This window comes from Balaenoptera physalus, assembly GCF_965194825.1.
Source record: "Balaenoptera physalus genome assembly, chromosome: 5".
NCBI lineage: Eukaryota > Metazoa > Chordata > Mammalia > Artiodactyla > Balaenopteridae > Balaenoptera > Balaenoptera physalus.
This window is the reverse complement of record NC_138884.1, coordinates 74,698,384-75,834,627: the sequence shown is the minus strand read 5'-3', so window position 1 is coordinate 75,834,627 and position 1,136,244 is coordinate 74,698,384. Positions and strand designations below refer to the sequence as shown.

Sequence of the window (1,136,244 nt, the reverse complement as noted above, 5' to 3'; positions counted from 1 at the left end):
GGCCTACTCTTTACCTGGACCTACATTGGATGTTGTATGACTGTTAGTGTTACTGATGCCGTCTTGGGCCCACACAGTTCCTCCTGTTCTTCCACTGTCCCTACCCAGGATTATGCTGTGCAGTAAATCACTTCTTCATTGTTAAGGGCTTTGTAGTTAATAGATATCATTTAATAATCATTACAACCAGGCAGCCTCTATGCTCTGGTAGTCTCCAAACCATGATGAAATCCTTTGTTGATGTATTCCCGTCGCCCATGAGACTAGTTACCCATTCATAAATCTCGACTTAGGAATGCACTCCCTGTTTCCAAGCACGTACCCCCATACCCTAGGCTATCTATAAAAGTATCCCAGTGGCCCCTTGGCAGTGTGGAGTGCAGCTGCAAATACTTCTAGATCATTGTCCGCCCAATTCACCCCGTGAGTTACCCTATGATAAACTGATCCATTCATTAAATGGAGCTGCCTGCCTCATTTTTTGGTGTCAAGATAATTTCTCAGTTCGGTGGGAATTTTTTGTTCTCCCTGCCCTCCAACAGATGTTTTACACATTTTACCTTATTTAAGCTTCAAAATAACACTAGGAGGTAGGTATGATTTATCTCCATTTCAAGGTGAGAAAACTGCCTCTGAGAGGCTCACTGTCTTGCCCTAAACCTCACAGCCATGAGCAGTGGAGTTGAGAGGCAAGCTCTAGTTTGTTTGATCTCTGAATTTTAATCACTATAAACTAGCTGGTATATAGGCAAGCTCCTTATTGTCCTTCTCTGGGCTTTGGATGATGTTTTAGCCATTTCAGTTCACCTTCAAAAATACAAGAAAATGTAGAGAAAGCAAATCAACCATTTTGCTCCCTATTACCAACTCCTCTAAATGTTGGTGAGAATGGTGGTTGAAGTTAATGTGAGGCTCCAGAATCATCTGTTGATTTCCCAGGTTCATGATCTGCCCCCTCCCTCATGTACCATGGGACCTTCCTCATATCCTTCAAGAACATTTTTGCCTTTATATTTCAAAGAACAGTCTTGTTCATTCGAGCCTTGTGAGAAAAACAAAATGTTGGGTTTGCAGAAGGGGCTGGGGTCTGAAGTGCAGAGAGAGGCATTAGAGAAAGAGGGCAAATCAAGAATTGAAGATCAGTGAGAGTGTAGGTGAAAATACCACCTTGCCTTTGCTTCAACAGTTGTTATTGTGGCTTATAAATTAACAAGCTGTCACCCATACGTCTCCTTCACTGTTGATTCCACTTTTGTTGGTTAAATGCAGCTTTTATGATGTGGGTTCGAAGAGGGGTTTAACCTCACAAGGGCTGGGTCCTCAGGGTAAAGGCTCCTAATTGAAATAAATGTTCTCCAGTGGCTCGCCTAGATGTCTCCGTCCGTGGTTGGCTTTGAAGTGTGCATGCTTTTTCAAGCACATCAGCAGGACCCTGGTGTATTTTATGAGACTGACCTTTTTCTTTGTGGTCTGTGGCTTAGCAGCTGCTCTTATTCTATAGGTAATGAAGAATGAGGACAGGCAAGCACTCTTGTCGTGGTTGCTTGTCTCAAAATGTATTCTAGGGCAGCTGAAAACACTTGTGTTGACACAACAGGCTGCCGGGCCTAAGGGCCAAACAGCCCTTAAATGGCATCATTTGCCGCTAATCAGGGTATGCTTTATCCTTGGGGAGTGTGTGGTCTAGAAAACTGGTATGGGTAAACTAACTTTCTCCACTGCTTACATCCAAATATTCCAGTTGACTAGGATGTGAAAACAGTTTTCACTTGGTGAGCTAATCAATCAACAACTACTTGGAGTGACTGTTGAGAAGGATACAGGGACCTCAAACAGGTTGAGTGAAAAAGAATGCTGCTGTTGATTAGTTATGTCTGCCTAGACATTGGTATGGGGAATGCGGTATATGTGCTAACCCATACAGCACCCTTATATAGCTCTAATTATGTTCTAAGTGCTTTACGTATATTAACTAATCTGATCCTCTCAACGACCATATGTAATATTTTATAGATAGGGAAACGAAGGCATAGAGAGATCAAGTAGCTTGACCAAGGTTATATAGCTAGTAAATTGCCAAAGCAGGATTTGAATCCAGGGAGTCTAGCTTCAGAGTTTAGGTTCTGAACCACTGTGTCAAACTGCCTCAATTGTCCTATTATAATCAAGTCAGACTACCTGGGTTAGCCTCATTCAGTAAAAGCTTCACATTTTTTCTTGGCATCACATACAAGAAGGGGTCTTCTCCACCATGATACTTACTTACTGGACTTTGTGGGTCTCTATTGCCCTTCCTTCCTCCCAGGCTGACCAGGACTTAGATATCTGACCTTGCAAAACAAAATGGCTTTTTTAAACAGACAGTGAAGGTGGAAGTCCCCAGGTGTACACAGCATGTGTGGGTGACAACCACAGGTCCAGGTTAACCCAGGTCTCTGAAATGAATAATGTCTAAAGGTGACAGGAAAAGTTGAAGATAATTGTACCATGGAAGGTATTCCAAGCCTGTCACTTGCCCTACCCATGCCTCTATTTACCACTCAGGTGAGCCTTTTTCCTTTCACATAACCATTTATTAAGCACTAAGCACTTAACTTGCATTATTTCATCTTATCCTCACAACAGCCCTAGGAGGTAGGACTTCATTTGCATTACACAAATGAGGAAACTGTAAGACTCAGGGAGTGTAAGCAAATTTTGTTTGACTCCAAAGTCCTTCTCAATGGAATCAGAAATTTACAATTTCTTTTGCTGGGGTCGCTGCTGAATCCCCAGTTAAATGGAAATCCCAGTAAGCAAAACATTCAGTGGCAATGGGGTCCCAGAGGCCCGCCTGGCAGGCTCTTATCCTCCCTTTCCCACAGCAACCCCCCAGACTCTCTAGTCCATCACAGACCACACTTGGGAAACCCCTGAAAGTTCCCTGCAGTTTAGCAGATTAAAAATCCCGTCCCAACTCTGTGTGGTTGACTGGCCGATGATGTCTCCTCTTGCTGGAAGATTTCCTGTCCAAAGGCACTTGGGGAGCATTTCCCAGCCATTAAACAGAGACTCCTCTTTTGACTCAACAGAAAGATACTGGAGGAAGTACATCTTCCTTGCCTGCAAGTTTTCCAGTCTTCTGCAGCACAAAGGCTGTTGTTTTCAAATTAACTGTTACTCTCTCTTAGGTAATCAATGTTAACTTTGATATGGTTCTTTCATAACTTTCCATTTCATACAAATATATCTCTACCTCTCTCATCTGTCTATCATCTCTCTCTCGCTCTGTATATATATTTCTTGTTCTTTAAAGGAACGGGATTATTATATATTCTGCAACTTACATTTTTAATTTCCACTGTATCATGATTATCACTCCAGATCACTACGTGTAAATGAAACTTATAATTTCGCATTGCATGGACATACCAAAAGCCTGGCATTTTCAGGTAAGAAACATCACATTAGCTACTGGAAGTTTAAGACCTTATATTTGGGAACCACTTCTAACAAATGAGAGGTTGGAATGCATTTGTTTGTTGGCGTTAAAAGCAGAGTCAGGAGGAAGTATGTGATAATAGATTTTAGTCAGTTTATTAGATAAAGATGATCCACATGTGAAAGCCTAGAGCAGTGCCAGGTAAGGTGCATGTGCTCATTAAAGGTTAATTAAATCTGAAAGTATAATATCCTTTAGTAAGTCAAAAAGAGCTGAGAAAGTAGAAGGTATATTAGTGTGCCTGGATTGATTTTTATTCAGTGAATTTTAAAAGGAAGATTATTAGCTTTTCTCAGATGTCTAAAGGAAATTGGAAGAGAAGGAGTTATTTTCCAATCACACACATGCATCTACAGTTCATTTGCCTATGATTAAAATAAAGCCAGACCACACCAGGGTTACATTAGATATTCACTGCTCAGACAACAATGGGCTATCACTTTCTCTTTGAACTGTTCTCCAATGATTGCAAGTCCCCTACCCCCAAGAATGTCCATCCTTACCCCTGTTTGGGCTGATTAGTAAAGCTTTAGCCCCCTCTTAACCGACGATGAAAACAACTGCATGCCAGGTACTTTCAGGCCATATAACCTCCAACTCCCTGACGTTCTGAATCCATCAAAATCCTAGTTGATGGAAACAATGCTTATGCACAATTGTCTAAAGAGTAATCAGTTCATCTCTCCTCCCCTATGAAATGCAAGTTCTATCCATGAACATAAGAATGTTATGTGCATGGACGAGACTATATTGTACCGTTGAATTATACTTTGGGATATTTCATCAGCTTCCACCTTAGATTAAGGAAATTGTAAAAAGAACATTATTGTGATTAATGTTTGGTGTTTGGAGTTGAGAAGACCTCAATGTTAATCCCAGCTCTGCCGTTTATTAGCTTTAAGACTTCAGGTGAGTCATGTAATTTCTCTGAGCCTCGGTTGCCTCATTTATTAAATAGAAATAAGAACAGCTCCTAGCTCACTGGCTGTCTGTAGAATTAAATGAGATAATCCAGGTTAAGTGCTGGCAGGACAGTACTCAATTCATAGTCTTCCTGGAGCAGCCTTGGCTGAGGGTCTAGACACCTGGAGGGCCTGGCTTTCCATTTCCTCCACCCTGTGAGTCTCAGACAGTCTCCCCACATACGTCCCCAGCCTCCCTGGCAGGCCCCCGCTTGCCTCTTCACCCTTTCAGGGAAAACCTAGCATAATGCCTTCTATGAACCTAGGCTTTAAAAATTGAAGGCTCCAAAAGGGGGGGGATGTTTTCTTCCAGCAGCTTCTGCCTGTCACACAAATTAACCTTCTAACAAATTATACTGCCACATTTGAAAAAGAGTTTTTTGACCTGTCAGGTGTTTTGCAAGTTCACAGAATATAACTCAGGGCTTCACTATTTGTCTAACCCGTCTGTCGGCTGGTCCCAACAAGCAGCAGCACATCAGCAGTGGGCTCCAGAGAATGCCCTGCAAACCACATGCTCGACAGTACAGGGCACCGTCCCCATCATTGTTTTTAGTGGACTTGCATTGATTACAAAAGAAGCAGAAGGACATAATGGAGGAAACTTCTTCAGATCTGTTGAATCCCAATCCCACCAAAGGCTGCTTGGCGCCCAGGTGCCTTCTGCTGGGTCGTTTAAACTCTGTGTGTGTGTGTGTGGCGGGGGGTGGGGGTGGGGGGTGTGGACTCACCATCTTTGAAATGAGATGGTCACAATGTATCAGCAATTTCCAAAATACTCAGTAAACAGGAGGATGGGAGTGGGTGGGACTTTGAGTTCCCACCCTTGGTTTAACCAGAACTACCTGACGTTTATCTGGTCCGTATATCTGGTTAGAAGAAAGACATCTGCTACCCAAAGCAAGAAAAAGGTTGTAAAAACCACTGGCTTGGTTGATCTCTGGGGTCTGTGATTCTGTGAATGCAGCAGAATCTGCTAAGAACGGGCGATGACCTTTCTCTTGTGCATTGTCCCACCCAGGCCCTCTCTTAGACGTGAGCAAATAACAGGTGCAGCCCCAGCCATGGCTTCAGAACCCAAACACACAATGTCAGGACTGAACCCTCTGGGATGTGCACGGCTTCCTGGGAAACATAAGTTTTGGCAAAGTGCCTCCTAGCCTGGCTTTGGCAAACCGATCGCTCTCTCTTGCTTACCTCACCTTCATCCCCAGTCTTGCCCTGGGCTGCTCAGGTTTGAAGTAGATGAATCCGGACTCAGACAGGCAACTGTCCGCTTTCTCTCTTGGCTGCCTTAGCTGCTGCTTTGGCGTTTCCCTGCTAGCCAAGTGAAGCCTGCCATTCTAGAACCGGAAGCACTGGCTTCAAAGGCACAGCAGGTGATATTAATTAATCAATCATTGAATCCCAATTATCCAACAAACATTTTCCGAGGACTTCCCCCGTAGGAGGCTCAGGCATGGGTGCCAGGCATACAGGGATAAACAAAGCGTGGATGGTGCCTTCAAGAAACGTCTGGGCTCCTGGAGGAGATGGATCACACGTGTACAGCCCATTACCAGGGGATCAGGGGACACACAGTGCCTTGGGAGCACAGAGAAGGGCTCAGTTAGCTTTGCCTGGGGAATTGGAAGGGGAATTATGGTGCGTGGAATATAGTAGCTCCTCAGTAAATATGTACTGAATGAGGGGGTGTTTGAGAAGGCGGACTCGGGGCTACACTGCTTAGAATTGAATCCCAGCTCCTTCAGTCCCTCAGACATGAGATTTTTGGCAAGTTACGTAACCCCTCTGTGTCTCAGTTTTCTCACCTGAAGAAAATGGGGCTGATAGTACTGACTTCACCTCACAGAGTTGCTATGAGGATTAGATGTCAACACAGGTGAGGTCCTCAAATCAATGTCTGGTACGCAGTCAGTGGGTCAGTGCTGAGGACCGTGGGTATTGAACAGGAGTTGGTAGGATAGAGAAAGGAGGGGAAGATGGGATCCAGATTAAAAACACAGGAGGTCCTTTCAGTAACTCCCAGAGGGAACTTGCTCTTATCAGCATTCAAAAACAAACAAACAAACGAAAAACACAAAAATACCTGGCCCGGGGTCCACAGTTCCCTGAATTTGCCTTCCCTTCCCCAGTCTCATGCTCTTCCCCATCCCTCCCTTTCCTTTTCTTTCCTCCTTTACCTCCCTTCCTTCTCTTTTTCCCTTGCTCCATCCTCTTTTCTTTCCCTCTGTCTTATTTTTCTCTCTGCTCCGTCCTCTCCTTCCCTTCACCTCCCTTCAGCCCTCTGATATCTGCTCTTTTCATCCTCCCTTTCTCCCCACCGCCCCTCTCCCTGTATCCCTGGTCTTCCTGCCCCTACCTAGCCCAGGCCAGCTGGCCCTATAAACATTCTCTGAAGCGTGGAAAACCAGACCTTCCTCTGCTCTTCGTCCGTCCCTCTTCCTCTAGCAAGCGGCATCAGAATAGAATGAAGACAGACCAGAGCAAAGAAATAAATCTTTTTTGTTGTTGTTATTGTTGCTTCTCAGGGAAAAGTACCCCTGGGTGCCCTTTCTTGCCAACACAGCCAGGGCTCTCTTGATGACATTTGTAGCTTGGGGTGATCACGGCTTTTGGCCTGCTGACTTTTTACTGTCAAACACTCTAGCAGTTTTCAGGGTTTAAATGGTAGCAATCGACATGGACAGAACCACCCCTGCTGACACCCTGAGGGGGACAAAGCCTGGATCCACAGAAAGACAAAATTCACGAGTTTACTGCACTCAGAAATTAATGCTCAAGCATGAAGAGTGATCCCTTCCCTCCCAGAAGTCTGGCCTGGGCATCTCCCTTGAGGGGCCTCCCTTTTCTCTATTCTGCAAACGATTCCTGCACGTTGATCATGTGTCTAACACCATTCGAGGCTCTAAGGAGGCGACACTGACAGGACAGAAGGGAGAAGGGGTCCCTGCTCTGCTGGGATCAATTCGAACGGGTGAGGCAGACCATGAGCAAATAAAAGCATGACTAATAAACTTGTAGGTAGTTACAAGTGCAATATAGAAAATAAAATAGAGTAATTAGTAAACGCATCTTGGTGGGGAAGTGTTCGCTTTAAATCGTACAGTCAGGAAAGTTCTCCCTGAAAGGGACCCATTGAGCTGAATCTTTAATAACACGAAGGAGCCTCCATGTACACCCGGGGAAAGGCGAGCACCAAAGACTCAAGGTGGGAAGAGTTTGGAGAAAAAGACCCGGAGGGATGGCACGTAGGGACCTAGTGGAGAGGTGATATGTGATGAAACTGGATAAGCAGGAAACGACCGGGTTTTATCAGACACATTTACAAGTCCCTTTGTAAGTAACAGTAAGTAACAGAGACAGATTGGACGATTTTATCAGAAAAGGCATTTATTGAAAGGAACTTAGGTAGCCCACAGGATTGTCAAGGACATATGTGGAAAAGTGACAAGTGCAAGGGACAGCAGCTGCACACTGACATTGCTAGTGCTTGTGCTACCATCCCTGTCACTGGACACTTCCACTGGACACCAGCCAATGCCACTTTGGCTGCCTTCCAGATAGAGTCCCTGCAGCCACCGAAGCTTGATTCAAACGGTAGGTATGTGGGTATGTTAGGGTTCTCCAGAGAAACACAACCAATAGGATGTAGGATGTCTATCTATTCTATTCTACTCTAGAATTGAGTCACATGATTATGGAGGCTGAGAAGTGCCAAGATCTACACTTGGCAGGCTGGAGAACCAAGAGGGCCTATGGCATAAGTTTCAGTCCAAGTCTGAAGGCAGGAAAAGACTAGTCTTCTCCAAGACATCGTCCCAGAGCACGGCATGGAAGAGATGCCTATCATCATGCAAATGACAATATAAAGTAGACATTACAGGTATGATTATATTACAGGTATGATTCAGGAGAGTAGGCAAGGTTGGAGATAGCAATTGGCAGAATGGGCTTGGGAGCCAGAGAGCTTTGCTTGGACTTTTGTTTCTGCTAATTACTAGTTGTATGATCCTGAGCAATTTGCATAAGATCTTTGAGCTCCAGTGTCCTCAATCATAAAACAGGGTTGTGTTCGTTTCCTAGGGCTGCATTAGCAAAGTACCACCAAATGGGTGGCTTAAAATAACAGAAATTGTTCTCTCACAGTTCTAGAGGTTTGAAGTTAAAAATTAAGGTGTAGGCAAGGCCAGGCTCCCTCTGAAGGCTCTAAGGAAGAATTCTCCCTTGCCTCTTCCTAGCTTCTAGTGGTTGCCAGCAAGCCTTGACATTCTTTGGCCTGCAGCTCCGTCACTCTGATCTCTACCTCTGACATCAAATGGCATTCTCTTCTCCCCTTTCTGTATGCCTCTGTGTCTCTGTGTTGAATCTCCCTCTCCTTTCTCCTATAAAAACACCAGTCACACAGACCTACTAGAGAATAGACTTGAGGATATGGGGAGGGGGAAGGGTAAGCTGGGACTAAGTGAGAGCGTGGCATGGACATATATACACTACCAAATGTAAAACAGATAGCTAGTGGGAAGCAGCCACATAGCACAGGGAGATCAGCTCGGTGCTTAGGACCACCTAGAGGGGTGGGATAGGGAGGGTGGGAGGGGAGGAGACGCAAGAGGGAAGAAATATGGGGACATATGTATCTGTATAACTGATTCACTTTGTTATAAAGCAGAAATGAGCACACCATTGTAAAGCAATTATACTCCAATAAAGATGTTTAGTAAAAAAAAATAATAATAAAATAGAAAAAATTTTTAAATAAATAAATAAATAAATAAATAAATAAATAAATTGAACTACCATATGACCCAGCAATTCCACTCCTGGGTATAGATCCAGGAAAGAAAAAAAAAAAAACAGCAGTCACTGGGTTGGGGCCATCCTAATCCAGTATGACTTTACCTTAGCTTGATTATGTTTGCAAAGATCCTAATTTCCAAATAAAATCACATTCACAGTTCAGGGGTTAGTAATTCAACATATCTTTTGGTGGGAACACAATTTATCTCACAACACGGGATACTGTTTTAACTACCTGGTACATAATAGTTGCTCAATAAATGATTGCTCCTATTCTTTCTGTTCTCTTTGGTATGGACTCCATGGGAGGCTATGGTGATGGGGTAGTTCTGAACATACTGGTGGAAAGCAACAATGACAACACACATGCTTCCTTAGCACGGTAATTCTGGATCCGTAAGTTAGGGAAACAAAACTTTTAGAACGCTACTGTCTTTGTATTTAATTGTCATTTGGAACCTTTTGCATTGTGCTGGAATTCAGTCGATAAGCATTTGTAGATTAAATACTGGTTGCATTTTATTGTTCTTATATTGTTACCTTCTTAGGTTCCCTTTTGGACTTCAGGTAGCATATATTCTCTCTACTTTTCAGCACTACCCTTGGTGCTTAAAACTGGGCTTGTCACATACATAGCAGCTGCTCAATAATTGAATTGATAAATGGTGTGTAAAGCTACTCAAGTGTCCCAGACATTACATTTTCTCAGACTTAAGGGGTATTAAAAATGACTCGCGAATCATTGCTAATTCTCCTGGCAGGAGTCTGACAGGGTTACTGGGGACAATTTTTTCATTAACTTTAGCTGTATGGCTGGGATTGGCGTACTTCTCAGTAACATAGAATGGAATAGAATGGGCTGTGCAGGATGTTCAGTTGCTGACTTATTCATAATACTTGTAAACTCAGAAACCATGTCAACTAGCATCAGTGCAGTGAAGTTGTCCAATAAGCCAATGTATTTTGAAAACTTTTTATTTGGAAACGACTTTGAATTTGGAGAAAATATGCAAGAATAAGAATAGCATATAGGGAATTCCCTGGCAGTCCAGTGGTTAGGACTCGGCACTTCCACTGTAGGGGTCACGGCTTTGATCCCCGGTCGGGGAACTAAGATCCCTCATGCCACGCGGCGCAGCCAAAAAAAAAAAAAGAGAATAGTATATAGTAAAAAAGAATGGTATATAAAACACAATTAATATCCTTGACCTGGATTTACCTGTTGTTAATACTTGCCCCATTTGCCATCTGTTGGCTCTTCTCTCTCTCTCCATCCCTCCCTCCCTCCCTTTCTCTCTCTCTCTCAGTTGACCTCATACCTTTCATAATTGTACTCCTTTTGTGTAGGATCAGGGATTGCATTTAGCCATTGTGTCTCCTTGGTCTCCTTTGATCTGGAACATTTCCACAGCCTTCTTTGTCTTGCATGACACTGATATTTTTTAATAATATGATCCTTCCTCCCCCTTTTTAGTAGATTGTTCCTCATTTGGGGTCTGAGTGACATTTCCCCAAGGTTAGATTCATGGTCGCATTCCAGGCTGGATTGCTACTGAGTGATGTCATGCTTGTCTCAAGACGCACATCTGAAGGCAGAGGAGAGCCATCTGTCCCATGTTGGCAAAGCAACTTTTTAAGCAACATTTTTGTTGAAGCATAATATACATACACAAAAGTGCACAAATAATTGATGGACTGCTTAGCTGGAGATCACAAAGTGATTGCACCCATATAGTCACCACCTAGATCATAGTAGAACATTAGCAGCATCCTAAACCCCATCCTGGGTCTCCTTTCAGTCACTCCTTCCTCTCTCCCCCTTCCCAAAAGGTAATTGCTAACCTGACTTCACATATCATAGATTAGTTTTGCCTATTTTCGTATGTTTACAAAGGGAGTCATATATATGTTTTGACCCATTTGTCTTCTTTGGCTCAACATTATGTTTGTAAGATTCATCCACATTATTGATATAGTTGTAGTTCATTCATTTTCACTGCTGTATAATATTCCATTTTACTTTTTGTTTAATTTTTATTGGAGTAGAATTGATTTACGATGTTGTGTTAGTTTCTCCTGTACAGCAAAGTGAGTCAGTTATACATATACATATATCCACTCTTTTAGATTCTTTTCCCATATAGGACATTACAGAGAAGAGTTCCCTGTGCTATACAGTAGGCCCTTATTAGTTATCTATTTTATATATAGTAGTATATATTGACATATACAATCCCAATCTCCCAATTTATCCCTCTTCCCTCCCTTTCCCCCTGGTAACCATAAATTTGTTTTCTACATGTATGACTCTATTTCTGCTTTGTAAATAAGTTCATTTGTATCATTATTTTAGACTCCACATATAAAGGATATCATATGATATTTGTCTTTCTCTGTCAAACTTACTTCACTTAGTATGATATTCTCTAAGTCCATCCATGTTGTTGTATAATATTCCATTTTAAAATACAACACAGTACATCCATTTTACAATTGATTGACAAATTGAGTTGGTAGTTTGGGGCTATTAAGAATAGTACTGCCATGAACGGGTTTGAACATATAGTTTGTTGAACCTAAGCATGTACCTCTGTTGGGCACATTCCCAGGAGTGCAATTTCTGCATCATAGTCTCTTTTTTTTTTTTTTTAGTTTATTTATTTATGGCTGTGTTGGGTCTTTGTTTCTGTGCGAGGGTTTTCTCTAGTTGTGGCAAGTGGGGGCCACTCTTCATCACGGTGCGCGGGCTTCTCATTATTGAGGCCTCTCTTGTTGCGGAGCACAGGCTCCAGACGCTCAGGCTCAGTAGTTGTGGCTCACGGGCCTAGTTGCTCCGCGGCATGTGGGATCTCCCCAGACCAGGGCTTGAACCCGTGTCCCCTGCATTGGCAGGCAGATTCTCAACCACTGCGCCACCAGGGAAGCCCTGCATCATAGTCTTTGAATACATTCAGCTTTAGTAGATATTGCCAAACATTTTTGCAAAGGGATTATATTAATTTTCACTCACACCAGCAGTGTGTGAGAGTTCCCATTGCTCCACATCTCACCTAACACTTTGAATTTACTGACTATAGTTTAAAGACTTGGCCAATCTGGTGCATTAATAACACAATCTCGTTGTGGATTCAATATGCATCTTCCCTATTGAGGACTTTTCCTTAGGCCTGTTGGCCATTTGGTCATCGACTTTTGTAAGGTTCCTGTTTAAGTCTTTTGTGTATTGTTCTACTGTTTTTTCTGAGATTTTCTTATTGATTGGTAGGAGGTCTATTCATAGTCTGGACTAAGTCATTTGTTGGTTTTCTATATTGCAAATTTCTTTTATTCGGTGGCTGGCCTCTTCACTCACACCCTTAAGGGTATCTTTTGATGAATCAGAGATTCAATGTAGTCTAATACAGTAATTTTTTCCTTTATGGTTATTACTCTTGGTGTTCTGTTTAAGAAATAGTTTCTTCTTTCAAGACCATGACAATATTTTCATATTTTATCTTCTAGAAGCTTTACCGTTTACATTAAAACCAGAATCCACCTGGAGTTGATTTTTGTATGTGGTGTAAGAGTCAAGCAGGATTTTCTTCTGTATGGATATTTCATTGACTTGGCTCCTTTTACTGAAGAGAGAATGCCTTCCCCTCTGCTCTACTTTGCCACTTTTATTGTCAATAAATTATCCATATATGTATAGATCTACTTCTGTGCTCTCAATTATGTTCCTTCAGTTTATTTGTATATCCTTGTGCAAACATTACATAGTCTTTATTACCAGAGCTTATAGTAAACCTGGATGTCTGATCATCTAAGTTTTCTAAATTTGATCTTCTTCCCAATTTTTCAAGGGGCTATTCTTGACCTTTTGTATTTTCATATAAAATTTAGAATTGGCTTATCAATTTTTAAGGAAATGACCTATGGGGATTTAGATTGGCATTGCATTAAATTTGTAGATCAGTTTGAGGAGATTTACATCTTTATAAAATTGATCTTCTGGTTCATGAAAATTGGCGTATGCTTCAATTTATTTAGGATTTCTTAAATTTCTCTCAGGAACATTTTATAATTTTCAGAATATAGATCTTGAACAAATTTTATTATATTTAGTCCTAGGTATTTGATTGTTTTGATGCTTTTGTAAATGATATTTGAAAAAAATTTTATTTGCTAACTATGACTGGTATATAAAAATATAAATCATTATATTTAGCAATCTTACTAAACTAACTTATTTATAATTTATATGAAGATTTCTTGGGTATGGATACAAATCACATCATCTGTAAATACTGACAGTTTTATTTCTTGTCTTTCAATTCTTTTACCTTTTATTCCTTTTTATTACATTATTGCATTTATTATATGATATTGGCTAGGACCTTCAATATAATGTTGAATTGAAGTAATAAAGCGGGCATCCTTATCTTGCTCTTGATTTCAAGGTACAGTTTCTGTAGGATTTTTGTAGCTACCCTTCACCGAATTAAGGAAGTGTACTTCTATTTGTAGTTTGCAAGAGTTTTTCATTTTGCATGAGTGTTCAATTTTGTGAAATGCTTTTTCTGCTTCTATTCAGATAATTTACATTATTTCTTCCTTTGTTCTATTAATGTAATAAATTGCATCTATTGCTTTTCAAATATTAAATCAACTTTACATTCTTGGAATGAACCCAGCTTGGTCCTGATGTATTTTCTTTCTTATATTCAACTTGCTAATAATAGTCTTGGGATTTTGTATCTAGGTTTATGAAACACTCTGACCTGCATTGCAATGTGCTTATTAGGATTTACTATCAAGGTTTTGTTGGTCTAATAAAACAAGTTGGGAAATGCTCCCTTTTTTTCTATTCTCAGGAAGAGTTTGTATAAGATTGATGTTGTTTCTTCCTTAAATATCTTAAATATTTGGAAGCATTCACTGGTGAAGCCATCTGGAAGGTTTTTACTACAGAGTCAATGACTTTAACAGATACAGGATTGTTTGGATTTTTCTATTTATTCCAGAATCAGTTTGGGTAGGTTTTGTTTTTCTAGTTATTTGTCATTTATCTAAATTTTTTAATTTATTGGCAAAAAATTGATCATAATATCCTTTTATTATATTTTCAGTGTCTGTAAGATGTAAGTGACAATCACTTTTTCATTCTTGATATTGGTTGTTTGAGCATTATCTCTTGTTTTCTTAATCAGTTATCAAGAAGTTTATAAAGTTTTTAGTCTTTTCAAAGATTCAACTTTTAATCTTTTGTATTATATATTGTTTTTCTTTCATTAATTTCTGCTCTTGTCTTTATTATTACCTTTCTTCTACATTCTTGAGTTTTAATTTGCTCTTCTTTTTCTAATCAAGTCACTTAATTTCCAAACATTTGGGGATATTTTTGTTATTGATCTCTAGCTTAATTCTTCAGTGGTCAGAGAGCATACTCTATATGATTTCAATCCTTTGAAATTTTTGAACTTTGCTTTGTCGCTCAGTATTTGGATACATTAGATAAATATTCCATGTGCATTTTTAAAATACATGTATTCTACGATTGGGTATAGTGTACATATATGTATGCTTATATGAGTATGTATATATATACAAATGGTCAACTTAGATCCATTATCCACTTATATATTTATATCTGTTATATTTATAAATTAGGTCAATTTTATTAGTGTTCAAATCTTTTATATCTGTATTAATACTTCTGTCTGCTTATTTTGTCAATAACTAGGAAGATGTGTTAAAGTCTCCCACTGTCTTTGTGAATCTTTCCGTTTCCTCTTTTAGTTGTGTCAGATTTTACTTTATAAATTTTGAAGGTTTGTTTTTGCTCCTGCAGGCAGTTAGATTAGGGTTGGATCACCTTAATCCAATGAGCTGATTTGAAGCTGGGTCTTTGTGAGCGTTAATCTAGCCCCATTTATCCTTCGCAGTTAATATTGTGTAATATTTTTGAATAATTCATATACTCATCAATTTGATAAATATCTCTTGCATGTCTACTATGTGTTAGGCACTACAATAGGTGCTGAATCTTCTGTATTCTTTTAGAGTTATAAACAGACTGCAACTGTTTTTGAGAAGGAATCTCCAGCACCAAGGTGGTTATTTCTTATTTGGTCTCCTCATTTCTCAGGATTTTCCAACCTACATTCCACTGCCAGAGGAATTGCTATGAAGCATCTCTTTCTTCTCATCATTTACACACTCAAAAACCTGCCTTTGTTTCCCAGTGCTTGAAGAATAGAAGTCCCTTTTTCCCCAGCTGGGAGGATCTATGAGGGACTACCTTATATCTTCCTCAGAGTCTTAACAAAAAAGTCTTACCCCGCATTTGATCTGAGGCAGTGCCTTGGATTTGATCTTTCCTTGAGAACATTTCTTAATTTCTCAGAACCTTTTTCAGATTGGAAAAAGTATTTTGGGATCTCTGTATTTCCTCTAAATTCTGCTTGAAAATTGCACAGTTCCTTCTTTAAACCCTCTCTTCTTATGTTACCATTGGCAGCTTGATGAAACAAGTTGACACTTTTTTAACATTCTGCCTGGAAATTTCCTTGACCAACTAGTAACTAATTACATACCCTTTCTGTCTTCCCTGTGACAGGGGGTGAGAGTTTTGCCAAACTTTCTGCAACTGCTTAACGCAGGTCACCTTTTCTCTAGGCTCCAGTAAAAATTGTTCTTAGTGTCCATCCAGCCTGTTCTAAAAGTATTCTCAAGGCTCTTCTGGTACCTACCTGCCATTTGGTTTCAAAGCCACATGTTTTAGGCTTCTGTTATGAAGCATCCCATTGCCAGTAGCAATTTCTATTTCTATTTATTGATGCTTAACAAATCACTACACAAATTGGAGGGTAAAAGCAACAATCATTTTTAATTTCTCATGATTCTGGGGGCTGACTTGGCAGTCTTTCTGCTTCACATATAGTGTTAGTTGTGCCTGTAGCCCTGGGGTGTTGATGACTGAAATCTCCAGACTTTGTTCTCTCACATTTCTGGTAACTTGGTAGGCACGGCAGGAAGATTGGGTTCTGATGAGACGCTGGGATGGCTGGGCCGTTCTCTCAGTCTCCACGTAGTCTCAGGACCTCTCCCGCTGCACATGGTCTTTCCAGCAGGGTAGCTGGACTGGTTCCAACTGGCTCTTTATTTCTATCCATTTCATTTATTAAATAAATGGCACTTTATTTCTCATGGCCCACAGATGCCCTATGAAAACTTTATTGGGTCCCAGGTCATTTGGACATCAATGAAAAAAGTAACAGGAGAGAAAAATGCAGTCAGCTTTTCTAACCTCTGGCTGGAGGTTAATTCTGCAGTTATTAGAGGATTACTTGGGACGTTCCTGGCCGCTCTTAGTTGGTACATTTTCTAAAAGTATTTCTCCTTCCTAAAAGTGAATGAACAAAGGAGTAGAGGCAAGGGAAATGGGAATCTGTTGAAATGGATTTGTTTGCAACTCTAAGAAAAGGTTTGGTAAAGTAGAGTGTCTATTAAGTAGTGGATGTCTTGGTATTTCCTCTGGATTTAAAAATACCCTGTATTTATATAGCTCTTATTTTTAAACTAGCAAAGCACTTTATCTTTAGCCTTTTAATATCCCCAAAAGGTTAAAGAAGATGTTTTCATCTTAATTTTTTTTTTTACCATGTTGTTCTAGTTTCAGGTGTACAGCAAAGCGATTCAGTTATATATATATATATATATATATATATATATATATATATATATATACACACATATATATATATACATATACATATGTATATGTATATATGTATATACATATACATATGTATATGTATATATATATATGTATTCTTTTTCAGATTCTTTTCCATTATAGGTTATTACCAGACACTGAGTATAGTTCCCTGTGCTATACAGTAGCTCCTTGTTGTTTTTCATTTTAATTTTATACATCTGGTAGAAGATGAAGATAAGCTAAATAACTCCCCCAACATTATCCAGATAATAAAATCATCCATCTCTCTAGTCATCAATTAATTTTTTAAATTATTCATTCTTTCACACATATTTATTGATTACCATTATTTATCAATGATCAATTTCAACTTATATTTCTTGATTACCCAGGTTTCTGGGTATACAGTAGTAAGAGACCATTCATGAAGCCTGTACTGTAGTACATGAGCAGAAATTAACCAAATAATTATACATATTCAAATTTGATTATGACATGTAACACATAAAAGGAACCATGCATGTATGTTTTAGGAATACATGATCTATCTCAGGGGGTCAGAAAAAGCTTTCCTGAGAAGTGACATCGTGGTAGATATAGATGGAAAACTAGAAGAGTATCCAGGCAGAAGATAGATTGTGTATAAGGCAGGAAAGAGCTGTATACCTCTGAGAAATGGAGTGAAAGTCCGCGTGGCCAGAGGTTTGACAGCAAAGGCCAGGGAGTCATGGATGTGGCTGATGGGGCAGAAGGAGACCCCATTCTGGGGGCCTTTACAGGTTACACTTATGAGCCACATGGCCTTAGGTAAATCCCTTAACCTTCCTAAGTCTCAGTTTCCTTAAAATGGGGATAATTTTCAATATGCTAAAGCTCCAGCCTTGACCTCTCGTCTGGGCTCTAAGTCCTTTAGTGCAACTTGCCATGTTCATTTAGAAGTCCAACCGGCACTACAACGCATTTCCAAAGCAGAACTGTTGATTCCTGAAGCTGCATCCCCGAAACTTCCTCCTCCTCTATCTTCCCCTATTTCAGTGACTCCCTCCGTCACCCACCCAACTGCTCACATCAAAATCTCAGGAGTTAGCCTCCATTTGTCAGCTTCCTCATTTTCCATATAAAATAAGTCTTGTTGGCTCTGATGCCAAAATAAATTCCAAATCCAGCCACTTCTCACCATCTCCCCTGTTCTCACTGTAATCTAAGCCTATGCTTTTTCCCTTATCTGGATGATTGCAATCGTCTCTTAGCCGTCTCCCTGTCTACTCTTGCTCTCCTAGAATCCATTATCCACTCAGCAGCCAGAATGTTCTTTTTAAATGTATATTTTCGTGTCATCCCTTTACTTGAACACTCCTACAGTTTCCCACTGCACTAAAAACGAAATACAAACTCCCTACCATGACAAGTCCCCAGATGAGCGAGTCCCTGCTGCCCCTCCACTACTGTCTGGTACCGCTTTCCTCACTATGCTCCAGCCACAGTGGCCTCTGTTTCTCGCACATGGCAAGCTCGCAGCTGATCTTTCTGTTACTGGATCCTTCTCATCACTTAGTCTTCAGCTAAAAAAATCACATTCTCAAAGAGGCCTTCTGTTCCATCTAAATTAGGCCCTCTCCAGCCTCCTACTGGGTAGTCTCTGTCCCATCAGCTTTTTAGTTTCTTAATAGCCACCACCATTCTCTGAAATTATCTTACCCATTTACTTATTTCTTTCTGACTTCCAAATATAAGCTCCACGGGAGCAGGACCTCGTCCATCTAATCGTCCTGGCCTAGTGTAGGGGCTGGCATGGCGTGGGACCACAATACACAATACAGTGGGAGCAGTTTGTTGGCCTAATGAATGAAGATGTGAATGAAAGCACCTCACAGGGGTATTACTCAGCCCAAGAGCCAGGATCATTTTGCCTGGACTGCATGCTCTGGCTTCATGGCTGGGACACACTGAAAGCGGCTAGTTCTTGGATTACGACCAGCATTTTATTAGTGCAGACTCAATTTCAACTTTCAAGGCCCCAAATCCATTGCTTTTGGTATGATTCAGGGACTGTTCTCAAGGTCATAATCTATTTCAATAAACTCATCAGGGCTCAGATATTCCATCGTGATGTGCGAGTTCCATAAAAATGGGTAACTTATACCCATGATCAATTTTTATGTATATTTCAGTTTAAAAACAAATATAAAAGTCCTCAGGAAAACCCTCTCCCACGGAAGGGCATAACTTTCAAACAATGGCTTAAAATGCTGTTGATTGCCCAATGGATGATTTGTAATCACAGATTACACATTTGGGTAATAGGTCTCTGTGGGCCCTCTGAAATTTGTTTTATTGGGTTAACAGATAATTAGGGTCTTTCACACAGACACACCATAACCGCTCCTTTGGAGCAATTAAAGTTTGCGGAATGAATGCCTGTCTCTGCTGTTTCACTGGTGCATCCCTCCAGATCTTATTACAGCCAGGGTAGCAGGGAAAGGCCCAGCCTGGTATTTAAGGAGGGAGCTGTTTTGAACTAAGGTAGATCCTAGCAGCAGCAGCCTGGGTAAAGGGAGGGAGGGAGGGAGGGAGGGAGAGAGAGAGTTGGTCCTGCATTCCTGGAGGCCGCACAGCTGGCCTTGGGCCCAGTGTAAACTGCAGACTGCTTGCCCAGCAGGTGTGCACGGCCCACCTGAGCTGGCTCAGCCTCAGCACATTCTTCTCTAGGCAGGACACACCGTTTTGCAGATTTCAGTTCCAAGTATTTGTTCCCAAACTGGTGCCGTGTCAACACCACCTTTTCTTTTTCCTTCATGACTCCTAGTTTGAGAAATACTTTCAAATACGCATCCCAAAGTTCTACTCATTGTTCAGGCTCACGAGAAACATCCTGGATGAGAGCCTGGACTCTGGAGTCTGACGATTCCAGGTTTTTACCCTGGCTCCGGTGTTTACTAGCTGTGTGACCTTGGGAAATTACTTAAACTCTCTGGAAACCAAGAAGAAGAATATTAGTAGTAGCCAACCTTTAATGGACCCCTGCTTAGTGCCAGGCACCATGCTATTTACATGTATTCTTCTCTCTTAATACACACAAGCAACACTGATTTATTTTAAAATGATCATCTTCATCTTAAAGATGATGGAATGCTTCGGGCATTAAATAACTCGCCAAAGGCCGTAAACCTGATACGTGAAAGAGACCGTTTGAACCAAGGTCTGGCTCATGTGCTTAAACATTTATGCTCCCCTGCCTCCTAATAGCGCCCTTCTCATTGGATTGTTTTACAAATTTGATAATGTTCCTAAAGCGCTTAGCACAGAGCTAGAGAAATGTTGAATAAATGCATGTTATTATGATTTGTATTCTTCTTCTTATAGTTTCCTTGTGAAGTGTTCCTTGACTTTTCCTTGACCACTTCAGTGGCCCCTTCCTCTGGGTTCCTGTCATTTTGTACCTATTTCCCTCTATCACCTTTGAACTATTCTTTGTTTACCCACCTGTCTGCCCTGCTGGCCTGCAATCTCCTCAAGGCAGGAATTTTGCCTTATTCATTAGCAAGCACAGTGTTAGGCTCAGCGTAGGGGCTCAGGGAAAACATATGGAATAAACAGCAGTGAGAAGATGGACTTTATAATTCATGGACGGTAGCATCTGTGAAGCCCCAGACTCTTGAAAGAGAGCCCGGCCAGTTTTGGACCTGCGGGCAGGGAATCATGGCTGGGAATAGAGGCAGGCAGAGGTGGGGGGTGATTGGAGGGAAGAATTAACAAGAGATAATGCTGGCGAGGTAGCCAGACCTCTTAGGCCATGTGATGGCGTGGATTTTATCTCAAGAGCAATGGGGAACAGTAGAGGTGCTTGAAGCAGGAGAGCCGCGTGATTGGGTAAGTTTCAGAAAGGTTGCTCTGTGTGAAGTGTGGAGAATGGACGGGGGTGGCGTGGAACAGAGGCCAGACCAGAGGCAGGGAGCCCACTTAGGAGTCCGTTGCAGTGGCCCAGGCAAGAGACGATGGGGACCTGGGTCAGGAGCGGTCCTGGAATGAGGTTTCAAGGTGGTAGAAAAGAAAGGGTGGATTCCCAGTGCCCAGCAGACCCTGGGGCTCTTCACAAGCTTTCCCCCCTTCAATACCAGAAAAGAACCCCAAATAACTATTTGGAATACCACTTGTACTGTGGATTATTTTCTCACCTGTTTCAGAAGCCAAACCATGGGGAATGGAGAACTCTGGATCTAGCCTGTTCTGAGGCACTCTGTTCGTCTCAAAATACTGGAAGGTATTAGAGAACTTCTCGAAGGTTCCAAGGATGCTGATGCCCAGGTCACCAGTCTACTCAATGCTGAGAAGAAGGAAGTCAAAGGAAAACATGTATCCTATACCTTGGTCTCCACAGGCGACTTCTACCTACTCTGATCCTTCCCACAGAAGATGACCTCTAGCCATTCTGACCTTTTCCCTAACATAGTTACAAATACTACTGCTTTTTCAAATCTAGATCAACAAAAAGGAAGAAGACTTTCATCAAAACCCCTGAGAAAAGTTTTAGGTTACAATGGACACAGCCCTTCCTTCGCTAAGCATCTAAGAGAGCGATGTCTACCTTAAGGGCAGATGAGAACCATATGTGTCATGTACCTGCAGAACTTTTCCATTTTTTTGTCCCTTAAAGTAATCACCAGCCACTCTGATCCTCCAAGGGCATTTGCTCTGTCGATACACATGCCCCTGTGGGTTTCCCTTTGGCTTTGTGCTTTGGAGGAGAAGTCAGTTAGGAAAGAGAACAAAAGGTCAGACAGGAGGTGGTTGAGTTTATGAAGCCTGAGTCAGCAACATGTGCCTGTAGGCTCAGTCAAGGGACCAGTTTATTCCTTGGGGCATGAGCTGGGTCAATTTCTCTCCTTACTGAAGCTCTGAGTGCCCTGGAGCCCAGTTACAAGTCTTGTAAAAATTGCCCACGTGTTGTCCACATTTGCTTCTTCTGCAAATTTAGTTTGGTAGACTGGAGGGAATGCCCTTTGCTTCAAAGAGATGATGCTGGATCTAATGTCTGAAATTTTATAATACGGTTTAATGATCTATGAAGCATTTTGTATACATTATCATATATCTTCTCCCTACAGATCCTGTAACATGGTTATTATGAAGTCCATTCACAGATGAAAAGATTGAGACTTAGAGAAGAGGTTGAATATATTTCCAAAGGTCACATAACAATTAGGTGGTTGAGAAGGAATCAGGCTTAAGAGTCACTCAACTAATCAAATATTTCATCGGTACCTAACATGTTCAGACAAGGTCTCAGGCACTGAGAATACTATGGTGATCAAAGACATAAGGAATTTTCCCTCATGGAGATTACAGTCCAGTTGGGGAGACGCTCATTAGACAAAGAAGTACTCAGAAAAATAGAAAATGATCAATATGAATAAGAGGTCTGAAGGGAAAACACAGGGTATTAGGAGAAAGTGTAGCAAAGATGTAATTTAGATGTGGTGTGTGTCTGTGTGTATGATGGTGGGGAGAGATGTGTGTATGATGGTGGGGAGAGATGTGTGTATCACTGAAGACCAACTATAACATTTGAGACCTGAGAAACAGGGGGAAGGAATTGGAAGAAGAGGAGGGGTAAGGGATTTCAGCAGGAGGTAGCAGCATGTGTAAAGACCCTTAGGCAGGACAAACTTGGTGTGTTTGCAGATCTGAAAAAGGCTGAGTGAGTCGGCTTGGAATGGAGTGAGCCAGGAAGAGAGGGATGTCAAGATGAGATCAGATTATTGGTAGGTTTTGCTGGATCACAGAGAGCATTTAGCCATGGGTTTTATTCTAAATGTGATGAGAAACCATTGGGGGATTTGAAGCAGGGAAGTTGACTTGGTTTTGCACATTAAGGTGATCATTCTAAATGCTCAATCAAAATTAGACTGTAGAGGACAAGTGTAGAAGCAGGGAGACCAATTGGGGGAGGACTTTACAGCAATCCAGGGGAAAGTTGATGGCCCTATATCCTTAAATCCTGGAATTTTTGGCTATGGTGTGTGCTATTATTGTAATTCTAGAGACCTGGCTGACAGTTGAGAAGGGGTGTCATTTGCTACATTTTTAAAATCACCCTTGAGTTTTCTCTACTTACTAGGTGTCGAGGGACAACGAAACCACTGACACATTCAAGGATCAGCAAAGATTGCAACCACACTGTTCCAGGATTAAGAAAACCATCTCTTCATGATCATAAAATGCCATGCAAATGACATTTGGAAAGGAAACTGACCACCAGAACTTTTACTAACTGATCCTCACTCAATAAAGGACACTATCATTTTTACTAGCTTTATGACAATGAACAAGTTACTTAACCTCTCTGAACCTAACTTACATGATCTGTGAAAGAAGGATAAAAGTAGTACTTTTCTCAAAGAAACATATTAGAATGACATTAGATTAAGAATTAGATCCATATGAAGATTAAATGAGATACTACGTGTAAAACAACACAATGCCTAACTGAATAAGCATTCTGCTTGCAATAAATAATAGCTATCATAATTAATAATAATGATGCTTTTAAAGTGTAAATGGAATAAAATTAGGTACCAACATTACTTCCATGGAATAATTAATTTCTGTCCCCAGGCAAAGTATTGACATATGTAGCTTAACTTATGAAGCATTACATTTCCCATCACCCCAAACTATTTTAAAATGCTTTGAAATTCTTGGATGAAAGACATTATAAAAACATAAAATATTATTATTCCAAAGAGAAAGTTTATCCTACAGAGCGAGACTTTCCCTAATGAATATAAGTCATCTTTAGAGTAGCCCATTTTATTATCAAACTGAACAGCTGGCAGTATTGAACACAATTACAGATTCTGCTTTAAAAACCAAACATTAATTGGATTTCTGAATGCCATTTGAACTACAGAGAGAGACAATTCTTCTAACTCTAAAACCTACTTCCTTTCAGCATAGAACAGGAGTTTTACATCTTTGAGAGTCTCCTGATGGCTTCAGGTAAGTCTGGAACTAAAGCATTAGATTCTCAGTGGAGGAAGAATGTATCAAATATCAAATACATGGGGCTGCCATTTATGTCTTTCCAATTCTGCTGAAATGACTGCCCTTTGAAAAATCTGTCTGATGAGAGAGTACTGTAGGGGAAATTCCTGCAAATATCATTGTTTCTAAACTTCAGTGGTCTGACCTTAATCCAAAGACAACTCAGAAGTCCCTATACTTGCCTGAACTTCGGTGTGTAACCTGTATGCCTCCTTGACCCACGTGGCTCAGTTTACAGAGAGACTTTTATTCAAGGATTTATGGATCAAACAGCCAAAAGTAATCAAGAAGGAAACCAGGCTCTAAATTGCATCTCTTTAAAAAGAGGTTATGAGAATCCAACTTATAACCGAGCGACACTACTCATCTCCCCTTTTTTCTCCCCTGAGTCTCTTGCAGCACGTATTACTTTGCATGCCCAGTCACTAACAGCCCCTCTTCCCACAAAACGCTTCTCCATCTCGTTTAGCTTTTCGTCTCTCCCTCAGTATTTAGATTAACTTGGTTTCTTTCTCTGCCTTCTTTCCCATAACCTCCAACTTGTGATCTTCTTTTTTTCTTTGCCCATTATCCAGTTCTGTATTACGGATGTCAAGGGATTCAGTTGACAGAGGCTAATTCTCCACAGGGAGCCACAGTCTTCCACCCTAATAAGGGCTTGATCTTTGGCCCTGTGATCTGCTGAATATTGTACTGGAATGTAGTGCACTGTGGGCATGGGGCTTGGATCATTAGGTTCCTTGTGGATTATATTCAGTCCCAGTTTGGACACAGTCCCCTTGTCCTCCATGGGAAGGAATTGAAATGGGACAAGGAAGGAAGGGTGGAGGGCAGTGTGAGTGAAGCTGGCTATGTCAATCCCAGTGGAAACTTAGAAATATGGAAAATAGTATCCACCATCAGAGGTGCTGAGGAAGGAAAAAAATGGAGCAGAGAGAAAGGAGTAGGGGAGAAAAGGGATGATAAAGATTGTAAAGGGTCCCAGGGGCTGGGGCAAGAAGGGGAGAAGAGAAGAAGTCAGGTGCAGAGAGAGATGAGGGACCCTTACAGAAAATCTACAATCAGCAACTTGACTGCTTCCGACAGCAGTCACTTGATTCATGATCCAGGGAATTGAAAGGATTACAGCACCTTAGGTGATATGTCAGGAGCAGGTTTCTGATGGGAGACTTGAGACTGTGATCAAAAATGTTTCTTGGCTGTTGAATAGTTGAATTAGCCTCCTAGGAATATGGCCCCAAATAATGAGCAGGGATGACACACTTCTCTGTTATCCACACCCATTTGATTATGCTTCAGAAATATGCCAAAATCTCTTCCCCAGCTCCTGAGACATCCAAGCCCAGAATACCTGTTTCTGTGGCTGAGTTATAGAGATTAGGCTGAAGTTTACTTAGACATTGCCTCTCATTCCAAAGGAGGTCAAGACTCCATGACTGACATTTTTTAATGGACTGCTGGCATCTTTTTTTTTTAAGGTTGGAAGAAACCTTGGAGATCTTACTAAAAACTTTCTTCCCGGGCTTCCCTGGTGGCGCAGTGGTTGAGAATCTGCCTACCAATGCAGGGGACACGGGTTCGAGCCCTGGTCTGGGAAGATCCCACATACCGCGGAGCAACTAGGCCCGTGAGCCACAACTACTGAGCCTGTGCGTCTGGAGCCTGTGCTCCGCAACAAGAGAGGCCGCGATAGTGAGAGGCCCGCACACAGCGATGAAGAGTGGCCCCTGCTCGCCGCAACTAGAGAAAGCCCTCGCACAGAAACAAAGACCCAACACAGCCATAAATAAATAAATAATAAAACTTTCTTCCTTTTATAATACAAATGAAAAATGAGGGGCAGAGTGACAACTTAAAAAAAAATCGTCTTCTGAGCTTGCATCCATAGTTCTGCATCTCTGGAAGAGGTAGAATGAACTCTGTGTTGCCTCAAGCTTGATTAACAGGACAGGACTAACGATGAATAACAGAGGGCAGAGCTCTTCCATTTCTACCCCCAAAACAATGCAGTGACAAGGACAAGTGGGGCAGACCCACTTCACAGATGAGGAAACTGAGTTCAGATGGTTGAAAATGCACAGATAATAGGGAGAGAGACCTCCTGCTTCAGACAGTCCAGATGAAATGTGGATGCCACCCTAACAGGCTGCTTCCTTCTTACTTGTGTGAACGGTTTTCTTTACCCGAGTTCCAATCTCTGCAGTGCTGCTGAAATTGAACAGTTCCAAAGTGGAGCCATTTTGACTCATCAATGCTTAGTTTTAATATTGACCACACAGAGGTCTTCATAGTGTCTGCCAGTTGAGAGAATCACTCAAAGGCAAATTGCACAGTAGAGAGACCATTCAAGAGTCAGGGAGGCGGTGACTGAGAAGGAAAAGAATCTTTCTTCCCGCTGGCTCTTCCTTCCTGCTTCATACCTTTGGTTGCTTCTTCCCCCAGGGTGGTCCTTTGATGCCCACTTTAGTGAGGGCATCAGGAGGAAGATGGTACAGTGTGGTGGTACCACACATTGCCATTCTGCTGGCTGATGGGTAGCCAAATAGGACAAGGCAAATAGCATCCTTCTCCTACTAAAGACCTCTCTTTAATTCATACTGCCTAAATACCCCAAACGCTATGTATGAGCTCCAGGAAACCTCAAGAGGGGTCTGGTCTGTATCTCCTCTGATAACATTTTCTGCACATGTGATAGGGTAAAAGCCTTGATAACATATAAATATTCCCAGTATGTTTCTTAGCTCATCCTCCACCAATGAAGAGGACACTGTCTTTGGCGGCTCAGTTTTCTCCCTCTCCCGTTACCCACTCAGGGGACCAGCCCTTACTTTACCATAGATTGTTCCAAAGCTCCCCAGACTACCCAATGTGGCATTTAAATATTTTCCTTTCCTGACTCTCCAACTGGTCTGCTTCTCCCAAACTCCTTACTTTCTGCTTCAAGTTATCCTTTTTTCCTTTTTTAAATCATCAGGTCAAAATTCACTTTCTTTACTGGACACGCACAAATGAGGAAACCTTGGCGACTTTTTCTTCTGTCCCCAGCCAAGCATAGTTTCATGACAGCTCAGCGCAGGTAGTGGGAAGAGCCTCAGAGAAGGGTCCTCATCCAATAAACCTGGGCTATTGTTGTTGGATCACAGACTGTGGATCGATCTATTGTTTGAAGTGATGAAAAAGGGTGTTTGGAGACTCGGAGGAGAGTTTCGCTCTGCGGTGGTACCTCTGCAGTCAGGAAACAGTTTTCTGAGCAATTCGGAGCTAGGAAATGTGGGGTTATTTTGGTAGCTGTCAGCAGGAATTGGCTAGAATCTGTATGTTAAATGAATACAAACTGCCTATTTAATTATTTAACAACTAGAACAAACATCCCACTGTTGGCAAGTGAAAAATAGCCAACACTCAAACTCTGTAAAATCCCATCTCATTAGTTCCCATGATGTGATGTGACCCTGCTCATACCCACAGGCCTGCCTTCAACCCTCCAGGGCATCTTATCTCGATTTTATTGGAGTTTGCTGGAATTGGAGTACAAGTGTCCTTAAGCAAGGAAATGCTGGGGAAATAAGAGCAAGTTAACCTCTAAATGGGTTCCAAGGCAACCACTGTGTTGAAACTTCACTTGGGTTCCACTGGCTGTTTTGTTTGGTTTGTTTCCTTCTGCCTCTGCCAAATTTTTGGCATCCTTGTCTTCTGGAAACTGCTGAATTTGAGCAACCAGGGGCAGGAAGTCTCTCCTTAATTGAGGAACGACTACAACGAGAATTCAAACTTGTTATTTTTGAGAAAATAGCTGTGATAGTATGTTGATTTTACTATTTGCTTAAAAAGACCCTCAAGGTTAATTAGATAGCCATCTAGAAACAGGCTGAGCTAACTAGAATTTGTGTGGCCTGAAGCGTTGAACACTAAGAAACTATTGGATTCTAGCCTCTACCTAGGCAACCCTTTTAATTTACTGTGTGTGTGTGGGTGTGTGCATGTGTAAATATAAATAAAACTTGCTTTTGTGATAAAATAAAAATTTTGCCATGTTGTATACACATTTTAAAATTTTGGAACCTAGAAACGCCTGATAAGCATTTAATATGAAAAAATGGTTATTTATAGTCAAGATGAATAGACTAGCTGACATGAATCTATCAAAGTGAACAAGGAGGTAGAGGGAAGAGGAGACAAGTAGAGAAACGAAGGGAAGGAGAGAAGAGAGAACAGGCCACATCAAAACTAGGAGAGCTCTGGGCGCCAGAACTAAGCGTTGTGCTTCTTGCTTGTATCTTTTTGCAACTTTTAAGGGCAGCAAACAAGTTGGAGGCCTCGTCTGCACGCAGATTTCCATTTTTATAGTACGTCCCATTCTTAGTGTTTAGTAAGTTGATTGCGCTTTAACCCCGTTTTCCATGAAGCCCTACCTTTTGATTTGGGCTAAGAATTATGATTTTGCTTTGTGAAACTGGAACTTTGCAGAGAATCTCCTGCCTCATCCATGGTGAAACCCCAGAGTCGGTGGTTTTTATTTCCACATCCTCAGCAGACACAGCGTAGAGACTGTAGTTAACAGTTTGTATATGATACAAAACACTGTAGATGCCGTATGTAGATGTAGATGCCGTATGCTCATCCTGACATCTCAGCTCAAAGGCCCCTCCCTCAGGCGGGGCCAGACCCCTCTTCTTATACTGATACATTCTCAGGACCGCTGTGCTTTTCACTTGGAGCATTTACTCCAGACTCTAATTATATATTTAGGTTGCGATTATTTATGTAATGGTTTCTTCCCGGTTAGATCACAAGTTCCATGAGAGCTGCGGCCATACCTGTATCCCTTACCCTTGTTGAGACAGCAGCTACACAGGTCTTAGGACCTAGTAATTGTTCGATAAATATTTGTTGAATGAATGCTATACTACTATATATAAGCTCGTATGCACATAGTCCTATACTGTAGGAGGCATAAATAGAGTTGACCCTTGAACAATGTAGAGGTTAGGGGCACCAACCCCCCCAAGCAGTTGAAAAGTCTGTGTATAGCTCTTGACTCCCCTCAAACTCAACTACTAATAGCCTTCAGTTGACAGGAAGCCTTACCCAAAAACGTAGACAGTCGATTAACATATATTTTGTATGTTATACGTATTGTATACCCTATTCTTAAAGTAAGCTAGAGAAAGCAAAACATTATAAAGAGAATCATAAGGAAGAGAAAATACATTTTCAGTGCTGTACTGTCTTTTTGATACCGTTTACAAGATGAATCGTCTGACCGTCAGTACCTACATCAATATTGTCCTATATGATACAAAACACTGTAGATGCCGTGTGTATTATTAACACTACTTATCAAAATGAAAAGATAATATGAAAAAGAAATTCATATATATTTACAGGTATAACATTCATGCACTGATAACGAAGAGGCAGCGATGTGATTGCTTTATGGTAGCCTAGTGTAATCGATGTGGTTGCTTCCTGGTAGCCTAACCTATATACTAATGAATGAATCACTATAAAAATTTTATGGCATACAGCATCACAGTCATATTCATAATATAATACTGAAAACATTGTTACATTTTTTTAAAAAAAACTACTTACCTGTGATGATAGGCTGATATGCAATTTCTTCAGTTACTAGAGAGAGAGGCATATGTAGGATAATGTAATTCTTTGAAAGCAAAGTTATAAAACAGTAGGGAAACTAAAATGTCATTCATTTTATATTAAATATCACTCACCTTATGCCTACATAAGGATAGATTAATATCTACATATATTTTATGCATTCATGACATAATTTTTTCTTAAAGTTTTTTGATACTTCTGGGCTATGCATTTCATCTGTGAGTTTGTTCTAATTCTCACACATCTCCAAAAATATTTCCAATATATTTATTGAAAGAAAACACATACAAGCGGACTTGCATAGTTCAAACCTGTGTTGTTCAAGGGTCAACTGTGTGTATAATACAGTGTGTATATTCATGGGGTGAATATATAACAGTGCGCATACCACCCCCCACAACACAACATCCAGTATTTACTTAATCTCCCTGAGCCTCATTTCCTCATTTGTGAAATGAAAGTTAATGTGAGGCTCTTTGCAAACCCCAAGTGCTGGACCAATAGAAGGGCTCAGAATCACCTTTCACTTCAGATCCTGGGATAGAGACCCCCATAAATGCCTTACATGCTTCGGGAATGCATTTAAGCATCTCTCGGTCAAGCTCTCTCCCCACTCAAGCCAGTCCATCATTCAAATTACTCTAAATTTAGGGTCATTTCCAAATATAGTACATTTCCTGGGCAGTTCCTTCCCTGAAAGACAGCCATGTCCAACCCAAAGTGAGGGCTAATGCTTCTCATCAGCCTAGTTGCATTTCTGTCTCCCTCTTGGCTGCAGTGTATAAGCTGATTGGGGGCCCATGTGGCCATGTTCATGTCCAAGCTCAGTAGAATGAATTTTTCAAGCATGATTTGCGAGTCACGCTATCACATGTATCCCGAGTCCAGCTGTGTTGCAGCTGCCGCCTCCCCTGTATCCGTTCATCTTGCACTTGGATCAAAAGCATGAGCACATTTGCCTGAACTGATTTGGTCTCAGCCCAGCTGTTTGTTCCCCATTGTCATCAGGATGTTTACAGACCTGCTGTTCTGGCCATTCTTGTTTCATTATCACACTTGGGTCTGAAGAGCATTTTCCCACATGGCCCTAGCCAAAGAGGCAATTTGGCTAGGTCATCTCTGTTACTGAAACTTCTCTGGGGCATTTATTTCAAACCTTATGATCTAAGTATACAACTGCGTATTTCTACAGTGAAAACAAGAAGAGGGGTTAGGGCTATAGATTTTGTTTGAGACAGGCCATGAGTGTCATTTTTGGCCCACTAATCTTATGACGTGATTTGTTTATTACTGTTTGACAAGAGAGCAAATTCAACCGGAGACAAAGCCAGATTAGAGGAAGAAATTCATTCTTCCTCCTCTTATTTGGGTTAATTGGGCAAACATATTTTACCTTCCCAGAAAGTTATTTTGACTGTTCTGAAAACCACTGATGCCTGTCACACGCCAGCAGGTATTTTGTTGGCAGGATCTGTGCTGGCAGAAGAGTGGGTGGGGTGTGGGTGGGCTGGTGGCGTGGAAAGGAGCCTGGTGGTTTGGATTGAGGTTCAAGGGCTGGCTGACCCTCGACTGTGAGAATACGTGTGAGTCACTCACTCTCTCTGGGACTCTATTTCCTCCTATTAATAACAGGCACCATGTATTATCATGTTAAAATCTGTAGTTAAAAATCTGCTTTAGAAGTACAGACTTCCAGACTCCCCCCAAAGATCCTGCTTCAGTGTCTGAAGTGGGACCTGAGTCTATATGTCTTGCAGTATCACAGCCCATGGCCAGTGTTTCCTGGGGTCTCCCCTACAAAAACTGTGAGCTTTCTGATCCAGGATATTTTATACTGTTCATGAAGTGCTCTTTCCTCATTAAGAGCATGGCTCTGATTTCCCAGTAGCTCAGAACATTAAAAGGTGTAGCCCACATACCCACGATGGGCTGAGACTCAGAGCCGTACTCAGGCCAGCATCACGTGCAGTGGTGAGGACTGGACACGTGGCTGGTTGGAACTGGGATGTGCTGTAGGTATAAGATATGCATCAGATTTCAAAGATTCAGTATGAAAAAAAGGAACGTGAAATATCCACTTAATCATTGCATCGACTACATGTTGAAATGATAGTATTTTGGTTATGATGGGTTAAAGAAAATACATTATTCAAGTTAATTTCACCTGTTTGTTTTTTTTTTAATGTGGCTACTAGAAAATTGAAAAGTCCACCAGTGGCTTGCATGTTTCTATTGGACAACATTGCTATCGAGCACAAGACAATTTTTTGAGAACAGCGTACCCATGAGGATAGACCATTAACATGGACTGTGTCATAGTAGCCTTATAAAGCGAGCCAGGGTAATTCTGCTGGTCCTGCCCGAACCTCAGCTCCCAGTTTCCATTCTGACTGGTGGAATTTACAATGAAGGCTTGAGAAGGGATTGAACAGGCAGGCGATGGGGATACACTGTTTCCTAAGTGAGTAGATGTTCTCCTTAAGGCACATCTCCTGCCTGGATCCAGCTCTTTTTAAAAATAGAGAAGTTTTACCCATTCCCATTATAGACTCAGATTTTTCCCACTCTCTCAACCCATTCTTCTCATTCTCCACTTCACCCCTCGGTAACCTAACATCAGGCTGTCCCCTTGATGGTATGACAAACATTAAATTAGAATAAAAAATTTCCCAACCATATCCATTATAGGAAAAGGTGTAGTGAAGCTGGGACACTTCTATGTTGTTGGCAGTAGCAAAAATTATAACCCCTTTGGAAACCAATGTGACATCATATTTCAAGAGCTGTAAAAATGCTCTTAATCTTTGATTCGGTAAAGCCACTCCTAGGAATGTGTCTTAAGGAAACATCCAACAGAAGCAAGATAAATGTATAAAGATATTCAAAGCAGCGTTATCTATACTACAAAATTAGAAGCCATTTAAACACCTAATCATTGAGGAACAGTTAAGAAAAGTATGCTGCACAATTCAATATAATATTATGCATTCATTCAAATTTATAATTATGAAGACTATATAGCAACACAGAAAATTGTTTACAAGATAATGTTAGATTTTATAAAGTGGAACACATAAGTTGCATGTAGATTATGATTGCATGCTAACAATTATGCATGCCTATGGAAGAAGATTTAGAAGAAATGTGCAAAAATGAAATCTCTGTTAGAGCTATTAAAAAATAAATCAGAGCATTTTAACCAGGGGACTATACTTCTTATGGGATCCAGAGATGGGCTCCCACAGTGTCCATAAATCAAGGGAAAATATGTAATATTTTGTGTGGCTCTGCATAAAATGCATTTTTTGAGAAGTGGAAGTATAACTTTCATTAGATTCTCAGAGGAGTTGAATGATCACGTCCCTCCTAAATTAAGAACCAATGCTTAATGATTGCGCTGTTATTTTATTGTTTTAATAATTAAAAGAAAGCGAGGCATCTCTTCTCCAGGGACTACCCCAAGGTGAATTCATAAGCGGGCTTGAGGAGGAATAAGAGCCCTTAGGTGAGAACAGGTCTAACCCTGGTAGAACTTGTGGGGAGAAATAGGAAATCTTCAGGAACGCCACATATTCCCATTTATAACTGATCTCACCCCCTTCCTGTCCCTCCCATCTCAAGGGCCCAATGCTTCTCCCTGTAAGGACCCTTCCCGTACCCCTCCTTTTTCCCTACTCCTCACTAATGTTCCAATCAGGTCAACTCACCCAACTTCAGGCCTTTGTAGCCCTCTAATCTCAGAAACAGTTGCCTGCTAAATGCCCTGCAGGGCTAATGGCTTAGCCTCCTGGGGAATCGTTGCCTTTCAACAGGTGCTTTGAATGAACACTTCACCCCAAAGGAGGGTTAGCACAAGAAGGTATCAGACACTAGGGCAGGGCCAGAGACAGATCCGTGTGCGGTACTGGCTGCTCTCTACCCCTCAGACCACATCGGGGCCGCCTACTTCACCCCACACACGCGGCCGTTTGAAGGACGCCTGGCATGTGAGGGACATCGTTCCATGAGTCCTAGCATTGTTTTCTCTCCTCCGAGCCAATGAAAGAATATGCTAGTCAGGGCCTTTTTAAAGAACCCCTTAGAGAAAACAAATACCATATGATATCACTTGTATGTGGAATCTAAAATACAACGCAAATGAATGTATCTACGAAACAGAAGCAGACTCAACAAACATAGAGAACAGACTTGTGGTTGCCAAGGGGAACGGGGGATGGGGCAGGGAAGGATTGGGAGTTTGGGATTAGCAGACGCAGACTATTATATGTAGAATGCATAAACAACAAGGTCCTACTGTATAGCACAGGGAACTGTATTCAATATCCTGTGATAAAACCATAATGGAAAAGGATATGAAAAGAATACATATATGTGTAACTTTGCCGTACAGCAGAAATTAACACAACATTGTAAATCAACTATACCTCAATAAAATAAAATAAAATAAACCTTAAAACAAAAGTCCAACAAAGGTCTTAGCTTTCCGGCAAGATTCTGGTTGTTCTTTCTTGTGCATCTACCTTGACAGTGTCTGGATTCAGTCATCTTCCACCCCACCCATCCTCCCCTAGTCCGATGCATCATTGTTGGTTTTTTGGCCTCATTGATGGCTTTGGAATTGGCAAGATTTTCTTTTTCTGAGACTCTCACTCCCAACGCCCCATAGAGTCTCCTGGGCTGCCTGGAGCTGCAGTCTTGGCCTAATTCATCAGAGTGAGATTTCTTTCATGTTTTCCAGTTAGTCTATTTGCCTGTAAGAGAGTAGATGTTCTGTAATGGACACCTATAAATGAACTGAAGAAAAAGCAAAAGAAATGAGCACTTCAAGAAAAGTAGCCCAGGAGCTCTCCCCTTGAAGAACTGTCGCCAGCTTTACCCCGCGCTCATTTGTTAATGGCCTCACTTCCCAGCATTTCTTTTTCCCCTGACATTTTGGTGAAAGCTTTTTTTTTCCTATTCCAATTTAACATTTACCCCTTCAGCTTTTCTGTCAGACTTACTTTTCCCTGGAAACCTTTAAGCTAACCAGATCCAGCAATCATTATTTTTTTTTCTTCCTGTATATATGCCCCTTTCTTTCTAATCACAGATTCACTAGCAGTCTAACTTTCAGGGGAGAGGGCCCCCCAGATCCCGGGCAGTTTTCTCTTGCCCATCTCTGAGCATCTCTCAGGAAGGGCAAGATGACGTTAGACTTTTCTTCAAGACCCATTTCCACGCATCGTTGTGGTAAGACGTGGAAAGTTCTTCTTCATGTCTGACAAGTGATGGCCATCTAACTTGATAATCTCCCATCTGATGGCAGTGGGGCTTTGGGAGCTTGTTGTCATCACCTTGAGGACCCTTGATTGTGTGAGAAGCAGGCGCTCTTACTTGTTAAGAGGACAGATTGTAGCAGAAAAATACTGGGGATCAGATCAAACCCTGGCCACTTCCTAGCTGTTATGGCCCTTGAAAAAGAAACCAAGCCTCAGTTTCCTCATCCGAAAAAGGTAACATAATAATGGTGGCTGTTTCATAAGTACACACACATTCCATTGTGACAGAGATCAATTGTTGTTACTGAATATCTCTTCTCCTTTTTATCCTCCATAATAGAATCTTGGATTTTCAGCTGGCTTCTTGGCTGTCTGGAATGAATAAAGATTATATTTCCCAGTCTCCATGGCAGCTAAGTGTGGCCATGGGACTAAGTCCTGGCCAAAGAAACGCAAGGGAAGAGGTGTGGGTAATTTCCTTGAAGTATCTTTAAATTGAGGGTTTGCACTTCTTTTTTTCTTTTTAAATTTATTTATTTATTTATTTTTGGCTGTGTTAGGTCTTTGTTGCTGTGCACGGGCTTTCTCTAGTTGTGGCGAGCAGGGGCTACTCTTCATTGCGGTGCGTGGGCTTCTCATTGCGGTGGCTTCTCTTGTTGCAGAGCACAGGTTCTGGCGCACGGGCTTCAGTAGTTGTGGCACGCAAGCTCAGTAGTTGTGGCGCACAGGCTTAGTTGCTCTGCGGCACATGGGGTCTTCCCGGACCAGGGCTCAAACCTATGTCCCCTGCATTGGCAGGTGGAATCTTAACCACTGTGCCACCAGGGAAGTCCCTGGTTTGCACTTTATCCTTTCATCCTTCGTCTTGTATAAAATTGGGATGCAATGGTGGGAGCTCCTGCAGCCATCTTAAACAATGAGGAGACTTAGTGAATGAAATCCACACGTGACAATTAAACAAAATAGAAAGAGCTCAAGTCCCTAACATAATAGAGCACCATAACTGCCTTGGATTTTTTGCCGCCAGAAGTTGGCAGGGGAGAGAGAAATATATTTCATCTAAGTATTGTATTATTTTTCTGTTGCTTGCAGTCAAATTTCATCCTAAACAGGACCCTAAACATAATAACCACTTAGTACATGATAGGTGTCACTTAAGTCATCACCTATGCATTTTGGGGAACCTCTCCCCATCCCATCCAACCCCCACAATATAACAGAACTTGCAGATGGACCTTCTGTGACGCTAACGTTTATTGAGTGTTAACGATGTCCCTGGCAAGATAACAAGTGCCTTACATGGAATATCTCATTTAAACTTCACAACAAACCCACAAGGTTGGTACTATTTTGAACTTTCATTTTCTAGACAAGTATATTAAGTTCCTAGGACTGCCATGACAAAACAACACAGACTGGGTACCTTAGACAACGGAAATGAATTTTCTCACAATTCTGGAGGCTGGAAGTCCAAGATCAAGGTGCTGACAGGGTTGGTTTCCTCCTAGACCTCTCTGTCTGGCTTACAGGTGGCTGCCCACATGGCCTTCCCTCTGCGCCTGCACATCCCTGGCGTCTGTGACTTGATTTCCTGATGTTATAAGGGCACCAGTCAGATTGGATGAGGGCTTATTCTAATGGCCTCATTTTAATTGAATCATCTATGTAAAGGCCCTATCTCCAAATATAGTCATATTCGGAGGTACTATGGTTAGAGCTTCAACATATGAATTTTGGGGAACACAATTCAGCCCATAACAATGAGGAAACTGAGTCAGAAGAGAAGTAATTTTCCCCAAAACTGCACAGTGAGGAAGTAGCAGAAGTCTGGTTCCTGAGTCCAGGCAATGAAACATGGCACATTCCGTGTTTCCATTCCATGTTATCATCTCTAATAAATTTAGCTTGACAATAAGCCCCCAGTTCCCAGAACTCCGCACATTTAATGGTCTAAGTTGCAGTAAATCTATAAACACAGATTTGAGCTTTGCAGGGGTAGCTTTAGGTAATCACCCTTCTCCTTTGTCTTAACCCTGGTTGTCACCTGCTAATTGTCCTGGGGGCCTTTAACCCGGGTCACCACCAAGCGCCCCAGTGGCTTCATTCCTCCAGCTCCTGGGGAAATGCACCCCCTGGAGCCCTCTCCCTTCCCCACTAGCCAGTACCCTGAACACAATGCTTTAGGAAGAGACCTAAACACTTCTACAGACATCAAGGAGGAGCTACAAGCTTCTTCCACTCTGCCTAACTACGTCTCCATGTGGGTGACCTTAGAAACCTGCCATATTCCCAGACCCCAAGTCTCAAATCCTGAGTCATCAGCGGGAGGCAGAGAGTGACCCCAGCCCACGGGTCCTGGATGCTGCCCTATACCATTGCTTCCTCCCCACTCTTGTGGTACTTCTGCAGGCACTTGGCTTCTATCCCACTGCCTGTGCCCATCACAGATCATTGCCCTGGCACCTCCTTGAGCACAAGCCTCCCTGGAATCTGTCACTTTCATTGCCCCAGTTTTCTCCTCTGCCATGTCCTGGTGATCCTAAAAATGGAGAACATAGCTGTTGATTTGGGTGATTAAAAGCCAAAGAGAGCTCTATTTCCAGCTCAATCACAAATATAAGGTTAAATAAAAATAGCTGCTACTAAGTACTTTATACGTATTAACTCAATGACTCTTCACAACAACCCTAAGTTATTTCCCTCCTTCTACAGATAAGGAAACTGTAGCACAGAGAGGTTAGAGAACTTGCCCAAGGCCACACAGCAGGTACAAGGCAGAGCAAGGAGTTAAACCAATGTAATCTGTCTACAGAACTCATGCTCTTAACCATTTCTCCAAGTATCACAATTTAATCTTTTTTTCTCCCAAACAGCATGCAGATGCGGACACACACACATACATTCCGAAGACTGGCCTTGGATGAGTCCAACAGGAACCCAGGAACCTAATTTGTCAGAAAGTTTGACAAATACAGGGTTGCATTGTCCATGTACCAGTACTTTCTATCCCATAACTGGCAAAGTAAGGGGTGCCCCCAAGGTCTCAGACCATTCCAGCCATTTTCACATGTATCATCTCATTTATCCTTGCAATATTATTTTGAAGTAGGCACTATTATCTCCACTTTACTGTTAAGAAAACTGAGGCTCGGAGAGGCTGAGCAACTTGCCTTGGGTCACACAGCTACTAAAGGGTGGAGCCAAGATTTGGACACAACACTTCAACACTTTTGATATAAGGAGGTGTGCCCAGGTGACAGGCTATGTGACCCCGGCACTCATCTCACTACATCACCACGCTGCCTTCCCACCCTGAATGCCGCTGGAATTCTGAACAGGGCTGTCGAGGAGGAATGCCAGGAAGGGTACAGAGTCAGCTTAAAGAAAATATGACACTTATATTAGATCTAAAGTCCACATTATTGTATTTATACAAGCGTTCAAAAAAATTCTGAATTCTAAAATAAAACAGAGCTAATCTCTTGAGTCCCAGCTACCACTGCACTTCTCACTTGCCAAAACCCATCCAGGGAAGAAACGTAATCTGAAACATCTCTAAAGTATTTGTGCTTGAAATCAAATCCATAAAACCTGCATTTACTAAAACCTTTTCTCTGAAAATTTATTAATAATGTACGTCCAGAACTTGCAGACGATGTGATCGTTGTTCTAGGGATTTGAAACCAAAATATTCCATTTTGTGGAGGTTTGATTTTTGCCCAGTGATGACATTTTTGATACAATTTTTAAGGAAGGCACATGTTCGTCCATTTGCTGATTCCCCCTGGCTCACAAAGCCAACAATGACTTAAACCCAAATTGCTTTCGATCTTCCCAAGTACGTCATTTTTATCATAAAGGGACCTGCTACAAACGATCTATCATTCAAGTAGGAATACTCATATGTTAGACGTAGTCGGTATAGTTCATGGTGCTAACCCCCTGCTAGCAGTTAAAGGAGCTGAGCTGTGGAGATGGACAGCTGCAGTGAGGTGGGGAATTCTGGAGGATTCCTTAATTTCTTTAAGAAAGCCCAAATACAAGAATTCTAACCAACAAAGCAAGTAAATTAGGAGTGATTTCCTGCTGTGCTGTGGGAGATACAGAGAACTTACATGTAGGAGTTATGGATTCGAAGCCAGATCCAGCTACTTATCAGCTATGAGACCTGGGACAAGTTACTTAACCACTCTGAACCTCGGTCTCATCTTCTGGGCATATTCAGTACTTATGTCTTAGGCTGCTATGAGGTAACAGATTTCAAAATACCTACTATATACCCAGCACAAAATGGATATTGAAAATCTTTTTCAATCTTTTAATCTGAAAGATTAAAATTTTCAGCATTAATTCTGAATTTGAATTTTAAATAATTTTCCACCTAAAAGGGCAAAATCTTAATTTATATGTATTTCTCTAGGAACGTATCAATTAAGCAAAATAAAAAGGGAAATCCTGAAAGTTTATAACAGATAGCAAGAATATCTGAAATCTTATTCTCACTTTCCCCTGCCACTGGGACAACTTGGAGTCAGCCGGCCATGTACGCTACTTCCTGCCAAAGACTTTTGGGCTGCGGGGTTTGTTCACTACGAAGTAAGAAGACCACCTGTTCCACTCCCTCACTGCGTATTGCCAAGAAGAGAATGTGTGTTGCCCATGGCCATTGTTTAGTTCTGTTCCATTCAGTTCAATGAGTAAGGACAAGGCAATGCTCAAGCCACTGAAGATACAAACATGAAGGAGACATGATCCCTGCCCTTGAAGGGCTCATAGCCTGGTGGGGAGACAGATGGATAAACAGATAATTTTGTGTGAGCTAGTTGACTCTGTGACTGGTGTGTGGACATGGAGAACTATGGGCCTGGGGGAATTAGGAACAACTTTCTGGAGGAGGTGATGCCTGAGCTAAATCTGGAAGAACACATGCATCTATCTACCCAGCCACCCTTCCACCCACCCACCCATCCATCCACCCATCCATCTATCCACCCATCCATCCACCCACCCACCCATCCACCCACCCATCCATCCATCCATCCACACATCCACCCATCCATCTATCCATCCTTCCACACAGCCATCCCTTTATTCAGCAAATATCTGTTAAGTATTTACTCTGTGCCTGACATTGCTCTAAGCATTGGGGTTAGAGTGGTGAACAAGCAGATAAAGTCTCTGCTCTTATGGAAATTACATTCTGCTGAAGGGAGACAGAAAATAAATGAGTGAATAATAAATATATAAATATAAATAGCTTCAGGTAGCAAGACAAATGCTAAGAAGAAAATGGGGAGTGATGCTTCTGACCAGGACACGGAGCTGGAAGAGACTCTTGTAGATAATTTCCCCAGAGGAGGAAAAACTGAGTCAAGGCCAGAATAACAGGATAGAAGACAAACCATGCAAAAATCCAGAGTTTAGAGCACTGGGCAGAGGAAATGAGTAAATGTTCTAAGGGAAGAACTAGCTTGGTCTAATCATAAACAAAACAAAGTTGAAAAAAACCACCCCAAAGCCAGTGTGGGGAGGGAGGGGATAGTGTGAGATAAGGTCAGATCGGAAGGTCTCTTTGCCTATGAGCCGTGGCAAACAGTATCCTCAGTGCAGTGGGAGGGTTCAGACCAGGAGACGAGTGTGATCTGATTTCAGGCTTTTATGATTGCCCGGGAGTCAGCCAGCGGAAGTCCAGAAGCAGGCAGCTCCAGCCAGAGGAGCAGTATGCCCCCATCCACGTGCGTACTTTCTCTGGTCAGTGTGGCCCTCCTTCTGCCTCTTCCTCCCCCCCTTCCCATCACAACAGTGCTGTTGAGATGGTCATGAGGTCAGGGTCAGGGTACACAATCAGGGGCTTAACAGATGTCAGTCCTGGGCGGCACTCTACGGATAATCCCTCCTACTTCTAGAAATGCTGGCTCAACTGCTAGACTGCTCACGTAGCGGCAGTGAGGCCTCATATGTGTACGGTGCGCTGACATTTTTGCACGGTGTTCACCATCGTTATTTGATTTTACCCAGGGAGGTAAAAACATCACGCATTTTTTTTTCACGCGCATGTGATAGATGAAACTGACGCACAGTGAGGTGAATCAGTGCACACAAGGTCATATACCTCATTTGGTGGCAGAGGCAGGATTAGAATCTGAGTCCCTGGTTCACATTCTGTATTGCATCCACAGTGGTTCTCAATGGGGTGCTACTGATGTTCAGTGGGAGGTGGGAGTGGAGGTGAGCAGCTCTTTACTATGCTAGACTGTCCCAGATATTACAGGACATTTTGAATCCCTGGCCCGGGCCGGTAGTATTCATGTGTAAAACCTTGTGACAAGCAAAATGCCCCCCACATATTTCCATGCACCCCCTGGGGAGGATTAGTAGTGCCCCTGGTGGGGAACAGTGAAGTTTAATCCTCTCCTGTATAGATGCGAAAACGAAGACACCAGAAGGAGAAGGCACTTAGCTGCTGCTCACACATTTGCTGCATATTATTTAAACAGCTGTCGTTAATACTCTCCTCCAGTCTTATCTGGTAAGCGCAAGGATTCTGAGCCATGCACACCATTTATTTATTTAGTCATTTGACAGACAGTTCCTAATTACCTTGTAAGGAAGTGCTCTGTGCTCTAAGCTAAGGATGCAGTGTTGCAGAGGGACACGGTGCTGTCTTCTCATCACGGGGAAAGCAGGGGTGGAACCCCAGAAGCTAATGAACAGTTACAAGACAAAGAGGTAAATGTCAGGATGCAGTCACCGAGGTGATAGAAGAAATCTAGACAAGGGCACCCAGATTTGGAGGCACAGGAAAGGAGAGATTTTCCAACACCACAGCTGTCCAGAACCAGAGCGTTTTGGAATATAATAAGCTTGCCACTAATGAAGATGTTTAAAGAGAGACAGGATCAACAGATGGTTGAGAAAATGAAAAAGGTTTCAGCAGCCTATGTGAGGTCAATGTCCTTTCCAGTCCTGCAGCCTGGGATGTCCGACATGTCCACAGAAGACCATAAACAGAACGTAATCACATCTGATTTCTGTAATGATAAGTGGCAACGAGGTAACCCCGTGTTAGACTAGGTTATAAAAAGAAAATAATGCTGGAAATAATCTGGTTTTCCCCCAAAGCTCTTTCTACAAATTACCGACTTAAAAAAAGTACCATTTCCATCTGTCCATTCACGTGGGGAGTGTTCAGGACAGGATTGAACATCGAGAGGGTGTTGGTAACCTCCAGCACTGACCAAAAGGGTGGGCTGACCGAAACGGTGGGCTTCTAGGAGGGCAGGGCAAGAGAAAGGTCCTCTATGGAGGGATCTTTAATTGGGCACCGGGCACGTTTTTTCTCTCAGGTAGCTAGGAGAGCCAAGGAAAGCTCCTTAGTGCCAATTTACTCTGGTCTGTGCTGATCTGGAAAGGTTAGCAGCCCAAACGTCAGCAGAGGACAGTTCCTGACAACTCTGTGACAAGGGAGAGAGTCTTGAGGGACCAGGGTGCCCAAGGACCACAAACGTTGTTCTGCCTTCCGGGAGGGTGAAGTGTCAGCTTTCAGCAAATGTTCCCTCTGTGCAAGGACAGAAAATGGCATCTAGAGAGCTGCTCTAACTGGGTTAAAAGTCATGTTTGTGCCACTCATGTCTAAAGGAGAAGGCTTAGAAAAAGGAATCAGCCACTGGTCAGGGCGATGATTGTGGCTTGCTGATGGCTCAGATTTAAACTTCAAAGGATAAAGCTGTCAGCGTTCGCTCTTCTTGTTGCTTCTGTATTTTCGATTGGAAAATTTTTACTTAAAGCAGACATATGCCAGATACCTATGGAATAATTAAAGAGTAAAATAATGGCCATCAGACTTCAAAAAAAAAAATCTCTCTTCCCTGCGCATCATCCATCTTCTATTTACCCCCTGTACGGCTCTCCTCACTTCAACTATTCTCTCCAGTTTGGCTTTAACAAATTCTTTCACCAGTGCCGAACTTTATTTATCATCAGCTTGCTTTTGACTGAGGGACACATTGAGATGAATGGGCTAGTCTCTTTGAGGATTTAGATTAATTCATTTTCCGTGTTCGGTGTTCAACTTAGGATTCCAAACATATCTTGTGGTTGTCAAACTATCCACTGACCTCTGGTTCAAAAACCATCACATTTAGGAGGAATTTTTGTTCTTGAGAGACCCCTTATTTTCAAGAGTTGGTCTTTGAAACTCTGACTTCCTGCTTTCACATCCACCCTCACCTCCTGTTCTGGACTGCTAGGGCCTTCTGTTATCACATCCTTTCTTAAGTGTTCTCCCTCTGTCTTTTTTTATTTCCTTCTTTGTTTTCCCCAACTTCACCTGAACTCTACCTGATTTGGCTCAAAAATTTCTTTCTAGCAGGGCCTCTCCTTAGAACATATTAGATTCTGGGGTTCCCTGCACTTTCATGTCAAATATTTCCTGGATTTTTTTCTAAGTCATATTATGTACTTAGTTAACTTTTGCTTAGAAATACATGGTCCCTAAAAAAAAAAAGTAACATTCAGTAAAACATCCCTATAGAAAATGTAACATACAAATAAAAATTACCTATAATTTAAAAATCTTTTTCTATTATATAAGTTTCAGGTGTACAACGTTGTAGTTCTACTACCCCAGCATTATAATCTTGCTACCCCGAAATGAAAATTCTTAACATTTTGGTGTATTTTCTTCCAAATACATAGGTGTATATGTAATCTATGCAAAAAATATTTATTTCCCTTAACTTAAAAAAATTAGAGAAGGAAGAACACTCCAAGTTCACCGAAATCTAGAAGTTTTGTGGGTGCCTCCATAGAGAACAGGGCAGGGTCTTCAACCAACAGAGTGTGTGATGGCTCTTCAGCACTTGTGGAGAGTTTAGCTCGGTTTTCTCATCCTGACTGTGCGTCAGAATCACCTGGGATGAGCGGAAAAAATACAGATACCCGGGGCCCACCTGCAGAAGTTTTATTTCAATAAGTCGGGAGTGGAGGCTTAACATCTTAGTTTTTCTTCTGAGATCCTTGTATGATTCTAATGTTAAGCCAGAGTTGAAGACAACTGGCAGCAAAGGATGACTGTAGGTTCTTACATCAGGATTAATGATCCCTGAAGACACCGTATCAACTGGAGGCTGTGGGAGCTGACAGGTCACCTCTCTGGTTGATGTGGGAACGTGTGGTGGGGATGAGAGGGCACGAGTACTCAGCCTTCTAGGGGCTAATTGGCTGGAAGATGCTGGTTTATCTTATGTTGTCACTTCACTTCCTCTTCATCCTCTTTTTGTATCCAACACTTGCCAAATACACGAGCTGCGCCCACTTGAGGGCCTTACCTGCTTTCTCTTTACCAGCTGCTGCTTCTTCCTCTACTCTGTTGACCCTCACTCCCACGGCGATGACCAGTGATTTTCTGGATTGCTGGCTAATGCCTGTGGCCTCTTTTGTCATCTTCCTGAAAGATCACTGGCTCTGTCCTATGGACCACTTTGTGCACTGACTTGATACAACTATAGAGAAATATCAATATATAAATAAGAGGATAGAAGGAGCAAAACCTTGATCAATCAGATTCTTCCATTTCCAGAACACTCTGGGCTCTATTCAAATTGTAGGAGAGAAAGATAATCATAGGAAAATAATCTGATATCAGGAAACCAAGCAGTCAACCAGTGTCTAGGGTTTCTTAACCTGGAATCCACAGATAGACCTTAGAGGATCTATGAACCACTTGAAATTGAAGGTAAAATGGTGCATGTGTGTGTGTTTTTCTGTGGAGAGGGTCGGGATGTTTTCCAAATGGGTCCTAATTCAAGAGATCCTGAGAATCACTGTTCCAGGGTGTGTGTCTTGCTGTGTGGTTCCTGTATTCCAGCATCATTTCTTGTTTCTCTTTTTCACTGCCCCTCACATCAATCTGGTTTATGTCTTGTCTCCATCTATTTTCCATACTCACTTCCCTAGGCCAGGCCCTCTTCACCTTTCACCTGGAAATTGTGAAGTTTCCTGTCTAGACCCCTCCTTTTCTCCCTCCTTCCCACCCTCTTTTCTTGTGTCTTTCCTGTACCAAACATCTCTCCCTCATCCAATACATTCTCGTCACAGCCTTAAGATCCTCTTACAAACTCCAAATCTGTTCACAGTCACTCTCCAGCTTAAACTGGGGTGGGGGTGGGGGGGTGTTCTCAAAGTACCTACAGAAAAAAAATCATGCATTCTGTTATGGTATCTAACATCTCTCATACCCTTCATTAGGAGGTCCCAACTAGCCTCCTAATGTTTTCCTCTATGACTCCACATCGTGACCCAAGCTTCTCCACCTCTGTGCCTCTGTATCTTCTACTCCCTCCACTTGGAATGACCTTTCCTTTACTTCATGTATCCATACTCTATCCAAACATAAAATGGCATCCCTGCCATGATGCTTTCCATAAGCCCACTTGTTCTCACTCAGAACTCCAATTGAATTTTCCCTGTACTGGTCTTTCCACTTGCATCATCATGATTTATGTACATGCTTTAACTTCCATTGAGGATAGGGCACACATATGATTTATCTCTGTATCCTCCATAGGCTCTAGTATAATACTTTTGGACTTAATTGGTACTTAATTGGTATAAATGCTTATTTAATATTACTCTGCTTTAGCCAGCTTGGCTTGCCACAGTGAAATACCACAGACTGGGTGGCTTCAACAACAGAAATCTGTGTTCTCACATTTCTGGGGACTAGAAAACTGAGATCAAGGTATCAGAAAATTGAGTTTCTGGTGAGGCCTCTCTTCCTGGCTTGTAGACAACCACTTTCTTGCTGTGTCCTCTTCTCTGTGCTCAGGGAGAGAGAGCGCTGAGGTCTCTTCCTCTCCTTAAATGGGTACCAGCCCTATCGGATTAGGGCCCCACCCTTATGACCTCATTTAACCTTAATTATGTCCCTAATAGCCCTGTCTCCAAATACAGTCACATGGAGTTGAGGGGAGGTTAGGGCTTCAACATATAAATTTTGGAGGGACACAATTCAGCCCATAACATCCTCTTTGGCCTCCATTTGTATCTCTCTAAAGTATAGGAAGACAATCTCCAGGGTGCACGATAAGGATCCTGAGTCATGGCTGGTTTCTCAATCAACAAATGAGTCAGTGGTGTTTAACGTACGCTCTTTATTAAAACAGGAAAAGAATAAAAACACCTGAAATTTTAGTGTATTGTTTTTCAGACTCTAGTCATTTGCATATCACTGTCATAATTTTTGTCATAGTTTTAGAGCAAATGTACAGTTGTTTACTTAAAAGAACCTTTAAATTTATTCATGCTTTCACTTAAATATTTTTAAAAAATATCTATGAAATCATAGATCTAATTATGTTTTTATGACATATATATTACGATTAAAGTTATTTGTTCAAAATGTTCAGTACTGCACCCTCCAGAGCCCTGCTCTGCTGGGAAAGATTCTGTGTATTTCCAGCCCTACTGAGGTCAGCCTTAGCCATGTGACTGGCTTTACCTAATGATATATGGTGCTCCTGAGCAGACAATTTATGAGGCATTTTCTGGACTTGTATGATTCTTTCTTCCTGCCTCAAGACTCAGGATCTGTGCTTTAACCCGGTCCTGAAATAAAGAAAACATGAGGCAGATCTGAAACCAGCTGGCAACTTACATGTATGTGAGTGAGAAATAAATGTTTATTATTCTAAGCCACTGAGATTTTTCTTACAGGTCATTGGTTACCGCATCCAAATTTCACCTAAGCTGACTAATCAAATATCCATTCGTATGTTACCTAGAGTCATTTTACATAATAAGATTTTGGGAACCCAGGACTTCCCTGGTGGCACAATGGTTAAGAATCCGCCTGCCAATGCAGGGGACACCGGTTTGAGCCCTAGTCCGGGAGGATCCCACATGCCACGGAGCAACTAAACCCGCGAGCCACAACTACTGAGCCCGCGCGCCTAGAGCCCGTGCTCCAAAACAAGAGAAGCCACCGCAATGAGAAGCCCGTGCACCGCAACAAAGAGTAGCCCCTGCTCGCCGCAACTAGAGAAAGCCCATGCGCAGCAACGAAGACCCAATGCAGCCAAAAGTAAATTAATAAAAAATAAATTAATAAAAAAAAAGATTTTGGGAATCTTACACCTTTTGAGAAACACTTCTGGGTTTCTGAAAGCTTGAATGAGGGGGCAACTGTAAGGTATCTCTGTGTTTTTCCAATGACTCAGTGATTTCATCTTATGGGGAAATTATTTGAAAGGAATTTTTACAACCTGTGAATAACCCACAACCTGACAAATCATGGACTACAGCTTTCCTGCCACCCTGGCCCTTGTCCTTGTAGCATCAATAGCTCAGGATGGTGCTTTGTCCGTCACACTTTAAAAATAACCTTTAGTCTCAAGAAGTAGTGATGGAGACTTTGCACTCAGATGACCTAAAGGCATTTTTTTGTCTCAAATACTCCAGTTTCTCCCACTGACACTTCAAAGACTTCAAAGGCAACTGGACTTTGGGGAGTGCTAGGCCTTTGAAGTGGGCATGGAGTGTGTGAGAATGCTTTTCAGGGCTGGGACAGGTGGATGGTTTTTAACAGAAGTGAACTATGGATAAAATAAAAACACAAAGTGTAAAAGTATTTCTTATCTGTCTGTCCCATTACCTAATCTATGCAATTTTATTAAATACAAGTTTTCTGCTATGATAGGGGAATGGCAGTGAAGTAATTAATTAATATTCAGTTTTATAAAAAGTTGCTGCTATGTAAGAACAACAAAATTTTAAAGATTCTCAGTGTCACAAAATAATATATAATTAGGGGATATAGTGAAACCATGGGTCATTCAAAGGTACTTCTGAAGGCCCCTCTGGGCCACTGCTGAGAACAACAACTATCTTTTGGCTTCTGTTCCCCTCCATTCCTCTCCATGCTGTGGCCTCCAGATAATCATTATCTCCTTTTGCCAAATCAGGTGTCTTCCTTAGCTCTCTTCCTCTTTAACTCCTCGGCTGCCTGTGGCAGTTAACCACCACCCCCAAACTCCCTCTAACCCGGTCTTCTGTGAAAATCCGCTTTCCTGATTCTCCTGTGAACTCCTAGCAAAGTTTTTTGTTCATTTTACCAGCTCACTTCCTTCTTCTTATCTAAGTGGGAATGTTCCTCAAGGTCCTCGGACCCGGTTTTGCTTCAGTTCCGCTCTCTGCTTTGAGAAACTCATCCATCCCTACAATATCATTTTGAGGCTGACGCCTCCAGCCCTGACTAACCCTTTGCCCTCAGGTGATTGGCACCAACTCAGAGGGCATATCTACTGGGATGTCCTACTATCACTTCAAACTCAATATATACAAAACCTCACCCGTCATCAGTCCAGTGTAACCTGCTTTTTCACTATACATTACACTCCCATTTTCCTTGGAATCATCTTTCATTCATCCTTCTTTTTCAGGACCTCTACCCAATCTATTTCCAAGTGAGTTATTTTTTCTTTGAAACGTTTCTTGGATCTTTTTAGTTTCTTCTAATTCAGACTTCCAAAATCCTAGTTCAGACTCTAGCAACCTCACATCCTGCCATCACATATGTAAGATGTCCAACGTGGCAGATGCTGGTGGTTGCCTATTAAGTATCTCTTCTCCCCTCTTCCCTTATTAAAAGAGCTCCAGTTATCTGGGGTGTTGCAATATGCCCAGGTAAGTTATCTCCCCTGTTATCCATGCATCTAGTTCTGCTGATGAGCACTTCTACCAGGTGAGATTTCTGGCAGAGCTATTGTTTTCCTGATAAAAGGTAATACCCAGATGGCACGTGTCTTTTTCCCGCACTTCCTACCTTCCTTTTTTCCTGGATGGAATGTAGAAGCAATGGCTGTGGTTAAGAGACCATATTTTAAGTCAGCTAGGTCAGTTTCAAACCCCATCTCAGTTACTTTCTTGTGTTGAGACCTTGGGAAACTTATCTAACCTCTTTAAGCCTCAATTTCATATCTGTAAAATGGGTACAACAATACTACTAGGTTGTGACGATCAAAAGTACTAATATGTTTATAAAGCATTGAATATAGTACATGCAGAGGACCTTGTTACTCTCAGTGAGTGGTGGATAGTGTTCCAGCTGTTTCCATTTTCTAAACTCCTATTATACTTAGAGTAATTATGGTACATATTTGCATTGTCTTATTTTGCCTCCTGGATTACCTGTCTCCTTGGAGACAAGGAGACTGTGATCAACTTGGGGCCATTGACCATTTTTTCTGCTTGTTTCATCACCTTTCAATTGCCTTGTCCAGTTCTGGGTGTGGAGTAGGCTCTTAAAGACACTTAGGAATTTAATGACAGATTATACGATAAAGGTGCTGGAAATCAAATCTGAGGACAAACTAAGTATCTGCTGAGGTTAGGAAGACAAGAGAGGCTATAAAGATGATCATTTTGCACTGAAAACCATCTTCAAGGGGAAACCTGGATATAAACAGAGGATGCTGCAATGGAAGGCTTCTATTCTTCACTGGGTTCAGACTGAAGCTCTCTTCCCAGCCCCCGCCCCCCGCCACCCCAAATGCTATTTCAACTCTAAAGCACTGCAGAGTGATGCAGATTTTCCGGGAGAAAAACTTCCTAGTCATCCCCTTGAACATCTCAATCTTTCTCCACCTGTCTCCACCTGTTTCTGGCTTTCTGCTTCTTCTCACATTTCTCCCCCAAGAAGACTCTGAAAAATCCCCATATAAAGACTGTCGTCTGCCATCATTTGGAGCACTAGGTCCGCTCCCTGAGCTTGTACACTGCCCTCAGCAAACCAGAGTCCTGCTGGGGAGCCGTCCCTGGAGCTAGCATGCTTGCAAGGGTTATTTACAGTCTTATTTCTGCCTTACGTGGCCTCATTCCTAGGAACCAGGACAAAGGCCACTTCCTTTACAACACTTCCACCTACCCTACTCCCACTCCATTTTCTACCTTTCTCACCTCCACTCTGCTCTTTTACATCCTTCTGCTTTTGTCTTCTCCCTTTGCCCTAATCACCAGTCTCCATTCTTTTTATTTCTCAAAGGCCTAGGAGAAGGTACTGAGACAGAGTACACCTGCCTTCAGCCAGGAACAGTGCAGAAGAAAAGGAGCTCCTTGACTCAGTTTGAGTTTCTAATGCCTCTCTCCTCATCAAGGAGGTGGCAGGAAACCGTTCCCTGTACAGGGCTGCCTTTTTGGCCTTGCCTTGGTCTTGGGAAGTCTTTATTTGGAGAGGGCTGGGGCTCTATAAATGAGAACACCCAGTTCTGAGTGGAGAGAAAGTTTAACCCAGGATATTCTAACACCTTCATTACCCAAGGTAGGTTGGGACCACAAACATGGAGATGAATGCATCCAACATGTCATTAAGGCTCCCTTGGGATACAGGATCTTATGGCTTGGCCTTATTTTCTTTTAATCAAAATGTATATACACAGAAGACATTGATTCTGCCACATGAACCCCCTGGATTTGAAAATGGAAAACAATAAAGGCAAGGCGATGGTGAGAGAAATTGGTGTGGTCATTTTCTCTGTCATTATATCTGATTTTGAAAAAGCCCTGAGTAGATGTCAGGCTCCTCCATTGCTCCAGGGAGACCCGGGCTGCAGGTATTTCCCAGGTGAGGATGCGGAACGGTGGGAGGGCAGGAACCGAGGACCACTCTCATCCTATGACTGAGACACAAGTCTGCAAGGAAATAAACATTCTAATGTAGTGTTTCTAGTACTCGTTCCAACTTTTTCATGAAAAGAAAACCATCACAGACAACTTATAGATCATTTGACTTCTTAGTCTGATGTGTTCTGATGGCCCCTTTTCCTCCGCTAACTCACATCTGCCACCACCAGCTATCGTCCCAGAGGCGGTGGTTGTCAGATCGTGTATGCGCGCGCCTGCGCACATCTATGCATATATGTAATCCTGAAGGTGTACGTTAAGCTCTTGTGATTCTCTGAGCTCCTTTCAGTGATGGAGACTTCCTGCCACCTCGTCCCCCTCCCCTCTTCTCATCCTCCTGCCAAACTGCTATTTTGTGCCTCTGTTGCAACTGGATCATGTTTTTGACTTTACCAAGAGGAAGCAAGAGGCCTTCGGTGGGAGAGCAAGAGGTTTCCAGTGCTCCCCAAATACAGATGCTCAGGAAATGGGGTACTCGTGTGGCTTGTGTATAGGGAACTTCTCAGCTACAATACTGTGTCCTGTGTGGGAGGCCCAGCTCACTCCTCACTGTCTCCCAGCCGGCTTGACTCCAAACGTCCCCGGGAATAATTCAACTTCTTATCTAAGATACGGGCCAGCTTCCTTGAACCACCAACTGCTTGATTGCACAACAAATCGGTTATATAAGAGGATCTTAAGAAAGAATAAAATCATGAGCCCCCCATAACTGTCTCTCTCCAGGCATCAGCCCCAGACTCAAGGAAGGGGGCCAGCTGGGGCAGTTGGTCCATTTGTAAACAGAAGCTGCAGAGCAGACCGTTGGTTTCTCTGAGCGGAGTCCAGGGGCTACACATCGTCCTCGTGTTTCCTCGACTCCCCCGCCCCTCCTCCACCTCCGTCACCCCAAACGCAGGCCCTCATTATCCTGGATGAAAATAGAAGGCTCCTCATCATTTATTTATTTTTAGCACTTGCTCAAACTAATTGGTAGCCCTGCAACCCATACATAATACAGTGATCTGGAAGAAACTGACAGCTATTTAATGACGGATTACATCGCCGAGGACAGAGAACATGAGGCTTACTCTGCAGTGGGTCTTGTTTGACTCTCTGCTCTCGTCTGAGGGTTCATGTTTTCTGATACATTTAGTCTTCAAGGGTTATTAACTGAAAGTTACACAGCCAGAGCTCAGCAAGGCCAGCAGAGCCCTCTTCCGGCTTCTTCGCTGGCCTTCGGTGGTGGGTTCGCCGGTTCTGAGCCTTTGAGAGAAGGAGGCCCAGCGTTGAGAGAAGGAAGGCTGTGTCTTTGACTCCTTTACCTGCCTTGGCCCTGTGATGGGAAAGGTAGTAGTGAGCAGTTTGGGAAGAGCAGGAGTTCTGGAGTCAGACAAGGCTGTAAAGTCTCAGCTTGAACATTCAACATTTATGGGATTTTGGATCAGTGGCTTAAACTTCCAGGATCTCAGTTTTCTCACCTCTCAAAATGGGGAGAATAAGACCTACCCACCTATGCGTTCGGAGGATTGATGTGGAAACCCCAGTTATACTGCCTCATACAAGCTTAGATATTCAAAAACAGCTTCTTTCCTTCTTTGAATTTACAGCATCTGCAAGATTCCTTAGGGAGCTATGAATAAAACATGCCAAGCTTTACACTTCCGTTTTGTTTTTTATTAGTGGGTCTATAATATAACATAGACAAGATATCAAGGTAACATACAGGACACCACTGAGAAGACTCTGGAATGCTATTACTGATATACCCAAAAATGTGCTCAGAAGCTGTGCAATCAAGAAGGCCTTCTTTAGGACCCCTCCTACACTGTGGGTGGAAGTGAAAATTGGTACAGCCACTGTGGAAAAGGGTATGAGGTTTCCTTAAAAAACTGAAAATAGAGCTACCATATGATCCAGCAATCCCACTCCTGGGCATATATCCAGAAAAGATGAAAACTCTAATTTGAAAAGATACATGCACCCTAAAGTTCATAGCAGCACTGTTTACAATAGACAAGACATGGAAGCAACCTATGTGTCCATGAACAGATTGATGAACGGATAAAGAAGATGTGGTATTTATACACAATGGAATATTACTCAGCAATAAAAAAATAATGAAATTATGCCATTTGCAGCAACATGGATGGACTTAGAGAATATCATACCAAGTGAGGTAAGTCAGGCAGAGAAAGACAAATATTATATGATATCACTTATATGTGGAATCTAAAATATGACACAAATGAACTTATCTATGAAACAAAAACAGACTCACAGACATAGAAAACAAACTTATGGCTACCAAAGGGGAAAGGGAGGAGAGAGAGGAATAAATTAGGAGTATGAGAGTAACAGATACAAACTACTATACATAAAATAGATAAGCAACAAGGATTTACTGCATAATACAGGGAACTATATTCAATATCTTGTAATAACCTATAATGGAAAATAATCTGAATATATATATATATAACTGAATCACTTTGCTGTATACCTGAAACTAACACAATATTATAAATCAACTATACTTAAATAAAAAAAAAAAAAAAGAGAGCCTCCTTTTGGATCCTAGGTTAAGTGTGTAACCTTGGATAAATTATTTAATCTCTCAAAGCCTTAATCTCATTGGGATTCATGACTAATAAATATAATAACAAATATAAAGCTACTGATTAAGTGCTGAAATAGAGTAGGTGCCCCCAAATGTTACTTTCTTCTCTTCATTAAGTATTAATCTTCTAGTTTTGAACTGGAATTAGATATTCATTTATGTAAAAAATGCTTACGTGGCAGACATGGTCCTAGTTGCTGGGCATCCTATATCCTAGCTTGGGAGAAAGAAGATAAATTGGCAGATGAAAGTTTATATAATTTTGTTTAAAAAATACAGGATTCCATTAGGCTCATGCTACAGAGCTACTTTTTTCATTCAACTATATTTCATTTCATGGAAAATTGTCTATGTCCGTATATAAAGAGATTTTCACCCTTTTATATAGCTGCATGTTATTCCAAAGTGTGTGTGTGTGTATACACATATACACCCCTATTATTTAGCCATTACCTTATTGGTGGCCATTTGTGTTTTCTACCTTTTTTGGGGGGGAGGGAATTGGAAAAATGATATCCTCATTCTTATATTATTATGTTCATGATAATTTTTATAGATTACATTCTTTTTTATATTCTTAGTCTTTAAATTAAATATCATGGACCCAAAATATTATCAGATTTCATGATTTTAATGGGTAATTTGTCTTTTTCAATTGCATTAATTTTTCTTGACTGATATTTGCCAACAGATCATCAATTATGTCAGCTTCCAGGAAACATTTTGACAAGGTTTTGTCAAGTGAACTTTTCCCACTTTCCCATGTATTTCCTCTGGGTGGGAGGAGAGTACCGAGGTGAGTGCAGGTTGCAGAGGGAAGCAGATGGGGCTTTGAATTTCTGGGCTGCTTCTTGCTAGGTATGATCATGGACATGGGTTTTTTTTTTGTTTTTTGTGAGGTTTTTTTTTTGCCTCTTCAGGTCTTACTTCTTTGAGGATAAAAATTCCTACCTACTTCTATTCTATTCGCTACTATGTGTCATTCATTTGGCGACTCATCGGATGTATCAACTTCAAACCCCTGAAAGTACCCAGAAGTGCTTTCAGAATCCGCTCAGAAGTTTCTCTCTCCCAGTCTCCTCCATTGTAACCTGTGTTCCCTCATGCAGCAGCCTTCCTGGAAGATTTATTCTCTTAATTAAAAAAAAAAACAACTTCATTTTCAGTTTTAGGTCCACAAAAAAATTGAGCAAAAAGTACAGAGGGTTCCCATACACATCCTGACCCACACGTGCATGGCAACCCGACCCCTACCATTATCGGCATCCCCACCATAGTGGTACCTTTGCCACAATTGATGAGCCTACATGGACACATCACTGTCACCTTAAACCATAGTTTAAATTAGGGTTCACCCGAGTGGTGGTGAACATTCTATGGGTTTGGACAAACATATAAATGACATATATACATCATTACAGTATCATACAAAATAGTTTCACTGCCCTAAAAATCCTCTGTGTTCTGCCTATTCATCCCTCTCTTCCCCCAACCCCTGCCAACAGTTGCTCTTTTTACTGTTTCCCTAGTTTTACCTTTTCCAGAATGTCACATAGTTGGAATTGTACGGTACGTAGCCTTTTCCAACTGGCTTCTTTCACTTATTAGTATGCATTGATTCCTCCATGTCTTTTCTTGGCTTGGTAGCTCATTTCTTTTTAGTGCGAATAATATGCCATTGTCTGTGTGTGTCATAGTTTATTTATCCATTCACCTGCCTAAACACATCTTGGTTGCTTCCAAATACTGGCAAATATGAATTAAGATGCAAAAAACATCTGTATGCAGGTTTTTATGTGGACATAGGTTTTCAACTCATTTGGGTAAATACCAAGGAGCACAATTGCTGTACCATATGGTAAATTTTGTAAGAAACTGCCAAACTGTCTTCCAAAGTGGCTGTACTACTTTGCACCTCCACCAGCAACAAGTGAAAGTTCCTATTGCTCCACATTCTCGCCAGCATTTGGCTTTGTCAGTGATTTGGATGTTGACCATTCTGATAGGTATGTATTAATACTAGTATCTCATTGTTGTCTTAATTTGCATTTCCCTCATGAGGTATAATGCTGAACTCTACTCTTTTAATTTTCTTATTCCATTTTATTGGTTTTTAGTTTGGTTTAGTTACTGCATTGACATTCCACTGCAAAATAATAATACTTGCCTCACAGGGTCATTGTGAGGAAGCAAGGAAAGAGTCTGATAATTTTAAATACAAAGTCTCAGTTTACAGTCTTCATTTCTGTATCTTGCTCAAGTTTGATAAAGCCAGAGCTAGAAGTCACATCAGTGGAAAGTCAGTGACTATGAATGAGGCTGCAATTTCAGAGGATAATCGATCTCATATAGATAATTCCTTATGAGCACAGAGAAGGAAACAATTAGCTTTGCTTGGGGAGTTGGACGAGACTTTATGGTGCCTGGAATATAGTATCCCCTCAATAACTATTTATTGAGTGAGAGGATGTTTGAGTGGATTCTGGTACCAGACTGCTTAGAATTGAATCCCAGCTCCATCACTTTATCAGATGTGTGACTTTTGACCAGTTACTTAACCTCTCTGTTTCCCCATCTGAAAAATGGGGCTAATAGCAGCTGAAAGCTGGAAACAACCCAAATGCCCTCAATGGATGAATGGATAAACAAAAGTGGTATATCTACACAGTGGAACATTACTCAGCCATGAAAAGGAATGAAGTACTGATACATGTCATAACATGCATGAACCTTGAAAACATTATGCTAAGTGAAAGAAGCATGACACAATAGGTCACATATTATATGATTCTGTTTATATGGAATGCCTACGATAGGTAAATCCATAGACAGAAAGCAGACTGGTGGTTCCCAGGGGCTAAGAGGAGGGAGTCATGGGGAGTGACTACTTGATGGGTACAGGGTTTTCTTTTGGGTTGATGAAAATGTTTTGATGAAACAAGATAGAACTGGTGGATGTACAACATTGTGTCTGTACTAAAAGCCAATGAATTTTACATTTTGCGGTGGTTAATTGTAACTTAATTGAACTTTACCTCAATAAAAATATTCACTGGATGTGTTAAATAGGAGATTTGGTGCAGCTGAGTAGTAAGTTACTGAGATGGAAAATAGATTTCATTAAATTACCCAGGATGTCACAGAGAGTTGAGATAGGCAAGACAGGTTAAAATACACAGAGACAGAGTGAGGTGGTCCAGAGTTCCAGAAAGAGATAAAAGACAAAATGGGAAGAGGCATATCTGAAGGGAAAAAACCAGAATTTTCCAGAAATGTTTGTTGAAAGAGTCCAAACCTCAGATCCAGGAAGCCCAAAAAGTCCCAAGAAGAATAAATAAAAGGAAATTCACACCTAGGCATATTCTAGTAAAACAGTAGAATGTCTAAAGCCAAAAGAAGATCTTAAAGGCAGCCAGAAAATAAAAATCACTTCCAAAGCGATGACAATTAGACAGCTGGCTAACTTCTCAACAGTAGTAATAAAAGACAAAAGACAGGAATAAATTATGCAATGTGCTGAAAGAAAAAGTGCTATTAGTGTAGACTTTCAAAGAAAGCAAAAATATCTTTCAATAATGAAGGCAAAGTACTTTTTTTAGACAAACAAAAATTGAGAGTTTTACCACCAACAGATCTTTGACAAAGAAAATTCTAAAAGATTCACTTCAAGGAAAAAATGTCAAATATTAGTAAATATTGGGTAAATCTAAATATGATTTGACTGAATAAATCACTAAATCAATGTGTACATTATGTGATTAAATAAAAGGTATAACTAAAATACTTAATATGGTAGCTTTTAAAATGTGGAGAAAGTGATAAGGGTTACAGTGTTCTGAGGTCTCGTATTGACTGGGAGGAAGGTAAAGATATTGATTAAATATGTTAAAATATCTAGAGTAGCCACTAAAAGAAGACTGCCAGCTGTGTCTTGTATCCCTTGTCCCTTTCTTATGTAATAATGAAACTTTAATTTTTATCCGACCACATGACCACTTTTCAGCCTTTGAGGCTGCAGTGATTGAGGTACAGTGGATTGTGTTTTTATTCCTAATATATAGGGTGCCCCCCCTCGGGGGAGGATTAGATTTCCCCACCCTCCTGACATCAGGTTTGTTCTCCTTTGGGAGGATTCTATTTCCACACTCTGGTGATATCAGTCTTGGCCAGGTGATTTGTTTAGCCAATAAACTGTCAGTGGAAGTAAAATATGTCACTTTCTGAGCAGAAGTTTTCAAAACCATCCTGAAGTTCCACCATCTCTCTTTTCTTTGTGCTACACCCTTAGCAATGCTCCAGAAAGGGACAGCTCCTTCAGCCTGGGCCCAAGAACAAGGAACCAAAGCTGAAATGGACAGGTAATATGGATGAGAAATAAACTCACTTAGATTTTGCAGTTGTTTGTTACTGTAGTGTAACTTAGCCTAAGGTGAGTGATTCAGAAGTTAATGCCTAGAAATAAAGTGCTACTATCACAACAACAAATAAACAAACAAAACAACCTCAGATTTACAGTACATAGTATTGGCTTTCAGAATGTGAAGTGCGTACCTAGGAAATGTTAGTGGAAACTAGAAAGATGATAATCCACATTATGTAGTGGCCAATCATTGACCAAAACTTGCCTATGCTAACCTGAAATGCAAATTAGGTACCCAATGAACTTATAAGATGAAGCATGTGGGAAAACAGAATGGTATTCTAAAGTTGAATATTACCATAATGTAACTCAGCTTAAGATGACTAAAAGGGTGACCCAGGTGACCAAATATATCAGTGTCACAATAAAGTAAGGAGACTCAACCCTACATTGAAAAGACACAGATCTTCACATTAGAGGTTTTTAAAACTCCATCTATATGCTACCAGAGACATATCTAAAACATAAAGACACTGGAGAGACTGAAAATATAAGGGAAGAAAAAGATAGAGCAGGCCCACAAGAGCAAAGGAAAGCTGATATAAATGTCCAATTCCACATTCGTTGACTGCATAGACGCAGCTAGAGCATTCTGAAACTAAGTCAAAATTCACTTAAAAACAAAATAGTGTAATTCCAATTCAAAAATAGCCTCAGAGGCCTTTAGGATGGGTTGAATTGTGCCTCTCCAAAATTTTTGTTTAAGTCTAATCCCCCATACTTTAAGATGAGACTGTATTTGGAGAGAGGCTCTTTCAAGAGACAATTAAGTTAAAATGAGGTCATTAGGGTGGGACTTAATCCAAAATGACTGGTGTCCTTATAAGAAGCGGAAACTTGGACACAAAAAAAGACATCAGGGATGTGTGGACATGGAGGAAAGATCGTACAAGGACACAGGGAGAAATAGTTATCTCTAAACCAAGGAGAGAGGTCTCAAAAGCAACTGACGCTGCTGACACCTTGATCTTGAACTTCTAGCCTCCAGAACTTGGAGAAAATAACTTTCTGTTATTTGAGCCACCTTGTCTGTGACTTTGTTTGCGGTACCCAGTTTGTGGTTCTTTGTTATAGCATCCCTAGCAAACTAATAAAGCCTAAAATAATAGAAATTAATAGTAGTCATTGCGATCATGTCATACCCTGGATCTTTTCAGGCCAATTTTTTTGGAGAATTCCAAACATCAAAAAAGCAGCCACGTGCAATGGGAAAGTGTCTTCTGGCAACTCCCTCCTCACAAAGAGGCTTTTAATAATGGGCCTTGGCACAGAGGTAATCAGCATCGTGCCCTGGGGCAGGCCTCACCATTGTCCTCCTCTGTGGGCAGTCAAAGAGAGCCAAAGATGCAACGCTGTCCAAGGGAGTGCCATCTGGGAGGACATTTCTAAAGAAAACAGGGGGCTCTGCCGCCTGGATTTGCCATTCTGATCCAGTTTAATCGCTAACAGTTTTAAGAAAAGAAAATCCTCCTTCTTTCACATCACATTGGGCTGGAGCCAAATGGGATTCTACATGCTGATGGTGTGGGGTAATAGCAACATCATAATCATCATTTTAGAGAACATTTCTCTCCTACCAGCTCTTGCTGAACGTATTTAGATTCCCGAGATAGCATTAGGGGGTGAGAACATTTTTCCTTTAAAGACTTCAATTCCAGGGCTTGAACTGCTCACTGGCTTTGTCATTTGTTATTCATATGCATTCATCAAATTGTTCAAATGTTTTTATTTCCTCCTATAAATGGATTCATTTAGAAAACACTTCGTATCATCTCCAAGCTAATTATTTAATAAAAAAGGTTTCTTTCATTTTTCATTTTCTCGTCTCTCTTCTTTCAACATTGAGGTCATGTTTCCTATCTGAAACTTCAATGTGTGTTAATTTTACATTTTTATAAATTCATACATTGAGGGCATTTTGTTTTGGTCCAGTGTTTTTCCCCCCAGGAAGGGAAAGTTGTATTTATAGGCGCCTATAAATGCAAGGCTTTGTTCTGTCTATCTTTTCTTTCTTCTCACCCCCTCGGGGTGGTGGTTAGAAATCTGAGCAATCCTTGTTAAAAAAAAAAAAAAGAGAAAGAAAGAATGAAAGACAATATGATACAGTTGGTCTCTGTTGATTACTTACGGAGTCTGGTGACTGCGAAAGTGCTGATCAAAGGCACTGGACAATGAAATCCAAGCTTGTGGAGGGAGAGGCTGGAGGGCAGCAGGATTTAGGAAAGAGCGACAGAGCTTCGCTAGCCTAATCTAATAACTTCTTATACCTTCTTCCTTCCCTTATTTCCTTCCTTCCTCTCCGCTCTTTGGTCTTTCTACTGCTCTCTGTTTTTCTACACTTTGTTTTCTCCATCCTTCCTTCTTTCCTTCCTTCCTTTTTTTCTTTCCTGCAAAGAAGGAAACTATAAGATTGAACCATAGGGTCGGAAATGGTCAAATATCAGCAATTTCACACCCTCAACCTATTACAACAAACAAAATTCAAGATTTAAAACTTTTACATACCAAGAAAAGAGAATAACAGCATAATATTATTTTAAGAAAATAGAGGTTTTTCCTTATTTGAGAAGGCAACCTGGTTAGGACTGGCTATGGCTTTAACCAGGCCTGAATAGAATCCTAGCTGCACAACCTGCTCTTTGTAAGACTTTGATCAAGTGACTGCCTTTCTGAGTCCGTTTCCTTATCTGTAAAATGGGAATCCTAGTACCTATCTTACAGGATTTTTCTGAAAATTGTAAGCATAAAAGTCATGCCACCTCCCAGAGTGAGTGGTCTGACTCATATATGTGTCTAACTTTTATAGCGTGTTTAGATGCTTTGGTGATGAGAAAATGCAAATTAATTCAAAAGCATTACTGAACGCTTGAAGCTTTGGGTCAGTATCTACAGGCTTATTCAGAAAGAACTGAGCACGTTGGAATCACTAATTATTAGAGAAATGCAAATCAAAACTACAATGAGGTATCACCTCACACCAGTCAGAATGGCCATCATCAGAAAATCTACAAACAATACATGCTGGAGTGGGTGTGGAGAAAAGGGAACCCTCTTGCACTGTTGGTGGGAATGTAGATTGATACAGCCACTATGGAGAACAGTATGGAGGTTCCTTAAAAAACTAAAAATAGAACTACCATATGACCCAGCAATCCCACTACTGGGCATATGCCCTGAGAAAACCGTAATTCAAAAGGAGTCATGTACCACAATGTTCATTGCAGCTCTATTTACAATAGCCAGGACATGGAAGCAACCTAAGTGTCCATAAACAGATGAATGGATAAAGAAGATGTGGCACATATATACAATGGAATATTACTCAGCCATAAAAAGAAACGAAATTGAGTTATTTGTAGTGAGGTGGATGGACCTAGAGTCTGTCATACAGAGTGAAGTAAGTCAGAAAGAGAAAAACAAATACCATATGCTAATGCATATATACGGAATCTAAAGAAAAAACCATGGTACTGATGAACCTAGTGGCAGGGCAGGAATAAAGACGTAGACATAGAGAATGGGCTTGAGGACGTGGCAGGGGAGAGGGAAGCTGGGGCAAAGTGGGAGTAGCAGTGACATATATACACTGCCAAATGTAATGTAGTTAGCTAGTGGGAAGCAGCAGCATAGCACAGGGAGATCAGCTCGGTGCTTTGTGACCACCTAGAGGGGCGGGATAGGGAGGGTGGGAGGGAGATGCAAGAGGGAGGGGATATGGGGATATATGTATACATATAGCTGATTCACTTTGTTGTACAACAGAAACTAATACAGTATTGTGAAGCAATTATACTCCAATAAAGATCTATTAAAAAAAAAAAGGATTGAGCACGTTGGAAATGAAATGTATTACTCGATGACTAGCAAATATAGAGCTGGCAACAAATTTGTGCTCTTACACTTCACGTGTCTTGAGAAAACCATGAATCATTTTTGTGTCACATTCAGCACAGCCCCAAGAAATCAACAAAGAGGGCCGACTGAGAGCACGTGTTCCCCAGACCATGATCCAGCATCTTCTCTATAAATGATGGAAGAGGAAACCTTCTTGCACGTTCTGCAGGCCCTGATGGAGGCAGGTAAGGTGAACTGACAAAACCTCAGCTGCTGTTTTCAGACTCACATGGAAGACGAAGTTGACTTGGCAGGTTGTCTCAAATTCAGTGATAAGGCCACACTCATTTAAACAAAACAGTTCATCTCCAAGCATGCAGTTGAACATGTAAGGGATTCCCCAATAGTTAATGTCCTTGGTGATAGATCACATGCATGGGGCTGTGGGTCATTGTGTGAAGTGTGCGTGTGTGTGTGTGTGTGTGCGTGTGAAGAACATAGTGTCAGGAGTCAAAAGTCAGGATATACTGAAAGGATTTTCCCACAGCTTCAGGAAGTCCTTGGAAACCTCATTTTCCAACAGGATGAAGCTCCCCCTCACTTCCATTGTGCAGTCCAGAAGCTCTTTGGGGAATATATTCCAGGGCACTGGGTAGCGCTTTCTGTTTAAATATTGACTTAACTCTGGGATAGTGGCCACCAGGTCCTCAGATCACCGCACTGTTGACATGCTGTGGGGCTATAGCAAGAATCTTGCAGTCCTGAAGGAATGAAGGAAAGCCTCGTGGCTGCCATTTCACACACCCAACGAGTCTGGGATGAATGGCCATGAGGGTTGCATATAGAGTATCTGTCTGATTGTGGAGATTATTATAGTTCCTTTACAACTTTGGTTTCAACTACATGCCACTATATAGCTTGCTTTCAAGTAATATGCCTTTAAACGTGTTGAATAATTGTTGACTCACCCTTCATTTTCTCAATCAGTAGGTACTCACACTCTCTTGTAGGTGTCCGAAGGGTTTTGGGGTTTGAAAAGGCAAGTCATATACTTAGGGAAGTTGGGGTCCCCTGCCCTAGGCTGGTTGACTGAACTGTCCCGGGATCTCTCTCACCCTGTGTCTGAAGTGACCTGCCACTCAGGCCAGTTTGCCCCAGGGGCACTTTATGAAATATATTCCACCCTTGCTGGACCAGAGCTCTCTAGAGCAGTGGGCGATGAGCCCGCGACCTCCTTCCGCTTCTCATCAGAGGTCACCCTGTACAGGACTCACTACCAGCCTCATGGCACCGTTTCCCCTGCTTTGACATGGGGACCTGTTTCTTAAGAAACGAAAATCATCAGCTTTTGAAATCATGACCCTATCAGAAAAGAAAACAATGTCACATTCCAGCCCACAACCAGTAAGAACTGAGGAGGAAAAACGACGAAGCCTGGGTTCTCCAGCCCCCTTCTCCAATGGGCGGCCCAGTCCAGCCCCGAGAAAACTCTGGGTAACGCAGCGTGTTTCACCGGCTTCCCCAAGAGCCTCGGATACCTTCCAGCAGACGCTCCCTGACATGTCACTGCCTTTGCCCTGCCGCAGACCCTGCTCTTGGGGCTCCCGGCTGCCACCATGCTGGAGATGGCTCTACTCAGCTCCAGCTGCAGGGAGGGCGGAAACACACATGGCCTCCCGCAGCCCCCGCCAGGATGGAGAAATGTTCTGGCCACTAGTCCTCTCTTATTTGTGGTTATTTCTGGCCTCTCATTTTGCAGCCCACACCAAACCCTCCTCCAAGGGGATACTGCCTCGCGAGCTGACAGCTCTCAGAGAGGGGGGAGAATGTCTAAACTCAGCAGACCGCCTGTGCTCATTCCTAGACGCAATCCAGGTCGTCTAAAGAAAAGGTGCACCGAAGCTGGGTTTCTCGGAGCAAACCCTGTGACACGACAGAAAAGCTGGTCAGCCTGCCCCACCACCTCGTTGGCTGCGTCTGCGGGGCCCTCCCTAGCTTTCTTCCTCTTTTCTCTCTGCCTAAGTGCTTCTTTGCTCTGTTCCTGGTGCCGCTGCCACGGTGCCCGTCCTTTTGTTGTGGGAGCCCATTGGGTGGCCTGAGTTTTGCCCAGGGGAGGGCCTCAGGTTGGCTCTGGTGGGTTCAAAGGGCTGAGGCTGCTGAAGGAAGATTGTCTGACCACAATCCACCTGGCATCCATCAAAGACAAATAAACAAGCTGTGCTTATCACCGAGCTGCCTGGTGTAGCCAAACTGTAAACTAGACCCATAACGGCCTCTTCAGCGCATCACGTGGCCCAGGCAAGGCCCCTGGTAGTCCTCGGTCTTAACTGCAAATACATGCAGTTGAGTGTCACCCACCATAGCTTTAGCTTGGGTGTGAACTTGATTTCCAAATGTCCTTTTTAAAGTTGGAATGTATGCATACACACACACACACACACGACTGATAGCAAACAGGCCAAGACATAAACAGTGGTTGCCTTTGCCTGGTGACTATGGATCTATGGACACTTTTTTTCTTCGTCTGGTTTTATATTTTCCAAAGTTTCTATAATGAGGACTTAATCACTTCTATGATTTTAAAAACATGAACAGATACTTCTATTTTAAAATCTTTGAACATCAAAAATGCTAACTTAGCTGTGGATGAGGAGGTGGAAAACAAGGGGAGCTTAGTTTAAAGAGTGGGAAAATTCTGACACAGACTCACAGATATTTAGAACGCACTTGTGGTTATCAAAGCGGGGAGGGGGAAAATAGGGGTATGGGGTTAACAGATACCAACTACTATATATAAAATAGATAAGCAACAAGGATATACTGTATAGCACAGGCAACTATGCCCATTATCTTGTAATAACCTATAATGGAATATCATCTGCAAAAATACTGAATCACTATGCTGCATACCTGAAACTAATATAATATTGTAAATCAACTATACTTCAATTAAAAAAAAAAAAAGAGTAGGCAAATTCTGATTATATCAGAGCAGAGTAGCCGGGTGAATCAGAACGCAGTTGCAGCTCCGGCAAACCATCCCCCCAGCAGTCGTCTTTGCACCTCAGCTCCGTGTCCTGTCACAGCGGACGCACTCAGGCTTCCTGCAGAGACAGTGCTGATCTTCCTGCAGGATTTCAAACCAAAAGTGATGTTAAGGAAGTGCTTTCTCCCACTCGACCTTACCTCACCTCTGCCAACTTTGCCTGAGGGCACGACAATTCTGGAACCCCTGCAGTGAAGGCTGAGGGGATTGTCAGTTATTTTTGGATACACCCTTTGGCTCTTCCTACTTTTCCCCAGCGGTCTCACAGGCGAGTGAGCTGGAGGTAAGGGGGTTTATCACCTCGTACAGTGCCTCACTCAAGTTTGTGCAGCAGAGGACAGATCTCTGTTAACACCTGTGTCCATTTGAACAAAACAACCAGATCACTCCCAAGAGTCTTTTTTTTGGGGGGGGGGAGCTTAAGTTTTATTTATCATTTAAAAAAATCCATTTTCTCTCTTTTGTTTTCTACTATCACCATAGCTCCACGTTGCTACTGGAGTTGTATACTATTTTATTATTTGTTTTTCTTTGTTTTACTTTTCTCCTCAAAAAAATAATGAAAGTTAATGCACCTGTATCATATTGCAGTTCTTCATAATGAATATGAGAGTAGCAAATGTTCACTACATTGAATCTATTATTTTTTTTAGGAGTCTTGTCTACACAGTGCCTGACACAGTTGACTGAAAAGCCTGGTTGTTTTGGGAATTGGGTAGGCACTGTTCTTGCCAGAACATTGTTCACTCCTGGCGAGATAAAGCAGCCATACTGATTGTGTATTGCAGGTATGTCTGTGATAATAATATTTGAATCATTCACTGTTAATCTGATTGACTTGGCACTTGACTTGAGACTGGGGATGGCAAAGCTCTCCCAGGATGCCCTGATCCCTTAATGTAAGCAAAGATACATGGGAGTACCATTCAAAACACATTTTCAGTCGAAAGGTTAATTTTTTTTTTCATTTTAAGAGTTATTTCAGAGAATTTACTCTATCGAATTTGAGGAAGTTAATTTTGAGCTCTGAGAAAGCAGATCCTGTTTTCTTGTCTGCTGGCTTCTAAAATGGTTCTGCCAAAATTTTGCATGCAGATACACTGCAGAGAGATAATAGCGATAGAAGTCTTGAAGCCAAGGACCACTGGGGGAAATGCAAATCCGTAGGCTTTCCAGTTCTGAGGCAGCATTCTCAAATGCTGAAGTCATCTCCTATTCACCCGAGGCCCTCACATCTGCACATCAATATATGAAATTGGAGGCTAATACGCAGGTATTGATTTCTCTAAGGGTGAGTGTCAATATTGACAATCCCAAGAGGTGGCAACTGATTGAGGCAAAACCAAAGTGGAGCTGGCGACTGCCAAGGTCATGGCTGAGCAATAGCCCTGCTCTTCACAATGCAGGTCAAAGCCCCTGCCTCCAAGTGGTGCCCCATTATTTAGATGAAAAGCAAAAACTACATTTGGTCCTCTAAACTAGAGGTCCCCAACATTTTTGGCACCAGGGACTGGTTTCGTGTAAGACAATTCTTCCACGGGACGGGGGGTAGAGGGATGGGGTGGGGGATGGTTCAGGCGGTAATGGGAACGATGGGGAGTGATGCATCTCACCTCCGGCAGTGCGGCCCGGTTCCTAACAGGGGGTTAGGGACCCCTGCTTTAGACACTACCAATCTCTATCACCTAATAGCCAGGTAATGTGAAACTCTAGATAACTTACTAGATGTCTTCCACCACATAAGCTCAGTCAAATTAAAATCAGCTCTGGAGGCAGGGGCTTTTTCAAGCTAATTGCTCAAATCACCTATCTTCCTTCAAGCCACAGATTGTTCCCTCCTCTCCTTGTATATGAAACTGTCTCTGACTAGGTCCCAACTCTTAAATCAGATTTCTGTTTTTCCCCTCTCTCCACACCTCCAGCAAACTACTCATTACACCAGGGCAATCGAAAGTTTACAAGTCTGTTTCCCCTGGTCGACGTGGGCTGGCTGAGGTAAAGGACCATGCGTTACTCCCCTGGGCATTTCAGGCATGACTGCTCTGTTGGTAGTGCAAATCACCATAGCTACCCTAGTAATATCTGTTGCAAAGACAGACAAAACTGGAAGTTCATTTTGGGGTTCAGGGCCTTTCAGAAATCAAGCAAGACCTGGATCATTTTTATATTTGGGGGCAATTAGAGTATTTTAAAAATGAAAAAAAAAATCCCAAATTCTTAGTCTGAGTCTCCCTGTGCACACAAGACCTGGGCCAAATGTCCCCCCCTGGCCCTCCTCCCGATGATGTCCTCTTTGGGTTCAGCTGGGATAACGCAGATCATTTCAGCCCTGAGTACCCCACATGCCTCAGTGACACAGAGAATGTAACTCTGTCCCCTGACAGGAAAGAATGGCAGATCTGATGCCAGCCAGAAGATGAATGAATGTCAAGAGAGACAATGGTAAAATTGTGAGGTAGACTGTTTATATTGGGGGGGGCGGTCCTTCCTCTCTCCTGTTTGAAGTTTTCCCCCCATTCTTGGCCATTCTCCCACTTCACATTCTCCGTTCTTTTCATTCATTGTGTAACTAATTATTGAGTGCAAACATTTTACATCATGATTTAGCATCAACACAAGATTGTGTGTACAGAGATGAAACAGATCAGCAGATCAAAACCGTGTCAGCGTCCAAACGTACAGGATGCTTGTCTGTGGCTTGAAGAACATCCTGGAGACAATTGTGGAGCCTTCTTTTAAGAAATGCTGCATCATCAACCCTTTTGATGGCATAGAAGATAATTTTGTGTGGAAAATCATAGACTTTCTTGACCCTGAGTAGAAATTATTTTGGAAAAGTCATACTCTGTACGTGAAGAATGTTTAGGAATACCTTACCTCGTGTAGTTCACTTATGATTTCTGTTTTATGTATGGACAAGAATTGTATTTGATGAAAGTTTGTGTCTAAATGAGGATTCTTTTAATATGCTTAAAATAAAAATTCAAAGCCTTGGTCATAATTGAATTTGCTATTTTCTTAGCGGTATGTAAAATCATGGTGCTTGTATTAGTTTGCTAGGTCTGCCATAGCAAAGTACCACAAATGGAGCCACTTAAACAACAGAAATTTGTTTTCTCATAGTTCTGGAGGCTGTCAAAGATCAAGGTGTTGGCAGGGTTGATTTCTTCGGAGGCCTCTCTCCTTGGCTTATAGATGGCCATCTTCTCCCTATGCTATGGTCTTCTCTCTGTACCTGTCTGTGTCCAAATCCCCTCTTCTTATAAGGACACTAGTCAGATTGGATTAGGGTCCATGCTAATGACCTCTTTTTAATTACCTCTTTAAAGACCTTAAATCCAAATACAGTTTATTTTGAGGTACTGGAGGTTAAGACTTCAATAATGAATTTGGGGAAGAACACAATTCAGCCCATAACACTGCTTTACCATTGATAGCTTCTTGGTTCAATGAATATTAGAGTATAAACCTCAGAGGATTGTAAGGATATTAAATGAGTCTCTGGAGCCTAAGAAGCACTATGTGAGCCTTAACTGTTTATTAGTACCTACTTCCCAGGGTGTCTGAGAAAGCTAAACAAGACAGCACTTGCAAAGTGACTGCTATCTCACGATTAATTTGGAAATATTTTCATACCAGTAAAGAAAAGTTATTGAGAAAAAAATTCACCATAGGCTTTAAAAATAGGAAATCTGTTTTTTTTTTCTTCTTAAATCTTGGAACTTAAGGATGACATTGAAAACCTTAGTGCACAATTAAGAAAGCAAGAGTGGGTAGCCATGACTTCAGGCATAATGCTTACAAGATTACTGTAATGTGCAAAAGTATTTTGTAATTACCTAATTGTCTGGCACCAACTCAAGTCCTATTTTTTAACCCCTTCATGTCAAGCCAAAGACATCTCCAGCAGGTGTGACACACTGATGCAAAATGCATTAAGCTTGTATGGCAGAGCTTTGAGACCACCAATAGCGTCACGAGATTAATAATTGGAGTAAGAAAGATAAATGTCTTTTATGAATAATTCAGTCTCTCATTAGAAATTAGAAACGTGATAGCCCCGATACTTGGGATAGTAAACAGAAATCTACCTTTAATGGGCTACAATTTTAAATACGAGGAGGATGTTGCCAGTTGGCACTTAGATAAGCTTAAAACATACTTCTCAATGAAAAGGAACTCCCTCAAAAGGAGATCAACCAATTGAGTCAGGTTTGAGATAAATAAAGAGATGAATACATTTCTGATCTGGTTTAACAAGTGATTCTCTTTTTCATCCTGAACAAGATAATTAACTTCTTTATAGATAAATGTATGAAGTTTTTAAGCCACACACATATATTTTATCTCTAAACTAGACATTCCTCCACCAAGCCATACTTCTGGATTGTTTCTTCTATCCGTAACACCCAGAGTTTTTCACTGACTCCACCCTTATCAAAATGTCCCAGCAAACTCTAGAGCTTTCTAATATTGTCAACAAATCTACTCTGCACTAACAAAAGAAAACTAGTGCAGGTGGTCCTAGGAAGAGTTTGTACATTTTACATCTGGTCTTAGGTGTGCAAAACTCCAACTTTGCCATCAAATGCAAAGGAATGTCTCTAATGATGGAAATTTCCATTCAAGTAAGAGGGAATGATTTTGTCAAGGAAATACGGTATAAGTCTGCAAGGTTTTCGTCTATGCAAGAAGGATAGAGGTCTCTAGTAGAGACAAAGTTGTGCTCATCAAGCCCATTTCATGCTCTTCTTGGGCACATAGCCAAGCTACATTTCCCAACCTCCTCTGCAGTTAGTGTGGCCATGTGACCAAGTCCCGGCCAATGGAATGCATGACACTTCCAGGCCTGGCCCTAAAACTCCCAGAGCCAACCTCCACTCTCTCATCTACCATCTGCCAGCTGGCTGGTGATGCAAGCCTGGAGACCTCAGTGCTCAGGGCAACCTTGAGAGAAAAGCACTGAACATGGCAGAGCCACAGTCTAGAAGGAGCCTAGATCCTTACCAACTGTATTATACTGTGACATGAGTGAGAAATACACTTTTACTGTGTGAAGCCACTGAGACTTAGGGGTTATTTCTTACTGCAGCTGTAGCTTTATTCACCATGAATATTAGAACTATGGACTTTCCTGAAAGGAATATTACAAGGATCAACATACGGGTTTGCTTTTTAATTTATTCAACAAGGATTTGTTCCAAGTCCACCATGTAAGAGTTACTCTGCTGGGACCAACTCATGAAGCACTCTGATGATTGAGTTTAAGTCCCTGGACTTTCAATCAAAGCAGGGGTTTGGATTCTGATTTTGTCACTTATCAGCTGTGTAACCTTGATCATGTTACTTAATTTCTCTGTGCTTTAGTTTCCTCACCTGCAGGATGGGGAAATGATAATATCTACTTCATAGGGTTGTCCTGAGAATTAAATGAACAATGTATGTAAAATACTTAGCTCCTTATCTGGTGTATATCTCAATAAAAGTTGACGTCATTGTAAAGTCTGGACAAAGCTCCAATTTTCCAAATTAAACATAACATGAATTACTGTTAATAATCAGATTTATAAATGCATTCTACTTGTGTAGCCATGAAGCTCAAATCCAATGATAGCTCTGAAAGGGACTGAAGAAATGTGGCCATGAAGACAGACTCCCAGTACTTGCCCTGGTTTGGACAAAGAGGCACACCCTCTGGCGATGCATGCTGGGAAATCACATTTTAATTGAGGAAAAGTATAAAATTACTGGCATGTTTATTTGCAGATTTGGAAGAAGACGAGAGAAAAAAAATAGCAGTTACAGGAGGGCTTCCTTCCCTCAGATAGCCCTAATGATATGTTTTCTCAGCACTCTGGGGCTTTTCCAGTGGGGTGGGTCCATTAAATAAATACATATTTATTTTTCTTTACTTTTTCAAAACCCAGTAATACAAAGACGTATGTTTATTTAGTATTTTCCTATTTGTTTTCATAGCCAAAACATGTCTGCTGGCCAGGCAGTTCCTTGAGAAGATTCTGTTTCCCTGTCTTGTCCCAGTCAAGAGTTTTTTGGAAGAGAACACAAAATGCCCTTTTAGAGGTAGGATTAAATGGGCTGGTATTCAGAGAGTCCATTTACCTGGAGAAGGAGGGAAAAAAATCCACAAAGCAAAACCAAACCAAACTCTGAATAAATTGGCACTGAAGGACTCCAGGTCCAGAAAAATCTTCTTGAAAAAGTTTATAGTCTATATTTTTTTCTAGGCCCGTTGTCTTGGTTTCCATAATCAATAGTTAATGAACATGAGCTTCTATGATGTGAACAAAGGAACTGAAATAAATGGGAAATTGTGCTCAAGCAGACGGTAGGTGACTTGCTTTAGGAGAAAAGCAAGATCCAAGCCAGGGTACAAATCACCCGTCTTTGCCTATTCAATGCCCACGGGTTTTACCAAAAAGGAGAATCTGAGCAAAAATTCTAGGGCAAAGATTCTGAAAATGAGAAGGCCGCAGCTCCCTAAAAAGCAAGCCAAGCAAGTAGCTTAATCTATTTTCCATTACAAGCTGAAGGGATTGCATTGTCCCAGACATCAAAAAAGGTCAGCGTGAACTTTAAAAACGTTCATTTTATGTGTTCAGTGGTTTGCATAGGACAGAGGACAGAGCCATGTGTGAGAAAGGATCACAATTTTGTGACTCTAACCTTAAAATTGGAGAAAGATAGGAGCAGCCTCTCATTGGCACTGCCCCTGATGGTGGCCGGCAATGTTCTGTGCCTTTGTTCTCTGGTACTGGATGCAGATATGGGCCTGGGAACCAGCTGACCCCACGGGATTAGATACTGCAATTTCTGAAAAGTTTTTTGAGCAATCTTGAGCAAGGTGGACTAATCAAATTTTCTTTTTAATGGCTTTTCGCTTTAAGCAAGACTGTTCTGAAGAAGGAAAATCTGTCTACCATTTGGAGTCAGAAAATTAGCCTTAACAAATGGAGTTAACTGATTACCTTCTGAAACCAGTTTAGCCCAGATTGGGCCCAGGATTTCTTTAGCAGTCCCAGAACCCCCCAGGAGAAAGGGAATGGCTCAGTACACATCTAATTTTCCCCATGCCTACGTCCCATGCCTACATTATGCATCTTTGTGACTGTCTTTGGGAAGTTTAGAAATGAACAAGAGGGGAATTCCCTGGCGGTCCAGTGATTAGGACTCCGCGCTTCCACTGTAGGACTGCAGGGGGGCACAGTTCCATCCCTCGTCGGGGCGTGGTCAAAAAAAAAAAAAAAAAAAGAGGTTCTTAAATAAAACGTTTCACCTTAAAAAAACAAAAAACAAAAATCTGAACAACACCTCAGGAAGGTTATACAGCGATAGGAAACTCCAGAACAAATCCTTGTCAAGGGGAACTTTCCAGGCCTGGAAGTAACTCTGCCTCAACCAGACTACCTAGCCACTGCTCTTGGCTGTTCATGGAAATTGAATTCCAATTTAGGAATTGGAATTCAGGAATGGAGAGCTGGGGAGAGGCACCATTGCTAGGGTATTGGTCTGTGTGTTCCCTATATCAAATCAATTTAATCTTTACAATAACCCTATGAAGCAGGACAATTATTATCCCATTTTATAAGTGAGGAAATAGGATCAGAGAGTTTGGGTCACTTCCCCAAGGTCACACAGCTAGTAAATGGCAGAGCTGGGATTCAAATCCAGGGAGCATGACTCCAGAGTTTATGAACTTAACCACTAATTACACTATTTCTCTTAAAATCTGAAATTCTTAAGAAAAGAAGGAATAATCTCTGATGTTGGAGATGCAGGCAGATCGGTGGGGAGATATTTTTGAGTGATATAGCCTTCTTAGCGCTCTTCACAATCCACTTCATGGGAGTCCATTGATTCCTGTAAGACACTCCCTGGTATGTATCCCCAGGACGGTGCGGTTTCAAGCAGTTTCTCCTGTGCCTCATAGGACACCTTCCCTAGGACACCATTATCCTGGCAGATCAAGTACAGGGAGGAAGCTTCTCTCGGTCCCTCCAACCCAATAAGAGTATTCACATTTTCCAAGATCCTTGATTACGAGCCTGAATAGAAAATTTGGCTTCTGATTAATAAGCATCCTTGCCTTTATGTTTCTATAGAAAGCACTTGTGCTAATAATATGATGCTTAATAATGAGATGTCTATCAAAGGAAGTGAGATGTCAATGGGGAAACAATGACGTTGGACCAAGTCTAAATGTCATGCCTTTTAAAGAGTCTTCACCCAAAAGGGTCCTGCCCACATCACTGGTATTTATAAAAGGTGCTGCAAAGCAGAAATTTTTGTTCTCCTTTTCATTGGTGATTCCAGGGAGGTTTTCCATGTTTTAGGCAAGTCCTGGGCCTGGAAGTGCTCAAGCATCAGGCTGGCAGAGCCTGGCAGAGTAACATTGCTGCCAAGTTGAGGACAAATCTATTTGTCCCTCTGTTACCATTAGAACCTTCATCCTTACATTTAGAACCTGACACGTGCCAAACTGCCCAATTGTTCCTCGCCTGTCATTATAGTAAGCAGCTAAACACTGGGTTTGAAATACATCATCGCAACTGTCCAAACACAAACCCCAGGGTATTCAGGACTCTCAGAGAGGCTCAGGGTGCGGGACTAAAATGATGTAAATTGGCTAAGACTCAAAATGCCATTTAAAATCAAGCACAAAAAAAAGTGGTGCTGTGAAAAGCACCGGACTGACAAGCGTAAAGGCATCAAGGCTTGAGTCCCATGTTCTCTGAGCTCCTGCGAGAGCCTGCCCCTTTTTGCCTGGCCTGTGTGGCTCATTCTGAATGGACAGAAAGAAAGTTCTGTTTTGGAAGACGCCTGGCCAGAAGTGTGCCAACAGACCAATACCCTAGCAATGTTGCCTCTCCCCAGCTCTCCACTCCTGAAGACCAACTGAACTCCAGTCAAATCAGTCGGGGGGGGGTGCGTTGCAGGTGATTGGATGAGGGAGGGCTGGAAGGGGCATCTGGTTATTATAAAAAATAAAAATAGTCATTTTGACTTATCAGTGTAATTTTCCCAGAGAACCTAAAACATAGAAGCATTGTGCGCTATAACCTCGCCTATCTGGTCAGGATACATTAAGTTATACTACAGTAACAAGTAACCCCAAAACCGCAGCGGCTTCACCCAACAAAGACTTACTTCCCATCCTACCATCTGTCCATTACAGTTTGGCCAGGAGGCTCCACTCACAATAGTCTTCAGAGACCCAGGTTGATGGAATAGCCACCATCTCCAAAATGCCAGAGGGAAAAAAAGCCCTGGAGGGTCTCAGAGTGGCAGCTAAATGATCTGGCATGGAAGTGACACCATCTCACTTGCTAAAAATTCATTGGCCAGAACTAATCATATAGCCCCGCCCAAACACGAGAAGGCCATGATGTGCAATCCTACCACCTGCCATGAATATCACTGTCACCCTAGATCACATCTCTAAGCAGCAAAGTTCAAACTCTTGGTTCGAACTTTCCGTCCATCATGACTTTAATACAGAAGCAGAGCTCGCAGGACCAACCTGGCTGTAGAGTTGATCCAGGGGACCCTTGAGCCTGGAAAAGAGAGTCCTCTGGGTTGCTCTATATAGCCTAAAACTCTAGCTATCATTGGATATCCCATTCTTACTCCAGAAGATATCAGAATCCCTGACTTAGTCCCAGAATAATGAATTCCCTTGCTCATCTTTTTTGGAGCCCTCCAGATGGGAGAGAATTTGGAAACATACCAAGTACTCTGCACCCTTTCTGGCCCAGGTGCCCTTGCATTCTGGGTAGGAGGAAAACAGATCCCTGGAGCAGGGCAGGGGCCCTAGGGAATTACTTTCTGACATTGGTTCCAATCCAGAATTCCTGCCAGAGGTCTATGGTATCGGCAATATCTGCAAACTGCAGGAGAATTCTCCTTTCCCGGGTGTGAATGGCTATTTTTTAGAATGTATGCAGATCCCGTGATCCATAAAACATACATTCAGTTAAAAAGGGGCACTGAGTTCATCCTATCATTACATATTTTCTCAATTTCAGCACAATTTGGGGGAGGGGTGAGGAGAGAGGATGGTCCACCAATTTTTGGGGGATGATTTAAAGAAATAAAGAGGTTCTCGCAGTGTTAGAAACCTCCGCTCCCCGACGCAAGAGGGAGGGGATATGGGGATATATGTATGCATATAGCTGATTCACTGTTTTATACAGCAGCAACTAACACACCATTGTAAAGCAATTATACTCCAATAAAGATGTTAAAAAAAAGAAAAAAGAAACCTCTTCTCCCCGATTAGGGTGCTTTGTGAGGGTGTTTTTTTAGGCAGTCTCAGACCTTTTTGGTGAAATTTCTGGGCAAAGGAAAGCCATCAGCAAACATTTCAATAATTGTTTCTGAAGCTGAACTTGGTCTTCTAGGAGAATGATCGCACTGAGGGTGGGGTGAGGTAGTAGGGTGGGTAGCATTTTGAGACTACCAGCCTAAGGCTCTGTGTAAATGAAACCCCTGCTTGCTGGCAGGTCGGTGCAGGAGACATCTGGTCAAGGGGCATCCTGAGAAGCACTAAATCAATGATTATAGAGCTGGAATAGAGGGGATGGTACACACCCACCCTCCAGTTCACTGTGATGACTGAACGCCCGTCATCACTTATTCCTGGTGAGTCAGAGTAATCTGTCCACAGTTATACATGGAGGGAAAGGCAGGTGGACGTCAGGATCATGGCAACATCCCAGCCCACGGTTTTCTGTCATGTTAGCACAGATGATAAACCCAATTGTTCGGCCACTTTCATTTGTGGGCTGGCTGGTGGCGGGGCAGAGTAGGGCATCAGAACAGCTCTTTAAGTCCATCTCATTCATATTCCTGGTCAGCGCTCCCCCTCTTCTTGGCAGGATCTTCTGGGGGGACTGAAGGAGGCGTTACTGAGTCGTGTATGCCAGCCGCTTACACATCCACCGTCTGGGGAAGACCTCCCTGCTGATCGTCTTTCCCTGTGAAAGTGACCACAGTTCATCACGTGAGCTTTGTAGATGAAGCCAGCCTGCTGTACCCGTCACCGTTTATAGGGCCAAAGAAAAGGTTCCTCTGCAGAAGGCAACCATTAGTGACCTGAGCCCAAGGGAGCGTCTCTGCTCTGAGGCCATCTCTAAACTCTGCCCCCTAGAGGCATGCTGGTTTACTCTATGAAATCCTCACCTTGGGGAAACATCAGTGGTAGGTGAACACAAGAGCCTGTCACTTTAGACTAGGCTGCTGTCACTGTTCTTGAAAGCTCAGGCACATGCTATTGTTGGAATTCTGGGAACCAGAGTGGCCGCGTAGAGCTAATAAGGCCAAAGGAGTGACTTCCTCTGTTACTCTGAGCCCCCGAGTACCTTTGTAATAAGCTCCTACTAGTTAGTATATGTGACTCTTCCTTTTGTTTCTCTCTTTAGAGATCTATCAACATTATTTACCAACATAAATGAATCCTTTAATCTTCATGGTACACAATGAGCAAAAATGAAAGAGAAATTCCATCCTTAGATCATAGCCCCGTTTATTTACACAGTTCTCCAAAGGCCTGAGTTGGTTGCCATAAGTTCCCCTCCCAGGTCTATCAGGGCTGGGAAGGAGATAAAGTCAGGACACGGGGCTGGTCTACAGGACGTGAGAAAAGTCCAGGACACCATTCTGGGAAAAGTCAGACTTGGGACACAGGTACAGTCCAAACACCAAATCCAGAGGGCTGGCGAGCTCCAGATCCCAAGGGAAGCATCTGCCACCTGCCCAAGCAATGGAAGCAGGAGGGCCGAGGGCAGACAGGACAGAGGGAAATTAGTTGATTTCCCTGATGCACAGAGCCCATCCCTTTTCCAGAGGCTCCTTAGAAGCAGCTGAAGATGGAGAAGGAGCTGCTGAAGGGGAAAATGTCCGGACTTCACTTTCTGTGTTTGGTGTAAACCCAAGGGCCTTTCGGAGCCAAAAAATTATTGGAGAGTAAAAGAGCGCTGGCAGCTGAGGGGACTGCGGCTAGCCCTTGCTCAGCAGGCTGTCTTCCGGGAAGATTAGGATCACGGAGCCCATCAGCCAGAACCTGTCTCTGAAAGTCCAGGGAGAGTGGTGCGCACATGCAGAAATAACGCGTTGCCGTGGCCCTGGGGGACAGTTCTGGAGTCAGAGCCGGGGAGAGGGCAGGGTCTACAGGCAGCCTGAGAAGGTGAACGGGATACCAGGAGCTCATGGAGTGAACCCAGATGAAAAGAAAGGACTCAGGAGGGGTAGAAGGACAGCAGAGCGCCTCCTTGCCAATGAAGCAGCTCCTTGAGGAAGGCCACAGAAGAGCCTAGAGTGGAGCCCACGAAGCTGAGTTCTGAACAAAATCCCAAGATGATTCCAATGCAGGTGGTGCCGTGAGCCCCATTTTGGCTGATGAGGGGTTTTACAGGACAGAGATGTGTGGCGTCCTGTGGACACAGGAAATACACTTTTCAATCTTCAAATGTTTTGGTAAGCTCTCTGGGGGACAGCAGTTTGCTAGGTTGGAGAAGGGCTGGTACCTGAGCGGACAGCGGGCTGAGCTTGCAGGGCCAGCCTGCCTTCGTGTCGAGGGCCTTGGGTGTACCTCCAGGCCTCTGTGTCCTCTTCTCAGGCACAATGGAAGGACCTAAAGGAAGAGGAAAAGTATCTCTGTGCAGGGAGACTGCCGAGAGTCCTGTCCTAATGGCAACGCGTGCCAGCCACCAGAGAGAGTGGAGCTCTGCACTTGAACTCGACCACAGCCAACTGTGGAAACTTCTATGTTCAGCCTGCTAGCTCACACACTCCCATGCAGATTTGCCCTTGGCCTTGCTGAATGTGAATCTGTGCAATGAAGGTCAATGGTATCTTGGTATGAGGACCTGATCCTCTGCCTAAAGGTCTTGCCCTTATACTGTCACAAAGCCTGCCCCATGAGTTGTGACCTCCGTGTTCCCGAAACTGGGGTCTGACTAATTTTTAGGAATCCTAGACATTTTTCCTTTGGGGTTTTGTTTTCATGATCATCTAAAACAAAAGTTTTACCAGTTATGAAGGTAACATGTTTCTTTTGGAGCACTGATTACCATTTGAAAGTCTTCTTCCATAGAATAAAACTTGATTTTTTTAAAGTCAGTGTTTCTCCAGCTGTGGTCTCCAGAAATATTAGGGGACCTTCAGATACATTCTCTGGGATCTATATGAATGGTCTTTTCTTTTTCCTATTAAAAGTGAAAACCACCATTTTAGTGCCTTGCAATGGAACAGTAGTTTTAAATATAGAATCTAGAAATGAGATTCTCCTTGGCTTTAAAATGACATTAGGTGGAAAATCTCCAAGGATGAAGTACATTGTGTGCCAATTCATTTGAATTTCATTCAATTCAACAAGTATTTATTGAGCTGTGGTCCTGATGCTATGGTAGACACTAGGGAATAGAGATCACTAAAGTTTCTGATGCTCTCGGTAGAGAATTATTGTCCAAGAAGCAATGGGAATATTCTCTCTGGAGGAGTCAGGAAGAGCTTCTCTGAAGGATGAATTCACCAGGATGACTTGCAGAGAGGGAGAGAGAAAGGGGGAGAGCAAGAGAAAGATAGAGAAAGACTGATGTCTGATGTAAGCAACAGCATGAACAAAGACACAGCCAGGAGCTTAATGTGACCAGGACACAGAGTTTGAGGTCACATAGGATGAGAAAGTAACTAGGCAAGGACCCGTCTGCTGTGCTAAGGAGCTTGGGCTCATTGGCAGGAGAAAGTGGCAACTCTTCTACGTTGTAATGCCTTTTTGGGATCTCTCTCCCTGTATGCCTTTATTATCCTGTTTTGTCTGGAAAATTTGAACTCTCTCAAGGGCCATGTTTTACTGGTGTCACACTCCTAAATGTAAAGAAGTAAAAAAATATATATTATCATCTTAGCAATGGTACCAAATTTTCAATTGGAGAGAGAAATAACTGTCATTTTTGGAAAAAATATGTTGATAAAGCCTTGAGGTAGACCCCATACACGTGAGAATTTGTGATTTTAAATATCAGAAGAGGGGAACTACTTTTTCATAACTGGGGAGAAAGAATTTGGGGTTTTGGTATAGGTCTCAGTCCAAAAGAGAGCTGTCAGGAAGGGAGGAAAGAGCGATCTGGGACATGGTGGCAGGATAGCTCCCAACTCAACAAATCTTGAGGAAAGTCTTTAAAAACCATAAACACTGTATGCAAGTGGTGTTTTGTGGTGGGATATAGAGGACAGGCTTGAATTTCAGGGCAGACTTGAACTGGGGTGTAGGATGGAACGTGCACAGCAGAATGTGTTGTGGAGCCTGAAGTAGCCCTAAATATATAAGCTGCTGGGAATATGCAGCTATCTTGGAAAGGGCCTTGGTCTCCCCAGGCTATGGTTCTGAACTAGATTTGAAGGGTGTGCTGGTTAATTTTATGTGTCAACTTGGTTAGGCTATGGTGCCCCCAGTTATTCGCTCAAAAATCGGTCTAGATGTCATTGGAAGGGTATTTTAGATGTGATTAGCATTTGCAATCAGTAGACTTTGGGTAAAGTAGATTACTCTCGATAATGTGGGTGGGCCTCATCCAATCAGTTGAGGGCCTTAGGAGCAAAGATTGAAATTTCCAAAGAAGAAGGAATTTTGCCTCAAGACTGCAACATAGAAACCCTGCCTGAGTTTCCCACCTGCTGGCCTGCCCTGCAGATTTTGTACTCAATACTGCAACGTTAACTCTTACCTGAATTTCCAGCCAGCCAGCTTGCCATATGGATTTCAGATCTGCCAGCCCCCACAATCACATAAGCCAGTTCCCTAAAATCTCTCACTCTCTAGATAGATACAGAGAGAGAGAGAGAGAGAGAGAGAGAGAGAGAGAGAATCAATTCTGTTTCTCTGGAGAACCCTAATAAAGTAATTCCCCTATATACAAACGAGTTCCATTCCAAGAGCGAGTTCGTAAGTCCAATTTGTTCATAAGTCTAACAAATTTAGCCTAGGTACCCAACTAACACAATCGGCTATACAGTACTGTACTGTAATAGGTTTATAATACTGTTCACACAAATAATACATAAAAAACAAACAAAAAATAAACATTTTTAATCTTACAGTACAGTACCTTGGAAAGTAGAGTAGTGCAGTACAACAGCTGGCATACAGGGGCTGGCACTGAGTGAAGAGGCAAGAAGAGTTACTGACTGGAGGAGGGAGAGTAGGTGGGAGATGGTAGAGCTGAAGGATCGTCAGAAATAGGTGACGGAGGGCAAGCTGCAATTTCACTCATGCCTGACGTTGATGGCACAGGTTCTGGTTCCTTGCTGGATTCAATTCTATCTACCCTTTTGAAAAAACGATCCAGTGGTGTCTGGGTAGTAGCTCTATTTTTCTCATTATAGGTGACATGGTAGCACTGGATTGCATTCTGAACCGTTGCTGTAACCTTCATGTACCATTCTACATTCGAGTCCTGTGCCTCAAAAACTAACAGTGCCTCCTCAAATAAAGAAAATCCCCTCGCCATTTCCTGCGTCGTGAATCTCTTAAGTTCTTCAGTCACTTCTTCTTCTTCTTGTCTCTCTTGGCGCTTCTTCGTAGTCAGTACACCACCGTTACTTTTAAGCTTGCTTCTGGACATCCTGTGCTTGAAATAAAGATATTGTACTACTGTACTCTATACAGTACTGTACAGTAAAGTACACAAAAGCACAACCACTTGTAGAGGATGCACGCATGTGACAATATACACCAGACACGGGAGCTAACATGTGATTGGACATGCGAACACATATTCACATCTTTGAAAGTTCGCAACTTGAAAGTTCATATGTAGGGGACTTACTGTATAAGGGACAAGGAGACCACAAATGGTATCTGGGTGACACAGCTCTACAGAGGGCAACAGTACATATTTCCAGATCCTAGGCAGAAGCAAGCGTTTTCTCACAATTTGAGAAAATGCCCAAAGGAATCAAACATGGTTCTTCCTTGGCTCTTAAGATGCTCAGTAAGTGCTCTGTGGCACACATTGCTAGATCTGGACCCAATAGCCATCTCCCTTATTCCTTCCTTACTGAAAGAATCCTATATATTGTCTTGATCAGCAATACCTAGCTAAAATACTTGATTTCCCAGCCTCCTTTGCAGCTAGGAGTGGTCATGTGACACAGTTACAGCCAACGAGACTTAAAGAAGCCACTTTATTTGGCTCTTGAAAAGCTTGGAAAGAGTTAGGTTTGGCTGGCATGGTCCTTCTCTGATTTGCCCTTTTCTCTTTCCCATTCTTCCTGCCTGGAATATAGATGCAAAGACTATATAGATGCTACATTAGCCATCTTGTAATTCTGAAGATGAAAGCCACTAAGCATGGTAGAGCAGGAAGGTAGATGAACTCTAGGTAGTCAAAGACATCCATGATTAGCTGTATCAGCCCTGGACAACCTACCTCTGGACTTCTTAATATAGGAGAAAAACAAACCTCTTCCTTGTTTATTCCAATCTGGTCAAATTTCCTGCCACTTGCAGCTGAATACACCTCTGACTGAGACTGCCACAATCTCACTCACTGATGGATTCGGCAATGACATAGTTTCCAGATAGCCACTAGGAAATAGAAGAGTGAGGGGCCTGGAGACCTGAATGAATTCCTCTGTAGCCTTTTTCCAAGTAACAAATCAGCTGAACTTAAATGATCACATCAAATCATCACCATCTGGAAGAGAACACTGGAGAGGTAAGTTTCTGTGGGTTAGGATTGAGAGTTGAGTGGAGAAGTGTTAAGGATGTCATCACCAGATGAGAATGGGAGAGAGTTAGAGGGTATTTTATACTATAAATGATGGTTTTAAAAAATAAAAACATAGTTTAAAAAATAGGAAATTCACTCCAAATAGTATACCTGGATCTATAATTCAGAAGGTGTTTGGTTTAAACAAAACAGAAATGAATACTCAGGGGTATGACCATCACCCTATTCATAAATAAAGACTGGTATTCTATTTGTCTCCTCCTGTACTTTCAGTTCATTTTTTCTCCTTATTCACTCATTCATTCATTCAATAAACATTTATTAAGTGAATAGGGACTAGGAGCCCAAGGATGAGTAAGACACACTTCTTGCACTTCAAGAGCCCAAAATTGAGCAGATAAATAACCAAATTTGTAAGTGATATAAAAGAGATTAAAAATAAGTCATGAACCACAGGGAGTGCCCAGAGAATTAAGAATGACTCCATATGGCAGGACATATTTAAAGTGATGAAAGGGAAAACCTACAACAAAGATTACTCTACCCAGCAAGGATCTCATTCAGATTCGATGGAGAAACTAAAACCTTTACAGAGTAGCAACAAATACCGTATGCTAACACATATATATGGAATCTAAAAAAATCTAAAGAAAAGAAAAGAAAATAGTCAGAAGAACCTAGGGGCAAGATGGGAATAAAGATGCAGACCTACTAGAGAATGGACTTGAGGATAAGGGGAGGGGGAAGGGTAAGCTGGGACAAAGTGAGAGAGTGGCATGGACATATATACACTACCAAATGTAAAATAGATAGCTAGTGGGAAGCAGCTGCATAGCACAGGGAGATTAGCTCAGTGCTCTGTGACCACCTAGATGGGTGGGATAGGGAGGCTGGGAGGGAGACGCAGGAGGGAGGAGATGTGGGGTTATATGTATATGTATAGCTGATTCACTTTGTTATAAAGCAGAAACTAACACACCACTGTAAAGCAATTATACTCCAATAAAGATGTTAAAAAAAAAAAAAAAAAAGAATGACTCCATAGTGAAGGAGACGTTTGAGCTGAGCTTTGAAGTTTAAATAGGAGTTGCGCCGTAAAAGAAGAAGGAGGACCATTTCCATTTCTTACATCCCCATGTCTGGAAAGGTAAATATTAAAGGAGATTTGGCCCATTCAGATGTCAAAGGAGGCTTCTCTGAGGAAGCTTCCCTTGGTCTGAGATGTGGGTGAGTAAGAGTTGATGAGGAAGGAAGAGAATTCAGAGCGAGCCACAGATGCAGAGACCCTGTGGAAGGTGGAGAATGACAGGCAAAGAGGGGTTGAGATGGAACTCAGATCATAATGTGGAGAGTGGCGTGAGACGAGGTTGGGGAAATTTTTAGGGAGTCAGGATGATACAGTGATAGAACCACGTTAAGAAGGCTTTTCTTTTTTCTTCTTTTTCCTGAAAGCAGTGAGAAATGATTGAAATGTTTTATGTAATGGACCATGTGACCCTCTTAACTGTTAGCAATCTGAAGCTCCTAGACAGCAGTTTTTTCCCAGGAGCCCTGGGATTCTGAGTTCCCATTGCAACCATTCTGAAGCCAAGCTGTATTCTCACTGGCGGGACTCACCATAGGTATCAGAATATCTTGCCATCTGCAGTAGCCACATAATTCTTCTCCATAAAAGCAGGCACGCTGACAAACTCTAATAACTGCCAGGTCTAATTCTGAACAGCCGTTGCCCTTTAGACTTGCAAAGGGAGCCCTTTCTGCTCTGGAGGCCGCCCTGTCAGTCTCTGAATGGCATCCTATGAAACCAAGTGTTAGACAAAGCGCCAGCAAAAGATGCAAATAATAGCAGGGGGTAATAATATCTACACATAATACAATCTCTGAAAACCAGGATCTGGAGCCCAGCAGATACTGCTGCATTGACGGCTGCATTTTATTCGTACCCTACTGAATATGTCATTTCCCACAGTTAGGATGTCAGGCTGTGATCTGAATTTCCAAGCATGTTGCTTATACCATCAGCCATTAGCTTGGAGCAAGGTGAGAATTTAAGCATGCAAAGCAGGGCTTGCACATGCAGTGTTTTAGGTAAGGAAGATGCCTTGGATTTTGGCCCAGCTGAGAAGGAGTTGCCTTTCTTTTTTCATTAATATTGTCTTCCTTACAAGAACATGTTGACACAAACACACACATACACACACTAGACACACAAAGAAAATTCTTGAAGGCTTTCCAGTGAGGATCTGTTAAGAAGAAAAGCTCTCAGAAGCATGTTTTACCTGAAAACATAAAGAACTAAGCTGGAGGGTTTAAGGGAAGAAGGCAAGGGCTGAGGAATACTATAGCAGACACGCCACGATTCTTTGGGAACCTCAGATTTTTCTCTAGGGAAAGAAGGACCCAAGGTCAAATGGAAAAAAGCATGGAAAAAAATGAAATTATGGCTCTGCCTTAAACTGCAATCAGCTCTTTCAGAAATGCTTCGCTGTACTTTCGGTAAGAGGTAGGGGGCAACTACGTTCTTTTCCAGAATCCTGCCTAGGAGATGGGCATGAATTTTGAAAGCAAACAAAATTCATTTTATCTTCAAACTTGAAAAGGCTAGAAGTCCTATATTCCCAACTCTCTTCATTTTCAAACTGCTTACCTGGCCTTTGCTTTGCCCTGTGGCAAACGAGCCTCTTGAAGACCGTGACACTAAGAAGTGAGCATGTAAACAGCTTAAACGCAGTGAGTGGATAAGTCTTTTTTAAAGAACTCAGTTTTGTCATCCAACCAAAAGACAGGCAGAATTTTCCGGACAACACTGAGAAGTGGTGAATCAATGACTCCCCTCCTCTACCACCCCCCCCCCCAAATCAGAAGACCCACCTTCTCTTCACCTTCCGCTTTCCAAGCGTCCTTGTACTCTCTCATTCTCCTTACTCTCATCAAAACATTTCCTCAGATGCTTTTGCCCAATAATAGCACTTGGGGATTAAGAATATACCCTCTCAAAGCAGCAGCGGGAACATGGCTTGTTTGCAGGTACAAGTTCTGGAATTTTAGTTATGCTCCTATTGAGCATCTACTATGTACACGTAGATCTGTCTTTTCTACTATTGCCAGTTGGGCCTCATAATGGACATATGATTTGTCGTGTTGCATCCTTTCTTTGGAGGATGAGTCCTTCCTATCCCAGAGCAATTGTGCTTAGTCTGTATGGTTTGGGTGGAGTTTCCCTCCCCCTCCCATCCCCCAGGAAAGGGCCTGGGCCTGGCCAATCCCAGTAGGTATTCCAAAATCCTTTGCAGTGATTGGCTCAGGGATGAGCACATGGCAGTTGCTGACATTTGGAGGTTCTTGGTTCTCTTTGATTGCAGCTTTCTGTGCCCTGTTGCAATAAAATTCAGTTAATACAGTAATTAGCGTTCTCTTTTGTTCGCAAACAAAATTGCAGTTGAAAATGGATGTGCATAAACAAATATTTCCTCATTTCCAATGACTGATTCGGGAGGATTGTTGCTTACAAATGAAAACTTGACTCAGGTGAGGCTTCCTGGAATGCCACAGGGATTTAAAAGACAAGCCCGACCAATATAAGTTGCTTTAATACAAAAATACACTCTGCCTTCCCATCCAAATTACACATTATTTGACCTAATGAAATTCGCACACATGCTATTTGTTTGTGGGTTGTTTTGCTTGTTTTTCTCAAAAAGACTTTTGCTGCTGACAAAACATCCCGCTCTTTGGAGTGTAGAATCAACTCCCCTTCCACACCGTGTGGGTTATGAAAAACTGTTTATGGATCCATTATTTATTAGCAAATCCACAATGCCACCATACAAGCAACATTTGTGATTTTTCTCTCCACTTTCAAATTAAAAGGAAAATTGCAATAGTCTACTTATTTTCAATAGTCCTTTTACATTCATTGCTTACTGGACATGATAGGGATAATAATTTAGGGGGAAATGCCTCAGAAATTAGCAAAGTGCTTGTGGGTTAAAATGACTGGGCATGACGGCTGTTACCATTTTTGATGTACAGCAAAATAGGCACTGTTTTTGTTTAGAGCAAAGCTTTGTTCCAATTCATGCAATTAACTGAAAAAGTCGTAAGTGGAGGATTATCGATACTTAAACAGTGGGTTCACACTCTGGAAAACTTGGGATCAGAAGATTTTAAAACTAGTTAACAGATTTGGAGCAGAATTGGTATTCTAAGTTTGGTTTCATTTCCTGGAAAGACACTTATTGTGGTGAAAAAAAGGGAGGAAACTTTTGTTGATGCCTCCGTGGGCAGACTACTGAAGAAGGATAGAGGTTGCATTGGGTGGATGTTACCTGCATGATTGCTAAAGCCCATCCAGCTCTGAGAGTCTATGGGGCTGTGCGTTTTCTTTTTACATACGTGGCAAGCACCCTTGATTATAATTTGCCTTCTCACACAGCTTGCGTTTAGGGAAAAGCTGTGCTGGACAGAGGACGTGAGGGTATGGTCTTATTTGCAGCAAGTGTATAACACACTTGTTAAGAGTACAAACTCAATAGTCGGAGACACCTGGGTCCACATTCTGCCTCTGTTTTTCACCAGCGGTGTGATCCTAAGTGGTGTCTACACTTCTGAGCCTCTGTTTTTTTAATCTATACAATGAGGACAATAACGAATGTCTTCCTCACTCAGGTGTAATATGAGTAATGACATAATTCGTGTAAAGTATTTAGAACATACCTTGGAACATGATTCATTTACTCTTGTTATACCACTACTATAAATAAATCAGAAGGCATTCTGAGTTAAATATTTCCTTTAAAAAATCTTTTTTAAGGAAAAATCTCAAACACAAAAGCAGAGAATTGTATAACGAAGCCTCAGGTACCCATGACCCATAAGCCATCAACTAATAATGGCCATTTTTGTTTTACTTATGTCCCCGCTTACACCCTTCCTCTGCCACCTACCACACCCAGCAAATTCCAAATATGAATAACTTCATCTGAGATATATATACTTCTTGATTAGAGAGAGTTTGCTTCTAAAAGACCAACCTTCTCTCACTGTGTTGTCAAGTAAGATCTTGGATCATCATAGTGAATTTTCCTAGGTTGACTTGTTCTAGAATGTGTTCCAAAGAACATTTTCCCACATTGTGTTCATAGGTTTTATGTCAAAAGAACAGAGTTTTCTGGTCAAGTAAATTCTCAAATTGCTGAGTTAAAGAATGCCATCTTGCTTTATTCTGGGTGCTTTTCAGAACATTGAATAGGCTCTTTCACCACAGTCTCTAAGAAGAGGAGATAATGTGAATCGAATCTTAACCCACTTAACTCTGCAACTACTTTTCCCAGAAGCACCTTGGGGAACAAGCGCTCAGGGACACACTTTGGCCAGCACAGAACAAATACCACTTTGTGGCCAGACGGTCTTCTCCAGGTCACAAATTTGCATTTTCTTTGAATTTCTACAGTTTCCATTTGGTGAGTGCAACTGGAAGCCAAAATCTTGAGTTCTAGGACCACTGTCCCCACTACTAAAGGAGAAGTGGGTAGATTCTTCACCTATGTTGACACACAGGGAAGAACCATTAAAATATACTGAGAAGTGACAGGAGCGTGAATAGAATTGAATTGAATGTGAGACACAATGTCTTGACGGCCTCCCGAATCCTGAATTCCTAAGCAATAGCAGCTACATAAGAAAAACCCTGTGAACTCGAGGCTTTATATATTTACATAGTCATTGGACTATTCGCATTCGATGGAAATTTGTGTTTAATGACTTAAAGAAGGGGAAAAATGGGAGACCTGGGAGATCTTGGAAAATTATTGAGCCCAAGTTTCCTCTGAGGAATGCCATCAAGAACACGCATAGCCTATTTGGTCATGGAACAATTCAGCTGTCATGTGTACCTCTGGAAATCTTGCTCTTCAACAGATACTGAGATGGAGCCCTTGGGAGAAAGGAGGAAGTCGTGAGGAGGCATGGTAGACATAACTGGAGTTCACCCATGTCCTGTTCTCCTCTCCTTCTGGGAAATTTATAGATTGTACTTCTCAACCCTCTTGCAGTTGAATAGAACAAGTTCACTAGTTCTGGCCAAAACAACCTGAGCAGAAGTGAAATTAGTCCCTGTAGGCTGAGTTACTGAGAACATATTAGTTATTGCCAGGGTTTAGAGGTCGTGGCAGGGAGGAGACTGAGCATGACTATAAAGAGGTGCACAAGGAAGAGCTCTTCCTTGTGATGGAATAGTTCTGGATTTTGATTGAAGTAGTGGTTACGTGAATTTCCACATGTAATACAATGGCATGGGACTGTACACATATTGTACTAATGTCAATCTTCTGGTTTTGATATTCTACTATAGTTATATACGATATAACAACCGGGAGAAACTGAATGAAGGGTACATGACATCTATCTTTGCAATTTCCTGTGAATCTATTATGTCAAAATAAAAGATTTAATAGAAAAAAGGAAATCCTGAGGTTTCTACCAAGACCCTTCAACTTGGTGGGATGTAAACTCCAGTGTCTGTTTCCCCACTTCTGGACAACAGCTAAACCTCTGCTCAGCTTTTACAGACGTCCAGCTGTTGAGTTTTACTCAGCTCCTTGGCATCTTCCCCAGGTATCCAGGCCATTCATCGATTTGATGAGAGTTTGTATGCAGCCCTGAGAGTTTCCCCTTTTTGCAGGTACCTCCTTTTCAAGATTGCCCCCTCAATTTCCAGTCCTTCTTGTAGCCCCAACTGACACCCCAGACCAGTAAGACTGTGGTTTTCTGCTTGAATTCAAGCCACCCTGTAGTTCATAGAATGCAGAGTGCCCTCAGAGGAACAACCAAAGAGATGTAGATCTCACCCATTTTGGTTCCTTTCAAGGATTTCAAGGATTGAAACCCCTCCGAATTCTGTCTGCTTTTGTTCAATCTCTAGTGCCTTCAAATAATTTTATATATATATATATATATATATATGCATATATTACTATCATATAAATATGTAAATATATATACATATATAGATATAAAACACAGAAAGCATAAAAGCAAATTACAACTTTTAATAGTATCCTATATCTTTAGAGTGTTTTACAGTTTACAAACCACTTATCGTTTTATACATATCAATCTTGTGAGTTAAAAGGAATATTATTCCACAATATATAAACTTTACATAAATTATCCTAGGTCTCCTCACTCTGTGACCATTTTTCTTCAGTATTTTATGAGCATTTCATCCTTTGTGTTCTCCATATACATTTTGGTTCATGAGAGTTCTCTCATTTTCTGGCTATTTTCACTCCACCTGTCCCTATGGGTGTTATCACTCACTTTCATAATTTTAACTACCCCTTATGCACTACAAGTCCCAGATTTGCATCTCAAGCCACGACCTCTCACTGAACTCTGACTCATGTATCTAATTAGAATCTCTACTTGGATACACAACCTCTACTTTGGACACCTCAAAGAACATATTCAAAATGCAACACTGTTATTTTCACCTAAGACCTGACTTTATTTCTGTATTTTCTGTTGCTTGGAATGGTACCACTCTTCTCAGCACTCAAGCTAGAACCATAAAAGTTGTCTCTCACCCTTCAGATTCAACTACCCAGTAAGTCCCGCCAACCTGATACTTCATTTATTTCTTGAGTCCTACCTCTCCTCTCCATCCAGCCTCTGCCTTAGTTCGGCACCTCGGGATTTCACATCCAGAAGATTGCAATAGACTCCTGATTGGTCTCTTCATTTCTGATCTTGCTATGGAATGGGCCAGGGGTTACAGGCCCAAGGGGGCAGGCAGCAAACTCGGACTGTGAGGTCAAAGAGGAACCATGGGGTTAGTAAGTGACTCTGGTAATGTGGAATTCCCCCAAATTAGAAAGTTAGCGTCAGCAAAGATTAATATGCTCCTTTTCTTGTGGTCTTAGCAGACAGGTTTAGTGTTAAGAGTGCCTTGGGGAGATAGCAGGTAGGCAGACCACAGCCTCTGATGGGCCCTGTCTTCCCTGAAGTCAGAGAGTAGAGAATCAAATAGGTGCAAATAGAGGTGGATAAAGGGTTCAAGGGATTTCCTGGCTGACTCCAAGCCTCTGCCCTATGAACGGTAGGAAAGTAATAGGTGCAGCCCCAGGATTGTGCTCATCTACCAAAGGCATAAAGTGTGAGAGGAATGGTTTGGGCTTAGATTAGTTACCTAAGAATTCTTAGTGTCTGTATGTGGTTCAAACACTTTTGTTTCATGTAAATGTTATATAGTCATTTGTGTTCATCAAACTTCTTAAAATAATCCTGTTTAAGTGTTTGTCTTATATTTCAAATAGTCCCAAGAACACAGTGTGTGTGTGTGTGTGTGTGTGTGTGTGTGTGTGTGTGTGGCGGGGGCAGAGGGAAATGCCAAATAAAAACGCCCCATGCAACCAGTGTCTTAAAAAACTCACATAACAAATAAAGCAGTTCCTTCACACTGCCACCCAGCTCCCTCTAAAATGCAAATCTGACAAATCTGCTTAAAATATTTCAGTGACTCCTCATCACCTTTATTAAGCCCAGCATCCTTGATGGGCTGTAACTCCCCCATCCCTCAACATGACCTTGCTCCTCCTGTCTCTCAAGCCTTATCTAACTTTTTCATAGGAATAAGAGTCCTTTCCCATAGTTAACCCCAAATGCTGCACTTGACTGTGGGCTTCATAGGCAAGAAGTCTCCCTGATCCATTCCTGTGTCATCATTATCTAGTATGATGCATAACTCATGCAGGTGTTCAAGAGAGGTTTTCTGAACAATTAATTTAATCAGGGATCAGCAAACATTTTCTGTAAAGGGCCAGAGAGTAAATATTTTTGGCTTTGCAGACTTAAGGTCTCTGTTGCAACTACTCAGCTCTGCCATTGTAGCAAGAAAGTAGCCATAGTCTCACACACACACACACACACACACACACACACACAAAGGGCAAGGCTGTGTTCCACTAAAACTTTCTTTACAAAAACAAGTACTGAGCTGGATTTAGCCTGCTGACTCCTGAATTAAAGGAATGCATGGATGAATATGCAAATTGGAACCACTTGATTTTGACTGTAAACCTTCCTTTCTAGGAAGGCAGACTTCCCCTGTCCCTCAGCACACCAATTCTTCATAACTTCCTAAAGCAAGGTCCAGGCCAAACGATGCTCCAAGTGGATGAAAGACAGGATCTGTTTATTTTCTCATTCAACAGCTTGAATGGAATCATTTAGATGCAGTGTCACTTGAAAGGATAATAGTGGCAGCTCTCAAAAATTATTAAAGCTGAAATTTACTATCATGTGTATTAAAAACAAGAAAAAACCTTCCTGATGCTCAAGGCTGTGATGCATTGAAGCAAATACCCAGATTTTCCCAATAGAACAAATTCCCATGGAAAATGTATACAGAAGACAACAGAATGAAAAGGTGAGTTTAAGCATCGTTCAGGTATATGTACCGCAGTCACAACTAAGGCTTCTCTGAAGTCCCTGGGGGTGGCCGTGACTGTGATTAACTGAGTAATTGGAAAAGTTGGGCATTCAAAAGAAGGTTCAAGTACTAACTCTGACCCTTATTAACAGTAGGACACCTCAAATTAAATATGTAACTCCTCAGGACCTCAATTTTAATATCCATAAGATGCGCATAATAATGTCCATATTCCAGGGTTGTTTTAGGGATTACGGGAGATACATATTTAAAGCCCCAAGAACGGTGCAGGAAACACTGTTATTTGTGCCATGCGCTGTGCTGGGTGTTTTCACATCTTATCTCACGCGCCCTCTCATAGCACTGATCACTGCCCGACACTACCTTGTACTTTTATTTATTTACCTGTATCCTTTCCCCACTAAAACGTACAATCCACAAGGGCAGGGACCAGCCCTCTTTCTGAACAAAGACAAAACAGACTTCAGGCTCAGAGCCTTTGGCAGGCAACACCTTTCAGCTAGAATTTAATGACGTATGGTTTTCATTTACTTTTATTCCTCACTGTATTCTTTCACTTAGAAAAGCGATACGGAGTTTCTAGTCATGGTTCTAATAAAATTGCCCTTTGAAATTAAATTTATTTGATAAATCCAAATTTGTACATGAATTTATTTAGGTTTGTTTATTTAACAGTTCATTGACTTAAAGAAAAGTATTAAGTAAGTGGTAGTAAAGATGATATGCTCATGACAAAAAATATATATAACTATTTCTCAAATAGCTAAAGTTGAGGGCTTGCTGGAGCGTAGGCTTTTTGAGGTTTTTTCCAGGACTGTCGCTATGATCTTGTGCTTTTGTGAGGAATGATCTTATCATAAACACAATGATTCAGAGATATACTCCTGCCTTGGGAGACCAAGTTTCGGGTAAGAAAAGGCAGCCTGTGACTAGCCCCTGGGCATATTCTCCCTAGCCCAAAGGGAGAGGCTCCAAGCTCTTGTTTTCTTACTTTTTCCCTTGTCTAACTTTGTTCTCCCAGCAAGTTTCTGGTTAGAAACTTTCTAGTCAGACACCAAACATCTTGGAGCCAGACACTACACAAATCAAAACAAAACAATAAAAGTGAGGCATGAAGAAGAAAACAAATGGCAATGGGAAGGGAGTCTGTCAAGATTTCTTCACTTTACAAGGATCAAATCCCAGGCATGGGGACATCCGAAGGCAGGATTGCATCCCAACATGTGAGGACCAAGTGTTTCTTCATGTCTCCTCCTTTTCCTGTTTCCCTTTCCCCAGCCGTTTTCCCCCCTTTTTTTTTGTTTCAAGGAAGAAATCCAACGCATACTCTGATGAAATCTTTGGGTCTTGTTCAATTCGTTTTCAATTACAGCGGAGTAGGGTGGAGGGGGTGAGGGAAAATACATGCCAATTTCCTCAGCACCATCTTGTTTTCAGTAAACTTCCTGAGTCGTGATAGGAGCTGTCCTGATGACAAGATTTCACATTCTGAGAGGATGGTCTTTTACATCAATGCTTCTCGGACTCTGGTGAGAATATGGATCACCCGGGGATCTTCTGAATCAGTAGCTCTGTGGGGGGAGGGGGGAGGCACAAGAGGGTCTGCATTCTAACCAGCTCCAGTACTGCTGGGGCCGCCGGTGGTGCTGAGCCATGGACCACACTGTGAGTACGGAGCTTGTATCATCACTGTCGTCATACAACACAACATTTACAAGCATCTATCCGCAATATGCTCTGACCTAGATGCTGAACTGACGTTCATTTTCGAACCAGAAACAGTCTCCTACGTCCGAGGAAAAAATAGAAAGAAGAATAAGATTTTATTTCTGCCCTCAAGAAGCTTCCTGCCCATGTCTAAGATCAACGCCAAAGACATAAAATAGTACTATAATTATTATGTGAGAAAGCCCTTGTAACAAGGGCATAAAATATATACCAAATTCAACTTAAAATGTATATACTAAAACTCTCTCTCTCTCACCCACTATTCTTAGAAATTGGAGTTACTTCTATTTTGTGCTTCTTTTTTATTTTTTTAAATATCTTTATTGGAGTATCATTGCTTTACAATGGTGTGTTAGTTTCTGCTGTGTAACAAAGTGAATCAGCTGTATGTATACCTATATCCCCATATCTCTAGATCGTGGGTGAGGGGAGCTAGCAAATAATTTAGACAGACCTTGTAAGGGCAAGAATGTAAAGCCCTGAAAAAAAATTTTTAATTTAAATTACCCTCAAAAACCTCTTCTCTAGAATCTCCAAAAGGAGGCATCTCCTAAATTGCTGCCGAATTTGGTCACATCTTGAATCCTGTCCTCAGTTTTTGACAGGCCCCCCATCCTTACACATAAGTGTGGTAGAAGGCCCAACACTAAGGCCCAGTATTATGTGCTGCCTTGACATCTGGAGCAATAAGGAGGCTCTGAATGGCCTACCTGAAAGACCCCCTCCCCACTCTTCTCCTGCAAATGAGGGAGGTTCTCGAGCCAAATAACCCTCCTTATCGAGACGCAGTTCCCACTTATCCCTGGGTACTGGGTTTCAGTTCCCTTTCAGCCCACAGAATTATTCAAACCAGCCAATCACATGCTCCCATGGGAAGCAGGGGTCTCCTCACCCTCTTGATACTACAGAGCTTGCCTCGAAGCCCTGGTTCCCTCTGTTCCTGACTGCAACCCCTGTGTGTTGCCTCAGAGCATGGGTGTCCCCTTCCCCAGGCTGTGAATGTAGGTGCGCTGTAAACTTCTGCTGATCTCATCGGCCATTCCCACAACCCTAGGGCAGGAATCGCTCCCTCAACAATGAGGTGAATAAGAGGCGATTAAAACAATACATGGTTTGGCTTTGAGTGGAATTTCAGTTTGATGCAGGTACTGAATGGCATGCAGGTAGAGTTTTCTGCACATAACATGGATTTCAGGCAGCTCTGACCTTTCCTTTATTACCATCATTCCCTCACAGGCATTCAGGCTTGTGCTAACTCTATTTAGAACTCTTTCGATTGGATATTGGATTTCTATTTCAGTAATCCTTCCACTAATACTGTTCATTGTCTAACACAAAAGTGGAAACATTTTAACCACTCATGTATATTACAATTTATCCTCAAATCAATTTGGATTGTGTTAAACTCAATACCATAATCATTACTAAAATGCAAACATCATAGAAAAATGTTCATAGCAACGTTACTTGTGATAGTCTCAAGTAGGAACGTCCGTCAAAACCCAACGTCTCAACTCAAATGCCCATCAGTAGTAGAGCAAATAAATAAACTAAGGTATATTTATACAGTGGAATACATTTCAGCAACAAAAATAAACAAACCACAGCCACATGCACTACTTGGATAAATCTTACAAACAGAATATTGTATTAAAGAAGCCCAACACCAGAGAACACATATGTATGATTACCTTATATAAAATTTTAAAAGTCAGACTAATCTGTGGTATTAGAAGTAATAATAGTGGCTAACTTTGGGGAAGAAGAAGGAGTTAATAATTTGAAGGAGAAATGAGGGAGGGATTATGGAGGTGCATTTAATGTTCAATTTCTTGACCTGGGTCATGGTTTAATGGGTATGTTCACTTTGTAATAATACATTGTTCTGCACATCATTTTCTCTCTTTTCTGTATGTATATTTCAATAAAAAGATGGACTGTATTAGCAGTAAAAAAATCAATATCTTTTCATCCACTAGCAGTTATTTATTGTTTACTACGTGCTTAATATAAGGATGAAGTTTCTGTGGTGAACAAGACAGGCATCGGTTCCTATAGTACATTAGGATAAGAATTAGACACTAAAAGTTAATGCTCTGGGTAGTAAGTGATAAACCCCACGAGAGATGTATATACAAACTGTCACAGGAGTTCACAGGAAGGAAGGATCATTTCCAGCTGGGGGACCAGGGGAGGTTTCATGGAGGAGATAGCACTGCAGCTGGGCCATGAAGGGCAGATAAAATTTAGATAAGGAGACATGGCAGAAGACAGTGGAAGGAGAGAAAATGGTACCAATGGGATGAGTCTAAGGTGGTAGATGGGGAAGTCAAATGCTTTCGGCTGACCAAAGCACAGGAATGTGGTAGGAAGTGATGGAGAAGGTAGATGGAGTTGAGTTCTGGAAGTCTCTGAGTGTCAGGCTAAAGAGGGCGGCTCCATCCTCCAGAGTGTGGGGTTTTAATGAAAGAGAATTAAGCTTAAGGAGATAAGAATAGGCACAATATGGCCATCAGATCATAGATGGGAAAGCCAGCTACGAGGAAGCCAAGTAAGGGACCGTGGCTATAAGCCAGAGCTCAGATGTTAAGTGCTTGAATCCACGAGCCAAAAGGGTGACAGAGGAGGGGCTGATTAAGCAACTCAAAGGAACAAATGTGTCAAAAGGGCCTGATGTTTTAATTCCAGCTCCACTACTTCACTGATGTGTACATGTGGGTAAATTGATCACTCTCTCTAAGTGTTAGTTTGTCCATCTGTAAAATGGGGCTAACGTAGGGTGGTGCTGAGGATTATGAATATGAATGAACATGAAATACCTAGTACACAGCTCATAATAGAAACTTGGTAAATGGTAGTGGTCGTTATAACTATTATGACCATCCCAGCCAGCCTTAACTCAATTTTCTTTGGGTTTGGTCTAAATTAGATTCCTTTCAGCCAGAAGGTAAACACCAACTTTTAAGGGAGTAATCTCCTTGAAACAACTGAAGATCTTTTGAAATTCTTCTCAAACATAACATATTTAAAAAATAAATAAATAAACATCTGGGTATGTGTGCATCGATGCCTCACACATTCCCAGCATTAACCAAACTATGATGCCTTTCTAGAAAACGATAACCATGATCGGCTCCTGAGCTGGACTGTTGATCATCTTCCCTCAAGTCTAAACACAGCTTCAAGGTCATGAGTCACACCAGTGATGGCTCATGACTGAAAGAGATGTTTTTTCATGAGGGCATTTTTATTTATTTATTTAACATCAGACACCACTCTGTCTGACTCAAAATGTGGTTAGTGTCTGTAACAAAATCTGTGTAAATAGGTCTCCCATGAGCCATTGCAAAGATCCTCAATAACTTCATGCACAATGGAAGCTTATGTAAGTGTGTGTTGTCTCAGGCGGCGACTTCTCAGAGCTCCTGGAGGTTTCTCTTGTGATTTTTTTGGTTCTCTCTCCTTAGATGTTTCGGTTCTCTGAGCTGTCATCCCACAGAGATCATTTCAATCCCGGACTGAAAAGCCAGTCCAAAAAAAAAAAGAAAAAGCAGAAAGGGAACATTTATTTTTCCCTTCAGAATTAATTTGTCTGACATGAAACTCACAAAATGGTTGTCAGGAAAACAGACTTAGTTTCACCACACAATGAAGAGTTGGCTGTGCTTTAAAAGGTATCTTGTGAAAATGAAAACTTTAGGCCAAAGGGGTGATTTCCACAAAATATATTCTGCTTACAGGGGTTTCTTATCTTACATTTAAATCTTACTATACATATTTATGACAATTAGACTCAACTTCAGTTTAGTTTAAACTTGGGTTGAATTTGATATATTACGCCTCTTATGTGGAGGCTATTTATCTGGTAACCTTATCAAACTAGAATATAAAGAGTAAGCATTCGTCACGACTGGACACACAATTCTAACCAGCTTGGGTGTCTGGATTCCCATGTTAGAGAAGATTAGAAGCAAGAGTGAAGCTAGAATTAGATACTTTGACAATTGTAAGCAACGATGGCTTGACAACCTGCCAGAGAGTGAAATAATACAAAATATCTAAAGCATAAAATCATGCATAAAAACACAAAACCAGTAGTTTGGAGCTATTAAATGTAGAGGCAAATCAACACCTACTGACCCCTAAATCACACTGAGAAATGTTTCAAATAGTCATTGTACATACATCACAAAGCCACTGGACATTTAAAAATGCTTTCCATCCAAAATGTTTTAAACTGATTTCCACCGCTTACAGGGATAATCTTCCGACATTTAAAATTCGAACTTACGTGTACAGGACTTATTCTTCAGTGTCAATGGATAAAAGAGGTGTTAGTATATATTTATAAAAATGGCAGCAACTATCAGTGCACTTAGTTTAAAAATAAAAACATACTATGAGACCTATTGGTTTTCCTTTTAGGTCATTTTTCAATGTAGGTCTACACACTGGATTTCAAAAACGACCTCATGAGAGTGTTTCTTGGAAAATTGCTTGCAAAAGATGTTTTTTAGAAAAAAAAGAAATGGCCAAGAGAATTTAAGGCTTATTCACGATACGAATCAGGTATATTGAAGTCTCTGAAAAGTCCCACAGTAAGGTAACATTCTAATTTTGTTAGACCCTGCACTTCATAACTCAGTCAACCAATGAATCTTTTTTTAATGTAAAAATTATTCCTATTTTACAGTATTCATCTTCCATCAATTGCTCTTTTGGAAATACTGGTCTCTGGCAATGGTTCCCGTTGCAGTCAAAGGTCCAGCAGGGAACAGATGATACATTCCAAAGGGTTTAACTGAAGTGGGTTTAATAAAGGGACTGTTCTGAGGGATGCGGTCAGAGGTAAGAGAACCAGCAAGAATCCAGGTGTCAGCAATGATGGCAAGCTGTCGTCATCCCACGGGAGGGTGCAGTGTTACCAAAATGTGGGGAGGGCTGAGGCGGTGGAAGGCGAGCTGGTCCCAGTAGCTGTGGCCAGTGGTGTGCTTCCTGGTAAATGTTTAACAACCTGCTTTTCAGGGAGAAAAAAGCCTGTTTGTAATATTTGCTGATTTTCATGGTGCAAATCCTCCGGCCATGGCCCATTTCAAGCTACCAACGTGAAGCCAGTGAACGTGGAGTTGGGAAGAGATGCAGAAGACACACCTTTACCTAGGATTTCCATCACACAAACACAATAGATGTACGTAACCTCAAGAGCATCCATAATAGTACAATGATACGAAGCCATGGGTTTTGAGTATTTATTATTTTTAGTACAATTTATTTCATTGTAAATGCATATACTTTATTTTTGTTACTGGCTATGTTTAACGACTAGATCACAAAACTACTGAAAATTTAACAAGCCAGCAACAGCAAATTGTTGGCTATAACCGTACACGGAATGGTCACTATCAAAACCAGAACCATGGGGAGGGGTCCTGGGACAAGACACTGGGCTCTCTGATGTCTAAGCAGGGAGCTGAGGGAACTCTGCCTCCGTGAGAGGATCCGGTCTACAGGGGCCAGTCCCAGGGCATAGGACGGGGCAGCAGAGGGCACAGAATGGAGCTGGGGCATGGAGGCAAATGCAGAATAATAAGTGGATTCCTAAATGCGTATGTTTGAGACTCATATATTGGTTGGATGAGTACCTTGAAAAGTACAGGTTGAAGCAAAAATCACTAGATATCTATACATGTTTAATGCTGCTCAGGTGATTCTGACATACAACTAGATTTAGAAAAAGGTATTACACGAATATGGGTCTCAGTATTAATGATGCACAACTGACACAATTGACTGTTTTTCTCTTTCTTTGAACTCAGCTGTTCTTCACTGACTTGTCCCTTTGAGAAAACATCCTCCTAGATTATCTTGCCATATCAGGGGTAGTTTTAGGGTTCTGGGTGATTCAGGTAGGAGTAGTACCATAGCCAGAAGCCCAAAGGTTAGAGTGAGGACTGAGAGGAGCTACACAGGGCATCAGGACCCCCACCTAAACAGTAAGCAGGATACAGTGGTCCCCCGGAGCTAAGGAAAGAGAGATCAGAAGTTGGGGCGGTTGAAGTGGCTAGAATCTGCAGGACAAGTGTCTTAGTCAGCTCGGGTGGTCATAACAAAATAGCAGAGACTGAAGGGCTTAAACAACAGGAACTGATTTCTCGCAGCTCTAGGAGCTGGAGGTCCAAGATCAAGGGACTTGTCAATTTGGTTTCCCAGTGAGGACTCTCTTCCTGACTTGTAGACATGGTAGGGAGAGAACACTGCTTTCCCACAATCCATTCTCCAGAGCTTGTAAACCACAGCTTGGTTGTGTCCATTCAACAGATATTTCACGAAGACCTACCAAATGCTAGTCACTCTTTGACTCTTCTGCTTAAAATTTTTCAGTGGGTTCTTGTTATTGATGAAGTCCAATGTCTTCGGTACATCCAAGGCTATCTCAGATCCGATGCCACTCTCCTTTCTTGTGTTGTCCTTCACCATCACTCCCCTGACTTAAATCACCTGCTGAAAGCTACTGATGCTCTGAAGTTGGGTTATCAATTTGATCTACATCACTTACATGGTCATGTGACTTTGGACATGTTTCTTAGCCCCTCAAAGCCACAGTTTCCCTATCTATAATAAGAAGTAATAGTAGTATCTATCTCCTAGGGTTGACTTGAAGATCAAAACCAATCTTGTTCATAAATTACTTAACCCCGTGCCTGACACAAAGGAAAAGCTTATTTTATGATAGCTTTTATCATCTTTAACCATGTGGGGCTCCATGAAGGACAGTTAGAGACAGGTAAGTACCTGCCTGTACCCCAACTTTTTTTCAGTACAGCTGAATAACTCAATGCCATTTCAAAACCAATAGTCTTTAAATGTTTGTTCAATATTCATTGAGAGGAGAGTTTGAGTTCTGCATAGTCTCAGAAGGATGTCTGGTGCTCCTGTCCTGTATATATCTCCCTCAAAAAGGAAATACTCTGCAGCTGATCAGCCCCACTCTCCTTAGAAGGCAGTTTATCATCTCTCCAGCACTGAAATTCTCCCTTGGGGATAACTCATTGCTATCCCACTCAACCCAATCATCCTAGGTCCCAGGGCTTTCTGAGTTCCTTGGCAAGGGACAGATACAGAGGAATGTACAAGCAGCCTACAGCCAAGTCAGCATTAATGTTCCATCAAGGGAAGCAGGGGGGAGGGCTCCAAAAATCCTTTTCATAAGGCAGATACCCAATGACAACTTTCTTTTACCATATTTGGAATGTAAAATGACAAATTCTTCCTAATTTTTAGAGAAATGCATAAATCAAGCAAGTATGTGTAATAAGGTATTTTCAGACCTTAAATGTTCACTCTTATGGTGGATATGCAGCTAATGTTTTGGAAGGTCTAACTGTCCCTTGCCTAAGAATGACAACAGTGGTAATAGCCTATTAATGGCAGAGTCAGAGTCTACAACCCCACCTCTGGAATGTTCCTGAGGATCTTCCATAAAAAGATGCCCAGGCTGTTTCACAGCCCAGGCCTTTGCTCTGCTGCGTCCTCTGTCTACTATATTCTTCCGTATTCTATCTGTATTAGTTTTCTAGGGCTACCATAACAAATTACCACAAGCTTGCACTGTTTAAAACAACAGAATTTACTGTCTCACAGTTCTGGAGCCTAGAAGTCCAAAATTAAGGTTCTGGTGGGGTTAGGTCCTTCTGGAGGCTCTGAGAATCCGTACCATGCCTCTCTCCTAGTTTCTGGTGGTTGCCAGCAATCCTCAGCTTTCCTTGACTAGCAAATGTGTCACTCCCGTCTCTGCCTCTGTGTCACATGGCATCCTCCCTGTGTGCTTCTGTGTCCAAACTTCTCTCTTCTTATAAAGACACCAGTCATTGGCTTGGGGCCCACCCTCATTCAGTATGACTTCACTTTAATCTGATGTTTTTTCGGCAAATACCCTGTAAGAGCACAGTCACAGGTACTGGGGCTTAGAGCTGGAACCTGCCTTTTAGGGAAACAATTCAACTCACAACAATCTCCATCTGGCAAACACCTACCTATCTTCAGGACTCAGCTTAATTGTGTCAGAAACTATGGTCTGAACATAATTATTTTAAATACCTGTGCCTCCTTGGTCCCCAAACTGCTTTTTTCTACTGTTGTTCCTGCATCTTTTTTGTTTGCTTGTTTGTTTGTTTTTTGGCCATACCGCGCAGCTTGTGGGATCTTAGTTCCCCGACGAGGGCCCGGCATTGAAAGCACGGAGTCCTAATCCCTGGACCACCAGCGGATTCCCTGTTCCTACATCTTGATGGCCAAGTTGGTTATTTCTTTTCCTGTGTTTTCAGTTTAGTATCTTAAGAGTTATATAGATTTAAAGGTTTTGTAGATTCTGAATATGCACATTTTCAATCTATTATTCTAAATTGAGCCTTAGTCTCCTATAATTGTATAACAGGTATCTGGGATTGTAATATACTTACATATGTCAACCCAGAAGGTATTTAAGCACTAACATTCTGAGATTTTGATTAAATAATTAGGCTTGAATTAAAAATATATATAGGGAGAGGGGAGATGGGGAGTTATTGTTTAATGAGTACAGAGTTTCATTTTGGGATGATAAAAAGTTCTGGAGATGGATAGTAGTGATGGTTGTATAACAATGTGAATGTACTTAATGATACTGAAATGTACACTTAAAAATGGTTAAATGGTAAATGTTTTAAAAAAAAATTAGCTTAATGGTACCCTCACAGACGATGCTCCTGATCCTATCCTCCCTGATAGAATTGGTTACTCTCTTTTTGCGTTCCCTCTGATCCACTGTTCAATTTTCTGTCACCCGAATCCTATAACTCTCTTTGTCCCTGTCAAAATACTCAAGCATCAAAAAAGATTTAAGCATCAATATTAAGAGCTTCCTTCTTCCTCTCTCCCCCTCCTTGTCCCACTCCATTCTTCTTAAAAGGCATCTGTATTTGTGTTGTAAGTCATTTTGTGCTGGTCAAGGTAATGGGTACAGTAGCAAAATTGACAAGAGTCTGTAGGAGGTGGCTAAATTGATTTACGTGAGAAATGGAATGAATCACTCTCAAAGGAAGATAATATATCCAAAAATCAAAAGGAAGATGGAGGCGGATCTGAACACCCCTTGAGATCCAACACACGTCGTATATCTTTCTGAATCGCTAGTGAATAACACAGTCCCTGGATCTTGGTAGGTAATTCCTGAATAAAGACTTCAATTTCACAATTTGGGGAACGATTGAAAGATTTTAAAGGTGTGAGAGTGGAGACACAAGACGATTTGTGCTTTAAAAAGATCACTGTTGCAGAAGTCTGGTATTTGTAGAGATATATCCTAAGGATCTAGAACTCTGATTCCTTGCATCTTTCACAAACAAGGTTTTGTCTCAGTATCAATTATTTCACCTTTCTGGAGTTCTGAATCTTTAATGAGAAAAATATCAGACAAACCCAAATTCAGGGACAGTCTATAAAATACTTGACCAATACTCCTTAAAACTATCAAAGTCATAAGAAAACAAGGAAAGTCTGAGACTGTCAGAGATTAGAAGAAGCTAAGAAGACAATGACTGTAAGTAATGTGATATCTTGGGTAGAACCCTGGAACAAAAATGAACATCAGGGAAAAACTAGTGAAATCTGAATAAACGTGGAGCTTAGTTAACAGTAATGCACCAACGTTGGTTCCTTAGTAGTGACAAATAAAGTCAAAGTAAAATGTTAACAGTAGGGGAAACTGGGTGAGGGGTATATGAGAACCCTCTGTAACTACCTTTACATTTTGTAAATCTGAAAGTATTCTAAAATTGTAAAGTTTATTTTTAAAAAGTTTAGGGAAAGACCATTCTATTTTACTCTGTATAAATAGAATTCCACTCTCCTGTCTTATTAAATGCTCTAAGCATACTTGACACTTTATTTAACATTGGAGGATCTTACCTCAAACTCAGGGTCATCATTCTGACTCACGTTGTAGGATCACGTTATAGGATCATGTAACTATGGTATGATGCAGAGATCTCTAAATTCTTGAATTTCAAAGACCAGCAAAAGTTCAGATAAAATCTAGGAATCTATCCGTGTTGCATATTATTTGTTTCATCAAATAAGTAAAGTAACTTTTTAGAAAAACCACGATTCTATTATCAGCAACACATTATAAAAGGATCGTTTTAACACCCCAAAACGGCAGAATGAAAACAAGAATAAAGAAAGCCCTTTTACTTTTTTAGAGTGTGAGGATTTTCTGCATCCTGCCACGTGTGACAACATGGATGAACCTTGAGGACATTATGCTAAGTGAAATAAGCCAATCACAGAAGATCAAATATATTGATATAAGGTATTTAAAATAGTCAGATTCATAGAAACTGAAAGTAGAATGGTGGTTGCCAGATGCTGGGAGGAGGGGGAAATGGGCAGTTGCTCAATGAGTATACAGTTCAGTGAGTATACAGTGTCAGTGTGCAAGATGAATAAGTTCTAGATTCCTCCTGTACAACACTGTATCTATAGTCAACAATACTGTAATTAAAATTTGGTTAAGAGGGTAGAGCTCATGTTAAGTGTTCTTACCACAATAAAAAAAGATAAATAAAAACCACTTTTAACTGAATATTTTTCTTATGAAAAACTTCTACATGTTTTTTTTTTTTTTTTTTTGGCCACATCTTGCAGCATGTAGAATCTTAGTACCCAGACCAGTGCCCGCCTGCTTTAGGAGCGTGGAGTCTTAACCACTGGACTGCCAGGGAAGTCCTGGTCCTTATTTTTCTTAGTTTGCTGCAGACTGGCCAAAACTGTATCTTAGATGTAGACCAGCATTTGGGAACTGCTGGGATAAGGGATGTGACTGAATCTGTACTGGCCCCAGGAAGTCACTGGAAGGGCTCTCTGTTTTGTTTTGTTTTTAATAAATTACTGATATGGGTTTGTTTCCCAATGATTCAGCTCGTTTTTCATTATTTAAAAAAAAAGAGAGATTTTTTGCAGCCAATAAATGTGCAATTTTCTACTTAGGACATTAAGATCAGAATTCACTGCTGGCTTTGCCATTTGCCAACTGTAAGACCTTGATCAAGTTGCTTAATCTCTTTAACCCCCTCTTTTTCTCCCTCTGCAAAGTGGGGATCATTGTGCTATGGTAGGCAACCTCGAAGATGGCCCCCAATGGTCGCAGTTCCTGGTATCCTTGCCCTTGTGTAATCCACGCCCCTGGACCGTGGGCTGGACCCAGTGATTCACTTCTAACAAACAGACTATGGTGAAAATAATGAGAGGTCACTTCCAAGATTAGGTTACAAAGAGACCATGAGAGCTCCCTCTCTCCACTTTCTTGCTGAATCACTGGGAGAGAAGTTAGCTGCCACGTTGGGAGCTGCTTGTGGAGAGGACACCATGGCAATCCACTGAGGGAGACCTCAGCTAGGTGAGGAACTGAAGCCTGTCAACAACCATGTGAGTGAGGTGCAAAGCAGGTCCTCCCCTGCCATTAGATGAGACCACAGCCAAGACCAACAGCAGAACTGCAGCCTCTGGAGAGACCTTGATCCAGAGGTACCCAGTGAAGCCATACCCAGAGTCCTGACCCACAGAAAGTGTGAGATCATGAATATTTGTTGTTTTAAGCTACTCAATGTTGGGGTAATGTGTATATGGCAATAGGTACTAATACAAATGCCTGCCTTGCAAAATTGTGAAGAAAGATTGAGAAAATGTGCTTAATTAGATTACCTATGCTAATGAGCTAAAACATGTAAAACAAGAAGACAAAGCCTAGCTCATAAAAGGCAGCCTATAAATGTTAGTTCCCTCCTCCATTCTCCTCTAAAATGAGAACAATCATACCTGCTCTGTTGTGAAAATGTTTTGAAAACTGTAATGTACTATGGAATTATAATACATGTAATAATGTAAGGTATTGTTGTAATAGGAAAGAAAACATTGTTACTTTAAAAGCTGTTGGCAGTTTATACTGGTTGGCCCAGAAGGAAGGCAAAATTCTTAAGAAGAAGCTAGCTTTTTTGTTTGGGAGGAGGGGACCCTAAATAAGCAGGTATGATTATAAGAAAGAAAGGAATTCAATGAAAGCTGGAATTCAAAACAGGAGGTAACCCTGATAATGCGAGATGCCCTGGGAAGCTTCAGCAATCTTGGAGAAGGTGTGGTTTTTCCATAATACACGAGATGGGGCCACATACTATTTAATGTGTATGTTCAAAGAAAGCATGTCTCTAAAAAGGTGGAAGGCCTGGAGGTCCACAGGCAGGAAACACATAGATCACATAATATGTACAGGGCTGAAATTTGACCCCAGAATAAAGCTTATACTTGAGTTTGGGGGCAGAATAAAGGTATAAAGTAAATTATTATAGAAACACTCAAGGAAAAAGCTCTTTCTCAAAGCACGGAGGACAATCAGGTTTCTCATATATGTTTTTCCACTGCCTCTTATTTTATTTATTCTTATTAATTCTTATTCTTATTAAGTAATCTTGTTAATCTCATTAATTTAAGAGATACAAAGGAGATGTGTTATTTATTAATCAAGGAACTGAGTCAATAGTAAGTTAAAATTTCCCACAAATTATGTTGTTTTAATAAACCCTTGTGGTTCCTTGGGTATTCTCCTTTTTCTTTTTTTCTTTTTCTGGTATGATTTTTTTTTTTTTAATAGAAAACTAAGAATCCAGAGTAGTTCAGAGAATAATCCACTTGTACCCAGCTTGGGCATTGTACCTGCAGTTATGGCTGTGTCTCTCCTTTATTTCAGTCTTTCATAAGCCACAGGACAAAGTCGAAGCTGCTTGGTGCAACATTCAAGGTCCTTCACCATCTGCCTTCTGAACATCTCTCCAACCTCACTTCCCACCCAATCCTTACCCCTCCCCCACCACATATGCCACTAACACCAAACTGCCTGATTTCTAGAACTCACCTGCTGTTTAGACTTCTCTGCCTATAATCCACCACCTACTTCATTCTTAAGAACCCAACTCAAAGGTCACCTCCACCGGGAAACGTCCTCCATCCCCCATCAGTCCTTCCTCCCAGCCCCTTCTGTCCTGGGCATCTGTTTCCATAACTGCATTATGGTTAAGCGTGTGGGCTGCCTAGAGCCACCGCTCATTAGCTTTGTGAACTTGAACCAGTTATTTAACTCCTGTGTCCCTCAGACTCCTCATTTGTAAAATGAGGACAATAATAGCGCCCATGATGTAGATTTATTGTGAGGATTAAATGGGTTGATCCTTGTAAAGCATTTATAGCAGTGCCTGGCACATAGTAAGTGCTCAATTTCTATTATTTTATTATAATTATTAATTTGCTTATCTTTCTTTTTGCTTATTTGATTCTGAGCTCCTTGGAATTAAGGACAACACAATGTCCAACACATAATAGAAACTGAAGACTATACATTTAATGTTAATGAAAATTTTGTGTGTGCACGCGTGCGTATTTTTAAATAGAAACTTCTGTAGCTGTGGATTCCTTAGTGAATTCCTTAATAATGCCCAGGTGTTGCAAACATGAACTAAATTTGATTTTGTGTATTCCATGAGCATCTATTGATAATGACAATAAAATCCTATTTTTGTTTAAAAATAAGCCCCCAAACACTATCCTTGTAGCCCATGGAGAAGCAAACAAGGTACTCCTTGTATTTTCCTCCATGTAAACAAAACACCAAATTTAATTTGCATCTGCACTAAGAAGTTTTTTTTTTTTTAACATTTTCATTAAAAGCAGAATATGGCATTTGGGAAGGATAATTAAATGCATCTGAAACCCAGGAGATAATAAGAGATGAAAATTTTGTAATCAGATCAGTCTAGTTGAATCCCCTCCCCCTCCTTCTAAGTTCAGAAATGACTGTCCTTGGAAGACAGAGTGGGCTCTTCATTTAGAGCATCGCTGGAGGCTTGCGGTGTTCCTGGGAATGTCCACTCCCTCTTGTTGCATGAGGTAGACATTGTTATAGAATTGACCTTGACCCCTAGGAGTAAAGACAGGATTAGGAATATATGATTTCCACCCCCAATTTTTCCTCCACTCCTTCTCCTCACCTCTCAGAGAAACACTCTGGGTTTTCTCCCTCCCTCCCTCCCTTTTTCCTTCCTCCCATCTTACCTTCCTCCTTCTCTTTCTCCCATTCTTCCTTTCTTTCTCCCTTTTTTTTTCCCCGACTACTTCTAGAAGAGAATGTTCCTGAAAAATCGTTGAACCAGCTAATGGAATGACAGCATTGCTTAGTGGAGGTGTGAAGCCCACCAGCATCCCCAGGAGAGAAGGCCAACCCCCTCCGCTGTCCCTGGCGAACTTCCTCCTCTGTTGGTACCTGTCCCCTCCCACCCCAAGTCATCAATGTCTCCTCACTGGACCCTTCCCTGCTGTTGCCAAAAGGGCTCGTAGCTTCCCAATCTGTAAAAAAAAAAAAAACCTTTCAATTGCTTTTTCTGCCTCTTCAAACTACCATAGCACTTTTTTCTTCTTTTGGAGCCAAATTTCTTGAATATGTCACATACTGCTTTTGTCTTCCTCACTACCTGTTTAGTCCATAACTCCCTAAAATTCACTGCTCTACTAAAACATCTGTCTAGAACAGCTGTTCTTCCATTTTGGGGAGCATTCAATACCCTTTGGAAATCTGGTGGAAGTATAGACTATCTTATCAGGACAAAAAATGTAATTTTTTAAATGTCTATTCCTTGTATTTTATTTTAAAATTTATTTATTTATTTATTTATTTTTGGCTGCGTTGGGTTTTCGTTGCAGTGTGCAGGCTTCTCATTGCGGTGGCTTCTCTTGTCGCAGAGCACAGGCTCTAGGCATGCGGGCTTCAGTAGTTGTGGCTCGTGGGCTCTAGAGTGCAGGCTCAGTAGTTGTGGTGCACGGTCTCAGTTGCTCCGCGGCATGTGGGATCTTCCCAAACCAGGGCTCTAACCCGTGTCCCCTGCATTGGCAGGTGGATTCTTAACCACTGCGCCACCAGGGAAGCCCCCAAAATGTATTTTTTTACTACAAAATTTTGCATGTAACTTGAGGGATTAATAAACTTCCTGAAGCTATTCAGGGAGCCCTTAACGACCAAAGATTAAGACTCTTTGCTCTAACAGGTCACAGTAATCTTTTAATCATCTTCCTTTTCATTCTGGAAAGGGTTAGGGGAAGAGCAAGTACTCTGGGTTCAAACTAAGAGTTGGATTCAAATCCTTCCACTTACTAACGGAATGACTTTGGCCAGGTTACACAGTGTCTCTGACCTTCGATTTCCTAACCTGTCAAATGAGGATGATAATATCCATCTCAAAATTTGTCGTGGGTATTCCATGTAACAACACGTGAAAAACATAGTTTACACCTGTGAGGCACTCAATAAATAAAACTTCTCATTCCTCCTTCAAGAGCCTTATTATGGTGCTTTCTTTCCAGCCTTCTGACTGTCCTTCTTTGTTGCATTCATTGGCTCCGCTTTGTCCTGCTGCCCAATCGTATTAGACGCTTCCCAAGATCTAGCCGTGACCCACCGTACACTCCCACTCTTCTCCTCATTCTCAGTCCCTCGCGTCTTACCTGACCAAATCTCTGCCGCCTGTCTTCCAACCTCCAGCTCTAACTGCGGTGGCATATTTAACTGCATACCATCTCCTGAAACCCAGCGTCAAGCCAAACTCTCCTCTTCCTTCCAAGATGGCTTCCTCTCTTTGCACTTTTCTGTATTTTTCCATCATTCTCCCAGTCATCCAGACCTCCAGGATCCGCAGCGTGATCTCTACCTCCTCCTTCTGGCTCATTTCATATATTAATACAATCAGGCATGAGACTCCCTTCTCGTATCTTTTGTAGCCATCACTTTCTTTTCTTTTCTACTGCCACTGTCACCTAACCCTAGAGTTTCACCGCCAGCCTCTCCCTGGTCACTCCTCCTTCCAATCCAGCCTAAACAGCACTTTATGTTCTACTTCACCACTCTTCTGTTACCAGCTCCCTGCTGCCTATTGCTCTGAACTCAACACCATTTGGGTTGAGGAATAAAATGATTAGCGAAATTGACCACAAACTTTATTAACATTTATGTTCAAGTACTTTTAGAAATAGATACATTTATTCTGTGGAAATACTGATTAAAAAACAGAAATCAATTTAAAAAGAGACAATTAAAATAAGTCCATTTAACAACTAACTAATGTCTCTAAAACAATGAAAATAAAATTCTGGTTCTTTGAAAAATTTTAATCACAGACACGTATTGTGGTTTGCAGACACTCAGAAGGATGCCAGGTGACATATATATAAAGAAGGACAACACTGGCACCAAACACATAGCCCAATACACCAAACCACTCTCCAGATTAGGACACGTGTTTAGAGGCTATTGGAGGAAAAATCTGATTTGAGGCCATTGGCTACTCAGGGAGTGGTACTTCCCTACACAAGGGGAGTTCTGAGTTGAAACCTGTGTGCATTCAAAGAGGCACCAAAGAAAATAGGGGAGTGGAGGGTTTGAATAAATATGGAAATCTAAGCACTCGTTCATGCATTTCATAAAATCTGGGAAGTGCAGCCATGCTGTTCCTCCTGCAGACCTGACCCAGGTTCTACGACCTCCACGTGACCTCCATGACCACCCAAACGTCTCTGAACTCATAGTACTTATTAGCTAACCCAGAGACTTCCAAACATTACCTGTTCACGGCATCTTGTGTCTCCCAATTTTTTTTTTGTGGTGTTCCTTGGTCAAAAGAAATACCTAATAGTCTTCATTATTTAGTCGTCATATCCAAAAAATCATATCCTAACAACTTAGCAGCTGTTTGAAAGAAATAGTGCATACAAACTGAGAGAAAATTGCTCTTTGAAATTTTACTCTTACATAACCATAATTACTTACCATTGTACATATGTGCCTATTGGGCACTGTACAACTTCTCAAACCTTGAAATCAGATCAGACACCACTGCTCTCTTTGCCTGTTTCACATGGATTTTTGTGCCGTACTCACATTTTTTATCACAGTACAGTTACCGTGAGAGTCCAGCTTTGCCAAGATACAAGATCAGAGGAATGTAGCATGATCTAATGTCGAAACAATGAACTACTAGTAACTCACATGATGAGCATTACTGTGTTTTTAATTTTTTTCATAAAAAATCCAAGGGTGCCCCTGCAAATTCACTGCAGCACCCTGGGGTGCCTCAGCGTACAGTTTGGGGATCTTAAATATAAATCCTGGCTACTCAAAATTTGGTCATGAGGCTTCAGCTTTGGCATTAAGTGGGAACTTATTCCCACCACCCCCAACCTACAGAATCAGAATGTGCATTTAACAAGATGCCTAAGAGATTTGTGTGCATATAACAGTTTGAGAAGCACAGTTATAAACCATTATTAATCACCAGATCATATCCTGCTGGTCTGAGATGTACTAAATTATTATTTAATATGCTGTTATTTAATCTTTTCTGCACAACTTTCCCAAGTGGATAGTTAGCTAGATGGAGGGCAGAGATGTCATTATGTCTTGTGATCCCCCCCAGTGTCCAGGATGGAGTACCTTGCATGGACTAAGGGGCTTCAATATCTGCTGGATGAATGGACCCAATCTCTAGGCCTCCCAGACATCCTAGGTGGAGTCACTTGTGCAACAAAATTATTGACAAAGCCAGGTCCCAAAGATACGACCAACATTCTTAGCAGATGCAGAATGAATTATGGCATTTTAGGATCTTGGGCTTGATATGGTAGTTCTTTAAAAATGGACATATCTCATTATTTGGGTCATGGCAAGAAGAGAATTATTGCTTCCTATTCAGACTGATAGGGAATATAATTATGCTGTAAGGCTATGTAGCCCCAAACTACAGTGACATGACTATATTAAAGTGAACGCAGAATAGAAGTTGTTAGAAGTTAGGTAGGCTGCCATAAAAAGGAATGAGATTGGGTCATTTGTAGAGATGTGGATGGACCTAGAGACTGTCATACAGAGTGAAGTAAGTCAGAAAGAGAAAAACAAATATCGTATATTAACGCGTATATGTGGAATCTAGAAAGATGGTACAGATGAACCTGTTTGCAAGGCAGAAATAGAGACACAGATGTAGAGAACAAACGTATGGACACCAAGGGGGGACGGGGCAGGTGGGATGAATTGGGAATTGGGATTGACATATATACACTAATATGTATAAAATAGATAACTAATGAGAACCTGCTGTATAGCACTGGGAACTCTACTTAATGCTCTGTGGTGACCTAAATGAGAAGGAAATTCAAAAAAGAGGGGATATATGTATACATACAGCTGATTCACTTTCTGCTGTACAGCAGAAACTAACACAACATTGTGAAGCAACTACACCCCAATAAGAGTTTTTAAAAATAGTTAGGTAGGCTGCACTTCCTGAAAACATAATGCTCTAAATGTTCCAAAATGATACTGCCATTTATTAATTGTACTCACGAATCATTTGAATGCCAAAATCTGCATGCGTGCAAAATGTCATGGAAATTGGATTCGATTCTGTTTAAAACAGCTGTCTCCACTACAGCCAAATTGAATGTCCCAAGTTCTTGTGAATAAATTTGAAAGGGAAAGAAAGCAGAAAGGAGTCTTTGCTTTATCAGAGGGTTCAGGTTTGTCTCAATGCCACTGGCTACTCTCTACTTTTATTTTTCCTTCAGAGATATTTCTCCCATTGAATGTTCCATTGACCCATTGAGACAAAGCATCATGCTTGTGGATGCAAGGTCACTCTGATCTCTCTGCAGCCAACTTGAATCAGTCTCATAACCACAAACCACTTTTCTCACCCCAAACAGCCATCTCATAGATGTGGGAGGGGAGAGAGGGGAACTCAGCTAGTAGCGGAGAATGATGGAATCTTAATAGACCAGTAGGTCACGGAGGCATAAACAGCCACTCCTTAGCAAGTGCTCTTGACTCCAGCTCTGTAACCCCCTCCCACTGCAACCATCACTCAGCTGGATTACCGCAGCAGGTGCTTACTTAGTGTCTTGGCGTCATTCTTACTCATTAACACAGCCCATCTCCACATGACACCCTGACAAATCTTCAAAAACAAAACAAGACAAAAATAGACCACATCACGCCCTTGCCCAAAACTGTCCATGGGTCGGAACTGCTCATGACTACTTGAATAAAGTCCAAACCCCTTCCACAGCCAACCAGACCTTACAGGATCTGGCCACGATTCACCTTTCAGACTTCATTCCATTCACTAGGCCCCAGCCACGCTCATCTCCTTATCCCTGGAATACACCAAGCTCCTCACTCTTCAGGGCCTTGCTCCAGCTCTTCTTGCTGTCTGGAATGCTCTTACCCTAGGTCTTTGTGTAGATAACTGTTTCTCACCACTCAAGTCTCAGCAAAGAAGGAACCTCATCAGACAAGTTAGCCTGACTGCCCACCCTATATAAATAGTTGCTCCTAGCAAACACATATATCTCTGTATATCACTATCCCATTTCATTTTCTTAAACATTTACCCCATCTGGATGCATACTATTTGTTAATTAATATGCTAGTTTTAGAAATTATGTTCCTCCATAAGAATAAATGCTCAGTGGGATCAGGGATCATATATATTTTATTCACTCCCACATTCCTTGAGCAGAACCTGACATAAGAGGCACATTGTAAAGGCTTTAGAAATGAACTAGTCCTGCTCTCTTGTTTTCCTAGAATAATTGAGATCCAGAAGAGCTATGGGCACATGCCGCATCATATAGGCATTTAATGATGAAGCCAAGGACCGAGTCTGGGAGTTTCAGGTTCGCTGCTATTTCTGTTCTGCCTCCTGGCTTTCATTCAAAGGAAAAGCAATCTCATCCCGAGTGACTTAAAAAATTCAAAAGAAGTTCAGACGACTCTGATTTGGGAATGCCCCATCTTTGGATATGAAATTGCTCTGCAAAGTTCATCATCCAAACCCTTCTGTGCAAAGAGCTCTTCACCAAACTTCCTAGGGTATTCACATGCAAGTCAGTTTAGACTTCAAGGTAGAAGTTGTTGTTTTTTTTTAAGTTTCTTCTTCCATTATTAAAATAAATCTGTTGTTGAAATTAACATATCAGATGGAACAACAAAACTAGAAATAACTTAGATCTCTGAAGATAATTTATTCATTAAATTAGAACTTTTAAATATAGGCAAAAGAGAAAATAACTATTATTAAAATGTTCCAACCAAATTGCTGCTTATCTTACACTATGCTAATTAGTAACAGCACCCGAAACTCACTCTTCCACAACCATCAGAGAAAACTGGAGATTATAGAAAGGCTGTGGGAGGAGGGTGATAGGCGGGGGGGTGGGGGGGGCTGCTACTAGTCATTAGAAAGGCTGAATAAAAACCATTAAGGTTTTTTTGTTTGTTTTTTTTAAATTTAATTTAGGCTGCCTTGGGTCCTCATTGCTGCGCGTGGGCTTTCTTTAGCTGCGGTTCACGGGGACTACTCTTTGGTGTGGTGCGCGGGCTTCTCATTGCGGTGGCTTCTCTTGTTGCGGAGCACGAGCTCTAGGCACACGGGCTCAGTAGTTGTGCCTCGTGGGTTCTAGAGCGCAGGCTCAGTAGTTGTGGCTCATGGGCTTAGTTGCTCCGCAGCATGTGGGATCTTCCCGGACCAGGGCTTGAACCTGTGTCCCCTGCATTGGCAGGAGGATTCTTAACCACTGTGCCACCAGAGAAGCTCAAAAACCATTAAGGTTTGAGTTCAAAACCATCCTTGGGATTTGTGCCCAGATTGTTAATATTTCTTTCTTCTTCCCACCACCCCGAGGACAACCCTTTAATATGTGCTTGTTAGGTTTCTCAGGATTAAATCCCCTTCAATCCATTTTCTGCACACAGACAGAATGATCCTAATAAAGCACAAAATATACTAGGTCACATTCCCACTTACAACCCTTCAAAGTCTTCTCATTGCCCTTAGAAAAATGCAAACTCCTTAGCATGAACTACTGGTCCCATCACAGTCTTACCCCTGCTTGCTTCTCAATTTTATCTTTCTCCTGTATTCTCTGTCTCAGCCACATAGGACTGTATTCAGTATTTCACTTGAGAGCCTTTATAGATGCTGACCCCTTAGCTGGATGCATACTTTTCTTTTAAATGTTGGAAGTATAATATAATATCATATGCTATGGACTGACTTGTGTACTCCCAAAATTCATATATTGAAGCTCTAACCTCCAGTGTGATTGTATGTGGAAATAGGACCCTTAGGAGGTAATTAAGGGTAAATGAGGTCATGAGTGTGAGGCCCTAATCGGATAAGATTAGTGTCCTCATAATAAGAGAAACCCAATAGCTCTCTTTCTCTCTTGCTCACTCTCTCTCTCTCTCTCTCTCCATGTGTGCACATTTAAGTGGTCACTGAGTGCACAGAAAGATAGATGGTAGCACCCTACAAGCCAAGAGAAGAAGCTTCAGAATCAAACCTACCTTTCCGGCACCTTGATCTTGGACATCCCATCTTCAGAACCATGAAAAATAAATTTCTGTTGTTTAAGCCACCCAGTCTATGGTACTTTGTTATGGCAGCCTGAGCTGGCTAATACATTATAGATAATATTTTTAAAATAATAAAATAATAATAATAACAGCAACAATAATGTAGTTTGTGTGTTCTGGGCATTGTGCTAACCATTTTATAATGTAATATCTCACATAATCTTCAAGGCAACCCATAATATAGCTATTATTGTTTCCATTTTATGAATAAAATGAAGTTCAGAAGGTTATATCTTTCTTTTAGCAATGATAAACCTGAAGTCAATAAAGGTTAAAATAATGTGCACTAGTCACACACACAAGGTGAGTTGAGGCGCAAGAATTGTGACTTGGCCCTAACTGGCTGCATGTCCTTTGCACCTAATTGCTGCCCCAGTGCCTGCCCAGAGAAGATTAAAACCTAGTGTCCTATGAAAGACTGCTAAAGGACATCCTTGGGATGTCTTGCCTAAAAATATGTGGTAGCTGCCTCAAGTATCTAAAGGCCTGGAGGACTGATTAATTTGGAAGAGAGACTGGATTTATTTTCTAAGAAACTTCTTTTTTTGGCTACGCCTCGCGGCTTGGCAGAATCTTGGTTCCCCGACCAGGGATTGAACCCAGGCCCTCAGCAGTGAAAGTTCGGAGTCCTAACCACTGGACCGCCAGGGAATTCCCTCCAAGAACTTAAGCAAGGCCATTTGAATCAATGGCAGGAAATTTCTGAAAACAGCTTTCAGCCCAGTAAAACAAAGAATTTTCTAACAGTTCATAGATGAAATGGCTGTCTGGAGACCTGGGTCGCTCTTTGTAAGTGGGCTCAAGAAGGAACTGGAAATTAATTCAAGGACAGTATGGAGATGATCAGACAGCAAATGGTGGTTGAACCAGAAGACCTCTGAGGTTCCATCCAGCTCCAGGAATAAATGACCCTTGGTTTTCACAATGGGTGGACTCTTCAGGATCTTATTGTTGGTACAGCCATTTAAGCTGGCAAAACACATGGTCCTAAACCAGCCAGACCTGTTTGGTGAAGATGTGGTTGCACTTTTCTGCCACTTTTATAGCCAGCCTTCCTTTTACTGAATGCCTGAGGGGAGGTACAATGAAGGGTCTATTCTTGTTTGGGAATAAGTAATTGCACTTGAGAGTTGGTAAAGGTCATCCCAGTTCTCCAACCTTACTTCATTCTCTTCCCCTGCTCTCCTAAAGCCCAAATGGGATGGTGAGAGACAACGGGGCTCAGGGAGGGAAGTTAAACCTTCCAGCTTCCATCTCTCATAAGCAAAATCATAAATATATTACTTTATAAAAGGAAGTTTTATATTTTACAAAAAGAAGTTTTAGTTGGAAAACTATTGGAGAAGAGGGAAGGGAAACAAATATTTCTAGCTTGCTATAGTTCACTTAGCCAAGTTGGCAGCAGATTTATTCTTTTTCTGGGATTGTTTTACTTTTCACTGTTTTTTCCCCCCACATTTAATTATACAAATCATCAAGCTCTTGTTCTCCCAATATACTTAAGTAACACTGGATGCTTTCTTTTCATTTTAGACTGACCAGCACAGTTCTCAATAAATTAATTCAGCCAATTTGTGTTTTGCTTTAAAGCAATAAATAAATGTCCTGAATGCCTACTCTGTGCCAGGGTCTATGCTAGACTTTGGGATACAAAAAATGAAGAAACCCTGGCCTCCGCCTTGGAGGAAAACCTTACTGAATTTTTTGGGTTGCAAATCATAAAAACCAAACTTGAATTAGCTGAAGCAAAAAGGGGAGTTCATTGACTCACATAGCCAAACCACAGAAATGACCAGGATGACATGAACTACAGCCTTGAGTGCTTTCCAGATGTTTCTTCCTGTCTCTTAGCTTGATTTCTGTTTTGGCAACTCCCCATGAAACTGATCCCATAACAATCAAGAACTCCGGGTTCCACCTTCCTTAATTCACCACCCAAGAGGAAAAAGCTTTTCCATACAGTTGCATGTAAAAATGTCCTAGGAAAGAACTTGATTGGTCCAGCATAAGTCACATGCTGCCAGACACTGTGGCTACAGGGGCAGAGCCAGCAACCTTTAAAAAAAAAAAGGTTTATTAAAGTATGATTGATATACAATTTAATATGTACAATTTGATGAGTCTGGACATCAGCTACTATTTAAATCGCATATTACAACAGAGGGGTCTGCAAGGGGAGAGAGGGAGGAACAGTTTCCTAAAACAAAGAAGGTGCTATTCCTTGAATAAAGAATGGCTCCTGTGCAGACAAAAGACCACAAATACACCTCAAGGAGCTTTCTAGGTTATAGGGAAGACAGATGTTCAAACAAATAATAATAATGCAATGTTTTACGTGCTTTAATGGAAGTATGTTTAAGAGTAAGGCTGAGGGTCATCAAAGCATGAGAAAGCAATTAATTCTTCCTAGAGGTTTTGGAGGAGCTGAGTTCATGGAAGAATGAGAAAAGATGGGAAAATAGGCCGAAATCAGGTTGTGGTAGGCCTTGTGTACTAAGTTAAGGAGTTTAGACACAATTCAGCAGGCCACAGGATAGGACTTGAGAATTTTACGCAGGGGAGTGGCATAGTACCACTTGGACTGAGACACCCTCCACTGGAACCTGCCCTTTAGGAGACCCAGGTCTGGCCCCCCTACAGACACATCAATTTCCACAAGGCAAGGAGTCCACAGGGCCAGTGGGATGTGTCCACTCACAGCCTGTGTTCTTCCCCACTTCTAGATCACAATCTGAGTGCTCGGGAACTGAAACTCCCTGCTCAAAGAATCCCAAGCCTGCTGTTAGGGTTTGTAAATTGTGCAGGCCTTCATAGGTGTATCCTCTAAGCCCAAGGGGTGGCTGTTTCTTGGGACTATGGGAAAGAACTTGGCTGTGTAAGTTGGGATGTCTGCATGTATGTGAGGCCCTTTATAGTGAGACAGAGCTATGGGGTGGGAAAAGAAGAGGTTGGGCAATGGGATGGAAACCTCCATTTTAATTCTTCTTTGGGACCTGCAAATATCAGGGGTGGGCCTGAGTTACCCACTATCAGGTAACCTAGATAACCGTGGGCAGTGAATTTTAGTGGGAAAGAGTGGAAACAAAGAGGAGTGGATGTAGTTGAGAGACATTTCTAAAGTTGGCCTGATAGGATTCCATGACCAATTGAATGTGAGGCATGAGGAGAAAAAAGAATAAATAAAGGTTCCAGTTTCCAGCTTGGGTGACTGCAGTGCCATAATAAAATTAACAGTATAAGAAAAGAAACAGGAGTGGAAAAAAGATAATACTATGCTAAAAATGATTTTCTTGTGTTTTCACTAAAAATGTGGATTACCAATGTCCCTTTGAGGAGATCATAATAATCAAGAAATCAAGAAGAAGGAAGGAAATAATAAAGATTATAATGAAAATCAATGAAATAAAGAATAGAAAAACAATAGAGAAAATCAATAAAACCAAAAAGCTGTTTCTTTGAAAACATCAATAAAACTGACCAACCTTTAGCTAGATTGACCAAGAAAAAGAGAGAAGGCTCAAATGACTAGAATCAGAAATAAGAAAGGGAACACTATTATCAATCTTACAGAAAAAAAAGAATTATAAAAACAAATACTATGAGGGAGGGATAAATTAGGAATTTGAGATTAACGGATATACAACACTACTACATATAAAATAGATAAACAACAAGAATCTACTGTATAGCACAGGGAACTATATTCAATATCTTGTAATAACCTAAAAGGGAAATGAGCCTGAAAAGTGATAATTGAATCACTTTGCTGTACACCTGAAACTAATACAAATTGTAAATCAACTATACTTCAATTTAAAAAAATACTATAAGCAATTGTATGCCAGTACATCAGATTACTCAGATAAAATGGACAAATTCCTAGAAAGACACAAACTACCGAAGCTGACCCAAGAAGAAATAGACAATCTGAATAGATTTATAACAAGTAAAGAAATTGAAGTAGTAATTTAAAAAAAAACTACCCACAAAGAAAATCCCAGGCCCAGATGATTTCACTGCTGAATGCTATCAAACATTCAAGAATAATTAGTATCAATTCTTCACAAACTTCCAAAAAAAGAGAAAAAAAGGGAATTCGTGTTATGGTTATTTTATGTGTTCAATTGTGCCGTGGGGTGCCCAGATTAAATATTATTTTGGGGTGTACCTATGAGGTTGTTTCCGAATTAGATTAGCATTTGAATTGGAGGACTCAGTAGATTGCCCTCCCCAATGTGGGTGGGCATCATCCAATCCATTGAGGGTCTAACTAAAACAAAAGGCAGAGAAAGGAAGAATTCATCTGTTCTTCTTCCTGCTTGCCTGCTTGAGCTGGGACACTAGTCTTTTCCTGCCCTTGGACTAGAATTTATGCCATCAGCTCTCCTGGTTCTCAGGACTTCAGACTTGGACTGAAATGATACCCTTACCTCACATCATATACAAAATTATTTCAAAATGCATCAAAGACCTAAATATAAGAGCTAAACTGTAAAACTCTTAGAAGGAGGTATTGGGATAAATCTTTATGACATCAGATTTGGCAATGGATTTATAGATATGACACTGAAAGCGTGAACAACAAAAGAAAAAATAGATAAATTAGACTTGATCAAATTAAAATTTTTGTGCTTCAAAGGACATTATCAAGAAAGTGAAAAGAATGGGAAAGAAATATTTGCAAATCAAATATCTCATAAGGAACATGTATCTATATATGAAGAGCTCATACAACTCAATAATAAAAAGATAGATAACTCATTGGAAAATGAACTGAATAAACATTTCTCCAAAGAAGATAGATAGACAAATAGCCAGTAAGCATATGAAGATGTTTGACATTATTAGTCATTAGGGAAATGCAAATCAGACCTACAATGATATATCACTTCACAGCCACTAGAATGGCTAGAATTAGAAAGGCAGATAATAATAAGTATTGACAAGAATCTAGAGAAACCAGAATCCTCATACACTGCTAATGGGAGCAAAATGATGCAGCCACTTTGGGAGACAGTTGGATAGTTCTTCAAATGGTTAAACATAGAGTGACCACAAGATCCAGCAGTTCCACTCCTAGGTATATACCCAAAAGAAAGAAAACATATGTCTACATATAAACATGTTCACAAATGTTTACAGTCAAAAGGTGGAAACATCCCAGATGTCCATCAAATGATAAATAAACAAAATGTGGTTTGCCATCTATACAAAGGAACATTATTCAGCCAATAAAAAGAATGAAGCACTGATACATGCTATAACATGGACAAACTTTGAAAACACTACGCTAAGTGAAAGAAGCCGGACACAAAGGCTACATATTATGTGATTCCATTTAGATGACGTGTCCTAATCTATAAAGACAGAAAGTAGCTTGGTGGTTGCTTAGGGCTGGAGAAGCTGGAAGGACAAAGAGGTGATGGCTAAAGTGTACAGGATTTCTTTTGAAGGTGATGGAATGCTCTAAAATTACCTGTGGTGATGGTTGCACATATCTGTCACTATATTAAAAACCATTTAATTATATACATTAAATGGGTGAATTGCATGGTATGTGAATTATCCCTCAATAAAACTGTTGTTTTTTTTTTTTTTAAGGCACCTTGAAGGGAAGAGGAAATAAGTAAGTGAGTATTTGGACACATATCTAAAACAAAATGTCCAGATTCCCTTTGGGAAATTGCCAGAGATGTTGTTATTCTGCACCTGAATATACAAACAACATTTAGGTATCAAAATTCGTAACTACTTAAAAGCTTAAAAATGAAAAGCGTTCCATCCCATCCTACTGCCTATTAAAGGTGTAATTAATCCCCATTCCCTGGCCTCGTATCTCCCTGTGGAAATATTCTTCCAGTGTAACACTCCTAGCCTCTCCCATCCCGGCCCCCAATTCAGCAGCAACTTACCTGCTCGGTGAATTTGAAAGTGAAACTGAGCATCCTCTCCAGTGCAGCCGGGCCTGTCCGCAGAGAGGCATTTAGTCAGCTCCTCGTGGAGCTCCTTTGTCCCTGCAAGGGGTCAGATCACAACTTGGAGCGAAGTTCAGGTCAAGGGAAAAGGTGTTACAGACCCACGTGGTGGCACACTGTGGTGGTATTAAAACACATCAGCAAATTCTCTGGCGTTTTCCCCATCCGGACGTGGAGTCTACGTCCCTTCCTTTTGAACCTCGCTAGGAGTTTGCTTAATAAATAGAACGCTGCGGAAGTGGTGCAGCCTGGCTTCTGAGGCTGTTAAAAAAAAAGCCACGTGGCTTCTGTTAGTTTCTCTTGGAACACTTTGGGACCTTTCAGTCACCGCGAAAGAAGTCCAGGGACCCTGAGGTCACCATATGGAGAGAGCATATGGGAGCAGGGGAGAGATGCCGCTCCAGCCGCAGCTGCTGGAGGCTTTCCAGCCCAGGTGCCAGACATTCGGAGGAACGCGCGCACTCCCCGCCATCATTTGACTGCAACCACGTGAGAGACCGGAGTGAAACGCACCTAGATGAGACCAGCCAATTCTCACATCGTGAGCAGATAAATGATTGGTATTATTTTAAGGCACTGATTTAGGGTAGTTTATTATAGAGCAAAAAAAAAAAAAAAAAAAAAAAATCTGGAACACACATATTCTCCACCCCAGTCTTTACTAGTAATGAAGTTTGATCACCTCTTATTGAACCCCTTTTTCTCATTTCTCAATTGGTTCCAAACTCAGGAGGGAAACATTTATTCAGTGGTCTCGGAAAACTCCAACTTTATCAACCCAATGTAAGAATTTCTCCCGCCGCACTCCGTGAGCACGGACGGGCCATAGGTGTGTTCGCTTGACTCTCTCTAGTGATCAGAAATGTCTCCCAAAACAGTCAAATTAGAAGGGCTCTTTCTTAGAATGTTATTTCTTAAGTTTATTGAAAACTCTTTAAAGCAGCACTGAACAAAACTGCTCTATCTTGTGCATAGACATCTGTCAAACCTTTCACAGCAGACATCTGTTCCTCTAGTTAGTTATCTCAACTGCTTGCAACTTTTCCTCTTATGAGAGCTTCAGATAGTGCAGTGGTCCTCAGACTTGAGTGTGCATCAGAATCGTGTGGAGGGCTTGTCACAGCATGGGTTCCCGGGTCCCATCCCCAGAGTTGCTGGTTCAGTAGGCCTGGGTGAGGCCAGAGAATTGTCATCTCTAACAAGTTCCCAAGTGCTGCTGATGCTGGGATCCAGGAACTACTCTCTGAGAACCACTGAGCTTGAGAAACCAAATGTATAGGACGGTAGAAAGAGTCCTCATGCTGGCTGTGCCACCTTCTAATAAAATACAAAGGTCCCTAATAAGACGAAGGTCTCCAGTAAAAACCAAGGCCTCTGCCTATAACGCAGTTGTGAGGCTCAACAGCGATAACGACAAATAAGTACATTGCAAACTGTCTGAGGTTATGTAGCTAGGAAATATGGCTTGAAGGGATTTGCTTGTGGATTTCATCTAAGTGTTAATATCCTTTTTCAAAGCGACATGAGAATCAAACGGAATATGACAGCTGAAGACTGCAGCAGAATCCACGAACCCATTTCCCGTTTGTTTCCTTTACAGGTTCCTGTGCTTTCCAGAAGCTCTTATAACCCAGAAGTAAAAGCAAAGGGGGTAACATGTACTGAGCGCTTTCATGTGCACACGGAAGAGGCCGTAGTCCTAAAAGAGGAGAGCTGATGCCCATCTTAGCCGGGACCATTATTCTGAGTCTCAGTTTTATCTGCAGAAAGGGATAACAATAGCCCTACCTCATCAGTTGTTGTGAGGACTAAATGAGTTAACATATGTAAAGCTCTTAGCAACAGACCCGGCATGTGTTAAGAAATATTGTTGTTGTTACTATTATTTTCTCCCTTTTAAAGATGAGGATTGAGGCTCAGAGAGTTTGAGAAATATACCCCAAACCTCCCAGCTGGAACTTCTCTGCAATCCTGCCTCTCAGTTAAACAGAGGAACTGGGGCAGGAAAGTCAAAATAAAATGTGCAACCACCCCATCATCACCTCTGCCCAGGAAAGACATTGCTAATGGATCACAGCACACCGCTCTGCAGAGCCAAGGCTTCAGGGCCCTCCTGGAGCCCGTGCTGTGCTTGTTGACGGCTGCCTAGAAGCCCATGAGACATACCTGTTTGGCCACACCAGGAATGGAAAAACTGAATCTGGGACACTTCTAGAGCGTTATAAAGTGAAAAAGCCAAGCCCAGTAATGGAACCCTGGAATGAAAGGCTTAGGCTACCCACCAACAGGGGAAGAATCCTACCACCACCCTCCCTCTCCCTCTGGGTTACGTCTCCCTGACTCACAGCCTTCCAGATCTTGGGATGAAGTCAAAGAAAAGAGGGGCAATGTCTACTGCCATTCTACCTTTGGTCTAGGCCAATGGTTTCTTTATCATTTAAAAAAATAACTTTGTATTTCGAAAGATAGGCTTCAATTTTGTCCAAGGCAACTTCACATTAAATGCTTCCTGATCAGCAGCAGGAGCTCCATTAAAACCAAATAAAAAGGGAAACATTTTAAGGATCAAAGCAGATGAAACGTTACAGAAACACCACCATCACATTCAAAGGTCCAGTAATTCGACACTGTGAGTCCCCAGTTCTTTACAATGGTGCTAGAAAAATTAATTGTTTAATCATGATGAAGACATGGCTATAAGTAATATTAATTGATATTGCCTTGGGCCTACATTTTATTCTTCTACCACACTGAGAAGGAGATTATTATGCACAGTAATGGATAATCTTCAAAGAGATATTTTATCATTCTCCCACCCCCTCTCCAGCGTGCACTCACAGGCACTTTCTCTTGCCATTATACCCTGGCTGACTTCACAAGTTCTCGTTCTAGTTAAGAGCTCAGACCAGAACCAAGTTCTCCTGGAAGGTGACCATGTTTAAAACCATAGCTAATATATATTCAACTCTTAGCTGTTCCAGGCACAGTCTTGTTTATTTAATAAGCATCTAGTGCTTACTGTTCTAAGCACTTCACAAATATTAACTCACTTAATCCTCACAGCAATCCTATCAAATTTTACAGAAGAACAAACCTAGCACAGAAAGGTTAAGTAACTTGCCCGATGTCACACAGCTGGAAAGTGGCACAACAATTACCTTAGGAGCAGGTGTGATGATGCAGCCTAGGGAATGTGAAAAGTTAGGCGTTCACGGTGAAGCTCTGGCTATCTGCTGATGACCTTCGTGCTGGGTGTGAACGATACTCACTTACATGCTTTACCTCAGTTGATCCTAAATTAACCCTAAAAGGTAGGCGCTGTCATTTCTTTCCATTTCACAGTTACTAAGAACCAAGACAAAAAGGCTAAGTAACTTGCCATAGCCACACAGCTACTACATGGGATTCAAACCTGGGAGGCAGACTCCAGAGCAGGCACCTGTATCCAGTAGGCTGTATAGGAGAGACTTCTAGCTCTGTTTCTGATGTACTATGTCTCAGACATAATTCTCCTGTTTTCAAATGGAGTCCTCACAACCACCATTGCTGCTGTTTTATCATTTGGTTCCTTAACAAACAGTTTCATTCCATTATCCAAACAGTCACTTCTCAGCTGCTACACCCAGCTGCTCTCAAGGCCAAGTCCAGACACAGGAGTGAGTCTGTCTCCCAGTTTAACGTCAAGGTGAAGTTCGCATGCAACAGCCAGGATTTAGTCATGCTCACCACCAGGCATTCCTCAGACCACATCATCAAACCTGCTCAAAGAGAACCACTGTGTCAAGAAACAGACACCTTCATATCACATGGCTCTTAACCTGGAATTTGCATTACCCCAGCAATTAAATTTTCTTGCTTGCACGTCAGGAACAGTCATCACGGCAGAGTCTGGACCAAAGAACGAAACTGAGTTTAGTTTTACATAGAAAGGTGGGGGAAAGGATTTCAAAACAAAGGGCAGTGGAAGCATTAGCTTCTCAGCCTTTTAAGGTATTTAGCATCTGAGGGACGTAGACTTTCTGCGGAGATTTTGGAAACCAAAACACCTGGATTCTAGGGAATCGTGCTAATGGTTATTTTAGAGACATCCTCTCTCTCTCCCTCTCTCTCTCTCTCTCTCTCACTCAACGTGAGGCAGCACGTTGCTGTTCATTTCCTGATGGAGAGCTCCCGGGACTTGGAAACAAGATGTTTGCGATGGATGCCCTTTATCTTTGGAATCCCTTCCTTCCTGGACTGGCAGAGTCTAAATCTCTTGGCCTTCCACAAAGCCTGTTCCAAGGTTTGTCTTTTTAATTGAGCTTCCGCTTAAGAATACTTAAGACTCTACGTATTTGCTTACTACTGACGCCACCATGAAAGCTGGTCCAACAGTGCTAGGCCCTCATTTTTTTTCCCTGACGTTTAAAGATCCAACTCAACGCTCATTTAACTAGTAACTAAACTCCCTCTTGTAATTTTCTATTAAGAATGTTTTATTTTCTCAGATCCTAGAAAAAGGCTTTATAGTGATTGGCTTAGGGCTTAGTTTTGACTCTCAGGGGAGTTGAACCCATTGTAAGAGGAAAGCACAGATGGAAAGCCTATAGGAGTGGATTCCAAAGGCCAGGCTAAGCCAAATCCTGGCATCAGATGTAAGGTTCAATCTCCGGAACCTCCAGAACCAATGATAAGGCATAAATTAATTCTAAAATATTTTTTGATGTTAATGACTTTAAAGTTGCAGTAAAGAGAGCTGTTTTCCATTACTTTGTCTTGCACAAAAATTGAAATACTGTGTTCTTTGTCCAGATTTGAGTAACCCAACTGACCTGAGATCATTAATTTTTTAGAAAAAAAAAATCATATAAACACAAACTTTCCAAAAGCAACATATTTAGTAACTAGAAGTTTATTTTCTCCACTGAAATCCATTTTATTGTCAGTCCCATTGTCCTAGTAAAACTTGAGTGAGGAAATCAAAATGAATGTTAAAATAGGGGTATGACATTTTGCAGATCTGGCTGGCTCTCACTAACTCTTGATTTGTACATTTCCTCTTGTCGGTCACTGTCTACAAAGCCATCCAGCCCTTTTCCTAAGTCCAGTTCATAACCAGGACTGGGTTTCATGCTGGTTTGTCATTATCCTGCTCTTTCCCAGCACCTGTCAAAACCCTGAGATGGCTTTTTTAGCCACTAAGGTCACTTGTGGCCATCCAAGCAGAAGGCAGGAAGACCTCATGGTGTTTGCAGATCAGACTATTCCCTGCATCTTGGCTTCTGGGCTCCTGCTTCCTGCCTGTTCGCCCTTGAAGGAGTCCCATGGGGCCATGAACGGGAGGATGCAGTTTCCAGAACTCAGAGGCTATCAAGACTCCAGATCTGGGGTTTTTGATGACCTCTAGGCCCCTATCGTGCTGACGGCCCCCCCCCATCCCCTGCCGCCTTGCCCTCCCTTCCCATTCAGGTGTTTGCAATGGCAGGCTGCTCCTTATTTTGCTCCCTTTCCCACTTTTACTGGAAACCAGTGGCTGAAGCTGTGCCAGGCGGTCCTGTTGGTAAACAGTGAGCTCTAACAAAAGGTTTCCTCCTGGAACATCAGCTTCTTTTCTCTGGCTGGTGACTGAGGTGGGAGGGAACTTGGCTATGCCTCCTAGACATTTTTCCTTTGGTAGCTCATCTCCATTCCCCACAGAGGGGCAGGAGAAGGAGAATGGTATGCTGCCTGTGCAGGAGTCCTATTTCTGGTGGTGACCAACAGTCTAACCTTACTCAGCTTACCAAGTTCCTGAGGTCAGGCCACCACCTGACTGAGCGCCTGCTCTTAAGGTGGTACCCACTTGACTCTGGGATTCCCTGGTGATACTCCTTCATCTGCCACAGACACACAAAGTCCAACCTTTAGATCTCTTGCACCTTCCATCAAAATATTTCTTATCTCTGTTCCTGGACTCAGTAAGTGCTCAATAAACACTTTTTGAAAGTCCAATGAACTCTACTCATTGTTTTCCAGCTTCACTAATCTTCCATTATTCCAGAATTAATGCATCAACCCAGTAACTGACTTCCTACGTTCTAAGTTCCACGAGAGACAACGGAGTGCGCTGGAGGCTGAAGATCTGATGGAGATCCGCTTGGCCACTTATGGACCATGTGACCTTGGTTAGTTTCTTCAGATGCAAGAAGCACTGATCGAGTGACCATGGGCCATGGATTATGCAAGACACAGAAGACGGAGAAATGAAATGCACGGTGCCTGCCTGCAAGCTGCCGATTAGGGGGGATGAAGGGCATGGAACACAGCAATATCGGCATGGTGTGATGGAAGTGTGTGATTCTGATATCATGGAGCTATAGTGAAAGGCCAGTCCAGCTGTTAGTGGGAGCAGCAGCCAGGGAAGTCTTCCTACAGGAAATCACATTTTGGCTAGGTCCAGAATTATGAATCAGCCATTCAAGGAAGGGGAAGAAGTGTACTTCTGGCACAGAGAACAGTATATACAAAGTCAAAAACGGTCAGAGACATACAGATGGTCAAGAGGCACATGAAAAGATTCTCAACATCGCTAATTATTAGAGAAATGCAAATCAAAACTACAATAAGGTAGCACCTCACACTGGTCAGAATAGCCATCATTTAAAAAATCGACAAATAAACGATGGAGAGGGTGTAGAGGAAAGGGAACCCTCTTACACTGTTGTTGAGAATGTAAATGGGTATAGTCACTATGGAAAACAGTATGGAGATTCCTCAAAACACAGCATAGAATTGCCATGTGACCCAGCAATCCCACTCCTGGGCATGTATCCAGACAGAACTCTAATTCGAAAAGATACATGCACCCCAATGTTCATAGCAGCACTATTTACAATAGCCAAGACATGGAAGCAACCTAAATGTCCATCGACTGATGAGTGGATAAAGAAGAGGTAACATGTATATACAATGGCATACTACTCAGCCATAAAAAAGAATGGACTAATGCCATTTGCAGCAACATGGATAGACCTAGAGATTTTCATACTAAGTGAAGTAAGTCAGAAAGAGAAAGACAAATACCATATGAGATCACTTATATGTGGCATCTAAAATATGACACAAATGAACTTATCTATGGAACAGAAACAGACTCACAGACACAGAGAACAGACTAGTCATGCCAAAGGGGAGGGGCTTGGGGGAGGGATGGACCAGGAGTCTGGGATGAGCAGATGCAAACTAGTATATATAGGATGGATAAACAACAAGGTCCTGCTGTATAGCACAGGGAACTATATTCAATATGCTGTGATAAACCATAATGGAAAAGAATATGAAAAAGAATGTGTATATATATATATATATATGTGTGTGTGTGTATATATATATACATATATATATCTGAATCACTTTTCTGTATACTAGAAACTAACACAACATTGTAAATCAACTATACTTCAATAAAATAAAGTTTTAAAAAATGGTCAGAGGTTATCAATGGCAGTTCAAAAAAGCTGCAACACATGTTATCATGGCAGAATGGTAGAAGATGAGGCTAGAAGGTGAGGTGAAGGACCTGTGTTTCATTTTTACCCTGAAGATGGTAGGGAGCAAATGAAGGTTTAAAAACAGGAGTAGGCTGATCAGACATGTGTTTTGGAATACTCACTCTGACTAAGGAAGATAAAGCAGTAGAAGCAGTTAAAATTCATTCATTCCACAAATATTGAGTGGAATCTTCTGTGTAGAAGCAGCTTGCAGCCTAAGAGAAAGACTTTGGAGGCCAATATAGGACAGAGGGAATGAAGAGAAGGACATTGACTTGAGAGATGTTTAGGAGGTATAATTAATAAAACTCAGTGACAGCTTAGCGGGGTGAGGGCAGAAGAGAGGAGAAGGGATCTTGGATGACTTTCAGGTTTCTTTCTTGGGCAATTGAATATCCAGTGATGACATTCATATAGTGTTTCTTAATAGAGGTGTTAGTGACATTTTGGACAGGAAAATTCTTTATGTGTGGGACTCTCTTGTGCATTTAAAAATTTTGGCATCTTTGGCCCAATCCACTAAGCTCCAGTAGCATTTCCTAGTTATTGTGACATCTAAAAAGTGACTCCCTACATTTCCAAATACCCTTTGAGAGCCAGAATGCAGAAGGGAGAATGAATTGGTGCTGGCAAGGAGGAATGAGACCACTTTGGGGCATACTCAATTTGAGGTAGTGATTAAAGACTCCATGTCTGCATCCACCCGTGTACCATCACCCCATCGCCTGCAGAGCATAGGCAAGTGGAGAAGCCAACTTCTCACTGTGGAGACACCTGTGCTTCCCTCACTTGCAGACCACAAATGGGTTCACCAGCTCTGCCACTGCAGAATTGAATTCCTCCAATCAAAAAACATTTTTTTTTCAGAGCAATCAATTATAGTTATCCTTCTTACTACTTCCTTCTCCACCTTTCCCACCTCCTGACATTACTAACCACCCAGAAGTTGTCCAGGACTTAGAAAAGCTGTGGTTCAGCATAGCCTCCAACACACTAGGGAGATGTAGGAAGGGCAGGCTCACTCTCACTCTCATCTTGCCCAATCCTCCATCCTCACTTGGTTCCACAGCTCAGCTCCCGTCACCTTGAGCTTCTTTGTTCTGATGACCCATTAAAATGCCCTTAATCTTCCCCTCACTCTTTCCCTTAGACATGATGTGATATTCCCCCCATGGTTCTGGTATCAAAACTGTAAATACCAGGTGCCCCCATCTCCCACTCCAATTATTATAGGACTCACCCATTGAGTGATGGAGCCAGGAGCATGAATGTAATTGCCCAGGGAGTATGTGTCAGGTAAGATAATCCAAGGCCAGAACTTTGCTGAACATCAACATTGAAGGAGGGAGCAGAGGTAGAGGCATCCTAAGAGGACCCAAGAAGTAACAGGTACAGAGTAGGAGGAAAATCGGGAGAAGCCATGAAAGAAAATACCTCATGAAAGAAGGGCTGATCAAGTATTAAATATGACAGGGAGGTCAAGTACAGCGAAAACTAGAAATGAGTATTCTGAATACAGCAACCAGGGAGAAACTGGTATCCCTGGTTAATCAGTCAGGCTAGGCTAGGCTATGCTGCTTTAACAAATGACTCCCACATCTCAATGGCTTACAGTAGCAGAGCAAATATTTCTTGCTGTCTTTACATGCCCACTGTGGGTTACTGGCTATTGATAAGTTCAAGTAGCCTCTACCCAGGGGGAAAAGAGCAAGGGATCTTAAAGGTTCTGCTTAGAAGTGGTAGTTATCATTTTCACTCACATTTCATTGGCCAAAGTAAGTCACATAACCAAGCTTGAGGTCAATGGAACAAGTATAACCAGAAAGTTGTCTGGTAGGGAGGAGATGATAAAGAGAATTCCCGTGGGAGGGACAAAAACTCGTTTTGGGTGATAACATAGTCTACCTCATTTGGCAAAGCAGTTTTGGTCTGGCCCTCAGTTTTTCCTTCTATAAAATGATGAAGGTGATTATATTACCACCCCCATCAGATTGCTGCGGGGCATCAATGACATGGTGTTTGTGAAAAATTACTATGGAAGATAATTTCATCTCTAATTTACCTTATGCACAGTTATTATTATTAATTTTCCTGCTCTGTATTATGTCATTTCCCTGTATTCAAAGAGCCATTGCTCCCCTATACCATTCAAATCAGGATCTGATGCCCTCTACCAGCTGGCTGGTTTGGTGTTCATTTCTAAGCATCCCTCTTTACACCTACAAGCTACTCAGAATATTATCTCTGCCACGAGTGCCTTTCTCTTGTCCGCAGACTCATGTCTCTCATCTCCTCATGAGTTCACCTCAAAGCCAGAAAGATATCCTGGATTGAACTAACTTAATTCTAGCAACTGCTCTGTTGCACAGTATGCCCTGTATTATTTGGTCCCAACTCAGAGTGGTGCGTAAATGTCCAGCAGCGGTTTCCAATGTTCACGTGGGTGTGAAATTTTATGAGAAGCCTGAGATTGATGGGGTCAGGTTATAGAATGTGGGGTCTGTGAGGGTTGTTCTCCCTCTCTGAATCCATTCTTCACATTCCCTGCCTTGTTCTGTGCCCCTGGAAGCTGATGTCCGCAGATGTCAAAACTCAGGATCCCCTGCCATCTGGCTGCCAGTTGGTTTAGCCAATAGGAGGCACCTGTGCAGAGACTGAAAAGTAGAAGAGAGCCCGGGATGCTTCTTCTCTCTTGCCCTCTCATCTGCCTGATCTGATTCTGGCAGCGGCGGCCCGGTAAAGTGGATGTAGATCCCGTTGGCCCGGTTCTTTCACTGCTCAAGCTCCAGTAGCACTGTCGCCCCCTCCTGCTCCTTCATGTTACGAAGGCTAGCTCATGTCCTTTTTTATTGCAAATTTCATAATTAAAACTTGCAGAAGAGAGTGACAACCCCCTTCCTCCCCCACCCCCAAGTACATACATTTAAGGCATTTCATTTGTCACCTCTCATCTACACTTACCTCTGGGTCCTTATAGTCTCCTCTTCAAGGTCAAGTCTGCTAGCTGTGTTGAGAGTCTAGCACGAGGCCCCTCTGATGGCTGAATGAGACCCCTGCCTTCCAAAGGACAGATGCCCTGATTGGAGTGATGGCTCATCTGGTCTGAACAATTTGTCTCTCTGAAAAATTATTGGCCCAAATCAAACTATATAAAAATGCATTCCTATAATCTCAATGCAGAAGACTTAGTGACCCAGGTAGAGTTATCTTAACCTCAAAGATTCTGGATAAAAATGGAAAACAGCATGTTGACTATCCCTGAATTACCATATTAAAACCCTTTAAAAAATTGAACAAAATATGTAAAAGTCCCAAAGAAATGACAGGTTTAGAAGACCTCAATGGTCACCTGAATTTTCTCATGTTTCTGTAATTCCATTTTGTAAAAAGGTAGGGCATCAATTAATCAATCTGTGGTAATAGGAGTTATCTAGGCCTTGCCACTCAGAGTGACCTATGGACCAGCAAATCAACATCACACAGGAGCTTGTCGGAAATGCAGACTCTCCATCCCCACCCTGCCAGACCTGCTGGATCAGAATCTGCACATTTAACAGGGTTCCCAGGTGACCCCTTTGCACACTGAAATTGAAGAAGCACTCATCTAAAAGAGTTCTCAAACTATCTGTGCTGAAGGACTAGTTCCTGGTTTTTTCCCCTCTGATCTGTTGTGGATTGATACATTTGAAAATATAATAAGAATAAATTATTAGAATAATGAAATAAAAATGGCAGAGACATATAGAATACAAACCCAAGCTTTTATTATTAGATTCCAAAGACAAGAAATTACTCGGTCAAATTGCTATGGAAGTCTCTAAATAATGCACACTAGCTGTTTCTCTGGATTGCCCATCATTGGCCAGTAACGGTTCATGGATGGCAATAGACAGTGGACCACAATTTGCACAGCCCTGTCCTAGCTCATTGCCATTTTGCAGATGAGAAAACAGAGGCCCAGACAAACAACATACTCAAGATGACACAGCTGGTTAATGAAAGACCCACTACTGAATTTTACATATGCAAAACTGTTCCTGATATACTGTATTAAACCTAATGAAAATTTTAAATATTTATTGCGAACTTGATTAAGGCCACGTATAATGTTTTACAAGGATTATCTTGTAGTCACTTCACATCCTTGTCATTGAGATTCTGTCAATGCCCTCATTTTATGGTTGAGGAAACTGAAGTTTAGAGAGGTTAATACCTAGTCCAAGTCTCCTTGGTTAAGTAAGTGATGAAGCTGAGGTTTGAACTCAAGTTTAATCACAAAGTAAACATGCTTGTATCAGTCAGCCTTCTCCAGAGAAACAGAACAAATAGGGTGTGTGTGTGTGTGTGTGTGTGTGTGTGTGTAAAGAGATTTATTATAAGAAATTGACTCACTCAATTATGCAGGTAGGCAAGTCCCAAGGTCTGCAGGGAGAGTCAAAAGCTGAAGACCCAGGAGAACCATGTTTAGTTCCAGTTTGAGTCTGAAGGCCTGAGAACCGAGAAAGCCAATGGTGTAGTTCCATCCAAAGGCTGGCAGGCTCAAGACCCAGAAAGAGCCAATGCTTCACTTTGAGTCCAAAGGCAGGAAAAAAGCTGATGTCCTGTTCAAAGGCAGGCAGGCAAGAAGAATTCTCTCTTACTCATGGGAGAGTCAGCTTTTTTGGTCTATGCAGGGCTTCAACTGATTGGGTGAGACCCACCCATGTTATCAAGGGTAATCACCTTTACTTAAAGTCAATTGATTATAGATATTGACCACATCTACAAAAATACGTCCACAGCAACACCTAGATTAGTGTATTTATTTTATGCCATAGCACTTAACACCGTCTACCATATTATATAATTTACTTATTTGTTATGTTACTTATTATATGCCCCTCTTCCTCAAATTTATAAAGGTAAGGGATCTTTCCTTTTCTGTTTTGTTCACTGATGTAGCCCAAATACCTAGAAGAGTGTCTAGCACTCGATAAATATGAATTGAATGAATGAATCCAGATTTTGCCACTTAATAGAAAGGAACAACAAATGGTGATTTATTTCACTTCACTGAACAATTAAAAGCAAGTGAACAAACAAGAATCTATCTCTTAAGACTGTCATAGGACTAAACGAAATAATGTTTGTAAAGTGTCTGGAATTCAGAGAGCATTCAGTAAATGGTATTGTTAATTGTCATCTCCTGTTGTTCGTTCAATAAATACTTACAAAGTCCCTACCATGTGTTGGGTAGTGGGCACTGAAGATAACACAGAGTGTAACAAAGTCCCTGCCCTCTTGGAACTTACTTTCTTGTGTGAATATAGGACCATGAACAAGTGTCCTGCCCTAGATAGCTAGTTTCTACAGTTTTGTTACAAACCCATGGCTCTACTTCAAGGTCAGGCTTATGGACAAGGTCTTGTCTCAAGGACTCAATGGGCATCTACTTCAAAGCTCAGCTCTTCTTCACTGTCAAGTCCTTTGCCACACAGACCTTGCCTCTCTGGGCAGTTGGGATACAGTTGGGCCTCGTGATGGGATGACAGATCTTCTACCCTGGAGGGTCAGGGTAATTAGCATCACATCTGAAGCCTCCTCTTCTTCATTCAGGGTAAGTGTGGGCTTATTTTACATGTGACTTTAAGAAAAAAAAAAGAAGAAGGAGGAGAAATCATTAGGGTTGGATCAGGGAGAACTTTCCAGGCTAGTCCAGTCTGAATGATGCTGATTCTATTACAACTACAGATGATGACAACTCCCATTAACTACAGAGTGAACAGGCTTTTGATGATTTCTGTAACCCCCCCAACCCAGGGGCAGATCCAGACGTCTGGGTGTGGGGATGTGGGTGAACCCTGAGGAACTGCTGAGAGTGGCCAGGCATCCCCACAGCAGTGGTTCTCAACCTCGGCTGCACTTCAGAATCAACTGGAGAGCTTTTAAAATTCCTGATGTTCAGGCTGCAAGTAAATCAGAATTTCTGGGGATGAGATTCAGGCATCAGTCCTTCTTAAAACTTCCTGGAACTCCCAATGTGTGGTTGAGATTTAGAACTACACCCTTCAAGGCTCTAGTTCCCACTTAGACCAGTGTTTCCAAAATTTTAACCTGCATCCAAGTCACCCAGGGATCTTGCTAATGGTGCAGACTCTGGTTCAGTAGCTCTGGTGCTGAGAGTCTGCATTTCTAAGAAACTCCCAAGTAGATGCTGAGGCTGTATTTACATTTTCAGCAGCAAGACTTTTGTCATTTCTGATCCAAGGTAGACTCTGGAGGGTAGTTCTAGAACTAATAGAGACGTTTGTATTGACTCTAGAGAGAGTGTGGGATGGCTCCAAATATTATAAAGAAATGCGTTTACCTAAAATCCTTCTTAAACCATACCTACTGCCCTGAGGTCTGCAAGCTGGTGTAGTGCTAAAATAGTGCATAATGATGATTATATGACAGATCATATTATATGTGAGTCAAATTATATGTGAATTCAAACCTTGGTTCCACCCATTTGTGTAGTCTTTAGCAAATCACTTACCCTTTGCATGCCTCAATTTCTCCATCTGTAAAATGGGGATGTTAGCAACACCTACTTCATATTCTTATTATAAAGATTAAATGTGTTAATACAGTTAAAGCACTTAGAACAGTGCTTAGAAAATAGTAAATGCTCTTTAATTGTTCGATTTTGTACTTACTAGAGTAGAATGGTATAGGCTTTGTAATCAAGGCAGACATGGTTTCAAATCCTAGCTTGGCCACATAGTTATGTGACACTGAGCAAGGAATTTAGCCCCTCTAAGCCTCGATTTTGTCATCTGCATGTGACAACAATAATGCCTACTCCACAGACTTGTTGAAAAGGTCAAAATAATATGTGTAATATGTGTACACGGCACATAGTAGGTGTTAGGTTTGAATGTTTGTGTCTCCCCAAGTTCTTATTTTGAAATCCTCACCCCCAATGTGATAGTATTAGGAGGTGGGCCTTTGGTCACGAGGGTGGGGCCTTCATGAATGGGGTTAGTGCTCTTATAAAAGAGACCCCAGGGAGCTCCCGTGCCCCTTCCACTCTGTGAGGACACAATGAGAAGTCTACAGCCCTGAAGAGGGCCTTTACCCCACCAGGCTGGCACTCTGATCTCAGACACCCAGCCTCCAGAACTGTGAGAAGTAAATACCTGTTGTTGGTAAGCCCCCCAGCCTGTGGCATGTTGTTACAGCAGCCGAGTGGATTCAGGCAGTAGGCATCAGTGAGCGGTGGGTGCTGGGGAGGGGTCAGGCCCCGCTAGACTTCAGGGGTGGCGGCTCACCCTGTGTGACTAGGAGCAGGGTCACCACCTCTCAGGGTCTCCGTTTCTGCATCACGAAAGGTGACAGCAGTGCAGCTGAGAGGAGACATGACTGCATGTGAACGTGTTTCGTAAACTGCAAAGCGAAAAAATGCAAATACAAGGTTTTAATGTTGTAAAGGTATTTCTCCCCACACCGCCCCCCAGGAAAAAAGGAAAGGGAGACTGTCATGCTGCGGGACTGCCACACACTTTCCCCGAGACCGGCTTTCAGCAAAGTGGGAAGCTGAAGCAGGTAACATCTCACTTGCCACTCAAGCTTGATTACATTGTGACAGAAATGTCATCACTCATTGAAAACAAAAAACTCCCTCTTGTCGGTGCCTTGTCGGTGGGACAGTTTCTCTACGACAAAGCTTCTCTCCCACATCAGTCTCCTCCCGTGTACAGATTTTGGTGGCACCTCTTAGCCAAGGTCCCTCCAAACACATCCCAGGAAGTCCATTAAGGAGTGGGGGGGGGGGGGGAGGCTGTGCACTTAATGGGTTTTGAAAAGCAAATTGGATAATGCGCTCTAGAGGGAACCCCCAGAGGGGGCGAGGTGGCACCCAGCGGTGCCAGGCCACTTGTCTCAGCTAATAAAACCTCCCCCAGCAGCCGTCCCCGCGCCCAGCTCCTAAGTGCCATTTGGCACGCATATCTTGAGATCTGCCACTTCTGTTTGTGATCCAGACAGCTACAGCTCACTTCCATGTGGCAACATAAGTGTATTGACATTTATCATTGGATTCCACTTTCCAGAACAGAGAGAGACAGGCCTGGCAGGCACAGAGGGCATACATCGCAGCGGTATCACACCCAGAAGCTGACACTGGGGATTACTTTTCTATTCTGTCACCCTTTGGCACAGACTCTTCTGCTCGGTGCTAATGACAGTCACTGGCTTGTGCTTCAAATAAGGAGATGAGAGGGTGACTCTGAAATCTCCACACTCCATGCAAGCTCCTCTCTCTCGGATAAGATGATGCAACTTTTGTAAATGCAATTCACATTTCAAAAAACCCCACAAACATGTATATATGTGAGTGCATGTGTGTGTATACGTGTGTATGTATCTACATTTATATCCATATATATGTGTGTGCATCTATATTTCTACATATCTATATATCTGTAGCTATATCTATCTCCATATGTTTCTGTTAAAAATACTGTGGCATTATTTGAGCATGTATCTGTGCACGTGTCAGCATGTTCCCATAGGCAGGTCTGTGTGGATAAACAGCATATAAAAATACAGGTTATTTTCCCATAAACTGTACCCTAGTGCTGCATTAAGCAACGGACTCAGTTTTCCATTAATAGTACTCAGCTTTTTGTTTCCCAGTCCCCACTGAAGGGCTAAAAATCTGCCTGAAAGCCAAAATGTTTTCCCTCTCTGTTTAAACTCATTGTAGTCCCTTTTGCAAGAGTCTCAAATGAGCTTTTAGCAAAAGAGAAAACATGACTCAACTTTTGGAGCCACTGCAAATACTGTGTAAGCCAGAAACTTCCCCCAAATCACCTCATTTGTTCAGGTGTTACCCTATTGTTCCTAGTCTTTTTTTTTTTCCCACCGCACACCATTGTTTTAAAAGTGAGCTTATGGTCAAAACAATGCATCTTCTATAAATGGGATTGTCAAAGTATGAACCTGTCACCCATGTGATCAGGGGTTCTTGTTTGTTGTGATCTCACAGTCAAATAATAAGCCTTGGAAGCAGCCAGTAAATCATGCTGCCGTGGTGGCGGGATGATGATGACAGCCATGACATTTGGAATCTTCTAGAGAGGAGACCAAGGAGGAAATGTCGGTGGGTGAACAAGAGTTTACTACAGAGAAAGAAAAGAAAAGGACCTTACCGGGGGGAAGAATGGACGTGGGTTTCTGTAATGCCTAGTGTGTCATGAACCATGGAGTCATTCAATAAATATTATCCGAGTTGAATTGAAAGATCTCTATCAGCCTGAACAAAGGCAAAGATAGAACTCAATTTTCTATTAAGGTTGTACATTTGCAAAGAAAGGATAATGAGGCAGAAGAATTGTTTCCAAATATGCTTGACTTTGGATTGACCTTCCTGTCTGCAGATACTGAGGATGAGATGGCAATAATCTTCCCTGAAACAGGAAGACAAAGGATGTAGCAACTAAGGGCTGGAAGGAAGTCAGATGAGGTGCCTTGAGCCCAGAATATTAGTAACTCCCAAGAACAAGTCAGATGGTCCCCAGTCCAGTACTTTTTGACTTGAAACCGTTTTGGCCTCCCTATGCTGTTATATGTCCACGCCTTCTGGTGGCTTAAAAATGGCGGCCAAAACCTTCTTGCCAGAGGTCACTCAGTCCACTTAAGTAAGAGGAAAAGCCAAATGGAAGCAGTCTCATTCTCACCATGGAAACACAAAGCAAGGGTCAGAAGAAATCTCCACAAGTCATCCAAGGCAAAGAATTTTTAATGCTAATAGTAAGAGAGATGGTGTGGGGAAATGGACATTATCATATCCCACTGGGAGGATACTAAACGGGTAAAATATTTCTGGAGGACAGCTTGGCAATGTGTAACAAAAGCCTTCATATTTTGCATATCTTTTGACCCATCTAGGGTATAATTGACCCAATTATAGAATTTTATTCATAGGAAATAAACAATCATGGCTTTGCACAAAGATATAGCTAAAATGGTATTCATCCTGCTGTTGTTTCTAAGAGTGAAAAATGGAAACAATTTAAATTTTCTGTAACAGGGGTTGGATGAATAATTAGTACATAGATGAACTGAAATCCTAAGCAGTCATTAAGTTGATGCATAAGAATATTAATTAGCAGTGAACTGCCTATGCTATGTAATTCAATTTTTTTTAAGTTATAAAAGTACACATCCGGTATGATCCCATTTTTGTACAATGCATGTATAGAAGTACATGCACCTAAATACTGAGGGTGGTTATCTCTAGATGGAGGGATAATGTATGACTCTCATTTTCTTCTTTATATTTGTTTTTAATTTCTAAGTTTTCTATAAACATGTATTATTTTAATTATGTTTAAAATGAGTAAATTGTAAATCATCTGTTCCTGAAAACTTTGTAGCTGATTGCCCTATTCTTTGGGGGTGGAGGTGGGCGATTGGGAAGAGGAGAATAAGCAGAGATCAAAGCCACCTTTTAAAATTATTATTATTGTACTTTATATTATTATATACAACATATTATTGTACATAATATATTGCATATAACACCCTTTCTCCTGCCTAACCACAGTGCCCTTTCTGCCTTTTGTTTCATCTGCTGCTCTTTTTCAGCCTCTTCTGCTGGTTCCCCCTCGTCCCCCCCCACCCCGACCAATATCTTGTAATGCTGGCCTATCCCATGGCTCAGTTCTTAGGCCTCTTCTCTTTTCTATCCACACTCACTTTCCTGGTGGTCTCATTCAATCTCATGGCTTTAAATATCATCTCTATGCTAATACCTCCCCAATTTATATCTCCATCCCTGGTGTCCCAGCCCACCCTGAACTCCAGGCTCATAGATCTCTCTCCCTGTTCAGCATCTGTACTTGGATGTCTAACTTAACACGTCAAAAAGCAAGTTCCTACTCTTAACTGCCAAATGTGCTTCTCCTCAGCCATCACATCAAATAATGGCAACTCCATTCTTCCAATGGCTCAGGACAAATTCCTTGGTGTCATCCTCAATCCCTCACTTTCTCTTTTTTTTTTTTTTTTTTTTAATGGGTGTGTTCCTTATCTTATCCTAGTGTCTAAACTCTTCTCCATGGCTGGACCCCAAATAATATCCCTTTACGTGCTAAGTGGTATCTAGAGCCTCACTTTCTCTTATATTGTGTATCTAATCCATCAAGAAATCCTGTTCGGGGCTTCCCTGGTGGTGCAGTGGTTGAGAGTCTGCCTGCCAATGCAGGGGACACGGGTTCGAGCCCTGGTCTGGGAAGATCCCACATGCCGCGGAGCAACTGGGCCCGTGAGCCACAATTACTGAGCCTGCGCGTCTGGAGCCTGTGCTCCGCAACGAGAGAGGCTGCGATAGTGAGAGGCCTGCGCACCGCGATGAAGAGTGGCCCCCGCTTGCCACAACTAGAGAAAGCCCTCGCACAGAAACGAAGACCCAACACAGCCATAAATAAATAAATTAAAAAATATTAATAATTAAAAAAAAAAAAGAAATCCTGTTCACTCTACCTTCAAACTTTATTCGCATTCTGACCACTTCTCATCCTCCGTGCTGCTATTACCCTGGTACAAGCCACCATTACCTCTTGCCTGGATCCTTGCTAACTGGTTTACCTTGCCTACTTTCAGTCTGTTCTTAATTTAGCAGCCAGAGTGATCCTGCTAGACACACATCAAATTAGGTCATGCCTTTATCAAAATCCTCCCACAGTTCCTCATTCCTCTCCCAGAGTGAGCCAAATCCATTACAACGGCTTATAAGGTCCTGGATGATCAGGCCGCCTTCTCTAGCCTCATTTCTTTCTTTTCTCCCACTCTATGGCAGTTTTAAAACATGGTCCTCAAATTCTTTGACACTCCTTTTATTTAGAGACCAGGGATCTCTATCTCCTGCTGTTGATTTGGCTTCTGTGACTGCTGGGCGCAAGGTTATGTGTGGCAGCAGCTTCTACTTTCTGCCATTTGGGATACTTAGTCTGTGGACACAGCACCACGCCTGAGAGAGTCTAGGAACCTGTGGAATGTGCCACGTGGAGAGAAACAGGCCCCCGACCAGTAGCCCCTGGTGAGCTCTCAGCTGACAGCCAGCACCTACCTGCCAGCCACGTGAGTGAGCCTTCTTCAAAGTGGATGCCCCAGTCCTTCATTGATTCTCCCCAGCTGATGCCACAGGGAACAGAGACAAGCTGTTCCTGCTAAGCCGTGCTCATATTGAAGATGTATAAACAAAAAGATGATTGTTTTTGTAGCCATTATGTTTCAAGGTGGTTTGTTATAGAGCCTTAGAGACTCTCCCACTGCAGCAACCTCGCTCACCCCATATTTGCCTCTCTCCGTCCCCTTTGCTGTTCCTTGAACACCCAGACATGCTTGTCTCAGGGCCTTTGCACTTACTGTTCCCGTCTACATTCCCATATATACATGGCTCCCTCACTCACCTCCTTTAGATCTGTAATCACTTGTAATCAATCTTTTCAGTAAAACCTTCCCTCGCAAACTGGCAAACTACACATGCTCCCCCACTCCGTGCTTCTCCTCTTTCTACTCTCTTTTTCTCCTTGGTGGTCATCACTGTCTAATAGACTGTAGGATTTATTCATTTAGTTTGTTTATTGCATGCCATGGTTTTAAATACCAACTGTATGCTGATTACTCTCTTACACTAGAAGGTAAACTCCATGAGGATGGGTACCTATGTCTGTTTCACTCCCTGCTGATTCCAATGTGCCTAGAACAGTGTGTCCCACATGGTCACTCGTCAATTAATATTCGTGCTTCTACTGCAGCCATGTACGGGTGACCTGTTTCCTCTCAGCTTTCCCCTTCCCTCTCAACTTGTCTCTTCTCCAGTTTCTTTGTCTTCCCTCTCCAAGCTCTCCACCTCCCCGCTAGACCAAAGCAGCAGCTTTGCTTAAGTCTCAGACCATCGGAGCCCCCTTTGCAGGTTATTCCCTATGCTAGAAGCAGTTTCTCCTTCCTGGGCTGTAGGTACCTCCTTTATATCAGATCCTGCGTTCATTCCACAGTAGGGATTAATTGCAAACTTTATGCTCAGCCTCCAAGCTTAGTTTTTGCTAGCAAAAATCAGTAAAATCTTCAGCTCTGACAGTAAATGATCAGGGTGAGTGATGTGCTCTGACAGCCTATTGTTCTCTAAAAACTACCCCCAAACTTAGAGGTTGAAACCAGCAATCATTTATTTTGTTCATGAGTCTGCAATTTGAGCCAGGCTAGGTGGATATAGTTTGCCTCTGCTCTACATGGCATCTGCTGGGGCAAATCGATTAGGAGCTGGGAGATCTACTCTCAAGTGTGTACTTTTAGAATTGACAGAATCCATCTCCGTCTCAACAAAATTTGGCTTTCAGAATTTATTTGTACTTTGCTCTCAAAAAAATTCCAGTTTGAAGCTCAGGAGTGAACTCATCCACTTTTCTCAGACTGCACTGGCGTATCTCTGTGAGGGAGAGAATGCCATTGGCCAATGGGTAGGGAACCTCAGGGCAACATGGTTTATGATGATTGAAATATACATCAACTTAATTCTCAAATAATTTATATCTATTGCATTTGATTCATTCATTAGTCCACCTAATATTTTGATTATGAGAACAGGAATTTTGTCGATTGTTGTATGTCCATTTCTTAGAGTGCCTGACATATAAGAGCTTTAACAAATCTTTAGTAAATTAATTAACAATGATAATAATAGTTAACATCTAGTGTAATAGTTAAATCTATAATTTTTTTTTTTTGCTAGGCACTTTTCGTAGCACTTTACCTGAATTATTTGTTTTAAAAACCCTTGAAGATAATATTATTTTTATTACTATTCCTGTTTTACAGATGAGTAAATTGAGGCACAGGGAAGTTAAGAACCTGCTGTAAAATGGCAGAGCTGGGATTCACGCTCAGGCAGTTATATATTGATGCTTTTTTCCTAATCCTCACATATGCACAGGGTGCTGTGGGGACCATATAGGAGAAGAATAGTGACCCAGCTTTGAGGGGTTGAGGAAGGCTTCCCAAGGAGGTGATTTCTAAGCAGATTCCTAAAGGACAAATCGGAATAGAGTCAGACAAAGAGACTGCGCAAGGGTTTTCTTGGCAGGATTTGCAAGATCACCTAGAGTTCCAGGCATTATGCTAAGAGCAAGGAATACAAGGAGAAAAAAAAAAAAAAGCTCCTTCACTGATATTCAGAAAATTCAAACAAATTGTTGAAACAAAGTGTGTTAAGGGCTAATATAGATGTACACAAGATGCTGTGGGGAGATTGAAGAAGGAGGAATTGAACCAAGGGTAATAGTTCAGTGAGGGCTTCCCAGAGGAGGTGGCGTCAGAACTAAATCTTGAAGGATGAGTAAGAGTTTGCTAGACAAACAAGGAGTTGCAGGGGTATTTCCAGCAGAAGGAAAGACACATGCAGTGAAATGTGAAAGAGCTTCTGGGGCTAAGCAAACATCAAATAGGGCAGGAAGATCATATTTTTCTGTCTTTAATATTTTCAAAAACTGAGGCTGCAGTGTTACACAGCATTGCCTCACACCCTTTGTGAGTAGAAAGTTCTGTTTGATGTTGAACCTTCGTTCATCTTCCTGAAACACAGACACGCCCACATATATCCTTGTTCTCCAACCAGGGGTCATATAGGCTCATTGTCCTTGTCATTCATAGGCTAAGCCTTCGTACAGGTGGAGATTGCTAATCTAGGTCTCTTGTCTTCCCAGACCAGTGGAATTCTGTTCCCCTCATTTGCCACTTCACTCAATAAGCAAGGAGTGCATATTGAAAGCCAGCCTGTACACAGAATGGGGCTAGACACCACAGGGACTAGAGGAGAAATGCAAAGTGTTTTTCCTGCCATCCTGAAGCTCCTCACTATCAGCCCGTAAGGTCTGCTTTTCAAACTTCAAATCACAGTGCTACCTGCCACTCAACACCCTCTGATGCCCCTGCATAACGTAGGAGTTTAAGGATCTGTGCACTGAAGTCATACTGACAAGTTATGTGAACTTGGCCAAGTTACTAATCTTTTTGTACCTTAGTGTCCTCATCTATGAAATGTGATAATATTATTATTATTATTATTATTTTTAAGTTTACAGAGCACTTTTTTTTTTTAATTTATTTTTGGCTGTGTTGGGTCTTTGTTTCTGTGCGAGGGCTTTCTCTAGTTACGGCAAGCAGGGGCCACTCTTCATCGCAGTGCACGGGCCTCTCACTATCACGGCCTCTCTTGTTGCGGAGCACAGGCTCCGGACGTGCAGGCTCAGTAGTTGTGGCTCACGGGCCCAGTTGCTCCGCGGCATGTGGGATCTTCCCGGATCAGGGCTCGAACCCGTGTCCCCTGCATCGGCAGGCAGACTCTCAACCACTGCGCCACCAGGGAAGCCCGAAATGTGATAATATTATTAACCTCATGGGGATTTTATTCTTGAGGATTAAAAGACTTAATGTATGTGTAGAAATTAAGACAACTTTGGAAAGAAGTCACAGAAAGCATAACGTCATGTGGCTTATGGAGAAGGGGAATTTGTTGATTTACATGATTGAAAAATCCAGGGGGTATGCCGATTACAGGAGTAGCTTGATCCAGGGGCTCAAATGTTGTCACCAGAACTTAATCTTTCTCCATCTCTAGCTCTACTCTTATTTTTTTGGCTTTATTCAAGGCTCCATGTGATGTCAAGATGGCAGCCAAGAAGCATAGACCCCATTCTCCTACGATCCAGTCCAACATTCAAATCAAAGTCCTGAGCCTGACACTCATTGATCTGAACACATTAAAATGCTCATTCTTGAACTGACTATTAGGCCAGGGAATGAGAATGCTAATTGGCTTATGCCTGGGTCTTGACCACCCCTGGAGTTAAGGAGGGGTCTAATCCACCGAAATATCAAGGTCTCAGTTGGAAAAGGGGAAGTTGCCCAGAATAAAATTTCTGTTTCACCAGAAAAAGGGAGAACAAAAATCTGGTGGCATAGAATATGTCCGCTACAGTATGTAAAACACCTAGCACGGAGGCTAAGGGAAAAATGCTTAATGAATGCTCACCATCACAATCTTCACCACCACCACCATCATCACAGGGACCTATTTCAGACATGGATCTTTCAAACAAACATAACACCGTTCTTAAATGAGAGCCTTCCCAGTGCTGAATGGAGAGAAATGCCAGTAGCAGACATTTGTTTTTCGTGGCTGCCAAGAACCTCTGGAACACTCTTCCTACATTTTGATAGTTCCCTATACTATGACCCCGGCCCACCTCAAATAGAATCCCTCAAAACTTTATTTTTCCCACTCAACCCATCCTACACCCCTCCAACCCCACCATTCAGCTTCTTCCAATCCTATGCACCCGTGAGAGAATTTGACTTGGAGGTGAGCTGTGGAAACAAGAGGCGCACGGAACACCCATTTTGCTGTTGCAGACGGTGGGAGCCGTCCAGTTGGTTCTAGAGTCAGTGGGAGGCATCACCTTTATCAGGCCAGTTCTCTAGTGTGGCTTTAGGCATTATTCTAAGAGCATTAGTCCAGAAATATGCCTTTAGCCCTTCCAAAGATGCTGTGAGTGCTGAATATCCCCATACGAAATCCCTTCTTTCTTTTTTTTTTTTTAATAAATTTATTTATTTTATTTTTGGCTGTGCTGTGTCTTCGCTGATGTGCGCAGGCTTTCTCTAGTTGCGGCGAGCGGCAGCTACTCTTCGTCGCGGTGCACGGGCTTCTCACTGCGGTGGCTTCTCTTGTTGCGGAGCATGGGCTTTAGTAGTTGCAGCACACAGGCTTCAGTAGCTGTGGCTCGCGGGCTCTAGAGCACAGGCTCAGTAGTTGTGGCTTAGTTGCTCCGCGGCATGTGGGATCTTCCCGGACCAGGGCTCGAACCTGTGTCCCCTGCATTGGCAGGTGGATTCTTAACCACTGCACCACCAGGGAAGCCCCCAAATGCCTTCTTATGTAAAGAAAGTAGAGTGATAGTGTTGTCTGAAACTAAAGACACTAACCAATATGCTGCCCAAGAACCCCCACAGCATGTGTACGGCACAGGCCTCATGATAGTTCCCTAGGCCTGGGTCTCATCTTCTCATCAGACTGTTCTCCACGATCCCAGCAGGGTGCCTTGTAAAAGAGTAAACATTCAGAAAAGTGCCAGTTTCATGACTGAATAAATGAACTTCTAACTGACCTAAAAGATCATTTGGGGGAGTACAGACATACTTCGTTTTATTGAATTTCACAGATATTGCATTTTTTACAAATTGAAAGTTTGTGGCAACTCTGCATTGAACAAATCTATTGGTGCAATTTTTCCAGCAGCATTTTTATTTATTTTATTTTATTTTATTTTTCATTAGTTATCCATTTTATACATATTACTATATACATGTCAATCCCAATCTCCCAATTCATCACACCACCCACCCCTCCACCTTCCCCACTTAGTGTCCATACATTTGTTCTCTACATCTGTGTCTCAATTTCTGCCCTGCAAACCGGTTCATCTGTACCATTTTTCTAGGTTCCACATATATGCGTTAATATACTATATTTGTTTTCTCTTTCTGACTTACTTTATTCTGTATGACAGCCTCTAGGTCCATTCACATCTCTACAAATGGCCCAGTTTCGTTCCTTTTTATGGCTGAGTAATATTCCATTGCATATATGTACCACATCTTCTCTATCCATTCGTCTGTCGATGGGCATTTAGGTTGCTTCCATGACCTGGCTATTGTAAATAGTGCTGCAAAAACATTGGGGTGCATGTGTCTTTTTGAATTATGGTTTTCTCTGGGTATATGCCCAGGAGTGGGATTGCTGGGTCATATGGTAATTCTATTTTTAGTTTTTTAAGGAACCTCCATTACTGTTCTCCATAGTGGCTGTATCAATTTACATTCCCACCAACAGTGCAAGAGGGTTCCCTTTTCTCCACACCCTCTCCAACATTTGTTTGTAGATTTTCTGACGATGCCCATTCTAACTGGTGTGAGGTGATAACTCATTGTAGTTTTGATTCACATTTCTCTAATAATTAGTGATGTTGAGCAGCTTTTCATGTGCTTCTTGGCCATCTGTATGTCTTCTTTGGAGAAATGTCTATTTAGGTCTTCTGCCCATTTTTGGACTGGATTGTTTGTTTTTTAATATTGAGCTGCATGAGCTGTTTATATATTTTGGAGATTAATCCTTTGTCCGTTGATTCGTTTGCAAATATTTTCTCCCATTTTGTGGGTTGTCTTTTCATCTTGTTTATGTTTTCCTTTGCTGTGCAAAAGCTTTGAAGTTTCATTAGGTCCCATTTGTTTATTTTTGTTTTTATTTCCATTACTCTAGGAGGTGGGTCAAAAAAGATCTTGCTGTGATTTATGTCAAAGAGTGTTCTTCCTATGTTTTCCTCTAAGACTTTTATAGTGTCTGCTCTTACATTTAGGTCTTTAATCGATTTTGAATTTATTTTTGTGTATGGTGTTAGGGAGTGTTCTAATTTCATTCTTTTACATGTAGCTGTCCAGTTTTCCCAGCAGCACTTATTGAAGAGACTGTCTTTTCTCCATTGTATATCCTTGCCTCCTTTGTCATAGATTAGTTGACCATAGGTGTGTGGATTTATCTCTGGGCTTTCTATCCTGTTCCATTGATCTATATTTCTGTTTCTGTGCCAGTACCATATTGTCTAGATTACTGTAGCTTTGTAGTATACTGTGAAGTCAGGGACTCTGAGTCCTCCAGCTCCATTTTTTTCCCTCAAGACTGCTTTGGCTATTCGGGGTCTTTTGTGTCTCCATACAAATATTAAGAATTTGTTGTTCTAGTTCTGTAAAAAATGGCATTGGTAATTTGATAGGGATTGCTTTGAACCTGTAGATTGCTTTGGGTAGTATAGTCATTTTCACAATATTGATTCTTCCAATCCAAGAACATGGTATATCTCTCCATCTGTTTGTATCACCTTTAATTTCTTTCATCAGTGTCTTATAGTTTTCTCCATACAGGTCTTTTGTCTCCCTAGGTAGGTTTATTCCTAGGTATTTTATTCTTTTTGTTGGAATGGTAAATAGGACTGTTTCCTTAACTTCTCTTTCAGATTTTTCATCAGTGTATAGAAATGCAAGAGATTTCTGTGCATTAATTTTGTATCCTGCAACTTTACCAAATTCATTGATTAGCTCTAGTAGTTTTCTGGTGGCATCTTTAGGACAGTCTATGTATAGTATCATGTCATCTGCAAACAGTGACAGTTTTGCTTCTTCTTTTCCAATTTGTATTCCTTTTATTTCTTTTTCTTCTCTGATTGCCGTGGCTAGGACTTCCAAAACTATGTTGAATAATAGAGGTGAGAGTGGACATCCTTGTCTTGTTCCTGATCTTAGAGGAAATGCTTTCAGTTTTTCACCATTGAGAATGATGTTTGCTGTGGGTTAGTTGTATATGGCCTTTATTATGTTGAGGTACGTTCCCTCTATGCCCACTTTCTGGAGAGTTTTTACCATAAATTGGCGTTGAATTCTGTCAAAAGCTTTTTCTGCATCTATTGAGATGATCGTATGGTTTTTATTCTTCAACTTGTTAATATGGTGTATCACATTGATCTACGTATATTGAAGAATCCTTGCATCCCTGGGATAAATCCCACTTGATCATGGTGTATGATCCTTTTAATGTGTTGTTCGATTCTGTTTGCTAGTATTTTGTTGAGGATTTTTTCATCTATATGCATCAGTGATATTGGTCTGTAACTTTCTTTTTTTGTAGTATCTTTGTCTGGTTTTGGTATCAGGGTAATGGTGGCCTCATAGAATGACTTTGGGAGTGTTCCTTCCTCTGCAATTTTTTGGAAGAGTTTGAGAAGGATGGGTGTTAGCTGTTCTCTAAATGTTTGATAGAATTCACCTGTGAAGCCATCTGGTCCTGGACTTTTGTTTGTTGGAAGATTTTTAATCACAGTTTCAATTTCATTACCTGTGATTGGTCTGTTTGTATTTTCTGTTTCTCCCTGGTTCAGTCTTGGAAGGTTATACCTTTCTAAGAATTTGTCCATTTCTTCCAGGTTGTCCATTTTATTGGCATAGAGTTGCTTGTAGTAGTCTCTTAGGATGCTTTGTATTTCTGCGGTGTCTGTTGTAACTTCTCTTTTTTTATTTCTAATTTTATTGATTTGAGTCCTCTCCCTCTTTTTCTTGATGAGTGTGGCTAATGGTTTATCACTTTTGTTTATCTTCTCAGAGAACCAGCTTTTAGTTTTATTGATCTTTGCTATTGTTTTCTTTGTTTCTATTTCATTTATTTCTGCTCTGATCTTTATGATTTCTTTCCTTCTGCTAACTTTTGGTTTTGTTTGTTCTTCTTTTTCTAGCTCCCTTAGGTGTAAGGTTAGATTGTTTATTTGAGATTTTTCTTGTTTCTTGAAGTAGGCTTGTATTGCTATAAACTTCCCTCTTAGAACTGCTTTTGCTGCATCCCACAGGTTTTGGATCGTCGTGCTTTCATTCTCATTTGTCTCTAGGTATTTTTTGATTTCCTCTTTGATTTATTCAGTGATCTCTTGGTTATTTAGTAACGTATTGTTTAGCCTCCATGTGTTTGTGTTTTTTACGTTTTTTTCCCTGTAATGCATTTCTAATTTCATAACATTGTGGTCAGAAAAGATGCTTGATATGATTTCAATTTACTTAAATTTACTGAGGCTTGATTTGTGACCCAAGATGTGATCTATCCTGGAGAATGTTCCGTGCACACTTGAGAAGAAAGTGTAATCTGGTGTTTTTGGATGGAATGTCCTATAAATATCAATTAAATATATCTGGTCTATTATGTCATTTAAAGCTTGTGTTTCCTTATTAATTTGCTGTTTGGATGATCTGTCCATTGGTGTAAGCGAGGTGTTAAAGTCCCCCACTATTACTGTGTTACTGTCAATTTCCTCTTTTATAGCTATTAGCAGTTGCCTTATGTATTGAGGTGCTCCTATGTTGGGTGCATATATATTTATAATTGTTATATCTTCTTCTTGGATTGATCTCTTGATCATTATGTAGTGTCCTTCATTGTCTCTGTAAAATTCTTTATTTTAAAGTCTATTTTATCTGATATGAGTATGGCTACTCCAGCTTTCTTTTGATTTCCATTTGCATGGAATATCTTTTTCCATACCCTCACTTTCAGTCTGTATGTGTCCCTAGGTCTGAAGTGGGTCTCTTGTAGACAGCATATATATGGGTCTTGTTTTTGTATCCATTCAGTGAGCCTGTTTCTTTTGGTTGGAGCATTTAATCCATTCATATTTAAGGTAATTATCGATATGTATGTTCCTATTACCATTTTCTGAATTGTTTTGGGTTTGTTTTTGTAGGTCCTTTTCTTCTCTTGTGTTTCCCACTTAGAGAAGTTCCTTTAGCATTTGTTGTAGAGCTGGTTTGGTGGTGCTGAATTCTCTTAGCTTTTGCTTGTCTGTAAAGCTTTTGATTTCTCCATCAAATCTGAATGACATTCTTGCTGCGTAGAATCATCTTGGCTGTAGGTTCTTCCCTTTCATCACTTTAAATATGTCATGCCACTCCCTTCTAGCTTGTAGAGTTTCTGCTGAGAAATCAGCTGTTAACCTTATGGGAGTTCCCCTGTATGTTATTTGTCGTTTTTCCCTTGCTGCTTTCAATAATTTTTCTTTGTCTTTAATTTTTTCCAATTTGATTACTATGTGTCTCGGCATGTTTCTCCTTGGGTTTATCCTGTATAGGACTCTCTGCGCTTCCTGGACTTGGGTGGCTATTTCCTTTCCCATGTTAGGGAAGTTTCCGACTATAATCTCTTCAAATACTTTCTCGGGTCCTTTCTCTCTCTCTTCTCCTTCTGGGACCCCTATAATGCAAATGTTGTTATGTTTAATGTTGTCCCAGAGGTTTCTTAGGCTGTCTTCATTTCTTTTCATTCTTTTTTCTTTATTGTGTTCCACAGCAGTGAATTCCACCATTCTTTCTTCCAGGTCACTTATCCGTTCTTCTGTCTCAGTTATTCTGCTATTGATTCCTGCTAGTGTATTTTTCATTTCAGTAATTGTATTGTTCATCTCTGTTTGTTTGTTCTTTAATTGTTCTAGGTCTTTGTTAAACATTTCTTGCATCTTCTCGATCTTTGCTTCCATTCTTTTTCCGAGGTACTTCACTATCTTCACTATCATTATTCTGAATTCTTTTTCTGGAAGGTTTCCTATCTCCACTTCATTTAGTTGTTTTTCTGGGGTTTTATCTTGTTCCTTCATCTGGTACATAGCCCTCTGCATTTTCACCTTGTCTATCTTTCTGTGAATGTGGTTTTTGTTCCACAGGCTGCAGGATTGTAGTTCTTCTTGCTTCTGCTGTCTGCCCTCTGGTGGATGAGGCTATCTAAGAGGTTTGTGCAAGTTTCCTGATGGGAGGGACTGGTGGTGGGCAGAGCTGGGTGTTGCTCTGGTGGGCAGAGCTCAGTAAAACTTTAATCCGCTTGTCTGCTGATGGGTGGGGCTGGGTTCCCTCCCTGTTGTTTGTTTGGCCTGAGGCGACCCAACACTGGAGGCTACCCAGGCTCTTTGGTGGGGCTAATGGCCGACTTCAGGAGGCCTCATGCCAAGGAGTACTTCCCAGAACTGCTGACAGTGTCCTTGTCCTCACGGTGAGACACAGCCACCCCCTGCCTCTGCAGGAGACCCTCCAACACTCGCAGGTAGGTCTGGTTCAGTCTCCTATGGGGTCACTGCTCTTTCCCCTGGGTCCCGATGCACACACTACTTTGTGTGTGCCCTCCAAGAGTGGAGTCTCTGTTTCCCCCAGTCCTGTCGAAGTCCTGCAATCAAATCCCGCTAGCCTTCAAAGTCTGTTTCTCTAGGAATTCCCCCTCCCATTGCCAGACCCCCAGGTTGGGAAGCCTGATGTGGGGCTCAGAACCTTCATTCCAGTGGGTGGACTTCTGTGGTATAAGTGTTCTTGAGTTTGTGAGTCACCCACACAGCAGTTATGGGATTTGATTTTATTGTAATTGTGCCCCTCCTACCATCTCATTGTGGCTTCTCCTTTGTCTTTGGATGTGGGGTATCTTTTTTGGTGAGTTCCAGTGTCTTCCTGTCGATGATTGTTTAGCAGTTAATTGTGATTCTGGTGCTCTCGCAAGAGAGAGTGAGAGCACGTCCCTCTACTCTGCCATCTTGAACCAAAAACCTCAGAATTTCTAAAATTAAGGTATGTACATTGTTTTTTTAGACACAATGCTATTGCATACTTAATAGACTACAGTATAGTGTAACTATAACTTTTAACTGCACTGGGAAACAATAAATTCCTATGACTCACTTTTTTGCAAAATTTGCTTTATTTGGGTGGTTTGGAACCAAACCTGCAATAACTCCAAGGTATGCCTGTATTAGAATCTTAAAGTTTGAAGGGCTTGAAATGATTGAGCTCATTCTACACATTGGACAGATGAGACTGAAGACCCAGAAGGTTAATTTGACTTGAAATGTTGCCCTTATATTTTTGTTGATATTGTTTCCATCAAAACTATCACAAAAATGTGGGTTTAACAACATCGTACCATATTTATTAGGATAATATTAATTATTTTTAAGGTTGTAGAATTTTCTTTTGTTCACTATTATTTGAAGCAATTGACATAGACTTTGGACATCTATTTTTCTTTTCATGGAAACTTATTATCATGATATTCACCGTAATGAGTTTTAACCAGGGACAACATGAAAAGTGAATCTGCCCACTACTGGCTTGTATCAAGGTCCAGCATTAAAAGCGTGGACTCTGTGGCCAGATCGTCTGAATTTGATCATGGCTCTGGCACTTTCTAGCTAGGTAACTACGTGCAAGTTATTTATTCTCTTTCTGCCTCAATTACCCATGCGATAATGGGACATATTGATAGTATTTACTTCACAAAATTGCTCATAAAGAATGAAAAGAGTTAATATTTGTAAAGTATTTAGAATGGTGGGTTTTAGTGTATTGTAAGTCCTACCATGGTTTTAATTTTTTAAAAATAAGCTTGCAGTTAACTAAACTCTCAAATCTCTTTCATGTATGTGCCTGCCGATTTGGTCTCCCCCAGTCTAAAACTGTGCAATTGATTTCTTTTTTCCAGCCTAAATGCATGACTTTGCATTTAACCCTGTTGAATTGCTTCCAGTGGCACTTTATTTCCCTCACTTCCTGCACCCACCCATCCACCCATCCCCGAGTGTAAGTGCTGATAATGAGAGAGGTGGAAAAGAGAAGGGAATGCAGTCTCCTGCACACTAAGCATGCAGCCTGCAGTCCTCAAGTTCTGCCTGCAACTTAACTTTGGCGCCCAACCAAATTCAAGTGGCTCTAATTACTTTTAAATTAGGCATTTAGTTAAAATTTGATAAGCACATAAACTTAATAGCTGATCTCCAGCCAACATTACTATCAAACTGCCATCGAAATAAGTCCAGGAGGTTGTTATCCAAAGTACCCCAGTAAAATGAAATGAGCAGGACAATGGTTGTGACAATTGCAAAACTGCCATTTCCACAGGTGGAATTAAGTGTCTTCCCTGTAAATGAATAGAGACACAATTCAGGGAAGCAAGCCATCCAAATGTATCACTTGAATCCTGTTTGGCTGTTCTGACGTCGAAGAAGATAAGAATAAGAATCAACTGGGGAAACGAAAGATGCAGAACTACAAAAATAAACTTGTCATCCCTGACATCTGTGTTTATAAACGCATTATGTTAAGCAGCAGAGATTTCCCTACGGCTGGCCAATACCAAGATGGCGTCTTGGGTGTTTACCTTTTCCCATAGCCCAGTCGTAAGGGCTTTTCTTACTATCTCTTTGCTTCCAGCTTTTGTTTCAGTATCCCTGTAAAGAGTTGGCAGAGAACTAGCTGGGCAATTTCAGAAACATGGTTTATAACCAACCTGCTCCACTCTTTCGCTACAAAAAGTGAGCCTGTGCTAATTGTTCTTTAGTGAATAAGTAGTTGGTCCACACCCACCCCTCCTCACCCAGGTGGAGATTTTCTTTATCAATAACCCCAGAGCAGGTTTGAATCAAAGAGGTGACACACACAAGAGCCAGATGTTTGGAGGGTAAGAAGGGGATGTAGGTTCACACAATTGTTCTGCCTTCTTGCTTTCCGCTGAGGTTCTTTCCTGTGGGCTGTAGGACACATCAACAAGCTCTGAGCATGTGCGTGGACAGCCCCAGCCCAGCACTGCAGTGGGAAGCCGCTCACAGGCTGCCTTCCTTTTCCGGTGCAGCTGGTGTTTACAGAAGGACATGATTTGAAAGTTGATTTATTTACTCTGTCTTTTTTTTCTTTTTAATGAATGGACATAGATGTCTGTTTGTTGAAACAATTAATAAACTCTAGTGATATGATTAAAATTTAACAGAAAAACATCCTTGGCTGTCAGGTGGAAATCTAAGGACTGACTTTTGGAAAGTTCATAATGTAACTCAGAGTGAGATCAGAAGATATATATATATATATATATATATATATATATATATATTTTTTTTTTTTTTTTTTTTTTTTTTTTGGCTGTGTTTTTAAGAAAACAGCTGATCACTTTCGCTTGTGGAAGCCAGCGGGCCCTGGTTCCTGCCCCTTCATTTTGTCCTGGTTCTCTGTGGAGACTCAGAGGATGTTGATATGGCACCTCAACTATGGAGGGGAAGAGAACGTGCCAGAAGGTCCTCCTCCTCTTGTGCCAGCTCCTCCTCCCAAGTCTCTTCAAAAGTCAAGGCATCTGGGACTTCCCTGGCGGTCTAGTGGTTAAGAGTTTGCCTTCCAATGCAGGGGGTGCGGGTTTGATCCCTGGTTGGGGAGCTAAGATCCCACATGCCTTGCGGTCAAAAACCCAAAACATAAAACAGAAGCAGTATTGTAACAAATTCAATAAAGACTAAAAAAAAAAAAAAAAAGTCAAGGCATCTGAGTCCTAAGACATATAGTCTGACTGCAGTGAAACAAGGGGCTAGGCCAGAGGAGGTGCACTTTCTTCCTTTAAAAAATTTATTCTTTATTTTGAGTGGTAATAGGAACACACACACCAATAGATAAAGTTTTAAGGAGTATTCAGTGAAAAATAATTCTCTCTTGCACCCCTGCCCCCCAGCAGCCGCCAGTTCCCTTACCAAAGATAATCTTTAGTGCCAGTTTCTAGAGTATTCTGCTGGAGACATCTTATGTAGTTACAAACATTCATATATGTATATGCATCTTAAATACACCAATAATAATGTACAATACACATTGTTCTACACCTTGTTTTTTTCACTTAACAGTACATCAAAGGTTTTGTTTTGTTTGTTTGTTTTCCGAAAGTGCTATCAGGGAGAAAAGTCATTCTTCATTTCAATGATCTGATTCTGGTTCTGGCTCATTGTACTGATAACAAAGATGCCAAGTTAAACTCTACCTCAGCCTCAGGTCAACTTGGTCTGGAGAAATAGGAATCATATTTAAAACCCTAAATCTTTAAATAACAGGAAGTCTGGGGTGGGTAGAAGAGAGAGGGAAGGATGGATTCTGTTTAAAAGAATGCTCTGTGGGGCTGACAGTTAAGCAGAGGGACACTTGGAACGCAGTCCTGCAAAACGAAAATCCATTGGTTCCTTTCTCTGCTTTCGTAAGTAGGACTCAAACTTACTGGCCATAATTGTTTCATTTTTGCTAGTTAAGGATCTCTAGGAGCAAGATATTGTCAGCATTCTGGATGCAATACAGTTGACCCTTGAACCATGTGGGGTTAGGGACACCAACCCCCCGTGCAGTCAAAAATCCACGTGCAGATTTTGACTCCCCGAAAATAACTAGTAATAGCCTACTGTTGACAGGAGGCCTTACTGATAATATAAACAGTCGATTAATGCATATTTTTTGTGTTATATGTATTATATACTGTATTCTTACAATAAAGTAAGTTACAGAAAAGAAAATGTTATTAAGGAAATTATAAGGAAGAGAAAATATAATTATAGTACTGTTTTATTGATACTGTATGTTTATGTCAAGATGAATTGTCTGTCAGTATCTACATCATTATTGTCTTATAGGATACAAACCACTGTAGATGTTTTATATATATATATATATATATATATATATATATATATATATATATATATAATACTAGACATCAAAAATGAAGATAATGTGAAAAAAAAATTCAGATTTATTTATAGGTATGATGATTCATGCATTGATAACGAAGAAGCAGCAATAGGATTGCTTTATGGTCGCCTAGTGTAATTGATACAATAGCATCACGGTAGCCTAGCCTATACACTAATGAATTAATCTTTACAAAATTTTTATGGCATACAGGATTACAGTCACATTCATAATACAGTGTTGGAAACATTGTTACATATTTTGAAAAACCGCTTACCTATAATGATAGGCTGATACACAGTTTCTCCAATTACGAGAGAGGTATACTGTACAGTAATGGAATTCTTTGAAAGCAAAGCTATAAAACAGTAAGAAAACTAACACCTTAATTTTATACTAAATGTTACTCACCTTATACCTATGTAAGGTTAGACTAGTATCTACATATATTTTATGCATTCATGACATACTTAACTTTTTCTTAATATTTTCTATATTTTTAGGGTACACGGCTTGTCTGCGAGTCTTTTCAAATTGTCACAAATCTCCAGAATTTTCCTAATATAGTAATTGAAGTAAATCCATGTATAAGTGGATCTGCAGAGTCCAAACCAGTGTTGTTCCAGGGTCAGCTGTACAAGGGAGGTGGAGGTGGAAAGAGACAAGGCTTTGGGATGGAGAAGACCTGGGCATTAATACTGTGGCTATAACACCAGGTGCCAACCCAGGGCCAATAGCATGGCAAATGCGTAACACAAAGACCTCTTCGCATGGGGCAGACATGCAGAGCTGTCTGGTTCATTGCCACCCATGCTAGAAGCAATTTCCTTAGAGCTTCGATTCACAGCTTCCTTTCTGCTTTCCAAGTTATGAACTGGAAAGTTGGAGCTTTGAGAACATCGTGACGCTTATTTTCCAGAACTCCCGAAGCTTTTCATGTCTGAACCCAGACCCAGGTGATGTGGCAGCTTCCAGGCAGCTCTAAGTCCCGGAAGCTGGGATCACAGAGAAACATATAGACTTACACAACCTAATTTCTTTCATCCTGACTGACAGGATAAGGACAGAAGGAAGAGGAGAGAAATCTAAAGGAGCTTTACAGGCGCTGACATTCTAAGCCTGTGAAAGATAAGCAGGTAGTGGGGAGCGGGGGGGTGTGAGGCAGCACACCCAGTGCGGGGGCAGAGCTCGAGAGAGGCACCAGGGCTGGGGTGGGGGGTGGGAGACACATGTCTACACAGCAGAGCCGCTGTGAGGGGAAAACATGTGGAATTCAGTCCTGAATTGCTTATTTGGAAAATTAATTAGTAAGCGGTTAACGGACCACTGAATGGAATATTAATTTCCCCCAAGGTTATTTGGAACCTAGGCATGGAGGGAGAGGAGGAAGCGGGGAGAGAGAGACATAGAGAGGCAGGGAGGAGACAGAAAGAAAGGATAGGAACGGAGCGGGGGGGAAGACAGGACCCAAGTGCTTTGCCCCCACCTGCCCCCAAACCCGAGCGGAGCCCAGGGCCTGGCACATTGATAACGAAGGTTCTAGAGTGAGAGAGAAGAGGTGAGGAGGTCTCTATGATGCTACTGAAAGCATCGCCCAGAGACTGGACTGGAACATCTAAAGTGCCCAGCGACTTGTTCGCCGTCTTATTTGGAGAACTACCACAGACTCTTTCCAGCATCAGTCAGCTATCCTTGCCCTACTTCCTTCATCATCTTTCTAGACCTTGTTCTTTCTTGCACTTCCCCTCCTGCGGGCAGAAGAAAGGAAAGCATCTCTTGCTCCCTGGCTTAAAGGCTCTCTCTCTTTGGTTTTCCGGTTTCCTCGCTTGCAAGTCTGTTAGACACTTCCTCTGAGGTTTACCTGCAGTCTGACCTGGGAATCTTTGAGATCATCTCTCTCATGGTCTCTCACTGCAGTGCCACCGGGAGCCCCCCCCTCCCCCCGCCTTAGCAAGGCCTGGGGAGCGACTGTTCATCTGGAGCTCTTGGCTGCCGGGCTGCCCTCTCCTGCGCTGTGGGGTGGAGGCTCCTGAAGAAGGAAGAGCACGGAAGGATGCATCCCTGGGCGAACGCTCCTTGGATACTGGCCAGAATCAAAGCTCGGCTTCTTCCCACCCTTTAAAATGTGGTCGGTACACTACCAAACGTAAACTAGATAGCTAGTGGGAAGCAGCCGCATAGCACAGGGAGATCAGCTCATGCTCTGTGACCACCTAGAGGGGTGGGAGGGAGACGCAAGAGGGAGGGGATATGGGGATATATGTATACGTATAGCTGATTCACTTTGTGATACAGCAGAAACACACCATTGTAAAGCAATTATACTCCAATAAAGATGTAAAAAAAATTAATTAATTAAAAAGCGAAACAACGTGGCTGGGCTCAGGAGGTCTCGCCCCGTTGTCTAGGCTGCCGCTCAGGAATGGCTCCCTCCGCTGGGCAATCCAGTCTCCTCCCTGGACCTTTCCAGATCCATTCAGAACCCAGCTGCCAGTGCGGGGATTCAGCATTCTGGGGATGGCATGTTTATTTCGAAACAATCATGAGGCTTGATTTGATGTAGTGAAAGAAATTAGTGCTTGCTGAATACGGCCCAGTTATTACTGCATTAATTCATACAGATCAGCAGCTGACATTGGCTGGAAGGCGGGCATGGGGACATTTCAGTAAGTTTGGCTGAAGAGAGCTGCCTCTTCAGGGCTGCCAAACTCCCTCCCCCGCCACAAGGCACAGATGATGACTCGTGTTTGGAATGACTTTCACATCAAGGGTGCATGATGTTATTTTAATGTCAGCTGGAAATGGACAAATTAAAACGTGGTTGGGAGATGTCCCAAAAGTCAGTCATCAAACTGACACCCTTGGAGACCTGCTTTCTCCCAAGCCCATCCTTCAACGACTCCTCAAAGATGGAAGAAATTGTAACATGCTACCAAGGAGATGTAGCAAGACACCTTCTTGTGGATAATCAAACTTGGTATGTGAATCTGTACCGTGTGTAAGCAGTTAAGCATGGTCTCAGCTGTAAGTAACAATAGCTTAAACAAATAAAGGATTATTTGCTTGCTGTTATGGGTTGAATTGTGTCACCTTCCCCAAAATAATATGTTGAAGCCCTAACTCCTAATACCTCAAAATGTGGCTATATTTGGAGATAGGGCCTTTATAGATGTGATTAAATTAAAAGGAATCCCTCAGGATGAGCTCTTGTGTTAAGTCAGCACTCTCCAGGGAAACAGAACATATATATATATATGTGTGTGTGTATATATATATATATATATATATATATATATATATATATATATATATACACATATATATATATATGAGAGAGAGAGAGAGATTTATTATAAGAAATTGCCTTGCATGATTATGGAAGCTGGCAAGTCCCAAGATGTGCAAGGTTGAGTCAGCAAGTTGGAGGCCCTGGAGAGCAGATGCTTTAGTTCCAGTATGATCTAAGGGCCTGGGAACCAGCAGAGCTGACTGTGTAGCTCCATCCAAAGGCTGACAGGCTTGAGGCTCAGGAAGAGCTGATCTTTCGGTTGGAGTCTGAAGGCAGGAAAAAAACGGAGCCCTAGTTCAAAGAAGGTAGCCAGGCAAGAAGACTTTTCTGTTCCTCGGGAGAAGGTCAGCCTTTCTGGGTTCTACGTTCCTTCTTTGCTGATCTATCACCAGTTCCCAAACAGACTCAACTTCATGCTGTACTTACTACCTCAAAGTCCTCCCACCATTCATTCATTCATTCGTGCACAAAAGACTATTCTAAATGCTTGGCATGCATTATCTTATTTAATCACTGGAGTAGAATGGGGAAAAGAAACAGGAAGTCTCTGCTTTTATATACTCTATTATAGATTAGAGGAGAGAAAATATTCACGTTATTACAATGAAATGTAGTCAGGTTTCTGAGAGGGAAGCTGCTGGGAGGTAGAGGCACCAACAGCAGAGAAATCTAACCTACTATCTGCTCACCCAAACCCTCCCCATTCTGCAAGGCCTGAGTCAGCCAGCACTCAGCAACACCCATCAGAATAACTGTGCCTTTGTGTTTTGCTGTACTTAATAATATTAAGGAGCGCTTACCTGGTGCTAGGCTTTGAGCTAAGTGCTAAGCACATTGTATCATTGAACCTTTACAACAATCCCATTAAGTGAATTATCCCCCAATTATAGACAAAGAAGCTGAAACTCAGAGACTCATGTGAGCAGACCTTTGCAACAATACTTCCCTCTTCCTGGAGTCCTCGTCCTCTAGATTGTCACCAGAATGCCTCCTTCCTTGGGTCTCAGTTCAAATGTCACCTCCTCCAAGAAGCCTCCCTTGACCAGTCATTCTTAAAGAGCTAGCGCTCTGAGTCACTCTTGCACATCACTCTATTTTCTCACAGCCCCCATCACTCTCCGAAATTCTATTTTTTATCTATGTGTCTCATGCTTATTGTCTGTCTTCCTCCATTAGAATAAGTTCTATGAGGGTGAGAAAAGTCACCTCCTCTAAGTTGGGCCACTCTAAATCCTTGGCACTTAGAAGGATGCCTGGTACATATTAGGCCTTCAATTAGTGTTCTTTGGATGAAATCATGAATATACCCAGAGTCATATAACTAGTAAGTGACAGAGTTGAGATTTAAACCTAGATGTGTCTTTCTCCAAAGTCCAGGATTTAATGCCTTTTCTAGACTTCACACTATCCATCTTGCTTTTTCTTTTTTTTCATCTTGCTTTAAATTTTATTTACTTTTCTGTCTCTGCTTCATGGTTCTGAGGGCAATGCGGCCACATCCTCTCATAGCCCCTATAAGGACACTGCTTTGCTCTCCAGACACTCAGCCCATGTTTGCTGAGATGACTACGTTTCCATGACAACGCCAGAGAAGGAAGAAGGGCTCTGAGGCCCTGTGTGATTTTCCTCCCCTCTCCACCGAGGTTAGCATCACAGACTGAGAAGAGGTCCTCCTCACCCCGACTCAGGCTGGAAGTGTCATTTGCAGCCTTGGGAGGCGTCACGGCCCCCTGGTGCTAAGCCGATGGCTCCCCGTGAGTGTGGCCACAGCTTACCCTCGAGTGACCCGCAAGCAGGGGTGGAGGCTTCAGCCCAACCCCCATTTGAGGAGTAAGCACAGGTCAAGTCCTCGAGTTTCTTAGAAGATGCTGGTCCTTCTGGCAGGGAAACTTGCTTGGCCCCTGTTCCCACGGGCAGGATTCTTCTTGACCAATGAGAGAGGCTGGGCATTTCAGAGGGCAGTCGGTCATCCTCTCACTCGGGGAGTGGACACAATGCAGCGAAAAGCCTCCCCACCTGAGCCTGCTTCGGCTTTTCCCATTTTCCCCTGAGCTGAAAAAAACGATGGAACCTTAGGAAACTCCTCGTTCCATCCCCTATATCCGTGCCTGTGTAGAGAGAGCTATGAATGAAGCCTTCCTTTGGCGCTTGCAAATCATTCATTCTGTCGTCATCAGAAAACCCAGAGGAGCAAAGAAGGCAAACTCGGCTCCGCTCCGTGGCCACGCTGAAGCCAAGGGCCCTCTTGGAGGCACACAGAGAGGGTGCTTTCACCTCCTCCTGCATGGGACCAGCCGCAGCTGCAAAAGCTGCCTCTCCTTCCCTGTGCTCGCCACTCTGCACGGGGATTTGGAAACAGCACTCCACTTTCCTGGACCGATGGAGAAGGCAGCTGCCTAAAGGGTAGGGCTTGACAGCAGCTAGACAGGACTTCCTCCCTCAAAATAGCTCCCTACTGCCTGAGTTTCCTCCAGTAACGTAATCCCCTTGAGTCTCACAGAAACGGCCTTTAGGAGAATGCGACTAAAGTGCAAACTCCCTTAGGAAGGCCAATAGTCCACTAGAGAGGAGTTGGCATACTTCTTCTGAAAAGGACAAGATGGTAGACATTTTAGGCTTTGTGGACCACACTGTCTCCTTTGCAACTAACAGCCTCTACAGAGGTTGCCCCAAAGCAGCCCCGGACAGTGTGTAAGCGAATGGGCATGGCTGTGTTCCAGGAAACTCTATTTACCACGCCTGCGGCAGGCTGCACTGGGCCCGTGGGCCGTGATCTCTCAGCCCAGCACGAGGCTGTAAGTCAGTGACCTTTCCTTGCCATCCCTCTACCCCCCGTGCCTCTCCCATGACGTGCACAGTGACGAGATGCTGAAATGTTGTTTGTTGACGTACTTATCAGCTAATGACAGTTCAAGAGAGGCTGTGTGAGAGCCAACATTTCCAGAAGGAGCCTCAATAGAGTACGGAATATTTAGAGGCTGAGCATTGAGGAGGGCGGGGCTCTAAATTCAAGTTTGTCAACTTAGCAATTTTAACTAAACGGATCCATTGGTTATAGTCATAAATCTCCAAATACCGTACCTGGTTGAGATCATCATGTTCCCCATCTGGGGACCAGCAAAAAGTAAAGACTGGGAGCCATGGAGACAAATAAGAAACACTGGGCATGGTCACCCTTTCCAGCTTTGGCACTTCTGTTATATCCCTGCCCTCAGGGGTCATCTTGTCATTCCGGAGAGTGAGCCGGAGTCCCACTGTTGTGGCTCAGGCGAACCACTAACGCCCTTTGGTAACAGGTTAGCTGTTATACAAAGCTAGGTCCGCAAGGCAGCATGCCACTGCCCTTCTTTTCTCCCTCACTGCAGTCACATCACTGTGGTGGTCACAGCATCAAAGATCTGCCTGTTGATCTCTTTCAAGATGGTAGAAGCGATGATGGTGAAGCTGAGCAGCGATTTTAGGAGATGATAATTACCATCACCTTCACTTGGTTGTTTTCTGGACCACCGTCTTGGTTTGGTAGAGGGTAGAGCACAAAGGCCTGAGTTGTGTGCAGTCATTGTGATTCTAGACCTTTGGGGACTTTGTGTCAGTCAGGATAGGTAAGGTTCTGCTACAATAACAAACAACCTCAAAATTTTAGTTTCTTCACACAACCCAAGTTTATTTCTTCCTCATGTTACAGGTCCAACACGGTTGTCAGGCAGGCTCTCACTTGTCGTTCAAGGACTCAGATACTCCTGGTTTCACCATGACACATATCTTTTCGGTCATCTCATCAGGGGAAAGGGGCATGACATATCATGCCCTGACTTCTAAAGCCTCTGCTCAGAAGCGTCATATCTGCTCACATTTGATTGACCGAACAAGTCACACGCCACATGGAACTTCTAAGAGGGTGGGTAAATGCAATCCTACCATGTGCCTGGAAGGATGGCACAATTGTGAGCTGGCCTAATGACTACTATGGGACCTGAATAAAGGGTTGGGGGCATCAGCTTGCATGAAGAATCAAATATCCTCATGGGAGAGCTATATAGCTAGAAGTTGAGTGCTGATACTGAGGAAAACATTCTGAAGGCCCTAGAAATTGGAGTTAATCTGAATATTCCACATGTGTAGCAGGTGAGAACAACACTCATTAAGGAAAGGCAATTGCTGAGGGTCAAGTTGAAGTGGGCTATGGGCTGAAGCAGGTATTAAGGAGAACTCAGGGCTCCACAGCGGGAGAATAGTCACTGCCTTCTTCCAGGAAGAAGCAGCTTTTTAAAAAGTCTGAGATAAATGCAATGTGGTTATCAATAGATTCGGTATAAAACTAAGGGTTAAGCACAGAGGTAGCTCTGAGAGCGGGTAAGACTATTGACATGGGAAAGAGTTCACATGTTCTGATTCAGAAGACAACAAACAGAGTGATGAGGAAGATGCTGGTATGTCTGTCCCATCCTGGTCTACAAGTAACACCCTCCAGGCACCAGAGTAGCACCAGTGACCAAGACAAAACAAACAAACTAGGCATTATAGCACAGCTAGTACAGTTGCACAGGTTGGGCACTGTACATCTTGAGTTGTTGCCAATCACACTGTGATTTATGTGAATGGAACACCCAGGAGTTGTCAATGAGCAACATGAAGAATCCTGGGTCGGGCTTCCCTGGTGGTGCAGTGGTTAAGAATCCGCCTGCCAATGCAGAGGACACGGGTTCGATCCCTGGTCTGGGAAGATCCCACATGCCACGGAGCAGCTAAGCCCATGCACCACAACTACTGAGCCTGCACTCTAGAGCCCAAGAGCCACAACGACTGAAGCCTGCGCGCCTAGAGCCCGTGCTCCACAACAAGAGAAGTCACCGCAATGAGAAGCCCGCGCACCACAACTGAGTAGTCCCCGCTCGCCGCTACTAGATAAAGCTTGCGCACAGCAAAGAAGACCCAACGCAGCCAAAAATAAATAAATTAAATCAATCAATCAATCAAAAAAACAACAAAGAATCCTGGGTAGTAGCCCTTTCTCCACTCCCTATTCAAGGCAAGATTTGGACTCTTGCTTTTCCCTTCCCACAGCTCCTGACCCCATCAGTGTGGTTTCCTGTTTCTGGCCTTGCCCCCAACCCTTTGAATCTGACGCAGAGCCAGGTTTTCTGGTTTCAACAGTTGGGGCTTACCAGTGCCTTCCTTACATGTTCCCCAGGGGTGAGGTCATGAAGGGTGAACTGAAGATCATGCAAGGTATGCCAGCCTAGAGAAGAGAGGTAGAGGAAGACTACCGTTAGCAGGCACGTGGACATCCCCACAGAACACCCCAAACCAGGGGGGACTAGGATGAGACTGGGATTCCCATGAGCGGAGGAAGCAGGGAATTAGGTTTTTGTTCCAGTTCTTGTCATCCTCCTGGTCCACTGAGGCTGGCCCGACATGGAAGAACACTCGTAACAGACGTATGCTCAGTGCCTACCCAATTCTCAGTATAAAGTAGGTCCTCATTCAATCTTTGTTGAAAAAATAGCACAAATGTGTATATTTAAAGAACAGTTCATCTTCCCTCTTTCCATAGTCATAAGAATGATGAGAATTTGACCACCAGATAAGCTACTGAAATGTGAAAAAGTCAACCAACAAGTGAAGAGAGAGGAGGTGGGTCTTTGTTCTATGGGAAACCCAGGGACCAGCTAGAATTGGACTGATGCTTGGGGACTGTGTCTTCTAGACAAACCCTCCCTTGTGAATTGGTCCTTATAATTTCAGTCCTAAGATGTTCAGTGGTGGAGTGAGCTTCAGCTGTTTAAATGCTTGTAAAAATACTAGGCAGGGTTACTGCTGGATCTGGCATTGGCACAACATTTTTTTTTTTTTTTTTGTAACAGAATACTGAGGATTCTTTTATTAACTAGCTTGCAGGTAGCTCTTTTTTTTTTTTTTAAACATCTTTATTAGAGTATAATTGCTTTACAATGGTGTGTTAGTTTCTGCTTTATAACAAAGTGAATCAGTTATACATATACATATGTCCCCATATCTCTTCCCTCTTGCATCTCCCTCCCACCCTCCCTATCCCACCCTTCTAGGTGGTCAAAAAGCACCAAGCTGATCTCCCTGTGCTATGCGGCTGCTTCCCATTAGCTATCTATTTTACCTTTGGTAGTGTATATATGTCCATGCCACTCTCTCACTTTGTTCCAGCTTACACTTCCCCCTCCCCTTATCCTCAAGTCCATTCTCTAGTAGGTCTGCATCTTTATTCCCATCTTGCCCCTAGGTTCTTCTGACCATTTTCTTTTTTTTTTTTTAGATTCCATATATATGTGTTAGCATACGGTATTTGTTTTTCTCTTTCTGACTTACATCACTCTGTATGACAGACTCTAGGTCCATCCACCTCACTACAAATGACTCAGTTTTGTTACTTTTTATGGCTGAGTAATATTCCATTGTATATATGTGCCACATCTTCTTTATCCATTCATCTGTTGCTGGACACTTAGGTTGCTTCCATGGCCTGGCTATTGTAAACAGTGCTGCAATGAACATTGTGGTACATGACTCTTTTTGAATTATGGTTTTCTCAGGGTATATGCCCAGGAGTGGGATTGCTGGGTCGTATGGTAGTTCTATTTTTAGTTTTTTAAGGAACGTCCATACTGTTCTCCATAGTGGCTGTATGAATTTACATTCCCACCAACAGTGCAAGAGGGTTCCCTTTTCTCCACACCCTCTCCAGCATTTATTGTTTGTAGATTTTTTGATGATGGCCATTCTGACCAGTGTGAGATGATATCTCATTGTAGTTTTGATTTGCATTTCTCTAATGATTAATGATGTTGAGCATTCTTTCATGTGTTTGTTGGCAATCTGTATATCTTCTTTGGAGAAATGTCTATTTAGGTCTTCTGCCCATTTTTGGATTGGGTTGTTTGTTTTTTTGATATTGAGCTGCATGAGTTGCTTGTATGTTTTGCAGATTAATCCTTTGTCAATTGCTTCATTTGCAAATATTTTGTCCCATTCTGAGGGTTGTCTTTTCGTCTTGTTTATGGTTTCCTTTGTTGTTCAAAAGCTTTGAAGTTTCATTAGGTCCCATTTGTTTATTTTTGTTCTTATTTCCATTTCTCTAGGAGGTGGGTCAAAAAGGATCTTGCTGTGATTTATGTCATAGAGTGTTCTGCCTATGTTTTCCTCTAAGAGTTTGATGGTGTCGGCCTTACATTTAGGTCTTTAATCGATTTTGAGTTTATTTTTGTGTATGGTGTTAGGGAGTGTTCTAATTTCATTCTTTTAAATGCAGCTGTCCAGTTTTCCCAGCACCACTTATTGAAGAGGCTGTCTTTTCTCCACTGTATATTCTTGCCTCCTTTATCAAAGATAAGGTGACCATATGTGCGTGGGTTTATCTCTGGGCTCTCTATCCTGTTCCATTTATCTATATTTCTGTTTTTGTGGCAGTACCATACTGTCTTGATTACTGTAGCTTTGTAGTATAGTCTGAAGTCAGGGAGCCTGATTCCTCCAGCTCCATTTTTCTTTCTTAAGATTGCTTTGGCTATTCGGGGTCCTTTGTGTTTCCATACAAATTGTGAAATTTTTTGTTCTAGTTCTGTGAAAAATGCCTGGCACAAAATTTTGAAGGTATTATCATCTTGAAAACTAACATCGCCTATAAACAGTGTTGCCATAACAATATTAAACAAATAGAAAATTGCTTAAGTCCTTGGTCCTTTTGAGGGAAAGCAATGTATTTACATACCTCTCCTTAGAGAAAGCATAAATATAAGTGATAATTGAATGTGCGTGGGTGTGGAATAACCATTTTTCATGAAATCATGATGCTCAGGAAAATAAATACTGAGGCTGAAACCAAGTTAACTTCAGGCAAACATTTGCCTCCAAATGCATGTGTGACCTCCTCTCTGTTGTCCTTCCCCATTTTCTTCCTGACAGAGACACATGTTGAAATGTAGGCATGGTGAAAACTCGACTCATCATCAATAAGGCTCTTGCCCATAAATATCTGTCCTCAAATAAACAAAAAACCCTACTGAGAAACAAAAAAGAAAATATGGAAGAGGGGAAAGAGCAGGATAGAGCACAGATCTGACTTGATTTTTAGTACATTATCATCCAATGGCTTATTCTCCGCCAAGATGTGTACCGACCATCATAAAACCTATGCTTAAAGAAGACTTCCATCAACAAATTTGCATAATGCCTTACTTACATGCATAGAATTCCACATAGCATTGCTTCTGACCAAGGAACTCAGTTCTCAGGGAAAAAAATTGTGACATGGGTTTCATACCATGGAATTCACTGGTCTCACCATGTATCCCATCACTCAGGAGTAGCTGGCCTTATAGAAAGTGCAATGGCCTGTGGAAGACTCAGTTACAGCCCAGTTTGGGAGAATAACCTGAAGGTCAGAGTTCTAGTTAATAGGATGCCACATATGCTTTGAATCAGTTATCAATATGTTTCTCCCAAAGCTAGAACATATAGGTCCAGGATCAAGGGTGGAAGTGGGAGCGGCTTTTCTCACTATGACACCTAATACCCACTCACAGCATGTTTTGCTTTCTGTCCCTGTAACTTTGGGCTCTTCTGGTTCGGAGGTCCAATGCCATAATGGAGAAACGCTTCCACCAGGTGACACAAAACTGCTGCACTGATTTGGAAGTTGACACTGCCAATCGGCCATTTGGGGCTCCCCCTCCTGCTGAACTAGCAAGGGCAGAAGGGGGTTTCTGTGTTGGTGGATCCTGATTATATACTAAGAGACATCAGTTTTCTACAACACAAGACCTTTATCTAGAACCCAAGGGATTCTCCAAGGTACTATGTAGTACATCCATGTCCAGTCGTAAAAGGTAATGAAAAAGACATCATCTATAGCCAGAGCAAGAAGTTACCATTTTTGTATGGAAATTTAAACCTGTTGGGAAAGTGTGTACAGTAGCTGAGTAGGCAAGGGAGTGATCTGTGCTCTAAAGTTACCTTTCTATATTCTGCTCAGTGATGTGAGGGCTGTATGGCTCTTTTGACAGTTGGCTCCTGGTTATGTTCTGCCAATAGGGGGCACTAGCGGGATACCAGAAAGCTGGAATTGGGGTAGGGTGAAGACCTGCTGCTCCTATAAACATTGCCTCACAGGGACCCTTCACCCTAGCGTTGACGGGGTCCATCCAGTTTCAGCGCTGCCTAAAGCAGCCTCATTGCACCTTCTTACAGGTACAAGCATAACCAAGTCCCTTCCCTGGAGCACCTAGGTTTTGCTAATCCCGCATCCTTCTCTTTGTTTCCTCAGCCCCAAGAGTAGTTGCTACTTTCACCGATAATGACATTGGTTACTTCGGTAGTCCCTTTTTGTTCCTTCAGCCCTCTCACATCTGTGTGATCAATTCTCCATCTTAAATTTCTTCTGTTGAAATTTCAAATGTGGTTTTTGTTTTCTTGCCTGGACCCTGACTGATACCCAGCCTTAGAAGGAAACTCAAGATTATGTGACATTTCAGTTATTACCAATTTTTTCAGAAAGATTCATTAGGACACTCAGTTACAAAAAAGAGCTGGGGGGGGCATTTTAAAATAAGTTTAATATGGAATTACTATTGTTCAAAGGCCACTATCCAAATAGGAATGGGAGAAATTCCTGTGAATGCCTGCTGGAAAATAAATTCATTTTATTAAAAGGTCTTCCTCTTTGTATTTGGAGGTTAAAGAAATGATAGAATTTATTATTCCACCAAACAAACAATTTCACTTATTTTTGGTAAATTGCACTAAATGTGGTTTAATTACTGTGTCCAGAATAGCATTTCACATCTGTGGCCCCAAAAGCTATTATTGCTATGGACCTGTGGGACAAAGAAATAGAGCCCTCTTGTGGCCAATCTAAATACGACATCCCCCTGCAGTTCAACATTGATTGTACTAACAGCTTGATCTTTGAAATTAACATTTCTGATCTTTGAACAGAAAGATATCATACAGATCCTGCCCTGGGTCGCCAAGAAACAGAAAAGAAGCCTACTATCCAGAGAAATAATGCCCGTGCTTCTTGGCACTACACAAACATAACATAAAAACACTTATAACTTGTAAACAAGGTCATTATTAAATGCCCAATTTTTTAAGTAGTAAGTAGAGGGAGTGAGAATAGGTCTGAGATCAAAAGAGATACTTAGATCCCTCACGTGGCAGGGGTCTTAACACAAACCACAGTAATTTCCTTCTGAATTGGTTCTCCACACAAGAAAGGCCCCCGGGCATCACAGGGAGGAAAACTCAATAAATGTGGCAAGAGTTTGACCTGCAGGTGGAATGTGATGAAATATGCACATTATTATCTTTTGTGGCAAAGACAAGAGAACCCAGTGAAGAGGAGTGTTAGAGACCTCTCAGGACAAACTGGAGAGAGAGGGGGCACGGAAGCATTGAGCATTTACACTTGGCAGTTGAATGGCACTGGGTTCAAATGCCATCTTAGCACATCCTAGCTGTGTGACTTAGGGCAAGTTGTCCAACCTCTCTGATTCTCAGCTTCCCATCTGTACAATGGATATAACAACATCTGCTTCAAGACAATGTATAATGCTTCAGAGCCAAGCTCCCTGGCTTCAAATCCTGACCCCGCCACTAACTATGTGACCTTAGGCAAGTTATTTCACCTCTCTGTGCCTAAGCCATAAAATGGGTTAAAATAGTTCTGACCTTGCAGGGTTGTTCTGAAGATTAAACGATTCAATATATATATATATATATATATATATATATATATATATATATATATATATATATATATATATATATATATATATATATATATATATATATATATATATATATATATATATATATATATATATATATATATATATACAAAACACTTAGAGCAGGCATCTCAGATGAATTTGCCATCATTACTACTGTTTAAAGTATTTTGGGACTTCCCTGGTGGTCCAGTGGTTGGAACTTCACCCTCCAATGCAGGGAGTGAGGGTTTGAACCCTGGTCGGGGAGCTAAGATCCCACATGCCTCGCGGCCAAAAAACCAAAACGTGAAACAGAAGCAATACTGTAACAAATTTAACAAAGATTTTAAAAAACTGGTCCACATTAAAAAAAAAAACTTAAAAAAAAAAAAGTGTCTTAAGATGCCTTCCACGTGGTAAACAGACAAATAATGTTAGCTTTATTATTGGCTGTAAATCGTCACGGGCAATTTACTTGTTATCTATTCCCTACCTGCTTCTTTTCCTATTAAGTAGAGTCATGTGAAATTGCCATTTTTTAGGTGAAAAATACCTGAATGCAGTAATTTCTTGGTTTGTTGGAATACAGACCAGTGCTTGTCACCAGGTCACATTGAGGGTTATTGGCAAGAGTCTAAGATGGGGGAATAGAATAGAGCTTTCTGTCCACATTTGTACCGCTGAGCCCAGCAGCCCTTTCCCCACCTGCGATGACAAGCCCCTTGAGCAGAATAAGTGAGCTTAGTCCCCCCGGCTCCTGTTCTAGTCCCTGGGAAGGAGGAAGAGGAAGCGATGGTTGGGGTATCTGTACCAATTAGAGCCCGGCCAGGGAAACAGAATCCATCCCAGGTAGTTTTTTTTTTTTTTTTTTTTTTTTTTTTTTTTTTTAAATTTTATTTATTTATTTATTTATGGCTGTGTTGGGTCTTCGTTTCTGTGCGAGGGCTTTCTCTAGTTGTGGCAAGCGGGGGCCACTCTTCATCGCGGTGCGCGGGCCTCTCACTATCGCGGCCTCTCTTGTTGCGGGGCACAGGCTCCAGACGCGCAGGCTCAGTAATTGTGGGTCACAGGCCTAGCCGCTCTGCGGCATGTGGGATCTTCCCAGACCAGGGCTCGAATCCGTGTTCCCTGCATTAGCAGGCAGACTCTCAACCACTGCGCCACCAGGGAAGCCCCCAGGTAGTTTTAATAGGGGGAACCTTTATATAGAGAACTAGTTACAAAGGTGTTGGAAAAGTTCAAAAGCCACATAGGAGATGTTGAAGCAACCCTGAGATTAGCAACAGCAGGGAGTAGCTACCATCTTGACTACTGGCGGGACAAAAGGCAGAGGGAGCATTGCCAGAGGCAGGGCAGGGCCCCAGCAGGAGAAGAAACGATGCAGGGCTGCCCAGCCACTCCCAGAACTGCCCCCACCCAAAGCAGAGAGGAAGGAGGGGGACCTCACTTGCTTTTGCTCCCTGGTCTCCTGCCAGTGACCCCCCCGACCCCCGCCCCGGGCTGAACCTAATCATTCTCCTTTGGCAAAGGGGCATGGAGTTTGCAGGGCCTAGCCCCTTGAATACAGAGAAGAGCAGGAAAAAACAGAAACAGATTGGAGAACAGAGAGGCAAATGCCAGTCTGGAGAAGCAGTAGCTGGGAGGAGAAAGAAGGGAAAAGAATGGGCGGTGGCAGGGCCATGACATAAAATCTGGCTGCTGCCGTTTTGTCTCTGGCGCTTCAGCATCTTCTTAATCTACTTGAGGTAGAATCCTGACACTTTGCTACTCTAGCCAGGTAATTCCAAATACAAACGGTGGGAACCACAGTAATCTGTCTTTGGTGACTTCATAAGATGGAGAGGGGCACAGGCAACCCAGGCAAGAACCTTCAGGTTGACTTATGACCTCCAGGCAGAGAGGTTAAAAAACCTTCACTGCACGTTCTTCGCCTCCACCCTTTTCTCCTGGTGCCAAGTCCAGGGTCACGGAGCTGGACTTCAGGAAGAGACTGCTCATCTTAGAAGTTACCTCCTCCAAAACTATGGAAATAATGGAATACCATGTGGTAGCCTGGATTGAACGCTGGAACAGAAAGGGGCATTCGTGGAGAAAGTGGGTAAAGTATTCAGGCAATAGGATTGTTAATTTCTTATTTATTTATTTATTTATTTATTTGTGGCTGTGTTGGGTCCTTGTTGCTGCGCGCGGGCTTTTCTCTAGTTGTGGTGAGCGGGGGCTACTCTTCGTTGCAGTGTGCGGGCTTCTCATTGGGGTGGCTTCTCTTGTTGCGGAGCGTGGGCCCTAGGTGTGCAGGCTTCAGTAGTTCTGGCACGTGGGCTCAGTAGTTGTGGCTCATGGGCTCTAGAGCGCAGGCTCAGTAGTTGTGGTGCAGGGGCTTAGTTGCTCTGCGGCATGTGGGATCTTCCCGGACCAGGGCTCAAACCTGTGTCCCCTGCATTGGCAGGTGGATTCTTAACCACTGCACCACCAGGGAAGTCCAGGATTGTTAATTTCTTAGTTTAACCAATGTTAATGTCTTAATTTTGACAAATGTACTATGGATACGTTAGATGTTAACATTAGAGGGAGCTGGGTGAAGGGTATATGGGAATGTTCTGTACTATTTTCTCTTCTGTAGATCTAAATTTATTTTTTTTTAAACCCATTGTTATGACCTCCTCCAGAATGGTTTCTTCCCTTAGCTCCAGCAGGCAGCCCCAGCTAACACAGTGAGGCACCACCAAGCGGAAGCTGACCCCCTCCCCAAACCCGCATAACACCAGTAAACACATCCAGGAGAGTGTCGGAAAGCCCATATCTGGGAAAGACTTCTGTAGGACTTTTCATTACCGGTAAAAAGCATGAATTCATAACAGTAGGCTACGCACAAAGAGCATGATTAACTCATGTTGTGACCACACCATGCTGTTGTTCTCATGGACGGGATTTTTGTTATACCCCCTTCGGCTAAGGCAACGAACTGGGTGAGGTTCAAACTTAATGGACAAAGTTCATGCTCTAAACGAGTTCCTAAGTCAAGACCAACCATAGTACTGTGTTATTTATAAATGAACTGACCTCATGTAGACACTCACTCATCTTTTAAAGTTGCCTTAGATAACTTCTAGGAAAAGGCAGAGTATAGCTATACACACACACACACAACTAATTTAGGAAGGGGTTTGACTCAACAGCATGGAAGTGCGAATTGACTTTTTTCCATTGTCCTCTATCAAGGTGCCCATGTTGCCACTGCCCAGTTTGACTCAACAGCACGGAAGTGCGAATTGACTTTTTTCCATTGTCCTCTATCAAGGTGCCCATGTTCCCACTGGGCAGTGGCTCCCTTTAAGCCATCTCAATCCAATTCTATAACTTTTCATTCACTTTTGGTAATTACAAGTCTCATTCTGGTTACCAAGACTTCGTTCTGTGCATTTGAAATTTTCGATATTGTATTTAATTCAAAGTTGCCTCCCCTACCTCCGACTCCCAGCCTAGGCTGGTGTGACCAGTCTCGAAGGAGCCTTTCTCCTCTGCCCTCCTTCGAATAGTTACTCCTCTGGCGTTGATCTGAGAAGAAAGAGGCAGGGGGTGGGGGAAGTCTCTCTTGAAGACTGGTTATGATAAAGTATATTTACCCCCTTTCTGTAAACTCCTGGCCACTGATGTAGCTTCTAAACTGTAGATTCCTCTGTGGTTACAGATGGAAACGGTAACAGTCCTTAGTAACGAGACACGACTGCATCGACTTCAGATCCACGAATGCTGGCCCTACATCTGCGTTCCCCGACAGAATGTGCTTCTGTGGTCGTCACTCTGGCAGTTCCTGGCAAGCCTGTGGCCCCCAGTCTCACGTACCATCTGCAGCCCTAATCCACAAGCTCAGCACATCTTCGGGGCCCCTCAGGGACCTGCACCTGTGTGGTCTTCGGCCCTTCGTCTCTGCCTGGCTGTGCCCTGCTCAGACGAGGGAGGTCAGGAAGTGTGGTGTCTGCTCCCCAGGACAGGGAATGTCACCCCTTCTTACAGAACTCATAATTCGGTAAGTAATTTGGGGGGTTGCCTTCTCTGAACTTTGGGGGAAGGACCCATTCATGCTCGCCCTTCCATCCTCCAGGGGAAGGCAGAAGTGAGGAAATGGCCTCTCTTTCTTGTACTCCCCAAAGGAAGTTTGGCCTCGACCTCCAGCTTACATCTCTCCACAGTATGGGACCTAACTCCAGTCACCCCTGGAACTGCAGAGTCTTACACCAAGAATGATCTCTTATTTGAACTTGGCCCTGGAAAACACAGAGGTTTCTCCCACGAGGAGACCTGTGTGTGGGCTCCAGAGCAGAACAAGATCTCAGTTGGAACCTCCCACCAGACTCCTGGGCACACGTGTGTAAATACATTCCTACATGAAACAGCTGCCCTGTCCATAAGACTGACCTCTACGGCTCCAAGGACGTATTCTTTGAGATGCACTGTGGATGCTATAGATCTGTCCCACTTTGACATTCCTTTGAACTTCATGAATTCTTTTTTGCTCTTTTAGCACAGTACTGGCAGGGGATTTGGAAGGCAAAAATTAACAGTGACTGTTTCAAAGCTCCATCCATATAAAATCCAGAGGATGGGGGAGGTGCCTCCCCATGGACCACTCTTTGAGGGAGAGCTGTCCATAAAGTACTTGCCCAAACTCATCTCAAACGACAGCTTCACACTGGCTGTCTGTAGTGTCCCAGGAGGACTTCCCTCATGTCTTTATTCAAGGGCCACTTGTATTGATGATTTCACAATTCACATCTCCCTGCTTCTCATTTATATGCTTAGACCGTGTTGAAAGGTCATTGCTACCCACACTTCTTTCCCTTTGCGCTGCTCTTTCGAGGGATGTAACCAGAATAGAGCAACGGCGGCCAAGAGGTGGAAAGGTTCTCTCTAGTTCCATCTAGACAAAATAAATGTTTACACACTGAATATAATTTGTTTTTAGAAGCATTTGCTGATGCCCAAGTGTAAAATAAGTACTGAGAGATAAAGATGAAGGAGGCGTGGTCCCTGAGTTTCCGGAGCTCAGCAGCTGGCAGGGGAGACAGCTAACTGTGAGTGTGCAGATAACGTGTGTCCAGGGTCCTTGGGGAAGGATTCACCTGTTGTTCTTGGTGCCACGGTAAGGCTACAGAAGGAGAGTGTCATCGGAGCTGGGGTCCTGAAGGGTAGGAAGCTGAGGGTGGAGGTGGAGGGAGGCTTCAGCTAAACAAGAAACGGAGAAGCAAGAGCTTGTGGCGTGTTTAGTGCTGGTGCTGTGGGGAAGAGCCAGAGCCCAGAGTGCAGATCTTTGGGGGTGATTGCCCTGGTAACCACAGGTCAGTAGATCCTGAAAGATAACCCTGCTGTCTTGTGTCCAGTCCACAGGAATGTGATTACTGCACTGCAGGATTTGGGAACAGAGGTGCCCACAGCAAGTCTTTGGTGCTCATACTTGCGTTAAACACTTACTCATTTACCAGGTGGTCCACTAAGCATGTTACATGCAGCAAACCTCATTGAATCCTTACAACTACCCTAGGAGTGGGTATTATGTGTCTATGCCCCATTTTACAGAGGAGAAGACAGGTTTAGCAATGTCAGTAATTCTTTCAAAATCGTATAGCAAATAAGTAACAGAGCCAGGTTTTGAGCTCAGGTGAATATGACTTCAAATCTCTTCTTAACTGCCTCTCCTTCCTAAGAGGAATTGTGAGGCACAGAGTTCCACTGATGAATCCGTGTGTGCGATTTATCTCAATTTTATAGCCCAAATCATATTTTGGAGACTCCAAGACTCCAACTAATCAGGATCAGGTAATTTTACCCAATATCACACAAGGGATTAATTACCTTAAGCTTAGGTAAGGAGCATCTCTCCTAAGAAGATTAAAGTTTTTAATTTGGGAGAATGACAGGAACTTATCCCGCACCAGCAGGGGGTCTCCAGGAAGGAGACATGGACATCCCTTAAGGGAGAGCTCCTCCTTTACCAGCCTCCCCCATTTCTATTCCTCTTGTAGTTTGGTACTCTGGTCCCTGCTGCAAACGACCCTTTAAAGCAGGTCAGGGCTGATTAAGACTGTGGTATAAGAGAAAAACAGTTATTTTCCACCTTGTAGAGTTACTAGACAGAGCAGGGAATCTGACTTTGAAAGGCAGATGTATCCTGTCATCAGAGCTTCATTCACCTTTGAATCAAGATTTTGCCCTCAAATCAGGATTTTGATTATCTTGCCAAGATCTTACCTAGAGCTGTTAGTTTTGTTCAATTCAGCTGTTTCAAGATAGAATGATTTACTGAGCATAGAAGAAAGCTGAGAGTTACAAGGGAAAAAATCAACCTCACTCTTGAATCTTATTTAGAAAACCTTTTCATTCATTCATTCATTCATTCCATACAACAAATTCAGATGGAGCACCTCCATGTGCTGGGTTCAGGGGGGTATAATATAGACCTTGAGACCTGATGCCTGCCCTTGAGGAACGTGCACCCTTTTGGATGAGAAACAGGTGAGTAACCAATCACAGCCCACAGTGACAAGAGCTACGATATGTACACACAGTCTTAAAAAGTAAAAAGATGGGGCAACTACCCAGCAGAGAATGGGGTTGAGGAAAGATCAGAGAAGGCTTCTTGGAAATGGTGAAATCTGAGTCCTGAAGAATCAATCTTCAGGAGCATTTAATTCATGCTTTAAAGTCAATCCTCACTTAAAACCAATAAAACCAAATCATGTGATCGTACACTCACCTGGACAATAATAACATATGCAGTATTGGTAGCCAACAGTCCAGATTATGGGCAAATTCACTTTCAAAGCAAAGATCAAAAGGAACAATCAATACAGCAGAACACACAACAAAATATACTCTGATGTTAGTTGATGAGGAAAGCTTAAAATTAGTGTTCTTCTAGTACAGCAGTAATTTCAAAGTTAGACACTAGGTGGTGTTCTTAGCACAGTTTGCTATCTTTGACATTGCCTGGAAAGAGCCAGCTAGGGAAGGTTCACTCTTTCCAGGAAAAAGAAAACAAAACAAAACTCTGAATACAGCTATCATGAAAGTGGTTGTATAGGAAGGAATAATACCTTTCATGGTATCTTTCATGGTAAGTTATAGGGGAGAGGAGTGTAGATCTCATTTATTATATGTAAAAGGAATGTTGAAAACAAGAAATCAGCAAGATGCTAGGCTGAGAATGAAAAAGGAGAAAATGACTTATTCTTGATAATATATTAGGCAAGCAGGTCATTTATACCTGGTTTCCAAACACTTGGCTAAGAACCAGTCCTGATCCATGCCAAAGTTTCACTAATCTGTGAGGAAAAGGGGAAAAGAAGGACATGGCAAAAGTTTTTCAAAAAGGTAAGTATGTTGAATTTAAAGAATTTGCTTTTATCCTTAGATTAGATCTTTCCTACCTTTCTGAAATTGAAGGGAAGCCTTCCTTCCATGAAGTGGTCACCATAGAGCTGTTCGTGTGTTATTTTGTTATTTTGTTGTTAAGTCCTAACACCACCAATACGTGGCACCAGCGTGTGGGTCCTGAAACATGTTTTTGGAAATGTCATTGGTCTGAGAAACCCAGAAGACTGAGAGCTGCTGTATCAACAACCCATTTAAGAGAGAAATAGTCAGCCAGGTGTAAACACTCATTGAGTCGACAAGTTCTTGCTGAGCCGATCCCGTGGGCCAGGCCCTGTGTTGGGCCGTGGGAGGTGAGCCATGAGTCAGACAGCTCCATCCATCTCTGACACCCATGGTGCATCTGCGGGAGCGGACGTGGTGCTGAAGCAGCTGGGGGGAGGGGTCATATTAAGGATGGTGGCGTATTAGTCTTGTAGTTGGCATGGGATAATTTTTAACATCTTACATACAATCGAGCACTATATTTCTTAAAAGCCAGCTTGGAGTGAGCAGTGTTTCTTTCCTGTAATAGTAGAGTCAGTGAATGTTACTATGGAGTTACTTAAGAGACACTATCCATCCCCACTCCGGTAGTCGCCGGTCTCTCTCCAATTCTGCGCGGATTCTGACTCTTGCTCCCTGTATACAGTGCGCCACGAAAGGAATCCCTCTAAAGACAGAGCCCCAGAGCTTCTCATACTGAATATCCATATCTATGCTGAAAAGGTAGACTGGGAAGGTCTAGGCGTGGACAAGATATTTCTCACCACATCATGGAAGGAAGAAAAGTCTGTTTAAGGGATCCATGGTTACTCTCCTTTCTGATGTGTGCAGGCATCCCTGAAGGACATTTTGAGACTCTTGGGATCATTGACTTATATTTGGAACTCATGCCATTTACTATCTGGGTCTCCAATCTTCAACGGTCAAATCAGCAGGAGGGTTTTAGATGTAGAAGATTGATAGAGCCTGACAGCACTTGTGCTGGTTTCCATGGTGACATGCTGAGTACTTACTGGTCCTTAAAGACCAACCACATGAATAATTTAAATTATTTATTAAGGGCTGCCTAGCCTAGAATATGGAGATCTGAGTTAAGAAAAAATTTAAAGCCTCTGCTTCTGGAACATAAGTGATAGATAGAGATACCTGAAAGGAGGCTTAAAAGTAATACTTAGGAGTGGTTTTCTTTATAGAAAAATCAAAACATACAGAGATTGGCTATAAACATTTATATATCAGAGAATTGTTTCAATGCATTACCTGGAGCTTTACTTTACAAGATTTTTAGGCCCTTTAGGGAAGTGTTTCAGTACATGTACAACCTTATTCATTCTTTTACCGCAACTTAGTTCCCTTAACTATGCACCTGTGGGCCTTACTTTACATTTTTAATTCACCTGGAATTATTGTATCTACAGTATACCTTTCAGCCAGAATCTATCTGGCCAATTTTGGGCCCCTTTGAAACCACGTGGGCTGCCAGCAGCCGTGGACGGTGAATGGTGAGTGCCCTCACCCTTGCCTGGCATCCGTAAACTTGGTCCAGAGGTGTCTTTCCTGTATCCCTCAACACCCTGGCTGGATCCCATGGATCAACTTTGCACACATCTCTAGTCCCAGCTGTGCAGAAGCCACTCTGCTTCTGGCACCTGACTAGGTGAGCAGGATTCCCAAGTGGCTCATCTACCTCTGGCCACCTGGTCTCTACACTCTTCTCCTGTCTGGACTCTCTCATGGATAGATCTGCCCCAAATGCCCTTCTTCCAATTATTTCTTCAATAAGCCACTTCCTCAAGGCCAGCCTTGTGTGGTAAGGCCTTGGGCCTCCCTCCTTGAGGACCACCCTTAAGATAGCCTCACCAGATACCAACTGGCTCAGCAGGAGGGCCTGGATCAGAGTCACCCTCCGTTTTCATTCCTTCCTGCCTTCCTCCGTCTCTTCCTTCTTTTGTAAATTCCACATGAGATCTCAGATCCAAATCCTCAGCTCGTGGTGCCTCATCACAACGGATCCACGCAAGGCTTCCTTCCATACCTTTCTGGTATGTACGAAGTTATGTATTTCTTGTGAAAAAAAAAACATTGATGTCTCTATGCAAGTATTTTCAATGTACCCAAATCGTATTGCACCATATACCTCATTCTGTTTCTCACTTTTTCACTCAGCATTCTGGTTCAAAGGTCTCTCCATGTTGCTAAGCATATATCAAGCCTGGGTTAACCACTGCTTTATAATGCTCCCTAGGGAATATCCACTACAAATGCTTCTCCATTCTCCCAGTGAGGGACCCCAGATGGCCTCCACCTCCCTGAAAAACAATGAACATCTTCATATATGTCCCCTCATGGACCTTTGTCAGACTTTGTCTGGCACAGGCACCCAGATATCCAGCCCACAACAAACCTCTGGATTCCTCAGTAGAATGGCTGGGTCGCAGGATATATTTAGTCTTAACTTGACCAAATAGGGCAGATGGCTATCCAACCTGGCTGTACCAGTCCACACAGCCAACAGCAGGAATTAAGGATCTTGACATCCCCACCTCTCCACAACACTCAGCGTGAGCTCCCGCTTTGTAATTTGTGCTAATCTGATGTGAGTAAAGTAATAGATTTTTGTTTTAATTTGCGTTTATTGCAAACCTCAGTGAGTCTGAGCATCTCATCACAGACTGGATATCATATATTATGTTTTCTCTTCTTATAAATCCAGTGTTTTTTTCCTTTGACTGAATGTCTATTGGAATTCACAAGCTCCCTACCTGTTCTCTGCCTGTTACCTTTGTGCATGATTATTTTCATTGAACAGAAAACTTATTTATGATGTAATCAAATCCATACACTTTAGACTCATGGTTTGTCCTTCGGGGCTTTCGTTTAAGAAGTTTGTGCCTATCTCTGAGTCACAAAGATATTCTCCCTCATATCTTCTATTAACTTTATGTCTTTGCCCTTTGTATGTGTAGGTCTTAATCTAGCTACAGTTTATCCGTGTACGTGGTGTTAGACAGGAATAGAGTTCTCCCTCTGAGCCCCAATTGTGTTTCATTGGTCTATTTGTTCTTTTATCAGACTTGTACTGTTTTTATTACTATGACTTTGTGGTTAAAGCGAGCCCCCATTCCCCCACCCTTTGCTCTTCTTTTTCAAATTTGACTTGGTTACTCATGGATCCTTAAACTTCCTTATCAAATTTACATAAAATTGTTGGGTTTCTAAAAAGAAAAGCTAGCTGGAATTTCATTGGGATCTCATTGAATTTATGGCTTTCTTTGCTAAGAACTGACATCTTTATTAAGTTATCCCATTCAAGAGAACAGAATAACTCTTCATTTACTCATATCGTATTTATATCTCTTAATAGAGTTTCATATTTTCTCCACTGAGATTCTAAGTATTCGTTTCTTAATCAAATTGTTTCAGTAACGGTTGCTTAGTAATACTTCTAAATTTCTGGTAAGTCTAGCTCCCCCTTGTTGTCTTATTTTTCTTCTCTTCAGAATATTCCGAGCTAGTCTTTAAAAGAAAAAGCTTATGTATTTATATCTAACCTCCATACAGAATTTATTTTTACAGCTTGATGAATATTCCATAAGATGAATATTACATACTTGTATACCAGAGAGATCACTAAATGTTCTTTGATAAATTAATCCCTAGGTACTTTATCACTTTTGTTTCTGTTGTGAAGGGTATCCTACTTTAAAAAAATATATTTAGTAAATAGTTGTTACTGGTGTTGAGAAATGCTAGTGATTTTTTTAGTTGTATCTGGCAACCTTGCTGAAGTCTTATCTGTTCTAATAGTTGGTTGATTATTCTAATGGTTTTCTATATAGATGATCTTATCCATGGCAAATGACAATTATTTCTTTCCCCTTCAAATCCTTTTGCCTCTTATTCAATTTCTTTCCTTGCAGTGCATTTCTCAGGACCCCCAATATTAAGTTAAACAGTATCAGTGATAGTGAGCATCTTGTCTGGTACCCAGTCTCAGAAGGAATTCCTCTAGAATTTCTCCACCAAACATAATGTTTTCTGTAGATACTTAGCATTTGACCTTTATAAAATAAGGGTATTTCCTTCCAGATCTGATTTTCTAAAGAGTTTTTATTTTTAATCATACATAGTTATTAAATTCTATCAGTGCCTTTTCTGGTTCTATTACAGTAATTGTATAGTTTTTCTCTTTTAGTCTATTGATGTGGTAAGTTATATTGACTGATTTTTCTGATGTTGAATCATCTTTGCTTTCCCGGAGGTAAAACTTTCTTAATAATGTCTTATTTTTGTAATATAGATGATGATGATGATGATGAATAGTTAGACTGGACTCACTATATATATTTTTTTAAATAAATTTATGTATGTATTTTTGGCTGCGTTGGGTCTTCATTGCTGCGCACGGGCTTTCTCTAGTTGCGGCGAGCGGGGGCTACTCTTCGTTGCGGTGCGCAGGCTTCTCATTGCGGTGGCTTCTCTTGTTGCGCAGCACGGGCTCTAGGTGCGCGGGCTTCAGTAGTTGTGGCTCGAGGGCTCTAGAGCGCAGGCTCAGTAGTTGTGGTACCCAGGCTTAATTGCTCCACAGCATGTGGGATCTTCCCAGACCACTGGCAGGCAGATTCTTAACCACTGCACCATCGGGGAAGTCCCTCACTATATTTTTAAAGACAATTTTTTTTAGAGAAGCTTTGGGTTCACAGCAAAATTGAGCAGAAAGTACAGAGTTTCCACATGCTCTCGCCTCCACACATGCATAGCCTCACCCACTATCAACAACCCCCAACGGGGTGGCACATTTGCCACAATTGATGAACATACATTGACATATCTTAATCACCCAAAGTTCATAGTTTACATTCTGGTTCAATGTTGGCGTACATTCTATGGGTTTGGACAAATATATGACATGTATCCATCATTATAGTATCATACAGAGTATTTTCAGTGTTCTAAAAATCCTGTGTGCTCTGCCTATTTATCTCCCCCACCCCACTGCAACCTCTGGCAACCACTGATCCTTTTACTGTCTCATAGTTTTGCCTTTTCCAGAATGTCACAGAGTCGGGATCATATAGTATGAAGCCTTTTCAGATTGGCATCTTTTAGTTAGCAATATACACTTAACGTTCCTCCATGTCTTTTCATGGCTTGATAGGTTATTTCTTTTTAGTGCTAAATAATACTCCATTGTCTGCATGTATCAAAATTTATTTATTCATTTACTTTTTGAAGGACATTTTGGTTGCTTCCAAGTTTTGGCCATTACAAATGAAGCTGCTGTAAAAATCGGTGTGCCGGTCTTTGTGTGGACATAAGTTTTCAACTCCTTTGGGTAAATACCGAAAGTACAAATACTGGGTCATATGGTGAGAGTATGTTAAGTTTGTAAGAAACCACCAAACTGTCTTCCAAAGTGGCCACAGTATTTTCCATTCCCACCAACAACGAATGAGAGTTCCTGTTGCTCCACACCTTCACCAGCATTTGGTATTGTCAGTGTTCTGGATTTTGGCCATTCTAATAAGTGTATAGTTAAAATATCTTTTTTAACAAAGGAAATAACACTACAACACTTCTCCCGTACTCAAAGTCTTCTGCTGTTTTCCCATCACAATTACATCCGAGCTCCTTACCGTGATCTATTAGGAAAGTGACCATAAAATTTATCTATACAAACCAGGCACTTCTGAGAAAAAAGGAGGCTCTATGTGTAATGATGCCAGGAAAAATGACAACCTCACACCTAACCCTTTCCCTGATCCCTCAGCTCCCACCACACTGGCCGTGCTGCTCTTTTCAACAGTTCCCACATTAAGGCTTTCGCACCAGCAAAAACTCAATAAGGATGTATGAAATGCTTAGTACGTGTCAGGCATTGTATCTGGGGATACAGTGAAAACAACAAAGTTTCTATTTTCATGGAGTTCACATTCTAGAAGATCCTTCCTGCTGTGTAAAATAATAAATAAAATAAAATTCAAAAAACAGAAAAAAAAAAGATCCTTCCGTCTAGAAGGCTCTTCCCCCAGATTCTCACATGGCTCAACCACTCACGTCATTCAGGTATTTGTTCAAATGTCCTTGAAAAGGTCTTCCCTGAACATCCCATCTACAATAGGCTGCTCCCACCACCCTATCAATCTCTATCCTCTGCCCCTAACATTATTTCCCATCAGTACCTGAAATTTTATTAGTCACTTGTTTGTTTTCTTATTTCCCTTAGAATGGAAGCTTCAAGAAGGCCAAGATTTTGGTTGCCTCAGTCACTGCTATATCCCCAACTCCTGGAGCACTGCCTGAACCATCAATCAATTATTATTTGTTTAATAAATAAATAATGAACAGTTCACTGAGGATATTTAACATAGACAAGCCTTTCCCTTTGGGAACATTTAACTATGTTTTTCAAGTGTATTTAATAACAGTGAATTCCTCAAAGATATCTAAAGAGAGTATCCCGGTCACAATCATGCATCCCCTTAATTTACGGGGATCCTCTCTCTGCAATAAAAATTGGGCTACACGAGGAGACGCCACATATAATTCTGAGCTCCCTTAGCATCACTAAAACCCAGATTGAAAGCACATGCAGGAAAGAGTTAACGAGTCCTTCTCGTTCTGAGATCTTCCACGGCAGATTCATCCACCAGTCTCCCTACTGAAGAGCTGCGCTTTTGAAACTGCAAAGCAAGCACTTGAAAGGGAGCCCTGCCTTTCCTGAATACCCTCAGTGCTGAAGTCTGTGCCGTAAGGGCCCGTCAGGGGTGTTTCCACCTCTGGGCAAAGTTCAGCTGGCTGGAGTTTTTTCAGGTTCTCGCCGATATGCTTCCGAAAGCTCTCTGTAGATAAGCATGTGAGTGAGAATGAGCTATAATTACAAAATAATGAAAACAATTTTCTGTAGAACTTATGGATATTGTTCTCATGAAGATTGTCTGGCCAGTCAAATGTTTTTCCTTCATTCTGCCAACTTTCTCAGAAATTTAATTAAAACTGGCTTTGACGGTGTGTATCCAAGGGAAACCAATTCCTGGTTTTAACTAAGGAAGAAATGAATACTTAGAGCAGGTTGCTATGATGGAACAGGAGAGCACAAGTAGGGTTTTGAACTGGCTTGCATGCCAAATAGAACCGATGGCTTAAAGAATTTGTGGAGAAAGATGTTTCTTTGGAGAAGAGAATATCATGGAAACATTTTATTCAACAGGACTTTTCAAGAGTCATATGTCAAGTACGCCTTGGGAAGTAATTCCTTGGAAACTTATGGTCATTCTGCTGTAAGCATACAGTTATCTCAATTTCAATTATAATACTGCTGAGAATGAATTTTATATGTTTCAATCCAGTATTACCTGATTCCCTATGCTGTCCTTTGTCTATTGTCCTAGACTACAGTTTTGTTTTGGGAGTAAGAATGCAGCTGGTGTTCAAATTCAACTTGAACAGCTTAACATTTTCGGTTAGCTGCATGAAGTTTGGCAAGACACTGAATCTTCCAGGGGCTCAGTTTGTTTCACCATAAAATGGAGATAGCATTACCTCCCTGTCGGATTGCTGTGAAGAATGAATGTGCTCCTATGTGGGAATATTTGCCAACTACAATTTGGTACGAGCCAGGCCAGGACCAAGGTAAGGCCAGTGAGGAGAAAAATTTAGGGGGACTCCCCCACAAGTCAGCAATCAAAATAAATAATATTTAAATACCATATTTTTTAAAAGTCAAATTTAATGCAAAAAAAACCCCCCACGATGAACAAAATATCAAAAACACTAACCCTGGGTATGAAAATGTGAGCGTCGTTCATCCGTTTGGTAGAGGTATAAATAAATAACAGTTTATTTGACCAACAGTCTTTGCCATGTCACACATTTTTAAGACTGTCCTTTCTTTTCAGCAGCTGGTTTCAGAGCTGGGCTGCCATCTGCTTTTGCTTCTTGACTGTCTGGTCAGCTGGAAGCTATTGTCAACTTGCTGTTTGCTTGAACTCCTGCTTTCTCTTCCTGGCAGGTACGTGGTTGCCTGACACTTTCATTCGTCAAGTGCCTCTCTTGTCCTGCAAGGGGTCCTCTGGTTCTTTGAAAAAGTCTTCTTTTAGCTCAAGATTTGCTGTTCTTTAACCTTGGTTTCCTGAGTTAGGCTCCTGCGTCAAACGCTGGCTTTTTTCCGAGGCTCTCAAGGTGATATAATGATGTCAAAAGAAACACTTCTTTACAGCACACTCTCAGGTGAGTTTTCACATGGACTTGCATTCACTGGTCCAGCCAGGTGCCAAGCCCAGGCATACAACCCTCAGATCTTCAGATTTCTTGGAAACACAAAGGCAACCAACATTTACATATGGATGACGTGAAGCAAGTTTAGAAGTTAGGCACGTGTCCCTGACAGAACTTTCTCAAATTCTCTCCTCCTGTGCAAGCGGGGAGTATTCATTGATCTATCATTATCATCATCATCAGATCCCTATTTCTACCCCAAAACTACTCTTTATTGCTTACTTACTATGTGCTAGCTGCTGTGCATAACATTTCTCATCCAATTCTTACAGCATCCTTTTGGGGTAGGAATTATTAGCCAATTCATGGATGAGGAAACACAGTTTTAGGCTATTACAGCTAGCGATAATAGGTTCATTCATTTATTCAACAAATATTTACAAAGTTCTTAACAATGACTGAGGCTCTGTGTTACTATCTTTGGAGGCTAAGACAGACTGCAGCTGAGTTAAGCAGGAAGGGATTCATAGAAGGATATTGAGTAGCTCACGGAATCCTGGAGAGATGTGGCTATGCCAACAGGGAGAAACCCTAAAGTCATTTCACAGACCCAGTCTGGTGAGGAAATTGTCGCCACTGACCCCATCACGGGCACTGGAAGATGCCGTCAGTGCTGCCACCACTGCTGGGCTGCAGCCGCCACCAGAGAGCATCTTTGATATCCTTGCTGCTTTGTATCATTAGCTCTCCGTTTGGGGCATCTGTTTGGAAGAACATAAGTCACATGTCCAAACCCTAACAGCAAAGAAGGCTGGGAACATGAGTGTCTGGGGACTTCTGTAGTAGGATGTGGGTTGGGTCTTTAACAAAGACTCAATTCCCAAAATATGGAAAGGAACTTCAGATTCTAGTACAGCCAAAATTATGGCAAGTGACCACTACATGGAACATGGAGTCCTTGCCCTGCAGGCACTTACAAACTAACAGGAGAGAAGATCCACACAAATGACCACGGTACATAAGATATGCCACCAAAATGATGTGGACAAGGAGTGCTTCTTGAAGGGAGAGGTAGGAGTTCAATTCTGGCTGGAGATGACAGATTCAAAGAAAGGATCACACTTCTGCTGGGTCTTTTAAAAAATTTTTATTGAAATATAGTTGATTTACAATGTTGTGTCAGTTTCAGGTATACAGCAAATATATGGTAAATCCTGTGTCGAGGCGTATGGCCATGCTGAAGGGAAAAATACTCACGAGTTTAATTATGAAAGAAGCATCAACTGAGCTTATTTCTCCTTTTAGCACTTGGCCTGGTTATAATTCCTTATTTGTGTCTATGATTATTTGAGGAATTAAAGTGGGGTCCAGGACATGCTGGCTCAGAAGAAGATGGGAGCAATGAGCAAATGCTTCGGGCAGATCCCTAGAGCTCACTGCCTGGATTCACAAAATAAGCAGAGAATATATATATATTTTTTTTTCTTTTTTAGATTCTTTTCCATTATAGGTTATTACAAGATATTGAGTATAGTTCCCTGTGTTATACAGTATGTCCTTGTTGGTTATCTACTCCATATGTGTATATATATAGTAGTGTGTTTTTTTAAATCCCAAACTTCTAATTTATCCCTCTTCCCCTTTGGTAACCATAAGTTTGTGTTCTATGTCTGTGAGTCTATTTCTGTTTTGTAAATAAGTTCATTTGTATCTGCTGGGTCTTAAATAGTGGTAGAATTGGGAGAGATAACAAGGGTGAGTGGGTAAAATAGGAAGGACCATTCAAAGAATGAGGCACCCAGGTCCAAAAAAGGTCCAAGGTGTGTTGGCAATGAGGAGTCCTCATATTGTGCTGAGTAGGGGAATAGAGCAGGTTTATTGCAGAGATCTAGACATGAGATGATAAATCCTGGTCAAGGTACATGGCCATGGTGGGAAAGAAAAAATAAACTCAGGAGTAATTATGAAAGAAGCATCAACTGAGCTTATTTCTCCTTTTAGCACTTGTCCTGGTTGTAATTTCTTAGTTGTGTCTACGATGGTTTGAGGTTAACACCTGTCTCTTCTATCAGACGGGAGCCTCCATGAGGCAGGAACCATGTCCCCTCTTCCTCCCCATCATATTCCCAGGGCCTTGCACAGTGCCAGCTGCATGGAAGGAGCTCAGGAGATACTTGTTGAGGGGAAGATAGGTTGATAAACAGACTGATACATAATTAGAGAACAGGAAATGGAGATAACAAAGATAATTCTGAGGTTTTGGTCATACGGAAGTCTCAAAGACACGTTGAATTCGAGGTTCAGAGGGAACAACTTTGAGGGAGTTTTTCAGCCGGTTTTTGGAGATGAGAGAAAAGTGATTTGTAGCCTAACAGAATTAAGCAGGTAAGCCTGTTCTGCATATACGTGCGATGGTTAACACAACTCAAGCATGCATTGCAATGATGGAATTCCACATGCAGTGTAGATTGGCTTTGGGGAAAAAAAATCATGTTTGAGTACTATTATTTCACACTCTCTGCGCCACTGTTCCTATGTTCTCTGGACTGATAGAGAGAGTCAGGACAGCACCGTGTGGTCTGAGTGGAAAGGCATGTTTCCCCTGACGAGCTTCGTCCAGCTGCCCACCCTCCCACGCTTGGAGTGTGAGACGGAATAAGAGTGGGCATCTGATCCAGGTTGGGAGAAGAAAAAGAATGTGTGTCAAAGATGCAGCCCTCAAGCCCCACCAGGATATATGTGAGGGTGTTCCTCTGTCTTATGCCATAATTCATATCAAGAGCTGATGAATTTTTCACAGTGAGGCTCTAGTGTGTCCGTCTCGTTTTTCAGCCTTGCTCTTCTGGGGTCAAGTGACCCAAGCAGGGTTTGGTGGCTAATAGGAGTGCAGGATTTAAGGAATTACACAAGTGCTGGAGGGTTTCCATCGAGCTCCCTTGGTAACAGCAGCAAAGTGATAGGAAACATTTTATAAATTAAGCTGCTTTAGCCAGAAAAGAGAGTAGAACTGTTGCTTCCTTACAATTAACTGTTTCTCTCCCAATAATAAGAAAAGTGAATGCTGTATATCTGCTCTGTCTTCCCGAGTTCAATTAGAGATAACAACTGAATCTGGGTTGCAGGGAGCCCAGAAAAAACTAAATTATCCAGGTTAGCAAATAGGGGACATGTTTGAGAAGGGAAAACCAGATAGTGGACATTTGTGGCTTTGAGCTTCCCAGCAGCTTTGATTTGGGTAACAGAACCCACACCTCCCCTTGGACAGTCACCCCACTCTGGTCCCAGTCTGGGCTACCAGGGTGGGCATGTGGCCTACAGAGAGTACTGTACCCTTGGCTGGAGAGGTCACTTTAGGGATTGACACATTTCTTACCAAGTCAGTCAGAGAAATCCTTGGGTCTATAGCTATTGTCCTTCCCAAGCAGTTTCAGATATGTACACACCCAGCCTCATAACACAATTACATCAAAAGGGTATTGGAAATTTCTTTGGAAAATGAATTTACCCAACAGCTCTTTGTTCACACTTTGTAACACTCCTAAACACAAGTATTATGGACTGAATATTTTACTGCTCAATTACTGTAACTTGGTAAGATTTTTTTGGATTCCCTCATCTTCACTCTGCACTTGTTCTAATTTACCTATCTCTGACCCTGTTATTCAGTTTTAAGCCTATATTTTATTATATGTATTTCCTATATTATTTGTTGAACAAATTATGGGATATTAATAGCCAATTCTGGCTCAGATAATACAATTTTTTTTTTCAAAGCATAGGGATGCCTGAGACAACAGTGATGAGTGTCTAGAACAAGGGGATATTTGCTTGACTCTTACAAAGTGGAATGCTTTGTTTTCCTAAAACATAACTCCGGTTCTGGAGATGGTACTGGTGGTGAGAGTTCCTTGTTGGGCTTCTGCCCTGATCGGCAATGAATTATTTAACCTTGACAGGTTCTCTTTTCTAATACGGGGTTAGCACTGCTCACTGCACAACTCCATTTGGATGCATGGGTTAACGTTTGAAATCATTTTGACTACGAAAAATTCGGTGTTGTTTCTGTCTTAGTTGCAATGTTAATCCTGGTCTCTGTGAAAGATGAGTGTGCTTAAAGTCTTTCTGTTCTACGAAAACGTTTCCCTTAAGAGTCTGCCAAAGTCACCAGAAAAATAGGTAGAGCCGGCCACCAGCAAAAAGGAACCCACGCTGGACTTCTGAATATGACTCAGAGACACCAAACAAGGGACGTAGAAAGGAGGTGGGGGAGAGGCAAGAATCTAGGACTTGTGGCACAGGACCATCAAGATTTCCAGGAGAAATTAAGGAAACATCTGCAAGGTCAGAGCAGGAAGTCCAGGGCCGCTTCTCAGAGAGGGAAGTGCCTTCCTTGGGACTGTTTCAGTGGAGCTGAAATGCCACATAACCAGGGCCAGGGAGGCCAGTGGAAGACCGGGGAGTAAACTCCAAGAATGACCAACAGTCCATCAGCTCAAATCCAAGTCTTTCAGCCACACAGAAGGGAGGACCGTCCTGTGGATTTGGGACCCAGTAAACCTTGTTAGCCAGGCCCAGATGTAGCTCAACGTTAATTGCATTACAATAAAGAATCTGTGTTCCGAAAAATCTCTTGACTGCTTTTGCCTGAGTTCCCACCCAAGCTTTGCCAATCATGGCCCCGCAAAGGGCTAATGAAAGGGTAATGCAAACAGGGTTGATTGTGGAGTTATAATCAAACAGTTGGGAAACTTTGCAATTTCGGTGCTTGGAAAATACAAAGTCTATAAAACCTCAGCTAAATAACATATAATTGGCCAGAAAAATACATCCAGGAGGGGCTTAGACTGTTTTGGGTATGAAAGGAATGTCTCCCTCTCGAACCATGGGGGTGTGGTGAGGTAGGACAGGGGTGGGTACTAGACCATTGGGGACTCACTTCAAGTCCTGCCAGTTTGGCAAGAAACCTCCTGCTTCCCTGGGTTGGCTCACCCAGCACACAGGCTGCCCCTCTCCGCCTGCGGCACACCCTTTCACACCATCCCCCAGAAGACAGCTCACTTTCGGCCCGACCCTTTAGCATCTCCAACCTTTGTGACCCTCACACTTTACATCAGTCCAGCATTGTTCAGCCTGACAGATGACCCGGCCTCCTGATTTTCTTTAAATAATAGGAGAACGTTTGCTCTCTGGAAATACCAGGCTGCATCCAAATTTAAAAAAGAAAAATGGGAGAGGAAAGCGTTCAAACAAAACTCTTGGAATGGGGCTCCTGTGGTAACATACCAAATAAAGGAAAACAGGAAAGCAATTGCAATATTAAAAATAGATGACTTCCTGCATGTAAATTCTTCGCTGACCTTGTTGATTGGAGTGTGGTCAGTGTTTGCTGCCTGCCACCTCCTGACTTCGTACCAACAGGCAATTCTCAGGGCTCAGGAATCCCCCGGCCCCATTATAAAAGCGTTTATACATCTGCCTCTGGGCATCAAACCTTTTCGCCCTGATGCTCAGTGCCTACCAGAGACCAATTCCTTATACCTCATTTCATTCCTATGTGTCTAAGGAGAATTGACTGAATATTGAGGGTACCTCAGAGGACCCTGGAGCGGAGACGTTACCTGTGCATAACGCCATGCCCCTTGATGATGTCAGCGTCTACCACCAACGAAGCATGAAAGTAATATGGAGAAAATAATGCATCATCCTGCTGGAAGAGCATTCACTGAATACTCCGTGAACACTCACCACATGCAAGCACTGCTTTATGTACGTGGGACACTCCCATGCCCTTGGTGAGCTCGTATTCTAGTTGGATAAAACAGACAATAAACAATGAGCACAGTACATAAGTAAATTACATAGTGTATTCTAAGACAGATGTATAGAAAAAAGGAAAAGGAAAGTAGGGTGAGGAGGCTGCAGCAGATGGGCGGTATTAAATAGGATAGAAAGGACCTTAGTAAGAAGGTAATAGATAAGCAAAGACTCCACGTGAGGCAGGTATCTCGAGAAAGTGTCCAGGCTGATGTGTAGCCCGAGCAAAGGTCCTGAGGCAGGACCATTATGCCTAGTGAACCATAAGACTCGGCTTCTCTCTCTTCCACTGCCAGGGAGGCCCCAGACAAGACAGTTTCTCTCCGGGGGCTGCAGAGGAAATGGCTTTGAAGCAGCAGGAGCAATGATGAAAATGGTTTCAACAGGGGCAGCTCTGGAATTGGGGTGTACATGTGTGAAAAGGCAAAGCCAAAGGTTAAAAAAAGGAGCACGTTCCAAGATTCCACTCCCTGAGTGGAGAATCAGGGCTGGAATCTCAAGGACACACCTAAAACAAGTCAGCAGGAGACAAGGAGGGTCATTGTGTTTTGATTCCCCGCACAGTTAGGAGTGTGGCCCGGTGCCTTCTGAAGCACTAGTGGAATTTGGCCTTGGATCACGGAATTTTAGGGCTGTTCCTTCCCAGTGTGTGTGCCCCCTAGTCCCCTTCTTTGGATCGCTTTGGTCACTGGGATTCTCTTAACAATTTTTCTGTTCAGGGTCACTCTTGAAATTAGATCTCGCCAAGGGATGATCTGTACCTCTCAGGACTCCCCCTCCTCTCTTATTGTAACCGGAGGGCCTGTGGGGAATTCACACCCACAGTTAAAGAGGCATGGGAGTGGCCAGGGCCTGGGAACTCAGGTATTTATCAAAACATATTTGATTTTCTCCCATAGCCGTTAGAGTTCTAGGATGAGAGACAGAGAGATGGAGCTAGAAGCTTGTGTATTTAAAACCCTCCCAGTTTCCCATGGTTCTTGGGAGAAAGTCAACACCCCTTAACAGCCTTCATGCCTCTATAGTCTATCTTTCCATCCTCCTCCTGGCTTACTGAACACCTGGGCACTTATCTGAGGGACCCTGCTTCCTGTAGCCTCCAGGTATACCTGCTGTCCTGGGATTCTCTTCCAGCCCCCTCTTCACCTGTCTAAAGCCTACTCACCCTTCAAGTCCCAGTTAATCAGTCCTTCCCACAGGGAAAGATTTCCTAACCCCCTTACTGGGTTGCGCCACTGTCCTTCCAGAATTTAGCATGGCACTGGTCCATAGTAAGTGTTCAATAAATATTTATGCTTCATAAATTTAGTTAATGAATGAATGAGCAAATGAACAGAAAGAGAAGCTAAAATCAATGTGTATTTTTTTAAAACTGAGGACCAGGTGGACAAAAGTCCCTGCGACAAAGGAGGGAGAGGAGAATAAAAGAAAATAAATTCTTTAAGGTCTGAAGTGCTTTTGCTTAAGGCAATTTTCAGGCCAGGTCAACAAGGTCAATTGCCAGAAAAAGCAATGGGGATTCGTTCTAGGACATTCATCTTCTGGCTTAGTGTTGAAAGTAACATTGTTAGCCTTGTTCACTGAAACTGAAAATGAGCTGAATCCCCCCCAGGCAGAGGGGCAGCAGAAGGGCACAGCCAGGAAAGCTAAGCACATCCAGTCTGGAGGGGTAAAGAAACTAAATTACAAGGACATAATTTTAACTTCTTGCTCTGTCTTGATCCAGTGTGGATGACCTTGGGCAAGTCACTTAACTTTTTGAATTACAATCTCATTGTCCAAAAAAAAACCCCAAAAAACAAAATACCGAAAAACTTGGGGACTTTGGGAGAAGAAAGGATTTTAGCCAAGTTTGTGTATGACCAAAGGTCCCACACAATAGTGGTATTATTAATGATCACTGATGCTATCCCCAGCTGTTCCCCAGTATGATTTTATTAGTCCCACTGCTGTTTCCTGATTCGTTTCCATTCAGGAAGCTTTAAAATAATGGTTAGCAGAGGGGCACATTGCAAAAATAAAAATTCTCCCGCTTTTAACTTCTCCATCCACTTTAATCCCACTGCCCATCCTTCCTCTCTCCCCAGCTTCAGCTGGAGACCTGCCATTCCTGTGATCAATCACGCTCCGGGGAGAATCTTACTTGGGGGGAGGGGAGAGGATGGGGGCAGGGGGGTTCTGGCCCAGCATGACTGTGGAGTGTGATGTCCTTTTGTGGTGCCCTCGAAAACAGAAGTGAGGAAACAGGCCGTCATTTATCATGTGGCTTTGTAATAGTCGCTGATAATGCAAAACAGCCGGGCCATTTTCGAGGTCTCCCCAGTGAAGTACCGAGTCAGCGGTGGGGGGAGGCCAAGTCAGAAAGGGAGGTTCCCTGTGCGGCTTGCCCTTCTGCCAGGGATCTCCCTGTAGCCACAACTTCCTGCTCGCTGGTTGAGCCTGCCAGTTGCCCCCTGGAGGGCACACAGCCTCCCGTCTATGTACACTACCAGGCTGGGGCCTCTCGGGGAAGCTGAAATTTTCCCCATTCTAGCCACTCACATCTCAGTCCTCCCCAAGCTAGGTACCCTATTGGATGCAGGTGCCGTAGGGTGGAGCTTTTGGTGTGACGGCTGGCCCTTGGACCAATCACTGTGGCAGAGGAGAGCCAGCATTCTGGTTGGCTAAGCCTAGGTCACCTGCCCAGTCTTGGCTGGGGGTGAGGCAACCTCAGCTATATCCACACCACGGTGAAACATGGTTCCAGAGTGAACGAAAGGGAAGTGTGATGGGCACCAGAGCGACCACTGGAATTACACCTCCTATTTCTCTGAATTCCCTCTACCCTGCTAACCCAGCACACCAGCTAGCACCATGCCTTTGCCCAAAGGAGGCTTCCATCAATATAAGTTTTCTGGAAAAAAACAAAAAACACTTGAATCCACAAATGAACACAGGAGAAAAGCCATGCAAAGGCAGAACACCATGGAAGCACTTTTAAAAAAGGGACTTTTCTCCATCAGGTACCCACCTAAGAAGATGCCAAGCCAAGAGAATGACATTGCTAAAATAAAATAGGGGGGGTCCAGCCTCTCAAACCACTCAGCCATACTCTCTGCTTTTGACCTTTGCTGCTCTTCTCAATGTCACAATGGCTGCATGTTGCTAAGTCAGGGGCTCCTTGCTCCGGCCTCACTTGACTTGCCGGAACAGCAGCATTTGACCCAGGTGATAACATTCTTCTCCTTGAAACCCTTTCTTGCCTTGGCTTCTAGGACATCACACCCACTTTGTTTTCCTCACACTTTACCGGCCTTCCTTCTTGGATTCTTTGGCTGGTTCTCCCCACCCTCCCTTTCTGAATGTTCAGTGCCCAGGGATCAGTCCTTGGACCTCTTCTATCTAAGCTGGCTATCTAGGTGATCTCAGCCAGTTTATGGCTTTAATACCATCCATGTGCTATGATCCAATGTGTGTGTGTCTGGCCTAAACCCCTTTCCTGAGCCCCAGATCTTATAACTATCTGCCCAGCTGATATTTCTACTTGAATGTTTAATAGAGCTTGCCAACCTGTCTCATCTACAGCTGAGCTCCTGATGGCTCTCCCTCTACTACTACCAAAAAGAAAACCGTTCCTCCCATAATCTAGTCACTCAGGTAAATCCATCGTGCTGTTCCTGGCTCCTCTCTTTCTCTTCCTCCACATTTTGTACATCAGAAACTTCTATACACTCTACCTTAAACTATATTCAAAATGGAATACCCTCTCTCTTGCTGCCACCCTATTCCTAACAGGTCTTCCTGCTTCTGCCTTTGTCTCCTATCCACGCTCATCCTCATGTCTTATTCTCAACATGCGAGCCACACTGATCCCACGAACACATCACTCAGATTGTGTCAGTCCTCTGCTCCAGAACTACAGTGGTCTCAGAGTAAAAGCTAAACCCTTGTTATGACCTATGTGGGCCCACGTGATCTACCTCACACTTACCTCACTCACTTTACCTCCTGTTAATCACACCCCTACTCCCTCCACTTCCTTCCTCATATATTGCAGACATGCTTCCACCTCAGGGCCTTTGCACTTGTTCTTCCCTCTCTCTGGAAAGCTCTTCCTCCAAATATCCACACGGTTCCCTCATCAACTCCTTTGAGTACTTACTTCTTAGACAGGTTTTCCCGTCCAAAATTCAATACCCTCACTGTTCTCGTCCCTCTCCCCTTCTTATTTTTCTCCTTTCATCACTATCTAACATTCATATACATTATATATATTTTTTGTTTGTTTGTTTGTTTGTTTACTATAGTCAGTAGAATGGACTTTCTCTTGAGATCTATTGAAGGAGGATTCTTACTAAGAATTCTTACTAAGATTCTTATAAGTCTGTGTCATTGTCCAGAAACTTAGTACACAAATGTAAAGATTTATATAATTCATTCTTTTTTTAAAAAATTGAGCTATAATTGGCATATAACATTAATTAGTTCCAGGTATACAGCATAATGATTTGATATTTGTATACATAGCAAAATGCTCAACACTATAAGTCTAGTTAATATCCATCATCTTACAGAGTTAAAAAATAATCTTTTTCTTGTGATGAGAACTTTTAAGATCTACTCTCTTAGCAACTTTCAGATATGCAATATATTCAAAATATTCATATATTCTCTTTACTTATTTTATCTTGTGCATTATATCTTCTCCCTCTAGATCGTTAGCTCCATGAGGACAGGGCTATTTTTGTTTGTTTTAATCATTAATATCCTCTTAAAACCTATAATAGCGTTGTTTTAAAGTTTTTATTGGACTATAGTCGACTTACAATGTTGTGTTAGTTTCTGCTGTACAGCAAAGCGAATCAGTTATACATATACATATATCCACTCTTTTTTAGATTCTTTTCCCATATAGGTCATTATTGAGAAGAGTTCCCTGTGCTATATAGTAGGTCCTTATTAGTTATCTATTTTATATATAGTAGTGTGTATACGTCAATCCCAATCTCCCAATTTATCCCCCACCCCCACGCCACTTTGCCCCCGGTAACCATAAGTTCGTTTTCTACATCTGTGACTCTATTTCTGTTTTGTAAATAAGTTCATTCTACAATAGTGTTTTTACATGAAAAAGGAAAGTAAACAAAGTAGCCTAATTGTACAACTGAGATCTGAGACCCTTGAAACCCATGTTCTGTATTTGCGCTTAACTTCTAACTAAATTCAGTCATTGGGCAGGATGGGTTTCCAAGTCTTGAGGTCCAGTTTTGGTCTGGAGGAAGCCAGGAAGATTTTCTACTCATGTTGTTTACTAGTCCAAAAGTTTTCAATAGCTTCCCATTGCCTTCAGGGATCAAGTTCATCCCGCCATCATCTGTACCTTTCCAAGTTATCTCCTGCCAAACTGGTCTATCCACTATTTCCCCAAATTGCCTTGAACTTATCTTCCTCCGTATTCTTTCTCATTCCCTTCTGTCATCTGAAACACCTTTCTTCATCTCCTCTACCCATCTATGCACACCTACCCCATCCTTCATGACCTCTTTCCTTCCCCACCCGCTGAAATCCAGCTCGTCCTTCAACTCACATCATGCCTCCTTTATTTTATTTATTTATTTATTTTTTGGCCACACTGCGCAGCTGGTGTGATCTCAGTTACCAGGGATTGAACCTGGGCCATGGCAGTGAAAGCACCAAATCCTAACCATCAGCCCACCAGGGAACTCCCACATCATGCCTCCTTTAGAAAGTCTTCCCTGAATACTGCAGGTAGAATGAAATGCTCCCTATATAGTAAGTTTATAGTATTTTTTTCCAACATTATTCCAGCTCGTTGCACAGTACCATAGGGGAGTAGTAAAGTGAGGGCCCACAGCACAGAGTTTAGAGCCTAAGTGCATTGATTCAAACCCAGCTTCTGCTACTCACTGGTTGTATGACCTTGGGCAAGTAATGTAACCTCTCTGTGTCTCAGTTTCTTTCACTGTAAAATGAAGACCACAATAGTACCTATCTTATAGAGTTTTATGAGGATTAAGTGCATTAATACGTAAAATACTTGGAACGGTGTCTGCTCTGTGTTTGCTGTTACTGTAGTGGTGGTGGTAGTGGTTCTTAACAACCCATCTTCAGTCCATTTGATGTTGGGGGGTTGAAACATAACAGCTGGATTTCCTTCCAGGTGTTTAAAACACATACCTTAATTTTATTACATACTGAGTGTATCCTTTTTTCTGTCTTTCTCAGTTTGAAGGTACAGGTGAGTTAAATCTATTATAGGGAATTCTTGGTACTATAAACAATTTCACTGATTTTTTTCTGCATACCCAATGTACAACCATAATGCCAGTGTGACACTGAGTTGAATTCAACTCCTGTTTACTGAATTAATCCACTATGAGGAACAGAAGGATGAAGACAAAGTCCTTCCCTGGACCACTATCTATAGAACCACTGTCTCTTCAGGAAGATCAATGTGTACACAATTAACTTCCCAATAGCTACTCTATGCTCCATACTACATGGTGCTTTTATTTCTATCTTAAGGTTTCAGCTTTCCTCAGCCTCTCACTCACACTTTTTTTTAAATAATTTTGAATCCAGTATGCATTCGTTCATTTGAACCAGTTTCTTGTTTTAATGTGGGAACACATAAGTTGTAATCTATTAGTGTCTACTTAATGAAATTGTTTTTGAAACCCTGCCCGTTAACCTTTAACCTGGAGGCCCGTGCATAGTTTCCTTATTCATTAAATGATTAACTCACTGACCAGAGGCATTCATGAGTTCTTGGCTCAGCCGGTACCTTTCTGGCCTAGTCCAGAGACTGGGGAGGTTCCAGAATGATCTCCCCAGCCTTCTCCTGAGACACATCTCTGGCTGCCCCATTTGTCTTCCCTTTCCTAGTCGTCCCCACATGCTACTCTCCCACTGCAATGCACTCCCTCTTCCAGGAGGCACATCTGCATCTGGTCCTCATTGTGGTGGTTATCCGACTTTGCAGTTACTTTTATAGATGTTTAATCAGGTGTGCAGGTGAAAAGATGAAAAGTGAAGGGTAGATGTTTCTAAATATTTCTTCAGAAAACAAATTCAGCAATATTCAATCTAGTCTCTTGTCTTCCCCAGAGGCACTGGCATCAACATCCTCTTGTGCAACAGCAGCCTGAGACACTGATTCCTTGAAGATGAAGCCTGGAGCTACAGCTTAACACCCATGAAATTGTTTTTCAGGCCTATTAGTGTCCTCACCCTCCACTCTGGATAAACAGGCTCAGAAGTGGTTTATATGCCAGGTTGTTTTCCTTCTGAAAGATGATCCTTAAAGTAACTTCAGAAAACAGAAGGGCAACTCTAGAGATTAAAAAAAAAAAAAAAAAAAAGGAAGCCATGAGTATGTTTTAAAGCCTCTCAGTAAGCTAAGATGCTGCTCACAGAAGTTGTAAAATAATCTTCTACCAGTTACTAACTTTAAAGTAATTTAGAGCAAGAGGACTTCTAAGAAAAGATGCCTCATGAGGGTAGTATCTTGGGTCGTTTTCCTGAAGGTAGTTGAGAGGAAACAGTACTCCACAGCCTGATATGGGCCCTTCAGGCTATAAAACACTGAGCATTTCACTCTTGAAAGGGACAAAGAGTTAGCGAACAATGGTATGGAGGAGAAAGGTTGTGGTAATGGCTCATTTTCCTGAAAAATCAACAAGACTGGCCAAGAGACAATGGTCCTTCCATATTGCTTTGCAAATCCTCTAATACGGAAGCTTCACCTTGAAGATCTCTCTGTAATCCAAGGTCAGGGACTGTGGGCCAGCTTTCCCCAATGTACTCAGTGCCCTTGGTCCCAGGCTAACAATGACAAAGGGAAGGAGCCGCACAGAGAAGCTGGATGGAAGATTATAAGACACGCTAAAACTCATCTCAGGAACTTTGGAAGACTACTTTTCCCATTGAGGCCATAACCAAGCTATAATCACAAGTATTTTGATGGACAGAGCCCTGCCTTTTATCAGGTACAGATAACCCTGCTTTTCAAGAGTTCACTTTACTCCACCTAGCTCTTATGAAAGACTTACATTAGTACCTGTTTTATCTAACCAAAAGAAATCCGAAGAGGTTTCGCTATTACAAAAAAAGACAAAAAGTGAGAATAGAGTTCAGCGTTGGTTTTGCAGCAGCCGTTATAGAGGCGGTGTGAGCCTGAGCAGAGAGAGTGGTACCACCCAGCTCCTTCCCCAGGAACTACACTCAGCATCTCAGCATCAAGCCCCCATAGCTTTGAACTGTGTCTGTGAGCATCTGTGCTTCATCTCCATTTATTTTGTGCATCTGTTAGCAAGACATATCCCAAGGTAACTGCTTCTTCACTTTATGCCATTTCAGCTTAGGAAAGGATTCATAGGCACCTCTACTTTCAGATAGTAGGGGGAAATTTGAAAATTCCAATAAAATGGCTATACCATTTACAAAGGATTAGCGGAATCCACATGATTCCCCAGGCCAAGGACTACCGATGGGCTATGAAGTCCTATCAATGACCACAGTGGGTAAATAAAATAGGAATTTGAGATCACAGACCTCGAGGAGATGAATGAGACAGACGAGGCCTTCATGGGCAGGCAGAGAAGCAGAAGCAGCAGCAGTCTCCATTCATGGGGCTCAGACAAACAAAACTGTGTCAGACAAGATTGAACTACAAGACGATTTGACTGCAGTTTCCAAGGGTCACAGAAAAAGAAGGTGGGAGAATGGTTTTTGTTGAAGAATGGCTTTCTGGAACTTCATCAAAGCGAAAGAGGACCCTATCTATTTAGTCAGAGCCTATCAGAGACACACCTTTGCAAGCTTAAAACCGACACTCAGTACAATGAGGGCCAGGTTCTTGGACCTCAATGAAAGGTACTGGTACAAAGGTGCTCTTTACTGAAAAAAAAGTCTTTGGCTGAGATGCTGACATTAAAGCATAAAAGTACTACTCATCAATTAAAATAAAGATAGGGAAAATTAGCTGCGTCAAATGTCTTTATGCTACCTTATTTAATCTCAACAATATGTGAGGTTATAAGAAAGGAAAGAGAGGCTCAGTGAAGCGAAACAGTTTTACCAATGTTACCTAGTCAGTAAGTTTCTACCCCAAATTTAAATCTAGAATTGAAAGTTTTTAGAGTTCCTGCTATTTCCACAACACGCTGCCTCCATATGAGGCAATGGGCTCTGTGTAGATGAAAGAGGAAAAAGACCAAGATGATGCTTTTAAGAGGAAAGTCCGAGGCCTTTCTGTTACTGAATAATAAAATAACCCCTGAAGGATGAATGGGTAAACCATTCTGCATGTCGGGGCTAATAAGATCATGTTAATATGTCAGCTTTTGCTGGCTCCAAAGTCCCCATCAGCTGAACATCGGGATTCTACTTTCTCTCCACTCAAGATTCTCTCCCCTTTAGAATCTCCTGGAATCCCCAGGGTGTCGTGGGCACAGCAGACTAAAGCTATCCTTCAGTAACACTGCTGCCCTTCCTCAGGTCTCTGCTGCCTAGTCACACCCCTCAGGGCCCTACCTGAGGTAATGACATCTCTCAGCCACCTCCCTAAAGGTGACGGTTACCTGAGCTGCTTCTCTCCGCTCTACTCCAGTTACCTTCTCTGAGTTCTGGGCCTATGTATCCAAATGCCTTTCAGACACCTCAGCAGAATGTTCCCAAGATATCTCAAACACAACACATGCAAAAAAGAAATTACCTTCTTCTCCAAAAATCTTCTTTTACTCTTGTGGGCTGAATTTTGATGAATAAATGACACCAGCACTCACAGTGACTCAAGTCAGAAACCTGGCATCACCGCACCTCTGTCTTTTTCAACCAGACACCAAGTCCATCAGTTCTACCTTCCTAACAACAGTCCATATTTCCTCTCTATTCCCTGAAGGGTGAGAGGGTAAACCAAATGCTCTTGGGCTACATCCTCTTTACTTCCTTCCATGTTTCCTACCAGGATTGCCTTTCCTAAATGCAGATTGTATCAAGTTACCACATTCCCTACACTGCAAAGTCCTAAGTTTGGCACTTAAGTCCCTTCATGATTTGGCCCCTACTCATTTTTCCACCAAAATTGGCTAATACACACGTCCTTAACCTATGACTCCAAAACAGCATGGAAAGACAATATATACCAGGGCTCAGGATGTAGACCACGAAGAGTCGAGTTCCGTTTTCCAAGAATAAGGAAGTTAGATTATGCATACTTGATATGTCAAAGAAGAAACAAAGGATGGCTTGCTATTTGAAATAAGCAACACTGTGGGAGATGGAGACTACTGAACTTCAACCACTCTCTTAATCATATCTGTTCTGCTGTGTTCCAGCCTCCAACGAATGAAAGAGTCATCAAAGAAAACGGCTTTAAAATGAAAATAACTTTATTGAGAATATATAGACGGAATATAGTCTGTGTAAGAAGCATGAATGAATGTAAGAAGCATGACTGGAGGTCAAAAACAAGACTGATGGTTTGAGAAAGAACCAATGGAGACTCAGGAAACGATGAAAATAACTAACACCGAAAGATAAAAACAGCCTACTGCAGAATCTGGGAGAAATTTCTACTAACCGTAAGGCGAATGGAAGTGTACTGAGAAAACAAAATGGTAGTCTGCTTGTGCTTTCCCTCATGAAACAGAGCGGCCCTAGCAACCTGAGAGATGGTAGCAAGATACATAGATTCCCTTCTCTTGCTCAGAGACACAGAGTCTGTCTAAGCAGAACTTCATACATGGGTGGCTGTCTTTTGAGACGGAGAGAGAACTCTTTCTTACTTCACTCCACACCCAAGTTTCTAGCCCTACTTGTAGACTATTAACTTCCTTAAGACAACATGATGTGTGTGTGTGTGTGTGTGTGTGTGTGTGTGTAGTAAATGCATCCATATGAGGCTGGTTCATCATAAGTAGAGTAATAAATAGAGTGATAAAGATGTAAGTGGAAACTAAAATGGTCCATGCTAAGAATTATGGTTCTTTTAAGAAGAGGACAAAAGGGAAACATTTTTACAGCACTTAATATTCTAGGCATTAATCCAAGTGCTTTCTATGTTTTAATCAGTGTTTAGAACAACCCGGTATTAGTCAGCATAGTATAAACTATGCTGTGGTAAAAATGAAATAAATAACTCCAAAATCTTCGTAGTTAGCATAACACAAGTTTATTTCTTACTCCTGCAAAGTTGGATTTGAGTAGGCAGAGACTCTCCTCCACCTGGTAACTCAAGGATTCAGGCTCCCTCTGTCTTGTGATACCACCCAAGGGCACCCTGGTAGAGAAAGAGAGGATGCAAAAGGCAAACCAACTCCTACCTGCCCCAACCTGGCAATGACACATGACATTTCTACTTCCAGCTCATTGGCTGGAACTAGTCACATGGCCCCAATCACAGCAAAGATGCCTGGGAAATGTCAAGGAGCTCATGGATATCCTAGTGAGCACTTACTGTCTCTTTCACAACCCTCGTGAGGAAGGTAATAGCATAATCCCGATGATTTTCACAGACGCTGAGAAACTGGCACAAAGAAAAAATAATTTACCCAAATCCACATTGTGGATCTCAGGTGTGTATGTATACACACACATATAGTATACATATTAAATGAGTGTATATATATAGTATATATATATCCCTATCTCTGACCTCCAGGAGAGTTAGCTGTGGTTTCTAGAACCCTACACTGAAACCTGCATGGCACTCACTGCTCTACAGTGGCATTGTCTGTGTGCCTGTCTGTCTCATCCACTAGACTGTAGTACACAAACTGAGGACAGAGATGGTCATGGTCATGGTTTCCTAGGCTCCCAGCAAAGCATCCGGCACACTATTGTAGCTGGGCTCTTCTTACAGTCACTTTGGTACGTCTCCTTCACTACCACACCGAACACAGCTCCCTTTGGTGCCTTAAGACCCAATTCTTAGCACACAGGACAAAGTGATCTCATGAATCCTGAGTGAGAAGCAACAAGGAGCTGCAGGCAGCACGGACCTGTACGTAATGGGAATGATGGACCTGAGCTGTGGCAACAGAGAGGACCAGGGATGCATAACAACTGCGTGATTTCAATCTACCTCACTTTCTGCCAGTCCTCCCCTCTGTTTCACATTTCCTGCAATATTGTAAAATGTTTGCCAAAGACTGGGCAGAGACGAGTGTACAAAATCTGTCTACCAATCTCCAATTTGACTGGTCGTTCTTGCTCTTCATACAATCTTGAATGTAAATCTGTAGTCTCCCTCTTCTTGGCAGTAAGTCGGCAACCCATTCTTGGTAGAACTGTGAACACGATGCCCTTATTAGTAAGGAAATCAGAACACCAACTACTACGTACTGAGTGCTTACTCTAAGTCATGTCCTATGCTAAATGTCTTACATACATTATTTCACTTAGTCCTCACAACAAATCTTTGAGATGAACATTATTGTCCCAATTTTGCAGATGAAGAAACTAATGGAGTAACTTGCCCAAGGTCCCCCTTTTAAAAAGTGTTATAGTCAGGATTTGAAACAAGTCTTTCTGTCCTGTCCAAACTGTACTGCCAAGAATTATGGATATAGGGGACTCACTATAGATCACTCAACAAAAGCTTAGTTAGGAAAGACCCCAATAACGAATTAAATGTCCAAGTATGATGGTAAGTGACTCATCTAAAAGACCAAGGGTCAGTTTGAACTACTGATAAGTATGCAGCCTTTAAGAGACTTTGGTTATAGGGGTAGCAATCACAGACCTCAAAAGCATGTTGGAAGATGACCCCAATTAACACCACTGTGCATACTCAGTTTAGCTGTAATATCAAGTAACCACTACAACATCCTCAAAGCTCCAGGTTCAGTTTTCCAGAGTCACTGATAACAGTTTTGTTTTCAGAACAAACAGGTAGAGTGGGATAAGGATTCCCAGTGGATAGTTAGTCTCTAGCGGTGTCTATGACCCACATTTTAAGCCCTAGAAATAAACACAGAACACAGAAAGGTCTGTCCATCATGTTGGTTCAGACAAAGGTAAACCCAATTGGGTGTAACCAACAAAGTGAAGAAAGTTGCTGAGTAGAAGAAAATTCCTCACCATTAAAAAAAGGCAGCAAGAAAAATCTACTTTTCTAGGGGGTAATGGGATTAACTCTGACGTCTGTGCTTAGATTCGAATCTTTGGTGGAAGAAAAGCTTATAGCTTAATTTTGCAAGACCCAGCATGGAACCTTTGTTGGCCAGTAGGGAGATGGGGTCTGAGAAAATTGGATTAGAGCTCCTGATATAAGGACCTGTGTAATCGAGAGGAAAGTGCAATTATAAGCAATTGTACCAGACAAGTCTTTCCCTGTGTGATGTTTCAATTTTAGAAAAGACCACAAGCTGGATAACCAAGCCATCACTGATCTGTCCCAACCAGCAAGTAAGCTGATCCTGTACTGCAACAGTTTTTGCTCTTGGTAACTGGAAAGAATAAATCCTTCTTCAAGACAATCATTTTGAGTTCTAATGTCCCTCTCTTTAGAAAAAAGAACAGTCAGCTCCTGAAAGAAGAAAGACTGCTCCTTCACTTGTTATTGATGTGCCTACCTCTACTTCACTACTCATTTTAATCAGCAACCACCTTCCCTTTTTCCACCCCCAAACTATACATGAGCCGGTTTCAGGGGTGATGCCCTTCCCAATGTTCTCATAACTCCTATCATTTAACTTACTGCACTATAATATAATTGTTTCTGTGTCTTCCCATATGAGAATGTAAGCTCTTTGTCTTATTCATTTTTGTAGGTCAGTGTCTAGCACAGTGTCATACACATGTTAAGTTATCAAGAAAGGTTTCTTGAATGGATTCACAAATGGTTGGATGAGTAAGTAAATGGTTAACCCAGAGGTCCTCTGAAGGCCTGCTTTAGGAGGATGTGCTTGGGTGATCTTTCAGAACATTTTGGCTCCTTCTGTAGCCTTCAGATGAATTACTTAACATCACTGAGGTTCAGTGTTCTTACTTATAAAATGAAAGCAACGTTACTCATTTCATTAGGTTGTTGTGAAGCTCAAAATAAGTACATCATGCTGGGTATCTATCCAGGAACCAGACACTGTCCCGTCTCACTTTATGTTCAGTTTGTCTTCTACTGGAAGAAGTTAGCCAGTGTTTCACTGGGGCAGCAGCCATGCTATAATGGGGGTAAAATGATAACTTGGCCCTAATAGCTCAAGTGTTTGAGTCTGAGGGGTTCAGAGGATTTTTATCTGGCGGTGGGTGAGGGGGAGTGATGAGGACTATATCTGTTCCTCAATTCAGCTTATCTTACAATAGAGCTTGTAAATTAGAGTATTTAAGAATAGTGCCCAAACTTCCACTTCTCACAGTATTACAGAATAAATACCATGAGGAACCTCCTCGGCTTACAACACCTAAAAATGTGTAGATAAAACATGTTAAAATGCTTATCTGAGCTGTCAGGAAAATGAAGGAAATCATCAGAGGCTAAAAATACAAGAAAGCACAAATCTTCAGAGGTAACCACCCTGAAGCAATGGGGCCCTGTGGTCATTAACTTATCACTGGTGGCCTAGAGTCTTTATTTTAATGGGCCTCAAGCAGGGTTGGGGATACAATGCCTAGGACTTCAACCAGATGAAGACATAAAAAGATTCCTAAATAGTTCAGGACACAGAAGTTGACATTTTTAATGCAAAGGTAAACCAAAAGAAGAAAATCTATCCCACAAAGGAAAATAGTAAAGAAACTTTCTTATCTCAACATTGACTCTGGGTAGAGTCTATCTTGAAAATTGCTATTTACAAGTGATCCTCATGAGGGTTTACAGTCAAAATCTAGAATTCACACTACCTAAGTGGTCCCCAAATACTCAACTTTGGAATTTAATTTAAAGTGATTCAAGATTCATAATGACTTCCTGGATAAATATTCCTTAAATCAAGGCCTCAAATAGTTCCCTCAGGTAATTATAAACTCACTGAAATATAAAAATTATAAAACACAAGAGGAAACAAGTCATTTGAGGGAGAATAAGTAGAAATAACAAATAGTAAGATTATAGCCACAAAAATGGATGATATTGGAATTATCAATTAAGAAATATAAAATAAATAGGTTTGATACTCAATAAAAGAGATTATTTGAAGTATAACAAGGTACTAGATACTTTGAAATATGGTCAGGTGGATTTTAAAAAAGAACCAAATAGAACTTCCGGGTGAAAAAAAAAAACTCACATAATAAATGAAACTAGAAACTAAGTGTATAGGTACAGCATTAGATACAATGGAAGAGAATATTAATGAACTGGAAGACAGAACTGAAGCATTACTCAATATTCAGCAGAGGGAAAAAGATATTGAAAAAATAAAACAGAAGTTAAAAGACATTGAGAAGAGATGGTAGCAGTGGAGGTCCAAGCCATGCTGTTGCCCATGGTATGGCAGTGGCTCTGGGGTTTCACTGAGAGGCTCCTGATCAGAGGGGCCACTGGGTTGTCATTATAATTTGGAGACAACAGATTGAGAAATGCACAAGCCACTATACAAGTTGCTCTGAATGTTCTTGAAACATGAGTAACATGTTTGGAAAATGAACTCAGAGTGGCCTCTGTAAACTCTGGATTGTCAATATGTACAGTGAGTCTCTGGATTGATCTTGGAATTTTTTTTTTCATTTATTTATTTATTTTTTAGCACCTTTAATTATTATTTATTTATTTATTTATTTTTTTTTTTGGGGGGCTGTGTTGGGTCTTCGTTTCTGTGCGAGGGCTTCCTCCAGCCGTGGCAAGCGGGGGCCACTCTTCACTGCGGTGCGCGGGCCTCTCACCATCATGGCCTCTCCTGTTGCGGAGCACAGGCTCCAGACGCGCAGGCTCAGCAGTTGTGGCTCACGGGCCCAGCCGCTCCGCGGCATGTGGGATCTTCCCAGACCAGGGCTCGAACCCGTGTTCCCTGCATTAGCAGGCAGACTCTCAACCACTGCGCCACCAGGGAAGCCCCCTGATCTTGGAATTTGACATGAAAATAAGAATAATGGAACAGCTCATTCTCTGGAACATATGAACTTCAGTGTTACCAAAAAGAGATTCAAATTAGATCTGGAACTTGAAAATGAAAACATGGGTGCTCATTTCAACACCTATACCTCCAGAAAGCAGATCATGTATTATGCCAAAGAATTCTCTAAAGATTTGCCAAGAGCTGTACGCATTCTTGCTGATATAACACAAAACAGTACATTGGGAGAAGCAGAGACTGAACACAAGTATAGAATAATCCTTAGAGAGATACACGAAATCAAAGCTAATTTACAAGAAGTTGTCTTTTTATTATCTTCATGCTATAGCTTATCAAATACTGCACTTGGATTGACAATGTGGGGACCAACTGAAAATATCAAATCTATAAGTCATAAAGACTTAGTGGACTATATAACCACACATTATAAGAGGCCAAGAGTAGTCCTTGCTATGGCTGGAGGAGTCTCCTATAATGAACAGCTTAAGTTAACAAAGTTTCCTTTTGATGACTTTTTTTCCACACACAAAGGAAAAAGAACAACTCTGGCTCCCTGCAAATTCACAGAAAGTGAGATTTATTTGAGGGATGACAAGATGCCTTTGACATACCTTGCAAGAGCTGTTGCAGCTGTTGGTTGGGAACATCCTGATACAATCTCTCTCATAGTTGCAAACACACTGACTGGCAACTAGGATTGCCATTTCAGAGGAGGAATGAATTTAACTAGTAAGCCAGCCTGTCTCATCTGATGTGGCAACCTCTGCCATACCTTCCAATCTTTCAACACTTGCTACACAGATACAGGATTGTGGGGACTCTATATGAGTTGTAAACCAGACATTGCTGCAGGCATGCTACATGTTGTCCAAAAAGAATACATGTGACTCTGTATAAGTGTCACTGAAAGTAAAGTAGCACAAAAATTCTTCTAGAAACAAAACATGTTTTTGCAACTCTGCGGTTCAACTCCATGGTGAAGATATTGGTAGGCAAATGTTATGCTATAATAGAAGAATTCCCATCCCTGACTTGGAAGCAGGAATTGATGCTCTAGATGCTGAGACAGTTCAAAAAGTGCGCGCCAAATATGTTTATGATAAGGGTCTAGCTATTGCTGCTGTTGGTTCTGTTGAGCAAGATTTTAACTGGACTTGCAATAACATATGCTGGTTTTGTGATTAAAATGCTCTTAGTCAAAATATTTAGAAATACTTATTAATAAAACTAATAGTGATCTGCAAGTTTTAAGCTATGAATTCTTTTTAAGAAATGAACAAATATTTGGAATTAAATATATTTGGAAAAGAAGATATAGGGACTATAGTTAAGATATCTAACATATACCTAATCAGAGTACAAGAGATAATAGAAAAACTGTAGAATAAGGCAATATTCAAAGAGATGTTGACTAAGAATTTTCATGAATTTACAGAAACAGAAATCTTCAGATTTAGGAAACCCAATGAATCTCTAGCAGAATAAATAAAAAGAAATACAAGGCTAGATAGATATATTGTAATGATACAGCAGAATACCAAAAGAAGGAAAGGAAGAAAGAAGGGGGGAGGGAGAGAAGGAAGGAGGAAAGGAAGGAAAGAGAATAAAAGAAAAAGAAAGACAATCTTAAAGACAACCAGAGAAAAACACAGATTACTGACAAAGGAACAAATTAGGTTTACATCTGATTTCCCAGTAGGCACTATGAAAATCAGAATATAATGGATTTTTTTTTTTTTTTTACTTTTTTTAAAAAGCTTTTAATTTTATATTGGAGTATAGCCGATTAACAATGTTGTGATAGTTTCAGGTGCACAGCAAAGTGACTCAGCCATACATATACATGTATCCATTCTCCACCAGACTCCCTTCCCATCCAGGCTGCCACATAACATTGAGCAGAGTTCCCTGTACTATACAGTAGGTCCTTGTTGGTTATCCATTTTAAATATAGCAGTGTGTACATGTTGATCCCATACTCCTTAACTATCTCTTCCCCTCATCCTTCCCGCCCGCCCCCCAGTAACTATAAGTTTGTTCTCTAAGTCTGTGAGTCTGTTTCTGTTTTGTAAATAAGTTCATTTATATCATTTCTTTTTAGATTCCACATGTAAGGGATATCATGTGATATTTCTCTTTCTCTGTATGACTTACTTCACTCAGTATGACAATCTCTAGGTCCATCCATGTTGCTGCAAATGGCATATTTCATTCTTTTTAATGGCTGAGTAATATTCCATTGTATATATGTACCACATCTTCCTTATCCATTCCTCTGTCAATGGACATTTAGGTTGCTTCCATGTCTTGGCTATTGTAAACAGTGCTGCAATGAACATTGGGGTACATGTATCCTTTTGGACTATGTTTTTCTCCAGATATATGCCCAGGAGTGGGATTGCAGTGTCATGTGGTAGTTCTATTTTTAGTTTTTTAAGGAACCTCCATACTGAAAGATCAGGAAGAGAAATTCAAGAAACAATCCCATTTACCATTACATCAAAAAGAATAAAATACCTAGGAATAAACCTACCTAATGAGACAAAAGACCTATACTCCAAAAACTGTAAGACACTGATGAAAGAAATCGAATAAGCTGCAAACAGGTGGAAAGATATATCATGTTTGTGGATTGAAAAAATCAGTATTGTCAAAATGACTGTGCTACACAAGGCAATCTACAGATTCAATGCAATCCCTATTAAATTACCAATGGCATTTTCACAGAACTAGAACAAAAAATCTTAAAATTTGTATGGAGACACAAAAGACCCCAAATAGCCAAAGCAATATTGAGAAAGAAAAATGGAGCTGGAGGAATCAAGCTCCCTGACTTCAGACTATACGACAAAGCTATAGTCATGAAAAAATTATGGTACTGGCACAAAAATAGAAATATAGATCAGTGGAACAGGATAGAAAACCCAGAAATAAACCCATGCACCTATGGTCAATTAATCTATGACAAAGGAGGCAAGACTACACAATGGTGGAAAGACAGTCTCTTCAACAAATGATGCTGGGAAAACTGGCCAGCTACATGTAAAAAAATGTAATGGAATTTTTTTTTTAAAGCAGAGAGGAAATAATCACCAACGTAGAATGATATTATCATATGACCCAGCAATTCGACTCCTGGGTATATATCTGAAAAAAACAAAAACAATAATTCAAAAAGATACATGCACCCCAATATTCATAGCAGCATTATTTACACTTGCCAAGATATGGAAGCAACTTAAGTGTCCATCAACAGATGAATGGATAAAGTTCACACACACACACACACACACACACACACACACACACACTGTGGAATACTACTCAGCTATAAAAAAAGAAAAAGTTTGCCATTTGCAGCAACATGGAGGGCACACATTGTACCAATATCAGTTTCCTAGTTTTGACATTGTTCCATAGTTTCGTAAGGTATAATCACTGGGGGAAACTGAATGAAGAGTATATGGGACCTCTCTATTATTTTTGAAACTTCCTGTGACTTTATAATTTTTTCAAACTAAAAAACCTATTAAGCCCTTATTTTGCCAAGTTTTTGGCAGCAAGGATGGACAAAACAGGGCTTTAGGAAATCCTGCCACCTGGATAACTTTATAATCCTTTTGGGAGAATAGGTAAGACTCAAATATATTAAAGATAGAAATAACAACCAAAAAAAGGGTTGTAGCTGTATGAGTAGTGCTACGGTTACAAAGTCCTTACACTGCCAAGACCCGAGTACTGAGTCTTTCAAATAACAATTCAAACTGCCAACTGTTGGAAAAACAGCCGTGGTTCAATGTCAAATTCATGCAGTCAAGGTAGAAAGTAGGGTATCCCCAATATTAGACCAAACGGCCTTGCCCCACAACAGCCCTCAGTTTTCTGCAGGGAAAATCATCTAAAATAGATCTTGCCACATACAACATTCATGTGCTAAGTGGCATACCTTTTCCATAGCTGATCACCACTTGCCCACCAGGCCACTTGCCAACCTGAGTAATAGGGTGTAACCCTGGGCACCGGTCCTGGTCACTAGGCCAGCTGCCCATGTTCTGGGAGGACCTCCACAGACACACAAATTATGCAGACCCTCCCCGACAGAGAGCAATCCATCACTTCTTGAGTACCGTTCCCCTCTGATTTTGGTGAGACTGATGTTACCAAGATCTCATGTTTTCCTTGACAATGAGCCATTAGAGATTTCTGTCCTTTGTTCACCCCTTTCTTCTCTTAACAAATTAAAAAAGAAATTTATTATGAAATATTCTGTGCCTACCATGGAATATGTGTAATATACGTAAAGTCACTGGCCAACAGAAGATTCCCAACATTAAAAACATGATTATAACTGGCTGTGCCTTCCTCCCCTTTTCCCACCCTCCTACCTTCCCCTCAAACATAACCACTTTCCGGAATTTTGTGTTATCATCTTTTGCTTTTTAAAAATAGTAGACTATGATGTAGGCATCCCCAAACGATGGTGCTCAGCTGTGTTTGCATTTAGCATATGTGTTTTTGCTAATATCGCTTGTGCTTCTATTAACAGTCTTATACATGCCTCCTAGAGCACATACGCAAGAGTTTCCACACTTCCACTTGAAGTGGAATTGCTGGGTCACAGAAATGTGATCTTTACTTGTGTTAGATAGTGCCAAGTTGTTTTCCAAAGAAACTGTACTATTTTACAGCCCAACAGCAGTACATAAGATTCGGCTTTTCCACATCCTCACCAACACAGTATTATCAGACTTCATCATTTTTTTTTTTCATCGAGTAGATGTAAAATGATATCCCATTGTGATGATTTTAATTTGCATCTCCCTGATTATTAAGAGAGTTAAGAATCTTTTGGGAATTCCCTGGAGGTCCAGTGGTTGGGACTCCATGCTTTCAAAGCTGAGGCTTTAAACACTGGTCGGGGGAATTAAGATCCCACAAGCCACGCGACACGTCAAAAAAAAAAGAAAAAGAATCTTTTAATATCTTGAATAGTCATCTATATTTCTTTTTGTGAATTACCTTATCATGTTTTTTGGATATTTTTTCACTGGGTTGCAGCCATTCTTTGTACATTCTTCATCCTAGTCCTTTGTCAGATGTGGTATCAAGATTTTCTCTGAGTTTATGGCTTATCTTTATGATATTTTCGGCAAGCAGAAGTTATTAATTTTAATGAAGTGAAATTTATTCATTTTTCCCTTTTCGGTTTGTGCTTTTGGTGTCTTTCAAGTCCACAGAGAAGGAGGAATTCATTGTGAAAGGGAAAATTTTAAATCTTTTAGAAGAAAGTACAGGAGAACATCTTTATGACCTTTGGGTAGAGAAGGATTTCTTAAGACCCCAAAAGTGCTAATCATAAACCATTGCTATGTTAACAAACATTTTTAATGATTGTGAGGATAAGACAGGAGGATAAGCTGAGCTCCCGCCACTGTTCTTTAATTATTTTCCCTGGAGAAAAACACTGCTCTGAGCTGCGCTGAAGGGGTGGTTTCAGAACAATAGGCTGTCGGGACAGCCAGGGCCACTGCCTCTGTCCAAATTCCCATCCTTCTCCCCCCGGCACCGGCCACCACCTTCCCAGAAGGGAGGCACAGGGACCCACAGCAGTTTCTTCACCTTTAATTCTTCTTTGTTACTAGAGCTGATGGGGGTCTGTTTCCGCTAATCTTAACTGTGGCAAAATGCTCCAGGATGTCTATTCTTCTGGTTACATATGGAATTTCCTGGACTTCAGTTGATTGCTTGGGATGGGGGCTGATTAGATGCAGCTATTTCCAGGCATCCTTGCTTTTTCTTTCCTGAAAAACCATTGTGTTAGCAACATATTTTTAGGTGGGGCTACATTATTCACATACATTTTCTTTTCTTTTTCACCATACAATTTCAAAGCAAGTTTTCTTCCAAAAAAAAAAAAAGTAGCATCAAGGGCTACTTTCAACAGTCCTATTCTTTATAATACTATTTGGGTAGTCCTTGTAATATTGTACTTCTATAATTTTTATCATTTTAAGGCCCATTTTTTTCCCTGTGCAATCTCATGAGGCTTCCCTCCCCTCTCCCCTCCTTTCCCATACATCTATTTATGGAGATTATTATCACCTTCTCCATCAACACCTTCTCAGCTTAGCTGAACGCTCCAGGGAGACTTGGTTGGTGTGAGGTTCTCTCATGATGAATGGGTTTCTTTTCACTCTTCCTAATGGGCTGGCTTCCACTAAGGGCAGCTAATTTCTTTGTAGCTACTTGGAGTAGGTAGATTAGGTTACCAGTATTGCTGCTTATCTCATTCTAAAATCAATGATCCAGTTCACATGATCGCCCCCTACAAATCTGGGGAAACTGTTACACAGAAGCCCTAGTAATTGATTAGTGGGTACTTCCTGAAATGAAATGAATCATTTACAAGACAACGCTTTGGTTCCCAGAGTATTTGTGAGGCAATTAAGACCTAGTGAGTTGCTTATTTGTTGACTGTTGGATGATGGTCACTTTTTCCTGGTGTAATGTCTGAATCTTACCCCCATTTTCTCAGTATTCTGGCCACCAGCTCTTTCTCATTTCTTTGTCCTGTGCTTCTATCTGAAACCATCTCAGGTAGATGCTTGTGAAACAGCTGATCTTGAGTTTCCATCTGTCTTGGTTTGGATGGCACTGAAATGTCATGGATGTTTTGATCCCTGAAGCAAATTGTAGCCAGGATCTGCCTTCTGCCTTGCCTTCCCAGGTTCGACCAATCATGTCAGAGGAAAAGCGAAGGGGATGCATGCGTAGAGGACAGAGTGCCCTGCCTCTCCTCCTGAGACCTGGTTGGCCATGGGGCATGCCGACAGAGGATGGCTGCTCTCCAGCTTGAGGGGCTGCTTGAGGCTGGAATCCTTGGTTTTCTATGCATAAGGTATTTATGACTTTGTATATGCCAGGCACTAAATTGCAGACTGTGCCTTAAAATCTGGGTGGACGGGAAGTCAGATAATAACTGCTGTTTTACACCAGGCACTTTCTGTGAATGAGGTGATTCATGCTAAGAGTTTGACTTTCAGCATCATATTTAATCTTAGAAACATTGTGTGTCCTAGATGTGCTCACCCACATAAGAAACCCAAGGCTAGTAGAGGTTGGGTATATTTTCTAGGTCATTCAACAAATAAGTGAAGAAATTCGATTCAAACATAGACTTATCTAACTCAATAAGGTGCTTTTAACCACTACACTGTCCTGCCTCCCTCTTGAAAGAAATAAATGATAGGCTAGAATTACATGGTACTAACTAAAAGGAGGTTACAGAAAGGTGAGTTCACGGTAGGCTGGAGTAGTCAAGGGATATAAAGCAGAAGGGAGGGGTCCACAGAGAGCATCTAATCCCATGTTTCTCAAACTTTTTTTAAAGTTGTGGTTAAAAAAAAAAATGTAACATTAAAAAAAATATGGAATGCTTCATGTGTTTGCACAGGCGCCATGTTAATCTTCTCTGTATCTTTCCAATTTTAGTATATGTACTGCCAGTGAGTACTCTTAAAGTTTTTAACTTAAACCTATAACATGACATTTATTTTACATTATGACCCAGTAAATGCATGTAGTTATAACTGAAACAAAATTTTACTTCACAATACTTGCCCTATTCTATGCAGTGTACTCCACTTTTCTATTATGTTTTACATCATTCTTTAAAGATAATTCTGGTCATGGCCTATTAAATAGACTTTATGGCCTACAAATCCTGATCTAAAAACCTCAACCGATGGGGACGTTGAGGCCCGGAAATGCATTGAGTACCTAGCACGATGTCTTGCAAATATTAATCCTAAGTGTCTTTGCTTTATCTCCTTATGTGACCCAGCACACGCGTGTAGCACCTCAGTGGCAGAGCTGGGATAGAATCCAGATTTCCTGATTCCCAGTCCAGGCTTTTTCAGTCAAGGAAAGTTTGTCAAAGGGGAGGGACTCTCCCATGGCAGGGTTTCTTCCCAGGCACCGGTAGAAATAGGAGGAAACAGAGCAGCTGTGGGACACGGACACAGCCTCCACAATGGGCCTAGTAGAATGGCACAGGGCGTTAGAACAAGGCCGTCTAATTCCAAAGCCCGTGCTCCTTCTGTGGTTGTCTCTCTTGTTTGCTCAGTAAAATTACCTGGGAGCGCTTCAATAATACTTATGCCCAGGTGATACTTGGATCCAATAATTAAATCCAATGATTTAGGGATGAGGGTTGCCTAAAAAGCTTCCCCAGGTGATTTTACTAGAGAGCTACTGCCTCAATGCAGCGTAGAAGGTATCCCTTAAAACCCTTCCTGCTTATCCTTCAAGCCTCAGCCAAAACTACCACATGTAAACTAGATAGCTAGTGGGAAGCAGCCGCATGGCACAGGGAGATCAGCTCGGTGCTCTGTGACCACCTAGAGGGGTGGGATAGGGAGGGTGGGAGACGCAAGAGGTAGGAGATATGGGGATACATGTATACGTATAGCTGATTCACTTTGTGATACAGCAGAGACTAACACACCATTGTAAAGCAATTATACTCCAATAAAGATGTTAAAAAAAAAAAATGACCCCCTCCCAGGCCCATGGAGTCCTGACTCAAATTCACAATCAAAAATTAACTGCTTTTTGTAGGGATACCAAGGGGGAAAGGGGTGGGTTGGGAGGAATTGGGAGACTGGGATCGACACATATACATTATTGATACTATGTATAAAATAAACATCTGATGGGAACATACTGTAATAGCACAGGGAACTCTGCCTAATGCACTGTGGTAACCTAAATGGGAGGGAAGTCCAAAAGGGACGGGAGATCTGTATGTGTGTGGCTGATTCATTTTGTTGTGCAGTGGAGGCTAACACAACATTGTAAAGCAAGCATACTCCAATAAGAATTAATTTGAAAAAAAAGTAACTGCCTTTCTTTTCTTGTATTCATCTAGCACTCACAGATCCTCTCATCCTGTGTTTGTCTCCCCTGTTACATGATGCTCGGACTGAATCCAGAGCTTATGCCTTACTTACCTTTGTATCCAAGTGTGTAACAAATATTTACAGAATGCCCTTTGCTCAGATGGCTCTTCTTGCCCAAACCACCCAGACCTCTGAAATCTACTCTGATTCAGCTGTAACTCCTAATGAGGGTGATGAAAATTCTCCCCCCCGATCAGTTCTACCTAGGACAAGAAGGGCACTCACTCTAGGAGCTGCAGAATCCTGAATGGTGAAAACAGTCGCTAAAGGCAGTGAGACTGCAACATCCCTTCTCGTGTGGCTGGGCTTTCTCTCCCACGCATTCCCCTCCAGCCGTCTCCTCCAGATTTTCAGATTCCTGACAAGGCAGTGTGGTCCAGTGTTCAGAACCCTGGACAGGAAGTGGGAAAGACGGACTTCCTGTCCTGGTCATGACCGTCAGTGTGTCCTGCAATAGGCCCTCACTTTTCCGTTTTGTTAGCTGGGAATGACCACGTTCCAAACTCAATTGTCACCCTCTGCCCCCTTTCCCCTTGGGGATTATATAAGAACTCTTATATATGAAAACAAGCTTTGTTCAGGTCCTTGAGCTTTTCTGAGGGCAGCTTTGTATAAATATAAGATACCTTTTGTTATTGTTTGCAGCCCAGGGGATTTGCGGAAAGAAGTTGAGAGCCAGCGATGCTCGTTTTTATAGGCAGAAAATAGCTGCTGGAAAAACAACCTGGTGTGTAGAGCATAATGTTCTTATCGAGCAGACAGAATTATCTTTCCCAGGCCGCCATGAACACAAAACACCTGGTGCACACGTTTCCTGCCCCTTCACATATTTTGAAAGAAAGAGACCTTTACCCTGACCTGTCAAGCAGTGATCTTCATGAACTTCTGTCCACAGACTGCGACAGTTATCTTGGCTTGCCGCTGTAGATTTAAATGGTAAACATAGCTGATCGTCACTCGTAGGGCATCTTCCCCACATATCACTCAGATCTTATCAGATCCACACATGCGTTTCTTCTTCCTTAAAATACAGCCCCTGGATGGGCTAAGAGTCAGGGCCTTCCTGACACATCCACCCAACACTGAATTGGGTGCTGTTGAGAAGATGGGAAACTTGAAGACTTGATCCTGACCTGGCCATTGATTAAAATCTTTGAAGGGAAAAAAATAAATAAATCCACTAAAAACATTTAGAGAACCATACAAATCTATTCATAGTAAGATTCACTCCGTACTTTAAAGACTCAGGTGTTTAAAGAAGGTAGAAATCAGTGTGGAAAAGCTCCCTGGAGGACGAGGATGCAACATACATGGAAAGTGCTCAATAATATCAGTTAAGTGAACAAAAGAAACTGGAGATGGGCCTTGAACGACAAAAAGCATTTGAAATGGTGGAGAAAGGGGCAAATAACCATACTGGGAAAAAAGCCAGAGTTTAAGGATTGACTTTGGAGTGAAGCTGATTGACCTGGGTATGCCACTCACAAACTGTGTGATTCTGAGCATGTCACATAAGCTCTCTAGACTTTATTTTCCTCTTCCATTATAAGTCAGTACTAACAATATCTCTATCATAGGTTTGGGGAAGAATTAAATGAGATTAATGTAGGCAAAGTTCTTAGCCCAATGCCGGGCATATGGTAACTGTTCAACGTTTATTTATTGTTATTGTTGTTATTAGTACTAGGGAAAATATAAACAAAGACAGGAATTGCTCAGTCTGAAAATCTGAAAATATTTTCACCTTAATAAAATAATCAAAATACTTGGCATTAAGTGATATTGATGTAAATTTGAGCAGCCAGCACCTGCCTCTTGCAGTGTTGGAAAGAAAATGTATATTTATGCCTCCCTCAAGCTCTGATTTTCTGCCTCTTCCCTTTCTTTCAGCACCCTTCCCCATCCCCACTACCCCCATATCCCCATGGCACCACAGAGAGCCCACAATCTCTCTTCTCTGCCCTCTTCTCCCCACCAATACCCACCTTCTCCCCTAGCCTGGTGAGAGACTGGTGAGTCATAAGGATGGACATGCAACTGTATCCTTTCAGGCAATGATGACAGGCTATGGGTTCTGGGGACAGAGATTCTCTTGAATATTTCTTGATGCTATCAAGTCAAATATAGACAGCTAACCACCTCTAACACAAGAAGTGCTCAGCAGGAGAATTTTGAGTTCCTTTACAGATCAAATTTTCAAGAGAGAAAAACTTCGGAATTCTTCATTTTCTTCCTTGAAGAGACATGGATTGGACCACAGCACCATAGCTAAGCCATGATGTCACAGGTCATTAGGGCTGTCAGTAGCTGCACATGCAGGCATCTGCTTGTCGAGCTGTGAGCTCCCACTCCTCTCCCTGCCCAGTGTTGACCATCATATTCCTACTGAAATGGTCTTGGTCTCATTCCCAGGTTCATAAGGCTCTCTTGGCTTCAAATTACGTACAGTGTAAGACCCAAACTTCTCATCCTGGCAGATAATCCATCCCCTTCACATCCATCCCTCCCTTCTTCTCTGCCTTCTCCTCATCTCCTGCCATGATAAACTTCTCCCAAGTGTGCCCCCCAACACCACATGCTTTTAGGTCATTGTCCTTTGATCCAAACCCTTTCCCTAACCTTCACCTAGTCAACTCTTGCTCTTTCTACCGGAACCAACTCCAATATCATTTCCAAAGTCAAAACTATCATCTCTTCACCAGCCTTTGGATTCTACAGTTCTTTGTTCTGGGTTGCTTGGACTCCAAAAGTTTAGCATATAGTAGATGCTTGAGAAATATTTCTTGAAAGAATAAATGAGTTCTGACTTCAATAACAGCGTTTATTATGACATATGATAATTGCCCTACTTACTTGCTGGTTTCTTCATAGGCCATAAATTTCTCAAAAGAATAAGGTGAAGGGAAATTGTGTCTTTTATATCTGTATTCTAGGACCCTAGTACAGTGACTCATAAGGTAGGCTTTAAGTCGAAGTGTGAGGAATTTAAAAATTTCTAATATATTTTTTGCAAAAATAATTTTTTCTCATTAGGCATTCTTTCTTTTATTATTTGGCTACCCTCCTCTCTTAATGTTGAGTTGAGGAAAGGGATAGGGAGATGTTTCCAGAATATAGCTGAGAATATGAAAAGCAGGAAAGCAGGGGAAGCCTGCATTAGGTTAGAGTCTCTGGAATCAGAGGCTGAGTCTCATGCAAGTGCTCTCAGGGACATCTTGTAAAAGAGCTAGGGAAGCAAGACAGGGCATGGGCGAAACAAAGCGAGATGTGGATTCGGCTACAGTCCAGCCTCAGCCCAATCCCGTGGGAAGTTCCGGGACAAGGGACAAGGATGGCCTCAGATAATTACCCCAGCTGGAGGCAAAGGGGCTGGGATTTTATACCCCTGAATTAGTAGTTGGCTGCAGCCATGCCAGAGGTAGGGGGACACTTCCCCGGCATTTCTGGGTGGAGCAGCTCCTGTGGACCAAGAGTGAGTCTTCAGGGAAGGGTCCAGCTGCAAGCCATTGGTCATCAACACTCATGGCAGCTGAGTGACAAGAGAACTAGTCTGGGAAAGGGATCTGAGCAGCACAACAAAAGCTCCTACCATACCGTTAAAAATAAAGATGATAGAAAGTGCTTACTCCTAGGAGGATTATGCAAACCTTTATTTAAAACCTATCTCCTCCTACTTCATCAACAAGTCTATCTGGACCAGTTGCTCACTCCTTAACAGATTAGAAACAGCAAGATAGAAGAGGGTGAAGAGACTGTTAAAAGTAAGTGCACCAACAGAAGCCAAAAAGAAACAGGAACTCCAAAAAGCAGAGCAGTGTGGAACCTTGTAGTGTAGTGCCCTGGAGCGTTGTAAATTAAAGTCTAAAAAAACTGAGATTGACAATGATGCCCTAAGTCAATGATGCCTTAAGTTAATGATGCCTTAAACAAGTTGTGTTTTGCATTCTATGTTTAAAAACACGGGGTGATGTGCCACGTAATTTTAAAAGATTTCATTCGAAATTTGGAAGCTTAAGGGATGTGAATAATTACATGGACATTTTATTTTTTGCAGATTATCTCCTTCCCTGCCAGCCCCTGAATAAGTGAGGTGTTACTGAACTACATCTTGGAAAACATCTGACCTCCAGGAGCCGTTGAAACTCCTTGGATAGTAGCACAACTTCAGACTTGTTTAAACGTTCTGACCGTTCTGATGCCACCTGGCACATGTGATTACATAATCAGAGCTGATAGAAACCTCTGATCACCACATATACACACAGTCTAGTACAGAGCAAGCTCTAGCCGGGCATCAGACATGTGGGGCTCAAGTTCCTCCACTGTCATTAACATCTGTATGACCCTAAACAAGTCATTTGTCTTCTCTGAATCTCAGTGTCTTTGCAAAGGAGAAATAATCATATTTATCATATTATTATTAATATTACATTTCATCAATATATGATATGTAGTATGTTATATTTATTATATTAACAATATTATTATTATTATTATGTCTCATCAGCCTGCTATGAGGAGCCAATGAGATAATGTTTGTGAAATTGCTTTGTAAGGGGTGAAAAATAATTAAAATGAAAATGGAGTATTTGGAAAAGTAAATACTCTTTCATTCCTTTCTCCTTTCTGATGCAATTTTTGACAGTTTTGTAAACCCATAAAACTGGCAGAATATACACGGATGCCATCTCCCATCGATTTATTCTGTCCCAGCTCTCTACCACTTGGCCTCCTAGGCCACCCTCCCGGTGGCCAGCCTGTACTCCCATTTCTAGCTCCAGTTTCAGAATGACTGCCTTTGGAGAATGGGGTTTCTCAGGAAGAATATTGCACAATCAGAAAACACTGATCTGCCAAGGCTGTAACATTTTTTTCCTGGAGCCTTTTCAGGAATGTGTCACAGGAGGTGGGGGAGATGGGCCATGGAACAGAGAGTACTAGGCACCGGCCACCAGGTAATAAAATGTCCAAGCATTCCTTTTCAAAATCTAATGAAGACATCAATCTTCATTAAGTCAAAGGGTCTGGGGTCCACAGCGGTGAGATTCACTGAGCCGCTTCAAAAAGCAGGAGGAACAATGACCAAAATGCAGGCCATAGAGCAAGAGACAGTGAATTCTAGAACTCGATGATGTCTGTTTTCAACAAGGGTTGAATTTGCCAATAGCTGTTATCACTAAACATGAGCCCTGAGCTCAGTGTGATGCCAGAGCCAGCTTGCACCAAATCAAGAGAGCCAGTTCTTCATGGCTCTTCCCAACCCCATGCTCAGGGATGTCAGGTTGGGAGCGTGTAATCAACCCAGGTGGCAGTATTTACACCACGGAAACCAGCAGGTGCCACCAATAGGGTCCCCCACTCCCCACCCAGAGAGCCAGCTTACCAGCACACCATTGCTTAAGCTTGTATACAAATGTCAACAAAATGTGTGGAATCCTGAAATAGCTTTCAGAAGAGCAATGTTGTTCCTGAATTTCCGTGTGAACCACTGGAGGGAAAAAGTTTGTGTATATAAATATAACAAATCCTTTGCTTTTGGATTCCAAATCACCTTCCTCATAGAGCCTCTCTTTTCCTTCAGGCTGAATGTGGAGAATGGCTACCACTGAACTGAGAAAAACCTGAGTCACTGTTACATCCTTGGCATTGTCTACTTGATTGTTTTTTCCATGAGTGTTTCCCAGGCTCCAACCTCCATTGGTACAGAGGACCCCTAGGGACAGCAGTTATTCTGCAGGGAGTACACCCTCAGAGCTTGAGGGATCCTGTAGAAAAGCAGGGGCAAGATGCTGCTCTCTGCTTGGAGGAAGTCTGCAAAACAGACTGGATTCAACTGAAAGAGGCCAACCTCAGGAGGAGAACATAATTTTCTTCTTTCCATACCAAACCATAGGATTAATGAAGAATCAAGTGGAATAAAAATGCAAACATGCACAATATTCACTTCCACAGACTTTTCTTTCCCTAATGTCTTTGGGGCTATAGCTGGTGATTTGCATCACTCCTTACCATAACTTACCTAGAGGCTGAAAGGAAAAGGAGTGGGGAAGAAATTAGCATTTATAGAGCACCAGCTCGCTATCAGGTCCTAGAGTGTCTTATCTAGTTAACATAGCAACCATGCAAGGAAGGTACTATTACCTCCATTTTTTCAGAGCAGGAAAGGTAAGAATTATCTAAGGTTACCCAGCTAATGGGTTTGGGAGCAGGAATTTGAATACTGGTCTCTGACTTTAGATTTTGTGCTCTTTCCACACTTTCTACTACTTTATTGACCCATGGAAAAACAAAGCCCAACTGTGGAACCAGTTCTGGAGACACAGGTGCAGGCTGAGTCTGGTCCCTTGGGGCTGGCCTTCCACAAGGATACACATTGGATTGTCTAATGAGAGAAAGCTAACAGATATTCAGGTGCAGGACTTGCAATTTCTCAGGGGCAGTTTTGAGACAAACACCAATTCTTTGTTGTCATGCTCATTAAAGATGTAAAATAGGAGAAGAGCATGGGAATCAGAGACAAATCCTGGACAAGGTTTTTAAGAATTTTGTTTTCAAGCTCCTCTGTTCTATAGCCTAAGTGGCCAACTACTCCCAACTTAGCCTCAAATTACCACCTATGTTCTTTAAAGAAAAACAGAAAATAATGTCTTTTCCAATAACTTTACACTGGGAGAAATACATGATGGTCTTACCTATAGACTTGGCATTGGCAATTGTGCATCATTTTGTGTCATATCCCAGGCTAAGGAATGTGACACACTCCCTTTGGTTTCCTGGGATACACGCCAACAAAGGACTTTGTTTTTCCAGGTTTCAGTGATAAATATGTTATTGATACTCATACCTTAAATTCATAGAGTATACCAAGTCACAATTCAGCGAGGTTAACAGTTCTCTTTTTAGATTTTGGATGAAGTGGCAAAGAGATACTCCATTGATTTCTGCACACTACACCTTTACACAATTGAAAACAATAATTTATGCTTCCTCTAAATCTTCTTTTCACCTGGGCAATGACCTCATTTAATAGGCTTTTTATATTTTTGATTATGCAAATAATAGATATTCAAAAGTTAAATAATGAAAGAATTCTAATGTAAAATGATATAAAATAGGATGTTATTTTAATTGTTAGTGCACATCCTAACAAGAAATGATACCTTAGGAATTTAATGTTACCCCAATTCTTTAAATATACTAAATTTTATATACAGTTTTGTGTAAAATATTTTAAAGTTGTTATTGTGATAACCTAAAGTCTGGCAGGAGAGAAAGAAAGAGAGGGAGAGAGAGAGAGAGAATTATGTATGTGTTAAGTTATGAATATGCTCAGTTGAAAGTGCCTTTATGACCTCCAGATAGAAAGGTATGCAGTGGATATATGGGTCTGGAACTCAGGAGGAAAGTTTGGACTATAAGTATAGTTTTGGAATTTATCAGTATATAGATGGTAACTGGAGTCATAAGAATGGATAGGATCATCCAGTAAAAGTACACAGAGTGAGAAGAGGATAGGGTCTAGAACTAAACCCAGAAGATCCCCTACATTTAAAATCCAGGGCTGTTCAGGTGTCTAAAACCATCCAAATACTTCCACCACCTCGGGGCCCATTCCAGTGGGATTCTGTCTTCTTCTACCTGCTGGGTAAGTTCTGATCCAGAAAAGACACTTCACTGATATTTCAGATCATGTTGGATTTTTTTTCTACACCAATGTGAAAGCTGCATCATGGGAGAATTAACATTTTTTAAAAATGGCACGGGAGAACTCACACTTGAAGTTAGGATGTAGGAGCAGTCAAGTGATGCAAATCCAAAGATGACTCAGTTATTAGAATTACCAGACCAGGACTTTAAATCAACTATTGTGATATGTTAAAGAAGTTACTTAAAAATATGGATATAATAGGTAAAACTATGAAGTATTTCAGGAGAACAATTTAAACACTAAAAAATAGAAAATATAAAACTGAAAAATATAATATCTAAGACACTTGGGGCTTATGAATAGCATTTAGACACTACAGAGGAGAGTGAATGGGGAGATAGAGCAATAGCAATTGCTCAAATTGAAGGAAAGAAAGAAAAAAGATAGAAAAATGAATAGATTATCCATACCATGAATAATATCAAGTTTCTAATGTACACGAATTTGAGTATGAGGGGGAGAGAGATAAGCAGGCAGAAAAACATACTTAAAGAAATAATAACTGAAACTCTCTAAATTTGATGAAAACACCAACCCATGGATCCAAGATATTCAACAATCCCCATGCAAGATAAATACAGAGAAAACCCCTTCTAAATACATGATGGCCAAATTGGTGAAACATAAAGAGAAAGAGAACATCTTAAAAGCAACCAGAAAATAAGACATACATATAGGAACAATGATATGAATGATAGCTGATTTCTCATCAGAAACTATATAAGACAGAAAACATCACAGAAGACAAGACAGAAAACATCTCAGAAGACAATGCAACACCATCTTTAAAGGAAATAAACTGTCACCATAGAATTCTATATCCAACTAAAAATATTCTTCAAAAACGAAGGTAAAATAAGGATATTTTCAGATGAAAGAAGGCTGAGAGAATTTGCTGCAAGCAAATTTATACTACAATAAGTACTAAAGAAAAATTTTCAAACTAAAGAGAAACGATACCAGATAGAAACTTGGATATACAGAAAGTAAAAAATAATGAAGAAAATAGGTAATGGGCTCTCAGTTTCCAGTCCAGCATGTAAGGAGCTTTAAGAAGTCACCACTCTGTGCTAAAAACAGTAAAAAGCTGAACAAACTGGAAAATCAACAATTCTTCTTAGACCTGTCAGAGAAGTGAGGTCAAAGGTCAAACTGTTGCCCCTCAAATTGGAGAAACAAGTGAATACAGAGAGTCACAACTTATTGGAGCAGAAACTCACAAGTAGGATTTTCTGTGGGAACCACTACCTGGGCAGAAAAACCTGAACTGTAATTGACAAATTGCTGGAGGCTGAGTGTGGACAACTCTGAGAGTTCTCAATGAACAAGTACAATTTGAAACTAAAAACACATTTTCTTGCCTTGTAAAAAGGCATCTATTTGGCTTTTAGTACAAAATTACTCAGAGAAGCAGAGAAAGCCAGTTATTGAAAAAAATTCCCCAACAAATTTTAGTCACAGTCCCTGTCTTTAGCTTGGATTAGAAAACAGGAAACTACAAACCACCTAATATCTGCCCTTTTGAAGAAATCTTATTTAAAGAATAAAAAAAGAGGGAAAATAAAACAGTCCCTGAAATACAGCAGGTGGTTTTTAGAGGGCCCTGGAAGCTTGCCTTAATCATGCTGGTGAAATGGAACACATGTGGTCATTGGAATATGGCCATCTCCTTGTTTTATGCTAGTAATGATCTTCATCTGAAGGGAAGATGCTGGCCTGGGCACCATTTGATACCCCTGATGCAATCTGAGACATCAAGGTCACGTAGCCCCAAGTCTTCCATTCCATACCTTCACTGAACCTCCCCCATATACAGTCTCTTGTCACTGGATGATGAGAGAATGATGGACTCATCAGGGTAGAAAGACACTTCATTGATGGAGCCAGCATGGCTGGGCAGCTTATACAAAATCCTCGTGCTTCTGATATCCCACACAAACACAAACCTGTTGGCTGAGCCAGCTGCTATCTTGCTTCCATCAGATGATCAAGACCATCTCAGAAGATTCTTTTGAAAGTGGTGCACATTTTTTTGAAATATCTCATTATTTACATTATCACCCTCCAAAATCAAATACTTACAGATCTAACAAAATATGTACAAGACCTATATGAGGAAAACTACAAAATTCTGATGAACAAAATCAAAGAAGAACTAAATAAATGGAGAGATATTCCATGTTCATGGATAGAAGAACACTATATTGTCAAGATGTCAGTTCTTCTCAGCTTGATCATAGATTCAATGCAATCCCAATCAAAATCCCAGCAAGTTATTTAATAGATATTGACAGACAAACTGATTCTAAAGTTTACATGGAGAGGCAGAAGACCCAGAAGAGCCAACACAATATTAAAGGAGAAGAACAAAGTTGGAGGACGGATACTACCCAACTTTAAGACTTACTGTAAAAGCAGCAGTAATCAAGATAGTGTGGTATTCACAAAAGAATAGAAAATGGATCAATGGAACAGAATTGAGAGCCTAGAAATAGCTTTCCAAAGATATAGTCAACTGTTCTTTGACAAAGGAGAAAAAACAATCCATTGGAGCAAAGACAGTTTCTTTGACAACTGGTGTGGGAACAACTGGACATCCACATGCAAAAAAAAAAAAAAAAAAAAGGCTAGACACAGACCTTAACAAAAATTAACCCAAAATGATCACAGACCTAAATGTAAAATGCAAAACTATAAAACTCCGAGATGACAACATAGGAGAAAATCTAGATAACCTTGGGTATGGCAATGACTTTTTACATATAATACCAAAGGCATGATCCATGAAAGAAATTGATAAGATGGACTTCATTAAAATTATAAACTTCTTCTCTATAAAACACAGTGTCAAAAGCATGAGAAGATAGTCCACAGACTGAGAGAAAATATTTACAAAAGATACATCTGATAAAAGACTGTTATCCAAAATATACAAAGAACTCTTAAAACTCAATGATAAGAAAAAACCCAACATGATTAAAAAATGGGTCAAAGACCTTAACAGATACCTCATTAAAGAAGCTATACAAATGGAAAATAAGCATATGAAAAGATGCTCCATATTGTATGCTATCAGGGAGATGCAAATTAAAACATCAGTAAGATGTCTTCACACCTATTAGAATGACCAAAATCTGAAACACTGACAACACCAAATACTGGCAAGGGTGTGGAGTAACTGGAATGCATACATTTCTGGTAGGAATTCAAAAACAGTACAGTCATCTTGGAAGACAGTTTGCCAGTTTCTCACAAAACTAAACATATTCTTACCACACAATCCAGCAATCATACTCCTTGGTATTTACCCAAAGGAGTTGAAAACTTACGTCCCACAAGAATCTACACAGAGATGTTTATAGTAACTTTACTCATCATTGCCAAAACTTGGAAGCAACCAAAGTGTCCTTCAGTGGGTGAATGGACAGATAAACTATGGTACATCCAGACAATGGAATATTATTCAGTACTAAAAAGAAATGAGCCATCAAACTATGAAAAGACATGGAAGAACCTTAAGTGTATATTACTAAGTGAAAGAAGCCAATCTGAAAAGGCTACATACTGTGTGATTCCAACTATACAACATTCTGGAAATGGCAAAACTGGTGACAGATCAGTGACTGCTGGGGGAGGGGACACAAGGGATGAATAGGCAAAGCTCACAGGAGTTTTAGAGCAGTTAAAATACTCTGTATGATATTATAATGATGGGTATATGTCATTACACATTTGTTCAAGCCCACAGAATGTACAACACCAAGAATTAACCCTAAGGTAAACTCTAGACTTTGGGTGATTATGATGTGCCAATGTAGATTCATCCTTTGGTAACAGATGTAAAATTTGGTTGAGTGATGTTGGTAATGGGGAGGCTGTGCATGTATGGGGCAGAGGGTATATGGGAAACCTCTGTACCTTCCTCTCGATTATGATGTGAACCTAAAACTGCTCTAAAAAAATAAAATCTTCAGGGAGACTCAGTCATGGGGAGGGGGGGTCCCACACTTTTGTGAGTTTTACTTCCAAGAGTTTTAGCAGGCCTTCATAGTAAACAGTGGAGAAACCTCTCCCAGTGCTTCCAGCAGGGAAGGGGAAAAGGAACCATTTTGAAATAGGCTAGAATATTCTGTTCTTCTTAACAAGGACTGTGCTCAAGAGAAACTATTTTATCAAAGCCCAACTTCCTGGGGTTCTATCAGAGCCTAACCTACCCGGGGAAAGGGAAATACCTAACTCTAGCCCCTCCAGCCATTCTGTCCTACCTAAGGGATGAGTGGGGAATAAAACTGAGAAGCACTGATGAAATTCACTGTCCAGGGCACAGGCTCACCAAAAGACTGCAACCTAATCACAGGACTGTGGAACACTTTCCCTCTTCCCACACCTTACCACCACATTACTAAAGGCATATTTACTGCAGCTCCTTTACACACTACATCATGCCCACCTTTCAACAAAAAATTATAAGGTATTCTAAAGGGCAAAAAACTACAGCTTGAAGAGATGGAACAAGCATCAGATCCACAGTCAGATATGACAGGAATGCTGGAATTATCAGACGAGGAATTTAAAAATCTATGATTAATATGCTAAGGCTTTAATGGGAAAAGTAGACAACATGCAAGAACAGATGTATGATATAAGCAGAGAGGTAAGAATTCTTAAAACTAATCAAAACAAAATTTTAAAGGTCAAAAATTTTATAAAAGAAATAAAGAATGCCTTTTGATGGCATTAGTGGACTGAACATAGCTAAGGAAAGAATCTCTGAGTTTGAGGATATGACAATAGAAACTTCCAAAAGTGGAAAGCAAAGAGAAAAAATAAAAGACTTAAAAAAACAAAACAGAGTATCCAAGAACAGGCATAACTACAAAAGGTGTAACATACATAATGGGAATCATGGACGGAGAAGAGAGAAAGGAAAAGAAGAAATATTTAAAGCAATAAGGACTCAGAATGTTCCCAAGTTAGTGTTAGACATGAAACCATAGATCTAGGAATCTCAGAGAACACCAAGCAGGATAAATTAAAAACAAACACGAAAACAAAAACCACACCTGGGCATATCATATTCAAACTTCATAAACCAAACATAAGCAAAAAATCTTGAAAAAAATATTCATGTATAGAGGAGCAAAGATTAGAATTACATCCAACTTCTCTTCAGAAACCATGTAAGCAAGAAGAAAGTAGAGTGAAATATTTAAAATGTTAATAGAAAAAAAACTACCAACCCAGAATTCTGTACCCTGTGAAATTATCCTTCAAAAGTAAAGGAGAAATAAACACTTTCTCAGAAAAACAAAAATTGAGGGAATTCGTTGCCAGTAGACTTGCCTTGCAAGAAATGTTTAGAAGTTCTTTGGAGAGAAGGAAAATGATATTGGTTAGAAACTCAGATTTACAAAAGGAAAGAGCATCAGATAATTAACAAGTGAAAGTAAAATAAAAACATTTATTTTTCTTATTATTAGTTTATCTAACAGAGAGTTTGTTCAAAATAATAATAGCGATAATATGTTCAGTTACGAATGCTTATAAGCATATACACATATATAAGCATACGTATATACATATGCTTATATATAAGTGAAATGAATGACACCAATGATATAAGGGACAGGAATATTCTGTTATTATACATACCTAAAAGCCAGAAGAATACTAAAAAATTAGGAATTAGGAATATTAGGAATATTAGGAATTAGGAGTATTCTGTTATTAGGAATAGGCAATATTCTGTTATTATACATACTCAAAAGCCAGAAGAATACTAAAAAATACCCAATTTATCCAAAAGAAATCATGTAAGCAAGAACAAAGAAATAAACAATCAGATGCAACAATTTGAAAATAAACATAAGATGGTAAGCTTAAACCCACTTGCGTTAGCGTTAAAACATGGTTGCAAATTCTTTGACATCCACTCCATTGAACGTTGGAGTCCATCTCTCCTCCCTTGAATCTGGGTAGGCTTGTGAATGCTTTGACCAATGTGACTTTTGAGTCTAGGTCACAAAAGTTCACACAACTTTGGCCTTGTTCACTGGAACACTCGCTTTTGAAACCCTGAACCAATATGTAAAAATTTCAACTACCTTGAGGCTGACATAATAAACCTGTGGCTTAGTCATAAAATGGAATGCTACTCAGTAACATAAAGGAATGAACCACTAATACACAAAACAATATGATCAAAACTTAAAAATATTATGCTGAGCGGGAAAAGCCTTACAAAAAGAGTATGTGCTGTACTACTCCATTTATACAAAATACTAGAATAGGGAAAACTAATCTATGGTAGAAAAAATCGAACTGTGGTTGACTTTGGTGGGGGTGGGAGTTGGCAGAGATTGATCGGGAAGGGCATGAAACAACTTTCTGAGCCTGATGGAACTGTCCTATATCCTGAAAGAGGTTTGGCTTATACAAGTTTATGAATTGTCAAAATCAGCGTGTATCCTTAAGATAAATTAAGATTTATTTTGTTTGTATATTATATATCAAAGAAAAAACTGCAAACAAATACTGAACACTACTTAATGTTATGCAAACCGAAATGTTTATAGGGAAGCATACTGATGTCTGCAATTTACTTTGCAATGCAATAAAGAAAAGATGCATTAATGGATTGGTAGGGGGATGAATAGGTGAATAGATACACAATAAAGCAAATATAGTTAAACGTTAGTGGTAGACTCTAGGTGGAGGGTGTACAGGTGTTCACTATGAATTCTCTCAACTATGCTGTAGCTTGACATTTTTCATATTAAAATGCTGGACGTTTTTCCAAAAAAGGGGGAGAAAAAATTTTTTTAGGAAAGGGGAAGGGGGACAGGCGGGCAGGGAATGAGTACTTAGGGAGTTGCTCCTTCTTCTTTGCTGTGATTCTTGCTTTATAGACAGAAGAAATTGCTTCTATACAAACTGATTAAACAAAGATCCCAGTAGAATGTAATTTTACAGGATATCTATATTAAGTGGTTTTCAAATCCTTCCAGAATCGGTCGGAAATGCCCAGGTTCCTGAAGTTGTAGGAGAGTTCCTTGCCTGAATTTGCCATGGCCTGTTCATGGCTGGTGGCCTGTTTGGGACTGAGCTGGCGATCCCCAAATGCAGCAAGCATTGCTTCCAAAGATGCTCAGACTGAGAGATCTGCTGAGAGGATAAGGTCTCCAAATGGACATCTCACAGGATCTCATTATTCTAAAACAGCCCAAAGAATGTTTCCTACGTGGCGCTAAAAGGGATATAAGGGGGAAAAAAATCCCCTGTACTATCAACTCCAGGAAGGCAGAGGTCTATGTATCTTGCTCACCATTTTTTCTCCAGCAGTTTAGTACAACGTATAGCACAAAGTAAAGCCCGGTTAAATATTTGTTGAACAAATTAATGAACTGAATGATGTTCCCTCCTATTGGAAATCTTGGAGTAAATTTCAAAATTAATGATCCACACATTTCAACTGTCCTCTCTACTCAGCATCAGTGGAAACAACTTCCAGCAAAGTCTTGCTAAAGTATAGAATTTTATATCTTTGCCAAAACGGTTAATAGGTTTTTCCAGTAAGAGGACAACCAAAACGACAATTACTACTGCTACTATTATTTATTAAGCAAGTGCTATAAAGCTAGGGGCTATGTTAAGCACCTTACCTTGTCGCCAATCCCTGCAATAACCCTGAAAGGTAAAAATGGGATGAGAAAAACAGTGCTTAGCTAAGACAAATAATTTACCAAACGATATGCTGCCTGACTCCAAAGCTTACTTACAACACTTATCACAGTATAAGGTGCACGTGCTCTGTGCAGAATAACATATAAATAAATGTAGAAGACCATTATCTAGTTAGGTTGCTTTTCCCCATGTGCATATATGGAGAATCTACTCTTAGCAAACACCCACTGCACACCATGGTGTGTGTGTATGTGTGTGTGTGTGTGCGCGCACGCGTGTGTGTGTAGTAACTGCCTAAACAATTAAAAGAAGGAAGGAAGCACATCCTCCCTGGCCTTTGGCCTCTCCCTTCCTCACCCTCTAGTAAATACAAGTCTGTCCAAACGAGAAAGCTCTTCCTACCTCTATTAGAAATAGTTACCCCAGCATTATTATTCTCTACCCAACAGTTTTTTAAAAAATATCTGTTCTCATGAAAGGATACTCCTGGGGGTTTGTTGTTTCTCCATGCCCTCAGTGGACACTCCAAAGCCCTGTTCCTCTCTCCAATGAAGGTTCATTTGAACCCTGGACATGTACAAACGATCCTGCTTTGATCACAACCATCACTAAATAATAGCACAAGAATAGCACCCATACAGGGACATAGGAACCATAGATCTGGGGAAGAAGCTCATCCTGCAGAGAATCAGGAAGTACCAAAGATTTGTCTTCAGTGCAATCCACCATTCCCTGTCAGGGTCCCTCTACTCCATGTTGAAAACCTTCCTACCCAGCTGGAACCTTGTCTAGAAATGAATATCTACTAATAACATGGGTCTGAGTTAGGACATGGGATTTCTAGGCCACAGTCACAATGTCACAACTAGACTCATGTTATACACGTTCAGTATTAGAAATCAGAGTTCTATTCCTGAAAACACGTCATATCATTAGATATGAAAATTGATCAAAAATAAAAACTAAATTAAATTCCTCTTATATTTTCTTTTTAATATGAGGTATATCATAATTCAGAATAGTGCATAAGATTTATATCTACAGTTAAAATAATAATTACATCAATATCCATCTTGACACACAAATCCCAAAAGAGATCCACTTCTGAAAACAATGACCTAATTCCAGAAACTGAACATAGCCAGTATTCCAGGAGCCCCCTCAGGACACTCCCGAATCACATTCTTTATGAAAAATCTTTTTTCACCTTTATGAAAAATCTTTTTTCACATATTGGAATAGATGGACTGCAGACCTCATCTTTTTTCTGGATAAATCTCCAAATATAAAGCTTGGGTATTCTTCATTGCTGCCTGCTGCCTGGAACGTTTTTGTTGCACATGTGACTTACAGAAATGTCTTTAAAAAGAAAATGCTGGGTATGCTAACTTCATTCTCTCTTCTCTTTTTTCCTTTTTTTTTCCCTCCTTCATCTCCTTCTTCTTTCCTCCTTAAAGATCACCGGACACCATCTTTGAGGCTGCCTACCACAACTCATTTGACTCTTCCATGATTTGTGAGAACTATTTAGACCACAAGTCGCAGATAAGGAAATGAAAGCACAGAAATGTTAATTATCTTAATGCAACACAGAGAGCTAAGAGATGAGAGATGTGAAAGAAAAATCAAGGAAATCTGGAAGATAGGACAAAAATCTCCAATCTCTAATCCATCTAATAAAAATTCTGGAGAGAATAGAGAGTAGAAGAGAGGCAATATTTAGAGAGATTATAGATGAGAATTTTCTGGAGATAAAGAAATAAATGAGACTTCAGGCTGAAGGAGCACACAGGGTCCTGAGCAATAAATAAACATAAATCTACACCTAGGCTCGTTGTAGTAAAACTACAAACATTAAATTCAAAAAGAAAAATCTTAAAGCTGCAAAGGAGAAAAACCAATTATCTCCAAAGACATGGCAATTAGACAAACAGCAAACGTCTCATCAGCAACAATAGGTACCAGAAGATAATGAAATAATACATTCACAGTTATGAAAAAACTGTGAAGAAAGAATTGTATAACTGGCTAACCGATCATTCAAGATTGAAGGTGAGATAAGACCATCTTTAGACTAACAAAGGTCAAGGAAGTTTTTAATGCATAAATCCTCATAGAAAAGAATGTACACAAGAAGAAATTGAAAACAGAAGAAGTGAATGCATAAAGTAATGGTGAACAAAATGTTGGTAATATGTTATTAAATCTAAACAAGGATAAAAAATTTTTTAAACGAAAACTAATTTTAGAGAATTTAAATTCCAGTTCACATGAAGATGAAGACTGGGACAGTTTAAAATGAATGCATTCTAAATTCCCATGTTATTTGAAAAGAAACTGGAAATAGTGATTAATGTTTTGCTTTGTTCAGAACAGGTGGATTTTCTTACAGAGCATTGTTTTTAAGCATACCTTTTACATAAAACAACTTTCATGTTTTCTAATTTAAAAAATAATACTATCATGTAGGCATTGCACGATGAAGCTCAGGCAGGATATATAGCTTTTCAATGCTTTAAAATCTGATGAGATTTTACATTTGTAAAATCAATATACTTTGAATACTTCATACTTGTGCAAAAAGAGTTAACTTATATTTTGAAAACTCTATTTCCCCAAAAAAGAAATTAAATGATTACGGGTTGAGTGTTCATTATGAAAAAAGTTTAATATTTTGAAAGGCGTAAGTGAAACTTTTACAAGCTATAATCTGGAACGGGAGTCTGAACACCTTAGCTTTCTGTGTGATCCTAGGGAAACCACTTTAACTCTACGGACACCAGTTTCCACATTGAAAAGTAAGAATTAGATGATCTCCAAGAACCCTTCCAGTAATGTGCTTCTAAAGCATTTAGAATGTTTCCAAAAGTTTACTGTTATAAAGGCTGCTGCCAGTAACATCTTTGTGCAGATAGCCTTCTCTTACTTTTGTTTAGTTCAGATTCATTCCTCAGTATAAATTTCCCAGGAACAGGATTAGTAGATATAAATATTTTTAAGGCTTTTGATACAGTGGACCAGATACATTCTCAAAATTGCTTTCCTAAGGCATTGTACCACTCATATCAGTTGATAAACTGGCAGTAGTTATTAAAGGCTTTAAAAATGATCTTAATCTTAAGTCTGCCACTCCACCGCTAGGAATAGATCTCTAAAAGAAAGAGAAAAGTGGCACAATTATCAAATTAATATTTTTACATTTATAAATATTACCTATAATATTTTTACATTTATAATGTAAAAAACATGAGAAAAACAATTATCAAACAACAGGGGACTGGTTATTACACATTTAATAATGGAATACTATGTGACCATCAAAAATCAAGATTTAGAAGAGTGTTTACTACCATGGGGAAATGTTCACAGTATATTTTCAGTGAAAAAGCAGACTTACAAAATACATGCATATTATTATCCCATTATATCCTTACATATCTATCTATGTATATATATGTAAAATATACACACATATATACATAAAATATGTATGTTTTTGTATTATTAATATTTGGTTTCTAATCATATATATTCTAAATATACACATATATTCTAAATATATATAACATATATATTTAAAATACGTATGTTAAAACCAAGTAATAATAATGGTATTAGGTAGAAAGTAACGTGATTTTAATTTCCTGAATTTTAAAAATTTTGTACGAAGAACATATATTAGTTTTGTGACTTGAAAAAAAAGCAGGAAAAAGAAAAAGAAAACCAAACAAGTCACTCCAGTTCACCTCATCACTCACAGTGAATGGCTCCCTCATCCAGACTTATTTTTCTTCATAACAAACCCAGTTTATTCAGGCACACGGTCCTGTGCTTCATGGCAAAGCCATGGGCTTCGGCCATCCCACCCTTGGTTCCAAGGGCTTCCTGACTGATCTAAGGATAATCCCATCCTCCTTGCCAGTGACTGATTCAGAAATGGCCAGCTCTGACCAATGAGCCATGAGGTGAAGTCCAGGGTGTAAGTGGGGATCATTTGCTTGTCTCTGAGAGACGGCTCCACGATGACATGGTTTCTCTTTTCTTTCTCACACTGTCACGTCTGGACCAACCACAGCCATCTTGCTTTCTGTGTGACACTGAAACTGCCACTGAAGATCAAAAACCAGAGAGATGGAAATAACCTGGGTCTCTGGTGGCATCGCAGAGCTGCTAAAGCCAGCTCCACCTCCAGACTTGTTGTTATGTGAGGTAATACATCATTTTCTTATTGTTTAAACCAGTTTTTCTTAACTTTCACTGTGTATCAGAATCTCTAGGGAGTTTAGAAACTACTGATCCCCAGGTTATTCCAAGGTCAAGTCAAGGTCTTCAGGGGCAAACCCATCTGAGTCAGAGTTTTCTGTTCATTACACCTGAAAGCACTTTGACAGATAAAGACACCTTTGCAGACACCTCCATTGTTGTTTTCCTTAAACCTTCAAGGCAGGGATTTGCTTTGGGGTTTTCTCACATTGATTCCTCCTGGGCTGAGGTCTTCGCCTCTAAAGTGCACCATTACTGACGTCTGTTTCTCGGGGACCTAACAAAACCCATCCAAAGCCTGTTCCATGTGACTTTGCATATTTGTAACACGTTAACGATCAAGGATGTGGATGAATCTACTCAGTCATCCCGAAAAGTGTTTACGTTTTCAATAAATATTTTGTGACAAGTTACCTTTACCAAAAGTTACACTATATTTTAGTAAATGTTGAGTTTAACTATCAAGTGAATACAATATTTGAATATCTTATGGTTTTGGTTGGTACACTGTGGAAGGTATAGGGTGCTAGAATCTTCGTACATTCCATTTTTATAAATCGCCAAATAAGCTTCAAAAATATTTTTCATGCAAGTACATTCATAAAATCACTCTTAGCAAGGAAGCTGTTATAAATAGTACCTGCTTAAAAGAGTTCAACAAGCTCTGGGAAATGAAATCTTCCAGAGTATCAATTCTCAACACAGACCATCAAAAGCACCATATCTGAACAGTTGGTGGGTACAGTGGAGGGGGAAGAGAGAGGGGAACACAGGTATCTCGTGAGATACATAGTGAAAAAAAAAATCAGAGCCACAAATAAGAATGACACCTTTCAAACTGACCCACCACTCTACCTAACCAGGCCCTAGGAAAGCAAACTGGTGTGAGGAGGGACAAGCTTACACCTTTCAGGGACTAACGCTTCATAGGGATGGCTGTACAATTAACATGAGCTGTGGGCTGCCAATAAAACGTAATAAGCTGGGCCCACACGACGGCAGGATCCCTGCGGGAACCCAGTCAGGCCCACCACACTAATGGTGGTTTTCGTGCCATTAAACAGCAAGTATGTTAATAATTGTGGTGGTTTATCTCAACACTCCCTGGTGCTCTCAGTGCTTAACTCAAATGCGATGTTCATCAGCTTTTGCTAGTAGCAAGAGGGAGAGCTTTATCAGAAAATGTAAAGATCACTTTGTGATTATTATTTCACCTTGGGGCAAGCCTACCCTAAGCGTCCCCCGCACGGCACCTGGTGGGACATTATCTTCTGAAGGTTCTGGAAATGAGTACCACAGCATTTAGATTTTCATCCATGCCTGCCCCACTCCACCACTGCCCCCATACTTTTAAAAAAATTTAATACTGGGCTGACTTAAGTCACACAAAATGGCAGTTGATAAGACACGGAGTAAGCTGTGTTTTCGTCTCGGCATAGCCTAGCTGACCTGGTCACTCTCTACTCCACTCCCACCTGGTTCTTGCTGGCCACAGAGCCACTTACTGTCTTGCCATCCTAAGTCTACTGCACAGACTCTGTTATCTGGTGCGCTAAATGCTCAAGGCTGTCATGCTGTCCCCCTGTGTGCACTCAGCACTTTACATACAGTACAGGGTCCGAGGACGACCATGGACTAAGAACCCCAGCAGGTTGTGGAGGTCGGTAGTGGGCTGACACTAACTTTCAATAAAGTGCCTGGTAGGAGACCCTCTTGTCACTTAAGAGAAATCAATAAAGCTTCCACTTGGAGTGAATCAGTCTCTAGGAATCTCCCATCACAAGTCAGTGGATGGAAGATTCAGCCAGCATCTTAAAGAGAGCAGTGACATCACTAAGCAGTCACATCACAATCTGCCTTGGCAGGGAATGCTCATTGGATTCTCAGATCAGACATTGTCAGTGTTCAAATATTTCTGATTGGAAGCTGCATAGAGGAGACCAGAAAAGAAAGAGAATGTCACCTTGAAAAACTGTAGTCTGCCACCCACCCAGCCTTAAGCATCTTATCCTGCCCGGGCACACAAACTCCAGAGAGCCTGACAGCTGGAGTGCTAGCTGGCCAATTCAAAGGAAAGAGCCTTTCCTATAGTCTGCTTAGAAATCCAGAATCTTAACTTGATTTCCTCAGCATCCCACCCCAACTGTTGGTTATTCGCCTGAAAAACCCTGTCTCTATAAAATTTGAAGACACTCAAAGACACAATTACAGGAGTTTTCACCAATTGTTTTGTTCTTACACCATCTCAGAAAGTTCCCAAACAACTTAAAGTTAACTATGACAGAAAAGCCCCAAATGAGTTTCTGAAGGTCAGGCTGAATCAGGCTGATAAAGAGAGGGGATAGAGAAGATTATATTGTTATGGGCGCTACCAACATATTTTTCTAATACATCTTATTTCGGGTTGGTCTTGATACCAATTGGAGTCTGAGGAATGGCAGATTTCTCCACAAGCCTAGTGGAGAGATGTTTCTAACAGGTCCTACAATATTTACTATGAGTTACAGTGCTTGAATCAGCTTCTGGGATTAAAAGCTGGATCCACTATTTCTTACTAACTGTACAATTTTGTACAAATAGGTTAACCCGCCTAAACTTCAGTTTCCTCATCTGTAAATTGGTGATAACATTAGTACCTAGCTCAGAGGGTTGTTATGAGAACTATATTTATAACTGCTTAGTACCCTGCCTAGTACAGACTAAGTTCTTAATAATTTATCGATTATTATTGTTGCTGTTATTATTATTTCTATGAAATCAATGGAAGTAATGAGGAGGTGCCATTGGTACACAAGGTAAGGGCCATTTAGTAGCTATTTGCCCAGAAATGAGACTTAGAGTCTCCTTCCTTCTGACAGATGCAGTTTTAATGGCCTTGCCAGGCATCCACCTGGCCATTCCGGAGGGGCACTCGACCTTCACCAAGCTCACCTGGCAACCTAACGCCGCAGTGCCAAACCCTGAGTTAGCAGGAAACGCCAAGCCAGCTGGCTGCCACACTGAGCCTTGACAGGACTTCAAAGCCTCCCTCAGAGGTGACTCTTTAGCCCTCCCAATATTAGGGAAACAAATGGTCCTTCGTGGCTGCGGCTCCCCGGGGTCCTTCCTCCTCAGGAGGTTCATGGCTGCCGAAGCTGCAGAAAGCTCAGCCTCTTGACCCATCATCGGTCACCATTCTAACGATCTGGCAGGAAAAGATACCTGCCCTCGGTCCCCCTGGGGTGGACCCACAGTAATTTATGAGCCAGCAGAGCAGCCCTTCCTCACGACTTAATATGCTTAACAGCTAATTGCATCTGTGTAGGCATTACACTTTACATTGTGCAGCTTTATGGAAACAAACCCCGGGCTTCCTCGGACTCCCTTAAACAGCTCCTTATCTCGGAGAGGGAGATCCTTATCAGGGCCATATGTTAGAGGCCTGGACTGTTTCCAAATGACCCCAGGAGAGTCTGGGGCCTAATCAGTCTGCAGGCCCAAAGAGGGGCCTTGAACAGCGTCCCAACCTGAACCAGCTGGGAGGCCAAAGCCAAGGGAGGAGCTTCCTCCCTGCCTTCTGTCCTCCATAAACCTGTCAAAGGCCAAGCTGGGGCCCAGATGACCCACATCAGCTCCTCTGCCCCGGCGACCAGGGCTTCCTGTGCTGACCTTCATGCCACGTGGAGCTGGAGCGAGCAAAGCCCAGGGGATTACTGAGCACCTTATCCAAAGTCAAAGTGAAGCTTTTGCCCTCCCAGGGGTGCCGTAGAAGGATTCTTTTGGTAGTAACACTTGGCTTTTTAACTCACAAGCTAGCTAAGCCCCTCCAACCCCCGAGGGAACCAGTCAACGCTACCGCCTTCCTTTGGCCAGGACGGCAAGGTAGGCCCCAACCCGGAGAGACAACTTGCTTCGTACACAATTACTGCAAGGCTTGGGAGATTCCCAGCCTTGGCAGACACAGAAAACACTCCTTCCCCTGGGTTACAACAATTCAGTTAAAGACCGAGTCTTAAGGAACTCCTGGGGGAGGCGGGGCCGCCAAGTGTAAAGAACAGGAAACGTCTCCCAGCGTGAGGAGCCCGGGAGCCAGAGGGGCCCTGCCGGAGTTTTCCAGCCTGTGACTCACGGGGCCACTTCCCTGCTGAACCCGGCCTGCACTCCGGCTCCTCGGCCACTGTGTCTCAGAGCCTCTTCCTGTCTCCATTCCACCCAGGCCCCTGAACAAAGCAGAAGTCTGGAGTCCACGGCAAAGACTAAAGCGTTGTGTATATATTTGGGCGTCATCTGTGGAAGCAGCTATTTTGAAAACAAAAAAGTAACTTCCCTGCCCTCAGAAGAACTTGGTGAGCTCTTAGAAGTGTCTACGTTAACAATTTGAGACTGAAATCTTGATTATCACCTCTTGAAAAAAGAAAGGAAGACATAGTACATTCTTTTTCATCGATTCATAGTAATAGGTAAGGAACTTATTGAGCACTTGTGTGCCAGGCACTGTCCTAAGCCCTTTACATCCATTACTTTATTTAAGCCTTATGACAACCCCTGTATGATTGTTATCTCCATTTCATGAATGAGGAAACTGAGGCTCAGAGAGGTCAGTAACTTGTACGTGATCACACAGCTAGTATATGGTAGAGCCAGGATCCAAACCCGTCTGTCTTACTCAAGCACCCAGCTTCTTGGCCTCTTAATATTCTGGGCTGAAAGAGGACTTGGAGGCCATCTGAGCCAACTGGTACTCTGATCCTCAACTCTTATAACTCCTCTCCAACAGCCTTACAGAACAATCTCTACTTACTCCAGGGGAGGGAGACTCTGTGAGGCACAAAGGAAAGAGCATGTGATTGGCCATCAGATGGCCCAGGGTCTGCCGTTCTCATGGTTTCTATCCATTGGTCTAACTGCCCTTTGGCAACACAAAAGAAAGAGCACTTTCCATGGAAGCTTCCTCATATATTAAAAGAGAGCCCTTGCATAACCCCTTAAATCTGCTCCAGTCTAACTAGTTCCAGTTTGCCAACCATTCTGTACGTAAGACCATCCCAGTCACCCTCCTGTGGGTGTGCTACAGCTTGTCAAACGATCTCTTAAGTGTGGTTACAAGAACGGAGAGTCAGAATCAAGTTGGTCTAATCAGCAAGGAGACTGGGGGACAACTCCCTCCCTTGATCTCCCCATATTTACACAACTTAAAATTTCCTTCACCTCTTTGGAAACTCCAACGTACCCTGAACATGTAGTCAACAAAAGCCCTTAAGTTTTTTTTTTTGCTCTTGCTCGTACCTAGGAAAGCAAGCTAAAATGCCAAAAATCAATTTGCTGAGAGCCAATTGGCTAAAATTCTATTTACCAAATGACCGATTTTATCATTGCATTCCACAGATATTGAGTACCTACTACTGTCCAGACACTGTTCTAGACACTAGAGATAAAGTAGTGAACAAAATAGACAGAAATTCTTGTCTTGATGAAGCTAGCATTCTTAGTATAATGGAATTGCTCCAGCCACTTTTGAGTTCTTATTGCTTTGAATGTCATTTCAATAATGCCTCAAATGGCATATGAGACTTCATCTTGCATTTCTAGCAGCAGTTAGTAAGAACAATTCAGCATTTCACATCATTGTGATTAGTTTGGATCCCTTGACAGAATTTATATATCAATGGCAAATATATAATACAATTTTATGCTGAAATTGATGAGTTTGAATGACTCATTGAAAATGATTAAATGTATTCATGGGAAATGTAAGCCTATGTCCATCAACTTTTGAAGAATTGAACTTTCCATAAACTTCTGTTTTGAAGACAGAGTGAAAACCAGGCCATTACAAGTTCACAGAAATCTTCAATACAAATTGATGTAAACTTTATAGATAATTCTTAAAAGTCTGGGGTTTATTGACAAGTTTAATTTGATGAGTTCATCATTGGGCAAACCGGTCATCTGACAAGCTGATTTTTAGCAAATTGGTCATTGTCTAGCTGATTTTTGGCAAACTGATATCTGTTAAGCAATTTAAAGTTATTGCTAAGCCATGGTGCCCCATCCCAAAATTTGTGCAGAAAAACTGAATTAAGTTATTTGAGTCACTGACCAGTGAGCTCTTACTGAGTCCTGACTATCACACTGCAATCTTCCCAGGCACTTGTCATCCAGCAATTTGGTCTTCATGCTGAGTCCTTATGCCAGTCTTCAAACCTAGGGAACCAGGGGCAGCAGAAAGTACCACTGGAGACCTCCAAGCAGTTTGTCAATGGTAAGTTAATTAACAATCTTTGAGAACTATCATTCAACAAGCTGTAAACCTAACTTCCCTTTCCCCAGCAGCATAAGAAAATAGCTACCTTTATTGAATACTTTCCACTTATCAGGTAGTATGGTGGGTACTTTACATACATATCTCATTTAATTCTTATCCAGCTAAGGAAAAGAAGACTCAAAGAGGTTAAGTAACTTGCGCAAGACCATACAGCTAGTAAGTAACACACTTTCTTCCCTCCGGAAATCAGATGTTTATTGTAACACTAAGCTTTTACATTTAGTCAAAGTGGATTTAGCTTGTAGATAAAGCTGCCTGAAAGATGGAAATATTTAAGCCAACATATATTAACTAAGACACTTAAAGGTACCAGGCCACCTTCATATGTACCTTTTATTTGGTTGGTTGATTTTTCAGATGACTCAGCTCACTGCCTTCCATCAGGAGAGAGGATCCCATCCTGGTTCCCATCCCAAATACGAACATGTCCCCAAGGTATAAGGAGACTGGATTCAATCCCGGCATAACCTTGCTTACTGGGGTTTCAAATTTTAACTGCCAGTCTTCACTTGTAACCTGGTGATAATAGCACCTAACAGGAGGGCCCATTACAAGGATTTAATGAGATAAAATGTGAGGAGTGCATAGCTCAATGCCTGGCATATGGCAGACGATCAACAATCAAGGTTATTTCTCTGTCCTTCAGGCTACTCAGGTCTGAGTGACTGCAGAGCTACTTGAAATGTCTATCACCATGAAACAGAGAAACATAATGAAAGTTGAATCCATGATATATATTTATCTAAAAATTCTATTACCATGATTAAACTTGTTCTAATATATATGTCATCCAAAATTAATACTTATTGGTACTTCTTTTTTAAGTGAACATTACTAAGTAATTCTGTAAGATTGGACTCAGGAATAGTTTCTGGCACGACATCCTCTTGTCTTGTTCATCAGTCAGAGAAGGAATAAGCTCTCCTGCAGTGCAAAAGACTACAAGAATGAAAGCTGGGCAGAACACTGAAATTTACTGATGAATGAGGTTGATAAAGGAAGAATAAGGATCTTTTTTTCTCTTCATGACAGGTCCTCAAGGCAATTTGCCAACCATATTAGACAGGGGCAGGGGGAAAAGGCACAGCAATATATCATGATCTATTCATGGTGATTGAACTAAAAGAAAATTCTGTTTCTATTGGCTTCAAGTATATGCTGCTTAAAAGATTCTCAAGGTGGTTTATACAGGAGTACACTTTGATTTGTAAAACAGATGTATTCATGAAATGTTGCATGCTACTTGATAATATTTTGAAATACCCAAGGGGAAGTCATTATACATTTAGAACAATCCCTACTGAAGAATTCCTAGTCAAACTAATGGCAATGATGGAATTTATTCTTTCCGTACTTTGGATTTTCATCCACTGGAAAAGTTTAAAAGGTAGAACAGTAGTATAAAGGTCAAACAGTGTTATATGTCAAAACAAAAGATTCCTTCTATGTTGCCATACAATGCCTGCCAACATGGAATTCTTCTGGATGCATTAACAGAATCTCCTCTTGCTTTACAAGGGAAATGCAAATTTTTCAAGGTGAGGTGAACCAGACCAAGAAAAGCATTTCCTCAGCCTTCTGTCAGAAGGCTTCTTATCTGGTTTTTCCCATGAGCATCCTGACTCTGACGTCAGGTTAAGCCCCCCCATGGTGGAATCTATGTATTACAATACCTAGAAGGGTTCTTGAACTCAGATCTTTATTCAAAAATGACTGAATGAAGAATGAGCCAATAATGAGAACTATGCTCAGTTTGTTAAAGGGGTACCATAAGGATCTGTAGAGAGTTCTGGAATAAGATTGGAGTTCCTCCTCTCTAGGATTCTGCTGATAACCTGTAACCCAAGCAGCTAAGAAAACAGTTTTGACCACTGTCTGCTAAGGTGCCTGGCACACAGTAAACGCCTAACAAACATTTGTAGAAACCATCAGTGAGGATCCCTTTATGTCTCCTACATAAAAGGAGGAGATTGCCACCCAGTCTACACTGTGATGCCTACATCTTGCTTTAGGGTCCCTATTAATTCAATGAGTTAATATTAATAAACTCTTTTCAAAAGAGTGTCTGGCACAATGTAGCATTTTTAAAGTACAGTTAAATATAAACAAACAAATAAATATTACTTGCTTAAAGTTTAGTATTAAGGGCTGAATCTTTGGTACCTGATTTCTCTGGAGGGCCTTGCTTTTCCCCACTATGTGCTGCAGGATTCCTGTCTGCCAGTTTTCTTGTTAGCTTGGGGGATGAATGTGGAATGTTGTTGCTCACTACGTATCCAGCCTGAATTCTCTACTTTGCATCTGGGTTTTCATTTCCATTTCTGTTCTCTCTGTGGCAATGAACGGAATGTTTTCAATCCCCTTTATCAGGATAAGACATTCAGCTTAAAGAGATTCCATGCAAAGCACCAGGCTCCCATGAAACCTCTCCCCATAACAATGGTTCAGAGGGCTCTTGATGAGTCATTTCTTACCCCATATCCTGTGAAGTACACACGGGATCAGAGTCAGCCACTGAGAGTATCCTTCACACTGAAGAACTACACTCACTTTCCTGGCCTTATTCCACACCCCCTGCCCCCCACAAACGTCACTCCCTGAAGAAGGGAGACGACAGAGAGCAAAGAATGGAATACAACTGGAGCGAAGGACAGCTTTCTTATTCCCTGCCCTTTTTCTATGCCAGTGTATCTAAAAGTTGAGAGTTTCTAGCAATTATAGTATAGTATGGGGGTATGCTGTCACCAGTTACTGGTAAGTACACTGATCATAGGTTCTAAAGTACTCAGAATAAACAAAAGTTGAGACTAACATAAAAAATCAAACCATATGTTTTCATTCTTTTATTTTTAAACCAAAAACTATGAGTGAAACTATTGAATGTAATGTTGTTCTACAGGTAGCAAGAAGTCACATAAAGGTCATATGCTGTGTTGTAAAGAAAATAAAATCTAAGACACAGTTTGATATCTTCTCATTAACATTCACTCGTCAAGTATCTGTCACAGTTTACTGTAATCCTTGTCTTATCAATAGTCTTCCTTAGAATACTTCTTTCCTAACTCAGAGCTCTTATCTCTGAGTCAGACCTCAGCTGAGCCTGGTATGTTCTACCACTTTAGCTCCAGAACTTCAGGCCAACTTACATTTCTCTCTGAGTTGCTCCTCCCAGATTCTTCTAATTCTCTCCATTCTGATCGAAACTAGAGCAAATGGCTTTATTTTACCTTTTTAACCTCTATTACCTAGGAGCATTCTGTAACTTTCCTCCGCCAAAATCAGACTTAATATTGGTGTCACAAAGACTGCCCAGATTTCCACTTATGTCTAAACCCTTACGTGGGAGAGACTCATGTAGAAAAAGGAATTTCATAAAAACAGATTGGAACCCCCTTTGATCCTGTGCTCACTCCTTACCTGAAAGCATGGACATGACATGCCTACTATCCCTAAGGGACAAGGGCACACAAATGTGGAAAGATTTATATCAAGAGTTACTCACTGAAAGGCTTTAGCTTTCTGGGTTTGCCTACATTTTACCATGTGGGTGATGAATATCCGAGTGAGAGGCAGAAAGAAAGACATACTAGGGGAGACAGGAAAATGGGTTAACTACAAAGTTGTGGATTTGAGATTTTTACTTTTCTTCTTTCATTGAAACAGACGTTGATAGGAATAGTTAGTCCAGGGGTAATGAACTTAAACTTCCCACCACTCTCCTCTCTCCTGTGATGTGGTTGAGGAGAAAGGCTGCTGGGGGGAGGGTTCACAGGAGAGGAAGTTTAGTGGAAAGAGAGAAACAGAAGGAGAAGGGACAAAGGGGTTTGAGAAGAAGGGGAAGAACAAAGCAAGTCAAGGGAGAGAATGAGAGAGGTCAGGAGCCAAGGGGAGACAGTGTGGCCTCACCTAAAACACACCAAATACCTTCAGTGAAAGCCTTGAAAATGAGACCGTGCAGGAAGCACTTTAAAAAGCTACAACGTTCTCTTCAATACAGGGGCAAATGAGGAGAGAAAAGGAGCTAAGAACAAGGGGCGTGGAAAACAGAAAAGAGAAGAAGGAGAGGGCCAAACCTCACCTCTTAATTATTCTGCCTGAGGTGCTGAAAGCATTTCTTTATGAAGTGTGAAGTTTCAAATGAATCCAAATTCCTGGCATTGGAAACAGTGCCAGGGGCCGCTTATGAGAAATAAAATCTCTTTTTCCTCAGATGAAGAAAATTCTGTTTGTCTATGAGGTCTTCTCCATCTTGAATAACCTAGACTCTTCTGCCATTCATTTACTGGACAACACTGTAACAATGGGAAAGACAAGACCAGGCGTGACCTACAGTTTAACATCTGTCAGAAGACCCTACTCCACTAACTCCAGCCAATGGCCCAGTCTGTAAGTGCAGTGCCCAGGAAGCACACACACCCGGAGGCACCCTCTTTTCCATCATAAAGTTGTGCAGAATGTCTCAGTGAGATGATAGAGTTTGAAAAATGGTACAATGTGTATTTCCCCAAGCACAGGGGAAAAGAGGTATATTTAATAAACAATGCTGCCATGATGGACAGCCGCTTGAAGAAAACAAAGCCAGATCCCTACCTCACTCCATATACAAAAATAAATCCCAAATGGATTTAAATGTAATAAAAGAAGGAAGGCAATTTAGAATTTTGCGTTATTTTAGAATTGGGAAGACCTTCCTCAATATGATTAAAAAACCCAGAAGACATTTAAAAAAAATAGGCATATCTTTTGATTATATAAATGTTTCAAAATCTTGTATAAAAAAATCCCACGAAGAAAGAGTAGGACCACACTTTGGTGCCAATGATCTTTGGATAATTCCACTCACTGAATTCAGGCAAAAGTAATCATTTAAAATGGCAAGGTTGGATCTGAGGTTCTGACACTGCAAGGATAGAGTAAAGCATTATTGAAAACTATAGATATGCTCCATGCTTCCCTGCGCTGCCAGGTCTGGCCACCTGTCTCGGGATCTCTCGCCCCATGATTTTCATGGTTGGCTGTTCTAACAGGCACAGGGGTTACTAGCGAGCAACAAATACTGTTGGAGTATTTATCAGGTATCTCTCAGTCCATGTTTTAAGAATCTCAGAAGTGCTTGGAATTTAACAAGAGTGCATGTGTGTGTGAATTATTTGTGTAATGAAGAAGAGGAGGGGGAGAAGCAACTAAGCCAGAAATATTTACCCTCAAAACAGCTGTGATAGTATTATACCATTGTATTTTTTTTACTAAGAATACATTTATTGGTTTAAAAAGTATATAAACATTTAATGAAAATATCCTTCATAAGAGAATAAGGGAACAAGTGAAAATAAAAAACAGCCATATGGAAATGATGTCTGATTCCCCCTCCTCCATTCTAGAAGTGAGAGAAATGATAGGTACAGTGATGCAACCTTGCAAAGGGATTACTTCAAGTTTTCCACTTTTTTTTTTAATAAAATGGCATCAATTGCTAAAAGCTTTATGACCTTTGTTATGCTACATAATACTGATACGAAATGTGATAGTACAAAGTTCATTATATATAATATAAGGTTTTAATATATTACATTTGTTTCTACATAAACAGACTATAAATATATGTGCCATAGCATGTTTTATAGTCATGGTTCCCAGCATCTCACACTATGGTACCAAACGAAAAATACATTTTCTTTTTTAAAAAGGAAAGAACAAGGGCAGAAACCAGTAGAAAGAGCTTTACATGTTAAAAGTCTAAGTAATACAATAGTTGTTGTTATAACTTTGGCTACAAAGTAATTTTGAAATCTGGCTAATAATTACTCAGAGAGTGAACAAACCAAATCAGCTTTTACTAGGGTGTAGAGGCCAAATTACTAGAATACTGACTGGCCGGGAGGTCAGGAAAAATACTGAAGGGAGGGGGAAGGCATGGAGAGGGGAGAAGGAACAAGAGAGTAATATTCTTCCTGAAGCTTTGACACCACAGCTTGATACTGAATCTACTGCATTCAGGCTCAGACATATCACATCAGGACAGACATGTCAGTATTCATCCAGAAGAAACCAGAAGCTGGTTTACACAGTTAGAAATCTTCGACGCGACAGACAGCCTGAGTGTCCTTTCTTTGTGGTGTCTTGAATAAAGGATCAGCCTGGGAGACAAGGAGCCAGGGCTGCATCATTTCCTTCCTGGGGCTTGGCCAGGAGACACGTAAGAGTCCGGAAGGAACTCTCATTAGGAGTCGGAAACAGCGCAAGGAACTCTCATTTAGCCCAAATGGGAAGAGCACGCAACCTTCTAAAACCAGTCACCTCGTATGAAGCCTTTACGTTTCCTAACAGACCCTATGCCCACCTCCACCGGAGCCAACGCAACGCATGTGCAGGCTCCAGTGCATCCTCAAAGCAAGCCGGCATCTTCCTTTCCATCAATCCAAACCCCACACATAAGACTTGCCTCAGGACCCATCTCCTAAACAAAGCTTCTTAGATGGACTCAGCCCTAAAGGTCTTTCCCATCTTCAACACCTAAAGCACTTCCATTGCCTGGTTTATCTTCTAGTTTTACAGAGGTGTCAGCTCCCCCGGTACTGCTACTTCTTGGAGGATGAAGCCATTTCTTGAACTTCTTTTGCTGTAACCCCTGGGGTGACCCTCATTAGGGGGCATCAGACATGCTTTTTAAATGAATTTTAAAAAGAATAAGGTCAACACCGGGAGAAGACGCAAACACATTCTTGGGTCACAAGCATCTTCTCAGGAAATGCCTAGAGGACTGCCTCCCTGCAGTCCGAGGTCCTTGTTTTTGAAATGAAAATCAAATGTGGCTACTTTCTGGTGGTGGAAAGAACAACACTTGAAAATCTGAGCAGCACCTCTCATGTGATTTCCAGGACTGGGGGACGTGGGTGCCTCCTTTTACACAGGAGGGGAGCTCAGTGTGATCCCAGTGTCAGGCTGGAGAATCTGAGCTGCACTGCCAGCTTGCGGTCCCATCTCTACCAGCTTTAAAAGTTCCGCCTCCTCGCTGGAGTACACAGTGGTGTCCGTGTCATCGGAGTGATACCCCGACTGGTAGCCGCTCGTCTGGTTTGAGCCTTCAGATGCCACAGACTCCTTGCTTTTGCTGGGCATCATTCCACTGCAGAAGAGATGGCAACCAAATGAGTCGGCAGAGAGAAGGGAGTTCTTTCGCATCTTATCCTAACCCCGTTCCCAACCCCGTGTGGGCTGGCATCTCCCTGGAGACACCAGTCCCTCTCCCTCCCACTTGTTAATCAACATAGCAGCCTCACTCAGACAATGTCTATTTTCAGGTACTCGCGTGAATTTGGAGTTTCAGATAAGTCCTCTTATTCAGGTCCAAGTCTTTCAAGCCCGAGACGAGATAAAAGGCGGTTCTCCTGAGTTATGTGAAGGCTCCAACCAATGGAACCTTTTTATGGCCTTGCCGATTGACAAGTTTGTATACAAGGATAGGAGCCAAAGGGACTCTTTCAGGATGTGGAGCGAAAGTGGGATGCTCTGAAAGTCCGCTAGTGCTTGCCCCACACTGTCAAGTAAGGGATTACAAGGCCTGTGGGTGGTGTTAATAAAGTTCTTGAGCAACTTTAAACTTTAGTAAGTCGAAGCGTGTGTGTGCAATCAAGCCAGACATGTCAAAAAGTGCTTTTTACTCATCAAACCCACATTCTTTGAAGGACGAAGGACCTGGATCACTCGGCAGCAACTAGGGAATGTTTTCAATGGCGTGGAATCGTGACAGACGGTAATCATGTCCAAGCTTAGAAAAGAAGCTTAAAAAGGCTGTTTGTAGCTTGGTGTAGGCTATGTAGAGCTTAAGCCATTCTGAAGTGTGGGGTTTTTTGCCCCCTTAGTAGGTGTTTTACCAAGCTATTCACGTTAAAAACTGCAAAAAAGGATTTTATTAACTCCGTGTTCATATATGGTTTAAAAGTTATTTCAAATGACTAGATATACATTTTTTCTTTCAATTCAACCTCAATAAGATGAGCTTATTAGTGTCTCAGACAATGGCATGGTACCTATTCATTGCTGAACAAATATATTGGAATCAGTGAATGAAACATATGATTGGCTCTCACAGTCTCTCATCCTGGGCCTATGGCAGACAATGAAATTGCACAATGGCACATTTTAATGGGTTTTTTGTTTGTTTGTTTGTTTTACATGAGCATCACTCGATACCAAGGGGGGGTCCCATTTTATCCAACAGTTCGATTATAAGTAGATCAAAGTCTTCTCTATTCTCACCTAGAGTGAACCTGCTAGCAAATAAATAACTACTCTGCATCCCAATATTCTTATAAATACAGAATCTTATTTATTTGTTAAGTTAAAAGCGGGTATATCTACTCAAAACAGCTACCAATTCCTACAGAATCACATGGAAGAAATATTCAAAACCAAATTCAGCATTTTCCCCACAATTAAGTACTTAATAATTCAGCCAAAAAAATTTAAGTATCTTAAGCAAATAGATAACGGCTTCTTTATACATTATACTTCATAAGGACAGGTGTACCCGTTTCTGTTCAAGTTTGAAAATTCTTCAGAGTAGAGTGCACAAAGATTTTAACTATCTCAATAGTTTTAAGGATCACATCCAATGACCTCTTTCTTACTTAGCCAGTAACACACAAACCACTGACCATAGTAAATATGCTCAAAAATCCCCTAGTATTCATAAATTCTCATGAAAACTTACCAAATCCTCTTATTTCAGATTCTTTTTTAGACTTGCCAGGTAATTAGTTTGATTTCTTTCCATTCTTTATTAGTTAGGTTGATGCAAATTTGCCCAACCAACAAAGACACAAAAAGGGAAAACTCTGCACCTACGCTCAAAGTCCTAAGTTCCTTCCAAAAATTCCTGTTGAAATGTGTCCTTCTATTTTGGCTGAGCCTTACCTAAAAGACGGGGCTAATTTGGTTCTGTCTTCCAGGGTTTTCAGCTCTTCGGATGCAAGAACCATACCACTGTCCGTCTGGTTGTCCTTTTTAAGAGACAATGAGATGGCATAGTTGATTGTGTACACTGAACAATTACTTAATTAAACTGATTTCCTAACCCATCTATCAGACAACATTCCCACGTTCTGCAGAGGCAGGTAAAGGTATCATAGCCAGAAACCGTGCAGGCTACAAAAGGAAGTAACTGCTTCCAAGAAATAGACGCAGGCCTGGAAGAAGAGAGAAATTTAGGAAGAAGAAGCCGAGGAGACCCGTTTCTATCCCTCTTTCACAATGATGCTATCTATGTACACTTGAGTGGAACTGGGCATGAAGCTGGATTGTCTTGAACCTTAGACCAGGGGCTTTGCTTATGGAAAAACCAAGGGGGCCCAATAAGTTCCATTGCTGTAATGACCCCATCACACATACCCTCAAGGACAGCCTTATAATGAGGCTCCAAGTCTCTAATGCTTAGGTTAATATTTATCTAGCTAATGTTTCACCTTTGGTATTATTTGGTATTATTTCTAAGACTATTTTTAAAAGATGTGCTTACATCTGGGATTACTTTTACTTCTGGTTCTTCCAACGGGATATCTTCAAATGTTTTTACACTGACAGGCCGGCTCTTTCGCTTACTGTTCTGCAGATACTGACTGCAAAAGAACAAATATTTATATTTTAGTGGTGGTATATTTGGCTGCAGATTCCACAAGTGATACCTAAGTTCATTATCTTTCAACCGCAAGTTTAATAGCGACCTTCAAAACATCCTTTGGAAAAAGAAAAACAAAACAAAAGTCTTTCTCTGCTAGCACACACTGAAGGCTTAATTTCCTGTGAAAGTCCATTTAAAAGTATAATATAACTGAGGGGCCTAGATGAGCCCCTTTTCCTTTGAATCGTACTTCTGAGGTCCAGGGCTGGACTGAAGACAACAACAGCAGACTCAGTGGTCAGCTGCCTTCTGCTTGGCTTGCTGATTGCCTGTGATTCTTCCACTGAGCTCTCGGCATATTACTGAGTGTTTCACAGCTTTCTGGCCATCTCCTAGGCAAGTTTTCTAGACAATGCCCACAGAACAACCAGTCAATGAAAGATGGGCGGAGGAAACACCTGCAGATCTCACTGAATCTCACCTGGCTCCAGTAAAGGATGCTGAACCCAGCAAGGTCTGGAGATAACCTTCCTCTACATGTAATAGAGGCGTAATGGGCACAGGGGCAGGTGGGCTGAATCTCCTATTGTTAGCCCACAGAGTTGGGGGTGTAGCTCGAGAGTCACAAGGTATTCTGTCTATTTCAAAGTCTACCACGAACTACACAGACTTGGGAAAGTCACAAATATATTTCTGTGCCCCTATTGCTCCATCTTTAAAATGTATTGGCAAGAAGTTTCCTTTCCTCACTCACAAAGATACCTGGAGGATGAATGAGGGGATCATTGGTGGTTGATAAGGGGGTCTTAGAAAGAATGATGCACCATCAACCAAAGCTTGTTTTCCTCCTTTGAATTCCAAAGGGTACACGTTTCTTTCAGGAGTCCAAAGGATTGGGCTAGTCACATCAAAACAACACATCACCTGTTCCCTAAGGGTGTTCCTTCCCTACTATGTGACTTTGGGTGAGTCTGATTTTCTGTTAAAATCAGCCCAAGTGGAGAGAAGGAAAGTCCTTTTCATGGGAAGGGACAGCAAATTCACTCTTCACTCTTATCCCAGCATACTTCCCACTTTAGACGGCCTTCTGGATATATTATATATTCCGTGTGTTTTCTGTGATCAAGTGAAGAGAGGACTCATTTGGGCAAAGAAGGATAATGGAAACTAAGTCTCCCTCCCCTGCCCCAGGAGGCTGGTTCCTCCTCTTACAGAGAAGAGAGAATGGGGTTCACCAATGACATCCTCACTCAGGAAACTCCACAGGAAAGAGGACATGATGTAAAGGAGAGAGAAAAGCCTACTTCTCCTAAGTCCAGTCCCTAAAAGTGGTGGTTACCAAAAATTATTGGTACCATAGTCATTCATTCATTCATTCACTCATTCAGGAATCCTTTATTGAGACTCTCCCACGTGCCAGGCACTGTGCTAAATGCTCCTCAACCACTGTCTCATGGCATCTCCACAAATGGTACCTCTCTAGGTGGATATCATTATCCCAACTTCAGATGAGGAACTAGGACATAGAAAGGTTAAGGAACTTGTCCAAAATCACATAACTGGAATATCTGGATTATTATCTTGAGGGCAATGAGAAGTCACTGAAGGAGTTTAAGCAGGAGATTGACAAAGTCAGATACGCCCTTTAGAAACATGACTCTGGGCTGAGGAGGGTAAGACCAGAGGCCATGAGGCCAATCGGGAGGCTGTTCCAATTATCTAGGAGAAAGAAGAGCAGCCTGACTAAAGAAAGGTGATGCCCACAAGGTCTGGAGAAGTGGACAGATTCCAGAGGTATTTGGGCTGTAATGCAGCTGCCTTAGAAAGGCCAGCTCCTTGATTTCTGAGCCCAATAATAATAAACATTGCTCGGCCCTTCACAGTTGACAAGGCATTTTCATGGACATCATTGCAACTGGTCTTCACAAAACTACAAAATAGGTTTTCATTATTTCCTATATGGAAATGAGGAAGCTAAGGCTTAGGGAGGAAAGAGTTAGAACTGGGGCTCAAACTTAGGTTTCTAGAGCCCATGAAGGGTTGTTTTTGTTTGTTTTTACCTTATTCCACATTGATGCCCTTGGAAAAGCATTAGGAAGGAGAAGGAAGAAGAGAGCAGTGAAGTAAAGATTGCCCAAGTCTTTACTGAGCACCTAGTATGCGCACAGCCCTGCTCTCTCCCATGTGTGCACTGACCATGCGGTGGGGCGGAGGGGGGGGAAGGGGGGATAGGGAGGGTGGGAGGGAGATGCGAGAGGGAGGGGATATGGGGATATATGTACATGTATAGCTGATTCACTTTGTTATACAGCAGAAACGAACACACCACTGTAAAGCTATTATACTCCAATAAAGATGTTAAAAAAAAAAAGATAGACAAAAGGTGCAGAAAGGACAGTTTCATTTCAAGCAGTCTAATATCAGAGCCAAATTCAGGAATATCTAGCCAGCAGGCTGTCCCAGGCATCAATCTACGAGGAGCATTTAAATCATCGCTAGCAATTAACGAAAATGAAAAAAAAAAAAAGGTATGTGCCAGAACCTTTCTCTGGGAGAGAATTGAAAAGAAATCTTTGATAAGCTGCTTGGAGTGGGAGGTGAAATTCCCAGGGGAATTGGTGGAGCAACTGCAGATGGTCCCCAAACTGCCCTCCAAGAATGATGAGTCCAATTAAGATGTGTTTTCTTGCAGGAAGCATGCAAACTTGGGGCCAGAGCTGATCCACAGGGGAAATTAGAGACAAACCTAAGTCTAGACACTAGTGGTCCTTCCTCCTCACCCTTCCCCCACATATCTCTCAGCCTCTTCTCTAAATAAATGCTGAACAAATATTTTAAAAATAAAGGGGCAAAAAATCAGGAGGTTGGCTCCCACAGGGATGTCTCTGTCCAGCTCTATTTATAATGCAATGAAATTGAAAATTATGAGGAAGCAAGTGAGAAAGACTCCTTGGCTCTTGGAAGATAAGAGCACAAGTCCCTTGAGAGGCACCCCAGCCTCACTTCCTCTTCCCCAGGGAAGCAGAACACAAGAGAGCATCCAAGTGAAATGTGCTGTGTGCAGATGCCTCGATTCTGCCTTTCCTTTAACCTGGACGATTAAAATGTGATCGTGGTGCCTTATTTTTATTAAAGGCAAAAAGGTGGAGGGGGTCGAGTGGGGATGCAGACAAAAGATTCCAATTTCCATTTTAGTTTTCAAATTACAGCTGGATAAAAGAGAAACTGGACTGGAAAGACCAATTCAAAAATCACAGACAGAAAATAGGAGCCAGGCCTGTGTTGGGAGTGTGGTGTCGCATTTGTCCACGCCTCTGGGGATACGTGTTGGCAGCCCTGTTTCAGATCCAGCATCGCATTTGGCACTTCCATTACACATACGTGACTTCATCGACTCTCGGCACCACACGCAAAGCGCCTGAGTAAGCCAACAGGCTGCCGGCTTAGGTCCTCACCCCACCTGGTCACAGAAAAACCCAAGGAACACAGCTCACGATCAAATGGCTTTCTGATAACGCAGAAGGCAACAGTGTTTCAGGAATAATTACCACACCAGAAGGCCAGCTGAACTTGAACAAGGACTTTTTAAACGTTGGGGTGGAACTATAGGTTTTCATTTCATTCCTCTTTCTCTTTGAGGTCCCCTCCTTGGTATGGGAGAAAACAGCCCTGAGTTAGATATCAGAGGAACTGGATTCATCCCAGGGATGTGATTTTAAGCAGCTCACTTAATTGCTATCAATTATTGAGTGTTCTCTAGGTGCCAGGCACTTAGAAACTCATTATACCATGTAATTCTCAAAGTCATCATTTTTGTACAACACCAGCAGTGTCCTTGCCTGGGTCACGGTGAAAATTTGCCCCAGGTCACAGCTGTGAAGAGCAGACTTGGGAATCCAACCCAGTTCCATCTGACTCTAAAATCTGGATCTTTAACCACAATATTGTATTCTCCCCAGGTAACTGCTCTGACACTCACGTTCAACATCTACCTCAAAAGGTAATAGTATCTACCTTGCCTAACTTTGGCAAAATCTGGTAAGAAAAAGTTCTTTGAAAAATGCTGAAAGTTCTTTTAGAATTTATGATTCCCAGGTGCTGGTCCAGGACCACACTTTGAGAACCACTAGATTTTTTTTTTAATTTATTTTATTTATTTCTGGTTGTGTTGGTTCTTAGTTTCTGTGCAAGGGCTAGTTGCGGCAAGCGGGGGCCACTCTTCATCGCGGTGTGTGGGCCACTCACTATCGCGACCTCTCTTGTTGCGGGGCACAGGCTCCAGACGCGCAGGCTCAGTAGTTGTGGCTCACGGGCCTAGTTGCTCTGCGGCATGTGGGATCTTCCCAGACCAGGGCTCGAACCCGTGTCCCCTGCATTGGCAGGCAGATTCTCAACCACTGCGCCACCAGGGAAGCCCTAAAAATGCTGTAAGTTCTTGACACAAATGGAATGGACAGCTTACGAGTTGGCTTCTTCCCACTCTGAGCTTTCTTCTCTCCCACGGCAGCGTTCCTGCTGCCCTCCCTGTGCAAGTCCACAGGGCAAACTGTCCTGCGTGACTCCCCACCTGCCCTCTGGCAACCCGGCCAAAGGCTAGCACTCCACGGCCCCCCCTGCAGCCACAGCACACTCAAGGGGGCAGGCTGGGCTCATGCCGCCAGGGGTCTGGTTACAGGAGGAAAACACCCAAAACAAAGCAAAGTGAAGTAGTCCCAGGCTTAGTAAAAGGCAATTTTAATATCATATTGCAGAAACCATACCAACTCTTTCCTTATGCACAGGTGCTGGGAGAGAATAAAAAGAAAGCTGCCTTTAGGACCCCTCTACAAATCAGGAAAATACGGCAGTGCATGTGTTTTAAATAAGCCCAGAAGTCCCATTATGCAAATAAAATGCTGAAAATCAGACTTGGGATGGGCTTCTGAAGTTGTGCTGCCCAGTCTAACTCAGGACGCATCCCCATGGCACACTGTATCCCAGCCAGAGAGGCAAAGGTCTGTTTTCATAAATGCATAGAACTCTTCCTTCCTGAATCTTTCCTAAGCCATTTAATTCACATTAATAAAAGAGTACATGGGGATAATTTAAATACAGATGTCTTTGTAAAATTGGTCTCTTTTTCTGGAGATTAACAAACTGTGGCATTCCAGCTATTTGCAGCTGCAGGGCTTAGAATTCTGAAAGGAAGAGCTTAGGCAGCAATGTGGACCACAGATGGAAAGAGACTCACCTACCCAGGCCCTCTTCAAGGAGGACCTCTCAGGGCGAAGGGTGAATGTGCAAGCGAAATGCAGCAACTTTACACGATGTCCTTCCTCCATCCCCTTCCCCAAGATGACCTTGAAGCTCCCTCCCCCAGGGGATGTTGACCTTAGACCGTACCTGATTCCCGCTGTGTTGTCATAATGGAATTTGGGGTCACACACTTCCTCTTCCTCCATACAGGACGCAGGTGAGGTAGGCAGAGAGAGTCCCGAATCCTCTTCCGTGCTCAAAGTCTCTGATATGGGAAGAACAATGTAGTCTTTGCCATCCTGAAACAATAAACACACAGTGCTATTGTTATGGCTTCAGTCCTTCAAGAGCCTTTCCATGAAAAACAAAGGCCATTGGGGCTTCTTGTTTATGGGGAATGTGGCTTTCATATCTGTACGTAAAACTTTAAGACAACTTTAAAAATGGCTTGTCAAAAACAAAAGGGCACTCAAAAGCGATGTGTAGATGAAAGTATATTAAAGGATCTAACAAAAAACAAGATGAGTAAGGGGACCACAGAGCACTGTGGCTATAATGAAGACAAAACGGGTTGTGGTTACAGATGGAACAGAACAGGCAGAGCTCCGCAGAGCTCCACAGAGCTGAGAAATCGTTTCTTCACATAGTCCTATCTACGCGAGCTGGGTCCTTTAAAGGGCATGTCATCCAAGTTTAGCGTCTACGCTTCAAGGCAATGGGAAAACTGATGACAGTTTAAAGAAAGGCAGTAAATGTTCAGGAAAATGGGTCTACTGAGAAAAGGTTGCAGAACTTAACACTATTTCATCAAGAGAAAGAAATAAAGGGCAATTTGATACCTCTAAATGTTTGGAAGGTTTATCGATAAAAATAGAGTTGACCCATTGTCCCCCACCTGTTCAAAAGAAAAGCAGGAGGAAATTGGCTTCCATTCACTGTAGTAAGAGGTGTTGACTGGAGATTAAGTAACTTTCTAATAGTAAAGGCTACCAGTCTAAAATCCTCCAATGGAAGTTATGAGGGCCTGGGATTTTACAGAGGGAAAAAAAAACATCAATTTTGCAGGGTTCAGATGTGTTTTTGCTTGAAGAATGGATTTAAAATTCCTTGAAATTCTGTCCACTGTTGATATTCACTTGATCAACTAGGTTTTGTTTTCTTTGTTTTTTGGTTTTGTTTGTTGTTTGTTTGCTTTTTTACTTTATAAGAGCCTCTGAAGACACCACAATATACATCAGTAAAAAATAAAAGTGATCAGCTCCCAGGTTATGAATTAGGATCTCATCTGTCAAAAAGGTAATTACGACTTTTAGAAAAGCATGACTGCTCAGATCTGGAAGAATATGGCTCCTTGGATTCAGTGGCTGAGAGGACAGTATTGTGGCCATGAGAAGGTCTAGGCAGAAGACGAGCCCTGGACACCTATGTACTCTCTGTAGAAGTTTCTTGGATGGAGGTCACAAACCTGCTGAGCATTAGCTTGTAACAGATTTCCCAAATGTTCCACCAGCTCTGAAAACGTGGGTCTCTGATTGGGCTCCCCATGCCAGCAGTCAAGCATGGTCTGGTACCTAGAGAAGCAAAACACTGATGTCATTAACCGCCTCTTTCCTCCTAATCTGATGCTGAAAATAAGCACTTGAATGAGTAAATATTTATAAAGAGTCCACCATGAGCCAAGATGCTAAAGAGGGATACGAAACTACGTAAAACACAGAACCCTACACTTGGAGCATCAAGTGTGTATAGAAAAGGAAACATCATAAATCAACATCTAGTAAAAACTGACTGGTTGGTATAGATAAAGTGCTGTCATTTCAAGAAGGATGACTCTGTGCTTGAGATTATCAAGGAAGACTTCAAGGGAGAAGTAAGACACAGACTGGGCCACGAAGGAGGTACCTATAATGGAAAGTCTTCTAGGCTGGGAGAATTTTTGTGAGCAAAGAAGGAGGATAGAAAAATACTTGTAAAGTCTTACATTTCGGGTGTGGTATAATCAGGAGCTCTCATTCTAGTTCCTTCTTTCAATCTCCTACAAAATTCCTCATCAATCTTTACTCCAGGATATGGAGAAGCACCTAGAATAAAACAGGAATGGGGCATTATTTTTTTTTTAACATCTTTATTGGAGTATAATTGCTTTACAATGGTGCGTTAGTTTCTGCTTTATAACAAAGTGAATCAGCTATACATATTCATATATCCCCATATCTCCTCCCTCTTGCGTCTCCCTCCCACCCTCCCTATCCACCCCTCTAGGTGGTCACAAAGCACCGAGCTGATCTCCCTGTGCTATGCGGCTGCTTCCCACTAGCTATCTATTTTACGTTTGGTAGTGTATATATGTCCATGCCACTCTCTCACTTCGTCCCAGCTTACCCTTCCCCCTCCCCGTGTCCTCAAGTCCACTCTATGTCGGCATCTTTATTCCTGTCCTGAGGAACGGTGCCTTATTGATTTGATTTTCTCTTGCAGAAAGCCCTGAGCCTGATTCTTCAATACGTTTTCACACATATATATCTTTTGTTCCTTTCTTTCTTTCTTTCTTTTTTTAGGTTTTACAACCCAAAGCTTCCAAGTAAGTTTCATCCGATAAAGGTGGAATACAGGAGAGGGAAAGGCGTACTGGGGTCACTGACTTTTATCATTTTATTTGGAGTATGGATGGAGGGACAAAGAGAAGGAACTTACCTAAGGAAAATATTTCCCAGAGCAGGACACCAAAAGACCACACGTCACTCTGAATTGTGTACACTCGGTCAAAAATTGTTTCCGGGGCCATCCATTTCAAAGGGAGGCGAGCCTACGGGGATAGAAGACAAGGAATGAGAACCCAACTTATCACATATCTGAAGGAAAAGCTTCCATTGTCCCTGGACACAGGTCCTGAGGCTTGCTGAGAGGAGTTTGAATTCTGCAACTTAACAGATCACTGGGTGTATCTCTGAAACTTACATCTCCTTTTCTGACATAATCTGGGTCTTTATAAATATCCCGAGCCAAGCCAAAGTCACAGATTTTAACCACATTCTTCTCCGACAAGAGGATGTTTCTCGCTGCCAGGTCCCTGTGGATACACTGCAAAAAGAATCGTGTGCATTAGGACTCAACATAACTGATCTCTTCTACATCTGTTGTGACCTCATGGTTTAAAAAAAAGAAAAAAAAAAAAAAACCCACATTAGAAAACCAACTGATTAACAAGCACTGGGTTAAACATCTTTTATCAACTCTTCCGGAAAAAAGTCTGTAAGTTTCATTGAGACACACATCTGCTTATTCCATAAACAGCCCCAGACTCTGGAATTAAATAAGTTATAGCATGCTGATGGAGTCATAAATAGACTTCTCTTGGACACAATTAAGAATGTGTTTCTGGTCACATCCACACGTCCCTTTTGCCTGGCACCATATACGGTTAAAAGGTGTTATTCTAAGGAGGCCCTAGAATGGGGTTTATTTTGAATGAATGCACGGAAATCAGAAACAAGGGGCTCTCCTCGGTTTGGTGCCCTTTGTTGGTTTCTCTATTCCATACGTAACCGAAGCTGGACAAGCTCTGAGAAACAATTCCCAGTGGGGCTCACCCTGTTTTCAAAGCGCTGGCTTATCATGGAGGTCTACGAAAGCACTCTCAGCCTCTCCCTAGTCAAGGGGATTCTCTGGTACACGAAAAAGGAAAAGCGAATTCTCCTTGGCTTTCCTTCTATTCTTTTCTGTTCCTCAGTTTCTCTCTTCTCTGTATCCCCCTACCTTCATGTAACTTCCTACCCTAAGCAGCTTTATCTCCACCTGATAGATTTATAAGAGAACAAGAGTCTCGGGGAACGTTGAGAAATGAACGAAAGGCTTAGATGAGAATTCTTATGTCAGTGGAGGAGTGATGTGTGAGCCAGGCATTACGGACCCCCTTACACCTCACATCTGTAGAGCACTTTCCTCTGAACGAGGCACAAGGATGTATTGTACGACACAGGGAATATAGCCAATATTTTGTAATAACTGCAAATGGAGTGTAACCTTTAAAAATTCTATTAAAAAAATTTTTTTTTTAAAAAAAGCACATTGTCTGGCGTGATTGATCAAGACAGGAGACTCCAAAAAACACAGTCCTTCCTACTTTGCCCCGAACCGAAGAGCTTCCTTTTTTAAGCAACCAGGTGGTATTCAAGAAATTCAGCTGGTAGATGCAAGGGAAGTAAAAGGATCCCCCTCCACCCCTCATTCCCTTCCCCATCAAAGGAACCCTGACTAAATGGCAGGCTCTGGCCTTTAAAAAAATAACAAAATAAAATCAGAATCTTCAAGAAGGGCAAAGGGCCTTTCTCTCTGGAAAAATCCTCTAAGATCCCACTTCTCTCCCTTCCCCTTGGAAGACAGAAGACAAGAGGTCCTGGGCAGAAACCTCGGAGATCCTGAGGCTCTGAAAGCGGTGACAAGCTTTAAACTCCAGAAAAAGACATGGGTGAGGGATTTCACTCTAATTTAGGAAAAAAACACAAAGTAAAAACTTTACGTCTTTCTCCCCCAGGTAGGCTGCAGCAACTGCATTCTGTCAACTGATAATTTTTCCTGATACTTAATCTGAATTTTTCTTGTTTAATGTAAAACCATCCATTTTACCGAGGGGTGCCTCCACAGTGTTTACAACCTTTGGAATGTTTGTAACTTGTCACGTACCCACCTCAGCCTTTGTTTGGCCTACTTTTCTAATTTTAGCTCTTTCAATCGCTCTCATCTAAAGCCTGTCCTTCCTGGTTTCTAATTTTGCTACTACCAAATACTTTTTGATGGATGGTGATGAATGTCAAAGAAATGAAAAACAGACCTGTGCCAAGATATTTGCAAGGCTCAGCCCCTCACCTCTTCTAGGCCATTACTCAAATGCACATTCCCCTAAAGCCTTGCGTGTTCCCTTGGTTTAAAATCAATGTACACAAACAGAGAGGCATATGCCCACAGGAACATAACGCTCCTGTATACTCTATAACTCTTTCCTGCTGATTTTTCTCCACAGTACTTACTCCCATCTAGCCTACCAGGCATTTCACTTGTTTATATTGTTTGTTCCACCCACTAGAACATAATCTCCATGAAGGTGGAGAGTTTTGCCTATTTGCTCACACAGTGTCCTTAGCGCTCAGAAGACTGCCTGCACTTAGTAGGTATTTATCACATGAATTAATTTCACGAATTCCTAATACCACTTTAATGAGCAGAAATGGGGCCTCCCCAGTAGAGCTCTCTTAACAGTGCTCCAGCAGTGGTGAATGAATTACAGTCCCAAACAAACACCAATAGCTGGCAGTGGACACCTCATTTGCAAATCTGTGATGTGAAGAGATACTTTGTCTCACCTTCCGTGATGCCAAAAACTCCATGCCCTTAGCCACTTGGAAGCTGTAACAGATGAGATGCTCCAAGGTCAGGAAGTTCTTGTACACATCTTCAGAAACTGTCAGAAGACGCAGGAGGACAGAGATTGGTATTTCGGCCAGAAACTGTTTGTAAGTTTGACAGAGCAATCTTCATTTTAAAAATTGGGAGTTAAATTTCAGGAAATAGAAGCAGACAGAATGTGCTTCTATCTTCTGTAAGTATGCTGAATCCTGGTATATTATTAGCCTTCATCATACCCCTTAGCAAAAATATTGGTTTTTCCATTTTAGCCAAATTGGACGAACAAATCCAGGAGGCAAAATGGAGGAAAAACTGGCATAGGTAACAGGGGGGTAAAAGCAGGCTTTTACAAATTTGCTGTTTTAAAGTGTTGTGTTCTTTTCATATACTCAGAAGGATAAACAATAGTTTTCATATCAAGAACTCTAAAAATAAAACAACAATATCCAGGGTCATTGAATCTTTTCTCTCCAGGCTTTGTCCTGGGACAAAGGCCAAAGGTCAAACCATAATCTACAATGGCTAACTAAAAATACCGGAAATATATTTACTTCTCTCACTTTTAAACTGAGAAAGGGCTGTAAACACATTAAATCTGGCCTGTGAGGATGCTTTTTTCCTTCAAGGATACGAATGAGAGACGGCAGGAACATCGAGAGAAAGATGAATTTACGTTAAATTTGTGGTATTCACTTCCGGGTAACTAGTACAAAGAAACACTAAGACATTAATGGGCGTTTCAACATGATCTCTTAACTTTGGTCAGATAAGATAAGACATGGCTTCTTTCCTGAAGACAAATACCAGAGCAAATGAAAACTCAGTTGTAATAATAACCTTGTAAGTATTAAAAAGACTACGAAACTTTTTCTCAGCGACTTTCTACGTTCAGGGCTGGAGGGCTCTCCATGAATAATTAGTGAAACGCTTTCCTTTGCCAGATGAAGAAATGGAGGCAAAATTCTGGGCCAATGCCCCCTCTACTCCGACTGACTCCCTCAAGCCCTTGGGTTTCCGGCTCTCTGGCCACCATTCTGTGAGAGAGAGGATGGGGCAGAAGTGGCTCCACTCAGCGTGCACCCAGTTATGTGAGGTCCAGACAACCTCCCCACGCTTTTCTAGACCAAGTTCTAGCCTCACACCGCCTGCTTGGCTTCTATGGGAAAGAAGTCAGTTTTAAGTTCTCTCTATGGCCTCATGTCAAAGGGAACAGAAGCAGGTTTCTTCCACTATTTCATGATTGAATCCTTCTAAGCTCATGCCTCAAGAAGACCCAAATGTCAGGAAGCCCCATCTCCACCTCCACGGAGCTGTCTGCTCCTTCTGCGGGAAGCAGATACACAGTGTATCTTGAAGCTGGAAGAGGTCCTGAAAGTTAGGCTGGGAACACAGCTCCACTCATAAAGAGCACTAAAATATCATTGGAAGCATAAGTGGATAAAGACAAGTCTATTGACCAAGACTCTTCTGATGAAATATGGAAGACTTGATAAGCCACTTGGGGTAGAAACAACAGATGCCTACACTGCCTTGGAGAAGGTTGGGTACGATGAACTGAAGGACTTCTGTTGTGCTGGTGAAGCAGACAAGCTGGGACGGAACCGCTGTGGACAATGCGGCGGCTGATCAAACACCAGAGAGCCTCCTTTGCCCACCCGGAAGATGGCGCTGAGCCTCTCCTGCTGACAAATGTTGAACCAAGACTTGAAGAGCATTGGTTCGACTGGTGCCAACTGCTAAGCCCTCCTGGGGGACCGAGATTTCTCAGGCGAGCCACGCTCTGCCTCACCACGTAGCCTGCTGCTTATTTAGACCTTCCGCCCCTCACTTTTGGGGAGACTGAATGAAAGCCTCCTAGAAATTTAGGTCTCTTTCAAATATTAGGTAATACTGGACTTTTCCAGGACAAAGTTCGTTGTAACACCCTGTCACCTTGTCTGTTCCTACAAGAGCATGCATTCGGTGCAGAGGAAGCAATGGCAGGTACCTTCCTCTTCCTCCACATCACTGAGGGATTTCTCCTCCACAAATCCGGAGCTGGCTGAGCTCTGGCTACTTGTGATGCTGTCCAAGCGGCGTTTAGGATCCACGGTGATCTCCCCAACGTATTCTTTCCCTTGTCGGAACCGTGCCCCTTTAGTCTATAAGGAAACCGATGAACAAACTCCTTGAACACCAGAAAATCTCTCCAATGTAGTTAAACTATAGAAACAATTGTAACTATTCAAAGAAGATGAGAGACATCAATTTCAGGATCATGGAATCTCTGGGCTGAAATTTTGGGCAAGTGTTCTACATAATAGATTTTCTTCCATAAAGCCTGTCTCTTTTCTAGCTTAGAGATAAGGGCCTTGTTACAAGTTTCACTCAGACACACTTCCAACATTAGGGCGCTTTTGACACTGGGATTGACACTCCACAGGGCCACATATGGCCAGGGCAGAGACAGAATAATCCAGAGCTGTCCTTCCACCTGTCATTCCCTACCCTTACTCACACCCACCTTTCCGTCCTTGGCATCATCTATAATGGGTCAGTAGATTAGAGTCACAAAAATAAAACATGAGAAGTATGTGTCCTCCAGAAGGTAAAAGAGGAAGTTACAACAGCCAAGAGGTAACATGAAAAGATTCCTCACAATTTCTTTGCAGAATTTTACCAAAAAACTTAACCTGTACCACTTTGAGTTTTTCTCCATTTTACAGCGTGACCACAGTTGAGTTAGGAAATGACATACCTTGTAGGGGACAAATTCATTTCTCTTGCTCCTTAAGTAAGTGGACAGGTTTCCAAACTTGCAGAATTCCACAATCACCATGAGTGGCCCTGCAGACAGCACAGCATACCAAGAAGAGAAAATGTATTTGTATTTTCTCTCGTTTCTCACCAAGTGTTTAATATATCAATGAGCTAGAAAATATCACAGAAGAGGCTACACCCTTTCACTGGAAACAGGATCATAGAAATCAGCTGGCTGCAATTCCCTTATGTTGTAACTTTTCTTTTTCCAAAAGGCAATTCCACAGAAGACGAACCAAAATTTCAGAAGAAAATCCACCCACTTGCTTTTCAACACAATCACCTGAGATGACTCCATTTTAGGGGGGACTACTCTTAAAGTCCTTTGTTTTCAAATTTGGAGGGAAGTTTACTCTTCTCTGAACACCTATTACATAAGTAGCAAACTGTGTTATAATGATGTAGTATTTTTTAATTCACGTTGTAGAATAATTTACAGTGCCCATTAAATCTCCATGAAATATATTTATATATAGGAATCTGCCAAAGTTTCCTAAGTTAAGGAAACCAAGGCCATGGGAGTTGGGTGGCTTCCCTCAAATACCAGCAGAAAAGTATATGCCAAAATCCCACAGCCAGAGCCATCTATAGACACTCACCCCCTGGCTTGGTACAGGCACCAAGAAGATTGACCACGTTGAGATGGTGGCCAATATGAATGAGGATCTTGAGTTCAGACATGAGGGCTCGGTGTTCGCTGTGTGTTGCTCCTTCTACAAATACAAACAAAGAGGGAAATCATACATGAGGCATTACCTTAGGAGGATTAATGCCACACTGTGTGCATCTGTGCAACTTTCCCTCCAGGGATAATACAACTGTAACCCAACTGACAGGCTAGCTGCATTAAAAGACAAACATAAGTTATACTTTATAATTCTAAATCAAATTCTTTAAGTGCACCCAGAATGTTTGATATTTGAAGGAAGCCATTGTGAGGTCTTTTGCAAAGTGGAGAATACATCTGCAAATGAACTCATGCCCAGATTTTCTCCTTTTACGAAACTGGATTTTCACATATCAGGTTTACTATGCTTCTTAGGGCCTGATTATTTCAGTGCTTCCTCGTAAGGAAGCAACACCATGTATTGCTCATGCGTTAGGGGCTATGCTGGAGTTCCCACCAATCTGTGCCGAGCAGGAAACTTAAAAGGGCCAGCTGGCAAAGCCAGTTGGCACATGAGGCCGATGAGGCTAAGACTGGGAGTTTGATCCTGTACAGACTGGTACACTTCCCTCTAATGCACAGACATGGTCCACACCTCAGGCCCGGATGAGCCACCTCAAAACTATATACTCCTCGGCCACAAGGGAGAAAAGGCAAAAGGACAGAGATGCCTTCAAAATGCACAAGACCCATTGGCGAAGGGTCAGTAGCACTGTCTCCATCAATGAAAGCACATCACAGTTCTAGCAAAGAGCTTTATACGCATTACTCCCCCAAAATTAAAATGGCAAGACCAGAATTCCATTACGATTAGGCTTAACAATTGTTTACGAAATTTTTATTTTAAAAATGTCCCCCTTAATCCTTTTTTTCCCAGCACAACCATTCTTATTTTGCATATTGTCTTTTATATGTGAAAATCTTTTACATATTCCAATTCTAGGGAACATGCTGTTTTTTGCATGCTGCTATTTTTACTTATTACATCAAATTTCTTTTTCCGTCTCTTAATGGTCTGTAATTATCTTACTAATGCACTACAGTACACTAAGAAAACAGTTTTGATGTAACCAAGGTATTTTTTTCCTATAGCCGGGCTACTAAATATAGCTGTACAAGCTGTGATCTGTGCAAGGGCTCCCAGGCAAGGTGGGACAGTAGGGGAGCTCAGATCCATCCCAACTTTGCCTGCCAGGCTGTGGACCCTGGCATGAGTCTATAAAAGAGGAAATTTTTATCTAGTTTGTACAAAGGCATCGTATAGTCTGGCTGCATGTTTGGCTAGTGGGCCCACCTAGCCACAGAGCCACGGATACAAGCCTTTCATCATGTTTAAAGATGGGATGAAACAGATAGAGGGATACATCACCATAGAATTTTGCTTTTACCTTTCAACATTTTGACAGCCACTGTCTTGCAGGTTGCTGTCTTGTCAATTCCAAAGGCATCTGCTTCAATCACTTGCCCAAAGGCACCACGGCCAAGAGGCTTACCTAGAGTCAACAACAAAACAGACTTGGACTATTTCACCACCGAAGCGATAGGCAAAGATTCTGACTTGACAGGGTGACCATACATCCCAGTTTATCATAGACAGTACAGTTGACCCCCTTGTCCTGGCTTAATGATTTAATATCTCCCTCTTCCCCCTCTAAATGTCCTGCTTTGGGTGATTATACAGGGACCCTACTTCTAAGTGACTAAATGGACGATTACTCAAATTCAAGAGATGGAATGAATTTTCTGAACCAGGATCCAACGTTTAAATAGACTAGATCTGTCATCAGCCTAAAAGAGGAAGAGATGGCCTGGTAAACCCAATATCAAATTAATATCACTTGGAAACACACCTAGTTTCAGCCGGTCTCTGGGGAATTCCCATTTGCTGGCATCATAAGGCAGGCGCTCACAATGCTCATCCAGGGGGAGTTCGTCCGGATCCATGACGATGGATAAGTAGCCCGTCTTCAGTTCCCCTCCACTGGCCTGGAAGGCATTGCTCCTTCAAGTCACACACACCCTGTTATCTGGCTGTTGTTCCGTGTGCGTGTTATTGTTGTTTATAGAAGCCCCATTCTTGGTGTCTCATTTTCTAAACGGCTCATAGTGTGTGAGAGTAGTCCTATTATAATTCTGTTCCCAGTGTCCCCTCGACCCCCCAAATGAGCTCAGAATTTAATTCTTAACTCTTAATTACACTAGACAGTCCAAGCCCATTTCTCCTCTTGTTGCTTCTATCAATTAAAGCCCAGTGGTGTAGCCAAAAGCAAGTGGGTAAGAAGGTTATTGTATAGAGATAAAATCGTGCCTATTGAGCCAATAACAATGGGAAGAATCAACTCAAAGAACCCCAGTCAGCTTTCATTAATCATGAAAACCAACGTGCGTGGGACGGAAGGGAAATTATTTTGTTACCCGCTTAACGGTCCGTAGAACGATGACAAGAAGTAGCCAGAAGAACATGGCAATCACTGCAGTGCCTACTAGAATAATGACTTCCAAGTTTGTCTTTTCCTGGGCGCCTGGAAAGACACAAAGGAATGAGCACCAACAACTGGAAGCTCATACCTTTTGATACAAAATAACAAAGTTCCACACTAAAGCAAAATCCCAATCTTACCAACTCAGGAAAATCCTAGACAATAATAGTCACAAACCTCTAACTTGAATGCAGTTTATAATATTCTTCATGGATAATTTAAAGTTTGCAAAACATTGCTCATGAAAACTTCCAACAGTAAAATTCTAAAGTAATTAACAGAGAAATATTAATGCCCTAAAAGACAAACAGAAAGCATTTGGAAGAAGAGCAGACTTTGATGGAAAAAAAAAACAGATCATGTTCTATAGAGAAGAAAAGTATTCTATTTGGGGAAAATAAATGTTTGGTTTTATGCTGTTGGTCTATATTTTGATCTGTATGGAGTTTGTGGAAGGACTGTCTAAGAAAACAAGTAGGGAAATAAATGTAGTCCTTTGGCCAGAGAGCTATTGGTGACTAGGCACCTACAAGATGCTCGTCACTTTAGATATGTCATGTCGCTCAGTCTTCTCAATAACTCTCAGTTTTCAGATGGAGAAGCAAGCTCAGAGAGGTTAAGCTACTTCATCAAGGGCACACAGCAAGTTGATGGAATGGTCAGGAGTTAAACAAGGTCTGTCCAACACTGGCTAACATTTCACTACCCCATCCTTGTGTGGCAGGAGCCTCAGTGAGGAAAGAGAAAGAGCTGAGGGGACTGCCTCAGGCGTGGCCTGGCAGTATGAGTTTAAACATGCTCAGGAAACGAAAGAGAAGAGAAAAAGCTGGAGGGCAGCAAGGAAAGCTGCAGATGTTCAGGACCCCAGAGGACAGCTCTGAGTGGGGAAAATTAAGCCCAGAGGAGGCTTTCAACCAAGAGTGAGGATTAGCACAGTGGTGATAAGGAAGCAATTATCACTTAGGGTCTCCCATTGGATGAGTACAGTGTGAATCAAACTGGGCCACAAGCTGTGAGAGTGGCTCAGGCAGCCTCAAGAAGACAGAAAGACAAGTAATTAATTAGTTAGCAAAATAAGAGTTATAGTTGAGAGACAAGCACCAAGTATGCTTGGAAGTAGATTTTGTTTCTCTGGTGGTCTTACTGAAGGAGTTCTCTATTTATACATAGAGATTTAAAAGTCTGCTTGTTCATAGTAAAAAGTTCAAAGATTCAACTGTCTATATATTTGGTGCATTAATATTCCCATATGAACATTTGGGAAACTAGCAGGAAGCATTAAATATTTACCTCTTCCTTTCTTAGTAGTCTCTTCTGGTGAGAAGTAAATGTAATCTCTGTGCCAAGGTTACCTAGTTAGGCCTCTTGGTAACCAGCTGCAGACAGCTAACAGAGCTGAGGCAAAGCATGGGAGAGAACTGGAAGTCTCCCTTAGGATTCTGCCTAAAACATGAAGCACTTTGAAAGTGACAAAACTACCGTGTCACTTGAAATCTTTATTTGCAAGTGCAGTTTACAAAATGGTAATAAGCCTATAGATTTGAAAAGAAGTCAAGGTATTGAGATGTAATACTTGGCAACATAGATTTGACAGACTAAAGGGACTAAAATCTAGTCTTTGAGAGACAAATTAGGATGAGTGCGTAGAAATCCATCAGTTCCTCCATCTGTCACCACCCCTCTCTTTTCCCCTTGCATACCATTCCTTCATCCACATAATACAGTTTCATTGTCCCCTGCTGGGTTATTTTTAAAAAGACATAGGAATACACTTTTGAAGATAAAATATTCTGTCACAAATTCACCTTTCCCATCTGAGAAAATGCCAGATTTCACATCATTCCTGCATACACATTTAGATAAGAACCCCAAATTTTCCATTTCAGAAAAGCAATGGTCTATTGTTTACAAATGAATCTTAATTATCTTTAGTCCAATAAAAACTATGAACCTTTGTGACTATCTAGATAGCACTGACTTTCATGACTATGCAGTAATTCTACCTAATAAATATCGAGGCATAATTTTCATAACAAGTTAATTAAGCCATTCATATGAAGAAAGAATCAGGGAAAGGAGGACATTCCACCCGCCTGGCTAAGAATTTTTCCACAGTGAGAACTGCGGGGATAGAAATGTGATGAGAGCAGAATTAAAATAACATTAATTATGTTTTCTGGTTAAAATAACATATACTTAGAGTAGAAAACATACAAAGTACAAAGAATATTAAAACCACCCATAACCCTCCTGCCCAAAGTATATGAGTATATATAAGATACAAGCTAATTTTTAAAAACCACCTGATTGTCTATGAATTCCCACTGACCTTCCACTATGAAAAACGCCTCCACTTTTGCACACCCGAGAACACTGCATGCCTGGCAGGTGTACAGGCCTTCATCCTCTTTCCTCACCCTGCGTATAGTTAGGTTCCGGTTCCCATCTTTTAGCACGATGCCTGAGAAAGGGGGAAAATGATGGTTTTGATTTATGATGTGGTCTGGTAGAGTTTTTCAGGACAAAAAAAAATTTTAATGTAAATGTTTCCCTTTATCTTGGGCTATTATCTAACTCTAAAAAGAGTCATACAGGGTCAACTGCTGTCTCAGCACCCCTGGCTTCCCCGAGAATTCAGCAGGCTCTGAAGACTCGGGTTCCGAGTGTATGAGATGAGCCAGACCATGGATAGTAATATTGCTTTCTGTTCTACCTAAAACAAATCAAGAAACCATATGGATTTTATACTGTATGACACTTCTAGGTGGAATCTAAGAAATAAAACAAACTAGTGAATATAACAAAAAAGAAACAGACTCACAGATATAGAGAACAAACTAGTGGTGACCAGTGGGGAGAGGGAACAGGGGAGAGAGAGGCAAGACAGGGGTAGGGGGTTAAGAGGTACAAACTACTATGTATAAAATAAATAAGCTACAAGGATATATTGTACAGCACAGGGGATACAGTCAATATTTTATAACTATAAATGGAGAATAATCTTTAAAAATCGAGACTCACTATGCTGTCCACCTGCAAATTAAATAATATTGTACATCGATATACCTTAATAAAAATAAATAAATAAATGAGTAAATAAATCATTTTTTTAAGAAAGAAATAATATGGATTTTAGTTAATATCTCTAGGGAAATTTTGCAGCCAAAAAGAGACCGACATGCTCTATTCACCTGAATCTTCCACAAGCGTCTCATTATCTTTGAACCACGTAATCTGTGGAGGGGGATTCCCAGACGCTGTGCAGGAAACTTCGATGGTTTCACCAATACTTGTTGTCTGGTTCTCCAGGTTTCCTGTGATCGTGGGTGCCATGCGCTCTACGCACACGCGCAAAAAAAAAAAATCATAGGACCTTTAGTTATAAGTTTTGAAGTGGTTTTCATATCAGTAAACTATTAAACCATTTAGTAAACTGTTAATTTACTAAGCCAAAAATACACAGAGGTCGATAACTGGAGCATTGTTCATGGCGTAAAGTTAAATGAAACAAGTCAGTCAGTTCAGATGGATTACTGCATCTCTTTGAACATTCATATTAGTGATTCAAGCTGGTAATCACATCACAAAATAAAAGTTGTCACCCTTGACTTCCCTCCAAATAAATAAATAAATTCTAGCCAGTGACACACAAGAATTCTGCCATGTTTCTCTTGGAAAGTACGTAACTTCAGTGTAATTCAACAAAGAATGCCTTATATTTATTTGGTACTTTTTACAAAACTCATTTGTCCTGTTTCTGTTTTTCACTATCAACCCTATATGGTGGGCAGTATGAGCCTTATTTTGCAGATGAAAGGGGTTAAACAACTTATCCCCGTCCTTATAACTAAGTAAACAGTTGAACTCAGCATTTCCACTAAAACACAGACAAAACAATGATACTCTAAGGAAAGTCAAAGATTTTTAAAAAAATGAAGCCCATAGGTACTTGTTTAAATGTACAGGACAACTTTAGATTTAACCTTTCCTACAAATCATCAAAGTGCTGTGGAAATATCTTGTCCAAACCAACTGAACATCGAAAAGAATCCTGTTGGAAGAATCCACTTCAACATTTAGCAAAATTAGATTACCTCAATGGTGAACTACGCTGGGGCTTAAGCAAATGGACTCTCGTCTATTTCCAAGAATAATTTTTGGAAAACAACTTGGGAGCCCTTAGAGAGCAAACCAGCTCATTGTGAGCATGTATTTCCTGGGCATGGCAAAGCCAGGAACCTCCTTCACATCTCTTTCTGAATTTTTTCATTAGCTTGAAACCAGACCAGTCACCAAGATGAACAGAAAAACCATGATCATATATGGGGTGTGATTTGAAGGGCCTTGGGATGACTTCACTCGAAAACATCTCTTCTTCTGACACCAGAGTCTCAACACTAGCAAAATCTATCCTAGTGCCTGTCTGAAAATACCTCTGAAAATATGTCAAGGCCTTTGAAAATATTATTCCTCTAAAACTTCGGTATAAATTAGTTTATCTGGGCAGTTCCCCCTTCCCGACAGTTAAAAAAAAAAACAAAAACAGAACACATGCATCCTAGAAACTAGGAAGGGACACTAGGGAGAGGAGAAAATGGAAGGAGATAGCACAGAGAAACTCCCCAAATTTGACTGATTTCCCCAGAGACAGAGCCGTGTTTGCATGGATTTTGTGCAAGGCACGGGGTTAGAGGAGGTGTAGAGAGTGACTCGGTGTGGGATTTACAGAGCTTTCTGCTCACTAAGATGCTCATCTCATTGACCGTGAGCTGTACCACAGAGGTACAGGCACTGAGTGCAGCATCCCTCCCAGAGGCTCTCACAGGTCTTAAACAACCCCATCACCACACTCTTCAGGCAGCAGATGTCTTATCAAGCACGCAGTATGTGCCACTATGTTTTATGCCTGGAGCTCAGCAAAGAGTAAAACAGAAACAACCCCTGTCCTCATGGACACAGAGACCTCACTGTACTCCACAGCCCAGCAGTTGTCTGTGTTCTCACTCTGTCCGCCACTATGAACTTCCGGCACCCTCCTAGCTCACGGTAGGCATTCACAAATATGTGTCTATTTAAATAACTGAATGCCCAAGAACGAGGCAGAAACTTCCCTGGTTTAGGGGAATCCCTTGCAGATAGTAGTGAGTGACCCCACCATCAGGGTTGGAAAGAATGGGGTTATTTTCTCTTTTTAATACATCACTTCACCATGATTAGCTTCCTTCTGCCTTGAGGACTTTCTGTAAGATAAGTGCTCACCGGTCTACTTCATAAGCTGCTAGAGGACAATCTTCACACAGCCCCTGAAAGCATTACATTTACGGCATCCCAACTGCTTCTGGATGGTCCAGAGTTACCTCCCTACCTAGGACTGTGAGCTGCCTGGCCACGCAATGTCTTTTCTTGGTCTTCCTGTCCTGAGCAAAGCAGATGTAGTCTCCTTGGTCCTGCAAGGATGCATTCTGCAGCTCCATGATCAAAATGTCATTTGTGCTATTAGAGATCATCGTGGCATTCATTCTCCAAAGAGCATCCAAGTTCTTGCAAACAGGTGTGGGCAGCTCTCCCACGTGGATGGGCAGAGCCTGTGGGCCAAGTTTGTACCATGTGAGGTTCTCAAACATAGTTCTGTCCGCGGAGCACCACAGAGACACGCTCTCCTGCTCGGTGGGCTGGGTGCCGGGTTGCAAAGTGATTTCAGGACCCCCTGAAATGTAAAACCCATGCTTAGAAGACAGTGATTTAACTTGGGCAGCACACTATTGCTTCCTTGTTGCCTTCAGTCTGCGATAAAGCACCAAGAGAAGTGAAACTCTGGCATTCCCAGACGATGGAATATAAGGAGACAACCAAACTGGACGATTCCAGATTCAAAATGTATTATTCTACCAAACTACATTATTTGGAAATGTAAATGAATTCCTCAGATATATATGAAATCTCCACTTTGAGCTCTAAGCACGGTTTTTAAGATTTAACCACCCCCCCAATTCAAAGCAGATAATTATAACTTGGGATTTAAAAAATTAATTCCTCATTAATATGTAACACTCACTGACAGGAAAACTATGTTTATTACAGTGAATTAGCTCAGACTGAAATATTTTATTCCATCCAGTCAGCTAAAGCTAAGCCATAAAATTAAGATGGACAAAGTCGGTAGTATTGGGAAGGCACTGCTCCAATGTCATTACAATTGCCTCCCAAAAACCCAACCTTGTCAGCTGTTCAATAGCAAGCGCATAAATGTTGACTGAACCTCTCTAAGCCAAGCACTGTGCTACACTCTGATGACAAAGACAAAAATATGATGCAGGACTTAAGCTTCAGAAGCACGTGTGAAACCATACTCCCTCTCCTGTGAAGTCAGATGTACTGACTTCACGTGAGCCCAGGAGCTACCGGAGGAACTCTCCTTTATGAACAAAGGCATCAATTAGCCATCCAACTCCCCTTCCTAAAGCCACGCCACTCGTGGGAATGGCCAGGGCAACAGAGTATCAGACAGCCCAGCCCCTGGAGAGCACTTACTGGTCACGTGGAAGGAGATAACCCTCTCTCCTCTCCCAGCTTTGTTCACCGCTTCACATTTGTACAAAGCGGATACATTGGCTGCTTGGATAACAAGGGTACTTACAGTCTGTGAAAAAAACAAATCCCAGGCCATAAACAATGGAGGCTGTGTTTATGCACGTGCATTCAGACTAAAATTCAGCATCCCCACCACTGCTGCGACCTGCCTACTCCATTCAGACTCCAGCACTGACCACGCTCAAATCTGTGCAATTATAATTATGCTGGTGCAGCTCACACATCATACAAAATGAGCTTTGGAAACCATGGAATAAAGAATGTGTTTTAATACAACATCACATGCCTTTTCTCATTTTCATGTTTATAAAATCAGAATTACCATACATCCTATGTACAGAGTTAATGGCATATGTGTTTTATTTTTCTCTGATACAGTAACAATAAGTCAATGGTGTTTCTAAAAGTTAATGGTGTTTTCAAACTGACTTAATATGCTAGTATTTTATCATCCAATTTCTTTGACGATCAATCGCCAATATTCCTCACACATTGATATTATTTTACCCTGCTTTCACTCCATCCTTCCATAAAAGAGAGATAGATTTTCAAATTAAAGAACTTCAAACTCACTTTGTTTTTTCCTTCAATTAGGGCAAACTGATTTTTGTTGACTTCGATTTTGTTTCCCCCCTGGAAGTCCTCCACGTTTCTCCATTCTTTACAGGTATGTGGGTTTGTCGTTAAGGCAGCTTGGCTATAAGAAAGAGGTAACAGATGATATCATGACTTAATTTTTCTTTAATTCATATCAATAGCAAGGAAAGGAGTCAGACTTCGGTTATTACGTTCTTAGAAATAACTTCCAACGCACCCTACCACGTTACAAGACTTGGCGCCAATTAAAAATAGGCCTCAGCAATGAAGGAAAAGGTTCTAGGTAGATTCATTCAGGATACAGGAGGGAAGCAGCTATTCTGGGAACAAACCTCCATTCATAAATTGGATCGACAAGACAATTCAAGTTAATTTAGTTCAAAGGAAGGCAAGGAAACTAAGAAGCCATTGGGCTTCTTAATCTCCCTGGGACTGTGGCCTTTGTGTAGGAAATGGTCAGCATCTGAGGAAGAAACTAAGAGAGGCCATCTCAAAAACAACAACAGGAAGTGAACTGCTTAGGGTGGTGGTGGGTGACTTGTTGTTGTTTTTTTTCCTAAGGATGTCTGGACTTGTGTTAGGACCTGATAAGCCGGGCCTGAGGCTCCGGGGTCTACCACTCCCTTGCATCCATCAGCACTTCCTCTGAGATGTACCTTCTCACAGATAAGGAGATTGTGGTATTCACCGGTTGATTGGCATAAGGAGAAAAACCAAAGACTGGCAATTAACAAAGTGAGCAAAGAAACTGCATTCAGAGAGATGGACATCAGGGCCAACCTGAAGAGAGAGCTAGCTAATCTCAAAGCGCGATATCCCAAGGAACGACATCTCCTAAAGATGTAAGCACAGAGCAAGACGGAAGGAGATTAAGAGTACCACTTGAGGGATAACCTTCTTAGAGATAGTCTTCTTGGCTTAGAATGGTGTCATATCATAGCTTGACTATGTCCATCGACAGAAGAATAGATAAAGAAGATGTGGTACATATATACAGTGGAATACTACTCTGCCATATAAAGAATGAAATAATGCCATTTGCAGCAACATGGATGGACCTAGAGGTTATCATACTAAGTAAGCCAGACAAAAACAAATACTATAGGATATCACTTACATGTGGAATCTAAAAATAAAACAAATGAATAAATATTTTTTTAAATGCAAAAGAGCAGGAAAAAAAAGGGTGTGGCCCTACTCACGTGGGCTGGTAGGTACACTCTGTTTCCAGCTGCCAGTACCAGTGGACGTGACTGGGGGGAGGAACGGCATAGATCGTGCACGTCAGCGTTTGGGAGGTGCCATACTGGTAAGAGTCCACGGGAGAGATCAGAGATTTCTCACCAATCTGGGGTGGGACTGGAGATGGGAAAGACAGCTTTTGAATTGTCAATCAGCTTTGAGGAATGGAAAGTAGAAGTTTGCAGCAACTAAAGCCTGTGTTTTTCCAAGCATAGAATTTTTGCCCCCATTTGCTTTTTCAAAGAACATCTAGATTTGGAAACAGGACACCTGACTTCTAGTGATACTCATGATAACAATAATAATAAACTAGTAAGTTGAGTGACTTTGTGCCAGTCTCGTCACCCTGTGCCTCACCTTTTTCTCATCTACATTACAGAGATCGTTCTCCTCATCCTCCCAATTTCACAAGATCAGACAAGGCTCCAGGAAGAAAATAGTTGTGAATAATACAGTAGGTACACGTATTATGTACTGAGCATTGTTCTAAGTGCTTTACATCAATTAATTCATTTACATCAATTAATTCATTTAATCCTCACAGCCACTGTTATTGTCCTCCACTTTACATGTGGGAAAAATTTAAAAGTGAAATGACTTGCCCAAGGTCACCCACCACGCCTGCTTCTCCATCTCTCCCTCCTTCTTCCCCTTCCTTCCTTTCTCCCCTCCTCTCTCCCATCCTTTCTTGTTTTCTTCCCTTCCTCCCTCCATTCCTTCCCTGTCTTTTCCTCCTTCTCTCCCTTTTTTCTCTCTTTCTTTTTTTGGCTCCAAAGTCATTAATGCGAAACTATCTTCTCATCACTACCAACCTAAAGCCTCAGATTATACTTTCAAACCTTGACTTCTTTTTTTATCTTTGTTTTATAGAGCAGGGTAAATGCTAGGGTGAATCAAACGTTTAGTGACTTCCTGGATGAATGAGATGGAGTTATTCACTGTCCATTTTTACATCTTTATTTCTTGTTCCTTTCCTTCTCCCCACCCTACTTTTCAGCTTCCCAGCTTCTCTATACTCCCCAAACTCCTACACCCAAGTGGCTCCTAAGTGACATTTCTGGAAACTCTTATCTTTAAAACACTCCCTGAAGCTGATGTCCCAGCAAAGAAACGAAGCCAAGCTCAGCAGACGTACAGAGCTTGGCAGGATATACAGGGAAGCACCTTAATGTCACATGAGAAGATCCTGAAGTTTTAATCTGCCATGACAGTAGAAAGCACAAAGAATTACAACAGAGAAGCATTTCCCAACCTGTGTTTGGAGCAAGATATTAATGGATGTATGGGGGAGGGTTGCTCTGGTCAAATAAGTTTGTTAAACCTTGGCTACTCTATGTCTCCCACCCACCACTGGAGAATGGCAATATACTATGTCCATCAACTTAGCATCTCCCGCATTTACTTGACCATGATGCCCTTTTCCTCCCCACCCAGAGTACTTATTGTAAATAAGTATCTTTCAGTTTGGAAAAATAAAGTTCAAATCATTCTTAAATCAAAAACTTAATATCTCCCCCTTTACAGCCTCAGAGTCAGATCCCAGACTCCTGTTGAAAAAAAAATTAAAACACTTCCAACCAGCCAACAGTGTCCACCTGCAAAAGCCTTCTGCATTGGAATCTGCCTGTGCATCACTGATACATCAACCCCCAAATCAAACTAGCAGCTTCCCACAAAATCCAAGAAGAGTCTTAAACATTTGCATGCCAGGAGCACAATTCAAAGGTACTGCAACTGGAGCCTGATGACTGTCCCTGTGGGCACTCTTATGTCACAGCATTTAGCCATTGGCTGCACCATCTACTTTAGGCTCGAGTTCGACCACCAAATGGTTCATTCACATGGCCTCTTAAGCAAACATGTCCAGAGCATACTGCCCCACACCTCACTTCAGCTGCACTGTCCTGTATCATTTTTATACACCGGAGCTACTCATGATGTAAGTGAGGCAGAGACACCAAAGGAATGGTGGCCTGGCTTTTCAGGAGGACATAATCATACTCTTTATAATAGATAAAGAGAAGGAAAACTGAATGGACTCACCATTCACAACCAGAGATACCACGTGGCTCTGTTTCTCCTTTGAAATGGGATTGGTAAGGATGACAGTGTAATTTCCTGTATCTTTTTCACTCACTTCCATAATGGTCAGTACGTGCCCCACTTTAATTGTGTGATTGGACTCAATGGGTCTTCCATTTTTATACCTGTGGGGAAAAACAAATCCCAGAAATGAGTCCGATCTAAGGATCTGCTTTCACGTGGAACAAGGCTTTGCATTTATTTCCAGTCGTTACCATTTTATTTCTGGAGGAGGGTAACCAAGGCACTTCACAGGGACTCTGACACGGTCTCCCACGGTGGCTTCCACCAAAGATTCCATGCCACTACCGAAAGCAACAAAAGGTTTTTCTGGAAGAAAATAAAAATCATTTTTCTCATAAATGGCAACTTCTTATAAATGGCCATTTGGTTTAGTTTTTCATTTCAAGTGAAGAGTCAAAGACCTTGGGGGTCTGAGTCACTGCTGTTCAGAGAGTCCCCATCTCACCCTTCTACAGGTCCCACCCCAGGTTCTCCCTCACCCGTGGTCTCTGCGTTAGCTTTTCTCTCTCCCCAGTCTGCTCCACAAGTCTACCGAGCACTCAGATCTCACTCAGTTCAAGCATTTGCTTCTCTGTGAAGCTCTCCCTACGTCTCCCAGGGGACCTTGGGTGCTCCTTCTCCTCTGCTCCCATGACACCCTATACATACCTCCCATGTGCCCCAGGACTCAGTCCTCCGACCTCTTCTCTTTACCAACACCTTCCTCTTGTCAATTACACATTCCTCCTAAATCTATATCTCCTGCCCCTGACTTCCCTGGGTTCTAGGTTAATATATTAAAGTCTCCACTTGGATGTTTAGTGGGCACCTCCAAATGAAGCCACCCAACCCTGTGTCCCCAAAATCCTACCCCTCTTCCTATCTTCCCTGTCTCGGTTAAGAAAACTACCGTTCACTCAGTTGCTCACACTAAAAACGCAAAGGTCATCTTCCATTCTTTTTCTCTTATACCCCGCAGCCAGGGAATCGACAGGCAAACCCTATTGGCTCTATCTTCAAAAATACATCCAGAATCAGGTCACTTCTGACCACCTCCACTTCTACCACCCTTGTCTAAGCCACCCACCATCTCTCACCCGGATGACTGCAATTAGCCTTCTAACTAGTCTCTCTACTTCTGCCCTTACTTCCCTAAAGTATTTCACATTAAAATAACCCACATAGTGAGCCTATAAAAAACATAAGCCAGAGCATGTCTCTCTCTGCTCAAAACCCTTCCATGCATTCCCATATTATAAAATCCAACCCCTTATGAAGGCCTATAAGTTGGATGCCATACAAATTATCATCTAAACTGAGACGTTTATGTGAGTGAAAGAGAATAAATGGGAAATTAAGTTATTTTCTCAAAGCCCCACACAAAGTAACTAAATACAGGTTTCCCCAATTGCAAGGCCCATGCTTATTCAAGGAAGCCCCTCAGCCTTGCGATCAAATGAAAATTTTAAAATGATCTTAGATAATAACCCTCTGCTTACTATAGTGATAATAATAATAGCAACAACAAGTAATACGTAGTGAGCCCTTACTACATCAGTTCATCTCATCTTTAAAGTTGGGATTTGAACCCAAGCTATGCTCTTGACCTTGAGGTCAAGTGGCCTTCCTAGCAAGAGCTCAAACACACCTTCTGAACGAGCAAAATAGGAATCACTAGCTGACCTAAATTTATTGAAATCATCTCACTTTTCAAGGCAGAGCATAATTCCAGAGGAAATCTTAGCTTACCATGGACCCTGATGAATGTGCTGTTCCTCTTGGTCATGAGCCCACTGGAAGCGGCACAGGTGTACCATCCTTGGTCACTCCGGGTTACACCATCTATAGTCAAGGTGCTCAAAAATTTCTTCATCTCACTCCCAGACTGGGTTTTTAGGTCCCGGTTTACAAGTTTCTTATGCTGATGCTGAAAAAGAGTTTAGTGAACTTCCAAAGTCCAGAATAACATTCCCTGGTAGCTTCTAGATACCCACAAAAGTCTTGGCCTTCAGTGAACACTATTTAATGCTAATAATAGATACTTCTGAACTTTTATCATCATGCTGATGACAAATACATTTGGTTTCAGGAGAAATAAATAGAATCAACCGAATCAGGCATTTTAAAACCTCACATAATGGGAATGAGATCAATATAAACTGCAGAAACACAAGGAAATATGACCACTGTTTAAGGAGAAGTCTCATGCCACCTCTTGAAAAGAAATTCCCTTAAAGGGAAAACAGATCAAGGACTTTGGAGAACAGAGAAATAATGCAACCTAGAAAGACATAATCCCCTAAAGAGAACTAATCTTCACAGCCTGGACAGAGTTCTTGGTTTTGCATCTTTTTTTTCCATGGGTGCTGTATGTCCTACAGTTTTCTTAAAATGTGTGTGTGTGTGTGTGTGTGTGTGTGTGTGTGTGTGTGTTAGTGTAAGTTAAGGCCCTTACATTTTATCTGGCCAAAGAGGTCCCTGTCTCTCTCAAGCAAACTTCGTTGGAGCTTATTATCAAAGTATTTGGAGGTCTGGCTTTGAATTGTTAGTGTTACCTTCAAAGAAGGGTATTCCCAGTTGAAGTCAATCCCCACATTTAGTTCAGTTCTTGCCGTACAATTTAAGACAAGCTTCTCTCCAACAGACAGCTCAACTCCGTGAGGGGGGCTCAGAACCACATCATAAATCTTGTACCCTGGAGCAAGTAAATTGGAAAAACAGAAAGTGAGAGGGAAACCAAAATCTATAACTTGGCACACATTTTTTCAGACACGATGCAACTTCAAAATGTGTCACATCATTTTTCCCTGAGGGCCTCCCCAAACCTTGGTTAACTCCCAGGAAAATGGTCTACAGAGATTCACAAAGCAGCCCTAAAGGGATCTCAAAGATGTTATAGCCCAGTGGATAGAAAAGCAGTAAAATCTGAGAAGTCAATAGTCAATGGGGTTACCAAACTTTCCATAAAATAGGTATAGTTAAAAGATTTGATGCCAAGCAATGCTCTGAACATTGAATTTTCCAAAAAAATATGCCCCCATAACAGAACTCTTATTCATCCTTGGTCTTGGTAAGGAAGGAGAAAAACCTCAGTTGCACATAGGTTTACTGGGTAGAGAAGAGCAGATGTAATGAATTGCTTAACAACAAATCTTGAAATAATATATTTCTCAATATCTCTTGTCCTCCAGAATCTTAATATAAGAAGCTAATCTTTATTGTCTGACATTAATGATACAGAAAGGAATTGTCCTCTTACCTACAACCACAACTATGTACATAATAGACTGGTAACTTTCATCATTAATTTTTGCTTCACAGAAGACCATGCCAGCATAGCTGATCATGTAGCTGGGAATAGTGAAGCCTTTCTTGCTGTCCCAGGAAATTCTGTTCCCATCAGGAACAAACCTCTTTTCTGGATACCTCTGGGTAGAAAAAGAAATATCAAATATTTAATCAAGTGCTATCCAAAAGTAAAAACCATGAACACTAAAGAATTCATCTTATTTTAAGAATACAAATTGGTTTTATTTATTGTCATTTTGACCCTTCCTGAAGTTTCCTTTAAAACTCACTGTTGACTTAATGCTATATAATGCATGTAATATATATATTTATAATATATATAATGTTATAAACAGGCTACCCATCTTAATACTAGCTTAAAATTATGAAAGGGTAAGAGATGAAGAAAGAAGATGTAACTTACTGCACAAAGTGACACATTGAGGTTTGAAATGGTCCCCAGACATGGAATCACCACAGTTTTGTTTTTGTTCTCAGTGATGTACACAACTCCATGTTGGTCGCTGACAGAAGCAATAAACGGAGATCTGTAATCTACAAGAAAATGTAATTCCATTAGTTAATGGCATTTACTAGAAAAGTGGGTCATCTTTCAGGTTCATAAACTCTAACTAGAGAAGTAAACTATTGGGAAAGACATTTCACACTAGGCAAAGGAATCCAGAGGTAGGTCTGCTAGTAAATATCTGGCTCCAAGGTTATGTTACAGGAGGGGTGTGTGTGTGTGTGAAAAATCTGGAAGAAAACTCCCAGAATGAGACTGGCTCCTTTTGTACTGATGATCAACAAGTAGAGTGTACTTTATAGGTTCCACATTTAAGCAGATTGATCATTACAGTTTTTTCAAAGTGAAGGAGCACACGTCTTCATTTTCATATGCACTATACATCTTTCATGTACATAAATTTTAAAGTAAATTTAAAGTTAAACCTGTATAGTTTACCTACTGAGTTTTATTGATGTTAAAAAATTCATGTTCTCTCTCTTAAGGCAAATAGTGTAACTGTCATGAAAATAGGTTAATGGCTCCCAAAGATTCTTTAAAGTAAAGAAATAACTAACCATTTTTAATTCAATAATTCAAGAGAAAGTTTCATGTGAGTATTTTAAGATTGTGAAGACTAGATATAAAATTCTTTATATAATAATGTTGAATAGTTAAATTGTTTATGTTTACTGTTTAATTGCATTTAGTTTAAGATTCAGCAATCATTAATATCTTCAATGACAAAAACCTGAAAAGCCACCATGGCAAAGACTGAGAAAAAAACAAAAGAGATTTTAATGCCGTTCAAACATTGTTCGTATGATGTTAACATGCTGCTGGGAAACGACTCCTTTTCCCAGAGATAGAGTTGATGGGTATGAAGCCATGCTTGAAATCTCAGAGAGATAATGGTTCCACTCTCCCCAACACACCTGACCAAGCATTTTCAGAGCTCTTCAGGATGGTTGGTTCAAGTAAAGAAAGAGTTAATTAAACCAAAGGGGAGAAAAGCAGCTAATTCCCTGCAAGAGCAGAAGTTTGATTTCCCTCCCAGCTGGAAAGCACAGAAAGGCAGCCAATCCAGCCACCACATGCCATAGCCATTATCTTACGAGAACAAGACCCACTTCCCGGCTCCATCCATTGCTGGAGGTAATGGGGTCAGAAGACTAAGGAAGTAAGGTGGGGACCAGAGAGGATATTAAAGGACCGTCCATAGGGAATACTTCAATGTTTTCTTTTCCACTGTTAAACTTCATGACCAAAATCTTGGACAACTCACCTCCTAGAACACCAGGCTTAGACGGGAAGCAGAATTTGATGGTATACTCAAAGACAGGCAGTGTACAAATAAACAGTGCTGGGGATTGCTACTTCTTAGTATTACCTACCTTTCATCTGCATGCTATGAAATATTACATAGCTTGCTTACAGAGCAAGTCTTTGGAAGCTAAATTAACCCCTTGACGTAAGACTAAAGCTATTCAGTAAATCAATTCTATTTCAGTATCCCAAAAAGAGGAAATAAACAAAAGAAACCCAAACAACCACCCATCCTCTCAAAATAAAATATTTACTGTAACTCATGAAATGAATTTTCACATGTCTCCAGGTTTCCTGACTTGGGGAGAAGGAAATAACGAGATATTATGGGAGAGGTTCATCTTGTAGTATTTCCAGACAGCCTGAAAGCAGGAAATCCTTGCAATCTTCTGAGAAAGCCTGATCTCCCAAGACTGCCAGATCAAAAGGAGCCAGAAATTCTCGAAGATCTGAGCCTTGTCTCTTTCAGCTTCTGCAGAGGGGAGGAGGAGAGCACGAAATTCCACCTTGGATCGTGCTTACCCTGGGCAAAAGTAATTCTCAAATATTGTGCAATCCAGGAGTGACATACGTTATTCTGATGTGGTCCCCATTCCTCCCTTGCACTGACCATATTGCACTATTGAAATGCAAATGGAGATATGCAAGTGTGTCTCCCAAAGCTGATGAAATTCCTGTTCTGTAAAAGATGCTTCTGGAAAAAAGTCTAAGCCATCTTCACCTGCTTCAAATTCTCTGGGATGTACAGAGGTATGTCAATGTATAAATAAAATGTCTAAAAAGCTCATCTTTACCGAAAAGAAAAATATTTAGTATATCTAAGCAAAATACTATACTATAGACTTATACCCACCCAAGTTATATGATTCATATCTCATTAGTTAAGTCAGGTTTTCTTAAGTTAACATAAGATTTTTGAAACACGAAGGAAAGAATAATTCAGATTATAAATGCTAAATCCATGTGACATGGAGTTTACCCTACATGGATGTTAAGTTGGCCTCCACAGTGTAAATCCCAAATTGCAAACTATAGAAAGATGGAGCATGTCATCCAAGATCTCAGACCACACAAGCAAAGGAAAGACACACTGCCCTCAGAAGGTCTTTCAAGACAGTGACTTTATTTGCACAAGTGTATGGAAATTGTATTTTATAAAGTTTAAGTGGGAAAAGAAAAGTTCCTATGAACAAAAATAGCTCCAGAGCCTTTGGCTGATTCCCTGTGCATTCTTGGGGAAATCTCCGAATCTGCTGTAGATAACCTATCTCTCCACAGAAACCTCTCTGTAATTCTCCCCTGAATCTTCCTTTTCGAGAATTTCAGGGGTTTTTTTTCTCAAACATCAGAAGACTTCTTATAAATCTCCATTGCCAACTGTGAACACAGATTTCCCTTAGAAACAAAGATCAGAACCAAATCAATTGGGCAATAGTGTAGCAAGGCCCAAGCTGCAGAACAAATCACTGAGTCTTGTACTCAGAGGAGGCCTTGGGAGGGAAGAATTTTGTAGATTCCTGTTGGCAGAGAGCCTTTAGAGCGAGCCTTTGTTGTCCGGATTCTTCTTTGCACCTGTTGTGTTTTGTAACTGGTAAATTAACTTGGGAAGTGAATTCCATTTAACCACTTACCTTGAACATACACATAGACGACGGAGGCCATGTCAGTGTCCCGGTAGAAGCACTTGTAGGCTCCAGTATCATTTCCGATCACTTTTGGAATGGTGAGCATCTTACAGAAGACGCTGTCACTGCAATCCGTCACCTCCACTCTTTTCTCAGAGCCGCTCTGATTGTTGGGCCAGAGCCAGTCCAAGTCCCTCTGACCCCTGAAAAATTCATTCCAAGCAAGTATTCAAGTGAAATGCCTATGAGACTGTTTCTAAGAAAATAGAAGTTTTAGTTCTCAAACTTATACAAACTCCTCAACAGACAGATTCATAGCCTTCTACCAACAATGACAGAGTATACGGACAAATGACAAAAAGCCAGAGTCTCAGCTTCAGAAATCACTTATAAGGATTCCCGAGTTTTCTATTACTTATTTCATTCATCCAACAAATATTTATTAAGCATGTGCTATGTGTCAAACGTTGTTGAAGACTGGGAATACAGCAGTGAACAAATCAGATAAAAATCAATGCCTTCACGGAACTTCAGTCTAGTTGGAGGAGACAGGCAGTAAAAAAGTAAGTAAACTTCAATAAAGCTGAAACTTTAAAAAAGTAAGTAAAATATATTGTATAAAAGGTGGTGATAAATACTATGAAGAAAGTCTAGAAGATGCAAAGAAATAAGTGAAGAGTTCTAGAGGGAGGGGGCTTGGTGAAGTGGGCCATATAGATATCAGGAGGAACAGAGTTTCAGGCAGGGAGAACAGCCAATGTCAAGGCCCTGGGGTGGGTGCCTATCTGGAGTATTCGGGGAATGGCAAGGAAGCCAGAGTAGCTAGAGAAGAGTGGGCAGTCAGGAGAGTAAGAGGTGAGGTTAGGAAGGAAGGGGATACAACTGTCTAAGGGCCTCGTAGGACCTTGGAAGGATGGCATTAAAGCACAGATTACTTTCATTGCAGCATTTCTCTACAAAGCCCCAAGGAAGACAGTCAACATCAAGAAGAATGTAACATCACTGACCCTTCTTTAAAGAACTTGAAATTTCCACGAAGTTGCAGCTACATTAATGAAGTTACTTTTAACACACTCCATTGTTTTTCTGGGGACATAAGAGGAGTATATATAGAATCTTGGGGAATTTTAAATAACCTTTGTTGTTAAGGGTGGGTAAGAGGAAAATCTGCTGAGAAATGCATCTTGAAGTAGCAAAGCTAAGCAAACAGCACCTGTTACTATGTTTTTCCCAAGGGTTGGGTATTGGCGACCTACCCTTGATAAGGCAACTAGGGTATCCCTTACACTCGGCAAGCTAAAACAGATCTGTGTCACTGTGCTGAACACTTGGCATTCATCAAGCAGAAACAATGGCAACAAGCTCCACAAGGTTCTTTGTGGACCATGAGCACTCTTCTCAGGGGGCAAGGTCACCTCTACCCACCGTCTCTGCCAAAACCACGCTGGTCCCAAGAAGCCTCTGGGTCTGTCATGCATAATCACTACATTAAACCCTAAAGTCTTCTACTTTTCTTCCTGAGGTAGGGGCTGGAAAGCAAAATTTAAAAGCCTCCTCTTCTTGTCAAAGAGGCCTATTTCCCCAGTTAGCAAAAATCAAGAGCATGACTTCTTGCTAGCTGGTGAAAGAGACATGCCAGAACCTCAAGCCAGAGCATGACATGCACTCAGCAATATTAATGACTGAATATAAAATTGCTACTACAGTCAGAATTTTACCATAAAATAAAGTTCTTGAAAAGTGCTAAACAGATGTCTAAGAGCCATTCTGAGTATAACAAATATGTCCCCAAACTTCTTTAACTCTAAAGATTTCATTTATTCATTCAATATTTATTGAATGTGTATTACATAATATATGCTAGGTGCTATACTGGTTATTAGGGGGTGTGTGTGTGTGTGTGTGTGTGTGTGTGTGTGTGTGTGTGTGTTGGCAGAGGGTAGTAGGAAAAAAATGCCAGCAAAATTGTACAGAATTTTCCAGAGAAGACCTTCCTCATGTTTTCATTATTGCATTAGTTCTTAGAAACCTCACTACTTATACACAATTACAACGACTCTATTATAATTCTGCTGTATGGAAATTATTCTTTCTTTAATAAACAATGATATTTGACACAGGAAATCTGAATCTAAAATGTATCCTTACCTGCAAGTAATTTGAAGCGTTGTGTTAGCCATAATTGTAAGTATGTCTTTTTTTATGCTGAGCCTGGGTGGATCAAGAGAAACACTAGACAAACCTAGAAACAAATTAAATAAATGAATATAATTGCCACTCAGACCCAATAGGAAACACCTTCCATAAACAATGCACACTCTATACTTTAAAAGGCCTCTTCAGCAATTCATTGTGTAAAACTTGTGAATTTACTTTTCACCATTCCCAGTAAAAGTTCACAAGCTGTGTCATAACAGGAAGAATGGGCAGATGGTCATAAACCAACACAACAGTTCTGCAATTCATGGAGCGAGGGTGGAGTTCCTGTTTTCCTGCATTGCCAACTTCAAGGTCTTACAAAAGGATATGGGACATTGAAACCAAATGAACCTTCATCTGATGATCTCACTCCCCTGGGAAAGGACCCACTGACATTTCTTATAAAACATAGGATGCACACATTCGACTAAATTGCTGATTAATGAATACTACTTAGAGAGATTTCTATATAGTTCATCCATGTACTTTGAGGGGGGTGGGAATGTCCATGACATTGTCTCATTTTCCTTTATCAATTTTCTAGTGCACTTCCTCTGGTAACTGAACTGCCAAGGTTGAAAGACTGTACATTAAAACTAGATGAGAGGAACTGAGGAAAGAAACATGTTCCCATGTCATATAACATGCATATACTTTTCCTCAGAGAACAGAACCTAAAAAGGGTAATGCAGGACTTCCCTGGTAGTCCAGTGGTTAAGAATCTGCCTGCTAGTGCAGGGGACATGAGTTTGATCCCTGGTCTGGGAAGATCCCACATGCCACGGAGCAACTAAGCCCGTGCATCGCAACTACTTAGCCCACGCTCTAGGGCCTGCGAGCCACCACTACTGAGCCCACATGCTTCGGCTACTGAAGCCCGTGCACCTAGAGCCCATGCTCTGCAACAAGAGAAACCATGGCAATGAGAAGCCTGTGCACCACAACCAAGAGTAGCCCCCGCTCGCCGCAACTAGAGAAAGCTTGCACACAGCTACGAAGACCCAGCACAGTCGTAAATAAATAAATAAATAATAAAATTAAAAAAATAATAAGTTTAAAGAAAGGGTAATGCTAATGAATTACAACTGGGGAATCTCAACTTACTGATCAAAGCGCTGAGCTTGTCCTGACACCAAGCTTGGAACACAGGAAAAGTGTCCACCTAAATATACCATGGGACAGATTCCTTGCCATGGGTCACTCCACAGCAAGAAGACTGAGTTCTCTGCCAACTAAATGCAAAGAGCTACCAGGTGTTGAAAAAGCATCGGAGAAAGAAAAACTGTCCACCATGTTAGGGTCTTAACTCACATCTAGATCTTCAAAACACCACCTTAAAACGTGATTGATGCTGGGTAAGCACCCAAGCTTCATATGATCCTTTACTCACATCCACTAAGAACAAATGACTCTCTAGGCCTAAACTGGGATTGACATTGTTGGGCAAATAAAAGAGTATTAGCAAATATGAAAGAGTATGAATAAATAGAGTATGAGCAAATATCCAGTGTAAATATGCAGAGCATTGAATCTGTGGACCCCAACGTGAACAGCTGCAGGCAGGATGAACAACTGATCACTCGTGTTCTCATACACTCACTCACATGTGCAAAGTAGGTTGCTGTAGATGTGTTAATCAATATTAAAAAAATTTTTTTTAACTGGAAATTACTTTATATCAATAAATCTCAGAAACTAATTGGCGTTGGAACTGCCATGGGTTTGGGGCAGTGGTTCTTAAACTTTAGCATGTGTCAGAATATGCCTAGGCCTACAAATCTGCATTTGTAGGTGACGCGGTCATACATGGTCTATGGGCCACTGTGTTGGATGGCTATTGGTCTGGGTGGTCATGCTCAGTTAATCAGCAGAGCACTTTTCAATATGAAGGAAATAACTGCTCCCAAAGTAAGCAAACGATAAAGCAAAGTGTTTAAAAGCAAAAGAAAAGTCTTCCAATAATGGAGCCCCATTTTGTCTAACAGAAGGAAAATGAAAATAATTCATTTGGATGAGCACAGATATCAAACTTGACTGGGAAACACTAGGTTGAGAAACATGTCAAAAACAGTAACTTAATACAATTCCCATGATGACCCAAATGAGAAAGAACCCATTATTTGGGCACATTCATGTGAGAAAAAAATGGTAGTAAAGACTAAGCTCTAATTAAGCCAAGCTCACCCCACCACAAAAATAAGAGATTCTTGAACCTCTCTTGTAAATCACTGCCACAGATTATCTCACACTCTAGACACACTTTCCAATGTTAAAAAAAAAAAAAAGGTTCTCCATTCATAGGGAGCCAAAACAACACCATACTATTCTAGAGATATGTCTCCAACAAAAAACTATTCAACAAGGCTATCAATAATGATAACTTCAAATTCATATATGTAGACCAACACTCAATTTCTTTTTGCTCCAATAAGCTTCATTCATTTTCACAGGCAAGTTTGAGTTCTGCTCTTCAGAAAGTTCTAAAGAAATAACTCTAAGAAGTACATACGCTGCTACTCAATAAAAAGCTCTTCTATGTTCAAATTCCATAGCCAAAATTAATTCATTTGTGCACTATTACCCTTCCAGCTCAAAGACAGGAAGGAAAAACAACAGTGCCTCTGTCTCTAGAATTTGATGGCATCAATTATAGCCCAATCCAATTAAGCAAGTCACACACTCCAAAAGGGTAACCTCATCATTATATTCAGGGCAACCCGATTACGGTTACTACTGCTGTGCTATGAAACACCCCAGGCTTAAAAGCAACTCACTTCTTTGTGGGATACAGAACAAACCACAAGTTCCAGACCTTTATTCTCTCACCATAAAGGGGAAGAGAGAGGTCTTGTCAGGGACAAATGAGTGTTCCTGGTGGAGCTGGCCTGGATGAACCAAGTCATTATTTAGAAAATTCAGTAACTATAGACAGATGATCTTGTTCCTGTATATGTGTGTGGGTGTCTTAAAAAAAAAAAAAAAGACATGTGGTTCTTTAATTTATAAGGAATTTTCGCCTGAATCATTTTACCTTTTCTTCCTTTTCCACCCTCTCCCCTTTCTCACCCTCCGAAGAGTGGAAATCTGGAAATCAGCAAACTGGCTACAGAAAAGAGATTAGAGAGAGAAATGCGAGAGAGATGAGAAGGAGAGATAAACAGAGAAGGAAAGAGGGATGGGGGAGAGAGAGAATTTACTGCATCAAGGGCATGCGTGTTCCTAATCTTGAAGGAGAGTGAAATTTTAGACGGCAAGGAGAGTGGCGAGTGGCGCCCAATCTAGGTACCAAATCCCTCAGAGTAAGTTTTCAGAACGTGAACTTCTGACCATGTGCTTCCCCGAAAGACCAAAGCGCTTTGAAAGATGTTAAATTGTTTTACATAAGAAGGTGACTATTACTTGGAGACACTTTGGGAACCTGTCACAGCCCCAGGTCCAAGCCCCAATTCCCCTTTCTCTCTGCGAGGAGAGCGGCGTCCTGCACCAGGAAGAAGAAAAAGTTTCCCTCTCCCTTAGACCCCACCTTATCCAGTGGGTGTGTATGTGAGTTCGAACCAAAAGGGAACAGTAGACCGGGCTCCCGGTTCGACTCCTACAGAGGCAGAGCTAAGCGCACGGTACCGTCTGCCGAGCCGGCTCGCGGCCCCCTAAGGGCTTCCCTCCCCGCGTCCTGGCTAGGATGGTGCGCGCAGCCGGACAACGTTTCACCGCCTGTTCCCGCCTGCGGGGGCACCTCCCGCCTGCCAGCCCCAGGTGCTTTCCCACTCCCGCCTCCTAAGAGCACGGGTGTATCGGCTCTGCAGGACACGCTCCAGCCCAGGCCCTGTCGGAGGCCAGAGTCGCGGAAATGGAACTGGGCTCAGGAGACCACCAACTCGCTGCGTAATCTCGGGCCAGTCACTGAGCTTCAGTTTTCTCTTTGGTAAATGAAAGAACACAGTGTGAAGTCACTTTCACCTCTCCAGCTCTATGACTCCGAGTTAGGTCCGGCCTCCAGGTCCTCTCCGCATCCCTATCTCTCCGCCCGTACCCGACCTCTCCGCTTTCCTTCTAGGGAGTGGGCTCCTTACCCACAGAGGCAGCCCGGGTCTCCACGCAGAGCCACAGAGCAAAGGCCAGCAGCGCCTTGCTCTCCATCCCGCACCTCGCGCCGGGCGCAGTGCCCAGAACTCGCCGGCGGTTCTCTCTCCCTGGTCCTGCTCCGCGAACAAGGCGCGGAGATGGAATGCGCGCCGCCGCGCAGGGCTCCCGCGCTCGCAGGGCGTGGGTGCCCCGGCTTCGGCCGCGCCTGCAGGGGCGTCTGCGGGTGCCAGTAGGAGAGAGTATCCCGGCTGCCAGACAGCTCCGGGCTTTCTGTAGCGCGCAAGTGGTAACCCGCGCGGGCAGACGAAACACAACCATACACCTCCGGCTCTCCCGGGGTCCCGGGATTCAGTGCTGGGTGGGAGCCAGAGCCGAAACTCTAGAGCGCGGGGGCGGGGCTATGCGGGGCGGGGCTTCCCTTCGCAGCCGGCCCCGCCCCTCAGCCGGGTTCTGTGAGTGGACCCGGTGCTTCCCACGCCCACCACATCTCCCCATCTCCCCACTTGCCCCGGACTGCGTCTGGCCCGGAGTGGCCCGAGGGTGAACGTCCCGGGCGCAACCACTCCATTTCTGAAAGAAGATGTAGCCCATAACGGGTTCTGAGCCACTCCAAGTTTCAGTCGGTGGCTGCCCTCCCACCCCGAGATGTTGGGGAGCAACACGGAGTGCGGCGAGGGACACTGCGCCCTCAGGAGGAGCGCCGAAGTCTGGGGCGGTCTTGGCTCTGCGCGCCTCTGAAGTGGCTGGCGGACAGGCTGAGGATCAGCGGCAGGCTGAAGCAACGAGGCAGAAGCGGATACCGAGCAGAGGCGAATGCAGGATCGCAAACTGCGACTCCAGCCAGTATGAGTGTTTTGCTTGGCCAGCACAGCTGTAGTTTAAAAATCTGAATCTGAATGCCTGTAGTCCGAATATTCACTTGCCCAGCTCTCCGAAGTTCCCACTATTTCCTCTTACACCTGACGGGCTTCAATTGTTTTTAAGATACCTGCCTCGCCCCCCCAAAGCATTTAAATTTGAGACCCTCCCCCTCTACCTGGCTTTCTCCAAAAACCTACCTCAGGCCTCCGGGGAGCTGGAAGTACCCAGGGCTCTGGAATATCCGCGGCGCGTGTGGGTCTCCTTGAGAAAAGGTTTTGTCCACCGGGTTACCCGACCAGGAGTCCGTCGCTTGACGCTTCCCGGGCATTTTCAGAGCAGAGCTTCCAGCCAAGCTCCCCTTAGGCCGCGGGGAAGGAGGCCCGCAGCAGCGGGCTTCCCTGGAGACGCAATGAAGCAAAGCCCAGACCCTGTCTCACTGTGACAATGAGACAATGAGTTACTGCCCAGACCCTGGGCACCCAGAACACTCTGTACCAAACCTCCCAACTCTCTCAGCAGGTGTAGATTCCTTGTGGCTCTGTAGACTCTCTGTTTCCTTTCTAACTACATTTGTTCTTCTTTTCTCTCCATCTGTCCGCACACCTGGGAAGTGACAGACGTCCCCTAACTTCATTAAATGCGATCTTCCAGATCCCTCCGTCTCTTACTTCACAGGTGCTTTTAAATGACAATTTAAAGGACCATCCTTCAGGGAGATGAAGACGTAGAAATATTTTATTTCTACATCTAGTCCAAACTCCTCCTCCTGAAATACACATTAAAGTGTTTCTTCTCTTCTGCTATTTTTTATATGTACTGTATTTACTCTTCTACTTTGCCGGGGTGACAGTTGAAATGCTTTAACTCTGAAATATAATGAGTGCATTATGCTTAAAAAATCTTTTTAATATGAAAAGGTTTAGAATGAAAAGTCCTTCCTTCGGCAGAGGCAGGCATTTTTACCTTTCCTTTTTTCCCAAGCAAATTCTATGCACATATAGGTATAAGTATATCATGCTCCTCCTTCCACAAAGGGTACCCTTGGTATAAATACTGCTTGAGTGTTGGCTTTTTTCACTTAAAAATATAACTTGGAGGTCATTCTACATCAAGCTTTAGGGCTCCATCTTGTTCTTTTTCATAGTGGCATGGTGTTGCACTGTATAGATGCACTAATATTTAATCTAGGAGGTATTTGTCAGGGCCAGGGGTATACTTAAAAGAAACTCCTCTCTTCCTGCAAGTAAACTTAGCAAGGAAAACAGGATGGGCTCTGGCAAAGTTGGATAAGGGGGAGGGAGATGGAACCTGGTTTGGAGCAGGCAGTTTTTCTCCATCTCCATCTCCAAACAATTCTTCTCTCTCAGCTTTATTTACAATTCATGACACTTCCTCTTCCACGTCTCACTTAAGAAGATAGTGTCTCCTCTGAATGCAAACCAGAACCTGCAGGCCCATGGTAATAGCCCCCTTTAGAAGTCTTGGAGGAAATGATGCGTCTTTGATGGCCACAAGACCAGAATTTGGCAGGGTCTCAATGAAATCAGTCTACCACATTCCCTCCCACACAGCACTAAGAAGTGCCTTGTGTTCATGAAAAATGACAAAGTCTGGTGGGGTTTTTTTGTTTTTTTTTTTTCTTTCTTTCTTTTTTTTTTTTTTTTTTAAGTCTGTTCCATGTGCAACACCCTCCCGTTATCTGGCACTGCTGCAAAGGAGTGATTTGTGAGTTAATCAGACGGTACAGGTAAGATCACCACCTATCAAAGTAGGCAAGTGTGTACAGTGCCCCGTAAATGGTATTCAGACACCTTTGGGTGTGAAGCAGCCAAGAGTGGTGCTAAGTACACAGGGGCCACACTGGCTGGGCTTGCCTCCCAGGTCTACCGCCTTACTGTCCACATGATCTTGACCAACTTACTGGTTGTGTATCTATGAAACACAAAAGATGATAATAGTACCTTCTCCCTAGGGTTTTTGCAGGAATTCAATGAGTTACTGCACATAAAGCCTGACCTAACACCTAATAAGCGCAAGCACCTAGCACATAGTAAGCACGCAATGCACATTGGGAAGCATTGTGCAAAGATTAATTATACTATCTCCTTCATGTTGCTAAGATCTGAATGGTAAATAAGGCTGATTTCTTCAACAACAGTTTCTGGTCCTACTACGTGCTAGATATTACAGGAGACACTAGGGTTACAGTGGTGAACGTGAGCAGAAATGAGCAGTCCTCACAATAGCTCCACCCAGGGCAAATTTAACTTAATCACAGAGTGCTCTGTATCTCCAGCTGTTTTATCGGGCTTTGTACACAAAGAATATAAATTGTTCATATCATCAAAGCATACTGCATAAATTAAACTCCACAGTGCCAACTTCTGTTCCATCGCCACCAGTATTTTGGACTTCATATCTTAAAAAAGTAGATACGAAGGCTAGCAAAAGGTTAATAACTGCGGAAGTTGGATGATGAGTACATAAAGGGTTCATTTTACTATTCTCTCTACAGTTACACATTTAAAATTTTCCATGATTAAAAAAACCTGTTTTAAGTAACTATAATCAAAGTGCTGGCCGGTTTTGTATAATACCATTGACTTTTCCATAGTCGGTCTTGACATTACCTCTGGGAAATGGTTGAAGCAGAGAGGCAGGTGGATGGGAACTTGCACTTTTTATCATGTATTTCTACAACATTTTGTCAAAATGAGAAAGTGTAACTTTTACAAATAAAATATATAAATCAAGATTCAACTCTCCCTTCTAGTGGCTGTTATAGTTTTGGCAAATATTGCCATTTGTTGATTATGTATTTGCATGTCACTTTCTCCTGTTTATTTCACTTAATTTGTTTCCAATATTTGTTTATGCTCTAACTTACCAGAGCCCTGACTACCTTGCCAGATGTTGGCTGGATTTCATAGCCCATTGTACTCATGACTATCATGCGCTGGGAGATCCTAAGCACCCTTTATCTCTCATTATCCACCTTCCTTACACACCTACGTGTATTTTTCTCTCTGTGTGACTTATTTTTAACTTAAACTTAAAACACATTTGTATGTTCAAGGAAAAGAAGGTTTTGTCACCACAAAGCCAGGCTTGCCTTGGATGTTTCTATCAGTGTTTGGCTTCATTCATCAAGTCTTACATTCTAATAAATATAAAACAAACTCCCCATTCTTTTGGTGAGACAAATGAAACAGAACTTCATTGCTTGCCACCTGCACAGGAAAAATCTCAGTTACTACAAATATGCATGCCTATGTGCCCTCCCCAAACTCACCCATATAGTTGCTTGCTATATCTCACAAGGATAAATATAACAATTTTAAAAAGTGGAAAGTATGCAGGGAATTTAAGTAACCAACTGAAAATCCACATAACACCAGAGAAGGATGTTAGAAAATAATAAAAGTAGCCAACACTCACTGAGCACATTCTGTGAGCAGGTACTGTTCTGAATGCTTCGCTGCATCCTTTGCTTCATCCTTGCAACATCCCATGAAGGCAGCAAGCACTGTTAGCAATTCTCAGTGAAGAAGAAGAGTGAAGACAAGGAATTGCTTACCCTTAAGTAAATGTTCCTTTGCCTTCCTAAAAGTCTTGCAAAAAAGAAAAGAAAAAGTTGTTTTATCTCTTTGCAAACAATCAATGCATAGTTTTCTCACCATTAGTTAATGATTGGTTAAAAATCAAAACACTCTTTGCTTTTTTTTTTATAATAATAATAAGTCGATTTTTGGAGCACTTACTATATGCCAGGTATTTTCTTTCGCTTAACTTACTGTAATGTTTACAATAACTCAGTGAAGATACTATAATTATTTTCATATGGGGGTGGGGGGTGAGATTTGAAGGTTTAAGTAACTTTTCCAAAGTCCCACAACTATAAGTAGTGGAATCAGGACTTAAAAGCAGAGAGGTAGTAAACATCCAAGACAGACGCCTCCAAGCACATAGTTTTTTTCTTTCTTTTTTTTTTTAAGGGAATAGTTTCATATTTTTATTTAACATACTTCCCTTCTTTTTTTTTTAACATCTTTATTGGAGTATAATTCAAGCACATAGTTTCTTGATGAGGACTGGTCTCCTTCAAGGGGTGAGGCTGAGTCAATAGATGCCATTGGCTTCCTCAGCCTCTCCATGATGATGGTTTCCATTTTCCTAGGTGGATGGAAGGCCAAGGGCGACTTAGGAGAATCACTCTGCGACAATCAAGGCAGAATTAAAGGCAGGTACCTAGATCTCCCTCTCCCCCGCCCCAGGAACCCCAACCCAACTGGATCTTCACCTTCTTACCCCTTCAAAGAGAAGCAGTTGCTCCTATGTACATAATCACTTGGGCATTTGGGGTATTTGTTTTCTGCCATGGATTTTTTTTTTTGTCCTTTAGTGTCTTAGAAAACTTTTATTTGACCTTCAATACCCAGCTCAAATGTCCTTCCCAAGTAATGTTTTAGCTTTTTATTCAACTGCCTTCTTCAATTGAGATCCTCCCAGAAAAAACAGGCAGAGGTTAAATCTTACTTGAGCAGGTGGTTGAGTTTAGAAGGATGGTTGTTAAGGTATAATAAGAATGGTGAAATGCATGATGTTGATGCATATTTAGTAAAATGTACCCTGTACATTACACACTTATCATGATATGTCTAGTTAAATAGAGCTATCATCAAAAATTCTGTGGAGTTCAAATGATATGTACTAGCTATGTAAAATGTACCTTACAAATCATTCTTAAATTCACATTTAAATAATAGTCATACACTTAATAAATATATCCAGAGCTATACTGAATTTATACTTTATCCTAGACCAATTAATTTGGACTATTTTGTTATTCACAGAGCCAGGAAATTACTTTCCTTTTCCTATATACACACAGCACTTTTATGATATGATATATGATAATATGACTATGTTTATGTGAATGTTTCTCCCTCAAAAGCAGGAGTTTAGGTCAAATCTATTTTGTATTTTCAATGCCTAGCACAGTCTCTGTGCATCCTCTCTTCTCAATACTTTGATAAAGTTCAAATAATTTTTATTATTTCCATTTCTGCTGTTCTTTGTTTCTTCTGCACTTTTTCCCCCCTCAGAATCACATGCCTCTTGGGTATCCATCACAATTATCTTTACAGGAAGCAACTTACTGGAATAAATAGAACCATACAACATCAACATAGACACAGAGTGAAAAAGTTCTTAATTTATTAATCAGTGGAGATTGGAGTTTTGTATTTTTATTTTGAGTAACGAAGAAAAAGAAAAAGAGCATTTATAAGGTTTGCATGTGCTATACAAAAAATGTGTGTCCCGAACTTTATGTCTGTGCCCTTTGCAGGTTGTAACCATTTTCCAGTGAATTAATGTCATCTCCCCTCTTAAAAGTTTCTCAAGTTTTCAAGGAACTGAACAGTGCAAAAACAAATGCTTTTGTTTCCTAGAGAATTATTATAAGTCACTCGTCCCTCACAGAAGAATATAGCCACTTCCAGTTTAGTTGTATTAGTATTCAGTGCTTTTCACATTTCTCCAGAATAAAAATAGCATTTTCCAGTAGTGTTGCTTCACCAGCAATGACAGCTAATCAATGGAAGCAGAAAAGTTTTATGGTCTTTGTATAGAAATTTTGTTTCCAGAGTTTGCAAAACATTGGTGAGGAGTCCCTTGAGGCACAAATTAAAATTCTCTTTCCGTGTGTTTCTGAACATTCACTTCTCATACGTTACTGCTTTGGTGAACATAATAAAACCAAGCAGAACAACTCAGCAAGGAACACCTCACACAGAGAGACAGTTTTAAATAAAGTAAAAAATACAACTTCAGATCTAACTGATAATCATCCCAAAATTAGTCAGGCTGGTTATAGGCAGATGAAAGGCCATAAGGGAGTCATTTCATGCATCTGACCACGTAATATAAATAGAAGTTCCAGATGTAGAGAAAATGAGTCTTGTAACAAAGCAACACATAGAAAATATTAGACACTAAAATGGTCTTTGGATTGTATACAAAAACACTTAGATTTCCTTATCCTAAGAAATAAGGACCTTGACCTTGCTTCTTCCTAAAGCTACTTGGTTTTTGGTTACTTTTACCATTCCTCATTGTAAAAGTTCTGGAAAGAGAGAGGTGATCCTGCATCTTCTCTTCTCAAATACAATAGCTTCTTCTCAGTTTTGACTCTGCCCAGCATCTCCAGCACATCCATCCCATTGCCCACCCCATCTTAAAGCTCTGTCTTTGCTTGATTCTCATTACACTGTACACGCCTACCTCTCCAGCCAATGCCTTTCACTGGCTTAAGCTCCTTTGCTCAACCTTAAACACAGGGAATCTCCAAATCATTCTTGGTCATCATCCCTTTTCCTCTTCCATGACTCTCTCAGGGACCTCATTCCCCCTTGTGCCTTCAACTGTCTTCTCTATGGGGATAACATGCAAAGTTGTGCTTTCCAGCTCTGGTTTCCACCCTAGCTCCAGACTCTAACCTCCAGCCCTTCCTGGATATCTCCCTGTGTACGTCCCATGAGGCTCTGAAATTCAAAGTGTACAAAACTGAACACTGTTTCTCTTACTCCTGTACTGCCTCCTACAGCACCCTCAAGTGCAGTCCTTCCAAGTGCTTATACCCCATACCTTGCAGCTGTGTTACTCCCCTGACGTTTTTCTCCCACCCAAACCAATCTTGTCTACATTCTTTATATCTCTCATATCTATCCCCTATTTTCATTCACCAGACTGCCCTGATTCATGACCATTTTGCCTTTGTCCTGGAATTTTCCAATCCATCCATCACTCTGCTGCCAAAGTTATCTCCCTAAAACACAAGGTTCATCTGTCCTTTATCTTTGACAGTTGGCATTTGCACACAGCATAAAGCCCCAAACCCTGAGCCTAGTGTTCAAAGCTTCATTCCTCGCCTGCTTCCTGTTTTTCCAGCTTATCTTCTAGTATACCATAGACATACTCTATTTTCCAGCCATATAGAGTACACTGGCCACTTCCAAAAAATGCTTTATACTCTCTCGTCTCCAGGCTTTGCCCAATATATGTTCTCTTTGCTTACAATGTACTTTATTCCAAGATCTGCCTATAGGAGACTGGCCACCGTTTAAAACCAGGCCCCAAGAAGTCTCCTCAATCCCTACTGCTGCACCCCTGGCCAACTGAATTACTCGTTCCCTACCTGCAATAGTTAGGATTCCTTGGATTGTAAGCAACAGAAAAAACCAACTCAATCTGGCTTAAATGTATAGGATCATGTTGCTGTAAGTTCTGGGCTGATTTCAGATAGTTTTATCTAGAATCTCAGTGTGTCATCCTGCTATTTTTCTGTATAATTTTCTCAATACTGCCCTCAGGCTCACTGTAAAAAAAAAAAAAAAAAAAAAGGCTGTATATCTTCACAGCACACTGTCCACAGAAAATTCTTTGCCAGAAGCTCTTGAGAAAAAATGAGGAAGACTCTGTCCTCAGCAAACATTCTCTTGCATCTCATTTGCTCACCCCTATACCAGTTACTAGGGGCAGTATCTTAGTCCATTTAGGCTGCTATAACAAGACACCACAGACTGGGTGGCATACAAACAACAGAAACTTATTTCTCACAATCCTGGAGGCTGGAAGTCTGAGATCAGGGTGCCAGCACGGTTGAGTGAGGGCCCTTTTTGAAGTTGCAGACTTCTGATTGTATCCTGACATGGCAAAAAAGGCTGGGGAGCTCTGTGGGGTCTCTCTTATAAGAGCACTAATCCCATTCATGAGGGCTCCACCCTCATGACCTAATCACCTATCAAAGGCTCCATCTACTAATACCATCACCTTCCGGGTTACGATTTCAACATATGAATTTTGGGGGACACAAACATTCAGACCATAGCAGACAAGAAGGATGCCAGTAGGGTTAGGTTAATCAGAGTCCACCTCTGCAATTAGCAGTGGGGTCAGTAACATCAAAACCACATCATTGGGGCTTCCCTGGTGGCGCAGTGGTTGAGAGTCTGCCTGCCGATGTGGGGGACACGGGTACGAGCCCTGGTCTGGGAGGATCCCACATGCCGCGGAGCGGCTGGGCCCGTGGGCCACAACTACTGAGCCTGTGCAGCTGGAGCCTGTGCTCCGCAACAAGAGAGGCCGCAATAGTGGGAGGCCCGCGCACCGCGATGAAGAGTGGCCCCCGCTTGCCGCAACTAGAGAAAGCCCTCGCGCAGAGACGAAGACCCAACACGGCCAAAAATAAATATAAAAATAAATTAATTAATTAAAAAATAATAATAATAAGGGAAGGCTACTCTCCAATTTCTTTGGTTTTTTTTTAAATTTTTTATTTATTTATTTTATTTATGGCTGTGTTGGGTCTTCATTTCTGTGCGAGGGCTTTCCCTAGTTGTGGCAAGCGGGGGCCACTCTTCATCGCGGTGCGCGGGCCTCTCACCATCGCGGCCTCTCTTGTTGCGGAGCACAGGCTCCAGACGCGCAGGCTCAGCAATTGTGGCCCACGGGCCCAGTTGTTCCGCGGCATGTGGGATCTTCCCAGACCAGGGCTCGAACCCGTGTCCCCTGCATTGGCAGGCAGACTCTCAACCACTGTGCCACCAGGGAAGCCCCTACTCTCCAATTTCTAAAAAAAAAAAAACAAAAAAACCCACATCATTGAAATGGGGAAGGGACTGTTTCTCAAGGAAAAATCTGAAGGTTTTTGTAGAAAGTAGGGGGATATGAATGTTAAGGAGACAACCAACTAATGACTACTATATTCCCCATACTCCAAGAATACATTATTCTATACCTGTTGTAGCTATATGATATCCTGCTTTATATCAGATTTATTTGGTCTGTGTATCTGTCTTCTTCATTATATCGTGAGATTGAGGACCAGTTTAGTGTAGCTTTCATAGCTGTTTTTCTAACCTTCCAATTAATTGAAGACAAGCCTTTTCGGTCTTCTGGAAATATTCCCCTTTCTTCCAATGTTATCATCATAACATATCATAAAAATAACTATCATTTATTAAGTCAGGCCCTGTTGTAAGCACTTTACATGTGTTGACTCCCTTAATCCTCACCACTGTCTTACAGAGTAGGTACTATTATTATCTTCACTTCCTAGATGTGTAAACTAAGGCTCAGAGAGGTTAAGTAACTTGCCCACTGCCATGTAGCTTGCATGTGGTAGAGCCAGGATTTGAGCCAAAGCAGGATGAATCCAAAGCTACACTCTAAAGCAGATTTGTGCTAGTTCATCTCTCAAAAAATACACCTCTTGGTAAGACAGTCACTAAAAAGCTACTTCTTGTCTTTCATCCCTCCCATCCCAAGCATCACTCAATATTGCCAATTCTCCTTTCCTAACATATTTGTTCTTTCTAATTTATTCTTATATTAAACTGACCATCAAGTTCTGACCATTTCTTGGCTCAACTTCTAGAATAATATATTTGAAAATCAATCAATCTCATGTGTTGACCCCAAACTATCCTCCTAGTCTCTACACTCTTCTTCCTGACCTGATCTCCAATATCAAATAGTTAATGTCTTTCACCTCATAATCATGTACCATGAGGAACTGATGTTGGGTCATATTTAGAATTGCTCCTGACAATAATTCTTATGAGACTGCATGTCAACTAACTCCTTGATGCTGTCCCTCCCAGGAAACGGAACTCACAGAACTATAGGGGCCCTTAAGAGATTATTCAACTCAGTCTCCTGTCTTTAGTCAACAAGTCATTAGCCACTAAAGACAGGTCTTGATTATTTGCCTCTTGAAGAAATACTGAAAAGATTCTTCACAACCACACTCAGCAGCACAGAATCTTTTCTAGCATGTGACTGTGACAGAGTCTTCCCAAGATGTCAACACCATGAGGTCTCACCTCACACTCTGTACCCAGAAACCTGCTATAGTACCAGAGGCCTGCTCCTTGAGTACAGATGGTAGATTTCTGAGCCATCCCTATTCATTCAGCAAATTATTAATTTACTTTTTTTTTTTTATTGCTTTATATATTTATTTGGTTGCCCTGGGTCTTAGTTGTGGCTCACTGGCTCCTTAGTTGTGGCAGGCGGGCTCCTTAGTTGCGGCATGCATGTGGGATCTAGTTCCCTGACCAGGGATCGAACCCAGGCCCCCTGCATTGGGAGAGCGGAGTCTTATCCACTGCACCACCAGGGAAGTCCCTAATTTACTTTTTAATAGCAAGTGAATTATGACATATCTATGCAAACACCAGAATTTTAGACTGTCTAAAAGTAGTTGAACTAGATATACTCTTCATGTTTTTATTAGAGGCTTTATTGGACATTTATTATTTTAATCTTATTTATAAATTTATTAAATTATTTTATCTACTTTTTTATTTATTAGAGAATTTATTTATTAACAACAAAACAGTGGTTCTCAATCCTGACTACACATTAGAATCTCCTGGGTCTGGGGAGCTTTGAAAAAATACTGGTACCTGGAACCATCCTACATCAATTAAATCAGAATCTCTGGGAGGAAAACCTGACCAACAGATTTTTTTTTTTGCATTCGAATGTGATTCTAATGTGCAGCCAGAGCAGAGAAACATCACGTTAAACTCTTGTTCATGAGAACAGAAAAGATTCTTCCGAAACTTTGAAATGAAAACATTATAGCTCCAGGACGATTTCATGCAGTGGGTACTATAGTCACAGTGGGATTTCTAAAAAGTATAAAAATATGTGAGAAATTTTAAAAGTATAACTCATAAGAACAAAATTATTCTTAGCAAACTCAACGTTATTAAAAATACTTTTAGGGCTTCCCTGGTGGCGCAGTGGTTAAGAATCCGCCTGCCAATGCAGGGGACACGGGTTCGAGCCCTGGTCCGGGAAGATCCCACATGCCGCAGAGCAACTAAGCTCATGCGCCACAGCTACTGAGCCTGCGCTCTAGAGCCTGTGAGCCACAACTACTGAGCCCAAGTGCCACAACTACTGAAGCCCATGCGCCTAGAGCCCGTGCTCCACAACAAGAGAAGCCACCGCAATGAGAAGCCTGCGCACCGCAATGAAGAGTAGCCCCCGCTCGCCGCAACTAGAGAAAGCCCGCACACAGCAACGAAGACCCAACACAGCCAAAAATAAATAAATAAAATAAATAAATTTATTAAAAAAAAAAAAAAATACTTTTATTTTTCAACCAAAAAAATATGTGAGATGGCAGTACATTTTAATGTGTTTGCCATGATTCAGGGTGAGTCTTCCAAAAGTAAGAGCACCTACAACATAGAAAGATCTTAAAGCCTCGTCAATAGAGTATTTCAAATTTTAATTCAATATTTACAGCTTGAAATGTTCCTAGCTACTGCTGAAGTAAATGTCAAGCAAGTAAAAGAGTCTGAAGTCAACAGTCTGGTAACAACAATTCATTTTGATACAAAGAATTACAGCTTCAAAAAGAAGATAAGCTTTTTATGTTTATTGAGGCAACTCTCCCATTCTTTCTGAGTTATGCCTTTCGATAAATGCTATTCTGAAGGAAAGAACTGCCTGGGGGAGGTTGGGAAGGAGGAAGACACCCAAATTGAGTTTCAAGAACGATGAATTATCTAAATCAGTTTCTCTGATCTAGAAACACTGCTGAATGCAATGCAGTATGTGACGTTATCTTTCACCCTTCCTTAGCTCCTAAAATCAAAAGCCAAATTCCAATGAATTGGAGTAACATGTAGCACTAGCTCTTATATTCAGTTACAAGAATTCTTCAGGGTCTAAAATGAGGACCCCAGACTACAAACATCTCTAAAATTCTTTATGAGCTCGTGTTTCAAAGAGTTGGAAAATGTCTTTATGTGTATGCTTGTGTACAGAAAACAGACTGAAGATATACACATCAGAATTTAACAGTGGTTATTTGAGAAAAATACGGAGGACTTAAATGATCTTCAAGAATCACAGAACACTTTTTACACACATATGCAGAAAAGAAAATTGTTATATATACACTACCAAATGTAAAATAGCTAGCTAGTGGGAAGCAGCTGCATCGCACAGGGAGACCAGTTCGGTGCTTTGTGACCACCTAGAGGGGTGGGATAGGGAGGGTGGGAGGGAGATGCAAGAGGGAGGGGATATGGGCATATATGTATACATATAGCTGATTCACTTTGTTGTACAGCAGAAACTAACACAACATTGTAAAGCAATTATACTCCAATAAAGATGTTAAAAAAATAAATTAATTAAATTAAATTGTAAAAAAAAGAAAAGAAAAGAAAATTGTTGAAGGGCACACATGAAAATTAAAAATAATTACTCCTGAGGACCAGGATGGAAATGGTAGATAGAAGAGGTTTCATTTATTACTCTATGCTCTTTTATATTTTTTAGTATTTTCATTGATAATTGATCATTTAAAATCATAATTTAAATAATAATAAACATGTATATTTTGGATTTTTAGAAAGCTATTAAAGGCCACCCTCATCCTCTCTAATTTGAAGGTATCTTTATTAACATCTCATTTGCCCAGGTGGGTAAGAGAATGTGAACAGAAGTGCTTGCCCTTCTCTCTCCTGCTTAGAGGGCATGGAGTAGTTCTCCTGGAATACTCCCTGTTTAACCTCAGAGAAGCCATAACTTATCAATAATAATTCATTTAAAAAGCTCAAATGAATTATATACCTGCTGTCCAAAATGTTTCCTTATACATTATCTCGTTTTCTCTTCCAAATAATCCTATGAGACTCGGAAATTTCAAGTATCTTTGACAGCCCACACAGCGAGTAAATGGAAGTGCCAGGATTTAAATCTACATCTTTCTGGCTTCACAAACCAGTGTCCTACAATGGAAAGAAATTCAAATCGTGAAACAATCAGGAAATTTGAACAGTAAGTGGATATCCATTTAAGTTGGTAACATTTCTGCTGATATAATCCTTCTTAAAACTCTGTAGTTCTCCTACAACTCTTCTTGAGATTCACTCTATTAGTCAAAATCCACATCTGCAAATCTCTTTGAGGCAAGTGTTTCTCTACCTTGGGCTTCTGCTGAAACTGCTGGGGGACAATGGCCCCCCAGGTATCTTAGAAACTCAATTGTTTGACCAAATAATCCTAAGACAAGACCTTCAATCGTTCTGCTAAACTTTCTGCCTCCAGGATCCAATATTTTCCTTCTAGCCCTCACTGGCAGGCTTCTCAAATGCCATCATGATTTTGCTAACAACCTCAGCAATATTCTTTTTTTTACATATAATTTCTTCCACACATACATACTGTAATAGTTTAAATCTTTTGTATGGAGAAGTTTCAAGATACAGGGTTTGGTCCATATTATTTTTTTTTTTAATTTTGCATTGATCGATTGCAATTTTTCATTGATGCCTGTTCAACTCTTCAGCATACATCCTTTCTTCATAATAAGTTCCTAAATAACTATTCCCGTGACTGAAAATGGGGAAAATCCTTCAAAATATATCCCCCATAACTGTGAAGGGGGAATAATCTTCAAAATATAATAGGTGATTTTTCACATATATGTGAAATATAATAGGTGATTTTTCATATATATAAAATAATACCTTACGTGTAAAGGTTGCCATTGTTTTTTTTAATCGATTTCCTATGGAGTAACGTACTGTATTTAGTTTCACATGGCTTGTTCTAAAGATATTTTCCTCTTCCAGTTTCCCATATTTGTTTGAAGGGGAAGTACAATGATGTAGTGGAGGAGTGGGAGCTCTGGCGCCAGATGAACCGAGATTAGAATCTCAGCTCTGCTCCATGGGCAATTTTAACTGTGCTCAGGCCCAATTTTCTTTCTTAAATTTTATTCTACTTAAAAAAAATTTACTGTGGGAAGAACACTGAACATGAGCTTTATCCTCTTCATAGATGTTTTAAGTGTAGAATATAGTATTGTTATCTACAGGCGCAATGTACAGCAGATCTCTAGAACTTATTCATCTTGCATAACTGAAACTTAATTCTACCAAACATTTAAAGAAGAATTAACACCAATCCTTCTAAACTTTTCCAAAAAAAAAAATTGTAGAGGAGGGAACATTTCCAAACTTATTTTATGAACTTAGCATTACTCTGATACTAAAGCCAGACAAAGACACCACAAGAAAAGAAAACTGCAGGCCAATATCCCTGATGAACATTGATGCAAAAATTCTCAACAAAATATTAGGAAACTGAATTCAACAGCACATTAAAAGGATCATACACCATAACCAAGTGGGACTGATCCCTGGGATGCGTAGATGGCTCAACATATGAAAATCAATTAATGTGATACACCACATTAACAGAATGAAGGATGAAAATCACATGATCATCTCTTCAATATCCCTTAGGTTTTCACTAACAAGCTTCTCAAAGTTCTTACAGCCTCTTCCAGCTGCTGCACTTGAAAGCCACTCCCACATTTTTAAATGTTTATTGTGGCGACAACTCACTTCCAGGTACCAAAACCTGTGCTAGTTTTCTATTGCCACATAACAAATTACTCCAAAGTCTAGTGGCTTCAAACCATAGGCGTTTATTATTGCAGAGTCTTTGTGGTTCAGGAGTGTGGGAGCAGTTTAGCTGGGTCTTTCTAGTTCCAGGTCTCTCATAAGGTTACAGACAAGATGTCAGCCTGGGATGCAGTCATGTGAAGGCTTGATTAGGGCTGAAAAATCCATCTCTAGTGTGACTCACTCGCATGACCATGGCAGAAGAATTCAGATCCTCATTGAACGTTGGGAGTCTCCATAGGGCCAGGGCTACTTGTGTCCTTAGACATGGAAGTTGGTTTTCCCAGAGCAAGTGATTCAAGACAGCAAGGTGGAAGCCACAGCGTCTTTTATGACCTGGAACTGGAAGTCATATATGACCGTATCCACAATATCCTATTACACAGTTCAGCCCTATTCACAGTCTGAGGACATTAATACCCAGGGTTTAAATACAGGAGACAGAGGTCATTGGGGACCATCAAGGATTTGACTGTAATTTCTCTTATTAGTGTTATATAGTTTTCAGCATTCAAATCTTCACCATATTTTGATAGATTTACCCCAAAGTATTTCGTGTTCATTGATGCCACTGTAAGTTCTAATTTCCAATTGTTTTTTTGCCACTATATAAAAATACAATTATTTTTTGTATTATCCTAGTAACCTGTGCCCTTGTTAGACTCACACTCACTAGTCTTAGTAGCTGGTAGACTCACTAGCTACTAAGTTCTAGTAGCTTTTTGGTAGATTCTTTAAGATTTTCTTTGTAGACAATCATGTTTCTGTGAATAAAGACAATTTTATTTCTTCCTTTCTAATCTGTATGCTTTTCATTTGTTGGCTTCTTATATAGGCTAGGATCTCCAATATAATGTCAAATAGAAGTGATAAGAGTAGACATCCTTGCCTCAAATCCATGCTTGAGAAGAAAGCAGGCAGTCCCTCATCATTAAGTATGACATTATAAGTTTTGCATAGATTCCTTTTATCAGGCTGAAGAAATTCCTTTCTAGTCCTAATTTATTAGACGTTATTATGAATGTTGAATTTTGTCAAATGCTTTTTCTGAATCTGTTGAGACGATCCTATGGTTGTTCTGGCAAATTGCATTTATTGATTTTTGAATGTTGAACCAAACTTGTATCCCTGGGATAAACTCCGCTTGGACGTGATATGTTATCTTTTCTATGTATAGTTAGATTTGGTTTGATAATAAAATTTTTTAAAATCCACGTTTAGGAGGGATATTGGTCTACAGTTTACTTTCCTTGTAATAACATTTTCTGTTTTTTTTTTAAATCATGGTAAATGATTTAGTTGGGAAGTGTTCCCTTCTCTTCTATTTTTCTGGACCATATATATTTACAGGTGAAATGATACCATCATCTTAGATTTGTTTAAAAATAATTTGGAATGAAGGGAGGGATGAATGTGAATACAGATAAAATGAGATAGGCCAGGAGTTGATAATTACTGAAGTTTAAAATCGGTATATTTTCAATATAAAATTGAAAATTTTCAATAATAAAATATTTTCAATCATTTTCAATAATAAAATATTTTCTCTTAGAAATGTGTCCTTTCCACAGCTCCATCCTACTTTCCAGTGAATATGCTAGAGAAAAGGGTGCCCTAAAATTTCAGCAAAGAGTGAAGCAGAAGCCCAGATGCTGAGAGTTCCCAAATCGTTTTAAAGACTGTCCTGACCATTAGCATCCAAATGTGTACTAAGAGGAGAGTAGGATAAATCAATTATAGCTTCAGTTTAGATGTAGGATTTATGACAGTCTTAATTTCTTGGCTATTTCTCCAACTCAGCTTTGAAAAATTCTATCCTGCAATGCAATGGTTGTCAAACATTAATGTGCATGAAAATCATCTGGAGGGCTTCTTAAAACACAGATTGTTTAAGGCAGTGAAACTATTCTATGTGATGCTGTAATGGTGGACTCACGTCATATATTTGTCAAAACCCATAGAACGTACACCACTAAGAATGAACTTAATGTGAACTAGGGACTTTGGGTGATCATGATGTGTCAATGCAGTTTCATCAGCTGTAACACATGTACCACTCTGGCGGGGGATGATGTTGAATATAATTAATCCCCCAACTGTAACTATCAACACCTCCCACCAGAGGCTGTATGGGTGGACAGGGGGTATGTGGGAACCCTCTGTACTTTCTGCCCAGTTTTGAGGTGGACCTAAAACTGCTCTAAGAAAATAAAGTCTAATTAAAAACCAACAACAAAGACACAGGTTGTTAGACTCCATCCTCAGAGTTTCTCATGCAATAGATGTGGGTAGAGCCCCAAAATCTGCATGTCTAACAGGTGCCTGGGTGATAATGATGATGTTGATCCAACAATCATGAGAGAACTTCTGCTTTAATATAAAGCCTCAGATTTCAGAAATTCCAGCTTTCTCACAATTTACATCCTGGATCCAATCCAAATAGAATATTATTTAGTTCACAAGCTACACTGACTCTCAATTCTGTTTGTTTCATTTTGGCAAACTTTGTTTGAATACCAACCATGTACCAGGTCTTCTGCTAGCCTCTGGAGATACAAGGACAAGGATATGTATTAATGCATTGTCCCTGACATTGAAGGTTTTATAGTCTGATGTCCTTATATTTAATCCTGTTTATTAATTTTATAGAATATTCTGTTTAATTTTTATCTAAGCTGTTTCATTTGAAGTAGATTATTTTTACATTTGTTTTGGTAAATTAAATTAACAGTTGAGTTCAGCTGGTAGTATAAAATATTACAGGGTTTTTTTCTACATCTTGGTCTTATAGTCCAAGTGCTCCTAAGCGTCTCCCAAAAGAGACCTTAGAAATCATCTCATTCATTTGCCCAACCCCATTTTACAGTTGAGGAAACAGAAGCCCAGAAAGATGTGACAACTTTCCCAGGGTCACTAAGGTAGTAAGTGACAGAGCTAGAACTAAATCCAAGTCATTGGACTCTGAATATGGTCATCTTCCCATGACATCTGGCCTCATGACTTAAATTCCAACATCACGGAAAATTATGGATTCCCATATCTAGGAAATAATTCACAAATTTCAGTGGAATTTCAGGATTACATTAAATTATTGATGATCTTTGTGAACTAAAGGAGACAATGTGGAGAGAAAAAGATGAAAGACTGGAGTAGTGGTGGTCATTGTCATGATGGCATTAGTAGTTGCAGTAAAGTGTAGCAGTAATAGATGACTTCTTATGTGCTGTGTACTGTGACTTTCTTAGAACATTCACTCTTCTCAATAACCCCATGAGATATGTACAATTATTATACCCATTTTACAGATGAGGAAACTGAAGCACAAAGAAGTATAGTAGTTTGCCCAAAGAGACATGGCATTTGCACTAAATTCTGTCTAATGGCCTTGAATATATTAATCTCCCAACTGTAACTAAACTCTGCCAGGAGGAAAATTTAAGTAAGATTTAACCACTGTATAAAGTTTCATAGTTCGTCAAAGCCCCCAATCCTTTTTGGATATCTTAACAACCTTCCAAAACTGAACCAGGAAGAAACAGAAAATATAAACAGACCAATCATAAGCACTGAAATTGAGACTGTGATTAAAAATCTTCCAACAAACAAAAGCCCAAGACCAGAGGGCTTCACAGGCGAATTCTATCAAACATTTAGAGAAGAGCTAACACCTATCCTTCTCAAATTCTTCCAAAATATAACAGAGGGAGGAACACTCCCAAACTCATTCTACGAGGCCATCATCACCCTAATACCAAAACCAGACAAAGATGTCACAAGGAAAGAAAACTACAGGCCAATATCCCTGATGAACATAGATGCAAAAATCCTCAACAAAATACTAGCAAACAGAATCCAACAGCACATTAAAAGGATCATACACCATGAACAAGTGCGGTTCATCCCAGGAATGCAAGGATTCTTCAATATATGCAAATAAATCAATGGATACACCATATTAACAAATTGAAGGAGAAAAACCATATGATCATCTCAGTAAATGCAGAAAAAGATTTCAACAAAATTCAACGCTCATTTAAAAAAACCCTCCAGAAAGTAGGCATAGAGGGAACTTACCTCAACATAATAAAGGCCATATATGACAAACCCACAGCCAACATCATTCTCAATGGTGAAAAACTGAAACCATTTTCTCTAAGATCAGGAACAAGACAAGGTTGTCCACTCTCATCACTATTATTCAACATAGTTTTGGAAGTTTTAGACACAGCAATCAGAGAAGAAAAAGAAAGAAAAGGAATCCAAATCGGAAAAGAAGAAATAAAGCTGTCACTGTTTGCAGATGAGATGATACTATACATAGAAAATCCTAAAGATGCTACCAGAAGACTGCTAGAGCTAATCAATGAATTTGGTAAAGTAGCAGGATACAAAATTAATGCACAGAAATCTCTTGCTTTCCTACACACTAATGATGAAAAATCTGAAATAGAAATTAAGGAAACACTCCCATTTACCACTGCAACAAAATGAATAAAATACCTAGGAATAAACCTACCTAAGGAGACAAAAGACCTGTATGCTGAAAACTATAAGACACTGATGAAAGAAATTAAAGATGATACAAAGAGATGGAGAGATATACCATGTTCTTGGATTGGAAGAATCAACATTGTGAAAATGACTATACTACCCAAAGCAATCTACAGATTCAATGCAATCCCTATCAAACTACCAATGGCATTTTTCACAGAACTAGAACAAAAAATTTCACAATTCGTATGGAAACACAAAAGACACTGAATAGCCAAAGCAATCTTGAGAAACAAAAACAGAGCTGGAGGAATCAGGCTCCCTGACTTCAGACAAAGCTACAGTAATCAAGACAGTATGGTACTGGCACAAAAACAGAAATATAGATCAATGGAACAGGATAGGAAGCCCAGAGATAAACCCACACACATATGGTCACCTTATTTTTGATAAAGGAGGCAAGAATATACAATGGAGAAAAGACAGCCTCTTCAATAAGTGGTGCTGGGAAAACTGGACAGCTATATGTAAAAAGAATGAAATTAGAACACTCCCTAACACCATACACAAAATAAACTCAAAATGGATTAAAGACCTAAATGTAAGGCCAGAGAATATAAAACTCTTTAGAGGAAAACATAGGCAGAACACTCTATGACATAAATCACAGCAAGATCCTTTTTGACTCACCTCCTAGAAAAATGGAAATAAAAACAAAAATAAACACATGGGACCTAATGAAACTTAAAAGCTTTTGCACAGCAAAGGAAACCATAAACAAGACGAAAAGACAACCCTCAGAATGGGAGAAAATAGTTGCAAATGAAGCAACTGACAAAGGATTAATCTCCAAAATTTACAAGCAGCTCATGCAGCTCAATATCAAAAAAAATAAATAACCCAATCCAAAAATGGGCAGAAGACCTAAACAGACATTTCTCCAAAGAAGATATACAGATTGCCAACAAACACATGAAAGGATGTTCAACATCACTAATCATTAGAGGAATGCAAATCAAAACTACAATGAGGTATCACCTCACAGCAGTCAGAATGGCCATCATCAAAAAATCTACAAACAATACATGCTGGAGAGGGTGTGGAGAAAGGGAACCCTCTTGAACTGTTGGTGGGAATGTAAATTGATATAGCCACTATGGAGAACAGTATGGAGGTTCCTTAAAAAACTAAAACTAGAACTACCACACGACCCAGCAATCCCACTACTAGGCATACACCCTGAGAAAACCATAATTCAAAAAGAGTCATGTACCAAAATGTTCATTGCAGCTCTATTTACAATAGCCAGGACATGGAAGCAACCTAAGTGTCCATCGACAGAAGAATGGATAAAGAAGATGTGGCATATATATACAATGGAATATTACTCAGCCATAAAAAGAAACAAAATTGAGTTATTTGTAGTGAGGTGGATGGACCTAGAGTCTGTCATAAAGAATGAAGTAAGTCAGAAAGAGAAAAACAAATACCGTATGCTAACACATATATATGGAATCTAAAAAAAAAATAAAATAAAAAAGGTCATGAAGAACCTAGGGGCAGGACAGGAATAAAGATGCAGACGTAGAGAATGGACTTAAGGACACAGGGAGGGGGAAGGGTAAGCTGGGATGAAGTGAGAGAGTGGCATGGACATATATACACTACCAAATGTAAAATAGATAGCTAGTGGGAAGCAGCCGCATAGCACAGTGAGATCAGCTTGGTGCTTTGTGATGGCTTAGAGGGGTGGGATAGGGAGGGTGGGAGGGAGATGCAAGAGGGAGGAAATATGGGGATATATGTATATGTATAGCTGATTCACTGTGTTATACAGCAGAAACTAACACACCATATTAAAGCAATTATACTCCAATAAAGATGTTAAAAAAAAAATAGATGAAAACTTAGGGAAGCATTCAGTATACCCTATGCTCAATTCTTTATTATTATTTACAATACCTTTCTGCTTCCTTATTTTTCTTAAATTTTAACTAGAGGAATGCTAATAGCCAGGAATGATGCCAAGAAGATGTAGCTTTGAAAGAAATGTCTTCAGAAAAAAAAGCATTGAATCCCCCTCCCCCCCAAAAAAAAAAATCTCAGTGAGATGGTTGAAAAAAAGAAAATTTAAAATTCTTTCTTCTATGCCGTTAGATACAAATTTAATAACTCTATCCTTATGGATAGGTCAAATATTAAATAAAAATGTTCTGTCAGCAATTGGAATTCATAAATGGGTGAATAGGCTTCATTGGAGTGCCAGGTACACACACAGACATAGACACGTACACACACAACACCCTCGTTCAATTTCATGTTTAAGCAAACATTACCTTATGCCCTTGGGAATTATTTTTAGCAATCTTTAGCCAAACTGGTTTTGCTTGGCAAACTATAACCCCTACAGGTGGCACCTATTCTCTGTGAAGTGTTTCCTTTTCCCAGAACTGAGACATTGGAACCACGTACCTCCTTAGCCTTTTGAACATCTGTTTCTACTTATGTGCCAGCTGAGGCCCCCTGACCTGTGAAAGGAAACAAAACAAAGGTTCATGGTCATTGTCTACCAAAATGCCGTGTTTTGGTCCACCCAGACCTTGGAAACACAGATTAGGAAATGGGATGCCAAGCGTTGGGCCACCTTACTAAGGGGCTGTGGAAAAAATATTTCCCTTATTCATCAGATCGTGTTAGATAAAAAAATAAGTCAGGAGTCTAGAGCCTAGAGAAGTCAATTTACAAGTGACTAAGTATTCACTACCATTTCCAAAGCATTGCATATTGCTTCAGAGGTGCTACAAGGGATATAGAGAGGACCAAGCTTGCCTTGAAGGGGTTTATAAGATTACAAGCAAGTCAAAAAACATACCTTAGAAAATCAATCTGTAAGGCTAAATACACAGCATGTCAAATTTACAAGACAAACAATTAGTATCATAGGCATTTCTTAGAAGGAACAAAAACTGAGAGTTGGAAAGGATAGGAAAACCTCAGTGGTGGTAAGACTCGAAGAAGAAAAAAATTACTTATTTTGTGACAAATGAAATCACTTTCTTTTAAATACTTTACCAGGATAAAAATTACCAAGTCCCATCTCTCCTAAGAGCTGAACTGAGTGACACCCAAGAAAATCCTTGTCCATATTTCATAAATATATTTCTTTTTGCTTCTCTTCTTTTCCTATAGTCAGCTTCCAATTATCTGTAGCATTTGAGGATAGAGACTGAAGAGGATAAATCTAGGGACATGTCATACCCTTTATTTTTGCCTTCAGGCTCTGTTTCCAGTTTTCAAAACTTTGCTTTTGAAAACTTTGGTAACAAGAACCCAAGTGTAATGATTTGAAGACATACATGCACAAGTCTGCAAAGTTGCCTATAACAAGGATATTCATTGCAATGTTAGATGATTAAAAGGTTTTGAAAACAACCTTAATATCCATCAATAAGGATATTGCAAATGGAAAAGATCAAACTGCCAAGCAGTAATGTCTCGTATGATCCCATTTAGTGAAAACAAAAAAGGACATCTGTACCTCATGAATGCCCCTCATACACCAATCAATTCCAGGAGGCAATGTGAGAAATTGTTAACAATGTGATATTTGTGAGAGCAGTAACTGACTTTTATTTTTTACTTTAATATTTTCAGTGCTGGTGGAGTTTTTAAAAGTATATCACATTTATACTTTTAAAAATAGTTTAATCTACATGTACATACGTAATATTGACATTTTTGTTTTTCAAATATTCTTCTTTGTCAATGAATGACCTAGAGACATCCACTCAAAGTGAGGCAGAATGTTAACAGAAGGTTCATAAAAATGAAACATTAGGCATGAAGAATGGTCACTACACACAGATTTTTTTTATTTCAGCATATAGGTCATTCCCTTACAGAAAATCAAATTTTCCTCAAGCAATAGATGGATGAATATTTTGACTTTTAGGCGCTAATAAATAGTTCAAAACCTCAGAACCTTGAGTTCCGTAGCTGAAAAAAAATGTGCTCATAGAACTAACCATAAAATGTGAGAGACTAATGGTTTAAGAAGTGGGAAACATGTTGCTATGATGCTCTCTTAGCTGATGACATTCTGTGACAGCTGCCAGCCTTGAGCAAGATTGAGGAGTTCCAGACGTCCAAGTGGCCTTTCTCCTTTGCCTGCTGGAGATCCGAACAGGGCAGCTGGATGGCCATGAACTCTGTGTGTGGGATCAGGAGGTAAGTGGGAGAGGCTCAGCCCGTTCTGCTGATGCACCGGTTCAGGGAAAGTTAGATGACACAGCCCTTTGCCTTCCTCTTGGCTTGAATAAAATCAGGAAAAGTGGTTTAGACTCAGTACTTTCTCTGCTCTCCTCAGGGTCCACATGTTTCCTGACCCTTGACCTTTTTTTTCTGTTCAGGGGCAGTCACCTGCACATGGGCTTAGCTGACAATGACATACTGCCCATCTCTATGTCCTGGACCCATCATTGTGCTTCATCAAGCTGCCCATGTCTTCTGCGGGTGATTTGCTTCATGTCCAGCCATCATATGACCACACCATCACTTAACTACACCATCACCTAACCATACCACCAAGCTGGGGTTTTTTTGTTTAAGAGGAACAAAACTTTTTGGAGGGTGTCTCTGTAAAACCAACTAGCTAATTAATTTACATAGTTAAACATAACACCCAGGAAATTAGTTGGACCTCCTTAATTTTTAAGAGCATATAATGGCCAAACCTTTGAAGCTGGTGATAAAACATCACTCAACACTGGCTGTTCAGTCCTTTCTTTCCTTCTAAATAATGATATACAAATTTGAGGTCTCCAAACACAGGAATGGGTCTGCACTGTGTATCCATCTGTCTGGTTACATCCTACAGGAAGTAAGATGTGTGTTATAAATCCCAAATCATAATATAGTGGAAAGAACACTGAACTCAGAGTCAGAAAACCTGATTTCAATACCAATTCTGCCACTCACACACTCTGGAAGAAATAAGGGAGATGATCTTCTTTAGCAAAATAAAGGAGAGAATCACTAACATTATGGAATGTTTGGTTCTGTAGATCAGTGGCCAGCTAGGGGGATGGATTATACCAGGTTGCTTTTTCTACTCCATCCAGAGATCTACAATCAGGCCATCACACAATGTCCTGGAATGAGGCAATTCTCCCTCACTCTGGTAAAGAATCAGAATCAGTTACATCACCTGTCAATTATGCTATTCTCTGAAAATCTCAGTGTGTTTTCATAAATTATATTGTAGCTCAATGATGTAAATAGAAAACTGGGTTAATTTTCTCTATGGTGGCTTGAGAACCTTAGTGTGACAGAACCGATAGATGGAAGATGGTAGGTAGGTAGGTAGATAGATAGATAAATAGCTGATAGATAAACAAACATAGGTGATGGGAGGGTAGGTAATGGATAGATGGGTAGACAGAATTGAGGTTCTGAGCATGGTCTCTATAGAGTCAGGCTACCTTGGTTCAAATTACAGCACCACATCTTTCTGGCTGCATCACCTTAAGCAAATTACTTCACCTATTTGTGACGCAGTTAACTTAATGGTAAAATTCAGATAGTAACGATAGTACTTACATCATCAGGTGGTTGTCAGGATTAAGATTATTCATGGAAAGTTTTTAGCATATGCTAGACATATAATGTGCTCCGTAAATGTTAACAATTGATATTGTTTAGGAAACAGTGTATATGTTACTCTTTCACCACCATTCCAACCACCCTCCCTCCAACACATACCCAGAGGTAGCCACTGCTAGCAGTTTGGTTTGTGTTTTTCTATTATATACATAGATACGTGTACACAAACACACATCTTTTGTGTTATCACTTCCAAAAGTGGATTGTACAAGATACATTGTTTTGAGACTTGATTTTTTTGTTGTTTAGCTATATGTCTTGTAGAGCTTTCCCTTTCCCCATACCAGATATAGACAATATCAATACACCAAAATATGTAAATTCATGTCCCTATGGATGGGCATTTAAGTGGTCTCAAATTTCCAATGGATGTCCTTTAGTATATCTTTTTTCTCACGTATGACTAAATCTGTAAGACAGATTACTCTCTTGCTGAGTCATAAGGTATGTGCACTGAAGTGTCTTATATACACTGCTGTTTCATTCCCTAAAAGGACATTATCAATTTATATTCCCATCAACAATTTATGAGCATGTCTGTTTTTCCACACCTTTTCCAACACTGAATATTGTTAATTTTAAAATCTGCCAAAAATAAAATAAAATCTGCCAATCTGGACAGGAATAAAGACACAGACGTAGAGAATGGACTTGAGGACATGGGGAGGGGGAAGGGTAAGCTGGGACGAAGTGAGAGAGTGGCATTGACATATATACGCTACCAAATGTAAAATAGAAAGCTAGTGGGAAGCAGCCGAATAGCACAGGGAGATCAGCTCCGTGCTTTGTGACCACCTAGAGGGGTGGGATAGGGAGGATGGGAGGGAGACGCAAGAGGGAGGAGATATGGGGATATATGTATATGTGTAGCTGATTCACTTTGTTATAAAGCAGAAACTAACACACCATTGTAAAGCAATTATACTCCAATAAGATGTTAAAAAAAAACCCTGTCAATCTGATGGGCAAAATATGGTATTTTATTTTAATTTACAACTCCATGATTAGTTTTGAGATTAAGCAGACTTTGTTAAACCTTTACTGTGTTTTACCTTTTCTCCCAATCATTTATCTGAAAACATTCCCAGTAAGTGTGAACAAGGCACTGTAAACATCCAGCTGGTCACGTGATCACTATCCTGGGTACCCATTTTCCCATGTTAGCACCAAGGAAGGTTAACAAAGAGGAGAGAAGTTTTCTATTAGATAATTGCATCTTTATGCTTTGCTATTTTTTGTATTTCGTTCCTTCTATCATTTGACTTCGAAATCTAAAAACTGAAATTGGTACTATTCTAATAATACTATCTTATGAATAGTTTGCTCAATTACGTGGGAAAAATCAAATAAAACCTAAATGTTCCTATCATAGCAAATTTCCTTAAAAATCTCAACGTCAACACTCATTGTTAATGGGAACATGGGGGAAAAGCGCTATTCTCTAACAGCGCTGGTAAAAATCCAATGTGCTGCAGTCTTTAAAGGAAGCAGTCTGTTAAAGCATCTATTAAAATTGAAAGTATGTGTACCCTTTTGCCCCAGAATTCACCTTGGAATCTAACTATAGATATGATAGCACTTGACTGAAAGGTCATATGTACTAACTAGGTCAGTGCTCAGTTTTCAATGTGAATATGAATCTCCTGGGGATCTTGTTCAAATGCAAAATCTAATTCAGTAGGGCAGGCTGGAACCTGAGTGTCTGTATGTCTATAAAGCTCCCTGGCACGCCAATGCTGCCAGGTCATGGACCACACCTGAGCAGCAAGGATGTTTATCGTAGCACTGTTTATCCAAAAATTAAATTAAAACCAGGAACAATGAGTGAACATTCACTGATAGGCTCAATAAGTTATAAAACACCCGTATCACTGAGTATTCTGCAGACATTTAAAATAAAAATAAAAGTACACTGGTTGATTTGGAGGAAATTCCACAAGCAATGTGCAGAAAAATAGTATAAGATGATCCCATTTTTGTAAAATAGTGATTAAAATCCCCTTCGTGTATGTGTGTATATGTAGGATTATATTATCATGGAGAAAACATGAGAGAATTTTTTTTTAGGTTATTAGTATTAATTACCTCATGGAGGGGATGAAGGTAATGTGAGAAGGAGGAATAAGATAAGCATAAAAAAGGGAAAAGAAAATCCAAAACTTTATACTAAATCGTACGTTTAAAATCATATTAATGGAAACTAATGTATATGTATGAGTACATGTGTAAAGAAATTTTAAACATTTAAGATAAAAAAGTTAAAGAAATAAAAAATAATTAACAACATTAAACAAAAAAATCAAAATCTAGGTTCTTATCTCCCACTAATTAGCTTTTTGAGTTTGGTCTCCCACTTACAGTTAGAGATGACTTAAATATCTCTAGTAATTTCTATGATCCCATCTAGTTCTAAATTCTATGTTTTGGAAAACCTTCTGACAGTTCCTCAAAAGGCTAAGCCTAGAGTTACCAGCAATTCCACTTATATTTATATACTCAGGAGAAATGAAAACGTATGTCCACCCAAAAACTTGTACAAGAATGTTAATAGCAGCATTATTAATAATAGCCAAAAAGTGGAAACATCCCAAATGCCCATGGACTGCTGAATGGATAAAGAAAAGGTGGTTTATCCATGCAATGGACTATCACTCGGCAATGAGAAGGAATGAGGTACTGATACCTGCTACCACATGGATAAAACTTGAAAACATTATGCTAAATGAAAGAAGCCAGTCACAAAGGACCACGTATTATATGATTCCATTTATATGAAATGTCCAGAATAGGCAAATCCATAGAGACAGAAAGTAGATTAATGGTTGCCAGGGGCTGGGGTGGAAGGTGGGAGCAGGGATTGGGGGGCGGGAAGATTAAATTGGGGTGGGGAGGGGAGGGTGATGGCTAAAGGGTATGGATTTCCTTGGGGAGAAATAAAAATGTTCTAAAATTGACTGTGGTGATGGTTGCATATATATCTACAAAGATACTAAAACCCATTGAATTGTACGCTTTAGGTGGCTGAATTGTATGGTAAATGAATCATACCTCAATAAAGCTGTTTAAAAAATTCTATGACTAAAAATAAATTTTCTAATGTGAAAGAGCAAGTAACTCCCTCCATTTCTTGAGATTGTTCCTAATATTGGACTTTTGAATTTTTCTCCTAGAAAAGTAAAAATAACTTAACTTCTACTTTACCAAGAATTTTTATTCATTTTTAATACAGTTTCTGGTGCTCATGTCAATCTAATAAAAGGATATAATGGTTCCACTCTAAATTAATGCTCATTAACCTTAAATGGACCTTTGCATTCCTACTTTTTTCTTTCTCATTCTCCAGGAAACCTTCTCTAAGCTGTCTTTACTTCCTTCGAACCCTTTACTCCAACATTATGGGAAAAAGAAAAGCCATCAGTTGGAATGCCTCATCTCCCATTATCTATCATGTCGACCTACCTACATCTGTTCCTGTCCTATTTTTGTTTCTTCTGACCCCCAAATATCCCTTCTTCTGTGCTTTGGAACCCATCCTTTGCCACTTTCTTAGGACCCCAACACAATAACCCTTTCTTACTCCACAGAGGTTTCAGTGTCCATTCTGCTGCATTGACATTCAGCCTGGTCCCTGGAGTCACTGAAGTTTATATGAGGCTTGCCTTAAATTAATCGTGTGGTGTATATCTTTCATACTTTCTACACTTACAGAATATAAACTTATTTACCATACTTAAAGCTCTTAATATTGTTTTTTATAAAATAAAAGAGATCATAGAGTTAAGATGTTCTTTTTAGTAGCTATATGGTATTCCAGTATATGAATGAGCTATAACTTATTCAAGTATTCCTTGATAGGCATTTGGATTGTCTAGAGCTCCCTGGTAAATAATTTTGCAATATACAACCTTGTAAGTAAATCCATATGTCTAGTGCTTTTGTTTCTTTGGGCTCAATTCATAGTCGTATACTGTTAGGTCATAGCTTATGTCAATTTAAGTTTCAATGGGTACAGACATGTTTTAACAATTCCTAGAAAGTTTCAGCAATTCATCTCCCAACAATATATAAGGGTATCCTTCCCCCTAGCTCTGGCCTATACTGAATGCTATCAATATTTTAAACTCTGACCAATCTAATGGGCAAAAAAAAAAGGTCATTTCATTGTTACTTGCATTTCTTGAGTACCAGAGAAGTTAAAAACATAGACCTCTGGCAAGATAATATCTCAAAATGTTAATTTACACATTTTCCGTGTTCTCTCCCTGGTACCTTTGAACTCTGATGGTTATTTTTCTATCACCCCAGCCCCAAGCCCACTCTAAGCTGCAACAGAGACTCAAAGAAGCCTCAGGCCCAAGTGTAGAACAGGAAGACTTTAATGCTTTTGCTCTCTCAAAGGCTAGTAAGACTCCGGCTTGAAGATGGAAATTGGAGGCAGAAGACCCATCCTAACTAGGGGCAGAGAAAGGGATGGGAAGGATTCCAGGTCACAGAGTAGGAAGGAGAAATATCTTCTGTTCAGAGGACCAGGAAGCAGAGCAGCAGGAAATCACTGCCAGGTAGCTTTTAAGTGTTCACCTTCAACGACTCACTCCCCAGATACTGACAGCCCTCCACCCAACAGTCCTGGACTCTCTGAGCATAGGATAAGGAATTTTAACATCTTGAAAGGTGATAGGGGTGGAAGGTGGGGTGGTGGAGAAAAGAAATCAGGGTGGGGGAGGAAGAACTTAAAGGAAAACCTTAGTTCCCTGACCAAAGCAAACCCAAACAGAACTGGGAGTTTCCCTAAAAGCCTATTAGCACCGTACACGTTGCCACTGTTAACTATTTATTGTCCATTTGCACTTTATCCTCTCTGAATTGCCAGTCCATATCCTTTTCAACTGGACTTTTCTAAAAATGTCATTTTATAAAAGTTCTTTGTAGAGTACAAATACAAACACTTTTTCTGTGAAATGTAGTGCAAATATATTTCCTCTTTGGTAACCACTGAACTTTTGATTTTGCTCATGGTATCCTGTCAACAGAAATTTGGGGTTTTGTTTTTAATGTTGTCAGATCAATATTTTTCTTTATTTTTTCTGGAATTTCTATCTGGCTTAAGAAAGTCTCTCCAATTTCAAGATTATATAACTGTTTTTCTGGATTACCTTTTTATCATGTATGTTATAAAGATGTTATTTTATACAGTTAGATTTTTAATCCAGCTGGAATTTCAGTTTTTATACTATAGCATAACCTAGGTAATGATCTGATTTTATTGCCTGGGTTCAAATCCTGACTCCACCACTTCTTAGCTATGTGACTTTGAACCAGTTACTAAACCTCCCTATGTTTCATTTCTTTCAACTTCAAATAGGGATAAAAACAGTTTTGATGTCAAAAGGCTGTATTGAGGATTGACTTAATACATGAAAAGGTCTTAGAATAGTATCTGACACACAGTAAATGCTCACTAAATGTTAGCTGTTAACTGACCCAGTGGAAAAATCCTGCCACGATTTTTTTTTAACATCTTTATTGGAGTATAATTGCTTTACAATGGTGTGTTAGTTTCTGCTTTATAACAAAGTGAATCAGCTATACATATACATATATCCCCATATTTCCTCCCTCTTGCTTCTCCCTCTCACCCTCCTTAACCCACCCCTCTAGGTGGTCACAAAGCATTGAGCTGATCTCCCTATGCTATGTGGCTGCTTCCCACTAGCTATCTATTTTACGTTTGGTAGTGTATATATGTCCATGCCACTCTCTCACTTCATCCCAGCTTACCCTTCCCCCTCCCCGTGTCCTCAAGTCCATTCTCTACATCTGCGTCTTTATCCCTGTCCTGCCCCTAATTCTTCAGAAACTTTTTTTTTTAGATTCCATATATATGTGTGTTAGCATACAGTATTTGTTTTTCTCTTTCTGACTTACTTCACTCTGTTTGACAGACTCTAGGTCCATCCACCTCACTACAAATAACTCAATTTCGTTTCCTTTTTTTTTTTTTTTTAAACATCTTTACTGGAGTATAATTGCTTTACAATGGTGTGTTAGTTTCTGCTTTATAACAAAGTGAATCAGTTATGCATATACATATGTTCCCATATCTCTTCCCTCTTGCATCTCCCTCCCTCCCACCCTCCCTATCCCACCCCTCTAGGTGGTCACAAAGCACCGAGCTGATCTCCCTGTGCTATGCGGCTGCTTCCCACTAGCTATCTATTTTACATTTGGTAGTGTATATATGTCCATGACACTCTCTCACCCTGTCACATCTCACCCCTCCCCCTCCCCATATCCTCAAGTCCATTCTCTAGTAGGTCTGTGTCTTTATTCCCATCTTGCCACTAGGTTCTTCATGACCTTTTTTTTTTTTCCTTAGATTCCATATATATGTGTTAGCATACTGTATTTGTTTTTCTCTTTCTGACTTACTTCACTCTGTATGACAGACTCTAACTCCATCCACCTCATTACAAATACCTCCATTTCATTTCTTTTTATGGCTGAGTAATATTCCATTGTATATATGTGCCACATCTTCTTTATCCATTCATCTGGTGATGGACACTTAGGTTGCTTCCATGTCCTGGCTATTGTAAATAGAGCTGCAATGAACATTTTGGTACATGACTCTTTTTGAATTATGGTTTTCTCAGGGTATATGCCCAGTAGTGGGATTGCTGGGTCGTATGGTAGTTCTATTTTTAGTTTTTTAAGGAACCTCCATACTGTTCTCCATAGTGGCTGTATCAATTTACATTCCCACCAACAGTTCAAGAGGGTTCCCTTTCTCCACACCCTCTCCAGCATTTATTGTTTGTAGAGTTTTTGATGATGGCCATTCTGACCAGTGTGAGGTGATACCTCATTGTAGTTTTGATTTGCATTTCTCTAATGATTAATGATGTTGAGCATCCTTTCATGTGTTTGTTGGCAATCTGTATATCTTCTTTGGAGAAATGTCTATTTAGGTCTTCTGCCCATTTTTGGATTGGGTTGTTTGTTTTTTTGATACTGAGCTGCATGAGCTGCTTGTAAATTTTGGAGATTAATCCTTTGTCAATTGCTTCATTTGCAACTATTTTCTCACATTCTGAGGGTTGTCTTTTCGTCTTGTTTATGTTTTCCTTTGCTGTGCAAAGCTTTTAAGTTTCATTAGGTCCCATTTGTTTATTTTTGTTCTTATTTCCATTTCTCTAGGAGGTGGGTCAAAAAGAATCTTGCTGTGATTTATGTCATAGAGTGTTCTGCCTTTGTTTTCCTCTAAAGAGTTTTATGGTCTCTGGCCTTACATTTAGGTCTTTAATCCATTTTGAGTTTATTTTGTGTATGGTGTTAGGTAGTGTTCTAATTTCATTCTTTTACATATAGCTGTTCAGTTTTCCCAGCACCACTTACTGAAGAGACTGTCTTTTCTCCATTGTATATTCTTGCCTCCTTTATCAAAAATAAGGTGACCATATGCGCGTGGGTTTATCTCTGGGCTTCCTATCCTGTTCCATTGATCTATATTTCTGTTTTTGTGCCAGCACCATACTGTCTTGATTACTGTAGCTTTGTCTGAAGTCAGGGAGCCTGATTCCTCCAGCTCTGTTTTTGTTTCTCAAGATTGCTTTGGCTATTTGGGGTCTTTTGTGTTTCCATGCAAACTGTGAAATTTTTTGTTCTAGTTCTGTGAAAAATGCCATTAGTAGTTTGATAGGGATTGCACTGAATTTGTAGATTGCTTTGGGTAGTATAGTCATTTTCACAATGTTGATTCTTCCAATCCAAGAACATGGTATATCTCTCCATCTCTTTGTATCATCTTTAATTTCTTTCATCAATGTCTTATAGTTTTCAGCATACAGGTCTTTTGTCTCCTTAGGTAGGTTTATTCCTAGGTATTTTATTCATTTTGTTGCAGTGGTAAATGGGAGTGTTTCCTTAATTTCTATTTCAGATTTTTCATCATTAGTGTGTAGGAAAGCAAGAGATTTCTGTGCATTAATTTTGTATCCTGCTACTTTACCAAATTCATTGATTAACTCTAGCAGTCTTCTGGTAGCATCTTTAGGATTTTCTATGTATAGTATCATCTCATCTGCAAACAGTGACAGCTTTATTTCTTCTTTTCCGATTTGGATTCCTTTTCTTTCTTTTTCTTCTCTGATTGCTGTGTCTAAAACTTCCAAAACTATGTTGAATAATAGTGGTGAGAGTGGACAACCTTGTCTTGTTCCTGATCTTAGAGAAAATGGTTTCAGTTTTTCACCATTGAGAATGATGTTGGCTGTGGGTTTGTCATATATGGCCTTTATTATGTTGAGGTAAGTTCCCTCTATGCCTACTTTCTGGAGGGTTTTTTTAAATGAGCGTTGAATTTTGTTGAAATCTTTTTCTGCATCTATTGAGATGATCATATGGTTTTTCTCCTTCAATTTGTTAATATGGTGTATCATATTGATTTATTTGCATATATTGAAGAATCCTTGCATTCCTGGGATACACCCCACTTGATCATGGTGTATGATCTTTTTAATGTGCTGTTGGATCCTGTTTGCTAGTATTTTGTTGAGGATTTTTGTATCTATGTTCATCAGTGATATTGGCCTGTAGTTTTCTTTCTTTGTGACATCTTTTTCTGGTTTTGGTATCAGGGTGATGGTGGCCTCATAGAATGAGTTTGAGAGTGTTCCTCCCTCTGTTATATTTTGGAAGAGTTTGAGAAGGATAGGTGTTAGCTCTTCTCTAAATGTTTGATTGAATTTGCCTGTGAAGCCATCTGGTCCTTGGCTTTGTTTGCTGGAAGATTTTTAATCACAGTCTCAATTTCAGTGCTTGTGATTGGTCTGTTATATTTTCTATTTCATATTGTTTTATTATTAGCTTTACAACAAATTTTAAAATCTGGTGGGGCAAGTCCCTCTCTCTAATCTTCTTTTTCAAAACTTTCTTGGTGATTTTCCATAGTATTTATCTAAATAAACTTTAAAGTAATATTGTCCTAAAATATTCATCTATACAAACTTAAAAAATTTTTTTAAATAATTTTGGAAGGAAGAATAGAACTAAGATACCAGGTTCACCCTGTCTGGAAGGGAACTAGTACCAAACTAGTACAGAACTACTACCAAAAGTGGAGATCAAGTATATCGTGATTTACTCGAAGGCACTCACAACTTTTGGCATAGGATGCAAATTCCAGAAGTTGCTGGGGGGCAGGGGGGTTATCCCATTCATTCATTCATTCAAACAAATTCCACTATTTCGCTATGCATTGCTCCATTATGGAAATCCAAAAGCTTACACCTGCAAGAGGACACACAGGCAAAACAAGTCACTTAGAGGCAACTGTCACACCGAATTGTCCTTAATCTGGAGAAATGCTAGCTTCTCCCAACACCCTACCCATTCGGAACAACACAAGGATTCTTATGTGTTTACTTTAAACTGTGTTTGGCATGTATGCTTTCTAGGATAAAATAGTTTATCTGGATTTGCAAAATCATTTCCTGTCGTTCCAAGATCAAGCACCATCTTGACTGTAAACACGTACTCTTCTGTCCGCCCGAGCAACTTAGAGGGCACCAATTCAGGTTTCCCTTCCGATCGTGACCAGGAAGAGGCCCAATAAATATTTCAAACATAAAAGGATTGTTATAACAAAGCGGTCTTAAAATCCTCCTGGGTTATCCGAACAGCTTTCCGTTTCATTTTGTTTTCACCTCTACCCCCCGTGAAACTGGAAGAGGTTTTTTTCCTCGGGATGAAACAAAAGTTTATTCACAGAAGGGGTGAGATTAGAAAAGAAAATGAACAACAAAAGCAACAAAAAAAAAAAGTGAGATTCTCATAAGTAAAGGTATAGATATGAAGGGGGAGAGAAAGTTATGTGAGGAAGACGATCTGACCACAGGCCAGCCTTGGTAATCCCTGTTCAGGATGTACCTCCTGATAGCAAGCAATTCCTGCCTCAAAGACAACTCCATGTATTTGTGTTATAAACACAAACCCATCAAAGCATGTATTACACACACCTTACTGTCACATGGCAAATGGTGCCTGGCTTCCAAGATAAGCTTTATGGAGAGTGAAGAGGAAGGGACAAGAGAAATAGGTGAGAGGCCTAGGGAAAAACACTTCCCTTAATCCTTTGATGTCACCAAAGTGATCAGTGATGAAAGAAGCATCATTCTTACGCACCCACCCGCTCCCCCCGCCCCCCCGCCCCGGCCCATCCCTAGACAGAAACTAGAGGCTAAATATCATCCAAGATGGCTCTCCCTTTAAGGAGATGACTTTCTATGAACCTCAAACCAAAACCCAAAGCAAAGGACAGTGGATGCGTTGGCTGGTCATAGCTGCAAGACATTTCTCCAACTTTATTTCTTCAAAGTTGCTCGCAATGAGTGCCATTCTGAACTATTCTAAGAGACTTTATTCTCTTAATCTTCTGTAGATTAAAGAAGGGAAATGATAACCCCCTTGAAATTGTTACAGAAGCCTGACAGCCCAAGGTAATTTATGAGATAAGGTTTAAATTTACAAAAAGTCTAAGTTTAGCTAAATTAGGGATAACAATATCTGGCCCAATAGAAACAAATCACAGTACAACAAAAGCAACTGGACAATTAATCAAGTCAAAGATATATATTACGTAATTATTTTAGGCTTAGTTCTGTGAAAAACACTGAGTGGAGGGGCTTAGGAAAGAGCCACACAATCTCTCTGCTCTAAGGACTGTCTTTCCTGTTAGAATAATACTTAGGCAATAAATTTAAGTAATATGAGGCAATATACGATTATACTTTTAAAACTATGAAGGAACCATACATGTAAACAGACTTCCATCAGGGAGAAAATAGTTCTTTGGATTTAACTGCAGTGAAATTATAATGTAGAACTCAAGCTACAGGGTCAGTTCTTTAAATTATAAATTATTCTAGTTAAAGTATACTTCTTTACCTTAAAATACAACTTTGGGCTTTTTCCTCCTCCAAACTATTATGTAGTTGTTTGCAGAAGGATTTTTCTCTCTTTAGAGTTCTCAAGTTTATGTACATATTTAACATATTTAGCTTTATTCAACTATTTGAAAATAACCTAACCTGAAATAGCATAAATAATAAAATTGTATTCTCCCCCTTGAATAAAGTCAGTCTTAGCTTGAACTGTGAAGCCCCCCATTAAACCACTGAACAGTGTTTGATTACAATTCTAAATAAGAATAAATTAGGTATAGGAAATAACTTGGAAACAAAGCCAATTATTTATCATCATAACAGGTATTCTCCATAGTAAAAAATGGAAGGTCAACAGGCAATCATGCAGAAAATGAACTGAACAGTTGAAGATGACATGTCAGTAATATATACCCAACCCTCCCAAAAGCCACTGACAAAATCCTAAAGGAGGCTCATGTGATTCAGACCAGTTGTCCACACTGATCAAATTCTATAGACAGCTTACAAGAGGAGTCATTCAATAAATATCTATCAAATTGAGCTGAATATTCAACTCTCCACTTTAAGCAGTTATACCCTAAATCATGAGATGAATCAGAAAGCATGGGGAGGAGTGAATTTGAAATTCATTTAATAAGAGCTAAGGTTTATACAATACTTGATCATTCTGAACTTTCACTCAGAAATTGCCTCAGTTGCCCCTAAACAGAACCCTGTGAGGTAGCTAAGAGGTTATTGTCAGCCTCACATTAACAAAGAAGAAACTAAGCCTCAGGGAAGTTACATGACTGCTCACCTGAGGTCACCCCACAAGTAAACCAGCTCGCTGACACCAACACCCAAGCTGGCTGAGCTGCAAAAGCAGCCCTGCCTGTGAGTGTGTAACTCAATTCATCAGAAGTGCATACACATGAGATGTTTTTACTTTTTCAAATAACTGCCACCAACTACTCTGTGGACAACCTCCTTTGCCCTTTTCCAGCTGGAAAGTGCCTCCCGTAATCACACCTCAGGCCGATTCCCTAACTTCCCACCCCTTTTTGGTTACTCAGCGTCTCATTTCAGTTAGCTCCCTTCCTTCCCAGGGCAGGCAGTCGACGGTGACTCTGGGCTTGGAGTTGGCGCGGAGTAGGAGGGCATTCCGTGCACGGCGAGGTGGTGGCGGTCCCCTTTCATGGGCCAGCAGGGCTGCGGGTTCCTGGGACCTCGTGGAGGCCTCGACAGGACCTTCCAAGGGGGGTTCTGCCTGGGGGCCCCGGGCGGGTGTCCCGGAGCCCGGTCTGATCTCGGTGGAAGGTGCCACTGTGGGCCAGGAAACGCGCCTCTCCCACTTGGCTTCTGCGACGCCCAGCAAGCCGGCAGCCTGCGCTCCTCGGCCTCTAAGCTCTGGACCCCGCGGCCCTCGTCCGGGACGGAGCCTCCTCCGCACCCCTGGCCTCCCGGTCACCCCGTCCCTCCCCTTCTCCCTGGGCTCTTGCACGCACTTCCAGGCGGGGCAGAAGATGCCAGTCTCCCCTACCTTCAGACACCCACGAAATTCAGATCGAAATCTTTCGGAGACGCACTCTCCCCCTAGGCTTTGGGAAGAAGAAACAGCGAAGGAGCACGCCCAACCCCTCCACTGGTCTTCTTCCCCATTTCCCACCGTGCAAGACCCCGGACGCCTCCTGGCTGAGCTCCTTATACCCGCCCTGGAAGCAACTTGTGTCTGCATTACTTCTGAACTCACTAGTACTGATCTTTATCCCCTGTACACCAGCGCTACCAGGTAACTTCTGAAGGTAGAAAAAGATCTCAGGAAATGTCCCCATACCGACAATATGCTCGTGTGGGTGGACACGTACGTTGGCTTGAAGTAGAGGTGTTTACCTTTCCCCATTTATTGCTTTAGCTTTGATTCTAGGCTTCACCACGTGCATTGCACAAAACAGGCGCTCAACAAATTATTTTTTTCCTAATGTACGTGACTCTCATCTAGATGAGTTTTGTAAAACCTGCTTTTAAAGAACTTGACATAATTGCATTCATTTTTTTATACTCTACATTTTTATACCTTTCACTGTGGATTTGAAGTGGCCTTTATAATAGTAAATAAACTTTCGTGACTCTTTAAGTTAAAAATAATTGCATCAGGTGTTATTAAAGTTAGTATAATGTAAACGACAAGTTCCAGGATACGTATACAGTGTTACTCAAATGACAAAGTTACAAGAGCTATTAAAACTTCACTGCAACCACAGTATTGTAAACTTTCACTCCCATAGCCCTTACTGTGTATCAGGCTCTGTTCTAAATGTTTTAGGAATGCTAACTCAGTTATAAGTGTTAAATCATGTAATCATTTAGAATCTTTGGGGATAGACAACCTTAGATCTCCATTTTACAGATGAGAAAACTGAGGCTAAAGTCTCATGGCTAGAAAGAGAGCAAGATTTGACTCCAGGGTTTGTACCTCTTAACCACTACACAATATTGTCTCTCTGACTTTATGCTTCTGGAGAATAAAAAAACAACTTCTTACTTGGATTTCTGTCACTTCTAGTCATAGAACTGCTAGCATTTATGAAAGCTTTACGCTTTTACAAAACCACTGCATAAGAGCTTTAAGAGGATCATGTCACTTAACCTCAAATTCTGCTACCCCCCAAGCCCACCCACAAGCCAGATGCAACCCCATTTTACAAATGTGGAAACTGCATCTCCAAGACGTTAAATTCCTTGGCTAAGGTCATAACATTAGTAAATGTCAAAGCCAGGCCACAAACCCAGGTCGGCCTGACACCAGAGTCTGTGCTCTAAACCACGACACTTTGGGTCCTATTCAAAGTGAACTAAATTAGGTTTAGACCCAACCCAACATCCAGCCACCTGGAACAATCACCTACGTTATTATCAAGTCAGAGGTTGCAAACGGATGGCTTCTGGGTTCCAGGCCCTCTGGTGAAGCACGTAAGATCCAACAGCACAGAGTGCATGCTGCACGTGCACGTGACCCTCAGACGGAGCTGAACGGTGACAGCTCCCTTGAATCATGCAAGCAAGTGCTCCGGCCCCACCCAGTCCACGTCACCCAACTCTGCCAGCTGCCTGGCACCTGCAGGCACTTGAGTTCCCAATCCCTAATCTAGAGATGCTCAGGCCAGTGCTGGGTCTCCTATGACCATTGCAAAGTGGTGCAGAATATGAAATAAATTCTTACAAATTGAGCATAGTTTTCTACCATATAAAGCAGACATTTGGAGTGAGGAAGTTCCCATTTTTATGCCCCCTTGTCATTAGGCCAACTCTACTTCACAATCCCACATCAAGGGTCTAAGGGATGGCTCTTGGCAACAGATGGGTGGCACTAACTAACTCTGTTCTCTGGGGAAAATGATTCTCCTAACATAGGGCTAAAGTCAACGTCCATTTGCATGTGTGGTCTCAGCAGTCTTATTTCTCTGTCTGTAGATTGTCATCATACAGCTACATAAGCCTTCCAAGCCTTCTCCTTTCCTCAGGACCTGCAGGGTAAGGACAGTCTGTACTGTCAGCATGATTCATGCGCTAACACGGGGAGGTGCTCATCTGAAAAGAGAAACTTGGCTCCCAGGAGCTCCAGATAAGACATAGGATGTGTTGAGCAAAGGCAAAAGAGGGAGAAAGGACACCTAGTCTCTGCAAAACAGAGATCCGCTGAACACGATAAGGCTGGACAGACAGGGGATTTCTACACAAACGCTGGCTATCTGAACACCATGTGGCTGTCAGAAACATATTTGGGAGCAAGGAAAAGAATAATATGATTCCTCCTCCTGACACATTTTGGAAACTAGCCAATAGTCTCATCACTGAGATATTTTTCTTTTTTCGACACCATGAAAATTAACAGAAGAGTCTGACATTTTATTTCTCTAGGCTATAAATTTGTATACGGAGAGATTCTTCCTTCCTGGGTATAGAATACTTAGAATTCAAGTTATTACTGACTTAACAACAACAACAAAAGACTTTTTATTTGTTTAGATAACAAACATCCAAGTAGCTCTGGATGTAAGTGCAGCTGGATCCAGATACTCATATGGTGTCATCAGGAATTAGTAGCCATCCCTGGCTCTGCTCTCCTTTATGTTGGATTTCTTCTCTGGCAGGTTCCCCTCCTGTGGTAGCAAGATGACTTCCAGAAGCTCTGGGTGTACGTACTGCCAGTTTAGCAATCCCACGGATTTGAGCAAGAGGTTCAGGCTTGTCTCTGTCTGATCTGGCATCGGTCAAGGGCCAGCCCCAGAATTAGTTACTGTGACCGGAGGGATGTGGTGTTATTGGTTGAAACTGAGTTCCCACCAGAGCCAGGAGGTAGTGCCCTCTCCATCCAAACCGTAAGATCAGGGTCAGGGAGATGTGATTTTCCCGCAGAAAGAGATGTACCCTGTGGAGACGAAGGGCACTGGGCAGGCAGACCACAGATGGCCTCTATAGTATTCTTCACTCAGAGCTTGGGGAGGCTTCATTAATTCATTTTTCCCCTGGTCCTTTTTTCAGTATCACGTTCCTTAGCTTCTCAGTTGAAGCCACAAATAAACCAGAAAAGTAAAAATTATTATTTTCATTAGATCGCTCCACCAAATACAATAAAACAGGAGCCAGTATATCAACAAAGGAACTCTTTTCATGAGATTTCCTGGCTAGTCTTACAGACCCAGTAGTTATCTCCAGGTAATAATAAGCATCAAAACGTTATTCACCCAAACTCCCACATATTAATTCTGAGGCTCCACATTACTGGTATAGAGCCAACTCTTAATTATTAAATGCATGGAATATGAGAAACCATGGATAAAACCCAAAGTCTTGCTTTAGCCAACAGACTCAGCCTCTTTCCCAGATAAACCTTCCCCCCAGCTGCAGGGAGCAACTGCGCTGACTAATTTGACTTTCACATCTGGTGGAACTACTCCCACACATACCTAGATAGGTCATACGCTCCTCTACACACTTCACAGAGTCTGATTAATTCCTATCAACTTACCCCAAATGCAAAAGGGGAGCATTTTATCATTTTGGCAAAAAGACTCAATTAACCGAGACTCAAAAAGCCAATGGTGAAAATCAAGTCCAAAAGGTGACATTTTAAACTGAATTCCTTCCTGCCCTACCCCCATCTCCAAGTTGGCCAACATTCTCAACCCTCTTTCCTCCCATCCTCATAACAAAAAATCACTTCTTTCTCCTCTGTCCTTAATTATTCTCTAAGTTTCTGTAACCACCGAAGCATAAACAGATCACCGGGGAGAGGCTGTAGACAAGAAATGGCAAAGGTGGAAGATAGAACCTTGAAGGTAGGAGGATGAAGAGAAGCCAGCTGGTCAGAGACGCTGGATGGGCCGTGGAGGGGGTTTTCTGAATGGAGGGCAACTTAGAAGGGGCTGCTCATGGCATCCCACTTAGTGGTCAATTTCATGAAATTCTCACCCCATTCACTCCAACTGCCAGATAACCTCGTTGTAATCATCAGAAGCCTTCTTCATACTCTGTTTCGGAAACCTCTTGCATATTGAACCCAGTTTGATTGCTAACAAACTGTCCACTCCTTTTTTTAAAATTAATTAATTTATTTATTTTTGGCTGTGCTGGGTCTTCGTTGCTGCGCGCAGGTTTCCTCTAGTTGCGGCGAGCGGGGGCTACTCTTCGTTGGGGTGCGCGGGCTTCTCACTGCAGTGGCTTCTCTTATTGCGGAGCACGGGCTCTAGGCGCGCAGGCTTCAGTAGCTGTGGCACGTGGGCTCAGTAGTTGTGGCTTGCAGGCTCTAGAGCTCAGGCTCAGTAGTTGTGGCTCACGGGCTTAGTTGCTCCGCGGCATGTGGGATCTTCCCGGGCCAGGGCTCGAACCCGTGCCCCTGCCTTGGCAGGCGGACTCTTAACCACTGAGCCACCAGGGAAGCCCCCAAACTGTCCACTCTTGATGTTGATTTGTGCTGCTGCCTCAGCTCCCTGCTAGCATTGTCTCAGGCCTCCTGTGTGCGAGGCACGATGTCAAATGCTGGGCATGAATTATTTGATTCAGTCCTCACAATACTTCCACAGAATGGGATACTCTTGTTATCCCCATTTTCCAGATGAGGAAATTTGGCTTAACTTGCCCAAGGTTAACCTATTAATAAGTGGTAGAGCAGTGACATGACACGAAAATGGAGAGAAGAAAGACGGGACCTAGAAAATCCACATATTGCCTAATCTGTTGTTCCACGATCAGACTATGTTTATATTTTTAAGTAAAGCTATGATCCTCTTTTTAGAATGCCCACTAAGCAAACACTTGATATAAAAATTGTATAGACTGTATTCTTTGATGTAAGGCATGTTAAAGCGTGAGAAATAATTAAAACTATAGGGCGGATTGGATGAAGGTGGTCAAAAGGTACAAACTTCCAGTTATAAGTAAATACTAGGGAGGTACAATGTGGTTAATATAATATATATATATTATAATGTACAACATGGTTAATATAATTAACACTGCTATATATTATATACTGCTCTTAGCAGAAAATCCTAAGAGTTCTCATCATGAGGAAAAAATTGTTTTTTTTATTCTTTTATTTTGTATCTATATGAGATAATGGATATTCACTAAACTTCTGGCAATTATTTCATGACGTATGTAAGTCAAATCATTATGCTGTACATCTTAAACTTATACAGTGCTGTATGTCAATTATATCTCAATAAAACTGGAAGAAAAAATAACTTTAATTCAAATTTTATATACATCTATTCTTTGACCCAGCAATCCCACTTGTAGGAGATAACACTTCAGACAGAAAAGCAAAAGGACATAAAGATGTATGTACAGAGGTATTTATTAAGCACTGAAATAACAAAGAAGAAAAAAATTGGAAAGGCTGACTAAGCCATGGTCCATCCATGGCACAGTGGCTGCAAATGTGAGCGGTAGAGTGAGCTGTGTGGGTGATAGAGCCGAACTGCCTGAGCTGGGGTCCTGGCTGCACTAATGTTTATGATCCTGGGCAAATCACGCAGCCTCTCAAGGCCTCAGGTTCCTCCCTTTGTTAAATGGGAATGAGAAAAGTGGTTACCTCAGAGGTTGTTGTGAGCATTAAAGTTAGTTAATACTTGGAAATGCTTAGAAGAATAAATAGCACGTAATAAACTTTGTTATGCGTCAACTATTTTGTAACCATTTTTAAAAAAGAAAAATTCTAAGTACTAATGTAGAGAATCAAGTAAAAAACAGCAAACTGCATCCCATTCTGTTTAAGAAAGCAGGGGTGTGTGTGTGTGAGAGAGAGTGTGTGTGTGTGTGCGTGTGTATAATTACACAGTTAAGAAAAGAAATGAGAGGAATATACACCTTGTTTCTTCATAATGTTACCTCAGGGACATGAAATGAGAGAGCTGAAGAAGATACTCTTCTTATATAATTTAAGTGGTAAGATTATGAATGATTTTTTTTTCCTTTATCATCTTTAAATATTTTTCAAAGAAATAAAACGTTAATGTTACTTCAATCTGATGCTCCATTGGAAAGGGACTTTCTCCTTTCCTAGGAACCCCTACAAAACAGATGCTAAGGCTCCTGGTTCTCTAAAGGGTCTGAGGAGCTAGAAGGAAGGGCTCCAGAGGGGTTTGTCAACATGTCACAAAGCCTAGGAAAAATCATGCATTCGCTGGTAAGAAGGCAGCTTAGCATACCTTAAGCATCGTGTGTCTCTTCTCCTTCCCCAGATTACATTAATTCAGCGTGGTCACACGGATTACATCAGGCTGATGAGGCATTCAGAGGGGTAGTTTTATTTTTTACAAATCATGATTAATTATAAAGAGAAAAACAACTCGGCTTAATAAATGTTGCTAGTCATACAGAGTCTTTCAAAACAGAATTCAGTGGATTAAAAGATGGAAGACCAACAGGCAACAGACCTTCGCTGTCTGCTACCTTTCTTAAGACATTTCAAAAACCTCTAGGATGTTTCCTTTACCGAAGCAAATGAAAGCAGTCTCTCTTGGCTGTTCCTGACTGATACTAAGAACTCCTTAAAGTCTTCGAGTCAGGCAGCAGTTTTTGCCAGTTAACAACGTGATGGTCTCCAGGTCCAGTGTAACCTTGCCCTAATCTCTCACTTATTTCCACCAGATAGGGAGTAGTCAGTAATACACTTCAGCTGATGTCCCTCTCTCTGAAGTTACCTCTGGCCCCTCTCTCCGCTGTGGCCATGGCCTCAGCCTCTGCCGGTTCAGCCCAGCATGTCTGAATGTTTAGTCATCACTTCAGAGCCACTCTTCCAGGAAAAGCCTATTGTTCCTGCACTTCCTGATCACTTACTTCCTGTCATTTTTTTTTCAAAAGGGAAAGAATAAAGACCCTTCTAAAATCACAGAAGGTTCTGCTCAACTTCACAACTGCAGTTTATTGGATTATAATTATTTACTTGATTTGGAGGCATCTAAATACACCAGTACTAGCCTACCCTAATCAACAGTGCCCCTGAGCCATGGGCAACTTCCACATGAGTCCCTAGTACAAGCGTCACCTTTTCACTCACAAGTCCATGTGGCTTGCAAATTATTTTGCTCCAAGACGTCAAAGAAAGCTTGTAGGGGCTTCCCTGGTGGCGCAGTGGTTGAGAATCTGCCTGCCAATGCAGGGGACACGGGTTCGAGCCCTGGTCTGGGAAGATCCCACATGCCCTGGAGCAACTGGGCCCGTGAGCCACAACTACTGAGCCTGCGCGTCTGGAGCCTGTGCTCCGCAATAAGAGATGCCGCGACAGTGAGAGGCCCGCGCACCGCCATGAAGAGTGGCCCCCACTTGCCGCAACTAGAGAAAGCCCTCGCGCAGAAACAAAGACCCAACACAGCCAAAAATAAATGAATAAATAAAATTTTTAAAAAAGCCAAAAACTACCTGAGCTCCCAGTCACGTTCTTCTTTAAAAAAAAAAAAAAAAAAAGAAAGCTTGTAAGAGTCTCCACCTTATCAATACTGCCCCATGACCCATTTGATGAAGAAGATAATCAGGTACAGAAAGGGTCAACCTCTCCCCTGGCTGGAGAGGAGGTGGCAGGCACATGAAAACCTGGAAATGCCTCCCCTCCCCTCTGCTCCTGCCCTTCCCTCGACTCACACAAAGATAATAACTGGGTCAGAATACTGAGTCTACTGCCTAGACAGACTGAGTCATTGGGAGGGGGAAAACAAAGAGGTGAGGGCTCAGGAAACCAAGAACCTGGGTTTGAATCCTGGCATGCACACACACACACACACACACAAATGCACACATACATGTACATACACACATATACACACATACACACACTTGTTTAGGGTTTGCTGTGTGCCAGGCACTGTGCTACTTATATACACCACCTCAGTTAATTTTGACACCCCCCCATAGGGTAGGTACTTTTATTCTCCCAATTCTACATATTAATACACTTGTCCAAGTTCACACAGCTAGTAAGGTAGTTCATTCACGCTAGTCTGACAGCAAAGTTGCACCATTAACCCCTCTATTTGCTGTGTGATTTCTGTGAGTAACCTAACCATGCTGAACCTCAGTGCCCTCATCTGTAAAATGGGAATCATAAAGCCTATAATATCTGCTTCCATATTGTGTTGAGAATTAAATGAATTTATGTACATAAAGTATTCACCACATACAGAGGTTCATTTCTCCTCCTTATCTCAGCTTCAGTTTGCTTCTAGGTAAAATGCTTGTATCACCAGGTTATTGTAAGAATTGAATGAGAAAACATATGAAAATGCTTTGGAAATGATAATTTGCTACATAAAATTAGTAATTATTATTCTTTGATACATTTTAAACTAAGATACTTGACCAGGTAGTCTAAACTAACCATATCGTTTGCCAATTATCAGATTGGCAAAGATCCAAATGTTTGGTACTACACGTGTTAGGGAGGTAAGGGGCATGAGCAAACTTATGGGTGTATAAATTGTCACAACCTCTCAGGAGACAAACTGGACAACATCTGTCAAAATTAAAAATGTAAATAAATATTATTTGATCTAGCTTATCCAACTGCATCAGTGTGATAATATAAAAGGCTATTTATTATAGCATCATCTGTAAAAAGTGGGGAGAAGAAAACTCGAAACAATCTAAGTGTCCACCACTTTTGGGCTGAAATATAATGCAAGCTGCAAATGTGAGCCACATATGTTAATTTAAAAATTTCTAGTTGTTACAAAGAAAGTAAAAAGAAACGGGTAAAATGCACTTAAGAATATCCAAAATATTATCACTTCAACATGCAATCAATACAAAAATTATTTATGAGATATTTTACATGCTCTCTTTCATATGTCTTTAACATGTGATGTGTGTTTTACACTTACAGCACATCTCAGTTTGGAGTAGCTACCTTTTGTGTGTTCAGTGCAGCTATATACACATCGGCACATAGGGCAGGGTGTCCTTACTGGACGTCGCAGGTCCTCAAAAAACTGATAACAACACAAGAAACTGATAACAACAACAGTTACCTCTAGAAAGAAAACCTCTCTGGGGATGGGGGTAAAAGGGAGAATTAATTTTCACTCTATACCTTTTCATGTTCTCTTAATTTCATGCCTTGTGCATGTATTGCCTTTTCAGAATAAAAAGAATAAAATAATTTTTACGGCAACTCTTTACAGTAACTTCTTAATCACCTTGGCATACAAATAGAGACAGATGATTCATACAACGTGAAGACAATTATCAGCGATGAATGACTCTCCTATTCCTTTTACTCTCGTCATCGTTCAGTAATTTAAAGGATCTGTCAGAGAGGTGACGGTAGAGCCATGGCTTGCCACCAAGAGAATGGTGTCAGGCTGGGGAAACATTTCTAAAGTGTGGAAATCAGTCAAATTAGAAAGGGGGGGTGTTGTAAGTAATTTATCGCTGAGTAAGTGGGATTCACAATGATCCTACCTGGTGGGGATTCTCTCAAACATTCCCACCGTGAGCCCAGAGAAGCCTCACGGCAGGTCACAGAACAGGAAATCGCGGGGTGCACATGAAGGCAAAGACAGGAAGAGGGAACAGGAAGGACAGGTGAAGAAAGATGAGGTTTCCATAAACAGGAAACAACCGTAGGGCCTCTTTACCTCTTAAATTTTATGTGGAGACAAGCGGAGAACCCCACTCCCAACCAGGAGAGAGGACCTGCCTTCTCCCATCTGGATTAATCCTCGTAAATATTCAACTAGATTCAAGTGAAGTAAATAATCTTCCTCTGATTCCTTCACAGTGGGGTAAGGTGGGGTTCCTGAGGGAGAAAAAGAGCAAGGTGGATTGGTTGGTTGAAGGGAAGGGGACAATGAATGTGCCATGGAGATTTTACGGAAGTCAGGGGGACATGGGATCCAGGAGAGCAGTAGCCCGGAAAACAGTCATGGCTGTGCACAAAGATTTAGCCACCAGGACATTTATCAAAGCATTGTTCATGATCCGGAAACACTGAAGACAGCCTCGGTGTTTTCATTTGGGGATTATTTGTGATATAAATCAGGGGAAAAGCAAATTATAAAACAATAGGACACTGTAATTCCACTCTTAAAAATAATTACACATACACACATATATACACCTACACGCACATGTGACCGGACTGGACGGGTATTTATTAAAATAAAAAGGGAAAAGGTGGGACTCTAGATATTAATTTTTCCTTTTAGCTCATCTGTATTTTCCAGATTTTTCAACAATGAACACACGTTCATTAGCAATAATATAGAGTGGAGTCAAAATTGTATCTCACAACCATTGGATATACAGAGAAGAGGTAATTTCCTTATTTGATCTGTAACTAACCCATTCTTCTTTACCATAACCACTTATTAGAGGGGAAACATTACCTTTTCATCCTTCCTACTTTAAAACATAGTTCAATTCAGCACATTAAATAGCCCCTCTAATATATTCATTATCCAGTATGGTAGTCACGAGCCATTTGTGGCGATCTAAATTTAAATGTTAATTAGTTCATATTTAAAATTCAGTTCTCCACACAGCTGTATGATTTGATTTCCCTTTGAATTCTTTAAAATAATTCTCAAAAAACCAAAACAAAGTTTATTTTCACTGCCCTTTACTCAGAAATATTTTAGCTCTCTTCCTAGATATCCTGACAGATAAAATAATTAAAAGTTGATTTTTTATCTTGACTGTGCTGATTTTAAAAATGTAAAAGTACATATACAAAAGAATAAAGACTCAAAGATTATATACAAATAACTTTATGTTAGGGTGTAAGGATTATGAGTGGTACTGTTTCCTATTTTGATAAATTCTCCTTTTATATTGTTAAATTGTTTTTTTACAATAAAAATAATGGTTAAAAATGAAAAAAAATTCATTTCCTCAGAGTCACGAGCCACATTTTAAGTGTTTAATAGCCGCACGTGGCTCACAGCTACCATATCGGACATTGAGAATGTCCGCGTCATTACAGAATGTTCTATTGGACAGTGCCGCTCCAGATAATGCTCAGTCTCAGATTTCTGAGCCATTCAGCTCCTTCCTGGCTGGACGGGGTCTGGGTGAGGTCTGGAGGGGGTCTGCATGTGTGCAGAAAGGGGTGTGACTTCCCTTCCCCCAGGAGCCGGGTGGCCTGGTGCTGGTCTTCAGTGAGTTCAGGCTACGTCAACTTTGGGGTCCCTCGGCAGCCTTCGGGTTCCCATACAAACATCCCTCCCTCAAATTCCTGGCTTCGGGGCCTTACAGAGGCCAAGTCTCTATTCCTTCTACTGACATGGTCCTCCAATCCATAAGCAGGCCTGAGGGGGGTCAGGAGGAGGCCTGCCAACCTCCCACAGCCGACCACCTTCTGAGACCTACCCTGCAGCCTAGGCCCACCGGATTCTCTAGATTGCCCGCCATTCCAGCCTTAGCACCTCAAGAAACTGGGAACCTTATTCCACCAGACGCCTCCCTCAGATCTCAAGTCCAAAGGCCGACCGGTTTTTCCAGAGTCTGATGCACTGAGGGCCTCTCTCAGGAGACTACAATTGTCCCAGGCTTTGCCCACAAAGCAGGGCAGGGCCCAGCCCTCAGACTCCCTGAAACTTCTCTGGATGCATTTAACACAAAACCTCCCTCAGAAGTTTCAACCCAGAGCAGAGCAGACAGGTTCCTGCTTCTCCCCTCTCCCCTCTCTCCCTTTTCTCTCTTGCCCACTTCTCTTCTTCCCATCACTCCCTGGGGTAGAAAGGAGTGGGATATTCATTTACTACCCAGTGTTATATGGCAGAGTAACTAACCAGGCTTTCTCATCCCTAGTCAAAAAAGCAAGGCCTTTTCCTTTGTGTATTTTAGGGGGAAATGAAGGAATTTAGAAAAGCCCTCCTCAAAACAACAGCTCTCTGTAGGCAGAATGCAATTTTATTTGCAATGTCAGGAGGGATTGTTACTTGCACCTTTGTCTTTGCATTTTATACGTAAGGTTTCTAATCTCCACACCCTCCCCTCGTGTTTTCCCACCTCACCCACCCAGGCAGATGAATGCCCTGCCTGTCCCACCAGGGTCAAGGTTATTTCTTCAGAAAGATGAATACTAAAAAGCACACGAAGAAGTTCCAAATCATAATACCAGCTACGATGAGGAGGAAAAATGTTAATTAAAATGTTTTATTATGATTGTTGGCTTTGACTAATCAGGAACTGACTTTAGAGAGGAGGTAATTACCAAGGTCACATTTTTGGATGTAATATGGGAGAGGTCAAAGATGCTTAAAAAAAAAGGATATTAAAGACTTGACACCCCAAATCTTCACCACATTACTAGCTCTGTGACACTAAGTTGTTTTACCTCTCTTGGCCTCAGTTTCCTCATCCATAAAATGAAAATAATAATCATGCTATCATGCATTATTGTGAGAATTAAATCAGATTGCGTATGTAAAACACGATGTCTACAACACAGTAGCCGTTCAGGAAATATCCCATGATAATCCTACAACTAAAAAGAATAATAAAAACAACATCAGCAGAGGAAATCTTATAACAAAGAGTAATAGAAACTGCCTAATTCCTGCTTTTTGGCCCAGGATTATGGTTTAAAATGGTGATAAGTGTAACCATTAAAGTAAACCTCAGATATCTCCAGAGAAGGGGAACTCACTACTTCCAAAGGCAACTAATGTTCTTCTTTTGAGTACTGATGGTTCTAATTCTCTTCCTTACATTATGTGTTACTTTCTCTCATTACAACTTTTCCCTCATTTATTCTTAAAAAAAAAATCCATGATAATTCAAATAACACAGGAGTTTGTAATATAAAGTATTATGAAAGTTTGTAAAGAAAAACATTTAAGTTCTCCCACTACACTCCACCAAATTCTACTCTCCGAAGTATCTCCTCTTAACAGTGGTTTTTCCATTCAGCATACTCAGACGTTTTCTACGTATACACAGTTACATATGTGTGCATTTTTATATAAATGGGATCAGAGTCTATACATACTTCTGCCACCAGCTTTTTTTTTTTTTTTTTTTTTTTATACTTTTGGCTGCGCTGGGTCTTTGTTGCTACGTGGGGGCTTTCTCTAGTTGCAGCGAGCAGGGGCTACTCTTCCTTGTGGTGTGCGGGCTTCTCATTGCGGTGGCTTCTCTTATTGCGGAGCAGGGGCTCTAGGTGCGCGGGCTTCAATAGTTGTGGCTCACAGGCTCAGTAGTTGTGGCTCACGGGCTCTACAGCACAGGCTCAGTAGTTGTGGTGCACGGGCTTAGTTGCTCCGCAGCATGTGGGATCTTCCCGGACCAGGGCTTGAACCCATGTCCCCTGCATTGGCTGGCGGATTGTTAACCACTGTGCCACCAGGGAAGTCCTAGTGACATATTTTTTAAGGAAAAAAAAAAGTATAGGGGAAGTAGGACCAAAATTCTAACCAGCACCTACTATGTGCCAGTCACCATACCAGGATTTTTTTTCCCAATTTTATTGAGATATAATTGACATACAGCACTATATAAGTTTAAGGTGTACAGCATAATGATTTAACTTACATATGTCATGAAATGATTATCACAATAAGTTAGGGAACATCCATCATCTCATGTAGATACATCATTAAAAAATGGAAAAAAAAATTTTTTTCCTTGTGATGAGAACTCTTAGGATTTACTTTCTTAATAACTTTCACATATAATGTACAGCAGTGTGAATTATCTTTATCATGTTGTCCATTACATCCTTAAATAAATGGGACCTAATTAAACTTAACAAGCTTTTGCGCAACAAACGAAACCATATAAAAGACAAAAAGACAACCCTCAGAATGGGAGAAGATATTTGCAAATGAAGCAACTGACAAAGGATTAATCTCCAAAATATACAAGCAGCTCATGTAGCTCAATATCAGAAAAACAAACAACCCAGTCAAAAAATGGGTGTAAGACCTAAACAGACATTTCTCCAAAGAAGATATACAGATGGCCAACAAACACATGAAAACATGCTCAACATCCCTAATTATTAGAGAAATGGAAATCAAAACCACAATGAGGTATCACCTCACACCAGTAAGAATGGCCATCATCAAAAAATCTACAAACAATAAATGCTGGAGAGGGTGTGGAGAAAAGGGAACCCTCTTGCACTGTTGGTGGGAATGTAAATTGATACAGCCACTTTGGAGAACAGTATGGAGGTTCCTTAAAAAACTAAAAATAGAACTACCATATGACCCAGCAATCCCACTACTGGGCGTATACCCTGAGAAAAACATAATTCAAAGAGATACATGTACCCCATGTATTTACAGTAGCTAGGACATGGAAGCAACCTAAATGTCCATTGACAGATGAATGGATAAAGAAGACGTGGTACATATATACAATGGACTATTACTTAGCCATAAAAAGGAAAGAAATTAGGTCATTTGTAGTGATGTGGATGAACCTAGAGTCTGTTATAGCAAGTGAAGCAAGTCAGAAAGAGAAAAACAAATATCGTGTATTAACGCATATATATGGAATCTAGAAAAATGGTACTGATGAACCTATTTGTGGGGCAGGAAAAGAGATGCAGACGTAGAGAATGGATTTGTGGACACAGGAGGGGAAGGGGAGGGTGGGAATTGAGAGAGTAGCACTAACATATATACACTACCATGTGTAAAATAGATAACTAGTAGAGAGCTGCTGTATAGCACAGGGAGCTCAGCTTGGTGCTCTGTGATGACCTAGAGGGGTGGGATGGTGGGGTGGGAGGGAGACTCAAGAGTTAGGGGATATATGTATACATATAGCTGTTTCACTTCACTGTACAGCAGAGACTAACACAACATTGTAAAGCAATTATACTCCAATAAAAAAAAAGAAAATATTTTTTCCTTGTGATGAGAACTCTTAGGATTTACTTTCTTAATAACTTTCACCTATAATGTACAGCAGTGTTAATTATCTTTATCATGTTGTCCATTACATCCTTAGTAATTATTCATCTTATAACTGGAAGTTTGTACTTTTTGACTACCTTCATCTAATTCCCCTCCCCACACCCCTGCCTCCTCTGATCTCTTTTTCTACGAGTTTGTTTGTTTGCTTATTTTTGAAGTGTAATTGACCTACAACTCTATGTTAATTCCTGGTACACAACATAGTGATACAATATTTCTATACATTTCAAAATTATTACCATGCTATATCTCGTTGTCATTTTTCATCATACAAAGATATTACATAATCATTGACTATACTCCCCACACTGTGTATTTCATACCTGTGACTCATTTATTTTGTAATTAAAACTTTATGCCTCTTAATCTCCCTCACCTATTTCTCTCTTCCTCCCATCCTCCTCCCCTCTGGCAACCACCTGTTTGTTCTCTGTAACTCTAACTCTGTTTCTGTTTAGTTATTTTTTTAAATAAATTCATTTACTTTATTCATTTAATTTTGGCTGCGCTGGGTCTTCGTTGCTGCACGCGGGCTTTCTCTAATTGAGACGAGTGGGGGCTACTCTTTGTTGCGGTGCACAGGCTTCTCATTGCGGTGGTTTCTCTTGTTGCGGAGCGTGGGCTCTAGGCTCACGGGCTCAGTAGTTGTGGTGCACGGGCTTAGTTGCTCCAAGGCATGTAGGATCCTCCTGGACCAGGGCTCGAACCCGCGTCCCCTGCACTAGCAGGTGGATTGTTAACCACTGCACCACCAGGGAAGCCCTGTTTAGTTATGTTTGTTCACTTGTTTTGTCTTTTTTGATTCCACATTTAAGTGAAATCATATAGTATTTATCATTCTCTGTCTGACATTTCACTTAGCGTAATATTCTCTAGGCCCACCCATGTTGTTGCAAATGGCAAGATTTAATTCCTTTTATGGCTGAGTAATATTCCATTGCATATATATATATATATATATATATATATACCCCATCTTCATTATCAATCTATCAACTGATGGGCACTTAGGTTGCTTCCATACTTTGGTTAATGTAAATAATGCTGCCATGAACATAGGGCTCCATATATCTTTTCAAGTTAGCATTTTTGTTTTCTTCAGGTAAATACCCAGAAGTGGAATTGCTGGATTGTATGGTAGTTCTATTTTAATTTTTTTGAGGAATCCACACACATATATTTTTATTCAGTTAATATTAATTGAGCATTTACTATATGTCAGCCACTGTGTTATGTGCTTAGGAGACAATCTCTGTCCTCAAACAGTTCACCAATCGATTGACCAACAAATTGGTGGGCTCAATATTCTCATCCTGTTTCAGGGTCTATGGGGATACATGGGAGGCAGATACATAGGCAGAAATGGAGGCTCAGAAAAGTGTATTTTCCCAAAGTCACAAAATGAGTAAGTAGGGGAGCAGGATTCTGATTCCCTGCCTTACACCCAGGAATCACACGGCAACTGCTCTTCCCTAGCGTAGAGTTTGGCACTAGGAAGCCTTTCTCCTTACTGTTGCCTTGGAGGTGATTTAAACTACAAGGGCATGTTCCATGCATGGATCTCAGGCTGAGTCACATCACAGCAAACTGGCCGACTGACTACTCAGGTTTCCTTTCCTTGGTGTTTTCTTATCTGTCTCCCACCAATGGCTTAGCCTCTATGGGTGAGTGGGGTCAGGAAGTGGCATACAGTCTCTGTTTTTATTCTCTGTGTGGAAATTTTCTAATTATAGGTCACACGGAGAGTTTCCATTCTCCCCCATGGCACTTCACTCTGTTTATGTAACTTAATAAGCTAAGACCCAGAGCTTTTTTTAAAAAAAAGACTTAAACCATGAAGCTTTTAATGAGGAATCAAACTCATTCCCTTATCTTTCTGATTAGTGAATAGCCATCGTCTGTTATCTGCTTAGTCTGTAGCTGAAATTACGATCTCTCCTCTGGTCGGGATTTTATAGTCTGATTGCGCCTTAAGCTTCCTGTGTAAGCCATCAGGGGAAGTAAGAACATTAACTACCGCCACCAGCACCACCAAGAAATAGATTCACATACAGTCCTCTAAAACACCAGCCTTCATAGAATAAATAGATGATAGAGCACAGTACCAAGAAACGAATTACAGTTCAGGATGGATAGACATAGCATGGCATCTGATGCAACTGAAGGTGCCCATTTAAGAGCATAAAGGGGAGTGAGATTTCAAACAATCGTTACGCTTTGGAGAACACATGCTAAAGGCCAACACTCAAACAGCTTTATTTTAATTATGTGGCCATTTCTTCCCTAATTTAACTGCCTAAAAAGAAATTCTGAAAGTATGTCATCTCAGTCTAGGATCTACTGGAAACGTATTCAGTAATAGTAACTTTTAGGCAAAACTTGATCAGTAGCAACAAACCAGTCCCACAGAACAAAATGAAAAAGAAGATCCCACAAAAACACATTTTTAAGCCAAATTTTTTAAAGTCAAAAAACAGCGATGTAGGAAAGATTCTGCTCTCTCCCTGTCAGCAGTGTGTAAACAGAAATCTTTTTTGCAGAACCTCTCAACAATGGAAGCTGAAAAGGAAATATAAAAGAAGTGGGATTTTGGTAGAAGACTCTGACCTTGAAGAGGAACACTAATATTAACTATTATAAAATTAACTTTTTAATTATCCTCTAGGGGCCGCAGAACACACTTAAATGAAGGGAAATGAATTTATGAAAAAGGCTGCCAAGTAGGATCAAAGAAGGTGCTTGCTTTTCAGGAAGCAAACAGCACCGAGGCAGGCATGCAGGTCCCAGAAAGACAAGAATTAACTGACCCCAGGAAAGTCACCGAGCTTGGCTGAAGCGGCAACAGTAGCAGTCTTACCACCAAAACTTTTCTTACCTTCCTCCTTGACAAGGTAAGGAGTGGATGAGGTACCGTGTGGTATGTTCCTGACACAGAGCCTGGCACAAAAATCGATGTCATCACCATCATCGTTATTGCTATTATTTGGGAATTCCCAAGCAATGTTCATTTAGAAGATAATTGAAACCAGATAAGCAGACATTTTCCAGCCTTTGGTTTCTTTGCCAATTTTGTTTTAATCCACGTTCCATTTTGATAAATGGAAAAAATATTACCCAGTGTCTCAACCCGAGTTTATTTAGTATGTTCCCCTGTATGGGAATATCCCTAAGAATCCCTGAAGAGTCTATCTTCCAGGCAGGAAACTTTTGTTGAGCTTTACTTTTTTGTTGATTATATAATGAAAAGAATACACATTTTCTATTGTTCCGTATAATACAGAATATTTCATGTATAGAGTCATACATTGCTTTATATATTACTTAATATATTTTCATACTGAACGTGTTTTTCCCAAGCATACACAGCTATTTTCTCTTCTCCTCAATGCCCCTCACCAAACCCTTCATAAAAATCACTGCTTTAGAACTTAGCCTAGGAGAATTATTCCATCTGTAATACATATTGCAGAGTGGTTTTCTGAAAGAAGCGGGACTTCAGGAGCTTGCTAAATTCCTGTGAACTGAAGGCAGAAAATATTCAAAAACATAAGGCTAATGTGCAGAAAAGTTGGAGGAGAGGAGGAGGAGGATTATATTGATTATATAGACAGGTTAAAGATAAATAGGATGCTCTTTAGCCCTTCAACAAAATGAAAGTGGTCACCTGAGCCACCAAAGCCTTAATAATGGGTGAATAATAATAATATTCAAGTGAATATTCATAATGGGTGAATCCAAGTATATTTTAATGTCATTGTCAGGTCCACCACCTGCCCACACAGTGCATTTAGGCAAATTAGGAAAGCACACCCATTCCTCAAAGCACTGCTTTCATCTTCTGAAAAATCATTGTAAGGTATTGATTTTTTTAAGAACAAGAAACTTAACTCCCATCTACTTTTAAAGTGTCACGTAAATGTGCACAACTCTACAATGTCTGTGATGTGAATGATGCCCCACGAAAGGTCCTTTGTTCAGTCTACAACTCAAGCTCAATGACACACAGCTCCCCTGGGAATCACTTGTTTAATGCCCATCACCCCAACCATGAGGCACTGTGTCTGTTTTATGTATGCTCAGTTCATCTAGTTCAGCTCCTGGTACATAGTAGGTTCTCAATATATATATCCATTGAATGATTGATTGAATGAATGAATGAAAGTTCCTCCTTTAATACAAGAATCTACTACAGAAGTGAAAACTAAGGGGAATGTACATTGGTGCAGCTGCTGTGGAAAGCAGTATGGAGGTTTCTCAAAGAACTAAAAATAGAACTACCATATGACCCAGCAATTCAATTCCTGGGTATATATCACCCCCCAAAGTGAAAACACTAATTCAAAAAGAGACATGCACCCCAATGTTCATAGCAGCACTATTTACAATAGCCAAGATATGGAAGCAACCTAAATGTCCATCGACAGATGAATGGATAAAGAAGATGTGGTACATACATACAATGGAGTACTACTCAGTCATAAAAAAGAAGGAAAATTTTCCAATTGCAATAGTGTGGATGGATTTGGAGGGTATCATGCTAAGTGAAATAAGTCAGACAGAGAAAGATAAATACTGTATGATAGCACTTAAGTGTGAAATCTAAAAAATAAAACTAGTGAATACAACAAAAAAGAAACAGACTCACAGATACAGAGAACAAACTAGTGGTGACCAGTGGGGAGAGGGAAGGGGGAGGGGCAAGATAGGGATGTGGATAAAGAAGTACAAACTATTATGTATAAAATAAATAAGGATATATTCTATAACACAGAATACAGCCAATATTTTATAACTATAAATTGAGTATAACCTTTAAAAATTATGAATCGCTACATTATACACCTGTAACTTATATTGTTCATCAACTATACCTCAATTTAAAAAAATCAAAAAAAGTGAAAACTAAGCATGGCTGATGTTCTCTGACCACCTTCTCTGTATCAGGCCCTATGCTAAGCACAGACATGCATTCTCAGGAAAACCCTGTGAAGTAGGTACTATTTCTCTCCACACCCCCAAAGGCTTAAAGAGGTTAAGTAACTTACTGATGTCATTCCACTTATAAGTCACAAACCACATGACCACCATAATCACATTCCTCACCACTTCACTGGCAAGTTGGTCTGGGGTCTGCATTGCCCCAAGCGGCTGCTACACCTGTTGGAAACATAGAGTTCCCTTGTGTGGCCAGTCCAAGGAAGAGAAGGCACCAGAGAATCCAAGGTCTGACTTCCTTTTCTGTCTATAGAGACAAAACTATCCTCTATATGCAACTCAGGCCAGTAAAGAGGTCACACAATATTCCTGCTCCCGGCCTGCATGCCCAAGACTCACCTTTGAAATCAGTTAGCAGCAATTCCTTCAGCTACAGAATAACAGGCCCTTTTGTCATCTGTGGGTGCAACACCCGGGCCCATAGCACATTCTGAAACGTCCTGGCCACTAGATGGCACCGAAACTCAAATGTCACAAAACTATTTAGAATCCTTCTCCCGCCATATTTTAATTGAGATAACAACAACAACATAGTAGCAGCATTATTAAGCACTTACTCTGCCTCTACAAGCATTATCTCATCTAATTCTCAGAGCAACTCCATGGAGTCGATCCCTTACTAATTCCACATTACAAATGAAGAAACTGAGCTTTAGAGAGGCAACTATCTTGAACAAGGTCCCATGGCTAGAAAGAGGCAGAGCAGGGACTTTAATGTAAGCAACCGGACTTTCCACGGTTCTTAACCACTGTTCTGCTTCCTCCCATGCTATCATTGTCCGGACACTCAGCTGCTGAGCACAGGTTCAATACGACCACAGGTTATTTTGAAACTCCTCTTGGGAAATCCTCTCTCAAGAGGGAGGAAGAAAAACCTCATTCAACCCACATAAGCACGTCAGGCACAAGCTAAGATTCAAACGGACTGGAGCTGTTTACTCAAGGGCACAACCTCAAAAGGGCATTATCCTGGTGGTGGGAAAAAAGGGATCCGGCCTGTGGTGCAATGAAGCAAAGTTGGCTGGATGCTGCTACAGGGTCTCACGGGTTAGAGGAGCCCTGGCAGATGGCCTGAAGGTGAGCCCTGGCTCTCCCTTTCCATCACGGGATCTAGAACAGGTCCTTAGCTACTCCAGCCTTCGTACTAAAAGGGGTAAATAATGCATGCGCTGTCTCCTTTGCCGGGTAAAAATAAAAATGCGTAAAAGTCTTCACTCTTGATGTAGTTTAGTGGTAAGTACAGTATCATTCTAAGCCTTCTCGACTCCTTTTCAGCTAAGCAACCTCTTTTTTGACCTTCCTGAAGCCAGTCTTCTCTTTTCACAACCCAAGTCTGTTTCCAGAAAAGTATTCTTAAAGAATAGGTCTTACCAGATCTGCTCCTCCCACTCCCAGCCACTGATTCTCTCCCCAATTTCAAACACAGTGACCCAGGCCTTCCACTACCCACTTCCAATCGGCCTCTCCTTCCTCACCTCTCCCACCTTAGGCCCCTCCTTTACTTTATGCGTCAGACAGACTAGATTCTCTGCGATGCTCAGACATGTTCCTGATTTCCCGACCTCTGTGTCTCAGCTGTTCCCTCCACCTGTCTGTGGTTGGCCTTCGATTAGAGCTCGTGATCTTCCTTTAAGGAATGACTCCCCTGGCACTGCATTGGCCAAGAGGTGGACACGTGATCCAAGTCATACCTATCAGGCCCTCTTACCTTGAAATTTGTACCTTGAGAGGAGTGACCCAACCCTATAGTGTTGGAGTTGACCCAACCTACAGACCACGCTCTGAAAAAAAATCGGCCACCAGTCTCCATACATCAATCCACAGTGCCTGTTCCCTTAGAGGTTCAGTTTTTATTTTAATTCAGGAGCTACTCCCACAGTCCCCAATAGATTCCCCTCTTTTCCTTCCCCCCTTCCCCTTTCAATTAGCCATAGTCCATCTCTGGTGCTTGCAGCCACCAAACAATCCTTCAAGATTCTGTTCAAATGGCAACTCCTTCACGAAGCCTCATCTCAAGCACATTATAGCAGTCACGTGTATACATTTTTATTTCCCCTCTAGATGATTTACTCAGATTCAAGAACTGGGGCTTGTTCATCTTTGTATCCCCAACAGCCCCCAAGTATAGTGCCCAGCACTTTGTCCTTTCTTGATAAACAGTATCTGTAGACTTGGCTGGCAAGCCATTTAAGGAGCAGAATTTAAAGCAACGGATAGGATTTGGTGGAATTTTAATTCTGTATTCCGTAGTGTTCAAACATGTTGTTAGGTAATTGAATTTGTTTTAATATAGGAATCATCTATCCGAATTCTACAACCGTTACCACATTTTCCAGAATACCTAGGGGCTACAGTGAATTTGAAAGTGTTGCTCAGACCCAGAGATTTCTGACTCTTTCTTTCGTCCTGTTTCTCTCCCTGCTGAAATGTCAGGCCTCTGGCAGCTGCCACCATCAGATCCCAAACAAGCATGTGAATAACAATGGGAAGTGTGACAATTCCCTAGGTGTTTTTTTTTTTTTTAAACCTTCACAGGAAGAGCTTGACTATGAAGAAATCTATGTTTAGACTGTTGTCTTTTGTATCTAGTTTAGTAAACCGCATTTCAAGGCCCCTAGGATGCAAGTTATACTCATTATATGCAAAAACAATTTCCCCTTCAACATGATTTTCACGTCAGAATGATAAAGGGAAACCAAAAAGTAAGAACCATTGTAGTACGAAACGGACCCACAGTTAATATGAGCACAATTAAACTGTTTGTTGAAGTATGTGTGTGTGTGTGCGTGTGTGTGTGTCTGTGTGTGTGTGTATATATATACACTATTTTTATATATAAATTCTACAAAGCCAAGCATGATTTTTGCTATCACTATCATGAAATGGTGTTTCTTCTCTCTTTCCAGATTTGAGACCATTTTGAAGCAAAGGAAGAGGGAGGGAGGAAAGAAGTTGACAACAAGGTTTCTGAGCCAACTGCTCCTTCCCCTCCCCACCAAGAAGTCAGCTATGTGGGAGAAGTCCTGATGGCAGCAGCCAACTAGCAGAAGTGTAGGAAAAGTTTCAGATCTACTGTAAATATTAGACCACCCCTGCCCTAACTTATGTCTTATCTACTTTCAATAATTACACTGAACATCCATCACAACAAGAATGAAAAATCATCACAAAAAACTATTTCCCAACATACCCATATCTCAAAGGTTGTCCCGTAACACAGAAAAGAATAAGGTTGAACCTGACCTAAGGTCAGTAAAATCCAAGGACATTATCCACACAAAAGCAAAATGTACAGTCTGGGAAGATGGAGTAGAGATACTTTTCCCTACTCCTCCCATTAACTGTATCTAAAAACCCAGACATTATATATAAAACAAATATTAAAAGACTCTGAAAGGTGAAGAGAAGAAGGCAGATTGAGAGGAAGGAAGGAAATAATAAAGATAAGAGTAGAAGTCAATGAAATTAAAAATGGAAAATACAGTAGAGAAAAACAACAAAACAGCGAGCTAATGCTTTGAAAAGATCAGTAAAATTGACAAACCTCTAGAAAACTAACAAAGAAAAAAGACAGAAGACAAAAAATGCCAATATAAGTATCAGAAATGATAAAGGGATATCACTACAAACTTTGCAGACATCGAAAGGAGAATAAGGGAAGACTACAAAAAACCCTACACACGTTTAACCACCTAGACAAAATAGACCAACTCCTTGAAAAACACAAACTACCACAATTCATACAACATGAAAGAGATAATTGGAATAGTATCCATATAACTATTAAGGAAACTGAGTTCACAATTTAAAAACTCCCAACAAAGAAATCTCCAGGCCCAGATGGTTTCACTGGTAGAGAATTCTATCAAACATTTAAAGAGTAATTAATACCAATTCTATAAAACCTCTTCCTAGGAAATAGAAAAGAAGGAAATTCCTCCCAATTCATTTTATAAAGCTAGCATTACTCTGATATCAAAATGAGAAAAAGACAGTAAAAGAAAACTACAGACCACTATTATCCTTCATGAATAAAAGCAAACATCATTAACAAAATATTAGCAAATAGAATTCAACAATATATACGAAGAATTATACATCATGTCCAAGTGGGGTTTATTCAAGGGATGAAAGCCAGTTCAATACTTGAAAATTCATCAATGTAATCTACCATATTAACAGGCTAAGGAAGAAAAATCACATGATCATATCAATCAATACAAAAAAGCATTTGACAAAATTCAGTACATGTTAAACACTCTCAGAAAAATAATAGAGAGGAAATTCCTCAGCTTGATAAAAAGCATCTATCAAAACTTGCAACTAACATTATACTTAATGGAAAGACAATGCTTTTCCTCTAAGATCAGAAACAAGGTAGGATGTCCCCTCTTAGCACTCTTATTCAACATAGTGTTGGAAGTTCTAGCCAGTGCAGTAAGGCATGAAAAGGAAATAAAGGACATACACACCATAAAGGAAGAAATAAAACTGTTCCTATTTTCATATGACATAATTGTCAACATAGAAAAATCCCAAGAAGTGTACAAAAAATATCCCAGACCTAATAAGTGAGTTCAGCAAGGTCACAGAATACAAGATAAGCAAACTAAACTCAATCTTACTTCTATATACTAGCAATAAACACACTAAAATGTTAAAAATATAGTTCCATGTACAATCACTCAAATAAAATGAAATGCTTAGGTATAAATATAACAAAACATGTACAAAACTTCCATCATGAAAACTACACAACACTGATGAAAGAAATTAAAGATCTAAATAGACAGAAAGACATACCATGCTCATGGATTGGGAAACCACTATAGTCAAGATGTCAATTTTTTCCAAATTGATATACTGGCTTAACGAAATTCCTAGCAAAATCCCAGCAAGATTGTTTTGTAAATACAGATTATTTTAAAATCTATATGGAAAGGCAAAGGAACTAGAATAGTTAAAACAATTTTTAAAAAGAAGAATAAAGTGGGAGGTTTAGTCTACTCAATTTCAAGACATGATATAGCTATAGTAATAAAGACTGTGAGGTATTGTCACAGGGACAGACATATAGATCAATGTAACAGAACAGAGAACTCCGAAATAGAGCCACATGAATACGCCCAACTGGTTTTTAACAAAGCTGCAAAAAGTTCAATGGAGGAAAGATAGCCTTTTCAAGATGCTGGATAAATTGGACATCCCAAGGGAAGGGAAGGGAAGGGAAGGGAAAGAGAAAAGAAAAAAAAATCTTAACCTAAGTCTCATACCTGATATCAAAAAACAACTCAAAATGGATCATAGACTGAAATGTAAAACATAAAACTTAGGAGAAAAAGGAGGAATCTGATACACAAAAAGTTGACACAGAAAATTAACTACTACCTTGGCATAATGCACCAATATAGCTGCTGAAACTCAGCCATCATGCCTCATTCTAAGAAGCAGGAAGGAGGAAATGGGCGAGGACAAAGGGAGTGTGACAGTTTCTATTTCTCTTAAGGAATTTTCCTGGCAATCCTAATCAATATCTTCTGCTTACATCTCAGGTGGAAACTGTACTATTTTAGTTGGGAAAACCAGCAGTCTGCCAAAGTAACTAGTTCTAGATAATCTAGGCCCCAGAGTGACTCTATATTTATCCTGCTTGGGATCCATAGCACTTCTGTATCAGTGGCTTGACATCTTCCATCAGTTTCAGGGAACTCTGATCATTATTTAAATACTGAGTTTGCTCTATTCTCTCTTTCCTCTCCTGACAGTCCAAGCATACACGTGTTACCTCTTTACATTACGTCCCTGTCTCTCTTACATTCAATTTTGTATTTTCTTCTCTTGATTCCTCAGTCCAGATATTTTCTTCTGATCTATCTTTTTTGGTTTTGTTTGTTTGTTTTGCTCTAATGTGCTTTTTAATCCTATCTATTGAATTCTTAATTTCAATTATTGAAATTTTCAGTTGTAAAAGTACTGTTTAGCTTTATTTCATGCTTTCCAGTTCTCTATGGAAATTTTCCACCTTGTCATCTTATCTCTTGAACATATCATTTTAAACCCTTTATCTGCTACCTCAAATATCAGGATATTTTGTTGGTCTACATTTATTGTCTGGAGTTTTTTCCTCTTGATTTTTGATCATTTTGTTTTGTTTGCTAGCATGCCTGGTAAATTGCCAGACATTGGGGATAAAAACCTATGGAGATAATTTGAGGCTCTGTGTGATATTACAGTCCTCCAGAGATGATTTACTTTTGCTTCTGGCAGGTATTCAGAGTAAGAACAGATCACCTTAATCCAACTGAGCTGGTGTGATAAAGGATTTTGTTTTTTGTGAAGGTTGTCTATTTCTACTTCATCCTTACTCCTAGGATGCAATCTTTTGGGGATTCCAAACGAAAACCTGGAATATTTTGTGTCAAGAGTCCCACCTTCTTGGTAGGCCCTAGATTCCAATATTGTTTCTCCAGCTATAACACTGGTAGAAACTCAGCCTCTTAGCCACCATTTTCTGCTCAGCTTTTTCATGTTGCATCTTCCATTTGTGAATTACCCAATGCCTTAAGAGAGAAACTGGCAACAAAAGTTGGGTTCATTATTGTGTTTCTCTTCTTTCCAGCATCTTGGTCCCTCAACCTCTGTCTTGGTAACTCTCAGATGTCTTCAAATATTTATTTTTTTTAAATTTTATCCATCATTTCTAATTGTTGTCAGTTGAATAATTAATCAGTTTACCAGAAGCATCCTGATTGATGAATTTTGAATAATTGCCCTAGAATGAATCATAATCTCTCATAACCTACATTTGTCAAATTGACCCACTGATTGCCAAATCTCCACCTCACTTTGTGCTAAACAGCCTTTCCCTCATGCTGCAAGGTGTTTTAGAACATTGTGACATTTTTTGAGTTAACAGAGAACAAGAGGTATTACATATATGCTAAGTTGGTATGGTACATTAACTCATCTGAATTAATTTTCGAATAAGTCATTTTATCCTAAGTCTGAACTTTCATTTTACTTTGAGTCTGAGAACCCCACTTTGTTCTAGAAACAGAGGTGCATATACTTTAGCAATGTGTGAAATATAAAACATTTTGTTACTTCTAAAATAGCACTCAGATTACTTCATTTATCTAGTCCTTCTCACATGCAAGGCATTGTGCTTTTTGGGTTGTGAGAAAAGATTACAGACCACAGAACTTTAGATCTGAAAGAAATTCAGAGATCGTCTAATTAGACTCATTCATTTTGCAGAAGACTTATTTGTCCCAAAACAAGACCTCTGGCTTTTTAACTCCTGTTCAATGCTCTTTTCATGATGAAGTACATTTGTTGGTTCGAAAAAAAAAAGATTCCTCTCTATCTCTCTCCCCTTATCCACTATGGACTCAAACTTTTAAAAAGACTTTACTAAATAAAATATAATTCTGAAATGATGATTCATGTAATCCTAATATAAGAAAAGCATATTTTTTCTATCAGGCTTTTAAAAGTTATGAACATAGCTCAAAAAAAAAGACCCATTACTGAGGAAATAAGCAGTATAAGAAATTGTCTCTTCCTCATGGATGGATCTAGAGACTGTCACACAGAGTGAAGTAGGTCAGAAAGAGAAAAACAAATATCGTATATTAATGCATACATGTGCAATCTGAAAAACTTGGTATAGACGATCTTATTTACAAAGCAGTAATAGAGACACAGATGTAGAGAACAAACATATGGATACCAAGGGGAAAAGGGGGGTTGGGATGAATTGGGAGATTGGGATTGACATATATACACTATTGACACTATGTATAAAATAGATAACTAATGAGAACCTACTGTATAGCACAGGGAGCTCTACTCAACGCTCTATGGTGACTTAAATGAGAAGGAAATCCAAAAAGGAGGGGATATATATATACGTATAGCTGATTCACTTTGCTGTACAGTATAAACTAACACAATATTGTAAAGCAACTATACTCCAATTAAAAAAAAAAAATTGTCCCTTCCTGCCAGAAGTTTACAATCTCTATGTAGAAAGATATATAAATGAAGGATCATACTCTAAGGCAGTATACATTTACTTTAGATATGTGATACACACATAAATCACATTAGTTATGTAACACAATCGTGTATGTGATATATATGATTAAGGTGGTCATGTTATGTCTGTCTCCCCTGATAGATTAGGAGCCCCTTAAGGGTAGGAATGCTGGCTTTTCACTGTCAGCCTCAGCTGGAGGTCTGCAACACAGCAAACTGTTAAATAAATGAGATCTTTTAAATCTATACAACTGGTCACAGGAGGATAGAAAATTCTGAACTGAAATCATCGAGTGAAAACATCATGAAGATGCAGGTTGAGGTAGACTTCTGTTAACATTTGAGCCAAAGTGGATAGAATTTAGGTAGCCTGCTATCTGGGGTAGGATGCTGTATTTATTAGTCTCTAATTGCGGCTGAAACCAAGGACCACAAACCTAGCGGATTAAAACAACACAAATTTATTACAGTTCTGAGGTCAGAAGTCTGAAATGAGCCTTCCAGGGCTAAAATCATTATTTTGGCAGAGTGCTGTTCTTTCTAGAGGCTCCAGGAAAGAATGTTTCCTTGCCTTTTCCATCTTCTTAAGTTCACCTGAGTTCCTTGGTTTGTGGTCCCTTCCTTCCTTCATCTTCAAAGTACATCCCTTGAACCTCTGCTTCTTTCATCACTTCTCCTTTTTCTGCCTTTGATCCTCTTGCTTCCCTCTTATAAGGACCATTGTGATGACACTGGGTACAGATGGATAATCCAGGATCATCTCCCCATCTTAAGAGCCTTAACTTAACCACAGCTGCAATGTCCCTTTTTTCATGTAAGTTAACATATTCACAGGTTCTGGGAATTGGGATGTGGACATATTCGGAGGTCCATTATTCTACCAACCACGAATGTTTCAGCAAAGGTCTAACGCAGTGGCCTTGAATCAGCGGCATCAGCATCACCTGGTAATTTGTTAGAAATGCAAATTCTCAGCCCTCATCCCAGACCTACTGAATCAGAAACTCTGGTGAGGCCCAGCAATCTGGCTGGAGCAAGCCCTCCAGGTGATTCTGATGCACACTAAACCACTTTGAGAGACACTGTCAGAGCGTCTGGGGAAAGGCAAAGCAGGTGCAGAGGTCTTGTGAGTAGACAGACTTCACGGGGACAGAGGATTCCTAGAGCATAAGAACATGGATGGACTCAGCATGGAGAACCTGGAATCTCAGGCAAAGGGTCACATACAGGTAAATTTCTGTCTCCAAATATGAATTTGGTGGCCTTCCGACACATTTCACAAAAAAGAAATAATGAACCTAACTGAAAATCCTCATTCATTTCATGAGGCATAAAATTAATCTGTTCCAATTCATAAACTTAACAGACTGACCTAGAAAAATAATTTTTTTTACTTTTAAAAAGGTAAATCAAGGGACTTCCCTGGCGGTCCAGTGGTTAGGATTCCGCACTTCCACTGCAGGGGGGGTGGGTGCGGGTTCAATCCCTGGTCAGGGAACTAAGATCCCACATGCAGCACGGCCAAAAAAATGTGTTTTAATTAAAAATAAAATAAAATAAAATGTAAATCAGAAGTTTATTCTAAGAATTTCCAGATTAAAGACGTAATTTCTTACATATCCAAAATGAATAAAATACAGAAATATTCAAAGGATTAGTTAATAATATCTTCATTCCAGAACGTCTCCCTCAAATTAGCTGTAATTCATCAGCAATTTTACCATTTTCATTTTTTCCTCTAACAGCAGAGTGAGGAATTCTTAACAACAGTGTTATCTCTAGAAGGCTGGGCCCTCCGAAGAATCCGCAGGTGACTTCCCAGGAGGGGTGATTAGGAGCAGAGGACAATCGCCTTTCCAAAGGCAGAGAACCGGGGCCATTTCGAACTGTGATCTCCCAGAGGCAAACAGGAAACAGGAAGCTCTCTGTCAGCCATTCTTACCCTGCCCCAGAGCAGGAAAAGCAGCGGCAGGGGCCGTATCAGTTACTTTGACCCAGCCCAGGAAACAAGATGGCTTATTCATCTGCAGACCTGGGCTGCTAGGTAGAGCGCAGACGGCACCTGCAATCCACTGCAACTCTCCCGGACAGCCAGATAACACCCACTCAGTTTTAATACTGAGGAAATGAAAAAAGGAAATGTATACTCAAAACACATTTATTAGGCTTTAAACAAAAGGGAAGAGAGTTTTGTCAACTGGCAGTAAACGAGCAGAAGATAAGCTATACACCTTCCATCTGCAGAAGTCTTTTGCTGGGCCCCAAACTCCTCTGGGTGAACATCACCCTAAATCAACATAGCTCTCAACTATAAGAACTCAAAATGAGCAGAAACAGTAAGATGAGTTACAATGCCTCCTAGCAAATGTAACAATAATGAGAGAAGCTATCCATGCTTCCACATATATAGTGCTGTACCTAGCCTTCTGGACTTGGTATAGTAGTGCACCCACAGCTTAAAAAAGTAGTGTTAGCATTTCTTCACAAGATTTAACAATACTCCAGAATAAACCTCAGTTTAGAAATAGAAGAGAGTTAAGTGCTGAATGTGCCAAAATATACCGATATAGAAGTATCATCATGATTAAACATTTTCAAACGAAAAGGATCTACATAAGATCTACATCACACAGGCATAGTATAAGTGATCCATGCTTTGAGATCTATTTGTAGAAGAAAAAAGGAGCAAAGTTCAAGTCATATAGCAGGTGCTGTTAATTAAGTCAAATGCTGGTTCTGACTGGGGCCAAGTCAAACCAACTGTTCATATGATTTAAGATATTTCCAAATGTGTTTTTTCTCCAACCTTCTCCATTAGCAATGGCATCAGCAACCCAGGCACCCAAAGGAGAACACACTGAGCCATTCTTGTCTTTACCCTCTCCTTTACCATCTCCTTCACGCTCTTCATGCACACACGCAGTTTTAGTCACTTGAGACCCTATCTCATACTTCCTCTGAAATGCCCTCACCTCTGCCTCCCTCCATTCCCAGTGCCCTACTTTTGGCCCCAATCACCTTTTCTCTCTGGACTACGAACGCTGCCTCTTGACTCACGTCCGAATCCTTGAAACCTTGACCAGAAGGGGCAAACCCCCTCAACACAACAGGCCAAATGTCCCTCACGTGTGCATCTCATTCTCCCAGGAAAAATCAATGGTTCCCTCATCAATGTTTCCATACCACTCTCTTTTGGTTTTAACATAATCATTGTATAAAATTATTTTATTGAGATTTAACTTACATACAGCAAAGGGCACAAATCTTAAGGGTACTGCTTGATTAATTTTTACATATGTGTACAACCTGTAGCCACCACCCAGATCAAGATATCAAACATTCCAGCAGCTCCTCAAAGTTCTCTTGTACCCCCTCCCAGTCAATACTTTGCCACCCGAAGGTAACCACTATTCTAACATCTGTCACACTAGATTAATCTGCCTGTCTGTAAGTGGTATATAAATGGAATCACACAGTATGCACGCTTCTATGTGGTATTCTATTTTATGAACGTGCCACATTTTATTTATCCATTCTGTGAATGGATATTTGGGGTGTTTCAATTTGGGGGCTGTTATAATTAAAGCTGTCATGAAAATTATTGTACATATCTTTTTTGTGGACTTATGCACTACTTCTGTTGGGTATATACTCGGAAGTAGAATTGCTAGGTCATACCAATATATCCATATGTGTGTGTGTGTGTGTGTGTGTGTGTGTGTGTGTGTGTGTGTGTTTTACTTGAGCATGCACTGGTAAACAGTTTTCCAAAGTGTTTGTACTTAAAACTTTCTACATCTCTGAATTATTCCAATAGTCACACTATCTTATGGTTAGTTCTTTATGTGTCTATTCTCCAGTTATCTTGGGCTCCTTGAACATAGGCTCCAACATGTTCAATATATAGCTTATAGTTATAATTAAATATTTATATTACATACAATAAAAAATTAAATGCATTCATACAGCATGGTGGGGGAGGAGGGCTTAGGAATCTTATGTTTACCTCCCTTCTGGACCCAGCACAGGAGTGACACATGCCTATCCTAGCGCTGTCAACACCTCAGTCACCCAAAGCAAGGTGGAATATTCAAATCAGTTCCCAACATCCCCCAGTCTCCACAGAGTTGCCCAAAAGCCCACTTGCATCTATCTGCCTGGTATTACTGGGTTTTAAACATGCTGATATGTATTTTGTCCATGATTAAACTGCTGGAAAATTTAACAGGCTAGAAAACCTCCAGTGTTCAACTCTCTTTTTCCCTGTAACTTTGTGCAGATTCATTCTGAAATATGCTAAGGAAACCGTACTCATTAACTATCCATCCTGCTTTTAAGGTGGAATTAATTAGTGCTGAAGTCCTCCACCTCAACCCAGAGATAGAAAAGGCCTCCCAGAGAAACACCCCCAAAAGGTGCACATCCCTTGATCTGTTTGCGCAGATGGCGGGTATTAGTTACACAAACACATGGAGAGAAGATAGGATTACGGTAGGAAGTCCTCCAGCTCTCCCTGAAAGTGAATTTCTTGTCCTTCCTGTTTTTGCTTCTGAGTCTCAAATTTTTCACTGCTCTTATATCTCTGTGAGTGTCATGGCAGGAACCACTTTCTACTCCTTCTCACAGGGACTATTTTCTGCATTTTGATGTCACTTTTAACAAAACATTGGTTCCAGACAGTTTCAGCAACCACATCCAAAAGAAGCCCTCTGCAAACCTGAAACTGTAACCCTCCCCGAGCTAGAAGTAAAACAAAACTCCTAAAGATAAAGCTTCATAAAACTATGCAAAATGGAAGATATATGTTGCTATTATTTTCCTTCACCTCAAGAAGTAAAATTAAAATGTTCTTTTGACTTTAAATAAGGATTTTCTCTTTTTTAAGCATTATTTAAACGCTATTTATTTATTTATTTAGGCTGTGCCAGGTCTTAGCTGCAGCATGCGGGCTTCTTAGTTACGGCATGCATGCAGGATCTAGTTCTCCCACCAGGGATGGAACCCGGGCCCCCTGCATCGGGAGCGAGGAGTCTTACCCAATGGATGACCAGGGAAGTTCCAGGGTTTTTTTTTTAATTGAGAGAAACTCGGTGTGTCTGAGTTAGTCGCTTATTGCTATCCTATTCAATAGGAGAGGTTTCATGGGAAAAATTCTGATCTGGCAGCAGGCAGACATTCTATGCAATAGAGGCACCTCATTCGTCTATCTTAAGAGATGCTTCTAAAATGAGTCCAACAAATAAGTATTTCTGAACACCCTAAGGCTTTTCACCAGGCTTCACCTCTCGCTGCCCCCTTTCAAAATCACAGTAAAATGACAGCTACTAGAATTCACTGAAACCTGGCAAACACTGTTATTTACCCTGGGCCAGGGGTCAAGTTACCATGGGCAGAGCAGGATGCACAGTGTAATAATCTGGCTACTTCTTTAGGAAAACCTCAGGCAGTTTAAATAAAGTTATTTGTCCTGTGACATTTTTGTAGGTTTTACAAATGTCCCACCCACTCCCCCTTGACAAGTCGTTATGCCACTTACCCCTCAGGACTCCCAATAGAGATGGCATATAATCTCCAACTTCTTTTATAACGCCTTTTTATTTAAATATCAAAAAATAGTGGCAAAGGAAATACAGATATTGAGGTGCTTTAATTATCATTTAAAACAAGATATGTAATTCATAGTTGTCTGAATGTTTCCTACAAATTCCAACCCAAGGAACCTTCCCCTCTTTAACCTCTTTTACCTTAGATATCACTTCCTTCACCTCTTACTTTTGCACCTACCTCTATCTTTTCCTCTCCCTCCTTCCCCCCAACATACACACACACACACACACACATGCACACGCACACACATACACACACCCACACATGCACACACACGCGCGTGCGCACACACACACACACGCTTTCCTGCTTTGGAATGCTTGTCCCCACATTGCCAGGACACCACATCTAACTGATGTTGATCTGAACAACCTCAGGATATATAACTATTCAACCCAACATGTTGGTCTCTTGTGAGTACCACCCTGAACCAAGCAAGTACCCCCTTTACATATCCCTTCTAGGTCCAAGATACAAGGAGACAGCAGAGTTCACACTGTCATCCAATGACTCAGCCATGGAATAATTACAATTCTACCAGGCACCATATTTTTAAAAATAAATTTGACATAGAAATGTTAAAAACAATAGCAGCATTAAGTCTAGTAATGATGATTATAATAAATTACACATAATCCTACACCACTAATACAAATTTTACTTTGCATATTTAATTTTACAAAATTGAATATACTGCATGTGCACGTTAATTTTACATTCGTCTTTTTCCACTTAACATCATGCTAAACATTTTCGTATGTTTCCACAATCTTCACATTTCATTTTTATAATGGCTGCGCAGTATTTTTACCTAAAATTCACCTAATTTTGTCACCAGTAATGTCAACCGGATACCTTATCTATTCTAAGACTATACCACTAAGTTGCTTAACTTGATATACAATAAAAATAAATATATCAAAATATTAATAAATTGTCACTCTAGGGGATGAGACACTGGGTAATTTTTCTTCTTTCTGCTTTTGTACTTCCTAAATTTTCTGTAACGAACATGTATCTTTTTATTTTAAGACTTTATTTAATAATAATAACTACCACTTACCAAGTGTTTACTATATAGCAGGCACTCTTCTAAATCCTTTATACAATATTCCACCTTCCAACATTTAATCCTTATAACTACCCTAAAAAATAAATACTATTACTATCCTCATTTTATAGATGAGGAAACTGAGGGACAGAACAATTAAGGAAGTTACACAAAGTTACAGAGCCAATAAGTAGAGTAGCGAGGATTTTAACTCAGGCAGTGCAACTCAGAGTCTACGCTCTTGACCTATATGCTATACTTAAAAAATAAAAAAAAAATAGAGTGTGCTTTCTAAATATATTTAAGGTGTAACCATCTTAAAATAGTCCACTGGCTGGCTTCATGTTGCAATGGGACTTCGTTATGCTTTTGGTATTTTGAGATTGCTACGCGCCCAGTGTAGCACCATCTGTTATCACCACCACCACCACCATCATCATCGTCATCATCACCACTATCAATCGTAATACCACCATCACTTAAAACCCTTTATTGGGCTTCCCTGGTGGCGCAGTGGTTAAGAATCTGCCTGCCAATGCAGGGGACACGGGTTCAAGCCCTGGTCCAGGAAGATCCCACATGCCACAGAGCAACTAAGCCTGTGCGCCACAACTACTGAGCCTGTGCTCTAGAGCCCACAAGCCACAACTACTGAACCCACGTTCCACAGCTACTGAAGCCTGTGTGCCTAGAGCCTGTGCTCCACAACAAGAGAAGCCACCGCAATGAGAAGCCTGTGCACCTCAACAAAGAGTAGCCCCTGCTCACTTCAACTAGAGAAAGCCCGCGCATAGCAACGAAGACCCAACACAGCCAAAAATAAATAAATTAAATAAATAAATTTTAAAAAAAAACCCTTTATTAAGGTTTTAGCATGTGCAGAACGCTGTACCAGGCACTTGGGGAAATACAAAGTATGTAAAATACATGTTCTTTACTCTTGAGAATACCAGAGCTAGTCTGAGAACAGCTTCAAAATGAAAAGGCAGTAAGTAAGTATCCATGAAATATGAACTGAAAATTTACATAAATATCTGGAAATTATAGGCAAAAAATAAAAACTTTTTCTACCTAAAATACAAAAATAATTGAAGATAATGCAAAATGAAGGGCTTTTATTTATTTAGGATAATAGCTTCAGATCTCCTTTCCACCTTACATATATAAAGTTTTACAAAGGAAAAAAAATGAAGATCAAAGTAAGCTGCCTAAAAATATACAAATCAATTTTCACTGCAAAGTAAAGGAGGTGTTACAGTGGAGGATTACTGGACTGAATGTCAATATTATGACATAGTATGAGTGTGTTTCGTGTTTGGTAATTGCAATCATTGTTGCTTTTGTTGTGGTCATCCATTTACAATGCTTGGTGTCAGTTTATTTATCTCTTGTAAAAATGAAATACAGTGTGTGTGTGTGTGTGTGAAAATAAAATGCAAAAAAAAAAAAAAAAAAGTAAGCTGCCTATACTGTACCATTCTTTATGATATTTTCATCCTGGATCACAATATTGCCTAGTTCTATGTCAAAAATAACTATTTTCATATGTAATATGTAATTGTGTACAACAAGCTTAATGAAATAAGATTCTGACCCTTTATCTTCCAAAATATTCTAAATACCATTAGCAAAAGGAAGTTTCTAGTTCTAATCAGTAGGTTGCAAGTCTAAAATTAAGTAATGGCTCTGCCAGTTTATTCAAATGAATGTGCTTGGCTCATATAACCTATCTTGCATTTTTGAAACCCACCTGATTTATTTGATATAATACGCTAAAAGTATACATATATTTTGAAGAATAAAAAGCTTCTACTTTGTACTAATTAATATTTTTAAAGATTTTATATATCTACATTTACCTTCAAAATAAATACTAAAGGGCTTCCCTGGTGGCGCAGCGGTTGAGAATCTGCCTGCCAATGCAGGGGACACGGGTTCGAGCCCTGGTCTGGGAAGATCCCACATGCCGCGGAGCAACTAGGCCCGTGAGCCACAACTACTGAGCCTGCGCGTCTGGAGCTTGTGCTCCGCAACAAGAGAGGCCGCGACGGTGAGAGACCCGCGCACCGCGATGAAGAGTGGCCCCCGCTTGCCGCAACTACAGAAAGCCCTCGCACAGAAACGAAGACCCAACACAGCCAAAAATAAATATAAATAAATAAAAATTTAAAAAAAAAGAAAATAAATAAATAAATAAATAAATAAATACTAAAGACAAACTAATTAAAATGAGGCTTAAGCTGCATGGCACAGGGAGATCAGCTAGGTGTTTTGCGACCACCTAGAGGGGTGGGATAAGGAGGGTGGGAGGGAGATGCAAGAGAGAGGGGATATGAGGATACACATATGCATGTGGCTGATTCACTTTCTTATACAGCAGAAACTAACACAACACCGTAAAGCAATTATACTCCAATAAAGATGTTAAAAAATTAATTAATTAATTAATTAATTAAAATGAGGCTTAGAAGATGGCCTTAGGAAACTATTTTAGCAGATAATAAAAATAATTTGTCTGTAGTATATAAATTGTATATAAAATGTTTTTCTGAAACACTTGAAGGTGCTTAATTATGATTTGTACTCTCAAGCACTTTAAATATCTTCATGGCATCTTGTTTAGACTATTAAATTATTTGGCAATCCTTTTTTTCATAGATACAAAAGTAAACTTCCATGAATTTGGAACCCATGGTGTCCAATTAATGAGAATGTCTTTAGATTAGAGTAAAATCCCAATCATATTAGACTTCTGCATCATTTCTCAACTCTGACTTTGTAGATATCCTTGACCCTGGTTCTAGTGAAACCTCCTTAAGTGGAGCATATTTATTTTACTTTTGTATCAGCTGAGTATTCCTTTTGATTTTTCCTGATAATTTTTTTTTGCTGTGACTTTAATCTCCACCAATCCATACAGCCAGCATCTCATTTATTCCATTTATAAATCCCAACAAAATAATGTCTTTCAGGTTTTATACATATTAAAATTTAGTGGTACCCTTAATTTAACAAGTTTCCTTTCTGTGAAAAACTGGAAGTTTTTCAAGAAATATCCAACCTCACATACTCACTTATTTTTTTAATAATTTTTAAACTTTAAAGGCTGGGGAATATGATTTCTCATATGGGAATAAAGCTAAAAAATAAAAAGAATAACGTCCTGGGTTCACAATTACCCCTTAGATAAAGTCTTAGTATTTCACTTAGTATTCAAAGTCCATAACTTGGCCCCTGATCTGCCTTCCTAGTCTTACCTTCCACTCCATCTCAAAACTATTCTCTTTGATACTTAAGTTCAAGCTATTATTCCAGGGTCCTCAACTGTAAAATGGGTTAATAATCTTTATTTCTGCTGGTTGTAGAATTTAATGTAAATTAAGCACAAACGTACCTAGCATGGAGGCTAGGACATGGTAATTGTTCAAAAAATGGGAGGAGGCATGGAAGTCACACAGAGTTGGGCCTAAATCTCAGAGAACTGCTCATGGTAACACTACTCTTTCTGAGCCTCAGTTTCCTCATCTGTAAAATATAATTATACTATTAGATAGGGTTCAACATAAAGCACTTGGCACAGAAGCTGGCACAGGCTGAACGTAGACACACATTATGAGTGAATAAATGAATGCTACTATCCTCCAAGGAAAGCAAGAGAAACAGACATAGACTTCCAGAGATTCCCTTTAAATCCCTTGAGATCAGTTCCCCTCTCCAAATCAGAGAACATGGGCCATTGGAAGGCAGAGGCAAAGCAACTTCATTGGAATTGCCTTCCAAAATTTATTCTAGAGATTGGCTTTGCTCAGAACAGCTGATCTGAAATCTGGCTGCCTGTGAGTACTGAGTTTTGGCACAGTTAAAAATGAACAGTGAGATACCTTGCTCAAAGTTGGCCTAGACAATTACATGAAACAATAATCAGACAGATTAATCCATTTATAAAGTTTACAAGGGCAATTCTTATCCCTATCAGACCTTTTACCCTTGGTCACCTCTCCATGGAGAAGGAGAAATGACAAAGCGAAATAAAGTAAAAGGTACCTCCTTGTTTTTTGAAATAAATAAGAAACATTAAATTTGCCAGTTTTTAAGTTTAGAATCAAAAGCTTAAGAGTTTATGTAATAAACACAATGTACTCTTAAAATGGAAACTTCATTTCTCTATCAGAGTCCCAAGAGACAGACATTTGGTATCAAGAAGCAGGGGAAAGGGTAAGCAGCTAGTCAACTGAGGGCGAAAAGAGAGGAAAAGACAGCATCCGAGGGGAGGAGAAAGAGGGACTGAAGGAGGAAAAAGGGAAAAAGAAATGACCATGGAAGAAATAATAAAGTCATCTAACAAAGAGGTGAAGTTCCGATGGTGAGGAATCAGATCCAACAGGGAAAGGAAAGAAAATGAAGTACCCAGGGCCCAGAACTCAGTACTTTCACATTTGTAATTATGACTCATATTTCAGATGAGGAAAGTAAACAGTGACTAAATCAACTTTACAGAGTGATTAGAACAAAAATTCAGCCAATTCTCTCACAACGTAAGAAAAAAGAAGGCAAGGAAAACAACCCACTACATTACGTCATTTGACCCTCACTCACGGTCTTTATCTCATCAGCACTATGTCAATGAGAAGGTTTTGTTTGAATCAAATACAGTTGTGGGAGAACATACCTCAGCTCTCCCGTGTGTTGGCAAAGACAAGATCATTCCTTGTTCATCTTTGTCCTCTTGAACAGCGGCTTGTACATAATAGCTACATCATGAAAGTTAGCTGAATTTAACTGAATAGATTATATATTACTAAAGAGTGTCCATATTCAGTTTTTTATAACAACAAACGAAGGCTTAAGGCTTTAGATGTGGCAAACTCTCATCTTCCAATCAAGGACCCCAGAAAATATCCTAACTCCTCTCCTGCCTCTGGCTTCCTGCCAGGAGTTGTTGATGCCATCAGAATGAATAAAGTTAACAGAATTCTTCTTATAAAAAATAGATGCAGGAAAACCATGCTCCTGGTGCATTTGATTATCTAAACCCTTAATTGCATGTAGTGTTTTATATCCTTGGTTATTTGCCTATGAGTCTATGTCTGGTTCTTCAAAATGAATTGTGGCTTTTTAAGTCTTTTTCCTCCCATGTATCCCCCAGGCAGACCGGCAAACTCTAGGGGTTCAATAAATGCTTCTGGATAGTAACAGTCTAACACAGAATTTAGAAAGGTCCTTCTTCTTTCTGTCTGCTTTTTTAAAAATTATATTATGACCCTCATTCTGCAAGTGTTTCTGGCAATCAACCTTTTTTAAACTAAAGGGAAGAATTGAGTAGATTAGGTTAATAAAATAGTCTCGAGTCCCTTTTGTTGTCCTTGTTTAGGCTCTTCTTATCTCTTGTTTGGATAAGCTCCTTACCTGGTTTCTCTGCCCTCGACTTCTTCCCTTCGACTCATCCTTTACATTGCTGCCAGGACAGTGTTTGTAAAACACAACTTAGTTCAGGTCTCTGTCCTCCTCAGAAAACTTTAACGGCTCTCTCTTACCTGCAGAATAAAAGTTCAGATGTCCTTGGTATAGTATTCAAGACCTTCCAAAGTTCAACACCAGCCTTCTTTTCCTACCTCAATACCTTAACTCTATCCATCTGCCCCATATTCCAAGCTCAACTGACCGTTAGCTGAATATGCTGCATTTTCAAGCCTCAGTATCACGTTCATTTCATTTCTTCAACCTAGACTGCCCTTCTCTATTCTTCATCTACCGAAGTCCAACTCGTCCTCTAAGACTCAAGTTAAGTTTCACCTCTCTGTAAGACCACCACAGAGATCCCCAAGTAGAATGAAGTATTCCTTTTCTGGGTTCCCACTGTATTATATGCCACTAATACATACTTATTTTCTATGTATTTCTATAATGGTTGGTTGTATAATGGTTGTCTTTGCTCCTACTCTAGAAGTTCCTTGAAAGCTGGCATCGGGAATTTATTATTTTCATGTGTTTCCTTCACAGTGGTGAGCCCAGGGTCTTGCACAGAGATTGATACGTGAAAATGAATGAACGAGTGAATGACATAATGTAGTCAGGGAACCATCAGCAGTTCCTCAAGCAATGGAGTGAGACACTGGAGGTTTCTGATGGAACATTCGCCTCAGCCCTTTCAGAGACGAGAGAGCAAATCGGTGAGCCCAACTGACAATACACGCTTTGCTCAAAAGGACGGAAAGGCGTCCCCCGGTGAAGATGATGGCTCATCCTCAGGGCTGGTCTCCTTCAATATTAAATGAAAGAAGGCTGTGCTCCCCTCCTTTTGCCTCCACCTTGTGCTGTGGTTGCCCTTGGCCCAATCTGCTCAGTGCCCAGCAAATGGGAGGTGCTTAGTAAACACCTGCCCCAGCTTCCGCCTGGGCCTGAAGCCCAGTTGGCAGTGAAGCTCAGACCAAGAGGTTCTGTGTTTTCCTCTGCAGGTCAGGATCCCAGTGCCAGGCACTGACACAGCTGCCACATACCAGAAGAAATGCTGGACAGAAATGAAGGGGTCAGGAAGGTGGTGGAGAGTGTGGAGAAGACCGGGACGGGGGGCAGCAGATAGCAAAAGCTAACGGAGATTCCTTGCTGAGGGTTGATGGGCTGTGGAACTTTCCACTTGGAGGCTGACTCCTATGCCTGGCTCCTGAGCACACTCCCTGTGGCCTCTGGTGACTCTTGGCAAGCCAAGGACTTGGATCCCAGCTTAAGTGAAGCCTTCCCTTGCTAGAACCAAATGTATTCGACACCACGTGGGAAATTAAGTTTGTTTTCAACCACTCACCATACCTTGTTGTTGTGAGCCTTGGTGAGCAAAAAGGGGGTTGAGGGTAAGGTTGGAGAAATGGGATGTCTTTAACTCTCTTACTGTGTCAATATAGTGTGGTGTTTTTAAGAGTATTTATTTTATTTATTTATTTATGGCTGTGTTGGGTCTTCGTTTCTGTGCGAGGGCTTTCTCTAGTTGTGGCAGGTGGGGGCCACTCTTCATCGCGGTGCGCGGGCCTCTCATTATCGCGGCCTCTCTTGTTGTGGAGCACAGGCTCCAGACATGCAGGCTTAGTAATTGTGGCTCACGGGCCTAGCTGCTCCGTGGCATGTGGGATCTTCCCAGACCAGGGCTCGAACCCGTGTCCCCTGCATTGGCAGGCAGATTCTCAACCACTGCGCCACCAGGGAAGCCCCAAGAGTATTTATTTTAGCAATCTTAAAATTGATGTGACTTAAGAGAGGATTTCCAACAGGACAGTGCCAAGCGAAATCATGATCATATTAAGATCAGGACAGTCCGGGGATTCACAACCATGTGGCACCATGGATAAGAAGCTTAGGCCCTCTGCGCAGTCAACCCAATCTGAGTGTAAAAGGGAAAGAGTAACTTCTGTTCTAGATTGTAGAATTTTGACTGTAAGTAATTAAATTTACAAGAAACAAACACCCTCTTAAACAGCCCCATGACTCCCTGATTATGGGGGAGCGGCCACTCCTGCTTCCTCCAAACAGACCTGGAAAATAGATCCTCATGAGGCAGCAGAAAGGAAGACGCTTAACAGAACTCATGATCAAAGTATCTAGCTGCCTGTTTGGGGAAGCTCTCCAGGCTGTGTTTACCAACTCCCTGCCTCCCTGCCTCCTAAACACAGAAGAAAAACAAAGTGGAATCCTGAAGTGCATTTCAGAAAACTCTGTGCAAATTTCAGGATTAAAATCAGGGACAATCAGAGCTATAGAAACAATCAAGTGCCCAGGTCAAGATGGATGCAGACACACAGGAGCAGGAAATGTGGGAGACAAGATCCGCCATGTAAGGGGAATAAAAAATAGGCTTAACTATTTTGACTGATATTTCCCCAAAACCTTTGGGAGCTATAGTTATATATTTAGATGAGTGTTTTCCCTCTCATTAAGCAAGACAAGTCATCTATAAAAATAACCACAGGAGGCAACAGGGGGAGGTAAGTTCTCTAAGATTTATATGTAATTTGTGTTTGATGCACAAAGGGAGAGACTTTCCTAGCTGGGGGAGTGAAGATGACTTCGTGGCAGGGGTAAGGGGGCACATGGACTGTATCTTCAATGATTTTGACAAGCAGAGGTGAGGAAGGGCATTCAAGGAGAAGAGAATGTGAATAAAGAGCATAGGGACAGTTCAGATTGGTTGATGGGTAAGGTTTGTGATTGATGAGAGTAATGCAGAATGAGAATGGAAAGGCGAGCTGGGACCAAATCATGAAAGGCTTTTAGCACAATAAGCCTTGAGCGCAAGAAGCTTGGGCTGTACTCAGGAAGCAATATGGAGCCATTGAAGGTTCATGAGCAGTAAAGCCATGAAAGCTATGAGTTTTTGATTGGTTGATTATTTGCTTATTTTCCAGGTGAGAAGGCAGGGGATAGATTGGACCAGGGAGGAGAAGGAGGCAGGAAGACCATTTGGGAGACTATTGCAATAATCTGGTGAAAGGGGATGATGGTTTGAACTAGAGAAATAGAAGCATCTGATGACGCTACTGACACTGATGGTCTGGAATAAGCAAAGAGACCTTTAAAGTGATTAAAACAAGCAGAACTGTCAGTATGAGCATCTCAGTGGGACGCAAAATGTTTTTGCAGTTCATGGAACTAAAAGACAAAGTCCACAGTGATTGGTTTTCTGAAAGGTTAACATGGCTATTCATGGGACAGCCAAATACCCACTCTCTATTGGGAAAACAGGCATTCTGGAAGCCACAGGCTTACAGGAGCATCTTTGAACGTAAAACACAATAAATGTATTAAGAAACAGATGGTTAAATAAAGAACTGTCCTAGAATTCACAAAAGGAGAAGTACCAGTGACCTATAATATTTTTAAAAAATATAAACCTCATTGCCACCAACTCTGATTCCTCACTACCTTCCAGAAGAGACCCAGGAATAGTGGTTTCCCAGCTCTGACCACTGGGGGTGGGTAGAGGCATAAGTAAAAGAAGAAGGGAGGAAAGGAGAATGTCCAGGGGAAAAGGGGGCTAAAGCTGACTCAGGTAGGCTAAAAGAGCACAATGAGAATAGTAAAAAAAAGAAAAAAAAAAGTCTGCATCATAATCTGGACTCTGAGAATGTTTGCAGTCAGCTACTAGTAAGACTGTATTTTTTCCTGGCAATGGACTGTGCACGCATGCCTCCTCAGACGTTACAGACTATAACACAAGATTACATGTAGAATGTGAAATAAACTGCTAAATGTTCAGAAAATAAAATCTCCTATTTTACATGCAGCAAAAAATATACATATATGTATATAAACCTTACCAACAACAAAGCAAAATAAATAAATATATAATATTTCTTACCTATCAATTTTTCAAAGATTTAAAAAACTCTTTAATACACGGGTTAGTGAGAGTGCAGAGTCATTGGGCAAGAGTCTTGAAATTGTTCATACTCTTTGGTTCAATAATTCTATCTCTAGGAAATGACGCTAAGGAAATAGTAATTGTGATTTGTAAATATTTTTGTTTATATTATTGAAAATTGGAAGTAATGCAAAAGTCCATAATTGGGGATTTCTTAAATAACTTTTACTTCATCCATACAATGAAATACTATATAGCCATTTAAAAGTATGCTGCAAAACATTATGTAGTGGCTTAGAAATTAGTCTGTTATACATTAATTGGAAAATTTGTGAGCAAAACAATATATGAAAGACAATATCATTCTGAAAAATATATGATTGAAAAACTATACCATATACCATGGCTAAAGTTAACCATGCTTATCTCTGAAGGGTAAAGTAGCAAATGATAGTTATTTCTTTCTATCTTTTTAAATAAAGTTTCTATAACAAACATTTACTACCATAATAAGAAAAAGGGATATTTTAAAAATAGAACTGGTTAATAGGCCTCATCACTATAATTATTGTAACAAATATTTGTTGAGCACCTCCTATGGGCCAGGCACTGACCTAGGTGATCGGAAATCAGGCAATATCCCTGCTCTTGTGGGACTTACCATTTAGAAGATTTCATTTTTATTGCTTAGTCAGTTAAAGTGGGGAAGATAAGTGCCTTTATATCAAGACTCCATTCGTTGCAAAAAACAACATCCAGTTCAAATTGGCTTTAGCAAAAAGGAAAATTCAGGAGTTCACAAAACTGAAGTCCATGGGTAACTGACTTCACACGTTGCTAAATCATTTGGAACCTTCAGAACTTGATATCTCATGAAATTTCAGCCTACTTTTCTTTGTGATCACTCCATTATCAGTAAGGCTTTCCTGATAGTGTTACGATGGCTGCCTACCACTCCAGACTTGTATCCAATGTCCCCAACAACCACAACAGAAATACAGATACTAGCTTTCCAACAGTTTAAAAAAAAAAAAAAGGATTGAGTCCAGTTGGTTCTAACAATATCATGTGCCGGCCCTTGAACCACTCACCATGGCCCGAGGAGCATAATGCTCTGATCAGCCAATCCTAGGTTCATATATAACCTCCGCTGGAAATGGACCGAGAGTACAAGAGACATTGTCCCCAAAGAAAATCACAAGGCTGTTACCAGGACAAAATATGGATGCTGAGATGGTAAAACAACTGAGATGCCCACTATGGCCTTACGGTAGAAGCCCAGAGGCAAGATGAACAGATCGGAGTCCTGACTTCAAAGGATGAAACTTCATCCGAAACACCAAGCTGCATTTTGACACTGTATTTGATGCAAGCAGATGATGTGAATGTCACCAGGAAAATTTACTTTTAGACTGACATCAACCTAATTGTAGATATATTTTGAAAACATACTTATATGTATATTTTGCTGTAAGAATTCTGATCTCATACATATTACAGATAAACAGAGAATCAAGCATGTTAGAAATCTGCTCATTTGGCAGATGATGTGAGGGGGACCCAAAGTCTTGTTGCTACTTAACAGCAAGGCCAGGCTAGAAGCCTAACTCGTCTCTTTACTCCCAGAGTTTCTGCTGCACCTTGAGGACTCTACCCCACATAACTCCAGCCAACGATAACTCCTCAGACTTTTAAGATTTCACTGTGAATAAAGCACACTTAAAACTTTAATAGATCAGCTCATAAACACCTCATTTTTCTTCTGGCTAAAGATTAAACAGTGCCTATCCATAGGGATAACTAGCTAAGTGGCAACATATGTCCCCCGTTTATTCCCAAAGCTCACTTTAAGTAAGTTCTTCCTTTATTAATTATTTTTCAGAAGTATTTTAACATTTCAAATCTCGCACTTAATACTAAGAAACTAGGCTTGCCAAATACACTCTCAGTAGAAGATCTGTCACTCTATACCTAGTTCTGCCCTCTGCTAAACTCGTCTCTCCATAACTGGGATCAAGACTAATATTCAAATCTAGAACTTGGTTACATGGAAGGCACTGGGTTTTGGGGAAAAGATCAAGATCCAGCAACTAGGATTGGGCACAAGACCAGAACTGGTCCAATAGAAAGTCTGATTTGATGCTGAGCGAGTGAGTGTAAGTCACTGCCCTTAATAGCTTCCTTTCCACCTGTGCACTTGGGCAAAGATCCTATAAGCAGCTGTATCTACGATTCCATGGTTCAGGAACTTCCTCCAGCTTCCACCTCCCATTCTTTACTTTGAACCCTATTGTTTTGGTCTGGTTTCCCTAGTTCCTTCCTGTTTCCTTGAACCTGGATTTTCCCTCTTTGCCTATTCTCTTTGGGTTGATAACTGAGTTGCCTGGCTTGCCTTGCTCCATCTTGGACCTTCAATGATATACCCTGTAGCCCTTGGCAAGTCCTTCCTACCCTTCCCTGAATGTGGCCATGGTGATTCCAGCTGGGCTGGAGCAGCCTGTGTCCAGTGACCTGGCCTCTTGCTTGCCTGGGAAGAGAGACTGGACACTGAGTTCTCTTGGACGGAGTTCCTGGTGTCCCTTTAGTCTAAGATGAGGACTGAATACATCTTCATCAGGGGAACTCAGTGACAAATACTAATTGAGCACCTCCTATGTGCCAGGCACTACCCTATGTGCTGAGAATACAGCAGAGAATCAAACAAGGTCTCTGATCTCAGGGAGTTTAGAATCTAGATAGAGGGTGGGAAAGACAAATGTATGAACAATTAAGACAAAATAATAATTACAAGTCGGGTTAGGATTATGCTATAATGAAAATGAAACAGGGTGGCATAGACAGATTCTGGGGTGATTAGGGAAGACCTCTTGAGGGGAAATATGAGTGACAATAAGGAGCAAGCCTTGGGAAGATTTGGAAGAAGAGAGTTTTGTAGAAGAGGGAGCAACAGGTATAAAGGCTTTGAGGCAGGAATGAGCTTGGCATCTTCCAGGGATGGAAAAAAGACCAGCGAAGTTGGAGTCACAATTGACAAATAAATAATTTGCTTTAAACATGAAAGTGGCCTCAAAAAGTCAGCTTAAAAACATGCCAATTTTTCCTCCCAATTCAACCAGATTTGCAACATAAATATGATACATAATTGTACACGTTTGTGTGGGCACAAATCTTATTGGCAGTTCTGGTAAATAAATGTAGGATCAGTTGAGTCTCCTTGACGCCTATCACAACTGTGAACACAGCCTCTGATAACATTGTTTTGTCACTTTTCACTCCCACCAGCAAAGAAGACAGATAAATGGCTTCCTGAGACAAATGGTCCCACTTTCCAAGGCCTGGGGCTCTGAAGGAAGGAGACGTGAGCCTTGGAACATTTCTCAGGGTGCCTCCTTGAAGAGTTCATGGCCACAACCTCTCTGAGTCTGCTTCAGAAGGAGCTGCTGCGTTAACTCTTCTGAAAAATTATATTTTGTTTGCAGTCTATTAAAATTTCAAAAGACTTATGAAATGAATTCCAGACTGCGCCATTGCAATCTGCAACAGAAAATACCTGATTATAGCCATAATAGGAATTTAAAGCGAAAAATACCTTATGTTTTGCCTGTATCTCACCACAGTGCCCTAGAAAAGACAAAAATGTACCCTTTCTGGGAGTGGATTCTTATGCAGGTAATATTCTTTCCAGGTATAACAGCTGTGGAAGGTTGAATCATAGCCCCCCCAAAATTCATGTCCAATCAAAACCTCAGAATGTGATCTTATTTAGACATAGGGTCTTTGCAGAGGAAATTATTTAAGATGAAGTCACACTGGATCAGGGCGGGGCCTAAATTCAATGACTGGTGTCTTTATAAAAGAAAAGAGAGGGAGATTCACACACACATACACACATGGAGGCAGGCCATGTGAAACCAGAGGCAGAGATTGGAGTGATGCAGTTATAAACCAAGGAACACCAAGGATTGCTGGGTAAGCACCAGAAGCTAGCAGAGGCAAGGAAGGATTCATTCCTACAGACTTCAGAAGGAGCAAGGCCCCCTAACACCTTGCTTTCAGACTTCTAGCCTCCAGAACTGTGAGAGAACAAATGTCTGCAGTTTTAAGCCACCCAGTTTGTGGTAATTTGTTACGGCAGCCCTAGGAAACTAATATGCCAGTCATGGGCGCCTTTGCCCCAGCACTGGAAGAGAGGGAAACTACCAGGTATTGGGAAATCAACTGAATCTACATTAGCAAAGTAGAAAATTGAGTACTTATTTGATGAATTTGACCACCAACAATTTGGGAAAAGTGACTTAAATTGGACAGGGGTTAAAAGTTGGGGCTTTGGAATCAGAAAGTCTGGATTGGGCCTTAACTCTATCCTTTACTTTGTTCAAGTTACTAAACTCTAAGCCCCAGCTTTTCATACGTAAAATGGGAACTTACCCCATAAGGTGGCTGTGAGATTTAGAGGGGACACCTCTGTGTAGAGCTTGCTAAGTGCCCATCCCATAGTAAGCCCCCACTAAAGCGTAGCTGCTATATCATTATCATATCGTTATCACTCTTCCATCTTCAGAAACACCTCCCATCCTTGAAGGAAGGAATGAGTGGTTATAGTCAGATGTGCTTTTAGGGTCCAGTCCTCTTCTGTCCTTTGTTCAGCTACTACTCAGCAGGACCCATCTACAAACTAAAAGCACTCAACGTTCACCAGTTCTGAATGAGAGACAGCCTCGCTATGTTCACGGTGAGCCCAGACTCCCCCAAAACGTATTTTTAAACAATTTCTTGCCTGTCTTAAGATATAAATATTTTTCAAAAACATGGGTTCTCAGGACCCCAATATTTTCAACAACAATATTTATTGAAAGCTCATCATTTGCCAGGCATTTCCCAAAGGTCACCTCACGTAGACCTTACCACAGCTCTGCAAACCAGGTGATAAGCATCTGGTTTTACAGATGAGGAGGCTGAGACTCAGAGAAACTTCTGAGGATTCCAGACTGACTCGAAATTAAAGCAAGAAATAGAAGCAATGCTGGAGAAGAAGTGGGGCGGTGGGCAGGGATGCTATCGCAAACACTCATCTTTCCAAAAGGAAGTACAGACGGGAGAGCCAGAGCTAGGCACCGCCTGGGCTCTGGTCTGGGCTCCAGTCTGGGCTCCACCCTCACCCGGCAGAGTGAAGCATTGTTTCTCTCTGGGCCTCAGTTTCCCTACCTGTGAAACAAGGAATGTGAACTAGATGATCTCTAATAGCACGTTCTGCTGTTAACCAAAATCAAGATTTTTTTTAAAAAATCAAAATCATAAAATCAAAATCTTCTGATATGCAGCCTCATGAATCTTAGGCAATTTTTTTTTAAGCGACATAACGTGGAAAAAAGATGAAAGATGCTGAGGTTGAAGTTTTCCAAACGAATTCATAATATTTACAATACGGTATTGTAATTTTAGTTTTCATAACACTGATCCTACTCCTTTATTTCTGTAGTTAGCGCATATCAAAACAAAAGCTGGGGCAGTTTTCACTAAAACCCCATTTTTTTTCTTTTTTGGTAGGAAATTCTGAGTAATAGAAAAAAATAAAAATAATAATTCTTCACATTTAAATAGTATCTTTGATCTGAGGCCTTCCTGTATGGTATTTTTATAAGCCATGTGTGTTATTATTTTTTTTGGTAGGTCACATTAAAGTCCTAGGATGTCTAGACCACTGATATTATGGGAGCTCTTCAAAGTAACACAATGACATTTAATAATAAACTCAGCTTTTTCTTCAGTTGTACCTTACATACAGGAAGTGCTGAACCTTTTAGTTTTAAACAATGTTTCATCACCCTATGTATTTTAGTTTTTCAGCTAGAAGAACTGAATCCAGGCAAATTCTAAAGAAGAATCCATGTATTTGTGATGTTTATTAGTAGCAGTAGCAAGTAATTATGAGGTGTCTACTCTGTTCTGGTCATTATTCCAAGTACATTACAAGTGTTAACTCATTTAAGCCCCTCAACCTTATGAGGTAGGTTATGATGCCCCCATTTTACAGATGAGGAAACAAAGGCAGAGAGAAGAGAGTAACCTGGTTCAAGAGCTGACCACTGGTCACTCACAGAGCTGGGACTTGACTCCAGCAGTCTGGCTCCAGAGCCCACAATCATCACCTCCACCCTCATGCGGGGAAACTGAGGCTCATTAAAGGTTAGTAACTAGAACATTTTCCAAAAATTCCCATATACTCACTCCCCCATGGTAACATTCCATCAGCATGCCCACTCAAGAAGGAAATAAAAAGCTCTCTCCATCAGTATTGTTGACTGGCTCCACTAACTTGCACTGGTCTTCATTTTTAGTGAATACCAAGCTGGAGATTCCACCAGACCACATTACTCTTTTGTACCTGATAGTAAATGCTTCAGGTGTCAGATACTGGATGCTCACATATATTAAAACATACAGCAAGAAAGAGCAAAGTGTATGCTAGTCTTGATTTCTGAGCAGACTGAGTTTCACATCAAATATTTCATCTTCTTCCAATATATAATCCAATTACTTCCAAATCCCCATTATTATTTTCATTGTATATTCATGCATTGCAAGAAATTAAAAAAAAAACACCGAAAAAAACCTTCAGGAATGGGTCAAATCCATTTCTGAACCACTTATTGCTATTTTTTATTGGATTACTCGAGGTCACATTGGTTAAAACTGCTATCATCTGTGAAACATTTTAAATCCCTTGACTCAGAAGCACACTGGTCAAACTTGATTTTTAGTGAGTTATTTTACCAGACATTACCTTACCCCTACGATGTCAACTCTAGCTCAGGGAAACAGACTTCTTTTCTCCCCCAGAGGAAGATGGAAGCTTTGAAGCTGATGTAACCGCAACTGAGGAGCAGTGATAATGACTGCTCTAGAATCATTCTTTATGAAACTTGTAAGGACACAGAGTTTAGCAGCAAAGCAAGCTTCTGGGTTATTTAATTATTTTAAATTTATTTGATCACTTATTTCTTTATTTCATGCCTTGCTCCACCAAGGATTCAAAGTTCATCCTTTTTTTTTTTTTTTAAGGTATGCTGCTTAAGAATTTTTATCTTCCAAGTGACAGATTTATTCATAGCTATAGGCAATGCTTCCCTTATTTTTCTGATATTCTTCCACTCTTATGGCAGGTAAGACCTTAGATCCCCAAAAATATGAATGTTCCTCCCAACAGAATCCCTCTCCAACTCCGCCTCCCCACCACCAATTTCCTAGGTATCTCTTTAAAGGAGTCCAGAAATTAAATTTAGAACTATTAGGCCAAGCACAATAAAACAAAACAAAAAAAAGGTTATTTAGTGTGTAGAAATTGGCTTTATCTCTCATGCATTTGCTTCTCTTATTAAGGAATCCATGAGGCCTACCTTCTCCCCATCTGCCAAAAAGGGCTGACATCAGTTTGAGGCATTCAAAGTTATCAAGGGGTGTGTGAGGGGAGGAGGGGCGCCAGGAGGAGGGGGTGGACCCGCGGGCTTGCAGAGCCCGGCCATGTCATAAGCATTCTTTCCAAAGGAAACCAAGCTAAAAGGCTGATAAACCCCAATCTCTCTTCACAGCTTGCCTTCGGAGCCCCTTAATGCAACTCCCTCATTTGTTCATCAGCACTTTATGAGAAAATAAACAAAAACACGGCCTGTTTCCTCATTGTCAGCACATCAGAACACTTCCTGCTCAGAGAGGCCACCATCGCACCCGAAGAGTCAGGGGACCACTCTCTATTCTGCCTCAACTTTTTAACAGCTCGTTTTCTAAGCTGAATTCCAAGGGCCTAATCAAATCTGAAGCCCCCTCTGGGTGGATTAGATGTCCTAGATTCCAGTGCTCTGCAGGACAGGAGGCTCCCCTGGAAGGATCAGGGGGTGAGCTACACTGAAACCACGAGGTTGCTTCCTGTTTCTCCATTCTTACTTTACCTAAAAAAAAAATTTAAGAGTGGGCTAAGGAAAAGGAGAAACGCTTAAAATAATTAACTTTTCACCGAATCACCATATAGGTACCGTAAATTCTATAGCTGTTGTAACATTCTCCAATCAATTCACTCCTTCCAGATTTTTCACTAAATCTGATGAAAAAAAGCAAGCAGGAAAGAAAGGGAAAGGAAGGAGAGGAGAGGGGAGGGGAGGGGAGGGAAGGGAAGAGAAGAGATAGCCACTGAAAATATAAGCGCTGATGGGCTATGACTCTTATGTTTAAATTCCCAACGGGCTAAACAGTGCCCTGAGATAGTCCTAGCACTGATATCTCCTTCTTGAAAAGATGTGAACATTTGAAAAGGAGAAGCACAGAGAGTCTAGCTGGAGGGTGCAGCCAAGATTCTGGATGGATGTTGGAATGCTCCAGTGGCTCGGAGGTGTGGTGGGTTCCCACCATGCCAACATTTAGGGGTCTGGCATTTAAAATGCACGAGTACCGTGGAGCTGCAGTTCAGGCCACAGGCTCCGGAGCCTGACTTGTTGGTTTCACAGTGTAACCCCAGCACATGCTATCTCTGAGAACTTAGATGAGTTCCTTAAACTCTCTAAGCCTCCCTGTCTGCCTCACAGGGTGATTATGACGATTAAGTGAGGTGGTGGATGGAAAGAGCAGGGGCCTGGGCCACTGGGCTCAAGAAATGTTTACTGTTAAATATCAGATGACATGCATGACTTCCAACATTTCTTACACTGTGCAGATTATGGGCATAATCCTAAGGGGCTGTTTTTCTTTAAAAAAAAAAAAAAAGAAAGAAAGAAAATACAGACACAGTGGAAACTAACTTTAATATATTTGCTAAGGAGTAGAATTAGGATAAGTTGCATCTATCTTAGAACCCACGCAGTAGGGGCTTTATTATCACAAAACAAAGGCTTCGTTTAGAAACAAAGCAAACTCTTGGCATGAGCCTGGGGCCCTAGCATACTTTGGAACCAAAATCCTAGAGAAATAAGTGAAGATTGCCACTGACTGTGTCATCATGTGCTCTTGGACAAGACACTTAACCTCTTGGTGTTCTCATCTAAATAAAATGAGCTGGACGAAAAGGTATCAAAACTCCTGAGAGGTCTCATTTCACCCTAACGTTCTATAATTCTACTTAATGCCATGAACTGTCTGAAGTAGAATAAAACCAGATGATGAGAGTAATAGCCCCCAAGCTCTCACGCCCTAGGATAAACAATTTAGCACTGTATCATTTAGGCTCCCGTGACTATGCTATTGTTGAAAGTCTTTTAGCCTTGTCTCCCCATCTAGGTTAAAACCTCTTTGAAGACAGAGATCATGCATCATTCTTCTCATTCCTCATTGTCCTCTGCCCAGCATGAAACACGCAGTAGCCATCAGGAACGTGCGTAAGTAGAGCCTAATTCCAAAAGCCACCCGTGTTACGACTTCACAGGCATAGTTCCATAATCCATCCATGTTATAACTTCACAGTCATGCTGGATACCTGTTGCTCAATCACAGCAACTTAACCCAAAACAGGCCTCAGTGAGAACAGGCAGGCATGTGCCCCAGTAAATCCTATTTCTAGCCTTTCGTTTGTTCACAAATATTTATTTAATAACTGTGATTATCAGGCACTGTGCTAGACATCAGGGATGCTCTACACCCCCCATCACAACCCTGAAGGTTCTCACGTAGACAATGTGGAAATCACAAATGGGCACCCGTGGAGCATAACTAGAAACTGAACTGGGTCAACAATGTTTTTTTCTCAAACTATGCCCCCCCACCCCACCCCGTGCAGATGAAGGGGCTTCCCAGTTCATCCCTGGAGTTTTCTTAGTATTTACTATGTCAACAGGTGCAGTATTCCTAAGTTTAAAGACAAACAAGCATGCATTTACAGGGCTTTGTACAGGTCTAAAACCTAGTGTTTATCAACAATATTTTGATCTTTCTTAAAGCGGAAATATCATACTGCAGACTGGCGACTCTTATTCCTAGAAGCCTTCTGAACTTAGCATTTCCTGCTGCTGTGTTTCTGGTCTTAAGTACGTCAGCAAAATACTCTGTGGTCTGTAGATTATCTGTAAACCAACTGACAGGTATCCAAGGCAGACCATGCAAGGACATTACTTCGCCCCTATCGCTGCCCTCAGATGATGTTGTGAAAAGTAAAAGTTCATCAGATGCGACCGGGTTCACGATAGACCCGCACTGTGAATTCCTAAGGCTGAAAGGCCGATTGCCATTTATCACTCCTCCTGCTTATCAGCCATAGAGTGACTTTCCTCCATTTAAATAGCAGCCGGCTTCCCTCCTATGGCTCCATCCCTGTTGCCAAGGTTCTCTAAATGCTAATGAGGAGATAGAGAACACTCTGTGATCTTGTAAAGTGCTCACCCAGCAATTTGGCAGAAACAGAGTGTAAACATCATGCCTGGATACCTGCATTTGTTGGTCAAGGATCAATGCAGAAATGACCACCACAGAGGCTGTGTCTGCCACCACAAAAAGAAACAGAATATTCAAATGTTTTTCTAGAAGTTTCAGATGTGTTGAACATAATACTAGGAAAACCAATATACTTATATCAATGATTATTTGTGGCAATAAACAAGGACAGGGGATTGAAATTATAATTCTCACAAACTTAAGCATATTATATAAAGACATAACTTGGTTCTTTGGAAAATATTTGAGATAGGAATATGTGAACGGATCCAAACGATGTGAATAATAGCATCTGGATGCTTAGTTGGCAAATAAGAGAATCAGCAATACTATGTTTGACAGCTGCTGTGGTTTCCTGGATAGGAAAATCAACTTGGAATTGAGAGGTCTCTGTTTGATTCAATAAATGTTCATTGAGAGCATTTCCAGCTTCATCACAAATACAATGAGTGAACATTATAAAGTCATACCTAATCCCTAAAGTCTTCAGTGAAAGGATCCAGGCTGAATAGGTTTCTTAAGGCTCTGAGTCATCAGCAGTATTTATAAGAAGTATGCAAGATAATCAACCAACAGATTATTCACTTGAAAGCTAGAACAGAATTCTGTGTGATGACTTCTTTGAAAACTCACCTGCAAATTTTAGATATACCTCAAGTGTCGCAGAATCTCAGAGCTGGAAGCAGCCTCAAGAGGTCACAAAATGAAGTAACACTTGACACATAGTCATATATAAGTAAATCCACCTAGACAGAACAATTAGGAAATCATAAGGGACCCGAAACTGCGCAGAAATCAAGATGAGATGATTCCCAGAAGGAAGCAACAAAGATAAAATGCTGAGCCAGGATTACAAAATCAAAGTTAACCTCAAAACCATCAGAGAAATATGTCCTCTTGGGAATGCTTGTAATTTCAATTCAGCATAACTTCTTTTGAATTTGTATTCATTAATGTCAAGCCTGGTTTTAAACTTAATGGCTAAGGGTCAAGTTCAGACACAAAAAGCATAGGCGTGCAAGTAGATACAACCTGACGTGTTTATCTTTTCAGCGCACACTTTCTGCTGCAGGCGTGTGCCAGATGTAGCAGCAGCTGTAGGAAGTTGTTTATCTACCCTCTTGACCTTTGTGAAGTGTTAGGAGATGGTAAAAATCATGTTTATAAATTATAGCATCTCCTTTTAAACTAGCATCTTCTTAGCATCAGTCAAAACACATCAATAAAGGCATAAGAAGGTCAAGAAGATACGATTGAGTCCCAATGATATCTGTAAAAACATACTTCTGCGATGATTTACAAAGCAACAAGGGCTCTCTGCTTATTTCCAAATTCACTTCATTTATTCAACATTCAGTAAATATTTATTGCACTCCTACTGTCTGCCAGGCACAGTTAAAACCTGCAAATCAAATGAATTCTAATACCTGTAATATTTGTGTCTTGTCTGAATTTTTACAAATGTCATTTGTGCTTTGCAAATTTATCCTTTAAATTTTTCAAAGTCTATTAATATTCCAAGGATGAAAGATGCCTCAAAATCTTTAGGTGTACTTATTAAGAAAACATCATTGGCGGTGGGGGGGGGCAGTTCACAGCCAAATGTAAAGATTTCAGAGGCAAATGCCACATCCTTCTTACAGAGAAGAGAGCTTTGGCCAAGCTTCAGGGCCACACAGCTTCTGTACTGATGGGTCACCGCTCCGGTCTGGAGGGATTACACTAAATGCAAGTGGGACTGATCTATCAACCTAATCACTCATGAGAAATAATAACAATGTCATTAGCTAAGTTTCCAAAACAACCTAGTTCCTGCTTGAAAGTCAATCCCTCAGAAGCATGCTAAGACTTACTTTTGTTATGACATTTGGATAAAGTCACAAAAGTTCCTTTGGTCTTTCTCTGTCAACGTCAACGTCCTCTGGGGAAACCAGTGCAGTGATATCAAAAAACAAAAGGAAACAAATCAGAGTCTCCAAAGAGAAAGACTCAAACAATAATTATTTTTAAGAAACCCAGTTAGTTTTTCATTTTGGCCAAGGAATAATTAGAAAATATATTGCTTTCCCCAAAAGGTCAGCTTACAACCCAAATCAAAATGTATTCTCGGGCTTCCCTGGTGGCGCAGTGGTTGAGAATCTGCCTGCCAATGCAGGGGACATGGGTTCGAGCCCGGGTCTGGGAAGATCCCACATGCCGTGGAGCGACTAGGCCTGTGAGCCACAATTGCTGAGCCTGTGCTCCGCAACAAGAGAGGCCGCCATAGTGAGAGGCCCGCGCACCGCGATGAAGAGTGGCCCCCACTTGCCGCAACTAGAGAAAGCCCTTGCACAAAAACGAAGACCCGACACAGCCATAAATAAATAAATAAATAAATAAATAAATAAATAAATAATTAAAATAGCTTTACCTTTAAAAAAAAAAATGTATTCTCATACTTCTTTGAATCATGGTTGTTGATTTGCCAGAATTCTCCTAACCCAATAAAATATTTGTAAACATGGATATTCACATTAAACTATATTTAGACATATTTAGTATGTGTATATAATTTAATTATATAGGTACAGATAAATTCTTTGGGACTCTAAGTGAGAGAACTGACACAAAATTTTATTTGTCTTTGAGATGTGTACACATACGTGTGTCTATGCATGGCTGCGTGTGTGTGTTGGCAAGGATTCACAGATATGGCCCTTGCCTTCAAGGAGCTCTTAATCTAGTAGTTGCATGTTAAAGCTGGTTCACTTGACATGATTTTCTCTGACAATCTTTGTTTATATAGTAAAAGGCCATTCATTCACTGAGCAGTGATAGGGTATAAGATTTTGAATTTTCATCTGTCACAACAGGCTGTCTTGTTTTCCATTGAGTTAGCCTTAAACTGAAATCAGCCTTAAAACTCTCTGAGCCTCAACTTTTTGCCATCACTTCAACTTGCCTTAGAGAGATGACATAAGTCTTTCAAAACAACAATTTTCAAGCATTCTGTGGCAATGACAACCTGTTGGACTGAATTTCCAGTTGCGCAAATTGTAGCTGCTCCATCTGAGGGAATGACTGTGGTAGAACTAAAAGAAACATGAAATAAATTCTGAAAATATTTTCAGATGTCAAAGAATGAGACTATCATTCAATCATTCAATAAATATGGCCTAGATATCTACTTGGTGCTAGCTGTTGCACCAGAAAATTGCTTCCAAATGTCCTCTTCACTCACTTCAGAGCCACAGTAAATCATGATGACCAAGTCTTGGCCATGGTCATAGAAAAACAGCCCAAATCGCTGTCCTATGAAATTTTTCTTAGGATTCCTATGGATGTGTTGATGGGGACAATGTTGAGTGTTACTGAAGGCAAAAAATATGTGTATGACTGGAGTGATATATAGACTATTCATATGGTGTGATTTATATAAATATGGTGTGACTTTAGAAAAAAGTTAATGGTCCCTATGACACCAAAAGCGCAGACAACAAAAGAAGAAAATAAACAGAACTATATCAAAAGTCCAAACATCTGCGCCAAAAGACACAATCAACAGAGTGAAAAGTCAAACCATGGAACGGAAGAAAATACCTGCAAATCATAGATCTGATAAGAGGTTATTATCTAGAATATACAAATAAATCCTACAACTCAACAACAAAAAACAAACAACCCAATTAAAAAATGGGCAAAGAATTTGAATAGACATTTCTCCAAAGGAGATGTACAAATGGCCAATAAGCATACGAAAAGATGCTCAGCCTCACTAACCATTAGAGAAATAGAAATCAAAACCACAATGAGATACCACTTTATATGCATTAGGATGGCTATCAAATAAACAGAAAATAACAAGTGTTGAAAAGGATGTGGAGAAATTGGAATCTTTGTGCACCACTGATGGGAATGTAAAGTGGTTCATCCCTTACGGAAAATAATAGTAGTTTTTCCAAAAAAATGAAAAATAGAACTACCATATGATCCAGCAATTCTACTTCTGGGTATATATTCAAAAGAATTGAGAGCAGGGTCTCAAATATTTATACACCCACAACCATAGCAGCATTATGCACAATAGCCAAGAGGTAGAAGCAACCCAAATGTCCATCAATGGATGAATGGATAAATAAAATGTGGTATATACATACAATAGAATAGTATTTAGCCTTAAAAAGGAAGAAAATTCTGACAGATGCTATAACATGGATGAACCTTGAGGACGTTATGCCAAGTGAAATACACTAGTCACAAAAAACAAATACCATATGATTCTACTTATGTGAGGTATCTAGAGTCATAGAGACAGAAAGCAGAATGGTGGTCTTCAGGATCTGCGGGGTAGAGAGAAATGGCAAGTTGTTGTTTAATGGGTATAGAGTTTCAGATCAGCAAGAATAAAGGAGTTCTGGAGATCTGTTTCACAATAATGTGAATATATTGAACACCACTGAACTGTACACTTAAAATGTTAAGACGGTAAATTTTATGCTATATGTATTTTATCACAATTAAAAACAATAAGTGAATGATCCCAATGCAATTTTAGAAAGTTGATTTCTTTAATCAAATACTGTTCTCAATGTTTTAAAAATCTGCTATGTATCAACTGGAGTCAACAGAGGGCCATCAACCCAAAGGGAATATGGCGTCCCAAATCTAAGACAAAGTCAGCAAGCATCTCTCCTCACAATTGATAATAGTAAAAAATACCACACGACAGAAGGGATCTGGGAACAACTGACAATTGAATTATTCAGGGTTCACCAGAGAAACAAAACCAATAGGATACATAGAGGGAGATTTATTTTAAGGAGATGGCTCACAACTGGCTCATAATTGTGAGGCTGGCAGGTCCAGAATCTATAGGGCAGGCTGCAGGCAGGAAATTCTGGCAAGAGTTGATGTTGTAGTCTTGAGTCCAAAGGCCAGAAACTCGGGCAGGGTTTCTATGTTACAGTCTCGAGGCAGAATTCCTTCCTCTTTAGGGGACCTCCATCTTTGGCTTTAAGACCTTTGACTGATTAGATGAGGCCCACCCCATCATGGAGGATAATCTGCTTTATTCAACATCTACTGATATAAAATGTTAATCTCACTTAATAAGAATAATCTCATTTAAATGTTAATCAGTTAAAACTTAATGTTAATCTTGTCTAAAAAATACCTTCACAGCCACATCTACACTGGTACTGGACCAAACAACTGGTACTGTAACCTAGCTAAGCTCACAAATAAAATTAACCAACACAGTTATGACATAGATTTTCTTTTAAACGAACCTATCTGTATTTGTATAAGTGAATTTCTAATTCCAAGTAGTGAACTTGGGAAATTATACACTACTCCACTGATGCTTTCTTTGTTCTCTTTTGCTAAGTCTCTGTCTGTACAAGGCAGAGCCAAACCCAAGCAAAAAAAGAAAATTAATCTTTTTGCTTATAGTAATTTTTTAAAATAGCCAAAATGCTATTATTCAGTTTATTTAATTATTTCGTTAAAATAACTTTGTTCCAAAGAAGTTGGGACCATTTTTAAAAATCAAATTCACTTTCAAAGTTGAAAATTTACCACCTTTGAGAATTTTTAAAAGCATGTGTCACTAGAAACCACTGCACAGGTGGCATTTCAAAAACTGATTCAAATATCAGCATCACTGGATTTAGTGTAATGCTCCCAAAGGTAAAATCTTCCAAAAGCTGCCCTCACTCTTCCAGAGGTATAAGATCTGGTCATTTATACTTAAACCTTTGAGCTAAATTGTAACTATGAAGTTGCAGTATTGGGAATTGTGATGTGAAAGAATATCATAATAACAAATATAAAAGATCTCAATCACCCTGTTCATGATAGGGAAAACTATCTATAGGAATGTGATTAAATAAATGATAGTACTAACTTAAACTGGATAGAATACTGTGTAGCTGTCTATAATGGGATAGGCAGGGACAGGAAATGTACAGTCTCTATTCAGGCAGTGAAACTTCTAAGATTTGTATGCAACTTTTGCATGCATGTTCACGTTTCTAGGGCAAGAGACCCGAACTCTGAATCAATGTGTTATAACACCCCAAAAAAGTTAGGAAACAGTGTAGCAGAAGAATATTTAATGCAATGGTAAAATGTTCAAGTTATATTGCTAAGTGAAAAGGAAAATATTAAAGAGCTCATACAGTGAGCTCATACAGTACTTAGAACATTTTGATGTATGCTTCGTAAGTAATAATGGAAAAATATACACCAAAATGTTAGTAAGAATAATCTCTGAGTAGTGGGATTACGTATAATTTTTGTTGTTATTGTCTTATTTTGTTTTGCTATTGGCTTGTCTGTATTTTCTCAATTTTCTACAATGATATGTATTGCTTTTATAAAGAAGAAAAAGTAAAAATTTAAGTTGGACATGGAGAGTTGGAGAATGATTTGTCAGTATGTCATCAACACAGTTCAGACTACATGAGTTCTAATTCTAGTCAACTGATCCTTGTTGATATTAATAGTAGCTGTAATAATAATAAAGTGGCAATTATAATGATAATAATAACAAACCATTTTATAACAACCTGTGCAAATGATCCCCCTGTTACTTGATTGGGCCTGGTATGTGTCTAAATATAAATCAGTTAGCTGGAATTTGGGTTTATAAATTAGTTTAGTGTGAATGTAGTTGACACAAATCAATCTGCCTTGGTCAGTTCATCCACGTGTGAGAAGAAAATCAAATTTCTGAACTTGCAAAATTAAAATACCCATATAGTTGTACCTGTGAGTCTCTTATGATCCCTCAAGTTTGAAAAAGGTATAAGATACTTACAGAAAATAATGGCAGTCTCTCTCAAAAGAATCAGATTCATGAATAGATTAACTCTATTTTTAAACTGTATCTCTTTCTAACTTTTTCTTAAAATGTTGGTATTATCACCTATCTGCTAGCAAATATAAGTAGCTAACAAAACAAATGATAAAATAGCAAATAAGTATTAATAAACAATACCTAGTTCAATAGCTCATTGTTATTTTTTCACAGACAATAATGTTTTAGGTTCTGCATCAGTTTGGGACCTCCAGGAAATAGGACTTCCAGGAAACAGAAACATAATAGATTTACTGGGGGAAATGTTTATGAAGGACAAAGGGGAGTGGGAGCAGGAGTAGCCCAAGAGCGACTCAGACTGTGTTTCTAGAGAGGGAGGGAAGGAGGACATGGTACAAGAGCCTCAGACTGCAGTGACCTCTGTGAAGGTCTCAGCCAGACTTGTGGGCACCTCAGAGAGACGACTGCCCATTGAGAAGTTTCACATTGAATAAAAATGGCCCAGCTCTAGTACCTCCATTATGCCCAGTCATTAGCTGGGGAGAACGTGGCCTCAGGGTGAAGGCCGGAGCAGACCCCAAAGGTGCAAGAGCTGACAGCTCACTGTTTTCCTGCAGCAGGCTCTCTCTCGAAGGGAGAGCTGAGTGGCATATTTAGGTCGTTGCCACAGGTTGATTTGTTTTATAATCATACATGTAGATTTATTTTTTGCTACTAAAATTGTCCTTTGTTCTTGTGTTGGAATTAAATATACCATTCTGCCACCATGTCCCAAAAAGAGCATAATATTCCTAATTGAAGTCTACAACAACTATAATTTCCAGGTGTGTTACCACTTTAACAATTTTGAGACTCTATTCTGATTTCAAATCAGAAGATTTGGACTCAAATCCTAGCTTCATCACTGTCTACCTATAACGTCTTGAGCAAGACACCTGACCTTGCTGAACCTCAGTTTCTTTATCTCTAAAGTGGGAATATCCATGCCTTACTACAGAGGATTGTTTTAAAGACTAAAATATAATAACATATGGGAAACCCCCTGGCATATAGAAAGTGCTCAATAAAATGTTTGTTTTTAGAATGGAAAACAACAACCCTAACAGGTACTATTGCATGTAGCTTGTCAACATTACCTTACTTTACCTGGACAAGTTACCTAACTCATACAAGCCTCAGTTTCCTCATCTATAAAATAGAATAATAGTTCTCCCTATGGCACTGAGTTACTGAAATGATTAGATGAAATAATGTAAAGAGAGGGTTTATCACATTACCTGACACACAAGAAGTCCTCAGCAAATGGGATTAGTAAATAATTAGGATTACTTACTATCAGTAAGTAATTCATTTTAATTTTGAAGTTCAGAGAAATTAGATTTATTATATTATAGATTACATGACAATCTTAGTCTCATAGGAACTAATAATATCTCAATTGTTATTCTCAGACTTGACATTTCCTTTGAAGTAAGTGCACACAAATACCCCTACTGTCGGCCCTTGGTATCTGTGGGTTTCATGGATTGATTGAATCCACAGATCAGAGGGCTGACTGTATTAATTGTATGACACCATTTTATATGTAAGGAACCTGAACATCTGAGGATTCTGGTATCCACAGGGACCCCTGGAACCAATCCCCCACAGATACTGAGGGACACTGTACTTGCCAAAGATGACCCCGTGCTGTACGATAATAACTAGACAGAGATAACAAGCAGCCTTACTTTCTTGATCATCTGTTTTCAAATTCACTCCTCTGACAGAAAGCCATGCCTGGTTTTTTCCACATAGATTTTGACATCTGTTAGTCATGGATTATTATTATTACCATTAAAAATAATAACAACAATGATATATTTTTTTACCTGAAAGCCTCAATTTCTTTTAGGTATTTTTCTCTAGTTTCGGAGCTTCAGCTGGACATTTAAAACGTAAATTGGATCTATTTTTCCTTCTGTTCATCTATCAATTTTCCCCTGCCAGTTTATCACTTGAAACTTCAGAGAGTTAGGGACAGGGGAATATTGGGGGGTAGGGGGCAGAATGGTTTAAAATAAAGAAAGACTATAGAAACATATATTCTATAATCACTTGAAAGTAGGATGAGGATAGAACAGGAAATAGCAGTGGAAGCTTCCAAAGCTAGAACTACAAACTTTCACCTTGACCACTGAGTACTGGAAAAAGAAAGATGGTCATAGATAAGTCATGTTTTTTTCCATGTATTTCACAGATTGAGAGTTCCAGACTTCACATGGCTAGTAGACCAGACGAGGCTAGTCTCTAGACTCCAGGGGGGAAGCCTTTCTTTCAAAATTGGAAAAAAACAAAGGAAATCTCATTATGTTCAGTCTTTAATCTCTTGGGTAAAATCGTCAATAAAACATGCTTGTTCCTGATAAGGAAATCAATTTGATTAAAAGTGCACTAAGACCATAAGTTTTTCCCTCCTAGAGCCAGTAAGCCATCACCCCTTAGTGAGTAATGATTTTCCATACTAATCAACAGAGCTTAAATACAGCAACTAACTCAAACATAAGCCTTTTATTAAATTAGTTATTGATTCAAAAATCTATTACTCAAAATCTAGATTTTCAAATTTTTATTCCAAATGTACAATTTTCCACCATCACAGACACCAAGAATTCAGAAACATGGATCACCGTTGACAAACATGCGACAGAATTATATCATTACAAAGCAGAGATAATTCTTCATGAAGTAAGAGTCAGGACTCATCTTTCATTCCAGACCACAGCCCATGAAATTCAATTACCTGGCCCTCTGTCTCAGATAGATAATAAGAATGTGGGCTTTGTCTCCAGACATAAAAAGGAAAAAGAAGCAGCTAGAACTACAGAGGTTGATGCAAGTTTAAAAACACAAGCAAAACTCACGATAGAAGTCGACTTGATGAGCAGAAGAAGCCACAGTTGGTTTGAGTGACTGGCAGATGTGTATCATTCTTTCATTCTATTATCAGACGTTTATGGTGTGCCAACTGTATGCCAAGCTCACGTGGAGCCGAACAGTGTTAACCACGGTGCAGAGTTTCAGGCAACCCAAAAAAACTATCATTCAAGTAACCAGTGTGCTGCTGATAACAAGTGTGATTCATGGTAACTGGTCCCTGGGATTTTTCTGCTGTAAAGTGTCAAAAAATAGGTCACTCCCCCCCCCCGCCCCCTCCCCGTATCTCAGATGATAAAATTTACTTCATGATTTCTGTGGTTTAGATTTCTTTCAGGTACAAATTGAAGACCTAAACCAGATGTTTTTCTATTAAGGACAAAGAAACAAAGCTAAATGAAATATAGCAATCTTTCTCCTTATCTATCTCACCCCTACATGCAGATTCCTAGTGTGCATAAAATTCCCAACATAAGTCACTTGACCCTCTCTTCTAAGTCATGTCCTGACTGTAAAAAAAAAAAAAAAGAGCAAATCTAGTGAGAGGTAGGAGGTAGGTTAGGTACAGAGCACACCGCTCAGAGAGCTAAGGTTTCAAAGCGATTTTGTTGTTGAAGCTTGGCATCTACAGTACGGGCATGGGAGGAGGTAGGATTCCTGGTGGTCATGGTGCACCCCCAGGTCCCAGCATGAACATAATTACAGGAGCTGTAAAGTCACAGGAAAATGTTTGCTATTCTGGAAAGCCTCGCTCATCTTGGCATTTCAACAAACCCTAGTATATGTTTGCTTCCCTTTTATGGAAACAGCATAATGCTCTTAGCCACAAGTCATTAAGAGACCACAGAGGACAATTTTAGTGTCAGTTTTCATTCTCATCCCAATGACCCTCATTCTTGTCATCTTTATACATCAATTACCCACTCAGTTCCCTCTGCCCGTCAGATCAGGAAAAGCAATTACCTGGAGGAAACTGAAGGAAAAGCAAAACTGATAGGGCATTTGAAGAAGAGATGAGATCAAAATGGGTGAAGAGAAGGTTCATATTCCCTCAACCCAAGAAATAATCAGGTCAACTCAGAAAATCCACCCTTCAGTTAAAATCTGTGGCAAAAATAGTACAAGGCAGCTTTGCCACAAAGTTTGCATGACTGGCTTCCAGGGGATCTGGTAGGTTAGGACTGGTAGAAAAAAGACTAAGACAAAAATAAAGAAAAATGTAATTAATGACTGTGTTTAGAAGAAACTTTCCATAAAACCACTAATTTCAATAATTATTTAGTCCGTGCTTAGTAAATGCCAGGTACCACATTAAGTCCTTTACACAGATCATCACATTTAATTCTCACAAAAATCCTATGAGGAATGTACTATTATTGTCTCCATTTTACAGATGAGCACACTGATATACACAGAAGGGGAGGAACTTGCACGAGGTCAAGACGCTAATAAGTTCCAGATTCTAACTCCCAAGCTCCAATGGTCAACTCGAGCCTAGGAGTCTGGTCTCTCCCCAGAGGAATTGTTCCAGTTATCTTCTGCTATGTAATAAGCCACCTTAAACATAACGGCTTAAAACTCTATAATTTATTCTTCTCTCTCATGGTTCTGTGGGTTAAGTGAGCTCAGTGAGGCAGTCTTTGCTTAAGGTCTCTCATATAGTTACAGTCGTATGTGATGGCTGGGCCAGAAGTTATCTGACTGCATTGGCAATTTAAATGATGAGGTTGGGCTGGATATCCAAGGTGGTGCACTCACATGGCTGCCAGGTGATGCTGGCTGTCAGCTGGGAGGCCAGGGAGGGCTACTGGCAGAGCACCAATACATGACCATACACGTAACTTAGGTTTTTCATGGCAGGTGGGTTCCAACAGGGAGAGTTCTGACAAGGGAGCATTCTAAGAACAAGGATTCCAAAAAAACCAAGCAGAGGTTGCAAAGTTTCTTATGATCTAGTCTCAGAAGTTCTGCAGCATCATTTCCACCAAATTCTATTGGTCAACAGTGAGCACGAGGCAGAGCCAGATTCAAGGGGAGAATACTACAAAAGGATATGAATTCTAAGAGGTGTTGGGTTGATCTTTGGAGACTAACTACTATTGTCATATCTGTGAAGCACAAATCTTTATGTTGCCCTGTTGGGAAGAAGCAAAAGAGGGGAGTCTGGCCCCCACGAGGCTCTGGGAATGGGGAAGTTCTTACAAAGATGTTAAGCCAACTACATTACTAAGAAGCAGACATGAAAACAATAACAAGAAAAGCAAACACCAATTATAGACACAAATTTTAAATCACACAAATAATGAACTCCTCAGTATCTTCCCCAAAGCACTGCCATAAGGATAGTCTTCTGAAGGCCTCATATGTTTTGTGGGATACATGTGATTTCTTCTTTTTTAACTTATCCTCCCTTTATGTATCCTACGGACTTAGAGGCATTATGGTGTGAGTAAAAAGGTAGGCTTTAGAATCAAACAGTCCTGAATTCAAATTCAGACTCTTACTAGTACTCTGAGTCCTTAGGTAAGACTTAACCCCTCTGACATTCTGTTTCCTCATCTAAATAACAGGAATAATAATATCTGCATCTATAGCTGAGTATACGTATATCTCTCTACGTCACTGATACACACAGTCATCGTATAATTCAGATCCTTTTCTCTAAAGCTCACAATACCAAATAGAAAAAAAATCTGAATTACATTTATGTCTCATTTTATAAATTAAAAAAACAAAGAGGGGGGCTTCCCTGGTGGCACAGTGGTTGAGAATCTGCCTGCCAATGCAGGGGACACGGGTTTGAGCCCTGGTCTGGGAGGATCCCACATGCCGCGGAGCGACTGGGTCCGTGAGCCACAATTACTGAGCCTGCGCGTCTGGAGCTTGTGCTCCGCAACAAGGGAGTCTGCGATAGTGAGAGGCCCGCACACCGTGATGAAGGGTGGCCCCTACTTGCCGCAACTGGAGAAAGCCCTCGCACAGAAACGAAGACCCAACACAGCCAAAAATAAATAAATAAATAAATAAATAAATAAATAAATAAATAAATAAATAAATAAATAAATAAATAAATAAAATTTAAAAAAAAAAAAAAGAGGAATTAAATTACTTATTAAGAACTTCAGCAGATCAGCAGCCTCAAAGCTCTAGCCCCTAGGGATCTTCCTTGGTCCACTTTGCTCAGTAATGGGGCCTCTGCCCAGCAAGGTATCTAGGAACATATGGTCCTAATAGTTCTATACCTAGACAGGAAGATCATATGAGGCAGGTATAGAAGGAGAGAAAAGTCATAGCACAAAGATTATTTTCATTAACAATGAAAATAAGTAAGTACCTGTCTCAGAGTAGACATATAATAACAACTGTTGGGTGGATGGGTGGGTGGATGGATGGACAGATAGTTGGAAGGGTTTTAGTTGTAAATGTTGTTCCTCCTGTGGTGTCAGAAGATGGAATCTCACTTCCACCTCAGGAAGTTCCCAGCCATTCCATACTCCTTAAGCAGAGAGAGCAGCAGACCATCTCTTTCTTCCCCGCAAATGGTCTTTCTACCTCGATTTGTTCTCTCGACACATATTTTCTTCTTTCCTTCTCCACCTGCCATAGAATATTTAAAAGGAGAGACCAACAGCCAAGGGAGATAATTGTGGGCTCTTAGACTATGGAGGGGGAGCTTTCCTTTCCTCTTTGTTTAATTCTGAGAATGTGGTCCTATCCTCCAGTTTCTACATCTGGCATCAGGCCTAGTGTTAAAACTCTGGAAGTTTTCCCCTAGCAGGCTGTTCTTATATCAGAAGAGGCTGAGTAGGACTTTTCCTGTTGCCCAGGAATAGGGACAGGGTTCATGGCCGAGGACAAAAAAGGACGTAAATACACCACCCGTTAAAGTGCACTGACAGAGGGCTTTCTGAAAATCGCCAGAACTACTAATTTTCTACTACCATTACCAACATCACCCCAACCTCACCACCCCCTACATGCACAGAACCTTTTTCAAGGTAATCTAAAAGAAAGAGAGGGGATACAGAGTTGGAATTGAGGTCTACCAACCGCGTGGGTTCTTGGGGAGAAACATATGTAGACTATACTGGAGAGGTGTGCTTCCCCATTCCTCATAAAGCCAAGAGATGGGCAGGTTGCAAGATAATCACGTTTAGAGACTGAGGGTGTATGAAAAAGGGGAAGCTGGCACCTCACCCTTACAATCCTAAATCCCATACTGGGCTTGCCATCCAAGTAGTGTTGTAAGGTGTCTCCTGGGAGAGCTTGATGGACTCGACATGCTTCCCCTAGAGTTTGGAGACATCCATGAATGCAGAGCTTGGTGTCTCATGCTCTTCTGGAGATTTATGAAGGCAAAATCCTTGCTAGGAAGAAGATGGAGACAACCTACGAGAGGTTTCTCAAGAGTGCTCTAGCAGTTCCCCCGGCTACTGCACAGGACATAGAGTTACAGGAGCATGGAGTCAGAGGGAGGAGCAGAATTTGGGGGCTGCTCAAGGGGCTTTCAGGTGAAGGGAAGTGAACCCATTTACCCTAGGGCTACCCCTTCCCCTGAGAAGGTGCTGGAAGCATGGACCAGTGTTGGGAGCAAAGGAAGACACAGCTACCCTCTCTAAGATGGTCCTCAACAATAGAAAGGTCCAAAAGAAGATGAACAACAGCCTTAGATTTTCCATCACAGCGTCTTTTACAGAGACTGACACACAGCAGCAGAAAGATCCAAATGAAGCCAGACCCAACCAGAAGACAAGCAGGATTCCTTCCCACCCCTGACTCGGGCCCAGGAATCTAAGATCTTGTTCCTCCGTCCCTCCTCCTTGGCCCCAACCCAAGAAGGTTCCAGTGGTTCTCAACCAGGGCAGAATGGCTTCTGTAGGAGGGGTTTGGGAAAGTGTTGTATGTCATAAAGACTGAAGGGTGCTATGGGAATTTGTGTGGAGGTCAAGGGGGAAAGTGTTAAGTATTCTGAAATGTACAGAACCGTTCTACGCTAGGAATTGTCCCACCCCCAAATGACAAGACGACTCCCTATAGAAAAACATACTGGTAGACCCAGGAAAGGGTCAGACTGTAGACTGTTTCTCCTCCATTGCCCCCCTACTCCTGCCTATCACCCGCCTCTCTATTCCAAAGTGCTGGATTTGTGGGAAAGTGAAAAGACAGTTTATACACTCCTGCCCCAGATCTCCCAAGCCTCAGCTCAAACCCGTGGTTGGGACGAGGGAGGAGATTAGACTTATACTGAGTCTGAGGTTGACACTTTAAACCACAATGGACTGAAATTTTTATTACCGAAAGAGAGCAGAGAGTTATGGAATCTGCCAAAGATGCTAAAGGGTGGGCAATGGGAATTCAGCTGAACACTTCAGAAATCAGTCACTGGAAGAAACACAAACACTTCATGTTTATACCCCACTTCGTTACAACTGCTCAGTTGCCTCCTCCATAAAGGGGAGTAGGGTCCTGGTTTTCAAACACGCAAAGGAAGGAAGGTCACAGAGAATGTTTCTGTCTGCCTCACTGACCACTGCAGATAAGCCATTGCTGCTCACCCCGCTTGGAAGCATTACATCCTGTTTCCGCCACGGGCTCTGGGTGGAGCCCAGGGGTTGCCATCCAGGGCTGTGGCAGTTGGCTGGAAAGCACATCGGAAGCCTGGCAGGGGTGCCAGCCCACGGCACAGATGCTGCACTCCTGCTAAGGTAACAATGGGTAAGGGATAATCATGAGATGGGTTTTCCTCTCTCCCTGCCATGGCAGGCGCTTGATGTCAGAGCCCACTGCCAAATGACCCAAGAGGGAAATGCCCAGGTCAGGGGAGGCTGGGCTGGGATGACGAGGCCTGGGGAGCATGTGCCTCTCATACACATCAGGCACTGCTCTGTCAGGGCTGTCTCAGCTCACACAAAATGTATGGCTCAAATCCCATCTTTCCTTAGGATTCTTCCTAACTCCCTTCCTCTCACTCCCTTTCATCCGCATTTAGAGAAACAAATAATTGGAAAGTCCCCCTATTAATACCACATCAAAAATACCTCACCTAATAAAAAATACCAGTTGGTATAGACATTTTCAGGACAATTTAGCAATATCTATTAAATTTTAGTTGTGCCTACCCTCTGACCCAATGCTGCTTCTAGGTATTTATCCTGTGGGCGTGTCATTCATAGCTGTATTCCCTGTGCTTAGAGCCCTAGAACTGTACCAGGTATATATATGTTGAGCAGTGGATGCTCCAGAAAAATGTGTTAAATATTAAACAAATGAACATACAATTAAAAAAATAAACTGGCAAGCAGAACAACACGTAAGTTATGGTTTCACCTAGGCTTATAAAAAGCACAAATTATATTTTTCCTGCTGTTTAAGAAAAACTGATTTTTCTCCCTTCTTTCCTCCTTTCAGCTGCTGTATGGTTGATCAAACTATAGAACTAAATAGACCAGGGTTCAAATCCTGCCTCTGCTTCTTCCTAATTCTGTAGCCTTCGAAAAATGCTTTATTCTCTCTGAATTTTTGTTGCTTTGATTGCCTTGGAAATAATAACCTTTACTTCATAGTAGTGTGAAGTGCTATAAAAGTTAAATGAGATCTAATATTATAAAACATCAGACACATAGAAGCCCCTCAGCGTGCTAGTTCCCTTCTTCACACTCCTTGCCTTTCCTGCCTGGATCTCAAAAGGGAAGAGAAAGCACCCAATTCCTCCCAGATATGTCTAGACTCCTGATTCCCACAACAAAACATACCCATCTGCTTTCATACTCCCTCAACTCTGTGCTCTCTGGTACAAAACATATTAACTGACCCCAGATGATGCAGGAAGAAGTCCCAGTGGATCGAGGTGTCCCTCTTCCAGGTGACATTTGCAGCTTCACAGAAGTTTCCCAGATTCTCAATGCCTTAATGCTTTTAGGATCAAAGTCAGAGTGTTAGGGTACAAAGTCAGGCAGACGGGATTCTCCCCACCTCGGTGGTTTGATGTTGGCACAGTGTGGCCGTGATATGGCTCAGTGGGAGACGGCAGAGATGGGGGCAGCAGACTGAAGAGACACACTGGGCCAGTGGCCAGCACAGATGTGAGGAGCTCTGTGGGGCTCTCACATCAGCTACTACTGCACAGGGCTCTGGCCACATGTTTGCAATCGCACATGAGGTTGCCCTGCACATTATCAGAGACTCTTGAGCGGGAGATGGAGGTCTGCAGCAAATTGTTTCTGCAGTCCTTGACACTCCCTTCAGCCCACCAGATTCTGCACAGTTCCGTGCAACGCCAGATTCCAACTCAAGCTCCTTCCAAAGCATCCCCCGCTTTTCTGCTCAGGGATTTTCTCCAAAACCAAGGAAGATGACTGAGCCTGCATGTAGCCATAGCCCAGAAGAGAAAGAGAAATAACACCTCCCAAAGCAACCCTCAACAGTTGGGGTCCCGGGGTCAGTGGATAAATGCCCCCGCTTCCTGCCCATTAAAAAATTATTTTGAGGTGCTTTCTACAAATTTCTTCAGAGCCCCAGTTGCCCACAGCTGCAACCAGCTCAATAAAATACCTGTACTGGATTTTCTTTCTTTCCTGTCTCATCCTCCCTACTTCCTCATTGTGCTTCCTGGGATTATCTCTCCCAAACTACCTGTACCATGGTTTGTGTCTCACTCTGCCCTTGGAGCTCCTCAACCGAGGTCTTACATCAGCTAGAGCAGGGGTCCCCAACCCCCCGGCCGCGGACCTGTATCAGTCCACAGTCTGTTAGGAACCGGACTGCCCATCCGGAGGTGAGCGGTGGGCAAGCGAGCCAAGCTTCATCTGCCGCTCCCCATCGCTCCCCATCACTCACATTACCTCCTGAACCATCCCTCTCCGCACCCCCCCGCCCCCGTCAGTGGAAAAACTGTCTTCCACGAAACCGGTCCCTGGTGCCAAAAAGGTTGGGGACCGCTGAGCTAGAGAAATGGTGACTTTTTTGTTCCCGATAATATGACGCCACTTTGTCTTCAGACTGCTGTGGCCTGAAAGATATAGAAACTTCTTAAATGGTATACTTGGTTACTCTGTAACCTCCCTTCTACTGCCAACAGAATTAACTGTCCTTCCTTCTGCGATCTTCATCATCTTGTATGTGCTTTTATTACTCACTTTCAACACTGCAACACACAGTTACTTGTTAAACATCTGTCTCCTTCTAGATCTAGAAACACTAGATCTATATCTGAAAAACTGTATCTGATTCCAATTTGTATCTCTAGTGCCTAAGCCAGCACCTGGTATATAGTATGTGTTCAACAAGTATTGGTGAATTAATAAACTCCAAAAGATAGTGAGAGGGCTTCCAGTTCAAGACAATAGGCCAAGAAAAGTTATTTCCTCTCCTTTCTGGACTCCATTAAAATGAAAAGAAAAAAGTATTAAAATGATATAAACTCTCAATAACCAAAGAACACTGCAAAGGTCATGAGCACTCAAGAGAGTTCAGCAAAAGTCTAGAAGATGGAAAATACACGAAAGTCTGGTGATTGAAGAAGGAGAGAAAAGAAGCCACAGTTTGGGATTTATGCTACAGCTGGGGTGGGAGCAATCTACCCAGCAGAGTTCCAAGGAGACTCTGGATTTAAAGAAGGCAGGTACCAGGATGATGGAAGTGAGAAGTGCCACTAAAAACAGCGTATGACTAAAGATCTATATAGAGAACAATTCACACATCCCCACTCTTTTCCTGCCCCTTCACAAAGAACTGCCCATAGCTAAACCCAGGCAAAAATCAGAACGTTCTTCTTCAAGGAAATCGGACAAACAGTCCTGGGAGAATTAAGTTGACTACTGCAAGCATTAGTGTTCCAAAATAAAGGCCTCCCAAAGCTGGCATTTACTCTCCACCCCTGTACTGACTAGCTCTCTAGGGACTTGCTAGAGCAAAGCACGACAGTCAAAAAGCCATACTAATATAAAAGGAGGCTTTCTGTCCCCAAATTTGAGAAAAGTCTGTACCATGACAGAAAAATATTAAGACAGAGAGAGGGAAAAGAGAGGGAGGGAGAGAAAGAAAGAGAAGGAGGGAGGGAGGGAAGGAGGGAGGAAGAGGGTAGGGGAAGAGGAGGAGAGAAAACTCAGAGCTAACAGAAGAGACCTTTTTTTAAATGTTGACACCTTTTCAGATTTTAGAAGAGACTGTATCTTTATAAAAAGAACAAGGGCTTCCCTGGTGGCGCAGTGGTTGAGAATCTGCCTGCCAATGCAGGGGACACGGGTTCGAGCCCTGGTCTGGGAAGATCCCACATGCCGCAGAGCAACTAGGCCCGTGAGCCACAACTACTGAGCCTGCGCGTCTGGAGCCTGTGCTCCGCAACAAGAGAGGCCGCGATAGTGAGAGGCCCGCGCACTGCGATGAAGAGTGAGCCCCGCTTGCCGCAACTAGAGAAAGCTCTCGCACAGAAACGAAGACCCAACACAGCCAAAAATAAATATAAAAAATAAATAAATTAATTAATTAAAAAAAGAACAAGATGCTATTTTTAAAAGTATAACTAAAGAATTAGTAGAAGCCAGTGTTTAAAATATAATTGCCAATATAGAAAGTTCAATAGAAGAGTTGGTAGGTAAAGTTGAAGAAAACTCTCAGAAGGTAGAGAAATACAGACATGTACAATACACATAAAATAGAATATATATGGAAGAAAATATGAGATGGAGACCAAACCAGAATGTCCATTACCCAACTAATACAAGTTCCAGAAAAAGAGAACAAAGAATACAAAAAGGATATAATTATTAAAGAAAACCTTCTGTAAGTCAAAACATACACGTCTTCAGACTGAAAGAAGTACCACATTCCCAGAAGGATGACTAAAAATAGACTGATTAACTAGACACATCCACATAAAATTTTTAAACACTAAAAATAAATATATATTTATATAAGATAAATAGATTTATATATTTATATAAAGATATTTATATATAAATATATAAAGATAAATATATTTTTATATACATAAATTTCAGAGAGAAAAAGCAGGTCACCTACAAAGAAATGAGAATAAACATAGTATCAGATTTCTCATCAGCAATACTGGATGCCAGAAAACACTAGGGCAAAGCCTTCCAATTTCTGAGGAAAGATGATTTTCAACCGAGAATTTTATACCCCACCAAATAATCAATCAGAAAAGAAAAATAAAAGCCATATTCAGTCATGCAATGATACATCAAAGAAAGGAGCACCTTTACTTAAGAAGTTACTTGAGAATATACTCCCATAAAAGAAGGGAATAAAAAAGAAATAAAGGTTTTGCTTTTGAATTTGAATATAGATATACAACTATATTGAGAGGAGACGAGGCATGCATGAGGTAGGTGGTGTAATTGAGTTAAATTATCAACAGAAAATACTAAATTGGAATTAAGAACTATTTCTAGGAGTACATTTTCTAGGTTTATGAACACACTGCCCAAAAGAATCCAAAACATCAACTGTTGAAAGCGATTGCTTCTGGAGAGTGAGAATGGAGTAGAGAGAAGCAGACAAGAGAAGTACAAGTAGACTTTTTATTATAAGCTCCTAGTTCTATATAATTTTTTAGCAAGTGCATTGAACACTTTGATGAAGTTATTTTTATTTTTTAATACTTTCAAGATTTAACAGTACCTCAACTATGAACACCATTCATCAGTATGCTGATAAATGGTTGAAGTACAAGTTAATGAGTCATTCCAATAATTATATTGCCTCAGTTTCTACGTCTCTAAAATGAGGATAATAATGCCTACTTCATGGGGATGCTGCAATAATGTTTGAACTGCACGTAGCATGATGCCCAGCACATTATCAGCTCTTCATTGAATGGTAGTTACTAGAAGACACATGATACAGTTGTTGATACTAATCCCATCTCTGCCACTAACTACAAGCTGTGCAGGCTTCTAGAAGTCTTATTTTCCTTATCTGTAACTTGAGAGTAATGGTAGCCCTGCCTCAAGTCAAAGCATGTAAAATGCTTATCACAGTACCTTAAATGGTGGATTATTATTATTAAATAAATCTTTATTGTGATTATTTCATTTTGATAGTTTTCCTCATTAGGTGCGTCTTAAATGAGAGGGCATCTCCAGATTCCTTCAGATCCACCAGAAAGTGCCTCCTCCCTTAATTCCCTTACACTCAACATACTCTACTCTGCTTCTTGGACTAATCACCAAACTTAATATTCTGTTTATCAGTCTTTCCCATCCCAAATTTAACAATGAACCAGGAGGAAAACCAAGTAAATTAGCTTCTGTGTATTCCCGTGGGCCCCCAGTGTGAGGAGGAAGAGGAGGAAAGAGGAGAAAAAGAATCTACGCCCCAACTTCCGTTATCAAGGATGGGAATGGGGATAAGTAAAAAGTGACTAAAAACATGCATTACTGTTTAGTGGGAAACCTTGCTCTAGTACATGTGATACAGGTATTTCATAAATAATGCCATAGAATATATTATTTAAAAAGCCCACGAGAGCATGCAACAACAACTAGTGGGACATTTTCCCTTAGCTCCTGAGCAGGATTTTTTCTGAGTGCTCAGAATGAGAAAGATTCATCCCCTGTCAGAGAGGCATACATGTGATAACTAACCAGAAGCAGGAGGAAGAGGGCACCGACGCTTCATGTGCGCTCCATGCTGGACACTTACAATTACCTCATTTTATGCTCACAAATAACCCCCTGATGGGCGTATGTTGGACCAATGAGGTAAGCAAGGCTTAGAGATATCAAAGAACTCACCCAAGTTCACACGGCTAGTAAGGGGTAGAACAGAGACTTGAACCCATGACTCCAGAGTCTATACTCTTTTCACCAGACCTCCCAGGATGTCAACCAGACCTCCGCCAGCTCTCAGGGTGCCCTGGTGAGGGAATCTGGAGACAAGGGTTTAATTCCTGGCTTGACCAACCAAGTAATTTATCCTTTTAAGGGTTTTTCTGACTCCACTCAAAATATAATTGTACTTTGCATAGCATCATAAGAACTCAAAAAGAATGAATTCATGTTTATAGAGTACTATGTAAAGCCTAAATATACTCTTATTTTTAAAATATTCTTATATACAGACAAAAATTATACTCTCAAAAAGACATTCTAGCACCCCAAACTAAGATTAGATTTCAATGTCTCCATTTCTTGACTAACCAGACACCAAATAATGTCATTCCAAACAGCATAGATAATGGTTTCTTGGAGCCTAGAAAATAAATGTCAATACTTGCGGTAGTTTCTGAGAATTTAAAAGTGCTAACCCCAAAATAAATATATATGAGGGGGAGAGGTAATACAACCCAGGCCAATAAATATTCATCAAAAATGCTCACACAGAAAACATGTAGGAATCTAAGTGTGTTGATTCGAAAGAAAGAAAATAACTCAATGCTAAGATTGAGCTGTGATAGGACTTTAACTTAGGGCCGTCCTGACTGCCCGTGATGACACTGCTCATCTTTGCTCAAAAAGTCAGGGCCAGGCAGGAAACTCACACGTTCGTAGGGAGATGGAAATGCACTCCCCATGTCTGAAACAGCCTTCTTTTTACGATCATGATTAATTGGAGGTGGGTTGCACTAATATAGGTGCTACAACCACAGTCGTGTCATTCTATATCCCCAGAAATATTAAATACACCTGGAAACTATAGCTAATCCATAATCTTCCTTATCAAAATGAGGCAGAGTCAAACCACCACCAGAGGTCTGGTTCTAAAGGTTGTAAGTGTTGATAATCCAAGCCTAGAATGTTCCAAATTCACCAAGCGCTGAGTCACACTTCCTCCCGTGTCAGCAAGGGTACCTGCAGTGTATGCTAAGGACCTGCCACAGTCCTTATTTTCTGAGCCTTAGTGTGATGGTTAGTTTTAGGTGTCAACTTGGTGAGGCCATGGTAGCAAGATATTTGATCAAACAGTATGCTAGATGTCTCTGTGAAGACATTTTTAAAGAAGAGATTAACAGTTAAACCAGGAGACTTTGAGGAAAGCAGGTTGGCCTCCACAATGTGGGTGGGCCTCATCCAATCAGTTGAAGGCCCCAATAGAAAAAGACTGCCCTCCCCAGAAGAACAGGGAATCTGCCAGCAGACTCAAATATACCAGTCCCAGACTTGAGTTTGGACTCAAACTGCAACTCTTCCCTCAGTCTCCAGCCTGCCGGACTACCCTGCAGATTTTGGACTTGCCATACTCATGTGAGCCAATTCTTTAAAATGAATCTTGATAAGATGATAGATGGATGGATGGATAGATAGATAGATAGACAGATAGACAGACATCCTATTGGTTCTGTTTCTCTGAAGAACCCTGACTAATACATTGGTTAGAATCACAGAACAGTGACACTAAAAGGGCCTGAAGAGCATTTGCAAAGTGGCTTGTCTTCCAACACCTGCAAGATTTGGCCACACGTATCTCACAGATATCTCAAAGGTAATAGGTCCCAAACCAAGAGGCAAGGTTCAAATTCTGGCTGTGCCATTTCTTAGCTGTGTTACTTGAGGATACTACCTGACATCCCTGTGTCTCAGTGTCCTCTTCTGCCAAAGAATAATAGTACTTACTGTGTAAGGCCATCATAGGGATAAAATAAGTTATACATGAGGCATTTAGAAGCACACCTGGCATAGTATAAGGGCTCATTAGATGTTGTCATAATCCCCTCTCAAACACCACTGGGCAATGCTTATTATTGCCCAAAAAGTCAGGGCCAGGCAGAAAACTCACTTACTCCTAGTAGGATGGGAATGCGCTCCGCAGATCTGAAAGAGCCTTCCTGTTACTTTCCCTTGTACCTCCTGCCCTAGTCGGAGCACCTCAACCATGGAGACACAACACCTAACTCCTCATCTTATCTTCACCTTCTCCCTTTCTCTCACCAAAGTCCACTCAGGGGCTTCCCTGGTGGCGCAGTGGTTGAGAATCTGCCTGCCAATGCAGGGGACACGGGTTCAAGCCCTGGTCTGGGAAGATCCCACATGCCGTGGAGCAACTTGGCCCGTGAGCCACAATTACTGAGCCTGCGCGTCTGGAGCCTGTGCTCCGCAACAAAAGAGGCCACGATAGTGAGAGGCCCGCGCACCGCGATGAAGAGTGGTCCCCACTTGCCACAACTAGAGAAAGCCCTCGCACAGAAACAAAGACCCAACACAGCCAATAAATAAATAAATAAATAATTAAAAAAAAAAAAGTCCGCTCAGCCTCAGAACTTATTGAGTCTATGTCCCCAAGATCTTTTCTGTCTGTGCTGTATTTATTCATTCTATATTTACTGACCACTATTTCTGAGCCTGACACTGGTTGTGAATACAAAGATAAGTAAACAAAGGCTGAGTACTGTACAGTGGAGGGGACCTTGCATCCCCATTGCCCCTGCCTTTGGTCATTCTCAACCCTCCTCTCCCTTGGATTATCAGTAGAGTTTCTTCCTAAGCAGGTTTCCACTCTCTCTCCCTACAAGCCATCCTTCACTGTGACACTTCCCAAAACTCAAGTCAGTTGCTTCTCTTGGCCTCGAGAATAAAGTCCATGATTGTCCCCAAACAATCTTTCTTTCATCATCTCCCAAGATTATTCTCCACAGTGGGCTTCTGACCACTGCCCCAGAACACTGTGCGCCTAGGTGCCCTGTGACCTGCTCCCGCAGCTGGTCCCTCACTCTGATCACCTGCCCAACGCCTTCCTCGACTTTCCCAGTCAGAAGCCCCTGCATTTAACATTCCAGCTGTCATTTAAGTAGCTGAGGCCTGGCTTGAACCCAGGCCATCTTCACTCCAGGATAAAGACAGGGCCTGGGCAAGTCTGGAGGGCCCCTGGGATAGGTCTGCCAAGGTTCTAGTACATGAGGGTCTGGGGAGCCTCCTGGGAAATGAACTCATCCTCACGGGAGAGAGGCCAAGTCACACAAATATGTTCCAAGGACAGTCAGCCAGTGTCTGAGGAGGGGCTCAATTTGAGTACAGCAGGGTGCCTGCCACTCAGCTTGCCCTTGTCCAAGATCACAGGGATGCATGCCTGAGTCATGCAGTAATCCATTTGCACTTAACAAACATTTAGTGAGTTCCTACTCTGAGTCAGGCGCTGGACTGGGCACTGGGAATACACAAGTGAGCAAGACAGACCCATTCCCGACCTCAGGGAACTTAAAGCCTAGTAGGAGTTCTAAAGAAAGGGGAGCTTCAATGTCAGAAGTGGGTGGTTTTTGTTTGTTGTCTTTTTTTTTTTTTACAGTTTTTTATAATTTTAATTTTTATTTGTAATTTGAATTCCTGTAGGACTGGGAGAATAGAAGGCACCTCTGCTTTGTGGTCTACCCGTGAGAGTGTAACAGAATTAGGGATAAAGGATGATTTTCCCTCTTGATGTGAAAGTTGGGGAAGGCTGAGGCAAGAAATGGCTCAATGGTGTGAGACTGGAGCTGGACCAGCCTTAGAAGAAACAGGAAATGGCATTATCGTCCGCAGCATCCAAGCATCTGGGGTGACCGGCAGCCCACCTCCACAGCAGGAGCAAAGGAAGCAGCATTGGGAAGGGGTGTGTCTGGAAGCTCTGGGATCCTGTGCGGGTCAGGACCCTATCGCCCCCTCAAGAGCATGTCTTAGGGAAATCAGCATTTTTTTCACTTCTCATCCACCAATTTGTCATTTCTATAAGGGCAGGTACTGTATCCTATTGTTTGAAGAATCAAATCAGTAACTAGCCAAAAGTAGGTATGGAACAAAGTTTTGTTGAATTAAAATGAATGTGAAGGATGTTTGTAGCAGCACTATTTACAGTAGCCAAGAGATATGGAAGCAACCCAAGTGCCCATCAACAGATGATTAGATTAAGAAGATGTATTGTATACAGAGAATGGAATATTACTCAGCCATGAAAAAGAGTGAAATAATGCCATCTGTGGTAACATGAATGGACCTAGGGATTATTAGGCTTAGCAAAATAAGTCAGACAGAGAAAGACATATACTTCAAATACTCTACAGTATCACTTATATGTAGAATCTAAAAAATAATACAAATGGATCTATATGCAAAACCGAAACAGACTCACAGATACAGAAAAAACAACCTAGTGGTTACCAAAGGGGAGAAGGAAGGGGGGAGGGCCAAATTAGGGGTATGGGATTAACAGATACAAGCTACTATATATAAAATAGATAAGCAACAAGGATATACTGTATAGCACAGTGAACTATACCCAGTATCTTAAAATAACCTATAATGGAATATCATCTGTAAAAACACTGAATCACTATGCTGTACAACTGCAACTAACACAATATTATAAATCAACTATACTTCAATTTTAAAAAAAGAAAATAAAATGAATACAAAGAACTTTCATTTAAATAAAATAGCCAAGACTATACAAACATGTAGAAGAAGAAATGTAGAGAATAATTAGAATTAGGTGGGGTTTTCCACACATTATATCATAAAGCAAATTTTGCACTTATTCTTCATTCCACTTTAGAGGCTCAAGTCAGAATTAAAATAGAGTCAATTTGTTGCTGGTCATTTTACATTAGCTCTTTGTTGTTACTATAAGAATAATACATTCTCATGAGGAAAAAATTAAAAGTCTGGTGAAGGATGGAGAGGGGACAGTAAAAGTGGATGCCACACAAATCCCAGTGGTGGGATTGAATAGAATTATATCATTTGGAAGCCCCAGAACAACATTTCTCCTCCTACTTCTCTATACTTCAGGTACAGTAATCCACCCCCATCACCTGGGACAGAGACGGAAATAGGAACAAAGTGATAAGGTGACTTTCTCACAGTCTCACACATCAGTTGGCTTCAAAAATCCAGACTAGTATAAGAGTCAACTTGATTTCCAGACAAAAGGATTTGAACATCCTCAGTTCAGCACCAAAAGCCTTGGCCCTTCTGAAGTCACTCATCACAAATTCCAGACATAACCTGCTGGAATTTGTCAGTGAGAATGAAGATTGCAACAAGAGCTAAGCTAGTCAATGGAGATGCCAAGTTCATTTTCATTCATTGTTTCCTGAGGAAGTAACAAAAGAAAAACAAATTATTAAGATGGAACATGGTCATTTTTAATCATTCTCTGCTTGTACAATGATAGAGAAAAAGGGTGCTATAGTGAAAATAGGACAAGGAGACAGAAATACTAGACCTGCTTCACTGCTTAGTAGCTGGGTGACCTACAGCAAATGGTTTAACTTTCTAAGCTGCTGTTTTCTCTTTGGCAAAAAAGAAGCACCAAGTCCTACCCTGCCTAGCTCATGAAGCTGCTGTAAAGACAGATGACTTTCTGTTTTTGAAAACTCTCAAGAGTGGTAGAAATGGAAGGTATGAAGCCTACATCACTCTGCAATATTATACCAAAGGGTCTTAGACCTTTTTTCCCTGTATTTTCCCTTAGAGACTCCCCAACATGCTCCACCCTAAACTTAACCCCCACTGCTTCCTACTATCACAGCATCTTCCCTCTGGCAGGATTCTCTTATTGCTGGAAAAAGTGCCCAATGCCCAAGGATCACTCAACACAAGGTCAAGAGCTGACTATCAGCAAAAAAGAAAGGCAGACTATAGAAACGAAGACCACATGAAATGAAAACATTTTGCTTTCAAGACTCTGCCTATAAAGTCCACAGGAAGGTGAGTATAACATTAAAAACTTTGGCTGCTAGAGTTAGGATGGTGGAGGGTGCAGGATATTTGTTAGTGTGACACAGAGTCCAGAGGGGAAGTTGTCCCAAGAAAAATCCAGGCAGGTGTAATGCATTGGCCCTAGAGCCAGACTACAAGGGTCATTTAACACTATGTGACCTTTAGCAAATCAGAGTCCTTCCATGCCTTAAAAGGAAGATTATAATAATGGCACCTACTCCTTAAGGCTTCTGTGAGGAGTCAGTGAATGAACATGGATGGGACACTCAGCACTGCAGCTGAGCAAGTTAAGTGACATGTGTTCATGGTGCTGATGGTGGTGGTGTTGGTGATAATGGCGTTGGTGGTGGCTTTGACCACACCAGCCCTGCTCCTGTGTAAAGCTAAGAGACAGAGCGGAGCAGTGAAAGGACTGCCCCAGGAAGAGGAAACCGGCCTCTGCTTTCTGCAGAGGGCACACTGAAGGAAACCAGATGTCTTAGTCCATTCAGGCTGCTATAATAAAAATACCATAAACTGGGTGCTTAAACAACAAATATTTGTTTCTCACAGCTCCAGAGGCTGAAAGTCCAAGATTAAGGTGCCATCAGATTCAGTGTCTGGTAAGAATTTGCTTCCTGGTTCATAGATGGTTATCTTCTCCTCATGTGGTGCAAGGGGCCCATATGTGTTCTCATCTGGTACAAGGGTGAGAGAGCTCTCCAGAGTCTCTTTTACAGGGCACTGATCTCATTCATGAGGACTCTGCCCTCATCACCTAATCACCTACCAAAGGCCCCGGCTAACACCATCGCCTTAGGAGTTAGGGTTTCAGCATATGAATTGGGGGGGAGGGGAGGACAGAAACATTGAGTATAGCACCAGGCTTCCTCAAGATTAGGGCAGGCAGACGTCTTTTTTTTTTTTTTGGTTGCACTGACTGGGTCTTCATTGCTGCGTGCAGACTTTCTCTAGTTGCAGCGAGCAGGGGCTATTCTTCATTGCGGTGCGCGGGCTTCTCATTGCCGTGGCTTCTCTTGTTGCAGAGCATGGGCTCTAGGCACATGGGCTTCCATAGTTGCAGCACGCGGGCTCAGTAGTTGTGGCACACAGGCCCCAGGGCGTGCGGGCTTCAGTAGTTGCAGCACATGGGCTCAGTAGTTGCAGCACACAGGCTCTAGAGTGTGCGGGCTTCGGTAGTTGCGGCTCGTGGGCTCTACAGCATGGGCTCAGTAGCTGTGGCACACGGGCTTAGTTGCTCTGCGGCATGTGGGATCTTCCCAGACCAGGGATTGAACCCGTGTCCCCTGCATTGGCAGGCGGATTCTTAACCACTGTGCCACCAGGGAAGTCCCAGGCAGAGGTCTTACAATAACAAATTAGAAACAACAAGAACCCAGGTTATAGAAATAGGGTCTTTTTAGACAGTGAACTTTGCACAACTTCATTCAGACAGACTGAGAAGTCCTGGTGATTTCCATTGAAACCCTGATAAAGGGAAGAGCCCATTCCCGTGCACACAAGCACAGGGTACAGAGGAGTCTGGCTCAGAGAAGAGCCTCTGGGACAAGGAAAAGCCAAAGCCAAGAAAGAAAATAAACCAAGGCACATGGAACCAGGGAGAATGATTCGCCTGACTTCTCTCCACTGAAGGGGTTCCTGCATTCACAGTGAGGAGAGACAAGTTAATACCAGGCCCATACTCTTCCCATACTTAATATTGTTCTTTTGTTTTATTAGGACATTTGTTTAAGCTAACTGTTTAGGAAAGTGTTTACAGCTTACCCCATAGTTTGGGTTCTTTCATGAATTGCTTTCATTCATTCATTCAGCTGGTATTTATGGATTGCTACAGAATTCCCTACCCTGTGCTCAGGAATGGGAGTACAGAGTTTACAGCTTAGCAGGGGAGATAGAATGGTAAACAACATTTACAATGCAGACTCAAGTTCTACATGGGTACTAAGTACCGGGCTAGGGAAACACTGGAATGCTTAGAAGGGTACATCAGGAAGGGCCCTGAAGCCTGATTAAGGAGCTTACACTTTATTCTGGTTAAGGGAGCCGTTGAAAGATATATTAATTAAATGTTCCACCAATGTAACATTCTCACATTGGGTGAACCCCAAATACCTCATCTAGATTCTGGCACTCAGAATGAACTAAATTAAAACCTCCCCCTTGAAAAATCACTACCACCCAAAGATTATGCCTTTTGGGGATACGTTACATTATCCTCACCCAACAACAGTACAGGCAACGGCTACCCTGAGATCCCTGAAACAGGTAAAACTTCACTCAGGTAGACTGAAACCCAGAAAAATTATCTTTTTTAAAAAAACAAGAATCATATTCAGGCAAGCAAAGCCTTCATTTACTGTAAGATTCCCAAGATTACCCAAATCATAAGATCAGAGGTGCCCAAGGCCAGGGCTTTGAATTTTAAAAAAAAATTTAAAAAAATTGACTACTAAAATTTTGAAGGCAAAAGGAAGGAATTTGAGTCATTTTAGTAGTAAAAATAGTGTATGCTGGATGGAGGCCAGCCACCCATTGTAATAATCAAGACATTACTCTTTCAGTGTTTGAGGGATCATGTCAAAATTCATGCTAGAAATGTTTGTTTTATTTTCTAAAATCCTATGAAGGAGTCTTTCTCAACTACAGAGTTTCTACAAAGAAGGGGCTTAAGGCCAATAACCTGCTTGGAAGAGATTTGTCCTGACGCTACATCTTTGTAACTAGGACACTGTTTTTATTCAGATTGTATGTTTATTTGTAATGGCTCTGAGATTAAATAAAGGCAGCTAGAATACTCCTAAACTATCCTCTTGTGATGTCACCACCACTCAATAAATGTGGTATGTCCCACTGAGGGTAATTAACCTGTGAGGCTAATAAATATGACTGATGGGGAAATTAAGGCTGTTCCTGGAAGAACATGTGACCATACTGAAGTCATTTTGTCCACTGATACCTTCTTCCCATTCTATGGGGATAATCTCTGCATCTAGGAATGAAATGAAAGAATAAATGCCATTAGCTGTGGGTGAGACATTCAGTGTGAACTAAATGTGTGGAGCACTGGGAGAATTCACTTCATCTCATTCCGCCCCCTAAGCTCTGCCTGGTGCTGAAAATTCCCACATTTTTTAAAACTTTTTTGAGTCAAGATATTAAACGCTACTATGAAAATGCACATTTTATCTGGGAGGGGTGGCACATTGAGTCATCAGTAATAACAATTACTCAAATGACTTCATCAGGTTAAACTCCCGTCCAATTACTGGGCAGTTTCCAGGGTAACAGTAAAGATGCCTTTTTGATCCTGGGGAGAAGGCCAGAGGATGTCTGTCTGAAAGACAGACTCTGGGTGTGGGCCCAGGAAGACATGAAAAAGAACCTTACTGCTTCCCCATTTTGCTGGGACCGGCCCAGTCTCATTGTTTGAGTGGTTTGGGCTGAGATCATGAGAATTATTCTGGCTAGAGCTAATTGCTTTATTGTAAACTTTAGGCCGTGTGAAGAGACTGGATTAAGAACTGCCTGGGTTACACATTCACCAACTATGTGAATTTATATGTTTTACTTAACGTCTTAGAGCCTCAGTTTTGCATAAAAAGTGGGAATAATAATATAGGCCTCACAACTTCAGAGAGCTCCTGTGAAAATCAAGTCAATTAATGAATGTCAGAGTACTGTGCAAATAAAAGAGGGTTAGTCAAAAGGCCATGTTTGATCCGGCAATCACTTTCCTTGGTATTTAACCCAAGTGAGTTGAAAACTTATGTCCACCCAAAAACCTGTGCACAAATTGGCAATCATGAAATTGCCAATATTTGGAAGCAACAAAGATGTCCTTCAATAGGTGAATGGATAAACAAAATTTGGTACATCCATACAGTAGGATATTGTTCAGCAATAAAAAGGAATGAGCTATCAAGCCATGTAAAGGCAGGGAGGAACCTTAAATGCAAATTGCTAAGTGCAAGAAGTCAATCTAAAAAGGGTACATACTATACGATTCCAGCTATCTGACATTCTGGAAAAGGTAAAACTAGGGAGACAGTAAGAAGACCAGTGGTTGCCAGGGGTTTAGAGGGAGGAAAGGATGAATATGTGTAGCACAGAGGATTTTCAGGGCAGTGAAACTATTTTGTATGACACTGTAATGCTGGATACATGTCATTATGCATTTGTCAGAACCCATAGAATGTACAACACAAAGAATGAACCTTAATATAAACTACAAACTTCAGTTACTAATAATGTCTCAAAGGACCGTGTTACTCCTGATTAAAACCCTTCAGTGGTACCCCACTGCCCACCTAAGAAAGCCCATGCTCTGCACAAGAGCATCCAAAGCCCTCCATCATCTGGTCCCTTGCTCTACCCATCCAGGATTACTAGTTCCCTAAATAAACTCTCATGTTCATCTGATGTTTTTGCCTGCCTGCCCAACATCCACTTTTTCTTCTTCTGCTAACATCACCCATTTTCCTTCAGGAAACAGCACTCAATCCACCCTCAGTTTATGTGGTTTGCTAGGAGCTGCTCCACCACTCTCATATTCTGCGTTGGACATATGTCCAATCAGAGGTCATCTAGACATTTTAATTGGAACCATTAGGGAAAACAAGCTACCTTTTCATGGGGCATCTCAGAAACTAGATTGAAACCTGAATTTTTGTTGCCATCTCTGCCAGGATCTGGGAAGATCCTGCCTAAATGAAGCCAACAGAAAGAATGAATCCTGGAGAAAGCAAGAACCCCAGGCATAATGGCATCCAATGAGTGCCTGGATCCAGCTGCTTCTGAAGCTGGCCCTGCATTTCCCACCCCTTTAGACTTTTCAATTGTGCAAGCCAACAACTATGCTCTTTATGTTTAAACCCATTTGAATTGGTCTTCTATTATCTTACAACCATGAGTTGTAAGCATCCAAGGAGGATGCTTTTCTGTGTTTCATTCTGTTTCTTCTCCTCATCACACCCTTGTGGTCTGATAAACACCTTTTCACTCTTCAAGATTAAGTTCTAGGGAATTCCCTGGCAGTCCAATGGTTAGGACTTGGTGCTTTCACAGCCGTGGCCCAGGTTCAATCCCTGGTCAGGGAACTTAGATCCCACAAGCCACACGGTGTGGCCAAAAAAAAAAAAAAAAAAAAAGATTCAGTTCCAGCACCACCTCTCTATGAATCTTTCTAGACCAGTCCTCATCTCCACTCTAGTTAGAAAAAGCTCCTCAATCCCTGCAGCTTCCACAGTACCCTGTGCTGACTTCCAGCAGAGTATGCTATCTCTTATTAACACTAATCACGCTTCATTGTCTATGTGACTGTAAGCCCCTCAGTCCTTCAAAGGGAGGTGTCATAGTTTGGCATCCCCAGCACTTTCTGAATGCTTATTGAATGGAAAAGACATTATCAAAACAGGAGTTTGTGGGAAGAAGGGCAACAAAAAGGAGTGAAAAAGAACAAGCAAGAGAAATTGTGTCCAATCATCTAGTTTAGAAGAGAAACTGAATCTAAATAAGATGGAGGAGGGGTGATATACAGGCAAACGTGATTTACACCCCTAACACTTTCATTGCTCTAGTAGCAGTACTTATACTCTCTTTCTGCCCCATTATCACCCACACCTGGGATCTTTTCAAGTTTACTTTTTGTATTAAAAAGAGACAGCTTTTTAATGTGGCAGAGATAGCTTGTTCTCCTTCAATATCAGTTCTCCTCTTCTTCTATAGAAATAGAACCCCTGATATTTTGCTGGATACAAGGATGCCCAGAATTAGAACTACATACCCCAGACTCCCTAGCAGCTATGTGTGGCCCTATGATTATTTTCTGGCCAATGGAATATGAGCTGAAGTGGTGCATGCAACTTCCTAAAGAGTAAACAGTTGCTTTCTTCCCCATTTGTCCACTCCCACAAGCTGGATGCATGAGCCATTCTGGACTCCGAGGATGAGAATAAGATGAAAAGAGGATGGGTCCCTAAAGCCACCATATCAGTCCTGGACCATGATACCAGATACCAGAACCATTACGTGAGAGAGAAAACAAACGTCTAACTTATTTAAGCCTATGATTAGAGGGTCTCTATTTCAACTGGAAAGCTCATATCGTTATACAACTTCTTGGTCTCGCCTGTGTTTTTTTCCTTTTGCTTTGCTTGTTTGTTTTTTAATATATTTATTTTTGGCTGTGTTGGGTCTTCATTGCTGCACGCAGGCTTTCTCTAGTTGTGGCGAGCAAGGGCTACTCTTCGTTGCGGTGCGCGGGCTTCTCATTTCTCATTGCGGTGCTTTCTCTTGTTGCGGATCACGGGCTCCAAGCACAAGGGCTTCAGTAGTTGTGGCTCACGGGCTCAGGAGTTGTGGCTCTTGGGCTCTAGAGAGTAGGCTCAGTAGTTGTGGCGCACAGGCTTAGTTGCTCCACGGCATGTGGGCTCTTCCCGGACCAGGGACCAAACCCGTGTCCCCTACATTGTCAGGCGGATTATTAACCACTGTGCCACCAGGGAAGTCCCCATCCTTTTGCTTTGAATTGAAACTATTAGAATTCAAAGTTCCCAGTGGCCAGAAGGAGCCGTCACAAGTGAAATCCATGATGGTTCTCCATATCCCAGTCTTTCAACTGTCTTCCAGCAATCACATATATCCTCTGAAAAAAGCCCCAGTGCTCTGCATGATCAGATTGGTTTCAAAAGTGCATTTGCCTAAAATACATTGATAGGACCATCAGACTTGGATACGAGGAAACCAACAAATACCAACAAGTTGTTCATGACAATATACATTTATAGTAGTTAAGAATCAAAAACACCCCCAATATCCAACAACGGGGAAATTGTCAAGTAAATGTGAGTACAGGCAGTTCCTGTCTTACAATGTTTCGACTTTACAACGGTGCAAAAACAATAGGCAGTGAGTAGAAACTGCTCTTCGAATTTTGAATTTTGGTATTTTCCCAGGCAAGTGATTATGCCGTACCATCCTCTCTACAAATCACTATGCTGGGCAGGGCAGCAGCTCCCGTCAGCACACGATCACGAGGTTGAACAACTGATTCACTTATAACCACTCTGTACCATTACGACCATTCTGTTTTTCACTTTCAGTACAGTATTCAGTAAATTACATGAGATATTCAACACTTTATTATAGAATAGGCTTTGTGTGAGATGATTTTGCCCAACTGTAGGCTAACGTTAAGTGACCTGAGCACATTTAAGGTAGACTAGGCTCAGCGATGATGTCTGGTCGGTTAGGCGTATTAAATGTGTTTTCAACTTAAGATGGGTTTATGGGGACATAACCCCATTGTAAGTCAAAGAATGTCTGTATATTTCCTGTGTTTAATACAATGTAGCCATTAAAACTAACATTTACAAAGAATGTGTAATGATACAATAAAAAGAGATAAAAGGCAGGATACGAAACTGTAAACACAGTATGATCTCAAATATGTAAAAAAGACTGAAAAGAAAATAACAGTCACAACAGAACACTATCATGTGTTAAGCACTTACTGCATTCCAGGCACTGTGCTAAGCACTTTACGTGCATTTTCTCATGTAATCCCCAAGGATCCATGAGGTAAGTACAATTATTATTTCAATTTTATTAATGAGAAGACAGACTTGATGAGATTAAGCAACTTTCCCCAAATTTCACAGAACACAAACTCCAGTGTATCTGACACCAAAGGCCATGCTCATTATCTCTCTTGCCAGCAAACTTCTTCAGGAGGTTTTTAAATAATTTTTAAAGCATCTTTCTGCTTTTCTTTCGTTTCTGAATTCTCTAAAAGTAGTATTATCTTTCTAACTGCAAACATACATACGAAATACTTAATTTTTTCAAAAAAGGAACAAGCACCCAAACACAAAACGTTTTGCTTCTTCCTAAAATGGAGTGTTTGAGTGGCACTGCAGAGCCTCAGAGAAGAGCCAGGATAAGTGAGCTGAAAACTGAGTGGGGTCAGAATTCTCAAGTTTCTTCATTCACCTTTCACCAAAGCCCCATTACCATAAACAAGGAGAGTCAATAGTACTCCACCGTTGAGGGGTCATGACTCCTCTGAGAATCTGCTGAAAGCTGTGGACCCTCTTCCCAGGACAATGCGAGAAGCACGTGCATGCATCTGCACACACCAGGGCTTCCCTGGTGGTGCAGTGGTTAAGAATCTGCCTGCCAATGCAGGGGACACGGGTTCGAGCCCTGGTCCGGGAAGATCCCACATGCCACGGAGCAACTAAGCCCGTGCGCCACAACTACTGAGCCTGTGCTCTAGAGCCCAGGAGACACAACTACTGAGCCCACGTGCCACAACTGCTGAAGCCCGTGCGCCTAGAGCCTGTGCTCCGCAACAAAAGAAGCCACTGCCATGAGAAGCCCTCGCACCGCAACGAAGAGTAGCCCCCGCTCACCGCAGCTAGAGAAAGCCGCGTGCAGCAACGAAGACCCAATGCAGCCAAATAAATAAATAAATAAATAAAATACGGAAACACTGAAAAAAGTCCTAGCACTTCAAAACAGCCACTGGTTACATTAAAAAAAAAAAAAATTCTGTGCACACATTCTGCACACAATTTTAGTAGATCGACAGATGCAACATGCCTATGGGTGTGTCCCAGGTAAAGGGTCCCTGACGTAAGGTAACGTAAGAATTCCACTTTGTTGAAACTCTGCTCCCACCCTTGCATCGTTGTCCACACAATAAACTGTGGATGGCAGTGCTGATTACCAAGATGCCTTACCATCAGCAGAGATGTGCTCTGAGGTCTCTTGTTGGTGGGAAGAGGAATCTCAGCAGATATATCTACATTCTTGACTGATTCCCTGATAAGTGCCTGGGCGTGATGCAGAGGAAAACTAACAGGCCTACACGGATATGAACTCATGAGGAAAGTCATGAGAACACCACAAGGGTACCTCCCAGGAGTATATCCCTTTACAGTTAGAAAGTCTTTTCATACCCTAGATCTCAACTGACGCCCAACAGTCCTATGAAGATAAGGTCATTAGCCCTGTTTTATATATAACGGTGGTCTCTACTCTCAACTTCATCTACAAGAGCTGACTATACTTTGGCCAAACCCCAAGCTTGATACAAACACAATCCCTTCACCATTCCAAAGAGAAATCCAGTTGATTTAACCAAACATATCATATTTCTAGAATTATCAGATTCATGAAGCCCCTCAAGGGTCATCTTACACAGTACACAGCTCTGCAAAATCTCAATTAGACCTCTCCTGAGTCCCACCTCCTGCTCCACTCATCAGATCTTCCCCCTGGAAACTTTTCTTTCCCTCCTGTATTACACAGAATAGCCTTCTTCTTTTACATGAATAACAGGCTTATTAAAGCAACTTATCAACAAAGCTAAAGTAGTAGATATTTGTGGAGTTTTAAAATTTGTTTTCTTTTGTTTCCTAATCTTGCCACCCAGCATCCACTTCCCTTTCTTGTGGGAATAGCCTTTATTTTAATTTGGGGAGCCATTTCTCCCCAATTCCCAGTGCATGTGGTCCCAGAAAAGCTGACACCATAATCATATGACTCAGGCCAAACCAATTAAAGCCTCACATTCCCCTGGTCACTGTGACGGGTTTGGGAACAGATGAGTGACTCCCCAGATACAAGGATGCCCTATGAGACTTTCACTGACACTTCTGGGAGAGAGGATTTGATTTCAACAGATATGAAGCAGAGAGGATATAAAATCTAGAGCTGCTGCCATCATCTTGCAATAAATGGAGCCTGAGACCGAAGCCACACACCAAAGATAGCTGAATGATGGTACGAAACCAAGTCTTGATGATGTAATTTGGGCCTGATGTCAGCAATGTCTGAAGCCAACTGCAATGGGCTGAGTGGTGGCCACAAAGATATATCCACCTTCTATTCCCTGGAACATGTAAATGATACCTTATATGGCAAAAAATTAATATTACTTTATGAGGCAAAAACCCCTGTGATTAAGTTAAGAATCTTGCAAGGAGTTTACCCTGGTTTATCCAGGCCCTAAATGTAATCCCATTTATTCCTATGAGAGAGAGAGAGAGTAAATGCAGACAGAAGAAGAGAAAGCAGACACAAAGAGGAGAAGCTGGTATGAAGATGAAGGCAGAGATTGGAGTGACACAGCCATAATCACTCCAATTGTGGTTCTAGTTGTGGTTCCAAGGAACACCAAGGAATGCCAGGTAGCCATCAGAGGCTAGAAGAGGCAAGGTCTCCCAGCGTGTCTGGAAGGAGTGCAGCCCTGCCAACACCTTACTTTGGGCTTCTGCCCTCCAGAACTATGAGTCAATAAACTTCTGTTATTTTAAACCACCAAGGTTGCAGCAATTAGGAAACTAATTCATGAGCCCTATCCCTGGACTGTTCACTTACTGAGTCAAAAAAAACCTCTCTTTTTTCTTTAGGCCATTTAAAGTTGAGCTTTTTTTGTCACTTGCAGGAGAGAGACTTAAATGACACAGCTGGTCATTAAAATGAATTCCCGTAACAGCCATTAAGATGATAATTTTTCTCTATCTCATTACATACATATGAGGAAACTTTTCAAAGAGATGAAATACGATAAGCATCACAAGCACAAAATTTAAGATATCATAATGTGACTCTAGCCTAGTTCTTCCAACTCCATAAGTCATGTTTTGTAGGATGTATTTTGCTCATACATAGCAAGGATAGTAATGACTACACACATGGCTCCACCCTCAAACAATGAGGCAGACAACAGTATCATCAGCAGTGTTATTCCCTTACACTCTTTGCTCCCCAACTCATATCAAAATAGCCAAAAATTGAAGTACAGGAGACCATTTGAAGAGCTCTAGCTCTTCCATTCTGTTAGAATCTCTAAAATTCTAGGCTTAAACAAAGCCAAATCCACAGAGCATTTCTTAGTTGGACCACATCACCTTAGGCCCTTTCACAATTTACCTTCACTGTGTTGCGTTTTAAGGTCATGTCCTTAACTTTTATGAAGAAATATCTATTACTGCCTTTACCACAAAAACATTGTTAGGATCATTATGTACTACCCATTTGAGTATTCCCTACATAAATCTCATTTGAAGAATTTATTATATAAGTACTAGAAAAACCTTTTTTATTTCCCCTTAAAGGACTGGTATGCTCCCACCATTCTGATAATGAGGTTTATGTCACTGATGGCGTTTCCATTTTTGCTTTGGCTGCCAGAAAGCTCACAAAGCTCAAGTCCTATTCCAGCATCTATATTAATCCTTATAGTAAGTGTGCATATTTACATGCTTTTTCCTGGATATGGTCTTTTCCCTACATTTTTTTCCCCATCTTCTATTTAGAGTGGAATTCTAAATAGAGTAGGTAATGGATCTTTGAACCTCTGGTCACTTTCTGGTTCCACAAAGGAGCTCAGCAATGAAGCCAAGGGGACTTCATTGCTCATCCCTCCAGGGCCACACTAGCCTAAATGGAACTTTCCTGAGAATTAGGAAGGCTCTCAGGGACTTGAGGTGCCCTGTGTCCTGGTCTACTTAGCTGGTGAGTAAAAGCAGGGTGACGTCAGGCCCCACGTGCCCCAGCCAGAAGTCTTTGCTAGTGCTAGGCAGCCTTGACATTGAACTTCACCACCCTGAGCCCCTTTCATTCTCTTCCTTCTTCCTTTCGTATTCTTTCCCCTTTCTCCTCTCTCATTGTTTCCCTTCCTACTCCCCCATCTACTTAGAGTGGCCCTTCCAAGGCCACAGCTAGGCGTGACATCCAGTTGGCTCTCTGACCTTTATCCTACCATGCACACCCTGGAATTTAGAGCTTTCTTCTGAGGGTGGTAATCCCAGCACAAGCATCTTAGTCTCGAACATTGAGTCCTCCCTTGAGAACGCTGCCAAAATTACAAGCAAAATAAGAATCTTCACCAGGTCTCCGAAAAGCTAGCCCCTGGCCTGTACAATCCACCTCCATTCTTGATGCACTGATTGGGAACCACTGCTTTCAGCCAACTGATCCAAAGATATAATGGCACTTTTAAGTGCCAACAAATATTGGGAAATAAGTCTTAATTGTTAAAATAATTGCTGCCAGGAATCACAGCGCCAGTTCATAAAGCTGGAGCTTTCAGAGCACTTTCTATATAATAGCATGAAACCATCTGTTCTGAAGCAAACCATTTCAATCATCGCTGTGTGTTCAGAGTCAATTAAATAAACCGAGGATCAAGAAACGAAATAAGTAGCAGCCAACAAATTATTTTCACAATAGAACTGAAATGAATCAGAGCATTTAATTCAACATTCCTCCTATCCAACTGTGAAAAATTATGCAGCCTCGTGCATTTACCTTAGCCATAATATGAAGAATAAGCTTGTGTTTATGGAAGAAGAACTCTCTCCAAGAATTCGGTGTGCATAATTAACAGCCAGTTGACTCTCCCTTTGGCTGCACTGGGGAGTGGGGGGCAAGAAGGAGTCTTTGTCTCCCCAGCTGGCACAGTCTGGGAGCTCAGCAGAAGAGCTGGGACACTGGGCAGGCTCAGGCCCCTGTGAAACTTGGAGACACTGCTCTCCTACACCCCATCTGGACACACGCTAGACTTCTTCCCAGGACCTCAGGCTTCTCCTTAGGTCATGCTCCCCAACACCAGTTGTGGAAAGGGTTTGCGCTCTTGCCAGTTGGGGTTTTCGGCCATTGTGCAAATTAGGTGCTGTCCCTGAGCAAACTGTGAGATAGTAATGAAGTTACCTTATTACTCAGGGTAGTTTAAGAGGCCTGTCTACCCTGAGGACACACACAGACCCTCAGGGTCTGAAGTCCCACTCAACCAAGAGGGCCTCATAGATTGATGAGCTTTTAGTAGACATGTGAGAGGAGTAATCACCTCTTGCCAGGTTTAAACAGTAAGTATAAAGATATATTCCAAGGGGCTTCCCTGGTGGTGCAGTGGTTAAGAATCAGTCTGCCAATGCAAGGGACACGGTTTCAAGCCCTGGTCCAGGAAGATCCCACACGCCACGGAGCAACTAAGCCCGTGCACCACAACTATTGAGCCTGCACTCTAGGGCCTGCAAGCCACAACTACGGAGCCCACGTGCCACAACTACTGAAGCCCGTGCGCCCTGGAGCCTGTGCTCCACGGCAAAGGGAAGCCACCACAGTGCGAAGCCCGTGCACCACAACAAAGAGTAGCCCCCGCTCGCCGCAACTAGAGAAAGCCTGCGGGGAGCAATGAAGACCCAACCCAGCCAAAAATAAGTGAATAAAATAAATTTTTTAAAAAAGATATATTCCAAATGAGCGATACAGGAATACACTCATAAACAAAATAACAGAGGAAATAAAGAGAAAACGACCTCTCTGAGTGGTGAAAAAAATGAGTATAGGAGACACTTGTAAAATCTGGATAGAAGACAGATATGCTTCTATCTGAAAACTTATTTTCTTCAAAACGTGTATTTTCACCTTAACCATCGTTGCCTTCGAGTGAAAGATAGCTTTCTACTTATTTATACTTCTTTAAAACTTTTTCAGGTGTTAAATAATGCACATGCAGTATTTTCATAATCAGAAAATATATGCATACTGTTAAAATGCCACAGTGTAGGTCCCCATGTTTAAAAACAATTGACATATTAGGCATAAAATATAACGCCTACAATAGGTAAACAAACAACACGGAGAAACTGAGCATGTGATCATCTTACAGCATCTCTGAAGAACTTCTAAACACAGCCTAATAGTCCAGAGCTGGACTGGGATGCTACGAGAATTTCCAATAGAGAATCCAGAGCCCTGGGGGAGCGGAGGCTGTGTGTGCAACTCTGGACCTCACCACTGCTCCAGGCACTTTCTCTAGCCCACACCTGGGGGTGCTGGGATGGAACAGATCTGGGGAAGGGACTCCCCACTGCTTAATGAGGATGTAAGAAGTCCCTAAGGAGGCTTCCCTGGTGGCGCAGTGGTTGAGAATCTGCCTGCCAATGCAGGGGACACGGGTTCGAGCCCTGGTCTGGGAAGATCCCACATGCCGCAGAGCAACTAGGCCCGTGAGCCACGACTACTGAGCCTGCGTGTCTGGAGCCTGTGCTCCACAACAGGAGAGGCCGCGACAGTGAGAGGCCCGTGCACCGTGATGAAGAGCGGCCCCCGCTTGCCGCAACTAGAGAAAGCCCTCGCACAGAAACAAAGACCCAACACAGCCAAAAATAAATGAATAAATAAATAAATTAAAAAAAAATTCCCTAAGGAGGACATTTCTGCCATACGAAGAAAATTAGGTCAAAAATGCAAATTAAAACAATAATAAAATGTCATTTTCACCCATCCCATTAGATTGGCAAAATGTTTAATGTTTGAAAATATCAGGTGTTGGTGAAGGTTTAGGAAATGGGTTTTCTTGGACAGGGCTAGCAGGAGCATAAGTTAATTACAGCCATTTGAGAGAGCAATTTGGATGACACTATTAATTCCTTAACTGCACACACATAAACACACACACCACTCAACCATGTCAAGTGCAGAGTTGATTATTGTAAGAATGATGCAAACAACATTTTTCAGTCAGTCTGTTATATCACAAAAGCACAAAAATAAAGATCATGAAAATTATATCATACGAAACTGACAATCTGCTGAAATGAGAGAATGCCAAGTAATCATCGTTAAGAGGTTTTTAGCTGACTGCCTTTTGAGAACAGGCGTTAGATGGAGGATGGAAGCCAATCAACCTATTTCATTATATTCAGATTCACAACATTATAGTATCTACCCTAGAGCAACACTCACATGAGTACAAGATTGCTCATTTGAACACTGTTTGCAATAGAATGGAAACCACCTAAAAGTCCATTAGTAGGGGAATATTTAAATTACCAAGGCTTCATACTATGAAGCAGTAAAGAAACAAGGCAATGCCTGAAACTAACACAATATTGAAGTATAAATTAATTATACTTCAATAAAAGAAAGAGGTAAATACATGTGCCAGACATAGGTTATCTCCAAGATATGTTACTGAATAAAAATTTTTAAAACAAGCCACAAGATGATAAGTACAACTGATGCCACACATGTAAAAATAAAATACATAAATATTTGTGGCTAAATATGCATAAGTTAATTTAATTTTAGAAAAATATAATTTAAAATTATATATATAAGATATAAAATTAATTTTTATAATTAAAAATTAAGAAAAATAATTCAATTTAAATATAATTTTTATATACAATTAATTTTTATCAGTTTTAGAAAAATATATACTAAAATGATAGTAATAGTTACATCTGGGATAGGAAATAGGATAAAAGGCGTCAAAAGAGAGTTTAACTTGATCCGTAATGTTCAACCTTTTAAATTTACAATAAAAATGTATTCACGTATTTCCTGTGTAATTAATAGGAACAATTTTTTTTAAATGTAGTTATGTTTTATTTGGTCTGTATTTTTTTTTATATCTTTATTGGAGTATAATTGCTTTACAATGTTGTGTTAGTTTCTGCTGTACAACAAAGTGAATCAGCTATATGTATACATGTATCCTCATATCCCCTCCCTCTTGAGCCTCCCTATCCCACCCTCCCTATCCCACTCCTCTAGGTGGTCACAAAGCACCGAGCTGATCTCCCTGTGCTATGCAGCAGCTTCCCACTAGACATCCATTTTACATTTGGTAGTGTATATATGTCCATGATACTCTCTCACTCTGCCCAGCTTCCCCTTCACCCACTGTGTCCTCAAGTCCGTTCTCTACGTCTGCATCTTTATTCCTGTCCTGCCACTAGGTTCATCAGTACCGTTTTTTAGATTCCATATATGTGCATTAGCATACGGTATTTTTCTCTTTCTGACTTACTTCACTCTGTATGACAGACTCTAGGTCCATCCACCTCATTACAAATAACTCAGTTTCGTTCCTTTTTATGGCTGAGTAATATTCCATTGTATATATGTGCCACATCTTCTTTATCCATTCATCTGTTGATGGACATTTAGATTGCTTCCATGTCCTGGCTATTGTAAATAGTGCTGCAATGAACATTGTGGTACATGTATCTTTTGGAATTATGGTTTTCTCAGGGTATACGCCCAGTAGTGGGACTGCTGGGTCGTATGGTAGTTCTACTTTCAGTTTTTTTAAGGAATCTCCATACTGTTCTCCATAGTGGCTGTATCAATTTACATTCCCACCAACAGTGCAGGAGGGATCCCTAGGAACAATACTTTTAAAGCAAGAAGCTCTTACAGAGACAGGCATATACCCATGTAGGCTGTACACACCACAGAAACTCCATGTATTCAAGAGTTTACGTCTTTGGTGCTTTCCCTGAGGACTCTGGAAAAAGGCACGTTTAGCAGAGTTTCTACTCCTGCTCACCTGTATTTTCATTCCTTTTTAAATTTCCTGTGTTTATTTAGTAAAGAAAGCGTCATACCTCAAGAAGGAGAAGACATGGGGAAGAGGAAGAGAGGGAGGAGAGAGGAGGGTGATAAGGAGGAGGAGAGGAAAGGTAAGGTGGGGAAAACTAGGGAAAACCATACTTGCCCCTGTACCCTGTGGGGAAAAGAGAGCTCCTGCCTGAGAATCCTGGTCCTCCCACTTCACAGCTGTGTCAGCTTGAGCAAGTGTCTTCATTACTGGATCTTCCGTTTTCTCTTCCGCAAACCAGAGAGTTAGTAAGAAAGCCTAGGTAAGTTGTCTGGCTTGGGGTCTGGTATATAGTAGGGAGTACGGAAACACGCTTCTGATCAGGGCTATAGGGCAAGAGAGACTGAGGGCAAGGTGTTGGCTGGCTCTTCCACATTGGAATATGATTAATTCCATCTGATGGAGGCTGACCAAGTCCTCCCACCTGTTATTTGACAAAGATAAGGGAAGGAGAGTTCATCAGCGGACCTGAACCTCAGATCTGCAGAAACCCACAGACGTGAGATTCATCAGTTCTGTGGGTTGTTGTTATCACTAGACTACATCTGCAGCGCTGGATAATTTGCACAGCACTTTCCTCTCCATTACCTAATGTGATTCTCACAACAACTTGGTTAGGTTATTGGGACAGATATTATTTGCATTTCCAGAGGAGGAAATTGGGGCTCTGAGAGCTGAGTGACTTGCCAGACTCAGGAGTAGAGCTGGCATTCACACTCACTTTCTTGTGCTTACAAAGCCTGTACTATTGATACTGCCGCTGCACCCCTGCACCTTACCCTCGGCCGTTCAATAATGCAAGGTTGGGGGTGGGGTAGAGGCTAAGGGAAACCATTTCTGGATTGTCTCCCACCACCAGTTCACCACACGTCACTATCTACTTCAGAGCTGCTCCGCAGAAAGGACAGCAGATCCCAGCTTCCTTCGTGGGAAAATTCTCTCTCGGTTCAACCTTGTATACAATCTAATCACCATGCTTGAATCTCCCTTATCCATTTTAAGATATCATTCACGTCTGGCCATTGTCTGCCTCTCTCCTTGATAAAGTTTTCCTTCTTTCTCCAACTCTCCACTCCTTTCCCAAACGCATGACACAGGGAAACTTTTATACTCCATATTTGTTTGGGCACCTTCTGAGTCCCTGGAGGATATTCTGAGATCATCCGTTCTATCCGTGAATCTTTTTTTCCAAGATCCCCTTCTAGTGTCAGAAGCAGATTGTCTCTGCATCTTCAGGGGATTAAAACAGTTTTCTTCTCCCTATGTGTGAAGTGAACTGTGACCACGGGGCTTAGGTGGCTTTGTTCCTGACCAGCAACAAAAGAGGGTATTTAAGGAGGAAAATCATTTGAGCCTGTTTTCAAGAATCCAGTGTAATGTTTCAAGATTTGTATGTTCTTAGATGCAGTCATACACACGGAGGAGGAGGAGGAAGAAGAAGAAAGAGAAGAAAGAAAAGAAAAAAAAACAAAAAGAAAATCATTCCTTTTATATCAGGAAATGCGGACATTTTTAAAACAATGTATTTTTTCCACCTGTGAACTTTAAGCTCTGCGTCCAAATCAGGACCTATAAAAGTCAGCCCAGAGTAACGTTTCTGTCGTGTCTCTTTGCTTCAATAATATGCTAAAGTAGTTATAAATCCTTTGTCTGAAAGATGGGAAGGAAAGACCAATTTTTCATCCAGGCAACTTGGATAAGATAGGGAGCCAAATACCATAATGTCTTCATAAGCCCTTCAACAAGATGACTTAAGAGAGTGGTTTTCATTGCCAAGGCAAAGTAAAGAACTAAAGCAGTTTGCTGCATAAATTAGATGAACTTGGCCCAATTTCATAAAAAGTTGAGAATTTGGGGAATTGGGGGGAGTAGACTTTCTTTGCCTGGGGAGTAGCCTCACTTTTCTGCTCCATTTGTTAGCAGATATCAAGCTCCTCCAGAAAGTAAAGTAAGCAGGTATGGATGTAGCTTGCCAATATTTCTAGCTCATCATTCTATAAAACTAACATTGTTAAGTATTAACTAAACTATATGCTATACATGCTATATGCTATATATGCTAGAGACTTTGCATATACCATCTCACTTAATTCTCATGCCACATCCTCAGGAAAAAAAAATACATCAACCTTGATTTTCAGTTGGGGAAACTGATGTTCCAAGAGAGCTTCACTAAGGGACTCAAGATAACAAGAGCCAGAGGGTGGCAAAGAAAGGATCTGAACTCAATTCTGCTCTCTCTCTCTCTCTCTCTCTCTCTCTCTCTCTCACACACACACACACATACACATGAGCGCATGCACACATGCCATTTTGTACTATATGCATCAAAAAGAAAGCACATAACTGTTGGGAAATCTATGTATGAAACAATATAATGAGTATATTTTTACAATGGTCAAGTGGGAGGAGTTTGTATTTGTGACATGAGTTGTCATGAAATCATGTCATGAATTCAACCTATCTATCCGTGAAAGAGACTCCCCATTCATTCTGTCTTACAGAAAATAGAGTTTAGGTGACTTGGTATAGAGAGTCACAAGTCAAATGAGAACTAAGACCAAAGATACCTGAGCTTTTGGCTCTCTGACCTTGTTTTAAACATTCATGGCTTATCATTATAAAAGACAACCTCACAGATATTATAGATTTGGATATTGTAGACTGTACTTTTTATTGACTGATCAGCAAATTCAGCTTAAGACAGAGGAAGAGAGCCTCCTCAATAAGTATGGTAGGCAAGGGAATGAACTTGAGGGTCCAACAGACCGGATGTGAGTTCACACTCTGTCTCTTCTTAATGGTCACGTGCCCAGGACAGATTATTTAATCTCTAGAGCATCCATTTCCTCACTTCAAATGTGGGGGTAATAAAAGTATCTACCTCATTGGTTTACTGTGAGGATGGGTTAACACATTTACACTACTTGTTCATGGTACGCCTGACATTTTAGTTATCATTAGAGCCACAAGCAGACAAAAGAAATAATACCAAGCTTTTAAAAAACTTGGGCATTGGACATACCTTCTTAAAACTAAGTCTGAGTGTTAAAATTATTCTTCTAGAAAATGTAATCTCTAGGCATATAGTATGCCTGGAGTATAGGCAAAATTATAGAGTTGAAATAGAGATTTTTATATTCATCATTTCCCTTCCAGAAAATTCAACACCTAAATCACCGTACAGAGTACCAGTCATCCTGTATTAGGTAAAGCTGAAGGAGGAGAAATATTTTCCTCCTCTTCATAAAACAACCATGTCACAAAGTTATTATTTAAATCTTTTGTATACTAGTCAGCAATTTTCCTGTTTCTACGTTTGCTCTGTTAAATAGCTGGTCACCATTCTGTGTCTAAAAATATTATATAATCAGGGATCAACTTATATAGCACCTCCCCCCAAGAATGGATAACATTCCTAAAAATGACTTTAAGCATTCCTTCTGTAATTTACTTTGGCATAATTAATGATAATTTATTGCACTTTATTGGACAAAGTTATTGGACAAAGTTACAGAGAATATAATATACTAACCATTAGTACAGCCTGTAAATATATATTATAGGATGAATGAATTAAGAGAAGGGACTAGATGAGTAAATAAGTAAATATATTAAGTGACCTTTTGTAGAGCTCTCACCCAAGTGGAAAAAAATAATTTTTTCCCCAGGGATGAAACAAAGAACGTTAGCGCCACCTGGAGGCAAGAGTCAATTTGAAATGTAAGGAACATAACTTTAACAGCACTTAAACTGGCAGCAGAGATGGTCTAGCCTTGCATGGTCCTAAACGGTAGCACATGTGTGGCTATTGAGCAGTTGAACTGTGGCTAGTCCAAATTGAGATGTGCCATAAGTGTAAAATACACACCTGATATCAAAGACAATATGGAAAAAATAATGCAAAATATCTCGTTCATAATTTTTATATTGATGACATGTTAAAATATTTTTTATTATATGAGTTTAAATAAAATATTAAAACTAATTTCACCTATTTATTTTTACCTTTCTAATGTGGCTTCTAGACGTTTAAAATTACATACATAGCTCACTTTATCTTTGTATTGGACGATGCTGCTCTCACCCTTACCACTCAGTATGTGGGCCACGGACCAGCAGCAGGGGTGTTCATTACCTGAGAGCTTGTTAGAAATGCAGAATCTCAGGCCCCATCCCAACGTACTGAATAAGAATCTGCATTTTAGCAAAATCCCCAGGTGACTGTTATTTATATTAACTTTGAGACTTGCTGCTGTAATCCAACTGGGCAAATTGAGACCCAGAGCGGCTCGTTCATGGTTACCTAGCTGGTTACCTAAAGCCTGATTCCCCAGCGGTATTGAAACTGCCAAATACCGCACCCCACACTGCATCCTCCTGAAGACCCTTCCATCTTGTAGAGTAAAAATAAAACAGACTGCTGCTTCACTAGCAAAAAGCAAAATATATTATTGCAAACATATAAAAAACAGATGGTGATCTCAGGAATATTCTAGGGTATTCTTCAGTCCTTGAGCAAGTCAGTCACTATAAGTCACTACATAAGATTGTAGAAAACCTGTGCTTTCTTAACTATTCCTACAAATAACATCCAGGACCATGAAAAAGGGTCAGAGTTTAAAATCAATAATGTGCATTCCAGTCACTGAGTCAGTTTTGTAACCCACCTCCTTGCAGGAGGGTCTTATTCATTCTTTGAATGTCCAGCTCCTCACAATATGTTTAGCTCATAGCTTTGAATAAATGTGTTGAATGAACACATTCATTTCTGTTGCTTAGGTTCTATACCTCAGGAAATGTTCCTTTCTTTACATTGTCTAACAACAATGTAAAGAAATTTAGGAAAACACTTAAGTAGGAACCGTAGCTAAAATCAGTCCTGCTTTTACGCCAAAATCCCTTTGTAATTAAGCACATTGTTAAGAAAAAATTCAAATAGATACTAACTTTGGTCATGAAAATGTAATTCATCTTATAGAAAGAGGAGGCTCCAGGTAAACAAGATAATATTGGTAAGGAATTCCAAAGAGCAGAAGTTGTTAAAATATTTTCACTCATTTTTGTAAAGATTTTTGTAAGACAGATTAATCAAACCTAATCAATTTCCAGTGTACCATGTGTATGACCAAAATGTTTTCTCTCCTAAGAAATTACTTTTTTTGTATGCCAACTGGAAACTGTAGATTTAACTTAGGAAATGAACTTCTGTGCTATACGAATTGACTATACTAACTAGAATAGGAAGCACATTAATGAAATGATTTTTTTAATGATGTAAGTCATATAGGAAGGAAAGTTTAACTCCCACTCTCTTCCTTTCAATTGTCCCATTTCCTCATGTTTTATCCATTACTCATGTCAGGTTTTGTTATTAACCTAAATAAAATAATAGGACATCAATCTTGCCTGTTATATATAATAATGAACAGATGACTGTTGCATATAATTATTGGAATGGTAATAACAATAAAAATAATAGGCAATTTGCAGCAACATGGATGGACCTAGAGATCATCATACTAAGTGAAGTCAGTCAGACAGAGAAAGACAAATACCATATGATATCACTTATATGTGGCATCTAAAGAAATGATACAAATGAACTTATTTACAAAACAGAAACAGACTCACAGACATAGAAAACAAACTTATGGTTAGCAGAGGGGAAACTGGGGGAGGGATAAATTAGGAGCTTGGGAATAACAGATACACACTTCTTTATATAAAATAAACAACAAGGTCCTACTGTATATAGGACAGTATATACACACAGAGAGCTATATTCAATATCTTGTAATAACCTATAATGGAAAAGAATCTGAAAAAGAATATATATATAATAATAGGCAAAAATAGTATATAAATCATTAAATTACATATCATTAATATCCAAAAAATGTATATATCATTTATTTGGCACTGAGATGTGCACTGCCTTACAACATTTCTTTTATTGATGTCTTGAACAGATATAGAATGATTCATTCATTCAACAATATACACAGGGAATAAAATAATCACTGCCCTCCTGGAGCATTTGTTCTCAAACACACAAGTAATGAAACACGTGGTACATCATACTGTAATGAGTGATGCGGGGAACATTAAGGGTGATGTCTCTTAATTTTGGGTGGGAACCTGTAAGAAGCGAGGGAGGAGGTCACGCAGATATCTGGGGGAGAGCTGCCTGATCAAATGGAACAAAGTACAAAGGCCATAAGGCAGGAGCATGCTTAGTGGGTTGAGGAGCAACATGGAGGCCAATGTGAGGGGAGAGCAGTGGACACGAGCAAGAGTAGGAGGAGATGAAGTCAGAGAGGGAGCAGGGGCCAGATCAGGTAGGACACTGCACACCATTGTAAGCACTTCGGCTATTCCTCTAAGTATGAGGAAAAACAACTAGAGGGTGTATCATGACATGACATGACCTGACTTAACCTTTAGAAGGACTCACTCTAGCTGCTGTGTTGGAAATAGACCTTAGGGGTCAAGGCAGAAGCGGGAGGTAGAAGATTATAATAATAATCCAGGCCAGAAATGATGATGACTTGGTCCAGGATGATAGTGAAATGGTATAAAATTCTAGACATATTTTGAAGGTAAAACTAGCAGGATTTTCAGGTGGATTAGACGTGGTGCATGAAAAGACAAGATAAGACCTCATGTTTTTTGACCAATGGAGATACCAGTTCCTGGGAAGACTGAGAAGTGAGCAGATTTGGTTGGGGAGAGGCGGAGGGAGGGAGATCAGAGACTGATTTTAGAGATGAATTTAAGATGACTTTTAAATATTCATTTTTAAAAATGAGACAGACTAGAACAGAATTCAAGGGAAAGGTTGAGGCTGGAGTCCTTGGCATTATTTCAGTCCCGAGATATGGGATCAACAAAGAAGAGAGTGGAAATGGAGCCAACAAGAATTTCAGAACTGAGCTTTGGAACATCCAATACTGAAAGGGGCTGACGGCTGCTTAACTGTTAAGATGTTTAGTGCTGTCATCCCCCAAACAACATGCTAGCTCCCTGAGGCTGCAGCCCAGCCTTTACATTTTTCATTATGCACTTTGCCTGTGGCGGGGTGCTCAATAAACACCTGGTGAGTGAATGAATAAATGAATGTACCACGCAATGTTTAGAGGGGTTGCCAAGACAAAGGAAGAAAAAGTATAGGAGGACCATATCTGGCATCTTTCTCCAGTCCCCAACACTCACACCTCCCCATGGGGGAAAGAATGCCTTACCTACTTGATGAATCTGGAAAAGGAAATTGAGACTGGGAGGCTCAGCAGTTTCTGGGCTCTTACTTTTCCAGGGAGAGTTCTCAACTTGTAAGATTACCATTTGGGAGCTAGGAGAGGGAGAGAGGAATGATAAATTATCCCCTCTTCAAATCTCAGTGTATTGCTCTATGGTCTTTTGTGATTGGTTTCTTTCACTGAGCATACATACTTTTTTCAAGGCCCACCCATACTGTAGCGTGTATCAGTCTTTCATTCCTTCTTATGGCCAAACAGTATCCCATTGTAAGCATGTACTGAATTTTGTTTATCCATTCATCAGCTGATAGACATGTGGCTTGTTTCCACCTTTGGCAATTATGAATAATGCTGCTATGAACACTCGTGTACAAGTTTTTGTGTAGATATATATTTTCAATTCTTTTGGGCATATTCCTAGGAGTAAAATTGCTAGATCAAAGAGTACCTCTAAGTTTAACTTTCTGAGGAGCTTCCAGAGTGTTTTTCAAGCTAGATGCTCACTTGTACATTCCCACCAGTAGTGTATGAGGGTTCTGATCTCTCCCTAACACTTGTTACTTGATCACAGTGGTCCCACTGGGTATGAAGTGGTATCTCACTGAGGTTTGGATTTGCATTTCCCTGATGGATCACAATGTTGAGCATCTCTTGATGTGCTTATTGGCCATTTGTATATTCTTCTTTATTCTTTCCTCACCACACAGACTGCTTTGGATCCCATTTCTATTGTACTGGTTAACCTTACTTTTTTTTTTTCTTTTTGAGCCTTTAAGTCAAATATGACAGCTCTTATCCTTCTCCCAAACACAAAGACCTTAAAAAAATTTACCACTTCATCCCATTTTCACTGTTATATAGTATCTTACTCCAACTTTATTTCTTATACCTTACAAATTTGTCATTATTATTATTTTATGAAGTCAGTGCTTACTTGGTAATCTAAACACTCAAATTTGCTAATTACATTGTTTACCATTGTTTACTGCATCTCACTCTTTCCTTCTGGGTTCAATTTCCTTCTTCCTAAAGGACATGCTCAAGTACTTTTTTCAAAAAGACCCTATGAGTATTAAATTATTTTTCTTCAGTTTTTTTATTTTCTTATTTTTGGATGATAGTTTATTTTGTATAGTTTCTAATTGACAGCTACTTTGCTTTAATATTCTAAAATACGATTCCATTGATTTCTAGATTCTATAATTGCTGTTGTTGGTCTAGTTATTACTCCTCTAGATAAATGTCTTCCTTCTGTCTACGGAAATAATCAATAAACCAATCTATAATAGGAATAGAAAAGAATTTTATTTGAGCCAAACTGAGAACTATAGCCCAGGAGACACAGATTCAAGAAGCACTTGAATTATGTTCCACTGGACTACCAAATGGGGGAGGCTTATAAAGGCAAAAACCACAAAATTACGTAATGTGTTGGTCAAGAATTATAACTGTAGCTGGCAAAAAATAAGGGTGTTTGTTAAGTAAGGACTGATTGGGTGCAAGATGGTTGCATAGTTACAAGAGGAGACCTTGAGACCATAAGGTTGCAGCTGGCAGCTGCTAGCAGATATTGTTTTGAGAATAGTTGGTGGTGTCCTTGAGTTTGATACAGTTCAGAAAATTCAGGTTCTTGGTGACACAGAACATGTCTGAAACCACATTCACAATGGCCACCCAGTTCCATCCTGAATGCCTGAACCACAGTTACTCCATTTTGATTTTTTTAATGCATTCTTTTCTTTAATGGTTAAAGCAGATGAGCAATGCATACCTGACAGGCCACAAAACAGCCTGTTGAGGTTAGCATAAAGTTTAAGTTAAATCACATACAGACCAGAGTGGCTTCCCCATACCTCAATATGTGAAAATTTCTTCCATCGCTTCTCTAATTGCATTTAAGATTTTGTGTGTGTGTGGTTTGCCTCTGATATTCATTTTTACTTGTGTCTAAATGTCTATTTTTATTTATTCTGCTCAAGTTTCATTATGCAAAATTTTAATCAAATTGGAAATTTTTTCAAACACTACCTTTTCAAACTTTATCTGTTCTGCATTTCCTCTTTTCTTTCCTTCTGGCATCCTTGGTTATATGTTGGTTCTCTTTCTTCTGCCTTGTTCTTTTCTTTCACTTCCCATCTCTATCAATTTTTGCTGCTTTCTGAGTATCTACCCTAGATTTACCTTCCAGGTTTCTTGTCAGCTATCTCTAACTAGCTATTTAATCAATTTTCTTTCCTTTTCTAGAAGTCCTATTTGGTTCTACAAAACTTGCCTGGTCTTTCCCTAACAGTTCATTCTTTTCTAGGATTTTAAGCCCTTCTATTGTGTCTTTGACCACTGCAAACATATTTATTTTATATCTTTCAGACTGCAGTTCAATTATCTCAATTTCTTATTGTTCTGTATTCCTGACTTTTGCCACTCATAGGAGATTGCTTCCAAATGAGTTCTGTCTCCTTTTAGGACATCTTTAGTGCGAGTTCTTCTTCTCTGACAATTTCTTCCAAGTGTTTTGGCATTTGCTGTGCCAGGCAGAAGTATCAAAAGCTTAGACCAATTTTTATATTACTTTCTCACCTAAGAAAGACAGCTAAAGGTAAGATAGAACTGGTGACCAGGAAACTGAACCTGAGGTAAACACCTAGAAAGCAGACAGGTTGATATTTTTCCTCCCATCCAAAGCCCAAACTACTACATACAAGCCTTTTTTCATCTATTTCTGCCAGTGGATAGATTTTTTTTTCTAATTCATCTTTATACATTTTCACCATAGAAAGCTACAGAGAAACTTTATAAGCTACTTATTGTTGGTTAGGTTGTAAATGATAGCAGCAGGCTATTACTCCTGCCACAACAAATAGAAAAAATAGAAACAAAACAAATATCTCATTTTAAGACACTGAAAGGCTGTAGAAACAAAGTCTAGATGAGTTTAACTACAGAGAAGGAAAAGTCCTTCCAGGCAGTCATTTCTCTCCTGTCATGACCAAATAAAGGGCAGGGTTTCTCTGAGGGAAAACACTGACTTCAATATCTATGGCCCTTTTATAGGCACACCCAGGTCACCCCCTCTGCCAAGGACAAGCCAGGCATCCTAAGGAGTTGGTCTCTCATCCACAGGATGGGTGCTAACACCACTCCACAGAGTCATGGTGCTGATTAAACCAGAATGCGCTTTAAAAAAAGTCTGATATATAATTAAAAATTGTAAAGTGCGAAGCACATAAAATGTGAACTACAATCAAAAGAAAAATAGACAATAGAAGCAGACACACAGATGATTCAGTTAAATAGAAAGACACAATAATCCTTAATGGGTGCATACCTAATAACATAGCTTTAAAATACAGAAAGAAAATTGACTAAAAATAAAGAAATAAAGGGAAATACAGGCAAATCCATAATTGCCCCTACATATTAACACATCTCCTTCAGGAAATGATAGAGCAAGCAGACAAGGACATATAAAATATTCAAATACTATCAACCAATTTGATCTAATTGATATTTATAAAATACTATGCTCAACTACTATAGAACACACTTTCTTCTCAAGTACACTTAAACATTTACAAAATACCATGTACTGGAACATAAAGTAAGCCTCAACACATTCCAAAAATTGAAACCACTCAACAATGTTCACTAGCCACAGCAGAATTAAACTAGAAATAAATAACAGAGAGATAACTAAAGAATTGAGGGAAGAAGTCATAATGGAAATTGGAAAATATTTTTAACTAAACAATAATAAATAATAATGTATCAAAATTTGTGGGATGCAGCTAAAGCAGTGTTTAGAGGGAAAGTGACAGTTTAAATGCTCATTAGGAAAAAAAGATTTTAAATTAAGATCTAAGTTTCCGTCTCAAAAAGCCAAAAAAAATTAGCAGTTACATCAAAGAAATTAGAAAGAAGGGAATAAAGATAAGAACAAAAAATCAGTGAAATAGAAGACAAACATAAAATAGGGAAAATCAACAAATCCAACAGTTCATTCTTTGAAAACATTACTAAAATTGATAAAACTCTAACAAGACTGGTAAAGAAAGAAAATACAAATTATCAATATTAGAAAAGAAAAAGAGGACATCACTATAGATCCCTATTGATGTTAAAAAGGATACAAGATTATTGTAAATAATTATAATTAGTAAATATAATTATTCTGAATAACTATACAACTTAGAACAAATGACAAATTTATTTCCTAAACTGATACAAAAATAAACATAACTCTCAGTCCCAAGGAAAACTCCAGGCCCAGATGGTGTCACTGGTAAATTTTGTTAACATTTAATGAAAAAATAAACCATTCCTATACAAATTCTTTTAGAGAAAAGAGGAAGAAGGAACAATTCCCAACTTGTTTTATGAACTAACAGGACACTGGTACTAAAACTTGACAAGGACATTACAAGAAAAGAAATTTGTGGACTAGTATCCCTCATGAGAAAAGACATCAAAAAAATCCTTTTCAGAATATTAACAAATCAAACCCAATTAAATATAAAAGTATGCCAAATTGTAACCAAGCAAGATTTATCCCAAATATGTGAAGTTGCTATATTTTTCATAAATCAGTGACATTAATTACATTAAGAGAATACAGTTGACCTTCAAACATGGGTTTGAACTGCAAGGGTCCACTTAAACTCAGATATTTTTCAACAGCAAACACTACAGTACTACACAATCTGCGATTGGTTGAATCCTCTGATATGGAGGAACAGCAGATACAGAGGAACCCTGGATACAGATGGGTTAACTATAAATTATACGTGGATTTTCAACCTCACAGACGGTTGGCATCCCTAGTCCCCCATGTTGTTCAAGGGTCAACTGTAAATGGAAAAAACATATGATTATCTCAATAAGTGCTTAAAAATTATATAATATTCAGCACCTTTCATGACTTAAAAAAATTCTAATAAAACTTGAAATAAAAGGAACTTTTTCAACCTAACAAAAGGTATTTATGTAAAACCTACTATTAACATCACGTTTAATGATGAAAGACTGAATCCTTTGCCCTGAAAATCAGGAATAAGGCAAGAATGTCTGGCAACAAGACAAAGATGTTTCCTCTCACCATTTCTATTCAACATACTGGAGGCTTCACCCAGTGCCTAAGGCAATAAAAATAAATAAGAGCATCCAGACGAGAGAGGAAGAAGTAAAACTCTCCTCATTCACAGATAACACAAACGGAAAATTCTAAGGTAGCTACAAACTCTTGGAATAACTAAGTTTTGCAAGATCAAAAGTTTTTATTTTACCTTCACTTAATCCTCTTTAGATGCTCTTCACTTCTTTATGTAGATCCAAGTTTCTGACTTACATTGTTTTCCTTCTTTTTAAAGAATTTCTTGCCAGGTAGGTCTACTGGTGGCAAATTCTCTCCATTTTTGTTTGTCCCAGAAAGTCTTTATTTCCCCTTACTCTTGAACAATAAGTCTATGAATCATTTGAATTAAATTTTGTGTATGGTATTAGGTAAAGGTCAAGAGTATATTTTTTCCTATGTGGATAGCCAATTGCTCCAGCACCATTTACTGAAAAGACCTTTCTCTTCACTGTATTGCAAGCGGCCTTCATCATAAATCAAACAACCAATATATGTTGGTCTATTTATGGAATAATTTTTATTACATAAATCTATGTATCCTTACACCAATACTATGTTATCTTAATTACTATAGCTTTATATTAAGTCTTGAAATATGATCACTTAAATCCTCTACCTTTTTTCTTCTTTGATCTTATCTTGGACTATTTTAGATCCTTTGTTTTCCATATACATTTTAGATTCATCTTGTCAGTTTCCACAAAATTCTTGCTGGGATTTCAATTGTAGTTATGTTGAATAATTAGATCAATAAAGGAGGAATTAACATCTTAACAACACCGAATCTTCAAAAACAGGAACATGATCTATCTCTCCATTTATTGTGTCATATTTATTTATCTCAAGCTCACATGGAACATTCACTAAAATAAACTGCATTCTGGGCCATAAAACACCCCTTAACAAATTTTTTAAAATAGGAATTATATAATGTCTGCTCTCAGATCACAATGGAATTAAGTTAGCAGTCAATAACAGAAAGATAACTGGAAAATTTCAAAATACATGGATATTAAACAACACACTTCTACATAATACATGGGTCAAACACGAACTCTCAGGGGAAGTTTAAAAATATTTTGAACTAAACGAAAATGAAAACACAACTTATCAAAATTTGTGGGAAGCAGCAAAAGCAGTATTTAAAAGGAAATTTATAGCATTGAATGCATATATTAGAAAAAAAGAAAGATCTAAAATCCATAATCAGGACTTCCCTGGTGGCGCAGTGGTTAAGAATCCGCCTGCCAATGCAGGGGACATGGGTTCGAGCCCTGGTCTGGCAAGATCCCACATGCCGCAGAGCAACTAAACCCATGTGCCACAACTACTGAGCTTGCACTCTAGAGCCAGCGAACCACAACTACTGAAGCCCGCGCGCTTAGAGCCCATGTTCCACAACAAGAGAAGCCACCACAATGAGAAGCCCGTGTACCGCAACAAAGAGTAGCCCCTGCTCTCGGCAACTAGAGAAAGCCCCGGTGCAGCAACGAAGACCCAGTGCAGCCAAAAATAAATAAATAAATTTATTAAAAAATTAAAAAATTAAATCAATAATCTAAGTTCCAACCTTAGAAAACTAGAAAAAGAAGAGCAAATTAAGCCCAAAGTAAGCAGAAGAAAAGAAATAATAAGAATTAAAGCAGAAATCAATGAAATTGAAAACAGGAAACCAATAGAGAAAATTAACAAAATCAAAAGCTGGTTCTCTGAAAAAATTAATAAAACTGATAAGCCTCTATTCAGGCTAACTAAGAAAAGAAGAAAGAGAACACAAATTACTAATATCAGAAACTAAAGAGGGGACATCACTACAGATCCCATGGACATTAAAAGGATAATAAAAGAGTACATGGGAGTTGTCTATACTTTGCTTATTACTCTATAAACCTAAAACTGCTCTAAAATAAAGTCTATTAATTAAGAAAAAAACCCTGAGGCATGTCCCATCAGCAGGGTTGAGCACGGAAGGGTGGGGAGAAGAAGATTATTCTTAATGGATGGGGAAGAGGGCATATGGTAACAAAAAGTGCTTGTGCTTGAAAAATATATTGGATGAATAAATATGATCTCCAAATAATGTTACACTCTGAGGTACTGAAGGCTAGGACTTCAACATACAAATTTTTTGTGGGACACAATTCAACCCATAACATGGGATGGAATGGAAGGCATAAGGCAAAACTGGACCTTAGGGCAGGAAAGGCATTGACCTAGAACAGCTGAGAGCAAACAGGCTGAGGGAATGGGAAGCCATGGGCCCCAGGCTCAGTTATTGGGAAATAAAGCCAGAGACCTTCAAGACTCTGGCAGAATGCTGATAAGAGCTAGAGGAGCAAGCCCAGCAGCTGTGCCAAGATTCAGGCAGTCAGATTATCGTCACCTGCTCAGGCCTGATTGGCAGAAAGGAGGTAAAGACAGGTGTGTCCATCAATATAACCACAGGTGCATAAAGTGCACCCCAAAGACCTTTTTTGTGAAGTAGGTATTCAGATAACCTTCTGAGAGTAAAGGGTGTTATGGCAAAGTGCCAGGTGATTTGGATGGAGAAGGTTGTGAAGACTCAGTGCAGGATGATGGGCTTGGAATTTGACAAAAAGCAAATGAAAGGACTATCAGGTGGCTCAGGTTGTCCCATGAGTTCAGGTCATAATTCTATAATGAGCCCATCCTGCTCAGTAGCTCTGATAGAAAGTGGGTGATTGGGTCCACACAGGGTTGGGGATTTGCAGGGCCACTGCAAGAGAAGAACAGGAATGAGAACTGATGTGTGTGTGTGTGTGTAATAGGAAGTAGAAAAAAAAGCACAAATAGGGGCTTCCCCAGTGGCGCAGTGGTTGAGAATCTGCCTGCCAATGCAGGGGACACGGGGTTCGAGCCCTGGTCCGGAGGATCCCACATGCCGCGGAGCAGCCAAGCCCGTGCACCACAGCTACTGAGCCTGCGCTCTAGAGCCCACGTGCCAGGACTGCTGAGGCCCGCGTGCCTGGAGCCCAGGCTCCGCAACGGGAGAAGCCACCATGGTGAGAGGCCCGCGCACCGCGGTGCGGAGCAGCCCACGCTCTGCGCAACTGGAGAGGGCCGCGTGCAGCTGTGAAGACCCAACGCGGCCAAAAATAAATAAATAAATAAAATAAATTTATTTTAAAAAAAGAAAAAAAGCACCAATAGAGCATGAATTCAGGCTGGGAAGGAAAAGCATCAAAGCATACATGTCTCAGAAGCATTCACTCCTCACACCCCACAGGCACAGTTTTCCTTTAGGCCACAACAAAACTTTTACAAAGGCTTCTTCTACCTGCTCTCCTGCCTTTCATCTCACCCACCCTTGCCCCCAGCCTATTCCCATCCATTCTCCACCCTGCTGCCAGAATGAACTGAAAGGTCTAATCATGTAACTCCTTTGTTTAAAATTCAGTCGCTGTCCGCTGACTAAATACAGCAGACATAGTGTGCTGTACACCTAGGTCTTCTGTTCAGCAGGGGAAGCCAAATCATGTAGTCAAAGAAGCGGTGGCACCAAATCAGAGACACCTGCAGCTGATGTCAACACTGCATCTGCTTGCAAAGGTTGAACAAAGGTAACTTTTTTCACTGGGATTTGATGCACCACCACCACCAAAACAGGACCTTGTTGATGCCATTTCCTTAGTCTAAAAGGTTCTCTTTCCCTTTTGGCTCTTCATTTATTAGGAACTCTCACCATCCTTCAAGATCTAGCTTCCTTCAGGAAGACTTCACTGACCACGCCAGTTAGAAATGACCCCTCCACCCATTTAGCCCTTATTCTCTTCCTCATTGTGGTTATTTTTTCAAATGTATGTGAAATTAGCATTTTTGAACATCTGTGTGACAGGTGGTGCGTGGGGTGTTTTCATTTGGAAGAATCTTATTGGATCTCCTTAAGGAAGATTGTATCGTGCCCAATGTACAGATGAGGAGAATGCAGAGAGGTGTTAACGCTTGTTGAGGACCTATTCTGTGTACAAAGCTTTCCATACATAATTTCACTCAACCTGTACAACAACCCTGTGCTTCTATTTTAGAGGTGACTGTAAGTTACATAGCTGATTGTAGGTAATGGAGCAGTCAGTCTAATGCAAGTGTGTCTGCTCCAAAGCCCCCAGGTTTTCACTCTGATATGCTGTTCAAGGAGCCTATGATCATGGCCCTGTGGACCCCACCCCATAGTTTACTGTATAAAACCTTATGCATGGTGGAGGCTCAGTAAGTTTGTTCATTCATTCAATCATTCCACAGACAATTACTGAGCATACCCTATGTACCAGGAGGTACAAATGTGCTTCCTAAATTAAGAAATGAATGCATATGGCATGGCATATCGTGGCAAAGGCTATGGAGAAATATAAAGGGAGTGTGGGAAGCGGGAGGAAGTTCTGTTTCTGGACTCTCCATTATGCTCCACTGTCTTTTTGTCTATCCCTGCTTCCACACCACATTGACATAATTACTACATCTCTGTATTAGTCTTGTTATCTCATGAAGCAAGTCCTCTTTTTATTTTTGAGAGTACCTTAGCTATCTTTAGCCCTTCCTACTTTCATATAAATTTTAGGATCGGCTTCTTAAGTTCCATAAAAAGCTGGGGTCTGATCGGTACTACATTTATTCCATAATCAGCTTGGGGGGAATTGTCATTTTAACTATATGGAGTCTTCTGCTCTGTGAGTTTAGTATATCTCTCCCTTTAAATATGTCTTCTTTAATACCAGTAACATTTTATTTTCTTTGAAGATTTACATACCTTTTATTAGATTTATTCCTAGACACATAAGTTTATGCCACTGAAAATGTTATCTTTAAAGCATTTATTTTCTGTTTGTTGCTCAGAAATAGAAATGATCAGGATTTAGAAACTGATTTTTGTATCCAACCTTACCAAACTCTATTAGTTCTAATATGTTATCTGCAGACTCTCTTGGAGTTTCATATTACCTTCAAATAATAACAGCTCGTTTCTTACTTTGTAGTCTGTAGACCTGTTATTTCTTTCTCCTATTTATTGAGCTAGCTAGGGCCTTCAGGAAAGCACTGACTCCAAAGGTGATTGAATTTTGGTTTCTTATTTTGAAGGTAGAGCCAACAGGATTTGCTGACAGACTGTATTTAGCAAGAGAGGAATCAAGGCTGAGTTCAAGGTTTTTGGCCTGAACAACTGGAAAAACGGCATTGTCATTTACTGCAGGCCAAGCCAGAGGTTTGTTGATTATACAGTGCAGATAATTAAATGAAGAAAGACAAAAACTGATTGATACTTCTTGGCGATGATCTGTCTAACAGGCTTTAGCCTGGTTTTCCACTTTTGAAATAACTCACTCCAGTAAGGATTTAAACATTTACAAATGCTTACAGCTGGGTTTGACTTGTGGCTTCCTGTTCAGCCACTGCCCTCTACCGGGGGCTTGTCTGAATATGAGCTGTGAACTCTAACTAAAATTCAAGCCAGAAAATATGGGATAATTTTTCCCTCCAGCTTCAGTCTTTCCTGTTTCCACTACACACACACACACACACACACACACACACACACACACACACACACACACACACACACACACACACCCCACATCTTGTTTTGTGATCTTTCCCCAGATCAGGTAACTACAAGAGAACCTCCCGCTCAGGAAACTTGATCCCTGCGATGAACTTCCAGGTAGCTTGTCTGGAAAGATGTTCTAGAAAGTCCAGCAGCATTTCTATGGGGCTAACCTAAGAACAGTGAAGAGACAATGAAGAGGTGACCCTTGCAGATGAAACCCTGGGTCATACAAAGAGACCTCATTGTCCCAGCTGGAAGGCCAATTTGACTAACCTTTATCACATGTTTCTCAAGACACTGGTAAAGCCTGAAGTGTCCTTGAACAAAGAACCAAAACTCTTAAGAAGCTGGCACATTTAACATTCCAAAGGACTGTTCAAGCCACATTAACCTTCCCACCCAGTTCCCTGTTGCTCATTCACCACAAATGTAGGGTATCACACTGGGGTAAGGGCGGCCACTCCCCTCTCCTACCCCTCACCTGCCACCCAACCTCAAGAACGTAAGCTCCAGAAAGGCAGGGACATTGTCCTGTAGGCCTCTCTGTCCTCGGTGTGCAAAACGATGCCTGTCACATAATAGGCATACAATATTTTTTGGCATTGACATTTTCAAGGCTTTAAAAAAATTACCTAAAAGAGTTAAATTTACATTTGTCCTAACTGAAAATCAGTGTTGTTTAAAACTGTTGAGTCAATAAAAATAGCAGTCACTACACGGAATAAATATCAGAAGACACGGCAGATGGTGTTAAAAACTTTAAGAAGTGGAACTCTAGTACGGAGAGGACTGCAGTTTTTAAAATAGAATTTTTACCACTTTCATTTTTGTATGTGCAATTGCCTTGACTTTCTACTTCACATGTTTAAATTATACACATTCCTAACATCCTAATACAATTATTCATTTTCGTGTATGACCCGCCTTCTTCATCCATATATTCATACATTCATATTAATATAGTTGTTCACAATCATAGCTATATATTTTAGTCTTTTTTTCGCTTAACCTACAGTTTCAGTTATCATAAACAGTTTTCCGTGTTTCAAACGTCGTCATAATTATGTTAATGGATTCATGATATTCCAATGTTATTGTACCATAATTTAGCTAGATACCTTAACGTGGAACATTCTGGATTGTTTCCACTTTTCCAATGAAAATAATGCTGCAGTGAAGACTTGCAGACGTGGTCTTGCTCGTTCCGCTGCTTTGAATCATACTGTTGAGTCGTATTTCTGGGGTTCCATATAGGCACCCCCGACTCACACAAGCGATAGAGCCACCACCAAGCTCCAGCAAGACCCAGACCAAGGACTCCGCGCGGCGGGGCAGTGCCTCCCCCCGGGAGGCGTGTCCTGGGCGGGGCCGAGCGCGTCCCAGCCCTGCGCTGCGTCACCCACGTCCCGCCCGGCAAAGCCCGGCGCGCCGCGCTCGAGTGGCTGTTCCTCCGCCAACGGGTGGTGAGGGCCCGGGGAGTGCGGACGCCGGGCGCCGGCCATGGCTCCCTGGGCGGGGGCCGAACTCTCAGCACTGAATCCGCTGCGTGCCGTGTGGCTCACGCTGGCCGCGGCCTTCCTGCTGACCCTACTGCTGCAGCTCGTGCCGTCCGGCCTGCTTCCGGGCTGCGCGCTCTTCCAGGACCTGATCCGCTATGGAAAAACCAAGGAAGGGGGGCCGTCGCGCCCGGCCGCCTGTCGGGCCTTTGATGTCCCCAAGAGGTAACCTCGCCTGGGCGCGAGTCCTGGCTGCCTAGGCGCGGAGAGCCGGGGGCGCCCCGCTCGAGCAGCCGGCAGGGGGCAGCAGAGGCGGGAGCGGAGCCGCCGGGGTCGGCACGGACCGGCCCAGGAGGCCCAGGCGGGTTCCTCGACGCAGCGCAACGCCTGCCCGCCCGCCGGCTCTGCCCGTGTCCGATGCGTGGCCCCGGGGGCTGAATGCCGCGAGTGTCCGCCGACACCGAGGGTGCTGGGCCGCGCGCACCTTCGGGGGCGCAGGAACGTGAACTTGTGGCCGCACGTAGCCTTTCCTTCGGGGGAAATGGCAGCGCTTCCCAATTTAGGCCCGGTCACCAGGCGGTAAATTAAAGTTTCCTTTGTCCCCAGATTCTCCTCTTTCCCCTCTCCTGCACTCTAGGGGCTCGTAAGCTAACTTGAGGTCGCCGGAACTCACTAGAAATGAAGGCAGGCCCTCCTTTCGCGCCTTTGTGTCCCCTATTTGTTTCTCAACCCTCAACAGTTAGGATGAAGGGTGAGACGCGAGTCACCCACTGGCGCCCACCTCCTTCGGTCGCACTGACGCTCCTAACCCGCATCTCGGCAGGTGCCCCTGGAGAAATGTTGCCCAAGATGGCACATTTTAGGCAGGCCTGATCCCTAAGCCCCATTTGACTTTCAGCAGGTTTCATAACGAAGTTCAACGAGAGATTAAATCGTTAGGACTTCAATAGAATTCTTTCAGAAATTGTAAGGCTTGTTATAGTTTCGGTTTTTTGTTTGCTTTTCTTTAAATTCAGAACATTACCGGGAAGAGTCAGCCAAACACTGCTAGATGGTAGGAATATAGCAGTGGCTTTTCTTGGAGATAACAGCCTAAGTTGGCTTTTAGGAAGGAATCTGGAGAAATGTGATAGGGTTTCTGACGTATTAGAACACCTTGGTTCTCGCTTAAACCTCGCATAGGCGGTGCCCCAGGTCTGCAGACAAGAAAGGGTCTAAATAAACTTGGCTTCCCACTTTTGACTGTTGGAGAAATATTCATCAGGTATTAACACTGAGAAGCGAGCACTAGGTCATTCTGAGGAAAGGTAACGGGAATGAGGCTCTGGGAAGAAGTAGACGATTCACACACAGTGATTAAGCCTCCTATTTCTTAGAGGCTCTTTGTAAGCTAAAATTTCCGGTCATCCTATTTTTAATCAGGTTTTGAGTGTAGTACTTTTCTATTTCATAGCAGGGACATTGCTAGATTGTCATTTTTTTAATGTTACAAGGTGAAGAAAAAATTCTTTTGAGAGTGTGAGTTCTAACAATTTATTTTCTGAATTTTAAAAAAGGTACTACTGTTGCTGGAGTAGAGGGCACATTTCAAATCATTCCCTGCACTTACCTGTTTCTTTGGCTCCCATACCCTACCTATTACTACTCCAGTCTGTCGTTATATTTGACGGCCAAGAAACAGATTTTGTACCTTTCCCTTACTCTTTACTACAAAATTGGTACTCTTTGGGCTCCTTGTAATTTCTACTATATTATGAAATAATTTATAAGTTTTTCTTCTTCCAGAATTCTAGAACAGACCCTCGCATGGTGTTTTGTTTGGTCTTTTTTCTAAATTTAAACTAAAATTTCTTTTCATACTAGAAAAGGTACAGCAAATCCAGGCCAGTCATGAAAGGCAAAAATGTCTAGATGCTATATTTAAATATTTTTCCTTGTTCAGAATTCAGTAGTACTCTTAAAGGTGAAAATAAGCCTGTAAGTTTTACACTTAGAAATAGGCAGCTGTATATCACGTTTCTGCACCCAAGAGCTTAGGTGAATTTGTTTGGGATTATTTTTTCCTAAAGAGGAAAGAATTAAACCTTAATTGAATTCATGGAATGTTTGATTCCATTACCCCTGCCTGGTAGATTTTTTTTTTTTTAATTAAGGTGATAGTTGCTTTTCTCGTTTTCTTTTGGTTCCTGGAGTTTTGTTTTTTGTTTTTATTTAATTTTTTTTAAAAATTTATTTATTTTATTTATTTATTTTTGGCTGCATTGGGTCTTCATTGCTGCGGGCGGGCTTTCTCTAGTTGCGGCTACTCTTCGTTGAGGTGCGCAGGCTTCTCACTGCGGTGGCTTCTCTTGTTGCGGAGCATGGGCTCTAGGCCTGTAGGCTTCAGTTGTTGTGGCACGCAGGTTCAGTAGTTGTGGTTTGCGGGCTCTAGAGCACAGGCTCAGTAGTTGTGGCACACGGGCTTAGTTGCTCCGCGGCATGTGGAATCTTCCCGGACCAGGGCTCGAACCCATGTCCCCAGCATTGGAAGGCGGTTTCTTAACCACTGTGCCACCAGGGAAGCCCTTCCTGGAGTTTTGATTTCCCAGAAAGTCTGAATAAATATGTGACCTTGAACGTGAGTCACAGTGCTCTTGACTTGCATAGTGTATATGGAGGTACTTCTGTTTCTAATATTTCAAAATGTTATAGAAACATTGCAATTGAATTGAGCTGTGGAGACAAAGAGAACCATCCAGACTTTCCCTACTAGGGTTCAGGGGTCCTAACCAGCAGTCCAGGGGATCTGCGGATAGAATTTGGGGCAAATTGGATTGGAAAAAATTGCATCTTTATTTCACTAACCTCTAGCTGAAATTCGGCACTTTCTTAATGATGAATGTAATCAACAAACCACAGTAGAATTAGCAATACCTGCAATTTTGTGACAAGTTTTTTAATGTTATATTAAAAATATTGAGGAGACCTCAAAACATTATTTTCATCGCTATAAGAATACTGTATTATCCTCCACTATACCTTGTTATTTAATACATTAATTAAGAAGCACATATATCACAAATGTTTCTTAGTGGTTGTGTTACCTATATTTCAGCATAATTGGTTTCGTTTATTCCTATGTCTTTTAGGCATGTAGCCTTCACCACACTGCCAAAGGAGTCCATGGAAGAAAAATGTCAGGAATCCCTGCTCCAGACTGTAAACTCCATATGTTTACATTTGTCTTGTTTGTTGCCATATCCCGGGCTCAATGCCTGATAACGATAAGGTCCTCGATCAATGTTTTGAATGAATCAAAAAAAAGAAAAAAAAAAAGGTTTTAGGTTTAATTGGTTTGTTGATTAACTTGACTGCTTTCTCTGAGAGTAACTTTGGATGTGGTACCTTCTCTTTCATTCATTTATTTAACCATTGTTTATAGAGTACTTAGTATTGCCAGGAGCTATTCTAGGTCCTTTGGAGCCTTTGTTTTTGTAAAACGGTAAATATGTAAACAAATCTTGTAAAACAAGCAAAATAATTTCAGATGGTAATAAGTGCTTCAGAGGAAATCCAGCCTGGTTACTTGATGATGAGCAAGCTGGGGTTGCCGATGACAACGCTGGAAAGGACGATCAGAAAGGGGCAGGGCAGGGGCTTCCCTCGTGGCGCAGTGGTTAAGAATCTGCCTGCCAATGCAGGGGACACAGGTTCGAGCCCTGGTCTGGGAAGATCCCACATGCCACGGAGCAACTGGGCCCGTGAGCCACAATTACTAAGCCTGCGCGTCTGGAGCCTGTGCTCCGCAACAAGAGAGGCCGCGATAGTGAGAGGCCCGCGCACCGCAATGAAGAGTGGCCCCCGCTCTCCGCAACTGGAGAAAGCCCTCGCACAGAAACGAAGACCCAACACAGTCCTAAATAAATAAATAAATATAAGCAGTCATTTACATTAAAAAAAAAGAAAGGGGCAGGGCAGGAGATGAGTTCATTTTGGGAGGCCAGGACGGACAGCGGGCCTTACAGACCATAGTGGAGATTAGATTTTATTCTGAGGGTATGGAAAGCAGCTTTAGGATGGGGAAGGGGGCATGGCATTATGGGATTCACGTTTGAGAGGATGACTAGCCGTTGTGTGGAGAAGACTGGGTAAGAGGCCGTTAGCGGTGCTCCAGGCAAGAGGTGGTGGTATGGGGTAGAGTGTTAGCATCGCAGCACCTGTTCCTCATACAGGTGGTGATGACATTAAAGCACGTGGCACAGGGCCAGGCACCAAGTCAGGACTCAGGAACCACTGGTTTCCTTCCTTAGTTAAACCTATAACTCCCCTAACTGGTCCTGAGATCAGTTCTGGCAATCAGCAAGTAGTGTTAGATCAGATATCTCCTGTCTCAGAACCACCTAGTGGCTTCCAGCTCACTCCCAGGAAGAGCCCAAGACCCTGTACAGTCTTGTCCCCACCACCTCACTGAGATCCTATCATTTTCCCCCTGTGTGGCTCCAATCCAGTTTTCTGGGTCTCTCTGCTTGCTTTCTGTCCCCTCAGGGCCTTCGCCCTGTAGAGGCCTTTCCTCTACCTGGAAAGCTCTTCCCCCAGATAGCCAGATGGTTTATGCCCTCACTTCCTATAATTCTGCTCAGGTATAACCTTCTCAACGAGGCCTGCCCTATCCACCCTGTTTAAAAGTATAATACTACCATCCCCAGCACTCCTTCGTCTCTTCCCAGCTTTAGTTTTCTTGTTAGCAATTATCACCTACTGACATGCTGTAAATTTTACTTCTGTGTGTAACTGTGAGTATAAGCTCCATGAGGGCAGGAACCGTTGTCTTTTGTGTTCATTGCTATATCCCCAGAGCCTAGAGCAGTCCCTGGCTTATACTAAGCACCAAAATGTTTGTTAAGTCAGAGCAGTGCTTGCTCGGTGCCCAGCCCTGAGTTACCATAAGGGTCCCCTTATCCCTGCTGCAGGGGCTCACTTCAGTTAAGCAAAGTGCCAAGGGAGGAAAAAGAGGGAGAGTGTCTAGAAGAGAAGGAAGTAGAGTTTTCAGATCTGCTTTTGAGGCTAGAGCTAGGTATTTTCAAAAAACAGATAAAACCGCAAATAAAGAGTAGGACACGTTTCCTGTAGCAGGAAATCAGGCAAGCAAAACAAGAGAGAGTATGTGCCAAATGTAGGAATAAGAAAATCTGCCTGTGAATCAAAACCCCATGGCACAAGTAGGGCACAGCAAAATGTGGCTTAGCATCTTATATCAAACATTCTTGAGTAATTTGTTTGACTTATGGTTTAGTATAAATTGCTACATGTAACATAGAGGTGGAAAAGCAGGTTCAGGCAAGTCTAGATCAGATGAATAGGAGCACAGCCATGTGATTTTAACTTCAGAGTCATCAGGGCTGAGTGTGGAGCCAAACACTGCCACTTACTGCCTGACCTTGGATAAGTAACTTAACCTTCTGAGCCTTAGTTTTCTCATCAGCCGCATGTAAATATAATGCAAACTTGACAGGATTGTTGGGAAGATGAAATGAAATACTCTTTAACTGGTCTCCCCACAACTGGACGATTCTCTTTCCTTACCAGGGGGATTTTTTTTAACTTAAAAAAGAACAAAATGAATGAGCAATGCTCTCTCTCTTTTTTGTTTTTTGATTTTGATAAAATATACATGACATACCATTTTCCACTTTAACCCTTTTTGAGCGTACAGTTCAGTGGCTTTAAGTACATTCACATTGTTGTGCAGCCATCACCACTGTCATCATCTCCAGAACTTTTCCATCAGCCAGAAGGATTTTTAAAACATGAAGTATTACTTCAGGTTGCTGTGTTCAGATGCCTTCCCATCCCACTTAAAAGCCAGTGTCCTTACAGGACCCTGTAGGGTCTGCCCTTCCTTTTCATGCCCTAGCACCCTCCACACACGTGTCCTTTGTCGTGCCTCAGGGCCTTTGTGGTGGTGGTTGCCTCTGCCTAGAAAATTCTTTCCTCAGAAATTCACAAAGGTTACTCATTCTAGCCAAGTGTCACTTCCAGAGAGGCCATCCTTGACCACTCACCCAGAATGGCCTCCCCTCTGCACCCTCTCTGTCCCCTCACCCAGCACGGGGCTAGACGTCTGCAGGTTCGTTTGCGGACTGTCTGCCGAAAGATAAACTTCAGCACCGCAACCACCTGCTCAGTTTGCTCCCTGCTGCGTCTCCCGCTCCAAGAACATCACCTAGCACGTTCTACGTGCTCAGTAACATTTTTTGAAAACATGAAGTAGCTAAAGCGGCTTAAAAGTTGCTCCTCAGAAGCTGGCCCCTCCTCGTTCCATGGGAGCCTGCAGAGCACCTTGCAGCTGCCATTCTGCCCTGCTGGCTCAGACCAGGCCTGGGCTCAGTTCTAGGAAGTGTGTCTTAGGGAAGACCCTGGGAGGCAACCAAAGGCCGGGGGGGCCTGGGGGTGGGGACGAGGGGGTAGAATTGACACTCATGCATGAACTTTGCAGGAAACTAAGCTCTTGAGCCTAGAGAAGATCCGAATCCAGAATAAGAGGACATCTCAGAGAGGACAGATCCCGTGATAGAATTTGTAGTGGGGAGAATAAGTGGGTTGCTATGGAATGGTCAGCTTAGATTAGTGTTTGTCAGACGGGTTGTGGGCATAGTCTGGGGGACTGTGAGGTCTGGTACATACAAGCATATTCTGAATCAACTGGAAGAGGAGTCCCTGAGTCTATGTGTAATCCTGTTGACTCCAGGCTGTCTTACTGCATCACAGATTCATGAGACAAGAAGGAGGGCTTAATATAGATGTGATGCATTGAAGACCGGGGAAGGCCAGGTGACCTCCAGGCACCCTGCAGAGTCAGAAAGATTTTGCATTGATTTGATTAGAGAAAAATAGTAGAGGTATAGGTAAAGAGACCTCAGAAAAACATGTTAGGCCCTGCTGCCATATTAGGTGATTCCTTTGCAGCAAACCAGCATAACCTTTCACGTTAAATTGAAGTTGCTAATTGCTAATTTCAACTCTTATTGGTTTTGTGGTTTTATTTACTCCATTCGTTTAAAAGAGAAAGGCGGGCAAAGCCGATCTGTGTGATGGAAGTCTCCATAGAGCGTACCCGTGGGAGGGTGCGGGGAGGGGCAGTGCCGGGAGGGGGGGCACGAGGTGCTGGCTGTGCTCTCCCTCTGATTGCAAAATATGTATTGTATTTGTATGAGAGCGGTACCCATCAGGAGTTGATAGCTGGTTTTATGAGTTAATATTTGTCATGTTATTATAAAAGTAATTTAGGTCAACACAGGTTAAGAAAACACTGAATCAGTAGACCTTTAAGGTTTCTTGCAACCCTGAGAGCCTGTGATTGTGCAAATCTTGTGTAACAGTTGTATGGCTATTGCAGCAATATCACTCGAGATTTAGAAATCTTCCACAGATTTGGCTAGTGTTAGCACAATCTAGGCTGTCTCTGCCAGGCCCTGGGGCCCCCTAGTTTTGAGTTTGAGCCCAATCCTGTTACCTGGAGATAAGAGAGAGAGCTAATTAACCCTACATCTAAGTTTAACGAGGTCATTCATGTTGTTGTTAACCTTAGGAAGCCTCTTTTTCTTATTAGTTAACCAGTCCCATCATTTGAAAGGAAATTTCAAAAATCTGAACATCTGTAGGATTCAGGTTCTATTAAAAAAGCAAAACTATACTTGCAGAATGGAGGAAAGAGGATAGGGAAACTAAAAATAGTCTTCCTGTATAAAGGCTTAAAGTGGATCCACTCTGATCATTACCTAACTTGTTTTCCCTTCGCAGGTATTTTTCTCACTTCTATATCATCTCAGTGCTGTGGAATGGCTTCCTGCTTTGGAGCCTTACTCAGTCTCTGTTTGTGGGAGCACCTTTTCCAAACTGGCTTCATCATTTACTCAGAATTCTTGGGGCTGCGCAATTCCGAGGTAACAACTCCTCTGGCTAACACCAACCATTGCACCCTGTTCCTGTCTCTCCTGCCTGCGGGGAGGTGTTCTCGGTATTTCGTAGCCACTCTCAGCTTCTTGGCGGGGCTGGGAAGTGAAGGGTGGGGCAGAAAGGGTTCTGCGTGGATCACAGCCAGTTGGCCAAGGGGAAGGCCCCAAGTCCTTCACTGAGATCATGGCAGAGCTGAGAGTCAGCTCTTCATCCCTGATTTCCCAGCGAGTGCTGTGCTGAACAGGACTGGCTGTGCTCTCCCTCTGATATTTTTAGTACTTTAGGGTCCCTCAGGTTTGCCTTGAAACATTTATCATATATATAGTTCCAACCACAGTCATGCCTCTGGACTCCAGAAATTTGATAGAAAATTACTTTTTGATCACAGGTTAAAAATGTTTGTTATGCTGTGAGGCTTTGGTTATATGAAAAAATTGACTGTAAATAGTTGTTGATCAGATGATTACAAAATAGCATTTAAATTTGCCTCACTGTGCCTTGAATGAAGGATACACAGAACAATTTAAAAGGTAAGGAATTGAAGGTGAAAACCATAAAGTGGCCTCAATTGATGTCAGACATCAGGAGAGGGGCAGAATTAGAAACAAATTGTTCTGGTGCTATCTCTGTCCTTTGTTCCAGCAGCCAAACCGCTGGCTTCCTAGGAACAGTCCTTTTCTGTATAACCAGAGGAACTTGTTGCAAAAGATGACAGAAAGAAAAAGCTATGCAGATCCTACTTGGGAGGGGAAGATACCTCGGCGAATCCCGCTTTACCTCTTCATTTGCTTACTGGGGGGCTGGCTGGGGTTCTGATATTTGAAGGGTGGCTGTGAGGAGTTGTATTTGGTTGTTTGTTTTATCCTATTCCTGAAGGGTTAGAACTAGGTTTCACTATATTTAAAAGAGAAAGGCAGGCAAAGCCGATCTGTGTGATGGAAGTCTCCATAGAGCGTACCCGTGGGAGGGTGCGGGGAGGGGCAGTGCCGGGAGGGGGGCACGAGGTGCTGGTTGTGCTCTGTCTCTTGATCTAGGGGCTGGTCGTACGGGTGGGATGGGCTGGTGTACTTTGCAAAAATTCATTAGGCGGTGTCCTTATTGTGTTTTTATGATGTGTGTGATAACATTTTAAAAATACATCTAGATTTTATGTCATTTTACAAACCAGCATTTCTTCTGACTTCTCTTGAGGCAGAGGGGTGAGAGGCAGATAGGAAGATCGATCTCAAGGCTCACAGTCCCCCAAAGTATCATTTCTTTTTTTTTTTTAATACGGAAAGAAATGCATAACTCTTCCTGTCTCTGTTCCCATCCCCCTTTCTGCTTCTGTATATGCCTGTGTCTCTTCTCCCCCCCTGACCTCAGGGATCCCACCAGGAGTCCTTGCTCAGAGGTCATCCAGAAACTCTTCCTGACTATCTTCAAATGGGGATTAGTGCCAGGGACCAGAGACCGTGGAGTCTGGGTTCTGAGAGCACAGATCCCTTCACAGCCACGTAACCCAGAAGGCTTTCACATCACAGAGTAGAGTCAGCAGACCTGAGTCTGTCTCAGCTCTGTCACTAGCTTACTGTGTAACTTTGAGCCAAATGCCTTGACTTCACTTGGCTCACTCCCTCACTGCCCAAAAAAAGGAGGTGTTGGACTGGATGATATCTAGGGCCCTTCCCTAGCTCTGATCTTGTTTAATACCCTGGTTAACAGCAGGGAAGATCATAGCTTTGGATTAGTCCTGGAGAGAGACCTGAGTATGTTCCGTTCTGAATTGTAGGGGATGACCTTGTGCTGTCTGCGTTCTTAGCACTAGTGTTTCTGTGGCTGCACAGCCTACGAAGACTCTTCGAGTGCTTCTATGTCAGTGTCTTCTCCAATGCCGTGATTCACGTCGTGCAGTACAGTTTTGGACTTGTCTACTATGTCCTTGTTGGCCTGACTGTGTTGAGCCAAGTGCCAATGGACGGCAGGAATGGTGAGTGGTTGCTGGGGTCTGTCAGCTGAGTCACTGGGTATACGAGGGACTCTGGGTGAAGCATCCCACCAAGCATTATGGAAGTTAGAAAGTAGGAGACCCGCCCAGTTCACTTTGCATTTGAGGAGTTTGGGCTCTAATTGTAGCTTTAAAAAATCAACATGCCCAAGGGTGCCTAGCAGATACACATGACATTAACCATAACTGCTAAAACCTGAGAGATGCCAATGTAAGCAGCAGTGCCTTCAGTAAAGAGAATAAAGTGCAAAGTCTTCAGGAGGCCTGGTTTAGGGATGAAGAAGTGGGAGGTGGGGTTTCCATCAGTGGGACTGAAGTCAGTGAACTTCTGTGGAGTTAGTCTGGAAAGAAAGAGGCAGTGTGGTCAAGAGTAGAACAGGAAGCAGGGGAACACACTGGAACAGGAGAAAGGGTCAGCAAGCCAAGCTGCCTCACCAAGGCCTCATCATCCAGGGGTGGAGGGGTGAGGGGTGAGGGTGGGGAAGGGAAAGTTGTGCAGGGTGAAATCATGGAATACCAGAGGAGGAAAGGGTGGCCTGAAGCTCCTGGTGAATAGTTGGGATTTGAAGAGGAGGTAGGGAGCCATTTTGTTGCCATTTCGTTCTTGTGATTGTTCCCGTTGTGACAAAGCTTTTTTCAAGTGAGGCAGCCTGAGCTGAGAGGACAAAAGACTACTGTGGTAAATCAAAATTGTGTCTTAACACTTCTGAGCTCTCACTAGCCAGGAAGAGGGAAGCAAAATCATGACTTTGTTTATGAGGAGGAAATGAAATGTGATTTGGGGGATGGGGGAGAGGGAGGATTGGATATCTGACATATCTGACCATCGTTTTTGTAAAAACAGTGCATGCTTATCATAAAGAATTCAAGTCATTTTGGGTGATGGAAATGAGTCTTTTAGTGCTGAGCTTAACTTCATCTCGCACCCTTGGTATCCGTCAGCCCACACGCTCTAGGGTAGGTCCTTCACAGCTGTTTTCTCTAAGCCCGAGTCTCCCTCTTTCCTAAAGCTGCCCTATGCCTCCTTGTAAACTGAGCCCAAGGTCTGGGTATTTCCAGTACTCAGTGAGTGAGCTCTCTCCTCAGGTTTGATTTCAGTGTCAAGTGCCCCTTGATTGGCCTCTCCCTCTGTTGCTGTAGGACAACCCGTGGCCTCCATGGCGCAAGGAACGATTTTGAAGTATGACTTACTGACGCTCTTTCTCAATTCCTGAGCTGTTTATTGGCTCCAGCCACTCAGTTAGCATCTCTCCATCTAATTTCCCTGAACGTAAGTCAGTTTTTCCTCCCTGAGCTTTCGGCTGTGGCATCCTTGTGCATCCCATGTCACGGTTTGAGCCTCATTCCTGGAGAACAGTCCGAGGTTTTTACCCAAAGGAGCTTTCCAAAGCACTTTGGTAACCCACTAGCTTGCAGTCTGTTAGCATTACATATCTCTCTTGGAGTTTCCTCTGCTGGCTGGACCCCAGCTTCCACCTTCCCTCCTGTATAAGAAGTCAAGGACAGGCTGCTGAGACACCCACAAAATAGCTTTTAGACACTCCTTGCTGAAGTTTTCTGAAACTTATGTTTCACCTACCTGTCCTTCAAGAGGTCATCTGGGACAGTATGGGGAAGACTGGTTTCAGGAATTCATTGGAAGAGAACACGCTTGGGTATTTGCCAGCTGCAGAGTCTGGTAGAAATGACAGGGGCTTGGGCATCAGATGGGCCTGAGTCTGAATTCTGGCTTATTAACTTCTCAGAGCCTCAGCACCTTCATCTGGAATTAGGGACATATACTGATTTCAGAGGGTTCTTGTGAAAGTGGAAAGAAAGTGTATCTGTAAATTACCCAGATCTTCACATCTCCTTGCCTTCAGAGTCTAGAGGGTCCGCCCCAGTCACTCTCCATTACATTGTTCTGTTGTTTTTTCTTCAGAGTACCATCTGTACCTTAAATTATCTTGGTTATTGATTTTTTTTACTTGTTTCATCTCTTGCTACTAGAGTGTGAGTTCATGAGGACTGGGATCTGACCTGACTTACCCACTGCTTTATCCCTTGTGAGAGATGCCACGCTCAGTAGACACTCAGTAAGGAACGAATGAATAAATGAATAATTAAATACTACACAGATTAGACCCTCAGTAAATAGCCTTCCTCCTGCCTCCCCTTTCCTGTATCATAGCTTACTCTTAAAATTTTTTTTTCTCTCATAGGTAATTTCTCTGCCTTTAGAGTAGGTGACTTGGCTGTAACGTGAACTCTCAGACACTTGCTTCAACTTTTAATCCTGTGGTGACTTGCTCTTATAGCCCTCTGATTTAAAACTACTTTTCATATTCTGTTTATTTTTAACTTATAAAAATATAACTATTTAGTTAAATGGCTAAACTTAGTCAACATTAAGAGACTGTGGTAGATTGTTTAGAGAAAGCAAGTTTTTAAAAGAAATTAGCACAGTTAGGTTTTGGTGGACTGTCGTTAGCTGTCATGAGCTGGGTCCTGCCTCCAAGTACCCGTATGGAGTAGCCTGATCCTTGGTTCTCCTACCGGAATCAACTTCGTAGGGGCTCGCTCTTGGCTGCAGAGCCTCCGGCTCTTCCCCGTTGTCAGTGGACAGCTTTGTTTTTTCAGTCAAATCCCCGACTAGCCTCACTGCTTCCTGCTGAACACAGGGAAGTCCTTAATTTGTTTTTCTAATGCCAGTCCTTAGAAAACCTGCATTCTTCCCGTCTTCTTGGTAGCTGGAGAAGAAAGAAGATGAAACTTTTGAGTGTTTCTACTCCTGAAACGAAATCTCTCTGACTAGGTTCTCTCTAATGAGAAAGGGATACTGTTTTGGTCTTTATCTTGCAGTTTCCATTTCTCGGCTCTTTGAGAAGTTCCACTGTTAGCCTTTACTTCCAGTGATTTTCTTCATTGGCCAGAGCCAGTCAAGTCAGCATTAAAGGTTTCCTTAGAAATGGCTCGGGATGAGATCCCTTAGGAAGTCTTTTTCTGACAGCAGACTGTAAGAAAGAGGACATAAAACCAGGCTTTGAAATAAAAATGCGAAGTAGTCTCACCACACGAGAGTACATCACAAGAGTGGGAGACAGAGCTGACCCCTGTGCTTGAAGCACTTGAAGAAGGAGCAAGAAAATGTGTTGATATGGAATTCTCTGCCAGGGGCCCCTGAAGCTGCCCCTGGCTGAGGAGCACACCTCCCTCATCCACAGGGATGGTGTTCTCCCCTCTGTACTTGGGAAATTATAGCAGGATGATTTTCCAGTCGTGAAGAACAGAATAAGTAGGTAATTGTGTTCTACTGATTATATGATTTTTTTTAATGCTCTGAGCCTCTGAAATTTTGCAGAGTTGGCTAATAAGATAATTCTTATTTCTGTAGTCTATGTGGTAGGGAAAAATCTCTTGATGCAAGCTCGGTGGTTCCATATCCTCGGAATGATGATGTTCATCTGGTCATCTGTCCATCAGTATAAGTGTCATGTCATTCTCGGCAATCTCAGGAAAAATAAAGCAGGTGAGATATCTTTTAGAACCACTGCATGGGGATTTTAGCCCTCAGAAGTTAGGTGTACATATTCCTTCTCTCTTTTCTTTCCTGCCCTAATTAGTTGACTAATCTATCAAATGCTCATTTTTGACAAGACTCTCTGGGTCTTGATCTTCCCATCTGTAAAATGAGAGCATTTTACTGAAAGACCTCCCTGGCACCATCTAGCCCTGACATTCTGTGACTCTGTTCTGTGCCCACATTTTGGGGCCTACACTGCATATATGTGTCTAACCAGCATGTGAGCCCTAGTATTACTGTGCCAAGTTAGTATCATTCCAGCTAAAGCAAAGAAAACTTGACTGTTTAGTTAGCTTGTGTTGACTTATCACAGGTACAGTTTTTATTAGACTTTCTGAAATATTAAAAATGGAATAGTACTATTCAGCATTTATCAAGTGCTTACTTTGTGCCGGCCCTGTTCTGAGTGCTTTATATGTAACTTCACAGTACTCGCTTTAGGCGGGTACAGTCTTATCCTCATTTTATAGATGAGGAAAGAGAGGCACAGAGAGGTTAAGCAACTTATCTAAAGTTACACAGCTTGTAAGTGGCAGAGCTAGGATTTGAACTCATGCAGTCTGACTCTGGAGTCTGAGCTCTTAATAGCTTGGAGGATTGTTGGAGAAACTTATTTACAGTTGTTAGTATAACCTCAGCATGTGACTTTTTAATATGTAGTAGAATGACAGTGGAGGTGTGACAGGATGGTGGTTTGTACAGGTCTGTGACACCTTTTTCTAAATGAGTTTTATAAATTATTTGGAGGGTGAAGTGGTAAAACTTTGTTTTGGCAACTTCAAATGTTCAGGGTATCTTCTTTTTCCATTTCAGGAGTGGTCATTCACTGTAACCACCGAATCCCTTTTGGAGACTGGTTTGAATATGTTTCTTCCCCTAACTACTTGGCAGAGCTGATGATCTACATTTCCATGGCTGTCACCTTTGGTTTCCACAACTTAACTTGGTGGCTCGTGGTAACATATGTCTTCTTCAGCCAGGCCCTGTCTGCTTTCCTCAGCCACAAATTCTACAAAAGCAAATTCGTCTCCTACCCGAAGCACAGGAAAGCTTTCCTACCATTTCTGTTTTAAGATAATCTCAGTTATGAGGAATGCACACCAGGTGACAGTTTCAATTCCTAAGGACAACGAAGTCTAGAGACCAAAGTACAATTTCTGTAGAACTGTTTGAAACTCTCTGGTCCATTTCTGTTACCAGAAGTCTTCACTGCATGAGCAAAGCAATACCGCTCAAGAAAATGAGTCTTGGGACTTCCCTGGCAGTCCAATGGTTAAGGCTCCGCACTTCCACTGCGGGGGGCATGGGTTCGATCCCTGGTTGGGGAACTAAGATCTCACTTGCTGCTCAGCGTGGCAAAATAAATAAATTTTTTTTAAACAGTGGAAGAAATTGAGTCTTCAGAGAAGAAATACTTCTGGCAGACCTGGGAGTGCTATGTCTGCTTTCTGAGATGCTTTATAAAAGCAACCAAGTGCTAAAAAGTAGATGAGACTTGTCCAAGCTGCTTCAAAAACAAACTAATCAAGAATATACAAACAGCTTCAAACAAACACTTACATACACAATGGAAGAGATAAGGTCATCTGTGGCTTTGTTTTCGCTACAGACAAATTAACTAGACTACACAGTAAGCAATATAGCAGATGTTCAGTAACTGCTTGTTGCATATCAGTCAAAGCTTAATAGCCTTTGAAAATAACAACAATGTATAATTTCACACCAATGGATTCTGGGAAAAGTGAGTTTATTGAAGTTAGCTTATACTTTTACTTATTACCACAAAGATTTCCAGCTATGTAACCATCAGTAGTCATTTCCCCCTCAAATCATAGCCTAACAAAGTTTGAAACCTCTTTTATTTAATATTTTTTTGACATCCCTTTCTAGGGAGTACCTTAAAAGTGTAAGCATCTGAAATAAAATATTTTTATATTTAAGCATAAAAAGCCTTCGTGAATGGAACTGACTTACACTCGGTATTGGATAGTACTGTAGCCTCATTCATATGTAGTTATTCAAATTGGATTAATGTCTGCCTGAGTGTATTTTAACTAATAGAATGAATCTGAAGATATTTAAAAATAAAGTTTACACTTAAGATAGCTTATGTTAAAGAAAATATCCATGATTAAATCAAGTGGCTATAACTGCATGGTGTGAAAGTAGAAAATAATACTATAGCCTGAGCAACGCAGTAAAAACTGCACATTCGTGCAGCGTAAGATTTACTGGCTTATTGGCCAAGGTATTAACTTTATTCCTTTTATACAGATATCTTATTATAGTCTACTAGGTACTAAAGTTTTGCACTAAGACGTACCATGCTGTGGGGGAAAGCACCTCATTATTAACCAGACACGTATGGAAGGCACAGTCTAAGAATATCCTCCCCACCGGCATCTCTGGAGTAGTAAACCAAAGCTGGTAAACAGATTCTTTTTAACCCAACTTTCAATATATGTATATCAGCACATTTTCTAAAGTTCTTAGATTTCTGAAGTAGCCTTTTCTCCCCAATAATCAAATACCACTTCCATCAGCTGTTCCATCTAATAAATGACATATTCATTTCATTTATCATTTAGATTTGCCATCCTCAGGACCGGGACTCAGGAACAAAACTTTCTACACCAGAAATGTAAAGCATATTGCATTTTGGTCTTAATTTCCACACAAATGGCATAAATAATTTTAGCAGCATATTATTTGGGGAGAAAAATGTATTTTGCTTTAGCATGCGGTTTTATACTAGGTTAGACTAGGAATTTGTCTGCTCTTCTGGAATTTCATTGTACTTTTAAGTAAAATAATGAACATTCCCTGTGAAGAAGCCTGTCGGGCCATGAGAGAGGGTTCCCAGTCAGCTCTGTGCTCCCCATGTTCTTGCCATCCTTCTCATTGCTTCTCCTGTCTTCTACTCTCCCTCCCCCTTCCTTGCCCAAACATTGCATTTCTAGGTGAAGACAGAAAAGGAAGTAATGATGTCCTCAGAGGGGCTCAGAACAAAGTTGTGTGGTCTTTGACGAAAGCTCAGCCATGGAGAATAATTGAGAATTGTGCTTGCAAGATCACAGGCAGCGTCGCTCTTTGTGCCAGTGAAAATAGTCCATGTGCCTAAAGGGAGCACATCAGAGAGAGTCTGCAGGTTCTTCACACGGATAATCCAGAAATAGCTTGGGGCTGGAGAGTCTTGATTTTCCTACTGGCTTAGTTGAATAGCTTTACTCTTTAATTCTCTGTTACTATTAAGTTCAGGGAAATGATAACTGAACTACCTCATGACAGCATTCCCTGGATTAGCTACTGACTATAAAAGTGTGCTGAAAATAGCCTTTGTTTTTAAGTCTCCAAGTTGTAGCTCATCCTCTGTACTAACATTTGCTTTCAATGAGCATGGATTATTTTGTCTCCACAAAGCTTTGTTCTGTATTATGTTTTTAATTCAATGAGTGGTTATTCCTAGAATTCCTATCCCAAAAAAAAGCCTTTGCCGATATTTTTATACGAAGCTTAATGGATAGTTTAAGGAGACTGTAAACATTTGCATAACTAAAGTTACCTGAAAATTCAAAGACCATTGATAAATAACATATCTTAAAATGAACTGATGTATTAAAGGTCTTAAAATAGTAAATGAGCAAGTAGAAATTTTTTACAACTATCTAAGCAGTTTCTGCCCACTCGCTTACATTGCTTATCAGAAAAAAAAAAATATTCAGCTGATTTTTATCAGTGTCTTACATTAGTCTAACTTTCTAAGATTTTTCTGATAAATGGACAAGAAACAGTGGAGGTGGCAGTGATCCCTAAGTAATTCACATGATGCACACTTCATCATTTTTCCCAAATACCAGTGATCTAGAAAGCCATGTATTGGTTTTGGGGAAACAGCTACTCTATGCACATATAATACCAGGTCTCTTCCTTCAAAAAGACTCTGAACGCTTGAAATGCTTAGAGGACAAAAGAACACAGGAGATTTCTCTGCAGAAAGACAAATGTGCCTCCTGAGTCTAGCCCTCTGGGTAAAGCCTCGTAGCACTTGTGCAGCTTTTATCAGGGATCCTTGGTCTACCTAGCACTTTTCTGTGAGTTAGACAAGTCGTTACTCTAGAATATCCCCGCGAGAGCAGGGCATGAACCTTTGTGGACACAAAAGGCAGCTGGTGATGGGACTGCAGCTCAGGAGCAGAGCTTGAGCTGGATCTCAGCCCACTCACCCTTCAGCCTGGGGTCCTTTGTACAGTGCACAGACTGCACAACCTTCCAGAGAGACCCTGCTCATTGTGCTGCCTGTCTGTCTGCAGATTCTGTTCACTCTTGAAGAAAACAAAACTTGATTTCGTGGAATCATCTCATTGAGAAAGACCATAAGAATTAAACTAGGAGAAGGGGAAGTAAGCACTCCATGCAAAACATCTGTGCTTCCACACACTAAAAGAGGAGTCTGGTGGTTAACAGGTAAGTGACCCTCAAACAGTAGAATGTCTGTTCAGATGCTAGGATGCTGGCCCCAAGTAGAGAGAATATTTTGCTTCTCTGATTACCAACTCCTGTCTTCCCAGCTTATTGTTCTAGTACAGCAACTCCAAGTCTTTCCACCCCATCGGGACCTCCAGTCTGTCGATAGAACGTTATTGTCCTTCACCTTTCCTAAGTCATATCTCCTTACCCTGCTTAAGTGAATCACTCTAATCATTCTTTGTATATATCCCCAACTCTCTTGCCTCCCCACATTGCTTCTTCCTGGTGGTTTAACCAAGGCACACCCCTGGTTAAATTCAACCCTCCCTCCTTGGTGCGTGCACCTATGCAACCGAACCGTGGCTGGAGAAGTACAGTCCACGAACATCCCCCTTCGAATTCATGGCCGTTAACCTCAAGTGGTGTTCACTGCTGCGGTCATACTAAACTTCCCCAGTCCATTCACTCTCCCACTCTGCTGACTGTGTCACATCCCTGTCCTCAGGAAAATGAAGCTGCTGGAAGACAGCTTCCATCGTTACCACCACTACCTCCACCCACCTAAGCATTTGCCCGTTTATGTTGTCCGCCCTCGTTACTATTGAAGGATACTTTCTTTTTAAAAGAGAATGTATAATCATGATTCTCACACAAATATAAAATGAACGCGTGCCAAAGATTTTATTGAACTCATAATGAAGGAACTAGTAAGATGTTAGAACCGGTACCGAGAGTCTACGACTTAACAAAGTTGTAAAATAGCTCAAAGACGAGGTGCAGATAACCTGAGGAGTGTGCTAGACAGGGCACCAGTACTATTTTTTGCTCATTTCAAAGTCATTTACAGTTTTTTCCTGAGACTAAACAATCTCTCTGGGTTTCTGCTCAAAGCTAGGCCCTCTACTTGGGCACTAGAGTCTACCTAAGGACATTGGTTAGCCATTCTTCCTCCTACTAAATCAGCAAAGTTTTGCCATTTCTCAATTTTCCCATCAGCAGAAAAATACCTTTTTAAAACCTAACCCCATTGCCCTCACCAGATACCACCTGATTTTTCTGGTGGCTTTGCAGGAAAACTAGAAAGAGTTATTTTGTTCTTACTAGCTCCAGTTCTTTTTCTCTCACTGCTAAACCCATTCCAGTCACTCTCCAGACCTCACGACTCAACTGACACTGCTCTTCAAAGTCCATGCTAAATGCAGCGGTCACTTCTCGGTATTCATACCAACACAGCAGCGGCGGTCTGCCACTTCAGTTGACTCCAAGACTCCACACACTCTGAGTTCTCCCCCTACCTCCCTGACTATTCCTTCCCAGGTTTCTCTACAATGCCTTCTCTCTATCCTGACTTCTGAATGTAGGAATACGCCAATTCCCAGTTCTTGGTCCCTTGGTCCCTCTATCTTTAGATGGTGATCTCATATAGTCTCATGACTTTAAATACTATTTGTATACTGACAACTTCTAAATATATATATCCAGCCTAAACATCATTCCCCAAGTCTAGACTCATATGTCCAATTTCCTGCTTAATGTCTCTACTTGGTGTGTAATAGATATCTCGATAGATGTGATTAAGTGTGAATTTCTGATTTTCCTCATCCCCACACCTGATCCTCCTACAGTCTTCCCATTTCTTTGTTACTCAAACTGAAAATGATGAGGTCTTCCTTGACTCTTCTCTTTCTCTCATGCCCCGCAGGCCAATCAGTGGTTCTACATCCAGAAGTCACGCCTGTTACATTAACTCTGTGAGCTACCATCTCGATTTTAGCCACCATCATTTCTTGCCTAATTTACTGCCCCAGACTCATAACTGGTGTCCTAGCTTTCTCCTTTATTCTCTACAGCTGATTCTCAGCACAAGCCAGAGCGATCTTTCAAAAACGTAGATCATGCCACTACTCTCCCAAAACCCTGCAGCAGCTCCCAATTTCTCTCACATTAAGGCCAAAGTTACTCCAGTAACCTACTGGCTTCCCATATGACGGGACCCCCAGTCATCTCTCTTACCTCACCTCCTAGTCTTGCCCTCACTCCCTCTTCCTACACGCTGGCCTCCTTGCTGCCCCGTGTACATACCCGTCGGGCTCCTATTTTAGGGCCTTTGCGCTGGCGGCTGCTTCCGCCCAGATTGCTCCTCCTCCAGAGAGCCACAAGGCCGACCCCCTCACCTCCTTTGAGTCGTATCACCTGCCGCTGTGTAATGACGTACTCCAAATCTTAGCAGCGTGAAACCGCAAACATCTCTCATAGTTTCTGCGGGTCAGGATTTCAGGTCCAACGTAGCTGGGTGCCTCTGCCTCAAGAATTCACTGCAGTCAAGATGTCACCAGGGCTGAGGTCCCATCAGGAAGTTTTGTTGTTCTTGTTGTTGTTTTATATAAGAGGGACATAGGCTCTTAACCCAGGTGAATGTTATTTGTACTCCCTGGATCGCATCCTCTGGAATGTGTGGTAATTTAGAATTGGAAGCGCCTGATGGTATCAGGGTGTGTCAGTATGAATAAGTAACATCTGAGTATGCCATTTTGGCATGCATACTAATAAATTCTACTTATTCGTAGAGTGTAGACTTATCAAGCTCGACAGGAATTTTGGGCTGTGGATAGACCTTAACACTGGTTAGTAGAGGTTGGCAAAGGGCCTGGCTGTCTGTAGACTGAGCACTTACTGCACCTGCCCTGCAGAATCCAGGCCTATCTTCCATTTTCATGACTCAACAAGGTCTGTTTTTATTACCCTAAATTCAAACTTTTATACAGTAAGCGAAACAAGGAAGCCCCCAAGGCAAGTACTTGTGCTACTTGATGGAGCAGCACCCTGATTTGCCTGCTATAGAAGACAGTTTTTAATAAAAAGTTACAGGCAGAATTATAGACTTTGCTCCTTCCCTTCATCTCCCACTTGCTGATTAGATTTCCCTAGTCAGCAGTCTTTCATCGTTAGGTCTAAGACAATATTTACAAAATCACCTTTGGAAACTCTGGGTAAAGAATAACGCCATCTTAATCTCGGGTCTGGAAAAGAATTAAGTCCCCTCAGGAAACAAAGGAGAAAAAAATGGAAATCAGTTATGAGATTCTCTTTAAGTCCAGGGAAAGGCAGAAAGGTTCCTGCCAAACTCAGGAAGTTTACATACAGGCACGTTTAGAGAATCGGTACAGGAAACACAATGCTTACTAACAGTATTCCTCCTCCTGGATCAGACAATCAGATCAGAGTTTTTTACACCGACTTTGATCAGTTTAGTGACTTACAGAAAAAGACCATCTATCTGTGGCCAGGTCTTTAGATGTTACCCCTCTGAAAACAGAAGAATAGCAGTTTATCTATTCAACCAAATTTATTTAACATCTGCTATACCCAAAGCACGGAGGTAGGCTCTGTGGTGCGTACTGGGTTATATAAGACACGATTCTTGCTCTCGATAAGCACACATTTCAGTATGAGGATGACACAGATTTATCAACAACCTATTTCCTTACGTTAAAGTCATGGAGGGAATCCGTCAGTTTCATCATTTCCCTACCACCTCATGTTCTCCTCCTTCCAGTTCAAATCCTGACACTTGACAGACTAGGGAACCATATGCAGCCTCGCGAGCATATGAGCCGTGCAGTCTCACAGGGCCCTTCTCTCAGAAGGACCCCACGCTTAGTTTAATCCTCTGCTGTTCCTGTCTTGAAATTCTTAATAATTTTATTTTTGAACTTGTGTTTGGTAAGTGAAGTCTGATAGGACAATGGAACATGCACGTAAGCAGTGGAAACATGACCAGAGGTTATGCTTGCACATGCGCAGAGGGCTCGGGCAGCGCAGGCAACCCAGCGTGCACACACACGCCTCCGAGCAGCTCGCTGCAGCCGGGCAGGTTCCTGGGCCTGCACGGCAGTGGGGATGGTGGCGGCAACAGCTGTGGCAGGCCTGGCTCGACAGGTGGGAAGGGGCTCTGCACGGGGGCAGCACCAGGACCTGCAGTGGGAAGCCAGCTTGCAAATCCCTGTCATCCGCAAAAATTTGAACTCACCAGCCTGACCCTGGGACAGGAACTGCTGGCACTCAGGCAGCAGACTTTATCAGTAAATTAGTACAAAATACATGAACATTGCAATAAAGCCTATCAGGGAATTATTAGAATTCTTAAAGGATTTAGAATCTCTGGTTTTGAAAACTGCTGCAAAATGGTGAAGCAAATAACCACACATGTAGAAATAGAAATTAAATATAAAGATCATCACATTCTACAGAAAAGAACACTAGAAAGGTGTGGTACATATATAGCGGAATATTACTCAGCCATTAAAAAGAATGAAATTTTGCCATTTCAACAACATGGATGGACTTGGAGGGTATTATACTTAGTGGAATAAGTCAGAGACATACTGTGTGTTATCACTTATATGTGGAATCTAAAAAAATAAAACAAATGAATATAACAAAACAGAAACAGACTTGCAGATACAGAGAACAAACTAGTGGTTACTGCTGGGGAGAGAGGTAGGAGGAAACGCAATATCGGGGTAGGGGATTAAGAGGTACAAACTACTAGGTATAAAGTAAGTAAGATACAAGGATGTAATATACAGCACAGGGAATATAGCCAGTATTTTACAATAACTTTATACAGACTATAACTATAAAGACATCGAATGACTATGTTGTACACCCAAAACTAATATTATGTTATTGAAATCAACTGTACTTCAGTTTTTAAAAAACACTATTTTCATTTGAAGGTTTGAATGAACCAATTGTTAATGAGGAAGGCAATTAAATCTTTTTCCTTGTAATTGAAGCTACAACAACAGAAAGCATAAACAGGCCTTTTGATTTATACTGAAACCATAAAGTCACTTTCAGTTGCTTGTACGACCTCCACAAGTTTCAGGAAACATTTCCCCATGTCTGAGGAAACACTAAAATGCCATTATATAAACTTATACTTAAAATTAAATTCAGACTTACATAAAATGAATTTATGTGAAAAATTAAATCTGTTTAGAAAAATAGTTCCACAAGAATCAACACTAGAATAGACTAGAACCACTAAAATTTATATCTCAAAATGTTGTTAGAAATTTATCTGTGTTGTCACAGCCTATAAAATTTTCTTAACAGTTGCATCAGCAGAAGGATCCTTTTCAGAATGCAAATGGTCATAACTTGTGATCTTGCATTTGCCGAGAGTGACTGATATTTCTTTCAGTCATATCTCTTGGAAAAAAAAACTATGTGAAATGAATTTCTTACCTGTTGAAAATGAAAATAAAATGACAAGTATAAATCTTAATTTGCAGACAGGTGAGCCAGAAAAATTTTCATAATCAAGATATCACATTAATATACTGTTGTTGTTTATGGCATTATATAGAATATTGACCCCCCCAAATATTATTTTTGCAATTTTTAAGTTCACCGAGTTACCCGTTTATCACCATTACCCCTATCACACTAGTACCTTTAACTGCACTTTTTTCCCTGCTTTTGAACAAGGGTCCCACATTTTCATTCTGCACTGGGCCCAGCAAATTATGTAGCCAGCCCTGGTCAGGTCAGAGAATGACAAGTTTTCATCATAAGCCATTATTGAAGACAGTTTGTGCTATGAATGCTTAAGAAGTATAGAAAAGAGCTAGATATGCAAGAAAATGCATGTTCATAATGTGTTCCATACAAAAATCTATCAGCTGGTAGGCATTTTACCTATGTTAAGAGTAAAACAATGTAATACTGTGGGCCAGAGTGCAGAATTTGGCATAAGGAAAAATCCGTATTTGATCCAAAACGGACGTCACAAAAGAACAGTTGGGGACAATGCCTCCAATGGGTTGGCATCCTGATTAAAATGATAGCGTTTGCCATCCAAAGCATGAGATTAACAGGGATAAACATCCTTTCAAATGAGGGTCAAACTCATACTTCATAAGCAGTAAGTCGGTCAGATTGTCCTGTCAGCATTCTGTGAGTTTCAAGTACGAAGAGCTATTTTTCCCAAAATCAGAGAAATGGCACCACAATATGGGCCCTCCCCTTCTAGGATTCTTCAGAACTGACGACTTCTAGTGAACTTTACCGTAGATACAAAATCACCGTAGAGATGACTTACATTTGAAAATGAAACATCAGGGAAAAGCATTTAAACCAGATAGACCAAATTTGCTTCCCATAAGGCTAATAAAAAAGATCCACTTAATTAAAATTATTTTTGTGTGATGATTGTTATATAAAACAACTTTAAAAGAAGATGCACATTTACCCAAAACAAATTTCTGTCTTTGACTTAATGAAGTTATGGATTTCTAAGTGATATAATTTGTGTATCAGTGCTTTTAATGGGTCACATTTCTAGTACCTATAATGTTAAAATAGACTGAGAAAAGCTGCAAGCATGTACAGAATTACAGAGAAAGGCATCATGAACAATGTTTACAAAATTAGGAAAAACAAGCGCAATACATATAAAAATGAGAAAATAAGTACTCATATAAAGCCCTCTTACAAATTAGTGACAAAATAACTTTGCAGCAGGCCTCAGTTTTCTAGGCTGACTGTATCAAAGTTAGATTTGAAAGACAAAAGCAAGTTTAAAAGAACTGTCTGAGGAGAGTGTGGAAAAGAGTGGCACTCCTCTGTCTGGGTGGACCTCAGGGAATAGAGTGACTGGTGGTTTGGCTTTATTAGCCAAAATGCCCTGCCTGCCCCCTCAGCCCGCCCTCCTCTCTCTAAACCACTAGCACCAGAAAGCTTGGAATTTACAGTGAAAATAATTTAATGAGCTAGAACAAGGTCAAAGAGAAAAGGGTGTTGTTTATCAGATACCATCAACACAGCGACAAAAACAAAAATAAAAACAGAAACACACATACACAAAAACCTGAGATTAGCGATTTATCTAGGTATAGTCTCCCGGAAAGGGTGGGACTGCAGGCCTCTTGTTATCATACATGTGTGATTCCAGCTGTGTGGAGGGTATATGGGGTGGTTATATTCCAGGGCTATAAAGAACCGAGCTTCTTGCTCTAGTGTAGGGGAAGGATTGCAAACTGGCAGGCTGAAGCCCAAATCAGACTCATAGGTGTTATTTTGCCAGCACAGTTTTGAACATTTTTTAATGAGCGGCTGTGATGGTTAGTTTTGCGTGTCAGTTTAGCTAGGCTATGGTGCTCAACTGCTTGTTCAAACACTAATCTAGATGTTGCTTGTGAAGATGTTTCGTAGGTGTGATTAACATCTGTAATTAGTTTACCTTAAGTAAAGGAAATTGCCCTCAATAATGAGGGTGGCCTTCATCTGATAAATCGAAGTCCTTGAAAGCAAAATCTGAGGTTTCCTGGAGAAGGAATGATGCTCCAGGACTGCAAGATAAAAATGTTCCCTGAGCTTCCAGCCTGCTGGCCTGCCCTAAGCATATCAGACTTGCCAGTCCCCACAATCACCTGAGCCAATTCCTTAAAATAAGCGTCTTTCTCTGTACACACACACACACACACACATAACTGCAAGGGAAGTTGGGAAAAGTGACATTGCAGTTAACAGTGCCCATGCAGCTAGGTTCTAGCCAATAAGATGTAAGCAGATGTGCTTTGTGCCAGCTTCCTTAAAAGACACGTATCCTGTGGCCCTTCTTTTTCCAGCCAGTCCTCTATCCTGCTGTCTGGACCAGGCCGTTAGAGCTCTAGCAGCTATACTGGGTCATAAAGATAAAGGCCAGGGACTTCCCTGGTGGCACAGTGGTTAAGAATCCGCCTGCCAGTGCAGGGGACGTGGGTTCGAGCCCTAGTCCGGGAGGATCCCACATGCTGCGGGGCAACTAAGCCCGTGAGCCACAACTACTGAGCCCTCGTGCCACAACTACTGAGGCCCGCACACCTAGAGCCCATGCTCTGCAACAAAGAGAAGCCACTGCAATGAGAAGCCTGCGTACCGCAACGAGGAGTAGCCCCCACTCGCCCCAACTAGAGAAAGCCAGCACTCAGCAATGACCCAACACCGCCAAAAATAAATAAATAAATAAATAAATAAATTTATTAAAAAAATAAAAAAGATAAAGGCCACACCCTAGAAATGATAGAGCAGAAGGCTGGAAGGAACCTGGATCCCTGATTCCTTGGGACCTACTACCTTAGTTCTGAACTGCCTTTCACAAAGGAAAACCTTCTTATCTAATTCATGCTAGATGGTGTTTTAGATTTTCTGTTACATTTAGTGGAAGGTAATCCTAGTTTAAAAATGAGAAAATATCACATAAAAATTCTAATCCGTGGCTTCTCCCTTGACCATTTGGAATATCTGATAAACTTGGGGTCATGCTCCTCATTTTAGCAACAGCCTAGGGCAGGATAATGGATGCTCACCTGCTTTAGACAGAGCTGGAGACCCCATCAGTTTCTTTTCCTCTGTTTAAGTTCCTGAAGGCATTCGAGCTTGCTATTCCCTGACATAGGTGATGGGGTTTTACTTCTACTGTGTGATAGGCCCTTGCACAAACTTATTTTGTCCTCTTAGGCTGTTTCTCCAGCTACTTTTTTTGGAGACTAGGAAGGATGGAAAATCATGGATGCCAACCTTCTAACTTAGTCTTTCCTCTCTGCATCACTTGCAGCAGGAGCATTCCCAAGTTGGTGTAGTCCACAAAGGAAGATGTGTCTGATACTGGTGGAAACGGGCCTTCCTCTGCCATCTGAGATACTGCATCATAGCCCTATAGGCCTGCCCATGGGAGGCGCGGGACAGGTCTCAGTGTGTGCAGACTTCTCATGGTGGGGAAGTGCTACTCAAGGCTTGGGAGGAGGGATACAGAGGGTCTTCTACTCCATGGCTGCAACCGTCTTCTCATTGCAAAGACCTTCATCTAGTCTAATGAATCTGTATTCCTGTAGTCCACATAATTTTGACCCAGTTTCTCACTAATATACTCAAGTTTTATTTTAGTGAAAGTGTATCACCCCCACCCAGTTTCCAGTCATCTTTGCCCCTTATAGCATCACCAAACTTCCTGCATTGACTTGACATGGCCTAAGAGGATTCCCCCTAATTTGGGGGAGGGGATGGAGGTTGGAGGCCCAGTTGCTGTCAGACCTAAATGGACCTGGCAATCGTTTGGGGAGGAGAGATGTTCTGGCTTGAAGGGTTCTTGGTGAAGTAAAGACTGATTCTTATCTTTGGCTATGAATGAACTCAACGACACTAGGATGTGAGGAGAAAGTAGGATGAACTCTGTCTCTCAGAATCAGGCTAAGGACAAAGAAGGCATAAAAGACCCTTCAAAACTGCTCAGGCCTTTTGGGTGTGGAATGAGGCTAACCTTCAAAGGGGAAGCTATGACAAGATTAGGAATCTGTGTTTTCAAGCCAAACTATGTCTATGTCTATATCTAGATTTGTCTTTGCCTTTTCTTTTCATTCTCAGAATTTCATTAAACTAATAATTCATTTATATCTGAGTGTCTTCAATGGCCAGGCACTGTTTTAGACCTTGGAAATACAGTGAGCAAAACAGGTAGGATTCCTGCCCTGATGGAGCTTACATTTTAATTGAGGGATACAGATAATAAATATAACAAGTAAAAAATTAGATAATCAAGGTAATTTCAGATAGTGATAAGTGCTATGAAAAAACTAAAAAAAAAAAAGAAAACCCAACTTAAGAAAAAAAAAGGTGAGACAGAGAGTGACAAGGGAGAAGGGAGCAATCTACTTTAGATGGATGGGCAGGAAGTTATCTTTTGAGGAGGTGATGTTCACCCTGAATGACCCAAAGAAGATCTGAAAAAAGAGTACTCTGAGAAACAGCAACTACAAAGGTCCTGAGGTGGAAGAAAGTTTGGTTGGGCATGACACATGAGGTAGAGAAAGCCAAGAGATGAAGTCACACAAAAGGCAGGGGTTAGATCACATCGAACTTTAATTCAGACTTGGACTTCTTCTAAGGGCATTAATTGCACTTAATTATAAGGGCATTTAGAAGCCATTAAGATAACGTTAAACAGGGGGATGAAATGACTTTTATTAATTTTGAAAGCTCTCCCTGGATGCTGGTTAGATTATAGATTGGCAAGAGTGCAAGCAGGGAGGCCAAGTAGGAGTCATTTTAACAGTCCAAGTAAGAAATGACACCTAGTTTGGACAAGGTGGTAATAGTGGAGATAGAGAGAGGGGAACAGATTCAGGATCTGTTTTAGAGGTAGAGACAACAGAACTTGGCAAGTGGATTGGATATGGAGTAGGAGAAAATGAGAGGAATCTAAAGGGGTTTGCTGCTTCCATCTACTGAGATGGAAGCCTGAAGAAGGAACAGCTTTTTGGAAGAAAATCAAGAGAACTCTTTGTCCCATGCTTTATTTGAAATGCCTGTGAAACAGCTAGAGATGATGAACATATTGTTGGATAAATAAGAATTCATGGAGACATATTTAGCATCCTTTTTGGAATTTTCAGCCTGCTTGTGGAAACCTAGGAAAGTCCAAGAATGACCCTAAAAGGGCAGTTCCCCTTTCCTCTGGACCAGTGGAGGTGCCCTACAAGGTCCAGATCCCCATCATCTAAAGGGTTTTCGCATCCCTACGGGTAGCGACAGGCTTCATTTCACACAGTAGAAGTGCTTTAAAGAGTTGTGCAGGTCCAGCAACTTGTAAATTGCTCTCTGTCATTCACTTACATTTCAGTTTGCCAAGCACCTTCTTCTTAATTCTGAATGATCTTCAGTTGACTGTTAGCAGGAAGTTTCTGGTTTCTGCTTCCCCCTCTCCTTTCTCATCACTCCGTGCCCTGGCTTTTCTAACCGGCCTTTCCTCTGTGGACTGTTTCATGTTAAAACGCTTATGTTCACCCTTTGATGATACTGGAGTGCAGGGAGAGGTCTCTAAGAGAGCTCAGGAAATAGCTCATCACCTCTTTCTTCTGAAAAGCTGAGGAAGAAAACAAAGAGTGAGACAGGCCCCCAGGAGTGACTTTAGGTCTGGGAGCCAGGTGTGCTGAGCTACTACTGAATTTCAGAATTAAGAGCTGTCCCCACCCAGTTCCAAGCAGCTCTGGACTGGGAGCGGGCAGACCGCAGGGAGAGCTGCAGAAACTTGTTTTTCCCTGTGGGCTGCACCTTCCAAGAGGACAAAGGTGGCAGAACTGAGCCCAGTATGCTCAGTTACTCTGCCCAAATTTACTTTCCATCATCAGAGGTGAAATGGTTAAGCCTCAGAAGCCAGGAAACAATCCTCCTCATGGAAACTTGGGAGTGGAGAAAGGACATTCTCCCCTAATGATAATGGAAATGTTCACCATTAATTGGCTGGTTTTATACATTTGGCTTTTTAGTAAGTAGGACACAGTTAAGTTCAACAAGCAGATATCAAGCACAATTCTGCCACTTACGAACTGTGCAATTTTGGGAAAGTTACTTGAGCTGTCTCAAATTTCTCATTTGTAAAAACGAGTTTAAGAGTACCTGCCTTGAAATAGAGACACAGATGTAGAGAACAAACGTATGGACACCAAGGGGGGAAAGCGGGGTGGGTGGTGGTGGTGGGATGAATTGGGAGATTGGGAATGACATGTATACACTAATATGTATAAAATAGATAACTAATAAGAACCTGCTGTGTAAAAAATAAATTAAATTAAAAAAAAAAAGAGTACCTGCCTCGTGAGATCATTCACGTAACACATTGAGTGCACTGCATGGGTCAGAATAAGCACTCAGTAAAGATTTCCTGCCACTATTACTACTGTCATGATGGCTACCACTATCAGCAAGTTAGGAAATCAGCTAGGTGCCAGGGATATAAAAGATAAAAGACATAATCTTACCATCTGAAGCTCAGTAAGGAAAAAAACATTAAAATACAGTGTAGGGCTTCCCTGGTGGTGCAGTGGTTAAGAATCCGCCTGCCAATTCAAGGGACATGGGTTTGAGCTCTGGTCCGGGAAGATCTCACATGCCACGGAACAACTAAGCCCGTGTGCCAAAACTACTGAGCCTGTGCTCTAGAGCCCGTGAGCCACAACTCTGGAGCCTGAGTGCCACAACTACTGAAGCCTGCGTGCCTAGAGCCCGTGCTCCACAACAAAGAGAAGCCACCACAATGAGAAGCCCGCGCACTGCAACGAAGAGTAGCCCCCGCTCACCACAACTAGAGGAAGCCCGTGCACAGCAACAAAGACCCAATGCAGCCAAAAATAAATAAACAAATGAATAAATGAATAAATAAATAAAATTTATATTTAAAAAATACAGTGTAATGCACATATAGTAGGGTTTCTTACCAGAAGGATGCCTACCAGTGATTGCATTTTAGTGAGACTCTATCTATGCAGGCCAGGACAAAAAAAAAAAAAAATCATCTTGGAATTGCTGAGCCTCCTACATCCTTATTGGTTGGGGTCAAGTAAGTACCTCTGTTTGCAAGAAAGGTATCAGGAAACTGCCTGTGTTTTTAGTTTTTTTGTTTTGTTTTGTTTTCCAAAGGAGTTAGTCACCAGTGAAGAATAGAACAATGATAGCTCTAAATCCTCAAGGTGGTGAAAGCTAGAACCAGCCCTGATGTAGCACTGCTGGGCATGGAAAGAGCTGATCACTTTGGAATCTGACACCTGGAGCCTAAACTGGCTGACGAGCCTGAGGGCCCTTGGATCAGGGTGCACTGGAACAGCCTGGAAGAGCCCCACTCTGGCCAAGATTCTGACACTGACCCCACTGGGCAGGTCCCCCCTGAGGACAAGGCTTTATGTCTGTTTTTGTCTGCTAAAGAGCTCTGCTGCCTTGCCCTTGAGCCACCCCTCACTCAGTGGCTGGTGCATAGGCATCCTGCAGCTTAACCCATAAGTCCTCATTGCCACAGCTGCCAACGTGACTGGGAATTCAGCCATGAGTACTTCCTGTTAGAGAGCTCTGGAGTGTAGGTGCCCACTCCAGAAAATAAGCCAAGCACCTTCCAGGAATCCAGGACACATGGCCAGTGTTGCTGCATTCACCCTTCTGTCTCAGTCATTAGACTGAGCCACCAGACTTCCTTTCAGGTACCTCTTAAGCTCAGCAAATGCTGTAGGTGTAAAGGAGAGGGTGTTGGAGGGAGGACAGTTCACACCTCTGGGTTCTCTACTAGTTTGTGAGACTCAAACATTTGCATCCTAGGGATGAACTGGGAGGCACAATAGTTGTATGCCAAACTGTACCGGCATCCTAGTTACTAACACAGTAATAGAAGCATGCGTAATCTACAGTAGCATGAAGCAACACAGTGAGTGATGAATTCTGTAAGAGGAGGTGTTGGGGGAAGACTTCTGAGCAGTCAGGCCTGAACAGGTTTTGGAAGTATGAGTAGGAGTTTACAACGACAGAAAGGAGGAAGTTAGTTACAGACAGGAACAGCATGGACAAAAGCTTTACTAACCCATGATATAACATTGTATCTTCAGTGAATTCAAAGTAGGTTTGTTCGCTCTTCCACAGATTGTTTTGGTAGATTAATTTCTTGTTCCAGTATTTACTGAGAACCTTCCTTAGTTCTTCACAAAGTACAGGCTTATATATATATATATATATATATATATATATATATATATATATATATATATATATGTATTTATAATAGTGCCTTGGCCTCAAGGTTAGCACAACCTTAGTCACACTTCTGATAACTAAATAGCTCAACTTTAAAAAAATAAGATGTAAAAATATTCTCAACCAATCATCCTTTCCTATTTCCTATGCTTGCCCACCCCAATCCCCATCCTTCAAAAATCCTAAACACTCAATTTCAAAAGCCAAACATTTTAAGAGGCCAGTCTAAGATAGGTGTGGCACAAAACACGTAAAACGAAAAGGCGTTGCAGTAAAAGGGTACTGTTAGATGTTTTTGGTCTGGGGGCGATTATAGGCAAACAAACAACATCTAAAACAAGGCTTGAAATTTTTCTTGTTATTTCCTAAGCCTCATCTCAGAGGTTCGTTTTAAATAATCGCATCCTGACGCTCTAAGCACATTGTCCTCAGTAGATCGCCGGGTCGGAGGCGGCACCGAGAATCGGTGAAGGAGTGCGGAACCCGGCTAAGCAGTGGCAGCTCCCGCAATTGCCACGTAGCCAGGGCGTTCGAACTAACGTGACATCTAGGAAAGGCTAAGAGACAGGCTGGACTGGATATTAGGGCAAAAGACTCAGGAGGGAACAAGAAGGAAAGAGCCGTGCGGTTCTGGGACCGTGAGCAGACAGAGGGGAAAAAGGTGCCGGGTGGAGCGCGAGAAGGATGCGAGGCGAGGAAGGTCACGCAGCGCCCTGTACCTCGGGAGCGCCGGGTCCAATGGGAAGAGGGCGCGAGCCGCACCTCAACCTGCCCGAGGACGTCACGACGCCGAGGCGGACGCCGGGCCAATGGGAGGCCGTCACAGGCAGGGGCGGAGCCCGGAGGAATTGGGCCGGGCTGCGCTGAGACAGTTAGCGGAGTCGTGTGGCCACCGTGGGCGAGGAGAGGACGAGTCACCGGCTGCGGACGCCGGCCTGACTTAAGCCTCACGTCCGCCCTGGCCACTTCCCGCATGCTGCAGGCTCCTCCCTGAAAGGCGGCGGCGAGGCGTGGGGGACGCGCCCGGGGACGGCTCGGGGTCGAGGCTTCCAGTCGCCCGCACTTCCTCTTGAGGCGCCCGTGCGCGGCTGTCTCGGCGGGCGGGATGGCGGCGGCGGCCCGGGGAAGCGGCCGCGCATCTGCGCCCCGGCTGCTTCTGCTCCTGCTGTTTTCGCTGCTGTGGGCCCCGGCCGGGGTCCGGGCCGTACCCGACGAAGACCTCAGCCACCGGAACAAGGAACCTCCGGCGCCTGCCCAGCAGCTGCAGCAGCAGCCCGCGGCCGTGCAGGGCCCCGAGCCGGCCCGGGCCGAGGTGAGCAGGACGGGCCGGGTACCAGGCTCGCCGCCGCCGGAGCGCCGCCCTTGACGCAGGCTGCCAGCGGGGGGAGGGGAGCCCGGCCCCGGCTCCCTGGGGTGGAAGACCGAGGAGTGCGCTTTTCCCGGGTCGGGCCTGGCCTCGCCCGGCTCCTTAGGGGGGGGAGGGGAGGGGAGAGCAGAGCTGGGAGTCCACTGTAAACCTCTAGCTCGGGAGGATAAAGATGCTGCTGAGGAATGGGCGTCTTGTTGATCACATGTATTCTAGAGAGATGGAAATACTCATCCCAAGTAGAAAGTTTTTAACGGAGGGCAGCTGGGAGGCTTTTCGTATTCTCTGAGAATAATAACATTGGCCATTTCATTGTTGAAACAGACTATCCCAAATTGTTTACCAAATTCAGCTTTGCACGACTTGTGATTTTTGCCAAATGTATATGGATAACGAAGTGTGACTCTCACTTTTTAAAAAACGTGCTCTGGCTTGCAGGAAGTAGCCCTTAGGAATGCAGAGGAACAGTCAGTCTTTGACAGTAAGGAGTGCTGCAGCGGTGTGGGATGCCACAACTAAATTTATAAGTGTACCAGAATCCTGCATTTTGGCCTTCACTAAGTAGATATTAATTAACATCTTAATTTATGTTAATAGAGTCAGTCACTAATGTTCAAAATCTCAGCAGCGTTTTAAAATTTAGTCCCAGTAGGGGTCCTGGGCCTTCTCCTCGTTTCCAATTTGAATTCCTGAATCCAGGCCCTCTGTAGTGTCTTCTAGTAGGGGACCGTTTGGCACTCAACCCTCCCGTTTCCACCCCAGGCTACCTTCAACATGTCCCCACGTAACTAATCTTCCTAAACATTGAATTCCATTTTCCTTCTCAGAAATCTTCAGTGAGTTTCCCGGCATAATGATTTCAGTCCAGCCTCTTCAGCAAGATGTTCAGGTTTTTTGGTGATCTGGCTCCAGTCAACCTCTCTAGGCTTTTTAGTCCCCATTCCCTTGCTCAATCATATGCTGTACTCAAATCCAAGACATGCCATGTGCTCTGTTGCTAGTCTCTCCAACAAAAGGCCTCTAAATAAAAGGGCTTTAGTGAGCTTGAAGCCTACTGATCAGAACCTTTCCCACCTTTCAAGAACCAGCAGATATCTCCTCTCCGTGAAGACTTCCCTGAAATTTCTGGGCAAAAAGTTACTTCTCTCTCCTGCCTGTCACTCCTGGGCTCAGCTGACCCGGCTCACCATTTCCACTTCTGAAATTGAACTGAGATGCTGATTCATGAAATTCGTTCTTAGTGTTCATCATCATTTAGCTTTCTGTCACTTAACTCACTATCAGAAGTTTATTTTAAAGCGGTAAATATTTTGGGTTGTGTAACTTTCCAGGCCTTGCATTAAAGTTTTAGTCATATAGTGGTTTTTGAGATACAAATAATGGTAGGTATGCTTATTGATACCTTTTTAGACAGCTAGGAGAAATATAGCCGTGTAAAAAAAAAAAGGCAGCAGTATCCAGTGACCATATTTAAGTGTCTTAAGGATCCTTGTCTTTAAAACTGGGGACGTGGAGGGAAGGGACAGGCACAAGATAGTATGATTTTTGTCTTTACTATTTTGATATAGTCTTGGTGGTTCTTAGATAGGAATTTACTGTCTTTGTTCTGTATTGTAGTAGAATCTAATTATTTTGTTTTAATTATATTTTCACGTAACTTTTTGTTACGGCTCAAGTTTCTTTTTCCCTCTACGGTATTACAGTATATCGGAAGAGATTTTTCTTTCACATATTTTCTAAACTATGTAATATAAGTATCATTTGCTTTTTTTGTCCACTTGGCGGAAGTAAAATACGGTCAGAGTTCAGTTTAATATCCATGTAAGCAAGGATTCAGCATCGCTGAATATCCGAAAGTTTCAACTGTTTTGCTTTGCAACTACATGGAGCAGATCTTTTAAAAGGGTAGGATATTTAAATATATGCTTTCATGCCACTATGTGAGTGTGGACTTATGAAAATGGAGAGGAAAAAATGTATTGGTAAGCTTTCAAATGTAAGATGTATTATAAAAATGTAGTTGTATCTTACAGGGTGCTTTAAAGCAAGATTACTGAACTTCTAATACGATTTTCTCCAATAGGTGTTTTTTTTCCCCTCTATAATCAGGTAAAAAAAAGTTTAGGGAGGTTACAGTTAAAAATAAACCCCAATTTACAAACCCATGAAAAAAGCACTGTTGACCACTGGGATCCTTTCGTTTATGCAGTTTACTTCTAGTGACATACTCAGTTTTTTTTCTTATTCCTTCCTTGGGCAGAGTATGTAGTACAAGAAGCATTAAGTCCCTTTAGTTGGGGGAAATCAGCTAGATTTAACAGAGGTAATTTATAATTTGCTGCGTATTCTGGAAGGGCCAGTGAAGCACTGCTCTGGTTGTGAAGCACTGTGGATAAAGCCGCAGAAGCCTATCCCTCAACCCAGTACAAATTCTCCTTACTGTATTTCTGCTTTACTGTTTCTTGGCATTTCTATTGTCTATTATCTTTTAACACGAAGGCCTTCCACACAATATTTTAAACTTTTTTCCATTTTCATTAAGTTGCAGTCTGGTTCCATCCAGTCCAGACTCCCAATTCTAGCCTCCTTACAGCTAAGACTGACGCCAAGGGTATGAAGACCCTTGTTTTACTCACGAATGCTGCGTCAGAATGAAATGATCATGATGTTACTGCATTTATTTGTTGGTGTTCTGCTATCAAAGCAATTCATTAAAAAAAAAAAAATCAGTGAAATTAAATACACTTAATACATTTCAAATGTCAAAATTTATAAATACATTATGAAACTAACATTCATAAAAACAAAGCTGTTTAAAGATTCATTAAAAATGTATTTATAAAAATATAATTGTTAAATATATTATTCTAATATGAATTAACAGTAACATTCATAAAAAATACTATTTAAAAAACAACAAGCTAGGGCTTCCCTAGTGGTGCAGTGGTTAAGAATCTGCCTGCCAATGCAGGGGACACGGGTTCGAGCCCTGGTCTGGGAAGATCCCACATGACGCAGAGCAACTAAGCCTGTGTGCCATAACTACTGAGCCTGCGCTCTAGAGCCCGTGAGCCACAACTACTGAAGCCACGCACCTAGAGCCCATGAGCCACATCTATTGAGCCCGTGTGCCACAACTACTGAAGCCTTTGCGCCTAGAGCCCGTGCTCCACAATGAGAGGCCCGCACACCGCAAGGAAGAGTAAGTAGCCCCTGCTCGCCGCAACTAGAGAAAGCCCGCGCACAGCAACGAAGACCCAACCCAGCCCAAATTAAATAAATAAATTAAATAAATTTATGAAAAAAAAAAGTTAAACATCCACAAATAAAAAGATGATAATGAAAATTTATAATAAAATATAATTTTATTTCTTTAATGCAGTCTTTTAAAACCAAGCTTATCCATGGTGTCATTGTTTAAGTTACACGTGTATTTTTGTGCACATTTTTCCAATTTCTGAAAGGTTTTTCTGACTATACAATAAAGTAATGGCAAGGAGACAGTTCTAAGACAATTCTAAGCGTTTTCCTGTGACTTCTTTATCTTCAAATAATCTCACCTCTTGCGTGGTAACTTTTGTTGAGGGACTTTGTTTTTGCAGGGACATAAGTCTTTTTCTTGGTAGCAGGCTCTAGATTTTGTTCCAAAGAAAGCATCTTCATCTTCTCTAGTTCATCACGTGTAGATGATTCTGATGCAGGTATCTATCAATTTCATTACAGTCACATATGTGTTCATTTGAGCTCTGGAACTAGAATAGGAATTATTTTTTCATTGTTAATTGTTTTTCGTCTCTTGAAAAAAATGAAAGAATAAAAGGATACTCTCTAAATGAGGGAGCTTTTTAACAATTTTTCAATTTGGAACTAATTTTAACTTAAAGAGTTTTATTCAGTAAGTTTTTTGTTTTTGTTTTCTAATTATAAGTTGTTGACTGCTATCAGGATGTAAATTTGGGTTTCAGATCCAAATTAAAATACTGAAAGGGTGGTATTTGTACTAAGGAAAACACTGTTTCATTACTTTAACACTGTGTAACTAGTGGAATGCCAAAATTGGAATTATAGTCACTGCTGCATGTGACTGTCCTTTACTAATCTAAATATTTGCTTCTATGCCACTACTTTCTGCCTTTCTCCTAAATTGGACAAAACTATCACCCTTTCCATATTTCTTTCTGTCTATGTGCCCATTCTCCTCTGACCTCCAGTACTTTCCCTTCAGTATCTTTATTCTCTCCTTTTCTTTGGTTCCTTTCTATCTGCTTACACATGCCCACAGGTTTCTCCTGTTTGGAGGGGAAAAAAAAAAAAAGGCCATTGATTTAACTCTACTTGGCTGCATTAGTTTCTGTTATACTTGGCTGCATTAGTTTTGTAAATGAAATTTTTAACTAGGGAATTAGCTGCTTTGCATCAGCTGTCTTTACATTGAAACTTCATTTTTGAAGGATACCTGTAACCTACTTAATTGCTAAATCCAGGGCTCTTTTTCAGTTCCTGTTTGACACTATTATCTATCCACTTTTTTAAGAGTCCTGCTCTATCTTGGTTTGTATGAACTTGAGGAAATGATTTAACCCTGTTGGTTCTCAGCTTCTCCTTTTGTGTTAAGTTGGGATAACAGCTTTAAGGTTTTGAGTATCAGAACAATGTATATGCAAATCCCTTGCCTTTAGTTAGCAAGCAGCTCAGTGAAATGGTGATTGCCCCTAACTTGAACCATCTGTGGTGTTCTCCTGCCTGCGCCTCTAAATATCTAAGACAATTTTGTTTTCTTTTTTTTTCCCCCCTCCACTCCCTTCCCTAAATATAGACATTGTCTAAGGCTCATTTTTTCAATGTAATCTCTGCCTTTGCCCTTAGAAATCTAGTCTTGCAAAATTCTAGCTGATAAATTCAGGTTGCCAGCAACCAAATACATACCTTGAGGCTGTGCTGGCCTAAACTCAGGTTTTCATTTCTGATGACTTCTTGGAAAGCTTTATTTGAAATGCTTTTTATCCTCCAATTAAACATGTGTGAAACAAACCCCTTATTTTTATTCCTCTTTCCCATATACCTTATGGGAATATGAATAGCATCTTTGATTCTTTGCCTTTTTAAAATTCTGTTAATTTTTCTTTTTCATCATGTGCAGAATTTTTTCCTTTATTTTGTCTTCAACATTGGTTTTGTGCAGCAGACCTCCTACTCCTAATTAATTGGTCCAGTGGCCTGTATTCTCTGCTTTCTGCCCTGATCTGTTAGTAACAGTGCCTTAATTACGTTTGTGTCTTCTACTCAGAAACTTTAAAGGGCTTCTCGCTTGCCTCTAAGCTGGTCCATAAATATACAGGCTTTTCGGTCCGAGCCCAGTTTATCTTTCTTATCTTACCCCAACCATTCATCTGATGGTTTACTTCCTGTTATCAGAATAAAGCCTGTATTTTCTCAAATTGTCAGTCCAGGGCAGAAGGTGAATGCATGTACCTGATGCATTTTGAAATTAGCCACTCCACGAGTGACTAGTATGAATCCTGCTGCGACTTTCTGGGAGCCTAATGTAATGAACCTCAGAATCGATTCCTCCGCGTTGGTCAAAGGTTGCCCCACATGGGTTAACTCCTGTATACTTCTGGATAGTGTAGTGAGTAAGTATGTGTACCGCTTACTTTCTGGTTGGATCTGCCTAAAGCTAGTTACAGCCTGCAAGGAATTGGTCCTCCATAACTGGAGTAAGAGATTGGGTCAAGAGATTTTTGAAGTGGTGCACAATAGGTGTCTTTAATCATGTGCATGGTGAAAAATCCAAAAGGTACAGAAAACTGTAGAATGAGAAGTGTGTCACCTCCTCTTGTATTCTAGCTCAGGGGTCAGCAAACTGTAGTTTACCACTGACTGTCTGTTTTTGTAAATAAAGTTTTGTTGGAATACAGCCAGGCCATTCGTTTAAGTATTACCTGTGGCTGATCTCAGGGTGTAACCTCAGAGTTGGGTAATTACCACAGAAACTTTACAGTCCATGAGGTTAAATATTTGGCCCTTTAAGTAAAAGTTTGCCAACACCTGTTCTAGTCATCCTGGTTCCTTCCCTGGCCACTGTTACTGTGTCCTGAGATTTCCGGTTCATTAGCAACTGTGTATATACTTTATATACCTACCTAACTCTCCGCCCCATAACATACATACAGTAACTATGTACATAAGACGTACTTTTTTCAACTTAAAAATGCCTTAGTGATTTTTTTTTCTTATTAGTGTATATAAACGTTCTTACTTTTAGCCCCGTAATATTCCAGTATATGGAGCTACCATTTATTTAACCAGTTCCTTATGGATGGACATTTAGTTATTTTTGTCTCTTAATTATTACAAATGATAACATTACATTTATACGTGTTTCTAGGACAAAACGGTTAACTCCCTGAGTGTTCCTACCTCAAACTTTGTTGCAGTCATGTACTTGCCATGACTCATTGCCCACAGTATGCCTGCAGTTTGAGGGAAGTGGGATCCTTAAGGGGCTGGAGTTGTTGAGGTACGGCTTGCTCAAGAGGCTCTACATAAGTTGGGTCTTGAGGAATGTGGATGAATAGGGGCATAATGATAGGAAGGTAGGAAGGGAAGCAGGACTGCATGACTGAAGGCTTGTGTTACCCCAAAACTTGAAGCGTTCTTGAGCCACACTGCCCAGTACTACAGCCATGAGCCATGTGGCAGTTTTTAAGCATTGAAAAGATGTGGCAGGTCCAAACTGAGATGTGCATGAGATGTGTGCAGTGAGTAGATACACACCGGTGTTTGAAGATTTGGTAAGAACAAAAAAAGAGGGTTAAATACTGATATCTCATTAGTCATTTGAAAAATATTCCTAGAGTAGTATTTTGGACATATTGGGTTAAATTAAATAATATTAAAAATAATTTTATCTGTTTTTACTTTTTAATATCTGGCTACTAGAAATTTTATTTTATTTTATTGTTTCGGGCTGCACTGCGCAGCTTGCGGGATCCCAGTTCCCCAACCAGGATCGAACTCATGCCCCTTGGAGTGGAAGCACGGAGTCCTAATTCCACTGGACCGCTAGGGAATTCCCTAGAAATTTTATTTTATTTTTTAATTTTTTAAAATTAATTAATTAATTTATTTATTTTTGGCTGTGTTGGGTCTTGGTTGCTGCGCGCGGGCTTTCTCTAGTTGCGGCGAGCGGGGGCTGGTCTTAGTTGTGAGGGCTTCTCATTGTGGTGGCTTCTCTTGTTGCAGAGCACGGGCTCTAGGCGCATGGGCTTCAGTAGTTGTGGCACGCGGGTTCAGTGGTTGTGGCTTGCGGGCTCTAGAGCACAGGCTCAGTAGTTATGGCACCAGGGCTTAGCTGTTCTGCGGCATGTGGGATCTTCCCAGACCAGGGATCGAACCCATGTCCCCTGCATTGGCAGGCGGATTCTTAACCACTGCGCCACCAGGGAAGCCCCCCCTTAGAAATTTTAAAATTACATTATGTGGCTTGCATTATCTTCTGTTGGACAGTGCTGCTCTGGCTCATCCTTCATCAGGGAGGTTCACTAAGGTTCACTTTGGGAATTGGTATGTGATTAGATGGGACATGTTGGATAGTTACCAGAATTAAGTATTTGCATTTTATGTTCGAGGCATAAGAAGGTCATGATAAAATTAGTTTTAGGAAGATTAAACTGGTCACGTTGTGGTGTGCAATAATAACTGACTGTAACTGAGTGCTTACTGTATATTAGGCACCACCCTAGGGGCTTTATGTGTAGTAATTCATTTAATCCTCACAACAACCTTGTAAGGTATAGGTACCCTTCATCTTAGAGATGTAACTTGAGTCACAGGGAGGTAAACTTACTGGCCCAGGGTCGTACAGTAACCAGTAATGCCTTGGCTATGAACCCTGGAAGTCTGATTCCAGAGCCCACCTATTAAACCAGTACATTCTGTCACTCTGAAGGTGAATTAGAAAAAGGAGATGATCCTTGTACACAGTAATCACTTGGGCAATTGATCGACAACAAATGAATGAATGGTAATTGATCATTTTCTGCCCCTATTTATTAGCACTTAAAGTTTTTTAAATCTTCTATCTTCATAATAACCCTGGTACTTTTGTTTTAAATTCTTATCACACCATGGTTGGTGGCTGTTTAACACTGATTTTGGCTATCCAGGACCAGCTCAATATATAACAAAAACTGTAAGTTAATTTTTCTTGTGCTTTGTTTATAGAAAGGTTTTAAGAATATGTAGTTTTTGTTTTGCTTTGTGCTTGCAAGGCAAGTTTTATTCTCATCATTTCACAGAGGAACAGAGAGGCTAAGTAATGTGGCCACGGTTTTATGGCTGCGAATTATAAAACGAGAATTTGTGGTTTTGATCATTATTGTTTGTTTTAAAAAGTAAACATTTTCTGTTTGAGCTTGCAGCTAATTGGTTGTAAATAAATGTTTTAGGAATATTTATTCCTAAAAAATTTTCTTGGATTTCAGGTCCTAAATATTTTGCAATGAAATTTTTTCATTCAAAAGGTATTTCCAAGAGGAAAATGTTGCATTAGTGAAAGCTGAATGAAAATGCTTATATTTTTTATGATGCTTAATGCTCATAGGGTATTGGAAGAGACAAGAAGATCAGCATAGTTGGAATTAAAATGATAATGGAGAGAAAGCTAGAATCCCTTAAAATGGTACTTGCTTAATCAAGAGCTGGCTTCCAAGGCTGCCCTTTTGATTTAGCCCTCACACCAAGTATTTTCTCAGTTGTTAAATTTCCCCAATTTTTAGCTCAGAGGTCTAGTCTGAGTAATGCTTAAAGTTTTCTGATCTTTACCGTGGAATCTGGGAGTCAAGTTTATGTCATGTGTTAAGGAATGACATACACACTAAAAATTTAGGATTTTATTCTTATCTCTGACTGGAGCCTTTGTGAATAAAAGTACTTCTTTTTATACTCTGTCAAAAATCACCTACATTCTTGGGTTTCTTTTTCTTTTTTATCCCTTAGGTTTCTAGAGACTCATAGGCTTTAAAAATTAAGTAAAGATAGGCAATTAGGACTGGAAGAGACCTTTAGAAGTGATTCCTTTAGTCCAGGGTCTCTCCCTGGGAACTACTGATATTTTGGATTAGATAATGTTTGGTAGTGAGGAGCTGCCCTGCGCATCATGCCCTGTGTCCATAGCAGCAGCTCTCGCCTCCACCCACTGGATGCCATTAGTTTCCCTTCAGCTGTGACCAAAAAATGTCTCTGGACTTTGCCAAAGTCCCCTGGGAGACAGAATCGCCCTGGTTGAGAACCTCTGATGAGCACACTTCCTGTAGGTGGTGGTTCTCTTCTCTGGAACTCTCACGTTGAGGAGGGAATTTGCTACCCTCTCTAGAAGTCCATTTCAGCCTCTGGGGGCTCCTGTGGAGTAGAAATCTTTTCTGTGTGTTAAGCTACAACCTGCCATGCCACCTATAACTTTTTAGTTCTATCTCTTGGGACCATATAGACTTTCATACAGACTTTCTCAATTATTGGAACATAGGCACCCAGTCCTTCCTGGTCCCTTATGTGATTGTTTTAGAGCCTGAGTTGGCAAACTTTTTTTTTGTCATGGACCAGATTATAAATATTTTAGGTTTGGGCCACATGTTTGCAGGCTACTTAAGGTCTCTGTTGCATAATTTTCTTTTCCTACTTCCCTCCATCCCTTTCCCTCCCTCCCCTCCCTCTTTCTCTTTTTCTTTTTCTTTGCAAACCCTTAAAAAACGTAAAAATCATTTTCAGCTGGATTTACTCTTAGCTGTTGCTTGCCAGTCCCTGGTTTTAGAGTCTCTTTTGTCTGCAGTAATCTTCAGAGGGCAGTGCGTTCTTAAAATGTGGTGCCTCAGAGCCAGTACAGAACTTTGGGTAAGGGCTGTGCAGCACAGAAGATGGGCTTGTCACTGACTCTTTAAAGTGCTTAACGTGCTTGCTGCCTGTTTGGAGCTTTGTCACATTTTCAACTCAAAATGACCTTAACACCAACCCAGACTCTGGCTTATCTTTTTTATTAGGCCACATTTCAGCCTAGGATATTTTTAGTGTAGGACCAACCATATATCCAGCTATATTAGACCTCATCTTAGCTAGAGCCAACTCTTCTCCTAGCCTGTTGAGAGCTTTCCGGATCCGACTTTGTTCTCGTAAGTGTTCATGAAATTTCTCTCAGCTTCCTGTTAAATGTTTGATAAGCATACCTTGGGTCTTACACCCAAGTTATGAATAAAAATTTGAATGAGACATAGCTAAGAACTAAATCTCAACTCACACTTAGAAAACAAGGTAATTTTTTTTTTTTAATTTTTATTTATTTATTTATTTTTGGGTGTGTTGGGTCTTTGTTTCTGTGCGAGGGCTTTCTCTAGTTGCGGCAAGTGGGGGCCACTCTTCATCGCGGTGCGCGGGCCTCTCACTGTCGCGGCCCCTCCTGTTGCGGAGCACAGGCTCCAGACGTGCAGGCTCAGTAATTGTGGCTCACGGGCCTAGCTGCTCCGCGGCATGTGGGATCCTCCTAGACCAGGGCCTGAACCTGCGTCCCCTGCACCAGCAGGCAGATTCTCAACCACTGCGCCACCAGGGAAGCCCACAAGATAATTTTGATATGTGGATATAGCTGGTCTCTCTTTTTTTTTTTTTTTTTTTTTAATTGCTTTGTAGACTTGTACTTGGATTTCCATTGTAGCAGGCATCAATCAGAGGTTTCTGTCATTACTAATGGCTTTCAAAGTGATTAGACAGTAAATAAGTCTAATGACATGACAGAAAAACAATCTTAATTCACATACAAAATAAAATAATTTAAAATAATGACTTTTTTCAAAAAAATAGCTAATATGTATTTTTTTTTTTATTTCAGAAAGGATTTACACCAGCTGCTCCAGTTCATACCAATAAAGAAGATCCAGCTACCCAAACTAATTTGGGATTTATCCATGCATTTGTGGCTGCCATATCAGTTATCATTGTATCTGAACTGGGTGATAAGACATTTTTTATAGCAGCCATCATGGCAATGCGCTATAATCGTTTGACAGTGTTGGCTGGTGCTATGCTTGCCTTGGGCCTAATGACGTGCTTATCAGGTGAGTGCTTTTTCTTCCTAATGAGTTTATTAAATTAAAGAGAAAGCATGGTGGTATTAAGTCACTGAATCATTCAACTAGTTATAGTGGAATTTGGTTCATGTTTCAGAACTTAGTAAGCAGAACATGTTTACAGTACATAAATTCCTAAAAACCACATTGCACTTTTGAAATTAATTTTTTAGCTATTCACAGTCAAGATACATGCTCCTCATTTATTCACTAGTTTTTTGATCCTTGCTTTTGCTATGGCTGTCCTTGCTTTTTTTCATTTTCCTTTTTAAGTCCAGAGAAATTTATATCTGATATCTTAGAAACAGGACGCAAGCAACCACAGAGAATTGCATATTTTCTGTTGAAGGGCATTTGGTAATCAGTAGTGAGGGGTCATGTTCAGGGTATTGTGTTCTGTTAAGCTATTCTTAACCCCTTACCCCAACAGTAAGGGAATGAAACATTCTTAGATTCCCAGTTTGTATTACTATTTGAGTTACTATTATATAGGCTTCAATTTTTCAAAGAATTAAGACCAGGAGAAAGTAAACTTAACACTACATAATTAAACATAGTTTAGTCTCTGATTCAAAAGCTACCTTGAGCCACATAGTTGGATGGAAAATAGCGAATTTTCCCCTTAGAGCCAGACTTGGATTGGAGTCTCATTCTGCTGTGTATTAACTTAATGGTAAGTTACTTAACCTCTTTGAGTTTCAGTTCCCCAGCTGTAAACTGGAGATAGTATCTAGCTGCCTCACAGGGTTGCGGTTTGTATTAAAATGAGATCTTATATTTCAGGTGCTCCGTCATTCACTCCTCTCTCTCAGCACGCCTTAGATTTCTCCTGAAACACAGCTCTTAAAGTACAGGACAGGTTCTATTTCTGGATATTTGGATGCTTGTTAAAGTTTGTCTTTTTAAACCTACTATAATGAGTATTTTATTGAATAAAAAAATTGACTACTTTTCACATTTGGATATTAGCATTATTCATATTTCACACACAAAAAGACTTTCTCTTCAAAAGCAAATTTTGATTCTAGGAAATGGGAAGAGTGGAGCAGGTTGTAAATGGTGATGTCACTTGTTTGGAATGAGTCTGAATAATATCAGAGAATTTTAGTTTTGAAACTTCCAGCTTTGAGGATGAAGTAGAAGGCTGTCCTCTCTCCGCCCATGCCCTCCTCAGAGCCTGGCTCCACGCGTCCGCCCCCTTCTATGGGTTTAGCTCCCTTCCCTCAGGGTGAGCGGGGCTGGTCTCTTTCGCCCTGACCCTTGGCCTGCCTCCCTCTGGCCGCTGGTACTGACAGCTCCTCTCACCTGGACTATTTGAAGGACCGGGCTGTATCAGTGGTCTTCACACCTCTTCCTTGTGTATCTAAACTAATTTTGAAAAACTATGTACCCCCTCTCACTTTTCATTGTAAGTTCAAGGAGTTTCAAAGATCTAATTTTTGGTATATTGTGTAGAACTGTTACAGTTGGTATTCCTTTTTTTTTTTAATGTTTGTCTTATAAGTGTTTTAACATTTATTACGCAATATTTAAATTTATATTACATTTGCAAACTGATTAAAAAAGAAATTTCAGACATCATACATTTTAAACACAGTCTTTCGAGATAGGTTAAACACTGCTTCCCCGGTCAAATCCGTTGACCCCACTTGTTTTCCCATCAGCCTGGTCACACTGTACCCATTCCCCCAGATGGTTGAGTTCAGTTCCGGGGGAATTTCAGCAGTCTGTAAGCGTGGAGCCAGTGCTTTCCTTTGCAAAATTTCCGTTTGCCAGTGTTATTTCTTTCTTGTTAGCATTCCAGATTCGCTCCTAAACTGGCTTGCCTTTGGGTCCTGAGCCCTTTCTCTACGTTCTATTTAGGAGTGTGGAGCTGCTGGGGGTGGGGGGCAGGAAAGGCACAAGACCTGACGTCTTGAGCCTGGGGCCGAATCTAGCCTCTACTGCTTGCTCATCGTGCAGACAGGAGCAGGTCACACGGCTGACATTTGCTGAGTACCATCTGTGTGCATGATGCTTCAGGCCCGCTTCAGGACAACCCTCTGTCCTGCTACAGATGGACAAACAGAAAGCAGAGACATATTATGCACTCATGGCTCACAGGCAGTGGAGCTGGAATTCAAAGGCTGTGTCTGTCTCTGAATCCGGGGGTTTCCGATGGTTTTCTTTGGGGTAAGAGGTTCTGCAGGGGGAGGTGGATGAGGGCTGGAGGCTGCACAGTCAGGGTGGCTATGGGCCCCCAATCCTTCCTCTGAGAACAATTTACTGTCATCTGTTTGATAATTAAAATTTTATTGGGAAAAGGTTTGAAGCTTAAAAGTCATTGGGAAATAATTATATCTTTACTCCATTATGACTTTCTAAGTTATTTAAGCTCCTGGAGAATCTTTGTCTGCTGTAAACTCAGGATACTGATAGTAACAATCCTTACAGAATTGTAAGAAAGATTAAATGAAGTAACCCAAGCAAACCGTCTTGTATAGGATGGTTAGTTCTGTAACAGTTAGTTCTCTCCCCCCTTATCATAAAAAGGCTTTGCATCTAGGTATGGCTCACCTGTGCCCAGGGCACAACTGAACCATTTATTTGGATATTTTCACATTATTTACAAAAATGGCTAATTAATTCAACAAGTACTTGTTTAGAACCAACTGTGTGCCTAGAAAAGTGTTGGGTCTGTGGCCAGGCATGCCTGGTGGAAGGGGGGTCGGCAGCCAGGTGGCACGGAGGCTGTGAGAGGTGTCTCCTCCTACCCCATCCCACCCTGAAGAGAGCTTGATGTCTGAAGAGCCTCCATCGGGCATTCTTGTCTTTGGCTGTTTTCAAAATTTCTCACTAAAATTCAAAGCCGTCAAGAGAGGCAACTTCTCAGTTTTTGTGAGTTTGTTCCTTAGGAGGAGTGACTATAGAGAAACCCAGGGCAGATGTGGAAGAAGGCCTGAGAGGAAGGAGAGGGAGCAGCTGTAAGGTCAACACTGATTTCCTTCCTGACTCAGCCAGAGTGGGCCTGCACCAGCTGTCCCAGGTCTCCAGCCTACTTGGCCTGTTCTTTTAAAATACACCTAATGGAATCTAAATACTATTAGCAACTTGATACTTACCATCACTGCCACCATCATTCCTTTAAAAAAAACATGAATAAACTCTGCTTTAACATTTGGAAATTTACATTGTTCTTTTTCCTCCTTTAATTCTTACTTTCATTTACTTTCCTCATAGAATTTTACTCTAATGATGATAAGTTTTTTGCTTGAAAATCTTTTATGGATTACACTGTCATTTATCTGCAGCAAAAATATGCATTTAAATTGAACTTTAGAAGATGGTGAAAATTTCCTTTGTTAAGTCTCTAAATGTTAACATTTATCGATTGAGTTATAGTTACTAGCACACAGTTGAACAAAGCAAAATATATCACAAATTTAAGTAAACATATTTTGAAAGTTGGAAATGCATCTCTTAATGAGATGATAGAACTGTTCTTTTAAAATTACTTTATATGTCCATGGATGATAATTATTGCTAGAATGAAGCTAGGTTTAGAATCAATTCTGGTCTTTTAAAAAAAAAAATAGATATAAGAGCTGAGAAATTTTATTCACATAAGCAGACGGGAAGGAATTTTGTTATAGTCACGTCACTCAGTTCATTGAACTCCTGGGTTATATGCTCAAAATCACATACTGGTCTATCATCAGGAGATTTTAAATGACTTACCAACTGACAATAAGGTCTTCTGTCAATTTTGTTAAAAGCAGAGAGTTGGAAACCATCAAGTACACCAAAAAGTGTTTTTCTGAAATTCATCAAATGACTGTTCTTATACATGTTTAGTCTTTTACTTAGAAGTATTGCGTTGGCCAAAAAGTTCATTTGGATGTTTCCATAACTTCTTGGGGAAAAGCCCGAACAAACTTTCTGGCCAGCCCAATACCTTGTTTAATTGGATATATTTAGAAATGGTTGAGAAAATTGAAATATTTTTAATTTCAGTGTACTTTCACCAATAAAGGATTTCATCTTAAAAATTGTATCAGATCACATGTTTAAAAAATATTTTTCTGGAGCCTTGGAGCCACAGATTTAGCTCGTTCAATTTATGGAAAATGTCTATGACATTACCTAATTGCCATGGCAGTTGCTCCATAGTAAACCATCTAAGTCAGGCTTATTTTCTGTCAGAAGACATTTACTTGGTTTTTGAATTTAATAAACATGATATACATCCCCATGGCAACCAGCTGTTTAGAATTCTAATTCTAAAATGGTTGGCTGGCCAGATTGGGCCTGGAACCCAGCTTGGTGTGAGCTGCCTGGGGAAATAAGCCACTGGGATTTAGTATCTTTTCTGATGCTCTCTTTGCTATATCAAGACTCTGCCTTAGGGAAAAGCATCCCCCTGGCTGGAGGATGAAGGAAGCACAATTTCTAAGTAAAAAGTATTCCTGCTGAGGTCCAAATACCCTATTTCTCATCCATGACCATTATTTCCAGTGCCTAAAATGCCGTTATTTCCAGTGCCTAAAATGCCATTATTTCTAATGCCGTGGCCTTATAGGAAACTTGTATAAGACAGGGAAGACCCAAAGCCCCGTCTCTGGTTTATGATGCCTTGACTGGGGATACCAGTATTTCAGATCCTCTCTTTGGTGCCCTAGGATATCTTTCCACACTGTGGGAAACGCACCATAGGTGCTGGGTGAAAGGCATCTTTGTAGAGCGAGCAGAGGGCAGCTGTGAAGAAGGGACGTGAGAAAGGAGAACCGCACAACTCCTCAGCTACAAGCATGTTTTCAGGCAGGTGAGTTTTAGGGAAAAGTACCCGTGGAAGTTGAACTTCTGCAAATAGACTCTTTCACAAACTGTTCATCCGTGTCCCCTGGAAAGTCTTTGTGTTTTAAAGGCTTCAGTAATCAGCTTTCGTTATTACAGAGTTCAATTTTCATTTTAATGCGCCCCTCAGGCCACATTCATGGGCATTCTCGTCCTTGTATTCTCTTGGCTTCTAAGACACCCCCTGCTTCGAGTTATAGTCTTATCCCTCTGAGAAAAAAACAAAACTGTACCATAAATATTGATATTCCCCACAGTTTTATCCTTGGCCCATTTTTCCACCTCACACTAATGTTCTTGTGCCAAGTGTTTTCAGTTTAATTACTTGTAAATCAGTGATTTCTGACTTGATGCAAATCACTTGCTTAAAGAGAAGTAACCTCTCCTTGTTCACAGAACCAAAGTACTTGAGTGTCTGAGGAAAGGCTTCCAAAGAAAGAGGACATTGAGGGACAGAAACCAGGGGAAGAAGAACAAGGTTATAGTGCCAGATCGTTTTTTTCTTTCTATGGAGACGTCAAGGCAGAAAACATGGGATTGTGTCAGTAAATAGTTCTTTTAGATTATCTGAAGGTAAAAGGAAAGCCAAATTTAGGAGATTTTAAAAGGTTTGCTACGTCGCTTTTAAAAATTTTTAAAACCTTTTATGGAAAATATTTCAAATTTACAAAGTTGCAAAAATAAAATAGTATAAGAACACCTATAAACCTTTTTTCCAGATTCACCTGTTGTTAACATTTTACCACATTTGCTTTAGCATTTGTGACCTTTCCCTTTATATCTGAATAAAATCATGTGTATACACACATAATTTATATATCTCTAGGTGTATAATATATGTACATATACACACAGTTTATATATCTATAGAGAAATAAAGTACATAGACACGTATCTTTATAGACATAGATTGATACATTGCTCTGTCATCCATATTTTAATTTTGTCAGTTGATCTAAAATATTCTCTCTAGCAGTTTTTTCCTTCCTGTAGAGAATCTAGTCTAGGTCAGGTGGTACATTAAGTTCTTTTCAGTCTTTTAATCTGAAATATTTCTATAGTCTTTTCTTATGCGTTCTGTAATATTTTTCTAAGATACATCCCCCTCCCCTTTAATGGGCTGTTCCTCATTTTGTGTTTGTGTGATGTTTCCTCATGACTAGATTGAGGTTATGCATTCTTGACTAGAACACTGTATAGGTGATGCAGGTCCCTCTTAAAAGAGTATCACATCTGGTAGCACATGATGTCCATTTGTCCCTCACTGATGATGTTAATTTTGATCACCCTGTCAGGATTTCTCTTTGTATACTGTGTTTTTTCTTCCCTTGCAATTAATATGTAATCTTTAGGGAGACACTTTAAGACAATACAAATACCCTGTTCCCCATAGTTTAGCATCAGTTGATGACTCTTACATGATCTGAACTTCACCTTGATGCTTGCAAAATGATGGCTAATTCCAGTACCCCATCCACATTTACCAGTGGGCCCTGGCATGCTACTCTAAGATAAAGAGCTCTCCCCACCTCCCATTGGTTTGTCTGTTTATTATCAATATAAACTCATGAACTTTTTTTTCAGTGGTTTATGATTAATTACTTAACTATATTGTTCCTTCAATTGTCCCAGATGTGGCGGCTAGGAGCCCCTCCAGCCTGACTCCTGCCTGGGTCCTTGTGACCTGCGATCATGTGTTTTTGTTCTTCCTTACTGTCTAGTGTAACAGGATAGTGCAGGTTCATCTTGTACCTGCTCTGCCCAGTCCTGGAATTAGCCATTTCTCTGAGGAGCCTTTTAGTGGGGAATGTATTAGAAATCAAGATCTGGGTGCAAAGTTGGCTCATTGTTATTGAGATGTCTTGGCTTCTTGGCCTTTTCAGTGGACAGAGCTAGAAAATATATGTCTGTATTATGTGTGTGTGTGCGGGTACATATACACAGGTACCTATGTAACTTGGATATAGGTATGCACATAAGCATAGGTTTACATTTCTAAACATGATTTTAAAGTCTTTTTCATTTTGTAATATAATGAAGCAAGGAATGCTTTACCTATGCAGTTATATTTTTGATGTTCAGGCAGTTTTATAAGTGTTGTGCCCATTTTATAAAAAGAGCTGGTGAAGTAAAGAGTAATTGCATTTGTTATATATATGCAAATACCCTCTGGCCCTTCCATAGTTTTTAATTACTAACTTCATATTACCAATGTGAATGTATTTCACAGTTAGGATTTAGGTTCTTGATATATTGATAGTTCCAAGTATAGTTTTTTTGTATAATTTATACAATTGTCCCTCTGTACTTGATGATAGGACAGAATAGTACTGAATAAGTTTGTCTGTTATGTTACATATATGTGAGCTTGTATGGATATATATGTATGTGTATATGTATAGATATGGAATTATTAGTTTTCTTTCATAAGATATACTTATTTTTAAATAGTTGCAAAGAAGCAGAGTTTGAATAATGCCACATGAGAATCTTGTGATTCTTCACTACAGAAGTTTGTAATTTAAAGATTTGTGATGAAGAAATATCCCACAGGACAGTGGCATAGCTTCCAGGTTATTAGATCATGGGATCCGTAGAGGGCATCAAAGTTAACCTCCTAACTAAAGTTCTGTGCCCTGCACGACCTGTGGTGAGCCAGCCCCTGGCGGGTGTCTGAAGAGGAGATGATCATCTCATGAGAGATCCGTGTGGAAGCCCTGCCACCTCAACCTGCACCACTGATTCCTCGCTAAGCTGTGATGAGTCATTGGCTAGAGCTAAGGGTTCAATATTGGTGGAGGGAAAGAAGTAGAGTTTAAGGTTATTATGTATTAGCTGAGCTTCTAATGTGAACCATTTTCTCTTTAAAACAGTGGTAAATGATGACTTCTGAAGTTAACTGTTTCTTTGGTTGGTGCATAATGTGCTAATTAACCAATACACTGTTGCACTTTCTTGCAGTTTTGTTTGGCTATGCCACCACAGTCATCCCCAGGGTGTATACATACTATGTTTCAACTGCATTATTTGCCATTTTTGGCATTAGAATGCTTCGGGAAGGCTTAAAGATGAGTCCAGATGAAGGTCAAGAGGAACTAGAAGAAGTTCAAGCAGAATTAAAGAAAAAAGATGAAGAAGTAAGTCAAAGCACTGTTAAACATCTGGACCAAAAAGGCACTCAACCATTAAGAGTAAACACTATCCAGAGGTTTTCCAATAGTCATCCATATCTGTGATATGTGTGGGCTACACAGAAAACAGCTTATTTTGTTTAGTTTCCGTTCTTACATCTGGCTGTGATAGGACTGGGTAAGTGTGAATGCGGTAGAGAAAGGACTCGGGGATGAATACTGAACACCTGTAATCAAGTTCCTTAATTAGATTGACTATAAGCTCCTGAAAAACAGGAACTGTAGTTTATAATTTTACCTGTTTCTTTCCATAGCATCTAGGATAACGAGTGATCAGTAAATATTGTTTGATTTATTTCATTGGGAAGAAAGGGAAAAATTGAGAATATAGCATTTGTTGCTATTGTGAGACCAGTGGTTCAAAAGAGAAGTTTGGGGTCACGTAACTTTAGTTTCTCGGAGCATATTCCCATGGAATTTAAACACTGTTTAAAAGAAAGATTAAGTAATTTTGTGCTCTATCGACTTGGTTCCTAGAATTAATGTCTTTTTTTTTTTTTTTGAAATTTAGTTTCAACGAACCAAACTCTTAAATGGACCAGGAGATGTTGAAACGGGTACAAGCACAACAATACCTCAGAAAAAGTGGCTGCATTTTATTTCACCCATCTTTGTTCAGGCTCTTACGTTAACATTCTTAGCAGAATGGGGTGATCGCTCTCAACTAACTACAATTGTTTTGGCAGCTAGAGAGGTGAGTGGTACTTGGAGACTGCTTCTGTATTAAAACTAAGCATAACGAATGGTACTTTGCTCCAGAGGTCACGGGACAGAGTCGGGGTGGGTCAAGGGAGGACTTCATATGCTGGACTGTTTTAGACCTAATAACGCGGCTGCTCTTGAAAACTGACCTTCTCCCAGTTTCTACAGTCGGTCAGATTACTCTCTTTTGACTCCTCTTCCCTTCAGTTTTGCCAATATGATGGTGTGGCAGTTGTTTTGGCTTAGTTTTTTCTTTTCTCAGAAACTTCACTTTACGTTGAGAACATAAAATAAATTGGTATATTATTATTGAAGGCCAATTTGGCAATAAATACCTAATGCCTTAAAAGTAGATATCTTTGGCTTCTTCTGTTCCTTGTGCTAAAAAACTAATTTGAGTGTTGCAGAGGTTACTTAGAAAACTTGTTAAGTCTTAGCCCCAGGTTACTCAGTCCTAGGATGTTAAGCCAGAAGAGACTTCAGATGATCTTGTTCTAGCCTTTGCTCTACAGATAAGATCCTGAGGCCCAGAGAGGCTGGGTGACTTGTCCGAGGACATAAGCTAGTTGGTAGCCGGGACAAGGACTAGAGCCGAGGCTGTCTGCCTTCTAGGCTTTTCTGCTGTATCTTGTTCATAGTTGTCAGATGCCACTCTGTAAAAGATAACTGTTTGTTGAGAAAATGTTTAACCCTCATTCCTTTTGAGGGGACTGAAGTTTTACATGCGGTGTCTGTTATTGTTCACACTGATTGAGGTCTACTGAAGAGATGGTTGTGGGATGGAAGGCTGCTGCTGCTTTTCAGCTCTTCTTGATCTTAACTAATGCTATTTCTTATATTTCTATATCTATGAAACTACATTGTTTTTAATCAGATGGTAAGATTATTAGATAGCAAACTTGATTTTAATTTATTTTTAACTCCTGGGAAATATCTACCATAAAAGAACAAGTTCCTCAACATAGGCTGCAGTTCAAAATATAAAACAAGAGTTGAAAGCCAGGGCGAAGATAGTTGAGGATGGGCTGTTTTGTCACAGAAGCCTCAAAAATGCAGACAAAAAGGAACTCGATTTTTCATTTGAGTCCCGTATTTAAAAATAAGCTTTCTTTTAAAATGTCATTTTAATGGCTTTGACCTATATTTTTCTTGGTCCCCAGCCTTTTTTATTGGCATTCAGATTGTCAGAATTGGGACTTGAAAGCAAGTGATCATTCTGTGGCGGTTGGTTCTGCCGTGTGAGCTGTTGTGACGGCAGAATCATTGCATTTTTCTTAATACTGTCGTCTAAACGGCACAGAGCGACCTGGGACAGGCTCGAGCCTCCCTGAGCCCCTGGGGTCCGCTCCCTGCCAGCAGTGCGGCCCCTGCGGCCTGGGGTTGAGTCTCTGGCCATGCGAGCACATCACTGCGGCGTCTACTTCCAGGGTGGCTCTGGGCTGAAACCAAGTGATGCACGGAGGGTCCCCGCCGTGGGGAGCACTCAGCGTTAGCCGCCTTCCACGCTGCAGCACCACGGGCACGTGGAATGGGCTCTTCACGAGCACAGATGCAGTTGTCTATCTTTGTTACTTTAATCTTCCTAATTATTTTTGGTAACATTTTTGTATAACCCATGCAGTAGTCTAGTCCAGTCCATTTTAGTCTGAACTTCATTTCTGCTCCCAGTAGAATTCAGTGTTCTCACTTTGGATTTCACAGAATCCTAGTATCCTTTGAGATGTTAATGGGTACTAAGCAAAAAAAAAATTGAGGAAAAAGTTTCCAGGGTCAAATAAATTTGGCAAATAATATATCCTGTTTTTTTTGTTTTGAAGATGGAGTATACAAAATGCCAAAGACTCTGAAAAATCCTGTATTCAAGGAACCATTTAATTTTATTTAAATCCAGTGATTTTTCAAGTGTCACTTTCAAATAGAATGAAACCATCTTCTGGGATATTAGTTTTAGAGGTTATAATAGAATTTAGGAAACGTGGTCCCACTCTTCCATTCCCCACAGACAGTGTTTCCAGCTCTCTCCATTTCCCCAGTCCACACACACACTGCCCACCCCAGCAAACAGGCCTTCCTGCCACTTCACAGAGGAAAGCAGAAGTCATCGTTTCTTCATTGCCACGCATCACAGTGGGTCCTTTCCCGCCTGTATTCTGGATTCCAGCCCCCCGTGCTCCCACTTACAGGTTAAATCTTTGCCTTTCTTCCAGCCCAATTTTGTGAGCATATGCACAAGTTTTTCTCATCTAAAAAAGTTTTACCCCTTCCTCAATTCTGCTTCTCTTCCAAACATAAGCCTCTTCCTCCCCCACTTCCCTCAGTTTCAGAGGGCTTGGCTGTGATGGGAACAGGAGTTGGCTCTACTTCCTTGCTTACTAAACCCACTGGGCTCTAGTTTCTGACTCACCGGTCGATTTGGTGCTTTAAGTTCACTGCAGCCACCGGTGGGGCCTGCCGTGGTCATCTTGGGAGGCTAATTGCTTGGCCACCTGTTCAGTCTCCCTTGGGCTCCTCTTCCCCTGTCAGCTCTTCAGTGTTGCTTTCCTCGTGATCGTATCGTCAGCACTTTCCTACATTCTCTCCTGGGGTTATTATATTCAGTCCCATCACTTCTTCTCCATTGAACTCAACTGACTCCTGAACTTCTCTACTTTTAACTCCTGTTGGCAGCCACAAACCCTTTCTCCCTTGCTTCCTCTACCTTTTTAATCACATTGGTATTGCCATAATTCATCCAGAGAATTATGGGTGAGGAACTCAAGTGTCAGGCCTGATTTTTTTCACTCCTGTCATTCACTTATCACTAAGGTATATCAGTAGTGCCTCAGTTTCTCTCGAATCCATCTGCTTTTCTCTGCCTAGTCTCCCACGCCAATCCAGGCCAGCATTGTCTCTTCCCAGGGCTATTGCAGTAGCCTCTCAATTGATCACTTTGCCTTCAGTCTTCTTCCCCTCCAGTTCACTCTCTAGACTCGACTTTTAAAGCATAACCTGTCTGTCACTCCCCAGATAAAAACCGGTGTCTTAAAAAGTCTAAACTCCAAGCTTATACGGGTCCTTCATGACCCAGCCCCCTCCTACCTTGATGGGACTCCTCCCCTTGTGACTCATTGGTTCTCTCTAGAAACGCTCAAGTGCTCCGCAGCTGTCTCTTGCTGCTGGCCTGCTGCCAGGTCAGGTGCTCCCGCTTGGTTCTTCAGGGCTGTCTTTTCTGGAAAACTTTCACTGGTCTTCCCAATCTGAGTGCCTCCACTTTGCTTTGGTGGCAGGTGTTTACTGAATGCATACTGTGTCCTGACACTGAGCTAAAGCACTGGGACACAGTGGAGACTGAGAGGCAGGGCCTCTGTTCTTGGGAAGCACAGTCAGACTACTACACTCTTACGTAGTTTCTAGACAGTATCAAATACCGCCTGAGGGAAGAGGTGTCTAGGGTAGGTCTCCTTAGCACTCGTCACTTAAGAGCTAAATAGTGCCTGTGAAGTAAGTTCAACAACTGCTGAAAGGTTGAATTAGGTTCCTTTGATCTTACACATTGGTTTGAGTTTATTCTCCTTTTATCTCTAGTCCTAGGTATAATTGGAACATATTCCTTCAAGCAGCCGTAACACTTTTCATAAATTATACAGCTGAATTCATAGAATTGTTTTATGCTTTTTTTGTTGTTGTTACTGACCTCTGTTTTCATTGTTTGATAGTTATCTTCCTCAGGTAGCAGTTTCAGCCTTGGTTTTAAATGAGTGGTGTGTTTGCAGGACCCCTGTGGCGTGGCAGTGGGTGGCACAGCGGGACACGGCCTCTGCACCGGACTGGCAGTAATCGGAGGGAGAATGATAGCACAGAAAATCTCCGTCAGAACCGGTGAGCCTCTTTTTTTTTTTAAATTGGAAAGAAAATACCATTTATTTTAACTTTTAGAATCACTGAGTTTAGAAAAGAGAGTGTGTTTCTTCTGAAGTAGACTTGGTCTTTGCTACGATCATCTCTTAGAGGTCCAACGTACTGGCTCTGCTGTGGCAAACATGGACTGTTTTTCACGTGGAGGTGTTAGTAAAATACAGAACAATCTCAAAGCATTACTGGATTCATAGTAGCTTTTTGTCAACATATTTAAGTCAGTGAAACAACGCTGTGGAAATACGAGAACTTGTTAGCTTTGAAAATGTGTCTTCGGGATTGGGAATCATAGATGGAGACCATATTTACTGATTCAGCTGAAAATTTCCTACGTAGCTGATAGATCTTAAAGATGGAATAAAAAATAGCCTCTGCTAGTCAGAAGTTGTTGAAAATTCTTTTATATAATTGGGTTTTAAGATGAGTTATAGTTCTATTGTTGCTTGTCAGCACTGTTTCAATTTAATAATTCTGTTATTAAAAGTGCTGGAAAATAAACTGATTCTTAACTGTTCAGAGTCAGGCATGTTAAGTATTTTGCTGTGGAAATGAGGTTGAAGTGTTTCTAATTTGTTCAAAAGTATTCCTAATTTGTTTTTAATGTTAGTTTACTAGATTAGAAGAATGATAGGCAACATCAGGGCTTATTTAGAGGAATTTTGCCTTAAACTTTTTTCTGTTCTCTTACAGTGACAATCATAGGAGGCATCGTATTTTTGGCGTTTGCATTTTCTGCACTATTTATAAGTCCTGATTCTGGTTTTTAACATGATACTGTTCATTTATATTTAGTCTAAGATAGGTGAACTATGTACATAGTGTATATTATATAACTAAAAGTGATGGAAAATACTGTATTTTGTAGCATTGATTTGTGAGTTTGACCCATTTAATGAAGTATTATGTCCAAGAGAAATAATCACCGATTCTATTTGCAAAATGGATTTTTTTTTTTTAAAACTGATATCTAAGTAAGTGTGGATTTTTTTCTTTTCTCCAGCATAATTTTGTTAACATGGTCTCCTTTTCTTGGCCGGGGGCAAGGTGAGGGTAGTATATAGACAGCCATTGTTCAGCAGGGGGTCTGCCACTTGATTCTCTTTCAGCACTGACCCCTCTGTAAGGCATATGAGTTTTGTCCTGAATAACTGAGGTGTTTTACGATGTTTGTTTGTTTACCTTAAAATTTTTCCTGGGGGAAAGAATGAATTAATTTCTATCATCATCTATCTATCTTTTAAAACACTTTCCTGAGCCAGTAAGCAGTGGTTTATCAGAATAATCAGAAGTCTTTTCAAAATTAGGTTTTTGTGGGGTGTTTTTGTTTGTTTTTTTTTTTTAAGAGCAAGAGAAATGTATTACTGTTAATAACATGACAAGAATTGTCTGCCAGGTCCATTCTTCCTCTTTTTTTCAATTGGGTAGGAAACCCAATATAATAACAGTCAATATTTGACCATGTGGAATTACCAAATTAAAAGAGAATACTGTGAGTGTATTCATATTTTTTCTATATTGAATAAACAATGTAACAAAGAGATACAACATAAATAAAAGTGATATGACCAGTGCTTGTTTTTCCCTGTGTGTTATGCAAGTTCATAACTAATTTATCAACTCATTAACATTTATAGACCAGTTTCTAAAGTTGTTGATATAAAAAACAGTAGCCAAGCATTGTTCTAAAGCACTGTCTTAACCTTCACACAGTTTTGTGAGGGAGTAGCTACTAATAAAAAGTTAAAAAAAAAAAAAAAAAGGGTTAACTCATCCAGGGTTACATGGTAGAGCAGGGAGTCAAGCCAGACAGTTTACTTCTAGAGACCATAATCACTGATTATGGTGAAGGCCACCTCATGTTATCATAGCAACTTCAGTAATCACTGTCATTTAACTAAGTCTCTTCTCACTTGAGTACTAACTGTTCCGTCTAAGCAGCATAACTGTTTTCTCCTAGCCTCATATGCTCTATTACCATATGCAAATAACACTGCCATCAGAAGCCTCTAGAGACCTGAAGGGACAGTTCTGTAGAAACTCCCACATATTCCTTGTGTGAAGTAATAGCAGACCCAGAGCAAGTCAGGTTTACTGAGCTACTACAAAGTTCACAATGTACAGTCATTTGTAACTTGAACAGATTGTGACATAATCTAGTTAATCACCCAGCATTCTCAATACAGCAATCATTCTGCAGTAGTAACCATTATTGTGAGGAGATCTAAAAGTGTCAGTTAAAAAGCAGCAGTTCACATATTTCTGAAAAAGTCATTTTTAGAAACTTTTAAGGAGTTCTCTACCATGAAAAGTGTGTGTTACAGGGTAAAAAAAACACAATGTCCATGAGTTAAGATAAAGCACTTCAAAGAAATCTCAGGTTAAATCCCGAAACTACACCAGAATTCTCTGTAGTTAAATACCCCTAATACTGCCTTAGATTATTACAAACAGAATAAGTGAGGAATTGCATTATTTCTTTTCCAAGAATAGAAAGGATAATTCCTTGTTAGAAAGTAGCTGGTACCATCATAGCACAGACCTGGAAGTGCAGGCAGCCTGGTCCCAGCACCAGCGTAACAGCGAATAACAGCGAAGCTTTCTGAGGCACCACAATCTTGTAACAGGACACAACTACTCAGAGAATCTGGCAGCTCGGACCTTAGCTACAAGGTAAAAATTGCTAATGCAGTTACACTCCATTGCTGAATAAAAGAGAGGAAAATGTCATTGGTAGTGCTTTTAAAATATTTAATATTCTTTAAAATCCAAAATAATGTGATTCTTACAAGTTATGTGCCACATAAAGCAGGTGTTATTTCTTTGAGAAATGCAGGTGATACTGGAAAACATAGCACTGAGGTATTTTTTATTTTTAAAACTGAATAAGGAAACAAAGTCTGAATCTAATTTTACATTTATAAAAAAAAACTCAATGCTACTGCTTGGCTCTTTTGCTATAATTTTAGGTTCTGAACACATTACAAGAGTATGGGAAAGAGCATTATAATAGTACATATAGTTTTTAAAAACTGTGCACATCATAACCTGGAAAAATGATCATACAGCAAGAGGCCTGAGTGGAGGTAGGCTAATAACACTTTACCTGTTCTCAAAGGACAGCTTTGAGAAACAAGTGTAACCAATTGTAAAACCAAATTAAAATGGCAATATTAAGTAACAAAATGATCCACATTTTATATAAGATTGAATTTCCAAACATAGCTCATGAAAATCAGCAGAGAACCTATTATAGCACCGTTGAAACCATTCATTATCCCATTGTGCTTCTGTGTAATTCAGGATTTGGTCTGAAGATATTACTTGGAAAATGTCAGTCTTGTTTTTGTAAATCAGTCTGGATTTCAATGAAATGTTTGCTTTAGGAAAAAAAAGGTATTCTTAGCCATTTATAGCTCCACCCTTTCAGAAGGAATGACAGGCTATATCTAATTTTAATTTAAAACCAAGAACCAAGCAGTAAGGACACATCAATGTCAAGAGTAGTACACTAAGAACCACACAGAACATTAGAAAGAATTTGGTGTGTGTTTTTACAATTACCAACTGATGTTAAATTAACAATTAAAAATTTACAGAGATGAAACTTTCTTTTTTTTTGCACTAACTGGTTTCAATACAGCACTGAATTTAACTCGTCTTTGGGCTTCAGTCTTTACATAGAATGAATGTGCAAGTGCCATACTGAGCACCTTCCCCAACTTACACCATGATAAAACAGATTTCACAGTAATTCTAGGATGACCTAAATTACAGCTGTTCTGGCTGACATCTATAAAGGAAAAGGACATTTCCTGGCCAAATTCTTTTTCTTTCTGCTTGATGGTGATTGTCCGGTTACATAATACATCAATCTGAAGATAACGGACCTTTCCTAACATTTTAACTCTTTAGTATTGGTACAACCATTGCCAGCAGTGAATCTGTACCAGTATAGGCCAACTCAAAATACACATCATAAAACATCTGAATGTAGTTTTTAAAGCAATGTCACCGTTTGTTTCCTCAGAAACTAAAAAGCATACATTTAAAAACATCATATCTCCAATTTAACCCTTAGAGTCAAGAAACATTTTTTATATCATTAAATCCAACTTGTGGTTGACCTCCTTTCATTACCATTCTCTAAGGGATCCCAAAAGCTAGAGTGTGCTCTGGACCTGGCCTGTGGGACTCAAGAACTACTCTGGGAGCCCTAAGGTGGAGAATTCTGTTCCAGTGCAGACCAGCAAGAAGTATCCTCAAATTTCTAGGCCTCAAATGCTCAAACACTGCTTTATTGGACAATGCTGTGTATGGAGGTTTGGTGTGGCTTTGTTTTTAAAGGACCAAGCAACATTACACTATATAAACACAGCAAATATTTTTTGTAGAAGAGTTTTGCAGTGTTCCACCTATATTTAAGGACTTTAGATGGATTTTAATATGGATATGATAGTGACGGCCATTAGAAGATGCTGACTGTTTTAATAACATTTTCCCAAATGGGCAAAACAGGCAACGTGTGTTTTGGGTTCTGTCATACTGGCGTTTGGCTGTGTTGGGGAAGTTATCATATTAAAAGTGCCCATAAAATAGAAAAGGCAGCAAGTGAAACTAGAAAAAAGTTGGAGCTATATGAAGCAGATTTGAAAGGAGTTACCTTTACTGTTTCTTATCTAAGTTGAGAACAGCAGGGAAGCACAGGGGCATCTGGACTGGGGCTCCACTGCTGTCCTGAAGTGGAACAGGTTCCGATCGCCATGCAGAGGCGTCGCGAGGGCTAAGGACTGCACCCCAGATGGGAAGAGCCAGTCCTCCACATAGAAGATTACAAGGCAAAACAAAACAAACCACAATTAAATAACGCTGTGAAATCACTCTGATGAGAAAACAGAACACAAAGATATTTAAAAATATAAATAAATACATTTAGCCATTTTTATTCAAGAAACCCAGAGAACTGCTTTCAAAGCAATTGCTTCTTTAAAAACCACTTTCTAAATTCTCCCATAAATACTATTTTGATTGTCACTTAATGCAGCACCTCAGTATTTGCTGGTGGTGGTGGTGATGGACTTTCACTTAATACCTCTTCATAAACTATTTCACTAAAGAACGTTTCCCTAGGAAAACTCAGGCAGCTTACAAAATATTGTTAAATACTCAAAAACAGAACCTGCAAAGTATTATTTTATTTAACAAAAACAAGGAATGTAGTGTTAAATTATGACATGGGGAAAAAGTATGCAAAACAGTCACATGGAAAGTGTTTTAATTTTTAATATCCACGTTTGCTTAATTTCTTGTGAGCTGTTCAGTACTGTTTCAAACATCCTGAATTAATAACTGTACCAACAAAATTCATCCCCAGTGTTTCCACAGGAGACATTAAAATATGACCAAATTATTATTTTTTTTCCTTTTCTTCAACCAAAGTAGTCTTTCTCAGTCCTTTTTGTGCAAAAATATTACAAGAGCAATTCAAATGGAAACACTGAAATGACATGCCAACATTTCAGAGCACATTTAAAACACCCAGAATAATTCTTGAAATTACTGTATTCTAAAATATGACTACCAATCACTTTTAGGTTAGTTCTATACATCTATTCACACTGATGCAATTCTCCTAGACCTCTGAAAATAAACAGGCTCATTGGTCTCTTTTGGTGTCCACACAATAGGCAAGATAGGTTTACAATAGTGTCTAAATGGAGCTAGGCATCCACAGTCTCTCGACTCCACCACATTCAAAACAAAAGTCAAAGTTCATTTGGCTACCATGAAATCACTCCCATAAACCTACTATGGTTCACCGGATCTAAACATTTCTCAGAAATGTGTCATTTAAAAATTTCACCTAAGTGATGATTTGGGGATCCTTTAGAAATGGTAATATCTAAGATAATAAACTTTATCAAAATGAGTAATTGCAATAAAGTGCTTGTTACCTTTCAAAATGATGCTTTTAGACTGTGGTGTGTTGTCTGCGAAGTGTGTGCTATTCCTATATAAAGGATCCCCAGGCATGAGAGTTGGGTCTTCTCACCTGTCTCAGAAAGCAGCAGCACTATCTTTTGGTAGGCTGACAATAGGCACGTTACCCATGCGGATGAGGCTAAGCTAGAGCTATGGCCAAAGGGGAAGGAAGTACATTAGAAAAGTGGGGAGGCATGTGAAGGGTTCCTATTATATTCATAGTTATATACAAATATATTAAATATGCTATAAAAATAGTCAACTCTTTTCCTTTGCAATTACTTCAGAAGCTCCTTTTAGAAGAATGCTCACCCACCCCAAACAAAAGACTCTTTTTCTCCAATCACTATAAAATGGCAAGTGCCTTTGTGCTGTTTCTTTTCCTCTGTTTAAAAATTCCAATCAGCTTATTCCTGGCTAGACTCACTCAGCAATAATAATATCCAGTGTTTATACCTTCCAGCACTGACTCCCGAGGGACTAAGAACAGGGTCACAGACATTGGAAAGGTTATAGACTTGAATGAGTTTTACACAAATGTTCGTCAACAAACTTTCCATTACCAGAGAAATATAGGAAAAGAAAACAAGTAGAAATGAGCAATACCAGAGCAAAATGCTATCTGCAGTCCACTTAAAAAAAAAAATAGGCTACCTCAATGTCGTGGAGACATTTTAAAACACGCTGAGTAACTTCCAGTTTAAAATAATTATCACCTGTCTGTGTAGAGCCGGCAAATAGAGTACTATTTTAAGGGGCCCCTTCCTAAGGCTTCTTGAACAAGGGTTCATCTCCCTTCAACAAGCAGTGCCCTTAACTAACTGCAAGCAGACCACTTTAAGGCAATGACTAACAGCCCAAGCACTTCTGAAGAATTACAATAACACTTTCACGAATCTACACTGAGAATTCTACAACAAACTATTCAAAGTCACTGGCATCCTTTTATTACTAGTACATTCCTAAACCAGATTTACGTGACAAAGCAGAGCACAGGACTCAAATTATCCCCTCAACCTGGGACAGAGTTGGGAGACTGAACTGTAGTATTTACTCACATGCTACCCCCATCTTCCCCCATATTTGCTTTTCTGCCAATCTTTTCACTCAAAAAATGAAGTGCTTTTGAGTGTCTTGGTTCCGGTTTGACACCACTCGCGGCAGCAACTGTATTAATCCTTACAGCCCTCGCTGGTAGTTGTTGAAACAACAGTGCCCCACCCAGTGCCACAGCAGTCCAAAGAAGGTAACACCTAATGACTGCCACCCGGAATAAAGTGTTTTTTAAGAAAAACTGAGTATCTGTGAGTGTAAAGCAGAGGGAAGATAAGATTTTTAAGTAGTTGAAAGGTGTTCCTATTTGGTACTTTTTCACGACTTAGATTTGGATTTTGATTAACAACTTTGGCTACAGAAATGAATGAAGAACAGGCAACTGCTGAATCTTCATCAGAATGCTCCAGTCTCAATTCATGGAGGAGGGCACAGGGACTGCTTTGCAGCCCGAGTTCCAGGGAACCAGGAGGAAAACAAAGTTAAAGGAGGAGCTGAGAGGCAGCTACTAGCTCTTCTGATGCAACACTTCATTCTGACAGCAAAAGACAAGCAGCCAGCTGCTCCTTTAAGTGTAGCAACCAATTCTAAGCAGGAAAAAAATGAGCTGTGAGGAACAGCAGGAACTGTAAAGCAAGATCTTGTCTAATTTTCTTTCCCAAATATTTGTGAGGATGGAAAAATGCTTGAAGGGACTGGTGGAGGAGAATGTGCATAAACAGTCTACAGATTTACCCTGCGGCTTGTTTTACACTTTGCTTGTGTTAACCTAAGTACACAGTACTCACGGTTCACCGTCTTTCTTTTTACATATGGGACTTAGAAAATAAACCTTAATATAACAGTTCATCATATCTTTTGTTTGCTAAATCTGTACCACTACATATTGCCAATAAATAAATGAGGCACAACTCAGATATATATGGAATGGCATGATAAGGTTAAGAAAGGCAATTTGAAAGGGGAAAAAAATACTGTTGCCATACTCTACAACATCAATGTTGTCCACGTGTACATATGCTCAAGTACACAGATATTCTGACATTTATTCTTGACATTCATGAGAAAGTCAGATGATCATTTAGCTAGAAGAGGAGCTCCTTGATATGTTAATTACTGATTGGCATTTAGTAACACTTCTTTTGTAGAAGGGTAGGTACCAAGTCTCTTTGGTTGTTTTCAACGTTAATTTTCTAGTTTATGTGTGGCCAGGCATGGTTTTCTACAGAAAGACAAAGTACACCCCTTAAGGATGATGGCAAAGCTGAGAACAGAAAAGTCTTAGGAACCGACTGAGAGTTCCCCTGACTCCTTTATCTAGCAATTCTGTACCAGATTATGTTCATTGCTGAAATCTTTTCTATTTAACAACCTCAATTCTGTTACACATTTTCTTTTAAGGTCAATTTTGATTTATTATAGCTTGCTGTCTTCCCTTTCCTCAGTAATAATTTTTGATATTCTATTCTAGTAAGACATTTTCCCATTAATTTTCCTTTGTTCTGTAGTTATAAATTTAATTATTAGTACCATAAAATCTATAAAATGCTTTTTTTTTAATGTACGTAATTCTGGTTGGAACTTACTACCTTTAGAATGTATTAACAAATGAAACCTTAGTTCATGTTTATGAAGCATGTGAGCTACAATATTCTAGTGCTGTAGTGAAGGCAAAGCCAATTCCTACCCCTTCTTTTTTCTTCACAGGATTTTAAGATCACATTGAGCAAATATTTACTGGTAATTCCTAAATGACTACATAGCTTTAAGGAAAATGATGATTTAGCAAAACAACTTTGTGATCACATCAGTAACTCTGATGTATCATTAGGATGTCATCTTTAATTTCGAAATTATTTGTACCTCTAAACCAAGAGACTCAAAGCAGTCTTCATTAGAAACTTAATGGCACTGACACCCACATGCTATTAAAAATGTACCAAGATTTCAAAACTGCTACTGAAACCAGACGATGAGTTCAAGATGGTGAGTTATCACCTGAATCAAAATCAAGGCACTATGGGTTGTTTTTTTTTTTTTTTTTTTTCCTCAAATAACCCTGAATCATTTCTGACTAAAAGAAGCATTGAAATTGTGGGGATAATAAAAAGGTTCCAACAAATCCTAAAAGTTAAAATTCCCACCAGTGAGAACGTTAAAAAGTGCCTAAAATATTTTGTGTGCAAATTCACTCCTATAACTGAAACATTCTTGAAATTACTTTCAGGCTTGTTAAAAACCATTTACACAACTATTTCCAACTATGAACTAGATCAAAATATGTGATCAAAACTCCCAACCATCTTAAAATAAAGCAGTGCAAATCCTATTTTCAAACATAATTGAAAAATAATGAAATGAGGGATATTTCTGAGTAACTTGAAAATCCTGTTTCAAATAATTTAACCTGAAAAAAAAAATCCATTCCCAGCAGCACATCATATCTCACTGAACAAACTGTGACATCACAGCCAAAGTATGAACAAAAAAAGACTTGTGCCCCGGAAAACTGAAGAGAACACTACTGTATGGTAAACAAAAGGGAAAAGAGGATGTATTAGTTTGCACATGGTGTCAGAATCTAAGGAAACGTACTCATACCTAAAGGAGGAGATAATGCTTTCATGCAGCATACAAAATGTTTTGCTTTCTCTCCTTTTATCCAGACATATACATAATATTATTTTTTACAGCATCTGTACATAGAGAATTTAAACTCACACAACATTCTGAAATTAATTACTATTCCGTCATTATCCGAAAAGGGAGAGGGGGTTGGGGAAGGGGGCCTACTGAGTCTACTGGACTGTCTTCATGGCATCATTGTAAGCAAACCCCTGACATGGCAGTGGTGTATCCTCTGTAACACTTGAAAACAGGCACAGAACCACTCAAAGTTACTAACATTGTTAGTGCCTTTCTTATTCACTGGAGGTCATGTTTCATAGCTGAGTTTCTTAACATTTGGCAATATACTCTTTTTCCATCAAAAAATATCTGGGCAAGTAAAACACTGTCAGAATTGGCTATGGCCCTATGATCATCTCCTGCTGGCTGGTATTTAATGCACATCCGCAGCACGAGGCAGCATTTTCTCTGCTAACTAATTCCAGGAACTAGAACACTCAATACTGCATCTCATGAAACCACTGGAACTTTTCATCCTATCCTGAGATCATCCAAGCAACTCTTTTATGGGCCACCCCCTTCCTCCCTTGAGGGCAGAAAGGAAGCATGTGTGTTACTGTGGTTGAACCTTGGAAGGATCAGTCAAACTGTCAGTCCTGCGCCGATTCAGTTGCTGCTGTTGCTGAGACTGGTGTTGCTGGTGATGTGATTGAGGGAAAGTGCTCTGCTGTAGTGGAAATGCAGCAGAGAGGATAAGCTGAGTTGAAGGGTTCCCATGGAGCAATCTAGAAGTCTAAAAAAACAAATGGATTATGCAACACTGCTTTACCCCCACTATACTGTCTACATTAAGATTTACTCAACTTTTCCACTCTCCGCAGGAACAAAATCTGTACATAAGTTTTGCTTTCTCATTTAAAAATAATATTTTGGAAAATGCTTATGAGGATTTCCCTCTTCCTGAAAGTATAACAGAATTTCATTTTTTAAAAGGAAGCTGAGCTAGAGGTTTTATGGTACAGAAAGCAATCTATGTCCTGAGACAAACCACACATATTCTTTCACTTTATATGTCCTAAAGACCACGTTTTAAACAGATGATACAATTTAAGCATCGCTAAGAGCATATGAAACATGAACATTCTGAGGTCAAACAGACAACGCCTTCTGCACAGGCTTTTTGATTGGTGACAGCAGCAGTTCAGTGGCCAAGAGCATGGGCCCTGAGGCACACTGCCTGGGTTCAAACTCTGGCTGCCCCATTTACCAGATGTGTAACTTGGTCAAGCTATTCACATCTCTGGGCCTCAGTTTCTTCATTTACAAAATAAGGATAATCACAGCACCTCCCACATTGGGTTTTTGTGAAGATTAAATATTAAGATTATTATTATTTAAAAGTACCATAAAAATGAGGGCAGGCAAAGTTAGAGACTTATGTCCTATAAGTAGCAGTATGATGTAACAAAGAAAAAGCAAAACAAAAAATGAGCGTGCAATCTGAAGTCAGAAGCCCTGGCTTTGAGTTTTGCTCTGCTATTTATTAGCTGTGTGGCCTTGGGCAAGTGTCAAGTCCATGAACTTCAGTTTCTTTTGCCTAACTGCTCCTTCTGGAGATATAAAGGAAACTAGCCAAAAGAAAGTGCAAGTCTTTCCTCACTACTGACAATACATCTTGATGCAGGGTTCATAATTTTAAAATGGAACTGTGATGGGTGATTTCTGAAAATGTATATGAAGGACACCTGCACACGCACACAAAAGGACAGTTCTTTGAAACTTTAAGGCCATTAAGCTTTGCTAAGGACCTGGAGACATTTTCTTTTTCTCTTTGTTATTAGGAAAAGCTTTTGTAAGATAAACAACTCAGGATATTTATGAGCCTTACAGCGTTACAACAGAGGTACACTTTGGAACTAGGTGTTATATAACCAGAAAAGACAAATTGTTTATTTCTATCTACATATGAGTGTATTTCTAGAGGGTATTGCCTATCTTATTTCTTTAGTGGTCCCATGTCTTTGGAATGTTTTTTTAGAAGTGGAAGAGAATGTTCATTCTTTTAAGAGCCCTCGTTCCCTGAGAGACTTAGAAAACTGAGCTCTTAAGGCAAGTCTTCTCCCTTTCTAAGCTTTTGCTTAATTTTCATTGAATACATTTCCCCTAGAGAATAGTTTATAACTTATTATAAATTCTTGTCATTAATTCATTTGTAACAATAGCTAACCCAGTCATTAATGGCTGCACTACAGGCTTAAGGTCTAAGGGGTTGTATGATTCTCAGAGATATTTAGGCAACTAACCTCTTTTAGTTTAGCACATCACCAAGTTCAGAATTATATTTGTACCAGAACACCAATGGCGATAAATTAACACTGTATTTATGTCTGAGTATACAGTATAACACTGAATCTTCTAATCATACCATATGCTGTATAACTTTAAAACTGATGATATGTGCCTGGCATACATGGAATGGTAACCAGCACAAATCTAGGTTTAGTCTACATTCAAAATTGCTGGCCTTTTAGACCAGTAAGGAAAAAGCTGGATTTCCAGATGTCATAGTCTGCTACTGTGTACCCCCAATGAGGGTACTGAGGTCCAGAAATTTGTCCTGCTGACTTCTTTGCTGAGGATCCCGATCTAGGCGACTTTGTTCTGCACCCTTTAGATAAGTAGATTCTGTCTGATGTACCCACATGAGATCTGTGTCTGCATTTTGGTTAATCTGACTGTCTATTAATACATTTATCAAGACAGTGGTCATAAAATAAAGCTAGTTATGTGCCTTATACCATACTCAGTGATTTGCATGCTTCTTTTACTCATGAGATATTAACTACTAGCACCTCCATATTACAGATGAGGAAAGTGAATTTAAGCAAGTTGAGTAACCTGCCAAAGTTCACACACTATGTGGTACAGCAGTGACTCAATCTCAGCGCAGCCTATGCCTCCACAGTATATATCTCCTCTGATGTTAATTTATTACCAAAAAGTTACTATAAAATTTAATCCAATAAAATAATTTAAGATAATGCTAAACTAATTTTTTAAAAAAATCCCTTTCAACACCTCTGCCCAAATTAATTTATTACCAAAAAGTTACTATAAAATTTAATCCAATAAAATAATTTAAGATAATGCCTAAACTAATTTTTTAAAAAAGTCCCTTTCAACACCTCTGCCCTGTACAGAGTACAGCTTGATGGGCCACTAGGAAAACAAGAGAAGAGAGAAAGGTGCCTTTGCTTGAATTCCAGAAACTCTAGCCAGAGAGAGCTCTATGTAAAGTACCTTGATATGGGCAAGAAGCAGCCACTTACTCTATCCAGCAGTTCAGACAGCGGATTATCTCCACAGCAAGGTTAAAGGTTTTCCAAAGACAGAACAAGAGAAGAAAAAATAGCCAACTGGGATAAGCTTTCTGTCTTCATATAAATTTAAGTCGTACAATGAGCCTTTATGGACTTCTCAGATCATTTAAAAAATGTTCCTTTAATCCCTGATTTCACTCCATAGAAGTAAACAGGTCTGGGACAGCTTCCCCACGGGGAGAATTACCTGTAAAAACTGCTGCGGCGGCTGAGCCAGCTGCGCCTGCGGCGGCTGCTGAACTGCAGGGAGCTGCTGTTCCTGGGAACTCTGCTGCTGCTGCTGCTGCGTGACTGGCAGCGTCTGTGACTGCGGCGCTTGTGGAGCAAAGGTAGGGTAGGCAGTCACCACCTGACCCATGAGCATAGCGCTGGGCACCACGACCGCCCCGCAGGCTACAGGAGCAGTTACTAACTTGGTCACAAGCTGCTGACCTTGAGAAAATCTGTTAGGAGGAAAGAACGGGAAAGGGAGTCAGAAGTACAAGGTATACATTATGAAAGGCAGTGGGCTGAACATTTCTCTAAGATAATACCCATGATATTGCCAATGAACTGATAGGGTATAACTCTAAGATAATACCCTTTTAATACTGCCATATTAAAAGCTGTACGTTCCAATTTTCTTTCATGTTTTTAAAGATTCCCTTTGGGATATCAGTGAAACAAAAATGTGTAGAGCAAAATGAAGTGATCACAAACAAAAACACAAAACTTTTTTTCGATATCCAAATGCAAAAGAATGAAATTTGACCTTTACATCATATATAAAAATTAACTCAAAATAGATTAAAGACCGAAACATAAATGTTGAAACTATGAAACTCTTGGAACAAAACATAGGGGGAAAGTTTCATGACACTGGATCGGGCAATAATTTCTTGGATATGACACTAAAAGCACAGACAACAAAAGAAAAAATAGATAAACTGTACAACAAAATTAAAAACGTTTATGTACCAAAGGACACTATCAATACAGTGAAAGGGCACTCCACAGAGTGGTAGAAAATATTTGCAAATCATACATCTAATAAGGGGTTAATAACTAGAAAATATAAAGCAATCCAACAACGCAGCAACAAACACACACTCTGATTAAAAAATGGCCAAGAGTCTTGAATAGATATTTCTTCAAAGACGACATACAAATGGTCAATAAGCACTGAAAAGAGGCTCAACATCACTAATCATTAGGGAAATGCACATCAAAACCACTAGGAGATACCACTTCACATCCATTAGGATGGCTACTATCAAACAAAGTGTTGACAAGGGTGTGGAGAAACTAGAACCTTTGTGCACTGTTGGTGGGAATGTAAAGTGGTTCATCCACTATGGAAAACAGTATGGTGTTTTTTCAAATATATTAAAAATGTAACTACCATATGATCCAGCAATTCCAATTCTGGACATATACTCAAAAGAACTGAAAACAGGGACTCAAATAAATACTTGTACACCCATGTTCATAGCAGCTATTCAAAACAGTCAAAAGATGGATACAACCCAAGTGTGCATCAGTAGATGAATGGATCAACAAAATGTGGTAAATATATTACAATGGAATATTATTTAGCCTTAAAAAGGAAGGAGATGCTGACACATACTATAACATGGATGAACCTTGAGGACTTCATGCCAAGTGAAATGAGCCAGTTAGAAAAGACATATGTGATTCCATTTATATGAGGTATCTAGAGTAGTCAAAGTCACAGACTTATGTGCTTAGAAAGTGGAATGGTGGTTCCCAGGAGCTAGGGGGAAGACGAGTGAGGAGTTATCGTCTGATGGATACAGATTTTTAGTTTGGGAAGAAGAAAAAATTCTGGCGATTGATGGTAGTGATTGTCACAATGGTGCGAATGCACTCATGTCAATGAACTGTAAATGTGAAAACAGTTAACATAGTAAATATTATGTTATGTATATTCTACCACAATAAAAAAAAATTTAACCTGTTAAAAATATCAACTTTTTTCTTTTTATAAAATTACTAGGTACTTGGGAGGTAGGTATATGTGACACATGGTTCATTTTGCTAATCAAAATAAACTTAAATCAAACTAATCAAAATAAAGCGGTCAAAAAAATAAAAATAAAAAATAAAGCGGTCATAAGGGAATTTTTTAAAAACTCTCTAGGTTTACAGATGTTTACATTGCAAGTTGTATCTTATAAACATAATTCAAAACTAAATGACATTCTGGGCTTCCCTGGTGGCGCAGTGGTTGAGAATCCACCTGCCAGTGCAGGGGACGCGGGTTTGAGCCCTGGTCTGGGAAGATCCCACATGCCACGGAGCAGCTGGGCCCGTGAGCCACAATTGCTGAGCCTGCGCGTCTGGAGCCTGTGCTCCGCAGCAAGAGAGGCCGCGATAGTGAGAGGCCCGCGCACTGCAATGAAGAGTGGCCCCCGCCTGCTGCAACTAGAGAAAGCCCTCGCACAGAAAAGAAAGACCCAACACAAGCCATAAATAAATAAACAAAACAAAAAGAAAAAACAAAAAACTAAATGACATTCTAACAGTACATAAAAATACACTCAATTTATCAATTTATCAAGGAGCAGAGTACCCACCGTGTTACAATTCACTAATATTCCCTCCCACCCACCTTCCTTCTTCCACAGTCTTTAGTAAAAGGACAACAACAAAAAACGATGCCTCTTCAGGGAGCAATATTATTTCTATCTGCCTTTTCTGTGAGATGAAGTTAGTTTCCAACACTGGTCATCACGGTGAGGAAACTGAGACATGACTCTACCGTCGATTTAGCATGACACAGCTGCAATTACAAACTGTTCAAAGCACATAACTACGATTAAACTTAGCACATATACATACTTTATATGCTCCACAAGACAAAATAAATCTATTCTGAATCCATTCCAAATCTTAAAAATAAAATACTGTATATTATATACTTCAGGACCAAATGCATTATTTAATGCAAAAACATATATAGTAAAAAATTTACCTATAAAGAAAGCCCAAAGAAACAAATAACATTACAAAGTGGCTTAATCATAGAAGTGCTAAGCACTAATTTCTCTGTAATCTTAAAAGTAATTAGTATCTGAATTGTCCAACTGCCCACTGGTATACTATGAGACTACCTCATCCCTCTCTGGCACTAAAAGAGTCTGCAATCTTCCTTGGCTTAACTTCTGTGGCTTTGTATATACTCCTACCTTTGCCTAGAACACCCTCCTGGACTCCCTGCCACACGCATATCCAAAGCCAAGCTCTTTAAGACTCAGGTCAAGTATCTCCTCCCTGAAGCTTTCCCTGACCACACTCCTCTCTTCGCCTGCTTGCCTCAACACATAAAACTGCTCACTTCCTCCTTTCTAAAGGCCTAGTAAGGATTTATCACATCAAACAATACTGATTATTTACCTTTCTATGGCTTTGACTAGTCTGATCTTTCTCCTGGGATAAAGAATGTGCCATACTCATCTAAGTAGGCACTCAAATGTTTGCTTAAGTATGTTTTTCCCCCTTCGAAAAACAGTTGTCTACAAATAATTGCTAAATTGTGTCCTCCCAAATGCATGTCAACATTCTACATTAATGGATTTTCCCTCAGGCTTTAAAACTAGTCCTCTATATTTCTGTGGAGCATATTCATAATACTTCCTTTCAGAAGTCAAAGCTGAAAGCTGGACTTTTTAACTTGAAGGAACTGAGTTCCAAAGAGAAGAAATGAGTTTCTCTCTGCTCTTATTGCTTCTGCAATCCTGCAGCTTCTTTAGTCTCTGGAAATTATTAATAGGACTTTAATAAAATCTATTACACAGTCTAATACAACAGCAAGATTTTATTATAAAAGCAGCAGCCTACTTATATTGTACTAAAATAAGTAAAAAATAAAATGTATTTAAAATATAATTAAGACTATAGAAATCCTATAGTTGTTGAAAGACTCCTTCCTAATATTCAAAAAGGGTATTTCTTCATAATATTTGTTTCTAAGTCAGCTATTCGGATGACTAAAATAAGTCACAGATGGCAGTTTTTCTAGAACTGCCCACAGAACTTTAGCGGAGTATACGTTAAAGCACTTGAGCTTTGAAATCAGACACCCAGGCTTGAATTCAGATACCCTTCTTCACTCCCTTAACAGCTATAGCCCCTTGACCAAATCATTAAAAACTCACTTTATTCTTACCTGGGGAATAAAAGACGCTAACACCTATTTTTTTAAAATAAAAATTAAATGAGATAATATATTTGGAGCATTTAGTACAGTACTTAACAGAAATCAAGAAAGGTGGGCTACTCTTACTCCGTAACACGTATAAACCATGGTAGCAAACACCCTGACCACTGTCACTACACTGACAACTCACAGCATCTGTATTGAAATGATAGAAGTTTTATAGTGATATAGACAAACCCGATTATAAAACTTGTGTAACAGTGTGCTGTAGAATTTGGATTCTACAATATTTGTTAGCACATTTCTGAACAAAACGAAACTTCTTGTTACTCTTTTATTATAAAGTCCGTAAACAATGGATACATTGTGTTTTTATTTCAAATTCAAGAGTGAGCAACAAATTAAAATCACGTTTTTAAAGATCAAAGTATTGTTTTTTAATCAAACAATTTACATCTTTGGAATGACTAACGAAATATGACCACTACCTTATCTGTCTGTCCTGAGTGAATGTAGTTACTGCAGCACTCTGGGAACTGTTTTGTGGCATACTAGATGGAATCTGGACCATGCTTCCGGCCGTCGGCTGAGAAATCACCATAGTGTTATACAGTGGGGCTGTAAGAGTGCTCTGTGTCTGACTGGGAAGAGATGTTTGCTGACTGTGCCCGCTCAGTACATTCTGTTGATTCTGCTAGAAAAGAGAAGATTTTACAGATAGATTACCTGAAAAAAATTTATTCAGGAAGTATGATTCTACTACTCGTCATTCTAACAATAGTTGACATGACAGAAACAGAAGTCGCAGAACATATTCCTGTGGGAGAAATCAAGGAATAACTTGTAGTCATTGAGAATGAATCAGCCTTCAGTATCTTGCTGGAGGGTAAGCTATGACTTTTGAAAAGGAGCATGATCTTAACAGGGATGATATGAAACATACATGAAGAATTTCTTCAAACACCCAGAGTAGGTGACTGACATTACACATTTTTATATATTTCATTTGAAGTCTTGAGATTCATAATCACAGATGCACACCAATTACCAAAATTTCCTAGAATGCTGATTAAGCCATCACTGCCCTAACAATACACTCTTCACCTATGGTAACATATGTCCTAGGCAGACTCTTGCAAGTCAAACTTTTTTTTTTTTTAACACACAGAACTAGTCCGTATGTTCATTTTAAGCAAACTGCAAAATTTTTAAATGTCAAAATACTGAAAGCATTCAATTAAGCATTCAACAAAAAGCATTCAACAATTAAGAACAATTTTGCTCAAAATATTTTAATTATCACTCTCAATACTATAGTTTCTAATTATTACTATTAAAGTTTTAAATATGGTATTGTTCAAGATGAAGCTTTATTTTTGTTTTAGCAACACCATACATTTCAATCACTGAACACTCCACAGCCCACTGTACTCGATAACGTTACCTGACTTGATGTACTTTGTAAAGTCTGCTGTTGTATCATGTGCTGAGTTGTGCCAATGTGTCCAGTATTCATTCCACTTTGAATTTGGTTAGTCTGAACAACCTGGCTTTGCATATTTATAGGTGCAAGCTGCTGGATATTAGATGAATTTCCAGAAGAAAGTTGAACAGAACCAAAATTCAATCCAGGGGTTGATTGTTGTAAGAACATCTTTAAAAATAAAGATTACATTGAAATGATCTTTTTAAGTTAAAAAGAATGAGAGCATTAAAAAAAAAAACAGCTAAAAATTAACTTTAAAACGCAAGTAACAAGAAGACTAAGTCATTCTGAATGAACACTGAGCAATAAATAATTACTGAATAAAACATGATACTCATTTTCATTCTTCCAGTCACCCTAACCCTCTCATGTTTCTAATTGTCAGAAAAAGCGTTATAAATTTCAAAACCTCCACTTGTTTGACATTTTTACATGTTGGGGATTATTATATCAGCTAGCGTTACCCTAACTCAGAGCTACTCAAAGGTCTGTGCACTGGCAGCTCTGCATCACTCATCATTTGTTATTCACGGCATTAGATAGAAGCAGTCTTCACTTAAAGTTTCCTTTTACCAAAGTCCTAGTCTCCTTGGATAGACATAACTTTAGAGTGGCCTTGTTGGTTGACCAAATGAGACTAATTTGAATCACACCTACTAGTATGTTTTTTAAAAAATGATTGATTGATTCATAAATTCTGTACCTACATGTACCTAAAAGTCTATGTAAAGTATTTTGATGTTATGGGTTTAAAGCTTACTAAACATTAGCCTGCTAAAAGATGACTCTGATCTGGAGAAACAAGGATGCTGATGGAAACACTCTTAGGAATGAATCATCTTTAGAGACTGTTAATACAATCCTATTGAGTAAATAACCAATGAGTATTTATGGAACTAAACTGAGGAAATGTATCTTTTGCATCTCACTTTTAATTAAGAAAAGTCAATTTCCTAAGAAGCAAAAATGCAAATAGCATGCTTTGTTTGAATTCAAATGTAATAACTTACCTGAAGCCCCTGACCATGGACCATTTGAAGCTGCTCTTGAATTTTTCTTAGTTCTTCTTGTTGCCGATGAATGTTTGCCTCTATCATCCGAGTCCGTTGCTCCAACTGGTCTTTCAGATGCTGCATGGCTCCTAACTGAGCTGAGAACTGAAACTTAAGTACGGTGGATGGAAAGAGTGTAACATATTTTACAATCACTTCTCATAACTGTAAAATGTGAAACATAAGCAGTACATCATGAGCTAAGAATGTCATGCCAGTTATTAATATATTGCCTCTCAACTCCTAATTTACCTATCTTTGCTCGGCTTTGTGATACTGGAGCTGGACCCTATAAATATATCTCCTTAGTCAGCAGGCACAAGCAGTCCTGTCAGTGATGATGCTGGAGGGATGGTGCAAAGGGAGGTGCCTATCTTTCTGGTTCTGGTGCTTTTCCTTCTTGTTCTTAGGCCAATGGGTAGCATCCTAGCGAGTGTCATTAGCGCTCCAGCAGGTGGCTTTCCAGCAAGTCTCACTGGCATCCTAGTGGGCAGCTCCCCAGCAAATGTTACTGGCACCCCAGCAAGTGGCTTCTTGCTCTCCAGCCCTAGTCTGTGGCACCTCCGTGAGTGTGTGTACCATCCAGTGGCTACAGCCACACCTGCCCTAATGGGATCTGAGTCTCAGCCTGGCCTGGAAGAGCAGCAGTTCAGGAGGGTCGAGGGAGTCTTCCAAGTTGCTCCCCCTTGGCTACTCTCCCTTTCACTTACATTTAGTGGCTGCTCTCTACACCTGTTTTCCCTGTATTCTTTTGAATTCTCTTAACTGCTTTCAGTAGTTAATCCCTGTTACCAGTAATTTGTTATACTACCCCTGTTCAAATTTCTGGTCTAGCTTCTGACTAGATCTTGACTGATTACAAGATGAATTAATAACACTGGCTTTAGAAGACCTAGGTTCCTATTGCGGCACTACCACTTACTAGAACAAGTTACTGAACTTCATTTCTACTCTTTAACAACTGAAAAAGTAGCCTGCACCTAGAGTTGTTCACATCAAACTCTGTCATCCCTAGAATGCCCTCTTTGTGCATTAGAAAGTTACAAAAGTTATAAAAATCTGACATTAGAAAGTTGTAAAAATCTGACATAACCAACCATAATATTTTCGACTGAAATTGTTCTCAGACAAGTACAAAACCTAGGCTTTTAAAGACTAAGCGATTATAAATGAATGCATGCATACGCGAACGAAAGCACAGATATTCTACCTACAGAGTAAATAAGGATTTCAATCTTACTTATTTCTCTGTTTCACCTGAGTTATAGGCAGCTTCTATTTACTACTGCTTGAAACTTAGTCACATTTGTTGATTCACCACTTAAGCACGTTTACTTAATTCTAGGAATATTCTGCACAGGATACAGTATAAGAGCAGAAAGAATTTCACTGTATTGGAAATCTGTCTTAATCTTAAAATAGTCTCCTACAATTCATTAAAAGTGAGAAATGCCCGCCAAAAGCTTTTTTACTCTATCTTCAAAAGTTTGTATTGAGAATACTGAATATTACTTTTCAAAGTATACAACTCTGACTTCTGAAGTTGACAATACCAGATCAAATCATACATTAGATTACGCTAGGTGTGAGAAAACATTACAAGTTTAATACCCTCATGCCTTAATTTTTCATTATTTGAAATTTTATATTTATGTCATACAAATATATTTTAACTAAAGTTATTTATACCTTTAGGTAAACATTACATTGTCACCACTTAAAGGATTTCTATTAAATACAAATACGAAAATAAAAATAAACACAGAAAGCAGAATAATGGGAAATAAAATCATAGAACTAAGAGGCAGAGTGCTTGGCTTTATCACTGAATGAAATATGAGATTGGAATACTTATTAACATTTTTGACATAGTTGATACTATTTATTTCATGAAAATATTCCTTAACAATGTTAATACTGAATACTGCTTATTCAGTATCTTGAGATTAATGAACTAATAATATTGAAAATATGTCAAATATTTACATAAAAATTCTGTTACCCTTCAGAATAAAAAGCTTTTGAGGACTCAGTGCTGATAAAAACTACTGCAACTCCAGATACTATTTAATAATACAGTGCTGTTATAAATACCTTACACAATTATATGTTGCTAAAAGTCAAGATTATGACATTTAGGTAATTTATAGCACTGTCAATATATTTGTACAAGTGTCATAATATATAATAGCTATAGTTATATATATATAATTTAAATAACCACATATGATAAGGGTATTTTTAGAAAAATATTGTTTTTACCTATTGCTAACTATCATTATTTGAAATTAAGATACTGTTAAGATATCTTTAACACCAAACAGAACAGAAACTTCTGGATTATTTTTAGCACAACTTAGTAGTATTTTTAACGTGTCTGAGGCACTGAATGAGTGCAGTCATAAATTACATACAAGTTGTGAATTTATAATCAAAAGTGTCACTTTTGCAATACCTCTCCTTTGTCTTGCTGGTTTTTATATTTAAGCCTCCTCTGGGACTCAGTCCAAGTAACAATTCTTCCAGGAAGTTCTCTTTCACTTCCTCAGGCTGCATTAAGGGTCCATCTAATGTGCTCACATACCAAGCCTTCAGACCCTGAGCATAGACTACAGAACACTGTATTGTAGTTAACTGTCCTTCCCTCTAGATGTAATAAAGTCTCTTAGTACAGATATATTTACTGCCAGCACCTGCAATATCTGATAATACAAGGAACTCAATAAATGTCCTGTATATAAACAAATGGATGAATATATGAATTACTCAATTCTTCTACTATCTATAAGAAGAACAAAATGAACAGCTACATTTTATCTTTAATATCTTTCTGCCTATACTGTTTCTCAATAGGGATTAAACAGGATAGTTTTTTGTCGTGCAAAACTGTCACACACCCTAAAAGACAATTAGCACCCCTGGTCCTTGCTGACTAAAGGGTCAGTGGTACCCCAATATCACTGACAATCAAAAAATCCCCAGATATTCTAAATGCCCACAGTTGAGATTTACTGCACCTATAAGTATGTACTTTTAAAAATCTCCAGTAGCTTAAAAACAATTTATAATTTTAAAATACTTAACTGAAACAAACAGAAATACCTGGGACATGCCTTGTGGAACTGGTAGATTTGCAGCTTGAGACATCACTGGCTGTGTCAATGACTGACCAACAGACTGGGAATTCATGGACTAGAAGCAAAATAAAAAATAACACTGGGGTGACAACCATTCCCATACATGAGCACTTCCACCAGAAATATCACCATGGCATCTTTATAACGGAATTACAACTAGTCTCATACTTTTTTAGCTGAGTATAGGCATGTCTCCCCCCTCTAAACTGGAAATGCCTATTCCCTATTTATCTTTTTGTCTTTCAAGGCATCTGCCACATTACCTTGCATGGGCTCTCAATAAAAGCTGGCTGGACTTTACTGAAAGTGATTGGTATTTGAAATTAGATATAAAATGGCTCTAAATTATCAGTCTTCCATAACTGAAAAAAAGAAATCTAACATTTTACCTGAAAAATAATCAAAAGGACTGGTATGTTTGACAACTACTTCACAAAAAAATAAAGATCTTGAGTAAGTGTTATGTATCAACAACTATTTTGAATTTCATAGAAAGGGATAATGAATAAATGAATTTCTGAAGATTTAGATGATTTTTTTTTTCCCCTTTAATAAATCTTTATTCAGAAGAATACTACCTGAAGAGTTTACCTGACTACTAAATGATGACCTCCTTTGTGCCATCTTTTCATGAGCTGGTAAATGCTGTCTGGGAGGAGTGCTAGTATCCGTTGGGATCTTTGTAGGTGTAGCTACGGTTGGTCAACAAAAACAGAATAGCATTAGTACTTTATAAAATATAATTTTCAAAGATCAATCTCAAAATGCATTTCAGTGAATAAAAGTGGTTTTTGAGTTATTTTTCTAAATTATTCAATAAAAGTGAAGTCTATGACAACAAGATGATTCATTTTAATCACTTCTTAAGGACAAAGAAAATATCTGAAATAGGAAAACTTCAAATATAAAAATGGTTACTACTCCTGTAACTCAATAGTAAAAAAAACCCAATAACTCAATTAAAAAACGGCCTAAGGACTTGCACAGATATTTATCCAAAAAAGACACAGAAATGGCCAGCCGATATATGAAATAATATTCAATGTCACTAATCATCAGGGAAATGCAAATCAAAACCACAATGAGATATCACCTCTACCTGTCAGGATGGCTATTATCAAAAATATCACACTGTAAATCAACTATACTTCAATTCAAAAAATATACAATTAAACTATACTTTAATTGTATACTTTAACTATACAATTAAAAAAAAACAAACAGCTTATAAACTGTTCAAAAAACAAATCTGAAGACAAGTGGTCGTAAGAACGTGGAGAAACTGGAACCCTTGCACACCGCTGGTGGGGATGGGAAATGTTGCAGACACCGTAGAAACAGTATGGATGCTTCTCAAAAAAATTAAAATTAGAACTACCATATATGATCTAAAAATCCCACTTCTGGGTATTTATCCAAAAGAATTGAGATCAGCATCTCGAAGAGATATTAGCATTCCAACGTTCACTGCAGCACTATTCATGATAGCCAAGGTACGGAAACAATCTAAATGTCTATTGACAGATGAATGGATTAACAAAATGTGGTGTATACATACAGTGAAATACTACTACTCAACCTGGAAAAGGAAAGACATTCTGCAATTTGTGACTTGGATGAAGCTTGAGGCCATTATGCTAAGTGAAATAAGCCAGTGACAGAAAAGACAAGCACTGCATGACTCCATTGTACGAGGTATCTGAAATAGTCAGATTCATTGAATCAAAGAGCACAATGGTGGCCAGGAGGCAGGGAATGGGGAATTATTAATTAATGGGCATAAAGTTTCAGATAAGCACAATGAATAAGCTCTAGAGATCTGCAGTACAACGTCATACCTACAGTCAACAATAATGTACTGTACACTTAAAAATTTAAGAGGGTAGATCTCATTTTAAGTGTTCTTACCACAGTAAAATAATTTGTTTTTTAAAAGAAAGAAATAGCTATAATAGGGGAAAATTTTTTTTCTAAGATCTCAGAAATTTCTATATTTAACCTCTTTTGATGTTCTACCCACAATGTTGAGTAGTTCAGACAACCTCCTTTTTCATTATATATAGTTTTAATACTCTGAGAAACAAAGGTGCTAGACTCTTTTTAAAAAATTAAAAAGGATATTAATTTAATGACAATTATGTAAGTCTTCATAAAGACAAGATACACACAAAACACTTTCAAAAAGCAAACTCAAAGAACACTACTTACTGGCTCTATCAATAAAAAAGGAATTACTGTAATAGTTTTGCTTTCTTTTAGAGGAACGATTAAAAATAACTTAAAAAGACCAATATTACTACCTACATATTTTATAGGCTACTTTATAAACTTAACTCTGCTAAATGTGAGCAATGTGCCTCTTGCTCACTGAAAAGGTTAGTGTATTTCAGAAATGTAAACACTTACAATTTGAAAGTGGCAGTGATGAAAAATGCTGATAGCGGCAACATAAACAATTTAGAAGGACTCTCTTTAAAGGAAGTCTGCTTTCAAACTAGGGTACTCACAGGAAGGGTCTGAGACTGCAGTGTGAGATGATTTTCTTGAACTCCGGGAGGAAGCAGAAGGAGTTGGGCTGTGATCAAACCTTTCCAATGCTTCCTTGAGGCTGACTGTATTTATACGATTATCAGACCCAGAATCTTGGCTCTAAGGAGACAAGAGTAAAATAAATGTTTTCTTGTGGTTCAGTTCAGAGTTCCCAAATTAGCAATACTGCTTGCTAATTCCTCCTCCCCAAAATCAGTTTTTACCCCATAACAAGGGAAGTGTACCTGTGTAATATTAGGTAAAGAAATGAAAAAAAAATTTTAATAGCCAGAAAGTTTTGGTTTCATTCTCTATTTAAAAAAACAACAGATGCAAAGGAATGAAGTTGGACTCTTACCTTATACCATATATAAAAGTTAACTCAAAGCGGATCAAAGAGCTAAACATTAAGAACGAAAACTATAAAACTTTTAGGAAAAAAAAGGGAAAAAGCTTTATAACATTCGATTGGGCAATGATTTCTTGGATATGACACTAAAAGCAGAGGCAACAGAAGTGTATCAAAGGACACTATAAACAAAGTGGAAAAGCACCACGGAATGGGAGAAAACATTTGTAAGTCATTTATTTGATAAGGAATTAATACCCAGAATATATAAAGAGCTCCTACCACTCAACATCAAAAAACAAACAAACAAAAAACCAAAAAACAACAACAAAAACAAAACCCAAAAATACGTGCCACAAAAAATCCAGTTAAAAAATGGGCAAAAGTCTTGCAGAGACATTTCTCCAAAGAAGATATATAAGCAGCAAACACATGAAAAGATGCTTAATATCACTAATCATTAGGGAAATGCAAATCAAAACCAAGAAATACCACTTCAATCAAGACGGCTATTATAAAAAAAAAACCCAGAAAATAACCAGTGTTGGTGAGGATATGAAGAAATTGGAACCCTTGTGCAGTGCTGACAAGAATGTATAAAATAAAACAGTACAGCTACTATGGAAAACAGTATAACAGCTCCTGAAAAAATTAAATATAGAATTACCATATGATCCAGAAATTTCATTTCTGGGTATATCCTCAAAAGAATTGAAAGCAGGTACTCAAACACATATTTGTACAGCCATGTTCATAGCAGCATTAATCACAATAGCCAAAAGACGGATGCAACTCAAGTGTCCATTGATGGATGAATGAATAAACATAATGTGGTATATACATACAATGGAATATTACTCAGCCTTTAAAAGGAAATGCTGACACAAGCTACAACATGGACGACCCTTGAGGACATTATGCCAAGTGAAATAAGCCGGTCACATACAGACAAATACTGTATGATTCCACTTACATGAAGTACCTATAGGAATCAAATTCACAGAGTCAGAAGTAGATTGGTGGCTGCCAGGGGCTGGAGGGAGGAGGGAATGGGGAGTTACTGTTTAATGGATATGGAGTTTCAGTTTGGAAAGATGAAAAAGTTTTGGTGATGGATGGTGGCGATGCTTGCACAACAGTGTGAATGTACTTAATACCACTCAACTATATACTTAAAATAGGTTAAGATGTTAAATTTTGTTACATATATTTCACCACATCAGAAAAAAAAAAAAGTGAAAAAAAACCCCAACAGAATTAAGATGACACTTAAGTTTACAGACAAGGCACTAAAAGCATCTTTGGAACTCCGCATTTGCCTGCTCAAAATCTTCTCCTTCACATCAACTCTGACCTTTCTCCAGAATTCAATATCCATATTGGTGATTCATCCAATATCCTGTCCTGTCCTCTCAGCTTTCTAGGAACTCCTCGTCTCCAAGAAACTTTTCCCTCTACTCTACCGCATTCAATCTCTACTCCTTGTAATTACCAGATACTCTAGCACCTCTAAAAGCACAAATTAAAATCTGACTTTAAACCATCCCTGTCCTACCTAGCCTTCCAGCTCACTTGTTCCTTTGGAGACAATTACAGTCAACCTAAAATGATCGCCAACCTAAAAAAGATACTCAACACTAAGCAGAAACATTAAGTTTTCTAGTGGGCTCATCTTCCTACTCTTCACAATTACTCCATATCTTTCCCATTGTTCTTAAACTTTCTCCCTCTCTCAACTGATAGCTTTGTCTTATATAGATGAGAAAACTTGCCACCACCAAATATGTAACTCTACCTATTAACATACCAGGTATATGAATACAACCATCTTCTCTTTCCTCCTCATTATAATGGAGGGAAGTAGGTCCTTGTTGAATACCTATTTTATACATAGTAGTCTGCATATGTTAATCTCAGCATCCTAATTTATCCCTCCCGCCCACCTTTCCCCTTTGGTAACCACAAGTCCGTTCTCTAAGTCTGTGAGTCTGCTTCTGTTTCGTAAATAAGTTCATTTGTATCATTTTTTAGATTCCACATATGAGGGATATCATACGATATTTGCCTTTCTGTCTGACTTACTTCATTCAGTATGATAATCTCTAGGTCCATCCATGTTGCTGTAAATGACATTATTTCATTCTTTTTTATGGCTAATATTCCATTATGTATATGTACCACATCTTCTTTATCCATTCCTCTGTTGATGGACATTTAGGTTGGTTCCATGTCCTGGCTATTGTAAATAGTACTCCAATGAACATTGTGGTGCATGTATCTTTTCGAATTATGGTTTTCTCCATATATATGCCCAGGAGTGGGATTGGTGGATTATATGGTAATTCTATTTTTAGTTTTTTAAGGAACCTCCATACTGTTCTCCATAGTGGCTGTACCAGTTTACATTCCCACCAAAAGTGTAGGAAGGTTCCCTTTTCTCCACACTCACTCCAGCATTTATCATTTGTAGACTTTTTGATGATGGTCATTCTGACCCATGTGAGGTGATACCTCATTGTAGTTTTTTTTTTTTTTTAAATTATTAGCACCTTTAATTATTATTTATTTTATTTTATTTTATTTTGGCTGTGTTGGGTCTTTGTTTATGTGCGAGGGCTTCCTCTAGTTGCGGCAAGCAGGGGCCACTCTTCATTGCGGTGCGTGGGCCTCTCACTATCGTGGCCTCTCTTGTTGCGGAGCACAGGCTCCAGACGCACAGGCTCAGTAGTTGTGGCTCACGGGGCTAGTTGCTCCGCGACATGTGGGATCTTCCCAGACCAGGGCTCGAACCCGTGTCCCCTGCATTAGCAGGCAGATTCTCAACCACTGCACCACCAGGGAAGCCCTCATTGTAGTTTTGATTTGCATTTCTCTAATAAGTAGCGATGTTGAGCATCTTCTCATGTGCCTATTGGCCATCTGCATGTCTTCTTTGGAGAAATGTCTATTTAGATCTTCTGCCCATTTTTTTTGGATGAGCTGTTTGTTTGTTTGTTTTTTAGTATTGAGCTGCATGAGCTATTTGTATATTTTGGAGATTAATCCCTTGTTGGTTGCATCATTTGCAAATATTTTCTCCCATTCTGTGGGTTGCCTTTTCACTTTGTTTATGGTTTTGTTTGCTGTGCAAAAGCTTTTGTTTAATTAGGTCCCATTTGTTTATTTTTATTTTCATTACTCTAGAAGGTGGATCCAAAAAGATATTGTTGTGATTGATGTCAAAGAGTGTTCTGCCTATGTTTTCCTCTAAGAGTCTTATGGTATCCGGTCTTACATTTAGGTCTTTAATCCATTTTGAGTTTATTTTTGTGTATGTTGTTAGAGAATGTTCTAATTTTATTCTTTTACATGTGGCTGCCCAGTTTTCCCAGCACCACTTATTGAAGAAACTGTCTTTTCTCCATTGTATATTCTTGCCTTCTTTATCATAGATTAATTGACCATAGGTGTGTGGGCTTATTTCTGGGCTTTCTATCCTGTTCCACTGATCTGTAAGTCTGTTTTTGTGCCAGTACCTTACTGTTTTGATGACTGTAGTTTTATAGTATAGTCTGAAGCCAGGAAGACTGATTCTTCCAGCTCCATTTTTTTTCATCTCAAGATTGCTTTGGGGGCTTCTCTGGTGGCTCAGTGGTTAAGAATCTGCCTGCCAATGCAGGGGACATGGGTTCGAGCCCTGGTCCAGGAAGAGCCCACATGCCGTGGAGCTACTAAGCCCGTGCGCCACAACTACTGAGCCTGCACTCTAGAGCCTCCAAGCCACAACTACTGAAGCCTGAGCGCCTAGAGACTGTGCTCCGCAACAAAAGAAGCCACCACAATGAGAAGCCTGCACACAGCAATGAATAGTAGCCCCGGCTCACCGCAACTAGAGAAAGCCCGTGCACAGCAACGAAGACCCGATGCAGCCATAAATAAATTAATTAATTTTAAAAAAAGATTGCTTTGGCTATTTGGGGTTTTTTGTGTTTCCATACAAATTTTAAGATTTTTTGTTCTAGATCTGCAAAAAATATCATTGGTAATTTGATAGGGATTGCATTGCAATCTGTAGATTGCCTTGGGTAGTACAGTCATTTTGACAATATCGATTCTTCCAATCCAAGAACATGGTATATCTTCCCATCCATTGGTGTCATCTTCAATTTCTTTCTTCAGCATCTTATAGTTTTCAGAGTACAGGTCTTTTGCCTCCTTAGGTAGGTCTATTTCTAGGTATTTTATTCTTTTTGATGCAATGGTAAATGGAATCGTTTCATTAATTTATCTTTCTGGTCTTTCGTTGTTAGTGTATAGAAATGCAGCAGATTTCCGTGTATTAATTTTGTATCCTGCAACTTTACCGAATTCATTGATGAGCTCTAGTAGTTTTCTGGAAGCATCTTTAGGATTTGCTATGTATAGTATCATGTCATTTGCAAACAGCGACAGTTTTACTTCTTCTTTTCCAATTTGGATTCCTTTTATTTCTTTTTCTTCTCTGACTGCCATGGCTAGGACTTCCAAAACTATGTTGAATAAAAGTGGCGAGAGTGGACATCCTTGTCTTGTTCCTGATCTTAGAGGAAATGCTTTCAGCTTTTCTCCTGCTGAGTATGATGTTAGATGTTGCCCTCACTGATTCTTAATTCCTAGGTTATCAACATTCACATATCCGACACCATGACTTCTCTATTCCTTGATGAAGATCTTGACAACCACTTGTCCTCAGTCACTTATTCTTATAGTTAAACCCTAGACCTTGTCATAATCAATAAAAATAAACATTCCATAACCTCAGTTTCAAACATCCTACTCTCTAACCACCTTTCCCCCTGTTTCTTCCTCATTCCCTTTAGTATCCCAACTCCAATAATACTTCAGTGGAACCTAAAATACATCGATTCTACCACATTTTCATAATCACTCTGTCTTCTCTTCCCTCTTTAACTAGCTTAAAATCATGGTTAATCATCACAAACACACCCTTGAGTGTATCATCAACTCCCTTGCCCCTATCTCCCTTCACCATACTCCCTTAGGAAAATCCCAGTGCTGATGAAACCCAGTTTTTAACCTATTCCACATCTGTTCCTGCACAGCTGAACATGGCTGAAGAAACACACATGGTAACCATTGTTCTCTCTTTAAATAAATGACCAAGACCCTCAATGAGCCCTTAATCCTGCCTGCCAAACAGACTAAAATTCCCTTGTCCATTCACTTTCTCACTCTCCTAGAAAACCATTCAACACTTTTCCCTCTTTTCAAACCCCAAACTCCACTTCCTATTTCACTGTAGAGAAATGCCACAGCTCCACTACTATATCAACCTTCCTACCAGCATACATACTCACATATTCTACCCTTCTTCATGTTACTGTAATTCAGGGACCAGCACACTTTTCTGTACAGGTCAGAGAGTCAATATTTTAGGCTTTGTGGGCCACACAGTCTCTGTCACAACGATTCAACTGTTGTAGTACAAAAGCAGCCATATGCAATATACAATTACGTGTGGCTGTGAAATCTGATGATATTATCTTTGTGTGTCACAAAACATTCTTTTTTTTTTTTCAATCACTTAAAAACATGTAAAAAACATATTTGTAGCTTGTGGGTGTTACAAACCAAGGCAGAGGGCCAGATCAAGCCGAAAGGCCATAGTTTCCCAACCCCTTCTGTAGCTGAAATCATCTGCTCCTCTATCTAGCTAAGCCTAATCCATTCACTTGTCCACTAGATCCCATCTTCTTTCACCTACTCAAGAACACTGCTCTAGCATTTCTACCACACTCTCTCCTATCACCAATTTTTCTCTCTCCTTCAGACCATTCTTGTCCGTATACAAATATGCTATTATTTCTCCCACCATAAAAAGCAAAAGCTTCTTCTTAGCCCAGTTCTTCCTATTATTGCCAGATCTCTCTCCTCTTTGTAGTAAAACCCTTCCTTACTCACCGTCTCTAATTCCCCTTGTCTCAGAAAATTCTCTTCTAAACCCACTCTAATCAAGCTTTCCCTCATATTACTATTCCACCTGGTCTGTTCTTACTGATCAATAAATACATGTTACTGAACTGAATGCTCAATTCTCAGTACTCATCTAATTTAACTTATTTCAGCAGAACCTGACAAAGCTGACTGTTCACTCCTCACTGACACGCTCGCTTTCTTTTCTTGGCTTTTAGGACAACTTAGTTTCCTGGTTTTATTCCTACCTCAGTGGATATTTCTCCTTGGTCTCCTGTGATTGGTTCTTCCTTGACCCCTTCACGTCTTAATGTTGGAGTGCCCCAGTGCTTAGTGCCTGGTCATCTTCTCTCTACACTCATTCCCTTGGTGATCACATTTAGATTCCTGACTAAAACCATCCACACATGGACGTTTCTGAAAAATATATCTCAAGTGGACCTCTTCCCTAAACTCAGGAGCATCATGGTGGTTAACATTAATGCGGGGAGAAAGTAGACATAGTTGGAGTATATTTTGGAAGTAGGGCTAGCTGAATTTCCTAGGATTGGACATGGGCATGAGGGGAAAAAAAGAAGTAAAGAGAACAATCTCCATATGTATTACTTTGGTTTCTATGATAGTCCTTATTTCAAGGAACCCTAGATTTAAGCACTTCCCTCAGAAAATTTCTGTCACTAAAAACATGCTGGATCTTCCTCCCCTAAGCAGACAGAGCCTCTTTGGAAACATTCTTTCATGTGGGACCCATGAGAGCAGCAGCCGTATTCTCAGCAGCTAGAGCGATGTCCAGTACTTCCCGGCACAGGGAAGGCACTCTTCTTTTTTAACTGAAGTATGGTTGATGCACAATATTGTTAGTTTCAGGTGTACAACATAGCGATTCAACATTTAAATATGAATATCATGGTAAGTCTGGTACCCATCTGTCCCCATACAAAGTTATTAGTTTTATTAACCATATTCCTACATGACTTACTTATTTTACAACCGGAAGTCTGTACCTCTTAATCCCATTCACCTATTTTGCCCCAGCCCACACCACACCCCACCTCACTCTGGAAACCACCAGTTTGTTCTCTGTATCTATGGGTCTGTTTTGTTCGTTCATTTGTTTTGGTTTTTAAATTCTACGTATAAGTGAGATCAGTTGTCTTTCTCTGACTTATTTCACTTAGCATAATGCCCTCAAGATCCATCCATATTGCTGCAAATAGCAAGATTTCATTTTTTACAGCTGCAAAGTATTCCACTGTATATATGTACCACATCTTTACTTAGGTTGCTTCTGTATCTTGGTTATTGTAAATAATCCTGCCATGAACATGGGTGCATAAATCTTTTCGACTGTTTTTGTTTTCTCCAGGTAAATACTCAGAAGTGAAACTGATAGGTCGTCCTATTTTTAATTTTTTGAGGAACCTCCATACTGTTTTCCACAGTGGCTACACCAACTTACAATCCCACCAACAGCACATGAGGGCTCTCTTTTCTCCACATCCTCGCCAACACTTTTGGTTTGTTGTCTTTTTGATAACAGCCATTTTGACAGGTAGGAGGTGATACCTTACTGTGGTTTTGATTTGCATTTCCCTGATGATTAGATGATTAGAAAGGTGTTGAGCATCTTTTCATGTGTCTGGTGGGAAAATGTCTATTCAGGTTGTCTGCCCATTTTTTAATCGGACTTCTTTTTTGTTACTGAGTCCTATGAGTTCTCTATATATTTTGGATATTAACCCCTTATTGGATTATCACCTCAAATATCTTCTCCCATTCAGTAGATTTCCTTTTCGTTTCATTGATGGTTTTCTTCACTGTGCATGCAAGGTACTTAATAAGGTTTGTTGAATGACTGAATGACATCCTCCCATTTCTGTCCCCTGGCATGCTGCCTATTTTAACTCATTTTTTTATATACATTTTTGACCTTTTCATTCCACTTATTTTTCTACAGGTCAAAAATACTTGTTGTAGGCAACTTCTGATATGGCTCATAATGATTCCTACCTTCAGGTATTCATAACCTTGTATAATCCCTCCCCTTTACTGTAGGCTGGATCTAGTGACTTACTTCTAATGAACAGAACAGACAAAAGTGATGGGATATCACTTCTGTGATTAGGTTACAAAAGACTGACTTTAATCTTGCTGGATTTTTCTCTCCCTAGATCTTCTTGCATACTTGTTCAGATAGAAAGGGTCACCTGGAAAGGAACTGAGGATTGCCTCTGGCCATCAGCCAGCAAGGCACCAAGGCCCTCAGTCTAACAGCTCATTAGGAACCCAATCCTTCCAACAACCACTAAGTGAGCTTGGAAACAGATTCTGCCTAGGTTGAACCTTGAGATGACTGTGGCCCCCAGTGACGCCTTGATTACAGACTTGTGAGAGACCCTGTGCTGAAACGTTGTGCCTCATGACCAATTCTGAAGCAGAGGGCCCAACTAAACTGTGTCTGGATTCTTGACTCACAGAAACTATCAGATAATATATGTGTGTTATTTTACATCATTAAGTTCTGTTACACAGCAGTAGGTAGCTAATATACTACACTCCTACCTGATACAATGAAAAGAGAAACCAGAGTTCAAAATCTGACTGTAACTTGCCAGCCATGAGTCTTTAAGCTCAGTTTTAATATTTTCAAAGTGGGGATATCACCTACCCAGATAAGGATGTCTGAGAAATAAATGACATTTTGTAATTTATATAAAAACCAAGCCAGAGCCTAGCACATTGTAACAAATGTTAGTTTAAATCTGAGATCATACATGTCTCTCATACAATTATCACTAAATAGCAGCCCTTCAAATCTTTTTTAGAAGCACACAAGGTTGTAAGATATTAAATTTAATATAAAAATAAATAGTAAAGTACAGTTATAACCCTGTCACAAGTAAGGAAATGAAATATTTGAAAAACAATTTTCCTGTAAATTATTGAGTCTTGTCTTTCACTGGGAAGAAATAAAAATAATTTTTAAAAACTGTAGGATAACATACTTTGTCAGCAGCTGTCTCCGGAAGAGACTCTTCAATGCCAAGTTCTCGTCGTCTTTCAGCCCTAACTTCTGCATAACTACAAATGGTAAAAAATAGAATTTCACTGTTTGATCATTCATTTAAAATACTGCAGAGGTGTACCCATTCAGTGTTTGTTATGTGTCTTACTTGTTCATCACAAATTCCAGACTCTTTTCTATGCACCACAAAAACCTAAAACATATATACATGCAGTGTATATCTTAATTCAAATTCCATTTTTCTACATATCTCAAAAGTTTTATGTGCTACTGTAAATGATCCATAACCACACAGAACTTAAATTAAGACGAATTAAATAAAGGAAGAGTATGCTTTATCTACTCCAGTTCTCCTTTTACATGACTGACTGTGGTATATAAAAGACAGTTACAATATCTGCTCTAAACCATAAAATTTATGTCAAGAATTATATATCTCTATATATCTGTACTGTATTTCTTTCTATATAATGCCTATAAGTAAATGTAATAATAAATTGAAATATATATCCAAAATGGTGAAAAAATCACTTTGTATTTCATTAATAAGTTATACATAAAATTACATTCCAGAATCATTATGGATGTTTCTATATTCAGAAATTCTGTAAAAAGAATTATTACCTTACTACGGTGTGAGTACAAACAATGAACTCTGGCCTTGAATTCCACTGATGATAAGTGATATAATAATGAGTTTGAAGCCAAATCCACTGTTGTCCTTTGGTCAGGAACCTATAGTAACATGATTTGCCTTTCCCATATTGCATTACTAAGAAGAAAAGAAATATGTTTTGATTCATATTATTAGATTTTTAGCCAAAGGTATCACCCACATTTATATCTCTCTATATAATTCTTCTTCTGGCTTTTCAATAACATATAGTACATCAATTATAAGAAAATGCTATTCTGTAGAGATAGCAATTAGCATATCTTCCACAGTGCCCAATTTACAGCTGATCTTAGATACTTTTTCACATACAACAAATTTCCAAATACTCAAGAATAAATTATTCACATACTGACTTTCTCCTGCTAAGACATACTGAGGGCAACAGCAATAAGTAATCACACCTGAGCTCCACCCACCCTCCCGGCCCCCACAAGTACAGCATCTTTGAGGCATTTAATTCTAAACCTTAACTAACCAAAATCAGAAAAACTTAATCATTTAAAGTAACTGACAATACAGTATTTCCCAAAACATTCTCTGTAGATTGTAAGTTCGGAAGCCTTTTAATGATATTAAGCAAAAAATGGGTTTTGTGGTTAAATTAACTTGGGAAAATTTGTTAAATAGGTCTTCTCAAAGCCTTGAGTATGCTAATATATGTCAAGATTCTGGTGGTGGGAAGATGGGGATTGATTATAAGCTGTTACCTAGTTTTCCTTGACCATAAAATTCATTTTTAATAGACTGGCATTCATGCAAGAAACCTTAGGAAATGCTGGACAGGAATCGCTTGCTCTATTAATGAGGAAACCAAGTTCTACATACTTGAAACTGCTTGTCCAAAATTACCCACCTAGCTAATAGAGGTGTCAGATATTTTTAATACATCATGGAGCTTAGTGCCCATTATCACTTGAAGTGAGGAATGTTTCTTTTGTGAAGTGACTTTACTCTGAAAATCTTCCATATAGCTGATGATATTATATAACATGCTTTAATTTCATAGAGAGAGGTTTATGAGACCAGCCTAAGAAATTATGAAAGTATCTTAAATATCTAATTTAGAGGACACTCAAGAGGGAAGTATTTGGAGAGGAGGATCAGAGAAGCAAATAAAACCTATTAAAAACAAACTTCTGAAACAAGGAATGAATAGCACATGGTAAAGGGGTAGGGCTAGACTCTAATCCTGTCTCTGCCACCAATGAGTTATGGGCTTGTGAGTAAATTAGTTAGCCTTTCTGCGTCTCAGTTTACTTGTGGAGATAATAATAGTACCTACTTTCTACAACTGTGATGATGAATAATAGAGAATAATGTACGTAAATTGTTTAGAACAGGGCAAAAAATGCGATGATAATGTTCCTTCTGCTAATATAACAATGGCAGGTAACATTAATGAAGCACTCACTATGAGTTTTCTTTTTTTTTTAACATCTTTATCGGAGTATAATTGCTTTACAATGGTGTGTTAGTTTCTGCTTTATAACAAAGTGAATCAGTTATACATATACATATGTTCCCATATCTCTTCCCTCTTTCACTATGAGTTTTCTAAAAGAGATTCTATAAATGTGTCCCTACCTCCTGGGCCTGGATATCAAAATTTATGAAATAGTGTTCTAATATTTTGACATACTACTACAATTTTCAAACGAATCTACTTCTACTCTAGATGTAGAGCTTATACACTTCAAAACAAGGTTTATTAGATGCCATATTATAAAACTGTACTTACTACTATAGACTGAAATATGTAAAATGGGAAGAAGTTTAATTTAGACTTGATCTAGGATTCCTATTGGAATTAGTTATATATACAAAGAAAAAATTTCCAATATATTTCAAAAATACAAAAATGGTTCTAAGTTGGTATTTCACCACCTTCTATTAATATGATAGTTACTTACAGATTAAAAATTATCACCAGAAATATTAAAATCTACTTACAGTGCTCATGACATTTTGCCAAATTTTCTAGGTCATCCACATGATAGTAATCATAGCCTGATGTTCCCAGAACTTCGAATGGCAAATATCCTATTATGGGTGGTGCCCTAAATTACATATAAAACAACCAATATTATGAATTTTTCCATAATAAAAAATACTCAACTAGAAATCAATTTTGGGAGGAACCTTTATTTTTTAAATAATGGATAATGAGTTTGAGCGTCCTGATGAGAAAAAGTTTGTCCTTGAAATCCATTAATTTCAAGAATTATAATATGATTATTATCTTTTTATAGAATTGAAAAATGGGAGTTACCTGTGATCTAGAAATAGAAACTTCCATTCTAAACTATGTCTAGATGTAAACTCTTCATTAGGTTCTTCAACAGTGCACATTTCCTACAAATAAATTAATAATTAAAATTTAGAAATACTTTTCTGTGTCCTTAGCACAGTCCCAAACATTGTTAGCTGTAAAAGTCATTCTTAGCTAACTTTTCCCTAAACACTTTTTTAAATACATTTTTATTTTCTAGTACCAAGGAATATGGCAATAAATAGATGCAGGCTTCTGGGGGAGTACTTCTCACTCGACACATTTCTCTACTCACTCACATGCCTATAAACCCTAATTCTGAATTCAGATCTCTCTCCTGAATTAGAGCTCTGTATTTCTGTCTGGATGTTCCTGCACATCACAAACTCAACGTGTCCTAAAATAAACTAACTGCTTTACTCCTCATACCCAGTTACACAATGTTCCATCTCATTAACAGAGGCATACCTGTGTTATGCCATTAAGTCTAGAAATCTGATAGTCACAATACACTCATTTTCACCATTCACCATCTAAATGGCCACTACTAAATCCTTTCAATTTCACCTTCTAAGTTTTTAAGAAATCTGTTCAAGCCCATCCATCTTCAGGGTCGTAGTTTAGACTCTAGACCCTTGCCATCATTGGCTCACACTATTGCCAAAGTGTCTCCCCAAACAAGTCTCCCTGTCCTTCAACTCATCTTCTATTCTGGCCACAATTACCTTATAAATACTCAAATATGATTGTATAACTTCCCTGCTTAAAAACCTTAATGGTTGCTCATTCCATCAGGATAAAATCTACACTCTTCAGCAAGGAGAAACAAACAACAAAGAAAGAAGCACATATCATTGCCGGCATCTGCTTACTTTTCTAACATCATCTCTCACCATCCGTATCCGCTCCTCCACACACAGTAACCCTAGACTCTAGTCATACTCAACAATGTATTCCAACCTGCCTCTGTGTCCTTGAATAACCTTCTGTAGCACAGTGCAGTGATTAAGAGTTTGGGCTTTGAGAGAAAAAGAATTAGAATCAATCTCAGTTCTACTGCTTAATAGCTGTGACTTTGGGCAAGTAACTTAACTTCCCTAAGGCCACAGTTTCCTTAAATATAAAATGGTGATCATACCAGCATTTTTAAGAATTAAATGAGATAACGCATGTAAAGTATACAGCATGTGGTAAGCACTCAATAAACATTTTAGCCACTGCTATTAAGATCAAAACAAGCAGAGCGAGACTGGTTCAAGATCCTCTAACTGCTAATTCAGTACTTTGTCCTATAATATGGTGTTTCTCTAAATTTAAAATCTTAGCCTGGCTTATTTCCAGCCACTTTCCAGTGATTGAAGTCTTTGATTTTCCCACTTCCCTACTAATCATCTGCTTCCTGGGCCCAGGATATAAAAATAAATTATTTAACTGAATTTCAAAACTGAAAAGGTACATGAAAGGCAGTAAAAAGCCACTTGTGTATTTCAAAAGAAAATTTCAAAACCAATCTTTTAAATCTACCTAGAGTTTTGGCTTTTCCCCTTTAATGTAGTTGTGAACCATACAAAAAAAGCATCTTAAAATTTTGCACAAAAGCAGGACAATGGTGAAACATAACCACTGGTTAACTACAAAGGGTATACGTTTAAAAACTAGTTATATAATTTAATGAGTGCCTTGGTAACTCATTATTTGCTTCAAAAATATCATGATCATGTATATTTAATGTCTCATGGCCACTACCACTTCAATGCATACAGGAAGTATCTGGAAACAACAAAAAAATTACACAGACAATTCTCATAATATAAAGTGAAACCCCTTTGCGAAATAAAATTAGAAACATACCTTGATGAACTGAGGTGTAGCTAATCTGACAGTAGCTACAAAACAAACTCTATCTTCATAAGAAGGCCTGTGTGTGCGTTGTATTGTTCCTTCAAAACCATTGTGTGCTGAAGTGGATACTAAAACAATAAGGAAATAAGTATCAACAGTTACTCCAGTAAAATCTAGTTTTTACTGATATTCAAACATCTGTCCTTAAGAGCTTAAAAGAATACCAAGTGAAATTACATTGCAAAAGAAGCATTTTAACTTACCACTGTTTAAAGATTTGAAATTTCCTATAAATTTCACATATTCATAAGTAGATGGCTCCTTTGGGTCTATTGTTCCTCGAAGCATATGACAACAAAATTCTAACTGATTTTTTGCTGAAATAAGAGAAAAAATATGACATATTTGTGATTTATCATAATGAATATCACACAAAGTAAGATTATAACAGTTGTATAAGTCTACAATCATTATTTCCTCCAACAGAGGTCCTCAATGACATTTTGTTTAGTCCATAAAAGCAGAGTTTCTTTAGATGATCTCACCTTGTCCTTAATAAAGAAAACAGATCTTCTGATACAAGCCACTCCATGTTCCTCCATTTTTATTTGTCCTTCCTTCTCATTCTTCACTCTAATTTCAAAGAAAGGTTTTGCTTCCTATTCCAAAGCTAATACTTCTATCTCTACCTTGAACAGTCTTTCCTCTCTTCCTTCTCTAGAACCAGGGCCACACCACGGTATTTATTCCTTTAACATCCATACATGTTCCTCTTTGGGTCCTTACTTTCTACTTTTAAATTTGTTCAGGTCTTTCCATCTCAAACATATAAAGAGTTTTTCATGCTACTCTTTTTAGTAACACAGATCTCCTTCCTTTTCAATATGTGCTCTAGTTTCCATATGTTCACCTCCCTTAACTTTATGCATTGTGGCTTTTGCCCTCACACCTCTATAGAAACTGCTCTTCTAAAAATCACCCACGTCTGTATTAAGCTCAATGGTCTTTCCTCATTGTTTCTACCTCTTCTTAAAATTCACATATTTTCATTCCCATAGTATGAAACTTACCTTCCTACCTTACTGACTATTTCTACCTCTTCTGCTAATCAGTCTTCAAACTATGGGCATCACAAAAGTTCTTTTGATTGTAATCTATTATCCTTTACAAACTTACCAGCATTGACAAACTTATTTACTCCTAAATCTCTCTCCCCAACTCTAACATTTTATATAAGACCAAGTCTCATATCACTATTTGATTTCAGAACATCTCTACCTGATTGTCTCATCAGTAACTGAAACTCAAAATATTTGAAAGTGAATTTATCCCCCTTTCTTCCTAAGCCAGCTGTCCTTCCCCTTCGTCCTATGTATGTATGCTTATCTCCTTAGTTAGAAATCATATCAATTTGGTCTCTTCTCGTCCTATCACCAGTTCCCAAACTAATCTGTCACGGGATGTGCTGTTCATTTCACCAAGGAAGCTCTCATGAGTCATTTTTTCCAAATGAGCACCCAGTACCACCAGCTTGGGACAGACGTACACTACCCTGCATCTGGGTAACTGCAAAAATGGATTCTCCATGCCCCCACACTCTTCCCACTCAGAGTCACCCTTGCCTGTTACTCTAAGACTAACATCACTTTCATTATTATTATTTCAGCACTCAAGGAGTAATAACACCTCTCTTCACTCACAGCGTCAAACACATACTCTTCTGTTATTATCATGAATGGGTTTATCATCAAACTCAACAGGTTCAAACTCTAACTACACTCTTCCTAAAACCCTCCCCACTGATGATCCCTAGCTGTTTGGACACCTGTGCCTAACATCAAGTCCTACTGAGTTTATGCACTCAACGATCGAATGCATGCTTTCCTCTCCATCCTTACTTCTACTGCTATCCTTTTAATCTCCACTCTTGTTATTTTTCAAAATTTTTCACCTGAGAGACTTCCTTTTCAGACCACAAAACCACCCAAATCCCCTTGCACTGGCTTCTCACTACGTTAAAAAATAAAAACCAAACTGTTTAGGATGAAACATTAGGCCCTGTTTCCTTCTCTAGACACAGATCACATCACCTGTACTACCTCACCTTCATTATGACCCAAATGGCATATTTACAGAATCCTGAAGTTTCCAAGCAATTTACCCTCTGTTTTACATCTCGTTTACTCCTTTGACATGAAACATCCTTTTCATATACAAAAAAAGAAATAACTTTTTTTGTATATCAGTTCTTTAAGCAGGAGGTCTGCAAGTCATTTAATTAAGGCTTTTCTCTATTACAAAGTATTTTTGGGGACTTCCCTGGTGGCACAGTGGTTAAGAATCCGCCTGCCAATGCAGGGGACACGGGTTCGAGCCCTGGTCCGGGAAGATCCCACATGTCTCGGAGCAACTAAGCCCGTGCGCCACAACTACTGAGCCTCTGCTCTAGTGTCCGCAAGCCACAACTACTGAGCTCACGTGCCACAACTACTGAGCCCATGCGCCTAGAGCCTGTGTTCCGCAACAAGAGAAGCCACCACGATGAGAAGCCCGCACACCGCAATGAAGGGTAGCCCCCCGCTCACCACAACTAGAGGAAGCCCGTGAGCAGCAACGAAGACCCAACGCAGCCAAAAATAAATAAACAAATTAATTAATTAATTTAAAAAAAAAAGTATTCTTGCCTGATACAGAAGCCTAAGGTCTGTATTTCTGCCAAAGGCTTTCGTCCAGTTCTCCAGACAATGTTGCCCTTGTGAAGGTCTCTAAAGCAGACTCCTCTTCTGTCCACCTCTCGCCATGGCCCAGGGTTCCATCTTTCTAATTTTTCTCTCCTTATTCTATATATTTACCTCAAGCAATGTCATTCAATCCATGGCTTCAAATACAGTTTACAGGCCTATAACTGGCCTCTACATCATTATATCCAACCCAAATCTTTCTCCTAGGTGAAAGACTAGTCCTTTGGTCAATGTCATAGGAACTTGATTTTTAAACAATTATAAATAGGCTTCAAATGGATTCTCCTGGTCTCCGGTTTTTCTTCTTCTCAACTCCTTCTGACAGGCTATCTTATCAAAGATGTATGTTCACACATATTTACACGTGTGTGTGTGTGTCTGTGTGTGTATGTGTATCTCAATTCTTGAACGGTTAGTGTTCTACAGAATTTGAAGATTCAAAATATAAAGAACCTTTAAAATGATTAATGTCAGTATTACCGGAAAAGTCAAAACTTAAAAATCATGGAAAAAGTAGAAGACATCTAATCACTAATGGCCAAATGTAGTGCTGTAATGATTTCAGATTTTACACAGGATAATTTATGCAAGAAAATGAGGTATTCTGGTCAAATTAATTTGTCCAGTGAATCTAGGAGAAAAGTCAGATTATACCATGGTATTTTATACTTATTAAAGGCAGGGACTATTTTTCCCTATTCTTGGCACTTTTATGATATAGCACACAAATGTCTGGCACACTAGACACATCCAATAAATTACTGTTTAATTCTGTTTAATTAATAAAGCAAACAATTTCCTTTATTAAATAATTTTTTTAAATATAGAAGTCTTGCCCCATAGTTTCAGTGTTCAATTGGTTAGTGATGGTGAAAATGAGAATGTTTCATTTTCTCTCATTAAACACAGTAAGATTTTATATAAAAATTAAAAAGAATATACTGCAAGTTCCATTTTTGTGTAAAATACAGTTTTATGGCATATTATAACAAGAAGATGAGATTTCAATGTATTCTGGAAGAGTTCAGACTTCTAATATGGTCATAATTCCATCATATGTTAATATTTAAAAAGGATCTAATAAGGCATTTGGAACAATGCCATGTGTTAATTTGGTTAAACATACCTGGGTTTGTCACAAAATTACAAAAGTAAAGGATAACGCAACCAAATCTGTTTAACTTTTTGCTTAAGAACTACTACTTACATTTTAAATATTCAGGGGTTAATGAATCACTTTCCAGCAGATGCGTAGAGAGGATTTTATAAACTTCTGAATGTTCCCCCTCTGGGATAAAATTAAATATACTTTGATCCACAAGATCTGACTGAAAAAGAAATTTTTAAAAATTAAATAATTATAGTGATTCAAGAGACATTTATTTTAAAAGTACATAATCACTCTTAAAACATCAGATGAGCATATGGTTAATGTTTAATTATCTGTAAAAACTGACAAATGTCACGTTACAGAGCACAACTCAAAAAACAAGACTGAGAAGGTGAAAGAGGTCAACATGACCTCATTGCCTCTGAGACTAGTGTCATCAGATTCATGATCAATATGACCTTTGAAAGTCTGATAAGTTATTTGCAAAGGTGAGTTTCAAATTTGAACATGTAAAATATAACAGGACTAAGAAAGTTGATTAGAAGAATCTTAGGCTACCAGATGTAGCCTTACCATACATCCCAAACTCTGGTAAGTTATGGTGGTGTACACTGCAATAAAGGGCCACAGGAGTGGCCACAGGCTACGTGAAGAGGAGACTTGACTTTGGTGTCATTTCAGTTGTCCAATGTGTCCTTTCTTTTTTATTTCATCTTTTCCAGCCATCTACCCTGTACCCCACTGTCAAAAAGCCATGCTTTAAGATAACCACTCTCTTCCCCAAAAAAGGCAAGTTATGTGTTGAGCATTATAATCCTTGCTAAAATACGGCTTTAATCAACAGTAATTTGACAAGCATCAGGTGGCCTACAATGCGCCATGGCTGTGGAATCAAAAGTGAATAGGACAGTGCCCGTCCGTAAGAACCATCGACAACAAAACTTTAGTGACTTCACATTTCCTGCCAAATCCCATGCAGTCTACCCGGCTTCTCTACATTTTCAAACTGCCCTGTGGAATCCTGGGGTTACTGAAGTGGTGACTATGGAGGTAGGCATGGAGGGCAAGGGAAGTGAAAAGGAGTTGTGAAAGCGGGCTAAGGGTTCCACTAAGAAATTTCACTTTTGTTTGTATTTCAAACACTGTAAAGATTGTTAAAAACAAAACGAAAAAAACTTCAAACAGTAACAAAAAACAGCCACTGGGAATGATAAGAGGTGGGAAAAGGGGTGTTTACCACTCTTGTACAAGCCATACATTTACACTCTTCCTTCTGTATCTTCTCTAGCCTTCAAGGTCCACCTCATGAAGTGGAGTATCTTTCCCCTCTCTCACCACATGTTTGTACCCTTCCATCTTGCAAAGACCAGTTCAAATTATTTTCTTCAAAAATATGTCCCTTAACTGCATAATCCACAGTAAAAATAATAAAGTTCCTTTAGTAATTACTACTCATATCCTTCATTTCTCATCAAAAATATTTAATTATATTTTAATCTCTATGTCCTACCGCTCTGTGGGTGAATTAAAGGGCCCTATTTCTTACACCTTTATCTCCTATCCTTCAAATCAAGACACAATAACACTGAGCTTTGCACATAACGGTTATTAGTGCAGTAAATTATTTTGAATTAAGGAGTTACTTGATAAGCCTTAAGGGGTAACCACACCAAAAATATATCTGCATTTTAACAAGGAATTTTTCTGAATGTCTGAAAAGTCTCTAGAACAGAAGGAATAAAGAAAAAATTAAGGCATGAACAACAAAAAAGGCTAAAAAATTGCCTTTTATTCATAAAATAAAGTATTAAAATATAGGCATTGACATTAATGTAAAAAATAGTCTTGACAGAAAAATAAGATACCTATTTGTAGAACTAAAACTCATTTTGGAGATGATTACAGTTTCCTACAATTATTTACTTTTACTGACATTTCTTCCACTATTTCAGTAAATTATGATCTGACGTTTGTCACCCTTGCTTTTTTATCTATAAATCTATAGGCTGTCTCATATGCATAGAGAAAATAATATGACTATCTAGTATACAGAGTGGTATAATCACAAGCACTACTTCTCCACCATTCTGCTTCCCCAGACACTTGATAAACTGAAGTATCAGACTTAGCCGGCAACTAACTGATGTGTGATTTTCCATTAACCATTACACTTCCAATCTCTAAATGAAGTTGATCATACTTGATGTTGCCATACCATCCACTCAGTTCCCAAGCACAATTCAAAGGAAAGAGAAGGAAGTGACAGCTATCTGGATCCTTCTGTCTCCCTCAATTATTTTCATGAAGAAGAAATGTAAATCCTGCTGATTGCCATATGATATAAATCAACAGGCTGTTTTCTTTACATTAGGTCAATGCAACCATTCAGTGGACATTATTAACTATCATCAATTATCTTTTCCTCAGTGAGAAAACTGACAAATAACTGCTATAGAGAGTAGCTGCTCAAAAGGGACTGAAAGCTCCTCCAAAAAAATGTCAGGTATATGTTGGATATAACATATTTTTAAACAACTATGTTCCTTATACACAGGCATAAGGAACAGAGATTCTGGTCCTATCAAGTAAGCTTTACTTGCTTATTTCAAATATTTGTTTTCTTATTAAAAATATTTATTCGCCAATAATCATATAACTATTGAAAAAAATTCTAAATTGTTATTTCTGCATACTGCATTTACACCAAAGATGGTACTGACTTTCTTAGCACATTCTTGTGTTTATAGTTCAAAATTACCAAGTTAAGAAGAGTAGAAAATGAAACGCTCATACAGTATCTTAATAGTGGCACTTTTAGTCCTGGACTCTGTTAGGCTGTAACATGGTGAATCTTCCTCCCTATATTACATGGTAACAAATTTAATATACTCTCTTCTCAGGAACACATTTAAGCAAGTTTGAGGAAAACAATCTTAAATTTTAAAATTTTACAAATTTTAAGTTCCTGGTAAAGAGACCCAACTTTATGTCTTGGCACTTCCACTAAATTGTACAATTAAGACCAATTTCTCTGGGTTTCATGTATGCTTCTAACAAACATAAAGGGGCTGGGGCTAAGGATGTCTAAAATCCCTTCCGGCATGGAGGTGGTATGACCCCATAATTTTGTTGTAGAAAGCCACACCAGGAAAAAAAAAAAATTCATAAATTTCCTTTCCTGATTATTAGCCACAAATAGGTTAAAATGTACCTAAATTAATTTCATAAGTATGACATGACAAAGTTAAGAAAAAATTTTTTGCAGGACCTATAGAATCAGTCTTGCAATTTTACAGTCAAATTTAAATTAAAAAATGTTAAGTCACATTGACCACTGATTAAGATGGCAAATTTTAATTTCTCAACAGAACTGAATTATAAACACTAAAGCCTATATTTAGAGATTTGCTAATGTTTCTCCGCCTCTGGGCAAGAGCCAAAATTCTATTTTAGACCAAAAGGTATGCATGTTCAAATACAAAGAAAGGCACACCATTCTTTTAAACCTTTTGTTTAGCATCTGTTACAGTTTAATTATTAATGGCAAGCCAAAACAGAAAATCACATACTTTTTTCCTTACTGTGTTTGATCCTAAACAAGTATTACTTCATTTTCTCAAAACACACTTGTGTTTTTGTTTTCAAACCTTCAAATAACATACAACATTGTCAGTGATGCGAAGGAAAGTATCCACCGTAACTGGAGAGCGGTAAAAAAAAAACAAAACTGTTTTAATAAAGGCTACTATGAACTCCGCACGGAACGAAACGGGTCTGCTGGATCAGCAGCGACCTCCTCTGCCCACACGTTCACCTGCTACACGCTCTGGCTGGCACAACAATCAAAAAGATCCAGAAGATGTTACCAACAGAGAAAACTGGGTAGGGGACCTATGGGAACTCTCTGTACTATCTTCTCGATTTTTCTATAAATCTACAAATAGTTCTAAAATTAAAAGTTTAAAAAAAAATCCAGGAGGGAATGGTGACGAGGTTTCTCACTGAGGGGAGAATGTTAATGATCAAACACTTGGATCCCAACTAGATCTGTGGTAGACATGTTGTTATTTCAAAATGCAATTAAATATTCCCTCACTAAAGATCCAACACCAGCGTGCCATTAGGAAGGAGTTTTTAAAACATCTCAATCAAATAATCTACTCACTTTCTTATACTCAATCAATAATTCCTAAGTGCCTCTCTGAGAAATCAGCCAGCACACGTGGATACAGAGATGAAGTCCCTGCACTTAGGAAGCTTACATCTACCATTATTATCAAAATAAACAGAAAATTACAATTCATTGTTAAGTGTCACGGTGGCAGTACATATAAGGTAACGTGAGAACACAGAGAAAAGGAATCTAATTCTCAATGAAGTCCAGGGAAAGTGCCCAAGAAGCAGGCTTTTAAAAAGTCTGACCACATTGCAAATTATACCCTGACTATGACTAAATTAAAGATTATATAGTTTCTATAAATACATAACCGAAAGAAAATCCAATAAAAATGTCTGTGGTTTAAAAGCATATAATTATACCTTTATTCAAGTTACTTAACCTTATTTTTTTAAATTGAAGTATAGTTGATTTATAGTACTATTAGTTTCAGGTGCACAATATAGTGATCCAATTTTTTTAATAGATTACACTCCAAAGTTACTACAAAAGTTTTTACAAGGTTATTACAAAAGTTATTTACACTTTAAAGTTATTACAAAATAATGGCTATATTTCCCTGTGCTGTACAATATATTCTTGTTGCTGATCTATTTTATACGTAGTAGGGGTAATCCCATACCCTTCTCTCGCCCCTCCCCCCATCTTTCTCGCCACTGGTAACCACCAGTTTGTTTTCTTTATCTGTGAGCCTGCTTCTGTTTTGTTATATACATTCTTTTGTTTTATTTATTAGAGTGCACTAGTCAATCTTATCTTAGTCATATCTTAATCCTATCGAGGATTTCTTTCCCTGGCTTTTTTCACTACGTAAATATTTTTTAAAAAAAAGTCCTCCAGAAAATTCTGTCCTTTTCTCTGCCCATAGTAGTTTACTTACATGTTGCTATAATCTCACTGTTTATTCCCAAACAATTTTTAGATGTTGGGCTGATCACCTATTGTTTGAGCTTACTTGTAAAGAAAGCCCCTAGAGAAGCAGTAAAGCCAAGTCATTTTCTGTGTGACCCAAAGAAATTAGCAAATTACTTACTGCCTGGCTTTCAGAAACAAAGTACCCTTTTCGAATCTGACCTTTTAAGTATAGAGTCCATTCTCTTTACAAAGTACAAAGTAGCAGAGTAATCAGAGGGAAGGAGATACTGCTTTTCAACATCTCTTGAAAGAGATCCTTATAGAACAGTTGACTCTGTACTGTTATACATTTTCAAGAGATGGGCATTTTAAGAGTAATTTATAAGTAACTTCAAAATATTTACACCACAAGCCCCACTGTAAGCAGATAAGTTAGGGGGTCCCTGGAGAAAGAGAACCAGGAATGGCTTTCTTGACGTAAGAGAAGCCATTTTGTAATCTAAGCCTGGCCACAATGCTTGCCCTGATCTCAGTATTTAATGATCTGAAGGGAACAAAGGAATGCAGGGAGAGAGAAAAGGCAGGCAAACAATAGTGCAGGGATAAACCAGAGTCCTAGTTCCTTCTCAAAGGATATACATAATAATACATCTGAGTGCTGTAGGAACCAAGGCCCCCCACCCCAAGTGGAGGATATAATGATGATGCTGACCTTTTCTGACTTCAGTCAAGTAAAGCTGGGACTCTGTCAACCTTTGCCCCACTTCTATGCTGAATTCTCCTCTGCTAAAGCCCCTTCATGAATATGCATGTGCCCTTAGCTGAAAACTTCCCCAATTTTGCTGTCTGGGGAGACTCTGCTTTGGGAAAGATCCGGCCCCCCCCCCAATGTGTTCTCCTTACTTGCTGCGAGTTATGATAAATCCTTCCTTCTCCCAATCTTTGGCTTGGTTGGGTCTATTGGCTTGGCACCCACCAAGAGGCGAACCCAGTTTCTGGGTAACACCATCTTAGATAAGAACATTACATATTCAATAAAAACTTTAAATTCATAAGAACTGTCAATTGTAGCAGAGCACCTAGCATAGCACCTGGCAGAGCAGATGTTCAATAAATATATGTTAAGTAAAACAGCAAATACATAATTCAGGTATTCACCATTCTAATCAAAATTATAATTATTTTCGAATTATCTACCCTTTTGATCATATTAATAACAAATTGAATATGGCCACTAAAATGTTATCAACTCAAGCCACAGAGCACAAAAGTTCTGTATCTATTATTTTCAGTATGTTCTTATAAGTCATTCTTTTGAGAAAATTATTATTTAGCTGCAACAAATATCTCAGTAGAAATTTAGTTATTCTCAAGATAATTTCAGTGATTAAGCAACGTCTTCACCACGCTGATTAAAAAGTTAATACTGAAAATTCAGCATTAGAATAAAGAGGGCAGGAAGAATAGAGGTTAGATAAAGTGGTAGTTGAATATTTAGTCACTATAGATTAGAGTTACGACTGACCTGAGAAAATACAGCCATGCTAAAACAAGAGACATATTTAGAGGTCTCATCCCCGCTCCAACCATTGTTCAGCACTGCTCTGAGGGGTCCACTTCTTAAGTGCTTCAGGACGTTTAGAATAGGCATTAAATAAGAAGAAGATCACAGGATTTTTATACTTACTGGTAAATGTTCAAGTAATGAAGTTACACTCTCAGACACATATATTATGCTTCCATCTGTCATGATTGCTAAAAAAAAACCATCAAGAGCCTGAAATTAAACATAATGGTCAGTTAAATGAAAAGAAAAAAGTATTTCACAGGACAGAAATAAAAATCTAAGATAAATGACAAAGGACTTAACTGTGGAAATTTCCAGAGCACTGTCAAAATGCTAGCTTTTCCCCTTTACAATACCTTAGTATCTATCTTTGTGCATTTTAAAATGCTTCTGGAAAAAAAAAATCACTCTATGGCCATTATTGGATGATTGGTTTCTAAAAGGTAGAAACAATGTTCTACCTTTATCATGTTATTATACAACAATGGCCTTATTTGAAGATGTTAATATCTCCGAAGCACATAGGCCACCAATAATATGTCTTTGGCACACAAAAGAACACATTACCACCTTCGGATATATTAACAGACAGATATTATGTACAGACTGAAGCACAGGGAGATACATGGGGAATAAAGTGAAAGGGAATAAGCTGAAAAAGTAGGCTGAGGTCAGATCATGAAAGGCCTTGAATACCAGGGCAAGACATATCGGACTTTGTTCAAGAGCGGTCTGGAAGCAGTGTGTAAAATGGATTTAGAGGAAAAAGTGAATTAAGAGGAAAATCTCAGTGGGCTTCAGAATAGTAGGGGAAGTTAAGGTGAATCCAAATGAAATTAGCAGCAGTAAGAATAGAGAAGAAAGGACTTAGGCAAGCATTAAGAAATGTGATGTTAGAGTTCAGGAGAGAAGTCAGCATAGGGGAACAATACTTAATAATAAAGCAATCCTGGGACTTCCTTGGTGGCGCAGTGGTTAAGAATCTGCCTGCCAATGCAGGGGACATGGATTCAAGCCCTGGTCCGGGAAGATCCCACATGCCATGGAGCAACTAAGCCCGTGCGCCACAACTACTGAGCCTGCGCTCTAGAGCCCGTGAGCCACAACTACTGAGCCAACATGCCACAACTACTGAAGCCTGCGTGCCTAGAGCTCATGCTCTGCAACAAGAGAAGCCACCGCAATGAGAAGCACGCGCACTGCAATGAAGAGTAGTCCCCGCTCGCCACAACTAGAGAAAGCCCGTGCGCAGCAACGAAGACCCAACTCAGCCAAAAATTTTTTAAAATAAATTTATAAAATAGTAATAATAATAATAAAGCAATCCTGTATTCACATATCACAAAGTTTTTCATTTGAGAATCTTAGGCACCAAAGTTGCAGCTGAAGAAATGAGATCTGCAAAAGAGAGGAGACTGCCAAAGACAAATCCTTGGGGAATAATCTATTTATGGGAATGAGGAGGAGCAAAAGCACCAGAGAAAATGACAAAGACTGAATACACTGTTGTCGATGAAGTCAATGGAAGAAAGAATGACAAAGTGAATGAGGAGGAAGAGGGATGGTTCAGTATAACATAGAATCAAATAAGACAAGGAATGAGAAAATGAGGACTGAATTTTGGTGACTTTTAAGAGTAATTTCAATAGGAAGGTGAGTCACATTACAATGAGTTTAGAGATGGGTGGATGATCAGAAGTCTATTATAAACCACTCTTTCTTCCCTTCTGAAGTTCATGAAAGGACACATTTTGAGGGGACAAAGTATCAAGGGAAGTCATTTTTTAAAAAAGTAACTGAAATATATTTGCAGGCTGAAGGAAAAGAAGATGCAATAGAAAAGATGTTGAAGATATACAGCAGAAAAGATACACCGTAAGAGGAGTTCCTCTTCTCCTATCAAACTAGTTATCACACTAAATCTGAATTTCTTGTTTAAGTATAGGGTTCTCTCAAAGGATACAATCTCTAGTGAGAACTATGTATAACTCCTCCAATACTGTATCTGCAGCACCTAGCATATGTGTGGCCCGTGGCAAGTAAAAAATAACCTGTATGTAATTTATGGATCTGAGAGTTAGAGTAACCTCCCTCCAAGTAACTGTTGAGGTACGTGTTGGAAGTAGGGAAAAAGGCATCCCCCACCTCCCCTTCAATTGAGGAAGACGTTTGGATATCACAGAAAGTACTTATTTTGAGTAGATGCCTGTTTTCTAGAATGGCTCAAACTCATTCTTGGCTAATGTAAGGGGAAGGGGTGAAAATCTTATAATTTAAGCAAATTCATGAAATTTTTACAAAAACTCCTCGGTACAATAATGCTGGTATTATTTCCTAAGGAAAAGGGTCAAAATGATGTTAAGAAAGACATGCTTTTCTCATGTGAAGCTAGATTGTGTCATCTTTGAAAGCAAATTACTATTCTCTATGATGATCTCTATTTGCTAGAAATTAGGATGCAGCTCTCTTCTGTGAAGAGAATCAACTAAAATCAGAACTCTTAATGACTTGATCCCACTCCCAGAACCAGAGCCTGACCCTTCCTCTTTCCAGGCAGTCAAAGATTCAGCAGAGAAAAGCCTCCACCAGCATCTCGCCAAGTCTTAACACAAGAAGGGATCCAGGGCTCAAACTTCTTTTGAGTGGAGGAATGTAATTTCCCAAGAAGGTAAGTAGGTACACCAAAAACTGAAGGGGCCTTGAGGAGGAAGACTCGAGAGATGTGGAAGGAAGAGCAAGATACAGAAGGACATCCTCATACCAAGACTGAAGACCTTGAAGGTTATCCCTTGCCCATGTTGTATGATAGGAGGGAGAGGGCTCATTAGTTAAAACTCATCTTCCTATTTGACATCTACTTTACCCACAACAAAAGGCCTGTGTAAACCTTCGCTGTTTCCTTAGTGGGTGTTTAATATGGGAAGACTGGATGGAAGTTCTAGGGAAGGGGACAGAACCACCTTGTGATGAGGCAGGCAGGGCACTGGCCCTTCCCTTGTAGATTACTGGAGAGAGCTGCCAGCTGCCGAGGAGAAAGAACTCCTTACAAGGAGATGACTTCACACAGAGATGACTTTGCATAGAGGTCTGGTCAGGCTAAACTGCCCTGATTTCCTTGGCTACTCTCAACACCCCCAGCAAGGGTAGCAAGGAATATTCCTGAAGCAACAGAGACAAGAGGGAGAGGGACGGGTGGCAACGGAAGAATGGAGAAAGACAGCCAACACATAAGGTGTAAGTGAATTTTAAGATCTTAGTCTGAGTTCTTGAATTAATTAGCAATCTGACCAGACAAGCTGCAGCCTCTCCAGGCCTCATCCGTAAAATGAAGAGGTTGAGCTGAATGACCCAACTCCTCTACTAGCAGCTCTAACATTCTACGATAGAGCCTACATCTGAAATTCTGCTGAAAAGGGTATCCAGACTGCCTAACTATAATCTCATCAATATGACCAGCAAACAGTAACATAACTAGGTTAGTTGGACCCAGGTTACAGTACACACATTTATACATATCCTTCAATCTTGGCAATATGAACTTAAAATGCATATTTACTTAGTAGTTGTAAATATTCACTAAAAATCAAAAATATGCTTGACATATTGAAAATAAATAAATGTAGTATTTTTCAGGAATGTAATTTTAAAAGCAGTGAGGATAATCATGAGACAACTAATTTATATTTTCAAAATTAACATGTTTAAATTTTCTCTGTTGCATATTATATATAATGTTACAATCTCTAGACTCTTTATTTTTAACACTTATCTACATATGCACTACATGTGTCTTGGCAATTAATTTAAAAAATCTGTTCATTGTAAAGAAAAATTTGAGGACAACGCTTTCCGTTTAGCTTATTAGTGAATAGGTAATTTACCTTGCTGAGATTCTTAAGTGTAGATATTACATCAATTTATGAATTTATAAAAAGTTTTTCATACCAATAAAGCAGGGTACATAAATAGCTTATGATTAACACAGATGATCTTATTAAATGATTACACTGAGAAATAATCAAAGAAAAAATTAAAGAGGAATTAAATGAGTTGATTTCTTCTTGTGGTTATAGACATTAGCTTGTGTGTACCCTTTCATAAATGTATTACTTCTATCTAAAGAGATAATTTCGGACAATGGCAAACTACTTTTAAGAGGAGAAAAAATTTAACCAAATTGGAACTATTATTTGGTTTGTAACTTAAGTGTCCACTAAGTTAAAGAGTTGACTGCTGGTTACTAAGCCAGAAGTCCTGTGCCACGACTAGCCTTCACTGAAAAGAAGTCTCATAAGCGGCAGTGGGCACAAGGGCTGGGGCCACAGGGACCAGAGGCTAGTCTTGCTGAAGTAAATCCTAGCTAAGCTAATTACTGTTTTATTTTGAGCAAATTTCATAATCCCTTTGTTCCTCAATTTCCTCATCTGAAAGTTAGAAAGGGATACAAATAGTTTATCTTCAGAAGATTATTGTAAGGATTCACTGAGGTAATATGTGAAAAGTGCTCAGTTATTTTTCAGATTTTAAGCACAGCTTTAAATATATATACAATGTATTTATACTCCAACAAATTTTCATACGGTAACATTTCTGCTGAATAGGTAAAGACTTAATTAATCCAGCAATTAACTGTTCCACCTAAAGTATAAATAGAAAAATAGTTCATTAATTTGCAAAATAATGTTGCTTTAGGCTTTAGTCAATATACAAAGACACTTGAGAAATGGCTATTACATATACATACACCACACAGCAAAATGCTTAAGTTCTAAAATAACAGACCCAAACAAACAGAATAAGAAATGTAAATTATTTAACAACCTCTGTATATTCCTACCTCAACTGCTTTCCTCTACTTCTTCCATGTCTACCTTCTTCTGTATATGTATTTTTCTTGTCCTTAACTGTTACCACCAAAGTTTACCACCTTTGTTTATTGTAAGTTTTCATGGAAATCTGATACTGAACTCCGTACTTTGTGTGCATAGATGACACCTTATTAATGTAAATAGGAAATGATTAAAAAGTAAAAAAGTAAAATAGATAGGTATGAGTGACTCAAAATTTTTGTGGATTTTATAATTGATTGTATGAGTTATTAAGTTTTGCAATTCTAAGCAAATATGACCTGAATTGTTTTCAAAAATAATTTTGTCGCAAAAGAACATCTACTTATTTCGTTTTAGAAGTTTCTATTTGAATTGAGAAGAGTTGCCTTTCAATGTATATTTCATTATTTTAATATTTTCAAAATACTTCATTTATTACCATTTTATGTTGTGTTTAGGTGGATTTTAATTTGTTAAAAAAAATCCTACTGTCTAGTAGAATACATTTCATAATAATATTTAGTATGTGATGAATAATATATTTTATTTTTCATTTGAATGTTACTGTGGTCCAGGTAGAGAACTTGGTAGTTATAGGTTTCTGACTTTTATTAAGCCTCTCAAAAATTCAGATGATATTGAAACCACAAGGATTTGGCATTATTTTACCACATAGTACTACTTCCTTACAATACTTATATCAGTTAATTTTAACTGAAGAGATGGTTGATTGACTTACACTGAATTAAGATTTTTCAGTATTAAATTAATATTGTTAAAACTATACTAAAATTGGTAACCCCTGTGATTTCTTTTTTAAGGAAAATAAAACTTTTCAAAAATTAAATCTGGACATACCTCCAGCATTAATTGTGTAAACTCTTCATTACTAAGGAATGTAGGTTTCCAGTCCTGTCGAATTTCACTAGCATCTGACTGTGCAGTGATTTCTGTAAACAGATTGACACATTAGCGGTATAGTCCAACCACAGGGAAAGGGTGGTGGTACAAAAGTCCTACAAGTTGCCTTCCCTTCTCCCACTCTAAACCATAGTCAATAACATTCATTGGTCTAGGTAGGTTATCAGGAGGTCCAAGTTTGGGGATGATGAAATATTTGAGCTAATGTAGCAAGTTATCTCCTTAGATTTGCTCTCCTGAAAATACCAGTCTCTTTGGATTTTCTTTGGGGAGCTCTGAGAACCTGTGTCGCTGACAGGCCTGAGATTGCTTCCTGCTTTACGCAATGACCAAACAAGAATCAGAACAAGCAGATTAGACCAAGCATTAGGAATATATTCTTTTTCCCCTTCCTTTCTTTGCCATTCAAACGGTAGCACCTAGAGCAGACATAAGGACGTGAACCTGGAGGAAAGGAGCCAAGGAGATCAGTCAGTCTGCTTTTAAAAAAGAATGACTTTATTTCACTCCAAAAAAAAAAAAAATTAAAAAAAAGAATGACTTTAGGCCTGCCTATTGCCAGGCAGAAAGATTCTTTCCAGTCTAAGGTATTCTATTCTTAATTAATCAAGGAGACTAAAATAAAATTTTAGGCAAAAACTTTATAGTAATAAACCCAGAGTAATCCTGCTTAGTGTCCTCTGGTATGTTTTCTTAGTAGTAGGAAGCTGTTCAAAAATTTGCAGATCCCTGGCTTAAGGCACACATTTTAACACAATAATTACAGTTTATCTTGCAACATACTTCTAATGGATTTAGTTATGAGAAAACTATTCATAAACGATGAAATGTGAACTATTTAGGTAATATTTTTCCATTTTTAAATGCGGACATATTAAAACAAACAAGTAAAATTAAAATCTATGTCATAGAGTTTACTCTACAAAATATACTCTACGTTGCAGTGAAAAAAATGGACTAAGTTGTTTTGATTTTTCTATTACCAGATATATAAATATAGCATATTAAATTGGCACCCAAAATTTGGCATATTGGAAATGCCTGTACTAGATATGAAGAGTAACTGAGAAGTATAGCTACTAATTCTGTAGAACATAGTCATGCTTTTCAAATTCACATTATATACATTCAGAAAAAAGGACTTAAATCCATAAGCAAATCCCATCAAGTTTAGTTAAACCCAGGTTTATTTTTAGAGTAAGAAGTATATAAGAATTACCTTTCAATTTAAGGTAAATTTTTTTGGTGTGAGAATCATACACCCAATTTTGAAAAAAATATCTAAATGCCAAAATGAATCCTCTACTGTCAGGGGGAAATAAATATGCATGCATATTATTTCATTTCATTCAACAATCATTTACTGAACTCCTACAATGTCTGAGGAATGAGTGTGCTATCTAACAAGGGGCGCTGAAGTTAGTGAGAATACTATTTGTAGAGATAAAATGTAATGATAATGGTGGCAATAAAAATGAAGACCAGCAATTTTGAGAATAATCAACAAAACTGGCAACTGTGATACTGTACTACAGAAGATGAAAAAAATGCAAAACTCTTCTCAGGTTTGAGTCCCAGGGGATTGAAAGGATAGTGGTGTGAAAATGGAAAAAGGAAAGCTGAGAGAAAGAGATGACTTGACAAATGAAAATGAATTCAACTTCAGATGCGTTGAGTCTGAGGACACATAAAACAAAGACCCAGAAGTTACCTGGAAAAAAAAAACGGAAAGGTTTGCATCTAAAAATATAGATTTAGTAGTTTAAGAGAGAGGCAAAACCAAGGGAAGGAGCATAGAGAAAGCAAGAGCACAAAAGACAAGACCTTGAGAAATGTCGTGTTCAGAGGGCAGAAAAAGAAAGAGGAAAGAAGTTAGCTCAGCTGGGAGGGGGAGGTGAATGAAGAAGTACAGTGTATCTCAGGCCAAGGGAAAAGGTAGCCAGTGGAGGATGGATGAAAATTTCCAGTGCTTCAGAGATGCAGAAGAGGATGAAATGTAAGAAAAAGCTACCGATTTATTGGTAGCAGAGCGTGTGGGGGGTCATGGCATTAATGAAATTAACAAAAAATAATTTTAAACAGTGGTGGAGCATAAACCAGGCTAGTAATGTATCACAGAGTGAGCTAGCAAGAAATAGAGGCACTAGCTACACATTCTCTTTCTGAGAAGTTCTGCAGTTTCATTTCCATCTGAAAAAGAAATGTCCTTTTACAAGTTTTTCACCTATTTTCTATTAAGTAGCATTTATTAAGTACCAAAATACTTAACATTCTTTAAAATTTTCTTTTCATGACTTATTTACTCAAAGTGATTTTCTTTGATTAATAATCACTTTAAAACACAGTATTTATTTCCTAAATATACACTGAAGCAATCTTTTAAAATGACATATAAAGTTCTCATGATCTGACTCTTGCTTCTCTTTCAAATATACCCATAACTTTCCAACTCAAACTATGCTCCAGTTAAACTGAACTCTCCCTGCTTCTCTGGTTTTACACATGCTATTTCCTCCATGTGAAGTGCTGTTTTTCTTAAGCTAACAGGAAGACTCAGTTGAAAAATTTAACTGTTAAGACTTCCCTGACACATTCTTTCCTCTGTGTTCTCACACAAAGTTTACAGTTTACGAGCACTACTCACATTATAATTACTTGCATTGCAATTAGCTGTTTATATGTTTGTCTCCCTTGGCCTGAGTTACTTGAGGGCCAGGACTGTTACCCTGCACCACAAGAATCTAGGATATACTAGTAGGCACTAAATACATGTTTGTTGAATGAAAGAAAGAATATACCAGGAAATCTTTAAAAAGGCAATTATTTCCTTTTCTTAAAAATGGTTAGGAAGCATACAGTCTCAAGCCATCACTGCCAAGATTCCATCACATTATGCTTTAAGAGACAGTCTGTTATTATTCAAAAAAAAAAAATCCATTTTACAAAGTTAAAAATGTACCTTTATGTTTTCGTAAAAAATCAATGCTCTTCTGTAGAACAGTAGATTTGTCCATCTTTCTAGCATTCCCAGGAAGCATGGATCCCAGTTCTTTAATGAGAACATTAAACTGATCTCTACGTTTCTTTTCAGATTTGTTTCTAGATACTCTGTTGAAATAAAAAATTAGATAACCAGTTTTCAAACAGTCCATTTAATTACACAAATAGTTTAATACAGTGCTCAATAAAGACACAACCACAGAGCATGTACTTCTGTCAATACAGATGGTAATAAATATTTATATTCTAGGTTACCAACAATATACAGTTAATTAGGGCAATAATTTTTCTTCTTGGTTTAACCACTAAAGAAACTTTTACATATTAAGCATTCGGCATACATGTTTTTATGAAAATATCAGTAAGACAAACTACATTCAAATCTCAGGTTTTATTTAATCTAATATTTACCAAGAATCTGTATTTTCCTTATAAGGTTATTATGAATATTACTGAGATACAGTTTCTGAAAGCACATATAATGTATAAGTACAAATCATTAAAAATTATTGAATAGGAGAAAGTTATCCATCTCCTGTAAGTTTTAAATTATAAACAGAAATCTAAAAATGAAAATTTCCCTACCCTCAGGCTTACCCACACATTCTTCCTCTTTATTCCTTCATCCCAGCCTCCAACACAGAGCTGTAACCACTCTTTTGCATAGCTGTCTCTCCACTGGGTTGTAGGCTTCTTGATAACAGAGCCCCAGTTTTTTCATCTAAGCACTTAAGCATAACACCTAACAAACAGTAAGCGCTCAAAATATATGTGCTAAAGGAATAATTCCCACTGTTCTATGTGAAGCAGTAACTAGAAGCAAATTCTTAGTTGCACTGAGAACTCTTGAGATAAACACAATTATTTACAGAGCAATTAATCATTCCATAATACTTCTAATTACCTGCTTTGGGAAGTCAGATTTTAGAATTCCATTTTAGAAAGTACACTACTTTCCCAAAAGATCCCAAAAAGTCAGAGGATAATTCTATTAATTTAATTTTTTTCAGTAAAGAAGGAGCATTTATTCTGTATTAGTACTGGGAAAAAATACAACTGTTCAAACCTCTTAAGAAACATAACAGAAATTAACTGACTCCCTCACCAAACATTGAGTGCGCTTTGTTATAATGACAGAGACTGTGCTAATAAGGACTAGGGATACTAGAGAAAGATGCCCTTTCAAGAAATTCACCTAATACCTATGGAACCTCCTAAGTGTGCCGAATTGAGTCATGAAGGCTAAGTGAGAAAGGGATGGTGGCGGGGTGTGAGCAGGGCATTCCAGACACAGGAAACTTGCACAAAGATGAAAACCTAACAGGAATTCCCTGGCAGTCCAGTGGTTAGGACTCCGCGCTTCCACTGCAGGGGGCACGGGTCTGATCCCTGGTCACGGAACTAATGTCCCTGCATGCTGTGCGGTGTGGCCAAAAAAAAAAAGGGCCACACATCTATCACAAGTAGTTCAGCATGGCTAATGTACCTAGTGTACAAGCTTTCTGTGCCCAGCTATGCTGGAGTTGGGGGAGGAGGGTGGGTGGCAGTTAGGAATAATAAGTACTGGAAGAAAAAATCATGAAGTTTTTATGCTGCACAAAAGGATTTAGTTTAATAGTGAAAGCCATGGGAAGGCACTAAAAGGTTTTAAGCAAAGAAATGACTGACATGAACAGAACTGTTTGTTAAGACCATTCTAGCACCAGAGTAATGAAAAGATCAGTGCTTGGCAAAACAAATTCATTTAACAAATACTACTGGAAATTTACTGTATGCCAAACAAGACTGGAGGCCAGATGACCATTTAGGAGGCAACTGCAATATCCTAGGCTATAAACCATGGCAGTGGCAGTGTGAACAGAGCAGTGTGGGTCTGAGGGTTAACAGGCAGAACTAGCAATTCTAGGTAAGTCAGATTTAGTTTGGAGTGGGAAAGCAAAAGAAAAATCGAAGAGGATTCCCAAGTTACTGATAATGCTGTTTATCAATGTGTAATATAACACGAGATATTAGTTTCGGTAGACAGATGGTTTGGGGAGAATTTAAATATGGTGAAATTGCCTGTTTGATATTTTAAAGGACACATACTAGAGGAAGTTAGACATACAGATCTAGTTATATTCCTCTAGAAAGGAGTAAGTAGGAAATAAGCATCTGAGAATTATTAATATATGAAATATCTGAAGACATGGGTAAAATTTAGAACCATTATTTGTTGTATATAAGTTAGGCACTACTGGAAACATATATGAAATTTCATTTAATTCCTACAAAGTAGACTTTATTATTTTTCATGTTACAAGTGTGACAACTCAGGCATAAAAGAGAATATGCCCAGGATCATACAGTTACCATGAAGTAATAATTCAAAACAGGCATCTTAACTCCAGCATAAGAAATATACAGAAATCAAATATCACTGCCAATTCTACCAGTGGATCACACCCATTAAAGCAACTTTATTTCATGTTACGTTCAGGTTGGACGTACTCAGCCCTTGTGATGACCTCAATAGTAACAGGCCACAGATGTCAGCGTTCAACATGGTCCATTTAATTCTGACAGCATTATTATGAGGCCTTCTCTTTCTCCAAGGTTTCCCACAGCCATAGCATTTTTGGTCCCCTAAAAACACGATCAAACCTTCAAAGTCTCTGCGAACAGAATACCCTTAGCTCACCTTATCCATCTCTAAACTTGGCCTTTAAATCTGTCCAAGTTAATTCCTCAAAGTTCTCCCTCTTCATTCAGGCAAGACTGATTATTCCCACCTTATCAGTGACTTTCTCTCTACCCTGAAATATTTTATAAGAACCTTCCCCCACTAGATTGAAGTTAAGGGAAAGGAGTTATCCGATATATTTTTAGCTTCAAATTCAGGTCTTTTTATTTCCTTGAATAAAGTTGTCTAGCTTTCCTCAAAATCTTCTTCCCAGATATATTTTAATCATTCATTTAAGAATTTAGCAGTTTACCTGGTTATGTGAATATTTTTCTTATCCCAGTACCTTTTATTTTGCTAAATACAGACATTTAGGAACTACTACTTATTATATGTTTATCTTTTGTATCTGTATGTAAGGCTACAACACTCTCTACCCTCGTGTCTAAGCACCCAAGTAGTTCAATGTGGCTGGGAAAAAGCCATAAAGTATTTACTGCTTACCCTCAATGACTACAAACTTGGCTGCAATGCTCTCTGGACCCTCCCTCCTGATACTGTAATCACCATCAAGGCCCGTATCTAAGGTCAAGCCCCCACCATCACCACCACGGCTCTAGATCCCATCCTGTCACCTACTTGATGATACCTCTCCATCAATTCTACCCCACCACGCCCACTCTCCATCACCCACTTTCCCTTCTGTTGGAGAATGGAGGCATGTCAAAAGACACAGAAGCCCACCCTGAAAGACTTCCCAAAGGCCAAAGCTGGAACAAACTGAGCAACAGAATAAATAACAGCACTGAAGTATAACCTAAAGTACAAAATAAATCATGAGTCCATACAAAATATACATGAGTCCATAGAGATATAAATAAATGGGAAAGAGACTTTTTTTTTTTACAGAAGAATTTCAAATATGTGTAGATACCTCCTCCTATGGGAGGTGAAGCTTAATTCCCCCATCCCTACTCTGAAGGTGTGTTATCCTAAATAAATTATTTCCAAAGAATAGAGTGGGTTAACAGAAAATAGTAACTACAATGGTAAATCTAGGCAAACCCTGCCTTAGTCAAGTGACGAAGGCTAACATCCCCAGTGACGTCATGTAAATATTATGTGCCATAATATAATGTGGTGAGAAGGGCACTTTTAGAGGATAATTTTATTTAATTTATAAACTACATACTGATACTCTAAACTCTTCCACCTTTCTAACATATCTAAGTTCTTAAGGCAGATAGATTTTGGAAATCACTGATTTACTATTACATTTATTTATTATTCATTTATTTACTATTTTACATCTGAAGTTGAACTACCTTTTTGCTTTGTCCTTGTCATCTTCTTCCACCAACCCATCAAAAATACTACCATCGTCTCTAAAAGAAAAAGAAAGTGGATAGAGAAAATAAGAGGGCAGACTCACTAAGCAACAGCAATACTAAAACAATGTATGAATCAAATCAGTTATATCCTAGGATTTTTGTAGAGTTATGGATTGCATAAATTCAAACTCAGTAACTACCAACCTGTTTTCTAACACATATAGACAAACAAAGTTCAACTATGTTTTACATTTTAAAAAGTTTATTACAATAAACAAGAATTTAACTTTACCAGAGGTTAAATATCTTATTCCAAACTTTTAGTAACCAGTGAAAATCTATAGAAAGTCAGTATATTTGCCATTATATAAAATGATTCGCTTGAAATTATTTTTAATTATAGTAGCACATTTAAAAAACATATTTTCTGAGACATTTATAAAACACAAATCACTCAGAAACATCACAATATCTAGCATATTAACTTATAATGATATATTTTCATTCAGTACTGATTCATTTGACAAATATTTGTTAGCACTCATGTACCAGGCTCTGATCTGGACATGGTTACAGAGCAGTTAATTAGACATACAGGTCCCCGCTCTCATATAGCTTATTTTCTAGTAGAAAGAAACAAATCAACATGAAAATGTATGAATTTTATTTTTTTTTAAAAGCGGTGATGTTTTAATTACTGGGTGGTTACTTTAGTCTGAGTGGTTAGGGAAGGACTTGCTGAAGTGGGGACGTTTGAGCCTGAGATCTAAGTAATAAGAAGGGGTTGGTTATGGGAAGACCAAGGGGAAGAGCATTCTAACAAATGAAATCAAGAGCACTGGTGGCTACCTCCTTAATCTAAGGGGAAATAGTGAATAGTTGCAAGTGATATGAGCTTTTACATGAACTCACTATTCACTTCAACCACATCTTTCTGTGGCCTATAAAGTGCCTACGAGCCCCACAACTGAGATCATCTACAAATCTCGTATCATAGAGGTTCATGAGTAGACTTTTGGGGTTCCATGTATACAATGAAATTTATAAAAAATTCTGTATGTAAATGTACATTATTGAGAAGAGAGTCCATAACTTTCATGATATTCAGAGAGATAATGAACTCATATTAAGAACCACTGCTTTATGTCTGAACACCCAGATGTTGTCCCTACAGGTCATACTGTCTAGAATGGGAACTGACAATCATTCAGAAGCATAATGCCAAAATCATATTTAATCTCTCAGGAGTAGTGAAGAAACATCCTTTCTGAGGAAAAGACTACACATAGATTCCACCTGAAACTATAGCACAGCCCACATCCATGGCAGTGGCAGGCAGGCCTCCCTGAGGAAACTCCTTGCCCCTTAAGTCTTAAGCTCTGATAGAGTACATACCTTCACTATTTACCTCATAGAAAAGGGAGGAAAGCTGTCCCTAGATGTCAAAGTCACTTCTGTGCACAACTCTAGCTACAAAACTCTTAAAGAATCCCCTATGGAAGAATCACACATTACACTATAATAAAAGCACAGGAACTTTAGGAACTTTAGTGTCAGACCAATACAAGTCATAACTCCACCTTATTACTTACTATGTGACCTTAAACAAGTTATTTAACCTCTCTGGTCTATAGACTCCTCATCTGTAAAATCTCATGGAATTATTGTGAAGTTAAATGAAGTAAGACATAAAAAGTGCTCTGTACATTATCTGTCAAAGAGCAGGTATTTTTAAAAAACTGGTACTGTATTTCATCTAATTTAAGACACCACTGACTATAAGACTTACTATTTTATGTGCCACTATGAAAGAAAAAAATGCCACCAATTAAACTATAAGCCAATTGTAAGATGAATCCCAATGTCAGACATGTTAAAATGTAAAAAAATAAAAAATAAAGTCTTTAAATCAAAGAAACGAGGCCCATCCTTTTCCCAATAGTAAGATTTAAAGATTATAATTTCAACTAATGAAATCCTAATTATAGTCACCTCTCATGAGTCACAAATGCTAAGATGCTTAAAGGGCTGAAGTTAGAACCAATAGATGAGACAGATGATTCCACAAAGTGCCAAGGAAACATCTGCAATTGTCATAATTTATTTCAGAGCAGTTCTGACCAAATCACTCAGAATTACAGTTCAAGATCCATTCAGAACACAAGCCACATGCTGTTGACTTTGGCTCTGGATAATATACCTAACTTACTATTACATGAAATTTGCTCGGTACAGAAGGTAAATGTAACAGTAATTATGCTTAAGCATAATACTCCTTTTATCAGTTTGATATAGACCATTACTCTAATAGTGAATTTTTAAAATAGCTTTATATAATTCAAAATAAACAAGTCTCTAAAAACATACCTGTCAACAAGTGAGCTCATTTTACTACAGCTTACGGTAAACAACATAACATATTACGTTTTCGTCTTGTAGTAGACATTTGTACTTCTCCTTGGGTGGAAAGAAAAATAAATGGTCATTAGTTTTCTAAAAAACTTATGTCTACAAACACAGTAATTTGAGAAACACTATGTTTTCATAGAGACTTCAAAATGTTTTTGTTTCTACTGAAGGCTATAACATTATTTTCAAGCAAATATACTTAGCTGAGGCACATTTGAGGCTTTTTTTCCTTTTAAAAAAAGGACAACAGGGGAAAAAAAATTGAAGACCACAATTCATTTTCTTTCTATAACAAAATAGTGGAAATTAAAAAGCCACTCTTAACATTCAGTATATATATTAGACTATGTAGGCTACATATGTAAGCCTATGTAAGTAGGCTATAATAACACCAGCTAGTGGGCAATAAACATTTGTTGAAAGCCTGCTTTCTGTTAAACAGTATAGTTAGCTTTGGAAATAGAAGGATGAGAGACACAATCACTATAGGCAAAAATCTGCAATTAAAGAGGGAGATGGATAACTAAATAATTATAATAAAAGGGATGATGAAGGTATATTGGTCGGGGTGGGGGGGCAGTCAGAGGAAATATTCTTGATGGCAGTGAGTTTGTTAGGCAGTCTAGATTCTTGTTACTGAAAATGTGCTCCAGAGACCATCACCATCATCTGAGAGCTTGTTAAAATACAGAATCTTGATCCCAACTCTAGTCCCACTGAAGCAAAATCTACATTTTAACAAGGTCTTCATGTGATTTGTATGACCATTTAAGTTTGAGAAATAACAGACTAAAGGACAGGAAGAGGTAATAGTTGAAGGGATTCTAAGCCACAAGAAAAGCGATTTGCAAAGGCACAGGCATTTATGAGAGAGTGTCATATTTAAGAAAGTTTTCTCTTTAGAGAAAAATGTAGGCATATTACAAGTGAAAGTTCTAATTACTAGAGCATAAAGTGAGAGACAACAGGAGTGGTAAAGGGGTGAAGGCAAGTCAAGCAGAGAAGAGCCTTATTATAAAGTTTCATACTCACATCGAAGGGATTAAAATTTACTGCTTTACAATCTTGAGAACGAAAAATGGAGCTGGGGGAATCAGGCTCCCTGACTTCAGACTATATTACAAAGCTTCAGTAATCAAGACAGTTTGGTACTGGCACAAAAACAGAAATATAGATCAATGGAACAGGATAGAAAGCCCAGAGATAAACCCACACACATATGGGCACCTTATTTTTGATAAAGGAGGCAAGCATATACAGTGGAGAAAAGACAGCCTCTTCAATAAGTGGTGCTGGGAAAATTGGACAGGTACATGTAAAAGTATGAAAATAGAACACTCCCTGACACCATGCACAAAAATAAACTCAAAATGGATTAAAGACCTAAGTGTAAGGGCAGACACTATCAAACTCTTAGAGGAAAACATAGGCAGAACACTCTATGACATACATCACAGCAAGATTCTTTTTGACCCAGCTCCCAGAGAAATGGAAATAAGAACACAAATAAACAAATGGGACCTAATGAAACTTAAAAGCTTTTGCACAGCAAAGGAAACCATAAACAAGACCAAAAGACAACCATTAGAATGGGAGAAAATATTTGCAAATGAAGCAACTGACAAAGGATTAATCTCCAAGATTTACAAGCAGCTCATGCAGCTCAATAACAAAAAAACGAACAACCCAATCCAAAAATGGGCAGAAGACCTAAATAGACATTTCTCCAAAGAAGATATACAGATGGCCTACAGACACATGAAAGAATGCTCAACATCATTAATCATTAGAGAAATGCAAATCAAAACTACAATGAGATATCATCTCACACCGGTCAGAATGGCCATCATCAAAAAATCTAGAAACAATAAATGCTGGAGAGGGTGTGGAGGAAAGGGAACACTCTTGCACTGTTGGTGGGAATGTAAATTGATACAGCCACTATGGAGAACAGTATGGAGGTTCCTTAAAAAACTACAAATAGAACTACCATACGACCCAGCAATCCCACTACTGGGCATATACCCTGAGAAAACCATAGGTCAAAAAGAGTCATGTACCAAAATGTTCATTGCAGCTCTATTTACAATAGCCAGGACATGGAAGCAATCTAAATGTCCATCGACAGATGAATGGATAAAGAAGATGTGGCACATATATACAATGGAATATTACTCAGCCATAAAAAGAAATGAAATGGAGGTATTTGTAATGAGGTGGATGGAGTTAGAGTCAGTCATACAGAGTGAAGTAAGTCAGAAAGAGAAAAACAAATACAGTATGCTAACACATATATACGGAATCTAAGGGGAAAAAAAAAAAAAAAAGGCCATGAAGAACCTAGTGGCAAGACAGGAATAAAGACACAGACCTACTAGAGAATGGACTTGAGGACATGGGGAGGGGGTGGGGTGAGATGTGACAGGGTAAGAGAGTGTCATGGACATACATACACTACCAAATGTAAAATAGATAACTAGTGGGAAGCAGCTGCATAGCACAGGGAGATCAGCTCGGTGCTTTGTGACCACCTAGAGGGATGGGATGGGGAGGGTGGGAGGGAGGGAGATGCAAGAGGGAAGAGAAATGGGAACATATTGTATATGTATAACTGATTCACTTTGTTATAAAGCAGAAGCTAACACACCATTGTAAGGCAATTATACTTCAATAAAGATGTTAAAAAAAAAAAAAAAAAAAAAATTTACTGCTTTAAAACTCAGTCATAAGCCTAAAATTTATCTCTCTATATTCTATACAGTTTTGCTAAAGTATAAAGCAGGTTTTACCCATATAAGATACTTATATCTTATAGTCATGAGTTAAACATTGAATAACCACCTTAACTCTAATAAATATCCTAACAGTTTTGAGGCATAAGAATTATTTTTTAATTAAAGTTTAGAAAATAGTGTAAATTATTGTGTAACTCTAAATGAGAGAATATTAAAGGATATGAGACTCTATAATACTCTATCATTGTTTTTAAATGTACATTCATGAGAGGAAGAGAGAATAACTCTTGATAAATGATGCTGGGTTGCCCATGTGGTTATGGCTGCAGAAGCAGAACTGTGAAGGGCTAAGAGTTCTTAAAAGATAATGAGTGGGGGAGTCAGGAAAAATAAAAAGAACTAACTCCAGGATAAAATAGTGATTTTAAGTGTCTGGGTCAACATCAGCAGATGGAACAGAAAATTACAGAATTTTAGAGTTAGAAGAGACTTTAAAGATCACCTAAGTACAGCCCTCTGGTCTAACAGACATATTTAGCATCATGGTAATAACAGAGGTTGGTTCTATCACTAGAACAAAAAGAACAATGCAAAGGTAACACAGCCAATTTGAGTGAATTAAAAAAAGAACAGTTTCAGTTTAAAGTTAAAAGACCAGATCTGAGCCTTATATGGCAGCAAGTATATGCTTGTTTAATTATCAGAAGGTAGAAATAGGGCAAACTAGAGGGAAAAAAAGACCCCAAGAATAAGAACTTATACTATATAGGAGAGGCTATGCTGACTATAAGGGAAGTGAATCCAAAACGCGTTAGAAGATAGACTGATGCTTTATTAAGCTATTTTACTTTTGTTGGTTAACAATATTTTTCCAAACACTATTTGTTGTCCAGCTAACTGAACAACATAAAACTATATCTCTGATAGTTCAGTCCAAGATCTTTTCTCTACTTTTCCAGCCAATTGATAGGCATGCTATATTTAAGGGAAAGATAAAGGAAGAAGTGAAATAGGCCCAATTAAGTACTCTAAAGCAACTGTTAGGAGATTCCTCTTGACTTCTTTACATGGTGTCGAATTAACTTTAACAAAACAAAGTGGTAATGTGGGAGCAGCCAAAGGTCTTGTGTGGGGTCTATCCTAGGACTCACACTTTCAGTACAAAAAAGACTAGGCAGAGTCACACTTGCTCATCCATAGATTCTAAGAAGTCATTTTTAGAAGACATGCAATGTCCCTACTCATAGCAAGGAATTTCAAGTAGATGATCTAATACAGATTAAATATTATTAAAAGTCTTTTTCCTTAAATATTGATATTAACAGACCACTATGGTATGAAATAATCTGTCTTTAAAAGGATCAGTTACAGTCATTGGAGCAAATGAAATAATAAAGGATCAAGTTACTGCTAGGAATCAAATGCTCCTTTACTTAAGCAACTTGAGCTCAAAGTCATTCAATGATATGAATTCCCAGCTGAGTAAGCACCACATTACTATTTTATCACAGTGGAGGTCAGGATGGCATTTTTTTTAATAAACATCATTTTAAAAACAAGTTTTAAAACATTTATCACATGGGCAGGTATTAACTAACAAACCTTCTAAGCAATTCAAACTTTGCAAAATATGGAAGCAGGTATGTTTTAAATTCAGCATGCAACATTACACACAATTAACAGAAAATCTCAGTGCTTGCCAGTCCATCTTTGGAAAAGAACTCTTACATCCAATATAACACATTCTGCATTAAAAATAAATTATGCAGTATCAGTATCTTGTCCTCTGAATCCCACCTGCTGTCACTTCTCAAAGCTTTCCATTTCTACATCACTAATTTCTCCCTCTATAACTGGAATATTCTATCAACATCTTAGTATTTTACCTTAAAAAAACAAACAAAACACAGACAAAAACTTCCTCGACCCAGCAACCCCCTTCAGTGACAGCCCTCCTTTTCTGCTCCCTTTCACAGAAAAACCACTTGTCAGAGTTGTTGTGTACAGTTGGTGTTTCAACATCTTTAATTCATTCCGCTCTCTCATTTTAAAACTTAAGTGTTTATTTTCACAAATGTATACTTGTTCAGCGTTTAAAGTATCCAGTCTTACAAGACTTTTTAAAAAATCAGAAGTCTTCTGATCCCCATTTCCTACTTTCAATCACTTTCATCTCTTTAACTGTTTCCATTGGTAGTTAACTCCCTATCTCTAATAACTTTTACTTTATTACTTCTTGATTCCTTCTGTTTTAGGTAGGATGCCTATACACTCCCAATTTATTTGAGCTGTCCCCAATGTAATTATTAAAAGTGCTTGCTTTTGCTCTCTAAAGTGTCTTTTTTTTTAAGCCATCATCTACTGAATTCCACTATAAAAAATAATAATTTAGCTTTGACTCCCCCATCCTTACCTCATATACACGCACGCTTGCCCAAATTTCCAATACCGTGATTTTGGCTAGGTGGTTATATTCAGAGTTAACATTATTATGACTCTGTAAATACAATTCACAGTTAAGCCATATGGTATACTACAATTTTTTTTTTTGGAATAGCTTTCCCTAGAGTTAATCATTGTTTTGTTTTGTTATTTACCTGGTTTTCTAAATACATACTTACAATTCAGCCCTAAACTCTTCCTTGTCTAAATCTACTCTTAATATTTTCAAATACATTACAGATTCTACCAATTTAATCTTCTTGCAGCTATTTCTCCTGGCACCTTCTGACCTACCCCTAACTGGGAATGGATAACTATCATTGGTGACCAGCTGTAATCTTGGGATCACTCTTCACTATCATCCTGGTGATTTCCTGGGTCTCTACGTAAGTTGCATTCCCTGTTTCTTGTATCCTACGGCTTCATTTTTTAAATTTACTTCTTTATTTTTGTTGAGTACCTCCTACATTAACTGCCCAAGAAAGGAAACATGGCAGATAAATTTTTTTGAGACATCACAAGTCTAAAACTGGCATTGGTCTATCCTTAATCAATAGTCTAGCTAGATTCTGAATACTGAGTTGGAAATCATTTTTCCCTCAGAATTATGAAGGGAAATCATTTTTCCCTTCTATCTTCAGTGGAGACACCCTTCTCCACTGTCTTCTAGTTTCCAGTGTGGGATCAAGAAGTCCAAAGCCATTCTAATTACTGATCCCTTATATGTGGCCTATTATTTTTCTTATTCTGGAAGCTCTTCCTTTATCTCTCCCTTAAATATAGCATGTCTATCAACTGGCTGGAAAAGTAGAGAAAAGATCTTGGACTAAACTATCAGAGATGTAGTTTTATGTTTAACAAAATTTAACAGTTATATGCCCTATTTTGGACTAATTTTCATATCTGCATTGGTCACTCTATGGGCTCTTTCTACCTGGAAATGTGGGTCCTCTAATTTCTGGAGAGTTTTGCTGAATCATTCACTATTCTGTATTTCTCCCCTCTAGTCCCTCTATTCTCTTTCTAGAGCTCCTGTTTTTTTTAACATTGGAGATCCTGGACAGTTGCCCCAATTTTCTTATCTTTTCTCTCTCATTTTCTCTTTGCTTAACTTTCAACATCAGTATCATTTTTTAGCCCTTCCATTGAGTTTTCCATTTCTGATTTCATTTCTTATTTTTTTCTCTCTCATGTTCATGGATTTAGCATCTCCTCTTATTTCTCAAACTAATAAATGACAGTTTTGTGTTTCTTTCCATTTTTACCTGCCTACCTGGTCTCCATTTCCCCTCACTTGGTATTTTCTATTTTGGTTTGGTCTTTGACTCTCACAAAAGAGGCTTTCCTAAAATGTCTAGTGATCTTTGGCTACAGCTCATATTTAAGGATGGGATCCTGTGAACTTTATTGTAAGGATATCAGGTTGGGGCATTTCACTGAGGAAATTCTTTTTTTTTTTTTTAATAAATTTATTTATTTGTTTTTGGCTGTGTTGGGTCTTCGTTGCTGTGCGCAGGTTTTCTCTAGTTGCGGTAAGCGGAGGCTACTCTTCGTTGCAGTGCGTGGGCTTCTCATTGCAGTGGCTTCTCTTGTTGTGGAGCACGGGCTCTAGGCGCACAGGCTTCAGTAGTTGTGGCCCGCAGGCTCAGTAGTTGTGGCTCTTGGGGTCTAGAGCGCAGGCTCAGTAGTTGTGGCACATGGGCTTAGTTGCTCCGCGGCATGTGGGATCTTCCTGGAGCAGGGCTCGAACCCATGTCCCCTGCATTGGCAGGCAGATTCTTAATCACTGTGCCACTGGGGAAGTCCTCATTGAGGAAATTCTTAATGTCAGTATCTTCAAATCTTTTAAGTTGGTTGTAATTCCCATTTTCCTGGGCAAGTGTCATTTCAAAGTACATTCCAAGATACAACCCTTTCATTACCTTTTGTATTTTGGGGATCTTTTGAACTGATTCTTCAGAAAACTGTAAGTTCAATGTATTCTTCTGTATGGCTGACCATCAGTCTCAGAATTCTGTTTAAACAAGAAAAACATGTGTTAGATTTACTCAACTTATATAGACATTTATCATGAAAAAGGTTTCAAAATAATTTTGAAACATAACAAAATTTATAACTTTGTCACAAAAATATATTGGGTTTGCCAAAATGTTTGTTTGGGTTTTCCTGTAATATCTTATGGAAAAACCCAAATGAACTTTTTGGCCAAACCAATATATAACAAATGCTAAACTCTATAAATTGTCTCTAAAAGAAAATAACTTAAAAATAAAAATAAAAAAAACTACAACAATCACTTTTAATTCTACTATAGAAGTTAAAAGACAAAAGTATAAAAATAAGTACAGCTATAAAAATATGTTAATGAATACACACATATATGTGTTAATGAATACTCATATATAATGAATATAAAAAGATGCAATTTGTGACAGAGATAAAGTGTGGTGGGGGAAGTGAAGTAAAAGAGCAGAGTTTCTGAAGTTAAATTGTTATCAGCTTAAAACAGATTGTTAAATCTATAAGATGTTTTATGTAGACCCATGGTAAGCACAAAGAAAACATCTATACAGGATACACAAAAGTAAATTGAGAAAAGAATCAAAGCATGTCACTAAAAGAAAACAATGAAACACAAACAAAGACACGACAGGAAAAAAGTGACAAAAAGCTACAAGACAGACAAAAACAATGAACAAAATAACAGTAAGTCCTTCCCTGTCAGTAATTACTTTAAATGCAAATGAATTAAAGTTGCCGGTCAAAAGACAAAGTAGGTAAACGGATTAAAAAAACAAGATCCAACTACATGCTATCTACAAGACTCACTTTAGATTTAAGGACACACAGAGACTAAGAGACTGGAAAAAGAGATTCCATGCAAATGGTAACCAAGAAAGCACAAATGGCCATACTTACATCAGACAAAACAGACTTTAAGTAAAAAACTGTCACAAGAGACAAAAAGGACATTATATAATAAAACGGTCAAATTTATCAGGAAGATATAACAATTATAGATATATATACACCCAACATCAAAGCACCCAAATATTTGTAGCAAAGATTGACAGAAATGAACTGAGGAACAGACAACAACACAGTAACAGTAGGAAATTTCAATACCCCTGTTTCAATAATGGACAGAACCCTAGACAGAGAAGATCAACAAGAAAACGGATGGCTTGAACAACACTACAGACCAATGGACTTAACAGAATATTCCACCCAACAGGAGCAGAATACACATTTTCCTTAAATGCACAGGGAACATTCACCAGGATGGATCACATCAGGTAGCAAAACAAGTCTTAACAAATTTTATCAAATATCTTTTCTGACCACAATGGAATAAAACTAGAAATCAGTAGTACAAGGTAAACTGGAAAATTCAAATCATGTAGAAATTAAACACATTCTTGAACAATCAATGGGTCAAAGAAGAAATCAAAATGGAAATTAGAAAATATTTTGAGACAAAAGCAGAAAACATCAAAACTTATGGGATGCAGCAAAAGCATCATTAAGAGAGAAGTTTATAGTGGTAAATACTACATTAAAAAAGAAGAAAGATGTCAAATATAAAGAACCTAACTTTATACCTCAAGGAACTAGAAAAAGTCCAAAGTTAGCAGAAGGAAGGAAATAATAAAGATTAAAGCAGAAACAAAATAGAGCATAAATAAAACAGCAGAAAAAAAGTGTTTTTAGCAAAGAACAACAAAAAGAGGAAACATTACAACTGATACCAAGTAATACAAAGGATCATAATAAACTATCATGAACAATTAAATGCCAACAAACTGGATAATCTAGAGGAAACAGATAAATTCCTAGAAATATAGAACCTATCGAGACTGAATCATGAAGAAACAGAAAATCTTAGCATACCTATAACTAATTAGAAAATTGAATCAGTAATCAAAAACCTCCCAACAAAGAAAAGCCAGGACCAAACATTCACTGAAGAATCATACCAAACATGTAAAGAAGAATTAATTAGCACCAATCCTGCTCAAACCCCTCCAAAAAATTGAAGGGAAAGAAACACCTCCAAGCTTATTTTGTGAAGCCAACATTACCTTGACACCAAAGCCAGACAGACTCCACAAGTAAAAACTACAATATCCCTGATAAATATAGATGCAAAAATCCTCAACAAAATATTAACAAACCAAATTTAATAGCATATTAAAAGGATCATACACCATGACCAAATGGGATTTATCCTTGGGGTAAAAGGACGGTTCCACATACAAAAATCAGTTAATGTGATACACCACATTAAGGAACAAAGTATTAAAATCACACAATCGTATCAACTAAGGCAGAAAAAGCATTTGACATAATTCAATACCTTTTCATGGTAAAAACACTAAACAAACAAGGGATAGATAGCAATTTTCTCAAGATGATAAAAGCCATATATGAAAAGCTCCACAGCTAACATCATGCTCAACAGCGAAAAATTGAAATCTTTTCCTCTAAGATTAGAGGAACAAGGCAGGGATGGCCACTCTCGTTACTTCTATTCAACATAGTACTATCTAGAACAATTAAGCAAGAAGTGAAAGAAATCAAAATTGGAAAGTCTGAAGTAAAATTATGTCTCTTCACAGATGACATGATCTTATATGTAGAAAGCCCTAAAGAGTCTAGCAAAAAAAAACTGTTAGAGCTAATAAACATCAAATAGCAGGACACAAAATAAATATACAAAACTCAGTTGCATTTCTGTATACACTAAAAACAAAACAATCTGAAAAGGAAATTAAGAAAACAATGTCATCTATAACAGCATCAAAAGGATAAAACACTTAGGAATAAATTTAATCAAAAGGTAAAATTTCTGGTGTGGAAAGAACTTCAGGAACTTGTCAGTTTCGGATAGAAATGTTCTTTCACTAACAAGGGAAATCAGGAATTGCTGTATTCTTACTATTTCTCATTGTAGAACTGAGATATCACTATAACATTCTCATTTTTAACATTCTTCTAAATCATGAGCTCCTTCAAAGCAGGAGTGAAGCTTCACTTATTCATCTATTATTAGGACCTGTCAGAATATTTGACAAATACTAAAAACTCAATAATCATTGTGAATAACTGAATTAACCAAGACCAACCCAACCTTGCCACACCAAAGTTAATGCAAAACGTTACCCTCATACTTTGCTTCTGACCCATCCAATGTCCATTCTAGAATTTTTTTTAAAAACCAAGGATTTGCTATATATGTAATATGACAGCAAGAAGGAGGGATATTTTTGATAGCAAAAAAAAAAAAGAGGGGGTATTTTTGAGTACAAAAAGGGATTTTTTTGATGGCAACAACAAAAAAATCCCTGGAGATTACGGACTCAAATAAAAGTAAGAGGTCTGAGTCAAAAACACCAGAGCAATAGAACTTAATTCCTAAAATGTGCATGAAGCAAAATTCAGATGCAGATCCTAGTGTCCTACTTGGTTTTAAGTACTTTGGGATCCAGTTACTCGTCAGAGTTAAAGCATCTAACAAATCCAGCATGCTGGAGGAGTAAGTATAGAAGTTAAGACCATGAGTTTACAGTCAGAAAAGCATGGATGAAAATCTTTGGACAATTTACTTAGTTATCCTAAGCCTCAGATTTCTTACCTAAGGCAACTGTTGTGAAGACTAAAGGATATAATATATAGGGATACCAATTATTAACCAGATAAACACAAATGGAAACTCCCCCTTTAAAACCAAAATAAAAGGCTTAAATATTTGCAGCACTTCAAAAGGTTAATATTTTTATCATATAATGGTCTCTAAAAGTTATCTGAAAAAAGGTTAAAACCCAGCTAAAAACAAACAAACAAACAAACAACAAAGAGTATAACTAAATGAGGAGCCACGAAAAAAACAAATGGCTAATAAATGTAAAAATTATTCCTGGCTAGAAATCAAAGAAACGTAAGTAAAAACATATTATAGTTAAATATTAGTGATTCCTTAAAAATTCTACTTCATATATTTATCATTCAGCAAATATTTACTGAGTACCAATACAAGTAAGTGTCTGATACGACGCTGACTGTAGTTTGGAAACGGTGAAATAGACACAGCCACTACATTTGAGGCACTTCCCAGAGAACCCACAAAGTGCTCTCTGCACACACTGGGAGTGACAAAGAAGTTAAAGAAGCCTCCTGGAGAACTGATATACGTAAGCTGAGATGTGAAGAATAAAATAACAGTTTACCAGGCAAAGAGACAGAGAAATTTGATCTATACCAAAAGAACAGTATATGCAAAGGTCTGAAGACATGAGAAGGAACTGTGATTTTAGAATACTACAAGTAGTTTCCTATGATTAGGGCAAAAACCTAAGGACAGGGGGTAACAGAGGTTGTGGTAAGAGATGATAATGGTGAGGTGAGTAGATCGTGAAAGGTCACATGAAGGTAACTCCCAACACCCCCGCCCCCTCAACAAAGACATTGAAAGGTTTTAAGCAGGAAAGTGACATTAATAGACATTTGTTCTTTTGAACCATCATACTGGCTACAACACAGAGAATGGAATGGAAGGAGGCTCGACTAGAATTAGAGAGACTAGTAGAAGTAGAGCATTATAATAGTTCAGGTAAAATAATATAGAAGCAGAGATTATAGAAAGAAATATGGGAAATTTAATAGATCCTGAGATGACTAGACAGAATCTGGTGACTGATTAACAGAAGCTGGGGGCAGGAAGCAGTCAAGAATATCACTCAGATTTTGGCTTGGACACGTCTGTGGGTTGATAGGTAACACAGGAGGAGTAAGTTGGAGGGTAGTTGGAGGGAAAGGTGTTGAAAGCAGTGGCTAACATTTATTGAACATTTACTACGTATTGGGCACTCTCCAAAGTTTTCTCTCATTTAAGACTCAACAATCATATGAGGTAGGCTCTATTATTATCTCCATTTTACAGATGAGGAAACTGAAACACAAAGAGAACAGGTAAGCTGGCCAAGATCAGCAGTAAAGCTAAGATAGGAACCCTGACAGTTTAGCCTGAACTATGCTCTTAATCACTATGTAACAAATACCTCACAAACACTTTTAATGATGGATTCAGTTTTAGACATGTTATGTTTAAGATATCTATGGGACATGCAAGAGGAAAAATGTCCAGTAGGCAGTTGGAAATGTGGGTTTGGCATTCCGGAAAGAACTGGGTGAAGATGTAAAGTGGGAGCCATCAATGTAAATAGGTAAATTAAAGATAATGATTAGATGGGCTTCTCTAGGAAAAACATATAAAATTAGGGAAAAAAAGGCTAAGACTGAAACCTGATGAAAAATTAATACTTTACAGACAGGCAGAAGAGCAGCTAGTAAAATGGGGAGGAGGCAGAAAAACAATGTAAAGAAATGGCTCTAGAAACACTTCCTGGGTGTGAATTATGGACCAGCCCCTTTATTAGCTGTGAGTCTGAGACTAGTCACTAAATCTCTGTGCATCATTTTTTTCATTTCTAAAATGGAGATAATAGTAGTACCTACCACATAGAGTTCTTTTGAGGATTAACTATGTTACACATTTGTACAGTATATAGAAAATAGCAAATGCTCAATAAATTTTTTTTTTTTTTTTTTTATGAAAGTTTAGTATTAGTTGTTTTGTTTGTTTTTTTATACTGCAGGTTCTTATTAGGCATCAATTTTATACATATCAGTGTATACATGTCAATCCCAATCGCCCAATTCAGCACACCACCATCCCCACCTCACCGCAGTTTTCCCCCCTTGGTGTCCATATGTCCATTCTCTACATCTGTGTCTCAACTTCTGCCCTGCAAACTGGCTCATCTGTACCATTTTTCTAGGTTCCACATACATGCATTAATATATGATATTTGTTTTTCTCTTTCTGACTTACTTCACTCTGTATGACAGTCTCTAGATCCATCCACGTCTCAACAAATGACTCAATTTCGTTCCTTTTTATGGCTGAGTAATATTCCATTGTATATATGTACCACATCTTCTTTATCCATTCGTCTGTTGATGGGCATTTAGGTTGCTTCCATGACCTGGCTATTGTAAATAGTGCTGCAATGAACATTCGGGTGCATGTGTCTTTTTGAATTACGGTTTTCTCTGGGTATATGCCCAGTAGTGGGATTGCTGGGTCATATGGTAATTCTATTTTTAGTTTTTTAAGGAACCTCCATATTGTTCTCCAGAGTGGCTGTATCAATTTACATTCCCACCAACAGTGCAAGAGGGTTCCCTTTTCTCCACACCCTCTCCAGCATTTGTTGTTTGTAGATTTTCTGATGATCCTCATTCTAACAAGAGTGAGGTGATACCTCATTGTAGTTTTGATTTGCATTTCTCTAATAATTAGTGATGTTGAGCAGCTTTTCATGTGCTTTGTGGCCGTCTGTATGTCTTCTTTGGAGAAATGTCTATTTAGGTCTTCTGCCCATTTTTGGATTGGGGTGTTTGTTTCTTTAATACTGAGCTGCATGAGCTGTTTATATATTTTGGAGATTAATCCTTTGTCCGTTGATTCATTTGCAAATATTTTCTCCCATTCTGAGGGTTGTCTTCTCGTCTTGTTTATGGTTTCCTTTGCTGTGCAAAAGCTTTGAAGTTTCATTAGGTCCCACTTGTTTATTTTTGTTTTTATTTCCATTACTCTAGGAGGTGGATCAAAAAAGATCTTGCTGTGATTTATGTCAAAGAGTGTTCTTCCTATGTTTTCCTCTAAGAGTTTTATAGTGTCCAGTCTTATATTTAGGTCTCTAATCCATTTTGAGTTTATTTTTGTGTATGGTGTTAGGGAGTATTCTAATTTCATTCTTTTACATGTAGCTGTCCAGTTTTCCCAGCACCACTTATTGAAGAGACTGTCTTTTCTCCATTGTATATCTTTGCCTCCTTTGTCATAGATTAGTTGACCATAGGTGCGTGGGTTAATCTCTGGGCTTTCTATCTTGTTCCATTGATCTATGTTTCTGTTTTTGTGCCAGTACCATATTGTCTTGATTACTGTAGCTTTGTAGTATAGTCTGAAGTCAGGGAGTCTGATTCCTCCAGCTCCATTTTTTTGCCTCAAGACTGCTTTGGCTATTCGGGGTCTTTTGTGTCTCCATACAAATTTTAAGATGATTTGTTCTAGCTCTGTAAAAAATGCCATTGGTAATTTGATTGGGATTGCATTGAATCTGTAGATTGCTTTGGGTAGTATACTCATTTTCACAATGTTGATTCTTCCAATCCAAGAACATGGTATATCTCGCCATCTGTTGGTATCATCTTTAATTTCTTTCATCAGTGTCTTATAGTTTTCTGCATACAGGTCTTTTGTCTCCCTAGGTAGGTTTATTCCTAGGTATTTTATTCTTTTTGTTGCAATGGTAAATGGGAGTGTTTCCATAATTTCTCTTTCAGATTTTTCATCATTAGTGTATAGGAATGCAAGAGATTTCTGTGCATTAATTTTGTATCCTGCAACTTTACCATATTCATTAATTAGCTCTAGCAGTTTTCTGGTGGCAGTTTTAGGATTCTCTATGTATAGTATCATGTCATCCGCAAACAGTGACAGTTTTACTTCCTCTTTTCCAATTTGTATTCCTTTTATTTCTTTTTCTTCTCTGATTGCCGTGGCTAGGACTTCCAGAACTATGTTGAATAATAGTGGTGAGAGTGGACATCCTTGTCTCGTTCCTGATCTTAGAGGAAATGCTTTCAGTTTTTCACCATTGAGAATGATGTTTGCTGTGGGTTTGTCATATATGGCCTTTATTATGTTGAGGTAGGTTCCCTCTATGCCCACTTTCTGGAGAGTTTTTATCATAAATGGGTGTTGAATTTTGTCAAAAGCTTTTTCTGCATCTATTGAGATGATCATATGGTTTTTATTCTTCAGTTTGTTAATATGGTGTATCACATTGATTGATTTGCGTATATTGAAGAATCCTTGCATCCCTGGGATAAATCCCACTTGATCGTGGTGTATGATCCTTTTAATGTGTTGTTGGATTCTGTTTGCTAGTATTTTGTTGAGGATTTTTGCATCTATATTCATCAGTGATATTGGTCTGTAATTTTCTTTTTTTGTAGTGTCTTTGTCTGGTTTTGGTATCAGGGTGATGGTGGCCTCATAGAATGAGTTTGGGAGTGTTCCTTCCTCTGCAATTTTTTGGAAGAGTTTGAGAAGGATGGGTGTTAGCTCTTCTCTAAATGTTTGATAGAATTCACCTGTGAAGCCATCTGGTCCTGGACTTTTGTTTGTTGGAAGATTTTTAATCACAGTTTCAATTTCATTACTTGTGATTGGTCTGTTCATATTTTCTGTTTCTTCCTGATTCAGTCTTGGAAGGTTATACCTTTCTAAGAATTTGTCCATTTCTTCCAGGTTGTCCATTTTATTGGCATAAAGTTGCTTATAGTAGTCTCTTAGGATGTTTTGTATTTCTGCAGTGTCTGTTGTAACTTCTCCTTTTTCATTTCTGATTTTATTGATTTGAGTCCTCTCCCTCTTTTTCTTGATGAGTCTGGCTAATGGCTTATCAATTTTGTTTATCTTCTCAAAGAACCAACTTTTAGTTTTATTGATCTTTGCTATTGTTTTCTTGGTTTCTATTTCATTTATTTCTGCTCTGATCTTTATGATTTCTTTCCTTCTGCTAACTTTGGGTTTTGTTTGTTCTTCTTTCTCTAGTTTCTTTAGGTGTAAGGTTAGATTGTTTACTTGAGATTTTTCTTGTTTCTTTAGGTAGGCTTGTATAGCTATAAACTTCCCTCTTAGAACCGCTTTTGCTGCATCCCATAGGTTTTGGGTCGTCGTGTTTTCATTGTCATTTGTCTCTAGGTATTTTTTTATTTCCTCTTTGATTTCTTCAGTGATCTTTTGGTTATTTAGTAACGTATTGTTTAGCCTCCATGTGTTTGTCTTTTTTACGTTTTTTTCCCTGTAATTCATTTCTAATCTCATAGCGTTGTGGTCAGAAAAGATGCTTGGTATGATTTCAATTTTCTTAAATTTACTGAGGCTTGATTTGTGACCCAAGATGTGATCTATCCTGGAGAATGTTCCATGCGCACTTGAGAAGAATGTGTAATCTGCTGTTTTGGGATGGAATGTCCTATATATATCAATTAAATCTATCTGGTCTATTGTGTCATTTAAAGCTTCTGTTTCCTTATTTATTTTCATTTTGGATGATCTGTCCATTGGTGTAAGTGAAGTGTTAAAGTCCCCCACTATTATTGTGTTACTGTCGATTTCCTCTTTTATAGCTGTTAGCAGTTGCCTTATGTATTGAGGTGCTCCTATGTTGGGTGCATATATATTTATAATTGTTATATCTTCTTCTTGGATTGATCCCTGGATCATTATGTAGTGTCCTTCCTTGTCTCTTGTAACATTCTTTATTTTAAAGTCTATTTTATCTGATATGAGTATAGCTACTCCAGCTTTCTTTTGATTTCCATTTGCATGGAATATCTTTTTCCATCCCCTAACTTTCAGTCTGTATGTGTCCCTAGGTCTAAAGTGGGTCTCTTGTAGACAGCATATATATGGGTCCTGTTTTTGTATCCATTCAGCCAGTCTATGTCTTTTGGTTGGGGCGTTTAATCCATTCACATTTAAGGTAATTATCGATATGTATGTTCCTATGACCATTTTCTTAATTGTTTTGGGTTTGTTTTTGTAGGTCCTTTTCTTCTCTTGTGTTTCCCACTTAGAGAAGTTCCTTTAGCATTTGTTGTAGAGCTGGTTTGGTGGTGCTGAATTCTCTTAGCTTTTGCTTGTCTGTAAAGCTTTTGATTTCTCCATCAAATCTAAATGAGATCCTTGCCGGGTAGAGTAATCTTGGTTGTAGGTTCTTCCCTTTCATCACTTTAAGTATATCATGCCACTCCCTTCTGGCTTGCAGAGTTTCTGCTGAGAAATCAGCTGTTAACCTTATGGGAGTTCCCTTGTATGTTATTTGTCGTTTTTCCCTTGCTGCTTTCAATAATTTTTCTTTGTCTTTAATTTTTGCCACTTTGATTACTATGTGTCTCGGCGTGTTTCTCCTTGGGTTTATTCTGTATGGGACTCTCTGCGCTTCCTGGACTTGGGTGGCTATCTCCTTTCCCATGTTAGGGAAGTTTTCGACTATAATCTCTTCAAATATTTTCTCTGGTCCTTTCTCTCTCTCTTCTCCTTCTGGGACCCCTATAATGCGAATGTTGTTGCGTTTAATGTTGTCCCAGAGGTCTCTTAGGCTGTCTTCATTTCTTTTCATTCTTTTTTCTTTAGTCTGTTCCGCAGCAGTGAATTCCACCATTCTGTCTTCCAGGTCACTTATCCGTTCTTCTGCCTCACTTATTCTGCTATTGATTCCTTCTAGTGTAGTTTTCATTTCAGTTATTGTATTGGTCATCTCTGTTTGTTTGTTCTTTAATTCTTCTAGGTCGTTGTTAATCATTTCTTGCATCTTCTCAATCTTTGCCTCCATTCTTATTCCGAGGTCCTGGATCATCTTCACTATCATTATTCTGAATTCTTTCTCTGGAAGGTTGCCTATCTCCACTTCATTTAGTTGTTTTTCTGGGGTTTTTTCTTGTTCCTTCATCTGGTATATAGCCCTCTGCCTTTTCATCTTCTCTATCTTTCTGTAACTGTGGTTTTTGATCCGCAGGCTGCAGGATTGTAGTTTTTCTTGCTTCTGCTCTCTGCCCTCTGGTGGTTGAGGCTATCTAAGAGGCTTGATGGGAGGCTCTGGTGGTGGGTAGCTCAATAAATTTTAAGTATGATTAGTGTTAATAATAGTATCAACTAGATGGAAAAGGACCAAAGATATAGAAGAAAGCCAGAAAGGATTATTTGTCACTAAAATTAAAGGAAAAGAGTGCTTTAAGAAGTTGACAATGTCAACACTGCACTGTGGAAAAGAAAATGACTCTGAAGTGTCTATTACATTTAATAACAGTTTGATAAGTTTGGTGATGGAGATACGAAACAGACACTGAACAATGCTTTAAGAGAGTAAATTAGGACTCCCTTTCTTCAAAAAAGTTTGGTGAGAAGTGTCAATAACTTCAAGCACTTACATCTTTTGACCTAGTAATTTCATTTTGAAAAAAAAAAGGAAATAATCAGAGATGTAGCCAAAGTTTTATATTCATTGCACTATTATTTAAAATAGTAAAGCTTGGAAGATTTAAACATCCAACAGCAGTTAACAGTGGCATTAAAATGTATCAAACATAAATCCAAATATGTTTAAGTACCAACTGTTGTTATTCCTGAGTAATTTGCTTATGGATTTTTTCCATTTTTAGTTTTTCTTTAGCACTTTCTAAAATTTTTCCAAGAACATGTATTATTTTATAATCAGAAAAACTTAACTGCTGCCTTTTTAATGTTTGTTTTCTTTTAATTGTCCAATACTAGAGCCCTGGCTACCATAAAAACTTAAGATACATGTTATCCATTCCAGAGAACAAAACATGAGTAACAAAGTAACACATTACTATTAAAAAACATGAGTAACAGAGACTATTTCCCTATGTACTGTTCATGTAACTTAAAGAAAAAACTTTAAATTTCATCTAATTATTGATAATTTTAAAATTATTCATTAAAAAGGTTTAACTCAAGAACCTGGGCTTAAAAAATGGAAACCACAATAAACCCTTTTCTAACCTAATAACCTATTGACCCACTGACCTACTTTGGAATTTAGGTTAGTTCAATCTGATATCACAGATCTTTCTGGGACTGATGGATCTATTAACATTAATTAAAAGTAGTGCTGAAATTTAACTGACTGGTATAATACAAAACCCAACAATACTTAACTATATTTATCACCATTTATGAAAAATTCAAACTTGCTTCTGCAGATTACTGTTTGTATTATAGCTAAAAAGGTAAGTATTTCTAAGAGAACAATTTTAACTTGTAAAAAAAAGACTGAAATACTTTTAAAATTAATTATTTAACGTATGAGTAAAGATGAAATTTAACAGTAGTTCTCAATTTATTCAATACCGAATGGGAACATTAGTCCACCTCTATATAAAATATTAGCAAGATGAAAAACATTCTCTTGACTCTACAGCAGTTTCTAAGACCAACTTAAATTTGAAATTGACAGTAAGAACAAGAAACACACCCCACACCAAAGTCTCATGAACCAGACCTCTTAGAACCAAAGAAGATGCTGGCTCAAGACAAACAGCAAATGCTACCAAAATTCTAGACTGTCAGATGTCTAGACGTGAGGTATTTTTGAAGCCTCATTAAGTAAACAAAAACTGAAATATTTATACAGCTCTCTTAGTGGCACACAAGACTACTGCAATTATTCAACTAACGTATTTCTTCAAATAACGTCTGAGCTCCCTCTTCATGTGATGGACTGATCTGGTCCACAGAATACATGAGCACCTTAACCCTTTTTTGAGATGAGACTGAGGCCTGAGCCTGTCCCCAGCCTCAAATGAGCCCCATAAAAGATCTGAAGCTGCAGGAAGAGCCCAAGGCTGAGTCTCAATGTGAACTACACACTGAACCAGGTACCATAACCCTGAACCTATACCACCCTGCACTAGGCCTCACACTAGTATCCACAGGAAGAAAGACGGGACCCTGTGGTAGGCAGAATAATGGCCCCACTAAATGGGCCACGCCCTAATCCCTGAAACCTGTGAATATGTTTCAAAAAAGAACTATGCAGATGCGATCAAGGTTAAAGATTTTGAGATGGGTAGTTTATGCTGGATTATCTGGGTGGTCCAATGTAATCACAAGAGTCTTTAAAAGCAGAGGACCTTTCCTGGCTGTGGTCAGAGAGCTGTGAGACAGAAAAGTCAGAAGGATGCAGTGTTGCTGGTTTTGATGGTGAAAGAAGAGAGCCACAAACCAAGAAATAGGGGCAGCTTCTAGAAGCTTGAAAACACAAGGAAACATTCTCCTCTGAAGCTTCCAGAAAGGAATGCAACCCTACTGACACCTTGCTTTTAGCCCAATGAGACCCTTGTGGAACTTCTGAGCTGCAGAACAGTAAGATAATAAATTTGTACTGTTTTAAGCCATTAAGTTTGTGGTAGTTTCTAAGTTTGTTGTTCTATGACAACAGAAATTTAATACAGGTCTAAAATCTCTGGCTGCTCTTGATAAATCTGCCTTTCCCAAACCCTCTCTCCCTCCATATTTACAATAATCTACCTAGGAAACCACCAGGACTAATCCCATTATGCCCTACTTTCCTTTTATATCAGTCACCAGGAGAGGCCCAAGACTCTCAGGTCACCCCCCATCACCTAGACTCTTGTCCCTATATACTCTGTATATCCCCACATTGACCCCTTTCCCCTTTCTTTCCCAATTTCCAAAATCCTTTCATTGTGTCCTCTGGAACTCACAGTATACCATTAGCAAAATATCCTACTTCCTGAATATTGCTGTTGTACACTCGCTTCATGTTTCCTGCACCAACAGATCTCTTGCTCTCCTCCAGGAGTTCTGCTCTATCTCCAGGCCTTTCAAGTGACAGCTGTTCTTCTCTCCCATGTCTCATATGTCAAGGCCCTGGTGTGAGGGCCTCATTGTCATTTCTGAATTATTCTTTCTCTCCCTCCCTAAACCCCCCAGCTTTGAATCTCATGCCCCCACACTATATCAGTTATTTCCATTTGCTTGTTGTAAGCATTCATAAACCCCCAGAATCAGCCCTCTTTTTCTGAGGGCTGTCTCTCTCCAATACCTCTTTTGTCATTGTTTTTGATTTTGATATCTACATAAATGATCCTCCCAACATCCTGGCCAGTCAATTCCCTGATCTCCTCTCCTCCAACAATCCTGCGCTTACCTCCCACTCATTCCCCTGGAGTTACTCTAGAATTCACCATTAGCAATAATCACACGCCCCCTCCATATTTTCAATTTCAAGCACTTTATCTCTCTGAATCTCACACAAGGGCTAGGATAGCATGTGATCTGCTTGATTCAAACCCATCAAAAAAAAACAAAAAACAAAAAACCACAAGCATTTTTTTCTAACTGGCCATATAGCTCTAATTTATTTATTTATGTCTATGTCTTTTTTTTTTTTTTTAACCTGTCCTAGCCTCCTAATCTTTGCTGAGCCCTTACAGTTTCTCATCCCATAAAAGGTACGAAGGAGTAAGGCAAGTTTATCTGAGATGGTCAGGGGACATCTAGTAACAGTCTCTGTTGGTCAGGTTGTTCATTATTCCTTATCAGAAACACTTAATTCTTTTTCATGTTTGTCTAAACTCTAGGCTTCCTTTTTGCCATTGATTCCTTAGTATATTTAACATATAGATAAGCCATTCCATGAGCCATTCTGTGGCAAAATGCAACTTGCTTACAACTCTAATACAGCTAAAGTCAAGCTGATAATAAAAACGTCTTATAATTCCAACTTATTTACAGCATTTACTAATAGAGGCGCAAATAATACAAATATTAAAGAACAGGTGGAAGGAAACCAAGGCTTCTGAAGATCACTTGCTCTGCCACATTATAAGACCCCAATTTTCCTTTCTAGCTTCATTCTCTCTCTCCAGCCTCATCTCCCACTCCACCTTCACTGTATACATACTCCTTATTCTCTGGCCACACTAAACATGTCACCATTCCTGTGAAGTAGAAAATAAAGATCCCTGGGTACACAAAGGTCTGCCCATCAGTGCCCAGCATATTATCAACACAAATGACGTCTTAATATACTAAACTAAAACTGATCTTTGCAGGAAATCACATTGTCATTCACATTACGATTCAATTAATCAACATGTAAAACTCATGTTAGTGAAAAACTAAACAGAGGTACCATGTATTAGTTTCCTGTGGCTGCTGTAACAAATTATTACAACCTCAATGGAAGAAAACAACACAAATTTAGTATCTCCCAGTTCTGTAGGTCAGAGTCCAACACAGGTCTTACTGGGCTAAACTCAAGGTGCCAGCAGGGCTGCATTTCTTTCTGGAAACTTGAACAGAAAAATCTGTTTCCCTGCCTTTACAAGCTTCTAGAGGCTGCCTGCATTCCTTGGCTCATGGATCTCCTCCTCAATCTTCAAATCCAGCAGGAGACCAAGTCCTCCTCAGGTTGCCATCTCTTGCTTCCCTCTTCCCTTATTAAGACCCTTCTGATACACTGGGCCCACCCAGATAATCCAAGACAATCTTCCCATTATAAGGTCATTTAACCTAACATAGTCACAGTTTCTGGCAACTTAGGATATGGACATCTTTGAAAGGCCATTATTCTGCCTACCACATCCCATGACCCAAGAAATCTCTTTGGTGAACACAAAGTATCTTTTGGGGATAAACAATAAATAATTTGATCTATCAACAGATAAAAGACTATATCACCATTCAGAAGTTTATAACTATCTGAACTATCTTTTCCTTTCATGTTTCTTCAAGGGAATTGAAAAATAATGTAGATGAGAATTCCAGTTGCATGAGTTCAACTGCAACTGAAGGTCAAACTTGATTGCTATAAGCAACAGGCTCTATGGATGCTTTTCTGAATGGCAAAAGTTTTAACGTCCAAACGAATATGACAGCATACTTTCCCTTTTGGACAATTACTTAATGAGCTACACCATATACAAAAATGGCATAATTTATAAGTATCAAACAAATGTCGAAACAAGATTGATCAATCCCAGCCTTCCTGGAATGTTTCATTTTTTTAAATTTTTTTTTTCAGGATTGAGAAGACAGAAGCTCCCCTTCTGGTTTTCAGAGAAGAGCTTGTTTTCTGCTCTGGTATTATTACTTTCTTGTCATTTCCTGTTTTCTTTTTTAATTTTTAATTTTTATTTATTTTTTTATACAGCAGGTTCTTATTGGTTATCCATTTTATACATATTAGAGTATATATGTCAATCCCAATCTCCCAATTCATCACACCACCACCCCACCCCCCGGTTGCTTTCGCCCCCGTGGTGTCCATACGTTTATTCTCTACATCTGTGTTTCAATTTCTGTCCTGCAAACTGGTTCATCTGTACCATTTTTCTAGGATCCACATATATGCGTTAATATACGATATTTATTTTTCTCTTTCTTACTTCACTCTGTATGACAGTCTCTAGATTCATCCACGTCTCTACAAATAACCCAATTTCGTTCCTTTTATGGCTGAGTAATATTCCATTGTATATATGTACCACATCTTCTTTATCCATTCGTCTGTCGATGGGCATTTAGGTTGCTTCCATGACCTGGCTATTGTAAATAGTGCTGCAAAGAACACTGGGGTGCATGTGTCTTTTTGAATTGTGGTTTTCTCTGGGTATATGCCCAGTAGTGGGATTGCTGGGTCATATGGTAATTCTATTTTTGGTTTTCTAAGGAACCTCAATACTGTTCTCCATAGTGGCTGTAACAATTTACATTCCCACCAACAGTGCAAGAGGGTTCCATTTTCTCCACACCCTCTTCAGCATTTGTTGTTTGTAGATTTTCTGATGATGCCCATTCTAACTGGTGTGAGGTGATAACCTCATTGTAGTTTTGATTTGCATTTCTCTAATAATTAGTGATGTTGAGCAGCTTTTCATGTGTTTCTTGGCCATCTGTATGTCTTCTTTGGATAAATGTCTACTTAGGTCTTCTGCCCATTTTTGGATTGGGTTGTTTGTTTCTTTAATATTGAGCTGCATGAGCTGTTTATATATTTTGGAGATTAATTCTTTGTCTGTTGATTCATTTGCAAATATTTTCTCCCATTCTGAGGGTTGTCTTTTCGTCTTGTTTGTAGTTTCCTTTACTTTGCAAAAGCTTTTAAGTTTCATTAGGTCCCATTTGTTTAGTTTTGTTTTTATTTCCATTACTCTAGGAGGTGGATCAAAAAAGATCTTGCTGTGATTTATGTCAAAGAGTGTTCTTCCTATGTTTTCATCTAAGAGTTTTATAGTGTCCGGTCTTATATTTAGGCCTCTAATCCATTTTGAGTTTACTTTTGTGTGTGGTGTTAGGGAGTGTTCTAATTTCATTCTTTTACATGTAGCTGTTCAGTTTTCCCAGCACTACTTATTGAAGACACTGTCTTTTCTCAATGGTATATCCTTGCTTCCTTTGTCATAGATTAGTTGACCATAGGTGAGTGGGTTTATCTCTGGGCTTTCTATCCTGTTCCACTGATCTATGTTTCTGTTTTTGTGCCAGTAAAAATATTGTCTTGATTACTGTAGCTTTGTAGTATAGTCTGAAGTCAGGGAGTCTGATTCCTCCAGCTCCACTTTTTTCCCTCAAGACTGCTTGGGCTATTCGGGGTCTTTTCTGTCTCCATACAAATTTTAAGATTTTTTGTTCTAGTTCTGTAAAAAATGCCATTGGTAATTTGATAGGGATTGCAGTGAATCTGTAGATTGCTTTGGATAGTATAGTCATTTTCACAATGTTGATTCTTCCCATCCAAGAACATAGTATATCTCTCCATCTGTTTGTATCATCTTTAATTTCTTTCATCAGTGTCTTATAGTTTTCTGCATACAGGTCTTTGGCTCCCTAGGTAGGTTTATTCCTAGGTATTTTATTCTTTTTGCTGCAATGGTAAATGAGAGTGTTTCCTTAATTTCTCTTTCAGATTTTTCATCATTAGTGTATAGGAATGCAAGAGATTTCTGTGCATTAATTTTGTATCCTGCTACTTTACCAAATTCATTGATTAGCTCTAGTAGTTTTCTGGTGGCATCTTTAGGATTCTCTATGTATAGTATCATGTCATCTGCAAACAGTGACAGTTTTACTTCTTCTTTTCCAATTTGTATTCCTTTTATTTCTTTTTCTTCTGATTGGCGTGGCTAGGACTTCCAGAACTATGTTGAATAATAGTGGTGAGAGTGGACATCCTGGTCTTGTTCCTGATCTTAGAGGAAATGCTTTCAGTTTTTCACCATTGAGAATGACGTTTGCTGTGGGTTAGTCGTATATGGCCTTTATTACGTTGAGGTAGGTTCCCTCTATGCCCACTTTCTGGAGAGTTTTTATCATAAATGGCTGTTGAATTTTGTCAAAAGCTTTTTCTGCATCTATTGAGATGATCATATGGTTTTTATTCTTCAATTTGTTAATATGGTGTATCACATTGATTGATTTGCATATATTGAAGAATACTTGCATCCCTGGGATAAATCCCACTTGATCATGGTGTATGATCCTTTTAACGTATTGTTGGATTCTGTTTGCTAGTATTTTGTTGAGGATTTTTGCATCTGTATTCATCAGTGATATTGGTCTGTAATTTTCCTTTTATTTTTGTATCTGTGTCTGGTTTTGGTATCAGGGTGATGGCGGCCTCATAGAATGAGTTCGGGAGTGTTCCTTCCTCTGCAATTTTCTGGAAGAGTTTGAGAAGGATGGGTGTTAGCTCTTCTCTAAATGTTTCATAGAATTCACCTATGAAGCCATCTGGTCCTGGACTTTTGTTTGTTGGAAGATTTTTAATCACAGTTTCAATTTCATTACTTGTGATTTGTCTGTCCATATTTTCTATTTCTTCCTGGTTCAGTCTTGGAAGGTTATACCTTTCTAAGAATTTGTCCATTTCTTCCAGGTTGTCCATTTTATTGGCATAGAATTGCTTGTAATAGACTCTTAGGATGCTTTGTATTTCTGCGGTGTCTGTTGTAACTTCTCCTTTTTCATGTCTAACTTTACTGATTTCAGTCCTCTCCCTCTTTTTCTTGATGAGTCTGGCTAATGGTTTATCAATTTTGTTTATCTTCTCAAAGAACCAGCTTTTAGTTTTACTGATCTTTGCCATTGATTTCTTTGTTTCTATGTCATTTATTTCTGCTCTGCTCTTTATGATTTCTTTCCTTCTGCTAACCTTGGGTTTTTTTTTCTTCTTTCTCTAATTTCTTTAGGTGTAAAGTCAGATTGTTTGAGATTTTTCTTGTTTCCTGAGGTAGGTTTGTATTGCTATAAACTTCCCTCTTAGAACTGCTTTTGCTGCATCCCATACGTTTTGGATCGTCGTGTTTTCATTGTCATTTGTTTCTAAGTATTTTTTGATTTCCTCTTTGATTTCTTCAGTGATCTCTTGGTTATTTAGTAATGTACTGTTTAGCCTCCACGTGTTTGCATTTTTTACGTTTTTTTTCCCTGTAATTGATTTGTAATCTCATAGCGTTGTGGTCAGAAAAGATGCTTGATATGATTTCAATTTTCTTAAATTTACTGAGGCTTGATTTGTGACCCAAGATGTGATCTATCCTGGAGAATGTTCCGTGCGCACTTGAGAAGAAAGTGTAATATGCTGTTTTTGGATGGCATGTCCTATAAATATCAATTAAGTCTATCTGGTCTATTGTGTCATTTAAAGCTTGTGTTTCCTTATTAATTTTCTGTTTGGGTGATCTGTCCATTGGTGTGAGGTTTTAAAGTCCCCCACTATAATTGTGTTACTGTCGATTTCCTCTTTTATAGCTGTTAGCAGTTGCCTTATGTACTGAGGTGTTCCTATGTTGGGTGCATATATATTTATCATTGTTCTATCTTCTTCTTGGATTGATCCCTTGATCATTATGTAGTGTCCTTCCTTGTCTCTTGTAACATTCTTTATTTTAAAGTCTATTTTATCTGATATGAGTATTGCTACTCCAGCTTTCTTTTGATTTACATTTGAATGGAATATCTTTTTCCATCCCCTCACTTTCAGTCTGTATGTGTCCCTAGGTCTGTAGTGGGTCTCTTGCAGACAGCATATGTATGGGTCTTGTTTTTGTATCCATTCAGCGAGTCTGTGTCTTTTGGTGGGAGCATTTAATCCATTCACGTTTAAGATAATTCTCAATATGTATGTTCCTATGACAATTTTCTTAATTGTTTTGGGTTTGTTTTTGTAGGTCCTTTTCTTCTCTTTTGTTTCCCACTTAGAGAAGTTCCTTATCATTTGTTGTAGAGCTGGTTTGGTGGTGCTGAATTCTCTTAGCTTTTGCTTGTCTGTAAAGCTTTTGATTTCTCCATAGAATCTGAATGAGATCCTTGCCGGGCAGAGTAATCTTGGTTGTAGGTTCTTCCCTTTCATCACTTTAAGTATGTCATGCCACTCCCTTCTGGCTTGTAGAGTTTCTGCTGAGAAATCAGCTGTTAACCTATGCGAGTTCCCTTGTATGTTATTTGTCGTTTTTCCCTTGCTGCTTTCAATAATTTTTCTTTGTCTTTAATTTTTGCCAGTTTGATTAGTATGTGTCTTGGCGTGTTTCTCCTTGGGTTTATCCTGTATGGGACTCTCTGTGCTTCCTGGACTTGGGTGGCTATTTCCTTTCCCATGTTGGTGAAGTTTTCAACTATAATCTCCTCAAATATTTTCTCAGGTCCTTTCTCTCTCTCTTCTCCTTCTGGGATCCCTATAATGTGAATGTTGCGTTTAATGTTGTCCCAGAGGTCTCTTAGGCTGTCTTCATTTCTTTTCATTCTTTTTTTCTTTATTCTGTTCCACAGCAGTGAATTCCACCATTCCGTCTTCCAGGTCACTTATCCGTTCTTCTGCCTCAGTTATTCTGCTATTGATTCCTTCTAGTGTAGTTTTCATTTCAGCTACTGTATTGTTCATCTCAGTTTGTTTGTTCTTTCATTCTTCTAGGTCTTTGTTAAACATTTCTTGCATCTTCTCGATCTTTGCCTCCATTCTTTTTCCGAGGTCCTGGATCATCTTCACTATCATTATTCTGAATTCTTTCTCTGGAAGGTTGCCTATCTCCACTTCATTTCGTTTGTTTTTCTGGGGTTTTATCTTGTTCCTTCATCTGGTATATAGCCCTCTGCCTTTTCATCTTGTCTATCTTTCTGTGAATGTGCTTTTTGTTCCACAGGCTGCAGGATTGTAGTCCTTCTTGCTCCTGCTCTCTGCCCTCTGGTGGATGAGGCTATCTAAGAGGCTTGAGCAAGTTTCCTGATCTGGAATGTTTTGTTTTTAAAAGTCAAGTGTATGTAAATTTCTGAGATGGATCTCCAGAAAAAGAGAGTGAATTATATCAACCCAAAAGAAGTACAGAATTTCATTAGTGCTATAAATCTACAGGGACCTGTTAAGAAATTTGATTAAGTAGTATTACGAAAATAATAGGTTTAGGGTCAGCTCATGAACTATTTAATAACTTACAATTAATATGTATAAATATAATGAGAATGTTTTGACATACACCTCATCAATGAGGCCACCAGATCCATATAAAATACAACCAAAAAAATGTCAATTTTCAAGGCCACGAATATTCCTCTTCTTGCAGTGTAAACACTTCATAAAAAAGACAGTTGTTTTGACCTATGAAAACTTGAGTAAACTGCCAGGTTGCTTTTGTGCAGCCAAGTAGGTCAAGCAAGTTCACAACCATCTGAAAACTAGTTCAAATACATTTAGATGCATTCTGAACCACAGATTATTTAGAGAACTACCACCATAAACTATTTTTTCTTCACTAAAATTTTTATATCTACATTTATACTTAAGATAAAATTCACTGTTTAAATTGTAAGATTTTGCAATATATGATTTATATATATACTGTCCATTCCCACTTTTCTATACCTATGTACTTTCAAAGTTTTCAAATGAACAAAAATACATGAGTATATTAAGTTCCTTAGTTGACTATTATTTTTTTTTAACACACTTACTCACTGCTTGATCCTTACCTGAAATGACAAGGTCTGGGAAAATCACAGACCAAGACCCTATCTGAATCTGTGGAGTATCAAGGGAGATGGAACTCCCTTGATACAGACACATTTTATTTGCAGCATGCAAGTAAGAGTAATTAAGAATAAAAAAGGGTATGTATATGGCATGCTCATTCACAGCCAGAAGGCCTATGACCAGGCTTCACAGGGTACAACCTGGACTTAACAAGTATTACAGAACAGAGACATACCCTTGATACAGAAGATACAATTTGAGATTTCTATTGATATATCTTCAAGTCTGCTATTGAGCCCATGCAGTAAATTTGTATTGCATATATTGTATTTTTCAGTTCTGAAGTTATCACTTGATTCTTTTATATGGTTTTTATTTCAGAGGAGAACTATCTTTCTATTCACTTCAAAAATGTTCACTTTTGTCTCATGGGCCATGGATATAATATAACAGCTGCTTTAAAGTCTTTTTCTGATAATTCTACCATCTGAATCATCTCAGGGTTGGCATCTATTTATTGTCTTTTCTCTTAAAAAAGTCAGATTTTCCTGTTTCTTTGTATGTCAAGCAATTTTGGATTATATCCTAGGCATTCTGAATATTAGGTTATGAAACTAGATCCTATAAACATCTTCTGGAGAATCTGGTATTTTTTTTGCTTAAGTTTATACTACAAGTTATATATTGCCTTCTAGGCGTGGCAGTACCACTGTCAGCTCAGTTTTCAAAGTCTTTGCTATGTTTTTTGGGTTTATCCTCTGCATGCACTGCTCAGAGGCAAGTCTGGGATTTGAACAGTGGTTTATATTGTAGGTCAGTTCTCTGTCTTTGCTGTGTTCCTTGGGGTCTGTACATGCATGTGTAGCTCATAAGTAAGGTGGGACCTTTGTGGGTCTCCTCTCACATCAGCTCTCTTCTCTGAGATTTCCCCAGCATGCTCCAGTTTGCAGGGGCCTTTTTCCCAAATCCTCTGACCAGAAAAATCGTTTTCTCTCAGAGTTTAAAAGTGCTTGTGCTACCTGGCAATGTAACTTTATAGGTAGAGATGGTCTCAGGGCAGGCTTGGGAGGGAAAAAAGGGGAACTCCTTTTCCTTGTCTTCTGGCTAGAAATAGGGGTTTCTCTAAACTGCTGCATCCACTGTGCAGTTCCCTAATTCAGCCCACCATTTGGTCAAAGCTGGGTCATGAAAAGAAAGAAAAGGTATATTCACCATTATACAGGCTAGTCTTCAAGTTATGACTTCCCTTCTCGATTTGCCTATTATTAATTTTCAAAGTCTTTAGATAGTTGCTTTTAGTATTCTATTGAGAGTATTTAGTTCTATCAGTCAGAGAGAGGCTTACTCCATTTTGGCCTATGCATTGTATTATATCCATTTCTCAACAGACTTTCACCTAAAGGCTTTAGTAGTCATTGACTGATCATTATCTAGATCATAATTCTATTAGAAATTGCACTGTGGTGAGTTTCTAATCCTATCATTCTCCCAGCATTTGTTATTATCTGTGATTTTTCTATAACAGTAAACTTTCCCTCTTAACTATTTGGTTATCCTGGAATGAAATCTGTACAGAAAATGAAGAATAAATGGTTGATTCTTTCATTTAACCGTGATTTTCAGAGTAATGAAATGAGGTGTTTTTTTAAAGTATTATTATAAACTTCTGAATTCTTAAATATTTGTGTTTCAATCTTCAGTTGTTATACATATTTTTGAACCTATTTTTATGGAAAATTTCAAACATACACAAAAGTAAAAAAGAATAATTATTAACCCATATATTCATCACCCATTTTCAACAATTATCAAATCATGGTCAATCTTGTTTCATCTATTCTTCCCCTTCCCCATTCCTTCCCATCCTCCTTTGTATTATTTGAAGCGAATCCCCAAAACTATATCATGTCATCTGTAAATACTCTAGTACGAATGTATAAATTACAAGGACTTAAAAAAAAAAAATAACCACAATATCATTACCTTTAAAAGTTAACAAAAGATGTCTAAGACCTCTACACACAAAATATTTCTGAGAGAAATTTTAAAAGACCTAAATATATGGAGATATACTGTGGTTAACATATTGAAAGTCTCAATATGGAAAGATATTTAATATATTCAAATTGATCTACAGATTCAATATTAAACTAGACAATAATAATATGAAATAATAGATAATATTTAACTTGCTTAATGTTAAGCAGGGATTTGTTATTTACTCATTTAGGAAACTGACAGGCTGAGTGTAAAATCTTTATTGAAATTCGTAAGGACCAAGAAGAACCAAGGCAATTTTGAAGGACAAAAGTTGGAGAACTTAAAGCTATAATAACTAAAAGAGTATGGGACTGGTACAACAACAGACCAATGGAACAGAAACAGAGTCCAAAAAGAGACCCACAAATAAAGTCACCTGAATTACAACAAAGGCACTACTACTGCATTACAGTAGGAAAGGACAGTCTTTTCAATAAATAATGCTGGACCAAATGGATTTCCAAATGGAAAATAAAATAAACCATGAATCCTACCACATATCATGCAGAAACCTAAATATGAAAGTTAAAACACTCAAGTTTACAGAGGAAAACATAGCACAGTATCTTCCTGGCTTTGAGATAGACAAAGAATCCTTAAAACACAAAAAACTAACCATAAAAGAACACTTTGATAAAATAGACTTTATTAAAATTAAGAAATTATCTTAATTAAGACACACTACTAAGAGAGTGAAGAAGTAGAAGAGATATCTTCAATACTTAATCCAACAAAAAACTTATCCTAGAAATAAAGAACTTCTGCAAATCCATAAGACAGACAACACAATAGACAAATGGGCAAAAAACATGAACAGGCATTTCTCAAAAGAGGATATCCAAAGGGTCAGTAAGCATATAAATATGTGCTAACCTTTTAAGTTATCAGGGAATAACAAACTAAAACTACAATAAAATTTCACTACATACACAGCAGAAGAGTTATTAATTTGAAACACTGATAATTTCAAGTGTTGAGGATGAAGAGCAACAAGAATTCATGTACACTGTTGGTGGAAGTGTAAACTGATTCAACCATTAGGAGCATCTACAAAAGCTAAACAGCCAAATACCCTGACCCAGCATTTTCATCACTGGATATTTATCCAACAGAAATGCATACATATGTGCCAAAAGACATGTTCAAGAATGTTCACAGCAGAATTGTTCATAACAGCCAAAAACTGATAGTAAACCAAATGCTTATCAACAGTACAATGGATGAATAAATTTTGGTATATACATATAATGAAGTATTACAAAGCAATGAAAAAGGATGAGCTACTGCTATATGAATCAATATGAATGACTCACACCAACAAGATGTTGATCATAAAAAGACAAAAGAAGTTCAAAAATAGACAATACTAATGAATAGTGAATCAAGCAAGAATAATAGTTACCTTTGGGAGTGCGTGATGACTGTCAGGGGGCATGAAGGAGGCTCCTGGATTGATGAAAATGTTCTATATCTTGATCTTGGTATTGGTTAAACGAGTGTTGACTTCATAAAATTTCATCAAAATGACACTCAGTATTTATGCACTGTATAATATGCATGTTTTAATTCAATATAAAACATTTTAAAAGTTAGCAATACTATATCAGCCTCTTGATATTTAATTTTTAATTTTTTGTTTATTTTACTTGGTGAAATTGAAGTCTAGTAGAACTAGGTTTCTACATCAATCTGCCTCTTACTTGGGTACTAAAAGTCATTATTTACTTTTTCCTGGATAATTACTGATAGTTTTGATATGTGGATCCTTCCCACATTATGACGGCAAAAGTTTACCTTGAAGTTAGACCTATCTCATGTTCACAAACTAGATAATTCTAAGATGATATTTTTTTCTTAATGTAAATATAGTCAATTTTCTATATTAAGTTCCAGGTCACCAGTTCCCACAGTTTGTATTTGGAAAAAAAGAAGAAAATGCAAAGCTTCTGAGGCTTAGCATCTAAGCTCAGTTTTAGCTAAACTTGAAAAAAGCAAATCAAGGCAAGGTGTAAGCATAAGGTTGTTGTGAAATACAATGAATTATTAAATGTAAAGTGCTTAGAATATAATGTGTAACACAAAGTAAATGCTCAAAAAAGGTCTGCAATTCTTTATACCAGTTTGAAAAACCCTATAATAGATCCTTACTCTTGAATTTCCTTCAAAATATTTAAGACAATAAAAACAGATCTCTTTTAAAAACAAACAAAGCATATTTATGGAGCTAAGGGAAAACTTAATAGATTTTTAATGAAACAAGCCAAAGTGAACATTAAAGAAAAGTACAGGATACATGAAAATTTAATAAACTATACCTAAGGTTTTTTTTAAGTTCTAAGTTGTACTAATAGATATTTAACTATGACATTAGGATTAGAACTTCTACATATAATTTATCCAGTTTGCCAACTGTTAACACTTACATCATTTTCTTTATATACCAATAAACATATTTTCTGAACCATCTGAGAGTATGTTGCATATATCATATATATCATGCCCTTTTACCCCCAATTACTTAAATGTGTACAGCCTGGGAACAAAGACATTCTCTTAAATAACCATAGTATAGTTACTAACTTCAGGAAATTTAACAATTATACAATATTAACGTCTATTTTTTTTAAGAGAGCAAATAAAGTCCTTTAAGGCTTTCTTCCCCTCTAGTACAGGATCCAGTTCTGAGTCATGTATTGCATTAGCTATTTTATCTCCCTAGAGTCCTTTAATCTGGAAGTTTTCCTTCAGCTAAATACCTTTTAAACTGTCTTATGTTTACAAGGTACTCTGCAAGATAAGATTTTAAAACTTGGGTTCTTAAGCAAACTATATAGGGAAGTTTCATTAAAAAAAGAGATTCAGTGGAAGAGCTAGGAAAAGTTTCAGAAGACTAAGATGAGAATACAAAAATCTTCCTATCCAAGAGTGGCTTTAGTATATATACATTTTAAAGCTTTATAATGAGGAGGTTTCTAGGTTTCTTTGATATTGGTAATTCATGGATTAGTGGTTTCGAAATCCTGTCCCTCAAGATATCAAAAAATTACAATATATAATCAACTTAGACAAATAAATCAATGATTTGATAGCTATCTGTAAGGAATGGATCCAGAAAAAATTACTGTTTTCATCAAAATTCTCTCCTACAGTTAACAAAAAGACATGCAATCCCAGTAAGCAAACCTTTAAATGAAATGGAATTATTGTGATCATGCATAGATACAATAGCTATTTGAGATACGAGAGATCTTGTTCTTTCACTCAACAAACATTGACTGTGTGCCAACTATGTGCCAGACCTATGATAGCTACAGAGGGATCCAACAGATAAAAAAAGTCATGGTACCTACCCTTAAGAAACTTATAATTTAGCAAACCTAAGATTCCTGCTTTCAGACAGGAAAAGTATTATGTTTTCCTATTTTGAAAAGGAAGCAACTACGATGCAGCGTGATAAATGTGTCCAAAGACAAAACTATGAAATGTTCTAGAGGAACAAGAAAGGTAGATCCTGAAATCGTGATCTTTAATCTCCTAACAGAGGACTTAACTTGCCTCTGTCAGACTGCAGAAGAGCTCCTTAAGAGTATCCTCCAATCTATCCATTGACTCCAAAAGGGACATGTACCGTCATCCCCAATGTACGTATTAGCTTTGTTCCACTGAGTCAGTCACCGACTAGTTTCCGAGTAATGTACTAGTACTTTCACTTAAAAAATAACAGGTAGTCTCCATAGACAGAAAAAACCAGAAACTGTACAAAAGGTATATACTATTAGATACTTTTAGAATGCATGTGATAATAAATGTGGAAACAGATGATGTGGCTGGTTGCAGTGGTTCTTTAATAAATAATTTAACTTCGTCGGTGATAGGTTGTAATAGGCCATATGGTCCAATGAAGTTTGGTCCTTTTTGAAGTTGTATATAACCCAATACTTTTCATTCATTAGTGTGAGGAATGCTACAGCTAGAAGAATTGGGACAATAAGTGTTAGAATGTTAATTATAAACATTTTGTTAGGGAGAGGAGTTGAACAGCTGATAATAAATGTTTAAGTTTTACATAATTACTGGGCTCTGCCACCCTAACAAACCCTGTTCTCAGGCAGGGTGTTTTAATGAATTAAGATTATATCATTAATTAGTTTTAAGGCGCTTTTGTAAAGTAGACCTTATTTCTCTTGTCTTTTCGTACTGGGAGAAATATTAATAGACAGAAACTGACCTGGGTTACTCTGGTGTGAACTCATATCACATAGGACTTTAATTGTTGAACAAACTAAACTATAATAGCAGTTACACCATTGGGATGTCCTGATCCAACATCAAGGTCCTAAACCCTACTGTCGACATGAACTCCAGAATAGGATTCCGCTATTATCCCTAGCATAACTTGCTCCGTTGATCAGTTTTTTGGATCAATAAGTGAAGATATTTTGACTAGTTGGTCTAAATTTTAATCATTCAGAAGCTTTTTTGTTCTCTGAGGTCACTCCAATCAAAACTGTTAACCCATATAAAAGTTTTGTTATCCCTTGATGGTTTAGTTCCTTCTTTGGGGGGGCAGGCGGTTATTAAAGCTCCATAGGGTCCTTCTTATTTTGTCAATTTCACTGATTAAAAGTAAAAGACAGTAAAACCCTCATGTGGCCATTCATACACATCCTTATTCAGAGAACAAATGATTATGCTACCTTTGTATGGTCAGGATACCGCGGCCATGTGACAGATGTCACTGGGCAAGCAATGCCTGTAATACTAGTTACACGAGAGGTGATGTTTTTCGTAAATAGGCAAGATTTGTATTTGCCGAGTTCCTTTTACTCTTTTTAATCTTTCCTTAGGTGCATACCTGTGTCGGGTTAACAGTAATTTTAATAAATAATCTAACATTGACTTAGGTTTATCTGTTGTTAACTACCAGTGATATATCTATTACTTATATAAGCTTATGCAAAGACAAATATTTCTTGTTACTCATATTAACATTATTGCTTCTATTAATTGATTAGTCCAGTATTAAACTAGGAGTTGATTTACTTATTGCTAGTATTAAGGCAAATGTGTTGTTGAACTTGAACGCTTCCTTAATTGATGGCTGCTTTTAAGCCAACTATGGTGTTATTTTTACTCTCTAGATAAGGTTGTATCCTGTTTCTAAAAAGCTGCAACTTTTTAGATTACTATTTAAAAATACATTAAAATTTATGATTTTTTAAATAGTTTTTAAAGTTGAACTAAGATCCTTTTCCTGGACAACCAGTTATCAACAGGCTCATTAAGCTTGTCACCTCTACTTATAAATCTTCTCAGAAGTTTGCCACATAGATGAGTTTGTTCTAATAAGCTGTACATAAGTAGCTCGTCTGGTTTCGGCATATTTAACTTAACTTCTCTTTGTTAAAAATATCAGTTAAATCATTATACGAAAGGTAAAAGGGGAAAGCTTTAATTTTTATTACTTTTAATGCTTCTTTCATCATGCCCTTACGATACTTTCTCTATAGTGCCAAAAAATTTTTAATTTCTGTCTCCTCTACTTTAAATATTGGGTGAATGATTTATTTAATCTGCTTATAATAGTTGAATTTGTGGGAGGTTTGGGCTAGATTTAGTTCAAAGTGTCCATACACTATGAAATCTCCTGAGTGTAAACTAGGTGCTTTTGTTTAAGCTATACTTTGATTTATCCAAGCACACTTTCCAGTATGCTTCCCTTGTTACGACTTTATCTCCTCTCATATGTGTGGTACTTGCTAAGAAGTTATAAGAGTTATTAATACTTGAGAAGGGTGATGGGCGGAGTGTGCATGCTTCACGGCCTGACTCAACTAAGCACTCTATTCTTAATTTACTACTAAATTCTCCTTTGGTTTTTAGTTTCATCAAAGCTTTTGTATAATAAGAAATATGTTCTTGAAATAGAAAATGTAGCCCATTTTTTCCCATCCCGTAAGTTACACCTTGACCTAATGTTTTCATGTATAATAATTATGCTTACTGTTACTCCTTTTTAGGGTTTGCTGAAGATGGCGGTATACACACTGAATTAGCAAATGCTGGTGAGGTTTATCAGGGTTTATTGATTACAGAGAGAACACCCTCCTCTAGAAGGGAATGAAGCACCATCAGGTCCCTTGAGTTTTAAGCTATTGCTAGTAGTACTCCGGCGAATAATTTTGTTACGATAATTATTTGTGTGTAGGGCTAAGCATAGTGGGGTATCTAGTCCTATTTGGGGTCTTAGCTGTCATGTGATCAGTAACTGTTAAAGTCACTTTTGTAGTTCATTTTTAAATAGCTATAGCTTTTTAAGGCTTAGCTAGAACTTTATTTTTTATTATTCTTTAACACATTTTACACCAATTTTCTATTAATTTGGGTTAATCGTATGACCACGGTGGCTGGCACGAAATTTACCAACCCTAAATAACATAACTTAGTTGAACTTTCATTTATGGCTTAATTTTTATCACTGCTGTTTCCTGTGAGGGCATCGCTAAGCAAAGCATTATGAACTACTATTTTAGTGTGCTTGATGTTTAAGTTATTATGGTAACACTAAAACCTGGTAAAAAACTGACAGTACTATACTAATTTTCTTTCTACAAACGTCCATTCATTTTAGAAGAAAAGTAATAGGAGAATCAACTTCTCTTATTTTCTATTTTAAAACAGCAACACAGGTCAGTCTAATGAGAATATGGATTATGCTTTCCAGGACACGAAAAAAGTGTAAGTCAGTCACTGAGAGCTGGTATCAACTCTTACCTCCCTCTAATTGTCCCCCACTCATCTCTTACTTTGCACTCAATCTATAGATACTTCTCTACCCAGGTAGAGCAGGGGTCAGCTAACTTATTCTGTAAAGGGTCACAAAGTAAATATTTTTGGCTTTCTGGGCCCTAACATCTCTGATGCAACTACCTAACTCTGCCACTATAGCTTGAAAACAGCCATACACAATATGTAAAAATTAAGAGTGGCTGTGTTCCAATAAAGCTTTATTCACAGACACTAAAATCTGGATTTCATATAATTTTCAAATATCATAAAATAGTATTCTTCTTCCAGGATTTATTTTCCCCCAACCATTTAAAAATATAAACACTATTCTTAGTTCATGGGTCATACAAAAACAGGCAGCAAGCTGGATTTGGTGGTGTGCAGACCCCTGATGGAGAGACTTGCTTGTAAGGCAGAGATGCAGTAGGTGACTGGCCCTTCTGTACCTCAGTCAACTGCTTCTTTATCTCTAAACGTAAAACCTGACAGGAAATAATTCTTATTCTACTTTTCAGTCATTTGCAAATCACCTTTCTCTCAAAAAAAGACGAGTTATAATTCTTACTTTCATGTAGTAACTTTGAAAAATTTCAAGAATTGCTGAAAGAAAATACATCTGGATATCAATTACCTTACCAATAAATAATGTTTCATTCCACTGAAGAATAAAAAATCTAAAGATAAATAAAAACTATCAAAGAAGGTAGCAGATCATGTCCTAAATATTTTTATAATACTCTGTCCTATGTGCCTTGCCAGGAGATTGCAAACCTCACTGTACCCAATAATTATGACAGAAAAGGAAGGAAGGAAGGAAGGGAGGGAGGGAAGAAGGAGAGGGAAGAAGGGAAGGGAAGGGGAAGGGAGGGGAGGGGAGGGGAGGAAAAGGAAAAGGAAAAGGAAAGGGAAAGGGAAAGGGAAAGGGAAAGGGAAAGGGAAAAGAGAAAAGAGAAAAAAGAAAAGAAAAAGAGAAGGCATACTGCTGAGCTCAAAATGAAGATTGAATATATCTAGTGAAACTCACCAAGTTGTAAAGATTCATCTAAGAGGAATGCAGAATTTTCCAAAGGCATCTTACACTGTGACAAAATCAGCTTCTAAGTTTCAGCAGCTTTACAGGAAAAACAAAAAACAAAAAACAAAATCTGTAAAACAAGGGCAGCTGTGGAAATAATGTTAACCAAATTCTAAGTAACAATACCACCAGTATTTTTTCCCATCCACATATACAGCATTAATTGGGGCTTCCTATGTGCCAGGAATAGGGGATGCAGCAATGAACATGTCAGATTCCATCAATTCCTCTGGGAGCTCAGTCTGTAGGCCAACTCCAAATGGGATGAAAGGCTTTAAGAATCATGATGGTGTGAAGGGAAAGCATGGCAGAGATACAAACCAGGCTGGTGGGAACTGGTTAGGAAAGGTTTCCTAAAAAAGAGGCAATTAATGCAAGCACGAGTAGGGTCTGACCAAATAAAGTAAGAGGGGAGGGGAGAGAAAGAACATGTTTCATTAGAAGGGAATGGCATGTTCAAAGGGCCAGATGTAGGAGAGGATATAGCATTTGTGTGCAAGTAAAAGAAATCTAGTATGGCTGCTCAGAGTAAGAAAAGGGATGAGAAGGTCATTCTCTGAGATGAGATGGGCAAGGGAGGAAAGTAAGAAGTGAAGCAATTTGCCCTGCGTCACTCAGTCACACAGGGCTAACAGGCAGAGACCATTTTAAACTCTCACCACTTGAGTGCAATATATTAGCCATTCTGAAGCTCTTCCCAGTCCCCTAGCCTCAAGGGTCTTAGAGGTTGACCCCTGGGAAGGAAGGTGAGTCAAAGTCCTGTGGAGGATGATCCTTTCAGGGGGCTTTTGCAAAGGCCTGAGGGAAAACTGCCAGCCTCCCTATGAATGGATGAATTGATCAACTGACCATCAGGGGCCCTCCTGCAAAACGATGGGGAAGAAGTCAGTTTCAGCACCATTCGCAGTTACAAATTAATAGTTGCCAAGCATTTTACTATGTGTGAAGTCCAGTTCTAAGTGCTTTACACATATTAACTAATTCAACCCTCACAACATCCCTATGAGGTAGGTGCTTTTATAACCCTATATTTCCAGTATGGTTTTATGAAATAGCCCAATCATGGTCATTAATTTTTATTAACAATTAAAATTAAAATTATCAGAAATGTTAATGATACTTCTTACCACAATATTAAAAGCATTTTAATTACCGTTAAATCAGAAAAGTACTATTTTAAAAATTAATTGACAAAAACAAAAGACTTTACAACATTGATTTGGTTATTTCTCTGTTAGGGAAAGAGTTGGAAATTTTGTTTCGTGCTCATTCATGCACTTACTATGATAGGTTCTACATATCCAATGATTAGGGGAAAAACACACCAAATTCCTGCCCTCATGGAGTTTTAGTCATTGAAATACAATTGGCAATTATGTTTTTGTAACATATCCTAAGTTTTTTGAATGAATGAAGAATCAACAACCATACAAAATCTGATGCATAGAGGAAAATTAAAACCTGAGGGGAGTGGATTGTGAATAAAATATATATATACATGTTAAAGAAGGAGGAAGAGGAAGAATAAAAAACTGCTCCACTAAAAAAGGGAACCCTCATGTACTGTTGGTGGGAATGTAAATTGGTGCAGCCATTATGGAAAACAGTATAGAGGTTCCTCCAAAAACTGAAAATAGAACTACAATATGATCCAGCAATTCCACTTCTGGCTATTTATCCAAAGAAAACAAAAACACTAATTTGAAAAGATATATGTATCCCTATGTTCACTGCAGCATTATTTACAATAGCCAAGATACAGAAGCAACCTAAGTGTCCTTCAATAGATAAACAGATAACAAAGATGTGGTGTATACACACACACACACACACACACACACACACACACAGGAATAGTACTCTACCATAAAAAAGAATTAAATCCTGCCATTTACGTGGATGGACCTTGAGGATATCATGCTAAGTGAAATAAGTCAGACAAAAAGAAAAAAGAAAATGGTTATGAAGAACCTAGGGGCAGGACAAGAATAAAGACGCAGATGTAGAGAATGGACTTGAGGACACGGGGAGTGGGAAGGGTAAGCTGGGACGAAGTGAGAGAGTAGCATGGACATATATACACTACCAAATGTAAAACAGATAGCTAGTGGGAAGCAGCTGCATAGCACAGGGAGATCAGCTTGGTGCTTTGTGACCACCTAGAGGGGTGGGATGGGGAGGGTGGGAGGGAGACGCAGGAGGGAGGAGATGTGGGGATATATGTATATGTATGGCTGATTCACTCTGTTATGGGGCAGAAACTAACGCACTGTTGTGGAGCAATTATACTCCAATAAAGATGTTAAAAAAAAAAAATGCCAATACTGAATTATTTCACTCATATGTGGAATCCAAAAAACAAGAAAAATAAACAAATGAAACAAAACAGAAACAGACTCAGAGAGCACAAACTGCTGGGAGAAGAGGATGATGGATGAAACAGGTGAAGGGGATTAAGTGGTATAAAACTTCCAGCTATAAACTAAGTCAAGGGGATGTAATGGGAATACAGTCAGTAATACAGTAACAACTTTGTATAGTGACAGAAGGTAAGTGGACTTATTCTGATTATTTCATAACGTATAAAAATATCTTATCACCACATTGTATACCTGAAACTAATGTTGTATGTCAAGTATAACTTAATTAAAAAAAAAAATCTGTTCCACTGAGGAACACACTCATGAAGAATGAAAAAGAGAAAAGAGAGCACAGCAAAGTACCGGTAATCAGCCCACAGTGATGAAGGTCCTTAAGGGACTCAAAACAGTTATGAAGATAAAAAGCAGATGAATATTACACAGTAGAGGATTCAAGACTATAATCTAGTGAAGAAAGATTATACCTTAATCCAGCAGTCTTCACACTAGGGACCAGATGGTTTTAGGGAATCAATTTCCAAATCCTTCATGTCTATAATTACCAACCAGCTACTAGAACTAATATCAAGGTCAGAGTATCATACTGCTTTCTCCTTTCCTACAGTGTATTTTATATCTTCCTTCTTCCAGCTCACAACAGAAAGATGTATCTCTTACACATCTAAAATTCACTACAATGCATTTCCCTGTAGAAATATCCAGAATACCAAAGGAATAATTTTAAATGTTGATATCAAGGGAGTATCCTCTAATGGAAGTACCATATATCCAAGGTGGTCTTGTTTTTCCCTGTCCCACACACATCTGTTGAGAAAAATACATGACATTAAAAAGCAGATATTCTGGCCTGGCCCCAATGCACTGTTAAAACTTCAGGATGTGAGAATAAAAAAAACCTTCTGATTAAGAAGCTCATCTAAGAGAGAATCCAATGAAAACAGTGATGATAAATATTGAAGACAGCTAGAACTTAGTTCATCCAGGTTAGAAGCTTGTGGCCAGACTCCTTACATAATTTATATAGAATTATTTAGAACTCAAGATCTGGGAAGCATCTTAAATTAGAATTCAAGATCTGTACTTTCACCATTCTCAGAGAAATGAGAAAGAAATTAGTACATTCTATCAATCACCTGTGTCTTGTGTCTGTGACGTGAAGATATTTTACATGATTTCAAAGAGTTGAAAAGACCCCTTACTTCAGTTAACGTCATATCTTCAAGTAAACGTAACACATACCAAAGTTAAGTTACTGTTTTATATTTTCTTGAACATTTATGGAGAAACATTTTTATTAACTTTTATGAAAAGAATAATGCACACAGTAAATCCATATTTTTTTAAAAAACTGGGACAAGTCTTTACACTGTCACATTCCAACCATTTCTCTGCTTGTTTTTCATTCCTATATGGACATATTACATATAGATTAGTTTAGCAGGAATATACTGTAAAGCCTACTATAAATGATATACTTAACAAAAGCATAAGTGTTTTGTAAACTTCACACTTATTAGTGACCCAACATCTTTTCTTTTTACTATTAATTTCCACTGAAACCAGTCTCATTCTAACATATACATAATATTCATCTATGGATACATAAATTCCATGAAAAGAAAAGTCCCCTCTGAAGAGATACATTTACATTTAGTAATTGTTTAATAATAAAATCAATAATACATTTATGTTATACTCATAGTAATTATAATTCCGAAAAAAGTTTTTCTGTTAACACTTAGACCATTATGGTCATAGTTAATAAACAGTCTGAATTTCAATTTCTAGTCATATTTTTGATGCCCAGAAGCATTCTTCAAGTATTGAAAGAAAGGAACTGCCAACCCAGAACTCTATATCCAGACAAAATATCCTTCGGGAAAGAGAGGGAAATTAAAATATCCACAAATGACAGAAAACTAAGAGAATCTGTCATCAGTAGACCTGCCCTAAAAAAAGAAATGACTATAGGAAGTTCTTCTAACAGAAAGGAAATGATAAAAGAAGGAATACTGGAAAATCAGGAGGGAAAAACTGCAAAGAGGAAGAATATGGGTAAATAGCCTTTTTCTTCTCCTAAGTCTTCTATATTACTTTTGATGATTTAAGCAAAAATTATTAACACTGTGTGATACAGTTCTCAATATATAGAGAGAAAATATAAAAGGCAATCACATTAGAAATGGAGGGGGTAGGTAAAGGGAGTTAACCAGTAGACTGTAATAAGTTACCTATACATAAAGTACCTAGAGCAACCACAAAAAAGCTATCCAAAGAGATACAATCAAAACATTATAAATAAATCAGGATGGAATCCTAAAGTGTTCAACTAACCCACAGGCTTCTCTTTCGCTCTCCCACTACTACTGAAAAAGGAGCTGAGTTAATGCACAAGATACTCTATCCCCAGGCAAGACAGGAGTGTAACAAGTTTGAGGACATTGATGAGTCACATACTCTAAAGGCAGAATTTTCAAAGCATTTATAATATCAGTTTTGGCATTACTCTCATGCACTGCTGGTGGGAGTAGAAATAGGTGCTGACTTATGGAGGACAATATATCAATATATTAACAAAATTATAAACGTTCCTACACTTTGGTCCAGCAATACAGGGGTTATAACAAGCATTTTTTTAAATGAAACGAAATAGAAAAAAAAGTCAAAGTACAGGACACCTAGTAATAGTTAGGATATTTCCTGTAACTGTTGTTTCAGGTATGTGTTTATTGAGTGTGTGGGTACTGGGTCACAACATAAAACATATTTCTTACTATAGGCTGTGGTCAAAGAAGTTTGGAAGCCACTGTTTCACCTCAAAAAGATAGCCTGAGGCATAGGGACAAGCTGACACTTTGGAAAGGGAGGGTTCAATGCCTGGATGTGAATAAGTGAAAGGGAAGAAAGGCATATAAGGAGACAAAGCAAATCCAAGGTAGTACACTACCGAGCTACGCAGAGCCATGAGAAACATGGCCTCTTTGGGGTGAATGCAGAGATGAGGAAGGGAGAGAATTTATCTGACTGGGGCCAAAGAAGAGACAGAATCTATCCATCAAAGTTTGTCCCTCAGAGTGTGAATTCCTAAAAGGAATTTCTTGCTTTCCTCAATGACACCATTTTCTTTTTTTTTTTAACTTTTTATTTTATATTGGAGTATAGTTGATTAACAATGTTGTGTTAGTTTCAGACGTACAACAAAGTGATTCAGTTATACATATATATGTATCTATTCTTTTTCAAATTCTTTTCCCAATTAGGTTGTTACAGAATATTTAGCAGAGCTCCCTGTGCTACACAGTAGGTCCTTGTTGGTTATCCATTTTAAATATAGCAGTGTGTACATGTCAATTCCAAATTCCCCAACTATCCCTCCCTACCACTTCCCCCCTGGTAACCATAAGTTCATTCTCTAAGTCTGTGAGTCTGTTCCTATTTTGTAAATAAGTTCATTTGTATAATTTTTTTTTAGATACCACATATAAACAATATCACACGATATTTCTCTTTCTCTGTCTGACTTACTTCACTCAGTATGACAATCTCTAGGTCCATCCATGTTGCTGCAAATGTCATTATTTCATTCTTTTTAATGGCTGAGTAATATTCCATTATATATATATATGTACCACTTCTTCTTTATCCATTCGTCTGTTGATGGACACTTAGGTTGCTTCCATGTCTTGGCTATTGTAAACAGCGTTGCAATGAACGTTGGGGTACATGTATCCTTTCAGACCATGTTTTCCTCCAGGTATTATGCCCAGGAGTGGGACTGCATAATCATATGGTAGCTCTATTTTTAGTTTCTTAAGGAACCACCATACTGTCCTCCATAGTGGCTGCACCAATTTACATTCCCACCAACAGTGTAGGAGGGTTCCCTTCTCTCCACACACTCTCCAGCATTTTCTGTTTGTGAATTTTTTGATGATAGCCATTTTGACTAGTGTGAGGTGATATCTCATTGTAGTTTGGATGTGCATTTCTCTAATAATTAACAATGTTGAACATCTTTTCATGTGCCTCCTGGCCATCTGTATGTCTTCTATGGAGAAATGTCTATTTAGGTCTTCTGCCCATTTTTTGATTGTGTTGTTTTTTTGATATTGAGCTGCAAAACCTGTTTGTAAACTTTGGAAACTAATCTCTTGTCAGTCACACCATTTGCAAATATTTTCTCCCAATCTGTGGGTTATCTTTTCGTTTTGTTTATGGTTTTCTTTGTGGTGTAAAAGCTTTTGAGTTTAATTAGGTCCCATTTGTTTGTTTTTATTTCCATTACTCTGGGAAATGGACTGAAAAAGATATTGCTATGATTTATGTCAGAGAGTGTTCTGCCTCTGTTTTCCTCTAAGAGTTTTATAGTGTCCAGTCTCACATTTATGTCTTTAATCCATTTTGAGTTTATTTTTGTGTATGGTGTTAGAGAATGTTCTAATTTCATTTTTTTTACATGTAGCTGTCCAGTTTTCCCAGCACCATTTATTGAAGAGGCTGTCTTTCCTCCATTGTATAGTCTTGCCTTCTCTGTCAGAGATTAATTGACCAGAGGTGCATGGGTTTATTTCTGGGCTTTCTATCCTGTTCCATTGATCTATAGTTCTATTTTTGTGCCAGTACCATACTGTTTTGATGACTATGGCTTTGTAGTACAAACTGTAAAAAACACAAACATGCGGAGGCTAAACAATATGCTACTGAACAACCAACGGATTACTGAAGAAATCAAAAAGGAAATCAAAAAATAGCTAGAGACAAATGAAAATGAAAGCACAATGATCCAAAACCTATGCGATGCAGCAAAAGCAGTTCTAAGAGGGAAGTTTATAGCAATACAATCTTACCCCAGGAAACAAGAAAAATGTCAAATAAACAACCTAACTTTACATCTAAAGCAAATAGACAAAGAAGAACAAGCAAAACCTAAAGGTAGTAGAAGGAAAGAAATCATACAGACCAGAGCAGAAATAAATGAAACAGAGACAAAGAAAACAACAGCAAAGATCAATGAAACTAAAAGCTGATTCTTTGAAAAGATAAACAAAACTGATAAACCTTTGGCTAGACTCATTAAGAAAAAAGGAGAGGACTGAAATCAATAAAATTAGAAATGAAAAAGAAGTTACACCTGACACCACAGAAATAAGAAGAATCATAAAAGACTACTACAAGCAACTGTATGCCAATAAAACAAACAACCTGGAAGAAATGACAAATTCTTAGAAGGTACAATCTCCCAAGACTGAACCAGGAAGAAATAGAAAAAATGGACACACCAATCACAAGTACTGAAATTGAAACTGTGATTAAAAACTCCCAACAAACAAAAGTCCAGGACCAGGTGGCTTCACAGGTGAATTCTATCAAACATTTACAGAAGAGCTAACACCTATCCTTCTGAAACTGTTCCAAAAAAATTGCAGAGGAAGGAAAACTCTCAAACTTACTCTATGAGGTCACCATCACCCTGATACCAAAACCAGACAAAGACATTACAAACAAAGGAAATTACAGGCCAATATCACTGATGAACATAGACGCAAGAATCCTCAACAAAATACTAGCAATCTGAATCCAGCAATACATTAAAAGGATCATACACCATGATCAAGTGGGATTTATCCCAGGGAAGCAAGGATTTTTCAATATCCACAAATCAATCAATGTGATACACCACATCAACAAACTGAAGAATAAAAACCATATGATCTCACTAGATGCAGGAAAAGCTTTTGACAAAATTCAACACCCATTTATGACAAAAACTCTCCAGAAAGTGGGCATAGGGGGAGCATACCTCAACATAATAAAGGCCATATATGACAAACCTACAGCTAACATCATACTCAATGGTGAAAAGTTAAAAGCATTCCCTCTAAGATCAGAAACAAGACAAGGATGTCCACTCTTGCCACTTTTATTCAACATAGTTTTGGAAGTCCTAGCTATGGCAATCAGAGAAGAAGAAATAGAAGGAATCCAAACTGGAAAAGAAGACGTTAAACTGTCACTGTTTGCAGATGACATGATACTGTACATAGAAAATCCTGAAGATGCTACAAAAAAGACTACTAGAGCTCATCAATGAATTTGGTAAAGCTGCAGGTTACAAAATTAATACATAGAAATCTGTTGTATTTCTATACACTAACAACGAAAGATCAGAAAGAGAAATTCAAGAAACAATCCCATTTACCATCACACCAAAAAGAATAAAATACCTACAAATAAACCTACCTAAGGAAACAAAAGACCTGTACTCTGAAAAGTATAAGACACTGATGAAAGAAATCAAAGACAACTTAAACAGATGGAGAGATATACCATGTTTTTGGATTGGAAGAATCAACATTGTCAAAATGACTATACTACCCAAGGCAATCTACAGATTCAATGCAATCCCTATCAAATCAGCAATTTTTCACAGAACTAGAACAAAAAAATCTTTAAATTTTTATGGGGACACAAAAGACCTCAAATAGCCAAAGCAATCTTGAGAAAGAAAAACGAAGCTGGAGGAATCCGGCTCCCTGACTTCAGACTCAGTGACACCATTTTCTTTGCTTACTTTTTTAAGGTAAATTTTAAATAATGCATGTGGCTTCATTTGTGGTTCACATTATATTTCTATTGGATAATGCAAGTATAGAGCCTGGAGTGCTGCAATTTCTCTTTGCACTCAGCAGCTGATTTATCGAAGAGATGTGAAACATTTTCTGCTGTGATTTTTCTTTTCTTTGCCATTATGGGCAGAAATGAAAGTTTCTGAATTCTCAACTGTGTTCAATGAAAACTAAAAGCAGCCTACAAAAATAGTGTCTCCAGGCTTCTTTAATAACTTCTTGAAAGATGATGCAATAACTTGGGCAATACAAAAATTAGACTGAAAAAAATGATGCAATAGCAACAAACTTTTCCATATTCTATCACCCTTCTACACGATTCCATTATTCTTCTATTTTCATGTTATCTTTTAATGAAAGATAGCAATAACTGGTGAGTCATGATAAAAGAAATCTTAAAATGTTGAAACACACAATGCTTAAAGGTAAGAAAATATAATTAATGAAAAAATTGAGATTTCTTCAATTTTTTAAAAGTACATTTTGCTTTGTTCTTTAGGAGACCTCAACGAATAATAATCATGAAATACTAGTCCTTATAAGTAGTTGGAATGCTTAAAAAATCAAAAAGTCTAAAAATTAAATCCAATGGATACTGATGGTATACTAAGGGTTAATCAAAAATTGGTAAGTAAAAGGTAACTGATAAAGCATTTTTCTTGTCTGTCCTATCAAACTATATTTCAAGGTAACCAAAGAGACCTAATTGGTGAGGGGCAGTCCTTCAAAGAATTTTAGCTAATAAGAACAAAAAGAAATTATATAAATAGATGGGCAACAATCATCAATGGATTTTAAAGCCATGAGGAGAAAAAGTGATAGTGAATTGCACAACAAATCATGCTGTCACCAAATGAGTGCAACTGATCAATCTTACCATCTCCAAAAGTGAGACAGACATTATGCACCTCCCAATGTAATGAAATATGTAGTACATAGTACTACTTATAAAATGTTCTTGTGTAAAAGAGTCACGCTGGAATCTATCAGACCTTTATATCGTATATTCTTAACAGTAGCAATGTCACACCCAGGGGTGAAAAATATCTTCAATAGTAGTATATTAAAATGGTTTCTTGCCCTCCAAAGCACAGTGCTATATCTATTCTTGGGTTTCAGAGAGAAGACAATAAAGGAAAAAAATGTCTAAAAAGGGCCTTTAAAGGAGTAAAAAAAAAAAGAAGAAAAAGCTTGAGAAACACTGCTTTAGATCAAACTTTCAGTTTAAATTAATATAGAAAAGGAATAAGTAAAATGGCATCAGGAAGAAGCAATCAGATAAATCTAGAATGTGAAATATTATACAGAACTGATCTAGTTTCTTCAACATGGAGGGAAAAAAGGGAAAAGGGGGTGGGGGTTGTCAACTGTCCTAAATTTTAAAAAGCCTCAGAGCCTTTAGTTTCAGAAATATTTACATTTACATTTAGAAATATTTACAATGAGTTAAATGTGGAATATTCTTCAAATAGCTTTAGGAGAGGGTACATGGGTGAAGGTATGGACGAAACAAGACAGGTTCTGAGTTGATAGTTATTAAAGCTGGGTGATCGGTAGATGGGAGTTCATTATTCTATTCTGTATACTGCTGTATATGTTTTCCATTACAACAAAGTATGTGTTATTTGAGGAAGATTTTTCATTGTTAAGAAATTGGAGCATTACTGTGTAATACATACCTGTGGCAAACATTTTCTATCAAAGGTGATCTACAAACTGATATCACTCTTCTTCCAAATAAATTGTACTCATAAAAAAAAAGGACTCAAGAAACATTACAACCAATTGTTAATACCTCATTTGAATCCTGATTCAGACAATATCAAAAAGTACTTTTGAAACAACAGAAAAAAATCTGAATAAGGACTAGGCATTATATGATATTAAGAAGTTATGGTTAATTTGGTTAGATGTAGTAATGATATTGAGTTTATGTAAGAAAATATCTTTATTTTTTAAAGAAACATAGAATTACTTAGGGGTGAAGTGACAATTTCTTTCATTCTTTTCTTTCTTTCTTTCTTTCTTTCAAGAAAATCTGGAGAATGAAAAGAGATAATGATGACAAACACTCAGTTTTGCCTCTCTTCCCTTTGGAAAGCCTACTGGTAAGACAGCACAGAAGAACAAAAAGTAAGATCTATAAAACAATGAAAAGAATGGAGAAGGAAGTTATGAAGAGATGAAATGATACAGTAGATTTCTGGAGAGCAGAAAGCAGATCCAAGTGTATTAACAGGTTAAGCACACGCAAAATTCACACATAAAGGGACTACAGTGGAGTTCTGAGTCAATCGTCCTGAGACTCTAGGCTCTAGAGTTAGCAGGTACAGAGGCTGAATACAGGTGACCTAGGAAAAAGCTCTACCTGTCTCCTTTCTCTGCACCCCTTCCCTGGCTAAGCAAGGCCCAGCATCACCCCTAGGCCCAAAACTGCACCACTCTTTTCTAAAGAAATCTAGCAGAAATTTAGCAAACTGCTCAGAAAGAAACTAGATGGATGTTAGTGTCCACAGAGCTCATGTCAATATGACAACCGGAAAGCTCCTGAAAATAGCAATAGGTTCACTGCTCTTAGGCTCTAAACCTAAACTTGCCAGCAGACAAGACACTCCATCTATGTACAAAGAATTACCAACCAGTCTTTTCAAACAGAGATGGCAATTGGAAAAAATATCCACCTATACAACAAGAAAAAAAACCCCACCATAGCTACCTAAAATAATCAAGATAATCCTGTAGCAATATACATGAACCAACAATAATAATTTCTAGTCATATGAGGAAAAACCGCAGCTAGAAAAAGAACAAGATAAATAAGTAGATCAACTAACCCCAGAAGACTCATACATTACTCAGGGTACAGAAGAAAACGATAAAAAACAAAATATCTTTAAGATACTCCTAAAGACACTGCATTCAGTACAACAAAAACAGAATGCTACATATTTAACAAACAATGACATAGATTTTACTACACCAAGAACCATTGTAAATGCTTTACAAATATGAACTCCTTTGCCCACAAAGTAGTTATTATCCTCATTTTGTAGTTCAGAAACTGAGCACAGAGAGGTTAAATAACTTACCCAAGGTCACATGGGTATTAAGTGGTGGAGCCGGGATCTTAACTCACACAGTCTGGCAGTCTAGTTCCATTGTATATGCTTTTAACTACTATGCCATGTTGCCTCTTGAAATGATATGAACAAAAAATAAGCAAAGCTACTGGAATACTTACAGTCTGGTTACAGACATTCACAGAAAAGTAGGAACATATAGTTGAAGAAATCTGTCAGAATATAGAATAAAAAGGCAATGACAGAAAACATGAGAAGAGATAAAAGACATAAGGATCAAACCAGAAAGCCAAAATTCTGCTGGTGAGCATTCCGAAGTGGGAGAACATAGAAAACCAAGAAATATTACCAAAAAAATAATGGAGAACATTTCCCATACCTGGAGGGAGACATTTGCATTTCAACTGAAAGGGCCTACCTACCCCAGGGAGTTCAGATACAATAATAAGAACAACTCATACCTAGACACGTAACTATAAAATTCCAGAACTACAAAGACAAAGGTAAGATACTAAAGCTTCCAAAGACAAGGGGAAAGGGTCATTAAAAAGTAACAAGACTCAAGAGTAGCACCAGACTTCCTACCATCTTGATCTAAACAGAACAGAGCAAAACCCATAAGTTCTAAAGGAATTTAATCTGAATCTAAATTTCTACACCCAGACAAACTATCAAGCAGTTATGAATGAGGTGAAAGCCATGTTCAGGCATGTAAGAATGTTTACATCTTAAGTACCCTGTATATGAAAGTTAATTTAGAATATACTCCAGCAAAAAGAAGGAGAATGTCATAAAAGACAAAGGATATCTAAGAAACAGTAAGTCTAACCCAGAAATGCAGTGAAAGAGTATCTCAGAATGACAGAAATACAGCAGGCTTCCAACCCATGAAGACTGAAGGAGAAAGTAGGACAACTCTAAAAGGGATGTCTCCAGGAAAACCAGGGATTCCATCCAACAAGATGGAACAAGATATTGTGATTCAAGCAGGAAACATTTTGACCAAGGAGAAAAAGGCAATTACAGACTATAGGGGGGAAAGATGAACAATAGTAAGCAAACTAATCAGAATATAAAGTCAGAATATAAGGCAAACTAGTGGCATGACTGTGAAAAAAACTTATGAACTGTAAATAAAGATAACCAACCTTACCTTGATATCACATATTTTATTTTTTGAGTTCCATTATCATAACTTTGTACCCATGGAAAACAAATAGCTCAATGATTAACTGTAATTTATTTTGTTCAGCTTTTAGAATCAACCTACCAAAAAGACTGAATGTCTTAAATCTCATTACATAACAGAACGTAAATGTTATGTGATCAACCTGGTCAAACACAAAAGAAAAGGTAGAAATGGAAGTGAAGGAGTAGAAAAGACAAGATGGAGAAATGGATAAAGGCCCCACTATCCTTATCTTACACAGTAGGGATTTAAAATATAATGTCTAAGAAACATTTTATTTACAGTTGCAAAGGTACTAATAAAAGAACTAATTACAATGTTTCACACTTTGGGATGAAGAGATATGAGAGATTAAGGACAGCATAAGTGAATTAAATCTTCATCTTTCTTAGAAGAATCAAGAGAATAATTTAAAGTCAATTAATCAAGAAATAAAAGCAGATCCCAACAAAGAAAAGTCTGGGACCAGATGGCTTCATGGGAAAATTCTCCAAAACATTTAAAGAAGAATTAACACCAAACCTCCTCAAACTCTTCCAAATAATTAAATAGGAGGGAACATTTCCAACCCATTTCACGATGCCAGCATTACCCTGATAGCAAAACCAGAAAAAGACACAAGAAAACTACAGACTAATATTCCTGATGAATAATGATGCAAAAATCCTCAACAAAATACTAAGAAGCCAAATTCAATAGCACATTAAATGGATTATATACCATGATCAGGTGGAATACAAGGATGATTCAAAACATGAAAATCAATCAGTGTCATATACCACATTAACAGAATGAAGGGGGAGGAAATATCACACCTCAATTGATGAAGAAAAAGCATCTGACAAAATTAAACACTCTTTCATGATAAAAACACTAAACTAGAAACAGAAGTAAACCACCTCAACATAATAAAAGCCATATACGAAATGGTCACAGCTGACATCATACTCAACAATGAAAACTGAAAGCTTTTCCTCCAAGATTATGGACAAATCAAGGATGCCTACTCACATCACTTATATTCAACATTGTACTCAAAGTCCTAGCTAAAGCAATTAGGCAAGAAAAAAAAAGTCATCCAAATATGGAAGGAAGAAGCAAAAAATTACCTCTGTTCACAGATCACATATGCAGAAAGTATCTATTCAGTAATAATTGATATGTTTTTTATTTTTCATTCTAGTAATGTGGTGTACACATTTATTGATTTGTGTATACTGAACCATCCCTGCATCCCGGGGATAAATCTAACTTGATCATGGTGTCTGATTTTTTTAATGTGCTGCTGAATTCAGTTTACTAGTAGAATTTGTTGATAATTTTTGCACCTATATTCCTCAAGGATTTTGGCCTGTAGTTTTCTTTTCTTGTAGTATGCTAATCTGGCTTTGGTATCGAGTGTTCCTTCTTCAATTTTTTGGAAGGGTTTAAGAAGGATTGGTGTTAATTATTCTTTAAATGTTTGGTAGAACGTTTCACCAGTGAAACCATCTGGTCCTTGGCTCTTCTTTGCTGCAAGGCTTTTGGTTACTGTTTCAATCTCCTTATCCATTATTGGTCTGTTCAAATTTTCTACTTCTTCATGATTCAGTCTTGGTAGGTTGTATGTTTCTAGGAATTCATCCATTTCTTCTAGATTAACCAATTTGTTGGCATGATTGTTCACAGTAGTCTCATATTTTCCTTTGTATTTCTGTTGTGTCAGTTGTAATGTCTCCTCTTTCATTTCTGATTTTTTTTGAATTTTATTTTTTTTAATACAGCAGGTTTTTATTAGTTATCTATTTTATACATATGGGTGTATATATGTCAGTCCCAATCTCCCAATTCATCCCACCACCACCACCGCCCCCTGCCACTTTCCCCCCTTGGTGTCCATACATTTGTTCTCTACATCTCTCTCATTTCTGATTTTGAATCTTCTTTTTTCCTCAGTCCAGCTAAAGATTTGTCAATGTTATCTTCTCAAAAAAAAAAAAAAAAAAGACAAACAAAAAACAGCCATTAGTTTCATTTATCTTTTATATTATTTTCCTAGTCTCTTTCATTTATTTCTGTGCTACTCTTTCCTTCCTTCTGCTAACTGCTTTAAATGTTTTGGAGCATTTTCCTGTGAAGCCAACTGGTCCCAGGCTTTTCCCTTCTAGTTCCTTGAGGTGTAGTTAGGTTGTTTATTTGTGATCTTTTTTCCCCCCCTGAATCTAGGCATTTATTGCTATGAAATTCCCTCTTACACTGCTTTTGCTGCATACCATCTGTTTTGGTATGTTGTATTTCCATTTTTGTTTCTTTCAAGGTATTTTTTAATTTCCCTTTTGACTTCTTCTTTAACTGATTGGCTGTTTAGGAGTGTGTTATTTAATTTCCACACAATTGTTAATTTTTCAATTTTCCTCTTATTGATTTCAAGTTTAACACCATTGTATGGAAAAGATAGGTGGTACAATACCAATCTTCTTATGTTTGCTAAGGCTTGTTTTGTGACCTAACATATGATCTATCCTGGAGAGTTTCCACGTACACTTGAGAATACGTATTCTGCTGCTGTTGGGTGGAATGTTCTGTATATGTCTGTTAGGTCTATTTGGTCTAAGGTATATTTCACGTCCAGTGTTTTCCTTCATTCTTCTAGATGACCTATCCATTGCTGAAAGTGGGGGTACTGAGGTCCCCTACTATTACTGAATTGTTGTCGATTTCTCCCTTAAGATCTGTTCGTATTTGCTTAATATTTTTAGGTGCTCCAATGTTGGGTGCATATATATCTGCAATTGTTATATCCTCTTGATAAATCAATCTCTTTTTCATTGTATAATGACAGTCTTTGCCCCTTGTTATCATTTTTGATGTAAAGTCTATTTTGTCTGATATAAGGTTAGCTACCCCTGCTCTCTTTGGTTTCCATTTGCATGGAATATCTTTTTCCATTCCTTCCCTTTGAGCCTACATGTATCCTTAAGGTGAAATGAGTTTCTTATAGGCAGCATATAGTTGATCTTGTTTTTTAATCCAGGCAGCTACTCCATGAGTTTTGACTGGAAAATTTTATCCATTTACATTTAAAGTAATTATTGATAGGTAAGAACTTTCTCATGCCATTTTATTAAATGTTTTCTGCCTGTTTTGTAGTTCCCTTGTTCCTTTCTCCATCTTGTGATGTCTTTCTTTGTGAACTGATGATTTTCCATAGTGGTATGCTTTGACTCCCTTCTCTTTATCTTTTGTCTATCTACTGCAGGTTTTGTTTTATGATTATCATGAGGCTTACATAAAACAGCTTCTAGCTGTAACAGTCTACTTTAAGCTAACAACTTAGATCACATACAAGAACTCTAATCTTTTACTTTATGCTATTGATGTCACAATTTACCTCTTTTAATACTGTGCATCCATTAACAAATTACTGTAGCTATAGTTACCTTTTTTAATATTTATTTATTTGGCTGTGTTGGGTCTTAGTTGTAGCAGGTGGGATCTTCGTCACGGCACACAGGGTCTTCAGTTGCAACATGCAGGATCTCTAGTTGCGGCATGTGGGATCTTTAGTTGCAGCATGTGAACTCTTAGTTGCAGCATGTGAACTCTTAGTTGCAGCATGTGGGATCTAGTTCCCTGACCAGGGATTGAACCTGGGCCCCCTGTATTGGGAGCGTGGAGTCTTAGCCACTGGACCACCAGGGAAGTCCCATAGCTATAGTTAACTTTTAACACAGTTGTCCTTTAAACCTTTATATTAGAGTTAAGTGATTAACTTAACCACCATGTTACTCTCAATACTCTCATATTATCTAATACTCTGAATTTGATTATATACTTACCTTTACCAGTATGTTTTATATTTCCATATGTTTTCATGTTACTAATTAGCATCCTTTGCTTTCAGCTTGAAGAACTCCTTTCACCATTTCCCATAAGGCAGATCTAGTGGTGATGAATACCCTCAGCTTTTGTTTGGGAAAGTATCTCTCCTTCATGTATATAAAACAACCTTGCTGGGTAAAGTATTCTTGATTGGCAGTTTTCTTCTTTCAGCACTTTGAATATATCATCCCCTGTACTCCTGGTCTGCAAAGTTTCTGCTGATAATTCTGTTGATAGCCTTATGGGGGTTCCCTTATATGTGAAGAATTTTTTTTATCTTGCTGCTTTTAAAATGGGCTGGATTTTACAGAGTTGTATTATAACATGTCTTGGAGAAGATCATTTTCAGTTGAAATTTTGGGGTGACCTGTTAGCTTCAACCCGCATGAACTTGGATATCCAAATCTCTCCCCAGATTTGGGAACTTCTTAGCCATTATTTCTTTAAATTAGCTTTATGCTTCTTTCTCCCTCTCTTCTCCTCTGGGATTCCAATAACGAGTAGATTGTTTCTTTTAATGGCATTCCATGATTTACACAGGCTTTCTTCACACTTTCTCATTCTCTTTTCTTTTTGTTTCTCTGACTGGATGGTTTCAAATGACCTGTCTCCTCATCCGTTATTTCTTTCTTCTGCTTGGTCAAATCTGCAGTTGAAGATTTCTAAGAAATCTTCACTTCAGTCATTGTATTCTTCAACTCTAGGATTTCTGTGTTTTTTTACTCATGGTTTCCATTTCTTTGTTAAACTTCTCATTTTGTTCACTCATTGTTTTCCTACTTTCATTTACTTGTATGTATTCCTTTAATAGTTCAGTGAATTTCTGCAAGAGGATTATTCTCAGTTCTTTGCCAGATAGTTCACAGATCTCTTCCTTTAGGGGCAGTCATTGGAGTTTTGTTAGTTTCCTTTGATGGTGTCATGTTTCCCTGATGATTCATGATCCTTGTGGCTCACACTGGAGTCTGCACATTTGAGAAAATGGGCACTTCTTCTAGTCTTTACAACATGCTTCAGCAGGCAAAGTCCTTCACCAGTCAGCCCATCCAGAGATTCTGGGTGACACATAAGGTGGTTTCCACAGGCAAGTTTACTGCTGGAGCCATGGGGTAGGCAGGTGTGGTGCCTGGGTCAACAGGTGGGCAGGCCAGATGCTTGCATATTCAGGGACCATCCTGGTGCCTGGGTACAAGAGGGAGGACCTGATTCAGGGCCCACAGAAGCCGGTCTGGAGTCTAGTTCCACATGGGCCAGACTTGAGCTGGGGTGTGTCAGGGACCTGTCGTCATGGTAGTTGGCCAGGTGCTGAGCCCAGCTGGGAGTCTGCGTTCACAGGCATTGATTAGGAACCAGGGGCCACAGAGGCAGTTGGTGTTGGGATGTGCCAGGACCTGGGTTCATGGTAAACTGCCAGTAGCCTGGTGCTATGGAAGATGCCCAGGGTCATGGAAGGCAGCTGGTGCTGAGGTGAGTCAGGAGCCTGCTGAGGGCCTGGTGCCACAGTAGTTGACCAGCACCAAAGTAACCCTGTAGCCTGGGTTCACAGCTGGCTAGTGCTACAATGGATCAGGGGACTGGGTTTGTTGGAATTCTCATGACCTGGAGCTGAGGAGTAGCAGGAGCTGCCTGAGGCCACTGGAGCTGACAGACACTAGGTAGAGATGGGACCTGGGTTTGCAGGAGCAAAATGATGTTTTGGCAAGGGATCAGTGATAGGAATCCCTATGCTGCCAATTTGGTCTGATGATGAAATCTCACATACTACTGCTAATCTTTAATAATTAAAGATTTTAGAAACTTAAAAATAAAGTCTTGAACATATGGTTTAAATCTTACTACTTAAATAAATGTGTTTGACCAACTAAAGTTGCCAGAGCATTAATTTTCTTAAGTGGATGATTAGTAGACTATTATGAGTGAGAACTCTCAACTGGCACAAACTAGAGAATTTACATTTGGGCAGCTAAGTTATAATGTGGAATATTACTCCCACTTACAGTTTAGTATTCCAGTGGTGTGAAAGTTAGTCTCAAACTCCTTAAGGAGCTTAGAGTCTAACTGGATTATATACAACTAAATATTCTTTTAGATAGGAAGATAAATTGCAAGACTATCATGTTATATACAATAATGTTAAAATATTTGCTAAATATGAATAGAGTAAATATACATAAAAATATGGATACATCAGTTGTTTCTGCATTTACCTATGCTCAAAACCTATTGAGTATATACTATGGCCAGGCATTTTAGGTACCAGGGCTGTATGACTGAACAAAACAAAGTCCCTACCATTAGAAACTATGACTTATGTTAGCAATATAATATTTTCATTTTTATTCTAATAGTATGTACAGAAAGCACTCACTAGTAACACCTTTAGAGAATTTTAAAATGTCAGGGCCTTCAAAAAAAAGGTAGTGAGAGGCAGAGTGAGCCTAGCCTGAGGAAGAAGAGACACTCTCCTCTAAACATATACAGGCATATGACTTGATGAGAGTTGAAAGAATAGAATAAACACTTGTTTCAGGTTGGGTATTGTTCCAGTGGTGCCATTATACTCTTGCTGTATACTGTAAACCATATGATTATAATAATTATTTTAGGGCTGGTAATCACAATGTAGTACAACCTAGGTTAAGTGACAAACACATTTATAGAACATTTCATTACTATTGGATCTTTTAAAACATGCATTAATGTTTTAGAACAAAGACAAACAAGAAAACGTCAAAGATTTATTGAAAAGCAAAGTTTTAGATTGTGCCTAGAAGTCAGTAGATAAGTTCCCAATCTCCTACACCTTCAGCAAGTACTTTGCAATTGATTTAAGTATAGCCATAAAGATCTTTAATTATTAAAATGATGTAAATTACATTCCAAGGCAGAAAAAATCCTAATATTATTTCTAAAATACTGAATTTTTAAATGTTGAAAAAGTATTTGGAGACCAAGACTTTATTGCTATAAAGATAAATTACTAACACCATATTCCGTAAATCTTCCACTACGTTGGGGATTTATTTTCAGTCTTTTTGATGATTTGCTGTGTAATGCTGTTCCTCTAAGCTAAGTGTTTAGATTTAATCCCTATACGTTTAATTTTCTTATGTGTAAAGTTACTTGAATTATCAAACTACAATATACTGACAGTTTCAGAGTATCAAGCTGTAAAAACTGGCTTGGCCAGTCAATTTGGGAAACTGGAAAACAAATATTATACACATTCAACAAATGACACTGAACTAGTCTGCCTATATACGTTTTCAAGTAATATTAAATCACAGGGCAAAACTTCTTTCTCTTTTGCCCTAAACCTTATCTATAGTCCCTCTCTCATAGTGAATCTGCAAAAAGATGTAATAATATTCTGAAAATAGATAATAACTACAGCAACAGGTTGTGAATAAATAAAGCAATATAAAGTGGCATCTTAAATAATAACCAATACCTTCACTATATAAGCAGTAAAATTTTCATATAGTTATTTGTCAAATGTCCTTGTTAAAGATGTCACTCTTTACTTATATTTAAAATATTCCCTAGAAATTAAAGAGAAATTACCTTTGAAATATATCATAAGTCCTCAGGGGCTGTGAGTATAGGCTTTGATTTTTATTTCCTGACCCAAGTAAATGCCCTTTTGTTGTCTGAAAGATGTTTATTTAGATTAAAATCTTAAAGTACTCCAAATATTTTATATGAATCTTTTACTCACTACTGAAATCGAATTAACTATTTCATCAATTAAAGATAAGTAGTATATGCCCAAAGTCACAGAAAGCTGCTTGCTATCTTCATTTGTAAATGGAAGAGAAGACTGGCAACTGGTGCCTGAAAAAATTTTTTAATACTTTCAGTATAAATTAATTTTAATCAAATATCAAAAAAAACTAGAGCGTTTTTTACTTAATGCAAAGGAATAAAGTTACACTTAACATTTACTGGATAAGAAGCTATTGTGCAAAGACAATTTATAAGCTTTTATTTTGTTTGTATATCCTGTTAGTCTCTTAAAACTTGCATATTATTGATGTAATACATGCCCATGGTTTTAAAAAAACAAATAGTAAAAAACTGCAGTCCTGTTCGCTAGAAGCATTCACTTTCACCTACTTGTCTGTAGTTTTTATATTTATCTCTATAATTATAAATAACATGTCTGTATTTCTTGACTAACTTCAAATTATGTCTACTAACTCCTTGCTATGAAACAAGAAGATTTAGTTCACATATACTGTCTTCAATCTGCTTTCTTCTCTCCTCATTCCAATGGCAATCAATCCTATTTGAGCACTTGATATGTAGTTAGTAAGACTGAGAAACTGCATTTTAAATTTTACTCAACTTTAATGAATTTAAATTGCTAGATGTAGCTAGTGGCTACCATATTAGATGGGCAGTTCTAAATTATTCCTACCTTTAGGAATGTACAAAAGTTTTCTTTTCTTTATGATCTAGTACTATAATCAATTTTTGTATATGTTCTATAAATGCTTGGAAAGAAGGTATAGTCTCTATTTTTCAAGGTAGGGTTCAGTTTATCCATCAAATTTTGCTTATTAATTGGGATATTGTTGTTCTATAGCCTTAATTTTTTGTTCACTTGATACACTTTGGTCTAAGAGAGATCTATTAAAGTCCACCAGTAAAGTTTTTCTGAATAACTTTCCAGGATCACTTTTACTTTTCGAATATTAATGCTCTACTATTTTTGCAGGTATATTTGGTATTTCTTCATTGTAAATTATAAACTTTACAATCAAAATACCCATCTTTGTCTCATTTAATTCCATCTTCTCTCTATATTTACATTTTACAGATAGTTCTATTATTTTAATAAGGTTTTTATTAAGATAATACTTTTGTAATCACATCATATGTATTGAAGTCCGTCTTCCATTTCTTCACGTTACCTATTAGTTCTCTACTATAAGCTACGTTAAGATGTTACACTTTCTCATCACCAGATTTCAACCAAAAACATGATCTTTCTTACGGTCTACCTTTCTGCCGTTAGGTATACTTCTATTACTACACTTGTTGATTTTAAATGCTATGGACTTCTAGTTACTACACAGGAGGCAACTAGCATACTTAGCACACTTATTCAAGCTCCCACCTTCTTTTCCCTTTTCCTTCTGAATTGTTAGTTGTTTCATTATTAGGGTATAGAGCAGACTAAGGTCTGCTTAAATATCAATTTCTCAATGAAGACCTTTCTGTCCACACAATTTAAAATTATAAATCCCTCTGTCCCCACCCCAACACTCCAGCCCCCTCCCCTGATTTGTTTTCCTCCATAGTATTAATTAATCACCATCTAACATACATTTAAGTTAAGAGTTTCTCATCTGGTTTCCCCCAGTTGGAATGTAAGCTCCCCAAGGGCAGGCCTTTTTGCATTCTTTGTTCACTGCTGTAACACCAGCAACTAGAACAGTGCCTGGCACACAGTAGATGTTCACTAGGTACTTGCTGAACAAATAGGATAAAGTCCACTACTAAAAGTATATTCAAAAACTGTTAAAAAGCTTTCCTGAGAGAAATTAAAGGCCTAAATGAATACAGAAGTATATTATGTTTATGGTATTGGAGGACTTCCATTACCAGATTTAAAGCTACAGTAATCAAGACTTTGAGATACTGATGTAAAGATAGATATAAAGTTCACTACATAAAATAGAGTTCAAAAAAAGACCCACACACATATGATTAATTGATTTTTGACAAAAGTGACAAGGTAATTCAGTGGAGAAAAAGAATAGTCTCTCAACAAATGGTGCTACAACTGTATATCTACATGGAAAAAAATTTTTTTAAGACTCTCAACCCTTTTTCATATCATATATAAAAATCAACTGAAATGAAACATATACTTTAAAGTAGACAAACAGTTCTTAGGACACAAAAATATGAAGCATAAAAGAGTTAATCAATTTGATTTCATCAAAATTTAAAACTTTGCTCTTCAGATACCATTAAGAAAATATAAAGGGCAGCCATAGATTGGGAGATCAAATTTTCACAATTCTAATAACTGATAAAAGCCTCATATCAGAACATATTTACAAAAACAAAAACAAACCTCTTACATCTCAGTAAATAAGCAAACAACCCAATTTTTTTAATGGGCAAAAGATCTGAGGAGACACCTCACAAAAGAAAATATATGAATGACCAATAAGCACACATAAACATGCTCAATATCATGTCATTAGGGAAATGCAAATTAAAACCACAATGAGATATAACATTACATACCCACTAGAATGGCAGAAATTCAAAAACGCTGACAATACCAAGTGTTAGCAAGAATGCAGACCAACTGAAAATCTCACATTGCTGAAGGGAATGTAAAATGGTAAAACCACTTTAGAAAACAGTTCATCAGTGTCTTGTGAAGTTAAACATATAATTACCATACAGCCCAGCAATTCTATTCCTACATATCTGCCCAAGTGAAATGAAAACACATGTCCACAAATGTTTAGCAGTTTTGTTTATAATAGCCAAAAACTGGAAGCAATCCAAAGGTCCAACAACTAATAATTATAAACAAACTATGCCATATATCATACAATGGAAAAGTATTCAGAAATAAAAAGAGAAAACTACTAACACAGATGAGTATCAAAAGCATTATGCTAAGTGCAAGCTAGACCCCAAAGACCATATACTGTAGTATCCCATTTATATCATACTGTATAAAAGGCGTAATTGTATTAACAGAAAACAGATTGGTGGTTGCCAGGGAGAGAGAACTTTTCAGGTTGATAGGAATTTTCTGTATCTTGATTGTGGTAGTGGTTACAAAAATGTATACATCCGTCAAAATTCAACATGTATACTTACAATGGATGAGTTTTAACATATATAAATTATACCTCAATAAATCTGATTTTTAGAAAGTATACTAGGTCAAAACTAAAACCCAACTACCCAAAACCCAAAAGAATAACTTAATACAAAATTGCTCAGGAAAATTGAGTATTATGTGAAGCTTCTAAAAACCAGTAGGGAGTTGTCCACACCCAAGTAGGATGAAACAGTTTGCAGCAGGTCAACATTCTTCTTGAGAACAACTAGAAAAGCTAAATAAATTACAAAAAAACATATTTTTAAAGGCAGCGTATAGATGTCTTTAAAACATGGGGGACAAGAAGGTCTACCACTCCAGGGAAGGGGGAATCTTTTAAAGGTGTTTAGATGATCTGCAGTTGCTTTCCCTGGGGGTATTTCCAGATTATGGGCTGAGGGTGAAGGCTGAAAACTTGAGATTTGGCCTGTACAAAACGTTGCTGCTGAGGAACCAAGAAACCAGGAGTGCTTTTGGTGTTCACACAAGGCTGGAGTAACAAAAACGGCAAACTGCAGGGACCTCAAGCTCAAGGCCAATATCTCTCACAGGACATTTGCTTAATTTTAAAACAATACAGGGTAAGCGGCTAAATAATAATTGAAAAACTTTGAAAAGCAAAGTGAAATTTTCCACCTTTGGCTCTGCTAAGGGGATAAACACCCTTTGAAACGAAATGAAAGGCTTTGAAATGAAAGTCCTGGAAAACCACAACCTACAAATAAAGGAAAGAAGAAGAATACCACCAAACTACTCAAATAGCAACCTAGCCTCTGTATAAATTAAGGTGACTGGCTCCCTAGTCTATCTGCCTAGAAGAAAAGGTAAACACCCTCTGGCAGAACATACTTGGTGATGCTTGCTTTATTTTGTTTTTTAATTCACAATGTCTGGCATTCAATCAAAAATTACAAGACATAAACAAAAACAATCAACCAACTTGACCTAACTGATATTTACAGAACACTCCACCCAACAATAGAATCCACATTCTTTTCAAGTGCACATGGAGCATTTACTAAGACAGATCATATTCTGGGCCATAAAACAAATAAATAAATTTAAAAGGATCCAAGTCATAAAAGTATATTCTCTCATCACAAGAGAATTAACTTTAAAATAACAGACGGATCTCTGGAAAACCCTCAAATTCTTGGAAACTAAATAATATACTTCTAAATAATCTCAAGGTCAAAGAAGACATCAAAAAGTAAATTAAAAAGTACTCTAAACTGGATGAAAATGAAAAACAAATATATATATTAAAATTTGTAAGCAATATTTAGAGGGAAATTTGTAGCACACATATAGTGGGGAAAAAGGTCACAAATTAATGACCTCAGCTTCTACCTTAAGAAACTAGAAAAAGAAAACAAACCTAAAGTAAGTTAAAGAAAGGAATTAATAAAGATCAGAGTCCAAATAAGGAAACAAAAAACTGGAGAACTAGAGGAAATCAGTTAAACCAAAAGCTGATCCTTTGAGAATCTTAATAAAATTAATAAATCTCAAGCCAGACTGATCAGGGAAAAAAGAGAGAAGACACAATTTCCCAGTATCAGGAGTGACACCAAATCTCTGCAGATTATACAGATACTAGACTCATGATATATTCTATAGCTATTTAAAGGATAATAAGAGAATATTATAAACAACTTTACTAATTCAACAACCTAGATGAAATGGACAAGTTCTTTGAAAAACCTAGCAACATATGAAGTGACAGAACCACACAACCACATGAAAAACAACAGAACAATATAAGTAGACCAATGATTGATGCAGTTACTGAAATTAATAGACAAGCATTTAAATAATTATAATCAGTATGTTCAAGAGACTTGAAGTCTATTAAAAATGTATAAAATAGGATCAAATGGATGTTTTAGAATTCAAAGTTTCAATGTAAATTAAGAACACAATAGATTGGCTTGGAGAAAAAATAAGATAGTTGTTGGTATACTATAAGATAGGTCATTATAAGATACCCAAACTGAAATATATAGAGAAAAAAATTTTTAAGAGAAATGTGAAACATGATGACAGGGCGTAATAAATGTTTAAATTAAAATCCATAAAGGAGGAGGGGGCAGAAGCAATAATTGAAGACATAATGACAGAGAACTTTCCAAAACTAAAAGCACCAAGTTACAGATTCAAAAAAGCTCTATGAACAAAGAGCAAATACAAAGAAAAACACAACTCAACACATCATAGTCAAACTGCTAAAAAACTATGACAGAGAAGGAAGGCATTTTGAGAAGTCTTTTGGAAAAAAACAAAAGAATTATTAGCAAGACTATAAGCTGACACATTACCTTCAATAAGACTTTAACAGAAAGCCATAAGACAATGAAATAACTACTGACATAGAATTCTATACCCAGTGAAAATATAACTCAAAAAAAGGTGAAGGGGCTTCCCTGGTGGCGCAGTGGTTGAGAATCTGCCTGCTAATGCAGGGGACACGGGTTCGAGCCCGGGTCTGGGAAGATCCCACATGCCGCAGGGCAACTAGGCCCGTGAGCCACAACTACTGAGCCTGCGCGTCTGGAGCCTGTGCTCCGCAACAAGAGAGGCCGCGATAGTGAGAGGTCCACGCACCGCAATGAAGAGTGGCCCCCGCTTGCCACAACTAGAGAAAGCCCTCACACAGAAACAAAGACCCAACACAGCCAAAAATAAATAAATTAATTAATTTTAGAAAGGTGAAATTAAGATGTTTTCAGATAAACAAAAATGGAAAAATTCACTGTCAGTAGGTAGGTCGGTATTAAAATACATACTACTAAAGGAAGTTATTCAGACAGAAGGAAAATGATCCCAGACAGAAACAGAAATGCAGGAAGGAAGAACCCTGGAAAGGGTAAACATGAACAAAAATTGACTGTCCAAAACCATACTATCTTGTGGAGTTTAAAATATGTATAAATAAAATACAGAACAGTAACAATGCAAAAAGGTTGGAGTATGAGTTAATGTGTAAGAAGCTGTCATTATTGGGGAATGGTAAAAGTAATAATTTGTGTTATCTGTATCATAAGTAATTTGTATTGTAAGTCAAGTATGCTTGTTTTAACCTCTAGAATAACCACTAAAGGTATAATGAAAGAATATATAACTAACAAATTAATAGGAGGAAAACCAGGAAAAATAATTAGATTAACACCAAAAAAAGAGCAAAATAGGAGGGATAAAAAGGAATGCAAAACAGATGACTCAAAGAAAAGTCAAAGTTGATGGTGGTTACAAACTTGGCTATTATCAGCAAAAATGTAAATGAATTTCAGTTGACCCTTGAACAACACAGGTTTGAACTCCACAGGTCCACCTGTACACAGATTTTTTTCCAGTAGTAAATATTGGGTTCCCCAAAAAGTTCGTTCGGTTAATGATTACGTTGTTCAATAAATTTCTTGGTGAAAATGAAATACGTCTTTTATTTTTACTTAAAATCAAGCAAACTTTTTGGCCAACCCAATACTTCAGTAATAAACGATCCGTAGTTGGTTGAATTAAAGCATGAGGAACCCTGAACACTGAGGAACTGCATATATGGATGAACCATGGAGGGACCCACTATAAGTTATACATAGATTTTCGACCTTTTCAACCACACAGAAGGTTAGTGCCCCTAACTGCCACAATGCTCAAGGGTCAACTGAAAACAAAGTAAAAGACTAAGACTAGATAAAAATAATGAAAACATTACTTTACAAGTAAAGATACACAGAAAACATGATGAGAGGAAAAAAGCAGTTTATAAAACTGCATATATTCCACTTGCTATAAAATTGTAACATGTACATGTACATACATACACACGCACACCCACACCCATCCCAACTGCCTTAGAAAATGCTGAAAAAAATATTAACAGAGCTTTATCCCTGAGATTTTGGGTGATTTTTTTTCATCATAGATTTTCTTTGTAGTTTTTGGTACTTTAACTCTTTCCCAAGGAACAAGACTCATTTTTATAAAAAACAAAAAACTATTTTCAAAAGAAAAAAGTCTTAAGTTTTAATAATGATCAGCCCCAACAGAAAAGACTTAAAAAAAATATAAGAATGTGATCAAGTCTAAACAGAAGCTAAACAATGTAAACCTGTTTCATACAATAAACTACTGGTGAAACAGACACCTTTATAATTACAGATATATTATATCATCACCATTTCTGATGGAGACAAAAATTACCATGTAAGAGTTGGAAATAGCATTTTCCATTAACTAATGTTTCTCTCATTTCTCTTCTCGCTTCTAATAAAATTTTGTGAAATTTCTATAGAACTACGTAAGTTAAAGTTGTAAAATAAAATTTGAGATCTAACTTATTTCATTTTAATTTGTGGGTTTTTTCCTAAATAACTTCTAATATTGTTTCAACTAAAATTTAAGTTTCAACATAGAAAAAAACAGTCACCGGTTTTCCATAAATTGATTTGGCAAAAGTATCTCAAAGAAATATGCAATACCACGCACCTTGGCAACATCTTCTAATAACTGTTTCATTGTTCTGAGTCACATAAAAAGGTCAAGTACTCCCAAACTCTCTATGTAGATACAAAACTCTAAGCAACTTATTGAAATTGGAACTCCCCTCCAAAAAATGATAAGAGCCATGTTTGGTACACACTATGAAAGTAACAAAACAACAGAAATAATAACAGCTAACATTTACTGAACAATTAACTATGTGATAAACACTCATTATTCTAATTACTTTGCACATGTTGTTTAATTCTCACATAATATTATGAACTAGTATTATCTTCATTTTACAGATGAGAAATTGAGGTAATATTTGTCCAATCACTAGCAATAAAACCAGGATGTAAATGACAAGCAGGCTAGCTATAGAGCTGTGCACTCTTCATCCCTATACCATGCTGTAAATGTAACTAAGACCTTTAAAGTAGTTTGCTGTCTTCGTTACTAAATTTCAGGTAATAATAAGCTTTATTTAGAATAAAACCAGATATTTTAGTAATCTGATCATGTCACTGATAATAAATAAATGGAAAAAATAAACACCCCAAAATTTCCTATTTTCATGACAAAAAAGCAAAAAGCAAAAAGCAGTCGCTATCAAAAGTAATAGTCATACCGTAACACCATACACAAAAATAAATTCAAAATGGATTAAAGACCTAAATGGAAGACCAGATACCATAAGACTCTTAGAGGAAAACATAGGCAGAACACTTTTTTTTTTTTTTTTTAACATCTTTATGGGAGTATAATTGCTTTTCAATGGTGTTAGTTTCTGCTGTATCACAAAGTGAATCAGCTATACGTATACATATATCCCCATATCCCCTCCCTCTTGCATCTCCCTCCCACGCTCCCTCTCCCACCCCTCTAGGTGGTCACAAAGCACCAAGCTGATCTCCCTGTGCTATGCGGCTGCTTCCCACTAGCTATCTATTTTACATTTGGTAGTGTATATATGTCCATGCCACTCTCTCACTTCGTCTCAGCTTACCCTTCCCCCTCCCCATGTCCTCAAGTCCATTCTGTACGTCTGAGTCTTTATTCCTGTCCTGCCCCTAAGTTCTTCAGAACCTTTTTTTTTTTTTTTTAGATTCCATATATATGTGTTAGCATACAGTATTTGTTTTTCTCTCTATGACTTGCTTCATTTTGTATAACAGACTCTAGGTCCATCCACCTCACGACAAATAACTCAATTTCGTTTCTTTTTATGGCTGAGTAATACTGCATTGTATATATGTGCCACATCTTCTTTATCCATTCATCTGTCGATGGACACTTAGGTTGCTTCCATGTCCTGGCTATTGTAAATAGTGCTGCAATGAACATTGTGGTACATGACGCTTTTTGAATTATGGTTTTCTCAGGGTATGTGCCCAGTAGTGGGATTGCTGAGTCATATGGTAGTTCTATTTTTAGTTTTTTAAGGAACCTCCATACTGTTCTCCACAGTGGCTGTACCAATTTACATTCCCACCAACAGGGCAAGAGGGTTCCCTTTTCTCCACACCCTCTCCAGCATTATTGTTTGTAGATATTTTGATGATGGACATTCTGACTGCTGTGAGGTGATACCGCACTGTAGTTTTGATTTGCATTTCTCTGATGATTAGTGATGTTGAGCATCCTTTCATGTGTTTGTTGGCAATCTGTATATCTTCTTTGGAGAAATGTCTATTTAGGTCTTCTGCCCATTTTTGGATTGGGTTTTTTTTTGACATTGAGCTGCATGAGCTGCTTGCATTGTTTGGAGATTAATCCTTTGTCAGTTGCTTCGTTTGCAAATATTTTATCCCATTCTGAGGGTTGTCTTTTCGCCTTGTTTATGGTTTCCTAAAGCTTTTAAAGTTTCATTAGGTCCCATTTGTTTATTTTTGTTTTTATTTCCCTTTCTCTAGGAGGTGGGTCAAAAAAGGATCTTGCTGTGATTTATGTCATAGAGATAGGCAGAACACTCTCTGACATAAATTGCAGCAAGATCTTTTTCAATCCACCTCCTAGAGTAATGAAAGAAAAAAAAAAACAAAAATAAACAAATGGGACCTAATTAAACTTAAAAGCTTTTGCACAGCAAAGGAAACCATAAACAAAATGAAAAGACAACCCTCGTGCAAATGAAGCAACTGACAAGGCATTAATCTCCAAAATACACAAACAACTCATGCAGCTCAAAAAAACAAACAACCCAATCAAAAAATGGGCAGAAGACCTAAATAGACATTTTTCCAAAGAAGACACACAGATGGCCAAGAGGCACATGAAAGGATGCTCAACATCACTAATTATTAGAGAGGTGCAAATCAAAACTACAATGAGGTATCACCTCACACCAGTCAGAATGGCCATCATCAAAAACTCTACAAACAGTAAATGCTGGAGAGGGTGTGGAGAAAAGGGAACCCTCCTACACTTTTGGTGGGAATGTAAACTGGTCCAGCCACTACAGAGAACAGTATAGAGGTTCCTTAAAAAAACTAAAAATAGAACTACCATATGATCCTGCAATCCCACTCCTGGGCATATATCCAGAGAAAATCATAATTTGAAAAGATACATGCACCCCAATGTTCATTGCAGCACTATTTACAATAGCCAGGACATGTAAGCAACCTAAATGTCCATCAACAGATGAATGGATAAAGAAGATGTGGTACATATACATAATGGAATATCAGCCATAAAAAAGGTCGAAATAATGCCATTTACAGCAACATGGATGGACCTAGAGATTGTCATACTGAGTGAAATAAGTCAAAGAAAGACAAATATCATATGATATCCCTTATATGTGGAATCTAAAAAATGGTTCAAATGAACTGATCTACAAAACAGAAATAAGAGTTATAGATGTAGAAAACAAACTTATGGTTACCAGGGGCGGGGGGTGGCTAGGAAGAGGGATAAACTGGGAGAGTGCGATTGACATATACACACTATTATATATAAAATAGATGACTAATAAGGACCTACTGTAACTCTACTCAATACTCTGTAATGACTTATATGGGAAAAGAATCTAAAAAAGAGTGTATATATGTGTATGTATAACTGATTCACTTTGCTGTATAGCAGAAACTAGCACATTATAAATCAACTATACTCCAATAAAAATTTTTAAAAAGTAATAGTCATAGGAACCTGATAAAATATGTAACTTCCAAAAACAGGCAACAGAAGACACCTTAAAACTACTGCATTAAACTTTAAGATCATATCTATTTTCCCCTGAAAACAGTTTAACTTAACAGTTTTTCTCCCCGATTTAAACTGAAGGATACAGATACCTAAGAGTTGAATAAAATTTCACAGAAGTCCTATACACGGGTAATGTCAATTCTTTGGGTGAAAGTATTCTTTCTTGGTATTCAGACTTTCCTTTTAAGGAAGTTTTTTGGAGCAATCAAACAAACTCTCTGTTCTGTTGTAAAAAATGTTACAGCTTAAATTTTAATTGAGTATGTGCAGACTGCTTCAAAGATTCCTACCTTATTTGAAGGCTTATTCAAGAGCAATGCTATCCAAATCATGTATGCTCATGAAATGCAAAGTTACTTTAATACAATTCAAAGTTAAACCTACCTTAGAAAGAAAATATACCATTATAAAAATCTTGGAGTCTTCATTATTATGAATCAATATTAGATAATTTATCGTATGCTTCTGGCATATTTTTTCAACAAAAAGCACAAGATTTCTGTTTAATCTCAACATTAATACAAATTCAGTATAATTCTACTTGAATTCTAATTCTTCTGAAGACTATTCTATTGAAATTTTTTTAAGTGCCGACTCTACCGGATGACTAATGCTGTCACTTCTAAAAGTGACCATTTTTTTATAATTTTTTAAAGTATTTATTTATTTATTTATTATTTGGCTGCTCCATGGGGCATGCGGGATCTTAGTTCCCCGATGAGGGATCAAACCCACGCCCTCTGCAGTGGAAGCGCAGAGTCTTACCCACTGGACTGCTAGGGGAGTCCCATTGTTTATAATTTTAAAAACTGAAAACTTGCATCCAACAGAAATAGACCAGTAAGTAAATTATTACACAAACATAAATGAGGGTATCACATAGCTATTAAAAATAATAATGTTGTAGACAAATACTGACATAAGAATGTTCAAGATTCACTGTTAAATGAATAGAATAGTTTGCACAACAGTGGATGCATTATGAGACCATTTTGTAAACATCACATGTCTATAAGTGTACATGTGATGTCTGTAAGTGTATGTACACTTATAGACATGTGATGTGGCTAAGCAAAACACAGGGAGAAGATATTTCAGAAGGTTAACAATGACGTTTCGTGGTTGTGAGAATTCCAGTGGTGTTTTCAGAATTTAATTCATGCTCTGCATGTTTCCCAAGTTTTCTACATTAGGGATATACTATTTTTATAACTGGGGGGAAAGAGATTAAGAAAGAAATAAGCTATTTACGTTACAGCCATATTTTAATGCAAATGATAAATTCTTAGCAAGGTATATGGTTTAACTCTCACTGTTGCAACACCCATTTGTGTTTTATTTTTTAAACACAAAATTTTGAACATGAATCAATCTGTACTTTCATTTTCTACTATTTTGGATGGGAATTAGTACATATCTGATTAAATGTGCCCTCTGAAAAAGATCGGAATTTTTGTCTTATCCTTGGATCTTATTAATATAAAAATGAAAAAATATTTCTGAAAAATAAAAGGTAAATCACATTCTAAACAGTATCCTATGAAAGTCAAATACATAAAAATTTATTTTTTACAAGTGATTTTTCTGTAGACTTCTAAGACTTAAAATAATAAATAGACTTACATCTTTATGAAATACACATCTAAAATAACTAATAACTCAAAGTTGACACTATACTTATGGGAGTTTAGGTAATTTAACATTCACATAATCAAAAACATGGAGAAAAACAGCAATCTCTTACCCACCTAATTCACAGGAGTTATACCTAACAGAGCTATAAAAATAAGTAACAAATGGTTGTAAAGCAACCTACAAATATAAATGCCATTATAAAAATCTCAGTCAATTAGCAAGAATTAAATTGCTCTGACACTTAAAATGTATTCTGTAATTCATACAACTCCATCTAGAATTTTAGACTCAGAAAAGGAGAAAATACAATGTCCACTGGTACAATGCTTACAAGAAACTACACTTTAAAATTATTTTTTTACTTTATGCATCTGCAAAGAACTGGAAAGAGACACAAACAATAAAAGGTAGTTTTGCTGTGGAACTCTGAGTTTTCACCATATTGTTGTTTGCTTTCATAGTTTAAAATACGTACAGCAAATAAATATTTTATTTGACACAGCACCAGAAGTAAAAATGTGGGGGAGAGGGGACATTAAATATGTGCTTTGAAGGAAAAAAACATGATAGGAAAAAACAACTTACTTTTAATACTAACACTGCCTGACATATTAGATGGTAGACAACAGTTAACTGGCAGAATTAAACCTCCTACTCTAAAATCCTGAAATCTAAGAGAGGCTGTATTATAATGATCAAATAAAACATCAAATGGTTCTTTCCAGTGGGAGAGAGTAAAAAGCAAACAAACAAAAATAAACTATCAATTAGTGTTCATAAGTGCCTGCTATGAGGATGCAATTTAACTCCTTACTTCCTTATCCCTTAAGAGCTAAGATTTGAGCTTTATAAGTTTGTTCTATCCTTTCTTAACTATTTAAAACGTTGAGATATCTACTCTCCCTCCAAACTCCATGCCCACAAAAATAAAAAGCTAGAAACAGTCTTACCCTTACAAACCTCATGTATGTTTTTCTTCTGGAATCTATCATTTCCTATCTTGTGTTATAATCATTACATACATGCTCTTTTAACCATACTAGATTTCAAACCCACTGAGGGCAGGGTCAATTATACTGCATCTTTCTATGTATCTCACATAGCTTAGTAAAGTGTCTTGACTAATACTCAACTTTCTATCACCTAAAAAGAATTAAGTCTTGCTAATTATTCGCAGCTTGGTTTAAAAAACAAAACAAAAAAAAACAAAAAAAAACCACCACCTCTGGAACTATTAGAAGGGCAATGTTCTCTCTGAGTGGAAGTATGCATGCAACTTGTCTGCTGTCAGTAAAGCACAAACCAGACCAAAATGCCTCTTCTCCCCTTTCCGCTTCAAAGGCTGGATTCCATCCAAGGCTGGATTCCATCCAAGTCAATCAATGTCTCTTAGTTAAGGACAAAGCCTGCCTAGGTTCACTTCAGAGGACCAGGAGAGGCTGATGTAATCTAAGGGGCTTTCTAGTGGTCTGCAAGTACAGAATAAAATCAAAGCTTAACCTGTGAGCTACTGACCAGGTCAAAATCCAAAGAAAACGCTAGAATGTGGACCCTAAAGAGTCCTATAAAAACCATGGAATCTATGTCTTACAGGTGAATTCAATCTACATCACATAAAGCTCACACCAGTTAAGATCTCACTACAAACTCTGTAAATGTACCCCAAACCAACCAGCCCCTCACAAGTGAAAAGATGAGAGTGTCCTAAGGTGTATACTACATGTTAAACTTTCTCACATACTCCAGGTCATTTCCCTGTCCTGTGGGTTAGTAACAGCCCACAGTAGAGGCAAACTGGTAAAGTAGACGATCAATCAGTATAATTCTATTTTCAAGACTGAAAAGTCTATGTTTGTAAATGCACAGAAAAAAAGAACTGGAAGGTTATATAACAGTGTTATCAGCAGTTATCTCTGGGGAGAGATGTGACATAAAGTGGAAGTGTGCAAACGGCGTTTTCTCTTATTATATATACACTGTATTGTTTTAATTTTTCATGAACATTGACTTACTTCTATAATGTTAAAAACAAAATTTTAAGTAAAATTTTGAAACGCGATTCTGTTTTTTCAAAAAGACTGAATAGACCCACATGGAATTCAAACGAAAAATAAATGCCATTTGCAGAAGTTTGGCTACTAGAGACCTACAGACCAAACAGAAATAACACAATTATCCTATCCTACAAAATAAAAAGGAATGCTGATAACATAACAAAAATGCCCATAGCAACTGTCACTCAACACTCACTACTTTTGATTATATAACATTAGCCACCAGAGGAATTTTGACTACCCACCCCCCAAAATTACATACTGCTTATAACAATCCATAAGTCGTAAAAAGTTTTTAGTGTTTTGCACCAACAGATCATTGACTATCGGTTTAATTTTCCATAAGTAGTACTATATACATATATACAAATATAAATTTACATGTCACTGAGGTTCATGTCTGATTGCCTTGAGAAAAGCATTTCCCAATCTGAAAAGCAAACTACCTGGACAATCAATTCTTTTATCATTTTAATGGAGTGTTCATATTCTCCAACTATTTGTCATGACAACTTTGGAGTTAAAATAAGTAAAAGTAAAATTTTATACAACTACGATTCCTGGGGAAGAAAGGAAGGGAGGACAAACTATGCTCTGAAAACAGCATAATCCAGCCATAATGCCAAATGAAAATAACGTCATATATTTTAGCAAAGCAAAATAAGACTAAACATCTTTAAGAGTTAAACTGGTGACCTCAGCCTCTTAAAAACTGAAGTATAGATAGCCAAACTTATCCTAAACTTTCTTTCAATTTTAGTTCATTTTCCTAAAGAAAATTAAAAGAAACCATATTGAAAATAGTCAAAATTACCATAAATTAGGAAGGAAAGACAAGCAACAAAACAACCACATAGCAAATTATTTTGGAGAGGAGAACTCTGTTTAATCTAGTTTATAAACCCATAATATAGTCAAAAATATTTTAAAATATAAGGACATACAGTGTGCATGTCATTTCCCACTATCCCCTCATCAGGCTACTTCTCCCTCTGCCCCATCATTGTTAGTTTTCCACTATCCCTCCAGACTTTCTTTGTACTTAGAAAAACAAACACAAATCTGTATTCTTATTCCACGGGTGCCCCCTTAACACACAAAGTAGCACATTATTCACACTGTCCTACATCTTGCTTTTTTTCTCTTTATAACATATTTTGGAGATCTTTCCATGTCATTACACAGAAAGCTTCCTCATTCTTCTTTTCACAGCTGAGCATGACTAGTTCTACCACAACTTTCATCTATCTTCTTCAGGCTAACCTTTAATGACATTCTGTTCAGTCAACTACTTAACACCTGAGTTAATTTCTTCCCCCCCCCCCAACGATTTTAAAACAGAGAAAGCAACTCATTACCTAAATTTTATCCTTTTTAGAACGTTTATTTTTCAACCGGGTAGAGGGAAAACGCCGCACAATTTTCTCCTCTTATCACTTAAAATGAAGCTCCAAATTAGAATGCAGACTTCAAGTGAAATTACCTTTTTTTGATTCGGGGGATCAGCATAATAGCCAAATCAACAATTACTGTAAAAGTTTCTTTACTTCTTGGGCTTTTCTTTCACTGTAAAAGAAGACATTGGTTTTTTTCTTTTTCTTTTTTTTTTTTTTAAGGTTAGAAAGGCTTAAAGTCGTAGAGCGTGGCATTCTGATAGCAAGAAACCGCCACCTGATTCGATCTTTCATTTGCCAGGTCAGAGGCCGAGGCTTTTACCTTTCAGGATTCTGCTCACTATTACTAACAGGACGACTTCTACACCGGCGAAAACGCACTCAAGAATATAAGCTCTGCGGCGCTACGCGTTGGAAACTACACTCCTGGGGCCAGAGCTCCAGGACTAGCTAGAGAGTCCGGCTTCGCCGGCGGGAAGGCAGCTAGAAGAGCCAGCTGCCGCGGTGACAGGGAGCAGGCGGGCGCGGGTGGACGGAAGGAAGGAGGAGCGGCGTCGCGCGGGGCACCCTCGAACCCGCGCAGTCGCTCGAGTCGGACGCGCGGAGCCGCGCGCTCCCCGGGGACCGAGCCCCGGAACCGCGACCACTGACGGAACCAGCCCACGGGCGGCGGTGGCCGCCGCACGGACTGCGGACCGCGGCGCGAGGGCCGAGGGCCGAGGGCCGAGGGCCGGGAGGGCGGGGGTTCCCCGGAGGAGCTGGCCGTCCTGGCGCCCCATTGGGCTCCGCTCCAAACGTGCCCGAGTTGTGACAGGAATAAAGTGGGTCACAAGGCCTAACGGGTCCCCAGCGAAAGCCCTCTCCGCACCCGGTCTCCGGCTTTCCCGGCCGCTCTGCCGCTCGAATCGGCCCCAGCCCAAGAGCGCGCTCCAGCTACCCAGCCCCGCCGTGCACCCCAATCCCGCCCCTGCCCCGCAGGTAACCCCAGCTTTTCCGGAGGGCCCCTCAACTGCGGCGGGCCTCCGCCCCAACTCCCGAGAAAAGACACACTAGGGCGACGGGCAAAACTTGGGCTTCAGCACCCGCCCGCCCCTCCCCTGGCCGCCGCCCCCCGGCCCCGTACACACCGCCCCCCGCTCCCTCCCCTTCCCCGCGCCCTCACCGTGTGGCTTGCGGCGGCTCCGGCTTCTTCCCTCCCCCACCCTGGAGCCTAGCTGCGGTGACTCGGAACAGCTAACCCGGCTGAGCCCGGAAGACGCCGTGGCTCCCAACTCAGGCAGTACCTGCGGCTGAGCGGCGCCCCCCACCCACCCCCAAACAATTCACCGCGACTGCCTCCCGCTCCTCCTCCCCCTCCCTTTCCTTCCCCTCCTCCACCAGCACCGGTAGCACGCATGCGCCGCCCAGGCAAGCATACCGGCGGGGCTCACCCGGTGGGGCGCCACTCACCGGGAGCGCGCACGCGTCGGCGGCCAGATTTCCTTCGCCCTCTCGGTCTCGGGTGTTTCCTTTTTTAAGCCGGTCGCCGCAAGCCGAGGCTGTGATTGCACTTCTTCTCGGCGCATGCGTCATCAGTGACCCCCCCCCCCCCCCCCCCCGCCTCGGGCTCCGACGGCCGGTGCTCTGCGTTCGCCCCTCCCCTCACTCTCCCTTTCCCTGGCGCGTCTCGGTGCGCATGCGACTTGCTCCGTTAGGCAGCCCTGAGCTGCGAAGGGGTTTCCGGGCGCCGGAGGAGACTCCCGCTCCCTTGGGCCGCGCGTTTCCGCGATCCGCGGCCGCCGCCGGCCGTGCAGGAAAACCGAGATCTCCCTGGCGCTCCTTCCCCGCACCGGTTACTGGAAAGCAGGGGAGGCGGGGCCTGGTCGGCTGAGGGTGCGGCCGAACCCGGGAGTGTTAACTTTGGCTCAGGGCGGCTTTGGTTTTCACCCTGGATTCGAGGAGCGAGGAGGAGGAAAGAAAGGAGAGTTTCTTGTATGAGGGATGCAGAGGCCAAAAAGCGGACCCTCTCTCTCTTGAAAAGCAAATCATTTTGCCAACGCCAGGAAAAAATTTTCGGGTGTTAGCGGGCGAAAGACTTTTTTCCCCTTCCAATGGTATCACTTGCGTTTTGTCTCCTTGGACTGGAAGAGGGGATTTGTGAAGGTGACTGGATCTCCAGACTCTTCCCTTCCCCTCTCCTGCAGGTGCACTGCTTTAGTTGCTTCTTATTGGAGGGTGGGCCTGGGGAGACCGGACGTGAATCCTTGGCTGGAGGAGGGAAGCCAAAGAAGGTATGGATGTGCTCCTTTGGAGTTTTTTACTTGGCCCTAAAGGCCAGGTGACAGTATAAAGGAAGATGGGAGATGAAGCAGTGGGGATAAACCAGGACCCTAATTTGCACTGCTTCCTATGTTAGAAAAACGTGTGAATATCTCCCCCTTATCTTAGGGGGAAATTACTTCCCTCGATGGTTAAGACACACTTGGTTCACAAGGGAAAGCACATTTCAGTAGTTGAAAATTATTGGAAAAGAGATCTTTTACTTTCCTAATTCCTAATAGTTTTCATATTTTAATGAATGTCCTTGGGGTTTGAAATAGAAGCCATTTTCTTGTTTCAAAAAATAAACAACTGTTGTGACTATAAAATCCTTCCTTCAAGGTAACATTCATCTCAGTAAACATTTCAGATTCTTGCAGTGTACTCAAGAGAAAAGGAACATCAGAATCGAGGAACTTACTCAGATCCCTGATCATTCACCTGAGGATTTTTCTGTCGACAGTGGGAAAGCATGATGGAGTCATCATATGACAGGATTTTAGTAGACATTTTTTTTCCTGCTTAGCAGCCTTTCCCTAATCTGATCATTTCCTTTGGAGAACTATCCTTTCTTCACTCTCAGACCATATGGCTGGGGCAGGACTCCAGAGGAAAACATATTTGAGTTAATCCTCTGCCTTAGGTTAGACTTACTAAGAAGGGTGATCTCTCTTTTCCAGTGGATTTAAGTCTGGAAAAATGGAAGCCTGAAGCCATCTTCCCACTCACAGATTCTGAGAAAGAAGGCAACGTGGAAGAAAGCAGATTCAAAAATGGAGATTTGGCCTGGAGACATGTTTGATGCCCTGAATCCATTGTGGACTAGATAATTCTGGAAATTTCAGCTAAGTTACTCGATAAATTCTTTCATGTATTTATTGCTTAAACCAATGAGAAGTGTTCTGTCACTTGCGATCATGAGTCCTAACATACTGGTAGCAAGAGAGGAGGCAAGATTAATAATACTGATAAGGAAGGTTTCAACTAGACAAGAGGGTTTGAACGCTTTTCCTAGGATGTGGATGTTTGGATTTTATTCTAGAGAAAGTGATATATTCTGCATCATCTAGAACCACATATCTTCAAAAATACCTTTGCCCTTTTTAATGGTTCCATTGTCCTCTTACTCACTAGGAATATATCATGTTCATCTTTGACTCCTTCCTCTCTTACTTTATGTATTTAATCATTTACCAAGACCTGTTGATAATCCCGTTTTTCTGCTCAGTCCTCTGCCACCACCCAGCCATTTCCCGTGGCTCAGTTCACAAGTTATCTTTCTACCCATATTCTCTCCAAGACGAAACTGTATATTTTTAATCACATTTCCAACTGCCAGACTCCACTTTTCCCTAAAAGAAAAATCCTACCTCATAGTTTCATAGACCCTAAATTGTCCCCCAGCCTAAATCCTCTCCTTAAACACAATTTATGTAATTCAAATATTGTTCATTTCTTCTTGTCCACCTTGCTATAATTTAAACTGAGCATTTCCAACTCCCTTCCCAGCTGATCTCCACAGTTGATGTCTTGATGGAGGCAATATAGCTTAGTAGCTAAGAGTACAGAATTGGGAATTAAAGGCCAGGATTTATTCCAGCCCCACTACTTAATATCTGCATGACTCTGAGTAAGTTATTTCTCTGTTCTTCACTTTCCTCATCTGTAAATAAAGGATAATAATAATCCTGTCTCATAGGATAATTGAGAGAAGATAAAGAATATAGAGTGTGTGTGTGTGTGCGTGTGTGTGTGTGTGTGTGTGTGTATGGTACTACCTGGTACATAAGAAATCCCACATTGGCTATTATTAATGATGTTCCTTTTTGTGTAGGTCTTAGATCTCTTGCTCAATTTCTTCCCCTAGTTCCCTGTGTCCTTATGTCCTTTCTGTTCTTTCATAATACCTCTCTCATCCATCCTTTCCTTGACATTCCTAGTTTTACCACTATAGTTTAAGGTGAATTAGAACATGGGAAGTTTGATATGCATAATAGGGAATATACTGTTAGGGTTTTTTTTTTTTTTTTTTAAGAATCCTTCACGGTTTAATCAATTACTCTTATCCTTTCTAGAGCCTTTAAAATAGAGGGAAGTCAATAATATGAGGATATGAGGTGGTATTATAAACTTTGTAATCAAAAGTCTAGGCTTAAATCCTGACTAATACTTACTAAGAGACACTGAGCAAGTTAAGTAATTTCTCTGAGCATCAGGGTATTTATCTGTAAAGTGAGAAGAAAAGCATCTCAGAATTGTGATGATCAAGTGTAACTTACAAACTACTGCAGAAAGGTTAGGTGATAAGGATGGGTGGTTTTAGATTTTTATGATTTGTTGTTGAAACCCTAGGAATGGTTGAAACTCATCATAGATTTGCAACTCCAGCCTACACCTCTCCTTTGGGTTCCAAACACATATCCAATTGTCTATCTGATGTCTCCTCTTGACTGTCTCAAATATCTTAGATGCTCCCTTCAATCTCTTCTCCACAGAGCAGCCAGAGTATTCTTTTAAAAATATAAATAAAATCACATGTTCCTACTTAAAATCCTTATTGTTTCCCATTATATCCAAATTCCTAATTGTGGCCATAATAACCTCTTTGATCTAGCCCCTGCTACCTCTCCAACCTGATGTCCTACCATTTTCTTCTTTTCCTATAACACTTCCAGTTCCTTGCTAACCTCTGTGTATTCTCAGACTTTGGTATATGCTGTGCCCTTGCCTGGACCACCCTCCTACCTTTTCTCCTGGCTGGTTCCTACTCAATCTTCATGTCTCAAAGATCTACCTACCCTATTTAAGAGGTCTCCCTCCTACCTCTCACCTGCCCCCCGCACGTAGTACCCACAGTTATTCTCTATTACTGTGCTTTTTTTGATATTTGTTTTCTTATCTATTAACTATCTTCCCCCTGTCACCACTACATGGTAAATTCCAGGAGGCAAGAACCATGTGTTTTCTTCACCACTGTACATGCAGCATCCATTTCAATGCTTGAGTTAAATGAATGATTGAATGAATGAATGAATGAGATGAAAGTTAAAACATGCTAGAAGATTTTTAGGATCATTCTTATATTCCAAATTATGATTGTAGGCAGATTATAGTCTTGTCAGGAGGTAAACTTAGCAATGTGTATTAAAGTACAAAGGAGAGATAAACTGAAAACGGTTAGTGAAACACTAGTCCTGTGTTAGTAATTGAGTATTTGAGGACCCACAAGAATATATAGCACTGTAATAGACACAGCTAACACCTGTATGAGAGGCTGCTGAATGAGGTCCAAAATAGGCAACAAAGAACATGAAGTACTCACCCTCTAAATAGCTGCTTACATTTGGACCCACATACTTACTCCTTCAGCCAAGACTACAAGCTGGACAAAACTGGACCTAACATGGTCAAAACCTCCCACTCCCACTTTCAGGCATATAAGCAGAACACAAGAGAAGAGGAGGATGAGAGAATCATTGGAGCCATGTCTTATGAGGTTCCTGGAGAGCACTGTGGCTTTTCATTTCCCATTTATTCCCCACCCCACTCTAAGTTAAGTGAACAAGGCTCCAACAGAATCAGCTAGAGAAACTGCAGTGACTGTAAGAAGAGACTGGCATCTCATCTCTTGCAGATTGTTGATATGCTCTGCATCCAACTACATGAACAGGAGGATAGAGACTTGGAGAGAAACTGCTAGCCAGGAAGTTGGCTGGAATAATGTAACTCCTACAATTTGGCATGGCAAGGATATGTAAATTTCTACAGGGTCCATCAGTGCTGCGGAGAAAGTGCCTTCCGGGTTTGAAACATCTTGACACCTAAGGGGAAAAGAAATTCTAGCAGCAAGAGGCTGGTATACTTCTGGGAGTGGGAACTGAGAGAGATCAAAAGAGAAAGAGCTGCAGACTGATCGCCCGTATCAAGGAACCGTGCAGTGGAGAGGCTGCCTCTGAGTTTCTAGAACTCAATGTGCCCATTAAAGAGTGAACATTTTGATGCAATATGGATTGTATTTATCCAGTTAAGAGAAACTTATCCCTTTCTTCCTTAATCTCCCTCCCAGTTCCCAAACCACAGAGAATGGACCTTGAAAAGGGAGGGAAGTAATTGGCTAAAAACAAACTCCACCTTCCATCTTCAGAGTTCCTGAGTCACAAGTTCAGCCAGAGAACACTTGCCTGGGAACTGAAATTGGAGTTTTAAACCAGACAGACTTTTCATAACCAAAAGTGTGAGAGAAGAGTTAAAGAATATGTTCAAGATGTCTTTAGGGGACTTGCTAACTAGTGCAGCTTAATCAACTGAGGATCTCATTAACACAAAAATTCCAATTCAGCTAGTCTGGGATGGGGCCAGAGATTGCATTTTTAACAAGCTCCCTGGGGAGGCTGCTGATTCTAGGACCACACTTTGACCAATAAGAGACACTATAAAGTAGGGAAGAGAGTTTCAGTACAGCATGGTTGGCAGCAAGGAATAGAGAAAAATATTAGGTGGGCTATGTGAAATATCCATTTTTGTAGGTCAAAAATGTTTGAATATTGGCAATTTCAAAAAACCTTTTAAGTGTTTATCCCAGCAAATAAAAATTCATTCAATAAAATGGGAAACACAATATTAAATATTAAATAATTCCCCCACATTCTAACAATTATTTATACCCTACTTAAGTGAGAATGTATAAATGAAGTAGGGTATGAAATAGTACCGACCTGTATTGGCAAGCACGAGTACTTGCTAGAAGAATGTATTTGTGTGTGTGTGTGTGTGTGTGCGTTACTTGAAAAAGGCTGAGGCTGGAATCAAAACCAGCCACCTCTAACATGCTATAATTTTATGAATTTTACAAATGTTAAAGTTTTCATGAACTGTGCTTGTATGTAAAAACTACTGCCACCTGGTGGATTTGAGTTAAGAGTTAAAAGAAATATGGATCTTTTTATTCAGACATCTTAAATACTTTTAGTACTTCCTCTGTTAATTTTAACTTAAAAATGGAAATAGGAAAATATGGATTTACTAAAAAAAGATTACATTTAGGGGAACCTTTTGCATTTAGTTTCAATTGGAAGGAAAATAATGTTTATACTTATATGTATTAGATGGCATTAAAGTTACATTTTAACTTTATGATAATATGGCTTTTCCCTTAATTTCCACAACTGTTTTATCCTCAATAGGAATTTTTCCATCCATTTGTTAGAGAATTGCAGGAGTTGGATCTTATAGGTAATTATGTCTCTGATATGTGTGCATAATGCTATAATAAAGACCACTGTGTGCAACTCCCAACTTTCCTTCCCTTCATCCCAATATGTATATTTTCAAAACCTTTCTTTGCTATCTCAGAAGGGGTCTTCCTGATTCTTTCCAAAGTTAGATCATTTGATTTTACCTTATCTGGTGAAATAAATTATCATTACCTTACTCAATCTGTATTTAACTTTCCTCTACTTCATCATTCTCTGCAGCCTCTGTGATCCCAACTCACCCCCAAGAACAGCAAAGAGCCTTTTCTGATTCCGTGTTAAACTGCCTCAATTCTCACCAATTTATTTTTGTAATCTAATCATTTAAAGTCTAGATTCTCTCACAGACATCAGTGAATATCCATAATCAGAATGATGGGTCATCAATACAAAAATAGTAGAAGAATAAAATCTGTTATTGAACTATTATTACATGCTGGATTTAACACCATTTTCTCTAAAAGTGGTGTTAATTATTAAGCCAAGATAAAACATCCTGCAGGTCTTCTTCAGTGTCCTCGTATTACATATTTTCTCATGATGAATTCTTCTGTGATTACTATTAAAACATAGGTAAGCCTCACAATATATTTTTCTCACTTCTCCTCATGATTTAGAAACTTACATTGTATGACTTACAATGTCATACAGTTCTAATGATTCTGTAGCCTAACTGTGAGTGAGTATACTTAGTAAGTCAATATTTTCTAACTTAATAATAGAACAACTATTAAAAACTACAATAATGAGTGGAGAAGTTTCTTGTGTACTTTTCAGAATCTTTAAATTGCATTTTTTCTGTTGATTGGTTAATTTTTTTAATAGGTAAGAGATTTCAAAGAAAAGTCGTATGGTCATAAATTTAAGTATTTTCATTCAAAGCCCCTAAATAATAGACTTCAATATTGATTGAAGTAAATTAAATGAAATTTCATGGTTCTCTTTCATCATTTTTACCCATAGGGCTCTTTGGAAGTGAGCAGGCAACACAGAGGACTTGTAATATTTTTGTTTTTGTCCAATAAGGACCCGAAAAAGGATAAATCACAAAAAAATATTAAGGGTTCAGTACAAATTCTAGTTTTGTTGGAGGCAATGAATATTCTAAAATACCTGAAAGTTTTTATAATGACATATAAGCTATAATTCTAATACAAAAAAGAAAAGAAATTTATTTATGAATTTTCTGATCTTTGATTATAAAGGCAGTGGCAAATAAAATATTCCATATATAAACACTTTAAAGCTATTTATTAAATATTTCTATTTGGTATCATCATTATCACTGTTTGAACTATTAGTGTCATCATAAATAGAAGTGTTTCTAATTGAAGATACCATCACATCTACAATGACTTTTTTGGGGTTTTCTTCCAAATCAGTCTGTATTGCTCCAACTTCTGCTAGCTTCCATTCAAGTTCTGCAATAAATAATCCATCAATAAATCAGATAAAAATCTTGGAACATCTATATGAAACAGAAGTTGACTCTAATAAAATTAATGTGGAAATGATGATGTATTTAGAACTAGATTACAATGAAAGTACTACAATATCAAGATACACATTGGATACAGAAAAGTTATACTTAAAGGGAGAAATTATGGTTAAAATGTTTATTTTAAAATGACTGAAAATAGTGCTTTGAAAGTACAAATCAAGAAGTTAGGGAAGGGCTTCCCTGGTGGCGCAGTGGTTGAGAGTCTGCCTGCCGATGCAGGGGACGCAGGTTCGAGCCCTGGTGTGGGAAGATCCCACATGCCACGGAGCAACTGGGCCCGTGAGCCACGGCTGCTGAAAGGGCCATGCACCGCGATGAAGAGTGGCCCCCGCACCGCTTGCCACAACTAGAGAAAGCCCTCGCACAGAAACGAAGACCCAACACAGCCAAAAATAAATAAATAAATAAACTGGAGTGCTATCAAAAAAATAAATAAATAAATAAATAAAAAGAAGTTAGGGAAAAAACCAAAGTAAACCCAAAGAAAGCAGAATGAGGCATATAATGAAGAAAAGACTTTAGCAAAAGTAGAAAAACAAAATCAGTAGAGGTGACCAACAAAATCAAAAGTTGATTCTTTGAAGAGACTAATAGACACACCTTGGGCCAAAATGATCACAAGTAAAGGAAAGAAACCAAATAATATAAAGATTTTACATGGGGCATAACCAAGATAAAGATTTTAAAGCCATGAGACTACTATGAGAAAAAAAGTATGCCAATACATTTGAAAATTTTAGTGGGAAGATTTCAACAAAAATGTGAATTATGAAAACATATTCAAGAGAGAAACTGAAAAGAATTGAACTGATAACCAAAATCCCCCAACCCTGCAAATTCCTTATTTGTTAAATTTATTCCTAATCACTGTATAAATGAACAGACCATTTGTGAGGAAAATTACAAAATACACTTATGAGGAAAATTACAAAATATATTACATTATGAAAAGTAATACAATTGACCCTTGAACAACACAGGTTTGAACTGCAGGGGTTCACTTATACGTGGATTTTTTTCAGTAAATGTATATTATAGTACTACATGATCCATGGTTGGTTGAATCCACAGATGCAGAACTGCAATATACAGGGCCAACTGTAAAGTTATGTGTGGATTTTCGACTGCATGGGGTCAGTGCTCCTAACCCCTGTGTTGTTCAAGGGCCAACTGTAAATATATTTATGAGGAAAATTACCAAAAAATGAAAGAAGACAAAAATAAGTGACATGCTATATCTTATTCATGGATAGGAACATTCACTATTATTAGGATATCAAGTCTCCAACAATTAATCTATAAATATAATTCTAATAACTAACCAACAGTATTTCTCACAGAACTTGACTAATTCCAACATTTATATTAAATTTTGAAAAAGACTTGCCCTACTAGAGACAACTCGATTGTTAGAAAGGTACAGTAATTAACACAGTGCTATATTGATTCAGGGATAGAAAAACAGACCAGTGGAACATAGTAGAAATTTCAGAAACAGATTGAAGCATTTTTTTTAATCCTGAAAAATGACACTGGAAATAGTAAAAGCCAGTGGGGGAAAAACACATCACATACATTAGGATGGTTACTATTTTAAAAAACAAAACAACATAACAGGTGTTGGTGTGGATGCAGAGAAATTAGAACTCCTGTGTACTGTTGGTGGGAGTGCAATATGGTGCAGCCCCTATGGAAAACAGTATGCTGTCGCTCAGAAAACTAAAGTAGAATTATCATATGATCTAGCAACTCTACTTATGAGTATACACTCAAAAGAACAGAAAACAGGGACTAGAACAGGTTATTTGCATGTCCATGTTCATAGCAGCATTATTCACAACAGCCAAAGATAGAAGCAACAAATCTTTCCATCAACACATTAATGGGTAAACAAAATGTGCTATAAAAACATACAATGGAATATTATTCAGGCTTAAAGCCTTAAAAAGGAAGGAAATGCTGACCCATGCTACAACATGGATGAACCTTGAGGACATCGTGCCAAGTGAAATGAGCCGGTCACAAAAGGACAAACACTGTATGATTCATTTATACGAGATACTGAGAGGAGTCAAATTCAGAGGTAGAAAGCAGAATGGTGGTTGCCAGGGGCTGGAGGGAGCAGAGAATAGGGAGTTACTGTTTAAGGATATAGAGTTGCAGTTATGCAAGATGCAAAGAGTTCTAGAGATGGATAATGGTGATGATAGCAGCACAACAGTGAAAATATATCAATACTTAATGTCACTTAAAGATATACTTAAAAATGATTAAATAAAATAACATTATTTATAAATTAAGTCCCAGGTATGTAATGTATACCACAATAACTATAGTTAATAATACCGTATTGTATATTTTTAAATGGTTAAAATGGTAAATTTCATGTTATGTGTATTTTACAATTAAAAAATTTTTTTCAAATATAACAATTTTAAAAAGCATGGACCAGATAACACGCTATTCATGATAGTGATTGCTTAGTGAGGCAGGGAGGGGAACAGGATTAGGAATGGAAATACAGGCAACCTCAACAATATCTGTACTGTTTTTTCAATAATAAACAAATAGCTGAAGCAAACATGAACAAATGTTCACATTTGTTATTTTTGGTAATGATTACATGAATATTTATTATATTATTGTCTGTATTCTTACGTAGTTTTTAAATTTAGAGGATAAGGTACAAGCTGAAAAAACAAGGTAGTAAAACAAAGAGGGGCCTTAGAGACTGGGAGAAGGAAAATTCTGGAACAATCAAAATACTGGAGGTCTTAGTAAGGCCAAAAGCAGTTTTAGGGGAATGAGAGAGTGAAAGAAAGAACTGTTAAAAATAGCTATTCACAATGGCTTTAATACGATTGTCTGAGAGAAAGATTTTAATAATACAGGATTAAAGCAGTTCCAAGAAATGACTAACTGAAGAATATGGTCTTAGAACTAGGTTAGAAAGTAAACATTATTAAAAAAGGTAAAAATATAAAGTCCTGTGCTGTGTACTGTCAAAAAGAAAATAGTAGTAGGCATAGTCCTTGTACCTGTTAGGGAGACAAAACTCAAAGGGAATTGGTTAACCAACAAAATCTGACAGTATGTAGGTAAGTGGAAAATAAGTTGTATAGAGAATATATGCTATAGAAATTCAGTAGAGAAGATGAAAACAGATTATAAATTGGTCCAGAATCACATAATGGAATAAACGGTAACCTAGGAGACCCATGAAGGAATAGGGTTTGGATGGAAGAAAAAAGTAGGGTAGGGTATTTGGGGTACAGGGAAAGAGTATGAAACAAAGTATAAAGCCATAAATGAGTTAAGTGCATCTGGGGTAGTGGTTGAAGACCAGCCTGGCTGGAGCAGCAACTAGGAAGCACTGAGAAGTATAATTGTATAGATGGGCTGAAAGTTTCAAGCATATGATTCTGAATTTTTAACTTATTTGAAACAAGGAACCATTAAGGATTTAAGCAAATGCATGTTATGATAGTATTACTGTAGGAAAATTAATCTGGAGGCATCTAAGAAGAAAGAGAAGTAAGAGGAAATAAGAAATAAGAGGGAAAACCTTATGTTTTATGAAAATAAACTTTCATGATATATGTTAATTTATAGAAGTTTTTTTACAAATGAATTTAAAAGTAACATCATTACCTTCCAGCTTGAGATTTATCCCTCCACATTCTATAATTCCAATGAATTTGCCTTCTATCTGACCATTTTTATAAACAAAAATTGTTGGTAAACAATTGTCATGGTAGTGTTGAATACAGCTATTCACAATGGCTTTAACAAATTTAGTTTCAGGAAACTTTCTTGCTAGGAGACTAAGATGCTGGTTAACCAACGAACACATTGGGATGCTAAAAAGAGAAACAGTACACACAACGTCGTTAAAAAACAAGATTACTCATCTCAATCTAATAAAATAAGTGAAACATCTCCATGACAAAAATATATCTTTAGATATTCTTTTAATATAAGAGCATATCAATTGCTAGCCTCTATTTTTACCTTTAGTAATGATGAACTATAGAGTTCTCTGATTTTTATTAAAAAATATTTATTTATTTATTTATTTGCCTGCACTGGGTCTTAGTTGTGGCACACAGGATCTTCGTTGCAGCATGAGGGATCTTTTAGTTGCGGCATGCAGTTTCTTTAGTTGCGTCTTGTGGGATATTTAGTTGCATCTTGTGGGAGCTTTAGTTGCACCTTGTGGAATCTTTAGTTGCATCTTGTGGAATCTTTAGTTGCATCTTGTGGGATATTTAGTTGCATCTTGTGGGAGCTTTAGTTGCACCTTGTGGAATCTTTAGTTGCATCTTGTGGAATCTTTAGTTGCATCTTGTGGGATCTAGTTCCCTGACCAGGGATTGAACCCAGGCCCCCTGCATTGGGAGCATGGAGCCTTAGCTACTGGACCACCAGGGAAGTCCCAAGTTCTCTGATGTTTATTACAAACACCGTTATAGCCTGGGAATGAAGCTTGCTAACACGGGAGTTTGCTGCCTAACTGAAGCTAACCACATCTGACTTAGCATCAATTTAATCGAGCCAGTTCCTAGTTTATAGCACATGGCGGCAGCGGGGGGGGGGCAGTGGGGGGGAGGAGAAAGAAAGAAAAAAGAAAAGAAAAAAACAGGACATATCTAGGGACTCCTTAGCAGCTCTGAATTGAAACAAGGGGATCCCAACTCTTCATCAAGGGTTTATTTCCACATGAGATCATCACATTTGAAGTTCTTATTTCAAGCTTCCTTGAATTCCTTTACTCTAACAAACTTCATCCATCCTTCTCTTTGACATGCCATATCCTGTTCCCCATCATCCAGAACTATTCTTTATCAGAAATTTAAAATTGATTGGAAATGTAACCAAAACCTACAATTCTTCCTGCTCTATCACTTAACTCTCATCACACTCACACTTCAATTAGTCCCTTTTCTCTCAGTCTATCACTCACTCACAGATTTATCAAATTCTTTCAAAGCTAATGCTCTGCTTTATCCCACACTCTTTCCATTTCCTATGGGGCCTTTATTTGTTATTCTGCTTCCCTCTCTTCCTGTTTTCTTAACCTTTCCTTCTCCACTTTACATAAACATATTCAAATTACTAAATTTTTTAAAAAGTCCCTTCTCACTCTCCCTCTAATAAACTACCCTCTCTCCTTCTGGTCACAGCCTAGATGAAAAAGATAAAAACAAATCTCTATGTTCTGTTCACTTCCCTTGTTAAAGGGATAACACTTTCTATTAATTTCCTTTTTACTCCTTTGACTTCCTTCTTCTGTCTATACCTCAAATGTAGATATTCCTTGTAATTATGTCCTAGACCCTTTTCTAATTCTAGACACATTCACTGGGCAGTCTTATCCATTCTGATATCAACAGCTGATGAACTTCATCTCCCCTCCTCCCTCAACCAAAAAAAAAAAAAAAAAAACTGATCTTTATCAGTATTTTCTTTAAAAAAAAAAAAAATCACTGAATTTGATACATGTATTTCTCCTTTGTATGCATTTTCTCATCATTCATATAGAGCATATTTGAAACAACAGCGTAGAGGAAAGAAATATTTGTGTGAACTGATGTTAATTTGGGAAAAGTTCTTTAAACAGACAAAATTAGTACTTTTTTCTCTTGTATTACACTTTATATGTCCTTTCAAAATATATATATAATGTTTAATTGGCCTCTTGTACTATACCATAAAAGCATCTTATTCCCCTTTGTATTCTCAGCTCCTAAAACCTGTCACACCTATAGTTGAAGTCGAAGCTCTCTTAACTGAGTGGCTCATGCCAGGGCATACTGCATGCCCCAGACAGGTGGTAACCCTTCTGGACTTCTGTCTGTTTTTTCCCTCTACACCTATTTATGCCCACTGCACATTTTATTATAATTAACAAATAAATAAAAATGGGACAACAAAAATCATTGTAGTTCTTAAGAAAATCAAATGCATGCTTTGGAAAAACTTGATAAAGCTGAACCACTAAGAAAAAAATTGCAGTTTAGTTCATTGTAGGCCAGACAAACATAAATGATAGAGGAAGAATAAGGATTTCTGCACTCAAAGTGCTTCGCATGTACTTTTGAGTTCTTGCTCCATTTTTAAACGAACCCTGAAAACTGAAATCAATGGTAATGCGCTAAGTCTTATCAATATTTGGGGGAAGACTTGTATATTTTTTAATTTGGCTTTTCTTTGCCAGTTTCTGGCTTTTATCCTCAATATATTTTGCTAAACTTGTTTCACAAATTAAAAAAACAAAAATCTCAACAAAGTGGGTATAGAGGGAACGTATCTCAACATAATAAAGGCCATATATGACAAGCCCACAGCTTATGTCATACTCAACAGTGAAAAGTTGAAAGCCTTTCCTCAAGATGAGGAACAAGACAAGAATGCCCACTCTTACCACTTTTATTCAACATCATATTGTAAGTCCTAGCCAGAGCAATTAGGCAAGATACATAAATAAATAAATAAATGGCATCCAAATAGGAAAGGAAGAAGTAAAATTGTCACTATTTGCAGATGACATGATATTATATGTAGAAAACCCTAAAGACTCCATCAAAAAAAAAAAACTGAATAAAAGAATTCAGTAAAGTTGCAAGATAAAAAAAATCAATCCACAAAAACCAGCTGTTTCTATACACTAATAATGAACTATCAGAAGGAGAAATAAAGAAAACAATCCCATTTATAATTGCATCAGAAAGAATAAAATACCCAGGAATAAACTTACCCAAGGATGTGAAAGACCTGCATAATGAAAATTACAAGACATTAATGAAAGAAATTGAAAAAGAAACAAACATGAAAGATACTTTGTGCTCATGGATTGGAAATTATTTTTGTTAAAATGTTCATAGTACCCAAAGCAATCTACAGATTCGATGCAATCCTTATCAAAATGCCAATGGAATTCTTCACAGAAAGAGAACAAATAATCCTAAAATTTGTATAGAATCACAAAAAACCCAAATAGCCAAAGCAATCTTGAGAAAGAAGAACAAAGCTGGAGGCATCTTGCTTCCTGATTTCAAACTGTATTATAAAGGTATAGTAATTAAAATGTTATGGCACTGGCATAAAAATAGACACAAAGATCAATGGAACAGCATAGGGAGCCCAGAAATAAACCCACACCTTATATGGTTAATTTATGACAAAGAAGGCAAGAATATACAATGGGGAAAGGACAGTCTCTTCAATAAATGGTGTTGGGGGCTTCCCTGGGGGCGCAGTGGTTGAGAGCCTGCCTGCCAATGCAGGGGACACGGGTTCGTGCCCTGGTCTGGGAAGATCCCACATGCCGCGAAGCAACTGGGCCCGTGAGCCGCAATTACTGAGCCTGCGCGTCTGGAGCCTGTGCTCCGCAACAAGAGAGGCCGCGATAGTGATAGGCCCGCACACTGCGATGAAGAGTGGCCCCCGCTTGCCACAACTAGAGAAAGCCCTCGCACAGAAACGAAGACCAAACACAGCCATAAATAAATTAAAAAAAAAAAAAAAAAAAAGACCTAGGCCTAGAACTGCCAATTCATTATTAAAAAATAATAATAATAAATAAATAAATAAATAAATAAATGGTGTTGGGAAAACTGGACAGCCACATGCAGAAAAATGAAACTTGATCCCTATCTTACACCATACACAAAAATTAACTCAAAATGGATTAAAGGCTTGAATGTAAGATCTGAAACCACAGAACTCCTAGAAGAGAACATAAGCAATGACATAGGTCTTGGTAATGATTTTTTGAATCTGACACCAAAAGCAAGAGCAATGAAAGCAAAAGTAAATGAGACTACATTATACTGAAAAGCTTCTGCACACCAAAAGAAACTATCAATAAAATGAAAGGCAACCTACTGAATGGGAGAAAATATTTGCAAATCATATGTCTGATAAGGAGCTAATATCAAAATATATAAAGAACTCATATAACTCAATAGCAAAAAAAAATCTGATTTAAAAATGGGCAGAAGATCTGAATACACATTTTTCCAAAGAAGACATACAGACGGCCAACAGGTACATGAAAATATACTCAACATTATTAATCATCAGGGAAATGCAAATCAAAACCACAGTGAGATATCACCTCACACCTATTAAAATGGCTATTATCAAAAAGACAGGAAATAACATGTTGGCAAGGATATGGAGAAAAGAGAATTCTTGTGCACTGTTGCTGGGAATGTAAATTGGTACAGCCACTATGGAAAACAGTATAGAGGTTCCTCAAAAAATTAAAAATAGAACTACCATATGATCTAGCAATTCTACCTTTGGTTATTTATCTGGAGAAAAAAAACACTAACTCGAGAAGATACATGCACCCCCATATTCGTTGCAGCATTATTTACAATAGCCAAGATATGGAAACAACCTAAATGTCCATCAATGGATGAATGGACAAAGAAACTGTGGTATATATACAATGGAATATTATTCAGCCATAAAAAATAACAAAAATTTGCCTTTTGGGACAACATGAATGTACCTAAAGGGTATTATGATAAGTGAAATAAGTTAGACAGAGAAAAGCAAATGCCATATAAGCTCTCTTATATGTGGAATCTAGAAAGAAAGAAAAAAAATCCTCATAGATACAGAGCACAGATTGGTGGCTGCCAGAGGTGGGGGAAATGGATAAAGCTGGACCAAAGGTAAAAAAGTCAAAGCAGGGAATCACACAAAAATAATTTTAACTTAAATATTTTATTTTCATCTGACATATATAAACATACATTAATTTAGTAATCTTTGATATTGGCTCATGAGCTGCTCATCTATAGCTTTTCTCATCTAAACTATACCATAATACATTGTACCATAATACATCTGTATTTTCTCAGTGCACTCAGCCCAAAATATCTCCATTTCCTCTACAATATCTAATAAGTAATCAAGTTATATTGATTCTACCTCCTAATCTTATACCTAACCTCACCTCTCTTTCTCTACTGCTTTCCTCCTTTCCTGTCTCATCTGAGCAACATCAGATTGTCCTAAGTGGTCTCTGTGTTTCCAGTCATGGTTCCCCAAACCCATCCTAGACCCTACTGACAAAGTTGGCGCAGCAGGAAAATCTCATCATGTAACAAATGCCCTTCCCTCGATTGTAAAATCCTCCAATGGCTCCTCACTGTCTTCAGGATAAAGTCTGGGCTCAGTGTAGCTTTCAAGGTTCTCTGTGGTCTGGCTCCTGCCTATCTCTCCAGCATTACTGTCTGCCTGCCACCATATTACTCAAGGTCCTCTAAAGCAAGATGATCCCTCTTATTTCTGTACCTTTGTTCAAGCTGCATACCCCATCGGAAATACCCCATTCAGTCTGTCTACTTCCTCCAACTCTGTAAACTCGGGGAATCTTTTCTTAATTTTTGAGGCCAAGACCAAGAATTATTTCACAGAAAGTTCTGTACTTCCACCCTCCAAGAGTAGAACTTACTACTCCCTCTTCAGTGCCTTTACTCTACTCTGTATAGAATTCAATCATAGCACCTAAAAGACATTATTATTATATCTAATTGTCTCCCTCTACTGAAATTTCTTTAATGGGAGAGATAGATGCCTTATATGCCTTTGCACCTCCAGCATCTACAAAATCCTCAGAAATCAGCCTAACGCTAAGTGATGTTATATATCAATTTATGTAACAAAAAGCTAAGAGAAAAACAAATTAAATGCATTATATGTTTAATTTACATTTCAGAATATATGTATACATATATATCCTGATAAGTATAACCTGTTACAAATCTAGATACTGCTTTATTTTAGTGGATAGCATACTAAAGGTCATATTAGAAAAACACGTACTGCCTAACTTAAATCAGTTTTCCACACAAAGCAATGACATAAATACTTTATAAGTTTCAGTTTCCCTCAAATAGGTGAAATGAACCCACAAATATCTAATTTAGAAGAATTTTATGATTACTATCACAATGAGAGCTGAGTCGGTAGTATGACCCACTTATGGGGTGGGTGGTGTTAATGGCAGAAGGCAGGTAGGCATTGGTGGTGGCAGTGAAAAGTACGGAATTAGGAGAGTATGGCACAATAGACTGCAGTGCAGGGAGAAAGTGGCTACTTGAAGGCAGTTCTGACAGCAAGCGGTAGGGAAAAGACTTGGTGTTGGGGTTCAAGGGCCAGAATTGAACCCCAGAAGAACTGTAAAAACTAAGGGAGACCTCTGACATCCAAAAACAAGTTAAGGGCCTTGTTTATGATATTTGAGGCTCAAAATATACAGTTGAGTACAGGAATAATGTAGAAGCCCCAGATTAGAACTTGGACACAGGCGTAAGATTGAATAAAATCGAAAACAAGACTGACTTGAAGTTAAGCCACTAGGTTCACTGGCCCAGAGTGAACTAGATTCCTTTAAGGTACCCTAAGCAGGCTGAGCCTATAAACTTAATGGCAAAGAGACATTAAAATTACAGAACTTAGGAATCTAGTTAAAAAACAAACTTTTACCCTCCTGTAAAATTTTTAGAGGGCAGCTAGAAACACAAATTTATCAGTTATACTTTACAATATTAAAAAGTTATTAAAAACTAGACTTTTCTAAAGAACATGTAACATAAATAATTGTTTTCTGTTTTATAATTTTGATTATAGATTAATTTTCTTAATTTTGTACCAACACATTAATACATTTTCTTAATGTCAAGAAAACTAATTTTATTTTTTCTGGCTGCACTGGGTCTTAGTTGCGGCACGCGGGATCTTTGTTGCGGCACGTGGGATCTTCGTTGCGGTGTGTGGAATCTTTTAGTTGCAGCATGCGAACTCTTAGTTGCAGCATGTGGGATCTAGTTCCCTGACCAGGGATCGAACCCGGGCCCACTGCATTGGGAGTGTGGAGTCTTAGCCACTGGACCACCGGGGAAGTCCCAAAGCATGTATTTTATGTAACTATCTTAGATTGCCCCCCAGGAACCTTCTGAGAAGGTCATAAATACTTAAAATATTATGAAAACAGATTCTTACTCTTTGAGTCCATCAAAGCATAACAGTTTGAAACAGCCTAGATGAGACTAAAACACATTCAACCTCTTTTATGAATTTTTGAAAATTATTGGTCAAAACTAGTTATTTATCTAGAAATAACCATTAAAGTAAATTTTATACTATGGTATGAGCATTCAAAACCAACATCTATTCTGCTAATCAGAATGGGTCTCAGAAAAGACATTCAGTGAATCACTTCAGTATATAACATTTATCACACACAGATCCCAGTATTATAAATGTCAGTGTTTCTCATACGTATTTGTGAAGAATGAAAATCAGCAGCATTTACACATTGGTTTTACCATATAAGTGGTATAGGTAAAATGGGAATTGATTCTTTCTAACGCTTTAAACTACTCAAAAATTAATTACCAATCTCTTTAGTTACAATAAAAGTAATGTCTTCTTTTATGGGGCATGGTATCCTATTAAAATTTGAGAAACTGGTGAGTTGGTAAACAGCAGGGTTCTAATTTGCCTAAGTTGCTCTGTTCAGAATTTCTCTGAGGATCTGAAAAGAAATTTTTTATACAGAGAATGAGATGAGGACATGAGGGCTACTGTCATGACCTCTGTTACCATTTGGCTTGGAGCCCAGGCAGAGGGGCTGGGACCAAAAGCTAGAGGGGCTGTTTCCATGAGAGATGTGTGAAACTATGGGAGCTGGCAGCTCCTCTGGCCGGGAGTTAGGGAAAAGTCCACTCTTCCTGGTAACTGTTACAGCAGGCTGGTGAGGCCTGGGGACATGTGGGTTACACTTAATACAACTAGGCACTCTAAAATTATCTGTTTTGGGGGAATAAGGGAATGCAAGGGAATTATTCAGTTAAAAGAGACTTAAGAGCGGAATTCCCTAGCGGTCCAGGGGTTAGGACTCAGTGCTTTCTCTGCCGTGGCCCCAATATCTGGTCATGGAGCTAAGATCCTGCAAGCCATGTGGCTTGGCCAAAAAAAAAAAGAGAGACTTAAGAGACCTGATATATCCAAATGCACTGCATGATCCTTGATTGGATCCTTGTTCAAAAAGATATGTATTTATGAAAGAGATTTTGAAGTCAGTTGGAGAAATTTGAGTAAAGACTGCCTGGGTATTAGGTGAGAAAATGGTTATATAGAAAAATGCCCTTATATTTTGAAGCTGCATGCTGAGGTACTTCAGAGTAAAGCATCGTGTACTTTATTTTGAAATGGTACTACAAATACACACACACACACATATAAACAAAATGATACAAATATGGCAAAGTGTTCATTGTTGAGTCTACCTGCCTGGTGTTTAGGGTACTCATTTTATCATTCTTTTTACTTTTCTGTATGTTTGAAATTTTCTATAAGTTTTTTTAATTAACTGTCAAAGAGTACTTATTTTTCTAAGAAGTATGACAAGTTCTTTAAATTAGACATGAAAATATATTAAAATACCTAATTTAATCCCTGAAGCCAATGACTCTACACATATATTTTTCTTTATTTATTTTTGGCTGTGTTGGGTCCTTGTTGCTGCGCGCGGGCTTTCTCTAGTTGTGGCACGTGGGCTTCTCATTGCGTTGGCTTCTCTTGTTGTGGAGCACGGACTCTAGGCACGCGGGCTTCAGTAGTTGTGGCACGCAGGCTCAGTAGTTGTGGCGCACGGGCTTAGTTGCTCTGCGGCATGTGGGATCTTCCCGGACCAGGGCTCGAACCCATGTCCCCTGCATTGGCAGGCAGATTCTTAACCACTGCGCCACCAGGGAAGTCCATATTTTTCTTTTTTTAATTGAAGTATGGTTGATTTACTTTATTTTTCTTGATTAATCTTTGTTATATGCTTTATAAAACATTAAAACCAGAAATACGTATATTAAAAATTAGTATATTAGCCTTTTGCAAAAAGCTATGGTAATTACCTTGATCTGTATAGGTGAATTATAACCCACACATCCTTTTCTGCATTTGTGACTTCATTCACATACTGATTTCCAGAAATTTCTCTTAATTCCCCAAATTTTTGTTTTTTCTTAAGAGCTTTCCATTCCTGTAACCGCTTTTCTCTAGTTAAAAAAAAGAAATTAAATTACATAAGAACATTGTTATATTCTTAAGGCCATCCCCATATACAGTAATAATTTAGAGCAATGAATGTAATGCTAGTACACATGAAACACTTTAAAGAATAACTATTAACGGCTTTACAATGCCAGTTTCTCTTTTTATATGGGCATTTGCTTTACCATGGGTATTGTAAAATATAAGAAATTAGCTATTGACTTTATTTTTGTTTAAGACTAAGTCAATCGTAGCTATAGAGAGTTTATTTAGACATTGGGCCAACAAATGCTCATATACAGCTTAAATAAATAAAGGGAGAGTATACATAATAACTAACAATTAATGAGGGCTTACTATGTTGCTAGGTGCTGTTTTAAGTGCGTTAACTAATTTAATCCTTGCAAAAACTTTATGAAGTTAGTACTATTACTATCCCCATTGACATGCTCTTAACTATCATGCTAAGCTGACTTTCAGTTCAAAGCCTTTGTGAATAGATGCAATTAATTGTTATAAATGTATTGCAGGTAGAGAGGTGGTAGAGAAAGAGTGATTATGATATGGACTCTAAGGTCAGACTGAACTGGGTCTAAGTGCCAGCTCCCACTTACTAGTAGCGTGGACTTGGGCAAGTTATTTAATCTTTCCAAGCTTCAGTTTCCCCCAATGTGAATAAAACTAAAATCTGCTCTCATGGGATTGTTCGGGATTAAGTGTAAACATATAAATTTCTTAGGGCAGCGTCTAGCACACCATGAGCCTTTCATAAAGGTTACCTAGTTATTCATCTATAGAGAACCTTAAAACTTTGTTAAACAAATCTCAAAATTTACATACTTTGATTTAGCTGTTGAATACTTGAGTTTATGAAGCAAATCCAAATGGTTCTGACATATCTGCAAGTATGTTAAAAGTTACTGACTGTGTATCTCTAAGTACCTGGAAGTACTTACTCCCCTTCCTTCTCTGGGTATTAACTATATTTTCTTGTTTTCTGTACAGTAAGTCCTCTACATACGAACGAGTTCCATTCTGAGAGCACATTCATTAAATCCAATTCGTTTGTAAGTCCAACAAAGTTAGCCTAGGTATCCAACTAACACAATCGGTTATATAGTACTGTACAGTAAAAAGTTTATAATACTTTTCACACAAATAATACATAAAAAACAAACACAAAAAATAAAACATTTTTGATCTTACAGTACAGTACCTTGAAAAGTACAGTAGTACAGTACAACAGCTGGCATACAGGGGCACTTTGGCATCTTTGAAAGTTCGCAACTTGAAGGTTTGTATGTAGGGGACTTACTACATTCAGCTCTGGCATCTGGGGTCTTCCTGATCCTAGAGAGACTGCCCCTCTCTGAGCTAGCTAGTTCCCAAAGATAGCAAACACTCACCAGAAAGCACAGCAAACCAACCGATCCAGAGCCCAGTCCCTCAACTACCTCCTTTACTGGGCTGAGCCACCATCCCCCTGCCCAAATCATACCCTGGGCTTGGTACCACACAATTAGAGATAGGCACTACAGTCCAGAGCCTGCCAAACTTTTTTCAAACTAGCCAGTCCTAAGTCTGCTTACCCTGCCTAGCTCGTCTTTCCCACAGAAACTACATAAAGCCTCATATCCATGTTAGCCTCTCCCTCCTCCTGCCTCTTGACCAACTGGTGCTTCCCTGTGTGGCCCTGCATTGTGGGGCATGCCCCCTACTCTTGAGACCTGTGAATAATAATGACAATTATCTCCTGATCTGTTGGCTTCACCATACCTGAATATATACAAAATCCTGGGTCTATTTTAAAACACTGTGTCCTTATTTCACATATTAGAAACATGTCCAGTAAGACCACTCACTTTATGTAACAAGTAATCCAAGCAAAATTAAGCCTGGAGGAGAATGTCAAGAATAGTAATCCAAGTCTAGGGCCCTCTCAGTTTTCAAACTGAAGGTCTTCAATTTTCCTTCTACTGGCCCAGATATTCAGAACTTACAGTCACTCCAGAGAGCTTCTGGGAGCCCTATTTTGTTTGCATTGAGTATTTGGCATCACTATCATTAACGTCCCTCAATTTGATCTCATTGGCTTAATATCTTTCAGAATTTTCAAAAAGTTTTTGTTCCAGTGATGGCACTATGCCCTACTTAATGGTGCAGCTATCAACGACTTTTCTTCTTCCTCCACTCTTCCACCTTCTCCTCCTCATTTTTCTTTACTTTCAACAGAATTGGGCAGGGAAAGACATAAAAACCTGGGTAAGCTTTGCCATCAGGAAGTGACAGAGTGTTCAATGGCCTGCATTTTTCATCTAACAGTCATACCCCTTGTGATTCAGTCACATAAACAGAAAGCCCTCTAGCTATTTTAAGCAGCAAGAAGCTTAATCGGAGGAATTAAGTGCTTTACAAACTTAATGGAAAGATGAAGGAGGAGGCTCCAGACTGGGCTACCAGGAAGACTCCCAGAACAACTTTGCAAAACTGGTCTGCCAAGGGGACAGCTTTCTCCGCTGCAATCCAGACACTGGGGCATCTGGAACTAACGTTCCAATTGTGCCCTAGTATCCCCTACTCTGGCGATCAGAAAACCCCTGTAACAGTTGTCTCTAGGAACCTATCTCCTTAGCAGAGACTGGGAGAAAATATTTGCAAAAGTCGTATCGGAACTGGACTGTTATTTGAAATATACACAACTCTAAAAACTCCACAATAAGAAAACAACCTGATTTAAAAAATGGGCCAAAGGTCTTAACAGACACCTCACCAAAGAAGATACACAGATGATAAATAAGCATATGAAAGGATGCTCCACATCTATGTCAACAGGAAAACAAAATTAAAACAATGAGAGGCCACTACACACCTATTAGAATGGCCAGTATCTGGAACACTCATAACACCAAATGCTGGAGAGGACTGGAGAAACAGGAGCTCTCGTTCATTGCTGATGGGAATGCAAAATGGTACAGCCACTTTGGAAGACAGTTTGGCCGTTTGTTTGTTTTTTTTTTTACAAAACTAAACATACTCTTATCATTTGATCCAGCTATCAAGCTCCTTGATATTTACCCAGGGGTGTTGAAAACATCTCCACACAAAAACCTGCACACAGATGTTTACAGCAACTTTACTCATAATTGCCAGAAGTTGGGGACTTCCCTGGTGGCGCAGTGGTTAAAAATCCACCTGCCAATGCAGGGGGGGACACGGGTTCGATCCCTGTTCTGGGAAGATCCCACATGCCACGGAGCAACTAAGCCTGTGAGCCACAGCTGCTGAGCCTGCGCTCTAGAGCCCGCAGGCCACAACTACTGAGCCCGCAAGCCACAACTACTGAGCCCGCGTGCCATGACTACTGAAGCCCATGCGCCTAGAGCCCGTGCTCCACAAGAGAAGCCACTGCAATGAGAAGCCCGCGCACCACGACAAAGAGTAGCCCCTACTCGCCGCAAATAGAGATAGCCCATGCACAGCAACGAAGACCAAATGCAGCCAAAAATAAATAAATAAATAAATAAATAAATAAATAAATAAATAAATAAATAATTGCCAAAAGTTGATAGCAACTAAGATGTCCTTCAGTAGGTGAATGGATAAATAAACTGTGGTATATCCAGATAATGAAATATTATTCAGTGCTAAAAAGAAATGAGCTATCAAGCCATGGAAAGACACGGAGAAACCTTAAATGCATATTACTAAGTGAAAGAAGCCAATCTAAGAAGGCTACATACTGTATGATCCCAACTATATGACAGTCTGGAAAAGGCAGAACAGTGGAGACAATACAAACATCAGGGGTTGGCAGGGGAGAGGAATGAATAGGCAGACCACAGAGGATTTTTAGGGCAGTGAAAATACTGTGAATGGTACCATAATGATGGATATATGTCATCATACATTTGTCCAAACCCAAGAATGAACTGTAATGTACATTATGGACTTTGGGTGATTCTGATGTATCAGTGTAGGTTCATCAGTTATAACAAATATATCACTCTGGTGGGGAATATTGACAATGGGGGAGGTTATGTATGTGTGGGGCAGGAGGTATATTAGAAATCTAGACCTTCCATCAATTTTGCTGTGAACCTAAAACTGCTTTATAAAAAAGTCTTAAAGTTTGTTTTTTGTCATTGCTCTTTTGTTTTGGCTTTAAATGAGGAATTTGCTTTAAATCAGCACTATCAAGATTACTACAGAATTTTCTCTTCTTAAGAATAAGTAAAATTTTAAAAGGCTACAGGTTCCTTTTTCCTTAGATCCAAAGTGACAGCAGAGATCCTGAAATAATACTAGAATTTGGTGACCAGAATTAGAGTTGTACTTTTGATGTGGAACACGCAAGGGAAAGAACTTCTGTGTATAATATCTCTTTAATCTCTGTGGCAGAGACTGTTTGGGTGTTCATCAGTATACTTCTTCCAGGACTCACAGGAAGACTATATTTGCCAGCATCCTTGGCAGTTAGATTAGGGCCATGAGACTGGATTACGTCCAATGGAACATGTGTGAAAATGATATGTACATTTCTATGACTTATCCCTGAAATGTCCCATCCCATCTTTCATACTGTTTTCCTGGTCCACAAGCCTGGATGTTAAGGATTCTGAGATGATGAAGCCCCTAATGAAATGTTCATTGCAGCACTATTTACAATAGCCAGGACATGGAAACAACCTAAATGTCCATCGACAGATGAATGGATAAGGAAGATGTGGTACATATATACAATGGAATATTACTCAGCCATAAAAAGGAACGAAATTGGGTCACTTGTAGAGATGTGGATGGACCTAGAGTCTGTCATATAGAGTGAAGTCAGAAAGAGAAAAATAAATATCGTATATTAACACATATATGTGGAATCTAGAAAAATGGTACAGATGAACTTATTGGCAGAGCAGGAATAGAGATGCAGACGTAGAGAATGGACTTGTGGACACAGTGGGGGAAGGGGATGGTGGGATGAATTGGGAGATTAGGTTTGACATAAATACACTACCACGTGTAAAATAAATAGCTAGTGGGAACCTGCGGTATAGCCCAGAGAGCTCAGCTCGGTGCTCTGTGATGACCTAGATGGGTGGGATGGGGTGGGGGGTGGGAGGGAGGTCCAAGAGGGAGGGGATATATGTATACATATAGCTGATTCTTTTCATTGTACAGCAGAAAGTAACATAACATTGTAAAGCAATTATACTCCAATTAAAAAAATATATATATATAGCCCAGGTCCCTTGTCATCACCTGGAGAAGAGCTGCTCAGAAGCAGCTTGTAAAACATGCATCATCTGTGAGTGAGGAACTTTCCTGTGTGAAACCACTGAGATTTTGCACTTGTTTGTTACAGCAGCTAGCATTATCTTAATAAATTCTGCTGACGTGACTGTATCAATAGATTTGTGATTGTTGAACGATCCTTGCACTCCTTGAATAAACCCTAATTATTCACTATATATGATTATTTTAATACACTGTTTTATTTGCTAATATTGCATTTAAGATTTTTGCATCTATGTTTCAAAAGTGAGATTAATCTAAAGCAGTATTTATCAAGTTGAGGCATGTGGACATCCCACATGAGAATTACTTGGGAATGGCAGGTTCCACAGATGGGCATATTCCTGAGACTCAACCCAAAGTTACTGAATATTACCTCTTGGTACTGGACTCAGGAATGTGTACTTTTAACTTTATATTATGGATGGTTATTAACACTTAACAGTAGTAAAGCGACCCCAGATGTATGCATCTTCCATCAATAATTTCTATGGCCAATTCTCTTTCATCTCAACCCCCACTAACTCCCCATTTCAAGGGCTATTTTGAAGCAAATATAAGACATCATGTCATTTCATCTGTAAATATTTCATCATATATCTCTAAAAGATGAGGATACTTTAAAATTTTTAATTCACATGGCATAATCATATATAAAACAATGGTAATTCCTTAATATATTCAGATATTGTTCAAATAATCCTATTTTCTCCATTTAAAATTTTTATTTAATTGTTATAAAATATCCATAACATAAAATTTACCATGTTAACCATTTTTAAGTGTACAGTTCAGTAGCATTAAGTTCTGGTCCCATTTTTTTTTTTGAATTTATTATTATTATTTTAAATTAATTTATTTAATTATTTTTGGCTGTGTTGGGTCTTCGCCTCTGTGTGAGGGCTTTCTCCAGCTGCGGCAAGCGGGGGCCACTCTTCACCGAGGTGCGCGGGCCTCTCACCATCGCGGCCTCTCTTGTTGGGAGCACAGGCTCCAGACGCGCAGGCTCAGTACTTGTTGGCTCACGGGCCCAGCTGCTGTGCGGCATGTGGGATCCTCCCAGACCAGGGCTCGAACCCGTGTCCCCTGCATTAGCAGGCAGACTCTCAACCACTGTGCCACCAGGGAAGCCCCATGGTCCCATTTTTAAAGTTTGTTTATTCAAATGGGAATCTAAATTAGATTGACAGAGTGGTTATTATATCTCTTAAATCTCATTTAATACACAGATTCTTTTCCATCTATTTTTCCCCTAGAAATTTCTTTGTTGAAGGAAACTAGATTCCTTGTCCAAACTTTCCCACAGTCTGAATTTAGCTTATTATATTATCATGAAATCAATTTGCACAAGAAATCAAAATTTTTAGTAGTAAAGCTAGGTGATTATTTTGACTAACCAACTTAAGATCCATGAGTCTATTATTTCCTGTCTGTACTAGCCTTGTCTGATTGTGATAGTAAGATTATATTATCAATAAATGTAACAATGTCATATGCAATTTATTAGTAAGCTTTTCATCTTAATAAAAACATAGGGATTATCTGTGCCTTGAAAAGTAGAGAAAAATGAGCTATACAATAAATTTTAGGAAGCAGGCTGTCTGCTTAATTATGCTTTTCTCTCTCTTATTGTATCAATTTTGGAAACTATTTTTTCATTTTAAAAATGATATATATGATCATGTATCAGATACTCTCCTGTGTCTGGCTTCTTTAATTCCATATAATGTTTTCAAATTTCACCAAAGTTTGTGTATATCAGTAGTTTGCTTACTTTCTTACAGAGTAGTATTCCCTTTCATGAACACATTACAGTTTGTTTATTCATTCACCTTGTATTCATTTATCATATTGATGGACTTTTGGGTTGTTTCCAGTTTCTGGCTATTATGAATATTCATGTACAAGTCTTTGTATTGACATATACCTTCAATTCTCTCAAGTAAATATCCAGGAATTTAATTGATAGGTTATACGTTAAATGCATATATAACTTTAGGAGAAATTGCCAAACTATTTCCCTAAGTTATCATATGAGAATTCCAGTTCCTCTAAAATCTTTAGTTTTAAATTGTAACATAATTCATATACAATAAAATTCAATGATTTAAAGTGTATAACTCAGTGATTTTTAAAATATTCACAAAGCTGTGCATCCATTACCACTATCTAGTTCCAGAATAGTTTTACTTACTAAAAGAAACCCCATATCCGTTTGTAGTTATTCCCTATCCCACCATCCCAGGCCCTGGAAATTAATAATCTGCTTTCTGTCTCTATAAATTTTCTTATTCTGAACATTTCATATAAGTAGAATCATATAAAATGTGACCTTTTGTCACTGGCTTCTTTCCTTAGCATAACATTTACAAGGTACAGTCCTGTTGTAGCATGTACCAGTTCATCATTTCTTTTTTTTTTTTTTTTAACATCTTTATTGAAGTATAATTGCCTTACCATCATTTCTTTACATGGTTGAATAATTTCCCATTGTATGAATACACCATATTTTGTTTATCCACTCACCAGTTGATGGACAGTAAGTTTCTTTGTACTTTTTGGCTATTGTGAATGCTGCTATGAACATTCATGTACACGTTTTGTGTTTTTGATTCTCTTGGGTGTACATATCTAGGAGTGGAATTGCTGGATCATGGTAATTCTATGTTTAATATTTGAAGAAATTCCAGACTGCACCATTTTACATTCCCACCAGCAATGTATGGTGGTTCAAAATTCTCCACCTGTTCACCAACACTTTTGTTATTTTTCTGTCTTCTTTATTATAACCACCCTGGTGGGAGTGAAATGGAAACTCACTGTGGTTTTGATTTGCATTTCCTTAATAACTAATGATATTAAGCATCTTTTCATGTGCTTATTTTCCATTTGTACACCTTCTTTGGAGAAATATCTATTCAAGTCCTTTGCATGTTTTTAAATTATGTTTTTTTGTTGTTGAGTTTTATGAGTTCTTTATATATTCTTGTTAGTAACCCCTTATTGTGTATCTAATTTGCAAATATTTTCTCCCATTCTGTGGGTTGTCTTTTCACTTTCTTGATAGTGTCCTTTGATGCACAAATATTTTAAATTCTGATGAAGTCAAATTTATCTATTTTTTCCTTTTTGTTGCCTTTTGTTATTTTTGGTGTCATCCGAGAAATCATTTCCAAATCCAGTGTCATGGACATATTCCCCTGTGTTTTGTTTGAAGAGTTTTATAGTTTTAGTTCTTACATTTGGGTCTTTGATCCATTTTGAGTTAATCTTTATATATGATATGAGGTAGGAGTCCAACTTTATTCTTCTGCATGTGGATATCCAGTTTTCCTAGCACCATTGGTTGAAAAGATTGTCCTTTCCCCATTGAATGTTCTTGACACCTTGTTGAAAAATCATTTGATTATTTATGAGAGAGTTTCCTTCTGGTCTCTCCATTCTATTCCTCTGGTCTGTATGTCTATCCTTATGTCACTATAACACTGTTTTGATTACTGTTGCTTTGTAGTAAGTTTTGAAATCAGGAAGTATTGGTCTTCCAACATTGTTCTTTCTCAAGATTGCTTAGTTTCCAGGATCTGGATGTGTTTCTTTTTATTCATTCTGCCAATTTCTGCCTTTAATTTTAGATTGCTTGGATTAATTTAAAATCCATTTACATTTAAAGTATGTAATATAAGTGCCTGACATTAAGCTTTTGATTACTGAGGCACCTATTTCAAAAGACATCCATCTTGAAAACCATACTGCCAGCTGTATGACACAGCTACTAGCAAAACAACAAGATTAGGGATTAGGCTGCTCCCACCCATGAAAGTCTTTCTTTCAGAGAGCCCTGGGTAACCTAGATAACTGACCACTTGAGTGACCCCTCTTCTCCCTTCCTGTGCTCTAATTCCAGCTCTTATGCTCTAGATTAGCCAATAAAGAGTGAACCCGTGAAACCCAGATACCCCATCAATGGACTCTCATAAAGACACAGACCCAGGTCCCACTCCCACCCCTCCACCAGACCTGGCTGAGTGGCCCTCAGGCATGCTGTGTGTTCTTCAGGATTTCTGAGGAATAAATCTTGTTCCTCGAAGTTCTCTCAAAGTTTCTTGCTGAAGTGCATCCTACAATCATAATACAAACCACAGGAACTGGTCCAGTCACAGCTATGAGTAATCCAGGAGGTGAGTGCCTCAGGCATTCCTAGCCAATAGCCTCACTATCAATAGGCTGGGACTGACACAACAAATTACTGAAAAGGAAGGACTTACTTCTGCCATTTAGCTATTTTCTGTATTTCTATATCTTACATGCTTTTTGTTCCTCAATTCTTCCATCATTGTTTCTTTTTGTATTTTTGTATTGTGGTATACCATTTTGATTTCCTTTCTCCTTCCTTTTCTGTATTCTTTTAGTTTTCTCTTAGTGATTACTTTAAGGATTAAAATTAATATCTTAAAATAACCTACTGTGAATAATGCCAACTTAGTTTCAATAGCATACAAACACTCTGCTCTTATACATCTTCATCCCTCCCTTTTTATATTATTATTGTTACAGACTACATTGTTATATACTGTGTCCATTAACATCGATTTATAATTATTGTTTTATAAACTTGCCTTTTAAATCATACTGAAAAAAGAGTTAAAAACCAAAAATACAGTAATATTGGCTTTTATATTTACCTATACAGTTACCTTTATCTATGATATTTATTCTTCGTATGGTTTTGAGTTACTGTCTAGTGCCCTTTAATTTCAGGCTGACAGACTCCTTTAGCTAATTTTTAGGGGAGTTCTAGTACAGTAAGTCCCCTACATATGAACCTTCAAGTTGCAAACTTTAAAAGATGCGAACATGCGTTTGCATGTCCAATCATGTAAGTTAGTTCACGTGTCTGGTGTACATTGTCACATGCATGCATCCTCTACAAGTGGTTGTACTTTTGGTACTTTACTGTACAGTACTGTATACAGCACAGTAGTACAGTAGTACAGTATCTTTATTTCAAGCCCAGGATGTCAAGAAACAAGCGTAAAAGCAGCAGTGATGTAGCTGGTACTGCTAAGAAGTGCCAGCTGTTGTACTATACTACTGTACTTTCCAAGGTTAAGATTAAAAATGTTTTATTTTTTGTGTTTGTTTTTTATGTTTTATTTGTGTGAAAGGTTTATAAACCTATTACAGTACAGTACTATATAGCCAATTGTGTTAGTTGGGTACCTAGGCTACCTTTGTTGGACTTATGAACAAATTGGACTTAGAAATGTGCTCTCAGAATGGAACTCGTTCATATGTAGGGGACTTGCTGTAGTAACAAACTCACTTAGATTTTATCTAGGAATGTCTTAATTTCTCCTTCATCCTTGCAGCATAGTTTTGCCAAATATGGAATTCTTGATTGACACGGGTTTTTTTTTCTCTTGCAGCCTCTAAGATTTCTGAGGAGAAATTGGCTGACAGTCTTTTTAAGGGATGTGTCTTTGTGTGGGTCTCTGAGTTTATCCTACTTGGAGTCCATTGAGCACCTTGGATTTGTAGATTTATGCCTTTTGTCAAATTTGGGGAGTTTTCAGCCATTATTTCTACAAATATGATTTGTGCCCCTTTCTTTCTCTTTCCCTTTGCTGGGACTCCCATACTATATATGCTAGTTCATCTAGTAGTGTACCACAAGGCCAGTTAGGCTCTGTTCACTCTTCTTTATTCTCAGACTCAATACTTTCAGTTGTCCTATCTTCAAATTTTCTCTATCTTCTGCTGGTTCATATCTGCTTTTGAAGCCCTTTAGTGTATATTTCAATTCAATTATTGTACTTTTTAGTTTCAGAATGTCTTTTTGGTTCCTTTTTATAATTCCAATCTCTTTATTGTTATTCTCATTTAGTTCATATGATGTTTTTCTGTCTTTGTCCATGTCTTCCTTTAGCTCTTTGAGCATCTTTAACTAACTTGTCTTAAGGTCTTTGTCTAGTAAGTCTGACACTTTGGCTTCCTCAGGTATATTTTGTATTGATTTATTTTGTTCCTTTGTCTGGGCCATACTTTCCTGTTCCTTTTTACGCCTCCTGATTTTTTTGTTGTTGTTGAAAACTGAATATTTCATTCAATTGGTAACTCTAGAAATCAGATTCTTCTTCTAACCCATGTTTTTGTTTTTGTTTTTGTTTTTTTACAGTGGGTATGTCTGTGCCAGGATCAGCCTCACGTGAAAGCATAAGGTCTTCTCAGGTCTTTTCTGAGCCTTCATCTTTCCCAAATCTTTCTAAATTCCCCCATATATATGGTTGTTTTGAATGTTAAAAAAAAGAAACCAGAAGTGGCTCCTTAAAATCTCCTGGAAGCCACTTGAGCCAGTGAGGGTTGACATAATGACTGCCAGTTTCTGGGTCTGTACCTCTGCATTTAGAGCAGCAATCTGCAATCAGAACACAGAATCCTGATATTTGAGGACAAAGTCCTTATTCCCTACCCTGGCTCCAGCAAGAAACACAGGATGCTGTGGAAACAGCTGCCTGCCATGGGGCTGGGGGGTGAGGGATGGATAGCTGTTACTACACCGAGGACTGAAATCAACCAATACTAACTGAAATTTACCAGCCAAGCTTTATGCTGTAAGCTACAAGTGTTCAAATAGACTCCAGAGTTCCAAAGCCATCATTTCAGACTGTTTCTGCCAGTACGATTGCTGCCTAGGTGGACAGATGGATTCTTGGAGCTTTCTACTTCACCTTTCCTGCTGTCCACTTGGCCAGTCATTTTTGGAAAATCCCTCAAATTTGGGATTCTCTAATGTATTCTTATGATTAGACTGATGCTATGCATTATTGAGAAGGATACTCCAGAGCTGATGAGTCCTCCTCAGCACATTATATCAGGAGTTACTTGATGTCAATGTGTATTACTGGTGATGTTAACTTTGGTCACATCCCTAAGATGGGGTGTGCCAATATTTTACACTGTAAACTTACTATTTCCTCCTTTATAATTACTAAACATTTGGGGGCAATACTTTGAGATTATGCAAATATCCTGTTTCTATTTAAACTTCCACCCACTCATTTTAGCATCTATCAGCAGATCTTGCCCATGGGGGATTATTACTATGGTGTTTTAATGGTGATCTTTCTATTTTCCTCATTCTGTCTACACTTATTAATTGGAATTCTTCAGTGAGGAAGAATTGTTACTTCCTCTGAATTTGTTCATGTATTCATTTACTTATCTATGTCACTATGGACTCAAGGATAATTATTGTATTACTTATTTTACAATTCAATATTATAGTAATTAATTTTGTTGTTCAAGTTGTTCCAACTCTGGCCATTCTGAGATCTTTTAGTTTGGCTCCTGTGCCTTGAAAAAAGTTTTTAGCACTTCCTTAACTTTCTGATACTACAAAATGCCCCAGACTCATACTGTTCTTTCTCAACTCACACTGTTGAAAAAAGCAGTTCCTTAAGAATCACTGGCTCTGGAGGAGACCTTCAAGATGGCGGAGGAGTAAGATGTGGAGATCACCTTCCTCCTCACAAATATATCAGAAATACATCTACATGTGGAAAAACTCCTATAGAACACCTACTGTACCTGGCCACGTGGCTGACAGGGTCTTGGTGCTCCGGCAGGGTGTCAGGCCTGTGCCTCTGAGGTGGGACAGCCGAGTTCAGGACATTGGTCCACCAGAGACCTCCTGGCTCCACGTAATATCAAACGGCAAAAGCTCTCCCAGAGATCTCCATCTCAACACTAAGACCCAGCTCCACTCAACGACCATCAAGTTACAGTGCTGGACACCCTATGCCAGACAACTAGCAAGACAGGAACACAACCCCATCCATTAGCAGAGAGGCTGCTTAAAATCATAATAAGGTCACAGACACCCCAAAACACACCACCGGACACGGTCCTGCCCACCAGAAAGACAAGATCCAGCCTCATCCACCAGAACACAGGCACCAGTCCCCTCCACTAGGAAGCCTACAACCCACTGAACCAACCTTAGCCACTGGGGGCAGACACCAAAAACAATGGGAACTATGAACCTGCAGCCTGTGAAAAGGAGACCCCAAACACAGTAAGTTAAGCAAAATGAGAAGACAGAGAAACACACAGCAGATGAAGGAGCAAGGTTAAAAACCCACCAGACCTAACAAATGAAGAGGAAATAGGCAGTCTACCTGAAAAAGAATTCAGAGTAATGACAGTAAAGATGATCCAAAATCTTGGAAACAGAATGGAGAAATTGCATGAAATGTTTAAAAAGGACCTAGAAGAACTAAAGAGCAAACAAACAATGATGAATAACACAATAAATGAAACTGAAAATTCTCTAGAAGGAATCAATAGCAGAATAACTGAGGCAGAAGAACGGATAAGTGACCTGGAAGATAAAATAGTGGAAATAATTACCGCAGAGCAGAATAAAGAAAAAAGAATGAAAAGAATTGAGGACAGTCTCAGAGACCTCTGGGACAACATTAAATGCACCAACATTCAAATTATAGGGTCCCAGAAGAAGAAGAGAAAAAGAAAGGGACTGAGAAAGTATTTGAAGAGATTAGAGTTGAAAACTTCCCCAATATGGGAAAGGAAATAATCAAGTCCAGGAAGCGCAGACAGTCCCATACAGGATAAATCCAAGGAGAAACACGCCAAGACACATATTAATCAAACTATCAAAAATTAAATACAAAGAAAAAATATTAAAAGCAGCAAGGGAAAAACAACAAATAACATACAAGGGAATCCCCATAAGGTTAAAAGTTGATCTTTTAGCAGAAACTCTGTAAGCCAGAAGGGAGTGTCAGTGCATATTTAAAGTGATGAAAGGGAAAAACCTACAACCAAGATTACTCTACCCAGAAAGGTTCTCAGAAAGATTCGATGGAGAAATTAAAATATTACATACAATCAAAAGCTAAGAGAATTCAGCATCACCAAACCAGCTTTACAACAAATGCTAAAGGAACTTCTATAGGTAGGAAACACAAGAGAAGGAAAAGACCTACAATAACAAACCCAAAACAATTGAGAAAATGGTAATAGGAACATACATATCGATAATTACCTTAAACGTGAATGGATTAAATGCTCCAACCAAAAGACACAGGCTCACTGAATGGAAACAAAAACAAGACCTGTATATATGCTGTCTACAAGAGACCCACTTCAGGCCTAGGGACACATACAGACTGAAAGTGAGGGGATGGAAAAAGATATTCCATGCAAATGGAAATCAAAAGAAAGCTGGAGTAGCAATTCTCACATCAGACAAAATAGACTTTAAAATAAAGACTATTACAAGAGACAAAGAAGGACACTACATAATGATCAAGGGATCAATCCAAGAAGATATAACAATTGTAAATATTTATGCACCCAACATAGGAGCACCTCAACACATAAGGCAAATACTAACAGCCATAAAAAGGGGAAATCGACAGTAACACAATCATAGTAGGGGACTTTAACACCCCATTTTCACCAATGGACAGATAATCCAAAATGAAAATAAATAAGGAAACACAAGCTTTAAATGATACATTAAACAAGATGGACTTAATTGATATTTATAGGACATTCCATCCAAAAACAACAGAATACACTTCCTTCTCAAGTGCTCATGGAACACTCTCCAGGACAGATCATATCTTGGGTCACAAATCAAGCCTTGGTAAATTTAAGAAAATTGAAATCATATCAAGTATCTTTTCCAACCACAACTCTATGAGACTAGGTATCAATTACAGGAAAAAATCTGTAAAAAAATACAAACCCATGAGAGCTAAACAATACACTACTTAATAACCAAGAGATCACTGAAGAAATCAAAGAGGAAATCAAAAAATACCTAGAAACAAATGACAATGAAAACACGACGACCCAAAACCTATGGGATGCAACAAAAGCAGTTCTAAGAGGGAAGTTTACAGCAATACAATCCTACCTCAAGAAACAAGAAACACCTCAAATAAACAACCTAACGTTATACCTAGAGCAATTAGAGAAAGAAGAACAAAAAAACCCCAAAGTTAGCAGAAGGAAAGAAATCATAAAGATCAGATCAGTAATAAATGAAAAAGAAATGAAGGAAACGATAGCAAAGATCAATAAAACTAAAAGCTGGTTCTTTGAGAAGATAAACAAAATTGATAAACCATTAGCCAGACTCATCAAGAAAAAAAGGGAGAAGACTCAAATCAATAGAATTAGAAATGAAAAAGGCGAAGTAACAACTGACACTGCAGAAATACAAAGGAGTACGAGAAATTACTACAAGCAACAATATGCCAATAAAATGGACAACCTGGAAGAAATGCACAAATTCTTTGAAAAGCACAACCTTCCAAGACTGAACCAGGAAGAAATAGAAAATATAAACAGACCAATCACAAGAACTGAAATTGAGACTGTGATTAAAAATCTTCCAACAAAACAAAGCCCAGGACCAGATGGCTTCCCAGGTGAATTCTGTCAAACATTTAGAGAACAGCTAACACCTAACCTTCTCAAACTCTTCCAAAATATAGCAGGGGGAGGAACACTCCCAAACTCATTCTACGAGGCCACCATCACCCTGATACCAAAACCAGACAAAGATGTCACAAAGAAAGAAAACTACAGGCCAATATCACTGATGAATATAGATGCAAAAATCCTCAACACAATACTAGCAAACAGAATCCAACAGCACATTAAAAGGATCATACACCATGATCAAGTGGGGTTTACCCAGGAACGCAAGGATTCTTCAATATAGGCAAATCAATCAATGTGACAAACCATATTAACAAACTGAAGGAGAAAAACCATATGATCATCTCAAGAGATGCAGAGAAAGCTTTTGACAAAATTCAATACCCATTTATGATAAAAACCCTCCAGAAAGTAGGCATAGAGGAAAAATTTACCTCAACATAATAAAGGCCATATATGACCCACAGCCAACATCATTCTCAATGGTGAAAACTGAAACCTTTTCCACTAAGATCAGGAACAGGATACGGTTGTCCACTCTCACCACTATTATTCAACATAGTTTTGGAAGTTTTAGCCACAGCAATCAGAGAAGAAAAAGAAATAAAAGGAATCCAAATCAGAAAAGAAGAAGTAAAGCTGTCACTGTTTGCAGATGACATGATACTATACATAGAGAATCCTAAAGATGCTACCAGAAAACTACTACAGCTAATCAATGAATTTGGTAAAACAGTAGCATACAAAACTATTGCACAGAAATCTCTTGTATTCCTTTACACTAACGATGAAAAATCTGAAAGAGAAATTAAGGAAACACTCCCATTTACCATTACAACAAAAAGAATAAAATACCTAGGCTAAGGAGACAAAAGACCTCTATGCATAAAACTATAACACACTGATGAAAGAAATTAAAGATGATACCAACAGATGGAGAGATATACCATGTTCTTGGATTGGAAGAATCAACATTGTGAAAATGACTATACTACCCAAAGCATTCTACAGATTCAGTGCAATCCCTATCAAACTATCAATGGCATTCTTCACAGAACTAGAACAAAAAATTTTACAGTTTGTATGGAAACACAAAAGACTCTGAATAGCTAAAGCAATATTGAGAAAGAAAAATGGAGCTGGAGGAATCAGGCTCCCTGACTTCAGACTACAAAGCTACAGTAATCAAGACAGTATGGTACTGGCACAAAAACAAATATAGATCAGTGGAACAGGATAGAAAGCCCAGAGATAAACCCATGTACATATGGTCATCTTATCTTTGATAAAGGAGGCATGAATATACAATGGAGAAAAGACAGTCCCTTCAATAAGTGGTGCTGGGAAAACTGGACAGCTACATGTAAAAGAATGAAATTAGAACATTCCCTAACACCGTATACAAAAATAAACTCAAAATGGATTAAAGACCTAAATGTAAGGCCAGACACTATCAAACTCTTAGAGGAAAACATAGGCAGAACACTCTATGACATAAATCACAGCAAGATCCTTTTTGACCCACCTCCTAGAGAAATGGAAATAAAAACAAAACTAAACAAATGGGACCTAATGAAACTTAAAAGCTTTTGCACAGCAAAGGAAACCATAAACAAGACAAAAAGACAACCCTCAGAATGGGAGAAAATATTTGCAAATGAAGCAACTGACAAAGGATTAATCTCCAAAATTTACAAGCAGCTCATGCAGCTCAATATCAAAAAAACAAACAACCCAATCCAAAAATGGGCAGAAGACCAAAATAGACATTTCTCCAAAGAAGATATACAGATTGCCAACAAACACATGAAAGGATGCTCAACATCAGTAATCATTAGAGAAATGCGAATAAAAACTACAATGAGGTATCACCTCACACCAGTCAGAATGGCCATCATCAAAACATCTACAAACAATAAATGCTGGAGAGGGTGTGGAGAAAAGGGTACACTCTTGCACTGCTGGTGGGAATGTAAATTGATACAGCCACTATGGAGAACAGTATTGAGGTTCCTTAGAAAATTAAAAATAGAACTACCACACGACCCAGCAATCCCACTACTGGGCACATACCCTGAGAAAACCATAATTCAAAAAGAGTCATGTACCACAATGTTCACTGCAGCACCATTTACAATAGCCAGGACGTGGAAGCAACCTAAGTGTCCATCAACAGGTGAATGGATAAAGAAGATGTGGCACATATATACAATGGAATATTATTCAGCCATACAAAGAAACGAAATTGAGTTACATGTAGTGAGGTGGATGGACCTAGAGTCTGTCATAAAGAGTGAAGTAAGTCAGAAAGAGAAAAACAAATATCGTATGCTAACACATATATATGAAATCTAAAAAAGAAAAAAAAGGTTCTGAAGAACCCAGGGGCAGGACAGGAATAAAGATGCAGACATAGAGAATGAACTTGAGGACACAGGGAGGGGGAAGGGTAAGCTGGGATGAAGTGAGAGAGTGGCATGGACTTATATATACTACCATATGTAAAATAGATAGCTAGTGGGAAGCAGCCGCATAGCACAGGGAGATCAGCTCGGTGCTTTGTGACCACCTAGAGGGGTGGGATAGGGAGGGTGGGAGGGAGACGCAGGAGGGAGGAGATATGGGGATATATGTTTATGTATAGCTGATTCACTTTGTTATAAAGCAGAAAGTAACACACCATTGTAAAGCAATTATACTGCAATAAATATCTTAAAAAAAAAAAAGAATCACTGGTTCCTTTTATTGGAGAATAGTATTGTGAATCAAGAGCTGAATTCTAGGTGTGTTCATTGCTACCAGAGTATTGCTGCTTCTAACACAGTTCACTGATTTGTTTCGTGTGGAAACAACCTTGTATTCCTGGGACCAATCCCACTTGATCAGAATGTATTCTTCTTCTTTTAAATTGCTGGACTTAATTTGCTAATATTTTGTCAAAATTTTTCATACCTACATTTATAGGAGATATTTTTCTGTAGCATTCTGTTTTTGCAATTTCTTTGTCAAGTTTTTGTATCAGGATAAGTTGGGAAACCTATGCACCTGTTCTAATTTCTGAAAGAATTTGTTTATGACTGGTGATTAATTATTCATTAAATGACAGAAACCCTTGACAAACATCAGGCTAGAAGGAAAACCATGGCCCTCTTTTTATTGGCCTTCTATTGACATTTTCCATTTATTCACATGTAACTTGATGAAGTTCTACTGTATATTATTGAATAGCTTTTTATTTAAGCAAAGGCAAAAAAGGTCAAGAAAAAAATCCATCTTATATAAGGTGAGTTTTAAAATGTTAATTAAAAATTAGTTTTGTTCTTTTTAAAATATAGTCTGTAGACAAAAAAGGACTTTTTCTTAGTTTCATTCTTACAATACTTCATTCATAAACTCATAAATTATCCAAATGAATCACTGTACCTATATATTTCAATAGCTCTCATATCTTCATCATCAAATTCATCTTCAGCTTCCTTCAACTGTGCGAGAGTCATCTTTTCGTATGGTTTAACTAAAACAAAATAAGTTGTAGATAACTGAGTTATTTAAAAGCCAATTTTACTTTAGAGTCACATGTCTAGAAAAAACAATAATTAGATAAATGGAGATCAAGAATATCTTTAATGTTGCAGTTTCTCCAGCATATAAGCTATATTGTGGCTGACTGCTTCAGGTTTGTTTAAAGTGCTGTTACTCCCTCAGAGTTCACAGAACTACCAGGCTGCATTTAAAAGCAGATGTGAAAATCAATTAGACCTCATAAATTTAGATTTCCTCAAGTACCTGGAAATTTTGACAAATAATACATTTTATATAGAATGATCAAAATAGAAAGTAATCACAAGGTAGAGAAATATGATAGAGAAAAAAAAGCTCACTAGGTTAGATACCAGGGCATTTCAGCTCTGATATTAACTAGCATGTAATTTTCAACACATGAATTAGAAATTTTAGGTGTCAGCATCCTAATTTCAAAAGTATGAGTGGGATTTATATTAAATTATTTCTAATGTCCTCTCTCCCTCTAAATTCATGAAATATATGATCACTGTCATAACCGTATTATTCCCTTCACCCAGCCCACCAAATGCACAACTATACCCATTGCTTCTTTCTGTAAACGTAAAACCATTTCTTCAATTTCATCTTTTGGCTCTTCTTTTGGAGGAAGAATGCCAAAATCTCTTAAAATTTCATTCCATTCTGTATCTTCATTTGGATCCTATATAAAAAAAATAAAAAAATCTATTGACACAGTTGTGCATTTTAATATATGTAAAATCGATTTCCAACCATGTAATTGTTCATTAACTCTACAGGTAAACTAGAAAATTAGTTTCAAAGAATACAACAAAATGGCCTACTTTTTTCCCATATCCCAGTTCTGTAATGCAACTACATACTTTGATAAAAAGAATATATCCTCCACCCTCAAAGTTACACTGAGATGTTTAATAAAAAATAAATCTAAAAAACATATATCAAATGTTAATGAAGAAACTTGTAAGTCATGGAAAATTCTCTGAAGACTATAATAGGCAAAACCAATTCACATCATGCAAAATACTGTTTTCTTTTTCTACATAAGCATTGAAGACCTCAAGGTGGACTTGCTTCTTTTCAGCTACATAGCTTCATGGAATTCTTACTCCCAAGTTAAATCTTAGAAGAGGTTAGGAATCTTTTCATAGTTCAATTTTTGTCTAACCATAATTTCTGTCTTTGAAATGTAACCTTGTTTTCCATGTTACTTAGGCTTTGATGTTTTATTTGCTGCTCTTCCTGTAATTGTCTGTCGCATATCAACTATATTGTCTTTCTAGTCTGCTGTACCTTTTCTCTGAGGTTTTCAGAGAAAAGGAGAACTTAATTATATACATGAGTAAATACTGCTGCAAACAAAGTAAAAGATAGCCTTGAATGAGCTCCACCTCCGGGTATTCACATCCTGCATAATCCCCTCTCCTTGATTATGGGTGGGAACCATGGCATGCTTCTAATCAATAGAATATGGCAAAGGTAAAGGAATATAATTTCTTTGATTTCATTCCATAAGATCGTAACTTCCATCTTGCCAACATTCTCTCACACTTGCTGGCTTTGATAAAGCAAGCTGTCATACTGTGAGGTCCCCCATGGAGAGAACTATGTGACAAGGAAAATGTATTCAACAATCAGCTAGACACTGAGATGCTCAGTCAAATAGCTCCAAAAGAACTGAATTCTGCCAACTACCCTGCAAATAAACTCAGAAGGGGATCCTTCAGATGTACTCTGTTGTACCTTCAGATTCAACCCCAGCTCTAGCTGACACTTTAATTGCAACCTTGTTGGAGACTCTGAAGCAGATGGCCCAGCTAAGCAATGCCTGGATCCTTGACCCATAAAAACTCTGAGATAATAAATGTGTTATTTTAAGTCACCAAGTTTGTGGTGATTTGTTATGCAACAATGGATAACTAATACAAGTATCATCTTATTTCTCCTCTTCATCCTATTCTTTGGGCAAAGTTTCGGTTTTTTATTCACACTGGTCTTTTACTGGTCTCTCTATCCACAAAATCTTCTGATCTCCATTCTTTCTATATGTCTTAAAACAATTAAGTTACCATCAGCAGGAGTTCTGCACTTGGTAATGGCAGACTAGATAATTTGATCAAGCCTCTTACTGAGAACAGCTAGTAAAACTGGACAAAATAGATGAAAATTAATTTGAAGGCACTGGAGAATCAGCAAAGCAGTGAAGAGAATTATGGTAAGAAAATCCTGGATGAGAAGGAGACCCAGAGAAAGAAGCTCCATGTTTGGGTCCATTCCCCTTCAATCAACTACCAATTCTGAAAGAGGCCAAGAGGCTGAGAAATTGAATAAAGGTGCACAGATCCGAGCACAGTGACCAAAGACAGAAATCAATAAGAAAATGATAACTAGGAGATCATCATATATTTGGAATTAAAAAAAAATTCTAAATGACCAAAGGGTCAAAGAAGAAATCACAATGGAAATTTAAAAGCATTAAGAATTGAATGATAATAAAGCCACGTATCAAAAATATGTGGGCCGCAACGAGAGCAGTTCATGAAAGGAATTTTACACCCTGAATGTAACATATTAGAAAATGGAAAAGGCTTACAAATTAATATACAAGCATCCAACCTAAAAAGCTGGGAAAAGAACATCAAAATAAACCAAAGGTAGAAGGAAGGAAATAATAAAGATGAAAATAGAAATTAATGAAATAAGAATCAAATATATAATAGAGTGGGTTAACAAGGCCAAAAATTGGGTCTTAGAGAAGACTAATAAAATAAACACTTGCCAAGACTGATAAAGAAAAAAAGTGAGAAGACATCACCAGTATTAAAAATGAAAAAGGAGAACTCCTGACAGATAATACAAATATTTAAAAAGAGAAGCCTCTCTATTGTGTTTTGCTCATATTTTTTTCTACTTTAAGGTGGAAGCTTAGATCAAGCTATAAACCTTTCTTTTTTTTTTTTTCTTCTTTTCAAGCACACATAGAACTTTTTTTTTAGTCTATTTTTTTTAATTAAAAAAAATTTTTTAACATCTTTGTTGGAGTTCTTTTCTAATTATAACCACTTAAAGCTACGAAATTTCCTTTAACAAATTCTTTAGCTGCATCCTACAAGTTTTGGTATGCTGTATTTTTATTATTATTCCATTAAAAATATTTCTAATCTTATGATTTTTTGCTGACATTTTTACTTGGAAGGATACTGCTTAATTTTCAAATATTTTGGAATTTCCTAGGTATCTTATTAATAATTTCTAAGTTACTTCTGCATGGTCGGAAAACATACTTTGTTAAGATTTTGATTTTTTGAAATGCATTTACTTGTTTTATGACCCAGCATATGGCATATCTTAGTGAATGTTCTACATAGTGTGAAAAGAATGTGTATTTTGCCACTGATGGGCTTTTTTCTCCACAAATCAATAGACTGTTGACAGATTTGTTCAGATCTTCTATTCTGTGATTTCTATATCTACTTGTTCTATCAATTACTAGGAGGAGGGGTGTTAAAATCTCTAGTTATGACTGTGGATTTGTCTATTTCTCCGTCAGTTTTTGCTTTATGTGTTTGAAGATTGATTATGCAAATCCACAGCTATATTTATGATATTTTCCTGATGAATTTCTCCTATCATTATAAAATGTTCCTTTTAATTTCTAGCAGTAATCCTCATCTTGATGTCTATTTTGTTTGTTACTAATATAGTTTATACCCCTTATTCCTAAGTACTGTTTAAATAACATGTCTTTTTCAATCCTTTTACTTTAACCCATGTTTCTTTGTATTTAAAGTGTGTCTCTTTTAGCAATATGTAGCTATGTTTTGCTTTTTAAACTATTCTGATAATCTCTACTTTTTAATTTAAGTGTTTACTCCATTTACACTAACTATAATTGTCTTTTTAATTTTTATTGGAGTATAGTTGCTTTACAGTGTTGTGTTAGTTTCTGCTGTACAGCAAATTAATATAATTGTTAATATTAGATGTAGAGCTACTATTTTCCTGTTTTTAATTAGTATTGTTTGCTTTTTTGTTCCTCTGTTCCTTTTTTGCCTTCTTTCGATTAAATATTTTCTAGAATTATGTTCTTTGCAACTGGCCTTTTAGGTATACATCTTTGCATTATTGCCTTAATAATTGTTCTAGAAATTATAATGGTATCTTTAACATATTACAGTTAATATTGTAGTATTTTACATAAAATATGGGAACCTCACTTAGTATAGTTCCATTTACCACTATCCCATCCTTTGTCTTACTGCTGTTATATATATTAACATTTACAATATATTTGAACCCCTATAATACAATGTTATGATTTCTACCATAAACAATTATGTCTTTTAAGAAAATTAAGAGAATAAATATATTTAGTTTTTAGAATTTACCCACATATTTACCATTTAAGGTGCTCTTCACACTTACTTTTAGATCCAGTTTTCCACCTGATGTAATTTCCTTTCCGTCTGAAGAAACTTCCTTGCATTTCTTACCCTTCAGGTCTGTTGGAACCTAATTCTCTCAGTTTTCATATTTCTGAAAATGTCTATTTTTTCCCAGTTTTTTTGATGGATAGTTTAGCTGGATATAGAATTTTGGTTTGAAAGTTTTCCCTCCAGCATTTAAAGCATTTTAAAAGCCTTCTGGCCTCCAATGTTTCTGATGAGAAGTCAGCTGTCAATCATATTGCTGTTCTCCTGTATATACGTAACATACACATCTTTACATTATGTCTTTTCTCTGGGTGTTTTCAAGATTTTATCTTTTGATTTCAGAAGTGTGTCTATGTGCTTGGTGTGGTTTTATTTGTATTTACCCTGTTTGGAGTTCCCTGAACTTCTTAGATTGTTAAGTTTATGTCTTCCCTCAAACTCTGGACAATTTTATCCATCATCCTTTCAATTTTTTCCTGCCCCCCCACCCCGTCTTTCCTCTCCTTCTAGGATTTTTGACAGGATGTTACATGTATGTTAGCCATGTATTACAGTTAGATGTATGTTAACCAATTTAACAATGTCCCTTCAGTTCACTGAATCTCTATTCACTTTTAATATTTTTCTCTCTGTTCTTGAAGTTGGACACTTTCTATTGATGAATCCAAGTTCCCTGACTCTTCTGCCATCTGCAATCTGCTGTAAAGCCCATTCAGTGAATTTTTTATTTCAGTTGTTGATCTTTTCAGTTCAAGAATTTCCATTTGCTTTATTACTGTTTCTATTTCTCTGTTATGATTCTCCAACTGTTAATTCATTTTCCTTTAAGTCCTTGAATATATTTATAATAGCTGCTCTAAAGTCTTCTTTTGCTAATATCAACATCTGGATAGTCTCAGGATTTGTTTCCATTGGTTGCTTTGCTTTTGAATATGAGTCACATTTTGAATATGGCTTTTCATTTTTTTTCTTTTTGCTTATATAATTTTTATTGCATACTAGACATTCAGGAAGATACATCATAGAAATTTATGATTTTTTATGTTCCTCTAAAGTATGTTGATTTTCATACTTGAAGGCAGTTAACTTGGTTGGACTCAAACACCAAACTACTTCAATTGAAATGGGCAGCAGCCAAAACCTCAGATCACTTCAGTTCTTTGACCTTCTAGTGGCTGCTTTTTGCCAGGCACCTTGGGGTCTCCTATATACATATGGAGTTTGGCTGACAAATAAGAATTTGTGTGGATTTTATACGCAGAATTTAAGGATCATCCCTTCTGTGTTATTTTCCTTTCTGAGACTTCCTCATGATTCTCCCACCACTCTACCAGCCCAGGACTTTGCCCTCCAACATCTCTATTAAAATGGTAGCTTTCTGCCACCCCATGCCATATGATTGTAAAACGCCCTCAACTATATCTAATCTTCTTTTTAAACTATTGTGTTAATTTTAAAATATGTTCACAAATTCTTTCATGCACCTTTTTTGAGAGTTGAAGCTTAACCCACTTCCACTGAGTATACGCTGAACCTGCTGTCTCATTTCTAATAAACTGAAAATATGATAGAAGTGACACTATGTGATTTCTAAGACTAAGTCACAAAAGGCACTGCTGCTGCTTTTTCCTCTCAGTCTCTCTCATCACTTGCTCTGGGGGGAAACCAGTTGCCATGTTTTGAGGACACTCAAGCAAATGGAAATTCTTGAACTGAAAAGATCAACAACTGAAATAAAAAATTCACTGAATGGGCTTTACAGCAGATTGCAGATGGCAGAAGAGCCTGTGTTAGTCTGCTTGGGATGCCATAACAGAATATCACAGACCAGGTGACTTAAATAGAAATTTATTTTCTCACAATTCTGGAGGCTGGAAGTCTAAAATCAAGGTGCCAGCAGGGCTGCTACTGGTGAGAACTCTTCTCCTAGCTTGCAGGAGGCCACCTTCTTGTTGTGTGCTCACATAGCCTTTCCTCTGTGTGTGTGCAAAGAGAGAGAGCATGCTCTAGTGTCTCTTCCTCTTCTTATAAGGACACTGATCCTATCAGCAATGTTTTGTAGTTTTCAGTGTACAAGTCTTTTGCCTCCTTGTTTATGTTTATTCCTGAGTATTTTATTCTTTTTGATGCAATTATACATGGAATTGTTTTCTTAATTTCCTTTCTTATTATTCACTGTAGTGTATAGAAATGTCTTCATCAAATTTTATGGTCACTTTTTATAGTCTCCTACTCTTTGAAGATAATTTCAATTTGGTCTTTTGTTTTTTTAAACATAATAAGCATAGTTATTTTATACCTGTTTCTGATCATTCAGATAACTGAAGTCTCTGCAAGTCTGTTTTTGTTGGTTCATGCTCATAGTGCCCTGTTCCCTTGTGTGCTTGGTCACTTTTGACTGATTTCTGCTTGATGTCCTTGAAAACTTATCTCCATGAATTCTAACATAAAGATGTCTTCCTGCACAAGGATTTGCTATTTCTTCCAGGTATTTACAAGCACTAATTAGTATATAACTAATTTTTTTTTAAAGATTTATTTTTTATTGATTGATTAATTGCTATGTTGGGTCTTTGTTTCTGTGCTAGGGCTTTCTCTAGTTGCGGCAAGCAGGGGCCACTCTTCATCGCGGTGCGTGGGCCTCTCACTATCGTGGCCTCTCTTGTTGCGGAGCACAGGCTCCAGACGCGCAGGCTCAGTAGTTGTGGCTCATGGGCCTAGTTGCTCCACGGCATGTGGGATCTTCCCAGACCAGGGCTCGAACCCGTGTCCCCTGCATTGGCAGGCAGATTCTCAACCACTGCGCCACCAGGGAAGCCCCATATAACTAATTTATATCAAATTCACAGTTTGAAGTTTGTTGGATCACCCAGACAATATGCCTTAGGTTGCAATCTATGTGAGAGCTCTCTTGAGCCACAACTTCTAGGGGATAGGTTTTATTGCTTTTCTTTTTCTCTCCTGCTCCACTAGGCATCAAGACGACCTTCCCTGAATTCCCCTAGACATGGGTTTATCTCTGGTTCATACTCCTATTAGTTTCCCATGCTTCCATGGACCATACCCTTTGATTCCTCGTCACCCTGTGATTACACCCAGGAACGAACTGCAGATTGCTAAGATGGCCTTGTGGTAAAACTGGCTTTAAAGCTCTGGAAATCCATTCACCTGCTTTTCCACTTTCCCTTTGATTTTGGTCTCATCATTTACTATCACGTTATCTCTGATGCTTTTAAGGAGATAGGTTTTACATTCTAGCCAGCATTATTCAGCAGGAGAGTTGGTCCAAATAACTGAGCCCTCTATTATCAGAAAATCCAGCAGTCACCTTTTTAAAAAACCCTCCCTGCACTTTGCACCCCCTACCACCCTATCTCTCTTTTCTCCTTCCTACTCAAACTTCTTAAAATAATTGTCTATATATGCTGTAACCACTTCCACCTCCCATTCATTCTTTGACCTACTCCAAATTTGGCTTCTACCTCCAATACTCCTTTCAAAACTGTTCTAAGGTCACCTATGAGCTCCATGTTGTTATTTTCAATGGATTTTCATTGTATTTGATATCTCAGGCAGAACTGGGGAGAGTTTGTCATTCTTTTCGTTAAAACACTCTTTCTTGATATTCATGATATCACATACTTATGGTTTTATTCATACCTCTCCGTGACTGCTCTTCCTTAACTGATCTGGGAGTTAGTTGCAATGGGATTTAATAGTAAATGCTCTATACTCTGATCTTCCCTTCACCTTTAGAAATTATCTATGAAATTGTAATAAGAGAAATAGAAATAGGCATCGCAATCTATTTGATAAAGGTATTATGGCATTTATCATGACACAGTTATATCTGACTCTCTCTTATTCCCCCACAGTAAGCTCTTTTAGAACAAGTCCACAACTACACATAAGCACTGAATAACTGGCTATTGAATAAATCAATGAATAAATAAATGAACACAGATTAATATGCTGTCGTCTCTACTCTCAATTACATTTCAGCCTATTTCTTGAAGAGCAGACAAAAATCAGGACAAATTTGCAATGTTTTTACATAGTGAATAAAATGCACTTGCTAGGAATCTATTATTAACACAAAAGGAATACCCTTTAAAATTATATGTAATTTGTGTTCAAAATATCCTAACAAATTATACAGCATAAACGATTTCCAAAATTAAATATGTAAAACTAGAAAAATCACAGGGGTTTTAATCTGGGATAGCAGGTGGGAAGAAGCTTTTCTGAAGTTGGAAATGAGAATTTTACTCTGATTTAAAAAAGGAAATAAAAGCACAGCCTTCTGCTTAATAATGCAGCTTTAGATAGAGGAGCAACCTTCTTACGAATTAATGGAAGTTTAACAGAGTTTTTGTGATCAGGTAGGAGAAACTCCAGGGACAGCTGGTCTTTCTCAAGACAGATGCGACTATTAGGGTTCCCTCTCTGACCTTTTTAAAATGTAGTGGGGCAGGATACTTAAATTTAATTACACTTGGGCTAAAGCTGATGGTCTATTTCTTAAGTCAGAAATAGCGCAGCAGTAAGATTTCCAGGATATAGGTGTGAAACGCAATCCAAAGGCTTCCTCCAGCGACAAGCGGAAGTCTTTCTTGAGTGTTGAAAAAACGGCGTTCTCCTAGAGGTAATTTGAATTTCTCTCCAATCGTGACAGAGACGCAAGCAAAATTCAGCTCTCACTGAAAACAAATGTTAGAACCTAACCCCTATAGGCCGCCCTCCCCATCGCGCTCAGCCTCAGGCCCAGCCAGGGACCCCGCTGGGGTGTCCAGGTTCCCCGGAAGCCGCGACTCCCACCTGCATGGTGTTCCGCCTCGCCCCTCACACGCCGGTGTCGTCTAACTCCTGGCGGGGACTGCTGGCTCCGACGTCCCCTCGAAGCCACAAGGGAGCCCGCCGAGGTCCTAGCTATTCCCACTGCCCAGGGGGAGGGAGACGGGAGAACAAGAGCCTCTGACGCACGTGCGCCTGGCGAAGCTCTGTTGCCAGGCAACGCGGAGGTGTGGCCTAGGAAGTGGCTGTGGGTACTGACGCACCTGGACTTGGGCATTTATCCCAAGCAGCGCCTCTTTCGTTCATGATACTGGTGCCGGCATTCCTCCCACCCTTCCCTCCACCACCTCCAAAATCACGCGTTGTTTCCGTGCCTCCGGCACCCTTCAATCCCTGAGTCCTGTCTTCATGGAGAAGTAACAAAATCCTGGGGAGAGAACTCTTCAGAGTAGAAGTTCTTAACGTGGAACCCATAGCCTATATTTGGATGGACTTCAGGGGGTGCCTAGCCCCAGTCCTCGATGCACACATAATTGTGTTGTATGTGTAAGTTTTGGGGGGTATTTAAGGACCAGAGCTTTCATCAGATTCTCAAATGGCTCTCTGCCGCCACCTTAAAAACCCATTGCCTTAGGAGACAGGAGCTCAGACTTTAGGTAGGAAACCTAGACAGTTTGGTTCCTTGGTGTTTAGATGAAGGAAAGGATGTTTACTGGGAGCTGCCAGGAACATGAGGAAAACATATGATGTTATTGCCAAATAAGGTTATACCCATGGTCACAAAGATGCGAAAAGAGTTGGAAAAGAAGAAAAAATGTTTTTAGTGACACAGTTTTAAACTCGGGCTCAGCATTGGACTACTCCATCTGTAGTGCCCAGTTAATACAAATCGTACATTCCTAACAGCCTATATGTTTTGTTTTATTTGTGTGTAAAATATTAATATTAAATATAAAATATTTTAAAACATCACACTATTTTTGTAACCATGTTTTGTTTTCTTCTTTTTCTCATTCCCCTCCTCCTCCTCTCCCCTCCCGCCTTCCTCCCTCATTCCCCTTCTACTCCTCCTCCTCTTTCTTCTTCTTCTCCGTCTTCTTTTTAATATCAGGGGAACCCCCCAAAATGTAAGTGGCCTAAGTCTCTCTAGATTTCCGACAGGCCCTGGGAGCTGCTGCTTGAATTAGCAGTCAACTCCCTTTCTTATTTTGACAATCTAAAATCCAGGCTAGTTGAATTACTGTGCATAGCACTAGCTAACACTGCCTATACATTTAGAGCTTTAGAGCCCTTTTGTTACCGAATTAAGTCCTACGGACCCTGCTCAGCCCCTAGCTGGGCAATGGCTCTCTGCCTTGGCGGGGGGAGGGTTCTTTTTCCATTCACGTTCAAGCAGCCAAATAACGAAGCCAAAGCTGAGATCAACATAGCACAAGCTTTATTCAGTGGCCAAAGAATGGAGAAGCAGGAACTAAGTTCACAGATCCACTTCTTGCCCACGTGTCCAGAGGGCTTTAATTTTAAAGAGTAAAGACAAAGGGAGGAGGAGTGAGGTTAATGATGGGGAGGCATATGCATTAGTCTACTGGGGAAGAGGCAGAGTTTTTTCCAAGGGAATGGAGTGCCACCCCTTTTTATCCTTTTTTGGTCCTTAATATCCAGTCTTGGCCACGAGTAGGCATGTCATTTAATATGCTAATGTAGTAAAATCAGCATATAATGAGATTCAGGGTCTGTTGGAGGTCAGATCTGTCACCATCTTGGTCCTAGCTGGTTCCATCTGGTTTTTGTTTGTTTGTAGCTTCCTTTTTTATTTCTGGACCCTTTAAAGATTTATGTTAACTCTTGCTAAAAGTGGGGGTTGGCAGGTTTTGAGCAAAGACCTGGAGCAGCTCTGGCAACATTCTCTGTCTCAAGTCCGCATCTCATCAAGGCAATTCATTTTTTAAAGAAGATACTTTTTGTTCTCTTCTGCTCCTTCTTTCTCATGTTCTTCACGTGGGTTGACAAGAAGTGAAATTCAGGGACTCTGTTAGAAAAAGGCATAATTTAAGCTATAATCAGTGGTCATCATTAGTAAGACAAAGGCTTGTTAGATACTCTGAAGAACGTAAGAACTAATCCTACCCACACAGAGAGCCAGCCTTCTCTAATCAGCCAGCAACCGGCTGGTAGAGTAGGCGGTTATCCAAGAGGCCAGGTCAGAAGGGAAAATCCAGGGGAATCTGAAGGGAAAACCCAGGGGAACCTGAAGGGAAAGAATCTCAACATCCATATGAGGTTAATTGTGCCCACTAGACACTGATTTGATGTAAAAAGTTCACCCACTGTGTTCATGATTCTCTACTAGTAAGATTGCATTCTTTCTGGACAAGGCTGGTTGCCTTTCAGATGCTGCAGGGTGAAACAACTAGATAACTAATAAGAATCTATTGTATAGCACAGGGAACTCTACTCAATACTCTGTAATGACCTATATGGGGTAAGAATCTAAAAGAGAGTGGATATATGTATATGTATAACTGACTCACTTTGCTGTACAGCAGAAACTAACACAACATTGTAAATCAACTATACTCCAATAAAAAAAAAAAGATAAACTTAATACTACTACTTGGTAGAAAAAGCTGGCCTCCTGTTGTGTGAGTAGCAATAAGACATCTATTTTACAGTGTATATATCAGAACTTGCTTATTGGACTATTGGATGGATCATGGCCAAGTCCTCCAACTAGTTTAGTTTTAGTTGGTATTCATGTTCTAAGATTGTTAGCTATTTGGCATTCTGCTATTTTGTAAGAGCTGGTGATTTTGTCACTGAAGAAATCCAAATAGAATAAACTAAAATCGCTCATTAAAACTCAGCTCTACTAACTACCTTTAATAAAAATATCAAAAGAGCATTGTATATGAGTACCATCAACAGCCTCAAGGATCTAAGGAACATAATTATTCACAGCTTTATTATACACTATCTATCATTACAACACTAAGAAAAAATATTTTAAGATGCTTCTTTAATTTTCAACAAACTAAACATTTACAATCTCAATCAACTTTTACTGAGAATGCTTACAACACAGGGATTCTCAAACATGTTAAACTTAGCAAGGATTGTTTTTCAGAAGAAAACAAAATGTCAGTACATCTTGTATTCCATAGCGTTGTTTCTGCAGAAAATAGTTGGCATTCTGTTAAAAAAAATTTGAATTTAGATTCACGTATAAACGGGTATATGAATGTATGTATATAATGAGCATATATACAAGTCTATATACACTTCCTTTATATATAGACATTTCTATAAATATTTTGTCATGTATGATAAAATTGACATCTGAGATATTTCTCAGCTATTCTTCAATCTGCATATTTTTAATTATCGTTTAATATCTCTCTGAGGAAATGCTTATTCTGTATGCCACTATTTTCCAAAGTTTTACAAAAATTATTTAACTGTATAAAAGTAGTTTCCTAAAGCTCATTGATGCCAATAAGATTTATGAATATGTTGCAGTTATTCCTCATGTATTTGTGACTAAATCATCCTATTTTATATCTAACCATAGTCTAAATAAATATAAGTCATCAGGACAGAGTAAGATCTCAGATAATCAGATGAGAAAAACAAAGAAAAAGTATTATTGAAGTGTTTCTCTATTGACAAGATAAAATGAAATCCTGAGTGAATTAGTATATGTGGGCCCTAATCTTGGAAACAATCCAAATAAAGCTATTTTTTCTCGGTTTCAGAGAGAATTTTTTGCTAACTTGATCAAATCATGGATTAAATTCCATTTCACATTTATGAGCACTCTAACACTTAGTTTAGTGTTAAAATCAGACATTTTTTCCATTTAGTATTAAACTATTTTTTGTTCACATTTTATAAAATGCCTCAACATTTGTAATATTATAAAATACAGTTCTTTTCCATTAACTTTTTGTTCTTAGTTCCTTGAAACAAGAAAAAATTAGAAATATGATTGCTCATATTCTTTTTTTTAAATAAATTTATTTTATTTATTTATTTATTTTTGGCTGCGTTGGGTCTTTGTTGGTGCACGTGGTCTTTCTCTAGTTGTGGCGAGCAGGGGCTACTCTTCGTTGTGGTGCATGGGCTTCTCACTGTGGTGGCTTCTCTTATTGTGGACCATGGGCTCTAGGCACGCGGGCTTCAGTAGTTGTGGCATGCAGGCTTCAGTAGTTGTGGCTTATGGGCTCTAGAGCACAGGCTCAGTAATTGTGGCTCACGGGCTTAGTTGCTCTGCAGCATGTGGGATCTTACTGGACCAGGGCTCGAACCCGTGTCCCCTGCATTGGCAGGCGGATTCTTAACCACTGAGCCACCAGTGAAGCCCTGCTCATATTCTTGATGTGAACATAACAAGCCTTTGTTGAAACATGAGTTAATACCAAATATAGTTTGAAAATTCAAGTTCATAATTATGCCCCATGAGAACATAAAATTTTTTCTTCACTTTTCCAATATTTGTATCTTTTATTTCTTTCTTGTCTGAGTTGGCTAATGCATAAGAACTACATGAAATAAAAGAGAACAGAGCATCCTTGTTTTGTTTCTGATGTTAATAGAAATACTCCAAAATGTTTTACTATCAAGCCTTCTACTGACTTTGTTTCAGACCATTATATAAATATTGTTAATAAAGATTCATCTCTTTCTACAGGATCTTCTTTGAAAACATCAGAAATTGACATGGAACTTTACCAAAAGCATCTACAGGCATACCTCAGAGATACTGCAGGTTCAGTTCCAGTGAATATCTCAATAAAGCAAGTCATACAAATTTTTTAGTCTCCTGTTGCATATAAAAGTTATGTTTACACTATACAATAGTTTATTAAGTGCACAGTAGCTTTATGTCTAAAAAGACAAATGCACATACCTCAATTTAAAATACTTTATTGATAAAAATTGCTAAACATCAACTGAGCCTTCAGAGATTCGTAATCTCTTTGCTGGTGAAGGGTCTTGCCTAGATGTTAATGGCTGCTGAGGGATCAGGGTATTAGTCGCTGAAGGCTGGGGTGACGGTGACAATTTCTTAAAATAAGACAACAATGAAGTCTGCCACATCGATTGACTCTTCCTTTCAGGGACAATTTCTCTGATAGCATGCAATGCTGTTTGATGGCATTTTACTCATAGTAAAACTTCTTTCAAAATTGGAGTCAATCCTCTCAAACCCTGCTGCTGCTGCTGCTGCTGCTTTGTTTTTCTTTTTGGCTGCGCCGAGCGGCGTGCGGGATCTTAGTTCCGCACCGCATTGGACCTGCACTCCCTGCAGTGGAAGCATGGAGTCTTAACCACTGGACCCCCCAGGGAAGTCCCCCTGCTGCTGCTTTATCAACTAAGTTTATGTAATATTCTAAATCCCTGTCATTGAAATTGTTGTCATTTCAACAATTTTTACAGCGTCTTCACTGGGTGCAGATTCCGTCTCAAGAAACCACTTTCTTTGCTCAGCCATAAGAAGCAACTGCTCATCTGTTAAAGTTTTATCATGAGATTATAGCAATTCAGTCACATCTTCAGGCTCCGCTTCTAATTCGAGTTCTCTTGCTATTTCTACCACATCTGTAGTTACTTCCTCCACTGAAGTCTTGAACCCTCAAAGTCATCCATGAGGTTTAGAATCAGCTCTTCCAAACTCCTGTTATTTTAACCTCTTCCTATGAATCAAAAATATTCTTAATGGTATCTAGAATGATGAACCCTTTCCAAAAGGTTTTCAATTTATTATACTTTGCCTAGATCCACTGGAGGAATCACTATCTATGGTAGTTATCACCTTACACAATGCATTTCTTAAATAATAAGACTTGAAGAAATTATTCCTTGATCCATGGGATGTTGTGTTAGGAGGCTTGAAAACAATCTCGCTGTACATCTCCATCAGAGTGCCTGGGTGACCAGATGCATTGTCAATGAGCAGTAATATTTTGAAAGGAATCTTTTTTTCTGAGCAGTAAGTCTCGATACTGGGCTTAAAATAGTCAATAATCTTTGTTGCATAAGATATGCTGTCATCTAGCCTTTGTTTTTCCATTTTTAGAGCACAGGCAGAGTAGATTCAACATAATTCTTAAGGGCCCTAGGGTTTTCTGAATGGTAAGTGAGCATTGGCTTCAACTTACAGTCACCAGCTGCGCTAGCTCCTAACAAGAGTCAGCTTGTCCTTCAAAGATTTGAAACCGGGCAGTGACTTCTCTCTAGCTTTGAAAGTCCTAGATGGCATCTTCTTTCAATAGAAAGTGGTTTTGTCTACATTGAAAATCTGTTGTTCAGTGTAGCCACCTTCATTAATTATCTTAGCTAGATCTTCTGGATTTTGCTACAGCTTCTACATTAGCACTTACTGCTTCAACTTGAACTTTTATGCTATGAAGACAGCTTCTTTCCTTGAACCTCATGAAACAATCTCTGCTAGCTTCAAACTTTTCTTCTGCAGCTTCCTCAACTCTCTCAGCCTTCACAGAATTGAAGAGAGTTAGGACCTTGCTCTGGATTAGGCTTTGGCTCAAGGGAACATTGTGGCTGGTTTGATCTTTTATCCAGACCACTGAAATGTTCTCCATATCAGCAATAAGGCTACTTCAATTTCTTATTCACGTGTTCACTGGAGTAGCACTTTTAATTTCCTTCAAGAACTTTTTCTTTGCATTCACAACTTGGCTGTCTGGCACAAGGGGCCTAGCTTTTGGCCTGTCTCGGCTTTTGACATGCCTTCCTCACTAAGCTTAATCATTTCTAGCTTTTGATTTAAAATGAGAGCTGTGTAACTCTTCCTTTCACTTGAGACCTTAGAGGCCATTGTAGGATTATTAATTGGCCTAATTTAAATATTTTTGTGTCTCAGGGAATAGGGAGGCCTGACGAGAGGGAGAGTGACCGTGGAATGGCTGGTCAATGGAGCAGTCAGAACACACACATTTATCAATTAAGTTTGCCATCTTACATGGGCGTGGATCATGGCACCGCAAAACAATTTCAATCGTAATATCAAAGATCACTGATCACAGATCACCATAACGAATATAATGATAATGGAAAAGTTTGAAATATTTTAAGAATTACCAAAATGAGACATAAGACACGAAGTGAGCAAATGCTTTTGGGAAAAATGACACTGATAGACCTGCTCAACACAGGGTTGTCACAAACCTTCAAATTGTAAAACACATAATATCTGTGAGGCACAATAAAGCAAAGTGCAATAAAATGGAGGTATGCCTGTATTGAGTTGATTGTATAATTTTTCTTTTAATGGTGAAAATATTTTCATAGACTTCCTGATATTGAACCATCTTAGTTGCTGGAATGAACTTCACTTCATGGGGTCATATAATTATTTCAATGTATTGCTGAATACTATTTACTAATATTTCTTTTAAATGTTTGCATTGATATTTATAAACAGAATTGACCTACAGCTTCCTTTCTTATACTAACTTTGTAAGGTTTTGGTATTAGTATTTGCTGACTTCATAAAAATATTTTGAAATTTTTCTTCCTTCTCTGAGCTGGAAAAATCTGAAATTTCTTGTCCTAGTACTCTTGACAGGAGAGTTTCTAGATAACATTCTCGATTTTTTTCCAAGGCTATCAGTATGCTTAGATTTTTTTTTTTTCTTTTTTCTGAGGTCAATTTTGGTAGCATCTACTTTATTATATATTCTCCATTTTATCTAGGTTTTCAAACTGATAGGCACAGAGATTTGAAAAGTACTCTTATGACTCCCATTTCTTCTGTATCTGTTTTAATTTCCCTCTTTTCATTTGTATTTTTGTATATTTATGGTTTCTTCTTTTCATTGATTAGGCTAGGAAAATTAGGATAGTTATTTCATTTTTTATAAAGAATAAGATTTTTGGTTTATTTACCAATTGTTGTATTTTACTATTTTATAATCAATTAATTTCATCTTTCATTTTATAATTTTCTTCCTCTGCTTTCCTGAGGTTCACCTTGTTGTTCTTTTTAACTTAATGACAAATTCCTAATTCACTCACTTTTTCTTGCTTGATAGTGTTTAAAGCCTTAAATTTTCCACTAAATATGGTTTTGTCAGAGTCCCACAAGTTTTAACATGTAGTGTTTTCATTATCTTCATTTTCTAGATATTGTATAATTTTGGTGTTATCTTCTTTAGTTGGAAATAATGTGTTTTGATTTTCGTTTCTATGAGAAAATATTAAGAATTTTATATTCTTAAGCTAAATATGTATGTATTAAAGGGTTGAGATAAATTATATGAATGAAATATTTGCAAAAATATGTTCAGCGTAGAATCTGCATTTAGGATTATATAAAGTTAGTAGAATATAGTTTTATTTCTGTGGTATAAATTTATCAATGTACATTTGCATTTAATTTTAAAATTCATAGCCTAATAAGTTATTAAGATTAACATATTTATTAAATGTGTAGGGCCATTCAATAGCTACTAAGTGTCTATTGTATCTCCAGCACTGAGGTGGAAACTCTGGGAGTCCCAAAGTAGAAGTCATGCTTTCATGTCTTTCCACATTTTCTTAGTTCTCTGGAAATGGTAAATCACAGCTCTTATAAAGAATCTTTGAATATAGGTCATCTGGAAGTCAGAAATGCATCCAGTCTGTAAGTTATGGCCCACTATTATGGACACTGATGACCAAAATAAGAACATGATCCCTGACACATTCTACTTGCACAGTAAATGATAATTAGGTCAGTGTCTGCAAAACTGATGATGACTATTGTGACATAGTGTGAGGAATGCACGACATGGGCAAAGCAAATCTGGCCCTAAAATACTGGCATTTTCTGTCATATGAAGTCCTCACAGCCTCTATATTTGCAGTATTTATATAGAATATTAATGTACACATGCAATCAAATAATAGAAATAAACTGAGCATAGGTTAACTTGTGAAGATCCGAAAATGACAGAAATTTTCAAACTGGGTTGAATTGTGATGCACATACCATTTTAAATGTAACCTTCTGACCTTCTTCCATTGCGTGGCTGGAAAATAATAAGTGAGAAACACATCAATGTAACTAAGGAGAGAAGTTAATTTTCATAGAAAGCAGCCTAATGATCTTGATGAGTGGTATTATTTCTTCCTTATCTATATCTGTTATTTTCCTCCTTCTTTCAGTCCATTCTCCTCCAATTTATTGTTAGAATTAGTTTCCGAAATGCAAATCTTACCATATAGCTCTCCTTAGACTTTATAATAAAGTTGTAATTCCTTAGCTAAATATTTCATTGGCTAATATTTCTTTAGCTAAATATTTCATTAGAACTTAAGGAGTAATACATCTTTCAGACACGCATTTCCGACATGAAATGTTATGGAACTAAACTGTGAAATAGGCGAATGTCATTTGGGGTATTTACAAACATGAGTAGTGGATTAGAGAAGAGATCAGAGATGCCATGATATTAAGGCAATAAGGTGGCGACAGAAGTGAATCTCAGACTGTAACACTTGCTGTCAAGTATCTTTAGATAAACTTCAAAACTTAATTAAAACTTATGAGTTAATGTAAATAAATGCACAGTGAAAGTATTTTTCAATGTTGATGTTGATTGATTTTTAAAAAAATATAGTATGTGCATACCCTGAATAAAAAGAATCCTCTACTTTGGCCTGTAATAGGACCTTGGAATTCTTCCTGGAAGAGAAAATGAGGGCATTACAAATCAAACAACAGTAAAAATAAGTGCAAATGCTTCGTGAGAGTATAGTTATTTTCAACTATCATAATTAAATAATGAGGGAATCAAGGACTTGAGTATATAATTCATATCAATAAGTAATTATTGTATTTCTACTGGAAGAATTTTCAGTGATACTAGCAGTATCATCAGTGTGTCGTATTTTAAGGTAATTTCCTTATTAGTCTAACAGATACTATTTTCATGAAATTTGTCAGTTGTACATATATTCATTGATAAGTAGGCAGAGGACATTTCATAGATAATTAACTATATTTAAAATCTCCCTTCAGCAGTTTGTTAGAATGAAATGATTTCTTTACAATACATATTGTATGTGCTAACACACGAACAGGCAAAAATATAAAATAGAATTGTGTCATAGCTAAAATACATAATATATCTATAGAAATTTAAATTGAAATTGAGGGACAAATTTGGTAAACTATATTTATTCAATGAGACTTCTGAGGAGATTTTTCCCAATATAATTATATTAACAGAAATGGTAATGAAAAAAAAAAACCAAATAGGAACAAACTGATTATTCATAATGGATGTATTTTGAAGTGTTTCTTTTCTCAAAATATTTCATTTCAAAGTTAATGGAAAAAAATATTTAACATTTTATGATTTCCATAAAGTTGGTTCTCATAGCTTCCTATTTTCAACAGCAAGTTATAAAAGTATCAGGACAGCAATTATATGAAATTTGTCATCAAGACCTTTTTCAAGTATTCCATAATATAAGTACAATCACATTTTTAGATTCTAAGAAATGGCCCTGACGTCTATTAAAATTCTAAAATCCCTTCTTTACAACAAATGTATCTTAAATTCTCAACATTCTATATCTAATTCTCATCCTGATTATTAAGTCCTCCCAAATTACTTTAAAGATTGAAATGTTTAATATTTAAAAATGTACACATAGAAACTTTATATTTATATGGTTATATAAGAACAGCTATGTATTTTATATTACACAGAAAAAAAGAAAAGTGGGACAAATGTAACTTAAAATGTGCCCAAATTTAAAAATTTCAAACTCAAACATACAGGTCTTTTTAGTCTTATTGGAGATAGAACAGTATATAAAAGAATTTGGGTGGTAGAGCTGAAAAACATGCGGGGATGGAAGTGAGGATGTCTAGCAAAGAACATGTAAGAAAAGGGTTTGAGTGCACTAAAATCTGAAAACTCATTTTCTTTAAGAACCCAAAATATTTCACTATCAAAAATATGGTTTTAAATTAGGTGACTTAGGCCCAGCAAAAGTAATACTTTACTGTAATTTTCTAAAATTCATGTTTTACATTTTTTTCTCTTAGAGATTCCTAGAAAACCTGGCTTGCTGCAAAATACTTTTAAGAGCTATCATTTGTCCAACAAGATATTATTACTAAGTCAGAGTTCACACTTTTAGATAGTTATCTGTAAATATAGATAGTCTCACTCAAGGTGGAACATTTAGATAAAGTACCAAACCGCCCACAATACTGAGTAGCTTTGATTTTGCAAATACTAACACTGAAGTGTTGTAGTAAACTAATAATTTGCTGGTGTATTTTAAGAAACTGGATCTTTAAGTTGAAATCTTACACTATTCATAAGTCGGGAAGATTCTTCAGAAAGTAAAAGTTAATTCAAAAAGGCATATATTACTTCTAGAAAGTTTGATGAAAACTGATTTGATTTTTTTCATATTGGAAATTCTAAAATTTTAAGGGCTACTACAGTCCCTCTTACATTTCTCATTAAAGTTGGCAGCAGTATTGTTTTCCATGATGAAAGCTTAGTTCAACGATGTGAAGAATTTAGGGAGGAAATAGTGATCATAAAAATAAATTTTGAGGAATTTATTTGCCTAAACTGTATGTGTTTTAAAAAGTATTTGAAAACTTTTGGTAGTAGAAGAATAAAATTAATATGGTATTTAAATTAAGAAAAAATTTAACAATAATAGAAATATTCAAGATTAGACTACAAAGGAAACAGCATAGTGAAAAAAAATATTTGCCTAGACTGGAAGTCAAGAGATTGTTATAATCTCTAATCCCACTTACTACTATGATCTTGGGAAACTCCTTTAACTATTCTGAGTTGTTTTCCTTTTTGTAAACTGTGGATAACAATACTTGTTAAGTGCCAACAGAGTTGTCAAAAGAATAAAATGAGATCCTATAAGACTAAAAACTATAAGGCATTCCAACAATGTAAGGCATTACTTAAAAATAACGCCTAGAAACTTTCATCATCAAAAGAGTTAGGATTCTTTTCAAAGGACAATAAAAATGCCACAATTTCTAGTTTAAAAATGTGTTAACTCATTTATGTTCCTCTTAGTTATGTTCATCTTAAACACAGACACTGAGTTTGGGCCATATTTTTGTTAACTGTGGAAAAAACGAAATACCTACGTTTAATGTCTGCTATATTTATAATACTTCATGAGCCTTACTCTTCTTACTAATGCTTTAATACCTGGATAGAAAGCTTGTCATTCCAGCCATCTGCCGACCTGTACACAGAGGGGCAGTAAATGGTCCTTGATCTTTTCTCCTATTCCTACCTAATGACTAGGCACACTGCCATGTCCTTTCTTAAACCAAGAATGAATAGGTTTCCTCACTGGGAGGGGCACGGCCCTTGGCAGGAAGTCTAATCCCGGTTTTCCTCACTGCCCACAATCTGGGTTAGAAGGGACATATAATGGGGAGGAGGACAGTTCTCTTCTTCCTGAGTGTGAAAACACTTCTGCGAATAGATGCTCTTCTGTAGGCTACCTGGGTGTTACATGAGGCTCACCCGGAAGAAGATCTTATAAACCACCACCACAGGGAACGAACAGAAAGGGCTGCCACGCACGGAGTGGCGAAGGAAGCATGCAGTTTGTGTTACATACGTCCACTTTGAACCTCTTCATTCTTTTCTCATGCAGTTGTGGAACGAGCTGCAGCAGCGGATGCAGGACAGATGACTGAGAGACACGAACACACACACGTGATGAGCACACAGGTTTCTCAGCATTGGGCATAAAGACGGCTTCCTATTTGTTTTTGTTTTTACCCACCATCCTTGCTCCAGACAAAAAAGAACAAGAAAGATGTGACCTAAGACAGTCCTTTGTGAGCCTTTCAAAGAGCTGTGGAGAATAAACCAAGAGATGGAGTAAAAGTTGGCAGTTTTATGCTGGGATCTTGGTCATTCTATTGACGATGCTCTTTCCTGAGGGCCTGAGCTCCATCTGCAGCAGCCAACAAGGAAAACACCCACCTGCATCTTTGAGAAGCAAAAAAGCTGTCTGTCTGTTTCCAGACTTACTCAGAATGATTTGGGACACAGGAAGCCAACTCTGTGAGAATCAGTTTTCCATCATGAACATTTTTATCTGGAAGATTAGACTGTACACATATCTAGTAATCTTCTTTATAAAATATAGATTTCATTTAAATTGAACATGTGGAACAAGACAACAGGAGACACAAAAATGGCAATGTGTCATTGCTAGTGAAAAATGTGATTAAGATACATTTTCTCAAGATGTAAAAATGCCGAGCAGAAGAAAATGAAAGCACATTTGAGACATGTGGCTACCTGATAACGGTTTCATTTTAAAGGCATGACTTCAATTGAACCTTCTCACAAATATTAAATTCATTCACCAAATGGACTACTATAAGCCCCATATAATGGTTATTTGTTAATCAATTCAACTTGTATTTCATTTGAAGCCAGTATAACCTAACTTTCAACTCCTCACATGTAAGAATATTCAACGGGATAAACATTTAAAACTGAGTTTATGGTTACAGTTACTTTCCCACAGGTAAACACATGTTTAAAATACACTATGTTCCTCGTTTCATAAACTGGTCCATGGTAGTGAGTCACAAGCTTAGAAAGAATATTATAGTCAAGTAATTCTTAAGTATTCTAGATTGAAACACCAAAGTAGATTGGTTAGCATTTTAAAAATTCATGCATACAAAAAGAAAAACTACCACTAAAACCACACAATTTAGAAGTAAAATGAATTCAAGTTATTGGTATCTGGCTAATCTTAGAGAGTAAATTCTCAAATTAAGTGCCTAGTTACAAATAAGGAGCTCTTAGGAATACAAGTGGTATTTCTAGTTATATTTAAATACATTTTTGACAATCATCTTTTAAAATAATTCTTAAAATGACTTTGCATAAGTCTGTTTTTCCCTTGCACTAATCACCATCTAAAACAATATGTTTTACTTAATCATTTGCTTTTTTTGCCTCTAAAATGTAAGTTGCATGACATTTACTGCTATATTTCTAGTACCTAGAATTGTGCTTGGCACATAGTAGATACCCAGTAAATAACTGTTGAATGAATAAATGAATGAATTTAATGTACTTGTAGTTATTGAGATATAAAATAAATGTATAATAAATACTGAATTCCATTTGTTCACCCACATGTAAACTTTTAAAGAAAAAAACATGAATTTTGATCTACTCTATAAGATAAACTGCAAAAACAGGTTTAAAAAAAAAAATACTAGTGATTACTAATAAGAAGTAATTCTACAACTTACCACAGCATTTGAATTGCCCAACTTTTGTGTCTTCGAATAATGAAATAAGAACTGTTAAAAAAATAGTGAAAAAAAAATAGTGAGCTTTACTATAGATAATTAGTGGTTTCCTTTATTATTTTTAAATGTATATATTTATGGAAATCACCTTACCCTTTTGGTATTATCTTTTTCATCTGTTTCCTGTTGAAAAGAGAGATATAGAAATGTCATTATATTATATTAGAAAATCATAATATGTATAATATAAATGTATAGTTTAAAATTTATAATTTATTATAAGATTATATTATATAATTTTTAAAATATATGACACATGTGCTATACATAAAACATAAGAGTGCAATTGGTTAAGCATATATTACTCTAAAAATAAATGGGCAATTAATCAAAAGCTTTATAAATAAAAGTATGTTTATAAATAAAAGTATGAACAAAGATCTTTACTACAGCATTATTCATAAGAGTAAAAAACTAGAAACATCCTAAATGTTCAGTAGTGGTGGAATAGGAAATACTGATATGATCACATGATAGAAAATTCAGAGAAAAAGACGAGAAGGAATCACATCAAAATATTTGTAGTTGTTATCATGAAAGAACAAGATTATCAGTTATTTTTGCTTTCTTCCATAAACTTTTTTATAGTCCTCTCTCCCTACAAAAATCTGTCTTTAAGAACAAGACATATCATTCCTTTTTTGTTATTCTTTTTTTTTCTCATTTGCTTTTAAAATAAATAGAAACTCATGGATAAACACCATTGCCATTTATTTTCTCTTAATTAGGAAAAAAATCAATTAAGTGTTTTGGAAAATGTCACTATTAAAAACATTGGAAAAAATATAGCTGTAAACACTTATTTAGTTTAAGAGAACATTTATGCTTTCAAAATATCAAGTTTTCTTTGAATTACCGTATGTGAAAGTCATGGAAGTCAGACCAAACCAGTGATCATAGGTTAAACTGCTAATGAAAAATACATTCTAAACCTAAGGCTCTTATCCTTAATAAGGTAATTTTAAAATTCGTTTACCTATAAGATACAGAACATAACTGAGGTATGATACCTCATGCCATTTTTCAAGTTCCCATTGCCTCACTTTGGGACAAAAAGTTCTCACACAAGAATCAAATAATAATTTTAATAAAAACCGAGACATCACAGTAAGAATATAATTTTCAAACCGACATTGACAATATAGTTTGCTTTTTTTGCATTCTTAATGTCCTCTCTGACAAAGTACACTGTCCTAACCTCTGGGCTTAGAAAAATGCATCTGTTCTCCAATTGTAGTATGATTCAAGAAGAGAGAAAGAGCCAAAATGACCTCAAATTTCCCTCATCAGAACTAGAACACATCTTATACTTGAAGGGGACATACCATTTTCCAATTAGATGATTGCAAACTCCATTAATATAACCCTAAATTCTCAGGCGTCAAAGAAACTGAAGTATTTGTTTCTTATCCAAAGTCAATTTATGCTCTTCTAACTCCTCTTGGCATGCTTCCTAAATTGGGTATATTTTCTTCCAGGAGGAATTCCAAGATACCACTGAGCAATTTTTTTGCCTACAAATTAAACACTATTTGAACCTTACCTGGGGCTTTGGTAGAGTCCCCATAATTATGAAGCAAAGCTCCTCCAATGCACTGGATGCCTAATGGAAATGAGAAGATATATAGGCCATGCTTCTGCTTTATCATCATTTGCATAGAAGAGATAACCATAAAATGTTAGGATCACAAGGACATTCCAACCGTTAGGAGAACCACTGACCGAAACTGCCCGCCCTGGCCAGGCACCACAGTAACCACCTGCATGAGTTATCTTACAACAGGAGGTCCTGGTAAGAATGCGGAACTAACAAGCTAGTACCAACCGGAAGAATTCAGGAAAGCTCAAAAGGAGAGAAGAGAGTCCAGTCCATATGTTACTGAGTCCAAGCTCACTCTGCTTGCCGCACAACAGGCCAATAAATTGGAGACAAGGTGCTGAGGCAAGGAATACGACTTTATTTGGAAAGATGGCAGACTAATGTCTCACAATAACCATCTTATCGGGGTTTGGATGCCAGTTTCTTTTATAGCACAGAGAGGGGGAGGAGATTAGGAAGTAAAGTAAAAAGGTCCATACGTTTTGCAATATCCCCTGGAATGGCCAGCCTCGGGGAGGGGATGTGTTAATATCTTCTTTTTTGCAGCCATCCACAGGTGGACAGGGTCTGGATGTTTCCCTGAACAAAGGCACTTTGGTTTAACATTCAGGCAGAGGGGCGGGGTTCCCCGAGGCAGGCCATTATGTAGAGACAATATCCTTTTAGTGAACAAAAGCAATGGGAAGCAAAGGTTAAAGTAAAACAAACAGATGCAACATGTAGTCAGATTTGGCTCTTCCCTGTTACACATGTCCTACCAACCTCCCAGTATCCTTCTCGCTGGAATCCATCTTGGCTGAGTGATGCGCGCGCCACCAGGAAGGACCCTGGGTCGGAGTGATTGGCCAGAGACAACCCGGAAACTAACCCCATTACCATAAAACCCGAGACTGCAAGCCATGTGGCAGAACAGTTCTCCTGGTTCCCTGCCCTTCTGCTCTCCGCCCGGGCTCCCCTTCCAAATAAAGTCTCTTGCTTTGCCAGCACGTGTCTCCTCAGACAATTCATTTCCGAGTGTTAGACAAGAGCCCACTCTCGGGCCCTGGAAGGGGTCCCCCTTCCTGCAACACAACTACACCAAATAGAATCCTTGTGGCCCATTGACACTCTGTTGGAATCCCTTGATTTCTCTCATGACAAAAACTTGGCTCCTAAAAGTAAAACCTTCCTTCCAACCAGGAAAATATAAAAGTTATGTATTGTCTATATGCACTGATTAAGGAAGGCTTCCACTGTGGGTCCAGATACAAAATTCTCAGTATTTGCTAAAATTCTATGACTGAGAGTAACTAAGGCAGTGCCAAAAGAAGGATTATTCTTCCCACCTTGCAGCAAAGTCTGAATCTACATGCCAAAGTGGTGAGCCTCGCTGAATAGTACTCATTACTGGCTAATTTGAAAATCCTTCAATTGCTCGCAAACAATGGGAGTTTGGAGGAGGAGAAGCCGTGTATGGTGCACCTATATGAGTTCCCACCCTTCCAGGCTGCTGACTGCATACCCCAGGATCAGGGTTTTCAAAGCACCCGAGCACAGAAGCAGGGCAGGGCTCTTGTGGTTTGCAGCCAGCTGGGTGCGGTGAGGAGGAGCCCAACTGGACAAGCAGGGGCGAAACCTACCTTGCACAGAGTTCAGCATAGTCGCACTAGGAGTAATTGATTACTTTATAAATACATATGGGAAATAATGAGGAGCTGAAACAGTGTGGGAGTTGGGTAGGGCTGTGGAGTGGAGCGGCCTGCAACTCCAGAGCAGTGCAAATTCCATTTCTCCTCTTTATTAGCTGTGCGACCTTGGGCGGGTTACCTAACCTCTCGAAACTTCAGTTCCTGCAGCCGTAAATCGGGGATGACAACATCAATGCAGAATTCTTGGAAGGATTACACGCAGGTAAAACTCTTAACACAGTGCCACATACAGAGCAATTAGTTAACAATAGTAGCGCTGAAAAATGTGTGACCTGTAAAGCTTGATTTAACAGCTGCAGTTACTGCTAATTCAGAAGACGTGTCATAAAGGATTGTTCAGGGCCAGCAAGATCCTCACCCTCTGAACAACAGCACATGTTTAACAGGATTGGCTGTAGTTTAGGGATACAGTTGGAGTCATGAAACAGCTTCTCTGAGTATCCCACCTAGCATGTCAAAGACCTGCTTTGTTCTCTTCTATTTGTTTGCCTGCCCAATGCAAATTGTTGGGATATTCATTAATAGTATTAAATGGCTCATATTTAAGTAGTATTTCAATAAATTATAACACATTTTCATATACATAATCCACACTTTGTCTTTAAAACACAGCTTGACATATACAGGATGGGAATTGTTATTCTCACATATAAAGCAAGTGAGATTCTAAGAGACGGTCACTTGCCCAATACTACACACGGCTAGGTCGTCTGATCTATAGGTATCCCTGTGTTGCACTGGTATTGACTGTTAAGCCTACGGTTGGGAGTTGGATGAGAGAAGAAGTAGAGCGTGAACACTGATACATCTTTTCTCACTTTTTCCCTTCAGGATTGGGTGTGCAGTTCACCCCAGAAAAATCTAGAAATAAATCCCTGAAACTTCCTCTTATGGCCCATCTAGAAATGCTGAAAAAATACAAAATAATTTTTAAAAAAATCTAGTTATACCATGTGTCTCTTAACTCAAAGAAGAATAAATTTAGATGCATGAGTGTCTCCTTAGAAAACAGCTTCTAAGCCAGCTGAGGCTTGGCAACAAGACTGAAGTTTGACAGAAAAAGTTTCAAAACAAATTGCATTTTCTCCAGCAACTTTTTACATGAAGCCATTATTCACTGAGCTACAACTATTCTTTAAGGATTTTTCTCATATGAGATTTTTAATATTTTATTTTTTATTTGTGGACCTTTTAAAGAGCCTTTATTTTCTATTTGGCAAAAATGTTTTGAAGAACCATTCAGATAATCACATACATAATATAATAACAGTTAACAGGAAATTAATGATTTTTAAAAAATGGTATCAGTTAGTGTAAAAGATTTCATAGTAAATTTACAAGGCTCTCCTCAAAAGGTACAGTCTCCAAATCCAATAAAAGCTTAGTTTACCTTGATGGTGTTCAGATGAATGCTTTAAAATTCATCCTTTTAATTTTGAAGACATAAAAGTGATTCTGAGGGTGTTCCTGAATTTCCAATGTAATGCAAAAGCTTGTGTGCTGATTAATATCCACCACATGTTATATATCCGTCAATGCTCCTCAAGCAATTCGAAATATCATTCATACATGTTGTCTATTTTGATTCTGGTCTTGCTTTACCACTTAATGCCTCTAACTTGCTGCAAGTGATCCTCTGCAGGCTGAGGAACCGGTCGAGGCTGGAGAAAGGCTGCTTCTCCACACCGGCCAGGATGACATTCTGGAAGGACTACGTGAAGGACAGGCATCGCGCCCTGGCCAGACCATGTAGGGGTTCGCCCCAGGCACACAGCTGACTGTGTTGAGAAGGTTGAACCAAGAGCCTCTGCTGAGCCCTCTCCTCTGTTCAGGAGACTTAGTGATGATGATTAAGGAAGTTAAGACACCAAGCCTAACTCTGCTACACCTGCACTCAGAGACAGAGCTGCAGACAGAGGGAGCAGCGTCCAGTAGAGACGTGTAAGAAGGACACAGTTATTTCCCACGGCTCGTGTTTCTGAGACTGCTGGGACCTGGGACCCTTTGCTGCACTGCTGCAAGGCTTGCACCTGGACAGACCTCTCCTTGACCAACAAAATACAAAGAAACTATGTGGGACTAAAAATAACTGAGTGTATGCACAGTTGGGGCAAATTATGAACAAAAAGATACAAACAGACCAAAAAACCTTACTGCCACTTCTGAAGAGCTGGGGGCAAAAAACAGGGTGTGGGGGGCAAAAGCAGGGTACAGAGCATGCTCCCTGCACTCAACACCACCAGAGGAGTGGGCCAAACACTTAAGCCACCCCTCCAGCCTGACCGCTGGACATACCCCTACCCTCACCCCATATAAGGAACCAGCTCACCCGCCTCGGAGAGTGAGCGAGGGCACCTGTTACTTGTTCTAGCTCCCCCTGCTGCAGCAGGGGCCCCAGTAAAGCTTTGCCTGAATTTCTTGTCTGGCCTCTAGTCAATTTCTATTGATTAGGGAAGGCCAAGCACACTGGTCTGTATCATTTCCAGGTACAGAAGCTAGACCCACGCTCCTCTCTCCCCAGTCCTCTTAACTCTTTCCTGCGGGAAGAGGAGTGAGTTACCTGACAGATGACTGAGAGGAGGAAATTGGGCACGCTCTGTTGAGCCCTTTCCTCTTAGAGAGCCAGCTCTCTGGCCAGTTGTTCTTGCCTTATTGCTGCCCCGTGGCAGAAAACCTGATTCTGGCAGGAGGCTTGAGTCACAGTCTAACCTCAGTTTAATTCTGGGGGTAGTTTTAGCAGACACACTTAGCAGCAGATCTAAGGCCACATTCACAAATTGACTTTTCAGTTACAATGGTATTTTGATCTCCTAAGTCTGACTCTGTAAGTTCATCTCTCCATGGGTTGCAAACTCTATTGAGGGCCAGGATAGTAGTCCCCCAATAGAGCAATGGATTCATTATTTTTAATCTAACACAGAATTTGATTTTGAAATTAGCATTTTAATTTCAAAAATATGGGTATATTATCTGCAAATCTATTTTTCTTAGAGATAAAAGCCCTAACACTTTACACCATAAACTCATAGCACTCATTATTACCTGCAGATGATGTAATAATTTCTAATATGTTGACATCTTAGTAAGTCCATAAAATAATGATGGGTCCAAAGGGAGAGATGGAGTATTTCAGCATGACACAAATGCTTACATCACTATGAAACACCTCCATTTGGAATTACCTGAGGCAGAGGATCCATGGACAGGAAAGACAAACAAGCATCATCTATCTGTAGAAGACAAAAATGCCAGTCACATCTTGGAAACAGAGAGAAGATAGCGAAAAACGGGAAGCAGATTTTACGAAGTCAAGTTACCTATGCAATACTAATTAAAGTTCCATGACTGTTCAGGACTCTGGATTTGGCAGGCAGGAGCCTTTTAAACTATCTAAGGAAGTCCTGGAATTGGGATTTCCCCAAGATTCACCCCCAGGCACAGGGATATACATCCCCATTAACAGTCAGTAGGGATCATCAGAGCATAAAGATGCTTCAAACATTGAATGGAAAAACTTCTGGTATTATTCAGCCTGAGAAACGTGAGTAGTGACTAAAGAATGGCCTCAAAATAATCAAAATCAAGGAGCACTCTGCTATGTGGTTCTTTAAATCTAATCATATCTCCATATAAATCTAATCACACCATCTAAATTAACATGATAATAGCATGTGTGCTAAATGACAAAGAGCGTAAGTAAAAAGTCTTACACAACACGGGCCATCTTCCAGTTCTCTACCAAGAAGCCAGTCTGAGAAAATAGTTCTATTTTACAGTGAAGGTTTACTGAACTATGCTTGGCAACTAGCTTTTTTTTTTTTTTTGCCAGCTAATTTAATTTTTATTTTATATTGGGATACAGTTGATTTACAACATTATGTTAGTTTCAGGTGTACAGCAAAGTGGTTCAGTTATACATATACATATATCCATTCTTTTTCAGGTTCTTTTACCATATAGGTGATTACAGAAGACTGAGTAGAGTTCCCTGTGCTGTATAATAGGTTCTTGTTGATTATCTATTTTATATATAGAAGTGTGTATATGTTAATCCCACACTCCTAATTTATCTTGAGGGCTCCTTTCTGTGGAGTTTTTTTTTTTTAATTAATTTATTTTATTTATTTATTTTTGGCTGCGTTGGGTCTTTGTTGCTGCGTGCTGGCTTTCTCTAGTGGAGGTGAGTGGGGGCTACTCTTCCTTGCGGTGTGTGGGCTTCTCATTGCGGTGGCTTCTCTTGTTGTGGAGCACGGGCTCTAGGCATATGGGTTTCAGTAGTTGTGGCTCGTGGGCTCTAGAACGCAGGCTCCGTAGTTGTGGCGCATGGGCTTAGTTGCTCCGCGGCATGTGGGATCTTCCCGGACCAGGGATTGAACCCGTGGCCCCTCATCGGCAGGTGGATTCTTAACCACTGAGCCACCAGGGAAGTCCCTCTGTGGAGTTTTGATGAGATGTTTAGGAGGCCTTGCCAAAGACCTTGTTTCCACTGTTCTGCACACTCATTTGTGAAGCACTTTCTGCTGAATGTTATTACAAAGCTCTGCTGGGGGTAGACCAGATCTTGGTAATGGTCTCGTGAAGGTTGAAAAAAGGATCCATTTCTTCCATTTTTGTTGCACATTTAGGGAAAAAGCCTTCAGAGAGAAAACTTGGACCCTCTAATGCTTTGATGTCCTCATAAGTAAACCTCACGGTGGGAACTCCAAGATGGTTGATGAAGTAATCGGCATCATCTTGCATCTGTACAGAACTGATATTTGTTTCTAGGCACTGATCTCTTCTGGAACAGTTGAAATTATTTTTCTCAGCTACCAGTTGCTGAAGAGATGGTGAAAGCTACAGAGTAGAGACGTGAGTTACCGCTTACAGGACTGTGGAGACTAACATAAGCCAAAACATTTTTCTGCAGAACCTTCTTGAAATCCTCTCCCCATTCATACGAGCCAATATTTCCAAAAGCTGTTCCACCTCATGAACAGAAAACAATAGTGCGGTCTGGTCTCCACCCTCTCTTGACTCTTAACATCAAGGCCCGGATAAAAGCTGTGATGACGGCAGTGCCGCTGGCCCATTCTTGTCCATTATAACTGTATGCGGTATGACGATGGCTGCCAACTATGTTATAACGGTCTGGAGATGTCGAGCCTTTTAAATATCCAACAACATTAGTAATTGTTTCAAATTTTGTGACTGTCTGAATTTGCATGCTGACAATTCTTTCCTCATTATTTGGAAGTTCTAGAGGGCCACAGGCACTGTGTGTGATTCTATCTTTCAGCGAAGAGATGAGTTTTGCAACGAGAGATGCTGAGATGGGCTGCACTAGTAGAGAGGTGAGGTGTGATCGGTTTTGTCTAAAGCTTCCACCTGCTAGTGTTAGAGGGTCTCCTGCAGAGGCGGGGGGTGGCTGTGGCTCACCGTGGGGAAAAGGACACTGGCAGCAGAAGTTCTGGGAAGTACTCCTTGGCGTGAGCCCTCCCAGAGTCCACAATTAGCCCCACCAAAGAGCCAGGTAGGCTCCCGTGCTCTGTCCTCAGCTTTTATCCTTAAAAGAAACCTTGAAAGATCTTAAACTGTAGTATGAGATTTATACTAATCATTAAAAAACTGTGCTGAGAAGTTAAGCACTAAGCTAGGTGTCTAGAGTTATCTATGGCATTTATTTCTTTGGTGGCCTTTTAAAATGGGACTGGAAAAAATGGTACTGATTCTTGTCTGTCTGGGATGATTTAGGTTGAGTCCTATTTATGGCATAACATCTCAGGGGCCCCCTTCTAGTTTCAGAATTGTTTGTTGAATTTAATTTAATTGCCATTCTCACACTAAACTGAAGGGGGATAATCATACCCTTTAGTCATAATTTCTCAAGCTCCTCTGGTTTCCAAGTTGAACATGAACTAATATATAAAATTCTGTAATTTAGAGAATAACAAAGGTATACGGTATGATAGAAAAACATACGTTTATGTCTCCTTTTTATGTTCACAGAACTTATCCTCTCTATATATCACAAATACTGGGAGAAATGTTTTATTCTATTTGTCCCTTGTATCCATCCACCTGTTCCCTCTTCCATGCCATACAAACCCAGAATCATGGATACAAACACACACAGACAGTGGTAAACTTCTTGAGGGCAGGGGCTATCTAACGTGCCCAAATAAGTGTTCAATAAATATTCTTTAATTAAATTGCACAGAGTTTGTGGGGAAAAAAATAAAAAGAGAGGTCAATTGAGAAGGGAAAGCGAGAAAGATACCCTTTTAAGCTTCAAATTGTGACTAATGCTTTATGTATCACCCCCAAATGCGATTTAATTTGCTCTAGTAGGGTAGGAGGAAGTGGTCCCTCTCGAAATTGTTGTGATGTTTAGGTATCTGAAGACTTTACATGCTCAAGGGGAAAGCTGTCCACCCCCAGCCCAGGCTGCTCATTTGTACAAGGTGGCGTGTCCAAGGACAGCGGACCCTTGAACTTTAGGGCTCACTAATCAGTGCATCAATATGGCTTGAATAAAAACACCAGAATAAGAAAAAACACCAATTAATCAAATTAGGAGATAAGTGCAAAGCTTTTCAGTCTTTGTTCTCCTTTCTTTAAAAGGCATGGCCGCACTGCCCTCCCACTTTCCCTTTGGGTAAGCATTTGTTCACTTCACTCAGCTTATGGCCCTAATGGTTTTAAGTGCCACTAATGCTTTTGAGAACTCTGTGGAGTCCATCGATGAACCCGTTTGAAAATGGTTAGGTCTCTGTATACGGTTTGAAAAGTATGTGTTTCTAGCATCTGAATAGCTATGTAATATTTAAAACCTCCAGCAGAAAGCTTAACTATATGTTCCTAGCATCTTCTTAAAATATCTTTTTCTATAAAAGAATGTATAGTGCTTTTACAGCTCCATTTGAGTTTTCTCCCCAGCATTATCATCTAAAAGTTTTTTTCAAAGATTTTCCTCAGAAATATAATTTCAAGCTAAATTAAATGTTTCTGTACTCTACATTAATATGTTTCTAAATTATTCTTCATCTTGCTTATATTTTTCAAGGATGCATTATGATATACCAAGGCAGAGGGCCTTAAAATAGTCTTACAAATTTCTGTGCTATTTAAGACTCTTTAGTACTTGGCCCTTATCATCTGTCTTATCTTTGCCCTTATGTATTTTGTTAGGGGGTGGCTTAGGTATAAAGGGTATTCTCCTCAGTTCGTAGCTTGCTATCATCACTGGACTCACTTTATTTATCCTTTTATATTTCCATTTCATACTCCTATACCATCTTCCCATAAGCAGCTCTTCTAATGTATTTGACGTGTATCCTCTGTTTATGTTCTTATAAAATCTGTACTGCTGTTTGCTGTGCACATATGGTATTTTCTTACTTTTTTTAACGTAACACTATACTTTAAGATCTCTCCCTGCTCCTGGATACCTCTAGTGTGTTGCTCCTAACTGCCAGAGAGTATTTATAATGTGCATGCACCACATGTTGCCTACCTACTCCCCAGTGATGCGAGGCCGGTTCCCTCCACTCCTCGCATTACCTCCTTGTGTCTGTCCTCCACATATGGTTCTGTAGGAGAATATGTTTGGGCTACACACTCAGGAGAGGGCATGCTAAACCACAGGGGTATCTAGGCGGCTTTCCAGATGGCTACACCAATTGAAACTCTCATCAGCAATGCATGGGGATTCCTACACCCTACATCCTTGCTAACGTTTGCCATTCTCTCGATTTCAATTTTTTGCCAGTCTAACGGATAGAAAGTGACAATATTTTTGTCTTAATTTTCATGTCATTGTTACTAATGGATTTGAGCATCTCTTTAGATGCTCGTTGGTCTTTAGGTTTCCTCTTTGTAAATTGTTCTATTCTTTGACTATTTTTACTTTGGATTCCTGTCTTTATCCAATTAGCTAGAATTTCTTAGATATTCTAGAAACTAATTCCTTATCAGTTTTAGGCATTGTCAATATCTTCTTTCCAAGGCTCTTACATTTTTTCAAGGGAGTCCTTTGTTGAAAGAAATCTTTACTTTTAATGTAATTCAAATCATGATGTTTTTGGCCTTATAATTTATGGTGGAAGTTTTTTATGGAAAAACTTATGGAAATTTTTTATGGAAAAACTTATTAAAATTTGTGGAAAGAAGCCTTTCCCTGCTCCTAGCTCACAAAGATGGTTTCCTAATAGAAAAGATATTTCCTATTAACTCTATAATTTTACCCTGTATGTTTAGACCTTTAATCCACCTGGAGCCTACCTTTGTATGGGGTGTTAATTTTATGTTTCTCTATACAGTGAGCCAGTTTCTCAACCCTCATTTGCTGAACAATCTGTCCTTTTGCCTCTGAATTTTCGTGTTACTTCTATTATAAGTTAAGTTTATGTGCACATGCATTTGTCTTAGGTTGTCTTAGGTTGGGTTCCCCCAGAAAGAGACCTTGAGATAAGGATGTGGATATGAGTAGATCATTTGGAAGATAATCCAAAAAGCACTGGTAGAAGAGTGGAGAAGTAAAACAGGGAAGGGAAGGAATCCAGTCAAGGGTATGTTATCAAGCAGGTTACCACCATTGTAACTGGGATCAATCTGCCTGGGGTACTCTGAGACACAATGCAGAATACATCTCAGAGTTATCCCACCTGAGGGGAGAGGCAGCTAAGGTATTCATCCACCTACTCTCTTGGGTCACCAACTGATGGCTATTCCTGTGGTGGGGGCATTTGGTCCCAGGCACTTCTGGTCTGTCCTGAGCATAGGCCAAACAGGCAGAGTCACATGTGCTTGCAATTAGAAACAGTAAGTTTGGAGTGTGCTAGAATGGTGAATGACAAAGGGATATGACAAGGCACTGACAGTGTCTGCTAAACTCTCCAAGCTCTAGTCTCAGTTCCACTGGTTCGTTCATCTATTCTTACGCCCTCACCATACCTTTTTTATTAGTACAGTTTCTTAGTATATCTTGATATCTGGTAGGGCAAGTTCTGGCTCTTAGCTCTTTATATTTAAAATTTCCTTAGCCATTTGTAGACCTTTATTTTTCCACATCAATTTTAGGTTAAATTTATAAACTTTCCAAAAAAAAAGTTAAGTGGAATTCCGATTGGGTTGCATTGATTTTATAGGGTTTACATTGACTAATTTAGGGAGAATTGATATTTTTATTACATTAAATTAATTGTTCCATCCAAAAGTAAAGAATGTCTCTCCATATATTCACATTATCTTCTAATTCCTTTATTAAAATTTAATTTTTTCTCCATAAGCTATTGTGTATTTTTGGTTAATTCCTAGATACTTATAGTTTTTGTTGCCATTGTGAATGATGTAATATTTTCATGTTACTTTTTCCTAGTGAAAAGAAATGTTATTGATTATTGTATATTGGTATTATATCCAAAACTCTTCTAAATTCTCATCTTAGCTCTAATAGTTTAAGAGCGAGAAATTTATTAATGTAAATTATCATGATTATAGATTAAAGGAGAAAAGGCATATTGCTTATCTCAATATTGGTGCAGATAAAATATTTGATTAAGTTCACATTTTATTTAGGATTAACAAAACTCTTAGGAAGATAGGAGAAGAATAGACATTCCTTAACTAGGTAAAGGTTATATAACAAAATTCTAGAGCAAATTTATACCCTATGGAGAAGCTTTAGTTACATTTATTGTGTAACATAGTACTGGAGGCCTTTGGCCAATGATTAGAAGGAAAGAAGAAACTGTTTCTTCAGTGCTTATTGTATTACTATAGCACCTTTTTGGCATCAGCTATTTTTCTAGGAATTTATTCATTTCATCTAAGTTTTCAAAATTATTACCATATAACTGTTCATAATACTTTGGCAGGGGTAACAGCTTATTGAAATATAATTCAGATTCTGTATAATTTGCCCATTTAGAGTGTACAATTCACTAGTTTTTTTTTTAAGCTATTATCCCGTTTATCTAGAAAGAAAATAACAGCTTGATATAATAGCCTTCTAGAGAATATATATGTACACACAGAAATTAGGCTTGTGGGTCAAGATAAATGTCAGAATTTAACCCTGACGGTAGCAAGAATTAGCTTACCTCAGATGAAGGCTATAACTCAACTAGTTAGAGCACAGCATGCCTTAAGGTAATAGAACAGGTGCCGCTTCCAGTGCCCTTCTTTTCTCTCCCTGAGATGTGCCCTAAATCTGTGGGTTTATGGGACTAATGCAGGATGGGAGTCCCACCAGATTACAGGGGCACTGAGTCTCCTCAATCTGTTTTTTTCTTTATCAGTTTAGAGGGTGATGTCATTGATAGGTAAAGCAGTAAATCTATACTCTAACTACCTTGTTACTGGACCTAAAGTTCATGTTTTGAATACAGACCTTCAAACTGAACCACAGAATATAGGAACTCTCTGGTTCAGAGCTACAAATAACAAGGGGTCTTTCCATAGGGCCTTTGCAGCCACGGACTTTTTAAATTACAAGTCATGACCCACCACTGTCCATCCCTTAGCTGATAATTTTTGTCTAGACCAGTATGATGACTCCAGACCAGCATGACACAATTCACTAGTTTTTAGTGTTATTTACTGAGTTGTGCAAACTTCGCCAGTCAATTGTCCATAATGCTTATTTAAAAATTTTTTTCTGTTTTTATTTCTTATTAATTTTTATTGGAATATGCTTGCTTTACAATGTTGTGTTAGCCTCCACTGCACAACAAAATGAATCAGCCATAAACATACAGATCTCCCCTCCCTTTTGGACTTCCCTCCCATTTAGGTTACCACAGTGCATTAGGTAGAGTTCCCTGTGCTATTACAGTATGTTCCCATCAGATGTTTATTTTATACATAGTATCAATAATGTATATGTGTCAATCCCAGTCTCCCAATTCCTCCCACACCACCACTTTCCCCCTTGGTATGGACGGATAAAGAAGATGTGGTACATGTATACAATGGAATATTACTCAGCCATAAAAAGGAATGAAATTGGGTCATTTGTAGAGACACGGATGGACCTATAAAGTGTCATACAGAGTGAAGTAAGTCAGAAGAAGAAAAGCAAATATCGTATAAAACATTTTTTAAATCTCTCTTTTTCTTGGTGATCTACCCTTTTTCAGTGTATGTCTTTTTTTATCTTTATCTTCTCCTCTGCCTTTTTAAATCAGTACTGCCAGTGCTTATTAACATTTTGAAAGAACAAACATATGATTTTGTTAATATTGTTGATTTGTTCTCTCCTCTCTCTTTTTAATATTTATTTCTGCCCTTATTTTTATTATTTACTTCATTCCTGTTTCTTTGAATTTTCTCTGTTGTTCTTTTCCCCCACATTTTTCAGTTGAATGCTAAGCATATTTGTTTTTAAATTTTCTTTTTTCCTGATAAATATATATGAAGTTAAAATTTCTTTCTAGCTACTGTTTTAGTTGTAGCATACAAATTTTGATTCATAATATTTTTATGTCATTCTTTTTCAGTCTAGGGCTATTTACCGAAATTCCACTTATTTTCCTGACAGATGGGATATTTAAGTTATACTTTTGTTAATAGTTTCTAACTTCATTGCATTATGATTGGAAAACATTTAAAATGGATCCTAACTCATGAAAACTTTCTTTGTCTTCTAAGACATGGTCTGTTTTTAAAATGCCCCAATTATTCTCAAAAAGAATGTTCATACTGTTTAGTACAGGTTTTTAAAAATATTTCTAAAAGTTCAAATTCAAATTTATTAATTGTACTGTTGGGTCTTTGACATATCTACTTGTGTGCTATTTGCTTTAACTATCAGTTTTGAGAGAGGAATATTAAAATCTCCAACTACAAATGTTCATTTATCTATTTTTCCCTGAATTTCTATCAACTGTTAAATAAATTTTGAGATTGTTCTGTTAATATATATTAATGATGGCTGTATCTGTTTGCTCTGTTGTTCTTTTATCAGCGTATAAGATCCTGCTTTGTCTATTAAAATGGTTTGTGTATTTGAATTCTATTTTATCAGATATTAAGACTGCTACTCCAATTTTCTAGCAGTTTCTATTTGCTTGGTATGTCACTTTCCATTCTTAGCCATTTTTCGTTTTCTGCTTTAAGTGTGACTCTTATAGAGATCATATTGCTAAATCTGTTTTTAAAATCCAGCCTGAGAATCTCTTTTAAGGGGTGTATTTTAGCACATTCATATTTATTATAATTACTCTATTATTAAGACATATTTCTGCCACCTTAATTTACCACTTACTGTATTTTTGGTTTCTTTTTCATCTTTCCTTCTTTCACTTGATAAAGAGAATAATTTTGAATTCAGAATGTCAGTAAAATCACAGTTGTCCCAAAGCTCAATTACATTATTTCACTTTACCATGATAATTTTAAAAAGGGTAAAGTTTCCACTAGTTTGTGTAAGGATAATTCTTTACCTCATTCCACAACTGTAATCCTTGTTCCAGCTGTAATCCTTGAGGCAATATTGGAGCACCTAAAAATAAAGTTTTGGATGATAAAGTTTTGATTTACTTTTGGATGATATTTCTCATTTTTCACTGTACATCACTACCCTCCTATTTCAACTAGATATTTCAACATCTGACTTAGTATAAAGAGACATAATTATTAAATAAACCTTAAAACATTACAAAGACATTACTCTCAAGAGTGAATTTCTTACATGTCTATACAAAACTTGTACATGAATGTGCATAGCAGCATTATTCATAATAAACTCAAAGCAGAAACAATCCAGATGTCCATCACCTGGTAAACAGATAAACAAAATGTAGTACATCCACACAATGGAAAATTGTTGTCAATAAAAAGGAATGAACTACTGATATATGCTTCAACAGAGATGAATCTCAAACATATCATGCTAAATCAAATAAGCGAGATGCAAAAGATCAAATACTGTATGAATCCATTCATATGGAATGTCCAGAGAAGGCAAACCTATAGTGATAGAAAGACTAGTGGTTGCTTGGGGCTGAGGGTAGGAATGCGGATTGACTGCAAATGGACATAACAGATCTTTGGGGGGTGATGGAAAATTGTATTGTTGTGATAGCTGCACAACTTTTTTTTTTTTTTTTTTGGTGGAGATGAAACAACACTTTATTTGTTAAGGAGAAGTAAAAGTACAAAAAGGCTTACACGACAGAACATTAAAAAGTGAGAAATCCATTGTACTTAATTCAGAACGCTTGAAGAATCATCTATGCCACTATGTATGAATAATGCAGGGGCAGATATTTATTACAGACACATCTATTTTGGTTTGGATATAGTGCTGGACCTTGTTTGACTTAAATCTTGTAAAGAATGATATTCAACTAACTGAAATAACATTTTTCAAGTAAGACAATGCCTCCAGGGTATTGCTAGTGTGATCCTGAAATAGAATTTGGATGATGAAGTATCAGATAAAATTTATGTAAATGGTATGATGTTGTAGCACATTAACTATGATGAGTGAGGATCATTTTTTTCTTCTGTTTCTTTTCTTCCCAGTTTTACGAAGATGTAATTGACATACAGCACTGAATAAGTTTAAGGTATACAGCATAATGATTTGACTTACAGATATTGTGAAATGATTATCACAATAAATTTAGTTAATATCCATCACCTCATATAGATACCCCAAAAAAAAAATGTTTTTTTTTCCTTGTGATGAGAACTCTCAGAATATACTGTCTTAACTTTCAAATATACCACAGAGCAGTGTTCACTACAGTCATCATGTTGTATGTTACATCCCTAGTACTTATTCATCTTATAACTGGAAGTTTGTACCTTTTGACCATCTTCATCCTAACTTATTTTACCATAAATCACAAATTAATTTAAATTAAAAGACAAATGAAAACTCCCGAAATGTATGAAACATATTTAATAAAATGTGATGGTAAATATCCTTATAATATAGAACTCTTTCAAATCAATACATTAAAGAAAACATTAATAGGCAAATGACTGCCCAACTCCTTAAGTCTACTTAAAAATCACTGAGTTGCAACATAATAAAGGCCATATATGACAAACCCACAGCCAACGTCATTCTCAATGGTGAAAAACTAAAACCATTTCCACTAGGATCAGGAATAAGACAAGGTTGCCCACTCTTACCACTGTTATTCAACATAGGTTTGGAAGTTTTAGCCACAGCAATCAGAGAAGAAAAAGAAATAAAAGGAATCCAAATCAGAAAAGAAGAAGTAAAGCTGTCACTGTTTGCAGATGACGATACTATAAATAGAGAATCCTAAAGATGCTACCAGAAAACTAATAGAGCTAATCAATGAATTTGGTAAAGTAGCAGGAGACAAAATTAATGCACAGAAATCTCTTGCATTCCTATACACTAATGATGAAAAATCTGAAAGAGAAATTAAGGAAACACTCCCATTTACCATTGCAACAAAAGGAATAAAATACCTAGGAATAAACCTACCTAGGGAGACAGAAGACCTGTATGCAGAAAACTATAAGACACTGATGAAAGAAATTAAAGACGATACCAACAGATGGAGTGATATACCATGTTCTTGTATTGGAAGAATCAACATTGTGAAAATGACTATACTACCCAAAGCAATCTACAGATTCAGTGCAATCTCTATGAAACTACCAATGGCATTTTTCACAGAACTAGAACAAAAAATTTCACAATTTGTATGGAAACACAAAAGACCCTGAATAGCTAAATCAATCTTGAGAAAGAAAAACGGAACTGGAGGAATCAGGCTCCCTGACTTCAGACTATACTACAAAGCTACAGTAATCAAGACAATATGGTACTGGCGCAAAAACAGAAATATAGATTAATGGAATAGGCTAGAAAGCCCAGAGATAAACCCATGCACATATGGTCACCTTATCTTTGATAAAGGAGGCAAGAATATACAATGGAGAAAAGACAGTCTCTTCAATAAGTGGTGCTGGGAAAACTGGACAGCTACATGTAACAGAATGAAATTAGAACACTCCCTAACACTGTACACAGAAATAAACGCAAAATAGATTAAAGACCTAAATGTAAGGCCAGACACTATCAAAGTCTTAGAGGAAAACATAGGCAGAACACTCTATGACATAAATCAGAGTAAGATACTTTTTAACCCACCTCCTAGAGAAATGGAAATAAAAACAAAAATAAACAAATGGGACCTAAGGAAACGTAAAAGCTTTTGAACAGCAATGGAAACCATAAACAAGACGAAAAGAAAACTCTCAGAATGGGAGAAAATATTTGCAAACGAAGCAACTGACAAAGGATTAATCTCCAAACTATACAAGCAGCTCATGCAGCTCAATATCAAAAAAACAAACAACCCAATCCAAAAATGGGCAAAAGACCTAAATAGATATTTCTCCAAAGAAGATATACAGGTTGCCAACAAACACATGAAAGAATGCTCAACATCACTAATCATTAGAGAAATGTAAATAAAAACTACAATGAGGTATCACCTCACAGCAGTCAGAATGGCCCTCATCAAAAAATCTACAAACAATACATGCTGGAGCGGGTGTGGAGAAAAGGGAACCCTCCTGCACTGCTGGCAGGAATGTAAATTGATACAGCCACTATGGAGAACAGTATGGAGGTTCCTGAGAAAACTAAAAATAGAACTACCATATGACCCAGCAATCCCACTCCTGGGCATATACCCAGAGAAAACCATACTTCAAAAAGAGACATGTACCACAATGTTCATTGCAGCACTATTTACAATAGCCAGGTCATGGAAGCAACCTAAATGTCCATAGACAGACGAATGGATGAAGAATATGTACTACATATATACAATGGAATATTTCTTAGCCATAAAATGAAATGAAACTGAGTTATTTGTAGTGAGGTGGATGGACCTAGAGACTGTCATACAGAGTGAAGTAAGTCAGAAAGAGAAAAACAAATACTGTATGCTAACACATATATATGGAATCTAAAAAAAAAAAATGGTTTTGAGAACCTAGGGGCAGGACAAGAATAAAGACGCAGACGTGGAGAATGGACTTGAGGACACGGGGAAGGGGAAGGGTAAACTGGGACAAAGTGAGAGAGTGGCATTGACATATATACACTACCAAATGTAAAACAGATAGCTAGTGGGAAGCAGCCACATAGCACAGGGAGATCAGCTTGGTGCTTTGTGACCACCTAGAGGGGTGGGATAGGGAGGGTGGGAGGGAGACGCAAGAGGGAAGGCATATGGGGATGTATGTATAGTTATAGCTGATTTGCTTTGTTATACAGCAGAAACTAGCACAACATTATAAAGCAATTATACTCCAATAAAGATGTTAAAAAAAAATCACTGAGTTGTATACTTAAAAGAGATAAATTTTATTGTACATAAACTGTATCTCAATCAAGATTTTTTAAAAACGAATTACTTGGTAAGGCCTTAATTATTATTGAAATAAAATTTTAACTAGCCTACATCCTCCAAAATAATATTTTCTTCATAGGTTTAATTTTCTAATTCATGCTATATAAATTATAAATATTAAATGTAATTACTGGTTTTCTTTATATGTATACATTTACCTTTACTAAAATCAAGAAAACATCCTTTAGTAGAAGACTATAAATTTGTCTAAGATTTCAACCACACCTAAATCAAATAATTAAAAAAATAGAGAAGTTTTTAAAAATAAAGATAGCACCTACTAATACTGATTGAGCAGTTACTTGATGCCAAGCTCTATGCTAAGCATTAAAATGTATCATGTCCTTTATGATACTATACATAGAGAATCCTAAAGATGCCACCAGAAAACTACTAGAGCTAATCAATGAATTTGGTAAAGTAGCAGGAGACAAAATTAATGCACAGAAATCTCTTGCATTCCTATACACTAATGATGAAAAATCTGAAAGAGAAATTAAGGAAACACTCCCATTTGCCACTGCAACAAAAAGAATAAAATACCTAGGAATAAACCTACCTAGGGAGACAAAATACCTGTATGCAGAAAACTATAAGACACTGATGAAAGAAATTAAAGACGATACCAACAGATGGAGAGATACACCATGTTCTTGGATTGGAAGAATCAATATTGTGAAAATGACTATACCACCCAAAGCAATCTACAGATTCAACGCAATCCCTATCAAATTACCAATGGCATTTTTTACGGAACTAGAACAAAAAATCTTAAAATTTGTACGGAGACACAAAAGACCCCGAATAGCCAAAGCGGTCTTGAGGGAAAAAACCGGAGCTGGAGGAATCAGACTCCCTGACTTCAGACTATACTACAAAGCTACAGTAATCAAGACAATATGGTACTGGCACAAAAACAGAAACACAGATGAATGGAACAAGATAGAAAGCCCAGAGATAAACCCACGCACCTATGGTCAACTAACCTATGACAAATGAGGCAAGGATATACAATGGAGAAAAGACAGTCTCTTCAATAAGTGGTGCTGGGAAAACTGGACAGCTACATGTAAAAGAATGAAATTAGAACACTCCCTAACACAATACACAAAAATAAACTCAAAATGGATTAGAGACCTAAATGTAAGGCCAGACACTATCAAAGTCTTAGAGGAAAACATAGGAAGAACACTCTTTGACATAAATCACAGCAAGATCTTTTGTGATCCACCTCCTAGAGTAATGGAAATAAAAACAAAAATAAACAAATGGGACCTAATGAAACTTCAAAGCTTTTGCACAGCAGAGGAAACCATAAACAAGACGAAAAGACAACCCTCAGAATGGGACAAAATATTTGCAAAGGAATCAATGGACAAAGGATTAATCTCCAAAATATATAAACAGCTCATGCAGCTCAATATTAAAAAAAACAAACAACCCAATCCAAAAATGGGCAGAAGACCTAAATAGACATTTCTCCAAAGAAGACATACAGATGGCCAAGAAGCACATGAAAAGCTGCTCAGCATCACTAATTATTAGAGAAATGCAAATTAAAACTACAATGAGGTATCACCTCACACCAGTTAGAAAGGGCTTCATCAGAAAATCTACAAACAACAAATGCTGGAGAGGGTGTGGAGAAAAGGGAACCCTCTTGCACTGTTGGTGGGAATGTAAACTGATACAGCCACTATGGAGAACAGTATGGAGGTTCCTTAAAAAACTAAAAATAGAACTACCATATGACCCAGCAATCCCACTACTGGGCATATACCCAGAGAAAACCACAATTCAAAAAGACACATGCACCCCAATGTTCATTGCAGCACTATTTACAATAGCCAGGTCATGGAAGCAACCTAAATGCCCATCGACAGATGAATGGATAAAGAAGATGTGGTACATATATACAATGGAATATTACTCAGCCATAAAAAGGAACGAAATTGGGTCATTTGTTGAGACGTGGATGGATCTAGAGACTGTCATACAGAGTGAAGTAAGTCAGAAAGAGAAAAACAAATATCGTATATTAACGCATATATGTGGAACCTAGAAAATGGTACAGATGGACTGGTTTGCAGGGCAGAAATAGAGACACTGATGTAGAGAACAAACGTATGGACACCAAGGTGGGAAAGCGGCTGGGGGTGTGGTGGTGGTGGGATGAATTGGGTGATTGGGATTGACATGTATACACTGATGTGCATAAAATTGATGACTAATAAGAACCTGCTGTATAAAAAAAGAATAGAGAAAACCTATTTATTAGGTGTATAGACATGTGTGCAATTAAAAAAAAATAAAACACTACTGTTACCTTGAAAAAAAAAATGACCAACTCAATGAAACCTTGTGAATACAATGTTAAAAAGTATAACTATGAATCATAAAATTTAAATTTAGTATGAAAAGATAAGAATGGAAAATTATATTGAAGCTATGTGGAATTATGTTTTTAGACAACAGGAAGAGAAAATAAAAATGTAAATATTGCTTGATAGGGTAATGAGATTAGAGGCAGTCTTTTAAATTTTTCATTGTTATGGTAATACAATCCACCTTTATAAAACCTAAAAATTGTCAAACAACACATTTTTTAAAAATTGTGGTAAAATACACAAAACAGAAAATTTATCATTTTAACCATTTTAAAGTGGACAGTTCAGTGATATTAAGTCAACAAATTTTTAAAACTTTCAGATGGCACCTGAATAAAAGATGTGTTGTCCATTGGTGATTTTAATGTATCTGGTATATAACTAAAGTCACCACAAAACTTTTTCTGGGAAATTGGCAGATCATAAACATAAAAAATTTATTTTGCTTTATATTAAACCTTATTGTTTTACTGTTTCAAAATTCAAATTTACTCACAAGAAAGAGTCAGTTTCATATTAGATTTGGTTTCACAAATGCTGCTCCTGCCATTCATTCTTATCTCCAGAAAAAAATAAGATTATTTGTGACTAATGATAATATGTTCCAGAAAATAAAAAGTTAAGGTCTCTTAGAAACAATACAAACTTTATCAGTAGAAGTGAATTATAGCAAATTTATATATTCATGAGAATGTGAAACTTATACCATTGATTGTTAAAGGGTTTTAAAAGCTTTTCATTACATTTGGTAACAAAATCATAGGCTTAGTTGTAAAATCCAGGGTTAACTACCATTGGGAAAATTAACTATACATTACAGTAAACATTTAGAAAATGTTTTTCTAAAATGTTCAATCTAGGTCAATAAACGTGTCTGTAGAAGTAAAAAAAAAAATAATAATAAATAAAATAAAATAAAATGTATCATGTCCTTTAACCTTCATAGCAACCTTTTAAGTTAGCTATTCTACTTACTCCCATTTTAAGATGAGGAAATTGAAGGAAGGAAAGATTAAGTAATTTGTCTCAGATCACCAAAATATATACATAGCAGAAGCAGATTTCAAACCAGGCTCCAAATCCTGACAGATTTTTTTTTCTAATTCTACCACTTTTCAGATAAGTCTTGCCTTGAGTGCACAAAAATTTGTGCTAGTATTTAATCTATGTTCTAATAATAGTAATAGTATTTAGCTACATTTTCTGTACCCAGCATTAGAAGTAACTTACAGGGGTCACGTAGTCCATAGTAGAGAGTTGATTTGTTTGAATCCCCTTTCATGTGACAGCTATTCAAGGTGGACAAATGAACTTACACACTTCTCAATTAAATATTTCCCACCCTAGCACAAATGTATATCCCAAAGTCACTGTTGTCTGGTGGGTATTACTCTGAGCTGATTCTGTTTTCAGGAAGGGATAAAGCTGTGCTTCTCAAATTTTCATGCAAAACACCTGGTGATCTTACTTAAATGAGCTTCTGATTCAGTCACTGGGGGACAGGCCCAAGAGTCTGCATTTCTAGCAAGCTTCCCGGTGATACCGATGCTGCTGGTGCATGAATAACAGTGAATAGCCGGGGGAGTGAGCGCCGCATTGTAGAAAGAAACAGAGGATGCCTCTTATTTGACAGAACTAGGGAGCTCAAATAAACATTTTAGGTGTAACCTTTTTAACAAGTCTGAATATTTCCAAAAGGGGGATATGAATGTTGTCATGAAAAAAATCTAAAATCCATAGGCCCATTCCTTACAGCTTGGATGCATTACTCATCCGTTTTTACTAAGAGTGCACAGCTTTGAAAAATAGGAAGGTAAAAGAAAGAGGAATGGAGGGAGAGAGCAGTATTTGATTGAAGAGAATCAGAGTCAAGTATGACGCAGGGAAATACACAAGGAATTCCACTTGTTGGATTCAGTCTTCACCTGCCTGTACTTCTGATTTCTCCACTCAATATACCATGGTTAATCTCTGTTTGACAGGGCATTCCTGTTTAAAGAATACAGTTTCATATTATTTCTTCTCCTGACGAACCCCCATCCTCCAGTAAAAGTGGAAGCTCCCCCTCCCCACTGCCTTACCAAGAGCATGGAGAGTTTGCCTCCTTCCATGTCCCCAAGCTTGCATGGGTCACACCAAAATTGCCATTATGTCTAACCTAGTCCCAAGCACTTATATAATCAAAAAGGGGTACTTTGTGGCTCTTACACAAAACACAGTCTCAGGGTAAAAAGGTTAGAGAAGCCAAAATTTCAAAATGTTTATCTATAATTTATAGAAAACCATTAATATCCTATGACTGAATTCCAAACATAAGGGAAAAATTTTCCCCCTTTGTCTATTTGTTAACTAACGTTGATGTGATTTTCCTTGCAAGATACCCCAGATGTGGGCTTTATACTAATCAAATAGCCATACTAGATACTTTCCCAAGTATTGTCAGGGACAGTGCCACTGTCATCTACAGCCTAAAAACTGCATTGTTTTTGATCAATCAGTTTCAAGATATTTATACTTCACACTATCTAGTTAAGTGAAATCTTTAGTCTTATACTGTACAATCTAACTAATGCAAATAATATGGATAGACAACTTGTGATCTGTAAATATACCATGTGTAAGAGAAAGAAAAACAGACTTGATTATTTTAAAAGTGGTATCAATTTTCTTTTCTCATTGCTAGTACTTAACTAGTGTAGTGTTTGGAAGTCAGAAACTGTTACTGCTGACTGAATTTTAAGAATTATTCCATGAATAGGGGTCTGAGTAGGAAAAGACACTTCTTAATTTAGTCTTGGGCGCTTGATCACTTATTGTCAGAGGCCACATCAAGTGACAGTTTGTTGCAGATATACAGATGTGCCCCTCTTTCAGGAAATGTCCTTTATTTTAATGTTCTCTGAATAGTAAACCATTTCCAGCCACCGAATCTGTGGCTGGTCCTTTATCTTCCCATTGCTATTTTATGCTCTGCTAACTCATTTTTGCCAAGGATGTTGCACTTATTGACAAGATTTTTTTTTCCTCTGGCATTGTGGCATTTGCTTTGTTGTTTTTCAATACATCCACTTGGATGTTGCGTAATGATTAATCTTGGTAGATTATCTCCCAGTTTTGCTTATGTATGTCATGCTTCCCCTCCAGTGCTATCTTTAGGGGCTCAGGACTAGGGCAGATCACCAGGGCAGATCATACTAGGATAAATTCACCCTCTTCCCTCCCCATCACATTTTTAGAGAGATAAAATTAATTTTTTGGTATCAAGAGCAGATCTGAAGGGGAAAGAAGACAGAAAAGGGTAGTAGGGAAAGAGGTATCTCATCCCTTTGCTTGAGAAATATTGGGGATATTTATGAGATGACTGGTCAACCACATGATATGCTCTTTTGAAAATAAAACCCAAGACTTGCCTTTTTTAGAAATGAGCTGCTGCTTTCTATAGTTTCTGCTCCATCACCAGAAGCCTGAAAATTTCCCTGCCTCCCCCCCCAAAAAGAAGTTACCTCCCACTGATGCAAAAATCACTGCAAGCATATAGTACGTAACATGCATGGAAAGTACATTTGCTTTACAGAGGAAAAAAATTAAACTATGATTATCTTCTTCCTTAATAAGGTAGATAAAAATTACCAAACTAATTTTACCAATAATAAATTTAAAATTGAAAAAGATTAATATTACTTTGCATAAGTCATGCTGTAGCACTGCTGAATATGTGATGGAGAAGGTTTAGGTCTCCTAGCTTCTGACTGCTTAGATTTCATAGCCAAATTACCTTACTTTTCAAGCACAGGTGTCCCCACCTCCCTACATCTCCAATTCCTTAAGGAAAGGGGGAAAACAATGAAAGGACAGCAAAAAAAAAAAAAAAAATTAGGAAAAGAATAATAGTTTCAGTTCCCCCACCTCTAACTGAGGACTGGGCTACATGCTAAGAAAGGTCCCCACAGTTATGGTTTCAAGTCCCTAACATTCTGAGCAATGATGAAACAGTCAGCCCTCGTTTATCCTACTGACAGGAAGGAGAGCAGAGGGAAACTAAGGAGACCTGCTGAGAAGCTAGAAAATTCATGATCTTAGTAGGTCAGTGGCAGGGGCTGGAGGGGCCCTGGCTTAGAGCTGGGAGATGAGGGATGGTCCCCTCAAGGTACCTGGAAAGGTAACCTTAAGGGAACAGAGAAGTGATCTCTCCACTGGAACAAGTTGCATCCGCTCTACACTGTCTCCCAAGCTTCAGACACCCCTTCCTGACCTTGCTTTTGCTTTTCCCACACCTTTCCTCTAAGCAAAGCTCAGGAAGTCCCTACTGTTATCAAACCACATCTGCCTTCACTGGCTTTAGCTGTAGCACTGACTGAAAGCCCGGCTTGTACATTTGCTTCTCCAACTCCGCATTGTACGAAGGCCTCTATTCCTTTTCCTGATCTGGTCCCTGAAAACCTACGAGGCACAGAGCTGACTCTTTCCGCTTCGATACGGCCAGAACGGGGCATGTTATTGCTGGGGATTATCTGAACAGATCACTCACCAAGGAAGTTGAGCACTTTGCAAGTTGACCTCGCATCAGCAGCAGAGGCTTCCTATCAAACCTACTCTAGTTTTGCTTCACCGTCAATCCCTCCAGCGATTGCAGTCAAAGGAAAAGCATTTTCATTTTCACTGTTTTAACTCCCATTACCCGAGGGAGCCCTACAAGTTTCCACCGACCTCAGGCTGCCCGGTCTGGGGATTTAGGCCAGGCCCAGGTCCGCGCTCGAGCCCGGCCACTGGCACCTGCGCCGCTGGCTGCCCTCGGGCGCCGACCCGCTCCTGTGATTAAGAGCGAGAACCTGGGGAGCCCTGCGGCACGAGGGGGTGGCAAATCCCAGAAGCCAAGAGAAGAGGCAAGAAAGGGAGGGAAGAGAGCGCGGCGATCACAGCGGGGAGGAGCGGCGCGGGACCAGGCGGTGGCGCGGGTGCCCTGGCAGGCGCGGGGTCGGCTTACCTCCGCAGGTGTCCGCGCAACAAGACAGCAGTAGTAGCAGCAGGAGCGGGGACGCAGCGGCCACCTGACCGGGGGGCGGCCCGGGGCGGCGGCTCGCGGCTCGCAGCATCCCGGGACCCTGCACTGCACCAGCCCGCGCTCCAAGCGATGCTCTGGCTGAGCCTCTGCGTCCCTGGCGCGCCGTTCGCCCAGTTCGGCCGCCAGACTGACCCACCCGCGCTCTGCCAACTTTTAAATCTCGCGGACACGTGGGCTGAGGCGGCGAGGTCCCCGCGCGCGTCACCTCCCCGCCCCCGGCCTCCCTCGCGTCACTCCCAACCCGCTCACGGCTCCCGCGCCCCCTTCACAAGTTTCTGACTCAGAGTACCACTCATTTTCGTCGCCCCCGCCCTAGGGTCTCTGGGATAGAGGAGAATGGAATTAAAACGAGGCAAGTCCCTTCCCTTCTTTGGAAGCAATGAATGGGAGCTGGAGGGAAATGGCAAGGCAGGCGGCCCGAAGAGGCTGGGATGTCGGTTTTTACACCGGACGGTGGCGACGCTCTGCCTGGGACGCCCCTTATGCACCCTCCCCGGGAAGCCTTCTCTGCCCCTCCTTCCTGTCCCAGCGCTCCAGTAACCACCTCGGTGCAAAGCACCTCTGTTCTGTTCCCTTGCTCATCCTCAGCTCCTGGCCCAACGCCCGGGGCATATTAGAGCAACACAGACAGGTTCATGGTGGTGGTGTTCCCCAAATTCCTACCTGGTCTGAGACCTTTTAGGGAAAAGTGGTTGTCTGTTAAAGACGGTTAAGAAGAAAGGGCTGCTGAGGCTTGACCACACTACATTTCTAACAGTTCTAGAAGGTCTCTGGCTGTCCTGTGGAATTCCAGTCCTAAGGTTACTCCCTTTTCTATGCATTTCCCTGCTGTCACTCCCTAGCTGTTGCATTCTGATTTCCAGAGTGACCTGACTTCTGCTATCCCTCTCCATACTTTCCTTCCTAAGAGGAAACATCCACGAAGCAGCCTCCTCCAGGGCACCAGCTGATAGTTTTAATTTCTTTCTCCAGAAAGTTGGAAGACGGATCTTATTTGATCTCCTTTTGAAAGGAACGCTGAGGAAAGGGTAGAAAAGGAAGTACATTAACATTTCTTAAGAGACATCTTTATGTCAGGCACTTTCCCGTGCTATTTCATTTAAAATGCACAGCACCTCTGGGATATAAAAGTATTATGATTCTCATTTGATGATGCTTAGAGATATTAAACAATCTAAGGGTATCAGCATGTGAGGGAGCTGCTGGCCATTCTACTCTCTGAAGGTGCGTCTCCTCTAAATCAGGGATTTTAATGTATCAGACATGCACTGTGCAACCCACCATAGGCAAGACATGTCCTTAAGGATACAACATTTAGTAATCTTCCTGAAGGAAATTACAATTTAATAAAGGACCCCAAACCCACACTCAAATAGCTGTATTACAAGGCCCATTGGGATGGTGCTCTGGCAGAAATACAGAGAGGCAAGAGAATAACCCTGATAGATAAAGTGAAAAAATAATGCCTACCACTTTAAAGTTCCTTGTACCCCTAAAGCATGTGAGCAAGGACAGATTATAGAGTCTGGTCCAGGTTCAAAGATGGATGAGAATAGATTTGAGTCAAGATTGTGTGTACCTTGATTTATGCCCAAAGTAGTACAAAAGTAGTGCAAAGAATGTAAATGAAATAAGGATGTTGGCGGGGGAAGAAGCCTCTGGTTTCCCGTTGCCTTCCTTGTGTCTCCTGGCGGCGCTGTGAAAGATCACTAGTCTCACCCACTTGTGTGGGGTGAGATGTCAGTGAGAACAGAAGAACCTGGAAATAGGGGGCTCGATGCTTTTATACCCCCAGCAGGTCAGGAAAAGAAATGACTTGTGTATTACAAGGTTTTTTCCTGCATGAATCAGGTTGCTCTGGATGTTCCTGTACATGGCCCTTGGTGCACATATGTAAGAGTTTTCTGAGTTATATACCTAGGAATAGAGTTATTAGGTCATAGGGATATCTAGTTAAACTCTGGATTGTTTTCCAATGTGTTGTACCAATTTACACTTCACTAGCAGTGCATGAAGGTTCCATTGCTGCACATCCTTGCAAAAACCTTTGCCACCCTGGTGGGTGTGGTATCTCATTGTGGATTTAATTTGCAATTCCCACTACTAATGAGGATGAGTATCTTTTCCCAAATGTATTGGCCATTATTGTTTTCTCCTCAGTGAAATGTCCATTTATCTCTTTTGCCTATTCTTCCCCTTTGGGTTGTTAGCTTTTTTCTTACCCATTATAGAAATGCTTTATGCATCTGGAGCTTTTGTTGGTTAACTGTGTGGCAACTATTTCCTCCCTATGTAGGGCTTTTCCTTTTACTCACTGTATATGAGTTGTTATTTTGAAGAAATGCTTAAGAAAAGACTTGCAGACAAATGGTGGTGCTATTGTGTGACTTGGATGATAAGAGAAGATGGACGAGGCAATGAGGGAAAATAGACACTTTATTTACCTAGGAGCTAAGTGGGGCGGGGGTGGGGTGTGGAATTCCACAAATGACTAAATGGGAAGAAGCTGATTCCCAAGGTTCCCTTTTGTCCAAATATTCCAAAGAAGCAAGAACCCAGATCTCTACAGTGGAGGCTTAACAATTTAGTTAGAAACATTCCAATCTGTATGTAGTTCACATTCATCTAACATGAGCTTATACATCAGTATATACCACCAGGTATAGTGCAGCATCTAATGCATTCCTACTTACTCTGTTCAAGACTGAAAGTTTGATTCTTGGTACCATGCTGATTCCTCTCACCTATTTATCTCTTGCAAATTGGCAACTGGACTGTGCTTTCTGTTTGCAACCTATAAGAATGAAGGCTCAATTAAATCATGGACTTACAGATTAGTGAGACCTGCTAGCTTGTGACAGGGGTATCTAGAAAAGTCATCATAGAGAGCATTAGGAAGGGGAGGATGGTTGAATGTCAGGAGAATGGGAGAGTCAGCAACAGATGGAAACTCAGGCAGGCAGTAGTTGGCAAGAGCTAAGTCTAGTAAAGTCTAATAAAGAGACCCAGCTTTAGGAGCTGAGAGTAGGGGCAAGATCTGGAAGATTTAGGAGTTCTAGGCAAGATAGCCATGCATTCCTTCAAATATTAATTGAGCACCTTCTAGGCTCCATTCTAGAAGCTTGGGATATAGCAGAGACCAAGTCAGTTAAAGTCTCTGCCTTCATGGAGTTGACAGATTTTCAAGGAGAGGTAGATAATAAGCAAGTAAACAAAACAGAACAATTTCAGATAGTAGTAAACGCTATAAAGAAAACAGGGTAATGAAATGATAGAAGGTGACTGGGAGTTGGGGGAAAGATACTTGACACAGGATTATCTAGGGTTGCCTCTCTGAGGGGATGATATGAAAGGCCCTGAAAGATAAGAAGAAACCAGAAAGATCTGTGAAAAAAGAGCCTCAGGCAATGGGACCATCAAGTGCAAAGGCCCTGAGGCAGAAACTGAAAGAAATGCCAAGCCTGAAGTTTCCAGGAGCAGAAGGAAGCCAGTGTAACTGGCACAGAACTGGTACAGAGTGAGTAAGTGGAATATGGGGAGCTGATGTTGGGAAGTAGGCAGGGTGGGGTCCTGATCATTGAAAGGTCTTAGAGACCATGGGAAGGAGTTCAATTTTTTTTCTCTAAGTAAAATGGGAAGTCTTTGAAGGATTTTAAGTAGAAGAGTGAGATGATTCGATTTACATTTGCAAAACATCACCCTGGCTTCAGTGGAGAACAGACTGTGGAGGACCCCAGCAGAAGTAGGGAGAACATGGTAGAAGTCCACACCAGAGCCATAAAACTGGAGGAAGTACTGATGCATGCCATAACATGGATGAACCTTGAAAACATTATGCTAAGTGAAAGAAGTCAGACACAAAAGGTTTCAAATGGCATGATCCCATTTATACGTAATATCCAGAAGAGGCAACTCCATACAGACAGAAAATAGATCAGTAGTTTCCAGAGGCTGGGAAGAAAGAAGAGTGACTGCTAATAAGAATAGAGGATTCCTTTTAGGGGCATTCCTTTTAGGGTGATAAAAAGTGTTCTGGAATTAGACAGTGATGATGTGAATATAGTAAAAATCATTGAAGTGTACACTTTAAAAGGATAAATTTTATGGTATGTTAATTACATCTCAATTTAAAAAAAAAAAGAAAGAAGTTCAGGCCAGATACAATGATGATGACCTGTGGCAGAGGATGGTGGCAGCCTCTGCAATTTAGCACAAGAAAAATTTGTCTATTTTTGGCATTAAATATCCAAATTTTGTTATTTAGCAAATAACAGTACAAAATAACAAATTTTATTATTTAACAAATAACAGTCCTGGATGTTCTTGGTAACTATGAAATCGTCCTCTAGAACTTTGTGAAGGCATTCACCTAAGACATGTCTGTATCAATGACATGTCTGTATCACGCTATAGTCATTAACTAATTTTTTCAGGGCAGAAAATATATACTTCATAAAACCCAGATGGAGAATGTTGGTCTTAATAGTCACTTTGATATAACTGTTATTCATGAATAGCATCATTATATAAATAATGGCAAGTGGATTTTGTGATGACCTGTTCTAAACGGTTTATAGGACACTCACTCATTCAGGAAGCGTTTATTAAGCCAGTGTCACCTGTAAGATTTATAGACTAACAAAATGCTGAAAACTCTGAGTCTTGTTTTATCTTTTCTAAGACCACCTGCACCTTGTCATGCATCTTCCCAATTTTCTGTTATTTACTGCTTAAGTTCATGCAGGATGATTCACTTAGAAATACCACCCTAATATCAAATTTGAAATTTAGAGAAAAGTTTTTGCTTAAGGGTATCTAATACTGAAGAGTAAAGTTCTGATGAGATTACAGAAGTTAAAAGCAAACTGCTCCAAAGACTCAATTTAGCCTTCGGTCTCTAAATAGAATTCAGGGGAGAAGCCAACTGTGGGGTTACAGAGCACAGGTTCAAGGGGAGAGGGTCATTTGTGGCAATTACAAGAAAATGACCAAATGATTGGGGGTCTATTTACTTCTGAAGATGGGTATCTATTATTTAGTGACAAGGATACTTTTCAGCTCTTTCCACAAACAACTTTGGCATCTGGATGAAATTCCCAGTTTATAACTGAGTTTGCCTTCTCTTTGAACAATAGTATTTCATACATTTTATAGTAACTCCAATAATCTTAACTTTTCCTTTTCCCATCTGTGTCTTCAAACTAGGTAGATATTGACCTCTCTGCTTCCAGGAAAATCTCTTGACTCAGAAAGACTTTTGGATGAACTACACTGTACTGAGAAATCAACGCAGGAAAAACACTCTTCTAAGAGACAAAAAAAGAATAATGAATACAAGAAATGGGGGACCACAGACCAAATACATCTACATTTCTTAAGGCTTTCTGTTGTAGGATAATTAACTTTGCCCTGATAATGATGTAGCAGCTCACAAAATTTAAGAAATGCAACATCATCCTTTACAGGAGAGGGAAACTCTTCTTATTTTCTCTAAGTATTTGATAAAATTTATTTTAAACAGTTTACAGGAATAATGAGCAACATTATTAAAAGTCCTTCCGCTTGAGGTTGTTTTTCAGGTTCATCCAATGCACACAGTGACTGTGATGTGGACTAATGGTGAATAAAAGATTTATATGTTCAAGAGGAATTCTTGCTAATGTCTTTGCAAAAGGAGCTAGATTTCATCTCTTCAGTCTCTTGCACTCAGGAGGAGCTGTGGGTGGAGATACTGTTGGTGAATTCTCTAAGTATAGGCCAGAGAAGGTTGCCATGCAGCCTGAAAGCAGCATAGGTTTATCGCAGAGAGACTTTAGAGATAAATTCCTTTTGAGAAAAGTAATAAGAGAATTTCTTAAAAAGCAAGAAGTCAATAACTTTTTGCAGTTACACTGATGCCCACAAGGCTAGATTTTCACGTGATAGATGTTCCGAGGGTAAAGCCATTATAGAAATGCAGCACTGTTATTACTAATTTGAAACATGACGTTAAAAAAAATTCCAATCCGTTGAAGGCAGAATCTTTCCCTGTTCCTTAAACTGCAATTAAAATATTTATACACACTAATGAAAGATTTATTAGATTTTCTTGACATGCTTATGAATCACATCGTGGCAAAGCTGGAAGCAAAACAGATACTTCCAGACATAGGAAGTTTTATAAAAATGGAACCTAAAATTAAATGACAATTAAAAAATACAAGGATAAAGTAAAATTTATTATTTCTACACAATAAGTTGTACAACCATTTTTTATCACTAGACTGGTTTTTCAATCTATTTAAAAATGAGTCAAAACGATTATATTTTCTAAAGACATCTGTATTTATGAAAAAATATGTAATTTCTTTACACAGGTGTGTTAAAATAAAATTTTTTTTTTTAATGCAGATGTGTGGATTAAAGCTACTCTAGAGCTTTCCTGACATAAACATTGACAAATTACCTGCAAATTTCAGTTTGCACAAGTGATTAATCTGCTCTTCTGCAGTTGAAATTAATTATTACTTTCATATTTACATGACTTGCTCTGGTATGTCCAACCATTAACACACTGCCATTTGCCCCAGATCATTATTTTTTTTTTAATTAATTAATTTATTTATGGCTGTGTTGGGTCTTCGTTTCTGTGCGAGGGCTTTCTCCAGTTGCGGCAAGCGGGGGCCAGTCTTCATCGCGGTGCGCGGGCCTCTCACCATCGCGGCCTCTCTTGCTGCGGAGCACAGGCTCCAGACGCGCAGGCTCAGTAATTGTGGCTCACGGGCCCAGCTGCTCTGCGGCATGTGGGATCTTCCCAGACCAGTGCTCGAACCCGTGTCCCCTGCATTAGCAGGCAGATTCTTAACCACTGCGCCACCAGGGAAGCCCAAATAAAATTTTTTACTGCATTTGGTCAAAGGTAATTGAAAGAAAGGAAAAGAAAATTGATATTATTTGATCTTTTAAAAAATGCTAAAATAAACTAATCAAAAGAGACCTGGAATGAGTTTCTGAATATAAAAGTAAGTGCCATTTCAGTTAGTATCATAAAAGGAGTAATCACTACTCATTTTATCTCTAGTGTCTCAAATACTTTTAGCTCTGATTTTTTAAGTGGACCATAACAGATATGAAATGCTCAATGTATATGGATGTATGTCATGTTGCTCTAAATTAAATACTAGAAATTTAAGACATTTCTGAGCAGAATAAAATTAGTCAGTGTTGAGTAGTTTATTCCCTTTGTTCATCTATGAAGTGATCAAATCCCTTTTTCTCAAAAATTAATCACAGGTCCTTTTTTCTGTTTTCACCCATTAGTACATATGTAAGCTACTTTCAATCTTGAGTTTCAACCCTAATTTCAGAGTTTTTAAACAGCTTAAAAGGAAAAAGCAGAAGTAGGCAAAATAATAGATTTACTTCTTAGAGAAAACTGAAAAATAAAATTAAGGCAACCATTGCCTTAATTCAGTGTGTTTCCAAGCAGATCAACCCTGATATTCTCATCATGACATCCATATGTTTAATGGTTTAACTACCAACACTTGATTTGTGGCAATTGTAGTTGATCAATAAAAATAATTTGAGCTTCTTTTTCTCATCCTTCTGTCCTCCTGTACTTTTATTCTCTTTAAAAATATACCAAAGAATTGCCTTCAACTCCTTTCCTATCCTACCACATTATATCCTATCATATAATAGAGACCTTCAGGAGTGTTGAGTTAATTCTATATTGGGCAAAGCACTCAAGGCAAATATGTTACATAATTGATGATGTCTCCCTTCCCTGATCCCTGGATAGTAAATAGCACCCTCTTCCTCTCAGCACGTCCCATCTCCTTTACACACCTTTTTCTGCTTAACACTTATTATCACCTGACACCATACTAGATATTTCTATCTATAGAGTTGTTGGTTTGTTTATTATTTGTCTCCCTTTGCTAGGAGAATACCAACTCAGGTTTTTAATCCTTTTAAAAACACTTATAGTCACTTTCATATTGTTCTATAACTCAAGTTCTCGGTGTTAAGAGTACTTGGCATGCAATAAGCACAAAAATATATATACATGAATAAGGAAAATAAAAAACTGATGTATAAAACTTTTATTTATAATAGTATACAACCTTTAAGCATATATCTACTGTATAAATGGTGATACACCCTATAACTATATTGGAATGATAAAGCGATCTTTCATTGTCCTGGGTTCTGTTTCCTATTCTGACCTAGTGAGTGTGGGAGACTTGAGAAGATGGAATTTATAAAGAAAAGAGTCAATCAGCATATGGTAGAAAATAAACGTAAATACAGAAATGCTGTTAGACACTGGGATTATGTAACCAGGAGAGCAAGAATTCTTGCAGGCAGTATGACCTCATGATTGAGAACTTGAGCACAGGAGCTGGACAATCTAGCGCTTGATTCAGAGCAGCACCACCTACTAGCAGCAAGCTGTTGCGATACTAACTGACGTTTGAAAGATCCAGTTTTGATTATCTGTAAACTAGGAGTGCATACATTTTTTTTGCCTGCATAACATCCCTTCCTTTGGAAAACCATTCCTTTTTCCGTAAGAATCTCATATGATTCACGGATTGATCCCTGAATTTGCCTCAGAGCTATAGCAAAGGCTTTCTCTTTCTCTGTGAGTCTGACATACATGGACCATGTGGGTTACCACATGCAGAGAGGCTGTCTTGGAATGATACCAAGTAGCCATGAGAAATGGAGAGACAGAGAAAGAGAGAGAGATGGAAATTGTTATACATGCTGACATCTGGCCAGGCCTGAAGCCAGGTCATCCTTTGATGTTCAGAGTTAAGTAAATCAAAAATTTCCATTTCTCTTTTAAGTTGGGATTCTTACATTTGCAACAGTGACCGGCACGAAATAAGTGCACAGTAAGTTTTACTATGTTGGTGATGACTAACAAGTGGATGAGGAAGAGAAATCATTAAATAGAAGGGAGGGTTTTGAAAACTTCTTCTAAAGTTTTACTCCATTTTTGTGTATTTCATAATGAGGAGTGTCAATGCCGAGAATAGGAAGAACAGACAAAAGAAGGAGGAGAATTCATTTACTTCCATGAAACTTTCAAGATCTAGACCCACCAATTTTTCAGGAAGGCAGAAGGAGGAGATGGGACAAATTACTACAATGGTCTTTTACCATCCAGACCTCTTACTAAACACACAGCCCAAGCTCTCATAAACTTTTTAAACTTTTTATTTTGAAATAATTATAGATTCACAAGAAGTTGCCAAACAATTTACAGAGAAGTCCTATGTGTTCTTTGCTTATTTTCTCTCGAAGGTAATTATCTTGTATAATTATAGAACGATATCAAAATCAGGAAAGTGACATTGGTACAATCCATAGAGCTTATTCAGATTTAACCAGTTTTATGTGTACTTGTGTGTGTGTGTGTGTGTGTGTGTGTGTGTAGTTCTATGTAATTTGTGGTTCTATGCAAATCTGTGCAATTTATGAATTGCACAGATTCTTATAACCACCATCACAATCAAGACACAGAGCAATTCCATCACCACCAAGCTCCCTTGTACTTCCTTTTTTTAGCCATACTCACCCCCTCTCCTCATCCCTAACTCCAGGAGCCACCTGCTTTTCCTTTTATTTTGTTATTTTAAGAATGTTACATAAATGGAATCATACACTGTGTTACCTTTGGAGAATGGCTCCCCCACCCCCAACTCAGCATAATTCCCTTGGGATCCATTTAAATTGTTATATATTATCAGGAGGTTGTTCCTTTTTATTATATTACATTTAACCATTCACCTACAGAAGGGCATCCAGTTTTGGGCTATTGTGAATAAAGCTGCTGTGAACATTTGTGTACAGTTTTTGTGTTGACATAAGTTTTCACTTCTGTGAGATAAATGCCCTAGAGTGCAATTGCTAGGTTATATGGTAAGTGCTTATTTAATTTTATAAGAGATTGACAAACTATTTTCCAGAGTGGCAGTACCATATTACTTTCCCATCAGCAAAGAGTGATCCAGTTTCTCTGTATCCTTTCCAGCATTTGATGTTATTGTTATTTTTGTTTTTATCTCAGCCATTCTGATGGGTGTATAGTGATATCTTGTTGTGGGTTTAATTTGCACTTTCCTAATAGCCATTGATGTTGTGCATCTTTTCATTTGCTTGTTTGCCATCTGTATGTTCTCTTCAGTGAAATGTGTGCTAATGTCTTTTGCCCATTTTCTAATTAGATTGAGTTTTGAGAGCTCTTTCTGTATTCTAGATACAAGGTCTTATGTTGAATATATGATTCACAAACATTTTCTTCCAGTTTTCAGCTTGGCCCTTCATCCTCCTCATAAAGAGCAAAATTTTTAATTTTTTTGAAGTCTAGAATATTTTAATTTTTATTAAAAATTTTCATTGAGGTATAATTGATGTACAATATTATATGTTTCAGGTATACAACATAGTGATTCACAATTTTTAAAGGTTATACCCCATTTACAGTTATTATAAGATATTGGCTATATTACCTGTGTTGTACAATATATCCTTGTAGCTTACTTATTTTATACATAGTTGTTTGTACCTCTTAATCCCCTATCCCAACTTGCCCCTCCCCTCTTCTCCCCCCACTGGTAACCACTAGTTTGTTCTCTATAACTGTGAGTCTGTTTCTTTTTTGTTATATTCATTAGTTTGTTTTATCTTTTAGATTCCACACAGAAGTGATATCATACAGTGCAAAAATTTTAATTTTGGTGAGATGCAATTTATCACATTTCTCCTTTTATGAGTCATGCTTTTGGTGCCAAGTCTGAAAGCTATTTGCCCAGTCCTAGGTTCTGAAGATTTTCTCTTAAATATAAAAGTTTTATATTTTTGTATTTTGTTTTTAATTAAGCCTGTGATTATTTTTAAGTAAATTTTTACATAAAGTACAAAGTTTAACTCAAGATTCTTTGTTTCTTCTTTCTTTTTTTTTTTTTTTCTTTTTTTTTGCCTATGGATGTCTAACTGCTCCAGCACTGTTTTTTGAAAAAGCTCTCATAAACTTTTTTTAATAGTTTTTTAAAAATTTATTTTATTTATTTGTTTTTGGCTGCATTGGGTCTTCGTTGCTGCGTGCAGGTTTTCTCTAGTTGCTGTGAGCGGGGGCTACTCTTCATTGCAGTGCATGGGCTTCTCATTGCAGAGGCTTCTCTTGTTGTGGAGCCCCGGCTCTAGGCGTGCAGGCTCAGTAGTTGTGGTGCACAGGCTTAGTTGCTCCGCGGCGTGTGGGATCTTCCCGGACCAGGGCTCGAACCCGTGTATCCCGCATTGGCAGGCGGATTCTTAACCACTGTGCCACTAGGGAAGCCCTATTGTAAACTTTTAAGAATATTAAGTTGCCTTTGATTGTGTTTTCATCCTTTTGGTATTATTTTAAAAGCTGTTCAGAAAGTAGGATAACCACTTTTTATTCAAAGTCAATTTAGGATAATATTGTTTGCTTTGATTAGATTTTACTGTATCTGCAGCCTCTGAAAGCCATTTTTTGCTAACAGATCAATTGCATCTCATTACATCCCAGGAAAGGGAACAGCAGTGGTGACACCCCACCCACCCCGCAAAAAAAAAAAAAAAAAAAAAAACAGAAATGCTGTGAACTTTTCCAGACCAGAGAAAAATGCTGCTTGTAAAAATAATAATATCCACGTCCCAAGGGTCCCATCATTTAGCCTAGTTTCTTCTTCTTCAACAAAACCTGGCATTTATATGGGAATTAATGCTATCGCAAGAAAAATCAACACCTCAAGCATTACATGGAAACTGTTTTCAAAAAGCCCATGTAAGGAATAAGTCAGTTTACAGTAAGTGTAGATCAAAACATATGCTGGGACAAGACTTCATTTTCAAGAAAACATACTCCGTTTAGAACTTGAAAATGTCAAAGGAAAGAACTGTGTGATCCTTCCATCAACGGGAAAACTATACTGGAAAGTGAGTATGGGTCTGGAGATGGATGGAATAATAGTCTCTTTTCCCCTGCATCCAACACAAAGACCTTTACAGTCCTCGGGAAAATGTGTGCAGGTTTGTGAATACCCTAGAGAAAGAAATCAATCCGTCAGAAGACAGGCGAATTACACACTGCTGCTGCACACATGTATGTCCTTTACCTAACTGTGGTTTAGATACGAACACGATAGAATAGCATCAGATAGTATGCTTGGGGCTTCAAAATCCAATATGGTTGATTTACTAAGATTTATAGCTGCAAATTTGACCATTTCCTCAGCAATATATGCCTGTGAAATGATGATGATGATGATGATATAGCACTTATAAATATATTATTTCACTAAGAGGCGGTTGCAAAAAAAGATAAAAAGAAATACACCAAAATGGTGATTGTGATTGTTTTTATTTTCTCTCAATTTCACATGTTTTACAATGTGGCCAATTTACCTTTTAAATTAGAAATACATGTTCATATTCAAAAGATTATCAAGCTATACACTGAACACTTTGCATTTTATCATATGTAAATTATTTCTTTAAAAAGTACTGAAAAAATGGAGTGAAGGAAATGCATGTGCAAAACACACACTACCTATAAATCAATTTTGTTATTTTTCTTGAGGAAAAAAAAGACTTGAGAGACATACCAGTTAAGGGCAATGTAGGGAATTTGTTTAGATACTAATTCAAACAAATCAATTATACACAAATAAATAATTGGGGATTCAGAAGTGAATATTCTATAGTATTAAGGGAAATATTGTTATGATTCTAATGAATGTATAATTTGCATACAATAAAGTGCACAGATATTAGGTGTTCAGTATGACCAGTTTTAATAATTGTATCTGCTTTAACAATTTGGGTAGCCACCACCCAAAATAAGATATAGATGTAGATGTAGAAAATTTCCATCACCCCAGAAAGTTTTCTCCTGTTCCTTTCCAGTCAATAACCCCCAGCTCTTACCTCAGAGTAACCAATTTCTAGCTTCTAGCACAATAGGTTAATTTCACCTATTCTGTACTTCATATAAAAAGATCATACACTAACACACTCTTTTGTATCTGGCTTCTTTACATATCATTACATATCATTAAATTCACTCATTCTAAGTATACAATTGAATGACTTTTAGTAAGTTTACCAAGATGTGCAACAATCATATAATCCAGTTTTAGAATATTTTATCATCCCAGTAAGGTCCAGTAGGCCCGGGCTTCCATGATGGCACAGGGGTTAAAAATCCTCCTGCCAATACAGGAGACACTGGTTCGAGCCCTGGTCCGGGACGATCCCACATGGTGCGGAGCAACTAAGCCCGTGTGCCACAACTACTGAGCCTGCTCTCTGAAGTCTGCGAGCCACAACTACTGAGCCCATGAGCCACAACTCCTTAGCCCTTGTACCACAACTACCAAAGCCCGTGCGCCTAGAGCCCATGCTCTGCAACAAGAGACGCCACTGCAATGAGAAGCCCGCGCACCGCAACGAAGAGTAGCCCCCACTCGCCACAACTAGAGAAAAGCTCATGTGCAGCCAAAGACCCCAATGCAGCCACAAACAAACAAACAAATAAATAAAAAGAATCAGAGCAGAAACCAAAATTTAAAAAAAAAAAAAAAAGATCCAGTAGGGTCATTTTCAAGTAATCCCCATTTCTACATCCAACCCAGGCAGCTACTAATCTATTTTCTGTCTCCACACATTTGCCTTCTCTGGACAACTCATATAAACTGAATCATACAATTTGTGGTCTTTGTGTCTGGCTTCTTTCACTTAGCATAATATTTTTAGGTTCATCCATGTTGTAGCATTCCTCTTTATTGGCTGAATAATATTCCATTGTACAGATAGACCATATTTTATTTATTCATTCATCTCTTATTGAGTATTCGGGTTGTTTCGAATTTGGGGCTGGTGTGAAAATGCTGCTGTTAACACTCACATGTGAGTCTTTGTCCTCATATATGTTTTCATTTATCTTGTGTAGATAAGTAGGTGTATTACTGGGTCATATGGTACATTTATGTTTAACTTGTAAAGAAGCAGTCAAACTATTTTCCAAAGTGGCTATGTCATTTTACTCTCCCACCAGCAAAGTATGAGAGTTTTAGTTTTTCCATATCCTTGCCAACATCTGTTACTGTCTTTTTGATGGCATCCATTCTAGTGATTATATATCAAATAATGTTTTTGAGATCTATCCATGCTGTTGCATATACTAGTAGTTAACTTCTATTTATTGCTCAGTAGCATTCCATTGTATAAATATTCCACTTTAAAAACAATCCATTCTCCTGTTCATGGACACTTGGGTGGTTTCCAGTTTGGGGTATTATGAGTAAAACATTATCAACATTCTTGCACAGGTCTTTCTGTGCACTCAGACATTCCTTAACTTAGGATGGGGTTACTTCCCAATAAACCCATTGTATGAATATATCATAATTCGAAAGTGAATTTAATACATCCAACTTACCAAACATCATAGCTTAGCCTAGTCTATCTTAAACATGCTCAGAACAGTTACGTTAGCCTACAGTTGGACAAAATCACCTCACACAAAGCCTATTTTATAGTAAATTGCTTAATACTTCATGTAATGTATTGAACACTTTTTTTGAAAGTGGAAAACATAATGACTGTCTGGGTACAGAATGTTTTTAGTGTATTGGTTGTTTACTCTTGTGACCACATGGCTCACTGGGAAATGTGGCTCACTGCTTGGCTCAGCAGCATGGAAGAGGACTGTACCACATATTGCTAGCCCGGAAAACATCAAAATTCAAAATTCCAAGTATGGTTTCTACTGAATGCATATCACCTTCACACCATTGTAAAGCTGAAAAATCCTAAGCCAGGACCCTCTGTATATGTTTTTGTTTCTTTGGGGGTAAATTCCTAGGAGTGAAATTGCTAGGTGATAGTGTAGATGTATATTTAATTTTATGAGAAGTTGTAAAGTAATTGTGCTATTTTACACTCCCAGCACTGGAGTTCCAGTTGCTCCACATGCTCACCAACTTTTGATATCAATCATTTTTAATTTTAGCTTTCCTAATATTATTACTTTTTAAGGTGATGATAGGATTGGAGTTAATTTTTTGTGTGGCCTTATATTTTAGCGATAATGCTGAAATTTTTACAAATGAAATTAAATGTTATCTGGAATTTGATTCATAATAATCCAGTGGGGGGAGGGGCAAGGAGTGAGGTTGAGTTAGATAGAACATGTTTTGATGGTTTTGTAGCTGGGGAATGAATGCCTAGGTGTTCATTGAACCTTTCTCTCTAATCATGTGGTTTGAAATATTCCTAATAAAATGTTAAAACAATAAAACATTTTTTAATATATGTATACATTTTAAAAAATGAACCAAGTATTTAAACTGTTGAACCAGCCACAATATTTCACTTGGGAACATCTAAAATTTGTTCCTTAGGTATTACTTAGCAAATAACTGCCTCGGAGTACTAAAAGTTAATAGAGTATAAGTACCTTACACACAACTTCTCCTTAAAAACTACCCTTCTTGTATAAAAGAATATCATTGTTACATTTAGTAATAAAACAGCTCTATTGTCCCATGATTTGATTATTTCAGAGAGAAACAAGTCTTAATAACGAGGAAATGTTATCATTTAGAGCTTTTCTGACTAACATGGGTGATTCTCACGCGGGCTAATTCTTGTGAAATCCTGATGGTATCAGTTGTACCACCTAAGAAAAATCTATTGGCAAGAAAATAGAAGCATTCATAATAACTTTTTTTCTCTGAGCACTTTGATTATCCTAGGAACATGGAAAACTATTTAAAGTCACTGTAATCAATGTAGTAAGTGCTCAATAAATATTTGTTGAATGATGTCCCACCCATGATTGATTGGTGGACAATAAGATAGGTATAGCAAAAACCTGCTGACCAAAGTTCAGTTTCCTTAGGCCTTAAATTGAATGACCTGGTGTTGGGATCCTGGATACACCTGCTTTTCAAGTAAAGTTTCTTTTAGAGCTTTGTGTATGTCAGCTTGGAGTCTGTCATTCTGGGGGATGGTTACCCTGTGTGCCATAGTTTACTGTGAATCTAGGATGTGAATATAATCTCAGAGGGCTGTGAGGGATCATGGATTTTGTTTTATTTTGCATCTCTGTATATAGGGGAAGTTACAATACAATACATACTTTTTTTGGTAACAGTTTAACACCAAATTTATAAAGATATTAACTTGAAATCATGGTTCCCTAGATTTCCTGGCAAAGTTTGGAAATCTTTTAATTAAGCTTTTTAGTGATGAAGTGTTTTCAGTCTGTAAAGTGTGATATTCAAGGTTAAAAGGAGTAAAACAGGTTGTGAGGCTTTGGGTAGGTATAACTCTTCCTTCCAGTAAGACTTTCCAAAAAGCAAATTGGCTGTAAATGTTGGACTATGTTTCCTAAAAATAAACAAAAATTTATCAATTATCAGAAATATTGTTTACATGTAATTTATATTGTATAGAAACTACTTTAAAAGATTTTCTCCTCAATATTTCAAAGAAAAAAAAGAAATCTTGGAAATGCTTCCTAGAAGACTTGTAAGAAGTACTACCACTTGCCCTTGACTTCAACTACATAAATCTATAACCTCCTATTGGATATATTTTCTTACCTGTTTTGAAATCTCTTTGTAAGATTATTCACGTTTCTACTAAACAGAATTTTATAATAATAATCCTGACATTACACACCTGAAACGCCTGTATATTAGACTAAAAAATGTCAGGAACGCAATATTGTGATATAAAAAGATACGCATTAACCAGTAAAATAAATGTCAGAAATTTTTCTCTTTAAACGTTATCTGTCATTTTAAGGAAAATGTTTAGAAGTGTAATTGTAAACATTAGAAAACTGTCAGAATAAAAGAAAATTGAAATCTAACAAAACAATAAAGTCACTGTAATCAAATTATTATTAAATCATTAGCATTATTTTCAATAATTTAAGGAGACTAAATAACTTGTCCAGATGACAGATGAATAAATGAGAAAGAAAATTATCTTTGGATATAGATTTCTAATGTATTATTTTTGTTCTTATTTGTTAGAAGTTAGTTATAATATTTATTGGTGATATCAAAACTGCCAAACATTAGCATTCTCATTTATAATGGTTGCTATTTTTAAAAACACAGTAAGGACACACTCAAAAAGGACACCATCTAGACCCAGTCACACAAGATAACTGATCACTCTTATGTCAAAGGACAGCTCAGAGAACACAGCCTATTCTAAACATCACCCCTAAGCATTATTAACATTCTCTTGGGACAGAAGCAAAGAAGGCTCTCGTTGCCTGTCAGTAGCTTTAATGGCCAGACTTTCATTTCCAAGCACACACTGTACTTATTTAAAACATAAAGATATCAAGTGGATAATGTCTCCTTTCTTCTCCAAGGTTTGATTGATGATTTCATTCTGTGACTTTCTACTCTGTGAGGATATGATTTCATGAGAGTCGTTTTAATTCCCCAAGAGAGAACTGAAGTGTTACTTTTTTTGTTATTAATTGTGAAATCTTAAAATTCATTTGACTCATTTTTGAATCTTATACACCAAAAAATAACACACTCCAGGCATCCTGAATTATTTTACTTTATCCCGTATAACTCTAGATTCATGAGCCATACTTAGCTAAGCTCAGCTGGATTGTGATTATGGTAAATGTAAATGGCTCTAGAGATGCCCTAAATCCTGTATCTCCTCAAGTGAAGGATCCTTAAACATCACAAAAGTACCTGAAAATTATATGCCTGTCATGAATTACATTAAAAATAACATCAGCAGAATGTCTATTTCCAAATGCCTTTTTTTGTACAGAAATACAAGTAACAGAAAAGTGAAAATTTAAAGTTTATAGAAGTTTGTTTTATGAACAAACCTTCTGCTGACTTAGGTATTTAAAGTGCCCTTGCTTTGGCAGCCATTATTGAAAATATATTTACTATTTTTTCTCAGTCTCTTGGAGAAATTTTCATTTCAAATTATTGAGTTATTTGATGTAAATGACTACTCTTTCCAACACTTTCCATGCACATTTTTTTTTCTAGTAGTGACCTTCAAACAGCATTTTCTTTCATGATATAAAAAGTCCAAGCTAAGCCTCATATTTTTCTTTCATATTTGGATGTTTCTCGTGGATGCGTCATGCCCAAGGCAAGATAGAGCTGCACATAAGGAACAAAGTGTGTCTCCCCGTAAGTGACTAAGAGATGCTGCATTAGAGGCAGCCAAACAAACCAACAACAGTCATTTTTGTTCCAACTGCCTTTTGAATAATCATTTCTTATGAGCTCCACCATCCAGACCTCCCCACTACTTGTAACTATCAACAGATTAGCTAGAGGATAAGCAGTTGGGTTCAGTAACAATATACTAAATTTTGTGAGGGAATTTATATTATCTAGAGATATTCACAAGTTTGTAGTTTCATAAGTTCTCAAGATATATCCTGGGAGAAGGCCAAGGGTCCACAGAGTTAACTATACATATTTTATATATGAGAAAAAGAAAGTTCACGGACAGTAAGTGACTTTCTCAAGTCTGATTCATACCCAGATCTGTCTAACAAGAAAGCCTATTTCCTTCCGCCATGAGTAGGACCTTCTAAGCAGTGACACTGAGCAAACATTCTGGGTACAGGTGATATTTGCCCTTTTAAATCCAAGTTTGAGCTATGTAATGATAATAATAATAATAGAGTCCACAAACCCATAACTGCAATTTTTAAGTCACAAAAGCCCAAACTAGGTTTTATAACTCATTTGGCAGAGAAATCTGACATGACCTGAATTAATTTGGTGGCAAAACTTGGCCTGAAATGTAAAGACTACTCATAGCCCTTATTTATACCATCTACTTTGAGTATTCAACATTTTGCAGCAGAGATATTTATCTGTTCATTACAGGATTCTTCCCCAGACCAAATGGGAGTTTTTTTGTAATTCATGGTAAACATATGATGTTATTTTTCAAAAGCCAAAAAATTCTGAATTCTGACACACATCTGCTCCAAGGGTTTTAGGCAAGGAATTAGAGATCTGAATAACAACAGCAACAATAATAATAACACCGACAGTAAAGGTTGAATTTTACAGTTTTATCTCATCTTTATTTTTTTTATAAAATAATTTCATATATATTTTTATTGCATTTGTCATCATAATGTGAAAACTTCCTAATTTCTTTGAATAGGTTTGCCCTGATTATCTATTTAGAGGGAAGAAAAATCATGACTCAGCTCTTGACTCCATGAAGTCTCTTGGTCATATGTAACCTGACATCAAAAGACCAAATTTGCTAATTTTGTGGTTATTATTGTTTGTAATGAATATTTTTAAATCTCGTATTTAATATTAACTTCCTGTCCTTACATATGTGAAAGGAAGTTCAGAATTTTTACATTTACTAAATGTCTCTGACATTTTGGTTTCTATTGTCAGTACTTCCTCCTTGATGCTCACCCTTATTACCTCATTCTAAACCTTCTGACAGGCTTTCCAGCTTTGCAACTTATCCCATCAAGTCAATATTCTTTTAAAAATGTTGACTCTCATACTATTATTTCTGTATTCTGAAACCTTAGGTGGTTTCAAGACTCTAATCCCCAGGTTTTTTAGTTTGATATTGGAGGCCTTTTCTAATCTGAACCTTAAGGGCTAAAATACCTTGGCTTGGTCTTGCCTCTATTTTGATTCTCCTAATAATGTTCATTCTGTCCTACCCATCATCCATTTATCCAGTTCAAGTAAGAAATAAAGGTATGCTTAATTCTGTAGCAACCTCTTTATCTCTTACCAAAGTCACTGAGTTGGTTAATAATTGATGGATTCCTAGACCCCATCCCAGTCCTCCTAAATTAAAATCTGGGATTTGGTCTGAAAATCTGCATTTTTAACAAACTGCAGTTAATTCTTAGAAACTCTGCTCATAACCTCTTTAGAGAATTTGTCTTATGCTGTTTGGCATCTGCCTGATTCCTGGGTGTTTGATTTATATTTATGTAATATGAAATAACATCACACATTAAGTCATTGACACAATTAAAAAAAAAAAAGACCTGGCTTTTGTAAATAGTGCTGCAAAGAACATCAGGGTGCATGCATCCTTTCGAATTATGGTCTTCTCCGGATATATGCCTAGGAGTGGGATTGCTGGGTCATATGGTAGCTCTATTTTTAGTTTTTTAAGGAACCTCCATACTGGTCTCCATTATGGCTATACAAATTTTTTTAATTAATTTTTATTGGAGTATGGCTGCTTTACAATATTGTGTTAGCCTCCACTGCACAACAAAATGAATCAGCCACACACATAGAGATAACTCCTCCCTTTTGGACTTCCCTCCCACTTAGGTTACTGCAGTGCACTGGGTAAAGTTCCCTGTGCTATACAGTATGTTCCCACCAGTTGTTTATTTATACATAATATCAATAATTTATGTGTGTCAATCTCAGTCTCCCAATTCCCCTCACCCCACCCCTTTCCCTCTTGGTATCCATACATTTATTCTCTATGTCTGTGTCTCTAATTCTCCTTTGCGAATAAGATCATCTATACCATTTTTCTAGATTCCATATATATGCATTATTATATGATATTTGCTTTTCTCTTTCTGACTTACTTCACTATGTATGACACTCTCCAGGTCCATGCACGTCTCTATAAATGACCCAATTACATTCCTTTTTATGGCTGAGTAATACTCCATTGTATTGGCTTCCCTGGTGGCGCAGTGGTGAAGAATCCACCTGCCAATGCAGGGGACACGAGTTCGAGCCCTGGTCCAGGAAGAGCCCACATGCTGTGGAGCAACTAAGTCCGTGCACCACAAGTACTGAGCCTGTGCTCTAGAGCCCGTGAGCCACAATAACTGAGCCTATGTGCCAAAACTACTGAAGTCTGTGTGCCTAGAGCCCGTGCTCCGCAACAAGAGAAGCCACCGCAATAAGAAGCCCACGCACTGCAACAAAGAGTAGCCCCCGCTCGCCGCAACTAGAGAAAGCCTGCACACAGCAACAAAGACCCAATGCAGCCAAAAATAAATAAATAAAGTAAATAAATTTATAAAAAAAATATTCCATTGTATATATCTACCATATCTGCTTTATCTATTCATCTGTTGATGAACATTTAGGTTGTTTCCATGTCCTGGCTATTGTAAATAGTGTTGCTCTGAACATTGGGGTGCATGTGTTTTTTTGAATTATGGTTTTCTCTGGGTATATGCCCAGTAGTGGGATTGCTGGGTCATATGGTAATTCTATTTTTAGTTCTTTAAGGAACCTCCATACTGTTCTCCATAGTGGCTGTATCAATTTACATTCCCACCAACGGTATATGAGGGTTTCCTTTTCTCCACACCCTCTCCAGCATTTATTGTTTGTAGATTCTTTGATGATGGCCATCCTGGCCGGTGTGAGGTGATACCTCATTGTAGTTTTGATTTGCATTTCTCTAATAATTAGTGATTTTGAGCATCTTTTCATGTGCCTCTTGGCCATCTGTATGTCTTCTTTGGAGAAATGTCTATTTAAATCTCACCCCCCCCATTTTTTGATTGGGTTATTTGTGTTTTTGATATTGAGCTGCGTGAGCTGTTTGTATATTTTGGAGATTAATCCCTTGTTGGTTGCTTCATTTGCAAATATTTTCTCCCATTCTGTGGATTGTCTTTATCTTTTGTTTATGGTTTCCTCTGCTGTGCAAAAGCTTTTAAGTTTAATTAGATCCCATTTGTTTATTTTTGTTTTTATTTTCATTACTCTAGGAGGTGGATCTTCCTGTGATTTATGTAAAAGAATGTTCTGCCTATGTTTTCCTCTGAGAGCTTTATAGTGCACTATTTACAATAGCCAGGACATGGAAGTAACCTAATGTCCATCGACAGAGGAATGGATAAAGAAGATGTGGTACATACATACAATGGAATATTACCCAGCCATAAAAAGGAATGAAATAGTGCCATTTGCAGAGACGTGGATGGACCTAGAGACTGTCATACAGAGTGAAGTAAGTCAGAAAGAGAAAAACAAACATCATATAATATCGCTTATATGTGGAATCTAGAAAAATGGTACAGATGAACTTATTGGCAGGGCAGAAATAAGAGTCACAGATGTAGAGAACAAATTTACAGTTACCAAGGGGGGAAGGGAGGGTGGGACAAAATGGGAGATTGGGATTGACATATATACACTATTGATACTGTGTATAAAATAGATAACTAATGAGAACCTACTGTTTAGCACAGAAAACTCTGCTCCATGATCTGTGGTGACCTAAATGGGAAGGAAATCTAAAAAAGAGTGAATATGTGTATACGTATAACTGAGTCACTTTACTGTACAGCAGAAACGAACACAACATTGCACAGCAACTATACTCCAATAAAAAAAAAAAAAAAAAGACCTGGCTTTTAACTTCTTAAAATAGAAATGAATTCAAATAAGAAACAGAGAATGCTGGGGTGTGTGTGTGTGTGTGCGTGTGCGTGTGCGTGTGTGTGTGTGTGTTTCTTTTTTCTAAGTTTTTCTTAAATAGAAGCCTCTCTGGTGATTTGATTTAAAGAGGAATGGCACTAAATTTTTATTTAGTTGTCTTAATATAATTTGACCACAGTAACAAATTAAGGGCTTTAGTGACCAGTGTTGTGAAATAGGGTTCTGGCAGATATTAAGAAAATGACAGGATATAATTCTCATATAAGCATAAAAAATGTTTCTTTGCCTCATAAATTATGGATGATCAGTTGTACATATTTAATCAAGATACTTCTTTACTCTCTAGAAAATTTTAAATTTAAATCAGGTTTTCAAATATCAGTGGTTTTCTAGATCAGTAGTTTTCAATCTTCTTTTTTCTGCCTCAAAACACAGAGGGATACAACATATTCCCTTCAATAACAGCAAATCACAAAATATCATTTACACAGCCAGCAACAATTCCTACGCCTGGAGTCCAACAGAACAAGACAGTGTATCAGTTTGGGTTTTAATAAACATCCAATACATTTCATTTATTTCCTTTTACATGTTCTAGATGCTCACTTCTTATAGCTTGAACTTTGCTAGCCTATGTTGCAGGATTAGGGTGAGGGGAATCTAGAATGGATGATAGAGGAGGTAGATAACAAATATCAACTATAGCCTTGAGATCATTTGCAGCAGTGGGGACAGTAGCTTGTTCCATTAACTGTCCTGACTTGAGTCTTTTGTAGGGATTGTGGCCAGCCACCAACTTGAGGGCTCTGGACTGGACTCAATGTAGGGTCAGGCCTCAAGCATATAAAAATACTCTTTTCAGTGAGTATATTCTAAGGGATCAGAGGTTATCTCCTAGGAGTTAGCCAGGGCTCAGTCCTATAGAGACAGGCTTTCTTTGGAATGCACAGGTTTGGGGAAACCCAGACCTGCTAAGTTAACCTTTTACTGCACACATGTATTGGTTTCATCTTCCTAACTACAGCACATGGTCCTCAAAGAAAAGGATCATATATTTACACAGTTTTACCTGAAGTGAATACATACTTGGTTGTCTCTTTGCCAGAGTCAGAGCAAATCAGCATTTCAAAATTCCTGAACTTAGTTTTCTCCCAAGAACATGTTTCAGTATTACATTTTGAAAAATACTCTGGAACTGCTCTATAAAACTGGTTTGACACCCATGTTGATTGCATGCAGTTATTATTTACCTCCGTGAAAAGCTCAAGGATCCCCACTCTCGTTGACTTTCTACTCCAAATGTGGATCAGGGTCAAGGGCAAGGTTATTTTATTGGATCACAGTGCCAAGAAGGAATTTCATTGTTAATGCAGAGGAGTGAAAAGTCCAAGCTTTCCCAGATTCATGTCTTTCTGACCCTTCCTTTTTTGCTCTCTTCCATAAACCCCAAACCAATTAAATCAGAATATCTGGAATTTGGGACCAGGACCCCAGGTGATTGTAATGTGAAGCTAGGGCTGAGAACCAGTTATGCAGAGGGCCGAGATTCAGGTGAGGGCTCAGACAGGCAGGTGTGGAAGAATCCTTCTAACCTACTTAGACTGGTTCCAGCCTAAATGTGGCCCGTGGATTAGCAGCATTGACTCCACCTGGAAGCTTGTTAGAGATGCAGAATCTTAGGCCCTACCCAGCTAGATTAAGTCAGAATCTGAATTGTAACAAAATATTTAGGTGATTTACTGTATATTAAAATTTCAGAAGCGGTGACCTAGGCAAGAGGACTCCTCCTTATACCCCAGGGCTCCATATTGAAATTAGAGACCAAATCTCTAGCTGATAAGTGTTCCTTGGTCTGGCACATTTCTTCCTGTAGATGGTTGGTGAAGGATGGAATCAGGTTCCTATCATTTCCATCTCATTCAGTCTGTCATCTTAACTCTACTTACAGTTATTTGCAGGGGGTAAAGAGAAGAATGGGAAGATGCCAGAAGCTAGTCCATCAATTATATCAGCTTATGTAATTAGGAGATATGTTCACAGTGGGTTTCCACTATACTCAAGAGGCTTATTTTACAAAGTAAAGATAATAAGGTTTCAGGGAATTGGCTAAAAATCTTCTGTGACTTTTAATGAGTAAAATTTGGGAGAAGAGAAGTCAGTAATTAACATCCCATGGTCATTACACTTGGGCACTAAGCTACTAAATGGCAGTCTATGCCAGGCCTAGACCTGCCTTAAAGGAGTTTCAGTCAAATCCTTCCACCCCAGATGCTCTGAGCTGACCAGCCTTGTCTCTGGACCATTCTGCCAGCAACAGCCTTAGAGGAAGACTTGAGATTTTAAGATAATGGCTTACAAAACTCAGACCTTGAAAATGATGGTAATGAATCATTTTGGAGCACTTACTATGTGCTAAGCATTGTTCTAAGAGCCTTAAAAGTATTAATTCATTTAATCTTCACAACTGTTTGAGATACTATTATTATTCCTCTTATACAGGTGGGGAAACCAAGATACAGAGAAGTTATATAAATGGTAAAGCAGGATTCAAACCGAGGTGGCCTGATACGTCCAACACAAGGCAGTAGACCTTACTATATGGAGAATCAATATAGTAAAAGGGAAGGAGGCCATTGGACTCTCTCTTTTGCTCATCTGGGAGTATTTCTAAGTTCTACAAACAATTAGATAGATGCAGACTTCAAAATCTTCAGTAATATTTTATCTCTCCAATGCAACACCTTTCAAACTTTAATGGGCATATGAATGAGTCAGGAATCTTTTTTAAAATGCAGATTCTGACTCAGAATATCTAGAGTAGGGCCCAAGATTTTGCATTTCTAATAAGCTCCAATTTAACGTTAATGTTGCTGGTCCAGGGTCCACACTTTGAGTAGCGAGGCCACAGGATACATAAATATATATTTTTTAATGCATAAAATCACAATCTCACCTCTTGCTAAATAGATTATGTAGCAAGCATTTCATCCTACAAGTCTGTGAGGTTGCTCCAATCTAACTGTTAGTAGGACTTAGAAATGCTCTGCAGAGGGGCAAAGGGAGAGTCAAATGGTTTCTGATACTCTGTGGTGAGAATCTGAATTTTTGTACTCTTGTAATTTGGTATCACTGATATGTTTAGCATGAAGGTATTCTAAAGTATGTTTCTTACCTCACTGATGATAGTAGTTGCTAATGTTATTTCCTTAGTTGATACCTAACCTGCTTAATGTTTCAAATTTTACCTAAAATAATAAACACATGAACCAAATAAATAGTAAAAAATAGTAATTTAACTTCCAGATTGTAGACACAAGTGAATTCTCTTTTATTGCACTCTGTCATAGTGAAATAAACAATAAAAATGTTTTATATATATTATTTTGAAAAGATGCTGAAGTTTGGATTTTAAAAGTGGGCTACAGAATGTAGATCAAAAATATTTATTGCCTACATGGCACAAGGGAGCACAAATTGCAAAATGATAACTCACACCTATCCTTTTAAATTTTAAAGTGAGGCAAATGTCAAAGGTATTTGCGTAATATGATGTATTATTCAAAAAAGAAAGTACACAGTTTTCAGACCAGCATATATAATTTGATGTCAATAGTACAGACAGACTCACACACACTCAAGAAAGAGACAAGAGTATGTACTGAGATTATCTATACCAGAAAATGGCCCAGCAGCTCCTTGTGAACATGAAACTTCTTAAGACTCAAGTTCATCATGCTTTATGATGAAAGTTGAATTCCACCTCTTCTGCTTGCCTCAGGGTGGAAGACTCAGTGAAAAGGACAAAAATCAGGAAGGATATATTGAAGCAAGCAGTATAGTCATGCAATGGTTTCCTGAAAAAGTTACAATTAGTTCAAATTATGAATATAAAAATTAAATCATAATATCAGTGCACGTCTCTCTTTTCAGACCTCATTTGTTTCTAGAAATTTGAAAGTTGATTTCTAATACAAAATTGTCATGGATGCCTAGAGCCCACATTCCTAATTCTGAATCTGCAATTTCATCAGATGTCTGGATAAGAAACTTAATAACTTTTTACTGCACAGTCTCCATTGTCCCTCAAGATGTCATAGCTTCAGCTGGGACATTTAGAACTAGAACCTGGAGCTTCAGGAGTAAGAGCCTTCCAGAAGGAAACTCAGCAGCTCCTTCCCCAGACAATCAAAGCTGTGTGAATCTTCTCCTTGGACTGGGCCACTTCTTAGTTGCTCACTGGAGGCTCCACAGACAGCCCCAGAGACAGCAGAGCAGAACTTCCTTGGAGTCAGGTACATCAGACAGATGCTGCTCCAAATCCTGATCCTGAAACTCACGGCCGGTTTTATGCTTTTTTTTTTTTTTTTTTTTTCCTTCTAGGTTCTAAGACCTAGAACACTGCTCAGGTGCCTTGACAGCTGAACAACTTATCCTAACTCCTTCAGCACCTCCACCAAAGGACAGCTCTCCACAGGCTCTGGTCTAGGTTGAACAGCTTTTTCAGTGGACAAAAATTCTTAGAGCTGTATAAGGGAAGTAAGACTATGGAGTAGTGCACCATATCAGCCTCCTACCTATCCTTCAACTAGGGCAAGTGCCTGCCAGAGATGTTGTTCGGTTATGTCTGAACTCAGATGTAGGGGAGCTTAGGCAAAGCCATAGATTCCCCTTCATATGAGCTCTTCTGAGAGCAGAGGGGACGTATAATAATAACAATAGCACTTACCCAGCACCTGTTACCTGCTATGTACCAGGCAGGCACTGTTATAAGAAGTTTACACAAAGTATTTTGCAAGGCAGCTACATAAAATATTGTCACAAAGTAATATTTTATTAATGTAAAGTAACATTATCTCCATTGTATAGATGAGGAATCTGAAGGGTAAGTGACTTAATAATTGAGTACATGTAAAGGACTTAAAACTGTGCCAGGCACATAGTAGACTCAATAAATGCTACTTATTTCTCACTAAAGAAAGTCCTCAAACCACGAGGGAAGAGAGAAAGAAAGAAGAAAGGAACAGAGAAGAACTACAAAAAACATTCAGAAAACAATTAATAAAATGGCAATAAGTTCATATCTATCAATAATTACTTTAAATGTAAATAGACAAAATTCTCCAGTCAAAAATCATAGAGTGGACTTCCCTAGTGGCGCAGTGTTAAGAATCCGCCTGCCGATGCAGGGGTCACGGGTTCGAGCCCTGGTCCAGGAATATCCCACATGCTGCAGAGCAACTAAGCCCGTGCGCCACAACTACTGAGCCTTCGCTCTAGAGTGCGCAAGCCACAACTACTGAAGCCCGCGCGCCTAGAGCCCGTGCTCCGCAACAGGAGAAGCCACCGCAACGAGAAGTCCGCGCACTGCAACGAAGAGTAGCCCCCGCTCACCGCAACTAGAGAAAGCCCACGTGCAGCAGTGAAGACCCAATGCAGCCAAAAATAAATAAATAAAATAAATTAAAAAAAAAATCATAGAGTGGCTGAATGGATAAAAACAAACAAACAAACAAACAAAACATCTATATGCTGCCTACAAGAGACTCACTTCCAAAGTAAAGACACACACACAAACTGAAAGTGAAGGGATGGAGAAAGATATTCCATGCAAATAGAAATAAAAAGAAAGCTGGTGTAAGTATATACTTATCAGACAAAACAGACTTTAAAACAAAGACTGTAATGAAAGACAATGGGCATTATATAATGATAAAGGGGTCAATCCAGCAAGAAGATATAACACTTATAAATATACATGCACCCAACATGGAGCACCAAAATATGTAAAGCAAATATTAACAGACTTAAAGGGAGAAACTGACAGCAATAATAGTAGGGGACTTTAACATCCCACTTACATCAATGGATAGATCATCCAGACAGAAAATCAATAAGGAAACATTGGCCTTAAACAACACATTAGATCAAATGAACTTAATAGATATATGTAGACTATTCCATCCAAAAGTAGCAGAATATACATTCTTCTCGAATGCATATGCAACGTGCTCCAGGATAGATATTATCAGAAAGACAAGAAATAACAAGTGTTGGTAGCAAAGGGAACCTTCATGCACTGTTGGTGGGAAAGTAAATTGGTGCAACCACTATAGAAAACAGTATGGAGTTTCCTCAAAAAATTAAAAATATAACTACCATACAATCCAGCAATTCCACTTCTTGGTATCTATTTGAAGAAAACAGAAACACTAATTTGAAAAGATATCTGCAACCCTATGTTTATTACAGCATTATTTACAATAGTCAAGATATGACCACAACCTAAGTATCCATTGATAGATGAATGAATAAAGAAAATATGATAGAGAAAGAGAGAAAGAGAGAGAGAAATACTACTCAGCCATATAAAAGAATGAAATCTTGCTATTTACAGCAACATGAATGAACCTTGTGGGTATTATGCTAAGTGGTCAGACAGAGAAAGACAAATACAACATTATTTCACTTACATGTGGAATCTAAAAAACAAAACAAACAAAACAAAACATAACCCAGACTCATAGATACAAAACACAGATTGGTGGTCGCTAGTGCAGAGGGGAGTTGAGAGGGAACAAATGGGTGAAGGGGATCAAGAGGTACAAACTTCCAGTTATAAATAAGTCATGGGGATGTAATGTACAATATGGGTAATACAGTCAATAATATTGTATTAACTTTGTATGGTGACAGATGGTAACTAGACTTATTGTGATGATTATTTTGCAATGCACACAAATGCTGAATCATTATGTTGTACACCTGAAACTAATATAATATTGTATGCCAAATATACTTCAATAAAAATCTTTAAAATGTTAGTTATTTTAATCACACAGTTAGTAAGCGGCAGGGTTGGGATTCAAATAAAGGCATCCCACACATTAACCATTCACCTTCTACTGCCCCTTCTATGTAAACTGAGCTCCGAGAATAGCCTTAAGTATCCCATAGTTACTCCATATATATCTAGAAACAAGATATTCTAATACAAAAATATGATCATGTTACTTATCACTTGTATGATAAGGCCAACTCTCCTTAGCATGGCATTTGAGGCTTCTCACCATCTCATCCCAGCCACTGCTCCCCAACACCCCTTGTTCCAGCCCATTGTTCCCCTCACCATGGCAGTATTCCTGGCTTGTTCAAATATCGCTCTCTCCCTCTCTCTCTGTATGTGTGTTCATGCTCCTCCTTTTGAAGTGCTCTCTTCCAACTTCCATACCTAATACCACTCCATCAATAAAGCTTTCCCTAAACCCCTCTTTCACTCCTAATCCCATCCTGTGGAACTGCTGCCTCACATCTTCTTCTGCAGGAAGTTTCTCACACCTCCCTATAGCACTGACTACACAATACTAAAGTCTCATGGTTTATATATCAACCTCTCCCACTGGATTGGGCACTCCTTGAGAGGAGGACCACAAGCAATGATTATTTGGAAAGCATTCATAAAACAATTATTATTCAGTACCAGGCTCTATGTCCACTATAGTACATCAGCTGTAACTTCTGGATATTGATTTGTTTGGCCCTTTGGCTAGGAAGTTTCCTCTTCTCCATTATATCACACCTCAGTTTGGGCTCAGAAGCAAATCCTGAGATAAGGATTGCAGTGAAAGCAGTTTGGGAGGTTCAGGAAGTACTAGCAGGGGATGAGGAACTAGGACAGGGAAAGGAAGGAAGCAGTAAAGTAAAAAAACCCTAGAGGAAGGGTTGTTGGGTATTTGTACACCATGTCCCATCAGTCCTTGGTTGAGGGTGCTTGGGGTATTAATTCCCTACTCCTTTCTTCTAGCCCTCCCTTTTTAACTGAGAAAAGCACATGGCTCTGGAAAAGCACTTAGTCAAAGAGGTGCAGATCCTGGCATCTGGAAGTGGGCTAGAGCATGCCGCGGTGGCAGGGGAGGAATCTGGGTGTGGCACTGACAGCGTCTGCTAGGAAGCCACTCTAAAACACCCTAGGGTTGGGAGAAAAGCAAACCCTGTACACTGTTGGTGGGAATGGAAATTGGCGCAGCCACTATGGAAAACTGTATGGAGGTCCAAAAAACTAAAAACAGAATAACCATATGACCCAGCAATTCCACTCCTGGGTATATATCTGAAACAAGAACACTAATTCGAAAAGATACATGCACCCCAATGTTCATAGCAGCATAATTTACAATTGCCAAGATATGGAAGCAACCTAAGTGTCCATCAACAGATGAATGGATAAAGAAGATGCGTTATGTGTAGAATACTATTCAGTCATAAAAAAGAACAAAATTTTGCTGTTTGCAGCAACATGGATGGACTTGGAGGGCATGATGCTATTATGCTAAGTGAAATAAGTCAGACAGAGAAAGACAACTATATGATATCACTTATATGTGGAATCTAAAAACTACAACAAACTAGTGAATATAACAAAAAAGAAGTAGACTCAAACAAACTATAGAACAAACTAGTGGTTACCAGTGGTGGAGGGAAGAAAGGGGTTGGGGAGTGGGAGGTACAAACTATTGGGTGTAAGATAGGTTACAAGGATATATTGTACAACATGGGGAATATAGCCAATATTTTATAATAACTATAAATGGAGTATAACCTTTAAAAATTGTATTAAAAAATTAAAAAATAGAAATGCCCCAAGGTTGTGGAGGAGGAACGTGAGTTAGAATTCTGGAAGGTTTCCAGTCGTTCTCACTTGATAGTAGTTTCTTTCTTTCTTTTTTTTTTTTAAATTAATTAATTAATTAATTAATTTATTTATTTATTTATTTTTGGCTGCGTTGGGTCTTCGTTGCTGCACACAGGTTTTCTTTTTAGTTGCAGCGAGCGGGGGCTACTCTTTGTTGTGGTGCACAGGCCTCTTATTAAGATGGCTTCTCTTGTTGTGGAGCACGGGCTCTCGGCACGTGGGCTTCAGTAGTTGTGGCACGTGGGCTCAGTAGTTGTGGCTCGTAGGCTCTAGAGCACAGGCTCAGTAGTTGTGGCGCATGGGCTTAGTTGCTCCGCAGCATGTGGGATCTTCCCGGACCAGGGATCGAACCCTTGTCCCCTGCATTAGCAGGCAGATTCTTAACCACTGTGCCACCAGGGAAGTCCCGATAGTAGTTTCTTAACTCCTAGAACACAACACAAATTCCCTATCTTTGGAACTAAAGAACATAGATGGTTGGAAGCCTGAAAGTAATATGAGATTGAACCCATGGATAAAGTCTAATATAAATTGGTACCAGGATTATGTTTGCATTATAGATGAAGTTATAACTTCAAGGAATAGCTGAATATCCACTATACGTCAAGAAATTTAAAAAAATGTTTTAGTCAAAACAAGATGAGCACAAACTGCAAATGAAGAACATGGCCTTCAGTCATGGAGAAGTCAAATAAATATAAAGACATTTAAAGATCAAGTTAATAAAGAAGTCAGCAGATGGGATCTGGGAGAGTACACCTCAAAGGAAAAAAGGTATTAAGAACCTGAATAGCCATACAATGCAACTGTGCTTGTGGTCCAAAGATCTCTGGGTTTTCATCAGGGAGTTTTACGGAGAACAAACCAATATAGGAGAAAAATATAAATGGCTAGAATCTCTGATAATAGCTTATGGGGAGTAGTGCTATGTTATTTCTTTAATTTCCCCAAGCAGTGTTTTTACAGCTATCTAAGTAAGCAAAATGCAATTTTTAAAAAGTAACTTCTTGCAAGGAGTTCTGTGAGTTACCGCCTTCAGATCAAGCCATGTCTGTGCGGGCAGTACAGTGTAGGTAGGGAAAAGGGGTAAAGAATGGACTTGATTGAAAAAAATCAACACATATGCCAAAGGTAGCCACAATTTTTTAAAAACGGATTCTGGCTCAAAAACAGAAGAAGCGAATTTATCTGGGTGATATTAATATCTCTTAATAAGGAATGTTTCAATATGAGAGGTTGGTCTACATGAAAATATAGAAACGGGGATCAGAACAGCTAAAGTTGGCAGAGTTCATCCATGTAACATTGCTCAGGGGAAAAAACACTGACCCTGAGGAAAATAAATATGCTTACTAAAGGGCAGTGCCCTGCTCTGAGTTAGAAACAACTCACTTAGCTTCCTGAGAGTTCCGGCTATACTATCAACCTCCTTTGCTCTGTCTTTGTGCTCATAGAGCAACCACCTGATTTATGTCCATACAGGTTTTAAGATATTGTGAAACCAGGAAGAGCTTCCTGGAGGGTAGATGCGCACGTGTCATGGTGAACGAACAGCCCCCATCATAAACTGATAGCTTGCTAAGTGTTGTTAAGTTTAAGTCAGACCACTTGCGTCGGATGACTTTTCTGGTATGCTGAGAAAGGGAAGTTCCTGGGTCACAAAGCTAAGAACCAGACTTGGGAGTCTGGTGACTTCACCAAGGTTAAGGTTAATCTACGACATCTTTCTAGACAACCAGTGAAGCAACCCTCACCTGGATGATCTCTGTACCTTCAAACTGGATAGTATTACCCACATTAGTAATAAATGTGGAAAAACATCTCCAAAAGAGAACGTTCTCAATACACACGGGCAAAGAGGGCCAGTACAGCCTGAAGAGGCCAGACTTTGTGGGGGAGGATAGCCAGGACACTCTGTACCTCTACCTTCATCTGTAAAATGGAAATAATTATAATATCTGCTTCCTGCCAGAGCACCAGAACTTAAACATACAAATAACCACTGTCTTCCAAATTCATCCTAAGCACCTCTATGTTCTTTCCAAAAAAGTTACTGTTCAAAATGCTTCTTTGGAACTTTACCTTGGAATTTTCCCTCAGAGCCATTTTACAGGCCACAAAACAAACTCTGCCTCATTTACCAGGGTCAAACCTCAGTTCACCAACAAAAAACAACTTTTCCCAGTCTAATCCCCCACTTAAGCCATCACACAATGCTGAGAATGACAACCTGGTCAGTTTACAACTGTGACTTCAGCCTCCCCGGCCCCTGGCTCCTTTCCCGCAGCCCAGAAGCACAACCGGTCTCTGCACTTTGTTTCACTAGCTCTAGCTCTATTTCTCTACCCTGCCACAAACCCTAGAAAGAGTAGTTTGCATTTCTCCTTCTTCATTCCTGCATAATTACTCACCATCGAGATGACCTGGCCTCCAGTTCCTCTACTTTACTAAATACCCTCATCAAAGATCACCAATGACTTTCTACAGCCAAACTCAGAAGTTCCTCACACCACATCCTGCCTCTCTAGAGCATCTGACCCAATGACCAGCTCTCCTGACTCACCTCTCTTGGCATCTATGCCAACCCCTCCTTTCACTTCCCCTCCTGTCTCTCTGGTTACACCTCAACCTATTCTGATCCTCTTTCCTTGAATATAGGCTTTCCCAGAATTCTGGCTTTGGAATTCTTCTCACTTTATACTCTCTCACTGGGCAAATTTAATCTTCCCATGGCTTAACATTAACTAGACATAGTTGTCTTAAAAAAATTTTTTTTTAAATTTTTATACAATTTTTAAAGGTTACTTTCCATTTACAGTTATTGAAAAATATTGGCTATATTCCTTGTGTTGTACACTACATTCTTGAGCCTATCTTACACCCAATAGTTTGTATCTCTCACTCCCCCACCCTATATTGCCTGTTCTGCTTCATTTACATTGACTCAACTCCTTCCATCATTTTTCAATATTCGGTCTTGACATTTGTGCATCTTTTATGTTCCAGAAGCACTGAAGTCCCTGTCTTGACAGAGCTCACTTCTTAGGTTGGAGTACAGAAAAGCAAACAAAAATAACTACCACAATAGATGTTATAATAAATTGCAACATTTTATATTATATATAATGTACAAGGAAATGGAGGGAATGATTATTTCTGCCTCTGAGAAGGCAGCTCAGGTGAGCAAAGTAAAAGAGGAAGTCCAGGCAGAGGGAAAAGCAGGAGAGAAGCCTCATCGGTAGGAATGTACACAGGATGCCCAGGTAAAGGACAGTGAGAAATCTCACTGTTGGGGAGAGTGGATGGAGGCAAGCCTGGGGAGTTGGGCTTAGCGAGGTTGGAAAGGGGCTTTGTTTACTGTGCTAAGATGTACAGGCGTTATTCAGAGGGTGATGAGAAGCCAACAGGAGTTTCAAGTGGGTAGATGCCATGGTAAGATCTGTGTTTTAGATAGACCACTCTAAGGCAATGTGGGAGGCTGGATGGGAGAAGAGTGAGCCAGGAGATAAGGACTATTGTGCACATTCAGGACTGCCTCAGGCAGTGGGCGTGGAGAAGAGGAGACGGATGTGACAGTTCAACAGAACTTAGTTACCTTGCTATTCACAGTGATTAGGGCACATGGGAGGGTGTACATATTTGCCCCTCCATATACTCAAACTCAGTTTTTTCATTTATTCCTTAAGCACAGCACCTAAGAAACTACAGATTATGAATTTTATTCTACTTGCCCATGTTTTGTGATTGCTCATTATTTTAGACTAGTTCAGAATTTGTGACAAAGGTACAATTTAACTTGGCCCTAGCTACTAAAAAAGAAACAAAGGGAGGGAGGGAGGGAAGAAGGGAGGGAGGGAGGGAGGGAAGAAGGAAGGAAGGAAGGAGGGAAGATTTACTAAGCAAATTAATATTATAAACGAGATTGCAAAAAAAATTTTCTTCTGAAGACAGCAGTTTTGAGCCTTTAGAAAGCATGGAAGTCCACAGAAATATGGCACTGCTGACTCCTAATCCACATAAGAAGTCACATCATCATGTCCACCCTCTGCTCCTCACCCAAACGGAACGTCTGTGGTTGCCAAATAGTCAGCGGGAAAAAATCTCAGTGATGTTCGACAAACTATGGAGTTGAAGGGGAAGAAAAGAAGGAGCAATGATAAACCGTGACGGGGCGAGGAGCTGCCAGCAAAGCGTCCTGCAAAACCTCAAACTCCTATTCCCTCACTACCTGGGTCTTTACATGTTGCTTTGATCATCCAGCCAGAAATTCTACCAATTAGCAGTTCCCTTGGGTTCACAAATATTCCGTTAAAAAATGCAAGTACTGCAGAGACTGTTAAGGTCAGGTTAGTCATCCTCAGATTACTGTGAAGGGTGGGCATTTAGGCTCAGACCCTTTCATGGGGCAGAAGTGGAACATAATAGGACTGGGAGGAGACACCTTAGGAAATAGGAGGGAGAGGCCAGAGCTTTGTACTTCATAAAGCAGATAAAAGAGAGGAAACACCTTTTCTCTCCTTCTTCACTTCAGCACCTCATTACTGTTCCCAGTGTAACCTTGAGCAGGACCCTACAGGGACTTCCCGGGACAGACCTCTCCCCCATGTCCTCTGTTGTAGCTCCTCTCTGAAGTACCTACATAACAGTATCTGATGCACATTTCCTGAGTTGTTTTATAGATGCTAAAACCACACCAAATGGAAGACAATGTTAACGACTTGGTGACTATGAGCATGTAACCCCCAGACCTACCGGAGCCTGAGGAATGACAGTGTTAACCCCTGTGACGCTACCCTGTTACCTCGCCATCAACCAATCAGAGAATTGTGCATGAGCTCATCACATACCCTGTGACTCCCCTCCCTCACCATGCCTTTAAAAATGCTTTCCTGAAACCCATCAGGCAGTTCTGGCTTTTTGAGCATTAGCTGTCCTGGCCTCCTTGTCTGGCACCTTACAGTAAATGCTGCACTTTCTTTCACCACAACCCAATGTCAGTAGATTGGCTTTACTGTGCACAGGTGAGTGGACCCAGGTTTGGTTCCATAACACCAGGACCCAAATTGAGATGCGTCCTATTAGTACCAATGCAGGGCACAGTATGATTTACATATGCTGTCATAGTTCGGAATTATGGGTTTCATCTTAAATTCCACTTCTTATACCATTTATTTGGGAAAAGGTGACAAAGTTCCAAAGAGTTGACTTATGAATACACTCACAAGCCACTATTTGGAAATTTTCACTAATTCCTATCCATTCACTAAAGGTCTCCAGAACCTTTTATCTAACTCTGATAACTGTATGCACTTGAAAGTATTTTTTGATAAATTAAGATGAACTTTTCTCCACTGGATTGAATTATTTAGGTGACACATTACTATCACTACTGATAGCAATTACAATAATAAAGGATGCTAGCATCAAAGCACTTCTACATTGCTTTTGAGTAAAATAAATATTTAGTATATCCATTAGTAACACCATAGTTAAATTTTATCTTTGAAACAATTGAAAAATGAACTGCAATTGTATTATTTTAACCAGAATAAGCATTTGAACAGTTATTTAATTGGATATTTCCAACTCTTTTAGGCAGGTAGTTCAGATATAATTATCCCTAAAAAATTATCCTAAGTTTTAGTTGTATTAATTTATTAAACTTTTGGGAACTGAAATTAGGGCAAAATTCTCCTGGTTTTAAGTTGTTCTCCATACCTGAAACTCTAGTTATAGTTTCTAAGAAAGTTGTGAACTTCCATAGAATCTGGGAGTGATTTATGACTTGAAGACAAAGGGTGATTATTTCGGCCCCAAATTCTAAGTGTAGGTCCTATGTTTGAATAAGGCAGTTGTTTATTGTTTTTTAGTGGCTACTGGTCACCTTGAAGAAAGTTATATTTGGTCCAAACATGTCCTCTTTTAGGGAAGGTTGGAAATGTGGGGAATGTCTCCAAAGGATAGAAACGCTCTGGGATATATTCCTTTAACCACTTCTGCTATTCATGGTTCTTCACTGAGGAATGACCCAAAATCATAAATCCTGGACTCAGCTTTCATCCTGTAACTTTTAAATCACTTGCTAAGGAAAATCTTAAGATGCCAAAATTTCACTATAAATGTCATATTTTAAATGGAAGTCATCCTATAGTGAAAGTCATAGCTACACTGGCCATCCCTGTTTAAAACTGAGTTTGAAGTGCATTTCGAACTTCAGCCTAATATGAGTACTTTCCAGTTGCCTTTGCTACACTAAGCAAATGTATGTGGAAGAAATCACAGCCACAAAATCACCTGCCAGTTTTAATTTTGTTCTTAGGGACACTCTGTACAATGGAAAAGGAGAGGGATTCTCTACTAAGAAAGTGAAAGATAAAAGTACTAACATTTTTGAGTTTTTATTGTGTTAGAATGAGGGAAATGAAGCCAAGTAACAGATCCAAGGGTCACAGAGCTGGTAAACAATAGTAGAACTGAAGCTTGAACTGATCATGGGGCTTCCTAAAGAACTGAAGATTTTTAAGGAAGAAGAAGGTACTTATATGGTACTTATGAGAACAAAGATAACAGTATCAGATTTTATCTTAAGAAAATGCCAAACTGAAAACTAACAAAACTGGGGATCCAAAATATAAAACATATGAAATATGAAGATCATATGGGTTAAATCTTTCATGAATTATTAAAATTAGGCACATACATGTATGTGCACGCACATGGGCATACACCCCAATCCTTGGGTTTCTGTACTCTTATAAATTTATTGCTCTTAATTATATGGTGACATACACACAGGATTATCAATTGCTATTTTTAATTTGTTAGTGATTATTAAACTTAAGAGACAACCTTTAATGCAGCAATACAGCATATAGCCAGCTCTAGATAAATAGTTCCAGATGAGTTAGAATCTGACCAATAATACTAACACACAGAAATGGAAAAAATATGACCTGCTTGCTGACCTTAATTTCAGTTGGAATTACTATGGATTTAATATAAGATAAATAACATCACCATCATCATTATCACTAATATTTATCAAGTCTATCAAATATGCCAGGAACTGTATACTCTCTTGTTTAATCTTCATTATTACTCTGTGAAGAGGTATATTGCAACTCCTTATCACAGATGCAATAACCAAAGCTTGAGGACTGTAGCAGATGTTTGTGGAGGATCATGCAACATGCCCTAGTACACTTGATTTCAGTGTGTCTTGGATGTACATTTCCATGCATGAGGCCAGTGTCCCACATCAATTCTGGGCCTCAGCATCTCCCTGCTTTGCGGCCAGAAGTTTCTTTGAAGCCTTGGGAAGCTGCTCAGTTATGCAGAAATCTGGAAAGGGAGTGGGGAAATATTAATGACTCTCAGAGTCACTCTCAACCAATGTGGGCAAGAATCAGCAGGTAAATGCACCAGGATTTCCATCTTGTGATGAGACAATGCTATACAAGTCCTTAGAATGTCCCCAGCACAACTGAGTCCAGTTCCCCCAACAGCAATCAAATCATTAATATACCCTTTATTGGCTTTTCTTCCTTCCAAGTCCTATTTCCCCCACTTCTGCTTCCTGGGATCACCTCTGAAGTAAATTATCTTCACCCAAGTTCTTGTCTCAGGAGAACCCAAAATAAGGCAAGTAGATTAGGTAACTTGCCCTAAGCCAAACAGCCATTGGCAGAGCCAGGACTGGAACCTAAACCATCTGTTTCCAACACCCGTGGTCTTAGAGACGTTCCCCACTGTGAGTTAACATTAACATATCCGTAAAACCAAGCCAAAAGAGAAAAAAGAAAAGGCAGATAACAAACACATTTTCTCCCAGCGCTTTAAAAAGTCAAGTATGCTTCTGCCATTCTACGTTAAGCTGGCTGCTGAAAGAACAGCATGCACGTGGCCCCGCCCCCCGTCTTGAGGACCCTGGGGTCTAATGAAGACAGGCACTGTGCCATGGACACCAGTGAACCACATGAAGACGCAACTTACTAGGATCGCTGAGTCTAGTGATGAATGTGTGATATTAACGCCTAAATCAGGGTCATAAAGAAGAACCCATTCAAGGTGGAAGATAAATACTATTGAAGTGGATATCAGGTTTAGTGGCAAATTTTAGACAATATTTGCAGGCTTGTGTTCTGGGTCTGACTCTACTGCTAAATACACCATGTGATTTGGGACATATTATTGAACCCCTCTGTTTCCTCATTTGTAAAATGAAGACAATACTTTTTGCCCTGTCTGCTGCACAGGGCAGCTGGGAAGCTCAAGTGAGATACGGTACCTGAAAGTTCTTTGAATCACACAGAGCATTTGGCAAATATAAACTACTATTACTAACACTTTCAATCATCACCATCATCAATGTTTATGATTACTTCTGCATTTGTTACATGACAGGCACCATGGACAAACTTTTCAAAGATATGTCAAATGTGAAGCATATGATCTTGCTGTGACATTAGCTACAATAGAGTGGAATTGAATACAGAGCAGATCTGATTTTGAAATGACATTTTACTAATGGGGGCTCCCATAAAATTGTAATATGGCTTTGAGAATAAAGCTATGGCAACATCCCAGCACACTGCAACCTAGAATGGATCCCAGGGCCAACATTACTTCCTCGGAGTTAACTAATTGGTTAAGGACATGAGTAAATTCCTCCAGACCACTGGGTGCCAATTAGTGCTAATTTTGGCTATAATGAAGAATGGGCTGAAACCAACCTGAAGACATTTAGTGGGATAAATGTAAAGTCATATTCCTAGGGACAAGGAATTTTGGAAAACAATCATTGGTTATCCACTCATTGTTTGGAAGAGCCCAATAAATAGCACTGAGTGATGAACCAAAAGAGAAACAAGACAATGACATAAGGCCATTCAGGCAAGACTATTACTTTATTACTGATAAAGCTGATAATGAAGAAACTGACTAAAATCTGTGAAGTAGGCTTCACAGAGCCCCACTGGATTATTGCCAGCTCCCTGGGACGAAAACCCTTTGCAAAACTTACAGCACGGGGAGAGCAGGCCAGAGCACGTGCTTTCTGTGGGCCAGCTTGCTCCCAAAGAAAGAGAAGAGAGAAAGGCACTGAGTTAAGGATGTCCATTTTCTCCATCAGATGAAGCCACTCCTCCTCCCATCAGATGAAGCCACTTCTCCTTTGGGAAGACTGAGTGAAAGGAGTGGAGAGAGCCCAGGCCTGGTTCAGGAATGGGGTTCCCACCACACAGAAGGAAACATCAGGAGTGGGGAAAGAAGTTTGCCCCTCTGTAAAGCATGGAGGCCCAGAGAGAATATGTGAACTTTCCAGGATTGGTGGCAGTGTCAGGGCTGAAAGCCAGAGCTGTTTTATTTATCTGTGTTTTAAAAAACAAGAGCAAAAACAGAAAAAGAGAGACCTCCTGATTTATTAGCATTGCACCTGAAAAAGTTGGGCTTTGGGGTTGTTTCACAGACTACAAAATTAGCATGAAACTATTGGTTACATGTGTGGCTTAAGTATAGGGTCCAGATCACAGAAAACAACTAATCTGTTCTCCAAAACTTTCTGGAGGATCGTATTCAACTCTATGAACCGCATTTTATTAGGAAGATTGATGATGCAGGAAGTACAGAAAGATATGATCAGGATACTAAGAAGCTGAAACAGAACTGGAATTTGGAAAGTCCTCACTGAGAATATGGAGGGGACTTGCTTCTACAGAGCTCCAGAAAAAAGACAGAACCAAGAGCAGTGAGAGAAAGTCATATGGAGGCAGTTTTAAGTCAATGGAAAGAAGAACTTTCTAACATATGCACACATACACACATACACACAGACACACACACACACACACGTCTAGCAGTGAGTAGGATGCAAATCTGATCATGTTGCCCCCTTGTAAAAACCACTGGATGGTTTCCTAGTCCTCTTAGGATAATGTCCAAAGTCCTTAGTAGAGTTTACGAGTTCTTTGTGGACGGGCCGTTCAGTTGGTGTCCAGCCCCAGCTCGTACCCACTCCCTGTCACTCCGCTGGCTGCAGCCACACTGACCTTCTTTAGTCCCTGGAGCACAGCAGGCTCCTTCCCACCTCCCATCTTGAATGTGCAGGTCCCTCTGCCTGTGTGGTCTTCCTTCTTTTCTATACCAAACCAACTCTGGTTCATCCTTCAGATCTCAGTTTTCCCATCTTCATGGAGTCCTTTCTACCTCCTGGAGGAGCTCATTCCGCCCCCTGTGCTCCCCTTCTTAGTACTTGTCAGAGCTGTGGCTTTACTTGTCTTCTTTGGCCCTTTAATTAATGTCTGTCTCCCTTACTAACCCATGAATTCCACAAGGGCAGGGAATGTATCGTTACTCACAGTATCCCAGAGCCCAGCACGGTGCCTGCATAGATCTACTCAGCACAGACCTCCTGAACAAGGAGGGGAGGGGAGGGGCAGAGGAGGAGGAAGAAGGGACTCCCCATAACTAGAAAGATTCAAGCAGAGGATATGAAGGACCATCTTTCAAGCAAAGGGTTGAAAATATTCCTGTGCCGGTGGAACGACTGAACCAGCTCAAGCCAGTCAGCAAGTATCTGCTGAGCACGTACTGTGTTCCAGGAGCTAGGTACAGTTCTGAATCAATGCCTGCACTGATGTATAAGAGAATTTTCCATTCTAAGAGCTGGTGATTACACGGAGCAAATCTGTTTAACACCGTAAGACAGAAAAAGAAAAAATGAAAATGTATGACATTCAGGACCAGGTTTCCATCCCAAACTGCAGTCATATCTAAGTTCATTAAAGACATATTATGGACTTTGAGTATTGGAATTACTCCTTTTTGATGAGCCATAGCTATAATTAACAAAGAATGGGAGAGGGAGAATTAAGTTAATATCTTGTGGGAAGCAACTGTGAGAACTAAAATAAGGAACCACCCCAGTGATTCCGACTAGCCTTTCTTAAGAGTACACTAAACAAAGCCCAGCTGAGTCTGTTTACAGCGAATCCTTCCAAAGAGTTCAAATGTGTAAGGATAGAGATGAAAAAATTCAAATTCCCTTTTACCAGGATGTCACCAGCAGTGAAAGCCTCCATTTAGAATTCCTTGTTTTTTCAAATGTAACATTCACATTCTAAAACCATGTACCTTTGATGGAAGATTGAAGCCAGACTTTGGGCTCCTGCTGTCAGGAGAGGTGCGCAGAGGGGATCATGAACGAATTGAAGGAACAGAGGCTCATGAAGGAAGAGCCCAGAGCTGATTCTGGCCTTAAAGAGAACAAAATGAACTCTTTAACCATTTAAATTTCTCTGTGCAACTTATTTTATTCTTTACTCTCTGGCTTAGTCTTGGGAGATGCATCCATTGTTATTAAATATATATCTGCTCTCATTTTTCCTGGAACATGCTGCCCAGAGATGGCCATGTGAGAAGCAGCCTGAAGACAAATTAGTGCCACACTTCACAGCCTCTGCCCTTGGGACATTCAGCAGTCACTGCTTTCTCTGTCCAGGTGTCTCAACACCTAGAGTATGTACTCTTGTTCCCTTCTTGTGCATCTACAAGAGTTTTGTGCCTGGGAAGAGTTTTGTTGTATTTTAAGATAAGAAATATCATATCAGACTTGTTGACAAAACTGAAAAAAGTAAGAACATGGGGAAAGCCTGAAGATACAGTTGGCAAGGAGATAATTAACGGAGCAAGATTTTGGAAGAGGTGCGAGGGGTCTAACAAATGCTCATTCATCTGAAAAGTCATTTTAAGACTCAGTTCCAGAGGTCTGCTACAAAAGCTCAGAGTTCTCTAAATCAGAAACTATTCAACTTTACAACTCCTCTACTGCTTATATTTGTTTCTTCTTATCAAAGTAATATAGTAAAATAATAATAATTCAAAAAATTTTTCCATTCGTAATACAAATTTAAACTATATTGGCTTCATGGCACTGAAGCTGTTTGAGTTCCCGTTAATTAAGGCCTGAATTGATTAGTAGATTTAAGAATCACATTTATAAATGTAGTTTTCCGAATGCCTATATAACAGAATAAGCAAGATATAAACAAACAATGTACTATTCAGCCATAGCCAATGGGGAACTTCCTGGACACAACAGTGTCAAGGTTCAATGCTTAAAAACTGCAGAAAAGTGGCTGTCAAATTAATGGTGAAAGTACAGGGAGCCGACCTCTGTGACCATCGGAATCTTAAGATTCATTGACTCATTTTAATATTTTTCAAACCAGTTAAATGACCCAACGCTGGGAAAATGTGACATTTACTAGGCATTTGAGAATGATTAATTTGGTATGTGTATCTTTGTGCTTTTTTCAAACTTTGTATTATGGAAAATTTTAAACATATGCAAAAAAGAAGACAGTATAATGAAACTTCATGTACCCATCACCCGTTCCCCCTGCAAATTATTTTGAAGCAAAGCTCACATGTCATTTTATTTCCTCTGTGTCTACGTATTACAATTCTATTATTTTATATACGTATATTTTTATACATCTTTATTGGAGTACAATTGCTTCACAATGCTGTGTTAGTTTCTGTTGTACATCAAAGTGAATCAGCCATATGCATACATATATCCCCGTATCTCCTCCCTCTTGAGCCTCCTTCCCACCTTCCCTATCCCACCCCTCTAGGTGTAGAAAAGCACCAAGCTGATCTCCCTGTGCTATGCGGCTGCTTCCGAGCTGATCTCCCTGTGCTATTCTGCTGCTTCCCACTAGCTATCTATTTTACATGTGGTAGTGTATACATGTCCATGCTTCTCTCACTTCGGCCCTGCATCCCCCTCTTCCCACCACATGTGCTCAAGTGCATTCTCTATGTCTGTGTATTTATTCCTGCCCTGCCACTAGGTTCATCAGTACCATTTTTTTTTTTTTTTACATTCCATATATATGCGTTAGCATACGGTATTTGTTTTTCTCTTTCTGACTCACTTTGCTCTGTATGACAGACTCTAGGTCCATCCACCTCACTACAAATAACTCAATTTCGTTTCTTTTTATGGCTGAGTTAATATTCCATTGTATATATGTGCCACATCTTCCTTATCCATTCATCTGTCGATGGACACTTAGGTTGCTTCCATGTCCTGGCTATTGTAAACAGTGCTGCAATTAACATTGTGGTACATGACTCCTTTTGAACTATGGATTTCGCAGGGTATATGCCCAGTAGTGGGATTGCTGGGTCATATGGTAGCTCTATTTTTAGTTTTTAAAGGAACCTCCATACTGTTCTCCATAATGGTTGTATCAATTTACATTCCCACCAACAGTGCAGGAGGGTTCAGTTTTCACCACACCCTCTCCAGCATTTACTGTTTGTAGATTTTTTGTGATGCCCATTCTGGACGGTGTGGGGTGATACCTCATTGTAGTTTTGATTTGCATTTCTCTAATAATTAGTGATATTGAGCATCTTTTCATGTGCCTCTTGGCCATGTGTATGTCTTCCTTGGTGAAATGTTTATTTAGGTCTTCTGCCCATTTTTTAATTGGGTTGTTTGTTTTTTTAATACTGAGCTCCATGAGCTGTTTGTATATTTTGGAGATTAATCCTTTGTGCGTTGTTTCATTTGCAAATATTTTCTCCCATTCTGAGGACTGTCTTTTCATCTTGTTTATGGTTTCCTTTGCTGTGCAAAAGCTTTTAAGTTTCATTAGCTCCCATTTGTTTATTTTTGTTTTTATTTCCATTACTCTAGAAGGTGGGTCAAAAAAGATCTTGCTGTGATTTATGTCAGAGTGTTTTTCCTATGTTTTCCTCTAAGAGTTTTACAGTGTGTGGTCTTACATTTAGGTCTTTAATCCATTTTGAGTTTATTTTTGTGTATGGTGTTAGGGAGTGTTCTAATTTCATTCTTTTACATGTAGCTGTCCAGTTTTCCCAGCACCACTTATTGAAGTGGCTGTCTTCTCTCTATTGTATGTTCTTGCCTCCTTTGTCGTAAATTAGGTGACCATATGTGCGTGGGTTTATCTCTGGGCTTTCTATCCTGTACCATTGATATATATTTCTGTTTTTGTGCCAGTACCAGACTGTCTTGATTACTGTTAGCTTTGTAGTATAGTTTGAAGTTGGGGAGCCTGATTCCTCCAGCTCTGTTTTTCTTTCTCAAGATTGTTTTGACTATTCGGGGTCTTTTGTGTTTCCATACGAATTGTAAAATTTTTTGTTTTAATTCTGTGAAGAATGCCATTGGTAGTTTGAAAGGGATTGCACTGAATCTGTAGATTGCTTTGGGTAGTATAGTCATTTTCACAATACTGATTCTTCCAATCCAAGAACATGGTATATATCTCCACCTGTTTATGTCACCTTTGATTTCTTTCATCAGTGTTTTATAGTTTTCTGAGTACAAGTCTTTCACCTCCTTAGGTAGGTTTATTCCTAGGTATTTTATTCTTTTTGTTGCTATGGTAAATGGGATTGTTTCCTTAATTTCTCTTTCTGATTTTTCATTGTTACTGTATAGGAATGCAAGAGATGTCTGTGCATTAATTTTGTATCCTGCAACCTTACCAAATTCATTGATTTATTTCTAGTAGTTTTCTGGTGGCATCTTTAGGATTTTCTATGTATAGTGTCATGTCATCTGCACACAGTGACAATTTTACTTCTTTTCCGATTTGTATTCCTTTTATTTCTTTTTCTTCTCTGATTGCCATGGCTAGTACTTCCAAAAGTATGTTGAATAAGAATGGCGAGGGTGGACATCCTTGTCTTGTTCCTGATCTTAGTGGAAATGCTTTCAGTTTTTCACCATTGAGTATGATGTTTGCTGTGGGTTTGTCATATATGGCCTTTATTATGTTGAGGTAGGTTCCCTCTATGCCCATTTTCTGGAGGGTTTTTATCATAAATGGGTGTTGAATTTTGTCAAAAGCTTTTTTTGCATCTACTGAGATGATCATATGGTTTTTATTCCTTAATTTGTTAATATAGTGTATCACATTGATTGATTTGCATATATTGAAGGATACTTGCATTCCTGGGATAAATCCCACTTGATCATGGTGTATGAGCCTTTTAATATGTTGTTGGATTATGTTGGCTAGTATTTTGTTCAGGATTTTTGCATCTATGTTCATCAGTGATATTGGCTATAATTTTCTTTTTTTTGTGATATCTTTTTCTGGTTTTGGTATCAAAACTACTGCAGCTTTCTTTGGATTTCCATTTGCATGGAATATCTTTTTCCATCCCCTCACTTTCAGTCTGTATGTGTCCCTAGGTCTGAAGTGGGTCTCTTGTAGACAGCATATATTTGGGTCTTGTTTTTGTATCCATTCAGCCAGCCTGTGTGTTTTGGTTGGGGCATTTAATCCATTTACATTCAAGGTTATTATCGATATGTATGTTCCTATGACCATTTTCTTAATTGTTTTGGGTTTGATTTGTGGGTCTTTTTCTTCTCTTCTGTTTCTTGCCTAGAGGAGTTTCTTTAGCATTTGTTGTAAAGCTGGTTTGGTGGTGCTGAATTCTCTTAGCTTATGCTTGTCTGAAAAGCTTTTGATTTCTCCGTTGAATCTGAATGAGATCCTTGCTGGGTAGAGTAACCTTGGTTGCAGGTTTTTCTCTTTCATCACTTTAAGTATATCCTGCCACTCCCTTCTGGCCTGAAGAGTTTCTGCTGAAACATCAGCTGATAACCTTATGGGGATTCCTTCGTATGTTATTTTTTGCTTTTCCCTTGCTGCTTTTAATATTTATTCCTTGAATTTAATTTTTGTTAGTTTGATTAATATGTGTCTTGGTGTGTTTCTCCTAGGGTTTATCCTGTATGGGACTCTCTGTGCTTCTTGCACTTGGGTGACTATTTCATTTCCCATGTTAGGGAAGTTTTCCACTATAATCTCTTCAAATATTTTCTCAGACCCTTTCTTTCTCTCTTCTTCTTCTGGGACCCCTATAATTCGAATGTTGGTGTGTTTAGTGTTGTCCCAGACGTCTCCGAGATTGTCTTCAATTCTCTTCATTCTTTTTTCTTTATTCTGCTCCTCAGCAGATACTTCCACCATTTTGTCTTCCAGCTCACTTATTCGCCCTTCTGCCTCTGTTATTCTGTTATTGATCCCTTCTATTGTATTTTTCATATCAGTTATTGTGTTGTTCATCTCTGTTTGTTTGTTCTTTAGTTCTTCTAGATCTTTGTTAAACATTTCTTGTATTTTCTCAATCCGTGTCTCCATTCTATTTCTGAGATTCTGGATTATCTTTACTATCATTACTCTGAATTCTTTCAGGTAGATTGCCAATTTCCTCTTCATTTATTTGGCCTTATAGGTTTTTACCTTGCTCCTTCATCTGTGACATATTTTTTTGCCGTTTCATTTTTTTTTTTTTTTTGATGGGTGGGATTGTGTTCTTGTCTTACTGGTTGTTTGGCCTGAAGCTTCCAACACTGGAGTTTGTAGACTGTTGGGTAGAGCTGGGTCTTGGTGCTGAGATGAGGACCTCCAGGAGACCTAACTCTGATGAATATTCTCTGGGGTCTGAGGTTCTCTGTTAGTCCAGTGGTTCAGACTCGGAGCTCCCACCGCAGGAGGTTCGGCCTGACCTGTGACTCATGAACCAAGATCCAGCAAGCCACGTGGGGTGGCAAAAAGAAAAAAAAGAGAACAGTAATAAAGAGTAAAGAATAAAATTAGACTAGGAAACTAACAGATATGTTAGAATATAAAAATAAAAATATAGATGAAACAACTGGAAGGTAAAACAGAAACACAATAGTAAAAAAGAGAAGAAAAAAAAAAAGAGGGAAAAGGCCTTAGCTGTGGGGGTGGGGCTTAGGCAGGGGCGGGGCTTAGGCAGGGGCGGGGTTTAGGCAGCAGGCGGTGGGGACTATGCTCAGGACCCACAGGGTTGGACAAGGCCTTCAGGGTGGTGTGGGGTGGGGCTTAGGCCCAACAGAACAGAATAGGCCCAGGCGTGCCTCTGGTCTCAGAGGGTAGGGGACCTGGCCTGGGAGCCCAGCAGGCTTCCCTGCCCAAGTGGGCGGGGCAAACGCCCTCTGCTCCTCTCCCCCTCCTCTGGTCCTGGAGGGCCCCTCCTGGCCTGCCTCTCCTGTTCTCCCCCACCTCCCTCCTATGCCCCCAACACCAACGTGGCCTGGAGGGGGCCTCTGAGGGCGTAGGACAAGGCCTGAGAGCTGGGCAGACTTCCTGATTGTTCAGGGGAAACGCTGGGCTCACTCCCACCCAATCCGAGCCTCTGAGCGTCCCCCCAGGCATGGGAACCCCTCCACACTCCCAGCCACCCCTCAGGGGTACCAGTCTTGTTGGCCTCCACTTCTCCTACTCTTCAGTCCCCCCACATCCTACCGGTTTGCTTGGGGGTTCCTCCCATCTCCTTGGGTGTCTAGGTCCCCCACCAGCATCTGGCAGGCACCCTAGTTGTGGGGAGACGTGAACTCTGCATCTTCCCAGGTCACCATCTTGACTCTGTCCCTTCCAATTCTAAATATTATTATCAGTGCTTACCTCCTGGGATTGAATTATCTATCAGTCATCAAAGACACTTAATAACAACAACAACATCCACAAGTTTCTCAATAAATATTTGCTGATACAATGAACAAAAGTGTAATATTTATTAAGCACTTACTGTGTGCCAGGCCCTGTGCTAGATGCTTTGCATGCACTGTCTCATTTAATGTTTGTAACAACCCTAAACCATAAATATCTTCACATTTCAGATGAGAAAGCAAGTGTAAAAAGATTGAGGGACTTCCCAAAGATAAAGGCAAATTCAATGAAAATGAAATCAAACTAAATTATATTGTGAATATAGAATAACAGCAAAGCATGAATGACACTTGATATTTTAATTAGGTTCAGAATCCAGGCCCTTGAGAATGAAAGTAAATGTGGCAAAACATTAAAAATTGGTGAATCTGGGTAGAGGTATATGGGAGCTCTTTACAGTATTATTGCAACTTTATGTTTTAAGCTATTTCAAAATAAAAAGTTAAAAATTTGAAGTGGGCCCATTTTCTTCTCAACTAGCAAAGTTCAAGGTAGACCCTGACTGACATTTTGCGCAATGGGCAGGATTTCTCTTCTTTAGGGTCCCTCTGAAATGAGAACCTAAGTCAGGCTTAGGTTTAGGTCAGTTTTTTGTGGGGTTGGGAGGAAGGTCATCTCAAGAAGCAGAAGTGAGGGGATGGGGAGAGTGACACAGGGAAGAAGAGAAAGACAACACAAGAACTCATTATTAGTTTATCTTTCCCTGTAGGCACCTGAGACTCAATCTTGCTGGGGACCGGTGGTAGCCAGCCTCCAAGTGGGTCCCCAGTGGTCCCTGCCTCCTTGTAATCACACCTCTGTGCAGTGTCCTTCCAGACTTCACCAGGGTTGGTCTGTGTGACCAATAGCATACAGCAGAAGTGATGTTATGTCATTTCTGAGATTAGGTCATAAAAAAGACTACGGCTTCCATTTTGGGCACTGGCCCTCTCTCTTTCAGACCACTAGCTCTGGGGGAAGCCATATGGTGAGGAGCCCTAGGCTCCTCCTGCCAATCCTCCTGCCAACAGCCACATGAGTGAGTTGGAAGTGAACCCTTCAGACCCAGTCACACCTCAGATGACTATGGTCTTGGCTGACACATGGTTAACCTTGGAAGGAACTCTGAGCCAAAACCACCTAGCTAAATAAGCTGCTCCCTGATTTCTGACCCATAGAAACTCTGAAACAAGAAATTTGTGTTATTCTAGACCTCCAAGTTTGAGGTAATTTGTTACACAGGTAACTAATATAGGACCCTTTGAGGAACTGTATTAATACACCTCAGAAACCTTCCATCACAGTCTGGGAGGCTGAGGCAATTATCCACATAACCCGAATTCCAGAGTGGGCACCGGATGTGGGATGCTGTCAACATGCCAAAGCGAACACAGACGAAATCACAGTGGGGCTGAGAGTATGTGAGGTGGGGACACCAATAAGCATCTGCTGAAGTACTTCAGGATAACACTGCCTTTAACGTTTCTAGGACAACGTACAGGTTTCATGTAACATGAAGCTCTCCTTAGGCGCATTCCCCTCTGTATTTACTGTGTTAGTCTTTCAAAATCTGCAAAGTTCATCTCACAGAAGCATTAACCTAGCCAGAAATGGAATTTTTAAGACAATTTTTCTGATGAAAAAAGTCGTCTCTCTTATTAAAATATATTTGAAAATACAAAATAACCAAAGAAGAAAAATTTAAAACACGAAAACAAATGCACCGTTCACAGACTACCACTGTTAAAATGTGGGGCCATTTAGTGTGCTATAAAAATGCATATACATTTTTATTGAAATCATATTAGTCATAGGTTTATAGATGCTTTTGTCACTAAAAAATATATTGAGAGCAATTCCTAATGTGCAGTGATACGACTTCAATGTCTAAATCTTAAACACACCATTCAATGAAAAACAATAAACCATATCAGGTTTCGATTATGTTTTCCAGAATGAGGAAGTTAGCAGTTGGAGCTCTGAGCAAGTTAGGGCGTGGCATCACTTATTTAAGCAACGCTAATAAACCCCATGGCTTGACCACGATGGAGGAATTTCTGAGTGCAGAATGAAATAACCTTCCAATTGTGTTTCTCAATCTCTGTTAAAATTTTTCATCAAAAGTAAAAATGAACTGAGCCAGTGGGTCAGCTTCCTCTCTTCAGCTGCTGAGCCACGAGTCTGGCCTTGTACTCATTTCACACTTGTTGTTTGACCAGATGCTCCCTAATGGCCTCCTCTGTGGGGTTAGGCACACGCCAGCTCCAAAGCAATTCTCCTGAATTCAGTGCTGGCTTCTGCCAGAAACAAGTTTTTGGGAATAAAAATGCATTCCATTCCTTCACTAATCTAGAAGAGAGAATGAATACGGAGAGGTTTAGTTGTTTAATGCACAAGAGAAATGTAGTTCAGGATCAAACATAGATCTGAAAGAGTTAATGTGCTCCTCTCAACCCCTCGTGGGCCTAATCACTCAACCTGGATGTGCAGTGTGTAAGAGGATCTGCTGACCGTTCCACCTAATCTGGGAAACAGGATGGCAGCTATAAAGGTCATTTGAGGACTTCCCTGGTGGTCCAGTGGTTAAGACTTCGCCTTCCAATGCAGGGGTACAGGTTCGATCACTCGTCGGGGGCTAAATTCCCAAATGCCTCGTGGCCAAAAACCCAAAACATCAAACAGAAGCAATATTGTAACAAATTCAGTAAAGACTTTTAAAATGGTCCACATCAAAAAAAAAAATCTTAAAAGATAAATAAATAAACGTCATTTGGATCCATCTAGTCCTGACATCTCTCTTATCAATACCTTAAGGGATTCTGCATAAGAAATATAAAAGGATTAGTTAAGAAAATATGAACTCCTAATGGGACAAGCCATACACAGTTCGCATATAACATGGGTAGTTATATCACAATTTGCAGGTAGCATGGAGTATGGGTCTGATATTAATTATTAATCTTCCCTCTGTAGGACATAGTGCCTCTGTTCTGGTCCTAGTCCAGATCTTTCTTTTCTTCTATTGGGTCAGATTCTATGCTTCTGACCTCTACTGTACACTTCTGTGTTCTAGATGGGTCTCTATGTGCCAGGAATAGAGTCGTGAATAAGAGACTGATCACTTTCTCATATTAGGCGTCATTCTCTCTTCAATTATTCAAAAAATTTTCACTCTCAAGGTTCAGCAGGGTTATTTCTTTTGGTTTTGCAATTTTCATTCTTTTTAAAATTGCTATTGCCCAATGCCAATGTATCAGAAATTAGGGCCTCTTAAATACTTTCTGTAGCAGGATGGGAGTGAATTGGAATCCTCTAAAAATTTAAAAGAGGAAAAGAGAATCTTCTAGGTTGGATATGCCTGAAATGCAGTCTTATTATTTAATAAGTGGCTTTTCTTCTAGAGTTGTGCCTCTGTTCCAATACAAATGTTTCCATTGCAACTGCCTGTTCTAGAGGACAGAGGTTGGCCTCATAGTGAACAGCTCTGCAGGCTAACTCTGCACTGGTTATGAATTTCAAAACTTCCTTGAATATTCTTACTTTATATTGTTTGAAAACTTTTGTGAATCTCAAAAAGTTAGAAAAAAGCCTAAGAGTCTATCTACTCTTAGGAAAATCTATAAGGTTTTAGTGAATATAGGATAAATCCTGAATATATATGACATGGAAAATGGCAGATCAAAGAAAGGTATTTACTCTTGGGGAAAAAAAAAAAAAAAAAAAACCAGTAAGACCAAGTAAAATTTCAAGGCAAATCAAAAAAAATTTAATTCTATTTAAATTATTTCAATAATTCTGAACCTGAAGTTTTTGATTCCCATGACATCATCCTCGTCTTTGGATTTCTACATTGTGGAATGCTGCTAGAAACCCTGTGTCTTGTCTGTGAGCTCCTGCGAGCTGACCAGATGGACAAAGCACATGACTTTGCTAAGAATGATTCAGAGACCACTTTGGAAAAAGGACTGCTCTTACCAGGCACAAATGAAGTTCACATGAATTGTCCACTGTTTCTACCAAGCCCTAAAATTGTAAGACAACCCCAGTCACTAAAAATCAAAGGTAACTCTTTATCAGTTAAATTAAGCAAGAAGACAAGAAGAGTAGAAGCAGAAACATGGATTTTGATTACTTCTACTATAGCAATAGACCTACACGTGGTTCTCCAGGAGTCAAATAAAATGGGAATCTAAACTATGTTTCCAGTACTCTAAAATCCATATAAAGCCAAGAACCATATATTTACAAGGACTGAGACACACCACCAATTAAAACTTAACATATCCAAGGCAGATAATCTATATTTATATTAAGCTTTAAGAAATTCTTCCTAACAGCAGAAATGAAGGATTATTACTTTTTGAGTTAGTGGGACTTAAGCTGGAACTTGTAGGACAGAATAGTTTTCGCTCTGGAGGACACATGATCTAAATTACTTCCCATTTACTTAGTAACCAATATGATGAGTCTTATTTACCACCCCACCCATACATGATCCTCATTCCTTAACTCATTAGATTTTTACACATTTCTCTTAAGTTATGGAACCCAGAACTGGACCGTTTATTGGTGAACATCTGATCAACATTGAGTTTGCACTTCCATACAAGAAAGTAAAAACCGGAAATAAGAAGGAACCTGCAAGCCAATCTGAGGATTCAGCACCCCAAAGCTAGGTGTTCCTAATGTCTCTGAAGCAAATGTTTGTGGAGGGAAAAACAGAACTTTTCAAAGTGTACACGTATGTGATTATGTAACAAACAGTTTGGCTAGTCTAATACAGCTATTATTAATTAAAATATTTTGGTCTTCAACAACTTAAAATTATATAAAAAATATTTTTCTGATCAAATATAGGTTTTGTCAAAAAGAAAATTTTATAATAATTCTTTCCACATAAAATATTACAATTTTCTGGAACATATGTCTGAATTTGTTTGGTGATGTTTTCTACTACCTGTGAACCTTGTTCTTACTTAAGTTTGTGAACATCGTTCCAACTTGTGTTTCCATATCTTTTGTCTCATCATTGGAAAATACTGGTTATGATTATAAGAGTAGGAGTTGGGGAATCAGACAGATAGACCCCATTATCAATCCTGGTCCTGCAACTTACTAACTAAGGGACCCTGGAGCCTTAACTTCATGGATCCCAGTTTTGTTTTGTTTTTTAATTTGTAAAATAGAGATAATAATTAACTTACAAGGTTTTTGTAAGGATCAAATGAGAGAACATACATGGAACCCCTAGTGCAGTGTTCCTGTATTAGGTACTCAGCAAATGAGAGGCTTTTCCTTTTGTATGAGGGAGCACAGACATCCCCAATCTAAAAATTATAGTTGTCTAGACTCTGAGGGAATATGTAAATATTAGTTTGAAAATGACTGTTTTAATGACATCTATGCAATCTAAAAATTAAATACTGTATATATTAGATTTCTAATAGCAGACTCTAAGAAGACTGAAATTTAATCTCAAGGCTCCTTCCTCCAGAGATCATCAGGAATGGAGTCAGTATAAAAAGCCAGATAATGTAAGGCCCAATGAACTTTGTTTCTGATTCTCTGCCTGGGTCCCATCCATAAACATGTAGCACGGTGACAATATGCAAAGGCCATCATCAGTCACCTTACTTCATTGGTGACCATCTGAGATTCCAGGAAAAGTCATTTCTTTGTTTGAGGTACATAGTCAATGATAATCCATAAAGGTTACTAAGAAGTATTTTATAAATACACATGCCTAATAAAAATGATCAGCGGGACTTCCCTGGTGGTGCAGTGGTTAAAAATCCGTCTGCCAATGCAGGGGACATGGGTTCGAGCCCTGGTCCGGGAAGATCCCACATGCCACGGAGCAACTAAGCCCGTGCGCCACAACTACTGAGCCTGTGCTCTAGAGCCCGTGAGCCACAACTACTGAAGCCCACGTGCCTAAAGCCGGTGAGAAGAAGCCACCACAAGAGAAGCCCGCGCACCGCAACGAAGGGTAGCCCCCGCTCGCCGCAACTAGAGAAAGCCCACGCGCCGCAACTAGAGAAAGCCCACGTGCAGCAACGAAGACCCAACGCAGCCAAAAATATAAATAAATAAATACATACATACATACATAAAATTAAAATTAAAAAAAAGAATCAGATTAGCTTTATCCACCTATTTAGAAAGACTCAAAAATTTAAATAAATGTATTACTGTCCTGTTATGCAATGCTTTTAATGTTGGCATTTTAAATTTAGAAGACAACACTGTGGAGAGGAAAAAGCATTAGGTTAGAAAATCTGGATTTGATTTTTAGCCCCCAAATTACTGTGGTATGATCCTGGGCAGCTCATTTAATCGCTTTTAATCTTGTAGGAATATTAATACCTATCCAACTCCATCCAGCCATCTACTCACCTACCCACCTACCTACTCATCCACCCACCCATTCAGTTATTCAATGATTCACTCAACATACATTTATTGAGCATTTACTAAGTGCCAGTCACTGGAGACATTTTAGAGTTAAACTAGACTCATACTCTCCCCTCAAGGAGTCCACAGTCTGGGACGAGAAACAGACGAATATAAAGGAAAGCACAAAGGAGTGTAGTAAAATGTGGTGGGTGCTGTAAAGAAAACCTGTCTTGGCCACAGCAGGCAGAAAGGAGACATCACTTCTACTTGGTGAGAGGTGGCTGGAAGGACATCTCACTGACACCATGGGAGGGGTAAGACAGGCGTCACGAAAGAGGTGACGCAAGAGCTGGCAAAGTACAAGTAATTTTTCCCAGTGAATCTGGGGTGTGATATTGGAAAGGGTGTTCCAGCTGGAGGGAACCACATAAATAAATACTCAAAGGTATGCTATAGTGTGGTAGCCAGCAAACTACATGCAGCCTGATTTGGCTGAAACGTAGGGTGGAAGGAAGACGCAGCTAGAGATGAGGCTAGGGAGGATGGTCTGCCGTGCTGAGCAGGTTTCATTTTATTCTATAGGCATTGGGAAATCTTTAAAAACCCCTAAGTTAGAGTGAAATGATCAGATCTGCATTTGAGAAAGACTACAGCTATAGAGTGGAGAATCAGTATGAGAATGTTATAAGAAAACAAGAAGACCCATTGTAAACTGCAGATCACTATATAAATCACTATATAAATGTTTGCTTTTATACTTAGTTCAATATAAGTCATGATTTGCTATATTAGAGACCATGCATGATTGATAAAATATGAATTCTATCTAACTCTATGTACTTATTTAAATAAATAAACCTATGAAACAAAATACTTTTTCAATCAGAAATGAATTGTAATAATAAATTAAGGAGACTTGAAAAAATTTCACCTTGTTCCAGAACTCTTACCTCAACAAAACATATTGCTGGTGAAGTTCCCGCAAAAGAAAAAATTAAAATATTGATGATCTTTGAAAATAATAAGTGTTGGCGAGGATGTGGAGAAATGAAACCCTTGTGCAATGTTGATGGGAATGTATGGAAAAGAGTATGGGAGTTCTTCAAAATATTAAAAACAGAATTACCATATGATCCAGCAATTCCACTTCTGGGTATGTATTCAAAAATTTGAAAGCAGGGTCTCAGAGAGATATTTGTACACCCATGTTTATAGCAGCATTATTCATAATAGCCAAAAGATGGAAGCTACCCAGGTATCCATCAAGGGATGACTGGATCAACAAAGTGTGGTACATACATACAAGGGAATATTATTCATTTCCTTTAAAAAAAAAAAAAAAGGAAGTTTTGACACATGCTACAACATGGATAAACCTTGAGGACATTGCACTAAGTGAAATAAGCCAGTCACAGAAGGACAAATACTGTTATGATTCCATTTATATGAGATCCCTAGAATAGTCAAATCCATAGAAACAGTAGAATGGTGGTTGCCAGGGGCTGGGAGAGGGAGAAAATGGGGAGTTGTTATTTAATGGTTATAAAGTTTCAGTTTTACAAGATAAAAAATTTCTGGAGATTGGTTGTACAACAATGTGAATATATTTAACACAAGTGAACAGGCTTACCCTCGAACTGGCTACGATGGTTAGTTTTATGTTAAGTGTATTTTGCCATGACTTTAAAATATACTGATGATATATTGATGATCTTTAATAAATTAAAAACTGCATTAAAGGGCTCTATGAACAATGATCATGATACAAAAGAGTTAGTTTCAAAACATTTAAACTGTGAGGGGGGACTTCCCTGGTGGTCGAGTGGTAAAGAATCCGCCTTCCAATGCAGGGGACGTGGGTTTGATCCCTGGTCAGGGAACTAAGATCCTACATGCCACGGGGCAACTAAGCCCACACGCCACAAATACTAAGCTCCTGCGCCTCAATTAGAGAGCCTGCATGCTGCAAACTACAGAGCCCATGTGCCCTGGAGCCTGCATGCCACAACTAGAGAAGAGAAAACCCGCACACCACAACTAGAGAGAAGCCTGCGCACTGCAACGAAAGATCCTGCATGCCTCAATGAATATCCCACGTGCCGCAACTCAGACCCGACACAGCCAAAAATAAATAAATAAATAATAAATCTTTAAAAAAAAAGCGTGAGGGGTTTCTTTTCTTATTTTGTTTTTTGTTGGACGGAGGTAGTGGTTCATAGTCAAAGAAATTATTATACACTGTATCTCCCACTTGATGCTAAATTAAACTGGTATATACTTTTAGAACATTAAGAAGGGAATCAAATGATTTTTTTCTATTACTTTTAATTAAATAGTAGCTTAAAACAGCAGAAATACCACAAATTCTTTGTGTTTACAATCACTCAAAAATAAATTCAAGAACAGAAATTAAAGAGGACAATATTCAAATGAAGTTGCTGTACAAATTACATATTACAAGGCAGATCAACCTGTTATATAGGTCAAGCTCATTTTCTTTCAGTATAATGATGTAGGATTCACCTACTAAGTTTGTGTAGGTCTGCCTTACTTCTACGCTTTCAGCAGGATAGTCAGAGAGGAATTATTTCCAGCTCATTAACATGATGGTTTTCAAACCTGAGTGTGAATAAGAATCACCTGGAGAATTTGCGAAATTTTGCAGATCCCTGGGCACCATCTGCTTCCACTAGATTCTGATTCAGCAGGTCTGGGGTGAGGCCAAGGAATGTGTATTTTAGCCACACATAGGGAGGGGTGGGGTGGGGGAGGTCTCAGATGCTTGAGGTCCACAGACCATACTTTGAGATAAACTACACTGCAAATGATTAAATAAAAACAATCTATTCCACATGTAGCTTGAATGTCCAGATACCACTGATAAATGGTGAATTCTAATTGGGAGATTCTTTTTAACAACAAAAGGAAAATTTGTATCTTATAATGTTTGTAATGTTTGTCCTTTGAACACAATGTCCCACAAGCTGACCACGAGCCACAGGCCAGACTGGAGGTCCAAGATGGCTGTGACTATGATATGAACTTGAAGAGATGTCCAGCAGGTAGGAGTATTGCCCATCACCTCTTCAGTTGGAAACTTCTTCTCTGCTCTCCCCAAATTCACAAGAGATCATTTTAGAAAATTTATATTAGTTTGGGGATGCCTACTGGTGTCCTCTGAAATGTAACCAAAGGAGACTGAGGAAAGAAGGCAGATCTATCAATGAATTTCAGAGCTAGAAGTGGATGCTGAGGGGGTCTAACCTTCTATACTTACAGATGAGGAGTCAGGCAGGAATAATAAACAAAAACATAAGCAACTTACTGAAAACCACTTTCGTGGGGTTTTCCTGGACTCTACTTCAAATGACAGTCTCACTCCTTTAATTCCTACTATAATGATGGACTGCTCTCCTTCCATACTCCAATTATATACAAGAAACAAACCAATTCGATGCTTTTTTTCTATTGCCTGAATGGCAAAATTAATTCTTGCAAGGAGACAGCAAGCAATTTGGGATGGGGCATTCTGCCTTATAATTATGTCATTTAAAATTTTTAATCTGACCTCTCTTTTTACATGTCTTCACTGGTCATGAATAATGATAGAGATGCAAACTTACTAAAATTTCATGTCTTATGGGAATAAACCTGGTAGGTCAACAAAATACTGACAAATACTCTCACGTTTGAAGAAAACTCATTGATCTTTTTGCCAATAAAATATATAACTTGTTTTAGTTGCTCCTAGATTTTTACACTGTATCTATCAGAGCAAAAAAAAAAAAAAAAAACCTGAAACAGTTAGTGGTGACTTGATAAATAACTAGCAACTGTAGCAATAGGTTAATAACAGTGTCACAGACAGGAAGAAGAGAAGCAGCCATTTTATATAGTCAGTGAGAACCAGAAAGTAAAATCTATGCCCTTTACTGCAGTTGAATAGGAGATCACAATGAAAATGGCATAAGTACCAATAAAGTGAGAAATCAATTGATCCCTAGACTCAAGGTCAGGTATTTCCCATAAGCCACCTCATACCCTTTTGTGAAATAAATCAAGGCATAAATAAATGCATGCTCATACACACACACACATCCATACACATACATATAACTTTTTCTCTTTCACTTCACCATCATTCATTCAATTCATTCAACAAATATTTAGAGTGCCTACCAAGTGCCTTGTGAAGCTGCTCATTCAGAGGGAGGAAGATAGACAATAAGCATGAGATCAAACAGAAATACAAGATGATTTCAGAAACTTATAAGAGCTCTGAAAAGTTTGATAAAGACATGTGAGAGACACTGGGTGGGAAGAGGTCATGTTATGGGAGGGCCTCTCTGAAGAGGTGGTTTGTAAACCTGAGATGAGAACAATGAGAGGAAAGTGCATGGGAAGAGCATCCGGGCAAAGCAAACAGTAAGTGTAGTGGTCAGTCAGGAAGCAGCTGGCCTGGAGTCAAGCTGGCCACTGAGCACAGTGACTGAGCCGAGAGGGTGGGAGATGATACGAGCTAAGGTCGGCACGGAAGGCAGCTGTCGGATCATGTTGGACTTTAGGGATTATTCTGATGTTGCATAAGCAATAAGGACTAGAGCTTGAATCTTCTAATTTATAGCTCGAGGTCCCTTTGCTCTCCCCCTGACACTCCACTTCAGTGGGGAACATGAGAGGTAATAGCCACTCACCCAAAGAAAACACAGGCTGGCCCAGCTCTGAAAGGCATGGAAAAAGTGACTACGCCCTGTCTCTCATTCTGATTTCCTGGATGTGGCTCCCTCTTGGGGCTCTTGTGCTTTGATTTCTATCGATTTCATCTTGTCCAAGTCCCTGAAGTATGGTGGTCTACACAAGGACAAAGAAATAGCCTGTCCTTGTCCGAGATGAGCAAACATTTCTAAAGGAGAAATTTACTAAATGTGAAGGGGAAAGTAGCTTTCCAAAGTGTAGGTTTCTGAACACATACTATCCAGCTTCAATGGACTGGCACAGAGGCTCAAATATCTTGCCCTGCTTTTTTCTGACCCTAGTCCCACCTGTCATCTGGCATTAAATCTTGGGGATCCTTCCTATTTCCTGATCCTGGGAGAGGGTCCACAGGTCCAGTCTGTGTTATTCTGAGACAAGTTCTCAAAAGAATCTAATTACACTTAATTTAATTAGGTAGACTATTTCCTTCTGGTATATAAAAGAAGAAATGCACCTGCCCTTCAGAGTTTACTGTGGCAATAATAAATTAGATTGACTCCATAGGCCTCTCAGGAAGATTGTTCTCACTGCCTTATACTCAACTTTGATATTTAAATAAGTAAAAGGCAATTCAAGATCTTCTGAGTCAGGTGCAGAGTATGAGATTTAAGATCAAAATTATAAAAGTTCAGAGGTGAAAAAAGCTATTGTAGAGTAGACCAACACAAAGGTCTCACAGAGAAAGTGGGTTTTGAGTTGGACACTTGTACTTCACTGGCATATATCTTAATGACTAAAAGAATTGCAAAGAAATCTTAAACTGCATTCGAGAATCTTACTGTTAATAGTCATATCATTATTTTGAAAGTATTCCATATATATTGAAGGATAAAGCAAATAAGTATCTTATAGTCATTAGGAACCAAGATTTTAACTGTAACATAAAACAATACAAGTATAAAATCAAACACATTAAATAATCTTAGACATGAACTAAAAATAACAGTATAAACTGTAAGATTTTTCCCTCTTAAAGAAAAGCACAGGGTTTCCCTGGTGGTGCAGTGGTCGAGAATCTGCCTGCCGATGCAGGGGACACGGGTTCAAGCCCTGGTCTGGGAAGATCCCACATGCCGCGGAGCAACTAGGCCCGTGAGCCACAACTACTGAGCCTGCGCGTCTGGAGCTTGTGCTCCGCAACAAGAGAGGCCGCGACAGTGAGAGGCCCGCGTACCGCGATGAAGAGTGGCCCCCGCTTGCCGCAACTAGACAAAGCCCTCGCACAGAAACGAAGACCCAACACAGCCAAAAGTAAATAAATAAATAAATAAATAAATAAATTAAAAAAAAGAAAAAAGAAAAGTAGGTAAACATATATATTAAAAAAAAAAAGAAAAGCACATATTTTCTAGCTCTATACACTATAAAGGCAAAGTGTAGAAGCAAAGACAACTCAATGTCAAAAACAGCCACAGTCCCCAGAGTGTGATTTCTAAATATTACTTCCCACTAAAAGGAACTAGATCTTCTTGAAGAAACGTCTAATTCCAGGTGTAGAGCAGGAAACATACAAGATGAGACTGGGCTATCTTATTATGTCAGAAAGGAAGGAAACACTCAAAGATTACTGGGTCATCCCCAAAGGCACAGGAATCAAAATGAAGGAGGAAAAATGTTATTAAAAGGCTGAACATTTAGCCTTTAGGCAAAGTATAATGATTGTAATAGATTGACACACCACTATCAGAGAGCTGAGGTCATAAGGCAACCAGGCAAAAAGAATTCCAAAGGATAACAAGCCCTTGCAAAGAGAGATGAGCTGACAGAGAAGAGGTGGCTGCCCAAAAAGCAGACAAATAGAAAATAACTGAAATTCCAAAGAATTCTTAAAAGCTGAGTGTGGGATAGCATAACACTTTAGAATCTCTAGGAACCCCAGACACAGAAGGAGTCTGAACTTTCTCATCAGCTATTTCCATGGGCAGTCACTGGGTACTCACCAAAAGAACTGGGGTCAGGGTAGGAAAACTGAGAGAACCACCCACGTCCTCCCAGGTAACTGACATGGAAACCCAGCTGCTTCAAAGACCCTTGTCTCATAAAAAGCAAAAAATATTAGATTCCAGGAGAAGAAAAGGAAACACTCCCACCCCATGGTCCCAGACAAAGACCTGCTACCATTGGAGGAGGGGTAGGAAATCCTCTAATTTCCCCCATTCTAGGAGGATGCCCTTTTTCTTTTTAATAAATTTATTTATTTTATTTATTTATTTTTGGCTATGTTGGGTCTTCGTTGCTGTGCGCAGGCTTTCTCTAGTTGCGGCGAGCAGGGGCTACTCTTGGTTGTAGTGCGTGGGCTTCTCATTGTGACGGCTTCTCTTGTTGCGGAGCATGGGCTCTAGGCGTGTGGGCTTCAGTAGTTGTGGCATGCGGGCTCTAGAGCACAGGCTCAGTAGTTGTGGCCCACAGGCTTAGTTGCTCCGCAGCATGTGGGATCTTCCTGGACCAGGGCTCGAACCCATGTTCCCTGCATTGGCAGGCGGATTCTTAACCACTGCACCACCAGGGAAGCCCCAGGATGCCCTTTTTCACTGAGAAAGAGATAGAAACAAAAGTTCTCTGCCACTGGAAGAGGGGAAGTAAACCAACTCAGGCCCAGGATCCTGCACTAATACAAACCAAAGGCCCACATCTATTGAAGGGGAGGTGTGAAACTAGCTCCTGCCAAAGATCCCCCACCAAAACAAAGCAAAGCTCATTGACATGAAAGGGCAGAAAGGCTGAGAAAGACTTATTAGCTCTAAGGCCCAGGCACACAGGGCTTATCCATCGCTGAAAACAGAGCAGGGGAACTGAGAAACCCCATGTCCCCACCCTAATTATTGCACCAAGTAACAAGCAATAACAGTATACCACTGTTGATGGGGCAGGGGTTGGGGGAGGACAAGAGAACCTCTTTGTGATACAAGTATGCGGAGCCCACTGAAGACTGAAGGTGGAGCAGGAAAACTAAGAAAAACTCTTTTTCACTCCAGGTTCTACACTAAGTACAGGTATCAGTAATCCACTGATGGAGGAATTTGAAGTCTATGTTATACTGAAGGCAAGTACGGCAACGAATAACCTAGCTAAACTACTGACTAACCTGACCGAAGAAAGAGCACGTCCATTTCCAGGTGTAATTACCTTTTACCTTAGTCTCTGCTGTTCTTTTACACATTTCTAGCATTCAACTTTAAAAGTTATAAGACACAAAAAGCAAATAAAGCCAAATCATTGTCACAAGTTAAAGTAGCCCATAGAAGTAGAACCAGAGATGCCTCAGATGTTAAGATAGAGACTTTAAAATAATTATGATTAATACGTTAAAGTCTCTAGTAGAAACAGCAGACAGATGGAGAATTTTAACAGAGATGGAACATATAAAAAACAGTCAAATTGAAATTCTAGAAATTGAAAAAAGTGTAGTAACAGAGTTGAAAAATTCTTTCAATGGGCTTATTAGGCAACTGGTCATAACAGAGGAAAGAATCAATTAACTCGAAGGTAAGCCAACAGAAATTATCCAGACTGAAACACAAAGTAAAAACAGAGTGAGAAAAAAAACCAAACAATAACACCAAAACCAGAACATCTCAAGAGCTCTGGGGACAATATCAAATGGTCTAATACAGATATAGTTGAAGTACCAGAAGGAGAAGAAGGAGAGAACAGATCAACAGAAATATCTGAAGAGATAATGGCTGATAATTCTTCCAAAATTAGTAGTAGACAACAAACACAAATCCAAGAAGCTCAGAGAACACCAAGCAGGAAAAATAGAAAAAAATTTATACCTGACCACACTATAGTCAAACTGTTGAAAGCCAAAGATAAAGAAAAAATCTTGCAGAGAACAAAGATATGAATGACATCAGACTATTAGAAACTATGCAAGTCAAAATACAATACAGCAACATCTTCAAAATACTTAAAGAAAGAAAGTCAACCAAGATTTCAAGAATTCTATATCTAGTGAAAACATATTTCAAAGTGAAGGTGAGAAGTGGGACTTCTGGAATGATGGAGTAAGGAGCTCAATTGAGTTTCCAGCAAAATAATTGAATGGGTGAAAAAATAATTTTTATTTTTTTAAAGTCTGGAAATTGTCCTAGGGGCAAACAGCAAATAGAGAAATATTCATTCAAGAAAATCTACTAAATATCAGTAAAAATAGTAGTATTTGAACCACAACCCACTCCACTATCTCACCAGCTCCTCATTATAGAAGTTCTGTTCATGTGCAGACAAGAAAATGGGAGCTCCATCTCCCCCTCAGCTACAGTCTGGGGCTACAGTTTCATCCCAGGAAGGACAGGTTGTTGACATTTCTCATCTATTCTAGGAAGCTCTATTATAGGCAGGCATGGCTAAGGACCAAGTCTATCATCCTCTACCCAACCCCCCACTCATAGGGCAGAAGCTATACCCCAGGTACAGAAGGTCAAATATCCTGGGGCTCCAGATACGCCCGCCCCAGCTCATTCATGGGGTAAAAGTTTCCCACTTGGAGGCGCAAGCTGAGAAGACCAGGGGCTGCCAACTCCTCCCCACGCCCACCTCAGTGCAAACTAATAGAGCAGGAGTGTCATTCCAGGGAAAGCGAGTCCTCACAGCCAAATGTGGTAGAGTGGAAAGTGGGTTCTTCCCAAGAGGAAAGGCAGTCCACATGATGAAGGTTTGCAGCTCTGCCTGAGAAGAATGACTTTATTTGGAACTGAGAATGAAGAACTCCATGCCTACAGGCATTGCTGAAAAATAATACCCATCTCAGTGGAGAACCATTAAGAGGTGGCTAGTAGCTCCTTGAATTAGCCAAACATTAAAGCAGCTAGAAGTTTAAGAGAGAGAAACAGGAAAGAGATAGCCAAGAAGAGTCATCCTGGGATCAGAGTCAACTCTAGGGGTCAGGAAGCCTGGGCAGCCCCTACTCAGAAGCAATCACTGGGCAAAGTGGAAAGCATTCTCCAAGCTCCACACAGACCCATCAACCCAGGGCAGAAGGTTCACTGGCACAAGAGGCTTAAACACAACCTCTGAGCAAATGCTGACTGGACAATAAGCTGCTCTGACTTCGGGGCAACTCCTAGGAAGCCAGGCTTAAAAATACCACCACATTCACCCCTGGCGGGCTAGAAAACTGTGTGCCTACCCTTCCTTTTTCTCAGGTCATTTGCTTTAGAAAACTTATAATGGTAAGTACTTTCTCCTCTCTTTGAAATGTATATAAGTCCTTTCGAAGACTAGATTGGCCTTTTTCAGGGCCAATTGGTCTTTAAGACCCAGAACTGTCTTTTTCAAGGACGTGGGAGCCATCTCTTTAAAATGTAATGATCAGCGGAGACAGCACCTCTATCTCCCAGTGTCTGTGGGAAGGTAAGAGCCTGGGACCTTGTTCCAAGCTGCAAAACTACCAGCTGTCATAAAAACATGAGAAATTAGCGTTTTTTTTTTCTGGATAAAGCCAATTAGCCAACACAGATGGTCACCCCAATTACCAGGTAAAGTTAGTACAAACTATGTGTGACAAAATGTGCCATCAAGACCTCTTACTTGACTAGTCGCTGTTTATCTTGAAAACATGCATGCGATGGGTTGTATCTGCTTGGCTACCTAAGAGTGAGGATTTCTTTCTGTCTTTACAATCTTTTAGTGATTGTCAGGGATGCACATCACATTCTGGTTTAATTCTTAATCGATAATAAAACTGTTTTCTTTTTCTATGATCTCTATGGAGAAGTTCTCTGGGTTGAGAGATTTTGTTTTTAATTATATTTTCCCAACATACCTCAGGAGCAATCAGAGAAGAAAGCTCCAAGCTCCTGCTTCTGGCTATAAAGGTCCAACAACAAACACAACAAAAGTAAACTCTCTGAACTACGTAGCAGCCTCTGAGCTGCATACACATTCAATGGTAAAAGGTAAAAATAACTGGCTAAGGAGGTTTAAGCACAACCTTGACCAACTCTGCTCTCCTTTTTCAAGATTGTTTCGGTTGTTCTGAGTCCTTTGAATTTCTAAAGGAGATTCTGAACATGACCTAAGCAAAGCATCTGTTAAGGGAGGGTCCTATAACAGGGCATCACCAAATGTCACAATCTGTAGAGTAAATTTCAAAACAGTTTTAAAAACCTACCTGCTCTACTTATGAATGAGAAAACATTTACTCTCCCAGGAAGCTCTTTCTTCATTGCCTAGCCAAACCTTTCCCATTCGTTAAGATTCGGTTCACATTCTATCTGACCAGTCCAGGCCATGCAACTGCCCTTCCCTAAACGGTTACCTACCTGCCATTTATATAAGACAATTGAGCACTTATTCGCATATGATTTTTTTAACATCTTTATTGGAGTATAATTGCTTTACAATGTTGTGTTAGTCGCTGCTGTATAACAAAGTGAATCAGCTATACATATACATATATCTCCATATACCCCCTCCCTCTTGCATCTCCTTCCCACCCTCCCAACCCACCCCTCTAGGTGGCCACAAAGCACCGAGCTGATCTCCCTGTGGTATGCAGCTGCTTCCCACTAGCTATCTATTTTACATTTGGTAGTGTATATATGCCAGTGCCACTCTCTCACTTTGTCCCAGCTTACCCTTCCCCCTCCCCGTGTCCTCAAGTCCATTCTCTACATCTGTGTCTTTATTTCTGTCCTGCCCCTAGGTTCATCAGAACCTTTTCTTTTTTTTTTTTTAGATTCCATATATATGTGTTAGCATACGGTATTTGTTTTTCTCTTTCTGACTTACTTCACTCTGTATGTCAGACTCTAGGTCCATCCACCTCACTACAAATAACTCAGTTTTGTTTCTTTTTATGGCTGAGTAATATTCCATTGTATATATGTACCACATCTTCTTTATCCATTCATCTGCCGATGGACGTTTAGGTTGCTTCCATGACCTGGCTATTGTAAATAGTGCTGCAATGAACATTGTGGTACATGACTCTTTTTGAATTATGGTTTTCTCAGGGTATATGCCCAGTAGTGGGATTGCCGGGCTGTATGGTAGTTCTATTTTTAGTTGTTTAAGGAACCTCCATACTGTTCTCCATAGTGGCTGTATCAATTTACATTCCCACCAACAGTGCAAGAGGGTTCCCTTTTCTCCACACCCTCTCCAGCATGTATTGTTTGTAGATTTTTTGATGATGGCCATTCTGACTGGTGTGAGGTGATACCTCATTGTAGTTTTGATTTGCATTTCTCTAATGATTAGTGATGTTGAGCATCCTTTCATGTGTTTGTTGGCAATCTGTATATCTTCTTTGGAGAAATGCCTATTTGCATATGGTTTTATTCTCAAATTGTGGCAGCAAAGCTATAAACTCCTCAAGGGTAGAGACAATGTCAGAATCCTTTAAAAAAAATTCCTACCTGTTATAGCTTGAAACTTAAATCAATATTATTTGTTTTTTGTTTTTCCTTTTTGGCAGTGTGCCATGTGGGATCTTAGTTCCCCCACCAGGGATGGAACCCGTGCCCCTTACAGTGGAAGTGCGGAGTCCTAACACTGGGCAACCAGGGAATTCCCTAAATCAATATTTTTTGGATTGAATGCTACTCTTCACAGTTTTTTTTCAAAGTCTGAGTTACATTTACATCTTAAATAAATTAAACAAAAGATATATTATCTTAATTAGACAATCTACCATAACTGGTCACAACAGTATGCAACTGACATCTTTGTTAAATTTAATTAAGAGATAAGGGGTTGCAATAATGTACTTAACAATTTTCTCTGTTCCAGGCAAGGATCTTGACACTTTGCATGAATAATTTTATTTAATTAAATGGAATAAAATGTGAGTCACACATAAACATTATGCATTTAGGATGGACAAACAAGATGTATTATTTTTATCAACTTAAAAATGCTGGTTAAACTAATTTAGCTACTCAAGAGATCATTCTTCAGAATCCTGAATTTCTGCCTTGACCCACCTCGTCATCATGAAAATGTCAAACTTAAAATACTCAGTATGCTTTATAACATTTTAAAGCATATTCTCAAATAATTTATAGCAGTAATCATGCTTTAAAAATATGCTTACAAAATTTATTATAAGTGTTCTAAAATTTTTTTCATTTTATGCAATTGAATTATGCCATGGAGTAAATAATAATTTCCTCCAAAATGATTATTTTATCTCTCTTTCCATGGTATCTTCTCTTAGTACCTCAGAGTTTGCTTTGTTCTTATTAGATTCACATGACTGTCAAAATATGTAACTATGGATGCCAGAAATATTTTTCAGATCAGGGCAAATAGTTAGTGGAAAAATGTACTATTTTTCTACTAAAATAGAATACTGGAAAATATTTTCTAAAAATACTCATTGTGAAATGTGGTAGATTTATTTAATGTTGGAACCACATTTTAACTCAAATACTCAAATACTGTTGACATCAGTGAGTGCGTGAGTCATTTAGTGGAATAAAAAGGCATAGCCCTTATCATTATTGAAATATTAAAAAGATTTCAGAAAGATACTAATGTAAATAAAGTAACATAGTATATTTATCTGTCTCATGATATTTGGCATAGAGTAACACTTAATAAATAGAACCTTTTTTTTATTACATTATCACATGACAACATTTTCAATAATAAGATATAATGAAAAATGGGGATATGTTACTTTTACATTAGTCTCTGGTAACGGTCCTCACTATCACATATTTTAAATATTTTTTTCATGCAGATACTTATTCCTAAAACATTCTTGACTACCTGATACGGACCAGGTACGGAGGGGTTGTTTTCTACAACACATGGTGGATGTGTGTATATGCATCAGCACCTAATATACTCTAAGCTAAAATTTAAATATTATCTAATATTTACAGCAGGGAGTAATTATTAAATAATGTATATATCATGCTTCTTTTATATTTCTAATTTTAAGTAATAAGCAGAGGCAAATTTACCATGAAATCATGAATCTTAAGCTTTAGAGCCACTCCCCTTCCAAAGTCTAGGAGAGGCTCCAGCAACATATTCACATGAACTCATATTTTTGTAAATTTTGTAGAAGTAAAATATTTTAATTATAACTGTTTAAGGTAGCTTTCTCTTTCCACTACAATCACATTTTCCATCTTGTTGGGTGGTATTGCAGTGACCAGAGGTATTCTAAAGATCCAGCTAAGTGGAAGTTGAGCTGGAGACACAGTTAACTTGGATTTAATGGGATAAACTGATGCAGTTATCAGTCACTCTTCTATATAATTAGGTACTGTTAGCCTCCCAGGATATAATTTCTTCCAAGAACAATTCCAGTGCCCACTCTGACTCATCTTGCATCATGATATGAAGATGAAGGGCACTGACTATATTGTGTTATGAAAACTGGAGAGAAACAGCCAAAAGCTAGTCTGTGAGGAATTCTTCCAATTATCAGATGTATAAAATTGTAACTTGAAGGTTTGACCTCACTGTCTCCTAGTCAAAATGGAATTTCTATTTTTTCATAAATATGCTCTATATTGCAATGTATACAAATATAAACACATCATATGTATTTTTTATGGAAATCTTACAAAAGTTTTTACAATTCCTATGAATGTAGGGTACAAATTTACAGCAACACCACAAACAATGAGTGTTTCTGTGAGCAAACTCACATATCTATGCATCTCAACACATCAGATCACATCTTGGCATGACTGACACATCTTGAAATGTGGCAACCCCAGGAGAAATGGCCTGTAAAATTCTTTTTCTTAAAAAGCAATCTCGGGCTTCCCTGGTGGCGCAGTGGTTAAGAATCTGCCTGCCAATGCAGGGGACACGGGTTCAAGCCCTGGTCTGGGAAGATCCCACATGCCGCGGAGCAGCTGGGCCCGTGAGCCACAATTACTGAGCCTGAGCGTCTGGAGCCTGTGCTCCGCAACGGGACAGGCCGCGATGGTGAGAGGCCCGTGTACCGCGATGAAGAGTGGCCCCCGCTCGCCGCAACTGGAGAAAGCCCTCGCACAGAAACGAAGACCCAACACAGCCAAAAATAAATATAAATTAAAAAAATTTAAAAAAAAAAAAGCGATCTCTAACTCATATAAGCTAGAAGTCCCACAAAACCTGGATTTGTCCCTTGTATGCAATTCTTCCTAGATTATCCTCACACAGTGAATCATAATATCGAAAAGATGATATTGACTTTAAATACCATGTAGTCTGGTAGGGGGTTTCATATATTTTCTCTTAAGTTTCAACACCTTTTTTTTCAAATAAAAGATTATGTTATAAATGCAGTAGAAAGTCTTAGTGATCAACACTATGAGGAAAGTAGAGAATAATAAGCTAAGTAAGAAATAAACATGAAACAAATAAGAAACAATAGGTGAAATTAAAAAATAGATGTGAACTCATAACCTTAAAATAATACATCCTCTCCTCTATTTCTGTTCAGAGTAGCTCACTATTCAAGACACTGGGGTAGACAACAATTTCTTAACACAAAAAAGATATTAATCCTAAAAGAAAAAAATTAGATAAATGGGATCTCATCAAATTTAAAAATATCTGTTCACCAAAAGAAATCATTACTAAGGTGAAAAAGCAAGCCACAGATTAACAGAAAATATAAAAAAAAATCAATAGTAATTTTTTAAAAATGAGCAAAAGAGCTAAGCAGTCACTTCACAAAAGAAGATATCCAAATAACCAATAAGCATGCTGAATAGGTGCTCAATATCTTTAGTCATCAGGAAAATGCAAATTAAAACTTCAATGAGATGCCACCACATGCCTATCAGAGTAGCTAAAATTAAAAGATTAACAATATGAAACGTTGGCAATGATATGGAGCGATAAGAATTCTTATACATTGCTGGTGGAAGTATAAAACTGTACAACCACTTTGGAAAACTGCTTGGCAATTTCTCTGAAAGTTAAACAGACATCTGCCTGCCCAATGACCTATAATTGTACCCCTCATATGTTTATATAGTATATCCAAGAGAAAGAAATGCTTATGTCCACAAAAAGATTTACACAAGAATGTTTGTAGCACTTTTATTAATAATAGCCTCAAAACAGAAATAACACAAATATCCATCAAGAGGAAAATGGACTAATGAATTGTGGATATTGATTCAATGAAATTCTGTATGATAAAAAAGAACAAACTACTGATACACTACCACTGATGAATCTCACAGGAGCCAATGTAAAAGACCTCTCACTGGTCAAGTTGTCATAATTCGGCCATCCATGGAAACAATAATAATTATTATTAATTATAATAATATGAATAATAGTAATTAGTAATTACTAACCTGAGTAATAAGAATTACACATCATTTTGGTTAATTGAAATAAATCAAGTCTATAAAAGACACAGGTTCATAACAATACTCTAAAGAAAAGAATTAATAGAAAGCAGTGACTTTCAGACAATTTTTTAAACCAAGGCCTACAGCTAGAATTATACTACACACACATACACATCACACACCTTAAATGCTACACAAAATTCTACTCACTCTTCTTATGTCTCATGAACTGTTTATTTCTATTTTATTCAACTTTTTAATCAATTTAAGAAACTAATTGCATAAAAAAACAGTTAGCTGCAATCTATAGTTTATAAAACACTGATTAAAATTACAAAAAGTTAGTTGAAATGAAAAAGGATAAGGTTTCTTTTTACTGATTTTAAGGTTTTGATAAGTAGGAATATTCTTATATGTAGGCATTTTGTTTCACTAATTACATGTCTGCTTATATGTATACAAGATGAGTACTTATTTCCTTTTATGTATGCTGAGAAGAACAAATGCAGAGAAATAAAAAGTAAACTGAATAGTCCTAGAAGAAATAAGAATTGTACCAAGAAGAGAATCATGCTCCCTGACTTCAGACTATACTACAAAGCTACAGTCATCAAAACAGTATGGTACTAGCACAAAAACAGACACATAGATAAATGGAACAGAATAGAAAGCACAGAAATAAACCCACATACCTATGGTCAATTAATATACAACAAAGGAGGCAAGAATATACAATGGAAAAAAGACAGTCTCCTCAATAAGCAGTGCTGGGGAAACTGAACAGCTACATGTAAAAAATTGAAATTAGAACATTTTCTCACACCATATACAAGAGTAAACTCAAAGTGGATTAAAGACATAAATTTCAGCTCTGAAACCATAAAATTCCTAGAAGAAAACATAGACAGAACACTCTTTAACATAAATCATAGCAATATTTTTTTGGATCTGTCTCCTAAGGCAAACAAAACAAAAGCAAAAATAAACAAATGGGACCTACTTAAACTTAAAAGCTTTTGCACAGCAAAGGAGACTGTCAACAAAATGAAAAGACAACCTACTGAATGGGAGAAAATATTTGCAAATGATATGACCAATAAGGGGTTATTATCCAAAATATATAAACAGCTCATACAACTCAATATGAAAAAAACCCCTTAACAACCCAATTAAAAATAGGAAGAAGACCTGAATAGACATTTTTCCAAAAAAGGTATACAGATGGCCAACAGGCACATGAAAAGATCCTCAACATCACTAATCATCAGAGAATGCAAATCAAAACCACAATGAGATATCACCTCACACCTGTCAGAATGGTTATCAACAAAAAGACCACAAATAACAAATGTTGGCAAGGACGTGGAGAAAAGGAAACCCTTGTATATTGTTGGTGGGAATGTTAACTGGTGCAGTCACTGTGGAAAACTGTATGGAGGGTCCTCAAGAAACTAAAAATAGAACTACCATATGATCCAGCAATTCCACTCCTGAGTATATATCCAAAGAAAACAAAAACACTAATTTGAAAAGATATATGCACCCCAATGTTCATAGCAGCATTGTTTACAATAGCCAAGATATGGAAGTAACCTAAGTGTCCAACAACAGATGAATGGATAAAGATGTGACTGATACCTGATACACACACACACACACACACACACACACAGGACTACTACTCAGCCATAAAAAAGATTGAAATTTTGCCATGTGCAACAACATGGACGGACCTAGATGGCATTATGCTTAGGGAAATAAGTCAGACAGAGAAACACAAATACTGTATGTTATAACCTATATGTAGAATCTAAAAAATAAAACGAATGATATAACAAAACAGAAACAGACTCACAGATATACAGAACAAACTAGTGGTTACCAGTGGGGAGAGGGAAGGGGAGAGGGTCAAGACAAGGATAGAGGATTAAAAGTACACACCACAATGTATAAAATAAATAAGCTACAAGAATATATTGTACAACACAGGGAATACAGCCAATATTGTATAATAACTTTAAAAGGAGTACAGTCTATTAAAAATTTTTGAATCACTATGTTGTACATCTGAAAATAACATAATATTGTAAATCAACTATGCTTCAGTAAAAATATAATAATTTAAAAAAGAAATTGTATCAAAAAGAGAAAGGATTGTCCAGCATGGGTAATCAAACAACATAATCAAGTAGAAAAGGGATCCAACAAACCCGTTTCCTAATGATAAATTAACCAAATGTTGTAAAAACAAAAGTTAAATATGTGTACTCAATCTCTCATATCTAGGAACTGAAACCTATATGATACCAAACTAACCATAATAAAACTCTAATACAACATATATAGTTTTAATTAATTTTATTCTTACCTAAATTTCAAAAGACAATCTATTCACATGGTTCAAATTTTAATATAAAATTATAAAATATTAAAAGGTGTATTGGGACTTACCTGGTGGCACAGTGGTTAAGAATCCGCCTGCCAATGCAGGGGACACGGGTTCGAGCCCTGGTCTGGGAAGATCCCACATGCCGCAGAGCAACTAAGCCCCGGCGCCACAACCACTGAGCCTATGCTCTACAGCCCACGAGCCACAACTACTGAGCCCAAGTGCCACAACTACTGAAGCCCGTGCGTCTAGAGCCCGTGCTTCGCAATAAGACAAGCCACCGCAATGAGAAGCCCGCGCACTGCAACGAAGAGTAGCCCCCGTTAGCCACAACTAAAGAAAGCCCACTCGCAACGAAGACCCAACACAGCCAAAAATAAATAAATACATAAAATTAAATAAAAATTTTTAAAAGGTGTATATAATTCTGTGGTTTTTAAAAAATCTCTCTCTCTCTCACCTGTCTCGCATCTGCTCAGTTCCCACTCTCTCAGAAGCCCATCCCAATCTTGGTAACCACTGGTAAGTGTCTTATGTCTCCTTATAGAATTTCTTTGTGCATAGTCAAGAAAATATGAATTGTTTGCCTCCCTTTAAAAATTTTTTATTCCCTTCCAGAGGGTTTTTAAATTAAAATACAATTCACATACCATAAAATTCAAAAATGTACAAATTAAAGTGTACAATTAAGTGGGTTTTGGTTTATTCACAAGGCTGAACAACCATCACCACTATCTAACTAAAGGACTTTGTCATTACTCCAAAAAGAATGAACATCCCTCAGCTATCACCCCCCCCACCCCCACCAACTCCCCTATGCCTAAGAAACTATTAATCTACTTTCTGAGTTCATAGATTTGCCTATTCTGGACATTTCATATAAATGGAATCATATAATCGGTGGCCTTTGATGACTGGCTTCTCTCACTTAGCATAATGTTTTCAAGGTTCATCTATGTTGTAACATGTATCAGTACTTCCTCTCTGTGGTTGAATATTCCATTTTAAGAATACAAAATGGAAGTTTATATTAATCAATTAATTACATTAGTGGAATTTTAAATCCATTTTGTTTAGCTATTCATTGGCTGATAGACATTTGTGTTGTTTCCACTTTTTTGGGCTACTATGAGTAATGCTGCTAAGAGCAGTGGCATACAAGTTTTTGTGTGAGCATATTTTCAATTCTCTTGGGATATACCTAGGAGTAGAACTGCTAGTCACATAGCAACTCTATGTTTAATTTTTGAGAAACTTTCATACTATTTTCCAAAGGGGCTGCATCATTTTACATTCCCACCAACAATGTGTGCATGTTCCAATTTCTCCACATCCTCACCAACAGTTGTCACTGTTCGTCTTTTTGATTACCTCCATTTTTTAACACAGCATAAGAGAGCATACCATGCACACTGCTGCATGATTGCTTTTTCCACACAGTATCTTAGAGATCTTTCCCTAAGAGGAAAATAGAGAGGACTTGTTTCTGGGGAAGCAGCTGGTACAGAGGAGGAGGGGGTGAGGGGAATCCTGAACGAACAGACATACTTACTTATATACATACATAGATATATTTTTTTTCTTCACAGTTTTCTTGTATCACAAACACGCGGGCCCCTGAAGGGCTCCCAGAACACCATCTGAGAACTACTCACCTATCTGGGTTACCCCTCACTTGACAGATGAGGAAACCAAAGCCCAGAGAGGCCACTTGACCTCCTAGGCCTATTGTAACAAAGTACCACAAACTGGGTGGCTTAAACAACATTTCTGGAGGCTGGAAGTCCAAAATCAAGGTTGTTTCTTCTGAGAGCTGTGAGAGAGAATGTGTTTCAAGACTCTCCTAGCTTCTGGGGGTTTGTGAACAACACTGGGTGTTCCCTGGTTTATAGAAGCATCACCTGATCTCCGCCTTTCTCTACACGTGACATTCTCCCTGTGTGAGTACCCATCTCAAAATTTATCCTTTTTATTAGGACAACAGACATATTGCATTAGGGCCCACTCTAATGATCTAATTTTAATTTGATTACCTTGGTAAAGAATAATATCATATTCTGAGGTCCTGGGGGGTGGAACTTCAATGTATGAATTTTGATATCAATTTTGAAAGATGTTATTAAGCTAGTGTAACCACTTGTAGGCATCAGTGGGAGATAATAAATCTTCATACACACTGTGGCACTGTGGTCAGCTGACTGGAGGTCAGGAAATGCAGAGCCAAGTCCCGACTCTGACACTCACTCACTGTGGGACCATTCACCATCTGGATTGCCACTGTCTCTTCTCATGGACGAGTTGATATGATATCTAAACGCCAGAGGATTCTCTGATTCCTATTCTGTTTTGTTATGCTCTGTTTTGTGCTATTCTTTTCTACCTCCACACACAAATATGAGCAACAGAGAGATAAATGATGTAAACAGACAAGCATATTTATAACACCCATTCGTAGATTTACAGATTTTTTTAAATGGAAGGCTTTCATCTACCACTCTCATTTAATAGGCAAAAATATGGAAGCCTAGCGAGGTGAAGTGCCTGGTCCTAAGACACACACATCATTCCTTGCTTGAATAACTTCAAATAGGGGAGGGTCCTTAAATTAAGTCCACAGACCTGAGGGTCTCCACGAATGAACTTTAGGGGTCTATACACCTCCTGAGAGTTTGCGTGTAAAAGCTGGTGTGAGTTTGCATGTTTATATTTTATTTACTCTGTTGGAAGAAATCTTTAGCTTTCACCAAATTCTCAAAAGGATCTATTTTTGTTCAAATAAATCCTTAGTTCTTATGCCCTAAATGCTTGGCATATAAGAGATACTCAATAAACATTAGTCGACTTATGTATATTGAACTCTTAACCAAGACAAAGTTAATAACCACTGGAGTAGAGTAAAATAGAATATGATCATTCTCTAGAAAATAATCCTCACTGCTTCCTGCTCACAAAATGCTCTATCTGTGTGGAGTCTTTTGTCAGCCTGTAGTTACCAGTCCTGGATGAATTATATTGTACAATGCTGTGCTTGTCAATTAAACCAATTAAGAAAAGATGTTTAAATCACAGTTTCATCTCCTTTAGGAAATCATCCATCTTTTTATTTAACTTTACCATTTTACTTAATTAACAAGGGTTTAATGGCAGTTAATAAATGATATATTAATTAATTTATGAAATTACTTTGTCCTTATTAAAGTAATTCATATTTTTAAATGCTTGTAATTTTCATTAGTTCCATCAAATAAGACAGAGCACGTTCAATTAAAGCTGAGTTACCTTACTTTTAGTCCAAGTCCCAGGGAAAACCTCTAGTGTATCTAGGACGTGTGCTGGAACAATGATCAAAACTGTGACTTTGACAGAGGCAGGGAAATGCCTTGGGCCCAAGACGTGGTATTATAAGCAGAGAGCAGTACCATAGCGTAGGCGCTCAGTAAATATCTGATGAATCAATGAAAGAAAAAAGACATAGCTAGTGCTGCTAGGAGGACAGAAATCCCTCTTTGAATAGGGAGCCATTAACCTTAAGAAGAACTGATAGGACGTCCACCAAATGGAGGAAGATGCAATGGTTAGATCCTCCTCTGAAAGAACATGTGTTTTTGTGGGACATTAAGGAATGGCATCAAGCTGATGATTATCAGTGTAGATATCAAAAACAACTTCTGCCTTTAGTTATTAAACACTTCTTTACTGGTAATTTATTACTAAGGACTAGTAAATATGGAAGCAACCCAAAGTCCCAGGTATGGGGCCCCAAGTCAGAAGAAGTATGAGACTCTGAAAGAAGCAGGCCAGGCCATTTATGCCATAAATATATGTATGACAATAAATTTTACGTTTTAAAAAACCCTACAAATGTTATTTACAAATAATTTACACTCTTCGGAAGCATTTACAATAATGATTCACTTTGCCAATAGAGATGGAAAGCTCTCGTCTTTAAAAGATTCGGTCTTACTCATGTTTGTGCCCCAATTTCAGCAAAGAGTTGCTGCTTTATAAATGACTGTGGATTTATACTTTAAGTATGAGCAAGAACGTGATTTAAGTATAATCAAGGAAGATCCTACAAAATCTTGCTATTTATTTTACCTAGCTTGCTAGACCACCCTGTATCACAGAGGAGGAGTGGATTTCTCATCCAAAAAACTTCCCGGAAAAGTAATTATCAGCTTGACATCTAGGTGCTACCCAAGACTTAAAGAAACAAACAAAGGAATTTGGGGTGCTCCCTTGGTGAGTACCAAGACAAGAGGGATCTTTCCATGTCTGCTCTGCACCCCCTGGAACAAAGATCCGTGATACAGTCAGCCCTCCTTATCCGCGGTTCCAAATCTGCAGATTCAACCAACCACGGATTGAAAATATCCAGAAAGTTCCAAAAAGCCAGACATGAATTTGCCATGTAAATAGGCAACTATTTACATAGCATTTACATTGTGTTTACAACTATTTACAAAGTATTTACATCATATTAGGTATCATAAGTCATCTAGAGATGATTTAGAGTATACGGGAGGATTGCATAGGTTATATGCAAATACTATGCCATAAGGGACTTGAGCTCCCTGGATTTTGGTATCTACTGGGCGTCCTGGGATCAATCTCCTGTATTTTAGAGAGAAAAGAACCTAAGATCCAGATCTTCAATGAGACATCAAATTTAAACCATTTAGGATAAAGAAGATGTGGTACATATATACAATGGAATACTACTCAGCCATAAAAAAGAATGAAATGCCATTTGCAGCAACATGGATGGAACTAGAGATTATCATACTAAGTGAAGTTAAGTCAGAAAGAGAAAGACAAATATCATATGATATCACTTATTACGTGGAATCTAAAACATGACTCAAATAACTTTTATGAAACAGAAACAGACTCACAGATATAGAGAACAGACTTGTGGTCGCCAAGGGTGAGGGGAGGAAAGGGATGGAGTGGGAGTCTGGGGTTAGCACATGCAAACTATTATATATAGAATGGATAAACAACAAGGTCCTACTGCATAGCAAAGGGAACTATATTCAATATTCTGTGAAAAGGCATAATGGAAAAGAATATTAAAAAAGAGAATGTGTATATATATATGTATATATACACATATATACATATATATAACTGAATCACTTTGCTGTATAGCAGAAATTAACACAACATTGTAAATCAACTATATTTCTATTTAATCAACTATATTTATATTTAATTTTTTTTTAAAGTGAAATTTAAACCATTTATCTTACCTGGACCTGAGGTTTTTTTGTGTTGAGTGTTTTCTCCCTAGCAGCTGAGAATGAAGTCTTGGAAGAAACTGTGGATGGCTGACTAAGAGAAGATATTTTGTTTTAGCAAATTTTATCTTAAACTTATTCACATTATGATCCATTCATTAGGTGGAATACTAGGCACTTCTTAAAATGGCGGTATAGAACAATTTAATGAAAAAGTTAATGTTCATTTAAAATTTTCCTTCTTGGGCTTCCCTGGTGGCACGGTGGTTAAGAATCAGCCTGCCAATGCAGGGGACACGGGTTCGAGCCCTGGTCCAGGAGGATCTCACATGCCGCAGAGCAACTAAGCCCGTGCGCACAACTACTGAGCCTGCACTCTAGAGCCCACGAGTCACAACTACTGAGCCTGTGTGCCACAACTACTGAAGCCCGCATGCCTAGAACCCATGCTCTGCAGCAAGAGAAGCCACTGCGACAAGAAGCCTGTGCACCACAACAAAGAGTAGCCCCCACTCGCCGCAACTAGAGAGAGCCCGCGTGCAGCAGTGAAGAACCAACGCAGCCAAAAATAAAATAAATAAATAAATTTATAAAAAATAAAAATAAATAAAATTATCCTTCTTTCTATGGCACACTGAAAAATATTTCATGTAATAAAAATATACAAATTACATATCATAAATTAATAAATATAATAAAAATAAATAAGCATATGGACCCAGAATTGATGAACTGCAACTCAGTAATAAACTCCAGTGTTTGTGCAACATTACTACACAGAAATATTCTTACTTTATAAAATTCTTCCAGTTACATCAAGAGTTCCTCTTGGTGGAGGAATGGTGTGGATGTCTTTCAGGGTGGAAGAACCGGTCTTCATTACACAGGAACATACAGGTATTTCCTTAGAGTTCATCTGAGCAATTATCTGACAATGACCCTGAAAAAGACTCTGAATAACTGAATATGAACGAAACTTGGGGTTCTTAAGTGCGTCACCTTCTATATTGACATATGAACGTTATTTAACTTATAACTTCAAAAGCGAGTTGATACTATTAAATCATCTAATGTCATCTGTGGTCAGGTTCAACTAGCCCCTTAGCTCTAGAGCTGATCACAGATATGAAAGTCATTTAAGGGAAATAATTGTTGGTCATAGCTCCCTGCTGGAATTTTAACTGAAGAGTGTAATGCTTCTATTGTGTATTTACAGATGTGATCAATACAAGGGAGTGAGAGTTTAAGTTGTCAGAGATAATGGTTGTTCCAGCCCTGAAAGAAAAAGGTGGGGGGCTGGATTCAAAGACCACCAAGAAAATTTATTTATTCATACAAAAATACTCATTGAAACTACTGCATGCTAGGCTAAAGATACAAGAAAGAGACAGTGCCTCACTGTATGAAGTTTTATGTATTTTCCACTCACAAGCAATTCTTGAGCATCATCTTTGTGCCAATATTATAGATTTGGGGCGGGGGGTTGGGGGGAGAGACAGCCCACAGTGCCTAGTCTTGAAAAGCAATACTATGCTCTATTTGTGCTCTCTTTGGAGATACTGAGGAAATACACCATTAAAAAAGGGCAGGGGGGCTTCCCTGGTGCAGTGGTTGAGAGTCCACCTGCCAAAGCAGGGGACGCGGGTTCGAGCCCTGGTCTGGGAAGATCCCACATGCCGCAGAGCAACTGGGCCCGTGAGCCACAATTACTGAGCCTGCGCGTCTGGAGCCTGTGCTCCGCAACAAGAGAGGCCGCGATAGTGAGAGGTCCGCGCACCGCGATGAAGAGTGGCCCCCGCTCGCCGCAACTAGAGAAAGCCCTGGCACAGAAACGAAGACCCAACACAGCCAAAAATAAATAAATAAATAAATAAATTAAAAAAAAAAAAAAAAAAGGGCAGGGGGAGATAGCATTCAAGTGAATGTGCAATGGTATAGGCAGAATAATTCGAGGTAAGATTATTAAGTAAATGAAGTTTGACTTTGGTTCTCCGCTTCTGTTTTTTTTTTTTTTAAAGATTTATTGATTGATTGATTGATCGATTGCTATGTTGGGTCTTCGCTTCTGTGCTAGGGCTTCCTCTAGTTGCGGCAAGTGGGGGCCACTCTTCATCACGGTGCGCGGGCCTCTCACTATCGTGGCCTCTCTTGTTGAGGAGCACAGGCTCCAGACGCGCAGGCTCAGTAGTTATGGCTCACGGACCTAGTTGCTCCGCGGCATGTGGGATCCTCCCAGACCAGGGCTCGAACCCGTGTCCCCTGCATTAGCAGGCAGATTCTCAACCACTGCGCCACCAGGGAAGCCCCTTCTGTTTTAATGTATTTCCTTTCTTTCAGTGTCTCTGAGGCTCCCTGGCACTTTCCTAAGGTCTTCGCCTTGATGTTCACTATCCACGGCCTCAAAGCTAATCCAAGGCCAAATAACTAATTTGACAAACTGATTTCTACTAAAGCGTCTACTAAACTAGTTTATACTAATTTGATGAACTGATTTCTAATAATTAATTTAGGGTTATTTTCCTAAATAAACCTAGAATAACAACAATGCCGTATATTCTCATTGTGCTGTTAACGTATTTACAAGCACCAATGCAAGGTACTGGGTGTTCAACGGTAAGGGGCTATAAAGATGAATAAGACATTAACCTTGTTTATAAGGGACCTTATAAGGAGGAGAGATCAATATATGAGCAACTTTAACCAAAGCAGTGGACAGCGGGGATGGCATGGGCATGAGGGCCAAGAGACGGCTGAGCTTTCATCCCACACCAGCTGCCACTTATGAACTCTTGAGGTTCTGGGGTACAGCATTGCTTGAGGTCAATAGGTTCTTGCAGCTAAACCTGTCATCAAGCTCCTTTAATGAACCCCAGCCTAGGTCTTCCTAGGTAGGAAAGGTAGAGAAGGGCAATCCCAGCACTAACGGGAGGAATCAGTGAGATCTCCAAGGGAAAGATGAACCTCTAGAAAGAGAAGCCTGGGCTCTGAGGTTCAGCCACTTTCATTGCCTTGGAGGGTCTAGGGCCAATTTTTCAAAAGAGCTGGCAGATTTCCTTAAATACTAACAATAATTTTCAGAGATGGGAGGGAGGCTGATAAAAGGTTACTGTCCCACCCTACCAGATACAAAGACTTTCAAATGAGTTTTGTCTTTGTGGTTTAACCCAGCAATGAACACTGGTAATTCCAGGTCAGGTTGGAGGAAAGACAGTGCCTTGCCAGATCAACAAAGATATAACTGTGGACAACTAACCCTTTTAATCACCTCTCAAGTCACACCCAGCACTGGAGTCTTATACTAAGAAGACAAGTCACAAAGCTGATCTACAGGAGCCAAATGTGTTCCCATCTCCTGGATCCTCCCTTCTTACATTTTCATTTCTGTGACATTAGATCAAGTTTTTCACACTCCCTAGGTTACAACAACAGTCTTCCCTGTCTCCAATAAAATCTGATGGCAATGCATCCTCTCTCAGCAAGGTCACTAGAATAATGCTTAAACACAGTTACATCATGTCATTTCTATAAGCAAAGGTAGTTTTCTTCTACTGCCTTTGAGGTTGGCTAAAGTACTGAAAGCTTCCACCTACCTCCTCTCTCCTGAGTTATTTTCATCCTCCTTCTGTGCTACATGCACTCTCCACTCCAATCAAGAACCACACTTCAGGGTCCTCTGTAGGAACCTGCTGTTACGCTATCTGGGCTGTTTACTCCCCTGGACCCTCCTTCAATCCGTATCATTCAAAAGCAGGCTTTACACTCACTTTTCCAGGAAACCTCTAATCACTGACCTTAACTATTCATATCTCAAGCAGACACTTCTAGAACTAACTTGTATTAATAGTGACTTGCCTATTAATTTGCTTATTTTGATTTATTCTACTCCAAATATGTTATTTTGTTGTTTCACGTGCTACATGCTAACTTCCCAAAGAACTTTCAATCTCCTTAAAATCAGATACCATGTCCTCCAGTCTTTGTTTCTTGGTTTTTTTTGTTTGTTTATTTTAGTTTTGGGGGTTTTTTTGGTACTCTGTTCATCCCATCTCCCCAGTCTCCAAGACAATACATTTTAAGCTATGGATTTCTATCAATTAGCAGATCATGAAATCAGATTTGTAAGCCTCCTACCAACAACTTTTAAATGAAATAGAATAGTACCTCAGAGTGCCTCTTCCATGGTGAGGGCAAGGATATTTTTAAAAATCTGACACAGGGCTGTGTGTGAATGTGCGTTAGACCATGATATAAAATGTATTTCTTACTAAGTTGTGATCACAAAACCTTGAGAAATATGGCCAGAGATTGACTACATATTTATCCTAAGTGAGAAAGTTACCTTTTGCACATTTATTTGGATCCCCCTAGCCGTTGCTCCTGGGCTCCTGGCTTATTTCCCTTTGGCTTTTGATGTCACACCTGTTGGTTCCAAGCATCACTTAATGACCTCCCATATTAGACCCTGCCTGCCCCGTGGATCGCAGGCTGACCCCTGCATGCCGCCATCCACTTTGACCCTGCGTGCCTTGGTCTCTACACTCTTCTCTCTCACGTAGTCCCAGATCCAAACTTGTCTCAAGAAAAAGGCCAGAGATGATGATGGCAAAGCTCCTGATATACATAAATGCACACAGCTGGCTCTTTTAGGGAGGAGGGTCTAATATCCTCTTTCCATGTTAAAGTAACTGACTTTATTATATAATGAAAAATAAGACTGAGGAACATTTCTTGGTGCTCCCTAGGAGTAAAACTCCAATTCATGGAGGAGTAATTAAACCCATGATCTTAAAATAACAACTTAGTTAAATTTTGAAAATAGAGCAGCAAAAATTCAGCATTAAAAAATTCTAATTACGGGCTTCCCTGGTGGCACAGTGGTTGAGAGTCTGCCTGCCAATGCAGGGAACACGGGTTCGCGCCCTGGTCTGGGAAGATCCCACATGCCGCGGAGCAGCTGGGCCCGTGAGCCACAATTACTGAGCCTGCGCGTCTGGAGCCTGTGCTCCGCAACAAGAGAGGCCACGATAGTGAGAGGCCCGCGCACCGCGATGAAGGGTGGCCCCTGCTTGCCCCAACTAGAGAAAGCCCTGGCACAGAAACGAAGACCCAACACAGCCATAAATAAATAAATAATTTTTTTTAAAAAATCTAATTACTAGCTTTTGTCTGAGGTGATAGTTATTATAATAAAAATACTATTTTAAAGGTCAATTAGAATGACAATTATACTGCAGTCATACTTTTTCTTATTCTTGCTTCATTCATAGAGATATAAATAGAAAATTAAAGTAAATATTCTTATAATTTTTTCAAATGTTCCTAGTGCAAATGTTTTGCTTTTAAAAATGACCTAGTAGGGACTTTCCTCCAGAATTATTTTGGTCAAAATATAGAAATTAGATAGTGATTTGGGGGAAATTTATAGCTTTTTACATTACCATGGTAATAACCGATATTTCCACATATTTGTATAGTCATAACTTTCCATTCACAGTTTGCTCTGGAGCCAAAAATGACGACATTGGTGCCATCAGTTGCTCTCACAACATTTAAAAAGTGATAATCGTTTCCTTATCTTATTTGCTGCCATTTAGCCAATGTAGAGAAAACAACATACAAATGAGGTTTCTTTTACAAAGGCAGCTATAACTTGAAAAACTGACAAGGAATCATTTTCCTACATATAATATGTTAAAGTACTTACAAGCTGGAATGGAAATTCCCTGGAAAAATTGAGGGATACCCTGTCTCCCCAGCATAATTATAGGAATGGTCTTACAGTCTGGTATGCAAGCCCTTCAACCTTGAAGAAGGTTCAGGAAAGAGCTACCAAGATATCCATGGAGTTAGAAAATAAGTCTTTGAATGAAAAATACTAGCACAATTGAGAATACAATGTTGACCGATTTCTGGGATGAACAATAGTAAGAAGTGGGTGCTTCAGGGAGAAATTGGGTAGGTAGGGGGCTAAATTATTAACAGCAAACCTCTGGTGATGGTTTGAAGCTGGTGTCTGAGAGCTTCCTAGGGTTGAACTGGTCCATTAGTCACAGCTCTGCCCTGACTCAATTCTGCATTCCAGGAAAGCAGGGACTGTCTAGCATGTAGGACATGGCAAGTACCCAATAAATGTTTGTAACAGTTGGCTTTATCTCATATTCCTATTTTATTTTCCCTTCTTACCATTTTATTTATATTTTCTTTCACAGGTTTCCTTCATGGAACAAGAAGGGTTATAAATAAATACTATATAAAGGTAAATGAAATGTTCTTGAAGAGCAAAAGGAAGAATGTAAACAGTGCCATGTGAATGAGTGTCATAAAGACTTACAAACCAAGGTGCTATGGGCTTTCAAAGGATGGAGAAGTCACATATGGATACAGAAGTCCAGTGAGGTTTCATAGAAGAGGTGATTTTGACACTCCTATAAGCATAGATAGGAGTGTGACTGGCAGAGAGGATTCTGATAGATGAAGAGAGCCTACTCTTCTAATTCGTTTAATAAATTTTACTCAAATATTTATTTACTGATTCTAAGAGAGAAGCTTAGGATACAAAATATAACAATATAACCGGTAGTATCGCCGTAATGAACAGTGAACCAGGAAGTCTATCTTTTTTTTCAGCCATGAAAAGAATAATGGGAGATTCCAGTTGAGAGAGGAAAACAAATTTATCAGAATTTAGGATTAAGGATACTCCAAGCTACTATTTGAATTTTTTCTTTTAATTATTTGCTTTTTTTTTCTTTTTTAAATTTTATTTATTTATTTATTTATGGCTGTGTTGGGTCTTCGTTTCTGTGCGAGGGCTTTCTCCAGTTGTGGCAAGCGGGGGCCACTCTTCATCGCGGTGCGTGGGCCTCTCACTATCGCGGCCTCTCTTGTTGCAGAGCACAGGCTCCAGACGCGCAGGCTCAGCAATTGTGGCTCACGGGACTAGTCGCTCCACGGCATGTGGGATCTTCCCGGACCAGGGCTCGAACCCGTGTCCCCTGCATTGGCAGGCAGATTCTCAACCACTGCGCCACCAGGGAAGCCCAACTATTTGATTTTTTTTTTCTTTTTTTTTTTTAAACATCTTTATTGAAGTATAATTGCTTTACAATGGTGTGTTAGTTTCTGCTTTATAACAAAGTGAATCAGTTATACATATACATATGTTCCCATATCTCTTCCCTCTTGCATCTCCCTCCCTCCCACCCTCCCCATCCCACCCCTCTAGATGGTCACAAAGCACCGAGCTGATCTCCCTGTGCTATGCGGCTGCTTCCCACTAGCTATCTATTTTACATTTGGTAGTGTATATATGTCCATGACACTCTCTCACCCTGTCACATCTCACCCCTCCCCCTCCCCATATCCTCAAGTCCATTCTCTAGTAGGTCTGTGTCTTTATTCCCATCTTGCCACTAGGTTTTTCATGACCTTTTTTTTTTTTCCTTAGATTCCATATATATGTGTTAGCATACTGTATTTGTTTTTCTCTTTCTGACTTACTTCACTCTGTATGACAGACTCTAACTCCATCCACCTCATTACAAATACCTCCATTTCATTTCTTTTTATGGCTGAGTAATATTCCATTGTATATATGTGTCACATCTTCTTTATCCATTCATCCGATGATGGACACTTAGGTTGCTTCCATGTCCTGGCTATTGTAAATAGAGCTGCAATGAACATTTTGGTACATGACTCTTTTTGAATTATGGTTTTCTCAGGGTATATGCCCAGTAGTGGGATTGCCGGGTCGTATGGTAGTTCTATTTTTAGTTTTTTAAGGAACCTCCATACTGTTCTCCATAGTGGCTGTATCAATTTACATTCCCACCAACAGTGCAAGAGTGTTCCCTTTTCTCCACACCCTCTCCAGCATTTATTGTTTGTAGATTTTTTGATGATGGCCATTCTGACCGGTGTGAGATGATACCTCATTGTAGTTTTGATTTGCATTTCTCTAATGATTAATGATGTTGAGCATTCTTTCATGTGTCTGTTGGCAATCTGTATATCTTCTTTGGAGAAATGTCTATTTAGGTCTTCTGCCCATTTTTGGATTGGGTTGTTTGTTTTTTTGTTATTGAGCTGCATGAGCTGCTTGTAAATCTTGGAGATTAATCCTTTGTCAGTTGCTTCATTTGCAAATATTTTCTCCCATTCTGAGGGTTGTCTTTGGGTCTTGTTTATGGTTTCCTTTGCTGTGCAAAAGCTTTTAAGTTTTATTAGGTCCCATTTGTTTATTTGTGTTTTTATTTCCATTTCTCTAGGAGCTGGGTCAAAAAGGATCTTGCTGTGATTTATGTCATAGAGTGTTCTGCCTATGTTTTCCTCTAAGAGTTTGATAGTGTCTGGCCTTACACTTAGGTCTTTAATCCATTTTGAGTTTATTTTTGTGTATGGTGTCAGGGAGTTATTTGAATTTTTTAAATCAGTTGTAATGTCTACTGTTCATTCTATGATTGTCTCAGTTCATTCGGTTACTATAACAGAACATCATAGACTGGGTGGTTTATAAACACCAGAAATTTAATTCTCACAGTTATGAAGGCTGGAAAGTCCAAGATCAATCAGGAGGCCAGCAGATTCAGTCTGGTGAGGGTCCACTTTCCAGTTCACAGAGGCCATGTTTTTCCTATGTCCTCAGAGACTGGAATGAGAGAACTCTGGTCTCTTCATGCCCTTATATAAAGGGCACTGACCCCATCCTTGATAACTCCACCCTGATGACCTAATCACCTGCCAAATGCCTCTAAACATCATCACACTGGGCATTAGGTTTCAACATGTGAATTTGGGGGGGTGGGGAACACAAACATTCAGTTTCTAGGAGTGATCGAAGTCAAAATGCACTACTTCCCAGGCTAACAAGTCCTACTCTTAGCCCAATAGAACCCACTAATCATTTCCTTACATCTCACGCTCACCTCTACCTGCCTGCTCTAGCCTCACCTGAGAGTAATGTCCACCTCCAGAGCATCTTCCAAGGCTGCAGGAGACTAGGTTCTCTTGTGGGAAGGGTCTCCTCAGCTTCATAGCACTATTCAAGTCCTCTCATATCCCTCTTTCTCTTTAGGGAGATCTATCACATGACCCTGATGAACTCAAGAGGATGAAGCTTCAAGGACACCCAGACCCTTTTACATCTGGACCCAAAGAATGAAGGCTTGAAATAAATTGGTCAGGGACTATCCATTTTCCCCAATGGCTGCCATCCAGGAACAAGATCCTTTTCAAGAGAGACACCACCCGCTGCTTGCCCACAAGTGTGTGGCTTTACCCCATGGCCTCCACAGGCCATCAGACAGGAATACCACACAAGCCTAAATATTTCAATTGCATCAAGAGGGTTGGAGGAGTTTTACCACCACACTCATCTGTGGCTGGGATGCTGGACTGCTATTTTGTCTCTCAGGATCTCCTCTAGTTTCCGATTAGCACTAGAGCCCTGCCGTATGTAAGCAGATCAGTTCACTGGAGCCCTAATTCTAACACCGAGAAAGTAACAGTCCTATTTCTCAGGACTGCATCCTGTTTCCAGGATCCTTCCTGACATACTCTTTGCAATATCCCTCTGAATCCAAAAAGCCCTGCTTCCCAGCCTTGTCCTGCCTCTTGGATAACAGAACTTGAATTCTGATGCCAGATTGCATTGGACTAAAGCAGCATTTTCCAAACTTACTGCCATAAAAAGTCAGGTGCACTCATGAAAAATACAGAATCCCAAGCCCTTCTCCTAGAGGTGCTGGTTCAGGACATCCGAGGAGGGTATGACAACGTATTTTTAACAAGTACCCTAGATGATCCATCCCTAGGACTTTTTGCCACTTAGGGAAAATGTGAATTAGAGTTTGCTATACCTTCTTAGACCTAGTGATTTGGACTTTTAGTCCCTGTCTAAAGGGGAGGTCAACACTTTTGTCCCAGTGAATTCCCCCTGGTTCCAACCCCGGCCAGCTCTTAATCCAGCCCTTCTTTCTTCCACATTCGCAGCATGTCTTACAGACAGGGTCACCCAGACCATGGCACTTTTTTTACCCAGAAGGACCTCCCTGACCCATGATTTTGTCACTTGCCTCACAGAGAACCATCTCTACCTAAGAGTTCCTACCCCCACCTGCTGAGCCTCTTGGATTCATTCCCTCGAACAGAATTGCAGGCCCATACCAGAATGGAATTTTCTACATTCCATGGACATGGTGATTTTAACCTCTGGGTCTTCCTGAAAGGGCACCAGCTCTTTATACCCATTAGTTTCTTTTGGCCCTTATTGGCAGCTTCCTCTTTGTTGGACAGCCTATGATGTAAGCAGCCTATTTATGACCATTCTTGCTCTTTAAAACAACATATAAATATGGCATAAACCACACTGTCATGCATATGCCTATATTCCCAAATAATTTTTCCTTGTTGTCTAATGCATACAAAATTAGTCTATAGAGTTTAACCATAAACCCAGCAATTATACTAACCACTTATTTAACACCTTTATTTATGCAAGCCATTTTATAAATACAATAATATATTCAAATTTTTCTTTATACTTATTATCTCCCTGAGAATAGAGCCCATACCCTCAACTTCTTTCTTACTCCACTTATCCTTCAGAGCACTAGAATGCACAGATACACAGTAAGCAATCAACAACTGACTACAACATTAACTAATCAAATAAATGAGAGACTTAAGTTATATCACAACTGAGTGATAGTGAGAACGTTCATCAACCGCAAAGACTAGAATGCCAGAAAATCATTTGTTAGAGGAATTTCATGTATCAACCATGAACGTCAAGGAAGAAGAAAGGTCTGCATTTTTAGCTCTTTGGGCCATCCTAGACATCCAAGAGGGCCAAATATGAATGCACTGGATAAGTGGAAAATAAAATAGAACAAACAAAAACACAACAAAACCCAGACTTCCCCTCCTACCTGAAAATAATGAATGTGAACATTGGTGGAAATCTAGAAAGTGGTGCTTTCCATGTATATGTTGGCATAGATCCAGTGTGGAAGTTGACTTAGGTTTGGTAAAGCTGAGGAATACAAGAAGGAGTTAGTTCTACTGCCCAGGAATTCTTAGATATCATGATAGCCTTCTCTGAAATGCTTCCTTTTAAATCAGTGGCATTCTGAAAAATAGAAAGCTCTAACAGGAAAAGGATGGGATTGATGGGAGTTAATGAGGGAATGGTCGGTCACTCACTAAGCCCTTCAGTACCTCCCAAACTCTGTGCATGGTGCTTTGGTCATGCTATTTCAGTCTGGACAGCAGCTTATACATGAGAAAACCGAAGCTCCTAGGAAGTGAAGTAACTTGTCCCAGGTCATCCAGTGGCAGAGTTAAGATACTAACCAAGGTTGGTCTGACTCCAGAGATAAAGTTCTTTTCCCAACATCAAGTGACCAATTCAAGTCAACAAAAAAGCTATTGAGGACTTGTGTCGGGACCTGTTCTGACATCAGGGGTATTGCATGGAACACAGATTCCCTGCCTTCAAGGAATCTATATTTTAGGGATTCTCAAGTCATCATTCGGGATATTTAAGATATCTTTAAAATGTCTGGAGAGACACTGAGAAAGGAATGGCGATGCTATCTGGGTCCTAAATCAACAAGAACCCCATCCAGAGATATTCTGCCGTCATTTCTATAAGGCTCACTAGAACCAGGGCAATTTTTTCTTTATTTCAAAATCAATGAAAGGCAGAGAAGACATACAGGTACTGAATGATATTAGAAAGGGCCTAATTAATGTCTCATAAATGTTAATTTCATGATTCATCTGCAACTACTACTACTCTACAGCACCAAACCGTATTATATAGCCGTAGGTGCCAGGGTCCACTTTGGTAATTATTTGTGTCATATTTAATAAAAGAAGTCATAGTCTCCATTCCACACAGACACTCCATGTAGCTGCAATTGTAATTCCTATTGTGGCCTCCCTTGACCTCAAAACGTCCAAAGGCTTTGGAGAAGAGTTTAGAGTGGACAAAACTACAAAGGAAATTAAACTTAGCAAGCCATTTCCAAGAATCTCGAAAGTTTGTTTATATTACTGAGCAATGTAGAATCATTCTTGAATATCAAACAGAAATCTTCCTCTGCATCGATATTTTTTTTTTCCTTTTAAGGATAGACTAAAAATCAACTCAGGATTATTGCCTTGAGATTTGGTACCATATTGACCTAAAGATTCAGGGTAAGCATCAACCTTAAAACAATTTTGGGAAAATTTACTTTGACCTCTGTAGTACGAAGAGGTCTTGCGTTGGAATGAGAAAATTAGCAATTTTGAGCATGATCTTATATTGCCAACACTTTGACCAAGGCCAATACTGCAGAAAATATTACCATCTTATTCTTGTTTATTCCAGTCCCTTCCCAAATGTCTCCTAAAGAACACTCATAAAAGTGAGCCATCTAGGGACTGAGGGCAACTGGAGGTACCTTTATGCATTTGTAGTTTTTTTTTTTTTTTCAATCTAAATGCATTCTTGCCATGCAAAGGAATAATTCAGAGCTTTAAAAGCTGAGGCTCTTACCCTTAGTAAAGTATAAAAAATAAGAATTTCTCTTCTCTGCCTCACCTATACCTACTGGTCAAGGTTCTTCCAATACCCCATCCTCTCTCCAGAAATACACAGAAATGCACACAGACTAGGGACCAAATTCATAACTATAAATGGAAATTACTGAGGGAAAAAGAAACTAGGACTAAAAGGAAACATTATTTAGGAAATCATTACTGGAAAATTGCTACGGATTATTGCAAACCTTCCTTTTTTCCTAAAACATTTAATATCATTTCCATAGGTACTCAAAGAACTTACACTCTGGCATTAAAAAGAAAAAAGAAACCTTTCATATATCTAATTATTTCCTTCCATTGATTTTTTAAAAATATTTTTTTTAAAAATAAACTTTATCTCTGAAGTAATTTAAGGCACACAAGAAATTATAAAAATAGTAGAGTTCCCATGTACCCTTCACCCAGCTTCCCCAATAATAACATGTTACACAGCCTTAGCACATAGCCAAAGACAGGACATTGATGTTTTTCAATATTATTAACTCACCTTATTATTAACGTGTAGCCCTTATTCGTATCTCAAAAATTTTACATACATTTTTTTCTTTTCTTTTTCTGGTCTATTGTTATATGAAGTTTTACCACAGGTGTAGATTCAAGTAACCAACACCTCAATCAGGATATAGAACTGTTCTATAACCACAAAGAAACTCCCCAGTGTTATTCCTTAATTGTCAGCACTGGCCCGGGCAAACACCCATCCATTCTCCATTACTGTAACTTTGTCATTTGGAGGCTGTTATAATATATAATCATACAATACATAAGCTTTTGAGATTGGCTTTTTGCGTTTGCCCTTAAGATCCAACCTTTACATTGATTTTTAAAGTTCACTTAAGCAAAACTTAAAATAAAACCCAAAACACCTTGTGATCAGAACTTATCTAAGTTTTTTCCACTTGCACTATTCAGGGAAAAAAAATTCAGAATAATTAGTGTTTTGTTTTTTAAAAGAGAGAGAATGATTGCATGTGCAATTTGGAATGAACTGCAGAGCTGCTAATGGCATTACTCTTTGGAGGAGGTTAAGAAGAAACGGCTTTGGCAAGTTGAATCATCTTATTTTGGCCTCCCTAAAACTATAACATTGGGATCACTGGAACCACCAGCATTTTGGTTTATTGCTCAAATAGTTGTTACTGTTTGTGGAGAGCAGACTAAAGTTTTGAAGATAAAATCTGCATTAAGAACAAGTTTAGGGACTTCCCTGGTGGCGCAGTGGTTAAGAATCCGCCTGCCAATGCAGGGGACACGGGTTTGATCTCTGGTCTAGGAAGATCCCACATGAAGTGGAGCAACTAAGCCCATGCGCCACAACTACTGAGCCTGCGCTCTAGAGCCCGCGAGCCACAACTACAGAGCCCACGTGCCACAACTACGGAGCCCACGTGCCACAACTACCGAAGGTCATGCGCTCTAGGGCCCACGCTCCACAACAAGAGAAGCCACCGCTATGAGAAGCCTGCACACCGCAACAAAGAGTAGCCACCACACGCTGCAACGAGAGAAAGCCCCGCGTGCAGCAATGAAGACCCAACACAGCCACAAAAAAAAAGAAAAAAAAAAGAATGAGTTTAACAGAACCTTGAACTTGATCAAATGCCAATTACTGCACTATTTCTGTATCTGTAATTAGGAATACTATCTAGGAAAAGGAGCAGATTTTCACAACCATTTCTATCATAAACAAAGTGGCACATTTGCAAAGAGTCTATTAAAATATGTTTGTTACTTCTCTCAGAATTTTAAATGCTTGGATTTTAAGACTTTAACGTAAAATCTGCATGAGGCTAAATTTTAATAAGTTGAGTCAATCCTTCATGGCAGAAAAAGCATTTGTGGAGAATACAAAATAATTCAGAAAAGTGGACTTCCTAAAGGGCTCTTTGTAGCATAAAAACTGTTTCAGAAATATGGTAGAAAGTTGTATCCAGGAGCTATTAAATTGGTTTTTAAATATATGTAAATGGGAATGCCCAGCTAAACCACTACAGTAACAGTCACACGTCCCTAATGGCTATTCCCGGCTGGCAGCTTTCCATTCCCACAGGCTCCTATAACTACTTCTGTCAGTGTATTTGGCCTTGAGCTTGAACCACCTGCTCTGAGGACACAGAGCTTCTGAGCTCTTCATTCAGTCTTCTGTTGATAGCCTCCCCTCACCTTTCAGACTTCCTATTACAACCTTGGCAATGCTGCCTTGGGCTCCCCTAGGTGGACTCCTGCCTTGAAAGGATTCAGGTTTTATGAGGGAGGAGCCAGGTTTTATGAGGGACCCAGGGGGTCCCTTTGCAGATCCTCAAGCTGTACTACCAGAGGCCAGCAGTCTCTGTCAGGACATACAGACCACCCGATTCCAAGTCCAACTTAAAAATCATAACTTTTCTGCACACGTCCAGGTGTGCAAGAGATGCTATGTGCAGTGCAGCTGGACAGCTCTCTTCCTAAAGCATCAGGCCCAGTGATTTAGAAGAGGTCTTCACAGTGGGTTAACTAGTTAGGGGGTTAACCCAGCAGCGGGAATGAGGATCTCACTGGGGGAAGGGGAGTGGAAGATGTACCCAGAGGGCATGGTGTTAGGGATAGCAGCCATTCCAGAAGGCAGGCAGACAACAGGCCACAAAGAGGTACAACAAACCACATCAGGTGGTCATCCCAGCAGGACAGAGCACAGGGCAATGAGGAGCTGGAAGAAGCAAGATGGTGGAGATGCAGCTAGTGGGCAGGGTCGGGAAAGTTTGGAAGCAGATTACCGCGGCAGGGGTAAGGCTTCAGGGAGCACAGAATTGTCCTTGTTACTGGCACTGGAGTACAAATTTAGAGTTGGAGCACAGGTGTAAAGTAAGGAAGGGAAAGGAAAGGGCACTGAAATTGATAGGCAGCCGACTAACCTAGGTGCTTTAAGCACATGATCTCATTTAATCCCCGCAACCACCATGCAAAACAGGAATCATTATCCTCATTACACAGGAGAGAAAACTGAGGTTCAAAGAGGCTATCTAGTTTTGCCATAATCACAGAGGTAACATGTGGGGTAGCAGAATTTGAACTCAGGACAGTCTAACTCCAAAGATATTGTTGCTAAATTCACATTCTCATTTATCATATTTATGATTATTTAATGCCAAATCTTTGCAAACACAGCCCCCAATGCATATTTGCCCAAAGCATATTTCTCCTCATGTCATTTGTTTTTTCCTCCTTAAATTATATTGTACCATAAATTAGAGACTTTTAAAATAGTCTGAATTCACTTCCAGTGGCTCTGGGATGGGGAGTAGAGTCAGACCTATCCTGGAATGGTGCTTGGAAACGGCCAAGAGGAAAGCAGGATGCTGGATGAACAAGACAGACCTAGGCTTCTGAGGGTCCCCAGAGGATACAGCTATTCCAAAAGCAGAGACCAAAACATGAAGAATGGAGCTGGGGTGTGACTGGTGAGCCTAGGCTGAATACAGAAAATTAGACTCCTCCAGTGAACTTTTCTCAGCACTCCACAGGCACACAGTGGGGACAGATGGCTCTAACAGGGGGCTGCCTTCAGCCCTAAGACACTGGGAAGAGGATATGTAAACATATTGATTTGGGGGGCACAAATATTCATTGCAATTTATAACGACATTTTTAAGAGTGCTGAAAATAACATAATGTAAATGGATTTCAAATTTTCCTCCTAAATTTCATCCTTCTATAAAAATAATTCATGTATTTTTATAATATGAATATTTTCAAATAAAGAATAATCAGACATGTATCCTTTCCAGTTTTGATAACAGTCCGCATGGGAAAGTCCAGGCAATGTAATTTTTTAAAATTAAGGACCAAAATTTATTTGGTATTTCAGAGCACCACCTGGTGGATTAGTTAACAATAACAGCCCAGAGCAAAAGTGAATCAAAATGGCTCTGAGGGCTTCCCTGGTAGCGCAGTGGTTGAAAGTCTGCCTGCCAATGCAGGGCACACGGGTTCAAGCCCTGGTCTGGGAAGAACCCACATGCCGCGGAGCAACTAGGCCCGTGAGCCACAATTACTGAGCCTGCGCGTCTGGAGCCTGTGCTCCGCAACAAGAGAGGCCGCGATAGTGAGAGGCCCGCGCACCGCGATGAAGACTGGCCCCCGCTCGCCACAACTAGAGAAAGCCCTCGCACAGAAACGGAGACCCAACACAGCCATAAATAAATAAATAAATAAATAAATAAAGACTTTCTATTTCACTGTCTTTATTGAAAAAAAAAAAAAAAAGGCTCTGAAACAATGGGTGATGGAACCCTGCGAGGCTCATCCCTTCTCTTTTTCCTCTCTTTGGCTCTCATTCTTTTCCTCTCTCCTCCTCTCCCTCTTTTCGTTTCCTATCCAATCTCTCCTGCCTCTGTTTACACTTTAAGCTTGTCCTGCCTCTATGAGTACTGCTGAGTCCTCAGAGCCGCTAAGGAGCTCGCTTATGCCTAATTTCATAAAATCTAAGGGGTTTGTAAATTTCAAGTATAAAGGCAAATATATTTGAAGTTGCAAAATTCAGTCTTCTTCCAGAGACTGAATCTTTCTGCTCAAGGATAGGTTTGTGTTTTCCAAGGAGGAGTTTTTGCTCATCTGTTTTACATAGAAACCGTCATCCTGTTAGAACCCCTCTTTCATATTTTATTTGTAAATAATGACTAAAGTTGACTAACTTATAGTGTTTTAGCCAGTTGTCCTGATCTAGCTGCCCACTGGCTTTTGAGAAAGTGAAGGTTGGTTTGGAGCAAACGTCTTAAACGTCTCTGATCCCAAATGACCCACTAGTAATATGAATGAGTGGAAGGGGACAAGCAAAGACATTAGGGAGTGGTGGAGACTGGGGACCTAGAGACCTCATGACTTGTCCACAGGGGTATACATTATTCTGATCGTGCCAGCTCTTCCTGTTTTTAAAGGGAAGCCAAGGGACTTCCCTGGTGGCCCAGTGGTAAAGAATTCACCTTCCAGTGCAGGGGATGCAGGTTCAATCCCTGGTCAGGGAACTAGGATCCCACATGCCATGGGGCAACTAAGCCGGCGCACCACAACTACTGAGCTCGCACGCCTCAACTAGAGAGCCTGTGTGCTGCCAACTACAGCGCCCACGTGCTCTGGAGCTCACACGCCACAACTACAGAGCCCATGCGCCCTGGAGCCTGCATGCCTCAAGTAGAGAGAGAAAACCCCACACACCACAACTACAGAGAAGCCTGTGCACCTCAACAAAAGATCCTGCATGCCTCAACAAAGGTCCTGCATTCTACAACTAAGACCCGACGCAGCCAAAAATAATTAAATAAATAAATAATAAAAATTAACAGAAAAATAAAGGGAAGCCGAAAAGCTTGATTTTTATGAGAGAATTTACCAAAAAAATGCCTGCAGGCCAGAAGTGGGCCATAGGCCAACCTCTGATTTGAAGTTGTGGGAATTTGGACTTCATTCACTGGATGACAGACTATGAATGAGTAAGCAGTCTGCAGCTAAAACCCAACCCAATCCCTAAACAGATCACTTTTACCATGCCCAAGAACCTCTACCACTTCACAATCAGCAAGTCTGTGTCATTACCCCCTGTTCCTTAACAAAGTCTTAATACAGGATAATGGAGAGTTAAGATGTCCTGGCAGTGGCCTTTTATCTCTGTGACTATCCATGTGCCTTGAAATAATCCAAGGTTCAGATTTCAGCTCCAACTAGAAACAGTTTAGCAGAGCTGGGAAAAGCAGCTGTGGCGCTCATGGGCTTGAAGTTTGCACTGCATTTCCAAACAAATTAATATTCAAGTTTTAAAATATATATTTTTTTCTGCACAAAGTGTAAAGGGTTTTTTTTTAATTATGTGTAACACAAAGTTATTTAAGTCAATAAATTTTTAAGGAATTTCACATGTTCTGATTCTTTCCACTGCCAATCACCTTAGTTCCTCCAAACTCATAATCTTCAAGATAAAGTAGCCCTTTCAAAAAGAAGTTATCGTGTGAGTCAGCCCACAATTCTTTTAGTTAGGCTTCTTTGATCTCCAATGAAATATGGACACACTTCAAAATTCCCCACCGGTAATCTTTGGGATCCAATCTCCTCAAGCGATTTACTTTAGGACCATGTTTAGGGTCAGGCGATGGATCTGCCTGGTTCTGAATTTGACACCCTCTAAAAATGTATTAGGTTCAAATCATATTCACTCCTAAGCCATCACACCCTAGAACAGTACAGATCATTGGGATATGCTAATACCTAAGATAAAAAGTTTGTTAGGTTTTTCATAGTTTACTTAAGCAAAAAATACCTTAACTCAAATTTGGGCCATCTTGCCTTACAACTAAGCTTCCCCATCCATACACTCTACTGGGGCAATAAGAGGCAACCAATCGCTAATTGACGTAGGAAAGATGCTGACACCATTTACACATTTTAAATCAGCTTCCTTCCTCAGAGTTCTCCGGGAAACAGTGCAGCATTTTTTGTTCTTTGTTTTGGCATGGAAATAACTCATAGAGGACACAACCATGATATTTTAAAAACAAGTAGCATGGCAAAAAAGACAAAGGATGTCTGTCTGCTTGGGCTGCCATGACAAATACCATAGACTGGGTGACATAAACAACAGAAACTTATTTCTTCATAGTTCTGGAGGCTAGAAGTCCAAGATCAAGGTGCTGGCTGATTCCGTTCCTGATGAGGACCCTCTCCCTGGCTTGCAGACAGCCACCTTCTTGCTGTGTCCTCACGTGGCCTTTCCTCATTGTAGGTACATGGAGAGAGCGCCCTCTGGTGTCTTTTCTTATAAGACACTATTCCTGTCAGATCAGGGCACCACCCTTATGACCTCATTTAACTTTACTTCCTAAGGAACCCCATCTCAAAACACAGCCGTGCTGGGTGTTAGGGCTTCAACATACAAATTTGGTCGGGGGGAGGGACACAAACATTCAGCCCATAACAAAGGAGCTGCACCATACTTCTTTATCATTTGCAGAACTCCTCTTGAAACTAAAATATTGATAATTAAATCATCTCCTTTTTTAAAATTATAAGTTCTAATGCTGGATTCTTTATTTTAGCCAAATTACTTTCAAATCTCTTTACCCTGACCTACAATCTTTTCAAACTCTAATAGGTGTATTTGCTGTTACCTTCAGATATTTGCTAGCCTTTCATAATGTTTCAACTTGGTCTCTGAAACAATCCTTCCTTTATTGCTAAATAATTTCCTAGTTTTAGCTTTCCTGGGACTTCAAAAAATAAACTTTATTGTTACTTATAATGTAAACAATAGGTACGACTTTTTTTCAGAATTTGCTTTAGAACTCTGGGAAGGCTTCAATTTATAATTCCTATCAGGAGATTGGACTTAATAACATTCTAGACCTCTCAATTTTATCTTTGTTCTTTGGGAAATGAGCTACCTGACCAAGTAAATCTGGTTTTGAAGAAATAATAACTTGTCATATTTTCAGTTATTTATGATTTTTTTAAATAGAATCCCTTTGAATACTTTTTTGAAAAAATACTGCAAAATGCCCTCAGGTGCTAGACATTAGTCAAAGGTCTTGCTCCTCTCATTTCCCCTCTGTAAGCCATGTCCCGCCTACCCCCTGGCAGCAGCTGATTAATGGACAACTGACCCAAGGCTGGACTGGCCTGATCGGGTTTTTTTTTCTCACAGGAATTTGGAAGAAGGACAGAGAAAGCCTAAGGCAGTAAGATATGAACTCTGGATTTGAACAGACTTGTCAGCCAAGGGCACCATTTGAGAGCAATGCAGATGAGTCACGCCCAGGACAGCAAAGGAAGCCAGCTCTCAGAAAGCAAGAGGAATGAAGCAGGTGCACAGAGCAAAGCAAAGAGAAGCAGCCCTGGCAACCTAGAAACACTTTCTCCACAGTTCCCAGTTCTCATCCTTCTGAGCCTCCACTATAGTTAAGTGGACTTAGAGTGGAGTCAGTTCCTTACGGTCTTAAAATAGAGTATATTAATAGAAAAGCTGAGGTCTAGTTAGGCCAACAGATCAGGAGATGACTGCCATGGAAAGACAGTTCCCAAGAGCAGTGGGCCACAGGAGGAAGCACCGGGGTTGCTCATTAAGAGGAAGGAGAGGGGAACAGTAATCAAGAGCCTTTAATGTGGTTCCCACTGAAAGGGACCGGGGAGACAGAGTCAGTAGGTTTAGGATTGACAAGTTTGAAGAATTTCAGCAAGCTCTGGGGCACAGGAGCTGTCCCTAGTTGTTTGGTGCCTGGCCCTGGGGTCATTAGAACAAGTGTGCAATGGTCCAGAGTGTAAGAGCCTGAGAAAGGAGATGGTTGGTGGCGTGGACTCTGGATTGGTTGGTCTGCATTGCAGAAGTGTGCCCCTGGTGAGAGGGCGCCTCCTGAGGGGGCCAGGGAGGGAATGAGAGAGGCAGGAGGCCAAGAAAAATGACTGAGGCATATTATTGGGTTGCCCGGAACGAGAGATGTCCAGCATATGCATGTAAGGCAGATGTTAAAGCATCAAATTTATAGAAGCTAGAAGCATGGTTAACACACTTATATCCAAACATACTCTAAAATAGGTTCAGGAACTTGTCCAAAGTTGTAGAGCTAATTAGAGGCAACACCAGGACTAAAAAGCCCAGTTCCTTGCTAACATGCCACACTAGTTCTATTGTACCTCCACAAACCTCCCGCTGGTCCGGGGACTCCAGTCTCTTTGTAGGATAATATGGGGCGTAGGACTCAGACTCCACAATAGCAAAAGCAAAACCCCATGAAAAGGATTTTTTTGATCCTTCTTGGAAGGGAAAATATCACTTTTGGAAGCAAACTCTCAAGCTACAATAGTGCTGTTCCCTTCAAGCAATAACACAGAGAATTCACACCTACCCAGAATATCAATGGCTAATTTTTCACTTACCTGTCATTTAGAATTGATATTACATATCATGGTATGGTTAATCTTTTGCAAAGATACATAGCAGTTTTCCTATTTCTAAGATGCTATTAAGACTCTGATCTGAATATGCGACTGTGGGATCAGTAGCCCTTACCTCAAGATTGATAGGTGAAGCCTCTCTTGAAAATGCCCATTCACCTTGATTCTCCCTACCTTGACTTCTGAATTTGGTGTAGTTAGACACATTTTGTTCCTTATTATCTACTCTCATTTTCCCATTGTCTGTGCTACACATTTTGCGACTTTACGTAGTACCTTATTGGTGCACTGATTGAATGACACATTTTTGCGGCTTGTCTCTTTTTAGATTACAAACTTCCTATTGACAAAAGTATCCTGTGTCTCTTATTCTTTCCTTTCTCTGAGCCATTATTCCCAAGTAAAAGTCCAGGCTGTAAGAAGGAGGCATGAGCATAAATGAGCTATAAGAATACTGCTGTAACAAAACCAAAAATAAATGAAATGAGAAACCAATTGAGCTGCTTTTAAGCTTCGTGGCTCTCAGTTGCTTGGTGATTATTATTGTTGATTTTTAAAATGTTTCCACTACTTGTCTTGTCTTAATTCATGCACTTATTCATAGGTAATGTAACATACAGCTGGTATGATATCAGTTGTGGGAAATGCATAAATCATACGTAAATTAAAAGCATGAAAATGTATTTACGTCATTGGGTGCATTGGTGTCATGAAATCTTAAAATGAACAGTATTCTAAAGAACACACACACACAAATACGCTACTGGTTTCTGACAGATGACTGCACTGCCTGATTTGGTGGTGTTCCAGGAATAGACAAAGCAGTAGAAGAGAATAAGGGATCCAGAAATACATACAAACCCATATGGTTTATAGAACTCTTTTAGTATTTTTACCTATGCTATTCATTCATTCAACAAATATTTATTGAACATGTGTCAAGCACTGTTATAGGTATCCTGATTAAAACAAAGATCCAAAAAAAGAATTCTGTCTTATTTTTTTAATCTATAGCATAGAGAACTGTACCATTATGTCCGTTTCATATATGAAAAAAACTGAGGGTAAAAGGTATATTTACTTGCCCAAAGGCACATAACTAAGAAGTGATAACATTGGGATTCAGATCCAGGTCTGTGTGTCTTCAAGGCCCATGTATTTTTCAATACCCCTTGCTGCCTTCCACCACAGTAAACATTTATAGGAGATTGCCCTGAATTTCAAGTCAAAAATATCAGACGAATGTGTTAATGACTGTCCTTTAAAATTGTGAGAATTGTCTACAGGAAATGCATGCCTTAAAAAGCTGCAAGTTTCTTGATATTGTTCTTGTACTCTCTGTGCAAGAATACAATAAAAATCCTAAAAAACAAAATAAAAAAGAGTCTTTCTCCCTCTCTCCGCACACACATACTACACACACACACATATACAAACACACACAAAACTATACACACACACACACATATGAAGCAACCTTGTAAAGTCATCTGCTCTCTCTTCCTCCAGTCAAGCCACATGACTTGATTTTTTTTTTAAATCTCATATACCTCCCCCGGGGTGCAGATTTGTTAAAAAAAAAATACATCATTTATTTCATGAAATAAATTTCAATGGCAGTAATATTTTTAAAGTATTTCCACTTTCACTTAAAAATAAATGCACGATAGTTTCAGGTAGCCTTAATTTTTATAAAATAAATTTGTTAAAATAAACTTCTTAATTTTTAAATTGCATAGTTTTTATGATATAAATTGTAGTGACATTATTAATTGCTTCAAACAAGCTAATCTATGTCATAGATGATATTTTTCCACAAAGTGCATAATACTACATAAAAAGATAATGGAGTACAAATGTATAAAATAATTTTTAAGACAATAATCAGTTTTATCATATCTCCTAGCACTAATATAAAAAATATATAAAATTTGTGCAGTGAAGGTAAAGAAATACACTGTATTGCATTTTCTGCACACTGGGATGTGTACATGCCAGTTAAAAACCAAACTCCCACTAAAGACCAAAGCACAAGATATGGAGAAAAATAAAAAATACAACAATGAATAAAAAGGCATCTTTCTATTCTGTTCAAACTGAAACCAAGGATAGGACTGTTCCTCTGCTTTCTTCCTAAGTGTTTCAAACTTGGTTATTGATAGCAGCATTTGCATTTCACAACTGAGCACAAATTTCCAGAAATATCTGAAGATGTTCAGGGTTTATCTGTGTATCATTCAGGCTAGGCTAGGCTATTCTGAAGGATCAAACAACCTGAAAACTCTCAGCAATTTAAAACAACCTTTATTTCTCACTCATGTGCATATCCATTCTGGGTCAGCAATGGGCTTTGCTTGCTCAGTGAATCACAAGGGAACCCAAGATGACAGAGGATCCATCCTAACGAAGACAGAGGCAGGGAAGAGAGAACATGGAGAACCATGGGCTGGGTCTTTAAGCTTCTGCCCAGAAATGACATATATATCACTTCCAGTCACAGGTTATCGGCCAAAGCAAGTCACATGACCAAGCCTGATAGCAACAGGGTGGGGATGAACAGTCCTTCCACAGAGAGACATTGAATGTTTATAAATAATACAGTCTTCTGCAAGCTCAAAAAGTACCCTATACCTAGGATTATAGTTCATGAAATAGTCTATCTACATCATCTCATTTGATCCTGATAACAGCCCCTGGTGATACAAGGTACAGGAAAGTGGGAATATGCTGCAGAGCATTTCAGCTGAACGAACTCAACAGTGTGCACTGCTTCTGCTATTTCTGGTCTTCCGCGTCAGCCAATCAGACTGGGACAAGGGGAGGGACCAAGCCAGACCAAGGCCCCTTCCAAGCTGCTCTCATGCCCACCAGCTTCATCCATTCCAGTTCCCGCCTTCTGAGTGCTCCCAATTCCTTGTCCTCGCGAATAATCCCAGGAGTGGAGTGGGTGGGGCCAGAGGGGAGGTGAGTGACAGGACAGGGCTGTAGTGGGACCCAAGGAAGCCCCCGCCCCTGCCCCAGGGTAGTGAAGCCTGGTCATCAGATCTGAGGACATGGAGCTGTGCCAGCGTGCAGCTGCGTCCCTGAAGAGCGATAGAAATATTCATAATGAGAAGGCAGGGTGTCTGCTCCAGGTGTACCTTGTTGGATTAACGTTAATAAATAACATAATGGCATAGGTAATAAGGTAGGTGAATTCCCAGTTGATACAACTCAGCCAGGGCTCTTAGGGGTGTTAGGCCCTTTGGTGTCCAGAAGGGGCCCAGGGTGCCCCACAGATTGTTCCTGACCCAGATGTCAACAAGCTCACTGCTTCTGCCACAATCGTCACCTCTGGTCACCGCCGTCACAGCACCTTTCCCTCCCAGAGTGGCTGAAATGCAGGCAGTAGCAGCTTGCAGACTGAGTCCCTTTGTTCCCTGCTGGGCTGCTGCCACTCCTGGACCCCAGGTGCTATATGTACTGCATTCCCTGGAGGGGGTGTAGTAAGAGGGGTTTGTAGGCTGTAGTGGGTCCTGGTGCTTCTCACCTGGACTCTGCAGCCCCCTGCTTGGGGCAGAGTCACACAGCGGTTAAGCACACGGTGCTACCATCAGACAGACCTGAGCTCAAATCTGATTCTGTCACTTGAATGCCCTCTGAAGAATCTTTGCTCCTCTATTAACTCATCTTTAAAATGGAAATGACACTAATAGAGCTGCTGAGGGTTATTACAGGGGTTAAATGAGTTCAGTTGTAAAGCATTTGTCATAATAGCTGACCTGCAGAAAACCCTCACTTATGTTAGCTACTGCTGTTATGTTAATCACGATCGTGATAAACATGTGCCTTTCAGCTGTGCAGAAGGACACACGCACACACGCACACACACACCTCCCCCACTTTGGGCCTGGGGCCACCAAGCACTGCTGTAAAGCTGCCCTTTTTCTCCACCAGGAAAGTGGTTCCTGCCTGCTCTCCCTACACCTGCTGAATAAGAAAACAGCATGCCTTGTCTGCCAGGTCCCAAACTCCTCTCTTGGAAGCAAAAAGTACCATGCCTTGAATTCCCCCTCCACTGGTCCCTTTCATCCATGAACCTGTTGCTGAAGTGCCTCCTGGGTCAACCCCCGACCCCAACCTGCACTTTATATTGGGTCCTTCCATCTTTGCAAACCCTGCTCCCCCAGAGTCACAGGATACCCCACAAGCTGCCTGGGACGCACTTGGCAAATTAACACCCAACTGACCACTGAATATGTTGTAATGTGAATAAAGAAAATAAACGAGCTCACAAATGCTTAGAAAATTACATCTATTAAATGCAGAAGTTCACAAAATCCAAATCATCTCAACTCCCAAATTCTAAAGTTCCATTAAATTTGGCTTTTTTCCTCATAGTGTTCTGCCTGTTATCCATTATTCCTATTGAGCAAATTAATTTGTTTTTCATCTTTTGGCAGGTTTCACAGTATTAGAGGAAAATAAAAGTGTTTTGTTGATTTGATGGTGAATCTGAAAGGCTTTCAGATTTATCCTCAAGTCAATGCAGGCTCTAAGGGAATAGAGCATCAAAAATAAAATAAAATTTAAGGGCTAAAAACAGTGAAGAAAGAAAAGGAATAGCTGTCATGTCACTGGAATCCTCTGGAAAACAAACTAGTGCTAAATCTACGTGTAAATTTATAGCATAGTGTAATGTAATACAAACAGCCCTAGAAGGGGAAGGAATCGGTTGTGTTCAAGGAACAGGGAAAAGGCCCCGTATGGCTGGAGCATTGTGGGCGAGGAGGTAACTGGTGTGAGATGTCAGAGGATGGTGTGGTAAACTGAAATATTAGACCCAATCTACCTCTCTCTCCCTCTCTCTCTCATGTGCACGCACACACAAACACACACACATGTGTCCATGCCTTTTGCCATGTCACTTTGCAACTCCTCTCACAAAAGAGGAAGTATTTCCCTACCCCTGGACTTCAGGTTTGCCATGACACTTTCTTTGGTCGATGGGATGTCAGCAGATAGGACACAAGAATTGTGCTCGGGTGCGTAGGCAGCCCTCTTGCGCTCTGCTACCGCCCACTGGTGACTGATGCCAAGATGAGAATGAGAGACACCTGGAGCAGACTGGCCCCGAGCAAACCTGCAGCGTGAAGCAGGGCTGCCCAGTCTGCAGAGCCCAGGTCAGCCAGCACCCCCAGCCCTCCCCGCCAACCTGCAGGCACATGGGCAAACTAGCTGACATCAGCAGATCCAGGAGAACGAGAGTTGTTTTAAGCCAGAGTTTTTAGGGTGGTTTGCTTCTCAGTATCACTGAGGCAATATCCAACCAGTCCCGATCTTGTGGGGCTCTGTATGCCAGAATAGGAGTGCTGGTTTTATTCCTGGGAGAGGTTTTTAAAGTCGGTCACATTATCTGATTAACAATGAAGGTATCATAAAACTACTGCAGCAATCCAGGCAAGAGAAGCTTGGACTAACGCGAGAAGATTGAAGGTGAAGAGAAGCAGATGGAAACAAGAAGCTTTGTGGTTTGCAGGAGCAGAAAAACAAAGTGGGAGTTGGGGGTCTAGGGAAATGTGAAGAGAAGGGAAGGGTCTATTGGTTCAAGATGAAATTACTAGAGCAAGTCCGCCTGCTGAAGGGAAGGGCTGACATGTGAAGAACAGCTAAGGCAGACACAGCCTGTCCTATGCACGTCACTAAATTCACCTTTCATCTGCATAAAAACTCTGCAAAGTAGATATCACTAACACTGCATCTCACAGATGGGGCAACTGAGGCACAGGAAAGTTACATAATTTTCCTAAATGCACCTAGGAGGTGGCAGAGACAAGATTTGCCTGCGTACTTAGCCACCAAGGCAAGCGATTACCACTGGAGTCCAGACCCCAAGACATGAATGAGAGGGGATATGGGACTGTCAACAAAGAATATTGCCCGCCTTTCCAGTCCTACAAGGGTCAAGTCATTGGCCACTGCAGTCGCTGACCTACAAGGACACCCTGAGAGGAATTCAGGATGAAGCATTCTGTGTTTTGGATATATGGGCCCCTCGATAGTTAAAATGCATATCTAAGGGAGAATTTCAGTGAGCCCAGACTCTTGCATTTCCCATACATAGAAAAGCACTAACTTCATTAACTAAGATATCTGATCCTCGTGGCTAGCAGTAACCTTTCGCCAAGATGTATGCTTGACTACATATATTTCCCAGCCTGGAAAATTCATATATACATCCTGGTTCCTCCCCTACCTCTTCAGAGCAGTTCTTCAGAGCTACTGAGAGGCTGTGTCCCGGGCTATAGTCCTCAGCAAGTTCCCAAATAAAACTGAAACTCATAGCTCTCACTACGACAGGACCAGGGCACAACAGGAGGCTGGTGTTCAATATGCTCAGGAATGTCCAACATGGGGAATATAATCAATAATATTATAATAACCTTGTATGGTGACAGGTGGTAACTAGACTTATCATGGTGATCATTTTGTAATGTATAAAAATATTGAATTACTATGTTGTATACCTGAAACTAATATAATATTGTAAGCCAATTAGACTTCAATTAAAAAAATTTTTTAATAAAAAATACGCTCAGGAGAGCTTCATCCACAGTAACAGGAGTGAACGGAAGACTGTGGTTACAGGTAGAGAGAAGCTGTTTGATGGAACCATGACAGAATGATAAGGGGGTTCCTGCTTTATTATTTATCTGATTAAGCAGTATAAAAGGCAAGATCATCGGATCAATGCAAGTGGGGAGAAGAATTCAGGAGCAGGAAATAATTGAAATAGTCACTTTAGGGAAAGTGAAAGCTCATATATCAAGGAAATAAAGTAGAATTACGGTGCAGTGGCCAAGAATTTAAAGAGAGGCTGGATAACATTACTTATTTAGTTTCAGGTTTAAGAGAGGGAGGGAGACAAGAAAGGGTACGGATATTTGCTGGGGTGTGATCACAGCGACAGAACAAAGAATCTAAGCTGGACATGGAGGGAACCAACAATAGGAGCAGAAGAATGATAGTAAGAGAAAAACAAAGTGAAAGAAAGGTCAATGGAGTAAAGGTCCAAATGACCTGAAATGTGAGGACCAGAAGAGGCAAGCTGGAAGCACAGAAGACAGTGGTCAAGAGACGAATGCCCGCAGTAAAGGGCTGGGAGGTAGTCCAGCTACTGGCGACAGAAAGGTCAAAGTTAGGACTGTAGGAGTGACAGAGGGGGAGAGGATCAAAGAAGCGAGGTGCTGGATGCAAATCTCTAAGAACAATCCCAGGCCCTAGTGACAGGAAGGCAGTGAAGCAGTCTGGTCAGCAGTGAACGGGGAGGACCTAGGGGCTGTAGATAACAGCAACAGAGATGGGAAGTAAAGTCTGAAGGCACAAAATTCACAGGAGCTGGGTGTTCTCAGGAAAATAGAAGAGATATGGTCTGGAAGCTGCAATGGGGTGCTAGGAGGACACTCACCTCAAGCTCAAGGGCCTGTGGTACTTGCACTGGGACTATTAATAATAATAATAACATAATCATAATAGAACAGTGATAATAAGCCGCTTCCACTGAAGAGGGCTGCAGGGGAAGTGATGTCCATAGGAAGCACCCAGGCTTCGATTAGGTCAGGCAGATGGTAAGGGCCTTCAGAGCACCAGTTTGCCCTGGCAGTCCATCAATTCAAATGGCACAGGGAGGAGTTTTGGGAGGTTGGAGAACAGCGGGAAATTGGGTCAGATGAGTGGAGGTGGTGAGCGGTAGCAGAGGGCACAGACAATGTGGAAGCCTTGGAGGGGTGTGGGCTTCAGGTGGGATGTGAGGCTGAGGCGACCAGTTCTGATGAGCCCTTGGGGAGGCTGGGCGTCCAGGCCAAGCTGAACAATGCAGGGCCACTGGGCAACAGTCCTCTCCTGCTGACCTTGACAGTGTGGTGGCCTGTGCAAGAAGCCAGGGGGTGAGGGCCTCCTTCACCTGTCTGTACACAGGGAGGGGCTGGCAGTGCAGGCACAACAGAACAGAAAGAAAGAACCATAAAATTAATTAATCACAGTTCTGGTTCTATTGTTCAACAAAGAATAATCATTTACCTGCTTAAGTAGGACAGTTATTAAAGGTATTATTTATTAGAAAGAATTGAATCAGTTTGGTTCTTGCTGTGAATTGTGAAACTACAAAATTCCAAGCATGCTTTTGAAATAAACTTATGGTCTCAACCACACTTGTAACACTAATGATTTGGCAAACCTATAATTAAAACACACAACTGATTTACTTAGATGGAATAAGCACAAACAAGATCCTTCTTCAGAGTTCTTTGCTGCTGTGAACATTGATTAGAATCATCAGAACAGAGAGTATTCAGACTTGATTCTGCTGAAAAATGCATTGTGACACTGGCAGGCATTCAATTGTTATTCATGACAGATAATCTTGCTATATTGCTTTGTTTCTAAATACAATATTTCATAATTCAAATGTCCATGAATGAATGGCTAGTTGATAAAATTCTAATTTTCTACATAATATACCATACAATATACCTATTAAAAACGGAGTACATCTTGGGCTTCCCTGGTGGCGCAGGGGTTAAGAATCTGCCTGCCAATGCAGGGGACAAGGGTTCGAGCCCTGGTCTGGAAAGATCCCACATGTCGCGGAGCAACTAAGCCCATGTGCCACAACTACTGAGCCAGTGCTCTAGAACCCGAGAGCCACAACTACTGAGCCTGTGTGCCACAACTACTAAAGCCCGCGCACCTAGTGCCCACGCTCTGCAACAAGAGAAGCCACTGCAATGAGAAGTCCGCACACCACAACAAAGAGTAGCCCCCGCTCACCGCAACTAGAGAAAGCCCGTGCGCAGCAACAAAGACCCAATGCAGCCAAAAATAAATAAATAAATAAATTTATAAAAATGAAGTACATCTATATATGCCAATAAAGGAGAAAAAAGGAAGCTATATCATATAGCATACAGAATGTATGTGTGTGTGTGGAGAAAGAGAGCATGCACACATGAAAAAGAGAGTTATATATGATGGGTCATTTTTAGGGGTTACTTCTTGAGCGTAGAAACACTGGATTTCCATTTTGAAGTTTCTATAGTTTTTACATCTTTTTTAGTGTCCAGTTGTAGCACAGAGGAATGAGGGATAAATAAATAAGGTTCTATTTATCATGGCCAGCAGAGAATCTCAAAGATCAATCAAAAGGTATTAACATTCCTTGGATGAATCCTGTTTGTCCTTTAAGCTTGTCTGAAAACTCACTGTTGCACTGACTAGTGTATCTCTACAGCTCCTTCATTTCCTGCTGTTCAAGTAAACTGCATTTGCAGCAGGGTGTCCTGTGTCCAAATTGATTGTGATCTACAGAACTGACGACCTAGTGATCCTGGCAGAAATCTATCAGCCTGAGTTGGTAATCAAAGGGGATCATTCTTTGACTGAAGAATCAGTTCTTTTCCGGGTTAGCAGGGGTGCCTGGAGGAAGGAAGACAAGGAGATGGATGGATGGAATAGGATGGAGTCTTCCCCTTCACCGTCCAAGGCCTTGGTCTGAACTGCGATGGAGAGAAGGTTTAACCATGAAACTGAAGGCTCTGGAGAAGAAGCCCACCCCATCCAGCAACAGACCAAAAGATTATAGTATAGAATTGGCTCTGTGACCAGAAACATTCCCAGGGCAGCAGAAGCAGCTCAGTGAGGAGGCAAGAGCAAAAGAACTTGAGTGCATAAGTTCCGGAACACAAGCAGATACCACCTTGGGGATGCCTGAAATATGGAGGGACATTTAAGGAAAGGATAAAATGGTGGCCAAGACTTACTATGATCTGGACAACAATAGGACTACATGTGCACTCAAGGCCTACATGGGGCTCACGTGTGCACTATCAAACACGGTATCAGAAGTTAGTCGCCTGTCCAAGAGTCAGGGTCCATAGCTTCTGCTCTGATGGGGGGGTGGACAGGGGAGTAGATTATATATTCCTTACTTCCATGGTTCTGGTCCCTTAAAAAAACTGTGGCCTATAGGATTACATTTGAATTTAGGTCATAACTTTTTTAGCCTGTTGCTGAAGACTGCCAAAATACTTGGTTTCTCTTTTTAATCTCAAATTCCTCTGTGTTAAATATCATAAAAATTCATGGAATTTTCAATTTACCTTTGAGTTCTGATCTGATTTTTTAGGACACATCTCCACTTGACATTGTGATGAAAACTGTCCTCTTTGAACACTTAATCAGACACTAATCACATAAGATTTGTTCTTCAAAGAAGAGCCCCATGAACTCAGAATCTTTGAAAATGTACTTGATTTTCAGTTAAATCACTGAGTATACCTAAATAAGAATAGCAGGGTTAAGAAGAAAACCATGGAGGTCCAGTGCATTTACACAGGCCTCCATTCAGGTACTGGGCTGTACTTTTAGCAAAGCTAAGTCTTTAATTTAAGTATGTGCCATAGACTTTATTGGAAAGGACATAAATAATGGAACTGGAGCCTGGAAAATGGCAAGCTGGCTCAAACTCTTGGAGCATCATTCGTTAGATCCAGCTGCAAAAGCTAGAAGTTTTAAAAAATGCATGCAGGATTTCTTTCTCGGCATTAACACATCACTACTTTAAATGTCAGTTCTGACTGAGAAATTCCTCTCTGCAGGTGCTTTTTACCCCTGTAAACTCAGCAAGCTGCCAGGGCCTCAGAAGACTAAACAAAATGCTAACTTAAAAATTCATTATAGTATCTGCTCCCTTTCCAAGACATAAAATGTGCTCTATAATTTGCTCTTCTGAATCCCCAGGGACCTTAATCGCCAAGGCCCCGTGTGCCTGTATGACTCCATCGCTCGTCCATTATTAATATACCGGACAGTTCATAAAAACGCCTCACACCCAAAAGTCCTAAAATGGGAAGTGAAAATGCCACTAGCCAGCACATTAATTTTCCAGAGGTAAGCAATATCATAAGTGATGACAAAGATGATATCAATGCACTAGATTCCCACGCGGGAAGTGTGAAGGGTTAAACTCTATAGCTTGCATTTACCAACAGATGGTTGCAAACGGATGATGAAGTCCAGGGGCGTGAAGTCACTGTTAGAAGCCCATGAACAAAAGAAATTCAGTTCTCTCCAGCTATGAAAGATAATGTAAAATTGTCAGGAATATAATATAGAAGTATAAAATTTAAGTAGGCATTATTTTGAGAATATAAAGACATCTGGACAAAGGCCCAGACTTAGTACATAAGGCGGCTGCTTACCCCATCACATTTCAAAGACTCTCATAAAAATGGCACATAAATCCAAGATGGTTATAACTCAAGTAGGTCCAGTCAGGACATTACTGTCTAGAAAGGGCCCACAGGAAAAAGGAGGAGACTGGCCAGAAGCAGGGAAACTGACCCAGTCTCAGGGCAAAGTGGGATCCCTGAGAAAGTGATGAAAGAGTGAAAAATGGTTATTTCTGATATTTTCAAACCAAACCCTTGCAGTCTAGGTCATGATGAAGAACTGAATCTTCTTTCCCTGAAAGCTTGGGTCTGAATTCAGTTCAAAGCACTTCCTTAAAATTTAGTCAATAGACAAACACAGTAGAAATGGATTCAATGGATGAAGGAATAGAAAGGCCTAACCAGGGCTTCCCTGGTGGTGCAGTGGTTAGGAGTCCGCCTGCCAATGCAGGGGACACGGGTTCGAGCCCTGGTCCGGGAAGATTCCACATGCTGTGGAGTGGCTAGGCCCGTGCGCCACAACTACTGAGCACACGCGCCCAGGGCCCATGCTCCGCAGCAAGGGGGGCCACCGCAATGGGAAGCCCGTGCACCACAACGGGGAGTGGCCCCCCGCTCGCCACAACTGGAGAAAGCCCATGTGCAGCAACGGGGACCGAACGCAGCCGAAAATATAATTAATTAATTAATTTTTTTTAAAAAACCTCATGGATTATGTAAGGATAATGTTTCTGTCCTAAAGAAATCCAGCACTTTTTTGAATGCAGTGATAAGTGGAGGGAGAGAACAATATGATTAGACAGAGATACAAGAAGAGTCCTAGAACTCTTAGAGTTTGGCTGGCAATCATAACCCATTACGGATGAGATCAGAGTTAAGCAAAGATAAGAGATGGAATAAATTAAGAGTCTGATCTGACTATAGCTCAATCTTGATGATGTTAGCATATGTGATGAGGGAATGTGTCACTCAGAACAGTAATCAGCCTAGAACCAGAAGGAAAGAGGGCATAGAAGGGAAAGCGCGGTAAGGACCCATCACTGGCCAGACACGACTTGGGGGGATAAATCGGTTCACTCTCCATGTGCTCTCAGCTACGGGGTTTGGATTACACCAGGCATCTCCCTGGTCTGGATAAAACATCCCTCGAGACCACCTACATAACTTCACTTCAATTTTGTCTTCACTTTAGTATTCCTTTGACTATGAATTCAGCCCCTCAGGTACCCTGATGCAGAAAGGATTCATAGCATGATAAAAATGAATATTTTTGTAGCTGGAAACAGATATTCTCCATCAAAATTAATAAATTTGGATTTACACCATGCTCTTATACATTAACATGAGTCTGTCTTCTCCTCTTATATCAGGAGGTATTTCACGAGGTACTGGCATATAAACTTCTGGAACTACAAATCTAACATCAGACCCACATGACAGGAATTTCACCACCCTGTGGGGCATCTTAGCAGCCCCTTAAGTGGCTCTACCCTCTCATGTTACAAAAAAAGAAACATGTAAGAATACATGATCTACTTAATATCCTGTGAACTTGGCACTAGATGATGGTGAATCAGAAATCAACTCTATAAATCAATAACCGATATCAACCCCATTAGATTGTACAAGAATAGACACCATATCTATTCTGTTTGTTTTGGGCCCTAATGCAGTGCTTGACACATATTAGGGACCCGAGAAATATTTTTGAATAAATAAAATTTTAAGAAAGGAAAAAGTAAGATAAGGAAAAAAACAGAAAGAATTCAGGTTCTTTCCAGAAGATTAAGCTGACTGTTAGGCCAAGTGCTTTCCATCCTTTTGAGTAGTTATTCATAAACATCTTCGGAGGACAGAGAAAACTGTCCAGTCATGTAACTGGACTACTCATTACAACACAAGGCTGTGAAGATGCAAGTTGTTCCTGCTTTAATATAAACACAAACTGAGATTATTTAAAAACCATTTCCTACGTATTATCCAGCTTGAAGAAAAGAGACATATGAAAGTCCACTGTATTTGTCTAGTACTTGACTCAGGTATAAACAGCCTACAGTGACGAGTTACAACCAAAAAATATGATTGACGGAAAAATAAAGAGAGAATAACAACCTGTACGTTGTCCTTATGTCATCTGAGGAAACAGAGAGAGATAAGCCATAGCAGGTAATTCAGGACGCTCATATGTTTGTCATGGAGACTCAGCAGGACTTTGCACACACACTAGACACTGCTTTGTCATATTATGCTGGGTTGAAACGTTATGAACTCCCTAACATTGAAGCTATTCTTACACTGTTAAAAGGCTGGAGTTTAAGGTCCAAGCAGGGACTTCCCTGGTGGCACAGTGGTTAAGAATCCACCTGCCAATGCAGGGGACACGGGTTCGAGCCCTGGTCCGGGAAGATCCCACATGCCGTGGAGCAACGAAGCCCATGTGTCACAACTACTGAGCCAGTGCTCTAGAGCCTGCTAGCCACAACTACTGAGCCCACGTGCCACAACTATGGAAGCCCGCGTGCCCTAGAGCCCGTGCACCGCAACGAAGAGTAGCCCCCTCTCACCGCAACTAGAGAAAGTCCGCATGCAGAAACGAAGACCCAATGCAGCCAAAAATAAATAAATAAATAAATTTGCAAAAAAAAAAAAAAAGGTCCAAGCAAAAGACCTATTAAAATCTAGTGAGGACATTGTGTTAAGCGAAAAGCACCAAACACAAAAGAACTAATATTGTATGATTCCACTTATATAAGGTACCTAGAATAGTCAAATCATAGAGACAGAAAGCAGAAGAGAGGTTACGAGGGCCCAGGGGAAGGAGGAATGAGAGTTCTTGTTTAATGGGTACAGAGCTTCACTGGGGAATGATGAAAAAGTTCTGGAGATGGATGGTGGTGATGGTTGCATTACAATGTGAACGTACTTAATGCCACTGAGCTGTACACTTAAAAATGGTTAAAATGGTAAGTTTTGTATAAGTATATCCTACCACAATAAAAACAAAAAAAAATCTAGTGAGGAATTAGTCACTCACTAGACTCAGAAGGCACAATCTGAATGGAGCGAAACCAGCAACCCAGACAGTGTAACCTCTTCTTCCCGCTCACAGGGCTGGGATATTGAAATGTTCTGAGAATTAATTTTTCATTAAGACCCCTGAGCAGACATAGCTAGAATGCCCCTCCCACCCCAGATGTAAATGAGTCTAAGAACTTAATAGCCATCGTTATCATTTACTGATGACCTGCCATGAGCCAGCGCTAATCCCTCTACACAAGGCATTTCATTAGAATGTAATTCAAGACCCTTGGGTTCCAACCCCAGCTTAACTCTCCCACCCCACTCTTCTCTGACTCCGTGCTCAACCCAAACAGAATCGTTTGCCTTTCCCCTGCAGCTCTATAAACACACACACACACACACACACACACACACAGCTGTTCTTGTTTTACATATGGTTCACAACCCTCTACATTTGGATCATCCTGCACGCTTCAGCCTCAAGAGTTCAGCTTCCTCTGATAACCCCCGGATCACAGCCTAAACCAGTGTTTCTCACACCTGGCTCCACATCAGAATCACTGGGGGGACTTGAAAATTATTGGTCCCCAAGATACAGCCTAGAAATCTGATTTAGCTGGTCAATGCTGTGTCCAGGGTATTGGTATTTTTTTTTAACTCTCCAGGGAATTCTAATCAATAGTCAAGGCAGAGAACCACTGAGCTAAACTGAGTTACTTATTTTCCCTGAGCACCTGAGGCCCCTCACGCTTCAAACTATCTTAGCCTGCATCTTGCTTTATTGTAATCACTCGTTAGCTTGGCCCTCTCCTTTGAACACAAGCTCCTTGAAGGCAAGTTCAAGTTCACCATTGTATTCATAAGCCTGGAACAGCCCCTGACACATAGTAAGGGCTCAGTAACTACTCTGAGTTGCTTTCTTGAATTCATTTTGCACCCACTCTGCATGACAGGCCTTATCATCCCCAATTTAAAAATGAGTTCTCGGGCTTCCCTGGTGGCGCAGTGGTTGAGAATCTGCCTGCTAATGCAGGGGACACGGGTTCGAGCCCTGGTCTGGGAAGATCCCACATGCCACGGAGCAACTGGGCCCGTGAGCCACAACTGCTGAGCCTGCGCGTCTGGAGCCTGTGCCCCCGCAACGGGAGGGGCCGCGATAGTGAAAGGCCCGCGCACCGCGATGAAGAGCGGTCCCCGCACCGCGATGAAGAGTGGCCCCCGCTTGCCGCAACTAGAGAAAGCCCTCGCACGAACCGAAGACCCAACACAGCCAAAAATAAAATAAATAAATAAATAAATAAAGTAGCTATTAAAAAAAAAAAAAAAAAGATTTAAAAAATAAATAAATAAATAAAAATAAAAATGAGTTCTCTGAGGCTCAGAGAGGGTAAGTCATTTACCCAAAGTCACACAGCAAGTGAGTGACAGAGCCAAGATTAGAACTTTGCCCTCTCTGACTGCAAAACTCTGTTCACTACACTACAGTGCTTTCAGACTTCTTGAATAAGTTGCTCATATTAAATGAGTTGTTCCAACTGAATTAGAAATAGAGTCAAGACTGGAAACTCTAAGTGTGCTGTGAATAACTGGGTAAAATACATGCAAAAATCACTCAATTTCCTAAAGTTGTTGGGGACAAGTTTTTACATAATCTGGACTTTGGCTGAACAATCATTGCCATTCCCAAAGGAATATTCACTTCTCAATAATTAGAACTCTCTTTTCTAGGACTCCAGATCCCATAAAACCTGAAACAGTTTTGATGTGTTGAGTTTCTGAGCAAACAACAAACAAAACAAAACTAGTAAAAGAAAACTGTGAGATTGTAATGTCCACTACAACTTTCTTAGGCAACCACACCAGGTACTGCTGATAACCACCCACTCAATTTTAGGTACAACCTGTAATGCACGTGTTCAAAATATAAAATGAGGGATTCCATGTTTCCTGTGGCTACTCAGTCTCCGGCACAGTATTTGTTTTCCCCAAAAGGCAAACACCACTGAGACCACCCCACTGCCTGACAAGAAAAGAATGCCTGCATGGTACTAGATGTACCTGCATGAAACTCTTATCCCAAATACAGGGCAGTCATTGACTTCTGGGACATGCTTACGTCCTGAGATGAACTTCCATTGCTCAGGTTTCCCTGACTGCTCGGCTGCCAAGTGCAAAGTGGCCTAGGAGTGCCAACTGCTTACTGCTCAGTACCCAGCACCACCTTTAATTAGGGAAAATTGGAAGTATATACAATAGTAAGTAAACATTTCTACCCATGATTCAACCAGACAGTAAGCATAGAATGTACAAGTCTGTGATTAAGACAGTGAGTCAGGCCACAAAGCTAGGTTCGTACAAATGTTCTGGCATGTTATGGGATGGACTGCTATACAATAAATTTTGACACAAATGAATAAAAAGGCCTTTTATTTTTTTAACATCGTTATTGGAGTATAATTGCTTTACATTGTTATGTTAGTTTCCGCTGTATAACAAAGTGAATAAGTTATATTATACATATATCCCCATATCCCCTCCCTCTTGCATCTCCTTCCCACCCTCCCTAGCCCACCCCTCTAGGTGGTCACAAAGCACCGAGCTGATCTCCCTGTGCTATGCAGCTGCTTCCCACTAGCTAGCTATTTTACGTTTGGTAGTGTATATATGTCCATGCCACTCTCTCACTTCGTCCCAGCTTACCCTTCCCCCTCCCCGTGTCCTCAAGTCCATTCTCTACGTCTGTGTCTTTATTCCTGTCCTGCCCCTAGGTTCTTCAGAACCTTTTTTTTTTTTAGATTCCATATATATGTGTTAGTATATGGTATTTGTTTCTCTCTTTCTGACTTACTTCACTCTGTATGACAGACTCTAGGTCCATCCATCTCACTACAAATAACTCAATTTTGTATATGTACCACATCTTCTTTATCCATTCATCTGTCAGTGGACACTTAGGTTGCTTCCCTGTCCTGGCTATTGTAAATAGTGCTGAATGAACATTGTGGTACATGTCTCTTTTTGAACTATGGTTGTCTCAGAGTATATGCCCAGTAGTGGGATTGCTGGGTCATATGGTAGTTCTATTTTCAGTTTTTTAAGGAACCTCCATACTGTTCTCCATAGTGGCTGTATCAATTTACATTCCCACCAACAGTGCAAGAGGGTTCTCTTTTCTCCACACCCTCTCCAGCATTTATTGTTTGTAGATTTTTTGATGATGGCCATTCTGAACTGTGTGAGGTGATACCTCATTGTAGTTTTGATTTGCATTTCTCTAATGATTAGTGATATTGAGCAGCTTTTCATGTGTTTGTTGGCAATCTGTATATCTTCTCTGGAGAAATGTCTATTTAGGTCTTCTGCCCATTTTGGGGTTGGGTTGTTTGTTTTTTTGATATTGAGCTGCATGAGCTGCTTGTATAGTTTGGAGATTAATCCTTTGTCAGTTGCTTCGTTTGCAAATATCTTCTCCCATTCTGAGGGCTGTCTTTTCCTCTTGTTTATGGTTTCCTCTGCTGAGCAAAAGCTTTTAAGTTTCATTAGGTCCCATTTGTTTATTTTTGTTTTTATTTCCATTTCTCTAGGAAGTGAGTCAAAAAGGAGCTTGCTGTGATTTATGTCATAGAGTGTTCTGCCTACGTTTTCCTCTAAGAGTTTTTATAGTATCTGGCCTTACATTTACGTCTTTAATCCATTTTTAGTTTATTTTTGTGTATGGTGTTAGGGAGTGTTCTAATTTCATTCTTTTACATGTAGCTGTCCAGTTTTCCCAGCACCACTTATTGAAGAGGCTGTCTTTTCTCCATTGCGTACTCTTGCCTCCTTTATCAAAGATAAGGTGACCATATGTGCATGGGTTTATCTCTGGGTTTTCTATCATGTTCCATTGATCTATATTTCTGTAAAAGGCCTTTTTAATTATCCTGGAAATCAGGAAGTTTCACAACTATCTCTCCAAGCTTGCCAGGGCAATCTTTTGGAACTTTCTGGGAGACCTATATCTTTCACTGCTTCACTCCCTAGAAATAACTTAATGGACAAACTACAGGGGTTAGGAGCAGAGTTTTAGAGTCAGGGACTCTGAGTGTGAGGCTAATAAGTCCTACAGCTTATTAGTCTTGGACCCTGGAACAACTTTTAAAAGATCTTTTAGCTTTTTTCCTTAATCTGTGAAAGGGAATAAGAATAACAGCTAATAGAGTTATCATGAGACTTAAATGAATTAAATATTACTGCAAGTAATATACTTATCACAAATCCAATTTTTTTAAAAGGTGTCCAATAAATGGTAGTGTTTGATACTGTGAGTTACAGCGGTGTCAGTTCCTCTGATCCTCTCCTACTTGGGCTCGGCTCTATCAATGGCCTCTTCTTGGCAGCTGGCTCTCTGGGGTCCCACAGAGCCTCATGGCCATAGCCAACTCACTCACATTTCCCGCTCTAATATTCTAAGAGTCCATGGATGGCCAAGTGGGTTGTATAATCAAAGCAGCTCTAAAGTCAGAGGATGGTGAAATCACTCCAGCCTGAAGAGGCATGTGAAGGCTTGGTGCAGGAAATGGGACTTTTAAGTTAATTACTTTTTTTTAAAGATTTATTTATTATTTATTTATTTAATTTATTTATTTTTGGCTGTGTCAGGTCTTAGTTGCGGCACACTGGACCTTCGTTGAGGCACGCGGGATCTTTTGTCGTGGCACTCAGGCTTCTCTCTAGTTGTGGTGTGCGGGTTTTCTCTCTCTAGTTGTGGCGCGCAGGCTCCAGGGCACACGGGCTCTGTAGTTTGAGGCATGTGGGCTCTCTAGTTGAGGCGCACGAGCTCAGCAGTTGTGGTGCGCGCGGGCTTAGTTGCCCCGTGGCATGTGGGATCTTAGTTCCCTGACCAGAGATGGAACCCGTGTCCCCTGCATTGCAAGGCAGATTCTTTACCACTGGACCACCAGGGAAGTCCCTTAAGTTAATTATTTAATTTATTTATATCTTACCCCAATCCCAATATTGGTGGGGTGTTTTTAAAATGTACATAATCAATGGTGGAAATAAACAGTTGAGGGAATCAGAGGGTGGAGAGAATACAGCTAGGGAAAAACCAAGGCCAGCCATATGACTTCACTTGATCGTGTCCCAGACAATCTTGGGCTAACTAGGGACAAGTCTGGCTATAAATGTTCTGTTACCAAAACAAAGAAGGAAAATACAATCAGTTGCAAAATTCATATATATTAATATATGCCAGCCACTATTCTAAACATTGTACATGTATTAACTCACTTAGTGGTCACAATCCTCTATGAATTAGGAGTCTGTTGTCACTGTTTACACAGACGAGAACCTGAGGCTCTGAAAGATTAAATAAGTGGCCCAGTGCTCACAGAGGCAGCACTGAAATTGGAACCATAATTGCCTGGGCTCACAGCCCAGGCTCTTCAAGACTAAGCAATGCTGTTTTGATAGATAACATAAAACTAGTAATAGCAAACCAGCAGTTTAGAGGATGCATTTCCCAACACTGAGCTCTGAGCCCTCATAAAGACAAAACAGTTTAACAAAGTACACTATCATCCAGATTTGGGGATTTCCCAGTTCAGTTCATTTTTTTTTTTTTAATTTTGGCAGTGGAAGAATACGATGTACAGCTGGCAACCTCTGTTTTGCTTGTGTGTGTCAAGTAAGGACATTAAAACAACAACTACCAAGGACTGTCAACATTATTTCATGAAATAAATTATACTTAAGCACGAAAGAGAAAGAAAGAGAAGAGAAAGGAAAGAAAGAAAGAAAGGAAGGAAGGAAGGAAGGAAGGAAGGAAGGAAGGAAGGAAGGAAGAAAGGAAGAAAGGAAGAAAGGAAGAGAAAGAAAAGGAAAGAAAGAGAAAAAGAAAGAAGAAGGAAAGAAAGAAAGAAAGAAAATCTAAAACAGGACCTTGTTTTTAAATTTTGAATAAATTCAGCTTTCTGAAAAGCATACCTTGTCCATATCTTTCTCACTTGCTCTCTGGCAGGTGAAGAAATATCAGAGAATATCAATGATGCATGAACTAGCATTTAAGAACCACTGACAGCCTCCCCTGGGCATCCCTCTGTGACCCCAGAACACCAAGGACCCAAAAGCAGAACTGAGACTCCATCCTTCTCCTGGCTGGACTCCAGGAAGTTCTCAAAATTAAGTCTCTTAAGATTCAGAAGATGTGATCAGATCAAAAAATACAGAAAGTCTGTGAGGAGTGGCCAGAATAGGAGCCCTTAATTTGTGGTTTTCACACAAGATGTGCATAGCACTCCCAAATAAGAGCACATGACTGCAATCTTTGAGATACGCCACAGTGACATTGAAGGCTGTAATTTCAGTCTTGAATGAAACTGATGACCATTACTTTAAAGAGAACATAATACACTTAAATAAAATATAAGATTAACTCCAGGAACATTATTAGATTTTCCTGATGCTAACACGTTGGCATCGTTTTTCTATTTTGTGTAGTAAAGAATTTGAGTTGCTTATAAATTTATGCTGAAACCCACTGGATGCTTTCAGAGGCTAAAGTGAGCAGCCCCACTTGTACAGGGAGTTGTATTTACAATACCTACTGTTCCTGTATTTCCATTATAATGCAATTATCCTGTATGGGAAAAAATAAAGGTCACTGGGTTAATGGAGCTCACCTTCCTTTTTTAGTCCATAAATAATAAATCAAATATAATATTTAAAAAGAAAACCACATCCTGCACATCATTGTATTTCTGATGCTTTTCTTCACAGGACATTTGAGTACTGGCACTTACTATGGCCATAATTGTTACAGCCCATCAAGTTCCCACAGCACGGGTTCAGTAAAGAAGTACTCAGCATGTGTCTATTAAATTGATATTTATCAATCCTAAAATGTTCACGAAATTTCCTAGGACATTTTCAAATCAGATTATAGTACATTCCACTCTGAATTCGAGGAGTGTATCACAGAATGATTTATCCTAGCAAACATACAGAAAATCTCATGAGCTTTATCTGCTAAGTATTGACAAAGATATCCATTTAAAACATTCTAAACAAACACAGATTCAAGAGCATTCCTTTGCTTCCAGATGGTTTACCAACAGAACTTGTGAGTAGATAGTAGCCAGTGCTTGCGACCATGCTAAAAGTAATAAATGGCTCTAGGCAAGATTCTCCTGCCACTAGCTTCTCTAATGAAGAAATGAAGACTTTCCTGCCAGCTAAAGAGCTGAATAGGGCTCTCAGCCCAAAAAAGCCTAATCAATGCTTTCACTTCAGGCTTCCCAAGGGATCAACTAAGCAATCGCTCCAGTACCTGGCACATCAAGATTTATAGGCAGATTAGGAACACATGGCCTAAACAGTTTCAGAAAGCCATTTGTCTTGAGTAATGAATAAAAAAAACCCAAAACACACAACTTACAGCAGCTGCTGTTGGATTACCAACACCCTGAAACTAATGCAATGTCTCATGAGATTTATCTGAGAAATATTTTAAAAATAATATGGGAATGATAGTACACCCCTGAGCCTGCTCTAAGAACTGTTAAACACTTGTAAATCACTTTCCAAAAATAATGAAAATGAAAAACTCTGCTTTGCGCTTGACACAGGCTTGTATAACAAAATGCACTTCAACTGCCAACCAAGAGAATCACACACAACTCCTGCCTCAGCAAGAATTTCAGCAGCATCACAGCACATCCCTGTGAATAAGCACTTTAAGTTCAAATTATAAACCTAGCAATGAACCAGCCAACCATCTTCATTAACAATGCAGCAGTTATAAGCACACTGTTTTAAAGTTAATTTGAAGGGCGTGTATCTACCAATAGCACATGATTGTTGTTATTATAATTAGTAACAACAAAAGTAACAACTACCACTTACTGAGTGTTGTTCTGCCAGGCACCAATCTATTATTTTACGTGCATTATCTATTTTAATCCCTGAAAAATCTTTATGGTCTGTGATAGGTGACATATTATACCACCCCAAAATACACCAGTTTGGCATAAGAATTATTTAGAGCTAAAGACACTTAAAAAACAACATCGAAGAAGGGCATTCTAATCTCCCTTTTCTTCCTGAAAATAGAATATTAAAAATTCCCATGTGAAAGATGCCCTCCTTGTACCAAGAGAAAAGAAACATTCTTCCATGGGCAGTCAAAGCCAAGAGAATTCTGCACAAACAGACCTTGTTAAAATAATTCTTATCCTCCTTCAGCCTCCCCACGTATTTTAGTTATTTTCCCACAATTGCCTCTCTTTGTTCAACCTGGTATAAGGTATTTAGATTTTGTCACTTCTTTGGGTTTTCATGTCATTATGAGGGCTCCTGTGTCATGTAAACCTTATGGAAATTTGTATGCTTTTCTGTTAATCTGTTTTATGTTAGTTTAATTTTCAGGCCGAGCCGAAAAACCCTAAGAGGATAGAGGGAAAATTTTGCCTCCCCTACATCTGTGATGGTTTGTTATCTAATTAAATCCACTGACCCATCAGCACAAAGCATTAAGATCTAACATTTTTTTAAAATATAGACACTTAATTTGCCTTAGTATTCATTCTCAATGTAAATATTTTTGGCTTTGAAATTTATCTAGGCTTCCCAAGAAAGTTTCCTTAAAATATTAATCATTTTGCCATCGTTAAAAAATCTACAAACAGTAAATGCTGGAGAGGGTGTGGAGAAAAGGGAACCCTCTTGCACTGTTGGTGGGAATGTAGATTGATACAGCCACTATGGAGAACAGTATGGAGGTTCCTTAAAAAACTAAAAATAGAACTACCATACGACCCAGCAATCCCACTACTGGGCATATACCCTGAGAAAACCATAATTCAAAAAGAGTCATGTACCACAATGTTCATTGCAGCTCTATTTACAATAGCCGGGACATGGAAGCAACCTAAGTGTCCACTGACAGATGAATGGATAAAGGAGATGTGGCACATATATACAGTGGAATATTACTCAGCCACAAAAAGAAATGAAATTGAGTTATTTGTAGTGAGGTAGTGAGGTGGATGGACCTAGAGTCTGTCATACAGAGTGAAGTAAGTCAGAAAGAGAAAAACAAATACCATATGCTAACACACATATATGGAATCCAAAAAAAAAAAAAAAAGGTTATGAAGAACCTAGGGGCAGGACAGGAATAAAGACACAGACGTAGAGAATGGACTTGAGGACACAGGGAGGGGGAAGGGTAAACTGGGACGAAGTGAGAGAGTGGCATGGACTTATATACACTACCAAATGTAAAATAGATAGCTAGTGGGAAGCAGCCACATAGCACAAGGAGATCAGCTCAGTGCTTTGTGACCACCTAGAGGGGTAGGCTAGGGAAGGTGGGAGGGAGATGCAAGAGGGAGGAGATATAGGGATATATGTATATGTATAGCTGATTCACTTTGTTATAAAGCAGAAACTAACACACCATTGTAAAGCAATTATACTCCAATAAAGATGTTAAACAAAAAAACTAAAAAAAAAATTAATCATTTTTATGAATATCATCAAATACTTACTTCTTACTTATTACTAGAAGTTTTACACCTGTTCTACATAAAATTGAAGTAGGTCAATTTGCATTCGTTAAAAGGCAAATTTCCTGAAAAATAAAAACAAATGCATATCTTGTAGAATAATTTCTGACATTATTCTTATAATGAAACTCTGGGAACGTGTGAAATTATAAGTATGCATCATTGTAAGCAAATGATTTTTTAAATAAAACTTGAGCTTATAGGATTAATAAATAACTATTGGCCTGGACTTTGACATGATCTATCAGCCCCAGCAGGATTAATTTGTAGCCCCCAAACTACATTATAAAACAGAAGCCCGGCTGAATGAGTTCTTAGTTTGGAATATTTATGTGCTAACACAGCAGCATGATCTACAAACATGCACAAGGCTATATCCTAGCTCTACTCAACACTTTATTACTAAGAAAAGAGGGTGCTTTGTTCTGAAGACAGCAAACTTGGGGTGGAGATGCTGACCTGGATCCATGATGCTCAGTTAGGGGGGGTGACGTGAGTGTAACTGTATACAAAAACTGTAACACTTTAATGATTATAATATTGAAAAGATTTAGCAGTAAAGAATCAAGGTGGGGGCTTCCCTGGTGGCGCAGTGGTTGAGAATCCGCCTGCCAATGCAGGGGACACGGGTTCGAGCCCTGGTCTGGGAAGATCCCACATGCCGCGGAGCAACTGGGCCCGTGAGCCACAACTACTGAGCCTGCGCGTCTGGAGCCTGTGCTCCGCAACAAGAGAGGGCGCGATACTGAGAGGCTCGCGCACCGCGATGAAGAGTGGCCCCCGCTTGCCGCAACTAGAGAAAGCCCTAGCACAGAAATGAAGATCCAAGATAGCAATCAATCAATCAATAAATAAAATAAATAAATCTTTAAAAGGAAAAAAAAAAAAGAATCAAGGTGGGATTATCCTAGAGAAAGGAGAGTGGCAAGAATTTTTTTTTTTTTTAAACTAAGGCCAGCTGCCTCTTTTTTTTTTTCTTAATTTTATTTATTTTTATTTATTTATTTATGGCTGTGTTGGGTCTTCATTTCTGTGCGAGGGCTTTCTCTAGTTGCGGCAAGTGGGGGCCACTGTTCATCGCGGTGCGCGGGCCGCTTACTATCGTAGCCTCTCTTGCTGCGGAGCACAGGCTCCAGATGCGCAGGCTCAGTAATTGTGGCTCACGGGCTTAGCTGCTCCGCGGCATGTGGGATCTTCCCAGACCAAGGCTCGAACCCGTGTCCCCTGCATTGGCAGGCAGATTCTCAACCACTGCGCCACCAGGGAAGCCCCCAAAAATTTAAATCTCTTTGCTTGAGCTGGAATATCCATCTTCTCCTGCCTTGGACATTGGCATTCCTAGTTCCCAGGCCTTCAGACTTGGACTGGGCCTCATACCACTGGCCCTTTGATTCTCAGGCCTTTGGATTCCAGCTGGGACTTACACCATTGGTCCCCCTGGTTCTCAGGCCTCTGGACTCGGACCATATTCCACCACTGGCTTTCCTAGTCCTCCAGTTTGCAGACGGCAGATTATAGGACTTCTCGGCCTCCATGAAAGTATGAGCCAATTCCTATAATAAATCTCCTCTTATACCTATCTATATAATATATCCTATTGGTTCTGTTTCTCTGGAAAATGCTGACTAGTACAGATTTTGGCTGAGAAACACCAGTACAGATGATCTCCAGGTTTCCTCTCTTTAGTTGAAAAACCAATGGCTCTACTTAATCTGCACACAGTTGGGGCAGCACGGCAGAGTGAACAGAGCACTGAATTCAGGATTCTGCTCCCATTTCTGCCACTACCTGTGTCAACGTGAGCAATTCAGTGAAGCACCCTGGTTCTCCATTCACTAAGGTGTAAAGTGAAAGGCTCCGTGTGGCTGACTTGTGAGGCTCCATCTAACACTACCAGTCGCTGATCCTGGGGAAGATCTTGGAGTCCACGGAGGACCATCAGGTTCTAAGAGTGCCTCCAAAGAGCCTCCGGCACTAGAAGGTCCATTCAGGCCCAGGCTGGCCAACTCCTTAACCACTGCTCAACCTATCAAGAAATTTCTTACCCAACGATGATGATTCATAATTAACTTAACAGTGGGAATGCCATGGAAAACTCGGTTTGATTTATTTCTTCTCTGCCCTTCTCATTGAATTTGTTACCAATAAAATGTCTTGAATTCATCTCCTAATTAGTATCCCCACGATCAGTGCCCTGGTCCAGGGTCTGCTCACTGATCTCCCAACGGTTCTCCAATTCCATGCTGTCCCTTCTCTGATAATACAGCCCCACATCATCTCACCAGTCATCTATCTAAATGTTAATCTGATCCATCTCCCTCCCTACTTAAAAACCCTCAGTGAGCTCCACTGCCTGTAGAATTAAGTCCAGACTCTTGAGCATTGTTTCCGATGTGGTATCTGACCTCAATCCCAGCAACTGCTCTCACCTCCTAAGATCTCTACACTTAGGGACTTTTGGATTCAAGGATCTCTAAATCCAATCTGCCCTTGACCAAATATAGAAATGAAGCAAGTTTTACCATTACATACAAGCTTCTTTTCTTAGCCTATATCTTATCCCTTTTGCATAAAATCTTTTGGAAGCATAAATTTCTTTAAAGAATCAAAAAGAGCTCCTTGAATCAATAAATGTTTTGGTATAATTTCTCTATTTTTAATACCACCCTGCCTTCCAAGCTACATGGTTTGTAACTCATTCATTTAACTTGCCAGTCATTCATATAGCAATCATTTGTGAATCTTGTTTTGTGTCCTGTACATTGATAAACTATATAACAGGCTATATATTGGCTCTACAATGTTAAGGAAACATGTTTTTTCTAAGCATTTCAATTACTGAAATAATTTAATACTCAAGGACAAGACTATAGCATACTATGTTAATTATTTTAATGCAATGACACATATAATTTTTTTACATTTTAATCTAAAAAATGATGATGAGAGACTGAGAAATTGAGATAGTAGTTACCCCTATGAAGTCACCTTCTTCAAACTCACTTAAAATTTCAGAGTTGATATTTTTGTTTGTGCTTGTATTACTTGACATGACCTTTAAATGTCCAGCAAGAACCAAGTAGTGTTCTAAGGGTACGTGTCCTTGTCTTAGAATCATACTTTCAGCTTCAAATCTGAGCAGAAAGAATATTAAAAACATCTCTTCTGTAAAATGGTAAGTTTGAAGTCATTATTGGCTAACAAAATCCTGTCAACGTCATCTGTAAAGAATTTTACTTTTTGTTAAGAAGCAATTATCATCCTCTTCTGGTAAAGACCCTGAAGCAGGGACCCTAGCCAACTTGTCCACAGCTGTAACATCAGAGCCTAGAATGGTGCTTGGCTCAGAACGTAGACACTCAATGAATATATACTGAGTAGATTTATGAATAGGCAAAATAGGGGTGTCACACAACCACAGAACAGAAGGTCTCCCTACAAATTAATTCACTAGATGAGCCCTGCTACTTCACAAAATATAGGTATTTTTTAAAACTACTACTGCTGAATTCATGATGTAAAGCCAGATTTTTCACTTTCTGGGAGACATAAATTTGGTGTTGATTTGCGTTCCTTTTATCAAGACTTTTTTTAAGTACTATATTCAAGATCAGTTTTGCAAATCTGCTATTTCCCCTATTCATAGCTCTTTAGCCAGAAATAGCCGTTTGTCCACCCTTAATTTCTAGAAACAACCTACCCCTAGTAATAATACATGGTAAACTTTAATAGACATAAAAACATGGAGTATATAGCAGTGATTTTAATTATTCAAAAGGAAGATATTTTATAAAGTATTGGGATTTTGCCCTACTTCAATAAGTTTGATGTTGTGAAGGAGAGTTAGAAGCAGGAAAACTCCCAACAAAACAACCATACAAGCTGATAAGTAAGCCTGTCACAGTTCCATAGATGCTGACAGAAGGCATGGGACTCTTGAGTCAGAGACAAAGGACTTTACTAGCTGCAGCAAAAGGAGTAACAGGAGTATCAGTATTGTTGCACCAGTCCCCAAATCCCTCAAGGCAATGTGGAGCGCCCAGTGGAGCCTGCACATGCAGTGGGGTGAATCACAGGGGAGGATCCCATGCATAGGGAATCCGCTGCTTTTGTAACAGGCAGTAAGCAAGCTGGTTTGTCTGGAAGGCAACCAGGTGCCATGAAGAGCAGCAATGCATTACTTTTCTCAGGACTGCCAGCTGCATAAACAATCCGAGAAATGGCCCAGGTAAAAGAACAGTCAAAGCCTTGGGATTTTGGCACATTCAGTAAGAAGTTTAGGCACACAAGAAGCTCCAAGCAGACTGTATCTCAACATACAGGGCATAGTAATACAAATGAATGGAATTTTAAAATACAGCTAGATGGTTACCTAAAGAATGATGATTCCAAAAGGAAAAAAATACAAGGAGAAGTTTTACAGTGCTATTTTCACTGCCTTTGAGAAAAGGATCACGAGATGACAATGTGAAGACTCCTGACTTTCGATTATGTTAATAGCAATTTTTAAAAACCACTACTCAAACTCTGTAGACTTGAACAAAATATCAAAAATTCCTGAAGTAACTGCCACGTCACAGAAATATCCTCAAGATAATGATTAGTTTCTATGAACCAAAAATAGGAGAACAGTCAATAGGAACACCGGGAATCATGAGAATGAGGCCAGTAATAAGTATGTGATGGAAAAGGAAGGAGAAGGTATGTGGAATTGAAAACTAATAAATTTAGGACAAGCACTTTAATAAAAAAAAGTCTGGAATTCAACACTCAATTGGATTTAAAGCATCACAGAAAGGGCAGGAGGATTCCACATTCTGTCTTCTCTCTGTTATACTGTGCAAGTGCAGATGAGAGCCAGTCATTCCCAGCCAGGTTTTGAAGTGCATCATTTGGCTGCCAGATGCCCATTATACTAATTGGATCACCAGTTTCCTCTATATCTTGTTGACACAAGGATTCCAGGGCTACCCATTTCTTCTGCAGCATTAAAATTTAAGAATGCCACACATACAGTAAACCATAAAATATTCACATGGGCCTGTACTCTACTTTTGTATTATATTGTAACTCTGGAATGATTCTTCAATAGCCTACATGAGTGATGTGAAGCAATGCCAATACTAAATAGGTTTCTCATGCTTAAACATTTAATTTTATACTTCTGGAGCATTAGACACACTTGTGAATATTTACAGTTTGATTGGAATCATCATTTTCCTCAAGCATTGTTTTCTTGTTTAGTATATAGCTACAACTGCTCCAACCTGACAAATATAGAAATCAGAGTACTTCTGCTAGGAACAGAAAAAGAAAGACTTAATACCCTCACAATCAAAAACTAAAATGTCCTCATTAATATACATATGGCTATATATGTATATTGTATATTGAACTCTAAGAAGAACCTATGAATATTATTACTTATAGATACACTGATTCATTTTGGTTTTATTCTCCATTTAAAAGGGTAAATTTGAATAAATATTAATATCACTCTTCACTGAATGACCTGGTGCTTAATAAAAGTAACTCCCCATTAAAATTTCTAAATATCCATGATTTTAAAAATGACACCACGTGGGCTTCCCAGGTGGCGCAGTGGTTGAGAATCTGCCTGCCAATGCAGGGGACACGGGTTCGAGCCCTGGCCTGGGAGGATCCCACGTGCCGCAGAGCGACTGGGCCCGTGAGCCACAACTGCTGAGCCTGCGCGTCTGGAGCCTGTGCTCCGCAACAGGAGAGGCCGCGATGGTGAGAGGCCCGCGCGCCACGATGAGGAGTAGCCCCCACTTGCCGCAACTAGAGAAAGCCCTCGCACAGAAATGAAGACCCAACACAGCCATAAATAAATAAATAAATAAATAAATAAATAAATAAAAATTTAAAAAAAAAATGACACCACGTTAATACTACATTATTTAACTTTTTCCAAGAAAGACTCACATACACAATGGATCTTGTATTAAGCAGGGTTCTGGATTCCAGACAAAAGAATCCACTCTGATCGGTTTAAAAAAAGAAAGGATTTACTACAGGTATTAGGTAGCCTATAGAATCTTTGGAAAGGTTAGTGAAATAGTTTCTAAGCCAAACTTACAGGAATAACTTTGATGAAAATGCTGGGCAGATCCCAGAACCACTCTGTCTCCACCACAGTCAGGAAACTGGGGCCGCCACACCTAAACAAAGAATCCTGTGGGTTTTGCCAGTTCCTGCACCAGCAAAACGGATGTCCCATGTCCTACCCTTCCCCGCCCCATATATTAACTGCAAATAAAATGTCATGAAGATATATCTGTCAGAATCTTAACCTTGCACTGATACGTTAAAAGAAAGTGAGGAGGGGAAAAGGCAGATTTTTGTTTCGTTGTTTTGTTTTGGTTAATATTCTACACTGAGATGGCAGGGTTTACATTATGGGGAAATATAAAAATGTAGAGTTTTTTCAAAAGAGTTTGGGTAACCCCAGATTGCAAATGTCAACTTCAACTTTATCATAAAATTCAGGGTACCTTATCTAATATATTTGGCATGTTTTTCCTCTTTCTAGACAAGTAAGTAGACTGTTATAGTAGTCCAGTCATTTTTTTAATTGTTTTGGAATTTTGCTTTTAAGTTTTGATCTTCATCCTATTTTCAATTCTAGTTTCCTTCAGGTTGGTTGGAAAATTCATCATTATATTACAGAGTTCAAAGCACAAACCCCAAATTATTACACATTTCTTTTGATCAATATTCAAGTTGTAACATGTCTTTGTCTTCAAAGTTTTGTTAAACTCTATTCACCATCTGCCACTGCTTTTCTTAGGGGTTTGCCAAGACCCAAATGGAATATTTTCGTGTCACTTACTCTTGATAGATTGTGGTCTGGCAAAGTTGAAGCTGTACTTCATTTGGCAAACTGTGAAATGACCTATTCTTTAGACATAGTTGAAGCTTTTAACAAAAGAAGAAGAAAGAAAATAAATAAATAATAGCGTAGAAAAGAGCTAAAGGAAAAAGATTATGATGCTCTGCAATTAGCTCAGATCCCTTCAATGTTTCTGATAACCAAAACAAGAGTAGATTTTATGTGTTCCCCAAAGTCCAGCCACTTTTTATGTGATAGATATTGGTAATTAAAATCTTCCATATCTGGATTCATGAGAACTTGGTATGATCCTCACAGAGCAAAACTTTTCCTATGGAAGGGAAGGAGACATTGAGACAGTGAGGAGATGGTCTTCCCCAGTACTCATGAAGTTCCATGGTGTTAGGCCCTCAACCTCTGTGAAGAAGTTGGTAAGGAATCCTTCAGAACCTAGCTTGCCCAGCAAAACAGTTAGCACAAACCGAGGACCAGAAAAGTAAAATCTGATGGTGTCCAGGAATCCTTTACTGGAAGACTTTGAGGTAAAAAGTTCAAGCATGCCTTTTTTTTCCTTTTCCAAAGTATTAGGTTTTAATACACATTAATATTGCATCTGCCTGCTATCACTGAGAAAGAACTGTGAGGTGGCTACTAAATCTTTAAAATGTTTGCATTTCTAAAAGGTCTGAAAACAAAGATATGTTCACAACCCCTACCTCATACCATATACAAAGATTAACTCCAAAAGTGGATCAGTGGGGCTTCCCTGGTGGCGCAGTGGTTGAGAATCCGCCTGCCAATGCAGGGGACACGGGTTCGAGCCCTGGTCTGGGAAGATCCCACATGCCGCGGAGCAACTGGGCCCGTGAGCCACAACTACTGAGCCTGCGCGTCTGGAGCCTATGCTCCGCAACAAGAGAGGCCGCGATAGTGAGAGGCCCGCGCACCGCGATGAAGAGTGGCCCCTGCTCGCCGCAACGAGAGAAAGCCCTCGCACAGAAACGAAGACCCAACACAGCCAAAAATAAATTAAAAAAAAAAAGTGGATCAGTGATGTAAATATAAGATCCAAAAATATTAAACCGGAAAATATAGGGGTAAACCTTCATGACCTTGGATTTGGTAATAGATTCTTAGATACAACACACAAGCAGCAATAGAAAAAATAAACTTTGGACTTTATCCAAACTTAAAACTTTTTGCATCAAAGGACATTATCAAAGAAAATGAAAAGAAAACCTATAGAATGGTAGAAAATATTTGCAAGTCACATATTTGACAAGGGTTTAATACCCAGAATATATAAAGAACTCCCAACTTGGTAACAAAAAGACAAACAGGCCAATTTAAAAATGGGCAGTGGACTTGAATAGGTGCTTCTCCAAAGAAGATATACAAATGGCCATGAAATGGTACATGAAAAGATGCTTAAACACCTTACTCACTTGGGAAATGCAAATCAAACACAGAATGAGATACCACTTCACACCTACTAGCACAGCAGTAATAATAATAGTAGTAGTAGTAGTAGAAAATAACAAGTATTGATGAGGATGTGAAGAAATTGGAACCCTTGGGCGTTGTTGGTGGGAATGCAATTGGTGCAGCTACTGTGGAAAACAGTATGGCAATTACTCAAAAAGCTACAGAATTATCATACGACCCAGCAATTCTACTCTTAGGTAACCCCTTCCTTGACACCTAATTCCTGGCAACCACTAACTGTTTTCTTTCCCTACAGTTTTACCATCCACAATATCATATAAATAGAATCATACAATGCATTACTTTTTGTGTCTGGCTTAGCAAAATGCACGTAAGATCATCCGTGTCTTGTATGAATCAACAGTTTGTTCCTTTTTATTGTTCAGTTGTATTTCATTGTATGGCTATATCAGTTTGTTTATCCATTCACCTCTTGAAGGACATTTATAAGGATGATCCTTAAATTTCCCTTTTCATTACTAAATAATTAAAATTCCATTTAATTCCTAAATGAGTATAGTTTTGTGTTAATATTTTATTTTAATTTTTTTAAATTTGGTGTTTATGATGTACAGACTTAATTTACTATTTATAAAAACACTTGACTAACTAAAAGGCCTCATTTTCTGACCTGCTAGGTAAGTTTTCTGCAAAGGCGATTTGATTAAAAATTTTGAAATTTTAGGGTGCTTAAAATCTTAAGTATCAACTTCTACATGTTATGACCATATCTTTTAAATTTTTAATGACATTTTAACCATTTTTAAGTGTGCATTTCAATGGCATTAATTACATTCACGCTGTTGTGCAACCATCACCACTGTTGCCAAATCTTTTCCATCACCCCATAGAGAAACTCTGTAACTATTAAGTAATGACTCTCCATAACCACCTCACCCCAGCCCCTATCAAGCACTGTTGTACTCTCTGCTTCTGAGTTTGACTACTCTAGATACCTCATGTCAGTGGAATCATATAGTATTTGTCATTCTGTGACTGGCTTATTTCACTTAACATAATGTCCTCAAGCTCATCCATACGGTTATGTGTATCAGAACTGTCATTCCTTTTGAAGGCTAAATAACTTTCCATTAGACAGATATACTACAACTTATTTATCCACTCATTTGTCGATGGACATTTAGATTATTTCCACATCTTGGCTATTGTAAATAATGCTGCAATGAACCCAGGAGTGTTGATATCTCTTCGAGGTCTTGATTTTAATTCTTTTGGAAAAATATCAGAAGTGAGATTGTTTGATCATAGAGTAGTTCTATTTTTAATTTTTTGAGGAACCTCCATACTGTTTTCTACAGTGGTTACACCGTTTTACATTCCCACCAACAGTATACAAGGATTCTAATTTTTCCACATCCTTGCCAACACTTGTTGTCTTTTGAATTTTTGATAATAGCCATCCTAACAGGTGTGAGGTGATATCTTATTGTGGTTTAATTTGCATTTTCCTGACCTTAAGCATCTTTTCATTTGCCTGTTGGGTTTTTGTATGTCTTCTTTGGAGAAATGTCTATTTAGTTCCTTTGCCCATTTTTTAATCTGATTATTTGTTTTTTTGCTATTGTGCTGTTGCATTTCTTACATATTTTGGATATTAAGCCCTTATCAGATAATTGGTTTGCAAATATTATCTCTCATTCCATTGGTTGCCTTTTTATTTTGTTGATTATTTCCTTTCCTTTGATGTGCAGAAGCCTTTTAGTTTGATGTAGCCCCACTTGTCTATTTTTTTTTTTTTTTTTTTTTTGGCCGCACTGCACCACATGTGGCTCTTAGTTCCCCAACCAGGGATAACCTGTGTCCCCTGCAATGGAAGCTCGGAGTCTTAACCACTGGGCTGCTGGGGAATTTCCAAGCCCCACTTGTCTATTTTTGCTTTTGTTGCCTGAGCTTTTGTCATATCAATGAAATAATTGCTAAGATCACTGTCACAATGGATGTCCCCTTCACAATAGCATCAAAAAGAAAATATTTAGGAATAAAGTTAACTAGGGAGGTAAAAGATCTGTACACTAAAAACTATAAAACATTGATGAAAGGAATTAAAGAAGATACAAACAAATGGAAAGACATCTCACGTTCATGGATTGGAAGACTTAATATTGTTTAAATGTCCATACTACGCAAAGAAATCTACAGATTCAATCAATCCCTATCAAATTCCAACAGCTTTTTTTTCAGAAATAGAAAAAACATTCTAAAATTCATATGGAACCACAAAGGACAGCGAATTGCCAAAACGATCTTGAGAAAGAAGAACAAAGCTGGAAATATCACACTTCTTGATTTCAAAATATATTACAAAGTTACAGTAATTAAAACAGTATGGTACTGGCATAAAGACAGATATAGATCAATTGAACTAAATAGAGAGCCCAGAAATGAATCCACACATGTATGGTCAACTGATCTTCAACAAGGGTGTCAAGAATGCACAATGGGGAAAGGACAGTCTCTCCAACAAATGGTACTGTACAATAGATAATGACAGTCAGGTTTGTATCTGTGGGAGAAAGACGTTTCAAACAAGCAAAGGAGGAATGCTAGAATAAATCCTACGGTAACAGGCTGAAGTTGGAGACATCCATTTGAACTAATGTTTATTTTAATATATATACAGATGGATATATACAGAAATGAATATAGATAAATGGGTTAATATACTACCAACACTTGCCAGCTCTATGCACTGAGAGGGCCTAGAAGTAATGACTCTCCAGTTGTAACAAGAACACCTAGTGGACAGGTTTTGGTTTCTAAATACCATTCTCCAATAAAAGGAACTATACTTCTTAAAGAATGGCTGCTTCTTGGGCCAGGGCATAGAAAATACAAGATAAGCCTGGAGAATCTTACAGTGCCAGAAAGTAAGTTGGTGATAATAATTATTATAAATGAAATAAAAATAAAATCAATAAAAGACATGGGTCTGTCAAATGGACACATGAGCCAACCCTTAAGAGGTCCTGATACCCAGAGCTGGAATAATTTAAGCAATGTAATAAACAATGATAATAAAGAATTATAACCCAAAGAATAGAATAAATATCCATATGGCAATAAATATCTATGAGACCATACTGATATAAATATACAAGCGAATGAATGGATGAATAAATGAAAAGAGGCAATTCTTCCTTTCAGAAGAATTATAAATGCAAACAGAATGAGGAAAACAGAGTATCACCACTAGAGTACCAAAGTAATAATTGCTGCAGGGAAGATCCACTGATGAATGCTAAAATTAGTGACAGAAACAGGGTATCCACATTGCCTCCAAGTATCTCCCATAAAATATTTATTAATAACTGTGGAGGTTTAACATATGCCTACAATTTCTTAAATAGTCCTCCCTCCAGAAGATGTACCTTAATTCCCCTGGACTGGGCTGGACTTAGTAACTCACTTCCAAAGGACAGACTATGGAAAGGGGAAATGGTAACTTTCCATGGAGAATCCTGGCAGATACCACCTTAGCCAACTGATCAAGGATAACATTGCCAGTAATAAGACATTAATGTCATGCACCCAAAATCTATAACTTCAGTACACCTCAAAACTGTCAATGTAATGAAAGACAAGGAAAAAAATGAGGAACTTTCACAGATTGAAGGAGAGTAAGGAGACATGAAAACTAAAAGCACTGTGGTCTCCTGACTTGAATCCCGGAACAGAAAAAAAGACAGTGGAAGCACTGGGGAAATCTAAATAGTCTGTAGTTTAATTTACAGTATTTGTTGAACCAATCTTAATTCCTTAGTTTTGGTCATTGTTCCATGGCTACATGAGATGTTAACATCTGGGGAGACTGGGTAGAGAGTATACCAGAATTATCTGTACTATCTCTGCAATTCTTCGGTAAGCCTAAAATTATCAACATAAAAAGTTTAAAAATTTTTTTAGCTTCAGCTAAACACAGTAATTTGAAATAAATGGGTCTCAATCCCAGGTAACTGAAGCCCAAAATAAAAGCAAATCAGCTGTATCCAGTTATTACTATTCACCCATACAATCTGAATGTCCAAGTTTTCCAAACTAAAATCTCTCATAGTATGTCTATGACTCATAAAGAGTGAGTAAATATCTATTTTCACACCTTTAGGAACACAATTCTGTATTTAAATTAGATTCTATAAGAAAGATAAATTGAACTTAAATCATGTTTGTTTATACTACTTTTTCCAAATTGTAAATTCACTGCTAAGTCGAGGACTGTCTGTAACCAGATAAGAATTTCAGCTCGTTATTACAAGAACTTACATGGCTATGATACCAGTGTTGGAATCTCCCGGACTAAAATGGTATAGGTGGATTCAAGACAATGTCATAGCACAGAAAACAGTGACTTTTAGAAACGTCTGATGCCAAAGATGATGAATACTTGTAATATAGCACTTTATTTTTTAGGATACTCTGAAATGCTTTATATCTTAAAATGTTTAAAATCAATATCTCTTTTTACTTTAGAGCTGGTTTACAAAACATCCTTTAGAGGCTAAAAAACAACAAATGTAAATCCAATTTACCTAAGTATATTAAAATTTTAATAGAAGTAGAGAAGGTCCACCTAATATCTTAGGAACAGAAATTCATAGCTACATAATGGATTGCTGTGAAGTCTGTTCAAAGATTAGTAAATTAAAATTACAGAAAACATTTTAATAGGCTTAAATAAATTTACTTATATTCAAAATCAATGATTTATCTTAAACACATACCTCAAACATAACACACAGTAGGAACTCAATGATCAGTATTTCTTTAATTCATATATGATATAAATGAAAGATTGCTTCACTAGACCAAAAGAAAATATAAATAGTACAACCACCTTTATTTAATCCCATTTTGTTTTCTAAAACCCTAAACTTAAGGCAAGGATTAGGAGAGTAGAAGTGTAAGAAAAATAATTTGGCATGATGTTTTCATAGTGTTAACCTGTATTCGCTTAAAATTATAGAAGAAAAGCACTATTAATAACATTGGAATAATCATTATTAGAAAACAAGCTTTTTAAATTTCTTTACCTCTCTGAGATTTTCTTGACTTCTTTGCTTAGGCTGAATGAACAACGTTTTCAGCTTTCCAAATTCTTTGCTCTGTAAAACAAAGTGTATTTACATTGAATGCATCTCACTTGTCCCCAAGGATACAACTTCTTCTAAAAATTTGGAAAGCATTTATAGCCTGGGTAACATAGAGTGTTATATTTATGTAATAGTGACTTCTAACTTTGCACGTAAACTTTGTTGAAATAACTTTAAGAAACAGAATTACTTAAAACAACTAAAGCACCAAGCATGGAATTCACTGGTCATGTTATAGATAGACAAGTTTGATTCTAACAGGACCATTATAGCAAATTGAGAGTTGTTTGCCTGACGAAGTGATATTTCTTGTTATAAGTCATCCCATGAATGTAACTTACGCTCATGTCAGCTCAGCTGATCACATGAGATCATAATCACATTCACCAAACAGACTCCATGAACCTATACAAAAGTATCAAGAGTAACTGTTTCCTTTTTATCTAGGGAATTCAATTTCAAAACAGTGTTACTGACTGAGGGCTACACTCTGAGGTGAAATACAACTCAGTTTAGTTAAGTTTATTTATCCCAATACAGCATCTTTCGTTAACTTTTTATTCCAGGTCTTAGGCATCAACATGAAAAAGCATGACCTCCAGCCAAATCCTGATATCAATTTACTCTTCATATCCCATAGCCAATGATGAGAAACTGAATATAGATCTAAGATACTCCTAGATGTATTCTGATAGCTTGTTTGTTCTTATTAATAGTAAAAATAACAATTTATTGAGCATTTATTATGTATCAGGCACTGTTTCAAGTACTTTACATCCATTAACTCAAAAAGCAGTTTATATTTTTTGACTTCCTATATAAGGAAGAAACTCTCTGGCTGTTTAACATGCCTGTCAACGACACAGGGAATATGCTGACTTAATTTTTCTGGTTTGTAGTAGCTATTTTTAAAAAGGAATGAATGGGGCTTCCCTGCAGTGGTTGAGAATCTGCCTGCCAATGCAGGGGACACGGGTTCGAGCCCTGGTCTGGGAAGATCCCACATGCCACGGAGCAATAGGCCCGTGAGCCACAATTACTGAGCCTGCGCGTCTGGAGCCTGTGCTCCGCAACAAGAGAGGCCGCGATAGTGAGAGGCCCGCGCACCGCGATGAAGAGTGGCCCCCGCTTGCCGCAACTGGAGAAAACCCTCGCACAGAAATGAAGACCCAACACAGCCATGAATGAATGAATGAATGAATGAATGAATAAATAAATAAATAAATAAGGAATGAATGACAGCACTACCACAGTCTACCCAAGCAATATAGCAGAGATGATGCAACACATAATCCTTAAATCAAGGAACTGTGCTTCACTACATCTCCTGCCTACACTGGAAACTACACGGCACAGTGTAACGCACTCCCATCATGGCTGGCACTGTTCTAATGGGATCTAGTAATATTATTCATCTGTGCTCATGAAAAGTGAATTTTTACCCATAATCTACTCATACAAATGCCAGCAACCAGAAGAAATTACTGATAGGATTAACATATAATAATTTAATTGTGCCAAATTAAAAAAAGAAAACAGAGGCAAGTGAGTTGTTTCATTTGATGTCAATACATTCCCCAAATATATATAAGAATTTAACTCTATTAAGCATAATAAACTGTAATTTGGGGAATTAACTTTTACTCTGTGATAGATAGAATACATATAAGTTCAAATTACTTTTAATACTGAATATATTAAAATTTAAAACTGGCCTACAAAACACATATCATTATGAAAAGAGCTAATACATTCACATGCATATAAAGAATGGAGGGAAATACACCAGAATGTCATAATTGATGATCTGTCACCCTGGGTATAGAATTTTTAGTCATTTTTATTTTCTTCTTCATCTTTCTAAAACCCAAATTTCCTACACTTAACCTGTATTACTTTTATTGCAAATTTTATTTTAAAAAATAGCTCAATTTTTTTCTGATTATGAAAATAATATATTTACATTTAAAACTGAAAATCTATTGAAATCCTACCAACCATAGTTATATTTTGACGCATTCTAGAGCTCTGTGTCTCTGTTTCTGTGTGTGTATATGAATATATATTCACATATATACATATCTGCACACTAAAGAAACATACATAATTTTATAAACATAAAATTATACTATTCTGTTTTTTGGCTTGATTTTTTTTTTTCTTCAGTGATATACTATTTACTCCTTTCCACATGTACACAGTTACTTTTAATAGCTGCATTGTACTCCATTATGTAATTTATCAATTACCCCTTAGAACCCAGTTTAGACATCACTTAAGCAGCTTTCACTTCCTCCCACGTCTGGGTTCAGCTCCCCTCAGATGCATTTCAACCACAATCTATACTGTCAACACTGCATCAATGAATGTCTAGTTGACTGTCTTCTTTCCTAAACCATAAGGGACCGTCTATGTCTGATTAAATGTTGTAGTCCCATACCTACTACAGTGCCTAGTAAATAGCTGTTGAAATATAAGTTGTTTCCTTTTTTTAAATAAAAATACAATAATAGAATCAACATTCCTGTACACACAAATTTGTGCACTTGTCCAATTATTCCCACAGCATAAACTTCTAAAACTGTAGTTGCAGAGACAGAGGTATGCACGTTTTGAATTGTAATAAATATTGCCAAATTGCCCTCCAAAATCCTTGTAGAAATTTACATTCCCACCATCAATGGATAAAAGTGTCCGTTTCTTTGTATCTTTTAAATACTAGTATTGTCACCCTTTTTTAAACCTTCAGAGTGATATTATCATTCGTCGCTTTTACAATTAGAAAAAAAAATTAAGACATTACAGGTTTTGCTATTCTTAAAACTAGATAGCTATTAATTAGGATGCAGTTAAAAAATACTAACCAAATTATATTTAGGATAATTGCTCATGCTGAATAAAAGTTCATTAGCTGAATGGTTCTTTATGTTCAAGTAAAACAGTGCCCATCCTGCTGCTCAACTCTTTTCAAGGTACCTGAAGGAGAGACGATATAAATATACAGAAAATGTATATGATAAGTACTTACTTGATAGAGAAAACATGCAGGAAAACCAGCTAACGTGGAGATGAACTGACTGGAGTAGAACATACACAGTTTAACGTGCAAGTTAGGATGTGGGGAAAAACTCTTAAGGTATGGACTCAAAAAACAAGATGAAATTGGGAACTTACTGTGGAGGTGTATATGTTGCTCTGACAAATGAAGCTGAAAGATGCTGTCTTGCTGTTCTAGACCTGCATTTCCAAAAGCTTATTGTCACCGTCCACAAGAATGCCTACCAGTACCCCAGACTCAGCGTGTCCAAAAGAAAACTCATATACTTCCTCTCTTCCCCGCAGAACACTTAGTTAATTTTGGATCTAGGCCATGATGTTATATCTAGACTTGTAATGTGCAATACGTAAATATGGCTCATACAAACTGAGATGTGCTGTAAGTACTCACTGGACTTCAAAGACTTAGTATAAAACAGGATGTAAAATATCTCATTATAATTTTTATATAGATGACTTGTTGAAATGATCGTATTTTGGAAATACTGAGTTGCAAATATATTATTAAAAAATAATTTCACCTGTTTGTTCTCTCCCTTTTTTTAAAAAATGTGGCCACTGGAAATTTAAAATTACATGTGTGGCTCACATTATATTATATTTCTATTGGACAGCAATGACCTACACCATTGAGATCTAGACCACTGAGATCAAGGGCTAGATTATGAAGCTAACCATCCGTTGTTGTGCTCTAAGAATTCCAGAAAGGAGCAAAGAAGTGAGAGGAGGAAGGAGCTAGCTGTGAACTGGGTTTGGCTGGTTTTGACTTTGTGGAGCCGAAGAAGGGGATTACCAGGCATGGGAGAAAGGACCATAAAGCAAAGATGAGAAAACTCGGTTTTAAATGCCAGATTTTCTAGAACTATGGCCCTCACTGTGTTATCTCTCTGCTGCTTCTGCCAGAGCCTTCAGCAGTGCCTCAGAACACTCTAATCATGTCTGAGCTGGACTACGAGGTAGCAAGCTTGAGCCAAAGGGTTAAAATGGGAAAGTATGTCTCCTGTATCCAGGAGCTGCCAATAAGAGAACCAAGAGGACAACGAACTGGAAGGGCAGAAATCAGCTGTCCAACTCCCCCCCCACCATGTCCCACAACCCAGGAGATTCCTTTTCCAGTGTCAGCCTGGGAGTTCTCAGTCTGGGTGGAGAGTTTTGTTTGTATGTTTTTATTTTGGTTGTGCATTTCAAAGATGGTATCACTCCCTCACAGAGCCTCCTTTAACCTGTAACAAAACCCCAGGCTGTCCCAATCCCAAAGTTTGCCTGAACCTCACCAGAATTTGCCACATGCTACGGAATCTGTGCCTTGGATGCCAAAGTTGTCATCAGCGTCCAGCTTTGTATCCATCTCCTTTCCAATAAGCAGATGGCAGCCTGGCCCCAGTTACTTCAACTTCACTCATGTTCTTACCCCGTGGAAATCCCTGCATGCCTTGTGCTCAGGCATGCCCAACTACTGAACAACTGAAGCTCAGGACCTTTTTCAACCTTATGTTACTAAAACAAAAAGCAGCGGTTGCCTGGAGCCAGAAAGGGGCTGAAGAAACTTTGGGGAGTGATGCATATTTTCACTACTTTGATTGTGGTGATGGTTTATCGGTATACACATATATTATCAAAATATGCACCTCCATAAAGCTGTTATCAATTATACCTCCATAAAGGCTATCAATTATACCTCCATAAAGCTGTTAAAAACAGGATTAACATGTTTCCTTCTCATAATCAGTTTCATCAATCAAGAAATTAATGAATAAATACTTACCTATCACCTACTCTGGCTATCTCCATCCCTGGTAGAAATAGTGTTTTCTTGGCCAAACGGCATCTAAAAGAAGCCATTCTATTATTTCCTTTACGCAAATAAAGTAGTATTTTAGCAGCATAGCTTCCTTAATGTATTTCATTGTGTTAACCAGAGGAAAAACTCATCTGATATATGTTCGAAACTAGTGAGTTGTCTTTCCACAGAATTATCTCTAGGGAATTAAAAATAAAACTCTGAAAACTTCACAACCCAGTACAGGCATTCCTCATTTTATTGTGCATCGCAGACACTGCATTTTGTTTTGCTTTTATAAATTGAAGGCTTGTGGCAACCCTGCATTGAGCAAGTCTATCAGCAAAAAGATCACGACTGACTGAAGGCTCAGATGATGGTTAGCATTTTTTAGCAATAAAGTACTTTTAAATTAAGGTATGTACATTTTTTAGATATAACGTTATTGCACACTTAACAGACAACAGTATAGTGTAAACATAACTCTTACATGCACTGGGAAACAAAAAAAAAATTCATGTGAATCACTTCATTGTGATAGTCGATTTATTGCGGTGGTCTGGAACCGAACCTTAAGTATACCTGTAGAGCACAGTAGCTGTCTTAGGTTGGGTTTCACAGAAGCCTGAGATGGGGATTCTTGTACTAGTGATTTGAGGTTCTTAGGTGAAAACTATAAGGAAATGGGGCGTGCAAGACAGGGAAAGGGAAGAAGCAAAGCAAAGATGTGGGTGCCGCTGTAGTCCACTCCAGCCTGATCCCACAAGCAGCTGTGGGGCAGGAATGACACTGCCAACCGGTTCCCCCTGGAGCAGGAAGGAGCCCTCTTAGCAATCATCCTTTAACTACAGACCACACCTGAAAGCCTTGGGGTGTAACCACCGGGGCACGTCCTGGAAAGGCAGCTTCCATCAGCGAGGGCAATTCTTGAGAGAAGGTACAACTGTGAGCTGTTGGCAGCCTATACTCATAGCAGCTGGAGAATGAGGGCACCTACCCCCCTGAAAAACACAGTGTTTCCGTTTCCTCGTCTGTAAAATGGGACTAACGACATCAGCTACTTCATATGCTTAGAATCACACATAGCACGTGCTCAATAAATGTTATTGCTGCTGTTGTGTCTTCAGAGATGCCCACACTGGGCGTCTCACTGCCCAGGTGTAATCCAAACGCCCTACACAGCTGCACACCCAGGAGAAATTTTTGCCCCATCATTACTTAATTAAGGGCAATCTAAAGATTTCACATTTAGGTGACTGCCTAGATAAACATATCCATTTTATCTGACATTTTCCCCAAGTTCAAAATCAAGCAAGGATAACCTTTTCTGTTTCTCTTTAAAGAGTGGGAATGGTGCTATCTCAATATCAGCTGCTTTTTAAAAATATTTATTTATTTATTTATTCATTTATTTTTGGCTGCATTGGGTCTTCATTGCTGGGCGCATGTGGGCTTTCTCTAGTTGTGGTGAGCAGGGGCTACTCTTCTTTGGGGTGCGCGGCTTCTCATTGCGGTGGCTTCTCTTGTTGCGGAGCACGGGCTCTAGGCACGCGGGCTTCAGTAGTTGTGGCACATGGGCTCTAGAGCGCAGGCTCAGTAGTTGTGGCACGTGGGCTCTAGAGCGCAGGCTCAGTAGTTGTGGCGCACGGGCTTAGTTGCTCCGCGGCACGTGGGATCTTCCCAGACCAGGGCTCCAACCCGTGTCCCCTGCATTGGCAGGCGGATTCTTAACCACTGTGCCACCAGGGAAGTCCCACATCAGCTGCTTTTTACTTCTGTGGGAGATCCTCAATAAATGGTCTTCATCTAGAGTGTGATAGGAAAAACAGAACCAAAAACAAAACCCCTCTCTCACCTATGCTGCGTGACCCCAATCATGAAACCAGTCTTCCTCAAGCAGCAGAGTTCCCACAGGTACACCCCATACTTGGAGCATAACTTAAAGTCCCAGGGGCTAATTCTCTAGTTCCTGCATTCTCCAGAAGCAAATACATAGAAAATTTATACTCTTCCTCTGGTTCTCTCTCCTAGTTTTGGAAACCAAATTGACATCTCTTACAGCTGACTAAAGAAAGTGGGATGGGTCAGTGGCGACTAGACTCGGTTCCCAGGAGAGGGAAGGAATGCCAGCGAATTCGAGGAGGGGGCGGGCCTCGCTGAGGTGGCTGGTTCGCCTCGGCTTGGCGGCTTTTGGGAATGAGCACACCAAGGGAAGCCCTCGCGGGAGAGGCGGCCCTGGCCGCTGCGGGCAGGCCCCTGGGCGGCTGTTACCTTTTCTTGCACTGGGTCAATCCGCAGACGTGCGCCAGGATCATGGCCGCCCGCCGGAGCCTTCCCCTAGCCCCCGCCGGGCGCGGTCGGGCGGAGTCGGCGGGGCTCGGAAGCCCGGCCATTGGCCACGAGAGAGCCTTCGGCCTCGCCTTCCCCTGGACGCCGTGGGCTCCGCTCCCTACAGGGAGGCGGCGAGGGGCGAGGGGCGGGGTCCGGGGAGGCCACGCAAACCTTCCGCTGCGGCCGGAACGGAAATGGGTGCGTGGAGGTGGGGAAAAGTGAACTTTTATTTTTATATTGAAACTAATGAGGCTAAGCTGTGGAAGTAAATGTAACATATGCATGCGTTCTTAGAATAATACATGACTTTAAAATTAATTTAGCTAAGGGGAGGGAGACCCTCGGGGTAGCGATCTGCAGGGAGGCGCCCTCGGGGGCCAGGTTGAGAAACGCTGTCATCTACCCGGATGGCTCTTTCTGTAAAAGAGTTCTTGCCTCTCGATGCGCGCCCTGAGCCCGGATCCAGGAGACGCCCTGTCCCGCGCTGGGCGTGGAGCTTCCCCGCGGCAAGCCCCTCTGCGAAGAGGACCGCAAATCCACCTCCCCACCCCCCGGTCAAACCCGTTTACTGAAACATCGTGAGACCTGCTGCATCTGGGCCTTCTTGACAAAAACTGTAAGGACGGGGATTAAACAGCCACAAGCAGAACTTGAGGGAACTTTGCAGTGAAAGCCAAGAGACTGGCTGTAGTGTAGATGGTACTGATGGCTTAAAGGGCCCTAGGAGGTCTTTTACTAGGCCGATTTATGTGATTGCCCGTTTGGGTGGGGCAATTTAACAACAGAATAGCCCCGTTTGCTTTAAGTTTCCTGGGAAACGAAGTTAAATACACTTTGGTTGTTTTCAAGTACTTACAGTTTCGTCAAACACCTGCCACGTAACAGGTTCCTTCCATTACAAAGGCCTCAAAACGGAATTATGCCAGTAATATATGGACTCTCTCTACAGCAATGTTCAGTTGGGAGAAAATACAAATGTAGAAGGTTGCCTTTTTATGTTTTCTTGGAGAGAAAAAATAACAAGTTTACGTTGTCTTTTCAGAGACTCTCAAGAGTGGAGGGTCCTAGGAGAGAAACAGTGAATTGAAATTAACCTACAGTTCTCCTGCTGTGTTTTTCTTCTGTGTTTCTCCTTTGCTACTCACACAAAACATTTCACCTCTGGTCACCAAGTATATGGAGGTTTTTCCCACACCAAGCAATTCCCTACCGCACCAGCTGGGTACCCTACAATTTAACTCAAATCTAACACTATCTACCTGGAGACAGTGTCAGATCCCAGGGGTTAAGGGCTCAGTCCTACAAGACTGCTCCCACCTTACTTCAGATGCCAATCCCAAGTAGCAGGTCCCCAGGTTACCCACAACTTCGGTCTGATTTCCCACCACCCCCTTCCCCTTTGATTTGATTATTTTCTAGAATAGCTTACAGAACTCAGGGAAAAACTTACTGATGTTTACCAGTTTGTTAAAGGATAAGTAAGGGATACAGATGAACAGCCAGATGAAAACATACATAGTCTGAGAGGGTGCCGCCGCAGAAACCCCCATCCCCGTGGAGCTGGGGTACATCACCCCTCCAAAGGTGAATGTATTCATTGGGCTGGAAGCTCTCCAAAGGGTACCACTGGGATTACGGAGGCTTCCTCATGTAGGCATGATCAATTATTAACTCCATTTCCATCCCCTCTGCCCTCTCTGGAGAAATGGGGAGCAGGCCTGAAAATTTCAAGCTTCTAAGTATGGCGTGGTCTTTCTGGTGACCAGCCCCCATCTAGGAGCCATCTAGGAGCCCACTCGGAGTCACTGCAATAGAACAAAAGATGCTTCTAGTGCTCTTGCCACTTGAGAATTTACAAAGGTTTGGGGAGCACTGTGTCAGGAACCAGGGACATAGACCAATATATATTTTTTCTATTATCTCACACACAGACTCTAGACTGTACCATATTTGATGCATCTGATACACTAAATATTACATTGCATTTATTGAGGAATTTCTACTATGCTTTATCATTCCCAATAGTGAAGAATTAAATATTTAATTTGTAGTTTTGTGTTGCCTCAGATCAGTTGCTGAACATGTTAGAAACAATGTTTTATCTGTCAGAAGTCTATTTCAATAAACTTTTTCACCTACTTCATTTTGTCCCTGATAGAAATATAAATTTTTATTCTCTTTTGCCATAACAGTAGTATGAACTGTTTAGAATGTACGATGTTGTTACGTGTATATGAAATACATAGCTCTTAAAAGTGCTTTATATTTTTATTAACTTTCAAGAAGAAATTTCATTGTTAGAATGTGGGGAAATTGTGGTTATACAAATGACAGATATTTTGCAAATACTCTAAGCTCTACAGATGTTTAATGGTAACAATTTCTTTGGCACACTATAGCCTTTATTAGTTGGTTTCCATTCTCATATTTTACAAGCCAATATCCTATATACATATATGCTATTGGCACCTTTAATGTGAAGTTGATCTGTATTATTATTTTCCCAAAACAGCTGTGGAGAAGTTTCATTCCATCTAAAAATAAATGTTGAGACCCAATGATGTATTTAAGAAACAATACAAATCCTCTCCACAAAACTGTATTTTTTTTCCACTTTTCATTACAATGAAAGAACATGAAGATTGAAGTTATCAGTTTCCTTTCCTGTAACAGTATGAGTGTCCAAGGATACAGAGTTATTTCATTCCACCGCCAAAGAAGTGGATTTTCTTTCGCCCAGATTCCTCAACTGTAGGAACTTTCTGATGCCCATTATCCTCAACTGTAAAATGAGAGAACTGAATTATCTAAACTTCTTTCCAGCTCTATAATTTTATTATTTTTAATATTGTATGTTCTACAGAATGCCCAGAACAACCAACAGTAACATTTTCTAAAGATCATAAATATTAGAGGAAGGAATCAATAAGCAAGTATAGTACATTGGGCAACTTTTTCCTTACCGTGCAACCATACCCGTTTTGAAAAGTTGTATAATTCCACTACTCCTTCAATTTTGTGCATTTTTAGTAATTACCAGTACCTAGAAAAATTGGAAATCTGATGATATAATACATATTTTTTAAATCCCATGTTGGTATTTCCTTTTTATAAAGAATCTTGCCTGAAACAGTAAATGTATGAAAGCCACTGTGGCTTGTATAATTCAATTTAATGTTTTAAAAAAGTCATATACACCATCAAGATTTTTTTAAATGGGAGAGGATACGGGGATGAGTACAAGGATACCCAAATCTCTTAAGATTGAACCTGATTCTGAACCTGATGTAGATAATGGTTATGAACATAGGTCTATCCAGTTAGCTCTAAACATACACTGAATTTTTGTGCAAAATCAGTTCTAATGAATCAGATCACTCTCCTAGATAATGTAATAGACTTTTTTCCTGAGGCTGATCCCTGTCTCAGTGAATGGCACCACTCTGTCCACTTGTTCAAGAAAGAGATCTGAGAATCATTCTCAACTTCTCCCCCATTCCAGCCCCTCACAAATCCATTCTCCCCGAAGTTACCAGAATGGTCTTTATAAAATGCAGATTTTTACATGTGTCCCTCTCTTGCTAAAAACCCTTAAGTGGTTCCCTACTGGCCTGAGGATAAACTCCTAACCCCCTCAGTAGACTTTCAAGGCTCTTTATAGTTGCCTCCCTCCCACCCCCCGACCCTCGCCTTCCTCTTTACCCTCTCCCCTTTTTGCCAAGCCCACCTCTCCATCTTCTGCCATGGCCCTGCTCAGTTACTCTGATTTCCGCCAAGTACAGGAATGTCTCTTGGCCCACTCAGCCTGAAATGCTCTTTGGCCCTTTCTTCCCTGGCTAGCTCCTACTGTCCCATCAGGTCTCTGATTAGATGACTTCCTCCAAGTAGTCTCCCAGGTTCCCCTCGCACCGGCCCTCATAACACCACACCGTAACCCTACCACAGCCCTTATCACACAGTACTGTAATCACCCATTTTCCTCCAGTTCCACTAAGCTACTAAACCGTGCCCTGAAGGAAGCTACATGTGGAAAGAGTCTGAGCTTTCAAATCAGAGAGACCGGTTCCTGCAGGCATAAGTTGTGTGCGCTTCAGCAAGTTTTGTAATCAGCCTGGGTCTCAGTTTCCTATCTGTAAAGAAAGAGGACCATTATAAAGATTAATGAGACAATGTGTAAAGTATTTGCACACAGCTGGGCACTTAGTAGATGCTGAATAAATAGTAGTTACAAATGGTAACATTTCTGCCCCCCAAATCTCCTCCATAGACTGGACTGCTCTCAAGAGAGTGAACACCCTCTTATCACTACCAAGTAGAGACAGATGAAAGAGAAAACTGTGATTTTTCTGACCCCCTCCAAAAGATCCTCATTAGCTATATATATGTAAAGGAGGTTATCTGACTGGTCTTTCATGCCTCAGTTTCTTTATCAACAAATACAACATCTTGAAATGATACATCCCCTTGCTTATTATTTGTTGAAAGAAATATGATTTTCCTTTGGCCACACTGCACAGCTTGCAGAATCTTAGTTCCCTGACCAGGGATTGAACCCAGGCCACCTCAGTGAAAGCTCCATGTCCTAACCACTGGACCACCAGGGAATTTCCCCCAAAAGAAATGTGATTTTAAAACATTAAAATATTGAAACTAGGGACTTCCCTGGTGGCTCAGTGTTTAAGAATCCACCTGCCAATGCAGGGGACATGGGTTCGAGCCCTGGTCTGGGGAGATCCCACATGCCGCAGAGTAACTAAGCCCGTGTGCCACAACTACTGAGCCTGCGCTCTAGAGCCCATGAGCCACAACTACTGAGCCCGTGAGCCACAACTACTGAGCCTGAGTGCCACAACTACTGAAGCCCGTGTGCCCTAGAGCCCATGCTCCACAACAAGAGAAGCCACCGCAATGAGAAGCCCGCAAACTGCAGAGAAGAGCAGCCCCTGCTCACCACAACTAGAGAAAGCCCACGTGCAGCAACGGAGACCCAATGAAGCCAAAATAAATTAATTAATTAATAAATCAAAGACCAAAAAATATATATATATTGAAACTAATTGGAAGCTAAAAGACCATAAATAATGTAAAACAGTAAACCCTCACTTTTAGTCATGACCCATAACATTTTCCTTTCTGTATTCTTTTTACCAGAAAAGACAAGTTGTACAACAAGTTGCTGGGAATTTCACCACACTTTCTGTCCCCATCTACTATGACAGTAGTGGAACTAAGCAAGTGAGTGGCTAGCAGAGGAAGCCCTAGTAGTCAGGAAAAGCTATATTCTGGGCAACACAGCCGTGCATAATTGAGATTAAGTTTTTTACAATTTATCATCAATCTTAGACTCACAGGCTATTAGAACTAAAAAACACATTAACATTCTGGAAAAAAAAGAGAAGATTGAGCACATATATATTTCATTTCCTTCCCTCCAAATTCTTCAAAAATGACAGTAAAAAGATTGTGTTAAAACACACAAGATAAAAAGAATGAGAGAGGAAGCATAGCAACAAAATGTTGTAAGCTGGAAAATAGTGAATGAGTGGTAATTGACTCAGATAGCTGACTTAGATTTAAATCCTAAACCTGCAGAGGGAAAGCTAAGAAGCAAACCAGTTCCACTGCAGAATCCCAGGAAGGTCTGGGGTTGGCAGCACCAAGTACCTCTGAAATAGGGCCAATATAGGCCTACTGAGGGATTGAGTTAATTTCTGTTTAAGAAGCAATTAGTGGCTTCCCTGGTGGCGCAGTGGTTAAGAATCTGCTTGCCAATGCAGGGGACATGGGTTCGAACCCTGGTCTGGGAAGATCCCACATGCCGCGGAGCAACTAGGCCCGTGAGCCACAATTACTGAGCCTGCGCGTCTGGAGCCTGTGCTCCGCAACGGGAGAGGCCGCGATAGTGAGAGGCCCGCGCACCACGATGAAGAGAGGCCCCCACTTGCTGCAACTAGAGAAAGCCCTTGCACAGAAACGAAGACCCAACACAGTCATAAATAAATAAATAAATAAATAAATAAATAAATAAATTTTTTTAAAAAAGGAAGCAATTAGACCCTCACATCACTCTCTCCCACTCCATGCAGCAGATCAGATGTTTCTCTACCACCCCATCCAAATACTGGAAGTTTACTCTCTGGAGATAGAAAACAGTTTCTGGACATTCGGCCCAGTTGAGAGTACTGAACCCAGAAGTATTAGCAGAATATTTATATAGTGAACATTGAGAAGACCCTACGTACACCCCTCCTCAATGTCTTTTCTTGATGAGCTCCAGAATGAAGGGAGCCAGGGCTATATCTTCGAAGCAGGAAATTGGAAAATACTTCTTTAGAGAACATGAGTAGTCCAAAATAAAATCTATAGATATGATAAAATTTTCTGGCCAAATCACCCTTCAGTGAATCCTATCATCAACAAGCCCAGAGTTCCCAATAAGCTTAGAGCCCTTAAATATAAGCAGATGGCCAAAGATCACCAGATATCTGAAGGAAAGTCGGTAGCACAAAAGACAGAAACTAAAACAAAGGAGTGGGTGGCGGGGGTTTGGGGGAGCCAACTTAGGAAAAAGGAGACCATATAGGCAAAATAATGCCTTAAATAAATGTAATTAAAGTGCTCAAAGAGGAAAAGCTATTTTACCCATAGAAAAAGAAAAAGGCACTAGACTTCAAGACTTACTATAAAGTTACAGTAATCAAGACAGTAAGATATAGATGAAAGAATAAACAAATAGATCAATGGATCAGAATAGAGAGCCCAGAAATAGACCCCCATAAATATAGTCAACTGATCTCTGACAAAGAAGTAAAGATGGTATAATGGAGCAAAAATTGTCTCTTCAACAAATGGTGCTGGAACAACTAGACATCCAGATGCAAAAAAAAAAGAATCTAGGCACAGACCTTACACCCTTCACAAAAATTAACTCAAAATGGATCATAACATAAATGTAAAACACAAAACTATAAACTAGTAGAGGATAACATAGGAGAAAACCTAAATGACCTTGGATCCAACGATGCCCTTTTAGATACGACACCAAAGACATGACCCATGAAAGAAAGAAGTGATAAGCTGGACTTCATTAAAGTTAAAAACTTCTGTTCTGTGAAAGACAATATCAAGAGAATGAGAAGACAAGCCACAGAATGGGAGAAAATATTTGCAAAAGACACATCTGATAAAGAACTGTTATGCAAAATATACAAAAACTCTTAAAGTTCAACAATAAGAAAAAAAAACTCAATTAAAAAATGGACCAAAGACCTTAACAGACACCTCACTGAAGAAGATATATAGGTGACCTATAAGTGTATGAAAAGATACTCTACATCATATGTCATCAAGGAAATGCAAATAAACAACAATGAGATACTATTACGCACCTATTATTGTGGTCAAAATCTAGAACACTGACAACACCAATTACGAACAAGAACGTGGAACAACAGGAACTCTCATATACTGCTGGTGGGAATGCAAAATGGTACAGCCACTTTGGAAGACAGTTTGGCTTCTTACAAAACTAAACATATTCATATTCATTACAAACCATACAATCCAGCAATAATGCTGCATAGTATTTACCCAAAGGAGTTGAAAACTTATGCCCACACAATAACCTGCATAAGGTGTTTATAGCAGCTTTACTCATAAGTTAAAACTTGGAAGCAACTGTGATATCCTTCAGTAGGTGAAGAGATAAATGAATTGTGGTACATCCAGACAATGCAATATTATTCAGTGGAGAGGACCGGGATTGGCTGCGTGAACACAGCCTGAAGGGGTTAGCGCGCCACAGCTAGCCGGGAGGGAGTCCGGGAAAAGTTCTGGAGCTGCCGAAGAGGCAAGAGACTTCTTCTTGCCTCTCTGTTTCCTGGTGCGTGAGGAGAGGGGATTAAGAACGCTGCTTAAAGGCGCTCCAGAGACAGGTGCGAGCCGCCGCTATCAGCACGGACCCCAGAGACGGGCATGAGATGCTAAGGCTGCTGCTGCAGCCACCAAGAAGCCTGTGTGCAGCACAGGTCACTATCCACACCGCCCCTCCCGGGAGCCTGTGCAGCCCGCCACTGCCAGGGTGCCGTGATCCAGGGACAACTTCCCTGGGAGAACGCACGGCGTGCCTCAGGCTGGTGCAACGTCACGCAGGCCTCTGCCGCCGCGGGCTCGCCCCGCCTCCGTACCCCTCCCTCCCCCCGGCCTGAGTGAGCCAGAGCCCCCGAATCAGCTGCTCCTTTAACCCCGTCCTGTCTGAGCGAAGAACAGATGCCATCAGGCGACCTACACGCAGAGGCGGGTCCAAATCCAAAGCAGAACACTGGGAACTGTGCGAACAAAGAAGAGAAAGGGAAATCTCTCCCAGCAGCCTCAGAAGCAGCGGATTAAAGCTCCACAATCAACTTGATGTACCCTGCACCTGTGGAATACCTGAATAGACAACAAATCATCCCAAATTGAGGAGGTGGACTTTGGGAGCAAGGATATATATATTTTTTCCCTTTTTCTCTTTTTGTGAGTGTGTATGTGTGTACCTCTGTGTGTGATTTTGTCTGTATAGCTTTGCTTTTACCATTAGTCCTAAGGTACTGTCTGTCCGTTATTTTTTTTTTTTCTTAGTATAGTTTTTAGCACTTGTTATCATTGGTGGATTTGTTTTCTGGTTTAGTTGCTCTCTTCTTTCTGTCTTTTTCTTTTTATTACTTTAATAAAATTTTTTAATAATTATTTTATATTTTAATTATTTTATTTTATTTTATTCCATTTTATTTTATTTTATCTTTTTCTTTCTTTCTTTTTTTCTCCCTTTTATTCTGAGCCGTGTGGATAACAGGCTCTTGGTGCTCTGGCCAGGAGTCAGGGCTGTGCCTCTGAGGTGGGAGACCCAAGTTCAGGACATTGGTCCACCAGAGACCTCCCAGCTCCACGTAATATCAAATGGTGAAAATCTCCCAGAGATCTCCATCTCAACACCAAGACCCAGCTCCACTCAATGACCAGCAAGCTACAGTGCTGGACACCGTATGCCAAACAACTAGCAAGACAGGAACACAACCCCATCCATTAGCAGGGAGGCTGCCTAAAATCATAATAAGGTCACAGACACCCCAAAACACACCATCAGACGTGAACCTGCCCACCAGAAAGACAAGATCCAGCCTCATCCACCAGAACACAGGCACTCTTCCACCAGGAAGCCTACACAACCCACTGAACCAACCTTAGCCACTTGGGGCAGACATTAAAAACAATGGAAATTACCAACCTGCAGCCTGCGAAAAGGAGACCCCAAACACAGTAAGTTAAGCAAAATGAGAAGACAGAGAAACACACAGCAGATGAAGGAGCAAGGTAAAAACCCACCAGACAAAACAACTGAAGAGGAAATAGGCAGTCTACCTGAAAAAGAATTCAGAGTAATGATAGTAAAGATGAGCCAAAATCTTGGAAATAGAATGGAGAAAATACAAGAAATGTTTAAGAAGGACCTAGAAGAACTAAAGAGCAAACAAAAAATGATGAACAACACAATAAATGAAATTAAAAATTCTCTAGAAGGAATCAATAGCAGAATAACTGAGGCAGAAGAACGGATAAGTGACCTGGAAGATAAAAGAGTAGAAATAACTACTGCAGAGCAGAATAAAGAAAAAAGAATGAAAAGAATTGAGGACAGTCTCAGAGACCTCTGGGACAACATTAAATGCACCAACATTCAAATTATAGGGGTCCCAGAAGAAGAAGAGAAAAAGAAAGGGACTGAGAAAATATTTGAAGAGATTATAGTGGAAAACTTCCTTAATATGGGAAAGGAAATAGTTAATCAAGTCCAGGAAGCACAGAGAGTCCCATACAGTATAAATCCAAGGAGAAACACGCCAAGACACATATTAATCAAACTATCAAAAATTAAATACAAAGAAAAAATATTAAAAGCAGCAAGGGAAAAACAACAAATACATACAGGAATCCCCATAAGGCTAACAGCTGATCTTTCAGCAGAAACTCTGCAAGCCAGAAGGGAGTGGCAGGACATATTTAAAGTGATGAAAAGAAAAAACCTACAACCAATATTACTATACCAGTAAGGATCTCATTCAGATTTGATGGAGAAATTAAAATCTTTACAGACAAGCAAAAGCTAAGAGAATTCAGCACCACCAAACCAGCTTTACAACAAATGCTAAAGGAACTTCTCTAGGTAGGAAACACAAGAGCAGGAAAAGACCTACAATAACAAACCCAAAACAATTAAGAAAATGGTAATAGGAGCATACATTTCGATAATTACCTTAAATGTAAATGGATTAAATGCTCCAACCGAAAGACATACACTGGCTGAATGGATAGAACAACAAGACCCATATATATGCTGTCTACAAGAGACCCACTTCAGACCTAGGGACACATACAGACTGAAAGTGAGGGGATAGAAAAAGATATTCCATGCAAATGGAAATCAGAAGAAAGCTGGAGTAGCAATTCTCATATCAGACACAATAGACTTTAAAACAAAGACTATTACAAAAGACTAAGAAGGACACTACATAATGATCAAGGGATCGATCCAAGAAGAAGATATAACAATTGTAAATATTTATACACCCAACATAGGAGCACCTCAATACATAAGGCAAATACTAACACCCATAAAAGGGGAAATCAACAGTAACACAATCATAGTAAGGGACTTTAACACCCCACTTTCACCAATGGACAGATCATCCAAAATGAAAATAACTAAGGAAACATAAGCTTTAAATGATACATTAAACAAGCTGGACTTAATTGATATTTATAGGACATTCCATCCAAAAACAACAGAATACACTTTCTTCTCAAGTGCTCATGGAACATTCTCCAGGATAGATCATATCTTGGGTCACAAATCAAGCCTTGGTAAATTTAAGAAAATTGAAGTCGTATCAAGTTTTTTTTCCGACCACAACACTATGAGACTAGATATCAATTACAGGAAAAAATCTGTAAAAAATACAAACACATGGAGGTTAAACAATACACTACTTAATAACCAAGAGATCACTGAAGAAATCAAAGAGGAAATCAAAAAATACATAGAAACAAATGACAATGAAAACACGATGACCCAAAACCTATGGGATGCAGCAAAAGCAGTTCTAAGAGGGAAGTTTATAGCAATACAATCCTACCTTAAGAAACAAGAAACATCTCAAATAAACAACCTAAACTTACACCTAAAACAATTAGAGAAAGAAGAACAAAAAAAACCCAAAGTTAGCAGAAGGAAAGAAATCATAAAGATCATATCAGAAATAAGTAAAAAAGAAATGAAGGAAACGATAGCAAAGATCAATAAAGCTAAAAGCTGTTTCTTTGAGAAGATAAACAAAATTGATAAACCATTAGCCAGACTCATCAAGAAAAAAAGGGAGAAGAGTCAAACCAATAGAATTAGAAATGAAAAAGGAGAAGTAACAACTGACACTGCAGAAATACAAAGGATCATGAGAGAGTACTACAAGCAACTATATGCCAATAAAATGGACAACCTGGAAGAAATGGACACATTCTTAGAAACGCACAACCTTCAGAGACTGAACCAGGAAGAAATAGAAAATATGAACAGACCAATCACAAGCACTGAAATTGAAACTGTGATTAAAAATCTTCCAACAAACAAAAGCCCAGGACCAGATGGCTTCACAGGCGAATTCTATCAAACATTTTGAGAGGAGCTCACACCTATCCTTCTCAAACTCTTCCAAAATATAGCAGAGGGAAGAACACTCCCAAACTCATTCTACAAGGCCACCATCACCCTGATACCAAAACCAGACAAAGATGTCACAAGGAAAGAAAACTACAGGCCAATATCACTGATGAACATAGATGCAAAAATCCTCAACAAAATACTAACAAACAGAATCCAACAGCACATTAAAAGGATCATACACCATGATAAGTGAGGTTTATCCCAGGAATGCAAGGATTCTTCAATATACACAAATCAATCAATGTGATACACCATATTAACAAATTGAAGGAGAAAAACCATATGATCATTTCAATAGATGCAGAGAAAGCTTTTGACAAAAGTCAACACCCATTTATGATAAAAACCCTCCAGAAAGTAGGCATAGAGGGAACTTACCTCAACATAATAAAGGCCATATATGACAAACCCACAGCCAACATCATTCTCAAGGTGAAAAACTGAAACCATTTCCACTAACATCAGGAACAAGACAAGGTTGCCCACTCTCACCACTATTATTCAACATAGTTTTGGAACTTTTAGCCACAGCAGTCAGAGACGAAAAAGAAATAAAAGGAATCCAAACTGGAAAAGAAGAAGTAAAGCTGTCACTGTTTGCAGATGACATGATACTATACATAGAGAATCCTAAAGATGCCACCAGAAAACTACTAGAGCTAATCAATGAATTTGGTAAAGTTGTAGGATACAAAATTAATGCACAGAAATCTTGCATTCCTATACACTAATGATGAAAAATCTGAAAGAGAAATTAAGGAAACACTCCCATTTACCAATGCAACAAAAAGAATAAAATACCTAGGAGTAAACCTACCCAAGGAGACAAAAGACCTGTCTGCAGAAAAATATAAGACACTGATGAAAGAAATTAAAGACGATACAAATAGATGGAGAGATATACCATATTCTTGGATGGGACGAATCAACATTGTGAAAATGACTATACTACCCAAAGCAATCTACAGATTCAATGCAATCCCTATCAAACGACCACTGGCATTTTTCACAGAACTAGAACAAAAAATTTCACAATTTGTGTGGAAACACAAAAGACCCCGAATAGCCAAAGCAATCCTGAGAAAGAAAAACGGAGCTGGAGGAATCAGGCTCCCTGACTTCAGACTATACTACAAAGCTACAGTAATCAAGACAGTATGGTACTGGCACAAAAACAGAAATATAGATCAATGGAACAGGATAGAAAGCCCAGAGATAAACCCACGCACATATGGTCACCTTATCTTTGATAAAGGAGGCAAGAATATACAATGGAGGAAAGACAGCCTCTTCAATAAGTGGTGCTGGGAAAACTGGACAGCTACATGTAAAAGAATGAAATTAGAACACTTCCTAACACCATGCACAAAAATAAACGCAAAATGGATTAAAGACCTAAATGTAAGGCCAGACACTATCAAACTCTTAGAGGAAAACATAGGAAGAATACTCTATGATGTAAATCACAGCAAGATCCTTTTTAACCCACCTCCTAGAGAAATGGAAATAAAAACAAAACTAAACAAATGGGACCTAATGAAACTTAAAAGCTTTTGCATGGCAAAAGAAACCATAAACAAGACGAAAAGACAACCCTCAGAATGGGAGAAAATATTTGCAAATGAAGCAACTGACAAAGGATTAATCTCCAAAATTTACAAGCAGCTCATGCAGCTCAATATCAAAAAAACAAACAACCCAATCCAAAAATGGACAGAAGAGCTAAATAGACATTTCTCCAAAGAAGATATACAGATTGCCAACAAACACATGAAAGAATGCTCAACATCATTAATCATTAGAGAAATGCAAATCAAAACTACAATGAGATACCATCTCACACCGGTCAGAATGGCCATCATCAAAAAATCTACAAACAATACATGCTGGAGAGGGTGTGGAGAAAAGGGAACCCTCTTGCACTGTTGGTGGGAATGTAAATTGATACAGCCACTATGGAGAATAGTATGGAGGTTCCTTAAAAAACTAAAAATAGAACTACCATACGACCCAGCAATCCCACTACTGGGCATATACCCTGAGAAAGTCATAATTCAAAAAGAGTCATGTACCACAATGTCCGTTGCAGCTCTATTTACAATAGCCAGGACATGGAAGCAACCTAAGTGTCCATCAACAGATGAATGGATGAAGAAGATGTGGCACATATATACAATGGAATATTACTCAGCCATAAAAAGAAACGAAATTGAGTTATTTGTAGTGAGGTGGATGGACCTAGAGTCTGTCATACAGAGTGAAGTAAGTCAGAAAGAGAAAAACAAATACTGTATGCTAACACATATATATGGAATCTAAAAAAAAAATGGTCATGAAGAACCTAGGGACAAGACAGGAATAAAGACGCAGACCTACTAGAGAATGGACTTGAGGACACGGGGAGGGGGAAGGGTAAGCTGTGACAAAGTGAGACAGTGGCATGGACATATATACATACCAAACGTAAAATAGATAGCTAGTGGGAAGCAGCCGCATAGCACAGGGAGATCAGCTCGGTGCTTTGTGACCACCTAGAGCGGTGGGATAGGGAAGATGGGACAGAGGGAGAAGCAAGAGGGAAGAATTATGGGGATATATGTATATGTACAACTGATTCACTTTGTTATAAAGCAGAAACTAACACACCATTGTGAAGCAATTATACTCCAATAGAGATGTTAAAAAAAAAAAAGGGTTTCCATCTGGTGATGCTCTTGATTATAATTCCTCATTTTCATATAGTGAAATTTGAAAAGACTGTACATGTAAATTACTCCTGCAAAATTGTTTCTCTGAAACATGTATCTTAGAAAGGAAAACCGTCAGATTTGATTCTCTTTCATTTCTTAAATAAGGTGGCAGAGACTCAGAGAGAAGAAACTAATTCAAGATCCTAACACAGCTAAGGGAAGACAGGGAACTGGGACGAGGTCTCCTGCCCTCCTGAGGCAGGGCTGCCCCACCCCCACACACGCGCTGGTTCCATGCGTTGATAGAGACCTCTGGCTCCCATGTTCTGTAAACCCATATTCCAGACATATCATTCTGGGACTTTTCATCCTTCCAATTAATTTCATTTGTATTTACAAATATTTCCAACCTCTGATTTACTCCTTACCCATTACTATCTATATCAGATGCAATTTATGTGCATCCTCACATGGGCTCTTTGCCACTTGCAACTTGAGAGCTCTGGCTACTGCCACCATTGCCGCTCCACCTAACACTGCTGAAGTCTCCTTCTTCTACGGGGGGAAGACTGGAGGCTGGCATGGCCTCCATCATGCCCACCATAGCAGAAGCCATGGCAGCTCTTACAGACTCACAGAGGCTCTGGGCTGCGAAGCATGGAATAAGAATTTCCCATCAGATGTCCAAAGGGGTCAAGTAACACAACAAAAATGGGGCAAATTTTGACCGATGAGAGTCATAAGGAGGGAATCAACAGGTAAATTCATTTCATTTCTTTCCCGCAATGAACTGCTTCAACATGCAGTGGTTCCATATGGCCTATCTGGAGACATCTTGTGTGAGCAGATTTCCAGCTGTGTTTTCTTTTGAAGCTGTGGCCAGTGCAGGAATGGTCCACCCTTCTCTGACTCACACTCCCTTCCTCCTCACTCTTGCTGTCCTGGGATTGCATCCCCCAATAAAACATTCACATGAAGGCTTTGTCTTGGGCTCTGTTTTTCAGTCAACTCATACCATAAAAGTTTCAATTTTGGAGAAATAAAATTCTTACAAATTAAAAATATACTTTCACAAACTCAGCTGGCAATTATTTTAGAAAAAAATTTTTTTTTTCCCTGAGATCTCCTGAGTCCTGGTAATGGGGAGATGGGACACACAGGAGGAAGCACAGAAGAGATAGAAGGTAACATAATGTTCATCACAGGCCCCCACTTTTGCCTCCAGTTTAAAAAGCAGTTTAACATCACTGCTATCTGCAGATATTTGATGTTTAGTAATGAACATAGAATCTAGAAGAGAAAGTCTTCAAGTGAGGTGAGGAGATGGGTGTGTATATTCTTCTAGGATATCTAGAATACTTAGGTAATCACTTCTAGTATAGACTCTTTGAATTGCCATTAAGTTCAATGATTAGGGCAGAAACTCTTCCCTTTGAAAGGTATATGTTAGCTACCCTCTCGGATCCTGAAGGAGGGAGGAGGTTTAATTTATGGGAAGAAAGGCCTAGGAAAGCAGGTCGCAGCCCTCGGAACTTAGAAACACCAGCCCAGCTCTATTAATCATGGTTTTTATTTTCTATACTTTATGATACTTTGACCTTGTAGGGGCCTTGCAGACCCTGGAGGCCTGCCCCTCCCAGGGTTGGCTAATGTCTAGAGATGGAAACAACTTGCCATGAGCATGCCTTTATACGCAAATCAACCAGTCCAGAGCCCATACTCCACCCACCTCTTTTATCAAACTCTCACACACCAAGCCAATATTCCCCCTGCCCTAAATCACTCCAGAGCCAGGTACTAGATAGCTAGGAACCACTACTATAGCCCAGAACCTGAAGAAATTATTCAAACTACTCAATCCTAAACTGTTTAATGTGCCCTGCTTTGCCTTTCCTGAAGAGATCACAGTAAAGCTTGTGCTCATGCTTTCTCCTCTTCCTTCTGTCTCCTGACCCACCCTGGTGCTTCCCTATGCAGCCCTGCATGGAATGTTGTGCCTCCTGTTTCCAGACATCTATGAGTATAAATTTCCTCCTGCATGAAAATCATTTCTGTCTGCATGTCTTACCATACCTAATTTTTTTTTATAAATTTATTTATTTATTTATTTATTTTTTGGCTGCGTTGGGTCTTCCTTGATGCACACAGGCTTTCTCTAGTTGCGGTGAGCAGGGGCTACTCTTCATTGCGGTGAGCAGGCTTCTCATTGTGGTGGCTTCTCTTGTTGCAGAGCACGGGCTGTAGGTGCACGGGCTTCAGTAGTTGTGGCACACGGGCTCAGTATTTGTGGCTCATGGGCTCTAGAGCACAGGCTCAGTAGTTGCAGCACATGGGCTTAGTTGTTCTGTGGCATGTGGGATCTTCTTGGATCAGGGCTTGAACCCATGTCCACTGCATTGGCAGGTGGATTCTTAACCACTGCGCCACCAGGGAAGCCCTCCATACCTGATTAAAAGTAATCCCAAGTACACCAACCTAACAGCACCCCTCCTCAGAGACCTGACTTTCAGCTCCAGGTGGCTTCTCCTCTAAGTTTCTAAGTCTTAATAATTTCAACTTCTTTCCTTTGTTTACCTAGTCCTAAGGTGGTGGTAGCTTCCTGCTACATCCATGACACTGAGTGCTTCTTTTACCTTTTCAATAAAGACTCTTGGGGCTTCCCTGGTGGTGCAGTGGTTGAGAATCTGCCTGCCAATTCAGGGGACACGGGTTCAAGCCCTGGTCTGGGAAGATCCCACATGCTGCGGAGCAGCTGGGCCCATGCGCCACAACTACTGAGCCTGCACGTCTGGAGCCTGTGCTCCGCAAAAAAAGAGGCCGCGACAGTGAGAGGCCCACGCACTGCGATGAAGAGTGGCCCCCGCTTGCCACAACTAGAGAAAGCCCTCGCACAGAAACGAAGACCCAACACAGCCAAAAATAAAAAGAAATAAATTTTAAAAAGATCATCTCTTCTTTAAAAAAAAAAAAAAAGGACTCTTTATATCATCTTCATATTAATTTTTCTCTGTCAAAATAACCATCGTGTTTTCTGCCTCTTGACTAGACCCTGATGAATACACAATTTTATGGTTAATCCTGGCACTTGGGTTTGCATCAGAGCTTAATAATTTATCAATAGCTCATGAGATGTTGCCAAGGTAGAAGGGGTGGTGTGTGGAATAAACTCAGCCAGTAAAAATTCTGGGAAATCAAAGAGATTCATATCAATTTACGATGTGTCATTCTTGAGAAAATAATGCTAAATTCCTCATACCTGCCAATTCCTCATCTTATGCAGAAATGCTATTCTACATCTTCACATTTTATTAGATCAATACTGGAGACATATCCAAGTATTTGTTGTCAATAAAGGTCATGATACATTTCTAATCTTATGAAAATCAAGAAGGTTTCAAAAACTTATGTCATTGTCAGTTTGGGCCATTATAACAAAGTACCATAAGCTGGGTGTCTTATCAACAAACATCAGTGCCAGCATGGTCGGGTTCTGGTGAGAACACTCTTCTGGGTTGCAGACAGCTGGTTTCTCCTTGTATCCTCATATGAAGGAAAGAGAGTAAGCTAGCTGTTAGCCTCTTCTTATAATCCCATCATGAGGGCTCTACCCTCCTGAACTAATTACCTCTCAAAGGCCTCACCTTGTAATACCATCACATTGGGAGTTAGGATTTAACATACGAATTTTGGGGAGACATACACATTCAGTCCACAACAACATATATAATAGAGAACAAGATCTTGCCCTGTGAGAGGACATCCTTATCTTCTAGTATGCAAGAATGACTCAGGTATGCCAGCTATTACTGTGATGGTGGGTAGTGAGAAGTACTCTGGTAGATGGCAAAGTACCTGGGTTCTAATCCAGCTATACTACTTCATACTAACTTGTTGACCTTGGGAAAAGCATTAATTTCTCTGAGCCTCAGTTTCCTTATCTGTCAAATGGGATTATTAATACTACTTATTCCACGTACCTTACAGGCTTACTCAATTCACTAAGTATTTATACATCATCTATAGGTAGGTATTCCAAGATATACAAATGGAAGTAAAACATGGTCCCTGACTTCAAGGAATTTATACTCCAGTATTTTTCTATGCATTCAACAGTTATGGAGCACCTCCTTCCAGGCACTGTGCCAGGAGTTAAGAATACAGAGATGTCTAAAATATGGCTCTCTCATTCAAGGGGCTCACAATCTGAAAGAGAGCTAAAACAAGGCCACAGATAACTAGAACAAGTGGTAGAGTGTGCAACTAAATTTGAAACAAATCAGCGTGGCAGTTAATGAAACACAAGGCATACGCGTAGTTGAGAGAGTCAGAAGAGGCTTTGTGGGTCTAGTGCTATTTGAACTGACAGTGAACAAAAACCTGAAAGAAGGAAAGATACAGGGAATGACCAGAAGAGCGAGCCTAGTTAGCTGTCAATAAGAGCCTCAGTGGAGTGGAGTTAGTAGAAATCAGACAGAAGAAATGAGTGTAAGTGATACGAGATGAACAATGCTTGGAAGTTCAGGGGTGATAATTATAATAGTAACTGAGTTACTGGTAAGGATACAACGGTGAATAGGTGGGCACGGCCTCTGTTTTCAATGAGCTTTAGATTAGTTGGGAATAGGAAAAAAAATTTTTAATTTCCCTAATATGGTCTCTGTTTTTAAATATAGTATAGAAATAGGATATTGGAGGTTCAATAAGATCAAAAGGTCAGGAGACAATTGTCACTGAAGAGATGGTTTGTTAAATTCACAGATTCCAAGAGGAGGGGGCATGCCATGCCATGCCACACCACAGGGGACCACAAGGGGAGCACCGGGGTCTGTCAGGAGGCAGAGGGGGAGGGGGAAATCATGGGCAAGGGTCTTTATCGTGGTTTCCACCAGAGGGAAAGGGAAGGAAAAAGCAAGGTAGGGTAAGCAGGCTTAGGATTGGCTAGCTTGATTAATTTCAGCAGGCTCTGGGGCTAGGGGCTGTCCCTGTATGTCTGCTACATGGCTCTGCAGTGATTATGACAAGCGGCCCAGAGTATGAGAACCTGATAAAGAAGGTGATGTGGGTGTGACCCTTCCAGGGTCAGCAAGCCCGCAGATGTCAAACCAACAGAGCACAGAAAATAAAACACACGGTTAATATTGATACAATCTCCTTAAAAGTATGGGAGGGAGTTTATTTAGTTTTGTGTCCCTAACACCCACCACGATCCTTTGTACATAATATGGAGAGACTCAGTAAAGGTTTGTTGAGTGACAGGTTAATACATCCTCTCTTTGACTCTTAAACTTTGCTGGAGTTGGACCACTCTCATATACGATTGTGTGTCATCTCAGTGGTGGTCAATCTCTCAGGGAGGCCCTCAGACTAAGGTAGGCATCCCTGAGGTGGAAACTGCAATGCATGGCCCGAATCCCCCTTCAGTGAAGGAGGGCTGACAGCAGACAGTCTTCCGAGTCTGCCTTTGGGAGATTGTGAACAAAAATTAGATAAGTGATCCTTTTAAAAATTAAAGATACTATTAAAACAAAAATGAAAAATGAATAAGACTGGTTACTTCTTTTATGGCAAAACTACTTTGTATCATAATTAGTGTTCTTTCAATTTCAAGAGACAGAAATCTAACTCAAACTTGCTTAAGAAAAAAAATGGAGGGGGAAAGGTGGGGAGACGGATAATTGGGAGATTGGGATTAACATATCCACACTAGTATATATAAAATAGATAATTAATAAGGACCTACTGTATAGCACAGGGAACTCTATTCGATACTCTGTAATGACCTACATGGAAAAAAGATCTAAAAAAGAGCGGATATATGTATATGTATAACTGATTCACTTTGCTGTACAGCAGAAACTAACACAACATTGTAAATCAACTATACTCCAATAAAATTTTTTTTAAATAGAATTTACTGATAATATGACTGGAAAACTGTCTTCAGGCATAGCTGGATCTAAGGGGTCAAATGATGTCATCAGAATTCTCTCCATCTTCATTTATCTCTCACATCTATTTATCTCTATTCATGACCTCATCTTTTTTTTTTTAAACTCCAAATAGCTTCTCTGTGTTTGGGGACAATGGCCTCAAGCAGCTCCAGCTTACTTTATACTTACAGCTCTTGATTCTGTAAGGAGAGAAACCATCTTTTTTCCCCCAGAATCCCTATGTAAAATTTCAGAGAGGAAACTGATGGACCTTTACATCAGTCAGTATCCAGTCTGGAGATAAAAACCACATTGGTTATTGGATCAGGGAACAGGTACAAAACAGCAGTTATTTACTTTAGATTAAGGATGACTGAACAATAAAAGACTAAGGACCAAAGGAGCCCCCTCTCCACCCAGGATGAGATTCAGACCTCTTTGAAGAGGGCAGAACTAACACAAGGGCCAGAAGCTTACTGCTGGCCAAGAAACTTGCCATAGGGCACCAGCCAGGGCCAGGCTATAGAAGCAGCTTGCCCTTGAGAGAGGGTGTAGACAGGCTGCAGCTGATCTGTACAAGAGTCAACTGTTGCCAGAGGGGATAGGTGGCTGCCCTTGAGGAAAGCATGGCTGGAGGGCACAGCTAGAATTCTCCTGTGCACTTGCTAGGCTCCCATCCTAAATAGTAGTAACGATGGAGGACCAGAAGCCGGAAGGGAAGTATCTTCCTGCTGCTATTGCTGTGCAGGGTCATTCTATTGCCTTCTATTGATGAAGTTTAGTATTCCATTAGCAGGTAAAGAAGAAATGTTTACAGGGCCCAGCTTTAAGATCAAAAAGCAAGGCAAAGAAGGGTGGATTTGGAGAGACAATAGGTTAGGCACCATCCTACTTGGTTCACCACACAGCCCCGAACCAACCAGGTTCAGGTCATAGATTCCCCTGTGACCAGCAGGCCAGGGTCATGTGCTCATACCTGTGCTGTGACCAAGTGGTAGGAGGAGCAGCCCCACCTCTCCACATGGAGTGGCTTCTCCACAGGACAGATGGATTCTTCAACCAGAAGAAAGGAGAGTGCTAGGCAAATAAAAACAATCGCTATCCTTTGTATGTTGTATATTGACCTTAAAACGTCTGGTTTTATTTGGATTTGTTCACGTAGGAAAGGAAAAATTAAAGCCTTTCTTTAAGAATGATAACTGCATTTTAATTCATTCAAGAGACATTTATTAAGCACCTACTATAAGAGGAGCTCATCCTCACTAGTCCTGGACCGCTGACATCTTTGTGGACACAGGCTGAATTAAAAGGTCTAAAAATGAAAAGGCAGTTGGAAAAAAGGCTGAGACAAGAAAATGGTACCTTTATTTACAGATTAAATGTCCTAAGAGATGTATCTACACCTTTGTAGCAAAGTTTTAAAATACCACTCATGGTCAAATGAGAACAAGGCAGTATGGCCCCATGGTTGAGAGCACAGATTGTAGGGCAGGACTGCAGGAGCTCAAATCCAGTCTCACTACAATGTGACAAGGGGCAGGGAAGTGGTGACTTGTATGAAAGTTTTCTCACATACAAAATTTGAATAACAATAATACCTACCTCCTAGGATTGGTGGGAAGATTAACAAGCTAACATCTGTAAAGCTCTTAGAATAGCTCTTGTCACATAGTAAGTAAGTACTATATGACCATTAGCACTTATTATGAATTTGCCATTATTAGCTGGATATCAAGTAATGTGACTTTCTCTCCATTGACTAATTTGAAATGCTTTTATCTTCAAAATAAGAAAAAAAAAATTTTTTTTTGTTTAGAAGTATCTAACTGCTATGTATATTTTAGCACCCACAAAAGAGGCCATACTATAAAAATAATTTTATTCTTTTCACTACCTTCTGTCTCTTTATGAACATAAATCATGTATCCCATGGAACCAAGTAAAAGCAAACAAAAACTGGTTCTTCGTGTTATTCTACAGCATATGGAAGAAAATACAAACCTTTCCTTTATCATCTCTCTTTAAATGTTTATAAAATTGTATGAAAAGACAAACTCTTCCCTGAAAATGGATTTGTGTATATATCTTGTCAAAAGAACATTTTTTCACAGAGTACTTTTAGAACTTCTTTTTTGTTTTGAAAAGGAAACTGCCTCTGAGTATTCCGAGCGAGAAATGTACTCCTTCTCTGGCTGAGTCAGAGAAACCCTTTCCTAATGAGGACTCTGGCACTGACTGTGAACCACTGAAGCCTTCCAACAGTGACACATTCTGCAACATTAGTGATAAACTGAAGTCTCAGATACTGAGTCTCTCAGCAAGGCCTCGTCGGTGAATGTTAAGATGTCAGGGAAGAATGGGCATGAAAAGAAGGAACTGCATTCCTTCTCCTCTCAGGGATAGGGCTGTGCTCTCTAATAACTCCTACAACAGTCAGAGTTATGGGACTATATGGAGTATCCATACCTGGAAGAAAACAAATAGAAACAAGAGAAAACACCTTACAAACTACATCCATTTGGAATCTATCCTGAATCATCAAAGTGTGTACACACACACACACACACACACACACTCATGCTTAGTCTTTTCGGGCAGCCGTAACAATACTACAGACTGAGTGGCTTAAACAACAGAATTTATTTCTCATTGTTCTGGAGGCTGGGAAGTTTAAGTTCAAGGTGCCAACAGATTCAGTTTCTGGTGAGGGCCTGCTTCCTGGTTCTTTTCCCTGTGTCCTCCTCACGGAAGGGGCAAGGGAGCTCTCTGGGGTCTCTTTTATAAGGACACTAATCCCATTCATGAGGGCTCCACTCTCATGACCTAATCACTTCCCAAAGGCCTCACCTCCTAATACCATCACACTAGGGGTTAGGATTTCAACATATGAATTTGAGGGGGCATAAATATTCAGCCCATTGCACACACTCACACACACACACACACACACACACACACACACACACACACACACACACACAATGTCCCTAAACTAGAATTACCAAGGAATACCTTGATTAAAGAACAAATATTTGCTGGATTAAGTAAAATATGATATGGTACAGTAATGGAATTTTTTGTGCATAAAAAAGGTTAAATGTTTTGATACCAACACGATCCTGATTCCTGCAATAAAAGTTTAACAAATACAACATAGAACTGGCGTATTTCAATATGGTATAGAATACACATAAAAAGGTATCAAGTTCACGATCTATGAATGAAGATTTACAAAACATTTTACTACTGAAGATATCCTTACCAAAGGTAGAAGCTATAAATGTGGGACAGAGGTGCATCATCTTCCTCGTCAAGCTTTGAGGAGGGCTACCATGTTTCCACAGAATACTCTGTTTCCTAAGAGGAAAAATGGGGACAATCATATCTATCTCTTAGCTTTGTTGGAAGATTAAACACATGTATTGCAAAGGCCAACACACAGAGTCTGGCAATGATTCCTGCTGACAAATAGTATTTTCCCTCCTCTCCTGGAGGCCACTCCAGGACTTACTCACATAAGGGTGGACACAACCAAAGCATTTTGCTGAAGCAAAAGGGATGTGGGATGTGAGTCTGAAAGAAGACACAGAGTTGGGGCCCAGCCTGTATTTATAGTGCTTACCACTACTTCCTCAGGCACGCTGAGAAGAACAGAACTTTGGTCAACATACTCCCAACTAGTCCAAATGTGTAATTCCTGAAGACCAATGAGCTGCCTTAGCCCCGAGCTCTGTGGAGACCTACCCTCCTTTAATTTGTGAATGTGCAAAACGGAGAATCATATTACCATTTGAACACTGTGATCCTGTTACTTATGGACAGGTAGGACACTTGCTCCCCGATTTCTTCAGCAAATAAATCATTCTGTGGTTGCAAGAGGATGTAAAATTTTTAAAGACTGTGTTGGAAAGTGATTAAAGCAAGATTCCAAAACTGAAAATTAAAAGAAAAAGAGTTCCTTGGTCTCTGAAGAAGAATAGTAAGAGTAAAATAGATCTGGACTGTTTATAGACTTAGAAATTATAGTCCACTCTTGTAGTTGTGGGTCTTTTAGAATCCAAGCTTCAGTTCCTCAGTTAACACAAAAGTTCATTAATCTATGAGTCGTATATGCAAGGAGATCTTTTCTTCTAAGTAATTGGCCTCCCTGTACACCAGCCGGGCTATATCTACATACACACGAGCTTCATTACTTTACCCAGGATTGTGGACTATCAGGGCCTCATTAGTGAATCAATGGATTTTTAAAAATTATTTCCCGGTTGGAAATATATTTAGGGAATGTTGGAGTTTTAAAAATAAGTGTTTCCAGAAATACGCCATTTTGTTATGGTTTTCCCCTCATCTCATTGACAATGCTATGGCATTTCAGAAAATAAATTAAGAGACTAGAATGATCTTTGGCTATGAGAAAAGAATGTTTTAATATCTCTATTAAGTATCTTAATGAACACTTTCGGGAGGGTCTATTTTTTGTTTTCTTCTATTACCTCTTCTGTTGATGTTTCCAAAGGGTTAGTACTGTACTCCTCTTAAATGACAAAGAAATTAGGGTCTCTAAAGATCTTCCTTATTTCCACTTTTAATGAATTGTCATTTGCATTTCTTTTAAGGTTGACTCTTTTGATTCTTTATAATGTAGATAATGCTTTGATAGATCGTTCTTATAGAATTATTTAAAACCTTAAAAAAGACATTTACAATCATTTTAACACGATTTTCCCCTGTCAACCAAATTGATACCTTAAGAATATTCAAACCAGCTGGCGAATCATTTCCAAACACACTTAGTTGATAGCAAACATTTCATTTTGGAACTAAAAGCTCACTATGTCAGTTCCTGAGCCTCTAATTTCAATGTTACTTGAGACCACACTGGAATACACAGCCACTCTTTTCTTTTTCTTTTTTATTAGTTATCTATTTTATACATATTAGTGTATACATGTCAATCCCAATCTCCCACTTCATCCCTCCCCTACCCCCACCCCACTTCCCCCACTCGGCGTCCATACGTTTGTTCTCTACATCTGTGTCTCTATTTCTGCCCTGCAAACCGGTTCATCTGTACCATTTTTCTAGATTCCACATATATGCGTTAATATATGATATTTTTTTTTCTCTTTCTGACTTACTTCACTCTGTATGACAGTCTCTAGGTCCATCCACATCTCTATAAATGACCCATTTTCGTTCCTTTCTATGGCTGAGTAATATCCCATTGTATATATGTACCACAACTACTTTATCCATTCGTCTGTCGATGGGCATTTAGGTTGCTTCCATGACCTGGCTATTGTAAATAGTGCTGCAATGAACATTGGGGTGCATTTATCTTTTTCAATTATGGTTTTCTCTGGGTATATGCCCAGCAGTGGGATTGCTGGGTCATATGGTAATTCTATTTTTAGTTTTTTAAGGAACCTCCATACTGTTCTCCATAGTGGCTGTATCAATTTACATTCTCACGAACAGTGTAGGAGGGTTCCCTTTTCTCCACACCCTCTCCAGCATTTGTTGTTTGTAGATTTTCTGATGATGCCCATTCTAACTGGTGTGAGGTGATAACTCACTGTAGTTTTGATTTGCATTTCTGTAATAATTAGTGATGTTGAGCAGCTTTTCATGTGTCTCTTGGCCATCTGTATGTCTTCTTTGGAAAAACGTCTATTTAGGTCTTCTGCCCATTTTTGGATTGGGTTGTTTGTTTTTTTAATATTGAGCTGCATGAGCTGTTTATATATTTTGGAGATTAATCCTTTGTCCGTTGATTCGTTTGCAAATATTTTCTCCCATTCTGAAGGTTGTCTTTTCGTCTTGTTTATAGTTTCCTTTGCTGTGCAAAAGCTTTGAAGTTTCATTAGGTCCCATTTGTTTATTTTTGTTTTTATTTCCATTACTCTAGGAGGTGGATCAAAAAAGATCTTGCTGTGATTTATGTCAAAGAGTGTTCTTCCTATGTTTCCTCTAAGAGTTTTGTAGTGTCCGGTCTTACGTTTAGGTCTTTAATCCATTTTGAGTTTATTTTTGTGTATGGTGTTAGGGAGTGTTCTAATTTCATTCTTTTACATGTAGCTGTCCAGTTTTCCCAACACCACTTATTGAAGAGACTGTCTTTTCTCCATTGTATAGCCTTGCCTCCTTTGTCATAGATTAGTTGACCATAGGTGCATGGGTTTATCTCTGCACAGTCACTCTTTTCTTAAGAACGTCCAGAGAAAGTTCTAGCATTTATTTCCTTCAGAAGTGTATTTGAGTCTCACAGCTAAAGTTCATGTGTTCATGGCAACAAGAGCAAATGCATACTGATACAGGATAAGTGATTGGTAAGACTAATGTTGGAGCCCAAGACAGGCTGCCCCAAAATGTGCCTCAATGACATATTGATTATTTTGAATTAAAGTTACTTGAGAAACAGCCAGTGGAAAAAAATGAAGTTAAAAAGCCAACTCTGACCCCTTTCTTTCCCCCTGAAAGCAGGAAATAAATCTCCCATGTGATTATTATTTTCCCTATACCAGGAGGATAGAAAGCATCCTTATCACTGTTAGGGAATTCAAGGTTATGAAAGCTGTATAGAAAAACCCTATTACTTCTCCATTAGTCTGCTACCCCAAGCACAATCCTCTTTGTTTTGTTAAATCTTCACAAATAATTGTTTCTTTATCTAAAAATGATATGTATACAGCCTGCTTTGGCCACTTCAGAAGTCCCATTTCTATGAGACCTCTGTGTGTATGAATTAAATAGTTTTTTTTTCTCCTGTTAATCTGTCTTGCGTCAATGTAATTATTAGACCAGCCAAAAGAATTCAAGAGGGGTAAAGGGAAATTTTCCCCCTCCCCGGCACTAACAGCTGTCTGCTCCAGCTGTGAAGATATTTCACTGCAAAATCAACTATGCAAAAAAAAAAAAAATTTAAGTCATTAGAAGACTATTTGATTCTTATTTGTTCTTTTAGTAAATTGTTACAAATAAATTGAGTGAATAAATGAATGCAAGAATGCCTATGATGTACTAGATACTGTGTATCACATACCCTGGATGTATAGCAAGTGGGAAAAACATGGGTTCCTGCCCTCATGAAACTTACAGTCTAGGAGGGGAGAAAAACATAAAACAAAGAATCACATAAATAAATATCTAATCAAATATTTATGACAGTATTGCTGATGAGTTGTTCTGCTTGTCATACCAATCTTTTTTTCCTCCATAGGAAAATAATTTTTTAAGTGAAAGCTGAAAATAATTCTCTGAAAACCTACCTCCCGTGATGTGAACCCATTTACTCATTCTCTGGGTGAAAGTGGAAAGTCGTTGTGTCATATTGACTCCACCTTCCTCCTTCCACATCCAATTAGGTGCACAGCTTATTGATTTTATCATCCAAATATATCTTGTATTCATTCCTTCTTCTCCATTTTCCATACCCAAAAGCAGAGTACCAGTTCTCTGGTCCTCTTACCCAAATTATTTTAATAGATTCCCAGAATCACAAACAGAATAGGAGATATTAAAGTAGGAAAAGAGCCTAGAGATCATTCTTCAGATAAGGAAACAGGCTCAGAAAGGCAAATGTCTCAGCCAGGACCCCACGATTCAGCCTAGTCACACATGCCATTAACGTTTCTTAGGGGAGCCACGGACGACATTTTTGGCTGCCTGCTTGCAATCATTCCCAGCCCTTCTTCCTTGTTAGAAAATCTGTCTTCCCATGATAGGAATCAAAAATGACAAATTCTGGCTTTCCTAGGGATGGCCATGTGACCCAGTTATGGCCACCAAGATGTAAAAGAAAGTCTGTTGGCTGGTGTCTGAGAAAGAGTTTGCTTCTGACAAAAAGAGAAATCAAGGCCAGCAACAACAACTCCTCTTTCTTCCTGTCTTTGGAGCTGAACAACAGTGGCCTGAGGATAAAAAGCCAACCTCTGAGGACAGAAGATCAGAAAATGGCCAGCACTTGGGACCCTCACCTATGAGTCCTGAGCTAAATTTGGGACTGCCTACTTGCAGACCTCTTAGTATGAGAGATCGTTTAAAGTCTTTCCTATTTACAACTTGATGTCATGTATTCTGTTACTTGCAGCTGAGCATACCTTGGATGGACTCCTGCTTTGTTTATTTATTGTCCATCTACCCCCCTAAGCTCCAGAAGAGCAAGGAATGGACCTATTTTCTTCATTGCCATGTTCCCAGTCCTAGAGCAGAGCCTGGCACAAAAATCAGCCCTTGAAAAATATTTGTCGAATGAATGAATGCCCCCAAATCTTCATTGGTTCTCTACTTCCATAGAATAAAATCCAAAGGGTTATCCTGGCATTCAAGGCCCTTCATGAGCTGGTCCCACTCAATTTACCTTTCCACCCTTATCTTTTACTTCCACAAATTATATAATTTAAGCAAACGGGACTGCTTCCTGTCCTCCCAAACACCCCCTGTGGCTTACTGATCAGAGCTTTCGTTCCAACATTCCTTCCACAGAATATGCATCTCCCCCTCCTCCACTTGGATACTTTCCTCTCACCCTTCAAGTTCCAGATCTTCCCCCATAGCACTGTCTCTGATACTCTCCAGGAACAAATAACTTTTCTATATTTCCTTTCTCTTGTGCCATTTATCACTTTTAAACATTTATGATAATTATTTGGTGTACTCATCTCTATTAGATTATAAGCTTCTTGAGGATAGGAAATCCACCCTCCCAAGAAACAGATACCATGCTTTGCTCCAGTAGGTACCTAGTAAATTTCTCTTTGTGAGTAAAGAAATGAATAACATTAAAGTAAGCCCATTTAAAAAATAATTTGGAGGCAGGAATGGATGCTGACTCTCATGAAAACAAAGGTCTGAATGAATGGCAGGAGGGGAAAGAAAGGAGGGAAAGAGACTTGTTGGAAGTGTCAGGAGAAAGCACGGGTGCTTTTTCTCTTGCCGATGACAGCAAAGTTCTTAATGGAAGATGATCCCGATCAATAGAGCCAGACAGCTGATTTATGTAACGGAATCAAGCTGAAATAGTGGTCTTCCTCTGCAGAGTGATGTGAAAGGGGAAAAGGTTACTAGACTAGGGAGACCAGCGGACTCCACAAGTGTATCTGCTGGTGTTCATAAATATGTTCCTCATCCACAAACCACAGGAGAGCTCCAGAGAGCAGCCTCCTTGAGCCTGGATGCTGGAGAGTGACAGCGGGGCTGATGCCGCTGCTGTATTTTGGCTGCCGCCGCTGCTGCCACTGGGCAGATACCGCAGTGAGGGGTCTGACCGCGCTGAGTGCTCACGGGAGCCTGGGTCTGGCTAGGAATGAGAAGTTGAAAGTGAGGGTTGGGAGGTGGGCAGGACTCACCGAGGAGCTGCAAACCAAAACAAGAAATCTAGGGAGCAGAAGGAGAGAAAGAGTGAGCTGGAGCCAAGACCTCAGGCCAAGTGGAACTGGAGGAAATGTCATCATTGGTAAAGGAGGACTTGGAGAAGAAACTGTTTAAGCCACTCTCGCAGAATCTGTACGAGTTTATTGAAATAGAGTTCTCGGTCCAGGACAGGTATTACCTCTGTGTGTCAGGTAATCTGTTCTTTCTGTTATCATTTCAAAATGTAAATAACCCCAAGCTGCTTGGGTGATAGAAGGACATTTTTGGGTGTTTATTTTCCTATGCAATAACAGCAGATGTATCTTCTTGTGATAGAACTTAACTATGCGAAGATTAAGAATTTGGATTCTACAGAATTTTTTTAAGTGCTAAAATGGAAGACAAAAAAATATTGTATTAAGAATATTTTGGTTAATTGTTCAGAAATGAAACTGGGTATGTGCTTTTGCTGATTTGATTATTTAGTCTCCAGTCTTTTATTTAATTCACTTGCATGGCATGCGATTTTCTTGTGTAAGAGCTTGTTTTAAAAAATTCAACGGAGAGCTCTCTATATATTTTAAAACATACTGGAGAATTGAGTTATACAGCTCTATTTCCAACAAATCTGGACAACTAGGGTTCTCTCTTTTCATGCTAGGAAAGAAAAAAAAAAAGACCTTAGATTTTCTTCTGAGGCTTATTTAGACTTCCTGGTGGCTTATTTTGAAAAGAAAAATGATCTTTTAAAAATTCTTTCTCACAGTATGCTCACAGAAACAATATTTTAATGGTAGAAATTAGTTCATGAAGATGGAACTTTAAGGAAATGTTCTCTAAACTAATTAAAATATTTTCCCTCATATTTTAAAAATTCATGAAAATTGTCCAAATGTAGGAATACGCTTTTGCACTTAATTATGATTTACCTAACCTGTAATTTTTGTGCTGAATTTAGACAGAAATTCTTGTGCCATTATTGAATTTAATATACAGCATTTCCTTTTCCCAATCCATGCTTTTTAATAGTTTTCAGGGGCTTCGGAGGAAAGAGCTTAGAAACTCTAAGTTTTCATTGTAGACTTTGCTTTTTAAGGCACACAGGTCAGCATTTTCAGTAAATTTGTTATAATTCCTTTCCTGATAATTTGCTTAGAAGAACTTTCAAAAGTTGTCAAGAGGGGGTACTATAAGGGAAGTAGAACATCTTTAAAGAAAGTGCTAAGAACTCTTTAAAATTCTGTAATTCCTAATAAGTATACCAATATTTACTTAATAATAAGAATACTAACATTTATGTAATACGTTACCTAGCATATTTTGCCAAATAAATAAAAAGTGTAAGGCTTAGCATATCAGCAAGGTACAAAACTTAATCAGTCCGGGAAAAAGAAAGAAATCAAATGGAAAAAGGTCAAATGAAACAATTTTAGAAACTGTATTATATTCAAATGATCAGATCACTATATCTCAAAGTATCTTGACTTAATATATTAGAGAATATGCTTATTCCAACATTAAAATTTAATAATTTTATACCTATTATAATCCTACTTTATAAAGCTAATTACTCATCACATAACATTAGTGTATACATGTTTTTTAAGAAACTTATAAAAAATAGAACAATCAATAATGCATATTTATTTACCAGGCATTATTTACATCTAATTTACCACATGTATCTTAACGCCCGCCTCCAACTATATAATTAACTTGTTCTATCTGGCATGAAAAAAAACCAAAACACTCCTACAATTAAATTTTTGGAAAGGGATGTAATTTTTTTCCCAATATCCTCAAGTTCTGAGAAAGACACTGTGGGCTGGGGTCACCTGCTGTCTGTTTTCATAAATGACATGAATCCTTTTAACCAGGATTGGAACAACAAGGGGTTGGCATTGTTAACACGTGTGAAGGCAACCTCTTTAGGGTTCAATGTTTTCACCTGGACAATGACCACAGAAAGTAGGTGATCACTTTCATTAGTAAAATTCAATGATTCTGTCATGTTAGAAGCAAAGGAAAAACAAGGTTCTCTTAGATTTGAGAAAGAGAAGACAATATTGTGATATTCCAGGTAAAAGTTAACATTATAAGTCATGTTCACTCACCAACTTTATGACTCTTCTACATATCACATCCATCAACTTGAGAGCACTTTCCCCAAATGTGGCCTCTCTTTATGACCATTTCAAATGCAATTAGATGGAACAGTAATTTAAAATAAAGTCAGTGTGATGCTTGCTAGTCCTAAATCTTTGACTATGCTTTACTCAGAAAATCTCCATTGATAGGAATCAAGCAGGCCATATCTCAACTGTTGAGGCAGGTAACTCCAGGTTTTGAATGTTGGCCACCTTCTGGGAGTAGGGAGACGTATAGTTATGATTTCCTCTTTATATCCTACAATCCAGCAGTTCTAAATTTGTGAGAATCAAGTCTAGAGTAGTTAAATCCCATCATGCATTTCTCAAATTAAAGAAGATATGTTTAAATAAGTTAAACTTTCTATTTATCTAATCAGAGTCTGTCTTTTGCAGGGGTCTCACAACCAGATGATTGTGATTTACTGTTGCCTTGATAACTTACTTGGTCAATGTCAAAAAGCAGATGTCTTAAATTCTGTCTCCCTCTCTGAAGTTTGCTAGGATTTACATTGGGGATTTCCTGGCACCTCGGTCTCCTCCCACGTCAGGGTTTACATGGTCATTTCCCCTTGAAATTAGCTTCCCCTAGCCTAGAACATCATTATCCCTGGCTGTTAAAAGCAGCAACTTCTTAGGAAGGAGGGAGGAGCTCTATAAAGTACTGGAACAAGAAAGGGACAAGTCAGTTGTGCAGTGATGAGAATGCAAATGAGTTAAAGAAATTCTGAAGGACTTGAAATCGCATGTAAAGTGATTATGGCTGATTGGATGGGAAGTAGCAGGGCATGGTGGAATGGACCTTGGAAGGCTAGGAGTCTGACACAGCTTGTGTGAAACATGACTCTGCTTTGCCCACCTGCCAGCTGTGATATATGGGGCAACGCTCTGGCCTCAGTGTTGACCTCTCTGAACCAGAAATAATAACATTTACATCTACACATAGTGCTCTTCTCTTAAATCCTAACTAGAGGGAAAAAAATAATAAATTCTATTCCAAATAGGGCTAGATTTTTATTCCAAATTGGAAGGTGGGGTTATATTGTTAAAATTACAGAAAAGAATGTATCTATTGTGAAAACATGCTGAAGTATTTATTTATAAATATTATATGCTGTAAATAAATATTTATAATAAAAATAAAATATACAGTAAACATATGGAAGTATGTATATTTCTATTTTATAAATAAAAATTGTATACATATTCTGATACAGATTTAAGTATTCACATATATTTAGAAAATATTCTCCATTCACAGGTAATTAATTTGAAAATAAATGGCATTTGCTAGAATTATGAAGATAGTATGCATAAATTCTCCATACCTATTACATTTTGATGCCAAAAAACAACTTCTTCTCTGTGAACCGGAGAAATGAATAATTTTGTGAAATCATTTATACTGTTCACAATAAGAGTGTTAAATAAGAATAAGTTAACAAGAAGAGGAAACAAAATACTAGAGACTGGGTGGCTTATAAACAACAAACATTTATTTCTCACAGCTCTGGAGGCTGGGAAGTCCAAGAACATGGTGCCTGCAGATTCGGTGTCTGGTGGGGATCTGCGTCCTCATAGACCACTTTTTCTCCCTCTAACTTTGCAGGGTGGAAAGGGCAAGGGAGCTCTCTGGGGTCTTTTTATAGGGACACTAATCCCATTCATGAGGGCTCTGCCCTCATGACCTAATCACCTCTGAAAGACCCCACCTCCAACTACCATAACCTTGGGGGTTATGATTTCAACATAGGAATTGAGGGGAAGGAGGGACAAACATTAAATCTAGAGTACCCAGTATTGCTCCAAAATCGATGTGATTAAATATTTCTAGAAAAATTATTTGAAAGTTACTTTTTTGATGAAATCAGTAATAGCATTCTCAACAACCCCAAGACGTCACCAACACATTGAAACATTTTCACTGAGGCTTCTTGTCTTTGATATCTCATGGTAGTTTTTCCCTATTACTTAATTTCAATGATGAAAACAATTATGTAACACTGGGATTGTAAAATGACAGTGGTTTATGTATTTAAAGTTTTTCTGTGCAGTTTACTCATGAGCTACTATTTTTCCTGTTCTGCCAAATTATATAGGTTCACTTGGCCAATCTTCTTTCCACTTAGCCTCATGAATAATAGTGACTATTTCACCGTGATAATAGAGGCAGTTATTAACAACAATGTTTACTTTGAAATTAAAAGTGAAGATAAGTTGTTAGCGTGAAGTTAAGATGGTTGTTCTGAAAATGTTAACTAAAATAGTGAAACTGGAGCAGGTTCATTATGAAAGTCCCTGGGTCTATAGATATCACTAAATCATAATTAGATAGCGGCCCATCTGATGTTACGGAAACCAACTCTGTAACATTTTCACTATATAAACACATTTCTGTTTTAAGACAACGTGATGTTTCCACTTTGCCGCTGCATTAATGTGAATACGGCCATTTAATTTTAGCTGGCAGCAGAACTCAAGTATGGAACTTAGGGATTGGGTCCACTCCAGCCTGAGCAGACTTTGACTCTTGGCTAAAGACAGTTCTTGGAAGCTCTTGGCTACAGAGGAGACTATTTTGCCAAATTAAGGAGGTTGTACCGTCTCTGTGCTGCATCACTGTATCAAAAGGTTAACTTTTAAAGCGTGCATTTTATTTTCTTAGTTTGTTATTAGTGGGACAGTGACCATTAATGTAAGAAAACTTGATGACTGGTAGATCCTACCTTCTTAACATCTCTTTCTTCATTCCCTCCCTCCCACCCATCCTTTACAGAACTGCCCGAGAAAACTTTCTAAAATGTAAAGCTCAGCCTGACCATTCACTTAACGTCCTTCAGCGACAACACTCTTTGCCCTCGTCAATGTCCCCACAAACAGAGCTTTCAGGATAATATTTGAATTCCTTAGCGTAGCATTCTAGACCATTCAGGAACCAGCTCCTGCCTACCCTGATTCCTACCACCTATTCACCCCTACCCTTCATGCCAGCAATACTAAATGCCTGTAAGGACTCAAAAGATTCCAGTATTTTACACTTTTGTCCACATGCTGTTCCAGAACTCCCTTTACCCCTTTCTTCATTCTGCTAACTCCCATGGTCCTTTACAACTCAGATAACCTCCTTCAAGAAGCTCTCTCTGACCCCTAGTAGGATGAAGATGTCCCTTCTCCACGTTCCTATAAGATCCTGTCCATGCCTCATTCACAGCACTTGATCGTGTATTTTCTCTCTGAAGCCCCACTCTCTGTAATCTCAGCAAGAGCAGGAATGGTGCCATAGGGGAATGCATTTTTTCAATGCCTAGCCCAGGGCTTTGTACAAAAGGGGCACTCAAATACTTATCAAATTAATGAAACAAATCAGTGGGTCTACAGCCAATTAGCTGGTTATCATAACATGTAGATGAGGCAGTGGAATTTGCTTCAAATGATATTTTTATACAGTATCCAGTTATTTCTCCCCATCCCCATCCTCTCCTACTTCCTAAGTCGCCAGTGAGACAGCTAGCCAGAACAAGAACATTATTATTTGGTTCTGAGGTAGAGCCTTTGTCTGGACAGACAATTACCTCCTAGTGGAAGGAACTGCCTCCAAAATCTTGTCCTTAGTAAGTATGACAGAATCAACCATGCTTCCACTTCAACACACCAGCCTGATGGCTTCTTTTCTCTTTTCCTTTCCTCTTCCCAAAGCTAACATCTAGACCAGTGGAAGTGGACCTTTTTTAGGGTTGGGGAAGTGTACGCGGGCAGAAACCCACCAAATTTTGCACAGTTTCAGGAGACTCACAGTCTCTGAGCCAGTTTCCTTACCCAGGGTTAAGATCTTCCACAATGGGTCCCCTCCAGGACATGCCCCTCAGTCACTCCTTTTGTCCTCAAAATATGCAATCACTCCTCTTCCAAACTCTTGGAATATGTGATCTAAATCATAGCCTTTATTCTCTTATCTCTCTTTCTAAACCCTACGTAACATAAGAACTGGCGCATAGTACACACTCAGTATGGTTAGTCCATGAAGGAGCCCTCTACAAGCTGTTTTCTGCCCTCCCCATTCTAGAGAAACTGCCCTCAGGGAAGAAATCAATGATCTTCCCCAAGTCAGATTCAGTGCCAGGACTGAACAAAGTTACCCAACAAAGTAACTCCATGGGATTGTCTCCAACTCTTGAAATTCTCTGTCCTCTTGATTTCCGTAGCATTGCACTGTTGGGCTTGTCTCTTTTCTGATGGGCCCTTCTTAGACCTCTCTGCTGGCATCTTTTTTTTCTCTACTCTGTTTCACCTCTTTCCTCTGCTCTTTTCCCTATAAACCTAGTTTTGGAAACCTGTTCACACAGAAAAATCCCAAGTCTGTATCTTCATTCCTAAACTATAAACTTCCATCATCTCCTTCTCTTCTGAGATAGTTTATGGAGTTCATCTGTACATCAAAGACTAAATTCACTATTCTGCCCAACCATGCTTATGTATTTGGTTTCCATCCAGTGTTGTGAATGCCTCATTTAAAATCTAACTTAGATTTACCACTTCTATTTCCATTGCCTACATCCTATGCCTAGATTCCAACAACAGCCTCAAAAACAAAACAAAACAAAAATGGAAACAATTACTATAAACCAGGCACTATCCTAAGTCATTTATATACTTTAATCTTTATACCCTATGGGTTTGTATCACTCTGATGTCCACTTTACAACATAAGAAAACTGAGGTTTAATCTCTCTAGAGATTAAATAATGAGATTACAGACCACACTGAAAGAAGTGGTGTCATGATTTGAATCCGGAATGTTTAATGCCAGAGCCCACTAAGACACACTGCCTCTTCTAGGGACCTCCAGTTCTTCTTTCTTTTCTTCTTCAATGTATCCTGGGCATCACTGACTCCAGAAAAATACTCCTTCAACAGGACACAGCTGTATTAGTCTCCTGCTCAAGGAGGAAAGAGACTTACTGAATATGTATTACAGTATGAGCTTTCACTGAACTCCTGACATAGTGCCCTCTTCTTAGATTTGTCAACCTGCTCAGACTCCCTTCTCTGGGAGACTGAGCTCAGCTCCATCATGAAGTCTAAGCTCAACTGGTTGCCTTAATTTCAGTATCACCTGTACTTACAGAGGATACTCCCTCCACCAGTCCCAACTCTGGAGCCCTCAATGTCCAGGCCAGATTCCAATCCCTCCCATCAGAGGGGGGTTGAGACACCATGAGACCACAGTGGTTTCTGTCACTTTTCAAAACATTTTCACAACCTGGTTAACTTTGTTGTCCACCATATCCTAATACCAATCAATCTATACAATCCACTGTCTCTAATCCTACCTGGTGAAGTTCAGGGTCTATTGTCTACTAATTTTGTCATGCTGTCCTTCACCTAGAAATGCCATCAGTATCATCCTTGCCTTTACTAATTTTAAAGCTCTATCTCCAATTCTATTTCTTCCATAATTCTTTCCTTAACTATTCGAATCCTCTCCCTTCTTAGAACTTCTGTTGAACATACAGTCTGTTCCATATTGCTTATCTATCACTATGATTATATTGTAATATATTGTTTTAATCTTCTTAACTAGGAGGTCATGCCAAAGTGATGCTTTCCAGAACCAAAAGAGAGTCTTCCCCAAAGACAAATTCCAGTCTCATTCTTAGAAGACAGACCAGCTTGTAACTCTCCAAGTGACATCATCCATCTTGAAAGTTTAAGATATTCAATTCCCACTGCCACCTCTTTATAATATACATGTATACCTTCATATTATATATTTTATGTGACACATGTGTGTTAGCCTTGTCTCTTCAACAAAACCATAAGTTTCCAGAGGGCAGGGACCATGTCTCATACCTGTACCCCCTGTGGCATTTGTAATAGTTCTATCAGGCAAATAGTGGATACCCAGTAAATACTCCCTTGGGAACTCATTGATAACTTTCAGTCCAGGAACTCTAACATCAAATGTTGATTCTTCTAATGTGTTCATATGAGACCAAACACAATGATTTTAAGACCAGGAAATTATTTCCCTCATGTTGTTCACATAAAATAAGCAATGATTTTCCCATATCTTTCAAAGTACAGTACTAAAGTTTTTTGTCTCGATGGCACATTTTGAATACTAGGATTTTGTATACACACTACAGAGGATTAAAAATTTCAAACAATACCAAATAGGTCAGTAGTTGCTGTTTTGCAAGCACTCTTACATCAAAAATCTCACAGCAACTTTAAAAAAAAAAGTGTGCACAAGTATTTGCATGGTCAGTCTTCAACAGTGGGTTGCTGTGTGAGCAGAACTGTTTACTTTCCTGACCTCATTTTCTTATATTGTCATAAATTAAAATTCCAACTTGTTCTGGTAAATACTTTGGCACTGACTGTATGCTCACACTAAGCCTCCTATTTCCTGCCCTGAGTTGAACTCTATCCTCCACCACAAAGCTCAGAGCTGAAAGCACAGAGCTTGGTGTTCTATCTGACAGACATTACCGCGGCTGTATGTGACCACAATTGCAGCAAAAATAAAGTTAACACACTGAGGAAATTTGAGGGCATACTCATGAAGCTTCAGATACCTCAGGGTTCATAACTGGGGTGCAGATACAATGTACGTTCAAGCTTATTATAGGAAAAGGAGATTCATAAATACTGAAAAGTATGATGATGAATAATTTATTATCTTCTAAGAGTCTATGTAAACGAAGTGTTTTTCTGTCCTACAGTGACCAAAAATGAAGAAGTAAAAATAGTTATGGTGAAACACTACAGAATAGGTTTAGATGAAAAATATGAAGTAACCAAAAAGTGGTCTTTGAACGATCTGCGGATGATCGATGGAAAAGAAGCAGATACAGTAAGTGTTATGTTTTGTAAGGGAGATGTGGGATCAATATGCTGGAGACCTTTATGGTTAATATCTTACTTCATATATTTTTGGCACGTACTGAGTGTTAAAATGACATATTATTCTTAAGTGGTACAGTTTAATCTACTGGGATGACCTACTGGTTTGTTTGTTCTGTTTTTATGAGTTTAAATTTGAATTTTGTCTATTAGATTTAAAGCATCTTCCCCAAGGTCTTCTTAACAGGTTAAACACAATCTTCCAGTCAGTTCTGAAACTTCAAATATCTGATGCTTCCACCACCACTCTCTCCCCAGCCCAGTTTCCTCTGTAAGTTGTGGGGATTCCTTTCCTCATCTTCTTCAGATTTTACTGTCGGTTAGCTGCTTGATCCTCTGGAAGGATCAATAACCCTTGGAAATCCTACAACCTCCGTGTTGAAAGTGGGGAAAGGGCGTGTACTTTAATCTCTTGTATGACCACTTGAAAGTGGTTTTCCCAGTCTCTCCTTGAACTCTTCTACTGATGGAGAACTCATTACCACATGAGTAAATCCATTCTATTTCCAAATTAACATCTTTTACTTTTACATGTCCCACTTATGTTTAACTAAAATCTCCTTCACTATAACATCCACCCATCAGTCCTAGCTTCGTCATTTGAAGCAACCAGAACAAACCCAACCCTCCTTTCACATAGCAGCCTTTCCAATGTTTGAAGACACTAATAAGGTTCCCTCAAGTTTTCTCTTTTCTGGGTTAAATGTAACCATTTCATTCTTTAAATAATGTTCATATGAAGATCAAATAAGATAATATGACAGGATTATACAAACACTAAGAGGTCATAGAGCTGTTGTTATTTTCTCCCATGACGTTGCTGCAACACCCTTCACTATGCAATTTCTTCTCCTCTGGAATGTTTCAGTTTTTCCAGAATTAAATACAATACTTTAGAATTAGCGTGACCAGTTTGTATTTCCTTTGATCTGGATTCTTATTTCTAGTAAACACTCAACTGAGACCTCAGGTCTTTTGGGCATGAATTGCCATTTAACCTGATCTGCCATACCTTCTACGTACATAGAATAAAATCTAGATAAAAGCCCTTGATGATCTGGCTTCTTTATATCTGGTCATTTCCCCTAAAACTTTATACAGCAAAAGTGCTTTAATACTCTCGGGGCTTAGAAAGCCTAGTCACCTCCATCCCTCACCCCATTCTCAGATTCCCCATGGAGTAAAGTCCTACTCATGTCCCCCTGCCCTATAACCCCATTGCACAGTGGATATAAATAATCCAACAATTTGTAACTGTTGGCTTACTCTGTCTCCCCTCTGGATAAAAAACTGTAACCATTCCTTTTCATCTTTTATTGTAGCCTTCTGCCTGGCAGTTATCAGGGACTCAATAAATATTTCTGTTATTGTTGGATGAATTAGAATTTAAGCTCATTTATTCTTAATCTGATTAAATGCCATATTCTTAGGTTGGCCTATTGTTCCTACCTATCAAATCTTCTAATATTTTGATTTTTTAATATTCACTATAGTATGATACAGATTTAATGCACACAGCATTTAGGACTTCATTCAAGTCAATAATAAAAATGATGAAGCAGGCAGGGCTAACTGCATACCTCTAGGTAATTGATAGGTTATCATTACTACTACTATTATTACCACTACTAGTAGTACTGCTACCTGCTACCATCTCACACTCAGTAAACTCTTACCAGATGACAGGAACCACAAAAAGCTCTTTCCATATATAACTTCACATAATTGTCACAAAAATCCCATGAATTAGATTCTATCATTACTCCTGATTTACAGATGAGGAAAATGAGACATAAAGAGATTAACTGACTTGCCTAAGGTCAAATAACTACTCTAGAGATGGAACTAGACTTTACCTCCAAATCTATCAATTTGTCTTCTTTGGACTGGTTGTTTATCATCTCTACAAATTTGTGTATTCAGTCATTCACTGAGAATTTATGGTATACTAGGCTCTGCTAGGCTCTGAGGATACAGTGGTAAGTTAGATGGACACAAGCTCTTAATTCTGCCACTTAATTCTGCCTTATTAATTATCTAGTCTGAATATCTAAATTTTTCCCTTAAGATCTTTACTGAAATCAATATACGTTATCTGCTATTATCTTATCACCTAGGAATCCTATTTTTAAAATTTGATGTGTTTGGCATGACTTCTTGGTGAAAGCATGCTGGATTTCATTGGTTTCTTTCCTAAGTAATCACATAGCATTTTTCTGACAATATATTCTACCTAAATGTTCAACACTTAGGAAATAGCTAAATATATTTTTTCATGTCAATATGTTGGAACATTACATGGTCATTAAAAGTCATGTTTCCAAAAGAATACCTCAGAACACAATTGTTCACCATTTAATAAGTTTTTTAAAAGTCAGCTGAATACAAAACTTTTCTATAATATTATCTCATTTTACATATTTAATTTATCATAGTATTGAAAATTGAAAGCTGAACCTTAAATTTTAATACAAAAAAAAATGTATGTGGGTATGTAAATGTATATATGAAACTAACCAGTACTTTAACAATAATTATCTCTGTGTCATAGGAGTACAAATTTTTAAAGTATTTTCTTCTATATACTTTTAGGTATTTGCCAAAATTTCTATACTGCATTGAATTTTATCACAAGTCAGTGTCAAGTTCACTAATCTGTAGTTTCAAGAATTAATCATGCACACCTCTTTTTTTGACCATTTTCTTATTTCTTTCTCAAGTGCTCAAGTGAATGTACAATTTATTTTACATTCAAACTTCATTAAGACATGTGCAATATGGCAATTTTACTGGGGGTTTAACCCTATCTAGGATGATTGCTTGCTGGGGCTTAGCAACAGGGTCCAACTTAGCAATAATTAAATACTTTATTGAATAAATATAATACCAAACAAAATGCATTCAAATGCTTTCTAAAAAAATCAATTTTAAAGGGCTTTCTAATCAGGCTAATGACAAACACAATAAAGGTAGATATGCTAGTTTAACATAATTGGCTGATCTTATAAGCCAATTATACAGCACTTACATCTTTTAGTCTGCATGTATATTATTAAATGATAGAGAACATCTAATACAACCATTTCTACAGAACTAGGAAATAAATTTCTAAGAAAGAAAGATTTTACAGACCCCATCTTTTATACCCACCCCAACAGTAATACCCCAAATATTACTAATGTCATAATTATTTTCTATAAGCTTGGTCAGTGCCCAGGATGTATTAATCAAGCCTGTCAGCTTAGATTCATTGGAAGCAGCTAGCTCTGCTCTATTTTCTCCTCACCTTTCTGGCCTTTAATTCCATCTCTATGTTGTTAATTATTCCCTTTCCCATTTGAAGATTGTTATCTTTCACAGTGAACTAGATACAAAAGGGAAATAGAGTATTTCTATTTTTCTGATCACTTTAGGGCCTAAAATATTAAATTGCCAGAAGAAAACCTACAATATCCAAAGAGCAGTTCTTTTAAATATTTCTTTTCTGTGGATGAAGTAAAAATATCTCAGTTGTTCTGGGAATTACCACTTGTCCTCCCTCTTGCAATTGAATCCTCAGGAGTCAGCATTTATTATATTTTTCTCGATAGCAATGTTTTAAATAGAGCTATTTCAAGCCAAAAGTTGTCAACTTTAAAATGGAATGGAATTGAAATTGAAGTCAATTTATAAAGCAGAAATCAGAATGACTGGGGATTTGGAGACTGACGTGGTGCAACAGAAGAGAGAATGATGTAGCAGGAAATGGGGTTGGGCTGAGTGAGAGCTTAGTCCTTGTCTTGGCTCTGCCAATAACTACATGTGTGGCCTGGGCTTCACCCCTCTGGAAACTATTATTCACTATTACATTACATTATATTACATTATATTTAATCTACTATAAACAAGGGATTTCTGAATGAACTATGAGATTCCCTTTTAGCTCTATCAAAAGAAAGAAAGAGAGAGGAAGGGGGAGACAGAGGGAGAGAGGAAGGGAGGGAGGGCGGGAGGGAGGAAGGAAGGAAGGGACAGATGGACGAACTTGTATTCTATGTTCATGCCTGCTTATGCTTCAATTATCAGGCTAATGGAAAAACTTAATCCTCTCCAAGTAGCTCAAAAGAACAAAGGATATTTTCTACGTGATAAGGAGTAAATGTTTCTGTGAGGAAACTACATAAGGAGTATGATTAGTATCTGGTGATGGAATGGGTGTGATTTCCTTTCACTGAGATTCTCTAAAGAACTGTCCTTCAATCTGCAATCATGACAGCTAGGAAACATTTTGCAAGGTGTGACTAGAGAACATTGTACTTAAAATCACATCACTCTTGTACATTCTTTTTCTTAAAGTATTGTTTTGTTTTTTAAAAGTTTTAATAGTGTAAAGCAAGGTGATATTAACACCAGTATCACAATCTTTGGGGACAGATTTGGGAAAAGGAACTATCATTCATTAAGCTCCATACTAGTATCACAGTTTAAATGATTAATCTCATGCAAACTTCATAGCAACCCTATCTAAAAAGTGAAGGCCAAATATAATAAGTGCCCTGCCCATGGTTACATCAGAGTCAAAACAGTTGGCTAACTCCAAAACCCTTGTTCTTTTTCCTGTCTCCTCTAAGAATTTTCCTATTTGAAAAAGAAATTGCAAATACATAAGTTCTTATATACAAACTTTACACACTGCATGGTAACAAGTCATTAATACTTTTGTTTGGTCTGGTTTCTCTCTCTGCCTCTTTATCATTTAGGGCAATGTTTACCTCCACTTCTCTTTTTATAGGATGACTTCAGATCAGTTCAACACACATTTGTTGAGAACTTAGTAGTTGCTGTGGATACACAAAAGATAAATGACTGAAAACCTCTGCCCTCAAAGAGAGTTAGGAGTTAGGCAGATAATGAATGCTAAAGCATTTTGTAAACTGAAAAGCACTTTATAAATGCAAGGCATAGTTGTTACTGCTATTAGTAACAGTAGCAATGATTATTATTTTAACATGTAGGACCTAGATCAGGTTTGATGCCTACATTGCCCTGAAACATCTCCACTAGAAGTATACAGCCTAGAGCAATCCAGTGAGTCAGTCTTTAGTAAATTGTCAGTTTCAGTCAAATGATTTAACGATCCTTGCTATTAACTTTAAAAGTAATTCCTTGCTATTAACTTCAAAGCCAGCAAGTTGGTGATCTGTTGTATGCCAAAGGCTGATTAGCCATTCTGTATTTCCCCCTTCTACCATTGAAATAGCACAACGGACGACCTCCTAGTAGAGAAAAGGAGAAACCTTTTCTCTCCTGTGGAAATCTATAATTGGGTTTTTTCTTTTCTTCCATCCCCATCCATCCTCTCAAATTCACTATCCTGGGAAGACTTGGTAACTGCACATTTTGACACATATTTATTCGCATAATTGAAAAATCACAGATGCTTCAAAAATAATCTTTCTTATTGTTGTTCTTTTTAGAAGCAACATGTTTGAAACAGGTAGTTTTGGAAAGCTCATTTGTAGATTTTGGGAAAACGTTTGATACTGATACTTTACAATCAATACAACAATCAATATGAGAGAATCCAGGAAGTCTAGCTACTTTCCTGGCTACAAACAAAATCATGTCTCTCTTTTTCTTCTAGGACAATCCATTTTTTGATCTGCACTTCAAGAAAGTGTACAGTTTGGAAGCATATAGTTGTGCTTCCAAATATGCCTTTGTTCGAACTGTAAACAAGCTGAATCATGCATACCTTAAGAAGGACTTACGGATCGTGAACTTTGATTCTACTTACCTTAATGATGATTCCATTTGGTCCTCCAACAACAAGGATTGCTTGGTCCTTATGAGAATATGCTTTTATGCTTTCAATCTAGTGTGCTTGTCCCTGTGTCCCTTGCCACTCTGAATATGTATACCATGTTCCTTCATCAGTGTTCTATGAAAATGGTTCCCTAAGTAAATATTGATACTCATGATTTTGTTTTTTCCCTTTATCAGTGACTACTATTTATATGAAAATAAACTGACGCTTTGTGAATTGCAGTGAAATGTGTTTCGATGCATTCATTCAACATTCTGGACTTTTGCCTATGTGTTCTTTGGTAACTTTGGAAGGAGTTGGATGGTTTTGCCTAAACTAGTATTCTACTAAGGGGTATCAAAAATTATCTTGAAAGGCCTAAATAAGTGGAAATATGTCCTGTTTTCACAGACAGGAAGATTTAATATTGTCAAGATGTCAGTACTACCCAAAGTGATCTGCAGATCAATATAATCCCTATCAAAATTCCAATGGCTTTTTTTGTAGGAATGGAAAAGTCAATAGTCAAATTCATATGGAGCTGCAAGGGACCCCACATAGACAAACGATCTTGAAAAAGAAGTACAAAGTTGGAGGACTCACACCTCCCAATTTCAAAACTTACTACAAAGGTATAGTGATCAAAGCAGTATAGTACTGGCATAAAGATAGACATACAGACGAATGGAATAGAATTGAGAGTTCAGAAATAAACTCATACATCTATGGTCAACTGATTTTTGGAAAGGATGCCAAGTTCATTCAAAGGAGAAAAAATAATCTCTTCAACAGATAGTGTTGGGACAACTGGATATCTACATGCAAAAGAAAGAAATTGAACCCCTTTCTTACAGCATACACAAATATCCTTAAAATGGATTAAAGATGTGAATGTAAAACCTGAGAGCATTAAAGTCCTAGAAGAAAACATAGGGGTAAATCTTCAGGACCTTAGATTTGGCAATGGATTTTTATGACATCAAAAGGAAGAGCAACAAAAGAAAAATTAGATAAATTGGACTTGAACAGAGTTACTTTTGCATCAAAGAACATTATCAAGAAAGTGAAAAACAAACCTACAGAATGAAAGAAAACATTTGCAAATTGTATATCTGACAAGGGTTTAATGTAAAAAACTCCTACACTCAGTAACAAAAAGACAAACACCTAATTCAAAGATAGACAAGAAACTTGAATAGACATCTCTGCAAAGTATACAATAAACACAAGAAAAGAAACTCAGGAGCATTAGTCATTAGGGAAATGCAAATCAAAATCAAAATGTATCCCCCTTCACACCTACCAGGATGGCTATTTTTTAAAAACACAGAAAACAAGAAGTGTTGGCAAAGATGTGGAGAAATTGAAACCCTCATACATTGCTTATGGGAATGTAAAATGGTATAGCCATGGTGGAAAACAGTTTGACTTGTCCTCAAAAAGCTAAACACAGAATTACCAAACAACCCAGCAATTTCACTCCTAGGTATATAACCAGAGGAATTGAAAGCAAGGAGTTGAATAGATGTTTGTACACCAATATTCATTGCAGCATTATTCCCAGCAGCCGAAAGATGGAAACAATGCAAGTGTCCATCAACAGATGAATGGATATACAAAATGTGATATATCCATACAGTGGAATATTATTCTGCCATAAAAAGCAATGAAATTCTGATACATGCTACAACATGGATGAACATTGAAAATACGTGAAGTAAAATAAACCAGATACAAAAGGACAAATATTGTACGCTTTCACTTATATGAAATATATAGACTAGGCAAAATCAGAGACAGAAAGTAGATTAGCCATTACCAGGGGCTGGGAGGAAGAAAAAATGGGGAGTTATTACTGAATGGTTATAGAGTTTCTGTTTGGGGTGATGAAAAAGTTTTGGAAATAGATGGTGGTGATGGTTGCACAACACTGTGAATGTAATTAATGCTGCTGAATTATACATTTTTAAATGGTTAAAATGGCAAATTTAATGTTATATATATTATACCATAATTTTTTAAAATAATGTAATATGTTAAAAATAATTGAATTGTACACTTTAAATTGGTGAATTGCATGGTGTGTGAATTATACATCAATAAAAATATTAAAAAGAAAAAAAGGACTACTTTAAATCTACTAGAAGAAAATATGGGTGAATTTTTTTATAAACTGAGAGTGGAGAAAACTCCTAGCTGTCACTCAAATCTAGAAACAATGAAGAAAAACGATTAATTTAACTACATCAATATAAGAAGCCTTTGCATGAAAAGAAAAACTATATTCAATCAAACGACAAATGACAAACTGGAAAAAGTGCAAGTTATGTAGCAATACACTTATATCTTTCATATACAGATTGCTTCTAAAATTGAAGAGTTAAAAAAACTAACTGCAATTTGCTGAAAAATTAGTAAAAGATACATACATAAAAAGGAATTGCAAATGACACTTAAACATATGATAAGATGCTTAACCTTGCCCATAATAGGAGAAATACAAATTAAATATACAGTGTGATCCTGTTTCTCACCTCTCTATTGGAAAAAACTCAAAACTTTGACAATATTCAATTGGGAATGGGAAAACAGTTCCCCTCATTCACGGCTGTTGGAAATGCAAGAGAGTACAAATCTGATAGGAGAGGAATTTGAGAATATCTTGCAGAACTACGTATGCATTTACTCTTTGATATGGAAATTTTATTTTATTTCTATGACTCAAAGGTATCCCAAAGGTACTTTGGCAAAGATACAGAATGACAAATGCATAAGGCATGTGACATTGTGTGCAAGAGAGAAATATTTCAAATAGTCCGAATATCCATGTTTAGAGGAAGAGGCCTGATTGGAGGTCATTGGCATGGGGGAGGTGTTGGCAGGCTAACAAGAACCCGAGCATACTAGGTGATTGGTTAAAGGTATGTATATGGCTTTCTCTATAGTTGGTCCTAAGTCAGAAGTGGGGGCCAAAATTAGGGAAGCTGGGTTATTAATCAAGTCCTGGTCGTTTGGGGCCCATTACTACAGGGGCTATTATTAGGCTTTCTAGATTGATTGCTACAGATAGTAGTTTGACTTCCTGGACTGGTTACTGAACATACTAGTTTGGCTTCCTCAGCTGGTTGCTGCAGGTGGTGGGGCAGAGTTCTATTTTTATATATAATCTGGCCATTGTCCATTTGTATATTCAGAAATATCTTGTTTATGGTGGTGGTTACATGACTGTATACACTTGTCAAAATCCATCAAACCTAAAACCATATGCAGAAGCTTAATTGTTAGTAATATTGGTAGTGTTATTTTTACAGTATCATAGGAGTGTGAGTATTGTAAGATTAAACACATGTTATCACGTTAATGTCATTAGAAACCGAGATTTTAAGCTTAACAGAGGGAATATACAAGTAAAATTAAAGCCCAGTAACAGTAAATTTAACTGGAAATGGTAATATAAACTTACTAATATAAACTCCTCTTTTTTTAAAAAAAAAGCATGCATTTTCTAGATTTGTCTACTGAAACCATGAAGCAAAGACATCATGAGGCATGAGCATCTTAGCATGCAAGAGTGTTCTGCAAATACCATCTCCCACTGAAAAGACTGGAGACTATTTAAAGAAATTACTGATTCCAGGTCTGGGACAGAAAATGTACAAGATGAACATGGGACATCTTGAGGTACCAGGAAGAAAGGAAGCTATCAAAGTCAACTGGGGTCAGTCCAAGGACACAGGAGCCAACTTGAAGTAGCTCCCACTGGCCTAAGACGAGACAATTTGAGCATAACAGGAAAATGACTATACTAGAATGAAGCACAGCAGATATACTTAAGTTCATGAATTTACAATACTAACAAAAATATATCATTTGTTGTCATTGAAATATCTGAAAATAGACAAGTAAAGGATAGACTCAAGCACGTATCTTGCCGTTCCCGTAGGAACTGTATTTCAGGTGACACATGATAAGGGGAACTTTTAAAGAAGAATTCCAAATAGTGAGTGCTGTAGGAATGATAGAACTAGAAAATTACCATTTTTCAATCTCTAATGAAATAATGGATTTAGGCAAAAATTATCAATGAATGTTAAAAACCATTAGGTGAAAGGTTATGAGGAATTTTATAATGGAGGGAGCAGGCTGACTCTACCCGAACCCAATGAGCAATCTTAGTATCACCAAAAGTGGGTCAGCCAGCCTGAAGTGCTCATGATGCGATGTGGTAAGAAGTACATAAGCACCATCAATGAAGGAGTCCTATCTAAAAGATGAATGTGAATCTAATCAGTCTTCTAGGTTTAGTTACTGAGTTTTAAGAAATATGGGAAATGAAGGAATAAGCTAAATGGCATGCAAATACAGAATGTGAAATTCTGTAGTACCAATGACTCAGTTTCTCTACAAATCAATTTTTTTAAGTGTGTTGGGGGAAGGGGTAGGAAAACTGTTTATTATTATCTTATTTATTAATATAAAAGAGACAAGAAGTATAACATCCAAATATAGCATGTTGGAGGCTATCCAGGGACCTGGTGTGGACCCTGATTGGAATATCCCACGTATAAAAAGACTGAAACAGGGAAATTTGAATTTGGAGGGTATTAGATAGTAAGGAACAATGGTTAATTTTCTTAAATGTTACAAGGCTGTGATGAGTATGTTTTATAAAAGTCTTTATAAATTAGACAAGACAGTTAGATACTAGGATATTTACTGGTGATATGGCATGAAGTGGGGATTTATTGTCCAATGTTGCAGGAATTAAAAATGGAGAACAATGTAAAATAGGATTGTTATAGCCATTATTGAAACTGGGTGATGAATCCATTGGAGTTTATTATACCAGTCTCTCTACTTTTGTGTATGTTTTTAATTTTTCATAATAAGACATTTTTAAATACTTACATCTATCATTCTGAAGCAAAGGTTGAAGATCATTTTGAAATACCATTCTCTTATAAAAGGAGGCAGAGTTACTTGAGAATGGCTGGGGCAAGGAAAATACTAGATGAGCCCAGAACATCTAGGTGCCAGAGGATAAGAAAGTGCTCAAAAAAAAAAGAAAGAAAGAAAGAAAGAGGGCTTCCCTGGTGGCGCAGTGGTTGAGAATCTGCCTGCCAATGCAGATGACACGGGTTCGAGCCCTGGTCTGGGAAGATCCCACATGCCGCAGAGCAACTGGGCCCGTGAGCCACAACTACTGAGCCTGCATGTCTGGAGCCTTTGCTCCACAACAAGAAAGGCCGCAATAGTGAGAGGCCCGCGCACCGCGATGAAGAGTGGCCCCCGCTTGCCGCAACTAGAGAAAGCCCTCACAGAGAAACGAAGACCCAACACAGCCATAAAAAAAAAAATTAAAAAAAAATTCTTAAAAAATAAAAAGAAAGAAAGAAAGAAAAGAAAAAAAAAAGAATGAGAGCAAAAATACACAGGAGAGAACTTTAAATAGTTCCCAATGACCAGCACTGGAACAATTTGAACAACAAAACAAGAATAAAGTAAATATCTGAGTCCATACTGACAAAAATGAATGAATGAGGAAAGAAGGGATAATTCTTCCTTATGGTGTAATTCCAGATAAGAGAAGTAGAAGGAATGAGGAAAACTAGTAAGTGTAGAAAAATGAGAGAAATAGAGAGTCACCATCAAAACACCATAGTAATAATTGCTGCAGGTAAGATCAATAAATGTGTGTTAAATTAGTGAATGAAAGTTTAAGGAGAAATAGAACATTTTCATAGCCTCAAAGTATCCTTTTATTCAAGAAAGGCACATCACCTCTGTGCTATTCTTCCCCCAAATCCAAAACTTTGTCTAATTGTGAGAAAACATCAGACAAATCCAAATTGAGGGACATTCTGTAAGTTACTACTCTTGAAACATAACAAAATAGCTGTTGCAACAAAATGAAAAGGCAACCTAGTGAATGGTAGAAAACATTTGCAAATCTTAGATCTGATAAGGGGCTAATATCCAAAATACATAAAGAACTCATACACTTCAAGAGCAAAAAACTAAGCAATCCAATTAAAAAATGGGCAAAAGATCTGAATAGACATTTTTCCAAGGAAGACATTCAGATGGCCAACAGGCACATAAAAAGGTGCTCAACATCGTTAATCATCAGGGAAATGCAAATCAAAACCACAGTGAGATATCACCTCCCACCATTTAAAATGGCCACTACCAAAAAGACAAGAAATAGCAAGTGTTGGTGAGGATGTGGAGAAAAGGAAACTCTCATGCACTGTTGGTAGGAATGTAAATTGGTGCAAACAGTATGGAAGTTCCTCAAAAAACTAAAAATATAACTAACATATGATCCAGCAATTCCACTTCTGGGTATTTTTAAATACGCAGAAAATGAAAACACTAACTCGAAGAGATATATATACCCCATATGTTCACTGCAGCATTATTTATGATAGTCAAGATATGGAAACAACCATAGATAGACGAATGGATAAAGAAAATGTGACATACATGCACACATACCACACACACACACACACACACATACAGTGGAATATTATTCAGCCATAAAAAAGAGTGAAATCTAGCCATTTGCTACAACATGGATGGATCTCGAGGACATTATACTAAGTGAAATAGGTCAGACAGAGAAAGATAAATACCAGATGATCTCTCTTATATGTGGAATCTTAAAAAAAGGAAGAAAGAAAAAAGCTCATAGATACAGAGAACAGACTGGTGGTTGCCAGGGGCAGTGGTGGGAGAAATGGGTGAAGGCGGTCAAAGGTAAAAAGAAAAAATAATTACAATAAAGTAAATAAAAATGAAAAAACAATAAGGTCAGCTTTCTGAGCCAGGCAAAGGGAAGGAAAGTAAAGGAAACAAAAGTATAAGGTGTGTATATTTGTATAACTTCCTGACTTAATTGACTTTTTTCAATTATCTGGCCAGAGCTGTGAGGAAAGAATCTATTCCAGGCACCTCTCTCTCTACAAGATGGCTTGTAATGGCCATTTTCTCCTAGTGTCTTCACATGATCTTCCCTCTGTGCATGTATCTGTGTCCAAATTTCCTCTTTTTATGAGGAAGAGTCATATTGCAAAGAGTCATATTGCATTAGAGCCCACTTTAATGATCTCATTTTAATTACCTCTCTGAAGACCTTATGTCCAAGTAAGGTCATATTCTGAGATACTGGGGATTAGGACTTCAAAACATGAATTGGGGAAGGCGAGGAGTGGGGTGTAACAATTCAATCCATAACACTGAGAAACAGATTGGAGGACACCTAAGGGGACATGACAACTAAACGCAATGTGGGGTCCTGGATTGGAGCCTACAACAGAAAAAGGATATTGGTAGAGAAACTTTAGAAATCTGAATCAGATCTGTAATTTACTTAGTGATATTATACTAAAGTTAATTTCTTAGTTTTGATAATTTGACTATGGTTATGCAAGATGTTAGCTTTGGGGAAAGCTGGGCCAAGAGTGTATGGGAGCTCTCTCTACTATATTTGCAATTGCTCTGTAAGATTAAATTTTTTTAAAAAAATAAGACCTATTTGAGTTGATTTCTATGAAGCAGCTAAAAGATGAAGAAGGCCATCGTATACAGATAGTATCAAATTGTGGAAAAATGAGTTAGCTGCATCTCCCTCCCTGAAACCAAGTCGCTGCTTTATCTAGTTATGCTGAAAATGGGAAATGCCCTATAGTTAGGACAACAGGTAAAAATACCTTTTATCAAAGCAGGCAGTTCAAATGAGGATATGCTTGAAAAATCTCATATGTCCTATGCCAAGTCTCACTTTGCCCTCTCGAACTAATAAAAAACTATCCATATAGCTCACGTGTTTGCTTCTCAGGTAAAAAGTTCAGAATGTGGTCAACAAAAGTGACCACATCCCATATTGGAGTGATGTCTTTAAAGAGAGAATAAAGATAGAGTCTTATTTATGTTTGGATTGTACACTGGAGGCACTCAAGATATGTGTATTTGCTTTCTTGACATGTAAGCCTTGCAAAGGAAATCTGACTTTTTAGGTACTTACTGAAAATCGGATCACATTAGCATTATGTTATGCTTCTTCTCTCTCTTACCTTTGCCTTCTCTGTGTTCTTTTTTCCCACTACTCTTTTAAAGTTTAATTTACGTGCAAGCCAAAATGTCTTTAATTCTCTAGACTCTGTCGTATATTTTTTCTTTTACTCCTTTTTTACCTAAGCCACTGCAATCAGTTTGAAACTCCTAGTGCCTAGTAGCCAAGACTAGCAGGATCATCCATATAGTCATTCAGGTTGTACACCACACAAGAGGGTCATATCTAAAGGAGAATTATCCCTATCATTGACAAAAATTAATTGAGATGACATAGGCTCTAGGCATGCGGGCTTCAGTAGTTGTAGCATGCGGGCTCAGTAGTTGTGGCTCGTGGGCTCTAGGGCACAAGGGCTTCAGTAGTTGTGGTGCACAAGCTCGGTAGTTGTGGCTCGCGGGCTCTAGAGCGCAGGCTCAGTAGCTGTGGCACACAGGCCCAGTTGCTCCACAGCATGTGGGATCTTCCTGGACCAGGGCTCGAACCCGTGTCCCCTGCATTTGCAGACGGACTCTCAACCATTGTGCCACCGGGGAATTTGCAGGTGAAATCTACAATTTCAGGCCACTCTGTTGAGTTGTGGAATGGTTGGGGCAAGCTCCATCCTTCATAAACTCCCATCTGCACTCATAGAGAGTACCAGTGAACTGGCACACACTCTAGCAATTGTCCACACTCCCACTTGACTACATTCTGAGCATCTCTTTGTATCAGCTGGCTATTTTCACAATAATGCCATATAACAAGCAACTCTAAGTTGGAGTGGCTTATAAACAACAAGCATTTAGCTCTAGCTCATATATTTTTAGGTTTGCTGGAATATGGCTGATGTAGGCTAGGCTGGGCTAGACTGGGCTGCGTTGGGCACCAAGCTTCAGGTTGAATTCAGGTTTACTCCACATCTCTTTGTGGTATATAAATATATATATATATATATATATATATATATATATATATATATATATATATATATACACATACACACACACATACATATACAGTATATATGTGTACACATATATATATACAATAGAATATTAGCCATAAAACAGAATGAAATATTGCCATTTGCAGCAACATAAATGGACCTTGAGAATATTATACTAAGTAAAGTAAGTCAGACAGAGAAAGACAAACATTATATCATTTGTATGTGGAATCTAAAAAATAGTACAAATGAATCTATGTAATCAAAAATCAAAAACAGGCTCACAGACATAGGAAAGAAATTTATGGTTACCAAAGGGGAAAGGGAGCAGGGGAGGAATAAATTAGGAGTACAGGATTAACAGAAACAAACTACTATATATAAAATAAATAAGCAACAAGGATTTACTGCATAGCACAGGGAGCTATACTCAATATATTGTAATAAACTATAATGGAAAATTATATATATATCTGAAAAAAAGTACACTGCCTGCCCCAATAGAGGTCTTATAAATATAAATTTGTTTTGTTTTCTAAACAAAAGAGATTTTGTTTAGAAGACCAGATTTTTTTTTGTAACAGAGACCTACATTTTAAAGGCATTACTTTGATAGTTGCCATACTTCTCATTTGCAAATGGTACATTTTTTTTTTTATCCTTAAGCAAGTAGCAAATAAGTGTATGATCCTGAAAGTCCATTGACTTGTTACCCTGGAAGTCTGGTTGTGGGAGAAGATTGAAAACTTTCAATTTAGTGGTAAGTAGAGCCAAGTCCTGATAAAGGAGAACTGCTGGGACACTTTGGCTCCTTGTTTCCACGTTCTATAAGAGTAGCTTATTCATGAGCTGAGAGCAACCATTTTCACCTTTTAGGGGAAATTTGAGCCAAGAAATTATGAATTCATTACTTCCCTGATACTGTAGGGGTACTTAAAAAAAACAAATTTTTAAATCTTATCTAATATATTTTAATCATCTGAATCTCTATCCCAAAAATCCTATTTAAAGAAAACTTCACTACAAGTAGAATAGTGATTGTCAGGGACTGGGAGAGGGGAAATGAGGAGTTATTGTTTAATGAGTTTCAGTTTTGCAAGATGAAAAGAGTCATGGAGATGGATGGTGGTGATGGTTGCACAACAATATGAATGTACTTAATGCCACTGAACTGTACACTTAAAAATAGTTAAGATGGTACATTTTATGTTACATGTACTTTAACACAATTTTTAAGTTAAAAAAAATAATTGAAAATGTAAAGAAAATGAACAATCCACTGTGCTTTCAAATTTCCCACCCTTAAACAAATAACAAGACAACCTAAAAACCATAAACTATCCCCAAAATTAACATTGCTGAGAATGTTAAGCCAAATAGAAATACCTGTACTGTAATTCTCCACCAATGCAAATATTGACAAGCCCCATTTATGTTTCGTTGTCAAGAAAACATAAAATAAATTTTGTAGACACCCACAGCTTTCAGAAAGAAATCTTTTATTTCAACCATGCTGATGGAAATTGTTCCAGGTAAACTAACTTTTTAGTGATGGCTAGCTAGTCTTAATATCAAGTTTTTGTAAGTTGTTCTAACATAACCATTTCAGACTGAACAGCTTACAGCAGATCACTTTTATTGAATTTCTCCTAACAATCATGCTTTTCTGTTTCATGGTTTGACTATCCCTTTTTTGCTACCAACTTTAAATATTTTGCCTGAAGAGTCTGTGGAAAAATAGGTAACAAGCTTATTATAGAAGTCCCAGAGTTTATACACAATTCTAGGGAAAAAAACAGTCTTGGGGACTCTCGTAGAAAGCCCTTGACCCTCAAGGGCCTTCATTAATGGTAAAAATTAATGATCTACACTACCTGTCACTAAGTAACAATGGCAACAGCAAAACCTTATCTTTGTACAGTTTAAGTGCCACTTACCAGAAAGTTACTTACTGACTGCTGTTTAAACACTTATGACTTAGTATATGTGACAATATATCGTCCCACTGAATTTTATCCATACAAATGGTAAACAATTTAATAACTCTTTGGGACAAAGAAAGGATATAAGTTTAAAGCAGTTAGAATAGTCAACATTAAATCTGATTTTCTGTAAAAATGAACACAGTCAGGGACTTCCCTGGTGACCCAGTGGTTGGGAATTCGCCTGCCAATGCAGGGGACACAGGTTCGAGCCCTGATCTGGGAAGATCCCACATGCTGCAGAGCAACGAAGCCCGTGCACCACAACTACTGAGCCTGCACTCTAGAGCCCATAAGCCACAACTACTGAGCCCGAGCGCCTAGAGCCCGTGCTCCGCAGCAAGAGAAGCCACCGCAATGAGAAGCCCACACACCACAATGAAGAGTAGCCCCCGCTTGCTGCAACTAGAGAAAGCCTCCGCAGCACCGAAGACCCAGCGCAGCCAAAAATAAATAAATAAAAAATAAACAAATTTATTTTAAAAAATGAACACAGTCAAGCCATTAATATTTATCTTAATTTGCTTACACTTCTAGGGTGCAGGTCTAGGCTTGCCAACAGCATTGCTCCTGAATTCCCCAAGTACAAAAAGGAGAAAAAGATTGTGTCCAAGGCTTGACGTGAGTGTATTAAAGAAGTCACCCTGAGAATCATTAACCTCCACTTCAAGCCACAATATATGGTGTATCTTTGTCCATGGTAGTCAATTCCCAGAAGAGATTCCGAATTAGGTGAGAGATGATCTCTGCACTTCTGAGAGAATCTCTCCAAACGTAAATAGGGAGCTTAGCACTGTGCCTTTTATTATAATATCACCCTACAATATGTACATTGAATAAGGCAACTGCATTTAAAAAGCTTGGAGATGCAATGCGATTCTGCAAGCCAACCTCTGCCTTCCTTATAGTATTCGTATGCCTTATTGTATTACTTTTCTATGTTTTTCAGATGTGTATCTATATCTAGTTAATATCTATTTTTAGTATTTATTTAATTAATAGCAATACAGGTAATTACCATCCTCATTTAGTGTCTCCTGACTTCCTTCTATAAAGCTGCAAAGAAATGGAAAGTATTCTGTGGGGATATTTACATCTGTTTCTAATAAAACCAAAACAAACACTGATTGCTTTATGTGCATAATAGCAGAAGCTCTTCTCTCATCCAGTCACTGTTAAAGCCATTTATAATGAAAGAATCTGGAAAGTGGAGCACTGTAATCCTCCTTGTTCCAAAAAAATTTTCTTGGCGTTCTTTGTGTTGATACTAATGGTCTGACGTCTCTGAAAAATTGCTCTTCCTTCCTTAGACAGGAATGTGCATAATTGAGTTATAAGAAAACAATGCTAAGAAATAGAAAAGAGAAATACCAAAGTAATTGACATAATAAAAAGTTCCCAAAATTAGGGATAAGGAAAAAATGAGATTAAATAAACCCATATGATTTCTTCAAAATATAGAGATCCCTTGGCCTCACACTCAAATTAAAGTCATTTAGACTTAAATTAACGGCAGTTGGGACTGCAGTAAAAGTGGGCTATGCCTCAATCCACTTCCGTGAGATCTGCGGGGTTTTTCACCAAAGTCCTCAAAGCTAGTGGCGCTGCCCAGCTGTTGGTACTTCATCAGGCAGAGCTCTGTGTTCAGTAGGACACTTCTGTCCTTCTCCTTCAGGGCTTTCAAAATGAGGAAAAGGGACTCCCCCGTCCCTCCAAATGGGTGAAATGAGTGCAGGTTACTCTGAGGGCTCTGAGATCAAGTCTCCACAAGCTTCACACCTCTGCTTTATTGGTGCAGGTATCAAGAGTGATTTCCCTGAGGAAACAACTTCCTGCCAATATTGTTGGGTAATTTTGCCAATACGTTTTAAAATTTTTATTTTATTATTATATTTTTATACAACAGGTTCTTATTAGTTATCTATTTTATACATATTCGTGTGTATATGTCAATCCCAATCTCCCAAATCATCCCACCACCACCACCCACCCCGCTTTCCCCCCTTGGTGTCCATACATTTGTTCTCTACATCTGTGTCTCTATTTCTGCCCTGCAAACCAGTTCATCTGTAACATTTTTCTAGGTTCCATATATATGCATTAATATAGGATATTTGTTTTCCTCTGACTTACTTCACTCTGTATGACAGTCTCTAGGTCCATCCACGTCTCTACAAATGACCCAATTTCATTCCCTTTTATGGATGAGTAATATTTCATTCTATATATGTACCACATCTTCTTTATCCATTCATCTGTCGATGGACATTTAGGTTGCTTCCATGACCTGGTTATTGTAAATAGTGCTGCAATGAACACTGGGGTGCATGTCTCTTTTTGAATTATGGTTTTCTCTGGGTATATGCCCAGGAGTGGGATTGCTGGGTCATATGGTAATTCTATTATTAGTTTTTTAAGGAACCTCCATACTGTTCTCCATAGTGGCTGTATCAATTTACATTCCCACGAACAGCGCAAGAGGGTTCCCTTTTCTCCACACCCTCTCCAGCATTTGTTGTTTGTAGATTTTCTGACGATGCCCATTCTAACTGATGTGAGGTGATAACTCATTGTAGTTTTGATTTGCATTTCTCTAATGATTAGTGATGCTGAGCAGCTTTTCATGTGCTTCTTGGCCATCTGTTATGTCTTCTTTGGAGAAATGTCTATTTAGGTCTTCTGCCCATTTTTGGATGGGGTTGTTTGTTTTTTTAATATTGAGCTGCATGAGCTGTTTATCTATTTTGGAGATTAATCCTTTGTCCATTGATTCGTTTGCAAATATTTCCTCCCATTCTGAAGGTTGTCTTTTCATCTTGTTTATAGTTTCCTTTACTGTGCAAAAGCTTTGAAGTTTCATTAGGTCCCACTTGTTTATTTTTGTTTTTATTTCCATTACTCTAGGAGGTGGGTCAAAAAAGATCTTGCTGTGATTTATGTCAAGGGGTGTTCTTCCTATGTTTTCCTCTAAGAGTTTTATAGTGTCCAGTCTTACATTTAGGTCTCGAATCCATTTTGAGTTTATTTTTGTGTATGGTGTTAGGGAGTATTCTAACTTCATTCTTTTACATGTAGCTGTCCAGTTTTCCCAGCTCCACTTATTGAAGAGACTGTCTTCTCTTCATTGTATATCCTTGCCTCCTTTGTCATAGATTAGTTGACTATAGGTGCATGGGTTTATCTCTGGGCTTTCTATCCTGTGCCATTGATCTATATTTCTGTTTTTGTGCCAGTACCATATTATCTTGATTACTGTAGCTTTGTAGTATAGTGTGAAGTCAGGGAGTCTGATTCCTCCAGCTCCACTTTTTTCCCTCAAGACTGGTTTGGCTATTCAGGGTCTTTTGTGTCTCCATACAAATTTTAAGATTTTTTGTTCCAGTTCTGTAAAAAATGTCATTGGTAATTTGATAGGGATTGCAGTGAATCTGTAGATTGCTTTGGATAATATAGTCATTTTCACAATATTGATTCTTCCAATCCAGGAACATGGTATATCTCTCCATCTGTGTTATCTTTAATTTATTTCATCAGTGTCTTATATTTTCTGAGTACAGGTCTTTTACCTCCTTAGGTAGGTTTATTCCTAGGTATTTTAATTTTTGTTGCAGTGGTGAATGGTATTGTTGCCTTAATTTCTCTTTCTGATCTTCCATTGTTAGTGTATAGGAATGCAAGAGATTTCTGTGCATTAATTTTGTATCCTGCAACTTTACCAAATTCATTAGCTCTAGTAGTTTTCTGGTGGCATCTTTAGGATTATCTATGTATAGTATCATGTCATCTGCAAACAGTGATAGTTTTACTTCTTCTTTTCCAATTTGTATTCCTTTTATTTCTTTTTCTTCTCTGATTGCCGTGGCTAGGACTTCCAAAACTATGTTGAATAATAGTGATGAGAGTGGACATCCTTGTCTTGTTCCTGATCTTAGAGGAAATGCTTACAGTTTTTCACCATTGAGAATGATGTTTGTTGTTGGGTTTGTCGTATATGGCCTTTATGATGTTGAGGTAGGTTCCCTCTATGCCCACTTTCTGGAGAGTTTTTATCATAAATGGGTGTTGAATTTTGTCAAAAGCTTTTTCTGCATCTGTTGAGATAATCATATGGTTTTTATTCTTCAATTTGTTAATATGGTGTATCACATTGATTGATTTGCGTATATTGAAGAATCTTTGCATCCCTGGGATAAATCCCACTTGATCATGGTGTATGATCCTTTTAATGTGTTGTTGGATTCTGTTTGCTAGTATTTTGATGAGGATTTTTGCATCTATTTTCATCAGTGATATTGGTCTGTAATTTTTTTTGTTTGTTTGTTTTGTATCTTTGTTTGGTTTTGGTATCAGGGTGATGGTGGCCTCATAGAATGAGTTCGGGAGTGTTCCTTCTTCTGCAATTTTTTGGAAGAGTTTAAGAAGGATGGGTGTTAGCTCTTCTCTAAATGTTTGATAGAATTCACCTGTGAAACCATCTGGTCCTGGACTTTTGTTTGTTGGAAGATTTTTAATCACAGTTTCAATTTCATTACTTGTGATTGGTCTGTTCATATTTTCTATTTCTTCCTGGTTCAGTCTTGGAAGGTTATACCTTTCTAAGAATTTGTCCATTTCTTTCAGGTTGTCCATTTTATTGGCATAGAGTTGCTGGTAGTAGTCTCTTAGGATGCTTTGTATTTCTGCGGTGTCTGTTGTAACTTCTCCTCTTTCAGTTCTAATTTTATTGATTTGAGTTCTCTCCTTCTTTTTCTTGATGAGTCTGGTTAATGGTTTATCAATTTTGTTTATCTTCTCAAAGAACCAGCTTTTACTTTTATTGATCTTTGCCATTGTTTTCTTTGTTTCTATTTCATTTATTTCTGCTCTGATCTTTATGATTTCTTTCCTTCTGCTAAATTTGGGTTTTGTTTGTTCTTCTTTCTCTAGTTCCTTTAGGCATAGGTTAGATTGTTTATTTGAGACTTTTCTTGTTTCTTGAGGTAGGCTTGTATAGCTATAAACTTCCCTCTTAGAACTGCTTTTGCTGCATCCCATAGGTTTTGGATCATCGTGTTTTCATTGTCATTTGTCTCTAGGTATTTTTTGATTTCCTCTTTGATCTCTTCAGTGATTTCTTGGTTATTTAGAAACGTACTGTTTAGCCTCCATGTGTTTGTGTATTTTACGTTTTTTTCCCTGTAATTGATTTCTAATCTCATAGCATTGTGATCAGAAAAGATACTTGATATGATTTTAATTTTCTTAAATTTACTGAGGCTTGATTTGTGACCCAAGATGTGATCTATCCTGGAGAATATTCCATGTGCACTTGAGAAGAAAGTGTAATCTGCTGTTTTCGGATGGAATGTCCTATAAATATCAATTAAATCTGTCTGGTCTATTGTGTCATTATTTAAAGCTTTGTTTCCTTATAATTTTCTGTCTGGATGATATGTCCATTGGTGTAAGTGAGGTGTTCAAGTCCCCCACTATTATTGTGTTACTGTAGATTTCCTCTTTTACAGCTGTTAGCAGTTGCCTTATGTATTGAGGTGCTCCTATGTTGGGTGCATATATATTTATAATTGTTATATCTTCTTCTTGGATTGATCCCTTGATCACTGTGTAGTGTCCTTCCTTGTCTCTTATAACATACTTTATTTTAAAATTGATTTTATCTGATATGAGTATTGCTACTCCAGCTTTCTTTTGATTTCCATTTGCATGGAATATCTTTTCCTATCCCCTCACTTTCAGTCTGTATGTGTCCCTAGGTTTGAAATGGGTCTCTTGTAGACAGCATATATATGGGTCTTGTTTTTGTATCCATTCAGCAAGCCTGTGTCTTTTGGTTGGAGCATTTAATCCATTCACATTTAAGGTAAATATTGATACGTATGTTCCTATTACCATTTTCTGAACTGTTTTAGGTTTGTTTTTGTAGGTCCTTTTCTTCTCTTGTGTTTCCCACTTAGAGAAGTTCCTTTAGCATTTGTTGTAGAGCTGGTTTGGTGCTGCTGAATTCTCTTAGCTTTTGCTTATCTGTAAAGCTTTTGATTTCTCCATCGAATCTGAATGAGATCTTTGCTGAGTAGAGTAATCTTGGTTGTAGTTTCTTCCCTTTCATCACTTTAAATATATCATGCCACTCCCTTCTGGCTTATAGAGTTTCTGCTGAGAAATCAGCTGTTAATCTTATGGGAGTTCCCCTGTATGTTATTTGTCGTTTTCCCTTGTTGCTTTTAATAATTTTTCTTTGTCTTTATTTTTTGTCAGTTTGATTACTATATGTCTCGGCATGCTTCTCCTTGGGTTTATCCTGCCTGGGACTCTCTATGCTTCCTGGACTTGGGTGGCTATTTCCCTTCCCATGTTAGGGAATTTTTTGACTATAATATCTTCAAATATTTTCTCAGGTCCTTTCTCTCTCTCTTCTCCTTCTGGGACCCCTATAATGCAAATGTTGGTGCGTTTAATGTTGTTCCAGAGGTCTCTTAGGCTGTCTTCATTTCTTTTCATTCTTCTTTCTTTATTCTGTTCCGCAGTAGTGAATTCCACCATTCTGTGTTCCAGGTCACTTATCCGTTCTTCTGCCTCAGTTATTTGCTATTGATTCCTTCCAGTGTATTTTTCTTTTCAGTTATTGTATTGTTCATCTCTGTTTGTTCTTTAATTCCTATCTAGGTGTATGTTCTTTAATTCTTCTAGGTCTTCGTTAAACATTTCTTGCATCTTCTCAGTCTTTTCCTCCATTCTTTTTCTGAGGTCCTGCATCATCTTCACTATCATTATAATGAATTCTTTTTCTGGAAGGTTGCCTATCTCCACTTCATTTAGCTGTTTTTCTGGGGTTTTGTCTTGTTCCTTCATCTGGTACATAGTCCTCTGCCTTTTCATTTTGTCTACCTTTCTGTGACTGTGGTTTTCGTTCCACAGGCTGCAGGATTGTAGTTCTTCTTGTTTCTGCTGTCTGCCCTCTAGTGGATGAGGCTATCTAAGAGGCTTGTGCAAGCTTCCTGATGGGAGGGACTGGTGGTGGGTAGAGTTGGGTGTTGCTCTGGTGGGCAGAGCTCAGTAAAACGTTAATCCACTTGTCTACTGATGGGTGGGGCTGAGTTCCCTCCCTGTTGGTTGTTTGGCCTGAGGCGACCCAGCACTGGAGGCTACAGGCTCTTTGGTGGGACTAATGGTGGAGTACAGGAGGGCTTATGCCAAGGAGTACTTCCCAGAGCTTCTGCTGTCATTGTCCTTGTCCCTGTGGTGAGCCACAGCCACCCCCTGCCTCTGCAGGAGACCCTCCAACACTCTAGCTGGTAGGTCTGGTTCAGTCTCCCCTGGGGTCACTGCTCCTTCCCCTGGGTCCCGATGCGCACACCACTTTGTGTGTGCCCTCCAAGAGTGGAGTCTCTGTTTCCCCCAGTCCTGTTGAAGTCCTGCAATCAAATCCTGCTATCCTACAAAGTCTGAATCTCTGGGAATTCCTCCTCCCGTTGCCAGACCCCAGGTTGGGAAGCCTGACGTGGGGCTCAGAACCTTCAATCCAGTGGGTGGACTTCTGTGGTTTAATTGTTCTCCAGTTTGTGAGTCACCCACCCAGCAGTTATGGGATTTGATTTTATTGTGATTGCACCCCTCCTACCATTTCATTGCAGCTTCTCCTGTGTCTTTGGAGGTGGGGTAACTTTTTTTGGTGAGTTCCAGCGTCTTCCTGCCGATGATTGTTCAGCGGTTAGTTGTGATTCTGGCGCTCTTGGAAGAGGGAGTGAGAGCACATCCTTCTACTCCACCATCTTGAACCAATTTCAATTTTGCCAATATTGTTCAAACGTCAATACTCACTACTCCTGGCCATTTAGAAGAAACTTTTCCCTTGGAGCTCATTAACAATGAAAAATTTATTCCATGGTATCCAAATATGAGATTGCTTCATATATGATATATGTTAATATATGTGGCCTTCTGCCTATGAAAAGGAAGCAGGACTGCAGGGCCTGAGTGACTATTTCATGTCTTTTGAGAACATAAATCTACCCAATTTAATCTGCTAACCAACCTGCATATAAATAATAGCTACCATTTATTGGGTGCTTACTATGTGCCGAGTAACGTGCAAGTGCTTTACAAAAAATATATCTCAGCGAATTGCAGGACAGTCCCAAAAGATGGCATTTATAATTTTGAATTTACAGATGAGGAAACTCAAGCTCAGAAGAGTTAAGTAATCTGCCCTGTGATCACTGAACCAGTAAAGACCAGATTTGAACCCAGGTCTGCACAACCCCAGCAACCATGTTCTTTCCACTGTCTTATGTTGCTTTCCAAGTGTACTTTATGCAGAGAACTATAGTAATATAAAGAGATATTCAGTGAAATACTACTATGTGCCTACTATATGTCTTTGGGCTAAATAATCTGTGCCATTTTCTAATCTTTAAAATAAGGATAATAAAGATTCCCACCTCACAGGACCAAAGTAGTTAATACATGTAAAATGCTTAGGATAGTACAGAGAACATAATAAGTGAATTGATATGAGTTCTAGGAACTGGGAATACATCAGTGAGCAAAACAGAAGTCTTTGTCTTCATAAGGCTTCATTCTGGTGAAAGGGAAAGAATAAGTTAACAAATAAACAAATAACATATGTTAACTATATATATATATATATATATATATATATATATATATATGGCATTATATCTGATATATATATATATATATCAGATATAATGCCATAGTATTGCAGGATGTAATAAGAACCATGAAGAAAAACAAAGCAAAAATGAAAGATAAAGAATGCTAGGTTGGGGCACTATTTTAAATAGGTCTATCATGGAAGGCCTCATTGAGGTAACCTTTGAGCAAAGACATGAAAGGGATGCAGTAGGAGCCATGCAGATATTTAATGGAAAAACATTTCAAGCAGAGGGAAAAGCAAGAGCAAAAGTCCAGCTTGCCTAGACTTTTCAAGGAACAACAAGGAGGTCTAAGGAACTGGAGTAGAGTGACCAAGGAGGGTAGTAGAAGATGAAGTCCTGGTGGGTGGGGAAATGGGGAGATTGTGCAGGATCTTGTAGGTCATTGTAAGAACTTTGACTTTCACTCTGAAGCTACTGGAGGGTTCTGGGCAAAGAGTAACATGATATGGCTCATGTTTTAAAAAGGATCCCTCTGGCAGCTGTGTTAAGAATACACTGTAGGGAGATAAGCAGTAATTCAGGAGAGACAAGAAAACGGCAATAATCAAGGAAAGAGTAGCATTGGAGATGGGGAGAAGTGATCAGATTCTGGAAATACTCTAGAGGTAGAACCCATAAGATTTCTTGAGAGATTGGATGTAGAATATGAGAGAAAGAGAGAAGTCAAGGACCGGCCTGAGCAGCTGAGAAGATAGAGATACCATTAACTCAAATGGAGAAAACTCAAGGAGAAGCCATGTTTAGAAATCTTTCATGCATTATTTTAAATCCTTTCAGCCTCACCTCTTATTCCAGGTGTTGCTGCAGTGACCAATTCTGTGCAGGCCTCAACCTCAAGATCATCTCCCAAGAACAATATTCCAGCACCTTGCCTCTCTCACTCCCTGCTTCTAGCATGGGATACTGCAGAAACCAGCCCACAGTGCACATGCGCAATTAGAAGCATGTGGTGCAAGCTTAACCAATGGCAGACCGGAGCCGATAGATAAGTGCGTCCTCTTTGTTCTTCTTCACTTCAGTACAGAATTCTGAGACCCATTTCGCTAAGTCTTCTCAGAAGCTTCCACAGTATCAATCAACAAATTGCCCACTGCATTTGTCAACTTAATAATGCATCCTTGTATTGGCTTTTCCGCTTTCTCTATTTTGTTTCCCCTGGGCCCCTTAGTCTATTCCCTGAACTCATTTTCTCAAATAAACTACTAGCACCTAAGCCTTTGTTTGGGGCTCTGCTTTCAGGGGAACACTGGGCATCAAAATTGACTCCAGAGACCCTACTGTATAGCACAGGGAACTCTACTCAGTGCTCTGTGGTGACCTAAATGGGAAGGAAATCCAAAGAAGAGGGGATATATGTATACATATAGCTGACTCACTTTGCTGTACAGCAGAAACTAACACAACGTTGTAAAGCAACTATAATCCAATTTAAAAAAAAAAAAAAAAAAAAAAGGTGACTCCAGAATGTAAAGCCTCAGTATGGGATTTTGGAGGCTGATCCTACAACACTGATCACAAGACAATAAGGACCCCTGCTGGTGGTTAAGTAGTTGGTGGTAAATTGCAAGTGGTGACAACCCCTGGCATACAGTAGCATCGCTAATTACCAAGACTCTCTACTGTTGTAGATTAGAATGAGGTGCAGACAGAAGATGAAACATTGAATTACATGTGGCTATGGTACTTGAGCGTTATGGAGCAATGATAGTCATAAAGTGGGCTGACTTCTGTTAACTGCTTTGGAGATCTTAACAAAAGAAAATGACAGGCTCTGTTCAGCCAACAATCAAATCATGGCACACTGTGAAAGCCAGAAGCCTCTAGGGCAGAGTAGCCACTGAGCCGACTGTGCTAAAAATCAGCCTCGACATATAATCAAAAGGGTGGCAGAGCGGCAAAGGAGTCTAAATGCACAGCCTTAAAATATTACCCGTGTCAAAGCTAGGGCCCTGATAGGAAAATAATGAAACCTTGAGATCTAGAATGGGGACATTTGTGTGCACATGTCTTATAATCTTAAACCCCCAGATTTTTTGTCATCCTCTGTGCCAACAGACTCCTTTCTCTTGATAAAGGAAAGCAGCCTCTTCTTGTCTGGAACTACTTCAAAGAATATATCTAAAGCAAGAGCCTAATTTATTACCTTAATTTTCCCAATATCTTCCCCCAACGACCACTGCCTCAAGCCTCTAACCAGGGTCAGAGCTCAGCAAACCTATGTGGGGATTGCAATCCCTGCTCCAGGGAGGTCTAGACCAGAGTTCCTCAACCTCAGCACTAGTGACATTTGGGGCTGGATTCTTTGCTGTGGAGCTGTCCTGTGTATTGCAAGTTGTTCAGCAGCATCCCTGCCCTCTACTCACTAGACGTTAGTAGAACCCCCTCGGTAATGACAACCAAAAATGTCTCCAGACATTACCAAACGTCCCCTGGGAGTCAAAATCATCCCAGGTGAGAACCACTGAATTATAGATGAACTCAAAAAGAATTGCAAAACTATCTAATAGAAACCAGGGGATTATTTGTAAGAGTGAATATTTAGAGCACTAAACCAGAGGAATCAGGTTATAAGGCTGGATATGTGAGAATTTATGACATGGGGCCATTCACCTGTGATTCTGGATTTAATGTTTTGGCAAGGACACCCGGAGCCAGTCCTAGTACAAAGCCTTGGTGCCTCCTTAAAGCTTGGCTATGCTGATGGCCTGTGCTAAATGAGATGTTGTAGAACAATTCTGAATGAGTATTGAGAAAGGAATCAGAAGACTCAGGGGAGCAGAAGTGTTAGAACGAATTTATTATGTGAGATGAAAGAACTACCAGAATATGTTTCCCAGAAGTAAGGGTGTTGGAATGAATTTATTGTAAAACTAAAGTACCTATCGGTTGGATATGTTGCCCAGAAGGGCTATGATGCCAGTTGCCTAATGCTCAGGCCATTTGTTCCCGCAGATCTAAGGGTGCTAGAGGTATCTGTGATGGATAAGAGCCCTGTGTGAAATCTCTGGAAAGCCCCCAGTAAGAGTTGCATCACAGAGCCTTAGTGTTCTGCAAGGCCATGCCTGAGGCAAAGAACGATTCTCCACTGGGAACACTAGAGCTAACTATCATGAGCTGGATATTATCAGATCCTCTAAGTCATAAGTGCATGGGTACAGCAGCAATCCACTGAAGTCTGTAAATGGTATAGAACTGAGCCTGAGCAGGTCCAGAAGACACAGGTATTGTAAATTACATGAATGGGTGACTCAGACTCCCATGGCACTTCTGTAGCACTGGTATATCTTCCTCAGCTCACTCCTATGCCCTCTTGGAGTTCCCTATGACTACCTATTTCAGAATAAAACATTTGAGCCTGGTTCACAGACGGGTTGGCACATTGTGTCGGTGTGTAGGAAAAACTGGACTGCTGTTGCACATAGCTCCACTCAGGGGTGGCTTTAAAGAACAAAGGTGAAATGAAATCTTACCAGTTGGTAGAGCTGGGAGCAGTATTCTTTATTGTTAGCTTTGTTTATAGAGAGAAGTGGCCCGAAGTACAAATATTTACAGACTCCTAGGTTTGTCTTTCCTGCCTGAAGTGACTCTGCCAACATCCATAACACCAGAATTATAGTATCCTGATCAATGCTACTTTAACCAAGGAATCCATTTTATAGCCTCCTCCTAAAAAAAAAGGTGACAATATACACATGACCAGAGACTCCACTGATATTGCCATATCCCTCATCACTCAGAAGTAGCCAGCTTCTGATGTGGTAAATGCTTAAAACCAAGCAATAAAGAGTGTCCCCAACAGCTAAAGACATAGCTCTGGAAACCCCAGAATGGGAGCAGGATTGGCCCGTTTTATCATCACTTCCAGTGACCCACTCACAGAATTTGTGTTTCCTGACTCCCAAATTTAGGCTTTGGTAGATTACAGTAATTAGCGCTCCATGAGTTGGGTGGAGGATGCTTCACTGAACTTGAAACTCCCTCACTATCATTTGGTTACTTGGTTTCTCATGGCAGTAGTCACGTAGCAACGGAAGGAGTTACTACAGTAGTGGGAGTACTCAACTGTGACTGGCAAAAAAATCTGGGATTGTTGCTACACAATAGCAGTAGGGAGGAATAAATCTGGAAGGAATTCAACTGAGGCTTATCTTGGTGTTTCTGTACCCAGGGATAAGTTGAACAGGCAATTACACAATCATGGCCCAACCAGAGCAAGGTAAACAAAGGGTGAAGGTTCCAGTTACCTCGCTGAGGAAACAACCTATATCAGCTGATGTGCTGGCCCAGGGTGAAGGGAGGTTAGGATGGATAGTAGAGGAGGGAGTTAATGAAAACAAGCACGGTACTGGCATCAGTGTAGCAGCAGGGACTGAAGCTTATTTCACCAACTCTCTTATGTTAAGTCTTCACAGAGATGGTAGGTGGCCATCACCTTGAAGGGGACTCTGTAAAAGACCAGACGTAACGAAGGGCCAAGCAGATGTAGTGGTACAAAGAGTGGACTGAGGGCTTCCCTGGTGGCGCAGTGGTTGAGAATCTGCCTGCCAATGCAGGGGACACGGGTTCGAGCCCTGGTCTGGGAAGATCCCACATGCCGCGGAGCAACTAGGTCCGTGAGCCACAATTACTGAGCCTGCGCGTCTGGAGCCTGTGCTCCACAACAAGAGAGGCCACAATAGTGAGAGGCCCGCGCACCGCGATGAAGAGTGGCCCCGCTCGCCACAACTAGAGAAAGCCCTCGCACAGAAACGAAGACCCAACACAGCCATAAATAAATAAATAAATAAATAAATAAATAAATAAATAAACCCAAAGTTTAAAAAAAAAAAAGAGTGGGCTGAAATGGACAGCATCTGTGTATCCTCTGTCACCACCTCAAATCCTTTCAGCCTCTTATTCCAACCACTGCTGCAGCAAACTTTTCTGAAGAGAGTTTGATGAACTTTGGGCAAGTACGACATGACTGCACCTCTCTTCTTCCTCAGGACTCCTCTGATGTGGAAGTCAGCTTGGCATTCACAATTGTGCATTTGGGAAGTGTGGAGTAGGTAATGGCCAGGGGCATTAACCTTTGATCAAAGGGAGACAGGAGCTGACAGATAAATACCTCTTCCATTCTGGCTTTCAGTAGACAGTTTTGCGAATCATCTCACGAAGCTTCCCAGAAAGTCCTAAGGGATCAAGAAAACATTCAGATATGGTGACGACGAACTCAATAACACATCCTTATACTGCCTCTCCCTTTTCCTTGTTTTACTTCCCCTCCCTCTTCTCTCACTCTTGCTCCCTGCTATCAAAGCCCCAAATAAAATACTGCACATAAGCCTTTGTTTCAGCCTCTACTTTGAGGGGAATCCAGGAGGGGAGGGGAGAAAGGAGAATTTAATTTTCAGAAATTTTTAAATTTTAGTTTGAGATGCCTAATGGACATCCGAGTGGAAGTGTTGGGGAGGCAGTGGATACACAAATCTGGAGTTCACGTTGTAAAGCAACTATATTGCAGTAAAAATTAATTGAAAAAAACAAAAAACTAGAGAACAACAACAACAAATCTAGAGTTCAGGGAAGAAGTCCAGGCTACTGAAAAGCAATTCACTTCCCAACTTTGAAGAGGGCTGTAAACATACAGGTTAAAAAAAAAAAAAAAAGGAAGAAAAGAGAAAGAAAAAAAAGGACAAAATAGCACATGCAATTGTCATATAAAGAGTGCTCACAGTAAGCATTCTGGGACTGAGCAGGAAGGACCCAAGAGGTCTTTCTAAAGATCAGATCAGATCCTGCTCTTAAAAGGGAAGTCATTCAATGAAACTGAAAAGCATTTCAAGTAGCATTGACTAGAGCATATTGATCTCAGTAGCAAACAGGTCCCTACTATGTATGCTGATTTTTCCACCAAATTATATCTTCAGCTAAACACTGAAAGATACTTTGCACAGCTCATTTGTCCCTTCCTCAGTGAATCCATCTTGACAGAGTGAGTTACACCCTCTTTCGCATTCCTATGGTGCTACATCTTTTTTTCTACTTTTGTTTAGTTTACCACACTAGACTGTAATTTATCCCTCTATTTAATTCTGTCTCTCCAATGACGGTGTGTCCCCTTCTTAGTGGTATCCCTGTCTTTGTATCTCCAGCACCTAATACAGTGCCCAGCATTGAGGTGGCTCTGTTTTCAAATGAACGAATGCTTGCATTGAATGGGTCCCTGAAGAACCCTTGCAAAGGACGCTATTGAGCTAGAGCAAAGAAATCGCTCCTCTGAATTACCAGCACATTTATCTGACCTGCATCTCTCTTTGGTCATTTATTTTGTCTTATTTTATATGTATTTGCATGTATACCTTGTTTGGCCCTACCATACCGGGAACATCTTCAGGGTGAGATTCATGTCTGAATCACCTCTGCACCTCGATCAAAGTGCCTGGCATAAAACAGGTGCCAAACATATGGAATAAATAAACCACTTGCCTTGCAACCAGCAACACTGGCATCACCTGTGCTTCTCAAACTTAAACGTGCACAGGCGTCATCTTAAGGCGTTAAGATATAGATTACCATTCAGTAGCTCTGAAGTAAGCCTGAGAGGCTGCATTTTCTAAAGAACCCCCAGATGATGCCCAAGCAGCTGGTCCACAGACCACATTTTGAAATACCAACGTCACTGTATCAATGGTTCTCCACCATAGCTGCATATTAGAATTTTCCCCAAAGATGTGAAAAGTGCTGGTGGGAACTTCCCTGGCGGTCCAGTGGTTAAGACTCCCCCCTTCCACTGCAGGGGGTGCGAGTGCGATCGCTGGTGGGGGAACTAAGATCACGCATGCTGCGGGCCTAAAAAAGTAAAAAAAAAAAAATTTTTTTAAGTGCTGGTGTCTTGGTCCCCCCCGTCCCCCCCCCACATTCTGATTTAACTCATTTAAACTCTCCATGCCATAAGCAGCAAGTATCTAGAGTTAACAGAGCTTTACGTGTGCAAAAAAGAAAACATGTAATCGCATCTCTTCTTAAATGAACTGCTGAAAACAGCTGAATAAATAACTCTTCAAGAGAAACTAACACTAGGCACCAAACGCCCCAGCTCCCGAGTCAGTCTCCGAGCGACGGGGTCCAGCCCCTACCAGTTCTAAACACTCCCCTACGGCGAAACCTGCCCACCCGCCCTCGCCAAGGCCACTGCCGCGACTCCTTCCGGCTCTACCCGACCGATTTCCGGCGTGGAGGCTGGTCACGTGCCCGGATGTGGGAGGTGGTGCCGATCCGCCGCTTCCGGTTCGCCGCTCGACCGAGGGTCGCGTCCTCGTAGCGGTGTCCGCTCCAGCCCCGTCCCATCTCTGTTGTGGAGGACCCGCCTCGGCACAGGCGGGCTCGGTCCGGCCTTACGGTAAGCCTTCGGCCGCGGCTGCCGGGCAGTCCTGGCGGCGGCGCACCGACGAGCGGACGGGTGGACGCCAGGGTCTGAGGCGGCTCCTCAGTTCCGCTGCTGGCCCAGCACCGGGGGGTCGGGTGCCGCTCCCTCCGCCGTCAGGGCCCCCTTCTTTTCCTGCCTGTCTGGGTAAGACGCAGAGTCCGGTAGGAGTATCCCCCGCCCCGGGGGGCTGGGAGGGCAATCCTGACACCCCTTTCCGGTTCCGCCCATGAAAACCAGATTTCACTGTAAAAAACGGCCCTGATCCGTTTGCTCTCTGGCGTGAACCAGGAGGGGTCCAAATCCACATTTTCTTTTAAATCTTTTAAGTGCATTTCCCTGGCTCCAGGCACCGTGTTCTCGTCTGGAGGACAGTGCTCCACGCGCTAAGATGTCTCGAGAGCATCCAGGGCCCAGCCCACACTCACTCACTGACATGGCACTCCTACTGACAAGTTACCTGCCGCACCCTGTAATGATCCAGCTGAATTCAAGGAAGAGAACCAACGTAGAGTTTTGTGGCTGACTGCCACTGGAACATGGTCAGACATGGGTTCTTAAACCTGGGAAATAGTTTTGGAGGACGTCTAATGGTTCATTCACTGACTTACAAAAAATGTGCTGTGAAGACTCAGAGTTAATCACTCCACCCTGAGAACGTAGATGCCATTGGAGGCATGGCTCTTCCTGTCTTCATGGACGTATCTGTCACATACACCACCGTAACCTAGAATTGTGCCTGGCACTTCGCAGGCATCGATATTTGCCGAATGAATGAGAGTCGCATAGTGCTTTTCATTACGACTACCTCCTTTATGAACTCTGCCCAGTCCAGTCTTGTTTTACCACTTACCATACAGTCAGTCCTTTGCTTTTGACCAAAGAGGGACCACTATTAGTCATTCATTTAACCAGTTTTTACTATTCAGTTCAAGTTACCACAAGAGGTATTTGTTGAGTACCCACTAATAAAGGACACAAAACTATGCTAAAACACCCCCCATCCCCCCTTTCTTTCAAGAGAGTTGTTGAGATCCAGGAGCTTGTGATTTTATGAACCAGGTGGACAGCAAGTGCTTGATTGTTTAGTAAATGCAATAAGTGCTGTAGCAATTGAGAGGAGAGATCAGTTTGGATTAAGATCTTTATTGAATCAACTTCATATAAATTATGGAGTGTAATTAGGGTTTGGATACATGATACTCCCTGCATGGAAAAGCTCCTAAGCAAAGATTTAAAGACCAGAATGAACAGAGAGCTTGGAGTGGAAAGTTTGTATTTGGGAACATTAGGAAAAGGTTGAGCAAGGGCATATTGTGATGAAAGCTATGTTTTATTATTATTTGTCGAGAGTTTTGGGGTTGTAGAAGCTTGCAAAGAGATAACCAGATGCTGTGGTGTTTAATAGATGTGGTTGATGTGAACCTGGGTTAGTGTGTTGGCAGCAGGAGCAGAAAGGATAAATTATGTGTAGATGAAGGAAAATCATCAGAATGCTTTAGTTGTCATGTTATTTGGTGCTGTCATTTTGGTTAATTTATTAAATGCCTGGTATGTCTTTGCCAAGTTCTTGGAATGCAAAGATGAATAAGACGTGGTCTTGCCTGCAAGGAAATACTTTTAATGGGGGAGAGAATACAACTAGCTAGACAATATGGTTTATAAGTGCTATGTTAGCAGAATAGAGGGAAATATTAGAGAAGTAGGAAAGGAATTTTTTTTTTCTTTGAATGTGTGACTACTTCACAGAAGAGGTGACATTTCAGCAGGCTCTTAAGGATGAATTGGAATTTCCCAGGGAGAAAAGAATTTCAGGAAAAAGAAATTGCACAAACAAGAGCCTAGAGACAGAAAAGCAAACTGGCCAGTATCCAGCGTGGCTTGGGCATAGGATAGAGTTGAGCTTTTAACACAGTGTGTAGGCCCTAGAACATATTAAGGGGTAGTAACATGGACATTTTATAATAGGTGGAATGGAGGTTAAGATGGGTGAAAATGTAGAGAGATGAAGAAGAAAGCAGTTGGGGAAACTTGCTCTTCATGGCTTCTATATTCTCTGCAGGGTAGACGGTGAAGTCATTTGCAGAGAGGGAGGAGGCTGACACTAGAGTTGAGGGTTGAAGGAGAGAAATAAGGATTTGCAATATTGATGGTGAGTAGGAAGAGGAATCACCAAAGAAGGTGTTAAGGAATTGCTGAGCAACTTTGAAAGTTTAGCTTTGATTGGATTTAAATATTTGTAATGAGTGCAATGAACATGGATATGAGGCCTTCTTAAATGGCATGTGGTAGCCAAGAGAAGTAGAGAAAAAAGACAGTTTGTGGAGATTGGTGAACTGAGTGAACTGGTCTACAAATGGAGCAAGATCATTGAAGGGGATGGTGTGGGTGTAGGGAAATGAACACTGCCTCCAGGCTAGGTTGGAAAAGAAACTAAGCTTGGAGAGGCCAGATGGACTAGGAGAACAGGAGGGGGGGAGGCCGTCAGGAGACTAGAGGCAGAGATGAGGAGAAAGAGGGATAGAAGTGCGATTTTTGTGAGAAAAGCAATTTTTTGAGTTGGAGCAGGGATAGAAGTTTTCCAAATTGAGTAAAATATAGGAGATACCTATAGTTTACAAAAGTGTCCGTGTGTTTTAAAAATTCACTCTAAGTCATTTATTTAAAACTCATAATTTCTTCATTTTCCCATAGAAGCAGTGTTAGAACTAGGAGTTAAATTTCCTAAGCAAGCTCACACGTATGAAATACTATACATCTGCATTGGAAATAATAATGTATATACACACGAATATATATATATACAGTATATTCAAAAAATAAAGTTGCAGTGAGTTTTTTTTCAAATATGTAACTTAAGTTATATTTGAAGAAAAATGATTAATATACCATAAAATTCACCCTTTTTCAGTATGTAATTCAGTGGTTTCCAGTATATTCAAAGGGTTATAAAAACATCACTACTATCTAATTCAAGGACATTTTCATCACCCCAAAAAGAAGCCCCATACACATTAGCAGTCACTCCCCATTCCTTCTTGCCCTCAGCCCCTGGCAACCACAAATCAGTCCATCTATATGGATTTGTCTACTCTGGACATTTCACATGAATGGAATCATAAAATATGTGGTTCTTTGTAACTGGCTTCTTTCACGTAGCATCATGTTTTCAGGATTCACTGATGTTGTAGTATGTATCAGTACTTTGTTCCATTTTTATGGCCAAATAATATTATACTGTATGGATATATTTCATTTTGCTGTTCATCAGGACATTTGAGATGTTTCCACATTTTGACTATGGTGAACAATACTGCTGTGGACATCTATGTACACGATTTTGTGTGGACATATGTTTAGCAGTTCTCTTGAGTATATACCTAGGAGTGGAATTGCTGGGTCATATGGTAAAACCATGTTTAACTTTTTGAGGAACCACCAAGCTGTTTTCTGAAGTGGCTGCAGCATTTTATAGTCACCAGCAATATATGAGACTTCCTTTTTCTCTACACCTTTACCAACACTTGTCTTTTTAATTTTAGCCATCCTAGCGGTGTAAAGTGGTAGGTATCTCAATGTGGGTTTGATTTGCATTTCCCTAATGGCTAATGATGTTGCGCATCTTTCCATGTGCTTATTGGCCATTTGTATCTCTTCCTTGGAGAAATGTCTATTCAGATCCTTTGCTCAGTTTTTAACTGGGTTACTTGTCTTTTTATTGTTGAGTTGTAAGAGTTCTTTATATAGGAAATTTATATTTGAAGATTGGGCGTGGGTTTTTAAATTTTTTCCTAAATTTTTAAAAAATATTATATTTGGTGAACACTTCCAAAGATTTTAGAGTTTGATATCACTGGTTCTCTAATTTCTTTTCCAAACATACAGCTTTTTATTTTTATGATGTAGGTGTACTAATGTATTAAATCATTCATCCTACACTTATTTGCCATAAATAAGATCATTTTTTAATCCTAAATGGAACAATGTAAGGTAGAATGATTTTGAGAATGAGTATAATATCTATACTCTGAATTTTTTCAGCTGAGTAAAGATGACAGCAATCAAGCACGCATTACAAAGAGACATTTTTACACCAAATGACGAACGCCTGCTGAGTATTGTCAATGTCTGCAAAGCAGGAAAAAAGAAAAAGAACTGTTTTTTGTGTGCCACAGGTGGGTATCTAGTAAGTCAAGGTTCTTGTTTGGCATTCTTTTATTCCCTAGGGGTCATTTCCTCATTGTTTAAAATATTCTCGGACTTCCCTGGTGGTCCAGTGGTTAAGAATCTGCCTTCCAGTGCAGGGGACATGCATTCGATCCCTGGTCAGGGAACTAAGATCCCACGTGCCACGGGGCAGCTAAGCCTGCAAAGCACAACTAGAGAAGCCTGCGTGCTGCAATGAAAGATCCTGCATCCCACAAAGAAGATCCTGTGAACTGCAACTAAGACCTGATGCAGCCAAATAAATAAATTTTAAAAATTTAAAAAATAAAAGAATGACCATGTATCACTTTAAAAAAAAAAAGAAATTCAATTTAAAAAATAAATAAACAAAATTAAATATTCTCATTGTTTCTGTGATTGGAAAATTGGGCCAACAAATTCGTTTTTTTTTCAATTGTCTTTAAGTAAATCTTGAGTAGACACAAAAATTTTTTTTTTAAATTTATTTATTTTATTTATTTTTGGCCGCATTGGGTCTTTGTTGCTGCGCACGGGCTTTCTCTAGTTGCCGCGCACAGGCTTCTCATTGTGGTGGCTTCTCTTGTTGTGGAGCACGGGCTCTAGGTGCTTGGGCTTCAGTAGTTGCGGCACTCGGGCTCAGTAGTTGTGGCTCAGGGCTCTGGAGCACAGGCTCAGTAGTTGTGGCACACAGGCTTAGTTGCTCCGTGGCGTGTGGGATCTTCCCAGACCAGGGATCAAACCCGTGTCCCCTGCATTGGCAGGCAGATTCTTAACCACTGCACCACCAGGGAAGTCCCACAAAAGTATTTCTGTAACATACATATAAGGTGTGAACACTTATATATACCACTATCCAGAATAAGAAGAATTTTACCATTACCTTTGAAGTCTCCTGTGTGCCCTGCCCTCCTCCCATTCCCTTCCCTCCCTCATTAAGAGGTAGCTAGTGTCCTGAGTTTTGATTTACTCTTTCCTTGCTTTTCTTTATCATTTTACCATATGTATTTGTAATCTCGAATATACATTGTTATATTTGCGTGTCTTTGAACTTCACATAAATTGAATCATAGCACAGGTATTCATTTGTGACTTTTTCCACTCAACAGTATGTTTGTGTTTGTGAGTGTTATCTCTTGATTTTCTCCCATAGCTGTAATTCTTTCATTTCTACTGCTGTGTAGTATTCTACTCTGAGAGTACTGCTGTTTACTTACCCATCCTACCAGGGATGACCAGGAGGTTTGTTTCCAGGTTTCCTATTCGGGCAGCACTTCTGTGAGCATGTTTGTCCTTGTCTGCCAGTGTACACAGGCAAGAATCTTCTAGGGTAGACACCTAAATGTGAGATTGCTGGGTCATAGGCAGTGAATGGTCAACACTACCCTAATACCAGATTATTTTCAAAAGTAATTGTACTGGTTTTCACTCCCACAAGCAGTGTGTGTTTCAGGTTCTCCACATCCTAGTCTAAACTTGGTTTTGACAGACTGTTGTTTCCAATCTGGTGGGTGTGAAATAGAATCTCGTTGTGGTTTTAAATTGCATTTCCCTAAGTAATAATGAGATTGAGCCTCTTTTCATGGATTTATTAGCCATTAATTTTCTTGCCTGAGAAATTTACCTGTTTAAGCCTTTTACTCGTTTTTCTATTCTGTTGGTCGTCCTTTTACTGATTTCTTTAAGTTCTGCATGTAATTTGGATACCAATTTGTTGGTTGTATGCATCCCAGTTTATGGCTTATCTTTTCACTTTTTGTGATGCCTTTTAATGAAATCAGATTAATCAATCTGATCATTTATGGCTTCCCCTTTTTGTGTCTTATTTAAGATGTCCTTCCATACCCTGGAGTAATAAAAGTATTCTATATTACATTCTATAAGTTTTATAATTTTACCTTTCACATTTCAGTCTTTGATTTACCTGTGTCTGTGTTTATAGTGATGAGTGTGAGTGTGTTTGTTTCTGGGTCCTTTCTTATATCTGGATTTTATGTTGTCTTGTGGGTATTTTGTTTTTTCATCTGAATTTTAGAATCAAGTCCCAAGTTTTGTTGGGATTTTGATTGGAATTGTTTTGAATCTATAGTTCACTTTGGAGAGAACTTGCATTTTATGATATTAAGTCTTCTGTTCGTGAATATGGTGTGGTTCTCCATTTATCTTGGTCTTCTTTAATGCCTTGCAATAAGGTTTATAGTTTTAAAGACTTTCAATAAGTTTTATAATTTTATTATTATTATTTTTTAAATGTTTATTTATTTATTTGGCTGCGCTGGGTCTTAGTTGCAGCACGAGGGATCTTTGTTGCCACATGCGGGATATTTAGTTGCAGCATGTGGGCTCTTAGTTGCGGCATGCGGGATTTAGTTACCTGACCAGGGCTCAAACCTGGGCCCCCTGCATTGGGAGCACGGAGTCTTAACCACTGGACCACCAGGGAAGTCCCAAGTTTTATAATTTTAAAGGCTTTGTACATGTGTTATATTTACCTCTAGGTATTTATTTATTCCTAGATTTTTAATACTATCATCGTAAATAATAACTCTTGTTAGTATTAATACATTTTTAAGACTTTATTTTTTTTAGAGCAGCTTTAGGTTTATAAGAAAATTGAGAGGTAGGTACAGAGATTTCCCTTATGCCCCTTTCCCCGCACATGCATAGCCTTTCACTTTGTTAACACTACTCACCACAGTGGTACATTTGTTACCAAGAATGAACCTACGTTAACAAATCATAATCACCCAAAGTCCATAGTTTACTGTAGGTTTCACTCTTGGTGTTGGGTTTGGACAAATGGATAATGTCATATAGAGTATTTTAACTGCCCTAAAAATCCTCCATGCTCTGCCTGGTCATCTCTTCCCCAATCCCTGGCAACCACTGATCTTTTTACTGTCTCCACAGTTTTGCCTTTTCCAGAATGTCATATAGTAATTGGAATCAAATAGTATGTAACCTTCCCAGATTGGTTTCTTTCACTTAGTAATATGCATTTAACTTTCCTCCATGTGTTTTCATGGCTTATAGCTCATTTCTTTTTAGTGCTGCATAACATTCCATTGTCTGGATGTACCACAGTTTATTTATCCACTCACCTACTGAAGGACATCTTGGTTGCTTCCAAGTTAGCAGTTATAAATAAAGCAGCTATAAATATCCGTGTGCAGATTTTTGTGTGGACATATGTTTTCAGCTCCTTTGCGTAAATACCGAGGAATGCAGTTGCTGGATAATATGGTAAGAGTATGTTTAGTTTTGTTAGGAAACTGCCAAACTCTCCTCCAAAGTGACTGTACCATTTTTAATTCCCACCGTCAGTGAATGACAGTGCATGTTGCTTCGCATCCTCACCAGCATTTGGTGTTGGCAGTGCTCTGGATTTTGGCCATTCTAATAGGTGTGTAGTGGTATCTCCTTGTCATTTGAATTTACGTTTCCCTGATGGCATATGCTGTGGAGCATCTTTTCATATGCTTATTTGTGGTCTATATATCTTCTTTGGTCGGGTGTCTGTCAAGGTCTTTGGCCCATTTTTTTAACCTGAATTTTTTTTCTTATTTTTGAGTTTTCAGAGTTTTACTTCTCAAGTAATCTGCCTCTGACCTTCTTAGTCTGATTTAGATTCTTCCATTAGTATTCTGTGTATTCCTCAGTCATAGCATTTGTTATGAAATACTATTCCTGTTTTAGTATTGTGTCCAGGCACCTGACAGCTGTGTTTGCCATGAATGAATGAAGAATGAGGAAATGAATAATGTCTCTAATGAAACTGTGTTTTATTCAACAGTGACAACGGAACGCCCTGTGCAGGTGAAGGTGGTCAAAGTCAAGAAATCTGATAAAGGAGATTTCTACAAAAGGCAGATTGCTTGGGCCCTTCGAGACCTTGCTGTGGTAGATGCCAAGGACGCTATTAAAGTATGTTTTTGTCAGTTCTTTGACATGAATTCAGAAAGTGTCTTTCATTTTATAACATAGTATGTTGTCTTCTAAGATGATCTAAACTTGTTTTGTGACCCAGTAGTTCACCACCTAACCAGCAGTTAGTCTAAAGTGTATTATCCAACCTTCCATTCTCTCACTTCTCATTCGCAGGCTACTTAATGTAAGTATGTATGTAAGCTGGTTTCATTGTTTGTGCTTTTTTTTTTTTGAGCTACAATTATGTTTGTTCACATGCTACATAACTAGAGCAAAATAACCTTGACTGTACATTTCTATATTTAGATTAGGTATACTTAGTATAAAATCCATAAATTAGTATGGATTTTAACATGGTGTGTTGTGTGAGTAGTTTTTTAAAAAATCATTGTTTTGGTAAAATCTAGTTCAGAAATCACAGAAAATATAACCAAAGTGAATCTTCCTTAGATAGTCCTTAAAAATAATGTAGAATCACCAGCTGAGGCAGCCAAGCTGGCCCTCTGAAGCTATGGTTTGAATATTGTGGCTCAAGTGATGGCAGTGATAGTGAGTTTCACCCCTTATTTTAAGGACTTTGAAGAATAAGATATAAGACATTAAGTAAGATATTAAATAAGATATTAAAGAATAAGATACCTTACACCTTAAGTCACACTCAAACTCCAGGAAAGTTGAATAATACGATAATCGTGATAAAGGGCCACCTTTATTCCTGACAGTTCGAGGCATTTCACAGCAATACCCTTTTTTTTAAAAAAAAAGAAATAAAGTAGAGCCCCTCAGGTTAAAGTAGGTGCTTCTTCCTCTTCAGCCTCTCTAACCCTGCCCCTCATCTTCTTCTGCAGCCCAGAGGCACCTCCAGAGCTCTAGGGAATGCCTTGCACCACATCTACTGTACTGTGGATGGGGCTGATAGCAAGGCTTACAGTACTGTAACTACATGTGCCCGTTGACTGAACTCTACAAGTCTCATACAGTGATTAAAAAGGCACAGAGAAGTGAAAACTACCTTTGTAGAGCAGTCTGATAAAATAAAAGTCTGGTTTTATGCTGACCTGGTTACAAACCTCTGAGGAACTAAAAGCTGGACAGCATGACAGGCAGTTGAGTCAGGTGCAAGAAGATTTTTTTAATGAAGCAGAAACAGCTTTAGGAGAGTCCTGCATATCTGTAGAGTTGAGATTTCTTCCAAAATGTGAAGAATGCCTTTTCTTTAAATATTTTAGGCAAACTGGGCCTTTGCATCATTCCTAAAAAGCACCCAGTTTTTAGAAAATTGTGGGATGTGGAAAACGGGGTCTGGCAGGGGCTTTGAATGTGGGTGCGTGTATATGTATTTGGAAAGAACATGAAAATGAGATTGTTAAAAACACTTCAATTATTTAATAATTTCTGTTATTACGAGAAGGATCAAGCGTAGAGATTTTCTGTTTAAGACAAAATACTTCAAAGGCTTTTTAGAAATTCACCTTTATTAAAAAGCCTTTTTCTCTTCAGTAGTTCCACACTTCATAACCCCATTGACTTGTGTAATTCATTAACATTGCTGAATGCTTATTTGAATGCTTTCCTCAGCTGACACCTCATTGCTGACTTGCTTAATGGATTTTTTTTCATTTTATGCAGGCACCTTGGTGTGTGTATGCTACATATGGATATAAAACATAAAATTTTTATACATAGCCTAACATTAGCCATTTTGCATCACACATTAATAATTTTTTTATATTTTATTTATTTATTTATTTATGGCTGCGTTGCGTCTTCGTTGCTGCACGTGGGCTTTCTCTAGTTGCGGTGAGCGGGGGCTACTCTTCGTTGTGGTGCACGGGCTTCTCATTGTCGTGGCTTCTCTTGTTGCGAAGCACGGGATCTAGGCACGCAGGCTTCAGTAGTTGTGGCACATGGGCTCAGTAGTTGTGGCTCCTGGGCTTAGTTGCTCCGCAGCATGTGGCATCTTCCCAGACCAGGGCTCGAACCCGTGTCCCCTGCATTGGCAGGCGGATTCTTAACCACTGTGCCACCAGGGAAGTCCCTGCATCACACATTGATTTGTGTGAGTGTTGCTGCTGGAGCAGTCAGCCTCTTTTATGGCATTATGTGAAATATTCCCAGGGAAGAGATCATTTCCCGTCAAGCTTCATATGACTTGCCAAGACTCTTAGATTTCTTTATAAATACTAATGCAATTTTTTTTTGAATTTTATTTTATTTATTTTTTTATACAGCAGGTTCTTATTAGTCATCCATTTTATATACATCAGTGTATACATGTCAATCCCAATCTCCCAATTCATCACACCACCACCACCACCACCCCCCTCCGCCGCTTTCCCCCCTTGGTGTCCATATGTTTGTTCTCTACATTTGTGTCTCAATTTCTGCCCTGCAAACCGGTTCATCTGTACCATTTTTCTAGGTTCCACATATATGTGTTAATATACGATACGTGTTTTTCTCTTTCTGACTTACTTCACTCTGTAGGACAGTCTCTAGATCCATCCACGTCTCAACAAATGACCCAGTTTCGTTCCTTTTTATGGCTGAGTAATAGTCCATTGTGTATATGTACCACATCTTCTCTATCCATTCGTCTGTCGATGGGCATTTAGGTTGCTTCCATGACCTGGCTATTGTAAATAGTGCTGCAATGAACATTGGGGTGCATGTGTCTTTTTGAATTATGGTTTTCTCTGGGTATATGCCAGTAGTGGGATTGCTGGATCATATGGTAATTCTATTTTTAGTTTTTTAAGGAACCCTCCATACTGTTCTCCAGGTGGCTGTATCAATTTACATTCCCACCAACAGTGCAAGAGGGTTCCCTTTTCTCCACACCCTCTCCAGCATTTGTTGTTTGCAGATTTTCTGATGATCCCCATTCTAACTGGTGTGAGGTGATACCTCATTGTAGTTTTGATTTGCATTTCTCTAATGATTAGTGATGTTGAGCAGCTTTTCATGTGCTTCTTGGCCATCTGTATGTCTTCTTTGGAGAAATGTCTATTTAGGTCTTCTGCCCATTTTTTGATTGGGTTGTTTGTTTTTTTAATATTGAGCTGCATGAGCTGTTTATATATTTTGGAGATTAATCCTTTGTCCGTTGATTCGTTTGCAAATATTTTCTCCCATTTTGAGGGTTGTCTTTTCGTCTTGTTTATGGTTTCCTTTGCTGTGCAAAAGCTTTGAAGTTTCATTAAGTCCCATTTGTTTATTTTTGTTTTTATTTCCATTACTCTAGGAGGTGGATCAAAAAAGATCTTGCTGTGATTTATGTCAAAGAGTGTTCTTCCTATGTTTTCCTCTAAGAGTCTTACAGTGTCCAGTCTTACATTTAGGTCTCTAATCCACTTTGAGTTTATTTTTGTGTATGGTGTTAGGGAGTGTTCTAATTTCATTCTTTGACATGTAGTTGTCCAGTTTTCCTGGCACCACTTACTGAAGAGACTGTCTTTTCTCCATTGTATATCCTTGCCTCCTTTGTCATAGATTAGTTGACTATAGGTGCGTGGGTTTGTCTCTGGGCTTTCTATCCTGTTCCATTGATCTATGTTTCTGTTTTTGTGCCAGTACCATATTGTCTTGATTACTGTAGCTTTGTAGTATAGTCTGAAGTCAGGGAGTCTGATTCCTCCAGCTCTGTGTTTTTCCCTCAAGACCGCTTTGCCTATTCGGCGTCTTTTGTGTCTCCATACAAATTTTAAGATTTTTTGTTCTTGTTCTCTAAAAAATGCCATTGGTAATTTGATAGGGATTGCATTGAATCTGTAGTTTGCTTTCAGTAGTATAGTCATTTTCACAATATTGATCCTTCCAATCCAAGAACATGGTATATCTCTCCACCTGTTGGTATCATCTTTAATTTCTTTCATCAGTGTCTTATAGTTTTCTGCATACAGGTCTTTTGTCTCCCTAGGTAGGTTTATTCCTAGGTATTTTATTCTTTTTATTGCAGTGGTGAATGGGATTGTTTCCTTTCTCTTTCCGATCTTTCATTGTTAGTGTATAGGAATGCAAGAGATTTCTGGGCATTAATTTTGTATCCTGCAACTTTACCAAATTCATTGATTAGCTCTAGTAGTTTTCTGGTAGTATCTTTAGGATTTTCTATGTATAGTGTCATGTCATCTGCAAACAGTGACAGTTTTACTTCTTTTCCAATTTGTATTCCTTTTATTTCTTTTTCTTCTCTGATTGCCATGGCTAGGACTTCCAAAACTATGTTGAATAGTGGTGAGAGTGGACATCCTTGTCCACAATTACCTTTTTTAAAAAAAACTTTATTGAAGTATAGTTGGTTTACAATGTTGTGTTAATTTCTGCTGTACAGAAAAGTGATTCATTTATACATATATATACATTCTTTTTCATATTCTTTTCTACTATGGTTTATCACAGAGTATTGAATATAGTTCCCTGTGCTATACAGTAGGACCTTGTTTATCTAATCTATGTATAATAGTTTAGATCTGCTAATCCCAAACTGGCAATACGTCCCTTCCCCACCTTTCCTCCCCCTTGGCAACCACAAGTCTGTTCTCTATGTCAGTGAGTCTATTTCTGTTTCACAGATAAGTTCATTTGTGTCACATTTTAGATTCCACATATAAGTGATACCATATGTATTTGTCCTCCGTCTGACTTACTTCACTTAGTATGATACTCTCTAATTGCATCCATGTTGCTGCAAATGGCATTATTTCATTCTTTTTTATGGCTAAGTAGTATTTCATTGTATATATGTACCACATCATCTTTATCCATTCATCTGTCGATGGACATATAGGTTGTTTTTCTGTCGTGGCTGTGGTAAATAGTGCTGCAGTGAACATTGGGGTGCATTTATCTTTTCAGATTATAGTTTTGTCCAGGTGTATGCCCAGGAGTGGGATTGCTGTATCATATGGCAACTCTATTTTTAGCTCTTTGAGGAACCTCCATACTGTTTTCCATAGTGGCTGCCCAATTTATAATGCAATTACCTTTTCGTTGTAAATGAAAGTTTTAATCTTTTGTCACTTAAATTCTGCTTATTGAGCTATAAATTCATTAGTACATCCATGCTACTGTAATATGATTGTACCATAGGTAAGTCTTGATCCCTAAATTATCCCACATCTTCACAGTGAAAGTCATATCACTTTCCTTGCCTACTTATGGTCTTTATTACATTTTATTCCCCCTAAATAACACTTCAAATTAATTGAATACATGATTAGCCTTCTATAGAACATTAAAAACATTTGAGCCGGGCTTCCCTGGTGGTGCAGTGGTTAAGAATCTGCCTGCCAATGCAGGGGACACGGGTTCGAGCCCTGGTCTGGGAGGATCCCACATGCTGCGGAGCAACTAAGCCCGTGAGCCACAACTACTGAGCCTGCGCGTCTGGAGCCTGTGCTCCGCAACGGGAGAGGCCGCGACAGTGAGAGGCCCGCGCACCGCGATGAGGAGTGGCCCCCGCTCTCCACAGCTGGAGAAAGCCCTCGCACAGAAACGAAGACCCAACACAGCCAAAAATAAATATAAATAAATAAATAAATAAATAAAATTAAAAAAAAAAAACATTTGAGCCTATCTTTAATTCCTTGGATGTGAAGAAAAGTATACATCCATATGTTTTCATATTTTATACAGTGGTCAAGTAGTTCTAAATTCAAGTGAGAATATCAAGGCATGAAAATATTTCTGTAATGTGGCTTAAGAGACATGTAGAGAGCATAGTGCAGCTCTCTCACACCAGTTGAACTTCTTTTTCATTTGAAAGGACCTTAAAAGGCCAGTATTTTTTACTTTTGAGACACCTTTATTTGTTCTGTATTTTCAGAATTGTAAACAGGAGCAGTCCCTGCTTTTCACCTCATTTGTTCTTGGAAATCACACTAGGGTATAGATTGTATTTTTTCTCACATGTTATAATGAGAAGATTCACAGCTGTGAATAATAGCACATTATCAAAGAAAAAGTATAACTCTAAAACCCCATAGACAATTTAAAAAGAAAAATTAGGTCCACATCAAAACCAGAAACCACTGTCATCCTATAAACTAGGAAGCTGAGACACAGGCCATTAAGTAGACATCCTATACTTTCACTCATAGACCCAAGGGGCATAGAAAGGAAATTACCAAAACACTATGTTGTTTTTAATCCAGCTTCTTTTGAGAGGTAAACAAAATTTGTGCTATAAATTGAATTCTCCGAACCATTCTCTGCAAGTCACTTAGTCGATTTTGTGTGTGTGTGTTTGTGTGTGTGTGTGTGTGTGTGTGTGTGTGTGTGTGCCGTTCTTTGCCATTTTATTATGTGCAGGTCCATGTAACCACCGCTACAATCAAGGTACAGAAGTATTACAACACCTTAAAGAGCTCCCTCAGCTACCTCTTTATAGCACACCCATCCTCTTTCCTCCCCCCAACAATCCCTGATTCCTGACAACCACTAATCTATTCTCCATCTCATCCATTTCAAGTAGAATTTAATTTTGATTTATTTATAGTTATTGGAGAGTACCTCTGTGTAGATATTTAGGTATGACATTATATAAACATAACTTAGTTGTGCTTGTGTTGACATTACCAGTTTCAGTGAGGGAAAAAACCTTTTAGTCGATTTTTTTTTTTTTTTGCTGCATTGGGTCTTCATTGCTGTGCATGCGCTTTCTCTAGTTGCAGCGAGCGGGGGCTACTCTTCATTGCAGTGCATGGGCTTCTCATTGCAGTGGCTTCTCTTGTTGTGGAGCACGGGCTCTAGGCATGCGGCCTTCAGTAGTTGTGGCACAGAGGCTCAGTAGTTGTGGCTTGTGGGCTCTAGAGCGCAGGCTCTGTAGTTGTGGTGCACGGGCTTAGTTGCTCTGCGGCATGTGGGATCTTCCTGGACCAGGGCTCGAACCTGTGTCCCCTGCATTGGCAGGCAGATTCTTAAGCACTGTGCCACCAGGGAAGTCCCCCTTTTAGTAGATTTGTAATGCTGATTTTTTTTCCAACAACAGCTTCAACTTCTTTTTGTTTTATTGAAATATATATTTTACAATAATGAAAAGAGGTTATGATCAAAAACAGTATCTTTTGTATATTTTTATTTCAGGAAAATCCTGAATTTGATTTACATTTTGAAAAAATATATAAATGGGTTGCCAGCAGCACTGCTGAAAAGAATGCATTTATTTCGTGCATTTGGAAACTGAATCAGCGATATCTCCGGAAGAAAATTGATTTTGTCAATGTTAGCTCACAGCTTTTGGAAGGTAAAGTTAAATAAAAATGTATATGTAAAATCAGGTATATCTATAAGTGAATATATAATTTGGCATTACTCAAAGTATTTAAAACTCTGAATTATCTTTTTTGTAAAGGAATTTTAAGATAACTTTTCTTATTGCAGAAGTGATGCTTGTTCATTATAGAAAACTGATTCATTAAATTAAATGAAAATCACTTATAAACTTAATCCTCAGAGATAACTATGCATTTCTATGCATACTGAAATGCTTTTTTTAAAATAAAGAAATTTATGTTGCTACCTAACATGCTTTTTCATATAATGTTTCATGAACATTTTCCACGTTATTAAACACTTACCCCAACATTATTTTTAATGGCACCATAGTATTCCATTGTATTGGATATACTATAATTTTTTAACTAATCACTTTAAAAAAATTTTCCAATCTTTGCTTATCTTAAACAACTCTGAGATGAATATCCTTGTAGTTGTATTTTTGTGTAGAGTGTAGGTGTAGTGTTTAAGAAACAACTCTGGAGTCAGACTGCCTGGGTTCAAATACTGGCTTTGTCACTTACTATAGCTATGCGACCTTGGGTTACACTATGTTTCAGTTTCTCGTATGTCAGAAACAGAGATAATAATAGTATCAACTCCATAGGATTGTTGTAGGGATTAAATTAATATATGAACATGATGAGAACAATGCCAGATATATAGTAAGTACTCAATTATATATTAACAATTATTCTATTATCAGGATAAAGTCCTAAGACATGAGGTTAATTAGGGTATTTTAGATCAGTATGTCTTCAGGAATATTACTAGGGATTGTTTTGTGTTATAAGACAAAAACTCTACTGTTAATTGTTGAAAACATACAATGAGTTTTTTTCTTTTAAAATTTCTTTTATAAAGACATACATGTTGTGAGAAGATGGGTTCTGTGTGCCTTGCGGATGCAATTTGTGTTGTATTCTTTATCTCAAAGGAAGCAATTGAAGTAACAGCAGGTGGACAGAGTTGTTGCCCCTCTTTATTGAGAAAAAAAAAAGTAGATTTGTTCTAAATTATATATTAGAAAGAAAACTTAGATTTGTCCTAAGTTGTATATTAGCATTTAAAAATAGAAGCTTCTGTCAAGTGAAACATCTGAAATTGCCAATATTCAACCATTTTGACCTATAAAAATGGCAATTTCAGATGCTTCAAACTATTCCTTGACTTAGTCATTTGCCTCTGTCCTTTCTCCATTTTGTTTTACTTAATTCCTTTGCTGTTTGGTCATCTGTCTTTCTCTCCTTAAATGTAGTATTCTTGTCCATCACTTATTAATTAGTGAGGCCGTTACTGGTTTCAGGCTTGATGCTTGGAACTGGCAGAGGCAAGTCACATCTCTCAGGCCACGTGCTTCTCCCTGCAGTGGGGCTGGCCTTGTGTCGGAGACCTCAGGGTTGCCATCTCGCCACCATTAGCCTCCAGTGTCTTGGTGGTTGAGTGTGTTGAGGGAATGACCTTTAAGAAATTTATGGTAATTTTCCATGCCTTGAATAGTGGCTTAATTTGTTCTGAGTAGCTTTCTTTTTTTTTTTTTTTTAACCATTTCAGGGTTGAACATTCTGATCAGTGAATGATTCATAAGCTTTCTGTTCTGTTTTCGGATATGATGTGTTTCCAATTGTTACTTATTGCCTAAGATGTATTTTAAACCAATATATTTCATTCAGTCAACAATATGGGCAAGTACATACCTACCTGTATTTACCTCATTAAGGAACATTACCAAAATCAATGAGAAGAGTATTGCTGTTTTTTGAGAATGAGGTGACTAGCTTTAAAAAAAGACGACATTTAATTTTTCAGGGCCTTAAACAAAGGTGTAGACATTTTTATTTTTATAAATATTACCTAATTGAGATCAATTTTAAGAATACTGAGATCCTTAAGGATCTCATTTTGAAAATCACTTTCTATAAATCAGTAACTGTTGCTTTGGTTCAATGGAGTTCATATAGTGGCTTTATTAATGTCCATAAACTTGTTTAATGTTTTACTGGACTTTAAAATCATGGCCACTGACTCCCATTTTTTAAAAAAAGTCTCTAAGCTTTGGGTTATGTTAGAAAACAAATGAGAAATTATCAACATCTCCTTTTAAGAGCTAAGTAATCATTCAAGTAAATAAGACTGTTCATTGGGAATGTTAGCAGTAGCAGCTTTAGTAGTTTTTATTGGTGACAGTTGAATGTTCGTGCTAATAATTGGGGCTTCTTAGTAGAATAAGGTTCTTAAAACAGGATTTTGTTAGCAGCTGAAGTAGAGTGAAGTTTTTTTTTGGCCTTTTCTTTTTCATTCTTGCAGCCAGATTTTTTTTTAAATCATTGATTTGAATCCTTAAAAGCCAGCTTGAACTGATAATCGTGTGTGGTTTTTTAAACTGCTTCCATCTTGTCCTTTCTAACAATGTTTTATGACTAATCCGTTGTGAGGGAGTGTCCGGGTAAAGGTTTGGGCCTTGAGTGAAAATAACTAGACTAAACGCATGAGTCACAACTGGCCTGTAAACAATCCCCAGGAAGTGATCTGTTTCCCAGTTTTCTCCTCCAAGGACTCGGCAGTACTGTTTCTTAAAAGACTAAGAGAAAATAGAAAGATAAATGTATTTTTAGTCACTGTCAGAAAATGAATAAGAAAGATGAACACTGGAAATTTAGCTTCTTGTGGATATTTCCAGTTTGTAGTTGTATTTGACATTGTCTTTTAAGCTTTAATGTAGCATGAAGTTCAAATGAAATATGGGTAGTATTTTTAAAATTTAAACCTGTGTACATTTCTAGCCAGCTAATATTCTTTGCTTACTTTCCTCTGCTTTTTTCATACCTTTTTACTCTCCAGAACTGCCTAAAGTTACAGAAGGTGCGTAACACCTTTTCTTCTTATTCTATTCCATAGATTTTTATTACTTGACGTTGTTATGTACTGTTGGTTGCATATTTTATGAAATTGTGTGCAGGGAAAAGTATATTACTACAAAATCCATATGGTAATAAAAATCGATGATAGTATTCATTATTGACTTCCAAAGGGCTGTTTTATGGAAGAGAAAATACTTCTGAAGCAATTATGATCATTTAAAATATTTGTTTATTTTTAAATATTTACTTGTGCAAGGAGCTGTACAGAATGGTTTAGGTATTCCCTGCCCCCTAGCGGCTAAGAAGCTGTCACACATGACAGTTTAACATTTCCACAGTGACTCTTTCAAAGGACTAGGAGCTCCGCGATGCTACTGTAAGGAACTTATATTTATATACTGTAATCTGTAATTGCCTGTACCAAAAGTTTTATCCCCCTCCTTTTTTTTCTGGGACATTATCTAAATCTGCCTAATTGCCATTCTTAAGAGTAAACCATTTGTTACTTTGAATTAGGTGTTTTTTGTTCTAGGACAGATTAACATGTCATGTCACGCTGAATGCAAATATTCATTTTCATACAAAATAATGAATATTTCGAACATCCAGTGTTTGTGATTTTAACGTGTCACATGAGTTGATGAAAATCAGTGACTTTGTTTTGAGGTTTATTTAGGGGTAAAAATTATTTTTTTCATTTTACCTCTCTTAACCTCAAGATTTATATAAATCCCACATGCTGAGTGTATTCTCTCAAAAAACTGAACTGAGACATTTACCCAGAAAGCATCTCAGATTTGACCTCGTGGTCTTTTGTTTTGAAGCAGGAAGACAGTTTAAATTTTTGTAATTTCATGCAGCATGTAGTTGTTGCTCTTCTTACTACAGTATACAGTTACTGAGAAAGTTTCTATTAGCTGATCTTTAGAAATTTTATTAACACATGTGAAAAATTTTTAAAGAAAGAAATGGAAAATTCGGTTAATATTTTCAGTGCCCAAAATAAATTGTGAATTGTAGATGCATTTTTAAAATTTCAATTGAAAGTTATTTGGAGAAAAAAACAAAACATAACAAAGACAAAAAGAACAAAGATAACAGAAGAAAATGTTACCTGGGAAAAAAGGGAAGCAAATTGTTTTTCATGTGTCCTGAACTCATAATCATTGTTTTGTTAGATCAACAGTCACTTCAGGTAGGGGGAAAAGGTTAGTCTTGTACACGTGCTTTGTTTCTGGGTTTGTATTTGTTTTATAGTTTGATTATGTTTTGGGAAACTGTGACTAAAGCCTATTTTAACACAAGTCAGTGAATTAGACTGCATGCTTTTGTTATAATAGATACTATGTTAACACATGCGGTTCTTCATAATAATAAGGGTTTTTTTTTTCATATATTTTGAATCATTTTTTCCTGTTTTTCAGCCACTAAATGTGACCTGTGCTTATAACTGACCTTACCTATAAGTACAGTGCTATTGTCCATCCTACTTTTTTTTACTACTTTATTTTTAAATTTTACCCTCTTTAAGAATCTGTTCCAAGTGGAGAAAATCAGAGTGTGGCAGGAGGCGATGAAGAAGCAGTGGATGAATACCAAGAGTTAAATGCAAGAGAAGAGCAGGATATTGAGATAATGATGGAAGGCTGTGAGTATGCAATTTCGAATGCCGAGGCCTTTGCAGAAAGGTTGTCCAGAGAGCTGCAGGTGCTAGATGGGGTAAGCCTTTCTTGTAATCTATGATTAGTGATGTGTAGTGGATCGAGGAGACTGGTGATGTTCATATTTTACTGCCTGAGCACTTAAGCCTGGGTAGGGTGATTATTGCTGACTTCCTCTGTAAGTGCATTACCAGCTGCCCTCAGTCTTTCACTGTTCTTGTTCAAAAGACAACCATTCCTAATAGGCCAATGAAGGCAGTTGGCTGAGGTTCTGGATTTGGGGAGCTTCTTGATATGAAGTGATGGAAGTAAAAAGTAGCCAACCCGAAGCCAACTTGGGGGTTGATTCCCCCAGCCTCTGAAACACCTCAGAATAGTTCAGTACAAAAGAATAGCGTTTTTGTGGTTTGAAAAAAAAAAAAAAGGTACAGGTTAGAAAGAGAGAAATTGGGCTGAAAGAAGTGAATCATGTACCCAAAGAGAGCAAGATAGTGTGGTGAAAACAGAGAGCCAGGGGAAAAGGATGTTTGACTCCCCTGCTGAAATGTTTTGGAATAGACTCTATTCATTTGTACGCACATTTCTAAGTTTGTATCTGAATGCACATCTTTATTTATTTACTTTTTTTTAGAAAGTAAAAAGCTGCAAGTAGCACCTCCGTTGTGAGAAAAACCTAAAATGGGAACATTTGGGGTTTTTTTGTTTTGTTTAGACAAGGTATGCATTTAAGAAAAACCCTCAGAGAATAAAAAATATTCAAAGACTTAAAGAATGTTGGCCTTTTATACATGAAAGGTACAGAAGTTATGAGATTGAACTCAGGCCCAGAGATTACACGAACAGTCCAAGCTTACAAATCTATAAAACTCTCTGGAAATAAAGCCTAGAAGAGACTTCAAGATATTAAAGTAGAAATTGTCCTGGGTCAGTTCAAGCCCCACCTTTGCTGCTTGATGTCAGTGGGTCTGAGCCCTGCTGCCTTTACAGTTGGGCTGCACCTACAATTGAGTTATTATGAATAGTGTATAAAATAACACATGTGAAATTATAGCATCAACTGTACAATGATACTCTTCTAATTCCTTGCCCAAATTTTTTCCTCATATTGTGTTATCTGCCTTCTTAATGTGGCTTAGTGGTTTGTATTTTCTTTTCTAGTTAATATTGCATCTGTGTTGCAAGTCATCATATTACTTTGCAGTTTAATTTTGGATTTGAAAGCTTCCATATTTCAGGGAATTCAGAATCAATAGTCAGAATCATTTAGAAAACATTAATAAAGGGATGGTGGTTTGTTACTGCTTTGCCTCGGAAAAAAAGTAGTCCCAAATGAAAGAGAAAAGAAAGAATACCATAGAAGGAGCTATCTTATGGCAATAGGCTCTTCCACATCCTGTTAGTACAAATCATACAACAGTTATAAATTAGTTCCATGAATTCTTCTAAGACTGGCATACTACTGCTACCCTCTTGACTAAGGTATTAACATAGATGATTATGCTTTTATTTAGGGTTTTATGTAAATATTACAGAGTATAGAAAATTTTTATAGCTGATAGAGTTGGAAGAAGTATCAGAGATGACATAGTGTAATGCCACTTAATTTATAGAAATGAGAATATACCATTACTGATGATACATCATGGGGCAGAACCCTATTTGTTCGGTCTGCAGAAATATGCAATACTGAGGTATGGTCTCTAACCTTGATATAAGGGAAAGTGTACTTTCCTGAAATACTGTGTAAAAAAGTGGAATGTAAACACAAAGTGATAAATTAGATGTTTAAATGTGTATGTCAACCTTTGTTACTCTGCTGTCAAAGAGATTTATCGGTATTTCATTTTTATACCTCTTTTACACATTTGAAGAATATGAAGTATTACTTATCTTTTTAACTTTGTAGGCCAACATCCAGTCAATCATGGCCTCTGAAAAGCAAGTAAACATCCTAATGAAGTTGCTGGATGAGGCTCTAAAGGAGGTGGATCAGATTGAATTGAAACTGAGCAGTTATGAGGAAATGCTCCAAAGTGTAAAAGAACAAATGGATCAGATCTCTGAGAGCAACCACCTGATTCATCTTAGTAACACTAATAATGTAAAACTCCTATCAGAGATAGAGTTCCTTGTGGTAAGCATGATTATAAATTACCAACAATAAAAAAAAAATCTAATAATATGTAAAGCCCATTTGTAAACATTTTCTGATTTCCTTAGGAGAGCAAGGTTTAAAATACTGAAATTCCAAAGACTTAGTAATAGGATTGAGTAGCATCTTACCTGTAAATTTCCTGAAGAGTACATGTACAAACGGTGTATTTATATATATTCCAGAACCACATGGACTTGGCCAAAGGTCATATAAAGGCCCTTCAGGAAGGAGATCTTGCTTCCTCCAGGGGCATTGAGGCCTGTACCAATGCCGCGGATGCCCTTTTGCAGTGCATGAATGTGGCTCTTCGACCAGGTATGACAATAAAATCTGCCCAAGAACCTGAGACTAAGCCTGTGACTTAGTATAAAGCTTTTGACAAGAAGTACGTGGGGCAAGCGGTTTAGGGTTACATTCTTAGCTATTAAAACAAGTTTCACTTATTATCAAACATAATTCATATTAGCACTAAGAAATTTTTCATTTCAATTCCTTCTGATTGATCATCAATGACTCTGGTTAACACCAGGATTTTTCTTCAGTACTGTCCATAGAACCTAGCACAAAGTCGATGACATAAGGTTTTGCTACGCCAGCAGTTCCAAAACTTGAGTTTGCATCAGAATCACCTAGAGCAGGGGTCCCCAACCCCTGGGGCTGCAACTGGTACTGGTCCGCGGCCTGTTAGGAACTGGGCCGCGCAGCAGGAGGTGAGCGGCAGGCGAGCGAGCGAAGCTTCATCTGCTGCTCCCCATCGCTCGCGTTACCGCCTGAACCATTCCCCGCCACCACCATCCATGGAAAAATTGTCTTCCACGAAACCGGTCCCTGGTGCCAAAAAGGTTGGGGACCACTGACCTAGAAGGCTTGAGAACATACAAATTGCCAGGTGCCACCTCCAGAATCAGTAGGTCTGGGCTGAGACCTTGGAATCCATGTTTCTAACAGTTCCCAGATGATGCTGAGGCAGGACCACACTGTGAGAACCACTGTGCTATACTGTTTTTTTCCCCTTACCTTTCTTTTACAAAGCATACGAATAAACCAGTAAAACTTTGGGTTCCTCAAAACTGAAATATGGATACTGTTATAAAGGTATTCATTAAACATCGAGGAACCCTTTTTACGCATTAAATAAGTCAAAAAATGTTATGATTTCAGGCCATGACATGCTTCTGGCAGTCAAACAGCAACAGCAGCGTTTCAGTGATTTGCGAGAGCATTTTGCCCGGAGACTAGCCAGTCACCTCAACAATGTTTTTGTTCAACAGGTAATTTTATTTTATTATTAATACTGGCATGTTCCTGTAGCCTGTTTATATATATATTAACTTAAAATTTATATATATTAGCTTAAAATTAAATTCCCAGAAAAAAATTTAGTGTGTTTAATTGGGATCACAGTATATTCCTGCACACATTTCTTTGATTTTAATATTTTTAGTATTTTTAAGTTTAATATTTAATATTAAGTTTAAATATTAATATTTAATATTTTAGTAATTTTAAGTTTAATATTTTAGTATTTTTAAGTTTTAATATTTAATATGTGCATATTTGCTCATAGATGTATTTGGGGCCTCAGTGGCCTCCTTAAGGAAGACAGTCTAGTTCCTTTTAGCTAAAACTCCCTGAGTTTTAAATAACTGTGCTTACATGTTGCATATACCATTTAGACATTCTTATTTATAAAAATAAGTCCAAACCTGTTACATGTTTACTGTTTGGCTTGTTTTATTTTTCAGTATTTTGAAGTGAGAACTAGGACTTGATTCCATGTTTGAAGTGTATCATTGGCTTCGTGTACTTACATATATGAGAAAAATGACTAAGTCATTTGTAAATTCCAGTTGATTTAATCTTATATAAACCCTTTGTCTGCATTTTTATATGGAAAGGGATGTTATAATTAAGGTTGTGGCAATGATAATAATGCTAATATTATTAAGGGTATCTTAGAGGGACTTGAATAGAAGGCATTTTAATATCTGGGCATTTTAATAAATTAGGTTTCGTATATTTTTCATCTCCTTTATTTTAATAGGGTTATTGGGCAAAAAAAAAAATTGAGGGAAATTCTGTTCATCAGGAAATGCTGTCTGAAATAGTGGATTCTTATTTTGTTTTCACTTGGTAGTATTCTAAAACAATTGTATTTACTATATTTTATTTCTGATTAGTTTACTCAGGCCCTCCTTCAACTTTATAACAGGTCCTACTTTCTTTCGGTGCCTGTGAGTACATCAACTTTGGCTCCAGCTTCTTTGATTCTTCTCTTTTTTCTGTAAAGTTTACTAAACTTAACAACAGCAGAATCTTTATAGATTATAATTTACTGATTTAAGCTACCTGTTAACCATATTTATAGCAGTTTTTTAATGTTCCATAACAAAAAGTTTATTTAGGCCAAAAAAGCATTTAATCTCATTCTGCTTGCCTTTCTTCCTGTCATCCTATCACTCACTCACTTTCTCCTTCATATATTTAGAAATCATTTGCCAAGTGATTAGAGATGCATACCAGACATTTACTTGGAATAGATGAGAGGCTGATTCTGCCCTCAAGTCACTCACAGTCTAGAGAAGGGAGATATAATAGACTGATGGACTGAGGGAGGGTGTAAGTTATGATAGTGGTACTATGGGAGCATAAAGGAAGACCATCTAACTAAGCATACAAGGGGGAAATTGGGGAAGACTCTCTTAACATTTTACTTGACGTGAAAAGCATCAAGAAAAAAGTAAGCCTAGAAATCACATAGGAAATACTAATGCACATTTTTCTTACACTATTATTTAAATAATATCTATTTCTACACAGTTCCCTAGTTTTTAAAAATAATCCTGTTGACAGTGATATAGGCCACACTTGCAGATGGTACTGAAAATACTAGTCAGTAAACGATAATCCTTTCTGCACCCTTAATTGTTTGTTGTAACATGCTACTATTTATGATTTTGCTTTCTTGCCTTATAAACTAATGGCTTTGTTTAAAGTGAATGCTTCCGAGTTCTGAAAATCTAACATGTATTGTTACATGTGAGTAATGCATGTTGAAAACCAGAATGTTGCAACAACCTAGAATGTGCTGAAGAAGGTGGAAGATGGTGTCCCAAGTATAGAAAAGAGATTTTCTGTGTGTTAAATTTAATGCATTGTGTCACCTAGCAAAAGAGTTGGGAAACATGGGTATTTCTTTTCCTGGTTGTGGGACACACTAGCTGGGAAAATTTGATTACCGCATTATGGTTTATCTCTTTGTCAGTCACCAGATTTTTATTGCATGCCTGTTTTGTACTCACTGTCATCCATATATAAGAATAAGAAATGGCTCCCACCCTCAAGATGCTTGTGAGGAGGTGTTAAAAGTAATGTACTTAAAGCTCTACCGCAGTGTATACAGAGTACCTTGGAGACATTGAAGGTTCAGTTCCAGACCACCACAATAAAGTGAATATCTCAATAAAGCAAGTCACACAAATTTTTTTGTTTCCCAGTGCATGTAAAATTTATGTTTACACTATATTGTAGCCTATTAAGTGTACAATAGCATTATGTCTAACAAAAGAATGTACACACCTTAATTTAAAAAATACTTTATTGCTGAAAATTGCTAACCATCATCTGAGCCTTCAATGAGTCATGATGTTTTTGCTGGTGGGGGGGTCTTTCCTCAATGTTGATGGCACTGAGGGATCAAGGTGGTGGTTGCTGAAGAGTGGGGTGGCTATGGCAATTTTTTAAAATAAGACAATGAAGTTTGCTATAATGATTGACTTTTCCATTCCCAAACAATTTCTCTAGGGCATGCAATGCTGGTGATAGCATTTTACCACAGTAGAATTCTTTCAAAACTGGAGTCAGTCCTCTCAAATCCTGCCTCTGTTTTATCAACTAACTTTATGTAATAGCCTAAATCCTTTGTCGTCATTTCAGTAGTCTTAACAGCATCTTCACCAGGAGTAGATTCCATCTCAAGAAACCACTTTCTTTGCTCAGCCATAAGAAGCAACTCCTCATCCATTAAAATCCATTAAGTGAGATTATAGCAATTCAGTCACATCTTCAGGCTCCACTTCTAATTCTAGTTCTCTTGCTATTTCTACCACATCTGTAGTTACTTCCTGTACTGAAGTCTTGAACCCCTCCAAGTCATTCATGAGGGTTGGAATCAGCTTCTTCCAAAACTCCTGTTAATGTTGATATTTTGATCTCTTCTCATGAATCACGAATGTTCTTAATGGTATCTAGAGCGGTGAATCCTTTCCAACAGGTTTTCAGTTGTCTTTACCCAGGTCTATCAGAGGAGTCACTATCTATGGCAGCTATGGCCTTACAAAATGTTATTTCTTAAATAATAAGACTTGAAAGTCAAAATGACTCTTTGATCATGGGCTGCAGAATGGAAATTGTGTTAGCAGGCATGAAAACAACATTAATCTCTTTATACATCTCCATCAGAGCTCTTGGGTGACCAGGTGCCTTGTCAGTGAGCAGTAATATTTTAAAAGTTTTTTTTTCTGAGCAGTAGGTCTCAACAGTGAGCTCAAAGTATTCAGTAAAATATTCATGTTGTGAGCAGATGTGCTGTCATCCAGACTTTGTTGTTGCATTTTTAGGGCACAGGCAGAGTAGATTTAGCATACTTCTTAAGGACCCTAGGATTTTCAGAATGGTAAATGAGCATTGGCTTCAACTTAAAGTCACCAGCTGCATTAGCCCCTAACAAGAGAGTCAACCTGTGCTTTGAAGCTTTAAAGCCAGTCATTTACTTCTCCTCTCTAGCTGTGAAAGTCTTAGATAGCATCTTCTTCTAATAGAAGGCTGTTCCATCTACTTGAAAAATCTGTTGTTTAGTGTAGCCACCTTCTTTAATTATCTTAGCTAGATCTTCTGGATAACTAGCTTCAGCTTCTACATCAGCAGTTGTGCTTTACCTTGCACTTTTATGTTATGGAGACAGCTTCTTTCCTTAAACCTCATAAACCAACCTCTACTAGCTTCAGACTTCTCTTCTGCAGCTTCCTCACCTCTCTCAGCCTTCATAGAATTGAAGACAGTTAGGGCCTTGCTCTGGATTAGGCTTTGGCTTGTGGGAATGTTGTGGCTGGTTTGGTCTTCTCTCCAGACCACTGAAACTTTCTCCATATCAGCAATAAGGTTGTCTTGCTTTCTAATCATTCAAGTGTTCACTGGAGTAGCACTTTTAATTTCCTTCAAGAACTTTTCCTTTGCATTCACAGCTTGGCTGTTTGATACAAGAGGCCTAGCTTTCAGCCGATCTTGGCTTTCAACATGCCTTCCTCAGTCAACTTAATCATTGGTTTAAAGTGAGAGATGTGTGACTCCTCCTTTCACTTGAACACTTAGAGGCGATTATCAGAGTATTAATTGGTATAATTTCAATATTGCTGTGTCTCAAGGATTAGGGAGGCCGGAGGAGAGAAATAGGGGAATGACCAGTTGATGGAGCAGTCAGAACACACAACATATATCAATTAAAGTTCACCGTCTTATGTGGACACAGTTCGTGGTGCCCCAAAACAATTACAATAGTAACGTCAAAGATCACCGATCACAGATCACCATAACAAATATAATAATGAAAATGTTTGAAATTTTGCAAGAATTATCAAAATGTGACACAGAGACATGCAGTTAGTAAATGCTTTTAGAAAAATGGCGCCAGTACACTTGCTTGACACAGCGTTGCCATAAACCTTCAATTTGTAAAACATGCAATTTCTGCAAAGCGCAGTAAAAGCAAAGCACAATAAAATGAGATACGCTTGTATATTAATTTGTTAATTGTATAGCCACATATACATAGTATTCATATATATAAGTGCTAAAGAGGTTTAATCTAAAGTAAGTTTACTGAGGATTTAAATAGTCAGATATGGCATCACAGATTAAGACAAGTCTTGAACAGAGTTCGTGCAATGCAGTTTATAGCAAATGTATAGATATCATAATATTATAACTACGGTACAGAAGAATCCGGTGGAAATAATCTAATGACCACAACATAACAGTGATTTAAGAGCACTGATTTCTGGTCTTTTTAAAATTCACACATCAATAAAAGTAAATTTGGAGACTGACCAAGTCACCAATTTATTTTACGAAGTAAAAACCTTAAAAAAGAAATATCTCCATCTGCTTTCACTATCGTTTTATTTTTAAAATGACATTTGGTACTAAAAGAAAAGGAAGAACATAATTTCAGACTTTCTAAATTAATACATTTACCTTTATGAGAAACTGGCTCCCATCCTTTTCTTGTTTTCTTATTGCTGCAGGCCAGTGAGAACATCTTCACATTTGGGAATCACTGATTCAGAGCACACTCTCTGTGATACAACTTTCACAGTAATACTTCCACATAGCTATATTTTAATGAAACTTGAAATGTGTCTTTAATATTCACTTCTTACTGTAACATAAGAGCAATATTTTTAACAGTTGGCAAAAATTTTTTGGCTCTTAGATCTTCTTACACACTCAGCTTCTATTGAAATAATAGACTCTTACCCATAACTTACACATTTACTAGGGATTCATGTATCTAGAAATATATTCATCTGGGGGAATCAGACCAGTTACACTAATTAGGATTCTGATATTGGAAGCAGGCAATCAAATTAAGGCTAATAAAATTGAGGAAATATTTGCAAAAGGGATATGTCCTTGTAAAAAATTTTTTGGTTTTTTGAAAGATTTGTCTTGAAAGGATAACTGTTCCCTGCCCCTTTTCCCCCTTTGGTTCTACAGAGACCTCATGATTCTGTGCTCCACCTTTAGCAGCATGATAAGACCAGTTATGCACTGAACTAAAAGTACAGCCAGGAAAAAACTGAAGTTGTGGGAGGTTTTGCTCTGTGCTTAAATTTGGAAATTTTTCTTTCAACATATGTTTACAGAAACATTATATAGCAAAATAAAACCTGTGTAATAAACCAGCAATATTCAGTTCATGCCACAAAAATTATTTCCTTAAGCACATTTCACAAATGTGCTAAACATAGGTTGATGTGGTTCTAAACATAGGTTGATGTGGTTAAAAACTTAGAAAGAACTATGATTACTTAAGATCGGTATTCATGATGTTTGTTGAAACTTTGCTCGTATTTTCTTTTTCCTTTAAGAAAATAAAAATAAACATGCCTTAACATAGAAAGAGTTCCCAAATCTTGAAAATTTGTTCAGTATTTAACATGAATGTGTCATTTCTGTTAGAAGGTCAGTAAAGCAAAGTGGTTAAGAGTGTGGATGCTGGAGCCAAGTTTCCTGGATTCCAAATCCTGATTCTGCTGCCTGGGTGACCTTGGGCAAGTTAACCTCTTTGTGCCATCTTAGTTGCCCTATCAAATGAATGGGGGTAATAAAAATACCTACTTCATAGGGTTGTTATGAGGATTAATGTGTTGTTATATGCTCAGCACTTAGAACAGTGCTTGGTTTTAGTAAAGTGTTCGAAATTAGCTAATTGTATTATAAATTCTAGTTATATGTATATGTATATATATTATATATACATTATATATTATATTAATATATATTATATATTATAATACATATTATTATATTATAATAATATTATATATTGCATATACACACACACTAATGAAAATTTGTAATTCACTAAGTTTTTAGAAAACATATTTGTCTTAGCTTAATTTGGAGAAAATCTAGTATATTATTTTAAAATTATGTTAATAATAGGGTTTTGCTATTTTTTAAATGAGGAGAAAAGTAGTCTGCAGAGTTATTGTAAGGATTAGAATTTATATATATAAAGAACCTAGCATGGTAGTAGGCATTCAGTAAATTCTTATTGTTACTAATTTATTTATCTATAATAAGAAACTTTAAACAATGTCTTAATTTTAAAAATATATAAAGAATAAAATTCTTAGCACATTTGATTTCTAGATGTGATCATTTTCTATATTTTTTTAGAATTTGTTTTATTTATTTTCTTTATTTTTTTTGGCTGCGTCGGGTCTTAGTTGTGGCATGTGAGGTCTTTGTTGAGGCATGCGGGCTCTTCGTTGTGGCACGCAGGCTTCTCTCTAGTTGTGGCGTGAGGGTTTTCTCTCTCTAATTGTGGCGCACGGGCTCCAGCGCACATGGGCTCTGTAGTTGTGGCGTGCAGGCTCTATAGTTTGTAGCACATGGGCTCTCTTGTTGAGGTGCACAAGCTCAGTAGTCGCGGCACACTGGCTTATTTGCCCAGCGGCATGTGGGATCTTAGTTTCCCTACTAGGGACTGAACCCGCGTCCCCTGCATTGGAAGGTGGATTCTTTACCACTGGACCACGGGGCAAGTCCCTCTATATTAGTGATTGAACTAAACAATTTAAGTATTTGATTTTCCTGTTTCCTATAGGTATTTTGGAACCATTTTCTCTAAAATCTTTCTGTTAACACTAATAACATTTAATCTATCTTAATAGTAATAGTTTGAAGGTAATGATGTTCTTTATATCAGAGTGAATTTTCAAATGATGGTGATCTTTAAAATGCTGTTTGCAAAAGAAAGCTTTGAATAGTAATATATGTGAAAGATCTTTGTAAACTGTAAAATTCTCTATAAATGTTAACTCTTCCATTTTGCAGGAGAGGCAAAGGTTTTTAATTGAAGAGCTTTCCTGACATTAAATTAAATAATATAACTTAACATGTAATGGTCTGAGTACACAGTTGTAGAAGAACATAAACAGTGATTTTGAGTCTTAAGTCATTGAGAAAAATTAATGAGGAAGATTGGGATAATGAAAAGATATCTAATATTGTTATTAATAAAGACAGAATGTTTGAAAAACATTTATAAGCTATAACAGTTTTGTCAAATTTTCTTTGCTTTTAGTCAGTGTAACTAGTTAAAACACAATTTGGAGACCTTAGCAGACTTAAAACTATAATATCTATTTATGCTTTAGTATATGATGTCTGTGATTTAATGGAATCCCAGTCATCCTTCTGATGTGGCCATTAGAAAACATTTCTGTAATGTAATGTTTGTATTGATTGACCTTTGGCAATTTTTGAGTCTGGTTAAAATGATTTTGTTTGACATGTTTTTAAAAGAAAACAGAAGTGAGACTCAGATGACTAAGGTTCAGATTCTAGCTTTCCTCCTCTGTGACCTGTGCAAATCACTTAACTCTTTGAGTCAATTTGTTCTTCAATTTTTCTATTGGATCAGATGATCTACTAGTTCTATATACTCTAAAACAGAAGTCAGGAAGCATTATCTGTCTCAGGCTGTTTGAAAACTTACTAATTTATATAAGTCATGTCAAGGATGAAAAACAAAATCATATTTTTATTTGCTTAACAAATCATTGGAAAAATTAAAATTACACTATTATTAGGGGTTATCCTGGAAAGCCCAGGTTATAGTCATCTGTAGTCCTTCCTAGTTCCAAAATTCTATATCCTATATGTTTTCATCTGTTGCTTTAAATATTGTAGACTCCAATGGAAATACCATAGATGTAGACAATTTGTTTTGAATGACTTCCCTATTTGCTGTGTTTCTTAATACAGTTTGTATCATGATATTTATTTGCTTAGTAAATTGTAAAATGATATGGGAGAGGCAAGCTTGATTAAAACATTCATTCTCAAAAAAAAAAAAAACCATTCATCTCAACTCCTTTAGAAGATAAAACAAGTAGTTGATTTATCAGAGAAACCATTCTTGTGTGTTTATGACTGTTTTATGGTGGTGGTGTTCAGTTCACATACACAGGATGATAAAAGAAGCCAAGTAAGTACTCAGTTCTTATTTTTGTATGTGCTGTTGGTTTTGCTTGGCCATATTTGATCACTGTTTAGAATTTTTAGTTACAACAATGTTTCTTTATACTGTCAATGATATTTATTTACTTACTTACTCATTCTAGGGCCATGATCAGAGTTCAACTCTTGCTCAGCACTCTGTTGAACTGACTTTACCTAATCATCATCCATTTCATAGAGACTTGCTCCGATATGCCAAGCTGATGGAGTGGCTAAAGAGTACCGATTATGGAAAATATGAGGGACTAACAAAGGTATGGATTTGATGCCAGTTACTGAATATAGAGCATAATCTTTTAGAATCAAGAGGCCATGTGTTCAGTTCCCCAGGTGACATTTGAAATACTATTGTTTATTCTTAGCAAAGTAGGAAATAATTGAATTTCTAAGTGCTCATTAGCCAGGGAGAACATTTATTTACTTGGGTGGAGAAGAGCTAGATTTTGAACTTCCAATATAATGTAGTTTAGGCCATACTGTAGCCTGAAGCATCATTCAGTTTAGTTAAATGCTATAATTATTTCCTGAGTTTCTTTATATACAATATAGAAACTAGGGAGTATGAAGATGCTGTAAGTGAGACATTTGCCCTCTAAGAATCTATAATCTGTTCTTTTAAGCAAGTGCAGTGTGCCTCTTTATTAAGCAAACATTCCGCTCTTCTAGGCACACAGAAACATGGGTATTTCTATTCCTGGTTGTGGGACAACTGGGAAGAGCAATTATAATTAAAACAATCAGCAAAAAATTAAGTGCTAAACTGGAAATGAGTTTAAATATGTGGCAGTTTAGAGAAGGGAAATCCGTGACCGGAAGCCACGGGGGAAAACTTAATGGAAAACATTGGACTTGAATTGACTTTTAAGTAATGAGTGGAAGTAAATTAGCCAGAAATAAGAGGAAGGGCATTCCAGGGATGAGGAGCAAGATGTGCAGACAAAAGTGGGAAAATATGCCCTTTTCCCAGGACTATAAGAAGGCAAGCCTGATTAAAGCAGAAATTCCATATTCTGGAAGAGTGAGAAGTTAGGTTAAAAAATCTGAGCCTTGAGACCTAACAGTATTCTTCACACATGGGAAAAGCCTAGATGGGGGAAACTAATTTAGAACTTAATGTAATAACTGAAATGAAATGAAATCTTGAACCAGAAAGATGATAATAGGCATAGAGAATATAAACCAAAAGAGAGAATCCAAAGACAAGGGACAGGATGATGCCAAACTTGCTAGACTTGGAGATTAGAAGAACAGCGGTATATACCACTGACTAAATGTCAGCAAGTGGACAAGATAAGAGTCATTCATATATTCATTCAGCAAATGAATTGAGCACCTGTTATGTGCTAACACTGTGGTAAGCGCTAGAGATGTAGCGCTGAAGGAAGTAGGTGAACACTTGCCTGTTCAGAGTGCGTATGCTGGTGGAGAAGGACTGACACAAAGGTCAGTTGTATAGCCTGTTGGAAGGTACTGCTGAGGACTCTAGAGAAAATAAAGCAGGGAATGCCAGGACGTCAGAAAGGTTTGCAGTTTCAAAAAGGATGGTCAGAGGTGTCATGAGAAGGTGACATTTGAGCACAGATTTTAAAAATAAGGAGGGGTGAGCAGTGGGAGTTTCTGGGGAAAGCTTTCCCGGCACAGTGCAAGTGCGCCAAGGCAAGAGCAGCCTGGAGCACTTGAGGAGCGGCGAGGAGGCCAGTGTAGTTGGAGAACAGCAAGCCAGGTTCAGGATTAGAGGGGCAGGTGGGAGAGGTAAGGTGGGTGTGGCAGGGCAGATCTGGAAGGGACTGTGCACCACTGTAAGGATTTGGCTTTTACTTTGGGGGAGATGGGGGAGTGGTGTTGGTGCGCTTTGAGTAGTGGAATGACACGATCTGACTTAGATACATGGCCGTCGTAGCAGGAACCCATGGGTTCAGTACTCTACTGTTGTGTGTTGTTTTGTTTTGTTTTGATTCAGCAGAATTCTGATTTGGAGATAGCTTAAAGAAAAGTATTTGCATTACTGGAATCTTTGCCTTTTGAAGTTTTAAGAGGATTAATATTTTAGATAATTAAACATTGTTACATCTCCTTAAGAGTTTTGTGCCAACAAGTGCTTTGTCCCCTAGTGAGTATTCAAATGAGTAAAACACTCAATAAGCTTTTTCCTAATTGTGTTCTCAGTGAGTATTATTGCCCTATCTTTATATATAATGTATTCATGAATGTAATTTAAAGTGAAGCAACGTGACGATAGCCAATCTAGCACTGAATTATGGAATCATTCTCTGCTCACAGTATAGTTTCAATTGACAATATTAATGTGCTTTTTTTAAATGAAATTGACTTATTTCCCAGGAATATTACTTGATCCTGTGTTTTGAACTTTTGACAGACCATGTATTTTATGCCTCATAATCTAATTTGGTAGCCGAAGTGTTTTCATAAACAGGATTTTATTAAAAAGAAAGAAGGAGGAAGAAAGGAGTGAAAGAAGGAAACAGACTAAACCAGTGTTTCTTTAGTAAGAAATGATAATTAAATCCAGGTACTATTTGCACTTGGTTGGGTGTACACAGCTCACACTTTTCTGGCAGGACCAGGAAATGCCTGTTTTAAATTCTTGAGGGATAAGAATCACTAGACCCTGCCCCAACTCTACTTATGGCTGAATCTAAGCAAAGCCCTGATGTTTGGTATACATAATTAGAGCTTAAGGAAAATAGAGGTGCCTTGGTCATGTAATGAGCTCTGCTGTCAGAGTCCTTCCTTCCCAACTGTGGCCCTGGGTTATGCATGTAGGGCAATTCATAATGGAGATGGTCCATCCATGCTTAGGTAGGAAATGAGCTTTCCTCTCCTAATAGCCCCCTGAGGTTGGCAGTCAGTCTTGAAGATTGCTCGGACATCTTCTCTTAACCGCAGTTTTACGTTTGTGGAATTTTCTTTTTGTGTAAAGAGAAAGTAAAACACGGAGTTATCTGTAAGGCTCTACAGTCAGCACAAAATAAAGTTGAAAACACTGCCTGAAATAACAATATTTATATTCATAATATTTAAATTTTAAGTAAGGTGCTGTATACAAGGTGCTAGGAAGAATACATACTCACAGTGAGAGATATCTGTCAGAATTTGGTAAATGAATGAACTGAGAGTCACACCTGTCTGTGGCCTTTCCCACCAGTGAATTCTCTTGAGGACCTGGGGGAAGCTATTCAGTCATTTGAATTGCATTGAAAACGAAGATGATTTTCAGTAGTCTGCTCAAATCACTGTTTGCAAAATGCCAAAATAGCTGTTTTGAAACTGTTTAAATTGCTTGGGTCATAATGTGCTCTTTAAACAATTTGGGTATTGGAATGCAGTCTGTAATATTGAGTGATTTGAGTAGAAACCACTAATGAAGATTTTATGAATTGTAAGAAGCTAATTTCCCATTTGTCAGTCCTTTACAATGATTTGCAGTGATCAATATTGTTATGAGAATTTAAACTTGAAAAAATGAGATGCTGAAAAGGTGAAACAGCCCAATGAAATAGGAATAATTTTAGAGTATATTTTAATTTATATTTCCTTTTAAAGTTACCCAAAGATCACAGGAGAGAATTTCCTGTTTGACTAATTTTCTTACAGAGACTGTGTGGGAATGTATATGGCCTACAGATTGAAAAAAGCAGGATCTGTATTATGTTTTATCCAAAAATTGTTTTATAAGGATATATCTATAAAATATCTAAAAAGAAATCAGTGGTGGACTATGAGTCAGTATACAAACATTTAAATAATGTATACCTTTGAAAGGTGCACCTGATGTTTAAAGCAAAGTAAACCTGCTCTAAAACTGGGTATGTTAATTTGAAATAATAAAGGAAGTTGAAGCGTAGATTCCATAATAAATTTAAAAGAATAGCTAGGTACAGCAGTTTTTCTGCTATGGATTTATTTAAATTTAGTGAAACTCTACATATGGCATTTAACTTAGGACTTGGAAAAATACATGGTCTCCCACTGTTGAAGAATCTTTTGTAAGGGTATAAGATGTTTTTATGTGATGATAAGCAAATATGATGAAGAAATGAGTTTGCATGTTAAATAATAGACTTTTTCATTTGAACTAGATTAAATTAAATTTGCTTTTTAAAAAATAAATTATTTAATTATGAAAACTGTAAGATGTATTAATTAAATTCTTGTTGAAAGTAACCTATTTGGGGGTAATGTAATACCCTATGCTGGCAAGGTATGGTAAAACTCAGTGTATTCCTTCGTTGCCATTGACACTGTCGATTGGTCTAATCGTTTTTAAAGCAACATGGCAATATGGAGGAAGAGTTATAAAGATTCCCTTATTCTTTGGCACTGTAATTCCACCCTTAGGAAATTATTCCAAGGAAACAATTCATTAGAGGTGAAAAGCTTATTGTAACATTGTCTATCATAGCAAAACATTGAAACCACTTAAGTGGCCTGTGTTAGGAGATTGGTTTACTGAATTGTGGCACATCAACAAAGCGTAATACTGTGCAGTCATTAGAGTGTGAGACTGGAGAAACATAATTGCTGTAACCCAAATACCCTATACAGTATGATTGTAACTATATTTAAAATATGTGAAAGGTAATACGTAAAAATGAAAATGTGTGATTATGTTCAACGTCGTATTTTTGTAAATTCTTAATGTTATGATGTGTTTAATTTTTTTAAAGGACAGAAAATAGCCTTCTTTTTATATCCTATGAAATGCATCAAAATTTTAAGAGCACATGTAGAGAAAAAACGTAGGGACACCAAGTGGGGAAAGCCGGGATGCGGGGTGGGGGGGTGATGAATTGGGAGATCAGGATTGACATATATACACTAATACGTATTAATAAGAACCTGCTGTATTAAAAAAAATAAAATAAAATTCAAAAAAAAAATTTTAAGACCACAATATTCAAAACAAGCACAAAGGACTGGGGGAGGGGGTTGAAAAATGGAAGTTGTTATGTTTGTTTTATTAATAAGAAGTATGTGTTACTTTTCTTTTTAAGAATTACATGGATTATTTATCACGACTCTATGAGAGAGAAATTAAAGATTTCTTTGAAGTTGCAAAGATCAAGATGACTGGCACAACTAAAGAAAGCAAGAAGTTTGGTAAGCTTAGGCACCTCAGTCAGTCCCTTGTTTTCTATTCTATTAAAAATGGTTTTATTTTTATTTATGACAAATAATTCTGAGACTTTTTAGGCAAAGTGGAAGGAGATACAGTAGAATTAATGAAAGAATAAATCTAATGCATTGGTTTAATTTATAGGTATTTCATAGAAAAAATATTTATGTCTGTAAATACATTTTTTACTAATTAAAATTCTACAGTATGTGAATCTGACAGCAATTGTGTATTCGTGCTATGTTTAAAAGTACAGTTAGCCTCATATCCGCAGCTGTGCAACCCATAGATATGGAGGACCACCTATGGGACTTGAGCATCCATGGATTTTGATATCCACGACGGGTGCTGGAACCAACCCTGCACAGTAACCGAGGGACAACTATGTATATTCATAGGAGAAGCAGTTGACCAGAAAATGAAGTGCAGTCTGGTAGAGAAAAGAACTAAACTAAGAGACACATGTTGAAAGTTCAGTTTCTGATTTCCTAAAAGACCTTTCATAACAGTTGGAGGCAAGTCTGTGATCTCTTAAGTCATTGCTCTCCACAGGGAAGTGAAAGTGATTCCTGGCTTCTTACTTCTCACTGGCTATTTTGAATCAAAAAAGGTTTTAAGTGTTTTCTCCCCTGCCAAGGGGCTATAAAAATGTCACCAAAATTTATCCTGTAATTATACCTTATTTTTCCAAAGAGATATTTTTGAAACAAGTTGGTTTTTGTTCCTTCTAAATATGTTAAACAGACAAAAACATGATTTTAAAGGATAACCAGTGAAAGTATCAAGTTGCGAGGAAGTGATTTGCCGAGGCCACATTCTGCTCTTGCATGTACCCATCTCTGGACTTCCTTTTGGATGGAGTTCTGTGCCTACTCAAGTCAAAACCTGGCCTTAAATGGCTACAGTGTGTACTCAGTGTGTCTGCATAGCTCCCCTTTAGAACCATGAGTTTAGCATTTGCTTGTTGAAAGGAGCCTATGCCCTAAGCAACTTCCGTAATCAGGAGATAGGATTGAAATTGATAGCTCATCTTTCCATTCTTTTCTTTAGGACAAAGAAGACTATCTTTAGTGGGTAATTATTTTGTGATTCACTGGTTTGTGGGTTTTTTTTTTTTAAATCCAACACTAATATATTGATGATACTAGTCCAGATTTTTTAAATGGTTTGAATTTGTGTACAAATGTATTGATTACACTTTGGTAAAGACACTGATAAGAATCTTGGGACAATAGGCTTTTGGAAACAGAAATGCTAACTCATCCTAAAGGTTAATTGTTCTTAAAAAGCAGTGTGTTTATATCCTTGTTAATGTTTCACCATGGGTATGTTATACTTTTTTTTTTTTAGTAAATGACATATTAATACAGTTACATGTTTAATGTTTTCATTTAGTATATTTGTCACCACTTGTTAGTGAACCATTTTATTTTGAGAGAACTCTTCTACAGTGAAAACTGAAGTAAAAGAGAAATCTTTCTAAAATTATCTCCTCAGGAGGTTATTAATGCCGATATCATAATAGCTTATCAAGCCTAAGATTCTCATTGAGATAAATGACATAATAGAAATCTAATTTAAATCAAGTATAATAGTATCTTAATGGTATCATTGCATTAACCTGAAATGTTTTTTCTTTTCTTACCCCTTGAGAAGTTCTTAAATTATCTTGTTAAAAATTATTTTTAATTAACCTAATACAAGATACAGAAGATACTTTTATAGTTCTAAAACAGTGTTAAAATTATCTCTCTTCTATGTATCTATTAAATAATAAGGAATAGGAGAGTAATTTGTAACAGTTGATGTAATCAAAAAAATTATAGTTTCTATTACTTTGATATTATCAGTTACAAGAGAAGAAAAACTAAATAATAATTCAGAAGATAAAAACGGTTTTGTTCATCTTTGAAGATCTAACTTGTTAGTCAACATTTAAAAATAAATTTCAAGTTAAATACAAATGGCTTAAGAAGTTCTTAAATAGGTAGAATGTAAACTTTCTAAAGGTATCTTTTCAGTGATTTAAATTATGTTTAAATTAGTTTTTAGTAGTAATTATAATTAAAAGGGACACCTAAAATTTTGGGAAGATAACTTTTCAATGAATTTAAGTAATTATGAATAAAATTTTAATTTGTTTTGTTTTTGACTTGCTCTGAAAATGCTGGGTCACAGATACTAATACGAGTAGAAAGTCAGATTGAATGTATTTTACCAAAGGAAATTGTGTAGTCAATATATAGTCATGGAGATTCAGGGGAATTCTCTCTTTTTCAGTCACTCTTGATTCAAGTCTTTAACGTCTACTTAGTTCAAATAATTTAAAATAATGTTAAAATGCCAGTAAAGTTCTTTTTCTTTGTGATAAGGTCTTTTTGTAGGTCTGCCTTTTTTGATCTATAGGTTTACTTTGATATCCTCAAAGGTGTGGAATTTCCCCCCCAAGATTGATACTTTGGTGTTTTGTTTTCCCTTTGTATTCTACAGATGTACTTAATGAAAAGGCAGGAAAACAAAATTTAGTAATTATTTTTCAAATTGCTTGTTTTTTTTCTTTCTGCAGCTGAGAAAGACACAGATACATATATTATTTAAGCCCATTAACATATACATTTACATAATTACTTCCTCATATTTATAATCCAAAATTTAAAATTGATATGCCAGAAACATTTTTTCATTGTTTCTCCACTAAATTAAGAAATCTTGTTGATTCCAAAGGGAGTCTTGAACGCAAGACTGAATTCAATCCTGACTGGAAGATTCATTCAATAAATGTTTATTAATTACCTATTATATAATAAGCACTGCTAGGTACTGAGAATCCAGCAATGAGCAAAGACCCTACCCTCTGGAAGCTTATAGTCTAGCAGGAATTATTTAAAGATATTTAAAAGTTTACCAGCATATTGGTGCTTGTTGATGATAATATACACTTTTTATGAGCCCCAAATGGGGCACTACTAGTAACTCTGTATTCTTTATTGACTACTAAAAAAAAAATATATATATATATATATATATATATAAAGCATTAGGCTTTGCTCTGGAATTGGTGAACTTAGTAGAGTGACACCTTAAGGCCACCAGAAGGTACTAGTCAGGATGGCCAGCTAGTAGCTCCAGCACATCCCTCCTTGCTTGCCACTTTAATGTCCAGCCTTATTGTTTCATATTCCCTTGAGCTTTGAGTAGCCAAGGCTGGGAAGATTCACATGTCTCTGGTGTGGCAAGTTAGTAGTTCATACTTGGGATTTTGCCTTGAAGTTTGGCAGGAATAGTGACAGTTGACACATTGTTTTCTAGTTTTTAAATATTTCTAGATTAGAGTTATATTCTTTAATTTTCTGTTTCATTCTATAATTTCTTTCTTTGCCTTTCAGATTAACTTCTAATTTGGGTTTAGAATGTTTCACAAGATGATCTCTACAATTGATCTAATAAATATTAGAGAGATTTTAGATAAAAGAAATGCCAGATGACCCTAAAAGAGCTCCAGTTCCTGCATTAAACCTGTTCCCTCAGCTTTACCCTTCCATCTACCCATCTCCTAATAATTAGTATTTTGATACATACCTTTCATTCTAGGTGTTCACAAAACCAGTTTAAGTTTCTTAGTAGTTCAGGTTGTTATTCTAAAATGGTTTTAAAGCCTCACTTGTATAATGTTCTATCAGATGGAGTATACAATTATTTAGTGCAGTGGAGATTCTTTTCAGGAGCTTTCAGTGAATACAAGAGTGTTAATGCATTTAAAGTCTAAATCTACAACTTCATCCTGATAAATTTTCACTGTATTAAATTATTTACTTGAACTCTGTTTTCTTCAGAAACCAAAACTTGCAAATATAGTCTTTAAATTTAAGTACATCAGCTCAATAAACGTTAAAAAAAATCATTTAAAAGTGTGGGGGAGGCTTACAGATGTAGATATTTTTACCTGAATATTTACATAAAACAGTACATTAAAAGACTAGTAAAGTTTTTTCCCTCATATAATTTTTCAAACAGTAGCTGACCAACTAAACATACGTTGCATCTCTCGTTACTTGATGCTCATGGTTCTTTGCATGTGTCTTTTAAACTAGAGCTTTAACTTCCTCTTGTGCATGGTTTGTGCAAATTGCAGTTTATTAACTTGTCTTTGTCTTTGATGCTTGCAACCTAATCCATCACAGCTACACTGCCTCGAAAAGAAAGTGCTGTCAAACAGGAAACAGAGAGTGAGTATGCTTAGTGTATTAGTAGGTATTCTCAATGCATGTTTGTTTAATGTCTAGAAATTAGTTATTTTTCTTGAAAAAAGTTACACCAAAAATACTGATTTCTCTGAGTTGCCAGGTATTGGTGAAAGAAAACCAACATGATGGTAGTGGTATGACTACATCCAAGAAATACATAATATAGTTAAAAATATTTGGTGGGTAGTCAGAAATTTATGAAAAGTCTTAACCATTATACTTTTGTTTTCAGGCTGTGTTTAGAAACTATAAAAATTCTTGTAGATATGGTCAGATTTTGCATAATGAAACCAAAGTTTATCTCTAATTGTCCTTATATCTTTTTATCACTTCTTATATCATTTGTCCCTCCTGACCATCAGCAAATAATACAGGTTAGCTGAGAAATATTCAAGAAGAATAAAATGTTTTTATTGTTTAAATTTAATTCTAGTAAAAATATCACATTTTCTTGTAAATGGACTCTTTTAATTCTTTTATGTATGTAGGACATATTGTTCTCATTTTTCCCCATGGCTACGATAGATACCTTTGTTTATACCTAACCTCACATGTCCCATATTAATATACTTAATGATGGAGGAAACCTGCACAGGCCTCTTAGATAGCCTCATCCACTGGAGGTCAGACAGCAGAAGCAAGAAGAACTACAATCCTGCAGCCTGTAAAACAAAAACCATATTCACAGAAAGATAGACAAGATGAAAAGCCAGAGGGCTATGTACCAGATGAAGGAACAAGATAAAACCCCAGAAAAGCAACTAAATGAAGTGGAGACAGGAAACCTTCCAGAAAAAGAATTCAGAATAATGATAGTGAAGATGCCAGAAAAAGAATTCAGAATAATGATAGTGAAGATAATCCAGGACCTCGGAAAAAGAATGGAGGCAAAGATGGAGAAGATGCAAGAAATGTTTAACAAAGACCTAGAAGAATTAAAGAACAAACAGAGATGAACAATACAATAACTGAAATAAAAACTACACTAGAAGGAATCAATAGCAGAATAACTGAGGCAGAAGAACGGATAAGTGACCTGGAAGACAGAATGGTGGAATTCACTGCTGTAGAACAGAATAAAGAAAAAAGAATGAAAAGAAATGAAGACAACCTGAGACCTCTGGGACAACATTAAAGGCAACAACATTAGCATTACAGGGGTCCCAGAAGGAGAAGAGAGAGAGAAAGGACCCGAGAAAATATTTGAAGAGATTATAGTCGAAAACTTCCCTAACATGGGAAAGGAAATAGCCACCCAAGTCCAGGAAGCACAGCGAGTCCCATACAGGATAAACCCAAGGAGAAACACACCGAGACACATAGTAATCAAATTGGCAAAAATTAAAGACAAAAATTATTGAAAACAACAAGGGAAAAATGACAAATAACATACAAGGGAACTCCCATAAGGTTAACAGCTGATTTCTCAGCAGAAACTCTACAAGCCAGAAGGGAGTGGCATGATATACTTAAAGTGATGAAAGGGAGAAACCTACAACCAAGATTACTCTACCCAGCAAGGATCTCATTCAGATTCAATGGAGAAATCAAAAGCTTTACAGACACACAAAAGCTAAGAGAATTCAGCACCACCAAACCAGCTCTACAGCAAATGCTAAAGGAACTTCTCTAAGTGGGAAACACAAGAGAAGAAAAGGACCTACAAAAACAAACCCAAAACAATTAAGAAAATGGTCACAAGAACATACATATCGATAATTACCTTAAATGTGAATGGATTAAATGCTCCAACCAAAAGACACAGGCTTGCTGAATGGATACAAAACCAAGACCCATATATATATATATGCTGTCTACAAGAGACCCACTTCAGACCTAGGGACACATACAGACTGAAAGTGAGGGGATGGAAAAAGATATTCCACGCAAATGGAAATCAAAAGAAAGCTGGAGTAGCAATACTCATATCAGATAAAATAGACTTTAAAATAAAGAATGTTACAAGAGACAAGGAAGGACACTACATAATGATGAAGGGATCAATCCAAGAAGAAGATATAACAATTATAAATATATATGCACCCAATATAGGAGCACCTCAATACATAAGGCAACTGCTAACAGCTGTGAAAGAGGAAATTGACAGTAACACAGTAATAGTGGGGGACTTTAGCACCTCACTTACACCAATGGACAGATCATCCAAAATGAAAATAAATAAGGAAACAGAAGCTTTAAATGACACAATAGACCAGATAGATTTAATTGTTATTGATAGAACATTCCATCCAAAAACAGCAGATTATACTTTCTTCTCAAGTGCGTATGGAACATTCTCCAGGATAGATCACATCTTGGGTCACAAATCAAGCCTCAGTAAATTTAAGAAAATTGAAATCATATCAAGCATCTTTTCTGACCACGATGCTATGAGATTAGAAATGAATTACAGGGGAAAAAACATAAAAAACACAAACACATGGAGGCTAAACAGTACGTTACTAAATAACCAAGAGATCACTGAAGAAATCAGAGGCAATCAAAAAATACCTAGAGACAAGTGACAATGAAAACACGACGATCCAAAACCTATGGGATGCAGCAAAAGCAGTTCTAAGAGGGAAGTTTATAGCTATACAAGCCTACCTGAAGAAACAAGAAAAATCTCAAATCAACAATCTAACCTTAAACCTAAAGGAACTAGAGAAAGAAGAACACACAAAACCCAAAGTTGGCAGAAGGAAAGAAATCATAAAGATCAGAGCAGAAATAAATGAAATAGAAACAAAATAATGGCAAAGATCAATAAAACTAAAAGCTGGTTCTTTGAGGAGATAAACAAAATTGATAAACCATTAGCCAGACTCATCAAGAAAAAGAGGGAGAGGACTCAAATCAATAAAATTAGAAATGAAAAAGGAGAAGTTACAACAGACACCACAGAAATACAAAGCATCCTAAGAGACTGCTACCAGCAACTCTATGCCAATAAACTGGACAACCTGGAAGAAATGGACAAATTCTTAGAAAGGTATAACCTTCCAAGACTGAACCAGGAAGAAATAGAAAATATGAACAGACCAATCACAAGTAATGAAATTGAAAGTGTGATTAAAAATCTTCCAACAAACAAAAGTCCAGGACCAGATGGCTTCACAGGTGAATTCTATGAAGCATTTAGAGAAGAGCTAACACCCATCCTTCTCAAACTCTTCCAAAAAACTGCAGAGGAAGGAACACTCCTAAACTCATTCTATGAGGCCACCATCACCCTGATACCAAAACCAGAAAAAGACACTACAAAAAAAGAAAATTACAGACCAATATCACTGATGAATATAGATGCAAAAGTCCTCAACAAAATACTAGCAAACAGAAGCCAACAACACATTAAAAAGATCATACTCCATTATCAAGTGGGATTTATCCCAGGGATGCAAGGATTCTTCAATATATGCAAATCAATCAATGTGATACACCATATTAACAAATTGAAGAATAAAAACTATATGATCATCTCAATAGATGCAGAGAAAGCTTTTGACAAAATTCAACACCCATTTATGATAAAAACTCTCCAGAAAGTGGGCATAGAGGGAACCTACCTCAACATAATAAAGGCCATATACGACAAACCCACAGCAAACATTTACATTGGCGCAAACATTTACATTGGGCGATTGGGATTGACATGTATACCCTGATGTGTATAAAATGGATGACTAATAATAACCTGCTTTATAAAAAAATAAAATTTAATTTAAAAATTAAAATATATATATATAGTTAATGATGTATGTATTATATTTTAGTTGTATTTTAAATATAACAAATTTTCAAGGTGTTTTTTTTTCTCTTCATTTTGTTTAGTTTTTAAAGAACTGTAATCAGTTCACTTACTGTAAAAGCAGAGTTTCTGGGTTCAGGGGTGTATTAAAGTTGAATAGTGTGTAATTGACTTTTTTGGTAGGGCAAGAATAATTTGATATGGTTCCACCTAATGTGTTGATTTGAGGTGGAGGTGAGTAATACTGGGATATGGCAGTTTTTTTCAGAAATATAACCGTCATGTTAACTAGTACACTAGAGGGTCAGTGACTTTCATCCATATTCATGTCGTTTGAGTGGGAAAGAAATCCTCATCTACTTTAGTCTACAGAAATCATCAGGCAGCTTAATCTTTATGGTGAGACTGGTCGGGGCATAATGTGATCTTTAAGATCTTGTTCAGTCCTATTCTATGATTCTGTATAGTTTCACTGCTCTTTACAGTATGTTCAGGAATAGGACACAAATGTTAATGAAAGAGGACAGCCTACAATCTGTCCCATGTGGTAGATTTGTGCCCTAACTAATATGAGCCCCAGAAGACCAAGACAGTAGAAGATAACCCTCATTTATGCTATGGATCTTTTATTCATGAAGGTCACAACTTTTAAAGTTTTATTATTTCTTAGGTCTTCATGGAAGTTCCGGTAAATTAACTGGATCTACTTCTAGTCTAAATAAACTCAGTGTTCAGAGTTCAGGGAATCGCAGATCTCAATCATCTTCCTTGTTGGATATGGGAAACATGTCAGCCTCTGATCTCGATGTTGCCGACAGAACCAAATTTGATAAGGTAAAATAAAATAACAAGTACTTCTTTTTTTTTTTGGCTGTGTCGGGTCTTCGTTTCTGTGCGAGGGCTTTCTCCAGCTGTGGCAAGCGGGGGCCACTCTTCATCGCGGTGCGCGGGCCTCTCACTATCGCGGCCTCTCTTGCTGCGGAGCACAGGCTCCAGATGCGCAGGCTCAGTAGCTGTGGCTCACGGGCTTAGTTGCTCCGCGGCATGTGGGATCTTCCCAGACCAGGGCTTGAACCCGTGTCCCCTGCACTGGCAGGCAGATAGATTCTCAACCACTGCGCCACCAGGGAAGCCCAATAACAAGTACTTCTTAAACATTACTATTAGTTTTCTAGCATCAGTTTTTTATTCCTTTAATTTTGTTCAAAGATTTGGGCTCTGTTGGCTCTTTTAATTAACCATATCCTACTTTACAGTTCTGAATCTGAAAAAAATATTGTCAAATGTTAACTGAAATGTGATTTATCAATTAAATGATGTAACAGTTTTATTAAAGTTTGTTATAAATCATAAAGTGCTTGCAATCATAAATCCATTTATTTGAGCAGCTACAGAGTAAAGAGGAAATAGCTTTTATGAAGCTAAACTGTTCTCTGCAATGCATTAAATAAGTTTAAAAAGTTTATCTCGTAAAGCAATTATACTCCAATAAAGATGTTAAAAAAAAAAAGTTTATCTCTGTGTTCCTCTTTCCAGATTTCGAGTAAATAATTGTTGTGAGTTTTATTTTAAGTATGTTCTGGCCCTGTTATGCCTTGTTAATACTGTGTTGTCCTTTCAATCTTGAAAGTGTTTGTTTTGGGGCTTCTGTTGAGATTATAGATGAAGCATCCCTGGTCCCTGCAGAAAAGTAATTAAATGTGGAATGTTATTTTAAGCATTTTGGTTCAGTTCTTTGTAGGATCATTTTGGTTTTCTTCAGATCTTTGAACAGGTACTAAGTGAACTGGAGCCCCTGTGTCTGGCAGAACAGGACTTCATAAGTAAATTTTTCAAACTACAGCAACATCAAAGCATGCCTGGAACTATGGTATGAGTCACATTTATTTATTGGCTAGTATTTATGACCTGTAGCATAATTAACCTAATTAATATATTGCCACAATTTCAATATCAGAACAGAAAAAGACAAAATTTGTAATTAAGGATTTTTTAAATACATTTTGTCATACAAGATAATAAAAACCGTGATAGAGTTTGGGCATCTAATCTAGTATTCCAGACTATTTTAGGCCTAAACATTGTCTAAATTAGTAAGGGGGGAAAATGTCTGAATTTACTTTGCAAAAAACTTTTTTTTTCTTTTTTTGACCGTGCCGTGTGGCATGCGGGATCTTCCCGGAACAGGGATGGAACCCAGGCCCCATGCAGTGGAAGCACGGAGTCCTAACCACTGTACTGCTAGGCAGTTCCCACAAAAAACATTATTTAAAAAACAGTTTTAGTAATCATCAAGAAAAAATAGAACTAAAAAAATAAAAAAGATGTTTGCGTATATATACCATGGTCTTTTTTATAAAGAAAGTAAGAAAGAAAAAAAAATGGGGAGGGCTCAAATCCGAATCTTATGGCTTTGTTACTAACTAGCTATGAGTCCTTAAAGCAATTATTTAATCTCTGTTTTTCCTCATCTGTGCAATAGGTATAATAATACCTATTCATCATGCTTCTCTGATGGCATAAGTGTAAGAAAATAAAATGAGAGATTTGTAAGAATATTTTGAAGAACTTAAAAGCACAGTGCAAATTGAGTGATTTTTTTTTAGATTAAGGTCATCTTAAAAAAGAGAACCAACATATCAAAAGCAGGCCTAAAATGAATGACAAATTAATTATTTTAAATGATTAGGGACTTGTTGTTGTAAGTGGTCCAGGTAGTTAATATGTTTACTTGTTAGCTTCTGTAAGAACTTTCGATAGCATTTTTTAATACCAAAATTTTATTAAAATGATCATTGAGATTTCTTTAATTTTTAAAATTCTCTCTTAAAAGTTGTTTCTGGATGTTTTTAGCTTTTTGTTGAGCTGCCTTTCCATTCCCATGCTGCCTCTGAGCCTCCTCAACCTTCTCTCTCCTCCTTTCCCCTCATGTGCACACATACAAACACAACTTCTCATGCCACAGTAATTCTCAGATAAAATCTAAGAACAAAGCACTTCCTGAACATTCTTAAACAGCATACTAAATTGTATAGTTTTGTCGGTAATACTGCCTTTAAAAATCATTATTTCTCATAATATATTCTCCTAGGAATTTTAAGACTGAGCAGGCTATTGCTATATAACTAGTCAAATTGTTGGTCTTTTATTATGTAAAGTACCTGAATAATTTTTTTCAGACTGAAGCAGAGGACCTAGATGGAGGAACGTCGTCACGGCAACATAATGCTGGCACACCACTGCCTGTTTCATCTGAGTACGTGTTTGTTACTATCTATTGTTTATTTTGGGAAAAAAATAAACGTTAAATTGAGCAGAAAGGAGTGCTGCTCAGTGAGGAGTGAGGAGTTCAGATGACTCTCCATAACTGACAGCACTCAGAGCATCAGCCTGTGTGCCCGGTGTCTTATCGAACATCTTACTGAAGTAAAATTGGTCCTGTTTATGGCTCTTTAGCTCTTCTTTACTATAGCAATCACAGAAATGCAATCAATTTTGATATTTGCTGGTAGGAAGTAGCATTTGAATTGCAGTGTATTTCTCAGAAATCACAAAGTACATTTCAGGACCCAGTTTTACAAATGACCAAGTTATTTTGAGTGCTAAAACTTAACTTCAAAAAAATATGTTTATATTGGAAACCACTATAGGATAATTAGTTCATCATATTTGGACAGTGTTAGTTGAAATATCAAATTTTAGTCATTTTGTGTATACCCGGGGGATAAAGTTGAAGATGAATACACCTGAAGCTTGTAATAACTTTTCTATATTTTGTATGTTTTCTGAACAGGAAAGATATGATTCGCCAAATGATGATTAAAATATTTCGCTGCATTGAGCCAGAACTGAACAACCTGATTGCATTAGGAGACAAAATCGATAGCTTTAACTCCCTTTATATGCTAGTCAAAATGAGTCATCATGTGTGGACTGCACAAAATGTGGACCCTGCTTCTTTTCTAAGTACTACATTGGGAAATGTTTTGGTGACTGTCAAAAGGAACTTTGATAAATGTATTGTAAGTTCGTTTTTTTTGTTTTGTTTTTTGTTTTTGTTTGTTTTTTAATAACTTAGAATTCTAACTGTTGCAAAAAAAATGTATTTAAGCCAAGAGATTTCCAGCTTTCCACTGTGGGATCTACTGCCCAAAGCCTTGAAGCAGGGTGTTGGCTACAATTTACATGAACAGAGTTAGTTGGATGGTGCTGTGCCAGCTAGTTTCCCATCTACACTGTGAATCTTGGCAAGTTCTGGAGTAGGTGGCATGGAGGCAGCAGCTGCATAAGAGATCCACTAAGTAACTGAAATCTCAGTTGACTATTAATGACCATAGATTTAATGAAACAGTTGAAACTATCACTTGAATTTATTGTTTTTCTTCTTTTAATATACTCCAATAAGATAATTAATAACTGGATTATTTTAATTGCTTATTTAAATTAGTTTATTAGTTTAATAGCTTTAATTAATAATCATATTGCTTTATTTTAAGAATAAATTGTTCTTATGTTAACTTTTGGCAATCACCATTTTCCTCCTTCTAATAGGGAAAAAAATCATTAACTTTTTTTTTTTCTGTTAGGTTTTGGTAAGCTTGTAGGTATGAACTGGACTGGGCCAGGTTCTAAAAAAAAAGTTTCATTTTATTAATATATTTAGTATATAAAAGTGGATATTTATCATCTGAATTTTTCTACTGTGTAACCTCTAAGTTAAATCCAGCTTTTGAATAGCCATAGAATAATGGGAGAATAATAAAAATATTAAGGGCAATTAAAATCCATGTCATTTTTTATACTTTCTAAAAATATTTATTGAGATTCTGAAAGTTTAAAAACAGTCTGTGTCCACTGTAGAAACTTAAATGTCATCTCAACAGTCTTGTTAATCCTCCTTCCCTACCAAGTGATTTCACTTGGCATTTGAAATATTATGAAATTTAACCATTTAAGGCTTATCCTCTTCCCTACCCTGCCTTCTCCAGAGGTGATGATAAACCTGGAAGGTCTGATTGCAAGCTGATAGCCAAAAGGAAAAGGAAGAACTACCAAAGGCTAAGATAATGAGTCCCATTTAACATAACTGGAACACTGAATCATGAGGACACTATACATTTACAGAATATGAAGGTTCTGTTGCTTTTATCAGGAAAATATAACTTTATATAATACCTCTCAACCCAATAGAACATAGTTGTTGAAAGCATAAGATGTAGTATCAGGTAGATGTAGACATGGGTTCAAATGAAGTGCTTAGCACATTGCCTGGCACAGAATAAGAGCTTACTAATGGATCACTTGCAATGGTGGTGGTGGTGGTGATAATAGTACTAGTAATTAATAATAGTTTATTAAAGAATGTTCATGTTACTCTCAAGACTGGGAAGTGAAGAAAGCAAAATTAACCTAGACAAAGGTATAAACTCATTTTCTCCTAAATTGCGTGTATTTCTAAAGGATATACCTCTTATCACCAAAGGGAGAAGGATGGTTCCTTCTGCCGTCTGTCATCACTCTCTGTTTCTTATTTTAACTCATGTCTTCTCAGTGTCTGGTTGATTTTGTGTGCTCAGTAAGTGTTATATGTTTTGGTACATGAGACAATATCAGAACCTAGGGCATAATGAATGGGTAATGAATGGGTCTTTGTGTATTAAGACAGAAACATGAATGTCAGATGACTGCAGAAAGTGGAATAGACAGCACCTGAGTTTGGCACTTTCATCTGGTGACCAAGCCCAAACTGTTCTTCAAGGAACAGGGCTAAAAATGTTAGCCTAGCAAGAACCAGAGATAAAATTAGAAAGTAACTGACACATCAAGTTCTACCAAGCTGGACTCTGCAGTCCAGTACATTTCTTAGCTGCATTTAGTTTGCTTTTCAGGATTCCTCACACTATAGTGACATGGATTTGCACTCTTAAACCTTTGAAAATAATAAGATTTGGCTGTCTTATCATTGTTTATTCTTGCCTTCTTTGTCGTAGATTAATTAACCATATAAGCACAGGTTTATTTCTGGGCTCTGTGTTCTGTTCCATAAATCTATGTATCTGTTTCTGTGCCAGTACCATACTGTTTTGATGACTGTAGTTTTGTAGTATAGTTTGAAATCAAGGAGCATAATACGTCTGGCTTTTTTCTTCTTTCTCCAGATTGCTTTGACTATTATGGTCTTTTGTGTTTCCATAGCAATTTTAGAATTATTTGTCCTAGTTCTGTGAAAAATGCCATTGGTATTTTGATAGGGATTGCATTGACTCTCTTGATTGCCTTGGGAACTATGGTCATTTTAACAATATTAATTCTTCCAATCATTGAGCACGGTTTATCTTTCCATTTGTTTGTGTTGTCTTCAGTTTTTTTCACCAGTGTCTTACAGTTTTCAGAGTATAAGTCTTTTACCTTCATGGTTAGATTTATTCCTAGGTATTTTATTCTTTTTGTTACAACTGTAAATGGGATTGTTTTCTTAATTTCTCTTTCTGATGGTTCCTTATTAGTATACAGAAACACAACAGATTTCTGTGTATTAACTTTGTTATCTGCAGTCTTGCTGAATTCATTTATTAGTTCTAAGAGTTTTTTGGTGGCATCTTTAGGATTTTCTATGTATACTATCATGTCATCTGCAGATAGAGTTTTACATCTTCCTTTCCAATTTAGATTCCTTTTATTTCTTTTTTTTATTCCTTTTATTCTTTTATTTCTTTTTTATTTCTTTTTCAATTTAGATTCCTTTTATTTCTTTTTCTTTAGAGTCCTTTTATTTCTTTTTCTTATTTCTTATTTATTTCTTATTTCTTATTTCTTTTTCTTACCTTTTGCTGTGACTGGGACTTCCAATAACATATTGAATAAAAGAACAATTACTTTTCTAAGCCACATGTCATATGGTTTTCAGGTTTTACCCCCAAAACCTCAACACAATGAAATTTTAGGTGAGAGTTGAAAATGATCCAACACTACTTGGCAATGTAATTTTTACTGTGAATAGATCTAGATAACCTGAGATGTACACAGAACCATAATTGAACCCACAGATCATTTTGAACCCAAGTGTCTAGATTCTGTCTATATGAAACATCTCTTTTGCACTTTGTCACCATCATACAGAAGCACTTTGCTTACATATTTAGAATAAGTAACTAATAGATACATGGAAAATTATATAATACAAATCCATAGTAGAAATGCCTGTTTTCCTTCTCTGTTCTCATACCCCAAAAATACAGAACTTCTCTATCCAAACAAGTTTTAGGCTCGTGTGATTTGGAAATAAACTATGGTTCTCAAACTTGACCTCATAGCCACCAACCAGAAATAATGTTGAGAAATCCTGTGTGTGCTCTGATATCTGCTCTGCCCCAGAATGGGCAATCACTGTATACTTATCTTTCGTAAATGATAAAAATGTTTATTGGTTGTTTTTACTTTAAACAAAGACCTGAGGTTCACAAGCTTTGATTGCATCTTGTTTTAAATAATTTGTATATTTTTCCTTGACTTTATGTTCTTATGTAAAATATATGTACTTTTTAATCTGTAGAAATAGTTTTTCGTAGTTATCCCTATTAATCTTTATTTAGTAAACATTCAAAATGTTCTAGGTATTAAATTATGTCCTGTCTCTATGATGTATACATTTGCTTTTTATTATATGCTGTTTCTAAGTTGATTGGCTATTTTTCTCCTTTGCGTTCTGCCTATCTTTAGAGTAACCAAATAAGGCAAATGGAGGAAGTAAAGATCTCAAAGAAGAGTAAAGTAGGAATTCTCCCATTTGTTGCTGAATTTGAAGAATTTGCTGGACTTGCAGAATCAATCTTTAAAAATGCTGAGCGTCGTGGAGATCTAGATAAAGCATATACTAAACTTATCAGAGGAGTGTTTGTTAATGGTAAGCTTTTGTTACATTCTAAAGAATTTTTTGGTTGATTGTTTTCATTATTTCTGGTAAGTTAGAAGTTGGGGACAGATGTGTTCATTATTTTGCATATTCTATAGTCTTTTTTAAGTTTTCTGAAATTAAAGATTTCTTAAATTTGAAAAATAAGCAGTACATAAAACCCATTTGTATTCACCAGGAACCACTTATATTTTAGGGTTCATATGTGCTTATCACTATGGAAAATTGAAATTCATTGTTTAAACACAAAAAATGATCTCCCAGATTACATTGCTTTTTAGCAAGAGTCTTCCAGAGATGATCAGCAGTGATGTCTGTGTAACCTTAAACAAATCAATTCACTTCTTTAGGCCTGTTTTCATATGTGTCACATATGGTAGATTAATGCTAAAATACTATAATTCACCGTCTTCCTATGTCAGATCACACAATTAAGTTACAGAAACAGTGTGGATGTGTTGTTTAATTTGAAATAAATGATCTGATTGCATCTATTCAGGAATTTTTAAAGCTAAAAAATTGACAGGAAGTTATAGTAACATATTTTCAGTGGAAACAGGTTTAGGGGAAAGATAGATTAATTATATGATTGAATGTTTGTATGGTTGATAGTTCTTTTAAAATTCAAAGTAGCTTTGCGTTTTCTGATTGTAAAGTAATATATGCTCATTACATACCCCCAGAAATCAGCAAACTGATTTTAAAAATCAGGAAGAAAATAAGGATAATTTGTAATCTAATCATGCAAAGATAACATTTAATTTTTCGCTGCTAAACTTTTGAGTATATCTCTCTCGCTGGTGTATATGTGCATATTGTGTGTGTTCTCTAATTTTAAAAGTTTTATCATACCTTACACACTGTTTTGGAACCTACTATACTCTATACTTCTAGTGTCTTTCCTTGTCTATTAATATACATAACCATAATCATTTTTAATGATTGCATAGTATTCCATGTATCATTATTTATTTACCACATCTTTTGTTAATAGGCATTTAGTTTGTTTCCAGTTTCCTCCATATATTTTTGTATACTTGTCCAATAATTTCCTTAGGGTCAATTATTAGAAATGGAATTACTGGGTCAAAAGTTTTGTGTCTGTGTTGAGGCTTTTGCCAAATAGCCACATAGAAAGATTATACCAGTTTAGTGCTTTGAGCATTTGGTGAAAGTTTCTATCACATCTGCATCAAAGCCCAATATTACTAGGTATTATCAATCTTTTTATTCTTTGTAAACCTGAAAGACTATAAATCAATTTTGTTTATGGTATGTTTTACCATGCAAGAGCTTTCAAATTTTATTTGAAATATTTATTCATCTTTCTCTTTATGATTCTAAGTTTTGGGCCATTCTTAGAAAGTTCATACTATCACAAAATTATTCTTTAATTGGCTTTATTTTTCTTAGTACTTATGATTGTATTCATTTATTTATTTGCTTTTAACATTTTAAGTACTTGAGCAATTTAGAATTTGTTTGTCTGAAAGATGTGAAATAGGAATCCAAATTTAGTGTATTCAAAAGGACCAGCTAGTTGTCCTAAACATTTTGAATAATTCATCATTTCCCCACTGATTTGAAAAGCCACCTTTATTCTATACTAAGTTTCCATATATATGTATTTGGGACTGTTTTAGAATGATTTTTTATTAGGTTTACGTAGATGTGAAGATTCTTCAATACAATATATTTTATTAAGTCCAGAAATGTGCTTACTTCTTATACTTACAAATGAAAAAAATCATGTAAATTTTTCCTAGCTAAATATGGTTATACTTATATCAGGATGTTACTATGTTTTTCCTGTTTTCATCTTAGTGGAGAAAGTAGCTAACGAAAGCCAGAAGACGCCCAGGGATGTAGTCATGATGGAAAACTTCCACCATATTTTTGCAACACTTTCTCGTTTGAAAATCTCATGTCTAGAAGCTGAAAAAAAAGAAGCCAAACAAAAATACACAGATCACCTTCAGTCTTACGTCATTTACTCTTTAGGACAACCTCTTGAAAAACTAAATGTAAGTATATTTTCATTCAGTGTATCTTTCCTGGTTTTGAACCTGTGTACATGTGAATAACACAGTAGACATTTGTTTTAAATTTGCTCATATATTGATGCAGGAGGATAAGGAAGGAGAGACTCAGATACTTAAGCTGCCAGTGTGCCAAGACACTGCTAGATGTTTTATATACATTATTTCTTTTAGTTCCTATAAACAGTGATGTGGGGTAAGATGGTATTATCCCCATTTTACAAACGAAGAAACTGAAAGTAAATGAAAAGTTATACTAACTGGAAAGTAGCAAAGCTGGGGGATGAACCGTAGATTTAGGCTTTTCCATTATACCAGACTCTTTTATTTCTTACCTCATAAATGGCTAACCTTTATCCCTAGTTCAGATGAAGATTTTGAAAACTTTATCAAGATAAAAGGAAAACCAAAAATTGTTTTGTTCGTTGCCTTTTCTTTTCCCTTCTTTTCTTGACTTCTCATTCCCCAGAGCAAGTCTGATCATTAAAAGTGAGAAATGAGGGACTTCCCTGGTGGTCTAGTGGTAAAGAATCTGCCTTCCAATGCAGGGGACACGGGATCGGGGAACTAAGATCCCACATGCCGCGGGGCAACTGAGCCCGCGTGCCACAACTACTGAGCTCGTGCACCTCAAATAGAGAGCCCAAGTGCCGCAAATTACAGAGCCCACGTGCTCTGGAGCCTGTGCGCCGCAACAAAAGAGCCCGCATATCACAACTAAGACCCGACACAGCCAAAAAATAATAAATAATAAATAAACAAAATAAATATTTTTTAAAAAGTGAGAAATGATAGTTTTAGAGAGTTGTGCAACATAGTAGAAGCTTAAATGGACCCTTCTAACTAACTTTGTCCACAATATGATTAGTCATCTTCTATAAGTTTTTAACTTGAAATGAGTCAAATAAAAATTATGTATCTGTTGTCGATAATTCAAAGAATTGTTTTGATTAAAAGACATTTAATCAAATGCAGAACCAGTTCTTTTTAAAACTTAAGAACAGACAGATATTCCTTTAGGATAGAAGGTTGGTCTCAGACCTAAAGCCTACATGATACTTACCTGCAACATAGAGGCACTTCCTTTGAAATCAAATTTAAAGCAGAAACATTGATAGACCCCTTATTATTTAACATTGTTATGGAAGATCTAGCCAATGCAATAAGACCAAAACATAAAGATATACAAAGGAGAGTCAAGGTTATAATTACCTATATATAATATGAAAGTCTATGTAGAAACAAAATTTTAAAATTACCAGGAATAGACTTGTCCAAAAATTACTGTCAAAAAATTAATAATTTATAAGAATAAATAAATAATAATTGCTAAGAAAATTTTAGAGAAAAGTAATGACTGTATTTGGCTTGTCGATATTAAGTCGTATTGTGCTCAAATAAAGACTTGCCAATCAATATGCCTATTAAAAGACCAATTATACTTAAAAGACAACCTGAGGAGAATATTTGTAACACCATGTCAGTATATTTAATATAAAAGCTCTTTTTAAAATCAATAAGGAAAGCACTACGACCTCAACATATAAATGGGCAAGGGTTCTGAACGTACCACTAAGCATCTGAAAAGCAGGTTAACTTCATTTATAGCCAGAGAATTGTGAAATAAAATGACAAACTTTTTCACTTTTTAAAGTGGAAGAGATTTGTTTTTTAATTGTGCTAATGCTGATGATAGTATGGTAAGATAACATTCTCATATACTGTTGACAGAAATATAAACTGATTGAACTTTCCTGGGAAGCAATTTGTGTATATGAAGAGTCTTCAGAATGCTTAACAATTATACTCCTCAACTGAGGAATTATAGTCTAGAAATTTATGCTGGGTAGTAATCAATAATGTGGGTAAATACTTACGAATGAAAGTTATTTGTGACGACTGTATTTATAAGAGTTTTTTTTTTTTTTTTTGATGAGTAGATTTTGCCAACTCCAAGAAAAAAGAGTGAAAAATATTAAATACCCCATACTGGAGGAATGAATAAACAAATTGTAGTTCAGTCATTGGAAGGAACATTATGCAGCCATTAAAATTTATACTTTGGGAAAACATATAAAATATTAAGTGGAAAAACAGCTTGCAAAATTATAATCTCATTTATGTACTCACACATCAAAAGACTAGCAGGAAATCTAAAATGTTGACAGTGGTTATCTCTGAGTGGTATGATAATAGCTGATTATTATTTTATCCTTTATATTTTCACACATTGATTTTTACATAATGAATATATACTATTTTATAATCAGATTTTTTTTTAATTTAAGTGGTCATGAAAGCAGTTCTTAGCTATTATTTCTTTCCATTTCCTCGAAGCATTTCTTTGAAGGCGTTGAAGCTCGGGTAGCACAGGGTATAAGAGAAGAGGAAGTAAGCTATCAACTTGCATTTAACAAACAAGAACTCCGAAAAGTTATTAAAGAGTATCCTGGAAAGGAAGTAAAAAAAGGTCTAGATAACCTCTACAAGAAGGTTGACAAACATTTATGTGAAGAGGAGAACTTACTCCAGGTATGCTTTAGTTCTTTGAACCATCCTAGATTGCACATCCTTACATATATTGCTTTTCTCCAAAATATTCCTCTAGAAATACTATGCATTTTCTAATTTTAGTGTAGGAGGAAAGTTCCACAAGGTACAGACCAGATTAATGAATTGTGAGGGGAAGAAAGGAGTAATATTTATATAAGTTTATATGGCTATTCCTGTTTATTTTGTATTTCTTTTTTATTGTTTTGAGGCATTAAGTTGTTTTTCTTTTGTTTGGGGATGGGTTTTTTTCATTTTGTTTTAGTTTTGAGGGTAGCAAGGAAATGGAATGGTGTATAGTACAGTGGAGTGATTCTGAGCATGGGGGTTGCAGCTGGAAATGGGTTCATAATCTGGCTCCAGATAAAGCTTCATGGTTTGGGGCAAATTACTTCACCTCTCTGAGCCTCAATTTCCTGATTTGAAAAGTAGAAATAATACCTCTCCTGTATAGTGGGCACTACTATTACTGTCATTGCCATTTTATACATGAGAAAATCAAAGCTTAGAGAGGTGGAGTAATATGACCATGATCCCATAGCTAATGAATGGTAGAGTCAGATTTAAACTGCCAACTGAGCCATCATTCTTTATAAGCCATACTAAAAGGCCCAAAGATGAGTGAGAATAATTCTGATTTTAACACCATGGAAGGCATCATGAAGGAAAGCATTTGTGTTAGCCTCTGAAAGTCAGATACTAACTTAACAGATAAAGTAGGAGAAGTGGCCTTCCAGGTGGATGAAATACCATGAGCTAAAAGATGAGAAGCAAAAAAGTGTAAGTAAAACTGTTTAGTAAATAGTCTTAAGTTGTCTATTAGGAATTTAGGGTTTATGAGATTTAGGGTTTATAAGGAAAAAATCCCCTCAACTGGCAGATAGGGATGATTTCATAGTACCCACCTCACCAGGTTGTCATGAGACTTAAAAAGGATAATGTATACATAAAGCACTTTGTACTGTGCTGATATGAAGTAAGTCAATAAATATAACCTATTAATATTAGCTAATAATGTCAATGTGTGTATCAGATTCTGTCTTGATAATTGTCTGCATCGTGATTTCCACTTCCAGATTATAAATTCCTTTGATTGCAGGTGATTGGTCTGACTCATCTTGGTGTCCTCCATGGCATCAAGCAATGTTTTGCATCATCAGTTTTAGATAAAGAAATTGTTAAACTTTCACATGAAATGAAATTTAAGCATTCAGTGTTGCATTTCATTTAATCATTAGTCTTAGTTTCATACATAGTTGTGCATATCCACATCGCTGTTGGATATTGGAGTAAATATAATAACAGGTAAATGTAATGAGTGCTTACTGTGTCACACTGTTCTGAGTACTTTACGTGTATCCACTCATTTAACCTCACCTGAAGCTTGTGAGGAAGGTATTATTATCATTACCCCGGTTTACAGATAAGGAACTTGAGGCACAGAGCAATGATGTAACGTACTCAAGGTCACAAACCTTATAAGTGGAAGGAGCTAGTTTCTAGCTCCAGAATGTATGTTCTTAACTATTATGCTATTCTAAATCCTTAGAATATATCTTGACATTGTTTCTACATTCTTGACTGTGTATTATTTCCATTCATAGTTTAATGACTCTTATTTTCATTTTTATTATAGGTGGTGTGGCACTTCATGCAGGATGAATTTATACGCCAGTACAAGCATTTTGAAGGCTTGATAGCTCGCTGTTATCCTGGATCTGGTGTTACAATGGAATTCACTATTCAGGACATTCTGGATTATTGCTCCAGCATTGCGCAGTCCCACTAAACCTTACAAAAGAAGAAAAGATAAATGAAAAAAGCACTCTGAGTACACCAGACACTATTCAAAAAACATCAAGCAACCGTTTGGAGAACCAGACTTGAAATTTTATGTATGAATGTCAGATAAATGGGTAATACCATACCACAAATATTCAAAAGTGAAAGTACCAACCTATGTGGCAGTTTCATTTGCCCAATAAGTTGTGTACTAAAAGCATTTATCTCGGGCTTCCCTGGTGGTGCAATGGTTAAGAATCCGCCTGCCAATGCAGGGGACACGGATTCACGCTCTGGTCCAGGAAGATCCCACATGCCATGGAGCAGCTAAGCCTGTTTCCCACAACTGCTGAAGTCCGCGCACCCTAGAGCCCATGCTCTGCAACAAGAGAAGCCACTGCAATGAGAAGCCTGCACACCACAACGAAGAGTAGCCCCTGCTCGCTGCAACTAGAGAAAGCCCATGTGCAGCAACGAAGACCCAACGCAGCCAAAAATTAATTAATTAATTAATTTAAAGCATTTATCTCATCATAAATGCCTTTATCATTTTTCTAGACTGTCCAGGAAATTTTCCTGTATTGCCTCGCTTCTTATATTTAAGAGTGGTTATCCTATGTGTAATGCATTGGGAGTTCTTCAGTTTTCACTAATTCAGTATTGCTTACAAATGTAACTACTAAAATTTTGTATAGAACTTTTTGCCTCTAACTAATGTATATATGGATAGGGATCTTGTGATGATCAGTTGTAAACTTGGAATTTGAGGATTATGTGACTCTGTGTAGCAGTGAATCTAAAAGAAGTTTTCAAAAAAATTAAAATTTGGTAGTATTATTCTTAGATCTATCATGCTATCATTTGTATAAAAGCAAGTTCTTATAAAATCAGTATATAAAAATGAATTACATGTCCATTTACCATAAACCACTTAAAAGTATAATAAGATAATAAGAAAAATAAAACCATTTATAATAACATTAAAAACATTTAGTATTTAGGACTAAATCTAACAAAACATGTGCTATGGACTGAATTGTGTCCCCTCGAAATTGCTATATGGAAGCCCTAACCATGCCCTGCCATGTGACTGTATTAGAGATAAGGCCTTTAAGGGGGGTGATTGAGGTTAAATGAGGTCATAAGGGTGGACCCTGATCCAGTAGAACTGGTACCCTTATGAGAAGAGACACCAGAGCCCTCTGTCTACAATGTGAGGAGACAGCAAGAAGGCAGCCATCTGCAAGGCAGGAAGAGAGACACCACCAGAACCCAGCCATTCTGGCACCCTGATCTCAAACTTCCAGCCTCCAAAACCATGAGAAAATAAATTTCTGTTGTTTAAATCACCTGATCTCTGGTATCTTGTTACAGCAGCCTGAGCTGACTAACACAAAATCAGTATAAGACCTTTATGGAGAAAATTACAAAATTATTAAAAGATATTTTAAAAGGCTTAAATAAGTAGAGGACTATTTCATGTTTCCAGATAAGAACACATAACATGGTAGAAATGAGAGCTATTCCCAAATTTAAAAATTCAGTGCAAACTTCCAGTTTCCAGTCCAGCAAGTAAGCTTGAAAGTCACCTCTCCATCCTAACAACAAGTAAAAAGCTGAAAAAACTTAAAAGCAACTCTTCTTAGAACTGTAAGAGAAACAAGGTCACAGGGCAAACCACTGCCACAATTGGAGAGATCAATAGAACAGGGAGAATTACAACTTACTGAAACCTCCATAGGAACCAGTGCTAAAGTAGGAAAAACAACTGTAATTGACAAATTGCTGGAGATGAGCGTGGGTAAGTCAGAGAAATAAAATCTCTGGGGGAACCCAGTCTTTGGGGGTAAAACTTTTGTGAGTTTTACCTCCTATAGCTCTACCAAGTTCTTACATTGAATATTGGAGAAAAATTCCCTTGTGCTTCTAGCAAAAGGAGGGAAAAAGGAACCAATTTGAAATATGCCAGAATATTCTACTCTTAACAAAGTCTGCTGTCAGGAGAATTATTTAACCAGAGCCTAACTGATCTGGGAGAAGGGAAACACCCAACTCCAGTTGACTCAAGCCTTCCACACGGAATGGAAGAGAAATACCCAACTTCAGCCCACTCTAGTCATCCTTTTCCACCTAAAGGGGGAGAGGGCACTGAAAAGCACAGGTAAAGTTCACAGTCAAGAGTACAGGCTCATTAAAAGACTGAGACCTTATCTTAGGGCTACAGAGTGCTTCCTCTCCCTCTACACCTCACCATCACCTTACTAAGACCTATTTACAACAGTCCTTTTTACCCAGTACATCATTATTTGACTACCAAGAAAAAATTATAAGACATACTAAAAGGCAAAAAACAGTTTGAAGAGACAAAACAAGCATTAGAACAGACTCAGATATGGCAGGGATGTTGGAATTATCAGATCAGGAATTCAAAATAACTATGATTAATATGCTAAGGGGTCTAATGGATAAAGTAGAAAGCATGCAAGAACAGATGGGCAATGTAAGCAGAGAGATGGAAATCCAAAGAACCAAAAGAAAATGCTATAGATAATAAACCTCTATAACAGAAATGAAGAAGGCCTTTGATAGGCTTACTGGCAGACTGGACACAGCTGAGAAAAGAATCTCTGATCTTAAGGATATCACAATAGATACCTCCAAAACTGAAAAGCAAAGAGAACAAAGATTTTTTTAAAAAAAACAAACAATGTCCAAGGACTGTGGGACAAAGGATATAACGTGCATGTAATGAGAATGCCAGAAGGACAAGAAAGACAGAAAGGAACAGAAGAAATCTTTGAAACAATCATGACTGAGAATTAACCCCAAATCAATGTTTGACACCAAATCACAGATCCAGGAAGCTCAGAGAACTACAAGCAGGATGAATGCCAGAAAAACTATACCTATGCATATCATTTTCAAGCTACAGAAAAATCAAAGATAAAGATTAAAAAACTCCTGAAAGAAGCCAGAGGGGAAAAAAACATCTTAGCTATAGAGGAACAAAGATGATTACATCCCACTTCTCAGAAACCATGCAAGCAAGAAGAAAGTGGAGTGAAATACTTAAAGTGTTGAGAGAAAAAACCAACCTAGAATTCTGTAACCTGGGAAATTATTCTTCAAAAGTGAAGGAGAGAGAAAGACTTTTTCAGATAAACAAAAATTGAGGGAATTTGCTGCCAGTAGAACTGCCTTGCAAGAAATGTTAAAAGAACTTCTTTAGAGAGAAGGAAAATGACACAGTTCAGAAACTCAGATCTGCATGAAGAAAGGAAGAGCATCAGAGAAGGAATAAGTGAAGGGAAAATTAAAACTTATTTTTCTTATTCTTAATTGATCTAACATAACAGTTTGTTCAAAATAGCAACAATGTATTCAATTATTTATGCATATATAAATATGCTTATGTATAAGTGAAATGAACAATAGCAGTGATAAAAAAGGATGAGAGGGAGGAATTAGGATTATTTTATTACTATAAGCTACTCTTACTATCCATGACACATTGTAGGGTTATTTGAAAGACTTGGATTGGTTGTAAATGTATATTGCAAACTCTAGGGCAAACAATAAAAAAAAAAGGTTTAAAAGAAGTATAACTGATATGCTAAGAAAGGAGAGAAAATGGAATCATATAAAATGCTCAGTTAAAACTACAAAAGACAGAAAAAGAAAGAATGACAAAGCTAGGAACAAAGAACAAGGGCAACAAATAGAAAACAGTAACATATATGGGTAGCTATTAATCCAACTATATCAAAAATCATTTTGAATGTCAATGGTCTAAATGCACCAATTGAAAGACAAGAGATTGTCAGAGTGGATCAAAAAACAAGACCCAACCGTATGTTGTCTACAAGAAATCTACTTTAAATATAAAGACATATACAAAATAAAAGCAAATGAATGGGAAAAAATATACCATGCTAACACTAATCAAAAGAAAGCAGGAGTAGATATATTAATTTCCGACAGAGCAGACTGCAGAGTAAGGAAAGTTATCAGGGATAAAGAAGGGCATTACATAATGATAAAGAGGCCAATTCTCCAGCAAGACATAACAATCCTTAATGTGTATATGCCTAACAACAGAGCATTGAAATATGTGAGGCGAATACTAATAGAATTACAAGGAGAAATAAACGAATCCACTATTATAGTTGGAGATTTCAGTATACCTTTATCAGAAATGGACAGATCCAACAGGCAGAAAATCAGTAAGGACATAACTGAACTCCACAGTACCATCAATCAAATGGAGATAATGGACATCAATAGACTACTTCATCCACAAGAGCAGAGTACACATTCTTCTCCTGATCATATGGAACATTCACCAAGATAGACCACATTCTGGACCATAAAAAATGGTTCAGAATAAATTTAAAAGAATAGAAATTATCTAATGTCTGCTTTCAGATCACAGTGGAATTAAACTAGAAACCAAAAACATAAAGGTAACAGGAAAATCCCAAAATATTTGGAGATTAAAGATTCAGTGCAATTCCAGTCAAAGTCACAACTGTTTTGGTTTGGTTGGTTTTCGTGGGACCCAACAAGCTGTTTCTAAAATGTATATGGAGAAACAAAAGGCTAATAGCCAAGACACTCCTGAAGAATGAGGTAGAAGGAATTTCCTTATCAAGAATTATAATTAAAGCAGCATTGTATTGGTGCAAAGATAAATAAATAAATAAACAAGTGGAACAAAACCAGGAGTCCAGAAACAGACCCATACAAATAGAGACCCTTGCTTTATTACAGATGTGGCATGGCAAATCAGTGGGGTAAAGAGACTTGGAATAAATAGTGCTGGAACAGGTTGTCCATAAGAGAAAAGGTAAAAATCGAGCCCTTATCTCACACCATGTACAAAATGAATTCCACATGGATTGGATTCCTAATTGTGAAATGTAAAACTATAGAACTTAAGAGAGTATCTTTTTACCTCAGGAATGGGAAGGATTTTGTTAAACAAGATGCAAAAATGCAAATCATAAAGGAAAAAAAGTTGATAGATTTGACTATGTCCAAATTAGGAACTTGTGTTCATCTTTCATGAAAATGAAACAACAGACCACAAACTGAGAAATGATAACTGCAACACATATGACAATCAGCATCCAAAACTTATAAGGAACTCCTAAAAATCAGTTTAAAACAAAAAAGACAAACCAGGGAATTCCATGGCAGTCTACTGGTTAGGACTCCGAGCTTCCACTGCAGGGGGGAAGGGTTCCATCCCTGGTTGGGGAACTAAGATCCTGCAAGCCACACGGTGCAGCCAAAATAGAAAAAGACAAACCAATAGATAAAAAGGACAAAAAAAAAAAAAAAAAAGTACAGGCATTTCACAGAAGAAAGTGACAGTACGACTAATAAGCACATGAAGTGTTCACTTGACATCAGGGAAATGTTTTCCCTGATTGAATTTAAATTAAATTTGAAAGGATGTGAGGTCAACAGAACACAAATGCTTCTGGAGGAAGCATAAGTTGGTATAATCACTTAAACAATTTAACACTGTCTAGTAAAGTTAAAGATGAGTGTAACCTATGACTCAGCAATTCCACCCCTAAGTCTGTGCTCCAACGCAGTCAATCTGAATCCAAACTACACCTTAGAACCACCTGGTGTGCTTGTGTAATACGGATGCCTGGGACATTAAATTTCAGCTGAGCCAGGGTGGAGGGCAGGCATCTATAGTTTTTCAAAGCTCCCCAGTGATTCTGGTACTCAGTGTGGATTGAGAATCACTGCCATAAAGAGACTCGTGTACTTAGGCATTAGCACAAAGTCTTAACAAAGACCCTATCAGTACAGTTTGTAATAGAAAAAAATTGCAAATATCCCAAATGTCCATTAACAGTAGATGGATAAATTAAGGTATATTCATTATATGCCAATACAGTAGTGAAAATTAGTGAATTTTATCTACATACAACAGTGCAGATAAATGCCAGAAAAATAATGTCAGGTAAAAAAAATCACAGAATACATACTGTATGATTCTATCATTATAAAAGTTCAAAACCCAAAATTAAACTATATGTTGTTTAGAGTTGCAAATGTGGTAAAACTGAAGAAAAGCAAGGAAATGATCATAAAGTCCTGGAGAGTGATTAGGGAGCAAGAAGGGAAGTTTATGGTACCTGGCAGGGACAGGATTTTAAAGGCATATTGTCATGTTCTTTTACTTAACTGGGTAGTGGCTACATGGATTTCATTGTACCATGACACTTTATACCTTACATATACCTTATAAATCTTAGTTTATTTTAGTTCAACATTTAATTTAAAAACATAAAATCAAACTCACATATATGTGTGTATATATCTTTATTGATATATAATAAAACTTGAACATTTATAGATGGTGATCTGGAGCCAAAGAAGATCGAGTGACTTGCTCAAGGTCTAAGCCAAATATTAACAGAGCTGATATTCCACACAACAATAACCTTCCTCTCAAAGTGCTGGCCTTTCTTTTACCCTGTTGATAGCAGGAATGATACAAATATAAATATACTTACATCTAAGGACCAAACACTGTCTGATATCTCCATTAACAGGCAAAGGTTAATTTTACCTGAGGTGGTATGGCAGGTAAAAGAAAGAAAAGGCAGTGGATGACTCCCATCAGCTATAGTTTTCTGGATCTTAAAGATCTATACTATTGTATGCTAGATGGGATAGGGAAGGAGAAACATAGAACTTTTAAACAAACTACAGAAAATGATAACTTAGAGCAGGGATCCCCAACGCCCAGGCTGTGGGCCGGTACCAGCCCGCGGCCTGTTAGGAACCAGGCCGCACAGCAGGAGGTGAGCGGCGGGCGAGCAAGCGAAGCTTCATCTGCCGCTCCCCATCGCTCAAATGACTGCCTGAACCATCACTAGCATTACCACCTGCACCATCCCCCCACACCCCAGTCCATGGAAGAATTGTTTTCCACGAAACTGGTCCCTGGTGCCAAAAATGTTGGAGACCGCTGACTTAGAGAATATAAATAAATGAAAAAGTGCTGAGAAAGTAAAAATGGCTATGCCAGGAAGGTTAAGTATGCAATATTAGAGTGGTGTCAAAGAAGTAAGATTATTTTCTTATAACTATCTGCTTTGGGATCCTCTACATTGGCACTTCTCAAATGTTAATGTACATAGGGAACAACCAGGAATCTTGTTGAAATGTAGTTTCTGATCCAGCAGGTTTTGTGTGGTCCAAGATTCTGCATTTCTAGCAAGATCCCAGGTAATATCAATGCTGCTGGTCTATAGCCCACAGTTTGTATTGCAAAGCTTAACAGTGGTGTAGAGTTACATCATTCATACCTCTGAACAAATCAGGATAATTTTGTTTTTTTTCTCCTTTGGGAGATAGCTGACATTTATGCTTGTGGGTTTTTTTTGTTTGTTTGTTTGTTTTTATTTATTTATTTATTTATTTATGGCTGTGTTGGGTCTTCATTTCTGTGCGAGGACTTTCTCTAGTTGCGGCAAGTGGGGGCCACTCTTCATCGCGGTGCGTGGGCCTCTCACTATTGCAGCCTGTCTTGTTGCGGAGCACAGGCTCCAGACGCGCAGGCTCAGCAATTGTGGCTCACGGGCCTAGTCGCTCCGCAGCATGTGGGATCCTCCCAGACCAGGGCTCGAACCCGTGTCCCCTGCATTGGCAGGCAGATTCTCAACCACTGCGCCACCAGGGAAGCCCTGTATGCTTGTGGTTTTAAAAGAGTTCTCAGTTTGTAATATTTGGTGGCACCATGATACTGTGGTATAATGCTCACTTAATCCCTGAGTATAGTACTAAATGCATTTAGGAGTAATTCATATTTTCAAAAGAGGATGGGGGGAGCATTCAAAAGACAGTGGGGTAGATGGAAACGGGAAGAGGTATATATGAAAAAAGACAGGGAAAGCAGGTGCTAACAATGGAAAATACAGCAAGCAAGACAAAGCAACATCGATCTATGAGCAAATCACTTGCCCAGCAATCTTGAGAAAGCAGCTTCTGTGAGATTAGCATCTCAATGAATTTCACTTGCAACATGGTGAGTCCTTCAAGAAGTTCCAGCCTAGTTAGCTAGAGGAGAAGGCAGTGGAAAAGAAATTAAGAAATTGAAGGAATGTGCTCTAATCTGAATTTTATACTTGTCTCCATTTAATTTTAAACAGTTAGCCTTTCCGAATCGCCTTTAAATTACATTACCCTGTAATTCTCTCATAAGAGCCTATTCTTTTACTTCATGGCACTTACCATAATATGAAATATGTTTGTCTTTCTACTTCTTCAGTGTCTTATCTCCCCTACTTAGCCTGCAGTCTTTATGACTAGAATCAAGACTGTTCTGTTTACCAGTATCTATCTAGCACATGTAAGTACTTAATAAATGATGAATTTAAAAAGTAAAAAGTGGAACTTCCCTGGTGGTCCAGTGGCTTAGACTCCGAGCTCCCAATGCAGGGGCCCGGGTTTGATCTCTGATCAGGGAACTAGATCCCGCATACCGCAACTATGCCACAACTAAAAACAGAGCCCACACACCACAACTAAAAAGATCCCACAGGCCGCAAGGAAGATCCCGCATGCGGCAACGAAGATCCCATGTGCCACAACTAAGACCCCATGCAGCCAAATAAAAAATATTTTTAAAATAATAAATAAATAAATAAAAGTAAAAAGTGAACAGGGAGACCTGAATCGTTAATGCATGGAAGGAGGAAACCTCCTCCATGAGGTTTCTTTACACGCGTGTTTCTTTACAATTCTCTTCCATGTCTACAGCATGACCATATTCTTGAAAGTAAGTTGCATTAGGGCAGAGGCTCTGCCTGCTTTGTTCACTGCTTGAGCCCAGCGCTTAATGTGCCACCTTGCTTTAAGTGCTTGGTAACTAGATGTGGAAGATAATGTTCATTCTAGGTGCTGAGTGAAGGAACTGTTATAAGGAAATTGAGCCACAAGATAAAGCAAAAAGAAAAACTGCTCTACTCCCTGTTTTTATACAGGGTCTTGCACAGTGATATAAATTCAACAAAGACTTGATGAATTGAATTAAATTAATGGAGGACCTAAATAAACAATGTCTTCTGTAGATTTCAGATATGTTCTTTTTGGGAGGAGGGTTTTCTAGATCTACTGTCAATTCCTCTGATAGACACTGTGGGCTGTGGCGTCTGCCTACTCTTCCTTGCTAACAGAGCTCTGTTTTTTACAGAGTAGGAACATGCCAGACAAAAGTGAAAAATCAAGGTTGGCATAAACCCTTGGATCTCAACCTGCTGCATATTACAGTTGTTGGGGAAATGTTTAAAAATACTGATATCTGCACCCCACCCCGGCCAAATAAATAAGAATCTCTGAAGGGGGGGCCCAAGTTTTTACAAACCTCCCGGGTGATTATAATGGGCAGCATGTTTGCTCTGGTCTAAGCCCGCCATGACAATCCAGCTCTCCTTTGCCTGTAGTTAATTTAGGAATATGCATCCGTGCGACCCAGTTCTGGTCAGTGAGATGTAAGAGAAAAATCTGCTAAGGGGTCCTAGAAAAGATTTTCCACCCTGATACAAGAGGAAGTTCATAAGATATGCAGGGTCTTAATCCTCTGTCTTCTTCCTTCTTGGTATGTTGTGATATGAAGAGATCATGAGGTAGGATCATGAAGGTAGGAGGATTACCTGAGCCATCAAAGAAAATGTAAATCATGGAATGATACATGTCAAAAAATAATATGTATGTAAACAGTAGAGAGAGTAGGTACAATTATTTGAAATTTTAGGGTATTGAATTTAATTTCTTTAATGATTATCCGAATGTTACTATTAATCATTAGAGGTTTCTATTTAATTTTCATTGCACAATCATGATCCTTTTAGCTTTGTAGATGATTTAAATAGTAGTATTGCAAACAGGTCTGAGAGTTCTTTAGAAGAAATTTTATGTTGTTTTATTAGAATTTAATATTTCTTTCATTTGCTATAGTTTAAAAGAGCCCTTTATCTTTGGATATTTTTCTGGACCAACAGCTCTTATTTTACTCCCCCAGACTTTGCCAAGCTGTAACTAAGCCAATATCGATTCTCTGCAACTACTTTGAGGTCAGGTTGACCAGTCAATATTGTAGCACTTAGGGAAAGAGAACTTTCTAAAAGGATTTCTAAGTAGTGGAATAATACAACATTTAATCCAAAACACCACATGCTTTTCTAAGACAGTCTGTAGGTCCTAAATTTAATTTGAAAAAACAAAAAATCTTGAAGTGGTTTGTATTAAAATTTACTCATTATAATTTTACTTACATTTTTTTAAGCCAAGTTTACTTTAAATTAACTACAGCTATAAATGTACTATATCTAACTTGTGCTCATAAAAAGTCATTTCCATATTTGTTTATTCAGGAGGAGTAATCTGCTGTAAGATTGCTCAAACCATAACATTTATCACAGTGAACAGTTCTCTAAGTAGAAGAGAGAGGAGGAACAGTTAATGAGAGTGTAATAGATGAATACTTTAACCTTTACTGATGTAGCCTGAAATTATGCACCTCTCCCTAGGGCATCACCTTAAGAATTGTGATTTCTCTTCTTATTCTCAGGGTCCCTTGTCTTTTAAATAATTTCCTGCCTCTTAGCCTTGTCTTTGGACCACAGATTTTTTTTTTCTGCCTGAAAAATTATAGTATTGCTGTTCATCAGGGGGTATAAAATTTATCAAAAAAATCTAGAAATGAATTGAACTGTTTCTCCTTCTATATCATAGTAGAATCATTCTGGATCCTGGTAAGACTATCCATCACAGTCTCCATGCTCTACAAAGATTAGGCAGATGACTATATTAGCTGGACCAATCAGACTCTCTTTCTCTGCCAGGAATCTGAATCTTGGGCAGAGTGATGCTGAGTGGAATGAAGGCACTTAGAGTTAAATCATTCCAATGGTCACACCAAAAGAGACCACCCATAAATGTCTATAAAGATCTCCAAAGTTGCCCTGGTTTCTATTGCTCCCAAAATCAAGTGGTTCTGTTTTCCTCTGATTCTGTGAATCACCCAATATTCTTCCCATATTGCAGTCAGGGAGTGGTAGGGAGCCCTTATGTTAGCTGAAGTTAGTTTCTGTAGCTTGCAACCAAAGATCCCCAATGAATGCAGACTGAAACATGTATGTACACAAAATCAAACGAACTATATAAGACAATAAATGATAGATGCCAAATGAACGATACAGACAGTAAGTGTTGTAATAGCTCAGAAGAGTTAGATATATCTGTGGTCTGATAAAGTCAAGAAAGACTTTATAAAGGAATTGGGATATGCATCACTGAGTTACTGCCACCCACCCATTGGGCAGCACCCATGAAGATAAATAGCAGTGTAACATTGAGCTAAGAGCTCAGGCTCTGAAGTCAGAGAGAACTGGGCTCAAACACTCCTCTCTCTGGCTGTACGATCTTGTTCAAGTAAGTCAGCCTTTGTGCCTCAGTATCCCTATTTGTAAAATGGAAAGAGGAGTACTCCTCTCATAGGTTCATTGTAAGGATTAAACCAGATAATGTTTGTAAAATGTTCAGCACAGTACCAATAAGCGTTCAATTTTAAAAAGAAACAAATCAATCATGCACTTCTTTGCAATCGTTGAGAAATCAGACTCATCTCTCCAGGGTGAGTGGATGAAATGAGCAACATCCTTGGGTCAAAAAGATGACAACATCTAACAAGGATCCACTCCTCACCCCAACCCAACCCCCCAACACACACATACACACACACACATGCACGCGCACGCACGTTCTCAGGACAGAGGGAGTCTCATCAAGGCTTTTGTCTGTGAAGCCATTACCCACAAAGTCTTTAGTAACTTGCTAATGTTATTTCATTAGCCTTTTGCAAACCTGTGAGACAAAGCAGAGAAGAAAGTTTCTAGCTTCGACCAGACTTCCAAGAAATTGGTTTTGAATTCCCCCAAATGACATGGGAAAGAAGCTCATTCACGGATTCTGGAAACTAGATATGAACTGGGTCCTGTTTCTTACCCAGACCGCCAAAGTTACGTCCTTTTTAATTTAAAAAAGAATTATATTACTACCTTTTAAAACACTGATGAATCCAATTGATCAGTCGCCACAGTTCATTTTACTTGAGCACATTAGATAGCAGAGTATGTATTGGCTATACTTTATAACACATCAAAAATAAAATAAACCATGACGCTCTGGACATTACTGCTATGGTATCAGGTATTCACACAAAACCCCAAAAGCCTTGATGAATTGCCTTGTCATCATCCAAACTCCTCATTCTATTACTCAGTATAAGGTTCCTTAAGTATAATGGGAAGCATTTAAAAGAAAACTGTAAATGAAGCCTCATAATTTAATTGCTGTTCTATTTTAATCAGATGTAATCCTACGAAGAAAGCCCAGAAAGTAACTAAACTAGCATCTTAACAAGTTTACATAACAGCAAATTTTTAAGACATTTCATTTACTTATATTATTTGATAATTCATTATTCAATCATTTATTCATTCATCAAACACTTACTAATGGCCTGTGGGGCTACAGAGACAAGATCAAAAAGCACATAGTGTAATGGTAGAGATGGGCAAGTAAAAATATCCAACCCAAATGCTTACAGTCATTATCTTTAGAGAGAAGAGTAAAATGGGGGACCAGAACAGGGAAAATATTAGAAGTTTCTTGTGACTTTCGATTTGTAATCTCCTATATGGTTTGAATTCCTCTACAAGCATATACTAGTTGATAAATTTGAAACATGGTAAAATGGAATGTTAATAAGGTTAATATCTTAGACATCATCAACATAATTGCTCTCTTTTGCTTTTCCTAGCACATATTTTTCTAGTTGGCCCAAGACATCAACCAGTCTCAGAAGGAGACAAAGAGATCTGTTACAGAATGAGAACACTGATTGCTTACTGGGCGCCAGGCACTGCTCTAAGCAATTTACATGTAATGCAAGGAGAAAGAATTAATACTCAGCTTCTGGCCTTCAAAATAAGATTGTGCAGCCAAACAATAGTCCAAAAGCCAGGCTATTGTATTGGGAGGGGATTTTCTAAATTCTTTTATTCACCTTCAGCCCCCATCCATTAGGTACTAAGCCTGGATGCCTTGGCTCAGAGAGTTCTCACCTAGGGTAGAGAAGACACCCCCTTAGAGAGGGTCTAATTACTCTATGGTGGAAGGAAGGTGTGATACAGAGGAACGGGAAGGGGAGCCATTCCTCTTCAGCCCCAGGGTTGTGGGAAGGAAAGAGCAAGAGAGGAACAGAGTGGTCAGACACGCATCCTGGCATGTAGTATTAGCTGGGGAAGACGTCAAAGGTGGAAGGGGGCGCTTATCTCCACTCCCCATTTGAGACTCGGAGAAGAGGCCTTATTCCAGCCTGCTTCATATCAACCCTAGTGGGGCCAGCATGACCAGGCAGAGGGAGGTCATGAGGTTTAACTTTAGAGTCAGCTATACTCTCTTCATGGCGCCCCTGTGACCAAGACTCTCCAAGAATCTGGCTGGGGACTCATAGTGACAGTGAGGTGGGTGAGGGCCTGCGAGATGGGCTGGGATGAGTCACAGCCAGAAGTCAGAGGAATAAGTTGTGTTGGGAGGAGCCCCAGGGAGGCAGAGAGAGAGCACCACTAGGGAGAGAAAGAGAAACCCATGCCTCACACCAGCCACAGGCGGCTGCAATGCCGGCGATGGTAAGAGCAACCAGGTAGACAAGGGTAGAAGAGGTTCCCAAGGCCCACAGTCTGCCCTCAGCTACAAGGTGAGGCAACTCCACACCTCCCCATATGCATACACCCAGTTCACGTCTTGGAGCCCAAAGGGTGAGAAACCTGACAGACTGAGCTTTTATTTTCCTAGACATACTAACAACCCCCTTTAAAGGGAGTGTTTAAATTACTGGGTCAGATCTAAACATTAATTGTTTTTACTCCTTACCAGCAGGTGGGGACCGGGGAAGAAGGCTGGATCAGTTAACAAAGGGACCACAGTTTCTCCAAACTTCCGAGATGTGGTGTGAGTTAAATTCACAATCCTGCTAAGTCAGTCTAAAAATCAATTACAATTCAGGGTATTAAATGCTATGAAAAGAAGCTGCTATGGGAGCTCTATGCAGCAGAAGTAATTAATGTATTAGATCAGACCCATAGAGCATCCCACCCAGGATTTGGTCCTCCCAGGGAAACCAGCGCACATGTGCTGAGGGGCCGAGCGAGGGAGCATGGTTGATTTTGGCTCGGCATTTCATTAACTGGAAACTTAAGGGTATTCCTTAAAATATCACCAGTTTGGCATCCAGTGATTTCTACAACTCTCCTTGAACATTTTTATACATCTGCACCATTTCTTGGAGGCTTTAAATCTCTGTTTAGAGGCTATTTTGGAAAGTTCTGTTCGTCATCACCCAATTTTGGTGAGTTAGGAAGAGTGAGGCAAGGCAGGTTCTCTGTGTATCAGCATCTTCCTCTTCAGATGGTTTTTCCCCTACTTTGAGAAAAAAGGAAGCCACCATGTTTATTTATGTTTGAGGTTTAGATAGTAAGCATAGTTTGCTCAGAATGGCTCAAAACATAAGTTTTATTTCCTCACATCCAGTTCTTCCTCTTGCCCCTGGTTAATAACTCAGGCAGAACCCATGACTTTTTTGGTGTCTCTGAAGAAGAAGAAGTCCTTGGTTAGTAATTAAAATACCTACAGCAGTTCCCTGTCATAAGCAGAACACTAAACGTGGCTCGGTGGTCAATGTTCTCACCCTTTGCCAGCTTGGGTCCGCTGCTGGCAGAGAAACAAAGGGAAGTGGCCCCTTGTTTTCCTCTTTTCCCATTCCCACTTCAATTCCTCCTCTACCCAAATTGCTACAGGAGGGAGAGGAGGGAAGAGGCAGGGAACTTGTTATTTGACCAGTGTTTCTGTGCTCCAACGTCTGCTCTCAGGTGTTTAAACCTGACTCTTTCTTTGTTGTTGCAGATGCTTTGGAGACCCTCCTCCCCGCTCTGTGGGTTTCTCACCTACAGCTCATTTGCCAAGAGTCAGTGCATCTCAATTCCCAGTGGGCTCTTACTCCTTCTCTGCCTCCCGAACTGGCACCAGCCCCAGCTTCCCTCAGCAGAAGACTCCTCGTCTTCCTGCCGGCCTTCCTAGACAGGACCTTCTTCTGTTAGGGTTTAGTTGCAGACCAGAGAAACCCCTCTAGATTGTTTCAGTGGAAATGGACTTACAACCAGGTTTGCAGGAGGCTTACAAAATTGTTTGGAAGGGATAGAGGAACAGGCTCTAGGCAAAGCTTCTAGAAACAGCTCCCACTCCCAAGATCACATCTCCTTTGTGGTCAGGAAAGCTTCCACCAATGCTGCCGGCAGCTCCTGAAGCTACCTGCTCCACCACCCATCCCAGCCAAGTGGATGCCTCCCGTCCCGCACTCTCCTTCCTTCATCCCATTCCTAATGTGTCTCACATGAGTGCAGATGATGGTGGAACTTCAGCTGCAGGCAATCCAGGAAAAACAACACTCAGCTTTCCAGCCTCTCAGACAGGAAGGCATGCCAGGAGCCTGGAGTTGATGCCAAGGGACCCAATTCACAGGATCTGGTACAGGAACAAAGATCTCTCACATGAGGCTCATACCTGATTGTGGAAAAGATATGACAAAGTCTGAGAAGGTGCCCTTAACTCAGGATTCTCTCCTTTGTTCAGGGGACACGAATTAAGTGGTCTCTTTAAGTGCCCTCTCTCTTGATTTGAGATGAAGAGAGAAGTCCTCCAAAAATTCCTGGATCACTTCTAACATTTGGTTACACTTGTTAATAGAACCCTAATTTGGTATAAGAATAGGTCATAACGGATTCAGGCCTTCTTGCCAGTGACTGCTCTAGGAGTGGGCCTGGAACCCAGTTCTGGCCAATTAAGGGAACTTTACCAGTGGATTCTGGGAGACATTTCTCTTTGATGAGAAAAAGGCCTGTGAGGAAAAACCTTTTATTTTCTTGTCATGAAATCCCTGCTCCCCGCCCTCGCTTCTTGTTTTGGGTGCTGATGCATGTGGACCTGTTACTTAGACTTGTGGCAGCCATCCTGTGACCATGGGGCAAATGGTCTGAGGATGAAAGTCACCCACTGAGGAGAGAGAGTGGAAGCATGGGAAGTGGTCAGGTCCTTGATGGCGCCATTGAACGACAAACCAGAACAGGACTCGCTTTTGTCAGGTATTTTGTCAAGTGAGACCACGAAATGCTTTTATTACTCAACCAGTTCTTAGTCAGGCATTCTGATACTTGCAGCCAAATGCATGTTGACTGACACTCAGGATGAATCACTGGAACCCATGATAAGTGAGAGAGAGAGAGAGAGAGAGAGAGAGATTTGGAGCCCAAGTCAGCAAGTGAGTATTTTCATGTTTCTGCACAGTTAGGACTTTCTGAGTAAGATTTACCAGAACCCGGGTTAAAGAACAAGGCTTGGAAGTTTAATTATGACTATGACAGAATAGATAGTGAGAAAACTCTGGAAAGAGTTACCTCCCTGGAGGTATGTGTTTACATTTCAAATGGGGACAAAACCTGGAACTAAGGAGACCTCCCAGGAGATGTAAACCAGGAGAGGCTTCACTTGTCTTCCCCCCCACCCCAGATATCTATTTATATTCCAGAAGGTCAGAGCCCAGGACCTTTCCCTTATCTTCCCAAGGAAAATTAGTGTTAACTAGGCAGCAAAGCTTTCTCTCCCTTTCTCAAGAGAGGAAGGAAGAGAGCTATTCCTCTCATACATAAACTCTCAGATTCTTATTTGCGGGGGTAGTTCCTCTCCTGCAGTACAGAACCCGGTACATACAGGGCAGCATCTGACTCTCTTCACCTCACCCTGGGGGGTTGGGCAAGGATAGTTATTGATGTAAGTAATGAAAACTGATCTCTGCGCCAGAAACCTCATATTTGCCTTCAGGATAATATACATAAATATAGATATTAAAAACCGGTCAGCTGTAGAAAGAGGCTCGGGCATGGTTCTTCACTGGAGAATGTGACTCAGTTGCTAAAAAGACTAATGTGATACTAGACAGTATTAGGATACGTTGAAAGTACTGTGCAGATATCGCAAGGGAAACAAATATATCCCAAGCTTCAGTCCTAATCTGATGCAACAATTTCTGGGTATAAATCTCAATAAGAAAACTGAGAAACTACAGCGTTTCTACTCCAGAGGAAGTAGCCAGATAAGTGATGGGCTTGGAGACCCTATCATGTGAGCAAAGGTGGAAGGATCTGAGTATTCTGAAAGGTCATCCCATGTATGAGGGAAAAGGTTCACTTTCTTTTGATTGCTCAGAACAAATGGCTCACACACAAGGAGAGGCAGATTTTGGCATCATATAAAGAAGAATTTTTCTAACAAAGATTTCAGCAATAAAATGAGCTGCTTTGAAAAGTAGTGAGTCCTCTTGTCATTGTCAGGTGGCAGCTGGGATGGCCATCTGTTGGAGGGGTTGAGGAAGAAATCTGTGTTTGATGTGGGAGGTTGGTCTAATTGACATTTTAGGACCCTGACAACTCTATGTCTCTACCAAGTTTAATTGATCATCATCTGACTATTCTCCTTTTAGCCATTGTCCTATACCATTCCCTTCCTTGATAGTCTGCCAAATTCAGAGTTGTTTTAACTTCCAGAGTTAAAGTCAAGGCTCTATCACTTAACTTTGTGACCCTTGGTAAATTACTTAATCTCATCTGTAAAATGGGGATACCAATACTTCCTACTTCATAGGGTTAGTATGGTGATTAAATGAAATAGTACCATAAAGCATGCACAGCACTTAAAATAGAACCTAACAAGCACTCAGTACCCAATGGTTGTTATTGGTTGTTTAGCATCTTCACTTATTGTCTTTCTCCACCTTTCACTTGGCTACCTACTCATCCTTCAAGTCTCTGTTGGTTTTAATGTATATGTCTCTTATTTTCAGTGAGTTTGAGTCTCTTGTCACATGATAAAGAGCTATTTGAGCAATTACATTTTCATACCTTTTTCATTTAAAAATTAATTTCCTGATATACTCTATCATGTGTTAGTCATTTTACTAGCAATTTGTAGGAGCTTTTTATATATTAGGTCTATGATAATAGTTGTAACATTTTCCCCAGCTTATCCTTTGTCTTTTGGCCATAGAACTCTTGAAGTTTCCTTTGAAGGTTAGAGCATGTAGAAGGTTTTTAATATATATATTAGTGTTTATTAATCTTTTTATTCATGCAGAGCCCCCGCTCTTATCTCTATGCTTACTGACTCCAAAAGGTGATTAAAGGTGTAGTTCCTTGCATTAAAATTATGAAATGAACATCCTGATGTCTTTGTAGACACACAAAATAAACTACTCCATCATCAAGATGCTTCAGCACTGTGCTTTTAAAAGAGACTCGCCCTTTCTTGCCAATAATTTTCCAGTGTCTCTGCTGCTAAAGAATAGCTTTTCATAGCACCTGATTATTTTGTAGCCAACTCACTACAGAGGCTCCACTGCAAGGCTCCAGACAGACTGGAACTATCATAACCATTATCCTTATCTGCCGGTAAATAATGAACTTGCCAGCCAAACTATACACCTCTGGCAATAGGGAAATTGAGTCCCTGCTGTTTAAATAAAAGGACCTGAATTCGTTGACAGTATTGTTGATATTTCAGCCCCATCTTTAGGCCAGTCACTGAAAGGAGGCAGCTCTGCTATACTGGACTTGTATCAGAAGGCCTGGTTCATTCAGTTCGGTTCTGTTCAATTCAATTCAGTTCATACATCCTGATCTTTTGTTAAGTGCCAGACACTCTGCCTGGGTTATAGGCACAAAGAAGAACACATTAGTCTTCTGTGTACTGTCAGGAGCTCACAGTCTAAAAGGGGAAACAGGATAATCTGTGACTACAGTAGAGTGAGTTAGCAACATCCAGATACACAGAATATGTTTTGAATATACAGAGCAGAAACCTGAAAAAGGAACCTCAAGTTATCTCTCAGTTTCTCCTAGATGTTATCTGCATACACCCAGGTGTTTCCTGGTGAATTTTCTTTACTCACAACACTTTAAACACCAAATGAGAGGGTTTTTTCCTCCTGACACCCAAATACGTGGTGTCTTTTCCAAAACCACTTCTCCAACTCTCTTGGACACCAGCTGGTCCAGAATTCAATTAATTTCCTTTTCTAAAAATATTTATTTATTTTTTATTTTCCTTATTTTTTTGGCTGACTCAGGTCTTAGTTGCGGCATGCGGGATCTTCATTGAGGCATACAGGATCTTCCATTACGGCACGCGGTCTCTTCACCGTGGCCCTTGGGCTGTGGCTTCTCCCTAGTTGTAGCGTGTGGGTTTTCTCTTCTCGAGTTGTGGCGCGCGGGCTCCAGGGCACGCAAGCGCAATAGTTGTGGCGTGCAGGCTTAGTTGCCCTGCAGCATGTGGGATCTTAGTTCCCCGACCAGGGATTGAACCCGTGTCCCCTGCATTGGAAGGCAGATGCCTTACCACTGGACCACCAGGGAAGTCTCCAGAATTCAATTCATTTCTGACACTAACTACTTACTACTGTGTTAGTAGAGACCCCAGAGGTTAAGGGCTCAGTCCCACAAGACTGTCCCTATTTCAGATGCCAGTCACAAGTCCCAGGCCTCCCATATTTCTGACTGACCAGCTATACATTGGATGTTCCCGTAACCCCCTCTCAGGTTAGATAATTTACTAGAACAGAACCCAGGAAGACACTTTACTTACTATTACCAGTTTATTAAAAAGGATACAATTCAGGAACAGCCAAATGGAAGAGATGCCCAGGGCAAGGAAGCGGAGAAGGGACACAGAGCTTCCGTGTCCTCTCCAGGTACTCCACCTTCCAAGCACCTGATGTGTTTACCCACCTGGAAGCTTTCTGATTCCCGTAGCTTAGGGTTTTTACAGAGTTCCGGTAGGTAGGCATGATTGTTTAAGTCATTGGCCATTGGTGATTAACTCAAGCTCCAGTCCCTCTGTCCTCTTTAGAGATTGTGGGTGGGGCTGAAAATTCCAAGCTTCTAATCAAGGCTTGGTCTTTCTGGTGACCAGCCCCATCCTGAAGCTATCCAGGGCCCTGTTGAGAGTCATCGCATTAGAACAAAAGATGTACCTCTCACCCTTGTCACTGAGGAAGTTCCAAGGACTTTAGATGCTCTGTTCCAGGACTGAGGAAAAAGACTAAAAACATCTTTCTTTCTTTTTTTTTTTTTTTTTTTTATTTTATTTATTTATTTATTTATTTTATTTTTGGCTGTGTTGGGTCGTTTCTGTGTGAGGACTTTCTCTGGTTGTGGCGAGCGGGGGCCACTCTTCATCGCGGTGCGCGGGCCTCTCACTATCGTGGCCTCTCTTGTTGCGGAGCACAGGCTCCAGACGCGCAGGCTCAGTAATTGTGGCTCACGGGCCCAGTTGCTCCGCGGCATGTGGGATCTTCCCAGACCAGGGCTCGAACCCATGTCCCCTGCATCGGCAGGCAGATTCTCAACCACTGCGTCACCAGGGAAGCCCCCCATCTTTCTTATAATGCCACCCCAAGACACTTTTGCAATATCACCTCAAGCCCCTTATCTTACAGGCCACGCTTACCATCCACCCCTTGTCCCCTTCCTGCCCCAGCACACTTCAAGATGGCCTCCTGATTATGTACCCAGGGGTCTGCACGACAGCACATTCTTCAGTCTCTGAAACTCAAAACCTTGACATTTACCTGGATTCCTTCCACTCCTTCTCTTCTAGAGGCTAGCCCCCCACTATGCCCTGCGCATTCTTCCTTTGTAGTAGTTCTCACATTTCCCTCAGGCCTTTATCTCATCGTTAAAATAATCTCTTGTCCTAGATAATATTGCTTTCTGCACCATTCACCATTCCACCCTTCTACTACCCAAATTAACCTTCCCCAAACTAATTTCATCGTGCAATTTTCCAGTTTAAAAGATGTTCCGTAGTTCTCCATTATATATTGGATAAAATTCAAGCTCTGAAATCTAACATTTGGTGACTGTTTTAGTCATTTGATATCACTTTTTATTTTATTCAGTGCTCATTTTCATGTTTTTTTAAATTTTTTAAATTTTATTTTATTTTTTTTTTATACAGCAGGCTCTTATTAGTCATCCATTTTATACACATCAGTGTATACATGTCAATCCCAATCTCCCAATTCATCCCACCACCACCCCACCCCCCGATATCACTTTTCATTTCCAGGGTTGTCATCTATGCCACTCTGCTCGTCCTTGTCCCCATCAGTTTGCTGCCTTTGTTATTCCTGAAGCAATCATCTTCCCCATAAGTACCTTTCTCATCATGTTATCTCCTCTCCTCCTTTCCTCCCCTCTCCAAATCTCTCTCTCCCGCTTTTCTTTTTTTAATACTCAAGATCTTTATTGATTCAACTATAACAGCAACCACTGGTGAGAACTTAATTTTTTCTCTAATTTTCAAACACCTGCTGGTTCGGAAGGACAGTTACAAAAACAAGACACAAAAAAACTGATCATGGAGGAGTCACACAGGACTGCCTGGTGCCCTCTGCTATCCGTCCACAACAGAGAGATGAATGGGACGGGTAGGGGAACTTCCAGATCAACAGAGATGAAGAGAAGACCAAGGAAAGTACTGGCAGTCTCTGCTTTTCCTTTCAGAATGGATGGAACTGAGCCAGTCGTGGCACTAAGACAGGAAAGGGTGTTTAAAAATATGTAAAATATTTAAAAGATGCTTTAAATGGACGCCTGCAAATGAGAGTGTCCTCTAGGCTCTGCAGGACACTTTTCGGGTTGATCCCTGGGGAAGCAGAGGGTCTCCTCACCCAGGTGGAAAGAGATGGGCTCCATCTTCAGGTGAAGGAGAGGCACTGGCTCCCAGTCCTCGGTGACTTGGATATAGACAATGGGTGCAGGTTGGCTCACCACACTGCTTGCCCCTTATCTCTGCAGGTCCCTCCCCAGCTCTCCTGGTTTCCTGTAAAATTATCCTTGGTCTGGGCTAGCGGTTTCGCTTTGTTTTGTTTTGTTTTAACATTAAGATAGAGAGTAAGCGGGTACATTGGAGCAAGAATGGATATTCTGTGCTAGATTCATGGGATTCTCTAAGTTTGAAGTGTCCAGGGATTTTGGTTTCAAGCACTGGCAAGTGCTCCCTTTGGAAATTTCAGTGTGGCCAAATGACTATCAAGCATTTCAGCCCCTCTCTGCCAGCCTCCCACTCTTAGAAAGATGGCAGGGTGAGAGTTTTTGTTTTGTTTTGTTTTTTAATTGAAATATGGTTGATTTACAGTATTGTGTTAATTTCAGGTGTACAGCAAAGTGATACAGTTATACATATATATACATCTATATTTTTTGATTCTTTTCCATTATAGGTTATTACAAGATATTTAATATAGTTCCCTGTGCTATACAGTAAATCCTTGTTGTTTACTTTATATATGGTAGTGTGCATTTATTAATCCTATACCCCCAATTAATCCCCACACCCTCCCCTTTGGTGACCATAAGTTTTCTATGTCTGTGAGTCTGTTTCTGTTTTGTAAATATGTTCATTTGTATCTTTTTTTTTAGATGCTGCATATAAGCGATATCATACAATATTTGTCTTTCTCTGTCTGACTTACTTCACTCAGTATGACAATCTCTAGGTCCATCCATGTGGCTGCAAATGGCATTATTTCATTCTTTTTAATGGCTGAGTAATATTCCATTGTATATATGTACCACATCTTCTTTATCCATTCATTTGTCAATGGACATTTAGGTTGCTTCCATGTCTTGGCTATTGTAAACAGTGCTAGCAGGCTGCATTCTAATGGAAATGTTGGAACTGAGACAGTAAATTCTGAGAGTCCCAAAAAGCTGGTAACCCAAACAGTTAAAATAAATAAATAAATAAAAGACCATCTATTTTGACTCCATCTCAAAATCAGAAGGAAAAACAAAATTTATTTAAAGGTGCTTTAAAGATGAGCTCCTGACTTGTGGAAGAAGTACTTTTTTTTTTTGAATAAGCTGCCTCAGCAGCAATGCTTCTTATTCAAGTATATTCTAAAACAAGCAAAGCTATAGATAAGAATATGGTAGGAAGAGGCAGAGCATAAATCTAAACAGAAATTTGCATCTTGAAGATGTCTGAAATCTCTAAAAATTTGGTTGGTCACGGGTGCCAGAAATACAGTAAACATTCACTAAGAATGAAACATTCACTAAGAATGTGTGTTGAACTGACAAGCCTCATATAAGTTTCTCCTGAGGGTGAAGACAGGACTGGTTCTCTTCAAGAACACATTTCCATCAGGAAGCCCAGGACAAGGGGACCCCATAGAGTTAACCTGCACACTGGATTTAAAGGAGCAGTCAAGCACAGACAGACATTTCTAATTCCCAGATGTTCCCTACTTTATTGAGAAGTGGCTTCTTGGATGGGAGAGCCTGCTCAAGTCTGTTTAAGCTAGTGTGGTTGGAGGGATTAAGTACCCAGCGTTGATTCTGGTGGGGATCTGACTTCCAGATACTATCATCTATTTCACCCTGAATCTGAACTGTGAACTTTTCTTCAGCCCAGTAACCTAATATCTAATTCACATTTGCTCCCTTTGCTTGACAAATCCTTACTCCAATTAAATCAGCTTTAGTGGCTCAGCTAGAAGGATCCAATTCCCTTTCTTTGTCAATTCCTTCTAAGGGAGACAGCAAATAATTGAGTCTCAGAGACACCAAGCCAAGGACTAGCAAATAAACATCTTCAGGCTGCTGGCAGTCAGGCAGATGTACCAACATATCTCTCAGTGTATCGTCTGGTTTAAACCTACCCCTGTCGACCTGGTTTCATCCTCTATTGGGAATGTGATGGTTTTAAGATATATCCACAAATTGTTTGACACTGCTCCATTCAGTAGGTGGGGTATAATTCCCCTCCTCTTGAGTATAGGCTGGCTTAGTGGCTTGCTACCATGGAATACATGATGATGTGATGATGTGATGATGATGATGATGGAAGAAGTGACTGTGGGTGCTTTCGGAGACTGTCATAAAAGGCAGTGCAGATTCCTCCTTGACCTCTCTCTCTCTGGGATCACTCACTTGGGGGCAAGTCAGCTGCCATGGTGTGAGGACACTCCTGCTGCCCTACAGAGAGACCCACATGGGAAGAGACTAAGCCATGCTGTCAACAGCCACAAAGAGAGGGCTTGGAAGTGGTCTGTTCCTCTTCTCTATACATCTAAGTTCTAATTGTTTCAAGGTTCGACTCCAAGTTCCATCTGATCCATGAAATTTTGGTTGTTCTTTTCCTCAAAGGATTTTTTTTCTTTTATGAGTTCCTGAGACACTTATTCTGTGCCATCAACTGGTAGTTAAACATATATGTATTAGTGTGCTAAGACTGCAGTAACAAAGTAGCACAAATTGGGGGGCTCAAACAACAGAAATTTATTGTCTGGAGGCTAGAAATCTGAGATAAATGTGTTGGCAGGGCTGGTTCCTTCTGAGGGCTGTGAGGAAGGATCTGCTTCATGCTGCTCTCCTAACTTGTGGTGGTTTGTTGGCAATATTCGGCATTCCTTGTAGACAACATTCTCCTTGTCTTCATGTTGTCTTTTCTCTGTATGTGTCCCTTTCTCTTTACATAGTGTGTTCTTTTTATAAGGACACCAGGCCTATTGGATTAGGGGCCCATCCTATAGCAATATGAATTCATCTTAATCAATTATATCTGCAATGACCCAATTTCCAAATAAGGTCACATTCTGAGGGGGTTAGGACTTCAATATATAAATTTTGGGGAGGACAAAATTCAACCCATAACAATATAAAAAGTTCTAACACAAAGCACTCGTTTAAATTCAGCAAAATGCTCTCAGCCAAGAACTATAAAAATAGGAAGAAAGGAAAAACACAATTTGAATCATCTAGGCAGCTTTACCCACTATTTTATTTTATGCTCCCCAGGGGAAATTGAGATGCAAGATGAGATTCTGCTGTTCACTCAGTCAGGTGCAATTTCGTTTTGCTTCTTGGAAACTCAGCATCTAGTCACTCTGAATGTGACCTAGTGTTTAAAAATATGTATTTGATAATATGTGATATTTGCCCTATAGTCTGGCTTTATAATCTCACTTCCAATGAGATGCTATCTCCTATTTTGCTGGGCTGCTCTATTTCACTATACAGCAATGACAGAATAATGCTTTTACACTTCACTGAATTCTTTCCCTTTTACCTGGACAGCCCTCTCCATCCCTCTCCCACCTCAGCCATAACTAAACAAATAAGCAAAGATGGAAAGTTCTCAGCTTTTAAGTGAAACAGAAAGGGAGGGAGCGAGGGAGGAAGAAAGGAAGGAAACAAAAGATGAAAAACCTTACGCAAGTGTGAGGCTCTGTAGGATACATGACATGGTCTTTTGTCTTTCTGCTCACCCAGACTAAATAAAAATGTCAAAAACTAGAGGAGTGTGGTGGGTTGAATGGTAGCCCCCCGCAAGAGACATGTCTACATCCTAATCCCCATAACCAGCAAATGTTACCTTATTTGGAAAAAGGATCTTAGCAGATGTGAAAAGTTAAGGACCTTGAGATGAAGAGATCATCTGGATTATCTGGGTGGGCCCTAAATCCAATGATAAGTGCCTAAGACACACATGGACTTCTGGCCTCCAGAACCGTGAGAGGTTACATTTCTGTCGTGGTAAGCCACCCAGTTTGTGATCACTTATAATGGCAGCCGAGGAAACTAATACAGGGAGTAAAAGTAGGGGAGGGATCAGATGGACTTAATAGAATCAATATCAAAGCCCAGAGCCTAGGAAATCCCTGCCTCCCACAGCCCCACACACTGAGCAAGCAAGTGCCAAGGAGCTTCTGGGAGACAGGCTAGTCTGTGCGTGTGTATCACTGTGTCTAGGAGCTTTCTCAGCTGTCTTTCTCATTACTACCTGGAGAGCACCCCACATTGATAGCAGCCGGCAAATAGCTTGCTGAGGGCTGGCATAAATAATTCCTGTCTGTACCCACAGAGTTTGCTCAGCCTGCAACTGATCCATCCTGCTGGGGGACCTGTAATGAAGTAATGAAGGTGACGGGGCAAAGCATCTACTCCTGATGAAGGTGGAACTACATGGAACGAGCTCCAGATTGCCTACCAGAGCAAGACAGCAGGAAACTGCCAAGAACAACTCTGCTGCTGTTAGCCCCATCAGGGCTACCTGATACTACCAGTTCCTGGGCCTTTGGGGTTTCTGCAGAGTAGTTAGCCTACTTCTTAGCTTTTACCACTGCTGTTTGGGATTCAGATTTTTCAAGGCTGAGAAGTCTGTTTTCTGCTGTCCAACTGCTTGCCTGTCCCCAAATTTTACTGATCTTGTCTCCTCCACTATTCTCTTGGTTCTAAAACCGTTTAAAAAGTACTTTCGGACTTCCCTGGTGGCACAGTGGTTAAGAATCCGCCTGCCAATGCAGGGGACAAGGGTTCGAGCCCTGGTCCAGGAAGATCCCACATGCCACGGAGCAACTAAGCCCATGCGCCACAACTACTGAGCCTGCGCTCTAGAGCCCAAGAGCCACAATGACTGAGCCCACGTGCCACAACTACTGAAGCCCATGCGCCTAGAGCCCATGCTCCACAAGAGAAACCACTGCAATGAGAAGCCCGCACACCACAACGAAGAGTAGCCCACACTCGCTGCAACTAGAGAAAGCCAGCGCGCAGCAACGAAGACCCAATGCAGCCAATAAATAAACAAATAAATAAATAAAAAAGAATCCACCTGCCAATGCAGGGGACACGGGTTCGAGCCCTGGTCCAGGAAGATCCCACATGCCGTGGAGCAACTGAGTCCATGCGCCACAACTGCTGAGCCCGTGTGCAACAACTACTGAAGCCTGCGCACCTAGAGCCCGTGCTCCGACCGCAATGAGAAGCTTGCACACCGCAACGAAGAGTAGCCCCTGCTCACCGCACCTAGAGAAAGCCCATGCGCAGCAACGAAGACCCAACACAGCCAAAAATAAATTAATTAATTAATGAAAGTACCTTTACTGTCATTTTAAAAGGATGAAGGAGGGAGGGAGGGCAAGAGGAAGGCTGAAGCTAATGTGTACATTTAATCTGCCATCTTTAATTAGAATGATGCAAAATTTTTATCTGAAGATTTGTACCTTGATTCAGTTCTGGAAAATTCTTAGCGATTATCTCTTCAAACATTGCTTCTTTGCTGAATTAGTTTTTCTCTTCCTATTGTAACCAAGTCACCATAAACATAGCAGCTTAAGACAATACAAATTGATTATCTCATAGTTCTGTAGGTCAGAAGTCTAGGTAGGCCCTGCTGCCAAAATCAAGGTGTCAGTAGCCTGGGCTTTTATCTCAAGGTAAGAGAATAAAGGAAGAAATCTGCTTCCACATTCACTTCGGTTGTTGGCAGGAATTCCGTTCCCTGTTCCTGGAGGGCTGAGGTTCATGATTCTCTGCGGGCTCCTGGCCTCCCTCAGCTGTCCTAGGATCCCCGCATTCCTCATCACACTGCACCCTCCATCTTCAAACCCCCAACAGCCGTCAAGTCCTGCTCACACTTGTCTGTTTTTAAGGGTTTGTGCAAATGCATTGGGCCCACCTGGAACATCCAGGACAATCTCCCAGTTTTAAGGCCTTTAACGACCTTAATTATATCTGCAAAATCCCTCCTGCCATGTAATATAACATATTCATAGGTTCCAGAAATTTGGGTGTGGACACCTTTGCAGGGGGCATCTGCCTTTCATAGCTCTGGGGCCTTCTTTGAGTCTCTCAAGCTATTATTTGTATCTCTTAATTGCTTTCTAAATATATTTCTTTGCACTAGGTTCTAGGTAAATTTTCTAATTCTTTTCACTATAGCTAATCTACAGTTCATCCCATGTAATGTAAAAAAAAATTTGATGACTGTATTTGTAATTTCTAATTTTTCTTATTGACTCCCTTTCATATGCATCTGTTCTTGTTTCATTTAACAATTCTTGTTCTTTCTAATGGCTGTTATTCCTTCCATCTATCTAGACCAGTGGTTCTCAACCAGGAGTGATTTATCCTCCCAAGGGACAGCTGGCAATGTCAGGAGAGATTTTTGGTTGTCACAACTTGGGGGATGCTACTGGCATCTAGTGGGTAGAAGCCAAGAATGTTATTAAACATTCTACAATACACAGGACAAGCCCTCTAAAACAAAGAATTATTCAGCCCCAAATGTCAAAAGTGCCAAGGTCAAGAAACTTCGATCTAGATCACCTTACACATATTCATTTTAAAGGCTTCATCAGACACTTTCATTTCATCTAGAGAGAATTCATGTTTTGATGTTTTATTTTGTTGGCTATCCTTGTTAGCATTAGATTTCTTCATTGTTTTTGGTTTGTAAGTGCACTTTCAGTGAAAGGTTATTTTTTTTTCTCTCTGCATCTGGCTCTCCCTCCCCCCAGTTATCAGTTTTGAGGGTGGCCCCAACAGGATTGCCCCACAATTCATAAAACAACTTATTAAAGCACGTGGGAAAACAGACAAGGCACACACAACGAAAACGGTTAAAGCAATATACGAATGGGTACAAAGTATTCACAACCCACAGAGCAGTTAGGTGATATCCAAAGATTAGGTACATTTTCAGAATGGAAGTCCTACTTGGGAGAGTAGTAAATAGAAAGGAGGAAATGAGCTCCTCTCTGATCATCTAGAAGTTTTCACGCGAGAAATGGAATTCTAGGATTTGACCATGTGTTTTCTATATATGAGCAGGCTCTCTATAACCAGTTGATTTAAATGTAATTCCATTCACAAATGTTTACTGCGGTCGGTGCCAGAGAAATTAGCTGAGTAAAATAATCTTGACTCAAGGAATTCAAAATTGGAGGAGGCAGGGAGAGACATATAAACAAATAATTACATTTTGACGGGATGAGTTATAACTCATGGGATCAAAACATAGTGATATTATACTCATCATAATGGGATGAATATAAGGGTCTACACATCGGGGACATGGGTGTGGGTGGTTCTCAGGGAAAGTTGCACAGACAACTGGCTATTTAAGCTGGAGTTTACATGGAGTAGGCGTCCCCCTAGCGGGTGAAGGCTAATCCGCAGCAGGGACCAGGGCTGGGCAGGGTTTTAACCCCGCGCCCAGAAGTTTAAGGCACCCGACGGATAGGATGACACTGTCTCTGGCGCCCGCTGAGGTTCGGGGCTCGCCGGCCGCTAGGGGGCGCCGCGGCGTCGCGCCGTGCGGGTCGTTGCGTTTCCGGGCCGGGCCTAGCGCCGCCATTGCTGTGGGGCGCGACCCCGCCGGGCGCGGCAAAACGACTGCCGCTCCTGTTACCAGGGCAACCGCGGCGCCTCCTCCGCGCCGGCCCCGATAGTCTCTCCGCGCCATTTTCAAACTGTCCTGGAGACGGAACTGGTGTCTGGGGCGGAAGGAGCCAGCAAAGGAGGCGAGGCGCGAGGCAGAATGCGACCGCAGGCGGAGGGAGCAGTGGCCGGGGCTGCGGGTGAGCGCGGCGCGGGGCGGGAGGGCCGGGCTGGGCGGTGCCTCCGCCTCCCGGGCGGTCCCGGCGGGCTGGGCCGGGGCGCTGCCGGGAGGGAGGCCGCGCGGCCTCGGGAGGAAGTGGGGCCCGGGCGGGCGGACGGGGCGCGGAGACTCCCCGCCGCCCCGCTGCCGACACCCGTTCCCTTCGACACCCGACTGCGGAGCTGCGGCCCGGAGGTCGGCCTGGGGCCGCGGGAGCCCCCTGTTTCCTCCTACCCCTCTCGCCGCGAGCGTCTGTGCGGCCCTCGCGGCCCCGCCTCCTACTGACTGATGGGTTGATTTAAAAGTTAAAATGCTCTTTTCGTATAAGAATCATACAGGCTCTTTGTAAAAACAAAAGTGCCAAAAGCGTAGGACGAGAGTCGTTTATTAACCATTGTCCGGCACCTTAGTTAACATCCCCTCTTGCTTCCACTGTCTGAAATGAGTGAGGATTCCCGAGGTAAACTCAGTTAAGGTTGGTTTTGGGGTTTGTTTTGTTTTGTTTTTTTGGCCCCTGTGCATATGTACGCACAGGATATTTTTGTAGAAATAAGATGTACTGGCTTTCAGACGTCAACCCCCCAGAGTTAAGCAAGTGGCTGGTTCTAAACACGTATGCGTGGAGGACCTCCAAACCGTACCTTTTATGCTGTTTTGCTAGAAATTTTCAGTATAGCCACAGTGTTTGGATAATGGACATGGGGGTGGTGGTGGAGGACAGCAGCCTATGGGTGGGGAAAGCCTGTTTTTTGTCCTTGTTGGGAGGATTTTAATCTTTTTCATCTGTCCTGTGTGTTGATGATTTTTTGATTCATATTCATATTCTCGCTCTCTCTCAGAAGGATGTGAGGAAGTATTATTTCTGGGTAACCAAAGTGGGTACCAGACAAAATGGAGAAATGTTTGAATGTTGAGGCCCTACTAGTTCTTGGTTTGACAGGTGCATTTCTGATGTCTCCAGGACTTTTTCTAGAACACCCTGCATCAGTCAGGTCCCTCTTGTGGAAGGAACCTAGAAAGAACCTAGTATGGAATGGGGACACCATTCAAAGAAAAGGTTAGCAAGAGTGTGGAGAAGGAAGGATTTGTAGAAAGGAGTAATCAAGGAGAGGTACTAATTTAGGAGTGATTTGGTAAGTTGAGGCAGCATAGTACAGAAACCAGAGTGCTGGATCAGGACTCAGGGGACCTGAATACCCACCTACTTCGTGGCCTTGTGGTTTGGGAAGATAGTTACTCTCTTTTTATTTATTTATTTATTTATTTATTGGCTGCCTTGGGTCATCATTGCTGCACGTGAGCTTTCTCTAGTTGCGGAGAGCAGGGGCTGCTCTTCGTTGTGGTGCGTGGGCTTCTCTTGTTGCAGAGCACGGGCTCTAGGTGCACGGGCTCAGTAGTTGTGGCACACGGGCTCAGTAGTTGTGGCACAGGGGTTTAGTTGCTCCGTGGCATGTGGGATCTTCCTGGACCAGGGCTCGAACCCATGTGCCCTGCATTGGCAGGCAGATTCTTAACGACTGCACCACCAGGGAAGTCCCTGTTTTAACTTTTCCGTATAGGTTTATGAGGAGATGTTTATTTTAATGCAGCAACATGAATATCATAAACATCGGATTTAAATCAATCTAAATATTCCAGAAGACTGCCTACCTGAAAAGAAACAAAAAATAATTGCTTCATATTAAAAGATTCTTTTCTTCTTAACGTGAAACAGTAATAATAGCTGATAATAGATTGATGTTTCGTTCTTTTCTTTTAGGATTTTAATTTTTGGAAATGAATAAAACTAGTTTGGAAGACAAGATGACTACAGCTGCAGAAAGAAAATATATTAATATTAGGAAAAGATTGGATCAGTTGGGATACCGCCAGACTCTGACAGTGGAGTGTTTACCTTTGGTAGAAAAACTTTTCAGGTAAAGATGAAAATACAGTTCTAAACCTGTGTGATCCTTAATCCCATTTATCTAGTTTCTGATTGAACTTTATCCTTCAGTAGAGAAATGGGTAGATTTTTTAAAAGTCCTTAAGTCATCTGAAGTTTCTCTATTCTTCTTAGATTCTACTCTGCTGTCATCGATTCAGGGCCTCCACATTGCAAAACTCTAGGGTCACCATTCACACTATACTATTCAGAGTGAATGTTTCTGCAGGTTTTGTCTGTGAGTAAAAGTACAATTTTTAATGTGATTTTCTGATCTGGTTAGGAGTTCTGTAACTGCTTTATTCACTGGTCTTTATTTTTTTATTGAAATATAGTTGACTTATTATGTTAGTCACTGGTCTCTAATTACTATTACATTTATAATGTTTCTCTAATGTGGTTGACCATGACTATAGCTGTTACTAGTTACTTTAACTGAAAGAGTCTTTGTGATTTTTGTTCTTTTCCGCATGAATTCTATTACTGTGATCTGAGACTAGAGCAGGGAAGTGGCCTAGGAAGCTTTTGCAGTAGGACTATAAGTGATGATGATGGAAAGGAGAGAATGGATGAAAGATACTTTATGGTCTTTAGCATGGCCTGCAGAATCCTTCATGATCTAGTACTAGATCGACAATTCGGAGTTATAGGGTAGAAGTATATTTAACTTTTCAGGAAACTGACAAACTTTTTCCACAGTGATTTTATACTTGTACACCTTCATCTCCCATGTATTAACCACCTGAAGCTCCTAAACATGTGTTCACTTTCTCCCTTGGTCTCTCCATATGCTATTCTATCTGCCTGTAAAGTCCCTTTCTCCTCTCCCTCCTGCCTTGCCCTTATGTTCAGTTAGCCATATGGCCTGCAGGACTCTGTCACATCTGCTGCATGTTATTAGCTATTATCATTGTTGGAAACTTGTTTTATCTTCCTGATAGAATGCAAACTCCATGAGACTAGAGACTGACTTTATAACTGGCATACCTAGAACAGGCTGAACACATTGTTGGCACTGAAATACTTGTTGAGGTTATCACATAGTATTATAGCTTTTGACAAATTGTTAGTAGAATATAAGATCCATGGTAGTGGGTTCTTTACTGTGTTCCCTGCTCAGTAAATGTTGATGGAGTGAATATTCCACTGGTCTGTGTTCTTAGAGGTCGGGAACTGACTCATTATTTGTTGCGTCCCTGACACAGCATATAGCAGGCATTCAGTAAATGTTTGTTGAATGAACAAATAAGTTTCACAGATTCCACAGGATCAGGTGACTAATTAGACATGGCAGGGTGAGTTAGAGGGGAAATGAAAGATGATTCTGCCTGTGTGTATATGTTTCATAACTTTTAATTAATCCTGTTTTGGGACTTCACTTGTGGCTCAGTGGTTGAGAATCTGCCTGCCAATGCAGGGGACACGAGTTCAATCCCTGGTCCGGGAAGATCCTACATGCCGCGGAGTGACTGAGCCCGTGAGCCACAACTACTGAGCCTGCGCTCTAAAGCCCGTGGGCCATAACTCCTGAGCCTGCATGCCACAACTACTGAAGCCCAAGCGCCTATAGCCCATGCACCACAACAAAGAGTAGCCCCTGCTCGCTGCAACTAGTGAAAGCCTGCGCACAGCAACTAAGACCCAACGCAGCCAAAAATAAAACAAATTTATATTTTAAAAAAATCTTTAATCCTGTTTTGAGAAATTTTTGAGTACTTCCTGGTACCTTGAAAGACTCCTAGTGTTTGTTTTTGTTTGTTTTTAGATTTGAGCTCACTTTAACATTTATTTTAAGTCTTTTTACAAATATGTTTTTAGTTATTAAAAGTTAATGGAATGTTTCCTTGTATTTACATTTTCTGTTCTTGAATATTAGTGATCTAGTTCATACAACAGAAAGTCTTCGGAAATCAAAATTATCTGCTGTGAAAGCTGAAAAAGAAAGTGCCAATTTTGATTTTGTATTGGAACCTTATAAACTTGAAAATGCAAGATTGAGTAAGGAAAATAATGAATTATACCTGGAATTAATGAAACTGAGAGAACAATCAGGCCAACACATTAAAGGTAAAATTTTGTGATTTTTAAAATGCAATATTTTTGCCCTTTTCATTTTATATGTAAGAAAGCCTAGTCTACCTTTAAAACTGTTGATTAGAAAATGTGATAGTCATCTTATTGACACCTCTTGAAATATTGTAGGGTGTATTGAAGAGTTTCCACAAAGGAAAATAAATTTGCATTCCATAACTGTATTCATTTTTTACCTTATGTGGATTAAATTTTTAGAATTAAAATTGCTATAGAGGGCCCTCCCTGGTGGCACAGTGGTTAAGAATCCACCTGCCAATGCAGGGGACATGGGTTCGAGCCCTGGTCCGGGAAGATCCCACATGCCACGGAGCAACTAAGCCCGTGCACCACAACTAATGAGCCTGTGCTCTAGAGCTCGTGAGCCACAACTACTGAAGCCCACGTACCATAACTGCTGAAGCCTGTGTGCCTAGAGCCCATGCTGTGCAACAAGAAAAGCCCGCACACCACAAGGAAGAGTAGCCCCTGCTTGCTGCAACTGGAGAAAAGCCCGCACGCAGCAACAAAGACCCAACACAGCCATAAATAAATAAATAAATAAATAAATTTTTTTTTAATTGCTATAGAAAACATTAAATGCTGGTGCTGAAGAAATGTTCTTGAAATAACTTTTGTTTTTCTCTTACTGAGAGAAAGCCATGTGTCTGTCGTTCTGATTCTTTAATATACCGTCTTTGACCTGGAAGGTAGAATTAGAATGATTTCAAAGGTACTGGGCAAGGGGTAATTATACGGCTAACTTATTATAAAATCTTCTTATATTCAGTAGGAAGCCCTGTCTGATACCTGGCATGAATTCATAATCCTTTAGCTTCATATTCAGTTTACTGGATCAAAAGCCATGATTTATATTAGGCTCATACCACAGAAGAAAAATATAATTCCTTTTTGTGCTTAATGACTTATTTGCAGTTTGTTAATAGTGGTAGAAAAGGTATAGCCTTTCTAACAAAGCATACATGAGAATCAGGTGGAGCCTTTCAGATTACTATGACTTTTTGTATTTTGTGAAATGGAAGAATTTCTAGATTGTAAAATACTCTGAATCTTTTTCATTTTAAGAGTTGAAAACCACATTGAAAAAGTGTGCACGTGAAACATCTGATCTGAAATTTCTAAATAATCAATATGTTCATAAACTCAAACTTTTGGAGAAAGAGAGCAAAGCTAAGAATGAAAAAATTCAACAACTTCAAGAAAAGAATTTGCAAGCTGTAGTACAAACTCCAGGTGCGTCTGTTCCCTCTCAAAACAAATTGTACGCAGGTAATATTTTAAAGATGTTAGAACTGTTGACTGAAATGAGACTTTGGATTTTCATGCTTAGGCTTTAGTATTTGAAAAGATATACTTGGCTAGTCACAAAAACTTTTAAATTTATTTCTGAAGATCCAGCTTGTATTCTATACATGTGCTTAGAAATTTATATAATAATAACTTCTTAGATACAAGTAGTCTGGCTTCAGTGCCCAGAGTTTTATTTCCTTAATCATTAATTTAAATTCTTTTTTCTATTATTTTTATCATTATTATTATTTCAGTTATAAAAGTAATTCATACTCATTAAAGAATTTGGAAATGATGGGGTATATGCAGAGTTGGTGGTTGTCTGGGCATAAAGTCGGTTGAAGAATCTCCAGTACTAGTAACCAGATCATTGAGATGTCTAAACCATGGGATTAAGATTATGGAAGTAAGTGAGGTGTAGGAAAGGGCTGAATTATGAGACTAGGTAGAAACTGAAGTAATTTGGTCAGAATGAAGATTGCCATCAGAAGAGAGTTGAAGATCTGGACACTGGCACAGTTCTAACCAGTGACAAAGTCCAGGCGTAATCATGTTACTGTGTGCCTATAGCTGAGTGAAGAGGAGACTCATGAGAGTTGAGGAATTGGGAACCGAGGGGTCAGGGTGGGGGAGGAATCAGTGGGACTTGAAATGGCAGGAAATGAGATGGAAAGGGAGGACTGTGAGCCAAAGGCAGAAAAGATGGAGGAATGTGGGAGAAGATCTCAGAAGTACCTGGAAGATTAAGAAAACAAAAAAGAGGATAGATTTTTCTGAGGAAAGAGTGGGACAGATTCAAGAGAGATTTAGGAGGAAATTTTAATCTCTAAAATTTAGTGACTGAATGTGATAGACTTGGGAAGTAGAGGAATTCCTAAATTTCTGTTTGAAGGGAATGAGTGGGTAGATGATGGTACTATTTCTTAAGATAGAGAATGTGGAAAGCAGAACAGGAGTCCACCCTCCACAAAGGGTGTGTTGAGTTTGTTATACCTACAAGACATTCACACTGAGATTTCTAGTATGCAGTGGGATATGTAGATCTGTTCTCAGAAGTATGAGCCCAGATGGAGATTCACATTTGGGAATCATTGGAATATCATGAGAATTGAAGCTCTGAATGTGGTAGGAATTATCTAGTAAGATTATGTAGACTGGTAAGAGAGGAGAACCAAAGACAGACCCTAGGAAAACTGGCATTTAAGGCACAGGTGGAAGAAGAGGGTCTTTGAAAGAAACTGAGGAGCAACCAAGGAGGAAAACCAGGAGATAAGGGAAGAAGAAAATGGTTTACTTGTTCAGGTGTGTATACAAGTAGGTCATTTAAATACTTTTGACCCAGTTTCTTCATCCTCAAAACAAGAGATTCGGAGTATAAAAAATTTGTTAGGATTCTAATGAGGACAAAGTTAAGGGTTACGTTTGTTCTTTGTGAGGGTCAGTTAGTTTTTCAAGTACATGTCTAATCTTCGCCAGATACTGGAAAAGGTAAATTATCCATGTGGTTTGGACCAAGGCAGGATATATCTAACCATAAAAATAAATTACTCCTGCTAGTTTTAAGGATAATTGAGACAATTTACTAATTAAGAAATTATACTAATTCAGGGTATACATTCCGCTATATACTAATTTTGCTTCTTAAAGCTTCAGTTATCTTCTCCTTTGGCATTGCTTAATAAGCATGTTTATTTTAGTTATCACTGCCTTAAGCTCCTCATTTGACAGTTTCCTGCTGGTGATGATTTCTTGAGCTCATAGTAGCGAATACCACAAGGCACACTCAACTTTTAATCTTGCCAAAGTCTGGTCCTCATCTCCTGGAGGAAGAGATTAAATCTGGGCATATGTACCAAGCATGCAGAAAATAAAGCTTGTTTTATAACTATATCTTGTTGAGGTTTTCAGGAATGCGTTGTTTAAAGATTAGGTGGGTATTTATATATAAGGGAGAAAACATTTTATCAGTATGTAATATGAGCTAGAGACACACTTTATAACTAAAAGGCTAACCTTCTGAAATATTTAATTCTAAGACAGTGTTTTGTTTTGTTTTAAATTTTTTGAAATACACATTTGCTTTTTTTAGGTGGCAAGAAAAGAAGTATTGCTTTCAGGCGCCAGCGTATGCAAATTGACGAACCAGTCCCTCCCTCTGAAGTCAGTTCTTACCCAGTTCCTCAGCCAGATGACCCGTACATTGCAGACCTCCTGCAAGTGGCTGATAACAGGTGCATTAAATAATTCTTTGTTGGCTTTAGTTAATTGATCACTTGGTTCGCCTTCAGTTTCTCCATAGTAGGGCTTCTGTCTTCTTAACTAGCGTATCTTTGGTGCCTAGCACAGAACTTTTGCACAAGCGCTCAGTAAATGCTTTCTGAGTGTATTCTGAATATAGAAGGTTTTTACTTGTTTTGAAACTTCTGATTTCAAAGAGATCATATATCTGATGTTTCTGTCCATATTTGATTTAAAACAATTTAGTGCCATCTAGAGCCTATTTCAGTAGAGTTGCTTTGACATTTAGTTTCATCACCCGGTAAATCTTTTACAGACTCTTTATTACTTCAGATTTTTGTCAAATACCAGTAGACATGAGTAGAGTTGTAACTGGCTTTGAAATTCTGCTTCATGATTCTCTAGCTCTATATGTTGATATTTCCTTAAATTGGAATCAGATATAAATTCTGTTTTAATTAAAACTTCATTAAGCTCTCTGGAAAAGGCACTATGTAACTGTTCTGGGGATGTAAAGATGAATAAGGTGGTGTTGCAGCTTTTGAGAAGCTTATAACCCAGTATAATAAAGATGAGACAAGGGAAATACACAAAATGCCATTAAGAAAATTATAAGAGGTACAGAGGAGTGAGAGAGCACTAGTGACAGCCTCTGTGGTCATAGCTGCAGAAACAGTTTAAAATACGGAACACACTAGTGGAAATGGTTAGTGCAGTTAACTTTTTACTTTGTAGATTATGCAGAGAGTGTGGGGGACTTTTCTACTTTATTAATCTCAATATAGCAAAAAAGATAAAGACATTGATTGAGGGACTAATGAGGATCTTTTAGCTCAGTTCTTCTCACACAGTATTATGTACCTGTATTTATATAGTTATCTGACCTTACCCATGAAATATCTTGTGTTTTGTTTTTCTGGTACAGTTACAATCTAGGATTTAGACAGTGTGTTAGTATTATGCAAGAAGTTTTTGGGGGCTACATGTGTTAGCATTTTCTGTCTTTTTCTTTCGCCTTAACATTCTTCTTCATTCTTCTTTTCTATCAAACCATCATAGGTAGCACTAGTCTCTTGATTCTCTTGTTTGTTTTAATTTGCACGTGCACATTTACCTGTATTCAGAGTCATTCGTGCATATGTAAGTGTGGGTGCATACATACTCCTTCCTACACCTAGATTAGTAGGAAATGTTGGTTCCAGTAATGGCAGGGACGAGCAGTGTTTAGCCTTACTCACCCTACTCCATGGAAAATCTCTCGTAAAAGCAGACCTGGCTTCAGGCTTTATTTTTCCAGTATGAAAGTGGTTGTGTCATATTTATGTTAATGCGTGGCAAAGCTTGATGTAAAACAAATACATTTGGGCAGTTCCAGAATTCATTTAATTTAGACAAATCTTGTTTCTCTTAGAATTAATGAGTTCCGGAAAGGAGTAGGTTTTTTGCTGTAGTTACTTGGAAAATGGTAGTATTTCTCAATATTTTTCTTTTTTCTAGGATTGCAGGATAGTTCATTAGAAAATACAGGGTCATGTAGGGTCCCTTATTTCACTTTATAATATTGTAAATTTTGGACTAGACGCTTAGTTCCCTGAACCTGAGAATTGGCAACAGTACCTGGAAGAGTTGTCCTGAGGATCAAAATGCAGTAGTAGGCATAATGTATCTGAGTTTCAAATTATTTACCACTAAATTTTTTATCTATTCTTGGAAAATTAAATCTGCAAGACGATGTACTTTACGCTGTGGCTTTGGAACCCTTTGGCACAGCACCTCCTACCTCACTGAGAAACAGAAAGTAGAGGGTTTTTAAGAGAAGACATCTAGTTTCACTTCTTGTTATTTTGTATTTCTTAATGAAAGTATATTGGCATTAGTTATAAATGTGTTTCAGAATTCAGGAACTTCAGCAAGAAGTCTACCAGTTACAAGAAAAGTTAGCAGTGATGGAAAGTGGACTGAGAGATTATAACAAGCAGGTAGGATTTTTATTTACTTGCATAGTAGGTGTGATTGTAAGTGAAATTAAGTTATACTTGATGTTACTGATACTGAGTTTTTAATACAGCTCTTCTTTTTCATAAATTTGTTAATATTTAGAATTAATAGATGGAATGGCTTAGATGACTTCAGGGCATTCAGTCCATTCCCTTCATTATGCATGGAGGTGAATAGTAGCTTTTTGTTTTGCTTTGATTTTTTAAGGTGAATCATCTGTCTCCCCAAATATAATCATATTAACTGTTTCCATCTCAGGAGGTATTTTATTAAAGTGTGTTATGCTTTGTAATGGTATTTTAAATAATTTTTTAATCTTACTGTAGATTTTGTCATTTTGAATATAAGGCTCTTTGAAAGTTACTTTTCTGTGTTGCCATATTTGTTGCATGCTTTTGCTACAAGCACTAGTACCCCATAACAGTTTTCTGAGGAAGCAGGGGAATTAATAGATGCAGAGTTAGATTATAACTTTAACAAGCTTTGTTCTTTCCTACTTTCTGTTGGTGTCTTGGCTAAATTCTGACTTGGATAATTATAGGCTTGCTTTCTTAACATGCTTACTGAAGTTTAAATTGGGTAACATGTTTTTCATTTTCTGCACATGACTACATTTTTTTGGAGTGAAGAAATCTGCACATACAAATATAGATGTAACTTATGTGTTGGTGTAACTGTTAAGTTTATAAAGTACTTTGAAGATTACTTGGATAAAATGGAGTTAAAAGGAATTGTTATAATGTCAACCAAAAAACTTACTTCATGGAGAGATGTGGAAGATATCAAATATGCACATGAGATGAATTGTATTGATATTTTTCAATTTATATTCAGTCATTCTTTCATCATATTTTTTTTCCAAGTACTTTATGAACATAAACTGACCAATCTTTACTATCTCTGTATGAGGTGGCTGGGGTGTTTGGAGAAAATAGCCTGACCATTCTGATTGAAACCACCAATTTATTGTGGTTATCAATCTTGATTGAGTCCACTCTGTTCCCTATCAGTTGGTTTTTTTTTTTTGCTTGAACTTGTTCTGTTTTTCTCAGCATACATTCCAGATTTTACTGTTCTCTTCAAGCTCTTTCCCTGCCTATAAGACCCTCCTTCTCAGGATATCACCTTTTTTTCAATTTCCTATCTCTACCCCTTTAAAATGAGCAATATTCACACTCAGGCTCTCCTTAAGACTTAGTGGGTAGGGTGGTGTTTTTCCTGTTTAAGGTTTAGTCTTCCTGCCTGTGCACTTGGCCCCATTTCCTCTCTTCTCCTTAGGCTATTGCTTTAATCAATTATTCTTTAACAAGCTTACATGGCCACTTTACAATTATAAATTTTTTAGTCTTCTTAACAGTCCTGTGAGGAGGCACTAGTGTCATCACTAATATCCCTTTAAAAATCTCTTTTAACTACTTTTCCCTCTTGCTAATTAATGTCTTCTCCCTCATGTGTACTTCTCTAAAGAATATCATATTCTTCTTTCTCTTCTTCTTCACCTCCTGTTCACTCCGTAACATTTTTCAGTCTGGCTTCTGTCCCACACTTTATAAATTGATCTAGTAATTGATACCACTGACATTAATTGCTACCTCCAGAAGGATACTTTAAGTCTTCATTTTCGTGACACACTCTGTAGTATTAGACATCATTCATAATTTTTCTTTGAAACTCATCCATGGCTTCATTTTCTTTTGGTTTACCTTTTCTTGCTCCCTAAAATATCACTGTTTCTCAAGATTCTGTCTTTGACTCCTTCTCCTCTCCCTCTGTGTTTTCTCAAATAGTCTCATCCACTGTCTTAGTTTATTACCTGAATACTGATGACTCCCCAGTGTCTCAGGCTCAAACCTCTCTGCTGAGGACCAGACCCATATACCCAACTTGACACTGGGCATTTCCACTTGGATGAATGCTCTCTGTACACATATGCCTAGTACTGAACTTGCCAACTTCTGTCTCAAATCTCTTTTTCCTCCTATATTCTCTACTTTGGTTGGAAGCATCAGCATTTGCCCAAGCCAACATTCTGTAGTCTTTCTAGATCTCATTCTCCTCCTGTCACACACCACTCACCATGCTCTGTCAGTTCTGAGTGCTTCTTAAACTTACTACTTCGCTCTGCCCTATCCCACTGGCCCTAATCATCTCTCATCTATTCTTACAAGAGGTCTTCCTGCCTCTGGTCTTATTCTTATCAAATTCATCCTTTAGTCCAGAGTAATATTTCTCCCAGCGAAGTATTCAGTGCTTATCATAATTAGTTCCTGCCTAATTCTTCAGACTCATCTCCAACTATTAGTTTCCTCGCACATTACAATCCAGTCATACTGAGTCATTTCTGCTCCCTCAAACATATCGTGTTGCTTTATGCTTCTTTGTCACTGCCTAGAACATCCCTCCTTTCTCCTCTGCCTAGCATCATTTATAACTTTTTTGGACTTGTTTATTTGATAAGGCCTTCATTAATTTTGATAGACACGACTATATTATGGAGTCTAAATCACTTTATTCCCTTGACTACTTTGGTACCATATACCTATTTCTATTTTTCTACCATTGAACAACATATTAAAGCAATTATTGGTTGGCTTGCTTGCTTTTCCTGTAAAGCTATGTGTTCCTGAAAGTAAGGGACTGTGTTTTATTCATCTTTGTATACTTAGAACTAAGCCCAATAATTGTTAAATTGAATACTTGGCTGTTGTTTTCAAATTTTTTGGAAAAGAAAACCAAAGATTGAAAGTGTGTGGGTTTTTCCAGATTCGTTTTTCTTTTTTTAAATATTTGAATTTTATTTTATTTATTTTTTTATACAGCAGGTAATTATTAGTCATCAATTTTATACACATCAGTGTATACATGTCAATTCCAATCGCCCAATTCATCACACCACCATCCCCACCCCCCCGCAGCTTTCCCCCATTGGTGTCCATACGTTTTCTCTCTACATCTGTGTCTCAACTTCTTCCCTGAAAACCGGTTTATCTGTACCATTTTCTAGGTTCCACATACATGCATTAATATACGATATTTGTTTTTCTCTTTCTGACTTACTTCACTCTATGACAGTCTCTAGATCCATCCACATCTCAAAAATGACCCAATTTCATTGCTTTTTATGGCTGAGTAATATTCCATTGTATATATGTACCACAACTTCTTTATCCATTTGTCTGTCGATTTAGGTTGCTTCCATGACCTGGCTATTGTAAATAGTGCTGCAATGAACATTGGGGTGCATGCGTGTTTTTGAATTATGGTTTTCTCTGGGTATATGCCCAGTAGTGGGATTGCTGGGTCATATGGTAGTCCTATTTTTAGTTTTTTAAGGAACCTCCATATTGTTCTCCATAGTGGCTGTATCAATTTACATTCCCACCAACAATGCAGGAGGGTTCCCTTTTCTCCACACCCTCTCCAGCATTTGTGGTTTGTACATTTTCTGATCATGCCCATTCTAACTGCTGTGAGGTGATACCTCATTGTAGTTTTGATTTGCATTTCTCTAATAATTAGTGATGTTGAGCAGCTTTTCATGTGCTTCTTGGCCATCTGTATGTCTTCTTTGGAGAAATGTCTATTTAGGTCTTCTGCCCATTTTTGGATTGGGTTGTTTGTTTCTTTAATATTGAGCTGCATGAGCTGTTTATATATTTTGGAGATTAATCCTTTATCCGTTGATTCATTTGCAAATATTTTCTCCCATTCTGAGGGTTGTCTTTTCGTCTTGTTTATGGTTTCCTTTGCTGTGCAAAAGCTCTGAAGTTTCATTAGGTCCCATTTGTTTATTTTTGTTTTTATTTCCATTACTCTAGGAGGTGGATCAAAAAAGATCTTGCTGTGATTTATGTCAAAGAGTGTTCTTCCTATGTTTTCCTCTAAGAGTTTTATAGTGTCCGCTCTTACATTTGATCCATTTTGAGTTTATTTTTGTGTATGGTGTTACGGAGTGTTCTAATTTCATTCTTTTACATGTAGCTGTCCAGTTTTCCCGGCACCACTTATTGAAGAGACTGTCTTTTCTCCATTGTATATCCTTGCCTGCTTTGTCATAGATTAGTTGACCATAGGTGCATGGGTTTACCTCTGGGCTCTCTATCTTGTTCCATTGATCTATGTTTCTGTTTTTGTGCCAGTACCATATTGTCTTGATTACTGTAGCTTTGTAGTATAGTCTGAAGTCAGGGAGTCTGATTCCTGCAGCACCGTATTTTTCCCTCAAGACTGCTTTGGCTATTCGGGGTCTTTTGTGTCTCAATACAAATTTTAAGATAATTTGTTCTAGTTCTGTAAAAAATGCCATTGGTAATTTGATAGGGATTGCAGTGAATCTGTAGATTGCTTTGGGTAGTATACTCATTTTCACAATATTGATTCTTCCAATCCAAGAACATGGTATATCTCTCCATCTGTTGGTATCATCTTTAATTTCTTTCATCAGTGTCTTATAGTTTTCTGCATACAGGTCTTTTGTCTCCCTAGATAGGTTTATTCCTAGGTATTTTATTCTTTTTGTTGCAATGGTAAATGGGAGTGTTTCCTTAATTTCTCTTTCAGATTTTTCATCATTAGTGTATAGGAATGCAAGAGATTTCTGTGCATTAATTTTGTATCCTGCTACTTTACCAAATTCATTGATTAGCTCTAGTAGTTTTCTGGTGGCATCTTTAGGATTCTCTATGTATAGTATCATGTCATCTGCAAACAGTGACCGCTTTACTTCTTCTTTTCCAATTTGTATTCCTTTTATTTCTTTTTCTTCTCTGATTGCTGTGGCTAACACTTCCGAAACTATGTTGAATAATAGTGGTGAGAGTGGGCAACCTTGTCTTGTTCCTGATCTTAGTGGAAATGGTTTCAGTTTTTCACCATTGAGGACGATGTTGGCTGTGGGTTTGTCATATATGGCCTTTATTATGTTGAGGAAAGTTCCCTCTATGCCTACTTTCTGCAGGGCTTTTATCATAAATGGGTGTTGTATTTTGTCGAAAGCTTTCTCTGCATCTATTGAGATGATCATATGGTTTTTCTCCTTCAGTTTGTTAATATGATGTATCACGTTGATTGATTTGCGTATATTGAAGAATCCTTGCATTCCTGGAATAAACCCCACTTGATCATGGTGTATAATCCTTTTAATGTGCTGTTGGATTCTGTTTGCTAGTATTTTGTTGAGGATTTTTGCATCTATGTTCATCAGTGATATTGGCCTGTAGTTTTCTTTCTTTGTGACATCTTTGTCTGGTTTTGGTATCAGGGTGATGGTGGCCTCGTAGAATGAGTTGGGGAGTGTTCCTCCCTCTGCAATATTTTGGAAGAGTTTGAGAAGGATAGGTGTTAGCTCTTCTCTAAATGTTTGATAGAATTCGCCAGTGAAGCCATCTGGTCCTGGGCTTTTGTTTGTTGGAAGATTTTTAATCACAGTTTCAATTTCAGTGCTTGTGATTGGTCTGTTCATATTTTCTATTTCTTCCTGGTTCAGTCTCGGCAGGTTGTGCATTTCTAAGAATCTGTCCATTTCTTCCAAGTTGTCCATTTTATTGGCATAGAGTTGCTTGTAGTAATCTCTCATGATCGTTTGTATTTCTGCAGTGTCAGTGGTTACTTCTCCTTTTTCATTTCTAATTCTATTGATTTGAGTCTTCTCCCTTTTTCTCTTGATGAGTCTGGCTAATGGTTTGTCAATTTTGTTTATCTTCTCGAAGAACCAGCTTTTAGTTTCATTGATTTTTGCTATTGTTTCCTTCATTTCTTTTTCATTTATTTCTGATCTGATCTTTATGATTTCTTTCCTTCTGCTAGCTTTGGGGTTTTTTTGCTCTTCTTTCTCTAATTGCTTTAGGTGCAAGGTTAGGTTGTTTATTCGAGATGTTTCCTGTTTCTTGATGTAGGCTTGTATTGCTATAAACTTCCCTCTTAGAACTGCTTTTGCTGCATCCCATAGGTTTTGGGTCGTCGTGTCTCCATTGTCATTTGTTTCTAGGTATTTTTGATTTCCCCTTTGATTTCTTCAATGATCACTTCGTTATTAAGTAGTGTATTATGTAGCCTCCATGTGTTTGTATTTTTTACAGATCTTTTCCTGTAATTGATATCTAGTCTCATAGCGTTGTGGTCGGAAAAGATACCTGATACGATTTCAATTTTCTTAAATTTACCAAGGCTTAATTTGTGACCCAATATATGATCTATCCTGGAGAATGTTCCATGAGCACTTGAGAAAAATATGTATTCTGTTGTTTTTGGGTGGAATGTCCTATAAATATCAATTAAGTCCATCTTGTTTAATGTATCATTTAAAGCTTGTGTTTCCTTATTTATTTTCATTTTGGATGATCTGTCCATTGGTGAAAGTGGGGTGTTAAAGTCCCCTACTATGATTGTGTTACTGTCTATTTCCCCTTTTATGGCTGTTAGTATTTGCCTTATGTATTGAGGTGCTCCTATGTTGGGTGCATAAATATTTACAATTGTTATATCTTCCTCTTGGATCGATCCCTTCATCATTATATAGTGTCTTTCTTTGTCTCTTGTAATAGTCTTTATTTTAAAGTCTATTTTGTCTGATATGAGAATTGCTACTCCAGCTTTCTTTTGATTTCCATTTACATGGAATATCTTTTTCCATCCCCTCACTTTCAGTCTGTATGTGTCCCTAGGTCTGAAGTGGGTCTCTTGTAGACAGCATATATATGGGTCTTGTTTTTGTATCCATTCAGCCAGTCTGTGTCTTTTGGTGGGAGCATTTAATCCATTTACATTTAAGGTAATTATTGATATGTATGTTCCTATTCCCATTTTCTTAAATGTTTTCGGTTTGTTGTTGTAGGTGTTTTCCTTCTCTTGTGTTTCTTGCCTAGAGAAGTTCCTTTAGCATTTGTTGTAAAGCTGGTTTGGTGGTGCTGAACTCTCTCAGCTTTTGCTTGTCTGTAAAGGTTTTAATTTCTCCATCAAATCTGAATGAGATCCTTGCTGGGTAGAGTAACCTTGGTTGTAGGTTTTTCTCCTTCATCACTTTAAGTATATCCTGCCACTCCCTTCTGGCTTGCAGAGTTTCTGCTGAAAGGTCAGCTGTTAACCTTATGGGGATTCCCTTGTGTGTTATTTGTTGTTTTTCCCTTGCTGCTTTTAATATGTTTTCTTTATATTTAATTTTTGATAGTTTGATTAATATGTGTCTTGGCGTGTTTCTCCTTGGGTTTATCCTGTATGGGACTCTCTGTGCTTCCAGGACTTGATTAACTATTTCCTTTCCCATATTAGGGAAGTTTTCAACTCTAATCTCTTCAAATATATTCTCAGTCCCTTTCTTTTTCTCTTCTTCTTCTGGGACCCCTATAATTCGAATGTTGGTACGTTTAATGTTGTCCCAGAGGTCTCTGAGACTGTCCTCAGTTCTTTTCATTGTTTTTTCTTTATTCTGCTCTGCAGTAGTTATTTCCACTATTTTATCTTCCAGGTCACTTATCCGTTCTTCTGCCTCAGTTATTCTGCTATTGATCCCGTCTAGAGTATTTTTAATTTCATTTATTGTGTTTTTCATCGTTGCTTGGTTCCTCTTTAGTTCTTCTACATCCTTGTTAAATGTTTCTTGCATTTTGTCTATTCTATTTCCAAGATTTTGGATCATCTTTACTATCATTATTCTGAATTCTTTTTCAGGTAGATTGCCTATTTCCTCTTCATTTGTTAGGTCTGGTGTGTTTTGACCCTGCTCCTTCACCTGCTGTGTGTTTTTTTGTCTTCCCATTTTGCTTATCTTACTGTGTTTGGGGTCTCCTTTTCACAGGCTGCAGGTTCGTAGTTCCCGTTGTTTTTGTTATGTGTCCCCAGTGGCTGAGGTTGGTTCAGCAGGTTGTGTAGGCTTCCTGGTGGAGGGGACTAGTGCCTGTGTTCTGTTGGATGAGGTTGGATCTTGTCTTTCTGGTGGGCACGTCCACGTCTGGTGGTGTGTTTTGGGGTGTCTGTGGCCTTATTATGATTTTCGGCAGCCTCTCTGCTAATGGATGGGGCTATGTTCCTGTCTTGCTAGTTGTTTGGCATAGGGTGTCCAGCATTGTAGCTTGCTGGTCGTTGAGTGAAGCTGGGTCTTGATGTTGAGATGGAGGTCTCTGAGAGATTTTCACCGTTTGGTATTACGTGGAGCTGGGAGGTCTCTTGTGGACCAGTGTCCTGAAGTTGGCTCTCCCACCTCAGAGGCACAGCCCTGATGCCTGGCTGGAGCACCAAGAGCCTTTCATCCACACAGCTCAAAGTATAAGGGAGACAAAAATAGAAAGAAAGAAAGAAAGAAGATAAAATAAAATAAAATAAAGCTATTATAATAAAAAGAAAAAAATTATTAAGAGTAAATGTATTCAGAAAAATTTTTTTTTAATTTTTAAAGATAGATTTATTAATTTTTTATAATAAAAAATAAGAAAAAAAATTAAGAAAAAATTTTTAATTTTTTTGAAAATAAAAAATATGAAAAAACTTACTAAAAAATTTTTTTTTAATTTCTAAAAATAGAAAATAAGGAAAAAATTATTAAGAAAACATTTATTAGGAAAAAAAAATTTTTTTTTTAAGTAAAAAAAAAAAACGGACGGACCTAACCCTAGGACTAATGGTGAAAGCAAAGCTATACAGACAAAATCTCACCGAGAAGCATACACATATCCACTCACAAAAAAAGGAAAAGGGGAAAAATTAATATATTCTGCTCCCAAAGTCCACCTCTTGAATTTGGGATGATTCGTTGTCTATTCAGGTATTCAACAGATGCAGGCACATCAAGTTGTTTGCGGAGCTTTAATCCGCTGCTTCTGAGGCTGCTGGGAGAGATTTCCCTTTCTCTTCTTTGTTCGTACAGCTCCCGGGGTTCAGCTTTGGATTTGGACCCGCCTCTGCATGTAGGTCGCCTGAGGGCGTCCGTTCCCCACCCAGACAGAACGGGGTTAAAGGAGCAGCTGCTTCGGGGGCTCTGGCTCACTCAGGCCGGGGGGAGGGAGGGGTACGGAGGAGGCGGGGCGAGCCTGTGGTGGCAGAGGCCGGCGTGACATTGCAGCAGCCTGAGGCGCACCGTGCGTTCTCCCGGGGAAGTTGTCCCCGGATCATGGGAGCCCGGCAGCAGCGAGCTGCACCGGCTCCCGGGAGGGGCGGTGTGGAGAGTGACCTGCGCTCGCGCACAGGCTTCTTGGTGGCGGCAGCAGCAGCCCTAGCGTCTCCTGCCCGTCTCTGGGGTCCGCGCTGCCAACCGTGGCTCGCGCCTGTCTCTGGGTTCCACGCTGTTAGCCGCGGCTCGCACCCGCCTCTGGGGTCCATGCTGATAGCCGTGGCTCGCGCCCGCCTCTGGGGTCCACGCTCATAGCCGCGGCTCGCGCCAGTCTCTGGAGTTCGTTTAGGCGGTGCTCTGAATCCCCTCTCCTTGCGCGCCGCGAAACAAAGAGGCAAGAAAAAGTCTCTTGCCTCTTCGGCGGCTGCAGACTTTTTCTCGGGCTCCCTCCCAGCTAGCTGTGGCGCACTAGCCCCCCTCAGGCTGTGTCACGCCGCCAGCCCCAGTCCTCTCCCTGCGATCCGACCAAAGCCCAAGCCTCGGCTCCCAGCCCCTGCCCGCCCCGGCGGGTGAGCAGACAAGCCTCTCGGGCTGGTGAGTGCTACTCAGCACCGATCCTCCGTGCGGGAATCTCTCCGCTTTGCCCTCTGCACCCCTGTGGCTGCGCTCTCCTCCGTGGCTCCGAAGCTTCCCCCTCTGCCACCCGCAGTCTCTGCCCATGAAGGGGCTTCCTAGTGTGTGGAAACCTTTCCTCCTTCACGGCTCCCTCTCACTGGCGCAGGTCTCGTCCCTATTCTTTTGTCTCTGTTATTTCTTTTTTCTTTTGCCCTACCCTAGTACGTGGGGAGTTTCTTGCCTTTTGGGAAGTCTGAGGTCTTCTGCCAGCGTTCAGTAGGTGTTCTGTAGGAGCAGTTCCATGTGTAGATGTATTTCTACTGTATCTGTGGGAAGGAAGGTGATCTCCGCGTCTTACTCTTCCGCCATCTTGCCCCTCCCTCTGTTGTTGCGTTTAATGTTGTCCCAGAGGTCCCTTAGGCTGTCTTCATTTCTTTTCATTCTTTTTTCTTTATTCCATTCCACAACAGTGAATTCTACCATTCTGTCTTCCAGGTCACTTATCCGTTCTTCTGCCTCAGTTATTCTGCTATTGATTTCTTCTATTGTAGTTTTCATTTCAGTTATTGTATTGTTCATCTCTGTTTGTTTCTTCTTTAATTCTTCTAGGTCTTTGTTAAACTTTTCTTGCATCTTCTCGATCTTTGCCTCCATTCTTTTTCCAAGGTCCTGGATCATCTTCACTATCATTATTCTGAATTCTTTTTCTGGAAGGTTGCCTATCTCCACTTTATTTAGTTGTTTTTCTGGGGTTTTATCTTGTTCCTTCATTTGGTACATAGCCCTCTGCCTTTTCATCTTGTCTGTCCTTCTGTGAATGTGGTTTTTGATCCACAGGCTGCAGGATTGTAGTTCTTCTTGCTTCTGCTGTCTGCCCTCTGGTGGAAGAGGCTATATAAGAGGCTTGTGTAGGTTTCCTGATGGGAGGCACTGGTGGTGGGTAGAGCTGACTGTTACTCTGGTGGGCAGAGCTCAGTAAAACTTTAATCCGCTTGAATGCTGATGAGTGGGGCTGGGTTCCCTCCCTGTTGGTTGTTTGGCCTGAGGCAACGCAACACTGGAGCCTACGTGGGCTCTTAGGTGGGGCTAATGACAGACTCTGGGAGGGCTCACATCAAGGAGTACTTCCCAGAACTTCTGCTGCCAGTGTCCTTGTCCCCATGGTGAGCCCCAGCCACCCCCCACCTCTGCAGGAGACCCTCCAACACTAGCAGGTAGGTCTGGTTCAGTCTCCCCTGGGGTCACTGCTCCTTCCCCTGGGTCCCGATGCGCACACCACTTTGTGTGTGCCCTCCAAGAGTGGAGTCTCTGTTTCCCCCAGTCCTGTTGAAGTCCTGCAATCAAATCCCTCTAGCCTTCAAAGTCTGATTCTCTAGGAATTCCTCCTCCCGTTGCCGGACCCCCAGGTTGGGAAGCCTGACGTGGGGCTCAGAACCTTCACTCCAGTGGGTGGACTTCTGTGGTATAAGTGTTCTCCAGTCTGTGAGTCACCCACCCAGCAGTTACGTGATTTGATTTTACTGTGATTGCATCCCTCCTACCGTCTCATTGTGGCTTCTCCTTTGTCTTTGGATGTGGGGTATCTTTTTTGGTGTGTTTCAGCGTCTTCCTGTCAATGATTGTCCAGCAGCTAGTTGTGATTCTGGTGTTCTCACAAGAGGGAGTGAGAGCACATCATTCTCCACCATCTTGGTTCAGGTTCCAGTTTTTCCAGATTCTCGTATGTGAATTCGTGGTTGTAGTCTGTTGTTTTCTAAATAATAGATAATTAATTAAATTCACTCCAGCCTCATATCCTTTTTAATATTGAGTTTCAGTAGCAAATCACTTTCCTTTGTGTTTTACATTCATTTGTTTATCCCACATTTATTCCACCAGGCAGTGAAGTAGTTCAGACTCAGTTCCAGTAGTTAGTAGTTTCTTTTTATATAAACATTGCCTACTCTTAGAGGAGGAAAAAACAAAACAAAAAAATTAAATTAGGAAGAATCTCTTCAATAAAAATACTTGTGAAACCTACGTTGACAATTCTTAGGTTGATATTTTCTGTGTATATTTTTGCTCTGCATAAATTCATTTCATAATCCCATTTATGTGTGGGTATATATATGAATGTTAATCTTTTGTATATGTTATGGGACGTAAGAAAAATGGAAGTATATCCAAATAAATGTTTGTCCAGTGTTAATCATTTCAGTTTAAAACCCAAGTTTTTAAAATGATAGCATGACTTTATGTCTTCAGATTGAACTAAGAGAACGAGAGATAGAACGACTGTCGGTTGCATTGGATGGGGGTCGCTCCCCTGATATCCTTTCTCTGGAGACTAGAAATAAAGCCAGCGAAAAGCTTATTGCTCATTTAAATATTCAGGTAATGACTTTTATAATTATTTCACTGAGCATATAAAATCATAAGTGTTTATAACGGTCTATGGGTTTGTGAAAGTGACAGGGTTGTTTGCTTGGCTATTATTTACAGTGGAAAAAATTTGATAGAGTCAAGATATCCAAAATTGGGTGCAGCTATTGAAAAATCATGTTTTTAAAGAATATTTAATGAGGTAGGAATATATATATACCATAATAACAAATATTTAAAAGAAGAGAATAAACCATAGGTAAAATGTAACCTTCAGTTTGCTTTTTAAAAAAATGTGTGTGTATAAAATTGATGACTAATAAGAACTTGCTGTATAAAAAAATTTTTAATTTTTAAAGAATTTAAAAAAAAAACACTTGGTGAACACAGAAAAAAAAAATGTGTATGCATTCAGAGAGAGAAAACACTAGAAGAGAATACACCAGAATACACTAACAAAGTTTATCTTTGTGTGATGGGATAGTCTTCTTTATGATTTTCTCCATTTTCAAAATTTTTATGACAGTATGTCTTTTATAATATAAAAAAGATGATTTTTTAAAATAAATATAAAAATTAAACATATAGTTTTCACTTACTTATGTAGTGGTTTCCCTTGTCATGCATTTGACCTAAGAGTGAAAGAACAAGAGACTTCTATGAAGCATGACAAATGACCTTTAGAAATTTATTTATTTTTTTTAATTGAAGTATAGTTGAGTTACAATGTGTGTTAGTTTCTGGTATACAGCAAAGTGATTCAGTTATACATATTATATATGTATTCTTTTTCATATTCTTTTCCATTGTCTTTTATTACATGATATTGAATATAGTTCCCTGTGCTATACAGTAGGACCTTGTTCTTTATTTTATATATGGTAGTTTGTATCTGCTAATTCCAAACTCCTGATTTATCCGTCCTCTATCCCCTTACCCCTTTGGTAACCATAAGTTTGTTTTCTGTGTCTATGAGTCTGTTTCTGTTTAGTAAATAAGTTCATTTGTATTATTTTTTTTTATTCCACATATAAGTGATATCATATGGTATTTGTCTTTCTCTTTCTGACTTACTTCATTTAGTATGATAATCTCTAGATCCATCCATGTGTTTGTAAATGGCATTATTTCATTCTTTTTTATGGCTAGATAATATTCCATTGTGTGTGTGTGTGTATATATATATATATATACACACCACAACTTCTTTATCCATTCATCTGATGGACATTTAGGTTGTTTCCATGACCTTCAGAAATTTAGATGTCACTGCTGCCTAGACTGCAATCAGAATAGAGTAAGCCCCAAATATCAGCAGTAGCTCTCGAGCAGTGCTGTTCAGTAGAAATAGGATATGAGCCACATATGTAATTTAAAATTTCCTAGTAGCCTGATTAAAAAAGTAAAAAGAAAACAGATGAGATTAATTTTAATAATGTATCACCTAAATATATCCAAAATATTACCATTTCAACATGTAATCAATGTTGTCAAATATCATTGCAACATTTTACTTTTTATGTACTAAGTCTTTGGGATCCTGTTTGTATTTTACATTTATAGCACATCTCTGTTTGGACTAGCCACATTTTAAGTGCTCAGTAGCCATGTGTGGATGCTAGTGGCTACTATATTGGACAGCACTCTAGACTAATATTATCATCGTAGTGATAATCTTGTCATATTTTTAAAACTCTGTATTGGGAAAAAGTTCACACAAATTTCTTACTTATCCTTTACTTCCATGCTTGAAAATTGAAGACAGTGGATATATAGTTTTACTAAACCACACATTGTCAGTTTTGCAAATCAAAACAGTATGAGTTTGCAAATGTAAAATAGCTGGGGTTTTAACTTTTGGTTTTTAAAAACATAGAGTATTTTGAAATATTTTGGAAGTTCAGTATTTTAATAATTTTCCAATTTATATACCTTATGAATTACAAATTCAATTTAGGTTGACTTTCTTCAGCAAGCTAATAAAGACCTGGAAAAGCATATACAAGAGCTTATGGAAACCAAGGAAACAGTAACTACTGAAGTTGTTAATTTAAGTAACAAAAATGAAAAACTCTGCCAGGAATTAACTGAAATTGACCAGTTAGCACAGCAGTTGGAAAGACATAAAGAAGAAGTGCTTGAGACTGCCGACAAAGAACTTGAGGAAGCAAAGGTGTGTCTAGGTTGTGGAGGTGCTCATTAATTCTCCTGGAGTATGGTGAGCTTGAGACCTTTTGATGTCCTATTCGGGCCTTTTGGTTTGTTTTTTGATTCACGTTTTTCTAAGGTGTTGTTTACATCCCCTAAATTCTTGCCCTTTTTCTAGTTGTTTGTCTTTCTGAAGCACATCTCTTCCTAGGACAGCTCTCCAGACTCTATCCTCTTTTCCTACAAGATTTTCTTCTCTGTCCTTTTATCTCTGCATTGTGAGCAGGCTTCTGAAGTTTGTCCTCTAAGTCATTTTGTGCTCATGAACTTTTAAAGGTATTTTTTGAAACTGTGTATGTCCTTGCACATTTTTAAGTTGATAGCTAACATTTTTCATCTTCAAGTTTAAATAGATGCAAAGGATGTAATTTCTAATCAATTGTAAGTATTGATCTCTTAAAACTGTCATATCATTCTTTTAAATATAGCCAGTATAATCCAAATGACCCTTCTTGAAATCCTCACAGAATTTTATCCTATTTTAACACATTTTATGCTTGAATATCTTTTTATAATAACGCATGTCAAATGTCTCTGCAATTAAAAAAATACATGAATTGAAATTTTTTGTTTTAAAAAATGTCCTGCGATTGTAAGGTTCAGAGTGTTAGTATTTAGTATTTTCCTCTAAATAGTGTTATCATTATAATTATTAGTAATCAGTGGATCACAGTGACAACTGTAGTACAAATGTTGATAAATACTTATTAAATAAAAAAGTAAAATTTTATTGGAAATACATCTCTTAGTAAGATATAATGGGAGAAAATAATGTCTTAATCAAAGGCTTCGGCCAGCTCCAACATTTCAGGTTATCTTTTTGTCTGGGCTTCAGAAGTTTTTTATAAGTTGAGATAGAATTACATTAGATGCATGCCCTTCTTTTGAAAAGTGGGGAAAAGGCAGTTGTGGAAGGGGAGGTGGGAAAGAAGAACTCACATGATACCTAGAGCACAAGCAAGTTCTCAGGTAGATAATTTTTAAGAAGGACTGTGTGTGCAAATTAAGAATCCAGATATTGGTTCCTTAAAACTATATATACATATATATATTATATATATAATATATATTGTAAATAATATATCATTTATATATATATATATAATAGTTTTACATAATACTTGGATAGTCTTTATGTTATCCCAGGAATGAGTATAACCTAGTTTGAAGATCACTACTTTACATCAGTTGAATAATATGAGTTAATTTTGTAGCGTCACCTCCACTAATTAGGGGAATAGAAGGAAACTACCTCAACATAATAAAGGCCATATTATGAAAAGCTCACAGCTAACATCATACCCAGTGACAAAAGACTGAAAACTTTTCCTCTAAGGTTAGGGGCAAGGGAAGGGTGCCCATTCTCACTACTTCTATTCAACATAGTACTGGCAGTCCTAACCGAGGAATTAGGCAAGAAGAAGAAATAAAAGGCATCCAAATTAAAAGAAAGAAGTAAAATTATGTTTCCAGATGAGATGATCTTATATGTAGAAAACCCTAAAGATTCCATTAAAAAGAAAAAAAAAAACAGAACTAATAAATTCAGCAAACTTGCAGGATACAAAATCATTGCATAAAAACCTGGTGCATTTCTATATGCTAGTAATTAAAATACAAAAAGGAAATTAAGAAAATAATCCCATTTACAATAGCATCAAAAAAGAATAAAGAGGGCTTCCCTGATGGTGCAGTGGTTGAGAATCTGCCTGCCAATGCAGGGGACACGGGTTCGAGCCCTGGTCTGGGAAAATCCCACATGCTGCGGAGCGACTAGGCCCGTGAGCCACAACTACTGAGCCTGCGTGTCTGGAGCCTGTGCTCCGAAACAAGAGAGGCCGCGATAGTGAGAGGGCCCGTGCACCGCGATGTGAAGAGTGGCCCCCACTTGCTGCAACTGGAGAGAGCCCTCGCACAGAAACGAAGACCCAACACAGCCAAAAATAAATAAATAAATTAAAAAAAAAAAAGAATAAAGTACTTAAGGATAAACTTAATCAAGGAGGCAAAAGACTTGTACCCTGACAGCTATAAAACACTGCTGAAAGAAATAAAGACAGAAATAAATGGAAAGATATCCTGTGTTCATGGATTGGAAGACTGCATACTGCTCGAATGTCCATACTACCCAAAACAATGTGCAGATTCAGTGTAATACCTCTCCAAATCCCAATGGCATTTTTTACAGAAATAGGAAAAAAATCCTGAAATTCATGTGGAATCTTAAGGGACCCAGAATAGTCAAGACAGTCTTGAAAATGAAGAACATAATTATTGCAGTTTTAATTTTGCTTTTGTGGCTTTAGTTTCATTGCAGCACTCCTATATCTCATTCCTCTCCTTTTCCACTTCCTTTTGCATATTCTGTGCTGTGCATACAACATATTGAACACAGCTTCACGTGTCCCATTGGCAGTAATCAAGAATGACAACTTGGCTCAATAAAAGATTCCTATTAGGTTATAATATTTTAATCTTGGCATTCAGCACTCTCAGTTGCAGTTTAGAGGATCCAGGTTGGTAGTAGCAGGTGGTGAGAAAGCAAATAAGATAAGAAAGTCAGGAAATGACAGGGCCACAAGATGACTCCTAAAAATCAAGGGTCAAGGAAAGTCCGACAAGTATACAGATAGAAAAAGATTTTCAAGTAGCCCTCTCGTTTCACATGTTACAGATAGGTCCCTGTAAGCATTCAGGATACCAAGAATTAAAGAGAAACCTAAACTTTGCCTCCTCCTCATTGAAACTGAGGCTTAGGGCTGGCTAACGCCTCAGATCTCACTGGTGAGAGGGAACATGAACTGCTCGAAAAATGGCTTGGTCTCATTGGCACTGTGACTTAGTGATAAGTATTCTTGACTTTTAGGTATTTACCTAATAGGCTTTTTATTCCTAGAAAGAGATTAAGAAAAAGCTATCTGAAATGCGGAATCTTGAAGAAACAATGGGAAAACTTCAACTGGTAAGTAGGTGTTATATTGCAGGGGTCCCCAACCCTTGGGCCGTGGACCAGTACCAGTCCTTGGCCTGTTAGGAGCCGGGCCGCGCAGCAGGAGGTGAGCGGCAGGCGAGCAGAGCTTCATCTTCTGCTCCCCGTCACGCGCATTACCGCCTGAGCCATCCCCCCACCTCCCATCTGTGGAAAAATGGTCTTCCATGAAACCGGTCCCTGGTGCCAATAAAGGTTGGGGACTGCTGTTATATTGAATTGCCAGCGTTTTCATCAAGAAAATTTTTATGTTTTATTTTACTTTTTTTTTACTAAGATATAATTAACCTATCATGATATTCACTCTTTTAAGTGAACAATTCAGTGGTTTTGGTATAGGCACAAAGTAGTGCAACCATAGTTTGTCCAAATTATGGAAGACCTTCTAAACCGTGGCAGGATGTTTGGATTTTATTCTAGTGGACAATAGAAAGCTATCTAAAGTGTAAGCAGAATAAGATAAAGGCATCGGAGATTAAAATGAATGAACTGGTTTCTTAGAAAATGTGAGAAAGTAATTTAAGGTATGAAAATGATCTTCATCTGTCAGTGGTCTCATTGCTACTCTGCTCCCGCAGTTTTGTATCCACTCCCTGAGGGGCTGTCTGGTCAGTCTGTAACTTGCCATTGGCAAGGCTGGCGTGGGCAAAAGAGTGAGGAGGAAGATAGGAGGTGCAGTGGTGTTTTTCATTACTGTCTAATTCCAAAACATTTTATCACTCCAGAAAAAAACTTCATATCCATTAGCAGCCACTCCTCATTTTCCTCTGCTCAGCCTCTGACAACCACTGGTCTGCTATCTGTTTCTGTAGATTTGCCTATCCTGGATATTCTGTATAAACGGAATTATATAATATGTGACCTTTTGTGTTTGGCTTTCACTTAGCACAATGTTTTCAAGGTTCAAGCATGTCATAGCATGTATCATTACTTCTTTTTATGGCTAAGTAATATTCCATTGTATATATATATTTAATTTCATTTATATTTTTATAATTGTTTAATAGCATACATAATAGGTAGCAAGTTACACTCAAATTTGGAAAACCTGTTAGGAATTTTATATTCTTTAAATGACTTCATGACTTGTCAGTTTACTAATATTTAAACTAAAAATTGATAGTTACTTTGTAAAATTTTGTTGACTTTTATTAAAAGCACTCAATCGTCTTTTAATAATTTTGTTTGGCATTACAAACCATTTTACTAGTCATATTGTTTGTTCTGGTGGTCTTCAAATGAGAAAACTAGTAATCATCCCAGCATAAACCTAGATATAGCATATAGTCTTAGAGCCTAGAACTGGCAGAAAGAATGTCTTGCTTACAGGTAGAAACTTCTAGGTGGTCATCCAAAAGATTGTTAAGAATTTTTTTTAATAGCCTGTTAAATTGGATGAGTTTCCACTAATATTGCAAAGACTAATACTAATTTCCAAGTTTTCTCATTACTTGTACTCTTTTTACAGTCAAGCTGTAATGTTCTGGTGGCAGTCATAAGGCAAATTAAAAAACAAAGCCATTTGTGATATGCTGGCACATAGTAGGTGTTCAAATACTTGTTGATTTTTATATGCTCACTATTAACAGTGCATCACAATGGCTTCCTGTTTTATTCAACTGCAGGTATTCAGTTCAGCTCAATATTTTTTTTTTAATAAATTTATTTATTTATTTATTTATGGCTGCGTTGGGTCTTCATTGATGCGCACGGGCTTTCTCTAGTTGCGGAGAGCGGGGGCTACTCTTTGTTGCGGTGCGCAGGCTTCTCACCGTGGTGTTCTCTTGTTGCAGAGCACAGGCTCTAGGCACATGGGCTCAGTAGTTGTGGCACGTGGGCTTCAGTAGTTGTGGCTCACGGGCTCTAGAGCGCAGGCTCAGTAGTTGTGGCGCACGGGCTTAGTTGCTCAGTGGCATGTGGGATCTTCCCAGACCAGGGCTTGAACCCGTGTCCCCTGCATTGGCAGGCGGATTCTCGACCACTGTGCCACCAGGGAAGTCCCTCAGCTCAATATTGAATAATTGAATTAGCTAAACCTGCTAAATGTTGTCTACTCTTGAGTTTCATAGATATTTTTAAATTCTCCAGTGAGGTCAGTAAATGTAAAGTAGATGTTTTGATGATGTTTTCACTACAGTGTAAGCTCCATGAGGACAGGGATTTTTGCTGTTTGTTCACTGCTGTTTGTATGCACACTGTATACAGTTATATGTGATTCATAATGCTTGTCTCAGAACTCTGACCAAGTTTCAGTATTGTTGCCTGACAGCAAGATCTTGCTGTACTTTCTGACCTTCTTATTTTTTCCATTGGTACTACCTTTTATGTATTTTTACGGTAAATACTAATGACATTATTAGCTAACACTTATTAAGTACTTGCCGTGTGCCGGACACTGTACAGAGCGCTTCACATTCATAGAGTCCTCCATCGGATACAGATGAATCCTCAGCGTCCAGGTACTGGTCTTATCCTCATTGCGCAGATGAGGCTGAGAGAGAAGCCTTTGTTCTTACGTATACCTATGGTAGTCTTACAGCACTGTCTTCTGCTTTCCTTTAAACATAAAAAAAGCTTAAAAATTTTTTATTGCACAAGTACATATTCATTTTTTAAAAAGACAATATGCTAAACAAATTAAAAGAAAATAAAATCCAATAGTTCTACTACTTTAGAAGGAGCACTGTTGAATTTGGGTTTTATTGTTGCTTTTAGCCACAGTTGATAATTAACTTTCATTGAAACCATATATATTTGACTGACTAAAAGTGTGTATGTGAATTACTCTTAAATAAATGTGCTTACAAATATCTATTTTAAGTGCTATAATATTTATAAAGTTGCTAGAAATCTTAATTATAGTGTTAAAATTTTCAGGAATTAAACTTATGTCATAAAGAAAAGGAGAGACTGAGTGATGAACTCCTTATAAAATCAGACCTGGAAACTGTTGTTCATCAGCTTGAACAAGAAAAGCAAAGACTTAACAAAAAAATTGAAAGTTTTGCAGTTACAGGTAAAATATAAAATGTTGATAACTTAAAAAGTGATTGTGATTTCCTCTTAATGTATTATTTTTAGTAGTAGATGATCCTTCATTCATTCATTCAATAAATATTTGTTGAGTGCTTGCTGTGTATCAGAAACCAGAGTAGGCACTGAGATACAGTAGAAAACCTCTCTGCCTCAAGGACCTTACAGGGGCCTTTTACATTCTGACTAGTTGGTACAGGGAACCACGGTTGAATATTTTTTAATGTACATATATCCTTCTTTGAGGCATGCAATAATAGAATTAATTAAGACTACGTGGAAGACCATTCTGAATTAGTGGAAAATTGAAGTATAGAATCTTTTTAAGTAAATGCAGTTTTATGATTCATCTTAAAGTACACACACACACACACTTGAAATAGGCTTTCTGCCAGGTACCCCATCCTAAATGAGTTGGTTTAAGGAACTTGTAAGAATTCATTCATTTGTTCATTCATTCATTTGACAAGTGTTTATGAACCGATTTTGGTGCCATGGTACATAATGGTAAACAAGATACACAAGGCCCCTGCTCTTGTGGCGGCTTTAATCTAGTTAGGGAGACAAACTAGTAGCACATAAGTGAAGAAGTTAGTTTTAGGTGATAAGGGTTTTCCAATACAATGGGAGGGTATGCTAGAGATCAACTGATCCAAGGGCTTAGTGACAGGACACCAGCCATATGAAGATCTGGGGCAATTTTCCAGGCAGAGGGGATGGCAAGTGTAGAAGCCTGGTGCCATCAAACTCCATGTAGTGAAAGAAAGCCAGTGTGCTATTTTAAGAAGAAGCTATATCCTAGGCTCTTCAGCATTCATGTGGATAATCTGTCTGACCTTCTCTACTTACCAGCTGCATGACTTGAGCATGTTACTTAGCATTGCTTCAGTTTCCATATCTATGTGGTTAATGATGGCACCTAACCCAAAAGGTTGTTGTGAGGATTAAATGGGTTAATATATTATTAAAGTGCTTAGACCTACATATAAAAGTTTGCAATTTACTTCCTTTCATGCTAGCTCTATCCTGCCATTTCAGTGTAATTTTTCAGATACCTGAAACTCCCTCGTTTCTTTGTGTTTTGAATACATCCCCCTGCCCAAAACCTAGCCATGGATCAACCAAAACACTTACACACGAGCAGCTAAGCACTCCTTGCATGTGCACCCGACAGTATCGATGGCACCGTAAATTATATATGGTCCCAAACCACAGCACCCACCCCCTCAGTGATGTATGGAAATCTTACTCTATATTTCTTACTGCTTAGTTGCCCAGTCTCTGCAGGGAACATTTTCAAATGTTTTTCATTCTCAGTAAACCCATTCTAAGAGGATGATCTTAACGTTTGGTTTCCCCTAAGAAAATGGAAGCCGTCAGGGAGGCATTCCGTCGGTTTCCTGTCCCCAGGTCTTGAACCTGTCCGTCTTTATCTTCCCTCCTGTTACATGTACCTCTTATGAAAGACCACTGCCTCCATCTGTTCTCTAGATCCCATTTTCTCTAATTTTAAAACGCTTTCATATTAATTATCTCCTTTCCTAACTTTAGCCTTTGTACTGTTTTTTCCCATTGGTATTCAAACGTGCTTACCCTTCTCCCATTCTAAAAGCAAAAATTGTATCCATTCCTATCCAGCCACTCTTTCCTTCTCATCATAGCTTTAACATCTTAAAAAGTCATCTATACTTTTCTGCTTGATCACCAACTACCCTTTAGCACCTCAGTCCACTCCAGTTGGCTCTGTCCTCACGTCACCAATAAAACAGCTCTTGTTAGGGTCACCACTCACCTCCATTATGGTAAATGCAGTGGACACTTTCCATTCATCAATTTATTTGACTTAGCATTTAACACATTTGCCTGTTCCTTCCACTCTCATACTTTCTTACCTCTCTGGTCACTCCTCAGAATGAATTCCCCTATTCATCCTCCAGATTGCATTGCATGCTGTTCTTTTGTAGCACTTGTCCTACTACAACTAGAATAATTATTTGACCTTGGCTATGTTTTTCATACTTGTATCCTTAGCTCATGCTGGGCATATAGTAAATACTCAATAATTATCTGTGGGATGAATGAAAGAAAAGATGGAAAGTGAATCAGAAAATGTCTTGAAAATCATTTCATGCTTTAGAGTTGTAAAGAATATCAGTTAAATTGAACTATATGAAATTGCCAGTATTAGGCTACTTTTGACTCCTGAAAAGGTGATTTCTATGGTAAAAGTTAATAATTGTGTTTATTTGAAGACAGACTAGTTGTTTTGACCTCTTTGTGTATTTACTATATTAAATTCAAGCTTAATGTTAAAATTGCCCACATTATGATCAATTGTTTACAGGTAAATTTTCTTTTAGTGCATTTTCAGGTCATCATAATGTACCATGTGGTGATTTACTGCTTCAGTACTACTGTGTAGTACTAAATAGTACCTATCCTTGTATATGACAAAAGCAGAGGACTTTGACTTATTGGATTTTATTTAAACTTTTAATTTTTGCTTTTGTTTTTTTTCTCTTTTCCTTTCAGCATTTACCTCTTTGGTATCTGGCAGTTATAGGTGATATACGAAATAGCTAATGATTTTTAGTAACCTACACTGTAAAAGTTATTGATATAATTTATTTGGCTGATTATACATTTTATATGCAACATTGTTTTAATATTTTATACTTTAATTTGCAGAAAAAGAACTTACTTTGGAAGTTGAGAGGATGAGGCTAGAACATGGAATAAAACGACGAGACAAGTCACCTTCTCGTTTAGATACATTTCTGAAAGGTATAGAAGATGAACGAGATTTTTATAAGAAAGAGCTAGAAAGACTCCAGCATTTAATACAGCGAAGATCTTGCTCTCGAAGTCATTCTACATGTGAAAAAATTCCAGTATTTAAGACACTAGAAAAGGTAATATCTCTTTATGAGAGTAATTGATAAGGCGAGAAAGTATCTTTATGAGCAAACTTTTATGGTTTATTATTGTATTAAATGTAACGTTATTCTACTTGCTTTTAAGAAGTCTTTCTTAATTTTGATTTTTGTTTTCCTCCACGACCTGTACTTTAGGAACACTGAATTAATTAGGAAAACTACTTAAGAACAAAGCAAAGCATACTGACTCCTGGAAATTAAGGAAAGATTGAATAGCTCATTATATATATATGGGAGGAGTGTGGGGGCATCTGAGCTTCCAGAAACTGGAACCAGGAACTCGTGCTATTGGACATTTCCACTCTTTCTATCCTTTACTTTCTGTATCAGATGCATTTTGTCTCTTGAAGCAGAGTGGCTTTGTTTATATGGCTTCATGCCATTCCCAGCCTTGGACCAGTCAGAAAGCCAGGCCACATTGTACAGACCAGTCATCTTCCATGATAACTATGCAACAGGGGAAGGTACAAAATGTCAGTGAGTGCTGGACAGATCATCCCATTTGTCCACTACAATCACATTTACAACTCGGTGGTCTAAAGACATATATTACTTAAAGTTAACCATGATTTATAAGAGATTAAAAGCATGTATCTCTATTTTAGGTCTTAATTATTTTCAACATTTTATGAATATCATTTGGGTTCTTTAGATTTTTCTTTATTTTAAGCTTTGGAGCTATAGGAGTCCTGGAGGCTTATGTGACCCTAACGTTGTCTACACACTAGATAAAATTAGGGGAAGTTGGGAGTAAAATCATTAAAACTCAGAACATTTGATTTCAGACTTGGCTCTATTAACCAATTATGTCATCTTTTTCCTGAAGATCTCTGTCCATTGTCAAATGGTTTTGAGTCATTTTCTGATTAGACTGTTTTTTAACCTCATTGGCTAGTGGCTGAATTTGATTTACAAAGTTTAGTTTAAACACTATGCTATGTTATCTGTTACAAGCACAATGAATTGGTGGAAAATACAGTGTAAGTTAATTTATGTGTACTGAGTTGTCTTTCAAGCTCCATATATACCTAGGGATCAGGAAAAATCACTGAATTGATCACCTTCATTGGGTCAGACAATCTTCTACAAGATGGTTGATGAGTTTAATCAAGTATTTATTAAATAGAACTGAGTAGATAAGTACCTCAACGCTTTTAAATGTTTGATTTGTTTGCTTGGTGTGAATTCATAATTGAAAGACAAATTGAGATATACTGGTAAGGTACTGGTGAAATTAGGAAAGACTTTCCCCCCCTTCAACTTATTTACTTCTTGAAATGTTCTAATGTTACCTGACATAGATAAAGAATTTACTTTCTAAAGTTTAGAAAGTTGGGACATTGATAGCATTTTAAAGTCCCAGTAATAAATTTCAGGCATGGTAAGGAATAATGGGTGATGTACATGAGTGAAATGGATGGAGTATAAGACAGTTGTGAGTGCTGGGAACTAGAGTAAATTCCCACCTAAAATTTGGTATTTTAAACGTGTTTAGAAACACTTGTTGGCAGACAACAAAGACCTCTCTAAAGCTGAATTAGGTACAGGCTGTGAGTTTTCAACCCCTGCTTTATGGCAAATTGTTAGGCAGAGTTTCTTGGGATTGCAGCAACTCAGAAAAATATTGACATTTTTAATAACAATGATTTTTGTCAACAGTACACCCATTGATTCTCTGTTGTCTGTGTAGGGACGGCACTGTCCTCTTTCACCTTGTACTCACTAGGGTTCCAAATGTGAGTTTTGAGTATAGTGTAGCGGAAAGTGCTTTGGAGTTGGAAACCTGATAGAAGTTTCAACTCTGCACACTGGCTTTATGACCTTAGACAAGTTACCTAACGTCACGTTTCCTCATTTGCAAAGTGAGGAAAGTAACTACAACCTCTTGTGAAGGTTACGTGAGATAATTTGTAGAAGGGTTCAGCATAACACCTAGTTCCTAGTAAATGTTTCATTTCCTTATTATTTGCTGGTTCAAAGCACATCAGGTCTAGGTAGAAAATTAGGTTCGGTTCAGTAGACATATACTGAGAATGTACTATGAATGAGACACCCAGAATATGAGATAAAGAAGACCTATTTCCTATCCTCACAGTCTTTAGCATTGTGTGTGCGCACGTGTGTGTGTGTGTGTGTGTTAGGAACAGTGGAGTGGTAAAAGGGAATTATTAACACAAATATAAATACCTACATACAAGATATATTTGGAAAAGTAGGGAATTCATTCATTTTACTGGGTACCATGCTAGGTGCTGAAGATGTGGTAAGACCAGATACCTACTGTGTCCCTGATAGAGCTTACATTTTAGTGGCAAAGACACATTGAACACCCAATCATGTAAATAACTTTATAATCTCATGTATAGTAAGTGTTAATGAGGAAAGAATACAGGAAAGATTCAGAATGCTATGAGAGTACATTGAGGGAGATCTGAATTAGGTTGGAGAATCTTGAAGGACTCCTTAGAGAAAGTGACGTTTAAGCTGAGACCTAGACAGTAATGAAAATAGACTGTCAAATCCTTATTCACTGAGCTCTCCTTTTCTAAAACATAGGCAGCCCATCTCCTTTTTGTAAGATATTTTTATTTAGATACTGTTAAGTTACAGATTTTCTTTTATCGTTATTTAAATCTTGATTAAGTCCTCACCCTAATTGCTTTTGTCCTATAATACATCTTGTCCTTTAAGGTGTCCAGATAGCTAATCTCATCCATTATGCCTTGATTTTGCTTGTTTAACCAAGAGGATAACTTATTTCCAAGTGGCGGGTGAAGGGAACTTCACAGATATATCTACCATTTACCAAGTCTACATTGGTCATGGTATGTGCACAGTAGATATTAAATAACATAGATCAGGATGCTTCCCAGTGTAACAAATTATCAGATTATCACTATCTGGAGCTTCTGCATTTAGTACTTGAATATTAATATACCACAGATCCCAAATCTACATTTACCATATTTATTTTCTACAATAGCTATGAAGATAGTGGATTTTTTGAATTGTACTGGAATAATAGGCATAATCTTGTTTTAGAAATGTTGGAAGCAGTTGCTTATTCAGTGAATGTCCCTAATGTACACCGTCTGGTAGAAATATTTATATTGGGACTTTCCTGGTGGTCCAGTGGTAAAGAATCGGCCTTCCAATGCAGGGGACGCGGGTTCGATCCCTGGTTGGGGAACTAAGATCCCACATGCCGCAGGGCAACTAAGCCTGCACGCGCCACAACTACTGAGCTCGCCCGCCTCAACTAGAGAGCCCATGTGCCGCAAACTACAGAGCCCACGCTCCCTGGAGCCTGCACGCCACAACTTCAGAAGAGAAAACGCACGCTCCACAACTGTAGAGAACCCCGCGTGCCGCAACGAAGGACCTGCGTGCCGCAACTAAGACCCGATGCAGCCAAAAATAAATAAAATAAATAAATAAATAATAAAAGAAATCTTAAAAAAAGAGAAATATTTATATTTATCTGATTGCAAAAATAGACCTCACATAGGTTTGAAGCTGGGATAGTTGGGGGTTGGTGTGCTAGGGAAATTGATCTTAGATTCAGTCACAGAAGACACTGAGGAATGTGCTAGGCTGTACAGTTACTTGTACTGGATGAGCAGCTATACACATACCCTCTTAATTCCTCCCCTGGAGTGGGTTATAAACTAGGGATTCCCAACAATCAGTATGCATCAGAATCACCTGGAGGGCTTGATGAACCAGTTACTGGGCCCTGTCCCCAAAGTTTCTGATTGAGTAGGTCTGGGGTGGGTCCCAAAACTTGCATGCCTAACAAGTTCCCAGATGCTACATGCTTCTGTTCTGGGGATTATACTTTAGTTACCACCAGTATAAACAACTCAGGGAGAATGACAGTTGAAACATCTCATGGAATCTGATCAAGTAGTATCAGTGGCAACTGGGTCCCTTGCTGGGAACTTGAAGGCCAGGAAATTTGCCCCAGTACTGCCAGCACTCTCTCTCCTTCTCTCCTTATAGATTAAATATTGTGTTCCTTAATTACATTAAAGAAGTTGTGTTCTTTTTGTCTGTTAGCATCTTTCAGTCAGTCTCATCATCAGCATCCTTGTGGCAACCAAATGGTGATAATTATAACAAGTGATAACTTCTGTTTTTGAATTATGTTTCAGGGTGATTACAACTCAGAAATTCATCTGATCACAAGAGAAAGAGATGAACTTCAGCATATGCTAGAAAGATTTGAAAAACATATGGAGGATATACAGTCCAATGTTAAATTATTGACAGCAGAAAGAGATAAACTAAGTGTCTTATATAATGAAGTAAGATATTGATTATAATTAAGCCAACAGCTTATATAGCACCAGTTAACTGTAATGGTACCAGTATATATCCTTTAAATTACTGTAATATATGGACCTTAGTGATTTTCCTTCACAGTTAGAATTAATAAGTAATAGTTTCTGCTATCATCCTGTTCCCAAAGCAGAGCTTTCTATTGCTTTTTCATATTTATTCTTCCTCTTTTCTAGCTTATCTACGGGTCAGGTCAGTTAGGGATAATTCCCTATTTCTAAAACTACTGAATGAGTCTCAGCCTGACTCTGAGCCAGGTGTATCCTTGGGATTCAGACATGTTGGGATATGTCTATGAAACAGTGGGTAGCACTCACTAATTGGATATTAAGGACTTAGCCTCTAGGGATAGGGGGGAGATTCAGTACAGTTTGGGCTAATTATAAAGCCTCAGTTGTCAGAGGGCAAGGTGAGTCTGAGCAAAGCATGGTGTTTATCACCAAAATTTGTTCCCATACCAATCTCCCATGAAATCCTACTGCTATTTTGAGAGGGAGAGAAGGACATACAGGTTAAGAGGCCAAGTTGAAAAAGCCTTTTTCACTTCTGGTGCTTTTTTGGGATTCTGCAGTACAAATTGGGCTTTTCCCACTGTTGGCTTAGATTTCTGCTTTCTTGGGACTGCTTAGTTAATTAGTAGTTGTTCATCTGCTATTTGGTTTCCCAAATTTTGTGGCTGGCACTTCCCTCAATCTCCTTGTCCTTTGTTTTTATTATTACTATTATTACATTAATCCTTTTACTCTCATTTTGGTGGCATTTGGGAAGAGAGCAAAAGTAGCATATGTTTAGTTTGCCTTTTTTTAACTGGGAGCATATCCAATGTTTTTTAATTTATATCTTTAATACATTAAGGCGCAGGAAGAATTATCCGCACTCAGACAAGAATCTACCCAAACCACAGTCTCCCATAATACTGTTAGTCTTATGGAAAAGGAAAAAGAACTTGCATTATCTGACTTAAGAAGGATTATGGCAGAAAAAGAAGCTTTAAAAGAAAAATTAAAAGTACGTATTGACTTAATTGACTTATTTTTAAAAGATAATTTATTGAGAAAAGGGGAGGTCTTTTTATGTTTTCCTGTGACATGACTATTTTGAATCTAGATCAGGGGTTGGCAAACAATGGCACATGAGCCAAATCCAGAATGCTGTGTTTTTGTATGGCCCGTGTGCTAAGAATGGTTTTTACATTTTAAAATCATTGAAAAAATATCAAAAGAAAAATATTTCATAACACATGAAAATTATGAAACTCAGATTTCATTGTTGATAATACTCATTAATTGGAATACTCATTGGAATACTCATTCGTTTATGTGTTTTGTGTAGCTTTTTTTGTGCTGCAGTGGCAGAGTTGAGTAACTGCAACAAAAACTGTACGGTCCACAAAGCCTAAAATATTTATTATCTGGTTCTTTATAGAAAAGAACCAACCTCTGATCTCAATAGGAAGTCCTTCATGTGGAGGGGCATTATCTTTTTTTTGTAAAGCAACTTCATTGAGATATTCACTTTACCATATAATTCACCCATTTAAAGTGTACAATTCTTTGGTTTTAGTATATTCACAGCCTCGTTCAACCATCACCACAATCAATTTTAGAGCATTTTCATTACCTCAAAAAGAAACTCTGTACCCAATAGCAGCCACTCTTAATTTCCCCCAGCCTCCTCAGGCCTAGACAACCACTAATCTACTTTCTATCTCTAGATTTACCTACTCTGGACATTTCATATAAATTGAATCATTCAGTATGTGTTTCTTTATGTCTGGCTTCCGTAGCTTAGCATAATGTTTTCAAGGTTCATCCATTATGTAGTATGTATCAATACTTTATTCCTTTTTATTGTGGAATAATATTCCATTTTATGGATAGAAAATATTTTATCATTGGGGTGGTTTCTACTTTTTGGCTGTTATGAATAATGGTGCTATGAACATTTGTATACAACTTTTTGTGTGGATATATGTTTTCATTTATCTTGGACATATACCAGGATTCATATGATAACTATAACTAACCATTTGAGCAACTGCCAAGCTGTTTTCCAAAGTGGCTTTACCATTTATATTCCCACCAACAGTGTATACGAGTTCTAATTTCTCTACATCCTCACCAATACTTGTTATTATCTATCTTTTTTATTATCATCATGCTGGTGGGTGTGAAGTAGTATCCATTGTGGTTTTCATTTGCATTTCTCTGTTAGCTAATGTGCTTATTTTCAGTGCTTATTTGGTCACTTGTATATCTTCTTTAGTGTCTGTTCAGATCCTTTGCCCATTTTTAAATAGGGTTGTCTTATTATTATTGAATTGTAAGAATATATCAATATATTCTCAATACAATCCCCTTATCAGATATATGATTTGCAAATACTTTCCCCCATTCAGTGGGTTGTCTTTTCATTTTCTTAGTATTGTCCTTTGAAGCACAGATAGTTTTTAATTTTGATGAAGTCCCATTTATCTATTTTTTTCTTTTATTGCTTGTGCTTTTGGTATAATATCTAGGGGCAATATTTTATATTTCATAATCTCCCCCAAAATTTTAATATACATAAAGCACTTAATACTGCTCAGTACATTATAAGAACTCAATATTAACTATTACTGTTACTATTACAGAGTCCATAGTTTACTTCCAATAAATATTATTGAATTAATGCTTAGAAATTAGTCGCTAAGATTAAGAATAAAAACATTTAAGTATTATAAGGGTAGTCTTTATTTTTTTAATTTTATTTATGTATTTATTTATTTATTATTATTATTATTAATTTTTGGCTGTGTTGGGTCTTCGTTTCTGTGCGAGGGCTTCCTCTAGTTGCGGCAAGTGGGGGCCACTCTTCATCGCGGTGCGCGGGCCTCTCGCTATCGTGGCCTCTCTTGTTGCGGAGCACAGGCTCCAGAGGCGCAGGCTCAGTAGTTGTGGCTCATGGGCCCAGTTGCTCCGCAGCATGTGGGATCTTCCCAGACCAGGGCTCGAACCCGTGTCCCCTGCATTGGCAGGCAGATTCTCAACCACTGCGCCACCAGGGAAGCCCAAGGGTAGTCTTTATGTCATACATTTTCAGTTAAAGTTTTACCCCTACAAAATACTTTTAATTGGGATCCTTTGGAATATTGCCTTCCAGAAAGTGCTTTTTTATAAAAATAATTGTTAAAATTACCAAATGGAAAACTTCTGTGCAATATGGCAACTTTTAGTACAAGCTACTGGTTTAGCCTTTTCCATATCATTGAAATGACTAAGGAAGGTAAAAACAGGATTAAAAAAATGCACTTGTGCCAAAAACTCAGAAAAAGTGACATTTATATTACCAGAATCTTTCTGGATTACAAGAGTCAGGATTTATGAATTTACAATAGGTCTTTTACATAAAAACTGAACTAATCCTCTCAGTCTTTAAGTCTTCTCTAGTAGTTTCCTGTTGTTCCAGTATCTGTCTACCCAGTTGTTGAACCTAGGCACTGAGTCCTCTTACCCTGAAAGCTCCTATCTCTCATTTAATCACAAAGTCCTATTGATGCTACCTCTTAAATAATAGTTAACATTTATTAAGCCCTTTCCATGTGGGAAGCTCTGTTCAGAGTACTTTTTACAAGAGCTATCTCAATAAATCTTCACAATTGCCTTTTTAGTCGGGTAATGCTTACAGATGTGGTCTCTGAGTTACAGTGAGTTTAAATAATTTGCCCAACCAACAGACATATGAAAAGATGCTCAACATCGCTAATCATCAGAGAAATGAAATTCAAAACCGCAATGAGATATCACCTTATACCTGTCAGAATGGCTATCGTCAAAAAAACCACAAATGGCAAATGTTGGCAAGGATGTGGAGAAAAGGGAACCCTTGTATACTGTTGGTGGGAATGTAAATTGGCGCAGCCACTGTGGAAAACAGTATGCCGGTTCCTCAGAAACCTAAAAATGCAACTACTGTATGATCCAGCAATTCCACTCCTGGGTATATATCTGAAGAAAATGAAAACACTAATTCGAAAAGATATATGTTCATAGCAGCATTATTTATAGTTGCCAAGATATGGACGCAACTTAAGTGTCCATCAACAAATGAACGGATAAAGAAGATGTGGTATATATATATATATATATATATACACACACACATACACACACATACATACATACATACACACACACACACACACACACACACACACACACTGGAGTACCCACTAAGCCATAAAAAAGAATTAAATTTTGGCATTTGCAACAACATGGGTGGACTTGGAGGGTATTATGCTTAGGTAAGTCAGAGGAAGACAAATACTTTATGTTATCACTTATATATAGAATCTAAATAAAACAAACTAGTGAATATAACAAAAAAGAATCAGACTCACAGATATAGAGAATAAACTAGTGGTTACCACTGGGGAGAGGGAAGGGGAGAGGAGCAAAATGGGGTAGGAGATTAAGAGGTACAAACGACTATGTATAAATAAATAAGCTACAAGGATATATTGTACAGTACAGCACAGGGGATATAGCCAATATTTTATAAAAACTATAAATGAAGTATAATCTTTAAAAATTATGAATCACTATGTTGTACACCTAAGACATATAATATTGTGAATCAACTATACCTTAATAAAAAAAAACAGTAATAATAATTTGTCCAAGATCACCTGCTAATGGAGTCACAAAGAATCTGGCTCCTCAGCTCACATTGGTTTCTCTTCAGTCAGCCTACTTGTTTCTGTTCCCCTGCTACCATCCTATTCTGGCCATTATTCTCTCTCAACTGCACTAGTGTATTAGCAGCCTCTCAAATCTGTATTTCACACTGAAGTCAGAGTCATCTTTCAAAGATATAAATCCGATCACATCACTTCCTATTTAAAATCCATTAACTGTTTTCAGGGACTTCGATGATTGGCCCTTGCCTACTTCAAGGTCTAGCTTCTTTTCCCCAAACTCATCCCCCCCATTCCTCACCCCTCAGTTTCTCAACACCAGGCTTAATGGACTTTTTCTTGCCCCCACCTTTCTAAGGAGAAGATCCTTCACCCCTTCCAGTCCCCTCACCTGGCTAATTCCTGTTCATCCTTTATAGCCAAGTTAAACATCATTTTCTCACAAAGGAAATGAACCCTAGATCCTAGACTCCCTTTCAATATGTCGCCATAAAGTTCCTTTTCCTAGCAGAATATTCATAATTTTATTTTAATATCTTGTTTAAGGTTTGTCTTTAATAGACTATAATGTCTATGACATCAGAGACTTTATCCATTTTACTGTATTCCTAATACCTTACTTGGTGCTGGGTATATAGTATGTACTCAATACCGGTTGAATGATTTAATAAACAAAAAAATGCATACAGCACAGTGACCTTTTCAGTGAAATATATAATCCAAACATCAGATGTCTTTACTTATTTTTAATGAATAACATGGATGGAAGTAAGAATTTGCACGAAAAATTCTCACAGAACACCAACATATCACTTGTCCTAGACTTAGCATCAGCAAAAGTTGGATAAGGTAATATAACCAAAAATAACAACACTCGTGTTTACACTGTTGACCAGCTCATTGTTGAAACTCTGATCTCTTGCATGGCCCTGTAGTAGTCTGCTTTCTGTGTCTTTCTGATCCCATCTGTTCTTCCTTTATACTCTGTTCCTCTTACATCTCCTCTAATGAGGACATTCTCCTGAGCTTACTTAACCTGCTGGGTTTTTCCCTTTATAGTTGTGCTAATGGATTGATCTGTATAAATCTTTATAAATGAACCCATACCAATCTGTGTCTTCTGTTATAGTCATACATGGAGGTAAAGCATAAAAGATGAGAACCTCTTGTGTTTTTGTTTTCAACCAAAAACATTGTTTTTGTAAAATTTCTAATGATTTTCTTTCTAAAACATTTCTGTTATAAAAAGACAGATAAAATAGTACTGTAGACTTGCATTGCTTACTCTGGTAATTTTGTTTTATTATCTGATGTGAATGAACATCTTCTATAAAATTCTCTTACAGCATCTCCATGAAATGAGTATTTTTGAAAAATCAGAATTAGAGAAAACTGTTGAACATTTGACATGTGTTAATCACCAGGTAATTTATCAAACTGAATTCGGGGTATATTTTGTTGTATGAATGACTATTTTAATTATAGTTTTAATGTGCTGTATGTTTTTAAAATTACAAAATAATATGTTAGAGAAACTGTATAACAGTGACTAGGAGTATGTACTCTGAAGATTGACTACTTGGATTCAAATCCATCTTTGTCACCTATTACCTGTAGGCAAGTTTCTTAAACTTTTCATCCCTTAATTTCTTTATTTGTAAGATAGAAATGGTGCTAATACTTACTTGTTAGAGTTTTTGTGAAAATTAAATGAGTTAATACATATCAAGAACTTAGTATAGTTACTGGCATATCGTAAGCACTCAGTAAGTGTTAGCTATGATTATTGTTGTTTTGCTCTTGTTTAAAAAATCATGTAATACAGACTTAGAGTAAAAAGTGAAAATCATTTTCATTCCTTATTGCTCTCACTAGAGATAGGGCTTTTAACAAATTGGTATGTGTTCTGATAGTCTTTTTATCTTTCTGTGTTTTGTTTTGACTAGTTTCCTTTTCCCTGTCTTCACTGTTTTTATTTGTCTACTAATTCTATCATCTGTTTCTATCAGCTTTGGGCCAGTTGATTTTTTTTCCTCTTCCTCATAGGTTGTATTTTCCTGTTTCTTTGCATGCCTGGTAACTTTAGATTGGATGTCAGACATTGTGAATTTTATTTTCTTGGTTGCTGGAGAGCTTGTATTCCTAGAAACACTCTTGAAGTTCGTTCTGGGATACACTTAAGTCAGATGGAAGTAGCTTGTTACTTTTTGGTTTTGCTTTTAAGCTTAATTAGGTGGGACTAGAATAGCATTTAGTTTCAGACTAATTTTGTTTTACTACTGAAACCAAATCTTTTTGAGTATGCTCACTACCTGTTGCCTCATGAATTATGAGGTTTTCAAATGACTGATGGGAAAAGAAGCTATTCCTGGCCCTGCATGAGCCCTCAGTACTGTTCCCTCTAATTCTTTGATGGTTCTTTCCCTGGCCTTGGGTAGCTCTCTGTGAGCTGAGCTCTACTCAGCTGAAGATTCAAGGGGCACCCTTTATAGATCTCTGGTGCTCTTACTCTGTGCAGTTCTCCTGCAGTATCCGCCCTGCGAATTCTAACTGCTTTGGCCTCCCTTGACTCTCAGTCCTGTATTCTGAACTTAGGGGAATCACCAGGTCCAGCTGGTTTCTTTCCCTGTGCCACAGCCTGGAAATTCTTCAGGCAATAAACTGGAACAATTATAGGGCTCATCTCACTTGTTTCATTTCTCAGGGGTCACTATCCATCATTGCCTAATGCCCAGTGTCTTGAAAACCATTGTTCCATATACTTTGCCCAAATTTTTAGTTATTTCAGGTAGAAGGGTCCCTGTCACTCTAGCCTGCCCAGAATCTGAAAGCAAGAATTAATGAACTGGAAAATATATCTGAAGTACTAGAAGTCATTGGAAAGAGACTAGGAGATAGAAAATATAAAATAAGTTAAAGCCTTAGAGAATAAAGTGAGAAGTTCCTACATTTATTTAGTCAAAATTCTAGGAGAATATAATAAAATACGGGAGAGGCTGTATTTGAAGACATAATAACTGATACTTCTCTAGGTATGATAGAAAACACAGGAATCCTCTGATTCAGGATGTACAGTGAATTCCAGTAGCATGACAAATCCCAAGCAAGATAGTTAAAAAGAAAATCCATACCATTTTTATAGCAATAAATAATACAAGATACCTGTGCATAATTTTGCATGATCTTAATAGAAAACATTTTGCATCCTTACTGAAAGACATTAAGGAAGACCTAAATAAGTGGAGAGATGTATCCAATTTATTAAAAAGGTGACAGATATTATGTTTATAAAAAAATGTACATTCTCCCCAAATTCATCTGTAGAGTTGATGTAGTTTCAGCTGAAATCCCAAGAAGATGGGTGGGTGGGTGGATGTGTGTGAGAGTGAACACTGACAATAGATTTTAAAATTTACGTGGAAGCAAAGAGCCAAGAATCACAAAGAAATTTTAAAGAAGAATGTAGTGTGGAACTTGTCTTACTAGATATGAAGGCTTTAGAGTCATTAATTAAGATAGGGTGGTAGTGCTCAGGGATTAAGAGAGTGGTAAAACCCAGTAGAGAGCAAACCCACAAATTATGGAAATTTGATATTTAGAGGACTCAGATGAATGGGGTAAGAGAGGATTATTCAGTAATTTATTGTTTCTGGGACAATTGACTGTTCATATATATGTATATAAAAAAGGAATTGGGGACTTCCCTAGTGGTCCAGTGGGTAAGACTCTGCACTCCCAATGAAGAGGGCCCAGGTTCGATCCCTGGTCAGGGAACTAGATCACACATGCATGCCGTAACTAAGAGTCCGCATGCCGCAACTAAAAGATCCCACATGTCGCAACGAAGATCTCACGTGCTGCAACTAAGACCCGGCGCAGTCTAGATAGATGGATGGATGGATAGATAGATAGATAGATAGATAGATAGATAGATAGATAGATAGATTTTTTTTTAATAAAAAATAAAATAAAAGAGGAATTGGATCCTACCTAAAATATACCAGACCCAAAAATCAGTTCAAGGTTACTTGCAGCCTTGAATGTTCAAGAAATAGCTACAAATTTTAGAAGAAAATTCAAGAGGAAAATCTTTTTTACCTTGGCAAAATAATAATAATAGCAATCATTTATATAGCATTTACTGTGTGTCAGGTACATTTCTCAACATTTTATGTATATTCATGTATATAATTTTAATTCTCACAACAACCATAAGAAGTAAATGCTAATATTATCCTTATTTCACAGATAAGGAAACAGAGGGGAAGCTTGCCCAAGATCACACAGCTAGCAGGTGTCTGGTGCCAGTGTTTGCTCCTAAACAAGACACAAATAAGTTTATTCCTTTAAAGAAAACATAGATAATTAGGACCACATTGACAAGAACATCTTTGTTTATCAAATAGCCATAAATTGAAAAGACAAGCCGCTAATGCAGAGAACAACTTACCATACATTTAACCTAAAAAAAACTCAACAGAAGATGTGAATTGACACTTCATGGCAGAAGAAATTATAAATGGTTAATAAATATAAAAGATGTTCTACCTCAGTAATAGGGGAAATACCAATTACAACCACAGCAAAATCATTTCACATCCATCAGGTCATCAGAAATTAACAAGTTATAGCTAGTATTATTAGTGAGTTTGTGAAGCTTCTGGGAGTGCAAACTGGTGGTACCTCTTTGGAGAATAATTTGGCATTGTTCTAGGTTAGCAAAGGCATACTCTATTAGCCAGCAAATCCATTTCTAGATATGAACCCTGGATCAAAATCAATAAACTATGGCCCCTAGACCAAATCTGGTCTCCTGTCTGTTTTTGTAATAAAGTTTTTATTGGAACACAGCCATGCTTATTTGTTAATACATTGCTTATGGCTGTTTCTTTGTTACAGTAGAGTAGTGGCAAAGGACCATATGGCTCACAAAACCTAAAATGTTTACTCTCTGACAGAAAAAAGAAAACAATCTGGATGTCAGTTGTGAGGAAAATAAACAGTGGTAAGTCATACAATGGTGTGTTACAGAGCAACAAAAATGAATGAATAATAGCTACAAACATCAACATGTATGAATCTTGCAAATATGATGTTGAAGAAAACATGCAGTATGATTCTGCTTATGTAATGTTCAAAAACATGCTAACCTAAACTGTAAATTGTTTGGAGATTCATACAAATGTGATGTGCTAAGGAAAAGCAAGAAATGAGAAACAGAAGACTCAGGATAGTGGATACTGTGGGCAGGAGTTAGGGGATGTCATTGGAGACTGCTCACAGTAGTTTCAAAGGTTCAGGTAATATTTTTTAAGCCAGGTGATGGGTACACAAATGTTCCTGTTTTTAATCTTTATACTACACATGTACTCTTGTTTGAACAAGAATTCTGGAAGATTTTTAGTGCAAAAAAATTTTTCCTTTCCCACCTCTGTATCCCACAAATTACCATCCACAGCTCTCTTTCCTGGTGTTTACCTCCCTGTTTCTAAATAATGTGCTTGTGCTATTTAGTCTTTATTGATTTAAGGTTATTTAGTGAGTCTCCGTGATGGTAGATGATGGATTAGCACTCCCCTTTTCTTCCCCCATTACATAGTTTAATTACATATTTTGCTCACTTAAGTAGTTATTGTTTATATTACCAAGACTTCTCGTGGTTTACGGCTCAGCCAAGTGGGACAGTACTACACTTACCTTTTTTCTTGTAGACCATTTTCCTGGAGTTAATAATAATTGCTTTTGTTTTGTTTTGTTTCATTTTGTTTTTTGTTACTTTTCTGTTTTTCATTGCTAATTTTTATCAAGAACTCCACCTCTGCCACATGCCTTTCACTATTTTTTGAGTTTTCAAACTTACCAGTTCTGGTCTTTTTCCCCCGAATACCTCCCTTCTTGAGCTTTCTATCTTGCTTCATGATGGCCTATGTCTCTCCATAGCTGTCCTCATAAGACTGCCTGTCCCCCTCTCCTGTGTTGAACCTCATGTTTTCTTCTTTTCTTGGTTTATTCCTTCATTATGGTATAGCATCTTCTCCAGCAGTTTCCTGAAAAAGAATACATGGGAGGAAATTTTTTTGGTACTCTGCTTGTCTGAAAATGTCTTTATTCAACTTTCATAATTTATGATTTGGCTTAGGCATATGGCAGTCTACACTGGAAAATTATTTTCACTAAAAATTTTGAATACTGTTCTCCATTGGTCTTTCAGCTTTCTTTGAGATGTCTGATGCTATTCTTTTCTGAGTCCTCTGTACATGACATGTTTTTATTTCTGAAAGGATTTGGGGTTTTCTCTTTATCTTATGTTTTCAATTTCTTTGGTAATTTACTCTACTCTTCTGTTTTCTCTCTCTGGAGCTTTATTTGTTGGTTTTAGACTTCCTAAAGAAATCTAATGTTCTTATCTTTTCTCCTTTATTTTCTCTTTGACTTTTTGTTCTGCTTTCTGGGAGATTGCCTCAACTTTGTCTTTTAGCCCTTCTATTGATTTTTTTAATATATTTGATTTCCAAGAAAACTTTCTAGAAAGAGATAACTGGGGTATGAGTGTCCCAGTATATAGACTTTCAGCCAACCTCCTTGTTCAGTTCTCCTTGTGACCCCACCCCACAGCTTCATGCCTCCATGTGTTGAGCTTCTTCAGGGTAAGTCAACTGGCTGCGCTCATTGGTATTCCCTACTGTGGCCATTTTAGGTCAGTGATTCTCTACTGGGGTCAGTTCTGCCTCCTAAGAGATATTTGGCAATATCTGGAGAATTTTTGTCTGTCACAGTTAAGGGAAAAAGTACTTCTTGTATCTGGTAAGCAGAGGGCAGGGATGCTGCTAAACGTCCTACAGTGCACAGGACGGCCCTCACAACAAAGAATTACCTGGCCTCAAAGGTCATTAGTTCCTAGGTTCAGACCCTGCTTTAGATTGTATATATCTTTCTTCCACTCTGAACCACTCTCTGCTCTTTGTCTTCCACAAGTTTTTGAAGTCACGTGTTCACCCTTGTTTTCTCTCTTGTTCTCTCTGTATTATGAGTATATAACCTTCTTATTTCTTTACTGTCATTTTAGCACTGTTTCCAGAAGAAGGGATGTTAAAAATGTGTGTGGTCAGTCTACAGTTTCAACTGGAAGACTTAAATTTTTCACTAATGTTTCTTGGTTTTGAATTTTGTATGTAGATCATTATTGCATCTAGAATTTATTTTTGTACGTAAAATAAAATAGAATCTAGCTAATTTTTTGTCTCCAGTGAGTGGCTATCCCAGCTCTATTTTTAAAGAGTTTATTCTTTTCCCACTTTCTTAAAATGCTGCCTTTCCTAAACTTACATTTGTGATGTATCTGCTTGTCCATATGTGAAATCCATACTATCTTAATTATAGTAGCTTTTTCATTTATTTTGATATCTCATAAAGCAAGTCTAGCTGCAGTCTTCCTCCTGCCCCCCATTCTTACTGTTTTTTCTTAACTTTCTTTTTTCCTAAATAAATTTTAGAATGAAATCTAAGTCACCCCTCTAATTTTAAAAACGTTGTGTCAGGATTCTTACTGAAATTTTATTGAATTTACAATTATTTCAGGAAATTTTAATCCGTTTCCAATATTGTGTTCCCATTCAGAAACATGGTGTGTCTTCATATTAAGTCAGGTTGTGTTTTACGCTCTTCAGGAAAATGTTACAGGTTCCTCATATAAATCTTGTCCATTTTGTGTTTGGGTTACGGTATTTTCTGCTCTGATTTTTCTTCAGTTCAGTCCTAGCTACTTTTCTTTTTAGAAATTTCTCAAAATTTTGGTCTGCTAGTGGTTTCCCCTCATTGCTGTTATGGATACATTCTTTTCTTCCTTTCTTGCCTTTCTTTTTTGGTATCTTTTCTTTGATTTCAATGATATTGAAGAGGAGAGAGAGAAAAATGTGTTTGCCTATTCTGACGTCTAGAACCTAAAGTGTACACATGACTTTTAAAGTATTTTTAAATAAATCTAATTTATTTCCTTAGTTTTCTTCCAGAAATATTATGAAAGAGTGCTTAAGGAAAAGAAACTGAGACACATACCTATTAATTTTTGAACTTTAATTATAGCTTGAAAATGAAAAATGTGAATTAAAGTCTAAAATGTTAAAAATGAAAGAAACAATAGAGGCTTTAGAGAAAAAAGTAAAACTCCAAACTCAAAAACTTAGCCATGTGGCTGGTGACTCATCTCATCAGAAAACAGAGATGAACTCACTTAGGTAAGTTTATTGAAAGTTTCTTTTCTCTTCCGGGAACAAGCTTGTTGCTATATAAGGTTCATAATGGTGGCATTTTGGACTAGGCCTTTGAAAAGCAGTAGTTCTCAAAGTTGGCTTTGCAGCAGAATCACTTGGGGAGCTTTTGTAAAGTATGGATTTAGGGACTGATCTCTGGAGGTTCCTGTTCACTGAGTGAATCTGGGTAAGTTTTGAGTATCTGTACTTTTAAAGACTTTCATAGCTTGATATGATTGCAGGCAAATTTTTGTACCTACCTCCTTCTAAAATCTCCCTAACAGATACAGGCGTACTTTGTTTTATTGTGCTTCAGTTTATTGTGCTTTGCAGATGTCGTGTTTTTTACAAATTGAAGGTTTTTGGCAATCCTGCATCAAGCAAGTTTATTGGTGGCGTATTTCCAACAGCATTTGCTCACTTCGTGTTTCTGTGTCACATTTTGGTAATTCTTGCAATATTTCAAACTTTTTCATAATTATTATATTTGTTATGATCTGTGATCAGTGAGCTTTGTCTATTACTACAACTCACTGAAGGCCCAGATGATGGTTAGTATTTTTTAGAAATAAGGTTTTTTAAATTAAGGTATGTGCATCGTTTTTTTCAGACATAATGCTATTGCACACCTAATAGACTACAGTATAGTACAGACATAACTTTTATTTTTATTTACTTATTTTTTTAATGGCTTTGAATTTTTAATTTAATTTTTTTTATTGAAGTATAGTTGTTTACAATGCTGTGTTTCTGGTGTACAGCAAAGTGATTCACTTATACATATGTGCATATATATATATATTTATACATATACACACATACATACTTTTTCTTATTCTTTCCGTTATGATTTATAACAAGATATTGATTATAGTTCTCTGTGCTATACAGTAAGACCTTGTTGTTTATTTTATATATAGTAGTTTGTATCTGCTAATCCCAAACTCCTAATTTATCCCTTCCCCCTTCCCCTTTGTTAACCATAAGTTTGTTTTTTATGTTTGTGAGTATTAAACATAATTTTATATGCCCTGGGAAACCAAAAAATCCACATGATTCACTTTATTGCCATATTTTCTTTTGTGGTCTGGAACCAAACCCACAATATCTCGAAGGTATGCCTGTACTTCAGATTATTTGTACTCCTTAGTGTAGAATTGCTGGAAATTACAGAGTTTTTTGCTACCTATGTCATTGTTCTTCTCGTTCTTCTTTCAAAGAAATGTAAAATCAGAATATTTATATACAGAGTCTAAAAGGTGATGTGTCTGAAAAATGGTAAAAAAAAGTCAGTATGGCCCAAGTAGGCTGTATCTACAGGTTGAAGTCAGGTAATAAAGAACTTGGTATGATAACCAAGAGTGTCTGGATTTTATCTTACAAACATGGAGAACAAACAGATTTTTAACCAAGGGGGTGACTTCCTACCATTCCTCTTAGGAAGTGAACTCTCACAAAAATAGGGAAGGTGAATTTGGAGTCTTAAGAGACTGATGGCAGACAATGGAGACAATGTGTCTGGAGTGAAACAGTGACAATGAACTTGGAGAACAGTGGCCAGATTTAGGAAACATTTGTTACACAAAATCAAAACAAACTAGGTAATAAGACAAAGAGCTGGCTGTTTGTCTGTTTAATTAAGGAATACTGTTTAGGAAGAACTAAGGTAGAAGCTTCTTTTTCCGTTTTGGTTTTTTTTTTTTCCTTGCAAGGCACTACATACATCCTATGAAGGAGAGCTACCTGAATGGAATGGCCTCTCCCCCTCTGGTTCATGTCTATGTTCAACTCCAAAGTACAAATACCATGGTATATTTCTATCACCCAGAATTACTAGTCTACCCTTTTCTGTTTTGTGTCCAGATGAATGGAGCTGCATTTAGTCCATTTTGCTTTTTCCTTCAAACTATATCTATAACTCCCCTTTCCTTCCCTCACAGAATGCCCTTTCCAGTCTTATAAGACAGAGCTTTCAGTGCCCTCCCTTGGATCCCCTACCGTGCGGCTCCTTTGGCGTTTTCTCTGCTATACTAGTACCCTTTTCTCTTACCCAGTCTGCTACTTCCCTCACCTAGGAATAATCCAGTCACTGTGTTATAGGAATGGGTTGTGGAGAATTTTCTTTTTACCTTGTTATAGGAATGGGTTGTGGAGAATTTTCTCTTTACCTTTGTTTGTCTGTAAACAGAGATAGGTAATAACGGGGGGATTGCAGGATTCCATAACTTTTTTTTGCTCTGACAAATATCAGACTTGTCTCTGAGGAAGGTGTGTCAGTCACATTCTCCATATCAGTATACATTGGTAAACATTAGAACCATGAGTTCAAGCTGTCAAGTTCACATCCAAAGCTGAACCCAATACAAACATAATACCAAGCACTGTTTGGAAATAAAGTTTCCTTGTCCAAACCTCATGCAACTTTTGATATGTTTAATAGAGATCTTGCTGTCCCTTTAATCACATCAAGTTCTGTTTCCCTTAACATGAAGACATTTAAGAAGCTGATACTCAGATAGATAAAGCATATATTCCTTTTCATCCACCTGGTGGGCCCATTTTCTCTTTCCCTCCCTGAGTTAGGCATTTTTCATCAAATTTCAGTGCCACCAAACAGTCTTTTCTATATCAAGCACAGTCTCTAATTGTCCAAATAGAGGATCTTTGGTCTAGTCTCTTGGTGCAGCAGCAGAGGACAATAGCCTTAATCCTTACCACTGCTAGCTATGAGGCTCTAAACATTTAGATTCCTGCAGCTGAAAATACCGTCAGACTGTTTTCATTTCACCTTAGTCTTTAGTTACGCTGTGTACCTTCTTTAAAACTAGAGGGTTATGTACTTATCCAGGATCAAATAAATGCATTAGCGGATTTTCCTGGAAAGAGCCCATAAGCTCTAGTTAGAGTTATTATTATGGCAATAAGTATCAGCTTTTATAGTAGAGTGTGTTTGTATATTCAGAAAACCAAATATAACTGGTCTCCTTTGAGAAGTATTTATTTGTTAAGGGAATTGAGAACCATTTTAGATAAGGCTCATAGATTCCTTAGGATGCCTAAGAATTATCTTCTGGGCATGCCTAACATTTTTTTCTACCAAGAAAAGAAGAGGAGCCAGGGCCCTAAGTAGGACAGCTGAGCTCATGGAACTGGACTTAGAAGGGCCAAGGGACCTAGGACCACCAGATATAAATCATCATCCCTTTGCAGAAATGTGAAAGAAAAGCCAGTCCTGATCCCTTTTCCCCTCTCTCAGTTATCAAGAGATGATACTTTCTCAGTTAGTGGTGGGTCATAACCATAGAGTCTTGGAGACATCTGAAATAAAACAGGGATACCAAAAAAAAAAAAAAAAACAGCGATACTGGGCTTCCCTGGTGGCACAGTGGTTAAGAATCCACCTGCCAATGCAGGAGACACAGGTTCGAGCCCTGGTCCGGGAAGATCCCACATGCCGCAGAGCAGCTAAGCCCGTGCGCCACAACTACTGAGCCTGTGCTATAGAGCCCACGAGCCACAACTACTGAAGCCCATGTGCCTAAAGCCCATGCTCTGCAACAAGAGAAGCCACTGCAATGAGAAGCCTGCACACCGCAACGAAGAGTAGCCCGCTCTCCACAACTAGAGAAAGCCCATGGGCAGCAACAAAGACCCAACGCAGCCAAGAATAAATTAATTAATTAATTAATTTTAAAAAACAGGGATACCATATCAATCTCTCTTTCTTCTAAGAGGCCATTAAAATTCCAAACCTACACCTCTTAGATGGAGCTTCAGCTCCATTTTACAACTTGAACACTTCTTATGAATAAAGGACCCTTTATGATGCTGTCTTTGTTTAAAATATACTCCATCATGAAGAGAATTACTTTTGCCCCCTAAGATGAAAACATGTATACATCCATGTACTGTAATAAAACTGAGGAATCTGAAGCTCAGAGAGATGGTCTTATCCAGCCACATGGCTGGTAAGTAGAGAGCTAGAATTTTGATTCTAAGTTTTATTGCTTCGCTCTCTGGTGGGAAGTCATCACTTCCCTTTGCTTTTTGCTTATAGCACTTTCGAAGCTAAGAAATTAGCTCATCCTAGCAACTTAGTGCTCAACAGTTTCTCAAATTTTCCTTTCCAAACACCATGATGACATATAATATGATAGTCACTCAACTATTCTTTCCTATGAACTTTATACCTCAGTTCTTTCGTTAAGAAGACCTTTATCTTAGCAGCAATCCTTCTGTCAGAAAGTTACCACCGAGGTCTGTGTGGAATCTCTATTATTCCCTTGCCTGTCTACACTAGAATATGAAAAGGCAAAGCTATTTTTAAGACTCACTAAGGGCCTTCTTTATATGTATAATCAATCAAGATGTTATCCTGCCTTCATTTATCAACCCTACTTTCATTAGGAATTAACCCTGCTAATGAACTTAGATGTAAAAAAATCTTTACTTTTCTACCTAGGGTTTCAAGCACTGCCAACTACTGGGTGTCCTTCATTAGGAACTCTGGGAGCCATTCCATTTTTGAAAGGATTCTTTATAGCTTACTGGCAGACATTTTCCCTTCCACATAGAAGATGTCCTGTGCTCTTCGTAGTAGTCAATGTGATGTAGTAGAAAAACATGGATATCAGGGTAGACTAAACTGGATTTATATGTTTTCTTTGCCTTAATAGCTTTGCCATCTTGAACACGTTATTAGTTATTTGTTTCTATAATATCGAGATAATGGTTCTAATTATGGAACTGTCCTAGGAATAAATGAGCTAATGTCTGTAAATTATCAGTACAGTGAATGTTAGCTTTCTTTTTTCTCCACTCCGTGTAGTTATATCCCTCAGAGTAATAGCTGTAGCTTTTACAAGCAGCTTGAATACAGTGAGTCACCTGGACCTCACAGATGATTTTATGAAGTAAAATTGCTTGAACCGAGAGTCTTGCTGACTTGGTTTTATTTGGTTGTGCAATTCTAAAGAAGTCAGCCTCACCTTGACTTCCCTCCCTGCCTCTGGGTCATCATTCACTTGCTATTAGAGCAGTCAGGGTCATGTCTTTTGTGTTTCAGAATATCTCAGTGTTGCATGTAAAACTTCTTCATTTCTGTGGGAGATGTCCCATCTTATTAGTGGTTTCAGAATCCAACCTCCTCCCTATTAGGCAATTCTAAGCTAAGCCACCTTTAGTATCTTCTACTATCTCATCTTCAAACAAACCCTAAAAGGAACCTGTGGAAGTCCCCAGTAAATAGCCTAATGTGAGAGCCATATTTTTCCAGCAAGGCCAGGCTAAGAATTCCTAGACCAGGACTAAAAGCTTCCAAAGACCCTAGATGACATGAGAGCAAATTCTTGTTACTTCTGAAAAAAAATTAATCTTACGGATCAGTAAAGGATTCGTCTGAAATTGTCTTTATTTTTGCTGTATGTCCTTTTTTTTTTGCTCCCTGAAACCAGTCTTTAGTCTTAAATCCTCATTGCACTACAGTAAATACCTATTTCCCTGTTTACTATGACCTCCAGTTGACTACCTATCAAAAAAAGTCAGAATGTGAAGCAGAATTAAAAGCTTGCTGGTCAGGATGGTCAGGATCTTGAAGTGCTAGGCCATTCTGTAAAAACAAGACTTTTCCTTTGCCTTGACTATTGGAAATAGATTTTAAGAGAAAGAGGGTTGATATTAGGAAACTGAGAAAAGCTTTAAAACTACTAGGAAGAAAAAAAAAAAAAACTACCAGGAAGCCTCTAGAAAAATGTATACAATTAATTTGATTTTTACACCATATTATTTTGAGGAAGATGGAACAGTTTTGAAGAAAGGAATAATATATATAGTATAATGCCCTTGATTATACTGGAAGAGCTTTAAAATAAGGAATAAAAGAAACTTTAAAAATAAGAGAAATATTTGTTAAGATCTTTCATTAAAAAAAAATTATTTCTACCAGAGATAAAGAATACCATTTGTTTTTGTCCACTGACTCTTTAGTCTAGTAAATGAGCAGCTACAGCGGTCACTTGAGGACTCTGAGCACCAACTTTCCATGAAAAGAAGTGAACTTGAATCAGCACAAGCACAAGTTAAAATACTGGAGGAAAAAATAGGTAAGTATTCTTAAATGTTGTTTTTGCTAATCCTAATTTACTTTGTCTAACAAACACTTCTTTTTCATTTATAGGTAAACTACACTTCAAGATGACTTCACAGAATGAGGAGGCTCATGTAATGAAAAAGACCATTGGTGTTATTGATAAAGAAAAAGACATTCTTCAGGAGACTGTAGATGAGAAGACAGAAAAGATTGCAAACTTGCATGAAAACCTAGCTAATAAAGTATGTGACTGTTAAGTAATGTTATCCAGCATCTGAACAGAAAAGCTTATTTTATTCTCCGTTTTAGATATGCAGTTCTTACTGCCTGTGTACAAGTTCCTAAGACCCAAGGCCGTATCTTCTAATGTGTTTAAATTTCATTTTATACCAATAATTTGAATCTTTAAAAGTTCTATTTCTAGAATACAGTTTTATCATATATGACTATAGCAAACTCAAGGAACAATTCACATTCTTAGAGTGGGTAGAAATATGCCAATATATGAAATATAATTGGTACATGGAAATATGTTTACTTGGAGGTTTCTTTTGTAACATAATTTATATAATTGGATTTAAACTATATAAAAGTGACATTGTATCAATTCAAATGAAGACATTTCTATATGAATGGTTTAGAATCTTACATATTTTTATAATTTCTATAGGAAAAAGCTATTTCTCAGATGAAGATAACAGTCTCAGAGTATGAATCTTCTATGAAGTAAGTAATCAATGGAACGGCATCCAGCTTTTTTAGAAATTTTCAGTGAATGCAGCTTTATCTATTTGAATAGCAATCTGGCAATAGGAAAATTTCTTTTTCAGTTTTCCTATTTTTACCAGTATCAGTTATTTTCTCAGTTTCCTGCATGGAAATGTTATCCTCTTTAACTTTCTCCCTTCCTCTGTCATCCACATCTAAACAATTATGTCTTATTAATTATTCTTTTACATACCTACTTGCTCCTTATTTCTACTGTAATTACCCTGTGCAGGCCCTAATCATTAAAACTCAGATTACCCTAGTAGCCAGTGTTGAATTTATTCCACATCTAAACCTTTTTGAACATTGTTACAAGACTTTACATTTTATGTCTGGTCTCTCTACTTCAAGACAAAAGTCACTAATTGTATTTATTTTATACACCCTTACATATTATATAATAGTGGGGACTTAAACATTAAATAAGTGCCAATTGAATTGTTTATGTTCTGCTCCTAACACTTGAAAGTCTTCTGTTTTTACTTGACTTTTAGAATAATAAATTTATTTTATGACTTTATTTGCACATAACGATTGGTAGAGATCTAAAATATCTGCTTCACCTAATCAGTATCTTAATGAAGTAGTTGTAATTTCTTTTTTTAAATTTTATTGCAGTATGGTTGATTTATAATGTGTTAATTTCTGCTATACAGCAAAGTGATTCAGTTATATATATATATTCTTTATCATATTCTTTTCCATTATGTGTTTTTTTGGTTTTTTTGGCTGCATTGGGTCTTCATTGCTGCGTGTGGGGTTTCTCTAGTTGCGGTGAGCGGGAGCTACTCTTCGTTGCGGTGCACAGGCTTCTCATTGTGGTGGCTTCTGTTGTTGCAGAGCACAGGCTTTAGGTGCGCGGGCTTCAGTAGTTGCAGTGCGTGGGCTCTAGGGCATGCGGGCTTCAGTAGTTGTGGCTCGCGGGCTCTAGAGCGCAGGCTCAGTAGTGGTGGGGCACGAGCATAGTTGTTCCGAGGCATGTGGGATCTTCCCGGACCAGGGATCGAACCTGTGTCCCCTGCATTGGCAGGCAGATTCTTAACCACTGCACCACCAGGGAAGTTTCCCATTATGGTTTATTATAGGATACTGAATATAGTTCCCTGTGTTATATAGCAGGACTTGTTGTTTATCCATTCTGTAATACTAGTTTGCATCTGCTAATCCCAAACTCCCAATCCTTCCCTCCTCCAGCCCCCTCCCCATTGGCAACCACAGTCTATGTCTGTGAGTCTGTTTCTGTTTCTTCGATATGTTCATTTGTGTCATATTTTAGATTCCACATATAAGTGGTACCATATGGTATTTGTCTTTCTCTTTCTGACTTATTCATTTAGTATGATAATCTCTAGGTCCCTCCATGTTGCTGCAAATGGCTTTATTTCATTCTTTTTAATGGCTGAGTAGTCTTCCATTGTATATATGTACCACATCTTCTTTACAGATTTCACTGTCAGTGGACATTTAGGTTGCTTCCATGTCTTGGCTATTGTAAATAATGCTGCTATGAACATAGGGGTGTGTGTATCTTTTTAAATTATAGTTTTGTCTGGGTATAGGCCCAGGTGTGGGTTTGTTGCATCATATGGTAACTCTCTTTTTAGCTTTTTAAGGAACCTCCATACTGTTCTCCATAGTGGCTGTATCAATTTACATTCCCACCAACAGTGTAAGAGGGTTCCCTTTTCTCCACACCCTTTCCAACATTTATTATTTGTAGACTTTTTAATGTTGGCCATTTTGACTGGTGTGAGGTGGTACCTTACTGTAGCTTTGATTTTCATTTCTCTAATAATTAGCAATGTTGAGCATCTTTTCATGTGCCTATTGGCCACCTGCATTTCTTCTTTGGAGAAATGTCCATTTAGATCTTCTGTCCAGTTTTTGCTTGGGTTGTTTGTTTTTTTGTTATTGAGTTGTATGAGCTGTTGGTATACACCCTTGTTGGTTGCATCATTTACAAATATTTTCTCCCAGTCCATAGGTTGAGTAGTTGTAATTTCTTGCATTCCTAGTATACTTAAATCAGAGTACAACAGTTCTCTTGTAAATGAACTAAATTTTCCAAAAGCTTTCTTTATTACTGCTAACCACCCATGTAACAGCCAGCTAAAGGAAACACTGATTAATCGGGACCGTGAGATAAGCAGCCTCCGGCGCCAACTTGATGCAGCTCACAAGGAACTTGATGAAGTAGGAAGAGCTAAAGAAATGTCTTTTAAGGAAAACAGAAGATTACAGGATGATCTGGCTACAGTGGCAAGAGAAAACCAGGTATGAGCACAATGCATAAACTTTGATAGTTTTATAGTATACAGTTATACAATATATTCATTGTTTGCTAAATTTTAAAGCTCTAAATATGCTTTCTAAATTTTAATTATATAAATATCAACAACAAAAGAAATAATTCTTTAAGGAGAACAGTGTTTATAAGGGTATTTTAAAATGTGGTTTAGAATGCTGCGGTATATTACAGGGTGTCTAATGGGTACAACTGTAGTCCCCTCACCATTGTGGTCTTTGTTGCAAGGAATCCTGAAGCTGGGAGCATGGTGTTCTCTATGGCAGAAATTGGTGTTACCCTACTGGGTGAGGACCTCAGCATCACCCCCAGGGCAAAGTTGCTGTGTTTTAAAGACCCATGATAGATTTTAATTATTCATACTTACTTCCAGTGGCTTAGAGATATGCCTGTAAGTTAATTAATGAATAGTTTAGAATGGCAAATACTAAAAGGTATTGGTTTTGTTTGTGCTGGTTTATTAAAGGATTACACCAAGAAAACCAATGATTTTCTTATTTTAAATATTTTAAAAAATTATTCAATATAGAGCATATTGCTGATACATATATTTTTAAATGTCAACCCCTGAGCGTAGCTAGCCCTTAGTTTAAATACCAGATATGTGGTCACATATATTGTGGGAGATATATGGTAATATTTGGTTAAAAAGTCAAGATCAGTCAAGAAAAACATGTGAAAATAACAGTCAGGAACAGTTTTCCTTTTTTCCTACTCTCACTTATTCCCCAAATTCAGAAACAGCTATTTGAACATGAATAGAACTCATTAGGTGCTACATTGATTTTAGATTTGTCTTCAATTTTCTGATTTATAGCAAATTTCATTGGAATTAGAAGCAGCAGTGCAAGAAAAAGAAGAAATGAAGAGTAGAGTTCATAATTACATAACTGAAGTGTCACGATGGGAGAGCTTAATGGCTGCTAAGGTGAAAAAACATTGTTTAGGTTGGACTTAAGACTGATTTTTTTTAACTTTTTCATGTTTCTTTATTCTGTCTCCTCTATTAGATATTAACATATGAAAGTGGAGATCTTGCCTACTGTCTTTGTATATTTTCTTACAGATCTTACTTAGTATAGTGTCTGCACAGATAGCTTATGCTTCCTAAATTAAAACAAAAATCCCAATGTGTGTATATGTTTATGACATGGGTATTCCAGTGAGTAATGATGACTAATTTAGAAACAATTTGATTGTGGTTAAACCAGGAAAGAGAAAATCAAGATTTGTTAGATAGATTTCAGATGCTTCATGACCGTGCTGAAGACTGGGAGGTCAAAGCCCATCAAGCTGAGGGAGAAAGCAGCTCAGTTCGACTGGAACTTCTTTCTATTGACACAGAGAGGAGACACCTTCGAGAAAGAGTGGAGCTACTAGAAAAAGAAATTCAGGAGGTAATATATTCATTGGTCTCGCACAGACAGAATTTAGTAAAACAGAAAACATTCAAAGGCACTTTATTGAAGTGAGGTTTACGCATTGGTAAAAATCAAGTTCAATGGTAATCTGTTATTAATTCTGGTAATTTGCTTAGGAGAGCCCCATTACTTTTATATTGTAAGTAAAATATACATAATATATTGTATACATAATATACAAATATACATATACATGATATAAAATTTACCATTTTAACCATTTTTAAGTATACAGTGGCAATTAGTACATGCATATTGTTGTGCAACTATCACCACCATCCTTCTTCAGAAGTTTTTCATCTTCCCCAGTTAAAACTCTGTACCCATTAAATACTAACTCCCCATTCTCCCCTCCCCCAGCCACTGACAACCACCATTCTACTTTCTCTCTCTATGAATTTGACTACTCCATGTCCCTCTTATAAGTGGAGTCATACAATATTTGTCTTTTTGTGACTGAATTATTTTACTTAGGCCTAAGGTTCACTTAAATCTCAAGGTTCACCCATGTTGTAGCATGTGTCAGAATTTCATTCCTTTTTAAGGCTGAATAATATCCCATTGTATGCATATACCACAGTCTAAACATTCATCTGTCAATGAACATTTGGTTTGCTTCCTTCTCTGGCTATTGAAAATAATGCTGCTATGAACATGGATGTACAATATCTATTCGAGTCTTTATTTTCAGTTCTTTAGGATATACCCAGACATGGAATTACTGGATCATATTGTAATTTTATGTTTAATTTTTTGAATAACTACCATACAGTTTTTCACAGGGGCTGCACCATTTTACATTCCCACCTGCAATGTTAGGGTTCCAGTTTCTCCACATCTTCACCAGCACTTGTTATTTTCTGGGGTTTTTTGTTTTGTTTTTCTGTTTTAATAATGGCCATCCCAATGGGAGTGAAGTGGTATTTCATTTTGGTTTTGACTTGTATTTTCTTAATGATTAGTGATGCTGAGCATATTTTGTGTGTTTATTGGCCATTTGTGTATTTTCTTTGGAGAAATATCTATTCAAATCCTTTGCCTAGTTTTTAATCAGGTTGTTTTCTGTTGTTGTTGAGTTGTAGGAATTGTTTGTATATTCTGGATTTCAATCCCTTATTAGATATGTGATTTGTGAATATTTTCTCCCATCTCATGGCTTACCTTGTCACTCAGTTTTATCCTTTGATGCACAGGAGTTTTGAATTTTGATGAAGTCCAATTTATCTATTTTTTTCTTCTTGCCTGTATTTTTGGTGTCATATCTAAGAAATCGTTGCTAAATCCAACATAATGCAGCTTTTCCCCTGTTTTTTTCTATGCGTTTTATAGTTTTAGCTCTTATGTTGAGGTCTTTGATCCATTTTGAGTTAATTTTTATACATGATATAAGGTAAGGTTCCAACTTCATTCTTTTGCATGTGGATTTAAATAAGCTTTTGTCATAAAGACAGTCTAATAAAAGTCTCTTAATAAAATTTTGAGTTTAGTTAAAATATAGGGACCCTAAATAAGTTAGATTGATAAGGAACAGTTGGCTATTAGTTCTACTTTTGTTTTGTTTTGTTGGTATAGTATTGTAGTCGGTTTTTATTTTTTAGAAGAAAGTATTGATTATCTGTAGTGCGTAGAATTATGCACCCCCTCCCCCCCAAAATATATTTAGGTCCTCGCTCCCAGTACCTGTGAATGTGACCTTATTTGGAAATAGCATCTTTGCAGATTTAATCAAGTTAAAATGAGGTGGGCTTCCCTGGTGGTGCAGTGGTTGAGAATCCGCCTGCCAGTGCAGGGGACACGGGTTCAAGCCCTGGTCTGGGACGATCCCACATGCCGTGGAGCAACTAAGCCCGTGCGCACAACTACTGAGCCTGCACTCTAGAGCCCGCGATCCACAGCTACTGAAACCTGTGCGCCTAGAGCCCATGCTCCGCAACAAGAGAAGCCACCGCAATGAGAAGAAGCCTGCGCGCCGTAACAAAGAGTAGCCCCCGCTCGCCGCAACTGGAGAAAAGCCCGCGCACAGCAACGAAGACCCAACGCAGCCAAAAATAAATAAATAAATACTTTTTAAAAGGTTAAAATGAGGTGATACTGGGTAGGATGGACCCTAATCTGATAACTGGTGTCCTTGTAAAATAAGGGAGATTCAGACACAGAAGACACAGGGGAGAATGCCACATGAGGATAGAGGCAGAGATTGAAATGATATGTCTACCAAGGCAAGGAACCCCAAGGATTGCCAGCAATCACTTGAGCTGGGAGAGAGGTGTGGAACAGGTTCTCCCTCAGAACCTCCAGAAGGAACCGATCCTGCTGACATCTGGATTTCAGACTTGTGGCCTCCAGAACTGAGAGGGAATACATTTCTGTTGTTTTAAGCTATCTAGTTTATAGTAATTTGTTATGGCAACGTTAAGAAACTAGTACAGATTTTGGTACCAGGAAGTGGGATGCTTTTGTAACAAACCTAAAAAGGGTCTTTGGAATTGGATACAGGCTGGAAGAGTAACGGGTACAGGCTGGAAGAGTTTTGTAATGGGTACAGGCTAGAAGAGTTTTGTAATGGGTACAGGCTGGAACAGTTTTGAGGTGCCTGATAGAAAAGTCTAGATTACCTTGAAAAGTTTGTAGGTAGAAAGATGGACATTAAAGGCAATTCTGGTGAGAACTCAGAAAAAAGGAGGAAAGCTGTAGAGAAAACTTCTATTATTTACAAAATACATAAATCGTCATGAATGGAATTTGTCCAGAAATAAGAATGTTTCTTCTAGTGAGGTCTCAGATGGAATTGAGGAACATGTTATTGGACACTGGAGAAAAGGTAATTCTTATTATAAAATGGCAGAGGACTTGGCTGAATTATGGTGTACTCTTAGGAAAGTAGAACTTATAAGTTATGAACTTGGATGTTTAGCTGAGGAAATTTCCAAGCAGAGTATGAAAGGTGCAGCCTGGTTTCTCCTGGCTGCTTATAGTAAGATGTGAAGGAAAGAGGTAAATTGAAGAAGAAATTGCTAAGCAAAAAAAGAGCCGGGACTTGATGATTTGGAAAAGTCTTAGCCTATCCAGATAGCGTGTTCCGGAGGCCGAGAGCGTGTTCAGGGCCGAGAGTGTGGCTAGGCAAAGAGAGTAGGTGAGTGACTCATAGATCCAACCAATCACCTCAGCAGAAACACTGCCAACTTGGGCTGAAAGAGACAGAAACAGGATAAAAGGAAAGAAGGCTAAACTTCTTGGATCCTACTAGCAGAAAACAGGCCACTAGAGTTATGGACATATGTTCTCCTTTAAGAAAAGGGGGGGCTTCCCTGGTGGCGCAGTGGTTGAGAATCTGCCTGCCAATGCAGGGGACACGGGTTCGAGCCCTGGTCTGGGAAGATCCCACATGCCGCGGAGCAACTGGGCCCGTGAGCCACAACTACTGAGCCTGAGCGTCTGGAGCCTCTGCTCCGCAACAAGAGAGGCCGCGATAGTGAGAGGCCCGCGCACTGCGATGAAGAGTGGCCCCCACTCGCCGCAACTGGAGAAAGCCCTCACACAGAAACGAAGACCCAACACAGCCAAAAATAAACATAATAAATAAATAATAAATAAAAATTTAAAAAAAAAAAAAATAAATAAAAAATAATAAAAAAAAAAAAAAAAAAAAAGAAAAGGGAAGAATGAAGGTGGCTCAGAGATCAGCAGGGCTGCCAATGGCAGCTCAAAAGCTGGTGGACCTGCTACGCTACCATGGGCCCAGGGGACTGGGCTATTTCTTCCTTGACTCCAGAAGGCAGCGCCACTGCCACTGTGAGCCAAGAGATGGGGCTATACCTGAGGGCTGAGAAGGTGGGGCTGCCCTAGCAGGTCCAGAGGACAGAGTATCAAGACACAGATAATTATTTTTAGGCCTTGAAATCTAATGGAATTTGCCCTACTTGGCTGTAAGCTTACTTTGGACTAGTAACTCCTTTATTCCTTCTATTTTCTCCCTTTCAGAATAGGACCATTTTATGCCTGTTCCACCATTTTATTTCAGAGGGAGGTAACTTGTTTTCTAGTATCACAGGTCCTTGGAAGGAGAGGAATTTTGCCCCGGGAAGGACCATACCCAGAGTCTTACCCATTCTGATTTAGATAAGATTTTGGACTTAGAGTTGATGCTAGAATGTTGGAATAGAATGAATATATTTTGCACATGGGAAGGACATGAATTTGGGGGAGCCAGAGAGTTGATAGAATTATGGCCCCCCCGAAATATATTGAAATGCTAACCACCAGAACCTGTGAATGTGACCTTTTTGAAAATAGGACCTTTGCAGGTGTAATCAATTTAAGATGAGGTCACACTGGACTAGGGCAGGCCATAAACCCAATGTTTGCTATCCTTATGAGATAAGAGAAATCTGGACACAGAAGACACAAGGAGAATGTCAAGTGAAGATGAAGGCAGAGATTGGAGTTATGTGTCTACAAGGCAAGGAACACCAAGGATTGCCAGCAATCACCAGAAGTTTGGAGAGAGGCATGGAACAGATTCTCCCTCAGAACCTCCAGAAGAAGCCAACTCTGCCAGCATCTAAATTTCAGACTTGTAACCTCCAGAATTGTGAGGGAATAAATTTCTGTTGTTTTAAGCCACCCAGCAATTTGCAATAATTTGTTACAGCAGTCGTAGGAAACAAATACACTATTTCTGTAAGTTTTTCTGTTAAGAGTATAATAACTAAAGGAATGTTTTTCAACCTTCAAAATAGTTCTCAGGAGAAACTATTCTTTAGTTCTTTTGTTCTTTGTCATTGTTCATGTTCTCATGTGATATATAAAATTGACTTACATATTTATATTTCTTTGGGGGAATTTTGATTAATTAATTCATTAATATTTGGAAAATCCAAGTACTTTTCTACAATTGTTGAAATTTATTAAATCTTCAAAGCAGTGTATTAGATTTTTAATGTTGATTCATTTTAGTAAAACTTGTTTAATAATTTAATTTTCAAATGTGGAATTCTTCCTAAATTCTAGAAGTAGAGTTTATATCTGTTTGTATTTATCACTCACATTTTAAATTGTGAAAAATTTAAAATGTGCATTACTCGGGGCTTCCCTGGTGGCGCGGTGGTTAAGAATCTGCCTGCCAGTGCAGGGGACATGGGTTTGAGCCCTGGTCCAGGAAGATCCCACATGCTGCGGAGCAACTAGGCCCGTGAGCCACAACTACTGAGCCTGCGCTCCAGAGCCTGCGAGCACAACTACTGAAGCCTGTGTGCCACAACTACTGAAGCCTGCACGCCTAGAGCCCATGTTCCGCAACAAGAGAAGCCACTGCAATGAGAAGCCCGCGCACCGCAACAAAGAGTAGCCCCCTGTCGCCGCAACTAGAGAAAGCCCACGTGCAGCAATGAAGACCCAACGCAACCAAAAATAAATTAATTAATTAATTCTTTTTTTTTTAATGTGTATTACTTTAGGAAAGAAGTGTTTATCAGTATTTCAAATTTTGCTCGTTATTTCAGTTATTAAAATCTTATAAAGTAGTATACTATTATTAGGTTAAATTAAATTTAAATATGACTTTAGGTATATAGTTTTAAAGCAAACTCCATTTTTGAAATTCAGAATTTAAAGGCAATTGAGGAGTGATAAGTATATATGTTACTTTAAAAAGCATTATTATAACAAAGAGTTTATAAAGGAAAAATTTAATATGACTTCAAAGATCTCTCATGTTCACAACCCTAAGGCAGTAATTTTCATCTTTGCATCTTCCAAATATATACATGAGGTACTTAGTTACCATGATTAATAATTAAACACAGTATTTTTTTTAAGCATTAAATAGGCCATCTTTAAATAGCAGACAACTTCCTGAGAGTATCTTAAAATTGCAAAATTTTTAAAATTGCAAAAATTGGCTTTTATAGTTTTATAAAGTGACGTTGTAGCTACACAGATTCAAACCTTTAAAATTACTGGGTTACTTTAACTTTGTACCTGTTTTCTTATTTTCAGCACATAAATGCACATCATGCTTATGAATCTCAGATCTCATCGATGGCGAAAGCCATATCTAGATTAGAAGAAGAGCTGAGACACCAAGAAGATGAGAAAGCAGCAGTATTAAATGATGTGTCATCTCTCAGAGAACTTTGCATTAAGCTTGATTCAGGCAAAGATATTATGACCCAGCAATTGAATTCCAAAAACCTTGAATTTGAGAGGGTAAGAACTTAAAAGATAATATTGTAGCATATTGTTTTTTTTATATATAAATTTATTTATTTACTTATTTTTGGCTGTATTGGGTCTTCATTGCTGCACGCGGGCTTTCTCTAGTTGGGGCGAGCAGGAGCTACTCTTCGTTGTGGTGCATGGGCTTCTCATTGCAGTGGCTTCTCTTGTTGCAGAGCACGGGCTCTAGGCGCATAGGCTTCAGTAACTGTGGCACATGGGCTTCAGTAGTTGTGGCTCACAGGCTCTAGAGCACAGGCTCAGTAGTCGTGGCACATGGGCTTAGTTGCTCCACGGCATGTGGGATCTTCCCGGACCAGGGCTCAAACCCGTGTCCCCTACATTGGCAGGCGGATTCGTAACCACTGCGCCACCAGGAAGTCACAGTAGCGTATTGTTTTATTCAGCCCTATTCTAATTTGACTACTACATTCTTTGTCGAGGTTTCTTTGGCAAACATGATGATAAAATTAGGTGCTGTTTTGAAGCAAATGGGTATTTAGGAGAATACAAGTCTTCTAATTATAGAATAGGAACATATCCCAATACATTCTTTCTCTGTTTAAAAATAAGACTTATATGAAGAATTGAGCAGTTCATTCCTTTCTAAGTGGAATATTTTTCCTGATAAAAATCTTACTTAATTTTAAAAGTCGAGTTAACTGGAACGTCCCATTCCCAAACTGAAGCATTACTTTAAACAACCCAATGTGTGTTTTTAAACATGGGTGTTTCCAGTTTTCACTCATTTAGTAGTAACTTTATTTTCAGGTACTGGGAAGCTTCAAGACTGGTTTGACTATGTAATCAGAATATACATATTTAATAAACCAGAAGGGCCTCCTTACTGATAGGGTGGCCACATTTTAGGATTTTATGTTAATTACCCTCTCTTGACAAGATAACACGAAAGAAAACTATTTGAGGGTTGGGATAGGTCTTTGCTAAAAAATAGCAAAGATTATTTTGAAAATAAGATGTTTTTCTTATATGTGAAAAGTATTACAGAATCTTTAATCAGTACCCAAAATGAAGCAACTGATGTGTGTATAGCTCTGCAGATAATTTTTCAGAGTAAGTCTAAAATTATACTGAAGTAATCTTGCTTTGTTTTTCTTGTAGATTGCAGTGGAATTAGAAAATGTAAAATCAGAATCAGAGCTGTTAAAAAAACAACTGTCAAGTGAGAGACATACAATTAAAAACCTTGAATCATTGTTGGCTACAAATAGAGATAAAGAATTTCATTCCCATTTAACCTCCCACGAGAAGGATACAGAAATTCAGCTGCTTAAAGAGAAGTTAACCCTTTCAGAAAGCAAATTGTAAGCGTCATGAATCAACTTATGTGAGGAAAATAGCTTGTCACAAATAATTTTTCAATATGAATAATTTTTTATAGATTTGTAGCATAAAACAAATGATAGAAAAATAGTGGAGGAACCAAAAAATTTTTTTTCGAAGTGTTGGGGGAGTGGGGTATGGGAGTGCAAAGCAAAGTATTTGATTACATGGCCGCTGCTTTGGGAAACTCAGGAGGTTTAGCTCAGAAGAAACATCATGTTTGGGGGTGTAATTTGTATATGTTCTCCACAGAGGTGGTATCCGTGGAAGTGAACGAGTGGACTTTAGAAAAATACCTAAATTTGAGGAATGAAGAGAGAAGTCAGCGAAGGGGAGAGCATTTCAGAATGGGGAGAGTTGGCTGTGTTTCATGCTGTGGATTAGGAAAAAGGACTTTGAAAAGACCATGAAATTTGACCCTCATAAGGATATTGATTACCTTTTAGGAGATTGATGATGGAGAAGTTTGGACATATTTTTGGAAGAAGGGAGGAAACACAGTGTAGATAGTATGAGTGGAATAATTAACTTTTAAAAGGTATTAGAAATATATCTCTTTCTGAGGTAGGAGTCAAGAAAGAGCCAATAAAGATACTTTACTTTTTGATGTTACAATTCACGTCTTCTCACATTTGTATCTCCAGCATTGCTGCAGTGCCTAGCACATACTAGAAGCTCAGTAAATGTTCGTTAAATAAATGAGATGAATGAAAAAGAAAACTTTGTGATAGAAACTCCAGACGTTTATGGAATTATTGTTGAAAAGTCTTCTCTTTTTTTCATCCTTATATGTCACCTCCATTTGTATTTATTAATAACAAAAACAAAAATCCATAGCACTTGATGCTATAAAACAGAATATTTATTATTTATTTGATTTTCTAAATTTGTTTTTAAGAAATAGTCAAAGCCGGGAAAACACCATGCTTCGGGCCAAAATGGCACAATTACAAACAGATCTTGATGTTCTGAAAAGGCAGATTTCAACTGAAAGATATGAACGGTAAGAATATATTTTTAGCGTTGAACAGCGTTTTTATTTATTCCCTATTCTATTACAAAAGGATTTAATATGGCTTACAAATAGCAAACTTTTCTTAGCATTAATATGTAAAATAAATTTCGTTGGTAATTCTTCCTAAAAAGGCAACAAGTGTTGTAGAAGATAATATCCCCACAGTAAAGTAGCAAGTATTGTATAAATGTTTGCTGTAGCATTCCTCAGGGCAAAATTAGGGCATTATTTCAAAGGATATAGTTAGGGAATCAGCAAGCTAGTAAGGATTCTACAAGAGCCCAAAACATTATGGTCCAATAGGAAATTCCAAATACAAATCGTCGTAAAAGCGATGATGCTGATGATCTTAAGGGCATTTAACAAATATATGCCAGATACTATGTATGTATCTGATTAATCCTATTAACTATCTATTATTGTGCCTATATTATTATTAGAAACTAAGGTCACGCAAATAGTAAATAGCAGAGCCAAGACTAAAATCCAAACAGGTTTGTCTAATTTTAAAGCCTGTGCTCTTAATCTTTTCAGTACATTCCCTACAGCTTAGGAATTTTCATAGTCACTTATATTTCAGTTCATTTGCTTTATTATGTTGAAAATTTTAATCTCCAAGTGTTACAAACAGGAATGAGACCTGCTTTAACAGTGAAAATCCAAGTCTAATTTGTGAATCAATTTGTCAATTTACTTTTCTTCCATTTTTCTTTCCTACTGTATTAATACCATAGGCATCAGCATTCCTAAGATTTCATTCTCAAATAGTGGTCAGATTGCTTATTTAGGTCAATATTTTGAGTTCTCTAATCTTATTCTTAACCATTTGCTTCAAAACTTTTAAGTGATGTGCAATTTGGATTATAGATGGAATTTGCTAGGAAATCAATATTTGTGATTTCAAAGAGAAATGAAGCCTGAGGTTGCATCAGTGTCATGAAAGCAGTGTTGTTAATTTCTTGTAATTTAGAAGATCTATTTTCTGAAATAGCTCTATATGTGTAATGATTTCTATATATGTAATGATTTTCATTTATTAATGACAACTGAAATTCTCTTCAATTCAAGGGTCCTAAATCAAGCTCTCTGTTGCCTAGGGTTATAGACTCCCTTAATTCTTCTCCTTTTTCCTTGCCCCTGGTCCCCAAAGAAACCTTGACCCACATGACCATGTCTTTCCTTCTCTTTACCATGCAACTAGATCATGCATTTTTAAAGGGGCAGTATTGTCACTGCAGGGAACAATATGGATTCTTGGGGAAGAGGGAATGGCAAAGAAACCTTAGGTATTACAGTGATTTATGGCCCTCCGAAGGGCCACAGTATATTAACAGTGTATCTGTGTATTAAAATCTGATGTATTAAAATTGGACGGAGGGGGAATAATTTGGGGAGGGGCATCTAAAAAAGTTTTTTTAGGGGATTATAATGAAAAAAGTTTGTGAAGCACCCATCTAGGTAGAAATCCTAGGTACTGAAGAGCTCAAGTCAGAAAGTCTGGGCCAGGGACTGTGAATAGCCCACAGTAGAGGTGGCAACACAGTCATCATGCTTTGTGGGGCAAACCCAGACAAAGCAGAAAGTAGATTATTTTACTTCTAACATTTGGGCGTTTTGAGACAGGAAGAAGGAAGAGGACTAGATTTATGTGCAAGAAGAGGTGGGAAAGGTAGGGGCAGAGAGGGGAACCAACCAACTTTGAAAATCTATATTCAGAGGGGCTTTGAACAATCTCTTAAAGTACATATTCCTTTAATTGAAATCTTTTATCCTCAACTTAAAAATGATATAAAGACATAGGATTTATTTATTTGTTTGCTTGTTTGTTTATGGCTTCATTGGGTCTTCGTTGCTGCGTGGGCTTTCTCTAGTTGCGGTGGCGAGCAGGGGCTACTCTTCATTGAGGTGTGCAGGCTTCTCAATGCAGTGGCTTCTCTTGTTGCGGAGCATGGGCTCTAGGCGCGCAGGCTTCAGTAGTTGTGGCACGTGGGCTCAGTAGTTGTAGCTCACGGGCTCTAGAACGCCGGCTCAGTAGTTGTGGCACATGGACTTAGTTGCTCCACGGCATGTGGGATCTTCCTGGACCAGGGCTCAAACCTGTGTCGCCTGCATTGGCAGGTGGATTCTTAACCACTGTGCCACCAGGGAAGTCCCTACAAAGGATTTAAATTTAGTAGAAATAGTAATTAATCAATTGAGTAGAAATTACTTAACTAATAACAGTAACAGGACCTTTTATTTGTTTACCACTTTTTGGTATAATCTCTTATTTTGTCTTTATTGACAGAGAACGAGCAATCCAAGAGATGCGTCGGCATGGTCTTCGCACACCACCCCTTAGTTCTACTCTGAAGTCTCCTTTACATTCTCCTGAACATATAAACTGATTATCAGAAAGGTATGCGTGTAACACCAAGTACAAGCAAAACTTATCTCTGGTTATAAAAATTACAAGAGTTGTTTTCTGTGTGGGGGGAGAGGAGATTGCCTATAAAGGTGGTAGGGAACTTTCAGAGGTAATGGAATGTACTGTATCATGGTGGTGATGGTTACATGGGTGTATACAATTGTAAAAATTCGTTGAACTGAACGTTTACAGTCCATGTATTTTATTGTACATAAATTATACCTTAATTAAAAAAGAGAAGACATCTGGGGACTTCCCTGGTGGTCCAGTGGTAAAGAATCTGCCTTCCAATGCAGGGGACGTGGGTTTGATCCCTGATCGGGGAACTAAGATCCCACATGCCGTGGGGCAACTAAGCCCGTGCACCACAACTACTGAGCTCGCGCTCCTCAGTGAGAGCCTGGGTGCCACAAACTACAGAGCCCACGAGCTCTGGAGCCTGCGCACCACAACTAGAGAGAGAAAACTCACGCACCACAACTAGAGAGAAGCCCACGTGCCGCTACAACTAGAGAGAAAATCTGCACGCCACAACTAGAGAGAAGCCCACGCGCCACTACAACTAGAGAGAAAACCTGCACACCACAACTAGAGAGAAGCCCATGCGCCACTACAACTAGAGAGAGAAAACCCACGCACCACAACTAGAGAGAAGCCCACGCACTGCAAGGAAGAGCCTGCACACCACAACGAAAGCTCCCGCATGCCTCAATGAAGATCCCACACGCCGCAACTAAGACCCAATGCAGATTAAAAAAGAGAGAGAGAGAAGACATCCACAACAAAAATTAAATGACAATATGAGATATCACAGGGTAATATTTGATGAAGTGCCAAACTCAAGGCACAAATAACAGATAGTGAAAGTATGGACAAAGACATAGAAAATATTACTTAATATTGAAAGCTAGATATTTTTAAATAAATTATAATATACATACAGAAAAGTGCTATATCATAGGTTATGCAGCTCAATGAATTTTTACAAACTGAACACACCTATGCAACCTGCACCCGGATCAAGAAACAAAATATGACCTCTCTTGGGTGTCCTTCTGGTCATAAGCCTTACTCTAAAAGTAACTGTCTCGGTTATTAAAAGCATAGATTTCTTTTGTCTGTTTCTGGACATTTTATAAATGAAATCATATATTTCTGGCTTTTTTTCTCAATAGTACCTTTGTGACATTCATCCATACTGCTGTGTACTTGTAGATGGTTCAGTCTTGTTGCTGTAGAGTATTCCATTATGTGAACATACCACAGTCCATTTACTCTTTCTGTTTTTGATGGGCATTTGATAATTTCCAGTTTGGGCTATTACAGATGGAATTATGATGAACATTCTAGTACCTTATGTTGGCGAACAGATGTGTGCATTTCTTTTGGGTATACACTTAGGAGTGAGATTGTCAGGTCACTGGACATGCATGTGTTTGAGCTTGAGTAGCTATGGTAAGTCAGTTTTCCAAAATGATTGTAAAGAGCTAAGACACATTTGGCTGAGGCAGGATCAAAGCTCATTCATTGGAGATGGGAGTGAATGGGAAAGAAGCATGTCAGACCCAGGGTTTGAAAAGTAGATGACTGAAAAATGCAGGCTTATTGACTGAAATAGTAAAGTCAGTCCTTTTAAAAATTATTCATTTTTTGGCCTCTCTCAATAGAATTTTATAGGAGATAATTAAGCATTTCCTTGGTGACTTCAGAATCCTCCTAAGAGTATTAGCTATGTTCTATTCTTTAATATACTGATGCCCCAGGGTTTATTGGTATTTGTAGGGCCTATGTTTAAATGATTCCTGATTGCTGTGCTTTTGCTCTTGTGTTTGTTTATTTGATTAAAACATTTGTTTTCCTCTTTCATTTTGAGGACCACTTCCTAGTGCTGGCAGCAGTCACTGTGTCCTCACAACTTCTAAGCTGCTGCATTAATTTGAATGTGATTAGATGGAGGTTCTGCTTCTCATTATAAAGCCTCTTGGCAGTTGTGACACAAGCATTTTTTTCATGCTTGATTCACAGCTGCATTTTAGATCAAGGGTTGGTAAACTAGGCCCTATAGGCCAAATCCACACCACTGCCTATTTTTGTAAATTAAGCTTTATTAAGCCACACCCATTTGTTTACATATTGTCTCAGACTGCTTTTCTGCAGTGGCAGAATTAGGTAGTTGTGACAGAGACCCTGTGGCCCACAAATCTGAAATATTTATTTACTAGCTGGCCTTTCACATCACATAGCCCCTGGAAAACTTATCTGTATACTCATGAGATAATAAGAGTGAAAAAGCAAGTAATTCCTTAGTTTATGAAAAGAGGCTTGACTCCCAGGGATCCCCAAACTATACTTTAAGAACCACTGATCTAGAACATAGTGGTTTCCAGCAATCTCTAAAGCTGTAATGAATTAGAAAACTTTTTTAAATTATGATAAAATATATATAACATGAACTTTGCCTACTTTTTTTTTTTAAGATTTTTTTGATGTGGACCATTTTTAAAGTCTTTATTGAATTTGTTACAATATTGCTTCTGTTTCATGTTTTGTTTTGTTTTTTTTCTGACCAGGAGGCGTGTGGGATCTTATTTCCCTGACCAGGGATGGAACCCACACCCCCTGCATTGGAAGGCGAAGTCTTAACCACTGGACCGCAAGGGAAGTCCCTGAACTTTGCCTTCTTAACTATTTTGTAAAGTGTACAACTCAGTGGCATTAAATTCACAATGTTGTACAACCACTATTTCCAGAATTTTTTATCACCCAAACAGAAACTCTGTATCTATTAAGCAATAACTCTCCAGTCCCCTGTCTTCACTTCCCTGCCCCTGATAACCTCTAATCTACTTTCTATCTCTATAAATTAGCCTACTCTAGGTTTTCATATAAGTGAATTTATACAATATTTGTCTTTTTGCACCTAGCTTATTTCATTTAGAATAATGTCTTCAGGGTTCATCTGTGTTGTAGCATGTATCAGAACTTCATTCCTTTTCATTCCTGAATGATATTCCTTTGTGTTTATACCACATTTTGTTCTTTTGTTCATCAGTTGATGGACACCTGGGTTGTTTTCATCTCTTAGCTATTGTGAATAATAGTGCTATGAACATTGGTGTACAAGTATCTCTTTTACTCTGTTTTAATATCTTTTGGGAGTACCTAGAGTTGCTGGGTCATAAGGTAATTCTGTGTTTAACTTTTTGAATACCTGCCAAACTTTTTCCACATGACTGTACCATTTAACATTCTCACCAGCAGTCTAAGAGTTCCAGTTTTCCAAGTCCTTGTCAACACTTGTTATTTTCCATTTTTTATTATAGCCATTCTAGTAGATATAGATTAGAAAATGTCTACAACTGTTAACAAATTCCCAGAGTATCCTAATGATGTTGTTAATTGGTAACACATTTCCATTCATATTTTCTAACGTTGTCACCAAAACTAATTTTATGGGATTTCCCCATGAGTACCCAGAAATGAATATGAAATATTCATATCAAGCCATATTTACAGTGTCTCTAATAGTTAACATATATAATCCAGTTTTGCTTTTACTGTTTTGATTATTGCATCTAAAAAATGCTCACTGAGACAACATAAAATACAAAAGTATAAAGAAGATAACCAAAATCACTTTTCTTTACATTTTTTTAATTGGAGTAAAACATACATAAGGTCAAATTTATCATTCTAACCATTTTTAAGTGTACATTTCTCTGGCAGTTAGTACATTCACACTCTTGTGCAAAAATCATCTCCACCATCAATCTCCAGAACTTTTTCATCTTCCCCAGCTAAAACTCTGTACCCATTAAACACTAACTCCCCATTCTCCCCTTCCCCTAACCTCTGGCAATCACCATGACAATTTCTGTCTCTATGAATTTGACTATTCTTTGTACCTTAAGTAAGTGGAATCATGCAGTGTTTGTGTTTTTGTGACTGACTTATTTCATTTACTATAATGTTTTCAAGTTTTATCCATGAGGGAGGGAGTATGTGTCAGAATTCCCTTCCTTTTTGAGGCTGAATATTATTCCACTCTATGTATATAACACACTTTGTTTATCCATTCATCACTTGGGTTGCTTCCACCTTTTGGCTATTGTGAAAATGCTGCTGTGAACATGGATGTACAAATCAAAATCACTTTTAATCCTACAACCCAGAGAAAATAGCAATTAGCCATTTGGTATACTCCCTTCTTTTTTTTAAAAAAAAAAAAAAGGTTTATTTATTTATTTTTTAAACTTTATTTATTTATTTTGGCCGTGACATGCGGCATGCGGGATCTTTGCAGGATCTTAGTTCCCCAACAAGGGGTCAAACCCGTGACCCCTGCATTGGGAGGGGAGCACGGAGTCTCAACCACTGGACCACCAGGGAAGCCCCTACTCCTTTCTTATGTTTAATTTATAATAAATATACACACAAGCATAGACATACATGTATAATTCTAATAGAAATCATACTCAAAATAGTTTTCATCAGTTTTTTTGTTTTGTTCTGTTCTGTGAGGGGTTTTCCCCTTAATATAGTTGCATGCATTTATTCTTATCATTAAAAGCATTTTCAAAAATGCCATTTTAAAATAGTGATTTAACAGTTCGTCACATGGATATTCCATGAATTATTTAATCATGCTCCTCTTATGTAACATATATTGATAGTTTGTTTCCAACTTTTTTTTTTTATAAACAATGTTTTACATCAGTATTTGACAACCTGTCTGATAATTTCTTCTTAAGTATGTCTTCCTCGGTATAGAAAAAAAAATTACTTTCTCAGTGTTTCCATTGTGTGATTTTTTATATTTTAATGTCTGTGTTTTTTAATTGGGAGGGTGGTTAGATAGCACATAAGGTCAGAATACTTGGAAAAATATTTGACTATCCCTAACATGCTATTTTAAGACTCAGACAACATAATTTACAGTACTTGTTTGTAATTTTATGAAACCTATACATCATAGTATCCCTTCTTTTGAGCGATTTTTCTCAATTAACATTCTATGTTACCCCTTCTTTTCACTGTGTATCATTCTTTTAGTACTCATATACTTTGATGTGCTTTTGTATAATAGTTTAAAGGGAATATCTTTTCCCTTTAAATATAGAACAATACTTCTTGACTATTAACTATAATTTGATTGTGGGCAAAGGTTTTATTAGAGATTATAATTTCAGTTAAAACATTACTGAATTGCAGTTTTTTGTGAAAGTACTGAGTAATTTTATCATTTTTTGCTTAATCCACCTTTCCCCTCCCCCCTTTTTCAGAATGATGGCTTTCAGTGAGTTGGCTATATGGATTTTTTTAAAGGACAAACAGTAATGAAATATTTGAGGCACTTGTTCCTGAAAATTATGAACATTGACGCAAATTCTACCTCTGTCAACTTTTATTTAAATCAGTGAATATTTATGTAAAAATTTGGTTTAAAAGAGCTATATCCATGTGTATATTTTCATATATATGACAGAACAGAATATGTATGAATAGTGCTAATGTTATATCTGTATTTTTATTATTCCTGATTTAAATTACTTCTCAAAATGTGTTTATACTATGAACTAATATGATGTATTACTCACATTATACTTTAATAATCTTTTTCTTAATGAGCCATGGTATATGTATATAAATATTCTAGTTTCCATGCCTTTGTTTATAACCCATATCTTTAATACATTCACAAGGGATGATCAACTTTGATGCTATGCTGTCATGTTTAACTTTTTTCTTCTAAATGTAAAATTAATTATGCACCAATATGCCATCTATCATTGAGGGGACTGTATTCAGGTCTATTCTTATAATAGCAAAGGTCTTGATAAAATAATGGTTGCCCTATATAATTTGATATTGCCAACTAGAAGAACTGTGATAGAAAAGATACATTCATATATTGTATACAATATTATACTATTTTGGCTATCACATGGACTCTTCACATACTATAAATGCTATCAAAATTAAACTAAAAGCTGTATTTAGAATTTTGTAAAACGACAGAACAGAAATTTGGGATATTTTTCAGTAAATAAAATTTCTCACTGTACTAATCTAAAATTTTGAATACAAAAATATCAATATATGGGGTAAATACAGTAAAACATTTTGTTAAAATTCCACTATACATTCAGTAATATCCAGTTTTTTGCTTCTAAACCTGTGTGGTGTAATTTATCAGTCTTCCAGAATAGTATGTAAACACTGACCTGTTGTGGCATATTAAATAGAAAACAGCTTTTTACAATGAATTTTCAAAGTTGTAACTTTAAAGGATTTAGATATATACAGATATTAATAAAAGAACAAAAGTACAAAATAGATTGTCATAAAAAAACTAATCGTGTTTAAACCATACACATTGAAGAAAATCCTGTTCTTAATAGATTTCATTATGATCGAAAAAGAAGAACTTAAAAACTAGCATTGGAAAATGGAAGACCAATTATTTATAATACATTTTATTTCCTCCTGTGGTTTAATAAAGTGGAGTTTGTGTGTGAGTGTTTGTGTGTACCTGGGGGTGGGCAGTGCTGTTTTTCTAAAACTAATATTCCTTATATGTTCTCATTATGCCCTTTGCAGTAATTAAGTGTGTATTTGGTGTGATGTGGCTTACTTTTTCACCATCTATGTAATTTTATGTATTCTATCTCCTGTGTGTGAATTCGTGTATTACAGCAAAATACTATAGAAATGGGACTATTCACAATGTCATATGGAAAATCTTTTAATAAATATATGTAAATAAAATTTAAAAATTTGTCCCCACCTTTTCCCCAAAGCAACAGCAAGGCATATTTTGTTAGATATTTTATTTTTAATGTTTCTATAATTAAAAAATGTATAGTTTGCCATAATTGTCATTTTCATAACCATGATACAATTTTTTAAAGTGGTTTTATCTTGAAATACTGAATGTTCTGACCTTTTGTAGATGTTTTTAATTTGTTCTAAATAATTTTAAATTATGGAGCTTGACATAGATTTTCCAATAAACTTTCCAGTCAATTTATTTTCTTTCTTACAAATAATTTTGTATAATGGTAGCAATATTCTTAATTCTAAAGTTAAGTATAATTTATTCAAATCAAATTTTATCATGGTGGGATATGGAGAAGTCTCTGAACTCAGATTCCAGGTACTTTCTTTTTTTTTTTTTTTTTTTAAACATCTTTATTGGAGTATAATTGCTTTACAGTGTTGTGTTAGTTTCTGCTGTATAACAAAGTGAATCAGCTATATGTATACATATATCCCCATATCCCCTCCCTCTTGCATCTCCCTCCTACCCTCCCTATCCCACTCCTCTGGGTGGTCACAAAGCATGGAGCTGATCTCCCGGTGCTATGCGGCTGCTTCCCACTAGCCATCTGTTTTACATTTGGTAGTGTATATATGTCCATGCCACTCTCTCACTTTGTCACAGCTTACCCTTCCCCCTCCCCATGTCCTCAAGTCCATTCTCTACATCTGCATCTTTATTCCTGTCCTGCCCCTAAGTTTGTCAGAACCATTTTTTTTTTTCAGATTCCATATATATGTGTTAGCATAAGGTATTTGTTTTTCTCTTTCTGACTTATTTCACTCTGTATGACAGACTCTAGGTCCATCCACCTCACTACAAATAACTCAATTTCGTTTCTTTTTATGCCGGAGTAATATTCCATTGTATATATGTGCCACGTCTTCTTTATCCATTCATCTGTCGATGGACACTTAGGTTGCTTCCATGTCCTGGTTATTGTAACTAGAGCTGCAATGAACATTGTGGTACATGACTCCTTTTGAATTATGGTTTTCTCAGGGTATATGCCCAGTAGTGGGATTGCTGGGTCGTATGGTAGTTCTATTTTTAGTTGTTTAAGGAACCTCAATACTGTTCTCCATAGTGGCTGTATCAATTTACATTCCCACCAACAGTGCAAGAGGGTTCCCTTTTCTCCACACCCTCTCCAGCATTTATTGTTTGTAGATTTTTTGATGATGGCCAACTGGCACAAAAACAGAAATACAGATCAATGGAACAGGATAGAAAGCCCAGAGATAAACCCACACACATATGGTCACCTTATCTTTGATAAAGGAGGCAAGAATATACAATGGGGAAAAGACAGCCTCTTCAATAAGTGGTGCTGGGAAAACTGGACAGCTACATGTAAAAGAATGAAATTAGAACACTCCCTAACACCATACACAAAAATAAACTCAAAATGGATTAAAGACCCAAATGTAAGGCCAGACACTATAAAACTCCTAGAGGAAATCGTAGGCAGAACACTCTATGAGATAAATCACAGCAAGATCCTTTTTGACCCACCTCCTAGAGAAATGGAAATAAAAACAAAAATAAACAAATGGGACCTAATGAAACTTAAAAGCTTTTGCACAACAAAGGAAACCATAAAAAAAGACGAAAAGACAACCCTCAGGATGAGAGAAAATATTTGCAAACAAAGCAACTGACAAAGGATTAATCTCCAAAATTTACAAGCAGTTCATGCAGCTCAATATCAGAAAAACAAATAACCCAATCCAAAAATGGGCAGAAGACCTAAATAGACATTTCTCCAAAGAATGATATACAGATTGCTAACAAACACATGAAAGGTTGCTCAACATCCCTAATCGTTAGAGAAATGCAAATGAAGACCACAATGAGGTATCACTTCACACCGGTCAGAATGGCCATCATCAAAAAATACCTCCCATTTTTAATCTCCCATTTTAAAACCCTCTCTAACCATACCATTCCATTTTTCACACTCTTTATAGCAAAAATTCCTTGAAAGGAGTTTTCCATATTCACTTCATGCCACCTTTCCTTCTTGAACTATTCTAATCACAATTTATTCCCATTACTCCAGTCAAACCATTCTTATCAAGGCACCAACAACCCCCATGTGTTCTTTATTTCCACTATTACCTTTTTCATACCTAGTATTTCCACTTAGTGCTTTTTTGTTATGTTTTGTTATTTGATACTGCTCCTATTTTTCTTTGAGCAAGGATTAGGTGTAGATATAGCTTTAAAATAGTACATTTGAAGATAAGATTGAGAACTTCTTCCAGAAGGCATCAGAAAAAGAGATCAAAAATGTAAAAGTAAAGATGAGCATCATAGAGGATATGTGTAGGAGTGCCAACATCCAGGTAATAATGAGCCTTAGAAATGAGAAATATTAGAAAGGAGTGCAGAAAATAGTTTAAGAAATAATGGAGATAAATATCCCCAAATTAAGGATACTTTAATAAAGTCTGAGGTCTTTATTAAAAGGGCTCAGAGAAAGCCAAGTCGGAGAGAAGGAAAAACCCACACTTAGACACAATACTGAAGACAGGAGAGAAATTATAAAAGCTTCAGAGAGAAAACAGGTCACCTAAAAAGGAACAAGGATCAGATTTACATCTGTTATGGACTGAATGTGTCTCCCAAAATTGCTATGTGGAAATCCTGTTTTCTAATGTGATGATATTAGGAGGTGGGGCCTTTGGGAAGTAATTAGGTCATGAGGGTGGAGCCCTCATGACTGAGATTAGTACCCTTGTAAAAGGAATCCCAAGAAGCTCTCTTGCCCTCTCTGCCGTTTGAGGGTACCATAATAAGTCAGCAGTCTATAACCCAGAAAAGGGCTCTCACCAGAACCTGACCATGCTGGCACCGTTATCTCGGACTTCTAGCCTCCAAAACCATGAGAAATAAATTTTTATTGTTTACCAATCTATGGTAAATTATTATAGCAATTCCAGCAGACTGAGACAACATCAAACTTCTCAATAATTACACTGGAAACAAGAGCAACATAGTATTTTTAGAATATTGAAAGAAATGAATTTTGAACCTATTATAACTATGCTGTCATTCAAATCTGAAGGTGTAATAAAAATGTTCTTAGGCATACAAAGTCTCAGAATGTTTGTCAAGTGAAGATCAACATTGAAAAAACTTGAAGGAAATAATCAATTATAGAAGTAAGTATAGAAGATGCTGCAAGAGATGTGATAATTAAAGATAATCAAATAGCTTGGTAAAGCATATTAATAAAAAGAAGAGGAGGGACAAAAAAAGAAACAAAATATATCTATAAAAATTAAGACTTAAAATTTTAGAATCTGGATAATACCAACATGCTGGATAGTGGGAAGGAGGACAGAAAGAGAAGAAAGGCACATGAGAAGAGGTAAAATACCTGTCAGGAGAACACACAAATCTCGATATTTCAGAAATCAACAAGGAGGGGTAACACAAACAGGTGTCTTAAGAGCAACTATCAAAATGATATAACAGTAAACACATAGAACTTTATTCTTACCAGGCACTTTCTCAAGAGTTTTACATATATTAATTAATTTAATTCCCACAACAACCATATTCTCCTTTAGTCTCATTTTACAGATGAGAGCACAGGCAAGACTTGCCCATGACCACTTAACTAATAATGACGAAGTCACTTTGGGACGCTTTCAAAAGTAATTTAATATTTAAACCAGCAGAACACTTGATCTCTGCAGTGGAAAGCAGAAAAAGAGGAAAAAAATCAAAACAAAAAAAACACAAAAAAAACAAAATTGAAGTACAGTAGATGGAAAATATGAAACAAAATGGCAGAAATAAATCCTTATGCAAGAATAACCACAATAAATTGTAAATTGATGGATAAAATCCATCAATAAAAAGAAAGAATCAGGGGGCTTCCCTGGTGATGCAGTGGTTAAGAATCTACCTGCCAGTGCAGGGGACACAGGTTCGATCCCTGGTCCGGGAAGATGCCACATGCTGCGGAGCAACTAAGCCCATGAGCCACAACTACTGAGCCTGTGCTCTAGAGCCCACGAGCCACAACTACTGAGCCCACGCACCACAACTACTGAAGCCTGCACGCCTAGAACCTGTGCTCCGCAGCAAGAGAAGCCACCACAATGAGAAGCCAACGCACTGCAACAAAGAGTAGCCCCGACTTGCAGCAACTAGAGAAAGCCCACGCACGGCAATGAAGACCCAACGCAGCCAAAAATAAATAAATAAATAAATTTATTTTTTAAAAAAAGACAGAATCAGATTAGATTTAAAAGACAGGGGACTTCCCTGGTGGCACAGTGGTTAAGAATCCTCCTGCCAATGCAGGAGACATGGTTTCAAGCCCTGGTCCAGGAAGATCCCACATACCATGTAGCAACTAAGCCTGTGTGCCACAACTACTGAGCCTGCGCTCTAGAGCCCACAAGCCACAACTACTGAGCCTGTGTGCCACAACTACTGAAACCTGCGTGCCTAGAGCCTGTGCTCTGCAACAAGAGAAGCCACTGCAATAAGAAGCCCGCGCACCGCAACGAAGAGTAGCCCCCGCTCACCGCAACTAGAGAAAGCCCACATGCAGCAACGAAGACCTAACACAGCCAAAAATAAATATAAAAAAATAAATAAATTTATTTTTTTAAAAAAGACAGTATGTGAGTTACAAGAGAGATATGCTTTTAAAAATTTGAAAATAGAAGGAAAGAAAAAATTTCACCAGGCAAATGGGAACCAAAAGAAAGCTGGAGTACTAACCTTATTATCTAAAAAGATAGAATCTTAGGGTGGAAAAAAAGTGTGATATAGTGGTGAACAAGAAGAAGAATAACAAGTACAATAGAACAAGAAGATATAGCCAACATAAACATATGGCTATATATGTACATACATGTATAAAACTCCACACCCTATAAACTGAGAATACACATGTTTTTCAAGCATATCTCTTACATTTGAAAAAATAGACCATATAGTAGCCCTAAAAGGAAGCCTCAGATTCAAAAGAATTAAATCATAAATCATTTCTCTGACCATAATGCATAAAATTAGAAAATAATTTTTCAAAAGGATAGAAAAAACTTCAGTATGTCTGGAAACTAAAAATGTCTTTCTAAATTACCCTTTGATAAAGATGAAAATCATAAAGAAAGTAAAATAATTTAGAGTGATAATCAAGTAATAAACCACTAAAGTCAAAATTGTGGGACACAGCTAAAGAAGAGTAATTAGAGGAAAACCTGTAATTTTAAATATGTTAATCAGGAAATAAAACTGTTCACAAATGAGAAAGCATTTAAATCAAGAGATTGGAAAAAAGTAACAGTAACCCCTGCTCCTCCCCTGCCAAAAATAACAGAAATAATAAAGGACAGAAAACAATGATTCGGAGAACAATAGTATCAACCACAAAAATTGAGATTTACAAAATTAAGAGCTGGGTCTATAAAAGGACTGATTAATGAACTTTATTTGAAACAAGACAAATATATAGTCAAAACACAGAAGGGGGAAGTAACTACAAATATTTTAGATATTAAGAAAATAAAAGTATGAAAGGTGAATATATGCTAATATATGAAATGGATAAATGCAATAAAAACTAAAAATGCTGAAATTTGGTACAAGAAATAAAATAGAACTCAACGAGAACAATATGTATTAAAGAAATTGAGAGACAGTCAAATATAAGGGTTGGGATTTTATTTTACCTTAGTTGCAAGCTAATAAGTTAACCTATTGCTATTTTCTAGATGCAGGAATAAAATAGGAGACTCCTGGATCAGAGACAGAGGCCTTTATTACTCATGGCACAGCAGGCAGCATAAGCATCGTGTTTGCACTGGTTCTCCTTACCACCCCAATCCCCACAGGGGCAATGTGGAGGGGCCCAGATGAATACTAAGTAGGCAGAGGTTCACGTAGCAGCCTGGAACACCGAACTTAGTTAATCCATCTCTTTTATAGCAAGTAATTAGTAAGCCTGCTCTTTGTCCCAGAAGGATGCATCACTTCATCCCCCAAGGTTGCTCACTGCAAACACAATGCTGAGAAATGGTCTGGATGAAGATCAATCAGGGCCTTGCATTCTTTGCATACCCACAACAAGAAGGTACAGGGAGGGGCTTCCCTGGTGGTGCAGTGGTTAAGAATCCGCCTGCCAATGCAGGAGACAAGGGTTTGAGCCCTGGTCCGGGAAGATCCCACATGCTGCGGAGCAACTAAGCCCGTGCACCACAACTGTTAAGCCTGCACTCTAGAGCCCCCGAGCCACAGCTACTGAGCCCATGTGCCACAACTACGGAAGTCCGCGCACCTAGAGCCTGTGCTCCCAACAAGAGAAGCCACCACAATGAGAAGCCTGCGCACCACAACAAAGAGTAGCCCCCGCTCGCAGCAACCAGAGAAAAGCCCGTGTGTAGCAACGAAGACCCAATGCAGCCAAAAATAAATAAATTTAAAAAAAGAAAGAATGTACAGGGATACTCAGGGGTGTATGGCAAATTGCCTCTCCCAAGGATATTCTATCCCTTGATCCTATACATTCTTGGCCAAAGTTGAGTATGCCACTCCATTGACCACCTGCTTAAAATGCCTAACAGAGGCTGGGACCAAACCTGTTCAATGTGTCTCATATAGCATTAATTAAGGCTAATATAAGTAAGATTCCAAAAGCAGAAGGAAGAGGCTAACCAGCAGTGCTGATCTCAATTGTGCCTTCCAGGATCCCAGACATAGCCAACTGTAGTTATCATGGGGAGCAGAGGGTCTTATTTTAGACATGAAGGATGTGGTCTAAAGTCATTCTGTTATCCATTATGACTCATGCAATTTAGATTGACTGGCTAATCTCTGGTGTCATTGCCAATGGGGCAATAGATGAGCAAAAAAGCAACCCTCATCCACAATGGAGAGTCCATGGCCATCTCTCCCCCACATACAAACAGATAGCCCAAAGGTCACAAGTCACTCCAGTTTGGGGTTTGTTGTTAAACTTGATTTGGATCATCATCACATTGGTTTGGCTGAGAAACCTGGGCTATGTCACGGGGTAGTGATAGCCTTGAGAGTTGTACATGGCATAACCCAAAGCTGCTCAGCAGTCAGGAGAAGCATATGAATTTGTATCAATCAGATTTTTTTTTTTTAAGTTTTTTTTTTTTTTCCTGCAGTTGCATTATTTATTTATTTATTTATTTATTTATTTATGTTTGGCTGTGTTGGGTCTTCGTTTCTGTGCGACGGCTTTCTCTAGTTGTGGCAAGTGAGGGGCCACTCTTCATCGCGGCGCGCGGGCCTCTCACTGCCGCGGCCCCTCTTGTTGCGGAGCACAGGCTCCAGACGCGCATGCTCAGTAGTTGCGGCTCACGGGCCCAGTTGCTCCGCGGCATGTGGGATCTTCCCAGACCAGGGCTCGAACCCGCGTCCCCTGCATTGGCAGGCAGACTCTCAACCACTGCGCCACCAGGGAAGCCCTCAATCAGATTTTTAATAGACTGTGTTGGTGTGTGTGTTTGTACATGTACGAGGCAGAGTCCATGCCTGGGAGCGTCCATCGATGGCATTAGGCATAGCAAAATAAATGGTTCAAGAGTGGATGAGTTTTTCTGTTTTCATAGCATGTGGACAGGGATGACAGACAGAGCAGCAGGTCAGATTGCCAGCCACTGCAGTTTCTTGATTCAGGCAGACCATATGATTTTTTGCAAGCTGCAATGTAGGCTCTTTGTAGGGGACAAAGAGAGCATTCATTGCTATTGGTTTGGGCCCTGCTCAAAAAATGCTGATTTGTGAGTTAGCTGATATAAAGGACCAAATAGAAAGCCCAAGTGGGCACATACTCTCTCCAGTTCCCCAAAAGTCCAACAAGAAGCTAAACCTCAAAGGTTTGGTTGGAGGAAGAGGGCAGGTGGAGCAGATATACAGCACTTCTTCCTGGGGTGCCAGAGAAATAGAGGGTTGTGAATCTGCCCATTTAAGTCCAAGAAACTTCACTTGGAAAGGCAGCCTCTGAATTTTGTTGGGGTTTATCAGCCACCCCGCTAGTGTAGGTGTGATAGTCAGGGGCCTTGAGATGGAGGCTTCTGACTTGCCAACCAATAGGATATCATCTATAGGGTGAAAACTTTGAAATCAGAGGGTAAAGGCACACCCACTAGTGACAAATAGCAGTGAGTTCATCTCACAAGCATATCTCTACTTTCTATACTCCCCTGATTGGGATAATCCCCTCTGATACTTACAGGATGGGAGTATAAGCCTATAGCACCTCAATTCCTACTATTTATTCAGATGTACAGGCAACAGCAGCACATTGAATTAGTTCCACCCATATGGTCAAATTAGCTTCTCTTCCCCATTCAGAACCCTGTCCTAATCCCATCAGTTAAATCTGAGCATCAGTGGACCAGGTAGGATGGTGACTTGGGTGCCTATATCCAAGGAAGCCATAGAAATTTGAGTCCCTCCCCTCCCTGAGGTTCCTAAGTATATTTGTATGTGTGTATGGCCTTCAGTCCTCCTTTGGGACAAGGAGACCTTGACCCAAACATTTGGTTTCTTAGAGTAACAAGACTTTCCTGAGGTCAGAAAAAAGAAGGAGGGAGAGATTGGAGGGCGCAGAGGGAGAGAGCAGCTCCTGCCTTTGGACGAAGAATGTCGCCGGCCATATCAGTAAGTAAAGGATGTTGTGGCCATCAAGCCATCAGTGACTGCACCCTGAGGACATTTCAGGATGGACAAAAGCAGGATCCTGGCCCTGGATAGCTAAGGTTCATATCAAAGGAATGATTTCAATGAGCCCAGACCCTTGCATCTTCCCATACCTAGAAAAGCACCAAATTCATTAACTTGAGATGTCTGTTTTTCTTTAATCAACAGTAATATTTTGATGTTCCAACTACCTGGTTTTTGTTGCAAAGAAAACCGGCCCCTCCCTTATGTACCCTGGCCCCTCCCTTACCTCTTTGGAGCATTCCCTCAGAGCTATCTGAGAGTCTGTCTTCCAGGCTTAAGTCCTCAGTTTGGTCCACCAAATAAAACATAATTCCCAACTTTTAGGTTGTACCTTTTTTTTTTTTTTCAGTTGACATCCCCAATAAGCAAAGCTTTGTACTGACTTCTAATTTCAAGTGGCTGAACCAAAGTTCTATGTCCTTATTGCTGACACCATTTATTTCAGCAGCCACAGTGTATTGCCTTTTGACTGGGGCTGTAGGGCTTGCTGCCCGTTGTCACGATGACATCTCTTTCCTGTCCCACCTGAGCAGGAGAACACCATTCCAACAGCTTGTTTCAATCCCACCTCTCATTGCTCAGCCTCTAAATATTCACTAACAGGTAGGACAGTCCGGGACCCCTATTTCCTCGCCTTCACTCAACACTTGGGTGAGAGCATTCACTACAGTCAGTTCCTGCGCAATCTTCTCCTGTCCCCTGCCTTCATCCTTTCACTTCAGAGAGCCATGTCTGTCAGCACCCATCCTTTTGTGGCCCAAACTGGAGAACTGTGAGTGGTCTGAGACTTTGTTCTGCTCACAGCCTGGCATGTAGCCTGCCACACGTTCATGAGTGCCAGCAGAGGACAAGAGACTCCTGGGTCAGGGACGAAGCTCTTTATCACTGCACAGCAGGCAGCGTGAGTTTTACACCAGCTCCTCCTGCCCCCATATCCCACAGGGGGCATGCAGGCACACCTAGATGGGTGCTGCACATGCAGTGGGTTTATATCCCAACTGAGGAACTGGAATTTAGGAAACCTCAGTCCCAAATAAGGGGCTTCAGGCAAACCTGCACAACCTTTGCCCTGGAAGGAGATGTTATCTTTCTTCTATTGGACGGAAAACAAAGCTGCCTTGTTCTCTGGGGTGACATTGTCTCTACCTCCCAAAGCTTTACAAGCATCCTTGAAAAGATTGTTCAGAACAAAAACTGTCCCTGCCTCAGCGAAAAAAACATGCAGAAATGAGAGCTCTGTGGAGAGTTGTCTCCAACACCTGGAATGTTATCTTTTTTTTAATTCTGGTAAGATGTACATGAAATGTACCATTTTAAGTGTACAGTTCAGTGGCATTAAATACATTCACAGTGTTGTAGTACTATCACCACTATCCATTTCCAGAACTGTAATATTATTTTTAATGCATTAATTAATGCATATATTAATATAATATATTATATATATTATATTATAATATTATATGTGATATATTATATTAATAATTATTATTATAATTAATAATTTTAAAATTTTATTATTTTAATAATAAAAATATTATTTTAAAATAATATTACATTATTTAAAATAATGTACTATTATTTTTTTGCATTTAATTTGAATTTTTTATCTGTGCTCATAGGTGGGACTGGCCCGTAGTCATCTTTTGTGTGAAAGCAGTGTTGTCTAGCTTTGATGTCATAGTCATCCTTGCTTCCCGGCACATTATTGACCAGGGGATTTTTGCAGAAACTAATGCCTGTGTCCAGCGATGTGTTATGTAAGTGAATATTGAAACACCTGCATTTGAGTAAATATCAACAACATTTTTTGCACTTCATGTATTTATTTGAAACTTCGTACATGTCATACTAAGGCATTTTAATATTTTGTTAGAGTGTGATAGGCATTATAACAGGCACCTTCGTGCAGGGGAACAGAACATCTATTACAACTATACCGTGTTTCACTGCACTTTCCCTGGAAGAGCAGATTACACTTTCTGGCGGCACTTTTTTTCTTAGTCCTGTGGGTATTATTTCCTCTAGAATATGTTCTTTTATTTTACCTGATAATCGACAAGGTGAATCTTTGCTGGGGGCTCTTTCAGAAACTCCACAAGAAGGACCAGGTGTTGGACTACCATTACATTCACCAGAATGGTCAGTTACCCATTCTCTAGCTAGTGCTAACAAAAATTGCTTGTAAGTCATTTTATTCTGTGCACTAAGGCTATAATAAATTTTAAACACATTGAATAAACTGCAATTACTCAAATAGAAACCCACTTTCTTATACCATTTTCGAGTTTTCCAGAGGATATTGAAGTTTGCCAGACATTGATAGGATCAATCAACTCCTTTCATATATTTATTATACTCTAATATACAAGTAGGCTTAGTTATCTGACGGCCAGTCCTCCTGTCTTCCTTTCCTGTAGAAGCTATGGAGGTGTCATGAATAGTTGTCACCATGTGGACTAGCCTCTTGTCTTTCCACATGAGAAGAATCACTTCTCCCTTCGTAAGGATGTCATTTCTCCCCTCTGTAGATTTTTAGATTTCTCCTTTAATTGGTTTGGTAGACCACAATTCTCTCTTATAATCCCACAAACTCTGGTTTTATTTTTCAACAATATTTCAGATGTGGACACACTGTTGTAATAATTGTTTTGGTAACTATGGTGCCATGAACCAAGATAAGGTTGTAGGACTGATAATATTGTTTCTTGCAGTTTCTTTCCTTCACCCGTGTAAATCTCAAGGTTGCATATATATCCAGTTTCACTTTCGCTAACCATCCTGACCAAAGCTCCATATTTTGTAAATTTTCCAGGATTACAGGATTTTTTAAAAAAATTGATTGATTGATTGATTGATTGATTTGGCTGCTCCAGGTCTTAGTTGCAGCATGCAGGATCTTCGTTGGGGCGTGCGGAATCTAGTTCCCTCATCAGGGATTGAATCCGGGCCCTCTGCGCTGTAGCGTGGAGTCCACTGGACCGCCACGGAAGTCCTCGAGATTATAGGTTTTGAATCTGAGTTGTCCTCTCCACTTTATCGTTGCCTCATCAAGTGATAGCTCTTGTTTGGGTATATAGATCAATTGAAATTTTGGTAGAAAATAATCCAAAAGAGGTTTAACTTTTGAAATTCTGTCCACAGGAATTGGAGTTTCCGATTTATTGTTAAAGTGAAGAAATATTTGTTTGAACCTTCTTCTCGTCATAATCTTTGGAAAGATAAGTGTTTCAAGTAAGGGATCAGTTGACCAATATTTTTCCAGTGTGACTTTCTTATTTTTTCCATCAAAATTATTAATCCAAGAAACTTCATGTCACTGTTGGCTACATAAAATGGACTGATAGTCCATTTTAAAGCCTTATCATACTTTTTATATGATTCTTCATTCTGTTGGCGATTCTGAAGCAACCAACTCAAAAAAGTCGTTACCGGGACTTCCCTGGTGGCGCAGTGGTTAAGAATCCACCTGCCAATGCAGGGGACATGGGTTCGAGCCCTGGTCCGGAAGATCCCACATGACGCGGAGCAACTGAGCCCGTGCGTCACAACTACTGAGCCTGCGCTCTACAGCCCTCAAGCGACAACAACTGAGCCCGTGAGCCACAGCTACTGAGGCCCAGGCGCCTAGAGCCCGTGCTCCGCAACAAGAGAAGCCACCGCAATGAGAAAAGCCCGTGCACCACAACTAACAGTGGCCCCCGCTCGCTGCAACTAGAGAAAGCCCGCGCGCAGCAATGAAGACCCAACAAAGCCAAAAAAAAAAAAAGTCGTTACCAAAAATTAATTCTGTTATTTCACTAACACTTTGCGGGTGATTACATTCAGTAGTTACACCTGACACACCTGTAAAGTCTTCTAATTTTCGTGCAATGTTGTCTTCAATCCACTCTTCTGTAGAAGCAAACGAGCATTCTCCAGCACCGTGAGTTTCATTTTCACTTTCTGTATCAGAATCAATCACTAAGGTTTTTTGTCTTTCTGTTGGTCTAATATTCACATCGTCTGAAGAACTATCATCTTCTGAGACATTAGTATATATGTCACTCGGACAATCAGAGAAAGTATCTGCATAAAATTCACTGAAAAATTCTTCACTCAAAATTTCACAGTGTCATTTTTGAAAATTTTATGGTAATAAACTTGCATTTATAATATACACAAGGTTGGAACAAAAACCTAACGGAGCAAAATATGAATGATAACGACAATCATAAGTTGTATAATGAACTCTTGATCAATTTTAAGCTCTAACAACTTCGCAAGGTGATGTTAACTAATCACTCTCTAAAATACGTATTGATACGTTTCCGGTCAATAACGTTCGGGTAACAAAAGACGTATTAATACGTCTCTGGCCAATAATGTCCTGGAATGGGTAGTGAAATTTCTCTTTTCCCATGCCCTGGAACCCTTTGCATTACATGGGAATTGTTGACTCCTTGAAAGTTTGATAGAGCTGACTCATGAAGTTACCTGGGTAGGTGTCTTTTTTAGAAGAAAACATTTGACCACCTTTTTGATTTCTCCTACAATATTCATCTATTCTGATTTTCTTCCCCTTCTCAAGTCACTTTTGGAAATTTAGTTTTTCTGGAAAATCTATTTCATCTAGATTTTTAAAAATCCATACCTTAATTGTTTCTCTTGTGAAACGCTTATTTTTTTGTGTCTCTTCACTGACTGACCTTTTCCTAAGAATCAACATTTTATTTTGCTGATCAAATCTACTGTTTGTTTTTATTTCATTACTTCTGCTTTCATTTCCTCTTTTCTGCTTTCTTTGCCTTTATGTGTTTTCATTCTTGAGTTATATACTTAGTTTACTTTTAATCTTTCTTAAATTTCCTCTAAGAACCTTGGGCTGTACCCCCAAAGGTATTTTGTCATTGCTTTCTAAATAGATTCCTATTTCAGTTCTGGATTATTCATTAACTGGGGTCACTATATAATTCACCATCCAAACTGGGATACTTTCGTGAGTGAAATATGCATATTATGTCCAGACAATAAGTGTAAGCTGGGACTGTTTTGGGTGAACCAGAAAGTATGATCACCCTATTTTTAACATGAGTTATTTAAAAGGAAGTTTAAATTTTTCGCATAGGACATAGGATCTTGTTACAACTTTCTAATGTACTGAATTTTAATCACAGAATGTGGTCTGCAAGGATTTTTTTTTTTTTTTTTAATTTATTGAGCTTTTGGGGGGGGGTGGCGCTAAGACTTGGTAAAGTTTTGTGACTGTGCCACATGGTGCTGTACGGAATGTGCATGTTTTCTTTTGGATACACATTTCTTGACATCTTTTAGATCAAGCTTGTTAATTTTCTGTGTAGTTATCTTTGTTTATGTGATGTGTCAATTTCTAAGAAAAGTTAAAATCTCTCCCACTATGACAGCAGATTTTTAACTTTTCCTTTTATTTCCGTTTTTGGCTTATATAATTCAAAATTTCTGTTGCTAGATACGTAAATTTTCAAGACTGTTTTTTGTTGTTGGCTTGTACCTTTTAGCATTCGATACTTTTTACCTTAAAATCTCTTTTATCAAATATTAATACTGCTACTTATGCTTTCTACTCTTTTTGAACAGCTTTACTGAGATATACTTTATATATCTCCGTAAAGCGCACCCATTTAAATTGTATGATTTGATGATTTTTAGTACATTCACAGCGTTGTACAACCATTACCACAACCAATTTTAGAATATTTTCATCATCTTAAAAAGAAACCTCATACCTATTAAGAGTCACTCTCTATTCTCCCCACTCCCCCTCCCCCCAGCCATGAATCTCCTACTGTCTCTATAGATTTGCCTGTCTGGACATTTGATATAAATGGAATCATGTGGTATATGGTCTTTTGTGCCTAGCTTCTTCCACTTAGCATAACGTTTTCAAGGTTCATCCGTGTGGTAGCATGTATCAGTATTTCATTCCTTTTTTTTATTGCCAAATATTCCACTGTATGGATAATACCACCTTTTGTTTAATCCATTCATGAGTCGATGGGCTTTTTGATTATTTCCACTTTTGGCCATTATAAGTAATGCTACCATAAACATTCATGTACATGGTTTGTGCCGCATATCTTTCATTTCTCTTAGGTGTGTACCTAGGAGTGGAATTTCTGGGTCATATGGTAGATAACTCCATATTTAACATATTTCGGAACTGCCAACTATTTCCCAAAGTGGCTGCACCATTTTACATTACTACCAGCAATGTGTGAGGGTTGAATGTTTCTACATCCTCACCAACAATTGGTATTATCTATCTTTTTAATTATTGCTATCCTAGTGGGTGTAAAGTGGTATTTCATTGTGGCTTTGATTTGCATTTCCCTGTTGGTTAATGGTGTTGAGCATCTTTTCATTTGCTTATTGGCCGTTTGTATATCTTTACTAGAGAAATGTCTATTGAGATCCTTTGCCCATTTAAAAATTGGGATATTTCTCTTTTAAACAATTGAGTTGTACAAGTTCTTTATATATTTTGTATACAAGTCCCTTATCAGATATATATATGATTTGCAAATACAGGTATCCCCAGATTTTCAAAAGTTTGCTTTATGCCGCTTCGTTGTATTAGTACCTGTTTTTGCTAACTGAAAGAAATCCAAAGAGGATTTTCTTTTTTACAGAAAAAGTCAAAAAGCAAAAATAGTGGTCAGTGTTTTACAGCAAGCTGTTATAGAGAAGATGTGCATCCCAAGCAGTGAGAGTGGCACTGCCACGGTCTTTCCCCAGAAACTACACTTAGCATCTCAGCATCAAGCTGCCATAGTTTGAACTGTCTGTATCTGTGCCTTATCTTTTTAAAATTGTATTATTATTTTTTTATTGAAGTATAGTTGATTTACAATGTTGTGTTGATTACTGCTGTACAGCAAAGTGATTCAGTTATACATATATATACATTCTTTTTTTATATTCTTTTCCATTATATTTTGTCATAGAATATTGAATATAATTCTCTGTGCTATACAGGAGGACCTTATTGTTTAAGTGCTTTATCTTGATTTATTTTGTGCATCTGTTAGCAAGCTGTATCCTAAGGTAATTGCTTCTTTGCTTTACACCACTTTGGATTATGAAAGTCTTCATAGGAATGCTCTGCTTTCAGATAGCAGGGGAAACCTATATATTTTCCCACCCTGTGGGTCATATTTTCACTCTCTTGATGATATTATTTGCAGCACAAAAGTTTTGAATTTTGATGTAGTCTTGTTTTATTTTTTCTTTAGTTGCTTGTGCTTTTGGTGTTGTAGCTAAGAAACCATTGTCTAAGCCAAGGATGTGAAGATTTACTCCCATGTTTTGTTCGAAGAGTTTTACAGTTTTAGCTCTTACTTTTAGGTCTATGATATATTTTGAATTAATTTTTGTATATGGTGTGAGACGGTGTTTCATTCTTTTGCATATTAATATCCAGTTGTCTCCATGTGCTTTCTTTTTGTTAGTATTTGCCTAGTATACTTTGCTGTTACTTTATTTTTAGATACCATTATAACTTTGTAATTTATTTTTTAAAATTTATTTTATTGAAATATAGTTGATTTACAATGTTTTAATTTCTACTGTTTGGCAAAATGATTCAGTTATACATGTATATACATTCTTTTTCATATTCTTTTCCATTATGGTTTATCACAGGAATAACTTTGTAATTTAGATGTAAGATATGTAACATGCAACAATCATCCCCATTTTACAGACTTGAAGAAACGTCTGAAATTAAGTGAATCATCCACAAACCCATGCACAGAACACAAAGCCAGTACTATGGATAGGGTAGGTGTTATTCTGAGTGTCACCCCATCCCAAGAGCCACTGCCTGCCCTTTGAGTCTTTTAAATAAGTCCACCTCACTCACCTTGAACTCTGAATATTCACAACAGCCCATCCCCTGGAGTGGTCAGAAGGGAATTACTAACCTTATCCTTGACTAATAGAAATTTTCAAAATGATGGTATACTTCAATTTTCTCACTTTGGAGATTAAAGCTGTTGGGAACACAACAAGGTTCTGAAGAAGTTGCAAGGGACAATCACGGTACTTCCTACACCACAGTATTTCTACTACTTCAGCTTTTTCCTATCTTTATTTATTTATTACCTATATAACTTTTATTTGCACAATTACTTTTTGTCCCATTCAGTTCATTGGTCTCTCCTCCCAGTGAAAGATTTTACTATTGTACTCCTTTCCTGAGCACTAAGAAAATTCCATGTGAATACACAGGGAAAGGGATGTTAAGCAGACATGGTGGAGTATAGAATCTTGAGGCTCTGGAAGTCCACGGTCTAATTCAGGGTTTCTCAGCCTTGGCACTGTTGACATTTTAGGTTCGATACTTCTTGGTTGTGGAGGCAGCCCTGTGCACTGTAGGATGTTTGGCAGCATCTCTGGCCTCTACCCACTAGATGCTCGTAGTAGCACCTACCAACC

At 39.2% G+C, this 1,136,244-nt stretch overlaps 11 protein-coding genes, 3 long non-coding RNA genes and 1 pseudogene across 59 annotated transcripts; 8 read left to right on the top strand and 7 right to left on the bottom strand.

The window, feature by feature from the left end:
- The first annotated feature begins 148,934 nt into the window (after positions 1-148,934).
- On the top strand, positions 148,935-153,334 carry LOC309662092. Its single transcript, XR_014264507.1, has 3 exons — positions 148,935-150,099; positions 150,488-150,611; positions 152,965-153,334. It is a non-coding gene; the product is annotated as an uncharacterized lncRNA (long non-coding RNA).
- A 41,726-nt stretch (positions 153,335-195,060) lies between these two features.
- Positions 195,061-369,424, bottom strand: KDR (kinase insert domain receptor). 11 transcript variants are annotated; one of them, XM_082464435.1, is made up of 32 exons: positions 368,645-369,424; positions 313,008-313,063; positions 294,979-295,151; positions 286,546-286,639; positions 284,404-284,600; positions 281,366-281,496; positions 280,913-281,081; positions 280,209-280,348; positions 279,403-279,580; positions 277,866-277,980; positions 277,612-277,775; positions 275,529-275,685; positions 274,303-274,426; positions 273,670-273,778; positions 272,504-272,845; positions 270,330-270,476; positions 269,468-269,599; positions 267,074-267,180; positions 266,509-266,644; positions 266,047-266,151; positions 264,591-264,704; positions 263,930-264,018; positions 263,180-263,333; positions 261,150-261,247; positions 258,748-258,870; positions 258,484-258,595; positions 257,771-257,870; positions 257,255-257,360; positions 255,937-256,088; positions 250,453-250,552; positions 249,852-249,937; positions 246,362-248,061 (listed from the first exon to the last, which is right to left on the bottom strand). In XM_082464435.1, the coding sequence occupies exons 3-32, from the start codon at positions 295,034-295,036 to the stop codon at positions 247,839-247,841; spliced, it is 4,062 nt and encodes a 1,353-aa protein (XP_082320561.1). In that variant the 5' UTR covers positions 295,037-295,151; positions 313,008-313,063; positions 368,645-369,424; the 3' UTR covers positions 246,362-247,838. The 11 variants fall into 11 exon arrangements, 10 of the variants coding, with proteins under 10 accessions (XP_082320562.1, XP_082320559.1, XP_082320565.1 ...); XR_014264489.1 differs by lacking the exons at positions 246,362-248,061; positions 294,979-295,151; positions 313,008-313,063; positions 368,645-369,424 and adding exons at positions 220,361-243,265; positions 245,014-245,227; positions 290,667-291,052; XM_082464433.1 differs by lacking the exons at positions 246,362-248,061; positions 294,979-295,151; positions 313,008-313,063; positions 368,645-369,424 and adding exons at positions 220,361-245,227; positions 290,667-291,052.
- On the top strand, positions 206,007-215,146 carry LOC309662070 (mitochondrial-processing peptidase subunit beta pseudogene; annotated as a pseudogene). Its single transcript has one exon. The product of its transcript is annotated as a mitochondrial-processing peptidase subunit beta pseudogene (transcript).
- LOC309662098 lies at positions 326,397-633,363 on the top strand. The gene is made up of 2 exons (XR_014264513.1): positions 326,397-333,548; positions 633,079-633,363. It is a non-coding gene; the product is annotated as an uncharacterized lncRNA (long non-coding RNA).
- SRD5A3 (steroid 5 alpha-reductase 3) lies at positions 446,090-473,801 on the top strand. 4 transcript variants are annotated; one of them, XR_014264491.1, is made up of 6 exons: positions 446,090-446,430; positions 453,985-454,127; positions 455,912-456,109; positions 459,501-459,635; positions 460,503-462,837; positions 464,000-473,801. XR_014264491.1 is itself a non-coding variant. In XM_082464488.1 (5 exons), exons 1-5 carry the CDS (start codon positions 446,210-446,212, stop codon positions 460,760-460,762), a joined length of 957 nt encoding a protein of 318 aa, XP_082320614.1. In that variant the 5' UTR covers positions 446,090-446,209; the 3' UTR covers positions 460,763-473,801. The 4 variants fall into 4 exon arrangements, 1 of the variants encoding a protein (XP_082320614.1); XR_014264492.1 differs by having other exon boundaries at positions 460,503-464,153; positions 472,762-473,801; XR_014264493.1 differs by having other exon boundaries at positions 460,503-464,153; positions 466,427-473,801.
- TMEM165 (transmembrane protein 165) lies at positions 478,592-504,387 on the top strand. Of its 2 annotated transcripts, XM_082464486.1 has the most exons (6): positions 478,594-479,025; positions 489,959-490,184; positions 497,991-498,166; positions 498,732-498,914; positions 502,675-502,780; positions 503,507-504,387. In XM_082464486.1, exons 1-6 carry the CDS (start codon positions 478,819-478,821, stop codon positions 503,581-503,583), a joined length of 975 nt encoding a protein of 324 aa, XP_082320612.1. In that variant the 5' UTR covers positions 478,594-478,818; the 3' UTR covers positions 503,584-504,387. The 2 variants fall into 2 exon arrangements, with proteins under 2 accessions (XP_082320613.1, XP_082320612.1); XM_082464487.1 differs by lacking the exons at positions 502,675-502,780; positions 503,507-504,387 and adding an exon at positions 502,618-502,674 and having other exon boundaries at positions 478,592-479,025.
- CLOCK (clock circadian regulator) lies at positions 507,989-575,132 on the bottom strand. 2 transcript variants are annotated; one of them, XM_082464477.1, is made up of 21 exons: positions 575,035-575,132; positions 567,894-567,983; positions 565,521-565,580; positions 561,493-561,641; positions 558,471-558,562; positions 552,904-552,993; positions 546,281-546,401; positions 542,596-542,709; positions 542,342-542,460; positions 540,491-540,573; positions 540,172-540,278; positions 538,170-538,317; positions 537,526-537,601; positions 528,198-528,339; positions 526,282-526,382; positions 525,656-525,745; positions 522,512-522,664; positions 521,460-521,669; positions 520,504-520,709; positions 516,044-516,299; positions 507,989-513,269 (listed from the first exon to the last, which is right to left on the bottom strand). In XM_082464477.1, exons 2-21 carry the CDS (start codon positions 567,938-567,940, stop codon positions 513,090-513,092), a joined length of 2,544 nt encoding a protein of 847 aa, XP_082320603.1. In that variant the 5' UTR covers positions 567,941-567,983; positions 575,035-575,132; the 3' UTR covers positions 507,989-513,089. The 2 variants fall into 2 exon arrangements, with proteins under 2 accessions (XP_082320603.1, XP_082320604.1); XM_082464478.1 differs by having other exon boundaries at positions 520,504-520,706.
- Positions 531,090-537,519, bottom strand: LOC309662099. The gene is made up of 2 exons (XR_014264514.1): positions 533,905-537,519; positions 531,090-531,413 (listed from the first exon to the last, which is right to left on the bottom strand). It is a non-coding gene; the product is annotated as an uncharacterized lncRNA (long non-coding RNA).
- Positions 626,529-694,263, bottom strand: PDCL2 (phosducin like 2). The gene is made up of 7 exons (XM_082464492.1): positions 694,120-694,263; positions 685,430-685,550; positions 684,749-684,839; positions 665,422-665,565; positions 656,141-656,349; positions 644,888-652,409; positions 626,529-643,610 (listed from the first exon to the last, which is right to left on the bottom strand). The coding sequence occupies exons 1-6, from the start codon at positions 694,123-694,125 to the stop codon at positions 652,252-652,254; spliced, it is 729 nt and encodes a 242-aa protein (XP_082320618.1). The 5' UTR covers positions 694,126-694,263; the 3' UTR covers positions 626,529-643,610; positions 644,888-652,251.
- A 1,248-nt stretch (positions 694,264-695,511) lies between these two features.
- Positions 695,512-735,760, bottom strand: NMU (neuromedin U). Of its 3 annotated transcripts, none has more exons than XM_082464493.1 (10): positions 735,511-735,760; positions 724,168-724,226; positions 714,925-714,972; positions 709,998-710,057; positions 708,548-708,577; positions 708,395-708,445; positions 706,729-706,803; positions 703,727-703,780; positions 703,085-703,124; positions 695,512-696,124 (listed from the first exon to the last, which is right to left on the bottom strand). In XM_082464493.1, the coding sequence occupies exons 1-9, from the start codon at positions 735,617-735,619 to the stop codon at positions 703,089-703,091; spliced, it is 522 nt and encodes a 173-aa protein (XP_082320619.1). In that variant the 5' UTR covers positions 735,620-735,760; the 3' UTR covers positions 695,512-696,124; positions 703,085-703,088. The 3 variants fall into 3 exon arrangements, with proteins under 3 accessions (XP_082320619.1, XP_082320621.1, XP_082320620.1); XM_082464494.1 differs by lacking the exon at positions 695,512-696,124 and adding an exon at positions 697,095-697,285; XM_082464495.1 differs by lacking the exon at positions 709,998-710,057.
- A 196-nt stretch (positions 735,761-735,956) lies between these two features.
- Positions 735,957-880,323, bottom strand: LOC309662085 (uncharacterized protein). Of its 5 annotated transcripts, none has more exons than XM_082464502.1 (5): positions 880,129-880,323; positions 876,049-876,097; positions 872,961-873,032; positions 738,282-738,382; positions 735,957-736,605 (listed from the first exon to the last, which is right to left on the bottom strand). In XM_082464502.1, the coding sequence occupies exons 1-4, from the start codon at positions 880,248-880,250 to the stop codon at positions 738,329-738,331; spliced, it is 297 nt and encodes a 98-aa protein (XP_082320628.1). In that variant the 5' UTR covers positions 880,251-880,323; the 3' UTR covers positions 735,957-736,605; positions 738,282-738,328. The 5 variants fall into 5 exon arrangements, with proteins under 5 accessions (XP_082320628.1, XP_082320627.1, XP_082320630.1 ...); XM_082464500.1 differs by lacking the exons at positions 735,957-736,605; positions 738,282-738,382 and adding exons at positions 865,472-865,756; positions 866,428-866,513; XM_082464501.1 differs by having other exon boundaries at positions 735,957-738,382.
- On the bottom strand, positions 876,105-951,740 carry LOC309662086 (uncharacterized protein; the record flags this gene model as incomplete). Of its 7 annotated transcripts, XM_082464505.1 has the most annotated exons (5): positions 876,105-879,657; positions 881,020-881,252; positions 903,826-903,920; positions 949,519-951,242; positions 951,610-951,740. In XM_082464505.1, 2 exons carry the CDS (start codon positions 951,738-951,740, stop codon positions 950,963-950,965), a joined length of 411 nt encoding a protein of 136 aa, XP_082320631.1. In that variant the 3' UTR covers positions 876,105-879,657; positions 881,020-881,252; positions 903,826-903,920; positions 949,519-950,962. The 7 variants fall into 7 exon arrangements, 3 of the variants coding, with proteins under 3 accessions (XP_082320631.1, XP_082320632.1, XP_082320633.1); XM_082464506.1 differs by lacking the exons at positions 876,105-879,657; positions 881,020-881,252 and adding an exon at positions 884,304-884,318; XR_014264498.1 differs by lacking the exons at positions 876,105-879,657; positions 881,020-881,252; positions 903,826-903,920; positions 951,610-951,740 and adding an exon at positions 951,469-951,547 and having other exon boundaries at positions 947,192-949,582; positions 950,880-951,242.
- Positions 904,456-938,664, top strand: EXOC1L (exocyst complex component 1 like). 2 transcript variants are annotated; one of them, XM_082464496.1, is made up of 3 exons: positions 904,456-910,123; positions 918,784-918,914; positions 924,588-938,664. In XM_082464496.1, exons 1-3 carry the CDS (start codon positions 910,003-910,005, stop codon positions 924,852-924,854), a joined length of 519 nt encoding a protein of 172 aa, XP_082320622.1. In that variant the 5' UTR covers positions 904,456-910,002; the 3' UTR covers positions 924,855-938,664. The 2 variants fall into 2 exon arrangements, with proteins under 2 accessions (XP_082320622.1, XP_082320623.1); XM_082464497.1 differs by having other exon boundaries at positions 910,040-918,668.
- On the top strand, positions 951,658-1,011,948 carry EXOC1 (exocyst complex component 1). Of its 12 annotated transcripts, none has more exons than XM_082464462.1 (21): positions 951,658-951,792; positions 955,858-955,991; positions 959,795-959,925; positions 967,015-967,174; positions 970,048-970,068; positions 971,599-971,786; positions 973,635-973,862; positions 974,066-974,198; positions 975,045-975,154; positions 976,064-976,117; positions 983,798-983,947; positions 988,709-988,814; positions 993,012-993,056; positions 997,493-997,656; positions 998,585-998,692; positions 1,000,002-1,000,078; positions 1,000,616-1,000,844; positions 1,004,542-1,004,725; positions 1,006,559-1,006,758; positions 1,009,111-1,009,305; positions 1,010,960-1,011,948. In XM_082464462.1, the coding sequence occupies exons 2-21, from the start codon at positions 955,868-955,870 to the stop codon at positions 1,011,110-1,011,112; spliced, it is 2,760 nt and encodes a 919-aa protein (XP_082320588.1). In that variant the 5' UTR covers positions 951,658-951,792; positions 955,858-955,867; the 3' UTR covers positions 1,011,113-1,011,948. The 12 variants fall into 12 exon arrangements, with proteins under 12 accessions (XP_082320588.1, XP_082320595.1, XP_082320589.1 ...); XM_082464466.1 differs by having other exon boundaries at positions 951,695-951,963; XM_082464467.1 differs by lacking the exon at positions 951,658-951,792 and adding an exon at positions 953,945-953,968.
- Positions 1,011,949-1,040,426: 28,478 nt separating this feature from the next.
- CEP135 (centrosomal protein 135) lies at positions 1,040,427-1,118,580 on the top strand. Of its 6 annotated transcripts, none has more exons than XM_082464442.1 (26): positions 1,040,427-1,040,674; positions 1,042,454-1,042,610; positions 1,044,495-1,044,685; positions 1,045,775-1,045,942; positions 1,048,089-1,048,230; positions 1,050,132-1,050,216; positions 1,062,135-1,062,263; positions 1,064,209-1,064,424; positions 1,067,356-1,067,421; positions 1,070,326-1,070,464; positions 1,073,170-1,073,393; positions 1,077,572-1,077,724; positions 1,078,614-1,078,766; positions 1,083,780-1,083,857; positions 1,090,516-1,090,667; positions 1,096,668-1,096,783; positions 1,096,858-1,097,012; positions 1,097,441-1,097,496; positions 1,099,644-1,099,812; positions 1,100,661-1,100,771; positions 1,101,055-1,101,240; positions 1,107,262-1,107,471; positions 1,108,603-1,108,805; positions 1,109,723-1,109,827; positions 1,112,127-1,112,237; positions 1,117,529-1,118,580. In XM_082464442.1, exons 2-25 carry the CDS (start codon positions 1,042,471-1,042,473, stop codon positions 1,112,224-1,112,226), a joined length of 3,447 nt encoding a protein of 1,148 aa, XP_082320568.1. In that variant the 5' UTR covers positions 1,040,427-1,040,674; positions 1,042,454-1,042,470; the 3' UTR covers positions 1,112,227-1,112,237; positions 1,117,529-1,118,580. The 6 variants fall into 6 exon arrangements, with proteins under 6 accessions (XP_082320568.1, XP_082320570.1, XP_082320571.1 ...); XM_082464444.1 differs by lacking the exon at positions 1,090,516-1,090,667 and adding an exon at positions 1,087,392-1,087,438; XM_082464447.1 differs by lacking the exon at positions 1,040,427-1,040,674 and adding an exon at positions 1,042,754-1,042,856 and having other exon boundaries at positions 1,042,496-1,042,610.
- The last annotated feature ends 17,664 nt before the right edge of the window (positions 1,118,581-1,136,244 follow it).

Bases quoted from the DNA above. Each gene is read 5' to 3' on its own strand.
- SRD5A3 (XM_082464488.1), top strand. From the start codon at position 446,210: ATGGCTCCCTGGGCGGGGGCCGAACTCTCAGCACTGAATCCGCTGCGT. The intron at 454,128-455,911 runs GTAACAACTCCT...TCTGAATTGTAG, and splicing joins TGGGGCTGCGCAATTCCGAG to GGGATGACCTTGTGCTGTCT. The intron at 456,110-459,500 runs GTGAGTGGTTGC...TTATTTCTGTAG, and splicing joins GCCAATGGACGGCAGGAATG to TCTATGTGGTAGGGAAAAAT.
- PDCL2 (XM_082464492.1), bottom strand. The intron at 665,566-684,748 runs GTACAGTGATTC...TTTTTTAACTAG, and splicing joins AGAGCTATTGAAATATATAG to AGAAAAGCGGTTACAGGAAT. The intron at 652,410-656,140 runs GTAATGATGTTA...TATTTATTGCAG, and splicing joins GATAAATCTCAAGCTGGAAG to AACTTGAATGGAAGCTAGCA.
- EXOC1L (XM_082464496.1), top strand. From the start codon at position 910,003: ATGTCATCATTGGTAAAGGAGGACTTGGAGAAGAAACTGTTTAAGCCA. The intron at 910,124-918,783 runs GTAATCTGTTCT...TCTGTCCTACAG, and splicing joins GTATTACCTCTGTGTGTCAG to TGACCAAAAATGAAGAAGTA. The intron at 918,915-924,587 runs GTAAGTGTTATG...TTTTTCTTCTAG, and splicing joins ATGGAAAAGAAGCAGATACA to GACAATCCATTTTTTGATCT.
- LOC309662085 (XM_082464500.1), bottom strand. From the start codon at position 880,250: ATGGCCGGGCTTCCGAGCCCCGCCGACTCCGCCCGACCGCGCCCGGCG. The intron at 876,098-880,128 runs GTAACAGCCGCC...GTTCTACTCCAG, and splicing joins TTGACCCAGTGCAAGAAAAG to TCAGTTCATCTCCACGTTAG. The intron at 873,033-876,048 runs GTAAGTACTTAT...TTTGTTTTACAG, and splicing joins CTGCATGTTTTCTCTATCAA to AGCAAAGAATTTGGAAAGCT.
- NMU (XM_082464493.1), bottom strand. From the start codon at position 735,619: ATGCTGCGAGCCGCGAGCCGCCGCCCCGGGCCGCCCCCCGGTCAGGTG. The intron at 710,058-714,924 runs GTAATTCCAAAT...CATTTCCATTAG, and splicing joins CCATGGATCCTCTGCCTCAG to GCATCCAGTGCATTGGAGGA. The intron at 708,446-708,547 runs GTAAGGTGATTT...TTTTTTTAACAG, and splicing joins AAAAAGATAATACCAAAAGG to TTCTTATTTCATTATTCGAA.
- CEP135 (XM_082464442.1), top strand. From the start codon at position 1,042,471: ATGAATAAAACTAGTTTGGAAGACAAGATGACTACAGCTGCAGAAAGA. The intron at 1,064,425-1,067,355 runs GTGTGTCTAGGT...TTTTATTCCTAG, and splicing joins AAGAACTTGAGGAAGCAAAG to AAAGAGATTAAGAAAAAGCT. The intron at 1,100,772-1,101,054 runs GTGAAAAAACAT...TGGTTAAACCAG, and splicing joins AGAGCTTAATGGCTGCTAAG to GAAAGAGAAAATCAAGATTT.
- EXOC1 (XM_082464462.1), top strand. From the start codon at position 955,868: ATGACAGCAATCAAGCACGCATTACAAAGAGACATTTTTACACCAAAT. The intron at 959,926-967,014 runs GTATGTTTTTGT...TTTTTATTTCAG, and splicing joins ATGCCAAGGACGCTATTAAA to GAAAATCCTGAATTTGATTT. The intron at 1,006,759-1,009,110 runs GTAAGTATATTT...ATTTCCTCGAAG, and splicing joins AACCTCTTGAAAAACTAAAT to CATTTCTTTGAAGGCGTTGA.
- KDR (XM_082464430.1), bottom strand. From the start codon at position 290,997: ATGGTTGTGTTTCGTCTGCCCGCGCGGGTTACCACTTGCGCGCTACAG. The intron at 275,686-277,611 runs GTGAGTCCATTC...TCCCATCTCCAG, and splicing joins GGTATCTCTGGTTGTGAATG to TCCCACCCCAGATTGGTGAG. The intron at 256,089-257,254 runs GTTTGTGACCTC...TTATTGTTTCAG, and splicing joins TACAAGCTAATGCTCAGCAG to GATGGCAAAGACTACATTGT.
- CLOCK (XM_082464477.1), bottom strand. From the start codon at position 567,940: ATGTTGTTTACCGTAAGCTGTAGTAAAATGAGCTCACTTGTTGACAG. The intron at 558,563-561,492 runs GTACATTTTTAA...ATCTGTTTACAG, and splicing joins TTTTTTACGAAAACATAAAG to AAATCACTGCACAGTCAGAT. The intron at 522,665-525,655 runs GTATTTCTGTTT...ACCGTACTTAAG, and splicing joins TTCCACAAGGCATGTCCCAG to TTTCAGTTCTCAGCTCAGTT.
- TMEM165 (XM_082464486.1), top strand. From the start codon at position 478,819: ATGGCGGCGGCGGCCCGGGGAAGCGGCCGCGCATCTGCGCCCCGGCTG. The intron at 479,026-489,958 runs GTGAGCAGGACG...TTTTTATTTCAG, and splicing joins CCGAGCCGGCCCGGGCCGAG to AAAGGATTTACACCAGCTGC. The intron at 498,167-498,731 runs GTAAGTCAAAGC...TTTGAAATTTAG, and splicing joins TAAAGAAAAAAGATGAAGAA to TTTCAACGAACCAAACTCTT.